The sequence below is a fragment of the Phyllopteryx taeniolatus genome, chromosome 1 (assembly GCF_024500385.1).
Source record: "Phyllopteryx taeniolatus isolate TA_2022b chromosome 1, UOR_Ptae_1.2, whole genome shotgun sequence".
Taxonomy (NCBI): domain Eukaryota; kingdom Metazoa; phylum Chordata; class Actinopteri; order Syngnathiformes; family Syngnathidae; genus Phyllopteryx; species Phyllopteryx taeniolatus.
The window spans coordinates 29,677,576-30,831,008 of NC_084502.1; the positions used below are offsets into that span (position 1 = coordinate 29,677,576).

The window sequence follows — 1,153,433 nt, forward strand, 5'->3', positions numbered from 1 at the left end:
TTTATTGTATCTGATGCTGCTCTGTGTGTGATAAAGTAGCAGTTGTCTGAAAGTTTATCATTACCATAAGATCAATGCTAATTTCCATTAGCCAGTCAATGGCGCTTTGTATTATGTGTTAGCATTAAGCTAGCAGACTTTAATTACTTCTTTGTTTGGTTGAACATTTTTGTATTTAAATACATAATGTTGAATTCTCTTTTGTTTCGTCTGTTTTAGAATCAATTTCAACTGGAACTGACGATTGAGATTTTCCAATTTACAAGTCCAAATGTCCTGCGATTGGCTGGCAACCAGTTCAGGGTGTACCCCGCCTCCTGCCCGATGACAGCTGGGATAGGCTCCAGCACGCCCGCGACCCTAGTGAGGATAAGCGGCTCAGAAAATGGATGGATGGATGGGTCCAAATGTCAACGACCTGCCTCAAACACTGGTTATGAAAGTTCAACTGCACCATGACGTGAATTTATATTTAGTTAAATTTTTACGCAGAATGGAAACTAGAGGAAGAAAGGAGCAACATCGAGACGTAATTGCCCCTGCTAAATGATTTATTATTTTATTTGCAATCACACATTTATGGCCACACTGATTTCACACGTAAATGTTGCCACAACAACAGATGCTAGTAGATGACAAGAGTGTATCAGTTCTAGTGTGAAGGACTTTTCGGATTTCACTAACATGTTCCACGGGACGTTATATTCTTGTGTGTTCTTCAATGTGCGCTTCTCCATCCGCTTCAAATGGTTCTGGTTTCCAAGACATTTAGACTTGGACAGACCAAGGTCGGAAGATCCCGGGATCTGCAACAGGACACTGAGGACGCATAAAGATCAACTGTGGCAAATTTCCAAAACAACCGTAAAATAAATTGTGTTTGCGGACAGATTCAAATAAAGATTTTTACCAGTTTGGTGAAGCGGTCATTGCAAGCGTTTCGGATCCGCTCTGCAGAGGCGGGGCTATCCAACCGGAACGGACCCGCGATGCCCGACTCGGCCCGAGCTGCACTGATGGCGTCCTTGATGGCGAAGAAAACGGAGGATGCCAGGAACAGAGGAGGCTCGCCCACAGCCTGAAAAACAAACAAACACAACACATCACTTTCTGCATCATAGGCCAGTGAGTGATTGATTTCAGTTGCATTTAATTTTTAACATCCAAACTGTCAGTGTGGCAAAACTCCACAGTAGTTGTTTCTTGTGTTCTACTAGTACTACTAGTAAAGACTAGATGTCACTAGTAGTACTCGTAACACACAGTTGTCAGCTAGTGCCCAGTTTTGCCTCACTTGTAACATGTTGTTGTTCTACTAGTGCGCTGAATTGTCTTGTGGAATAACTGGTCAAATGGGTTTCCATTGGGTGATGTGTAGCGTGCCAGTGGTGGCGGCTACCTTGGAGGCAAAGATGGCCTTGTCGTGGGCGCCATCCCGAAGCAACGACACAGTCAGCTTGCGGGGAATGTCACCGAAGGCCGGGATCTTGTAAGAACCTGGACCCCGGCTAAGAAGGACGCCCTCGGGTGAATAGTGGAGCTCCTCCAGGGTGAACAGACCCACACCCTGCATGAATGCGCCTTCCACCTCCAGACAAACAGAAAACGTTGGGGCTCCACGCACAAATAAAACACCAACATCATTTGTTGACTTTTTAACTCACTTGTCCGATGTCGATTGCAGGATTGAGGCTAACACCAACGTCCATTACAATGGTAGTGCTCAGGTTCTAAATGGAGCACAACTGTTATTTCAGGGGTTCATATTCTGTCATGCTTATATTTACCATGGTGAAACATTTTATTGTTACGCAAAAGAGAACTGGAAGAAAATCTACAGTGCTGCCTTGAGGTATGGTTTAATCTGTTCCCTGACCATGCTCGTAACTCAAATAACTCATATCTCTATTATCTGTCTTTCCCCACAGAAATTAATTGAAATGCCATTAATCTGTTCCTGACCCCCCCCTCCACACATTTTTGTAATACTTTTGAATTTTAAAAAGTAGCACTCTATCATATTGTACTTTATAAAAACACACAGTAATGCCATAATTGAATAGAATGTGAAGAATTAGATTTTTTTTTTTTGCCACATGTATTGCTTCAATTCAATGGACATTGTGGCGCTCTTTCTGGTGCGCAGACCTTGGCCACTTGGGGGCAATATAACACAAATATACTGACATACTGTACACAAAGGCGGCCCTCCGGAAGTTGCAGTAATATTAGCCGTTTTCGGACAATATATGCCTGTGAGAATTGTTCTATTGTCTGCCTACATGTGTCGTTCTACCATTTGTATTTAAATATTTTTTCCTTCAAGCAATGATTCTCAAAGTGTGGTACAAGTACCACTAGTGGTATGTGGGCTTCCTCTAGTGGTGTGTGGAAGAATCACTGAAATAAATACAGATCAAATTTACATTTAAAACATAGTGAGGATAAGCAGTGTGGAAAATGGATGGATGGATGGATGGATGGACCTAAAATACAATCAAACATATTGACATGAAGGTTGTATACATTACATTACAATACAGTACATTTTTTGCTTTTCATGTGAAGTACATTTTTATGGTATGTACATGTGCAGTTCTGTTGTATGTAACTTCTAAATATAATACATTTGAATATAATATTAAACTGTTTTAAGTTTTTATTGGGAGTAAAAAAAAAATTATTTAACTTTTCTATGCAATTCTAAGTATTTCATTTTCCAATATTTAAGCGCAGTGTCAACGTTCAAACTGCATGTTAAAGTTGCTTACAAACCTCTTGCTTTTGATGAATAGTAAGCCCTACTACGTTACTGTTTTTTTAATGTTGTTCAATATGGTGGTACATACTTTTTAGGTGGTATTTAGTGTAAAAGGTTTAACAACCACTGGCTTAAATGGTTATGAAACGGATTCTATTCATTAGCCTGCCGATGGTGTTTTGCATGGTTTGTTAGCAATAAACTGTACAGACTTATCTAAGGCAAAGCTATGTGGTTGTTTTATATGAGGGACCGTTAGGGACATTATTCAGGATGAGCTCTCACACTTACTATTCAAATGCTCGCTCTCACACACACACACACACGCATGCATTACATGCAAGTACTATATCTATAGACATCTATCGATATTTATGTCTAGATGTATATCTGCCTAGATTTATCTATCTATCTAAAGATAAATCTCCCAAGAACAAAAACATATTTTCAGGAGCATGTGTGAGCGGATTTGAGATTGATATGTGAAAGGATGTCATGTGGCATATGTTATGTCATTATGTGTCCATGGCGTTTGATGTGTGTGTATGAGAACGCAATGTGTGTGTGTGACTGGCTAGTTATAATATTTGAACATGAACTGGTTTTTGGGTATGTCAAAATAAAACATGACATTGACCAACAGACAGTAAAGTACAGTAGTAAGCCTAACTCAAGCAGCAGTGCTACACAGCAATATTACGGTGGCCCTGAAGTGCAAAACACAAAAGTAAAAAAAATACAACAGCAAATAACTAAACAGAACAGCAAATTAAAAACCATAACAAATAACTAATCACAACAACAAATAATAAAAAAACACAACAGCAATCACAACACGTAACTAAACACAACAGCAAAAGAAAAATCACAACGACATTAAGATACCGGAAGAGTAAGTACTGGTCGGGCATAAGACTCATCGCTGATTGGACGAGAGGGACGACTTGATTGGACGCTTTGACCAGGAAGTTATTCCGCGTCTGGCGTGGTTTTTGAAATGAACATTACCGGTGATTCAAACGTAGCTGCTGCTATCAAATCATATTTGGACTCGGGACATAACCTAGTCTGATTTTGTGGCTCCGCATTACATGACTACCGCGATGCTTCCTGCGCGGTCGACCCCAACAGCGTTCGAATGTACGCTGCCACCGTGTCAGGAATTGGGAGGCGAGTGCCCGGGCCGTTAACTCAGCCGCCAGCAACCTCTTTTAAGGACTGGGGAGTTGGGCTTCTTAACGTACAGCCGCACCGCCAGCCTTGCCCTCGTTACACATACATATGAGGTGAAAGTAGATAGATATGCTCAGGACTAAAACACGACATTCAAATAAGTATGCGCTCACTGACAACGCATTTAAAAAAGAGGTTGGGTCGCACAAACGGCGTCGTCCAATCAAATCGTCCCTACTGTCCAGTTAGCGATGAGTCTTATCTCCCTCACCATTACCTACCTCTTCCTGTAGGTTATTCCAATCAGCGATCAGTCTTATCCCCAACCAGTACATACCTTTCCGGTAGCTCAATGTCGTTGTGGTTTTTTTTTTTTTTCATTCTCTGTTGTGTTTAGTTACTGTTGTTTTGATTTGCTTTTGTGTTTTTTAATCTGCTGTTGTGTTTAGGTATTTGCTGTTTTTTTATTTGCTGTTGTGTTTAGTTATTTGCTGTTGTGATTAGTTATTTGTTGTGTTTTTAAATTTGCCATTGTGTTTAGTTATTTGTTGTGTTTTTTAATTTGCTGTTGTGTTAAGTTACTTGCTGTTGTGTTTTGCACTTCAGGGCCACCGTACAATATACTGTATAGTATGTACATATGTATTTATAATGTATATACAGTGCCACCATAAAGTATTCACACCCCTTCACGTTTTCCACATTTTGCTATGTTACAGACTTATTCTAAAGCTGATTTGAGGATAGTTTTCTTCTTCTTCTTTTTTAAATGAGATAAAATATCCCATAATGACAAAGTAAAAACATATTTTCATATATTTCCACTTCCAACGCTTACGGACCTTGTGAGCTCCAGTCAAACAGTCGACTTCCACTTCAGAACAGGCGACTCCATAGCTGAAATAGTTGAACAATCTGCCAGAGTTGGTTTCAAAGTCGTATCCTAGATCTGGAGTCCTGACACCGTGACACGAAACAGCCAACAGTGAAAGTGAACAATTCGAAATGGCTACAGCACAGCACACACCTCAAACACAGACCCACTTGTAAAAGCCGTTCGCACTCAGGTTAACTCTGTCCAAGTATGCTGCTTTAACCTGAAATGCAGACACAGCAACTCAATTGGGGAAAAAAATTCAGCTAAGTAATGCTCAAAATGACCCTCACCCAGTCTTCCCATGATCCTTTGGGATTTTTGTTCTTGTAGGGTTTCAGGCGCTCGTTGAGGAGCTGGCAGGCGTTTTTCACAGCAGCTCCATTGAGGTCCGAGGAGGCCGATGCAGCAGTGGGACTTGTGTTGGGGACAGTTTGGGTACTGGTCTCTGATATGTGGATCTTTGAGCAGGGAACACCAAGAACCCGGCTGGCAACCTGCAACGGTAGGATTTGTTCAAATTCAAATTCCTAAAAGCCTGTAATAACTGCACTTCCTCTCATGTCTGGAAACTACCTGGACCATCTTAGTGTGGAGTCCCTGCCCCATTTCTGTCCCACCATGAGTCAGCAGCACCGAGCCATCTGTGTATATGTGAACCAGAGCTCCGGCCTATAAAAACAATAGAAAAATCCATCAAAGCTTAGTTTAATTGTGAGCATTCATCACTGAATACATGTGCTGCCAATCTGACCATCTAGCCATCCATCCTTTTGCTATAGCGCATATATATATTCCAAATGTTTATGAAAAAAATAAAAATTGCATTTCTCTGAATGAAAAAAATTTAAAGGATATTTTTTATTTGTGGTAATATTTTTGAAAAAGTCCTATTTTTTGGATTTTTTTTTTAATATAATAATTTATTTGTATGTCTATTTTTTAGGATATTTTTATTTAAGTTGTATTTTTTTGCAAAGTAATATATATGTATTTGAAAAAGCTTTACCTTTTACCAAAAACAAAAACAAATTGAGAAAGCTGTATTTCTTTGGGATTTATATCATGGGGGAGGGGGAATGTTACAGGAATGGGACTTGAACAGGGGGGGCAAGTCCTCTTTAAAAGACACATTTTTATTTTTACATATGAATATATTTTGTCATATAATATAATAATTACGAGAATAAAAAACTTTTAAGAAAGTTTTTTGATTGTATATATGTTAGTATTTTATAAAAATGTAAAAAATATTTCTTTGGAAAGTTTTATTTTTTTAACATTTTAAACATTTTATGAGATTGAAGTTGTATTTCTCAAGAAAAGGTTTACTTTTTAAAGAACAAGTTGTCATCGTTAATTTTATAATTTTGTTTTTAAATATTTTTGGGCAAAAATTATTTTTTGTTTTTGTTGTCCTTATCAGGGTTGCAGGCGAGCTGGAGCTTATCCCAGCGACTTCGGGCAAGAGGCAAGGTACACCCTCGACTGGTCGCCAGCCAATCGCAGGGGTTAAAAACACAAACAACCATCACAATCACATTCACACCCACAGACAATTTAGAGTCTTCAATGAACCTAACGTATGTTTTTGGAATGTGGGAGGAAACCAGAGTACCTAGAAGAAGAAAAAAACAGACACACAGGGACAACATTGAAATTTCACACAGGAAGGCCGGAATCTGTATTCAGTCTCAGAGACGTGAGGCTGATGTGGTAACCTTGGGCCAATATGCTGCCTGTCAATCTGATCATCCATCCATCCATCCATTTTCTGAGCCGCTTCTCGTCACTCGGGTCGCGGGCGTGCTGGAGCCTATCCCAGCTGTCATCGGGCAGGAGGCGGGGTACACCCTGAACTGGTTGCCAGCCAATCGCAGGGCACATAGAAACAAACAACCATTCGCACTCACAGTCATGCCTACGGGCAATTTAGAGTCTCCAATTAATGCATGTTTTTGGGATGTGGGAGGAAACCGGAGTGCCCGGAGAAAACCCACGCAGGCACGGGGAGAACATGCAAACTCCACACAGGCGGGGACGGGGATTGAACCCCGCTCCTCAGAACTGTGAGGCTGACGCTCTAACCAGTCGGCCACCGTGCCGCCTCAATCTGATCAGCCTTTGTAAAATAATAACAGCACTGAGTGCCAGTGGATCATACCTGGTTAAGAAAGACGGCAGTGAAGCTGATGCCGAACTTAGTTGGTACGATGGCAAGGCCTCGTTTGGTCCATCGGTTCTGTCTGGCAGCAAGATAGCGACTTGTTTTAAGCCTGCAACGTTTGACGATAACGGCTTCTCTAAATCCTCGCTCACCTGTTATAGAGCTCCACAGCAGCTCGGCTCTGCCGGTACTGTGAGCGGGACAGGCACTCGTCCCAGCAGAGATCCAAAGTATACTGTTCCAGGACCTGGTTGAACGGTGTTAGTTCACCTCGTTGATACAGGTTGATCCGTCGAACCTGCAAGAGGACAGATAATGATTGGACGCTTCTTTCCCACAAGCTTGCCATTTTGTTTTGGAAATTCCCAGACCTCGTCGGCCGGCCGACCCAGACTCTGAGCCACGTCAGTTATCCAGTTCTCAGCAAACATCATGCCCTGGGGACCTCCGAAGCCTCTGAAGGCTGTATTAGATGGCAGGTTCGTGCGGCACAAGAAACCGCGACCGTGCACGTTTGCGATGCTGTACGAGTTCTCCATGTGGGACAGAGCGCGCTCCATGACCTCAATGACAAAGTATAATGAAGTAAACTAAATGCATCATCACTAAAATATGTGATGAGGAATACTCACTGACAGAGAGAGGTCACAGGAGTTTCCAGTATTGCTGTAGTACGACACATCCAGAGCTACCACTTTCCCGCTCTTCAGGAAGCCCACCTCGAGAGGAAGGGAAGATATAAGTGCTTCCATCATAAGGATGGGCATGTCAAACATTTTTCATTGTATTTTGCTTTGACTTGTGACTGCAAACTTGAGATACGAGCACTGTGTGCATGTGGTGGCAGTGACTCAACTCGACTCACTTACAATACATCAAAAAAGAGGCTTCAAGCTGTTTAATGCCAACCCAAGTTGAAGTTTACGCTAAAACTAAATATGAAACAAGGAGTGAACTACAAGTGTATTTAAAACAACCAGACAGCCTCCGCTAGCTTAATTTTTACACATAATGGGAAAAGCCATAGATAGTAACTAACAATGTCTATGTGTTTAACCCTTTAAACAAAGAATACAAAATAGAAAGAAACACATTTAGTCACACAGTATAATAGAACAATACTTAAGTCCACAGATGCCACCAATTGTCCTGTGTTGCTCCCACACCTTTCTACCTTATATTTTGCGTAGAATGGGTGTCTTCCTCCAGTAATCAACATGTCTTCATCTCTGTCCAACATGCACCTGACCGGTCGCCGCAGCCTGATGATCAAGCAGAAAACCAGTGTGATACGCATAAAATCCTGTATGAGAGGCAATTGATCGACGTACTTGTGTGCTGCCACGGAGACCACAGTGGAGAGTAAGGTGGTCCGACTCTCTTTTCCGCCAAAGCCTCCTCCCATCCTTTTTACGCGGACTACCACCCTATTGGCAGGAATGCCCAATGCCATGGCCACCAGAGACTGACGTGCAACCAATTAAAGTCTTGGTCAAATCACATTTTCACTAAATTCTTCCTCACCTGTGTTTCAGAGGGAGCCTGAGTGGAAACAAAGAGCTCAATTTCATCATCTTCCCCTCGAGGGACAGCCACAGTCACGTTGGTCTCCAGATAGAAATGTTCTTGACCACCGATGTGCATCTCACCTGACAGTCAGTCAGTCAGTAATGTGAGCAGCTGGATCTTACCCATTTGCAGTCACAGGCACACAATTATACCTTCCAGGATGTGGTCTGCCTGTTTAAATCCTGCCTCCAGGTCTCCCTTCTGGAGTGTTCTAATTGGCTGATAGAAGGACTTAGCGGCAATGGCTTCCTGTCAAGCAGACCAACAGCTTGAATGTAGTATTCCTTGATGCAAGGGCCTGATTTAATAAAGATTTGCTTGTGCAAAAACGGGCGCCGACTTCATTGCTCACGCAAACAGATGTGGAAGCTGATCGACTAAAAGGGCGCACCCAGGATGGCATGCGCCAATTGGGCAAAATTGCCTCACAGTTCATTTTTTTCATATTCTGGGAGTAGATGCAAATAGATAATTTAGCACTCACAATGTGAGTTCTCAAACCTGAGATGAATTGCGATGGATGATTTTGCGTCTCTAAATACCGCATCAAAACGTTAAGAGAAACTGGCACTGTTGTGCGTCAGTCAGTATGTAGGGGCTGACTTGAAGACACAAGAAGGAGTCATGCCATTTCACCAAAACTCATTTCAACTCTGCATTTCCTTGCGTCTGGGTCATTTCAGCACACTACAACAATTGGTGTTGGCCCCTCCCTGGGTCTGCTTTCCCAAGTTTTCAACACAATATTACGGTAGGATGGGTAGATACATCCAATTCCCAGGCACTTGGGACCAGTTAAATCAAACAATACAAGGCTTTTATGCAGTTGCTGGCTTCCCCAAAATTACTGAAGAGAGAGATACATTTCTTTTCTGTAACTGAGGGATATGTTTGCCTTTTCCACGATTACTTCCAATTGCATCACTTCAAATTTCATTTTTCACTTGGGGTGCTCTCCAAAATTTTCCATGGTGAAAACCATCCGAGGTGCATAAAGCGCAAAACTCTCTTTAAAAATGATGGTCTCCAGAACTTTTACACCAGTTGCCAACAGCATACGCAATCTGTTAGTGTGAGTCAACACGCAATTATGTGCCCTTTATTTTGGATCTTAGGAAATCAGACCCCATTTGTTCTAACCTGTATTGTGATGATAGGCTGCAGCTCCTCATACTGGATCCTGATGGCTTTGGCGGCTCGCTGGGCATGAACCTGTGTGTCAGCCACAACAGCACCAATGATGTGACCCACACATGTGACCTGTAATAAGGAAAGACACCTGAACAGCCAGATCATGATGCGAACCCCGCGAGTGGTTGACTAGAAAGAAACATACCTGGCCGTCAGCAAGGACAGTCTCATCATGCATTATCCCTGTGGTGTTGCTGCCAGGAATGTCGGCAGTAAAGACACAGCAAATGAATCCGGGCGAACACTCGGCTGCTGACTTGTCAATGGAGCTGTGACACAAACCCACGGTTGTGAAAAGTTGTGATTGGGAGCATTCGTGTACAGCAGCGGTCCCCAACCACTGGTATCAGGCTGTAGAGAGAGGCGGAATGAAAAATGATCCAGTCTTATTGTCTCCCATTACCCCAAGATGGGTCTAGCTCATTGAAGAGAAATAAACACAGGGCTCCCACTAATTACACCACCTACATTGTTTTGTTTTTATTTATTTCTATGCCGGTCCGTCAAAATATTGTTTTAGGTGAAACCTGTCTGAAGCGCAGAAAAAGGTTGGGGACAGCTGGTATATAGTATATTTCTGAACAAGATGCATGCATGTGAGTGAGCAGAGTCTTACAGGATGCGAGCATGTGCCTTGCTGCTGGTAATGAGCGCCAAGTACACCTCGTTCTCAAACAGTGGCATGTCATCACAGTACACTGCCTCACCCGTCGCCTGCTTCAGAGCTGAAAGGTGCATCACGGGACGGCCCACCACGTCATCAGGGTGCTGAGCCTGTGGCACCTCCTGTAGATGAAAGTGTGCATAAGTTCTTCCCTTACATACCTAATGGACAATGCCAGTTGTTGCTTGTACCTGGTAGATCTGAACGCTGGATGGCGGCTCTTGATGGTAAATCTCTGTTGCACTCAGGAAATTAGATCTGACCTCTTCCACATTCAAACCCTAATGGACGACAACCAAGTCAAGCTAAAGGGCAGCTTTTTAAAGATGACTGGCTAGATGACTGCACTGCTTGGAAACTAGTTGCCAGAGGTGGGGGACTCGAGTTACATGATTTGACTCGAGTCTGACTTAAATCTGCAATTTAAGGACTTGCTTGGCTAAAACTTATGAAAGACTTGACTTTCACTTGAGACTCGACTTCACTCGAACTACGTGACTTGTCAGTCTTGCCTGTTTACAGTTGAAAATGTGCATCTTAAATAAGATTTTGTTTTTTGAAAGAAAAGTTATTTTTTGTGAGCCAGCCAGTCCTCCCTTAAACGTCTCCAGTCGGCTCAAAATGCTGCTGCTCGCCTCCTAACTGGAGTATGTAAGTGCATAACTCCAGTCCTGGCCTTCCTCTACTGGCTGCCTCTGCAGTTTGGAATACATTGTATGATTCTTTTATTGTTTTTTTTTAAATCGCTTAATGGTCTTGCAGTGCCTTACGTCTCTGTGCTACTCCATCCCTATGCCCCTACCAGGTGCCTCAGGTCAGCTGATCAGCTGCTTCTAGAGATGTGGTTATCAAACCCTTTACACCAAGTACCTTCTTCTTCTTCATATCCTTTCGGCTTGTCCCGTTAGGGGTCGCCACAGCATGTCATCCATGTATGCCTATCTCCTGCATCTGCCTTTCTAACACCAACTGCCCTCATGTCTTCCCTCACTACACCAATCAACCTTCTCTTTGGTCTTCCTCTAGCTCTCTTGCCTTGCAGCTTCATCCTCATCATCCTTCTACCAATATACTCACTATCTCTCCTCTGGATGTGTCCAAACCATAGAACTCTGCTTTCTCTAACTGTCTCCCAAACATCTAACCTTGGCTGTCCCTCTAATGAGCTCATTTCTAATCCTATTCAACCTGGTCATTCGTAGAGCGAACCTCAACCGCTTCATTTCTGCCACCTCCAGCTCTGCTTCCTGTTGTCTCTTCAGTACCACCGTCTCTAATGCGTACATCATGGCTGGCCTCACCACTGTTTTATAAACTATGCCCTTCATCCGAGCAGAGACCTTTTCTGTCACATAAAACACCTGACACCTTCCTCCACCCGTTCCAACCTACTCACCATTCTCTGAACTGTTGACCTGAAGTATTTAAAGTCCTCCACCCATGCTATCTCTTTTCCCTGTAGCCTCCCTCTTCCCCCACCACCCCTCTCATTCATGCACATATATTCTGTCTTACTTCAGTAAATCTTCATTCCTCTCCTTTTCAGTGCATGCCTCCACCTTTCTAACTGTTCCTTCACTTGCTCCCTGCTTTCACTGCAGATCACAATGTCATCTGCGAAAATCATGGTCCATGGGGATTCCAGTCAGCCTATCCATTGCCACTGCAAACAGGAAGGGGCTCAGGGCTGATACCTGATGCAGTCCCACCTCCACCTTAAATTATTCTGTCATACCTACATCATACCTCACCACTGTTCTGCTGACCTCATACATGTCCTGTATTATTCTAACATACTCATCTTCCACTCCAGACTTCTGCATGCAGTGAGACAGTTCCTCTCTGGGTACTCTGTCTTGGGCTCTCTCTAGATCTACAAAAACACAATGTAGCTCCTTCTGACCCTCTCTGGACTTTTTCATCAAGATCCTCAAGGCAAATAATGCATCTGTGGTACTCTTTCTCGGCATGAAACCATACTGTTGCTCGCAAATACATCTGTCCTGAGTCTAGCCTCCACTACTCTTTCCCAAAACTTCATTGTGTGGCTCATCAAATGTATTCCTCTTTAGTTCCCAGAGCTCTGCATATCACACTTGTTTTTCCAAATGGGCACCAGCACACTTTTCCTCCATTCCTCAGGAATTTTCTCACCCAATAGAATTCTGTTGAACAAGCTGGTCAAAAACTCCACAGCCACCTCTCCTAGATGCTTCCATACCTCCACAGGTATGTCATCAGGACCAACTGCCTTTCCATTTTTCATCCTCTTTCTAACTTACCCCTTATTAATCATTGCCACTTCCCGGTCCACCACACTTGCGTCTTCTACTCTTCCTTCGCTCTCATTTTCCTCATTCATCAACTCCTCACAGTATTCTTTCCATCTATCCAGCACACTACTCGCAACAGTAAGCACATTTCCATCCCTATCCTTAATCACCCTAACCTGCTGCACATCCTTCCCATCTCTATCCCTATGTCTGGCCAACCTGTATAGATCTTTTTCTCCTTCTTTAGTGTCCAACCTGGCATACATGTCATAATATGGCTCTTTTTTGGCCTTTGCCACCTCTATCTTTGACCTACATCGCATCTCAATGTATTGCTTTCTCCTCTCCTCGCTCCTCTGTGTCCCACTTCTTAGCTAACCTCTTTCCTTGTATGATTTCCTGTACTTTGAGTTTCCACCACCAAGTCTCCCTTTCCTACCAGAAGATACAAGTACTCTCCTGCCTGTCTCTCTGATCACCTTGGCTGTAGTGGTCCAGTCTTCTGGAAGCTCCTCCTGTCCACCAAGAGCCTGTCTCACCGCTTCTCGAAAAGCCGCACAACACTCTTCCTTTCTCAACTTCAGCCACATGGTTCTTTGCTCTGCCTTTGTCTTCCTAATCTTCCTCCCCACCACCAGACTCATCTTACACACCACCATCCTATGCTGTCTAGCCACACTCTCCCCTACCACTACTTTACAGTCAGTAACCTCCTTCAGATAACATCGTCTGCACAAAATGTAATCCACCTGGGTGGAAAACGAGGCAGATGTTTTATTCCTAAAGAGTATATTTATTTATATTTTAAGCCACTGTAACATTATGCACAGTTTCAACATCATCACTGTGCTTAAATACATGCAGCAAATAAAAAAACTATACTTAAACAATGATTCGGTTAAAATGTCTTGCACATAAGTTAAATATAAATTTTACCTAAATAAATGTTTGAAAACAAAGAGTTCTAAAAGAGTTCTAAAAGATTAAAGTGTTGTACTAAAAAATACAACTGAAATGCACTTAACAAATGTACTATACTGGATTATTTAACCCTAACCCACAAGGTTTACAATTCAAAGATACGGGACACAACAACTGCGACATCTGTCTCTATAAAACTCACAAAGACAGGAAAACTACGTTAATGCCAAATTTAGCTAACTGGTAGCTGGTCAAACATGAACTAATGACGGTCATGCATTTATTTGACAAGACAAAGTTATACAACAACAATACGGAGACTGGTTTGAGACCATTTAAAAAAAAAGGCTAATGTGCAAAGATATGCTGTTACTTAGAAAGGTTGTATGACTTGATTTAGGATTTGCCTAACCCAATGGACTCGACTCGATTTGTTTGAAATTTAGTGGGGGCTCAACTTGATTTGCTTGATTTTTGCCACAATTACTTGTGTCTTGCTTGAAAGGTTAAGACTTGAGAATTACTTGTGACTTGCACATATGTGGCTTACTCATACTTCTTGTTAGTACAGCTAACTAAACCAATTGCAGATAATGTGCACATTTATGCTGCAACTGAGCGACTGAGATTGTATGACCTGATCAATGATATGCTTCCCCAAGTAATGACTTCAGTCAGTTTGCTTGAAATGTAGAGAGGACTTGACTTGCTTGATTGTTGCCATGTTAACTTGAGACCTACTCTAGAATTGCAGGTTAAGACTTAAGACTTGAGATTTGTGAGTGATTCTCACCTCTGCTAGTTGCATCTGCTAAGTGGTACATTGGTTACCTGTCCTCCGAGCTTCTGCAGCACTGTCAGGTAGAACTTGTAGAATAGGCTGAGGGTAAGAGTTCGCCGGTATGTCACCATGCCCCCTGGCACAGAGGGATCGAGGGTCAACTCCTCCGCCAATGAGGAGCATGCTTCTTCCAGCAACTTCTCCCCCCAGCATCTGGAAGACATCAGAGGGCATTACATTATCTTTTCCTTCCTGATGTATTTTCTCTTCTCTACATTGATTACCTTCCCAACAGTTTATTTGCTGTGTTTTTTGCAAGCACTGTGGTCGGTGCCATTCCGCCATAGCTTAGCCTCAGATCCTCCACAACACATGTACCGGGTGTGAAAGTGACACTCATTGCTGCCGTGACAATGCTGATGTCGTCCTCTCGGCGAGGTGACTGTTTGAAGGCTGATACAAACTGTTCCTAGGGAGAGAAAACAGAAACATTAGCAAGAGAAGTACTTGGGGAACGACAGGAATGATGACTGGGTGACTGACTGTTGCTATGTGACAGAGTGCTTTTTTTTCCCTAAATACATTTCTGAGTCTACTTTTTTACTTTCACTTAAATACAGGAGCTGAATCAGTCCTACTTTTACCGGTCTTTTAATTACACATGTATCTATACTTCCTTTTAGGTATGTGTTAGAACACCTCTGCTAGGTGATCAATTGTTGCGTCATTACTTGATCGATAAAATTCAGACTGTAGCGACCGGGTGACAGAAAGCTAAGCAGGTAGCTGTTGTCATGCATCTACCTTCCTGCTGTAGGGGATCTCGATGGACAGCAGGATTTCTTGTGGACGCAGCATAGTCCTCCTGTAACCCACAAAGAACGTGTCGTCCATCTGAACCACACGGCTGCTATCTAATGAGCAGAAAGAGAGGAAAGGTCACAGGATAGGCTGCAGTATAAAGTATTTGTCAACTGCCCAGAACATGAATATTGAAAGCTGTTTAAGCATTTGTTCCTTAGCCTTGATAGCCAGTCTAAAGTCTACTGTATTTATTGCTATGCTTTTTGTCCTCACTCGTAGAACGAATATGTCTTGCTAGTAAAGTTTTTTCCACTACTGTATGACTTTTCTGCGCACTAGTGAAATGACTTGGAACCACACTAGTAGAACTACATGTTACAAATGAGGCAAATATGTCCACTAGTTGACATCTGCGTAATACTGGACTACTAGTTAAGCGGTTAGGTTTAACTAGTTAGTTAGTTAACTTGTAGAAATTGATAATGTCACCAGTTGTACAAGTAACATGCAGTTGCCAACTAGTGTACAGTTTTGTCTTACAACATGTAGCTGTTCTACTAGTGGACCCTAGTCATTCTACAAACCCCAATTCAAATGAAGTTGAGACATTGTGTAAAATGTAAATAAAAATAGAGTACAATGATTTGAAAATCCTTTTCAACCGATATTTAATTGAATACACTACAATGACAAGATATTTAACGTTCAAACTGATGACATTATTGTATTTTTGTAAATATTCACTCCTTTTATAATGTGATGCCTGTAACACATTTCCAAAAACATGAAGTCATTTCAATAATGCCATGTTCAGCTTGATCTCTTGCCGATTTGCATGTGCGCCTTACCTTTGTCCATCAGTGTGAGTTTGCAGCTGGCTGCCATAAAAACAGGATTCAGGTCTGATATGGGGCTGGCAGTCATGATGTTTCCACCAACAGCCTGAAATGCATCAAACACACTTTAGATTCATGTTGGGAAAAGTGCCTGGAAAGGTTAGTCCAGAAAGGGCTCAGCAAGCTGGATGTGGCTCTTTTATTTCTCTGCTGCTGTCTCTCTCTGGCTTTTGAAAATAAATGAGTATTTAATACAAATGTATTTTAGTCAGTCACTGATGGTGTAGTGGTACACTCGCCTGACTTTGGTGCGGGCAGCGTGGGTTCAGTTGCCACTCAGTGACGGTGTGAATGTGAGTGCGAATGGTTGTCCGTGTCTATATGTGCCCTGCGACTGACTGGCGACCAGTTCAGGGTGTAGTCCGCCTTTCGCCCGAAGTCAGCTGGGATAGGCTCCAGCGTCCCGTGACCCTAACCAGGATAAGCGGTGTTGAAAATGGATGGATGAATGGATGTATTTTAGTCTGAGTTTTTTAAAATATATATATAATTTAAAATTTGATTCATTCATCTTGGGCCCCATGCAATGCACATGGGCAGCACGGTGGACGACATGGGTTTTCTCCGGGTACTCCGGTTTCCTCCCACATTCCAAAAACATTCACGGAAGGTTAATTGAAGACTCTAAATTGCCCATAGGTGTGAATGTGAGTGTGAATGGTTGTTTGTTTCTATGTGCCCTGCGATTGGCTGGCGAACAGTTCAGGGTGTACCCTGCCTCTCACCCGCAGTCAGCTGGCATACGCTCCAACACACCCGTGACCCTAGTGAGGATCAAGCGGTATAGAAAATGGAGGAATGGATGGATATAATGCACATGCCAGAAATGGCCACTGTATGGATGTACAGGTACAGCTCAATTAATTTGAATATGGTAGATAAATCTATTTATTGTAGTCCTCATACTCAGAGATTCATTAAACATTCGGGAAAACACTTTTCAGAGGACAAATTCCTGCCTAATTTCTACATTAAAAATCATTTTCATTGTTTTTTGATTGTTTGTTAAAATTCTAGTTTCTAGTGATGGTGAATTTTGACTTGCTGTATGCTCTAATTATAAAATATTATACATATATATATCAAAAAAGAAATTCATGAAATATTTCATTCGATGTATCGTGCAGCTCTATAAGTTTTACTTTTTGAATTGAAATACCGAACTATATTAAGCTTTTGACACTATTCTAATTTATTGAGCTATACCTGTATAACCTTTTGTTATATTGCTGTGTTTTATTTTGGGGTGTAAAAAGAGGTTGGAATATTTTATGGTTGCCGACCCGTGGGCTAGTCCTATCCCGCAACTGGTCGCTTGCACTCACCGCAACATTGCGTATCTGCTGACCCGCAAACCACCGCAACTGCTCCAGGACGGCGATGAAGACTTGGGTCATGTAAGGCGGGAGTGCTTCCACAGCCTCCTTCAGTACCTCACCCACTTGGGTGAGAGTGCACGCTGCGCCAAACACAATACCTGCAAGCATGTTTTCAAGCACTGTCACTCAGCCACTCTTATGAGTTGAGTCATGATCTGCATTAGTAGTCACCCTCATAAGTGTGTGTCACTCTGTGGAGTTCAGGGATGAAGGCTGGTGCCAGAATGACTGGGTACAACATGTTTTTGAACTTTACTTCTATACCTACACACACACACACACACACACACACACACATAGTGAGCAGGTGGTTGAGCTACTACGTGTGTGTGTTTGTGTGCATGGGAGTTAAACACGCACCCACTTCAGTGTTTCCCACCACCACTCGGGCATCAGGATGCTTAAATTTCAGATCGAGAAATTCCTCCAAGTTGGCAGGCTGCAGCCACACTGCCCTGTCGCTGCGGAAGTGCAGTGAGCAAGTCTTCTGACTTTTGCTCAGGGACTAGACGGGACAAAAGCATAGACACGTAAAAGCAGAGGTGGCAAAAGTACTCACACTTTGTATAAAATGACCTGGGTGAAAGTATAATTGCTGATACAACTTCACTTAAGTAAAATTAAAAAAGCACAGGCTCTGAAATGTACTTAAGTAAAAATGTAAAATTAGAAATGTATTGTACAACGTAGCAGTCATGACTGACATCGTGCTTGTGTGCCCGTGAGTGAACGAAAAATTATCGACACATCGACAGTCAAGCCTTTTCTTTTTGACGTTTTTTTCTCGGGCACCATGGTCTCTTGCAGATCAAGTTAGAAGCACAAAATGGGGCCAGAGAGGGCTGATTTTTCCCCCCCACAGATCATTTTAATCAAAAACTACTGTCAGGTCATTATTATTGTTTTAACATCCATCCATCCATTTTCCGTACCACTTATCCTCATTAGGGTCACGGACGTGCTATCCCAGCTATCTTTGGGCGAGAGGCAAGATGCACCCGGAACTGGTCGCCAGCCAATCGCAGGCAGTTTCAACATATATGACCTAATGTGATTTTTTTTTTTTTTTCTCAAATTGGAAACTTCCCCTTGAAGTACATTTCATAGTCTGTCCTTTTTTACTGTTATTTAAGCAAATGAGTTAAATTAATATATCCAGCCTTTTTTTTTTTTATCTGTAGTTCTACTTAACTACAGAGTGTAGATTTGCCACCTCTGGGTGTGCGATGTGCAGGTGTACGTATGTATTTGTTTGTCACCATCAGCTCTGGAGGGAAGATGACCTCCTGAGTTGGGTCAAGCGGCGCAAAGTCAGCAGCGTTGAACAGCCTCTGGGCCAACTGAAAATGTACTACGCTGTTACTCCACCTGCAACAACGGCGCATCTTTACAGTGCGACACACTTACGTCCACATCCGCCTCCTTCTCCTCCGCTTTCCTATTTGTCATACAGCAGCCGTTTTCCCGTCCCTTCCCTCCACAGCATCCGCTCTCCTAAAAAGGCATCCAACATTGAGTGATTCACAGACTATTATAAGGTCTAATCCGGTGATTTCCAATAAGAGATCATCAAGTGTACCAAGGGCAATTATCCAATTTCACTTAATCAGTTCCAAAATTATTTTTTGACTACAAATCATATACGTGTTCATCTATCTATGACAGCATATAGTGACAGCCAAAACAATTAAATGCTACATGGAAGAGGGTACAATTCATCTGCGTAACCACCTTTTGTGACAATTATGTTTGGTGGTCTGCTGTGAGTTTTGTTCTCATGTAATTTACAGTGGTGCCTTGAGATACACGTGAGCCGACTTACGAGTTTTTCGAGATACAACAAGCCATTGCTTGGCCTTTTTTTTTTTTTACTTTGACTTGCAAGCCAAATTCTATATGAGCGCCGTCTAAAGTGAATTCAACTCACTTCACAACAAGCAGCAGTTTACAGGTAGAATCATTCCTGAGAAAAGAGGTTTAAAACTGTTTATTGTCAGGGCTGCTGCCTCAGCATCCTGAACTATGCCCTGTGTGTTTTGTGTGTCTATGTACAGGTGGGAAGAGACAAATTGGGGCCGAGACCAGCTGCAACGCATCATCATCATCAGCGGTGTACCTTAACAGTCCAGTACCAGTCTCGAACTCCACCTCGTCACCAGATCGACGTAAGTAGTCACGCTGTCAGTTGCATCTAGCTCGGGTTTCTTGTTGCAGAGAACGCTGAATCCTAAGTGGTACTTTTTGCTTCTTAAATCTACACGCGTGCCTCCTCGCCTGCACATCTACCTGTTGTTATCATCACCTGGCCAAGACATCACACCGAGACATTGCTGTCTGCCAGAATTCCAGATCCCCTGGTCACTTGTTGAGCTCAATAAACTCTCTGAACTCTGACCTGCCTTACCCATATCTGCTCTTGGGTCCCCTCCTGCACCGCGAAACCTAACATTTATTGCCACTCCCAGTTGAAATTTACTGTCAAACTAAACAACCACACAACGTTGCCTTCTGCTAGTTTAATTCTAACACGCAACGCAAAATGTGATAGAAGGGCTAATATCCATCCATCCATTTTCTGAGCCGCTTCTCCTCACTAGGGTCGCGGGCGTGCTGGAGCCTATCCCAGCTATCATCGGGCAGGAGGCGGGTACACCCTGAACTGGTTGCCAGCCAATCGCAGGGCACATACAAACAAACAACATTCGCACTCACATTCACACCTACGGGCAATTTAGAGTCCCCAATTAATGCATGTTTTTGGGATGTGGGAGGAAACCGGAGTGCCCGGAGAAAACCCACGCAGGCACGGGGAGAACATGCAAACTCCACACAGGCGGGACCGGGGATTGAACCCCGCTCCTCAGAACTGTGAGACTGACGCTCTAACCAGTCGGCCACCGTGCCGCGAAGGGCTAATAAGCAGCATCAAACTAAGTTCGGTTTACATTCGGTAGACAGACAAGAACACGGAACAAAGGACATTAGACATCTAAAACTGAGTGAAACAGGCAGGTAGGGGTACAGTGGCGGGGGCAGAGCCCTGGGACAGGGGTACTAGTATGGGGGAAGATCCCTATAGTTTCTGGTGGATGGTGTCCACTTTGGCCTGGAATAAATCCAGGAAACTGGAACAGAGGTTGAAGGAAGCTGAGGGGTGGAGGGAAGTGGGGGGACGGAGTAGCCAATTTATGTTGGAGAACAGCAGCTTGGGGTGGTTTTGCTGGTTATTGAGGAGAATTGAGTGGTAGTGGGTCTTGGCACGTGGTCCTTGAAGCCCTCAAGGTGGACAGTGAGGCCAATTCTTTTGGAGAGTCGCTCAAGGCGCACTTCATTGTGCAGAGTTCAGGGGAAAACCAGCGAGCGGGGAGGGAGAAGGAAGGAGGTGTGTCTTGAGTTTGGATTCAAAAAGGGTTAATGCCTCTATGTTTCGGAGGTCAGGTGATAGTGAGTTCCAAAGATGGGGGGCAGAGCAACTAAAGGTGGTGGAGTCCACATGAATCATGAAATCACCAAGTGTGGATGGGACAGAGGGTAGACAGTGGTGAGAAGCTCAGATAACTCAGAAATACAGTAAAGATGGTAGATGGTTTGGGAGGGCGCTAAATGAGGACAACCTGGAGTTTTTGTGGGGGAGGCTGGAATGAATTAATGGCATTTCCATTCATTTCAATGGGGGTCAGTGTTTTGAGTTACGAGTGTGGTCATGGAATGAATTAAACACATATCTCAAGGAGCCACTTCATGTCCCTTGGCTAAATAAAGGTTGGAAAAAAGTGGTCTAATCTGACTGTTTCTCACCACAGTAAGGGTCTTGTAGGCCTCCAGGATGGGCCGATATCCGGTGCAGCGACAAAGGTTTCCTGAAAAATGAGTACTTCGTTGAAATTATCCACAGAATACACGCCTTACAATTACAAATCCCATAATTATATATGTATAGGCCATTTAATACCATTTGTAGACAATAGGCGCCAGGCATGGCTTTACGTTAACACCGGCCAGCTATCCAAATGCGGGTGGATTTCAGCAGTGGCTAGTAACATTGCCTCTCCCACCTGCCACTTTGGTAGGTTGACTTTAATGTGAACTGTGGCATACTGTGTCATGCGTCTTCATGGGTCATGCGTCCTCCACATGTGAGCGACAACGAGGCAGGTCATTAATCACAACACAAAACTCACTTATGGTGCTTTGATAAACAAACCAACAGTTAGTGAACAATGATCAAATAAACGGGCTGAATGAACACACATAATGTCTACTACTACTACTACTGGGAATCATTAACATCAATCATCAACAATAAATAAGTCATTCTTAGCAACTATTCACACAATTCCACTCGGCATGCTGAGAGCTTTAGCATCAACTTCCTCGACACTCCATATATTTAATTGTAGTTTTCTCAAACGGCATCTGAAATTATGAACCAGGCTTTTTTAACTAGTGGCCCGTTTGAATTTTGATATGCCTGCCAGACTATTATGTTAATTTGATGTAATGTGTGTATTTGCTTTTTTTTTTTTTTTGTCCTGTTCAGCTGTTAGGTCAAGCAGAATGGAGGATCTGTTTCCCTTTTATGCCAGAACAGTTTTATTGTGTCACAGTGGAGTGTTTAAGCTGCTGCTGTGGTTTCTTAGTATTATAATGAATATTTATTGAGAATCAGAGTCAATCAGTCCGACAGAACAAGGTTTCTAAAGGGGAGAGAGAAAAGAAAACAACAAAACACAAAGCACTATCTGTAAACAAGATGAGGAAAGTAAATCATTATATATCAAGAACAAGGATACATTAGATATGAGTGTTGTATAGGGCAGTAGTGCTTACATCCTGTAGTGGAAGGACAGAACAAGATAAGATTTATAATCGTGCGGACGGCAACCGCGGTGACGTCACTGTGGCTGTCCCGAGCGTAGTTTGCCTTTATATTCGAGCGCAACCCACACGCGCAGTTTTGAAAATGGACTGCAGTTCTCCTAGGACACCGCGGGAGTATAAAGAGGCCTTAAGAAGAAGCATGCGGGACAAGGGTCGCGAACCTGGCTGTACAACTGAAGTGTGATAGGAGTGGCTATGTAAATTAGAAACATCTATAGGACCAGAGTGTGAGTGAGGGGATACCCAAAAAACTTTCATATTCATGAGTTATTTGTTGCGATGAGTGAGTGGCCCCAAACCCGGCGAAAAGGTCCCAGGGGTTTGTGCCTGCGTCAGTCATTTCGCTTGCACAATGACTGACAGAAGTTGCCTGTAATTGCTGAGCCTGTACCGCGGAGGCTGAGGACCCCAACCAATCAATCGGGCCCACCCGAGAACAGCCCGGTGGACGGGACACGTCCCACACCTAGGGACCCAGGACGGTCCGCCGGCCCCGCTGGGCCGCCACGAAAACCGGCCACTCGGAGGAGGCCGCAGGGACTCAATGGCCCGCCCCCCAAACACCCCACGCGAAGAAGAAGTCTGATATGTATGGTAGTTCTTGTAGCGTTAAACATTTATGTAGTCTTGTTTTGGGTATGCACTGGGGTCATTTACGTTTAAAACGGTTGTATAAATATTGTTCCTTAATCTAGCCATAATCATATTAAGCATAATTATCCAACAACAATATTGTGACTCATGAAAATACTGTGTTGCCAGTAACTAGCCCTAGTGGCCGGTGAGCAAAAAAGGTAAGGTAAAGTCTTGGTGCCAGGATACATCCAGGTGACAGATAAGTCATTGACTACTACTGACCTAGACTCCTGTACAGTACTGCGTATGTGACGTCATGGTGAAATGTCCTATAAGTTCTCTACCTTGGAAGGCCTCTTCCACGTCAGCCATTTTGGGGGTGGGGTTGTTTCTCAGCAGTGCGTACATGGACATGACGATACCCGGAGTGCAGAAACCGCACTGCGATCCGTGACCCTTCGCAATTCGCTCCTGAATGAAACACAACGACTAGTCTTTAAATGTTTGTAGGAAACGGTCGATTTCATTTCATAGCACTTTTATTGGAACTTCTGCAAATCTTAATTGTGGCTCTGTTCTTCAGTTTGAATGGTGATTTCACCATAATTGTGGTGAAGTCACTTTACATGTAATGACAGTATGGCAAGCATTTATTCGATATACTACTAGTGCGCTAAATTTTCCATGTACTACATAGTACTCTCTTTGTCCAGGATATTGCCAAAGCAAGACAATTCAGCACACTATTAGAAAAACTCAGGTGCACTAGTAGAAAGACTACATCTTACTCGTGATGTTTTTTCCACAACTGCTTGACATTTTTGCGCAAGGGTAGAGCGACTAGGACTAATACAACTGGGGTGCACTAGAACAACCACATGGGGAAAGGAGGCAAAACGAAGCACTAGTTGACAACTGCATGCTATTAGTACTACTTTGGACATTATACAATTATACTAGTTAACATTAACATTTCACTAGTAATCTGCATAGTGTGCATGTAGTTATTCTACTAGTGCACCATAGTCATTCTGCCAGTGCACAGGAGTTGTTCTAATACTGCACAGAAATGTTATACAGTAGGAGAAGGCAGTGGAGAAAACGGCAGTTGTAAGTCACAGTCGTTCTACTAGTGGGCTCTACTTGCTCTACTAGTACACCCTAGTCATTCTACCACTGAGCAGAAATGTCACCGTAGTGGAAGGCAGTAGTGGAAAAAAATGATACTAGTACAGCATAGTCATTCCACGAGCGGGCTCTACTTCTTCTACTAGTACACCTTAGTCATTCTACCACTGAGCAGAAATGTCAACAGTAGTGGGAAGAAATTATACTAGTACAGCATAATCGTTCCACTAGCGGGCTCTTCTACTAGTATGCACTAGTCATTCTACCAGTGAGCAGAAATGTCATACAGTAGTGGAAGGAAGACATGAGTAAAACAGTCATTCTACTAGTCCACTCTAGTCATTCTACGAGTGTTCACTAGTCTTTCTACTAAGTGTGCTGAATTGTCATCATACAGTGATGGGAAAACCAGTAAGACTGTTATTCTACTGGCACATACTAGTTGTTCTACCAGTGTGCAGAAATGTCATACAGTAGTCTATTGCAGTAGTGGAAAAAAATGTCTCGAGGACAAAGAGCATACTAGCACATTAACAATTCAGCGTACTTGTAGGATATCGAATAAGTGGTCAAACGGCTTTCCATATGACGGGACAGTTTTTGGATCTTTTACCTGTACGGGATGCAGCTGCCTCGCAACACTTCCGATTCCTTCCACGGTAGTCACAGAAACCAGATGCAAGGAGCAGATCGGGGCAAGGCAGGCGTTCACGGCATAATGACTGAGCGGAGCTAAGGACTCATTGTCTGTGTAACAATATTTCGTGGAATGAACCAATTTCAGATGGCAACATGTGACTGCGGCGTGGCAGGATACAGCAGCTTTTGCGCGTGAGGTTGGTATTTGGACAGCATCACTGTGCACGCTCCACAGCCACCTTCGGCACAACCGAGCTTGGTCCCTGGAAGGCCCACTGAGAGAAAACACATCCAAATACACATACTATACAGTACATGGCACATAAAGTCTTCAAAGGGTCATGCGACAACAATTGATTCATGTTGTGTCTGAGTGTGACTTATTGATTCCAGGGTGAAGGGAGAAGCTTGTGTGTGACCAAATAAGGGACAAATTAGTTCTACTGAAATGGTAAAACATCTGCAACGGACCCGGTCGCCAGAGCACTTTCGCAATTTACACAATTTTGCCAAGTAACTCAACACAGACAGGCTAATGATTAGCCACTTAACAGCCAGTGCTATCCTGAGCCAGCACAGCCACCTCTACACTCTCATTCGCTGACTCCAAGTTCACTCAACAGGCCAGGCCCACCTTTTGAAGTGACAAACATACAAAGTCACAGATACTAAGGTGCAGAACATAAGTATGGCAGCCGCAAGTGGACAAAATAATACTTAAATCTTACATGTATCTTTTACATTGGTATTATGTATAAAGTATTGGGATATCTATATAAATAATAACATCAAGATGTTTGTTACTACTGTATCTGTACTTTCTACCCCTTTGTCAAATTACTTTTTTTTCTCCAACCTCTGAATGATGACGCAACATAAAGGAGTCGTAACTAGGGGAGAGCTTAAGTCAACCGTGTTTGAGATCTTGATTGTTTGAAATCTTGGTGTCTTATATAAGGCGGAAAATATAGGAAGAGCAGCGACATGGAGGAACCTGAACCAGGGAGTATTAAAGAAAATGACGCAATAGATTCAGAGAGGCAAGACATTCTCCATGCATGGATGTATTTAAGAGAAATGTTTGATGTTTTCAGCTCTAAGAATTATACATGGTAAATGTGCTGTCTTGTGCCAGCCTAAAAAAAAAAAAAAAAAAAGTCTTCATCTAATGTGAAAAAACATACAGGTTAGGTGTATTTTTTTCCGTTGTTATCATTAGCTAATTTAGCATTTTTTGTTCGTCAGTTCAGGGGAGCATAAAAGCCATCCTACCTAATTAGGCCTTGTTGCATGAACTTATGAAGCATGCTCGGATGAGAGGCGAAGCGTCTTCTAAGACAAACAGAACAGTCCAGGTGCGATCGAGTCAAGAGAATGAAATGACCTGGATGAAGAAGAATCTTCACCGGCATAAAAGCCTGAGCCAACTAGGGGTTTAACGGATTAGTTCACTCGTGTTTCATTTACTACTCTGTATCAACGTTTAAAGCTCGATAAGGCATCTCGCCTTCCAAGCAACTATTTTACAGATTACTTTTGACTCGCCCCTCTGCTGCCACTGCCAGACGATAACGCTCTGTGAAGCAGCGTAATGTGTGGAATTATTTTGACAAAAAAATTAGGCCATCCTCAAAGAACAAATGAAATAGAAACAGTGAAAAAGAGAAATTCTTCATTTTTGGGGGGGGGGGGCATGGCTCAATCGGCCAGCGGGTTGAAGAGAAACGTGCCACTAATTACAACTACATTTAGCATAATTGTGAGTTGTATTTTTAATCATTTGATTTTATTTGTTTCTATGCCTCTCAGTTGAAATATGTCTCTTCGTGAAACCGGTCCGTGGCGCAAAAAGGTTGGGATCGACTGTTACCTGCTGAAAAAATATCAGTGACAATCGATTAATTGACTTGGACTCGAATTGTATCACTTTATAATCGATCCACAAAATATTCTTTAGTCGTTCAACTCCTAGAGCCAACAATGTTTGTCGTTGCACCAAGTTAACAAAATGGGTGTTGTATAAAATTGACAGTAAAATTTAATACTACTTTTGTACTTATATTGCAGAGAATGTACTCGAATCAGTACTTCTACTTTAACCATTCTTTTCTTACACTAGTATCTGTAATTCTACTTAAGCACAGAGTGTGAGTAGGCTACTTTTGCTACCTCTGGTATGATTTTGAGTGAGTATGTGTGTGCTTGTGTGTGCTTGCATCTGTGCATGTGTGTGTCTGTGTGCGAGAGACGTACGCGTCCTCCTCAGATAGGTGAGCAAGGTCATTTCAGGATCGGCATTTGTCTCCACGACCTGCACGACAAAAAAAAAAAAAAAAAACACTTCTGCTTCACTGCATCTGCATATCAATAAATCATCTTGTTATCAAGTTGCGGAAGTAACACATTGGCTCCACGTGATGAAATAAAATACAAGGCGTGATTATTTTGAACAGATGTTCCATGCCAAAATATGAGCAGTTATTCATTTACAACTGCAAGCCTATGTGCAAACCACACTCTCGCTTGCTCTTGAAAACATTGCCGTCTCATTTATGGTTTTCAGCAAACATCATTCACTCAAGTGACGAGTAGACCATCACAGATTATAAAACCTTCTCCAAAGAAATAATAAAAAAGGATCTTAAGAATCCATAACCTGTTAACATTGACTTTTGAGTACATTTTTCAATGCACTAGATGTGTGTAATGTAATTCTTGTGGGTCTATTTGGAAATACTGTGACTAATGCACTTTGTTAGTGAGAAATGTCATATATGTGTGAATAATGTCATTCATGCGTGTTATATAGGCGTATACAGTTTGTTGCTACTGTCAACTTCATCTCTCGACACTTTTATTAATTTGCAGATGGAAGTTAGCCTCAAAGCTATAATCTGGTACAGAACATCTCTTGAGTTTGTTTTCTGTACATGGTCCCTGACAAATAAATAAATAAACTATCCATCCCATCCATTCTTAATGCCGCTTATCATGTTCAGGTTCGCAGGGTGCTGGAGCTTTTACCACCCGACTTTTGGCGAAAGGCGGACCACACCCTGAACTGGACGCCAGCCAGTCGCAGGGCAAATAAATAAACTAAACATCCAAAATATTAATCATCCATTTTAATTGTTGCAATTAATGTTCAAGTAAAATGACTGACATTTTTACCTTTTTCCCATTAACGAAGAAGACGAGGTCGTCAGACGATGACCCAGCACAGTTCATTCGGTCCCCCATGTTTGTGTCCAGTTCTCTCATGTTCTGAAACCTCTCCGTTACCTTCAGAGTCTTTAATGATTCCAGGCGTCAGCTGTCCAAAGACAGTGTGCGGTATTAGCCCCGCCCCCTGCAATAAGCCAACAACTTTCAACTTTATTTGTCGCATACTCAGTTATACAGGTATGACCAGTAGTGAAATGCTTTCGCATCGTTCTAGTGTATAAATAAGAGAACAAAATGAAAATGACCCAATTAAGCAATATCCACATAGTGTACATCAACCAGTGCAGTTTAATGTGTTTGTGTGTGGGCGCATTAGGGAGTGGATTTGGCACAGTGAAAAGGGGCGTGACGTGCTCGTTCAGCACCTTCATGAAACTCCTCCTCAGTCTTTCCATGTTGACCCTGAGCAGCCTGTATCGTGTCTCTGATGCGAGCAAAGCTAGGTCCTGGCCAATCCTCCTGGCTCTTGATTTGGAGCACTTGATGTCGATGTCCTGCAGATTGGGAAGGGTGGTTTGGATGGTCCACTCATTTGTGTTCCCCATCTAGGTGATGATGTTACCACTCAGGATGCTCTCCACGGTATGGGTGTAAAAGTTCCTGGGCAACTTGAGTAGGAGCTTGAACCCCCACGTGCATCTGTGGTGCTAAAGACGCTGGTTGGCTTTCTTTACCAGAGTGCTGAAGTGGTGTGACCACAACAGGTCCTGGGAGATGTTGATGCCAAGGTACTTGAAACTTTTCCACCTATGATGAGTGAAAGAAAGCTCCTCTGGTGCTTCTTGGAGAAATCCACTATGAGCTTTTTGTTGTTGTTGGTGCTCCGGTCAAGGTAGTTCCCCCTGTACCAGTTTGCCAGATGGATGATCTGGATCGTGGTTTAGCCATGCCGTTGGAAAACTTGATGATGATCAGAATCAGAATCAGAATCAGAATCATCTTTATTTGCCAAGTATGTCCAAAACACACAAGGAATTTGTCTCCGGTAGTTGGAGCCGCTCTAGTACAACAGACAGTCAATTTACAGAACACTTTGGAGACATAAAGACATTGACAAAAAACAACAATTGTGCAAAAAGATGCAGAGTCCTCTAGCACTTAGAGCAGTTCGAATGGCTAATATCGCAATAGTCCGGTGCAATGACCATTGTGCAAAGGGCACTGAGACTTCAAGGAGTGTATGCGGTTTAAAGTGACGAGTAGTGCGATAATCTGGGACAATGGTTGTGCAAATGTTACAGATACTCCTCAATCAGTGTGCAAATGGAGCAGATGCTACTCTGGCATGAGTGGCCACTATATGCAAATAGTGCAGCACGGCGAGACAACTACAGTGAGTGCACGAGTAATACATAATTGGCCCCACAGAAATGTGACAACGAACTCAAGTCAAAAAATTGCCAGCTTGTTGTAATGGAATTATAAGTTAGCTGTTTAAGAAGTTGATTGCAAGAGGGAAGAAGCTGTTGGAATGTCGACTAGTTCTAGTTTGCATTGATCGGTAGCGCCTACCTGAGGGAAGGAGCTGTTTGCATCTGAGATGTTCTCGGTGTGACGGGTGAAGAGGGAGTCCAGCAGGGGGCATATAACACAGCCTTGGGGCGCTCCGGTGATGAGGGACGATGAAGTGTGGTTCCCCAAACACAACTTGTGGTCTGGCAGGCAGGAAATTGAGGATCCAGTTGCAGAGGGAAGGGCACTAGCAAAGGTCGTTGAGTTTGGAGTTTTGGAGTTTATGGCGGTAAAGATTGAGGTGTAGTCAATGAAAAGCAGCCCAAAATTGGCCAGGCGGGTGAGGATTAGGGATGGGAATCGAGAAAGACTTCCAGTTTCCAGTAATTTCATTCCTTGGAATTGTTTGTTTACTTTCCTGATGATTGCACTTATGATTCTTCTTATGTTACAAATGGGTGATGGCACATGCAATAAGTGTATTTTGCTTCTGAACTTCTCCGACATAGCGTCAAGGCAGAAGCACTCTAAAGATAGGCTATACTTCACACGAAAAGATGATACTGGAGCTACTTGCAAATCGCAAAGCTTTAATTTCGTCAAAGGGGGGTAATACTTTCAATAACATCTTTGATATTATCATATCATAGAATGATATATACTGTTTATACAATGATAATGACATCAATGATATCACACATCATTCATTCATTCATTTGCACTTACGGTCACGCCTACGGGCAATTTAGAGTCTTCCATTAACCTACCATCCATGTTTTTGGGATGTGGGAGGAAACCACAGGACATGGAGAAAACCCACGCAGGTACGGGGAGAACATGCAAACTCCACACAGGGGGGGGCCGGATTTGAACCCAGGTCCTCAGAACTGTGAGGCGGATATATTTGTTTCTATGTGCCCTGCGATTGGCTGGTGACCGGTTCAGGGTGTACCCCGCCTCCCACCCGAAGATAGCTGGGATAGGCACTAGCAGCCCACGACCCTAGTGAGGATAAGCGGTAAAGAAAATGGATGGAGGGATGGTCTGAAAATGTGTTCCTCTAGCTATGCTAGCGACAGGAAGAACAATTACATGCTCTTCCACTCCACTTCAGTGTATCCACCTGTTGCCATTCATACAACAAAATAATAGCTTTGTGTTCAACGAAACTGGCCGACATTTCTCATTCAGTAAATAAACTCAGAGTCGAAGCTCGTCATTATTTCAGTATATACACTTTTTGAGGCATTTGTGCTTGGTGGTCTGCCATGAGATTTTTCTAATGTCAAGTATGTGCCTCTGTCAATAAAGGTTGGGAAACAGATGTGAACTTTGTCAAATGACAAAACAACGCTAGCTCCAGCGGACCGTGTAATTATTTACAGATGGCTGGTGTCTCAAGGCAAAGGTCAATAAATATGAACTACTGATTATGTGAATCTGTTTTTACTTAAGGGAAAAATTAAAGAATACGGTTAAGGTAAACTCTTACATCCTGTCCAATTTGACCCGTTTTGACATTTGACAGCAATAAAAATACCACAAATGTTATCCTTTCACACCAAAGTTAATGACTTTTCCTAAAGTGACCCAAAACAAAAACAAACAAAAAAAGTTTGTTCAGCTGCGACAAAGTTTGTGTACTCTGGGGCTGTTCTCGGTCAGATATGATTTGTGTCTACTGTATGAAAATGGAGTTCAGTGTCATATTCCTGGGACTGGCTGACGACCAGTTCAGGGTGTACCCCACCTCTCGCCCAGAATCAACTGGAATAGGCGCCAGCACGCCTGCAACCCTAGTGTGGATATGTGGTACGGGAAATGGATGGATGGATGGTGTCATATTCTGTTTTGTTTTGCCCACTGTTGTTTTTTTTTTTTTTTTTTCTTGTGTTGCAATTTATTAGTAGTGATTGGTGGGCAGAGTCCCCTGTGTCCCCAGATGCCAGTCATCATCATCAATTGGGCATTTAGACACAGGGGAGGCAGGAGGAAGTTGTTGAGTTATATTCAGGAATGAAGCGCATAAGTGGTTGAACACACACCAGAAGGAGCAGCACAATCTCCATTGAATTGAAGCAAAAAATGTGGCAAAAAATATTTTATTCATTGCATTCTGTTTATGTCATTACTGTATATTTTTATAAAGTACAATATTATAGTGTTATTTTTCTTACTTAAAATGTTTTTTGTTGGCTCCAGGTGGATAATTTAAGTTTGGCTTTAATTTCATGAATACGAGGAGGACTCAAATACAGAAATTGACTTTCAGTTGAAACTAAGCTTCAATCAAGCATCTTTTTCAGTTTAAAATGTTTTTGTTACATACAGAGATAAGGTTTTGTTCTCTGCAGTAGTTCATTGATTTCAGAAATGCAACCCACTCATTTTTTTTTTATATTATCATTGCTGCCATTTGCAAGCAACTCACGTTTTGACTACAGATGTGTGTTGCATCATTGCAAAGCACAGAAATGGAAAGTCTGTCAAAGATATAACTGTCCAACGTGGATGATTAATGCTGAACTGGAGTTGATGTTTCACGTAAGACTGTTTTGAGGGCTCTTCATCGTGGTGGACGGCATCATCACCGTCCTAAAAAAACAACAATTGCTCTCACCACCGTAAATCAAAGTATACAAAGAAAATTTAAAACATTGTGATAGGTTTTGAAAGTCTGTGCTTTGGTATGATGAAACCAAAGTTTAGCTGCTAGAGCGTATGCGAAAAAGTAACCCCCTGTACAACGCCCCTGACAAATAATAATATTGTTTGTTGTTTTATATCAGGCTTTTCTAAATATCGCTGGTGCATTTGTGAAAAAGTATGAAATTGACCAAATGACCAAACCATTTGAGTTTCCACCCAACAGTGACGATATGCAAAGACAAAGATTAACTAGTGAATAAAGATACAGAGGTGCCTTGAGATATGAGTTTAATTTGTTCTGTGACCGTATTCGTAACTCAAAACACTCATCTCAAATCATCTTTCCTCATTGAAATGAATGGAAATGCCACAAATCTGTTACAGCACCCCCACCCCTCCACCCCAAAAAAAATGTTTTTCATAATGAAAAATATCACTATTTAACAATGCACTTTGTAAGAACAGAGTAATAATATAAATAAATAGAATGTAAAGATTTCAATAGTTTGTGCATCATGATTTATTGGTGCAATCCAATTCATTGTGCTGCTCCCTCTGGTGTGTCTGACTTGGCAACCAGGAGGCGGTATAATACAGTTATACTGAGACAATGTTTTTGTAGAGGAGCCTATGAGTACTCTTACATTATCTGAATGTGTTGCTCCATCATCTGTGTTCAAATATAAATTGTTTCTAAAACCGCGACTATCGAAGCTAACCATTAACATGTCAAAGTCGTTTTCCATTGTTTGTCAGCATAAAGCTAAACTGACTTTCATAAGGCAAAGCTATGTTGTAGTTTACTAAGTTAAGGTTGAAGAATGTCAGTGGCCTTTGTATCCCTCAATTTTTCTGTAGGTGGCCATCACAGGAAAAAGATTGAACACCCCTGCACTAGACTATCCATGACAAGCGTGCACACATTTTCGTGGCAAATATTTGTCTGTAAAAAAAGAAAAGACATTTATTTGAGTAAATTTGGGTTGTTGGAGGAAGAAGTTTCTAATTTAGGTTTTGAGTATAAATGGTTATGGCAGATGTCTAATGCGTGATTGCATTGACGTGAACTCCCACGCCATTGTCACGCACTCGCTCCTTATCAAATGAGACACTTTTCACGCTTGTTGATGCGGCAACCCGTGTTCAACTTGTGACCATCAGAATTCAGCATGCCTGACAAAAGAGGACTCAAATAAGTGATGAGCATTCCTTCTTCAAATGTGGTGGGGTCAAAGCCCTTTTTAACTAATATTTATTTATTTACTTACTTTTTAGTTTATTTCTAGGCCTTTATTTTTAATTATATTTTATTCTCATATTGTTTTTGCATCAGAGCTCTGTTACGTTTCTAAAATGTTTTAGTCTATAGAGTGTTAGGTCTGTTATGTCAACATGGATTTTATTGTTTAATATCTTTTAGTAATAATGCACTAATTAGTATGTATATATGTGGTGGGCCATGGCCGCAGTCCTGGCTCATGGGGTCCCCGGTCAATGTGCGTGTAGACTCCGCCTGCGCCGCTGTACCAAAGGATCCAAAGAACTTGACTTGTGGCTACAGCCTGCAACCTGAATGCGCTGTACCCAGCCTCAGGTCATTTACAGCATTATTACACGCACACATATACATATATATATATATATATATATATATATATATATATATATATATATATATATATATATATATATATATATATATATATATATATATATATATATATATATATATATACACATATGTGTTGGAGTAGCGCACATGTTGGATTAGCCGACTCCTCCCTGTCCACGCCCAAATTTGAATATGCAAATAATATTTAAATGAACCCTGCGCCTGAGATGCCGATCTCTGCATGATCAGAAAAAAAGGAAAATGAGCAAGGTAATGAAGAAATATATTTTTTCTGAATGTGAAGTTGCTCGATGAAGTGGAGGCACGCGAGAAAATCCTCTTTGGCACGCTGTCGTACGGCGCGAATGGGACAACGCGTGTGCGGCTGTCGATGCACACACGCTGAACTAAAAAAAAGAAGTGATCAGACATTAAGGTGGATGTGAAGTAGAGGACAGCTGCCCACCGCCAAAAAAAAGGCGGAAGAACCGGCGCGGAGGGCCTCACCCCGTTAGGAGAGAATCGCTGCGATCGTGGGTGACGCTGCTCTGACGCTGGGTGATGGGAGGACACGTGTCTCACTATGATCACCCTACAAGGTTAATACAATGTATTTTTAGAACTCATAACAAATGTGTTCATACAGAAACCTACACACAGCCCTGTGAGATAAAGGTTCATGCGTAAATGTTGTATGTGCGGTATTTGTAATAAATCTTTGGAATTCAAATAGAAGCACATCAGCATATCAAAGAGGATATCAAAAACTTTGACTCCTTTTTGATTACTCAATTTATTATTTTAACACACAGGAGAGGACACGCACACTGACAAAAAAAATCATGTTTTTTTTGTTTTTTTTAGAAGAAGAGGGGTAAATTATGTCAATTTAAACACATTTGAATCATGTGCAACCGATGCACATGTTCAAATGAAGTAAATTCAAAGGACTCTTTTTTTTTTCAGTGCATGTGCTGGAGTCACAAGAAACGATTGTGTGGGCAATACGCGGCATAAATGATCGCCTCGATCAATTAATAGGTGTCCTCACAAATATCAGTGGTTCATTAAATACACTGGTTAACAAATGAATTCTGAGTCCTTGCCTCAATTGCATTGTTGAAATCAAATGTTGCCGGGCATGACTTGTTCATCAGTGGTAATTATTCATGTGTCTCTGATGTACAGATTTATGAGAACAGTTTCCCAGCATCACCTCTAAGTGTCGCCAAAGCACCAAAAGCTGCAGAAACGTGTGTACGCCTGTCACTCTTGATACATCTGAACTTTGCCGTGACAAAGACCGGACGCCACGTTTTTGTGCGTAAGCACCTTTTTGTACATCAGGCCCTTGATGACGGCTTGAACAGTACTCCTTGAATATTTAAGTATATTTTTAGAACCTAACCATGCTTTAAACTTCTTCACAACTTAACTGTCTGGTGAAATCCTTGGTCTTCATGATGCTGTTGTTCACTTATGTTCTTGAACAAACCACGGAAGCCTTCACAGAACAGGTATTCATACTGAGAGTAAATTGCACAAAGGTAGACTTTATTTACTAATCAGGTGACTTCTGAAGGCAATTGAATGTACTGGAATGTGTTGAAGGGTATCAGAGTCAAAGGGGATGAATACAAATCCACGGCACACTTCAGATTTATATTTGTGTAAGTTTTGAAAACACTGCATCATTTTCATTCCGCTTCACAATTTATGTGCAACTTTGTGTTGGTCTATTACATGAAATCTCAACAAAATACATTTAAGTTTGTGATTGTAATGTCACAAAATGTGAAAACGTTCAAAAGGCATGAATACCTTTTCAGGGTACCGTTTTGTACTTTTATGTCAAATACATTTGAACAGAATAATTGTTTGAGTCACTGATGGTGTACGTTCACCTGACTTTGGTGCAGGGAGAACGGGTTCAGTTCCCACTCAGTGAAGGTGTAAATGTGTGTGCGTGAATATCTGTCTAAATATATGCCCTGCGACTGACCAGTGCCCAGTCCAGGGTATAGACCGCCTTCCACCTGAAGTCAGCTGGGATAGACTCCAGCTCTAGTCTGAACAGTTATAGAAAATGGATGGATGGCAGTGATTTGGTACCGGTTTTGAATTTGCTATATTTAAGCACAGCAATAATAAAATTTTTTTGTTGTTGTTTTTTTTTAATGAGAACTTGTGCCTGCTACGCTACTATTTTTAAAATTTTGGTCATTATGGTGGTTCTTGGAGAGCTAATACCATACAGTAAAACATTCTTCTTTTCTCACCATAATGACACTGCAATCTACATCTAGTATAGCTCAGTGCTGCTGACATGTTGTGTCATAGTGGTACTACACTAAAGACGAGCGACTAACCTTTTCCCACTGCACTTGACAAAGCGCCTGACGCACTCAACGTTCCCATTCATTTTCCCTTCCTGGAACTAAAAAGCTCACAAACAAATTTAAACTCTGAAATGCTGCTGTGAAATTAGCATGGGATATTCCCATTCTTTTTTCTTTTTTTTTTGCTGCTGCATCACCTCCTACTCCTTAAAAAAAGCAAAGTTAGGGCTTTCTTTGCCAACAACGACCAATACATATTGAGGTCCAATCAGCGGTGAAAGCCGCCTGACTTCCTTCTAGGCTGTTGCGTCACCACTTCCAAATATGAAATGGCTGTCGTCATCCTTTCACACTGAGCAAGTGCAGTGTGCATAAAATGTATACAGTAAAATGTAAAACCCATATAAAAGATTGCTTAAAAATCTGTGTAATAGCAGGGGCATGAAAGATGAACCGCAATATAGTGGGGGTTCACACTAAAATGAGTAATGGCCAGTCAAATTTTGGGACACCGTGGATTTATATGCACACCTTTGTGAAAAGCCAGAGAACAAACTGATTTTATTTGTCCTTATAATAAAAACAACAGTCCATGCCTTGACTTTCAAACCATTTATTCATTAAAATATTACCTATAAAATACATTTTCAACATCAAATTATATTCACATGATGCCGACAACTTCATAGTCATGCATTGTTAAAAGATATACAGCAAAACAAATACACTTGAATTTATACATAAGTAAAAATTATTTTTGCAATACTACTAAAAGACGGCTGTTTATATAATTATTTCATAAGTAATGTTATTTTACCAATATGTTTCTTTCCTGGGTTTATAATCATGTCAGCTTTAAACTTTTTTCAGTGGAAACACTTACTTGAGAAAAACGACCCGTGTTGATGTGGACGATAGATCGAAAAATATATATATATACAGTGGGGCAAAAAAGTATTTAGTCAGCCACCAATTGTGCAAGTTCTCACACTTAAAAAGGCCTGTAATTTTAATCATAGGTATACCTCACCTATGAGAGACAATGAGGGGAGGGGAGGGGAGTGTGTGTGTGTGGGGGGGGGGGAATCCAGTAAATCACATCGTCTGATTTTTAAAGAATTTATTAGCAAATTATGGAGAAAAATAAGTATTTCGTCAATAACAAAAGTTCATCTCAATACTTTGTTATTTGTTGGAAAAGACAGAGGTCAAACGTTTTCTGTAAATTTCACAAGGTTTTCACACACTGTTGCTGGTATTTTGGCCCATTCCTCCATGCAGATCTCCTCGAGAGCAGTGATGTTTTGGGGCTGTCGCTGGGCAACACAGGCTTTCAACTCCTTCCAAAGATTTTCTATGGGGTTGAGATCTGGAGACTGGCTAGGCCACTCCAGGACCTTGAAATGCTTCTTATGAAGCCACTCCTTCATTGCCCGGCAGGTGTTTCATGCTGAAAGACCCAGCCACATTTCATCTTCAATGCCCTTGCTGATGGAAGGTGGTTTTCACTCAAAATGTCACGATACATGGCCCCATTCATTCTTTCGTTTACACGGATCAGTCGTCCTGGTCACTTTGCAGAAAAACAGCCCCGAAGCATGATGATTCCATCCTCATGCTTCACAGTAGGTGTGGTGTTCTTTGGATGCAACTCAGCATTCATTCTCCTCCAAACACAAGTTGTTACCAAAAAGGTCTATTTTGGTTTCATCTGACCATATGACATTCTCGCAATCCTCTTCTGGATCATCCAAATACTCTGTAGCAAACTTCAGACAGGCCTGGACATGTACTGGCTTATGCAGGGGACACATCTGGCACTGCATGATTTGAGTCCCTGGCGGCATAGTATGTTACTGATGGTAGCCTTTGTTACTTTGGTCCGAGCTCTCTGCAGGTCATTCACCAAGTCCCACCGTGTGGTTCTGGATTTTTGCTCATCGTTCTTGTGATCATTTTGACCCCATGGGGTAAGATATTGCATGGAGCCCCAGATTGAGGGAGATTATCAGTGGTCTTGTATGTCTTCCATTTTCTAACAATTGCTCCCACAGTTAATTTCTTCACACCAAGTTGCTTACCTATTGCAGATTCAGTCTTCCCAGCCTGGTGCAGATGTACAATTTTGTTTTTTTGTGTCCTTTGGCAGCTCTTTGGTCTTGGCCATAGTGGAGTTTGGAGTGTGACTGTTTGTGGTTGTGGACAGGTCAAACAGGTGCCAATAATACAGGTAACGAGTGGAGGACAGAGGACCCTCTTAAAGAAGAAGGTACAGGACTGTGAGAGCCAAAAATCTTGCTTGTTTGTAGGTAACCAAAAACTTATTTTCCACCATAATGTTAATTAATTAATTAAAATTTAAAAAGACTGATTTTCTGTTTTTTTCCCCCTCATTGTCTCTCTCATAGGTGAGGTATACCCATGATGAAAATCACAGGCCTCTCTCACATTTTTAAGTGGGAGAACTTACACAATTGGTGGCTGACTAAATACTTTGCCTATAAATATATATATATTTTTTTTTTTACAAATGATCATAAATTAGGCAGCATGGTGGCCGACTGGTGTATACATGTTCTCCCCATGCCTGTGTGGACTTTCCCAGGGTACTCCGGTTACGTCCCTGAATGCAAAAATATGCATGGTAGGTTAATTGACAACTAAATTGCCCATAGGCGTGCATGTGAGTGTGAATTATTGTTTGTTTACAGTGGCGTGAAAAAGTATTGGTCCCCATCTCAAATTTGTATATTTTTGCATAGTTTCTCCTCTTTAATTTTTGATATCAAACAAATGTAAATAGACAAATATAACCCAACTGAACTTAAAATATTTTTAAATGGTGATTTCATTTATTAAGGGAAAACAAATATTCAGTCACCTGGCCCTGTGTGAAAAAGTAATTACCCCCCTTGTTAAATCATGAATTAATTGTGGCAAATCACGATTTCTGGTTAATTTTCACCGATCACACCTAAGCCTGATTACCTCCAGACCTGTTCAATCAAGAAATCACTTCAACAGAATCTGTCCCGACAAAATCAAGTTGGACAAAAGATCTAAAAAAACCTGCAACAAAACGACACGATCCAAAGAAATTCCAAAACAGTCAAGAAATAAAGCAATTGACATCTATCAGTCTGGAAAGGGTAAAAGCCATTTCTAACGCTTTAAGATTCCAGCGAACCAGAGGAAGAGCAATTATCCTCACATGGATAAAACACGGAACTGTGGTGAACCTTACCGGGAGTGGCCGGCCTACAAAGATTACAACAAGAGAGCAGCAATGATTCATCCAGGAGGTCACAAAGGAACTGAGGACAACTTCTAATGAACTACAGGCCTGCCTTGCCTGAGTTAATGTCCGTGTTCTTGACACAATAATAAGGAAGAGATTGGGCAAAAATGGCATCAATGGCAGAGTTACAAGGCCAAAACCACTGCTGACCAAAAAGAACATAAAGGCTCGTCTTACCTTTGCAAAATAAACATCTGAAAGATTCCCAAGAGATGAAAGTTGAGCTTTTTGGAAGCTATGTCTCGCGTTACATCTGGCGCACATGTAACACAGCATTTCAGAAAAAGAACATCATATCAACAGTCAAACATGGCGGCGGTAGTGTTATGGTCTTGGGCTGCTTCGCTCCTTCAGGATCTGAAAAACTTGAATTCTGCTCTTTAACAGAAAATCCTGAAGGAGAATGTTCAGCCATCAGTTTGTGACCTCAAGCTGAAGTGCACTTGGGTTCTGCACCAGGATAACAAGCCAAGACATACCAGCTATTCAAATTCTGAATGCCTTAAGAAAACAAAATGAAGGTTTTGGAGGAGCCTAGTAAAAGTCCAGACTTGAATCTGATTGAAATGCAGTTGCATGACCTTAAAAAGGCCGTTCGTGCTCAAAAACGCTCCATTTTTGCTGAATTCAAACAATTCTGCAAAGAAGAGTGGACCAAAAATATCTCCACAGAGATGTGAAAGACGCATTGCCAGTTGTAGAAACAGCTTGATTTCAGTTGTTGCTGCTGAGGATGGATGAGTTATTAGGTTTAGGGCGCCATTACTTTTTCACACTTAGCCAGGTAACTTTGAATATATATTTTTCCGCATTTTTTCAGCATTTTAAGTTCACTTAGGTTATATTTGTCTTGATTTTTACATTTGTTTGATGATCTTCAACATCAAAGTGAGGAAACTATGCAAAAATCTAAGAATCTGTGAAGTGAGCCAATTCTTCTTCACAGCAGTGTTTATGTGCCCTGCGATTGGCTGGCGACCAGTTCAGCCTCTCGCCCAGAGTCAGCTGAGCTAAGCGCTAGCACACCCGTAACCCTAGTGAGGATAAGCAATACGGAAAATGGATGGATGGATGAGCATAAATTAATTCCGGTAGATTTGTGAAAAACATAAAACATGACTACATTTTCCAGCTCCCATCTAGAGTTTCATTGCGGAAAAATGGACACACACACACACACACAAGAACAGACAACAGCGATTGGAGGAGGGTAGCAAAAACAAGAAGTGAATCTGCTGTGAGGTCCATATTTCTGGAAATGTGTCTGTGAGGGAGCCTTTCAAAATGTTGACAGTTTGTAATGTAACAGTGCAGCCTGTTCATAATAATTAACTGCCCTCACAGTAATTGTCAACCATGACTTGGACAACACTTTCTGAAACACTAAGCCAAGGCCAAAAGGTAAACCCAGCTGCACTGAGTTCTGCGTGATTAGTACATTAGGATTAGCCAACAGCTGTAGCTTCTCAAAAGGACCATACACTCTGTATGCGATTGCTCAGTGATGTTTTCAACATGGAGGGCAATGGGGGTTGTTTGTGTTTGCCAAAGTGCCCGCTGTATGAACGGATCTGCTACACTAATGGAGCTTTTCACAAAGTTTGTAAATAATAGTCGCTTGGATACTTCCGGGAGGCAAAAAGTGATTGACTAACGCTGACTTGAACAGAAGACGATGACAAAAACTGGTAGTTTTGGCCTTGTGCTGTGTAATATACCCCAAAAGGTTTATGTTTATTTTGATTTACATAAAAACATGCCCGGAATACCTCACCAGGGAGGTGTCCGGGAGGCATCCGAATCAGATGCCCCAGCCACCTCATAGGTGAGGGTAGGAACGTAGATTGACCGGTAAATTGAGTGTTTCGCCTTTCGGCTTAGCTCCTTCTTTACCACAACGGACCGATACAAAGTCCGCATCACTGCAGACGCTGCACCGATCCGCCTGTCAATCTCCCGTTCCATTCTGCCGTCACTTGGGAACAAGACCCTAAGATACTTGAACTCCTCCACTTGGGGCAGGATCTCATCCCTGATCTGGAGAGGGCATGCCATCCTTTTCCGACTGAGGACCATGGTCTCAGATTCTGAGGTGCTGATTCTCATCCCAGCCGCTTCACACTAGGCTGTGAACTGCTTCAGTGAGAGTTGGAGATCACGGCTTGAGGAAACCAACAGAACCATATCATCTGCAAAAAGCAGAGAGGCAATACTGAGGCCACCAAACCGGACCCCCTCTACGCCTCGGCTGCCCCTTGAAATTCTGTCCATAAAAGTTATGAACAGAATCGGTGACAAAGGGCAGCCTTGGCGGAGTCAAACCCTCACCGGGAACGAGTCCGACTTACTGCCGGATATGCGGACCAAACTCTGACTCTGGTCGTGCAGGTACCGAACAGCCCGTATCAGGGGGTTCGGTACCCCATACTCCCGAAGCACTCCCCACAGGACCCCCCGAGAGACACGGTCGAACGCCTTCTCCAAGTCCACAAAACATATGTAGACTGGTTGGGTGAACTTCCATGCACCCTCGAGGACCCTGCCGAGGGTGTAGAGCTGGTCCTTCCGTGATCAGGTTAACTATTCAGATTCTAGAAACGATTAGTTTTAACAACAATTAGAACCACTATTCGTGGTTGGCGATCTGATTCAAGGACGATATTGGTTCATTTAGCATATGATCCAAAACCATAAAGTGGCTTTAAATTGAATTGAAACTTTTTAGCCAAACCTTTAACCAGTATGACTGTGAAATAAATGCCTGCATACCGGACAGTGCAGGGGAAATTTCCTCGATTCCTGTTGTTTCTTGTAAGGGAATCATGTCAACTTAATTGTGGATATAATAAACAACAATTAATTGCTAATGCATTCACACTTTATTTGAATAAAGTACAAATAACATCTCCAGTTTGGATTAACAGTAGGCTTACCTGCTACTTCTGATGTTTTTTTTAACATGGATACAACACAAATACAATATTAATATTAAAAAAAAAAGTGCAACCAACATCTCTTCACGTTAAATGAGCAGTGGTTGACCCTGCTAGTAATCTAATTTTAACAAACAAACAAATGCACTAATATCTAACAAAAGATCAAGTTGAACAAACTATTCTTCCATGACTACAAATTTTTTTTTTTTCAAAAATATCAACTGATCAATATAATCTGGTCACGACACTTCTGTGTGCTCACTATGTTGCCAGCAGTATTAAAAACTCTTTCTGCTGGCACACTTGTGCTGGGAATACATAGATCCCATACTGATGTTTTGTGCTTGTGTTGACGTAGCCAGAAGCATGCTATTGAGAGTAAAGTGACAGCCTACAACTGATGCTCTGCTGCTTTTGTGGTTTTGCTTTTGTGTGAAATCTAATGGCACCTTCGTAGGTGGTTGCAGACACAGCAAGCAATTTATTTCGAACGTTTCCGTCTTTGCTAAAGGGAAAAGTGTTTCCACACACTGGACCATATGGTGGCCTAATAATTTCCTGTTTGACGCCACCTCCTCACCATGCTGTTTTGCCGTCTGCTTGTGTGCAGTCTTTTTCATTAAAAGTGCTAAAACACACACACACACAGGTCCATCCATATAAAGTCTGCTGTGCTTAAATCCAATGCATTATTTCCTAGTATCGATACAAAGGATTGATTACATTTAAAAACAGTTTTAGATCGATATATATCACCCGGAAGGCCAAGGTTCCGAACAAGGTTCAATGTAGCAGGATCATAGGAATATAAATCGATACATCAATGAAGTGGATAAATCGTTACACCCCTTGGTTAAGGGGAGTGAAATTCTTTTGAAACAATCCTGTCTTTGTGAAGCACCTTTTCATTTTGTCTTGACCGTATGACTTTTTCCATAAAGGTTAACGAAAGGTTGTATAAAAGTTAGGAGATTTGACTTTCCAGAGGCCCTCTGTCTGAGTTTCTACCATTTCTATTTTCAGATAAACTTATCTGTTGAAAAGTAAATGGGTTTGTTTAATAGCGGTGACAGCGGAGTTCTTGCCACCCGGAAGTACATGCGACGTGTGAAGTGTAGTGTGTGAAGTGCTGCCTCCATGACTGAAAATGCTTTTATTGTTTTTAAGGACGTTTTTTTCTTGGGGGCAATTAGAGGCCACATGCATTGCCGTAACCCATTAGCTCTGCCCCCGGTTGTTATTGTTACAAAAGCTGTACTAGCCATTGGTTCCACGGTAGAGCAAGTGGGGTGAATTGTCGCTCATTTTTATGTTACGACCGCCCCCTCAAAAAGACTGTTTCGGAAAGAAGTACAGATATGTGCCAAAAATTTTGAATACAAAGGGAAAGTCCATTTATTTTAAGAATTTGTTTCTAAAAGTGAAACTTGTATGTTGTATGTATCTAATTTTGGAGCACATACCTGTATATTGGCCGATTTTGATGAAAGCATATCCCAGGCATGTTAAGACAGTTGGGAATTGTTTAAAATTGTTTAAAAAAAAAGAATGCAGATGCCTCCTTTAAATACAAACATGCATGAATAGCAAGGCAAACTAATGCATTTGCATTTAATCAGAATACAAAAACATTTTGGAGCTAGAGTTTAATCCATGTAACTATCCAAATGTAATAATAAATTATATGAATTCAGGATAAATGACCTTTAACTTTGTAACATTACTGGCATTTACGTCGACAGAATCAAGTTTAACACTGACCTTTGTCCTGCTTTTCGTGACACAACTGATGGCACCATGCTCACAAACATGCTACAAATGCAAAAAGAAATGACAAACGTCTAAAAAAATTTTTTTTTTTTTTTTAAATGTAAAAAACCTGCTACTAGAAATTCTACTAGTGAGATGACAATGTTAAATGTAAGCTGTTACGCATACGGACGTGCACGCATTGAGAGATGTCGTAAATTGGGGTTGGCAGAGAGTAACATGGCACAGAAGAGGTGGAACGCAAAGTGCTGATAAATTAAGAACAGTGTAACTGGATGCGTTGTGTGTGTTGGTGTTATTTGATGTTCTTCAGCAGTGAGGTGCGCGCGTTCACCACCGCCTTGAAAGCGTCTTCGCTCCCGGGGGCCACACATTTGTCTGGGTGTAACAGTACCGCCAGCTTCCTATACGCCTTGTTGACCTCCTCCCTGGAAAAAAGCAGGTAGGATGGAAGAAAGAAAAGAAAAAAAAAAAAAACTATTCACTTCACAACAGACTGCACGTCGTTAGACAAAAAAAAAAAAAAAAGTTACATATGACGTTACATCTCATATGACAGGCCTGTCCAAAAAGCAAACAAATAAATAAAATATAGTACACATTAGACCAGCGATCCAGCCAGGTTGTTTGTAGATATAGAACAAAATTGTTAAAATGTTTTAATAATGAAAACATTTAGTTTAATTCAATCTGTGACAATGTTCTTATCTCAAATCAAATTTTCCGCATTGAAATTAGAGGGAATGCCATTAATCCGTTCCAGCCTCCCCCCAAAACACGGTTTTGTACTCTATAAAAACATACGGTACTGAAACAACAAAATAAGAATGCAACTAAATAAATATGGCTTTGATACATGTTTTTCTACACTTGCCCTGAACTTTGTCTTCACTGTTTTTTGCCTCACTTTCCGCAGCTTCTCCATCTTTTCATGGACAGAGGTCCGCAGCTTAGAACGCCAGTGGTGCCTTGACTTACGCGCGAAGTGAAAAGCAACGAAATAACTAAAGCTAAAATTTAAACATTTTAGTAAACGAAATAAAATAGTGTTTAAAAGAAAACAAACAACCATCTGAAACAAAATTCTATGTTTACAAAACTAACTATAATTATAGCGAAAATGTCCTTTGTTTTCGGCTTTGTAAAATTATTTCATACATAAGCTTTCGGCGTTGATTTTAAATGTATTTACACTACCCGTCAAAAGTTTTATACCACCCCAATTTTTCCAGTTCTCATTCTCAGAACAAATAAACGACTCAGTTTTGTGCACACTACAAACTAAGTTACAAAATGAATCATGGACTCGATCTACAAATAAAAATGTATTCTAAACGTTTGACTCAAAATAGCCACATTGGGCAGATATAACTGAACACACTTGTAGCATCATCTCTAAACTGGAAATCAAATATTCTTCCGAAGGTTATTTCCAACTGTTGTGCAAGTTACCATAAGTAAGGTACTTGTATGTTGTGTTGTTTTCACTCTTGTGTACAGTTTAAAGTCTGGAGACTGTTCTTGTTTTGTAAAATGCTGAAAAGTACATTATTTTTCCAGGTTTGGGTAACCTTGCCTAGTTGACTCAACCTCTAGAAATTCACCACTTACCGTAATTTCTCGTGTATAATGCGCATTCCCCCCCCAAAAAAAAATTGTCATAAACCAATAGTGCGCATGATACACTGATATCGGGGGAAATGGAAAGAACTTTCACATTTTATAAATGTATGCCACCATCTCAAGGTTATGAAAAAGCTGTATATTTTCATTCCAATATGCCACCGCCACCTAGAGGTTATGAGAAAGGTGTATAGTTTAATTCTAATATGCCACCTAGCGGTTATGAAAAAGGTGTAGCCTACACTTTCATGCCAATACGGCAGGGGTACATATGACTGCATAATATGTACAGTTGTGCTCATAAGTTAACATACCCTGGCAGACTTTGTTAAATATAGTTTTTTTTATTTTTTTTTATTAATATATAAATACGACTGATGACTGAACAACAACCCTCATTCATTTATGTTATGTTTAATGATAATGCTTTTCTGAAATGCTTGACCGTTTAATTTGAATCCCATTAAAATAAAATGTGTTTCGGCTGTTGTTGTTTTCTTCTTTCGTTTTCTTTTCTTTAAAGAATTGTACCCATCTTACAAATTTTGCCTTGGTAATCAACATATGAGCACAACTGTGTGTTTTCTCATTTACTAAAAAGTAGGGCTGTGAATTTTAAAATAAGAGCAGGTAAATACAAAGAAAGTATTACGTGTTCAAACAAAGTGCTTAACAAAAGAATAATTCTTTGAAAAAAATAAAATACAGATAATACATTTTTTGATCATATGGGTAGAAGCAAAATCATGTATTGTAAAAATGCATGATACATAGGTAGAAGGGTTTTCCAAAATTTTGAGGTCAACTTTGGGGGTGCGCATTATACAAGGGTGCACGTTATAAATGAGAAATTATGGTATCTTCGTTGGTACCATTTAAAGCTATTAATTGGACTTGAACTGCTTGACTTTCAATTTAAAAAAAATAATAATTTGCTCCCTCCAAATCTCTTGACCGGTTAAAAAGCATTGGGTTAAAAATGGAGGTGAAGGTGTACAGTACTTGCTGATTCTTGGGAGTATTTTAAGGACATGTTGGCAAGACACCTGGGAACTGTTTGAAGTCGTGAAAGTAAATAAATAAATAAATAAATAAGAGGGTATAATGTGTCTTGTTTGAGAAGTCTGATATATCATGTCTACTTGGCCCTGGCCTGTCAACTCACCGTGTGGCGCCGGGTTTGACGCCCAGCATATCCCAGGAGTCCTTGCTGTTTCTGATACGTCTGATAGTGTCTGCTTGCTCTTTGGTGAAGCCTACGCTGACCTCCGTGACAGGTCGCTTACCGCCATTCTCACACATGTCAGTGATGGAGGAGAAGAAGGCCTGGACATAAGCAAACAAGCCACAGACACACTGAGTCTAGATTCAGGTTGAGAGCTCAGTTAGGCTCCTGTATGTTGTCCCACCTGGAACATCTCGTTGATACCTTCTCCACTTTGTGCCGACGTCTCAAAGTAATGAAAGCCCCGCGACTCCGCCCATAGACGCCCCTCCCCCTCGTCCACTACTCGCCGCTTCAACAGGTCCACCTGTGGACACAATCTGGTCACTTCCTGACTTGGGAGTCTGCTGTATATCAGCCTGAGGGACCAAGTGTGACCTTGTTGGCGCAGACCACAAACACAATGCTGTCCATGTTGGCCTGAGAGCCCATTTCCTGTTTCATTTCGCCCAGCCAGCTGTCGAGGGCATCGAAACTGTCCCGGAGACCCACATCGTACACCAGCAGCACGCCCTGGCTGTCCTTGTAGAACTCATTCCGCACCTGCACAAGAACAGATGGACTCATCCAAGAGCACCCCCTACTGCTGTGTTTCCACCACATTGATCACACTGAACCCTTGCCTATTAGCAGTTCGCTAGTCACAAATAATAGTTTTTTTCCTGTGGAACCTATCATAAGCTACTTGCTGCAAAACCCACCGATGTACAGTTTTGTCCTCTTTCTATAATGCTCTATGAGACCACAAGATTGTGCCAAAGCCCTGGCTAATAAGAACGTAGTACATTGTGTCAAGGAAGTACAGTGGAACAGCAGTTCCCATGTGCCCTAATTGTCAGACGATTCAGTTTTTGATAAATATTTCAGACCACAAGACCTGAGCACAAAGCATCCTGTGCATGTGTTTTTTGAGCGTTGTCTTGTTGACTAAGCGTCATCCCTTGCGCTCATAAACTGCTGTGCTAAAAATACAAGAAACACCAAATAATTCAAGAAAGAACTCATAGCAAAGTAGGAAAATGGCAAATAAAATCTTACTCACGGTCTTTCATATGCTATCAAGAGTCTTCAAAAAAGATAAATTATGTTTAATGTTCATTGATCCTTTTCAATAGTCTTATTTATTTCAGTTTTCTGCATGTTAAATTGTAATTATTATCCATAAAAGTTTCTTCACACTTGTGCATTTCTGGAATGGTTTTACATTCTTTCCTATGGGAAATATTACAGTTTTTGTACAATTTGGTTTTAGTCAGGCTTTTTGGAACAGAGTATTAAGTAAAAAAGGAGATCCCACAAAATGTTTAAGTGCTACATCTCGACTGAGAGACAAAGAATTTTCAACTACCACCTCTGACAGAACTTCACCCACTTTCTAAGGGAGGCGGGGGACACTGAGTCTGAGTGGACCATTTTCTGCGTTTCCATTGTTGACGCGGCTGGCCGGAGCTGTGGCCCTAGGGTGGTCAGTGCCTGTCGTGGCGGCGATCCCCGAACCCGCTGTTGCCGTCAAGCAGAAGAAGGAGTCCTGTCGGGCTTTCTTGGCCTATGGGACTCTGAAGGCAAGCTAATGGGTACCAGCTGGCCAAGTGGAACGCAGCTTTGGTGGTCGCTGAGGCAAAAACCTAGGCATGGGAAGAGTTCGCTGAGGTGATGGAAAACAACTTTCAGACGGCTTAGAGGAAATTCTGGTCTGCCAACCGGTGTCTCAGGAGGGGGGAGCAGTGCACCATCAACACTGTGTATAGTGGTGATGGGGCACTTTTGACCTCAACTCGAGATGTAGTGAGTCGGTGGGCTGAATACTTTGAAGATCTCCTCAATTCTACCGACACGCCTTCCCAGGAGGAAGCAAAGCCTGGGAACTCTATGGCGGGTTCCCCTATCTCTGGGGTTGAAGTCACCAAGGTGGTTAAAAGCTCCTCGGTGGCAGGGATCCGCCCGGAGTTCCAAAAGGCTCTGGATGTTGTAGGGCTGTCCTGGTTGACAAGCCTAGGCAACATCGCATGGACATCGGGGGCAGGCTCCTTTAACAAAGCAGAGTGAACTTTAATGCCCTAAACTACACTATATCATACAGGTGAGTGAGTCGGCCTATTAATTTGAGGATTTTGAATGAAATGCAGGAACATTTCATCATAATAAAATCTTTGAGTGAGTTGATTTTGGTTTTAAAAAAAGAATGCACAAAATCAGAATGATCTTTATTTGCAAAATATTGTCCAAAAAACACACAAGGAGCTTGTCTCCGGTAGTTGGAGTCGCTCTAGTCCGACAACAGTCAATTGACAGAGAACACTTTTGAGACAAAGACATTTAGAAAAACAGTCACTGAGCAATAAAGGGTTGGTAGTTATCTGGTAATGCCGGTACAATGTTATTTTTATTTTTTTTGACAATTGTGCAAAAAGATGCAGAGTCCTCTAGCACTTAGAGCAGTTTGAATGACTAATATAGCAATAGTCCGGTGCAATGACCATTGTGCAAAGGGCGCCGAGACTTCAAGGAATGTATGCAGTTTAAAGTGACTAGTAGTGTGATAATCTGGGACAATGTCGATTGTGCAAATGTTGCAGATACTCCTCAGTCAGTGTGCAAGTGGTGCAGATGCTACTCTGGCATGAGTGGCCAGTATTGGTCAACAACAGATGTGCAGCATGCCGAGACTACTACAGTGAGTGCACGAGTATGTATAATTGACCCGACAGAAATGTGACAACAAACTCAAGACAAAAAAATTGGCAGCATGTTGCAATGGAATTTTAAGTTGGCTGTTTAAGAAGTTGATTGCAAGAGGGAAGAAGCTGTTGGAATGTCTCCTAGTTCTAGTTTGCATTGATCGGCAGCGCCTACCTGAGGGAAGGAGCCGGAAGAGCCGGTGACCGGGATGTGGAGGGTCCGAGAGCATTTTGCACGCTCTTGTCTTAGTTCTGGCAGCGTGCAAGTACTCAAGGGTGGATAGGGGGGGTACCGACAATCTTTTCAGCAGTTTTGATTGTCCGTTGCAGTCGGAGTTTGTCCTTTTTTGTAGCAGCACCAAACCAGACTGTGATGGAAGAACACAGGACTGATTCGATGACCGCTGTGTAGAACTGCCTCAGCAGCTCCTGTGGCAGGCCGTGCTTTCTCAGAAGCTGCAGGAAGTACATCCTCTGCTGGGCCTTTTTGAGGACGGAGTTGATGTTGATTGCCCACTTCAGGAAAATGAGAGACTGTAATTCCCTGGAACTTGAAGGTCTCGACGGTTGACACAAGGCAGCTGGACAGAGTGAGGGGCAACTGTGGCGAAGGATGCCTCCTGAAGTCCACGATCATCTCTACAGACTTGAGCGTGTTCAGCTCCAGCCACTCCACTTCCTGTCGATATGCAGACTTGTTACCGTCTTTGATGAGGCCGATGACAGTGGTGTCATCTGCAAACTAAAGGAATTTGACAGCCGGGTCCGTTGAGGTGCAGTCGTTCGTGTAGAGAGAGAAGAGCAGCAGAGAGAGGACACAACCTTGGGGTGCCCCAGTGCTGCTGCTGCGTGTGGAGGAGGTGGTCTCCCCCAGCCTCACCTGCTGTGTCCTGCCCGTCAGGAAGCTGTAAATCCACTGGCAGATGGCAGGCGAGACACTGAGTTGGAGAAGCTTGGAGGAAAGGAGTTCAGGGATGATGGTGTTGAACGCTGAGCTGAAGTCCACGAACAAGATCCTCGCGTAGGTCCCTGCACTGTCGAGGTGTTCAAGGATGAAGTGCAGTCCCATGTTGACTGCATCATCCGCAGACCTGTTCGCTCGGTAGGCAAACTGCAGTGGGTCCAGCAGGGGACCTGTGACGCTCTTGACGTGGTCCAGCATGAGACGTTCATGACCACAGATGTCAAGGCGAGAGGCCTGTAGTCATTTAGACCCGAGATTGTAGGTTTCTTGGGGACTGGAATGATGGTGGAGCGTTTGAAAGAGGATGGTACTTTGCACAGTTCCAGAGATCTATTGAAGATCTGTGTGAAGACTGGAGCAAGGTGGTCCGCGCAGATTTTGAGGTAGGATGGGGACACATGGTCTGGGCCTGTCGCTTTGTTAATCTTTTGTTGTTTGAAGATGCGTCTCACATCCTGTTCATGGATGGTTAACGCAGAAGTCAGAGGTGTGGTTGTGGTCTGGGTGCGGCCGGGTGGGTGTGGGGTGTGAAACTGTCCTTTTCAAATCTGCAGTAGAAGGTTTTCAAGTCGTTGGCTAGTCTGCTATTGTTCTCAGCTTGGGGTGATCGTCGCTTGTAATTGGTCAGCGATTGGAATGCATGCCAGACTGATTTAGAGTCGTTAGCGCTAAACTGTTTTTCCAACTTTGCTGCATAGTTTCTCTTTGCAATGTTAATTTCTTTAGTCCGCTGGTTTCTAGCTCGATTATACAGGGCCCTGTCCCCGCTCTGATATGCGCCTTCCTTAGCTTGGAGAAGTTGCTTGAGTTTGGCAGTGAACCACGGCTTCTTGTTATTGAATGTGCAAAATGACTTTGTTGGTACACACACATCTTCACAGAAACTGATATAGGATGTGACAGTGTCCGTATATTCATCCAGACTGCCATCTGAATTTTCAAGATTTTCCGGTGAGTAACTCGGCGAAAAAACTGAGGGGATTTGCGAAAGTTGGTGAAAGAAAGTCCGGAGTAGCCTCCTTGATGGTTAGCAGGTCACCCTTTGTGTAAGTGAGTCGTGTAATGTCTCCAAAGATGAACGAAAAACACAAGAACAAAAACAATACTAGAGAGCACGTAACCGAGGCGACCACACTGGTAGGCACCATCTTGGAATCTACCGCAGACAAATTCCTTGTGTGTTTTTTGGACAAACTTGGCAAATAAAGATGATTCTGATTATGATGATGATTCTGATTCAAAGACACTCCAGTCTGTGCAGTCTAAGTTCTATCTTTGCTTCATTGGTCCACTTTTTCACTGCAGGCTTCACACATTTAAGTTGTTGCCTGTATGTCGGTATTAAGTGAATTAAGCAGTGATCAGACGAGCCCAGGGCTGCACGAGATTTGGCACGGAATGTGTTATTTAGCGTCGTATAGCAGTGGTCTAAAATGTTATTTTCCCTGGTGGGACAGTCGATGTGCTGCTTGTATTTAGGGAGTTCGTGGTTGACTTTAGCTTTGTTAAAGAGTGAGTTCTTGCACGTAATATTGGCTTGCTGTTCAGCAGTTTTGTGCCATCTTTGAATGGTAATTTTGATGCACAAGAGCCCTTTGCCCTCGAAAGAAAGAGGGGAAAAATAAAAAAATACAAAAATACAAAAATCACAACATGTGGTTATTTTGTTGTTTGCTTCAAACATTTTGTCGTTGAAGAGTGGCAAAAAATTGCGGGCTAAACCATCATTTAAGTTGCCTATCCCTGGCAATTTTAAACATATTTTGGGGGGGGGCTGCCAATAATTTTCAGTCGTGCACTATTTGTGGCCGTGCTCCTTTTCCTAGCAACTGCTTTTTTTCTGGAAAATAAACATTTTTCTTTTTTTAAACTTATCCTGATCAACTCCAGTGTCATGCAAAATGGTGGCTCGGTGTGCGTTTTATTCTGGAAGAGTTTTGCTGTGTAGCAGGGGAGTTTGAAATACTCCTTCTGCAGACTCACTTCGTAGAAGAATGGATGGCCAGCCATGTCGAAGATATTGACCTTGATTTCTCTGTCACGAACGTGCACCCTGACAACATATGTCTTATTAGGGTCACATTGTAAATACATACAAATGTTAGACCACACAATAAAAATACAGTGAACACACTTACTTGGTAACCCCATAGTCAATTCCAATAGTGGCCAAATATTTGGGAACAAACCTCTTCTCACAGTAACGTTTAATGATGCAACTCTGCAGGGAGAAATTAGCAAATAACAATGTTAGGCAAACAATACATGAATTTATCACATGCAATGATGGTGTTCAAATGTCTTGTAATTGCAGAGCAAGAATAAATGGGAACGGAAACCACGTGAATGTATTGTGAATTTAAGGTCTCAGTCTATCTTCCATGCCTTTATTCCATATATAGGGCTCCTCTGATTACAGTCCTGACATCTGGAACGGTGCGCAGCATAAGCCACACTTTGTTATTTGATTGATTTAGCTTTATGGCCTTGACGTATTTTTTGCACAAATATTTACTGTAATTATGACTTTGCTAATGCATTAGCCTTTGTGATAGAATACAGTGCATTCCTTATGTCCAAATGTGGGTTACGTCGCCAGCTTAACAATGGAATTCCATCTTAAACAGAGGACCCCTGCAAAAGGACTTTAAAACTTGAAAAGCAACACTAAAACATGTGAGGACCACAATTGAATTTCTATTTCACAAAAGCACCACACAATAAAAACAGGATGCTTTAATTGGTCCATTGGAAAACTGCCGCAGGTTCTCATTGTACAATGCCGTTGTTATTATTTATTTATTTTTACGCATCAGTGTTAACCGACTTTTATTTTGATATGCTTTCATCACATATTGCATTAGCACCCACCCACTGTGTTGGTAGAGCAAATTAAATAATTCCACTTAATTGGACTGAAAATTATTGTTTATTTAATACATCTAATGTATATTTCATCGTCTATCTATGCCAGCAACAAATTGTAATGTTGAGAACAATTAAATGCTCTCCCTGGATGGCAGAAAGCAATATTAACCTGTGTATGCCCATTGCCATTTATGCATAAGAATAAAGGCTTTGTGTTTAACGAAACAGGCCATTTCACACCAAGTAAATTTGGGTGTAACTGAGACTTGACAAGTTCGTCATAATTTCGGTATTCAGTGGTACCTTGACCTTTGACTTACAAGTGCCCCAACTTATGTGTTTTGCCAATTTTTTGCTTTTTCTGTTAAAAGCGAGCTTCAGCTAGGCCACCGCCCTAGTAAAGTGAAAAAAGTCAATCAAAGCACTGGAATGTCTTCCTATGTGGGCAAGGAAACCTACACTCAGTCAGCCATTTACAAAAAAAAAAAAAATGAGATCACTTGCAAGGAGCTGCTGTCAGCCACAACTCACGCCCAGGCACTCACACCCAGAATAATAATAGTAATATTAAATAGACGTGACAATAAAAAATGGACTACAACATAATTAGGATTTTGACTTAATCAGACGCAAACAATACGTTAGCCATAATAAGTAACCCGTACAGTAAACTACGCCTTTGACGACATCACTAAGCAACGTTAAGTCGTGATGACGATAGGTCATTGAATTGTTAAGAACTTACCTTTCCAACTTCAGCATTCCCGAGGCTTATTAGCTTCACGCGGAGCGGCTTCTTGTTGTCTCGTCTCTTCGACACGTTCGTTTCCATCTTTTTAATCCTTTAAACTTGAAACTTTGGAAGGAAGCAAAGAAGGGGACGATGTCACAACACAACCGTGCGGCTAATGTTAGCACTTAGCACGAGCAATGAACGCAACGCGCAACCAAATCTATTGTATATTATTGTTGTACGTCACAATTACGTTGTATTAATTACCATGTGTCATTAGAATTAAGTTGGACACGAGTAACATGATTTGGGAAGTGTCGTCGTAAAATGCAGCCGACATATAGCAAAACGGACTTGTTAGCGTCATTGCTAAACCATAGATATAAATAGGTCGATGCCACACGCCCCTTTTGAACTGCGTGCCTATGGCAACGATAAACTGGGAGTAAAAAAAAAAAAAAAAAGGTCAGCGCATTCCGCATGTGTGTGGACGGCAAGTAAACCATAAGACCAAGGATTCCCGTACAGTGTGCTGTCTACGGTTTCGTACAACGCCGTACAATTACGACAAGGGTACTGGGAGTAACCTTTCACGGAAAAAACACATTTGTGTGTGCTTTTTATCCAATTTTTTTTTTTTACCGTGAAAGGTAACTCCCAGTACTCGTCGTAAATTATACGCCGTCATGAGTTTACTTTTTTTGTCAACGTTAAATTGTTAGCACAGGCTTTAATGTTGACAAAAAAGTAAACCTCATGAAAATCGATTGACAATTGAGCAAGTTACTACTGAATTTCCATGTCCATGCATTGCCTTTGATGGGAACGTCGACCTCCCCAACATGGCCGCCACATAGGCACGCTTGGTAGTCAGCCTGTCACGGGAGCTGTTTTCATTGTGTCTTTGGACTAAACGCCGCCTTACAAGATGTAACTCCGCTAGTTCTTTTCACAATAAACCGACATCGAGGACCTACCGTACCAAAATTAAATGCATCCATCCATCCATTTTCCGTACCGCTTATCCTCACTAGGGTCACGGGCGTGTCCAGAAAAGACCCCTTTGAGACAGCTACTTCTGTTTGACCCAGTTTTGTGTCCGCTTTGTCCATATTTGGCCAAGACCGCTCCCTTTCCTCTGATTGGTTGCGTCTGTGTGGAAGACCCACTTGTGAGAGCACACGTGTTTGTTATGTTGACAGTGCTGGCTCGGGAGCGGAGAGGTAGACGGAGATCTTCGCGAGTGACGTAAATAAGCTAGAGAAAATCAAATGACGTGATTTCAGGCCCCTCGGCAGAAAAACGTCTGGTACTCAGAATGCGTGGACGATTTGAATTCATATTTCACGTTTACTGAGGCACCATAGAGCCAATATAACATCCCAAATACTAGGAAAGTTGGTTTGGTAAAATACCGGACCTTTAAATGTATAATGTGTCATTGACCCTACCATGCTGTTCATTTTCCATGTACAAAGACTAATAATCAATGGTAATATTAGATTTTTTTGCAGAGGATGAAGAACATATGCCTGTGTGTATTATTGTATGCTCTGTCTGCATGTGTTGGTACCGCAGTGTTCCCAAAAACGTTGTTTAAGGGTTTATACGTAATTGCCACAATTTTGATCCCATCTATGAAGTTTGCTAACACACATATGGAAGCCCTATGGGGGGCACAAGCCAGTGCAAACTGTAGGCCGGTCCCGAGCCTGGATAAAAGCAGAGGGTTGCGTCAGGAAGGGCTAAATATGTTGACTGGTGCCAGCAGTGTGCGAGCTAGATGGAAAGAATACTTCGAGGAGTTGATGAATGATGAAAATGAGAGAGAAGGGAGAGTAGAAGAGGCAAGTGGTGGTGGACCAGGAAGTGGCAATGATCAGTAAGTGGGATGTTAGAAAGGCATTAAAGAGGATGAAAATGGAAAGGCAGTTGGTCCCGATGACATTCCTGTGGAGGTAGGGAAGCATCTAGGAGAGGTGGCTGTGGAGTTTTTGACCAGCTTGTTCAATAGAATTCTAGCCCGTGAGAAGATGCCTGAGGAATGGAGGAAACGTGTGCTGGTGCCCATTTTTAAGAACAAGGGTGATGTGCAGAGCTGTGGGAACTATAGAGGAATAAAGTTGATGAGCCACACGATGAAGTTATGGGAAAGAGTAGTGGAGGCTAGTCTCAGGACAGAAGTGAGTATTTGCGAGCAACAGTATGGTTTCATGCCTAGAAAGAGTACCACAGATGCATTATTTGGCTTGAGGATGTGGATGAAAAGTACAGAGAAGGTCTGAAGGAGCTACTTTGTCTCTTTGTAGATCTCGAGATCTATGACAGAGTACCCAGAGAGGAACTGTGGTACTGCATGCGGAAGTCTGGGGTGGCAGAGTAGCATGTTAGAATAATACAGGACATGTACGAGGGCAGCAGAATAGCGGTGAGGTGTGCTATAGGTGTGACAGACGAATTTAAGGTGGAGGTGGGACTGCATCAGGGATCAGCCCTGAGCCCCTTCCTGTTTGCGGTGGTGATGGATAGGCTGACAGATGAGGTTAGACTGGAATCCCCATGCACCATGATGTTTACAGATGACATTGTGATCTGCAGTGAAAGCAGGTAGCAGCTGGAGGAACAGTTAGAAAGATGGAGGCATGCACTGGAAAGCAGAGGAATGCCGATTAGCCGAAGTAAAACAGAATATATGTCCATGAATGAGAGGAGTGGTGGGGGAAGAATAGGGCTACAGGGAGAAGAGATAGCAAGGGTGGAGAACTTTAGATACTTGGGGTCAACAGTCCAGAGCGATGGTGAGTGTGGTAAGGAAGTGAAGAAACGGGTCCAAGCAGGTTGGAACGGGTGGAGGAAGGTGTCAGGTGTGTTATGTGACAGAAGAGTCTCTGCTAGGATGAAGGGCAAAGTTTATAAAACAGTGGTGAGGCCAGCCATGATGTACGGATTAGACACAGTGGCACTGAAGAGACAACAGGAAGCAGAGCTGGAGGTGGCGGAAATGAAGATGTTGAGGTTCGCTCTCGGAGTGACGAGGTTGGATAAAATTAGAAATGAGCTCATCAGAGGGACAGCCAAGGTTTGATGTTTTGGAGACAATGTTAGAGAGAGCAGACTTCGATGGTTTGGACACGTCCAGAGGAGAAATAGTGAGTATAGAAGGATGATGAGGATGGAGCTGCCAGGCAAGAGAGCGAGAGGAAGACCAAAGAGAAGGTCGGTGGATGTCGTGAGGGAAGACATGAGGGCAGTTGGTGTTCGAAAGGAGGATGCAGGAGATAGGCTTACATGGAAAAGGATGACGCACTGTGGCGACCCCTAAAGGGACACACCGAAAGGAAAAGAAGAAGGCTTTTGGACGCTAAAGCTAATGTGCTTTGATTAAATACACATGCACTTTGCTTTATGTTTGGTTTGACAGTAAACTTTAACTGGGAGTGGCAAAAAAAAGCTTGAAGGAAACACTTAGCCTCTTTTGTGAATAATCATTTATTGGCTGCCAAACTACGGTGGCCGACTGGTTAGAGCGTCAGCCTCACAGTTCTGAGGACCTGGGTTCCATCCCCGGCCCCGCCTGTGTGGAGTTTGCATGTTCTGCTCATGCCTGCGTGGGTTTTCTCCGGCCACTCCGGTTTCCTCCCACATCCCAAAAACATCCATGGTAGGTTGATTGAAGACTCTAAATTGCCCGTAGGTGTGAATGTGAGTGCGAATGGTTGTTTGTTTATATGTGCCCTGCGATTGGCTGGCAACCAGTTCAGGGTGTACCCCGCCTCCTGCCCGATGACAGCTGGGCTAGGCTCCAGCACGCCCGCGAACCTAGTGAGGAGAAGCGGCTCAGAAAACGGATGGATGGATGGATGGATAGCTGCCAAACTGCTGTTTGTTGTGGAGTTCACTGCGACCATAGCTCGCGCTCGTAACTCATTTTTTCTCACAACTCAAGACAAGAAATAGTGAGAGCGAACCCTCATCTTACTCTTAAGTCAGGTCACTTGTAATTCGAGATACCCCTTCATGGACAAGTAGGATATCGAATAAATTCTCAAATGGCTTTCCCTATTTGAGCATTTAATCGATATCCTACTAGTGTGCTCGATTGTCATGGTAGGTTTGCAATACAACACTACATTGTCGCAACCCTAAACTGTCTCTCAACTCAAACACACACACACACAAATAAAAGTGCTGTAGTCCAAATGAAATATGTTTATTTACACACATCGATTTAACTCTTTTGTTTCGTATACATATTGGAAGAAAGAAAGCAATCGCTATCTACTAGATTTGGTGTGTAACAATTTAATTATACAATATACATCCATCCATCCATTTCCTGTACCGCTTGTGCTCACTAGGGTCGCGGGCATGCTGATCCCAGCCAATCCCAGTTATCTTTGGGCGGGAAGCGGGGTACACCCTGAACTGGTCGCCAGCCAATCGCAGCCCAATATACGTTAACATAAAATAACATTATACAGATGTACTATTATTTAATTATATGAAACTGTAACAGCGGTACGGTGGACGACTGGTTAGCACATCTGCCTCACAGTTCTGAGGACCGGGGTTCAAATCCCGGTCCCGCCTGTGTGGCGTTTGCATGTTCTCCCCGTGTCTGCGTGGGTTTTCTCCGGGCACTGCGGTTTTCCCCCACATCCCAAAACATGCATTATTTGAAGACTCTAAATTGCCCGTAGGTGTGAATGTGAGTGCGAATGGTTGTTTGTTTCTATGTGCCCTGCAATTGGCTGGCGACCGGTTCAGGGTGTACTCCACCTCCCGCCCGAAGATAGCTGGGATAGGCTCCAGCAGCCCGTGACCCTAGTGAGGATAAGCAGTAAAGAAAATTGATGGATGGATGGATGAAACTGTAACAATTGATTGATTAGACATGGAAAAGACCGATGATTCAACACGATGTGTGGCTAGCGGGTCGGAAACGCCTGCTTCTGGAGGGCATCATAGGTGTCTCTGGTCGCTGGGCTAAGACCCTGAAGTCACATTTCAAATGTCATATTTCCATGTGAGCATTAAGAGGAAAATGTGATTTATTGAATGAAATTGAGATTGCACTCACCTGGTAAACCTGGTGGTTTTTTCGGGGTCGCTGGGAAGCAGCAAATGAACGTTAACAGTTTGATTGTTTAAGTCACACACTGACATTAACAAGTGTCTGAAAAAAATTTGTGTCATTTGTTCAAAAACAAAGAAGTTTGCTTTTTAATGTAACACACAAAAGGGAAAAAAAGCCTAATATTTCACATTATTGAAATGTGAAAATATTAGGCATTTTTTTAGGCTGAGATTAAAAATACAAAATAGAAAGATGGGCCAAAGAATTTAATTTGATTTTAATATTTAATTAATTTGCAATTGGCTGGCGACAGGTTCAGGGTGTACCCATCCTCTCGCCCAAGGACAGCTGGGATACGCTCCAGCACACCCGCGACTCTGTTGAGTATAAGCGGTACAGAGAATGGGATGGACGGAATGATATTTAATTAGTCAGGCTTACATTACCTGAAAGATTGGTTTTAATACATGTCTCATTTTTTTATGAACACATAGGCCTAATATGCTACTGTATTGTATTTTTGGTCATTATAGTGATATTTGGAGAGACAATTATTTTTTAGTCATTTTTTTATGAACACATAGGCCTAATATGTTACTGTATTGTATTTTTGGTCATTATGGTGATATTTGGAGAGCCAATTATTTTTTAGAGAGTACGAGGTGAAAAATTTGATAACCACTGTTGTAAACTATACATAATTTTCCACGTTATAATATAGTCTGGTGGCTGTTCATGGTGGTCGAGGTCCAGACTGATTATGGCAGATAACAAGCTAACGTAGCTTTACTAATGCCCCTTGCCAAACGTCAGACATGACCAACTAAATCTCAAAATGTGCCCCGTTTTTCAATTTTGTATTTCCGATCTGAGCTTAAAATTTAAATACAGATGTCTTGAGATGTGAGTTTCATTCGTTCCATGACCAAGGTTATATCTCAAAACACTCGAATCTCAAACAATCTTTTCCCATTGAAATGAATAGAAATGCAATTAATCTGTTCATACCAACCAATTGTGAATTATTTTATGTGAGGAAAAGCCAATGAAGTTCCAGGAGCCCAAATGGACAGTTATCTGTCCTTTATTGGGAAGAAGCAACAACGCGTTGGAGACAGACAGCTTAACAAGCAAGTGTCTGTCTAGACAAGGAAGTGCTATCTATCTATAGGCCAAGACAAATGACTTAAGCTTGAAAATATACACAGTTAATCTTTTCTGTTCCTTTACCCAGGCTACACCTACCTGGATCTCGCACAACCTTTATTTATTTCGATATGCAGGCATTCTATCTTTATAAAAATATATCACCAGCCCCAACCAAAAACATGTTTTTTATAAGAAATTGCACTCAACAGTAATGTACTGGATAGAAACACAGTAATTAATTACATTTGCTCCCCACATAACCTGTAAACACGGAAAAAGAGAGTACAAAAACACAACTGTACCTAATCTTTTGTTCTCCCTTACTTTTCTTCTTTTATTGGTTTATTGGCAGTTGGCAAACCAGCCTAATGGAGCATTAGCGTCACCAACTGATATTGTTCTTCCACTGGATGAAAACCAATGTGACTAGATGGTGGCCAGATGTAGTGAAGCCAACTAGCGGTGGGTATCTGAAGCGCACTCATATATCAGATTTTTGCTCATATCTGAAGGGGAGGGGGAGGGGAAAATCAGCCAAACAAAGGCTCATCTCTTGAAAAACTAAGTCAAGTCACTTGTATCTCAAGGCATCACTGTATGAAGAATCAGGCTTTTGTTTTTTTGTGTTAGACTGAAAAACAAATAAAATAATCTCACTTTTTGATTGCCAATTGAAAATGGAAAGAACGAATGAGTCACAGATTGCCATTAATGAGTCTGAAACATTGAAATCGACACTCACTTCTCTTTGAACAGGAAGTTCTTTATACTCATCTTCTGTTCTTCTTTTCAAGTCCTGAAACAGCATAAGCATACACCCCCCACACACACATACACACAGTTTTTTTGGTGTTCAAACAACAAACGTAACTCACATATACTGGTACCGTGTATGTCGCATTATCCTTCATCCAGTGGTTCTGTAGGATAGATTAAGGGGAGAACATTGTGAAACATGGTACACATATGTTGGTCACTGGTATGTTGAGTTATTTAGTTTTAAGTTGACGCTTTAAGGGGTTATAAATTCCTTGAGTTCTTTCTTGAGATCTTCATATTTCATATCCACATGGCTTTTTGACATTTCCAAGAATATCCCTCAAATTATTTTCTTCGGGACACTTACGCGTCCTCTCTCCGGGTCTCCTCTCAGCGTCAAGTCACCGTCGGCCCCCTGGCCTCTCGTGCCCTGCACAAGCAAACGGACCGCACTGAGTTTGTCCCGAATCAAAATGGCGACAGCAGAGCAGGAGACGCTCCACTGCTGTTTGCGGGTCTCACCGTGTAGCCGCCACCCGGCGCTCCCTTCGTTTTAAAGAACTGTGCAGAGACATTAAGGTGTGACATGAGTGCAGAACAGATTGTGGGTGCGGTCGATTGTGTAATCAGCAGATTGACCTTCTCCTTGATGAACATGGCGGTGATTACCAGGCCGTACAGACCTAAGAAGCCATCCAGGATGTAGCACAGCTTGGGGTCGTACAGCGTCAACATGGCATCTGCACATTAAGTTGTGGTCAACAATGTCTGACAATAAAAGCAAGCATTGCCAAATTGCATCCCTTCTTCTGTCTGAGCAAAGGTGTTCATCGTTTTTTCGAAAAGGAGAGCATGTTCCTAAGCAGTCGAGAAGCTACAAACCACAATGTTGCTTCCTGGTTGGTCGCCACAAACAAATCATCTGATGATAGTTTGATGATCAAACTAAAATGATCCATTCACACTGTGTTCAAAATGCTTTGCCAGAGTTTAAAATGTTCTCAGAATGTTCAGAATAAAGTTGGGTTTCTCTTTTTAAACCCATGAAAATAAACATCTCAAGCACTTCCTGTGTGCCTCTGATGACAGCCCAACACCAAAGAAAGACAATTTGAGTTTGATGATTTGACAAAGCATTTTACCTGCAGGCTGGATCGCCAACACCAGCAGACCTGATGTCCACCAGAGCCCCATCCCCAACTCCTTAGAGGTTCTCAAGCAACTTTTCTTGTTTGGCAGTGAAGTAGGACAGGAAGTGGCAAGGAGCTGCTGTGGGGGGTTGGCATGGCACGCCCACATCAACTCACATGCAGTCAGATGTTTTTGAGTAGCGATAGTCTGAAATTATCTGTCTGAAATTAAAATTATTACCTCCGCCAAGCACTGAAGTGTAAGGGTGAGAGAATTTTACATTATTTCATTGCTGCACATATTATTACTCCAAGATGAACTCAAGCAGCTATTTGTTGAAGTTTAAAACTCCGCATTTTCTCTCACTGTACCTGGATACTACCTGCAGTAACTAATTTGTGCATGTAGTCGCGATGAGACGAACGAACCTCCAAGAGAACAATTTGTGGAACTGACCTCATTTGGCAAAATTAATCAGATTGATCAAATGTTAGAAGGGGTTTATTGTTTCAATGTGACAATAGTGTTACTGCCAGAGTTTGTCAAGGAAATAATGAAGCTTCTCCCGCAAAGTAAAAGAAATCTCTCAAAAGTTTATAAATTAATGTCATGTGCTAAATCAATGCACTTACCAATCACCAAATGGGAAAAATACCTTTCCATGTCTGCTGACCGTAGCTACTGGATACAGATTTGTAGCAATACGTTTAGAATGACAAAAAACACAAATCTCCAGCTTATAATATAAAGTGCTCCACAATATAAAGTGCTCCATAGAACACACTTTACTCAGTACACTATGCATAAAATGGCTTCTCTCCATCTAATATATGCGTGCAATGCACCAAAAATACCCCAGACACCTATTTCATGCTATATGGGAATGTGCACCATTTCAGTGCTTTTGGTCTTTGGTTATACAAAAACTCTATTTTGAAGTGCAGGATTCCACTTTCCCCAAGATTGTACATACTTGGCGACTTAAGCATAATCGACCTCCCCAATAAATATTCACAATCATGACTTGTCGCGTTAGCTACCACTAAGAAAACAATTCTATTAAACTGGAAAAACAAACAAGCTATTAACATTATTCAGTGGCTAAATCTCATCATAGAATATATTGCCTTCGAAAAAATATCAGCAGACCGAAAAAATCTATTACATATATACATAGATAGTTGGTCACCTTTCGTCAACATGCTAAATCTAGACTCTTGATTCCTGTTCCTGGGTAGGGTGCCATTTGACAATAGCAAGACTATTTTCAAAAGTGTGAAAGTAAACAATGAAATTCTGTATTCTTTGTTGTCGAGGTTGTTGTTTTATTATTATTCTATTTATTTATTAATTCATTCATTCATCTTCCGTTCTGCTTATCCTCACTAGGGTCACGGGCGTGCTGGAGCCTATCCCAGCAATCTTCGGGCGAGAGGCGGAGTACACCCTGAACTGGTCGCGAGCTAATCGCAGGGCTCCTATTTATTTTTATTTTGTATTTAATTTTCACACATATTAGATATGTTTGCATGGTGAGAGGACACATGCATGGAGTGGGGATCTTCTCCTCTTGTCCCTGTGTTTGCTGTTCCGGCATGTGTTGGGCGGGACTTTTTTCACTCCTTACTGATCTCGGGGGTGGGGGGGAACCACTGGGGTGACCTCCTGGGGAGTAATGGTGGTGTGATGGTGACTCGCCCATGTTCCGTGGGTGCTGGGGGCGGTGTCAGCTGGCGCCTGCCTGGGTCCCCCGCCCTGGTTGCTGGTGGGGGGCGGTGGGGCTCCCTTGTCACTCCTGGGGCCTGCTTCCTCCTCTTCTCTCCGTTCCTTGTGTCCCGCTGCGGTCGCCTCTTCCTCTTCCCGTGGGGGAGCAGGGCGGTCCCCTGCGGGCTGTGGGGCCTGCTGTGGGAGTTTGGGAGTGTGGGCTCCACCTTCCACACTCAGAGGCGGGTAGTGGGTGCTGGCGGGACTGTGTTAGGGTCGGTGCTGCGGGTCTTGGTGGGGTAGCCCTCTTTGTCGGTGGTTGTCCGGCCTAATGGGAGCCATGCCTCTTAATCACTCACTTAGCACACTGTATATATTTTTCTCACTAATCACATCTGGGCACTTATACATATCAAAGGGTTCCTGAGGGACTGGTATGGGATCGGGAGGGTGTGGGTGTCGGACCGGGTTTTCAGCACATCTGTGCTGTTTCCCAGTCCGTGCGCCCTGCCCCTCCGTCCTGCCTGCCCCCCTGGATTTCAAATGCATCACACACACTTCCCACGTTTTAATGCACCACATACACCCATCTCTGGGGGACGGTGGGTCGTGGGTGGGTGGGCCCCACTGGGTGGCCAGTTGTCGGGGCACCAAGGTGGAGCCGGCGGACCGCCCTGGGTCCCTCGGTATGGGACGTGTCCCGTCCACCACGCTGCTCTCAGGTGGACCCCTGGGGCTGATCCTGCCCCTCGATTGATTTGGTGGGTTCCTCAGGCTCTGCGGTGCGGGCACAGCAATTACAGGACACTTCTGTCAGTCTTTGTGCATGTAAGACGGTGTCAAGTCACTTGCATGTTTCCGCAGGCACACACCCCTGGAACTCTTTCACTGGGTGTGGGGCCACGCACTTATTACGACAAATAACTCATGAATATGCAAATCGCTTGTGTATCCCCTCACTTATACTCTCGTCCTGTCGGCCTTTATAATTTACATAATGAATCCCATCACACTTCATTTGTACAGCCGGGTTCACGACCCTTGTCCTGCATGCTTCTTCCCCTGTCCTTGTCCTGTTCTCGCTTGTCCTGTCCTTCCCTCACAGGGTGCAGCACTACAGCCCCATGCAACACTCATATTTAATGTTTCATTGTTGTAGATAATGTAGACTTACTTCTCTCATCCTGTTTACAATTGTTGTTGTCTTTTGTCTTTGTTTCTCTCTCCCCTCTAGAAACTTTGAAACTATCCATCCATCCATCCATTTTCTGAGCCGCATCTCCTCATTAGGGTCGCAGGCGTGCTGGAGCCTATCCCAGCTGTCATCGGGCAGGAGGCGGGGTACACCCGGAACTGGTAGCCAGCCAATCGCAGGGCACATACAAACAAACAACCATTCGCACTCACAGTCACACCTACGGGCAATTTTAGAGTCTCCAATTAATGCATGTTTTGGGGATGTGGGAGGAAACCGGAGTGCCCGGAGAAAACTTTCAAACTAATCAACTCTGATTCTCAATAAACCTCAATTATAATACTAAGAAACCACAGCGGAAGCTTAAAAACTCCACTGTGACACAGTAAAACTGTTCTGGCATAAAAGGGATACAGATTTTCCATTCTGCTTGACCTAACAGCTGAACAGGACAAAAAAATAATAATCGTGTTACAGTGGTGCCTTGAGGTACAAATTAAATTTGTTGTGTGACCACACTCGTTGTGCCCTGCCATTAATCCATCCCCTAACCTAAAAAAAAATGTGATGTTGCATTTTAATGAGGGAAAAAAGCCAAAAAAAGCCATTATATTGTGCTTCATAAAAACATAATTAAATAGTATGTAAAGAATTGAACTGTTTTTGTCACACGTTTTGTTTCAATTCAGTGGTTATTATGCCACTTCTGTTGTACGCACTTAGGCCACTTGGGGCAGTATAATACAGAAACAGAGGGTGTTCATGATGCGGAACGGTGTTCGATTGTTTAGCACGTCTGCATCACAGTTCTGAGGACCTGGGTTCAAATCCGCCCTCGCCTGTGTGAAGTTTGCATGTTCTCCCTGTGACTACATGGGTTTTCACCAGGTACTCAAGTTCCCTCCCACGTCCCAAAATGGTAGGTTGGTATGGTAGGTTGATTGAAGACTAAATTGCCTATAGGTATGTATGTAAGTGCGAATGGTTGTTTGTCGATGTGTGCCGTGCGATTGGCTGGTGACCAGTTCAGAGTGTACCCCACCTCTCGCCCAGAGTCAGCTGAGATAGGCACCAGCACGCCCGTGACCCGAGTGAGGATAAGGTGTATGGAAAATGGATGGATAGGATGTATATAGAGACAGGAGATGTCACAACTCCTCAGCTTGAATATTAGTCATTCTTTGCAGAGTATAAAGAATATTTGGCTGTGAGTATGGTCTTATTTGTCATGTACTGTTTTGTTTTGCCATTTGCTGGTTGTTTTTAATTTGTGTTGCAGTTTCGCGCCTGCCAGCCATCATCATCAGTGGGGTATTTAGACGCAGGGGAACTAGGAGTAAGTTGCTGAGTTATTGTTCATTGCTAGTTGAGTCACCATCACCAGTTGCCTACTTTGTTACTACCTCATGCATTCTGGTGTTGCTTGTTATTCAGCCAGTACCTCTTGTCGTTTGCAGTACTATAGTTTTCTTTTTAGTTTTCTTACTCAGCCTTGTGTAGTTTTTTTTATTCAGTTTTTGTTATTCCTCTTGCTCTGCAACTTCATTCTGTGGCACTCCGTTCATCTCTTTTATGGTTACTTTTGTCACGGCACTTTTTGTTATTAGCATTCTCACACATCCGTGCATCTTTTGTTTACTTAATTCTGTTAAACCTGCTCAGTTTGTGGAGTTTGCTTTGGGGTTCAACTCACTGCATGTTCACGCAGTCATGACAATATTATCTGTCTACTCTACATGTGTTGACTCACCGTCCGTTGAGTAAAGGAGATACGGGGTCGTAATGGTAATATTCCACTAACAAGTTGAGTTTGTATTTTTTGCTCGATAAAATTAAATTGGCAGTCATTTCCAATAATATTAATAATTTCTTAAGCAAATGATAAATCACTAATTGTCTTTGGAACGCCTGCTTTACGTCGCCAAAACCAACATGCCCCCCATGTCTCGGTGTGACGTCAGTTGTAGAACTGGAGATCAAATTCACTGCATAGCAGGTGTGGAAAAAGGAATGTACTATACTATGAAGAGCCAGTATTCGGTCATATTTTATATATTGTCACTGTCAGCTGGAATCCCTCCACCTCCAAAATGACAACTTTTTAGGAAAACAAACAAACAACAGGAGACACTGCATAAACCAGAGTGGACAAAGGAATGTACTATAGCATAAAGCAGCTGTATTAACTCATACTTTATATATCACAGCTTTTCAGGAAATTAAAAAAATGACACCTTGCTTGAGTTTCCAAACACCGCTTTGTTCAAGTCTGTATACATACAGTACCTTATATTGCTGTCAAATATCATTGCAGTCTCCTCTCCATATAGGCGCCGGCTGGTTCCATTTTTCTCTCCTCTTCTTCCTAGAGTTGCGGCCAGCGATGAAGCACTGTGCAAGGCCAGCAAGTCACCCAGGCTGGTTCCTTTTTTCTTTCTCTCTTCATTAAATTACTCCCCTTTTCATTACTGTGCACATCCCAACACAACTGGAATGGCTGGTTCCTTTTTTATTTCCAGCCCCACCTGGCAGTGCCTCTCACGGCACCAGCGAAAACGGTGATCAATCGTCACCATAATTTATGTGGACAACTCTACTTATGCCTAGTTTAAAAATATCAGAACGATTGCCCCAATATTTTTGATTTTATGAACATTATAACCATTTACTCTCCATATCTGGGTGCTCACTCTTGAAAAAGCTTACATCATTTAATGTCAGAAAACAGTGACCAATCGTCACCAAAATGTATGTGGATATCTCTGCTTATGCCCACTTGAACCTCTGAAAATATCTGACGATCGCCCCTATAGTTTGGATTTTATTAACGTAAAGCGTGTTCCTTTTTCTCTAGGGAGCATCTTTGGAGAGGAAAACGCTTAGCGTCCATAACATCTGGTGTATATATATTTGATGCTGTATATAGAGTATATTGCACTTGATCACTTTTCTTAGACAATAAAAAGATATAATTATTGTTAACAAAGAAGAGAGTTGCTCGAGAGGACATATGCGAGAATAAAAACGAAAGTGTCCATATTTAAAGGCATCTCACTGACTGAATTCATTTGAACGTACCAAGCCTGTACGTACCGTTCGCGTACATTTTGGTCACAAGCTTCGCTTTTCATCCATAGGCACATTATACTGTAACGGATATCGACACTCAACACAAGGACAAAGACTGGCCTCAGCGGAACCCCCCCCCCCCAACCCAACATTCTTGGTGTAGAGCCCAGAAGCCGACAGGATGTCTGTGTTGAATCAAATGGACATGTAACCAGATAAAGCTTAAAATAAAAAAAGAAAGAGTTTGCTGTGGAGACGACACAAAGTGCCCCAGAAGGTCTGGGGTCTCGCCTCAAGAACCACAGCGCGGCTGGGGGGGAGGAAAAATTATTAATGACTGTTTAACAAGACACAATTCCTCTCTTATCAGTTGTCAAAGTGCTCTCAGCAGACTGATAGACGCCAGAGCCCCAACTCTCAGGATGAGTGGGCACCCCTCATCGATGGAACACGGGCACCCCCCAGTTGTGACCGAAAACACTGAAAGATGGACCTATTGTCACCCGATATCATATGTCGAGAATGAACAATGAAATTAAGGAAATCCCACCTCTGTAGGAACTGGTAGAGGCGTGTAGGAGTACCCTGAATGTGCGCCTTAATTTCTGTGTCATTAATCTGTTGTTTCTCCAGGTTTTTTTGCTTTGTTTTTTCCTGTTCGGCTGTTAGGTCAAGCAGAAAGGAGGATCTGTATCCCTTTTATGCCGGAACAGTTTTACTGTGTCACACTGGAATTTTTAAGATGCCGCCGTGGTTTCTTTGTATTTTGATGGATATTTATTGAGAATCAAAGTCGATCAGTCGAACAGAACAAGGATTTTAGAGGGGAGTGACAAAAAAGGAGAGAGTGAAAAGATTAGTAAATAATATAGGAAAAGAAGACAACAAAAGACAAAGCAGTAGCTGTTAACAAGATGAGGAAAGTAACTCATTGTAAACCTAGAACAATGACACATTAGATATGAGTGTTGTATGGGCAGTGGTGCTACACCCTGTGAGGGAAAGACAGTACAAGAGGACAGGAGGTGAAGCATCCAGGACAAGGGTCGTGAACCCAACTGTACAACTGAAGTGTGGTGGGAGTGGCTATGTAAATTATCAATGTCTATAGGACCAGAGTGTGAGTGAGGGGATACCCAAAGTCAAAAGTTATTTGACACAGTGAGTGAGTGGCCCCACACCCAGCGAATAAGTCCCAGGGCTGTGTGTCTGCGGACACAAGTGAATTGACACTGTTTCGCATGCAGAATGACCATCAGAAGTGTCTTGTAATTGCTGTGCCTGCACATCGGAGGCTGAGGACCCCACACAATCGAGAGCCAGGGTCGGGTCCAGGTATCCATCCGAGAGCGGCCCGGTGGAGGGGACACATCCCACATCGAGGGACCCTGGGCGGTCCACCGGCCTCACCGAGATGCCCCAAAAACCGGTGCCACCCTGAGAGCCAAATACCCCCACCATCCCACCGCCCCACGCCACCACCACCACACATCCTTCCACACCCCCAGGAGAGCAAGACAACCACAATGCAACCAGACCCCGCCCAGCCCGAGGGCGAGACGGTGTCCCTTGTTTGGCGGAAAGGAGGGCGGATAGGGGTGCCTGACAAGGGAATGATAAGGGGGGGGGGGCAGAGAGCAGCTATGGGGCATGAGAAGGGAGCCCCCCATGCCAAGCAGCCATCACGCCCGAGGGGCACAGCCTCAGGACCACCGCCATGAGGCTGGTAAAAACCCACCTCCCCCCTGTTGCTATGACTGCCAGGTACCCAACTGGCAGTCATTGGTCCTGCCCTGTGTATAAGTGCCCCCAGAGTGGTGTGGTGCATTAAATTCAGGAGTGGCCCGTGAAACTGGGGGGAGGAGGGTGGAGGTGGGGTAGGGCTGCCAGGCACTGCTGCCTCACAGTCAAAACCCCCCACACTCAAGACCCAGATGGGTGTATGTATAGAGATGGGTGTATGTGGTGCATTAAAAAAAAGGGGGATGAGTGTGTGTAATATGTTAAAATCTTGGGGGGCAGATAGGCATAGGGGCAGCTCGCCTAGACCGGGAAACAGCACTGACATACTGAAACCCGGTCCGACACCCGCACCCTCCCGACTCCACATCAGCCACCCAAGAAACCCTGAATGTGTGTATTTGCCTGGATGTGACTCATGAAAAAAAAAAAATATTTACAGTGAATGGTGTAAGAGTGTGTTGAATGACTGATTAAGAGGCATGGCTCCTGCAGGTCGGGCCCATCAAATGGGACAACCACAGAGAGAGAGAGGGCCGCCCCACCCAATCCCGGGAATCCTCCTCCATTCCAGCCAGCACCCGCTACCCGCCCCAGAGTGCGGGTAGTGGACCCGCCCCCAAACCAGGCAAGGACAAAACCCCACAGCAGGCCCCATGGTCTGCAAGGGAGACGCCAGCTGGCACCTCTCCAGCACCCGCGGAATATGGGCGAATCCACCACCAATACACGTCGGGAGGTCAGCGCAGTGATCCGCTCCCCTCCTAAGTCGGGAAGGAGTAAAGAAAGTCCCGTCCCCACAGACGCCGGGACCGCAAGCACAGGGTCAAGAAGAGAAGATCTCCAGTCCATGCATGTGTCCTTTCACTGTGCAAATCAGAAAGCTACTCACAAATCTGTGTGAGAAAAAATTACATAAATGAATAAGAATTTTTTTTTATATATAAATAAATAAAACAATAACCTTGACAACAAAGAATACAGAAGACCAAAGTTTACTTTTACATTTATACCGCAGTTTTGGTGCCGGACCGAGTCTTTCTTTTGGTCTGGTCAGCAGCGTGGCGGAAAAGGACTACAAAAATGAAAATTGATAGTCACACGGATGCGGGAAGTTGCGCTCGTAACTTTTCTTGCGGTTGGACTTGCGGGCAGGCCACGCTTTTATGCTTGGTTGAGAGCGCAACTTGCAGGTGACCAGAGGTTTCTGTATACGCCTGGCAAGGCAAAAAGACTGAGAAAAACAAAAGCAGCACTGCAGTCTTGGTGCCGGACCGATTCTGTCTTTTGGTCTGGTCAGCAGCGTGGCGATCACAAAGGAAAACGGGAGAGTGGGGGAACAGCCGGAGACGAAAGAGTCAGGTAGACGAGATTGCAGGAGCAGGACCAGTAACAAGAGAGAGAGGACAATGGAAGGGTCTGCCTTTATACCTCTGAGTCACGGGAGAAAGAGATCACGCCCCCGACTCGGATTTCTCCTCTTGGTTTTATCATTATGCGACCGCATCCTAATCCATTCAAAACAATTCACAACTTTGAAACTGTCTCAAGCAGAGATTAAGTATACGAAATGATTGTTTCAATCGTGGTTTTGGCCTATCACATAATATTGTCCAACACAACATTATTTCATATTTGTGGTTTAAAACGCTGTTGTACAGTCCTCATGAACTGACTCATTGCCAAACCTGCAGAATCAACACATTAATGACATAATTCAAGGCGCACATTCAGGGGACTCCTGTACACGTTCGTACAGACGTGGGATTTCCTTAATTTCATTGTTATTTCTCGACACATGTAATATAAGGTCACAAGGGGTCCATCTTGCAGTGTTTTCGGTCACCACTGGCGGGTGACTGTGTTCTGTCAATGAGGAGTGACACCTTGTTCTCACCGGATGTCCGGTCTTCCTCAATCTGCTGAGAGAGCATTTTGACTGAGAATTCTGTGGTGAACAGTCATCACTCCTTCTTGTTTAAGTGTCCTGGTGAATCAAGACAGACATCCTGCCGGCCTGTGGGCCCTATCCAAGGAACGCTGGGGTTCTTGCTGAGTGGATTTAGAAGAGCAGGGCAGGCCAGTCTTTTGTAGGCTTTGTGTTGAGAGTTGATATCTGTTACACCTTTCAATGCGGACGTAATGTCTACAAAACGGTGGCTGGGCCCGCTGTAGCTGTTTGCAGAAGGGGTGTACGTTAATCGCCCAATAAAAAAAAATTGTGGTGACAACTAATTTGATTTGCAGGACACATCGTCCCTTCGAACGCACCTCGCATGTCTGAGGATCACTTTGCAATCAATCGAACGAGAGGTGCCCCTTGAGCTGCTTCCTTGCTCCCAAGCATAACAAAGCCCAGTAGACTTCAGACAGCTGCGGTAGACCTCCACTTCACGCAGCCCTTTGCAGATGCAACCTCTTTGCAGATGAAACAAGTTGGTTTGGCATTCATAAACACAAATAGGATGAACGCATACTTTTTTTACACTATTCTTTGTACTTCCTCAATAGATCAAAATGTTCCTCGATTTTGGCGTCCAAAATCACATTCGTAGGATTTCGACACGATTGACAAGTATATTGACGTGATGAACTATTATTCTTGTTTTCTGTGACATTTGATGTAAATCTGATGATTAATTTGTTCTAGGAGTTTGTTCTTACTTGTTTAGATTAATTTAATTCCACGTTTTGACATTTGAGTTTCAATAGCCGCACCTCAGAATTAAAGAGTTACAATTCCGTCTTCTTAGGTCATCTTCTGTGCACACCTTATTATTTAATACTGAGTTGGGCTTCTTGTTTAATGTTCTGTATTGATGATACTAAGTTTACCATGATCTAATGTTAGCAGGATACAGATCGCTCTCGTTTGGCCTCACGTTAAAGGTCATTCATTGCCATCTACTGCCTCAGTCTTGTCAGAGTGCATGCTGCCTATTGCGCGCCGCACAGTAATTGAATGCTATTCTAGTTTCCAATTATTTTAGACAAAGCCTAGAAGATACCATGGTTTTGGCCTCCACGTTATAGCATTTCAACTTCGTATTAATCACAAACAGAGGAGATGGAGACATTCTCTTATATTACACAAACTTTATTCAACAAGGTATATTGTATATGTTCTGTGTAAAAAAATATGATTTACAATTTTCTAAAGTAAACAAAAATCAAAGGCAAGGTGCCTGTGTCATTTTCCACTCCAACCACATGACATTTACATTGTGCACTCTCTTTCAATATTCATAACAAGACAATCCAAACTCAAACTGCAGTTTTATGTAAGGCACTCGTAAATGACAGCAGATCAGTTTAACATCATTCACTGGAAGAAATTCACGTAATGATTCACTGCAAAGAACAACACACTAAAAACCCACGGGAGTCACTTGTGCTTATTGTTTGGGGAGGCCTGGTAGTAGTCATCCGGATTGACAGTCTTCACCCCTCCAAAATAATCCAGCACCCACACCTGCAACAGAAGGTGGGAGAATAACATTACCGAGAGGCAGGAGCATAAAAATAAATAAATAAATAAACAAACTGTTTATAACAGCAATTCTCAAACTTCTTGGTAGTCTGCAAAATAATTTTCAATAAATTATTATGTCATAGGCGGCACGGTGAACGACTGATTAGCACATCTGCCTCACAGTTCTGAGGATCCAGGTTCGAATCCGGCCTCAGCTGTGTGGAGTTTGCATGTTCTCCCCGTGCCTGCTTGGGTTTTCTCCGGCTACACCAGTCTCATCCCACATCCCCATAACACGCATGGTAGGTTAATTGAAGTCTGAAGTCTAAATTGCCCGTAGGCGTGAATGTACGGAGCCCCCCTGGTGCCAAGGTATGAGAAAAATAAAATTCATTGATAATCTGTTCCCTCAGTTTAGTAATCCGTTCCCTCAGTTTAGTAAACTGTACCCTCAATTTAGTAATCCGTACCCTCAGTTTAGTAATCCGTACCCTCAGTTTAGTAAACTGTACCCTCAGTTTAGTAATCCGTACCCTCAGTTTAGTAATCCGTACCCTCAATTTAGTACTGTGTTTAAGAAACACGCAGGCTAATTGTAGCCAGTCCTGGTAGTACTGCTATATAATGATCAACCCCCTCGAACTACAGCAATATTGCCTTTCAGTTGAAAAAATGGGATGCACGATACATCACGACATGACAATTTATACACAGAATTCACACGAGTAAGAATATAACATACAAATAGAATTTACTTCACTTGACAGATATACGTAGGTATACGGAGCCCCAGACATTTGCTAAACTGAGGGTACGGATTACTAAACTGAGGGTACAGTTTACTAAACTGAGGGTACAGATTACTAAACTGAGGGTACAGTTTACTAAACTGAGGGAACGGATTACTAAACTGAGGGTACAGTTTACTAAACTGAGGGTACAGTTTACTAAACTGAGGGAACAGATTATCAATGAATTTTATTTTTCTCATACCTTGGCACCAGGGGGGCTCCGTATGAATGTGAGTGCGAATAGTTGTTTGTTTATATGTGCCCTGCGATTGGCTGGCGACCAGTTCGGGGTGTACCCCGCCTCTTGCCTGCAGTCAGCTGGGATAGGCTCCACCACGCCCGCGACCCTATGATGATAATCGGTAGCAAAAATGAATGAATGAATATTATGTCATATTTTAAAAAATGCATAACTACAGTACATATGGGGTCTGAGACCCCAGTAAAACAAACATAACCAATTACCTCTCCCTAATTTAGATTTTGGCCAAATACAAGCGCAGATATGATTGTGACAAATCATCACATATACTATAATCAATGAGTAAAGTTTGGGGGACTATAGAACAAAAGGTAATAAGTAATAATTACCTTTTTTTTTTTAGAACAAAAGGCATATTTCTGTGAGATTATAGTCCTTTTTGGTTTTAGAATAAAGCCATCTTTTCCAGAATAAAAAACCCAATACACTACGAAAATAAAGTTATATTTTTTTAAATCACTTGTTAAAGTATGACTTTCCTCCCTTGTTTAACATTAACTTTGTCATATGAATACAACTTTCTCTTGGAAAAAATACAACTTTTGCAAGAATATGACAAATTAAAGCAGGGGTATCAAACTCATTTTCGGGGGCAACATCGTAGTAATGGTTTCCCTCAGAGGGCCGCTATGACTGTAAAAATCATAACTGTATAATTACATCATATTATAACATGTGCACAATGGGATCTGCATGTCATTATTTATACTGAACAAAATTATGAGCAAAATACTGTTTTTGCTCTCATTTTTTCATGAGATCCAAAAAGACTTTTTCAATGGAGACAAGAACTGTCAAAATCTGTGTGAGTGAGCACTTCTCATTTGCCGAGATATTCCATCCACGTCACAGGTGTGGCATAACAAGATGCTGATTAGACATCATGATTATTGTACAGGTGTGCCTTAGGTTACCCACAATAAAAGGTCACTTTAAAATGTGCAGGCTTATTAAAATAGTGACAACCAAATATTAAAGTACACAATACAACTATTGTTCAAGTTATCTTCAGAAGTGATTTGATGAAAAATTGCTTGTAATATTTATGTGTGAGAAGAAAAACTGCAATTTTGGCACAGAATTTTGGTAAAACTGAAAAGAATAACCCCATTTAGCAAGAAACAAAGTAGAAACACTATTTTAGAGGGCCATGAAAGATGACGTGGCAGCCTGAATCTGGCCCCCAAGCCTTAAGTGTAACACCTGTGTTGTAAAGACTACTAGGGGTATCAAATATGTTTAGAATTTAGTATTCTACTGATTATCCCATCAACTAATTAAGCAATCTGATAAAAATTGGTTTTGCATTACAATACAATAGGTGCTGAGGTGCATGTATTAATTTTGTTCACTTGGGGTCGCCATCTTCACTTTCGACTTGTAGTATATGTGACTTTTGAGTTTGTATGGCTTTAAAAGGCGGGGCCTGGCCTGGCGAGGGCCGTGGGTGTCAATGAATGACAGTGTGGAGTTAGCTGGCTGTTAACTGATTAAGCTTCAGCAAGTCTGTGTGAGTTGTGGCCATTGGTAGCTTGTGTATGAATGGGATTATTCCATGTTTGTTCAATAAAGTGATTGAAAATGCACCAGTGGCTGTGTCTCTCCTCGACCACTTGTGGGGATATTTTAATGTTTTAACCAGTGATGGTAGGCTATATTCAATTAACATTGTACTTTATTGTCCTTGTTAAGTGTGAAATTATCCCAAACTTTGGACATTCGCTGTCTTTTATGGACTCTTTCCTCCTGGCTCGCTGCCATCACACCAACTTTTTTCCACAACTGGTGCGTGCGACAGCAGTAAATATGAGTCCATGTTGAAAAATAATCCCTGTGACGTTTTGAGGCAGAGATTTTGCCTCAACATTTTTTTAATCGAATTTTGCAAATTATTCGATTAATCGTATGAGGCCTAATAAAATGTATTTCTTTTGAAAAAATATCAAAACTGTAACATTTCCCCCCCCTCAAAAATAGGCAACTTTATAATTTCTTTGGCATTTAGGGGCACACATGGTAGTTATGTTTAAATGGCGTTAGGATTAAGATGGGGATGCCTGGAAAAATTTTTCCCCTGTAAGGAGTCCATCCATCCATCCATTTTCTGAGCCACTTCTCCTCACTAGGGTCGCGGGCGTGCTGGAGCCTATCCCAGCTGTCATCAGGCAGGAGGCGGGGTACAGCCTGAACTGGTTGCCAGCCAATCGCAGGGCACATACAAACAAACAACCAGTCGCACTCACAGTCACACCTACGGGCAATTTAGAGTCTCCAATTAATGCATGTTTTTTGGGATGAGGGAGGAAACCGGAGTGCCCGGAGAAAACCCACGCAGGCACGGGGAGAACATACAAACTCCACACAGGTGGGGCCGGGGATTGAACCCGGGGTCCTCAGAACTGTGAGGCTGACGCTCTAACCAGTCGTTCACCGTGCCGCCTGTAAGGATTCCATGGACCCAAAAAGTTTGAGAACTCCTGGTTTACAGTCCCTCAAAGGGGAATTCAACTCACACTCTCCTGTGTATTTTCTGTTCCACACCACAGAGTGAACCAGATCACACAAATACAGGCATGCGAGGAGACATGCGAATAAAGCCAAGGGGTGTGCAAACAGTCCTGCACCTCTTCATTTGCGGTTGGGACAGCTGCGCCTCGACAATAGTCACAAAGCCAAAGTCCTTAAAGCCTTACAGATCAGCTATTGCTGTCCAACCTACCTGTGTGATGTTGAACTTGACAAAGAACCAGTTGTGGTCTGACGGCCAGTCAATCATCTCGGGGTGTCGACTGAAGAGGGCTTTCTTTGCAAACTCTGCCTCTGTGCTGTTCACCTAAAGAACATGAGCAGGTGCATGTGAATGGTCTGATGAGCACACACTAAAAATGTGAGTGTGCTTGTACAGTTTGTGGGTACATACCTCCAGCACAGATCCGGACAGGATAATGTGCGCACACAGAGGACTCTGAGGGTCGAAGCCCTGCTGGTGGCAGTAGTCAGTCTGAGCCAGAGACATGGACAAAGACGCCTGTCGGTTCACCTGCACGGAGACAAGGATTCAGTTCACCTCACTTAAGCTTTAACTGGACATAACAAAATTCCAGGTGCATCAATTAAATTTGAATAAAAGACTACTACGGGAAGTGAACCCACGTTGAAGTCCCGGCGCACAAGCACGGTGACTTTTTTTTCTTCCCCAACGCAAGTTTTAGAGTGTAACTTAACGCCGTTAACCATATTGTTGACAATTATACAGTTTCAAACTTGTGTAAATGTTCTTTGTGAAACAAATATATACAACCCCAATTCCAATGAAGTTGGGACATTGTGTTAACATAAATAAAAACAGAATGCAATGATTTGCAAATCATGTTCAACCTATATTAAATTGAATACACTCCAAAGACAAGATATTTAATGTTCAAACTGATAAACCTGATTGTTTTTAGCAAATAATCATTAACTTAGAATTTTATGGCTGCAACACGTTCCAAAAAAGACTGAGAAAGTTGAGGATTGCTCATCAAACACCTGTTTGGAACATCCCACAGGTGAACAGGCTAATTGGGAACAGGTGGGTGCCATGATTGGGTATAAAAGGCTATAAATTGCTCAGTCATTCACAAGCAAAGATGGGGCGATGTTCACCTCTTTGTGAACAAGTGCGTGAGAAAATAGTCAAACAGTTTAAAGACAATGTTCCTCAACGTACAATTGCAAAGAATTTTGGGATTTCATCATCTACGGTCCATAATATCATCAAAAGGTTCACAGAATCTCGAGAAATCACTGCATGTAAGCACCAAGGCCGAAAACCAACATTGAATGCCCGTGACCTTCAATCCCTCAGGCGGCACTGCATCAAAAACCGACATCAATGTGTAAAGGATATCACCACATGGGCTCAAGAACACTTCAGAAAACCCTCCATCCATCCATCCATTTTCTGAGCCGCTTCTCCTCACTAGGGTTGCGGGCGTGCTGGAGCCTATCCCAGCTATCATCAGGCAGGAGGCGGGGTACACCTTGAACTGGTTGACAGCCAATCGCAGGGCACATACAAACAAACAACCATTCGCACTCACAGTCACACCTACGGGCAATTTAGAGTCTCCAATTAATGCATGTTTTTGGGATGTGGGAGGAAACCGGAGTGCCCGGAGAAAACCCACGCAGGCACGGGGAGAACATGCAAACTCCACACAGGCGGGCCGGGGATTGAACCCCCGTCCTCAGAACTGTGAGGCTGACGCTCTAACCAGTCATCCACCGTGCCGCCCTTCAGAAAACCAATGTCAGTAAATACAGTTCGCGCTACATCCGTAAGTGCAACTTCAAACTCTACTATGCAAAGCAAAAGCCATTTGTCAAAAACACCCGGAAACGCCGCCGGCTTCTCTGGGCCCGAGCTCATCTAAGATGGACTGATGCAAAGTGGAAAAGTGTTTTGTGGTCCGACGAATCCACATTTCAAATTGTTTTTGGAAATTGTGGACGTCGTGTCCTCCGGACCAAAGAGGAAAAGAAACTATCCCGACTGTTATGGATGCAAAGTTCAAAAGCCAGCATCTGTGATGGTATGGGGCTGTGTTAGTGCCAATGGCATGGGTAACTTAGACATCTGTGAAGGTACCATTAATGCTTAAAGAGCATTGGAGAAACATATGCTGCCATCCAAGCAACGTCTTTTTCACGGACGCCCCTGCTTATTTCAGCAAGACAATGCCAAACCACATTCTGCAGGTGTTACAACAGCGTGGCTTTGTAGTAAAAGAGTGCGGGTACTAGACTGGCCTGCCACTGTCTCCCATTGAAAATGTGTGGCGCATTGTGAAGGGTAAAATACAACAACGGAGACCCCGGACTGTTGAACAGCTGAAGCTGTACATCAAGCAAGAATGGGAAAGAATTCCACCTACAAAGCTTCAACAATTAGTGTCGTCAGTTGCCAAACGTTTATCCAATGTTGTTAAAAGAAAACGTGATGTAACACAGTGGTAAACATGACCCTGTCCCAGCTTTTTTTGAACGTGTTGCAGCCATAAAATTCTAAGTTAATGATTATTTGCTAAAAACAATAAAGTTCGTCAGTTTGAGCATTAAATATCTTGTCTTTGTTGTGTATTCAATTAAATATAGGTTGAACATGATTTGCAAATCATTGTATCCTGTTTTTATTTATGTTTAGCACAACATTCCAACTTCATTGTAATTGAGGTTGTAAGACAAGCCTTTCAGTTATTTTTGGTCAGCAGTGGTTTTTGCCTTGGAACTCTGCCATGGATGTCTCTTCCTTACCATTGAGTCATGATCACTGACTAACTGAGGCAAGGGAGGCCTTAAGAAGTTGTTCCTTTGTGACCTCCTGAATGAGTCGTCGCTGTGCTCTTGGGGTCATTTTTGTAGGCTGGCCACTCCTGGGAAGCTTCACTTGTAACACGTTTTCTTCTTGTGTGTATAATAGCTCTACTTTTTACTACTTTGTACTCTACTTTTTCACACGAGGCCAAGTTTGAATAGGTTTTTTTCCCTTTATAAAATCACAGTTACGTATTTGAGCGTTCAATAGGTGTAATTCTTATGTGACTTTAGTTATACAATGAACTTCAACTGGAGTGTCAATAAACAACTTTAAGCAAGCTACATTCACTCTTCTTGCTCCTATGTTAGCAATTTAGCAACTTGTTGATGATTATTGGCTAAAAACAATGACGTTTATCAGTTTGAACATTAAATATCCTGTCTTTGTAGTGTATTCGGTTAAATATAGGTTGAACATGATTTGCAAATCATTATATTCTGTTTTTATTTATGTTTAACACAACGTCCCAACTTCATTGGAATTGGGGTTGTACTTATCCATCATTAAGATAAGATGTCAGCGTCCCAATTCATTCCATGCTGCCACGCAAGTTCTCAATTAAAATAATTTTGAAAAGGTTCCAACCAAAGTATTGAATTGCCATTTTATGTATTGCATGTTTTGAAAACAGCTACATCGTTACTAAAAATCAAGCTTTGCTCATTTGTTAACGAATAAACGTTTCATATTCAAATCACAAAAACGGCTTTAATTGTACTGCAAAAATGTATGTAGCTTCTGACCCCTCATATAATGCACAGCAGTAAAAAAATAAAATCATCTGGTCAGTGTTGGGCCATCATCATTTGAAGTCACATGACTGCATTTCCAATATGTGACTGTCAAAACTGCTGAAGCACAGTTGAGAAGCTGCTGAGTCATGGTGACGCTTCGACTGTTGCATAAAGTCTACATGTAACATGTTGACTTGAATACACGCGAGAAAAAAGATTGTATCAAATGTTTACACAAGTGCAAAATCATGCCTAAGAAATTTAAAAAAATATGGGGTTTAATGCTGCAACAAAAAAACTGCAACTGTCAATTTTAAATTACATAACATTTTGAGAAATCACATGTATACAGGAGGAGGTGGAAAAGTAGGTAAACTGTTTTAAGACTTATTCAGACATCTTTATTATTTACCTTCTTTATCACACCTAAAAATGAATTACCACATACATGGATGGTTGTCAACAAGGGTCATTTGATCACCAGACCACACCCCAACTGATTTTTTCGTTTAGGGTGTTGTCAAAGATAAAGTTTATTCAAGAAAACATAGAATGCTGCTGACATGTAGATTCATCAGAGAAGTGCCAATATATGCTTGTTTGTAGAAAAAAGACGAAAGCAATTTTGCAAACGCTAAAGGCCAGCAACATGAGCACATAAGAGACTGTACTTAATAGTACAGTGGTGCCTCAAGATACATGTGACCCAACTTACGAGTTTTTCCAGATATGAGGTATCGATCGGACGATTTCTTGCTTTGCGTTGCGAGCACAAACTTGAGATATGAGCGCTGCACGGTGGCAGTGAACTCAACTTCACAACAAGCAGCACTAAACAATTGTTTCCACTCTCATCTGAAGGTTACTCTCAAACTAAACAATAAACAAAGAGACTTACACGTTGTTTATTTTAAAAAAAATACATAGCCTCCGCTGGCTTAATGGTGATATACAATAGGAAACGCCATAGGCAAATGGGCTAACAATTGTAATCTAATTGTATTATTAATTATATTTAACTGTGTCATTGCTGCATGTATATATAAAGTATGACAATAATATCCTTATACGAACCTTAACCCTATAGAATGTTATTTTTCACATTAAGACACACATAACATTGTTTTTTGGGGAGAGGCTGTAACAAATTAATGGCATTTCCTTCATTTCGATGGGGAAATGTGTGTTCAGATCTGGGTGTTTTGAGTTAAGAGTGACACAAATCTCGTATCTCAAGGCACCGCTGAATGAGCGTTTTTCCCGTCGTCACTTAATGAATATGTTGTTTTTCTATATGTACATCGAGAAAATAAATTGAAACTTTACATAAAATTGATGGCATTGTGCAGCCTCGCACACAAGGAAACTAAAGCAACGTGCACTTGTAGTTGATGACATTTAACACCTCCCATTTGATAGATGACTTACCTCCAGGTCCTGCACAGATATCTCCATGCGGGTCAGGTACATGTACGGCACGCCGGAGCCGAAGCCCGGTGGCCCGTCGCTCACCGAGAACACGTTGGAGAAGGGTTGCCCCACCACCGGTTTGTGGCTGCTTATGGTGGCCAAGGAGGCCCAGTCGCACTGGTGGGCGACGAAGCGGGCGACCCGGGCCACCTGGTCGTGGGGGGGCAGGCGGTCCCGGGAAGAGGCCGCGGTGAGCCCAAGGAGTAGCAGGCAGACATCCCGCAAGAGAGCTCTCATGGTCGCCGGTGGAATCAATGCTGACAGCAGTTCGTTGACTACGCAAACAACCGCACGAAGAACACATAAACAACTAGGACATTGGAAGATCCGGTCCTGATTTTCGAAGTAAGAGAAAAAGCAATTACTTCCGCACACAAACCGCAGGACTGAGGCACAAACAATGGCGAACTAGAAGATCCGGTCTAGATTTTCAAAGTAAAAGAAATACATCCGCAAGTGGTTTCACCCTTCAAAAACAAGAACAGCCCAGTGGCCTTGATTCAACCTTTGCGGGTTTCCGTGACCAGGATAACTGATGACTAAATAAAAGAAAGAAGCAATTACTTGCGCAAACAAACTCCAAGAAGGAGATATAAACAATAAACACAACTCAAAGCACACTTAAGGTCGCTGGCCGAACAGCATAAAAATGTATTGAAAAGACTAAAACTATTTTTTTGATAAATAAATGTGAATCAAAAGAGACCAGACAAAAAATGATCAACTTAGTCTAAAAAAAACTTCAATTATTATTTCAAATAGTATTTCTGCTGCATCCACATCCTTGTTGGATTTACATCTTTGCACACTGACAACTGTAGATAATCCATCCATCCATTTCCCATACTGCTTATCTTCACTTGGATCGTGGGCGTGCTCGAGTCTATCCCAGCTATCTTTGGACGAGAGGTACACCCTGAACTGGTCGCCAGCCCATCGCGGGGCACATAGAAACAACCAAACATTCCCACTCACATTAACACCTACGGACAATTTAGTCTTCAATTAACCATTACCATGCATGTTTTTTGGGATGTGGGAGGAAACCACAGTACCCAGAAGAAGAAAAAATACGCAGGCACAGGGAGAACATGCAAACTCCACACAGGCGAGGCCAGATTTGAACCCAGGTCCTCAGAACTGTGAGGCAAATGTGCTAACTAGTCGGGCACTGTGTCACTAACTGTAGTATTTTTTAAATATATATATTTTGTATCTTTATTTTATTAGTAACAAGTTGGGACTTTTTGGGCTAATCTGGGACCTTGGGTATTGTACTTCATTCCATATCATCTGTAAATGTGTGATGGCATGACAATAAAATTCATTGAATCCTACTGTATATAGTCCACTAAATTTAAAAAAAAAAAATCATATACAGTGATTACGGAGTAACACACAGAACACAGCCCGACTGTATCATTGCTCACCACACATTTGAACGTCCAACTCACTATACTATAGTGGACATGGAGTGATTGTCAAAGCCATTTTCTTCTTGCTGGGATGGCATTGCCTTAGCAACCACCTAAGTATCACGACGAGGGAGCAGTGGATTGTATGTCGTCAGTCAAAAAATTTAGTCAACACTAGCGTGTGTGTTCGCAACCCGTAAAATACCAATTACTATCATTTTAACTGAGTGACATATTGATACTCTCATTAATAAAATAAAACAATACAATGAACCTGGAGCCTATCCCAGCTATCATCGGGCAGGAGGCGGGGTACACCCTGAACTGGTTGCCAGCCAATCGCAGGGCACATACAAACAAACAACCATTCGCACTCACAGTCACACCTACGAGCAATTTAGAGTCCCCAATTAATGCATGTTTTTGGGATGTGGGAGGAAACCGGAGTGCCCGGAGAAAACCCACGCAGGCACGGAGAGAACATGCAAACTCCACACAGGCGGGACCGGAGATTGACGCTCTAACCAGTCGGCCACCGTGCCGCCACGTTACAGATAAATGTGTAAATGTCCAATATATAGATAGAGACCATATAGAAAACATACTTTTATAGTTGTGCTCCATCCAGAAACTTAAATACATTTAAACTCATTAAAACTGACGTAAACTTATTCAAAAACACTTTTTAAAGTAATATTAGACCTGTTCTTTCCTTATCCCAGCTGACTTCGGGCGAGAGATGGGGCACACCCCGGAGTGGATGCCAGTGAATCGCAGGCAAGTGATTGATATATGTAAATTTAGTCAGATGTTTTCCCCCGTAATGACGCTATGACTGTACGGAACAACACTAGTTAGTTAGCAGCATGGTAAAAAAAAAAATAGCAGCGTGGTGAGCGGCATTTATGAATAGTTTATTTTTAAAATCTTTATTTATATTAGCAGCAGCACCATTGACACGCTGACGTAACAGTGCAGCCTGACCCGGAAGTGACGCAAGCGGGCCCGTCAGCCTGTGTTGATGTTTTGTGCACGAGCTATCGCCCGGGAAGACGGAGACGTCTTCTTTCTTTTTTATTGTTTGTTTGTAAGTTGGGTTCCGTCGAAACGTCGATGGGAATCGTCGTGTTGTCGACGGAGAACATTTGCTTGGTGATTCGCGGCTAGCCAGCCAGCTCGACGCCGAACACAGGCAATCTTTTGATCCAAAAAGGCGGACTGACTCGTCGCCCTCTACCCCCCCATCCTCCTCTCCCTCCTCCCCACCATGACGATCCTGCCCAAAAAGAAGCCCAGCTCCGGGGTGGGGGTCGCGGATCACGCTGATGACAGCGACCGCCGGAGCGTCGCAGATCCTCACCAGCACCCGCACGCGGGGAGGACGGGAGCCCGGCCGCGGGCTTCTCCCCCGCCGTGGTCGTACCAGGCCGCGCCGCCCTCCGCCAGAGACGAGCGGCGCAGCATCGAGGCGAACTCCCGGCCGCAGCAGGCCTCTCCTCCGCCTGGCGGCTCCGTGGCCTCCGCGGGGCCGTGCGACGGTCGGGAAGGCGGCGTTGGCGGGGACCTGGTGGCGCAAGCCGGCGTGGTGGGCTGCGGCGGCGGGGGTATCAGCGGCTGCTGCTCCGGGCCCGGCCTCAGCAAAAGGCGGCGGCAAGCGGGCACCTGTTCTGGCGCGGCGGCGGCGCTGGCTGGAGGTGGGCAGGCCGGCGTGAGCGGTCCCGGCGGCGGCGGCTCTAGCCAGGAAGCGGACGAGGGAGCCGGCGGCAACAACAGCGAGGACGAGTACGAGAACGCCGGCCGCCTACAGGCCGTTGACCCGGCTACCGCCGAGCAGGTGAGCGCCGGCATATCGGAAAGCCAATACCGCGTGGGGGTCCTCCAGGGTCACGTTTAAAATGGACGCTCCGGTAAGTGGGAGTGAGTGACGCTTGTTTTGGGTACACGTCAATCACGTCGTCGCCATAGCAACATGTCGTTGGCTCGCCGAAATTAAAAGGTGCTTGTGGTGGGAAGTATGCTCGGTACTGTGGATTTTAGTCGATTTTTCAGGTATCTTAACTTTACTTGAGTAGACCTATTTATTTTTATTTTTTTTATTACTCCTGATCACTTTTTATATTGAATCCCTACTTTTCAATGTAGATATCTGTACTTTATACTTCTTCAAAACAGACCTTGTCATACATAGTGTTTGTAAACAATAGACACCAGGTTACTTTCTTTGGGTGGCAGAACATACAGACCCTTTCCAAAAAATTTGAATATCATGGAAAAAGTTTTTATTTCCAGAATTTCATTGAAAAAGTCCAAATGTCAGAGATTCTTGATTCAGGGCCCACCATCTAAACAATTTCAAGTATTTATTTGTTTATTTTTACATAATTTGGGCTTCCAGCTCATAAAACCCACAAAATCAGGAATTTCAAAAAATCTGAATACTGTGAAGAAATCAGCACACATTTTGCAGGTCCTAAATGTTTTAAACTGAGTGTCACACACTAATTGTCTCAGTTGGCTTCAATATGGGGAAGATTTCATCTCCCAGCAGGACCTGGCCCCTACTCATGTCTCCAGAAGCACCAAAACCTGGTTTGATGCCCATGCCATCACAGTGCTTGATTAGGCAGCCAGCTCGCCGGATCTAAACCCCGTTGAGAATCTATGGGGTATTATCAAAAGGAAAATGAGGGGCACCAGATCCAAAAACAAAGTAGAAATGACGGCAAGCATCAAGGAAATCTGGGATTCCATAACTCCCAGGCAATGCCACAGGCTGGTTGCCTCAATGCCACAGCGCATCGAGGCAGTGATTAAAGCAAAGGGATTCCCAACCAAGTATTGAAGATTAAACTATCATTTTGAAAGTACCATATTTTGATTGATTATAGAGTGACCCTCATTTCTAATTTTCTTCTACAAAAACTGAGATGTCAATGGTGATTTCTTCATAGTATTACATTTTTTTTCGAATTCCTGATTTTGTGGGTTTTATGAGCATGAAGCCCAAATTATGTAAAAATAAACAAATAAAATGGTGGGCCCTGAATCTATATATATCTATGAACGTTTAACGTTTTGACTGGAATTATGGAAATAAATGTACTTTTCCATGATATTTTATTTTTTTGGAAAGTGTCTGTATGTAAACTTCTGGTTTCAACTTTGTCTGGTAATTTGACAAAGCCCAGAGAAGAGTGTTGTTAACAAGTCTGCCAAATTTGAATTATTAAAAAAATCGGCAAGTATCTAAAGTGAGGCTTCAAATTCTTAAAAAAAAATAATCCCGTTATCACCGCTCTCTAACTCTGTGGGTGTTTCCACTAAATGCACTGAAACCATGCCCCGCTCAACTGTCAATCAAGTACCACTACTTCAACCTGGAAAAATAGATGCTACTTGGTGTAGTATTTTTCTTAGGCCTGCACATAACTACAAATAAGGCCTACGGTAGCTGGAATTTATTCTACCAGGTCGTCACGGTGCTTTCCCACTCCGTGACAACGAGGCAATCTAAAGCAGCCACGCCAGCGTGAAGCCCCTGTCCACACGCTAGCTGTCATGCTGAACTTTTTATTTTTTTCTTTACTCTTGCTCTTTTCCCTTAATCCGTGATGTGCATGCAGGTGCAACAAGGCGCTCTAAAACAGCCACGCCATCCTGAAGCCTCAATCCACACAATGGCTGTCAAATCAGACCCCCTTTGCTATTCTGTTGCGTGACCTGCGTGCACTCACAGCCAGTGTTGCCACAGTTACCTTGAAAAAGTAACTTAGTTACTTTACTGATTCCTTGACCTTATAAGTAACTTAGCTACTTTACTGATTACTTGATTTCAAAAGTAATTAAGAAATAAGGAATATCACTTATCCACAGTACAAAAAAAGCATTAACCATATTCATGACTTGGTAATGTATGCCACGCAAGTTACAGAAGGATGTCATCAACATGAACCAATAACTTAAATATGAGTGTAGTTGAAGCCACATAAAATGAGCAACTTAGTCAGACACACTACAGTAAGTACCTAAATGTAAACAAGCACATCATTCTCAGTACACTTCTGTAAAGGCTCTTAACTGATAGATGGATGCCAGTTGTGGTCCATGAAGGCAACTGTCTGTGTTTGCATGTACGTACATGTTAAAGTGAGTGCCGGTTTGATATTGGGGGGGATACAAAACACACACACACCATTGCTCCCACCATCGTAATTTTGATGCGAAGAGTGAGAAAAGGTGACAAGATTACGCAACTGTTTAACTTGCAAAGCTGTGGGTCATTGACGAGGGGGAGAAGCACTTCCGTACGTGACGTCAGCCATGCAGCCCGTTAAACCAGCTCAGAGTCCGGACTACAGACGAAGTTGAAAGTTCTCACTTTTCATTGTAAATATTATTTCAAGTAAGTATTGTAAGTCCTTCAGTGAGTCAGTCCTTAACCTCCATGACCGATTTATGACTGCGCACTTCGGTATGAATAATGAACCCACAATGCATTGCACATGTAACACGCCAGTAAAACTGTATTCTTAATGTGTAAGTAAAAAAGTAACAACAATCAAATACACTTTTTACAAAGGAAAATAACAGAAATAGTGTGACTAATATGCGAGCGCATTGGCCTGTGGTTCCGCCTGTCGGAGGAGTTGACGAGACCAGAAAAAACACTTCCGCCACTTCTGCTGTTAAGAAGTAACGTTACTTTTACTCCGTTACAATGATCTAAATGTCACTCGCTAATTTTATTTATCAATTATTGCTTATTTATCAACTATTTCGTGCGCGAGACTATGACTTCGACATCCGCATTAGCCGCTGTTTGCGCCAATCAAATTTATGTGCCTGGTAAGTGACTGGTTCTCCAATCAAAAGACACAAGAAAGTCACGACCTCACACAACTTCTTCCATTGGGCTTCCCGGGTATTAACACTAGATAAGGCAGCCCCTCTGATTGTCGTGCCTACGTGGTGGCCATGTTGGGAAGGTCGTCATTACCATGAAGGCAACGGCGCGCTACTCGTGTTTACATTTAGACGAACAAAAGCAACAGGTTTCATGTATTGTAGTATTTGTCTGGCACTGTCTGTCCAAATGTGGATATTTCAGCACATTTATAAGTTAAGCAGTAAATTGGAGATGTTTTGACTCTCCATACACACACGTGCGCTCGTGCACACACACACACACACACACACACACATACATAGCAACATCAGAATTTACACATTCACATTTTGTAATTTTATACAGTTTTTATTGATGTAAATGCTGTGGTTAAAAAAATCAGAAGTTACTCACTATTTACTCAGTACTTGAGTAATTATTTCACTGTGTTCTTTTTACTCTTACTCAAGTAATTTTTGTGAAGACTACTTTTTACTTTTACTTGAGTCACATTATTGTCAAGTGACAGTACTCTTACTTGAGTACACTGTTTGGCTACTCTATCCCCCTCTGGAGCGGACATCCTCTCTTGCTACTCTTACGTTTAAGCAACATTTTTGCTCATCAGATCAGCCAGTGTCGTATTTGTTGCACTGGTCATTTGTATTTTTGCATTGAGGTCCTGCGGGTCGTGGCTCTGGTTGTGGTCCCAGCGGAATCGCACACGTAACATCGGCGACAAGAATTGATCCGCTAGTACATCTTGTATTAATTAGGAAACGCGCCTACAATTATCTAATTAGTTTACGGATATCAATGTTAAATGTATGAAGCGATGGAGGGATGTTAGGGATTATGTCACAACACAGAATGAACTATCTTCAAATTTAGAAATGGCCAATAAAAACAGAAAACAAATTTTACTTAATATTTTCCTGGAGGATGCATTTGGGATTATCATTTGAAGTTGGTAATAATGAAAAATAAAGTGAAACAGACAATGATTTTAGGCAATTCTTTTCCAGAATGAGAGCACTTAAAGAGGAGGATGCTTTTAATGTGGCACACCTTGACGCAAGCATCAGGTGCAGGTGGAAATGGACCTGGCTCAAGTTGGAGGCCAAAACAAAAAAGCAAAGAATTGAGGCAAATTTAATTTGAATCTTAAATCAACATGTACTTGAGCATTATAAATAAATGTTTTCTGCGTGAAGAACATTTGTTTATTTTGCCTTATTGTACTCTTCAGTCTTCCAAAGTGCTTAATTTATCTTAAAATCAAAATAATTCTGTCACCTTTTTCATGCCTTTGGTGTTTGCATGTGTTAAACAACTCAGGACAGAGCACCTTTTGTTTGAAACCACCCACTTTTCAAGTGAGCAAAAGTATTGGAACATGTGACTGATGGGTGTTTCTAGTTTCTCAGGTGTTGCCTTTTAAATTTATTGCTTAAACAGATAGTGGTTGTTTTTTAGTTTCACCTGTGAAAACTAGATTTGCTGTTAAGCAAACATGAAGACCAGAAAACTGTTTATGTGATAAAAGCAAAACCGTGTGAAGCATGGTGGAGGTAATGGGCTTGCATGGCTGCTTCTGGAACGAGCTCAGTAGTCTTTATTGATGATGTAACTCATGACTGTAGCAGCAGAATGAATTATGTAGTCTCCAAAACCATTTTGTCTGGCAAGTTACAGAAAAATGCATCCAAACTAATCGGGAGAAGCTTCATCATGCAACAAGACAATGACCCAAAACACACTCCCAACACAACAAAGGACTTCATCAGGAGGAAAAAATGGAAGGTCTTAGACGCGAATCACCAGACCTTAACGCAATAAAGCATGCATTTTACCTCCTGAAGAGGCGATTGAAGGTAGAAACCCCAGAAATAAAGAAGAACTAAAAGAGGCTGCAGTAAAGGCCTGGAAAAGCATTTCAAATAAAGAATGCAACAGTCTGGTGAAGTTAGTGGGTTTCAGGCTTGATGCAGTTATTGCAAGTAAGGGTCATATGCCACAGAATATTAAATATTATTCACATTAATTTAATAATATCTGTCCCAATACGTTTGCTCACTTCAAAAGTGGGTGGCTTCAAAGCAAAGGAGCTCTGAGTTGTTTAACACATCTAGATATAAATACCATGAAATAAAAGCTGGAATTCTGAACTTTTGTCTCATATTCTTCTTTTGATCTGAAAGCCAAATGTCTTAAAAATATGAGTAATAACAAAAATGAAATAAAAATAATTTGCAAAAGCACTCCTTTATCCATGTGTTGGAAACTTTTGACCAGAGGTATGTGCGCCTTGCCTCCCCTGTACAACTCCTCTAAGATGAAAAAAGTGCATGCGAGAGCTGGCACAGTCATACAGACCTGCCAAGACATGCAGTTTGGCGGCTTCTTTTAGGATGATAAATTATTGGAACAGAGTTGAGGTGTCGTCGCCGATGTGCAAACACAATTTGGTTGTAAATGAGGACCCCCTGTACAATGTTTTCACTCCTCACCGCTGTAATGACGTAATCACTAATTGTGACTGTGTGTGTGTGTGTGTGTGTGCGCACGTGCGTGCGTGTGCGTAGCAAGAGCACTGGTTTGAAAAAGCTCTGCAGGACAAGAAAGGTTTCGTCATCAAGAAGATGAAGGAGGACGGAGCATGTCTCTTCAGGGCCGTTGGTGAGTCAAATGTTTCTTCTGATGGCCACCAGGTGTCACTGTAGTGTTTGGAAAACCAATGCAATGGTAAACATGGGCGTGCGATACTGCATATTTTGGTAGCGATCCGATACAAAATAAATACTTGGCCGATATCGCCAATATCGATACCGATACTTTTCAATAATTAAAGCTATAATCCACGATGTTTGGCATCCCATACTGTTGGAATTCAGCACTAAAACAAAGCGGTCCGTCAGTTCGATATGACGTGGGCTGTGCCGAGTCGAACTGTCCCTGCCCTGACTATACACCAACAAAGTGTACAACAGAGCTGTTGAAACCCGCGAGATAAATAAAACATGCGAAAGAAACTGTCAGTAGTTCAATATCCAGTGTACATGCATGTTCTCTAACAACTGCTGAGTTACAGTAACCTTTGTAAATATAGAGACATACATTTACGGGTTCCCCCTAACGCATTCAAATAATATACATTATAAAATAAACATATTACTGTGTTTTACAACAGTACTTAACTATATTTATAATGTACCTGTGGATAAAAAAAAGTGAAGCCCGTGACCAAAATGTACGTGGGTGGGATGCGTACGTACGTACATTTATGCCTCACATCGCCGTTCAAATAAGCCAGCATCTTTTAAAATACTGTATGGCTCCCACGTCCTGATTGTGTAGCTGCCATCTTCTTCCAACTATTAATCTATGTTTTTTGTTTTAATAAACGGGATAAAGTACAACATAATGACTCAATGTGCGGGTGGGGTCGCTTTGTGGACGTTCAAGACTTTTTTTCGGCTGTCGTCCTGCTCTTCTTCGTCTTTTCCCATCTCGATCATGCTTTTTGTTTCACGTCTTCCGACCTCAGCTGGTTGTCCATAGGGAGATTAAGGAAGTCGTGGCAGCCGGCAGGGAGAACCTCTCCATGTTGTGAAGTGGCAACAGCGTTACAACGCTCAGTTATAGTCAAGTGGATAAAAGTTCTTGCAGACCACATCGCTGGGTCACTAGCAAGTTAACTTACACACTCACACAGGTTAAAAGAAATAAGGTAAGGATCAACTAAAGCAATAAAAAACAGATTAGTAAGGACGAGAGGAGTGCTGGGTCGTAACCAACCCACACAGCTCCTGGCAGGCAACAGCTCCTTGAAAGGAGTAGATGTTCGTTTGGGGGAATTTTTATTACTGTTTTCATTTACACAGTAATTATTGTATGACTATTATGTGCTACAGAAGTGCAAAATGTTATTTGTGCTGGGTTGTGACTAGGCTATACACGATCAGGATTTTTGGGACCAATCAGCGAGTTTAAAAAAACGATCACCGATCCTATCACAAGATGGATGAATGCGTCTATTTAAATGACCTGTTCATTTACTGTATATACTTGTGTACTTAATTGCTCACAAAATTATATTTACAATAAATAATGTATCTTTGTTCCTCTATTTATGCCAGGGAGGCATAGTGACGGACAGAACAAATGAATGGTCTTCTATTAGATGGCAGGAAATAAATACAGTAATTAATGTATCCACTTTTTGTGACATTTTTGTTTGTTGGTGTGCCGTGAGATTTTTCAATTATAACATATGTTCCTTGCCTCCATAAAGGTTGGAAATCACCGCTCTAGTCAGATCCTGTATTCTAATCAGTCAGGTCAAACCAACATTACATGACAGAAATAATGGGTGCTAACTTACTGTAATTAAATTATTTCACCCACACCGAAACTTTAGAACATGAGTCGACAGAACGGCGGCATGTTTATCTTCAACCGTTCGTGCTACCGCTAGCTTGCTAGGCTACATAACATTTTATTGCCGGCTTGTGAGCCATATCGTATTAAAAGTACATGAACATACCTCAAGCAAGCCTTAAACGAACATCCTCTCCTCTCCTGAGCACCGGTGACCACCAACACACGTTTTTCCCCATTTTGTCCTTATAATACCGTCGGCTTGCTCCACTCTTGTTGTGGTCGCCACGGTAACGAGTGTATCCGGTCGCATTTGAGTTGACAAGATAAAACCCAATGATCATAAAAAACGTTATGCGTAATACAATATTTTATTGCAGTAGTCTGACAGTGCAATCGTGAAAGAGCAAATTTGTCTTGTAGTCTGATCCGGGTATTACGTGTTGCCTGTCTCCGACGTTGTCTGTCCCACACCGCCGAGGTTTAAAAAAATTTTTTTTTTATAATAACTTCTTTGCCCGTCAGATATTTACAGTACTACGTCAAAAGACACGCGAAAAGGCTAAAAATAAACTAGCTTTTGGATTCAAATATACTGTGCACGTGGCGACGGGGAGTAAATGTCTTTTGCGGACATTGATCGGATCGGCGAATTATGACATTAAAGCTGATCAGCATAAAAGGCTAAATATAGGCCGATACCGATCAGCCCAATCAAATCGGTGTAAAGTCTAGTTGTGACCAACCCACAGAGCTGCTGGCAGGCAACGGCTCATCGAAAAGAGGTAGATGATGTTCGTTTCCGGCAATTTTTATTATTGTTTTCGTTTACAGAGTAATTATTGTATGACTATTTTGTGCTACAGAAGCGCTAAATAAGGTTTTTAGTGAGCGTTTTACAACCGTGCTCCGCCCATTGCTCTGCAAAATGTCTAATTTCCGTGCCATCATTTCCTTCTACGTCGTTTTCGGTGCGCCACTAACTGGGTCAGCGCGGGAAATGAATTGGGGATTCACTAAATATAGCAAAATAAAATATTGACAAATACAGCAAGATGTGAGAGGAGCTGACAGGCCTAATCAGCAGTTTGTCATCTCTAGTATTGGCTTGGGTGAAATTTTTTGTTTTAATAAAAAATAGTTGTGGATTGCAGTTTTAAGGTAGATGCATCACATAATTGCTTAATCTAAATTTTCAGGACATTTAATTGTTTTTGTAATGTTTCTTTCTTTTACACATTCACTGCCATTGACAGCTTTAGAAGTCAAATATCCATGTTAACTGGGTAGGCTGGCAGTGAATGAGTTTTAATTATTAAATAGTTAAAACTCAGGACAGAATTAGGACAGTTTATTAGTTAATAGAAAATACTTTTTTATAAAAAGAAAAAAAATCCGTTTTCTTTTGCAGGTGTGTTGTTTTGCATGATTTTTCATGTGCTTGTATAAATTTGTGGTGTTACCACTGTACATTACAGCCTTTTTACAAATTGTGCAACTTGCCGTTGTGTCATTTTTGGCCTGAAAATATAGCCACACGGCGCGCCTCTTCCTTTCTGTCATTGTTCTGCTCCGTATCTCTTTGTCACGTGACGGCATAACATCGACATTAGGGATGTCCTGATCTGATCACATGATCGAAAATCAGAGTCGATCACATGATTTTCAGCTAATCGAAATTGGGTGAAAAAGATCGCTTTTGTTCATTTTCTGACATTTTCAATGTCACAGTGACAAAATAATTCGAAAGTACAAAGATCTTGCCAAATGGAACAGTAAAAGCTTCATTTTATAATACCCAATGTAACTTTTCTGTTTCTCTAGTACGTGTATAAGCCTCTGTGAAAGAGACGCTCCGTGTGTGTCTGTGTGTGTGTGTGCGCACAGTCTGCCTTGATTCTATTGGCCCGTTGCACAACACCTACCGCCCACCCTCAACGCAAACTGAAAGACACTACTTCAAAATAAGTCTGCAAAGCCTACTATAAAGCTGCCTCGCTGAATGGCGTCGTCGAGTCTAGAAAACGTCAGACATGTTAGCAATTGTGACATGTTCAAACAACATAACTTCAAATAGAAGTTTATTAAGTGTGAATTATTTTGTGACAAGTAAGCTTGTAGTCATAAATCAATAGTGTCGTTTGTAGATGAGTGGAGTCACGCACGTGACTTATACCACCAACTCTGTATCTGCCTGGACAGACGTCATAGCCTTAAGACACGCTAAAGTAATAACTAACAATGTAAATGTATTGTTTACCACAAGCTCAGAGAAATCCCCCATATCTATCTATCCATCTATATACATACACATGTACATATATTAACTTGAGAAAATTTGGATGAACATTCTTTTTTAATGCATTGTCGAGGGATTGGATCGGGACATTGTATCGGCAGATCCTTAAAATCAAAGACTCTGACTTGGTGCAAAAACATGTGATCGGCACATCCCTGATCGAAATGCAAGGGGGGTGGGAGGAACAAAGTGTGCCTGCTACGTGCTGAGTCAGAAGCCGCAAGTCGCCTGATTGATGAAACAGCAGCAGTGCATACAAGAGCGAAACTGAAACTACAGTGTTGATCTCATTACGCAAGTATCAATCTGATACTGACTTTGAATTAATATTATTGATACAGTGGGGCAAAAAAGTATTTAGTTAGCCACCAATTGTGCAAGTTCTCCCACTTAAAAAGGTGAGAGAGGCCTGTAGTTTTCATCATAGGTATACCTCACTTATGAGAGACTAAATGAAAAAAACAGATTTTTAAAGAATTTATTAGCAAATTATGGTGGAAAGTAAGTATTTGGTCAATAACAAAAGTTCATCTCAATGCTTTGGTATATACCCTTTGTTGGCAATGACAGAGGTCAAACGTTTTCTGTAAGTCTTCACAAGGCTTTCACACACTGTTGCTGGTATTTTGGCCCATTCCTCCATACAGATCTCCTCTAGAGCAGTGCTGTTTCGGGGCTGTCGCTAGGCAACACAGACTTTCAACTCTTTCCAAAGATTTTCTATGGGGACGAGATCTGGAGACTGGCTAGGCCACTCCAGGACCTTGAAATGCTTCTTACGAAGCCACTCCTTCGTTGCCCGGGATCATTTGTTTGGGATCATTGTCATGCTGAAACACCCAGCCACATTTCATCTTCAATGCCATTGCTGATGGAAGGAGGTTTTCACTCTAAATCTCACGATACATGGCCCCATTCATTCTTTCCTTATCACTGATCTGTCATCCTGGTCCCTTTGCAGAAAAACAGCCCCAAAGCATGATGTTTCCACCCCCATGCTTCACAGTAGGTATGGTGTTCTTTGGATGCAACTCGGCATTCTTTCTCCTCCAAACATGACAAGTTGGGTTTTTACCAAAAGGTTCTATTTTGGTTTCATCTGACCATATGACATTCTCCCAATCCTCTTCTGGATAATCCAAATGCTCTCTAGCAAACTTCAGACAGGCCTGGACATATACTGGCTTAAGCAGGGGGACACGTCTGGCACTGCAGGATTTGAGTCCCTGGCGACGTCGTGTGTTACTGATGGCAGCCTTTGTTACTTTGATCCCAGCTCTCTGCAGGTCATTCACTAGGTCCCCCCATGTGGTTCTGGGATTTTTGCTCACCGTTCTTGTGATAATTTTGACCCCATGGGGTGAGATCTTGCATGGAGCCCCAAATCAAGGGAGATTATCAGTGGTCTTATATGTCTTCCATTTTCTATTAATTGCTCCCACTGATGAGTTCTTCACACCAAGCTGCTTACCTATTGCAGATTCAGTCTTCCCAGCCTGGTGCAGGTCTACAATTTTGTTTCTGGCGTTCTGGTGCTCTTTGGTCTTGGCCATGGTGGAGTTTGGAATGTGACTGTTTGACGTTGTGGAGAGGTGTCTTTTATACTGATGAGTTCAAACAGGTGCTATTAATACAGGTAACGAGTGGAGGACAGAGAACCTTCTTAAAGAAGAAGTTACATGTCTGTGGGCGCCAGAAATCTTGCTTGTTTATAGGTGACCAAATACTTATTTTCCACCATAATTTGCTAATAAAGTCTTTAAAAATCAGATGTGATTTTCAGGATTTTTTTTTAACTTAACCTTAAGAGTGTGCCATCTTCCGTGTTTTTTGAGTTATGTATTGTCACTTGTTTTCTGAGCCAAAATTCGAGTCATGAGGGAGCTTCAGATAAGCTACTGTTCGAGTGAAGGGGCAAAGAAAAATGGAGGCCTAAAGGTACAGTAATGCCCTCACGTATGGGCAAGGAGACCCACAGTCGTGGATGCACTTACATTCAGGACAAACAGTCAAACACAAATACAAAATGAGGACACTCGCAAGGAGCTGCTGTAGGCAGCTGCTTCCAAGCTTGGTCACGGAATGAATTTCACTCTTAAGTCAATGCACCACATTGTATTTTTCCATAAAGCACCTAGCAACAAATTTAGCTAGTCTTCCACTGCAGATTCACGATTCATGAATAGCACATTCACGTCTTAACTGATTTTATTTTGTCTTCGGAACCTCTCCTCCATTATTCCCTGAAATACTCACCTATTTTCTGTTGTTGTGCTTAGGCCAAAGTAAAGTGCTGCTTTGGGAACTTAGTGCCAATAAACTATTTTGAAATGAATTAATGAGATTAATTTAGACAAAAGTAGTGCTTTGCCACCATCTTGTGGCATCTATAGGCACTCGATATGTGTGTCAGGACTCGCTCCCTATCGCGGAGGAGCACTTTTAATCTGAGTTTGGCAACTTCTGAAAAGCGTCCCAAACACATTTTCCTGCGAAATGAGACAAAATGATTTTCTCTGTCAAATAGTCAACTGACTGCAGTTGATCAGACAATCATGCAAGCAACATCCCTGGAAAATTAGTTGGCTACACTAAATATGTGTGTGCATTTGTCAGCTGACCAGGTATATGGCGATCAGGACATGCACGAGGTGGTGAGGAAGCACTGCATGGACTACCTGGTGAGTGGAACACCCTCGTCATTCCTACATGACCTTAAAAAGGGGTTTTAAATGGGTCAAATACTTTATTTTATCAAAGTAATTAATTCAAATTTTAAAACTGTATTGTTTATATCTATAGTCCTGTTCATCATTATTGGCACCCCTACATTTTTTGGATAACCTGTAAATGTACCAAACCTATCTCATTAGGATCTTTTAACGAGGTCCAAAGTAATTTAACAAAGAAAAAAAATTTTTTCCAACTTCGATATTGCAATTTCAGAGAAAACTCCCCCCCAGAAAACAGCATGTGTAGCAATATTGGCACCCCTCAATATTTGGTTGCAAACCCTTTGGCAGCGATGACAGCCTTCAAACGTTTCCTGTATCCATCTCTAAGGTTTTTTTCACTTCTCAGGTGGTATTTTCTCTCTTTGCAATTTCTTCAAGCTCTTGAACATTTGCAGCGTTCTTTTCCCCAATGGCATATTTCATTTCCCCCCAAAGATCTTCAATTGGATTGAGCTCAGGACTCATTGCTGGCCATTTTGAAACAGTCCATGTTTCCTTTTTAACCATTCCTGCGTGATTTTGGATGTGTGCTTTGGGTCTTTGTCTTGCTGGAGGACCCATGATCTTTGCCCCAAACCAAGTTTTCTTACACTAGTTAAGACATTTTGCTCTAAAATATCTTGAATGTTTTCTGATTTCATGACACCTGTAATTCAGCCAAGGCCTCCAGTACCAGATGGAGCAGAGCAGCCCCACAGCTAGTGATGAAACAATTCATTCATTATATCGATGTTCCGATTTATATTCCTACGATCCAACTCGATCAATCTGTGCTCGACAAGTTAGCCTTTCGGACGTAAATCATACATGCAAATCAGTCGCCTTTCGGCGAATTTCGCTGTTTCGAACTTAAAGTAGGCCATTTCCATAAATCGTACAGATCCCATGAGTTTTTCTGGGGGGGGGGGGGGCGGTTGCTGTTGTCATACACTGTTTCGTACTCCTTCAGCGCTGGCACCGAAATCCATTCTAGTCTTTTGTATTTTCGCGTTGAGGTGCTGCAGGTCGTGGCCCTGGTTGTGGTCCCAGTGGAACAGTGAAGCACACGTAACTTCGGCGACAAGAGTTGATCCGCTAATACATCTTGTATTAATTAGGAAACACGCCTACATTTATCTAATTAGTTTACGGATGTTAGAGTTAAAGGTATTAAGCGACAGAGCGATGTTAGGAATTATGTCACAACACAGAATGAACCAACGTCAAATTTAGCAATGGCCAATAAAAATAGAAAAATATTGTAGTTAATATTTTCCTGGAGAATGCATTTGGGATTAGCCTTTGAAGTTGGTAAAAGAGAAAAATGAAGTGAACCAGACAATGATTGTAGTCAATTCTATTCCAGAATGAGTACGCTTAAAGAGGAGGATGCTATTCATTTGGCACAGCTTGAAGCTGGCATCAAGTGCAGGTCGAGATGGGCCTGGCTCAAGTTGGAGGCCAAAACAAAAAAGGGAAGAAATGAGGCAAATTTAATTTGAATCCTAAATTTGTACATCAACATGTACTTGAGCGGGTAAATAAATGTTTTTCTGCGTGAATAATTTTTTAAAATTTTTCCTTATTGTACTTTTCAGTGTCTTTCCAGATTGCTTAATTTATGTGAAAATCAAAAACGTCCTCTGCGGGAGCCCGGGGGATCCCCCTCGATCCCCCCTACAACGTTTTGTATTTTTTGTCACCTTTTTCATGGCTTTGGTGGTTGCATGTCTGGTAAATACAGTAGGGCAAAAACGTTTTTAGTCAGCCACCAATTGTGTTCTCCCACTTAAAAAGATGAGAGAGGCCTGTCATTTTCGTCATAGGTATACCTCACCTATGAGAGACAAAATGAGGAAAAAGAAATCCAGAAAATCACATTGTCTCATTTTGAAATAATTTCTTACCAAATTATGGTGGGAAATAAGTATTTGGTCAATAACAAAAGTTCATCTCAATACTTGGTTATATACCCTTTGTTGGCAATGACAGAGGTAAACCGTTTCTGTAAGTCTTCACAAGGTTTTCACACACTGTTGCTGGTATTTTGAGTCCAGCTAGGGACATAAAATGTGGAGACATTTTACCAAGGACCCCCTCATAATTCTGACACCAAATAATCATCTCTTTTCAAGGAAAAAAATGTCCCAACAATAAAATCATAGCTGAAATAATATAAATAACAAGTTGCTGTTTCCCCCTGTTTTATTGCTAAGCAATACAGTCAATCGACTTTTATTAAGCAGACTCATAGTCTATTAGAAAACACATACAGCACAGTACACAATAAGACAAGACAAAAGCAAAGTACATCAGGACGATATTTAATGACCATAATTAGTTTTTACCCGATTCCCTTAGAAGAAACAAGAATGTAAGAAATTTAAACTGCACAGTCCAGGTATTTATTTCATAGTCACACTGGATTCATTTTTGGTTAAAATGTTCCTGAATCGATTTCCAGCCAATGTTTTGGATCGGATTGTTCTAAATGAACCAATATTATCCTTGAATCGAATCGGCAACCATGAATCGTGATAGGAATCAAATTGTTGTTGAAACGAATCGTTACACCCCTACCCCACAGCATTATGGCTCCTCTACCATGCTTGACTGTTGGCAGGGTGTTCTTTTCCTTAAAGGTTTAATTGCGCCGTCTGTAAACATACTGTTTGTCTGCATTGTCAAAAAGCTCTTTTTTGTTTCATCTGTCCATAAAATGTTGTTTTTCCTTCGCTCTTTTGTATAAAACGCAAGTTCTCTATAGAACATTGTTGTTTCGCTTGAGAAAAGTTTCCTCAGGAGATATTCCGCATTTAGTACTTAAACTTTGGGTGCCGATAATGGTGAGCAGGACTATTCAACATACACTGAACAAAAATATAAACGCAACACTTTTGTTTTTGCTCACATTTTTTGTGAGCTGGACTCAAAGATCTAAAGTGTGCAGATGAGCTTCCCTGAGACTGTTTCTGACAGTTTGTGCAGAAATTCTTTGGTTATGCAAACTGATTGTTGCAGCAGCTGTCCGGGTGGCTGGTCTCAGACGATCTTGGAGGTGAACATGCTGGATGTGGCGGTCCTGGGCTGGTACGGTTACACGTGGTCTGCGGTTGTGAGGCCGGTTAGGTGTGCTGCCAAATTGTCTGAAACACCTTTGGAGACGGCTTATGGTAGAGAAATGAACATTCAATTCACGGGCAACAGCTCTGGTGGACATTCCTGCAGTCAGCATGCCAATTGCACGCTCCCTCAGAACTTACGACATCTGTGGCATTGTGTTGTGTGATAAAACTGCACATTTTAGAGTGGCCTTTTATTGTGGCCAGACTATGGCACACCTGTGCAATAATCATGCTGTCTAATCAGCATCTTGATATGCCACACCTGTGAGGTGGGATGGATTATCTCGACAAAGAAATGCTCACTAACACAGATTTAGACAGATTTGTGAACAATATTTGAGGAAAATGGCCTTTCATGTATGTAGAAAAAGTTTTAGATCTTGGAGTCCAGCTCACGAAAAATGGGAGCAAAAACAAAAGTGTTGCGTTTATATTTTAGTTCAGTATAAGATGTCTGACGTTTGACATGCTTGGTCGGAAAGGAGCAAAATCGGCACAATAACAGGCCGATTGTTTTTTATCCACATGAGATGAGGTACACACATAAAGCTTTTTTTTTCAAATCTTAAGAGTATTTATCTGTGACAGATCCCACACATGAAGATAACTAACACAAGTCTGTGGTAACACTGCACCTCTGATTACCTTGTGGCTCTGACACAATCGTGTCAAAGTGCTTATTTTGCTCTGGAACTTGGTCTAGAGTAGCTGCCAAGTTTTCGGCCGAGAAACTTTGTGTGGGTGTAGTTGTTAATTTGCCCCACTATTACGGGAGTGTCGTGCTGGCGTGCACAACGGCTTTTTTGTCAGATAACTAAAATTTACAGACAATTAATGTAAATTCTCCATGATAGGTCCCCTTTAATAACTGATCATCTTTGTTCATTTCTGTTTATTAAAAAAAAAAAAAAAAAAAAAACATTGCTCAGGGTTCTCACGGTCATGAAAAGCCTGGACAAATTATGGAAAAGGAAAAGGAAATTTCCAGGTCCTTAAAAAGTTACTGGAAAATAAAATTTTCTATAAAAATCATGGAAATATTCCATGGATAACATTGAAAACGTAAAACATAAACTAGTGTAACGTGATATTAAAACTATAAAATTTAACATGAAAGTGTGACGTTGTGTTCATAGTTTCAATGCCTGGTGCGCTGACCACTAAAAAAGAATAATGCTTTTGCGTGCGTGCCAATGCACACATGCTGCGGCGATTGAAAGTGTGGCTTAACTTTGTAAAAAAATAAATGACCAATCGGCTCCGTGCAACACTTCGAACTCCCTGCAGCTTCGACCTACAGCCAAACACAGCACACAAGTTGGAATCAGGTGAGTAAAACAATAAAATTTGTCTTGTGCCAACATTGAGGCAGTTAACAAGTTAAACTGGAACTAAAAATGTGGGTCAACTCAAACGCAAATGACCAGCTAACTACATTACCACATGTATTTAGTACAGCTATAAACTAATCTGTGCTAAATCGAGTTCATTCGCAAGTGCGGCAAAAAAAAAAATGAACGCCAAATCAGAATTTTCGGATTCAAATGAAAACGAATCGACGAATAACATACTACGACAAGCTGTACAACCCCAACTCCAATGAAGTTGGGACGTTGTGTTAAACATAAATAAAAACAGAATACAATGATTTGCAAATCATGTTCAATGTATATTTAATTGAATACACTACAAAGACAAGATGTTTCATGTTCAAACTGATAATGATTATTTGCTAAAAACAATAAATTTTAACTTGGAATTTTATGGCTGCAACACGTTCCAAAAAAGCTGCGACAGGGTCATGTTTACCACTGTGTTACATCACCTTTTCTTTTAACAACATTCAATAAACATTTGGGAACTGAGGACAGTAATTGTTGAAGCTTTGTAGATGGAATTATTTCCCATTCTTGCTTGATGTCCAGCTTCAGCTGTACAACAGTCTGGGGTCTCTGTTGTCGCATTTTACGCTTCATAATGCGCCACACATTTTCAATGGGAGACAGGTCTTGACTTCAGGCAGGCCAGTCTAGTACCTCCACTCTTTTACTACGAAGCCACGCTGTTGTAACACGTGCAGAATGTAGTTTGGCATTGTCTTGCTGAAATAAGTAGGGGCGTCCATGAATAAGACGTCGCTTGGATGGCAGCATATGTTTCTCCAAAACCTCTATGTACCTTGCAGCATTAATGGTGCCTTCACAGATGTGTAATTTACCCATGCCATTGGCACTAACACAGCCCCATACCATCACAGATGCTGGCTTTTGAACTTTGCGTCCATAACAGTCCGGATGATTATTTTCCTCTTTGGCCCGGAGGACACGACGTCCACAATTTCTAAAAACAATTTGAAATGTGGACTCGTCAGACCACAGAACACTTTTCCACTTTGCATCAGTCCATCTTAGATGAGCTCGGGTCCAGAGAAGCCGGCGGCGTTTCTGGGTGTTGTTGATAAATAGCTTTTCCCTTGCATAGTAGCGTTTCAAGTTGCACTTACAGAACTGTATTTACTGACATTGGTTTTCTGAAGTGTTCCTGAGCCTATGTGATGATACCCTTTACACATTGATGTCGGTTTTTGATGCAGTGCCGCCTGAGGTATTGAAAGTCACGGGCATTCAATGTTGTTTTTCGCCCTTGCCACTTACATGCAGTGATTTCTCCAGATTCTCTGAACCTTTTGATGATATTATGGACCGTAGATGATGAAATCCCTAAATTCATTGCAATTATACGTTGAGGAACATTGTCCTTAAACTGTTCGACTATTTTCTCACGCACTTGTTCACAAAGAGGTGAACCTCACCCCATCTTTGCTTGTGAATGACTGAGCAATTCAGGGAAGCTCCTTTTATACCCAATCATGGCACCCACCTGTTCCCAATTAACCTGTTCACCTGTGGGATGTTCCAAACAGGTGTTTGATGAGCATTCCTCAACTTTCTCAGTCTTTTTTGCCACCTGTCCCAGCTTTTTTGGAACGTGTTGCAGCCATAAAATTCTAAGTTAATGATTATTTGCTAAAAACAATAAAGTTTATTACTTTGAACATTAAATATCTATCTTTGTAGTGTATTCAATTAAATATAGGTTGAACATGATTTGCAAATCATTCTGTTTTCATTTGTTTAACACAATGTCCCAACTTCATTGGAATTGGGGTTGCATAAGTAATAATTGGTTGTATGGCGTATGTGACTTTTTTTCTGACTTTTACTTTGCAGATGAAGAACGCCGACTATTTTTCCAACTACGTGACAGAGGACTTCACCACGTACATCAACAGGAAGAGGAAAAACAATTGCCATGGCAACCACATTGAGATGCAGGCCATGGCAGAGATGTACAACAGGCCAGTGGAGGTGTACCAGTACGGCACAGGTGTCTTCTGCTCATTCTCGTTTCGTTGATTAAGTTGTTAGATTTAGGGCTGCAATGATTCAAAATATTAAAAGAATGAAGCAAAACCTATGCCCCAAAGTTTCGCAGGGATATTTTTCACACGGACTGATGCTACTGCAGTCACACACACCACTATGTGTAGAAATAAGTTAACACGAAGATAAAGTGCAATGTGTACGAGGGCTGCCGCAAACAATTATTTTGCTAGTTGACTAATCATCATTTGTGCGATTGGTCGACTAATTGGATCATATGTAAATTGCAACTAATCGCACCAGCAAGCAGCTGCTAATCATCTTTAGCTTCCAGCTTGAAGCTTCTAAGGTATGTGCAGACTAAAAATAGAGACAATTACGATAATAGTACAGTTAACTAAATAAACTTTGCAGCTTCCACCATGATTCCTGACATGTTTATGCAAATTAAAATGAAGGGAATACTCTGGCCTTTAACAGTTTTTAACGCTAAATGTTAAATGCACTTTAAAATGGAACCAATAAGGATGCACAATCATGTACAATCACAGCAAGGCAACTAGGAATAACCTTTCATATGTAAGAATTTTTGGGGGGTTCTTTTTTCAAATGTTCTGTTTTTAATAGGACATGCTTTGATGTTGACAAAAAAGTAAATCTCCTGAAATTTGGTTGAGAAATTAGCAAGTTCTGATTTATTTTCAATGTGCATGCATTGCCTTTGAGAACGCTGCCCCCACCACCAGCATATAATAATCATGTTAATCATTCATTCATTCATTTTCCATACCGCCTATCCTCACTAGGGTCGTGGGCGTGCTGGATCCTATCCCAGCAGACTCTGGGCGAAAGGTGGGGTACACCCTGAATTGTTTGCCAGCCAACCGCAGGGCACATATAAACAAACAACCATTCACACTGACATTCACACCTACAGGCATTCTTAGAGTCTTCAATCAAACTACCATGCATGTTTTTGGGATGTGGGAGGAAACCGTAGTACCCGGAGAAAACCCACGCAGGCACGGGGAGAACATGAAAACTCCACACAGGCGGGGCCAGATTTGAATTGAACAGCCGAGAATGAGCAAACACTGCATTTGTTTATACAGTGGATCCGGAAAATATTCACTGCATTTCACCTTTTCCAGATTTTGTTACATTACAGCCTCATTCCCAAAATGGAATAAATTATTATTATTTATTTATTTTTTCTCACATTTCTACACATAACACCCCACAATGACAATGTGAAAAATAGGTTTTTGAAATTTTTGCAAATGTATTAAAAATAAACAACTACGATATCACATGCACGTAAGTATTCACACCCTTTGCTCAATACTTTGTTGATGCACCTTTGGCAGTAACTACATCCTCAAGTCTTTTTGAACATGATGCCACAAGCTTGGCACACCTATCTTTGGGCAGTTTTGCCCATTCCTCTTTGCAGCACCTCTCAAGCTCCATCAGGTTGGATGGGGAGCGTCGGTGCACAGCCATTTTCAGATCTCTCAAGAGATGTTCGATCGGATTAAAGTCTGGGCTCTGGCTGGGCCACTCAAGGACATTCACAGAGGTGTCCTGAAGCCACTCCTTCGTTGTCTTGGCTGTGTGCTTAGGGTCGTTTTCCTGTTGGAAGGTAAACCTTCGCCCCAGACTTAGGTCCTGAGCACTCTGGAGCAGGTTTTCATTCAGGATGTCTCTGTACATTGCTGCATTTATCTTTCACTCAATCCTGACTAGTCTCCCAGTTCCTACTGCTGAAAAACATCCCCACACCATGATGCTGCCACCACCATGCTTCACTGTAGGGATGGTATTGGTCAGGTGATGAGCGGTTTCTGGTTTCCTCCAAACATTTTGCCTGGCATTCACACCCAAGACTTCAATCTTTGTCTCATCAGACCAGATCCTTTTCTTTCTCATGGTCAGGTGCCTTTGGCAAACTCCAGGCAGGCTGGCATGTTCCTTTTACTAAGGAGTGGCTTCCGTCTGGCCACTCTACCATACAAGCCTGATTGGTGGAGTACTGGAGAGATGGTTGTCCTTCTGGAAGGTTCTGCTGATCGTCGGGTTCTTGGTCACCTCCCTGACTAAGGCCCTTCTCCCTCGATTGCTCAGTTTAAATGGGCGGCCAGCTCTAGGAAGAGTCCTGGTGGTTCGGAACTTCTTCCATTTATGGATGATGGAGGCCATTGTTCTCATTGGAACCTTCAAAGCAGCAGAAACTTTTCTGTACCTTTCCCCAGATTTGTGCCTCGAGACAATACTGTCTTGGAAGTCTACAGAAAATTCCTTTGACTTCATGCTTAGTTTGTGCTCTGACATGCACAGTCACCTGTGGGACCTCATATAGACGAGTGTGTGCCTTTCTAAATCATGTACAATAAACTGAATTCCCCACAGGCAGACTCCAATTAAGCTGTAGGACCCTCTCAAGGATGATCAGTGGAACCATGATGCACCTGACCTCAATTTTGAGCTTTGTGGCAAAAGCTGCGAATACTTGTGTACTTATTTTTTTGTATTTCAACAACAAAATTCATAATGAAAATTTACATTGTTATTAGGGGTGTTTGTATGTAGAATTTTGAGGGAAAGCATTAATTTATTCTATTTTGGAATGAGGCTGTATGTAACAAAATGTAAAAAAAAATAATAATAATAAAAACAAATAAAAGGTGAGCCGCCGTAAATACTTTCCCGATGCACTGTATGCATATAAAAATAAAGAGGCATTTGTCGTTGATTAAAATTCATGGAATTAGTGTTGGATACGAATCATATGCTGACCGGAGTATGTCACAATTCAACCACGTCAGTGTGAGTGTGTACTGTGAATTGATCTATCTACATCTTGCACAGGGTTTAAATACATTTAAAAGAGTTTTAATCTTTTTGGGACAAAGTGAAATGCTTTTGGCTGGAAGACCCTTGTCATGGGTCATTTGACGTAATGACAGCCTGAAGCCGAAGTCCGTGTCCATCACACCATGCCACCTACAGAAACACCCTTGTGATCTATGGGAACATCTTAGAGGTATTTCTGGTTCAATCAATACCAAATTAAGATGACAAAACCCGTGTATATGAAGGCCTACGTACGGAAATGAATTGATCTGCAAAGCACTTCCTCATGTGGGTGGAAACGCTTTGGCCCATAAAATCATAAACAACGGGCCAATTGTTTTGATATTTTCAGAAGTGTAAGTGGGCATGAATAGGGATGTACCCATAAATATGGTGACGATGGTTCGCAGTTTTGGGACAATAAGCGACGAAATGCTTTTGGCCTTGAAATTCCCCCGTTATGAAGTCAAAGTCCACGTCTGTCTCACAATACCACATCCAGAAATGCCTCTGTGATCTATAGAAACTATATTGAAATATCTTAGAGGCATTTGTGGTGCAATCGATACGAAATGAAGCTGACATATGCAGAAATTAATCTGCAAGAATTCATGTCGGGTGACGTGGGTATGTCTTCTTTCCTCCAGGAGGCATTTCAACGGGTGATTTATTTATTTATTTTTTTGCTTTTTTAAAAATTGTATTTATTTATTTATTTATTTATTTTTTAAACAACAAGCCCTCCAAAATGTTTCACGATCACTATTTTCACTCATTAATGCCAAAACAAAGTTCAGACCTTCAATAAAGGCAAAAATGACTGCAGAACACATTATAAAGTTCAATGAGGAAATGTCCTCGCCTTTTGCCATCTACGTGTCAGGCTGTGACAGGCTGATGTGTGCAAAATGTGGGTGGGTCAAAATCTGGTTGAAAATCTAATATTTCATCAGAAAATGACCCTAAAATTACTACTGAGTCTGTTTTGGGGGGGGGGGATTTTTTCTGCAGACATCATTTGTAAGTCCAGAACTATGGAATAAGTGCCAATGTTCTCACCGTTAATTACTTCGTGTACACACAGTAACTACCGTATTTTCACGACCATAGGGCGCACCCTATTAGAAGGCGCAGTCCCAGTTACGGGGTCTATTTCTGTATTTAACACATACATAAGGCGCACCGTATTGTTGGGCGCAGGCAAGTTGTAAAACATATGCTAGCTTAAAACATACGGTAGCATGCATGCACGCTAAAACAATGTTTTTAAAAAGGCAGCGGGAGCATAACTGAGTTCGGTTGTACTTTATTGAAGTATTTAACAATGTACTCACGTTATTTTTTGATCAAGCCTCATCCACAAACCCATCAAAGTCCTCATCTTCTGTATCCGAAATGAACAGCTGGGCAAGCTCTCCATCAAATATGCCGGCTTCCCTCTCGTCGTTGTCAGAGTCAGTCTCGTTGCCGGGGGGCTGTTCAGCAATGATGCCGGCTTTCGCGAAAGCTCGGGCAACAGTCAAAGCAGATACCTTAGCCCAGGCATCCACAATCATATGGTGGCGTAACTCACCCGGCGCTGCCTCCCAGGCACGCATGGAGTCACAGATCAACAGGGACAGTGACGCGTGGAAAAAAACATCTGGTCTCTTTACGTACACCTCACTCAGCCACTCTCTCATTTTCTCCTCGTCCATCCAGCCCTTTTGATTGGCCTTAACGATGACTTCGGCTGCAAACTTTTCTTTAGGCAGCGTCTAAGAGGTGACGGTTTCTGTCCATTACCATGGCAACCAAGCACAACAGTAAAAGCCGACTTCTCGTGCCCCGTTGTTTGTATCGCTACTATGGTGGTCCCCCTTCTTCTCTACAGTGTGGTATACCGGAATGGCGAAAGTGAGCGGCACCTCGCCCATGTTGGTGATGTGGTTGGGCTGGATGTGTTTGTCGACAATCTTTTTACTGCAGTAGGAGGGGAAGATGGCCAGCTTTTCCTTGTAATCCGCCGGAAGTTGCTGCGCCACGGTAGTCCTTGCCCGGATGGATAGATGGCACCGTTTCATAAAACGAAAGCACCAAGACGGACCTCCTTGAAAATGTTCGATTTTCATTTCTTCTGCAAGCGTTATTGCCCTCAGTCGAATGGTGACTGTAGAGACGCTTCTCCTGGCTGTTCTTTGCTCATTAATCCATTGCTTGAGTTGGTCTTCCAACTCGGCCACCTCGCCTTGTTTCCGTGGAAACTCAGCTTCGTCTTCTTGACTTGGTAAAGCTCGTTTTCCTGCTTCCTCCACTTGCGAACCATGGATTTGTTGGTCTTGAATTCTCTCGCGGCTGCACGATTCCTGTGTTCCTCCGCGTAACTGATAGCTTGTAGTTTAAACTGTGCTTCGTAAGCGTCTCTTCGTAGCTGCCATTTTCGAGGGTCCTTAGCCAAACCGATGTTGTTTTGCACAAGGCACATAGCGGCGCTATATACCTACTGGGGGCGTTCCTTTTAGCGTCCTCCTTCACGCGAACCCTTCCCCCTTTATGTCCGCATGCTGTCCTCAGTCACGTCCGCCTTTCCTCTATATAAGCAGCGTGTCGGCAGGAAAGGCTCCCAGTCAGTCAAGCGGAGCGCTCATCAAAGTCACACATAAGGTGCGACGCATTATAAGGCGTCCTGTCCATTTTGGAGAAAATGTAAGACTTTTAAGTGCGCCTTATGGTCGTGAAAATACGGTAAATGAGGCCCAATCTTCTTTGTGGTAAAAAATGTAACTATGAGTCAAACTTCTCAACATCTCAGACAAGCTAATAGATTGCACCACAAGGTGGCGCTTCGAGGTCAAATTTGGAAAAATCTGTCATGTTTGATACTAAGAGAGGCTATTTTTCAAATGCAACTAATCTGTAATCATGAACATTTCCAAAGGCAACTAATTTAATTGTTTTTTTCCCAGCAATGTAATGGATTGCAATTACATATATTTTGTAATTCAATTACGCAATCTTGTTACATTTAATTAGTTACTCCCCAGCACTGACCACAACAGCACATCTTCTATCGCCCATACAAGGTAACAGCTGACTCCCATGTCATGTCACCAGGCCAGGCCCGCCTTTGAAAGCCATACACAAAGTCATTCATACTACAGTAGAACGTGATGGTGACCCCAAGTAGGCAAAAATAATACCTACAAGTCACATGCACGTTAATTAATAGATGAGATTATGACAATGCTCTATTAAAAAAAATTTGATGGCTGCAGCCCTGCTTAGTTTCGTTAATCTCCTTGTGCCTGCCATCAGCTGCCTCAATGCTAAACCCCCTCTCTTCCCACCACAGAGCCAATCAACACCTTCCACGGCATCCACCAGAATAATGACGAGCCCATCCGAGTGAGCTACCACCGCAGCATCCACTACAACTCCGTGGTCAACCCTAACAAGGCCACCATCGGGGTGGGCCTCGGCCTGCCCGCTTTCAAGCCCGGGGTACGCACTTGCACGCAGTTTTTCCATTTTCCAATGCATACGTACAAAGCGTGCACTGCTCTAACAGGTACACTTGAACAAATAAATGCCGCACTTCAAATTGACAAAATACCCTTGTGTTTACCACAGCCAAGGAGAGGGCCAAACGTCAGGTCAAGCCATGTTTGAGTTTTAAAACAGACAGATGGGACAGCTTAGTCAGGATTTATTGAAATAAAAATAATAAAATTATTTCTATTGCTAATACTGTAGATTTATTAGCAATATTTACATTTGTTACATTAATTTAGCACAAAAAAAAATTCCCCTATAATTGGTTAGTTGTTTGACCCTCCGTTTGTTGTAGGTCAAATTGACCCATGGCAAAGTTTAAAACAATAGAAAGAAAATGTAAAAAAAAAAAATTATAATAATAATGTAGGATGAGCTTGTTCATTTTTTCTTTTTAGTGCATATGCTGTATATGTTTTAATAGACATGGTACATTAAATATTGACCAGAAAGGTCTAATTTTTATTATTTATGTTTGTTTTCTAATATAATCCAGGGGGCACATAAATGGTGTGCAGGTGCGCATGCTCACTGAAAATGTGAAAAGCGCACCAGATTCGATTGTATCCGTGCGTTTTCTTTTTTTTGGGGGGGGGGGGGGGGGGAGCGCAGCAATGGTAGTGTTGTCATTCACAAACAACTTGTTGAAATGAAAAAATCTTTTGACTAAATTTACTGATTTGTTCCTTTCTCGGTTGACTGTCGTTAGTTGTGAGCCTGTAGCGCACAAGAAAGTTACCTGCACGCAGCGCCACTCCCGCACGGTGGCTGAGCGCGCGTATTGGCTGCCAATGAGGTAGTGGGCTTGGTGGGGCATGGGCTCCTCGGTCTTGGTGCTCAGCAGCTACGACGGTCCATCAAAATATGTCTTTACCTGAAACCGGATCGTGGTGCAAAAAAGATAGGGCACCGCTGTCCTAGAGAACTTCACCAAATCAGCTGATCGCGCTCCCATACACCAAGTTGGACCCTGCGTGAGACCCTTATCTACAAACGGACATGTTATCCGGTGAGATTGGTGGGTCATGAAAAAAATGAGCACCAAGCAACAACCTCTGATGCTCGTTTGAGACACAGACAAAATTTATGTGCACCCCTGAATATAATACAACTCATTGATTCTGTTTCTGGTATTGTCTAATATTCACTGATATAATTATTTAAAAAATAAATGGTTACACATGCCACAGATCATGCCACAGGTGGTGGTCCCCCTTTTTAAGAAGGGGGACCGGAGGGTGTGTTCCAACTACATGGCGATGACACTCCTGCGCCTCCCTGGTAAGGTCTATTCGGGAGTTTTTCTTCCTCATTAATGTATACACAGTATCCCATATTGACAGAAAAAACTCAATTGTTGAAATTTTTGCATATTTATTAAAAAAGAAAAACAGAAATATCACAAGTATTCAGACCCTTTGCTCAGTATTTAGTAGAAGCAACCTTTTGAGCTAATACAAATTTTTTTCGAATACAGTCTCTTTGGGAATGATGCAACAGGTTTTTCACACCTGGATTTGGGGATCCTCTGCCATTCCTCCTTGCAGATCCTCTCCAGTTCTGTCCGGTTGGATGGTCAACATTGGTGGACAGCCATTTTCAGGTCTGTCCAGAGATGCTCAATTGGGTTTAAGTCAGCGCCCTGGCTGGGCCATTCATGAACAGTCACGGAGTTGGTCTGAAGCCGCTCCTTCGTTATTTTAGCTGTGTGCTTAGGGTCATTGTCTTGTTGGAAGGTGAACCTTCGGCCCAGGGCCTCAGCCCTGAGCACTCTGGAGAAAGTTTTCGTCCAGGATATCCCTGTACTTGCCCGCATTCATCTTTCCTTCGATTGCAACCAGTCGTCCTGTCCCTACAGCTGAAAAACACCCCCACTGCATGATGCTGCCACCACCATGCTTCACTGTTGGGACCGCATTCGACAGGTGGTGAGCAGTGCCTGGTTTTCGCCACACATACCGCTTAGAATTAAGACCAAAAAGTTCTATTGTGGTCTCATCAGACCAGAGAATCTTATTTCTCACCATCTTGGAATCCTTCAGGTGTTTTTTAGCAAACTCCATGCGGGCTTTCATGTGTTTTGCACTGAGGAGAGGCTTCCGTTGGGCCACTCAGCCATTAAGCCCTGACTGGTGGAGGGCTGCAATGATGGTTGACTTTCTAGAACATTCTCCCATCTCCCGACAGTATCTCTCGAGCTCAGCCACAGTGATCTTTGGGTTGTTCTTTACCTCTCTCACCAAGGCTCTTCTCCCCCGATTGCTCAGTTTGGCCACACGGTCAGTTGAGAATCAGAATCATCTTTATTTGCCAATTATGTCCAAAAACACACAAGGAATTTGTCTCCGGTAGTTGGAGCCGCTCTAGTACGACAACAGACAGTCAATTGACAGAGAACACTTTGGAGACAGAAAGACTGACAAAAAAAAACAGTCACTGAGCAGTAAAGGGTTGCTAGTTATCTGGTAATGCTGGTACATTTTTATTTATTTATTTATTTATTTATTTTTGACAATTGTGCAAAAAGATGCAGAGTCCTCTAGCACTTGGAGCAGTTCGAATGACTAATATTGCAATAGTCCGGTGCAATGACCATTGTGCAAAGGGCGCCGAGACTTCAAGGAGTGTATGCGGTTTAAAGTGACGAGTAGTGCGATAATCTGGGACAATGTTGGTTGTGCAAATGTTGCAGATACTCCTCAATCAGTGTGCAAATGGAGCAGATGCTACTCTGGCATGAGTGGCCAGTATATACAAATAGTGCAGCATGGCGAGACAACTACAGTGAGTGCACGAGTAATGTATAATTGGCCCCACAGAAATGTGACAACGAACTCAAGTCAAAAAATTGCCAGCATGTTGTAATGGAATTGTAGGTTAGGTGTTTAAGAAGTTGATCGCAAGAGGGAAGAAGCTGTTGGAATGTCTGCTAGTTCTAGTTTGCATCGGTAGCGATCTAGGAAGATTATGGAGGCCACTGCTCTTAGGAACCTAAAGTGCAGCACAATTTTTTTTGTAACCTTGGCCAGATCTGTGCCTTGCCACAATTCTGTCTCTGAGCTCTTCAGGCAGTTCCTTTGACCTCATGATTCTCATTTGCTCTGACATGCACTATGAGCTGTTAGGTCTTATATAGACCGGCGTGTGGCTTTCCTAATCTAGTCCAATCAGTATAATCAAACACAACTGGACTCCAATAAATGTGTAGAACCAGCTCAAGGATGATCAGAAGAAATGGACAGCACCTAAGTTAAATATATGAGTGTCACAGCAAAGCGTCTGAATACTTATGGCTGTGTGATATTTCAGTATTTCTTTTTTAATAAATCTGCAAAAATGTCAACAATTCCATTTTATTTTATGTCAATATGGGGTGCTGTGTGTACATTAATGAGGGAACAAATGAACTTAAATGAGTTCAGGAAATGGCTACAATATAACAAAGAGGGAAAAAATTAAGTCTGGGTCTGAATACTTTTCGTACCCACTGAATGCAGTCATACGTAGTCCTGTCATATTGGAATGAAAGTATAGGCTACACCACGGGTCTCCAAACATTTTGCAAATAGGGCCAGATTTGGTCAGATGAAAATGTATGGCGGCCAACCATTCGGCCTGACATTCCTCGAACCATTAACATGTAAATATGTAACTATATCACTTTGCTGTCTGCAGCTAGGTAGATATTGCAAATGAGAATCTGTTTTCAATTGTATTACCAGGATAGTTAAAGGTTAAACTAATAATAAATTAAATACAAATGAACTCTCTTATGAAAGTTGACTGAATTTTTTTAGAAACATGTATTTATTGATTTTGTTTTAACAAATCACATCCCAGTGCATTTTGACAAAGAATAGTAAAGTGACTATACAATTCTGTCATCTGATTTGACTGTAGTATAGTCAAATCAGATGACAGAAATTTGACAAAACTGTGGTTTGATCATCACAAAAAATCAATTGACTGAGACTCGTAGCTCGCCTTTGTAGAATTTTCATTTGAGTCACAAGCTCTTGTGAAAAAGCGCTGCTGTGCTATCAAAACAGCTTCCAATGGCTTCAGTTTTTTGGCGCGTTCGTTCGCCGTTAGCTTGTCGTAGTTAGCATGTTTCGTCTGGTAGTGCCTCTTATTATTCAATTATTTGAAAACAGCCACAGTCTCTTGGCAAATTAGGCACAGTTGTTTCGTATGTCAGTGAAGAAATCCACTTGTCCTGGAGACGGTGGCCCTCGTCAACTTTCCTCTTTTTAGTTTCAGTTGCCATTTTAGAAATGGGCTAAAAACATGCCACAGGGGTAAAGGTTCACACAGGGGTCACGCGACGAGAGTGCACCCACAGGTCTACTGCCATTCTCTGGTGAAATATAAAATGGCTTTTTTTTGTATGTGTGTATTGTTTACTGTGATAAACTGTGGTGGTGGGCCACATATTGATTTTATGACATGATGCTTCGGGCCGGAGGAAATTTGGACACGGGCCGGATGTGGCGCACGGGCCGGACTTTGGGCATGCCTGGGCTACACCTTTTTTCTAACCACTAGGTGGCGGTGTCATTTTGGAATGAAAGTGTACAACTTTTTCATAACTACTAGATGGGATAGTTTTTTCTCCATTTGCCCCTATACCTATGTATAATGCGCACTATTGACTTTTGAAACTTCTTTTCGGGGGGGTGGGAATGCGCATTATACACGAGAAATTACGGTAATTATGAGAAATCCGGCCGTCTCAACTGCCACTCGTAAAATGTCAACTTGAATAGCTTGAAAAAGGGCATTTACACCCCAAGTTATCTTGCAAAACCTGATAAAAGGACACCAACAATTATAAAAAATATCTGATGCAATGGGACCTTTAAAAATAAAATTAAAAACGAAAGTAGTAGGAGGAACAATTTTACATTTATAAAAATAAAAAAAATAAAAAAACTTTTATATTTTTTTAATTTGTGTATACATGTTGTGGCACGGTGGATGACTGCTTAGAGCGTCTGTCTCACATTTCTTAGGACCGGGGTTCAATCCCCGGCCCCGCCTGTGTGGAGTTTGCATGTTCTCCCCGTGCCTGTGTGGGTTTTCTCCGGGCACTCCAGTTTCCTCCCACATCCCAAAAACATGCATGGTAGCTTAATTGAAGTCTCTAAATTGCCCCTAGGTGTGAATGTGAGTGCGAATGGCTGTTTGTTTATGTGTGCCCTGCGATTGGCTGGCAACCAGTTTAGGGTGTACCCCGCCTCCTGCCCGAAGATAGCTGGGATAGGCCCCACCACGCCTGCAACCCTTGTGAGGATAAGCGGCTTGGAAAATGGATGGATGGATATACATTTTCCCCTCAATTTCCATTTGACTTTCCATTGGACTTTCAAGACAAAATCTAGATCAGTTATCCATCCATCCATTTTCTGTAACGCTTATCCTCACTAGGGTCTTGGGCATGCTGGAGCCGATCCCAGCTTACTTTGGACGAGAGACGGGGCACACCTGAACTGGTCGCCAGCCAATCGCAGGGCACATATAAATAAACAACCATTCACATTCACACCTACGGGCAATTTAAAATCTTCAGTTAACCTACCGTGCATGTTTTTGGGATGTGGGAGGAAAGTGGAGTACCCGGAGAAAACCGGGTACAGGCACAGGGAGAACATGCAAACTCCACACAAGCGAGGATGATTTTGAACCCAGGTCCTCAGAACTGCGAGGCAGATGTGCTAATTAGTCATCCCCCGCGCTGCCTAGATCAATTATTTGTTAGAATTCATTCTAACCATTGTGTCACCTATTAACAGTCAGGGCAATGCTTTGAGTAAGATTATTTCCATACAATATACAGCAGTAATTTGACTTAAGAGTGCTCCAGCTCAGAATTGGTGGGGAAAGTTTTTGTGGGTCTGCTTATTATGCTAGTTATCACTACTGTTTGGTCACAGTGAAGCTGAAGTGTAGATCTACACAACTGGGGAAGGGTCAGATAACCAAACATTGGCTTGGGCAGGCACTCCTGACACACAACTATTTGGATACAATCCATTCAAAAGTCACTTGAACATATTGTGTCCCCTTTAAACCACGGCCTTAGTACGCGGACCAGTCCCTGATGAAGTCAGCCATCAAGACGTCCGAGGAGTCATGGATCGAGCAGCAGATGTTGGAGGACAAGAAACGAGCGAGCGACTGGGAGGCGACATGCGAGGCCATCGAGGAGCAGGTGGCCAGGGAGTCGTACCTGCAATGGCTCCGGGACCAGGAGAAGCAGGCCCGACAGGTCAGCGCCGCCTGCCTGCCTCTCACACTGTCTACTACTTTTTTGTAACATCAGTTTTATATTGAGGTTTTACATACATAATGAAAACAAAGGTAAAACAAAAGACAAATACAGTGGCACCTTGAGTTATGAGTGCCCCAACTTACAAGTTTTTAAAGTTACAAGCCATTGCTTGGTCGTCATTCATTTATTTATTTGTTTGTTGTTTTCGTATTGTAAGCCAAAATTTGAGGCGCGAGTGAGCTTCGGATACAATCGCTTGAGCAAAGTAAAGAAAAACATGGTACTGCAATGCCCTCGCATGTGGGCAAGGAGAGCCACGGTCGCCGATGCACCTTCAGGTGTTTACTGAACAGAACACACAGTCAAACACATACATAATAAATACAAAATGAGTAGCATCAAACTACTAGCTTATATATAGTGTATTTGTTCGCAGTATAATCATGTGAAAATTGCTTACCATTAAATCAAATTGTAAACTGAAATATACATCATAGGCCTAGCCTACTTGTGTGAAAATGGACAGTCTTCTTCAAAAACAAAACGTTCTACAGTGCTGTAATCTACAAGAAAAAGTTAAAAATAGCAGCACTGGGCAAAAGCACTTCCTGAAGAAGCCAAACACCAGACTAACTGCTCAGCATTTAGGAACTTGTAGGTTCTGCTGTAAGAACACTAGTTGATCCACATGTTTAGGTTTAGAGCACTTCTTTTTGCAGTGACCACATCAAATAGAGTAGAGAAAACCCGCTCTGCAGACATGCTAGAGCCTGCGCTACACAAGTATAGCTTTGGCATGTGTGAGAGGAGGGGGAATGTGACCTGATGGACACACCACCAATTCAAAGGGTCTTCAGTGAGAAGCAGGGGTGGGGATTTACAATATTGCTTCATTTCCTCTCCAGCCCTGTCATCATGGGTCTTTAGTTCTATCAGAATCAGAATCATCTTAATTTGCCAAGTATGTCCAAAAAACACACAAGGAATTTGTCTCCGGTAATTGGAGCCGCTCTAGTACCACAACAGACAGTCAATTGACAGAGAACACTTTTGAGAAATAAAGACATTGAAAAAAACAGTCACTGAGCAATAAAGGGTTGCTAGTTATCTGGTAATGCTGGTACATTTGTTGTTAATTGTTTTTATTATTATTATTTATTTATTTATTTTGACAATTGGGCAAAAAGCACTTAGAGCAGTTCGAATGACTAATATTGCAATAGTTCGGTGCAATGACCATTGTGCAAAGTGCGCAGAGACTTCAAGCGAGTAGTACGATAATCTGGGACAATGTTCATTGTGCAAATGTTGCAGGTACTCCTCAGTCAGTGTGCAAATGGAGCAGATGCTACTCTGGCATGAGTGGCCAATTGGTCAACAACAGATATGCAAATAGTGCAGCGTGGTGAGACTACTACAGTGAGTGCACGAGTAATACATAAATGGCCCGACAGAAATGTGACAACAAACTCAAGACAAAAAGACAAAAAATTGCCAGCATGTTCCAATGGAATTGTAGGTTAGGTGTTTAAGAAGTTGATTGCAAGAGGGAAGAAGCTGTTGGAATGTCTGCTAGTTCTCGTTTGCATTGATCGGTAGCGCATACCTGAGGGAAGGAGCCGGAAGAGCTGGTGACCGGGATATGGAGGGCCCGAGAGGATTTTGCACGCTCTTGTCTTAGTTCTGGCAGCGTGCAAGTCCTCAAGGGTGGGTAGGGGGGTACCGACAATCCTTTCAGCAGCTTTGATTGTCCGTTGCAGTCGGAGTTTGTCCTTTTTTTTGTAGCAGCACCAAACCAGACTGTGATGGAAGAACACAGGACTGATTAGATGACCGCTGTGTAGAACTGCCTCAGCAGCTCCTGTGGCAGGCCGTGCTTTCTCAGAAGCCGCAGGAAGTACATCCTCTGCTGGGCCTTTTTGAGGATGGAGTTGAAGCCTTTCCAGAATACCGTAATTAAAGCTGTTCTAGTGGTAAAGAGTGGAACGACATCATATTAAACCTTATTGATTAAGAGGGGGATGTCACTTCATATTATGAGAGTCAAGGCAGGTGAGCAAATACTTTTGGCAATATAGTGTATTTGAGAGACAGTTGTTCTTTAGATACCTAAAGTGTTGCCAATCTGAGTTATGTTTGGATTTTCATACAGTTGTCCAAGCAAGATCTATTTCTTGAGTTCTCTTTTAAATGATGTCAGACACTTGCTATGAAAACCGCGTATTATCAGCGCCCTTTAACCTTGTATTCCCTGAGAGGAGCAATTTTTTTTATATACCTTATTTTCACGACCATAAGGCGCACTTAAGTCTTAAATTTTCTCCAAAATGGATGAGGCGCCTTATAATGCGGCGCGCCTTATCTGTGCACCGAGTTCCAAAATCTGTAAATGTTGTTATGTGCCTTTAATGAGTGCCCCGCTTGACTGACTGGGAGCATTTCCTGCCGACACGCTGCTTATGTAGAGGAAGGCGGACGTGACCGAGGACAGCATGCGGACGTAAAGGGGTAAGGGTGCACGTGACAGAGGACGCTAAAGACACGCCCCCAGTAGGTATATAGTGCCGGTATGTGCATCGGTTTGGCTAATGACCCCCGAAAATGGCACCTACGAAGAGACACGCTTACGAAGCACAGTTGAAACTGCAAGCTATTAGTTACGCGGAGGAACATGGGAATCGAGCAGCCGCGAGAGAATTCAAGATCAATGAATCCATGGTTCGCAAGTGGAGGAAGCAGGAAAACGAGCTTCGCCAAGTCAAGAAGACGAAGCTGAGTTTCCGCGGAAACAAGGCGAGGTGGCCCGAGTTGGAAGACCATCTCGAGCAATGGATTAATGAGCAAAGAACAGCTGGGAGAAGCGACTCTACAGTCACCATTCGAACTCAACTCAATGTGCTTCACATGATTAAATGCATTTAAAAACAAAGAAAAAATCAGCTTATAAACATTTAAAACAAAGCATTTTATTAAAACAGCCTGCACAGTAGGCTGTTTTAGACATAGAGGTTGTCTGAATTTTTGGAAGAATCTGTAATTCAAAGAATACACAAAAATGGTCAGAAATAGCCATATCCTTAATGTCAATTGATAGAATTTCATCATCCTTCGAGATGACCAGGTCCAAGATATTACCTGAGTGTGGGTTGGACTCTTTATATGTTGAGAGAGGTCAAATGTGTCTAGTATAGCAGAGAGTTATTTAGATTCTTTTTCCCATGTTGTTGTCAACATGGCGGCACGGTGGACGACTGGTTAGAGCATCAGCCTCACACTTCTGAGGACCCGGGTTCAATCCCCGGCCCCGTGGCTGCGTGGGTTTTCTCCGGGCACTGCGGTTTCCTCCCACATCCCAAAAACATGCATGGTAGGTTAATTGACATAAATTGCCCGTAGGTGTGAATGTGAGTGCGAATGGTTGTTTGTTTGTATGCGCCCTGCGATTGGCTGGCAACCAGTTCAGGGTGTACCCCGACTCCTGCCGGATGATAGCTGGGATAGGCTCCAGCACGCCCGCGACCCTAGTGAGGAGAAGCGGCTCGGAAAATAGATCGATGGATGTTGTCAACATGTATGTTAAAGTCTCCCGTCGTGACAAAATAGGTGTAGGCAATACAAATAACTGATAGCAGTTCTGAAAAGTCCTCAATAAATTTTCTATTGTATCTTGGAGGCCTATAAATTATTAAAACAATAACCTTTGGGTCACCTTTAACTAAAAAAACAGAGATATTCAAAACAGCTAAAATCCATCCATCCATCCATTTCCTGAGCCGCTTCTCCTCACTAGGGTCGCGGGCGTGCTGGAGCCTATCTCAGCAGTCATCGGGCAGGAGGCGGGGTACACCCTGAACTGGTTGCCAGCCAATCGCAGGGCACATAGAAACAAACAACCATTCGCACTCACAGTCATGCCTACGGGCAATTTAGAGTCTCCGATTAATGCATGTTTTTGGGGTGTGGGAGGAAACCGGAGTGCCCGGAGAAAACCCACGCAGGCACGGGGAGAACATGCAAACTCCACACAGGCGGGGCCGGGGATTGAACCCGGGTCCTCAGAACTGTGAGGCTGACGCTCTAACCGGTCGGCCACCGTGCCGCACAGCTAAAATCACCCAGTATAATTTCTTTACAATGAAATAATGACTTAAAAATACCACCACCTTTTTTCCCTATTCGACACTGGTTCATAAAATTTCAATTTGCTGGTGTTGCCTCATTTAAAATGGTATTACAGCTACTTTCTGTTAACCATGTTTCATTTAGTAACAAAAAGGACAGATCATAAGTTGTAATGATGTCATTAATCAATATTGATTTACTACCCAGTGACCTGATATTGAAAAGACCTGGTCTCACATCGATAACTGGAGACTGGTGTGATACATTTGCATTTTATCCTCACGAAGTTTGTAGTTCTACTTTTTTTGTGGCACATTTATTTGAGCGGCACGGTGGACGACTGCTTAGAGCGTCAGCCTCACAGTTCTGAGGTGCGGGGTTCAATCCCCGGCCTAGCCTTTGTGTAGTTTGCATGTTCTCCCCGTGCCTGCGTGGGTTTTCTCCGGGCACTCCGGTTTCCTCCCACATCCCAAAAACATGCATGGTAGGTTAATTGACAACTCTAAATTGCAGTGTGAATGTGAGTGTGAATGGTTGTTTGTTTGTATGTGCCCTGCGATTGGCTGGCAACCAGTTCAGGGTGTACCCCGCCTCCTGCCCGATGATAGCTGGGATAGGCTGCAGCACGCCCGCGACGCTAGTGAGGAGAAGCGGCTCAGAAAATGGATGGATGGATATTTATTTGACCAACTTTCTGTCCCTTCTAATTACAGGATTAAAAAATGCCTGATCTCCATAGGGGTCTGACTTATTCTGGAAAATACCCCGCAGATATCAGTCAGATTCGCAGATAAGGTTCTTCATGGGTGGAGGGGGGCCCTTCACATCTTAGTGGACGGTGGTTTCAGGCAAGGGGGGATGGGAGGAAGATCTTGGCGTGGTGTGCGTCTTCATCCTGTCCGTCACACCTAGCAGAGAATTTGTTGGGCTTTGCTCCAACGGGGCAGGGAGGGGTGTGGGAGATTCAACGTGCTGGCTCATCTCATTTGTCATTTGCTCCTCCGATTGTTTGGATGACGCTGATGAATCCGTCTGCGCCTCGTGTCGCCTTATCTCCTGCATGTTTTTGTCCTTCAGCCGTGTCACCAAGTCACCAGTGTTTTCTTTTCGGGCCGCTGAATGACATACACAGTAAAAAATGTTGGCAGCCAATAACTTAACCTTTTTTCTATTTAGACAGAAACTGTCTGCCTTGTAAAGATGTCTGCGCTCCCCCCCCAAAAAAAAACGCAGAAATTGTCAATGAAACTCACGGATAGTGCAGTACCACTTCTTTGAGCCGCTTATTTAATTGGCTGAGCCTAGAGAAACGTGCATCTCCAAATCGTACAAGTGGGAGAGGTCCACTAATAAAAACCTCAGCATCCAAACATTGCACTTTTGTTAGGAGATCAATGAAATCTCGCTTCAGTACCTCTGATTGCCGCTTGAGAACATCCAGGGCCCCTGTGTGTATAATGACATATTTCACAGTTGGGTGCTGATTAGTGATCTCCAGGATTTTCTTTAGAGATATCATACACCATGTCATTGGTAAAACACAGTACTTTGGTGTTCTTCTCACTGCAAAAACATTTCACATCCTTGACAGCTCCATCACCAACTATTAATGTTTGGGGTGCCATTTTTTTTCTTGTATGATTTAGTTTCATACTTTTCAGTGGTGGTGGGGGATGAGCATTCTTGGCCAGGGTCTTGTAAAAGTGGCTCAAATCTATTTGTAAGTCTGATGTCAATGTTTTGCATTGACTCGCGTCCTTTTTTCTTGCCCTTCGCTGTAGCGACCGTCCTCGGCCGCTCACTCGGGGTTGAAGCAGCCCGCAAGCCCAGCCAGATTCCTCGGTAATCTGCTGGTGTTGTGTCCTCCCTTTTAAATGTTGTCCCATATTTTTGGGTTTTGCTCCCAGTAAATTCCAGGGAGAACTATTGGATGGTCCATTACCGTTTCCACAGTCCACATCCGTCCTCTTTGTTGAGCTAAGTGCTTGTCTTTTAGCACATTTCTGATCAACATTTTGAGACATCGGTAGTGGTTTCATTCTCCGACTGTCCATTTAAATCCACATACACTTCAAGACGGTGGATTTTTGTTTCCAGGATTGACATCCTTTAAAGCAGTCCGTGATAGTCCTCAGTGGAAAAGGGAGGCATCTTGATTGCTGGTCTTGTTGGTAATAGTAGGCTTGTGCTAATTAGCAGGCCACGCTCACGTAATGGTGAGAGGGTATCAGAAAATCTGGGAATATAGCAACTGACTGTATCTCCCAAATAAAAGTACAGTCCCACAGGTTTAAAAATATCCAGTAGTCGCTGCTTCTATTTTTTAATTTTTTTTTTGAAGAAAAACAAGCTTATCAGCAAGAGAAAAAAATGTAAAAAGAAGCGAAGCAAGCAGAGTGAGCAAAAAAGCATCTGCACTTTACGAGAGTGAGATTTTAGGTACAAGGTAAAAGAATCAAGCAGGGGTTAGTTTAGGTCCCCGATTTGGACCAATTTTGTGCATCTTAGAGATGATAAGCAGTCGGACAATGAGGATAATGTATCCTTTGATGCAGGTCTGTAACATCCCGCAACTGGAACAACACTACTCTTTGTAAATTAAACTTTAAAAGACAAGCAATTCACATTGTTTCAGCACAGTCATGGACAATTGCACTGATGCCAGAAAACTTATTTTTGACATACATCTCCGCCCCTCCAACTTTAGCACTGTAATCGGTAAGAAATATATCATACTCATCCATGTAAATATAACTATCAGGGGTGGCTCTACCCAGCTCTGCCTCAGATAAAACAATAGTGTCAATAACGTACATGAGGCATTCCCACGCAGTCAGTGTCACTTGCTCAATAAGTCCGCCATTTATGCCACCGGTTTCCACCCAAATCTCTTTGAAGCTGATGGAGTAAGTCCTGCCTACTACTTGTAATGTCCGCCCCTCTAGCCCAGGAAAGCCAGCGCCACCTGCAGTTCGGCCACGGCAGCGGCCTCCAGTGGCCTGGAGGACTGGGCCGCTCGGTCGCCGCGGCAACGAGACTTGGACCCCTCCCACTCGGAGCTCACCAGCGCCCCATCGAGCATCATCAAGCCGCCTTCTCCCGCCGGCGCCGCCCTCGTTCTCAACAAGCCGCCCTCGCCTTGCGCGCCAGGTAATGGGTTCCAAAGGGGTGGAAAGTTTTCAATAAATTTCTGGACACTTTCCGGTAAATTTTCATGGGAAGCTGGAGAGGTTTGGAAATATTCCAAATTGGAAACTTTCCATTGGAATTTTGGGAATTCATGAGATTTACAGTAATTGGCAATTGAGGGTAACTAAATGGAAAAGTGTCATATTCAAGCATAAATACATTTAGTTTTGCCCTAAGCAGACATCAATGCAAAATAGCTCTCCTTGCCCACATGCAAAGGCTTTACACTACCTTGGTTGCTCCATCTTTTTAATCTTGACTCGCATGGTGCCATATCTAAAGCTTGCTGGTACCTCAAATTTTGGCTTGCAGCACACAGAAGAGTATCACCCAAATGATGGCTTGTATTTAGAAAAACGTACCACTGAAAATCTGATCGTTTTAGTCAGGTTTAGGCTAAAATATATTTCAGCCAACTGTATTAACTTACCTATTCATTCACTGCCTCGGACATTTATATTTGTCAACTGGAATCCAACCGTTTACTGCCACTGATGTATATATTCGCCAAGTAGGTTTTTCAACAGGTAGGCAGAGAAGAGGGTCTCACTAAGCTTGTCTGTGAAATTGAGGTCTGGGAACTACCTTAATGACAAACCGATCCCTGTAGATTGCATCACTTTAGTTTTTAGATTGGCATAGCTTTTGTGTCGAGGATAAAGACAAGGGGGCGAATCGCAATTTGTCACGTCTTTTATGAGGGGAAAAATGCCAACAAGTTCAGGAACCTGACACTCGAACAGAGTATGTATATGTATGGTATAAACCAGTGGTTCTCAACTGTTGTTAGCCTGGGACCCACATTTTCCTGTTGTTGCACAGTTGCAACCCACTTTTATAGAAAAACAATAAAGCATTTTTGTTGATAAATAGCCACATAAAACACATGTACAGTATGTTCTTTTTTTTTAAATGGTGTTTCAAATTAGTTTGACATAGCGCCAAAAGCATATTGCTTTACATGATGCCCGCTAGACAGGCTGAGCTGTACTGTATTTGTTTATTGAGTAAACTAGTGATGAGAGTACAAGTGAGTAACATTTTCTGCCGCTTACCTATTATGTACCATTGGAACTTGGTACGCCTCTGTACTGAAAAAATCTGAATACGAATATATGCTATATATAGCTCTCCGCAACCCACTTTAGGGTCTCGACTCGGGCTGCATGATATTTTGATTGAGCATCGACATTGCGATGTACATGTGCACAATAGTCACATCGCAGGGTATACTGCGATTTTGGTGTACTGTAATATACAGTGGTGTGAAAAGGTGTTTGCCCCCGTTCTGATTTCTTGTTTTGCATGTTTGTCACAAGTGTTTCCCATCATCAAACAAATTTAAATATTAGTCAAAGACAACACAAGTAAACACAAAATGCATTTTTTAAATGGTTATGATAATTAAAGGCTTCTTCATACTCGTGTGGGCGGTGACTGCACTGCACTGCACTATCCCGCACGCAGTTTGCCTTTATACTCGAAAGCAACCCACGCGCGCAGTTTTGAAAATGTACTGCAGTTCTCCTCCCAGTCGGGGCGGTTGCGACGGCTGGTATTGGCTAGGACGCCAGAGGGTGGAGTTTCCTCTGCATTTGGCCATTTACGGTAGCCGTTTTTACTTTCCTTTCCGGAACAAGGAACAAAGCAACAACAATGGCGACCGTGGAACAGTGTCTGCTAGAACAAATGGACCTAGATGACCAGATGATACATTTAATTATGCTGCAAAATCGATCAAGAAGGTGGCGGCGTAGGTGGTATGTGGAACCGAGAGGAACGGTGTGTCATCGGCGCATGTGACTAAAACGGGCCAATCACGAGAGATGATCTCCGCGGCATTCTACGCACAGCAAAATCTTTTGTCGTGAGCGCGAAAAGTGACGCAGAGGGGCCACGCGGGCCAATGCGTCGGGCGCAGGAGTATAAAGAGGCCTTAAGGGAGAAAATAATCCAAACCTACATAGCCCTGTGTGAAAAAATGTATTGCCCCCATGTTAAAACATAACTGTGTTTGATCATACCCTAGTTCAATTTCTCTAGCCACACCCAGGCCTGATGCTGCCACACCTGTTCTCAATTAAGAAATCACTTAAATAGGACCTCCCTGACAAAGTGAAATAGACCAAAAGATCCTCCAAATCTAGACATCATGGCGAGATCTAAAGAAATTCAGGAACAAATTAATTGAGATCTATCAGTGTGGAAAAAGTTATAAAGCCATTTCTAAAGCTTTGGGACTCCAGCAAACTACAGTGAGAGCCATTATCCACAAATGGCGAAAACATACAGTGGTGAACTTACCCAGGAGTGGCCGGCCGACCAAAATTACCCCAAGAGCTCAGCGAAGACTCATCCAATGAACTGCAGGCCTCACTTGCCTCAGTTACGTCAGTTTTCATGACTCTACCATAAGAAAGAGACTTAGCAAAAATGGCCTGCATGGCAGAGTTCCAAGACAAAAATAACTGTTGAGCAAAAAGAACATTAAGGCTCGTCTCAGTTTTGCCAGAAGACATCTTGATAATCCCCAAGACTTTTGGGAAAATACTCTGTGGTCTGACGAGACAAAAGATGAACTTTTTGGAAGGTGTGTCTCCCATTACATCTGGCGTGAAAGTAACACCGCATTTCCGAAAAAGAACATCATCACTTGCTGTGATGAATGGAAACCATGAATTGGACTGTCTACCAAAGATTCCTGAAGGAGAATGTCCAGCCATCTATTCGTGACCTCAAGGTGAAAGGAACTTAGCTTCTGCAGCAAAACAATGATCAAAAAACCACCAGCAAGTCCACCTCCGAATGGCTGAAGAAAAACAAAATGAAGACTTTGGAGTGGCTTAGTCCAAGTCCTCACCTGAATACTATTGAGATGCTGTGGCATGACTTTAAAAAGGCAGGTCATGCTAACGCTGTGGGCCTGCTTTCCTACATCTGGTACTGGAGACCTTAACTGTATCACAGGTATCATGAAATAAAAAAAATATCAAGCGATTATAGAGCGAAATGCCTTATCCAGTGTAAGAAAACTTGGTTTGAGGCAAAGATCATGGGTCCTTCAGCAAGACCGACACAAAGCACACACCCAAAAGCACACAGGAATGGTTTTATAGGAAAAAAACATGACTGTGAAAAATGATCTCAATCCAATTGCAAATCTTTGGGGGCGCTAAAATCTGACATTGGGGAAAAGAACCATGCAAATGTTCAAGAGCTAGAATGAATTGCAAAGGAAGAGTGTGAGAAAATACCATGTGAGAAGTGCAAAAAAAAATAGATGATACAAGAAACGTTTGGAGGCTGTTATCGCTGCCAAAGGGTGTGCAACCAAATATTGAGGGGTGCCAATTTTGCCGCACATGCCGGGTTTTTTTTTTTCTTTGAAATTACAATATCCAAGTTAAAATTTTTTTTAAAAAAAACATTTTCTCTGTTAAATTAAAATCCAATTCAAAGATCCTGATGATATAAGTTCAGTACATTTCAATTTATTTCTGAAGATATTATACAGGTTATGCAAAAAAATTAAGGGGTTCCAATAATGATGAGCAGGAATGTACAACTCTAGCCATGCGGTGAGTCAGTATCACTCACAGTGCGTTTCTTAGTTGTACAGTGGAACCTCGCTAAAACAGACCCCGATATACCGGATATCGGATAAAACAGACCGTCAGGACCGAACAAAGTGTCCAGTAGTAGTTGCCATTTGTCACTTACTGCCATTGACAAAAGTCTGTTAGTTCCAGAATTGGTCATTGTTTTCTGGCGTTGTGGCGCAGTGCAGGCAGAGAATGGGACTGACGTATTTCCGGGTCACAGATAGACAATATGACTAGATCCAATTCCAAAAGACGTGCCTCCCGTGCCTACATGACGGCCATGTTGAATGTGGGACATTGATGTGCGACTATGGTAGATGATAGTTATATCTATTGTCTATTGTGCATAAAGCGCTGCACATAGAGAGAGCGCGGCATGGCTACAGTGTTAACTCTGAGAAATACAAAACACAAGTTTCTGGCGTCTGGAAAATACTATTTTTGGTACAGTAACAGTTTATTTGTCTAGCCGTTTGCCTATAGCAACGCATTTTGAACTAGAAAGTACACTAATTCCTCGTGGCTCATGAAAGCGACTTGTCTATGATTAGTACTATATGTATACAATGTCACAATGACCAAGCACACCGACATGCTAAGTTTGGATTAAATATGAAACTTTCAAACATGTTGAAGCTTTTTCAAAATACTTATTTACAATAACTTTGTACTGTACTTGATGTTTTAGGCCACGAAAAAAAAAAAAAACTACAAAAGAGTAATTTTGTAATGTACGGTAATATGGGTGCATATGGGCTCAAAAAAGTTCTTCAAATGTAACAGACAATTGTCTATTATCTGGCGACCCCCCGTTATATCGAGCTTACACTGTATATCTAAAATTATTTTGGCATCTTGTTTGTGTATCATCATAGTTTGAGGTGAACTAAAAAATATTAGCGTCAAAGTCACTGTTCAGCTTGATGTTTCTTTTTTTAACAACAATCTAATTTTTTCCGGTTTTTGGTCAGAAACCTGTTTTGGATGAAATCAACCCATGTTCTCCTGCTTAATACTAAACAATAGAAAAAGCTAGAAAACAAACTTTTTTTTTCTATTGAAAGAAGAGAGTGCACTTTTTCTTTTGGTTATGTGCTTCTATTATCAGAGACAAAAATATTGTGTGAGTCTTGAAGGAGCTGTCGAAATGCTCTATAACAGCTGCCATATGGGCAACTGCGCTGAAAATACCTGGCAGTCAGTGAGTTAAAAACCAACCTTCAATTTGGCAAATTTCTGGTTCATTCTAATATAGTGTCATAAATTTCCATTCATTTCTATGGAAAGTTTCCTACTTTTAAAACATTCAGGAATTTTGCAATGTGTGTGTGTGTGTGTGTTTTTTTAATGTCTGTTTTTATCATGTGTTTTTGTGTGTGCACAGGTCCCAGTAATCCGAGCCGTCATCATTTAGAGTACAGAGCCATTATGCAGGAGATGTCACCTACAGCATTTGGTAAGAAAGTGTGTCCACTAGGGCGGCTGTGGCTCAGTAGGTAGCAGGTCGTCCAGTGACCGAATGATCATTGTTTCGAATCCTGGCTACGACTGTCCACATGTCGAAGTGTTCTTGGGCAAGACACTGAGCCATAATTTGCTCCCAGTGGGCCTGGCAGCGCCTTGCATGGCAGCTGTTGCCCATTGGTGTATGACTGTGAGAGGGTGAATGTGAAGCTTTGTAAAGCGCTTTGGGCACTGTGAGGGTGTAGATAAAACGCTATATAGGTGCCATCCATTTACCATCTATGTAGGGCTGGGCCATATGGCCTTAAAATGCAATTGTCCGTTTTTTTTTGTCAACCTATTAGCAAATTTCTAGGGCTGTCCCGATCTGATCACGTGATCGAAAGTCGGGGTCGATCATATGATTTTTAGCTGATCGAGATCAGGTGAAAAATATCAGTTTTATTAATTTTCTGACATTTTAAGTATCACAAAGTGACAAAATACAACCCCAATTCCAATGAAGTTGGGATGTTGTGTTAAACATAAATAAAAACAGAATACAATGATTTGCAAATCATGTTCAACGTATATTTCATTGAATACACTACGAAGACAAGATATTTAATGTTCAAACTGATCAACTTTATTGTTTTTAGCAAATAATCATTAAGTTAGAATTTTATAGCTGCAACATGTTCCAAAAAAGCTGGGAGAGGTGGAAAAAAAGACTGAGAAAGTTGAGGAATGCTCATCAAACACCTGTTTGGAACATCCCACAGGTGAACAGGCTAACTGGGAACAGGTGGGTGCCATGATTGGGTATAAACAGAGCTTCCCTGAATTGCTCAGTCATTCACAAGCAAAGATGGGGTGAGGTTTACCTCTTTGTGAACAGGTGCGTGAGAAAATAGTCGAACAGTTTAAGGACAATGTTTCTCAACGTACAATTGCAAGAAATGTAGGGATTTCATCATCTACGGTCCATCATATCATCAAAAGGTTTAGAGAATCTGGAGAAATCACTGCATGTAACCGGCAAGGCCGAAAACCAATATTGAATGCCTGTGACCTTCGATCCCTCAGGCGGCACTGCATCAAAAACCGACATCAATGTGTCAAGGATATCACCACATGGGCTCAGGAACACTTCAGAAAACCAATGTCAGTAAATACAGTTCGGCGGTACATCCATAAGTGCAACTTAAAACTCTACTATGCAAAGCAAAAGCCATTTATGAACAACACCCAGAAATGCCGCCGGCTTCTCTGGGCCCAAGCTCCTCTAAGATGGACTGATGCAAAATGGAAAAGTGTTCTGTGGTCCAACGAGTCCACATTTCAAATTGTTTTTGGAAATTCTGGACGTCGTGTCCTCCGGGCCAAAGAGGAAAAGAACCATTCGGACTGTTATGGACGCAAAGTTCAAAAGCCAGCATCTGTGATGGTATGGGGCTGTGTTAGTGCCAATGGCATGGGTAAATTACACATCTGTGAAGGGACCATTAATGCTGAAAGGTACATACAGGTTTTGGAGAAACATATGCTGCTACCCAAGCAACGTCTTTTTCATGGACGCCCCTGCTTATTTAAGCAAGACAATGTCAAACCACGTTCTGCACGTGTTACAATAGCGTGGCTTCATAGTAAAGGGAGTGTGGGTACTAGACTGGCCTGCCTGCAGTCCAGACCTGTCTGCCATTGAAAATGTGTGACGCATCATGAAGCGTAAAATATGACAACAGAGACCCCGGACTGTTGAACAGCTGAAGCTGTACATCAAGCAAGAATGGGAAAGAATTCCACCTACAAAGCTTCAACAATTAGTGTCCTCAGTTCCCAAACGATTATTGAATGTTGTTAAAAGAAAAGGTGATGTAACACAGTGGTAAACATGACCCTGTCCCAGCTTTTTGGAAGGTGTTCCAGCCATAAAATTCTAAGTTAATGATTATTTGCTAAAAACAATAAAGTTCGTCAGTTTGAACATTAAATATCTTGTCTTTGTAGTGTATTCAATTAAATATAGGTTGAACATGATTTGCAAATCATTGTATCCTGTTTTTATTTATGTTTAGCACAACATTCCAACTTCATTGTAATTGAGGTTGTAAGACAAGCCTTTCAGTTATTTTTGGTCAGCAGTGGTTTTTGCCTTGGAACTCTGCCATGGATGTCTCTTCCTTACCATTGAGTCATGATCACTGACTAACTGAGGCAAGGGAGGCCTTAAGAAGTTGTTCCTTTGTGACCTGAATGAGTCGTCGCTGTGCTCTTGGGGTCATTTTTGTAGGCTGGCCACTCCTGGGAAGCTTCACTTGTAACACGTTTTCTTCATGTGTGTATAATAGCTTGACTTTTTACTACTTTTTACTCTACTTTTTCACACGGGCCAGGTTTGAATAGGTTTTTTTCCCTTTATAAAATCACAGTTACGTATTTGAGCGTTCAATAGGTGTAATTCTTATACAATGAACTTCAACTGGAGTGTCAATAAACAACTTTAAGCAAGCTACATTCACTCTTCTTCCTCCTATGTTAGCAATTTAGCAACTTGTTGTGATCACGTGGGATATGCATCCAGTCCGGGCGCTGCTGAATAGAAGTGCTGGAGCAGAGCATACAATGGACTGCTTGTATAAGAGTGGTAAAATCGTAGCGTCTTTAGGTCCAGTCAGATCGGATCCGGTACTAATTTCTTTGCTGACATCGGATCAATTTTCAATCTCAAAGATGGGATCTGGACACACCTATTTCTTAGCGCCGGAAATTCAGGTCCCTTTTTTGAAAGATACTCGCTGCAGGGTCGGAAAACTTGCTGGCAACACTGACTGTGCCTTTGCGCTCAATTCGTAGCCATGTTGTTTGTGTAAGCAATGGGCGTCAGCAAGGATGCACTTAAAACTACAGAAGCCGCTAAAAATAATTGATTAAAAAACAAAACATCTTCCTGAGCAATAAATAATTGTCTGAATCACTAAAATAGATTTATCGCCCTACCCTATAGTATGGAAGGCTGTTTGAGCCTTTATTCCATATCCTTGTTATCCACTTTAAGGTCCATGTACGCTCTGTCTCCTCACTAGAAAGACAAATCAGCGTACTAGTAGAATGACTGTCATAGTAGGCCAACTTTGGCATATTAAAGATACCATCCATTCATCCATTTTCTGAGCCGCTTCTCCTCACCAGGGTCGCGGGCGTACTGGAGCCTATCCCAGCTGTCATCGGGCAGGAGGCGGGGTACACTCTGAACTGGTTGCCAGCCAATCGCAGGGCACATAGAGACAAACAACCATTCGCACTCACAGTCATGCCTACGGGCAATTTAGAGTCTCCAATTAATGCATATTTTTGGGATGTGGGAGGAAACCGGAGTGCCCGGAGAAAACCCACGCAGGCACGGGGAGAACATGCAAACTCCACACAGGCGGGGACGGGGATTGAACCCGGGTCCTCAGAACTGTGAGGCTGACGCTCTAACCATTCGGCCACCGTGCCGCCTATTAAAGATACATACATACTAAAAATACTTGGGCAGGATAACTGCATGTTACGAGTGAGGCAAATCTGTGTGCTAGTTTGACATCTGCACACTACTTTTACTACCAGTGAAGCACTAGATGTTAACCACTATAAATTTAAAACAGTACTCCTAGTCAGTGTTGTACCTGAAAGAGTTGAATGAAAGTTCGTTAACTTGTTCATATTTTGGGTGAATTGAACATAGTGTATTTCTACCTGATGAACCTTATTGTGAACATGGTCGTTCCGGCGTCTGTGAACAGTTTTTGAATGGGAGTTCATTTTTGTTCAAGAGTGGCAGTTTTGGTTAGGGACTTCCAGGAAAACACCCGACTTAACACATTTAAAGAGCATTCATATATTGGGGGATAAAAGTTGTATTTGGCAACCCACCCACCAACAATCTTACGGCCACATGCATTATCAAAATGTGAATCGATCGCAACTGGATTGATCGATGCAATGCCCTGAAAAGGACATGACTTTGATAAATGAGACTATTCACAGGGATAACAAAATGTAATACATGCTGGGAGGAAAAAAACAAGCTTGTGGCGGTTACCTCAGTCGGTAAATCTGTATTAGTTGGTGACAAATACTAAGGTAAAACCAAACCAAATAAACAAAATATTTTTATTGTGTGTTGTCAAGTTGTGTTGTCAATGAACTCACCGTGTAAGGTGAGGTAATGTGTGCGCTCCTTTTTTGGGACATTTACAAAAAGAATAGATGCTGTACAACCAGGCTTGGGGAGAAAAAAAAGCCAAGCATTTTTGTGGAATTCTGGCACGCGTGTGGATGTGGATTTTATTTTATTTTTTTCACTCCACCACACGAATTTGAAACGTTACATTGCATTTGGTAAGAAAGATGAAGTGTGTCTACTATGTAGGGCTGGGCAATATGGCCTTAAAATGTAATCTTACTTTTTTTCAAGCTATTGCTGTTATATTTGGCAATATCTTTGTCCCTCAGAAATATTTTGTCGCTTTGTGACCTCTGAAAATTAAGAAATCTGATCTTTTTCACCCAGTAATGATTGGGACAACCCTAGTACTAGGAGCAAGCCGTTGTCAACAGTTTCGCCTCATTAGTAACATGTAGTTAGTTGTCCTACCTTTATGGGGGACGGCTGTGGATCAGTTGGTAGAGCGGGTCGCCCGCTGACTGAAGGGTCGGCTGTTCGAATCTTGGCTCTGACTGTCCGCTGTCGAAGTGTCCTCGGGCATAACACTAAACCCTCAATTCCAGGTCGGTATTGCAAATGAGAAACTGTTCTCAGTTGCCTTACCTGGTTGAACAAAGGAAATACCAGTATGTCAAAGTTGTACAAGAGTGTACGAGTACAACCCCAATTCCAATGAAGTTGGGAGGTTGTACATCCATCCATCCATTTTCTACCGCTTATCCGAGGTCGGGTTGCGGGGGCAGTAGCTTTAGCAGGGATGCCCAGACTTCCCACTCCCCAGCCACTTCATCCAGCTCTTCCGGGGGGATCCCGAGGCGTTCCCAGGCCAGCCGAAAGACGTAGTCTGTCCAACGTGTCCTGGGTCGTCCCCGGGGTCTCCTCCCGGTGGGACGTGCCCGGAACACCTCACCAGGGAGGCGTCAGGGAGGCATCTGAATCAGATGCCCCAGCCACGTCATCTGGCTCCTCTCAATCTGGAGGAGCAGCGGCTCTACTCTGAGCTCCTCCCGGATGACCGAGCTTCTCACCATATCTCCAAGGGAGAGCGGAGGAAACTCATTTCGGCCGCTAGTATCCGGGATCTTGTTCTTTCGGTCATGACCCACAGCTCTTGACCATAGGGTGAGGGTAGGAACGTAGATTGACCGGTAAATCAAGAGCTTCGGCTTTCGGCTTAGCTCCTTCTTTACCACAACGGACCGATACAAAATCTGCATCACTGCAGACGCTGCACCAATCCGCTTGTCGATCTCCCGTTCCATTCTTCCCTCACTCGTGAACTAGACCCCAAGATACTTGAACTCCTCCACTTGGAGCAGGATCTCATCCCCGACCTGGAGCGGGCACCACACCCTTTTCCGACTCAGGACCATGGTCTCAGAGTTGTAGGTGCTGATTCTCATCCCAGCAGCTTCACACTCGGCTGCGAACTGCTCCAGTGAGAGTTGGAGATCACGGCTTGATGAAACCAACAGAAGCACATCATCTGCAAAAAGCAGAGATGCAATATTGACGCCACCAAACTGGACCCCCTCTACGCCTTGAAATTCTGTCCATAAAGGTTATGAACAGAATTGGTGACAAAGGGCAGCCTTGGCGGAGTCCAACCCTCACCGGGAACGAGTCCGACTTACTGCCGGATATGCGGACCAAACTCTGACTCCGGTCGTACAGGGACCGAACAGCCCGTATCAGGGGGTTCGGTACCCCATACTCCCGAAGCACCCCCCACAGGACTCCCCGAGGGACACGGTCGAACGTCTTCGCCAAGTCCACAAAACACATGTAGACTGATTGGGAGAACTCCCATGCACCCTCGAGGACCCTGCCGAGGGTGTAGAGCTGGTCCACTGTTCCACGGCCAGGACGAAAACCACACTGCTCGTCCTGGATCCGAGATTCAACTTCCCGACGGACCCTCCTCTCCAGAACCCCTGAATAGACCTTAGCAGGGAGGCTGAGGAGTGTGATCCCCCTGTAGTTGGAACACACCCTCCGGTCCCCCTTCTTAAAAAGGGCGACCACCACCCCAGTCTGCCAATCCAGAGGCACTGTCCCCGATGTCCATGCAATGTTGCAGAGGCGTGTCAACCAGGACAGCCCCACAACATCCAGAGCCTTGAGGAACTCCGGGCGAATCTCATTCACCCCTGGGGCCTTGCCACCGAGGAGCTTTTTAACCACCTCAGTGACCTCAACCCCAGAGTTGGGACGTTGTGTTAAACATAAATAAAAACAGAATACAATGATTTGCAAATCATGTTCAACCTATATTTAATTGAATACACAACAAAGAAAAGATATTTAATGTTCAAACTGATCAACTTTATTGTTTTTAGCAAATAATCGTTAACTTTTGAATTGTATGGCTTCAACACGTTCCGAAAAAGCTGGGACAGGTGGGGAAAAAGACTGAGAAAGTTGAGGAATGCTCATTAAACACCTGTTTGGAATATCCCACAGGTGAACAGGCTAATTGGGAACAGGTGGGTCCCATGATTGGGTATAAAAGGAGTTTCCCTGAATTGCTCAGTCATTCACAAGCAAAGATGGGGCGAGGTTCACCTCTTTGTGTGTGAGAAAATAGGCGAACAGTTTAAGGACAATGTTCCTCAACGTACAATTACAAGGAATTTAGGGATTTCATCATCTACGGTTGATATCATCAAAAGGTTCCGAGAATTTGGAGAAATCACTGCATGTAAGCGGCAAGGTCGAAAACCAACATTGAATGCCCGTGACCTTCGATCCCTCAGACGGCACTGCATCAAAAACCGACATCAATGTGTAAAGGTTATCACCACGTGGGCTCAGGAACACTTCAGAAAACCAATCTCAGTGAATACAGTTTGGCGCTACATCCGTAAGTGCAACTTGAAACTCTACTATGCAAAGCAAAAGCCATTTATCAACAACACCCAGAAACGCCATGGTCCGACGAGTCCACATTTCAAATTGTTTTTGGAAATTCTGGACGTTGTGTCCTCCGGGCCAAAGAGGAAAAGAACCATCCGGACTGTTATGGACGCAAAGTTCAAAAGCCAGCATCTGTGACGGTATGGGGCTGTGTTCGTGCCAATCGCATGGGTAACTTACACATCTGTGAAGGAACAATGCTGAAAGGTACATACATGTTTTGGAGAAACATATGCTGCCATGTATTTTTCATGGACGCCCCTGCTTATTTCAGTAAGACAATGCCAAACCACATACTGCACGTGTTACAACAGCGTGGCTTCGTAGTAAAAGAGTGCGGGTACTAGAATGGTCTGCCACTGTCTCCAATTGAAAATGTGTGGTGCATCATGAAGCGTAAAATACGACAACGGAGACCCCGGACTGTTGAACAGCCGAAGCTGTACATCAAGCAAAAATGGTAAATAATTCCACCTACAAAGCTTCAACAATTAGTGTCCTCAGTTCCCAAACGATTATTGAATGTTGTTAAAAGAAAACGTGATGTAACACAGTGGTAAACATGACCCTGTCCCAGCTTTTTGGGAATGTGTTGCAGCCATAAAATTCCAAGTTGATGATTATTTGCTAAAAACAATAAGGTTTATCAGTTTAAACATTAAATATCTTATCTTTGTGGTGTATTCAATTAAATATAGGTTGAACATGATTTTCAACTCGTATTCAGTTTTTGTTTAACACAACGTCCCAACTTCATTGGAATTGGGGTTGTACATGAAATAAAAGGACTACTAGTGCATGACACCTACCTTCTATTAGTGTTACTAGTGCAAAGAAGTAGTTAATTAGGTCTGTGTTCTCGTCGGCCAAAATTAGCACTCGTAGTAAAAGAGGATTCTGATTCTGATAATTAAGAAAATCATTCTACCAGTGTGCTGAAGTATCTTACTAGTGAGGACAAAGAGTGTACTAGTCTATTTAGCTTAAGCTGGATATCTGATGAATGCGCAAAAGGCAATCCATATTACTGCTATGACTACTTATATGTCATCTAAACGTGTGGGTTTTGGTTTTGTTTTTTGCAGGTCTGAGCGACTGGGAAGACGACGAAATCCTGGCGTCGGTCCTGGCCGTGTCCCAGCAGGAATATTTGGACAGCATCAAACATCAGAGCGGCGCCATGCAGCATCGAGAGCGGGAAGCGTCGCCTGACAGCAGCTGATGGACGCACATGCACACATGACCTATGAACCCCTTCTCCCCTCTCTGTCAACCACTGAAGACAAAGCCAGAAGGAAGAAATGCAGTTATTGTTTCTCTCAAAAGTGTCATTCATCCTTCCCTCCCTCTTGTCTCTTCTTCCGAGCGGCAATTTGAGCGAGGCAGCAAGCTGTACGCTAAGTACACGTCGAGTCACATGATAGAGCTAATCCATGGGAACAAAACATGCACTTCTTCAGCTAGCATGTTCCGCCTTATCACGTAAGATCAATGACACGCTACTACCACGAGCCATCTCCTGGTCACAGGAAACAAAGTTGTCACATGACCTCGCTTTGATTTTTGACTCTTAATTTATTCTGTTTTGCACAAACAGTTTGGAATGTTTGGGTTTCAGGTAAAATTTCGGGATGAACCTAAAATTCACTATAACCTTTTTGGCTCAACTTCATTTGACCTCTCAATCTTTAAATGCACTTGTTCAGCTGCAACACATTTCCTCATTTCTTTGGAAATTATCTTTTAAAACATGTTCCTCATCATGCTGTTAACAGTTTGACATCGTAAAACCGAGACAACACCTAACAATTGATCAGCAGTACGTCGCCATTGCTAGGCTTCAACCAAGAAGTGGCCACTGAGTTTGTAGGGTCACAGTGTGTCATCAGCAGGTTGCAACAGCGAGACTGGACGATTCCCAGAAAGCCATACAAGTGGACGTCCTTGGAAATAGAAAAAAGTCCTAGTGTGTTTGAGGGTCATCCTGAAATTTCACCTAAAAGCCCAATATCCCAAACGTTTTTGGGAGTTGTGTATATCGAAGGAGCTCACAGCTAACGCCTCTCTGCCGTTGCAGTTTTCTGATTGGCTGTTGACCCAATGACAAGTTTATTTTGTCCACCGTTGCCAAAACACAAAAGCTAGCAAGGTCATGATGTTGTCATTTACAAGGAGAATTGCTAACTGCCTGCTATGCTAATCTTAAATACTCTTTGTGAAAACAAGGTTTCCTAGTGCCGTGTTATCTGATACCAGTTAGCTGGGACAAAGGGAACTTTATACCAGGTCGAAATGTTTTCAACACACAAGATAATTGTTACGCTCTACTTCAGTGAGCAAGCATAGCTCTCCTAACTGCAATGTAAAAATGTTGTCACTTATACGGCTGAACTGTAGCAGTTCTTTTTTGAAATAAAAGACAACGGCGCCTCCTGCGACACACTAATGCCTGAACGGCTACCCTCCTACAGCATCCCCTAAGGCGACCAGCCTGTTTAAGATCCTTTGATAGCTTGAAAATCTATTTTTTAAAATGTCTGTCTTCCTCTTGCCTCCATCATCATCATCATCATCATCCGCTGCATGTTTGGTCATGACCAAATATCGCCATTGAGACAAAATGACAAATGAGAGACAAAAACAGAATTGTCACACTTATCCTCTATGATTGATTATTGTTATTAATTATAATAATATAAGTTTGTTTTTATTTTACCCCTTGGGATGAAAATAACTTTTTTTTCTTGGAATAAAAAGGAAAAATGTTTCAGACAGAATGAGCTGCTGATTGTTGAAAGCTGCATGATGACATCAAGTTTGCCACTTGAATGGCACAACTTGTTCAAGGCCTTCTGCTTCTCTTGTCTGAGTCTGGATGTGTTGGGAATCACTGTCTAACAAGGCACTTTTGGAAGGGACTGTAGTGCCTGCCTAGTGTTAATTCCTTTTTTTGTTGTATACTGACGACACTTTACAGATCAAAAGATGAATGTGAGACAAAAGTTCAGAATTCCAGCTTTTATTTGATAGCATCTAGATCATCTAGATGTGTTAAACAACTCAGGACAGAGCACCTTTTCTTTGAACCCACCCACTTTTCAAGTTAGCAAAAGTATTGGAAAATGTGACTGATGGATGTTTGTAGTTGTTCAGGTGTTGCCTTTTAGATTGATTGCTTCAACATTCGATAGTGCTTGTTCTTGGTTTTGGGTTTCACCTGTGAAAGCTGCATTTGCTGTTAAGCAAACATGGAGAAAAGCAAACCATGTTGAAGCTGTGAGATGAGGGAAAATCCATCAGAGCTATTGCACAAACATTGGGCAAAGCCAATCCAACAATTTGGAATGTCTTGAAAAGACACAAACTACTGGAGTACTGAGCAACAGACATCAAACAGGTTGGCGAAGCGTATCAACAGCAGTTGATGACAGAAACATTGTAAGAGCTGTGAAGAAACACCCAAAGACAACCGTCAATGACATCACTGTCAACCTCCACTGGGCAGTGGGTGAAGGTATCTCAATCCATTGTTGGAAGAAGACTGACAGAATAAATATACAGGCCATACCACGAGATGCAAACCACTCATCAGCAAAAAGAATCAGAAGGCCAGATTGGATTTTACAAAGTACAGGGATGATCCACAACGGTTTTGGAAACATGTTTTATGGACTGATGAGACTAAGATTAACCTCTATCTACCAAAGTGATGTAAAGGCCGAAGTATGGAGAAACAAAGGATCTGCTTATGATCCAAAACACACAAGCTCATCTGTGAAGCACGGTGGAGGTAATGTCATTGCTTGGGCTTGCATGGCTGCTTCTGGAAAGGGCTCTCTAATCTTAGATTATGTAACTCATGATGATAGCAGCCAAATGAATTCTATCTCCAAAACCATTTTGTCTGGCAATTTATAGAAACATGCATCCAAACTCATTGGGAGAAGCTTCATCATGCACCAAGACGATGACCCATGCATGCACACGAAATGTGTTCTCTGCATATAACCCAATCACAGTGACCATACCAATCACACACACGTTAGTGGAACACACTGGAGCAGGGGGCAGCTGAAGCGCCCAGGGATAGAGTACATTTACCTCCTGAAGAGGAGACTGAAGGGAGAAACTCCCAGAAACAAACAAGAACTGAAAGAGGCCGAAAATAAAGGCCTGGAAAAACATTTCAAATGAAGAATGCAATAGTCTGGTGAAGTCAATGGTCTCAGGCTCGATGCAGTTATTGCAAGTAAGGGTTATGCCACCAAATATTAAATGTTATTCACTTTGAATTAATTTTATAATATAGGTTCCAATATGCTCACTTGAAAAGTGGGTGGCTTCAAACAGAAGGTGCTCTGTCCTGTTGTTTAACACATCTAGATGTAAAAGTCATGAAATAAAAGCTGGAGTTCTGAACTTTTGGATCATATTCATATTTTGATCTGAAACCCAAATGTCTTCAGTATACAACAAAACAGAGGAATTGACCTTGACGTTCCAATACTCGTGGAGGGGACTGTATATACCAGTTAAATATATAGTGCCTTCTATCTCTATAGTGACTTGGCCATTTTGTAGTGTAGAATGGGTTTTCCCCAATATAATAAATGTCCCACAACGCATTGTGAAAAGTAGTCAACTGATGGCTATATCGCAGTTCACTTTTTGCGGGTTCAGTGCATTGCAGTTTTGTTTTGTTTTATTGTACAAACCCGAATTCCAGTGAATTTGGTAGCTAATACAGCCATTTTTCTAATACAGTCTTTTTGGGAATGAAGTTTTTCACACCTGGATTTGGGGATCCTCTGCCATTCCTCCTTGCAGATCCTCTCCAGTTCTGTCAGGTTAGATGGTCAACATTGGTGGACAGCCATTTTCAGGTCTCTCCAGAGATGCTCAATTGGGTTTAAGTCAGGGCTCTGGCTGGGCCATTCAAGAACAGTCACGGAGTTGTTCTGAAGCCATGCCTTTGTTATTTTAGCTGTGTGCTTAGGTTCATTGTCTTTTTTGAAGGTGAATCTTCGGCCCAGTCTGAGGTTCTGAGGACTCTGGGGAAGGTTTTCGTCCAGGATATCCCTGTACTTGGCCGTGTTCATCTTTCCTTTGATTGCAACCAATCGTCCTGTCCCTGCAGCTGAAAAACATCCCCACAGCATTATGCTGCCGCCACCATGCTTCACTGTTGGGACTGTATTGGACAGGTGATGAGCAGTGGCTGGTTTTCTCCACACATACTGCTTAGAATTAAGGCCAAAAAGTTCTATCTTGGTCTCATCTTATTCTTGGAGTCCTTCAGGTGTTTTTTTTTTTTTTAGTAAATTCCATACGGGCTTTCATGTGTCTTGCACTGAGGAGAGGCTTCCGTCAGGCCACTCTGCCATAAAGCCCCGACTGGTGGAGGGCTGCAGTGATGGTTGACTTTCTAGAGCTTTCTCCAATCTCTGGAGCTCAGTCACAGTGATCTTTGGGTTCTTCTTTACCTCTCTCACCAAGGCTCTTCTCCCCCGATTGCTCAGTTTGGCCGGACGGCCAGCACTGGTTCTGGTCGTCCCAAAGTCTTCCATTTAAGGATTATGGAGGTGCAACAGAATCTTTTTTGTAACTTTAGCCAAATCTGTGCCTTGCCACAGTTCTGTCTCTGAGCTCTTCGGCCACTTCCTTTGACCTCATGATTCTCATTTGTTCTGACATACACTGTGTGTCATGGTCTGTGTTTTGGTTTGGGTTGTGTTTAGTTTTGTTCAATGTTTTCCTGTGTTCCATGTTTGTCGTGTGCTCATTAGGTTGTTGTGTCCACCTGTTCTCATCTACTTTGTCGACCAATCAGCTCTCTCTAGCCACTCGTCTTGTCCAGGTCTTCCTCGTTGTCTCGTCAATTTGTTTGTATTTAGTTCCCTGGTTTCTTTCAGTTCTCGTCGGTTCATTGTCGTTGTCACATGTCTTGCCATGTCATAGTCGCCAGTTGTTTTTGTCATAGTCGCCTGTTGTTTTTTCATTGTGATTAAATATTATTATTTTGAGATTCCCGCACTCCTGCCTTGCCTCCCTGCTTCCCTGCAATTGGGTCCACCATGTTCTTGCCTTGCGTTCCTCGCCGTCGCCCTAACCATGTTCATGACAGAATGAACCGACCAGAACAGGACCCAGCGGGAAGAACATGGCGTCACCCTGGACGCCACCAAACTGCCTCCCACCGTCCTCAGCCTGCCATCCATACCTACCCTCCTCCAGTAAGCCCTATCATTCAGTCTTTTCTGTCCTTTTCCTCGGGTCCCCCCACTTGTCCTAGTTATTCACCATGCCCTACTATTGTACATCCACATGTTTCTTTAGATTCAGATTTTTCTGATTGTGAAGATGGCCCTGATTTAGTTAACCTCCTGTCGGATTATGACTCTGACACAGATTTAGATTTTTCTGGTTCCTTCCCTAGTTTATCCCGTCCTCGTCAGTTTTTGTCACGTTTCCACGTTTCCAACCCCAGTGAGTCCAAATCCTTTCCCTCTGACCTTTTCTTGGGCACCCGTTTGGCCATCTACCCGGGACCGCCGCGTGGTGGCCAACGGAGGCGCCCAAGTAAAGGTCAAATTTTGCCCCCTCGTTTTTTCCCCCCTGTTCACAAATCACTTGATTTTTCACCTGTTCCCACACGTTGTTCCACGGCTCCAATTAAGTCACGTCTAGTCAAACCTGCCCCCAAGCCATGTTCAGTACCAGCCATTTTTCCTAGTTCACCTTCCCGAGACCTTGTGCACTCTTCCACTCCCGTACCCTCTACTCCCACACCTCAATGGCGGCAGGCTGAGGAAGCGACTGCAGCTCCCGTTCCGGCTAATCGGCAGCTGCGCCAGGCTCCCGTTCCGGCTCCTCGGCAGCTGCGCCAGGCTCCCGCACCGGCGGCGCTCGTCCAGCGGCCGCCACCCGTCCTTGCTCCGGCGGCGCTCGTCCAGCGGCCGCCACCCGTCCTTGCTCCGGCGGCGCTCGTCCAGCGGCCGCCACCCGTCCTTGCTCCGGCGGCGCTCGTCCAGCGGCCGCCACCCGTCCTTGCTCCGGCGGCGCTCGTCCAGCGGCCGCCACCCGACCCTGCTCCGGCGCCGCTCGTCCAGCGGCCGCCACCCGACCCTGCTCCGGCGCCGCTCGTCCAGCGGCCGCCACCCGTCCTTGCTCCGGCGCCGCTCGTCCAGCGGCCGCCACCCGACCCTGCTCCGGCGGCGCTCGTCTAGCGGCCGCCATCCGACCACGTTCCGGCGGCGCTCGTCCAGCGGCCGCCACCCGACCACGCGCCCGCGGCGCTCGTCCAGCGGCCGCCACCCGACCACGCGCCCGCGGCGCTCGTCCAGCGGCCGCCACCCGACCACGCGCCGGCGGCGCTCGTCCAGCGGCCGCCACCCAACCCTATTGCCTGGCCCCTGCATTACCATTGGGTTCGGCACCGTGGCCGTCCGCCTGAATGGCCCTGTAAAGACCCTGGTGCTTGGCGTCCTGGACGACCTCCTGAACCGCTCAGCCAAGCACCTCACTTCGGGTGGCCTGGATGGCCACCAGACTGACCTGAGGGGTGGACTCTGTACCCTCCTCCAGGCCCCCTTCCGCCCACCCTGGGTTGATGTCTTTTTGGTTGTTGTTTGGGGAACGTCTGGGATCCGTTCCTTTAGAGGGGGGGTACTGTCATGGTCTGTGTTTTGGTTTGGGTTGTGTTTAGTTTTGTTCAATGTTTTCCTGTGTTCCATGTTTGTCGTGTGCTCATTAGGTTGTTGTGTCCACCTGTTCTCATCTACTTTGTCGACCAATCAGCTCTCTCTAGCCACTCGTCTTGTCCAGGTCTTCCTCGTTGTCTCGTCAATTTGTTTGTATTTAGTTCCCTGGTTTCTTTCAGTTCTCGTCGGTTCATTGTCGTTGTCACATGTCTTGCCATGTCATAGTCGCCAGTTGTTTTTGTCATAGTCGCCAGTTGTTTTTGTCATAGTCGCCTGTTGTTTTTTCATTGTGATTAAATATTATTATTTTGAGATTCCCGCACTCCTGCCTTGCCTCCCTGCTTCCCTGCAATTGGGTCCACCATGTTCTTGCCTTGCGTTCCTCGCCGTCGCCCTAACCATGTTCATGACACTGTGAGCTATAAGGTATTATATAGACAGGTGTGTGGCTTTCCTAATCACGTCCCATCAGTATAATCAAACACAGCTGGACTCCATTGAAGGTGTAGAACCATCTCAAGGATGATCAGAAGAAATGGACAGCACACGAGTTAAATATATGAGTGTCACAGCAAAGGGTCTGAATACTTATGGCTGTGTGATATTTCAGTTTTTCTTTTTTAATAAATCTGCAAAAATTTGAAGAATTCTGTTTTTTTTCTGTCAATATGGGGGGCTGTGTGTACATTAATGAGGAAAAAAATGAACTTAAATTATTTTAGCAAATAGCTGCAATATAACAAAGAGTGAAAATTTAAGGGGGTCTGAATACTTTCCGTACCCACTGTATATACACAACAAAATGATGGATAACTAGTTTTTAAATCAGAAGTCAAGGACAATAGTTTATTCAACTATTGTTGAAGTTACTGTAAAAAGCGTTTGGTTAAAAAAAAATGTTTGCAATATCTCAATGTTATTATTTATTACGATGTGAAATTTTAGTAAGATTTTAGCAAGAATCATGGAAGTTGACGCAAGTGACTTGCTTTTGCCGGCCACATAAAATGATGTGGTGGGCCGGATGTGGCCCCCGCGCTGTGAGTTTGACATAGCTGCTATTTGGTTTTATTATATCCATTTGAATCTCTTTTCATCTGAGAGGTGTTGCTTGAGGATTAATATAAATTTTTTGTTTTAACATTATTTGATTTGATTTCATAAAATTTGTAATTTGTGTCTTTTGTGTTCGTGTTCAATGTGTAATGTGGTAATGCTGATACAATTACACTTGTGAAAATGATTCAGAGTCCACTAGCAATTTGATGGCAAGAGGGAAGAAGCTGTTGGAATGTCTGCTTGTTTAAGTTTGCATTGATCGACAGCGGCTACCTCAGGGAAGGAGTTGGAAGAGGTGGTGACCAAGATTTTGAGGGTCAAAGAGCATTTTGCATGATCTTGTCTTAGTTCTGGCTTAGTGCAAGTCCTCAAGAGTGGGCATAGGGGATACCGACTATTTTTCCGGGAGTCCTGATTGTCCGTTGCAGTTGGAGTTTGTCCTTTTTTGTTACAGCACCAAACCAGACTGTGATGGATGAACACAGGACTGATTCGATGACTGCTGTGTAGAACTGCCTCAACAGCTCCTGTGGCAGGCCGTGCTTCCTCAGAAGCTGCAGGAAGTACATCCTCTGCTGGGCCTTTTTCGAGGATGGAGTTGATGTTGGTCTCCCACTTCAGGTCCTGAGAGACTGTAATTCCCAGGAACTTGAAGGTCTCCACGGTTAACACAGGCCAGTTGGACAGCGTGAGGGTGGCAGCGGTGGTGAAGGTTGCTTCCTGAAGTCCACAATCATCTCTACAGTCTTGTGTGTTCAGCTCCAGGTTGTGTCAGCCGCACCAAAGCTGCAGCTTCTCCACTGCCTGTCATTATGCAGACTCGTCACCGTCTTTGATGAGACCGATGACTGTGGTGTCATCTGTAAACTTCAGGAGGTTGACAGCTGGGTACGTTGAGGTACAGTCGTTCGTGTAGAAAGAGAGGAGCAGCGGAGAGGGGACACATCCTTGGGTCGCCCTGGTGCTGATGGTGCGTGTGGATGAGGCGGTGTCCCCCAGCTTTACCTGCTGCTCATTCCACAACATCATATGTGTTTAGAAACAGCTTGTCTTTTTGGATAGTGGTCAATATACAGTACTGTACATTAATGTCTGTTAGTGCAATCATCCACGTCTTAATACATGCTTCAGTCAAAAAAACACAGTCAAAATAAAGTCTTGGCTCAGCGTGGCATGAAATACGTCACTTCAGGCTCACACTGGCTCAACGCTGGCAGTCTCACACTGGCTCACTGCATGCTTATCATGGCATATCGAGGCATATTCGCCCTGCGCTGTTCATTCCACGACATTGTATGTGTTTATAAACGTCTTGCTGTTTTTGATGGTGGTCAGTATACAGTACTGTACATTAATATGTGTAAGTGCACACGGGGTGCTGTTTGTAAAACTTTTTACGCCACAAATAGAAACATTTTGTCATTTTTGTCATTTAGCTTGAAAACGTGTTTAAAAGAAACTGGTGTGAATTTTTAAGAGCCACTTCTCTGCAAATTTAAAACAATATATGCAGCCCTATGGGGGGGACAAGTCAGTGCAAACTGTAGGCCGTTCCCAAACCCGGATAAATGCAAAGGGTTCCGCCAGAAAGGGCATCCGGCTTAAAACTTTGCCAAACAAATATGAGAGTTCATCTAAAGAATTCTATACCGAATCGGTCGTGGCCCGGGTTTAACAACGTCCGCCCCCGGCACCGTTAACCTGCAGGGCGCCGGTGGAAATTCAGCTACTGTGGGTTAAAGAAGAGGTGGAAAGCGGGTCCTTAGGCAGAAATAGAAGAGGAAAGCACAGAGGCTAGAATTGAATGTGGAGACTTTGAATGGGACTATGACAGGAAAATCTCGGGAGTTGGTTGACATGATGATGATGAGAAAGGTTGATATATTGTGTGTACAGGAGAGCAGTTGGAAAGGCAGTAAGGCTAGAAGTTTAGGGGCAGTGTTTAAATTATTTTACCATGGTGTAGATGGCAAGAGAAATGGAGTCGGGGTTATTTTAAAAGAAGAGTTGGCTAAGAATGTCTTGGAGGTGAAAAGAGTATCAGATCGAGTGATGAGGCTGAATGAGGCTGATGTGCCCCACTCCTGTGGGGCACATCCTATGCCCCACAGGTAGGATGTGACCTAGAGGTGAAAGATAAATTCTGGAAGGAGCTAGACGAAGTATTTCTGAGCATCCCAGACAGAGACAGAGTCGTGATTGGTGCAGATTGTAATGGACATGTTGGTGAAGGAAACAGGGGTGATCAAGAAGTAATGGGTAAGTACAGCAGCCAGGAAAGGAACTTGGAGGGAGAGATGGTGGTAGACTTTGCAAAAAGGATGCAAATGGCTGTAGTGAACACTTTTTTCCAGAGGAGTCAGGAACATAGGGTGACCCAGAAGAGCGAAGGTAGAAGCACACAGGTGGATTACATCTTGTGCAGATGATGTAATCTGAAGGAAGTTACTGACCGTAAAGTAGTGGAGACAGGCAGAAGAGTACTCTGTGTATCTTCTGGCAGGAAAGGAGAGAAGGAGACTTTGTGGCGGAACCTCAAAGCAAAGTATGGGAAATCATACAAGGAAAGAGGTCAGCTAAGAAGAAGTGGGACACTGAGATGACAGAGGAGAGGAGAAAGTAATACATTGAGATGCGATGTAGGGCAAAGGTAGAGGTGGCAAAGGCCAAACAAGAGGCATATGATCACGTATGCCAGGTTGGACACTAAAGAAGGAGAAAAATATCGATACAGGTTGGCCAAACAGAGGGATAGAGATGGGAAGGATGTGGAGCAGGTTAGGGCACAGATGGAAATGTGTTGACTGGTCCCAGTTATGTGCTGGATAGATGGAAAAAATACTTTGAGGAGTTGATGAATGAGGAAAATGAGAGCGAACAAAGAGTAGAAGAGGCAAGTGTGGTGGACCAGGAAGTGACAATGATTAGTAAGGGGGAAGTTAGCAAGGCATTAAAGAGGATTAAAAATTAAAAAGCAGTTGGTCCTGATGACATTCCTGTGGAGGTATGGAAGCATCTAGGAGAGGTGGCTGTGGAGTTTTTGACCAGCTTGTTTAACAGAATTCTAGCGGGTGAGAAGATGCTTGAGGAATGGAGGAAAAGTGTGCTGGTGCCCATTTTTAAGAACAAGGGTGATGTGCAGAGTTGTGGGAAATATAGAGGAATAACGTTGATGAGCCACACAATGAAGTTATGGGAAAGAGTAGTGGAGGCAAGACTCAGGACAGAAGTGAGTATTTGCGAGCAATAGTACGGTTTCATGCCTAGAAAGAGTACCACAGATGCATTATTTGCCTTGAGGATGTTGATGGAAAAGTACAGAGAAGGTCAGAAGGAGCTACATTGTGTCTTTGTAGATCTAGAGAAAGCCTATGACCGAGTACCCAGAGAGGAACTGTGGTACTGCATGCGGAAGTCTAGCGTGGCAGAGAAGTATGTTAGAATAATACAGGACATGTATGAGGGCAGCAGAACAGAGGTGAGGTATAATGTAGGTGTGACAGAGGAGTTTAAGATGGAGGTGGGACTGCATCAGGGATCAGCCCTGAGCCTCTTCCTATTTGCAGTGGTGATGGATAGGCTGACAGATGAGGTTAGACTGGAATCCCCGTGGACCATGTTTGCAGATGACATTGTGATCTACAGTGAAAGCAGGGAGCAGGTGGGGGAACAGTTAGAAAGATGGAGGCCTGCACTGGAAAGGAGGAATGAAGATTAGCTGAAGTAAAACAGAATATATGTGCATGAATGAGAGGGGTGGTGGGGGAAGAGTGAGGCGACAGGGAGAAGAGATAGCAAGGGTGGAGGACTTGAAATACTTGGGGTCAACAGTCCACAGCAATGGTGAGTGTGGCAAGGAAGTGAAGAAACGTGTCCAAGCAGGTTGGAACGGGTGGAGGAAGGTGTCAGGTGTGTTATGTAACAGAAGAGTCTCTGCTAGGATGAAGGGCAAAGTTTATAAGACAGTGGTGAGGCCAGCCATGATGTACGCATTAGAGACTGAAGAGACAACAGGAAGCAGAGCTGGAGGTGGCGGAAATGAAGATGTTCTCTCTAGGAGTGACCAGGTTGGATTAAATTAGAAATGAGCTCATCAGAGGGACAGCCAAGGTTCGATGTCTTGGAGACAAAGTTAGACAGAGCAGACTTCGATGGTTTGGACACGTCCACAGGATAATTTGTGAGTATATTGGTAGAAGGATGATGAGGATGGAGCTTCCTGGCAAGAGAGCTCAAGGAAGATCAAAGAGAAAGTTGATGGATGTTATAAAGGAAGACATGGGGGCAGTTCTTAGAAAGAAGAATGCTGGGGATAGGCTTACATGGAAAAGGATGACACGCTGTGGCGACCCCGAACGGGACAAGCCGAAAGGAAAAGAAGAATAAGACGACACCTGAATCTCAAATCTAAATGTTAAATATATATCTAAATATAAACCTAAATGTAAATGTTAAATTTAAACATAAATTGTAAAACTAAATGTTAAAATATATAAATGTTAAACCTCTAACTAAAAATAAGTCTTGAATTTAATTTTACAAAGCTAGCTCGCTAACGCAGCCACCGGCATCTGCCGCAGTGCCTCTGCCATCGGCCGCTGTCCACCTTCAGTGCTGTGTTGTTTAGTTATTTGCAGTTCTGTTTTTTTGTTTTGTTTTACTAGCCGTTGTTTATTTAGGAAGAAGAATAAGAATAATCACCTTTTTATTGTCATGAACATGCATGCATGCACCCAAAATTTGTTCTCTGCATTTTACCCATCACAGTGAACACGTACACATACATATGTTAGTGGAACACACTGGAGCAGGGGGAAGCTGAAGCCCCCGGGGAGCATTTCGGGGTATCAGTGTCTTGCTCAAGGACACCACAGTCGTGAGTCGCGGGGATGTTGGCGGATGGTCCAGTCGGGGTCTTGAACCAAGGTCCCCCACGGTGGCAGGCGATGATCTTAACCATTGCTGTTGTGTTTAGTTATTTGCTGTTGTTTTTTATTTTCCGTTGTGTTTTATTTGTTTTTTTTTTGTTTTTTTGCCTTTGTGTTTAGTTGTTTGGTGTTTTTTTTTTTTTTTTTTTTTAACTTGCCGTTGTGTTTTGTTATTGTTGTGGTATTGATTTGCCGTTGTGTTTAGTTATTTTCTGTTGTGTTTTTATAATTGCCGTTGTCTTGAGTTATTTGCTGTTGTTTTTTACTTCTCGTTCAGTTATTTGCTGTTGTGTTTTGAACTTCAGGGCCACCGTCGGTTGTGAATGCGCTCAAGACACGCCCACCCAGTGCGACACTGCTGTGACGTCGGAGGCCTGGTTTGCGGTGATCACGTGATTTTCCGCATGTTTGAAGTCCCGAAAACACTGCGTCGCCACTCCTCCGCTTCATTTAGTCGAATCAGATTCGAGCAGGAAGGCTCGAGCATAACATCCATAACTGTAGGTTTATTCAAAGAGAGTGGTGGTACTTCGCCAAGGTGTATCACTTCCACTCGAAGCCAGCAACCACTTGTCTGTCTGCTATCCGTCCGAACGTCACGGCTCCTCGGCGGGCTGCCTCAGTCATCACTTCGGTGCTGCCCCAGCGCCGTTTAAGAGGCTGTCTGTCGGACCCAAAGCTCGTCCGTCAGCCCCGAGTCTGTCGGGCCTCTGCTTGTCTTGACCCAGTGAGCCGCTGCTAGCAGGGCGTTAGCCGGCCAGGCGTTAGCATGGCCGATGGAAAAGCCAACCTGGTGGCCAAGGACGAGACGACGACACGGGGAAACGGTCAAAGTAAGAGAACAAAAGTATTTCGTGCTCATATAGAACCAGTTTTAGTTGTAGGTAGTTGTTTGTACGTCTTGTAAAAAGTTTCAGCGTCCTTCGCTGTTCGCCGACTGTCAACACACGCTCGCTCAAAAAAAGGGAGCCACAAAAATGATTGACTTTAGTTCGAGAATTCTACCAAGAATAAGAACAGTCACTTCGACAAGTCGCAGTGACAGAATAAGTACTTGTACAAGTCGCTTGGACGCAACTCTCGCAGTAAATGTGACGTCACCGTGAAGCCAAGCACTCGATGCTTATGCTGAAGTGAAGCGTGTGTAGGTGCTGACGTGGAGAAAGTCGTCGGGCAGTTGGGTGACTGCATGCATTCGTGGGTGTGTCGCGGAAGGGGAAGGCGAAGTTGCTGCTGTGTATGGGCTCAGTGCAAACATGGAAAGCCTAAGTCAATATTACTTGGTATAAGGTGCCTTTGAGGCTTACCCATTTCCAGAGGTGTCAAGTAACTAAGTACAAATTCTTACTGTATTTAGGTCAATTTTTCTGCCATCTGTACCTCGGTATTTTATTTTTTTTTTTGGTGACTTTTTACTTTTACTCCTTTTTAACACAAATGTATGTACTTTCTACTCCTTACATTTTAAGATGAACTTGTTACTTCTAAAACATTCTGAGGTTAGCGACGACACAGCAGAAAACACGGGATGTGGCAATGTGAATATTGCCCGCGTCAAACGCTGTGACTGATAAAATATAAAGTGAGCCAATCCCCCACCTCCCTCCTACTGTACTGTACTTTAGTTAAATTTTGACAAAAGGTGCTCTTTGTAATTTGGACCACCTTTTCCTACTTTTGAAACAGCTTAAGTTAGCCAACTAATATTTAACACCAAAAGATTTGGAATATGGCCGCACGGTGGGATGACTGGTAAGCACATCTGCCTCACAGTTCTGAGGACCGGGGTTCAAATCCCGGCCCCGCCTGTGTGGAGTTTGCATGTTCTCCCGGTCCCCGCGTGGGTTTTCTCTGGGTACTACGGTTTCCTCCCACATTGTCCTCAAGTAACAGTACTTGAGGACAATGTTTGGCTACTCTTCCCACCTCTGGAGCGGGGATCCTCTATTGCCACTCTTGCGCTTAAGCAACATTTTTGCTCATCAGATCTTTTTTTTGGTCACCTTTTTCATGCCTTTGGTGTTTGCATGTCTGAAATCAGAGAGTTTGCATCCAAAGGTGAAGACACCTCACTGCTGGATGACACTGAGTGGACGCTTGACCTCACATTTTTAACCGATATTACTGTGACAGTGAACCATTTGAACTGTGAGCTGCAAGGCGAAGACAGTTGCTGATATGTCCTCTAAATGCAATTAAAACTCACATGAACATTTTCTCTGTGCATTTACAGTGTCAAAAGTCTCAGCACCATTTGCACATAAGGAAAGTGCAGCACCTTTTTTTTTTTAAAGTTGTGGAAAAGTACTCTCAAGTCATAAACAGACTTGGGCAAGAATTTGAGAACAGGTTTTACCTGTATTAAGGGCAACCTGTTTCAAGTTGTCAGTATAAAATACACCTCTCCACAACCTCAAACAGTTACACTCCAAACTCCACTATGGCCAAGACCAAAGAGCTGTCAAAGGACACCAGAAACAAAAGTGTACACCTGCAATTAAGAAAAAGTATTTACAGTTTCTGGGGTATTGTTTGGATTTCAGCACGAGACATACTGAATATCCCTAACTTTTCAAGAGTAATGTTTGTGACTCTCACATCTGGTACTTACTACACAGTGTTGCTATAATGTCTGTGTCAGTGAAGGTCCAGCTGAAGTACTTAAGTCTGGCTGTGCTGGTGGTCCAGAATGCGTCCCTCATCCTCAGCATCCAGTATGTGCGCACATTGCCGGGCGAGCGCTTCCTGGCCACATCGGCTGTAGTCATGGCGGAGATCCTCAAGGTGTTGGCGTGTCTCCTCATCATCCTGCTGCAGAAGAGATGTAAGTCCTGTAAGGCCCTTTGGACCCCAGATTAGTCTTTAGACATGAATCTCAATTATCATGACCAAAAAGATCACAATCCGGTATATGCGCAAACTATTTACCCATTCAGCAAATCAGATAAAAGCACTTGCTCGGGTGAATGGGGAAAGAGGGACCGTTTCAAAGCATCCTTCGTAACTTTAAACTACTACAATGTCTTTTTTTCAAACCCAGGATGTCACCACAGAGCCACCAAAGATGACTATAGACTGTGTTTGGGCTTTATTAACGTTTACGTGCATGATGATATATTTGTATAAATAAAATATACACACGTATTTAACTTTGTCCAAAGACAGCAGCCATAAAGAAAACAAACATTTTGGGAAGTTCAGCTTCAAACAATCATGTAATTAATACTAGTTATGATCGTTAGCAAAGCATACACACTTGTCAGCTATTCCGCGATGTTCCGCATGTAGTGGATTATCGCTATTATGATGTTCCTAAAATCTGTCCTAAGAATATTATTATTTTTTTTGTTAGTTTGTTTGAAACTACTGCTACAGTGCATCCAGGAAATAAGCACAGCGCTTCACTTTTCACATTTTGTTATGTTACAGCCTTATTCCAAAATCAAATAAATGATTTTTTTTCCCTCAAAATTCTGCACACAACACGCCATAATGACATGAAAAAAATTTGGGAAATTTTTGCTAATTTATTAAAAATAAAAAGCTAAGAAATCACATGTACATAAATATTCACAGTCTTTGCCACAAAGCTAAAAATTGAGCTCAGGGGCATCATGTTTCCACTGATCATCCTTGAGAGGTTCCTACAGCTTAATAGGAGTCCACCTGTGGTAAATTCAGTTGATTGGACATGATTTGGAAAGGCACACACCTGTCTATATAAAGTCCCACAGGTGACAGTACATGTCAGAGCACAAACCAAGCATGAAGTCGGAGCAATTGTATGTAGAACTCCGAGACAGGATTGTCTCGAGGCACAAATCTGGGGAAGGGTACAGAAAAATGTCTGCTGCTTTGAAGGTTCCAATGAGCACAGTGGCCTCTATCAAGTTCCGTACCACCAGGACTCTTCCTAGAACTGGCTACCCGTCTAAACTGAGCAATCGAGGGAGAAGGGCTTTAGTCAGGGAGGTGACCCAGAACTTGACGGTCACTCTGTCAGAGCTCCAGCAGTCCTCTGTTGAGTGAGGAGAACCTCTCAGAACACAACAATCTCTCCAGCACGCCACCAATCAGGCTTGTATGGTAGAGTGGCCAGACGGAAGCCACTCCTGAGTAAAATGGCACATGGCAGCCTGCCTGGAGTTTGACAAAAGGCACCTGAAGGATTCTCAGACCATGAGAGAGAAAATTCTCTGGTCTGATGAGACAAAGCTTGTAACTCTTTGGCATGAATGCCAGGTGTCATGTTTGGAGGGATCAAGGCACCGCTCATAACCTGACCAACACCAGCCCTACAGTGAAGCATGGTGGTGGCAGCATCATGCTGTGGGGATGTTTTTCAGCGGTAGGAACTGGGAGACTAGTTAGGATTGAGAAAAAGATGAATGCCTCCCTGGTGAACGCCTCACTGGTGAGGTGCTCTGGGTACATCCCAGTGGGAGGAACTCCCGGGGACGACCCAGGACACGCTGGAGGAACTAAGTCTCCCGGCTGGCCTGAGAACACCTCGGGATCCTCCCGGAAGAGCTGGACGAATTGCCTGGGGAGAGGGATGTCTGGGCTTTCCTGCTTAAGCTGCTGCCCCCTTGACCCGACCTTGGCTAAGCAGAAGAAAATGGATGGATGGTTATTAGCAAATACATGAAATATAGCCACATGACATTTATGCTAATAAGAGTGTTAACTGAGCAAATTACAGATCAATGTGCAGGACGCTTGATAATATTTTATATCAATATTTTGTAATTGTGTAGTGCATTTATACATACTATTTCCTGGGGACGCAATGGCACCAATTTTGTGGAATGGCCCATCAAAGGTTTAACAATATATGGGGATTGCTCTGTTTCTGCGCATGGTAAACAACACTTTTACATTATTTATTAGTTTAGCATGTGTCTTCATGTAGGCCAGGGGTATTCAACTAAAATTTTAAAAGGGCCAGATCAAGAAAATGTTTTGGAGCAAATGTCAGGAAGATCATCTAGTGTCTATTTATTGTGATATATATTTAAGTAGATTGGCTGGCAACCAGTTCAGGGTGTACCCCGCCTCCTGCCCGATGTTAGCTGGGATAGGCTCCTGCACGCCCGCGACCCTAGTGAGGAGAAGCGGCTCAGAAGATGGATGGATGGATGGATATATTTAAGTAGTCTGCCTAGTCGTCGTATCTACATCTGCTTGTGATCAATACCTCCACCAAAATTTTGGAACTTATTATTGTCACGTAACACAGACACATAGAGTGAGAGAGGCTTGTAAATTTCATCATAGGTATACCTCACCTATGAAAGGCAAAATAAGAAGAACAAATCCAGAAAATCACAGTCTGATTTTTAAAGAATTTATTAGCGAATAATGGTGGAAAATAAGTATTTGGTCACCTACAAACAAGCAAGATTTCTGGCTCTCACAGACCTCAAACTTCTTTAAGAGGCTCCTCTGTCCTCCACTCGTTACTTGTGTTAATGGCACCTGTTTGAACTCGGTATAAAAGACACCTATCCACAACTTCAAACAGTTACACTCCAAACTCCACTATGGCCAAGACCAACGACCTCTCAAAAGACACCAGAATTGTAGAACTGCACTAGGCTTGGAAGACTGAATCTGCAATAGGTAAGCAGCAGCTTGGTCTGAAGAAATCAACTGTGGGAGCAATTATTAGAAAATGGAAGACATACAAGACCACTGTTAATCTCCCTCGATCTGGGGCTCCACGCAAGATCTCACTTCGTGGGGTCAAAATTATCACCAGAATGGTGAGCAAAAATCCCAGTACCACGGGGGAACCTAGTGAATGACCTGCAGAGAGCTGGGATCAAAGTAACAAATGCTGCCATCAGTAACACACTATGCCGCCAGGGACTCAAATCCTGCAGTGCCAGATGTGTCCCCCTGCTTAAGCCAGTACATGTCCAGTCATATGGTCAGATGAAACCAAAATAGAACTTTTTGGTAAAAACTCAACTTGTCGTGTTTGGAGGAAAAAGAATGCTGAGTTGCATCCAAAGAACACCATACCTACTGTGAAGCATGGGGGTGGAAACATCATGCTTTGGGGCTGAAGAAAGGGGGGGGGGGGGTCTTCGCCAAATATGGACAAAGCGGATACAAAAATGGGTCAAATAGCTGTCAGATGGTCCTTTTCTGGAAACTCTCATGACAAAACCAATTTTTCTTATTAATAATAAAATTGACACTTTTATACTCCATGTCCATGTTAGTCACTCAATGGAGGGAAAATATACGACCTTTCAATATGACTGATGACCGAACAAGGACCATTTTCTTTATGGTTATGTTTCGTTTAATAATTGTGCTTTTCTGAAATTCCTGAGCGTTTAATTTGAATCCAGTTAAAATTTTAATGTTTTGCCTGTTTCTTCTTCTGCTGCTGCTGCTTCTTCAGTTCCGGCAGAAGGGGCATGTTTAGTGCATTACTGCCACCTAAGGGTTAACTGATGAACACCTATAACAGAGCCAAACTATTGAGTGGTGCTACAGGATATGTTCTTGGATATACAGCTCCCACTATTGTCTTCAATGAAAATCTACTGCTCTTTTTAAAATAGCATGAAACAGAAGGCATTTGGCTGCAAATACATCTGCCAATACAAGGTTGATGCAATAAATACACCGAACAAAAATACGCAACACTTTTGTTTTTGCTTCCATTTTTCGTGAGCTGGACTCAAAGATCTAAAGCTTTTTCTACATACACAAAAGGCCATTTCCCTCAAATATTGTTCACAAATCTGTCTAAATCTATGTTAGTGAGCATTTCTCCTTTGACGAGATAATCGATCCCACCTGAGAGGTGTGGCATATCAACATGCTGAGTAGACGGCATGATTATTGCACAGGTGTGCCTTAGGCTGGCCACAATAATACGCCACTCTGAAATTTGCAGTTTTGCTTTATTGTGGGGATCTGGGGGTTCAGAAAACCAGTCAGTATCTGGTCTGACCACCATTTGCCTCACGCAGTGCAACACATCTTCGCATAGAGTTGATCAGGTTGTTGATTATGGCCTGTGGAATGTTGATCCACTCCTCTTCAATGGCTGTGCGAAGTTGCTGGATATTGGCAGGAACTGGAACACGCTGTCGTATACGCCGATCGAGAGCATCCCAAACATGCACAATGGGTTAAATGTCCGGGGAGTATGCTGGCCATGCAAGAACTGGGATGTTTTCAGCTTCCAGGAATTGTGTACAGATCCTTGCAACATGGGGCCGTGCATTATAATGCTGCAACGTGAGGTGATGGTCATGGATGAATGGCACAACAATGGGCCTCAGGATCTTGTCATGGTATCTCTGTTGCTTTCAAAATGCCATCAATAAAATGCACCTGTGTTCGTTGCCCATAACATACAGCTGCCCATACCATAACCCCACCGCCACCATGGGCCACTCGATCCACAACGTTGACATCAGCAAACCGCTCACCTACACAACGCTACACACGCTGTCTGCCATCTGTCCTGAACAGTGAAAACCGGGATTCATCCGTGAAGAGAACACCTTTTCGACGTGCCAGACGTTATCGAATGTGAGCATTTGCTCACGCAAGTCTGTTACGATGACGAACTGCAGTCAGGTCGAGACCCCGATGAGGACGACGATCATGCAGATGAGCTTCCCTGAGACGCTTTCTGAGTTTGTACAGAAATTCTTTGGTTATGCAAACAGATTGTTGCAGCAGCTGTCGGGGTGGCTGGTTTCAGACAATCTTGGAGGTGAAAATGATGGATGTGGAGGTCCTGGGCTGGTTTGGTTACATGTGGTCTGCGGTTGTGAGACCAGTTGGATGTACTGCCAAATTGTCTGAAACACCTTTGGAGACTGCTTATGGTCAAGAAATGCAGCCACTCCGGTTGACGTTCCTGCAGTCAGCATGCCAATTGCACGCTCCCTGTGGCATTGTGCTGTGTGATAAAACTGTATGTTATGGGCGAACACAGGTGCATTTTATTGATGGCATTTGAATGCAACAGAGAGAGCCCATTCTTGTGCCATTCATCCATGACCCTCACCTCATGTTGCAGCATTATAATGCACGGCCCCATGTTGCAAGATTCTGTAAACGATTCCTGGAAGCTGAAAACATCCCAGTTCTTGCATGGCCAGCATACTCCCCGGACATTTAACCCATTGTGCATGTTTGGGATGCTCTGGTTCGGCGTATACGACAGCGTGTTCCAGTTCCTGCCAGTATACACCAACTTTGCACAGGCATTGAAGATGAGTGGGTCAACATTCCACAGGCCATAATCAACAACCTGATCAACTCTATGCGAAGATGTGTTGCACTGCATGTGGCAAATGGTGGTCAGACCAGATACTGACTGGTTTTCTGAACCCCCAGATCCCCACAATAAAGCAAAACTGCAAATTTCAGAGTGGCGTATTATTGTGGCCAGCCTATGGCACACCCGTGCAATACTCATGCTGTCTAACCAGCATCTTGATATGCCACACCTGTGAGGTGGATGGATTATCTCGACAAAGGAGAAATGATCACTCACACAGATTTAGACAGATTTGTGAACAATATTTGAGGGAAATGGCCTTTTGTGTATGTAGAAAAACCTTTAGATCTTGGAGTCCAGCTCACGAAAAATGGGAGCAAAAACAAAAGTGTAGCATTATTTTTGTTCAGTGTATATTAAAATAACAAATATTGAAGCCATAATTTATGATGTTTTAAACAATTTTAATGATTATGTTTGTAGAGTAATGATTATGTTGTGCAATTGAACAGTATGCATATATATATATATATTTTTATCCTATTACATAATATACTACAATAACTGTCCTGCGGTCATGTTCTTCACGTAATTTGAAAAATATGCAAATTCAGACAAATTGTCCCGGAAGACTATTTCTATAGGTTGACAGCTCTCACAGTAATTTCATTTGGCTTTTCTGGCCTTTGGTTCCTCATTTTCTGCTTCGGCCAATAATTTTCATTTCGGTGCATCACTAATTATGAATTTAACTGACGTTAAACTGTTACTGCATCTGCTTTTCTGACAATAAACCAGACCGTTTATAGTGTACAATGTATTGGATAGTTACATTTGTTATTATTTGCATTTATTATCCATTTCCCCACCACGTTTTTTTTTTTATCTTTACCAGGTCACCCGAAAAATGCAGCGGAATGTAGGAAATCACATCCATGACATTCAGTCCCTGCCAAAGCCCCACTACCACATCGTATACACTTTGTGGCTTCTTGTCGGCTGAGCCCCCCCAAAAAAATCTGAACCTAGTATCGCCCCTGTTCCTGTTTACTGTCTGTTTTGACTTCTCCAGCATCCGCTTTAGGTAGCCAACTTGTTGGGCCTGAATTAATTGTGCCCTGTGCTAGTCTCTGACAAGCAATGACACTAATTGTGTGTCATGTTTCTTGTTTGTCAACTTGTGCTCCATCAGGCCACGTGAAGGAGACTGTGTTGTTCCTGGTTGACGCCATCTTGTTTCAGTACAAGGACACGCTGAAGCTGGCCCTTCCATCGCTCATCTACACACTGCAGAACAACCTGCAGTACATTGCAATCTCCAACCTGCCTGCTGCCACCTTCCAGGTTGCTGCATGCATCACAGGCATAAGTTAAACACAATGCCGGTGGTTGAACCCTTAGGCCAGGGATGTCAAACTCATTTTCACTAGGGGCCATATTGGCATTATCGATGCTGTCGAAGGGCCAGTTAGAAGACAGTAAATGTAACTAAATGTAATGTAAAACAATTATATAACTATACTCCTCAACATATTGTTAAGTAACTGTATTTATTATTACTTTTTGCCCTGGTATTATAACATGAATCCTAAGAAACCCGCATTTCTCATCAAACTAAATAAAGAAGAATATCTCCAAACCCAAGTTATGACATTAACTTTTGTCAAAGGTTTTTTATTAAGTTTGACAATTTTGCACTACTCAGAACATTGGTGACAGAGCATTTTAGAAATACAAATCGGCCTGGCATAAAGTGCAAAGGGAATACCACGTGCTAATGAGAAATGTGTGAATAGTGAATACTGTAAAAATTTGCCTGCATGAATACAGAAACCCGTGTACACAGCAGCAGTAAAATATATATTCGTTTTCCAATCTTTGTTGAAAAAGCCTTCTATCGCAATCAATGTTTCACTTCCTCGACATTTTGGGATCATTTGTAGACGTTTCTCAAGTCACTTATAAAATCGCTGCTCTACACTGATGCGCGTACACTACCACCTAGTGGTAAGATCCCGTCACTTGGCGGTAATTTGTAAGGCAACAATATACAATTCCAATGAAGTTGGGACGTTGTGTTAAACAAAAACAGAATACAATGATTTGCAAATCATGTTCGACCTGTATTTAATTGAATACACTACAAAGACAAGATATTTAATGTTCAAACTGATAAACTTTATTGTTTTTAGCAAATAATCATCCATCCATCCATTTTCTGAGCCGCTTCTCCTCACTAGGGTCGCGGGCGTGCTGGAGCCTATCCCAGCTGTCATCGGGCAGGAGGCGGGGTACACCCTGAACTGGTTGCCAGCCAATCGCAAGGCACATAGAAACAAACAACCATTCGCACTCACAGTCATGCCTACGGGCAATTTAGAGTCTCCAATTAATGCATGTTTTTGGGATGTGGGAGGAAACCGGAGTGCCCGGAGAAAACCCACGCAGGCACGGGGAGAACATGCAAACTCCACACAGGCGGGGGCGGGGATTGAACCCGGGTCCTCACAACTGTGAGGCTGACGCTCTAACCAGTCCTCCACCGTGCCGCCCAAATAATCATTAACTTAGAATTTTATGGCTGCAACACGTTCCAAAAAAGCTGGGACAGGGTCATGTTTACCACTGTGTTACATCACCTTTTCTTTTAACAGCATTCAATAAACGTTTGGGAACTGAGGACACTAATTGTTGAAGCTTTGTTGGTGGAATTCTTTCCCATTCTTGCTTGATGTACAGCTTCAGCTGTTCAACAGTCCGGGGTCTCCGTTGTCGTATTTTATGCTTCATAATGCGCCACACATTTTCAATGGGAGACCGGTCTGGACTGCAGGCAGGCCAGTCTAGTACCCGCACTCTTTTACTACGATGCCATGCTTCTGTGACACGTGCAGAATGTGGTTTGGCATTGTCTTGCTGAAATAAGCAGGGGCGTCCATGAAAAAGACGTTGCTTGGATGGCAGCATACGTTTCTCCAAAACCTGTATGTACCTTTCAGCATTAATGATACCTTCGCAGATGTCTAAGTTACCCATGTCATTGGTACTAACACAGCCCCATACCATCACAGATGCTGGCTTTTGAACTTTGCGTGCATAACAGTCCGGATGGTTCTTTTCCTCTTTGGCCCGGAGGACACGACGTCCACAATTTCCAAAAACAATTTGAAATGTGGACTCGTCGGACCAGAGAACACTTTTCCACTTTGCATCAGTCCAACTTAGATGAGCTCGGGCCCAGAGAAGCCGGCGGCATTTCTGGGTGTTGTTGATAAATAGCTTTTGGTTTGCATAGTAGAGTTTCAAGTTGCACTTACAGATGTAGCGCTGAACTGTTTTTACTGACATTGGTTTTCTGAAGTGTTCCTGAGCCCATGTGGTGATATCCTTTACACATTGATGTCGGTTTTTGATGCAGTGCCGGCTGTGGGATCGAAGGTCACGGGCATTCAATGTTGGTTTTCGGCCTTGCCGCTTACATACAGTGATATCTCAAGATTCTCTGAACCTTTTAATGATATTATGGACCGTAGATGATGAAATCCCTAAATTCCTTGCAATTGTACGTTGAGGAACATTGTCCTGTTCGACTATTTACTCACGCACTTGTTCACAAAGAGGTGAACCTCGCCCCATCTTTGCTTGTGAATGACTGAGCAATTTAGGGAAGCTCCTTTTATACCCAATCATGGCAGCCACCTGTTCCCAATTAGCCTGTACACCTGTGGGATGTTCCAAACAGGTGTTTGATGAGCATTCCTCAACTTTCTCAGTCTTTTTTTTCCACCTGTCCCAGCTTTTTTGGAACGTGTTGCAGCCTTAAAATTCTAAGTTAATGATTATTTGCTAAAAACAATAGTTTATCAGTTTGAACATTAAATATCTTGTCTTTGTAGTGTATTCAATTAAATATAGGTTGAACAACGTCCCAACTTCATTGGAATTGGGGTTGTATTATGGGAAATGGAGTTAATGCTGAATACACGTGTGAACTGCTCAATTGACTTATTTTAAGACCTTTCAAGTGGTGTGGGACTGAAGAGCAAATTTTTACTCGTATCTCGACTATTTTCAAAATTTATTTTATTTGTCTTGAGATATGAGCAAATATTTTCTCTTCAGTCTCACACCACTAGATGACAGCAGCAGTCTTCGCAACGTCCAACCACCATCAATTCACATTGATTTCCTTCCAGTTCAAGGTTAATATCAGTAGGTGAAATGAAATTATCGTGTGTGTGTGAGTGACTTGCCTTGCCCTGCATGTTGAAGCCGCTAACATAGACACGTTTGTGAGCGATACAGTTCTCAGCAGAGATTAAGTGTGAGTGTAAAGTGTTGTAAATGTGATTGTCGTGTGAAAATGTATACAGTAGAAATGCTGAGAGCATTGCTGAATGCGTGACCAAGTGCGGCGAAGACTATTTGTAGCTTTTGAAAGGACGACAGTAGAGTACGGGGAGGGGAACTTTATAGGCGCAAAATAGGACAACAAGTGACAACATCCACTACTGGACGCTGTTTTTTCAAACCTCACTTTAGAGCAGGATTGGTATTTGTTTACTAGCTCTATGTATTAATACTATTCCTAAAACCTATTCCTTGTGGAAATGTCACGGTGCTTCATTTTTAGCCATTAGTATTTCACTGTTTAGAACAGGGATTCTCAAAGCTTTTGGGTCAAGGGACTCCTGACAGAGGAGACATTTTTCCAAGGATACTCATAATTCTAACACTAATTAAACATCTCTTTTCGAGGAATAAAACTAGCCGAACCAGTAAAATCATAGCTGAAGTAATATAACTATAAGTTTCTGTCTCCCTTTGTTAAGTAGTCAGGAAAATATTTATATTTAATAACCATAATTATTTTTACCTGATTCCCTTACAAGAAACAACAGGAATCGAGGAAATTTCACCTGCACTGTCCAGTATCCTGGTATCTATTCCAGACACACTTGTTGAATTTTTGGCTAAAAAGTCACTGAATCGATTTCAAGTCACTGAATCCTTGTGGCTCGTATCGTTCTAAATGAACCAATATCGTCCTTGAATCGGCAACCACGAATCATGATACAAATTGAATTCTTGCAAAATTAATCTTTATACCCCTAATTACTGAGGTGTTTTTTTAAATAAAGGAAAACATTTTGGAATTTTATTTTTTTCCAAGATTAAAAGTTTTTATATTAAAATAATTTAAAAAAATTTCCAAGATTAAAAGTTGTAATCTCACAAGAAAGAACTAAAATTTTTGTGCTAAAAAACCTTATATTTTCGTTGGGGAAAATTTCATATTTCTTTAAAAAAAAAAATATATATATATATGAATAGCTATATTTTTGTGAAAAATTATTAGTTTTGCAAGAATTGGAGCGGTATTTTTGAATGGGGGAAAGGTAGGCTGCTTATTGTGACTATGGTGGTTTTCAGGTGACGTACCAGCTAAAGATCCTGACCACGGCGCTCTTCAGTGTGCTGATGCTGAGGAAGACTTTGTCCAAAGTGCAGTGGTTTTCACTACTGCTGCTCTTTGTCGGTGTCGCAATCGTACAGGTAGGACCCGCCCTCGTGTTAGTACACTCCACTGATGATCTGTTTACCTACATTTGAGACGCACATCAGCACCTGCGAGACGCTTGGCCTGGCAGAACGCCACTGTTTTGACTACTAGGCCTTTGAGCTAAATCCTTGATATTCAGCTTAAGGTCCATGTACCAGTATGCTGTTTGTCATCATTAGTAAGATGATGAGCCTTTTGCTCATAATGCAGTTGTGGAGAATATGGTTTTCAATATGACAACCTTGTATTCATAGTCTCGAGTAAACGACAGAGTACGAGTTTTTAGAAAAAAGATCCATCCAAGTTTTTACAAAATATTTTTCATAATCGTTTTTGTCCCTTTATTGGGTTTGCAAGATCATTTTGGTTGGAAATTCCGTGGATGCCCTTATCAAGCTATTCTAGTTTGTGTTTTACGCCTGGCAGTTGAACTGCCCAGATTTCTCGTTAATATTCGATATGTAAGTAAGCTTTTCTATAAATGTTTCACTGTTATTCTTAATTTAAATATGAAAAAAATCTTTGCTCGAATTGATCCTTGGCAATATGACTGCATCTTGTAGCTTGTTGTGGCCAAGCGTTCATAGTGATTTCAAGTTTGGATCATTTTGTTAAGCAGAATTCACCAAGTGTTGGATTGTAGGCCCACAAATCGGGAACTTGAGCTGAAAGGGGACGTGGGTGAAAATAAAGAAGAGGATACAGAGCTCTACACTTAACTTTTGTACTAGTAGCACTGGTGCGACCAACTTGTTATGTTGGTTCTATTGGACCAACTTTTTCTGTTGGTCACACCTCCACGTGATTTGGTTTAATCCTTTTTGTGCAACAGTATGACCATGAAAAAAAGTATAAAAGTGACTTTTCATCAAACTCTTGACAGGTCATGTTTTGACAGGTTTATGGCTTTGACCTTTCTGGGGTTTGCGTTGATTACGTAATGTCATTATGGCTCCCTCTCGTGGTCATAAAACCGGTACATTTAAATGGTTGTAAAACCAGTCTTTCAAAGAGTCACGCGCGGTCACCTGGCACTTCCAAGGGTTCAAATCAATAAAACCGGTACTTTAAAGGGTTATAAAACAAAAGTAGCACATGCTATAAAGTTGTTACTTCAAAGGGTTATTAAAGTGTCACATGGTATAAAGTCTGGCTCTTCAAATGTTCACGTGAGGTAGGGTTGGGAATAGTTTGATTTTGAGCGATGCCGGTTCCAAACGATTCTGGATTCAGATTATTTTAGGGGGCTGGGTCAAAAAAGTTTGCATGGTTTAAATAAAGGGTGTCCAAATTATGAACATCCATTTTCTTTGCAGCCCGTAGCATAGACTAAAATGAACATTGGACTCGGGATTGTTTATAACCAGTATCAATATCAAACCTATGAACTAAAAGGCAATGTGTGTGGAACTAACGCAATTGAGTTAATTTTGATTGATTTAATGTTTCAGCTAAAAGTATAGCATTGTTAAAATCATTATTTGGGACTGTTTTATCACGTCAAATAGTTTATATGGGCAAGTTTTAACTTGACTTCCTGTTTTAAGATTGTAGCCTTTTATTTTGAAGGGTACGCACCAGAGCTCAGCATTTTGGCACGAAAGTAACTTCAGACGCCACCGGTGATTAAACTTTTTTTTTTTTTTATGCATGGAACCAAATGCTATAAAACGTTGATTCCGTTTCTTACCCACCGATGAGGCACAAGGTTAGTGTTTGTGATGCTGTGAGACGTTTGTGAATTTTGTTACAATTCATTGTGTATTTTTTATTAATTAATGTTTTAGCTAAACGTTAAGTATAGCATTGTTAAAATTATTTGGCAATGTTTTATCATGTCAAATGGTTTATATGTGCAAGTTTTAAGCTCGTAGCCTTTTATTTTGAAGGGTACGCACCGGAACCCAGCGTTTTGTCACGAAAATTAACTTCACACTGAACCAGTTTTTAAAAATACATTAAACCAAATGCTATAAAACGGTTTCTTTCCTTACCAACCGATGAGGCACAAGGTTGGTGTTTGTGATACTGTGAGACAACGTTTGTGAATTTTGTCCCAATTCTTTGTGATGTAAAGTTGCTACGTTGAAGTTTTAGCTCAATGTTAAGCTTTTTTTTCTGTCATCGGCTCTTACGTTGGTTTGAAGACTAAAATAAATGCTAAAAGCCATCAGTGCAAAAGTGCAACCAACCGTTTACCTTGTTAGCTGTCTCAATGTTGGCATAGACGTATTTTATTTCACTCACCCAGTTGACTGAGAGTTGAATTCACTGACACTCCGCGCGGTGTAGGCTCAGGTTCGGAGCGCGTCAGATGCTACCCATCGTGAAAGCCTCCTTTACACAATATAATCTAATTCCAGGTGTTACACTGAGGGGAATTGAATTTATGTGAAGACGGACCGATACTTTTACTCCGTCACAATGATGATTTTTTTTTGGGGGGGGGGGGGGGGGGTGTACAGTCACGCTAGTGTGTTTACTTTCCAGAGTCCAAAAAACAACAGCTTTAACATGCAGCGTAGTTTTGTCACTGGCCATACTTAAACATTTCACCCCACTTCAAACTTGAAAAACACCATGCAGTTGCAGATGTTTCTATTGTTGTTTTTGCAGTGGATATGGCAACATTAGCTCTGTTCTACTCCCATATATTATTATTATTTTATTTGATTTGATTAAAAAAATCAGAAGTTACTCTTTAGGAGTTTTTTCATTGAGTACTTTCTTACTCTTAAGTAAATATTTGGATGACTACTTTTTACTTTTACTTGAGTCATTATTCTAAAGTAACTGTACTCTTACTTGAGTACAATATTTGGCTACTCTACCCACCTCTGGAAAAGAGGGACCAAAATCGCTCAAATTCAAATGATGTCCAACCCTAGTCGGTGTGTGCTAATAAAGTGACCTCCCAGTCAGTTCGCGCTGTATGAGTTTCACTTTTTGAATTGAACTACCTAACAAAATTTAGCTTTTCATACTATTCTTATTTTTTGAGTTGAACTATACCTGTGACTATTGTCAATGCCAGGAATATGCATTCCCCTTCAAAAGTGTTGGAACAGCAAGATTAATAGGCTCAGAAAATGGATGGATGGATGGATGGAATAACATTTAATATTTGGTGGCATAACCCTTAGTTGCAATAACTGCATCAAGCCTGCGACCCATTGATCTCACCAGACTGTTGCATTCATCATTTTAAATGCTTTTCCAGGCCTTTACTGCAGCCTCTTTCAGTTCTTGTTTGTTTCTGGTGGTTTCTCCCCTCAGTGTCTTCTTCTGGAGGTAAAATGCATGCTCTATTGGGTTAAGGTCCGGTGACTGACTTGGCCAGTCTAAGACCTTCCACTTTTTCCCCTGAAGAAGTCCTTCGTTGTGTTTTGGGTCATTGCCTTGTTGCATGATGAAGCTTCTCCTGATTAATTTGGACGCATTTTTTTGTAAATTGCAAGACAAAATGGTTTTGTAGACTTCAGAATTCATCCTGCTGCTTCCATCATGAGTTACATCAGTGATATCCAACCTTTATTGAGCCAGGGCACATATTTTACAATTGAAAAATCTCACGGCACACCAACAAACAAAAATGTCGCAAAAAGTGGATACATTAATTACTGTATGTACTTCCTGCAATCTAATAGAGGAGCATTTATTTGTTCTGTCTGTCACTATACCTCACAGGCATAAATAGATGAAAAAAGATACATTGTTTCTTGTAAATAAAATCTTTTTTATGCAATTACGTAAAATCTTATTTCCCACGGCACACTAATGTGCCCCGGCACACTGGTTGGGAATCACTGAGTTACATCATCAATAAAGATGAGTGAGCCCGTTCCAGAAGCAGCCATGCAAGCTCAAGCCATGACATTACCTCCATCATGCTTTATAGATGAGCTTGCGTCTTTTGGATCATAAGCAGAGCACTTCTTTCTCCATAATTTGGCCTTACCATCACTTTGGTAGAGGTTAATCTTGATCTCATCAGTCCCCAAAACTTTTGTGGCTCATCTCTGTACTACTTTGCAAAATCCAATCTGGCCTTCGGATTCTTTTTGCCAATGAGTGGTTTGCATCTTGTGGTATGGCCTGTATATTTCTTCTCTCGAAGAGGTTGGCAGTGATGTCACTGACTTTTGTTGTAGGGTGTTTCTTCACAGCTCTCACAAAGTTTCTGTCATCAACTGCTGTTGATACCCTTGGCTGACCTGTTCGATGTCTGTTACGCAGTACACCCGTAGTTTCTATCTTTTTCAGGACATTCCAAATTGTTGTCTTGGCTATGCCCACTGTTTGTGCAGTGTTTTTTCCCTCTTCTCTCAACTTTAAAATGGTTTGCTTTTCTCCCAAAAGCAGCTCTCTGGTCTTCGTTTGCTTAACGGCAAATGCAGGTGAAACCCTAAGCCAAAAATATGCACTTTCTAATGTTTAAGCAATCAATTTATAAGGCAACACCTGAGAAACTAGAAACACCCATCAGTCATGTTCCAATACTTTTGCTCACTAGAAAAGTGGCTGGGTTCCAACAAAAGGTGCTTTGTCCTAAGTTGTTTAACACATCAAGATGTAATTACCATGAAATAAAAGCTGGTATTCTGAACTTTTTTCTCATATTCATCTTTTGATCTGAAACCCAAATGTCTTCAGTATACAACAAAAACAAAGAAATTCACCTTGCCATTCCAATACTTTTGTAGATAATGCTGTCACAGCTGCTGCGCTAGTTATGGTATAACATATTTTCTGAGGAGCTATCTATTTGTAAATATACTCTGTTGCTAAGAATATATATATATATATATATATATATATATACACACACACACACACACACACACACGTACGTATATTAACGTGAGAAAACCTGGATGCACTTTTTTTTTTTTTTTTTTTTTTTTTATTATATAAATGAAGTGTTTCGGCAGATCCTTAAAATCAAAGACTCTGACCCGGATGCAAATAAATGTTATCGGGACATCCTCAGTAGGAATATAAATCAATACAATGAATAAATCGTTACACCACTAATATACACTACCGGTCAAAATGTTTAGAACACCCCAGTTTTTCCATCTTTTTAAATTGAAATTTATGCAGTACAATTTCTCATTTTACTCTGACAGCACAGAACAAATAAACAATTGACTATCCTTTTGGATGTCGTCAATCATTGCTAACTGTGGGCCTGTGAAACTTTTTGAGACTCTTTTGTGATTAAGGGCTGTACAAATAAACTTGACTTTAGTAGATACAGCAGCTGAACAGACGTGTGGCATTATTGCTAAAATGGTTATCAAATATTCTTTTATAAGTTCTTCCCAACTCTGTTGTGGAAGTTCCCATAACTGTGGCACTTTAGGTTGTGTCGTTTTCACTCTTTTGTCTAGTTTAAAGTTAGTCTGGAGACTGCCTTTTTGTATATTCTGAAATGTACATTATTGTTCAGTTTTGGGTAACCTTGGCTAGTTTTTTCAACCTCTGGAAGTTCACCATTTAGTTTGTATCATTTCAAGCTATTCATTGGACTTGAACTAGTTGACTTTCATTTAAGGAAAAAAAACAACTGAAAAAAAATGGCTTGTTCTAAAACTTTTTGACCAGTAGTGGAGTTAAGTAAATCGCAAAATATGTGTATTTTACAGACTGTAATTGTATGCCTTGTCGGTGGCTGAGACTGGCTCGCTTTTAAAATGAGGAATGCCGGCTTGCCGTTCAGCTGAGTTGAGTGGTTGGGTACCAACCACAAAGTGGGCAGTTACTTGAATAATTACTAAATTTATACTTGTACACAAACACACAGAAATCTGATCCGGTCGTTTTGCAAGCCTTATGCCGTTTATTGCTTTTTGCATTAAATCGACAAACCGCATAGATGTCAAACTTAAGCCATGGCACGGACTCATTTTGACCTATGTTTTGTAGAAAACAGAACGAAATCGATTTTGATGTTCTGGGCCCTTTTAACTCACTCACGATTCCTTGTATTGGTTTGTCCCACAACCTGCTTTCCTGGACATTGCTGTGCACGAAATATTCCATTCAAAGGAGAAATAGACTCACTTAAGAAAAAGATGCAGAAACTAAAAATCAACTGTACATTTTGATGACAAAGATTCACCGAATCCGATGATGACATTCGATTCTATACAAGGTAACATGGGACAAAGTGATCCATAATGTGTACTCCTTTTCTAAATTGCTGCTCGGTGTATTGGTGGAGGACTTAAAAAGACGGTCTATCTGTGATGGTTAGTCCTGTTTAAAAAAACTAAATAAATAAAGACGTATTTTAGGAATGTGGGAGATAATGTGGAGCGAGCCCATTCAGCGCACATGTTGGATCTCGAATAAATAGTCAAACCGCTTTATGGAAAGCCATGTGAGCATTTATTCAGTATCCTATGATTGCGCTGAATTAGTAATGAAAACTAGTGTGCTGCAAATAAATGCTCAAAAGGCTTTGCGCCTTTAATCGTGAATCACCGTTACTATGAGTGAGGTGTAACTGCACGAGTTAATATCTGCGCTGCTAGTAGTACTAGTGTAGCGCTAGATGTTAACTGGTCAAATTTTTTTAATGTCACTATTAGCAGGCTATTGCCAACTAGTGCATAGTTTGACCATGTACAGTCCTGTGAAAAGTATTGGCCCCCTTCTCAAATTCTTATAGTTTTGCATAATTTCTCCACTTAAATGTTTAAGCGCTTCAAAGAAATGTAGATATCTGACAAAGATAACCCAAGTCAACATAAAATGCAGTTTTTAAATGGTGATTTTATTGATTTAAGGACAAAGCTACCTGGCCCTGTGTGGAAAAAGTAACGGGGGTGGGGCGGGGGAGGTGCTTGTTAAATCATGAATTGTGTCTAATCATTTTTAGACATTTTACACTTTACCTGCACTGATGTCTCAAAAAAAAAAAAAAACATAAAATTCACATAAACACACGCCTAAAACTTGTGGAAAACCTTCCCAGAAGCATTTAAGCTGTTATGACTGCATAGGGTGGTCCGATGTTATATTAAACCATATGGATTAAGAATGGGATGGCAGTTAAATACATATGAGTCGAGGCAGATGAGCGAATACCTTTGGCAATATAGTGTACCTGCCTATCCCTACTTAAAACTATACCATTTTTTTTTAAGTCTCGTGATGTTTTTTTACACATTGCAGGTGGATCTGGAACATATCCCCCCTACTTAAAACTATACAAATGTTTTTTTTTAAAATGTCTTTTTATATTACATTTTTTTAACACATTGCAGGTGGATATGGAACATATCCCCCCTACCCCCGCTGCAATAAACAGGGGTTATCTGTATGACCATATTGCATTTTGTATTGCGGGTAAAATGACTTGGTGTTGATGGCGGGCGATACATTACAGGCCAGTCCTCTTCACCTCGTGTGCACTTATTGGTTGGCAGGTGCAGCATGGGGGCAACAAGGATGCGGTGAAAGCCAATCAGAACTACACGGCAGGCCTGGCGGCTGTGATCATCAGCTGCCTGTCGTCAGGATTCGCCGGTGTCTACTTCGAGAAGATCCTAAAGACGAACTCGGCGTCTGTGTGGTTGCGCAACGTGCAACTGGGCATCTTCGGCACAGCTCTGGGCATGTTGGCGCTGTGGTGGAACGACGGTGCTGCTGTGGCCCACCGTGGTTTCTTCTTGGGCTACACGTCTATGGTGTGGTGCGTCATTCTCAACCAGGCGTTCGGCGGCCTCCTGGTGGCTGTGGTTGTCAAGTACGCCGACAACATTCTGAAAGGCTTCGCCACCTCCTTCTCCATCATCATCTCCACCATCATGTCCATCTACCTGTTCGCTTTCCGTGTGGACCCTCTGTTTGTGGCTGGCGCCGGGCTGGTCATCAGCGCCGTCTACATGTACAGCCTCCCTAAATCGTCAGCCACCCTCAATTCTTCTTTCTCTGCGCTGAGAACTGAGGACAGCACCTCCAAGGTAGAGGCCTTTCAGACAAAGTCAGAGGTGGTCAAGTGATCCATGAATCCCGCACTCAACCCTCCTGCTCTCTCCGGCTGTGTTAGGAATCTGTAGTTCACTCATTCCCCACTCTCTAATTACTATACTGAGGGAGTGAGGCCTGCCGCCAATAGCAAAAATCTGTGAGTAATTGTCGGCCCCCTAAAAAAAGCTTTACCCAGTAATTCCCTATAGGTGCCACAATATGGTGCCAAAGCAATACTTTTATATTTGACATGGCCTCAGCACAACAAGAACAAATAGGTGACTTTTCTGTGGGTAATGGAGGATAGGTTCCCCTCACAAAATCAGAAAAAAGGTGAATCTGCAAATATGAATCAAAGCTTGAATATGCAGGGGAACACTTGGCTAGGGATTTTATATCCAGTAGCAGACCATATCGTGCACCTGTGAAATAAATCGTTTTGTAACAGTACTCAGACGCAAGGGTAGTTACGTTGCATAATTGCAACATAAATGATCCTCGTACTAAATATTGAAAAAATAAATACATTATAATGTGTTAAATTGAGCGTATTTTACGAAATTAACACAAAGCACAGCACAATACACCCATTCGCGTTGTGTTGTGCTGTGTTGCTCGACTTAAATATTTTGGCGTCACAACTCATGAATCCAACTCGTATTCCGGAAATGGAAAATCGTTTTCTTTATCGTCTCAATCCATCATGGAAGATACTGGATTGTTTAGTGAGCATTGTTGCTCACTACTTTTCAAGATGTATTGTTAGAGAAATTGAGGGAACTGTATAGGGGATAACTTATTCATGCTCACAACTAGGGTTGTAAAATTCCACAAATTTTCAAAGTTGGAAACTTTCCATAGGAATTTACGAGAACAAACCAGCAATTTATGAGAACAAACCAGGAATTTACTCAATTAACCGTTGACTCTTCAGAGGGAGTATTAAATATGTTTTCATATAATCCTAATACAACCAGGTATCGTGCAAGTGCAGTGCTAAACCCCAGTTTATGGGTTTTTCGTTGATTTATTTATTTTTTTTCTCTCCTCTCCGCCTCCTTTCTCTTTGCTGCATACCAAAATTTGAGGAACGAACAAGCTTTGGACGCGATGCCGCTCGAGTGGGGGGGGGGGGGGGGGGCAATTAAGGTACTGTAATGTCCTTGCGTGTGGGCAAGGAGATCTGCTGATAAGAAAGCAAAATGTATTTTTAATATGATACCTTTTTGTTAAACGATCCTCAATTCTCATAGAAAGTTTACAATTTGCAGTATGTCCAAACCTCTCCAGCTTAAAAAGTCTTCCCACGGAAATTTGCCTGAAAATGACCACCTCTTTTAAATCCTACTCGGTACACATTTGAACAGCACTACAAAATGGCTAACGCATTATTTAGGGCACTTTATAGTGAGTAGGGAGTGATTTTTAATGCAGCCTCTGACCTCCTTTGACCTCCCACCTAACACACTAACTGCCCAATCAAAGCACACCAGTAGGTGAAGCCTTACGATCAGTGATTGTTGTTCATCATTTATGCACCAATCACATGGTTTGACCTGACCAGCGCGAAGGACTGATTGGTTGATTATCAACTTGCTTTCATCTCTGTACGAAGAAAGAAGAACGCGCCGTCCTGTGTTGGTGGACTGAGAACAGCCCGCCTATGGACTTGCGATATGTGTATTTTCTTTTCGTGTGGACCGTGCCGTTCGTTGAGTCGCGTGAGCCGTGAGTGCATAGCTTGCTTCAGTTTAGCAGGCACCCTATTGCTGGCACCTTAAACGCAAACGTGATGCCACGCCCAGATGTGAGTGACTGGCAGCTTTTCACGTGAAATAAGTCTTTTTGTTTCGATGCATCCATAAAAATTGGTAGAATGCAAGACAAGTGGTTAGCACATCTGCCTCACAGTTCTGTGGTTCGAGGTTCGACTCTCGGCCTTGTGGTGGGGTTTTCCTCGCATGTCCCAAAAATGTCAGCTTCATTGAAGACTCTACATCAGGGCTCAGAACCCTTTTTGAAAGTGAGAGGAACTTCTTATGTACTGGTAAATGCGGAGGGTTACCAGTTTGATACACACTTCTGAAATAACACAATTGCTCAAATTACTTTTAATGAAGTTATTAAAGTTCCCATGGCATCATGTTTTTTTTAAATCTTGGATGTCCTTTTATCAGGTTTGCAAAATAATTGGAAATGCCCAGGATGCCCTTTTTCAAGTTATTCTTGTATTTTACACCTGGCAATTGAAATGACCCGCTCTCTCATTAATATATTCGATATGTAAATAATCTTTGCTATGTTTGGATCATTGTTTATTCTTAATTTAAATATGGCGATGGTGCGCTGTGAATGGCCACGGCAAGGGAGATGCCCAGGTGACCCCCCAGCTGGTTCCCTTGATTTTCATTCACTCTGTGCCCACATTTTGGTGACAATTACAAGTGATGGACAGATTATCGGCCGGGCCGATTATTGGGACCGATATTTGGCATTTTGGTGCAGATCCCCATTGGCCTTTTTCTAATCTGACAGCCGATAATTTAATACTGGGTTATTTTGGCTTGGATGCTGCCACAGTGAGTCTCTCTATCTGTGACCTATTTCTTCAGCATTGTCCTGCCCCCAGCACCACCTGATTGGTTACCCTTTCACAGCCACTGCACGGGTAAGAGCCAATCAGCAGGCAGTAAAAGTCGTGCATTTTACCAAATGGAGACAGTCCAGGGAGCAAGTATATGTTTAAAGGTAAGTTAGCAGCAGACTCTGCATAAATTTTAATAAATCCTTGTCTCTACAACACCCAACTACTTGTAGCAATACTCTGAGCCTATTAAGGTGATATTTATTATTACTCCTTTATTATTAACAGGCCAACAAGATCGGTGATCCAGTCCTCTCTCTCATCCACCCAGGTGTTTTGCATATCCCCCTCAGAATCAAAATCAGAATCCTCTTCATTTGAAAAGTATATCAAAAACGCATCGAGCTGAGTAATGATGATGTATGATGCTGTATTTCTTAACGTTTTCTGTGCATATCAGACATCAGTTCAATGTTTAAAACATTCCATCTCCCACTTTTCTGGAAATTGGCTGTGCTTCTCACCAACCTTTCTCTTCACGGCAGGTTTTAAGAAAGACTCAAAACTTTGGCTAACTTGTTGACAGATGCTGCCAAAAGCTGTCATGAGCCTGAGCTATGGTAGCTTATAAATATTTAAAAAAATACTTTAAAATAAATAAAATGCAGAGGCTGCCCTACTATTAAACTTTGATGTCGAGTAAGGGCCACAAAATATCATCCAGCGGGCCTCAGTTGGACCCCGGGCTGTGAATTTGATACCCCTGGCGTCGTGCATGCCGACAGTGTTTAAGAGGAATACAACACACAAATCTGGAGTCTGTAACATGCTATATTTGGTACAGTAACAGTTTTTTTGTTTTTTGAAAAGCCTTTCGTCTATAGCATCTAATCTTGACCGATTTTGGAAATAGGAAGCACACTAATTCCTCGCAGCTCATGAAAGCAACCTGCCTCGACTTGCAACTAGTCACTACGACAAATACACCAGCGTAGTTTTGGTATTGTAAAATTTAAAACTTTTCTGACATTTTCAAGCTTTTTTATATTTACTGACAATAACTTTATACTGTACCGTGATTGGTTGGTGACCAGTTCAGGGTGTACCCTGCTTCTCTCCCAGAGTCAGCTGGGATTTGCTCCAGCGCGGCCGTGATCCTATTGAGTACAAGCGGTGCGGAAAATGGATAGATGGATAACTTCTGGGTGTTTTAGGCCACGAAAAAAGCGATACATTTTGTCCTGAAAATTAATGAGTGCATATGGCCAATCGGCTTAGTCCGTTAATCAAGGTTCCACTGGATAGTTAAGCATTCTAAACCGCAACACATATCCTTTTATATACTGTATTTGCACGGTTTGGTGGCAGTGGCCCAACTTGTCAGATGCTCCAAACCTGGAAATGCACTTCCAGCAGTGTGTGAAAGCTTCTGTTTACAGTCATCCTCCACGAAATGGCCCGAACACAGTGCAAAACTGGTTCCCAAATGCTGAGCAATTTCTCCCAAAATACATTGAAGCCATTTATTCCTCAACTCGGCTGAGTTTAGCAGGTGATGGAAGCTTTGCACATGACATAGCCGGTTTTCACTCAGTGATGATGACGAGTGGCCGCGTGGCAATCACGAAGTGGGCATTTAAATGGGTGTTGCTTCTATATCATAACAGCAATTTCAAATTCTGTTTTGTAAGCTGCTTGGGGTTCAAAGGCTGTTACGTTGTCGACAAACTGCATAGATGTCAAATTTAAACCAGGTCTCAGACTCATTTTGACCAATGTTATGCATAAAACTGGAAACATTTTGGATTTTGATGAAAGGGGAACTTTAATAATGATTGATATTCATCCATGTGAGGACACTGATCATGTTAATGAGTTCTCACAATTATTCACTTCTACAACAATCCTAGGAAACCACAATGGCCCGTCATTGGTGAGCTATTTTTGAACAAGCTTGTGGGCTTCTCATGTTGTTCTTTGGGTGTATCTGGTGCCAGTGGGCACCAAATTCTCCATAGGGGTGAATGTTAGTGGAAATGCTTGCTTGTCAATTTGTGCCGTGACATTGGCTGGCGACCACTGCAGGGTGTACACCACCTCTCACCCAAAGTCAGCCGGGGTAGGCTCATCAGCGACCAAAACAAAATAGATGGATGGAAATCTGACACAAAAAAAATGGATGCATCGATTAAAAACAAAATCAATTATTTATTACAAATGCTGTCGTTGATGTAATCTCGGGACACCTGTGCTGTATGAGCATGGATGAGGGATTTTTTTTTTTTTTCAAAAAGTAATATATGATTTGTATTTAATGCGAGCTTGTAATTAAGTGTGGGTGAAAAGGGAGAACGTGCTGTAGGGCTGGGCAATGTGGCCTAAAAATAAAACAGTTTTTTTGGGGGGTTTTTTACGCAAAAGTCCTATTTCCAATTCATATAAATTAAGCCGTTTTTGAAAACTAGTCACTAGAGGCATTTAGAAAAGTTGCTAAATATAGCAAAAGGGTCACTAATTTGGTATCACTGATAAGGGAGACTCCGCAGCACTGTTGGTGTAAGCAAAGCATGTCAGCACAGTGTACTTGGAAATACGGAAGCTGCAAAAAAAACCTAACAAATGCTCTGAAACAATTGTTAAAACTGATGAATTGCCCAGCCCTACCAGCAGGTTGCTGAATCGAGTAACTCATGAATTCTGATCAAAAGTCATGATTTGTGGAGCGTCTTAAATGATTGACACGTGAGCAAATTCCAAATGGACAAACGCTGCCGCGTCACCTAAGAGCTCTTCAGGAAGTCATGAAGATGAAAAAATGCTGCTGTGGAAATTTGTACCAATGAATTTGTATGTGATTTACTTTTTTATACATATATAAAGCAGGTAAATGGATTGTTACGCTGTTTCCACCTTTGTTGCCCCTCAGAAGAGAAGAATGTACTCACCTGACCCGTACCATCAAGTCACAACAAAGGTGTCGTTACTAATATGTATTAACATATGTAATAAAGTAACTAGTGGCATCTTGTAAATTGATAGCCGTCCTGTAAGAAGACTCGGGAAAGTGAAGGAAGAACACGCATCTATGGAGTTCCTATGTGGAAGACACAAAAAACTTCCTGGAGATGCTAACCTCCAAGATTCTAACTAAGCTCTTCTTCCTCTTCCGCTGTCCCCATCATGCAGGTGCGACAGAAAGGAGAAAGGATCTTGAGAAGCCCACAAGAAAAGGTGGATTGACAGGCTGCGACCCTGGCGCCGTGTCGTCCAAGGGGGGCTTTCGGAGGACACATCTTAAATGTCAGCTTTTATTGAGGCCGGCGGGTCCAATGGGCTGGGGTCTTTCCTCATTCAGTTTAAAATTAGTGAAAATTTAGCTGCAACATTTTAAAGTGAAACAATACAACTAATATTTTTATACGCTACAGTGTCATGAAAAAGTATTGGCCCGCTTCTCAAATTCTTATATTTTTGCGTAGTTTCCCCACTGTGATGTTTAAGATAACCAAACAAATGTAAATATCAGCCAAATATAACCCAAGTAAACTTAAAATGCTGTTTTTAAATGGTGATTTCATTTGTTAAAGAAAAAAAAACTATTCAAAGTTACCTGGCCCTGTGTGGGAAAAAGGTAATTTTTAAAATAATGCATTAATTGTGGCTAATCAGAATTTTTGGTTAACTTTCACTGATCACACTCAAGCCTGATTAACCCCAGACCTGTTCAATCTGTCCCAACAAAATCAAGTCGGACAAAAGATTTCAAACATCTGCAACAAAATGACACGATCCAAAGAAATTCCAGAACAGCTGATAAAGTGATTGACATCTGTCAGCCTGGAAAGGGTTACAAAAGCCATTTCTACAGCTTTAGGATTCCAGCGCACCATAGGGAGAGCCATTATCCTCACATGGAGAAAACATGAAACAATGATGAACCTTCCCAGGATTGGCCGGCCTACAATAATTACTCCAAGAGAACAGCAATGACTCATCCAGGAGGCCATAAATGTTGAGCTTTTTAGAAGGTGTGCATCTCGTTACATCTGGCATAAATCTAGCAAAGCATTTCAGAAAAAGAATATCCTACCAACGGTCAAACATGGTGGTAGTGTGATGTCTTGGGCTGCTTGCTCCTTCAGGTCCTGGACCACTTGCTGTGACCACAAATTCTGCTCGAAAATAAAATCCTGAAGGAGAAGATTCAGCCATCACTTTCTGACCTCAAGCTGAAGCGCATGTGGGTTCTGCAGCAGGGTAAATATCCAAAGTACATCAGCAAGTTAAATTCTGAATGATTTAAAAAAACAAAATGGTTTTGGAGGGCCAACATATCTCCACAGACCACACAAATGTGAACGACTCATTGGCAGTTCTAGATAAGAAAAGTTGGAGGAGCTCCTGCCTGCAGAAAAATGCCTTGTTTGTTGTCTATTGTGCAAGACAAGGAAATGAAGCCAGGCTTTTTTTCTGTGTTTGTACATACACAAATATATACAATGTACAATCTTTTTATTTTTTCATCAAAAAACATTTACATATACCAAATACTTCATTCACACTGCTGTATTTAAAACCTCACTAGGAGCTGTCCTTGAAGTCATGTAATTTTTATTTATTCATTGAACCTTATCCAGGTAAGGTATTTGCAATGCTGACCTGGCTGCAGACAGCAGAGTAAAACAAAGCAAAATAGGAGCAAATCGGAATCATCTTTATTTTGCCAAGTATGTCAAAAACAAGGAATTTGTCTCCGGTAGTTGGAGCCACTCTAGTACAACAACAGACAGTCAATTGACAGAATACTTTTGAGACATAAAGACATTGAGAAAAACAGTCACTGAGCAATAAAAGGTTGCTAGTAATCTGGTAATGCTGGTACAATTTATTTATTTATTTATTGAAATTGTGCAAAAACATGCAGAGTTCTCTAGCAATGAGAGCAATTTGAATGACTAATAGAGCAATAGTCCGGTTCAATGACCATTGTGCAAAGGGCGCCGAGACTTCAAGAAATGTATGCACTTTAAAGTAACTAGTAGTGCAATAATCTGGGAAAATGTCGATTGTGCAAATGTTGAAGATACTCCTCAGTCAGTGTGCAAGTGGTGCAGATGCTACTCTGGCATGAGTGGCCAGTATTGGTCAACAACAGATATGCAAATAGTGCAGTGTGGTGAGACTACTTCAGTAAGTGCACGAGTAATGTATAAATGGCCCGACATAAATGTGACAACAAACTCAAGACATAAAATTGGCAGCATGTTGCAATGGAATTGTAAATTAACTTTAAGAAGTTAATGGCAAGAGGGAAGAAGCTGTTGGAATGTCTGCTAGTTTTAGTTTGCGTTGTTCGGTAGCGCCTACTTGAGGGAAGGAGCTGGAAGAGCTGGTGACCGGGATGTGGAGGGTCCGAGAGGATTTTGCATGCTCTTGTCTTAGTTCTGGCAGCATGCAAGTCCTCAGGGGTGGGTAGGGGGTACCGACAATCTTTTCAGCAGTTTTGATTGTCCGTTGCAATCGGTGTTTGTCCTTTTTCTGTAGCAGCACCAAACCAGACTGTGATGGAAGAACACAGGACTGATTTGATGACCGCTGTGTAGAACTGCCTCAACAGCTCCTGTGGCAGGCCGTGCTTCCTCAGAAGCCGCAGGAAGTACATCCTCTGCTGGGCCTTTTTGAGGATGGAGTTGATGTTGAACTCCCACTTCAGGTCCTGAGAGACTATAATTCCCAGGAACTTGAAGGTCTCGATGGTTGACACAAGGCAGTTGGACAGTGTGAGGGGCAGCTGTGGCGAAGGATGCCTCCTGAAGTCCACGATCATCTCTACAGTCTTGAGCGTGTTCAGCTCCAGGTTGTGTCGGCCGCACCACAGCTTCAGCCGCTCCGCTTCCTGTCGATACACAGAGTCGTCTTTAATGAAACCAATGACTGTGGTGTCATCTGCAAACTTCAGGAGTTTGACAGCTGGGTGTGTTGAGGTGCAGTCGCTCGTGTAGCAAGAGAGGACACAACCTTGGAGCGCCCCGGTGCTGGTAGTGCATGTAGATGAGGTGGTGTCCCCCAGCCTCACCTGCTGTGTCCTGCCCGTCAGGAAGCTGTAAATCAACTGGAAGATGGCAGGCGAGACCCTGCGCTGGAGAAGCTTGGAGGAGAGGAGTTTGGGGATGATGGTGTTGAACGCAGAGCTGAATTCCACGAGCAGGATCCCTGCGCCATTGAGGTGTTCTATGATGAAGTGCAGTCCCATTTTGACTGCATCATCCGCGGACCTGTTTGCTCGGTAGGCAAACTGCAGGGGGTCCAGCAGGGGACCTGTGACGCTCTTGAGGTGGGCCAGCACGAGGCATTCAAAGGACTTCATGACCACAGATGTCAAGGCGACAGGCCTGCAGTTATTCAGACACAAGGTTTCTTGGGGACTGGGATGATGGTGGAGCGTTTGAAACAGGATGGTACTTCCCACAGTTCCAGAGGTCTATTGAAGATCTGTGTGAAGACTGGAGCGAGCTGGTCCGTGCAGACTTTGAGGCAGGATGGGGACACAAGGTCCGGGCCTGCCGCTTTAATATTTTGTTGTTTGAAGATCCGTCTCACATCCTGTTCATGGATGGTCAACGCAGAAGTCAGAGGTGTGATTGTGTGTGGGTGTGGGGTGTGAAAGTGTCCTTTTCCAATCTGCAGTAGAAGGTGTTCAAGTCGTCAGCTTGTCTACTATTGTTCTCAGCTTGGGGTGATCGTTGCTTGTAATTGGTAAGCGATTGTAATGCATGCCAGATTGATTTAGAGTCGTTAGCACTAAACTGTTTTTCTAACTTTAATGCCAAGTTTCTCTTTGCAATGTCAATTTCTTTAGTCAGCTGGTTTCTAGTGCGATTATACAGGCCCCTGTCCCCACTTCGATATGCGTCCTCCTTAGCCTGGCGAAGTTGCTTAAGTTTGGTAGTGAACCACAGCTTGTTATTGAATGTGCAAAATGACGTGATTGGTACACACACCTCTTCACAGAAACTGATATAGGATGTGTCCAGCTCATTTTCTAGCTAATCATATCTACAGTGCCGTGAAAAGGTATTGGCCCCCTTCTCAAATTCTTATATTTTTGCATAGTTTTCCCACTGTAATATTTAAGATCATCAAACAAGTGTAAATATCAGACAAATATAACCCAAGTGAACTTAAATGCTGTTTTTAAATGATGATTTAATTTATTAAGGAAAAAAAAAAAAGAAGTTACCTAGCTCGGTGTGAAAACGTAATGACCCCCTAAACCTAATTACTGGTTGGGCCATCCTCAGCAGCAGCAACTGAAATAAATATTTTCTATAACTGGCGATGTCTTTCATATCTCTTTGGAGAACTTTTGGCCCACTCTTCCTTGCAGAATTATTTAAATTCAGAAAAAGGTTACGGTTTTTGAGCATGAACGGCCATTTTAAGGTCATGTCACTGCATTTCAATCAGATTCAAGTCTGGACTTTGACTTTTACCCCTCCAAAACCATTTATTTTTTTTTTTTTTTTTTTAATCATTCAGAATTTAACTTGCTGGTGTGCTTTGGATATTTACCCTGCTGCAGAACCCAAGTGCGCTTCAGCTTGAGGTCACAAACTGATGGCTGAACATTCTCCTTCAGGATTTTCTGTTAAAGAGCTAAATTCAGCAAAATTTATGGTCCCATCAATCACAGCAAGTTGTCCAGGTCCTGAAGGTGAAAGCAGCCCAAGACCATCAAACTACCACCACCATTTTTGACTGGTAGGATGTTCTTTTTCTGAAATGCTGTGCTACTTTTACCTACTATATTTAATAAATATATTAAAATTTATTGAGATTTACTTGTACATATTGAAACTTGTTGTCCCAAACAAGGCCCCTAGGTTGGCATTGCGAATGAGAACCAGTTCTCAATTGCCTCACCTGGATAAATAAAGGTGATGTTTTAAAGGTATCAAAAGTGTTTAAAAAATAGATTAAGTTTTAAAATAAGACATTAACTTGAATGTTTAAAATACCAGCGTTTTTTTTAGATCAAGCAGGTATCAGTAGTGAGCAACATCAGTCTCAGGCAAGAGAGTTAAAGGCAGACCAAAGAGAAGGTTGGTGGATATTGTGAGGAAGACATGGGGGCAGTTGGTTAGAGAGAAGGATGCAGCAGATAGGCGTACATGCAAAAGGATAACACGCTGTGTTGACCACGAAAGGGACAAGCCGAAAGGAAAAGAAGATTCAGAAAACACAAAATTAGTATACAAACACAATTGCCACGGAGTGACATATAATCAGTGGCAAAAAGGCACATTATTATATTACAAAAATACATTATAAAGAGCACCTACAACACCAATTCCAATGAAGTTGGGACAGAATAAAATTATTTGCAAATCATGTTCAACCTATATTTAATTGAATACACTACAAAGACAAGATATTTAATGTTCAAACTGATCAACTTTATTGTTTTTTAGCAAATTATCATTAACTTAGAATTTTATGGCTGCAACACGTTCCAAAAAAGACTGAGAAAGTTGAGGAATGCTCATCAAAGACCTGTTTGGAACATCCCACAGGTGAACAGGCTAATTGGGAACAGGTGGCTGCCATGATTGGGTATAAAAGGAGCTTCTCAGTCATTCAGAATCAGAATCATCTTTATTCTATTATTCCCCGTGCTTGCATGTGTTTTCTCCGGGCACTTCGGTTTCCTCCCACATCCCAAAAACAAAAGACTCTAAATTGCCCGTAGGTGTGCCTGTGAATGCGAATGGTTTGTATGTCCCCTGCGATTGGCTGGCAACCAGTTCAGGGTGTAGCCCGCCTCCTGCCCGATGATAGCTGGGATAGGCTCCAGCACGCCCACGACCCTAGTGAGGAGAAGCAGCTCAGAAAATGGATGGATGGATAGTTGAAGCCGCTCTCGTACGACAACAGACAGTCAATTGACAGAGAACACTTTTGAGACAGACATTGACAAAAAAAAAAAAAAAAACAGTCACTGAGCAATAAAGGGTTGCTAGTTGTCTGGTAATTCCGGTACATTTTTTTTTTTTTTTTTTTTTTTTTTTTTTGGACAATTGTGCAAAAGATGCAGAGTCCTCTCGCACTTAGAGCAGTTCGAAGGACTAATATTGCAATAGTCTGGTGCAATGACCATTGTGCAAAGGGCGCCGAGACTTCAAGGAGTGTATGCAGTATAAAGTGACGAGTAGTGCGATAATCTGGGACAATGTAGATTGTGCAAATGTTGCAGATACTCCTCAATCAGTGTGCAAATGGAGCAGATGCTACTCTGGCATGAGGGCCAGTATTGGTCAACAACAGATATGCAAAGATGCAGCAAAGATGGGGCGATGTTCACAAAGAGGTGTGTGTGAGAAAATAGTCGAACAGCTTAAGGACAATGTTCCTCAACGTATAATTGCAAGGAATTTAGGCATTTCATCATCTACGGTCCATAATATTATCATAAGGTTCGGAGAATCTGGAGAAATCACTGATTGTAAGCGGCAAGGCCGAAAACCAACATTGAATGCCCGTTACCAGATAACGAGCAACCCTTTACTGCTCAGTGACTGTTTTTTTTTTTTGTCAATGTCTTTATGTCTCCAAAGTGTTCTGTAAATTGACTGTTGTCGTACTCGAGCGGCTCCAACTACCGGAGACAAATTCCTTGTGTGTTTTGGACATACTTTGCAAATAAAGATGATTCAGATTTTGAAATCACAAAAGGTTCAGAGAATCTGGAGAAATCACTGATTGTAAGCGGCAAGGCCGAAAACCAACATTGAATGCCCGTGACCTTCAATCCCTCAAGCGGCACTGCATCAAAAACCGACATCAATGTGTAAAGGATATCACCACATGGGCTCAGGAACACTTCAGAAAACCAATGTCAGTAAATACAGTTCGCGCTACATCCGTAAGTGCAACTTGAAACTCTATTATGCAAAGCAAAAGCCATTTATCAACAACACCCAGAAATGCCGCCGGCTTTTCTGGGCCCGAGCTCGTCTAAGTCGGACTGATGCAAAGTGGAAAAGTGTTCTGTGGTCCGACGAGTCCACATTTCAAATTGTTATTGGAAATTGTGGACATCATGTCCTCCGGGCCAAAGAGGAAAACAACCATCCGGACTATTATGGATGCAAAGTTCAAAAGCCAGCATCTGTGATCGTATGGGGCTGTGTTAGTGCCAATGGCATAGGTAACTTACACATCTGTGATGGCACCATTAATGGAAAGGTACATACAGGTTTTGGAGGTCAAAAACAAACAAAAGGTCTCGACGGTTGACACAAGGCAGCTGGACAGCGTGAGGGGCAGCTGTGGCGAAGGATGCCTCCTGAAGTCCACTCTGAAGTCACCTCTACAGTCTTGAGCGTGTTCAGCTCCAGCCGCTCCACTTCCTGTCGATACGCAGACTTGTCACCGTCTTTAATGAGACTGATGACTGTGGTGTCATCTGCAAACTTCAGGAGTTTGACAGCCGGGTGCGTTCAAGTGCAGTCTTTCGTGTAGAGAATAAGATGAAAGAAATATCCAGTGCATAATATATTAAGCAAATATTTTTCAGGTTAAGTCCGCAAGCGATTTTCGTCACGCGATGACGGCAGTTTGGAATTGGTGGAGTCGAATCCGTTGGAAACAGTGCTGTCCTTTCGTATGTTCCAAAGAAGCACCTTTTCATCTCTCCTTGAGGAAAGGTGGCGTAAAGGTTGATTTGACTTTCCCAAGTGGTGCATGGTTTCAAATGAGGTTTCAAGCCTGGTATGGGATTTAAAAAGGAGGTCTTAAGGTAAGGTCTTAAACAAACCTCCGTCGTGAACCGAGGACTGCTTGCCTTGGCTTGTTTTCGTCGTAATCGTAGTGCACAGTTGTAGTTTTCTTCTACGTCCACTGGAAAGAGACAAAGACTTGGTTTTAAGGGTGAATCAAACAAATCCAATTCGTGAGGCCAAGGGGTATGCGCTCAACTGTAAATTTACCAAGACAAAACCTATTTTTGTGTTTTTATGAAATAAATTAAACTATATATAAGGTCAAACTCTGCTTCAAAAAAATAAGAAAGCTATCAAGAATGTATACTTATGCTTCCATTCATTCATCCATTTTCGCGGGCGTGCTGGTTTCCATCCCAGCTGACTTAGGGCGAGAGGCCTGAGTTGGTCGCCAGCCAATCGCAGTGCACATATAGACAAACAACCAATCGCACACACATCCACACCTACGGGCAATTTAGAGTCCTCGATTATCCCACCATGCATGTTTTGGGGATGTTTGAGGCTGGATTTGAACCCGAGTCCTCAGAACTGTGAGGCAGATGTGCTCACCGTGCTGCCTGATTTTTGTCTTGAACAGCGATGGAATCATTTTGAATGTAGGCTCCTCATCATTTATTCTACTAGTGTGTTGTTGATAGAAATGTATCAATACTGTGCCTGATACAGAGAGACAGCCCTCCTTCAAATGTGAAAGGTACACTGAATATACGTTCATGTCACCATCAATGACTATGTCCTGGTGTGGAGACAGAATTGTAGTGTAATAATGAGAGCAATAAAATAACGATAATTTCAATATTGGATCATTAATATATTCAGGAAAGTGTTTTCTCTTTCATCGTTGTAGAAGCTCAAAAGTAATAAAACAATTCATTTCAATCATGTCTGCAGCATAATGCCAAAAAAAGAACATACCAGAAAAGGAAGAAGATGGAGCATCAGAAAACGGCAAAGAGGAGAAAATGAATGAATAAATTACAATAAGTGCCATTTTTCCTCACTTGGGCCCCAAAATGTCTGTGCACATCCCTGTTTGTGTGTATGTGCATTTAAGACTGGGTAATTGTATGTGTGTTTTCACATACTTTTTTGCAAGTGTGTGTGTGTGTGTGAATGTGTTTTCTGACCTGCATGCGAGTGAGTGTTTGTGTGTGTGAGTTTGAGATTCTGTGCAAGTCGCACATATGTCGAGTGTGTGCGAACCTGCGCGCATGTGTGTGTCGGTGTTATCCAAACATGCTACACACGTGCGGCGGCTGGACAATGGAGGGTGCTAGGGCGACACCCTTCCATGCATGGTCATTGCCATCCAACTATCCATTTTCCGTACTGCTCATCCTCACTGGGGTCGCGGGCGTGCTGGAGCCTTTCCCAGCTATCTTCGGGTGAGAGGCGGGGTACACCCTGAACTGGCCAATCGTGTGAACTGTTGCGCAGTGCGCATGGTTTGGCGACAGTTTTCCATGAGTGGCCAATCAAAATGCACAGAAGCTTTCACTCACAATGAAAATACATTTCTGGGTTTGCGAGCCATGCCGCCGTGCGGCCTCGAGCCATAGAAATAGTAAATAAAGCATTAAATATTGTGTTTTACATCAATACATAACTATATTCATGGTGTAATTTGCCTGTGGGTGAAAAAGCGAAGCTTATGACCAGAATGTATGCGAAAGGTACGTACCCGCTAGGTATGGTCAAATAAATGCAGGCAGTGAGACGCCTTTAAAATATCCCCACTCTAGCATATGTCCTCTCTCTTTAGCAACCCGCTTCTTCCTTAACTTCTTTTTATGGTTTAAGAAATGTGATCAGGTACAATATACTGTATGTACAGTACAGCATCAAACGCAGGCTACACAGGCTTCCTCAGGGCATCCAGATATATGCTATAGAGGAGAGAGGGGGACCTTGATCATTCTGTGAATAGGTGTCAGATGGACTTAAAAACGGCAGGGGCCCCACTGATTGTGTAGTGGTACACTCGCCTGACTTTGGTGCAGGCAGCATGGGGTCAGTTCCTACTCAGTGAGGGTGTGAATGTGAGTGCAAATGGTTGTCTGTGTCTATATGTGCCCTGCGACTGACTGGCGACCAGTTCGGGGTGTAGTCTGCCTTTTGCCCGTGTAGTCAGCCGGGATAGGCTCCAGTGCCCCACGACCCTAACCAGGATAAGCGGTGTTGAATATGGATGGATGGATGAATATTTAAGTTTCTTCCATTTTAGAAACTACATTACATCTCTCATCCAAAGGGAACTAGAAGGACACTAGAAGGAGAAGAAGATGTGTCTTACTATCAAAGATGTGAAATGGTAAATGTTAAATGGACTGCACTTATATAGTGCTTTAGCTACACCATCACAGTGCCCAAAGCGCTTTACAAAACCACATTCGCCCACTCACACACGCATTCATACACACCATGGGCGACTGCTGCCATGCAAGGCGCTGCCAGGCCCACTGGGAGCAAATTAGGGTTCAGTGTCTTGTCCAAGGACACTTCGACATGCGGACAGTCAGAGCCGGGATTCGAACCAGTTACCCTTCGGTTACTGGACGACCTGCTCTACCTGCTGATCCACAGCCACCAAAGGCCCAAACTTCCCGTTGATTGACTGTGAACAGGTGCGAAAGCGACTGAAACCCCAGGAATAGAAACAAATGGAGAGACAGTTCAATTGCACGGTAAAAGATGACATTTATCACAGCTATCCGACACATTGGGGTATATTTGAGATCATTTAGCTTTGGAATAATGAATCCTAAATATCACCTTAAATTGTATGAGTAAGACGTGTACAAGATGACCTTGTACGAAAAGAATGAAGGGCAGCATTCCACCAACCGTTTTTAAGTCAGTCCAAGTTCGGCCTCCCACGCCCCCTTGATTCGATCATCAGGGATGCTATCCAAAATGAGCAATTCACTGTATACCTTTGAAATCTCTGACTTTTGAAATAGATCTAACTGAAAGAGTTCTTCCCATACCTGAGTCGGTGGTAATTTAGGAAAGCTTGGGAACAATGATTGGACCGAAAATTTCGAAAGAGTTGGGAAGCCGAGAGACCAAACTCAGCCGAGAGGTCGGCAAACCTACTAAAATCATCATTCCTATATACATTTGAAAAGATTTCAGACCCTTATCATGCCAGGCTGAGAAGCCAATCCAATAGCAGCGTTTGAATAACTGGTTTCTCATTAACGGATCCGAAGCAGACAGGAGGCTAAACTTAAAGTGTCTCCTGAATTGGTACCAGATTTTGCGAGTAGAACATACAACCAGATTTTGTGTCAGACAGAAAAGAGGAAGCGAGCAAGGCTGGTAGAGAAGACGACATACAGGATTTGGATACAAATTTGCACCAAAGCGGATTTGCCGACGCATACCAGTATGACATTTTATGAATATGAGCAGCTCAATAATACAATTGAGAATTTGGTGATGACAACCCTCCATTGAACTTCCACCTTTTGAAGCACCGCTTTACGTATAGGTACTTACCCTTCTAGCAAAAGATTGATATTGTTTGGTGTATCTTTTTAAAGAATCTTTTCATCAAAAGAAAAACAGGTCGACAATGAAAGAGAAACAAAAATGTAGGCAAGATGTTCATCTTGATCGTATTAAGCCTCCCAATCAGAGACAAGGGTAGATGCTCCCATCTCTGAAGGTCGGATCTAAGGTCAGTCATTAAGGGGGGCAAATGAGTAGAAAAAAGAGAAGGGATGGTTCTGGTTATAGTCACTCCCAAATATTTGAAGCTAGACGGACCCAATTTAAAAGGGATATCAGATTGAACTAATTGAAGTGCCGACTGATTGATAGGTTAACATTCACTCTTGGAGACATTTCACCCTGTAGCCCGAGAATGATCCAAATCGCGCAAGTAAAGCCACTATACAAGGATCAGAAACGTATAACATTAAGTTGTCAGCATGAAGCCATCATTTCAGTCCTATTCCTGATTTTATGACCCCATTAAATGTAGGAGAGGACTTCAAATAAATCGACAGCTGCTCGATTGCTATTGAAAATGACAGTGCAGACAGAGGATTAGTCCGTGATATTGGGGGAAAAATGCATTGAAAACCATGAGTGTATATATACAAGCTTGTGGCAAAGAGTACATGTATTTAACGTTTTTAGTTAGTTTTTAGGCTTTTTATGTACACATTTCTGTGCAATACATTTCATCAAATCATCATTTTAGTGCAGTTTTTGTTTTCCTGTATTCAAACACAGTGTTAATGTTCAAAATGCACATCATGTTACAGTGGCTTATAGTAGGAAATATGCTTTTTTTTTTTGTCTGCATTTTTCGATGAAGACTGGAAAATAAACATTTTGAAAACCACTGCAATATTCTACACATATGTATATGTGGAGCTGCCAGTGCTCCACACTCCTCATGACAATCGTTGTATGCGCTTTTCTCAATCATCCGCTTTGTGCGAGGGAGACCCTCCCACTGACGTCAGACGACAGGTGGGGGCGGGGCGTGCGCAGTGACGTAACCAGATGCAGCAGCAACCCCTTTAAAAGGCTCGCGCTGGCCGCCCGGCAGCCCACAGGATCAGGAGCAGGATCAGCCAACCCCCACTCTCTCTCGTGCGCGTTCCGGTCAAGACCCCCTCCTCCCCCCCACGACCACCCTCCCTCTCTGCTTGGACTGGAAGGAGGACTCGGCGACCCCATGCTCGTCGGGCGGTGACCCCCAACCCCGACGCCCCCCTCAGCCGATGCGATTCTTCAAGCTGACGTTCAAGTGTTTTGTGGATTGTTTCTGACCGTCGACGTCGGAACACTTTGGACGTTTTATTTGCGTTTGATTTTTATTTTTATTTGTACTTTTTTTTTTTTTTTTTTTTTTGGAGGGGACAGGGGGAACATTAAGAAAAACAGACCAAAAAACGCTTTGGGCTATTTTGGAGCGAGCGCCTTTTTGATTGATGGACAGGCAGACTGCGTGCCCCCTCCCCTCCTCCTGCTCGCTGCTGCCCCCGGAGGAGGCCAAGAGGAGTCACCTCGGCCAGGGGGGGCTGATGGCGGCCGGGCCGGACGGACCCGGTTCCGAGGGCTGCAAGAAAGGCGGCGTAGTCGTGGGTCCTCCTCCGCCGCCGCTGGTGCGTCAGGAGCGCGAGACGTGGAGCAGACAAATGGACTTCATCATGTCGTGCGTGGGCTTCGCCGTGGGCCTGGGAAACGTGTGGAGGTTCCCCTACCTGTGCTACAAGAACGGAGGAGGTGAGCGAAAAGTAAAGCGCTAAAGCCCTCACTCACTCCTCCTCGCAGCTTTGCTCGGAGCTCAGCTTACATCAGTGAAGCCGCACCGCAAACTAATCAAATAACTCGACAGCACTGGCAAATTTCTTCCAAGAGAAAAATGTCGGAAGAAAACAACGGACAAGTATTTCATTTCTGGTAACATTTTCATCATCCAGAAAAAGATGAAAATGTTACCAGAAATAAATTGTATTTATTCCATAGATAGATAGCTAAATAGACAGACAGACTTACACAATGTTACCAGAATCAAGTTCTAGTCAAACCTATTTTTTCCAAATACGAATGTGCACTTTAAATAGTGGAAAAGTGATCTTTTTCTCAGGAAAAAAAAGTTAAGTTCATTAAGTGGTCGACTGGTTAGAGCGTCAGCCTCACAGTTCTGAGGACCGGGGTTCAATTCCCGTCCTCACCTGTGTGGAGTTTGCATGTTCTCCCCGTGCCTGCGTGGGTTTTCTCCGGGCACTCCGGTTTCCTCCCACATCCCAAAAACATGCACGGTAGGTTAATTGAAGTCTCTAAATTGCCCATAGGTGTGAATGTGAGTGCCATTGGTTGTTTGTTTGTATGTGCCCTGCGATTGGCTGGCAACCAGTTCAGGGTGTACCCAGGCGCCTGCCCGCAGTGAGTTGGGATAATTTTAATTTTCTTTTGTAAATACTGTTGTTTGTTGACTCTAAATTGCCCGTAGGCATGACTGTGAGTGCGAATGGTTGTTTGTTTCTATGTGCCCTGCGATTGGCTGGCAACCAGTTCAGGGTGTACCCCGCCTCCTGCCCGATGATAGTTGGGCTAGGCTCCAGCACGCCTGCGACCCTCGTGAGGAGAAGCGGCTCAGGTAATGAATGGCATAATGCTACCCAAATAAAGTTGTATTTTTCCAAATGTGAAAAATGGTCTTCAAGAATAAAATAGCATTTTTTTCCAAGATAAAAATTAATATTTAAACAAGAAAAGGTAATATATTTTCCCCAAAAAGTGTCTGAATATTACTGGACTTAAGTTGTATCATTTTCCAGAAAAAAAGATATGGATTCTCAAGAATTTCACTGAGATAAAGTTTCATGGTTAAGCAAGTAAAATAGCCATAATATTAAGAAAAGAAAATTGTAATAAAACATGTCTGCACAAAGAGAGGAGCTACTTTACAAAAGCACCGTCAGTGTTGACAATTTGATGAAAAAGGAGCCAGAAAATGTTGCTGAACATTTCCAACGACACGGTGCCCATTTCTATGTTACACAAAAGCAGCCACTCATCCGCATGTTGAATGATTTTCACCTGCGATGTGGGCGTCCAAGCCGCCCATATCGTACAACTCCACATGACAAAAGAGCGTGCACTTTGATGGCTCATTTTAAAAATGTGAACTTGTTGAACATTTCAACAACAGTTCTTTTTTAGGGGCGTCTTGTTTGGACAAATGTGAGATATTATTTGAAGACCAGTTGGCACCATGATGCAGGCCGTGAAGTTTTAGAGCATGCGTCGGGATTTGAAAGAACTCTTAAAGCTGCCCACTAGCCGCGGCCATGTGGCTTGTCTTGGAGGACTTGGATTATTGATTGACAGATGGGGACCAGACACGGTCAAATATTGGTGCACCCCCAGCACACCCGATGCAGGCATGCATTAAACACACACACACATTCAAACACATACGCATGTGCAAAGACACAGACACACACATAAAGATATTTACACATTCAAACGCATTCACACACATACAAACACACACCATCTGCTGACTCAGCGGCGGCGTTTGGGAGCAGGACGATGGTGATGACGGCAAGTGGGGGGCCCGAGGAGGAAAAGGTCCGCTCGCTCTCACAGGCGGAAGATGAGAATGAAGGTCACTATTCGGTTTTGTTCGTACACGACAGCGTAGAAAGGTCAAATGGTCGTTCTCCATTGCCATACACCAAGAAAAGCAATTAGTCACCTTCTTAGAAAGATAGCACGAACACAAATAAACGCCACTCCGATGGAGCCCAAAGTTGCCGCGTGTTGCTGGACTCATGCCAACTTTGGCGCCGTTAGAAGGTCACGCTCCTCTTGAAGGTCACGCCGGCATCCGTCAATGACTCAGATGACTCTGTGCGGCCTTGTTGGCTCGGACCTTTGTTAACAGCTAATGTTAATACTCCTACTCCTTTCTTTCCTTGTTTCCTTCAGTGATTCCTCCGCCATCCCGTCACACACTTTATTCACCCCGACACACGCAGACACACATGCACACGCCCGCACACACACGCGCACACACACACGCTGTTATTGTAATGTACTCACAGTGTTAGTATAATGTAACTCAAGGTCAGTTTGAGGCCTGCAGTTCATTAAATAAACACTGTGTTGTGCGTGAATGAACTGTATGTTTGTGTGTTTTGTGTGTCAGTTTGTGTTTCTGTAAGTGTGTGTGTGTATTTGTGTGTGTTTTGTTTGTGTGGTTTATTTGTGCTTGTAAGTGTATGCATGTGTGTTGCTTGTGAGCGTGTATGTGTGTGTTATGTATGTGTGTGTACGTGCGTGTGGGAGCTTCCATTAGTCTTTTGGATGAATCATGAGTCTGGTTGCCACAGTAACCTGTGTTTTGCCCCTCCTCTCTCCTGACTATTGATGGTTCGTTGCCACGGTGATGAGGAGGGCGTGGCGTGGAGTTCAAAGGCATGGGATATTTTCAGTTGTACAACTGTGACGCGGTCATCCCTGGCACCACGTGCGCCGCAGTTTAGCGCCAGTTGACAGTAATCCTTTAATCCTATTGGCTAACCAGCAGGTGTTGCCACCAGAAATTGGCGACCAGCGCCACCTCTTGGCGCGGAGGCTCTACCTGACGTCAAATCGGCTTGATGACAGCTCACCAGGACTCATCAAGTCATTAGTTAGCTTCTGTGCTTCTGTCCACTCATTGGCGTCAAATCACAGAGATGAAACGCGTGTCACTGACTTGTCACACAGGTCGGCGTGACAGTCGCTCGCTTACTTACTTAGCGGATAAATAGTTGGGTATTAAATAATTGGGTTTCGTTGGAGTTAGACGTTATTTTCGACAACACAAACTACACTGAAAGTGACACTTTCTAACACTGATGTAATAGCATGTTATAAAACGAGACACCGTATGCAGTAGATGTGGAACAATTAATCATTTAATCGACAACTAATCGTTTATAAATTTAATCAACAACTATTTTGATGATTGATTCATTTTTAAGAGCCATTGTTTAACTTAAAATGGTCCTAATCGTCCGATTTCGGCCTCTCAACAGTAAATATTCTCTGATTTCTGTAGTCCATCATGAAAGCAGATTTATTGTGTAATCAAAGTAAGACATTTGCAAACGTCTGCTCTTACTTTGGAAAACAATAGTCAATATTTTTACCTATTTTCCTAACCATACCAAGAAGTAAATTCTAATCAATTCATGGAAAAAATAATAGTCAGTTTAATCTATTACGAAAATAACCGCTAATTGTTCACGCCATCATGTCATTAACGCGTAATTATGCTAGTTATAATTTCGGCCGACAACAGAGGGCGATATTGTCAAACATGTTGGTCCCCTGAGATGGATGAAAATTGATGAATTAGTCAGTGTAATTCTTATTCCATCAATCTGAATACCGTGTTTATACTAATGGGAGCACATGCAACGTATTCTTGCGGGGAAAAAAATGGTTAAGTTCCCCTTTACATTTTTCAATTGGGGAAGCTATTTAAAGGAAAAACTGTAATAAAAAATGTAATTAAATAAACAAGTTTCATGAAGTGGCGGGACGGTGGACGACTGGTTAGAGCGTCTGCTTCACAGTTCTGGGGACCGGGGTTCAATTCCCGGCCCCGCCTGTGTGGAGTTTGCATGTTCTCCCCGTGCCTGCGTGGGTTTTCTCCGGGCACTCCGCTTTCCTCCCACATCCCAAAAACATGCATGGTAGGTTAATTGATGACTCTAAATTGCTCGTAGGTGTGAATGTGAGTGCGGATGGTTGTTTGTTTGTGTGTGCCCTGCGATTGGCTGGCAACCAGTTCAGGGTGTACCCCGCCTCCTGCCCGAAGATAGCTGGGATAGGCTCCAGCACTCCCGCGACCCTTGTGAGGATAAGCGGCTCAGAAAATGGTATGGAATGGAATTGATATCAGTCAGAGAGACGACTTGCACTCTGACCCTAATTACAACGCTGTGGCCTTGTGGAAGTGAAGCGAGATTGAAACTGGAGTTTTGTTTATAACAGGGAACATGAATACTTTTTTTGGAGATGCTGGTTTATGTAGGAATTTTACGCTGTGCTTCCCAACAAAATGAGCTGAAGTTCAGTGCTATTGTTGGCTGAGTTTATTTGTCTTAGTAATGTTGTAGCAATGGCTGTTTGTTAATTTTCTTTTGTGCCTGTGTGGGTTTTCTCCGGGCACTCCGCTTTCCTCCCACATCCCAAAAACATGCATGGTAGGTTAATTGATGACTCTAAATTGCTCGTAGGCATGACTGTGAGTGCGAATGGTTGTTTGTTTCTATGTGCCCTGCGATTGGCTGGCAACCAGTTCAGGGTGTACCCCGCCTCCTGCCCGAAGATAGCTGGGATAGGCTCCAGCACTCCCGCGACCCTTGTGAGGAGAAGCGGCTCAGAAAATGGATGGATGGATGGATGTTGTTTGTTATACAGTTGTTTTTCTAAAAATAAGAAATAAAAACTCAATTACCACACTGATTTAGCTGGGATTAGCCAGATTAGTTTGCTAAGTGTGGCACTGGCTTCAGCTTAGTGTGCTAACGCGTCTCACATTCTGTTCTGAGCCATTCGTGTGCGCGTGACGTGATTCCGCCGACGTGAGCGCTGACATTCCTCTCCTCATATACATATTGCTGTCGTCAGCTGGTCTCGAACCTGATACCGTTGGTCCACAAGCTAAATTGTGACCCACTCCTCGACTGCGTGATCTATTTGCACAACATACAACAACATGTGGAGTGTAAATCACGTACTGTACAGATAACTAGAGAGCAGTATTACTAAACCAACTACACTCAGTGTAATATACAGTATGTATGTCTGCAATAAATATTGCATGTGCATCAGTTAAGAGTTAAACATTGCAGGCAAAAAGTAGAGCAGGTTAATGGCTAACTTAATGAGGTCACTTAGGAACACTTCTTCCTCTGTGTTCCTGCTCAGGCGTCTTCCTCATCCCTTACCTGCTGATCGTCTTTGTGGGCGGGGTGCCCATCTTCTTCCTGGAGATTGCGCTGGGTCAGTTCATGAAGGCGGGAAGCATCAATGTGTGGAACATCGCACCGTTATTTAAAGGTAGGCCACGCCCCCTACTTCTTGACCCAATCGTGTCATCAGGAAGTTGAAGTATGCTGTGTGAGTGAGTCAATTGTATTTCAATAGCGCTTCCCACAGAGAGTACTCACAAAGTGCCCTACATGTTTACAATACAGAGACACAAGTGGTTCTCAAAGTGCGGGACATGGGCTCCCTCCAGTGTTACATGAAAAAATCACTGAATTAAACCTTCCAATTGTGCATACATTTTCAGTGGCTTCAGCTGTTTTCAATCCAGTGCAGTACATTTGCTAAGTACAGTTAAGTTGTATTTAACTTTTGATTTTGATCATGATCGCGGTACTTAATGCAACCCTATGGGGGGCACAAGCTAGTGCAAACTGTAGGCCGGTCCCACGCCCGGATAAATGGAGAAGGTTGCGTCAGGAAGGGCATCCGGCTTAAAATTTTGCCAAACAAATATGAGCGTTCATCCAAAGAATTCCATACCGGATCGGTCGTGCCCCGGGTTAACAACGTCCGCCACCCGCGCGTCAACCTGCAGGGTAGCGGTGGAAATTCAGCTACTGTGGGTCGAAGACAAAGGAGGTGGAAAGCGGGTTCTTCGGCAGAAAGAGAAGAGGAAAGTACAGAGCCTAGAACTGAATGTGGGGACTTTGAATGTTGGGACTGTGACTGGAAAGTCTCGGGAGTTGGTTGACATGATGATTAGGAGAAAGGGTGATATATTTTGTGTCCAGGAGAGCAGGTGGAAAGGCATTAAGACCAGACGTTTTTTACCATGGTGTAGATGGGAAGAGAAATGGAGTCGGGGTTATTTTAAAAGAAGAGTTGGTTACGTGATTAGTGGCTATGCCCCACAGGTAGGATGTGACCTAGAGGTGTAATTCTGGCAGGAGCTAGAGGGAGTAGTTCTGAGCATCCCAGACAGAGCGAGAGTCTTGATTGGTGCAAATTGTAATGGACATGTTGGTGAAGGAAACAGGGCATATGAAGAAGTGATGGGTAAGTACAGCATCCAGGAAAGGAACTTGGAGGGACAGATGGTGGTAGACTTTGCCAAAAGGATGGAAGTGGCTGTAGTGAACACTTTTTTCCAGAAGAGGGAGGTACATAAAGTGACCTACAATAGGGGAGGTAGAAGCACTCAAGTGGATTACATCTTGTGCAGACGATGTAATCTGAAGGAGGTTACTCACTGTAAGGTAGTGGTAGGGGAGAGTGTGATTAGGCAGCATAGGATGGTGGTGTGTAAAATGACTCTGGTGGTGGGAAGGAAGATTAAGAAGACAAAGGCAGAGCAGAGAAACATGAGAAAGGAACAGTGTTGTGCGGCTTTTCAGGAAGAGGTGAAAACAGGCTCTTGGTGGACAGTAGGAGACTGGACCACTACAGCCAAGGTGATCGAAGAGACAGGCAGGAGAGTACTTGGTGTATCTTCTGGTAGAAAAGAGGAGAAGGAGACTTGGTGGTGCATCCCCAAAGTACAGGACATCATACAAGAAAAGAGGTGAGCTAAGAAAAAGTGAAACAGTGAGAGGACCGAGGAGAGGAGAAATGAATACATGGAGATGCGAAGTAGGGCGAAGGTAGAGGTGGCAAAGGCCAAACAAGAAGCAGACGATGACATAGTATGCCAGGTTGGACACTAAAGAAGGAGAAAAAGATGTATACAGGTTGGATAGAGGGATAGAGATGTGAAGGATATATGGCAGGTTAGGATGATTAAGGATAGAGATGGAAATGTGTTGACTGGTGCCAGTCGTGTGCTGGATAGATGGAAAGAGTACTTTGAGGAGTTGATGAATGAGGAAAATAAGAGAGAAGGAAGAGTAGAAGAGGCAATTGTGGTGGACCAGGAATTAGCAATGATTAGTAAGGGGGAAGTTAGAAAGTTATTAAAGAGGATGAAAACTGGAAATGCAGATGATGACATACCTGTGGAGGTATGGAAGCATCTAGGAGTTGTGGAGTTTTTGACCAGCTTGTTCAACAGAATTCTAGGGTGTGAGAAGATGCCTGAGGAATGGAGAAAAGGTGTGCAGGTGCCCATTTTTAAGAACAAGGGTGATGTGCAGAGCTGTGGGAACTATAGAGGAAAAAAGTTGATGAGCCACACAATGAAGATATGGGAAAGAGTAGTGGAGGCTAGACTCAGGACAGATTTGGGTATTTGCGAGCAACAGTATGGTTTCATGCCTAGAAAGAGTACCACAGATGCATTATTTTCCTTGAGGATGTTGATGAAAAGTACAGAGAAAGTCTGAAGGAGCTACTTTGTCTCTTTGTGGATCTCGAGAAAGCCTATGACAGAGTACCCAGAGAGGAACTGTGGTACTGCATGCAGAAGTCTGGAGTGGCAGAGAAGTATGTTAGAATAATACAGGACATGTACAAGGGCAGCAGAGCAGGGGTGAGGTGTGCTGTAGGTGTGACAGATGAATTTAAGGTGGAGGTGGGTGGGACTGCATCAGGGATCAGCCCTGAGCCCCTTCCTGTTTGCGGTGGTGATGGATAGGCTGACAGATGAGGTTAGACTGGAATCCCCGTGGACCATGATGTTTCCAGATGACATTGTGATCTGTAGTGAAAGCAGGGAGCAGGTGGAGGAACAGTTACAAAGATGGAGGCATGCACTGGAAAGGAGAGGAATGCCGATTAGCCGAAGTAAAACAGAATATATGTGCATGAATGAGAGGGGTGGAGGGGGAAGAGTGAGGCTACAGGGAGAAGAGATAGCAAGGGTGGAGAACTTTAGATACTTTGGGTCAACAGTCCAGAGCAGTGGTGAGTGTGGTCAGGAAGTGAAGAAACAGGTCCAACCAGGTTGGAACGGGTGGAGGAAGGTGTCAGGTGTGTTATGTGACAGAAGAGTCTCTGCCAGGATGAAGGGCAAAGTTTATAAAACAGTGGTGAGGCCAGCCATGATGTACGGATTAGAGACAGTGGCACTGAAGAGACAACAGGAAGCAGAGCTGGAGGTGGCAGAAATGAAGATGTTGAGGTTCGCTCTCGGCGAGACCAGGTTGGATAAAACTAGAAATGAGCTCATCAGAGGGACAGCCAAGGTTCGATGTTTTGGAGACAAAGTTAGAGAGAGCAGACTTCGATGGTTTGCACACATCCAGAGGAGAATTAGTGAGTATTTTGGTAGAAGGATGATGAGGATGGAGCTGCCAGAGAGAAGGTTGATGGATGTCATGAGGGAAGACATGAGGGCAGTTGGTGTTCGAGAGGAGGATGCAGGAGATAGGCTTACATGGAAAAGGATGACGCACTGTGGCGACCCCTAATGGGACAAGCTGAAAGGAAAAGAAAAAGATGATGGTGGTGGTACTTGGAAGGCAAGTTTTGAAGTGTCAAAAGTTAGAGAACAACTGTCCCACACTTTTTGTGTTTAGGTCTGGGCTACGCGTCCATGGTGATGATGTTCTTCTCTAACACGTACTACATCATGGTGCTGGCATGGGCTTTCTACTACCTCATCAAGTCGTTCAACGCCACCCTGCCGTGGTCCACGTGCGACAACGCCTGGAACAGCAACTCCTGTGTAGACGCCTTCAGCTTGCACCACTGCAACAATGCCAGTGACAACGTCGCCGGCGGAAACCTCACCTGCGCCCAGCTGGCCCACGCTGTATCGCCCATCATCGAGTTCTGGGAGTGAGTCCTGCTCACGCCACCGTCCGCGTAACCGACTAGTTGAATGGCTCGCCTGACGTGGAGTGTGTTGCATATCATCTGAGTCGTGGGACACAATGTGAAATGTCACGTGTGTCATGTGACACGTAATGTGACCTGTAACGTGTCACTTGATTATGTAGCGTGTGGTCATGGTCATGTATTGTGTGACGTGTCGCGACTGTCATGTGACTTGTTCAGTCGTGTATCGGGTGATGTCGTGTAGATGTGTCACGTCACGTGGTGTGTTACATACATTGTGTGTCATGTGACATGAAATGAATACTACGGGCAGTGTGTCATGTGACACGTAGTGTGTCCTGTCATGTAATGTGTCACCTGACATATAGTCTGTCAGATGATGCGTGAAATGTAATGTCATGTGACATGTCAAGTAGAATGTGTCACATAACGTAGTGTGTTCCATACAGTGTCTGTGACATGAAGTGTGTCATGTAGTATAAAGTCACGTGTGTCATCGGACTTACAGTGGGTACGGAAAGTATTCAGACCCCCTTAAATTTTTCACTTTTTGTTATATTGCAGCCATTTGCTAAAATAATTTAAATTAATGTTTTGCCTCATTAATGTACACACAGCACCCCATATTGACAGAAAAAAAATGGAATTGTTGAAATTTTTGCAGATTTATTAAAAAAAAAAACCTGAAATATCATACAGCCATATGTATTCAGACACTTTGCTGTGACACTCATATATTTAACTCGGGTGCTGTCCATTTCTTCTGATCATCCTTGAGATAGTTCGACACCTTCATTGGTGTCCAGCTGTGTTTGATTATACTAATTGGACCGGTCTATATAAGACCTAACAGCTGATGCATGTCAGAGCAAATGAGCATCATGAGGTCAACGGAACTGCCTGAAGAGCTCAGAGACAGAATTGTGGCAAATCAGGCCAAGGTTACAAAAAAGATTCTGGTGCACTTAAGGGTCCTAAGAGCACAGTGGCCTCCATAATACTTAAATGGAAGACGTTTGGGACGATCAGAACCCTTCCGAGAGCTGGCCGTCCGGCCAAACTGAGCAATTGCGGGAGAAGAGCCTTGGTGAGAGAGGTAAAGAAGAACCCAAAGATCATTCTGGCTGAGCTACAGAGATGCAGTCGGGAGATGGGAGAAAGTTCTAGAAAGTCAAACGTCACTGCAGCCCTCCACCAGTCAGCGCTTTATGGCAGAGTGGCCCGACGGAAGCCTCTCCTCAGTGCAAGACACATGAAAGCCCGCATGGAGTTTGCTAAAAAACACCTGAAGGACTCCAAAATGGTGAGAAATAAGATTCTCTGGTCTGATGAGGCCAAGATCGGACTTTTTGGCTTTAATTCTAAGCGGTATGTGTGGAGAAAACCAGGCACTGCTCATCACCTGTCCAATACAATCCCAACAGTGAAGCATGGTGGTGGCAACATCATGCTATGGGGGTGTTTTTCAGCTGCAGGGACAGGACGATTGGTTGCAATCAAAGGGAAGATGAATGCGGCCAAGTACAGGGATATCCTGAACGAAAATCTTCTCCAGAGTGCTCTGGACCTCACACTGGGCTTCACCTTCCAACAAGACAATGACCCTAAGCACACAGCTAAAATAACGAAGGAGCGGCTTCCGAACAACTCTGTGACTCTTCTTGAATGCCCGTGCCAGAGCCCTGACTTAAACCCAATTGAGCATCTCTGGAGAGACCTGAAAATGGCTGTCCACCAACGTTCACCATCCAACCTGATAGAACTGGAGAGGATCTGCATGGAGGAATGGCAGATGATCCCCAAATCCAGGTTTGAAAAACCTGTTGCATCATTCCCAAAAAGACTCATGGCTGTATTAGCTCAAAAGAGTGCTTCTACTAAATACTGAGCAAAGGGTCTGAATACTTACACCTGTGTGATATTTCAGTTTTTCTTTTTTAATAAAACTGCAAAAATTTCAAAAATTCGTTTTTTTTTCTGTCAATATGGGCTTCTGTGTGTACATTAATGAGGAAATAAAATAAACTTAAATTATTTTAGCAAATGGCTGCAATATAACAAAAAGTGAAAAATTTAAGGGGCTCTGAATACTTTCCGTACCCACTGTATTTGTCATGTGCCATGGAGCGTGGTATGTCACATCTTGTGACTTACAGTAGGTGTCAGGGGACATAGTGCCATGAAAAGATATTGTTCCCCTTATCAAATTCTTATATATTTGCATAGTTTCCCCACTTAAATGTTTAAGACCATCAAACAAATATAAATATCAGACAAATATAACCCACGTGAACTTAAAATGCTGTTTTAAAATGGTGGTTTCATTTATTGAGGAAAAAAATCTATTCAGTTTGTGTGAAAAGTAATGCCCCCTCAACCTAATAACTGGTTGGGCCATCCTCAGCAGCAACAACTGAAATCAAGCATTTTCTATAACTGGCAATGAGTCTTTTACATCAATGTGGAGATATTGTGGCCAACTCTTCCTTGGAGAATTGTTTGAATTCAGCAAAAATGGGGGTGTGGGGGGGGGGGGGGGGGGCTTTTTAAGGTCATGCCACTGCATTTCAATCGGATTCAAGTCTGAACTTTGACTAAACCACACCAAAACCATTTTGTTTTTTTAAAATCATTCAGAAGTTAACTTGCTGGTGTGTTTTGGATCGTTACCCTGCTGCAGACCCCAGGTGCGCTTCAGCTTGAGATCACAAACTGATGGCTGAACATTCTCCTTCAGGATTTTCTGTTAAAGAGCAAAATGTATGGTTCCATCAATCACAGTTGTCTAGGTCCTGAAGGTGAAAAGCAGCCCAAGACCATCACACTACCACCACCATGTTTGACTGTTGGTAGGGTGTTCTTTTTATGAAATGCTGTGCTACATTTACGGCAGATGTAACGAGGCACACACCTTCCAAAAAGCTCAACTATCATCTCATCAGTCCATATAATATTCTCCCAAAAGTCTTGGTCATCATTCAGATTTTTTTTTGCAAAGGTAAAATGAGCCTTTATGTTCTTTTTGGTCAGCAGTGGTTTTCGCCTTGGAACTCTGCCATGGATGCCATTTTGCCCAGTCTCTTCCTTATTGCTGTGTCATGAACATTGACCTTGACTGAGGCAAGGGAGGCCTGCAGTCCTTTAGAAGTTGTCATGAGTTCCTTTGTGGCCACCTGCATGAGTCATTGCTGTTCTCTTGGGGTAATCTTTGTAGGCCAGCCACAGTCCTGGGACGGTTCACCACTGTTCCATGTTTACTCAAGGTGAGGATAATGGCTCTCCCTATGGTTCGCTGGAATCCTAAAGCTTTAGAAATGGCTTTGTAACCCTTCCCAGACAGATAGATGTCAATTACTTTATTTCTCGACTGTTCTGGAATTTCTTTGGATAGTGTCATTTTGTTGCAACTTTTTTAGATCCTTCGTCTGACTTGATTTTGTCTGGAAATATTCTGTTTAAGTTATTTCTTGATTGAACAGGTTTAGAGGTAATCAGGCTTGGGTGTGATCAGTGAAAATTAGCCCAAAATTGTGATTAGCCACAATTAATTCATGATTTAACAAGTGGAGTAATTACTTTTTCACACAGGGCCAGGTAACTTTGAATAGTTTTTTTTCCTTAATAAATGAAATCACCATTTAAAAACAGCATTTTAAGTTCACTCGGGTTGCATTTGTCTGATATTTATATTTGTTTGATCATCTTAAACGTTAAAGTAGACACATTAAGCAAAGATATTTGAGAAGGGGGCCAATACTTTTTCACGGCGCTGCATAGTGTCAGGTAATGTGACATGGAGTGTAATGTATCATTAGGATGGCACGTGTTTGATGTGACATTTTGTGTCATGTGATCTGTTATGTGACATGTCGTGTGTCGGGTGATGTAGACTGTGTCACGTAATGTAGTGTGTCATGTAACTCGTGATGTAGTGTAATGTGACGTGTCATGCGTTTTGCAATTTGTCACGTAACATGCAGCGTGCCAAAAAGTGAAATGTAGTGTGCTACGTCCAGTGTGTGTCATTTGACGTGTAGCATGACAGGTAGTGTGTCAGTTGATGTGACATGTAGCATATGAGGTGACTCGTAATGTGACATAAGAGAAGAAACAATTTCCATCTACAGGAGGTTGATCAGCTTCAACCTAAGTTAAGCTATGCTAACTAGCTTTGTGTGTGCGTGCGTGCGTGCGTGCGTGCGTGCATGCGTGCGTGTGTGCAGGAACAAGGTTCTGAACATCTCATCGGGGTTAGACGATCCGGGTCACGTCAATTGGGAGTTGCTGTTGTGTCTGATCACCGTGTGGCTGCTCGTCTACTTCTGTGTGTGGAAGGGCGTCAAATCTACTGGAAAGGTGAGAGATGGCAACAACATGCTAACAACACGCAACAACACGCACACTCGCGGTGCTCGCATCATCAGTTAGCGACGTCAGCAAGAGAGTGTGGAGTCAGACTCGGTTAGAGTGTGTGAGAGAGTCCTCGTGGTGCATTGATCTGTGGTCAAAGTTCACATGATCAGCTGTCAAACCAAACAAGTCGTTCTCAAACCCGAGCGTGTGGGTGTGCTCGCATTCGGTCCGGCAGCACACACGCACACTACACGCAGTCACATGGTAGACTAATGGTTGCCATGGTGATGATGCTGGGAGGAGGCCAGAGCAGGGACACGGCGAGGCTATGATCTGGCAGCCTGTGATTGGTCCTTTGCCAAGGGGGGAGGGGTCATTTGTTCTGCAGTGGGACGTGACTGAGAGACACAGTGTGTGTGTGTGTGTGTGTGTGTGCGCGTGCGTGAGTGTGTTTAGCAATGTTACATAATGAAGATCATATGTGTATTCCAGCGATGACATTGGGACAATGCAGCTTTGATTTGCACATGGAGGGAAGGGTGGGGCTGGGCGCTGTGCCTGTCGGAGGAATCGAACTACGACCCTTTGGTCACTGGCCTCATTCTTAGCACAAAAATAGCTTATTTTAATAAAATAATAGTTAGTTCTCATTTTGTTATTGATCATTTATTCAATTATCCTTCATTAACCAACTATTGAAGAAAATTAGTTCAATGAGTTAAGAATTAATTATTTTAAATAAATTTGATTAGAGTGAATTTAACAATTATTAAATTAAATAAATGAAAAATATGAACTTTGAATGTAATAGTGTTGATTTATGGTTCATTTCTATTGTGTTAATAGTTTATTTGATTCTAGTTGATTTACCAATTATTTCATAAAAATACAGAAATATTAAATGGATATGTATTTTTTACTTTAATAATAAAATAATAATGAAAATTGTTAATTGTTTTACATACAAATTTATTTTTATTTTTTATTTTTTTGTCCTGTTCGGCTGTTAGGTCAAGCAGAATGTAAAATCTGTATCCCTTTCATGCCGAAACAGTTTTAGTGTGTCACAGTGGAGTTTTTAAGCTTCCGGTGTGGTATTATAGTTGAGGTTTATTGAGAATCAGACTTGATCAGTCGAACAGAACAAAGTTTCTAGAAGGGAGAGAGAAACAAAGACAAAAGACAAAGCACTAATTGCAAACAGGATGGGAGAAGTAAATCATTACATTATCTACAACAATGAAACATTAAATATGAGTGTTCCATGGGGCTGTAGTGCTACACCCTGTGAGGGAAGGACAGGACAAGCGAGAACAGGACAAGGACAGGAGAAGAAGCATGCAGGACAAGGGTCGTGAACTGTACAACTGAAGTGTGGTGGCAATAATTATGTAAATTATAAAAAGTCTACAGGACGAGAATATAAGTGAGGCGATACACAGGCGAGTTGCATATTCATGAGTCCTCGGGTCGTGTGCCTGCGGATACATGCAAGTGAATTGATACCGTTTTACATGCACAAAGACTGGCAGAAGTGTCCTGTAATTGCTGGGGCGGCTGAGGACCCCACCTAATCAATAGCGGCCCAGGGCTCCACCTGAGAGCAGCCCAGCGGACGGGACACGTCCCACACCGAGGGACCCCGACAACCGGCCACCCAGCGGGGGCCGCAGGGACCCAATGCCACCCCCAGGAGAGCAAGAAGCCCCCCAACCCGCAGGGCCCGCAATGCAGCCAGACAAATAATTTGATTAGAATGAATTAACCAATTATTGAATAAGCAAAAATATTAAATGTATGTAATATTTTTGACTTGAATAATGAAATAATATGTAATTCTCATTTTTAAATTGTTTTACTTATAGTTAATGTAATAATGACTACCTATTATTTGATAAATAACACAAAATATTAAATGTGTATGTCAAAATTGTTTATTTTGTATTTATTTTTTTGTTCTCCATCCATCCATCCATTCTCTACCGCTTATCCGGGTCGGGTCGCGGGGGCAGTAGCTTCAGCAGGGACGCCCAGACTACCCTCTCCCCAGCCACTTCATCCAGCTCTTCCGGGGGGATCCCGAGGCATTCCCAGGCCAGCCAAAGGATGTAGTCTCTCCAGCGCGTCCTGGGTCGTCCCCGGGGTCTCCTCCCCCTTTTTTGTTCTCTTGTTCGTATTTGTACGAAATGAAAACAAAGAAGTTAGTTACTCGTCGTAGCCCAAGCTAACCCTAACCTAGCCCCAAACGTAACCATAACACACTTTATTGTTTTTAGTTTGTATAAATGTGATAAACAGTTCTGAGGACCCGGGTTCCATCCCCGGCCCCGCCTGTGTGGAGTTTGCATGTTCTCCCCGTGCCTGCGTGGGTTTTCTCCGGGCACTCCGGTTTCCTCCCGCATCCCAAAAACATGCACGGTAGGTTAATTGAAGACTCTAAATTGCCCGTAGGTGTGAATGTGAGTGCCATTGGTTGTTTGTTTGTATGTGCCTTGCGATTGGCTGGCAACCAGTTGAGGGTGTACCCCGCCTCCTGCCCGAAGATAGCTGGGATAGGCTCCAGCACTCCCGCGACCCTTGTTAGGATAAGCGGCTCAGAAAATGGATGGATGTGATAAATATTTGGAACGGTCATCTTGTTATATCAGCGTCGCCTGCCCTTCCTGCGACTCAGTAACCAATCATGGAGCAGCGGGGCCTGGCCTGCCTAGAAAAGTGGGATTCCTAGTAATAAGTGGATGGATAGTGTCTACAAGTCGATAGATGGATGCCATGCTGGCTCTGTGCGCTGAGCTGTAAATGAAGTGAATGCAAAATAAATCCCACTTGGCGTAAGCATATTACCGAGCGGAGGAAATGAAACTGCAGGATTCCCTCAGTAGCGACGAGGGAAAATCTAACGATAGATGGACTGCTGATGGATCTCTTCATGTCTTTTGACGGTGATTCATGTTCAGTATGTACACATTGTGCATGAACTTTAAAAAAGAGTGTGGGGACCAACACCAACCAACACCAAAAACACTTATTCACTTATTCAAGATTTTTGGGGCGTTTTAAAAAAATATATACTTTTTTTTGGTCAATGCAATTATAATGGGTGTCAATTATGCTCAGATTTCCCCTACCCCCCGCGATTAGTAGCGGTCTACTGTAATGTCATGTGACATGTAATGTGCCATGTACTTGTGCCACTTGACACATTACAAGTCTTGAAGTGATACATTGAAAAACAAGAGTCGTGTGTTTGCGTTCCTTGACACGAGAAGAAGACAAAGTCTTCTTGTTTTTTCCGGCACGCTTTCTGAACATTCCACAGGCACACACGTGATCTGTGTGCGCGCGTCTATCTTTCAGATTGTGTACTTCACGGCCACCTTCCCATATGTGGTACTGATCATCCTGCTGGTCCGTGGAGTCACACTTCCCGGTGCGTTCGACGGCATCATGTATTACATCAAACCTGATTGGTCCAAGCTGGAGGAGGCTCAGGTGAGTCTGAGCTCTTTGACATCACAAATGTACAGCCTTGCCTGAGTCGAGTTTGCATGTTCTCCCCGTGCCTGCGTGGGTTTTCTCCGGGCACTCCGGTTTCCTCCCACATCCCAAAAACATGCGTGGTAGGTTGATTGAAGACTTGAAATTGCCCGTAGGTGTGACTGTGAGTGCGACTGGTTGTTTGTTTCTTTGTATGTGCCCTGCGATTGGCTGGCGACCAGTCCAGGGTGTACCCCGCCTCTTGCCCGAAGTTAGCTGGGATAGGCTCCAGCACGCCCGCGACCCTTGTGAGGAGAAGCGGTATGGAAAATTGATGAATTTCTGGTTTACAGCACAGACCGGAAGTCTGCTACCTCAGTGACTAATATTATTATTGATTTATTTATTTTTTACAATCATGTAAAATTAAGTGTCCTGAATAAATAGTCTACATTTTGTAGAATAATCTTTTTTTTTTTTTTTTTTTACCCCTACAAAAATTCAAATCGGGTTTCGAACAGTGGGTCAGAAATGGTGATATATATCGAATTGTGACCTTTGTGTATTGTTCCAGTACTAATATACTACTGTATGTATCCTCAGAGAGTTCTTTACCATGCGGTGCCACATTGAACTTCCAGTGTGAGAGTGATAACACCAAATTTCACACGCCTGCTCCGCGTTCACACATGAAACCTTGTAACACTAACAAGTCACATGACACCAGGGAGGGAAAATGACTCATTGCGCCCAATATGGACATTTTCCACTTAGAGGTGTTCTCACTTTTGTTTAGATATTAATAGTTAGTATGCTGAATTTAAAAGGACAGTTAAGTTTTACACTTACACTTCTACAAGCCACACCTGGACTATTTTACAGCGTAATATCTTCAGTGTTGTCACATTAATAGATACTGTATAATAAAATAATATATTAAAAGTGTGAGGGGTGTACTCACTTTTGTGAGATCCTGTACATTTGTCTGCGGCTGAGATGATCAATTGCGAGGCGTGAACCCCGCAGGTGTGGATCGACGCTGGCACGCAGGTCTTCTTCTCGTACGCCATCGGTCTGGGAGCGCTGACGGCTCTGGGCAGCTACAACCGCTTCAACAACGACTGCTACAAGTACGCGTAGCGGTTGTGGGCAGTGAGGCAATGGTGGGATGCTAGCGGGCCGCCACTCAGCATTTGTGTTCACCTGCCCTCAGAGACGTCTTCGTGCTGGCGCTGATTAACAGCGGGACCAGCTTCTTCGCCGGCTTCGTGGTCTTCTCCATCCTGGGCTTCATGGCGGCCGAGCAGGGCGTGGACATTTCGCAGGTCGCCGAGTCAGGTGACCTCCTGGCTTTGCTCGTCACGTTACCTTGATGCTAAATACTAAGTGTGTGTGTGTGTGTGTGTGTATGCCTCAGGTCCTGGTCTGGCGTTCATTGCATATCCGAAGGCAGTCAGTTTGATGCCGGTGGCTCCGTTGTGGGCCGGGCTCTTCTTCTTCATGCTGCTGCTGCTTGGTCTGGACAGTCAGGTGACACTCACACAGACATGCACACACACACACAAAACTACACCAGTGCATCATTCACGAAGTTCATTGTGTTTAGTTTGTCGGCGTCGAAGGTTTTGTGACGGGCATTCTGGATCTGTTCCCCGGAAAATACGAGCACCGCTACAAGAGGGAGCTCGCCGTAGCCCTCTGCTGCTTCCTGTGCTTCATCATCGACATCTCCATGGTGACACAGGTCAGTGGTCGCCACTTGCACGTCAGCCTCTTGGCGGGAATCGAACCGCCGACTCTGTTGCGCTTCCAGGGAGGAATGTATGTGTTCCAGTTGTTTGACTACTACTCGGCCAGCGGGATGACGCTCTTGTGGCAGGCCTTCTGGGAATGCGTCGTGGTGTCCTGGGTCTACGGTACGAGCACATCACATGGCGTCGCCACATATGGGACACACATAATGCAGTACGCTGCTATGAACACATCCAAATGATTAAGCATATCATTCATCGTAGTGTACTTGTTATTTAACTTACTGTCCAAAAACATGCACGTTAGGGTCATTGAAGACTCTAAATTGTCCATCGGTGGGAATATGAGTGTTACCGGTTCTTTATCTAGATGTGCCCTGGCGACCAGTCCAGGGTCCAGGGTGTACCCCGCTTCTGCTCCGAAGTCAGCTGGGCTTGACTCCAGCACACCAGTAGGAGAAGCACTATAGAAGATATTCATCAAAAATGTCCAAAGAGCTTGCAAAATGTTTTGTTTTTCTTGTTTTCAGAAAACATACACATTTGACTTAGGCAACTACACTATTAGACTAATGATTTGCTGGCTTTCCTTTTACACTGGTACCTTGACTAATGAGTGGCCCAACTTAATGTAAATAATAAAATACAAAAATATCAGAAACATTAACAATTTTACATACAGATTTACAAAGGTTTTTCTAAATGTTTGGTTGAGTGCAATTGAATAAATTATAAATAATAGAAATTGGAAATTAATCATGATTTTATTATTAAAATAAATGCTTGCATATTTTACATGCATTTCTTATTTTTGTATTCATTTTTGATTCATTTATGTTATTAATTGGTTGATTTATTGTAAAAAAGCCAATAAAAATATATGTTAAAAAAAAAATTTCACATATACATTTTGAATTTATTTTATAATTGGTTCATTCATAATTACTATTGAACTATTAATAATACAAAAATGACTTATAATTGTATTATCAAAAATAACTATTTCACGTAAATTTCTTAAAGGTTGATGTATTCTTTATTTATTGTAAATAATACAATGTAAATATATGACTCATATCAACAATTATAGACATATACTACTTTCCAATTCTAATTGTATAATTATAAATGCTGACAATTTTTGATGCGAATCAATTATTTTTATTCAAATAAACCATTTTCCACATGATGATGACGATGATGGCGATGTCGATGATGATGATGTCGTCCCAAGGCAGGCGCTGACCGCTTCATAGACGACGTGGCGCGCATGATTGGCTACAGGCCGCTGCCCTGCATGAAGTGGTGCTGGTCCTTCATCACGCCGTGCGTGTGCTTGGTACGTTACGTGTGGGATGACTCCTGTAATTTCTCGTGTATTTCTCGTGTGGTCCAATATAATCCGCACCTCAATAATTTGGTCTCAATTTGCTCATGCATATGCTCAAAACAAGTATTATCTGTACTTTATTAGGTTTTTCAAAGAAATGCTCTAGTGTGCGCTGATGTTTCTGTCGCCTCCTCACCAGGCATTTGTACTTGAGTTCTCATACTAGCAAAGAACAAAGATGGTGATCGACTCAAATCAATGCTCATTGATGCGTGAAGTGTAACCTTATAATAGCACTGACCACGGAAACGCTAGTCCATTTATCTTGGAGTTTATTGTGAAACAACAAAACAGCTACTGTGGATCGTAGCCGATACCGCAAACAATAGAACAAAACGCACCCAACTTGCTCGCTCTGCCAGTCTCTCAGAACCATTCGGAAATAACGCAACCGAACCTAACGTACTTCAACAACTCCTCAAAGCGACACACAACAACAAACGCACATAACCAGTTTGTTACAAAACTGAAGTGCACAAGAAATGACGGTATATGTCAAATGTCTCCCTTTGGGAATTTTGACAGTGAAATTAAGGAATTTTAGGACTGTCAGAAAAAGCTCTGTACATGTCGTAAATGGGCTTTGAAATTGGAATGGTTTCAATTGGCAGAGAAATGTGGAGGGAGGAGGTGGATATGTCGAACATATCTTAATTTGAGGAATTTTTTTGGTAAATGTGGGAACATTTGGAATGTCCAAAACAGTTTCATATATGTGAAAAAAGAATTCCCAAATTGTCCTGAACGAGCTGAATGGTTTGGAGTTGGAATGGTTGTGGACGAAATGTGGAAGGAAAGCAATATGTCAAATATGTGCATTCATTTGGGAATGTTGTCATGGAAAATGTGGCTGAATGAAAATGTGGGGGTTCCAGGGCATCTTCCTGTTCCACCTGGTCAACTACAAGGGGCTGACATACAACAACACGTACGTGTACCCGTGGTGGGGTGAGGTGATTGGCTGGTGTCTGGCGCTGTCGTCCATGTTGTGCATCCCGCTCGGTCTACTCTACAAACTCTTCCGCGCCAAAGGCTCCTTCGCACAGGTTAGAGTTCACACTGCTGCGTCATACAAAATAATAATAACAATAATAATACAGTGGTGCCTTGACTTAAGACGTTTATGTGTACTTACAACGGACCTATACATTTTTTTAGTTATGAGCGGTTGTTTGGTCAATTTTTTGCTTTGTGTTGTGAGCCAATATTTGAGTTACGAGCAAGCTTCATATGAGTGGTATGAAAACAAAAAAAAAGTTGTTTCCGATGTGCTTTGAGCTGTTTAGTGAACGGTCCAGACAGTGAAAAACACAAATACAAAATGAAAACACTCACAAGGAGCTACAATTAGCCAAACAACCCACACATCCTGAATGGCCATGTTCTTGAAGTCTCACTAGGCCACGCCCCTTTTGTTATTGTGACCCAACATGACAGTAATGACTCTTCATGAAACCTCCATCCATCCATCCATCCATCCATCCATCCATTTTCTGAGCCGCTTCTCCTCACTAGGGTCGCGGGCGTGCTGGAGCCTATCCCAGCTATCATCGGGCAGGAGGCGGGCTACACCCTGAACTGGTTGCCAGCCAATCGCAGGGCACATACAAACAAACAACCATTCGCACTCACATTCACACCTACGGGCAAGTTAGACTCTTCAATTAACCTACCAGGCATGTTTTTGGGATGTTGGAGGAAACCAAAGTGCGCCGAGGAAACCCACGCAGGCACGGGGAGAACATGCAAACTCCACACAGGCGGGGCCGGGAATTGAACCCCGGTCCCCAGCCCTGTGAAGCAGACGCTCTAACCAGTTGTTCACCATGCCGCCACTTCATGAAACCTGTTTATTTTATTTCTTTTTTTATTACAGTTTGTCCTTTTTTAAGAACGTGACAAAAATAGGTGTTTTTGGGAGCTGGAACGGATTAATGGCATGTCGTCATTTCATTGCTGAACATTGATTTGCTATATGAATTAACTGACTTGCGAGCTTGGTCACGGAACAAATTCAACTCGTAAGTCAAGGCACCAATGCATTGGCTGGCTGTGGTAAAACTGTATTAGGCTCCAGCTGACGTAGAAAATGGATGTCGGTAAATTCCGTCACTTCCTGTTTTGTGCCTGCAGCGCTGGGCCCGCCTGACCAGCCCGGTGTGGGGAGGGCACCACCTGGAGTACATGGCGCCCGACGTCAAGCCGCTCAGCTCGTTGTCGCCCGCCGGCGATGACAACAAAGTTATCATCTTCGAGAGCGTCATGTGACCCCCCGAACACTCGCCAGCTCGCTCGCACTTTATCACGCTCGTCTTCCTGTCTGACCCGCCAAAATACGAACACTGTGACGCATCAGGTCCCGTTCCAAAGTCAGGACCGGAGCCCAACCTCTCCAGCCCCGGCAGCACAGGAAGACAGACGAGCGGTCGTGCGGGTTGCCTTATGCTGTTGTCTTAATGCCATTCGTTGTTCACCAGCCAATCTCTGGACTTTTATTCTGTTGAGACGAAGAAGTGGGTCTCATTTTCATGCTGTATGTGATGCGGATTTTTCAGCGGTGCTTTTATTTTGGCTTTAACACTGACTAAAGGGAATTTTGGTGTTGTTTTAAAGGAGACATACCCCCCCCCCCCCCAATTTAAAAGCGTTCCCATGTTTTAATAACTATTCATACTATTATACTATTCATAACTCCGCAATGAAGAATATTTTGACAGCATTTTTATTGCTATGCTGAAATGTTCTCGTTCTGTTACATCACTCAAAGCAGCGCCCATTGAGACTCCGTTGCTCATCACTGGCAGATGCAGCATTTCATCATCAAGCCACCGACAGAGCACCTGTCAATCAATGTGGTGGTGCGGCGCACGACATGGCCAATCACAAAGACTCCCCACCCCCACGTGAACAACGTTATAACCGTACATCGTTGCAACATCAGAAGCCATTGTTTTTCTGGTAACACTGTTAGCCAACACTGCAGCTCTGCTTACCTCTTGGCTATGACATGATTGTGCTTAAGCCAAAGTGGTTATTTGGCTCTGGACCAGGGGCACCATCAAGCCCCACGACGATTGGGATCGTCTGCAGAAAAGGTCGATCAGCAAGTTTCAGCCACCCCAACCACCGTCGAAGATTGGCTTCAGCTACCCCATCAAAACATTTCTGGAGGCGCCCCTGCTCTGCACCTTGGTCCAGCCAAGTGGCCAAGTCAATGGCTGACAAACTTGGTGTGGGAGTGGGCGTTCTATTCATTAACCCCATTATTTGCCAAAAGTGGGGTGAAAATACAGACAGGCTTGCCCAAAGACACATTTGAAAAAAATAGGCAAGATCATTCAATTTTATTTCACACAACTATTTGGATGCAAACAAAGGGTCTCTTTTCCATGTCTCCTTTAACACTGACTCAAAGGGATTTTTTTTAATTTGTTTTAAATGTTTTTCTTTTCTAACATTCAAAGTGTGGAAAACCTTTCAGTGTTTGATTCTTTAAAGCTGAAAATTAATGTTTTGGTAAATCAACACCAAAATCGAACTCTCGCAAATACGGACGATGTAGGATCTACTTCCAGGCAGGGAACCAATCAACTGAGTCGCCTCCCCACATGCTTCCGGTCGCCTTTTGCTAATAGAAATTATGTCACAGATGATGTCAGCATGTAGCAGTATTTTTTTGTTGGGAGACATTTTACATATTGCATATACATGCATACATGTGAAAAGCTGTAAATAGTAATGCTGTTGTTTAACTGTGAAAATGTGACTGTCAGAAAGTGGCGTTTAACCCTACTGTTTGTCAGGAAGAGCAATAATGTTGCTGGGGCATGCTAATTTCCCTAAAGTAACGAATGCAATAAATAAATAAAATAAAACAATTGTCATTATTAACTCTACTGCTAACAATATATATAGTTTATTTATATTTTCAGTCCACTCCAAAAGCATTGGAACAGCAAGGTCAATTCCTTTGTTTTTGTTGTATACTGAAGACATTTGGTTCAAAAGATGAATATGAGACAAAAGTTCAGAATTCCAGGTTTTATTTCATGGCACATAATATTTTTCACATCTAGATATATTAAACAACTCAGGACAGAGCACCTTTTCACTTTTCAAGTGAGCAAAAGTATTGAAACAGACAATATTAAATTAACTTAAACTGAATAACATTTACTATTTGGTGGCATAACCCTTACTTGCAATAACTGCATCAAGCCTGTGACCCATTGACTTCACCAGACTGTTGCATTCTTCTGTTGAAATGCTTTTCCGGGCCTTTACTGCAGCCTCTTTCATTTCTTGTTTGTTTCTGGGGGGTTCTCCCTTCAGTCTCTTCTTAAGGAGGTAAAATGCATGCTCTATTGGGTTAAGGTCTGGTGATTGACTTGGCCAGTCTAAGACCTTGCACTTTCCCCCCTGATAACGTCCTTTGTTGTGTTGGCAGTGTGTTTTGGTTCACTGTCTTGTTGCATGATGAAGCTTCTCCAGATTAGTTTGGATGCATTTTTCTGTAAATTGCTAGACAAAATGGTTTTGTAGACTTAAGAATTTATTCTGATGCTACCATCATGAGTTACATCATTAATAAAGACTAATGAGCCCGTTCCAGAAGTAGCCATGCAAGCCCAAGCCATGACATTACCTCCACCATGCTTCACAGATGAGCTTGTGTGTTTTGGATCATAAGCAGATCCTTTCTTTCTCCATACTTTGGTAGAGATTAATCTTGGTTTCATCAGTCTATAAAACTTGGTTCCAAAACTTTTGTGAATCATCTGTGTACTTCTTTGCAAAATCTAATCTGGCCCTCCGAATTCTTTTTGCTGATGAGTGGTTTGCATCTTGTGGTATGTGGCCTGTATATTTCCTCTCTAGAAGTCTTCTTCTAACAGTGGATTGTGATACCTTCACCCCTGTTGCTGTTGTACACCAGTAGTTTCCTTCTTTTTCAAGACATTCCAAACTGTTGCATTGGCTATGCCCAATGTTTGTGCAAGATTGCTGATCGATTTTCCAGCAATCAATCTAAAAGGCAACCCCAGAGCAACTAGAAACACCCAGTCAGTTACATGTTCCAATACTTTTGCTCACTTGCAAAGTGGGTGGCTTCAAACAAAAGGTGCTCTTTCCTAAGTTGTTTAACACATCTAGACGTAAATACCATGAAATTAAAGCTGGAATTCTGAACTTTTGTCTCATTCATCTTCTGATCTAAAACCCAAATGCCTTCAGTATACAACAAAAACAAAGGAATTGAGCTTGCCGTTCCAGTAACTTTGGAGGGGACTGTATTAATACACTCTAAATACTACTTTTTAACTCATAACATTATTTACTTTAAAATGTGTCAAGATCAACGACTTAACAGGAGGGTTAACCACAAATATAAAAAAAAACAAAGTTTTTAAAAAAGATTATTGATAATAACAACTGTTAATTTTTTTTTTGTTTATTACTGTGAAACAAATAACCATCTCCCTTGAACAGCTGAACAATAATCCATCCATTCATCCTTTTTCTATAGCACTTGTCCTATTTAGAGTGGCGGGTGAGCTGGAGTGTATCCCAACTGACTGTGAGCGAGAGGCATGGTACACCGTGGATTGGTCGCCAGTTGTCAGGGCAGCCATAGAAAAACGACAGACAGGGGTCACCTCTTGATGTCTGAGCACAAACAGTGGTGTGAAAAATTGTTTGCCCCCTTCCTGATTTCTTATTTTTTGCATGTTTGTCACACTTACATGTTTCCCATCAAATAAATTAAATTAGTCAAAGACAACAAGTCAACACAAAATGCAGTTTTTAAATGAAGGTTTTAATTATTAAATTCCAAACCTTCATAGTTCTGGGTGAAAAAGTGTTTGTCCCCCGTTAAAACACAACTGTTGCTTATCATAGAGTTCAATTTCTCTTGCCATACCCAGGTCTGATACTACCACACCTGTTCTCAATCAAGAAATCACTTCCATAGGATCTGCCCGACAAGGTCAAGTCGACCAAAAGATCCTCAAAAGCTGCTGATGGCAAACATTTAAGTGTGACAAACATGCAAAAAAACAAGAAATCAGGTAGGGGGGCAAACATTTTTTCACACCACTGTGTTGGCAAACTAACTGCAAACCAGTTAACATCAGTGCCCATGCAAACAAGTTTCCCAAACTCACATTCACACCTACCACCAATTTAGAGTATTCAAAGAAGGCCACATGTTTTTGGAATGTGGGAGGAGACAATATTCAAATTACAAATAGGAACCCCAAACCTCAGAAGTGTGAGGCAGATGTGCTGACCACTGGGCTACTGTATAATAATAATAATGATAACAATAATAACAACAATGATGACCTTAGCATCATGTCACTGTTGCATAACAGATGCGAGTTTGATTTGGCAAACAAAGGTAAACAAGTTCGTTGAGCTGTCTCTCAGTTGAAATGGGATCAGAGTGTCTCCTCTCTGAAGAAGATCTGTGACTACTTGGGAACGTTCCTATTTCTTTCCCAATATGGCGCATATGTCACCACAAAGGTGGCCGACGGAGCCCAATATAACTCACTAGTCCAAGTCAGCAGTTTGAGGAACAAGATCCTGAAGGGGGGGGGGGGGGGTGCTAAAAAAGTCATTTCTAAAAGCAGGCCAACAGCTGCCTTTCAACACCCACAAGCCTTTTCCATCCAGCATGTGCATGTTGAACACACATTGACACACATACACAAGTTTGTTAAAGTTGTGTATTGGAGGTGACACATAGGTTGTGTTTGCAGTTTCCATGACAATGTGACAAACAAGTCACACACACACACACACACACACACACACAAAAGCGTTACATTCGCGAGTGTGCCTAACAAGTCATGCTACGCGAGAGCAGAGGTTCAAGCACGTGTCAAGTCGTTGTGCCGCTCGGATTACACTCCTTTTTCGCACACCCCATGTTTTTGGGGACCCTCAACAACGGGATTATGAGCTCTTATTTTGAAGGGATCGAAGACAAAACAAACTAAACAAACAACAAGGTGCTTTAAGGCTCCAATAGGAAGTGACATCACACCACGGAGTAGGCCCACCACTGTGATGATGATCGAGAGCATCTATTTTCATCCTCCTCAGTCAGACTTCTTGTCACCGCTGGCCTGTAAACAAAAAAAGAAAAACATGAGTGTCTCCTGCAGGTTGGTGGGAACAAGACAATCAGACAGGAAGTGACAAACTGTGCATGTGTGAGTGAACTAGTTAACGGGTAAATACGGCTGTGAATTCCTTCATTAAGAAAAAAAAAAAGCGAGAAAGAATTAATAGAAAGTCAAGAAAGACAGGGAGAGAAAAGAGTGGACAGACGGGAGAAAGGAAAAAGATGAGAAAAAAGAGGGAGGAGAAAAGAGTGGGACAAAAAAGAAATGAGAAAGAAGTGAGAGAAGAGTGGAAAAAGAGAAGAGCGTAAAGATAGAAAGGGAGAAGGAAAAAAATAAGTAGAAAGCGAGAGTGGAAGAAGAGGGAAGAAAGATGTTAAAGAAAAAAAGGGAGAGGAGAGTGAAGAAAAAAGGAGAATCGAAAGGGAGAGAAGAGAGGAAAGAGGAAAAAAAGTGGAAAGAGAAATTAAAAGGAGAGAACGAACGAAGAACATATACAAGGGGACAGAAAAGAGTGGAAAGAAGTAAAAAAATACAGAATAGCGTGAAGAAAGAAAGGGAGGGAGACGAGTGTAACGAAATAGGGAGAAAGAGTGGAAAGAGAAGAGAAAGCAAGGAGTGAAAAAGAATAGAAAGAAAAGGAAGAGTAGAAATAGAAAGTGAGAAGACAAAAGTGCAAAGAAAGAAGAAAACAAAGAGTGGCAAGAGAAAAAGATTAAGAAAAAAATGAGGAAAGAAAGGGGGAAAAGGAAAGAAAGAAGGAAGAGGGAGAAGAAAGAGAAACAAGAAGAGAGAAAGCGAGAAAATTAGCAAAGAGCAGTGACGAAAGAAAGGGAAGGAAACAAGTGGAACGAGAACGAAATAAAAAAAGGAATGGAAAAAGGGAAAGAAGGGGTAAAACAGAAAAGCAAGAGAAAATACAGAGGAAAAGAAAGAAGAATGAGAGGAAAAAGAAAGTGGACAAGACAAAAGAAGGAAAAAGTCAAAAGGAGCGAAGAGCACAAGAGAGGAAAGAGTGGGAAGACAGCAAGAAAATAGAAAGAAAAAAGAAAGGAAGGGAAAGAGAGACAGGATTGAGACACAACTCTGCCATTTGTTAACCCTTATAATTTTCTGCATGGACGCAATGCATCATGGAAATATCTTGCTCTTCCAGTGACCGTCTGTTGTCCACTACATTTCAAGATACATTGAGGGCACAAACTATATCCACTACAACTTCACATTCAAACAGCCCTATAAACTGGCCAACTTACTATAACCAAATAGTGGATAGGGATAGAGAGAAAAGAAAAGAGAGAAAGCAAAAAAAGTGTACCAGTAGTTTGCTGTGCTCGTCCAGGAGTCTGTCATATTCCTGCGTCAGGTTTGCGGCTTGTTTCTTCATAGCGGAAACATCTCCGTCACTCTTACGGAGAGCTGCGAACGCACACACGCACAAAGTCATTAAAGGGGGCACATGTTGGAAAAGTGACTATTATCTTGCACCTGCCCAAAGGTTAAATGAGCCCTTTGCACAAAATCTCCCGCGCTGCCAAATCACGGCACCTCGATCACCACTGCCGAGGTTGATTTTCAAAACGGCTTCCACCTGCATCAAACTGGTTACGGTGCAAGGCTGGATCCAAGAATTTGTTCCCAAAACAAAGTGGTTGTGCTATGATGTTTCTAATAGATTGGTGCGGGAAGTACATTGCTTTCTCTGTAGGAAACATGAATTGCAGTTACGCTGCTTACGAAACTTTAGCACCAATTTCATGAATGGAGTCAGCGGTTCGTCACTGAACAAAGATGGACTGCGTAAACATGCAACCAGCATCTGGAAACGGATAGTATGAAATATCCCGTGAACCTTACTGGCAGACAGCTTCAAACCACCCCAAGTTAACTTTTGAGTATGGTTGGTTGCAGGGCTGCCTGATGTTTGGATTTTGAGCACCTCTTGCTAAACAACAACAACCCTAAGAAGGCCTGTTGGTGGAAAAGTTCAATTGTACAGTAGGGCAAAAACATTTAGTCAGCCACCAATTGTGCAAGTTCTCCCACTTAAAAAGATGAGTGAGGTCTGTAATTGTCATCGTAGGTATACCTCACCTATGATAGACAAAATGCGAGGGGGGGAGAAAAAAAAAAAATTCCTGACAATCACTTTGTCTGATTTTTAGAGAATTTATTAGCAAATTATGGTGGAAAATAAGTATTTGGTCACCTACAAACAAGCAAGATTTTTGGCTCTCACAGACCTGTACCTTCTTCTTAAGAGGCTCCTCTGTCCTCCACTCGTTACCTGTATTAATGGCACCTGTTAGAACAGTATAAAAGACACCTGTCCACAACCTCAAACAGTCGCACTCCAAACTCCACTATGGCCAAGACCTGTCAAAGGACACCAGAAACAAAATTGTAAACCTGCACCAGACTGGGAAGACTGAATCTGCCATTGGTAAGCAGCTTGGTGTGACGAAATCAACTGTGGGAGAAATTATTAGAAAATGGAAGACATACAAGATCACTGATAATCACCCTCGATCTGGGGCTCCATGCAAGATCTCACCCCATGGGGTCAAAATGATCACAAGAACGGTGAGCAAAAATCCCAGAACCACATGGGGGGACCTAGTGAATGACCTCCAGAGAGCTGGGATCAAAGTAACAAAGGCTACCATCAGTAACACACTACGCCACCACCAGGGACTCAAATCATGCATTACCAGACGTGTCCCCCTGCTTAAGCCAGTCCATGTCCAGGCCCGTCTGAAGTTTGCTAGAGAGCATTTGGATGATCCAGAAGAGGATTGGGAGAATGTCATATGGTCAGATGAAACCAAAATAGAACTTTTTGGTAAAAACTCAACTTGTCATGTTTGGAGGAGAAAGAATGCAGAGTTGCATCGAAAGAACACCATACCTACTGGGAAGCATGTGGGTGGAAACATCATGCTTTGGGGCTGTCTTCCTGCAAAGGGACCAGGACGACTGATCCGTGTCAAGGAAAGAATGAATGGGGCCATGTATCGTGAGATTTTGAGTGAAAACCTCCTTCCATTAGCAAGGGCATTGAAGATGAAACGTGGCTGGGTCTTTCAGCATTACAATGATCCCAAACACACTGCATATGAAGGAGTGGCTTCGTAAGAAGCATTTCAAGGTCCTGGAGTGGCCTAGCCAGTCTCCAGAGCTCAACCCCATAGAAAATCTTTGGAGTTGAAAGTCTGTGTTGCCCAGCAACAGCCCCGAAACATTACTGCTCTCGAGGAGATCTCCATGCAGGAATGGGCCAAAATACCAGCAACAGTGTGTGAAAACCTTGTGAAGACTTACAGAAAACATTTGACCTCTGTCATTGCCAAAAAAGGGTAGGCATATAACAAAGTATTGAGGTGAACTTTTGTTATTGCTCAAATACTTATTTCCCACCATAATTTGCTAATAAATTTTTGAAAAATCAGACTGTGATTTTCTGAATGTTTTCCCCCCTCATTTTGTCTCTCATAGCTGAGGTACACCTATGATGAAAATTACAGGCCTCTCATCTTTTTAAGTGGGAGAACTTGCACAATTGGTGGCTGACTAAATACTCTTTTGCCCCACTGTAGATGGGTAACCTAGTTGTAGTGGTACAGTGCTATCAATGTAGAATCAAAGATACTCTTACATCTGTTATGTTGAATTTTAATTTTAATAAATCTGAGCGTGTTCCTCCTGGCCACCTCCGCTTCCTCCTCACCTTTCTTGGTGGCGTCCAGTTCCTCCTTCAAGGTCTTCACTTCCTCCTTCAGAGTCATGTTCTCTTCCTTGACTCCGCCTCCTTTCTTCCCCACCTCTGGCACCTCCACGCCGGCTTCTCGGAGTTTCTGTGAGAAGATGATGTGTCGTCGTCACGTTTTGGAAAGAGGGTGTGGAAGACTGCAGCACCCCTCCAAACCAAACGGCCTCCAACATGTTACTGTCACATGATGAGGTCAGCGCTTTCTCTCTCTTCTTTTTGCTATTTCATTTCACCAATTATGCTTTCGCAGTTAACACACTCACATCCACACACATGCACGTCAGTTAGGATCCACCCAAGCACTCTGTGATGCCACAGAGATGAAGAAAGTGTCGTCGTCGTCATCGTGTCCTAACTGAAAAAGGGTCAGTGAAGGCAACAGTGAGTGATGAGACCAGCTGAGCAGCTATGGAGTCAAACAGCTGCCGACGCGTCATTGTCTCCCTTTCACACACGGACGACAACCTTGGGACTCTACCCGGCGCCCCGACGCAGCCAGTTGGCCACGCTCGCTTTTTTCCTTCACTCTGCACAATTGTTTCGGGAGGAGTTAACGGGTAACTGTGAATTCTTTCAGCGCGACAGAAATTAAAGAGAAAAGAAAACAGAATGAGAGAGTCAAAAATAAGATTGCGTGAGAGAAAAATAAGAAATGACTGAAAAGGGCAAATGAAAGAAAAATAGAGAAAGGAAAGACAAGATAGAAAAGTAACAGACAGATGTGAAAGAGGAAAGAAAAAGAAAAATGAAAAAGAAAAGAAAAATCAGACAAAAGACCAAAATGAAAGAGATGAGAATGAAAAAGAAAAAATGAAGAACAGAAAGAAAAGACAAATAAGAAACACACAAATGAAAAAAAATGAGACTAAATACAAAAATGAGTGCAAAGAAAGAGAAGGAAAGAAAAAGGAGAAAAGAAGAAATAATTGAAAGACAGAAGAGTGAAAAAAGAAAGAAAAGAAAATACACAGAAAGAATGAGAGAAATGCAGAGGAAGACAGCAAAAAGAAAGAAACCAAGAATGAACCCACAAAGTCAGGCGAATGCACCACGACACCATCAGAGGGTTCCCAAAATGTCCAATATTTTCTCAATAAAAGTCCCAAATCAAGACAATGTAAATACTTCTAGGGCTGTACGATGGCACAACGATAATCACGATTATTACCCATGGTTATTCTTCATGTTAGGGAAAACCTAAGAATTTCAAATTTATCATTGACTAAATGAATAAATATGCTATTAGAGAGTGCAATCACAAAGTGAAACTCAACGGAAGCAATTTATGCATAAAAAGCACTTCTTAGGCTGCAAGTACTGACTTTTCATTTGAAAATCTCTATCAATATAGTGAATTGTCAAGGACAGGTATGGCTCCATTGTTACACTTGACCATAGGTCAGTTGTGGTCACAAACTGCAAAGAACTCGACAGTTGTGTTTAACCTCTTTATTTACTTCTGCCGTTTTTCACTGCTGTCAAGCCGGCCTCCAGTAAAAAAAGACCAAGTCAAGCCAGCCGCCCCAACAACTGTTCATACTAGGCATTACGGTAACACGCTGGCAACGCGCTGTGAGAACCAACTTCAAAATAAAAGCCTCACATATTAATACATTGGACATTCATGCCATTTTAGGCTTTTATTTTCAAATTTGCCTTCGCAGCATGTCGCTGGCAGGTAATTGTAATGCATAGTATGGACAATCATTGTGGCCGCTGGCTTGCTTAGACTTTCCACTACAGGCTGGCCTGACTGCAGTCATTTTTCATATATAGTTAATGCTACTTTGGAGAAATAATTACATGAGGGGATCATATTTGTTGTCCAGTGTTTTGCCGTTTTTCTGCATTTTTTTTTTCGTGACAGCTGAACGAATTAGTTGCATTACCTTGCGGGGCAGACAACTCCGCTACACTCGTTACATATGACTTCTTGTTTAACGTCAGTTGCCTTGAATGAAAACGTCCAGAAAACTGATGTTGATTCCTTTTTAAGGGACAAACTCCCCACCATCTGCAATGTTTGCCGTACTCTATTCTCTCGGTAGGACTCACTCTCGTAATTCTGAGAGTGACTGAGCTCCCACTTGCAGGGTGCACTGGACAGCACTTGCTTATTTACGCAGCTTAGTGAAGCCATAACACCATGCGTTCACCCCCTGGTGGTTGGCTGTCTAGGCTGAGAGAGTGCTTCAAATGCAGCACTGCCCTTATTTTAAATATAAAAATGTATGAAAATCAGACTAATTTAATCGTGGCAGGCAAAACCATGACCACGATTAACATTTGATTAATTGTGCAGCTCTATTCACCTCCATTTTCCAAATATTCTGAGCGATTCAAACACTGCAACTTCAACATTCACCCCATTCAAGCCAAATTCCTAGTAGATTTTTTCTATAAGCAAGGGGAGGAGGAAATCGATTCAAATCGGAAATGGGATTTTGTTCAAAAAGTCTGGGATTTTATTTTAAGGCCCCACTATAAACAATCAAAATTGTCCTGCAGGGGTTTCCCTTCTCATCTGATCTGAAAGCAGACATCCACCCCCCCTCTACCTTTCACCCATTCTCATCTTATTGGCCCGCCTCACTCACTTCTTGCAGTACTTGGTTTTCATCGATGAAGCTTTTGGCGGCGTTGCTGGCGCCCTCTGCCTGCTTCTTGAAGGCCTCGTTGGATGCCATCAGGGAGGCCTGCTGGGAAAGGAGAGTGGCCAGACGACGCAGCAACCTGCGTGCACGCACGCATGCACCCACACAAACAAACATGCACACAAACTTAGAATCAACATCCTGTTCTCTTTTAAAGCAACTAGTTAATGGTGAGAACATTGGCACTTATTCCATAGCTCTCGCCTTTAAAATTGACTCAGTAGTAATTTTAGGCTTGCTTTCTGATACAATATTTGATTTTCAGCCAGATTTTGGCCCACCCACATTTTGGACACATCAACCTGTCACAGCCTGACATGTAGATGACATGATGTAGAACAGGACATTTCCTCATAGAACTTATATGTACTCTGCGGTCTAATTGTTGCCTATATTGAAAGTCTGGATGTTTTTTGTTTTTTTTAAATAAAATAAAAAGTGAAAATAGTCATTGTGAAATATGTTGGAAGGCATATTGTTTATTAAAAAAAATAGACCGTTGAAGTGCCTCCTTGAGGAAAGAAGATATAGCCACATCAAGCCACATGAAATATTTTTTGCAGATTAATTTCTGCATGTCAGCTTAATTCTGTATTGATTGCATCACAATTGCCTCCCTATATATGCCCACACGCACCTCCGAAAATATCAGAACAATCGGCCCGATGTTGATGATTTTATCGACGCTTTTCCACGTCAGTAACTTCGAGCATCCCACACGAGGAAGTGCTTTGGATATTCATTCCCGCATATATACATGGCTTTTGTCAGTTCAATTTTGTATTTATTAAACCACAAATGCTTCTAAGAGGTCCCATTAAAGTCCCTATAGATCGCAAAGCGTTTCTGTAGGTGACAATGTGTGCCAGATGCGGACTTTGACTGGCTGTCATAACATCAGATGACGAGGGCATCGATCTCCTAGCCAAAAGCATTACGTCGCTTTGTATACAAAAACTGCGGCCGATCTTCACTAAAACTTACGAGTACATCCATATTTATGCCTACTTACACATCTGAAAAATACCAGAACAATCGGCCTGGTACTTATAAATTCATGAAGCAAAACGTTTTCCTCTCCATTAGGGCCCGAGCAGCGACCGCTGCAAGGGACCTATTATATCTGTAGAAATTATGTTTAGATTGCATTTCAAATGTTTAGGTCAGATTTGGACTGCATTTTAAATGAGTTTAGATCAGCTTTAGACTTGCTTTTAAATGAGTTTAAATACTTTGGACTGACCTTAGATGACAGTGTTTCAAATAAGTTTAAATCAAAGTTAGACTGCTTCAGATGACTTTAGATCAGCTTTATACTGTAGTTGAAATGAGGCACATTTAAGGCAATAACACATTGCATTGCAATTTGTGAGTGCCGTTAATTTATATTTAGGAACACACACACACAGAGAGCTCGTGGTGTTGAAATGTGTTGCTGATGATGTAAGAGCTACGTGACCAAACCTTATGTCGTTCATGTAAAGTAATAGGCAGTGAAAGGACAAACAACTAGGGCAGTGCGTTCCAGGTTCCGTTTATTGAGGAGACGAGAAGAGTGGGGAGGAAGTGACTAAGGGTGTCCAAATAAGGCCGCGGGTCATATAGACAGTCCGGAAATATCTGATCAGCTGCTGACACTTTCCGCTAACTAATTTGGAAGTCCACCAGTCACAGTCTATTACAGTGCATTTTATGTTTGTGTGTGTTGCCCCCTGTTGGATGCTCATTTTAGTACACCAACACGTGCTGGTTCTGTTTGAGGTGCTGATTCTTTTTAAAGAACTTATGGGGTCTAAATTAGAGCTGCTTGATATTGGGATTTTTTTTGTAACCCTGCAATATATATTGCTATTTGTAAAATACATTATACTTGCGACGTGAACACCAGCACACAATTTAGTTTTTCCCTCAATGTATTTTTGGACAGTTTATAAGCTTTTCTCCCACGTCGTCTACCGGGGGAGAAGTACTGACTGCTTTTGAGACGCGTTGCAACAACACGATTGGCTGAACCGGCCCGCAGGTATGTCAGCATGCAAAAAAAAAAAAACGAACAAAAAAAGGTTTGTTAAAATCTGGTTTAGATACAGTTTAGACTGCATTTCAAATGAGTTTCCATCAGGTTTTAAAACTTTTTTGAACAGGGTTAGACTGAGTTTCAAATGAGTTTAGATCAGGTTAAGAACGTGTTTAGGTCTGGTTGAGACAGAGTTAAGATTTGGTTTAGACTGAGTTCAGGTCAATTTTGGACTGTGTTTAAGATGAGTTTGGATTAGATTTGGACTGCGTTACATTGACATTGATGAGATAATGCGGGAGAGACAAGACGGACTACATGTGTTCATGTTCGTGTGTTCTCACAGACAAAGCAGGAGTGCAAATCCGGCAATGTAGAGATTCCTCTGCGCTCTGAACAGTTTCATGTGAATGTGTTCAATGGCGGTGGGATTGTTGGTCAAATCCACCTTCTCTGTCACGCTGTACTTCCTCACCTCACGGAACGCATCTGCACAACAGAACACAACACACACCGTGGCATGACTTCATCAGACACAACCAACTCACTCCACTTACTACTTCTCATACAGTATATACAAACAAATACAAGCACACATCCACATGCGCAGACACTCACCAATGAGCAGGAAGACAAGGATGGCCATGGCCACCATGAAGGAAGTGTTGCCATATAAGGTAATGGTTTGGACCAGCCGAGACCTAAATACGCTGTTCCACCTGGACCAACACACACACATTAGCGAAGAGGCTATGAACAGGTCTTGGGTGAATTGCATCGTATCGCAATCGGAGTGAATCATGTCATAATCGGAGTGAATGATATTGTAACTGGAGTGAATCGTATCGTAAACGGAGTGAAACATATTGTAAGTGAGTCATAATCGCAATCAGAGTGATGCATATCATCATAGTGAATTGCATTGTTATTGGAGTGAATTTTATCGTAATAGGAGTGAATCGTAATCAGTTAATTGTATCGTAATCGGACTGAGTTGTATCATAACACTGGGTTACGAAAAAAAATCGTTTCTAAGTTGTCAGTTTTTTCAACTGATTTAGGCCAATTTTGCATTGCTGAATCCGAAAATTATATCAGTTTCTCTTTTTCAGATTAGATTTCTATGCCAAGTTAATAACAGTTTATTAATCAAATATAAAAAAATTGCTTACTGTACTTCGAATAGACATTGATAAAAGTAAGTACCTGTAAATTGAATGTTAAGTCATCGTTAAAAATTCAGGGTCTGAACCTCCGTTTATTTGAACATCTAAAACGGAAGTACCTGTAAAGTTGACCTGATTGAGTACTGTATCCTGAGTATCTTCAAAAGTATTCTCTAGCATTTTAGACACAAGGTAAAACATCAATGACCTCTAGGGGGGCATTCAAGGATTGGCCACTGACAAATTTAAAGTTCAAACCAACATTACTTGAGACAGAACTAATGGGTGCGAACTTACTGTAATTAAATTACTTTATTGTAATTAAATTACACTAACACATACTGTCAATGACATGCCAACTCTAACTTTTTCACTGTCCCGGCTTATGGACGAGTGTTGTCCAGTGTCTGTCTGGTCGTTAGCTTTTCCTTTTCCATGCTGCGTTGCTTGAACACAGGATGCTACTCGTGTACATTATTCAGGTGCCTGATCAAACGTGTTGTGTTGAAGCATTTAGATGACGATCCCCCATGAGGTACTTCAGTTTTGCACAGATTGCAAATGGATTTTGTGTTGTCTGTCTCACACCGCATACGACTCCCACACCGCTGACATGTTTTTGCACCGACAAGATTTCAAAAAAAACTTTACTGGCCATCAGATATTTACAATACTACGTCATAAGGCTAAAATGCAGTAAATTGCAATTAAGAGTGAATTTTAACATAATCGCAATGAATCATATCGTAATGCAGCGAATTGTAATGAGACCATCATATCATAATCTGAGTGAATCGTATTGCAGTGAATCGTATTATAATCGTAGTGAATCATATAATCGCAGTGAACCATACTCTGGGCGGCACAGTGAACGACTGGTTAGCACATCTGCCTCACAGTTCTGAGGACCAGGGTTCAAATCCCGGCTCCGCCTGTGTGGCGTTTGTATGTTCCCCTGTGCTTGCGTGGGTTTTCTCCGGGCACTCCAGTTTCCTTCCACATCCCAAAAACATGCATGGTAGGTTTATGGAAGACTCTAAATTGCCCGTAGGTGTGAATGTGAGTGCGAATGGTTGTTTGTTTCTATGTGCCCTGCGATTGGCTGGCGACCAGTTCAGGGTGTACCCCGCCTCTCGCCCGAAGATAGCTGGGATAAGCTCCAGCACGCCCGCGACCCTCGTAAGGATAAAGGGAACGGAAGATGAATGAATGAATGAACCATACTCTGACTCATATAGCTATTGTAGTGAATCATAATTAGAGTGAATCGTATCGCCATCAGAGTTAATTGTATCATAATCGTAGTGAATTCTAAGATTAGAGAATCGCACTATAAATGCAGTGATTGCAATTATCTTATTACAGTCTCCAGCGGAAATATTGGCACATTAATTTATGTATGTGGGTCTTTTTTCTTCCAACTGCACTGATGGGTGAACAGTCCTCATATGGCTGTGTAGGTTATTTATGGAGCCAGCAGATATTTCTCTTGGAGACTCTACACTCTGCCTTTGAATTGTCAATGAAACGGAAACGTGTCCATATTTTGCTTTTTTCGCACTGTCACTCATTTTCTTACCTAGAGTATTCCTCATATTCTTTTGTGAGTCTATCCTTGTACTCGTCTCTCAACTGTCCATGGGCGTGTTGTGTAATTGTGGGTAATTGCCAACCCTCCTCTACCCAGTGCAATGATCAATCACATGCATGCACAGTACAACTGCAGCACTGTTTGTGACGCTACTCTCAGCTCCGCAGTGTGAGGGAGAAGGGGCTGAGGCACGCCTATCATTTATTTCAAAGAATCATGAAGAGCAGTTTTGTTTGCGACCGACCGACACATAATTGGATACTCCCCCCGCCCCAAAAAGCCTATGTACGGGCAACACTGCGTATCATATAACAGTAAACCGCATTGCAATCACATTGACTCAAATTGTAATTGCAGTGAACCGTATCAGAATCGTAGTGAAAAATACCGTAATCATAGGAAAAAGTATTGTGATTGGAGTGACTCATTAATTGAGGTGAATCACATCATGACTTGTGTGAATCGCGTTGTTATTGGTGTAAATTGTATCATAATTGGAGTTGTAACACAATCGGGTGACTCATCATAACCTGACTGATTCTTATCATGAACAGAGTCAATCGCATCATAATCTCTGGCTCCACCTAGTTGCAATGTAAGCATCTGAAAGATAGCAGTTCACAAGACTCCAACTGCCTTCACACTGTCAAGTTAAAACAAGAATGCTATAGAACATTCCATTCACACACCCTAATCAGAATGTTTAAGCACAAACCTTTTAGCTGAAATGAAAGGAATGCAGAGGAGCAGCACCAAGAAGACCTCCACGTACAAGAAAGTGGCCACGGCAGTCCACTGGAGACTCATCACTGTGACACACACACACACAAACAGTCCATCTTTATCTTTGCACAGTCATCACGTCAATGTGCTTGTTTAAACCTGATCTATTCTCAGTATAAACCTATTTAAAACAAATAATAATAAAATAAATCATCAAACTCAGTATAAATCTGACCCAAACTTATTTGAAACGCCGTCGAAATCCGATCCAAATGCAGTGTAAACCTGATCGAAAATCATTTTGAAACCAAGTCTGAACCTGGTCTTCACACAATCCAAACCGGATCAAATCTTATTTGAAACGCTGTCTAAACATGATCTAAACACAGTGTAAACATGATCTAAAATCATTTACTCAGTCTAAACTCGATGAAAACTCATTTGAAAATTTAAACTCAGTCAAAAACCTGATCTTAACTTATCTTAAACTGATTCTAAACCTGATTTTAACACATTCCAAACCAGATCAAAGGTCCCTTGAAATGCCATCCAAACACTATGTAAACAGTGCACACCTGATCTAAAATCAATCAGATCACTGACACTCAGTCACAACCCAATCTAAACTTATTTTGTCCGAAACTGGGCCAAATGTGCATTTTTGGTCTTGGACCGAAAGACTTTTGTCACTGAAATAAAATGGACGAAACCCGTTGTTGTGACGCATGCAGAAACCACGGCCAGTGTGCAGACGTATACACTACATTGTAAAAAAAAATAATATTAGCTATTAACAAGTGATGCCTGATTGGCTTTGCTAACTACACAGTTGAACTGACTAGGGGGGTATTTTATTGTATTTATTTTTTTTACTTCAGAGGATATTTTCTGTCGTTCTGACAAAGATGAAAATGTTCCTTGATTTCTGCGTCCAAAATCATACGTTCATATGATTCGGACACGATTCAAAACTACATGGACGTCATGAACTATATTATTCTTGTTTTCTATGATATTTGAAGTGAATCTGACGATGTGCTTGCTCTCGGTTTGGCCCGGAAAATGAGATGGCTGGAGCGAATGCCACCATTGAAAAATCTGAAAATGGCCTGTTTAAGATCACATTTTCATTTCAATTTATAAGAAACATCCGGGCATTTTCTACTAAAGAGACAACGTTTCAGTCACACATTTTCTAATGATTTACATTGATTTCTAGACGAGTAAATATGGTCCGATTGGCTACATACAATGACATAAAATCCTTAATCCTTATCCGACTGTTTTAGTAACGTACGTACCAATAGCTCCAAAACGGATTGATATTATTGGAAATGACTGCCCGTTTCATTTTCTTGAGCAAAAATTACAAAATCAACTTGTTAGTGAAATATGGACCATTAAGATCCCATAGCTAAACTGCAACAACTTATCAAACAAGTTGAAACATTTGTGTTCTTTGATTCCAAAATCAAGTCAATGAAGGCAACAGTACCGAGCATAGCCTATCGCTAACGAAGTTCACTCTTTCCATCTCGTTCCATCGCTGTAATAAAATGTTAATAATGTTGTCCACGAGTAAGAACAGGTTTTCCAAAAAAATAGGTGATGTGCCGTATAAAACAGGCGCCATCTACTTACTGGAGGAGTGTGCGGATAAAAACACAAAAGCTTGTTCCATAGGAATACGGTAGTAGAATAAAACAAAGAATGAAGAATCTCTGACACTCACCTGTAGACGAAACACTAACACACGCTAATAATAAGTGTAATATGGGATTGTAATAAATGTGTTCAAGTGTTGATCTTTGACAGTTTTAGCTTGTACCGCAGTCAACACTTTCTACTTCCGGTGAAAATGCCAGCGCACAGCGAAGCCGCCACGTGATTGGTTACATACGTGAAAGGGGCGGGGATACGCGTGACAATTACTGTTGCGTACGTACAATTGTATAATTTTGATTTAAGACAACCGGTTCAGGGTGTACCCCGCCTCCCGCCCGTAGATAGCTGGGATAGGCTCTAGCAGCCTGTGACCCTAGTGAGGATAATGGATGGATGGATTTAAGACACGTCTACTTGGAACTTAATCCATATTTTTAATGGGTCACTCCCACGTCGCGTCTTTATTACGTCACATAGGGAGTCGACATTTGGGTAGCGCCAATGAGCGTTAGGGACTGCATCTGCGTCTCATGCCCAGCAGAGAGCGCCAAAGCCCACACATCTTCTTTATGACAACATAAAGTCAGACCTACCGAGCAGCAAAGGTTATGGAATATAAAATTAGGTCAACCTTTTTTACAACGCTGGTCTGACTTCGGAAGAATGCGTTACTTGGTATTATTGGATATGAAAAGACTGCCAGCTCAGAATTTTATATACACAATCAGCTTATTTATTTTAATCGAATTCTATATGCATAAACCTAAATTTATGTACAAGAAACCAAACTCCTTTGAGCTTTTAGCATGTATAAAAACTATTTCTCCTCCATATCTAACTGTACGAACCAAAACACTTAAAATCCTATAATACTTTTAACTTTACAACATATTTGTTTAGTTATATATTTTTTTCTTTTATTTAATCTTCCTTTTTTTTCATTTTTGTTTTTTATCTTCTGTTACCTCCCTTGCATGTTTTGATTTGTTTAAGTTGTATACTATTTTTGTATTCTATCCTCCATATGTCTTAAATTGTATACTATGTATGCAAATAAAATGCTTTAAAACAAGTTCTAGAATATGTGTTCCATTCATTTAGCCCTTTTTTTTGTTTTTGTTTTTTCATTCAAATGAAAAAAATATTCATTTGAATTATTTATCCATCGAACTACATCACTGGTTACTTCTTTAAATTGAAAATAACAATAAAAGGTATTGGTGAAATAAAAAAATATACTTAGCTTTTCTCAGCATTATTTTTTTTTTCCAAATAGCTTAAATTATTCATTGTAAATAATCCATCCATTTTCAACACCGCTTATCCTGGTTAGGGTCACGGGACACTGGAGCCTATCCCAGCTGACTTTGGGCGAAAGGCGGACTACACCCTGAAGTGGTCACCAGTCAGTCGCAGTGCACAGATAGACACGGACGACCATTCACACTCACATTCACACCATCACTGAGTGGGAACTGAACCCACGCTGCCTGCAGCAAAGTCAGGCGAGTGTACCACTACACCATCACCTCATTGTAAATAATAAAACAAAAATAGTAAAATAAACAATCTAAAGATTACATTTTATTTTTTATTTTTTTTAAGATTATTCTTTCACTGTAATTGTAAATAAAAAATAAAAATAGCTAAATAAACAAGTTTACATATATTTAATTTTATTTTACATTGTATTATAAATATATATTTTTCCAAACAATAGTTTTATTTGTTTATTGTGCATAATACAATAGAAATACTAAATTAAACAAAACAAAAATAGGTGTTGAACTAACCAAATTAAATTATTCATCAACCAGTTAATATATTTATCTAATTGGTTAATTTATTCATTCACAGTTCTGAGGACCTGGGTTCAAATCCGGCCTCGCCTGTGTGGAGTTTGCATGTTCTCACCGTGCCTGCATGGGTTTTCTCCGGGTACTTTGATTTCCTCCCCCATCCCGTTGGTCCGATTGGCTACACGTATAGTGTACAGGCAGAGTGTAGACCAGGTATAGTGATGACTGCGGTTGACTGAAGACTAAATTGTCCGTAGGTGTGAATGTGAGTGTGAATGGTTGTTTATATGTGCCCTGCGATTGGCTGGCAACTAGTTCAGGGTGTACCCCGCCTCTCGCCCAAAGTCAGTTGAGATAGGCTCCAGCACCCTAGTGAGGAAAGCAGTACAGAAAATGGATGGATGGATGGATGGACGTTTACATATATTATTAATATATCTTTTCAAATAACTGGTTATTTATTATAAATAATATATATAATTTTTTAAAATAGTAAATTTATTTTAAATAATACAATAATAGTACAATAAAACCAAAATAAACAATTGTGTAAATATATATTTTTTACATTTTGAATTATTTTTAAATAATTGGTGAATTGATTCATAGTAAATAATACAATACAATTTTAAAATAAAAAATGAAGATACATTTGACATTTTTTAAATGGAATGTATTAAATAATTGGCTAATTAATGCACAGTAAATAAACAAGGTCAAATAAACTAGCTCACACATATTTTTAATGTTTTTAAAATAATTGCTTAATTTATTTATGATAAATTGTACAACTAAAAATAGTAAAATAAACATTTTACATATACATTTAACATTTATATTTTTATAAATATTTACAGACATACTGTATGTATCATGTAAATTATACATAATACAATTAAGATGAGTATTAATTATATTGTTATTGAAATAAACTATTTGTTATATTTTACATGCACATTTAAACTTTATTATATTTTATGAGCTGGCCCATGTAACCGTCTCAAAAAGCATGGCCCTTGAGCACAAGCCCCTGACTAGAGAGTGCGTCTGTGTGCGTGTGTTTTGGAGGGTGTGTGTGTGTGGGATGGGGGTGGTCTTTTATGTTTTTTTTAGGACACATTTTGTTCAGCATGAAGCAGTAGCCATGTTGTTGCTCCACTTTTATTTTGCTTGGCTTCTTTCCAACCCTCCCACCACCCCTTTCCATCCCCTCCATAATCTCTCCCCCACCCCCATCCCCTGAGTGCTGTTATCAGCAACATGCAGCACCCCAATCCTGGCAGTTCATTCTCAGGCTAATGTGACTTCCTGCTGGGGGAGGGGGCGTGTGGATGTCGGGTTTCAAATGATGAAGAAACATCAGAAGGACTTTCTAACGAGCTGATGGCGTTAGCTTGTCGGCATTCTGTGTTTTTTCTTGTTTGTCCATTTCCAAGCAGCCTGCTTGCCCATCATTTATTAAATATGGCAGCTGTTGTCATGTGACTGCCATCGCCCAATCATAAATGATGCACAAGACGGACTGGCTGGCTGTTGCCGGGCAGATTAACCCTGACAAGTCTTGGAGGAAAGGAGCCAATGGTTTAACTGGATTTCCTCTACAGGATGGTAATGATGATTTTCAAAATGAGTGCGAGCCCACAATAACAACATGTTGAAGTACCGAGTAACTTCGTGCTCGGCTGATCGCCGAGTGAGACACCTATGCATCATCCATTTTTGCGCTGACATGATGCCATGCTTCATGAAATACGGGTTACCACGGTAACTGATTTGCTCTGTTCGGAGGATGATGGTGACGTCAATGTCCTAGTGACACTCTACTTGCTGGACTGCGGGTGTGGTACACGTTCTAAAGCCAATGTGACAGTGACAATGTCTATTTGCTGGATTGTTGTTTGGTCATAAAGATTTTAAAGTTGACCTTGTCACAACACTGCCTACTTGCTGGACTACTGTGGTGTCACAAATGTGATAAAATGACCTTTGCTGCAACATGTTCTACTTGCTGGACTGCGTATGCATCTAACATTCTAAAACAAACATAGTAGCGACTTTGTAATTGCTGCATTGTTGGTTTGTGACAAACCTTCCAAGCCAATATTGTACAGCATCTGCTTGGTGGACGCCGGTGTTAAAACATTTTAAAACCAATTTTGTAACGACACTGGCTACTTGCTGAAGTGCTGGTGCGTCACAAACTCTCTAAAACTGAAGTCATAGCAGCACCATGTACTTGTTTGACTGCGTTTGTTGGTCTAAAACCAACATGGTAGCAACACTGTTTAGTTGCTGCGTTGTTGATATATCTCAAACATTTTAAAACCAACATAGCAACACTGAACTGTGGGTGTGTGGAAATGTTCTAAAACCAACATCATTGCGACACTATATAATTGCTGAACTGCTGGTGCGCCACAAACTTTCTAAAACCAATGTTTGGAAACTGGGAAAGTTGAGGAATGCTAAAAAAACCAACACCTGTTTCGACCATTCCACAGGCGAACAGGTTAATTAGACACAAGTGAGTGTCATGATTGGGTATAAAAGGAGCATCCTCCAAAGGGCTCAGTTGTTCCCAAGTAAGCAATGGGGTGAGGGTCACCACATTGTGAACAACTGTGTGAACAAATACTCCCAACAGTTTAAGAACAACATTTCTCAACATATAATGCGAGGAATTCAGTGATTTCATGATCCATTGTCATCAAAAGATTCAGAGAATCTGGAGAAATCTCTGCACGTTAGCGGCAAGGCAGAAAACCAATATTGAATGGCCGTGACCTTCGATCCTTCGGGTGGCACTGTATTAAAAACTGACTGCTGGTGCCTTATTACAACCTTAAAACCAATGTGCATCTGACGGCACGCGTGCAAAGTTAAGAGGCGGAGCCAAGTGTTGTTTACACTTTAGTAATGATGTCACAAAGTCATACAAAGGCAATGGCGATGTAGAAAAAAAAACAGGCTATTATATGGACATGGTGGTCATGGTTACATTTCAAAGTAAAAATCAAACAAGGCAATGCTATTAAACATGTTTTCACAAATAAACATGTTTCGTTCCTTATTTTTGTTCTGATGACATCATGAAGAAACATCCTGGTCATCAAGTGTTTTGTCCAATCGGAGTCGACCACTTCCCGTGGTTTGGTGTCCTGATAAACGCTGACCGGACGCTCTTCTCGGTGTCAAACACAAGTCACCTGATGGGCCCGCATCGATAGCGGGCGGCGCTACAAACAACATTTGCAAGGTGGCGCGTATAAGCGTGTGTGTGTGACCGACATTCCTGTGAAATGCCACCATCGCCATCAACAGGAAGTTCATCAACACTTAACTGGTTGGCACTCACAATAAATAACGTGGAAACAATAATTTAAATCAAATAAAATCATCAATAAATACCCGCGTGTGTGTGTGTGTGTGTGTGATTTCAGTAATTAGACCTGACCCCACAGCTACCCCACTAGCATTTTAAGTCTGTTAAGACCCGAATCTCAATGGCCTGGAGACTAGTTGGCGACCTGATGGCGACTCGAGTCTCCACTGTTGCGGAGACGTCTCCTGGAGTCTCCTGTAGACTAGCAGGGTCGTCAAGGAGTTGGGGTGAAATCGAACGTTTGATTTCATTGGACACCTTTTGGCGCCTGCTCTAAATCCTCACTATAGAGAAAAAACTTTATGTAGCTTAATGTCACTAAAATCTGAGCAATCGTCATCAAAATTTATATGGATATCTCTACCTACGCCCACTTCAACCTCTGAAAATATCACAACAATAGCCCCTATATTCTGGATTTTATGGACGTTCTCATATGCTCACTATATGTAAAAAGGTGATAACATCACTTAATGTGACAAAACTTCGAGCAATCGTCATCAAATTTTATATAAACATCTCTACATGCCCACTTCAACCTCTGAAAATATCAGAACGATTGCCCTTGTATTTTATGGATGTTAAACCTCCAGATTTTCTCACATATATAGAAAAAGCTCATCGCGTAACGTCCCAAAACTGCGAGGAATCGTCACCAAAATGCATATGGACATCACTATCTATGCCCAGTTCAACCTATATATAAATATCAGAACGATTATTTTGGATTTCGTGGACGTTAACGTGTTTTCGTCATTACAGCACTGTCCCGGTGTCCATGCTCCGCTGGCTGAGTGCAGAGCACGCATATACAGATACTCACACACACAAACACATATAATATACATTATATATTTATTTAACGAATATATAGGCCTATATCAGCGACATCCAGGTGAATTGGTTGTCAGTGTCTGGAGACGTCTCCCAGACATCTTTCTGGTGAGAGTGCAAGCAATATTTTGGTCTCCCGGGTCCCGGAGTCGCCGCAACTGATCTGTCTCGGCAGTCTCGGCAATGTCTATGCCAGTGAGATAGGGGTCTAAGTTCAGTAATTAAAGACCTAACCCAACAGCATTAGCTAACATTTTTTAGGTTGTTCATTTCAGTTATTAGACCTGACTCAACAGCATGAAGTAGCGTTTTCAGGCTGCCGATATTGGTAATTAGACCTGACTCAACAGCATGAAGTAGTTTTTTCAGTCTGTTGCTTCCTCTCACACAAACACACACACACACACGCACACACACACACACACAGTGGCGTTGGTCCAGTAGTGGCTTTCCTTCCTTCCTGGTGAAGAGCCAATCAGGAATTTCCCCTCGATGCCAAGTGTAAATGTCATCGTATTGTCTCTTTGATTCTACTTTACAGGGTATTTGAAGTTAAGTCCATTTCAGCTTTGATCTTTGATCTCGGCTTTGGTCCGAGTCTGTTCCGGTCTTGGTTGCGGGTCTTGGCACTGCTCGCCGGGCACAGTATTGGCATCATGGAGTCCTGAAAAGGGGGCGAGGCCGGCGCTGGAATGTTCCGCAAGGTGGTACAGTCCAGAGTAGTCTGGGGGTTGGGGTTGGGCAGTAAACACTAAAGAGTTCTCCCAGCCAATCAGAGGCCAGCGTGGCTGACCAATGAGGGAAAAGGGGACACAGCTGTGGTCGGTCAGGAGGTGTGGCGTGATTGGATGTTAACTTCCTGGTTGCTCATTTTATCAGTTGTGGTTATTTACACGTCGTTGAGGCTCTGTTGAAGCCCCTGTTTAGCTCTTGAGGCTAATTCCACGATTGGGTCCCAGCCCGTCGCTTGGCAAATAAATAGCAAATTGATTTATTGATTGGTGCAGTTCAGGGAAAAAAATAAAATAAAAAAATCAGACCTCCTCCCCAGTAAGCAGATGTCTTGGTTTTGCCTCCTCAGCTGCCTGACATCAAGTTGATGGCTTGTTCCAGTTTGTGGCGCAGTTTGTGTTTGCGACAGTAGGCGTCGCGGTCCAGGGCTGTCAGAACCTGCATCATCATCATCATAATCATTATCATTTTACTGGTCAGTTTATTAGCTATGCCCAGATCAGGTATCATAATTCCTTGTGTTTGACATAAACAAACCTATTGTGAGATTATGAAGAGAATCTAAAGAAACGTTCCTACCGGATAAGACTGGATTTTCAACAGTACTATTAAAATATTATACTCTCCGTATCATTGAGCTGTTTTATTTTTTATTTTTTTGTCGATTACTGTCTTTGTTCTTTGGTAATATGAGAAATCAAGTAGAAATGCATGGTGAGGAAGTGACAAACGTCAGCGCATGCACACAGAGCAGAACATTTCTTTGAAAAACCTAATAAAATACGGATAACACTTTATGTTTTGAACATGGATACCAGCAAATCAATTGAGGGTGAGCGGCACGGTGGATGACTGGTTAGCACATTTGCCTCACAGTTCTGAGGACCAAGGTTCAAATCCAGCCCCCCCTATGTGGAGTTTGCATGTTCTCCCCGTGACTGCACGGGTTTTCTCCGGGTACTCCGGCTTCCTCCCACATTCCAAAAACATCCATCGTAGGTTAATTTCAAGACTCTAAATTACCTGTAGGTGTCAATGTGAGTGTGAAAGGTTGTTTGTCTATGTGTGCCCTGCAATTGGCTGGCAACCAGTTCAGGGTGTACTTGCCTTGAGTCAGCTGGGATGGGCTCCAGCAGGCCCCCCCGACCCTAGTGAGGCTAAGCAGTACGGAAAATGGATGGATGGTGAATGGATTTTGGGGTTGCGTATTATACTCAAGGGTGTATTATACACAAGAAATTACAATAAGTAGACTGTAGAACAGAGAGGACTCACAACCAGGGTTGCAAATGGGTAGAAAAATATAAATTTAGTCAGTAACTCACCTCCTCTTTGTACTTGTTGATGTAGAAGTAAAGTTCACTGAGCGCGCTCAGTGTGTTGAACTCATTGCCATGAAGACGTGACTGCTCCACCAGGTAGGCGTCCATGTCCTGGTCGCTAATGCTCGGCATTTTGGCAATGTCTCTGTAGTACCTACAAGACAGATTGTAAAACCCTTAGCATCTCTTGGTAGTCATTTGGCAGTCTGCTAGTTAGCATGTTACTACTACATAATGCTCTATAATGTGATATTGGATAGTTAGAATGTTCGCTACCTGTCCACACAGCTCCTGTAGTTGACCATCAGGTAGTAGTGATGTAGCACAGTAGCTAATTTGCCACCCAGGTCTTGTAGTTGGCTATGAGGCTACAGCCAATGTTAGCCAACTACCTGGTCAACTTTTGTGGTTGGCTATTTGGTCGTATTGCAACTTAGCATGTTAGCTACCTCGCCACCCACATCTTATAATTTGCGATGAGGCTAGAATACCTAGTTAGCATTCTTGCTACCTCTCTGCTCATCTCTTGAGGTTTCCTGCTTGAGTATATTAGCTAGTTAGCATGTTAGCAAACCGTTCCAAAAGGTCCAGTAGTTTGCTATTGGGTTATACTAACTAGTTAGCATGTTATGTATCTATCTTCTCCACCATTGTAGGTGGCTTTGAGGCTATATTAGCTGTAAGTACATGCGCTACTCTACTGCTCTTCTCACCAATAATGCTAATAATTTGCACTATTTAAGTTGAGTTTGTATGGCAAGTGACGCCATCTGAAACATCACAGTCATTTTGACACGTCAACTTGGAGAACGCCTCGGAATTTCGGCCCGTCCGATCTTATTTCTGGATATTTTTAACTAAAACTTGTCAGCCTATCAAGGAAGGGATTCCCCGAGTAGCAGACGAAATGAAAGGGTTGAGAAAGTGTTTGGAAATAAATAAGTTATACTGTTAGATTCAAATTTATACTTTTATACTGTTAGAATCTAATTTGAATGCGTTTTTGGAGCAGATTTTCTCAGGGTGATACGATAACACACAAAAACGTTCCACAAATAGTCAACCCCCCCCCCCCCCCACACACACACACACAAAATTCAATTTCTCCGGAACCCATCAGTCGATTTTCAAAATTCTTGCTGCGTTGTAATTAGGTTGAGGTGGCCAGTCCAACCAGACTCAGTTGAATTTTGCGGAAAATCTTACCAAATCTGTTACGTTGTCTGAGCTAATTAGCAGATTAGCCAATTCTCTACCAAGGTCTTATAGGTGGCTATTTAGCTAGACTAGCTATTTAGCATTTTAGCTACCGTTCCACCCAGCTCTTGTAGTTGGGGATGTCTTTAGCGTAGAGCAGCTTGTTGGACGGGGAGTCTTTTCCCAGTCGATGTTCCGATGTGGAGCACGAGTCCATGAAGGTCTGAGCCACGACCGACAGGCACGCGTCAGTGATGCTACTTTTGTGGATGTCGAAAACAAACTGGGGATTCTTGATGACGTTGACCCAGAACCTGAGAGGAAGACTGGACACGCAGACAGGAAATTGTTAGATTTATGTCCTGAAATTACAGTATATTGGAATTGGAGTGCATAAAATAATCAAATATTATATATATATATAAATATATATATAGAATGTATATGCTGTATATATAATGAATTACATACAATGGTAATTGTAGTGATTTCTTTTTTTTTTTTTTTGTCCTGTTCGGCTGTTAGGTCAAGCAGAAAGGAGGATCTGTATCACTTTTATGCCTGAACAGTTTTACTGTGTCACATTGGAGTTTTTAAGCTGCCACTGTGGTTTCTTTGTATTCTGAGGGATATTTATTGAGAATGACAGTCGTTCAGGCGACTAGAACAAAGTTTTCAAGGCGACTGACAGAAAAAACAAAAAAGGAGAGAGTGAAAAGGTAACTAAATAAAATAGGAAAAGAATACAACAAAAGACAAAGCACTAGCTGGAAACAAGATGAGCAAAGTAAAGCATTATATACCTAGTACAATGACAAGTTGGATTTGAGTGTTGTATCGGTCAGTAGTGCTACACCCTGTGAGGGAAAGTCTGGACAATATAGGACAGGACAGGGACAGGAGGGGAAGCATGCAAAACAGGGGTCGTGGAGTGGTTATGTAAATTATAAACATCTATAGGACCAGAGTGTAAGTGAGGGGCTGCCCAAGAAATTCGCATAATTATAAGTTATTTGTCACAATGAGTGAGTGGCGCCACACCCAGCAAATAAATCCCAGGGGTGTGTGTCTGCGGACACATGCAAGTGAATTGACACCGTTTCGCATACACAATAACAGTCAGTGTCCTGTAATTGCTGTGCCTGCACCGCGGGGACTGAGGACTCCACCCCACCTAGTCGAGAGGCGGGGTCGGGCCCAGGAGTCCACCTGAGAGCGGCCCGGTGGATGGGATACCTCCCACACCGAGGGATCCAGGGTGTTCCACCAGCCCCACCAATCGTAGTGAATATTAACATAATTGTAGTGAACCATATCATAATCGTAGTGAATGGTATCGTAATGGCACTCGTACCAGTTGCTCTTCCAGGTGTGTCGCACGTCTGGGTCACTGATCTGTCTCTTGTCGGCCTGCTCATCCAGAAAGTCAAACATGTATTTGATGGCCAGCGGCAGAGCAGACCCTCGATGGGCGGTGCTGAAGACCGTCTCGAAAAGGTCATCCACAAACTTCTGCAGTGTCCCCTGGTGGCAAGAGTAAAGCGCAGGCTTATGATCAATTCCAACGCGAACGAACAACGTGCAGAAATTTGAGGAGCTTTTATGACACCTTTGTGGCCAGCAGGCGTGTCAGGTAGATTTCGGACACCATTTTGCTGCCGCGGTCTCCTTCGCGCTGGTCACTGTGCTCGTGGTTCTTGACCAGGTGCCACAGTTTTGTTCCTGAAACACAAAAGCAGTTAGTGTTGTCACCATACCAAATTTACGACTTCGATACTAGAACTGCATTAAATATACCTGCAGTATTTATACGCACACTTGTGCTAGCTCACTGTTAGCTTAGAAAAATGGCAGCTACCTGTTTCCTGATCTGGCGTGATCATGGGCGCTCTGGACCTCAGACTGTCAGGACTACTGGACGTACGCAGTAATGATTCTGCACACACAAGCACCTGTTAGTTGTGTTTGCATGTGTATTTGTTGACAATATTAGCTGGTTCGTGTGTCAGCTACCTGTCCACCCAGCTCTTCGCATTTGTTCTTAGGTTAAATTACCTACAATGCAGTACCCCTCCTTGAGCTGTCACCTTATCATGGTGGAGGGGTTTGTGTGTCCCAATGATCCTAGGAGCTAAGTTGTCTGGGGCTGGGTGGGGCGACGGGTCCTGAATGTTGTTTGTGCCTATGCACCAAACAGCAGTTCAGAGTTTTGAAGTGCTCCCGCTGGGGATTCCATCGTTCTGCTCGGGGACTTCAATGCTCACGTGGACAATGACAGTGAGACCTGGAAGGGGGTGATTGGGAGGAACGGCCCCCCTGATCAGAACCCGAGCGGTGTTCTGTTATTTGACTTCTGTGCTCATCACGGATTGTCCATAACGAACACCATGTTCAAGCATAAGGGTGTCCACACATCCTACCTAGGTCGCAGTTCGATGATCGACTTTGTGGTCATGTCATCGGACTTGTGGCCGCATGTCTTGGACACTCGGGTGAAGAGAGGGGCAGAGCTGTCAACTGATCACCACCTGGTGGTGAGTTGGCTCTGACGGTGGGGGAAGATGCCGGTCCTACCTGGCAGGCCCAAACGTATTGTGAGGGTCTGCTGTGAACGTCTGGCAGAATCCCCTGTCAGAAGGAGTTTCAACGCCCACCTCCGACAGAACTTTCCTCACGTTCCGGGGGAGGCGGGGGACATCGAGTCCGAGTGGACCATGTTCCGCGCCTCCATTGCTGTGGCCGTAAGGTGGTCGGTGCCTGTCGTGGCTGCAATCCCCGAACCCGTTGGTGGACACCAACGGTGAGGGATGCCGTCAAACTGAAGAAGGAGTCCTATCGGGCTTTTTTGGCCTGTGGGAGTCCTGAGGCAGCTGATGGGTACCGGCTGGCCAACCGCAATGCAGCTTTGGTGGTCGCTGAAGCAAAAACTCTGGCATGGGAGGAGTTCGGTGAGGCCGTGGAAAAAGACTTCCATACGGCTTCGAGGAAATTCTGGTCCACCGTCCAGCGTCTCAGGAGGCGGAATCAGTGCACCATCAACACTGTGTATAGTGGGGATGGGGCGCTGCTGACCTCGACTCGGGACGTTGTGAGTCGGTGGGGAGAATACTTCGAAGACCTCCTCAATGCCACCGACACGCCTTCCCACGAGAAAGCAGAGTCTACTACATCGCTCGGCTGGCCTGTGAATGCCTCGGGATCTCCCCGGAAGAGCCGGATGAAGTGGCTGGGGAGAGGGAAGTCTGGGCGTCCCTGCTAAAGCTACTGCCCCAGCGACCCGACCTCGGATAAGCGGTAGAAAATGGATGGATGGATGGACAATGAAGTAATAGAACTACAATTATGATACGACTGAATCTAATTACGATATGATTCACTGTGATTCCGATACTATTAACTGAAATTACAATAAGATATGATTACGATATTTACGATACGATTCACACCAATTATGAAATTATTCAAACCTCATTCACTATATTACAATACAATTCACGCTACGTTTAACGATGATTATGAAACTAATTATTCTGATTACGAAACACTATACTCCAATTATGATTCCATGTACTACAATCATGATCCGAGTCAATGTAATTAAGATGTGATTCGCCACAATTATGATACGATTAAATTTGATGATAAAATGATTCACTGAGATTATGATGCAATTCACTACATTTATGATACAATTCACTACAATTATGATACAGTTCACTACAAGTCCAATACTCTTTCATCTGATTCACTCTGATTACAATACCATTCACTCTAATTATGAAACGATTCACTATAATTGCGATACAAATCACTTCGACTATGATACGATTCACTACAATTATGATATGATTCACTATAATTGTGACCCTCAGCACAAAACTGATCAGAAATAGCACGTTTGTGTCTTTTTCTGATTTTCTAAAAAGGTGTTAAAAATGCTTTCCAATTATGTGCAGACTGGTAATCGGGTAACATTTGATGAAGATATGTCCGTTTAAAGATAGGAAGTAGCGTTTCAGCGTTAGCTTAGCAACAAGGATGTTTACACCACAAGCGACTATATTAAGGCCTCTTGTTGGTTCATACGTGTAATGACGTACATTTGAATTAAATCCGCGGCTGCAGGGAACCCAAAGCTTTCTGTTGATACCAGACGATGTAGGTTTCCCTGTTTTGCGCGCGGCAAGTCAGTGCTTAATGGGTTCTAGCTCAAAACACGTCCGACTTCCGATCAGTTTCGTGCTGGTGGATCACAATTATGAAACAATTCACTCCGATTATGATACATTGTATGATTTAGCTCGCTAGCTAGCGAGTAAAATGTAATAACCACTACGGACGCTAAGTGGACAAGTAGCTACCACGCTAACTCGCTGTCGTCGAATAAGTGTAATGTAATACAGTGGTGCCTTGAGATACAAGTTTAATTAATTTAATTCACCCATGGAATTGGGACGACACATAGTCACCCCTCACCCCCTGCTGGCTGTGTTGTAGGCAGACGCGACAATTGTTTCCATTTGCAAGATGCCGTCTTGTGTCAAATGAATGTTACTATTATTATGAATGGCTTCTCTTATTTAAATGTGTCTGTCTGTGCAGTTTCTAAAGGTGGCTCGTATTTTAAATTTGTTGATAAAAGTAAACAAATAATTTGAACCCTGCCCCTAAATTTGTAGCCTTACTGCCTTTGCACCTGCTCTCCTGGACACACAATATATCAACCTTTCTCCTCATCATCATGTCAACCAACTCCCGAGCATTTCCCTTCATAATGTAGTAATGTTGTAATGTTTTTTTTTTTTAAAATAGCACTCTATAATATTGTACTTTATAAAAACATACAGTCATGACATAATTTTAATAGAATTCAAAAGAAAGAAAAACTTTATATCACACTTTGCATCAATTAAATGGCCACTGTGCTGGTGTCCACCTTGGCCATCTGGGCCACTATAAGCCAGACAGACGGGTTTGTCTCCTTGCAGAGGATAAAAAACATATGACTGTAAGTACTATTGTATTGAATGTCTAAATGTGCTGCTAACCCGTCTGTACTCCAACATCAGTCGCTTAAAGGGTTTCCATTTCCTATTATGCGTTAGCATTAGCATTAACCTAATGGACTAATGGCTGAGATATGTGTTTTAAATACACAACGTGTAATTCACGTAGCTTTATGTTTGACAGTGTTTGACAGTAAACTTCAGCCGGGAGTGGCATTAAACAGGTTGAAGCCTCTTTTTTGAATCATTTTTCACAATTGATGAAAGAGGTATGGGGTCTTAATGGTCCAGATTTCACAAACAAGTTGATTTTATGTATTTTTTTGCTCAAGAAAAGGAAACTGGTAGTCATTTACAATAAGATTAAGCCATTTTGGAGCAATTGCATCAATTCCTTATTCCTTGTGTGTTTTTGGACATACTTGGCAAATAAAGACGATTCTGATTCTGATTGTTAAATAACTAATTGCCTTTGGAACACCCCTTTTTCATCGCCAACTGAGACACCCCCTCCATCCCCCCATGTGTTGCTGTGATGTCAGAGACAGAACTGGAGACCAAATTCACTCCATAGCTGGTGTGAACAAAGGAATTTACTCTATTATAAAGTGGCAGTATTTACTCATATTTTATATATCGTCGCTGTCAGGTAGAATGCCCCACCTCCAAAATGAATTTTTTTTTGGGACATTAAAACAAAAAAAGAACTTGAGACACTACATTGCCGGTATGAACAAAGGAATGTACTACACAATAAAGTGGCATTATTAACTCATATTTTATATATCGTAGCTGGTGCAATCCCCTCACCTCCAAAATGACAACTTTTCAGGAAATAAAAAAAAAAACAAATTGACAGCTTGCTTGAATTTCCAAACACTGCTTTGTTGAACTTGGCATTATACTTTATATTGCTGTCATATATCGTTGCACGCTCATATGAAAAACAGCTATCTCACATGAATAACAGCTAGCATCTCAAAATTGTTCAATCGCTAGTCTAATATGCTGAGAAATCTCTAATTTATTAGGTTGTCATGATTAAAATGACACAAACATGACATCGAGTGACACACATCCTTGTAAGCCTCATGAACCCAAGCATTTATATACCATTGAACGCTCTCTTACAAGAACACATCATCTATAGCACCCCAAAATGATGTTTAATCCCTAATTTAATATGCTAAAAAAATTCACTAATTTATTATGCGGTCATTGATTAAAATGGTAGAATACAGCGTGGTGACCAGCCGTGCACATCAGTCCAGCCTTGCATATCAGTGTCCCAATGCCATGCAGATAAAAGGCGGTCAGCCAAACCCCATGACCATCAAAAAAGCCTTTAACATGTCAAAAACATGAACGCCTGCCTAACATCATCGTCCAAAAAGGTTGATAAAATGCTACAAACACGGCGCCGTTATAGCAGCAGTGCCCATCAAAGTCCGCGATGACATATGCCACCTATCATACAAAAACTTCATAAACGCTAACGCCTGAGTTATGTCATCTTCCAAAAATGCTTTTCACATGTGAGCGATGCAATCACCCAAGAAACAGCTCACAAAACTTGTGTGCACAGGCGGAAATGAATCATTTACCTGAGATGCCTGCTCTCTACAAGGAGGCATGACAGCGATCGATTCCAACAAAACAAGTCTACACGAATTTATCGAACCTCACTATTTCACTAGCTATTATCTAAAAAAAACATCCAGACTATTGACTGTAGGTGACAGTTATGCCCCAGACCTGCGAGCCAACCATGTATGTTAACTAGTACGAGGAAACCAGACCTGCTTCTGGCACTTACGTCACAGCTCAAGTTGAGTTTCGACCGAAATGTGGGCAGGTCAGAATATCTTCAAAACAGAAAATAAACCAAAAATAAATACGGACTCTTTTTTATCTTTTAGGGTGAGTCTATTCTACCTTTTCTAGGGTGGAGGTGGGTGAAGTATTTCTGCAGACAATGGTTTAAGTCCAGTACTATGGGATAAGTGCCAATGTCAAACATTGGCACTTATCCCATAGTTCAATCCCCGGCCCCGCCTGTGTGGAGTTTGCATGTTCTCCCCGTGCCTGCGTGGGTTTTCTCCGGGCACTCCGGTTTCCTCCCACACCCAAAAAACATGCATTAATTGGTGACTCTAAATTGCCCGTAGGTGTGACTGTGAGTGTGAATGGTTGTTTGTTTGTATGTGCCCTGCGATTGGCTGACAACCAGTTCAGGGTGTACCCCGCCTCCTGCCCGATGACAGCTGGGATAGGCTCCAGTACGCCCGCGACCCTAGTAAGGGGAAGCGGCTCAGAAAATGGATGGATGGATTGAAGTCGGGTCACTCGTACATCAAGGCACCACTATGTATGTATGTATGTATGTGTGTGTCTGTGTGTGTGTGTATACCATATCTGCTGAGTGATCTGGTGAAAGTGAAGCTGTTGGCAATGTTGTAGGCAGAAACCTGCTTCTGGACCAGTGCAACCAAGGAGCCGTCTGTTACCTGGTAACACATCGGCATTTCGGTGAGCCTGCACGCCACTTCCAGGTCACCTGACACGATGGAAAGAACAACGTACCTGATAGTGAGCCAGCGTGTTGAGTCGCTTCCAGTCGCTCTCAATCTTTGTGGTAACGTCTTCATCCTGTAGGATTATCCTGGTCAGCCGACCTTGGCGCCACTCTGAACACACACAACACGTTAGTAAAGATTTTGGTAAGGAGTCGTAACTGGAGTGATGAAGCACATCATATCGAAACTTGAGTCAATTGTATCACAATCGGAGTGAATCACATCATAATTGGATTGAATTGTTTTGTAATCGTAGTAAATCATATTGTAATTAGAGTGAAAAGTATAATAATTAATGTAACTTTTATCTAATTATAGTGAATCATATTGTAATTGAAGTGAATCTTATTGTAATTGGAGTGAATCATATCATAATTGGAGTGAAGTGTTTTGTAATCGTAGTAGATTATATCATAATTGTAGTGAAATGTATATTAATCAATGCAAATTCCACTGAATTGTAGTGAATCATATCGTAATTGAAGGGATTCTTATTGTAATCGGAGTGAATTTTATTGTAATTGTAGTGAATCGTATCATCTTATGGTACAGTATGTTAGGCATCCAGATGACTATCCCTAACATGTTTGTTCGTTTATGGAATGCGCGTTACCGAGGTCCATGTCGTCGGCCTGCGGTCGCTGCGAGAAGGGGATCCCCTTGAAGACTGCGTCCAGCAGCTTGTCTTTGACCTGTGTCACCGTGTCACAGTTCAACACCTTGACCGGCACCTCCGTGCCTGCCTCTCCCTCCGGAGGGATGCACATCAATGTCTGAAGGAGATGATATGGTCAGCAGAGGCGTGTCTGCATGCGTGTGCGAGCATATGCGAGCGTGCATGTTACCAGCTGCTTGTAGTCGATCTGCTGCCTAATGAGTTTGTCTTCACTCAGGGAGTAACGTGCTTCACCCGTGATGGCATCAATGGGGCCTTTCTCCATCTGTTGCTTGATGGCGCAGTAGAGCATGAACAGAGGCTCGCCAGCACACTCCTGAAAGAGAGAGGAAAAAACACATTTTAGGTTATATTACCGAGTGAGTTACCTGTCCACCAAACTCTTGCAGTTGGCTCGTGTAGTGAATCATAACATAATAGTAGTGAATTGTAACATAATTGAAGTGTATCATGTCCTAACTGTAGTCAATCGTATAATAATCAGGGTGGAACATAACATAATTTGAGTGAATTGTGTTGTAATCGGAATGAATCATTTTATGATTAGAGTGAATCGTATTGTAACAGGAGTAAATGTAATGAAATGTAATAATTGTAATGAATTGTGTCAAAACTGAAGTCAGTTGTGTTATAACCAGAGTAATTGGAGTGAATCGTATCGTAATTGCACTTAATAGTATCATGATTTGAGTGAATCGTATCATAATTGTAGTGAATCAATTCAGAATCACAGTGAATGTAATGTGACTGTGAGCGGTGTAACTCGCAACATAATTCTAGTAAACGTATCTCATGTAAAGTGAATTACATTGTAATAGTAATGAATTGTCTCGTAACAATTTTTTTCAACTGATTTAGGACAACTTTGCATCACTGAATCTAAAAATGACATCCGTTTCTCTTGTACGGGTCAGGTTTTTATGCAAAGTTGTTAACAGTTTATTAATCAAATGTTACAAACTTTGTTTACTGTAAATTGAATAGTAGACAGTGGATAATATACAGTGGGTACAGAAAGTATTCAGACCCCCTTAAATTTTTCACTCTTTGTTATATTGCAGTTGTTTGCTAAAACCATTTAAGTTATTTTTTCCTCATTAATGTACACACAGCACCCCATTTTGACAGAAAAAAAAACGGAATTGTTGAAATTTTTGCAGATTTATTAAAAAAAAAGTAAAACTGAAATATCACACAGCCATAAGTATACAGACCCTGTGCTGTGACACTCACATATTGAACTCGGGTGCTGTCCATTTCTTCTGATCATCCTTAAGATGGTTCTACATCTTCATTGGAGTCCAGCTGTGTTTGATTATACTGATTGGACTTGATTAGGAAAGCCACACACCTGTCTACATAAGACCTTACACCTCACAGTGCATGTCAGAGAAAATGAGCATCATAAGGTCAAAGGAACTGCCTGAAGGGCTCAGAGACCGAATTGTGGCAAGGCACAGATCTGGCCAAGGTTACAAAAAAGATTCTGCTGCACTTAAGGTTCCTAAGAGCACAGTGGCCTCCATAATCCTTAAATGGAAGACGTTTGGGACGACCACAACCCTTCCTAGAGCTGGCCGTCCGGCCAAACTGAACAATCGGGGGAGAAGAGCCTTGGTGAGAGAGGTAAAGAAGAACCCAAAGATCACTGTGGCTGAGCTCCAGGGATGCAGTCGGGAGATGGGAGAAAGTTCTATTAAGTCAACCATCACTGCAGCCCTCCACCAGTCAGAGCTTTATGGCAGAGTGGCCCGACGGAAGCCTCTCCTCAGTGCAAGACACATGAAAGCCCGCATGGAGTTTGCTAAAAAACACCTGAAGGACTCCAAGATTGCGAGAAATAAGATTATCTGGTCTGATCCGACCAAGAAAGAACTTTTTGGCCTTAATTCTAAGCGGTATGTGTGGAGAAAACCAGGCACTGATCATCACCTGTCCAATACAGTCCCAACAGTGAAGCATGGTGGTGGCAACATCATGCTATGGGGGTGTTTTTCAGCTGCAGGGACAGGGCGACTGGTTGCAATCGAAGGAAAGATGAATGCGGCCAAGTACAGGGATATCCTGAAAGAAAATCTTCTCCAGAGTGCTCTGGACCTCACACTGGGCTTCACCTTCCAACAAGACAATGACCCTAAGCACACAGCTAAAATAATGAAGGAGCGGCTTCAGAACAACTCCGTGACTCTTCTTGAATGGTCCTGCCAGAGCCCTGACTTAAACCCACTTGAGCATCTCTGGAGAGACCTGAAAATGGCTGTCCACCAACGTTCACCATCCAACCTGACAGAACTGGAGAGGATCCCGAAATCCAGGTGTGAAAAACTTGTTGCATCCTTCCCAAAAAGACTCATGGCTGTATTAGCTCAAAAGGGTGCTTTTACTAAATACTGAGCAAAGGTTCTGAATACTTATGCCTGTGTGATATTTCTGTCTTAAATGATTTTAGCAAATGGCTCCAATATAACAAAGAGTGAAAAATTTAAGGGGGTCTGAATACTTTTCGTACCCACTTTATGTTATATATTATAGATAGAGAGACAGACAGACAGACAGACAGATAGATAGATAGATAGATAGATAGATTTTTCATGCAGCGCCACTTGATTGATCGAAGGTCACAGGTAGGCATGGGTCGATTACAGTGTTGAAGGTATACCGAGGTTTTGAAAAGTCAAGGTTTCAATTACAGTAACACTGTTCATTACCGGTAATTCCCTTTTTTTTGTGTGGGGGGGTGGTGCTGTAATATGACTGGCTGCTTGCAAAGACGAGACTCTCACTCGCTAAACAATCAGCCTCTTTGATCTTAATGAGGAGAGCCCAGCTGCCTTTTTTTCTCTCCTTCCCAGGTGAGCAGAGGGGTGGAGGGTCGGCAGTGCACACACACACACGGAAAGGTTAGACGTGAGACTGATAAGGAAACGAGTGACAGTAGTAGGACAAGAACAATCTGGACACGTTTCAAATTTATTGACAAAACAAATTCTGGAAAAAAACATTAACGCAGGTACCATTGTGTCTAATAGAACTGTTGCAAACAGTCCCTTCTGAGCGATTCTTCTCCAAAACAGGGCAGAGGATTTCCAAACAGACAGAAGAAACAGTGTCAGCTTCTCAAAGCTTGAGGTGTTTCTCAATGCCAATCTTAACTGTAGACAAATTGGATGCTGATTTTTGTATTTGTATGTACATAATTTAACGTATAGTTTGTGTTTTGCAGCGATTCTGTTTTTTCACTTTAATTTTTTTTGTAGAAAAAAGTTAAAAGCCTAAAATAGTTTAATGTTTAATTGTAAATACTTCAGGGATCACCAACCTGGTGCCCACAGGCACCAAGTAGCTTCCAAGGAACACCTACACTATATTATAGACAGACAGACAGACAGACATAGAAAGATATGCTAGTTTGCATGTTTTCTTCCCTCACAAAAACAAATGTGAGCATGTCAATCACCTTGAGGAAGCGATACAGGAGGAAGGTAAACCAGTTGGTTAGCATCTTTTCAGCCACAGACTCTGTCCTGCAACACACAGTTAAAAGGTCAAACGGGGGCATGGAGCAGTAGCCCACAGACGGGGTCGGTCAATGTGAATGGTCACACACTGACCTCCTCAGCAAGAGTTTGGGGTGGTTCCGATTCTCCAGGTTCTTCTCGATCAGGTCGACCAGCAGTTGCTTGAGTACCACCGTGGCGTACTCCATGCGACCCTGATGCAAAGCCACGGCCATTAGCATAGCAACCATGACACTCTCCCCAAGTTCATGTTAAAAAATGCTATGCTAGCTGCGCGTGCTAGCTAGCTAGGTAGTCAATGACGACCGATTATTTGCCACAAGCTTGTCACTTGTGATCAAAAGATAGATTGCCGTATGAACAGTGTCAGGACACGTATAGACGAAAAATGGACTGGTCACCAGGTCAGCCAACGTCAGGGTACAAGTAGACAAAAACAGACTGGTCCAAATTCTATGGCAAGCCACATACTGTATTGACAGGGTACATGTAGACAAACAATGAACTGGTCACCAGTTAATGTCAGGGCACATATTGACAAACAATGGACACAACATTAACTACAAAATTTAGTTAAAGTTACTTCAACTTTACAGTTAAGTAGAATTGATCCCAATGGGAAACATTTTATTTCAAAGAGAACCAAATTTCAAGAGATAACGGCCTTTGGTAGGGTCAGCACCATTTAGCAACCAGGAGTACCTGCAGCGCAGCCATCAGCAACGAAGCCACGTTTCCACGGTCCCGCATGGAAAACGACCTTTGAGTCTCTAGTGTGTGGATGAAGGTCAACAGGAACATTTTGTTGTTGAGAAGCTGACTGAAGAGTCGGAGGGCTTTCTCCACGTTGGCCGGAGACTGAAATAGACACAGTCATACAAGTCGTTAAGTTGTCAATACTGACTGTGGTTTTGTAAAGTAGCGTGTGTGTGTGTGTGCGTGTGTGTGTGTGTGTGTGTGAGACATACATCCAGCTCCTTGAGTACTGGATGTTCTTCTATTCCGGGGAACATGACCCTCAAGGTGTAAGTGCGATATTCCAAGAAGGGAATCTTCACTCCGTCCATGTCGTTGGTCAGTTCCTGAATGTCGGTCTGCAACTCGGCAAAGGCTGCACAAAAACGTTATGTGTTAACAGAACATATACACACGTGTGTGGTGGTTGTGTGTAGGTGTGCGCACCCTCTTTGCACTCCAGCGCCACCCTGCTCTCCAGGTTGTCCATCTGCAGCTGGAGACGCTTCAGGGTGCGGTCAGCGTCCCGCGTCTTCCGCTTGTAGGCGATCAGCACGGCGATGATGGCGACCAGCAGCACGCCGCCGCCCGCGCCAATGCCGATGATGGCAGGCAGCGTGAGGGCACTGTCCGAATAAATGTGGAGAGTTCCCGGAGAGAACTCCAGACCTCCGACCAGGATCTACAGGGGAATACAGCTGAAGGTTAAGGCCGACTACCACCCAACAGCGGGTGAGGACGGTTATTAATAATAAATAGAGAATCCAATTTGTATAGAAATTGCGTGTGAATGCTGAAGAGTTGATGGTGTAGTGAAATGCTGTGGAATTAACAGAATTATTGAAATCTATGTGAGACTTGAAGTTGGAATGGTTTGAATCAGTCACGAGATGTGTAAAGATGAAGTCAACCTGTATAATATCTCGTAATCTAGATTTTTTGTGTAAAAATGTGGTAATTTTGGGAATGTGATAACCATTGTACAACCCCAATTCCAATGAAGTTGTGACGTGTTAAACATAAATAAAAACAGAACACAATGATTTGCAAATCATGTTCAACCTATATTTCATTGAATACACTACAAAGACAAGATATTTAATGTTCAAACTGATAAACTTGATTGTTTTTAGCAAATAATCATTAATTTAGAATTTTGTGGCTGAAACACGTTCCAAAAAAGGACATGTGGGAAAAAAGACTGAGAAAGTTGAGGAATGCTCATCAAACACCTGTTTGGAACATCCCAGAGGTGAACAGGCTAATTGGGAACAGGTGGGTGCCATGATTGGGTATAAAAGGAGTTTCCCTGAATTCCTCAGTCATTCACAAGCAAAGATGGGGCAAGGTTCACCTATTTGTGAACAAGTGTGTGAGAAAATAGTCGAACAGTTTAAGGACAATGTTCCTAAACCTACAATTGAAAGGAATTTAGGGATTTCATCATCTACAGTCCATATCATCATCAAAAGGTTCAGAGAATCTGGAGAAATCACTGCATGTAAGCGGCAAGGCCGAAAACCAACATTGAATGCCCGTGACCTTCGATCCCTCAGGCGGCACTGCATCAAAAACCGACATCAATGTGTAAAGGATATCACCACATGGGCTAAGGAACACTCCAGAAAACCAATGTCAGTAAATACAGTTCGGCGCTACATCCGTAAGTGCAACTTGAAGCTCTACTAAGCAAAGCAAAAGCCATTTATCAACAACACCCAGAAACGCCGCCGGCTTCTCTGGGACCGAGCTCATCTAAGATGGACTGATGCAAAGTGGAAAAGTGTTCTGTGGTCCGACGAGTCCACGTTTCAAATTGTTTTTGGAAATTGTGGACGTCGTGTCCTCCGGGCCGAAGAGGAAAAGAACCATCCGGACTGTTATGGACGCAAAGTTCTAAAGCCAGCATCTGTGATGGTATGGGGCTGTGTTAGTGCCAATGGCATGGGTAACTTACACATCTGTGAAGGCACCATTAATTCTGAAAGGTACATACAGGTTTTGGAGAAACATGCTGCCATCCAAGCAACGTCTTTTTCATGGATGCCCCTGCTTATTTCAGCAAGACAATGCCAAACCACGTTCTGCATGTGTTACAACAGTGTGGCTTCGTAGTAAAAGAGTGCGGGTACTAGACTGGCCTGCCTGCAGTCCAGACCTGTCTGGCACATTATGAAGCGTAAAATTGAACAGTTTGAAGTCGGAATGGATCGAATCGGTCAAGAAATGTGGAAGGAGGAAATACACATGAAATGTTTGCACTGAGCAAGTCACTGGTGCTGTAGTGGTACACTCGCCTGACTTCTGTGCAGGCAGCGTTTGGTCAGTTCCCACTCAGTGACGGTGTGAATGTGAGTGTGAATGTTTGTCCGTGTCTATATGTGTCCTGCGACTGACTAGCGACCAATTCAGGGTTTAGTCCGCCTTTCGCCCGAAGTCGGGTGACATAAGCTCCAGCACCCCGCGGCTCTAATCAGGATAAGCGGTGTTGAGAATGGATGGAATTTCTGCATTGATTTGAGAATGTTATCATGAAAAATGTGGAAAAATTACAAATTTGGGAATTGGGGGATGTGAAAAATAATTACCAACATGTCCTGAACAGTTTAAAGTTTGAATCAGTTGAATATGCTGTGAAGTTTGTTTGAATAAATTGTGAAAAATGGAAAAATTTGTTGAATTTGGAAAAACATCTCCATTGATGTCAGTGGGAATTGTTTTTTCATGGAAAATGTTGAGTTGTGAGAAATGTAGGAATTTCGGGAATCCGTATTTAAAATAGTTCCGCTGATGTCCTGAATGAGGTAAATATTTTAAAGTTGGAATTGTTGGACTTATTGGAGAAATGTGGGAGGATCAAAATAGTGAAAATTAGTGGAATGATAAGAAAAAGGAGGGTGATAAACTTTTCAAGATGATCCAGACAAAGGTCTGGATTGCTGTTGGCTGTCATAGAGGTTAACAGCTCAGGAGCCGCACATGGCTCACTGCTCAAGTCATGTCGTTTGCCAAATATGGATTTAAAAAAATGAAAATATGGACCACTGCATCGAAAATGTAATCAAATGGTTAATAGGAAAGTAGTAATTGCTGTTTTTAAGGGTTGTGAAGTGCCGACATAAGCGTCATCGCACTTCCACCGCCAATGAGCTATTCCCCAAACATGGATTTGTTGGTTAATATAAAGGGCTATGGTGGGTTGAGGGCTCGCTCACCAAAACGCGTTGCTCTCCGGTCAGCTCTGGCGAATCACAAAGCAGCTGATGTTCTGACACCGTCAACAAGCAGGGAGATTCACCAATCAGAACCGTGTAGTTGAGACGGTTGTTGCCGGGGGCGGATGGGACCAGGTTCTTACCCTGCAAACAACGCAGTTCACACATCCTGCTCCAAGTCCCTACTTCCTGTGTGGTTGGTTCTTACCTTGAGGATGATGGGGGACCCTGGCTTTACCTCCAAGATTCCAGAGTTGCCCAGAGGGTCGAAGGTTGGGTTGGGGTAGTGTGTGAAGGGGGTGGAGTTAAGCACCAGTAGAGATGACACCTGATGGCCAAAATTTCATCACACCAAACGATCAACAACAACATCAATAACATGGATTTACTCATAGGAAAGTTGAACATTATCACATTCAGGATCAAAAATAAAACTTTATGTTTTTTTATAGGGGACATATCATTAAAAATGGACTCTTTAATGTGTGGCACTGTCTCGTGTGGGCCAGAATTCATCCCGCCCCACATACTGCTGGGCCAATGGCTGCTTTTGTTAGACTGACCAGCAGTGGTCCTGATTTTAGACAATTTTCAGTGCTACTCTATGTCCCCTTTATTGTTCAGAGCAGACATGTCTTCATGTCAGAGCGATCTTGTGTCACAGTACATTAGCCATCATGGCGATGCGCATCACCTGATCCAAGATGAAGCCAAACTCGTCGGCATGCAGCACCCCTTCTGGTGGGTTGGGTTTGCCGTAGACCAGGCCAGGAGCCAAACACGTCATAACGCTGTCATTGACCGCCGTGCAGAACTGGGGAGATGCATGAGAGGAGGTCATAACCATGTAAAGTCATAACCATGTTGTGTCATAACAATGTGACATTATAATAACTATGTTATGTAATAACAATGTGACATCATAATAACCATGTAATGTCATAACAATGTGGTGTCATAACAATGTGACATTATAATAACCATGTGAGGTCATAATAATGTTATGACTTATGTCATAATGTATTTTCATAACCCTGTATTTTCATGACCATCTGACGTCATAACCATGTTGTGTCATAACAATGTTATGTCACAACAATAGGACATTATAATAACATTGTGACATCAAACAATGTTATGTCATAACATGTGACATCATAATAAGGCATGAAAAAGGTGACAAAAAACCCAAAACATTGTAGGGTCTGGGGGGCAGAGATTTTTTAAAATTTTAAAATAAGCAATCTGGAAGACTGTGAACAGTAAAATAAGGCAAAATATATATATATATCTTCACGCAGAAAAATGTCTTTACACGGCTCAAGTACAAGTTGATGTATAAATTTAAGGTTAAAATTAAATTTGCCTCCTTCCTTTGCTTTTTTGTTTTGGCCTTCAACTTGAGCCAGGCCCATCTCCACCTGCACCTGATGCCAGCTTTCAGCTGTGCCACATGAATAGCATCCTCCTCTTTAAGCACTCTCAATCTTGAAAATAATTGAGTAAAATCATTTTCTGTTTCACTTCATTTTTCATTATAACCAACTTCAAAGGCTAATCCCAAATACATCCTCCAGGAAAATATTAAGTACAGTATTTTTCTGTTTTTATTGGCCAGTTCTGAATTTGAAGTTAGTTAATTCTGTGTTGTGATATAATCCCTAACATCGCTTCGGAGCTTAATACATTTAACAGTAACATATGTAAACTAACTAACTAAGATAATTGTAGGCATGTTTCCTAATTAATACAAGATGTGTTAGTGGATCAGCGCTTGTCGCCGATGTTACGTGTGCTTCGCGGTTCCGCTGGGACCACAACCAGGGCCACGACCCGCAGCACTTCAACGCGAAAATACAAAAGACCAGTGCAACAAATACGACACTGGCTGATCTGATGAGCAAAAATGTTGCTTAAGCGTAAGAGTGGCAATAGAGGATGTCTGCTCCAGAGGTGGTTAGAGTGGCCAAACATTGTCCTCAAGTAAGGGTATCTGCTCCAGAAGTGGGTAGAGTAGCCAAATATTGTACTCAAGTAACGGTACTATTACTTGACAATAATGTGACTCAAGTAAAAGTAAAAATTAGTCCTCCAAAAAAATTACTATATTTTATTATTTTAACCATAGCATGTACATCAATTAAAAAAAATTACAAAATAAAATATGAATGTGCAAATTCTGATGTTGCTCTGAGTGTGTGCGCGTGTGTGTATGCATAGCCAAAACTACAACAAAATATCTGCAATTTACTGGATGGTGTTTTCTCAAGTTATAAGTGAGCTGAAATATCCACGTTTGGGCAGACAGTGCCAGAAAAACACTACAATACATGAAAGCTGTTGTTTTTGTTTGTCTAAATGTAAACACGAGTATTGCGCCGTTGCCTTCATGGTAACGACGACCTTCCCAACATGGCCGCACGATGATCAGCAGGGCTGGCTTATCTAGTATTAATACCTATGCCTGGGAAGCCCAATCGAAGACGTGTGAGGTCATGTGTCGTTTGATTGGTGAACTAGACTTAAATGTCACTAGCGCTTAAAATGGATTGGTGCAAAGAGCGCCCAATGCGGAAGTCAAAGTCACGCACGAAATAAGCAATAATTGATAAATAAAAGTAGCAAGCGACATTTAGATCATTGTAACGAAGTACCGTTACTTTTTAACAGCAGAAGTGTTTTTTCTGGTCTTGTCAACTCCTGTGACTTATCCAAAGCAGGTCCCGAGGGCAAGGGCGGAACCTCAGGCCAATGCTCTCGCATATTAGTGTGTCACGGAGTAATATTCAGAAATTACAGCTGAGTGTGGATGGTGGATGTGTGGAATGGATCGAGCACTCAAGTAGTACAAAACAACCTATGACGTAGGCGACAGCGACGGCAGCAGCGAGGGCGGACACCCCCTTCAGGAAAAACTCATCGGATCTATACGATTCACGTAAATGGCCTATTTTGAGTTCAAAACGGCGAATTTCGCTGAAAGGCGACTGATTTGCATGTATGGATATCATAATGTTTTCATAACAATGTGTTTTCATAACCTTGTAATGTCATGACCAATATTCACTCTTTGTTATATTGCAGCCATTTTGTCATGAGCGGTGCCCTGCAGTCCTTTTTGTTGGAGCCTGGTGGCACTTTGCGCCCCTCTCGCCCTCTCTTTCTTCACAGAAAGAGAGGGGCGCAAAGTGCCCCTCTCGCCCTCTGTGTCTCTCCTTGTCCTCAGTGTTCCCTCCGTGTTCCACGGATCCACGACATCAAGCCAGCCGCCTGTCCTCGCCACCGCCTGCCACACGTTCAGTGCGTCAACAACCCTCCAGCATATCTCAAGGACCATCTCCATTCCCCTTTGTTCAATAAAACTTTTCATCACAACCTCTCAGCCTCCGCCTGCTCTTGGGTCCTGTCTGGATAGACTCGTGACACATTTACTAAAATCATTTAATTGATTTTTTTTCCTCATTAATGTACACATAGCACCCCATATTGACAGAAAAAACTGAATTGCTGAAATTTTTGCAGATTTATTAAAAAAGAAAAACTGAAATATGACACAGCCATAAGTATTGAGACCCTTTACTCAGTATTTAGTAGAAGAACGCTTTTGAGCTAATACAGCCATAAGTCTTTTTGGGAATGATGCAACAGGTTTTTCACACCTGGATTTGGGGATCATCTGCCATTCCTCCTTGCAGATCCTATGCGCTTCTTTCAGGTTGGATGGTGAACATTGCCGGACAGCCATTTTCACGTCTCTCCAGAGATGCTCAATTGGGTTTAAGTCAGGGCTCTGGCTGGGCCAGTCAAGAACAGTCACAGAGTTGTTCTGAAGCCACTCCCTCGTTATTTTAGCTGTGTGCTTAGGCTCATTGTCTTGTTGGAAGGGGAACCTTTGGTCCAGTCTGAGGTCCTGAGCACTCTGGAGAAGATTTTCGTCCAGGATATCCCTGTACTTGGCCGCATTCAACTTTCCTTTGATTGCAACCAGTCGTCCTGTCCCTGTAGCTGAAAGACACCCCCACAGCATGATGCTGCCACCACCATGCTTCACAGTTGGGACTCTATTGGACAGGTGATGAGCAGTGCCTGGTTTTCGCCACATATACCGCTTAGAATTAAGGCCCAAAAGTTCTGTCTTGGTCTTATTTCTTACCATCTTGGAGTCCTTCAGGTGTCTTTTAGCAATCTCCATGTGGGCTTTCATGTGTCTTGCACTGAGGAGAGGCTTCCGTCGGCCCACTCTGCCATAAAGCCCCGACTGGTGGAGGGCTGCAGTGATGGTTGACTTTCTACAACTTTCTCCCATCTCCCGACTGCATCTCTTGAGCTCAGCCACAGTGATCTTTGGGTTTTTCTTTCTCTCTCACCAAGGCTCTTCTCCCCGATTGCTCAGTTTGGCCGGATGGCCAGCACTCGGAAGGATTTTGTTCGTCCCAAACATCTTCCATTTAAGGATGTGGAGGCCACTGTGCTCTTAGGAACCTTAAGTGCAGCAGAATTTTTTTGTAACCTTGACCAGATCTGTGCCCTGCCACTATTCTGTCTCTGAGCTCTTCAGGCAGTTCCTTTGACCTCATAATTCTCATTTGCTCTGACATGCACTGTGAGCTGCAAGGTCTTATCTTGACAGGTGTGTGGCTTTCCTCAACAAGTCCAATCAGTAAAATCAAACACAGCTGGACTCAATTGAAGGTGTAGCACCATCTCAAGGATGATTAGAAGAAATGGACAGTTAAATATATGAGTGTCACAGCTAAGGGTCTGAATACATATGGCTGTGTGATATTTCAGTTTTTCTTTTTTAATAAATCTGGAAACATTTCAACAATTCCTTTTTTTCTGTCAATATGGGGTGCTGTGTGTACATAAATGAGGAAAAAAAATCAATTAAATGATTTTAGCAAATGGCTGCAATATAAAAAAGTGTGAACATTTTAATGGGGTCTGAATACTTTCCCTACCCACTGTATGTCATAATGTATTTTCATGTGTTGTCTTAACCATGTGATGTCATACCATGTTGTGTCATAACAATGTGACATCATAACATTGTGACATCATAACCATCTAATATATAAAATGTTACATCATGTTATGTCATAATGTGTTATAATAACCGTGTGATTTATAAAATGTGATGTCATGTTGTCATAACAATGTGTTGTCATAACATGTCAGAAAATGTGGTGTCATAGCCATATGACATCATGACCATGTGATATCATAACGTGTTGTCATAACCATGCGGTGTCATAACCATGTGCTGTTGTAATGTGACATCGTAACAATTGTGATGTCATAACCATGTGTTATAAACGTGATGCTATGAACATATGATGCTATAACAATGTGATGTCATAAAAAGGGGGTTGGAAGGTCACATCATAACCACGCAATATAATTTAAAGGTGATGTCATAACGATGTGATGCCATGACCACCTGATGCATTAGAGTGTGATGTCATAACAATGTAATGGCATAGCGATGTGATATCATAACCATGTGACTTAGCCTTACATTATTGGTCTCCACACCCCCATATTTGGCTCTGACTTTGGGTTCCTGGATGGTGAGCAGGTTGGTTCCTGTCACTGTGATCACTGTGCTGCCACTACTCGCGCACACACACACACACACACAGGCACACACACACGCACACACACACGCACACACACATACAGGGAGTGTCAGAGATCTATACTGTTGGTGGACAGTAAAATTGGGCGGAGGCCTACTTGAGGATGGACCAGTTAGGTTCGATGGCGGTGACAGTCGGGTCCTCCGTGTACGTGTATTTGATCTCTGAGTTGGTCACTTCCGCCTTGTCGATTATCAGGCGGATGGGGGCGGGGCCAACACCAGACGGCGAGGCGGGAGTGATGCAGACTACTTCCCGATTGTTGCGTCTGGATGAAAAGAAGAATAAAAAGAATGTTCCACTTTGACTTCTGTTGCTGTGAAGAATGATTCCTGTTTTCATGACTCACTTGACAAACAGACACTCGTCTTTGTCGATGAAGACAGACAAGCTGCTGCCAGCGTCCAAGTTCCGACCGGCCACTGTCAGTCTGGTTCCCCCGGAAACTGGACCTCTATCTGGACGAACGTTGCTCAAACTGGGACTCTGTGTCCGTATGTGTGTGTGTGTGTGTGTGTGTGTGAGAGAGAGAGAGAGAGAGAGAGAGAGAGAGAGAGAGAGAGAGAGAGAGAGAGTGAGAGAACACATAAAGAGTGTGCGTGAGACTTGCAACAATGAACAATGAGACAAACGAAAGGTTATGAACAAAGTCTCACCACGAACGCGTACGCTTGCGTGGACATGGTGCGGTACTCAGCGCTGCACACGCCAATACACAACTCCACTGCACCACCGGGAGAGTGAGGCAGAAGCGCCTCGGCCATGTCGCACACTACCCTGCATGTGCACACACACACACACACACACACACACACATACATACAATTACAGTTTACTTGGTTGTTCTTAAAAAAAACTTGGTTCACAAGGCGGGAGTGGTGGTACACAAATGATGATATAAGAAGTCATGCTAGGCCTCAACAGTATCCTCTCTCTAGGATAAATTAACCTGTGCAGCAGTGAATTGAGGAAGGTTATGTGTCATTCTTTGTTGTAGGGACCAATGGAAGGGGTGTAGGCAGAGGACCCCATCGTTGGAGATGGCAGTACACATGGTGATACTGACAGCCTACCCTGTTAGCACATGGCTGATGACATGGTCAACAATTCTGGCCCGAATTTCATTGAAAATCCATGGTCTGGGTTGTCTTCCTACTCGTGTTGCTACACCACACATTTCAGTCCTCTTCCTCTGGTCCCTCTGCCATGGCCTCTTCCTCTCAAAAGTTGTCTCTTAGTTCCTTCTTCCTTGATTGAAGATACAAGTTATTCAGAGGTGAGCACCATTTATCGCTGGGTGAGGAATGATTGCTAATTGAATCATTCTTGGGTGCTTTAACAAATCATCGTTACATAAAGTGAATCCAACTGGTTGTGAGGGAAAAAAATTTCTTTCGTTTTGCAAAGGGAATCCAATTCATTTGCGGTTCTTGGGATGGGAATCATATCAATTTTGTATGAAAAAATATGTCTATGATTGACAGCTGTGTTGAAATCTTTTGAAAAATGAATCTTTGGGTTAGTGCTGTGTTAACGGTTTTGAAAAAGGTCTGGGAAACGTCAAAACAATGGAAATGTTTTCACACATTTGGAGGAGAAGACTTCTGCTGCTCTCTGAATGTGCCGATAAAGATCAAGTGGGTCCGAGTTTCAATCATTGAGCCAAAGCATCTGAGAAAAACTGTTAATATGTTGAAATCATTGACATCAACGATAATTTTGCCCACTCGCAACTCCACATACAGCTCATTTTTCGCTTGCTCTTAAATTCAGCGCTAAAGCCAGCCAATGACAAACCTCATTTTATGTTGGCCGTGGCATGAAAGCTGAAGCCAGCCAATGACAAACATCCGAGGGCTACAGCAACAAGCTCTTTCTTTTGTCATACACACAGTGTGGAATTTATAAAGAGAGTAGAAGGTCTCAATGGAATTTTATGGATTTAGTGGCAAATTATTTGGAGGTACTGTATTTTGAATTAACAAAAGAGTTAAACCAGAGTGAGGTGTTGTACAGTGCAGGTCATGCTCAATTAGCAAAAATTGTGATGAGGCATGTAGCATGTGTTTGCTTTTTAACCCTTTGTTTTAAAAGTTCAGTTAGACTATACAGTATATATAAACATTCTTAGATATTATTCATTTATCCAGCTAGAATTAATACAATTCAGGTATAAAGATGTGGATAAGGCAGCTGTCAGATAACGACACATGATCCCAAATACTTTGTTGTTCCTGCATAGCAACATATAGGCTTCCTGGACTCACGTTCTCTAGGACTTAAATGTTACATTGTTCTTTTTGTTTGTACTAATGTTCTCGACAGTACATTAAGTATGTGATAAATGCTTGTTTGGTTCTCACTGACCTCTCTGCGCTGACGTACAGCGAGGGGACAGGGTTACAGCGAACGCCAGCCACCTGCACGTGCGTAATCTCCTTCACCTGCAGGCCCAGGTTCTCCCCCTCAATGGTTACGCGAGTCCCCCCTTCTCGAGGTCCCGTCAAAGGGGCGATCTGCGGGACCAGACTGTCAATGGAGGGCAGGCAGGGGTGTGCGTGGTGCCAAGGCGGCGCGTGGGCACTCCTACCTTTTTGATGCACGGATGGCTGCAACGCACGTTGTGGCGTCCGTGGTGCATCCAGCTGTGCTCGGGCGCCGCGCAGTGCTGACGCAGCACGCACTTCCTGCTTTCGGCGCACCAGCCACACTGGAAGGCTGTAGATGCTTTCAGGCACTGACCGCAGCTGGAGCGCTGAGCCTCGCACTTGTATAGCAACGCTGAGTACACAGCGCCACACAAGCAAGGGAAGAGGAGGGGACAAATTGTTCACAAGTAAGTACTTTTTCCAGCCAATTATTAAAACTCTCCATAGCGGCCAAAAGATTAATTACCAAACAGTTAAAACATACACAAACAGTAAAGCATAAGTAACCAGATAATGAAATGCCCAATTGGACACAAATATTCAGTAAACACATGGTTCTTGTCAACAACCTTATTGCACACAAAATGGAAATGAAGTGAAAAGGTTTACCAACTTCTTTTTATTATTACAGTGGCACCTTGACTTTCGTGTTTCATTAATTATGTGGCAAAGCTCTTAACTAATTTATCTCATACAGTAATTCCTCATTTATTGCAGGGGTTAGATTCTGGACCACCCCTGAAATAGGTGAAATCCGAGAAGTAGCGACCACATTTTTTAAAATAATATTTTAAAGCTGTATGAATCTCCACAGAATCTTATTAATCTTCCCCACACTCCACTCCTATTAACTACTACCATACACTTAAACACTTTCTATACTCTTAAACACCTTTTAAACTATTAAACATACAGTAATGTACTGTAGTACTGTATACTACACACATTTTATTCCTTGTAATGTGTTCTAATAATTATTTTTTTTTTTTTACAGTTTTAATGTTTTAGGCTAGGAAGCAATTATTTTACCACAAAAAATACAGCATACACTCAAAATCCTGCAATATGGTAAAGTATACGTCATATGAATAAAAAACAATTGGCTGGCAACCAGTTCAGGGTATACCCCGCCTCCTGCCCGATGATAGCTGGGATAGGCTCCAGCACATCCGCGACCCTTGTGAGGATAACCGGCTCAGAAAATGGATGGATGGATGAAATTAAATACCATTAATCTGTTCCATCCACCCAAAAAATACAATTTGTTTTTAATAAAGAAAAATAGCACCGTGTAGCATAAAAACATAACAATATTAAAGAGAAACGTAAAGAAATTAAGAAATAAACTGGTTTATTAAGTGTAATTAAATCAATAGTCACACACTGTTTAGTAATCATATGAGGTGTGCCTGTCAGTGGTGTGGCCTAGTGAGCGACGTCAAGTGCTGCAGTGCATTTAGTTAATCTTCTCTATGTTTCTTGTAAGTGTTTTCATTTTGTATTTGTGTTTGTCTGCTTGTCCCATTCAACAGATGGCTGAAAGTGCATCGGCGACTGTCACACTCCTTTTTCTTTCACATCAATCAAGTGGCGGTGTATCTGAAACTAGCTTGTAACTCAAATTTTGTCTCACAAGACAAACCAAATAGAATGAGCGATTCCTCGTTACTCGAAAGACTCGTAAGTCGGGTCACCCGTAAGTCAAGGTACAACTGTAGAGTGGTGCCTTGAGATATGAGTTTCATTTGTGATGTGACCAAGCTCGTAACTCAAAACATGCATCTCAAATCGTCGTTGGCCATCAAAACGAAAGGAAATGCCATCAATTCGTTCCAGCCTCTCCAAAAAACTGTAATATGTTTTTGAATAAGGAAAATAGCAATGTACTTTATGAAAACATAGTAATAACGTAATGCGGTATATGTGCAACCTACTTCCGCATTCGGCAACACGGCTCTAAGCACTTCCTCCCGCTTCGGGTGAATGGTGCCGTTACAAAGCAACAGTAGGTACATAAAATGTTTACAATGTAGTTGTTTAACACAAGATGTCACCACAGACCCAGAAGAGATTGCAATATCTGATGTTCAGGCTTCGTTCGTGTTTACATGCATTACATTTGTATAAATAAATGATTTGCATGTATTTAACTGTTGTCCGAAGACACCAGCCATAAAGAATTGTTTTTTAAGCAAGTTTGGCTTCAAACAATCATGTAAACATTTGTAGTCATGCTCATTAGCGTACCATGCACAAGAATTCAGCAAACCTGTTTTCCGGGTTTGGTCATGTGATGTTTCGCATATAGCAGATTAAATAGCATACAAAACAATTAAGCAGTTTGCGCGTCATGATGAAGTCACTGCAGCTCCTTCTGGTGTGTGCCACTATGCAAACTGCTGTTTGTTGTGAAGTGAGCTGTGTTGAGATCACTGCCACCATGCAGCGCTCGTATCTCAAATTTTTGCTTGCAAGTCGAATCAAAAAAGTCCAAGCGACTTGTATCTTGAAAACCTTGTTAGTTGGGTTACGTGAGTCACACGGCATCAGTGTCTTTGAAAATGTCTAAATTGTCTGATTTCATGCTCTCAAATGTGAATAATGTTATTTCCTTAGCCCTCCTAGAGAGCAGGCATATTCTCTTTGTGTTTTAAGCAAAACATCAGTTTGGACATAGGAAAACTGATCACACCCACGGTCATGTGAGCAGTAAACGCTAAGTCCGGAAAACTGTGTCAGTTCGCACTACCTTTCATGGACACTGGCTTGTCAATAAAGAAGTCTCCATCCCAGACGATGTTGAAGTCCACTGGAAGGTCAGCTGCCTCCGTTCCCTCGTACCAGTACTACGACACAAACGTCCACACAAATATGACAACACATCACGTTATATCTCGACAATAAAAAGCACTTACATTGACGCCTATGGACAATTTAGAGACTTCACCGAAGCAAACATGCTAACATATTTTTGGAATGCGGGAGGAAAAACCCAGAATTTCCACACAGGAACCCACGTAGCAGAGATTCAAACTCAAAATCTCTCTATCTTGAGGCAAATGTGTTCACAACTGTTCACCGTACAGTGGATGCTCCAATGCCTCTAACAGGAAATTGTCATGTGTGGTACAAATCTTGCACACGGACGTGGGAGAATGCCCACCTTAGACCCCATTTCACCCAGCATCAAATGATTAGCTCTGCATTCTAATTCCTGTTGTTGTTCCGCTGGTTTGGTAGAACTCTCTATTTGCATTGGAGTCCATCTGTTGGTACAATGATTATGTGTGTGTCTAATGCTTCCATTTCCATTAAAATCATCCAGCTGAGCCCACCAAGCAGCCTTAGCACACACAAACACACTCACACTCACAAATTCTTATGAGACTAGTTATTAGAGACTGAAAGATGAGTTACCTGTACTCAGGACTTGTGGCGGTTGTTGTTGTGCTTTGGTACGAAATAAAATCAGTTGTATTGAACTATTTTCAACTGCACCTCACATTTAAACTCCAACAAAAATGTACAGATTTAACGACTCGATTAGGGATCAAATTACATTACATGTTGAGGGAAACATGGAAAACCCTAAAATACAACAAGTCATACAAATTGATAGGCTACTAAAAAAATATATATATTGTTTGAGTCAGGAATATGGCAGCAATGCTAGTGTTGTTTTTTTTTTGGGGGGGGGGTGCTAAATGCTCAATTTCCACTTCATTTACCCCCACCACCCCACACACACACACAAATTCAACTGGTTTGCTGACACAAGGACAAATGAAGGTCAGTGTGCTGAGAGGACGACTGTGTGTCTCAGTTAGAGGAAAAGCAAGCTGTGCATGAGTGTGGGGGATGTGAGCCGTTGTACTTTAACATTTTCCAGTTATTAGGGCTTGACGGGGGGAGGGGCGTGGCGGTGTAGATATTGATGGCGTAGCACAACTGATCTCTTAAGGTAATCTTTTTTTCCTCTCAAAAAGTGTGTTTTCTTGCTTGGGCTTTGTGTGCAGCGCAGTTTAGATTGCTTTGTTGGCTCATTTGCAAGCCTGTCAGTGCATATTATGCAGGGCGGGTTTTGGTGCTTGTGAGTCAACTACCAATAAACCTGTGCCTTAAGTAGGACCTAATGTTGTGAACATTGGCACTTATTCCATAGTTGTAGATTTAGCAATAATGTGTGCAGAAAAAAAATCCCCCCAAAGTAGACTCAGTAGTAATTTTGGGCTTCTTTTCTGATTACATATTTTATTTGAAGCCAGACCCTAGTGAGGAGAAGCGGTACGGAAAATGGATGGATGGATGTTCCAATACTTTTGCTACACTTGAAAAATGGGTGGCTTCAAACAAAAGGTGCTGATTTGTTTAACACATCTTGATATAAATACCATGAAATGAAAGCTGGAATTCTGAACTTTCGTGTCATATTCATCTTTTGATTTGAAACCAAAATGTCTTCAGTATACAACAAAAACAAAGGAATTGACCTTGCCATTCCAATACTTTTGGAGGGGACTGTATTTTGACAGTGTGACTTTGAAGCGAGTCACTGATGGTATAGTGGTGCACTCGCCTGACTTTGGTGCGGGCAGCGTGGGTTCAGTTCCTACTCAGTGACGGTGTGAATGTGAGCGCGAATGGTTGTCCGTGTCTATATGTGCCCTGCGACTGACTGGCGGCCAGTTCAGGGTGTAGTCCGCCTTTCGCCCCAAGTCAGCTGGGATAGGCTCCAGCACCCCGCGACTAACCAGGATAAGCGGTGTTGGAAATGGATGGATGGATGGACTTTGAAGCGAGCCAACCAAGCAGCGTAAACTAGTCTTACCGAGGTGTTCTGACACTGTATGCAGGATGAGTTGAAGCGCACAGCCGGTATGCGCTGGACTTTCCCTTGGATGTGAAACACACACTCGTAGTTCTTCTGACCCGATTGTGGCTGTGGTAGGTTGCGCGCTCGCAACGTGATCGGACGAACCAGACCGGCCGGCACCAGGATGTCGGACGTGGGCAAGATCTGAGGACAGCCCTGTGGACGGAAAATCACATGATCAGCAAGATCCTGGTTGTTTTTAGCATTACCATTCCGAGTTCACATAGATGCTGAAAATGTATGGCATCAGATTTATGCCAAAAAGGATCACACAAAACTTTTTAAATCGCAAACAAAAAACAAGACGAGCAAAAAAAAAAAAAAAAAAAAAAAACATTGAATTCCAAACAAAAACTAAAACATTGAGAGATATAATCGAACTCAAGCAAAAAAAAATAAATAAAAATTTATTAGTTGCAATGAAAATATTGTTTGCTTGCGATGACGATATTTGCATTTGCCCTGCCTGACTTTTTGCTCACGTTCCAATTTCTGCACTGTTGTGCCTGACCTTTTGCGTTTTCTTTTTGGCACAAATCTCTCGGGTTGGCGGGCTTTATGAGAAATCCCGTCCTAATTGACACCTTAAGGAAGTGTAAGTATCTATCAGGCATGGTGTGCAACTGGTTGGTACCTCTGCCTCACAGTTCTGAGGACCGGTGTTCAAATCCCGGAGTTCGCATGTTCTCCCCGTGCCTGCGTGGGTTTTCGCCGGGTACTCCGGTTTCCCCCCAAAAAACATGCATGGTAGGTTCAGTGAAGACTAAATTTCCCGTAGGTGTGAATGTGAGCGCGAATGGTTGTTGCTTGTATGCGCCCTGCGATTGGCTGGCGACCAGTTCAGGGTGTACCCTGCCTCTCGCCCGAAGATAGCTGGAATAGGCTCCAGCACACCCGCGACCCTAGTGAGGAAAAGTGGTACAGAAAATGGATGGATGGAAGTATCTATCATATATGTTGTCAATGCTATACTACAAAGTCGTGATGTAACATTATGCTAGTAACATGTTAGAAGCGCACAGCCACAGTTTATCAACAATTTAGCAGCTAATAACCATTAGCTATATTGCTAAGGTTAGCTACAATACTGACTCGTCCGTACTGTATACTATATGGCCATTGGCCACATTTCTTTATCATTTTATGATGATCTGAGAAATACATTCCTGAATAAAATTAAACACTTATAACCAGTGCGGTTTAAAGACGGAATTAGCATAAAAGGGAAGCAGGAATCTGAAATAACTTGTAGCATTTCCTACAAGAGCTTGATTATATACAATATCTACTTTTAAAGTTAGCCCGTCTTGGTGTTGAGAAAAAGAAAATAATTACAGATATACAGTTTTCCTTTCTATAATCTTAGGGTTTATGTCATGTTATGTCAATATTAAGTTTGTATTTATATCAACTGTTTGCCCCTCTGAAAAAAATTTTTTTTGAAGGAAAACAAGCATTAGGATATATGTATGTATATGTATAATGTATACGTGTGTGTGTGTGTGCGTATGTGTGTGTGTATGTAAGTATTTATTTTTGTAAATGATTATTATTAGAAACATTAAGATTTGTATGCCGTGGTAAAATGGCAAACAGATAAGAAGGTATTTAAAATTGCTAATGTAGTCTCTTTTAACTTCTGTCTTGGGCTAGCTTCCAATGTGGTTTTCCCCAGACGGCTTCTTCTGGTATGAGAATTAGCAAACAGTCCACTATGTGTCCAAAAAAATCAGTGAATGGACCCAGCTTCAAACTTTGGTTTGTTTGAACAGTTTTCATTGGTCTAATGTAATTAACCTTCCTGTCTTTCAGCCAATGGAGCTACCTCTCCGGGATCACAGCGCTGAGTTTGACCCAGATGATCGGCTGGTGGTGTTAGACATGCGTTGCCCCCTATCAAACCATAACTTTCATGTCCTTCATGGATTAATAAATCCCATCATATTGACCTTGTTTGAAGGGGAACTCTACATTCAGACACCCGATCTTCTGCAAAGACTGAGTGAAGTGAAAATGAAATGTGAAGATTGTAGAATTGGAAAATATGTATTTTTTTTTTTTTTTTAGGCATTTGTGTACATGGTCCAGTATTCAGTTTCAAGTAATATAAACTTTCAAGATTTTCTTTCAAGGTCATTTTTCCAAAGCTAATTTGTTGTTCATTCAGTACCTGTTTTGATACAGTAAGTGATGCTAATACAATAGCAATGAATATATTTTAAAATATTGACTGTGAATATTGAATATTAAAATTGACTGTGTATTTCCTTGTCTGACTTCCTGTCTGTGTTGTCATATTCTGTCCAGCTTGACTTGCAGTGCACTATTTCGAAAATAGACCTGTAATGAAGGACCTTTTATACGTTGCATAACATTTTTATTTTGCAATTAAATATATGAACAAACACAATGTATTGTTACTTTATTTTTACATTCATGGTCAAAGAAGACCGTTATCCTAAAAGTTTGTCGGTGTTCATTTAGAAGATCCTGGTGTTCCTGTCCATTCAACTACTTTATCACTCCAGGGACATTGAATGCATCCTCATCCTCAACTGTTCAATCTGGGAAAATTCGAAATTACACAAAAAGCACGAGATGTGATATTACTTGACAGTAAGTTGATGGAGGTCTTAGTTGATCAAGATTTATCCATGCATTAGAGTTGTTTGCTGCAAGCACTAAAATATTTCAGAGGGGAAAATATTTGATATAAATACATACCTAATATCGAAATAAACCAAAAGATTATAAGAAGGAAAACTGTCTTTATGTGGCCAATGGCCATATAGTATACAGTACGGACTAGTCAGTATGGTAGCTAACCTTAGCAATATAGCTAACGGTTATTAGCTGCCTAATTGTTGATAAAGTGTGGCTGTGCACTTCTAACATGTTACTAGCATAATGTTACAAAATCACTACTTCCTAGTACAGCATTGATAACATATATGATAGATACTTACACTTCCTTAAGATGATCGAAAATTTAATGTTGCATTATTGTCGCTGTTTGCGATTTAAAATGTTTTGTGTGATTCTTTTGGCACAAATTTGATTTCAGAGAAATGCCTTCTTGATTTGTTTTTTGACAGCCGGAAACAAGTGGAAGAGAAAAGACTCAAATGTACGTGTGAGTGATCAAACAGTGGCTCTTAGCGTGAGCGAGGGATGAAAAGGTTTTTCCATGAGCCGTGAAAACATTTCAAATGGTTAACATTAGCGTTTTAGATTGTAATTATGGTCACTACCGTAATTAGCGTTTCTGAGCGTACATGGTTCTTTTTGGCCCCTTTTTGTATTATTAGCAAAAGCATCAGCAGCTAAACTGGATTTTTGCAGGAGAAAAAAACACCAAGCCCTATGCATACAGTATGTTTGCCCATTTTATATTTTTTGTTTCCTAAATAAAACTTGTACCTTACTTTTTTTTTTTTTGCCATTTCATTGGAAATTTGTGATAATTCCATCACTTTAATTATCTTGGTCACTATAATCCTGATATCACATTTTCAAAGCATTTCATCTCTAGTGCAAGCACTTCAATTGCTAGTTTTGACCGTGTCATATGATTAACTCATACAGTACCAGTTGGTATTGAAAAGTCGTGATCAGCAGCAGGATACATGCATGCATTCATTCACACACGCGCACTAACAGTTTTTCTCCGAGGACGTAAAGCTTCATGAACAAGCATCGCCACAGTAATTAATTGCCTTGTGACTGACAGGAAGCCCGTTAGCACCACAGGACCAAAGCGCAGCATGCTGCAGTGACTGTGGAGAGAGGCTTTAAAGGGACACACTTCCATCCATCCATCCATTTTCTGAGCCGCTTATCCTCACAAGGATTGCGGGAGTGCTGGAGCCAATCCCAGCTATCTTCGGTCAGGAGGCGGGGTACACCCTGAACTGGTTGCCAGCCAATCGCAGGGCACATTTAACAACCATTCACACTCACATTCACACCTAGGGGCAATTTCGAGTCTTCAATTAACCTACCATGCATGTTTTTGGGATGTGGGAAACCGGAGTGTCCGGAGAAAACCCACACAGGCACGGGGAGAACATGGAAACTCCACACAGGGGAGGCTGGATTTGAACCTTGGTCCTCAGAACTGTGAGGCAAATGTGGTAACCAGTCCACCGTACCGCCAGGGACACACACTTGCCACACACAAATGCAGAGACAACGACACACACACACGTTCATGCACACACACACACACACTAGCCACACTACACACACATATGTACAGTACATCCCCTCAAGCCAGCCCAGGATTTGGGACACATTTGTCCGTAACTGCGTATTTAAGGCAAATTCTGGGTGCCGCTGTCGTACAGAAGCTTTGCTGCATGAGCTGGCCCAAACTTGCATATTGTGATAAAAAGCCAACAAAACGAGGTTTCTCAGCCAATATTATATGGGCTCTCTTGCCACTCAATCTTATGCGCATGCACAAAAATAACGTCACAATGACGTTTTGCGAATGCTCCCCTAGATAAGCAATGGACTGGTTGCCAGTCATCGTTAGGGCACATATAAACAAGTGCATGAGGCAGACATGCTAACCAGCTAGCAAAAGACAAATTTCTCCCCAAAAAATTTCAGATTTATTTTCCTACTTAAAGGACCACGCACAAACACAAGATTCTACTGAGCACTGTGTGCGTTTACCTGGGCCGTGCTGACGCGCCCCTCCAAGAAGGAACAGTCCTCCAGGTTGTTGGTGCACATGTGGCGATATTTGCACCAGTGACACGGAAACATGCTGCCCACACAGGAAGTGCACCTGCAAACAGGAAGTGAAGATGCTATCAAGCACGCGGCGGTGCAGAAGATGATGACAGAGGGGAGGAGTGCACGTCAAGCTTACGAGTTGAGCACAGAGCAGTTGTAGAAGGTGAACTTGGTGCTGATGAACGTGCGTTTAGTCTCGCCAGATCGAAGACTGAGTTGGATGTCACGTTTCTCTCCTGTCCAGACCACAACGCCCATGAGCAGGTGTGACCAGCGCAAATTTGTGTAGGTTGCAAGGGACATCATTCAGGATTACCTCTCACTCACACACTACTCAAATGTTCTGCTGCTGAAATGCTCACACATTGCTGATGAAATGCTCACAAACTATCAAGTGGAACATTCAAACGCAGTACAAAAACGCTTAGACACACTACAGAAATACTGTCAAACACACTGATGAAGCACTCTCTCACCACTGAAATGTGCTCACGCACTAATGAAATGCTCTCAAACACACTACCGACGTGTTCTCACACACCACTAAAATGCTCTCACACAATCAAGTGAAATGCTCTCACGAGATGATGGAATGTTCTCACACTATCAAGTGAAACGCTCTCACAGCCTATTGAAATGCTGATAAACAACTGAAATGCTCTTACACACACTATTGAAATGCTCTCACACAAGTGAAACACTCACACTCAACTGAAATGCTCTCATACTAATCAAGTGAAACACTCACATGCACTACTGAAAGATTCATACACACTAAAGCAAAGCAAATTTATTCATAGAGCACATTTCATATACAATGTAACTTAATGTGCTTTACATGATTAAAAGCATTTAAAAACAACAACAAAAACAGCTTGTAAACTTTTAAAACCGAGAAAATTAAAAGTTCAATTAAAACAGGGTGCAGTGCAAGAAATATCATTTAAAAGTGGAAATAAAGTATGAGTAAAAAAGAAGAGTTTTTAACCTGGACTTAAAAACATTGACACTTGGCGCTGAGGTCACTTCTATTGGCAGCATAATAGCTAAATGCTGCTTCACCATGTTTGCTTTGGACTCTGTGCTCCACTATGTGACCTGAGTCTGTCCATCTCAGAGCCCTTCTGGGTTTGTATTGCATTAGCATTTCTTTATGTATTCAGGACCTAAACCATCTAGTGATTTATAGACCAGTAGCAGAACTTTAAAATCTATTCTAAAGCTGACTGGGAGCCAGTGTGGAGACTTTAGAATTGGAGTAATATGTTCTGACCTCTTTGTTCTGGTCAGAACCCGAGCTGAAGCATTCTGAATGAGCTGCAGCTGTTTAATGCTCTTTTGGGGGAGGCCTGTCAGAAGACCATTACAATAGTCAAGTCTGCTTTAAATAAAAGCATGGATGAGCTTCTCCCGGTCTGCTTGGCACATGCAAGTCTTCACTTTGGATATGTTCTTCAGATGGTAGAAGGCAGTTTTAGTAATTTATTTGATACGGCTGTTAAAAGTCAGGTCGGAATGTATCAGTACACCAAGGTTTCGGACTTGGTCTTTGGTTTTTAAGGCGTGACTCCATTTATTTACTAACAGCAATCCTCTTTTCTCTATTGCCCAAAACAATTATCTCAGTTTTGTTGTGGTTTAATTGAAGAAAAATTTGGTTCATCGAGTTATCTGTTTTAGACAGTGACAGAACACCTCAATTGAACTGTAGTCATCAGGAGACACTGCTAGATGTAACTGTGTTTAATCTGCATAGCTATGATGGGAAAAATTAAAGTTCTGAAGAATTTCACCCAAGGGTACCATATACAGGCTGAACGGGAGGGGTCCAACAACTGACCCTTGAGGGACCCCATAGGTCATTACCATTCAATGAGATTGAACACTTCCAATGGTTACAAAATAACTCCTTTCCTCCAGGTAGGACCTGAACCATTTAAGGACTGCTCCATTTCGCCCCACCCACATTTCCAACCTGTTCAGAAGTATATTATGATCTACCGTATCAAAAGCCACACTCAGATCCAACAAGACAATAATTGACACCTTTTCAGAGTCAGTATTCAACCTTTAGTAATTTGATTGGAGCAGATTCTGTACTGTGATGAGTTCGTAAACCTGATTGAAATTTGTCAAAAAGTCCATTTAAGTTCAAGAAATTGCTGAGTTGATTAAAAATAACTTTCTCAACAATCTTCGCTATGAAAGGGATATTTGAGATGGGTCTATAGCTTGCTAACATGGAAGTGTCCAGCATTCTATGTTTTAGAAGAGGCTTAATGAAAAGCGCTCACACTCACTACTAAAATGGTCTTACACACAACTGAAATGCTCTCACACTTACTACTGAAATGCTCTCACACAAGTAAAACACTCTCAAAGGATACTGAAATGCACTCACACAATCAAGTGAAACACTTTCCCACCCTACTAAAGCACCTTCTCACAGGCACTAATGAAATGCTCTCACACAAAAAGGAAACATTCTCACACCACTATTAAAACACTTACACTGACTACTGAAACACTCCCACAAACAATTAAAATGCTCTTGAACTATGAAGTGAAACGCTCTCACCCAAATTAGTGCAACTCTCATATTTAATACACTCAAATGTGTGTTTCAGTAGTGCGTATGAGAGGTAATCCTGAATGATCCATCGTGTGCGTGTGTGTGCGCGCGCGCATCACCGTAGGAGTGCGGCGGCAGGTCTCTGAGCGTGGGCGACATGCATGTCACCTGACCGTCAGGCCCCACCTCCGCCGAGGTTTCGCTGATGTCCTGGAAGACGCAGGACACGCCACCCGACAGCGCGGGCACGTGGTTCACCCGTACGCTGAGCTGCACACAGACAACGTCACACTCCATGACATCCTCGACCAAGGAGCCCAAATGCGACAGAATGTGCAGACATCGTACGGTATACACACAGACGCCGCCTTGAGCACTGACTCATACGTTGACTTTGCCGTCATATTGGATGTGGCGGCATAGCGCAAAGGCTGAAGGTGCTTCATTTGCTACTTAAAGATGTGGCACTGGTTTTAGATGCAAAGCCAGAGCTCTTGGTTCTGAACAAAACATTTGATTCTATATGACCACCATATATTATATAATTTTGCCAACACAATTCGTTGACATTGTGGAAAATACAAACCTCAATTCCAATGAAGTTGGGACGTTGTGCACAATGTAAATAAAAACAGAATACAATGGTTAGCAAATCCTTTTCAACCTATATTTAATTGAATTCATTACAAAGACACAATATTTAATGTTCAAATTGATACTGTTTTTTTTCCCAAATATTCATTCATATTGAATTTGATGCCTGCAACATGTTCCAAAAAAGGTGGGACAAGGGCATGTTTACTACTGTGTTACATCAACGTTCCTTTTCACAGCACTCCATTAGTGTTTGGGAACTGAGGACACCAATTGTTGAAGCTTTCTAGATGGAATTATTTCCCGTTCTTGCTTGATGTACAACTTAATTTGCTCAACAGTCTGGGGTCTCTGTTGTCATATTTTGCGGTTAATGATGCGCCACACATTTTCAGTGGGAGACAGGTCTGGATTACTGGCAAGCCAGTCTAGTACTCGCACTCTTTTACTATGAAGCCACACTGTTGTTACGAAGCCACAGTGTTGTAACACGTGGAGAATGTGGCTTGGTGGCAGCATAAATTATGTAACACAACCCCATTTCATCACAGATGCTGGCTTTTTAACTTCGCGCTGATGACCATCCAGACGGTCCTTCCTCTTTGGCCATGACTTGCATAAACCATTTGAAATGTTGACCAATCAGACCACAGCACAGTTTGCGTCAGTCCATCTTAAATGAGCTCGGACCCAGAGAACCCGGCGGTGTTTGTGGGTGTTGTTGATAGGGCTTTTGTTTTGCAAGGTAAAGTATTAACTTGCATTTGTAGATATAGCAACAAACTGTGTTAACTAACAATGGTTTTCTGAAGTGTTCCTGAACCCACATGGCAATATCTTTTACATTATTAATTATGACATTTTTTAATGCAGCGTCGCTTGATTGATCGAAGGTCACAGGTAGGCATGGGGCGATTACCGAGTTAAAGGTATGCTGAGACTTTGAAAAGTCAAGGTTTCAATTACTGTAACACTGTCCATTACCAGAAATACGAGATTCTCACTCGCTAAACAATCAGCCTCTTTGATCTTAATGAGGAGAGGCCAGCTGCCTTTTTTTTCCTCTCTTTCTCAGGTGAGCAGAGGGGGGACGGGCGGCAATGCGCATGCGAAGAGGTTAGACGTGAGACTGATAAGGCAACGTGTGACAGTAGCAGGAAAAGAACAATATGGACATGTTTAAATTTTATTGACAATACAAATTCTGGAAAAAAATATTAATGAAGGTATCAGTGTGTCTAATGGAACTGTTGCGAACAGTACGAAACAGACAGAAGAAACCGTATCAGCTTTTCAAACCTTGAGGTGTTTCTCAATGCCAATCTTAACTGTAGACAAGTTATCTGTCACTATCACTGTACTTGTAATATAGTGTTAGTAGCCCGCAGGTCTCCTGTAAGACGAGCTGACCAGTGATGGGACATTGTGATTTAGTAAATCAATCAATCAATCTATCTATCTATCTATCTAAACTTAACATGGAACAAGTTTATTAATGCACTAAATAGTCTCTATTTTATTTAAAAATAAAATAGTTTGTGTTCAATGGCAAAAAAAGTTGTTTTTATTTACTAAAAATTTTCAAAATAATTAATTTTAGAGCTGTAATTTAAATATCGTGATACAGAGAAATTTCTGCTCAAGGTTATCGTACCGTCAGAATCGGATACCGTCCCATGCCTAGTCACAGGCATTCAATGTTGTTTTTTAGCCTTGCCGCTTACGTGCAGTTCACCAGTTTGGACATTTAATATCTTGTCTTTATAGTGTATTTAATTAAATACAGGTTGAAAAGGATTTGCAAATCATTGTATTCTCTTTTTATTTATGTTTTACACAATGTCCCAACTTCATTGGAAATGGGACTGGTACTATGAAGTCATGTATGTGCATCACACAATTCCCAGCCTACAAACAAATAATTTATTATTTCACTAAATTGCCACCAAGTCACAACTCTGATTGATAAGTGCTTAGCCCACTTTTCTCATACTAAGCAAGTTTCCCAAAGATAAAGGGCTGACAAAGCAGCAAAGGGAAGGCTGCACTCATAGTCCATCCACAATCATTGGTATTATTGGGTGTTAAATTGATATCAATCGCTAAATATAAAAATCTGTTAACTGTAAATGTAGTGCTCTGTATTCAGAAAACCCACGTCACATCTGGATTTCAGGATCTGGTGATGCTAGACACAAATTAAATATTTTAGAATCCTATTTTAATACTTATCATCACAGTGACAGTGTTATATACACTAAACACTCACGAAAACATTGGAAAAATCCCTACATTGGCTTGGTGCGTCCTTATATACTAATAGGAAGTAGTAAACATTTATTTAGATCAGATTAGGTGAGATACAGTGGTACCTTGACTTTTTTCCGTGACCAAGCTCGTAACTCAATTTACTTGTATTTCAAATTAATACTCCCCGTTGAAATGAATTGAAATTATATTAATCCATTCCAGCCCCCAAAATAACGCCACAATTTTGGGGGGTTATGCGTTTTTAATAAAGAAAGTAGCACTGCATTGTAAAAGAACAATAAAAGAATGTACAGAAACAAAAGTGTAATTACTGTATGTTGGGACAAGCCAAGTCGCAACAATAATACCTGTAGTGTTGCATGTGTGCCTTTAAGGGGCGTGGCCTAATGAGTTCGCCTTCGTTGGTATGAGTTTTTGCTTACTATAGCTCTTTGCCATTGTATTAATTTTGTATTTGTAAAACGGCTGAAAGTGCATCAGCAACTGTTGCTCTCCTTTTTTTCTCACTTCACTCGAGCGGCAGCATATGTGAAGCTCCCTCGTAACTCAAATTTCAGCTCAAACACAAAAGAAATTAAATCCAAAACCAAACGACAGCAGCAACCAGGCGTAGCTCGAAAAACACAAAGGTTGGGGTACTTACATGTCAAGATTACACTGTAAATTGTTTTTGGTCTGTTTCCCAAATCTATTAGTGAATGTGTTGCATTCAGTGGGTTTGTGGCCTTTTGAACGTCAGTCCATTTCCCTGCATTTGTACATGGGGCAGATCTGCCACATTCATTATGGTGGACTTGCTGACATATTATAGCTCAAGGCAGGGTCTACTGTACATATATTTGATGTCTATGACAAGAAGTACTGTACCTGCGTTGCTGGGGCGGTGACAGACATGTTGCTGGGGGTAACGGAGATGTCTACACACTGGTCGAGCTTGGCGTTGAAGTGCTGAGGCTCCTGCCACTTCTCACATGCTTCCTGTCTGGAACATCTGGGAAGGGTCACATGACATGATTATCATTAATGATCCAAGGACCTTATTGAAATGTCCTTGTTTATTATTAGGGCCCGAACACCAGGTTGGGTGAAGGCCCTACTTTTAGGGGCCCTCCACGTACACAAAAACTCAAAAATTTTATTTCCCAGGAAGTTTGAATGTACCATTTTTGGTTTGAATGTACAATTTTTCTGGAATTTGGGCTACAGTGAACCACATATACTGACACTTCTCATGTATAATGCACATTCCCCCCCCCCCCCCCCAATTGTCAAAAGTCCATAGTGCGCATTATATGTAGGTATATGGGAAAATGAAAAAAACTTTCACATTTTACAAATGTATGCAGCCATCTAGAGGTTATGAAAAAGCTGTACACTTTCATTCCAATATGCCACCGCCCCCTACAGGTTATGAAAAAGGTGTAGCCTAAACTTTCATTCCAATATGACAGGGGTGCGTATGACTGCATATACAGTGGGTAAGGAAAGTTTTCAGACCCCTTAAATTTTTCACTCTTTGTTATACTGCAGCCATTTGTTAAAATAATTAAAGTACATTTTTTTCCTCATTAATATACACACAGTACCCGATATTGACAGAAAAAAACGTAATTGTTGACACTTTTGCTGATTTATTAAAAAAGAAAAACTGAAATATCACACAGCCGTAAGTATTCAGACCCTCTGCTGTGACACTCATATTTAACTGTCCATTTCTTCTGATCATCCTTAAAGTGGTTCTACACCTTCATTGGAGTCCAGCTGTGTGTGATTATACTGATTGGAATTGATTAGGAAAGCCACACCCGTCTATATAAGACCTTACAACTCACAGTGCATGTCAGAGCAAATGGGAATCATGAGGTCAAAGGAACTGCCTGAAGAGCTCAGAGACAGAATTGTGGCAAGCCACAGATCTGGCAAAGGTTACAAAAAAGATCCTGCTGCACTTAATGTTCCTAAGAGCACAGTGGCCTCCATAATCCTTAAATGGAAGACGTTTTGGACGATCAGAACCCTTCCTAGAGCTGGCCGTCCGGCCAAACTGAACAATTGGGGGGAAGAGCCTTGGTGAGAGAGGTAAGGAAGAACCCAAAGATCACTGTGGCTGAGCTCCAGAGATGCAGTCGGGAGATGGGAGAAAGTTCTAGAAAGTCAACCATTACTGCAGCCCTCCACCAGTCGGGGTTTTATGGCAGAGTGGCCCGACGGAAGCCTCTCCTCAGTGCAAGACACATGAAAGCCTGCATGGAGTTTGCTAAGAAAAAACATCTGAAGGACTCCAAGAGAAATAAGATTCTCTGGTCTGATGAGTTCACCATCCAACCTGACAGAACTGGTGAGGATCTGCAAGGAGGAATGGCAGATGATCCCCAAATCCAGGTGTGAAAAACCTGTTGCATCATTCCCAAATAGGCTCATGGCTGTATTAGCTCAAAAGGGTGCTTCTACTAAATACTGAGCAAAGGGTCTGAATACTTATGGCTGTGTGATATTTCAGTTTTTCTTTTTTAATAAATCTGCAAATATTTCAGCAATTCTGTTTTTTCTATCAATATGGGGTGCAGTGTGTACATTACTGTGGAAAAAAAATTACTTAAATGATTTTAGCAAATGGGTGCAATATAAAAAAGAGTGAAAGATTTAAGGGGGTCTGAATACTTTCCGTACCCACTGTATGTACCGTTGTGCTCATAAGTTTACATACCCAGGCAGAATTTGTGAAATATTTTTGTATTTTATTTTTTAAATGACTGACTGAATAGCAACCGCCCGTGACCCTAGTGAGGAGAAGCGGCTCAGAAAATGGATGGATGGATGGATGAACAACAACCGTCATTCATTTCTTTATGGTTATGTTTTGTTTAATGTTAATTCTTTTCTGAAATGCTTGACAGTTTAATTTTCATCCCATTAAAAATAAAATGAAATGTGTTTCGCCTGGTACTTCATGTTTTCACATGTATCCATGGTCCTGTGCTGAGCAGCAACATTGCAGCCTCGTATTCTGAAAGTGGTGGCAAAGCCTGAATGAGTGCAGCGATTTTTCTTCATGAACACAGAGAGGGGCTCTTTAATATTGAAGGCTAAGCTGATTGATGTTACAGCAAAGACAAAATGTCTCCACCTGGACTCTCAACATCAAAGAGGCCCACAAACTGTGTGTGCAAGTATGAGTGAATGTGTTCCCATGTGGCATCATTAATGTTTCTATAAATGCCTTTCACATGCACACACACACACACCTACACATACATCATAAGATCTGAACCAATCACAAGTGAGTGTCTGTTGTTTGCAGCAAATCTAGTATCCACACAATTTTGGTCTTTTTAAATATTCTATCTACAGTGGGGCAAAAAAGTATTTAGTCAGCCGCCAATTGTGCAAGTTCTCCCACTTAAAAAGTAATTTTCATCATAGGTATACCTCACCTATGAGAGACAAAATGAGAAAAAAAAATCCAGAAAATCACATTGTCTGATTTTTAAATAATTTATTAGCTAATTATGGTCACCTACAAACAAGCAAGATTTCTGGCTCTCACAGACCTGTAACTTCTTCTTAAGAGGCTCCTCTGTCCTCCACTCATTACCTGTATTAATGGCACCTGTTTGAACTCGTTATCAGTATAAAAGACACCTGTCCACAACCTCAAACAGTCACACTCCAAACTCCACTATGGCCAAGACCAAAGAGCTGTCAAAGGACACAAAAAAACAAAATTCTACATCTGCACCAGGCTGGCAAGACTGAATCTGCAATAGCTAAGCAGCTTGGTGTGAAGAAATTAACTGTGGGAGCAATTATTAGAAAATGGAAGACATATAAAACCACTGATAATCTCTATCAATCTGGGGCTCCACGCAAGATCTCACCCCGTGGGGTCAAAATGATCACAAGAACGGTGAGCAAAAATTCCAGAACCACACTGGGGGACCAAGTGAATGACTTTTTGGTAAAAACTCAAGTTGTCGTGTTTGGAGGAGAAAGTTACATCCAAAGAACACAATACCTACTGTGAAGCATGGGGGGTGGAAACATCGTGCTTTGGGGCTGTTTTTCTGCAAAGGGACCAGGACAGCTGATCCTTCTAAAGGAAAGAATGAATGGGGCCATGTATTGTGAGATTTTGAGTGAAAACCTCCTCCTATCAGCAAGGGCATTGAAGATGAAATGTGGCTTGGTCTTTCAGCATGACAATGATCCCAAACACACTGCCCGGGCAACGATGGAGTGGCTGCGGAAGAAGCATTTCAAGGTCCTGGAGTGGCCTAGCCAGTCTCCAGATCTCAACCCCATAAAAAATCTTTGGATGGAGTTGAAAGTCTGTGTTGCCCAGCGACGGCCCCAAAACATCACTGCTCTAGGGGAGATCTGCATGGAGGAATGGGCCAAAATACCAGCAACAGTGTGTGAAAACCTTGTAAAGACTTACAGAAAATGTTTGACCTCTGTCATTGCCAACAAAGGGTATATAACAAAGGTACCTCATAGGTGAGGTATACCTATGATGAAAATTACAGGCCTTTCTCATCTTTTTAAGTGGGAGAACTTGCACAAATGGTGGTTGACTAAATACTTTTTCGTCCCATTGTATCCATCCATCCATCCCATGACCTTAACCATATTGAGAACCTATGAAGCATCATTAAAAGCAAGACCTTCAGGGGTGGAGGGAAGTATACAGTGGTGCCTTGAGATACGAATTTAACATGTTCCGTGACCATGCTCGTAACTCAAGATACTTCGTATCTCAAATCACCTCTCCCCATTGAAATGAATGGAAATACCATTTATTTTCCCCCCACCCAAAAAAATTAATAAAATAAAATGATTATGATTTTAAATGATTTAAAAAAACATACAATAAGGAAATCATTAAATAGAATTTGAAGAATTAAACAGTTTGTGCTTCATAATTTAATGCTGCAATTCATTTCATTGTGCTGTTCCTTCTGGTGTGCCTGCCTTGGTCATGAAGACATGAGCAAAGAATTATATGAATATGAAATATTTGTCATTTTATGTGGAGGATAAGGAATATATGCCTGTGAGAATTGTTATAATTTACTGTGTGTCTACATGTATTGCTCTACTGTTTGAGTTCAAATAGCCATTGCTTCTAAAACCACAACTATCAATGCTAAGCATTAGCATTTGCATGTCAATGGCTTTTTCCATAAGATGTTAGCATTAAACTGGCAAGCCCTTCTTAAAGCAAGTTGTGGCTATTGTTTTAAATTCAAAATTTTTAATTATCTTTGTTTTCAGTTTGGTTTTAAAGTAAATTTCATCTGGGAGTCGCATTAAACCGCTTGGTCTCTTTTTTTTGAAGATTTGCTTACTATGCCAAACTGTTGCCTATTGTGAAGTGAGTGGAGTGGTGTTTGCTACCACCATACAACACGAGTATCTCAAGTCTGCGCTCGCAAGTCAGAGCAAAAAAATCTATCTTGAAATACTCGTAAATTAGGTCACTGTGCAATAAATCAATGGGGGGGGGGGGGGGGGGTTAGGTTACATGGAGCCTTCTATTCTGATTATAATCGGTTTAGAAGGCCAAACCAAATGTAAATGCTCAATTTAACACCTCAATCGGAAAAAACAGGCCAAATCCAAATGGAATTTCATTCTGATTCACAGGGGTGGAAAATTCCTTTTGCCAAACCGATCATAAGTACATTTTCATCATGTAGCCGCTGAATCGGAATTGAACTGGGAAGTGCTGTCTGCGCAAGCTCCACCTTGTCGTAAATGCGCGGTGACGTCATCGTTTACCCACGGCATATATATGGTGGTTCCCGACCAGAGTTCGTATGAGACAGAGATCTTGTTTTTAACTACTTATAACTTGTTTTTATCAAGCGCTTGTTTTAATAAACGTGTAAACACAATCCCAACTACTGTGGTAAATAGACGACGGACCTCAATCTTGACAAATGACGTGACGCTCACGTCGATGTGCACGTCACATGGCTGTTCCAATGAAATATAATACACATGTATACATACACCCAATCAAAATAGATCTTCAATCAGAATGATTTCAATCGGAATGCCAAATAAGTCTCCATGTAAATACTTTACGTAATTAATTAACTAATTATTCAATGAGATAAAGGAATACAAAATATATAGCTAAAAACAAATACAAAATACAACGAAATACATTTTAACCAATTTTAAGGACAAAAAGACTGAGACAAACAGGATTACAGGACCCTTGATTAAAATGCTTGGTGGGCATCCCCCACGGGCCTCACTTTTCCCAGCCCAGCTACAGAAGCTATCCATCCATCCATCCATTTTCTGAGCTGCTTCTCCTCACTAGGGTCGCGGGCGTGCTGGAGCCTATCCCAGCTGTCATCGGGCAGGAGGCGGGGTACACCCTGAACTGGTTGCCAGCCAATCGCAGGGCACATAGAAACTAACAACCATTCGCACTCACAGTCATGCCTACGGGCAATTTCGAGTCTCCAATTAATGCATGTTTTTGGGATGTGGGAGGAAACCGGAGTGCCCGGAGAAAACCCACGCAGGCACGGGGAGAACATGCAAACTCCACACAGGCGGGGACGGGGATTGAACCCCGCACCTCAGAACTGTGAGGCTGACGCTCTAACCAGTCGGCCACCGTGCCGCTACGAAATACATTTTAACCAATTTTAAGGACAAAAAGACTGAGACAAACAGGATTACAGGACCCTTGATTAAAATGCTTGGTGGGCATCCCCCACGGGCCTCACTTTTCCCAGCCCAGCTACAGAAGCTAATATACTGTAATTGTTGTGGACTAAAAAATGCATTAATTGTAAATCAGATGAATGAAAACAGCATTTGCCAAATCATTTAGCTGTAGTAACTACTACTAACCCTGATGTCATAGTGTACGTCTTACTTGTTGTAAAGGACACACCATCCACAGTGAGGGTCTCCTGAAGACAAACAGTCTGAACAAGACTGATACTGCTCGCATGTCTCCACAGGAAGTCTGCTCACCTGAAACAACAATATGGCCCAGCGTGTCAGACACGTGTGCATGTGTGACTGTACCTTCGAGTGTGTGTGCGCACGTGCACACCTGTCTGTCACTAAGCAGGTAGATGTACAGATGGTCCGGACTGAACATCATGTCTCTCAGGATGGGCTTTCCTTCCACCACTGTCACACTCTCGTACAGCAAAGCATTGTGGGACGGCGGCGGGACTCCATCCACGCGGATCTGAAACAAACAAACACACACACACAGACAGACACACACACACACACACACAGAAATTTAGCGAGCATTAACATTCAAAAGCCCTGACATTGACTGGCAACCAGTCCACTGTGTACCCCGCCTTTTGCCCAATGTCAGCTGGGATAGGCTCCAGCTCACCTGCGACACTAAACAGACATCTAAAGAGGGGTACACACATACTGATAATTTTCCCCCCACTTCTAATCAAAGTAAGCCAATCGCAGGGCACATGCAAACAAACAACCATTCGCACTCACATTCACACCTACGGGCAATTTAGAGTTGTTAATTAAACTACCATGCATGTTTTTGGGATATGGGAGGAAACCGGAGTGCCCGGAGAAAACCCACGCAGGCACGGGGAGAACATGCAAAGTCCACACAGGCAGGGCCGGGGATTGAACCACGGTCCTCAGAACTGTGAGGCAGACGCTCTAACCAGTCGGCCACCACTTGGAAAATCACAAATGTTTAACTTGTTCAATAGTTACATTGTTTGGATAACATGTCCATCTAGTCATTCACCACAAAAATGAAAACCACCATAATTGAGCAGTCACACAAGATAACAGTTAGCTTACCACCATAAAAGTCTTCTTTTACTACTACTACCTCCATTGCTACCACTACTAATGATACTACTACTAGTACCATCATTATCAGTACCACCACTACTCCTACTACAACGACCAGTGCTACTCTTTCTTCTTCTTTGCATTCTGCATCAGTCTGATTGCCCTGTGGCACTGTGCTGCCTCCCACAGGTCAGTCTTGGTACTACGACAAATATGGTTATTTGAAGTTTCAGTTTGTTTTTTGTACTGCAAAATCCCACAGACAATATTAAATATTAATATTAAAAACAAAAACAGATACATCAATAACAGTAAATATGAATGCAGTTGTATTTCAATAATGCAATAAGTGAGCATCACAAGAAAGAAATAGACACTTGCCGATGTTTTCTTCATCATGCGTGGACTCGCTCACGTTCGGTAAAGATGTTCAAAATCGGGATGTGTGTAGTACCCTGCTTTAATCAAGAAATATTAATGCGCTTTATCATTTCTTTAAAATAAAATTAATGGATGAGGATAATTAGCATTTAAAATGTAATTTCAGTCAGACAACTGAGGAGTAAAAATGAAATTAGGATGTTGTTAACCAAGTAGGTTAAGTACTGTATGTGTATGTACTGTGTGTATAAATAGATACATACTGTACATACTCTACATACTGTATTGTGAATGACGTAAATGGGAACTCTCCAGGTGAAACATATATTTGATGTTTTTCTTCTTTTTGCTCAGCGAGGAAGTTGGACTTGGACTCTCATTCACTTTATAATTTTTAACTGTAAAATATCTTAAATTGTTCATAGCTGCTATTGATTTTTATTATTGATCTACATGTATAGTTTCGTCAAAAGCTTTTTTTTTTCTCTTGAATAGTCATGCAGTCAAAGGCAATGTGTTATTTGTTGTCCTATAAGGTGCTTGTATGTGTAACTGCCATCATTTATGTACAGAATGTGCATCACACACTCCCATAATTATGATGTCACAGTACAGGAAAATTAACCATAATCTTGTCTTCCACACTCAGAAGCTCTGTCTACCTCGTCTGACTGTGACCCAAAAAAACAAGACTGACGAGGATGTAGGGTGTGTGTGTATGTTTCAGGTGGGGGTGCTGTAAGGAAGGAAAGGGTTAACTTACAGGAGAGAAGTGTGTGTAGTTTGCCAGTGTATTAATGAGCTGTCTGCTTGTTGTGCATTTGGTATTAATTTGAGCTGATGAGTCCCCCCCAAACACGCATACAGTGAACAGTATGGAAGAAAAAGAGGAGGGACTTGAAAGTAGGACACTGCAGCAGACAAGAAAGATACACACACACACACACACACACACACAAGACAAGCACACACGCACACACATGTACACACAAAAATGCATGCAAAAAAATGAAAAGAATATTATATATAAATACATACACGCACACACACAAACACAGACACATCCACACAACAATTTGGCTGGTAGTGAACATGATGATGTTTAAATTCCACAATCTAGCTGACGTGACACTGCAGTCGCCACCCGATATGCCTCCCACAACACCCCATTACACTCATGCCCCCTTGCCACCCCGAACCCCCATTACACTCATGCAAGAAGAAGAAGGGAGTGATTCAGGAAGAGGTGAACTTTAACCTGTGACTGTGACTTAAACCCTAAACACACTGACACCTGAACTTTAACCCCTAACCCTAAGACAATCTGTGTCTGTGTGTGTGTGTGTGTGCGCGGCCTCCAGTCTACATCCTATGATGTCACGAGAATGCCCCTCCTCCAAGGGTTCCATCCCAACTGTGTGTGCATGTGTGTGCATGTGTGTCTGTCTGTCTGTTTGTGCATTTGTGTATAACATCATACATTGTTGTAGTTAAATACATGTGTTTGTGTATGTGTGTGTGTAAAATACGTCATAAGACAACGATGATGTCATACATACACGTGTGACCTCAAGGTGCTGCTTTTCGAGAGAGAAATACTTTGTGTGTGTGTGAGTGGGTGTGTTTATGTGTATAACATGGAGGTGGTGAAATGGATAGATTTGCAATTAACACCTCTAATTATTTAATTACCTCTTCGATAAAAATTCAAAAGTATGAGGATAAAGTTTTATTTTTCTTCGAAAGTCGAAGATATTTTTAAAAAAATTTTAAGGGGAAAAGCACATTTTTTGTAAGCAAAAAGCAAATCCAATGAAAGCAAAATCACATTTTTCTACAGGAAGTAGATTTAATATGTTTAAGGTTTTTTTTTTTAAAGATAGTCATATAGAACCTTTGGATTAAATAAACTTAAGAGTAGAAGTAGTATACAGTGGTGTCTTGATTTAGGAGTTTAATTAATTCCATGACCATGCTTGTAACTCAAAATATATAATGTAGCAAACATACTGTAACATAACATAACTCCAATAATCTTTCACCACTGAAATGAATGAAAATGTCAATCAGCTCCAGCGCCCCAAAAAAACACTACAAATAATTTTGTAACTTGTTTTATAATACTATTAAGAAAATAGCACTCTAAAGTATTGTACTTCATAAAGAAATGGAGTAATTGTGTACCTTTGATAGAAGAAAAGAAATAAACGATCCACATTACTGGGAGAGCTAATGCAAAATTCAACAGACTGCAGAGTTTTAAATGCATTTTTATCCACATTTTAAAATAAAATAACATACATATACTAAGTCTGTAATTTGTCTATAGCAATTTAAAAAACAACACATTGGTCACTGATGACCACATTAGGACAACATGGATAGATATAAACAAGGAATTCTGTGTGTCTGCGTGTGCATTTTGCTGACATTCACACACTACACATTGTTCATTGAGCCATCAGAGCCTGCGGGAGGAAGACGAGGAGGAGGAAGGCCAATGAGGGGTGACATGAGGGGCGGGGGGACTGTTAAGCTTATTACCCTGTTCCCATCCCCCTAACACACACACACACACACACACACACACACAATGGATAATAGCGAGACCACCAACTACTGCATTTCACCCTCCAGTCACACAACCAATGCATAATTTTTGCTTGTTTTCTTCAAACCTTCTTTCAGTAAGCAGGAAGCACTTTAGTCTACTATATCTCTAATGGCCCCAACACCTTTTGTCAAGTTGTCTGTCATCTGCAACATCTTGTTTAACATGACTTCCATGCAATGGAAGTTTCTATATGGGCAACAAGGGCAGCCCCCTCAGAGATGTATGTAGTTGCAATGTGTAGCTTAACTTTTTTCTTTATTTTCACCACTGTTCTATGTTTTCGCCATTTGTGGATAATGGCCCTCACTGTGGTTCGCTGGAGTCCAAAGCTTTAGGAACTCACTGCCTCCCTACCGCCATCAGACAAACCTTCGGAGAGTTAGTCAGAATCAGTGTCGCAGCACCTACCCTGTGGAACTCTCTTTGGCAGGCACCAACACTGGACAGTTTCAAATCTGCACTCAAATGGCACAAGTGTTCGGCACCTAGTTTGGTTGCTCTGTTGTTGTTGTTTGTTGTTAAATTGTGTCTTTGTAGTCTCCTTGTCGTGATTGTCTTTGTTTATGCAAAGTGTCCTTGGGTTTCATGAAAGGCGCAACATAAAATACATTTATTATTATTATTTGTTATTATTATTATTATTATTATCCATCCATCGATTTTCTATACTGCTTAGCCTCACTAGGATTACGGGTGCGGTGTCGCCTATCTCAGCTGACTTCGGGTGATTAAATTAACCTACCATGCATGTTTTTGGAATGTCGGGGAAAACCCAAAGAAAACCCATGCAAGCACGAGGAAAACATGCAAATTCCACACAGGGGAGACCGGATTTGAACCCGGCTCCTCAGAACTGTGATGTAGATGTGCTAACCAGTCGGGCACCGTGTCGCCCTATTATTATTATTCATTTATGCATTAATTTTCCGTACCGCTTATCCTCACTAGGGTCGCGGGCGTGCTGGAGCCTATCCCAGCTATCTTCAGACGAGAGGCGGGGTACACCCTGAACTGGTCGCCAGCCAATCGCAGGGTACATTTAACTAACCATTCACACTCACATTTGCACCTACGGGCAATTTAGAGTCTTGAATTAACCTACCATGCATGTTTTTGGGATGCGGGACGAAACCGGACTCATGAGGAGAACATGCAAACTCCACATAGGTGAGGCCGGATTTGAACCCGGGTCCTCAGAACTATGAGGCAGATGTGCGACTGGTTTGCATGTTCTCCCCGTGCCGCCTATTATTCTTCTTCTTCTTCTTCTTCTTATTATTCCCAAGTGCATTTCCGGCTGTTGTGTTAGGGACCCATAAAGTATGTATATTTTCGCCAGGATACACCTGCAACCTGCAGAAATTAGTGAGTTTTGGGGCATGTTGAAGGTGGCAAAAAGTCAATCTGACAGCCAGCATGTCATCATTACCATGGTAACGTATGGAGAGACAGAACATTATCCAAAGTGAAGAGTCTTCACTGACACATCCCCTAATTCTTCCATCATCTCCATGGCAACAGCATAATAATTCATCCTTCTCAGATTGTGTGTGAGTATATGTGTGTTTCAGCAGGGAATTCTAGGAACGTTAAGTTAGACACTTACTGAGACACGCGCGGTTACAAACACACACAGTGGGAACAGGAAAATGTCTGACAAAGAAGTTTCTGTCAAAAATACATATGCGCACACGAGCGCATACGCACGCACACACACACACACACACACACTCACACACACACACTCACACACACACACATACCAGTTTCCATCATCTCCATGACAACAACATTCCCATTCATCCATCTATCCATTTTATATAGCGCTTGTCCTGATTAGGGTAGCGAGCGAACTGGAGCCTATCCCAGCTGACTGTGCGTAGAAGGCACGGTTCACCCGGGACTGGTGACCAGCCAATGTCAGGACACATATAGACAATAAAGCATTCCCACTCCCATTCCTACTTGGACAATTTCTTCATCTTCAATGAAGCTGCGATGCTAACTCTACACAGAAAAGCAAGAGCCCAGATTTGAACCCAGAAGCTCAGAACTGCGAGGCTAACGTGCAAACCACTAGCGCACCATGTCAGCCTCTATCACATTTTTTTGAATGTCGTAATTCAAACACACAAGAATGCTTCCTTTTTTGTGTCTGTTTCTATCCTCAGCTAGCTCCAATGCCTTGGTAGCACTATGGAGCTGCCAGGCTAGGAGCTAGCACGGTGACGCCATCCGGAATACTAGCGTGTGGCAGGCACACACTGGGTTTCCTCCCATGTTCACATTTAGACTGGGTGTGTCAGCCCACTGACCACACGTGCACACACACACACATACGCACAAACCATGAAATGCTTAGTTTTCTGTTTAGACCACACACACATATGACTGTGTTTCTATGTGTGTGTCCTTGGGGACAATGTTTATGGATTGTGTTTATGGATAAAAATTGTTGTAGAAGGACAGCGACCAATGGAATGAGCCAAGAAGATGAAAAGAATGTGTGTGTGTGTGTGTGTACAGTTTGTTTTTATGAGACCTTTACTGCTGCCAAAGACAGACAGACACACGCACACACACGCACGCCCACACACTCACACACACTGCTGGGTAAACATTTGTTAGCGACCAACAACTTTCAACAGGAGTATGTCATGAGGATGGATGTGTGTATGTAGTCACATGATTATGATAAAGTCACATCATAATACTGGTGTTATACATCAAGCAAATATGAAATAAAGGAAATATATATCCCCAGTTGTCCTTCGCAAACACAAAATGAATCTGTTTCTGTATGTTCGTCTAAGCGCATGTGTGTTTGTGTGCATGTATGTGTGTATGCGTGTGGTCACCACAGCGTGTCTCCTCTCTACCCTTTGCTGTTTGTTTTGAAATGATTTTGCACGCACACACACACACAAACACACACACACTCTCAGAGCCAATCAGTTGTCAGTAGAGTATAAGACATATCACTATCTGCCCCTCAAATATATTTACTGTATTACTGTCTACTACGTAACTCCCTCTGGCCTGACATCACGGTGTGTGTGTGTGTGGGAGGGGGGTGGGAGGGGGCATTTGATTTGATTGACAGCAAACAGGAGCTGACACATGCACACTCAAAAAGCCCTAACTTTGCTTATATTAAGGTGGAGGATGTGTCGCAGCAGGAAAAAAAAAATGTCATGGGATTATGGCATACTAATTTCAGAGTGCTTCAAGGTGTTCAAGTTTTCTATTGGCCCAAAGTTCAGGACAGTGGGACACCACAATTATTATGCCTTCCTCTATTTCCCCCTTGCTGCTTACAGTGCAAATCCACCAAAGACCACCAAAATAACATGCTCGGCGTCACATCAAAATGCGCTGACGCCCCCTCAGCCCACACACAATGATTGGGAAAGTTGAGGGTGTCAGACGCTTTGTCAAGTGCAGTGTGAAAAGTCAAGTCTTGTGGATTTTTGGCGTGGCGTGGATGACCGATGCCAGGTTTGGATCGGATGCTAGTCATCGACGTGGCGGGGTCGTGCATGGCGGGCAGACCGGTACCAAATGGCCCGGCGGTTGGGAACCACTCTCTTAAAGCATTATAACATCACCGAAAAGATGCTATTAATTAGCCCCGTATATGCCGTTTTGCATTGTTTTGATAGCAGAAGGCGGCGTTGTTTTTTTTGTTGTTTTTTTTTAAATACACATGTAATTTTATGCCGGCACGGTGGATGACTGGTTAGCAAAGCCGCCTCACAGTTCTGGGGACCGGGGTTCAAATCCACGAAGCCACTTTTTTGAAGATTTGTTCACTTTGCCAAGCTGCTTGTTGTCAAGTGAGCTGAGTAGACTTCACTTCCACCATGCAGCGCTCCTGTTTAAATGTTTTGCTCACAAGTCAAAATAAGAACATTGGCCAAACAACGGTTCGGATCTGGAAAAACTCCTAAGCCCCTCAAGGCAAGTCTCAAGGCACCCCTGTAAAAGCTGCCAAGCCGCAAATTTTAAGCAGAGGTCACCTTGCCTCACCAGTACAACTCTACATGAGAAAATAGTATGAAAGAGTTGGAGAGGTTGCTGTGTTACACTTCCATCCATGCAGTTTAACGGCTAATTTTAAATTTGTTGAACATTTCAAATGTTAATTTGTTAAGGATGTTTTAAAAAAAGGGATAAAAGGTGAAAAACTTATTTTTACATTATCTGTAAAGATCTGTGGAAGTTGATGCAAGTTAATGCCAAAAAAAAAACTGTTTCAAAGCTTGTTTGGTATTACATGAAGAACAAAAAAAAATCCCAAAAGGAAAAGTAATGTTTTTATGTTTTATCCTTTTGGGATTTTATTTTAAGGCTATATAGCCCAGCCCAAGTCCATTGTGTGGTTGGAGTTCAATACATCAAATGCATGAAAATTGTAATCCAAAAAAGCGCTCACCTTCTTCAACTGTCCGCTGCGTGTCCCCACAAAAACCACAGTGTGCTCGCCATACGTATACGCTGCCACAGCACCCATGCCCTCTGTGCGGTCTTCGAACAATGGACTCCCCTCAATGACCCGCAGACCCCCCAGCGGCTGATTCAGCACCAGACCACAGAAGTCGTCTCCAATCTGCTTCGGCTGACCAAACACAACGACAGTTTCATCACACACAATGGCCTTTTAAATGTGACATAAAATGTAAAAGTGATTTTTGAATGTCCATCCATTTTCTTTTACCGCTTATCCTCATTAGGGTCGCGGGCTGCTGGAGCCTATCCCAGCTATCTTCGGGCGGTAGGCGGGGTACACCCTGAACCGGTCGCCAGCCAATCGCAGGGCACATAGAAACAAAGACCCATTCGGACTCACATTCACACCTGCGGGCAATTTAGAGTCTTCAATTAACCTACCACGCATGTTTTTAGGATGTGGAAGGAAACCGGAGTGCCCGGAGAAAACCCACCCAGGCACGGGGAGAACATGCAAACTCCACAGAGGCAAAGCCGGATATGAATCTCTTGTGCTGCCTTTTATTATTATTATTATTATTATTATTATTATTATTGTCACATACAGGCGGGGATTCAAACCCCAGTCCCCAGAAATGTGAGGCAGATGTACTAACCAGTCGTTCACTGTGCCGACATTTTTGAATGTGTTATATATAAATAGTTTTGTTTCTGGAGTGCCCCCCTCCCCAGCAATTGTTAAATTAAACAAACAAGTCACTCTTTTGTTACTACTATTTCCAAATATGAGTCTGAGACAGTGTGGGGCATCAGGGCCTTTTCTGTTGGCATAAACTTTCAGAAGCACTTGACCTACATTTTGTTAGCGTAATAGCATAATTAACTTATTGTTAATATTTCAATTAAAAAAATACCATTGAGCTTGCTAAAATTTTTTTATTTTATTCATGTCTGTGTAGATTCTCAGGCACCCAGGTCATGGTAATTCGAAAAGGTTGAGTCGAGGCAAATGGACTCTTTTTGTTTGTTGAAGTTGTTGTTTTTTTTTATGCTATTAGGCTCACGATCTCCAACCTAGATTTGAATATTTGTTCCATGAAATTGTATTAATTTATTTCCAACATTCTAGTCACTCCATTTAATAGTATTTATGCTTCCAGGATGTGTTTGCGGATGTTACATTTTTTTTTGTCTGCTCACTTTTCAGCCAATATGTGCTGCCATGTCAAAGTAATCTGACCAGGAACTTCAGAATCAGTAGTGCTGGCCCATAGAACGTAAACTATAATAGTCGTGGGTCTGTTTCTTTAACCAGTTAGTCTTGAAATTCGCCTCACAGGGCCAGATAGGTGACCCACACTAGCATCAGCATTGTGACTGGTTAGTCAGAGCGAAACTTGTTCCCGCCAAATTCGACTAGCAAAACATTTGCAACACACGATTTGCACACATTAATAATACATTTCATTCATTCATTCATTTTCCACACAGCTTATCCTCACTCGGGTCGCGGGCGTGCTGGAGCCTATCTCAGCGTGAGAGGCGGGGTACACCCTGAACTGGTTGCCAACCAATCACAGGGCACATATAAACAAACAACCATTCACACTCACATTCACACCGAGGGGCAATTCAGAGTCTTCAATCAACCTACCATGCATGTTTTGGGGATATGGAAGGAAACCGGAGTACTCGGAGAAAACCCACGCAAGCACGGGGAGAACATGCAAACGCCACACACGAATTTGAACGCGGGTCCTCAGAATTGTGAGGCAGCAGTAATGTGTGACTTTTTCTCCTTTACGTTAGTTTTTTTCCTTGAATACAATTCCTGTCTGTTCGTGCATATCTTTAGTTGTGTGGGAGTGGTTTTCTCAGAGTACAAATAGGCAAGCGGACATAACATAGCATCAATAAGTACACGCTACAAAGCAAATTCTTGTATAGTGACAATAAAAGGCATTGTATTCTATTCTACAATGTTATACTTTATTCTATTCTCTCTATTCTATTCTATCAAAACGATGTTAAGCCAGCAATATTCAAGCCTCAAACAGAACACTTCAGATTTACGCTCTTATTTTGAAACTTAAAATTGCACCACTTCTGGTGGCAGATTTACTTAACGATCGCCCAACGTCAGTAGTTTTGCAATGAACGTCACATAAAAGTCTCCACAAATCACGTAAATTAAACTCCTCAAAAAATAACATTATACAAATGCTTACATGTTTCATGCACTTATGTAATTATAAAGATTAACATATTTTCTTAAATAAATATAATAAGAAACATAATAAATGACTTTGTGGCCAAATCTACAGTCTCACTGCAGACTGTAGACCAGACAGGCGGCACACTGCACAAAGTGGAGGAGACTTGAGGAAGCATGTGCGATTGCATGAATTTGATTTGAAGGGGCATGGCGTTTGTTTGCGTTTCTTGCCCTCGCGTATGACCGGCCTCGTTCCCATTCCTACACACGCTTGCTGCAGGCAACGCAGGTGACTGCAGGGTGTTTTAACAATGCTAACACACACTGCGGCATTTGGCACATTAATAATTTTTCTTCAATTACAATGTTTTTGTGATAGTAGGGAGCCAAAATTGAAATCACGATTAAATTTAATCCATCCATCCATCCTTTTTCTGAGCCGCGTCTCCTCACTAGGGTCGCGGGCGTGCTGGAGCCCATCCCAGCTATCATCGGGCAGGAGGCGGTGTACACTCTGAACTGGTTGCCAGCTAATCGCAGGGCACATACAAACAAACAACCATACGGACTCATATTCACACCTATGGGCAATTTAGAGTTGTCAATTAACCTACCATACATGTTTTTGGGATGTGGGAGTAAACCGGAGTGCCCGGAGAAAACCCACGCAGGCAAGGGGAGAACATGCAAACTCCACACAGGCGTGGCCGGGGATTGAACCCCGGTCCTCAGAACTGTGAGGCAGACGCTCTAACCAGTCGTCCACCGAGCCGCCCTCCTTAGCACAATCTAATCTTAATCCACGTGTTGCACTTAGGCCACTGGTCATTTATTTTAACATAGTTAACACTTTTGTTTGCCGCTGCTGTTGGACACAAGCAACGGGCTGGGGAGAGCATAGCTGGACGTCAGGGAACCCGAAAGGATATTCGGATGGGACCGGAATTGCTCAAATTCAAACGATGCCCAACCCTAGTGGTGATAAAGTGCTGCCTCCACAAGTTAAATTTAATATGTCTAGGCGTACTCACTTTAGGGGTTGGGGGAATCGGGTATGCACAAGTCTCCAATGACCCCACAAAAAGTGGCTAGATTGGTTGCTAGTTGATTTTCACCCAAGAATGTCAGCAAGCTTTTATAAGGAGATCTGTAATCTTAAATTGTGAAAAAATATGCTTCATGTCTCCTTTAAAAAAGTGCACATCTGTAACACACACATACAAAGAGTGAGGGGGTGTAGCTTGCTGAAATGGGATGTAACTCACTGTATGGATGCAGGGCAGCTCCTTGTTAAGTAACCATGGCAACGAGAGGCGGCCCTCCCCGCGGTAGCAGGAGCGTATCCTCTCTCTCATGGCCAGGTTGATGTCGTGCAGTGTGAACAGACACAGGAGCGTCTCTCTGGGGGGGTTTGAGCGGTTTTTCTGACCCTGAACACACATACACACACACACACACACACACGTGCGAGAAAATCAAGTGAGTCAATGGTTCTTAAACTTCGTACACCAAGATCCACTTCAAAAAATACTTAGGACTCCAAGTACCACTATCATTACCAACATTAAAATTCAGGAGCAAAGTTGGGCTAAGTGTTCATCAAAAACAAGACAGAGACATAATATCAACTATTACTGTAAGCCACTATAACATTATGCACAGTTAACATTACATTAACACTGCACTTAAATATAGGAAAATTAAAAACTGTACTTAAATGATTCATTTAAAATGTATTGCACATAAAATTTAAATAACAATTGTACCAAAATGAATGTTTTAAAAAATATTTTTTTTGCAGATTAAAGGGGAGTTTTCAGTTGTTTTATTTCAGTTACGTTTTGTCATATTTGTTGAAACTGTCTGTATAAACCTAACAGTAGTATATTAGTAAAATGATCTGTGAAAAAAAAATCATCCATTTCTGGCCTCATCTTGTATCTCTAATTAGATTTTTAAGAAACCACTGCGCCCGAGGAAGAATCACCAATCTGAGACAAAAGGTCTGACAAACAAAGTGTCAATCATTTGCTGTGCATTCGCAGGCACACTCATAGCACGGCTTTGTCGTAGCGGGCACACCACCGCAGCCTTATGCTGACCTGTTAACTTGGGCTTCAGGAGCTTTGCTGAAACTATGGCGGAAGATACAACTCCAGAAAAAAAAAATGCCCATCCTTTGTTTGCTACCAACTTGGCATAAGACTAGCAAACAGAAGCAGAGCAAAGGATCTCAGGAAGCTGAGGATTTAAAAGCGGCGCGAAATTTGCAACATTTCTGCTCGACAGGTAGGTTTATCACCTCTTTTTGATTTTTAATTCATCTTATACTCAAAAAAATAAAACTTCAAACCCATAGCATTGAGTGTTATAGTACCACTATTACGAATAAGTAATGCTCAACATAGCAGCCGTGGCTAACATTGGCAAGTTTACAGAACTAATGCTTGCTTAGAATTGCTAGGTGCTATTTTGTTGAAGCTGTACACCACACTTTGTGACTATTTAGCAAAAGTACACACGTTCTTAATCACATGCCATTATGAAAGGCCATGTTTGAGAATTCCGCTCGTGCACGTCAGTGAGGGGCGCGGCTTTCATTAGTAACTCGAGGGCGGGGATTAGTGAAGTGAGGCTACATTCAAATCTTGCTAGCGGTTTTAAAACTGCAAAATCCCCCTTCAAATGCAAATATATTGTACTTTAAAGTTAAATACAACGAAATGAAAAAAAATATTGGTTTGTTCTTAGGTGTTGTTTGTTCGGATGTAAGATGCCGTTTGAGATGTGATGGTATCAAGCATTTATTGCTAAGAACTTCACCACGTACGACACACTGAGTCCCACTAGAGGGACATCGCGTATAACACTTTGAGAGTCGCAAAAATAAGTCACCTGGGAGAAAATGACAAACAGGACATCGTCGTCTTCCGACAGGCCGAGCGCCTGAGCCAAGTGTCGTCCCGGTTTTTGTTTGTAGGCAGACTGGACCAGTCGGTACTCCACGCCGTCCTTGGTGCATCCTAGAGGGAATTCCACGTACGAGTAGAACTCCGTGTCGTTGGAGCACATCCTGACGATCTTGGAGCTGAAGAACTTCTCTCCGCCGGCATCCATCTGCGTCAGCTGTGTGTCCAGCTGCAGCGTCAGGAAGTAGACATAAGTGCAGCTGGAGAAGCCGTAGACGTAGTAGATGTCAAAGGCAGGGTAGAGGGACAGCGTGTCCGACGGGATCTTGATCTGCGACGACACAAACTCGTCCTGGTAGACCAGCGAGAACATGTTGACGCTCTCCTCGTCAGCCACCAGCTTCCTGCTGGACAGCGTGGGGAAGTACTCAGACTTTCCATCAATGGCGGCGCCGATGAAGAGCCGGCTGCCACCCTTCGTCGTTTTCTTTCTCTTCGGGTCATTGGTCCAGTCATCCTCGCCGACAACCACACCTGGAGAGGTTTGTGGTTACCACGGTAACACCAGCTGACCAACACATACGCCTATCTTAACTGACACTGTGAACTGTAGTCTGTGGTTAATTGTGGTCAATTGGCCCTCTCTTCACTCACGCAGACAACAGACAGTAAGAGAGTGATTCTGTACAGGCAATGTTATGTATTGCGTATATATGTAACTATATCATATGGTAGTTTGTTGTCCACGTATGTATGCATGTACAAAGTATTTGTATTTGCTTTTATTTTGCTTTGTTTTACTCTGCTGTCTCCAGCCAGGTTGGCATTGCAAATGAGAATCTCAGTTGCCTGATCTAAATGAATAAATAAAAATAAATACATTCAGTTCACGGGTTTGCTTGAGCCTCTCCCACCTGATTTCGTTCAAGAGGCAGGATACATCCCGGACTAGCCACCAACCAATTGCTGGGCGCATATAGACAAACAGACATTCATACTCACATTCCCACCCAAGGACAATTTATGTTCATGAATGTCTTCAATGAACCTAACATGCATGTTTTTGTAATGTGAAAGGACATGAAAACTCCACACAGGAAGGTCAGAGTCTGAATTCAAACCCCCAACATCAGAGTTTGTCAACAATTGTCCAGAGTTCCTATAGGCTCTGGATGTTGTGGGGCTGTCCTGGTTGATACGCCTCTGCAACATCCCGTGGACATCGGGGACAGTGCCTCTGGATTGGCAGACTGGGGTGGTGGTCGCCCTTTTTAAGAAGGGGGACCAACTACAGGGGGATCACACGTCTCAGCCTCCCTGGTAAGGTCCTATTCAGGGGTGCTGGAGAGGAGGGTCCGTCGGGAAGTCGAATCTCAGATTCAGGAGGAGCAGTGTGGTTTTCGTCCTGGCCGTGGAACGTAAGACCAGCTCTACACCCTCAGCAGGGTCTTCGAGGGTGCATGGGAGTTCGCCCAACCAGTCTACATGTGTTTTGTGGACTTGGAGAAGGCGTTCGACCGTGCCCCGCGACCCGACCTCAGATAAGCCATAGAAAATGGATGGATGGATGGATACTTTAAGTCTGGTAGGATTGGTTTTGAGCAGGTTAACCTGATCTGTTTTTGTGCACGTTAATGTAAAAATATATATATTCTGCAGATATTTTATAGCATTTGTATGATTTTGTGTATTGGTCCATGGCCTCCTGTAAAGCTATTTGACATCAACATTTAGTGCTTTTTTAATTCATAATTTATTACTTTAATAGCTGTGGGATGTTCATGCACCCACTTGTTTGTGCACTTTTCTGCACTGCCAATTTGACATAATGTCCTGTTTTTGAATAAACGGATGGGAATAAAGTTTTTGATCCGATACATCTCAATTAATCGATTATTAAAATAATCGCTAGTTGCAGCCCTACTCAGAACTTTAAGAGAGATGTGCTAACCACTCGTCCACCGTGCTGCCCCGACTCCTTATATCATAATACTTTCATGCAGCTTGGTCAAACCTAACTCTATTTAAATAAAATAGCTTCACTTCTGTGTGTCAGCTCCCTTGTTTTGTCACGTCCTTTGAGTGAGCCATGACACTCGTCGCTGATCTGGCTTCAAAACCCGGTTGCCGTTTTGACACCAGCTGGTGTGAAGGAAGTGTGAGAAGCCCCGCCTACCTGCCATCCCGTCAGCCTCTCTAGCACCAGACAAGTAGTGCTCTTTGCGGTGGTGAGGCTCCCCCAGTTTGAAGAGGTCCTCCAGTCGGAGAAACTGGCAGACGCCCTGCCAGATGGAGCCGCACGCCACCAGCCTGTTGCCAGTGTAGTCCACCAACAGGAGCTTGTTCACGTTGTCCAACGAGTCCAGGCTGAGGACACACACAGGTAATCAGACAGACAGACGGACAGACAGTTTTGGCAATTGGGGTGAGACAGACCGGTGAGCGCAGGCCCTGACACTGGGTGGGGGGTAACACTTGGCGTTGTCCTCCACCGGTCCGGTCATGTGACTCCTCATCTCGGTCAGATTGGCAGACAGCTTGAGAACTCGGTTGACGGCTCCGACGAAAACCTCGCCTGTCCTCTTGTGGACGGTCAGGTGGGTGAGGGATGTGTCAAACACCCGGTACGCCGCTCGGTCACCTGCTGCCACCAGGGGGGTAGGCCGTTCTGCCGGAGCACAGAGGAGGAGGAGGGGCCAGGAGAGCAGGAGGAGCGAGAGGACGGGGATGGGAGAGGGAAACATGGCGGGAGACGGACGAGACGGGAAAGGAAGGAGGAGTTGTCCACAGGTGGATGAAGAGTGTCAGCAGGTCATGACTGCAAAACAAAGAAGATAGCCACCATTAGACGTCGTTTAGTTTAGAGCAGGGATTGATGCCATGAGAGATCATGAGGTGTGCCAAGAGAAATGATCCAACTTCTCCTTATTGGTCTGAAAATGATCATTTATTAACTCCATATAATGTGTTTTTGTTCATCTGTATCTTTGTTCATCAGGATCTATCAGAAACATATAGTGACAGGCAGATCAATTACATACTCTTCCACAAAATGGCAGAAATTCCTGATCTGACACTGAGGCGCAGTAACTGAACAGTTGGTACTCTGGAGGTGTCTCAGAGTCTTCACAAGTCTCTGATAACACCACAAAACTGTGATAGATTTGCTGCTAGTTGCTTTTTTTTTAAATTGTCCAGAGATTGCGTTATTTGGAATCCCACTCGTGTTCTAGGCAGGACACGCCCCGCTCCAATATTACCGGCTGCAGAACACATGCCGCTGAAAAATTATTGGCTGCTGAATCCCGGTAGAACACGTCCTACTGCTTCCAGACGGGAAAAGAAGTATGTGCTTTAAGTGTGGCGAACCCTAACCCTAATATGAATCTCATTAATCCTAACCCACCCTAATCCTAAACCATCCTAAACTGTTTTAACACCAACCCTAACTATAATAAACTACTTTGTTTTTATTTTGTATAAAACGTGATCCATAGTTGGAATGGTCATCCCATCCCATCTGCTTTGCCTGCCCTTGCCGCGATGCAGGAGCCAATCATGTTGCAGCGGGACGTGGCCTGCCTAGCACACGAGTGGGATTCCTAATAATGCAGTGGGGTCAGAAAAGTTGCTAACTATAGCAACAAAGTCGCTAAATTAGCAACACAGAGTACCCCTGGCTTTTCCCAACACCCTAGCTCTGCCCATTTGTCATTAAGGCAGGATGGACTGAGTAATGTTTAGTACGTTCTGTCCTGACAATATGCCTTTATGGCCCATAGTTTTCGGTTTGCAATTCACTTTCCATTGACACTTTATGTGTGTTATGCCTGTTGTGTGTTCATCCACTCACAGTTGTAACTGTATCCAGCTTTGAAGTGCAGCTCACAGACACTGTAAAATGTAAAACCACTAGCACAAGAGGAGGATTTGAGAGACAAAAATTTGAAAAAGCACCGAATTCCCAACAAGGCAGTGAAAACTGTTGACAGATCTTTTTATAGTCTGCAAGCATTGCGTGAAACATTTCTCATATTTTAAGGGAAACAAAAGCAATATGACCAAGCGTCTTCTCCGTTCGTATCCTGATGAAACGTTGGCTGGACACACGACATTTGAGCAACTCGAAAAGGTAACAGCAGTGAAAAAACAAGTGTCTATTGAAAAATGCTGCCACTTAAGAAAAACACAAGAATATATCCCTTGCAGTAGGAACATTTATTGTTACAGATTTGTAGACTCACTCTGTGGTCAAAGATGTGTGGTTTGGCCGCTTAATGAAAATGCTTAAACCACATTATGCTTCAGTTCACATTTTAGCAACGTTTTCATTCCTAAACCAAGTGTAACAGTTGGATTAAGTGTGGGCCGATTGCTCCTGCAGAGTAGGGTGCAAGCATGACCAATCGACCAAGGCTTAATCAGACTGTTACACAAGTAGTGTTTACATTTTTGTATGTTTTAATTTGTTGTACAAATTTTATACTATTGTATTGTCAAGAGTATACAATTAGTCAAGGAATAAAAGGCTGTTTACCATTTGAAAGAGTTTTGTTTATTGTTTAAATAATGGTGAACTTGAAATAAAAAAATTGCTCTCTTCATGCAAAAAAAAAAACGTACAAAAAATGTACCAAACCATGGTCCAAAAACCAAGGTATGGACAGTACTGTGGGTTACCTGTACTGTCGCACCCCTACTGACTATGAGTCCGTTGTTTGCCTGTATGTGCTCTGCCACTGACCCACGACCAGTCCAGAGTGTACTCCGCCCACTCCTGGCCCAAAGTCAACTGGGATAGGCTCCAGTTCACCCTAATCCCTAATATGACCCGAATTAGGTTATGCCCTATACAAAATGGATGGATATGATTTAAGAAAAAGTAAATGTTTAAATACAATAGAATCCATGTAAATACAGTGTTTGTCTGAGCCAGCGGGGGGAAGTGGAATACGCATGTGTGTGAATGATAAGAACAGTAGCGCCTCTGCCTCAATTTGAGCCAGGAAAACCTTTGTAGTTGGGACTGAAGGAGGGAAGAAGAAGTGGAAAGTAAAGTTAATGGTGGTGCCTTAGTGGTAATCGGAGATCTCGGGGCTGTGACTCCCAAAGTGGGCGAGTGGCCCAAGCGGGTTCCAATAACATTTGAGACCTCTACAGAGAAGAATACAATCCTAAAATCGTCATTTGCACACCAGGAAATTAATGAGAACCTTTGAAACTGGTGTGCTAACTAAATCTATCCATTTTCTATAGCACTTGTTCTTATTAATGTCACGGGTGAATTTATGCGAGACTGGTCACAGTTGTCTTCATAACATTGTTTTTGGATTATTTTGTTATTAATTCTGCTCTCACATTGTTTTGCATATGGCAAGAAAGGAGCCCGCTGGAAGGCAATCAGTGAGTCATTGGCGCTGAACAAGGCCAAAGACATGGTGCCCATTTATATGTTATGGAAAAGCAGTCATTGATCCACATGTTGGAAATGATGCCTCCAAAGAGAGCTGTAAGGGGTGTGATGTTGCTCTTCCATTTAAGTAGTTGATGCCTTATTTCATGTTAAATTGTTCAACATCCATCCATCCATTCTCTGAACGGCTTATCCTCACTAGGGTAGCGCGTGTGCTGTAGCCTATCCCAGTTGACTTTGGACGAGAGGCGAAGTACAACCTGAACTGGTTGCCAGCCAATCACAGAATTGTTCAACATTTAAAATGTGAAATTATTAAGGATTGTGTTGACATGTTTCGACAAAGAGAAACACTTTCAGTATTTACACATTGTGAAAAGTAGGGCTCCGAATGAATCAGTGGTGATTCATTCGTAAACCTCTTGTGTGACATAATACAGGACGAATGATTTGGCTCTACGTTAGCCCTACAATGCCAAAATGTAAAGTCTAAAATGTTGTTTTTTTGGGATATCTTCCGTGTAGTGTGACATATCAACGACAACTCTCTGACAGCACACCTTGACATTACCCAATAGGATTGTGTATTGTGACCGGCGCCTCGCCTCCCGTGCTTGCCCTTGTCAACATTTACTCACACGCACGAACCAATGTTTACCGAAGCTTTAGAGGATGATTCGACAGAACGCCGGCATGTTTACGTACAACCATTAGTGCTAGCACTAGCTTGCTAGGCTACATAATGTTTTGTTGCCTGCTTGCAAGCCATATTGTATTAAAAGGTCGTGAACATACCTAAAGCAAACCTTGAATGAATGTCCTCTCCCAAGCACCGGTGATGACAACCACACATTTTTTTCTCATTTTATTCTTTTTTTCCCCCGACACAATACATTAGTGCGGCGCATTGTTGTTGTCGTCGCCATGGTAACGAGTGTATCCGGTCGAGTTGACCGGTCAAACGTTTTCTGGTTCCGCCTCTCCAACAGTGTTTGATTTGACAAGATAAAGCCCAATGATCCTAAAAGACGGTATCCGGTGGTATCGGACTACATGTCGTGTAGTGTTGCCACTGTCTGCCCGAGATACGGCAGGATATTATGGCAGTAGTCTGACACAGTGCAATCGTCAAAGACCAAATTTCTCTTGTAGTCTGATCCAGGCACTACATGGCGGTGCCACAAGAGAAGCCGAAAAAGCCATCGCTGGGGGGGGGGACCGTAAAGATGGAATGGGAGAAAGTTTATCAAACACAGCGTGAAAGTTGATGACAGTAGTTAGGTTGCCAGCAGGCTAAGTATCCAGCAGGCTAGCTGGGAAGGCGGCACTGACGAGCATAAAAAAGAGACAGAATTCTATCGTAGGGCAAGGTACGGTGAAGTTAAATTAAGCCATTTTAAACTAAAAAGAAAAGCTTTCCTGTACAGAGACGCAACAACTAATACACGCCAGCCAAAACATGCCAGCGTCTACTCTTAGTGGTTCAATAGACAGTCTTCAAATATTCAAATTAGATTTTTCATTTGTTGGATTGTTATTTCAGAATAGTACAAGGAGTAACGATTCGATTGTGATTCGCTTATCGTTCATTACTGTCTATATGAAAAGCGAATGAGGTTTTACAGGGCGAGTCCGAGCCCTAGCGAAAATATTTTTTTTCCATTTCCATTACAGTGGTGCCTTGAGATACGAGTGACCCAACTTATGAGTGTTTCAAGCTTTCGTTGTTGCTGTGACTTGCGATCGCAGGAAACTCAACTCAACACACGTTACAGTTTTTATTTATCCTTTATTTATCCAGGAATTATCCCATTGAGATACAAGATCTCCTCTTCCAGCAATAAGGAGCAATTTGGTAAATAGTGAACAACTATTCAAAAAAGTGGAGCTGAGCGAAGAGTTGAGACGACTCAATGAAGTGTTTTATGGCTCCCACGTGCGTTGTAGGCAGGACACACCACGCTACAATATGACTGGCTGCTGCATCCAGGCAGGACTGCGTAGAACTCAAGTGGCATACATAATAATGCCTAAATGAACATTATAGTCGTCTGTCTGTCTGCCCCCAGGTGGCCAAGGCAGGCAGACCAGAAGGCTGTTCAAGTGTATTTAATTATATTTAATTATGTCATGAATAACATTTCCATTCATGTAAAAAGATAATTAGAGAAACGTGTGTTTGAGTTACAAGTATGGTCAATGAAACAAATTAAACTCGTATCTCAAGGCGCCACTGTATTTCTGTGGAAGTTGGTGAAAGTTAATGCTCAGAAAAAAATGATTCATTTGGTGTCCAGAAAAGGGAAAAAACAAAACATGTAATTGTGACTTACTAATGGTATTTCCTTTCTCTACAAGCAAAGGGGGAAAAATTATTAAAATCCGAAATTGGATTTATACAAAATACATTTTTTTTATAGATGTTTTTATATGAATGCAATATCGCCGAGCCCTGCTGTTAACCCCGAACGCCTCTTTTACATCTGCAAACTTGTTGTGTCGGTGGAGTGCGTGACTCAGTGGAGGTACATTCAAACAAAAATAACAAGATTGCAGGGTGATGGATGGTCAAATGAAATTGAAGAGCACTTCAAGAAACACACACACAGGTCCATCTGTCGACCGCTCCTCTCTGGTGTCCCCCTCAGCCCAGCAGGCTAATTAGTTAATGTGCTGATCTTTCACTGCTTCTTTGTGCTTCAGTGTGTGTGTGTGTGTGTGTGTGTGTGTGTGTGTGTGTGTGTGCGTGTGTGCGTGTGTGCGCGCACAGCATGACTGCTGTGCTGGACTAGAACTTCCTTAATGTGACGTGGTGGTGGATTCCGTCTCATTAAGCACTAATCATCGCGACTGCAAGGAAACAAGCATGGGGGCACTAGTGTAAAATGATAACCAACACACCATCTAAGAGGAAAAGCTTGCTAGCTAGTAAGCTTCTGTATCATTTGTTTTCGTCCAAACCTTTGTACACAAGGTTGATTTGTAAACTGGGACACACAGGCCTGGTCGTTTAGCATAAAATAACCATGCATTGTCATTTTTAATTGTATTAGTTATCCATCCATCCATTTTTCGAACAGCTTATCCTCACTAGGGTCGCAGGTGTGCTGGTGCCAACTCAGCTGACTTCGGGCAAGAGGCGGGGTAAACCCTGAACTGGTTGCCAGCCAATTGCAGGGCACATAGTGTATAAAGAAACAACAATTCACACTCACATTCACACCTATGGGCAATTTAGAGTTTTCAATTAACCTACCGTGCATGTTTGGGGGATGTGGGAGGAAACCGGAGTACCCGGAGAAAACCCACGCAGGCAGTGGGAGAACATGAAAACTCCCCAGAACTGTGAGGCACATGTGCTAACCAGTCCACCAGTCCATAAAAATTATGAACAGAATCGGTGACAAAGGGCAGCCTTGGTGGAGTCCAACCCTCACCGGAAACAATTCCGACTTACTGCCGGATATGCGGACCAAACTCTGACTCCGGTCGTACAGGGACCGAACAGCCCGTATCCGGGGGTTCGGTAGCCCATACTCCCGAAGCACCCCCCCACAGGACCCCCCGAGGGACACGGTCGAACGCCTTCTCCATGTCCACAAAACACATGTAGACTGGTTGGGCGAACTCCCATGCACCCTCAAGGACCCTGACAAGGGTGTAGGGCTGGTCCACTGTTCCACGGCCAGGACGAAAACCACACTGCTCCTCCTGAATCCGAGATTCAACTTCCCGACGGACCCTCCTCTCCAGCACCCCTGAATAGACCTTACCAGGGAGGCTGAGGAGTGCGATCCCCCTGTAGTTGGAACACACCCTCCTGTCCCCCTTTTTAAGAAGGGGGACCACCACCCCAGTCTGCCAATCCAGAGGCCCTGTCCCCGATGTCCACGCGATGTTGCAGAGGCGTGTTAACCAGGACAGCCCTACAACATCCAGAGCCTTGAGGAACTCCGGGCGAATCTCATTCACCCCTGGGGCCTTGCCACCGAGGAGCTTTTTAACCACCTCGCTGACCTCAACCCCAGAGATAGGAGAACCCGCCTCAGAGAACCCAGACTCTGCTCCCTCATGGGAAGGCGTGTCGGTGGAATTGAGGAGGTCTTCGAAGTATGTTCAACAGTATGTGGAGCGGAGGAGGGATGCCCCGGCACAACTTTTTCACTTCCGATACGATATCGATATTGCAGTCTTGAGTATTGGCTGATACTGATAATGATCCGATGGGATATCAGCACAAATTATACATTCTATTATTTATTTTGTAGGATGGAATGTTAGAAACGGCTTCAATTGAATTATATGATTCAAACAGGGAACAATAGTAAGCAAGGTACAAGAAAAACGGACCCATTTATTGTTATAAACCAATGGGTTACATAAAATTTCACCTTAAACATAAGAATACACTACAGCTGAATAAAAACGAGGAAAATCCAGAAAAATAACATCATTAAATACGATAAAAGCAAACTGTATATATTTTAAAGTGTTAAATAACCACTATGTGTACCTTAAACATAGTAAGCATATTCTACTATTGAATAGACTAAATTAAAAAAAAAAATAAAAATGAAGACCCTGAAAAATAATTTTAGCAAATCTAATAAATACAACGCCCGAAGATTGCTGGGATAGGCTCCAGCACGCCCGCAACCCTAGTGAGGATAAGCGGAACGGAATATGAATGAATGAATAATAATAAATAGAAATTATACTTTAGACGTAGATAGACTTTATTGTCCGTCAGGTATCCACAAGTGTTTATGGAATGAAATTTTGTTGCCTTTGGCTCAGCAAAGAATTTGGAATATACATTTAAAAAGGTAATTAATACATTTTAAAAATCTAAAAATGTAGTTAATGATGCAGCGGTAATTTAAAAATACATAGTCCGATTTTGAGAACTGCAGTCATGTACAGCATAATGCAAAAGGGGCTTTGCTATTTAGCTTAGCTGTTAGCCCACCTCAACAGCAGTGCTTTCCCCTCCAGTCATATCGCCTCCGCTTGCTCCTCTGTCGGCTTACGGCTCTTTTCACACTGCACTTGGCAAGGCGTCTGATGCCCTCGACTTTCCCATTCATTGTGTGTGTGCTGAGGGGGCATCAGCGCGTTTTGACGGACGCTGAGTGTTGTGTCAAAGCAGAGGACGTCTGACGCTCAGCGCCGCATCATCGAATAGAAATATTTTCTATACGGGACCATTGACGTGGTGACGTCAAAAAGCTCCTCCAATGGGAGCGGGGCTGGCGGAGTCATTTCTGAGTGCTATTTTGGCTGACTTGTACTGGAAACGGCAAGGGGGAAATGGAGGAAAGCATAATAATTGCGGTGTCCCACTATTCTGAACTTTGGGCCAATAGAAAAATAATATATCGAGACATGTCTGCGGAAGGCTTTCAAACTCCCTTTCAAAGCTCCCTGCTCAGCCTGAAATACGCCTCGAAGTGCTCTTCCTGGAACTAGAAAGCTCACGAACAAGTTTGAACTCAGAGTTGCTGCCATGAAATTAGTGAGGGATATTCCCATTCCCTTTTTTTTGCTGCTGCGTCACCTCCTTTTTCTTAAAATAACCAAAGTTAGGGCTTTCTTTTCCAACAATGACAAATACATATTACCCTGCTGTGATCCAGTCAGCAGGGAAATCCTCCCGACTTCTTTCGAGGCTGTTGCGTCACCACTTCCAAATATGGGATGGCCACAACCATGGATATATTTGCGGATCTGAAAAACACGTGTAAATCACTGCCATATTTGTGGTTTTTAAAAAAAAACATGTAAATCACGGATATATTTGTGGATCTGAAAAAAGTGCAAATCGCGGATATATTTGCATAAATAATTTTGAGATAAATCCCTCCCCATAGTCATGAGCCATTTGATTGACAAGAGTTTTCCTCGAAGTGCTTGTAACACAGCACGCTTGTCGAGACTGGCAAAAAATTCACCCGCTTTGCCTTTGCAAAAGCAGTCCACTTCGACGCTCTAACCATGTCCTTGGGCCACTAGAACAACTACTTTGCCAAATGGGAACAATGCATCGCGACACAGCAACGTGGCATCTAAGAAACACAGAGGAATAACATACTAGAAAAGGAGACAATGAATAGGTTTCACCACAATAATCAGCGTGGTGTGGCTCCAGAAAGTGACGTCACTGTCGAAGATTACCAAAGCGTGCTGATTTTTTTAATCTTCGTTACCAAGAGGTTTGCTATGGGACAAAGTCCAAAAGTACTGGGTAAATTGCAAAAATGTTTTGAATATTTTTTCTTGATGACTTTCAGCATGAGATTTACACTTTAGTACATTTTTTATTTTACCTCACATAAGACGTTTAAAATACAAAGTCACTGGATGATCATAATTCCAGCAAGTGCTGGCGTTCATATGGTATTTTGTTGTGCATATTAACTATTTTTGGTGTGGTAGGCGAAGGGTTTTGGTCAAAATATCCGTAACTGTCACAAGCCAATATAGCTGCAGCTTTAGGACACGCTGTTATTGCGATCACGTGGACTCTGCATGGAATCGATCCGGATATGGGCGCTGCTGGATAGAAGAGCTGTAGCGGCGTATGGAATGGACTGCTTGTATCTGAGCGCATATAACAGACATTTTTTAGGTCCATTTCTGTTTTTTGTGCTGATATCGCACCGTGATCCAGGATCAAATATCAGGTAAGGACAACCCTAACTATTAGTAGTTAACAGCTGTTGTTGTGCCCATTGTTCTCTCGCCTCTCTGTCCTTCTACTCTGTCTCTCCATCTAAACGCAACCAGCCGAGACAGACGGTCGCCCAACAGAGCCTGGGGTTGAGGTTTCCGTTTGAACTTTCTTCCCCAGAGGGAGTATTTTTCCTTGCCTCTGTTGCCAAGTGCTTGCTCATATGGGATTTAATGTTTTTTTTTTAAATGTAGGATTAGTGTGTTTCTGGACCTGCTCAATGTGTAAAGTGCCTTGAGATAACTTCTGGTCTGAATTGGCTTTATACATGTATATTTAAAATTGACTTGGCTTGACTCACTACATGAGACAGATCTGCACTTAAAATGATCAAATTTCACCATGGCAAGAAATACAGTAATTCCCTGTTATTGGCAGGATATAGAGACCAGAGAAATGCCCCAAAATGTTTATCATTGCTTATGTTAATATTTTAAACCATAAATATACCAGAAACTATGATCCCAAAACACATGGCCATCATCTCAGTCATTTCACAACATTACATTTATAAAAAAAATTGCTCACGGAAGTTTTGATTTAGGAAAAATTTCCATGCACATGTGACGAAGACTCTGTAGGTTCCACTAACAACCCATGCTAAACGTAGCTCCTCCCCGACATACAAAGCTTGTCTCTCAGTTACTTTAATATACACTGTATTTTCAAAAATATTCATTCACCTGCCTTGACTCACATTTGATCACATAGATTTTAAGTGATATCCCATTCTAAATCCATATGGTTTAATATGATGTTTGTCGATCCTTTGTAGCTACATGATAACCACTTCAACTCTTGTGGGAAGCCTTTTCAGAAGAGTTAAAGATGTTATAATTGCAGAGGGTGGACCAATATCATATCAAAGCCTATGGATTAAGAATGGGATGTCACTTTCATATCTGAGTCAAGGCAGGTGAGCGAATACTTTTGGCAATATAGTGTACTTCCTTGACACTTTCCTATTTAGATGGGGTTTTGGTGGCATCTTGTGCATTTCAGAAAGAGTACAAAAACTGTGAATATGTAAGTTTTTCAACAAAAAAGGTGGATATAAATAAAGTAATAAAGAATAAATAAAGTAATAAAGAATAAAGTAAATTCATTCGAATTTTCGAGATTACTGTATGCTGTAAAAAACTTCTTCTATGTCTGTTAATTCCTGATCCTTGGGGTATTTTGAAAAAAACAGCTGGGATTGAAAAGATCTGGGGAAATTTCCTCAATGTTCTCCCATCAACATCTCCTCTTGGGTGATTTCGTCTTTCTTTAGTTAATAGAAGGCCTGTCACGATAATTACTATATACTTATCATTTGATACAGAATATGGACACGATAGTTTTTTGGGACTCGATAAACTGTCATTGTTGTGGTGATGTGGCGTGCGGATCACAGAGTGAGCTGACAGAGATGGACAGCTGTGTCATTAGCCGCTAGTGGACTCATGTAACACCGGCGGTGTTGGCTCCATCCAATACTCCACAGCCTTGCTCCATATGCATCGCATAGATTCATTCAACAGAGACACTTAAAGGTCAGAGGAGAAAGATGTTATGGGGTCAGTTAAAATTCATATTTGCATTTTTTATATGTTATGTAATTCATGCACGACATTTCCAGCAAGCTGTCAACTATAGCTAAAAATTTGTTTTTTAATACGCGTATTGAGCACTCCCCAAACATACCCAAAGCTCGAGACACTGGGGTGTAGTTACTCTATCCACCGCAAAGGCCACCAGAAGTGACGTTGCAATTGCCAAACACAGCGCGCTACACACTATAAGCAATGGCGAACAACCTACTGGAATATGAGGAGGAGGAGGATTTCGACATACAGGAGCACCCAGCTGAACTTGCCATCGTCAAACCGTATATTTTTGAGCCAATCAGGAGGTCGTAAAATAACAGTGACGACGACGAGCAGCTAAGTAGCAGCTGTACAACAGAAAAAGAGAGTGACCACTGGGCCGCGCAGAGCGGATTGGAAATACAGACTGGTATGTTTTTGCATCCCATAAATCCATAATTTACTTGCTCCAGCATCCTCACTTGTCGATAGAAACATTGAGTCATGAATAAAATATAACAGGCATGCTCATGGGGTCAGACAGTTGAGGGAAAAAAAGCATGTCTTTTTATACAGTCGTGACTAGAAAAAATGGCACCCATGCCAATATTTATTAGCATGACTATACGTATTATTCATTCATATATGTTCCAGTGACATGGCACAAGCTTTTACATAGTATGCCGTATTCCTATATATTGTGTGCCCCTCGCTCAAGTATCTTTACAACACGCCGCACTGAAAGTCTTTGCTGTGTCTGTTGGTTTGTCATATAGGCAAAAGTACAGACGACAGTACTGAAAAGTACTGCGTGGGTCTTTTTTTCGACTTCCCAGTGCATAATAACCATAATAGAGTCGTAGGTATATATAAGGAAATCCTCACCTCTTGTCTGCGCCGCTTCGCTGCTGCACCATGGCGGCTGCGAGATTTAGTTCTCTTGCTGACGGTTGAGGTCCCGATGGCAGTAGGAAAAATAGTTGGCACTGTAGCTGGTTTCAGCCTCTGCCTAACTACACCTGTGTATCCAGTGCTTTCTCCTAAGTCTTTCTCAAAACACGCTGCTTCGAAGTGATCAGTACAGAGTTTGGAATGCTTACTAGGCACCCATAGCTGACCACGTTTCTTCCCCTGTCGATTGAGTTTCCCTATCCACTGGTCACATTTTCCTTTTTCACTTGGAAAGCTAAATAAACTCTTGCCACTGCCTGAACCATTTGTACAACCAAATGCCACACAATAAACCATCGTAAAATCGCTAAATCGTACGACAACAAATATACAAGGATGGAAACAACAGCGTGGCACAATAGCACACAATGCTGAATGAACAGGCTGTTTGGCTAGAGTTACGTAACAGCGCCGGATAGAGCCGAAGACCGGAAGGAAGGCGCCAGAGGCAAAAAGCAGGTGCATTCTGAATCATATTTCTCTATTTAACTGCTGTATATCTGCTATATAGGCGGCACGGTGGACGACTGGTTAGAGCGTCTGCCTCACAGTTCTGGGGACCCGGGGTTCAATGCCCGGCCCCGCCTGTGTGGAGTTTGCATGTTCTCCCCATGCCTGGGTGGGTTTTCTCCGGGCACTCCGGTTTCCACCCACATCCCAAAACATGTATGGTAGGTTAATTGAAGACTCTAAATTGGATGTTTGTTTATGTGTGCCCTGCGATTGGCTGGCAACCAGTTCAGGGTGTACCCCACCTCCTGCCCGATGACAGTTGAGATAGGCTCCGGCACGCCCGCGACCCTTGTGAGGATAAGCGGCTCAGAAAATGGATGGATATCTGCTATATAATCACTTTGAAATGGCAGATGTGGTTTGTAAAGGGAATCTTGAGTTATCAAGAACATTTTTAACATCTTTGTCCTCTGACCTTTAAGGGAAGGTTAACTGTTTATTATGTTTGCTAGCCTGCGAGCTAGCCCACGAGCTAACAACCTAGCCTGCAAGCCCGATTTAAGGAGCTAAATAGCTTGCTCCACGTCATTTACAAAATCAGGGCCACTCTCAGAGTTGTTGTGTGTGTTAGTCCCCAATTAACAAATACGAGAAATTTATTATGTTCAGTAACTTATGAGCTAACGAGCTAGCGAGCTAAGGAGCTAAACAGCTTGCTCCACTGCGGCAAAGTTGTTTACAGTAAAACGTCAACGCCTCTCTCCGAGTTGTTGTGTGTGTTAGTGTAACGGGAGCAAGCTAGACTTTGCTGATGTACGTTAAGAAGCCTCACTCTCCACTGCCCGCTACAGGCCACTGAGCTCACGGCCTGTCTTTTAGCTCAATGGTCAGCGTTCTCATTGTCCAATGCAAGACAATATATTTAGTGTGCAGAAGCATGGCAACGACAAGCCCAGCCGGCTGCCGTCTTGCTCACTGTCCCTAATTAAGTGGCCGGCCGCACAGATAAAAAACTTGCTACTTGAAATCACCACGAAAGAAGGAAAAAATAAAATAATGTTGTGGTGATGTAGTTTGCTTTGCTTAAAGACGTTAGTAAAATGTCAATGTGTCGTCTTTTGTAGTTTTGACCAATGAATGAGTGAGCTCAAGTGAGCTAACATTAATAGCTATACTAGCGACGCATTAAATGATCAGTCCATATTGAACTCGAGTATTGACTTGGAAGAATTTGCTTTCATGATATGGTACAACTCGTTCGGTGAAATTTTCGGCGTGCCTTGAGTGAATTGTAAATAATAAAATCATTTGCCGTAGAGATCAACAGACCGGAAGAGGCGGCGCAGGATCAGTCCTTAAAACCAGAAGTACGTGGGATAACCCCGGTTGATGACAGCAAACGTCAACATATATCTGATTGACAGGTAAAGGGCTCATCTTCAGCGGACCAACCACAGTCTTGCAGCTAGAGGGCGGCCCTTATTTTTCATGATTTCAGAGGCATAAAAAACCACCAACGATATAATCATTTATCGTGATATTTTTGGGGAAAATATATCGTCTTTAAAAAATTGTTATCGTGACAGGCCTAGTTAATAGTGTTTAACGGTGTTGTAGTAAATATGTTATACATCGAGAGCTGATTGGTGTAGCATTCTGGGGTCGGGTTGGGGGCAGCGAATGCTTGTTTTTGTTATTATTTTTATTAATATATAATAATAGATATTTGTATCTCTTTTTTGCCTGTTCTTGTATCTCTTTGTCTTGAATGTTGTATTTTGTCTTGTTGAGAGAGAGAAAATATTGGAACGATGTATGTACATATTTTGATAATAATAAAAAAATCTTAAAAATGAATAACGTGGGAATATTCTGAAAAAAAGAAGATACCTGGGAACTTAAACTGTGAAGAATGCACAATGTCTCCTTTAAAGCTGTCTCTCTCTCACACACACACACACACACACATATTCACGCACGCACGCACACACACGGAGTCCCCACTGCTGCAGGTCAGGGGTCATCTAGAGCGGAAAAGAAAAGGGCCAAGTGATTGTTTCCTTTCAGTTGTTCTGCATATCCTGTCTTCTGTGTGTGTGTGTGTGTGTGTGTGTGTGTGTGTGTGTGTGTGTATGAAATGTTAGGAGCCTTACAGCACTGACAAGAAGATTGCAACGAGATGAGCTATGACCCCAGCCACCTGCAGAATAAGCTCAGGTTAGGTCTCGCTTAGGTCTAGCTTTGACACACGCACACACACGCGAGCACACAATCAATATTACATAATAACAGTGCAGTGACATCTTTCTTGTAATAACATGATGAGGAACATTCTGGAGAGCAGACAGCGGAAATCTCATTATCATTACACCGATGACATCATGAAAGCACACACACAAAAACAAACACAAGCACACACACAAGAACACGTGCAGTGAAGGAAGCCTACAGGTTAAACAAGCCTAAAAAGAAAATTTCAGAATGATTGTAAACAAGAGGCGCCAGGGTACGTTCGGGTGGCAGAACGTGAATGACTACCGCTGACCTGAATTTAAATAATGACAAAAACCTGCTGGTTTAGGTTGTTGCTGTTTTTTCCTTCCCCCCCAAAAAACAAATTAATTCAGCACAACCTGTGGATGAGGAGGCTAAATTGAGTGGATATCGTAAATTGTTGTACAGAGAACATCATAAGGCTTCACTTGTAAAGGGCCAGACTGGGAACGAAACATCCATCACCCGGTTTGTGGAAGACTTTTTCTCACATCCATATAAAATGTTTGGCTGGGTTGTCTGAGTAATTTAGCAACACATATTGGCTAGCGTGCTAGTTAACGTCAGGTCTTGTTTAAGTTAAAGTTAAGTTGAAGTGCTAGTGCTAGCTAGGGTTTACCCAGCTGTAAAACAATTAAGTACAATTAATGTCTAGGCCCAGGCTAACAAAAAACAGTTTCTATTGTAAAACTTTGTTAGGGTTACTTTGAACTATCCACTGTCCAAAATTGAACAGTTGGTGCAATATAATCACTTACATTGGCCAAGGTTAAGGCATTTCAATTATTTCTATCTCCTCAATTAACTAACATTGAGTCTCGCTTATCAGCTGTTTATCTAACGTAACATCTTTTCGACTGACACTTCACAAATTTCCCATTTCCTCAATCGCTCTGCATTAGTCAAATGACATGTAAGGGTGTGTTTATTAGTGGCACCTACAGAGAAAGCTCTGACTTTTACCACCCTTTAGTATGTGTGACAGGATAGTGAAACGGTCTATAAAATTACAAGTGACAGGATTTCTCAAAAATGACACACTGTCAAAATGCTGATCTGGCTGGCTGACAAGTTTTAGTTAAAAATATCCGCCAATAAGCTGGTATGGGACGAAATTCCGAGTGGTCCTCCAATTCGACGCGTAATAATGACCGTAAGGTTTCAAACAGCGTCACTTGCCCTATAATAGCGCATATGGAACATTATTGGTGCAGAGCAGTAAAATAGGTCATGTACTTAGTCATCCATTATTTTTTTCCTGAATGTATTTGTTATGAAACATTTTAGAGGTGTTTGATGTGCTCAATCCATGTTTTTCAAGAAAATTCCACAAAAGATGGCCGCCACTTGCTACTCGTTACTAATAAAATCTGATCTGGTGGAATGAGAGGCAGGAAATTATGTCATCACACCGCTAACAACAACAACAAATGTGTGTTGTTGTCAGTGACAAGGACAATTTAGAGTGACCCATAACATACACACCATATATAGTAAATACATGTTTATCAACTCGATGTACGAAGTATGTATCTATAGTTTATATTTTTTATACATAATATATGTATATCGTGTATTTATATGCATGTGTGTGTACAGGAAGAACAGACTTAAGGAAATCGCAGCCAAGTGGAGACTGCGGAGAAAACAAATATTGCAGCATCCACAGCTAACTAGCTGATTCAACGTTAGCGCTTATATTCACTTTGCTGTAACTGCTCAATGAGCAAGCAACAGTGCTTTATGTAAACGCTGCAGGACTGATTTCAAATGATTCCTGTGATTTTTCTTCCTGTTTTGTGCCCGCTACCAAGCAGTTGTTTTATTGTGTTGATCAAGATTGTTAGTCAAGTAGTGCCTCCTAAAACTTACAATAAATTTGCCCACAACACCAGTATCATCAATCGACACAAAATTGGTTGGACACGTTTATCATAACAGGACGCATGAAAAGTCTCACACATGCACAAAATTTAACAGAAAGTTTTGGTTTGAAGCATCCATTTTGGGTCAATTGCAGAGTTGGTACTTTGATGAACTCCTAACAGGAAATTGGCATAAATGAGCCCAAATCTCAAGCAGGTATACGAGACGGATGACATGAATTTAATTGTGAAACTTTTTTGCCTACGACAGGCATCTAGTGTGAGTTGACCTATATATATATTGACATATATATATATTTGTGTGTGTGTCTGTGTGTGTATATAGCTATGTGTATTTATTTATATTTATATATAGGCGGCACGGTAAGCGACTGGTTAGCATATCTGCCTCACAGTTCTGAGGACCGGGGTTCAAATCCCGGCCCCACCTGTGTGGAGTTTGCATGTTCTCCCCGTGCCTGCGTGGGTTTTCTCCGGGCCCTCTGGTTTCCTCCCACATCCCAAAAACATCCATGGTAGGTTGATTGAGGACTTTAAATTGCCCTTAGGTGTGAATGTGTGCGCGAATGGTTGTTTGTTTATATGTGCCCTGCGTTTGGCTGGCGACCAGTTCAGAGTGTACCCCGCCTCTCGCCCGAAGTCACCTGGGATAGGCTCCAGCGCCCCCGTGACCCTAACCAGGATAAGCGGTGTTGAGAATGGATGGATATTTATATATATTGGGGTACACCCTGGACTGGTTGCCAGCCAATGTCAGGGTACATAAAGACAAATTTAAGGACTGGTCACCAGCCATTGCCGGGAAACACGGACAATCACACTCATACATGCGGCCAATTTCTTTAACTTAATCTAATATGCATGTTTTTAGAATGTGTGAGGAAAAATTCACAAAAGACGGAGACAGCGTACAAACTCCATAGAGGAAGGCCGGAGCCCAGACTCAAACCCTAGGACCTCAGAACTGTGAGGCAGTTGTGTTAAGCACCCGCCTACCATGCTGCCAAGCGAAGACCAAAAATAGTTCATCCATCAATCCATTTTCTCTACCGCTTATCATAAATCACGGGTGAGCTGTAGCCTATCCCAGCTGATTTTGGGCAAGAGGCACTGTGGCCCGTGGACTGGTTGCCAGCCAATCACAGGGCACAAATAGATCAGCATTCACACTCACATCTCATCCACTGTGTGGCCCACCAAAGACCATTTCTCCATATAAATCACTAATCAATTCAAGGGTCACGGTAAATTGTCCTTATTATGCTCCATTGATGTGAATGGTTATTTGTCTATTTGTGCCAGCAACTGGCTGGCGACCAGTCCAGGGTTACCCAGCCTCTCACTCCAACTCACCCACGACCCTAATAAGGATAAGCGGTGGAGAAAATTGATGAATTAATTCAAGGATCAACAACGTTCCCTGGATATCAATGGATCACTGATGTCGAATGGTGACGTCATATGCGATCTGTCATTTTATCGAAGATCGCTGACTGACTGATTGAACGACTGACTGATTGACTGGTTGATCTACCGGATGATCAGAGGCTCCTTCAGAGAGCAATCCGCTTTCATTCAGCACTCCAATCCGATATGACGTGACATTATCGATCGCTGATAAGCTGCAACTCCCCCCTCCCCGCCAGCAGCACATGGAGGTGGAATGACAAACATGGACCAAGCCTTGGACCCCCCCCAAACAACCCTCTCTTTGTTCTTCTTTAATGGATCAGTGTCTGGAGTCCCTCTGCTTGAAGGCCCTATCCAAGACACACACACACACACCTCCCCCTTTATCCCAACACATGAACTCGCACAGGCATTAATGGCCTCTTTAACCTCCTCCCTTTTTTGGGAGGAGGGGGGGGACCCCCCCCCCACAACCACCAGGCACGAGGACACCAACGTTCGCCGTGTCGTGGGTCAAATCGCGCAGCCCCACCTGGGTTGATCTTCCCCTCCCCCCGGACCCCCCTCACACGCGACCCTCCTCAGACACAGTCCTTCCCAGTGGGGGAATGGTGAAAAAGGCGCACAAAAACACAGCACGATATGAGCGTGGATGCGCGCATTTGAAGTGAGACACCGACATGCAACGCAACCCCCACGCCCCCCTCCCTCCATTCCCCTCAAACCCCTTTCCCACCACCACCATGAGCGAGCGGACGTACCTGGAAGCAGACAGGAGTGCAGGGTGGGGAGGGGTGGGGGGATTGTTCCGGTTAGCTCGTGAATCCAAAGTGTCTCGTGTGTCTTTCTCCTCTCATGAAGGCTGCGAGAGACCAGCCGGTACCGGAAGAGGTCCACTGCTGAATTGCCCCGCTGTTACTGTACCGGTACTGACAACAACAGGGCGGATAATCCAGAGAGAAACGAAAGAGAGAGAGAGCGCGAGCGAGAGAGAGAGAGAGAGAGAGAGAGACGGCCCATGCGCTCATTCACACTCAACCTGCTTCGGCTCGGCTCGGCTCAGTGTACGTGTGTGTGTGTGTGTGTGTGTGTCAGTGGGCGCGCGCGAGAGAGAGAGAGAGAGAGAGAGAGAGAGAGAGAGAGAGAGAGAGAGAGAGAGAGAGAGAGACCCCCATTTGGACCGTACCACCACTCGACTCAAGAAAGGGGTGGAAAGTTAATTTGATGAGACCTATTTAACAATATTCTATGTAATGTTCCATAAAGTGAAATATAATATGCTGTGATGCATTGTTCACGTCCAGTACTGCAATTTGATGCCACGCGGCATCACATTTGACTTTAAAAAAATACGTTCGGGGCACATAAAAACCCAAACTGCGTGTGATTTGGTACGCTCCAACCAGAATCTGCTGTTTTTCTCCTCTTTAAGCAGATGTGGCGAGAGAGAGAGAGAGAGAGAGAGAGAGAAAGAGAGAGAGAGAGAGCGTGTGTGTGTGAGAGAGAGAGAGAGATTGGTGCAGCACTTCGAATGGAGAAAAGCAAATGGGCGACACGCGCACACACACACACACACACACACACTATTGTACACTTGTATGGGGTTAGAAAAATGGATGGATGGACACACAGATCCGAAAGAGTATTTGCAAAAGAGTGTGACTGCTGAGCGATGATGTCAACAAAGGCAGAAATGCACGCATTACAGCATATCATAGCAATTACCATACAGCATGTCAAACATGCCCCCTAGTGGGTGTGAGGAGTGTAGAGGTTTTCCAGATGGTCAAAATGCAAAAACACAAACATTTGAAATTGTACTGATACATGGGTGTAGGCAGCGTGGGCTCAATTCCAACTCGGTGTGAATGTGAGAGCGAATGGTTGTCTGACTGCACTTCATATGCATCCTGCAATTGACTGGTGACCAGTCAAGGAGCTAGTCTACCATTCGGCCGAAGTCAGCTGGGATAGGCTCCAGTTCCCCGCGACCCTGAACAAGATAAGCGATCCAACAAAATGTAAAGAAAGATGGAAATTATACCAAGCTGCACTCTTTGTTCTTCGATTGTCTTATGAACAGAGAGATGATCCTATTGTCAATAAAAGAAACACAAATCGAAAGAACAATCAAATACACTGTTATTGATGCCGGCCTGAGTACAATATGATGATTTTGTGGTGAATCTTAGTACTATGTTCTGTACGGGCAATGAAAATGTGTTATTACGACGCTATTATGAATTGTGTGAGTCCATTGAAATGGTACAAAACATTAAACGCATCACATCAGGCAAAACTATTTGCATTTCTGCCACTAAATCTGTGGAATACTGCCATTGCTGCTCGAGTACCGACCAGAACTAGGCACGGCAATTGTGTTTCTTTGAATGCATTTGACTGAATTTAATTCTTCCAAGCATATCAGTTATTGTAGAATGGCTTTATTGTGATATTATTGCTATTGTTGGCAAAATACAATGATTCCCACCTTCAATAAAGAACCTCCAAAATGTTGCAGCTCGAGTACTGCTCAGACCTAGGCGAGGCTATCACGTTTCTTTGACTGCATTTGAGTAAATTAAAGGCTACTCTCCTGTGGAACCATCTTCCAGATCCAACCCTATACCACTTAATCTGGAGCAGCATATCCAGTTTACTTTGGTCGGTAGAAGCTCAGTACACCCATATAGACAAACAATGGACTGGTTGCCTGTCAAAGTCAGGGCACTTGGAGACAAATATTGGACTGGTTGCCAATCAATGTCAGTCTAACATTATGACATGTTTTTGGAAGCAAACCGGAATGCCTAAAGAGTTCAGATTTTAACCACAAACCTCCCCGCTGTAAAGCAGGGATGGAAACTACATCTCCACTATCTTTCCCCTATCCAAACCACCATCCCAATATTTCAAAGTAGACTGCTGACTTAGGCATATCCTGGGTCATCCCTAATTTATGTCATCATTAGTCAAAACATATCATATTGAGTGGACTTCAGGTTTATGCAAAGATAATAAAATGTGCGTGCTGGGGGGGGGGGGGGGGGGGTGCTGATTAGTATGGCAACAGCCTCCTCATCAGTGAGGACTGTTGGGTCACGTGGGTGCAGGGTGTGAGCCAGCAGAACCAGAAACATTCCTCAGTGGAGGCCCAGGCCCAAAATAACGTCTGCTGACTTTTAAGGTTTGAACGTTGAAGCCTGTAATCATTCCACCGCTTCTGCCTCTGTCATTTTATTCACTTGATGTTTTCATCTTTTTTCCACTCTCACACTCACACATGCACGCACGCACACACACACACACACACACGCACAAGCATGCACACACACGCACACACACACTCACTAGGAGGTAGGCTGAGAGGGAAGGAAGGAGGGAAGGAGACAAAAAAGATGGCCAGAAAAAAAAGAACCACAGATGAGGAATGTTTGCTTCTGTGGTTAGAAGAAGCAGGAAATGACATCGTGACAAGGATTGCTACTTCCTGTTCAACATTATTGCCTCCAACCCATGACGGAGCAGCGGGGATGGAGGCCGTGCAATGGTGACGATGAGGTTGTTGTCATGGTTACCTATGAGCTTCGCTTTGACCTGATTGTTTAAAAAATACATCAACAAGGAGGAGAAACTTGAAAGGGGAGCTGCTGTGTTGCCTAGCAACAAGATCTCCTTCCTAAATCACATCATCACGTGAAATCGAATCACTCATCTTCTCGTTTTGTCAGTTTCACTTCTTCTCTCTACTTTTATGTTCATGCGGCAGCTTATTGCTAAGCTAAGACATTAAATGCGCCACAGTGTGGCCAGAGCGCACGCTAAACCGCTAAATGCTCCACAATATCATCACTGATGTGCAAAATGTTTACACTTTTTATGGTTGTGTGCATTGTTCCTCTATGTGCGGGAGGTTATTTGCCAAGCTATGTTTAGGAGCTAAAAGGCTATGTTTAGGAGCTAGGTGCTGATTTAAGATGCATATATAAGATGGATATAGAACTTACACAACTTTAAAATACTGTATGTGAGTCTTATATTGTATAATGGGACATGGGTGTCAACAGTTGCATAGATCTATGCTCAGTTCATAAAGATGCAAATTACATGACGGTAAAACTCTCAAATATGCTCTGTAATGTCAAGCCCTGTTCCTCTATATTCAGGAGGCTATTTGCTAAACCTAAGACGCTAAATGCTCCCGTATGTTCAAGAGCTAGTTGCTAGGCTAAGAAAATGTACAGTATGTTCCTTACTCAACGTGTTGGGACTGTTTACAATACTCAAGACACTAAAGACTCCTATATGTTCAGGGGCCAGTTGCTTAACTATGATGCCAAAGGCTCCTCTGTTTTCCGAGGGTTAGTTTATTAAGACATTAAGATGGTTAATTAAGACGTGAAAAGCTGCTCCATATACATCAGCTACTTGCTTAGGTAAGAAGATGAATGTTCCTCTGCGTTCGGGGGATAGTTACTAAGCTCAGATGGTAAATGCTCCTTTGTGTTTAGGGGCTCCTTGCTAAACTAAGAAGATTAACGCTCCTCTATGTTCAGGGGCTAGTTGCTAAATGAAGAGATTAAATGCTCTAAATTCATGTTTCAGACAAGTACTTGATAATGTGTTTTAATTTAGACAAGAACAAACATATATAGTACAAATTACGAACACGTCCAATTGTGCTTGGTGGCCACCTGTCATGTCCAGCCAGCAGGTGGTGGTCTGGGTCCGCTTGGCTTCTGAACCCGGCGATCAAATTCTAAAACAGAACCCAAATGATAATGAGTTAAAGAACTGTACGTTAAAATGTCTGCAACACTACATGCGTATCTTTTTCTTGTTCACTTTCACCTTTTTCGTTGCTCACTTGTTACCCCTTTCCTTCCTTACATTCTTACTTCCTTGTTGTCATCTCTTTCCTTCATTCCTTGTGTTCTTTTCTCGCTCACTTGTCACCGCTTTCCTTTCTTCCTTACCTCTTTCTAATCCATCCATCCATTTTCTGAGCTGCTTCTCCTCACTAGGGTCACGGGCGTGCTGGAGCCTATCCCAGCTATCATCGGGGAGGAGGCGGGGTACACCCTGAACTGGTTGCCAGCCAATCGCAGGGCACATACAAAGAAACAAACAACCAGTCGCACTCACAGTCACACCTACGGACAATTTAGAGTCGACAATTAACCTACCATGCATGTTTTTGGGCTGTGGGAGGAAACCGGAGTGCCCGGAGAAAACCCACGCAGGCACGGGGAGAACATGCAAACTCCACACAGGTGGGGCCGGGGATTGAACCTCGGTCCTCAGAACTGTGAGGCAGATGCTCTAACCAGTCGCCCACCGTGCCGCCATTCTTTCTAATCCCCCCTTTTTATTTAATTGTTCACTTGTCACTTCTTTCCGCATTCAATAATCATCTATTTTCTCACTCGCTTGTAACCTTTTTACTCATTCACTTCTCAACTACAGGTATTCCCTCACTCCGTTCTCACCTCTTTCCGGCTAGCTTGGAAAACATTTGTAGAATATCCACTGACCTAGGCTGTCACACACACACATGTCGTTCATATCTGTCACCGAGGTGGAAAAGTCTTCGTAATCGTTGTGTGTGCCTGGAAGAAGAAGAAGAAGAAGTAGAAGAAGAAGAATCATCATCTTTTATTGTCATGAACATGCATGCATGCACACAAAATTTGTTCTCTACATTTAACCAATGACAGTGAACACATACACGTTAGTGGAACACACTGGAGCAGGGGGAGCATTTTGGGGTATCAGTGTCTTGCTCAAGGACACCGCAGCCGTGAGTTCGGGCGATGTTGGCGGATGGTCCAGTCGGGGTTTTAACCTAGGTCCCCCACGGTGGCAGGCGATGATCTTAACCATTGGGACACGGCCACGAGTAATAATAATATCCATCCATTTTCCAAACCGCTGAATAATTATATTTTTCTTAAGAGTGCTATTTCTTTAGAAATTGTGTGAACGCTAAAGATCTGACTTGAATTAATTGAAATTGAAGAAATGTTGAATGTGAGACTGAAAAATACTGAAATTTTAAATAATAGAGGCACACAAAAGACACTTAAAGACCCTATAAAGCGACAAAAAAAGCTTTTATATTTGACAGCACAGAGACAAGAATTGTTAACAAGCCTGGTAAATTTGACTGAATTAAAAACAAAATCATCAAGTATGTAAAATAAGGCTCCAAAATCCCCAAAAATAGAGCCCACCTACCAGTGAGAGGATGCTGCGGGCGAGCAGCATCCTGAAAATCCACCCCGCTCAACCTTCACCTGTCAATTAAATACGTTCTTGCGTGCAGTATGTGCTCAAGTGTCTGTAGTCAGCCACAAAGGCTGAATAATGTGTGCTGTTCTCTTTAATAAACAGCGAACTTTCCCTTAGATGTCACTGTTATGTGGGGACCCAAACAACAACACCTAGCGAGGTGCTACTATATTAAACCTACCTGCCGTTAGCTCTTTAGCTCGTGAGCTAGCGAACATAATAAACAATTAACAATAAACGGTTGTGTGGAGTATTGGATGAACCCAGTGCCGGGCCGGAAACCCCTTACTAGCCGCTAGTAGCCAACAAATTCGCAGTGGAGCCTTCCAAATCGCCATCAGCCTGCTCCGTGTATCACACATGGCATAACACTTCAGGGAAGATGCATTTTCTGGGATTGTAGGTAGAGCGAGCTGGCTAACTGCACGCTGTAGTGGTAGAAATAGGCTATTACTAAGTAACTCACAATTGACGGATAGCCATAGAAGAAAAGAGACTCTAAGGTGTCCTCGTGGCGCAACGGTAGCGCGTCTGACTACAGATCAGAAGGTTGTGTGTTCAAATCATGTTGGGGTCACTAACATTTATGGGCAGCTGTGGCCCAATGGTCAAGATCATCGGCTGCCACCGTGGGGAACCTAGGTTCAAGACCCCGACCGGACCCTCTGCCAACATCCCCCGGACTCACGGCTGTGGTGTCCTTGAGCAAGACACTAATAATACCCCAAACTGCTCCCTGGGTGCTTCAGCTGCCCCCTGCTCCAGTGTGTGTTCCACACACAAGCACAAGTGTGTGTTCCACACACACAAGTGTGTGTTCACTGTGATGGGTAAAATGCAGAGAACAAGTTTCATGTGCATGCATGCATGCATGCATGTTCATGACAATAAAGGTGATTCTTCTTCTTCTAAGTACTTACATAATGTGGAATGGCCTATATGGTCAAGCCCAAGTTTGTACTGGGGTTTATTTTAACCCCACACAAAAAGTCAGTACAACTGAGATGGTAAAAAAAAAAAAAAAAAAAAGTTTAACGCTACATCTCAAACGATTCAGCACTAAATGGTTCTCAGTCTTTGTATGTTTTCAGCACTTATCTTCAAACATATTTAATGTATTTAGAAACAAAATACAAAAATAACTTCACAGGGTCTTTCATGAAAATGAGACCTTAATTGCTATTATGTTCCTGGGTGAGCGCACATTACCTGAAACCTGTTCCGCACTAGCGCTAATCGCTAATCCTCCCAATACCGCCGTACAAACTGAGTTCACAGCGCCCTCCGTAGGTCCGACCATGCTGTACAACGGCGCTGTTGTGGGCTGTGGCTCGTTGTCATAGTGATGGGAGCCATGCAGTGTTCTAGTGAACATAAAAAAGGTATGAAGAAAAGAGGTGAAGAGTGAATGAGGAAATAAGAAAATGAGTGGAGGACATAGCTGAGCAAGGAAAGAAGAACATAAGGAAGGGAACAGAGGTGAAAAGTAAACAGGGGAAGAGGGACATGGGGAAGGAAAGAGGTGACGCATGGAGAAGGAAAGAAGAAAATAAGGAAGCAAGGTGACAAGGAGGTGACAATTGATGAGGTGATGAGTGAACAAGGAAAATGGTAACAACTGTGTGAGGAAAAAGGTGAGATGTAAACGAGGAAAAGATGGAAGGAAGGACAAAAAGAAGGGAGGAGGTGAAAAGTGAAGTGTGATGAGTCTGGAAAGAAAGAATATAAAGAAGGAAAGAAGGGACAAGTGAAGGAAAAAAGAACACAGGAACAAAAGAATGAAAGAAAGAGCTGAGAAGTGAAGAAGAAATAAGAACATAAGGAGGGAGGAAAGAGGTGACAAGGGAGCAAGGAGAAGAACATGAGGAAAGAAGGAAAGAATGGAGGAACAAGGAATGAAAGAGGTAACATGAACAAGAAAACAGGTGAAAAGTGAACAAGGAAAGAACATGAGGAAGGAAGGAAGAGGTGACAAGTGAATAATGAAAGATGAAGAGTGAACAAGGAAAGCGGTGAGAAGTAAAAAAGGAAAGAAGAAGATAAGGAAGGAAGGTAGGGTGGAGAGAAGAACAGGGGAGGATAGGTGATCAAGGAAACAAGAACATAGGAAGGCAGAAAGAAGGCATGAATGGCTGCACGTGCATGTACCTGTTTTCAGACGGTGGGTGTGGCTGTTTGGGTTTGTTGACCACAGCGTACGTCATGTCACTCATGTCGTCTCTCATTCAATTTGCTGTCTGGGCAGTGAGACAACAGGTCACCAATGCTAATGCTAATGTAGCATTACCTGAGCAGCTAGCATAGCTTCGGATTGTTCACTTTTCACCTCTTTCCTTCTTTACTTGTCACCTTTTCTTCCTCCCGTATGTTCTTCTTGTTCCCTTGTCAATTCTTTCCTTCCCTGTTCCTCTCTCCCTTTTTCTTCTCAGCTTTTTCCTTGTTCACTCCTTATTTCTTGTTCACTTATCACCTCTTTCCTTGGTGACTTTTCACCCTTTTCCTTCCTTATTTTCTTCTCTCCTTGTTTAATTGTCACCTTTGTTTACCCATCACCTCTTCACATGCATATGGTATTTCCTTTTTTACGTCACCCTTTTCCTTCCTTATGTTCTTCTTTCCTTGTTGATGTCTTACCTCTTTGTTTGTTCATTTGTCACTTCTTTAGTTGTATCCTCATGTTCTTCCTTCCTTGTTCACTTGTCACTGCTTCCTTCCCTATGTTCTTCTTTCCTTGTTCACTTGTCACTTTTTCTTTCGTTCCTTGTTTACTTGTCACCCCTAGTTCACATCATCGCTTTCCTTCCTATGTTCTTCTTCCCTTGTTTACATTTCATCTCTGGTTTCATTTGTCATCTCTTTCCTTGTTCAACTGTCACTACTTTCCTTCCTTCCTTTTTTACTTGCCACCTCTCTCCTTGTTTACTGATCACCCCGACCGTGGGCTCATCTCAAGTCTCTTAATTGCAACGTTCCCAGCTCCTCAGTCCTCACTCCTCAAAACATTGAAAGTGACCCAGAAGTTGTTGTCACGCCACCATATTATGGAGCATCTCAATTTTCTTAAAACCCGCATTGAGGAAAGAGCATCTAGTATTGAGAAGCTTCAAGAGCTAGTTTAAATTGAGGGATGTCTTATGTATCCAATGCAGAAGTATCATAGTCCCTCAATGGTTACGAATTAAAATGGGCGTGCACCAGCTGGAACGTAATTGGAGCAGAACTTCAAATAAAATACATAATGTTGTTTTCTTCATTCATTGATTATTTTAGTTTGGATATTCATATTTTGCCAAGTGTCTGTTCTATTTGGGGCAGTATTTGATATCAAAATGACTTCATCACACTGACTGGCTCATGGTTACTACATACGCCGAACCAACCACCTATTTCTGTTTGTATCGCAGGCTGTCATTTTGTCCAATGCATTTGGGCACATAAAGAAAATAAAAACGTTCTGTTTGTTCTACACGATTATTTTTTTTCATTCAACGTAATGGATAAGCAGCACATCAACACTTTACTTATTTACGAGTCACTCCAAATATATTGGAATAGACCAATCACGATCGTCTTTGCATCTGCAAAATTGTGTTGATTATATATGACTTTAATTTAATCCCACTTTAAATATTAAGCATTAAGTGGACATTTGTGGTGATAATTCTGTCACGCAGACGATTCATTTGTGACACGCGTCATGGACGTGATGTCATCTTTACTAGACGTCCTATATTAAATGACGTCATCAAGGAACGATCGGTTTATTTCCCCAAAACATTGCTGCCTCCTCCCGCCTCGTCCTTCTGTCAATCTCCTCGAGCGAGGATCTAAAAAGTTGCAAATAGAAAAATGAGATGAGCGCCTTATATTTTTCTTTCCCTGTTGACATTTCATCTCTTTCCAGCTGTCTTTGTGTTCTTTTTTTCTTGCGCATCAACCTTTTCTTTCATATGTACTTCTTTCCTTTTTCACTTGCCACCTCTTTCCTTCCTTCTCGCCTCTTTCCTTGTTCACTTGTCATCCCTTTCTGTCCCTATGTTCTACAACCCCAATTCCAATGAAGTTGAGACATTGTGTTAAATATAAATAAAAACAGAATACAATGATTTTCAAATCATGTTCAACCTATATTTAATTGAATACACTACAAAGACAAGATATTTCATGTTCAAACTGATAAACTTTATTGTCTTTAGCAAATTATCATTAACTTAGAATTTTATGGCTGCAACACATTCCAAAAAAGCTGGGACACGGTCATGTTTACCACTGTGCTACATCACCTTTTCTTTTAACAACATTCAATAAGCGTTTGGGAACTGAGGACGGTAATTGTTGCATCAGTCCATCTTAGATGAGCTCGGGCCCAGAGAAGCTGGCAGCGTTTCTGGGTGTTGTTGATAAATGGCTTTTGCTTTGCATAGTAGAGTTTCAAGTTGCACTTACGGATGTAGCGCCAAACTCTATTTACTGACATTGGTTTTCTGAAGTGTTCCTGAGCCCATGTGGTGATATCCTTTACACACTGATGTCGGTTTTTGATGCAGTGCCGCCTGAGGGATTGAAGGTCACGGGCATTCAATGTTGGTTTTCGCCCTTGCCGCTTACATGCAGTGATTTCTCCAGATTCTCTGAGCCTTTTGATGATATTATGGACCGTTGATGATGAAATCCCTAAATTCCTTGCAATTGTACATTGAGGAACATTGTCCTTAAACTGTTCAACTATTTTCTCACGCACCTGTTCACAAAGAGGTAAACCTCACCCCATCTTTGCTTGCGAATGACTGAGCAATTCAGGGAAGCTCCTTTTATACCCAAACATGGCAACACCTGTTCCCAATTAGCCTGTTCACCTGTGGGATGTTCCAAACAGGTGTTTGATGAGCATTCCTCAACTTTCTCAGTCTTTTTTGCCACCCGTCCCAGCTTTTTTGGAACGTGTTGCAGCCATAAAATTCTAAGTTAATGATTATTTGCTAAAAACAATAAAGTTGATTAGTTTGAACATTAAATATCTTGTCTTTGTAGTGTATTCAATTAAATATAGGTTGAACATGATTTGCAAGTCATTGTATTCTGTTTTTATTTATGTTTAACACAACATCCCAACTTCATTGGAATTGGGATTGTATAACCTTGGTCACCTCATTTCTTTCTTTTGCTCTTATTTCCGTTTTCTTTGTTCACTTCTCACCGTTTTCCTTGTTCACATGTCATCTACTTCCTTCTTTATGTTATTTTCCTTGTTCACGTCTCCTCTTTCCTTCCTTGTTCTTTTTTGTCCTTCACTTGTCACCACTTTTCTCTGTTCTTATTTACTTGAAAACTTGTCACCTCTTTCCTTGTTCTTGTTCCTTTTCTTCTCTGCTAACACACTCCAAATCATGTTTATGTCGTCTTCATGTCCCACTCAAACAAAGATGCGTAAAGTCAAGAAAAAGTGTACCAACCTGTGAGTTGACTGTGTTCTCCATGCTCGTCGTGGTTCAAAGATTAAAAAGTGAAGTCCAACAAAACAGAAGATTCACTTCTCTCCAACGGTACAATTTACATAGAGGAAGTGTTGCTTCCTATTTTCTGGGCAGTGTCACTGTGTAAAGTTTGCCACCACGCCTGTCAGCCAATCAGCATCGGTCAAATATGGCGTTTCATTCCACCCGTGTCATGTGTCGGTCAGAGAGCAGCGGGTGAATATAACCATGGTAACCGGCACACCAACGTGCACACATACGTAAGCGGCTATTAGCTCACTAAAGTACATGACGGCTCATTTAATGACCTCCCCCACGGCCCGCCCCCTCACACACACAGCATTGTGGGTCATATGAAGAAAGAAAGACTTCCATAGTGGTCTGCAGGGTGGCTGTGGCTCAGTAGGTAGAGTGGGTCATCCAGTGACTGAAGGGTAGCTTGTTCAAATCACAGCTCCGACTATCTGCAGGTTGAAGTGTCCTTGGGCAAGACACTGAACCCTAATTTGCTCCCAGTGGGCATGGCAGCAGTTGCCCATTGGTGTGTGAATGTGAGGCTTTGTAAAGCGCTTTGGGCACTGTGATAGTGTAGATAAAGCACTATATAAGTGCAGTCCATTTGCTCACAGCCATAAGGGGGTGGTTGTAGTAGTATTATGGTACTTTTGTGCTCAGTGTTGCACTACTGTTGTGGTTGTACTAATGTTATAGTTATGTTGTGGTAGTGTTGTGCTTATGTAGTAAATTTACCATTTGTGCTACAGTTACTGCGCCAGTAAAATACAGAGGTCAGAGTTCATCGTTGTGTGTGCTGTTGACAGTGCTGAGTCCTGAGCACGCGCAGTATGACGTCATGCACCTGTTCTTGTTCTGGTGACACCGGCCAATTACACAACATGAGCGCTCCCTGCTTGCTGTATAATAAGCAAGGTTGCTATCTTTCTGAAAATGACCAAATGTGGAATTGTTTTGCCATGACGAAGACATTTTGTTTTTGCCCCCGCCAAAAATAAATAAACGATGACGTCACACACAGGCAGGTGAATGTCAAGCTCGGAAAGAAGCGTCCGAGTGGGCGCTCTGTCCCCGCGACGCTCGCTCTTCCCATCTCTGCTCTGAGTTCGTCGGCTCTCCCCTTAGCCTTAGTTTAGCCTAGCGAGCCGCCAGCAATCACATTATGTCGCAGGCGCTTTCAGAGGAGGAGTTTCACCGTATGCAGGTAAGAACAACACTGCACTTCACTTTTCCCCCAAAGACACAAACTGAATATTTTGGCTGTTAACGCATGCTAACCGCTTGGGGATGGACGACCGCTGCCTGGACGAGCATATTTTGTGCAGTTAGCTTAGCCTAGCAACCCCGTGACACAAGCAAGGCTGCATTCATGTGGTTGTCATCTTTAAAGCAAAGTGTGACAGAACTCATCTATCTGGTGTGCACGGTAAACACTACTGTGCTAGCCGTTTCAGCATCAACAACCACCCGTATGACGAAAGCACTCAACGACAGCCGTTTAGTGGGAGAATGTAGTCATGTATAACATACAGTTCCATGTCATGTCACTGATCCACGGAAGTGCTCAGGGAATTGCAGCTTATGTATTTAAAAAGGTAGAGTAGCACTACAAAGTAGCTTGATGCTAATAATCACATGACTTGGCATGACGTGTGTGTGTGTGTGTGTGTGTGTGTGTGTGTGTGCGCGCGCGCGCGCGCGCGTGTGTGTGGGGATCAGACTCAACTGCTGGAGTTGAGGACACACAACTATCAGCTGTCTGATGAGCTGAGGAAGAACTCCGCTGGTAAACAAAACTTCTGTGTCTGTCTGGTGCTCCCTCACTAGCATCTTTATGATATCACATGATAATGACAATGATCATGCGTTGTCTTTCAGAGCTGAGCGCCTTGCGTCAGAAAAATGTGGTGCTGGAAAGAGATTTTGTCAAAGCACAGAAGGTAAAGGTGTTTTTATTATTATAAATATTGGTATTATTATATTATGATAATCAATCTTGTTTCATGTTTGGTACTTCTCTGTCCTCAGGCTCTGAATAAGAGTAAAAGAGCGCAGGTGAGTGGGGAGCTTGCTTGTTACCAGGGTTACGAGTGCGCCCTCTAGCGGTTGACCCCTCTCACGTCACTACCATGACAGAATGAACCTCCAGTTTTTGAGTAATCCGCTCTATGCCGAACGTAATGTGACCAACTCGGAACACGGAATAGTTGACTTCCTGTTTATGCTTTGATAACGATCAAAACTACGATTGATTACATTATTCTTTGAAGCTGAACTTGCTAAACTATTTTCTTTATGGCTGGTGTCTTTAGAGAAACGTTAAATACATGTATGTAATTTATTTATACAAATATGATATCATACGTGTAAACATGAAAGAAGCCCAAACACCGTCTTGTGTTTAAAAGGTAGACGTTTAAAGTTCATACGAGTGCTTTGAGACGGTCCTCTTCCCCATTCCCAAGCGAGGCGTAAGTGCTAGTACCTTTTTTCCCGAATGCGGAAGTAATTTGCGGATATACTGGATTGATGTCCACAAAAAAGGCTTGTAATTGCCTATACTTGTCACAAGAAGGCACCAATGCACATTTTTCTTGTTAGACATGGCTTTGGCCCGAGCACAAACCAGCAAATTGGTGAGTTTTAGCCAAAAACGAAGGATAGTTTCCCCTAAAAATCCGCAAGTAGGGGAAATTGCAAATGGGCAGGGGTTCACTGCCCCAGTGTCACAATAGTAGCACAACTGTACACTAGCAGAACTGCATACCACAATACTAGTATGGCATAGTAGCACAAGAGTAGCACAGCAGAACCGCACCACTACTAGAAAAGTAGCACATAGCTAAAATGGGACTACACAACAATCTTGAAACTGTACCATAACACAAATACAACCGTAGTCCAACACTAACACAATGTCACAACAGTACTACACTATACTAAAACAGCACTACGTACAGGCCTCTTTATTCTCCTGCGCTCGCGCAGCCGACAACGCCCGCATTGCATCACGTGACCGACGATTTGGCCCGCGCGGCCCATCTGCGTCACTTGACGCGCACACAGCAAAAATTGTTGCTGTGCGTAGAATGCCGCGGAGATCATCTCTCGTGATTGGTCCGTTTTAGTCACATGCTGTGATGACGTACTCAGCGTGCCCCTTGGTTCTACATACCATCTACGCCGTCGCCTTCTTGATTGATTTTGCAGCATAATTAAACGTATCATCTAGGTCCAACTAGGTCCATTTGTTCTAGCAGACACTGTTTCACGGTCGACATTGTTGTTACTTTGTTCCTTGTTACGGAAAGGAAAGTAAAAACTGCTACCGGAAATGGCCAAAAAATGCAGAGGAAACTCCATCAAGTGGTGTCCTAGCCAAGACCAGCCGTAGCGACAACCCCAACTTGGAGGTGAACTGCAGTACATTTTCAAAACTGCGCGCGTGGGTTGTGCTCGAGTATAAAGGCAAACTGCGCGCAGGATAGCCCCAGTGAGGTCAGCGCGGTAGCCGCCCGCACGAGTATAAAGAAGCCTTACCCCAACACTATTACAGTCACACCACAGTGCTACAACATTACCACAATACAACTACAATGGTAGCACACTACTACAATGGTAGCGCAACACAATTACTACACCACAACACTACTACAACAGTGGTATAACACTACTGCAACAGTATGGCAACACTTCTACAACATTAGCACAACATTACCACACTACTCTAATAATAACAGTACACCACAGCACTACTACAATAGTAGCACTACACCACAACAGTAGCACAACTCAATGAAAATAGCAGCGCAACACAACTACTACAGTACCACAACACTACTATCAGAGTACAGCAACACTTCTATAACATCAGCAAAACAACAATAGCAGAACACAACAGTAGCACATAACACAACACTACTACAACAGTAGCACTACACTACCACAACAGAAACACAACACAATTATAGCACTATGCAATAGAGGCACAGCACTATTACAACAGTAACACACCACTAACAGGGTGTCAAAGCAGTACTACAATCTTAGAATAACAAAACTACAACAATAGCTCACTATAACAGTAGCACAACAAGAGTACCACTCTCACTGACCAATTAATTAGGTACCCCTGAAGTCAAAGTAACCCGTCTGCAGGAAGTGGAAGCGCTGCTGAGCGAGAATGAGATGCTTCAGGGGAAACTTCACAGTCAGGAAGAAGACTTTCGACTTCAGAACAGCACACTCATGGCTGAGCTCTCCAAGGTACTGCCAGCGTTGGTCACATATGGATGAACTTCAACGGGTCGACATTTTTCACTCCCCTTCTCTTCTGGTCGCTTCCAGTTGTGCATGCAAATTGAGCAGCTGGAAGAGGATAACCAGCACCTCAAGGAAGAGGGCGGGGCCGCAGCTTCCCAGCTGAGCCCTAATGCCGCCAGTCCTGCTGATGAAGAACTGCTGCGCCTCAAGGCTGAGAACGCCACATTGCTGAAGAAAGTGCGAGGTTAGTTTGTTGAGTTACTGTATCTTTAGACACACGGGCAAAGTTCATGTCTTCATATAGTTGATGAGTTAAGGGGACATACTTTAGAAAATGTCTTGTATACAAGTAGAGAAGTGCCTTGAGAAGATATGAGTTGAAGTTGTCCTGTGACAACCAAGGTTGTTATAGTAAACGAAAACAAACAAAATAACTAAAACTAAAATTGAAAAAAAATTGTAAGCAAAATAAAAATGAGTACGTTTAAAAAAAACAACTAACTAAAACAATATTTTACATGTGCAAAATTAACTAAAACTAACTATAATTATAGCAAAAATGTCCTTTGTTTTCGTCTTTGTAAATTAATTTCATACATGAGCTTTCGATGTTGATTTTAAATGTATTTATTTCAGATACATAAATTGATACAGAACGGATACAGAAGGCTGGTCGAACAGTCCTTTGGGAATTGTAGTTCACTTACTCTGTCGCCTAGAAGTGATTTCAATGGACAGCAACGTCGTATTGACGGATCGCCAGATCAAGCGCAAGTTTTTCCGCGAAGATAACTTTTACATCCAAGCTGTTTTTGTTTTTGCTAATGGAAACGTCGAAGACGGTTACCGACTAGCTTGCGCCTTTGAAAAACCTGCACGGTGGGATTTGTCTTTCGATATCTGTCTATCGAACAGTCACAAATCTGAAAGTCCACTTGAGAAGTTTGGAAAACATGCAAATAAGAACTTGATTTTTTTTAATCAAACATATCAACACATTTTTAAAAAGGCCAAACTACAGCATGTCTCATGAATGGTTTACTGTACCGTTGTGATGCATCTAATCTAACCTTAGTGGCAGGATTTTGCACTGCACTTATTGCACTTCAAATTCTGTGGACTGTTATGCAGTACCTATATTGGTTTTGTGGATGGTTGTTCATCTTTTAATAAGTTAATACTTTTTTTTTTAAATGTTTTTTTGTTTGTTTTTATTACACAATACTTATTGTGATCTTTTTCTTTATCTCCCACTTGACAAATACCCTAAATAAAAAAATCAAAACGAATACTGAAACTAATAAAAAGAAAACGGAAACGAAACATTTTTGAAAAATGATAAACTATTTAAAACTAACAAACCTGCTCTAAAAACGAATTAAACCTGACTGAATTTGAAAAAGAAAAGTCAAAATGAAATAAAAACTAACTATAATGGAAAATCCCAAACTATTATAACCCTGGTGACCACACTCATCTCAAATAATTTTCCCTTACTGAAATGAATGAGAATGCAATGAATCTGTTCCTACCCCCCAACACCTAAATTATTTATTTATTTATTTTTAACAAGAAAAGCTGCACTCACCAATATTGGACTGTATAAAAAAAAAACCCACCAAAGTAAAAATGAGAGCTGTCCCGATCCAATCACGTCATCAAAAATCCAGGGTTGATCGTGTGATTTTCAGCTGATTGAAATGGGGTGACAACGATCAGTTTTATTCTTTTTCTAACATTTTAAATGTTACAATGTGACAAAATAATCCAAAGGTACAAAGATCTTGCCAAATGGAACGGTAATAGCTTCGTTTTATATTAAACAATGTAACTTTTTGGGGTATTGTTTTTGTACTTGTATAATATGACTTTTAAGCGACTGTTTGTGTGTGCGTGCGTGACAGACACACACAAACACAATCTCTGTCCTCCCTGAGCGTGCTTTAAACTGTTTAATGACACCACAGGTGGCGTTTACGGAACTAAACACGCAACAAAAAGAATTACACACGTTGTATATTTAAATACAAGACACACTTGATCGTTTTAGAAATAGCCAACTTAATGCTAACAGTCAGTGGAAAACCCCATTGACGGGCTAGCTAGAATTAGCATCACAGGTGGGATTTATGTTCAAATAATGAATATTTATACACAAACACCATAGTAACACATACAGACAGGTAATATAACAATACTCACAGGTATAGATTCTTCTTCTGTGAATAAATATTTAATGTTTTACCACAATGTTATATTCTTTTTTACTAATTACTAATACTAATTTATTTTTTGGTTGTTCTTTTAAATAAGAAACATTGGGTTTTGATATTTTATATATAATAATATATAATATATTAATATAATATATAATACTGTGTATATCGGATCGAGACTCTGTATCAGCAGATACTAAAATCAAAAGACTCGGACTTGGTTCCGAAAATGTGATAAGGACATCCCTAGTTATAACAGTTGTGCTCTACATACAGTGTCTGAAATAATTTTTTAACATGTGACCATTTTTCTCACTATATATACTTCCACAGGTGCTATTGACCTGTAAATTCCACCAGATGTTGGGAACAACCCAAGTAATCCATACATACAAAGAAAGTAGAACAAATAAGATCAGAAATTAAGTTGTGTGTAAAAATCTGAAATGACACAAGGAAAAAGTATTGAACACATGAAGAAAGGGAGGTGCAGAAAGTCATGGAAAGCTAAGACAACACCTAAAATCTAGCAATAATCAAACAGCAATACAGCACCTCGTCAGTGCAAATGAAGATCAGATGGTTCAGTCCTAATTGATGGCCTAATAAAAGGTCTCATTGCCAAGGTGTGAGTTAAGCCACATCTTATGATGGTAAAGAGCAAAGAGCTGTCTCAAGACCATCGCAAAGTCTTCTTTTCCTTCCGGCTTGTCCCGTTAGGGGTCGCCACAGCGCGTCATCCTTTTCCATGTAAGCCTATCTCCTGCATCATCCTCTCGAACACCAACTGCCATCATGTCTTCCCTCACGACATCCATCAACCTTCTCTTTGGTCTTCTTCTCGCTCTCTTGCCTGGCAGCTCCATCCTCATCATCCTTCTACCAATATACTCACTATTTCTCCTCTGGACGTGTCCAAACCATCGAAGTCTGCTCTCTCTAACTTTGTCTCCAAAACATCGAACCTTGGCTGTCCCTCTGATGAGCTCATTTCTAGTTTTATCCAACCTGGTCACTCTGAGAGCGAACCTCAACATCTTCATTTCTGCCACCTCCAACTCTGCTTCCTGTTGTCTCTTCAGTGCCACTGTCTCTAATCCGTACATCATTGCTGGCCTCACCACTGTTTTATAAACTTTGCCCTTCATCCTAGCAGAAACTCTTCTGTCACATAACACACCTGACACCTTCCTCCACCCGTTCCAACCTGCTTGGACCCGTTTCTTCACTTCCTGACCACACTCACCATTGCTCTGGACGGTTGACCCCAAGTATTTAAAGTCCTCCACCCTTGCTATCTCTTCTCCCTGTCGCCTCACTCTTCCCCCACCACCCCTCTCATTCATGCACATATAGTCTGTTTTACTTCGGCTAATCTTCATTCCTCTTCTTTCCAGTTCATGCCTCCATCTTTCTAACTGTTCCTCTAGGTGCTCCCTGCTTTCACTGCAGATCACAATGTCATCTGCAAACATCATGGTCCATGGGGATTCCAGTCTAACCTCATCTGTCAGCCTATCCATCACCACTGCATAAAGGACGGGGCTCAGGGCTGATCCCTGATGCAGTCCCACCTCCACCTTAAATTCGTCTGTCACACCTACAGCACACCTCACTGCTGTTCTGCTGCCCTCGTACATGTCCTGTATTATTCTAACATACTTCTCTGCCACTCCAGACGTCCGCATGCAGTACCACAGTTCCTCTCTGGGTACTCTGTCATAGGCTTTCTCTAGATCTACAAAGACACAATGTAGCTCCTTCTGACCTTCTCTGTACTTTTCCATCAACATCCTCAAGGCAAATAATGCATCTGTGGTACTCTTTCTAGGCATGAAACCATACTGTTGCTCGCAAATACTCACTTCTGTCCTGAGTCTAGCCTCCACAACTCTTTCCCATAACTTAATTGTGTGGCTCATCAACTTTATTCCTCTATAGTTCCCACAGCTCTGCACATCACCTTTGTTCTTAAAAATGGGCACCAGCACACTTTTCCTCCATTCCTCAGGCATCTTCTCACACACTAGAATTCTATTGAACAAGCTGATCAAAAACTCCACAGCCACCTCTCCTAGATGCTTCCCTACCTCCACAGGAATGTCATCAGGACCAACTGCCTTTCCATTTTTCATCCTCTTTAATGCCTTTCTAACTTCCCCCTTACTAATCATTGCCACTTCCTGGTCCACCACACTTGCCTCTTCTACTCTCCCTTCTCTCTCATTTTCCTCATTCATCAACTCCTCGAAGTATTCTTTCCATCAAGCTAGCACACTGCTGGCACCAGTCAACATATTTCCATCTCTATCCTTAATCACCCTAACCTGCTGCACATCCTTCCCATCTCTATCCCTCTGTCTGGCCAACCTGTGTAGATCCTTTTCTCCTTCTTTAGTGTCCAACCTGCCATACATGTCATCATATGCCTCTTGTTTGGCCTTTGCCACCTCTACCTTTGCCCTGTGTCGCATCTCAATGTATTCCTTTCGCCTCTCCTCGGTCCTCTCAGTGTCCCGCGTCTTCTGAGCTAACCTTTTTCCTTGTATGATTTCCTGTACTGTGAGGTTCCACCACCAAGTCTCCTTCTCTCCTTTCCTGCCAGAAGATACATCAAGTACTCTCCTGCCTGCCTCTCTGATCACCTTGGCTGCAGTGGTCCAGTCTTCTGGAAGCTCCTCCCGTCCGCCGAGAGCCTGTCTCACCTCTTCCCGAAAAGCTGCACAACACTCGTCCTGTCTCAGCTTCCACCACATGGTTCTCTGCTCTGCCTTTGTCTTCCTAATCTTCCTCCCCACCACCAGAGTCATCTTACACACACCATCCTATGCTGTCTAGCCACACTCTCCCCTACCACTACCTTACAGTTGGTAACCTCCTTCAGATTTCATCGTCTGCACAAGATGTAATCCACCTGCGTGCTTCTACCTCTGCTCTTGTAGGTCACCCTATGTTCGTGCCTCTTCTGGAAAAAAGTGTTCACTACAGCCATTTGCATCCTTGTTGCAAAGTCTACCACCATCTGTCCCTCCAAGTTCCTTTCCTGGATGCCGTACTTACCCATCACTTCTTCATCACCCCTATTTCCTTCACCAACGTGTCCATTACAATCTGCACCAATTACGACTCTCTCTCTGTCTGGGACGCTCAGAACTACTTCGTCTAGCTCCTTCCAGAATTTCTCTTTCACCTCTAGGTCACATCCTACCTGTGGGGCATAGCCACTAATCACATTACACATAACACCCTCAATTTCAAGTTTCAGCCTCATCACTCAATCTGATATTCTTTTCACCTCCAAGACATTCTTAGCCAACTCTTCTTTTAAAATAACCCCGACTCCTTTTCTCTTCCCATCTACACCATGGTAAAATAATTTAAACCCTGCCCCCAAACTTCTAGCCTTACTGCCTTTCCACCTGGTCTCCTGGACACACAATATATCAACCTTTCTCCTAATCATCATGTCAACCAACTCCCGAGATTTTCCTGTCATAGTCCCAAAATTCAAAGTCCCCACATTCAGTTCTAAGCTCTGTGGTTTCCTCTTCTCTTTCTGCCGAAAAGCCCGCTTTCCACCTCTTCTTCTTTGACTTCGACCCACAGTAGCTGAATTTCCAATGGCGCCCTGCAGGTTGACTCCGCCGGTGGCGGACGTTGTTAACCCGGGCCACGACCGATCCGGTATGGAATTCTTTGGATGAACGCTCATATTTGTTTGGCAAGGTTTTAAGCCGGATGCCCTTCCTGACGCAACCCTCTGCATTTATCCGGGCTTGGGACCGGCCTACAGTTTGCACTGACTTGTGCCCCCCATAGGGCTGCATTTCAAGACCATCGCAAAGTAATTGTTGCAAAACATAATGATGGCACTGGTTACAGGTGCATATCTAAGCTTCTGGATGTTCCAGTGAGCATGGTTGGGACCATAATACGTAAGTGGAAAGCCAATCATACCACCATAAATTTGCCTCGATCAGGTGCTCCTTGCAAAATTTCTGACAGAGGAGTACAAAGAATAATCAGAAGAGTTGTCCAAGAGTCAAGGACTGCCTGTGGAGATCTTAAAAAGACCTAGAATTAGCCAGGTACTGTTGTCACACGGAAAACTGAGTCATGCACTCTGCCGGCATGGCCTGTATGCACGCACATCATGCAAGACCCCATTGCTGAAAAAAAAAAAAAAAAGCATGTCAAAGCTCGTTTAAAGTTTGCTGAACAACATTTGGACAAGCCAGTTAAATACTGGGAGAATATGGTCGGATGACAGCAAAATTCAACTGTTTGGATGCCATAATGCACACCACGTTTGGAGGAGAAATGGCACTGCACATCACCCTAAAAACACCATACCCTCAGTGAAGTTCGGAGGTGGGAACCTGATGGTGTGAGGCTACTTTTCAGCAAATGGTACTGGTAAACTTCACATTATAGAAGGAAGGATGAATGGGCAAATCTACCGAGACATTCTTGGCAAAAATCTGCTGCCATCTACGAGGTTGATGAAAATGAAACAAGGGTGGACATTTCAGCAGGATAATGATCCAAAACACACTGCCAAGGAAACTCTCAATTGGTTTCAAAGATAAAAAATAAAGCTCCTAGAATGGCCCAGCCAATCACCTGACTTGAATCCAATCGAAAATCTATGGAAAGAACTGAAACTCAAGGTCCATAAAAGATGCCCACGGAACCTTCAAGATTTGAAGACTGCTTGTGTGGAGAATGGGCCAAAATCACACCAGAAGAACGCATGCGACTAGTTTCTCCATACAGGAGGTGTCTTGAAGCTGTCATTGCAAACAGTGGCTTTTGTACATAGTATTAAATACATTCCAGTTGGTGTGTTCAATACTTTTTCCCGGTGTCATTTCACATCGCTACATACAACTTAATTTCTGAGCTCATTTGTTCTACTTTGTACGTATGCATTACTTGGGTTGTTCCCAACATCTGTTGAAATTGTCTTGTCAATAGCACCTTTGGAAATATATTTGAGAAAAATGGTGACGTGTTAAATACTTATTTCAACGGCTGTAAGCAGCAAACATGGAAAATGCAGCCAAAATGCAATCTTGGTCTCGGTGGCGTCATTAGGCCTGTTTTTTTGGGCGGGGAGCTTCACACCCTCCCCTAAAATGTTCTTAAGCCCCCCTAAACTATTTGGTGATTATTTATTTATTTATTAATTTCTACATACAAAAGAAGTAACAACAAATTCAATATAAAGTGGCCAGGAAATGAATTTAAATAATCACATAACCTATGATGATTCACTTAAATGTTATCATAAATCTATAAGTGTCATAGAGAGCCCTTCAAGTTTGTCGTTATCCAATCCGTTCTACTTGTTCATATAGAGAACGTCCTTCTTACTGAATTACCAGTCCATGTTTTACCTGCGACCTTACTTGCACTGGTATCTGCCTCTAATAGCGTGTACATTTAGTGTGTACCTGTGAAGGGACCTCACAGGGTTGATTAAAATTAGCATAAGGAAAAGAAAGTGAAGGATGATCATTATTCACCTAAATATGATCATAAATCCCTTCAATTCGTAGTGTGGTAGAGTGCCCCAAATCCTTTCCACATTATTATATAGAGAATGTCCTTATTACTGAAAATACAGTCCATGTTTTCCGTGCGACCTTGCTTGCACTGGTACCTGCCTGCTGCTATCTTGCCTAAATAGCACACAGCGCTGACTAAAAGCAGCGTGAGGAAAAGAACGTGACGGATGGACATAAAGTTTTTTCAAGAAAGTAAGTCATCATCACTGCTTGTGGTAACAATTAGTTAGCTGTGGCCCCCACCAAACAGCAGAAAGTCCCATGCTGCTACTAACAAGCTTGTCAATTAGCCTGAAATGCATTGTGAAGCTTTTGGCTGTTTACATAAAGATGAACGAGGTTATAGAGTGAACTTTGTGTATGAATTCACACCATGAAACAGGAGCTGACCTCATTCACTCAGTTGAGTGGATATTACTAATAATAGACTATTGAACTTTAGCAATCAGGACGGATGAGTAGAGAGATTAACAAGGGAGTGACATCGACTGGAAATTTGAGTCTAAAGGATTTCACAGAATAAAGCCATTTGTGATCCAGTCTAGGAATCAGCAGCCCTGGGCACGTCTGATCACTGCTTAATTCACTTAATACCGACATACAGACAAGAACTTAAACGTACGAAGCCGACAGTGAAAACAGTGAAAAAGTGGACCAATGAAGCAAAGATGGAACTTCAAAGCTGTTTAGACTGCACAGACTGGAGTGTCTTTGAAAAGTCAGCTGGCAGCTTGGATGAATATATGGACACTGTCTCATCCAATATCATTTTCTGTGAAGATGTGCGTGTACCAACAAAGTCATTTCGCACATTCAATAACAACATGCCGTGGTTCACTGCCAAACTTAAGCAACTAAGGGACAGGGCCATGTATAATCGAGCTAGAAATCTGCTGACTAAAGAAATTAACACTGCAAAGAGGAACTATGCACCAAAGTTGGAAAAACAGTTTAGCGCGAACGACTCTAAATCAGTCTGGCATGCATTCCAATAGCTGACCAATTACAAGCGACGATCCCCCCAACCTGAGAACAATAGCACACAAGCCAACGACTTGAATACCTTCTACTGCAGATTTGAAAAGGACACTTTCACACCGCACACCCACCCAGCCGCACCACCGACCGCAATCACACCTCTGACTTCTGCGTTAACCATCTACGAAAAGATTAACAAAGCGGCAGGCCCGGACCATGTGTCCCCATCCTGCCTCAAAGTCGCGCGGACCAGTTCACTCCAGTCTTCACACAGATCTTCAATAGATCTCTGGAACTGTGCGAAGTACCATCCTGTTTCAAACACTCCACCATCATTCCAGTCCCCAAGAAACCTACAATCTCGGGTCTAAATGACTACAGGCCTGTTGCCTTGACATCTGTGGTCATGAAGTCCTTTGAATGTCTCGTGCTGGACCACCTCAAGAGCGTCACAGGTCCCCTGCTGGACCCCCTGCAGTTTGCCTACCGAGCAAACAGGTCTGCGGATGATGCAGTCAACATGGGACTGGACTTCATCCTAGAACACCTCGACAGTGCAGGGACCTATGTGAGGATCCTGTTCGTGGACTTCAGCTCAGCATTCAACACCATCATCCCTGAACTCCTTTCCTCCAAGCTTCTCCAGCTCAGCGTCTCTCCTGCCATCTGCCAGTGGATTTACAGCTTCCTGACGGGCAAGACACAGCAGGTGAGGCTGGGAGAGACCACCTCATCCACACGCAGCATCAGCACTGGGGCACCCCAAGGTTGTGTCCTCTCTCCGCTGCTCTTCTCTCTCTACATGAATGACTGCACCTCAACGCACCCGGCTGTCAAACTCCTGAAGTTTGCAGATGACACCACTGTCATCGGCCTCATCAAGGATGGTGACGAGTCTGCATATCGACAGGAAGTGGAGCGGCTGGAGCTGTGGTGTGGCCGACACAACCTGGAGCTGAACACGCTCAAGACTGTAGAGATGATCGTGGACTTCAGGAGGCATCCTTTGCCACAGCTGCCCCTCACGTTGTCCAGCTGCCTTGTGTCAACCATCGAGACCTTCAAGTTCCTGGGAATTACAGTCTCTCAGGATCTGAAGTGGGCAACCAACATCAACTCCGTCCTCAAAAAGGCCCAGCAGAGGATGTACTTCCTGCGGCTTCTGAGAAAGCACGGCCTGTCACCGGAGCTGCTGAGACAGTTGGACACAGCGGTCATCGAATCAGTCCTGTGTTCTTCCATCACAGTCTGGTTTGGTGCTGCTACAAAAAACAACAAACTCCGACTGCAACGGACAATCAAAACTGCTGAAAAGATTGTCGGTACCCCCCTACCCACCCTTGAGGACTTGCACGCTGCCAGATCTAAGACAAGAGCGTGCAAAATCCTCTCGGACGCTCCACATCCCGGTCACCGGCTCTTCCAGCTCCTTCCCTCAGGTAGGCGCTACCGATCAATGCAAACTAGAACTAGCAGACATTCCAATAGCTTCTTCCCTCTTGCAATCAACATTTTAAACAGCTAACCTACATTGCAACATGCTGCCAATTTCTTGTCTGAGTTTGTTGTCACATTTCTCTCGGGCCAATTATATTTTACTCGTGCACTCACTGTCGCAGTCTCGCCACGCTGCACTATTTGCATATCTGTTGTTGACCAATACTGGCCACTCATGCCAGAGTAGCATCTGCCCCATTTTCACAGTGACTGAGAAATATCTGGAACATTTGCACAATCAACATTGTCCCAGATTATCTCACTACTCGTCACTTTAAACTGCATAGAGTCCTTGAAGTCTCGGCGCCCTTTGCACAGTGGTCATTGCACCGGACTATTGCTCTAAGTGCTGCATCTTTTTGCACAATTGTCAAAAAATAATAATAATTTGTACCGGCATTACCAGATAACTAGCAACCCTGTATTGCTCAGTGACTGTTTTTGTCAATGTCTTTATGTCTCAAAAGTGTTCTATGTCAATTGACTGTCTGTTGTCGTACTAGATCGGCTCCAACTACCAGAGACAAATTCATTGTGTGTCTTTTGGACATAGTTGGCAAATAAAGATGATTCTGATTCTGATATGCAACTCAATATGGAGATGAAATATGAAACATTTCAGTCAAGGTGGATCATATAAGACTTGTTTAACTTGAAATTTTATTTAGGTGAGTTATGATTAGAGAGTGGAGAGAGCCAAGAGATATATATGAGCCAAATTAACCTGGCCCATATATTTTAAAGACTTCTTTAATATTACTTTATTGTTTAATTTAAAAGTAATTAAGTAATATTGTTCTCCAACCATTTTAGTCACATATGTGCACATAATGTAATCTCTGTGACTCCAAAAGTATTTTGGAACAGTTATTGTGTTGTGGGCCAAAGTCATTAGCCATTAGCCTCTATAGTGATCAATTATTATTAATTGTTTTTCAATATATCTTGAAGGCGAAGAATTCAGTCTTGCAGTATTGTCGTCTTTACTATCTGAGTCATAACAGAGTAATAAACCGATTTGACACCCTTAAAAACAGAGTGCTTTCGTTGATGCTTCCACACACCAAGTAGCTCTTGATTGCAGCTATTAATTTGATTTTGATTATTGTTAACTCCTGGAAGGGAATTTTCTGTAATTATTTTGTTAATTGAAAATCATGGGCTTGGCTGACTTTGTGACAACACAGTGACCTTTTTTACATACAGTTTTGCACATACTGAAAGAATGTCTACATATTTTCTTTTTGTGGTTAATGCTGTAAACATACTTCCTGTGTTTGTGTACTGTGTTAAAAAAAAAAGACTCAAATAGCACTCAAAATCTAACAGTGTCTTAAAACCTTTGCCCAGTATTGTTTTAAAATCTGTCTAAAAATTTAAAAAAGCAACTTCTCGGTCTTCATTGGCTGTTTGTAAAATTTTGTGCTCACACGCTACATTCGCTCACGTCCTGTGCATCTCCTGGGGACTAAGCCCGCCCATCCCTAAAACCTACTGACGCCCCTGGTTGTTCCCCTGCAGCGCTGCAGGAGCACTGTAACACCGAGCAGCCGACAACAGGACTTTCTCATGGCGACCAAAATGCTACCTCACAGACAGACCGGTCAGCTGGTGCCAATGGTGTGTGTGATGTCAGCGGGAAAGGGGAGGAGCCAGCAACAGAGGGTGCTCGTGAGAATGGGCAGCAGGTGATTGACAGTGTCCCAAGTCAAATTGCTCTCAGGTTACCATGGAAACTGACTTTGTTTCCTTCCTTTTTGCAGAGTGAAGCCCAGCTGAAACAAACACAATTACATGGTGAGAACATTTGTATTATTTAATTACACCCCATGGTAGTCACATGCTATTAGACCAGTGATTCCCAACCTTTATGGAGCCAAGGCACATATTTTACAATTGAAAAATCTCACGGCGCACCAACAAACAAAAATGTCACAAAAAGTGGATACATTAATTACTGTATGTACTTCCTGCCATCTAATAGAAGAGCATTTATTTGTTCTGTCTGTCACTTTGCCTCACTGGCATAAATAGATGAATAAAGATACTTTATTTCTTGGAAAGTAAGTAAAATTTGATATTTCCCACAGCACACCTGAAGAGCGCTCACGGCACACTAATGTGCCCCAGCACACTGGTTGGGAATCACTGTATTAGACTATACAGTGGACGAAACATGTAGCTTTATTCAAATCCACCAGGTGGTGCTAAATGGCCACCACACTCATCGGCAATGGCTGCACAACTTCAGACTGATGTGTCACAAACAATATGTTGTATTGTTATTGTGGTCCTATTAATTATACTACTCGCAAAAAGTTACGATTATTTTGCATTACCATAACACTGCCAGAAGACTATCACAACAGTAGCACAGCACTATCACTACCACAACTGAAGCCTTCATAAGGCAGACATACTATGCATCTGGGCCGATCCCAATTTTTACAACTCGCGTGTAAATGGTGTATTGTGTGTCTAGCACACTAATTGGCAGACTGCCCCTGCTGTGTGCGGCGCCCCCTTTAGGCCTGTCAGAGAAGAGCGTAGAGGAGATTGTAGCTAAGCACTCAGCGCTAGGCTGGTCGGCTGCTCTGTGTCCAATAACTCACTGCTTTGGAGCAGAGCTGGAGGTCGCCCTGAACACCCAGCATGAGGAGAAGAGGCTGCTGAGGGAGCAACTGCGCCACCTGGAGGTGTGTGCGCAAGCACACACACACTCACTTGCCACTGACCTGACACCTGTCTCACACACACACACACACACACACCTGTTGCTCTGTCACACTCACAAGCACTGACACTCTCCTTTCATTCAGCTGTCACACACACCTGTTGCTCTGTCACGCACACTTGACACATACTTAACATTCACTTGTCACACTGTCGAAAACCTGACACCACGTTACACTCTCTCTCTCTCTCTCTCTCTCGCTATATATATATATATATATATATATATATATATATACATATATGTCTGTGTATATGTATGTGTGTATATATATATATATATATATGTGTGTGTGTGTATATTTGTTTATATGTATGTGTTGTGTATATATATATATATATATATATATATATATATATGTGTGTGAGTGTGTGTGTGTGTATATATTTGTTTATATGTATATATATATGTATAATAATTTATTGTTCAGTGAACGAACATTGGAAAGGAAGATAGGCAGAGCGGTGTTTGGATGGGTTAGCTGTTCTTATCTTAGCTGTTACCCCATTGCGTCAACCGTGCTTTCGCATGCGGCCAAACCACCCCTGCTTGCTCCTCTGTCGGCTATAGGTGCTAAGCGTGAGCGTGGTAGTTACGAACTCAGTCACTGGATGGTTGTAATTTCAGCAAGTGCTGGCGACATAAGCTAATTTACTGCAGATATTGACTTTATGGAGTTGAATTTTGGTCATAATATACATGACTGTCAGGAGCAAATGCAACAACAGCCTCCTACCGAGTGGCCGCTGGCGAGTGGCAACCAGTGCACCCCTGAATGATACAGCTCTTATCGGTCCATTTTTTAAAAATTTTCTATTTATTTATTTAGTTATTGGGGGGGGGGGGGGGTTATCGGACTGATCGGTGTGACGTAATTTTTTTCCCAATATTGGCCCAATACTTATCAGTCCAATACTTATCCTGCATCTCTAGAAACAAGGCAAACATATAAACCAATAAAAACAAAACAAAACAAACAATAAAAGTGAAAGTAAAACAGTAGTCAACCCAATTAATGGTACTAAATTACTCGTACATGTATGATACATCATAAATTTGGTCTGATCTTCACCAAAATCGCAAGAATAAACAAACAGACTAACTTATACCACACAAAGAAATTACTGTATATATTTTCATTTTACTCTTGAAAATGGATAACATGTAAACATTCACAGGACCGGGAGGAAAATGTTTCTTCTAATTCTCCAAGAGCTAATCAGAGTCAGGTGTGAGCCAACCTACAGTCCAATCCATGATACAAGATTGAAGATGTGGCTTAAAGCTGGTCTGACCACTAGAAAACGCAATCAGTTTTGAATTGTTTGCTGTCAAGAAGCATTGCCTGATGTGTACCATGCCTCGCTCAAAGCAGCTCTCAGAAGACCTACGATTAAGAAATGTTAACATGAATAAAGCTGTAATAGGTTACAAAAGTATCTGTAAAAGTCTTGATGTTCATTAGTCCACAGTTAGACAAACTGTCTATAAATGGAGAAAGTGCAGCACTGTTGCTTATCTTCCAAGGAGTGGCTGTCATGTAAAGATGACTGCAAGAGCAGACCACAGAATGCTCAATGTGTCAGGTCTGCTGTCTCGGCACCCTGATCTGTGGCCGTGTGTGCATGTGTGCACGTGTGCTTGTTTGTGAGTTCTTGCAGGTGTGCTGCGTTGGAGTCACTCAGCAGCTGTATCCCATCTCCAATTAGCTGCCCTCCTTAAGGCTTCTTTATACACGCGCGTGCAGTCACTGCGGCTATCCCGCATGCAGTTTGTCTTGATACTCGAGCGCAACCCAAGCGCCCAGTTTTGAGAATGTACTGCAGTTCTCCTCCAAGTTGGGGGTGTCGCTACGGCTGGTATTGGCTAGGACACCACAGGGTGCATTTTTTGGCCATTTCCGGTAGCCGTTTTTACTTTCCTGTCCGGAACAAGGAACAAAGCAACAACAATTGCGACCGTGGAACAGTTTCTGCTAGAACAAATGGACCTAGATGAGCAGATGATATGTTTAATTATGCTGCAAAATCGATCAAGAAGGCGGGGGTGTAGATGGTATGTAGAACCAAGGGGAACGCTGAGTACGTCATCACAGCATGTGACTAAAACGGACCAATGTCGAGAGATGATCTCTGCGGTATTCTATGCGCAGCAAAATTTTTTGCCGTGTTCGCGTCAAGTGACGCAGAGGGGCCGCGCGGCCCAATGGGTCGGTCACGTGATACAATGCGGGAGTATAAAGAGGCCTTTAAGATGGCCATGGACTCCACCACGCTGCCAGATGGTCAATACTCAGCATCATGGGTGTGCTTAGTTTGCTCAGGGCCTGGACAGCTTTCTATCATCAATGGAAAAATTTATTCTCAAGTTTATCAAGATATCTTTTAGAGGAACTTGAGGCTATCTGTCCAACAGCTGAAGCTCAAAAGAGGATCAGTATTGCAACAGGACAATGACCCGAAACACAGAAGCAAATCAACAACAGAATGGCTTCAGAAGAAAAGAATGTATTCTGGAGTGGCCTCGTCAAAGTCCTGATCTCAGCCTGATTGAAATGCACAATAGACATCCCAGGAATCCTGCTAAACTGCAACAGATTTGTAAAGAGTACCGTAATTTCTCATGTATAATGCGCATTTCTTTCCCCCAAAAAATGTCAAAAGTCAATGGTACACATTTTACATGGGTATAGGGGAAAATGAAAACAACTTTCACATTTTATGAATGTATGCAGCCTCCGTTGTGCTCATAAGTTGACATACCCTGGCAGAATTTGTGAAATATTGTTTTAATACAACTGATGACTGAGGAACAACCATCATTAATTTCTTTATGGTTATGTTTTGTTTAAGGATAATGCTTTTCTGAAATGCTTGACAGTTTAATTTGAATCCCATTAAAATAAACTTAAATTGTTTCGCCTGGCCTTTCATGGTTTAGGGCTGTGAGTTTCAAAATAAGAGCAAGTTAATACAAATAATTACATGTTCAAATAAAGTGCTTAAGTTCAGAATAATTCTTTCAAAAAACTAACAAAATACAGATACAACTTAATGTTTTGATCATATGGGTAGAAGCAAAATCATGCATTGTAAAAATGCATAATACATTGGTAGCAGGGTTTTCCAGAATTTTTAGGTGAACTTTGGGGGTGTGCATTATACATGGGTGCGCATTATACATGAGAAATTACGGTAATGGTCCAAAATTCATCCTGATTGTTGAGCACGCCTGATCTCCAACTACAGGAGATGTTTGGTTGTTATTCCTTCCAAAGTAGGTTAAACCAGTTATTCAATTCAATCCTTACTTTTTCCTCCCTGTCCTGTGAATGTTTACATATTATTTTCAATAAAAATATGAAAGCATATAATTGTTCGTGGAATTATATTAAGCAGACTGATTTTTCTTGTGATTTAGATGATCAGACCACATTTTATGACCAATTTCTGCAGAAATGTAAGAAATTTCAAAGGCTTCACATACTATTTTCTCCCACCGTATTCAGCTGTCACTTTGACACATCTGTTTTACCTGTCAACAAAAATCATCATCTTCTCATAGTGAGCTTGGTCATGGACTTTATACGGTGACTGTTGTCATCATGTGAATTCAATCCTTTTCCCAATCAACTTCCAGGTGACCAAACAGGCTGAACTCTCCAAACTGCAGGATGAATTGTCAAAGGTAAACGTCACCAATGCTCGCCATGCTTTACCAATTCTTTGAGGGATCCTGGAATGATGCAACATTTGTCTTTCAGATGTCTGACAAGTTAAAGAAGAAACAGGAGAGGTGAGATGTCCATCACTTTTTGACCAATTTTTATTAAAAGGAGACATATTTACCCTTTTTTCCCTATTTAAAACTTAACCCCAATGATTAAGAATTACAGCACACTTAACATCTCTTTGACTTTATCTGAAATTTGCGTGTTTTGAGGCAAATGTCTTATGTCTGACCCCAATAATGTCGGATCAGCCGAGTAAGGCGTTTGCTACTGAGAGTGGGGCTATGGGCGAATATTTGTTGCGTCTTGGATGAGAGAAAGAGCGAGGGAGAAAGAACACCAGGGTTGTAATAGTTTAGGATTTTCCATTATAGTTTGCTTTTATTTAGTTTTGACTCTTCTTTTTCAAATTCAGTTAGTTTTAAGTAGATTTTAGAGCAGTTTTGTTATTAGTTTTTTGTTGTTGTTTTTTTCAAAAATGCTTTGGTTTAATTTTTATTAGTTTTAGTTTTTTTATAGGGAATATTTGTCAAGTATGAGATTAAATAAAGATCACAATCAGTATTGTGTAATAAAAACTCAACAAAAAAAATGTATTAAAAAAAATCTATTGTCTTACTAACAGATAAACATCTATCCACAAATCAAATACAAGTACTGTATAACAGTCCACAGAATTTGAAGTGCAATAAGGGCAGTGCATAATACTGCTGCTAAAGTTAGATTGGATTCATCACAATCCATCCATCCATCCATTTTCTACCGCTTACCCGGGTCGGGTTGCGTGGGCAGTAGCTTTAGCAGGGACGCCCAGACCTCCCTCTCCCCAGCTACTTTATCCAGCTCTTCCGGGGGGATCCCGAGGCGTTCGCAGGCCAGCCGTCCCCGGGGTCTCCTGCCGGTGGGACGTGCCCGGAACACCTCACCAGGGAGGCGTAGGGGAGGCATCCGAATCAGATGCCCCAGCCACCTCATCTGGCTCCTCTCGATGTGGAGGAGCAGCGACTCTACTCTGAGATCCTCCCGAATGACCGAGCTTCTCACCCTATCTCTAAGGGAGAGCCCGGACACCCTGCGGAGGAAACTCATTTTGGCCGCTTGTATCCGGGATCTTGTTCTTTTGGTCACGACCCACAGCTTCTGACAAGGGATTCTGCCAGACGTTCCCAGCAGACCCTCACAATACGTTTGGGGCGGCCACGTCGGACCGGCATCTTCCCCCACCATCGGAGCCAACTCACCACCAGGTGGTGATCAGTTGACAGCTTCGCCCCTCTCTTCACCCGAGTGTCCAAGACATGCGGCCGCAAGTCCGATGACACAACCACAAAGTCGATCATCGAACTGCGACCTAGGGTGTCCTGGTGCCAAGTGCACGTGTGGACACCATTATGCTTGAACATGGTGTTCGTTATGGACAATCTGTGATGAGCACAGAAGTCCAATAACAGAACACTGCTCGGGTTCTCATCGGGGGGCGGCGTTCCTCCCAATCACGCCCTTCCAGGTCTCACTGTCATTGCCCATGTGAGCATTGAAGTCCCCCAGCAGAACGATGGAGTCCCCAGCTCTTCACAATGTCCCGTAAAACCATTCATGAGGCATGCTTTGGTATTTCCCTTTTAAAAATGTGTTTGTATGTTTAACTTTAACTTGAAAATGAAGTTCTTATTTGCATGTTTTTCTTCCCTTGTTGCTAAATTGCAAACTTCTCAAGTGGACTTTCAGATTTGTGACTGATAGACAGATGGATAGAAAGTAAACTTGCTTTTACCTGCTTTATCTCCAGTGAAAGTGCATCCAGTCCGTTATTTTTTTTCTTTCTTTTGAGTCCGTGATTATTGTGACAAAGCTTTTCAAGTTTTCCTGTTGTTAAGTAGCGCTGTGAAAATGTCCTTTTTTTGCAGTAGTTCAGTCACCTGCTGTGTCAGCGAGACAAACTCCTTGTCTGCTTTCACATCTGCCTATCGTGGTGGGAAACAGCGGCATTTTGAGACTCTTGCCAGTTGCCCCTTTCTTGGAATTTTCCCCAGAAGACGAATAACCGACGTGCAGGTTCCGTGAAGGCGTTAGAGAGTCAGTAGTCATCTTAGCTGTTTCCGTTAGCAACACGTAGCAACGAAAACCGCTTGAACGTAAAAGTTAGTTTGGCGGCAAAACTTGCACTTGGTCTGACCAGCCGTTAATATGATGGCGCTGCCCAATGATGTCACTTCTCGGCGACACACAGTAAGTGAACTACAATTCCCAAAGGACTGTTGGACCATCCTTCTCTATCCGAAATAAATACATTTAAAATCAATCCAGAAACCTCATATATGAAATTAATTGACAAAGACGAAAACGAAGGACATTTTTGCTATAATTATAGTTTTTGCAAACGTAAAATTTGGTTTTAGTTAACGTTTTTTTAAAACATGCTAATTTTTATTTTATTTTGTTTGAAAAAAAATTTTTTTTAACTTTAGTTTTAATTTTAGTTTTATTTATTTTGTCCGTTTTTGTTCAGGATAATAACCTTGGTGCGAACCACCACAAAGACGCCATGGATTGCATTTTCACTGTTGGGGCAGCACTTAATCACACAGCCGCTAAATTACACTTGTCAAGTGGTCTGTGGATCCGTGTATGCTTGCGCATGCACCTGACACATCGTCAAACACAAATCTTCTTTATTCGTGGTTTTGAGTGATTTTTGCAGCTCTCATGGTTTCAAAATGTTCTTGTTCTATACTGCAGTTTCCAGCGTCTTCACGCGGAGAAGGAGGTTCTGTACAACGACAGCAGGTCAGAGCGACACGTCATTGTCACGTCTTCCCACCGTGATGAGTCTGAGACACGTCCACTTTGAACTTGTGGCAAATTTGTCTGCAGGACAAAGATTGAGGAGATCAACCAGAGAAAAGAGGAAGAGCTCAAATTGATGAACACGCGAATCCATAAGTTTCAGTTGGATTTAACTGCAGCCAGTCAGGTCAGAGGGCAACGTTTGGTCATCAACATGGTAACGATGGTAATCTTTGGGAAGTGAACGTTACTGGATGTTGTTTTTCTTCTGTGTTAGGTAACGATGGAGCTGAGAGAGAAGCTTGAAACCAGTGACAAAGATCACCAACTGGCTCTGTACGCTCTCAAAGATCAGGTCAGTTTGTTTTGTTAAACTTCATTCCCTGACCAAGGATTCCCCCAAGTGCACATCTGGACAACAAAAGTCTGAATTACAGGATTAACTTTATAGCAAATCCACCAGTGACACAGCACTTATTCTGTTATCCTCTTTTTACCACATTGGATGTTCTCTTGTTTTTCCTGGTTCTTTTTACTCGTGTCTTTTCCCTTCTCATTATCTTTCGCCTTTGCCTCTATGCTGCCCTCTGCCCGTGATGAGACACTGCAGGTAGCGAGTCAGAGCGCAGTCAGTCAGGAGCAGGTGGACAACATCTTGCAGGAGAACGATGCTCTGAGGACTAACCTAGTGGCTTTAGAACAGGTAATCTACTAGAAGAACATGCAAAAAACTACACTTTAGATGAAGCTAGGGCTTGGTGATTAATTGATTTAATCTGTTTGAATTTATGGGTCAAGATTTTTTTTTCTTTCAGAAATCTAGTAAACCCTCACTAGTTGTGATTATCTGAGATTTTATTTTGAGACTGTATCGCCCAGCCCGGGAAGATGATGAGTTGATGCTTTGCGTGTTTCCAGCTTTACGTTCTGTCCTCCCACTTTTGCTTCTTAAAGTTCTTCCCGTGCTGTCTGTCTGCGAAGCTCAGATATCTTCTGGAGGTCATATGACTTTGTCAAGTGCAGACGAGCACGTTCTCAGGTCTATTTGATGATTGCAGATTCAGACGAGCAAGATGCAGGAGGTCAACCTGCTGCGCGAGCAGCAGGAGGCGCAGGCGGCCGAACTGCAGCAGAGTCGGGCGCAGCAGGAAAAGCTTTTGGCCCAGAGGGACGACCTGGATTCACAGCTGCAGGTGGGCTTGGTGACATTCGTTGGACCAATTTTGTTTTTTACTTCCAAGCAACAGTTCTCATTGAGATCAATTATATATAGAGGTGGGTAGTAACACGCTACATAAACTCCATTACATTTATGTATTTTTAGAATAAAGTATACTTATCAGAACAGTTTTAATCCAACACACCTTTTACTTTAACTTGAGTATTTCTCTTAAGAATAAATGGTACATTTACTTCGTTACATTGAGCTACATTCTGCTCGCTACTTTTATTTTTAGTCATCTAATATTGCTTGTATATAGATTCAATATATTTAGTTTTGTCAGAGACTTTCCGACTTGGGCGCTGTCACATCATGTCGGTTTCACCAAGCCTACGGAACTACTAGTCACGTTTGACTCCAGTTGCCCCATCAAATGAAGCCTGACAGTCACATGAATGCACACGAAATCTCTGCAGCCTCACACAGACGCAATTCAGTTTTCAAAGTAACTAATTTTCATGATCCATGGTGAAAACAACAGTGAAAAGAAGAGCATGTACTCTCTGCCTGGTGAGTCTATTGTGGTGTTTCATGAGTGTTAAGTTAAGTCAAGATGATTTATTTTGGCAGGAGAATTTGCCCTAATTTATTTGTTATGAAGACTACATTTATCTGTTTGAGTTAAAGTATTATTGTGGAGCAATATCTGAATTTGCACATTCCCATTTTATATTTTTTGTGTAGTTGACATGATTTGATTAAATAATTAAATCAGAGGTTACCTATCCAGTTACTCAGTACTGATTAATGCGAACGAAGGGCTACTAGTTTGCTTCTGAGGCTGCTTCAGGTTTAACTACATGTCACTCACAGGTTATTCATACTACAGTTGCAAATAATCATCCATCCATCCATTTTCTTAACCACTTATCCTCATTAGGGTCGCGGGCGTGCTGGAGCCTATCCCAGCTATCTTCGGGCGGGAGGCGGGGTACACTCTGAACTTGTCGCCAGCTAATCGCAGGGTACATAGAAACAAACAACCACACTCACATTCACACCTACGGGCAATTTAGAGTCTTCAATTAACCTACCACGCATGTTTTGGGGATGTGGGAGGAAACCGGAGTGCCCGGAGAAAACCCACGCTGGCACGGGGAGAACATGCAAACTCCACACAGGCGAGGCCGGGATTTGAACCCCAGTCCTCAGAACTGTGAGGCAGATGTGCTAAGCAGTCGTCCACCATTCCGCCCAAATAATCATTATCTTTGTAATAAATTAAACTTCCACTATTTTTTTTTCCATAAATTGATTATGATTCAGTTACTGGTTTTGTCCATAACAGAGAATGGGGGAAATGTTGATCATTTTCCCAAATAAAAGCAAATGTTTGCAAATGTCTTATTTTGATTAACCACAAAAGATAGTCTGCTTTCATGAAGGACGATAGATATCGGAGAATATTTACTCTTGGTCGGCTGAAATCAGAGGATTTGGACAATTTTAAGTTAAACAATGACTCTAAACAATCTATTGTCAAAATAGTTGTCAATTAATTTTTCGGGTCGATTACTTGTCAATTTATCAATTAATTGTAAAACGTCTAACCTCAAGGCATTTACAGATGCTTTTGCAACCTTTTCCGGCTTCATGCAAGTTAACAATTCTTAATTGTTGGTCTTCTGAGGGTGATTTTGTGCGAGGCATGGTTAAAATTGGGCAAAGCTTTTTGAGAATAGAAAACTCAAAATGTGTATGTTAGGGCAGCTTTAACCATCCATCCATTTTCCGAACAGCTTATCCTCACTAGGGTCGCGGGCATGCTGGAGCCTATCCCAGCTATCTTCGGGCGAGAGGCAGGGTACACCCTGAATTGGTCGCCAGCCAATCGCAGGGCACATAGAAACATTCGCACTCACATTCACACCTACGGGCAATTTAGAGTCCTCAATTAACCTACCATGCATGTTTTTGGAATGTGGGAGGAAACCGGAGGACCTGGAGAAAACCCACGCAGGCACAGGGAGAACATGCAAACTCCACACAGGCGAGGCCGGATTTTAACCTAGCTCTCCAGAACTGTGAGGCGGATGTGCTAACCAGTCGTTCACCGTGCCACCCAGCTTTAACCAACACCTCAAAATCTCGTCACATTGATCTATGTTGGCTGAATCCTCACCCCGATTAGCTCTTGGACAAATCATTAGCCCTGGCCTAGGAGTTTCACATACAAACCACTCCATCTGCACCCAGTAAAATCATGAAAACATATTGTTTATGTGGTTTTAGGTGAAGTAGACATTTTTTATTTTTTTTGTGACTTGGATAAAGTCCAATTTATGCAGAGTAATGTCGTTAATGCCAAAGGCTCCAGATACATTTTCTTGCAACTGTATTAATACAATTTGTTTCCTTCCTTGTGTCCTTGACTGCCCTTCCTTCAGGAGTCCAGTTTTGCCAACAGGAAGTTGTTGGAGCAGTTAACAGAAGAAGGACAAGAGAAAGAGAAGCTCCTGAGGGAGTTTGAAGAGAGCAAGAAGGTACATACATACACACACACACACAAGATAATATGCATACCATGGCTCTATACTAACTTTTGCACTAGTAGCACTGGTGCGACCAACTGAAAAAGTTGGTCAGCATATGATTTGGTCGCACCATTTTTTGAGGACGTACAGCATGACCATGGCATACCATAGTTTCGATTGACAGTGACTCAAGATATATTTGCAAAGTATGTTACTGTGAACAAGAAGTTTTCCTGTAGCAAGCAGTGGCAGACAAAAAAGGTAAAAACAAAAAACAAAGGCTTTACTTTTGTTTATTTGTTTGCCTTTAAGGATCAGTTCTTATAGTGAGGGCTCCTAACCATCTTCCCCTGGGAGAGTCAATTTTGAGCATTACCACAATCATATGATTGCATAAGTATACCAGCAGTAGGGTTGGGCATCGTTTGAATTTGAGCGATTCCGATTCCTTATTTTGATTCCGGTTCCAAACGATTCTCGATTCCGATTCTTTTAGGGGGCTGGGTCAAAAAGGTTTGCATTTTTTAAATAAAGGGTGTCCAAATTATGAACATCCATTTACTTAGCAGCCCGCAACACAGACTAAAATGAACATTTGACTCAGGGTTCTGTTTAACCAGTATCAATATCAACCCTATGAACTAAATGGCAATGTGTGTGGAACTAACCCAATTGAATTAATATTCATTAATTAATGTTTTAGCTAAAAGTTAAATATAGCATTGTTAAAATAGTCATTTGGGACTGTTTCATCGCGTCAACTGGTATATATGTGCAAGTTTTAACTTGACTTCCTATTTTAAGCTTGTAGCCTTTTGTTTTGAAGGGTACGCACCGGAACTCAGCATTTCCCAATTCATTGCGATATAAAGTTGCTACGGTGAAGTTTTAGCTCAATGTTAAGCTTTTTTTTCTGTCATCAGCGCTTACGTTGGTTTGAAGACTAAAATAAACGCTAAAAACCATCAGTGCAAAAGTGCAACAAACCGTTTACCTTCTTAGCTGTCTCAATGTTGGCATAGATGTATTTCACTGAAGTGCCGCGCAGTGTAGGCTGAGGCTCGGAGCGTGTCAGAGGTTACACATCGTGAAAGCCTCCTTTGCACAATATAATCTTATTCCAAGTGTTGCAGTGAGGCAGTGTTTTTAACGAAGTTAAGACATACTTTTGTTCACCGCTGTTGGGCACAAGCACGTCTTTGTCCATGTTTTTCTTCGTTGGTTTTCGCGGCTTCTACGTTGGTTTTTAGCTGTAGGCTAAAACTGAAAACCGAAACTGGGAACCGAAATTTTTAAATTTGAATGACTCTGGGCGAACTGGAACGTTAGTCCCGGATCCAATCGATTCTCGATGCCCAACCCTAACCACCAACATATAAAAGTATTGTTTATGATTATTCACACTATTTTGCAAATTATTTACTAGCAAAACAAACCAATTTACCTATTTAAAATAATAGTCACAAAATTATTACTACTGCAATTATTGCACTTTATTTTAACGAGAGTTTGTTTTCTTATACAATCCTCTTTAAAAAAAAGTCTGGGCTTTTTAACTTTGCACATACAGTATCTTTATATGTCTATGCTATAAACAGGGTTTAGAGAGAGAGAGAGCTAGATTTGTTAGCTTTGCACGCTTCATAACAAAGGTATTAAAACTCTTGCACATGATGTGTTTATAATAATGAGTGACTTGAAAATGACGGACAAATTAAGCAGGCAATCACACACACTGGTAATTTTGAGACAATCAATGATCATACGTGATGTTACACGGGGAAACAACTTTTGGTTTTATTTCCGTGACAAATGTAGCAGCAATGATAATGTGTGTAAAAAGAAAAGTTGGAGGTGAGTTGGGGCGGGAGGAGTTTACGGGCTTACTGGACTTTACAATGTAGGTGCGGGCGAGCTAGCTCGCTTACCAGTAGTCCAGATGAGTTGACGGCTTACACTTGTCATTTAAAATGGGTAAATAGCGGGCCAGCGTCAATATAGGTACATGGTGGCTACTTGCCAGACACAACGGCGTACAGCCTATATGTGGTGCGCATGTATGAGACGTTGCTGTTGATAAAAGCGTGTCCTATCTAGAAGAAGTAGTCCAACCTTGCAGCAGGCAGCCAATCATATTGCAGCGGGTCGCTTTTAACTTAAATGGAACTCATAACGATGATTGACACGGCGTCACATCTCTCTCTCTCTTGCTCTCTCCCTCTCTCTCTCAAGGAGATTGCAGTGGGGAAAAAAAGGTCAATTTCAACCATAAAAAATGCACTCGCGCAAATGTGACAAGATGGAATTTTTAATTGCGGAAGTTGAACAAAAAATGTCACAATCTCGAGCCCTGCACACTATATGGTGTATGTTTGTGTGTGCAGACAGCTGAGAAGAGGAAGGCCATGTTAGATGACATGGCCATTCAGCTAAACCAGGAGAAGTCCAACCACAAGGAGGCGCTGTCAGACCTCAGACTGCAGCACGAGAAGGAGGTGAGTAGGACCAGTACTGTTGCTGCGTCCCAGACTTTTTTAATATAGTACGGCTATAACTTTGGCAATGCTCTTTACTCCCCCTGCATACTTTTCACAAGTTCAAGTTAAAGCTTATTTTCCCCTCCTCTGTCCTTGCTCTCTTTCCTAATGTTGCATCCTTCAGGTCCTTGGCGTGAGGGCTCGCTATGAGAAGGAACTTCGAGGTCTTCACGAGGAGAAAACCCGCTCTGAGGAGGACATTCGGCAGCAGCTCCGAGACGAGAAGGTGAACAAAAACAAGAGGAGGATTTGATGGCAATATCATTAAATATTTTGTGTTTCAGGCTCGAAGCAAAGAGCTTGAGAGTCTTCAGACCAAAGTGCAAGAACTTCACAGTCAGCTGCAGTCCCTGGAAGAAACCAAAGCATGGTTTGAACGACGGCTCAATGAGGCCAAGGTGGGTGCGAGGAAACAATAGTGATACTGAAAATCAGGTATGGACGAAGTACATAGGCCCCGTTCTGTTCTTTAATCTGAGCATTTAAATTATCCAGAGTCCTGGAAGAAAAAGTGCGTCTTTATTTGTGTTTTTGAGTTTATACAGTATCCTTACTGACTGTAATCCCCTTGCATGTGGGAAAGGAGAGCCATATTTGTCAATTCACTTTTCAGCCATTTTAGCTGGAAGAACAGTAAAACACAGTGTGCACACTCTCTCAGGAGATGCTGTCAGCCACAGCTCACACCCAGACCCTCACACACAGACTCACTGACGGTACACGCTACCCCATTCGGTCCCACATCGTAAATGCACATGCATGTAAATATCACACAGGCACTACAATACACACTATTTTCTATTCATTTTATGCTTACCATGTTTTTTTTGTGTTAAAAGATGTTTATCATGTGTTTAAAAAGTGTGTTATAAAATGTTTAACTGTATCTTGATAAGTTTAAATGTGCTTAAAGCATGTGGGAGGTTTAAAAAATAAAAAAAAATGTTTTATATGGTCTCTCTGTCACAGGTTTTCACCTATTTCAAATGGGTTGGGAACTTATGCCCACGATTATCCGGGGTTCACTGTATTTATTTACACTGCGTGTGTACACACTTGTGTGTGAGCAGGAAAACACAGACAAGTTGACGTTGGAACATCAGGAAGCCGTGAAAACTCTCCATGAACAACACACACTTGATCTACAGGTAGTGTGTCTGTCTGGCTGGGTGGCTCTATCTAGAAATAGTCCAGTCAATCAAGTGTGAAATTAAACAGCCAAGTCCATCTTTAGTAATCTGACTCAGATGTGTCTGTGAGCGTTTCCTTACGAAGTTTCCCAAATTGTGATGTAACAATGCAGCTATTTTATATAATACCACACCCAAACCCATTTTCTCTTTCATGCAACGACACTGTCTTGTAACACTATCGTGTCAAATCCAAATGGTAATAAAAGTTGCAATGTTGATTGTCTGCAGAGTTTACCGTTAAATAGTTGTTGAGACTATGGTGGGGCTGTTGTGTTTGGCAGGGTGTCCCTTGCTTGCGACACACAGCTTTGTTACCCAGTTTGGTGATGAAGCACTGCCTCCATGAGTTAAAATACAATCCATGCTTGGCAGTTTGCTTTTTTTAGACTTCAGACTGGTTTTTTTTAATTTATTTTTTTCTCCTTAATAAATAAAATCATTTCGAAACTGCATTTTGCATTTACTGGGGTTGCTTTTTGAGATTAAAACTGGCTTGATGATCAGAGACATTTAAGTTTGATATATATATATATATAGTATGGTATGGCACCATTTATTGTTAGTCCTCAATGTATTTGAGACATACAGAGGGCTTAAATTACTTTTCCAAGGGGCCACTCTCACAAAAAATACTACAATACAATATGCAAATAAATCAGGAATCAGAAAGGGGGAAACTACTTTTTCACGGCACCATGTATGTTGTATGTACATCACAGGCCAAGCAGGCCGAGGTGGAAGTGGTCCACGGGCAGCTGGTTGATGTCCAGAATCAGAGAGACGAACACCACAGCACTATCGTCAAACTCAAACAGGTCAGCATCAGTGGACTGCATGGACACTATATCCGTATTGTATCCTTTCTGGTTTTATTCCAGTGTATACATTATCACTTAATTATTGTATTGTGACGTTATTGTTGGCAAAACATCAGGAATATATTGTACTGAATCAATAATAGTCACATTGCAATATACCAAAGTGTCATTTTACCCTCCTGTTGTTTCTCAGGACAACAATAATGTCCCTCGGCCAATTTGACCCATGCCATGATAAATTATCCAAGTTTTACAGACACTTAAAAATGCCAATAATCCCAATAGTTTATCTCTCCAATAACTCCATTCAAGCATTACAAGGTGCTTCACATGTTGATTTCACCTGTTAGCTCAGCACAAGTTGTATGCCAAAAAACTACTTGCACTAAGATTACATTTAACTTTGAAATGGGTTAGAGGAGGGTTCAAATGCACCAAAACACGGAACCGTTTATCAGAGAACACGTCTTCTTTTTCTGCAGGAGATCAAAGACACAATGGATGGACAGAGGATATTAGAGAAGAAAGGAAGTGCAGCGGTGGGTGTGTGTGACTGTGTGTGAGTGTTCGTGCATGCATGCATACGTGATAAGATGAATGAGAGAAAGCCAATAGCGATACAACAAAAAAGACTTAACAATTTTTCAGAGACATGCTTTTATTTGGACAGTGATGATATGTTAATGAACAACACTGCAGTTCTGTGTGGGTGTGTTATCGTCGCTGTCAGGTGGAAACCCTGTATGTCCAAGTATGGTCAATGGTTTTTTTTTTTCACAAATCTATACTATTGGACTTTTCCTAGGTCGTCTGTTATTTTTAAACATTATTAACTAATTTAATGTGTTGAAAATAGCGTGAGAATTTAGACTTGACTCTCTTGGACGCACTCTTGGACTATAAACTCTCTCGGGCACTTCAACAGCCTTAGAAGTGTCATATAACTCGGCCTCTTCATCACGTCGTGGAAGCCATGCGGCAGTGTGTCACCTCAAGATTGAAAATCTGAATATATTTTTAGACAATATCGAGTGAAAATAGTTAGGTTGGATACTTTAGTGTTTTTAAAAAAAATTATTCTGTAGTGCTTTGTTGCAAAAGAAAGCCAGCCACAAAAGTTAAGTTTGCATGCAGATTACTATCCACCGATTACACTGCTTAGTCATCACTCATGGCTCTTAGAGCTTTAAAAAAAAAGGTTTGGCAATAGGATGTAACCACAGTGGTTTTCTTTTGTGAAGTATCAAAGCCTTTTTGTGTTGTTGGGGGGGTCGGTGGGAGTGCAGACTTTGATTTGCGTGGGTGGCGGCAGATAAAACGAATGAAAGCCAATAGCATTACAACAGAAAAGACTTAAAATATTTGCAGATATATACGTTTACGTGTGTGTCTGTAGTTGAAGGACTTAAAGAGACAGTTGCAGCTGGAGAGAAAGCGAGCAGACAAACTGCAGGAGAGACTTCAAGAAATTCTAACCAACAGCAAGAGCAGAACAGGTACGCGTCTGAGACCCTCACAAGGGAGTTGTTTATGGTGACCCCCAACAATACATACTTTTTTGCCAGGGTACAAGCATTTGCTAAAACTGGTGCATTTTCAGGCATGTTGAAGCCGCCAAAAAGGGAGGATACAGTAAGTGAAGGTTGTGTGTGTGTGTGTGTGTGAGAATGTGTACGCGTGTTTGTATATTTGTTCAGTAAGATTCCAAAAGATAAGCAGCATCATGTGAACTCATCAGAAGGTTCTGCCTCATTCCAGAACCTTCTCTTAAATATTTCATACAATGCTTTTGATTCCCTCTGCTATACTTACACACACACATTACCATGTATAATCTATAAGGAAAGATTAAAGAGCATTTCTGGACTTTGGACAAAGCTGACAATCAGATATTTGAAGTAGGACCACTACCATTATTCTGTCCTGTGCTAGCGCCTGCTTAAAATGGGCTTGTCGTTTTTCTGAAAGGGTTGTTTCCTCTTCTTAAAGGGGTGTGTTTGCCTTTAAAGGGGTGTGCCCTCATCCTAAAGGGGTATATCTTTGCCTAAATATTTAACGTTATTTTTTAAATGCTCATTTCCTTGCCCTGAAAGATGTGTCTGCGTGTTTTTACATTTAAGGGCATGTCCTTTCCTTCAAGGTCATGTTTAGTGTGCTGGCAGACATGCTTATTGAAGTATGGAAAACCCTCGCCATTGGCAAAGTCACCTACCGGCCCATTTTTCTGTCAAACATAACTGCAACTATTGGCTGAAAAAGGCACCTATTGGCATATTTATGTGCTCTTTTTGTCGCGCCATAAGATGGTGCCATGCTCCTTCTAAGAAGAAAGTTATGATGCTCCAGGAGAATGTCAATCTCTTGGATATGCTAAAAGGAGGAAAAAGCTACACCGCAATATCCTGCCATCAGGGCATGATACAGAATCCTGTACAGTACATAAAGAAGAACCAAACGATGACGGTAAGGAAGACCAAAGAAATGCATCGTTTCAAACTTCTCATTAATAAAGTTGCCCTTATACATACAGTGTATGTACTTGAAGGGCTATATTTTTTGGAGTGGTGGTTCTTGGTCACTAACCGCCAATATGTTCAGGTTGACAGTAATAGAAATTTAAGGTTGCTCATTTAAATGAAGCCACTGTTAACGAGCTAACACGAAGCGGTGTGTTCCTCTTCCTGCAGGCCTCGAGGAACTAGTCCTGTCTGAGATCAACAGTCCCAGTCGCACTCAGCAGACGGGAGACTCGTCCTCCGTCTCATCCTTCTCCTACCGAGACATGATGAAGGAGTGCCAGAGCGGCGGTCAGAACAAGGTGGATCATGCGGCCTAACTCGTGTGATCGGCGGCGTAGAGAACACACAAGTAAATGTCTCATGGGCACTTCTTGTCACCAGTCGGGAGGAGGAAGTCCTCAGTGTCAGCGTGCCGCAGAGCTGTCTGATGACGAGCTAGGAGAACTGTTCCAAAGGCTTGCTGAGGTCCAGCAGGAGAAATGGATGCTGGAGGAGAAGGTGGGTCTGAATACATGTAGATGTCTCATGACGCAAGTTCGTCCTTTGCTGCAATTTGTCAGCACGTCAGCCCCTATTGGGTAGGGGTGTTTAAGTTAAACAGTGGTTATGTTGCAATTTAAATATATATATTTTTTTGGGTGATATTTAAGTTATTTTTCAGAATTTTCTAACATAAATGGGTTTTATTCAATTGTAGTACATTTTTATTTTTAAAGTTACTTTGTCATCTATTGGTTAATAAAAAAAAATGGGTCCATTTTTCTCATACCTACTGTTGCTGATTATTGTTCTCTGCTGGAGTATCACATCATCAAGCCTTTTGTAACATTCCCTCCTACAAAATAAGTAAAGCATGTATGATTATTGCTGATATGGATCTGGATATCACTACTATTGGATGTGGCACATCTGCCCTGTAAACTCATGCAAGTCAATGGACTGAACTTCAGAAAGCCATCCATCCATTTTCCATACCGCTTATCCTCACTAGGGTCGTGGGCGTGCTGACTCTGGGTGAGAGGCGGGGTACACCCTGAACTGGTCGCCAGCCAATCGCACGGCACATATAAACAAACAACCAATCGCACGCACATTCACACCTACGGGCAATTTTTTCAATCAACCTACCTGGGAGGAAACCGGAGTACCATCATGCTACCCTTCAGAAAGCCACATCCTAAAAAATGCAAAGTCAATACCTCCTGTTCATTCAGATTGAGAAAACAGGCACCTCAAACACATACCTGTATATATTTTTTTCTTTTGACGATTATAATGTTAACTCCTTATATGTATAGGATATAGGTATATAAGCACTAGGGGTGTACGCTACGATGCGCAAAAATCTCTGTTCATTACGTACCTCGGTTCTGACGTCACGTTGGGTGCATTTTCGGTACGGTATGGGAACAAAATCCACTCTGTACTGAAACGTTTCAATACAAATTACATGTACAGTGGTACCTTGACATACAAGTGATTGGACTTAAGAGTTTTTCGAGATACGAGCCGTCATTCGGCTGAAGTTTTGCTTTGACATGCGAGCACAAACTTAGATACGAGCGCTTTGTGGTGGCTGTAACCTCAATTCAACGCACTTCACAATAAGCACCACTTTAACAAATGGTGAACATTTCATCCCAAAAGAGGTTTCAAGCTGTTTGTCACTTCCAGTTGAAGTTTATGGTCAAACTAAGCATAAAATAAAGAGGATTGCATGTGGATGTTAAAACAACCACAGCTTTGCCTTAGGAAAGGCCGCTAGCTTAATGCTAACAAACAACGACCAAATGAATGGAAAACGCTATGGACATGCAAACAGTATCAACGGCCGCGGTTTTAGAACAGGTTAAGAAACGGATATATGAACGCGTATGGTGGAACGATATGTGGAGACCGATAATGACAGGAATACAGTGGGTACGGAAAGTATTCAGACCCCCTTAAAAATTTTCACTCTTTGTTATATTGCAGCCATTTGCTAGAATCATTTAAGTTAATTTTTTCCCTCATTAATGTACACACAGAACCCAATATTAACAGAAAAAAAACGGAATTGATTTGAACGGCAGATTTATTAAAAAAAAAAAAAAAGAAAAACTGAAATTTCACACAGCCTTAAGTATTCAGACCCTTTGCTCAGTATTTAGTAGAAGCACCCTTTTGAGTTAATACAACCATGAGTCTTTTTGGGAATGATACAACAAGTTTTTCACACCAGGATTTGGGGATCCTCTCCAGGTCTGTCAGGTTGGATGGTGAACGTTGGTGGACAGCCATTTTCAGGTCTCTCCAGAGATGCTCAATTGGGTTTACGGCAGGGCTCTGGCTGGGCCATTCAAGAACAGTCACAGAGTTGTTCTGAAGCCACTCCTCCGTTATTTTAGCTGTGTGCTTAGGGTAATTGTCATGTTGGAAGGTGAACCTTCAGCCCAGTATGATATCCTCAGCACTCTGGAGAAGGTTTTCATCCAGGATATCCATGTAATTGACCGCATTTGTCTTTCATTCAATTGCAACCAGTCGTTCTGTCCCTGCAGCTGAAAATACCCCCACAGCATGATGCTGCCATCACTATGTTTCACTGTTGGGACTGTATTGGACAGGTGATGAGCAGTGCCTGGTTTTCTCTACACATACCGCTTAGAATGAAGGTCAAAAGGTTCTATCTTGCTGGTCTCGTCAGACCAGAGAATCTTATTTCTCAACTTCTTGGGAGTCCTTCAGGTGTTTTTTTTAGCAAACTCCATGCGGGCTTTCATGTGTCTTGCAGTGAGGAGAGGCTTCCGTCGGGCCACGCTGCCATAAAGCTCTGCCTGGTGGAGGGCTGCAGTGATGGTTGACTTTCTAGAACTTTCTCCCATCTCCCGACTGCATCCCTGGAGCTCAGCCACAGTGATCTTTGGGTTCTTCTTTACCTCTCTCACCAAGGCTCTTCACCCCCGATTGCTCAGTTTGGCCGGACGGCCAGCTCTAGGAAGGGTTCTGATCATCCCAAATGTCTTCAATTTAAGGATTATGGAGGCCACTGTGCTCTTAGGAACCTTAAGTGCAGCAGATTTTTTATTGTAACCTTGGCCAGATCTGTGCCTAACCACAATTATGTCTCTGAGCTCTTCAGGCAGTTCCTTTGACCTCATGATTCTCATTTGCTCATTTGCTCTTGACATGCACTGTATACATAGTGTCCACTACATTAAGACACAAGATAAAGCATTGTTGGAATGTCACTGCTAAGTAAATATTTTACTAATTTTGTAATTGATTTATTCTTTTAAGCATTATTATTAATTTGAGCAATTGCAATGCCTTGATTTTAGTGAGGTTAATGCAGAGTCATTGCCATGAATGCAATTGTACTAATAGTTATTTAAAGGGCCTTAAATAATACAGTATAAAGACGCTAAATATGAAATAATCACTCAAACTTAACATATATCATGAAAATACAGGGCCAGTACGAATTCTGACAGGGCCACCACAACTTGGCTCGGGCCACCACCCAAAAAGGCTTAACTTCAGACCCTGCACCATGTGTATTGTTACTCCCTCAGGAAGCACCAAACCAAAAAGAGAAGGTTCTCGGCACACGAGACGTTTTAGTCCCAGGAAAAAAGGTTCAAGTCTTGAGAAGGTTTCAGTTCCCAGAGAAGGTTTTAATTCAGAGAGAAGGTACAATTCCTTAGAGATCATTTTAATCCAAAGTGAAAGTTTTAGTCTTGAGATAAATTTCACGTCCCAAGAGAAGGTTTTAGTCCAGAGAGAAGGTACTAGTCCTGGAAGATCGTTTTAGTCCACAGTGAAGGTTCTAGTCCCAAGTGAAGAGTCCAGTCTCGAGATAAGGTTCTTGTCTCAAGGAAAGGTTCTGGTCCCAAGAGAAGTATTTATTCCAGAGAAAGAGTTATACATTCCTGCTCACCATTATTGGCACCCATGAAATTTAAGTACTAAATGTAAAATATATCCTGAAGAAAATGAATCAAGTGAATTTTTTTTCTATACAGAATGTGTTTGATACAAAAGAGCAAATGAAAAACAACATTTTATGGAGAGATGAAACAAAAATAGAGCTTTTTGGCAATGCACACAAACAGTATGTTTATAGACAGCGCAAGCCTTTAATCAGAATCAGAATCATCTTTATTTGCCAAGTATGTCCAAAACACACAAGGAATTTGTCTCCGGTAGTTGGAGCCGCTCTAGTACAACAGACAGTCAATTTACAGAACACTTTGGAGACATAAAGACATTGACAAAAAACAATTGTGCAAAAAGATGCAGAGTCCTCTAGCACTTAGAGCAGTTCGAATGGCTAATATCGCAAGAGTCCGGTGCAATGACCATTGTGCAAAGGGCACTGAGACTTCAAGGAGTGTATGCGGTTTAAAGTGGCGAGTAGTGCGATAATCTGGGACAATGGTTGTGCAAATGTTACAGATACTCCTCAATCAGTGTGCAAATGGAGCAGATGCTACTCTGGCATGAGTGGCCAGTATATGCAAATAGTGCAGCATGGCGAGGAGTAACTACAGTGAGTGCACGAGTAATACATAATTGGCCCCACAGAAATGTGACAACGAACTCAAGTCAAAAAATTGCCAGCTTGTTGTAATGGAATTATAAGTTAGCTGTTTAAGAAGTTGATTGCAAGAGGGAAGAAGCTGTTGGAATGTCTACTAGTTCTAGTTTGCATTGATCGGTAGCGCCTACCTGAGGGAAGGAGCTGGAAGAGCTGGTGACCGGGGTGGGGAGGGTCCGAGAGGATTTTGCACGCCCTTGTCTTAGTTCTGGCAGCGTGCAAGTCCTCAAGGGTGGGTAGGGGGGTACCGACAATCCTTTCAGCAGTTTTGATTGTCCGTTGCAGTCGGAGTTTGTCCTTTTTTGTAGCAGCACCAAACCAGACTGTGATGGAAGAACACAGGACTGATTCGATGACCGCTGTGTAGAACTGTCTCAGCAGCTCCGGTGGCAGGCCGTGCTTTCTCAGAAGCCGCAGGAAGTACATCCTCTGCTGGGCCTTTTTGAGGACGGAGTTGATGTTGGTCGCCCTCTTCAGGTCCTGGGAGATTGTAATTCCCAGGAACTTGAAGGTCTCGACGGTTGACACAAGGCAGCTGGATAACGTGAGGGGCAGCTGTGGCGAAGGATGCCTCCTGAAGTCCACGATCATCTCTACAGTCTTGAGCGTGTTCAGCTCCAGGTTGTGTCGGCCGCACCACAGCTCCAGCCGCTCCGCTTCCTGTCGATATGCAGACTTGTCACCGTCCTTGATGAGGCCGATGACAGGGGTGTCATCTGCAAACTTCAGGAGTTTGACAGTAAGGAAAAGAACACACTGCCAAGAGTCAAACATGGCAGAAGATCCATAATGCTGTGGAGCTGCTTTGTGAATCTGGTACTGGAGGCCTCGACTGTATCATGAAATCATAAAATTATCAAGAGATTTTAGAGCGAAATGTCTTACCCAGTGTAAGAAAACTTGATTTGAGGCGAAGATCATGGGTCCTCCAGCAAGACAAAGATGCAAAGCACATCCCAAAGCACACAGGAATGGTTGTAAAGGAAATAATGGACTGTTTTAAAATGGTTAGCAATGAGTCCTGATCTCAGTCCAACTGAAATTCTTTGTTGGTAGCTGAAATCTGCCATGGGGGAAAAGAACCCTTTAAATGTTCAAGAGCTTGAACAAATTGCAAAGGAAGAATGGGAGTAAATTACCACGACTAAAGATGGGATACAAGAAACGTTTGGAGGCTGTCATCGCTGCCAAAGGGTCTGCAACCAAATATTAAGGAGGGGTGCCAATATTGCTGGACATGCTGTTTTCTGTTTCTTCTTTGAAATTACAATATGTAAGTTTAAAAAAATATATATATATATATTTATGAAATTACTTAGGACATCCAATTAAAAGATCCTGATGATATAAGTTTTGTACATTTCCATTTATTTCTGAAGATATTATACAGGTTATGCATTAAATGAAGGGGTGCCAATAATGATGAGTAGGATTTTAGTATCGAGAGAAGGTTCTAGTCCCACGGAATGGTGTTGTCTAAATGTTCTAGTAGCAATAGAATTGTCTAGTCTGGGGCTGCACGGTAAATTTTTTATCATTGTTTTTATGATGTGCGCATGCGTAATAGTTACGTCGCAAAGGTCCTGACGATGTTGGTGGGAAAAGAACGTGGCTACCCAACATGCACTGCGCGCATCATTCCACCAATCACAATGTTACTTTGAATAGTTGAAGCTCGCAAAACATTCTCCAAATAAGAGGCAAAATGTTCTTGCCTCGAGCTGTTTGTCTCTCCCAGCTCTAATTTACTGTAAAACTATCATGTAAAAGAAATAATTAAACAACAAATGTCTTCTAACCTAAGTGCTAGCATACGGTGATAGGAAAAGCTAGACATTCTAATAAGATTAGCACCATTGCTTACAGTAAATTCTAGAGATGTGGTGTCGTCCCTGGGTGCTTCAGAAGACGTTTTGGATGATCCATTCTTCAAGGAGAGCTTGAGGTAATGTTGTTACCAAAAACGCAATGTTATTTTTAATTTTCCTCCCCAATATCATGCAGCCCTAGTCTAGTCCAAAGTAAAGGTTTTAGTCCTGTGAGGTTTTTTAGCCCAAGAGAAGTTCTAGTCCCGAGATAAGGTTCTAGTGCCCAGAGAATGGTGTTGTCCAAAGTGAAGGTTTTAGTCCCGAGAGGTTTAAGTCCCAAGAGAATGGTATAGGCCAAAGTGAAGGTTTTCCAAATCCCACTTCCAATGAAGTTAGGATTTTGTATAAAATGTAAATAAAAGCAGAATACAATGTTCTGCAAAAAACACACACTACAGACACAAGATATTTAATGTTCAAACTGTTTAACATTTTTGTTTTTTTTGCAAATATTCTCTTATTTTGAATTTGATGCCTGCAAACACGTTCCAAAAAAGCTGGGACAGGAGTAGCAAAAGACTGGGAAAGTTGAGGAAAGCTAAAACTCCCCCCCCCCCCCCAAAAAAAAAGACACCTGTTGGAAAAATTCCATAGGTGAACAGGTTAATTGAAAACAGGTGGGTGTCATGATTGGGTATAAAAGGAGCATCCCCGAAAGGCTCAGTTGTTGACAAGCAAGGATAGGACGAAGTTCACCACTTTGTGAACAACTGCGTGAGCAAATAATCCAACGGTTGAAGAGTAATGTTTATCAATTTACATTTGCCAGGAATTTAGGGATTTCATGATCTGCAATCATAATAGCATTAAAAGATTCAGAGAATCTGGAGAAATCTCTGCATGTAAACTGCAAGCATGAAAATCAACAATGAATGCCCGTGACCTTTGATCCATCAGGCAGCATTGCATTAAAAACCGGTATCATCGTGTAAAGGATATTGCCACGTGGGCTCAAGAACACTTCAGAAAACAATTGTCAGTTAACACAGTTAATCGCTACATCTACAAATGCAAGCTAAAACTCTACGATGCAAAGTGAAAGTCATATCAACAGCACCCAGAAACGCCGCCATCTTCTCTGGGCCCTAGCTCATCTGAGATGGAGTGACGCAAAGTGGAAAAGTGTGCTGTGGTCTGATGAATCCACATTTCAAAATCTTGGACGTCGTGTCCTAGGGGCCAAAGAGGAAAAGGACTATCTGGACTGTTCTCAGCACAATGTGTAAAAGTCAGCATCTGTGATGGTATGGGGTTGTGTTAGTGCCCATGGCATGGGTAACATGCACATCTGTGAAGGCACCATTCAAGCTGAAAGGTACATATCTATTTTGGAGCAACATGTGCTGCCATCCAAGCAATGTCTTTTTCAGGAATGTCCCTGTTTATTTCAGCAAGACATTGCCAAGTCACATTCTGCATGTGTTACAACAGTGTGGCTTCGTAATAAAAGAGCTCGAGTACTGGACTGGCCTGCCACCTGTGCAGACCTGTCTCCCAGTGAAAATGTGTGGTGCATTATGAAGTGCTAAATACGACAACGGAGACCCCGGACTGTTGAGCAACTGAAGTTGTACATCAACCAAGAATGGGAAAGAATTCCACTTACAAAACTTAGTTAGTTTCCTCAATTCCCAAACGCTTACTTATTGTTGTTAAAAGGAAAGATGATGTAACACAGTGGTAAATATGCCCCTGTCCCAGCTTTTTTGGAACATGTTGCAGGCGTCAAAATCAAAACGAGTGAGTATTTGCAAAAAAAACCCAAAAAAACTTAAATACCTCAATTGAATATAGATTGAAAAGGATTTGCAAATCATTGTATTCTGTTTTAACTTAAATTTTATACCATGTCCCAACTTAATTGGAATTGTGGTTTGTAGTACCGGACTAAGGTTCTAGTCCCAAGAGTATAGTGTAGTCCAAAATTAAGCTTCTGGTGCTGGTTCTAGTCCAGAGATTAGGTCTGGTCTCAAGAGAATGTTTTGGTCCAGAGAAGAAGGTACTAGTACAAAGAGGATGGTGTTGTCCAAAGAGAAGGTTCTAGTCCCTACAGAATCTTCGACCATCCTGGAGCTTCACTTTTCCTCATCCAATATGATGTTGTTATGCTTCCACTGCTGGACTTACTTGTATGTCGAGGGGTCCCCCCATGGCTGGCCTCCTATCATTGGTCGCCGGGCCTGTCACGTGACCTCTGCTATGTTATTGACAGGTGAAACATCTGGAGGTGAGCTGCTCGTCCATGGCGGAGGACATCTGCAGGAAGAGTGCCATCATCGAGACATACGTCATGGAGAGCCGCAGAGGTGACGTCACAATCACGTCCGCATAATCACGAGTTCAAATGTCAAATTGGCTCTTTTAATATTCAAATCACAATTGATTCTTATCATTTAGTTTTCAGTTTAATGTAGTTTTTCATGAAGTAATGATGCAACAACATCAAAACAAATAGTGTAAATTGTTTATTTTACAATAAATCAATGACCCGATTGTGGAATAAAATAAATAATTTGGTAAAAAGTGTATTTTACTGTTTTTTATTTTAAATAAATTAACAAATTGTTGAGTAAAATAAATGTTTACAATAGGTTACTCATTTAATTTAAAATACATTATTTAACCAATTATTTAATACAATATTGAAAAATCATCTAAAATTGCTATTAGACATTTTTTATTTCATTATTTACAATAAATCCATCAACAAATTATTTGATAAAATAAAAATGTAAACTTTTTTTTTTACTAAGTGTATTACAATAAACCAGTTAACCATTTATTTGATCAAAGAAATTAGAGTGATGTAAAATTAATGTACTATTTTTAATTGTATTATTTACCATAAATCAATCATTTAATAAAAAAATAGAATTGGCATAAAGTAGTTAATTTAGCTAATACTTTTATTTACAATAAATAAGCTATTTGATGACCATTTGATGAAAGTATTTTTTTCACTCATATTTTTTATTGTGATATTTACCATGAATAAATGAACCAACTCTTTAATCAAATAAATAAAGATGATGTATGATTGTGTATTTTACTAATATAACTTATAATATATCCATTGGGCAGATATTAATGAGGTAAATGAAAATAGTCCTTAACACACTATGATAAAGCAATTGCAAGGGGGTGATGTCTAAATGAATGCAACAAACATTCCAGGACTGTTTACATAAATGCGGGCTGGGCTGCATCGTCGTAGTCACGTGGTCGCCTAACCCTGTCGTAAATGATGATGATTCTTCTTGTGTCCTCACAATCATGTTTTACCGTCCACGGTGCGCTCAGATGTGTCAGGCGGCGCCACAGGTAGTCATGGCGGAGCTTCTCAGGCCGACCGAGGAGGTCTGGGTTCCGTCTTGAGGGACCTGGTCAAGTCTGGAGATGAGAATGTGCGCGAGATGAACAAGAAGCTGCAGAACATGTTGGAGGAGCAGCTGACCAAGAACATGCACCTTCACAAGGTAAAAGCAAACACCTCGCTAAGCACTTGCACAAACCTCCACGCTAACATTGGCACGCTAACATTGGCATTAGATGCTATCATGAAGGCGCTAGGTGTGGTATGCGCGATGTGGCCAAGTTGTTGGCAATGAGTGCATCTCAAATGCCAAGTTACAAGCAAACGCAAATCATTTCTTACAAAAATGCAATAAAGTGAAGCAGTCAAAGTGGTCAAAGCACAGCAAGCTTGATATTGTCCTATTGTTAAGAACTGTTTGTTATTGAGCATTTATTTCGGTATAGTTTTATTTAACTTTGACAGTTAAATAAAAGTAATATTTTATTTAAGTACAACCCCAATTGCAATGAAGTTGGGACGTTGTGTTAAACAAATAAAAACAGAATACAATGATTTGCAAATCATTATCACCGCATGGGCTCAGGAACACTTGTCAGTAAATACAGTTCGACGCTACATCCGTAAGTGCAACTTGAAAACTCCACCATGCAAAGCAAAAGCCATTTATCAACAACACCCAGAAACCCAAAGAGGAAAAGAACCAGCCGGACTGTTATGGACGCAAAGTTCAAAAGCCAGCATCTGTGATGGTATGTCTCAAAAGTGTTCTCTGTCAATATGACTGACTGTTGTTGTACTAGAGCGGCTCCAACTACCGGCGACAAATTCCTTGTGTGTTTTTTGGACATACTTGGCAAATAAAGATGATTCTGATTCTGATGGGGCTGTGTTAGTGCCAAAGGCATGGGTAACTTACACATCTGTGAAGGCACCATTAATGCTGAAAGGTAAATACAGATTTTGGAGAAACATATGCTGCCATCCAAGCAACGTCTTTTCAATGGACGCCCCTGCTTATTTCAGCAAGACAATGCCAAACCACATTCTGCACGTGTTACAACAGCGTGGCTTCGTAGTAAAAGAGTGCGGGTACTAGACTGGCCTGCCTGCAGTCCAGACCTGTCTCCCATTGAAAATGTGTGGCGCATTATGAAGCGTAAACTACGACAACTGAGACCCCGGACTGTTGAACAGCTGAAGCTGTACATCAAGCAAGAACGGGAAAGAATTCCACCTACAAAGCTTCAACAATTAGTGTCCCCAGTTCCTAAACGTTTATTGAATGTTGTTAAAAGAAAAGGTGATGTAACACAGTGGTAAACATGACTCTGTCCCAGCTTCTTTGGAACGTGTTGCAGCCATAAAATTCTAAGTTATATTTTAACGTTGGTGGTGGTAGTTGGTGGTAAAAGTTTGAGAATCATTGCAAAGGAATGTCCACTTGTTTCCCCCCAGTGGTAAAAAAAAAAAAAGAAATTTTTTGTTTCTGTCTTTCAGGACCTGGAGGTTCTGTCCCAGGAATTAGTCCGTCTCAGTAAAGAACCAGCTCCTGATGGCAGTTCAGCTGGGTCCGGCTGAAACTACTTCCTGAGTGATCTTCCATTCCCAAAAACCTTAAATGGAAGATCGGGGTCAGACGAACACCTGGAACTAACTTCTTGTTTAGAACATTATTTAAGCCACCCCGGGCTATGTTTCACTGCCTGAATGTCTCCAGCCATCCATCCATCCAAATCATGCAGGGAATGGAAATGTTTCAGCTAATTGTTCTTAACGAATGTACTGTAATCATACAAAACTCACATGATTAATTTCCACTTGAGCCTGTCTACAACCTGACAACCTCCATTGCAATTAAACACTTGCTTTATTTGTACAGATCCCTCCCACCCCTTACTGTATATGTCAAGAAAAAATCCTATTGGAGGCATCCGGTGTCTTTGCCTTCACATCATGTCAGGCTGTGTCTACGCCCTGGGGACAGACCAACAGATCCTACATTACAAGCAATGTCATTTAGTTTGTGGCTGTGACTATTTGTCTGTGTAACTGTCGGCAGTCTTTTACTTTCTATCAAAGCTTATACTATATGAATGTGGTTGAAATATGAATATATTGAATATGTATTTAAAATGACTTTCCCTTATTTTTATCAATTTGTTAATAATGTTTTGTTTGTTTTGAAACTGTTTAACATCATACCTGTAAATAGAGATGTCTTAATTGTTGGGCTGAGTCCATGTCCTGCTTACTCTATTGGATATTATTTATACAAGAAAAGAAGTGTTTGATATCCGTTTTGCCTTCTCTTTAACACTACATGGCCCTGAATCTAGTATTTCCGGGGCTGTCACATCCTCTTGACCTCTGTGTTTGGCTCTGACTACGTAATGGGAGTGCTGGGGTCTGTCTATGTTCTGGTTCTTGGAATGTGATTTCAAATAGGAAAGAGTATTTCTATCATGAAGCAAAATAAAATGAGTGAAAAAAAACATTCAAATCTTTGCATAACTGGTTTCTATGAGGTGCAATTGACATTTTTTTAGGGTCATCGTGTACTTCCTACTATCTGAAAGTTGTGGCTAGGGTTGGTGATATGGCCTTAAGGACCCTGTAAAGTGAATTCAGAGATTTGTTTCTTATTGTTTGAAGATAATTGCTGAGACTGTGGATAGACAGAGAACTATGTAGTATTGAGTTGTGTGGATGTAGTTTAACTGATACCCACCATTTCAGGTTGTTTTTTGGGGGGTGGGGGTTGCCAAAATCGTTTGATACATGGCACACTTTGATCTCGAGTCCCTCTTCCCCTATTATCCTTGAATTTGCGCACATTTGTTAGCATTAGTGGTTATCTGGTGCAATTGCAAGTTGGTTCCTATTACTGTGGTCCATTTCTACCACTGCAACGTGCAGTTAGCTAGCTAGCTACAGTGCCATGAAAAAGTGTTGGCCCCCTTCTCAAATTCTTATATTTTTGCATAGATTCCCCACTTAAACATTTAATGCTGTTTTTAAATGGTGATTGCATTTATTAAAGAAAAAAAAACTATTCTTAAGTTACCTGGCCCTGTGTGAAAAAAATAATGGCTCCCTAAACTGGTTGGGGCAACCTCAGCAGTAACAACTAAAATCAAGCATTTTCTATAACTGGCAATGACTTTTACATCACTGTGGAGATATTTTGGCCCATTCTTACTTGCAGAATTGTTTGAATTCATCAAAAATGGAGCATTTTCAAGCATGAACGACCTTTTTTAAGGTCCTGCCAATGCATTTCAATTGGATTCAAGTCTGGACTTTGATTAGGCAACTCCAAAACTGCTATTTTGTTTTTTTAAGCCTTTCAGAAGTGGACTTGCTGGTGTGTTTTGGATCATTATCCTACTGCAGAACCCAAGTGCGCTTCAGCTTGAGGTCACAAACAGTGACCTCAACAGTGATTGCTGAATATTTTTCTTCGGGATTTTCTGAATATTCTCCTTCAGGATTTTCTGTTAAAGAGCACTATTCATGGTTCCATCAATCACAGCAAGTTGTCCAGGTCCTGAAGGACTTTTCCCCTTAATGAACGACCCTAGTGAGGATAAGTGGTAAAAAAAAAGAAAAGAAAAATGAAATCACCATTTAAAAACATCCATCCATCCATTTTCTGTACCACTTATCCTCACTAAGGTCGCGAGCGTGCTGGAACCTATCCCAGCTATCTTCGCGCGAAAGGCGGGTACAGCCTGAACTAGTCGCCAGCCAATTGCAGGGCACATATAAACAAACCATTCGCATTCATACCTACTGGCAATTTAGTTATCAATCAACCTAGCACGGAAGTTTTTTTTTTGGGGGGGGGGATGTAGGAGGAAACCGGAGTACCCGGAGAAAACCCACGCAGGCATGGGGATAACATGCAAACTCCACACAGGCGGGGCTGGGATTTGAACCCCGATCCTCAGAACTGTGAGGCAGACACTCTAACCAGTTTTTCACCGTGCCGCCCATTTAAAAACAGCATTTTAAAATCACTTGAGTCATATTTGATATTTACTTTTATTTGATGATCTCAAACAAAGTGGGGAAACTATGCAAAAACATAAGAATTTTAGGGGAGGGGTGATACTTTTTCACGGCACTGTATGCTCACGCCGCTCACGCACTCATTCAGAATCCTGCAGTTCGGGTTCTGACCAGAACAATGAGGTCAGACCATATTACTCCAATTCTAAAGTCTTTACACTGGCTTCCAGTCAGCTTTAGATTAGATTTTAAAGTTCTGCTTCTGGTCTATAAATCATGAAATGGTTTAGGTCCTGAATACATGAAAGAAATGCTCATAGAATATACAACCCCAATTCCAATGAAGTTGGGACGTTGTGTTAAACATAAATAAAAACAGAATGCAATGATTTGCAAATCATGTTCAACCTATATTTAATTGAATACACTACAAAGACAAGATATTTAATGTTCCAACTGATAAACTTTATTGTTTTAGCAAATAATCATTAACTTAGAATTTTATGGCTGCAACACGTTCCAAAAAAGCTGGGAAAGGCTCATGTTTACCACCGTATTACATCACCTTTTTTTTAACAACATTCAATAAACGTCTGGGAACTGAGGACACTTATTGTTGAAGCTTTGTAGGTGGAATTCTTTCCCATTCTTGCTCGATGTACAGCTTCAGCTGTTCAACAGTCCGGGGTCTCCATTGTCGTATTTTACGCTTCATAATGCGGCACACATTTTCAATGGAAGACCGGTCTGGACTGCAGGCAGGCCAGTCTAGTACCCGCACTCTTTTACTAAGAAGCCAAGCTGTTGTAACACGTGCAAAATGTGGTTTGGCATTGTCTTGCTGAAATAAGCAGGGGCGTCCATAAAAAAGACGTTGCTTGGATGGCAGCATATGTTTCTCCAAAATCTGTATGTGCCTTTTAGCATTAATGGTGCCTTCACAGATGTGTAAGTTACTCATGCCATTGGCACTAACACAGCCCCATACCATCACATTTGCTGGCTTTTGAACTTTGTGTCCATAACAGTCCAGATGGTTCTTTTCCTCTTTGGCCCGGAGGACACGACGTCCCCATTTTGCAAAAACAATTTGAAATGTGGACTCGTCGGACCACAGAACACTTTTCCACTTTGCATCAGTCCATCTTAGATGAGCTCGGGCCCAGGAGGCGTTTCTGGGTGTTGTTGATAAATGGCTTTTGCTTTGCATAGTAGTTTCAAGTTGCACTTACGGATGTAGCGCCGAACTGTATTTACTGACATTGGTTTTCTGAAGTGTTCCTGAGCCCATTTGGGGATATCCTTTACACATTGATGTCGGTTTTTGATGCAGTGCCGCCTGAGGGATCGAAGGTCACAGGTATTCAACGTTGGTTTTCGGCCTTGCCGCTTACATGCAGTGATTTCTCCAGATTCTCTGAATCTTTTGATGATAATATGGACCGTAGATGATGAAATCGATAAATTCCTTGCAATTGTACGTTGAGGAACATTGTCCTTAAACTGTTCGACTATTTTCTCACGCACTTGTTCACAAAGAGGTGAACCTCGCCCCATCTTTGCTTGTGAATGACTGAGCAATTCAGGGAAGCTCCTTTTATACCCAATCATGGCACCCACCTGTTCCCAATTAGCCTGTTCACCTGTGGGACGTTCCAAACAGGTGTTTGATGAGCATTCCTCAACTTTCTCAGTCTTTTTTGCCACCTGTCCCAGCTTTTTTGGAACATGTTCCAGCCATAAAATTAATGATTATTTGCTCAAAACAATAAAAATGTATTAGTTTGAACATTACATATCTTGTCGTAGTGTATTCAATTAAATATAGGTTGAACAGTATTTGCAAATCATTGTATTCAGTTTTTATTTATGTTTAACACAACGTCCCAACTTCATTGGAATTGGGGTTGCACATACAGTAGGGCTCTGAGATGGACAGACTAAGGTCAACTAGTGGAGCACAGAGTCCAAAGCAAACATGGTGCAGCAGCATTTGGCTATTATGCTGCACACAAATGGAATAAGTTGCCAACAGAAGTGACATCAGTCCCAAGTGTGAATGTTTTTAAATCCAGGTTAAAAACTTCTTTTTTTTCCTCATGCTTTTTTGAGCATTTCCACTTTTAAATTATATTTCTTACACTGTATGCTGTTTTAATTGTACTTTATTTTTTTCTCTTGTTTTAAATGTTTATCAGCTGTTTTTTTTTCTTTGTTATTAAATGCTTTTAATCATGTAAAGCACAGAGTTACCTTGTGTATGAAATGTGCTATATAAATCAATTTGCTTTGCTTTGCTTACTACATACACAATTACTGCTTCAACAAAACCAACATTTGGATCAATTTACCTTAATCATTAGTCTCAAAACTTTATTTTTCTTTTCAACATAAAACATTCTAAATCAAACCTAAATTGTACCGCCATAAAACAGTAATATACAATCACTTATTTCGTGTTCCCCTTTTATTATTTATTTTTTCATCCCCCTTGAGTCCATACTCCTTGAGCAGGTTTCTATCAGTCTCTCAGTTTGGTTTAACCATCTTGATGGGTCTGTTTTTCACAGCTGGTGAATTGGGTACAGTTTTACCAAAGTCAATTGTTTTCTAGGAACTCGGACAGTCATCATTACCTGTTCTGGCGTTCATCACCTCTGGTGGCGGTGTGGCATTCTGCGGGTTTGTAGATGGATGTACACACGATTTCTCCTCAAAGCTGTTCCATGATCCGTTTTGATGATGTAAGACCGAGGTTCAACTTCCTCCTGTACAAGTCCTGGCTTAGTCTATGTTCAATTTGAGTAGTCCAGAAGGCGAACTTTGTCCCCTGGTTGCAGGTGCGCCAAGTGTTTTGCAATTTTGTTTCTCTTTTGGAGACCGCGACATGCTGTGACACTGCGAGAGACGAAATTTTGGCGGCTACGCTGAAAAATCAGATTAGCAACCATGAGACTTAATTTCCTCCTCAACCACTTTTTTTTCTCTTATTGCAGGGCTGATTATTATTGATTACTTTTTTCCAATCCCTGCTGACGCCAAGATACCATCGTGGAGCCACTCGAAGATTTCATCTTTCGATTCCTTCGTCATGCAAGCTAGCGGATCCCACCATGACGACCGCAGCAATCCGCTGAAAAGATGGAAGGCAAACACTTCTACGAGCACTGAAAATCTGCTACTCAGCCCACCCGATGCCCATATTCAAGTCCTCTCCTCCATTGACAACAAGCTACCACTTCTCAATCTATTACCCCAGGAGATTAAGGAGCTCAAAACCATCTTGGAGATCACGCACCAACAAGTCAGAGAGCTAAAAGAAGACAATGCCGAACTTCAGTCAGCCATGAAAGTGATGACAACGGAGGTAGAAGTTGTCAAGAAAGAATACAAAAAAATCAAAGAAGCAATGCTGCACTGACAGTCAAAGAAGCATGCGGGATACCCCTGATAATCCAGAGGCTCAAGTAAAAAACTTCATGTCGACAGCGCTGAAAATCCCGAAGCAGACATTCGGTAACATGCCAGCCAGTCTAGCATGCATTCCAATCGCTGACTAATTACAAGGGACGATCCCCACAAGCTGAGAACAATAGCACACTAGCCAACGACTTGAATACCTTCTACTGCAGATTTGAAAAGGACAGTTTCACACCACACACCCACCCGGCCGCACCCGCGACCACAATCACACCTCTGACTTCTGCGTTAACCATCCATGAACAGGATGTGAGACGCATCTTCAAACAACAGAAGATTAACAAAGCGGCAGGCCCGGACCATGTGTGCCCATCCTGCCTCAAAGTCTGCGCGGACCATCTCGCTCCAGTCTTCACTCAGATCTTCAATAGATCTCTGGAAATGTGCGAAGTTCCATCCTGTTTCAAACGCTCCACCATCATTCCAGTCCCCAAGAAACCTGCAATCTCGGGTCTGAATGACTACAGGCCTGTCGCTTTGACATCTGTGGTCATGAAGTCCTCTGAACGTCTCGTGCTGGACCACCTCAAGAGTGTCACAGGTCCCCTGCTGGACCCCCTGCAGTTTGCCTACCAAGCGAACAGGTCTGCGGATGATGCAGTCAACATGGGACTGGACTACATCCTAGAACACCTCGACAGTGCAGGGACCTACGCGAGGATCCTGTTCGTGGACTTCAGCTCAGCATTCAACACCATCATCCCTGTACTCAGCATCAGCACTGGGGCGCCCCAAGGTTATGTCCTCTCGCCGCTGCTCTTCTCTCTCTACACGAACGACTGCACGTCAGCGAACCCGACTGTCAAACTCCTGAAGTTTGCAGATGACACCACTGTCATCGGCCTCATCAAGGACGGTGACGAGTCTGCATATCGACAGGAAGCGGAGTGGCTGGAGCTGTGGTGCGGCCGACACAACCTGGAGCTGAACACGCTCAAGACTGTAGAGATGATCGTGGACTTCAGTAGGCATCCTTCGCCACAGCTGCCCCTCACGTTGTCCAGCTGCCTTGGGTCAACCGTCGAGACCTTCAAGTTCCTGGGAATTACAATCTCTCAGGACCTGAAGTGGGTGACCAACATCAACTCCGTCCTCAAAAAGGCCCAGCAGAGGATGTACTTCCTGCGGCTTCTGAGAAAGCACGGCCTGCCACCGGAGCTGCTGAGACAGTTCTACACAGCGGTCATCAAATCAGTCCTGTGTTCTTCCATCACAGTCTGGTTTGGTGCTGCTACAAAAAAGGACAAACTCCGACTGCAACGGACAATCAAAACTGCTGAGAGGATTGTCGGTACCCCCCTACCCACCATTGAAGACTTGCACGCTGCCAGAACTAAGACAAGGGCGTGCAAAATCCTCTCTGACCCTCCGCACCCCGGTCACCAGCTCTTCCAGCTCCTTCCCTCAGGTAGGCGCTACCGATCAATGCTAACTAGAACTAGTAGGCATTCCAACAGCTTCTTCCCTCTTGCTAACCTATAATTCCATTACAACAAGCTGGCAATTTTTTGACTTGAGTTCGTTGTCACATTTCTGTGGGGCCAATTATGTATTACTCGTGCACTCACTGTAGTTGTCTCGCCATGCTGCACTATTTGCATATACTGGCCACTCATGCCAGAGTAGCATCTGCTCCATTTGCACACTGATTGAGGAGTATCTGTAACTTTTGCACAACCAACATTGTCCCAGATTATCGCACTACTCGTCACTTTAAACCGCATACACTCCTTGAAGTCTCAGCGCCCTTTGCACAATGGTCATTGCACCGGACTATTGCAATATTAGTCATTCGAACTGCTCTAAGTGCTAGAGGACTCTGCATCTTTTTGCACAATTGTTTTTTGTCAATGTCTTTATGTCTCCAAAGTGTTCTGTAAATTGACTGTCTGTTGCACTAGAGCGGCCCCAACTACCGGAGACAAATTCCTTGTGTGTTTTGGACATACTTGGCAAATAAAGATGATTCTGATTCTGATCACCTTCCACCGATTACACAGACTAGGAGGACCGCCAGCAGGGAATCATCCCTGTCCAATCACCCCCAATTTCGAACATTTCCAGCAGAAAGTCTTTGTCAAGTCAAAAGGACGGGAGCTGAAGGGTACACAGTTTGGGATGAATGACCAATTTCCATGCAAAATCAACGAGCAACGCAAAGTCTTGTACCCTCTAATGAAGAATTACCGGCAACAAGGAAAACGTGCGCCACATTCACTTATAACAATTGTACACTTATCATTAGTATGAGAAGTATAACTCTTGTTTCATGGAATGTAAATGGCATTCACAGGCAAAAAGAATTAAGATTATGGATTATATCACAAAATAAAAAATGGATCTCTTTTTCGTACAAGAAAACCATTTGTCAAAATCTGAAGAAAATTACCTTTCCGATTTAAATTTCAGTCAGACCTTTAGCTATAACAGCAGACAACGAGGAGTCTCAATACTAATTCATAATAGACTACTTTTTACGCTAAATAGCACAATAATTGACCCAGAATGCCAAAACATAATTGTTCGGTCAACTATATTTAACAAATCATACACATTAGTTAATGTATATGCCCCTAATATTGATGATCCAGCTTTTATTCACACACATTTTTCACATCTGACCAATTTGCCAGCTAATTCAACAATTATTATAGGTAGCAACTTTAATATAGCACTTAATCCAACCTTAGATCGCTCAAATTTTAAAAAATTCCCAAAAGGTCACGGTCTTCCCGAATATTGGTTGAATATATGCACAATTTCGGATTCACTAACATATGGAGACAAAAAAAAAATCATACTATCATATTATTTCTTCAGTACACCGCTACTTTCTTACAAATAACTCAAGTGCCCAGTGAGCACGGTTGGGGCCATAATACGTAAGTGGAAAGCCAATCATACCACCATAAATTTGCCTCGATCAGGTGCTCCTCGCAAGATTTTTGACAGAGGGGTGCAAAGAATAATCAGAAGAGTTGTCCAATAGGCAAGGACCAACTGTGAAGAGCTTCAAAAAGACCTGGAATTAACAGGTACTGTTGTCACAAGGAAAACAGTTAGTAATGCACTCTGCTGCCATGGCATGTATGCACGCTCATCACGCAAGACTCCATTGCTGAAAAAAAGCATGTCAAAGCTCATTTAAAGTTTGCTGAACATCATTTGGACAAGCCAGTTAAATACTGGGAGAATAGAGTCTGGTCTGATGAGAGCAAAATTCAACTGTTTGGATGCCATAATGCACACCACATTTGGAGGAGAAATGGCACTGCACATCACCCTAAAAACACCATACCAATAGTAAAGTTCGCAAGTGGGAACATGATGGTGTGGGGCTGCTTTTCAGCAAATGGTACTGGTGAACCTCACATTATTGAAGGAAGGATGAATGGGCAAATGTACCGAGACATTATTGGCAAAAATCTGCTACCATCTACGAGGATGATGAAAATGATTTTTAAGATGCAAGATGGCGCCTCCCCATGTGGTCGCCTCGGTTACGCGCTCTCTAGTATTGATTTTGTTTTTGTGTTTTTTGTTCGTCTTTGGAGACATTACACGACTCACTTACACAAAGGGAGACTTGCTAAGCATCAAGAAGGCTACTCCGGACTTTCTTACACCAACTTTTGCAAATCCGCTCAGTTTTTTCCCTGAATTACTCACCGGAGCAGCGACCGCGATCTTTGGCGCATGGAGGCGGAGGCGACGCCACAGAGGGAAGCGAGCTGGCATCCAGGTGAAACTCTGCAAGAGAGGATACAGATTGCCGTTTCCGTCCATCCACCTCGTGAATCTACGCTCCCTACCCAACAAAATGGACGAGCTTCATCTTCTGATAAAGACCAGTAAAGACTTTGGACGTTCCGCTGCCATGTGCTTTACGGCGACTTGGCTTTATGACGCTATACCCGATGGCGCCGTCATGCTTCCCGGCTTCCATCTTCACAGGGCAGACCGCGACATGGAATCATCGGGGAAAACAAAAGGCGGCGGGATATGCTTCTATATCAACGAAAAATGGTGTACGGACGTCACGGAGCTCAGCACACACTGCAGCCCGCATTTGGAGTCGCTGTTTTTGAACTGTAAGCCATTCTACTCGCCTCGCGAGTTTGCATCATTCATTCTGGCTGGTGTATACATTCCGCCTCAAGCTAACACGAACGCCGCACTGCTAATGCTTGCCGAACAAGTAAACAAAATTGAAAAAAAAACACCCGGACTCACCCCTCATTATTCTCGGGGACTTTATCAAAGCTAAACTCAACCACGAACTCCCTAAATACAAGCAGCACATCGACTGTCCCACCAGGGAAAATAACATTTTAGACCACTGCTATACTACGCTAAATAACACATACCGTGCCAAACCTCGTGCAGCCCAGGGCTCGACTGATCACTGCTTAATTCACTTAATACCGAAATACAGGCAAGAACTCAAATGCGCGAAGCCTACAGTGAAAACAGTGAAAAGTGGACCAATGAAGCAAAGATAGAACTTCAAAGCTATTTAGCCTGCACAGACTGGAGTATCTTTGAAAATTCAGCTGGCAGCCTGGATGAATATACGGACACTGTCACATCGATATCAATTTCTGTGAAGAGGTTTGTGTACCAACAAAGTCATTTCACACATTCAATAACAACAAGCCGTGGTTCACTGCCAAACTTAAGCAACTTCGCCAAGCTAAGGAGGACGCATATCAAAACGGGGACAGGGCCCTGTGTAAGCGAGCTAGAAACCTGCTGACTAAAGAAATTAACATTGCAAAGAGGAACTATGCAGCAAAGTTGGAAAAACAGTTTAACGCTACCGACTCTAAATCAGTCTGGCACGCATTCCAATCGCTGACCAATTACAAGCGACGATCCCCCCCCAAGCTGAGAATAATAGCACACTTGTCAACAACAACAACTTGAATACCTTCTACTGCAGATTTGAAAAGGACACTTTCACACCCACCCAGCCACACCACCGACCACAATCACACCTCTGACTTCTGCGTTGACCATCCACGAACAGGATATGAGACGCATCTTCAAACAACAAAAGATTAACAAAGCGGCAGGGCCAGACCTTGTGTCCCCATTCTGCCTCAAAGTCTGCGCGGATCAGCTTGCTCCAGTCTTCACACAGATCTTCTATAGATCTCTGGAACTGCGCTAAGTACCATCCTGTTTCAAACGCTCCACCATCATCCCAGTCCCCAAGAAAACTACAATCTCGGATCTGAATGATACTGTCGCCCTGACATCTGTAGTCATGAAGTCCTTTGAACGTCTCGTGCTGGACCACCTCAAGAGCGTCACAGGTCGCCTGCTGGACCCCCTGCAGTTTGCCTACCGAGCGAACAGGTCTGCGGATGATGCAGTCAACATGGGACTGGACTTCATCCTAGAACACCTCGTCAGTGCAGTGACCTACGCGAGGATCCTGTTCGTTGACTTCAGCTCAGCGTTCAACACCATCATCCCTGAACTCCTTTCAGCCAAGCTTCTCCAGCTCAGCGTCGCACCTGCCATCTGCCAGTGGATTTACAGCTTCCTGACGGGCAGGACACAGCAGGTGAGGCTGGGAGAGACCACCTCATCCAAACGCAGCATCAGCACTGGGGCACCCCAAGGTTGTGTTCTCTCTCCGCTGCGCTTCTCTCTCTACATGAACGACTGCACCTCAACGCATCCGGCTGTCAAACTCCTGAAGTTTGCAGATGACACCACTGTCACCGGCCTCATCAAGGACGGTGACGAGTCTGCATATCGACAGGAAGTGGAGCGGCTGGAGCTGTGGTGTGGCCGACACAACCTGGAGCTGAACACGCTCAAGACTGTAGAGATGATCGTGGACTTCAGGAGGCATCCTTCGCCACAGCTGCCCCTCGCGCTGTCCAGCTGCCTTGTGTCAACCGTCGAGACCTTCAAGTTCCTGGGAATTACAGTCTCTCAGTACCTGAAGAGGACAATCAACATCAACTCCGTCCTCAAAAAGGCCCAGCAGAGGATATACTTTCTACGGCTTCTGAGGAAGCACGGCCTGCCACGGGAGCTGCTGAAGCAGTTCTACACAGCGGTCATCGAATCAGTCCTGTGTTCTTCCATCACAGTCTGGTTTGGTGCTGCTACGAAAAAGGACAAACTCCGACTGCAACGGACAATCAAAACTGCTGAAAAGATTGTCGGTACCCCCCTACCCACCCTTGAGGACTTGCACGCTGCCAGAACTAAAACAAGAGCGTGCAAGATCCTCTCGGACCCTCCACATCCCGGTCGCCAGCTCTTCCAGCTCCTTCCCTCAGGTAGGCGCTACCGATCAATACAAACTAGAACTAGCAGACATTCCAACAGCTTCTTCCCTCTTGTAATCAACTTCTTAAACAGCTAACTTACAATTCCATTGCAACATGCTGCCAATTTTCTGTCTTCACATTTCTGTCGGGCCAATTATACATTACTCGTGCACTCGCTGTAGTAGTCTTGCCACGCTGCACTATTTGCATATCTGTTGTTGACCAATACTGGCCACTCATGCCAGAGTAGCATCTGCCCCATTTGCACACTGACTGAGGAGTATCTGCAACATTTGCACAATCAACCTTGTCCCAGATTATCGCACTGCTAGTCACTTTATACTCCATACATTCTTTGAAGTCTCTGCACCCTTTGCACAATGGTCATTGCACCGGACTATTGCTATATTAGTCATTCAAACTGCTCTAAGTGCTTGAGGACTCTGCATCTTTTTGCACAATTGTCAAAAAAAAAAATAATGATTACCAGACAACTAGCAACCCTGTATTGCTCAGTGACTGTTTTTGTCAATGTCTTTATGTCTCAAAAGTGTTCTCTGTCAATTGACTGTCTGTTGTCGTACTAGAGCGGCTCCAACTACCGGTGACAAATTCCTTGTGTGTTTTTTGGACATAGTTGGCAAATAAAGATGATTCTGATTCTGATGAAACGTGGGTGGACATTTCAGCAGGATAATTATCCAAAACATGCTGCCAAGGAAACTCTCAATTGTTTTCAAAGAAAAAAAATAAAGCTGCTAGAATGGCCCAGCCAATCACTTGACTTGAATCCAATCGAAAATCTATGGAAAGAACTGAAACTCAAGGTCCATTAAAGAAGCCCACGGAACTTTCAAGATTTGAAGAGGAGTGGGCCAAAATCACACCAGAACAACGCATGTTTCTCCATACAGGAGGTGTCTTGAAGCTGTCATTGCAAACAAAGGCTTTTTTACTACTACTAAAGTATTAAATAAATACCAGTTGGCGTGTTCAATACTTTTTCCCTGTGTCATTTCACATTATTACACACCACTTAATTTCTGAGCTTATTTGTTCTACTTTCTTATGGATTACTTGGGTTGTTCCCAAGGTCTGGTGAAATTCTCATGTCAATAGCACCTTTGGAAATATATGTAGTGAGAAAAATGATGACATGTTCAATACTTATTTCAGACGCTGTATATGTGTCACATGTCTTTGGCAATGTTTAGCACGACTGACTCTGTGATTGCCTTCCAGTGGGCTCCTTTCTTGTCAAAAGCAAATAAATGTTGAAAAGATTCCGCTCATTACCTCTGCTTTTTGGCAAGAATTAAAGTCACTAGTGTCTTTTCAAAAAATTCGTGGTGAGAGGGGTCAGAAAATGTTGGTAATATTTGTTATATTTTGAAACATTGACAATGCCTCTGTAACTAGCCCCTCGGTTTGCCGACATGTTGTTTGTGTAAGCAGTGCACAGTGAAGACGTGCTTTCAACTACTGAAGCTGCTAAAAAATATATTTTTGTTTTGATATTACCTGCAATGCTAGCAAGCCAGATGTTTTCAAGACGTGGGGGAAAAAAACGCAACAAGCTCTTCGTCCAATCACTTTCAGTGAAAAAGTTTCTCCTTTACGAGAGAATGCAACCCCGCCCCCATCCCTCGCGTTAAGAGTCAAAAGTCACAAAGTTAAGAGGCAGGTGTCCGCGGGGAGACGACACTAATTAGCCGTCCACGACTTCCTGTTTCATCGAGGGCTCGAGATTGCCAAGGTGAGTGCGCTGCTTGGCCCGGCAGCGTCTGATTGGCTTAGGGTTAATTGGGTGCGCTCTTAATTAAATGCGAGCTTGCGGGGAAGGCTGCACTTCCGCTAAATACTAATCACGCATCAGTCATGTCATTAACCTTTACAACTTTTAAACTATGCCAACTACTTTATTTTGACTGGGCTATGTGTTTATCAGCACCAATCGAGCAATTGTTTTTTCACGTGCGCATGCCATATTTATCTTTGTTATGTACAATCATATTATCAAAAATAAATATCGTATTTGAAGTTACACCATCAACAATACACTTTTTTGGAAATATAGTATTTCTCAAATATTTTGCTGTGTTTGGTGCAACCCTGTTACAATACTCAGGGGCCTGAAAAATTCTGCTGAATAACTCTACTTTTACACTTGAGACTATGTGAGTCCCAGGATGGACATGCCATGGAAACAATGAGTCCCAGCCCTGGAACAATGAGTCCCTGCAATTATCATCACAGAATACAGCCACAGTAATCTTCCGCTACATCGCAATTCTTGCTTCACGGTCCCGCTATATTGTAGATTTTTATTACAGTTTTTACTCTTTAATCTTTTATACTGTTTGTACAATATTTTTTGTAGTATCCATTGCGCATGCTCTCTCTATCAATATATGTTTAGGCCTGCCACGATAGCCAAATTTTTTAGAACAATATATTTTCCCCAGGCGGCACGGTGACCAACTGGTGAGCACATCCGCCTCACAGTTCTGAGGGCCCGGGTTCAAATCCGGCCTCGCCTGTGTGGAGTTTGCATGTTCTCACCGTGTGTGCGTGGGTTTTCTCCGGGCAATCCAGTTTCCTCCCACATCCCAAAAACATGCATTAATTGGAGACTCTAAATCGCCCGTAGGTGCGAATGTGAGTGTGAATGGTTGTTTGTTTGTACGTGCTCTGCGATTGGCTGGCAACCAGTTTAGGGTGTCCCCTGCCTCCTGCCCGATGACAGCTGGGATAGGCTCCAGCACGCCCGCGACCCTAGTGAGGAGAAGTGGCTCAGAAAATGGATGGATGGATGGATACTCTGCGCCTTTGCGACGGCGAAGAGTTCTGCGGCATTTTTCCGTCATCTGATTGGTTCGGCGAAAGTCTGCTATGTTTGCTCCTCTCATTGGTTGAGCTGAGAATGCGCAAATCTGTGAATTTACCAGGGAGGCGATGTCGGCCATGATTAAAAATTACTTTTCAAGGCCACTTTAAAAAGACAACAACTTGACTTTGTGAGGCTAGGCCAACCAGCAGTTGCTGCTTCTCTTGTTTCAACCCGGAAAATGATTTTTTTGGGCACTTTCAGAGCAGCAAGTATGAGCACGCCATCTAGCTTACACACACAGACAGGCAGGAGAAAATTCATAAAGTCTGCTGCATCTGCATTTCTGGTGAGTATGATGTATTTTATTGACATGTTTTATGGGTTTTTTTCATGTTATTAGATCAATATTGAGAGTGACCTGCTATATTGCAGTGTATACACAACAACCTCTTGAGGTTTGGAGTTGTTTGGAGGTGATGTTTTGCAAGATAAATGTAACTGTGTTTATTGCTTTAGTAATAATGGTAATCATCCTCAAATATGCAAAAAGCCTGTCTTTTCTTTGATGCCACACATAGTTACTGTATATAGAATCTTTGTACATTATTTTGCAACGTGATGGTATAAAGAGGTGGATTCGGTCACTGAAGGCCCAGGTGTGAAAGTCACCGCCCGCCACTCTTTTAAATCGTACTTCGCTTCTGAATCACTTTCACTACAGCTACAGTTAACTATAATTTACACAAGTGCATGTTTCTGTATTTTGTGCATGGATTATTTGAAATTTCATGGATTGACCCATCAGGTGGAGCAAGGCCGACTTTATTTTTATTACGACACGTTTGGGGCCTCGATGTTGCCACAAATTCACAGAGAAAGCACCTGTACCTAATGAATGTTTGTATTTTAGGGGTAGCCAAGCAAGCACAACCTCTCGAAAGCCACCTAGTAGCGCACCCTGGAAAGTTAGAAAAAGGAGCCCTCAGCACCAGTTTGACCAAGCAACACAAAATTGGATTGACATCTCTATCGTAACAGGTTCACGTGGAAAAAGTCTGTAGGACCAGGAAGTCGGCGAACAACAGCATTTCCAAATGGGGCCTTCCGAAATGGCAACTGTTACAGTTTATTGTAAACACGGCGATGATGTCACTGCGATGGCGAAGAAAAGGGTTGCCTCGGTGATCTCAACGCAGCCGACAGAGGAAGCCAGCGTACAAAGTTTAAAAAATTTACAAGTTTTCTTTTGCAGCCCACGGCTAAATATAGAGAGTGTGTGTGTGCGTCTCTGTGTGTGAGCACGCACGCCCAACATAAAACAACCCTCCCACTCCTACCCCACCCCTGAACAGGAAACTGTTATTAGCAGAGGGCGCTCAGATTTACACAGTGATAGTGAAGACATCAGCACCGCTTTCATCTTCTTGTGCTACTAAAAGCACACTTTGGCATCCAACAGGAAAGACGACACGATGGCATTGCGTCGTCGTCATTTACACACACACACATACACACACACACAGGCTGAGGGGTATTGATCAGACTGTAACGAGAGCCTTTCCGTTTGTTTTTAGCCTGAGTGGGAGGGAGATGTGGCACTGCGGCAACACGTAGGTGTGTGTGTGTGTGTGTGTGCGTAGGTGGTTGTAATTGAAGAAGTGCCGGTGTGATCACATGACGGCGCCCACGCTGCTTCCCTGTCACCGAGGTTGTTGCCGCCTCTCACGGAAGCGGCGCTCACCGATTGGTGGTCAGTAGTTCGAACCACTACACTAGCAGTGACGCAACTGCAGTCAAGTGAACCACTACATTACCAGTTTTACCAGTTGTTGACCGCGTGCAAGTGAACCACTACACTAGCAGTAGCAGTGACTGCAGCCAAATGTGGTGTTAGCAACAATGCTTACTGTATACCATTTTCTGTACCTCTTATCAGCACTAGGGTCGCAGGCGTGCTGCAGCCTATCCCAGCTGACTTCGGGCGAAAGGCGGGGTACACCCTGAACTGGTCGCCAGCCAATCGCTGGGCTGGTGTAATATCTTTCAACATTTTTTCCCCTAACCTGATGTGGGTCATGTGTAATTTTATTACAACGGATATGCAACGGGCCAATAAAAAGCGGGCACTGGGCCAGACTTTGGACATCTGTGGCCGACACTGTCTTAGAACTATTCTTCTAGGGCTAGACTGTATAAGCACTAGACTCACATGGGCTCTGACTCTCTAGAACACCGATGTCAAACTGGTGGCCCGGGGTCCAGATCCGGTCCGCCACATCATTGGCCCGCGAAAGAAAATCTAAATTGCTCTTTGTGTTCTGGTGTAATACCATTGACATATTTCCAAGCAAGTTTTTTGTTACCAATTTTGTTAAAAGAAAGGTAATAATTGAAAAACATGTTTTTATAGGCTTCTGATTTCAAAACTGGGTATTCATCAATGTGCTGTGTATACTGTATGTAATTGGAATATATGTGGTAATCTTTCATTTATATGGGTTCACAGTCGTAGCAGCCCTCCGAGGGAAGTCATAACTACGATGTGGCCTGTGACAAAAATGAGTTTGACATCCCTGATCTAGAGCATATATGTCAAACTCAGGTCCAGGGGCCAAATTTGGGCCACGATGTAATTATATTTGGCCCGCAAGACCATATTAAATGTGTATTAGACCTGGCCCGCCAGTAAATAGCACATGCGCCACTAATATTACAAATCCCAGAATGCTTTGCTAGTGTGTTGGCCCATCAGTCTAGACCGGCGAGCGCCCCTTCCCTTTCTGTTGCAGTCGTTAGCAATTATGCTACCAGTCTCCTGGAGCAAATTTACACTTCCCCTTCCCGAAAGATGGAAAACAGTTAGCTTCCAAGACAGGTGGGAGGCAGATTATCTGTTCATTAAAGTAAAAGACAGACCTGTTTGTCGTGTGCGGAGCAATGTAGCTATAACAAATATAACATAATTGATAATTTTAAAGCCCTTTATCAACTCCTAGGCAGGGACTGTTAATAGTTTGAGGTTTGGATTTTTATTGATTTATTTCTTATTTTTTTGGGTTGTTTTGTTGTTGGCCTTTGAAAAAAGATTTACATAAAAAAGAAAGGTAGTTGGAGATAGATAAATAGAAGATAGAGAGACAGAAGAATTCATGTTATCTATTTAAATACAAAACAACAAACAAATACCACTGATGTCTTTTATCGCAAATTTGATTTCTCATGTTTATAATATTAAAGTTTGTTTATTCCAGATTCAGTCCATCCATCCATTTTCTGAGCCGCTTATCCTCACAAGGGTCAAGGGAGTGCTGGAGCCGATCCCAGCTATCATTGGGTAGGAGGCGGGGTACACCATGAACTGGTTGCCAGCCAATCGCATGGCACATATAAAAAAAATAACCATTCACACTCACATTCACACCTAGAGGCAATTTAAAGTCTTCAATTAACCTACAATGCATGTTTTTGGGATGTGGGAGGAAATCGGAGTGCCCGGAGAAAACCCACGCATGCACAGGGAGAACATGCAAACTCCACACAGGCGGAGCCGAGGATTGAACAAATTTAAGTTTGTTGTCATATGATAAACACGCTACATTTCTGCAGAGAAGGGAAACATGCACATCGCAGAGATTTTTCATTAAATATTGAGTTTGGCCCACGACGTTGTCCCAATTTTTTATTTTGGCCCACCGTGAATTTGAGTTTGTCACCCCTGCTCTAGAATGTTGTATGCCTAGACTGGCCGAGGTGTAGACTTTTTGGATTTTGACAGTCGGAGGCCTAGACTTTCTTAAAACTGGCCTGCATGGGCTGAGACTGTCAAGACCAATAATTCTCAAATCGTACCACTAGTTTTAAGTACAGTTCAGTTGTATTTAACTTTTAAAGACCAACATAATATCTTGTGAATTTGACACACCACTGAGAAAAGTATTGTTAAAAAGCCAAACAATTAATGGATAATAAAAAAAATCACAAAGTATGAGTAAGGTAAACTACTAACGATTGTGTTAGGAAGTACTTTTCATAGATAAGCAGATGATCTGTGCATTGTGCAATTGTCATTGACTGTGCATCACGCAATGCCACTAAGGTGGGCACTCTAGCGTTGTTTTTTTTTTTTTTTTTTTTTTTTTTTTTTGAGAATGTGTCGCTGGTGATAGTTTGAGTGAGGAAATAAAAAAACTGATCAAAAGAAATGTGCAGAATCTTGAAAATGACTATGTGATATCCTGATATCAGATTTATTTATTTATTTAATTTTACAGAAAACGACAAATTTACTCAGATCGGTTTGTTGTGCCACAATCAACCAATAAATTAGAAAAAAAACAGACAAAAAAATAAAAACATCTGAATCAGAATGTCCCCGTGTTATGATGGAAAAAGGCTCTTCTTCAACGAGCTGCTATAATCCTCCTCTCTTTCCCCTCGTTAGTTATTGAGCAATAAACCTATCATGTTTATTTAGTGCTTTATTTCTTTTTCATAATGTTTTCACTTATTTCTCTATTGCACTATATAATTTTTTTAACCACACACTGATTGAAAAAAGTTAAGTATAATTTAATTTGTAATGCAGCCCTATGGGGGGCACAAGCCAATGCAAACTGTAGGCCGGGGTCAAGCTCGGATAAATGTAGAGGGTTGCGTCAGGAAGGGCATCCGGCTTAAAACTTTGCCAAACAAATACGAGCGTTCATCCAATGAATTCCATACCTGATCGGTCGTGGCCCGGGTTAACAACGTGTTGTCAATCTGCAGGGCGCCGGTGGAAATTCAGCTACTGTGGGTTGAAGTCGAAGAGGTGGAAAGTGGGTTCTTCGGCAGAAAGAGAAGAGGAAAGCACAGAGCCTAGAACTGAATGTGGGGACTTTGAATGTTGGGACTATGACAGGAAAATCTCAGGAGTTGGTTGACATGATGATTAGGAGAAAGGTTGATATATTGTGTGTCCAGGAGACCAGGTGGAAAGGCATTAAGGCTAGAAGTTTAGTGGCAGGGTTATGTGCAGAGCTGTGGGAACTATAGAGGAATAAAGTTGATGAGCCACACAAGTTATGGGAAAGAGTAGTGGAGACTAGACTCAGGACAGAAGTGAGTATTTGCGAGCAACGGTATGGTTTCATACCTAGAAAGAGTACCACATTATTTGCCTTGAGGATGTTGATGGAAAAGTACAGAGGTCAGAAGGAGCTACATTGTGTCTTTGTAGATCTAGAGAAAGCCTATGACAGAGTACCCAGAGAGGAACTTTGGTACTGCATGCGGAAGTCTGGAGTGGCAGAGAAGTATGTTAGAATAATACAGGACATGTACGAGGGCAGCAGAACAGTGGTGAGGTGTGCTGTAGGTATGAAAGACGAATTTAAGGTGGAGGTGGGACTGCATCAGGGATCAACCCTGAGCCCCTTCCTGTTTGCAGTGGTGATGGATAGACTGACAGATGAGGTTAGACTGGAATCCCAGTGGACCATGATGTTTGCAGATGACATTGTGATCTGCAGTGAAAGCAGGGAGCACCTAGAGGAACAGTTAGAAAGATGGAGGCATGAACTGGAAAGCAGAGGAATGAAGATTAGCCAAAGTAAAACAGAATATATGTGCATGAATGAGAGGGGTGGTGGGGGAAGAGTGCGGCTACAGGGAGAAGAGATAGCAAGGGTGGAGAACTTTTGATACTTGGGGTCAACAGTCCAGAGCAATGGTGAGTGTGGTCAGGAAGTGAAGAAACAGGTCCAACCAGGTTGGAATGGGTGGAGGAAGGTGTCAGGTGTGTTATGTGACAGAAGAGTCTCTGCTAGGATGAAGGGCAAAGTTTATAAAACAGTGGTGAGGCCAGCAATGATGTACGGATTAGAGACAGTGGCACTGCAGAGACAACAGAGCAGAGTTGGAGGTGGCGGAAATGAAGATGTTGAGGTTCGCTCTCGGAGTGACCGAGGTTGGATAAAATTAGAAATGAGCTCATCAGAGGGACAGCCAAGGTTCGGTGTTTTGGAGACAAAGTTAGAGAGAGCAGACTTCGATGGTTTGGACACGTCCAGAGGAGAAATAGTGAGTATATTGGTAGAAGGATGATGAGGATGGCGCTGCCAGGCAAGAGAGCGAGAGGAAGACCAAAGAGAAGGTTGATGGATGTCGTGAGGGAAGACATGAGGGAATGCAGGAGATAGGTTTACATGGAAAAGGATGACGCGCTGTGGTGAACCCTAAAGGTACAAACCGAAAGGAAAAGAAGAAGTATAATTTAATTTGGGGCTGGAATGGATTAAATGCATTTCCATTCATTTCAATGGGAAAAATTTCGGATTACAAAACGTGGTCACGGAATGAATTTAATTTGTAATTTGAGGTTCCACTGTAAAACTGAACAGGCAAATGAAGCCTAATTTTCAAGTAAATCAGAACAGGTAGATGCACATTTCAAGTCAAAAAATATTTTATTTACCTTTGAGTAACATTTTGCAGCTGCATTGACCCATTCCTTTTTGACAGAAATGTCACGAAATGCTGGTTTATGCCTCAAAATCCACACTATCCGAAGCGAACATTCATTTTCACGTCCATTATTAGGATTCCCACATATTTTCCTGGCATTGACCCGCCCTGCTCCAATATTACTGGCTCCAGGACATGCGCTGCTGCACTATGATTGGCTGCTGTATCCTGATAGAACATGCTCTACTGCTTCCAGATGGAAAAGGAAGTATGCGACTTGTGTCTCCTGGACACACAATATATCAACCTTTCTCCTAATCATCATGTCAACCAACTCCCGAGATTTTCCTGTCAAAGTCCCAACATTCGAAGTCCCCACATTCAGTTCTAGGCTCTGTGCTTCTCTCTTCTCTTTCTGCCGAAGAATCCGCTTTCCACCTCTTCGACTTCGACCCACAGTAGCTGAATTTCCACCGGCGCCCTGCAGGTTGACAGCGCCGGTGGCGGACGTTGTTAACCCAGGCCACGACCGATCCGGTATGGAATTCTTTGGATGAACGCTCATATTTGTTTGGCAAAGTTTTAAGCCGGATGCCCTTCCTGACGCAACCCTCTGCATTTATCCGGGCTTGGGACCGGCCTACAGTGGCTTGTGCCCCCCATAGGGCTGCATTACAGTGTAATAATAATATTGATGATAATAATAATAAGTATGTCGTATAATGACGTGAGGATGCTCCAAGTGCTTGTGGTCGAGATTCTTCCAAGTCGTGTGCTGCATTATTTATGAGTCAGACTCGGACTCGGCTGACGATCGATGCGCCCTTCATGCAGGTCGCCCCCAGCTCAGTCATGACCAATAAGGACGCTTGCACAATTACTGCTGCTCTAATTGACTTTTATTATTTCTACTTATCTTGTTTAGGTTTAAAGGAGACGAATAGAAGGTCACTGATGGTGTAGTGGTACACTTGCCTGACTTTGGTGCGGGCAGCGTGGGTTCAGTTCCCACTCAGTGACGGTGTGAATGTGAGTGTGAATGTGCCCTGTGACTGACTGGCGACCAGTTCAGGGTGTAGTCCGCCTTTCGCCCGAAGTCATCTGGAATAGGCTCCAGCGTCCCGTGACCCTAACCAGGATAAGCGGTGTTGAAAATGGATGGATGGATGGAGACGAATAGATCGTCACAGACAAAGGCTTTCTAAAACATTAAAGTTGAGATTGTCACAGGGTTTGGCCAGTGGTGGGAAGTAACAATGTACAAATACTTTGTTACTGAATTTAAGTAGTTTGGAGTATTTATTTTTCGGACCATTTTTTTTTTTCTTTTTACTAACATACCAAAACACTGAGACTGTAGTAAATCTAGCACAGGGGTCTGCAACCGCGAATCGAAGGTTTTTGTTCCCTCTTAAAAACGCTTGCTTGGGAAAATTAATCCAGGCATGGCAGTTTATGCCACCCAAACCCCGTTTGGGGGCACTGCACTGTCTGCCCCCCCCCCCCCCCCCCCCCTTTGCACGCCACTGGATTATGGAACACAGAAGCAGACAGCGTTTTTTGGTTAGCATTTTTGTTTGGCTGCAGGTGGATAATTTAAGTTTGGCTTTAATTTCATGAATATGAGGAAGACTCAAATAGACGGCTACATTATTTGAAAGCAAGCTTCACACAAGTGTGTTTTTCAGAGTTCAAAATGTTTTTGAACATAACATAACATAAATGTTTTTGAACATAACATTTTGCCTTCTCTGTAGATGTTCACAGAGTTAAAAAAAAAAATGCAACACACTACAGTTCTTGTATACGTACAGGTAAAAAAAAAAAAAAAGAAGAAGAGAAAAATGCTGTGATCCTCACCTTATCTCGTGGACCTAAATTCTAGTTGACCATAGATTTGAAAGATTTGTCATAGAATTGGGAGACCCTTTTGTTCTCATCAACACGCAAAGCCGAGGGCTAAGGGGTAGAATTGGGATTGGCCCTTAGACTCTTCTAGGCCTGACTCTAGAGTGCCTTCATCATCATGTCGGCAGTGATGGTCTTCCACTTCCTCTGCCCGCCGCCGTCTGTGCATCCTCAAGAGGAAAAAAACTCATAAAAGTGGCAACGCCTGCCTTAATGTAAACATGGCCTTTTATTATTTTGATTCTTTTATTGTTTGCCTTTTCCCAATAGCATTCATGACAGTTTTTCTCTTCAGCACAGGCTACCTTAGCTTATCCATGTTATCTTTTCTTATTTTTAGCAAGCCAGTTTGAATTTGTACAAGTCAGTTTGAGTCTTTAAGAGTCAGTGTGAGCCTATCTGAGTTAGAGAAAAAAGATATCGGTCTATGACTAATGCAAGTCATTGAGTGTGGATCTTTACAGTGAATGTGAGTCTGTATTTGTAAGTTTAAGTACATACTAGTACTTGAGTCTGTACGAGTCTGTGTGAGTCTTGGAGAGTCGGTTTCAGTTTACACACGTCAATGTGTAGGTTTCCACATGACAATTTTGGTCTGGTACTCAAAGGAGCACCAGAGGTTGTTACTTGGTGTTCATTTTTTCCCCCCAAACCACCGACCTCATAGGTGAACTTAAAGACTTACATCACATCTGGGCAAAGTACGGTCCGTAGGCCACATCCGTCCCATCCAGTCTCTGACCGGCTCTCGTGGCATTTATGAAGTCAAAGTAAAACGTAAGTATGCGCTGCTTTTATTTTGGTGTGCACAACGGAGGGAAGAGGGGAATTTGCCCTGCCCTACATAAGAACGACTAATATTAGTGGTTTGTGCTCATAATGTCAGCACACTTTAAAACAATTATGAACACTGTAGAGATGTTTTCTGTGAATGTTAATTAAATAGTGATGTAATGTTAATACAGTATGTGTAGATTATTTTAGTGTTATTATAATTTGTGTTGTGTAATTTTTATTCCCTAATCATAACAAAATATACCATAGCTACACAAGCAGTTTATTTAACATTTATTAATACAATTAATTGCTTCATAAAAAGACTTTAAATTCTTATTCAACACAATTAAAATTAGCATTATTTATTCATTATTTTTGTGTTTCAGTCTATACAAGTCAGTTTTGTTCCTTAACAAGTCAGTTTGAGTCTTGAAGAGTCGGTTTCTTCAGGTCGTCAAGGAGTCAACGGGACCATGTGCCCCGCCCCCCACCTCCCCTGGCACACTGCCCCCTAGTGGACACGTGGCAGAGTGTTCATGCGGTAACTTTCAACCATGAAACTTTGATGATGAGAGTGCAACGTCGGCAAAACAACAGCTGACCAGCGCGCCCTGGCATTCATTATTAAGTTTGCATGTGCACGTTTGCTCAAAGGTTTGATTCCGTGAAATATGTAAACTATTGCACCACCAACACATGATGACACCACCGTGATGAGGACGACGACGATAGAGGTCAACATGGCAGCTACAAGTGATCATAAGTGATGACCTCCTAAGCGTGTGTGTGCATGTGAGTGTGTGTGTGTGCATGTACGTGTGTTTGTAAGTGTGTGTGTGTGTGTGTGTTCTCGTGTATTTATGTTGGTGTGTGAGAGTGTTTGTGCATGTGTGTGTACAGTACATGTGCGACTGTGTGTGTACGTTGAGGTAAAGCGAAAGTGAGAAACAAGAACTAGAAAGAGAGGGAGAGAAGCAGGAGGGTCGAGCGAGCCTATGGAGGTGGAGCCTGTGTGTGTGTGCGTGTGTGTATCCTTGTGTGCCTATGTGTGTGTGTGTGTGTGGGGGGGGGGAGAGGATGACAGCAGATGTGCTTGTTGCCGTGGCGGCAGAGCACAACAGCTCAAGAACGTAAAAGAATACTCGTCCATTTTCATCTTTTCTTCATCACTCCCCCTCCTCTTTTCATCCGGAAACTTCTTCTTCCTCATCATATTCATCAGCCTCCTCCTCTTCCTCGTCTTCCTGGTGTTAGAGCATCAGAAGCAGCAGAGGTAAGTAGGATGAGATGTGCTCCACATTCAGTGATGCCCAGAATAGAATGGGATGGGATAGAATAAAATAGAAGTTGAGTGGAAGCTGCAGGGGGACGACAAACAACCTCATAGACGCGAAGGGAAGTGAATTGAACACAACACGTGCTTGTGTGTGACATAATCCAGTTGTATAAATTAGTGATGAACTTTGGCGTATCTGCATTGTTTGTTAGTTTGCACACACATACAAACACACACACACACGTTATTAATATGAATATTTCACAAACACTCACACACACTTGCCTCTGCAGTTTCCACTAAGCTGAAAATGACATTTTTTGAGCACGAAAAGTTCATTGAGTCGTATCGTTTTGCCCAGGAGTCACGTTAAGTCAATACCTTCGAGCCGACTCGTATGTTCCTCTGACTCAGTCCAGGAAGAACACAGTCCAAAGTCATTTTGTTCGTGTGAATCTGTGCGCCTCAAGGAATGAGTCTATATGAGTCAGTGTGAGTCTTTTAAGATTCAGTTTGAGTCTATACAAGTAAATGTGAGTCTGTATGAGTCAAGTGTGAGTCTTTACAAGTCAGTGAATGTGAGTCTGCATTCGTTGATTTGAGTCCATATGGATCAGTTTGAGTCTTGAGACTCACACTACAAGTTAGTTTGAATCTTTATGAGTATGTTTCACTCCATACAGATGAATGGAAGTCTATACGAGTCAGTATTAGGCCCACTTCACACCAAGGGACGCGGTTGAACATGACTGAATGGTCGTGCAGTGTGCGGACTTTTGGAACAAATTTTTGATGAGTGGCCGACCGTCGGGAATTAGTTTTGCTGCGATTCGAAATTTGAATCATGTCGTAACGTCGCAGTTATAATGGCCTATCAAAAGTGCCATGTTGTATCACATGAGCTTTCACAACAAAAATTAAAATTCTGGATACGAAGCAAGATCCAGTCAGTCTCTGCCACATCATAGCAATACAGTACACACAATATATATCAGGGGTCGAACGTTTTTTGCAAACTGTCCCAACGGTTTGGTTAGATTGTTTCATTTCGGTGTGCATGTGTCCCGTTCGTACTTTTTTCTCATTTACTGTTGAGACGAAGTGTACAGTAGCACTAATGCTACCCAAGACGGCGGTGCTCACGGTTGCAGCGCTGCGCTGACTCGAGGAGTCAACTAGGCAGGACACATTTGTGTCATGCCCTTCCAGTGTTGCAGGAGCCAATCATCTTGCAGCAGGGGAAGTCTTCTAGTACTTGAGTGGGATTGATAAACACGCTGCAGCGGCATATATATATATATATATATATATACATATACAGTGGGTACGGAAGGTTTTCAGACCCCCTTACATTTTTCACTCTTTGTTATATTGCAGCCATTTGTTAAAATCATTTAAGTTATTTTTTTCCTCATTAATGTACACACAGCACCCCATATTGACAGAAAAAAAAACCAATTGTTGAAAGTTTTGCTGATTTCTTAAAAACAAACAAAAAAAAACAAAAAAATAAATATCACACAGCCATAAGTATTCAGGCCCTTTGCTGTGACACTATATATTTAACTCGGGTGCTGTCCATTTTTTCTGATCATCTTTAAAATGGTTCTACACCTTCATTGGAGTCCAGCTGTGTTTGATTGTACTGATTGGACTTGATTAAGAAAGCCACACACCTGTCTATATTAGCTGTATATAGTTCACAGTGTCAGAACAAATTTGCGACGATCAGAACCCTTCCTAGAGCTGGCCGTGCAGCCAAACTGAGCAATTGGGGAAGAAGAGACTTGGTGAAAGAGGTAAAGAAGAACCCAAAGATCACTGTGGCTGAGCTCCAGAGATGCAGTCGGGAGATGGGAGAAAGTTCTAGAAAGTCAACCATCACTGTAGCCCTCCGCCAGTCGGGGCCTTATGGCAGAGTGGCCCGACGGAAGCCTCTCCTCAGTGCAAGATGCATGAAAGCCCGCATGGACTTTGCTAAAAAAAAAAAAACACCTGAAGGGCTCCAAGATGGTGAGAAATAAGAATCTCTGCTCTGATGAGACCAAGATAGAAATTGTTAGCCTTAATTCTAAGTGGCATGTGTGGAGAAAACCAGCCACTGCTCATCACCTGTCCAATACAGTCCCAACAGTGAAGCATGGTGGTGGCAACATCTTGCTGTGGGTGTGTTTTTCAGCTGCAGGGACAGGGAGACTGGTTGCAATCGAAGAAAAGACGAATGCGGCCAAGTACAGGGATATCCTGGACGAAAACCTTCTCCAGAGTCCTCAGAACCTCAGACTGGGCCGAAGATTCACCTTCAAAAAAGACAATGACCCTAAGCACACAGCTAAAATACTTAAGGAGTGGCTTCAGAACAACTCAGTGACTCTTCTTGAATGGCCCAGCCAGCCTGACTTAAACCCAATTGAGCATCTCTGGAAAGACTTGAAAATGGCTGCCCGCCAATGTTCACCATCCAACCTGACACAACTGGAGAGTATCTGCAGGGAGGAATGGCAGATGATCCCCAAATCCAGGTGTGAAAAACTTGTTGCATCATTCCCAAAAAGAGTCATGGCTGTATTAGCTCAAAAGGGTGCTTCTACTAAATACTGAGCAAAGGGTCTGAATACTTATGGCTGTGTGATATTTCAGTTTTTCTTTTTTTAATAAATCTGCTATAATTTCAGCAATTACATTTTTTTCTGTCAATATGGGGTGCTGTGTGTACATTAATGAGGAAAAAAATGAACTTAATTGATTTTAGCAAATGGCTGCAATATAACAAAGAGTGAAAAATTTAAGGGGGTCTGAATACTTTCCGTACCCACTGTGTGTGTGTGTGTGTGTCAGTGTGTGTGTATACATGTGTGTGTGTGTATATATATATATATATATATATATATATATATATATATACTTTTCCTTTCGGCTTGTCCCGTTAGGAGTCGCCACAGCGCGTCATCCTTTTCCATGTATATATATATATATATATATATATATGGGTATGTGTGAATATATATATACATACATGGAAAAGGATGACACGCTGTGGCGACCCCTAACGGGAAAAGCCGAAAGGAAAAGAAGAATATATATATATATATATATATATTTTTTTTTTATACATATTTTTACTCACCGTACTTGTGATCATTTTGACCCTACGGTGAGATCTTGCGTGGAGCCCCAGATCGAGGGAGATTATCTGTGATCTTTTATGTCTTCCATTTTCTAATAATTGCTCCCACAGTTGATTTCTTCACACCAAGCTCCTATTGCAGATTCCGTCTTCCCAGCCTAGTGCAGGTCTACAATTTTGTTTGAAGCATGAAGAAGTTGACAGTTCTTTGGTCTTGGCCATAGTGGAGTTTGGAGTGTGACTGTTTGAGGTTGTGGACAGGTGTCTTTTATACTGATAACGAGTTCAAACAGGTACCATTAACACAGGTAACGAGTGGAGGACAGAGGAGAAGACGTTCTTAAAGAAGAAGTTGTAGCGCTGTGAGAGCCAGAAATCTTGCTTGTTTGTAGGTGACCAAATACTTATTTTCCACCATAATTTGCTAATAAATCAGACTGTGAGTTTCTTTCTAATTTTGTCTCTCATAGGTGATGTATACCTATGATGAAAATTACAGGCCTCTCTCATCTTTTTAAGTGGGAGAACTTGCACAATCGGTGGCTGACTACTTTTTTTGCCCCACTGTATATACGTACACATACACACACACACACACACATATATATATATATATATATATATATATATATATATCACCCAGTGAGGACATGCAATAACTAACCAAGAGAACCAGATAAGAGAGGACAGGATGTGGGAAAATGAACAAGGCAGTGCTACTGTCAAGTGGTGCGGTGAGATTCTTTTTTTAGTGCCTAAACCCCTGTAAGAATCTGTGAGTTGATATGTTAGTATAACCTGTGTTTTTATTAGTGATCCCAGCACAAGTAATTAAAGTCGAAAGTGTTTCTATCAAACTTATTAGTGAATGAGCACCCATGTATGATAGTCAACTCGTGTACTGAGTTGCTGAGCCGGCACATCGACGACGTGAAAGGAACCAGTGCTCCACAGCACCCGGCCTCAGCCATCAAAAACAAAAAAACAAAACAAATAAAAAAACATTATCGGCATCATGCGAAGCCCCACCTTCGCGCCAAAATGCCAACCCCCCTCCAAAACAAAAGGCCACAAGCAGTGCCTGGTTTTCTCCACACATACCACTTAGAATTAAGGCCAAAAAGTTCTCTCTTGGTCTCATCAGACCAGAAAATCTTATTTCTCACCATCTTAGAGTCTTTCCGGTGTTTTTTTTCTTAGCAAACTTCATGCAGGCTTTCATGTGTCTTGCACTGAGGAGAGGCTTCCGTCGGGCCACTCTGCCATAAAGCCCCGACTGTTGGAGGGCTGCAGTGATGGTTGACTTTCTAGCAAGAACGGGAAAAAATTCCACTTACAAAACTTCAACAATTAAGGCTTCTTTATACTCGCACGGAGCGTCAGCCTCACAGTTCTGAGGACCTGGGTTCAATCCCCGGCCCCGCCTGTGTGGTGTTTGCATGTTCTCCCCGTGCCTGCGTGGGTTTTCTCCGGGTACTCCGGTTTCCTCCCACATCCCAAAAACATGCATGAATTGGAGACTCTAAATTGCCCGTAGGCATGACTGTGAGTGCGAATGGTTGTTTGTTCCTATGTGCCCTGCGATTGGCTGGCAACCAGTTCAAGGTGTACCCCGCCTCCTGCCCGATGACAGCTGGGATAGGCTCCAGCACGTCCGCGACCCTAGTGAGCAGAAGCGGCTCAGAAAATGGATGGATGGATATACTCGCACGGGCGGTGAACCCGCTGATGTCACTGCGGCTATCCTGCGCACAGTTTACCTTTATACTCGAGCGCAAGCCACGCGTGCAGTTTTGAAAATATACTGCAGTTCTCCTCCAAGTCGGGGGTGTCGCTACGGCTGGTATTGGCTAGGACACCACAGGGTGGAGTTTCCTCTGCATTTTATGGCCAATTTCGGTAGCCGTTTTTACTTTCCTTTCCGGAACAAGGAGCAAAGCAACAACAATGGTGACCGTGGAACCCTTGTCTGCTAGAACGAAATGGACCTAGATGACCAGATGATATGTTTAATTATGCTGCAAAATCGATCAAGAAGGCGGCAGCGTAGATGGTATGCAGAACCAAGGGGAACGCTGAATACGTCATCACAGCATGTGACTAAAACGGACCAATCACGCGTGGCATCCTACGCGCAGCAACAATTTTTGCCGTGTGCGCGTCAAGTGACGCATAGGGTCCGCGCGGGCCAATGCGTCGGTCACGTGATGCAATGTGGGGACGGGAGTATAAAGAGGTATAAAGTCCCAAACGCTTATTGAGTGTTGTTAAAAGGAAAGGTGATTTAACAAAGTGGAAAACATGCCCCTGTCCCTGCTTTTTTGGAACATTTTGCAGGCATCGATTCAAAATGCAAAATTATTTTCAAAAAAACAATAGTTTGTCAGTTTAAACATTAAATGTCTTTGTTATGTATTCAATTACATATAGGTTGAAAATGATTTGCAAATCATTGTTTGGTTTTTAATTACGTTTTACACAATTTCCCAACTTCATTGGAATTGGGGTTTGTATATTGTGTTTTACAATAATACTCAAGTATAATTATAATTTACTATGTACCTGTGCAGTGTGTTGGTAGGTCTGCAAGGGTCAATTGCCAAGTGCGTGGGTGTGAGTGGCCGACTGTGATTTATTCATGAGTTTTCGTTCGGCTGCATCACTTGGTGTGCGGCGGGCCTTAGTCGCTGTGAGTCAGCGAGTATGCATCTATACGAGTCAGTGTGAGCCTATAGGAGTCAGTGTGAGTCTATTGGAGTCCATTTTGACGAGTCAGTTTGAGTCTTTAAGAGTCTTTCTTAAAGTTGTCAGTATATGTGTCAGTGTTAGTTAATGTGAGTCACTGAGTAAAAGTCAGCAAGTGCGAGTCTATTTGAGTCATACTGGGTCTTTATAGGTCAGACTCTATCTTTGAGAATAAGTGTGCCTCTTTTTGTCTTAGTTTGAGTCTGTACAGGTCAATGTGAGTCTTTTAAAGTCAGTATGAGTCTATACAACTCAGTTTCAGTCTATCCAAGTCAATGTGATTCTATACAAGTCAGATGAATCTATACGAGTCCGTTTTGACAAGTCATGTGAGACTTTGACACTTTGACTAGTCACGGTGACTCAAAATGAGTCAGTTTGTGTCTATACAAGTCAGTATGAATCTGTATGACGAATTGCTCTATTTCTTTGGTTTGTGTGACGCTTTAGGCGTCAGTGTGAATTGATGTGAGTCAGTGAGTGTGAGTCTATACGAGTTAGTGTGGGTCTTTATCAGTCAGTATGGATCCTTGCTCGTCAGTGGGTACGAATCAGGGTGAGTCCTTTTGAGTTAGTTTGAGTCTATACAAGTCGATGTGAATCAATGCAAGTCAGACTATATACGAGTCAGCGTTTCTACAGGCTTATGTATACACGTTTCTGTCTTCCACATGCTTCAGTCTTCTTCAATCTTCAGTCTACATGATTCTGTTTTCTTCAGGTCTTTGTTTTCTACAGGCATCAGTCTTCATGCGTCAGTATACGTGTTTCTGTTTTCTACATACAGTATTTCAGTCCTCTACATGTTACAGTCTATATATGTCTTCTGCATGCTTCAGTCTACATGCTTCAGTTTACATGCTCCATTCTTTTAAATGCTTGTCTTCATGCTCCTGTATACAGTACGTTTGTCTTCAGCATGCTTCAGTCTACATGTTTCTGTCATCTGCATGTGTTTCAGTCTTCTCCATGTGTCGGTCTAAATGCTTCAGTCTACATACTGTACCTCAGTCTATTACATGCGTCATTATATGCACATGCTTCTGTTTTCATGCTTCTATCTACACCTGTTTTCTTTAGGCTTCTGTCTTCTACATGCGTGTGTCTCCATGCTTGTTTTCTACATGCCTTGTCTACCTGTTTCATTCTTGTACATGCTTCAGTCTACAGGTTTCTTTCTGCTTCTGTCTACATGCTTGTCTTCATGCTCCTGCGCACGTTTCTTGTACATCAGTCTTGTACATGCTTCAATCCACGTTTCAACCTTCTACATGGTTCAGTCCACGTTTCAGTCTTCTATGTGATTAGTTTACATGTTTCAGTCTTCTACATGCTTTTATTTTCATGCTCCTGTTTACATGCTTTTGTCTTGCACATGCTTCTGTATACATGGTTCAGTGTTCTACATGCTCCTGTTCTCTACTTGCTTCTGTCTTCCTGCTTCAATGTTTGTGGTACTGTTGGACTGAGGTTAGGGTTTCAACGATCTCGCCCAACACCCCCGCAAACACATGCACGCATGCACACACACACACACACACACACACACACACACACACACACACACACACACACACACACACACACGCACAAGTCAAAAGTGTACTCATGAATTATGAATCAAACTTTCAGCCTGACTGGACTCTTCTGACTAGCTGCTCTCACATGCGCACCCTCACACACACACACACACACACACACACACAGTCTGTAATCAGATTACTGTAGATTTTTTGAGAGCCTTCCTCTTGAGGCCTGCGTCCTCTTCTTCCATGTCTCTGCTCCTTCTCACTTTATCCCTTTTTTTTCCCACCATCTGACAGAACAACCAAACATGGACGTCGAGCTGCTGCTGCTCAGCCAATGAGAACGGGGAGCAGCAACAGGAAGTTAGGACGAGCGAGGAAGAGGGCGGCGGCGGTGGCGTGGAGCTGCCTACGAAGCTGAGAAACACTTAGAAGAGGAGGAGGAGATTGTGTTGAGCTTGCAACTTTAGCAGCATCATCACAATTTTATAAGACTGCGGCGTGGCAACACAGACACACACACATTCATTGGGATCTGAACAGCAACAAACTTCTTCTTCTTCTTCACCCCGAGTGTCATCTCCATTTCCTGCAATTTGTTTTCATGACGTGACGCACACCAGTGATTGGACCCCCTCCCTCCATCCCTCCATCCATCCCTCCATCCATCCATCCATCCATCCATCCATCCATCCCTCCCTCCCTGTGCCCCTCCCCCTCATCAACATGTCAAGCCGCTGCCATGCTAAGAAGTCAGGACAGGGTCAGTGACGCACCCACTACCTAGTCCGAGTGGGTTTGAAGCAAGATGGCGGCCGGCGTGGCAACATGGCTGCCATTCGCGCGGGCGGCGGCCGTGGGATGGCTGCCGCTAGCCAAGAAGACCATGCCCAAACCTCCTGTGGACAACTCGTCCAGATCAGACGAAATCCTCTATGTCAATGTCAGCGGGGTCCGCTTTCAGGTAAGGGGCTCAAAACATAGTCCTACCCCTAAAATTAACTCTAAACATTAAGCTAACATTAAACCCTGACCGTTAAGTCTGAAACCTTCCTCTCAATCCCAAAGACAACCCTAACCTACCCCTAACCCGATATCTCATCCTAACCCCTAACTATAAAACTACCCCGAAACCTAACACCAAAGCAAAATAGAACTCATCACTATTATATACAGTATCACTGTCAGTCCTATTATACTTCCCACTTTGCACTTATTGTACAAATATTACAAATACTGTCTGTCTGTTTCTTTTTTTTTTGTTTAATATTGATATGCGAAATAAAACAAGGCAGCATGGTGACAGAGATGGTTAGCGCATGGGTGGGTAAACTACGGCCTGCGGGCCACATCTGGCCCGTGGATCATTTCAATCCGGTCCGCCAAAGATTGGTACAGAATCGCCCAAATCATATAAAAAAATAATGACTACATTCATTTGAACTTGTCCTCAAATGCCAAGTGGTTCCACCAGGTTGTTCTGTAATGCCCAGTGGTTCCACCAGATAGCGCAGTAGGTACAGTGATACATTGACTTGACTTTGGCTGTTCTGTTTTTACTCTGCTACTGCTCTGAAGCCTTCTTCAACCATGAGTGGGCCAACGGAAAGAAAAGGGGACAGTGAGTGCCGAGTGTTTAATATAGAATGGTCTACTAAATACTTTTTCACTGAAGTCCGGTCAAAGGCCGTATGTCTAATTTGTTAAGAAACCATTGCGATTTTAGAGGAATTTAACATCGGCCGTCACTTTTCTAACAAGCATGCTGATTATGCTAACAGCCAATCAATGCAGGAACTGATGCCTATGCCTCAGTGGTTAAAATCAAGCTTGCGGGCTCAGCAAAACACCTTCATCTGGCAAACTGCCATCCAAGATTCAGACACACAAGACCCTGAAACAGCGCCAGGGTAGCTGCAGATGGAACTGATTGATCTCCAATGTGATACTGTCTTAAAAGAAAAGTTCAACTCTCAAACTTGATGAGTTTTATGCTTCATTAAGCATAGACAAATTTCCAAAAATCCGGAAGATGGTACAGAGGATGCTGGTGGTGTTTGGCTCTACACGTGTGTGAACAGACTTTTAGTGTGATGAACACTAATAAAACATCATACAGATCTGAGTGATGATCACCTCAGATGTGTTTTGCCACAACAAAACTAACACCAGACTTTGATGCACTGGCAAAAAAGGTGATCAACAAAACAACACTATTCCCATTAAAAGTAAATCTAAGTATTAACACTACAATGCCTTTTTTTGTTTGTTTGTTTATTTTTTATATGTAAGCATCTGGTCCTGGCTTGGCCCGCCTGTCAAATTTTAAAAATGTGGCCCCTGAGCCAAAAAGTTTGCCCACCCCTGGGTTAGCACAGCTGACTCACAGTTCTGAATACTTGGGTTCAAATCCGGCCTCGCCTGTGTGGAGTTTGCATGTTCTCCTGTGCTTGCGTGCATTTTCTCCGGGCATTCCGGTTTCCTCCCACATCCCAAAAACATGTATGGTAGGTTAATTGAAGACTCTAAATTGCGCGTAGGTGTGAATGTGAGTGCGAATGGTTGTTTGTTTCTATGTGCCCTGCGATTGGCTGGCTACCAGTTCAGTTCAGTTCTGAATTAAAAGTATCTGTTTAAGGCGAGATCATTATGAAGCAGCCTCAACAATATTACAGTCTGTCAAAGTGGATACATTAAGTTGTAGTTTAATGTCATGAGACGGGATCGATTAATCTATATGAAAAACTCTCCTGATAATACCGGAAGACCGCATGATTGTTTTGCATACATGCTCAAAATGGTTATCCCAGGACAGGCACATGCACAGACATTTTCTGTTTCAAGCCAAAAAGAAGGCACCTATGGCCCAAAACTTGAGAACAGTGTCGGCGCCAGAGCGCATCAGATGGGAGGACATTTGGTTGGTGTGTATGGGAGGGGGCACATTTTACCGCTCAAAATACGCGTGCGATATGCATGTGCAGCAAACTGTGGTTTGTTTCTCACTAGGCTAAGTATGAGAGCAGTCAGCTCACTAATCATCAGATTTGTGTGTACGCTACTTTGACAGGAGGTGATGTGACTATGGGCAAATGATCATACCTTTTCTTATTTTTATTTTGTTTTGATTCTTTATTCTTTATTTCACTGTTAGTGATTGAAATAAATCGAATCATACTGAGATTATACAGTATATAAAGTTAGAAACTGTTACCAATATCAATATACAGACTGTCATGTACCTCAATTTAAGACCTACCTTTTTGTTCAAATTAGAATTTGATAATTTGGGTAGTTAAAGATAATGATAATGCCTGGGAGTTTAGATCAGGGGATGTCACCGATCTTTGTTTACTGTGGGCCTGTGAAGCCCTTTGATACAAATAAACTAAACGTGATAATGGATCTATTATTATTTCAATAAAATCAAATAGACAGCTTTTCCTATTTATTAATCATTATTTTGTACGCTGCTCTATATCATATACTATATAGAGCAATATAGCTTACAAAAGTACTCAAATGTTTAAGTGTAAATGTTTGCATTAAAATAGCTCCATCAGTACGTGACTTTTGGCCAGGGTCCTGCAACGATAAAATATTGTCATCCATTCATCCATCTATTTTCTGTACCGCTTTATCCTCACAAGGGTAGCGGGCGTGCTGGAGCCTATCCCAAAATATTGTCATTCTACTTCAAAATGTTTTATGGTCACCCTTTTTTTTCTTCAGGCTTCCACATCAACATAATTAGATTTTAAATGAAATGAGACTGGTGAATTTGTTTAATTTGCAAAACTGTCTTTAAATGATCTGCTTGTCTGTCTTTCTGTCTGCCTGTATATTCAACAACACGACAACATGACAATTTACCAGCAAACAGTAAACAGCAAGACAATTTGAAATCACAAATTTCAGTGGTACAAAACCTTATACAGTATATGTTTCATGAAAGGCGCAATATAAGTTAAATAAGCATTATGCTAGCATAGATGCCTGATGAGTGTTGTCTGACACGCATTGGCTTGCTGAAATAAGCAGGGACGTCCCTAAAAAAGACGTTGCTTGGATGGCAGCATATGTGGCTCCAAAACTACCTTTCAGCATGAATAGTGCCTTCACACATGCACAAGTTACCCATGCCATGGGCAGTAACACACCCCCATACCATCACAGATGCTGGATTTTGAACTTTGCACTGATAACAATCCGGATGGTCCTTTTCCTCTTTAGCCCACAGGACATGACGTCCATGATTTCCCGAAACAATTTGAAATGTGGATTTGTCAGACCACAACACACTTTTCCACTTTGCGTCAGTCCATCTCAGATGAGTTTTGGCCCAGAAAACCCGAAGAAGGCGTTTCTGGGTGTTGTTGATATATGGCTATCTTTTGTCATGGTAGTTTTTTAACTTGCATCTTAAGATGTAGTGATGAACTCTGTTAACTGACAATGGTTTTCTGAAGTGTTCCTGAGCCCAAGTGGTAATATCCTTCACCTAATGATACCGGTTTTTAATGCAGTGCCGCCTGAAGCATTGAAGGTCATGGGCATCCACTGTTGGTTTTCCACCTTGTAGTTTACGTGCAGAGATTTCTCCAGATTAATTGAATCTTTTATAGATATTATGGGCCGTAGATGATAAAATCACAAAATTCCTTGAAATTGTACATTGAGAAACATTCTTAAAATGGTGTACTATTTACTCACGCAGTTGTTCATAAAGTGGTGTACCTCACCCCATCCTTGCTTGTGAACGCATGAGCCTTTTGGGTACGCTCCTTTTATACCCAATCATGACAATCACCTATTTCCAATTAACCCGTTCACCCGTGGAATATTCCAAAAAGGTGTTTTTTTATGAGCATTCCTCAAATTTCCCAGTCTTTTGTTTCCCTTGTCCCAGCTTTTTGGGAAAGTGTTGCAGGCATCATATTCAAAAAGAGAGGTTTTTTTTTTTAAACCAATAACATTCCTCAGTTTGAACATTAAATATCTTGTATTTGTAGTGTAAACGATTGAATATAAGTTTAAAAGGATTTGGAAATCATTGTGTTCTGTATTTATTTACATTTTACACAACATCTTAACTTTATTGGAATTGGGGTTTGTGTGTTTGGGGTTTTCAAGGACTTTTAAGAAATCGGTCGATAGTTATTAAAAACACTGGAGTTTCCAAACTTGAAACTCTACTATGCAAAACAAAAGCCATTTATCAACAACACCCAGAAAGCCGGCGGCTTCTCTGGGCCCGAGCTCATCTACGATGGACTGATGCAAAGTGGAAAAGTGCTCTGTGGTCCGACGAGTCCACATTCCAAATTGTTTTTGGAAATTGTGGACGTTGTGTCCTCCGCGCCAAAGAGGAAAAGAACCATCCGGACTGTTATGGACGCAAAGTTCAAAAGCCAGCATCTGTGATGGTATGGGGCTGTGTTAGTACCAATGGCATGGGTAACTTACACATCTGTGAAGGCACCATTAATGCTGAAAGGTACATACAGGTTTTGGAGTAACATATGCTGCCATCCAAGCAACGTCCATGCCTCATGGACGCCCCTGCTTATTTCAGCAAGACAATGCCAAACCACATTCTGCACGTGTTACAACAGCGTGGCTTCGTAGTAAAAGAGTGCGGGTACTAGACTGGCCTGCCTGCAGTCCAGACCAGTCTTCCATTGAAAATGTGTGGCGCATTATGAAGCGTAAAATACGACAACGGAGACCCTGGACTGTTGAACAGCTGAAGCTGTACATCAAGCAAGAATGGGAAATAATTCCACCGACAAATCTTCAACAATTAGTGTCCTCAAACATTTATTGAATGTTGTTAGAAGAAAACGTGATGTAACACAATGGTAAACATGACTTTGTTCCAGCTCCTTTGGAACGTGTTTCAGCCATAAAATTCTAAGGTAATGATTATTTGCTAAAACAATAAAGTTGATCAGTTTGAACATTAAATATCTTGTCTTTGTAGTGTATTCAATTAAATATAGGTTGAACAGGATTTGCAAATCATTGTATTCTGTTTTTATTTATGTTTGACACAACGTCCCAACTTCATTGTAATTGGGGTTGTACGTTACTAGCGAAGCTCTCCGCCAACCTCTTCGCTCCTGAGCCAGCGCTGTGAACAACGCGTGTGCTCTCAGAAGTAGTGAGGGTTGGGTCTTCTACATGGAGGCAACCAATTAGCCAAATATGTACAAAGCGGATGCAAAACTGGGTCAAAAGGAAGTAGCTGTCAGAGGGGCCTTTTCTGGACACTTGTATGACAAACCCAAGGTGTTTTTTAAAATAAAATTGACCCTTTTAAATCCATGTGAGAGACTTACTCTATGGAGGTCTAAATAGGCAAAATATGGGACCTTTAATGATCTCAAGGCAGCTGGGACCACAGTCACCAAGAAAACCATTGGTAAAACATCACGCCGTAATGGATTAAAATCCTGCAGCGCCCGTAAGGTCCCCCTGCTCAAGAAGGCACATGTACAGGCCCGTCTGAAGTTTTCCAGTGAACACCTGAATGATACAGAGAATGATTGGGAGAAGATAATGTGGTCAGATGAGACAAAATCGAGCTATTTAAAATCATGTTTGGATGAAGAGGAATTCAGACGATAACCCCAAGAACACCATCCCCACCATCAAGCATGGTGGTGGAAGCATTATGCTTTGGGGGTGTTTCTCTGCAAAGGGGAGAGGTCAACTTCACCGCATCATGGGAAATATGGATAGAGTCTTGTACCGTGAAATGCTGGGTGACAATCTCCTTCTCTCAGCCAGAAAACTTAAAATAATGGGTCGTGGATGGGGCTTCCAGCACGACGATGACTCAAAGCAAACAGCCAAGGAAATTAAAGAGTGGCTAACGAAGAAGCACATTAAGGTCATGGAGTGTCCTAGCCAGTCTCCAGACCTAAATCCCCTAAAAAAAATCTGTGGAGGGATCTGAAGCTTCGAGTTGCAAAGGCAAAGCCTCGAAACATTTAAGGATTTGGAGAGGAGTGGTCCAAAATTCCTCCCGAGATGTGTGCAAACCTGGTGATCAACTACAAATACAAGAAACGTCTGACCTCTGCACTGGCCACCAAGGGGTTCTCCACCAAGTACCAGGTAATGTTTTGTTAGGGGTCAAATATTTACTATATTTCCCTCTATGAATTGCAAAATAATTTGAAACGTTTTTAATGTGATTTTCAAGATTTTCTTTTTGATATTCTGTCTCTCTCTGTTAAAATCCACGTACCATTAAAATTATAAACCTTTCATGTCGTTGTCAATGTGTAAAATTACAAAATCAGTGAGGAATCAAATAATTATTTCCTCCACTGTATCTGTCATCTGTCTGCTGTGTTGGGAAAGTTCATTTTCTGTGGAAACTAGTTCAAAGTTCCAAAAATGAGTTCAGTTCATAGTTAATATTTCAAAATTTTGAACTAAGTTTACCATTCCAAAAATGAACTAGTTTATTGTTATTTTTTCTCAATATGGTGCTGACGGGCTATTCCCCTGAAAATACTGGCATTACATTTTTCCATTTTTGCCACCCATTCAGTCCACACTAGTAGCCAGATGCAGCTTTCACCCTACAATCTCAAAACATGAGGAAAAAAATTGTTGCTTGAATGGTCTTTTTTAAAATGAGGAATTAAAAAATAAATGTTAATGTGCTAACAAAAACACGCAACACCGTATGACAGGAACGATGGTTAAAGGACATTGATAACTGCATTCCTTGCAGCTCTGGTTGACTATATTAACAAAATATTTCATAATTTTTTTTATATTACAAAAAATAAATTCCATATCATGACAGTGTGATTGTACAGTTTTAACCAAACCATTCTGATACAAATAATAATTTTTCTAGTAGGCCTATTCAATTTTTACAATTATGTACTGTGTTAAAAAATGCAGCCCTATGGGGGGCACAAGCCAGTGCAAACTGTAGGCCGGTCCCAAGCCCGGATAAATGCAGAGGGTTGCGTCAGGAAGGGCATCCGGCTTAAAACTTTTCCAAACAAATATGAGCGTTCATCTAAAGAATTCCATACCATAATGGCCGTGGTCCGGGTTAACAACGTGCACCACCGGCGCCATTAACCTGCAGGGCGCCGATGAAATTTCAGCTACTGTGGGTCGAAGATGAAGGAGAGATGGAAAGCGAGTTCTTAGGCAGAAAGAGAAGAGGAAAGCACAGAACCTACAAATGAATGTGGGGACTTTGAATGTTGGGACTATGACAGGAAAATCTCGGGAGTTGGTTGACATGATGATTAGGAGAAAGGTTGATATATTGTGTGTCCAGGAGACCAGGTGGAAAGGCAGTAAGGCTAGAAGTTTAGTGGCAGGGTTTAAATTATTTTACCATGGTGTAGATGGGAAGAGAAATGGAGTGGGGGTTATTTTAAAAGAAGAGTTGGCTAAGAATGTCTTGGAGGTGAAAAGAGTATCAGATCGAGTGATGAGGCTGAAACTTGAAATTGAGAGTGTTATGTATAATGTGATTAGTGGCTATGCCCCACAGGTAGGATGTGACCTAGAGGTGAAAGAGAAATTCTGGAAGAAGCTAGATTAAGTAGTTCTGAGCATCCCAGACAGAGAAAGAGTTGTGATTGCTGCAGATTGTAATAGACATGTTGGTGAAGGAAACAGGGGTGATGAAGAAATAATGGGTAAATATGTCATCCAGGAAATAAACTTGGAAGGACAGATGGTGGTAGACTTTGCAAAAAAGATGGAAATGGCTGTAGTGAACACTTTTTTTCCAGAAGAGATATGAACATAAAGTGACCTACAAGAGTGGAGGTAGAAGCACACAGGTGGATTACATTTTGTGCAGAAGATGTAATCTGAAGGAGGTTACTGACTGTTAGGTTGTGGTAGGGGAGAGTGTGGGTAGACAGCATAGGATGGTGGTGTGTAAGATGACTCTGGTGGTGGGGAGGAAGATAAAGAAGACAAAGGCAGAGCAGAGAACAGTGTGGTGGAAGCTGAGAAAGGACGAGTGTCGTGTGGCTTTTCGAGAAGAGGTGAGACAAGCTCTCGGTGGACAGGAGGAGCTTCCAGAAGACTGGACCACTACAGCCAACGTGATCAGAGAGACAGGCTGGAAAGTACTTGGTGTATCTTCTGACAGGAAAGGGGAGAAGGAGACTTGGTGGTGGAACCTCAAAGTTCAGGAAATCATACGAGGAAAGAGGTTAGCTAAGAAGAAGTGGGACATTGAGAGGACCGATGAGAGGAGAAAGGAATACATTGAGATGCGACGTCAGAGAGAGGCATATGAGGACACCAGGTTGGACACTAAAGAAGGAGACAAGGATCTATACAGGCTGGCCCTACAGAGGGATAGAGATCGGAAGGATGTGCAGCAGGTTAGGCTGATTAAGGATAGAGATACAAATGTGTTGACTGGTGCCAGTAGTGTGCTGGATAGATGGAAAGAATACTTTGAGGAGTTGATGAATGAGGAAAATGAGAGAGAAGGAAGAGTAGAAGAGGCAAGTGTGGTGGACCAGGAAGTGGCAATGATTAGTAAGGGGGAAGTTAGAAAGGCATTAAAGAGGATGAAAAATAGAAAGGCAGTTGGTCCTGATGACATACCTGTGGAGGTATGGAAGCATCTAGGAGAGGTGGTTTTTACCATCTTTTTCAACAGAATTCTAGTGGGTGAGAAGATGCCTGAGGAATGGATAAAAATTGTGCAGGTTCCAATTTTTAAGAACAAGGGTGATGTGCAGAGCTGTGGGAACTGTAGAGGAATAAAGTTGATGAGCAACACAATGACGTTATGGGAAAGAGTAGTGGAGGCTAGACTCAGGGCAGATGTGGGTATTTGCGAGCAACAGTATGGTTTCATGCCTAGAAAGAGTAGCACAGATGCATTTTTTGCCTTGAGGATGTTGATGGAAAAGTACAGAGAAGGTCAGAAGGAGCTTCATTGTTTCTTTGTGGATCTAGAGAGAGCCTATGACAGAGTGGTACTGCATGCGGAAGTCTAGAGTGGCAGAGAAGTATGTTAGAATAGTACAGGACATGTATGAGGGCAGCAGAACAGTGGTGAGGTGTGCTGTAGGTGTGACAGAGGAATTTAAGGTGGAGGTGGAACTGCATCAGGGATCAGCCCTGAGCCCCTGAGCCCCTTCCGGTTTTTCAGTGGTGATGGATAGGCTGACAGATGAGGTTAGACTGGAATCCCCGTGGACCATGATGTTTACAGATGACATTGTGATCTCCAGTGAAAGCAGGGAGCAGGTGGAGGAACAGTTAGAAAGGTGGAGGCATGCACTGGAAAGGAGAGGAATGAAGATTAGCTAAAGTAAAACAGAATATAGCAGACTTCGATGGTTTTGACACGTCCAGAGGAGAGATAGTGAGTATATTGGTAGAAGGATGATGAGGATGGAGCTGCCAGGCAAGAGAGCTTGCCTGGCCACCAAAGAGACCAACCAAAGAGAAGGTTGATGAATGTCGTGAGGGAACACATGACTGCAGTTGGTGTTCGAGAGGAGGATGCAGGAGATAGGCTTACATGGAAAAGGATGACACGCTGTGGCGACCCCTAACGGGACAAGCCGAAAGGAAAAGAACATTATCATCCATCCATTATCTGATCCGCTTATCCTCACAAGGGTCGCGGGAACGTTGGAGCCTATCCCAGCTATCATCGGGCAGGAGGCGGGGTACACCCTGAACTGGTTGCCAGCCAAGCGCAGAAGAATATTATATGTATTATTATTATTATTATTATTATATGTATTACAAAAGAACCATTGAAGAACACATTCACTCACATTCACGCAGTGTCCCTGAATGAACCTCGCATTCTCACGCAGCTGCCATGAGCCTCCCATGAATGGCGGCCGTGGCCGCACTAAATCGGCTGCCAAATGAAGGCTCGTATATAACGCGTTCAGACGGGTTTGTGCTGGAAGTCCCTAACAAAACATAGCACTCTTGAATGAAAATGAACTTTCGTTTGAAAACCATTCTTTGACGTCAGAATGCGCGCGTTCAGTTCACGGTCACACAAAATATGAACTAGTTCATGAACTTTAGTTCGTAACTATTAATGAGGACACGCGAAACGACTGCATGCCTCCATTTACTGTATCTCTCCTCAGAATTTGACGAACTAATGGATGTCGCAACAGATTAGACTTGGGGGGAAGGGGGAGAGCCATGGCATTATTGAAGGGACAAACCTCAGGTGTACACAACAACGTGTTTTGCTTAAACATTCAAATATAGAAATACTAATTCATATGTTAAAACGTAGGTGTAAAATAACAGACTGATTTAAAACAAATGAATAGTGTTAGGAATTTGCTAATTACTCTACAGTATAACTGGGCATGAAAAGAAATGTCTGGCTGGACTATTGCTCAATACTACAGTGCATTGAAATTCAGGTAGACTTCATACAAATGATTCCATATACTTTTGCGCTCTCCTGAGCATAGTTTTTCTAGAGAGGGAAAATGAGAAATGTGTGCTGGTTTCGACCTTATGTGCACATAATCCTGTTTATTTTAACATCGCAATAAATATCGCAGGGTTAAAGATAATCGCAATGTAATTTTTTCCAATATCGTGCAGTCCTACTATGTCTTCTTTTTTTCCCCTTTTTTTTTAGCCTGTTCTGTTCATCTGCACAGCCTTGCAGAATAGTGGACCTCTATGCCTTTTGTGCTGGAACAGTATTGCTGTGCAACAAGGGAGTTTGAAATACTCCCTCTGCTTATTTTAAAACATTATAATTTCTGATGTTTATTGAAAATGCAGTCGGACAGAAAAGGGATTTAGGGGTCAGAAAGACGGACAGAGTGGACAAGGAGAATAGGGGTGCGAACAACAGCAGAACAATAGCACAAGTAACATTAGAACAGTCAAATTGTGTTCTTATTTGTGGATGGGGGTGGGGTGGAGGGGGTCGGGCATCCATTGAGGACATGCAATAACTAACCAAGAGAACAAGATGAAAAGGGCAGTACATGACAGAATGTGGGAAATGAGCAAGTCAGTGCTACTGAGGAGTGGTGCGGTTTGTAGTGTCTAAACACCTGTAAGAACCTGTGAGTTGATATGTTAGTATAACCTATGTTATTATTAGTGGTCCTAGCACAAGCACTTAAAGCATATACCGTGTCTATTGAACTTATTAGTGAATGAACACCATATCACATGCATGTTAGTTAACCGGTGTACGGCGTCGCTGAGCCGGCACATTGAGGAAGGGTGGGCCCGGCCCCCTCCACCCGCAAGGGGGGGGGGGCAAGCCAGCGATCCTGTCCAGCAGGGTACCCAACGCCACCCACTCCCCAGGACCCAGGGCGGCCCCCAGCCCAACCGAAGCGCCCGGACCAGTTCCAAAGTGAGGGGCACGGGCACCCCATCCACCCATCAGAGGATAGGGGCCCCAGCCACCAACAGGACCCCACGCAGGAGCCAGCCGCCACCCGAAAACAGTCATAGCCTGCCAAAAGCGAGCCCATTTTAAGCACCTGTCGTGAGCAAGGATGGGTGAGGGTGCCAAGAGAGGGGAGAGGAAGGCGAACACCCATCTCTCCACGGCCCAACAACCCAAAGCCCCAGGCGTCAACCAAGAGAAATATGAATACCCACCACCCACCCTATTACTATGGTTACCAGGTCCCTGACTGGTGGGGTGTCGTTCATTAAAATTGGGGAGACTGGTAGGGGCGAGACGGGCACAGGGCAATGATGACTCCTAACTGTCAACCCCACCCAGGCCAACCAGCTCCCCAAAGGATTGCAAATGAATGTGGTGCATTAAAAATCCGTGGGGGAGGAAAGCCATGGCAGGCCAGAGAGCAGGCCGGAATGCCAGAACACCTAGCCGAGTGTCCTCCCCAACCCGACACTGCCCTCCCCCCTCAGATGGGGATATGATGCATTAATTCTGGAGGACCGACAGAAGGGGGGGTGACCAGACCGGAAACTAGTCTGTCTGTCTAAAAGTTGCCCCCCTGCAAACTCTATCCTTAACCACATCAACCCCACTCGTGACGTAAACGTCTGCGTTTGTTTGTTTGTTTGTTTGTTTGTTTGTTTGTTTAGACATGGAAGAATACGCTGGACCGCTATCCCGACACGCTGCTAGGCTCCTCGGAAAAGGAGTTCTTCTACAACGATGACACTCAGGAGTATTTCTTCGACAGGGACCCCGAAATGTTCCGCCACATCCTCAACTTCTACCGCACCGGGAAGCTGCACTACCCACGACACGAGTGCATCCAGGCCTTCGATGAGGAGTTGGCCTTCTATGGCATCGTGCCCGAAATCATCGGTGACTGCTGCATGGAGGTACCAACCCCTTCCACCTCCCAAAACCCCAAATGTCTCTCTTGTAACTTAAGTCTGAGAAAGGACACTTGTGAAGTCACAGGGTGGTTTCCTCATTGCGGTGAGTGACAGAGCATACTCTATGTATTCTTTTGTTCTACTGTATCCAAGTCAGCAAAAACAGGTTGTTGTCCTTTGTAGTGAATCGTGGGGTGCATCTCAAGTCCCTTAAATACAACGTTCCTAGCTCCTCACGCCTCAAAACATTAAATGTCACCCAGAAGTTGTTATCACACCGCCATATTAAGGAGCGTCTCGAGTGTCTTAAACGCCCATCAAGGAGCGAGGAGCGAGCATTGAGGAGCCTCCAGGAGCTAGCTTATATTGAGAGAAATCTGATGTATCCTCCGCGGAAGTGCGTTAGGTCCTCGATGGTGACATTTCAAAATGGCCAGGTGGATCGTGAACGGGGCAGAAATACAAATTAAATACAGTAGTTAATCTTCTGTTTTCGTCATGCATTATTTTAGTTTGAATATACATATTTTGCTGAGAGTCTGTTGTATTTGTGATAGTATTTAATTACTTAATTACACGAGCTCAGAGTTACGATACACCTAACCAACCACATATTTCTAAGGTTTGTGTAGTAATTAAGTGAAATTCAACTGGGCACATAAAGAAAATCTCCCTGTGCCTGCGTGGGTTTTTTCCGGGCACTCCGGTTTCCTCTCACATGCCAAAAACATGCATGCAGGTTAATTGAGGACTCTAAATTGGCCGTAGGTGTGAATGTGAGTGCGAATGGTTGTTTGTTTCTATGTGCCCTGCGATTGGCTGGCAACCAGTTCAGGGTGTACCCCGCCTCCTGCCCGATGATAGCTGGGACCCTAGTGAGGAGAAGCGGCTCAGAAAATGGATTGATGGATGGATATATTTGCGAGTCGCTCCAAAAACACGCTTTACACGTGTGGGGGTGTGAGGGGGGACAGAACGGGGATTGACCAATCACGATCATCTTTACATCTACAAAGTTGTAATGTGTTGATTTTTGAACAGAGTTGATTATCCATCCTTTTTCTGAACCACTTATATTTGACTTTAATCTAATCACGCTTAATATATAAAGCAATAAGTGGAAATTTGTGGTGGTAGTAATAATTTAGCCATGCAGACTTTTCCTTTTTGACACGTCAATGAAGTGACGTCATCTTTAGTAGACGTCTCCATGAAATGACGCCATCGATGCACGCTTGTCTTATTTCCCCCAAACATTCCTAACTCCCTCTGCATCGCTCCTCTGTCAATATTATCTCTCCTCGATGGAATTTATGGTGGGAGAAGCTAGCATGTAAACAGAGGACCTAGGACCGAAGAAGTTCCAAATGTAGAAATGAAATGCACCCATAGTGTGTAGTCATTGTTTGTAGGGAATCCTAGTGTGTGCCACCTGCTTTGTCGCCATCTTGTGGCATCTCGATGCCAAGGAACTATGTTGAAGTGACTTGAGACCCTTTATTTCAATAAAAGTAGTCATTTGCTGCCATTTTGTGGCATCTTGGTGCCAAGGAACTTCCGGTTTGTTGAAGTAAGTTGAGGAGCCTCATTTAGACAGAAGTAGTGGTTTTTCGTTATCTTGTGTCATTGTGGTGCCTCGGAACTATGGTCAAGTGAGTTTAGGAGTTTCATTTTAGACAAAAGTGAGTTGAAGTGAGTAATTTATATAAAAGTCGTGCTTTGCTGTCGTGTGACATCTCGGTGCTCAGGAACAAAGTTGAACTGAGTTGAGAAATTCATTTAGACAAAATTAGTGCTTTGTCATCATCTTGTGTCATTTTATTGCTGAAGTGAGTTCAGAGCTTCATTTTAGACAAAAGTAGTGCTTTGCCGCATCTTCTGGCATCATCTTGCAAGGAGTTACTGTATGTTAAAGTGAGTTGAATTTTTCGCTTGATTTTTTTTCTTAAATATCATCATGGTATGTTTTTTTTTAAATAGGACTTTATTCTCATAAGATACAATATAAAATACATTATTGTTGTGTTAAAGTTGACAAATTTTCATAACATTAAATTACATAAAAACATGAATTTGTTGTTATATGATTACAACTTTTTTTTCTCAAAAACAGTCAACTGTTTCCTTCAATTTTGTGGCGTCTTGGTGCCAAGGAAATATGCTGAAGTGAGTCGCGGAGTTTAATTTTAGACAAAAGTAGTGCTTTAGCATCTTTAGGCAATTATAAACATTTTTAGCTGCGGCGCCAGTTACTTTTTCGCCACACTGTAGTGTGTAAGTCGTTGCTAATGTTCCCTTGTTTGCTCTTAAGGAATACCGAGACCGGAAAAAGGAAAACCAGGAGCGTCTGGCCGAGGACACGGAAGCTAACGAAGCTATGGATGCGCCCCTCCCACCGCACAGCAGCCCTAGAGAGCGTCTGTGGCGAGCCTTCGAGAACCCACATACGTCCACTATGGCGCTGGTCTTCTACTACGTGACGGGATTCTTCATCGCTGTGTCGGTCATTGCCAACGTGGTGGAAACAGTCCCTTGCCGACCCCCCAAGGGGAGCGTCAAGGAGCTCCCGTGCGGCGAGAAGTACCAGCTGGCATTCTTCTGCATGGATACGGCGTGTGTACTCATCTTCACCTTTGAGTATCTGATGCGTCTGTTCGCCGCGCCCAGTCGCTGCAAGTTCATGCGTTCAGTCATGTCGGTCATCGACGTGGTGGCCATCATGCCCTACTATATTGGCCTGGTAATGCCAGAGAATGAGGACGTGAGCGGCGCCTTTGTCACGCTGAGGGTCTTCCGTGTCTTCCGGATCTTCAAGTTCTCGCGCCACTCGCAGGGTCTGAGGATTTTGGGCTACACACTCAAGAGCTGTGCCTCGGAGCTGGGCTTCCTGCTCTTCTCCCTCACCATGGCCATCATCATCTTCGCCACAGTCATGTTTTACGCCGAGAAGGGGACCAAGGGCTCCACCTTCACCTCCATCCCGGCCTCCTTCTGGTACACCATCGTCACCATGACGACACTGGGGTGAGTCATCCCTCCCTGCCTCCCTACCTTGTCAGCTTGCGTGTCGCCATAGCAACCACGCACGTTTTGGCCTTGTGTTTGTGCATCCTGCCGAGTATGCCTCCCACGCCGCGCTGCTCGAGCGTAGCGACCAATCTTCATCCTGCCACCACCCACACGTATGCAGAGTGTATGCGCATGTAACAATGGTCATGGTGTCTTAACCAGTGTGTTGTCATGGATAGACAAACACCAGAGGTGGGTAGTAAATCGCTACATTTACTCAAGCAGCATTTTGGATAAATTGTACTTGTCAAAGTAGTTTTAATACTGCATACGTTTTCCTTTTACTTGAGTATTTATGTTAAGAAGAAACGGTACTTTTACTCTGTTACAATAATTTAAATGCTGCTCGCTACTTTTATTTAGCAACTATTTCGTGGCGCGACCTATCTGTTTTGACTACGACTTTGACTTCCACATTGGGCGCTGTTTGCTCCAATCCAATTTAAGCGCTAGTGACGTTTAAGTCTAGTTCACCATTCAAACGAAACAAGGAAGTCGCATGACCGCATCCAACATCTTCTATTAGGCTTCCCAGGCATTAACACTTGATACACCAGCCTGGCTCATCGACATGCCTATGTTGCGAACATGTTGGGAAGGTCGTCGTTACCATTGGAGGCAACCACGCGTGACTTGTTTACATTTAGATGAAGAAAAACAACAGCTTTCATGTTTTGTAGTATTTGTCTGGCACTGTCTGGCCAAACGTGGATATTTCAGCCCACTTCTAACTTGAGAAAACACCTTGTGGTAAATTGCTGATATTTTGCTGTTGTTTTGGCTGTGCATATTAGCCCACATTAGCCCTATTTTATCACAACTGTAAAACATGCATTACTTCGGGTACGTGATAATCCCGCTCGCACTCCACATGCGCGCGTGCGCATGCACACATACACACGCACACACACACACACAAACACACACACACAGCAATATCAGAATTTGCACATTCACATTTTATTTATTTTTTTCATCAGAAATCAGAAGTTACTTACCATTTACTCAGTACTTGAGTATATTTTTCACTGTGTACCTTTTATACTTACTTTTATCAAGTAATTTTTTGGGAGGACTACTTTTTACTTTTACTTGAGTCACATTATTGTCAAGTAACAGTACTCTTACTTGAGTACAATATTTGGCTATTCCACCCACCTCTGACAAACACACACTTTCACACTTCCACAAGTAGTGAGTCACAGCAGGCAGTCGTGTGCTGTTGTGAGTCACAGTGTAGAGTCCTTCGTTGTAGTATGTCGGAACATGTCGTTGCTTGTTGTGGTAAGTGACAGCATGTAGTCGTGTGTAGCTTTTCCAAGGGTGTCTTTGATTGGTGTGGGTCACAGCATGTAGCTGAAGTGAATTGAGGAGCTTCATTTAGAAAAAAAGCAGTGCTTTGTCACCATCTTGTGGCATCTCAGTGCCAAGAAACTACAGTATGTTAATATGAGTTGCTGAGCTTCATTGAGACAAAAGTAGTGCTTTGTCATCATCTTGTGGCATCTCAGTTCTGGGGAACTAAGTTGACATGAGTTCAGGAGTTACTTTTTTTTAATAAGTAGTTGTTTGCCGCCATCTTGTGTCATTTTGGTACCTAGGAACTATAATGAAGTGAGTTGAGGAGCTTCAATTTAGACAAAAGTAGTGCTTTGCCATCATCTTGGTACTAATGAATTCGTTGAAGTGAATTGAGGAGCTTTGTTTAAAAAAAAAAATGCTTTGTCACAATCATGTAGCATCTCAGTGCTAAGAAACTACAGTATATTGAAGTGAGTTGTTGGGCTTCATTAAGACAAAAGTAGTGCTTTGTCCCCATCTTGTGGCATGATGTAATGAGTCACAGTGTGTAGTCCTTCCTTGTCAAAGGCGGTGGTAACTTGTTGTTGCGTTTTTTTTGTTTTTTTTTTCTTTGCTTGGTGTGAGTCAGGTGGTCATCTGGAATCGTGTGTCAAAGGGAGTCGTGACATGTTGTTTGATATATGACTCAGAGTGTTTCTTTTTTGTAATGTGTCGAAGTCAGTTGAAATGTGTTGCGTGTTTGTTGGAGTATGTCACAGCATGTAGTTGTATGTCTTGTGTGAGTGGCGTGAGTCAGGTAATCATCGGGAATGGTGTGTCAAAGGGAGTCATAACAGTTCTGTTCTTGTGTGTTGTCTTTTAGAGGGTGTCTTTGATTGATGTGAGTCATGTAGATATCTGGAATAGTGCGGCAAAGGTTGTCATAACAGGTCGTTTTTGGGGGGGTCTGCAAAGATAAATGACATTTCCATTTATTTCAATGGGGATGCAATTGGCTGGCGGTTCAGGGTGTAGCTGGGATAGGCTCCAGCACGCCCTTGACCCTAGTGAAGAGAAGCGGTACGGAAAATGAATGAATTAATGGGAAAGATAATTTGAGGTATGAGTGTATTTAGTCACGACCTTGGTCACAAAACACATTTAACTCATATCTCAAGGCACCACCGTATGTCTAAGTGAGTTGTAGCGTGTACGCCGGGTGTCTTGCAGTGGAAAGATTGTGGGTTTGACTCCCAGACCTAGCTCAGAGCAGCTTTTGTACTTTGACTTTAAAAGACAGAATCTTCTTCTCCTCTTCGTCTTGTTTTTTGTTGCTCTTTATTTGCTCACTTTGTTGCCAGAAGCGCTCAGCATCAGCTGGTCTTTTTATTGCTCTGCTCCGCTGGCTGCCACCGCGATGACGACAACAACGAAGAAGACCTTCTAGTTAGTAGCTGAGGCAGCGACAAGAAAACTTTATCATGACCCTAATCCAATCAGACTATTTATTCATTCATTCATCAATGACTAACACAGCAATAGATATTGTATATAGATAGATGCTGTACATAGATAGATGTGCTGTTTTATTTGAAGTGTGCTCTCAAAATAACCAGAGCTGAATATAGATGCAGACTTTCATCTCCACTTTCACTTTGTATTCCATCCATCCATTCATTTTCTGAGCCTATCCCAGCTATCATCGGGCAGGAGGCGGGGTACACCCTGAACTGGTTGCCAGCCAATCGCAGGGCACATAAACAAACAACCATTCGCACTCACATTCACTCCTACGGGCAATTTAGAGACTTCAATGAACCTAGCGTGCATGTCTTTTGGGATGTGGGAGGAAACCGGAGTACCCGGAGAAAACCCACACAGGCACGGGGAGAACATGCAAACTCCACACAGGCGGGGCCGGGAATCGAACCCTGGTCCTCAGAACTGTGAGGCAGACGCTCTAACCAGTTGGTTACCGTGGCGCTTCACTTTGTATAAATTTTTTTGAACTTGTACTGGTGTGTGTGTGTGAGTGACTTACTGTGTACTCGTGTGTGTATTAGTAAGGGCTACTTATGAGGGGCCGTTCGGGACATTATTCAGGATTAGCTCTCACACTTACTATTCAAATGCTTTCACACACACACAAACTATTGAAAGGCTCTCATAAGGACTACTCAAACACTCTCATACGCATGAGTCTTGCTCTCATTAACACTACTCAAATGCTCTCATTGACACTACTCAAATGCTCTCAAACGCACGACTCTTGCTCTCATTAACACTACTCAAATGCTCTCATTTACACTAGTCAAATGGTCTCATTTACACTACTCAAATGCTCTCATCAACACTACTCAAATGTGTTCACGCGAGCACGTCAATCACTTTCTCGCACATATCATGCTCACACGTGAATAGTGTAAATCCTTTATTAGGTAGTTCAATTCAAAAAGTGAAATTAAAGAGATAAACTGCACTGCACACACTCAGAGTGAAGTATTTCATATTTAAAATATGTATTATTTTGATGGGCGGCATGGTGGACGACTGGTTAGACCGTCAGCCTCACAGTTCTGAGGACCCGGGTTCAATCCCCGGCCCCGCCTGTGTGGAGTTTGCATGTTCTCCCCGTGCCTGCGTGGGTTTTCTCCAGGCACTCCGGTTTCCTCCCACATCCCAAAAACATGCATTAATTGGAGACTCTAAATTGCCCGTAAGTGTGACTCTGAGTGCGAATGGTTGTTTGTTTTTATGTGCCCTGCGATTGGCTGGCAACCAGTTCGGGGTGTACCCCGCCTCCTGCCCGATGATAGCTGGGATAGGCTCCAGCACGCCCGCGACCCTAGTGAGGAGAAGTGGCTCGGAAAATGGATGGATGGATTATTTTGATGATCGTAGCACATAGCAAATAAAAAAGATTCCCCATATTGAGGAACTAAAATATAACATCAAACGAAATAGTGAATTAATTCAAGAAATAAAGTGATTTTTAATGTAGAAATTAGGCTGGAATTTGCCCTCTGAAATGTACTTCAGTGTTCACTCAATGAGTACTGAAGAAAAACTTTTCAACTATATTGTAATTTATTGAGATGTACCTATATTTTAAAAAGTCATGAAACATTTGACTCGGACTGTGTGTAGTCTGTAGTGCATATCTATGACACGAGTTTTACTACGACAATTAAATTCCTTCATTCCCTTTGGACACCTCATTAGGTACACCGGCGCAGGGGAGATTAAACGCGACTACCCGGCCATCCTGCTTGCAACGAACTGTATACGTTTCATATTGTAACGCAGCGATGTTGAAACGCTGGAGTCCAGGAGTAAACACACGTCCAGTTGCGCTTTAGCCCGAAAGGCACATTTATTCGGCAGCATCCGCGTCCGAATAATGACGTCTCCCGCTTGATAGACGAGCCAGCCTAGCCCTACGTCATACACGACACGGCTTCTGATTGGCCGACTATTATGTCGTATCCTACAGCACCTACACATTAAAAGCAAACATTTTCAATCAATGCGGAAAAGCATTATTGTAGCACAATAATCAACAAGTATACGACATATATATATTAAAAATATATATAATATATGTACTATACAGTATTATTCTTTGTAACGCTACTGCTTAAGTAGTACTTTATGGCTGACGATTGTACTTTATGGCTGTTGGTCAATATCTTATTTTATTTTGAAACCACTTCCTTTTCAACTCGCATAAATACACGCTCACATAAATGTGAAATGTTTGCACACACACACGTCAAACACACTTGCATCAAACACACTCCCATCATCAAATCCATTCATGAAATTTACTCAAATCCTTTCACATTTCTATCTCAAATGCTCGCATACATACTTGTGTGTGGGGGGGGGGGGGGGGGGGGGGGGAATCTTGGTAGATTTATTTTAAGATAGATAGATAGATAGTGTCGTTTTAATACTTATTGGCCAATGTAAGATACCCTACAATCACTAGTTATAATTTAGAACGTACTGTAACCCTACCATCGCTAGTTAGAACGTACTGTTGTTTCGTGCTTGGCTGGAGACAATGACGCATATATACTGTATGCATATAAGATATGTACAGATAATTAGTAGTAAGACAGTACAGAACTTCAATTAATTTACTTCAACTAACATTCTGCAAAATGCATTTATATCATACACTCAGCACCAACACATGCAGTGAAAGGACAGAAGTCCATCCCTTATAAATGAGAATTTAAAAAATAAAAAATTGGGGGGCAGGGCGATTACTTGGTTTGTCGAAGCAATATCTATAGGATAATCGATTCTAAAAAGAGTTGATAGTGACAGCCCTAGTAGTGAGTGTGTGTGTAGTAGTGAGTCCTCGTGTGTACTAGTGGGTGTTACTGTATAACTGTACTTTGTCTATCACTGAGTGTTATTATGTACTAGTGTGTCTTATTGTGTATGTGTGCATGTGTAGTAGTGACTCCAAGTGTGTACTAGTGGGTGTTACTGTAACCTAGTGTGTATGCTGTGCTCATGTGTGAAGTAGTTAGTGTGTACTAATGTGTGTTACTGTGTACTCGTGTGTGGCAGTTACTGGGTATTAGTGTGTTACTGTGTGCTTGTGTATGTAGTACTGAGTGTTACTACATACTTGCGTGTGTAGCAATAGGCTAAGTATACTTAAAGTATGTGCACTATTACAAATGTACATTATATCTCTGACTAGTATAGTGAAAAAAAGCATACGTGTATTTTTGCTCTGTTAATGGTACAGTAATGTAATATTATATACTGTAGTATGTCATTCTGCAAGGAGTATTACCCAAAATATGTCAATAGAGACGGTGTTGTGCAATAGAGTACTGCTAAGATGAAATATATTCAAATGCTAATAGCTAGAGATAGCGTCCCATCTTCAGCAGACGGGGGAAAACACGGAAGCAGCATTCTTCCTCCTGCAACTTTCATCATCACATTATCAATTAAACATGGCTGGCAAAGAGGAGGGGGAAAGTATCGCAGAGGACGAAAGACGAGGAGGACTAGGAAGACGATGAAGCTGGCGGCCTTTTAGCTGAACTCGAAATTATCAACCGACACTCAATACCGACGTCCTTGTGAGCCAACACTGTGACTTTTACCATAAGACACAAGATAGAAATTTACAACTAACTCTTTCTCAGCCTCGCGACATGACAGCCAAGAGAGTCAACTACAACATGAGAGCCGAGTCAAACATGACATGAGAGCCGAGAGTAAACTATGAAATGAGAGCCTCGAGTCTGATGAGAGCCAGGATTTTAATGCATCACACACTCTCATCCCCATGTGTCTTTTAATGCACCACATACACCCATCTCTGGGGGACGGTGGGTGTGACTGAGCCCACACATGAAGATAAAAAAAATCTGGCATTTAATAGTTTTGATCATATTTTGTGTGGTGTGCTCCGATAGCAACACAAAACACCACATACATAAAGAGCCTATTCCACCGCCAATCTTGAAATCTCGCGTGGTCACACGTGAGCTCACAAAACCGATGCAATATAAACACTTTCAGCTTTGCGCCGATGTTTTCCAAAACTTTCCCTGGAGGCTTGAGATATGGTGTTATGCCCAAAAAACCACTTGCTTTGGAAAAATACTTCTTGCTGTAACCCACTTTTGTAGAAAAAAAACAACATCGGGAAAGACATGCTTGTTTTTATTTACGGTTGTTTCCTTTTGTTGACTCAGGAAGCTTCTTGATTGGCTATATTCCGTTCCACGTCACAATTTAACGCGTCATGACTAGGGAGATGTCAACTTTCCCTCACACACATGAATGCTTTTGGTCGTAAATATTGAATTGGAGTAATGGCCTCATTGAATCTGCGACAGTAACATCTGACTTCTTTTTTTTGGTCTTTATTTTGCCCGTGAGAGCATAATCGACCAGCTGGAAGTTAAAGGTGATTAGGAAGTGGTCAGGTAGGATAGGATTTTGTTTAAAAAGTTGTCATTGTAAAGTCCGTAGGTCAGCACTAGGTTGTGTGTGTGTGATTATGACAGTGGGTTATTCCATTTACTACTTGTGAGAACCCAACTCCAAGTATGTGACGAGCATAAGCCGTCCTAATCGGCATCAATATGAATGTTAGTTACCCACTATGATTATTCTATCTAGAGTCAACTACATCATGAGACCCCAGCGAGTCAACTACGAAATGAGATCTCAGAATCAAATACAAAATGAGATCCTAGAGAGTCAACTATGAAATGAGAGCAGTCAGCTCCTTCCAACATGAAACCACTTTAAAGTGGAAATCAGTGGTTGTTGTTGTTGTTTTACTCTAGTCTGCAGCTCACAGGAGGACTTTCTGTCTCCTCCGAGTGGAGTGAACAATAACTCAATTACCATTGGTTGTCTGTGCTGACTCACGATTGGCTGATAAGCATCAAGATGACCATCCGATTGGTCAATTCACGATTAATGGAATTTTCTTTTCATTATTATTATTATTATTATTATTATTTATCATGCCTGATCTGGAATCAGTGTGTTTACTTTCAGGCCCATTAAACCTCTTTGCATCTTTCCTTCCTTTTCTCCTCATGTTCTCATTTCCTTCTGTCCTTGTCTCCTTATTTCATTCTCTGTCCTTGTCGTCTTGTCTGTTTCCTTTTGTCCTTGTCTCATATTTCCTAAATTACTTATCTCATTATCTCTATTTACTTCTCTCCTTGTGTCCCCATTTCTTCCTCTCCTTCCCTCCTTGTCTCGTCATATTCTCATTTCCTTGTCTCCTTATTTCCATTAGTCATTTTCGCTCCCTTCCTTTTCCCCCATTATCTCAATTTCCTATTCTCCTCATGTTCTCATTTCTTTTTCATCCCTTTCCCCTCATGTCTTCCTTTCCTTCTGTCCTTGTTTCCTCATGTTCTCATGTCCTTCTCCCATCATATCACAATTTCCCTCTCTTCTCATGTCCTCATTTACTTTTCCATGTTTCCTCATTTTCCATCCTTTTTTTCCTGATGTCATCATTTCATTGTCCTTTTTTCCTCTTGTCCTCATTCCCTTCTATCATTTTCTTCTCATGTCTTCATGTTCTGCTGTCCTTGTCTCCTTATATTCTCATTTCCTTTTCTCATTTCCTTTTGTATCCTTGCCTTCTCATGTCCTCATTTCCTTTTGTTCGTCTCATATTGTCATTTCCTTCTCCCCTCGTTATCTCAATTTCCTTCTCCCCTCATGTCCTTGTTTCCTCTTCCATCCTTTGTTTCTCATGTCGTCATTTCCTTTTCTCCTTGTCTCATATTTTCGTTTCCTTCGCCCCTCATTATCTCAATTTCATTCCCTCCTCATGTTGTCTTTTCCTCCCCTCTTGTCTCCTCATTCCTTCTCCTTCATTGTCTTCTCATGTCCTATTTTCCTTCTCCCCTTGTCTCCTCATTTTCCCATTTCTCCTCTCCTTCTATCCTGCTTTCCTTCTCCGTCCTTCTCTTCTCAGATCCTCATTTCCTTTTAGTCCTTGTCTCATATCTTAATTTCCTTCTCTCCTCGTTATCTCAATGTCCTTCTCTCTTCATGTTGTCATTTTCCCCTTTCCTTGTCTCCTCCTGTTGTTTCCTTGCAGTACTCCTTGTGTACTAGAAGGATGCCTGTCAGGTTCATGTGTCGGTTGGTCTGACGGTTGTCGTGGCGACCCTCTGACATCTTTTTTTTTAGTGTTGTTGCCACTCTTCTAGAACTTTCCCTTCTCAGAGTTTCCCTCCGTGTTGAGTGCGGGATGACATAATCCCATCATGAAATATTTAAACACTAGAACCGGGATGACCCAGCCCTTTTGGGACCTCCCACTCTTGTGTAACCTTTATTTCTCCTGACATCTGACCAACCGCCACCCTCACCTCTCATTTTGTGTGCATGTGTTTGCCACATGTGGATGACATGAGGATGCCATCATGTGACATGAGGATGACATCATGTGACATGAGGATGACATCATGTGACAGGAGGATGACATGTGACAAGTGGATGACATCAGGTGAAATCAGATAACATCATGTGACATGACGATGACGTGACATGAAGATCAATCAATCAAACTTCATATGCATAGCACTTTTCATGCATAAAATGCAACTCAAAGTCATTTACATTAATCAAAATCAACCCCGCCCACCCACAGACACGCATAAACATACAGGTTAAATGACTAAGCATATCCTCCTGACCGATCATCAGTGTTTGGAGGATTACTTTGGAAATGTAGTTGGTTACAATAACAAGTTACTCTGTTGAAAATGTAATAGTAGTGTAACTATTTCAATTCCTTCCTCAAATTAATATAACTAATTACATTTGATTACATTTTAATTACTTTTATTAATTTTGAATGACAGCATCAATAGGACCTCCTCTAAAAAAAGTGAATTAACACTATAGGTCATTATTTTGGAATTAACCACATATTTGTTCTTCAAAAATTCTTAATTGATAAAGCATGAAATGAAAATTCATAATAAAAATGTTTGCATGTGGAAAAACACCATACCATACCATGTTGCCCTAATGACAAATGTTCAGACTTTAGACAATATCGCTTCATCTGACAACTCAGATGAGTGAATGTTCCAGAACATAAGTCCAAAATTGTAAAGATGAAACTGTTCAAAAGTCAATGTTCTTTTATGCGTGTTCAAAAGTGTAACTATGAGTTTAACCAGTGGCGAGGCCAGCCCTATTTTGGCTAGGATGAAGTCCACCTAAAACTTGCCTTAGCCCACCCTATGAATTCACCCTCAAATTAATTATATTTATTCATTTATTTATTTATTATTTTCTTAGAATAGTGTGGTGATGGCACACCCTTTAACATTGACAAAAAAGTAAACCTCGTGAAATTCTGTTGAGAAATGAGCAGGTTATGACTTAATGTCAATTCCCATGCGTTCATTGCCTTTGAAGGGAACATCGAGTTTCCCAACATGGCCGCCACATAGGCACGTCGGTTAGCCAGGCTGCTACAGTATAGTCTTCATATCTATGGTCAGAACTGTTACACACATTTCCAGCTGTGTTAACGTTAACGCTAATGACCAGGTAATGCTTGATTTACAACCCTGACACAATATATGAAATGACAGTTGACCACACAGTGATGCTTCAATATCTCTTGAATTACTGTATGTTATGTGTCGGCATTGACTTGGCAGGGGATCGTAATGGTACGTACTGCGTAGCTATTAGCTAATGGAGCTTCCATCCATCCATTTTCTGAGCCACACTTGGAGCTATCGCTAGCGAATTGAATAGCAAAGAGTCATTGCCCAGTGAATCTGATGTGATATGAAATGTTTCCGTGAAGTATTATATGCCAAGATAGGGCGTGTTCATGTGTTTTTTTTTTTTTTTTTACTTTTTAGACTAATGGAAAGAAAGAAAATAATTCAAATTTGACGCACCTCAATGTATAATTTACACTGAAAATCAATGTTATAGTAACTGTGTAAATACAAAACAGGATAAAAATGGTAATTGTTTGAGTGAAAATGACCAAAGATATATTTATATATTTCAAATTTGTCATTACAGTTCACTTTCATTTAATCATTCCTTCTTCCAAACAGTCGTGTTTCCTTTCATCACTTTCGTGGTTCAGAACTGCATTATTTAGCTCACACTGCCATCTATTGGCTCAAAATGCAACAGCATAGTAGTAACAAAAAGTAGGTCACAGACTCCTGGATTGGCCAAAATAAAAATCATGGGTAGTTGTGTGTGGTGTAAATATATACATATATATATATATATATATAAATATATATATATATAAAAGGTGACCTTATTAAAAAAAACGTATTTATTCTTTAATAGAGGATAGCTGGGATAGGCTCCAGCACTCCCGCGGCCCTTGTGAGTATACGCGGAAAATGGTTGGATGGATAGAGCTAGAGACTAGCCAAAATGGTTTTAATATTCCTTTCCTCTGAGATGAAATATTGTATTCATACTGTGAAAAAAATGGCTGTGCTTTTCTGACAATAAACCATACTTTTATGATGTATTGAATAAATAGAATAATTATTATTATACTTATTATTAGTAGTAGTAGTATATTATTATTATTATTATTATCTATTAGTGGCGAGGCTAGCCCCATTTTGGGTCATCCACCAAATGGTCTTTTTCAAGATTTAAAAAGTTCGACTAAATTTCTGAAGGATACTTTACAAAATTAGGTCATGGGCTGAGCCCACCCAAAGTACTCGACCTAGACTCACCCTGAGTCTAACCTTTTCAAGTGACATCATGTTACATGAGGATGACATCATGTGAAATGGGAATGACATCAGGTGGAATGAGAATGGCATGTGACAGGTGGATGACATCATGTGACTGAAGAATTGATGTGACATGAGGCTAACATCATGTGACATGAGGATGACATGCGACGGGATGTTGACATGTTGATGACATCACATGGTATGAAGGTGACATCATCTGATATGACATTGACACCGTTGAAGCCACAGCTCCTGATTTAAACATTGTGGACGCAGGTACGGCGACATGGTTCCGAACACCATCGCCGGGAAGATTTTCGGCTCCATCTGCTCGCTGAGCGGCGTGCTGGTCATCGCCCTCCCCGTGCCCGTCATCGTGTCCAACTTCAGTCGTATCTACCACCAAAACCAGCGTGCAGACAAGATGCGAGCGCAGCAGGTCGGCGCACCAGGAAACCATGATATCGTCAACAGCAAAGTCAACACAATCACATCTTCGTATTCATTACATTTAAGAAAAGTTCAAACTTGACTTAACTTCACCACTTATACGAAACTAACTACATACTCGAATTTACTACTCTAACTACACTACCCTGACTATACTACCCTAACGACACAACTCTGAATTACACCACTTTAACTACACTCCTGTCACTACACTACTTAAACTACACAAACTGCATACTCTTGTTAAATACGCTTACCAAACTACTCTCACTATACTATTTTTACTACACTTCTCCAACTACACTACTCCAAGTACATTTATGTAATTACACTACTCTAAATACATTCTCTCACTACCCTACTCGAATCCCACTTCACTAACTACACTACTGTAACTATTTTACTGTAACTACACTACTCGAACTTAAACTACACTACTCTCATTATATGACTCTAACTTCACTTCTCTAACCACACTACTCAGAGTATACTAATCTCACTACACTACATCAATTACGATAATCTCACTACATCACTACACTACTTTACCTAAAGTCCTCTAACCACACTATTTTTCACTTAGCTAACTCTACCTATAAATCTCTCTCAAACTATAGTACTCTAACTACACTACTCTCATTACACTACTTTTTCTACACTACCCTAACTACACTTCTCTCAATACACTAGTCTAACTACTCAGTCCACTGCTCTAACTACGCTAACTAGCTGCACTACTACTAATACACTACTGTAACTGACTATGCTACTTATAACACTACATGTCTGTTACATGTCTGTAACTACACAGCGTTTGCAAAAGAACTTAACACAATGTTAAAAACAAATTTATCTCACAGAAAGTGCGCTTGGCTCGAATCCGCATGTCAAAGAAAGGAACTACTAACGCCTTCCTGCAATACAAAGAAGATCGAGCTCTTGGGGTGAGATACATACTCACACATACACCTCATAAAAACACACAACAAACAACCATAACTTGTGTTTGTAGGATATTGTGTAAAAAAATATTTTTTTTGATTGATGATCTTTGATGTCAGTTTGAACCAGTAAGTACATTTACAACACCACAATGCAGCTTGTCACACTGTAGAATTTCTGATTAAACGTGTGCGTGTGTGTGTGCAGGACCGGGACAGTGACAGCGGCGCTCTGTGCGTAAGGAACAAGTCGGCATTCGAACATCAACATCATCACCTTCTTCACTGTTTAGAGAAGACCACGGTCAGTAGAATATGCTATAGTCATTGCCATTATCACTGTATGTGACAATAATAATAATAATAATAATAATAGGCAGCACAAGAGATTCATATCCGGCTTTGCCTGTGCGGAGTTTGCATGTTCTCCCTGTGCCTGCGTGGGTTTTCTCCGGGTACTCTGGTTTCCTCCCACATCCCAAAAACATGCATGGTAGGTCATTTGAGAACCAAAACAAAATTATGTGCAGCCCTGATTCTAAAATTATTTAGAGGGGGCATCAATTACTGCCGTTTTTTCACTATTCATGGGGGTTTACTGTATATAATTTAACTTTTAAAAAGCCACACCCAGAAAGGCAGACTGGCCAATCACAGTGTAGCAAAGAGTAAACGTGTGACACTTTCCTGGCAATGTGCCATGCACTGCTGGGCTCTGGAGAAATGCTAGCCACACAGTATTTAAATCCCTCCAAAATCAACACGCACATGTCTTGTAAACAATGTACTTGTATTATCTGTAAAAATAATTATCTGCTGTTCTTAGCTTGTAGTGTTATGGTACTAACATGAGGCCTTTAGCCATCTAAGCTTATGAAGTTAGCCCCTGGTTGCAGCATTTGCATAGGCTTGAAAAAAGACAACAGCATAGGACAATGACAGTAGTAGAATAGAGTAGCAAATACGACAGGACGGAACAGGAGCCGCACGCCAGGCAGTGCTACACCCTGTGAGGAAGGGGTTTGACAAATAGCAAGGACAAGATGGGAAGGACATGACAAGGAAGGACAAGACAGGATGAGAGCAGTGTTCCAGGCAGTTCTTCACCACGTAAGCCTGTGATGTAATGAATAGTAAATAGGACAAGTTGGGCTAGGACAGGAGTCACAGGACAGGAGCGGTAAGCCAGGCACTCCTGTGTTAGCGGCATGTGGTGGGAGTAGCTATGCAGTTCCAATCAGCCCACATTTTCCCTCCACAGAACCACGAGTTCACGGACGAACTCAACTACAGTGAACTGTGCATCACAGAGTCGGTGGGCTTCCGGACCAGCCGCAGCACCTCCCTGTCCAGCCAGCAGGGGGCGCTAAACCACTCCACAGGCTGCTGTCCCCGCCGCGTCCGGAGGCGAGCGGCCATGCGGCTGGCCAACTCCACCGTGTCAGTGAGCCGTGGTAGCATGCAGGAGCTGGACATGATGCACGGAAAGGGGATACCTGACCCACCACAGACGTAAACCATAAGACGCACCCCATAAAACAACAACAAATCACATTGTTTCTTTTGTGTGAATACTGAAGAACATTCACACATCTTATTCTCTCTCCCGTAAATCATTCTCCACATTTTTTACATTGTACTTTGCTCAAGTTCACAATAGCTTTCCCAAATTTAGATATTTCACATATTTACCTGCTCCTTTCACAATTCTCGACTGCTTCACACCATTCCAACTTCGTCTCACATTCTACATTTCAACATTTCAATGATCTCTACAGCAATACAAAGTCACCTCTTCAGCATTCACAAATAATTTGTTGTTGCTGTTGTGTTGCTGACATGTCCGTTTGTGTCTCAGTCGTTCCAGCCTCAACGCTCAGATCAACCTCAAGCTTAACTGTGGCGAGCAAGACTTCAGCGCTGCCATCATAAGCATCCCCACACCGCCTGCCAACACGCCCGACGAGAGCCTGCCACCCTTGCCGGCTGCCATCCCGGGGGGCATCCTGCGCAACACGCGCGCCACTGCCTACACCCCTGATGCCGTCAAGATCTCCTCCTTGTAACCTCTGCCAGGGCCTGACCGAAACCGCCCCGCACCCCATTGCCTGCCTTCCCGTCGCAGCTGACAGTCTGCAGCTGGCCAAGGAATTGTGGGTAGAAGACATAAAAACACTTCCCAGCTTTGTCCTCAGTCGATGATGAAAGTGGACATCCAAATACGCAAAGCAGGAAGTAATCGTCAATAATCAACAATAGGATGAAATGTTTGTGTGTTGCGTGTTTGACATAAACAAAACTAGTCGACGAAGCAAAAATGGACAGGTCACCTTTCTTCCATCGCACAATAATAAGCGTCTTATTCTTCTAACGTGATTACATTTAACAAAAGAAAACAAACAAAAGCACTACAACTGATTAAACATGTCAAGCATAGCATTTTGGTTAGATTGTTGATTTGTTAGCAGCATGGTGGCCTACTGGTTAGCACGTCTGCCTCACACACGGGGTTTGAATCTCGGTTCCAGCCTTCCTGTGTAGTTTCCACGTTGTTCCCATCCTTGCGTGCACATTTTCCCTCCCACATTCTGAAAAAATGTTAGTATGTTTGCTTCACTGAAGACACAGAAATTGTCCAGAGGTGGGAATGGGAATGGGAATGCTCGTTTGTCTATATGTGCCCAGACATTCACTAGCGACCAGTCCATTGGTTGTCTATTTGTGACCTGACATTGGCTGGTGACCAGTCCATTGTTTTTCTGTATGTGCCCTGAGATTGTCCAGGATGTATCTCACCTGACTTTGGACGAAAGGGCGGTGTACAATCTGGACTGGTTGCCAGTCAATGTCAGGGCACCCATAGACAAACAATGGACTGGACATCAGCCAATGTTAAAGGAACTATCGCTTCCAGATGGCATATATTTCACAATGCTCAAGAAAATGAAACTGGTAATCATTTTGATAATTTTAGAGCAATCAGTAAATAACTAATTACTAATTCCCCTAGTAACGTCCCTTTTTCATCGCCAAAATCGACCCCAAATTCACTGCTTATCCGGCCGGTGTGGACAAAAGAATCTATTATACTATAAACTGGCAGTATTTAGTCAGATTTTATACATTGACACTGTTGGAGAGAATTCTATTTAACTATCTAATTAGCTTGTTAGCTGACGGGCTAGCGAACGTAATAAACAGTTAACTTTACCTTAAATGTCTGTTGTGTAGATCTATGCGCGGTGCATGGAGCAAGGCTGTGGAGTATTGGGCGAAGCTAACGCCGGTCTACGAGCCCACTATTGGCCAGTACGTACCAGCCTACACGATAGTACCAGGCCACTTCGCAATGGAGCCGTCCAACTCGCCCTCAGCTCACTGGGTGAGCTGCGCGTGAGTCACCACAACAGAGACACTAGCCCAAATAACACAAAACACTTCAGGGAAGAGGCATTTTTCGGGTTGGAGGCAGAGGTTGATGGCTAACTGCATGATGTCGTTGCGCTAGAAATACGCCAAGCTATAATGACTAAGTAATTTCGCAATTCCAGTGAATAGCCATAGACGGCCCTCGTTAGATATTGTGTGGGGACGGGGTGCGGGGGCTCATGCCAAAAAGTATACGCCCCAGGCTGCTGTCGTCACGGGGCTAGTTTTTAGACATCAACCATTCGCACACACATTCACACCTACGGGCAATTTAGAGTCTTCAATCAACCTACCATGCATGTTTGTGGGTTGTGGGAGGAAACCAGAGTACCCGGAGAAAACCCACGCAGGCACAGGGAGAACATGCAAGCTCCACAGAGGCCGGGCCGGGATTTGAACCCCGGTCCTCAAAACTGTGAGGCAGATGTGCTAACCAGTCGGCCGCCTGTCAGGGCACATATAGACAAACAATGCACTCGTCATCAGCCAGTCGCAGTGTAATCAGATTTTTCAAAATAATTGACACGTTTCAGAATAATAATTCATGATACAAATGTTAAATCACATTTATTGTTGTGGTGGAAGAAACCTGAGCCCAAACTTGACCACCTGCTAGCTTAAATATAAGTGCTGCTTGTGCACGTGGCCACTTTGACATTCCTCAATTTCCTCTTGGGCCACTCAGAAGCGAGCGTATTTGAGCGTGTGACCAAGCACAAATTGCAACATATTTTGTATCATAAACGTTCACCTGCTACTTTCAATCAACCCCCAACCTCCCTCAAAAAAAAAAAAAAAAAAAAAAAAGGTCGCCACCTGGTCCGTGCATGAGCCTCGTAAGACTTCAACTTTAGCCAGCGTAGCGTAGAAAAAAACTAAGGGGGGAAATGTCTTTTTTTATTTTGCATGACGACTTTCTTATGATTTTTGTTTCCATTCAACCACCGAGACATGGCATAATTCAGGAATGTTCCTGGGCCGGAATGCTGAGAGACGTCACTACTATGCATGGATACCGTTGTAGGTATTTGATCTCTACGCACTCTTGTTCACTGGACTTCTTCTTCTGACCCACAAATAAAAAGTAAACCATGCTAATGTTAGCACCATTGATGATAATTTCAGCATTAACATGTTGACACAAACTGTGGAGAGAGTTTGTCACCTCGCTACTTCCTGTGCAATTGAGCCTCTCACAGGAATTAGCAGGAGCATTAAAGACGGCTGTGCCAATGATGGCTAACGTTAGCGGCGACTGATGCTAATTTGTACCTCACACAGGATGTAGCTGGAGTGTCTAGGGTGGCCACGCCAACAATAGGCTAACATTAGCCCAAAGTCGCATCAGTCTTAAGTAATGCAAGTTTGCACTAACTTTTGCACCTCACACAAGAAGCGTCCAAGGAGGCCAGGACAACAATGACTAACTTTAGCGCAAATTCTTAGTGAACATTTGCGCGTCACACATTAAGTAGCCGGCGCATTCAAGATGGTCATGCCAATGATAGCTAACTTTGGTGCTTCACTCTTTGCTAATGCTAACTTGCGCTAACATTTGCGCCTCACAAAGGAAGTAATCGAAGTGTCCAAGATGGCTTTGCAAACACCAGCTAACATTAGCAATGACAGACGCTAATGTGCGGTAACATTTGCGCCTCAGACAGAAAATAGTCGAAGCGTCAAAGGGGGCCACAACAACAACAATGGCTAACGTTAGTGACAACTGTTGCTAATTTTAACAAACATAAGCATGAACATGTTGACAAAAGTGGGGGGTGAGGGAGTTCAGTGAACAAATTAATAATAATGAATAATGATTTAAAAAATGATTAAAGCACAGACATGTATATTATTTAAACAAATAAACGACATAACAACAAACTTGTGTCCCTTTTTTTTTTTTTTTTACTTTTATTGGTTTTTCAAAATAAAATAAATAAATAAGAAAAACACGTGTATCCAGTCACTTGGATGTAGCCATTTCTTTTCAATAGCTTACTTACATGCTTCCAGCATGATCATAAGCAGGTGTTTGTTATCCATTTCCACATTTTTATCCCGCCAAACAAGTAAAGTATGAGAAGATACGATATGAAGCCGACGCCACACCCCCTCTCTCTGTCCTCTAAGCCGCGCCCAGGACAGGTGAGAAAGAGGCATTGTTGGAGGGGAGCAGTTTCATAGACAGGAAGGAGCAATATTTTGATGTTTTTCTGCTTTTACACTTTTTTTTCGGAGGCCGTGCCTTGTGTCACCTTGTCTTGGAACATTAGACCAACTTTCACCTTCTTCACTCAGAAGCTTTTGAAACGTCCTCGGTGTGTATTTTCTTTCCACCTCTCGTACACACGCGCCCACTTTTCGTCACCCTGATGGAGGAGGACGCGCACGGGGCTCGAGTCAAGTGAAAGAGATAGATAGAGAGAGAGAGAGAGAGAGAGAGACCACCGCGTGACGTCATGGATCAGTTGGAGGCGGGGCAAAGGTTCAGCTCGAGACAAGTGAGTGGAGTGACGTCACCGCCGGCACAACCGGTTCGGCAGCACGCACACTAAACCAGCATGTCATTTAGTGGTTGGCGTAATGCCTCACACTTTCGGGGTCTGGGTTCGAAAATCGTCTTTAGCCTCCCCTCTGTTCAGTTTGTGTGTCGTCCCTGTGCTTTTGTGGGGGTTTCCACTCAATTAAAAAACTAAAATAAAAAAAAAACTTGTTAGCTTCATTGAAGAGCAAACTGGCATAGATTTGGCTCCTGGAAATAAAACAATGTCCAAGTCGATGGGCCCTATGCGACGCTGTTGAGTGCGATTGCCAACTGCTGTATAGTATGTGCCGCATGCACCGAACATCACTGCGCAACTCTGGCTGGTCGTCAACAGGAGGTGTCGCCCTCCACAGAATGCCTCCCTGGGGGGCTGCCCATATCAGTAACTGCCACTGACAGTGAATGCATTGGATCAAACCCCAGTGGGGGTTCGACAGCACACAGAAAAGTGTCATTGGTTACTAGTCATCAGATGCAAGATGTAAGCCAATGCTAATTTCAGTATTTGACATGATAGCTGATTAACTGGCTGATTAATTTTAAAATATATTACAAATAAAATAACTTATTTTTTGCTCCCTTAATGCTTACAACAATAAAGATAGGAATTACAGGCAGAACTACTACTACCACTTACTTTGTCCTTTAGTTTTTGTTTAACTTTACAAGTAACAGGAAGTACAAAAGTACAAAAAGAAGCAGAAGATTTTGTTGTCAAAGCAAAATGAAGCTCAGGAGCTTCTGCAGCATAAACGGAACATGGTAATCCACCATTGCTGTTGTAAATCTTTGCTGTGTTCGAGCACGGCCATGTGAGAAATGGCCAACCACGTCGTTGGTCATTGTCTAAGGAAAAATGCTTATTGGATTGAATGGATTAAGAGCTCTAGTGGACAAATGGCGTAAATACATTATTCTGAATGACTCAAACACTGAACAGCATTTACTGTTTCATGACAAAGTAAGAATATGTTGGCGTTGAATCGGCAAAACTCAGACCGATTATGATTTTAAAAGGGCTAATAGCCTGTGAAATCAGACCAATGATTAATCAGTCTGGCCCTACTAAACATTTGAAGCATTTTCTTTAAAGTGACAATCTTATCTGACTGGATCACCATGGCAACACCCACCCTGCCCCCAGGATCTGAACCTGGAGGCCACCCTTCAGTTTCTGCCCACCCCGGATGCCAAAAAGCTGGAGAAGAATCCAGTGCGTCGCAGGAAGTTGTGGATCGGTGTTGGCCTGGTGGCAGCAGCCGCCGCTCTGTCTCTGCTGACCGGACTGCTGGTGTGGCGCTTACACCGTGAGTGGACAGCCTTTTTTCTCCCTTCGGTGTGTTGTTAGCATGTTTTGTCTGTGCATGAATGTGCAATTATGTGCCCAGTGCACCGCGATGTGGCCGTGACACGCGTATACGTGGGCTCCATGGCCATCGCCAACCAGCGCTTCCTGCCGGACTACGAGGACCCTGGCAGCGGGCCGTTCGCCAAGATGGCGTCTCTCGTCAGCCAACAGGTGAGTGGCGGCGTGGCCCTAATACATCATGGCACTAACAACAACAACACTAACATTTAATATTGCAGCTAAGAGTGATGTACAACGAAAACACGGTGTTGGGCAAATACTTCAGACGCACGTCGGTGGAAACCTTCAGGTGGGTCACGTGACTTGTGTAAATGACAAAATGTTTTCCTGTATCAAATGTCACGTCAAACGTCATGTTTCCCCCCGGTGCAGTGATGCCGGCGGTGATACCGTGACGACGTACTACCACTCCGAGTTTGACATCCCTGCCTCCCAGCAAGCCTCGGTGGACGCCGCCATCCAGTCGCTGCAAACGGCAGCAGGAAGTCAACAAAGTCGACAAGGCAGAGTGCTGCTGAAACCCCAGCATGCGCTCGACGTTGACAGCGTTGTCGCGCGAGGTCGCCAATCCCACAACAATCAATTATCAATCTAGAGATTTATCGTGGGGACCATCGGAGACAGAGATGATAAAATTGTGTCGTTTTTGTCTGTAGCCATCGATCCACGGATGACATCATCGTCCTTATTGGGTAAGAATAAGATTTAATGATTTTTTTTCTTTTGTTTTATTGTCACTGCCATTGGCTGGTATGTAGTCCATAGTTTTTCTTTGCATGTTCTGCCATTGACTGGCGACTAGTCTGTTGTTTGTGTGTACTGTATGTAGGGTTGGGCATCGAGAATTGAGAACCGATTGGAATTCGGCTGGTTCTCCCGGAATCGTTCAAATTAAAACATTTCGGTTCCCAGTTTTGATGGGTACAGTCCACCGACCCCGAAAAAGAAGTGACGAAAACCAACGAAGAAGCCGCAAAAATCAACGCACACTAAGATGTGCTTGTGCCCAACGGCAGCGGCGAACAAAAGTGTATTTTAACTATGTTAAAAGAAATGACCAGTCATCTCAGTGAAACACTTGGATTAAGATTATATTGTGCAAAGGAGGCTTTCATGATGTGTATGTCTGACGTCCTCCCTCCCACTCCGAGCCTCAGCATACACCACGCGGAACATCAGTCAAGTCAATTGGGTGAGTGAAACAATAAAATACAAGTTGAATGGTGGGTTGCACTCTTGCACTGATGGTTTTTAGTGTTTATTTTAGTCTTCAAACCAACGCAAGAGCTGATGACAGACGCAAAAATAAAATATAACTTCTTTACCATACTGGAAAGATAGTAGAAACAGTCACATTACAAGTTTAACATTGAGCTAAAACTTTACCAAAGGTCAAACTAGGAACTTTACATCACAATAAATTGGGACAAAATTCACAAAAACGTCATCTCACGGTACCACAAACACTAAGCTTGTCTCTCATCGTTGGGTAGGTAAAGGAATCAACGTTTTACAGAGCATATGGTTGCATTCCCAATTTTTGTTTCGTTTTACTTTTTCAAAGTTTTTCGTGCAAACCCTTCAAAAAAAATGCTGCATGCTTAAAACAGGAAGTCAAGTTGAAACTTGCAAATATAAACCATTTGACGTGATAAAAAATTCACAAATAACTATTTTAACAATGCTATATTGAACATTTAGCTGAAACAATAATTAATGAATATTACAGTTAGTCATTTGGGTTAGTTCCACACCCATGCCTTTTATTTCACAGGTTTGATATTGATACTGGTTATAAAGAACTCTGAGTCAAATGTTCATTTTAGTTCAATGCTGCAGGCTGCTAATAAAATGGATGTTCATAATTTGGACACCCTTCATTTAAACCATGCAAACTTTTTTGACCCAGCCCCCTAAAAGAATCGGAATCGAGAATCGTTTGGAGCCGGAATCGAAATGAGGAGCCAGAACCGCTCAAATTCAAATGATGCCCAACCCTAACTGTATGTGCCCTCACATTGGCTGGCAACCAGTCCAGGGTGTACCCAGCCTCTCGGCCAATGTCAGCTGCCATAGGCTGCTGATCACCGTAATGCAACTAATGAGGACAAGCGTTATAGAAAAGGAAAGGATGTTTTTGGTCAAGCTATTGAATTTTAAGATGATATTTGGTGTGAATAATAAGGTAACAACCTGCTGGTTTCCAGTCAAGAAGTCCTTTAACGTGCATGTCCAAGAGGGCGGAGTCATTCAGTCGCCGGGTTTCCCTGATTCTTCGTACCCGTCCGACATCTACCTGGAGTGGCGCCTGCGAGCAGACGCTGCCTACCGCGTGCGACTGGATTTCCAAACGCTGATCCTGGAGGACGACTGCCAACACGACTTTGTCAAGATTTACGATTCGCTAGCGCCCATTGAGCAGACTGCCATTGCCGAGTGAGTCTCCCTCCATGTTTACAACTTTCTTCTTTACGTCATATAATTTACGATCAAATCTTTACACACATTATCTGTACGACTTCAATCTTTACATCATCCAATTTCACAATTTCCATCGTAATGACTTCAATCTTAACATCATCCATTTGTATAAATTCTGTCTTTACATCATTAATTTTCACGATCTACATCTTTACATCCTTCATCTGTATGACTTCAGTCTTTACATCACTCAATTTCACAATCTCCGTCTTTACGCCTTCAGACTCTACTTAATGCATTTTCACAATCTCCATCTGTACAACTTCAATCTTTGCATGATCCATTTTCACAATCACAATGTTTACACCCTTCACCTTTACATCATTAATTTTCAAAATGTCCATCTTTATGACTTCATCCTTTGTCTGATCAATTTTCATGGTCTACATCTTTATAACAAATCTTCATGACTTCAGTCTTCACATGATCCATTTTCACAATTTCCGTTTTTATGATTCAGCCTTTTACATTGCCCAATTTCACAATTTCCATCTTTGACTTCAATCTTAACACTATCCATTTTAATGATGTGCATCTTTCCAACTTCAGCATTCACATCATCCATTTTCCCAATCTCCAACTTCAGTCTTTACATCAATGTTTCCACCTTGATATCTTCTCTACCTGTCCAACCACCTCTTCTGTTGAAAGTCCCACCAAAGTGTACCTCTTGTGTTTGCAGACATTGCGGCATTCCTCACCGTTCTCTGTCCTTCGTGTCGTCAGGGAACGTTATGTTGGTGACACTAGTCACCAACGAGGCAAAGAACTTTCCAGGCTTCATAGCCAACTTCTCGCAGGTCGCTTTGGCGCCACCAGGTGCGCTTATGACAGTTTTTTATTAATAATAATATGTCTTATTAATATTATGTGACCTCTGACCTCTTTGGCGCCAGCAGACTGTGGAGGACCTCTGAGCGGTGACGTGGGCATCTTCTCTTCACCATTCTTCCCGTCTAGCTATCCTCCTAGGACTGCGTGCGTGTGGAACATCCAGGCCAGTACCTACTCTTTACCATTAGGCCGCCATCAGAGGGCTGGGCGATTTATCCATTCGATTTTATTGGTCAGGATGTTTTTTTTTGCGCCTTCCGTTGTTCAAAGCACTGCCTTCACTAACAACATGGCTACAAACTGAGAATAGCTAGTTTGCAAAAATTGAAGTAGGAATTCTCCTTGGTGTTTTTTCAGGTGTCGAAGGGCAAGTTGGTCAAAGTCAAGTTCCGGAAGTTCTACATCGGAAATGACTCCAATGATTGTTCACGAGATTACGTGGAAGTCAACGGCCGAAGGTTCTTTTTCTTTTCTTAGTCCGAAGTGTGCACTTAGGGCCGTATTCTCCTGTGGGCAGAAGTCAGAAAAGGTGCTTGTCTGCACGCATTCTCCCGCCAACTTAAATCTGTCATTTACGCACCCTCGTGCCAGCTACAAATGGTAAATGGTACTGTAAATGGACTGCATTTATATAGCGCTTTATCTACACTACCACAGTGCCCAAAGCACTTTACGAAGCCTCACATTCACCCATTCACACACATTAATACACCAATGGGCGACTGCTGCCATGCAAGGCGCTACCAGGCCCACTGGGAGCAAATTAGGGTTCAGTGTCTTGCCCAAGGACACTTCGACATGCAGACAGTCGGAGCCAGGAATCGAACCAGCTACCCTTTGGTTACTGGACGACCCACTCTGCCTAATGAGCCAACAGTACGCACACTGGGTGGAGCCACCTTGAAAATGTGGCCGTTCGCTGTCAAATCTGGCCGTGCGCGCATTCTCCCACAGACTTAAGCACCTTTTCTCTTTCACACTCCAGAGGCTGTTGTAAGTCTACATATCGACATACAGTATTACAGACCCTTTCCAAAAAAAATTTATATCATGGAAAAGTTCATTTATTTCCATAAATGGCCATAAATGTTTTCAACTGAGTGTCACACACTAATCACCTCCTAAACTAATTTCTTGGAGCTGAATTTGCCTTAATTTGTTATTTTACAAAAAAAAATATATTTTATAAAATTGTATTTATGTTTTAGATTAAGTGATATTGTTCAGCGATATCTGAATTTGGACATTCATTTTTTATTTAGTTATTTTTTATTTTATTTGACGTTCATACTCTGATTTAAAAAATAAATCCGAATTTACTCATTAGTACTTGAGTAGTTTTTTTTCACCGAGTACTTTCTTACTCTTACTCAAGTAATTGTTTTACTTTAACTTGAGTTATATTATTCAAAAGTAACAGTACTCTTACTTGAGTACAATATTAGGCTACTCTACCCACCTCTCCGGAAGTTAATTTCACATTTAAAGTGCGCTATATTTTCCAGATGGCATTCCAATTTCTATGGCTTTCACATGTCTCAGGAAAATGCCACGCTCCAGGAATTACAGCCAGCTTCATGGGTGCTTGCGCACACATGAGCAGGTTTCGCACAGTGGGTGTTCCAGAAGTCTGGACGGGAGAATGTGCATAGCTGGAATGTGCGCAAGCCAGGCGCGTAAAAAAAGACTTACACACGAACGGGAGAACATGGCCATTAGTCTGGATTTACAATGCAGGCCCAATTCCAATGTAGTACCTAAAATGCCGTGAAAAAGTATTTTTGTTTGCATAATTTCCCCACACTAATGTTTAAGATCATCAAACAAATGTAAATATCGGACAAATATAACCCAAGTGAACTTAAAATGCTGTTTTTAAATGGTGCTTATCCCCACTAGGGTCGCGGGTGTGGCGCCTACCCCAGCTGACTCTGGGCGAGAGTCCAGAACTGGTCGCCAGCCATTCGCAGGACACATATAAACAAACAACCATTCACACTCACATTTACACCTACAGACACAAAAAGTCTTCAATTAACCTACCATGCATGTCTTTGGGAGGAAACTGAAGTACCCGGAGAAAACCCACGCAGACAAAGAGAGAACATTAAACAAATGTAAATATCAGACAAAGATAACCCAAGTAAACATAAATTGAAGTTTTCTAAACACTGATTTCATTTATTAACGAAAAATAACTATTCAAAGCTACCTGACCCTGTGTAAAAAAGAAATGGCCTCGTAAACCTAATTACTGGTTGGGCCTCCCTTAGCAGCAACAACTGAAATCAATCATTCTCTATAACCGTCGATGAGTCTTTTACATCTCTTTCGGGATATTTTGTCCCATTCTTCCTTGTAGAATTGTTTTAATTCAGCAACAATGGAGGGTTTTCGAGCATGTGCGGCCTTTTTAAGCTCACGCCACTGCATCTTAATCGGATTCAAGTCCAGACTTTGACAAGGTAATTCCAAAACCTTGATTTTTTTTTAAGCCATTCTGAAGTTGACTTGCTGGTTTATTTTGGGTCTTTGTCCTGCTGCAGAACCCAAGCTTCAGCTTGAGGTCACGATCTGATGGGCAAACAAACTCCATTAGGATTCTCTGGTAAAGAGCAGAATTGATGGTTCAATCACTCACAGCAGGTCATCCAGGTCCAGAAGGCGCAAAGCAGACCATCACACTACCACCACCATATTTAATTGTTGGTATGATGTTCTTTTTCTGAAATGCTGTGTTACATTTATGCCAGATGTAATGAGACACATAACTTCCAAAACATGGAACTTTGGTCTCATCAGTCTAAAGAATATTCTCCCAAATGTCTTGGAAATGATTCAGATGGTTTTCACCTTGTAACTCTGCTATGGATGCCATTTTTTCCCAATCTCTTCCTTACTGTTGACTCATTACCACTGCCCATAACTGAGGCAACGGAGTCCTGCAGTTATTTTTTATTTATTTTATTTTTTTGTAGAAGTTTTCCTCGGTTCCTTTGCGACCTCCTGGATGAGTGGTCGGTGTCCTTTTAGGGTAATTTTTGTAAACCGACCACTCCTGGGAAGGTTCACCACTGTTCCCCGTTTTCTCCATTTGAGGATAATGGCTCTCACTGTGGAATTCGCTGGAATTCTAAAGCGTTAGAAATTGCTGTGTAACCCTTTCCAGACAAATAGTCAATTGCTTTATTTCTCGTCTATTCTTGAATTTCTTTGGATCGTAGTATTTTGTTTTAGCTTTTTTGGGGGGGATCTTTTGGCCGATTTCATTTTGTCAAACAGGTCCTATTTAATTGATTTCTCAATTGAACAGGTCTGGAGGTAATCACGCTTGGGTGTGGTCAGTGAAAATGCAACAGAAAATGTGATTAGCCACTGTTAATTCATGATTTAACAAGGGGGGGCATTACTTTTTCACACAGGGCCAGGTAGCTTTGACATTTTTTTTCTTAATCAATAAAATCCCCATTTAAAAACATCATTTTATGTTTACTTGGGTTATCTTTGTCTGATATTGAATTGTTTTTCTTTTGATGATTTTAAACATTAAAGTGAGAAAATATGCAAAAATATAAGAGTTTGAGAATAGGGTCAATATTTTTTCATGGCACTGTATGTCCATGTATTTTCAAGTGATCCAATATCTAATATCACTGCGTTCATAGTCACTGAGCACAGAAAACTACCCAGATGCATATGTGTCCCTTATTTCGTGGTCTGGTATCCTCATATTTATGTCATATTCAATGTTCTATACACCTGTAATGTACTACATTTACATCTCATGCCTCAAATGTACCTTATTGGCATCATATTTAATGTTCCGTGCACTGCTAATGTATTCCATTTGCATCACAGGCTGTGCGGTGCGAAAGTGGGAAGTACAGCGGTGGCCAGCAGGAGCAACCTGATGACTGTCAAGTTCAACTCGGACTGGTCATATGTGGACCAGGGTTTCTTCGCCGCCTACGAGGCCTTCATCCCGAGTGACTGTAAAGTCTTTTTACCACCAGTCACACACAGTCTGTGTTGTGCTGTTGTGTGACCATGTCGCACATTAATAGTCCGTGCACTTCTAATGTACCACATCATGTACCTCTAACATTTCATATTTACATTATTGTATATTGCTTCATGCAAGGGTGGCACGGTGGCCGACTGGTTAGCACATCTGCACATTTGTCTATGTGTGCCTTGCGATTGGCTGCCGACAAGTTCAGGGTGTACCCCGCCTCTCGCCCGAAGATAGCTGGGATAGGCTCCAGTATGCCCGCGATCCTAGTGAGGATAAGCGGTACAGAAAATGGATGGATGGATGGATTTATACAAGACATTGTCAAAATGAGACATTTCTGTCAAAATAAGGCATTCGGGTAAAAACGAGAAAGTTGTTTATTGGGTGGTCCGTGCACCTCTTACTTATGATATACATACATGCATCCATTTTCCACACCGCTTATCCTCACGAGGGTCGCGGGCATGCTGGAGCCTATCCCAGCTGACTCTGGGCGCGAGGCGGGGTACACCCTGAACTGGTCGCCAGTCAATCACACACCAACAACCATTCGCACTCACATTCACACCTACAGACAATTTAGTCTTCAATTAACCTACCATGCATGTTTTTGGGATGTGTGAGGAAACCCACACAGGCATGGGGACAACATGGAAACTCAACACAGCTCAGGCCGGATTTGAAGCCGGGTCCTCAGAACTGTGAGGCAGATGTGCTCACCAGCTCTTACATATCATGTTTACATTATATAGATTTATATAAGGCGACATTGGGGTCAAAATGAGACATCTGTATTTTGAATGAGTGCCTAACATATCATATTCACATTTTAGTGATTTATATAACATGTCAGTTGGCACGGTGACCGACTGGTTAGCACATCTGCCTCACAGTTCTGGGGACTGGGGTTCAAATCCCGGCCCTGCCTGTGTGGAGTTTGCATGTTCTCCTGTGACCCTATCGAGGATAACCAGTAAAAAAAATGGATTGATGGACGTTCATGTCAAAACGAGATGTTTATTTAAACTTCTGCGCACCTCTAAAATGTCATATTTACATTATATTAATTTGTATGATGAGACATTTGTGTCAAAACGAAACATTGGTGTCAAAACAAGAACATGTCAAAATTATACATTTTAATGATCCTTCACCTCTAAAATATATTTACATTGTATTAATTTGTTTTATGAGGCATTGCTGTAAAAAGGAGGCATTTGCTTATTTAACGTTCTGTGCACCTCGACCAAATCATATTTCCACTATTTGCGACTGATAGTTTGTGTTGCGTTGTTTTGTGTTGTGGAGCAGCGTGTCCGGGAAGGTTCCGTTGCACCAATGACTTGTGCGTGGACTCCCGTGTGCGCTGTGACAGTGTGGATGACTGCGGAGATGCCAGCGACGAGGACGACTGCGGTGAGTTTTTGTTTAAATAATCACATTTAAAAATGCCAGTGGATTATTTTGTTATCAAATAAAATATTTTATATACATTTAAACAAATTTTATTTGTTTTCATTTTTTTTATACCTCTTCTACGGATGAGCCTTCTCATCTGCAATACATTATAATTAAATAATTTGCTGTTTTTTTCCCCCCTCATATATTTAAGCGCAGTGCTAATGTTGAAACTGTGCATAATCTTACAGTAATTTACAATAATATTTAATATACTTTTTAGGAATAAAACCTCAGTCTCGTTTTTGATGAACACTTACGCATATTCATTCATTAATTTCCGTACCGCTTCTCCTCACGAGGGTCGCGGGCGTGCCGTAGCCTATCCCAGCTTTCTTTTGGCGAGAGGCGTTGGACACCCTGAACTGGTCGCCAGCCAATCAAAGTTTATGCATATTACGCCAGTATTTTAATGATGGTCATGTGGGTGGTATTTGGAGAGCTAAGGATTTCTTTTGGTGTTACTTGGTGTTGTGACAGAAATCTTCCACAGGGGGGTATAAAGATCATGCAAAGATCTTTTGGAGTCCAAAGATAACCTAAGCGTCTTTGGGTGTAAAAACTTTTGTAAGTCTCTTTAAAGTACAAAATTGTCAAAGTGTCCAAAAATAACTCAGGAAATGGAAGAGGTTCTGGCCACTAATGATTTGATTAACAATCCATGAACATTTTGGCCACTGTGAGGGTAACAGCTCCTGAACAAATAAATCCTTGTGTATTTATACTGTATATTTTCTTGATAGCCCTTAATAGTGTGTATGTGTGTGTGGGTGTACTGCATCATATATACTGTATACTCTCACTCTTGTGAAGAATACTGTCTGCTTTTCAGAGGAGAAAGATGGCCTGCTGCTATCCTGGAATTTCTCCAATGTTTTTTAGACAATGTACCCTACCCTAACCTTAATGGTTTTCGCACCAATGCCCGTCATATGTTAATATTTTATCACCGTAGAACAGGACATACCTCACTCTTCTTGGGCCTCTTTTACAATATTGAGCTTGGGATATGAAGAGGCCCGTTTGTACTCCCTCATACTTTTCTAGGATTAAACAGCTGCGTCTTTCCCCTCCGATAAGCGTCAACACACAGCTGCAGTGTGTGTGTGTGTATATATACACATAAATGGAGTAAGCGTCAACATACGGTGTGCGTGTGTGTGTGCGTATATATATATATATATATATATATATATATATATATATACACACATATATGGAGAGAGATAGAGAGTGAGAGAGAGAACCACTGCACTACACATCCACTATTAGTTCTAGCAAAACCTATGACTGACCACTTTGTGACAGTACCACTATGCCAACACCTTCCTGGTCCCTCGCCGTTTGGTCTCTCAAAAAGTGGGTAGTTTTATTGTATTTCAAAGGTGGGCAAACATTTGTGCACCACATTAGATTTTTAAAATGTACAGCTGGGCTCGGTCTTTTGTAGATATTGTATTAAAAAACTGTTAAAATGTGTATGTAAAGGTGGCACGGTAGATGACTGGTTAGCACATCTACCTCACAGTTCTGAGGACTGGGGTTCAAATCCCGGCCCCGCCTTTGTGGAGTTTGCATGTTCTCCTCGTGCCTGCGTGGGTTTTCTCCGGGTACTCCGGTTTCCTCCCACAACCAAAAACATGCATGATAGGTTAATTGAAGACTCTAAATTGCCCGTAGGTGAGAATGTGAGTGCGAATGGTTGTTTGTTTCTATGTGCCCTGCGATTGGCTGGCGACCAGTTCAGGGTGTACCCCGCCTCTCGCCCAGAGATAGCTGGGATAGGCTCCAGCACGCCCGCGACCCCCCAGGGGAGGATAAGCGGAACGAAAGATGAATGAATGTGTATGTAAAATTATAATAATGAAAACAATGCATATTTGCGTATGTAATTGCAATTGAATTAATGATATTAGGGGAAGCATTGGGAGACATGGACTATGCTCACGTTGTCGTTTTTTTTTACTGGACTTTGCACTGTGTTTGAAATTTGACTTCATCTGTCTCCTTTGGCAGGCACCTGCGCTCCCAATGTATTCCGCTGCAGGAACGGTCGCTGCGTCTTGTGGACAATGGTGTGCAACGGCAAAGACGACTGCGCCGACGGGTCCGATGAGTTCAAATGCAAAAAATGTGCGAAGGATACCACTTTGTGTCTCATGAATACTTTTTCATTCATTTAAAAAAAAAACAATTAAAAACCTTTCCACAGAGTTTATGGAAATAAGACCATTCTGTCAAAACGAGATATTCGTGTCAAATTGAGACATTTCTGTCAAAATGAGAAATTTCTGTTAAAACAAGACATTCTTGTCTCAAAATGAGATAAATCGGTTAAAATGAGACATTGGCGTATAAATGAGGATTTTTTTTTGTCAAAAGGAGACACTGATGTCAACAGAAGACCTTTGTGGCAAAACGAGACATTCATGTGAAAAAAAGACATTTGTGTCTGAACGAGACATTTATTTCAGAATGAGAATTTGATATCAAAAGAAGACATTGGTGTACAATTGATAAATTTGTGTGGAAGCGAGACATTCAGGTCAAAACAGGACATTGGTGTCAAAACTAAGCATTAGAATGAAACATTTGGTCATCACTTCACACCGCTAACACATGCTTGTGATGTCCTGCAGCGGTCGCCATGACGACATGTCCCGACTCCAGCTTCCGCTGCAGAAACGGACACTGTGTAGACAAAGTCAACCCCGAGTGTGACGGCGACGATGACTGCGAGGACGCGTCTGATGAGGAATCCTGCCGTATGTCCATCACACACACACACACACACACAGTGTAGCCCTTCTCTTATGTTAGGGTCAAATTTACCAATTTTTAATTAAAAAATACAGAATATTTAAAAGAATTTTTCCAACATGAAACTGCCTTAAAATGTGATTAGTCGATCCCTGCACATTTGCCATTCCGCAATCCCAAATTCACCCATGCGCGGATGGTTTTTTTCAGAAGGTAACTCCCCTTTATCAGCAGAAAACCCCGCCTACTTGCGATTTTCTATGATGTCGTAAAAAAGTCAGATTTCTTTTTTTTGGGGCAAAATACTTTTTACAGTATCTATGTTAGTACTTTGGGAAAACAGTTCCAAAGTTACAGTTGTTAAAATGTCCTGTTGCATTGGGTATACAGTACGTAGTCTCGCGTTTTTTCATTAGGTCATGTAGAGAACGCTAGTACTATTGCCAGTATGCTATATGAGTGTATCTTCTGAAGATACATGACGAGACGTTAGTCCGTTTAGCTCACATTTATTGGTCAAGCAATGAACACAGCGACTGTGGGCCGTAGGCGACGCCAACAAAAAAGAAGTTACGAAAAAACAAAACTCTCTGCTTGCTCGCAAACGCGAGTCTGTCTGTCTTCTTGGCTGTTACACACGCCTACAGCACTATTTTAAGATACTGAGATGCCATCTGATGGAATCATATGATAAAGTGGATTTGTGTATTCAATAGTTGGGTGCTGGTACTTTTTGAGGTGGAAATTTCATCAAAGGTTTTTACTTTTTAAAGACAAAGGCTTAGTTCTTCCAGCCATCACTGCAGTATGCCGCCCGTTATGTTCAGCGATTCAACTCAGCTTTTTTTTTTTAACGTTTAATAGCAGAGGTGGGCAGGAAGGTGCTACATTTACTACACGAACATTTTGGATGAATGCCACTTCAGGTGGCACGGTGAAAGACTGTTTAGCTCATCTGCCTCACAGTTCTGAGGACCTGGGTTCAAATCCAGCCTCGCCTGTTTTGAGTTCGCATGTTCTACCCGTGCCTGCGTGGGTTTTCTCTGGGTACTCCAGTTTCCTCCCACGTCCCAAAAACACCATGGTAGGTTCATTGAAGACTTTTGTGTCTGTAGGTGTGAATGAGAGGGCGAATGGTTGTTTGTTTAAATGTGCCCTGCGATTGGCTGGTGACCAGTTCAGGGTGTACCCCGCCTCCCGCCCAGAGTCAGCTGGGATAGGTTTCAGCACGCCCGTGACCCTAGTGAGGATAAGTGGTATGAAAAATTGATTGATGGATGGATGGATGGACTTGCACTTCCGCGTGCTGGCTGTTTGCACCAATCCAACATTTTGACTCCAGTTCACCAAACAAATGGCACAAGGCAGACACATGACTGCACACCAAACCTACGTGGGCCAATCAAAGGGACTCATTGGAAGAAAAAAAAATCGGCCACGGGACTTGTGTTTACATTGTAGACTGAAAAAAAAACTGCTTTGTCATGCAGTGAACCGTATTTTCCCGACCATAAGGCGCACCGTATTAAAAGGCGCAGTCTCAGTTACGGGGTCTATTTCTGTATTTAACACATACATAAGGCGCACCGTATAATTGGGCGCACACATGGTAAAACATACGCTAGCTTAAAACATACGGTAGCATGCATGCACGCTAAAACAATGTTTTTAAAAAGGCAGCGGGACCAAAACTGAGTACGGTTGTACTTTATTGAAGTATTTAACTATGTACTCACGTTATTTTTTGATCGATCCACATCCACAAATCCATCAAAGTCCTCATCTTCTATATCCGAAATGAACAGCTGGGCAAGTTCCCCATCAAACACGGCAGGTTTTCTCTCGTCATTGTCGGAGTCAGTCTCGCTGCCGTGCGGCTCCTCAGAAATGATGCCGGCTTTTACGAAAGCTCAAATAACAGTGCAAGCTGACACGTTAGCACAAGCATCCGCAATCCATTCACAAATTGTGGCGTAACTCGCCCAGCGCTGCCTCCTAGTCTTAGTAAAGCTGTGTTCGCCATTTGTCAGCCATGGCTCCCACGGCGCTCGCAACTTCATTTTGAATGCCCTGTTTACACCGATGTCCAGCGGTTGGAGTTCCTCCGTCAAGCCTCCCGGAATGATGGCAAGCTCCGAGTTATTGGACTCAGTCGAATGGTGACTGTAGAGACGCTTCTCCCAGCTGTTCTTTGCTCATTAATCCATTGCTCGAGTTGGTCTTCCAACCCGGGCCACCTCGCCTTGTTTCCGCGGAAACTCAGCTTCGTCTTCTTGACTTGGCGAAGCACGTTTTCCTGCTTCCTCCACTTCCGAACCAGGGATTAGTTGATCTTGAATTCTCTCGCGGCTGCTCGATTCCCATGTTCCTCCGTGTCACTAATAGCTTGCGAATTAAACTGTGCTTCGTAAGCGTGTCTCTTCGTAGGTACCATTTTCGGGGGTCCTTAGCCAAACCGATGTTGTTTTGCACAATGCACATACCGGCGCTATATACATACTGGGGGCGTGCCTTTAGCGTCCTCTTTCACGCGCATCCTTCCCCCTTTAACATCTACATGCTGTCCTCAATCATGTCCGCCTTCCTCTATATAAGCAGCGTGTCGGCAGGAAATGCTCCCAGTCAGTCAAGCGGAGTGCTCATCAAAGTCACACATCATCATTTATAGATTTTGGAACTCAGTGTACACATAAGGCACGCCGCATTATAAGGCGTCCATTTGGGAGAAAATTTAAGACTTCTAAGTACACCTTATGGTCGTGAAAATACGGTAGTCTTGTGTTTGGCCAAACTTGGATATTGCACCCCATTTTTTATTTTTTTGGTCCTTTTTGGACTGAAATATCACACAGCCATAAGTATTGACACCCTTTGCTGTGACACTCATATATTGAACTCGGGTGCTGTCCATTTCTTCTGATCATCCTTGACATGGTTCTTCACCTTCATTGGTGTCCAGCTGTGTTTGATGTTATACTGATTGGACTTGATTAGGAAAGCCACACCCCTGTCTATATAAGACCTTACAGCTCACAGTGGATCTCAGAGTAAATGAGAATCCTGAGGTCAAAGGAACTGCCTGAAGAGCTCAGAGACAGAATGGTGCCAAGGCACTGATCTGGCCATGGTTACAAAAAGATTTCTGCTGCACTTAAGGTTCCTAAGAGCACAGTGGCCTCCATAATCCTTAAAGTCTCCCTCGCTCCCTTTCTCTCTTTTTTTCCTACTCTCTTTCTCTCTCTCTCTCTCTCACTACACTCGCTCGACCCTCAACCCCAGCCTTCTCTGCGTCTGTTGTGCAGGAATGCTGTGTGTCTCGTCAGCGTTCCAAATACTTTTATTTTACGTCTTTTACAGACACACAAAAAAAACCTTACACTGAACAGTACGGCATTGTGTACAAACACATTAACAACATTTGCACGCCACATTACATTCAGTTCTTCTTTAGATAATGTTTTGCATGCCTATCGATCTGTTCTGAGTGATTCCTCCACATCGAGTGCTCTGGTCTTCTGTAGACGTATCTCCTAACTTCTCCGGTGATCTCTTGTTTACCGCTTGAAATTGTTTTAAACACCCGGCTGCCGTTATTGTATTTTATTTTGGTATTTATGTTAATTGTTAGCCCATGTGGCTGTGGTGTATTCCATCGTAAGCTTGATGGAGACTAGTTGTTTCAAATACACAGCATGTCATTGTCTGTGTTTTATAGTTACTTTTCAAGTAAACGCTAACTGGTAGTGGCAGTGTTCAGCTTGAGGCCTCTTTTTTTAAGAATATTCACTCATTATATAAGCCAAAGTGCTGCTTGTTATCAAGTGAATGGAGCCTACTGCTGCCGTACAGCACGCGTTTCTCAAGTTTGGGCTCACAAGTCAAAGCAAAAACATGACCAATTGACAGCTCATATCACAAAATACTCGTAATGCAGGTCACTCGTATCTCGAGGCACCACTGTATTTAATTCCATGCAAAGCTGACGTATCATATTTTCATCATAGTTCATGGTTAATACACCTCTAATGTACTCTACTGTATTTGTATGATAGTTAATGGTTCTATTTACATTACAGTATATTAAATGACCCGCACACCTTCAACATTCTGTACCATATGTACACCATATTTAATGGGTCTATACCTCTAATGTTCAGTACGATGTTTCCATCGATCCATCCATTTTCTGAGCCGCTTCTCCTCACTCGGGTCGCGGGCGTGCTGGAGCCTATCCCAGCTATCATCGGCCAGGAGGCGGGGTACACCCTGAACTGGTTGCCAGCCAATCGCAGGGCACATACAAACAAACAACCATTCACACTCACGTTCACACCTACGGGCAATTTAGAGTTGTCAATTAACCTACCACACATGTTTTTTTTGGGATGTGGGAGGAAACCGGAGTGCCCGGAGAAAACCCACGCAGGCACGGGGAGAACATGCAAACTCCACACAGGCGGGACCGGATTTGAACCCCAGTCCTCAGAACTGTGAGGTAGATGTGCTAACCAGTTGTCCACCATGCCGTCGCCTTATTTACATCAGTCCTCAGAACTCTGGGGCGGACGCTCTAACCAGTCAGCCACCGTGCCGCCAGTACGATTTCTCCATCCTATTAAATGTTCTGCACACCTCAAACTGGACACACCAAACGTAGCACATTTGCATTATTGTTAATGGTCCGCACACCTTTACCATACCATAGTTACACTGTAGGAAATGGTCTGTGCACTTCTAACAAATCGTATTTTCTTTTTTTCTTTGTCTCTGACCCTGTTTGTTAACGGGTGAAATTGACCCGGCTACATGATTGCTATTACTGAGAAGCAAATGTAGCACAAGGGCTAATTTTTTAAAATGGATTCCCCCCCCAGAGTGTGGTTCGGCGCCATACCGAAGCTCTCGCATTGTTGGTGGTGAGGCCGCACAAGAGGGCGAATTGCCCTGGCAGGTCAGCCTCCACGTGGCGGGGCAGGGTCACGCATGTGGTGCTTCTGTACTGAGCAGTCGCTGGCTACTGACCGCCGCCCACTGCGTCCAGGACAAGGGTTCAGTCAGGTAGGAGCAAAGGATTAACTACAAATGTGTTTAAAGACTAGTTGGAGTTTTTACAGATTTAAGTTTTTAGAGTTGTTGAAGAAACTTTAAACTAGATACTCTCTGTGACCTGATGGGTACCAACGATACTGAGGAGACATCCACTTCACGGCAACACCTCCGCAACTTTACAGAGACGTCGCAGCGACTTCCGAGCGAATTGGTCTCTGTGAGAAAGAAGCAATATTTTGGTCTCCTGAGTCGCTGTGACTGATCGAGAGACGCTCCGCCAGTGACATAAGCCTTTAAAGAGTCTTTAAAGACTAGTTTCATTTTCTAAAGAATCCATCCAGTGTGTGTGTAACTGTGAAAGCCACTGTTCAATTAATCACCCAAAGTGCATTCAGGACTCAGTGTACTTCTCTTGTCAAGACGGCATACCTCTCAAGCAATAAGGCTGTTTTGGAGTAGTCACAAGACTAGTATGACTCTCTAAGTAGTCTTTAGAGACTTGTTGAAGAGTCTTTTAAAGAGTTGCAGAATTTGTTTTAACAAACTAGTCAGACTTTCTAGAGTTTTTACAGACCTGTTGAAGAGCTTTTACAGACTAATTAAAAAGTCTATTTAGAGACTTGTAAACAGTCTTTAAATACTAGTCGGTCTTTCTCAGAAGCTTTCACAGACTAGTTTAAGAGTCTTTAGAGTTGTACAACAGTCTTTAGACTAGTCAAACTTTCTAAAGAGTCCTTAAAGACAAGTTTACATCTTCAGTTGCGGAACAGTCTTCCGAGACTAGTCAAACGTTCTAAAAAGTCTTTACAGAATTAGTGACAAGCCTTTACAGACTAGTTTAACAGTCTTTAGAGGTTGACTGAGAACTACGAATACCGTGTTAATCAACTCGTCAAATTGAAAGTGGTGGTGGGCCTGACCAGACGACCAATCACAAACAAATTGCCACCTGCCTTGTGTTGCAGGCACTCGCAGGCCGACCAATGGGAAGCCTTCCTGGGCCAGCACGAGCTGAGCCGTGCCAACGAATGGACGGTGAGGAGGAAGGTGATGCGGATTGTGGCTCACCGCGACTTTGACCAACTCACTTTTGTCAACGACGTGGCGCTGATGGAGCTGGAATCGGACGTGCCACTCAATCAGCACATTTGGCCCATCTGCCTGCCCTCCCCTGCGCACCGCTTCCCTGACGGCCAGGAAGCCTGGATCACCGGCTGGGGAGCCACCAGAGAGGGAGGTGGGTGAACTGTCTTGTGACATTTTGAGTCTCACTAGGGAAAGTTGTCAATTAGCACTTTGACGGCATCCCTATGTCACCTAACAGGTGCGGCGGTGAACATCCTGCAGAAAGCAAAAGTTCACATCATCAACAGTTTGGTGTGCAACAATGCGATGAACAACGAGGTGAAGGATGGAATGTTGTGTGCCGGCGTCCTCAAAGGTGGTGTGGATGCCTGCCAGGTGAAGAGTTTTGAGTGACTTGTAGGAAACACTTTCAGATACTAGCTGGACTTTCTAAAGCGTCTTTGCAGAGTTGTTGAAGAGTCTTTACAGACTTGCTAAACTTTCTAAAGTTTTTAGAGCTCTGCAACAGTCTCCAGAGAATAGTTGGACTTTGTAAAGAGTCTCAACAGACTTGACTTTCTAAAAAGTATTTAAAAACTAGTAGTCTTTAAAGAAATGTGGAACAGTCTAGACCAGGGGTTACCAACCTTTTTGCCACCGAGAGATACAGTGCCGTGAAAATTTATTGGTCCCCTTCTTAAATTTTGCATAGTTTTCCCACTTTAATGTTTAAGATCATAAGACAAATGTAAATACTAGACAAATACAGTATAACCCAAGTGAACTTAATCAATAATTTCATTGATTAAGGAAAAATATAGTCAGCTGGCCCTGTGTGAAAAAGTAATTACCCCCCTTCTTAAATTATGAATTAATTGTGGCTAATCACAATTTTTGGTTAATTTTCACTGATTACATCCAAGCCTGATTACCTCTAGACCTGTTAAATAACAAAATCACTTAAACAGAATCTGTCCACACGAAATCAAGTCAGACAAAAGATCTAAAAAAGGTGCAACAAAATGACACGATCCAATGAAATTGCACGGTGGCCGACTGGTTAGAGCGTCAGCCTCACAGTTCTGAGGTGCGGGGTTCAATCCCCGTCCCCGCCTGTGTGGAGTTTGCATGTTCTCCCCGTGCCTGCGTGGGTTTTCTCCGGGCACTCCGGTTTCCTCCCACATCCCAAAAACATGCATTAATTGGAGACTCTAAATTGCCCGTAGGCATGACTGTGAGTGCGAATGGTTGTTTGTTTCTATGTGCCCTGCGATTGGCTGGCAACCAGTTCAGGGTGTGCCCCGCCTCCTGCCCGATGACAGCTGGGATAGGCTCCAGCACGCCCGCGACCCTAGTGAGGAGAAGCGGCTCAGAAAATGGATGGATGGATGGACATCTATCAGTCTGGAAAGGGTTGTAAAAGTCATTTCTAAAGCTTTAGGATTCCAGTGAACCATAGAGAGAGCCATTATCCTCACATGGAGTGGTGAACCTTCCCAGGAGGGGCTGGCCTACAAAGATTACTCCAAGAGAACAACAATGACTCATCCAGAGGCCACAAAGGAACTCAGGACCACTTCTGAAGAATTGCAGGCCTCCCTTACCTCAGTTAAGGTCAAGTGTCATGACACAACAATTAGGAAGAGACTGGACAAAAATTGCATCCATGGCAGAGTTCCAAGGTGAAAACCACTGCTCACCAAAAAGAACATAAAGGCTCGTTTTACTCGTTTATGAACTGACGAGATGAAAGTTGAGCTTTTTGGAAGGTGTGTGTAGCGCAGTGCTTCTCAAATAGTGGGGCGCGACCCCCTGGGGGGCTCACATTGCAATGCCAGGGGGGGCATGGGAGACCCTGAAGAACATGATTTGCCGTACTAGAATATAGTGGAATTGCACATCCACTATATCTATCTATATCGCTTTCTTTTGTACTTTCTTCAATGTTTATAAGGATTCGATTCGGTTATCCGTTATATGCAATGTTATATAGATAAATATAAAAATTGACAGTTTATCTTCTGTTAAAGAAAAACCTGAATGGAAGTCCACATTGCAGTCAATAACTCTCAAACGCCAGTGGGTGGCGCCCATGTCCCAGCAATTATTCCTATTGGGCGTTCGGCGGCGCCTTGCGTGCATGTTTTAATATTAAGCAAATAGTTTATTGCTGTATTTGCGTTCCGTTGTCGATCTGTCCCAGCTTGGTCTTCTTGGAGAGAGGATCGCCCAACCTTTTGGTCCCTATCGTCAAAAGAAGGAAAGGAGTCTTTTGAAGACGGGAATCCAGATTTGACAGGAAGCTGCTAATTAGGTTAAGGTCCAGCAGACGTCTTTTAGTGGCCGTCTCGCACAGCGGGGGCGCAGGGAGGAATGCAGTTTATCAAGTCGTTGGGGTGGGGTGAGGGGCTGGGGGCATTGGCAACTGGGTCAGAGTCACTACATGTGTGTCACTTTACATCTGGCATAAATGTACCACAGCATTTCAGAAAAAGAACATCATACCAGTAGTCAAACATAGTGGCAGTAGTGTGATGGTCTTGGGCTGCTTTTCCCCTTCAGGACCTGGACAACTTTCTGTGACTGATGGAACCATGAATTCTGTTCAGTAACAGAAAATCCTGAAGGAGAATGAATGTTCAGCCATCAGTTTTTGACCTCAAGCTGAAGCACATCTGGGTTCTGCAGTAGGATAACAATCCAACACACACCAGCAAGTCAACTTCTGAATGGCTTAAAAAAAATGAAGCTTTGGATTGGTCTAGTCAAAATCCAGACTTGAATCTGATTGAAATGCAGTCGCATGACCTTAAAAGACCGTTCATGCTCGAAAACCCTCCATTCTTGCTGAATTCAAACAATTCTGCAAGGAAGAGTGGGGCAAAATATCTCGACACAGTGATGTGAAAGTTATAGAAAAACCTTGATTTCAGCTGTTGCTGCTGAGGATGCCCCAACCAGTTATTAAGTTTAGGGGGGCATTACTTTTTCACACAGGGCCAGGTAACTTTGAATAGTTTTGTTTCCTTCATAAATGAAATCACCATTTAAAAACAGCATTTTACGTTCACTTGGATTATATTTATCTGATATTTACATATGTTTGATGATCTTAAAGAAACTATGCAAAAATATAATTTGAGAAGGGGGCCGATACTTGCTCACGGCACTGTACTTCTTGGGTACTGATTATTGCAAAGGGCCATCAGTTTGATACACACTTCTAAAATAACAAATTTGCTCAATCAATATGCAACAGTTTATTTCTATAAATCTCTGCCAGTGTTTACATGTTCAAATGATCACTTCACAACATTCCTAGAAAATCACAATGTCCCATTACTAATGAGCTACTTTTACATCAGGCCCGCAAGCTACTCATGTGGTGCTTGGGTGCTACCGCGGGAACCACATTGGTGACCCGTGGTTGAAAAACTCCACTTTTTAAAGAGTTTAGAGTTGTCACACAGACTTGATTTAAGAGTCTTTACAGACTAGATTAACACTAGGCTTGGAAACGATGTTTTGTATCAGGAGCAGACTCCTCAATCAGCCACGAATACTTAATAATAATAATGCATTACAGTTATATAGCACTTTTCTAGACACTTTACAATTGCATACATTATTGATTCACTCCAAAATAACACCTAGTGGTGATAAGCTACTTGTCTGACAGAAGCGTGGCTGCCATTTTGCTCCTACGGCCCCTCCAACCACCACCGAACATCCAACCACATTCATTCATGGGCAACGTGGGTTAAGTGTCTTGCCCAGTGACAAAACGATGACATGCGCTCGGGCAGGGAAATGATTTATTTTATAAAATTGGGTTCTTTATGATTGTCTACAATACATCAACAAATGTTATCACATGGGCGGCCGACTGGTTAGAGCGTCAGCCTCACAGTTCTGAGGACCCGGGTTCAATCCCCGGCCCCGCCTGTGTGGAGTTTGCATGTTCTCCCCGTGCCTGTGTGGGTTTCCTCCTACATCCCAAAAACATGCATTAATTGGAGACTCTAAATTGCCCATAGGTGTGAATGTGAGTGCGGATGGTTGTTTGTTTGTATGTGCCCTGCGATTGGCTGGCAACCAGTTCAGGGTGTACCCCGCCTCCTGCCTCATGACAGCTGGATAGGCTCCAGCAAGCCCGCGACCCTAGTGAGGAGAAGCGGCTCAGAAAATGGATGGATGGATGTTATCGCATTGCTTCCGCACCGTATCAAATCATATCACTCCCATACTGAACCAAATTGTATCGAACCGTTTAAAGATAACCGTTTTAATAAAATCTCAGTATCAAATCAACCTCATACCAGAGATTCATTCATTCATCTTCCGTTCCGCTTATCCTCACTAGGGTCATGGGCGTGCTGGAGCCTATCCCAGCTATCTTCGGGTGAGAGGCGGGGTACACCATAAACTGGTCGCCAGCCAATTGCAGGACACATATAAACAAACAACCATTCACACACACATTCACACCTAAGGGCAATTTAGAGTCTTCAATCAACCTACCATGCATGTTTTTGGGATGTGGGAGGAAGCCGGAGTGTCCGGAGAAAACGCACCCAGGCACGGGGAGAAAAATGAGAACTCCACACAAAGGCGGGGCCGGTATTTGAACCCCAGGCCTCAGTGAGGCAAATGTGCTAACCAGTCGCCCACCGTTGCGCCATACCAGAGATTCACAACCCTAATTAAGTCTTTAAAGACTTGTGGAACACTGTTTAGAGACTCTTTGGACTTTCTAAAGAGTCCTAGAATTGTGGAACAGTCTTAAGAGACTAGTTGCATTCTTTATGTTTTGACAGACTTGTTAGTCTTTACAGAGTAGTTGGACTTTCTAAAGAGTCTTTAGAGTTATTTTAACAATCTCCTCTCATTTCATCTTTGACGGTCAGGGTGACTCCGGAGGCCCGCTGTCTGTCATCAGTCCAAGTAGGCGGGTCTTCCTGGCTGGCGTGGTGAGCTGGGGCAATGGTTGCGCTCGCAGGAACAAGCCAGGCATCTACACACGAGTGACCCGATATCGCAGCTGGATCAAGGAGCACAGTGGGGTTTAGCCACACCGCTAATTCTACCACAGGAAATCTAAGAGATTCAAGTTAAAGGTGCGCCCTTATCATCTACATATGAGCATTTCAACCAAATATGCAACAAATTTTATCACAGCGTTTTTAAATATCCCTAGAATCTTTAAAACCCAGAGACACAAAACCTTTCAAACAACTTGTTGAGTTTTTGCAGACTTGAAGGACTTTCTGAAGTCTTTAGACTTGTCAAAGAATATTTGCAGACTTGTTAGATTTTCTCGATACAGATACTACAGTCTGGATGAAAAGTCTTGAGACTCATTGGACTTCCTTAAGAGTCTTCATTGACCAGTTGAAAAGTCTTTAGAGACTGTTTTTCAAACACTTGTTTGTCTTCACAGATTTGTTGGAGTTTATAACGAGTCTTTACAGACTTCTTAGTGTGAACAATCTTTACAGACTGGTTGAAGCGTTTTTAGAGACTTGTTGAGGACTCTTTAGAGACTAGTTGAACTTACTAGTCTTTACAGCTTGACTTTATTAAGAGTCTAATGATTAGAAGAGTCTTTAGTGACCAGTTGGACTTTTTAGAGTCTTTAGTGGCAGGAGAGTTTTTACAGACTCGTCGGACATTTGAGCTTAACCGACCTAAAAAGTCTTTACAGACTTGTTGAAGAGTATTATGAGAGTGACTTTTCTAAAGACACTTGTTGAACTTGGTGAGGAGTGTAGATCATTTTGCAGTGATGTCGTTTCTTGGTGTATCATGTTTTTCTGAGACTTGTTAAAAGAATTTTACAGACTCTGTCTTTGTAAGTCAGGTGACTTGTAGAGTATTTGCAGACAAGTTGAAGAGCCTTTACAGAGTTGAGTCTTTACAGATTAGTTAAAGAGTATTTAGGACTTGTTGAAGTTTACAGAGACTAGTTTGACTTAATAGAGTCGACACAGACTTTCTAAAGAGCTTTTAGTGACTTGTTTAAATCTTTTGACACTAGTTGGACTTTAAAAAAAAAAAAAAAAAAATAATCTTCAGTCTCTTTAGCCTTAATAAACTCAAAACATACTCTGACTTTCTAAAGTGAGTCTTTACTAGTTTTAGTCGTTACAGACTAGTTGGACTTCATAAAGTATCTTTAGAAACTAGTTTAAGTTGTGGTGTCCTTAAGCAAGACACCAATACCCTGAACTACTCCCCAGGAGCAAAAGTAGCCCAATGCTCCAGTGTTCACCATGAAATGTGTGTTTGCAGAATTCACTACTGTGATGGGTTAAAAGCAGAGGTCAGATCTCGTGAATATGCATACATGTTATGACGATACAAATTCTTCTTCTTAAGAGTGTTTGGAGCAGGGCCAAGTGTCACCATACTTTTGAAACTGAGAGCTACTTCTTGAGTATTGGCAAATGCAATGGGCATACCAGTTACCATCTTAATACACACTCCTCAAATAACAAATTTGCTCAATTACCTTTAATTGTATGTTATTAATGATTAATAATCATCTATGTGAAGACACTGATCATTTTAATGATTTTTCACAATTCTCAAGTATCAACAAAGATTTGATAAGGGTAGGAAAGATATCAATATTTGTCACACCAAAATTATAACCTAATTAAAGTACCTTTATACGATACTAAAATGATACCATGCCAAAAACATCACAGATGACAAACCATGGAACTTCAAATTGTTAATTCTAAATAATATTCGTCAGTTGAGGATACAAAAGAAAATCATCATATACTGTATGTTCCCCCTTGATAAAATAAAATTTAACAAAAATGATTTTGTCTTTTGTTTTAATAATTCGATACATTTCCGCTATGTATGAGCTTTAACATAGCATGCAGTATTCCTATATTTGAGTACATTTGAATTCTTCCATGGTAAACAATACATTTACCAACCATTATTATTCAAAAGTGTCTTCTTGAAATGTAGAATGACTCAATGGAGCTGCATAGTTGGTGGCTGCTCATCTTCAAACAACTCTTAAGAGTCTTTCGAAAGTAGTTAAGGCTTTACGGCATGTTCTCCCTATGACACTAACCTCTCTTTCCCCCCTCCAGTATTAGGTGCCCGTGCTTCTAGAGGTGCAGCCAAAAACTGCAACTCTCTCTCCTCTCTGTCACCCCACCCCCCCAAACCCTCAACCAGCCGACCCTTACCGAGTGTTGAGTCTACTCGAGGTTTCTTCCCCTTGCCTCCATTGCCTAGCGCATGCTCATTTTGGCATCAGTTGGTCTTTTAGTACGTGAGGAGTGCTCTCCTAGACCTGCTCCATCTGTAAAGTATCCTGAGACAGCTTCTGTTGTGATTTGGCACTTTATAGATAAAATTGAATTGAAAATAGAATTATAGACTTGTAGAACATTTATGGATATTTTTAATATAGACAAAACTTATCACTACTCTCTAATTGACTCCATACAGGGGAAGCCCACATGGCAACTCCAGTCAAACAGCCGCTGTGTTTTGTTCTAGCAGACAGCCGATTGGTTGGCGAGTGTTCGGGGGCGTTTACTCTGCGGCTGTTCCGTTCCCTCGTCGTCTCTGAAGCCGTCCGTGGTGATTTGGTAGTTAACTGTCGCTTCCTTGTTATCTGGAGACTTAAAGATGGTGGCCTGCCTTTGTGACCCTGCCCACCGCAGGAGGATTCTCAGGGTGGGCGCATGGCCCCAGCTCTCCCCCAGCGCAGGGACCAGCTGAGATTGCCCACCCTGAAGCCGTGTGGTCATCTGGTTGCTCAGGACCACTGCCATGTCGTGTTTGGTTGCCATAGAGATGAGCTGCTGGGCCAGGCCGTTGAGCAGGCGGGTCCGCTGAGTCCGCAGCTCGTCGAAGTGCAGGCGGAAGGGAAAGGCCACGCTGTCAATCACCAGGAGGCGGACCTTCGGGTTACGAGACAGGAAGTCAGGCAGCAGGTAGCTCTCGGCTAGGAGCTCCACGTAGTCATGGCAACGCACCTGAGGCACACCAAAATGGGAAGAGAACGCATGACGACATCACCTGATGATCACCTGGGCCCAGTATTTCAGAAAAAGTCATCTGGATCAGAATCATCCAGATTTTGTGATCCCTTTTTCTCCAAATTGATCTTATAGTTTTTGTCCTGGTATTTCTCAAAGAATTTTCATATAGCCTCAATCTGATCCGGATACTCCAAAATCAGATTACACAATCCAGAGTTGAAGTCTTTCAGTAGGCTGACTACCAGGATTCATCCCACTTGTGAATTTGGTGTAAATATAGGAAAATATAAAACTGTACTTAAACAATCTTTACATTAAAATGTATTGCAAGTTAAATGAGAACTTCGCCTGAATAAATGTTTAAAACAAGTTTTTAAAGATTTAATAAAAATGTATTCAATCTACAAGTTAAATACAACTACTTCGGCAGTGATTCTCTCGTGTACCACTAAAGGGGACCTGCGTACCACAATTTGGGAATCACGGATGCAGTCTGCAGTCTAGGATGGGGGTGTTTTAAATTTACCTTAATAATATTTATATTTAAATAATCTTCAGTTAATTTCATAAATGTGATTAGTTTGGGTCAGTAGGCCTATATTTATGTAACATTACGATGCAATTTGTTTATTATGATCTTGTACAGCGGCTCATATGATAGCGATTGTTTATTTTATACTCTGACGTTCTAGGTTTAATCTGTTCTGTTTTCCAGGAAAAATGTATGAAATCAATTAAATCAAAACTGAACAATGGCCGTATCCATCCTTCTAGCTGACGGTCAGTGTTAGTAGACCATACAATGTATTTTGTGCTTGATCCATCCCTCCAGTAGGATGATCAGGATAATCCCGATCTTTACCAACAAAACTGTCCTTATTTGATCTTATTTGATCAGAATTTCTGGGTAGGATTGGATTACCAAATCCATATCCCAATTTGACTAGGATCAGGACCACATATCCTTGTTTGAAATACTCTATTTTGAGATTTAATCAGATTAAGACCAATCTGATTCAGATTAAATGTGTTGAAATACTGGGCCCAAAGATGTGTTGGGAATCACTCCCTTGCCACTGTATAGTGCACGACACTCTAAAGTGATTCGAGAGTACCTGTAAAGATTGAGTCAATGGGCCTCTAGGGATTCTCATATTTGCTTAGTAACTTTTCTTTCCTATTCGAGCAGGATGACCTGGAAGTACTTGGAGGATAGGTTATTTGAATTGTAAAAATGCTTCGGAAAGGTGCCTGGATGCAAACTTTAAGACAGCTTTAGCAAAGATTACTCCTGACCAACCGTTACCAAAGGAAAAGCGATATTACCCACCATCCTTTACGGGAGCAATATTTAAAGCAAGAGATAACCAACCAATGTTTACAGACCACTCGGTCGGATCGGGGAACTTTATTTTGAAGGTATCTGACCCGATCAGCTGTTTTAGACACGTTACACCAGGATGCAGTGACCACTCTGACGAAGGTTGGAATGACAGCCGAAACTGTCAGCAAGGCAAGCGATTTCCTCTTAACCGGAAAGAAATCTATATTTTTGCGAACAAAAGAAACCTAAAAACCTATTCATGTGGTTTGTTGATTGAATACAAAAAGGCAATAAATGGCGTTAAGACTGGTGGATTACAAATCGGCGACGACGTGATGTAGTTTAGCCAATTAGTAGTCAAGTACCTGCCCATTTCGTGGTTGCTACATGCCCACTCATCTCAATTAAAAAAAGGCTTGTGCAAAGCTAAAACTTTGCATCTCCTGGCAGATAAATGGACTCTATTTTTGGTGAAATTCCGAAGCATTTCTGAACCAAAATCTTTGGGCCCATTTCGTGGACAATGACTTTGTAACACATAACAATAATCTTTCACAAACATTGGAAGTGCATTTTTGAGTTTTGAGCGAGCGACCAGCCAGGCAGCTGCTGTCAAGTCATGCAAATACAGTATATAAAAGCATACGTTTTGTGTATTACAACAATATTTAACTTTGACTATATTCAGCCAAAAATTTTGCCCACCTGGGCTTGAACCACGTTATTACAGCGGAGATTAACCACCTTTGAAGCGCAAAACAGCAGGCAAATTAGCACTTGTTTTTAGAGAAAAATACTAGGGATGTCTCCATTCAATCTTTGAGATCGGATATCAGTCCGATGTCAGCAAAAAAAATAAGTATTTGATCAGACCGGATCTAAAATCTCCCATTTTACCACCAACGACAGCATGCATAGCCCATGTGATCACAACAGCAAGTTGCTAACGCGCTAACATAGTAGATACATACTACAAAAACGTGTGTATGCATGATTATTGCTGCTATCGGATCGGCCTTATATCGGTATCAGTCAAAACTCAAGGCTACAATATCGGTATCAGATCGAAAGTGAAAAAGTTGGATCGGGACGAAAATAAAGACTGTAATATACGATAACGCTACACATATACATAAACACAGGGACCGGAAACCGGAAATTAATTATTACGTCACTGCTGCTATGTCACTTGGGAAAATGAACCTATAATCTAAAAGTACATTAATAAAATAAATCATAAGATAACCTTTATTAGACCCACAATGGGTATATTTACATAATTTCTGCAGCAATAGTGGATACAGGAAATACAAAAATAGCATGCAAGAAGACGTTCGGCTGCAAATGTGTCCGCCATTCCAAAGTTGATGCAATAGATTCTTTAAAATAAATAATGAAGCCATCATTTATGAACCATTACGATTATAGAGTAATGATTATGTTGTGAAATTTAACAGTATGCGGAATTTTTTTTTATCCTGTTACATACTATACTGCAGTAACTGTCCCGCTGTTCTTGACATCATTTAAAAAATATGGAAATTCAGACAAATTGTTCTGGGAGTGAATTTCTACAGGTTGGCACCTCTGCAGTCATAGCCATAAATGCAATTTTACTAATAATTGGCAGGTTTGACTTATTTTTAGATTTTAATGTAATGCTTAGTGTTGCATTTTTTTGTATGAAAAGAGCTTACAAATAAAGTTTGATTGATTGTTGATTTCTTTTGCCGTTTTGGCTTTTGAGTTTTGGTTTTCAGTTCAAAAATTTCATTTGGGTGCATCACTAACATAAAGGTTAGGAGATTTGACGTTCCCCAGAGGCCCAGTGGTTCCCAAAACAGCCATGGAGTTCCTGCCAGCTGGCGAGTGTCAAATGGTACCAGGAAGATATTGGACAGGACGTTTTCCACAGTGAAGGCGCTCGCAGCATCTCGTTGCTCTGCGTCCTCAGCCAGCAAGGTGCAATGACGGACGGCAGCGGCAGCAAGGTCCACCACCCTTTGAACCATGAAGCTTCCCTCGGTGTCGATGAAGACCACCTGACCGCCCAGACCGCCGAAACATGGCGGCACCTGAACGTCCACGGCCAGCTGCAGACTGACACCATACTCGTGTCACATCATCTGTCATCTTTGCACTTTCATTCTAAAAAAAAACATCGGAAGTTCTCGGATTTTGATGTCACTGCTTTTCCAAACAATTCGTGAAACCTGCATATTCGCCTTTTAACAAATTCACGTTTTTCCGTGGAGCCTATCCTCAGGTAGTGCTGTGCCATAAAACGATAATAGAGTACAGTATATTGTAGATACAATAAAAAAACTTTTTTTACTGGATCAATGGTAGGCTTTCTTGAATGTTACTTGAATTTTAATTATTTGCACTTTATTGCATTCCTTGAAAAGTGTTTGTACTTTTTTAAATTTGTGTGTTCTATTCAGTGTAAAATGTATTTCCTAAATGGAGAATACCACAGAAAATTCCCATTACTTCCATGTCATTTTAAGGAAAAATATATCCGGATATATACATTGTTATTGAGATATATAAAAAAAAATTCATATCACACAGCTCTATTCTCAATTCTTCATTTTATCTGCTCTTTCTATAGAGCTCTGAGATACCACAAGATGGCACCAAATCCCTAGCTAGTAGGAAAGTTCTAATTGACGCGGAATAACTTCCTGGTCAAAGCGTCCAATCAAGTCGTCCCTCTCATCCAATCAGCGATAAGTCCTATTCCCGTTGTGTTTAGGCATTTGCTGTTGTCTTTTTTAACTTGCCGTTGTGTTTAGGTATTTGCTGTTGTGTTTTGCACTTCAGGGCAACCGTAGTAAATTTGAAGTTTTACCCTTTAATATAGCCAATGATAAAAAATATTAAGAGGAGGCAGTGTCAATTACTTGCGGTTTTTCGCCATTCGTAGCAGGGCTCATTCCCTGTCCCCTGCGAGTAGTGGGGTTTTCCTCTTCTACTTTCCTTTTTGCCACTGTTTTTCCACTGTCCGATACATAGATCTCTTTTTTAAAATACATATACAGTGGTGCCTAGAGATACGAGTGACCCGAAATAAGACATTTCCGAGATATGAGCTGTCGTTTGAACGATTTTATTGCAATCTGCCAAACTGCTTCTTGTTGTCGAGTGAGTTGAGTGCACTCTCACCATACAGCGCTCGTATTGGGGTGAAATGAGTACTCGAGTATTGAGTACCTGAAGTACAAAAAAAAAAAAGATCAACGAATTTGCTCTGCCTCGAGGAACCGTTAACTTAATTGTGAAGCTCAAGGACGCACAGGCACAATGTGCTTACTGCATCCACGCGAGGGAAGGAGGTACCGGTAAAGCGCACCTATCTGAATCAAGGAGCAGGAAGATGGCGACAAAATGCCGAGAGCATTTTCAGATTAAGCAGAAAGACAAACACCTGCAACACTGATCTTGCATATTACAACAGCACGTCTCTCAAACACGTCAATGTCGAAACATCTCCGCCGAAGACACACAGAATGCAGCGGAAGATCCGAGACAAGATCAAATTAACGTAGCATAAGTTGGTGAGATTAACATTAACATACCTTATAAACAAATTTCGCCCTGCCGAGGGCTAGGTTTCTGTTAATTATGACTACCATCGAATTTGTGGCCAGTTTATTACGATTGTAACAAGTACAGTATGCCCGCGACAATATCGCGACTACATTCAGGGTGCTTGTCATATTAGTTAAGGGACAGTTTTGCCAATACAGTAGTTAAGCACTGTGAGGCATATGGCCAGTGTACTACCATCTGATATGTAAGTGGCTACATTTTGAATCATGTACTGCAGGTGAAAAAAACAATTGCAGGTTATGTGTTTGGTCCTGGCACGTCTTAAGAGGTTGTGAAAGACTTTAGAGTAAAATAACCAATTGGCCCATATAAGCTCAATGACTGCACAACCAGTGTGAATTTAAGAAATAAAAACTGTTGATTCTCTGAAAAAGGAAAACAATTGGTTTTTCATTATTAGGTGCAATGGTTTATTTTCTCGTGTATTCATAATTGCTCTTTAACCAAGCAAAAATGTGGTTTATCCGAATACTCGATTATTCAATAGAATTGTTAGTATGACTCTTAAATACTAAAATATTTGATAGCTGCAACCCTTGCTCCAATCTCAATTGTTGGCTCACAAGTCAAAGTAAAAAATCTTTCAAACGACTGCTCATATCTCGAAAAACATCCCTGGGCACATTGAAAGGCTTACATGCGTGTGTGTGTGTGTGTGTGTGTGCGTGTGTCTCACCAAAGTTGTGTTTTTCCCACTCCCGGCGCTCCACAGATCTCTGTGGTTTTCCCAACTGGAATTCCTCCTCCAAGCGCAGCGTCCAGTCCCGAGGAAAATGTCACGATGCGATTCAGTTCCTCTTCCTTGTGCAGAAGGTCAAGTGCAGTGAGAGAAGCTCCATCTCCTGATCCTCCTCCTTCATCTGCTCCTCCCTCCTTCCTCACGGCCTGGAGCACCTCCAGCGCCTCCTCCTGGCTCAGACCCGCCTCTGTAACGAAGACATCTTAAATTCTTCATCGTTTTGCTCAAAATTGATCAAGCTGCTATATGCTATGCTGGTTGGATGTTCTTAAATTACTTTAATACCACCCATCCATTTTCAATAGTGCTTGATCTCATTCACAGACATGCAAACACCATCCATCCATTTTCTGAGCCGCTTCTCATCACTAGGGTCACGGGCGTGCTTGAGCCTATCCCAGCTATCTTCGGGCAGGAGGCGGGGTACACCCTGAACTGGTTGCCAGCCAATCGCAAGGCACATACAAACAAACAACCATTTGCACTCACATTCACACCTACGGGCAATTTAGAGTCCCAATTAATGCATGTTTTTGGGATGTGGGAGGAAACCGGAGTGCCCGGAGAAAACCCACGCAGGCACAGAGAGAACATGCAAACTCCACACAGGCGGGGCTGGGATTTGAACCCCGGTCCTCAGAGCTGTGAGGCAGTGCCACCCAGAAGACTACAATAAAAAACAATTTTCTTCATGCAGAAAAACATTTATTTACACCACTCAAGTACATGTTAATGTACAAATTTAAGGTTAAAATTTAATTTGCCTCCTTCCTTTGCTTTTTTGTTTTGGCCTCCAACCTGAGCCAGGCCCATCTCCACCTACACCTGATGCCAGTTTCAAGCTGTGCCACATGAATAGCATCCTCCTCTTTAAACTTTTCATTCTGAAAAAGAACTGACTAAAATCATTGTCTGTTTCACTTCATTTTTCACTATTACCAACTTCAAAGGCTAATCCCAGGAAAATATTAAGTACAGTATTTTTCTGTTTTTATTGGCCATTTCTGAATTTGAAGTTAGTTCGTTCTGTGTTGTGACATAATCCCTAACATAGCTCCGTCACTTAATACATTTAACATTAACATCCTTAAACTAATTAGGTAATTGTCGGCGTGTTTCCGAATTAATACAAAACGTACTAGCGGATCAGCTGTTGTCGCCGATGTTACGTGTGCTTCGCGGTTCCGCTGGGACCACAACCAGGGCCACGACCCGCAGCACCTCAATGCGAAAATACAAAAGTGCAACAAATAACAAACTGGCTGATCTGATGAGCAAAAATGTTGCTTAAACGTAAGAGTAGCAATAGAGGATGTCTGCTCCAGAGGGGGATAGAGTAGCCAAACATTGTCCTCAAGTAAGAGCACGGTTACTTTACAATAATGTGACTCAAGTAAAAGTAAAAAGTAGTCCTCAGAAATAATACTTGAGTAAGAGTAAACAGTACACAGTTAAATAATTACTCAAGTACTGAGTAAATAGCACAAACAATAAATAAATAAACAACAAAAACATTTTAAATTTTCTGCACAGTGTTTTCTCAAGTTATAGGTGAGCTGAGGTATCCACGTTTGGGTAGACAAATACTACAATGCATGAAAGCTGTTGTTTCTGTTTGTCTAAATGTAAACAAGAGTAGCGCGCCGTTGCCTTCATCGTAAGCATGACCTTCCCAAAATGGTGGCCATTTAGGCCCAACGATCAACCGGGCTGGTTTATCTGTTAATACCGATGCCGGGGAAGCCCAATAGAAGACGTTGTGTGAGGTCATGTGACTTTCTTGTGTCGTTTGATTGGTGAACAGGACTTAAAAGTCACGGCGTTAAAATTAGATCAGCGCCCATCGGTCTTGTCAATTCCTGTGACTTATCCAAAGCAGGTCCCGGGCGCACAGGCGGAATGTCAGGCCGCATATTAGTCCGCCGCGGAGTAATTACATCTGTGTGTGGAATGGATGTAGCTGCCAGCGTTCAAGAAGTACGAAACGGCTTATGACGTCAGCGACAGCCCCCCACAGGAAAGTCTCATCGGATCTATACAATTCACGTAAATGGCCTATTTTGAGTTCAAAACGGCGAATTTCGCCGCAAGGCGACTTATTTGCATGTATGTATTAAGATCCGGTGTGAGCTGGAGGCTATCCCCTCTCATTCGCGGCCAGAGGCGGGGTCCACCCTGGACTGGTCCGCCAGTCAATTGCCGTGCTTTAATACTCGTCAGTTTATTTATTTCGTCGTGTGCGCACGTGCATGTGTGTGTGCAAATGTCATCAGAATTTTTTGCTGTTCTTTCAACGATCTTCATGGTACATTTTAGTGGAAATCCACCCATTAAGATGACATATTTAACTTTACAGGAGATATGATTTTTTTCCCCACAATTTCAAAAAAAAAATTCCTTGGGGGAAAAAAACAAGTTTCAAAGCTTGATTGGTATCAGGAGAACTAAAGTAACCCCACAATGGGCGAAAAAAAGCAAAACTTGTTTTGAGTAATGTCATTTTTGCCTTTTCTATAAGCTAAGGGTGGAAATAATGTTTTTGTTAGAGGAAAAAAAAAGCGATTTTCACTTTTTAGCCGTGTTCAAGTTGCACAAAGCAAATCAAACAAGAACGTACCTCGACTGAGCTCTAATGCGCTGACTTGTAGTACGTCATCGAACATCTGAAAGCCCGCATTGAGGACTTTGACTTTGACCTGCGGACTCAGACGCAGAGTGGACACTGGTCTTTGCATCCTAGTTGCAGCCAAACGGTAGCTTCTAGCGTCCAAACGTACCACTTCGACACTCCATACAAACTCGTGTTATAAAAAAACAAACAAACCAAAAAAAAACTCTTCCTTAGCCATCTTTTTTGGATTGTGCCTGCTTCCAAAGCGAATTTACAAACAATTCGATTGTTCTAGACTTTGCCGCGCAGATAAGGTCGCATGTTCGTGACGACACAACAGCGATGACGACGCATTTCCTGCTAACACACGACTTCAAAATAAAAGCGCTCGCGACGCTCGTTTGCATTACGATGATATTTAGTATTACAGTGTATAACTCAAGTATAAATTATAATCGTTTTAAGTAATAGCCTTTTTTAAAATTCCTACTAAAATTACATTAAACCTTTTAGTGCTGTGGAAAACTTAGATATTGTAACGTAACACGCTAACAACATTGGTGCCTTTCACAGTTTTTCCCAAAACATTTTTGAGCTGAATGAACTTTAACATCACGCATAAATATGGAAAAGCTAGGATCATCATATCGATTTAAATGATGTCACATTAATTTTCAGAATTTAAAGAATTTTGTTTATTTGTCTTCGCATCTCTGTCGTCACTATCATGCGACACTGCCTGCACGTGAACGGGAGTAGTTTAGACGGTGAGATTATTTGGATTTGTGGTGTCTAGATATGTGTATTTTGATTATTTTTGGACACATAAACCCAACTAACACTTATGGAGAGGTAAAGGATACATTTAACAAAGAAGAAAATGTCATATCAATTTTACACCCATTAATGCGATCGCTTATCTGCGTCGTTGTCATCAGTTCCTTCTCTCTAAAACATTTTATATACTTTTACACACCACGTAAAAAACAATAAACGTGATGATCATAGGTATATGAAAAAAAAATAGTTTTTAGTTTACACTAGTTTAAGTGTTGACACGTTTACAACCACTGTGCTGCATTAGTTTTAAAATGTGAACATTGCTACATGAATGTCACATATCACAATAAGGAAAACTAAACATGTAGCATCTACATGCCCCAATAGATATGGAGCCATCGTATATTTTTAACCAAATATTTTCATTTTCTAGTGACCAGAGAGATGGGCAAGGGGGAGGAGACGACAACAACAGCTCAATTAGATGTGGAAGAGGAGAGGATGATGATAGCTCAAAGGGGGGAGGAGAGCAAGACTGCAAGTGAAGAAGAGGAGGTGGACAACAATTATCCACCTCAAGAAGAAGAGGCGCGGGAGAGGAAGACAACTAAAGACGAAGAGGAGAATGGGAAGATTATGACTCAAAAAGAAGAGCAGGAGGAGGACAGGAAACTGTCAACTCAAAAAGAAGAAAAGTGGAAAAGGCTAACTCTGAAAGAGGTGGCAAAGACGACTTCTTCCTCAGACAGGAAGTGTGTTCCAGGAATTCTGTACCTGGGTCACATCCCTCCCAGGTTCCGGCCCAAACATGTGAGAAATCTTTTGTCTGTTTACGGCGAGATCGGACGAATCTTCCTACAACCCGAAGGTAGGGCTGGGTGATTTATTGATTTTTTTTTTAAAAATGATTAATTCCAGTGTAATTGTCAGGACAATTTATAGTTGTTTAAAAAAAAAAAACATTTATGCAGCTTCCATTGTTGAAAGTGTTTTTCCGCTGCCGTACACTGCTTACACTAACAACATGGCTTAGTACAGAGATGTTTGCAAAAGCACAGTCAGTCGGTGTCTACAGCTTAGCGACTTTGTTGCTATACAGTATTCATTTTCTTTTCTGACTCCTTTTGTAGCTATTGTACAAAAAGCAGCTAGTGACTGATTCCTCTTAAGAAACACTTTTCACGTTGTTTTTTTGTATGACAAGAAAGGAGCCTGGTGGAAGGCAATCACGGAGTCTATGGTGCTGAATATTGCCAAAGGCAAGGTGCCCATTTATATATCGGGGGGGAAAAAAGTCATTTATCCACAATGGTAACTGTTAACTCACTGTATGTGCTGCCTAGCTGCAAATATTTTGCTGAGGTCGCCTTGCCTCACCTGTACAACTCTACATGAGAAAAGAGGATGAGAGAGCTTGGAAGGGCACGCTGTTTGAAAACAAACACACTGAACTCCAACTTATTTGAATCCTACTCCTTTAACAAATAAAGATAAATGATCCATTCTGAAGTGCAAAAGGAAATGCATGCATACATATACAAAATAAAATATCCTTTTTGAATCACCAGTGGGAAAATTCACATTACATCAGTTTTAAAATAAAATAATGTATAAAATAGTTAAAAAAAAAAAAAAAATGTAGCTCCTTAGAAACATGAAATCCATTAGAGACAAGGAAACCCTGCTGTAGCGCCTCCTCTGTGTCTTTAGACCAAACTGTCACAGTTCTTATATTGGCAGCCTGCTGTTCAACCAGTGGGCAGGGGCCTCATGTACAAAAGGTGCGTACGCACAAAAACGTGGCGTATGTTCTTTTTCACGGCAAAGTTCAGATGTATCAAGAGTGAAATCACAATGGAAATGTGCGGTGCCTCACGCCAACTTCATGGCTGGCCTACGCACGTTTCTGCACCTGTTGGTGCTTTGGGGACACTGAGAGGTGATGCTGGGAAACTGTTATAATATATCTGTACATCAGAGACACATGAACAATTAGCACTGATGAACAATTAATGCCGGGCAACATTTGATTTCAACAATGTAATAGAGGCAAGGACTCAGAATTCATTTGTTAACCCGTATATTGAATGAATCACTGATATTTGTGAGGACACCTATTAATTGATCAAGGCGATCATTTATGCCACCTATTGCCCACACAATCGCTTCTTGTGACTCCAGCACATGCACTGAAAAAAAAAAGTCCATTGAATTTACTTAATTTGAACATGTACATTGGTTGCACATGATTAGAGTGTGTTAAAATGACATTTTTTTTAGGAGAAGAGGGGTAGTAAAGTATGTCATTTAAACACATTTTAATCACGTGAAACCGGTAAATTAAGTAAATTCAAAGGACTATTTTTATCAGTCTGCACGGGTGCAGCAGCAGCCGGTTGTTGGAGCGTAATTGCATCGGAGACCCTGGGGATGCTGGAGGAGACGACAGGGACTGTGGAGGAATCCCCCGAACATGTAGCGCGTGACTGCAAGGCACTGATAAAAAGAGTCCTTTGAATTTACTTAATTTGAACATGTACATCGGTTGCACATGATTAAAATTTGTTAAAAGGACACAATTGACCCCTCTTCTCCTAAAAAGGAACATGATTTTTTTCACTGTGCGTGTCCTCTCCCGTGTATTAATATAATAAATTGAGTAATCAAAAAGGAGTCAAAGTTTTTGATATCCTCTCTAATATGCTGATGTGCTTCTATTTGAATTCACAAGATTTATTACAAATACCATAGATACATTTACACATGAACCTTTATCTCACAAGGCTGGGTGTAGGTTACTGTATGAACACATTTGTTATGAGTTATAAAAATACAGATGTGGAGTGATCAGAGTCAGCCACAGGTGCTCCAAGCACCCCTGAGAGAGCTGTGTCATCCATGATTGCAGCGACTCTCTCCTCAAACAGGGTGAGGCCCCCTGCGCCAATACCTCCGCCTGTTTTGCCCACACTTTGGCGGTGGGCACCTTAATGTCTGACCACTACTTTGAGTTCAGCGTGTGTGCGCTGTTCCGACCCCACAGCATTGACAGCCGCACACGCGCTGTCCCATTCACTCCTCTTTCGCTTGGTTTTAACGCCGGAGGACAGCGTGCCAAAGAGGATTTTCTTGCGCACCTCCACTTCAATGAGCAACTTCACATTCAGAGAAATTATTTTTCTTCATTACCTTGCTTATTTTCCTTTTTTTCTGATCATGGAGAGATCGGGATCTCAGGTGCAGGGTTCACTTAAATATGATTTGCATATTTAAATGTGGGCGTAGACAGGGAGGAGTCAGCTACTCCAACGTGTGCTCATTTCCACGTTGATTGGGATGCACAAAGGAAATGTGCTTGGATTCATGCATATGCACAGATTCATACATCTGGATATATTTGTGCGTACGACGTTTTCTGGATTTGAGTGTCATATGCCATGTTTCAGTAGGGAATCCACGCAAGTCTTTGTACATGAGGCCCCTGGTGATTGTCTGAAGGTATATAAAGTTGTGGTCAAATTACCTAAGAGAGGGAGAGATGAAGACCCGTGTGGAGAGATCCAGTTTGATTCACTCTCGTTTCACAGGCTACATGGTGTGTTAAGTTGTTAGTAGATGAGAGCGAGGTCTCTAATGAGCAACGAGAGGGTGTAGGAATGCAGAAATTGTAATCTCATGATCTCCTCCATTTCCTGTTGTTTAGTGATTTCCTGTCATTGTCTTCATCATCTCACTGTGTGGTAATTGAGCAGATGGCCGGGTAAAGGCGAGGAAAAAGCGCTCGGGCTCCAGGAGGAGCGACTTCATCGAGGGCTGGGTGGAGTTCCGTGACAAGCGCGTGGCCAAGCGCGTGGCGGCGTCTCTTCACAACACGCCCATGGCGACACGCAAACGCCAGACCTTCGTATCCGACCTCTGGTGCATCAAGGTACAGTGAACATTTTCCTATTTGCGGTTTGCTACTAACTAGCTGTGTTTTTTTGTTTTTTTTCCGCTGAAAAACTATTCGTAGGTCTATGAAAATGTTTGGTCTCTTTTTGTAATCCCATAAAATGCCACAAAATGGCGCCAAAGCCCTGGCTATTAGGAAATACACTGGTACTCTGACTTACAGAATCAGAATCCTCTCTCTTTGCAACAGAAGAAGAAGAAGAATCACCTTTTATTGTCATGAACATGCATGCATGCACACGAAATTTGTTCTCTGCATTTTACCCATCACAGTAAACACATACACATGTTAGTGAAACACACTGGAGCAAGGGGCAGCTGTAGCGAACAGGTGCGCCGACTTAAGAATTTTTCAAGTTACAATTTGCTTTGTTGATTTGTATTTAAAAAAAAAAAAAAAAAAAAACTTTGTGTTATGAGCCAAAATTAGCGTTAACAAAACAGCAATGATTTAAAATGACACCAATTTAACTATACACTTATGAAAAACAACACCACTTTAAATATTAAACCGTCTTAACAAAATAACACGTTAAAGATGCATTTTAATGCAGTCGAAACATCCATCAATCAATTTTCTGTACCGCTTATCATCACTAGGGTCACGGGCATGCTGGAGCCTATCCCAGCTATCTTTGGGTAAGAGGCAGGGTACACCCTGAACTGGTCGCCAGCCAATCACAGGGCACATATAAACAAACAACCATTCGCACTCACGTTCACACCTATGTGCAATTTAAAGTCTTCGGTTAACCTACCATGCATGTTTTGGGGATGTGGGAGGAAACCAGAGTGCCCGGAGAAAACCCAGGAAGAAAAAGAGGCACAGGGAGAACATGCACACTCCACACAGGCGAGGCCGGGATTTGAATCTTGTGAGGCAGATGCACTAACGTTCATTCAACATTTCACCATGCCAATACAATTCTTTTTTTTTTATTTTATTTTTATTTTATTTCTTTATTTTTGACCATTGTGCAAGTGATGCAGTTTGAAATGACTAACAGAGCAATAATCTGGTACAATGGCCATTTTTATACTGTTTAGCCACATTGGCTAAGAGGTTTCATGACCCAGTGCCAACCCTGAAAGAAATTTAAATATACTCAGCGAGGGCAGAACAACATGCGTCACACGCTTGCTGCCACATACACAGGTTGCGTTCAGTTTGCGTTTACAACGCAGGAACTTGCATACACAACCTGCACTGCGGCACATTCATTTTCTATAACGTTTTTATGATTGTGGGAAGCCTGGATATAACATCCAGTGGGTGTTTTTATTTTTATTTTATTCATATATATTTTTTATCGATTTAAAGTTCCCAGGATGTTTTTCTTCCCCAAACTACAAATTTTTAAGCAGTATAAAAAATGGAATCCGCATTGGAAAAATCTTATCAATTCGCTTTGCTACTAGCTAATAGGTAGCTAACAGGAAGTGTATGGCGTGGCAGTACCTGCACAGGTTCCAGTGGACGCACCTGAGCGAGCGTCTGGCCTACGAGCAGATGGTTCTCCAGCAGCGCCTGCGCACCGAAGTGTCGCAGGCCAAGCGTGAAACCAACTTCTATCTAGACAACGTGGACAAGAGCGCTCGCATGGACAAAGAGCGCAAGACGGGGAAGAGGAAGACGACGCACGCACAGCAGCACGTGAGTCACCAGCACGCACACACTCTGAGAGAAAGACAGACAAGAGAAGAGAGAGAGGTCGCTCCTTTTTCTGTTTCACTCTCTCTGTATATACCTATTGCTCTTTCTTTTTCCTTTTGTTCTCTGTCCATTTTCTCTCTCTCACCCAATCTCTCTCCTTTTTGTCTTTATACTCTTGTTTCTCTCTTTTCTGTCATTTGTGCTCTCTTTCGTTCCATCTGTCTTTTTTTGTCTTTGTCTCGTTTCCTAGCTCTTTCTTTTTATCTGTCTTTTGCACTCTCTTCTGCTCTTTTTTCTCTTACACTCTCTCTCTTTTTTCACAGTTTTATCCTCATCTTTCTTGCTCGCTTTTCCCTCTATCTGTCTCTTTGTGTGTCTGTTTATTTCTCTCGCTCTTTTTTTTTGGCTCATGCTGTTTCTCCTGATGTCTCTCTTTTCCTTGTTTTTCTTTGTCTTATCTATCTCTGTTCCTCTTTTGTCTCCTATCTCTTTCTGTTTTGTCTGTTTATCTTTCACTGTATTTCTTCTGCATCTTTTTCATTTACTCTTTCTCTGTCTATTTCTCTTGCTGTACTTTCTGTCACTCTCTCCCTCTTTCCTTTTTCACTTTGTCCTATTTTCTCTTCTGCTTATTGTCTCTCACTTTTCCTTCTAGCTGTCTTTTTCATTTTCTCCAACTTTCTTTTGCTCGTTACTCTCTAGCTCACTTTCTCCTGTTTCTGTTGCTCTTTTTTCCACTGTCCTTCACTCTCCTTTTCCTCAATCCCTCATTTTTTGCTCTCTTTCTGTCCCGAACCCTAGCTTTCTTTCTTATTTTTCTTTCTTTTCTCTTAGTTTCTTTCTTCCAATCTATTTTCCTTCTCTCTCTCTCTCTCTCTCTCCCCCCCTCTCTCTGTCTGTCTCTATCCTTGTCTTTGTTTTCTGTCTTTCTATCAATTTTTTTCTTTCACTCTATTTATTCCTCTATTGCTCTGCCTAGTTGGGCTTTCCTCTCTCTTTCTCACCCGAAGCTAACACACACCATATTCACGGCGTAATGTCATTGTCAGGTGGAGGAGCGCACGTGGGACTTCACGCAGCGCCAGACGGAGGAGGAGATCCAAAGGAAGAAAAAGAAGAATAAGATGAAGACAACGATGACAATGATGGACTCCGGCAGCCAGAAGCAACAGGACAAGGGGTCCCTCCACCAGCTCAAGAGCCAATCAAACGTCTCCTTGTTGGCCAAGATTTTTAACTGCTGATGGGAGTTAAAAATCTGGTGGCGTGACACAAAATGTATAGTGGACACCTGTGTTTAAATCCCTGATGATTATGTGTCAAGGATGTCATTTAATAACAGTGGAGAGGTAGCTAACTAGCTAGTATAGCCAGATAACCAGCTACAAACAATTTACAAGTATACAGGCCTTAAGGGGGATATGAAAAATATAGACTAAATTCTCAAACAACTTGCCAAATGGGTGGATAGGTAGTGACATGCTAACTAGCTAACAGTGCACCCCACCCCCACCCTGCATATTCGTGGTACGATATTTGCAAATTCACTTGTTGTTGTTTTTGGGTGGGGGGAGCCTATCCCCCGTTATTTGCGGAAACAACCACTTGTTTGTTTGTTTTTTGGACCTGATCCCCCGCTTAAGTGTTTTTTTGTTTGTTTTTCATGTCAGTCATAAGGAGCGTCAGTTATTTGCGGATTTTCGCTATTCGCTCCAAATAGTGGGGTCCACTTTATACCCTATTGACCAACTACGAGATCTGGGTTTACTAGTGGTACAAAGTCATTATCCATGTAAGACTATCTTCTTTTTGCAACCCGGAAGTAGAGATAGCATAAATGTGTGAAATGTATTGATACAATTTAGTTGTTTCAAAAATAATGGCTGTGATTAAATTTGTGTAATAATGTTTTATTTTCCAATAAATTCGTCAAACATTTCCTGTTGGAACTGCAGTACAGCACGTGAAAGAGAAGACAAGTGAGAGGGATCGTAACATTAAAAAAGAGGCGTACCCGAGACGATTGAGACAATGCGCGCGCACAAGACGGGGCATTACGTCACTGATGTGCGGGGGGTGGGTGACGTCACTGATGTGCGAAGGAGCAACATGGCGGCAGATTACTGGGAGCAAGAAAGATCCTCCACACTGTCACGCTGAATCGAGCCAAAGACAAGCCGGCCGACGCCGGGACTAGGCCTCCCGGTGAGTTCGCATTACCGTAAGGAGGAGGAAGACACGATGTCAGCCGAGCGGCGCCGGCGGGCAGCTCGGCGATCACCCTGCTCCGCCTTCATTTAGAAGGCTTGAGGTGCAGCAAATAGACGGTACCCACCCATCCCGTCGCGCTTGCTACCGAAACAACAGCATAGTCGTGTTCCGGCCGGGAAGTGAGAGGACCCCGTCGCATTGCTAACAGCTAACAACTACAACAAACTGACTGTGTTTCAAATCACTCCAAAGCTACTATATAATGAATTGGCCATTTTGTAGTGCTGTGCGAATGTAGAGTGAGCACAAGTTTCCCCTTAATGTGTCCCACAATGGATTTTGGAAAGTAGTGAGCAGCCACGCTCACTAGATGATCAAATATATCCCAAGAGGCATTGCGCCCGTACGCCGAGCTTCTTCTTTTCCTTTCGGCTTGTACCGTTAGGGGTCGCCACGGCGCGTCATCCTTTTCAATGTAAGCCTATCTCCTGCACACCAACTGCCCTCATGTCTTCCTTCAGTACATCTATCAACCTTCTCTTTGGTCTTCCTCGAGCTCTCTCGTCTGGCACCTCCATCCTCATTATCCTTCTCCCAATATACTCACTATCTCTACTCTGGATGTGTCCAAACCATCAAAGTCTGCTCTCTTTAACTTTGTCTCCGAAACATCTAACCATGGATGTCCCTCTGATGAACTTATTTATATTCCTATCCAACCTGGTCACACCTAGAGAGATCCTCAACATCTTCATTTCTTCCACCTCCAGCTCTGCTTCCTGTTGTCTCTTCAGTGCCAATGTCTCTAATCCGTACATCATGGCTGGCCTCACCACTGTTTTATAAACTTTGCCCTTCATCCTAGCAGAGACTCTTCTGCCACATAACACACCTGACACCTTCCTCCACCCGTTCCAACTTGCTTGGACCTGTTTCTTGACCTCTGTACAACACTCACCATTCTGGACTGTTGACTCAAAGTCATCCACCCTCTTAATTTCTTCTCCTTGTAGCCTCAATCTCCCCCCTCCACCTCTCTCATTCATGCACATATATTCTGTCTTACTTTGTCAAATCTTCATTTCTCTCCTTTCCAGCGCATGCCTCCATCTTTCCAAATGTTCCTCCACATGCTCCCTGCTTTCACTGCAGATCACAATGTCATCTGCGAACATCATGGTCCAGTCTAACCTCATCTGTTGGCCTAGTTATCACCACTAAAGACAGGAAGGGGATCAGGGCTCGTAATGGGCACGGCAGTTCTTTTGAGTGTACCGAATCACTAGAATCAGTTTGTTAAAAAGATTCGTTCAAAAGATTCATTCACTGAATCGTACAGTTCTTTTTCACAGAATCATTCAAGTGCTTCCTCATTCAATTCATGGTTCAGTCCTGTGGTTCACATTCACTCGACACGTTCACCGAAGGACTATGCATTGTTGTTGTCATGTAAACTAGGAAAAGCGGGGAGAGGAGATTTAAAAACCCCAAAAAAACTCAAGCTATCACCTACCTGTCTGTTTCTCAGCAAGCTCTCGAACACCCGACTTCTGTTGTGACTCGTGAACATCCGTGCGGCGAGCTCAGCGACCGCACATATCCTTCTGCATCCGCTTACGTCCACACAGTCTCCGCCGGCCAGTGAGGCTTATTTGCATTCCACTGCGGTGGACAGAGCCGTTAACACCAGCACCTGGGCTTCCTGCTCACCCACCTTACTGTTATTCTCTTCCGAGAGCGTCTTTGAGTGTGTTGAGAAGCGCTATATAAGTTTAATGGATTAATATTGTTATCATTAAACAAAAAGCTTTAATACTTGCATTTGAGACAGAAGAGATATGTATGTTTACATATACAATTATTATTAATAAAAATGTATTTTAAATATACATCAACCATTGGCTTGGAGAAACTGATGCTAGTGAAAGCTATGCTGGTGAGGACGAACGGTTAAAATCACTCAAGAGTACATTCACTGATAATATGCCGTTCGTTGCGGGAACAAATCTTTCATCATACTAGTTCGCAGTGAACTTCTGCATGAGTCACTCATGGCAAGACAGTTAACTGCATACATACACTATATCGCCAAAAGTATTCGCTCACCAGTTCTCCTTTGGTGCAGCTGAGCTCAACAGAAAAATAAAATCCCAGTGTTGTGAATCACTTTCCTGTTTATGTATAATATTTATTGATACAATTATGTACATGGTGGATGGTTAGGACATCTGCCTCAGTTCTGAGGACCGGGGTGCAAATCCCGGCCTCTGTTTTGTGGTATTTGCATCTTCTCCCCGTGCCTCCGTGGGTTTCCTCCCACATCCAAAAAACATGCGTGGTCGGTTGATTAAAGACTCTAAATTGCCCATAGGTGTGTATGTGTATTACAGTAATCTTAAACAATACCAATTGTAATAGAGAATAATGTTTGCGTAAATATGTATTATTGATATTTAAAATTTCGTATCTTTTCAAATAGGCCTCCCACCCCCCCTTAAACTCCCTGCTCCTGCCGCTTTAGCTTGCCTTGCACTGGCGAGTCCAACTCGCGTGTCGGTCTTTTGTCCTCGCATGACTTCTTGTGTTGTCTGTTAAGATTATGGAGATACCGTCCGACCCACGACCCGTGTGTGCTTGTTTTTATGTCCTTGACTGACTCAACATTAGCGGTTAACTTGAAGAAACGACTGCCAGTGAAAGCTATCCGCAAACGTTACTTATTAAATCACTTATGAGTATGTTCACTGCGCAATATGTCGTTCCTTTTGTGAATAAATTACTCATCGTACTCGTTCACAATGAACTTCCACAAGTCACTCATGGCAGAACACGTCACTCTATACGTACTAGTACATCTCTCCTTAGCAGATCACGAATGAAGATGTTCAATGAACAAATCACTTGTGGCTACCACTACATTCAGTTTACTTTTAGTTCAACAATACATTAAGTTCACTTGTACATTCATTTCATCCCTCCGATGCCTGCGCGGTGCTGCCTGATGCTGGCTTCTCATTGGTCACTCGCCAAAGTGAGTGATAACACTGGCGACTTGCAAATCACATCACATGGCAATAAGTTTAGTGAAGTCCCGTCCTCGCTTGCACGATGGCTGCTCATTGGTCATTCGCTGAAGATTCAGGAGTGACAGAACACTACAGCATTTCCATTTCCGCTCCCAGCCGACTTGCTCACGGCCAAGCTCAAAGAACGAATCATTTCATGAAGTGATTCAGTTCACGAAAAAGATTCGTTCTTTTGAACGAAATGTTTGTAGAAGAAACATCACTACTCAGGGCTGATATGCAGTCCCACATCTACCTTAAACTCCTCTGTCACCCCTCCAGCACATCCCACCACTGTTCTGCTACCCTCATACATGTTCTGTACTTTTCTAACATACTTTTCTGCCACTCCAGAATTCCCCATGCAGTACCACAATTCCTTTGTGGGTACCCTGTCACAGGCTTTCTCTAGATCTACAAAGACACACTTGGAGAGGGCCTCAATGAATTTTATGGACAAAAGCGTTCTTTAAAAAAAATATATATCTATTGATTTTTTGAAATTTTAAACCTATAATAGAGGAGACGTGGCCAGCGACCACACTCGGAGTGATCCCTAGATACATTTTAAATATATATATATATAAATATGTTTCCTCTACCGTAACGGGAACAGTTTTAAGTTGTAATAATATCATTCATCACGAGATAGCAGACATCGCTTAATATAGCGCCAGATCCTCTCTATCAGAGAAGAAGATTGATGGCGACTTGATAAAAATCAGCAGGAAGAGAGAGTAATGACCCAATGTCAAAAAGCTGCGGTGAGAAAATCGTGGTCCCATGTGGCCCTCTGGTCGTGCTGACAAAAAATTTGTCAGCCCCCCCCCCATCATTTAAGTTACCCATCCCTGATGTACACCCTCAAGGCAAGTATCATCTGTGGTACTCTTCCTAGGCATGAAACCATACTGTTGCTCACAAATACTTATGTCCTGAGTTTAGCATGCACTACTCTTTCCCATAACTTTATTGTGTGGCTCATCAGCTCATCTTCTTCTACTCTTTCTTCTCTCTCATTATCCTCATTCATCAACTCCTAAAAGTATTCTCTCCATCTATCCAGCACACTACTGACACCTGTCAACACATTTCCATCTCTGTCCTTAATCACCCTAACCTGCTGTGCATCCTTCCCATCTATATCCCTCTGGCCAACCTGGATAGATCTTTCTCTCCTTCTTTACTGTTCAATACATGTCATCATATGCCTCTTGTTGGCATTTGCCACCTCTACTTCGCCCTATCTTGCATCTGTGCATTGTCTCCTTTCCCCAATCCTCTCAGTGTCCTTCTTCTTCTTAGCTAACCTCTTGTATGATTTCCTGTATTTTAAGGTTCCACTACAAAGACTCATTCTCCCCTTTCCTACCAGAAGACACACCAAGGAATCTCATGCCTGTCTCTCTGATCACGTTGGCTGTAGTGGTCCAGTCTTCTGGAAGCACCTCCTGTCCACCGAGAGCCTGTCTCACCTCTTCTCGAAAAGCTACACAACACTCTTTCTTTCTCAGCGTCCACCACATGGTCCTCTGCTCTGCATTTGTGTTCTTAATCTTCCTCCCCACAACTAGAGTCATCTTACACACCACCATCCTATGCTGTCTAGCAACACTCTCCTCTATTACTAGCTTACAGTCAGTAACCTCCTTCGATTACATCGTCTGCACAAAATGGAATCCACCTGCGTGCTTCCACCTCCGCTCTTGTAGGTCACCCTATGTTCCTGCCTCTTCTGGCAGAAAGTGTTTGCTACAGCCATTTCCATCCTTTTGGCAAAGTCTACCACCATCTGTCCCTCCAAGTTCCTTTCCTGGATGCTAAACTTACTGTAGCGTATACAGGTTAAATACAAATTTAATTAATTTAGGAGAAGCGAATGAGCTGGAAGCAACGCCTGCGTTACTTCTGGTTTAGCGTAATTTTAAATTAAAAAAAATAAAATAAAATGTGAGCGTGTAGTGACAATGCATATAGCTGGGGATTCCTGGTCTCGTTAATTTAAACCCAAATATGGACTAATCTGTACTTTTAGTACACCGCAATGTTGGATTTACGTGTCTTGAACACGATTGAGGCAGGCAGGTCGAGGTTCCGGGTGTTCGGCCGGCCCGGTCTGCAGGGGGAAGAGGTGCATTTGGCGGAAAGGAGGTAGAAAAGGAAAAAGGGAGCACAAAAAGCTCCCAGCTCTGCATTCAGGGATTGTCTGATGTGTCCTCGTCACCTTGTGGTGGGGTGGGCTTCCTGGCAGTCTTCGGCAAGTTGGTCGGACGAGACGAGCTGACCCCGAGAGAGCGTGGCTCCGGCCTTTTCCCTTCGGGAGCAAAAGAGAGGCTATCTCACCTGAGTGTTACTTTTCCATTTTAGGATCATGTCATGGTTTAAACCCAGTGGAATAAAATATAAATTAATGGATTTAAGATAACAAGACCATTTTCCTGCTTTGCATTGTCCTACGCTCATCCTCTTTAATCCCTGTAACAAATGTTTCAAATGTTATCTGATTGTTGAGAACACTGTAATATTTGCAATGTGGCATTTGTGTTGTGGGGTGAAACATTTAATCCGGTTCAGTTGACAACAGATTTAGTGGCGTTCATGTAAAGTTCTTAATATTAGATCCCAGTCAAGTCAGGTAAAGACTGTGGTTAGTGAACCCGCGTCTGCAGTGAGGTTCCGCCGCCTGTGGGTGTCGCAAGTACTCCGTCCATTGTCCAGTGGCAAGTGGCGCGGTACACAGCAGGGCGGAGACGGCTCTCCGGGCAGGCTGGTGGTGGAAGTAGATTAATTTAGCGTTCTGGTGCAAAACTAGGTGTCTTTTGTCTCCGCTTTGATGCTCCTGGCTTGTAATTCACTTAGCGTCTGTATGCAAAGTTGAATCTCCCCACTCCGTGGTCGTCTACCTTGGCGGGGAGAGTGGCGATAGCCCGAGATTGGCGTGCTGGGTGTCTTCTTTTAATGTTGTGTCCGCTACACTTCAGCACCCTTTTCCTTCATCAATAGTTTATATTTTTACAATCTGCACCAATAAAGACTCTCTCTCTCTCTGAAAGGGATGCTCATAACTACTTCGCCTCGCTCCTTCCAGACTTTCTCTTTTGCCTCTAGGTCACATCCTACCTGTGTGACCTAATCACTAATTACATTAAACATACCACCTTCAATTTCCTGCCTCATCACTCAATCTGACACTCTTTTCATCTCCAGGACATACTTAACTAACTCTTCCTTTAAAATAATCGCTACTCCATTTCTCTTTACACCCGGACCATGACCGATCCGGTGTGGAATTCTTTGGATGAACGCTCGCATTTCTTTCACAAAGTTTTAAGTCAGAGGCCCTTCCCGATACAACCCTCTGCATTTATCTGGGTTTGGGACCGGCCTACAGTTTGTCCTGTCTTCCCCCCCAGATTAGGACAGATTATATAAAGTGAAACATTATAAACCCATCAAGTTTGTCTCTTGATTCAAATATTTGGGATTCCATATTGATCGGGAGCTTTCATTCAAAGCACTCATTTTGAAACTGACCCAAAAACTTGATGTGAAGTTTTTTTGTTTTGTTTTTTAATCGCAATAAATTCTGATGTTCTCTCAGAGTGCGGAAGCCAATGGTATCTGCAGCATTCTTGCCTGTAATTGGATATAGTTATGTAATCTATAGCTATACAAATGAGTGCTTCGACTAAATGTCTTCAGTCCGTGGACTGTTTCTTAACTGGTTGCAGGCAACTGACACATCATTGTGATCTGTATGTGAATTCTGGTTGGCCCTCTCTGAGAAAACACACACTAGTTACATGTTATCGTGCTACATGTTAGCTTACCAAATGCTAGCATTTTAGCAGTTCTCTTAAGAAATAGGACCTCAGTACAAGGCAAGACGTAAAGCCCTGATCTATCTGTACCTTACTCCTTACTCGGGGTTAGCAAGTACTGATACCAAGTATCGGTATCAGGGCGATACCGGCCTTATTTCAAGGTATCAGGTACTCATGAAGGCTGCTGATACCAGCCAGTGTTATTTAAGGTTAAAAAATAAATCTGACATTGAATAAATCCTCCTTGCCATTAGTTGGCGCTACACTGCAGCAGTTTGACACATCAGTGAATCATCATGAGCGTCAGAAAGAAGGAAAAGTCTTTAAACAATTATCTGTCGTTGTGTTGATTGAAAGTTTATGCATAAAAATTACTAAGAGTACTCAAGAGTGAATACTCGTACTGGCATCAGTCAAAAAAAAGTGGTATTGAACATCCCTAGTCCTTACCTTACTTGTTACTTCGGTTGCTATGATTCTATTTCTTGGCATATGATCTGTTATCATATTGGCATTTGATACATTTTCCATATAAATATCTGAATACAAAGCAACTTATAAAACCGTTATCAATCGGCCTTAGCGCTTTAATTACTCAAATTCCTATCGTGCTACATGTTAGCATACCTTGATGAGACACTGACTCCCTGTGCACAGGTGCGTCGTCCACGCTGGCTGCCCCACCCCCCTCAGCTTCGCGGCCCCCCCTGATGGAGAGGATGAGGAAGATCAAGCGGCAGCTGTCTCTCACCCTAGGGAGGGGAGGGGCTGGGGGAGGAGAGCGGACGCTGAGCGACCACCAGGAAATCACATCACATAGTGACTCAGGTAATATTTGTTCATAATCATAACTCTTTGCTTTCCCAATAACAACACTTATTCCATATTTCTGCTAATTTATTAACAGTTAAAATCTGACTGACTCCGCTGCTCCCTGTACATAGAGCATGATTCCACAATCCCTTACTGCTATTTGCACTGTGTAATTTAGTCAAGTTTAGTAAAGTTTTTCATCCATCCATCCATTTTCTGAGCCGCTTCTCCTCACTAGGGTTGCGGGCATGCTGGAGCCTATCCCAGCTATCATCGGGCAGGAGGCTGGGTACACCCTGAACTGGTTGCCAGCCAATCGCAGGGCTCATATAAACAAACAGCCACTCACACTCACATTCACTCCTACAGGCGATTTAGAATCGTCAATTAACCTACCATGCATGTTTTTGGGATGTGGGAGGAAACCGGAGTGCCCAGAGAAAACCCACACAGGCACGGGGAGAACATGCAAACTCCACACAGGCGGGGCCGGGGATCGAACCCCGGACCTCAGAACTGTGAGGCAGACGGTCTAACCAGTCGCCCACCGTGCCGCCTAGTAAAGTTTTTATGTTATCTAGTTTTCTGTTCTATTTTTTTTATTACCGTAATTTCTCGTGTATAATGCGCAATTTCTTCCCCGAAAAAAATGTCAAAAGTCAATTGTGCGCATTATACATGGGTATAGGGGAAAATGAAAAAGACTTTCCCGTTTTTTAAATGTATGCCGCTATCTAAAGGTTATGAAAAGTCTGCACACTTTTATTGGAATATACCACCGCACCCTAGAGCAGCGATTTCCAACCTTTATGGAGCTAAGGCACATATTTTACAATTGAAAACCACAAATAAAAATGTCACAAAAAAGTGGATACATTAATTGCTGTACGTACTTCCTGTCATCTAATCGAAGAGCATTCATTTGTTCTGTCTGTCACTATGCCTCACTGGCATAAATAGATGAATAAAGATACATTATTTCTTGGAAATAAATAATTTCTTGAGCAATTAAGTAAAATTTTATAATTTCCCACGGCACACCTGAAGAGCGCTGACGGCACACTAATGTGCCCGGCACACTAGTTGGGAATCACTGCCCCAGAGGTTCTGAAAAAGTAGTACACTTTCATTCTAGTATGCCACCTAGAGGTTATGAAAAAGGTGTAGCCTACACTTAAATTCCAACGTGACAGGGGTACATATGATTGCATATATTTACATACCCAGGCAGAATTTGTGATTTATTTATTTATTTATTTTATTTTTTTTTAACTACAACTGATGACTGAACAACAACCATCATTTTTCTTTATGGTTATGTTTTGCTTAATGGCAATGCTTTTCTGAAATACTTGACAGTTTAATTTGAATCCAATTAAAATAAGATTAATTTGCATTTACTAAATAAAAGTAGGGCTGTGAATTTCAAAATAAGAGCAGGTAAATAAAAGTTTTATGTGTTCTAATAAAGTGCTTAACTTCAGAATAATTCTTTGGAAAACAAACAAAATACAGATAATACTTCATGTTTTTATCATATGGGTAGAAGCAAAATCATGCATTGTAAAAATGCATTATACATAGGTAGAAGGGTTTTCCATAATTTTGAGGTCAACTTTGGGGGTGTGCATTACACATGGGTGCACATTATACACGAGAAATTACGGTATTGAAACACAAGCGTGGCGTTGCACCTCAGTTTTGTTGTATCTGCACCATACAATGACAATAGTCTTTCTATTCTATTCTTTTCCATTCCAGAGGCTGGCGCCCTTCGTCCTTCTTCGGGGGGAGTGAAAGTCAGAGGGTCGTCTTCATCAGTTCAGTCTCTTTTTCAGTCGTACAGCCGCCGGCCTCGAGGTCTGGGACGCAGTCTGAGCTCGTACTTGAACCACAGCAGCAGACTCGGTAGGTCTTGAGTGTGCCACATTAGGGCTGCGCGATATGGCTTTAAAATAAAATCTCTCATATTTTTCCCCGCAAAAATCCAGCTTCTGTTTTTTTCACATTTGCTTATAGAAACAGCGTATGAAAGTCAACTCTTTTTTTTTTTTTTTTTTTTTTTTTTTCCCTTTTGGAATCTTTCCTGATGCTCTCTGCAGCCAGGTCGGCATTGAAAATTTTAATCTGTTCTCGGTTGCCTTACCCGGATAAATAAAGGTTAAATAAAGCAAATAAAAATGCCAAACAAACTTTACCCCCCAGAAATAATTTTCCCAGCGTTAACTTTCATCAGGAAGTGGCCCAAGAGCTCAGAGACAGAACTGTGGCAAGGTTCCTAAGAGCACAATGGCCTCCATAATCCTTAAATGGAAGACCTTTGGGACGGCCAGAACCTTTCCTAGACCTGGCCGTCTGGCCAAACTGAGCAATCGGGGAGAAGAGCCTTGGTGAGAGAGGTAAAGAAGAACCCAAAGAACACTGTGGCTGAGCTCCAGAGATGCAGTCGGGAGATGGGAGAAAGTTCTAGAAAGTCAACCGTCACTGCAGCCCTCCACCAGTCGGGGCTTTATGGCAGAGTGGCCCGACGGAAGCCTCTCCTCAGTGCAAGACACATGAAAGCCCGTATGGAGTTGGCTAAAAAACACCTGAAGGACTCCCAAGATGATGAGAAATAAGATTCTCTGGTCTGAGGAGACCAAGGTAGAAATTGTTAGCATTAATTATAAGTGGCATGTGTGGAGAAAACCAGGCACTGCTCATCAATACAGTCCCAACAGTGAAGCATGGTGGTGGCAGCATCATGCTGTGGGGGTGTTTTTCAGCTGCAGGGACAGGAAGACTGGTTGCAATCGAAGGAAACATGAATGCGGCCAAGTACAAGGATATCCTGAACGAAAATCTTCTCCAGAGTGCTCTGTACCTCACACTGGGCTTCACCTCCCAACAAGACAATGACCCTAAGGACACAGGTAAAATAACGAAGGATTCGCTTCAGAACAACTCCATGACTGTTGTTGAATGGTGCAGCCAGAGCCCTGACTTAAACCCAATTGAGCATCTCTGGAGAGACCTGAAAATGGCTGTCCACCAACGTTCACCATCCAACCTGACAGAACTGGAGAGGCTCTGCAAGGAGGAATGGGAGATGATCACCAAATCCAGGAACAACTGGTTGCATCATTCCCAAAAAGACTCAGGGCTGTATTAGCTCAACAGCGTGCTTCTGCTAAATACTGAGCGAAGGGTCTGAATGCTTATGGCTGTGTGATATTTCAGTTTTTATTTTTTTAATAAATCTGCAAAAATGTCAATAATTCCGTTTTTTTTTTCTGTCAATATGGGGTATACATTAATGAGGAAAAAAATATCATAAATGATTCTAGCAAATGGCTGCAATATAACAAAGAGTGAAAAATTTAAGGGGGTCTGAATACTTTCCGTACCCACTGTAAATGGAAGGCAAACACAGAGTCAATGACGTTGAAAGCCAAAGACATGGTGCAATTTGACAGCTCATTTTACATTGTTAAATTGTTAAACATTTAAATTTGTCATTTATTATTATTCGTGTCTACATACAGTTTGACAAGACAGGACAAGAAAAATTGCAAAGTGTAGTGACCAAATCGCTAAATTGGCAACAATGACTGCTTTTGTAAACTAGCTCCTCCATGTTGTTAGTGTAAGCAGTACATGTCAGCGGGGACGTGCATTGAATTACGGAAGCTGCTTAAAAAAATAGAAAGATGTCCTGAATAATAAACTTGAATTACCGTATTTTTACGACAATATGGCGCAACGTATTAGAAGGCTCAGTCTCAGTTACGGGGTCTATTTCTGTATTTAACACATACATAAGGCGCACCGTATTATTGGGCGCAGCCATGGTAAAACATACGCTATCTTAAAACATACGGTAGCATGCATGCACACTAAAACAATGTTTTTTAAAAGGCAGCGGGAGCAAAACTGAGTTCGGTTGTACTTTATTGAAGTATTTAACAATGTACTCACGTTATTTTTTTTATCAATCCTCATCCACAAATCCATCAAAGTCCTCATGTTCTGTATCCGAAATGAACAGCTGGGCAAGTTCTCCATCAAACACGCCAGGTTCCCTCTCGTCATTGTCGGAGTCAGTCTCGTTGCCGGGGGGCTGTTCAGCAATGATGCCGGCTTTCGCGAAAGCTCGGACAACAGTCAAAGCATCCACAATCTATTCACATATCAGAATCAGAATCAGAATCATCTTTATTTGCCAAGTATGTCCAAAACACACAAGGAATTTGTCTCCGGTAGTTGGAGCCGCTCTAGTACAACAGACAGTCAATTTACAGAACACTTTGGAGACATAAAGACATTGACAAAAAACAACAACAAACAACAATTGTGCAAAAAGATGCAGAGTCCTCTAGCACTTAGAGCAGTTCGAATGGCTAATATCGCAATAGTCCGGTGCAATGACCATTGTGCAAAGGGCACTGAGACTTCAAGGAGTGTATGCGGTTTAAAGTGACGAGTAGTGCGATAATCTGGGACAATGGTTGTGCAAATGTTACAGATACTCCTCAATCAGTGTGCAAATGGAGCAGATGCTACTCTGGCATGAGTGGCCACTATATGCAAATAGTGCAGCACGGCGAGACAACTACAGTGAGTGCAGGAGTAATACATAATTGGCCCCACAGAAATGTGACAACGAACTCAAGTCAAAAAATTGCCAGCTTGTAATGGAATTATAAGTTAGCTGTTTAAGAAGTTGATTGCAAGAGGGAAGAAGCTGTTGGAATGTCTACTAGTTCTAGTTTGCATTGATCGGTAGCGCCTACCTGAGGGAAGGAGCTGGAAGAGCTGGTGACCGGGGTGGGGAGGGTCCGAGAGGATTTTGCACGCCCTTGTCTTAGTTCTGGCAGCGTGCAAGTCCTCAAGGGTGGGTAGGGGGGTACCGACAATCCTTTCAGCAGTTTTGATTGTCCGTTGCAGTCGGAGTTTGTCCTTTTTTGTAGCAGCACCAAACCAGACTGTGATGGAAGAACACAGGACTGATTCGATGACCGCTGTGTAGAACTGTCTCAGCAGCTCCGGTGGCAGGCCGTGCTTTGCCTCCCAGTCTTAGTAAAGCTGTGTTCGCCATCTGTCATCCATCTTTCCCATGCCATCTTTTCCTTGTAATCCGCCGTAAATTGCTGCGCCACGGTAGTCCTTGCCCGGATGGATAAAAGGCGCCGTTTCATAAAACGAAAGTACCAAGACGGACCTCCTTGAAAATGTTCGATTTTTATTTATTCTGCAAGCGTTATTGCCCTCAGTCGAATGGTGACTGTAGAGACGCTTCTCCCGGCTGTTCTTTTCTCATTAATCCATTGGTCGAGTAGGTCTTCCAACTCGGGCCACCTCGCCTTGATTCCGCGGAAATTCAGCTTCGTCTTCTCGTTTTCCTGCTTCCTCCACTTGCAAACCATGGATTCATTGATCATGAATTCTCTCGCGGCTGCTCGATTCCCATGTTCCTCCGTGTAACTGACAGCTTGCAGTTTAAACTGTGCTTCGTAAGCGTGTCTCCTTGACGCTCCTTGTCATACACTCCTTGAAGTCTCGGCGCCCTTTGCACAATGGTCATTGCATCGGACTATTGCAATATCAGTCATTCGAACTGCTCTAGGTGCTAGAGGACTCTTTTTGCACAATTGTCAAAAAATAAATAAAAAAATGTACTGGCATTACCAGATAACTAGCAACCCTTTACTGCTCAGTGACTTTTTTTTGTGTCAATGTCTTTATGTCTCAAAAGTGTTCTCTGTCAATTGACTGTCTGTTGTCGTACTAGAGCGGCTCCAACTACCGGACACACATTCCTTGTGTGTTTTTTGGACATACTTGGTAAATAAAGATGATTCTGATTCTTCGTAGGTGCGATTTTCGGGGGGGGGTCCTTAGCCAAACCGATGTTGTTTTGCACAATGCACACCCCGGCGCTATATACCTACTGAGGGCGTGGCTTTAGCATCCTCCTTCACGCACCCGTCCCCCTTTACGTCCGCATGCTGTCCTCAGCCACATCCCCTTTTCCTCTGTATAAGGAGCGTGTCAGCAGGAAATGCTCCCAGTCAGTCAAGCGGTCAAAAAAAAGTCAGGCAGAGCGCTCATCACAACATTTATAGATGTGTCCTCGACGTGTGTCCTCACACTCCTCCCTGTTGTCTTGCGTCTGAGAAGAGATTGTTCACGAGGATGTCAAGATGAGCTCCGATGGCGAAAATGAGCCCACATCCTCCTCAGACGACATCCAGAGTCCAGTCCGAGTTCGATTGAGGACCAAGAAGCTATCCACTGAGGTAAACAGACTTTTCAATAGCTGTTATGCAAATAGTTATACGGCTGGAGTGCCCACCTGCCCATCCTTCCATCCCTTTTGTATAGCGCTTGCTTGTCTTCATTAGAGTAGCGGGTGTGCTGGAGTCTATCCCACCTGACTTTGGGCAAGAGGCAAGGTACACCCTGGACTGGCTGCCAGCCAATGGCAGCGCAGATCTAGACAAACAAGCGTTCACACTCAGTTTCATTTGGCTTGGTGATAAAATGCTTCCTCAAAAATTTAAAAAGTCAGTCTTTCTCTTTAGACTCTGGGCTATTTCAAAACAAGTAGCCGCTCGCCTAGTCACAGTGCCCTAACTTTGCCCCCGGTCATGGTAACAAAAGCCCATTGGGCCAGTAGAAGAGGGTGGCAAGTGAAGAGCATGAGACAGAAGTGCCAAATTTGCAATATCCCTTTTTTTTTTATTTATTTATTTTTTTTTATTGTCAGTTGATGTTTTGAGCACCTGAAATACTGTATGAATACACACATACACACTGAACTTTTTGTATGTTTCTCAGGACATCAACAAACGTTTGTCATTGCCGGCGGACATTCGTCTTCCAGACGGCTACCTGGAGAAGTGCAGTGTGATTGGTCCAGCTCTGTTTGAACAGCCAATTAGCAGGCGACTGCGTAGAGTCTCGCTGGTATGCCTGTGTTGTGTTGCGTGACTGTGGAAGTTTGTGTTGTCGTCGTCGTTAATCTTCCCGTGTCCTTTTGTGTGCAGTCAGAGATTGGTTTCGGCAAACTGGAGACTTACATCAAACTAGACAAACTGGGAGAGGTCAGAACTACTACATGACTCTCACTTATCAGCATGTCTGTCAGTCTATGACCTGTCTGCCTGTCTTTGACATGTGGGTGTCTAGGGCACCTATGCGACCGTGTACAAAGGTCGCAGTAAGCTGACAGACAACTTGGTGGCTTTGAAGGAAATTCGTCTGGAACATGAAGAAGGAGCTCCGTGTACAGCCATCAGAGAAGGTGCTTGTAGACATCCCATGTGTTGTATGCATATGCATTTTGTGTTGTTTGTGAACTAAACAAAATCTAATTTTTTTTTGTTTTCACAAAAATCTGTTTTCTAATCTGAATCTACAGTGGGACAGAGCTCTGCCGCAAATAGTGAAAATCTGTGAATAATTAAAGCCCTCCCAAAAACGGCTTTGTAATTACGTATAGAATCCACAGAATGGCGACAAAGCACTTCAAATTTAAAGGATCATAAAGCATCAACACCATTCATCGAGCACGTAGTCATGAATCCACGTTACATCAACGACTGTATTTGGTAGTTAACTTTTTCAACACAAACAAACATGAGGCTCCTCAATAGTGTTAACTAGCATACTAGCCTGAATAACATGCTTTTAAAAAGAATCAATTGGGGGAAAAAAGTCCTCCTCAATAAACTTGAATTAACATTGAGTGACACATGTTGTGCTGTTTGTCTGCATCAGTGTCTCTGCTGAAGGACCTAAAACATGCTAACATCGTGACACTTCATGACATCATCCACACACAGAAGTCCCTCACACTGGTCTTCGAGTACCTGGTGAGACACAAACACATATTTGGGTCAATATTTTCACATGGTTACATGCTTCAAACAGTCTATTTGTGTGTTTTAGGACAAAGATTTGAAACAGTACCTGGACGACTGCGGCAACGTCATCCATGTGCACAATGTCCAAGTGCGTCGTTGTCTTATTCATCGTTACCGTAGGGCTGGGCAATATGGCTGAAAAATGTATCACGATAAAAGTATTTCATATCAGTTGCTATCGATAATTATTGTTGTTTTTTACTTTTCAAAATAAGGACCCAGAGAGAAAAGGCTCAGTTTCGATAATGTTATTTTAAAATGTAATCTTTAACCTCCACCAGGTCTAGTGCCCTCCAGAACTGGGCTGGTTTTATGATACCAAATGGATTATTTTAATAATATTTTTTTAAATCAGGTAAATTGACAGTAAAATATACAGATTTTATTTTGAAATACAACACCAACTCTGTATGGAGCTTCTTTCAGTGGAGTCCTGCTGTGGTCGAGTGTCCCCCAGAACTGGTCTGGTTTTGCAATACCTAAGAGATTATTTTCATAATTTTTTGAAGTTGGGTATAATTGCAATCATTTATGCAGAATTCAAAGAAATATTATTTAAATGCAACTTCAGATTGAATTAACCTTCCTGGGTGCATTCCTGGGACAGTCTACTTTCTTTCAGAAGTGGACTAGTTGCGTGATAACAGATTAATCCGATTATTTCATATAATTTTAAATCCAAAGCATTGATGTGCAAGTATTCTGTGTTAAGCTCTTATTTTGAAGGTACCCCCCTCGTAGCGTGTTGGCGGCATGTCACCGTAATGCATAGTACGAATGAACAATGGTGGTGACGGCTGGCTTGACACTAGTCAGATGTTGTTGCCTGTGGCTTGACGCTGCTGTACTCTAATGGACGAGAGTGGCTGAGATGGTTTAAAAAAAAAAAAAAAAACGGTCATATTGCCAGACTTTGCAGGGACAATAATCCTGCATAGTTGACAGACCGCATTGGTCCTCTCACTCTTGTGGGACTTAAAATATCCATATCCACTGCCAAACCACTAATGTTACCATCCTTCTCATGGCAACAATTTCTTCTTGGGCAGTCGCACTCATTTCAGTGCGTGGCGTTCTTTTTTGTTTTTAAAGAAGTTCTGAGGCACAATGGTGAAACATTAAATCGCTACTATACATGTTACTCAACAGGTTATTTCCATGTTAGAAAAGAGCGTGTGAATTTAATGACGTAACCAAATTTGCTGAACTGGCCCGTGATAGGTCGAAAGGCTGAGGGTAGATCTCAAGTCTCTTCCTAGCTTCTATGTCCTCCATTTACAGTGACAGTCACCCAACAAAAAGAGAAATCAGATGAGCCCTAAAGCCTCTGTTGTAGCCTCCCGCAGAATGCCTTGTGGCGTCACTGGTGTGATTTTCTTCAAGATGTTTTTCTATTGAACATTTTATTGAATGTATTTTCTGTTGATATTGATCACGTCTATTGCGATATATATTGATATTGATTTATTGCCCAGCCGTATGTTACCGTTTACACTTTGAACCCATGGAGGTGTTGACGTGATGGTTCCGTGCTGTTATTCCTCTCTCTCAGCTTTTCCTCTTCCAGTTACTGCGAGGTTTGGCCTACTGTCACCGCAGGAAAGTTCTCCATCGAGACCTCAAGCCCCAAAACCTGCTCATCAACGAGCGAGGAGAGCTCAAACTGGCCGACTTTGGTGAGAACTTCTGGTCTTTGTCAATGTGCTTCTCTAGTGGTTGTCCCTGTGGTTTTAGTATTTGTACATGAGGTTCTAGAGGTTGTCAATGTGCTTCTCATATTTGTCCATGTTGTAGGGTTTGTCCTTGGGCTTCTCGTGGTTTTCAATATGGTGCTAGAGGTTTTCCATGTGGTTCAAGTCTTTGTCCATGGAGTTCTGGTCCATAACCACATGCTTCTAGTGTTTGTCCATGTGGTTGTAGATGTTCTCCATGTGGTTCTAGTTTTTGTCCATACGGTTATAGTGGTTCTCCATATAGTTATAGTACACGTGGTTGTAGTTGTTAGTCCATGTCGTTCTAGTGTTTGTGTATGTGGATCATGTGGTTTTCCACTTGGTTTTGTTGTGTGTGGTTCCAGTCATCCGTGTGATTTGGTGTTACAGGTCTGGCCCGGGCCAAATCGATCCCAACCAAGACATACTCTAACGAGGTGGTGACCCTTTGGTACCGCCCGCCAGACATTCTGCTGGGAAGCACAGACTACTCCACACACATTGACATGTGGTTTGTTGCTATGGCAATGCACATTTGTCCTCATTTTTGTGGACCTTCCTCTTACGTTTGTGTGTGTGTGCGCGTGTGCGTGCGTGCGTACGTGTCCGCGCGTCTGTGTAGGGGTGTAGGGTGTATCTTGTACGAGATGACAACCGGCCGGCCATTGTTTCCTGGTTCTACAGTAGAGGAGGAACTTCACTTCATCTTCAAGTTGTTGGGTCAGAACCCAAGTTCTGATACACTTTGTCAGATCATGTGACACAAACATTTGTTGATTGTGCGTGTCTTTGCTCGCTCACAGGAACGCCAACTGAGGAGAGCTGGCCAGGAATCGGTTCCAACGAGGAATTTGTGGCAGTAAATTATCCTCAGTACCCCCCGGAGAACCTCGGCGACCACACACCCCGGTAACACAACTCCTACCTGATAAGCAACTGGGTTACTATATGACATATATAGTATACATGAGTATTTTCATTTTGTATTTGTGTGTATGTCTCTTTGTCCTGTTCAATAAGCAGCAGAAAGTGCATCAGCAACCGTCACTTAACCCCCAGCACTTTAATAACTGCTTGGGTGTTTGTTTTCAGGCTCAGCAGTGATGGCGTCCAACTGTTGTCAAAGTTCCTGCAGGTCCGTGAACGTCTCATGCACACGCACGCAACGATCATGTGTGTTGTATTAGTGTATTCCAGTATATGAGTGAGCGTGTTGTATAGTTTGAAGGAAAGAAAAGGACTTCAGCAGCTGAGGCCATGACTCATTGTTACTTCAGTAACCTTGGAAAAAGAGTGTGCACACTTCCTGACAGTAAGTACACACTATACATACATGCAAATCAGTCGCCAATTCAACGTTTTGAACTCAAAATAGGCCATTTACATAAATCCTATAGATCCGATGAGTTTTTCCCCGGGGGGTCGCCGTCACTGACGTCATAGGCTGTTTCGTACTACTTGAACGCTGGCAGCTAGAGCCATTCCACACATCCACCATCCACACACAGATGTAATTTCTGAATATTACTCCGCGGCGGTCTAATATGCGGCCTGAGGTTCCGCCTGTGCGCTCGAAGTCACAGGAGTTGACGAGACTAGAGAAAAACTTCCGCTGCTTCTGCTGTTAATAAGTCACGGTACTTTTACTCCGTTACATTGATCTAAATGTCGCTCGCTACTTATATTCATCAATTATTGCTTATTTATCAACTATTTCGTGCGTGAGACTACAACTTCGACTTATGCATCGGGCGCTGCTGCGTCATCCAATTTAAGCGCTAGTGACGTTTAAGTCTAGTTCACCAATCAAACGACACAAGAAAGTCACATGACCTCACACGTCTTCCATTGGGCTTCCCGGACATAGGTTTTCACACTAGATAAGCCTGCCCCACTGATCGTTGTGCGTACGTGGCAGCCAAGTTGGGAAGGTCATCGTTACCATGAAGGCATCGGCCCGCTACTCTTGTTTACATTTAGACGAACAAAAACAACAGCTTTCATGTATTGTAGTGTTTTTCAGGCACAGTCTGCCCAAATGTGGATATTTCAGCTCAATTATAACTTGAGAAAACACCGTGCAGTAAATTGCAGATGGTTTTTTTGTAGTTTTGACTGTGCATACACACACAGTAACATCAGAATTTGTACATTCAAATTGAATTTAATTTATAATTATTTTTATTTATTTATTTATTTTTGAATTGGTGTTCATACTGTGGTAAAAAAAAAAATCTGAAGTTACTCACTATTTACTCAGTACTTGAGTAATAATTTCACTCTGTACTTTTTACTCTTACTCAAGGAATGTTTTAGAGGACTACTATTGGTTATACTTGAGTCACATTATTGTCAGGTAACAGTTCTCTTACTTGAGGACAATGTTTGGCTACTCTACCTACCTCTGGAACGGACATCCTCTATTGCTATTCTTAGGTTTAAGCAACATTTTTGCTCATCAGATCAGACAGTGTGATATTTGTTGCGCTGGTCTTCTGTATTTTTGCGTTGAGGCGCTGCAGGTCGTGGTCCCAGCGGAACCGCGAAGCACACGTAACATCGACGACAAGAGCTGATCCGCTAGTACATTTTGTATTAATTAGGAAACGCGGCTACAATTATCTCACTAGTTTACTGATATTAATGTTAAATGTATTAAGAGACTGTTAATGATTATGTCACAACACAGAATGAACGAACTTCAAATTCAGAGTTGGCCAATAAAAACAGAAAAATATTGTACTTAATATGTTCCTGGAGGATGCATTTGGGATTAGCCTTTGAAGTTGGTAATAGTGAAAAATGAAGTGAATCAGACAATGATTTTAGTCAATTCTTTTCCAGAATGTGAGTGCTTAAAGAGGAGGATGCTATTCATGTGGCACAACTTGAAGCAGGCATCAGGTGCAGGTGGAGATGGGCCTGGCTCAAGTTGGAGGCCAGAACAAAAAAAGCAAAGAAATTAGGCAAATGTCATTTTAATCTTCAATTTGTACATCAACATGTACTCGAGAGGTGTAAATAAGTTTTTCCGCGTGAAGAATTATTATTATTATTATTTTTGCCTTATTGTACTCTTTAGAGTCTTCCAGATTGCTTAATTTATGTTAAAATCAAAATAATTCTCTGCTGACGGAGACCCCCTCTAAAATGTTTTTTTTTTCTTGTCACCTTTTTCATGCGTTTGCATGTCTGTCCTATACAGCTACTATTCAACTTTTATATGACTTACATGACTGCAAGTACACAACTGCTTCTACTTGACTACTACTTCTACTATACAACTCCTGCTTGACAATTACTACTACTCCTATAAAACTTCAACTGCTACATGACTACTACTACAACTACACAGCCTCTATAACCACTACTACTACACAAAACTATGACTCCTGCATGATTACTACGCCACTATCCAACTACTACTACACATATCTACTGCTACAGTACTACTATTGTGGCGTCTAAAGCTTGAATTTTTATCCAGATGGTAACACGGCAGGCTAAGACGAGAGGCTTAAACATTGATGATGTGCACTCCGACGCTTGTAGCCTGATGCATTATAAAACCACCCAGTTACCGCGCAAGATACCTCAAGACACTGCAACTCTTTCCATTGGTGGATATCACGATGACAATGATGTTTATGCTTTGTGATTTGCATTTGCGGTCAACAGAAAGTTCTTCGCCAAGCTCACCGTGCGGTATTTTCAAGGACACACACACACACACATTGAAAACACACACAGGTGAGCGCAGTTATTCATTAGAAAAGCCGCACCACCACTCACCGTGGTGGAAAGCTTGTTCACTCTAAGCACGTACACATACTCACAGGCACGCAGCCTAGTCATGCAGAAGAAACAAAATGCTGTAGGGCCCCTACAACTACGACTAATAATACACATGTGAAGAGAGGATTTCTCACTCTGATGTTTTTTCCAGCGACGTCCATCTTTTCTCTGCCAGAGATTCAACTGGAACGAGAAACAATAAGATCAGCAGATCAAGGTAACACACACACGTACACTTTGTGTACATCAGTGAGTACAGTGGAACCTTAATTGTCGTCTGCGTTAAAGCTTAAATCTGGAGTTTGATCAAAATGTTGGCGAGAAATATACGATGGATCAGTGTTTCCCAACCTTTATTGAGCCAAGGGGCAATATTACATTAGAACAATCTTAATGGCAGACCACCAAATAACAATGTCACAAAAAGTATTTTCAATTGAAATAATGATGAACTCACTTATTATGTACTTATTCAGTGTGTGCGTGCCTTTACTCATTCTGTTGTATAAATGGAAACAGGTGGATAGACAGGTTAATTTCAACCCCAATTCCAATGAAGTTGGGATGTTGTGTTAAACATAAATAAAAACAGAAAAGAATGATTTGCAAATCATGTTCCACCTACATTTAATTGAATACACTACAAAGACAAGATATTTAATGTTCAAACTGATAAACTTCATTGTTTTTAGCAAATAATCATTAATTAATGCTGAAAGGTACATACAGGTTTTGGAGAAACATATGCTGCCATCCGAGCAACGACCCCGGACTGTTTGGAACAGCTGAAGCTGTACATCAAACAAAAATGGGAAAGAATTCCACCTACAAAGCTTCAACAATTAGTGTCCTCAGTTCCCAAACGTTTATTGAAAGTTGTAAAAAGAAAAGGTGATGTAACACAGTGGTAAACATGATCCTGTCCCAGCTTTTTTGGAACGTGTTGCAGCCATAAAATTCTAAGTTAATGATTATTTGCTAAAAACAATAAACTTTACTAGTTTGAACATTAAATATCTTGTATTTGTAGTGTATTCAATTAAATATAGGTTGAACATGATTTGCAAATCATTGTATTCTACTTTTATTTATGTTTAACACAGCGTCCCAACTTCATTGGAATAGGGGTTGTATGTACCTACAACCATCTAGTGGAAGAACATTTAATGGTTCTGCCTGTCAGGATATGTCACTGGTATACAAAAAAAAAGAAAAAAGATGCATTATTAAGTACAGTGAACCCCCGTTATTCACGGGGGATAGAGACCGAGCCCTGCCACGAATATCAAAAATCTGCAAAAAAAAAATTGTAATTGCATATAGATGCCACAGGATAATGGCAAAGCTCTTGAAACAGAGAGAGTCATAAAAACCAAAAAGTTGTATGATTTCTCCAAGAGTTAAAATGTTTAGATTAATTTACACACAGACAAAAAATATGCCCAGTAGTGGATTGGATAATTTCCCGCGGCGCACCTGATGATTTCTCACGTGGTTGGGAATCACTCAAATATCTGTCAAAATGTTTAGTTTCTATTTAACAATTAAGAAATTTAAAATCATATTTTTTTTTTTCTTCCATCAGTACACAGTCTGAGCAGGAGGCGGAGTCTCCTCTTCTGACATGGTCAGTGACGCAAACGTATGCATGCAGACGTCAGTGACTGAACGACCAATCACGAGACAGGACATTGTTTCTATGGCAACAGGTCTTCCATTTTTACCAACATCACATCTGCTCTGCGGTTAGTTTAACGTTCTGTTCACCTCATTGATGACATCGTTGATGACATCACACGCTGTTCGGAGCGAATGGCCACGGCTGGAGCGACAATGTTTGCACAGGAAGAGTCACATGAAGTGTGACACATTCTTCCGGAAGCCATGTTTGTGCGTGCGACTGTAGAGCAACGTTTATGTTTATTATTGTAAATAATTACATGATACACTTGTCTGTCCTGTTCATAAGGGATGCCTCGAAAAGACCTCTTTGGTCTGCTCTGAGCCTGTTTTTTGTTGTCACGGCAACTAAAGCCTTGTTCACAGCACCACCCGCAAGTCCATCAAACCAAACTGCTGACACATCCAGCTTGATTTGTCTTGGATGGATGTATGGCTCATGTCATATCTGCTAGTACAGGGATGGGAAAACCTTTGAGCTCAATGGCCACATTTGATTAGGTGTGTCTGTATCTGAGCAAATAAACAACAATGACAGTACCATTCACAAAATGTCTTGGGCAATTACACATTCCGATCCCATATCAGTAATCTTTTCAGCAACCGCAGTGGTACCACCCAAAAAAAAAAAATATCTGATATAGAAGCTTCTTTAAAACATAACATGCGACACCATGACCACTGATCATTAATCCTGGCTAACATTTCTGCATTCGTCACAATTCTGCATGAGTAACAATTCTGCTTTACAATCATCAGGAGGTGACTACAGAGTCAATATCACCACAAGGTGCCTTTGAGACGTCCCCATTTCACCCTAGAAAATCAGATTTTCCATTGAACTTCATATTCATTGTATTCAGATGTTCTGCTATCAGAAATGCATATTGGCCAAGTTCCCACACTTTTATAAATCAACTGCAAGCAGACAATGTACGTGCAAACAGAAAAATATGGGAACTTGCTGACAGGACAACTTTTCATGAGCACACAGTGGACCTTCACTTGACGTGATTCAGTTAGCAAGCTGACTGTGTACTGTTTAACCAATATATTTTGAATTTCTGAAAGTTTTTTTTATATCAATTGATATTTCATTTTGACAGAGTGGACATATTCAGCTTGACAACATCCAACTAGACAAATACTATGATGAAAATTCCAAAACATAAGTGTAAATATTTACTCTGCAACTAGCCACTGTTTCAGCTTCAGCCATTGAAGAAAGACAAAATGTTGGTTGTAATGCCACTGAAAACATCGTAGGAGTTCTTAAAGGGACAGTTACCCCATAATGGCAGGGTGGACATTTCAGGGACACATGCAAAATGTCCATTATCATCATGAAAATTAGAATATTCCTGATCAAAATGACTCATTTGATCAAATAAATTGTTGTGGACAGTAAAACGATGTAATTTATTTTGATGATTTTGATGTAAACTACTTATTACACACACTGTGGATAGCAGAGGAGTGTGTGGGACATGCTAAAATCACGTACATCCGATGAAAATAAAATGGTATGAAATGAAGGAAACACATTTTAAGAGACTTTATTGTAATAGTATGCATACAAATGTTTGGCCACTATAAAAATAAGACCTCAGAGTTCTATTATTATTATTATGATTCTGATAGGGGAGCAAGGGTACTTCATAGTGATAATGACCCTACTACTACTTTTCTTTTCCTGCATCAAAGGACAATTCTGGCAGCTGTGAGGACCCTAAATTTATTACAGCAAAATCATGTTTCCCTATATGTGGAATTTCCTTTCAATCTACTCTCATCTTACGAAAGAAAGCACTTCCCAATGTTTTCCACACCTTTTTCCCAAAATGAACTCCACAACACACACACCCAAATTGTCGTTGCCATTTTCAACAGAGGTAATCAGCGATCATGCCTATTATGTGGCGCTTAGGAGGAGTTAAATAGAACCCATGTATTAATTTATACTGAATACATTTTCCCCTATTTCCCCGGGGGTCTTGATAAAAGCTCCCTGACACTTTTAGGGAACAAGGCAGCGAACAAAAGATTGACTTGGTTGTTTCATTTCACGCTTGATAGGTGGGCAGGGACTCTAAACACACACCTATTTGGATCCAATACATGAAAAAGTCCCTTTTACATCATATGTGCTCTCTGAAACACACTGAAGAGCCCTCGTGGCTGTGCTGTGAACAGGTTTTAGTTCATTCGAGTTGGCCTGCATGCCGTTAAAGCTTCTTGATCAGGGCTGGGCAAACTTTTGTGCTCAAGGGCCACGTGTTGAAATGTATGTAAAATAGTTTATTTTAATAATAAAATACTAATTCATTCTCATTTTTTTTTCATTTTACCATTCATAGTTTAATTGTAATTAATTCACCAATTATAAAATAAATTAAGTGTATATGTATAATAAATTAATATTTTATTATCAGCAATAATTACATTATTTAATGTGATAAATGTTAAAAAAAATAATAATAATAGATTTTACAAACTGTTACATGAATGAAACAAATATTTTTAGACTCTTGTTTAATGTAAATGCTCAGTGGGGCAGATTAAATAACTACTGGTACTGTATGTACTTTGCCCATCCCTGTTCCAGATGGTTGACAGGGCGTCCCTAATCAACTGTCTCACAGGCATTTGCCGTAACTGACGATGTCGCACGTCTCCGATTGGTTGGCATCAGCAAGTCAACTCTGTCTGTCTCTCTCAAACGGTCCAATCAGCTCGCAGAATGTCCGACACCAACACTAGATTGCTGTGTTTGTTTGTATTTTAATGATTACGGTTATTTATATGGACTTGTAGCTTCAGGAAATGGGCTGTGTTTAATTGGTGCTGATCAGAAGGAATGCGTCCACTCATGCTGAAAAAGATTTGACTTCACAAAAATGTGAAAGGGTAGCGATGCCACGTTGGGCTGAGCCAACTTGATCATGTGACTGTTGAATGTAGTAATGTTGCCTGAGTTTACATTTATTTTCATTTGTTATTGAGAAAAGCAGAGAAAACAGAATTGTTGGCAAACCTTTTTTCATTTGCACAAGACGGGGAAACCTTTTATTTTGCAGTCTTATGTAATGTTTAACTCCTGTCAAGGACTTTAATTTTGATGTAATGTATTCAGATCCGATTCTGTTTTCTCTGCGTCTTCGGTAAACCAAAGCTCTCTGCAATATAGCGCAATGCATGATGGGACTCGTCGTTGTTCTTCCAGTGTCTTCTTCTCGTGTTGTACTCGCAATATATTTACATCACCAAATATTAAAAGTTTTTATTTATTCTCAATGCTGCAGCTCATTCTTGCTTGTTGTTGGGAGATCACGTCCAGCAGTGGCCAGGTTAATTTTCATGGGTTTAAATTGGCCAAAAGTGGCCACGATAGATTTTAAAGGTCGATTTTGATATAGAAGGTATATTATTGGTACTGTATATTTAAAGAACTGAAGTGGAAAATTACAAGACAAAGTCCACACCCTTGGCAATTTTTGACATTCGCATTAAAAATGCAAAAATGGTTCATAAAAATTAAGTGATCGCCAGCATAGAGCCCAGATGGTTCAAGGAGACATTCATTTTTTTTTTTTTTTTTTTTTTCCCTCCCTCCATACCAACCCCCAATACTACAGTGTGTGCTTCTGTGTGGGTGTGTCTTTCGGCTTATTTCAACTTAGTGAAACCAGTTTGTTTCCTTACATTGTGTTTTATTATGTTTATATATTGACATTTGAAAATACAATGCTATTTTCCTTTGTTGAAAACATGGGAGAATTAATTTGACAGATAAGTTAATTGAGTAACAAGCTTGGTCACGGAACAATTAAACTCATAAGTCAAGGTACCACTGGTAGTCTTTGACGCTGTTCCAGAAGAATCACCGATCACCACTAGAGGTCTGTGTCATTCAGTGACTGCACTCCTCCAAAACACACACACGGCGCATTGAGCTGATTGCACCGACAGTTGTGAGGTGAATAATTTTCCCATCCATCAAGTGAGCAGGACCAGACCAGAATCTCTGCTGTGGAGCAGCCGGGACGTGAGCCCCCTGCCCGGTAGGAGACACTTCCTGCGTAAGCCTTTATTAAACTACAACACATTTGAATGAGTGCTTATTTTTATTGTTGTTGTTATTATTTATTACTTTGTTGTTAATGTTATTATTAACATTGATTTATGGAAGTGTTCATCAATCAGCTGGTCGAGTGTTGTTTCATTCATGAGGATCAAATTTAGATGCTAATCCTGATTGCACTATTTCAGCAGGTGGGGGTGGTTCATTTCATAATCAACTTAAACTACACTTTTTCATTGAAATAATTCATACTAAAATGTGCCTCAGAGTGAAAATCTATTATGAAGGGGGTAGAATTGTACATATGTAGTTTAAAGGGGTCATTGTTAGAAAAAATGACTTTTTAACTTGGGGGGTCTTTGAGAGCCAACCTCCTGATTCTTAATCCAATGAAGTGACCGGGCAAATTCCCAGCTTCTGAGCAAGTATCAGTGGTGGGACGGCGGCTATATAAAAGGGAAAAATAGCATGTCCTGTTGTGTTGAAAGCAGTTAACGCTGTCCTGCATTTTGCATGGACACGGCAAAGCGGTACATTGCCGCGTCACCATGAATTCACATGGACTTCCAGGTGGCAAAAGCTCAACCGATCTGAAACTACTAGTAAAGTAACCCTTAAGGGAGCATCATTGAAAAAAAGGGCTTTGTAGCATTCAACAGCTTTGGCGCCTTCTGAGGTTGATGTTAGTTGAAGAGCTTCACAGAGTACTTTGCCTTCATCTTGTGGCAATTGTAAGCCTTTTTCTGGGAGCGTCAAATACTCGCAGATTTTTGCTATTGGCGGCAGGGCTCCATCCCAAACACTGTATTGATGTTCTGATTGGTCCCAGGCACCACGCATGAGCAGGATGAGGATCGTCAAGTGAACGTGGCATCAGAATGACGTCGTCAGTCCTCCTCCTCCTCCTCCTGGATGTCTCCCTCTTGGACCAGGTATGGGCCTCCCACCAACATTTCCACCCCCACTCCATCAAGATCCCGGGCGACATCACCCTGGGCGGCCTGTTCCCCATCCACGCCCGCGGACCCCACGGCCTGCCCTGCGGCGAGCTGAAGAAGGAGAAGGGCATCCACCGCATGGAAGCCATGTTGTACGCGCTGGACCAGATCAATGGCGACCCCACGCTGCTGCCCAACATCACGCTGGGCGCCCGCATCCTGGATACATGCTCCCGGGACACGTACGCCCTGGAGCAGTCGTTGACATTCGTGCAGGCGATCATCCAGAAGGACACGTCCGACATCCGCTGCTCCGACGGACAACCGCCCATCATCCGGAAACCAGAACGTGTGGTGGCAGTGATCGGCGCCTCGGCCAGCTCCGTCTCCATCATGGTGGCCAACATCCTGCGTCTCTTTGAGGTAACTCGCATTGTAGAATATTTGGGACATCAATAAACGTGTGCCATGTTAAAATAAATAAAATTTAAATAAATGTAGTACTGTACCTGAAGTCAGTGGCTTTCAACCTTTTTAGGGTCCGGGACCCCCTGCAAATTTTTGGTTGACCCTGAGGGCATCCTGACTTCAACATTCCAAATGGGGGCGAGACATCTCATTAAAATTCAGTGAATTCCACAAAAAAGTCCTCTACCCTGTGTAGTTTAGACAGATAAAGGTCTCAGTCACATTGGAGTAAAATCATCCTATCTCTATGAATGTCATAGAATCTTTTTAAAAAGATATTTTATTTTCACGCAGTGAAACCTGCAGCTCAACAGCAAAAACAATACTTGAAGTATATGCAATAATCACAACAAAAATATTTTTTCCCGTAAAAACTTATTTTAAACATCCAGCTGCTCAACAAGTGTTTTTGGAGACAGGCCACATTGATTGTGATTGGCTCCTTTGCTGCCAGTGGTACTAATGCCCTAAAAGGAGAATAAGAAAACCAGATGTGCATTTACCCTAATTCGGCATAACAGTTAACTCTCCTGCTTTGGAAATATAGTAGTGGATTAAACATAAATTTAAACAGTCATACATGATCTAATTGAGTTTATGTAAAAGCACATACCGGATGTAGAGAATACCCGTAAACTGTTATGTTTATGCTATGTAAGACGTTACTATTTTCAAGCTTATGATTAAAATGTTTATAACGTAATCCAGTGGTGGGCAAACTACGGCCCGCGGGCCACATCCCGCCCGTTGATCATCTCAATCCGGCCCGCCAACCATTGGTACAGAATCGCCCAAATCATATAAAAATTCATGACCACTTTCATTTGACCTTGTCCTGTAATGGCGAGTGGTTCCACCAGGTGGCGCAGTAGGTACAGTGACACATTGACTTGACTTTGGCTGGTCTGTTTTTACTCTGCTACTGCTCTGAACCCTTCTTCAACCATGAGTGGGCCAAAGAAAAGAAAAGTCGACAGTGAGTGCCGAGTGTTTAATATAGAATGGACTACTAAATACGTTTTCCACTGAAGTCCGGTCAAAGGCCGTATGTCTAATTTGTTAAGAAACTAGTGCGATTTTAGAGGAATTTAACATCAGCCGTCACTTTTCTACCAAGCATGCTGATTATGCTAACAGCCAATCAACGCAGGAACTGATGCCTATGCCTCAGTGGTTGAAATCAAGCTTGCGGGCTCAGCAAAACACCTTCATCTGACAAACTGCCATCCAAGATTCAGACACACAAGACCTTGAAACAGCGCCAGGGTAGCTGCAGATGGAACTGATTGATTTCCAATGTGATACTGTCTTAAAAGAGAAGTTCAACTCTCAAACTGGATGAGTTTTATGCTTCATTAAGCGCAGACACATTTCCAAAAATCCGGAAGATGGCACAGAGGATGCTGGTGGTGTTTGGCTCTACACGTGTGTGAACAGACCTTTAGTGTGATGAACACCAACAAAACATCTTACAGGTCCTAGCTAAGTGATGAACACCTCAGATGTGTTCTGAGAATTGCCACGACAAAACTAACACCAGACTTTGATGCACTGGCAAAAAAAGGTGATCAACAAAACAACACAGTTCCCATTAAAAGTAAATGCCAATGCCTTTTTTGTTTGTTGTTTGTTTAGTTTTTATATGTAAGCATTTGGTCCTGCCTTGGCCCGCCTGTCAAATTTTAAAGGTCAATGTGGCCCCTGAGCCAAAAAATCTGCACACCGCTGCCGTGATCCTTCGTTTATCGCAGGGGATTACGTTCCAGGAAATCCCCACAAGAGACGAACTCCGCAAACCAGCGACCAATTATTTACTGCACATTTATATACATTTTAAGGGTTCCCATATAAAATCCAATGTCAGTAAGTATGTTATACTACAGGTGCATGTATTTATTTAATCATCTGAGACCACCACCCACACACTGTGCACATGCCTTTAAAAGAATGGTGTGCTCTGCTTGAGTGACATGAAAGTCAACCCATGCGATTGTGCGAAAGGTGGGCGATTTGCTGGCCAAAGCACCTCACAGTGACAGTTTCAGCATTGTAGGCAGCACAAAGCATCATTGTGCAAGTTGTAGAAAATCAAGCTAGACATTGCTCTTTACTTGCATTTGTTCCATATTGTTGGCCCAATCAGTTCCATATAATTCCATATTGTTATAAGTGTATGTATTAGCTATACTGTATGTTGGGCTAGGTTGGTATTTGTGAATGACTGTGGCTTCTTCAATTTTTGAGCATGGACACCAGCAAGGTGGAACGGTGGTTAGCACATCTGCCTCATAGTTCTTTAACTCGGGTTCAAATCCGCCCTCGCCTTTGTGGAGTTTGCATGTTCTCCCCTTGCCTGTGTGGGTTTCCTCCCACATTCCAAAAACATGCATGGTAGGTTAATTGAAGACTCTAAATTGCCCGTAGGTGAGAATGTGTGTAGGAATAATTGTTTGTCGAGATGTGCCCGGCAAATGGCTGGCAACCTGTTCTGAGTGTACCCCGCCTCTCGCCCAGAGTCAGTTGGGATAGGCTCTAGCACGCCCGTGACCCTCGTTAGGATTAGCAGTATGAAAAATGGATGGATGGATATCAGTATTTATTATACATAGATAGAAGTTAAAGGTGATTTGGGGGGGTAACATACTTGATTGCATATCATAGTCGAGAAATTACCGGTACCACCACACTTACTACTACTACTACATATAATTTCAAATAATGCTACAATATGGATTAGATTTTTCCGATGTTGATGCATACATCCACATACAGTTTGTCAACTTGACCTGAGTGTTTACTTTATGCATACGCTCTTTCTCTCTTCCATAGAACGCGTTATTATGAGTCCCTCTTGAGTTCTAATTTAGGACATGCCCCGCTGCAATATGATTGGCTGCAATATCCAGCCATGTTGAAACGGGGTGTGTCCTGTTCAAGTGCGATTCGTATTACCACATCACCTTGACACTGCCGGTGGCCTGCACTTTCTTTAATGACTCCAAAAAGAAAGAAAGAGAGAAAAAAAGCTCATACTGGTAATGGCAAGTTTGAGCCATTTTGAAACATGGACTTTTTTAAAACCGCGGTATGCCGTCAAAACGGCAGTTTAGGTTATATAAGGACAAACAATGGACTTGGTTGCTACTGACAGAGAAGACAGTGGCTTAGTGTTGCAAAACCAGAAACGCACAACTGCAATCAGCTGCGGTTGGCAGGCATGTATTGGACACATCCACATCATTTAGCTGCCCTGTCAGTCAAAGAATTAACTCAAAACAATCAATTTCAGGGCACATATAAATAAACACTGACATATCATATCATGTGTCAGTTATCAGAAGCTGAGTTGTGTGCGTGCGTGCGTGCGTGTGTGTGTGTGTGTGAGAGAGAGGGAGAGATGCCTTTTTCTTTTTTTATGAAAAACAGACTGACTGTCTGCACATGCTGTATTAATTTGGAAGCAATTAGTGTCTGCTTCGCTGCTGCTTTTAATGTTTTTAATGACAGTGTGCGTGTGTGTGTGTTTGGGCTCACATATAACAAGCAATCACATGAAAAGATGTGGCAACATGATTGCAATAGTAACCTGTCATCGCATTTCACTCGTATGAAATGTTGTTTGTTTTTATTTATTGTTTGGGAGTCTTTTGTGTGCAATAGTGGTTATGTTACTCTGGGTCCAACATAACACTCACTAATCTGGTAACACACAGTGTGCAATAGTGGTTGTGTTACTCTGGGTCCAACATAAAACTCACTCATCTGGTAAGACACACACACAATGTGTCCTAATGTGATTGTTACTCCCTTGATTGAAAAGTGACACACATTTGGCTGTTGCACAATTTTAATCCTTTTGACTGCAGTTTGTCCTTGTCTTTGTAAATGTCTGACTTTCCATTCACATACAGAATGTCAACAACAAAATTCAGTCTATCCAGTCGCACACAGAACATCAACATCTGTCTGTCCATTGACACACACACACCACATAAACATCTGACGGTCTGTCCAAATTGCAATCCTGGTTGGTCGTTGTTGTCGCTCAGATCCCTCAGGTGAGCTACGCGTCGACCGCTCCGGAGCTGAGCGACAACAACCGCTACGACTTCTTCTCGCGAGTGGTCCCTCCAGACTCGTACCAGGCTCAGGCCATGCTGGACATCGTCAAAGCTCTGGGCTGGAACTACGTGTCCACGCTGGCCTCGGAGGGGAACTACGGCGAGAGCGGAGTGGACGCCTTCATGCAAATCTCCAGAGAGGCTGGTAAGATCTCTGGCACTGTCTGTCCATTCACATACACTCATAATGTGTCCATCTGTCCGTCTAATCACTTTTGGCTTAGCAAAAGGTGAATTATTGCTTTTTAGTCCCTACTGCCGCTTCATGTTGTTATTACTATGTAATATGAATAATTGTCATGTTATCACAATTGAATCTGCATGATTCTCTTTAGTACAATGTAATGTTTGATTCTGTCTTGTGATTACAATGTCATAGGTGTGAGGATCTCTTCTTATTACAATGTAATATGATTCTGTCTGTTATTACAATGTAATGTGTGATTCTGTTTTGTCATTACAATGTAATAGGTATCAATCTGTCTTGTTGTTACAATGTAATAGGTATGATTCTGTCAAGTTTATTTGTACAGACCTTAATCACAAAATAGTCTCAAAGGGTTTCCACAGGCCCACACTTGGCATGTCTGTCATGTTATGTAATAGGTAGGAATCTGTCTTGTTATTTATTATACATGATTGTGTGCTGTTGCTTTGATGTGATTGTCCCAGGCGGCGTGTGTATCGCCCAGTCGGTGAAGATTCCCCGCGAGCCGACAGATGGCGAGTTCGACAAGATCATCAATCGTTTGATGGAGACCAGCAACGCCAGGGGGGTCATCATCTTTGCCAACGAGGATGACATCAAGTAAAAGCTCGCCACCGGATCGGTCCCGTCCTCGGGGCACAGCCACCCTAACTGGGCCCCTGTTGTGGTTCTGACAGGCAGGTCCTGGAGGCGGCCAAGCGTGCCAACCTGACGGGGCACTTCCTGTTTGTGGGCTCCGACAGCTGGGGGGCGAAGAGCTCACCCGTCGTGGAGCTGGAGGATGTCGCTGAGGGAGCCGTCACCATCCTGCCCAAACGGGCATCCATAGATCGTAAGAACACTCTGGGGGAAGTTTGTGTGTGTGTACTCCGTGCCCGTGTACTCCGTGTGTGTGTGTGTGTGTGTGTGTGTGTACTGTTTATACTGCGTGCGTGTGTACTGTATACTGTATGTTTGTGAATTTGTGTGTATGTATACTTTTTTTATGTGTGTGTACTCTGTGTGTGTGTGTGTGTGCGTGTGTACTGTAGAAGTGTGTGTGTACTGTCTGTGTGTGTGAGTACAATATCTGTGTGAGTACTGTATACAATGGTACCTTGTGATGTGAGTTTTTATACGAGAATTTGTTCTATGACCATGTTCGTCACAGTCATATCTAAAATAATTTTTCCCTCATGAAATTGATGGAAAGGCCATTAATTCGTTTCAGCTTCCCCCCCAAAACAAGTGTTTATAATGTGTTTTTATTAAGAAAAATGCACTCTTTATGAAACATACAATAATGAAATAATTAAATATAAATTAAGGAATGAACCCAATTTTGCTATAGTTGTTGCTTCAATTCAATGAATATTGCGCTACTCCTGGTGTGCATGCATTGGCCACCTGGGGGTAGTATAATATAGACATAGGGATATTCATGGAGATGTCACACCTCACTAAGCCCCAATAATATTAGTGAGTCTTCACAGAGGTTAAAGAATATATGCCTGTGAGCATTGTTTTTTTTTTGCCTACGTTTTCCTTCATTTGTGTTCAAAGATCTGTTGCTGAAGGGGTTATAATACCGTGACACCAATGCTATTTGTTAGCCCGTCTATGACGTTTTGCATGGTTTGTTCATGTTAGACTAATTTTGTAAGGCAAAGCTGTGTGGTTGTTTATAAAGACACAAGGTGTGATTCATTTTGTTTTACAGTGCTGTGAAAAATAATTGGCCCCCTTATCAAATTCTCATATTTTTGCATCGTTTCCACACTTTAATGTTTGAGCTCATCAAACAAATGTAAAAATGTAAAGTAAACATGAAATGCAGTTTTCTATCTATCTGGCCCTGTGTGGAAAGGTAATTGCCCCTGTTGTTAAATCATGAATTAACTGTTGCTATTCACATCTTTGGTTCATTTTCTCTGAGCGCACCCAAGCCCGATTACCTCTAGATCTGTTCAATCAAGAAATAACTTATAAATGGAACCTCTCTGACAAAGTGAAGTCGGCCAAAGATCTCAAAAAGCTGCAACAACATGCCATGATCCAAGGAAATTCAAGAACTGATGAGAAATTAAGTAAAACAAAATCTGGAAAGGAAAGGGTTACAAAGCCATTTCTAAAGCTTTAGGACTCCAGCAAACCGTGGTGGGAGCCATTATCCCGGATGGAGAAAACATGGAACAGTGGTGAAACTTTCCAGGAGTGGCCAGCCTACAAAAATGACCCCAAGATCACAGCAACGACTCATCCAGGAGGTCAAAAAGAAATCTAGGACAAGATCTAAAGAACTACAGGGCCTCCCTTGCCTCAGTTAAGGTCAGTGTTCATGACTCAACAATAATGCCTGGATCAGACTACAGGATTTTAGCCCCGTTATTGGCCCGATTTGTTATTGCAGGCGAGTTCCCAGATCAGGCCCGAAATACACCATATTGCCAAAAGTATTTGTTAACCTACCTTGCCTCACATATGATTTTAAGTGATATCCCATTCTAAATCCATATGGTTTAAATATGATGTTGGTCTACCCTTTGCAGCTGTAACAGCTTCAACTCTTTTGGGAAGGCTTTTAACAAGGTTTAGGAGTGAGTTTATGGGAATTTTTGCCCCTTCTTCTACAACCCCGATTCCAGTGAAGTTGGGACGTTGTGTTAAACAAAAACAGAATACAATGATTTCCAAATCATGTTCAACCTATATTTAATTGAATAAACTACAAAGACAAGATCTTTAATGTTCAAATTGATAAACTTGATTGTTTTTAGCAAATAATCATAAACTTTGAATTTTATGGCTGCAACACGTTCCAAAAAAGCTGGGACAGGTGGCAAAAAAGACTGAGAAAGTTGAGGAATGCTCATCAAACACCTGTTTGGAACATCCCACAGGTGAACAGGTTAATTGGGAACAGGTGGGTGCCATGATTGGGTATAAAAGGAGCTCCATTTTACGTACCGCACCTTTTCACTAGGGTCTCGGGCGTGCTGGAGCCAAACCGAGCTGACTCTGGCCGAGCGGTGGGGTACACCCAGAACTGGTCGCTAGCCAATCGCAGAAAACACCTATAGACAAACAACCATTCGCACCTACAAACAATTTAGAGCCTCCATTAACCGACCATGCATGTTTTTGGAATGTGAGAGGAAACCGGAGTACTCGGAGAAAACAGGCATGGGGAGAACATGCAAACTCCACAAAGGGGAGGCCAGATTTGAACCCGGGTCCTCAGAACTTTGAGGCAGATGTGCAAACCAGTCGCCCACCGTGCCACCCTGTAAAATCTCATTAAACAAAAAACTGATCGCTTAGAAATCTGACATATACATACGGCAAACCCTCTTTACATTGTGGTTCATCATTCTTCGCCCAGCTACAGTCCCCTCTAAAAGCATTGGAACGGCAAGGTCAATTCCTTTTTTTTTTTTATGTATACTGAAGACATTTGAGTTTTAGCTCAAAAGATGAATATGAGACAAAAGTTCAGAATTCCAGCTTTTATTTCATGGTATTTACATCTAACCAGGCGGCCACCATGCCGCCACACATTGATTAACCTTGTGTATGAAATGTGCTACATAAATAATTTGCTTTGCTTCGCCTTGCCTAATGTTGTGAACTGACTAACAAAAAAATGCTAAATTAGCTAATCATAACTGGAAAAATATACCTTACCTGTATGTTTTTTTTTTCCTTCTTTCAAATTAGACAGTCTTTGAACACTGGGTTAGGGTTAGTCCATACGACGCAAAAATAAAAAGTCTAGCATGCTTGATTTTTTTTTTAGGATTATCTTCTATGTAGTGTGAATGACATGAATGACAACCTGCCAACATAGTGCCTTGATGTCAATCAATAGATTGCGTATTGTAATGGGCGCATCGCCTCGCTTGCTCGCCGTTGTCTACATTTATTCACGCACGCAAACCAATATTTACTGAAGCTTTAGAGCAGGGGTCTCAAACTGGCGGCCCACGGGCCATTTGCGGCCCGCGAGACGATATTTTGTGGCCCCCACCTTAATATGAAAGTTTAATGTTTGGGGCTTGAAGGCGAGTGCCTGGTGACCGGGCCTGCACCCATGGGGCCCGGCCGGGCACAGCCCGAAAGGGTAACGTGGGTCCCCCTTCCCATGGGCTCACCACCTGTGGGAGAGGCCATAGGGGTCGGGTGCAGTGCCAGCTGGGCTATGGCCAGAGGCAGGGACCTTGGCGATCCGATCCCCGACTACAGAAGCTGGCTCTAGGGACGTGAAATGTCCCCTCTCTAACAGGGAAGGAGCCCGAGCTGGTGTGTGAGGTCGAGAAGTTCCGACTAGATATAGTCGGGCTCACCTCCACACACGGCTTGGGCTCTGGTACCAGTCTTCTCAAGAGGGGTTGGACTCTCTTCCACTCTGGATTTGCCCACGGTGAGAGGTGCCAAGCAGGTGTGGGTATACTTATTGCCCCCCGGCTTGGCGCCTGTACATTGGGGTTCACCCCGGTGGACGAGAAGGTAGCCTCCCTCCGCCTTCGGGTCGGGGGACGGGTCCTGACTGTTGTTTGTGCCTATGCACCAAACAGCAGTTCAGAGTACCCACCGTTTTTGGAGTCCTTGGAGGGGGAGCTGGAGAGCGCCCCCGCTGGGGACTCCATCGTTCTGCTGGGGGACTTCAATGCTCACGTGGGCAATGACAGTGAGACCCGGAAGGGCCGGAAGGGCGTGATTGGGAGGAACGGCCCCCCCGATCAGAACCCGAGCGGTGTTGGACTTCTGTGCTTATCACGGATTGTCCATAACGAACACCATGTTCAAGCGTAAGGGTGTCCAGAGGTGCACTTGAGACCAGGAAACTCTTAGGTCACAGTTTGATGATCGACTTTGTGGTCGTGTCATCGGACTTGCGGCCACATGTCTTGGACACTCGGGTGAAGAGAGTGCGTGAGAGAGTGGTGCTCTCAACTGAGCACCACCTGGTGGTGAGTTTGCGCCGATGGTGGGGATAGATGCCGGTCTGACGTGGCAGGCCGAAACGTATTGTGAGTCTGCTGAGAACGTCTGGCAGAATCCTCTGTCAGAAGGAGTTTCAACTCCCACCTCTGACAGAACTTTGCTCATGTTCCGGGGAAGCGGGGGACATCGAGTCTGAGTGGACCATGTTCCGCGCCTCCATTGCTGAGGCGGCCGACCGGAGCTGTGGCCATAAGGTGGTCGGTGCCTGTCGTGGCGACCAATCCCCGAACTTGTTGGTGGACACCAATGGTCAAGCTGAAGAAGGTGTCCTATTGGGCCTTTTTGGCCCGTGGGACTCTTGAGGCAGCTGCTGGGTACCGGGTGGCTAAGCAGAATGCAGCTTTGGTGGTCGCTCAAGCAAAAACTCTGGTTTGGGAGGAGTTGGTGAGTTGGTGGGGAGAATACTTCGAAGACCTCCTCAATTCCACCGACACGCCTTCCCGTGAGGAAGCAGAGTCTGGGTTCACTGAGGCGGGCTCTCTTATCTCTGGGTTTGAGGTCACCGAGGTAGTTAAACAGCTCCTCGGTGGCAGGGCCCCGGAGGTGGATGAAATTCGCCCGGAGTTCCTAAAGGCTCTGGATGTTGTGGGGCTGTCCTGGTTGACACGCCTCTGAAACATCGCGTAGACATCAGGGACAGTGCCTCTGGATTGGCCGACTGGGATGGTGGTCCTCTTTTTTAAGGGGGGACCACACTCCTCAGCCTCCCTGGTAAGGTCTATTCAGGGGTGCTAGAGAGGAGGGCCCGTCGGGAAGTCGAATCTCAGATTCAGGAGGAGCAGTGTGGTTTTCGTCCTGGCCGTGAAACAGTGGACCAGCTCTACACCCTCAGCAGGGTCCTCGAGGGTGCATGGGAGTTCGCCCCACCAGTCCACATGTGTTTTGTGGACTTGGAGAAGGCGTTCGACCATGTCCTTCAGGGAGTCCTGTGGGGGGTACTTCGGGAGTATGGGGTACCGAACTCCCTTATACGGGCTGTTCGACCGGAGTCAGAGTTTCCGGTGAGGGTTGGACTCCGGTGAGGGTTGGACTCAGCCAAGGCTGCCCTTTGTCACCGATTCTGTTCATAACTTTTATGGACAGAATTTCTAGGCGCAGCCGAGCCGTAGAGGGGTCCGGTTTGGTGGTCTCAGTATTGCATCACTGCTTTTTGCAGATGATGTGGTTCTGTTGGGATGAGAATCAGCACCTCCAAATCTGAGACCATGGTCCTCAGTTGGAAAAGGGTGGCGTGCCCTCTCCAGGTCGGGCATGAGATGGCCGCCAAGTCCCTCCCCCACATTCAACATGGCTACCACGTAGGCACGGGGGGCATGTCTTGGAAATACGTCAGTCCCATTCTCTGCCTGCATTGTGTCACAGTGCCAATTACAACAGTTGCCAACCCTGGAACTAACAAACTTTGTCAATGGCATTTTAAGTGACAAATGGAAACTATTTTTGAACACATTGTTCAGTCCTGATCGTCCATTTTATCCAATATCCGTTATATCGGGGTCCATTTTATCGAGTTCCACTGGTGGTGGTACTGTGATAGTTTGGGGGCTGCGTCACTCCTTCAGGACCTGGACGACCTGCTGTGATTGATGGAACCCTGAATTCTGCTCTTTACCTGAAAATCCTGAAGGAGAATTTTCGTCTATCAGTTTGTGACCTCAAGTTGAAGTGCACTTGGATTCTGCAGCAGGACAACGATCCAAAACACACCAGCAAGTCAACTTCTGAATGGCATAAAGTGGCATTTGGAGTGGCCAAGTCAAAGTCCAGACTTGAATCTGATTGAAATGCTTTGGCATGACCTAAAAAAAGACCATTCATGTTTGAGAAGCCTCCATTGTTGAATTAAAACAATTCTGCAAGGAAGAGTGGACCAAAATATCTCCACAGAGATGTGACAGACTCATCGGCAGTTATAGAAAACGCTTGATTTCAGTTGTTGCTGCTGAGGGTGGCACAACCACTTATTAGGGTTAGGATGTAATACATTTTTCACACACGGCCAGGTAGCTTTGAATATTTTTCCCCCTAATAAATATAATCACCATTTTAAAAAATGTATTTTATGTTTACTTGGGTTGTTTGATAATCTTAAACAAGATAGTGGGGAAAGAACGCAAAAAAAAAAAAAATTGAGAAGCCAGCCAATACTTTTTCACAGCACTATATGTTTAGTTTGAGAGTAAACTTCAACTGGGAGTTGCATTAAACAGCTTCAAGCTTCTTTTTGGAACAATTGCTGACTTTCTGCCAAACCGCTGCTTGTTGTGAAGTGAGTTGAGTTCACTGCCATCATACAGCGATTGTATCTCAAGTTTTTGCTTGCAAGTAAAGGCAAACAAATCGGTTGGATGACGACTCATCAAAAAACTCATAAGGGTCACTTGCATCTTAAGGCACCACTGTATGTCAGTGTGGGTGTACTGCATGTGTGTGTTCTAGGCTTTGATCAGTACTTCACGTCTCGTTCTCTGGAGAACAACCGCAGAAACATTTGGTTCAACGAGTTCTGGGAGGATGACTTCCGGTGTAAACTGACTCGACCTGGAGTCGAAGTGGACCCCGGCAAGAAAAAATGCACAGGTGGGATGAATCCAATTGGATGTTGGATACAACATGACCACAGACATATGTACATACACACCTCATTGAGCGGGTTTGTCCGTTGCTACAGCACATTTATTTGTCGAGTCCACCAAATTGGATGTGGCCGATTTGCCCTGTAAACGAAGCCGAGTAAAAAGAGAGAACTTCAGAAAGCATAACCTGAAGTGCCTTTCAAACATGCAGTTGTCCTAATACTAATAGTATGACAAAGTTGTGCTATTAGTAATGACAAAGAGCGTAATAGTAGATGGACCTCACGCTGGATGTCAATGATATCGGATAAATACTCCAGCGGTTTTCTATAGTTTACCAGTAAAGTTTAATCACGCACTAGTAGTGCCATTCCAATGTCTACCTGTCGCTGCCCCCGCAGGCCAGGAGAGAATCGGCCGGGACTCTCCGTACGAGCAGGAGGGCAAGGTCCAGTTTGTGATTGACGCCGTGTACGCCGTCGCCTACGCGCTGCACAGCATGCAACGACAGCTCTGTGGCGACCAATCCGACAGTGGCGTGTGCACCGCCATGGACCCCGTGGAGGGACGCTCCTTGCTCGACTACATCCGAGACGTCAACTTCAATGGTCAGATTATGGCGCTGCAGTGAAAACATCAGTCTGTCTGTTTAAAACATCCATCCATCCATTTTCTGAGCCGCTTCTCCTCAGTAGGGTCGCGGGCGTGCTGGAGCCTATCCCAACTGTCATCGGGCAGGAGGCGGGGTACACCCTGAACTGGTTGCCAGCCAATTGCAGGGCACATACATACAAACAACCATCCGCACTCACATTCACACCTACGAGCAATTTAGAGTCTCCAATTAATGCATGTTTTTGGGATGTGGGAGGAAACCGGAGTGCCCGGAGAAAACCCACACAGGCACGGGGAGAACATGCAAACTCCACACAGGCGGGGCCGGGGATTGAACCCGGGTCCTCAGAACTGTGAGGCTGACGCTCTAACCAGTCGTCCACCGTGCCGCTGTTTAAAACATAAAACACACAATTTAAAAAAATGTCTGTCGATTCACACATCCATAGAACAGTTGGGGCGAGGTTGGTCACATGGTCACAAAGGGGACGTGTCCTTTTTCCTAACAGGAAGTGCAGGCACCAGCGTCTTATTCAACGAGAACGGCGACGCTCCGGGCCGCTACGACATCTTCCAGTTCCAGATGACCAATCACAGTCACCCTGGCTACCACGTCATTGGCCAGTGGACCAACAACCTGCGTCTCAATGTAAGGCTCCTACTGGTCCCAAATGTACACTGCCTACAATGTGACCGTGTGACATGTCTGTGTGAGTGTGTGCGTGTGTGTGTGTGTGTGTGTGTGTGTGTGTGAGAGTGAGTGAGTGAGTGCTTGTGCGTGTGTGCATCAGGTGGAGGAGATGCAGTGGTCTGGAGGAGATAGGTCGCTTCCAGAATCCATTTGCAGTTTGCCCTGCAAACCAGGAGCGAGAAAGAAGATGGTCAAGGGGGTCCCCTGTTGTTGGCACTGTGAGGTAACGAATGCCCTGTCTGTCTCTCTTTCTCTCTCTCACTCTCTCTTTTGCTCTCTGTCTCTCGCTCTTTTCTCTCTCTATGTCTGTCTCTCTCTCTATGACATTGAAAACATCCATCTTTCCATTTACATACACACTTAATGTACACTTCGGTCTGTCCACTAAGATACACAATGCTGCCTGTTCACATACATGCACAATGTATGTGACATTGACATGAACATGCTGTTCACATACATGCACAATGCAAACATCCATCTGTACATTCACACACACATTTTATGTACTGTGTATATATATATATATCTATATATATATATATAGATATATATATGTCCGTCCATCCACTTAGTGTCATGTATCTGCCCCCTTCTCAGATTCTTTTTTTTTTAAGATCATCAAAAAAAAAAAGTAAATATCAGGCAATGATAACCCAAGTAAATATAAAATGCAGTTTTTAAATGATGATTTTATTTATTCATGGGGGAAAAAAATTCAAAGCTATCTGGCCCTGTGGAAAAATAACCCTCCTCCTTGTGAAATCATGGTTTAACTGTGGCTAATCACATTTTTTGGGAAAGATGGGTACATTTTCACTGACCACACCCAAGCCTGTTTGCGTCCAGACCTGTCCAATCAAGAAATCACTTTCAATAAATAGAACCTGTCTAACAAAATGAAGTTGGCCAAAAGATCTCAAAAAGCTGCAACAAAATGCCATGATCCAAAGAAATGCAAGAACAGATATGAGAAGTTAAGAGTCTTTAAAGAAGTGTACTGAGAATGGTGTGCTTGTTTATATTTAGGTGGCTATTTGGCATGTCAAGTCTGCTCTAAGTTGCACATTGAATGTGGCTTCAACTACACTCATATTTAAGTTATTTTTTCGTGTTGATGACATCATTCTGTAACTTGTGTGGCATACATTACCAAGTAATGGGTACGGTTAAGCTAATGGTTTTTTTGTACTGTGGATAAGTGATAGTCCTGCCACTTGACAGCTGCTGAAAGTAACTAAAAAGGTACTTTTTTCTAACTTAGTTACTTTTGAAATAAGTAATCAGTAAAGTAACTAAGTTACTTTTAAGCTCAAGTAATCAGTAAAGTAACTAAGTTACTTTTTCAAGGTAACTGTGGCAAGACTGATTCTCTTTTTTTTTATGTATTTATTTTTTTACATTCATACCTACATATGGGTCCAGTTTGCCAATAAAACAAAATAATAAACCAACTACTCATCCCCACCTAAGCTTTGACCCAATGAAACGCTCTGATATGATTGTGACGCCTCATCACATACTGTAAATGTGTCAAGGTAGACCAAAGTAATAAAACCACAGAGGTTGTAACCACCCCTTTTCGACAAAAAGAAAGTACAGATATGTTTTCAAATGCAGGCAGTAAAAGTACAAAGTCATCAGAAAAATAGTCAAGTAAAGTACAGATACCTCAAACTACTTTCTGTTCAGCTCTGCGACGGCTACCAGTACCAAGTAGATGAATTCACCTGTGAGACGTGTCCGTCGTACATGCGGCCAGTTACCAACAGGACCACCTGTCGTCCAACGCCGATCATCAAACTGGAGTGGAACTCGCCCTGGGCCCTGGTGCCCGCTTCCCTTTCCATGCTCGGGATCCTGGTGACCTGCACGATCATCATCACATTCGTCCGCTTTAACAACACGCCTATTGTCAGAGCTTCTGGACGAGAGCTCAGTTATGTTTTACTGACAGGTTGGTGACACGCTCAAGTCTGGTACTCACTAAATACCGCTGCATACTAAAGGAGATGAAATCAAACGATTAGAGCCCCTCTCCTGAAGAAAAGTCCCATTCAAATGTGTACCAAAGCCTATGCCAGTGTATGATGTCTTGACTTGATGTGACTCTCTTCCGCTGTCAGGGATCTTTTTGATCTACTTGATCACATTCCTGATGATCGCCGAGCCCAGCGTAGTGGTGTGCACATTCCGGCGCCTCCTGCTGGGCCTGGGCATGGCCATCACATACTCCGCCATGTTGACCAAAACCAACCGCATCTATCGCATCTTCGAACAGGGCAAGCGCTCGGTGACGCCGCCCAAGTTCATAAGCCCCACCTCTCAACTGCTCATCACCTTCATCCTGGTCTCGGTCCAGGTGGGAACACGACTTCCTGTTTCTGCTCACATCACATAAAAAAAAGTCTCATTTTGGCAACTGAACTGTGGCTAGGGGATGAGTGTTTTTGGTAGGTTGTTGGTTGCTTGGTTGGTTGATCAGTTGGTCGATTGGTTGTTTTGTCGTTTGTCTGGTCAATTGATATGATTTGTTTATTGATAATATATTCAATTGAAGGTTAGTTAGTTAGTTGGTCAATAGATTGGTTGGTCGATTATGTTTATTGATGAGTCAGTTAATTGGTAGGTTATTGGTTGGTTTGGTAGGTTGGTTAATTGATTAGTTGGTTGAGCAATTAATTGTTTGGTTGTTTGAATGTTTGATTGGTTAGTAGTTGGTTGGTCAGTTGACCAACTAACAAACCAACTAATAAATTGACCAATCAACTAACCGATCAATTCACTTAACAACCAAACCAATAAGTTGACCAGCCAAGTAATTAATTTGCCAACCTACCAAACATTTAACCAACATAGTTAGTTAATTTGTCAACTGATTGATTGGATGGTTGGTTTGGTAGGTTGGTAAATTAATTGGCTGGCTTATCAACTGATTGGTTGGTTGGTTGGTTAAATGTTTGGTAGGTTGGTAAATTAATTACTTGGCTGGTCAACTAATTGAGTTGGTTGTTAAGTGAATTGATTGGTTAGTTGATTGGTCAATTTATTAGTTAGTTGGTCAATTGGTTGGTTACTAGTTAATTAGTCAAATGATTGGTAAGTTGGTTTGGTAGATTGATCAATTGGGTGGTTGATCAACTGATAGGTTGGTTAGTTAGTTAATTTGTCAACTGATTGGTTGGTTGATTGGTTGATTGAGTTCCTCTATTTATTGTCTCAGTCCAGTTGCCTCCAGTCAGCTTTGGTGGATCAACATGACCTGTGCGTGTGTGTGCATGTGTATGTGTGTGCATGCGTGCGTGCGTGTATCTCAGGTGTTAGGTGTGTTTGTGTGGTTCGCCGTGGTGCCGCCTCACACCATTGTCGACTACGAGGAGCTGCGTCCCCCGAACCCCGACTTGGCCAGAGGAATCCTCAAGTGTGACATGTCTGACCTGTCAATCATCTGCTGCCTCAGCTACAGTATCGTGCTCATGGTAAGAAGTGAAGCCCCGCCCGCTGAGCAAAGCAACTGCATTACCCGCTGCATTTGTGTTGCTAGGTGACCTGCACAGTATACGCTGTGAAAAGCCGCGGAGTCCCGGAGACGTTTAACGAGGCAAAGCCCATTGGCTTCACCATGTACACCACCTGCATCGTCTGGCTGGCCTTCGTACCCATCTTCTTTGGTACGGCCCAATCCACAGAAAAGGTACGAACTGACACCAGGATGAGTTTAAGACCTCTTGAATGTGAGGCAGGCATGCTAACCACAAGGCCACCGGCTATACACTGGGACCTTGAGATGCAAGCATAATTTGTTACAGTATGTGACCACGCTAAAGATACGTCATCTTTCCCATTGAAGTAAATGGAAATGTGATTTATCTCTTCCACCCACCCAAAAAAACACCAACATTTTAGAGAACAAAAGCACTGTACTGTGTACTGTGCTGTATCAAAACATATGGTAATTACATGATAAAATGGAACATACAGAAAACAACTATTGTTTTCTTTCACTCAACTTAATCTTCATTATTTTTTTCCTTTTTTGTCACACTTTCCTTACTTTCAACAATTTCTCCATCTTTTCATGCACAAAGGTCTGCAGCTCAGAAATTATTTGAAACCCTTGACTGCTGTTATAAACTATATCGACTCATTCTGCTTCAGTATAGTACATATCGAGGCTGGGTTGTTGAATATTTTTTATCGTTATTCTAGTGATTATCCAATCAAATATTTGAGCAATCGGATAAGAATTGATTTTGCGTAATTAAACAACAATACCAATACAAAATATACATGTGAAGTGCAAGTATTATTTTTTGTCCACTTGGGGCCACCATCCTCACACTCTATATTGTAGTATCTGTGACTTTGAGCATGTGTGGCTTTACAAGTGAGGCCTGTCCTGGTGAGAGACATGTGCATCGGCAAATGAGAGTTTAGAGTTGGCTGTTGTGAACTCAGTTTAGCGGCTGGCTCTTGACTGGCAAACCTTTAGCCGGTCTGTGCATTGGGTACCCGGGCGACAGTTGTGGCCATCAGCAGTTTGTGTGTGAATGTGTTTAATAGACGTTTATTTAAGTACAGTGGTGCCTTGACATAGGAGTGCCTTGACCCTACGAGTTTTCCGAGTTACGAGACTTTTTTTAATCTTCAGATAGGAGCCAACATTTGAGATACAAGACTTGGAAGAACGTTTACTGATGAAAACAAAAGTGACTTGACTGAAGTGGTGAAGCAGAAACAAATCAGTTGTGATGTTTGTGATTCATTAAGGCTTTCCTCTTCCTAGTGAGGATTTTTTTGGGGGGTGTTTCAGTCTGAGTTCAGGAAGGTCGACTTTTAATGGATTTTGGCATCATCTAAGCACACCATCTGGATTGTCCAGATTGGAGTTATAATCTGATGCAGGGTGTAATTATGGAAGCAAGCAGCTTGTTTCTGTCTAGTCCAGAGCTGGTAATCAGGTGCTTCCTGCTTGTTGCAGATGTTGATTGTGAACCAGTGTTTCCCAACCTTTACTAGGCCAAGTCACATCTACTATTTTACATTAGAAAGGACACCACCAAACAAAATTAGCACAAAACCACCCACGTGGATTAAGAAATGTATGTATTAAGAAATAATGATGTTGTATCAAATGTACTTACCTGGCCGTTTAGTTGAATACTTTCCATTATTCTGTTGTGTGAATGGGAACAGGTGGATACACAGGTTTGTTGTACCTCCTGCCATCTAGTAGAAGAGCATTTCATTGTTCCGTTTGTCACTACACATCGCTGGCATAGATCAGAATCAGCATCATCTTTATTTGCCAAGTATGTCAAAAAGTGTGGTAGGACGCAGGCATCCTGTCACAGTGTCCAAGGGGTCGTTAATTGGAGCATCGACGAGGCGGGTACGAGCAATGCGGCACCATGCGGAGTACTCCGCGGTGGAATGGAACAAGGCCAGAGTTGCTGTGCGCAAAGCGTCAGCACAAGCAGCCCAGCTTATGCCCGCCAGTCTTTTCAGCAGGGCCACTCGAGATGTTAGCTTCTTGTGTAGGGCTTGCAGGGGACGACGATATGGAGGCCGGATTTGAACTCGAGACCTCAGAACTTTGAGGCGGATGTGCTAAGCAGTCGGCCATCGTGCCGTGAATTGGGGGGCAAAAAAATGACATCGGATGATTTCCCGTAGCACACCTGACGATCACTCATGACATACTCATGGTGATTGAGAATCAGTGTTCTAGCGCAATGATTCTCAAAGTGTGGTACACAGGCTCCCTGTAGCGGTATGTGAGACTGCCTAAGTACACTTGAATTCTGTTTAACTTTAAGTTCAATACATTTGCATTTAATCTTTAAGAATTGTTGTTTTTAAATATTTTGAGGTGGTAATTGGTGTATAAAAAAAAAAAAAAGTTTCTAGATTCCATTGTGTCCTCCTCTCTGCAGATGTTCATCCAGACGGCGACTTTGACCGTGTCCATGACCCTCAGTGCGTCCGTCTCGCTCGGGATGCTCTACATTCCCAAAGTGTACGTCATCCTCTTCCAACCCGAGAACAACATTCAGAAGAGGAAGAGGAGCTTCAAGGTGAGCAGAAAGAGGCTTACAGACGAGGTGATGTTCTCTTGTGCTCAAGTCGTGCGCTATCCTGATGCTCGTTGTCTGGTAGGGTGTTGTCCAGGCTGCTCAGCTGTCTCAAAAATCCGTCAAGGAGAATCAGAACGGAAAGAACAAATTTGAGCCCGACAGAACGCAGTAAATTCAAGGCACACTTCAACATGAAGGTACTAAAAACACATGTTTAAGAATGAGGGTACTGAGAACACTCGTGCTTCAGCATGAAGGTACTATGAACAGTCATGCTTCAGCATTAATGTCCTAAAAACACTCATGTTTCAGCATAAAAGCTTTAAAAACATGCATTCTTTAGCATAAAGGTTCACAAGTCACCCATGTTGAAGCATGAAGGTGCGAGAGCACCCATGCTTCAGCATTAAGGTAATAAGAACACTGACGGTACCGCATGGCAGTTTTATGAACACGTGTAAGCATCATGGTATTGAGAACACAAGACGTTTCCGCATGAAGGTACTAAGAACACACTTCACAATGACGGTTTTAGGAAATCTCCTTCTTCAGCATGAAGGGACAAAATGTTTCAGCGTCAAGGTATTAAGAAGACAGACATTTCCACATGTTGGTTTGTTTAAGCATTAAGGTATTGAGACCATTAATGCTTCAGCACAAAGGTAGAAAGACGGTGTTTTGCATTTGAGTCGGTCAGTTTGTGCTGTTTGACATAAAAAGGGCAGTGAGTGAGGATGTGGAATGCTACGTTAGCTTTTTGTGCTAACATCAGCGTCCTGTTTTCTTCCCAGGGTGTCGTTCAACTAATCCCTGCGCGCAACTTGATGACATCACAGTCATCGTGACGCTAGTGTGTTTTCACGCGTCTGCAAATGGTTCCATTCCGAAGTGTTGATTGACCAATGACGCTGTCATTCAACGTGTCCAGGTTTCTTTCAACAGGATTTGCCCAAGTGTGTTTTGATGGCATTTATATGTACATTTCAGTTCAAAGATCAACCAAAATAAACCAATTGAGAACACTGTGGGGACGGGGGCGTGTCGGTCAATTTCGTCCCCTGCGGGAAGAAAGGAGAACGGCTCATGGTCAGCCCGCCTGGGGTTGATCAGACTGAGTGCGTGCGTGAGAAAGAAACAAAAAGAGAGCGTGTGTGCGTGTATGTGTGACTGTTACAAGTGTTGTGTCACTGTTAATTGATTGCTAACCGCTTTTATAATCACAAGTCAATTGTTTGTCCAACTGTTGCTCAATTTATTTTAAAAGATTTGCAATCCCTTAACATTCTGAATAGTAAAAACTATTTGCAATCTTGGTGCAGATTTTGTGCAGTAGACAGATGCAGACGGACGTTTATTATTATCGAGCGCTTTGGATCATTCCATTTTGCAGACGTACCTAATTTTGTGAACGGCTGGACAAAGTAGACGGACAAGAAGCAACATGAGCCTCAACGGGACACCTGCCCCACACACACACACACTTTCTCATGTATTGATTTGTCCTGGTGTCCTCAGCGCATTGTGTGTCCATTGCGTGACATCATTTGTGACATGTGATCAGGTCCTATCGGGTAAGTGGCCCTTTAAGTGTCAAGGATGCGAGCAATGAATGCTTAATGATTAATCAGTGATTGATGATGTCATGGAGAACGCCAGATGCTACTGATGACTTAAAATTTGAGGCATTCATAGTAAACGCAATCATATATAGTAAAGCCGTATATATATATATATATATATCTGGCAGATTTCTAAGCGATCAGTTTTTTGTTTAATGAGATTTTACAGGGTGGCACGGTGGACGGCTGGTTAGTACAGCTGCCTCACAGTTCTGAGGACCTGGGTTCAAATCGCCTCTGTTGTGTGGAGTTTGCATGTTCTCCCCGTTTCTGCGTGGGTTTTCTCCGGGCACTCCGGTTTCTTCCCACATCCCAAAAACATGCGTGGTAGGTTGATTGAAGACTCTAAGTTGCCCGTAGGTGTGAATGTGTGTGCGAATGGTTGTTTGTTTGTATGTGCCCTGCGATTGGCTGGCGACTAGTTCAAGGTGTACCCTGCCTCTTGCCCGAAGATAGCTGGGATGGGCTTCAGCACACCCCCGACCCTTGTGAGGATAAAGCAGTACGGAAAATGGATGGCTGGATTATGTGAATGCAAAATTGCTGCCTCATCCTGGCATTTCAGCTCACAGATCCCTCTGGTGTATTGCCACAACATGAGGCTCTCTCATGTGGTAGGAACGGTATATATTTAAATTTTTTGATTTTTCTTCGAAACAATTATGATCTTTTGATGGATAACAACTGGCAATAATTCAAATACTCATATCATTAAAATGAATTGGTTTTCTAAAGGAAATTCAGTGGGCCATGTCATCACTGTTATTCATCAAATTATATGAAAATGAATCATATATTGTGAGTTGGCCATTTTGTCGTGTTGCTTGAATGTTTAGTGAGTATAGGTTATCCCCAAGTTTTCTTGAAGGATAACCTTGTATGTGGCTTGATCTTTGCATCCCTCGCAAAGACGAAACTGCCCGATTCCAGCCTTGCTAAAGCACTACCAGATCATCACCGATCTGTCACCAAATTTCACAGTGTGAGACACTGTGGCTAAGAAAAACCTCTCCAGGTCTCCGTCTAACCATTAGCGGCCAACAGCTAGCCGTCTAACTGTGAAACTGTGAAATATTCGTGAAAGATACATGAATCAAGCCACATACAAGTTTATCCTTCAAGGAAACTTGCTTCCTTCTGCTCTGACAATGTTTCGGGACTCTGAAGACTGGTTTTCCAGCAGGACAATGCTCCATGCCACACAGCTAGGTCAGTTAAGGTGTGGATGAAGGACCACCAGATAAAGACCCTGTCATGGCCAACCCAATCTCCAGACCAGAACCCATTGAAAACCTCTGGAATGGAATCAAGAGGTAGATAGATGGTCACAACCCATCAAACAAAGCTGAGCTGCTTGAATTTTTGCAGCAGAAGTGGCGAAGGGTCACCCAACAGCAACGTGAAAGACTGGTGGAGAGTACGCCGAGACGGATGAAAGGTGTTATTAAAAATAAGAAATATTGATTTTTGAACTCTTCCTAAGTTAAAACACGAGCATTGTGATATTTCAAAATAAATATTAATTAGTTTTCCTTGAGTTACTTGAGGTCTGAATACACTGCATCTTTTTTTGTTATTTTGACCATTTGTGATTTTCTGTAAATAAATGCTATAAATGACAGTATTTTTATTTGGAATTTGGGGGAAATGCTGTCAGTGCTCTAAAGACTGAAACAAAAATGTTTATTTTATTCAAACACATACCTATAAATAGTAAAATCAGAAAAACTGATAATTTTGCAGTGGTCTCTTAATTTTTTCCAGAACTGTATGTGGAAATTGAGTTATGAACTGAGTTGAGACGAATTTCTTCATTGTTTTATCATTAAATCTACGTGGAGTATAATACCGCCTCCTGGTGTCCAGGGTGTGCACAACAGAATGAGCAGCACAATGCCCATTGAATAATCCATCCATCCATCCATTTTCTGAGCCGCTTCTCCTCACGAGGGTCGCGGGCGTGCTGGAGCCTATCCCAGTTATCATCGGGCAGGAGGCGGGGTACACCCTGAGCTGGTTGCCAGCCAATCGCAGGTCACATACAAACAAACAACCATTCGCATTCACACCTACGGGCAATTTAGGGTTGTCAATTAACCTGCCATGCATGTTTTTGGGATGAGGGAGGAAACCGGCGTGCCCGGAGAAAACCCACGCAGGCATGGGGAGAACATGCAAACTCCACACCCCGGTCCTCAGAACTGTGAGGCAGACGCTCTAACCAGTCGTCCACCGTGCCGCCCCATTGAATAATCATGATGCCCAAACTGTTTAATACTTAACATTCCAAAGAAAAACATTTGTTGGTGATTTTTGGACGCGCTGGAACGGATTAATTGCATTTCACACTTACACTCGTAAATCAAGGTGTCACTGTACAGTAATTCGGGAATGAGTGAATGATTCCGAACACAGCCACAGAAGCCCACCTCAGAGCTACGGCGGATGAAAGGCCATGGGCGGCGGTTGCCTGGCAACAGCATCCCCATCGCAGTAGCAAGTCGAGTCAAACCGAGCATGAGTCACTTTCAGCTGCGTCTCGCCATAGGCACACACGCGCACACACATACACACACTCACATAAACACATGGGCGCTGAGTTTGGACGCCTCAGAATCAGAATCATCTTTATTTTGCCAAGTATGTCCAAAAAACACACAAGGAATTTGTCTCCGGTAGTTGGAGCCGCTCTAGTACGACAACAGACAGTCAATTGACAGAGAACACTTTTGAGACAATAAGACATTGAGAAAAACAGTCACTGAGCAATAAAGGGTTGCTTGTTATCTGGTAATGCCGGTACAATTATTATTATTTTTTTTGACAATTGTGCAAAAAGATGCAGAGTCCTCTAGCACTTAGAGCAGTTCAAATGGCTAATCTCGCATTAGTCCGGTGCAATGACCATTGTGCAAAGGGCGCAGAGACTTCAAGGAGTGTATGCAGTTTAAAGTGACGAGTAGTGCGATAATCTGGGACAATGTAGATTGTGCAAATGTTGCAGATACTCCTCAGTCAGTGGGCAAATGGGGCAGATGCGACTCTGGCATGAGTGGCCAGTATTGGTCAACAACAGATATGAAAATAGCGCAGTGTGGCGAGACTACTTCAGTAAGTGCACGAGTAATATATAATTGCCCCCACAGAAATGTGACAACAAACTCAAGACAAAAGAATTGGCAGCATGTTGCAATGGAATTGTAAGTTAACTGTTTAAGAAGTTAATGTCAAGAGGGAAGAATCTGTTGGAATGTCTGCTAGTTCTAGTTTGCATTGATCGGTAGCGCCTACCTGAGGGAAGGAGCCGGAAGAGCCGGTGACCGGGATGTGGAGGGTCCGAGAGGATTTTGCACGCTCTTGTCTTAGTTCTGGCAGCGTGCAAGTCCTCGAGGGTGGGTAGGGGGGCACCGACAATCTTTTCAGCAGTTTCGATTGTCCGTTGCAGTTGGAGTTTGTCCTTTTTTGTGGCAGCACCAAACCAGACTGTGATGGAAGAACACAGGACTGATTCGATGACCGCTGTGTAGAACTGCCTCAGCAGCTCTTGTGGCAGGCCGTGCCTTCTCAGAAGCCACAGCAAGTACATCCTCTGCTGGGCCTTTTTGAGGACGGAGTGCGCCTCCACTGAGCGTTCCTCACTTTGCTTCCGTTTCAGGATTGTCACCATTTCCAGAGCTCAAGCTAACATTTAGAAAATTCAGCCCCCAAAGCCACTTTCATTTACCAGCATGAAATTTGGTACGCAGGTCTATCATGTGTGGACCTGTGACAAAAGTCCATAAAATGCCATGAATGGTTTCAATGTTCTAACGGCCCTCTGAAGGAAATCATAACTACGATGCGGCCCGAGACAAAAAAGAGTTTGACACCCCTACACTAGGGTACTACAGTAGTTGGGAAAGTCTTCTTCGTTTGTATCTTCATGAGTCTATCATACTATCCTGCTGGTGGCCAAGTCACGCTCATCAGAAGGAGCCGCAATGAAATAATCATGACGCAATAACTGTAATTCTTCACATTCTGTTTAATTATGTTATCATTATACGTTTTCTAAAGTGCAATATTATAGTGTTATTTTCCTAAAACAAATTTCGGATTTTTTTGGGGAGGCTGGAACGGGATGATGGCATTTCTATTCATTTCAATAAGGAAGGATCATTTGGGATACGAGGGTTTGCGTTATGGCGTGCAGGTGACGGAACAAATTAAATTCGTATCTCAAGGCACTGCTGTACTTCTATTTGTACCTGTCTTTTATATTATTATTTTACACAAGTATTACGTACTTCTACTACAGCGTGTGCGTACGTGCTACCACGTTTGCGTGTTTCGTTAGTTCCTAAAGGCCGGCCGTGCTGTAGAGTGTTGTGCGCATGCTCCTCATGTTGTGCGCATGCTCCTCATCCTCATCCTCCTCGCCCTCAGTCTTGCGGCTCGGACTTCCTCTGGCGCAAACGCGTCGCAAGCGAGCACCGCAGCCCCACGACAACATTCTCGTGAAGGGGGAAGGGGCATCTGCATGCTACGACAGCAGGCGGAGGGGGCTTCAGAGCTGAAGGTAAGCTTCTCCAGCTCGCTTGTTTTCTTCCCCAATCGATTGGAAACCCTTTGAAAGGTACCAAGGCTGCACCGCAAAGCCAACTTGTTTAGGATGAGGGATAATATTGGCGGGCAGTGTGTGTGTGTGTGTGTGTGCGCCTAACCCTAAATAATGAACGGATGGATGTGCAATATGAAACACGTGACGTGATGCGCTGTTAATGGAAGGACAAGATGAATGGAGGACACAACAAACAAAACAAACCAAAACAAAGAGGAGGACGTGTTCCCCCCCCCAAGAAGCAATTGGCAAGACTACACAACTGGACTACATTGAAGTACTGTTTTTTGTTTTTTTTTCATAAATCCAAAGTATGATTTCTTTTTCTTGTTTTCACCACCTTGCTTTTATTTTCGGAACTTGATCATCTATGTGTTTGGTCATTTTACTGTGTTGTTTCAGGCTCATTCCAGAATTGAAGGTCAAGATAGGCACAAGCATTTAAAAAAAAGATGGACCATTTGAATACTAATTAGATTTTAGTAGAAGTGAAATTACAGTTACTGACTTGTAAATCAATGCTAATGTTAGTTTTTGCTCAAGACTACAGTACAGTTCATGCTAGCATGTGTTAGCTGTTATGCTAGCTGGTCAAAACAAAATTTGCTTTGCATGCTCTCATTATCTTCACCTGTAACATTAAAAATAAAGTTTTGGTGTATTTATTGTAAGGGAGGTATATCAGGACAAATGGGCAGCTGGGTAGTTGTTGGTGTTTTGTTTTTGATGTTTTGAGCTGTTCTTACGATTTGTATTTTTTTCCCCCTTTTGGTTTAGTTTTTAATGTGTAATTTACAGATTTAGAACATTAAACAAGAATGTGCTGAGCACCAAGGAGCAAACGGTTGCTGTCTATAAAAATTGCTGCACGTTTAAAGTTTGTTAAAGACAACTTGGATGTACCACAGCACTACTGGAAATTTTTTCTGTGGACAGAAACCAAAGTTGAATTGTTTGGGAGGAACACACACTGCCATGTGTGGAGGAAAAATGTCACTCCACACCAGCATTAAAACCTTATCCTAACTGTGAAACGTGGTGGAGGGAGCATCATTGTATGGGTGTGCTTGGTTACCTCAGGGCCTGGACAGCTTGCTATCATCAATGGAAAAATGAATACAAACGCTGAGCAAGGTATTTTGCAGAAGAACTTGAGGCCATCTGTCCAACATTTTAAGCTCTAAAGAGGATGGGTGTATCAACAGGACAGTGATCCAAAACACAGAAGCAAATCAACAACAGAATGGCTTCAGAAGAAGAAAATACATGTTCTGTAGTGGCCCAGTCAAAGTCATGACCTCAACCCGATTGAGATGCTGTGGCATGACCTCAAGAGAGCTATTCACACCAGACATCCAAGGAATCTTGCTGACAACAGTTTTGTAAAGAGGAATGGTCCAAAATTCATCCTGATCATTCACATCTGAACCGCAACTACAGGAAACGTTTAGTTGAAGTTATTGCTGCCAAACGAGGGTCAACCACTTATTAAATCAAAGGATTCACTTACTTTTTCCTCCTTGCCCTGTGAATGTTTTCATGTTATTTTCAATGAAAAAATGAAAACATAATTGTTTGTGTGGTATTAGTTTAAACAGACTTTGTTTATTCTTGTGATTTAGATGAAGAGCAGATTATATTTGATAACCAATTTATGCAGAAATTTAAGGTATTCCAACGGTCTCACATACTTTTTCCGCCGACTGTACTGTTAAACTGTGAATGGATCACTACGTCAGATAAGATCAGATAAGGATCACTTCTCTGATACTAACTGTAGCAATTATATTACGGTAATACATCATTCCGGCCCAATCCTCACATGCTACCAGATCTCGTCCAATCTCGGAAGCTAAGGAGGGTCGGTCCTGGTTAGTACTTGGAAGGGAAACTGCATAGGAATACCAGGTGCTGTGGTTGGCCAGTAGGGCCAATCACCTGCTCCTGTAAAAAACTACAGATTACAGAAATCGCAATTGCGGCCTAATGTGCCTCATGGCATTGAGAGCTCTAACTAACCAACTAACTAATACGTCATTCACGGTAACTTGAAATAATTCCAGCAGACAGCAAGTATACTTTGAAAAGTTTGATGCTATCATAGTTATCGCTACGCGTTTGCCGAGCGACCCCAAGTTAGCACGACGCTGTACCCCAAACATGAAAGTCGTTCACGCATTGAGTCCATTACAACAGAAATTGTATTCTCTTTTCTGATTCTTATGATGATGATGATGGTGATTTGATTAAAAACAATACTGAAATTATTCTGTTTGCTTCCGACCTTTTCAGCCCCACTAAGCAATGCCCCATACTTCTTCGGCAGCCGTTTTCTGGGATTGAGACCACAGCTCAGCTCTCCGGCGTAGAAATCAACCGGCAGCCAGCCAGCCAGCATGTCACAGCCGTCCAGCAGAAAATGGGCGCCTTGGAGCAACTGGTGGGAATGGGCAATGTCCGTGGCCGTGTGTGTGGGCCTCCTGTGGCCTCCAGGGAGCGCGTCAGTGGCGTCCTGCATCTGCGCCTCCAACATCCTGAGCTGCTCCAAGATGAACCTGAGCAGCATCCCGACCAGGCTCCCGCTCTACACGGCCGTTCTAGATCTGAGCTACAATGAAATCATGAGGCTGAGGTCAGACTGGACCTCTGTCAAGCTCCCCAAGCTCCGTAACCTGCTACTGAGCCACAACGGACTACTCTTCCTGTCTTCAGAGGCCTTTGTGAACGTGAAGCATCTGCGCTACCTAGACCTGTCCTCCAACAGCCTGCAGCAACTGGACGAGTTTGTCTTTGAGCCTCTGGTCAACTTGGAGATTCTCCTGTTGTACAACAACAAAATCTCCCAGCTCGACCACTCGACCTTCATCACCACGCTCAACCTCCAGAAGTTGTATATGAGCCACAACCAAATCTCCCGATTCCCCGTTGAGCTCATCAGGGAGAAGTCTCGTCTGGAGAAGCTCAGCCTGCTGGACGTGTCGTCCAATAAGATTAAAAAACTTCCTCTGGACGAGATGCGAGCGCTGCCTGCCTGGTTAAAGAATGGCCTCTATTTCCACAACAACCCGCTGCCATGTCACTGTGACCTCTACACGCTGGTCGCCCACTGGGACCTCCGCAAACTCAACTCCGTCATGGACTTCAGAGACAACTTCACTTGCATCCTGCCGGGCCCCCAGAAGACTCGGGTGGACGTGTTTGACCTGAGCGGTGACAGCATGAACTGTAGTACCTTCAAGGAGGCAGAAGAGGAAGCCTTTCTGGAGCAAACGCTGATCCTGGGCTGCGACACCAAGCACAGAAACATGCTAAAGACCTGGACTCTTCCCGGTCCTGCTGCGGTGATTCCGGGAGGCAACCAGACAGCAAAAATCATGCCGGATGGCAGCCTGCGAGTCAGTCCGGTCCGGTCTGAGGACTCTGGAACCTACACCTGCTTTGCCACTAGCGAGGCCTTCAACGAGACCATCTATGTTGTGCTGAAGGTTCACAACTTCACCATGCATGACGGTGGCGAGACCCTGAACACAGCCTACACCACCTTGGTGGGCTGCCTGGCCAGCGTGATCCTGGTTCTGGTATACCTCTACCTGACCCCGTGCCGCTGCTTCTGCTGCTCTGGCAAGGGTAAAGCTCGCGGTGACGACAGTATCCGCTCATCTGTGCTCAGCGTGACGCCCACCCATGGGGGGGACCCCTCAGTGCTCAACAGACACGTGGTCTTCACAGACACCAAGGAGGTGCGAGGCCAGAACGGCAAGCTGAACCCCAACGGGGACCAGGACAATGAGGAGGTGGACGCGGAAGCCTGCTCGCTGATGAAAGGAACCAGGAAGAAGTCAGTCGCGGAATCCATCAGCTCGGTCTTCTCGGACACTCCCATGATGGTCTGAGAGGAGAATGGAGATGAGGTGGACGAGGATGAGGGGTATTCCTGGCAGATGATGAGGAGGAACCACACGCAGGACTGTTTTTTCCAGCATTCTAATGTGTAGCACTTGACATACTGTGAAGGAACAAGGAGTGGACGTCTCAGGATGTGATTGAAGCAACTGGAGTCTTTTGGGTTGTTGAAAAAACAACCACAAGTTGAACGGAGGAAACTGGACTAAAGTTGAGTCACTACCATTCAACTTTTGTCCAGTCGCCACCATTCAACTTTTGTGGATGACCATGACCTGGATGACTTAGGATCTACACAGACACTCAGGTCAGAATGTGATAGATATTACGCCAATGTTTTGCAATTGCTTCTCGCCTAGAACATACAATATAGTAGCATAGGTACAGTGTTACTCCCGATGCGCAGAAATCCAAGTAATTGACCCCCCCCCAAAAAACGTTTACCGTGATACTTTGGAATATAAATGCCCAAACTCAAACAAGTTTTTCGAGTTATGAGTCGTTGCCTGGTCAATTCTTTTGATTTGCGTTGCGAGAAGAAATTTGAATTACAAGCGAGCGTTCCATCCAGCACCGCTCAAGTGAAGTGTAAAAAAAGCTGAGCAGAAATCAGCAATGCACTTTCAGCCATTCATCGAACGGGACAAACAGTTAAACACACAAGTGCAAAATGAAAACACTCACAAGGAACATGGAGCTGCTGCTAACACCAAACTAAATGTGTAGTAAATGTTTATAAAATTAGTTTATTTATTGGTTATTACAAACACTTTTGGGGGCTGAAATGTATTGTCATTTCAATGTGGAAATTTCATTTGATATACAATTAAATTGAATTACGAGATTGCTCATGGAATGAATTAAACTGAAGGTACCACTGTAATTACTTACAGACGCTTCACGATGGCGCCAAAGCACTACAAGAAGCTCATCAACTCACTACAACATAATTCCTTGGCATCAAGTGCCACAAGATGGAACCAAAGCACTACATGAAGCTCCTCAACTCACTTCAACATAATTAATTGGTACCAAGATGCCACAAGATGGCGCCAAAGCAGTGCTTCAATATTACACATTCATTTGGCCTGAGCACAAAATCAGCGAAAGACAGATGATAGGTTCCCCCAAAAATTTGTAAGTAGCGAATCACGAATATGTGGGGTAACACTGTACATTTAATCTAGTACAGTACAACATTGGCTGTCACCAGAAGCAGGAGTACGTGGTAAAGGCTGGATTTGCATTGCACGCGTCAAGTGACACCAATTCCCATGTTTTGCTCTCAAGTGATACCTTCAGAATATGCATCAGAGCAGTGTTGAGACGGGGAAAAAATGGAAATCGGCTATCAAGCGCAAATTGTGCACCTACAAATCTGATTGGTGTGGCATATCTGCCAATGCAAGTGGGATACACCACGTCAATGCTAGCTTGACGTCCTCAAAACGACGCCCATTGATGATGTATGCATTTGCACAAGCACCACAAATAAACACCTGCTGCAAAACGTAGGACATTCAAAATGAAGGCAATATGCTACATTTGCAATCTATAGGATATTAGATATGATGTAAATATGCTACATTATAAGTGTATAAAATATTTAATATGATGCAAATACAGTGGTGCCTTGAGACTATTTTCGAGATATGAGCCATCGTAGGGCCCATTTTTTGCTCTTGCGAGCATAATTTGAGCACAGAACACTATAGGGTCAGTGAACTCTACTTAACTCACTTCACAACAAGCAGCAGTTTGGCAGATAGTGAAAAGTTCTTTAAAAAGAGTCTTCAAGCTGTTTATTGCCACTCTCAGTGGAAGTTTCATGTCAAACATAAAACATAAAAAAAGTTTTGTATTTAAAATAACCAAAGCTTTGCCTTCCACTAGCTTAATGCTAATACACAATGCAAAACACCATAGACGGGCTAACATTTCATTCTATTTAATCATATTATTACTGTGTTTATATAGTAAATATTGTAGAGTACTATTGTCCTTATTAAAAAACATTGTTTTCTGGGGAGGATGGAACAGATTAATGTAAATTCCATTCATTTAAATGGGGAAAGATGTTTTGAGATGTTCTGAGTGATGAGCGTGGTCATGGAACAAATTGAACTCATATCTCTAGGCACCACTGTATACTACATTGGAGATGTGTCCATCATTAAAATGAGGAAAATAAAGTGTAGTAATGTGGAGGTTCCCCTCAGTTAAATCAATGAAGGGGAAGAGTCAGCCCAGGCCAACTAAACGCCATGTAACATTTCATATTTGTACAACTTGTGTGTTGTCACTGCCTGGTATTGATGCTCGTGTAGTTATTCAAGTGCAATTTGCGTGTTGTTTTGTGTGTGGATGTAATCACAGTCATATGGCATCACTTACATGTAAATGGAATTTGGGCATTATGTGAGAATTGGGCCCTTGGACCTGCAGAGTAAATCCAGCCTAATTGGACTCATCAGACATTTTACAAAAACAAGTGTAGCATTAATACGAGGTCATGGATCGCTAAAACTTAGCCGACCGAACCTTTTGTAGTCTGCCGTAGAGTCATTGTTCATACATTTTACTCTGTATAACTATGCTGTGTAAGCCTTATGTGACTAAAACAAGACATAACCTCCAGCAAATAAATATTGATTGCAGGGAAAGGCTTTGTCCGGCTTGTGATATGAGCATGTTTTGCATGGATGGTTCTGAAATGAAATCATCTTTCATGTTATTGAAGCAGCACTGAATCTGGAAAACAACTACCAACTGTTGCATTCTATCCAATGAAAGTAAAATTTTGCATGCTGCAACAGCTTCAAGAAGTTGACGAGTAGGGTGTAGGTTTAAAAAGTGGACGAACATGTATGAAACTTTTCAAGAGAGACATCATGACAGAGCAAATCCACCCATCAGATGGGAATACATACCCCACCCCCCCACACAAGCATTTCGCTGCTCACTATTGGATACAAAATATAAACATAATACATCTGTATTTTGACGGTATGCTGCCCGACAGGTTAGCACATCTGCCTCACAGTTCTGGGGACCGGTGTTCAAATCCCGGCCCCGCCTGTGTGGAGTTTGCATGTTCTCTCCCTAACTTGCCCGTAGGTGTGAATGTGTGCGCGAATGGTTGTTTGTTTATATGTGCTCTGCGATTGGCTGGCAACCAGTTCGGGGTGTACCCCGCCTCTCGCCCGAAGATAGCTGGAATAGGCTCCAGCACGCACGCGACCCTTGTGAGGATGAAGCGGTAGGGGAAATGGATGGATGGATATCTGTATTTTGTTATTTTTACGAAAAACAAGCATGTACTGTAAGTCCGTACCTTATAAAAAAATGGCTAGTGTATGTTTAATCTTTTTTTTCCCAAGTTAATTTTATTGACGGCGGCACGGTGAACGACTGGTTAGAGCGTCTGCCTCACAGTTCTGAGGAGCGGGGTTCAATCCCCGGCCCCGCCTGTGTGGAGTTTGCATGTTCTCCCCGTGCCTGCGTGGTTTTCTGCGGGCACTCCGGTTTCCTCCCACATCCCAAAAACATGCATGGTAGGTTAATTGACAACTCTAAATTGCCCATAGGTGTGAATGTCAGTGCAAATGGTTGTTTGTTTGTATGTGCCCTGCGATTGGCTGGCAACCAGTTCAGGGTATACCCCGCCTCCTGCCCGATGATAGCTGGGATAGGCTCCAGCACGCCTGCGACCCTCGTGAGGAGAAGCGGCTCAGAAAATGGATGGCTGGATGGATGGATGGAATTTTATTGACTAGCTTGGGCAGCGCTATGGTGTGATGGTTAGCCCGTGGAAAGGTCATGAGTTCCAATCTGGGCTCGGCTGGGCCTTCCTGTGTGTATTTTACATATTGCCCCCACATTGCTGGTGACCACTGACCAATCTGTTCTTTTTCTATACAGTGGCTATAAAAAAAAAGGCTACACACCCCTGTTCAAGTGCTGGGTTTTTGTACTGTAAAAAAACTGCACAATAACCTGGATTAATAAATAAATATGCACTCCCTCAAACTAAAACTTGGTTGCAGCACCTTTCGCTTGTATCACAGAGCTCTATCTTTTTGGGACAGAGTCTATTTGTGTGGCAATATTTGCAAAAACACTCCAAATCTGTCAGATTGTGAGGGCATCTCCTGTGCACAGACATCATCCGATGATGTTCAATCTGATTCAGGTCTGGACGCTGGCTGGGACATTCCAAACCCTTCTTCTTCTGCTGAAGCCATTCTTTTGTTGATTTGGGTCATTGTCATGCTGAAAAATGAAGTTCCTCTTGAACTGTTCAGAATTCCCTCCACCTTGACTAAGGCCCCAATTCCAGAAATTCCTGCAGCTCCCTCAATGCTGCTGTCGGCCTCTTGGCAGCCTTTTGGACCTGTTTTATTCTAATCTTTTCATTAATATTGGAGGGACGTCCAGTTCTTGGTATTGTCATTGTTGTTTGCTTTATTTCTCCACTTGATGATGACTGTTGTTACTGTGTTCCATGGTAAAGAGTAAGGTCCATAAATACTGGGACATGGCTACAATTGTCATCTTTTTGGCTGTAAACACCACCACAATGGATTTGAAATGAAACAAAAAAGATGTGCTTTAACTACAGACTTTCAGCTTTAATTTGAGGGTATTCACATCCAAATCAAGTGAACAAATGGTGTAGGAATGGCAACAGTTTGTATATGTTTGTTTATGTGCCTCCCACTTGAAGTACTTGAAATACTTTAGGTGAAATGTCGTGGGACAAATTAACAATCTTCAATCAAACTTTCACTTTTGAATACGGTGCTCGGTTGCGAATTTTTTGCAGTGGCATACTTGCTGAAGTGTGGAACGTATCAACGACATCAGACGCTGGATTTCATTCCTGGTGATGCTCTGCCAGAACGGTCTTCACTTCCTGCCTGTTGTTGGTTGGGGCATCTCCCCTTCAGTTTTGTCTTCAACAAGTCAAATGCATACTTAGTCGGATTCAGGTCAGGTGATTGATTTGGGCTTTGCATAACATTCCACGTCTTTACCTTAAAAAAAACTCTTCAGTTGCTTTCTCAGTATGCTTTGGGTCATTCGAGTCTATCTGCTCTGTAAAGCGCTTCCAATGAGTTCTGAAACATTTAGTATTAAGTATGAGCAGATAATACTCCCTGAAACACTGCAGAATTCCTCTTAGTGCAGTGTTTCAGACAGTAATTGATACGTTTGGTTGTGTGCAATTAATACATGAACCTACCCATAATAACGGTACCGATTTGCGACCTCAAATGTAATGGTACCTCCCTACACCACTGCTATGCACGACCATTGCTTCATAAAATTTTAAGTCTTGGCCCACTGCCATTGTTCTGACCACAAGCAGGTATAGCAGCTGTAATATTAGTTCTCCAACTACTACTACAGTCAGTGAGCTATTACCCTCAGCAATTGCTTCATTTCCTTCTTATGTGGGTCTCATTGATAATCTCACACTCGCTCTGTGTAACACTCTCGTGATCTCTCGATTGCTCTTATATGGAGTTGTGTCTCGCTGAGATTAAACAGTGGATGTCCTATAACCTTTTGCTCCTTAACCCTGAGAAAACTGAGCTGTTGATTATTGGCCACTTGTTTCAGATACCACTCTTGAGTTTTGACAAAAGCGCCATTACCCAAAGTGAGTCAGCAAAAGAATCTTGGCGTTATAGTTGACTCAACTTTCTCCTTTCAAAAGCACATTAAGAATATTTTCCAAACTGCATTTTTTCATCTTCACAGTATCACTAAAATACGGTCAACCCTATCCACTAGTGACACAGAGATCATAGTCCACGCATTTATTACATCTCGCCTCGACTGTTGTAACGTGCTCCTTTCTGGTCTTCCCATGTCTAGTATTAAAAGTCTTCCATTAGTACAAAACGCTGATGAGGACGAGAAGTTTTTGACGAAGACGAGAAAGTTCAATCATATTACCCCCATTCTGGCCAACTTGTATTGGATTTTAAGGTCCTGTTACTAACTAATAAAATGTTACACAGGTTAGCACCCTCTCATCTTGCTTACTTAGTTGTACCATATGTTCTGTCCCAAAACCTACGCTTGCAAAACGCTGGTCTTTTGGTGACTCACAGAGCCAGAAAGAAGTCTGCAGGCTCTCGAGCATTTTTTTTATTCGGGCTCCAGTACTCTGGAATGCCCTACCCGCAGATATTAGAGCATATTAAACATTTCTACTGAGGTAAAATGTTTAAATCCAACTTATGACTTCCTTCTACTCTTTGGCATTTAGTTAAAGTACATGTAGGGCTGTTTTACTGCCGCTCGGCCTATCTCCTCCTCATTGTCTCCTGGTCAGAGAGAGGGCTTGTTGACTGACCGAAGCTGGGGCTGTTGCTCTTTGGGTTCTTCACCAACCAACTGGGACAAGAGCTGCGGAAAATGGCTTGCTGTGCAAAAAATTACAGGAAAAGCCTATTAGAACATATGAACTTTATTTGGGGTTAGCATTATTTATTTTGGTCTCATGTCTTTTTCAGAAAGGGGTGTGTAGACTTTTTATATCTGTTGTATGTACAGCACATTGACTGGTGACCAGTCCAGGATGTACCCAGCTTTACATTTGTCGTTTTAAGAATGAACATTTTGTTTTGAACCCCCCCCAAAAGGGCATCATGTTCATTTCCCGGATGAGTGGTCGCTGAATCGAGTCAGTTGGCATGGCCTGACACAATGTCTTTGTGTTGTTGTTGTTGTTGTTGTAGTGTGACTCATGGCAAAAAAATGAAAAAAAAGACATTGCGGTAAGGGGGAATAGTTTGATGACTCACGCGCGTCACTGCTCGGTCCTATTTTGTCCGAGGTGATTCCAAGAGTGTCGCTAATGTACTTGGACACTTATCCACTTGTACTTGTGTAGTGCTTACGCATTATCAGGAGTGCAGATTTTCAAAAGAGTCTGTCGAGAGAGGGCGAAATAGAGATGGAGAAAGACCGACATTATACTGGTCGCCAGGCAATCTCAGGAAAAAGACAAAAATGACCAGTTGCCTTAAATGGCTGCTTTGGACCAAAATGGCCACCTTCCTGTACAAAAAACTATTTTAGTAATTACCCATGTTGTTCATTTACTACCACCACCAAAAACAAGGCAGAGATTTCATTCCCAAAAAGGATTTTTGTCATATCCTGTTTTGTTTGCTTGTTTCCTGTGTGGAATTTTCTGTTGTGTTGCAGTTCCTGGGTGCAGGTCTGTTGGCGGGCTCTCGCGTGATGCAGCTGCCGGTGATTTGTCATCAGCAATGCATTTAAACATGGGAGACGCAGGAGGAAAATGCTAAGAAATTGTACTTCGCTTGTTGCCATTACCTTGCCAGCTTTGGTACATTCTCTCGCAATGCCACGTTCATTCTGTCCTGCCAGTCGCTCTTTTTGTCTGCTGTTTTTCTAGTAAGTACTACTGTGTTTTTGTGTTCTTGTTTCTCTTCCTTGTGTAGGTTAGAGTTGGTTCTCCTAGGTTCCTTTAGTGTTTTCCTCCTGTGGCTCTCCGTCCACCGTCCTTATTTAAGTACCGGTCCGCCAGATGGTTTTCACGTTGCCCTTCTGTCACGTCACTTTCTGTTTATAGTCATCTTTTCACGTCAGCGTGCTCCCTTTGTTGAATAAACAACCTTCGTTCACTTGACTCACGCCTTGACCAGGTTTGCACTCTCCTTCCTGCCAGTTCTGCTGTTACAGATTCGGCTCAAAGCATTCCCTCACACATGCCACCCGCTATTCCCATAAACACCCGCGAGCCAAATATCCCCCATCCACCACGTTATTCTGGAGATTTTGGATCGTGCGGACAATTCCTCCACCAATGTTCCTTGTTTTTTGATCAGCAACCGCTTACGTACTCTACTGATCGTTCCCGAGTAGCTTTTTGTTATGAGTCTGCTTTCGGACAAGGCAGTGACATGGGGCATGGCAACTAGCGATCGCCGTCCCGATATGCGTTCCTCATTCTCGATTTTTGTTGAGGAGATGAGGAATGTCTTTGACCATCCCGTTAAGGGTAAAGAGGCTGGCAGTCACTTACTGGGTTTTTCTCAAGACTCTCTTACGGTGGCCGACTACTCTATTTCCTTCCGTATTCTGGATGCGGAGAGCGGCTTTGATGGCTCGGCTCTTTGCGGCATTTTTTGGCGCGGGTTGAACCCCGTAGTTAAAGATGAACTGGCAGCTCGTGACGAACCGACAAGTTTGGAAGACTTTATTGGTTTGGCCATAAGGCTGGATAACCGACTACGTGAGTGTGAGTGAGCTCAGGTGGCGACCGATGAGAGCAACGATGAGGACACCAGCGCTAACGGCGACTGATCTGGGATTCAGCCCCGCTCCTCTTCCTTCGGTGGATCCGGGCTGGCAGTCAAGGGGGGGAGGAGGAGGCCTTGCAACCGGGAGCTCGACGACTCGGCGTCCAGGAACGCAACCGACATATGAGAGGCCGGCTATGTTTGTACTGCGGGCTACCAGGACACCAGGTTTCGTCATGCCCAAGGAAACTACTTCTGACTGGCGGGATCGAATCTGCACGCCGCTACAGCTCGATGGTCCAAAGTCAGCCAACCTCCACGAAGCCCCAGGACCAAACAAATAACTGAGTTGCATGAGACTGATTCGACCGCTTCTAAGACTCTCACCCAACCAACTAGTCTCCTTCAACTCCCTGGTATGATTTCTCTTAATGATAACCACCTTAAAGTTACAGCACTGGTGGATTCTGGGGCCGACAATTGTTTTGTGGACTTGTCGATCGTAGAAACATTCAAATGTTCGATAGTTAAATTGGGGAATGCTCAGGAGGTAAGGGATCTTAATGGGGACATTATCGCCACTGTTACACATGAGACTGAGGCCCTGGGGTTGGTCTCGTTAGGGAACAATCAGGAGACAGGATGCTTTTTTTTGTTATGCCAACCCAATTGGCACCTGTTGTTTTGGGGCTTACATGGCTTAAGGAGCACAACCCGGACATTAACTGGCACATCCCCAAGATTACTACTTGGAGAGCGGGACAGCGCGTGTGCAGCTGTCAATGCTGTGGAGACAGAATAGCGCGTACATGCTGAACTAAAAAAGTGGTCAGACATTAAGGTGGATGTGAAGCAGAGGACAGCTGCCCACCGCCAAAGTGTGGCCAAAAAAAGGCGGAAGAACCGGCGCGGAGGGCCTCACCCCGTTCGAGGAGAGAATCGCTGCGACCGTGGGTGACGCTGCTCAGGGGTGATGGGAGGACGTGGCTCACTATGATCACCCCACAAGGTTAATAATGTATTTTTAGAACTCATAACAAATGTGTTCATACAGAAACCTACACTCAGCCCTGTGAGATAAAGGTTCATGCGTAAATGTTATATGTGCGGTATTTGTAATAAATCTTTTGAATTCAAATAGAAGCACATCAGCATATCAAAGAGGATATCAAAAACTTTGACTCCTTTTTGATTACTCAATTTATTTTAATACACAGAAGAGAACACGCACACTGACAAAAAAAATGATTTTATTTTATTTTTTAAGAAGAGTGGTCAATTGTCAATTTAAACACATTTGAATCATGTGCAACCGATGCACATGTTCAAATGAAGTAAATTCAAAGGACTCTTTTTTTTTTCAGTGCATGTGCTGGAGTCACAAGAAACGATTGTGTGGGCAATACGCGGCATAAATGATCGCCTCGATCAATTAATAGGTTTCCTCACAAATATCAGTGATTCATTAAATACGCTGGTTAACAAATGAATTCTCAGTCCTTGCCTCAATTGGATTGTTGAAATCAAATGTTGCCGGGCATGACTTGTTCATCAGTGCTAATTATTCATGTGTCTCTGGTGTGCAGATTTATGAGTACAGTTTCCCAGCATCACCTCTAAGTGTCGCCACATCACCAAAAGCTGCAGAAACGTGCGTACGCCAGCCATGCAGTTGGCGTGAGGCACCGCACATTTCCACGGTCATGTCACTCTTGATACATCTGAACTTTGCCGTGACAAAGACCGGACGCCACGTTTTTGTGCGTACGTACCTTTTGTACATGAGGCCCCTGGTCTTTAGTAAAGATCGAGCCCAATCCCTGCCACCGCATCGTCCTTATGACTGTACCAGGTGTCCAAACCTGAACAGGAAGCTCTTACGGAGTATATTTCGTCTTCACTAGCCGTGGAGCTCATTCAACCTTCGAAATCCCCAGTAGGAGCAGGATTCTTTTCCATCGATTAAGAAGGACAAGACGCTTCGTCCTTGTCGATTACAGGGGCCTAAATGATATTACTATCAAGAATACGTTCCCGCTGCCGCTGTTGGACTCTGCATTCAATCCGTTGCATTCTGCTACCATCTTCACTAAGCTGGACTTGTCTAATGCCTATCACTTAGTTAGAATCAGAAAGGGTGATGACTGGAAGACTGCCTTCAATACTCCCAGTGGTCAGTTTGAATATTTGATGATGCCGTTCGGTCTTACGAATGCCCCCGCTGTGTTCCAAAACTTGATCAATGACTTACTGCGCGATGTGATTGATCGATTCTGTTTTGTTTACTTGGATGACATTCTCATTTTTTCCAGAGATCTCAAAGAACACCGGCAGCATGTTCGGCGAGTCTTGCAGAGACTTCTTGAGAACCGTCTGTACGCCAAAGCAGAGAAGTGTGAATTTCATGCCCGTTCCGTTCAATTTCTGGGGTTCATCGTGGAGGCGGGCCAGCTAAGACCCGATCAGCCAAGATACAGGCTGTGGTCGACTGGCCATCTCCGACATCAAGGAAGCACTTGCAAAGGTTCCTCGGATTCGCCAATTTCTATAGGAGTTACATCCGGAATTACAGTTGTAAGGCGGAACCTTTGACAAGGCTTACATCAGTAAAGAAACCTTTTATTTGGACCCCTGAAGCTGAATCGGCTTTTGTTGTTCTTAAGCTTCTGTTTACCTGTTCGCACTCATCCTGATCCAAAACTTCCATTTATCGTAGAGGGGGATGCCTCGGATTCTGGAGTAGGGGTCGTACTATCCCAACGATCTCCTGTCGACCAGAGAGCGCACCCCTGCGCCTTCTCGCGTCGCCTCAGTCCTGCTGAACATAACTATGATGTTGGTAACAGGGAACTGCCCGCCATTGTTCTGGCTCTACAGGAGTGGAGGCACTGGCTGGAGGGCGCAGTGGCACCGTTTGAGGTATTTACAGACCACAAGAATCTCTTACATCCGGGCAGCCCGAAGACTTAACTCTCACTCAGTTCAATTTACACATCCTGTTTTGTTTGCTTGTTTCCTGTGTGGAATTTTCTGTTGTGTTGCAGTCCCTGGGTGCAGGTCGGTGGGCGGAGTCTCTCGCGATGCAACTGCTGGTGATTTGTCATCAGCAGTGTATTTAAGCATGGGAGACGCAGGAGGAAAACGCCGAGAAATTGTACTTCGCTTGTTGCCATTACCTTGCCAGCTTTGTTGCATTCCCACGTTCATTCCGTCCTGCCGGTAGCTCTTTTCGTCTGCTGTTTTCTCGTAAGTACTACTGTGTTTTTTTTTCTGTTCTTGTTTCTTTTCCTTGTGTAGGTTAGAGTTGGCTCTCCTAGCTTCCTTTAGTGTTTTCCTCTTGTGGCTTTCCGTCCACCGTCCTTAAGTACCGGTCCGCTAGAAGGTTTTCATGTTGACCTTCTGTCTCGTCCCTTTGACGCAGCCGTAACAATATTTAATATTATGGTACGCCACTGTAACATTATGTAGCCGGGACATCCACTTAAATGTATAGGGGGGAAAAAAACTGTACTTATAAGTTAAATGGATGATACCATTAAAATGCATTGCACATAAGTTAAACACAAATTGTACCTAAATGTTTGAAAACAAACAGTTCTAAAATATTAAATGCAACTGTATTGTACTTAATAATTCAATACTACTGTACTGGATTTAAATAATAATAATAATAATAATAATTTTAAGCCCCTGTAACATCATGTACATTTTTGAACATTTAATTCTTGATGAACCACTAGAGCAGGGGTGTCAAACTTCAGAGGCCACAATCATCTCAAACCGGCCAGACCAGTATATTTTTGGCTTAATAAGCTATAAATAATTAATTTTCCCCACCCCCATTGTTTTGGGGCAAATAATTAAAAGTACATTTGAAAAATATTACTCTCTTGTTGCAAATACTATTAGCAATCTGAAATTTCATAAGACAAATTGGTGCAATTTCAACAACAATGTATTATGAATCAGTGTTTTCATTTACACACGGGCAACTTACAGATCACAGTGGATCTCAACTACTGAGTACGGAAAGTATTCAGACCCCCTTAAAATACTCTCTCTTTATATTGCAGCCATTTGCTAAAATCATTTCATTTTTTCCTCAATGTACACACAGCAGCGGCACGGTGGACGACTGGTTAGAGCGTCAGCCTCACAGTTCTGAGGACCCGGGTACAATCCCCGGCCCCGCCTGTGTGGAGTTTGCATGTTCTCCCCGTGCCTGCGTGGGTTTTCTCCGGGCACTCCGGTTTCCTCCCACATCCCAAAAACATGCATGGTAGGTTAATTGAAGACTCTAAAATTGCCCGTAGCTGTGAATGTGAGTGCGAATGGTTGTTTGTTTCTATGTGCCCTCCGATTGGCTGGCGACCGGTTCAGGGTGTACCCCGCCTCCCGCCCGACAATAGCTTGGATAGGCTCCAGCAGCATGTGACCCTAGTGAAGAGAAGCGGCTCAGAAAATGGATGGATGGATGGATACTGCCAAACCAGTTTCTTTTGAAACGAAGCTGTTGACTGACATTTTGCAATAAAATATTTCCAAAGGAGGTATTCGTTTTCAAAGAACTGTATTCTTCAAAGTGCGAAGGTGGATCTGCATTTTCTATGAAGTAGGCTTACTTTGCTCCTGAAACTTGGCATCTTTTAACCATTACAACTGCATGAATAACAGGTGTCAAACCCTGAGTAACAGCCAATGTCAGAATGTGATTCAAGTGGTCGTCAGTATGACTTTCACTGTAGAAAATTAGAAACTTTTACTTTTATTGAAAAATTGCAGTTAGTGTTCTCTATCCCCACAGGCCGATTCTGGCCCGCTCCAATACACTGATGGTAGGTGGGCTCCTCCACACTTGGAAAATCACTGGTCTTATCGCTATAGTTAAATTAAAAATTATTCTGTTGTAAAAAAAAAAAAAAAGTCCCAAACATGTTAGTCTTGGCAGCATAGCCCCTCAAGGTACTCTGAGGGTGAAATGGGCAGAATATTCAGGGCACCTCAACCGCGTGGGTGCGAAAAGTAAGTCCCTCTTGCCAGGACCATATTCTGTAGCATCAACCAACACGTGCTTTGTTAAGATGAGGACACATTTAGCACGGATGCAACAGATGAATGGGGGCAATTTTTAACTGTTAGTAGGTCTGCCTTCTCCATATTGTATTTTATTTATATGGAACGGCGTACGACTGGTTAGCACATCTGCCTCACAGTTCGGAGGACCAGGGTTCAAATCCGGTCTCGCCTGTCTGGAGTTTGCATGTTCTCCCTATGCCTGCGTGGGTTTTCTCCCACATCCCCAAAACATGGATGGTAGATTAATTGAGGACTCTAAATTGCCCGTAGGTGTGAGTGCGAATGGTTGTTTGTTTATATGTGCCCTGTGATTGGCTGGCGACCAGTTCAGGGTGTACCCCGCCTCTTGCCCGAAGATAACTGGGATAGGCTCCAGCACGCAGGATAAGTGGTAAGGGGGGGAAATATATATATATATATATAACACACAGTGCCACCAGAAAGTATTTTTGATATATTTCTACACAAAATATCCCATAATGACAAAGTAAAAACATATTTTCAGAGTTGTGCAAATGTATTGAAAATGTAAACATAATAGGTACAGGAGTATTCACACACACGGCTTAATATTTTGTTGAAGCACCTTTGGCAGCAATCTTGGCTGTGTGCTTTGGGTTACTGTCGTGTTGGAAGGTGAATCGACGCCCTAGTCTGAGTTTCAGAGCACTCTTGAGCAAGTTCTCTTGAAGAATTTCTCTCTATTTGGCAGCTGTAATCTTAGCCTCTATGCCACTGGTGTCAAACTCAAGGCCCGGGGGCCAGATCCAGCCCACCACATCATTTTACGCGGCCCGCGTCATTCAAAAAATTTAAAATTGACATATGTAATAGGTTTTGAGATATTCCAAGCATTATTTTTTAACCAAGCCCCAATAATACGATGAGGCGATTCAATACAGTATTTATATCGTTGCACAGTCAAAACAGCTCTCTGAGGGAAACCATAAAATGTTGTCTGTAACAAAAACGAGTTTGACACCACTGCTCTATGCGGACTAGTCGCCCAGTTCCTGCAGCAGAAAAACAGCCCCACAGCATGATGCTGCCACCACCATGCTTCACAGTAGGGATGGTGTTAGCCAGGTGATGGGCAGTGCGTCCTCTTCTCCAGGTATGACTCTTGCAATTCGGGCCAAAAAGTTCTATTTTGGTTTCATCAGACCAGGGAATTTTTTTTCTGTAGGTCCTTGAGAATCCTTAAGGTGCCTTTTGGCAAACTCCAAGTGGTCTGCCATGTGCCTTTTAGGGAGAAGTGGCTTCCGTCTGGCCACTCTACCATAAAGGCCTGATTGGTGGAGTGCGTTAGCAATGGTTGACCTTCTGTATGGTTCCAAGGGAACATTGGTGCTCCGTCTTAGTGACCATAGGTTTCTTGTTCACCTCTCTGACCAAGGCCCTTTTTCCACGGTTACTCAGCTTTGTCAGCTGGCCAGATATAGGAAGGGTCCGGGTGGTTCCAAATATCTTCCATTTCCGAATAATCAAGATCACAGTGCTTTTCAGGACCTTCAATGGTGCTGAAATTCTTTCATATCCTTTTCCATATTTGTGCCTTGTACCAATCTGGTCTGCAGACAATTCCTTAGACTTCATTACTTGGTTTCTGCTCTGATATGCACAGCCAACTACAAGACCTTATATAGACAGGTGTGTGAGAGTCAAGTTAGAAATACTTGACTCTTGGATAAAATTTCAATTTTACAAGTGAACTTAATGTGACCTTCTGTAAACTTGTCAATGTCCAACTGTTCAATGTTTCACTACTTTTTGCACAACTTGCTGTTTGATGACAAGGTGTTGAAAGGCAAAATTCACAACAGGTGTTGTTGATCCATGAAAAGTTTCCTCAGAGGTCCTCTTCTGTGACTCTCTGAAAATTAAGCTCACCTGTATAGGTTATGGTACATTCAATGTTTATCCTGAAATTGCACCAGAAAGTCAAGTATATCTTGTTTGTCAGAAGTAGCGAATGATCAAAACGAAAGCAGCAGAAACATTTCTAGAAAAGGATTTCATTCACTAATGATGTTCTGAATTTTACCCACTTGAAAATAAATAAAAAGACTCATCTTTGCGGTGGCTTTATTTGAAGATGTTTTAAAGGTTACAGATGAAGAGAAAAGAGTATTTGATCTGCATTAATTCAGTTACACAAACCAGTTGTGATACCCTGAGGACTAGATTAGTGCTGTCACTTTAACCCTCCATTTGTGTTGGTTTCTAAAAGCAAGAAACGTGGTCACACACACACTCAACTGGTTGAGTATTCAAGCCTGCTCTACACAAGTGTCTCAGAAGAAGGAGGCGCAATGTCGAGGGAAAACGGCCCATGGTAGGTGAAAAGCGGTGGTGGTACATCCAAGTAAGACAAGAAAGATGACGACAGAGTGATATGAATTAGTGTCAGAAATCGAGAGAAATCCTCTCACAGGGCCTTTGTATCGCTGTTGTGAACGAACCAACCAATCGCAAAACACCATGAAATGACATGAACAGCATTTAGTCCCCCCCAGCAATAATATTTGATTTCATAAAAGGAAAGCTGTACTCTTGTGAGGATCTTTAGCTTGTAGCCTTTATTTTCGGACAGAAAAAACAAAGTAAATAAAATTTGTATTTCATTAGCATGTTGATGATGAGGTATTTTTATGTACATCCGCTGAGACATAAATAGAAGTCAAGCCGAGCCCGTTTGTTAATTTAATGACCTTTGGCCCCTGTACTGTATACGAACAGGGGTAACTACTTTGTGTACTTGTGTCCTCGTGGCTTATGTCCTACTAGACTTGTATCTGCGCCTTCTTGTGTCTCAGTGGACTTTTCACTTGTGTACTTGTTACGGGTTGTACGGACTAGTCAACTATAATACACCACAATTAAGTTATGGGGACTAGTCTCTAATCAAGTGTTTTTGACTTGATGACGAGGCATAGCCGCTTGCAGCAAATATAGATGAGAGCCTTGAATTAGTGAGTCGTCTTAAATGATTTTAGTCAGTCACCTTGATTGATTTTAAGTCGGAAATGAAGATGTTGAGGTTTGCTCTCGGAGTGACCAGGTTGGATAAAATTAGAAATGAGCTCATCAGAGGGACAGCCAAGGTTCGATGTTTTGGAGACAAAATTAGAGAGGGCAGACTTCAATGGTTTGGACACGTCCAGAGGAGAAATAGTGAGTATATTGGTAGAAGGATGATGAGGATGGAGCTGCCAGGCAAGAGAGCTAGAGGAAGACCAAAGAGAAGGTTGATGGATGTCGTGAGGGAAGACATGAGGGCAGTTGGTGTTCGAGAGGAGGATGCAGGAGATAGGCTCACATGGAAAAGGATGACACGCTGTGGCGACCCCTAACAGGACAAGCCGAAAGGACAAGAAGAAGACCTTGATTGATTTTAAGTCTTGGTAGAGTGAAAATGTCTTCTCAATTTGACACACCACAGAGAAGTGTTGGTCACAACTCTGCCAAATTTGAATGATTAAAAAATAAATAAATAAATCACAAAGTATTTAAAATGAGGCTTAAAAATAAAGAAAAATCTAGTACTTGCCTCTGCTCTCAAACACTGAGCGTGTCCGCTCAGTACGCTGAAACCACGCCTCACATCAAATATCACTATTAGCCAATATACCTGCCAGCTTTCGTCTGGCATCTTTCTTATGCCTACATACATACAACTACATACTTATGAGATGCAAAAATATATACAGTGGACCACCACCAGAGGTGGGTAGTAACGCGCTACGTTTACTCTGTTACATTTACTCAAGTAACATTTTGGATAAATTGTATTGTCAGAGCCTGTGTGGAATTCTCCCTGTATCTGCATGGGTTTTCTCCGGGTACTGGGTTTCCTCCACATTCCAAAAATAATGCATGGAAGGTTGATTGAAGACTTTAAATTGTCCATAGGTGTGAATGTGAGTACGAATGGTTGTTTGTGTATGTGTGCCCTGCGACTGGCTGGCGACCAGTTCAGGGTGCACCCAGCCTCTCGCCCAGAGTCGGCAGGGATAGGCTACAGCACACCCACAACCCTTAGTGAGGATTAGCAGTTCAGAAAATGGATGGATGGATGGATGTACTTGTCAGAGTAGTTTGAATACCCCATACTTTTTACTGATGTTAAGAAGAACCAATACTTTTACTCCACTAAAATGATCGACTTGCCGCTCGCTACTTTTATTATCCATGATTGCATGCGCAATCTATTTTTTTACTTCATCTTGGACTCACCAGTTACTCTTTACTTGAGTAGTTTTTTTTCACTGAGTACTTTCTTACTCTCACTCAAGGAAATATTTGGAGGAGTAATTTTTACTTTTACTTGAGTCATATTATTCAAAAGTAACAGTACTCTGACTTGAGTACCATATTTGGCTACTCTACCCACTGCATACTCATACTATGACACCCACGGATACACCTAATCCTGGATTTTAGGTTTTGCTGTCAGTGTTGTTTTTTTAAAACATTTAAAATTTGTTAAATGCAATTATAACGGCCGTCAATTATCTGCAGATTTTCGCTATTCGCTGCCCGGCCCGATCCCTATCCTCCGTGAATAGTGGTGTAACACTGTAAAAGCCTCCGGTGGCTGGAATATATCTCACCTTGGTGCTTTCCCTTGCCGCAACAACGAGGCGCTGTAAAGCGGCCGCACCAGCGGACGATCCAAAGGGAAGATGCATTTTCAAGCTGTAGACATAGCCTACTTGCGCCTTAGTGTGCTTGTGTCCTAGCATCCTCGTATTCTACTCACTGGCGATCACTACCTGTTGTTACTTGTAAGCAGTCGTTGGCTGTCGTCAGCTGTCATTAGTTGTCGTTAGCGTTCACTAGTGGTTGTTAGCGCCATTTTGCTGCTGTTAGTGGTCACTAGTGGTCGTTAGCCGTCACTCGTGGTCAGCAACTTTAACTTTCGACTTAGTAAGTGTGAGAATTGTTGCAAACCATTTCTTCATATAGTCAATGTTGTAAGATTAGTTTGAAATTATATTCAAGTGTTTTGGCATCATAGTTTAGGGTATATTTAGGGTTTAAACTATCAATATAGTCAATTGTAAAAAAAATTCTTTGGGGGGGGTCCACTACTGATGAATTTTTGCTACTGGGGGCCAGTCTTGATCGCTAATCCCCGCTTCATCTTTTTTCCATCGTCTTTTGTGCCTGCAGTGAGGAACACACAAACAAACTTAGACTCTTTCTACTCGACTTACATTGTTAAATAGTAGCCACATGTCTCAATAGGTCCACCATAATAAAAAAGATTGCTCAATTAACTGTCCTGTTATGTTTGTTTGTCAACCACTGCTATAATGTTCCTGGGTCAAATTGACTAAGGCGCATTTAAATGATAATCCCAATAAACATCTCAATATGAAGTCCATTACTGACAATGTTGTTGCAAATATGTGAAAGCAGCAAGCAGAAGAAGTTTTATACATAATTAAAAAAAATACATAATTATTGATTGACTTTGAACTACTCAGGGCCCGAGCAGCAGGCTATGTTTATTCTTATTCTTCTATACTAGAGAATGGCCTTTTGGGGGCCTCAATATGGCTGAAAACGCAGCAATTTCTGCAAGCGTGTGTATCCAGGGGAAAGCATTAGGGATCCCTGACATGATCTGTGTCTCGTGGAAAGTAGAAAAATATATACCGTATTTTCACGACCATAAGGCGCACTTAAGTCTTAAATTTTCTCCAAAATGGACGGGGCGTCTTATAATGCGGCGCGCCTTATGTGCGCAGTTCCAAAATCTATAAATGTTGTTGTGTGATGAGCGCTCCGCTTGACTGACTGGGAGCATTTCCTGCCGACACACTGCTTATACGGAGGAAAAGCGGATGTGGCTGAGGGGGAAGGGTGAGCGTGAAGGAGGACGCTAAAGGCACGCCCCCAGTAGGTATATAGCGTCGATATGTGCATTGTGCAAAACAGCATCGGTTTGGCTAAGGACCCCCGAAAATGGCACCTACGAAGGGACACGCTTACGAAGCACAGTTTAAATCGTAAGCTATCAGTTACACGGAGGAACATGGGAATCGAGCAGCCACGAGAGAATTCAAGATCAACGAATCCATGGTTCGCAAGTGGAGGAAGCAGGAAAACGAGCTTCGCCAAGTCAAGAAGACGAAGCGACGTTTCCGCGGAAACAAGGCGAGGTGGCCTGAGTTGGAAGACCAACTCGAGCAATGGATTAATGAGCAAAGAACAGCCGGGAGAAGCGTCTCTACAGTCACCATTCGACTGAGTGCAATAACTCGGAGCTTGCCAACATGTTTTAAGATGGTACGTTTTACCATGCGGCACGGTGTACCCTGCCCGATGATAGCTGGGATAGGCTCCAGCACGCCCGCGACCCTAGTGAGGAATAGCGGCTCAGAAGATGGATGGATGGATGTCTTACCATGTCTGTGGCCAATAATACGGTGCACCTTATGTATGTGTTAAATACAGAAATAGACCCCGTAACTGAGACTGTGCCTTTTAAAACGGTGCGCCTTATGGTCGGGAAAATGCAGTAAATCAAAACAGCCCCGGGCACCACTTTCACCACATGAAAGTGGTTGGACTTGTCTATCATAACAAGGTGCACAAAAAAATAAAAACATTACAAAAAATTAAAAGTCTCAAGAACTCACAAAATTGAACAGAAAGACGGCCATTTCGGTTGGAAGCCACCATTTTGGGGACCAAATTTCATTAAAAAAAAAAAAAAGAGGGACTACCAAGTTTTCCCCGGCACCAGTTTCACCAATCGACAGGAAACTGTGTGGACAAGTCTATCATACTGTAACAGAATGTGAAATTGAACAGGAAGTCAGCCATTTTGGTTTGAAGCAATGGTGAATTCCAAATACAGAATTGGCCCAAATGAGCCCCAATCAGAAGTAAGTGTAATAGACAAAGTAAAACAAATAAGTTGAAAGTAGTTTTTGGGGATGAAAATGTCTTCTGCTTAGGTTAATAAGTATAATCAACTTATGCAACAAAAATGGTTTATTTCACTTATTTACAATAAAACGTAGTAGTAGACCGAATGGGGTATAAAAAATGTTTTTTTTTTGAATTTTTTGTAAAGGTTTCTAACAATTTTGGATAATTAAAAATGCCGCAGGGCAAATTGATCCAGGAATATCATTCCAGTTCCCGAGAGACAACATGCAGAGAGCGAGGCTTAGCAAAGCCATATCAACCTGCAAGTATACTCACTCTTTTAGACCTCTTTCCATTGCCAGGAGCACATGACAGCAAATTTCTGACGCCATCTCCCGTCCAAGAGGAAGGAAAGGGGCTCAAACGTTGACACTTGAGAGGCTGCGAGTCACCGTCGCATTTTCGCTTTTGTCCAAGAGGCCTGCGGTTGGAGCTTGAGCTAAGAGGATGGTGCGACTTTTTCCCACCGGAGGCGTGACCTTTGGTTGGTCGTGGCACTTTGGTACCCTGAGGTGTGCTTTCCAGGTGTGAGGTAGAGGCAGCGAGGCTGCGGGAGCGTGCGCGACCAATCTGGACAGAAGAACCTGCGACATGAGGTGACCTGAGAGTTGATGACGCTTGAGGTATCTTCCTGGAAATGAGATGAACATGAAGCCCATCAAACTTCCATGATTCATATCAATGACAGAATACCTAAATTGCCATTCAGAAAACTTTAAGGGGACCTATAATGTTGAAGTGACTTGATTGAATGTGTTGTATACAAACACAGTGGTGCCTTGACATACGAGGTTAATTCGTTTCATGACAACGATCACAAATCAAAAAACTTCAAGTCATCTTTTCTCGTTGAAAAGAATGGAAATGCCATTAGCTGTATCAGCCTTCCAAGAAAACCAACAAAAATTGTTGTAATGTGTATTTCATTGAAAAAAAATAGCACTCTATTTTATTGCAGTTTATAAAAGCATACAGTAATGACAATTAGAAATCAAAATAATTTTAAAAACAAAACAGTTTTTGTCACATTGCATCAATCAAATGCTGCTCCTTCTTGTGTGCCCGTCTTGACCATATGGGGGCAGTATGAGACAGACTGATATACTGCTCATTGAGGAATTATTATGAATCCCACTCGACTTCTTGTCAGGACAAGCCCAGGTGCACTATGATGCATGCAGTACTGCCTAAACAACAAGCGCCCCACGGCCATACCATTGTAGTCAAGCACCGACAGTCCAATAGCGCTGACATTCCCCTCCACAAAAAAAGGGCTGTTGCAAACATGCTACTGTGAAGGCGCAACCATCAAGTGCGATATTCTCCTCCTAAAAACCATCCACAAAGGGTCCACATGACACACAATAAACTAGGCCTGGGCGATTATATGATCGCGATTAGTGATAACGATCAATTTCATATTGAAATCATATCAGCTGTGAGCATATTTACTTAATCAAACATGACAGAAATGTCCACGACAAAGCCCAATCAGTCAGCCTTTTCCTGCAGAACGCGAGCCTCTTCTTTGGGGGTTATTAGGAATGCCACTTGTGTTCTAGGCAGGACATGCCGTGCTTCAATATGATTGGCTTCTGAATCCCGAAAGGACACACCCTACTTTTTCCAGACGGCAAAAAATGGGACTTCAGTGGAGAAGCGTTACGATGATGATCACTAACCCTAACCCACCCTAACCCTAACCCTGCTTAACCTGCCCTTCCGTGATTCAGAAGCCAACCATATTGCAGCGCTGCATGTCCTGCCGAGAACTAGTGGGATTCCCAATAACACATCGGCCCGGACGTAAGGCAGCGAACGCTGCCCTCTGTTGGTCGTAGTTTTGACATTGCACCCTATTACACCATAATACATCCCCCCTTCAACAAATAACCAGTAATACAGAAAAGGGATGGATGGATGGACATAAAACATAACCACAGTCCGAGCATGGGCTGTGCAGATCTGCAAAAACACTCGAGTGTACATTAGTTCATTTTGTTATTTTATAGTTTTCTACATTTATTGTAATGTTCAGTAAAAATTGTTTTAATATTTTTCTATGCTCAACTTTTTCATTTTTTAAAGTACTTCATGTTAATAAAATGAAGAAAAAGACTTTCGTGGACAACACTTCCGATCAACATATGCTTACACATGCGGCCTGTACATTAAGAATGGTTTCCATGCAGTTTGTAATTAATTATTCCAAATAGAATTGATCTCAATGTGCAATTTGTTTTTGCAAAGCAGCCAAATGGAAGTTGGAGCAGCGACATGATCCAACTTTTGAGTACCGCCGTAAAAGGAAGAGCTGTTGCAATGTGACTCACTTCCACAGGTGGGAGCTAACATGACGCTCCAACATGGCAGCGAGGGCAAAGCGCAGGTGGTGCAGGCGTCTGTCGAAGGTGAAGAGGCTGCATCCAAGCGTGCGGCATCCAAAAGTGCATAGCTGCACAAATAACAAAGTCAAACAAGATTCAAAGCATGCCTTAATGCCATTATTAAAGACTATTATGGAAAAAAGTTATCAAGTTCCAGAGCAAGAGCCACTTTTAAAGCCAAACGTTAAGCAGAGCTGCAGTGCTAGCACAGATTAGAGTTACCAGCATTAGCTAACAATGTTCAACTAAGCTGTCAACATGGGAGTGCAGAGTATATGGCAATGTCATGCCCACACATGAATTGACGTGTGTATTTCAGTGGCTTGGTGATTAAATGGTGATACGGCAAATGGGTTGTGATTTTTTTGTGATTTTTGGGTGGGATACAACCCTGTATCCCACTAGAATAGATTCACCCCTGCCCTGAGCAGATCTCTAGAATCAGAAACAAAAAAGCAATTTGTAAAAAGCGGACAATCTTTAAAGCAGTGTTTACTTGAGAATCATAATTCATCATTAATGTGACCTTGACAAACAGTAGAAATTGGAGTAAAACATTTTTGCTTCTGAACCTGAATTATCGTTATTCATGAAGCATTAGGTGTTGCCGCGGGCTGCTAAAACAATGGACGGCTGGCTGCAAATGGCCCCCGGACCATAGTTTGGACACCACTGCACTAGTACAAGCAAGCAGCAACCGAGACGGAAGAGGAGACGGACAAACTATGAAGCCCCAATGATTGCCATTTTTACAAAAGCCGGCTCTCCACTGGCCGAGCAGTATTTTGTTGCATGAGACAGATCTACACCTAAAATGAGCCAATTACACCATAGCAAGAAATATGCTACAACAATGCGCCTATCATTTTTGATTCATTTTGACTAAAACATGTCAGACATGTTATTAAGACACCTGGGAACTATTATGTAGCAAAAACATTCCAAAAAAACGATGCCTGCAGGAAAAATTCCCCCCAAAAAAGACTCAGTAGTCATTTTAGGTTTGCTTTCGGAAGACATATTTGATTTTCAGTCCGATTTTGGGACGCCCACATTTAGGTAGAAATCCTCCATGAGCCTGCTGACGTCAGTGACGAAAGATGAGCATATTTCTTTATTAAACTACAGTAGTAGGTGTTTTGCGGTGTAAGTGTCACCTTTATTGAAAGTCTGGGTGTTTTTATGGACAATAGTGAAAATGATGTTAGATAGATTTGAGTACTCTTGTTTTGCTAAAATCAATCGCTGTAATACTTCATGGCTGAAGTAAGGCAACCGCATAAGTGCGTGCAGATTCATTTCTAGGGTCACAGGCGTGCTGGAGCCTATCCCAGCTGACTCTGGGCGAGTGGTACACCCTACACTGGTGGCCAGCCAATCGCAGGCCACATATAAACAAACAACCATTTGCATTCGCACCTACGGGCAATTTAGAGTCTTCAATCAAGCTACAATGCATGTTTTTGGGATGTGGGAGGAAACCGGAGTGCCCAGACAAAACCCAGGCAGGCACGGGGAGAACATGCAAACGCCACACAACGATATACGGTGGTGTGAAAAAGTTTTTGCCCCCTTCCTGAGTTCCTATTTTTTTGCCTGTTTGTTACACTCAAATGTGAATGAAGGTTTTTATTGTTAAGGGAGAAAAAAATCTAAACCTACATGGCCCTGTGTGAAAAAGTGATTGCCCCCCATTAAAACATAAACTGTGGTTTAATCATACCTTAAGTTTAATTTCTCTAGCCACAGCCAGGCCTAATACTGCCACACCTGCTCTCAATCAAGAAATCACTTAAATAGGACCTCCCTGACAAAGCAGACCAAAAGATCCTCAAACGCTAAACTTCATGCCGAGATCTAAAGACATTCAGGAATAAATTGAGAAAATGTTATTGAGATCTATCAGTGTGGAAAAGGTTATAAAGCCATTTCTAAAGCTTTGGGACTCCAGCAAACCGCAGTGAGAGCCATTACCCACAAATGGCGAAACCAGAACAGTGGTGAACCTTCCATGGAAGGACCGGCCAAATAACCAAAATAACCCCAACAGCGGAGCGACAACTCGTCCAAGAGGCCACAAAAGACCCCACAACAACAACCAAAGAACTGAAGGCCTCACTTGCCTCACTTAAGGTCAGTGTTCATGACTCCACCATAAGAAAGAGAGTAGGCAAAAATGGCTTGCATTGCAGAATGCCAAGACGAAAACCACTGCTGAGCAAAAAGAACATTAAGGCTTGTCTCAATTTTGCCAGAAGACATCTTGATGATCCCCAAGACATTTGGGAAAACACTCTGTGGTCTAACAAGACAAAAGTTTAACTTTTTGAAAAGTGTGTGTCCCATTACATCTGGCGTAAAAGTAACACCGCATTTCAGAAAAAGAACATCATATCAACAGTAAAATGTGGTGGTGGTAGTGTGATGGTTTGGGGCTGTGTTAGTGCTTCAGGACCCGGAAGACTTGCTGTGATAAATGGAGACATGAATTCTATTGGCTACCAAAAAATCCTGAAGGCGAATGTCCGTTGGCATCTGTTTGTGACCTCAAGCTGCAACGAACTTGGGTTCTGCAGCAGGACACTGATCCAAAACACACCAGCAAGTCCACCTTTCAATGGCTTAAGAAAAACAAAATGAAGACTTTGGAGTGGCCTCGACAAAGTCCTCAACTGAATCCTATTGAGATGCTCTGGCATGACCTTAAAAAGATGGTTCATACTCAAAAATCCTCCAATGTGGCCAAATTACAACAATTCTGCAAAGATGAGTGAGCCAAAATTCCTCCACAGCGTAAGTTATCGCAAATGCTTGATTGCAGTTGTTGCTGCTGAGGGTGGCTCAACCAGTTATTAGGTTTAGGGGGCAATCACTTTTTCAGACAGGGCCATGTAGGTTTGGATTTCTTTCCACCCTTAATAATAAAAACAATTTTCAAACTGTATTTTGTGTTCACTAGTGTTGCCTTTGACTAATATTTAAATTTGTTTGATGATAGGAAACATTTAAGTGTGACAAACATGAAGAAAAAAAAGGAAATCAGGAAATGAGGGAAACACTTTCACACACCACTGTATAAAATATGAGTAAATAATGCCACTTTATAGTATAGTATATCCCTTTGTCCACAATTTTGGTCTTCAGTTCTGTCACTGACATCACACCAAGGCAAGGGGGCGTTTTGTTTTTGGTGATGAAAAATCTGGGTTACCAGGGCAATTACTTATTTACTGATTGCTCCGAAACAGATTGATACTATAGGAAATAACTGCCAGTTTCATTTTGTTGAGCAACAAATACATAAAGAGAACTTGTTAGTGAAATATAGGCCATCTAGATGCTATAGCCCCTGTTTGCCATTTTACTATAGATGCTGAGAGTTGACTGCAGTGTGCCTTACTGGAACTCACACCAAGAGGTTTGGGGTGCCAAGATGTTGCAGGCAGGTCAATGGCGTCCTCTCCCTCGTTATCCTCGTTCTCCTCGCTGGAGAGGAGGCCCTGGTTGAAGGGGTACGGGGTTTGGACCTCCACGCTGACTGTGCCATCTGCCTCGTCTTCTGGAAACCTTTGTGATGTAGCCCTGACGGGACCAAGATGAGAGCGATACAAATGCGTTTTGTTGGAGTTGAGTAGACTTCTACATTGTGATGTCACAATCTGGCCAATTTACATAATGTGCCCACACACAGAGTTGGCAGCTAGACTGGGAGAATGCTTCCAAGTATACTATACAGTGCAAAACTAAATCATGTCCAGGAACCATTGAGGTCCGTGAATCTTTGGGATCTATGAACCTTTGGGGTCCGGAAAACTTTAAGGTCCATGAATCTTTGCGGTCCGGGAAATCTTTGGGATCTGCGAACTTTGGAGGCACAGGAACCTTTGAGGTCTATGAACCTTCGTGGTCTGGGAACCTTTGGGGTCCTCCAATTCGTTGGCTAACAGCGTTATCAACGTTAGCTTCTAATAAGCGGCACATACTTGAATGGTAGGCAAGTTATCGACACTAAGGCGTGGTAATTGTGTTTGGCGATGTGTTCGCTGCATGCGCCACATACAAGGAAAGGTTACAATAACTAACAAATGTAATTTGACAACTTGGTGACAAAGTGCTGCTTCCACCAGGGAAAACGCAATAAAAATTTTAAGAGTGCTCAATTTCTTCTTCACACTCTTGCTCGTAAAAATAAGCTTGAAATTGATCTACAAATGCTTAATGACAACTGAATCATCTACAATTTAAAAAAAATAATAATAATAAATTTTAAATACAAAAAAAAATAATAATAATCTGAAATGCAAGGCAAACATTTTTCTAACCTGATGAAAAAATAAACGATAACCCAAAAGTTCTCACCACTTGATCAACCCTGTTTTTAAAATTCCCATCAGGGTATCTGATGCAAAATGGGAGAGGTTTGCAGCTCACTTCAGCAAAAAATCAAAACAATAAGGGAATCTTTTAGTGTGGCACGGTGTTCGACTGGTTAGAGCATCTGCCTCACAGTTCTGAGGACCGGGGTTCAATCCCCGGCCCCGCCTGTGTGGGGTTTGCACGTTCTCCCCGTGCCTGCGTGGGTTTTCTCCGGGCACTCCGGTTTCCTCCCACATCCCAAAAACATGCACGGTAGGTTAATTGAAGACCCTAAATTGCCCGTAGGTGTGAATGTGAGTGTGAACGGTTGCTTGTTTGTATGTGCTCTGCGATTGGCTGGCAACCAGTTCAGGGTGTACCCCGCCTCCTGCCCGATGTTAGCTGGGATAGGCTCCAGCGCGCCCGCGACCCTAGTGAGGAGAAGCGGCTCAGAAAATGGATGGATGGGTGGAATCTTTTATTCCACCACAACCTAATAGTTTCAATGCAGCGGAACCTTTGTTTTTATGTGAGGAAGCGCTGGGCAGTGTTGCTCTAGTTGATGTGGGAACACTGGCGAAGGTTGTGTCCCAGTTAAAGCCAACAACCTGCCTTTTAAATCCAATCCCAACATGATTTTAAAAAATGTTTTTCGACTTTCTGGCTAAGGACGTCCTAGATATTTAAAATTGTTCTCTTTAGAGAGAGGTCTTTCCATGTGCTTTTAAGATAAACGTTGTCAGGCCCCTTCTGAAGAAAAATAATTTAGACACTGCAGATCTTAAGAAATACAGACCAGTGTCCAATCTGCCTTTTTAAGTAAAATTTTAGAAAAGAGAAACACTTGGGAGGGAATTTTGGACATCCCTGCTAAAACTACTTCCTCCGCTACCCAACCTCGGATAAGAAAATGGTTGATGGATGGTTTTCAAAACAAATCACAGTACCGAGACAGCATTGATCAAAGTTTTAAACGGAAGATTTAATATGGACATGAGAAAACGCTCTGTCCTTGTCTTATGGGATCTGAGTGCAGCATTTAATACATTAATTAGACCACAATATTCTTTTAACCAGGGTACACATTGGTACTGTTTTTAACTGGTTCAAATCCTACCTCACTGTCTGAGAATAAATGTCATCATGGGTGTTGACTCCTTGTTAGGAGGTCACAGGTTGGATTGTAGTATTCCCCAAGGTTCAATTTTAAGTTCAAAACTTTTTAATTTGTACATGTTGCCACTTGGCGGGGTCATCAGGAGACACAGAATAAATTTTCATAGTTGTGCTTATGACACTATGCTGTACATTTCAGTTTTTCCTGATGACCACAGCCCTATGGATAGTCTTTAACTGCATTTTAGAAATTCATTCCAGGATGGCAGACAATTTCGTTAAGGTCAACCAGGACGAAACTGATGTTTTAGTTATTGTAGGTCCTGAAACTCGAAGAGAGAAACTTACGTTAAAATTACAACTTTCTTTTAACCCAGCAGAAGAAGACAAAAACATGGGTGTTGTCTTTGACTATGACCTAACTTTTATCCCACACATTAGTAACATAGTGAAAACTAGATTGAACTGAACTGAAAAACATTGCCGGAGTCCGCCCATTTATTTATTTATTGTAGCTCTTCTAGGTCTCATACAGTAGTCTTAGTTAATTTTATTTATTTTAGCTTGTTCTTTTGTTTTTATGTTCCAGTGTTTTCTCACTGGGGTCCCGTCAGCTCTCACTTTCTGGTGTTGACGGCCTTTCATGATGGCATTTCTTCACTCAACTCTGTGCTCAGCCATGTCGCAGCAGCTATGTTATGCATTTAATCATCTGTAACTACTTTTACATGAGTGTTGGGTGTCGCAGCGGCTCAGAGGCTGCGGGTGGTTGAGAGGGTTGTGATAATGTTTTTTATCATTTGTCTTGTGAAGCACTTGCCGTTGGTTTTTGAATATGAATGGTGCTGTATAAAAAAAATAAATAAATAAATAAAAAAAGTTTGATTGATTGATGATTGATAGTAGTACTCATCTCACTGCAACGTACTAGCTCTGCCCATGGTCATCATGGTGAGTTGTGATTCATTTGCATGAGAACCGCATCCCCAAAACCGAGTGATTTAAAGTGTCACAAGTGGATACTTTGCGTGTTTTGACAAAACAATGTCAGCAAGCTTTCAATTTGGACACCTGGGAATCCTTTAAAATTATGAAAAAATGCACAGTATGTTTCCTCTAAATACCTGAGAATGTGGCAGTTTTTCACATTTGCTATTTTCTGTTTGTCCAAATGATGCTGCTCCACATGTCGACCTGCAGCATGCCGCATCAAGGCCACCGAGGCACCTTCAGTCTGAAGAACATCGTTCATACGTCCTCACCATGACAACCGTGACAAAAACAATGAAGACAAAGGTAGATTAAAATGGTTTACATTGCATACTCGTTTGCTGGGTGTTTTCTGTCCTTGTGAATCTGGTGCACAGCTTTGATTCTTCAGGTCCCAATCTTGCTCTAAGAGGGAAAAGACAACGCAATAAATGTCAGGAGGACACACAGGCAATTCCACTTGATAACAGGCGACATTTCACAAAACAAAACATTCTGCCTTCGTAATAACATCCATCCATCTTCTAAAATGCTTGTCCTCATTTCGCCCCGGACTGGTCGTAAGTCTATATCAGGGCATATACTGACAAACAATGCACATGGCATGGTTGAGAGACAATGCTCCTTGAGAATGCTGGAGAAAAAAACAGTTTGTGTTTTTGTTTTTTATAGAGCAGGGCAGCTTTAATCAACACTTCCAAACTCGTCACACTGATTGGACTCTAGGATGGCTGACTACTGACGCCGATTCGCTCATGGAAGTCTTTAGCCTTTGGGTTGACATACTTTTTCCACCCTGCACTTTGAATGTTTACATGGTGTGTCCAATAAAAAACATGACAACAGAAAACTGTTTGCATGGTATTAGTTTAAGCAGAATGTATTTGTCTATTGTTGTGACCTAGATGAAGATTAAATTGTATTTTATAAGCAATTTATGCAAAAGTCCAGGTCATGGATGTACTTTTTCTTGCAACCGTACACTCATTGACAAGTGTAATTCTACAGCTTGGTGAAGTGCTGCCTGCACCAGAGAAAGTCTAATCCATGCAGTCTTTGTTTGGGCTTGCGTGCAATGTAAGAGTGCACACTCACTTTTTTTTTTAGACTCAAACAAGGCTAATTTCAGCAAGGCTAAAATATGTCATTCTTGCCCCTTGGGGTATTTTGACGAAAACAGGTTATTAAACGGATCAATTCAAACTGCAACAGGCGGGTGAAACTTCCCGGGTGCCAAATAGTTACATTATGCAAAAGGTAATGTCCCCATATGGACAGACAGAAAAGGAGCAGGAGAAGACAACCCACGATGCAGGATTGAAAGACTTACTTTCAGCATTTCTGCAAATCCGGCTGTGGGTTATTGTTCCCTGCAGAGGTGGAGCAGGAGAGTCACTTGAGCGCTCGGCTGCAAGCGTAGGGGCTCTCTTTGAGGGTGAGATAGTGGACGAAGAGGAACAACCGAGGCCTGGGGGCTGAGACGGAGGACCCCCGCTCTGAAGTATGGAAGCAGACTGGTGAGGAATGGGCAGGTTCACTGCTGAAGACAGACTGCAGAAAGGGAGAGGGAATGTTGTGCAAAATAGTAACAATAAACTCGAGAATGCAATGCTGGAGAAATTGGGTGTGCATGCTGAAGAGCTGACGCTGAACTTTACATTCTGTGCAATTAATTGGACTGCTAAAATCTGGAATGAAATCTGAAGTTTAAATAGTTTGAATTGGTCTAGAATAGTGGAAAGAGGAAGTAAAGCTGTAAAATATCTATTAATTTGGGAAATGTATTGTAAAAATGTGAGAATTTGGGGAATGTGCTAGCCAGATAGTTCTGAACATGTCCTGAATAAGCTGAACAGTTTCGAGTTCAAATGGCAGGGTCACCCATGACAAACAGGTCCAAGGTGAGGGACCAGACAAAGCACGGCTCAAAGACCCCTTATGACGACGACGTCCGTTGCCCGGACGTGGGTCACTGGGGCCCACCTCTGGAGCCAGGCCTGGAGGTGGGGCTCAAAGGAGAGTGCCTGCTGGCCGGGCCTGCACCCATGGGGCCCAGCCGGGCACAGGCCGAAAGGGTAACGTGGGTCTCCCTTCTCATGGGCTCACCACCTGTGGGAGGGGCCATAGGGGTCGGGTGCATTGTTCGACTATTTTTTCATGCACTTGTTCACAAAGAAGTGAACCTCGCCCCATCTCTGCTTCTGAATGACTGAGCAATTCAGGGAAGCTCCTTTTGTACCCAATCATGGGACCCACCTGTTCCCAATTAGCCTGTTCACCTGTGGGATGTTCCAAACCGGTGTTTGATGAGCATTTGCTCAAAACAATCAAGTTTATTTTGAACATTAAATATCTTGTCTTTGTAGGGTATTCAATTAAATCTAGGTTGAATATGATTTGCAAATCATTGGTCTTCTCTTCATGTCTTCTCTGATAAAAATTCAACTCTGACCTCTATGGCCTCTTTATAAGAATAATTTTGTGAATTCTGCCTTCTGCACTGTGTACATGTGAATGTATATTATTATGTTATGTTAATGTGCTTGAGCATATACAATGGGTAAATATCACCTCGTCCTCCTTGCATGCCATTTTTATTTATTTCCTTATTTCCACTATTGCTGCTGAAACTAAGGAAATTTCCCCGTTGTGGGACGAATACAGATGACCTTATCTTCATTTACACGTGAATTAGACTACAGTATAAAGTATAAACCTTTTGGGGGGGGGGGGCATCAATTACTCGCAAATTTTTGCTATTCCCAACTGGGCTAAGTCCTAACCCCCGTGAATTACGGGGATTCACTCACTGTACCACCATTTCATTTACCTCCCATCTTCCTTTTGGCCGTTGACAGGCTTGTATTGCTGGCAAGGGGAGGCCACATTGGAGCTGAAAGTCAATTCTGCCAGATGTCCAACATCCTCCGTGGAGGGGAAAAGGTTGACAGGGCAGCCGGGGCGAGGTCGCGGCTGAGGGGCCAAGCAACGCCACTGTGTGCACGTCTTGGGGAGAAGGCTGTGTCGCCTCTCGCAGTGTCTCTCAAAGGCTTGTGGCTTCACCACTTGGCCACAGTGGCTGCACACCACCAAGTAGAAGTTGTCACGGGAGGGAAACTCGCCATAGATGTGCATGTCTGTAGAGGAGCACGCACACAACTAGAAATGCAAAAGTTGTAGACGAGGACAGTGTCATCCAGCTGCACACTGAGCGATACATTTGAATGAGACGGAACAGGGCAACCGCAAACAAATTTGCACACCTGGCGACTGACCCACTTTACCACTCTGTAAATTAAATTTTTTTTTAAAAAAGCTTGTGACTCAATTTACTCGTACTGTATATCTAATTAACGTTCACCATTGAAATGTCATTAATTCGTTCCAGCCTTTGAAAAACATAATTTTTTTGTTCCACGTTTAAAAAAAATTGCACTGTATTGTACAAAAATATAATATAAAAATACGATAATGTAAAGAAATAACGAAAGTGTAATTAGTGTAGCTTATGTGGTCACTACAATGCGGTCAAGTGGCAAACTTGTCGCCATTTCTCTTGTATTGAATGGGTTGGGGAAATATTGGGCCTGATTCACAAGCACGGCATATGCACAAATTTATGCATAAATCGTGCGTGCAAACATTTGACGCACAAATACATTGTTCATCAATATCTTACTTGAATTTGTTCATACTCTATGAATAAAGACAGATTCCTCAGGCTCTGCGTACACACAAACAATGAAAAAAAACATGAGGCACGCTGCAGACCTCAGGTGACACTGCATTGAAAGCCTTTGTGATAGAGGCCCGGGTATCTTTTTTGTTTGTCATCAACACTCCAAATTTCTTCTTTTAATTTTTGGGGCCATCTCTCGCAACTTCATACCTCCTGCCTATCTTGTTTGCATCAAACACAGGGAAATAGGAAATATTCACTAACATACTTAAAGTGGTGAGACGAAAATTAGTTGGTGTGCATGTGTCATGAATCTGACAGTGATTTTGCGTATACACTGTACTAGTGTGCAGAGTACGAATATTTTTACGCATTTTTTAGTGAATGAGGCCGGTTGTCTCGAGGAAATCTTACGTCATTCTAGATTGTCCTAATCATCCACTTATAAACAAGTTTGAGCTTTTGCCCACAGGTCGTGTTTTAGGGCGCCTAGGAGGAAGACGAAAAGACTCCAAGTTTCATTTATCTCCAGTACAATTCATTTACTTAATGGAAGTCAGACAGTAGGTTATTAACTTTCTTCTTGCACTAATGTTCCTTATTTGCACATCAACACATGCATTTGTTAGCAATGTTGCCATATTTACCTTGAATAAGTAACTTACCTTGAATAAGTAACTTAGTTACTTTACTGATTACTTGAGCTTAAAAGTAAATTAGTTCCTTTACTGACTACGTGATTTCAAAAGTAACAAAGTTAGCAAAAACTAACGTTTTAGTTACTTTCAGCAGCTGCCAAGTGGCAGGAATATCACTTATCCACAATACAAAAAAAGCATTAGCTTCACCGTACCCATTACTTGGTAATGTATACCACACAAGTTACAGAACTATGTCATCAAGATGAAGCCACATTACATGAGCAACTTAGTGCAGACTTGACATGCCAACACAGTACAGTAAGTATCTAAACATAAACAAGCACTCAATTCTCAGTACACTTCTTTAAAGACAGACAGACAGACAGACAGGCAGGCAGGCAGGAAGGCAGACAGACAGAAAGACAGGCGGGCAGACAGGCAGGCAGATAGACAAACAGGCAGATGCCGACTGTGGTCCATGAAGGCAACTGTGCGTGTGTTTGTGCGTGCACGTAAAAGTGAGTGACAGACAGACAGACAGACACACAGACGCACACACCATTGCTCCCACCACATTAATTTTGTTCCGAAGAGCGAGACAAGTGACAAGTTTAAGCAGCTGTTTAACTAGCAAAGCTGTTGATGATTTGACTGTGGGTGATTTACTACGTGACGTCAGCCATGCAGCACGTTAAACCAGCTCACAGTGCGGACTCCAGACAAAGTTGAAAGTTCTCACTTTTCATTGTAAATATTATTTAAGCTAAGTATTGTAACTCCTTCAGTGAGTCAGTCCTTACCCTCCATGACCGGTTTATGGTCGTGCACTTCGGTATGAATAATTAACCCCCAATGCATTGCCCATTTAACACACCAGTAAAACTGTATTTTTAATGTGTAAATAAAAAGTAACAACAATCAAATACACTTTTTACGAAGGAAAATGAAAATTGTGTGGCGACAGTGAAATCGTGCTTTTCTTTGCACATTTGTGCTACTGCACAATCACACTGCATTGTGTAATAAACATTCACTTCCCAATCGCGTTCTTTTATTCGTTGAAAAAAAGAGTGGTCTTGGTTAAATGCTTCTGCAGAACTGCACTGCTCTTTGTTCGAATCACCAGCTACAAATTAGTACTTGGTGAGAGACATTGATGATGCAAAAGTAACTATTGTTGGTTGGAAGAAGTAACTGTAGTCCAATTACTTTCACGGGAAAAGTAACGTCTTACTTTACTCGTTTCTCAAAGTGGCAGTATTTTGGAGTAACGCATTACTGCATCACTGTTTGTTAGTGATCTTATGTCTATTTATGCTGTTTTTTTTCTTATTTTTTTGCAAGTGTGTGTTAAACTTAATTGGGTTTCATTCTCACTGCTGATTTTGTCATTGTGTACCTTTGTCTATTGTGTGCTACTGCTGCAACACCAATTTCCCTTCACAGGACAATAAAGAGATTCCGATTATAAGTGGAACTCCTTTTTGTATTACCTTCTTTCCAGAGGCTCATGCTCTCACGGCACCTCCTCCCATACTTGCTGGCTCCTTGTGGACACGTCCCAGCTGCATGCAAGATGAAACAGCGTCAGTCAATCAATCAATCCATGGATTGCCAAACTAGTATCAACATATACAGTACAGCACGACAACGCTTACAATGACAAAGAACACAGTACTGTACATTCACTTAGCACAAGAAACATTAAGCAAAACGTACTTTGCAGAGTCCCTCCAGCTGACTTGGTGAGAGACAGACACAAACAAACTATGGACTGCTCACTGGACTGGTAGAGTTGAGCTGAGTTGCAAATGTTTTTTTTCCTTACGTTATATCTACATTGTTTTCATTTTCGTGATTTCTGTGTACTGTATACACAATAACGACGAACAGTGCTGTCAGTATGGCTAGGAAAGTATGTCGAGAAATCTTTCTAATGACACGTGTCAACATATTGAAACAAACGCAAGTTACGTGTTATGATGATGAATAGAAAAATGATTGAAAGAGTTTGTGTTTCGAGCGAGGGAAGTAACTACTCGGCTCCTACAGCAGGACCCAGCGGCTTTTTGTTTAGCTAACTTTTAAATGCCGCCGCTTCTCCCGACTCCTGTTATAATCCACACCCGAACACACAAACACAAAATTCCAAGTAGTCGTCAGCGTGACAATAATGACGCCGGGATTTTGGGGACAGCGTGTATGACTCACCGTCCGATGTCAAAATATTCACTCCGTCCACCCAGCAACTCCAATTTAGTCCGACAAAATCCTCGAGATTAAGACGTCGGCCGTCAACCGCGGCCATTGTTGTGGTCACTATGACCTGCGCACAATAGTGACGTCATAACACAGTGCCCGCGAAATGCAGTAGTAGTAGTAATAGTAGTAGTAGTAGTAGTAGTAGTGGCGGCACGGTGCACGACTGCTTAGCACATCTGCCTCACAGTTCTGATTTAATAAAAGAATGCAATAGCCTTTGAACACCAAAACCACTTGCAAACGACAGGATGTGAAATTGCAGATGCTGTGACGCAGGTTTGACAATTAATATTCAAGTACCTGCCCACTTGGTGGTTGCTACACACCCACTCATTTCAGGAAAAACCGCTGAGTGGCAACACGGCTGCATCATGTGACAAGCTTTAACTTTGCTGCACCTGCCAAACTCAGAGGAGGTGAGGAATAAACAGCCTCAGTTTATTTTGGAAGAAATTACCAAGGGCTTCGGAAGCAGAATTGTGTTGTTCGGGCCCATTTCGTGGAGGATGGCTTCGTAAAATAAGCTTTCACAGACTATTAGAAGTGCATTTCTGAGTTTGGAGCGAGCGAGCCAGCTGTTTGAACAGCCACCACAAGCCATGCAAATGCAGTACAAAACCATACATGTGTTGTGTTTTACAACAATACTTACAGTGGTGTGAAAAAGTGTTTGGCCACTTCCTGATTTCTTTATTATTTTTATTTTTTTTGCATGTTTGTCACACTTAAATGTCATCATCAAACAAATTTAAATATTAGTCAAAGACAACACAAAATGCAGTTTTTAAATGAAGGTTTTTATTGTTAAGGGAGAAAAAATCCACTGGCCCTGTGTGAAAAGTGATTGCCCCCTAAACCTAATAACTGGTTGGGCCACCCTTAGCAGCAGCAACTGCCATCAACCATTTACGATAACTTGCAATGAGTCTCTTACAGCGCTGTGAAGAAATTTTGGCCCACTCATCTTTGCAGAATTGTTGTAATTCAGCCACATTGGAGAGCTTTCTAGCATGAACTGCCTGTTTAAAGGTCAGAGCAGCCAAGTAGCAGCTGTACAACAGAAAAAGAGAGTGGCCACTGGCTCGATGTGACGGTATGTCAAAAGCGTGTCTTTTTATACACTCATGGCTTGAAATAATGCCACTCCAGGGGTTCCAATATTTTTTGGCACGACTGTACGTATTACATATTCATATATGTTTCAGTGACATGGCACATGCTTTTACATAGGATGCAGTATTCCTATATATTGTGTGCCCCTCGCTCGAGTTGCGTTATAACACACCGTACACAAAATCTTTGCCGTGTGTCTGTTGCCTTGTCATATGGGCAAAAGTACAGACGACAGTACTGAAAAGTACGGTGTGGGTCTTTTTTTCCGACTCCATAGTGCAAAGTAACCTTAATAGAGTCCTAGGTATATACAAGGAAATGCTCAACTCTTATCTGATTCGCTGCTGCATCGTGACGGCTCCCAGATTTAGTTCCCTTGCTGGCGGTGGAGGTCCCGATGGCCGTAGGAAAAATAGTTGTAGTTTGTAGGTGATCAAATACTTATTTTCCACCATGATTTGCTAATTCTTTAAAAATCAGACAATGTGATTTTCTGGATTTTCTTTTCTCATTTTGTCTGGGAACAACAGCATGGAACAATATCACACAACACCGAATGAACAGGCTGTTTGGCTAGTGTTACGTCACAGCGCCTGATAGAGATGAAGACCGGCAGGCGCATAATAAATCATATTTATATAGTTTAAGGTCATGCCACACCATCTCAACAGGATTCAGGTGAGGACTTTGACTAGGCCACTCTGAAGTCTTCATTTTGATTTTCTTCAGCCATCCAGAGGTGGACTTGTTGGTGTGTTTTGGATCATTGTCCTGTTGCACTAGCCAAGTTTGTTTCAGCTTGAGGTCACGAACAGATGGCCGGGCACTCTCTTTCAGGGTTTTTTGGTAGACAGCAAAATTCATGGTTCCATTTATCACAGCAAGTCTTCCTGGTCATGAAGTAGCAAAACAGCCCCAGATCATCACACTACCACCACCATATTTTACTGTTGTTATGTTCTTTTTCTGAAATACGGTCTTTGATGCCTGTGTCGAGTAATGACGGGGCAGTATCGAGGCTTGCGTCATTTGGGGGAGGGGCTGGAAACGATGACGTCCGAAGCTTCGCTGCCCTACTGTACCACGTGACCACTTCGGGATGTGGTTAAGAATTTGGCACGATGTGTGACATTTTGACACAGCAATATAGACCCCGCCAAGCAGCTCCATGAAAATGTGGGTTTATGCCATTCTCCAAAGTTGACAAACACATTACACAAGCTGCCACACTGGTAAATCTCAATAAATTATAATCATGTCAAAATCTCAATTTATTTAAGTAGTATAATTCAAAAAGTGAAACTCATATTATAGAGATGCTATATGCACACTGAAAGATTTCATGATTTTTTTAAATACATGTATCATTTTGATGATTATAGCTTACAGCAAATGACAACTCCAAATTCACCATCTCGAGAAACTAGAACATTACGTAACAAACTATTATGAAACAATGGAATTTATTTTTAATGTAGAATTTAGGCAGGAATTTGCTCTTTGAAAAAGTATGAGTACTGAAATCAATTGAGTTTTCTACCATTTATTTTTAGATGTACCTGTATATGATTACTACCATCTTGGAACCAGTTACGCACACAGAATACGTTCAAACAATATTTTATTATTTCATGTCGACACAATTTTTGGTCAAACTTTTTTTTTGTCATAGTCATTTGAAAGTGCTACAACCAATGCCATTTTGCAACACACATTATGTGGCTTTATACTTGCCTGTGATTGCCCCATCCTGCCTCAAAGTCTCCGCGGACCAGCTCGCGCCAGTCTTCACTCAGATCTTCAATAGATCTCTGGAACTGTGGGAAGTACCATCCTGTTTCAAACACTCCACCATCATTCCAGTCCCCAAGAAACCTGCAGTTTGCCTACCGAGCAAACAGGTCTGCGGATGATGCAGTCAACATGGGACTGCACTTCCTAGAACACCTCGACAGTGCAGGGACCTACGCGAGGATCCTGTTCATGGACTTCAGCTCAGCATTCAACACCATCATCCCTTAACTCCTTTCATCCAAGCTTCTCCAGCTCAGCGTCTCACCTGCCATCTGCCAGTGGATTTACAGCTTCCTGACGGGCAGGACACGGCAGGTGAGGCTGGGGGAGGCCACCTCATCCACACGCAGCATCAGCACTGGGGCGCCCCAAGTTTGTGTCCTCTCTCCGCTGCTCTTCTCTCTCTACACAAACGACTGCACCTCAGGGTACCCGGCTGTCAAACTCCTGAAGTTTGCAGATGACACCACTGTCATCGGCCTCATCAAGGACGGTGACGAGTCTGCATATCGACAGGAAGCGGAGCGGCTGGAGCTGTGGTGCGGCCGACACAACCTGGAGCTGAACACGCTCAAGACTGTAGAGATGATCGTGGACTTCAGGAGGTATCCTTTACCACAGCTGCCCCTCACGTTGTCCAGCTGCCTTGTGTCAACCGTCGAGACCTTCAAGTTCCTGGGAATTACAATCTCTCAGGACCTGAAGTGGGCGACCAACATCAACTCCGTCCTCAAAAAGTTCTTCCATCACAGTCTGTTTGGTGCTGCTATAAAAAAGGACAAACTCCGACTGCAACGGACAATCAAAACTGCTGAAAGGATTGTCGGTACCCCCCCTACCCACCCTTGAGGATTTGCACGCTGCCAGAACTAAGACAAGAGCGTGCAAAATCCTCTCGGACCCTCCACATCCCGGTCACCAGCTCTTCCAGCTCCTTCCCTCAGGTAGGCGCTACCGATCAATGCAAACTAGAACTAGCAGACATTCCAACAGATTCTTCCCTCTTGCGATCAACTTCTTAAACGCCTAACCTACAATTCCATTGCAACATGCTGGCAATTTTTTGACTTGAGTTCATTGTCACATTTCTGTAGGGTCAATTATATACTACTCGTGCACTCACTGTAGTAGTCTCGTCACGCTGCACTATTTGCATATCTGTTGTTGACCAATGCTGGCCACTCATGCCAGAGTAGCATCTGCTCCATTTGCACACCGATTGAGGAGTATCTGCAATATTTGCACAATCTACATTGTCCCAGATTATCACGCTACTCGTCACTTTAAACTGCAAACACTCCTTGAAGTCTCGGTGCCCTTTCCACAACGGTCATTGCACCGGACTATTGCAATATTAGTCATTCGAACTGCTCTAAGTGCTAGAGGACTCTGCATCTTTTGCACAATTGTCAAAAAAATAAATAAATGTACCAGCATTACCAGAAAACTAGCAACCCTTTATTGCTCAGTGACTGTTTTTTTTTGTCAATGTCTTTATGTCTCAAAAGTGTTCTCTGTCAATTGACTGTCTGTTGTTGTACTAGAGCGGCTCCAACTACCGGAGACAAATTCCTTGTTTGTTTTTTTGGACATACTTGGAAAATAAAGATGATTCTGATTATACACTTGGCCAGCAGGTGGTTTCGTCTGCACTTGAAGCATCAAGAAATGGACCATTACGCGAACCAATGGCCCAAGTGTTACGATGCTTCATGAAGCTTCATCTCACCATCACTAGTAATTTGACTACAGTTACTTTTACATCATCAATGTCTCTCATCAACCAGTAATTTATAGTTGGTGATTCAAACAAAGAGCAGCCCAAGTGTGTAACAACATTTAACTGAAACTACTCTTTTTCTAACGCATAGAAGAAAGCAATAGGGAAGTGATTGTTGACTCTACAATGGTGCAGTAACATAAAAGTGCAAAGAAATGCACTATTTCACTGTCGCCACATTATTTTTGTTATTTTCCTCAGTAAAAAGTGTATTTGATTGTTGTTACTTATTTACACATTAACAATAATTTTACTGGCATGTTAAACGTGCAATGCATTGTGGGTTAATTATTCATACCGAGTATTTGATTGTTGTTACTTATTTACACATTAAGAATAATTTTACTGGCGTGTTAAACGCGCAATGCATTGTGGGTTAATTATTCATACCGAGTGCACGATCATCAATCGGTCATGGAGGGTAAGGGTTGACTCACTGAAGGACTGACAATCCATCCATCCATTTACTGAGCCGCTTCTCCAGCCAATCGCAGGGCACATACACACAAACAACCATTCGCACTCACATTCACACCTACCGGCAATTTAGAGTTGTCAATTAACCTACCATGCATGTTTTTGGGATGTGGGAGGAAACCGGAGTGCCCGGAGAAAAACCACGAAGGCACAGGGAGAACATGCAAACTCCACACAGTCGGGGCCGGGAATTTAACCCTGGTCCTCAGAACTGTGAGGCAGACGCTCTAACCAGTCTTCCACCGTGCCGCTAGGACTGACAATACTTATCTTAAATAACATTTACAATGAAAAGTGAGAACTCAACTTCGTCTGTGAGATAGTTGAACGTGGCTTGCACGGCTGACGTTACGTCATGCATAAGACATTTTTTTTTTTCGCTCTTCGCATCAAAATTACTGTGGTGGGAGCAATAGTGCATGTGTGTGTCTCTCACGTTTACGTACACACACGCACACACCGTTGCTTTTATGGACCACAATCGGCAGTGTACTCGGAATGGTGTGCTTGTTTACATTTAGGAACTTACTGTATTGTGTTGGCATGTCAAGTCTGCACTAAGTTGCTCATTTAATGTGGCTTCAACTACACTAATATTTAAGTTATTGCTTCATGTTGATGACATCATTCTGTAACTTGTGTGGCGTACATTACCAACTAATGGGTACGGTTAATGCTTTTTTTGTACTGTGGATATTACTTTTAAACTCAAGTAATCAGTAAAGTAACTAAGTTACTTTTTCAAGGAAACTGTGGAAACACTGGTCGTCACCTTGCTCTTGGAGTAATTTTGGTCGGCTGGCCAGTCTTTGGAAGGTTCACCACTGTTCTCTGTTTTCATCATTTGTGGATAATGGCTCTCACTGTGATTGGCTGGAGTCCCAAAGCTTTAGAAATGGCTTTATAACCGTTTGACACTGACAGATCTCAATTACTATCTATCTCCTTAGTTCCTGAATTTCTTGAGATCTCTGCATGATGTCTAACTTTTGAGGATCTTTTGGTCTAACTTTTGAGGATCTTTTGGTCTACTTCTCTTTGTCAGGAAGATCCTAGTTCAGTGATTCCTTGATTGAGAACAGGTGTGGCAGGATCAGGCCTGGGTGTGGCTAGAGATATTACATTGAACAAAAATATAAACCAAAAACTTTTGTTTTTGCTCCCATTTTTTGTGAGCTGTACTCCAAGATCTAAAAGTATTCTATTTACACAAAAGGCCTTTTCCCTCAAATATTGTAAACAAAGCTGTCTAAATCTGTGTTAGTGAGCATTTCTCCTTCGTCGAGATAATCCATCCCACCTCACAGGTGAGGCATATCAAGATGCTGATTAGAAAGCATGATTATTGCACAGGTGTGCCATAGGCTGGCCACAATAATACGGCACTCTGAAATTTGCCGTTTTATCACACAGCACAATGCCACAGACGTCGCAAGTTCTGATGGAGCGTGCAATTGGCATGCTGACTGCAGGAATGTCCACCAGAGCTGTTACCTGTGAATCGAATGTTCATTTATCTACCATAGGCCGTCTCCAAAGGCGTTGCAGACAATTTGGGAGTACATCCAACCAGCCTCACAACCGCAGACCACGTGTAACCACACGAGCCCAGCATGTTCACCTCCAAGATTGTATGAGACCAAACACCCGGACAGCTGCTGCAACAATTTGCATAACCAAAGAATTTCCCCACAAACTGTCAGAAAACCTCTCAAGAGAAGCTCATCTGCATGCTCGTCGTCCTCATCGGGGTCTCGACCTGACTGCAGTTCGTTGTCGTAACCGACTCAAGTGGGTGAATGCTCACATTCAATGGCGTCTAGCACATTGGACAAGTGTTCTTTTCACGGATGAATCCCGGTTTTTACTGTTTAGGGTAGATGGCATGTGTGGCGTCGTGGGTGAGCGATTTGCTGATGTCAACGTTGTGGATCGAGTGGCCCATGGTGGTGGTAGGGTTGTGGTATGGGCAGGCGTATGTTATGGGCAACGCACACAGCTGCATTTTACTGATGACATTTTGAATGCACAGAGAGATACCGTGACAAGATCCTGAGGCCCATTGTTGAGCCATTTCTCTATGACCATCACCTCATGTTGCAGCATTATAATGCACGGCCCCATGTTGCAAGGATCTGTACACAATTCCTGGAAGCTGAAAACATCACAGTTCTTGCATGGCCAGCATACTCCCCGGACATGTCACCCATTGAGCATGTTTGGGATGCTCTGGATTGTCGTATATGACTGCGTGTTCCAGTTCTTGTCAATATCCATCAACTTCGCGCAGCCATTGAAGAGTGGACCAACAATCCACAGGCCACAATCAACAACCTGATCAACTCTATGCAAAGGAGATGTGTTGCACTGCATGAGGCAAATGGTGGTAACACCAGATACTGACTAGTTTTCTGATCCCCCCCCAATAAAACTGCACATTTCAGAGTGGCCTTTTATTGTGGCCAGCCTAAGGCACACTTGTGCAATAATCATGCGGTCTAATCAGCATCTTGACATGGCACACTTGTGAGGTGGTATAGATTATTTTGACAAAGGAGAAATGCTCACTAACAGATTTCGACAGCTTTGTGAACAATATTTGAGGGAAATGGCCTTTTGTGCATGTAGAAACAGTTTTAGATCTTTGAGTCCAGCTCAGAAAATGGGAGCAAAAACAAGTGTTGCATTTATATTTTTGTTCAGTGTAGTTTGTTTCAAAAGGAGGGCAATTATTTTTCACAAAGGACCATGTAGGTTTGGATTGTTTTCTCCCTTAATTAAAAAACAAACAAAACTAAATTTAGAAACTGCATTTTGAGTTTACTTTTGAATTAGTTTGATGGGAAACATTTGTGACAAAACCAGGAAAGGTGCAAACACTAACACCACTGTAACTATATAATGCTGAATGTAACTGCTATCACTGTTGCCAAAACATGTGCAACAGATGAATGCCACAAGGCAATTACGTTAGAGATTGACTGGGATCCACTTTAAAAACATTTTCCTTCACCCATGTGACATGTTTCCTCCTCTGTAGGGTTGTGAGTAGTGGGCGAACAATAAAGCAATAGCTAATACACATAGTATTGAATTGAAATAAATTGTTGTATTGGGGATAAAAATGAACAAATTAGGGAAACATGTTCATTATAGGGAATGAAAGGAAACCTTGGTAGAAGCACGCACATAAGCATAATTGAAATAAAGTGCAGTACAATGACAAAACTGATTTGTCAAGTCAATGTATATAGCAGTGCACATTTGAAGGACCAACAAAACATTGATTCACGGCTATTGAATAGATATAGCATCCCAAATTTACTCTACTGTCATACTACTTTTGTTTTACATTCTGGTTCACGAACACAACGTAACAACAATGGACACCATTAGGCTTTATTGAATAAGTGTATTTTTACAACAAATGACAATTTTGTTGTGGATGTACAAAGCCTGATGGCAAAACATGCATTGCATTGTAGATTTTGTAAAAAGCAGTCCATTTTGTAACACAGCAGATTTTAATTAGTCCAAAAATGAATTGCTTTAGTCACTGAAATACTATTGGACCTTCATCATGATGTCTTTTCAAATCAATAATACTCAAGATAGAGAAAATCATGAAACAGTTTAATGTGTAATCAAATCCAAGTCCCACAATTTGACAAGAATTGTGCGTTTAGCCAAGTGATGTGACGCAGGTCAACAGGTGGGAGAATGCAATTTAAAAAATAATAATAAAAAACAAAAAAATAAATGAAATAAAAAATCATTCACTTTTTAAATAAACTAATTTTGGCAACCGAATGACAGTTTTTTAAATCTTTCACTCAAAAATTTAACTGAGAAGTACAATTCTTAAAGAACTGCTTTTTGCAATCCAATAAGAGCAATTAAAGTGCAGCACCAATATTATTACTATTAATATTATAATTATTATTACTCTGATTATTATTATTAGAGTCCACATCTGCACAAGCATATGAAATGAGAGCCACAGTTATTTTAGCTGCTGGGTTTTAAATATATATTTTTAAATATACAAACTAATCATCTACAGGGGAGTAAAATAATTTCAAAGGTTTGCATTAATCCTGAAACTAGTGCAGTCACTTAAAGGCTGTATTTCCACCACATGATACAAACTCACTCAGTAGTGTCCGCCTGGAAAGTTAGAAAAAAAATGAGCCCCCATCACCAGCTTAACCAATGGACACGAAATTAGGTGGGCATGACTATCATAACTGGATGCATGAAAAAGTCTCAAGGACCCATGCGCAAAGCCGAACAGAAAGTCAGACATTTTGGTTTCAAGTAGCCTATGTGAATGAATTCTAATTAAAAAAAAAAGCCAGAATGAGCCCAAATTGGAAGCAGGTATCCTAGACAAATGGGCACGACTACATTCAGAAGATTTTCTTTGTCTACGCCATCTAATTTGAGTAGACCATGGCGCCAAAGTTTGGTCATCATGACGAGGAGTCAGAGGGGAAAAAAAAAAATAATTGGTTAAAGGCACTAAATGGGTATGGGGCACTCTAACCTGCCTGCAGAGTAAAACACATAGCTTGAAGCTTCTAATCTGCAGCTGTTCTTCAACACTTTGTAGCTCCAAAACAAACACACATGCCGCTAAGACGATTACGGGATAAGGGAGCTAGAAGAGTTACGATGGTCGGGCACCACCCTCCGCATCTGCAGCAGGCGGCTCGGCTGACTTGTGGAAAGGAGTTTCCTTGTAAATGAACCAGCAATTGCCAACCCACAAGATGAAGTTAAGGAAGCCAAAAATCTGCGAACACGTATGCGCACACACACACACAAATGCACGCACACACACGCACACACACACACACACACACACACACACGGGAGCAGAATGAAATACAAGTAAACCTCGTTTCAGGAAGCATCAAGGACTTAAAATAAAATTCAATCATATACAGTTGTACCTTGATTTATGAGTTTGTTCCAATGCCAAGCTTGTAATTCAGTTTACTCATATATCAAATCATTAGTCCATTCCAGCCGTTCTAGGAGCATAATATTATTTAAAGAAAAATAGCACTGTATAGTGTAGACATAACAAAAGAGAATATAAAGAAAAAAAACTTTATGAGCTGGAATTATTGGACAACATTAGCTGTAGTGTGCGTTTACAGGAAATGGCCTGAGTGACGTCATGAACATGGTCGTTAGTCTTAAGTTTAATTAATGGCTGAAAGTGCATCGGCGACTATGGCTCTCTATTTTTCACTTCACTCGAACAGCAGCCTATATGAGGCTTGCTCGCAACTCAAATTTTGGCTCATTACACAAAGCAAAAAGAAATCAACCAAGCAACAGCTTATAACTTAAAAAAACGTAAGCTACTATAAATGTACAACCCCAATTCCAATGAAGTTGGGACGTTGTGTTAAACAAATAAAAACAGAATACAATGATTTGCAAATCATGTTCGACCTATATTTAATTGAATACACTACAAAAACAAGATATTTAATGTTTAAACTTGATTGTTTTTAGCAAATAATCATTAACTGCTGCCCCCAAGACAGCGGTATGTCTGACTTTGGTCCAATTTTTGTGCTGTGACTAATGTGCTCGTCCAACTTTGAAGTATTGCCATACAGTATAGTATATTGCTGGCATTGGGTGGAAACCTTGTATTTCCATAATCCTCACTTTTTAGGAATGCAAAAAAAAACTGCCTGTTTGTTGAGCCATTAACGTTGCATTGTCAAACAGAGCAAGCCATTTTCAACACTTTACATTGGTCACTAAAGTTTAAAAACAACATACCCAAATGGGGAATGACCAATAGTATTGATTTGAAACAAAATATGAAATAAACCACATTTTGACTCAGGTGGTTTCGGCCCGATGCCAGGGATATGCAAGTTGAGAACTTACCACCGAGGCATTTAGTCGACCCATGTGAGGGGTTGCGCCAGCTGTACACTTGTTGGGCTCCTTGCACACGCTGAGAAAAGTAAGAATGGTTGATGGACTGGTCGCCCACTTCACGTCAGATAAGCCTTTGGCCCAAGCGGAGGAGGAAGCCAGCCACATAAATGCAAAGGCTGCAGTCACCAGCAGGTCCTTTTGCAAACAAAGGAATCCATCATTTTTGGTTACTATTGAAAATGCCACACACACACTGAATCTATGGACATTTTCCTTATAATAATGTGGCACTCCACACTAAAATTGCCTTGATCAAATTGAAAGTGTACTGTATTAGTGTTTCAAATTCTAATTATCATCACAACCATCATAGCATATTTTATGTCTTCATGTTTTAATAGTCCCACCACTACTAAATACGACTTAGTCATTTTATGTACATGATTTAAGTACAAAACGTCACATTAGTTTTTGCAGTTCACGATGTATGATCATGATTATTTTAGTATACAATTATACTAATTGTGTTTTATTTTCAAGCTGACTTCCTTTTCCTAGTTGGAGGTAAGAAAATATCCATATTCCCAGTTTTCACAGTATATGCATTCAAAAGTGTAGAGATGGTCAAATTAAGTTCACCTGTAAAGGTTATACTGCTTTTTAGGCTCATCCTGAAATGTTACCCAAAGTCCAATATCTCAAACTTTTAAGTGAGTGGTGTACAGAAAAAAAAATTAAGACACTTAAAAATGCTTTTTGGGCCTTTTGATCATTTTAAATTTTCTGTAAACAAATGCTCAGAATTACAATACAGTGGACCCCACAATATTTGCAGGGGATAGAGACCGGGCCAGACTGCGACTAGCAAAAATCCACAGATAATTGACGCACATTATAATATTATTGATAAAAGTTTTCTTTTTTGTTTGTTTGTTTTGTTTTTTAACTCGAAAAATAAGCGGGAATATCCAATTTTTGGGGTTGGTTCAAACCCCAAAAATAAAAATAAAATTTAAAAAAACAAATTGAAATTTAATAAATTCACTGCCATTGACGGCTTTAGAAGTCAAATATCCATGTTAACTGGGACGGCTGGCTGTGAATGAGTTAAAAAAAAATAAAAAATAAATAATAATAATAATAATAATAGGTAAATCTGCAGGTGCTGAACCGCGAGGATGTGGGGAGCAATTGTATTTGTACATGGAATTTTGGAGTTATGTTCTCAGCAGTCTATAGAATGAGAGAATTTTTTTCATTTTAGCCCAACATTAGCTCAGTAGGTAGAGCGGGTCACCTAGTGTCCGAAGGGTTGGTGGTTTAAATCCCGGTTCAGACTGTCCGCATGTTCAAGTGTCCTTGGGCAAGACACTAAACCCTAATTTACTCCCAGTGGGCCTGGCAGTAGTCAGGGGTGAATGTGAGGCTTTGTAAAGCGCTTTGGGCACTGCGATAGTGTAGATAAAGAGCTATGTAAGTGCAGTCCATTTACCAATATTTCCTGAAATTCAGAGAAACTGAATTTTACAGCAGTCTTAATTTTTTCCAGAGCTGCATATACATATATACTGTATAAATACACTGTCACACTTTCAGTGTGAGTCCTCATGAGACTTGAAAAGCAGCACAGTACCGTCACCTGCCAAGAAAGGCCAAGGTTTCATTTACGCTGCTCTGTGAAGGCTCGTCACACTGGCTATATAAGACAGCAATTTGTTGGCTCGCTGTCCTGCATGTGTAATGTACTTACAGTGGGAAGAACAAGTATGTGAACCCTTTGGAATTTCTTAAATTTCTGCATAGATTGGTCATAATATGTCTGATCATCTAAATTAGGGGTGTCAAACTCATTTTTTTTGTCACAGGCCAAACTGTAGTTATGGTTTCCTTCAGAAACTGTGAAACACGAATGTATAATAGCCTTATCATATTACAGTATTACATCCATCCATCCATTTTCTGTACCGCTTATCTTATACTAGGGTCGCGGGCATGCTGGAGCCTATCCCAGCTATCTTAGGGCGAGAGGCGAGGTCGATCCTGAACTGGTCGCCAGCCAAGCGCAGGGCACATAGAAACAAACAACCATTCGCACTCACATTCATACCTACGGGTAATTTATAGAGTCTTCAATCAACCTACCACACGTTTTTGGGATGTAGGAGGAAAACGTATCCGGGAGTATCCGGAGAAAACTCAATGCAGGCACGGGGATAACATGCAAACTCCACACAGGCGCGGCCAGGATTCAAACCCCAATCCTCAGAACTGTGAGGCAGATGTGCTAACCAGTCGTTCACCATGCTGCCAGTATTACATATAGTGTACGGACAAATTTTTTTTTACGGCTATTTAGTTTTGAAATACGAAGTCAAGGAAAATATTAAATGTTCAACTATTGTTCAATTTATTTTAAAAAGTGGTTTGGTTACCAAAAAAAAGCTAGCAATCTGTCAACATTATTAAAAGTGAGGATTATTTGCAGTTTTGGGACAGTTTTTAGCAAGAAACGAAGTAGACGAACATGATGTGGCGAACCACATCTGGCCCCCGGGCAATGAGTTTGACACCTGTGATACAAATCACAATAATAAAGTCTGCTTAAACTAATACCACAAACAATTACAACCCCCTCCAAAAGTATTGGAACAGCAAGGTCAATTCATTTGTTTTTGTTGTATACTGAAGAGATTTGCGTTTCAGATGAAAAGATGAATAGGACACTAAAGTGGAGAATTCCAGCTTTTATTTAATGTTTTTTACCTCTAGATGTGTCAACAACTCAGGGAAGAGCACCTTTTGTTTGAAGCAACCCACTTTTCAAGTGAGCAAAAGTATTGGAACAGACATTAAATTAAAGTGAATAGTTAATATTTGGTGGCATAACCCTTACATGTAATAACTGCATCAGGTCTGCAACCCATTGACTTCAGACTGTTGCAGTCTTCATTTGAAATCCTTTACTAGGCCTTTTACTGCAGCCTCTTCAGTTCTTGTTTGTTTCTGGCAGGGTTCTCCCTTCAGTCTCCTCTTCAGGAGGTAAAATGCATGCTCTATTGGGTTGAGGTCTGGTGATTGACTTCCTTTAGAAGCCTAGGGAAGTACATCCTCTGCTGGGCCTCTTTGAGGATGGAATTGAGCTCCTGAGAGACCAATTGTTGAATTTGATGGACAGTGTGAGGAGCAGCTGTGGGAAGGATGTTTCCTGAAGTCCACGATCATCTCTACAGTCTTGAGCGTGTTCAGCTCCAGGTTGTGTGGGCTGCACCCAAGCTCCAGCCTCTCCACTTCCTGTCGATAGGCAGACTCGTCTCAGTCTTTAATGAGGCCGATGTGTGGTGTCGTCTGCAAACTTCCGGAGTTTGACAGCCGGGTGCGTTGAAGTGCAGTTGTTCGTGTAGAGAGAAGAGCACCGGAAACAGGACACATCCTTGGGGCGCTCCGGTGCTGGTAGTGTGTGTGGATGAGGTGGTGTCCCCCAGCCTCACTCGCTGTGTCCTGCCAATCAGGAAGCTGTAACTCCATTAGCAGATGGCAGGCGAGACGCGAGCTGGAGAAGCTTAGAGAGGAGAGGAGTTTGGGGATAATGGGGTTGAACACAGAGCTGAAGTCCACAAACAGGATCCTTGCGTTGGCCCCAGCGCCGTCGAGGTGTTCTAGGATGAAGTGCAGTCCCATGTTGACTGCAGCATCCACAGACCTGTTAACTTGGTAGGCAAATTGCAGGGGGTCCCGAAGGGGTCCTGTGATGCTCTTGAGGTGGTCCAGCACCATGCGTTCAAATTACTTCATGACCACAGATGTCAGGGCGACAGGCCTGTAGTCATTCAGACACGAAATTGCAAGTTTCTTGGGGACTGGGAAGATGGTGGAGCGTTAAAAACAGGATGGAACTTCACACAGTTCCAGAGATCTATTGAAGCTCTGTGTGAAGACTGGAGCGAGTTGGTCCGCGCAGACTTTGAGGCAGGATGGGGACACAAGGTCTGGGACTGCCGCTTTGTTGATCTTTTGTACTCTGAAGATCTCAGATCCTGTTCATGAACAACAACAACTCCAAGTCTGGGCTGCAGTGTGTGTTAAGTGCCGTAACATCGGTACACCATTTTTCGTTGATATAGAAGCATATTCCACCGCCTTTCGTTTTGCCCGATAGCTCCGTGACACGGTCTACTTCGTATAGTTGGAAGCCAAGAATCATTACAGCGCTGTCGGGGACGCGTTCGCAGAGCCATGTCTCCATGAAGCATAGGCCGGCAGAACATCCCAAGTCTTTACTGGTCTTTGTGAGAAGGTGAAGCTCGTCCATTTTATTGGGTAGAGAGCGTAGATTTGCAAGGTGACGCGATGGGAACGGCATTCGGAATCCTCTCTTACAGAGCTTGACCTGCACTCCGGCTCGCTTCCCTCTGTGGCGCAGTCGATCACAGCCAAGCCACAGGTTAGAAAAAAAATTGTAAAAGTTGGTTAAAGAAAGTCCGGAGTAGATTCCCTTATTTTTAGAAAGTCTTCCCTTGTGTAAGTCATATAATGTCTCCAAAGACAAACGAAAAACACAAAAGAACTAGAGAGCTCCTTAGCGAGGCGACCACACGGTTAGGCGCCATGATGAAACCACTTGAAATGAGTTTCCAGGCCTTTACTGCAGCCTCTTTCAGTTCTTGTTTGATCTGGGGGTTTCTCCCTTCAGTCACCTCTTCAGGAGGTAAAATGCATGCTCTATTGAGTTAAGGTCCAGTGATTGACTTGGCCAGTCTAAGACCTTCCACTTTTTCCCCCCCTGATGAAGTCCTTAGTTGTGTTGGCAGTATGTTTTGGGGTCATTGCCTTGTTGCATGATGAAGCTTCTCCTAATTAGTTTGGATGCATTTTTCTGTAAATTGTCAGACATAATGGTTTTGTCGACTTTAGAATTCATTCTGCTGCTACCATCATGAGTTATATCATCAATAAGGACTAGTGAGCCCATTCCAGAAGCAGCCATGCAAGCCCAAGCCATGACATTACCTCCACCATGCCTCACAGATGAGCTTGTGTGTTTTGGATCATCAGCAGATCCTTTATTTCTCCTTACTTTGGCCTTTCCATCACTTTGGTAACGGTCAATCTTAGTCTCATTAGTCCATAAAACTTTGTTCCAAATTTTTTTGTGGCTCATCTCTGTACTTTGCAAAATCCAATCTGGCCTTCTGATTCTTTTTGCTGATGAGTGGTTTGCATCTTGTGGTATGGCCTGTATATTCTCTCGATGTCTTCTTCGAACAGTGAATTGTGATACCTTCACCCCTGCCCTGTGGAGGTGGGCAGTGATGTCAATGACTGTTGTCTTTGGGTGTTTCCTCATAGGTCTCACAATGTTTCTGTCATCAACTGCTGTTGATACCCTTGGCCGACCTGTTTTATGTCTGTTGTTCAGTACGATAGTACCTTCTTTTTCAGGACATTCCAAAATTGTTGTATTGGCTATGCCCAATGTTTGTACAATAGGTCTGATCAAATTTCCCCTCTTCTCTCAGCTTCAAAATGATTTGCTTTTCCTCCGAAGATTGCTCTCTGGTCTTCATTTTTGCTTAACAGCAAATACAGTTTTCACAGGTGAAACCCAAAGTCAAAAACAAGCACTACTTTTTAAGCAATCAATCTAAAAGGCAACACCGGAGGAACTAGAAACACCCATCAGTCACATTTTCCAATACTTGTGCTAACTTGAAAAATGGGTGGGTCCAAACAAAAGGTGGTGCGTCTTGAGTTGTTTAACACACAGATGCAAATACTATGTAATAAAAGCTGGAATTCTAAACTTTTGTCTCATATTCATATTTTGATCTGAATCCCAAATGTCTTCAGTAGACAACAAAAACAAAGGAATTAACCTTGCCGTTCCAATAATAAAGGAGGGGACTGTAAATGTTTTCATATTTTTATAGAGAACGATGTAAACATTGGCACGGTGGACGACTGGTTAGAGCGTCAGCCTCACAGTTCTGAGGACCTGGGTTCAATCCCCGGCCCCGCATGTGTGGAGTTTGCATGTTCTCCCCATGCCTGCGTGGGTTTTCTCCGGGCACTCCGGTTTCCTCGCACATCCCAAAAACATGCATTAATTGGAGACTCTAAAATTGCCCGTAGGCATGACTGTGAGTGCGAATGGTTGTTTGTTTCTATGTGCCCTGCGATTGGCTGGCAACCAGTTCAGGGTGTACCCCGCCTCCTGCCCGATGACAGCTGGGATAGGCTCCAGCACGCCCGCGACCCTAGTGAGGAGAAGCGGCTCAGAAAATGGATGGATGGATGGATGTAAACATTCAGCGGGCAGGGAGGAAAAAGTAAATGAACCCTTGGATTTAGTAACAGGTTGACCCTCCTCTAGCAGCAATAAGAGCCAAAGGTTTCCTGTAGTTGTAGATCAGACGTGCACAATGATCAGGATGAATTTTGGATCACTCCTCTTTACAACTGTTGCAGTTCAGCAAGATTCTTGGGATGTCTGGTGTGAGCTCTCGAGGTCATGCCACATTATCTCAATTGGGTTGATGTCATGACTTTGACTGTGCCACTCGAGAACATGTATTTTCTTCCCTTGAAGCCATTCTGTGGTTCATTTGCTCCTGTGTTCTGGATCAGTGTCCTGTGGCAACACCCAACCTCTTTTGAGCTTCAAATGTTGGACAGATGGCCTCAAGTTCTTCTGGAAAATACCCTTGCTAAATGTTTGAATTCATTTTTCTGTTCATAATGGCAAGCTGCCCAGGCCCTGAGCTGGCAAAACGTACATGACGCTCCCTCTACCATGCTTCACACTTTGGATAAGATTTTGATGTTGGTGTGCTCTGCCATTTTTCCTCCACACATGGTTTTGTGTTCCTCCCAAACAATTCTTCTTGGGTTTATCTGTCCACAGAATATTTTGCCAGAGTACTGTAGAACATTTGCAAACTTAAAACATGCAGCAATGTTTTTTTAGACAGCAACAGTTTCCTTGATGTTCTCCCATGAACCCAATTCTTGTTTGATGTTTGACATATGGTAGTTTTGGCAGACTGGGGTGGTGGTCCCCCTTTTCAGAAGGGGGACCGGAGGGTGTGTTCCAACTACAGGGGGATCACACTCCTCAGCCTCCCTGGTAAGGTCCATTCAGGGGTGCTGGAGGGGAGGGCCCGTTGGAAATTCGAATCTCTGATTCAGGAGAAGCAGTGTGTGGTTTTCGTCCTGGCCGTGGAACAATGGACCAGCTCTACAAATTTGGCAGTGTCCTCGAGGGTGTATGGGAGTTTGCCAAACCAGTCCACCTGGGTTTTGTGGACTTGGAGAAGGCGTTCAACAGTGTCCCTCGGGCTGTGGCGAAGGCAAAGAATGGGACTGACGTATTTCCTCATTACAGATATACAATATTACTAGATCCAATTTCAAAAGACATGCCTCCCTCGGGCTTTGACATGGTGGCCATGTGACAATGGTTTTACCTATTGTCTATTCTACATACAGCAGCGAGAGCGGCATGGGTGCAGTGTTAACTCTGAGGAGTACAAAACAAGTCTTTGGAATCTAGAACATGCTATTTTTGGTACAGTAAGTTTTTTTTGTCAAGCCATTCACATTTGGCAACATATTTGGAACTAGGAAGCACACGATTTCTTCGCAGCTCATGAAAGCGACTCGCCAATGATGAGCACTGTACATCAACAATATCAACATGACCAAACACACCGGCGTGGTAAGTTTGGATAAAAATGTGAAACCATTTTCGTTTTTTTCCCCCGTTTATTTACAATAACTACGTACTGTACAGTAATATGGGTGCATATGGCCTAAAAAAATGTAAAACATTTTAAAAAAATAAAAAAAGAGCGCTTCAATGTAACGGACAATCAGCTATATCGGACGACCCCCGCAACATTGAACTGTTTGGATGCCACAATGCACACCACGTTTGGAGGAGAAATGGCACTACACATCACCCTAAAAACACCATACCAACAGTGAAGTTCGGAGGTGGGAAATTGGTGTGGGGCTGCTTTTTAGAAAATGGTACTGGTACATTTCACATAATTGAAGGAAGGATGAATGGGTAAATGTACAGAGAAATCTGCCACCATCTACGAGGATAAAGACAACGAAACGAGGGTGGACATTTCAGCAGGATAAAGATCCAAAACATACTGCCAGGGAAACTCTCAATTGGTTTAAAAAAATAAATAAATAAAACTGCTAGAATGGCCCACCCAATCACCTGGCTTGAATTCAATCGAAAATCTACAGAAATAACTGAAACTCAGGGTCCATAAAAGAAGCCCACGGAATCTTCAAGATTTGAAGACTGCTTGTGTGAAGGAATGGGCCAAAATCACACCAGAGCAATGCATGAGACTAGTTTGTCCATACAAGAGACATCTTGAAGCTGTCATTGCAAACAAAGGCTTTTGTACAAAGTATGAAATAAATACCAGTTGGCGTGTTCAATTCTTTTTCGTATGTTGGGTAATATCACCCTCTTTTCGATTGAAATTTACAGCACAGGTGCCCTCGCAAACGTCACGTGACCAAAGCCGAAAATCAGGATATCAGGCTATCCCCTCCCTGTATGCTGCGATAACTTGACGCTTTGGACAATATTCTAGCAAGTTTGAGTTCAAACCATCATGTAATCATCCTGTGCCGTTTATTGTGTGGCATTTGGTTGTACAAATGGTTCAGGCAGTGGCAGGAGTTTGACTTTCCAAGTGAAAAAGGAATACATGACCAGTGGCTAGGGAAAGTAAATCGAAGAAACATGGTCAGCTATGAGTGCCTAGCAAGCATTTCAAACTGTGTGCTGATCACTTCGAAGCGGCGTGTTTTGAGACTTGGATACAGCATTGGATACATAGATTTAGTTAGGCAGAGGCTGAAACCAGCTGCGGTGCCAACTATTTTTCCTACAGCCATCAGGACATCAACCGCCAGCAAGAGGACTAAATCTCACAGCCGCCATGGTGCAGGGGCAAAGCGGCGCAGACAAGGTGAGGATTTCCTTGTATATACTAATGACTATTATAGTTATTATGCACTGGTCAGTAGGGAAAAAAAGTCGACGTATATATCGTCGTGCTCAAAAATGTTGACACCCTTGGGGTGCCATTATTTCTAGCCATGACTAGAAAAAGACATGCTTTTTTTTCCCCCCAACTGTCTGACCCCATAAACATGCCTGTTATATTTTATTCATGACTATGTTTCTATCGACAGGTGAGGATGCTGGAGCAAGTAAATTATGGCATTATGGGATGCACAAACATACCAATCTGTTCTGACCTCCTGATTGGCTCAAACATGTACGGTTTGACGATTCCAAGGTCAGTTGGGTGTTCCTGTACGTTAAAATCCTCCTCCTCATATTCATACACGTTGCTCGCCATTGCGTATAGGGTGTAGCGCTCTGTGTTGACAATTGCAGCGTCACTTCCAGTAGCCTTTGCCGTGGATAGAGTAACTACACGCCGGTGTCTCGAGCTTGGGATATGTTAGGGGAAATGCTCAATACGTGTAATAAAAACCTTATTTTTAGTTGACAATTTGCTGGAAGTGACGTCAATGTATTACATAACGTATAAACAATGCAATTATGAATTTTAACTGACCCCATAACATCTTTGTAGTCTGACCTTTAAAGCTGGTTAGCTTAGCTTAGCTCACTAGCTGCTAACAGAGTTGTGCGTCAGCAACACATTGCTCAGCAGAGATGAAATGTGAGTGAAGAGTCTTGTGAATGTGATTATGATGTGAAAATGTGTACAGTAGAAATGGTGAAAGCGTTGCTGAATGTGTGAATGCTGAAGAAATATTTGTAGCTTTGGAAAGCACAATAACAGTGAACGAGGAGGGGGAACTTTGTGGCACAAAAGAGGAGAATGAGCGACAATGTTTACTACTGGACTGCTGTATCAGGCTCATGTTTGTTCTACCAAAAGCAGGTTTGTTCCTTTATTTAGCTCTTGATGTACAACCCCAATTGCAATGAAGTTGGGACGTGTTAAACAAATAAAAACGAAATACAATGATGTGCAAATCATGGTCAACTTATGTTTAATTGAATACACTACAAAGACAAGATATTTAATGTTCAAACTGCTAAACTTGATTGTTTTTAGCAAATAATCATGAACTTGGAATTTTATGGCTGCAACACATTCCAAAAAAGCTGGGACGGGGTCATGTTTACGTTTGGGAACTGAGGACACTAATTGTTGAAGCTTTGTAGGTGGAATTATTTCCCATTCTTGCTTGATGTTCAGCTTCAGCTGTTCAACAGTCCGGGGTTTCAGTTGTCGTATTTTATGCTTCATAATGCGCCACACATTTTCAATGGGAGACAGGTCTGGACTGCAGGCACGCCAGTCTAGTACACGCATTCTTTTACCACGAAGCCACGCTGTTATAACACGTGCAGAATGTGGTTTGGCATTGTCTTGCTGAAATAAGCAGGGGCGTCCATGAAAAAGACGTTGCTTGGATGGCAGCATATGTTTCTCCAAAACCTGTATGTACCTTTCAGCATTAATGTTGCCTTCACAGATCTGTAAGTTACCCATGCCATTGGCACTAACACAGCCCCATATCATCACAGATGCTGGCTTTTGAACTTTGCGTCCATAACAGTCCGGATGGTTATTTTCCTCTTTGGCCCGGAGGACACGACGTCCACAATTTCCCAAAACAATTTGAAATGTGGACTCGTCGGACCACAGAACACTTTTCCACTTTGCATCAGTCCATCGTAGATGAGCTCGGGCCCAGAGAAGCTGGCGGCGTTTCGGGGTGTTGTTGATAAATGGCTTTTGCTTTGTATCGTAGAGTTTTAAGTTACACTTGCGGATGTAGCGCCGAACTGTATTTGGTGACATTGGTTTTCTGAAGTGTTCCTGAGCCCACGTGGTGATAACCTTTACACATTGATGTAAATTTTTGATGCAGTGCCGCCTGAGGGATTGAAGGTCACAGCCATTTAATGTTGGTTTTCGGCCTTGCCGCTTACATGCAGTGATTTCTCCAGATTCTCTGAACATTTTGATGATATTATGGACCGTAGATGACACTAAATCCCTAAATTCCTTGCAATTGTACATTGAGGAACATTGTCCTTAAAACTGTTCAACTATTTTCTCACGCACTTGTTCACAAAGAGGTGAACCTCGCCCCACCTTTGCTCGTGAATGACTGAGCAATTCAGGAAAGCTCCTTTTATACCCAATCATGGCGCCCACCTGTTCCCACTTAGCCTGTTCACCTGTGGGATGTTCCAAACAGGTGTTTGATGATCATTCCTCAACTTTCTCAGTCTTTTTTGCCACCTGTCCCAGCTTTTTTTGGAACATGTTGCAGCCATAAAATTCTAAGTTAATGATTATTTGCTAAAAACAAAGTTTATCAGTTTGACTATTAAATATCTTGACTTTGTAGTGTATTCAATTAAATATAGGCTGAACATGACTTGCAAATCATTGTATTCTGTTTTTATTTATGTTTAATACGTCACAATAATATTGGAATTGGGGTTGTATTACTAACACTAATAAAAGATTTTCATTGTGAAAACCCTCACAGTGATTCCTTTCTAATCATTAGTATTTGACTGTTTAGAATAGGGATTCTCAAACTTCGGGTCCACATAGGGACTCCTTACAGTACAAGAACACTCATAATTCCAACACCAATAAAACTTCTTTTTAAGGAGAAAAAAAAATAACTGTCCAAACAAGTAAAATCATACCTGAACTAATATAAATAACACTAAACCGCTGTTCCCCTTTGTTTTATTGCAAAACAATAAAAGCGGGAAAATCTTTAGATTTAAAAACAATCATTAGTTTTACCTGATTCCGTTACAAAAAAACTGGAATCTAGGAAATTTCACCTACACTGTCCAGTATGCAGGTAATTTATCCAGTCACACTGGATACATTTTTGACTGAAAAGTTACTGAATTGATTTCCAGCTACTGAATTGTTTCAATTCCAATATCGTCCTTGAATCGAATCGTCAACCACGAATCGTGATACGAATCGAAGCTAAAACTAATTGTCACACCCCTAAATATGATACATTATGTAATTCAGTAAAATTACAAAATGTGGAAAAAGTAAGTGTTAGCAGTCACTCAATTTCAGCTGTGCAAATTTAAGATTGACTTGGCTTTTAATTTTACACTTCATGGGTGAGCAGGTATGGTACTCAGCAAATAAAACTATTTGTATACAACACATCCCCTTTACGTGATACGTGTGGTGAATCCAGACAAACGTACCACAAGTGGGCAACGGGTGGATCCTCTGTACAGATGCTGGAAGCCCAAATAGACAACAAGGGAGGCAGTGCTGTAAAGAAATGCCAACACTCCAATGCAGACGTAAAATTGCGCCGACGATGCGTAGTCTCCAGTCAGGTAATACACCACTGGCTTGGTGTCATTGGCAACACAGGTAGGAACCTCATATGGATGCGCCATTAACCTGCGTAAACATGGAAAAGAAACACTGGCGATAGATGCAAACGCACTTTACATGTGTACTGCAGGGCCCTACACCAACTTTTGCACTGGTCGCACTGGTGCAACCAACTTTTTCAGCTGGTCGGACCAGCACATGATTTGGTTGCACCCTTTTTGGGGAGGTTAGGCATGACCATGCATCGTGTGTGTGTGTGTTAGGGCTGTGCATCTTGTCTCACAATTCGATTCCATTATTATCCTGTCTACGATTCTATCCAATTCAATATCACGATGCATCACGATTCATTACAACAGTTTGCATCCTGAATTCTTCTGTCACTGTAAAATCTATTTTTACATCAACAAAGGCTAATCCCAAATGCATCCATCCATCCATTGTCCGTACCGCTTTATCCTCACAAGGGCATGCTGGAGCCTATCCCAGCCATCTTCCTCCAGGAAATTATTAAGTACAATATTTTTCTGTTTTTATTCGCCATTTCTGAATTTGAAGTTAGTTCATTCTGTGCTGTGATATAATCCCTAACATCGCTTCGTCGCCTAACACATTTAACATTAACATCCGTAAACTAATTAGATAACTGTAGGCGTGTTTCCTAATTAATACAAAATGTATTACCGGAACAACTCCTGATATGTGTGCTTCGCAGTTCCGCTGGGACCACAACCAGGGCCACGGACCCGCAGCACCCTCAACGATGCTAAAACGTAACAATAACAATAGAGGATTTCCGCTCCAGAGGTGGGTAGCCAAATATTGTCCCCAAGTAAGAGTACTATTACTTGAGAGTAACGTGACTCAAGTAAAAAGTAGTCCTCCAAAAAATGAGTAAAAGGTACACAGTGAAATAATTACTCAAGTACTGAGTAAATAGTGAGTAACTTCAAATTTTATTTAAACACAGCAAGAACACCAATTGTTTTTTTGTTTTTTTTAATTAAAAAATAAAATGTAAATGTGGAAATTCTGATGTTGCAGTGTGTGTGTCTCAAAACATCTGCAATTTGCTGCACGGTGTTTTCGAAAGTTATAAGTGAGCTGAAATATCCACGTTTGGGCAGACAGATACTACAATACATGAAAGGTATTTTTTTTGTTCGTCTAAATGTAAACAAGAGTAGCGCGCCGTTGCCGTCAAGGTAATGACGACCTTCCCAACATGGCCGCCACGTAGGCACGACAATCAGCCGGGTTGCCTTATCTAGTGTTAATACCTATGCCCGGGAAGCCCAATAGAAGACGTTGTGTTAGGTCATGTGACTTTGTGTCCTTTGATTGGTGAACTAGCCTTCAATGTCACTAGCACTTAAACTGGATTGGCACAAACAGCGCCAGATGCAGAAGTCGAAGTCATAGTCTCGTGCTGGAAATAGTTGATAAATATGCAATAATTGATAAATAAAAGTAACGAGCGACATTTAGATCAGAATCATCTTTATTTGCCAACTATGTCTAAAAAACACAAGGAATTTGTCTCTGGTAGTTGGAGCGGCTCTAGTATGACAACAGAACACTTTTGAGACAAAGACATTGACAAAAACAGTCACTGAGCAATAAAGGGTTGCTAGATATCTGGTAATGCTGGTACAAATGTTTGTTTTTTTTTTGACAATTGTGCAAAAAGATGCAGAGTTCTCTAGCACGTAGAGTAGTTTGAATGACTAATATAGCAATTGTCTGGTGCAATGACCATTGTGCAAAGGGCGCCGAGACTTCAAAGAGTGTATGCAGTTTAAAGTGACGAGTAGTGCGATAATCTGGGACAATGTTGATTGTGCAAATGTTGCAGATACTCCTCAGTCAGTGTGCAAATGGGGGAGATGCTACTCTGGCCAGTATTGGTCAACAACAGCGATGCAAATAGTGCAACGTGGCAAGACTACTACAGTGAGTGCACAAGTAATATATAATTGGCCCGACAGAAATGTGACAACAAACTCAGACAAAAAAATGGCAGCATGTTGCAATGGAATTGTAGGTTAGCGGTTAAAAAGTTGATTGCAAGAGGGAAGAAGCTGTTGGAATGTCTGCTAGTTCTAGTTTGCATTGATCAGTAGCACCTACATGAGGGAAGGAGCTGGAAGAGCCGGTGACTGGGATGTGGAGAGCCGAGAGGATTTTGCACGCTCTTGTCTTAGTTCTGGCAGCGTGCATTGCTCATTGTAACAGAGTAAAAGTACTGTTACTTCTTAACAGCAGAAGCGGTGGAAGTGTTTCTTCTGGTCTCGTCAACTCATGTGACAGGCGGAACCTCAGGCCAATGCGCTTCCATATTAGTCCACCGCGGAGTAATATTCACAATTAAATCTGTGTGGATGGTGGATCTGTGGAATGGATCTAGCTGCCAGTGTGCCAGGAGTACGAAACAGCCTATGACCTCAGCGACGGAGACCCCCCCCTAAAAAAAAACTCCAGATCTATACAAGTCACGTAAATGGCCAATTTTTTTTATCAAAACGGCGAATTTCGCCGAAAGGCGACTGATTTGCATGCATGATTGAACCAAACTGAAGCAATTTAATGACACCTGGGGAAACCTGTGCAGGTGCTTTGAGTTTAGTCGATTTGTTAAATTATGGGCCCTAAATCTATAATCTATAAAGTTGAACTTTTTGAATGGAATTATGGAAATAAACTTTTCCATGATATTCAAATTTTTTGGTAAGGGTTTTTTATTGGCTGGTCTCCAATTTGGCCGCTGTCCGCCATGTTCCATGTTTATTTTTTTTGGTATCGCGTTTTGTAGTGATTTGTCCCTTCAGGGTTACCGTCAGCTGCCATAAAGCTGTTGCGGTTGTTGTGATCTAGCTCACATACGCTCGTGTATATGGAATAAAGATGACGCCTGCCGAGTATAGCGTTAATAATCATCGATTATATCCCGTCACTGCATTTGATGCAGATTCGTTAATTTCTGCATCGCCATGTAACAGAAAAAATATTAATTTCAACAGGCCTAATATATACTTTAAAAAAATAAAATAAAAATTTTTTTTTAAAAAAAATTGTTGAAATTGTATTTTAACTTGTGGCTAAACAAAATGCGTACCTGATCAGCACTACCAGTCAAAACTTTGCAAACTATTGCAAAATGTTTTATTTTGACATCTGTGTATGAACGGTAGTTTAAACAACAACACATTTACATAAAAATAATTATGTAAACTGAAATTCACATTTTAAACAACAGTAGTAGTATTATTAGGTCACCCGAAGAGAGCTGATATAGGCTCCAGCACGCCCGTGACCCTGGTGATGATAAGCAGTACAGAAAATGGATGGATTACATTTTTGACTTGGTGATACATACGCTCATTTTTTTCCCAACACAAGGGTATTATTATTTTTTAAATATATATATATATATTGTTTTTATAGTAGGGTTAACTTTCAGCACTGTCTATAGCGAGCCAGACCTTCCAAACCTAATAGTGTTTGTGATTGACGTGGTAAAAGTCTGAAAGTCATTTTATTTTCATCAAAATGTACTATTTAAAGTATGCATGTTATTTATTGAATTGTAGCATCTCTTTAATTAAGACAATGAACAGTTAATGGCGGCATAATCAGGCAAAATAGCTCTCAAAGCATTCGCTCAGCCGAAGTTCTACCTACGCCAGTGATGGGCAAATGATACCGAGGCTTTGGAGCTTGTGTCACTCTTCCTGAAGTGGAGTGATTCGAAATGCTGTGTCGGAGCTTGTATCAAAACACCAGTGTCACGTGACCGATGACGTCTGACGCTTTGAACGTTATCACTGATTCGCTTCGCGCTTCATTCCTTCAAATCCTTTCACATTTTATAAAAAGGTATGCCGCCAGAATTGTACCCACCTTGCAAATTCTTCATGGGTGATCAAACATATGAGCACAATTGTGTATTTTCTCATTTACTAAAAAGTAGGGCTGTGAATTTCAAAATAAGAGCAAGTAAATAAAAAAAGCATTACGTGTTCAAATAAAGTGCTTAACTTCAGAATAATTACTTGAAAAAACTAACAAAATACAGATAATACTTCATGGTTTCATCATATGGGTAGAAGCAAAATCATGCATTGTAAAAATGCATTATACATAGGTAGAAGGGTTTTCCAAAACTTTGTAGTCAACTTCCGGGGTGCGTATTATACATGGATGTGCATTATACACAAAAAATTACGGTACAACCTAATTTTGGGTCTGGGACGAATAAACTGAATTTCCATTCATTTCAATGGGGAACATCGGATTAAGAACGTTCAGGGTTACAAGCAGGGTCACGGAACGAATTAAGTTCGTAACCCAAGGTTCCACTGTACTTAACATTTTAATAATGTCCCCCACTGTCTCCTCATTCAACTACTGATGATGCAGCATCAGTAACAGCTGGGGGTTCGGTATCTTGTTCAAGGTTACCTGGATGTCCACAGGACAGGGGCTCAGGATCAAGCACACAAGATTCAGACTGGGTGACAACCATTCTACCACCCGAGCCATGCTGCCCCCTTGTTAAGAGTCTTTCAGTCCTTTGAAGGGTGCTATAGAAATCTAAACTATTATTGTAATTATAATTATAGCAGTCGATGACTTGATATGATAGGGCATGCTCACCTAAATGGGTAGTTGAAGTCTGCATGGATTTCTTGGATCTGGCTGCCAGGGCACTGGACATTGATGCTGGTAGTACCGCTGTAGCCTCCAGTTGTGGCAAAGGCAAATATTGTGAACACCTGCAATCACAATCACGCACACACACAGTTATTCAACTGACTTGTGATAGGAAATTCTTGTGGTGGTCATGTACTGTTGATATGCCCCAATTTAGGAGTTTTTCCAGTTATAAAGCACACATACAACATATCAGCTTTTGTGGTTGTGACTTAGCTTGTCCCCAACATACAGTATCTATCAATACATCTGTACCGCTTATCCTCACTAGGGCCGTGGGCGTGCTGGAGCCTATACCAGGTATCTTTGGGCGAGAGGCGGGGAACACCCTGAACTGGTCGCCAGCCAATCCCAGGGCACAAATAACCAGTCACACTCACATTCACACCTATGGGCAATTTAGAGTCTTCAATTCCCTCCCATGCATGTTTTTGGAATGTAGGAGGAAAACAGAGCATCCGGAGAAAACTCAATGCAGGCACGGGGATAACATGCAAACTCCACACAGGTGAGGCCGGATTTGTACCCGGGTCCTCAGAACTGTGAGACAGATGTGCTAACCAGATGTCCCGCCATACATACAGTAATTACACTTCATCAAACCAGTTTATTTTGTTATTTCTTTATGTTTTATAAGGACCTACCTAATAAGTGCCAATATTTGCAGTATTCCTTTTTAATTCCCCTCAAAACACTAAGAAATCTTAAGCCTGTTTTCTGAGGACATTTTAGCCCCTCCACATTTACGTTGAAAACCTGTGTGAGCCTGATGAGCAAATTTCCTTATACTAACATGTGGTCTTGGTTGCTTCACACATCGAAACGATTGGTCTGTCCCCACTGCAACTGTTATTTTTTTACACACTATTAACCAATTTAAAGTGTTAAAAATAGCTTACAAAAACATCTCACAACCTGGTTGTTAAAGTTTTGTTTTTTTCCTCGACTGGCTATGAACGTACCGGAGGGACTCGTGACGTGACACGGTTTGGGTGCGTGATGGCAGGTCAGCTGCATTTGAATGAGGACAGTTCCGCTTGTTGTTAACTTGATCAATATAGAGTGTTGTTACCACCCATTGTCATATTTGATATAGACTACTGTTTTGCTTTATATTGTGTTCAAACTTCTACTATAATAGGGGGCTATAGTTGAGGCTGGAACCAATTCATGTTTATACTATTTATGGGAAAATTATGTTCAATTTAAAAACTTTTTAATTTACAAACCCTGTTCAAAAACAAATTAAGTTCATAAATAGAGGCTCCACAGTATAGGAATATCGACCATAGATAAGATGACTAGATACCCACCACCACGTTGTAGAAGCCCAGCTAACCGACGTGCCTACGTGGCAGCCAAGTTGGGGTGGTTGACGGTCTCACCAAAGGAAATTTAAGTTGTATCTTATTCATTTCTCAACCGATTTTCATGAGGTTTACTTTTCCGGCAACGCTAAAGTGTGTGCTTTCAATACATAACATTGCGGGGGGAGGGACGGAAAAATACCTGTGAAAGGTTACTCCTAGTTACCTTTTCATAATTGTACAGCACTGCGCACAACCGTACACAGCACAATCTGCAGGCATCCTTTGTCTTTTAGTGTTCATGCTGTTCACACACTTAAGAATGCACTGTTAACTTTAACCATGCTAGCTTAGCTTCGCCTTTGGCACGCAGCTCAAAAGGGGCGTATAGTATTTACATATATCTACGGTATCGACATTGTATCATCTCCCTTTTTGGCTCATCACACTAACAGACATTAACCAGCTAATTAGCACGTGGTATCACGGAAGCAGAGAAGATATAAACGCCATTCCAGCTCCACTTTGTTAGCTTTTAGCTCATGAGGTGTCTTCAAAGTCTTTTTTGCGTGGTCACCAGACGAGCACCAAAATCAATTTGTGAGCTCATTTTGTCGCTTGCGAGAAAGAAGGAATCACGAGACAACTCATTCAGCCATATGGCGACGACCAAACTTACCCATTCGAGCAACCGGATAAACGCCAAAGGCTCTTTGAGGGGACCCAAGTCGAGAGTAAATTTTGAAGATAGCACTTTCTGGGGCGGGGAGACAAGAGACAATGTATGTTTTTGGAAAGTTGAAGAGATTAAGCAGTTACTTGCTACAAAATCAATCTTTGAAGGCGCGTTCGTTGGACGAGTAAAACTGTTTGGTGTGTGTTATTGTTACCTGAGCGACCGATTCCATCTTTTCCCCACAGGAAATGGCTGCCCTGAATACTTTTTTCGTAAAAGTTACACGCTGGTTTCGAATCCGCCTCCAGCGAGCTTTGACCAGCTTGTCAAAACTTCTCTTCAACTTCAGCCAGCGGCATCGTGACGACCACGTCACTCGTGACGCACACGGAAGTAAACGTGTCAACGTGCCATTTTGGAAAGGTATACGCCGTCGACGGCCGCCACCGTGGATGTGGGAAAGTTCAACGCGATTTCATTTCTAGAGCACTTTAACAAACGCAGCTGTAACTGATCTGTACACAAAACAAAGAAAATTAAAACGATGAAATACTGAATAACAAATTATATTTCTGTAATTCAAATATACACGTTTCCTTTGCATTGGGGATATTTATCATACAGGAGGCACAGTTTTATATTCCCTCATGTTGAACATGTGTGAAGATGAGAGTGAGGACCAAGATTAAAGTCTCCAACAACCAGTGGGAGGGTGCTGGGATCATAGATGTTTATGGCCGGTGAAATTGTAGTCTCGCGATCACAGCATGCAGGACGTCACTCGTTTGCTACTAGCTGAGTTTGAATGTAAACAAACACCTGCAGTTTTCTATAAGCCAAATGAATAATAATAAAATAAGTGGTATGAGATACTTTCAAATTTGCTGATGAGATCTAAAAGAGGACCATGTCGAGCATAAAAAGAATGGGCCTTCTAGAGGACAGAGTAGAAATAAAGAAAATCCCAGAAGGTGGTGGGGGGGAGGAGTACAAAACCTTAAACGTGTAACTTTGAATGTCACTGTCTTTTACTTTATCAAGAAGTAGAGGGAGACAGAAATTATTTAAGAATGGAAAACTAAAGATTTTATTTCAAGCTGTCACCCAGCACTATTATTGTAATGCAGTGTTTCCCAAACTTAATTTTAGTACTAGAAAAATTGACAGCACCAAACAAAAATGTCACGAAAAAAATATGAATAGTGAATTAATGATAATCTTGTCTCAATTTACGCACAACTTTACTCACGTGATGTGAAATCTTGGCCTGTTTAGTGGAACACGAGGCCGATTTACCCGCAGGAAACCCATGGTTTATTCTGTTGCATGAATGGCAACAGGACACACAGGTTTGTTGTACCTTCTGCCATCTAGTGGAATAACATTTCATTGTTCTGCCTCTCACTATACGTAGCTGGTGAGCTAGATGAACAAATGTAATTAGTAAATTATAATGTTCAAATAAATTAAGTAAAATTGGATTCTTTTCCATCGTAGCCTTGAGGATCTCTCCTGGCACACCTGGATGGGAATCACATTATTTGACAGTTGAAGCCATCTTAATTGAGGCAGCCAGAAGCAAAATCACACAAAAAAATTCGGACTGAAGCATGACTCCATTGGGATTCATAGTGGTCAACACATGATCATCATGAAGTGTGCTTGTACGAAGTCAAGAAATGTTAACTAGTACATGGAGATGCGAGGCATGCAAAGGCCGAGGTTTGTGAAAGCTTGAAAGTTCTGCAAACTTGTTCTGCCACATTTTAATTTGGGCAGGTTTTTGTTGTCGTCACTGATGTGCATGACAGGAGCACGTCAGACCGGTTTTGACGCCTGGCAAGTAAACAGGAGCATAATCAAATAACTTGGTGAGAGAACACATGACCTCTTTTCTCCCTTCCTGGACAAACACTGCTCCAAGGTACATTTGATAAAGCCTTATACCATGGTACCAGACACACACAAACAATACTTTTATTGCATTTATTACATTATTCATTTAGTAAAAACTTGCTTCCCACCCGAAGGAGAGGATATGAAGAGTTTGTCGCCCTGCCATACACATGACCAAGTCATGGGTTTGCACACACCCTCTGGCCCAATGTGACAGGCACACATTTAACCACACACACACACACAAACAGTTATTTAAATGAACATTTTTTATCAATGTCAGAATTTGAATCCAGTAGGCTAATGGCAAAACCATGTTGTCCAAATTCTCAAAACATTTTTTAATTAACCTTCCCGTGATCTCGGTAATAATAATTGGGTCAGTGTGACCTGGTACATGTTTAATTTCCAAAAGGGTCAAACAATCCACGGGTGTGCTGGAGCCTATAACCCAATTGACTTCAGGCGACTCTGGTCACCAGCCAATAGCAGAGAATATATAGACAAACAAAGATTAACACTCTCATTCATACTAAGGACAAGAGTCTCCAGTGAACCTCCGATGCATGTTTTTGGAATGTTGTGGGAAGCTGGAGTACCCACAGAAAAAACACACAAGAATGGGAAGAAGATATAAACTCCATAAAGAAAGGCCAGAGTCAAGATTCGAAATCAAATTCAGAACTCTCAAGGGGATGCGCTAACCACTGCTTCACTATACCACCATTATGTGTATTGTATTGTATTATAAAATTAAAAGAAATTAAAACTGGGTCATAAAAGTAGGGTTATGCATCAAAGAAACGTCACATTTTGCGTGTAATCTTTATAATGATTTGAAAGAAATAAGGGAAGACGACGACCGTGACGTGATTCAAAAGTGCGCTTTATGTCGTCAGAATTGTCAGAGTAGAATCCGTTACATTAAAAGAGTGATTGTGTTGAAGAAAAAAATATAACATTTCTTTTGACAGTTTTGGTTTCTTTTCTATATGACAGCTTTGCTCTCAACCTACCATGGAAGTCTCTTGACAGCCTTAAGAATTGTTACTTCCTCGTGTAGGTACGGCCCTCAAGCCAGAATCAACCAATCAAATTGAGAAAGTGGGTGGAGTTAGATGAAAGACGAGCAATCAGCTCATCGCTTCTCGGTGCGCGGATGGGTTATAAGATTCCCCCACAGTTTCTTGGCAAGATACGCCCCACTGCAACATGATTGGCTCCTGCGTCGTGGGAGGGCAGGCGACGCAGATGTAACGAAATGACCATCCCAAATATGCATCACATTTGTACGAAATAAAAACAAAGAAGTTTGTTATGGGTAGGTTTATGGCTATGGTTGGTGCGGTTTAGGATGGACTAAGGTTAGGATTAGGGTGGGTTAGGGTTAGTGGGAAACATTAACGCCGCCACACTTAAATTACATACATCGTTTCCCGTCTGGAAGCAGTAGGGCGTGTTCTAAAGCGATACAGCAGCCAATCAGAGTGCAGCGAGGCGCGTCCTTTAGCCAGTAATATCCGAGCAGGGAGCAATCCTTATTACACTGCGCGGAGGTACAGAGCCAAAAGGCACACAATTGCCCGCTCGCTCGGTGTCCACTGGACCAGTTACAGTCATTGGTGTTCAGCTACCATCGTCAATTATTTAATTTTTTTAAACATTATTCCCTAGATTTCATGGCCCATCTGGCTGATTTCACGTCGTGAAATTATTGCTGTCAGCTGCACTTGTTTTGGTGATGTCATCCACACCGCCAAAGCCCGTACCGACCTTCAATTCGATCAAGGCTTGAATATACATTGTATTTATTTATATATTTTAAAACTCTTTTAGTTTTTTTTTTGGTTTTGTTTTTTTAAAGATTGAGCTATGGTAGCAACGAGGATGGGACTTTCGCTGCGCTGCTCCTTGCTGTTTTCCCTCTTAACTCTGACAGCCGGCGTACATTATCTCCCGGACCTCGACAAAGCGGCCGGACGGGCGCTTTTTGCTCGAGATTCGAACCGAGCCAAGAGTTCCGCGGTGGCCCCTCGGCCGCATGGCGTGAAGAAGAGGAGCGACCCGCCGGACGCCTCCTGCGACGCTCTTAAAGGAAAAGAGGCCAAGTTGGACAATAACACGCACTGTGTAAGTTACCAGCCGCGCTCCAGTTACACTTTGGACGGCCCAGGTAGGCACGCGCACTAATTGGCCCTAAAATGGCGGCTGGATTGCAGGTGCAAAACTGTTAGATAGATTGAAACTTGATTCATCCTGTGACCAAGATTGTCACAGCAGCAACATTCACCATTACCCCAACGGAAAATAGGAGCAACCAGTAATGTAAGAAAGAGAAAACGACAATACAAAAGTAGCATGTGAGGAGGGCCCAATGAATATAAACATCTAAGCAGGAAGAAAAAGAGACTAATTTAAGGTGTTGCCTTTTGGGTTTGGCAAGTAATAAATAAAAATATGGATGTAGTCCAATTTGACATAGCAGTAGCCATACAACTAGTGCAAAAGGAAAGTATTGTAGTGACAGTGAATATATTCCGACATGTTGATGAATTAATTCAACCCGGTATGTATTTACCATGCAAAGAAACTTAATATGCTTTGTATGTATCCTGCATGCACGATATTGATATTGCACATTACACGATAACACGATATATCGTACTGTATCGATACAGCAGCCAAGGTCCAGGTACACTAATTGGAGGCACCAAACAGTTGAAGTGGTCGGGCAAAATATCGGTATCGCAATATATCTCAACTCAACTGAACTTTATTTTTAAAGCACTTTAACAACAACCGCAGCCGTATTAAAAAAACAAAAAACAAAGGGCGGTATTGTACTGTGATCTATCATACGGTATCACCAACATGTAAATTACCAGCTGGAGATCAGGTACACTAATTGGCCCCAAAATGTGGCTGCATTACACATGGGACAAAATATCCTGAAGCTCCCGTTAGTTGCGGTGGATTGGGACTGAGCGAATAGCAAAGAGCCCAGTGTAAATGCCGCACACATACACACAAAGGTTTGTAATTGCCTATAGCAGCGGTTCTCAACCTCTTTACACAAAGTGCCACCGAATGAAATACTTCTCCAAGTAACCCTATCATGAGCAACATCAAAATACAATAGTATAGTGTTAATCAAAAACGAAACAGATGTTTAATTCCTAAAAAGTATCCTTGATATTATTGTAAATCACTGTAACATTATGCATAGTTTTAACTTTAGCATTGGGCTAAAATATAGGAAAACAAAGAAAGAGATGTAAATAATGATACAATTAAAATGTATTGCATGTAGAAGTTAATTAAAAGTTGTACCTAATGTATAAAAAGTTAATAAAGCTCCAATGTAAATGTGTTGCACTTAAAAGTTGAATACAACTGACCTGTTTTTGGGCAGTAAATCTTTTACAGCCCACCAGGGGGAGTCTATAGATGATGACAAGATGGCGGCAAAGCAATTATTATTTATATTAGACAAAGCTATGGCCAGACTAAATAAAGCTCCTCCCCTCAGTTCAACATAGGTTCATGGCACCAATATCCCCCCCAGATGACACCAAAGCTATATTTTTATATCCGACCTGGGTTTGGCCTGAGCACAAAAAACGGCTAATAGGCGTACCGATTCAATACACCGCCATATGTAAGTTAGCAGCTGCAGTACAGCTACATTTACTGGCCCTAAAATGGTGCCAGCATTGTAGGTGCCAAAATCAAGGGTGGGGAAAAAAATCAAATTATCATGACATATTGTACCAGTGTGTGGATACTCTTAACATGCAAGTCAGCTGCTCTGATACAAGTACACTTTGTACAGCGCAGGCAGGCTAATTGACCCTAAAATGGCATCTAAATTGCAGGTACCAAACAGTATCTGTCAAAGTACAAGTACTTAAAAGTACTGATACTTGTGCAAAAAACAACTCTGGTAAAAGTATTGCAGCCACTCCCTTACTTAAAGTACAAAAGTACACACTTCTACTTAAGTAAAACAGTAAATCCGACAGTTTTCAACCCTATAATAAAATACTAGTGGTGTAACGATTCATTCATTATGACGATGTATCGATTTATATTCCTACCATCCAACTGGATTGATCTGTGCCCGGCAAGTTATACTTCCGGACGTAAATATATAAATTTAAATCATTTTAAAAGGTAATCAATCACTTGTATCGATATTAGGAGACAACACATTGGATTTAAGGAAAGCAGGTTTTATATGGAGGTGTGTATTTGTTGTATTTCCAAGATAAACGCTTGTAATTCCTTTTACTTCGCTTGAGTTTTCATTTAGCTCAAGGCAGTTATCACTGTCAAGGCTACTGTCTTCTTTGTCGTCTCTTTTCTTCTTCATTTCCCTTTCTACGCCCCACATCTCGTCAGAGACACCACAGCATGTGTGTGTGTGTATTGTTTTTTTAAGCACTTTTGATGTTTGAGACGTTGGTCTGTCTGGTGGATGGCAGATGAGGAGGAGGCTAGTAAGAACGTTTCAGGCTCACGTTTGTGCTACAAAGAGCAGGTTTGTTTATTTATTTAGCCCTCTGTTTTATTAACACGACTCCTAAAAAAATTTTTCTCGTGAAAACTGACCTCACATTGCCTTGTTTCTAGCTATTGGTATTTAACAGTTTATAACAGGGATTCTCAAACTTAGGGTCCAGGAAGGGACTTCTTACAGTGGAGATATTTTTCTAAGGATACCCTCATTATTCTAACACCAATTAAACATCTCTTTTCAAGGAAAAAAAACAGCCCAACAAGTAAAATTATAGCTGCAATAATATAAATAACAATAAGTTGCTGTTTTCCCCTTTCTTTTATTGATAAGCAATACAATCGATCAATAAACTTTTATTAAGCTGTCTCCATAGTCCATTAGAAAATACATACATTACAGTACACAATAAGACATAAAAGGAAGTACATTCGGAAAATCTTTATATTTAATGACCATAATTAGTTTTTACCCGATTCCCTTACAAGAAAACAACAAGAATATAAGAAATTTCACCTGCAGTGTCCAGTATGCAGGGATTTATTTCACAGTCACACTGGATGAATTTTTGGCTAAAAAGTTACTGAATCTATTTCCAGCCACTGGATTGCATCGTTCTAAATGAACCAATACTGTCTTTGAATGGAATCGGCAACCACGAATCGTGATACAAATTAAATTTTTGCTAAAATGAATCGTTGCACCGCTATAAAATACATATCGTCAGATTTTTGTATCTGTTCAGATGATTAGCATGCGAGCTGTCGGGGCAACAATGGACAAAACAAACAAAAATAAAAAATCAGGTAGGCTTAAATGAAAAGACAATCATTAATTTGTACTATCAAAATACAACCCCAATTCTAATGAAGTTGGGAAGTTGTGTTAAACATAAATAAAAACAGAATACAATGATTTGCAAATCATGTTTGACCTGTATTTAATTGAATACACTACAAAGACAAGATATTTAATGTTCAAACTGATAAACGTGATTGTTTTTAGCTAATAATCATTAACTTAAGAATTTCATGGCTGCAACATGTTCCAAAAAAGCTGGGACAGGGTCATGTATACCACTGTGTTACATCGCCTTTCAATAAACGTTTGGGAACTGAGGAGACTAATTGTTGAAGCTTTGTAGGTGGATTCTTTCCCATTCTTGCTCGATGTACAGCTTCAGTTGTTCAACAGTCCGGGGTCTCCGTTGTCGTATTTTACGCTTCATAATGCGGCACACATTTTCAATGGGAGACCGGTCTGGACTGCAGGCAGGCCAGTCTAGTACTCGCACTCTTTTACTACGAAGCCACGCTGTTGTAACACGTGCAGAATGTGGTTTGGCATTGTCTTGCTGAAATAAGCAGGGGCGTCCGTGAAAAAGACATTGCTTGGATGGCAGCATATGTTTCTCCAAAACCTGTATGTACCTTTCAGCATTAATGGTGCCTTCGCAGATGTGTAAGTTACCTATGCCATTGGCCCTAACACAGCCCCATACCATCACAGATGCTGGCTTTCGAACTTTACGTCCATGACATTCCGGATGGTTCTTTTCCTCTTTGCCCGGAGGACACGACGTCCACAATTTCCAAAAACAATTTGGAATGTGGACTTTTCGGACCACAGAACACTTATCCACTCTGCATCAGTCCATCGTAGATGAGCTCTGGTCCAGAGAAGATGGCGGCATTGCTGGGTGTTGTTGATAAATGGCGCCGTGGCCCAATGGTTAATATCATCGCCTGCTACTGTGGGGGACCTAGGTTCAAGACCCCGACTGGACCATCTGTCAACATCCCCCGGACTCACGGCTGTGGTGTCCTTGAGCAAGACACTGATACCCTGAAATGCTCCCTGGGTGCTTCAGCAGCCCCCTGCTCCAGTGTGTTCCACTAACATGTGTATGTGTTCACTGTTATGGGTTAAATGCAGAGAACAAATTTCGTGTACATGCATGTTCATGACAATGAAAGATGATGATTCTTCTTTTGCTTTGCATAGTAGAGTTTCAAGTAGCGCCGAACTGTATTTACTGACATCGGTTTTCTGAAGTGTTCCTGAGCCCATGTGGGGATATCCTTTACACATTGATGTCGGTTTTTGATGCTGCCTGAGGGATCGAAGGTTACGGGCAGACAATGTTGGTTTTCGGCCTTACATGCAGTGATTTCTCCAGATTCTCTGAACCTTTTGATGATATTATGGACTGTAGATGATGAAATCCCTAAATTCCTTGCAATTGTATGTTGAGGAACATTGTCCTTAAACTGTTCGACTATTTTCTCACGCACTTGTTCACACAGAGGTGAACCTCGCCCCATCTTTGCTTGTGAATGACTTAGCAATTTAGGGAAGCTCCTTTTATACCCAATCATGGCACCCACCTGTTCCCAATTACCCTGTTCACCTGTGGGATGTTCCAAACAGGTGTTTGATGAGCATTCCTCAACTTTCTCTGTCTTTTTTGCCACCTGTCCCAGCTTTTTGGGAACGTATTACAGCCATAAAATTCTAAGTTAATGATTATTTGCTAAAAACAAACAAGTTTATTATTTTGAACATTAAATAGCTTGTCTTTGTAGGGTATGCAATTAAATATAGGTTGAACATGATTTGCAAATCATTGTATTCTGTTTTCATTTATGTTTAACACAATGTCCAAACTTCATTGGAATTGGGGTTGTAGTTATATACAGTAAAACATAAAAAAAATTAAAAAGGCAGTTTCTGGTTTTTCTGCGTTTCACGTAGCATCATGGCTAACTTTATAAGGTTTTAAAAGTAACAAGCTCATTTTTAACATATAAGGAGTAGAAAGGACAGATATGTTTTTAAAAAGTAAGGAGTAAAAGTAAAAAGGCCCCAGAAAAACACAAGTACAGATGCCTGAAAAATCTACTCGTTACTGTAATAGAAGTACAAGTACTTTGTTACTTCCACCTCTGAGGATTTCATCCCCACGATGTACTGTGTGGCAAAAGTGTAACTCGCTATACTCGCTTTGCTGCTCTCAACCGGTTTAACCTCTTCAGTTTTCTATCGGCTGTTTGTGTTCCCGCTTTCTGCATTGTGCCTTTTCCTCTAAACTATCTGCTTGACTGGAGAGGATTGCAAGGAAGCAACCTTGTGACCGGCAGTGTGCTAGTTATTAGTTTCATATTTTGTTCTTCTTGAAGACATCCAGACTTGTGGTTCCCATTTATACATTGCAAAAGCCGTTATTTAGTTGCATGTTGGAAACTTTTGATCTGAGGTCTATGCTTACAAGCTACAAAAATTTTGCAGAGGTCACCTGGCCTCACCTGAACAAGTTTACATGAGAAAAGAGAATGAGTGTTTGAAGCGTGTGGTGTTACTCTTGGAGAACAGGTATACCAGGCATAGGCAACTTAAAGGATGGCGGGGGCCACAATTTTTTTATCAGTGAAAGGGGGCCACATGGGACCATAATTTTGAGTTTTCTCTTACCGCAGCTTTACGCCATTACGTCATTACGCTCACAGATACGTTTTGATAGATACAACACAACCATTTTGACCTCCGTGCCGACGGTGATGCTAAGCTAGGGACGTAAACATCGTCAGTGCACTCTATGTGCGTGGACGCAAGAAAACCATTAGGCCAAGGATGCAAGTACATTGTGCTGCATACGGTTGCGTATAACGGCGTACAATTACGAGGGAACTGGGTGTCCCTTTCGCATGTTTAAAAAAAACAAATGCATAAAAAAAAAATATATAGTTTTTTTTTTTTCTTTCCCTTCCAAATGTGTATTGATAGCATACTGTTTGGCACTGACAAAAAGGGGAATTTCAGTGTCCATGCATTGCCTTCAATGGAAAACCTTGACCTACCCAACATGGCTGCCATGTAGGCATGTCGGTTAGCTGGGCGGCTAAAACATGCTGGCCTATCTGGTGTTCATATCTATGATGACTGTCGCTTCCTGCTGAATTTCATCATGGCATTGCTATAGTAATCAGTCTACTTTCTAGTGGTGAATGGTGTTATTACAACCAAAATCTCTGCTCTGTTATGGTAGAGGAAACGTAATCATTTAAAAACAATTAATCTAGGGTGTCAAGTGTGCTGCTGCTCACGTTTCCTCTACCAAATGTTTAAACTCTCCCCCCCCCCCCCCCCCCAAAAAAAAAAACTAATTGTAAAATTAATTGAGGGGCCACTCCGAGTGTGCCATGCGGCCGGCCAATGCCAATACCTGAAATGTACAGTGGATGTAAAAGGTCAATGCAACCCATCAAATGAAAAAATTAGACGAAGATAACTCTTCTCAAAAGGTTTTCCACCATTGTGACCTATAACCTGTGCATCTAAATAAAAAAAATGTTTCAAGAGGGGAAGTAAACAAACAACTGATGTAATATGGTTGCACATGTGTGCACACGCTCTTATAAGTTAGTATGTGGCTGTATTCAGAATTAACCAATCACATTCAAAGTCTTGTTAAATGGGAAGCAGCACGCAGCTAATTTACTCGCTCCAGCATCCTCACTTGTCGAGAGAAACATAGTCATGAATAAAATATAACAGGCATGCTCATGGGGTCAGACAGTTGAGGGGGAAAAAAAGCATGTCTTTTTATACAGTCATGGCTAGAAATAATGGCACCCCAGGGGTGCCAATATTTTTGAGCACGACTATACGTATTATATATTCATATGTGTTTCAGTGACACGGCACAAGCTTTTACATAGTATGCAGTATTCCTATATATTGTGTACGCCTCGCTCGAGTAGCTTTATAACATGCTGCACAGAAAAGTCTTTTCCCTGTCTGTTGATTTGTCATATTAGCAAAAGTACAAATGACAGTACTAAAAAGTACTGTGTGGGTCCTTTTTTTCCTATGGCCCAGTGCATAATAACCATAATAGAGTCGTAGGTGTATATATAAGGAAATCCTCACCCCTTGTCTGTGCCGCTTCGCCGCTGCACCATGGCGGCTGCAAGATTTTGTTCTCTTGCTGGCAGTTAAGGTCCTGATGGTCGTAGGAAAACCGGTTTTATAAAAAACGATTTTACTGCTGTATATCAGCTATATAAACACTTCGATCTGGCAGATGTGGTTTGTAAAGGGGTTCTAGAGTTATCAAGAAAATTAACATCTTTGTCCTCTGACCTTTACAGTGCCTCTGATTAACCGCAAATACATTTCAGATGTTGTAGTAGGCTTTTACGAGCATTTTGTTTTCTTTCTAGCAGAAGCCTGAAGGTTTTGTACTAACGATAACCTTAGAAAAATCTTACAATTTATGCATTATTATGAACACCCCCACGCATTTATGAACAGGTATGTTGTGATGATGAGGGCATAAGGCATTACAACTGGAGGACTGGCAGAGCAGAGGAGTATGGCAGCTGGACCAGGAAACAGCACAAATGTGCTGAAGCCCGGAGTGCTGGCCACATGCCCATGCCCCGCACCAGCCCTCCGGGCAACCTTGCATATGTACATGCCCAATAGTGTCTAGTGAGGAATATTTACAGTAACTACTTCTCAACTTAAATTTAATATGTACGCAAGTCAGAAATAGCCATTGTCTTATCACTAACCTTGATAATTTGGAGAATTGACAATGAAAAAGGAGTTTCGAGTGCCTGGTCCTGTACATTTATTCAGTCATTCATTCAAGCTTTAATTCATTCTTTATTGTGATTTGTTCTGATGATGTGCTTTTCATTTAAAATTTTTTTTTTAGCATACTTTCAATGACTTGAGTGGATCAGTGTCACTGGCCTGGGTTGGAGATGGTACAGGGGTAAGTGTCACGTCACCTAAACAATTGTTGTTTTACTGTGTGTAACTTGTACATTTACTGTACAGTGGACCCCAATATGGACTGAGCTAGGCCGCTATTTGTGAATTTCTGTGCATTAATGACATCCCCTTAAAGTTATATAATTTGTGATAAAGTGCCTATATGAATATTTTAAAGCATAAATACACTACAATGATCCCAAAACAGTTTTGTGTTGTTTCAAATGCTTATAAACATCTTCAAACATTGCTGCACCCTTAAAAATACAGTAAAAAGGTTTTATTTTTTTACATTTTTTTCCTCCCCTCTCAGCTACGCACCTACTTACTCTTGGAGGTAGTCCAGAATGTTTACACGTTATTTTCAATAAAAAAAGAAGAAAAAAAAACATTGTTTGTGTGGAATTAGTTAAAACCGACTCGCTTTATTCTTATTTAAATGAAGAGCAACCACATATTTTATGACCAATTCATGCAGAATTGTAAGAAATTCCAAAGGGTTCACTTACATTTTCCTCCCACTAGCAACGTGACAAGTGGCCACCATCTTTTTCAAAGCATGCAATGATCACTTCAAATGGCCCTAAAATCCTCCATACGAAATTAAATCAGGAAAAAACTATTGATTTCTGATGTATACGGCCTATTCTACTGCCCACACTGCTCTTCTTACCAATAATGTTTCATTTGCTCTTATTAAATTGCGTTTTGAGGGCGAATCATGTCATCAGGAACGTCAAGAGTAATTTTGATGCGTTGTTGTCTCGTAAATTTCAGCCCGTATGAGCTAATGGTGGATATTTTTAACTGAAACTCAGTCAATCAGAGAAGGGGTTCCCTAAGTAGCAGATGAAATAAGACTGTTGATGATATATGTTTAGAAATAATATTTTACTGTTTTAATCGAATTTGGCGTTTTATGACCAGATTTTCTATAGGTGATGTCACAGAAAAGCGTTCCCCAAAAAGCAAATTCTTCCGACACAAAAAACTCAGCATCCAATTTTCAGAATACTTGCTGTGTTGTACTCATGTTGTGGGGACCATTTCAACCAGACTAAACATTTTGATAGACTGTCATTTTTTGTGGAGTATAATACTGCAGCAGTCAGACAGCTTAGACACAGCAACAGAGTAAGCTAACATTAGCAGTGGATATTGTCACATTGCTGCAGCCACTGTAGCTGTTACGGGCAATGTTTTAAGTACCATTTTATCATTAACTGTCATACATTCAAGCATAAGTAAATTTAATATTAATCTGATGATATAGATTAATTTGTTTATATTTCTGGACAATTTTATTTTAATCTATATAGTTTGCTGTGGCTTTGAACCTTTCGCTCATGTTGTCTGTTTCTTAGCGAGAATTAAAGTTGCTCGTCGCTTATTTAAAAATAGTCTATAGAGGACTCGCAAAAGTCAATAAAAAGAAATCTAACAATCTAAGTTGCCCTAACAAGCAAACTCAAAGTAATGAATAAAATGGATGAATTACCCAGCCCAAATCCATGCTATATTTTTCCTTCTTGTGGCAGGTCATCCTAGCTTTGACCACGTTTCAGGTTCCCTTCTTCATGATCAAACTTGGACAGTCTAAACTCTATCGAAGGTATTTGTAATGCTGTCCCATCTGATGTCAGATACAATGAGTTGCTCTTTGATTTGATGGTACATTGATATCTTCCAGCGAGAACTATGGCAAGTCCTTCCTGGATGTCACTGACCTCATCAACAACACCTTCATCCGATCGTCGTTTGGCATTGCTATCGGCCCTGAAAATTCTGGCAAAGTGAGTGAAGCGCAGTCATCAAGTTGGGTTAGCTAGGGCATGAACTACATTTTATATTACAGAGGTTGTTTTCCGGTGTGAAATCTGTGTGGATACATCAGTTTGGATTTTGTCCCATACTGTGTTAGGTGATCTTGACAGGTGAGGTGTCCGGTGGTCACCGCTCTCGGATCTTTGTCTCGAGCGACTTTGGAAAGAGTTTCACCCGCCAGGAGCTGCCCTTCAACCCACTCTCAGTCATCACATACAATCCCGAGAATTCCAATGTGCTGCTGGGCCTCAGCAACAAAGTAAGCAGGCAATGGGCACCTGGTTTAGAGGGGATATATTATGGAAAAACTGGCACTTGGGAACTCTTTGAAATTGTGAAAAAATGCAGACTATTATCTGTTTTGATACATGCATGGATTGTAAGTGATGTAATGTGTGGTTCATTTGGGACGTCTGGCCTACCTCTTCTTCTTTGGTTTTTATTGCAGCAATAACGCTTGCTTGTCAATCATCAGTCAAGTGTTGACATAGAGTACATTTATTAACATAGTCCTAGTTCTGGTTGAGCTCTTGAGAAGCCAACGGCTGCACAGCTGTTGAACCTTTTTTTTTTTGTCATCAGAAAGAGCTGTGGCTGACGAAGGATTTTGGCCGCAATTGGAAAAAGGTCCATGACATGGTGTGTATGGTGAAATGGTGAGAGACCGGCCTCTTGTCAACAAGCCTCAACATTGAAGTGGACATACACTAAATGACTGCTATTCAATGGGGATATGCCCTGTCACGAATAGCAATAATCTGCGAGTAATTTACACCTTGCCTAAAACGGGTTTGTAATTGCCTGTAGATCTTACAAAAATGGCGGGAAGCCACATAGGATTAAAAAAAAAAAAAAAAAAAAAAAAAAAAAAAAGGGTTATATTATGTCTCTAGTAGTTCACGTGTTTAGAGTGGCGAGGTCCAGAGTTAAAGAACACTCACTACTACTCTGTTTGGTACGATGTATTTATTGTGGTCTGTAACAACACCAAGAATTATCAGCAAAGCATCAAGCATGTACACAATCATAAACATGTTACATAAATATTTGTATTCAGTAGTTAAATTATTTAACACAAACTACCGCCACATGAGGCTCATCTATTGTATCAGCTAGCACACCAGCCTAAATAGCTCACTAGCACAAACTAGCGTGAGGTCACACACGAAAATTATGTGCACTAGCGCTTGACCTAAATCTGTAACTCATTAAACTCTACTTTTTGCATTTACGCACAGTGAAAAATGTTAGGGGATAGAAGTAAATCGTAATGGCAAGGAAGACTGCTATTGGTAGCTGTACCAGGAGAGGAGCAAATATATACGTAGTTTCACTTTTCACAGTCTACAAGGTGATTTTAAGGACCATCAGACACAGTGTTGGTACAGTTAAGCCAACAGCATTATCAGTGTTAGCTTCTGATAAATGGTAGCACATACTCTAAATGTTCAGCGAAGTTGTCACACCTGAGAACTCTTAAATTGTGGAAAATATGTTGAAGATGTCTAAATTGTAATTTAACCAGAGAATCGTTTTGTCTGATCATTACGATAAGGAATTTATGCACACAGGAAATCCGTCTAATCTTTGCCCAGCCTAGCTGCAAAATCAGGAGCAGAGAAATTCTGTGTGAGGGTGGATCTTATGTGAAATATATTTAGAATGGTTCACTCGCAGACAGATTTTCTAAAATAGGCAACTAACAAAAGATTGATTGACTTGGTTGTTGAATTTCCCACTTGATGGGTGGGTCGGCACTCTGGATGCACAATTGTTTTGATATAACACATGCAAAAGTCATACATAATACGTTTAATTTTCTGTTCGTGTAGATGAGGCAAGAGTGAAGAAGTGTTGTGTTGTTCTATTCACAATCAAGTCAATCACTTCCTGACACTAAGCTCTTTATATAAAATGTAGTTCACGCCCTAGTTAACCCAACTTGATAACTCTCAATACTTACATGAGACAAAACAAGGTCACATCAATTATCCTGGGACTTTTCCTTGTTGTTACACCTTTGCAGTAAAATCAGCTTGGCAAGCAGCCCCGACTTGTTTTTCCGGAAGCACTTCCTTATACACTAAGTAGTATAACATTCACTAGCAGCCGTTTCTTCAAGCTAGCGGCTAATGTTGAGTCAGTCAAGCACATGAAAACAAGCACACATATTTAAAATAAATGTTAATAATAAATGTATATACGTACACATATCATTCCCTCTGTGTCTCTACTATGATTATTAAAGCTGTAAGTACAGTAGAAACCAGTTGTTTACGAGTAAATGCACTCTGAAAGACACATGCTTTTTCTCACTGTCAAGACATGAAATAAGACTCAACTTTTCCTTTTTTTTTTCTTTTGGTCAACTAGGGTTACTAAAATTATATCCATTTGCTGAACTCCAGAATATTGAGAGAATTATTATTATTATTTTTTCCTTTTTAAGACTGTTACTTCAAAGTCAGAAGTTTACATACACTACGATTATGCCTTTTAAACAATTTGGGGAATACCCAGATGTTGATGTAATTTCTTGGAAAGTTTCTGATTTATTTATTTGAGTTTAAGTTTATTGACAACATTTGCGTTAAGAGACACACCTGTAGATTTATTTGAACTAGGTACACTTGAAACACACTGCTTCTTTGTGTAACATCATGGGAAAGTCTAAAGAAATCAGCTAACAAAATAAATCAGAGGCAATGATGATTTCAGGAAATTGGCTAGTACAATTAAATAAAGATGGCTCTTCCCATTTCAAGCTTTACCTATAGGAGTTCCAGGCACCTAATTTGGGGAGTATTTTGTTATTTGCAAAAGGGGAAAAATTAACAGTTAAGAAAAAATCTGCAGATATCCGAAAGGGAGTTGTGGACTTGCACAAGTCAAGTTCGTGCAATTTGCAGATTCCTGAAGGTCCCACATTTATCTGTTCAAACAATTATATGCAAGTGTAAACACAATGGAAATGTCCAGCCATCAAACCACTCAGGAAGGAGACAGATTCTGTGTCCCAGAGATTAACGTGCTTTGGTCTGAAATATGTATGTCAACTCAAGAACAAAAGCAAACGACCTTGTGAAGATGCTGGCTGAAGCTGCTCGTGTGTCATTATCCACAGTGAAACAAGTACTGTACCGACATGGGCTGAAATGCCACTCAGTCAGGAAGAAACCTTTACTCCAAAAGAAACATCAAAAAGAGAGGTTACAGTTTGCAAATCGGGACAAAGACCTTTTGGAGAAATGTGGTCTGACAAAACTAAAATGGAACTGTTTGGGCATATTGAGCTTCGTTATGTTTGGAGGAAAAAGAGGGAAGCTTACAAGCATGAGAACACCATCCCAATTTTGAAATACTGCACTGGCGGGTTCAATTCATAAAATATATGACATCATGAGGAAGGAACATGTGGAAATACTGAAGCAACATCTCAAGACATCAGCCAGGAAGATAGAGCTTTGGTGCAAATGCAGGGTTCACGCTGCCCATTCGCCACCTCGCCAGTGGCTAATTGAAACAGGATGTGGTGAAGTGAATATTGACCACTTTCACCACGCTGGCGAATCAAAATTGCCTGCGCGCTTATTCTGACGTGTGTGAACGCTGTTAATGGTTTAGTTCCCCCCCGCTTCGTAAAATGCTTCGAATCTTCGAATCAGTCGAGGTCCACTGGCTTTCCCAGCTGCTGGGAGCGGCGTATCGGGGAAGACAAGACCCGATCCGGCTTGGGGCCGAATTGAAGTATGCATATTTATTACAGCGACGCATGTTTGAAGTGTCGATGGTCAAACTGTCCTGCAATTCACATTAGTTCTCGCAGCTAGCTCGCTGCCTTCTTCATCAAGCACAAGCTGCTAATCCCACTTTGGCCAAGCGGCGGCGACTGTGGCTCAAACCTGGGCATAGCTAGCTAATCATTTGGGTTATGTAATTTAGACTACTGTGTCCTGCTTTTGAAATCTGTTAGAATGATCTAACAATTAAAGTTAGCGTAGTAATATTTACCACCAAAGATTTAGAATATTCATATATTCATATTAACTCAAAAGTTTAAATTTCAGAAAATTGTATATAGTCTGGCGGCACGGTGAACTAGTGGTTAGCACATCTGCCTTAGAGATTCTCAGGACCCGGGTTAAAGTCCGGCCTCGCCTGTGTGGAGTTGGCATGTTCTCCCCGTGCCTGCGTGGGTTTTCTCTAGGTACTCCGGTTTCCTCCCACATACCAAAAAAACATGCATGGTTGGTTAATTGAAGACTATAAATTGCCCTTAGGTGTGAATGTGAGTGTGAATGGTTGTTTTTTTCTATGTGCCCTGCGATTGGCTGGCTACCAGTTCAGGGTGTACCCCACCCCCCCCTCTCGCCCGAAGATAGCTGGGTTAGGCTCCAACACGCCTGCGACCCTAGTGAGGATAAGCGGTACGGAAAATGAATGAATGAATCAATCTGTATAGTCTTTAAGATCCTTTTTGAGGATTTCAAATATGTGAATTATCTCAACCCTTTTACTTTTTCACAAGAACATAAATTAAAATTTAATATAGTGTACCATTTGTACTGCTTTTATGCGCACGTCTGGGTGATGAAAAGTGTCAGTCTCCACTTCATTTCTATATTCGGCTAACACTGACAACAGTGGTATTGCTCCTGACGAGCATCATTATACAGTATTACATCTTTACAAGGCATGAAGTTAAATCGGTAAGTCAATATTCTACTGTGAAGGAAGGTTTTTCTTTCTTCATATCAATTCATCATAATTTTTAGGCCTGGCCTACAGGAAAGAGTTATTTATTGGCTATATCAAATTTTGTGTTGGTCACTATAGAATATTTTTTCTTGTTTAGTGAATTATGCTGAAGATAACAAACCTCCTACTGAAGCATCGCATGCTAAGTCGCAATCGCGACATTTGTTTAAATGCAACAAACAAAAAAAACTTGCAATTAAGCATTTTTCCCATCGTTCAGCCCTACTTCTAATTTATGACTAGGTAGTTTTAATTGGGCCCAGATCGTTAAAAGCTTATCGGCTTATTTCCCAGTGATGAGGACTGGCTAAGTGTGGCTAAAGGTTTAGCCTCATAAACACACGTGATGTTTTGGCTAACTACACAAGTGTGGCTAGGAGATTTTTAGCCACATTGGCTAAGAGGTTTCATGACCCAGTGCCAACCCTGAAATGGGTCTTCCAAACAGATAATGACCTGAAGCACACTGCCAAACTGGTTACAAAGTGGCTTCAGGATAACAAATGTTTTGGAGCGGCCATCACAAAGCCCTGATCTCAATCCTACTGAAAATTTATGGCCAGACCTGAAATGGCAAATTTGGCTTAGTTACACCAGTTCTGTTGAGAGGAATGGGCCAAAATCCATCCATCCTTCCATCCATTTTCTGAGCCACTTCTCACTAGGGTCGCGGGCGTGCTGGAGCCTATCCCAGCTATCATCGGGCAGGAGGCGGGGTACACCCTGAACTGGTTGCCAGCCAATCGCAGTGGGACAAAATCCCTGCCAACTATTGTGAGAAGCTTGTGCAAGGATATCCAAAATGTTTGACCAAAGTCATACAATTTAAAGGCAATGGTATCAAAAACTAATGCAAACTTCTGGATAAGAAGACAAAAAAATCTAAAAATCCTATAATTCTGGCACTTACCAAATAGAAATAATTTTGGAAATGCTAATTGACCTAAAACAGGAAATGTTTAGTCTGATTTTATATCAGACTGAGTAAAAAAATGCTTGTCTTTTTATATAATGTATGTAAACATTTGGTTTAAACTTTATTTTTAACGCTGTGTGTAGTAAACACAATTGGATCCAAATATTCAGGAAGGGCATGAGTCGTGTGTTCTGTTCTTCTAAATCACAGGTGTCAAACTGGTGGCCCGGGGGCCAGATCTGGCCCGCCACATCATTTTATGTGGCCCATGAAAGCAAATCCAAATCGCTAATTGTGTTCTGGTGTAATACCATTGAGATATTTGCAAGCCTTTCTTTGCTACCAATCCCCCTTTCAAAAGAAATGTAATAGTTGAAAAACATGTTTTTATAGGCTTCTGATTTCAAAACTGATTATTCATCAATGCGTTGTGTATACTGTAATTACAGTATATGAGGTAATCTTTCATTTATATGGGTCCACAGTCGTACGGCCCTTCGAGGTAAGTCATAACTGCGATGTGGCCCTTGACAAAAATGAGTTTGACACCCCTGTTGTAAATAAACCTTGAAACTTTGTTCATCATGCTTAATTAAAACACCGTTCTTACTTTAATTCCAGGGGGATGAAGAATTCCATCTTTTTTTCAACCAATCCCAATGGATCCTGTAGTAAGTGTTCCAAATAGTCTTTGATTAAACATGTCATTATGCCTCACCGTGATTAGATGTTACTAGTGTGCAGTTTTCTCGCTTAATTTGCCCTCTCGTGTTATTCAGGTGAACGCGGCGTGCTGGAGATCAGGAGGACCATGGATTTCGGGCAAACAATCAAGACCGTCGCTACCAAGATATACTCCTTTGGTATCGGCGGTCGCTTCCTGTATGCTTCTGTGATGACTGGCAAGGTGGGTTTGGGGCAAAATAGGAGAAACGTGCCGTTATTTTAGTGCAAGAAAAAGCTCTGGAATTTCTGCAAACGTGTGAGGCAAAATGAGCCTGGTTTGTATGGAGCCTTGTAATCCAATTAGAAATTATGTTAGAAGCCCAAACCGAATGAAAATGGTCAATATAAACACCTCAATTGGAATAAACAGGCCAAATCCAAATTGAAATTTCATTTGGGTTAAGGATGTAATATTCCTTTTTCCAAACTGATGAGAAGTACATTTTCATCATGTAAACCATGAATAGGAATGGTGCTGGGCTCTGCTTTGTCTGCCCATGCTGTGTCTTTACGTAAATGTGCGGTGACGTTATCGTTTATGCACTTGAAAACATGGCGGATTCCTACCAGAGCTGGTCTGCGACGGAGATGTTTCTAACTACTTGTAACTTGTTTTTATCATAATAAAAGTATAAACAATCACAACCACTGTGCTAAATAGGCGTCTGACCTCCATCTTGATAAAAATCATGTGATGTTTAAATTGATCTATGCGTGTTACATGTCTGTAAAACTGCTGTTCTGATGAAACGTGTGGCACACTTATACACCAAATTGGAATAGATCACGTTGCATGTAAACAATTGACCAGAGATCTTCAGATCTACCAAATGTTACGTAACTTCCCATATTTTGTTACGGAAATCCCCGAAAGTTACCTCGTTACGGCCGTAACACTGATTGTTCCGGATATTGGGGGGGAAAAAAATAATAATTCAGCGTCGTACATTACTGTCACGTCCACATTGAACAGCTGCTTGGTTCACGTGAATTTATTATGCCGCCCAGTGCTAAGCTGCGGAGGTGAAAGTTGTCCTTGCGCCCGCTGTCAACGCATTGTAAGTCACTGACCATCGCCTCCATGGTAGTGAATAAGCTACACTGCTTCTTACAAGTTTCATGAAGGGAGGACAAGGAGTGGATAGGCAAAGACTTGTGCTAATTCCAAAGCTATCGCTACAAGCAATGGCAAAACATCGAAATAAGTGATTTGGTGGAACAATACAATTGTCACATAGCTCAGGCTGGAACTGCGTTTTCGCAGAGAGCAACCAACTTTTGAACAACAAAATAACAGGCCAATTAATACGCGTTTAGAAATATAAATAAAAAATAATACACGTCCACACAGGACGCAGCGTCTTAACCGGAAATGAATTAGTACGTCACTGCACGACGTGTGCAGGTTGTATATTCATCTATCCATTTTCGGTACCGCTTTTCCTCAGTAGGGTCGCGGGCGTGCTGGCGCCTATCTCAGCTGACTCTGGGTGAGAGGCGGGGTACATCCTGAACTGGTGGCCAGCCAGCAGGGCAAATATAAACAACCATTCACACTTAACATTCCCACCTATGGGCAATTTATAGTCTTCAATTAACCTACCATGCATGTTTTTGGGATGTGGGAAGAAACCGGAGTATGCGGAAAAAACCCACGCAGGCAAGGGGAGAAAATGCAAACGCCACATAGGCGAGGCCGGATTTGAACCCGGGACCTCAGAACTGTGAGGCAGATGTGCTAACCAGTCTTTTATGGTGCCGCCCTAAAAGTACATTATTATTATTAATTTACATTTGTAATATAAGGTAACCTTTATTAGTCCCACAATGTGGAAATTTGCATCGTTTCAGCAGCAATTGTGGATACAGGAATATAAATGTCATATAAATAGCATGCAAGAGAAGACTTAATTTCTTCTTGTTACATGGACTTCTTGTATGAGTACATTGCACAAAATAGATACCAAAACTATTGTCCATACATAAACTATACAATTCAGTCAATCAGCAATGTTGTTTGTTTGCAAAATACACTCCTGAGTTTTAATTTTGATGTTTGAGATCTAATTAATCTGCTTTAATCGACGTTATTGTTACCAAGGGTTGAAAACACAATTGGCAAAGGTGAATTAATCCACAGACACAGATATTTTTGATGGAATGTCAAATGTAATTTCCTAGCACATTGATTCAGGCTGCAACTGCATCCACCATTACAAAGATGTAATATAAACAAATTAAAATGACAAATATTGAAGCCATAATTTATTTACCATTAATGACTGTTGCACGGAAATGTTCTTGACAAAATTTTGAAAATATGCAAATTCTGACATATTTGGAGAAATTATTCTGGAAGTGAATATTTATAGTTTGGCAGCTCTGGATCTTCAATCGGAATGATGTCAATCACAATGACAAAAAAGTCTGCTTGAAAACCCGGCTATGGACTGGACACTCATTCGATGCCTGATTATACCCCAGTGAGATCCAATGCAATTGTAACTAACGGGCCCTCGCATCCCCTTTTTTGTGTTGAATTCTCAGAAAGATGATCAAAACTTGCAAATATGCTCCTCCCACCTAAAAAAACAAAACAAAAAAAAAACCAGGTAATTTCCAGGTACCATAATTACCAACAATAAAATACAGTACCCTAGTGGGGCCTGTGCGCATTAACATTAAAGTGTATTTAAATAATTGTTCAATGAAAATGGATTGCACATAAAAGTTAAAAAGAAATTGTACCTTAATGTTGAAAAACAAATAATTATTAAAGATTATAGGAAAATTTATTAAGTAAAAATGTATCGAATGTGAATTTTAAATACAATTGAAATGTACGTGCCACTAGAGGAAGCCTGCGTTGCACACATTCGCAATTGAGCATTTGTCTATTATACCTGCTTCCGATTTTGGTGAACTCTTAACAGGGATTCATTAAAGTAAGAGGCTGGGAATTCAACCAAATTTGTGTTAAATTTTGGGCATTGGTCCTTGAAACTTTTAGGGGCATCCTGTTAAAATAGACCTGTACACACAATTTTGTACTGATAGGTGAAACTGATTCAGGGGGTTCATACTTTTTCTAACCTAAATCCTTTAAGTGATTCTTAAACTTTGACCCCATGCTCTGCCCACATTAAATGGCATAGGCAAACAAGCAATGGCTAGCCTGATTGTAGATGACAGTGCACTATTCGTTTCACTGCCAAAAGAGCATGTGTGTGCAATTAATCCAAACCATATCTATTTTTAATCAATTTACCTGTTGAAATGTAAATTATGGCCGGCATTGGGTCTCACTTCCAAACAGCTGACCTCACGTAACCTCCTCTATTCGACTGACACATTCAAATGACATCAGTTTTTTTTTTTCTACCTTGTTTCTCAATCACTGTGCCTTGGTCAAATGATATGTTTACACATGGTGACATGAAATCATGGTGCCATGAAATTACTTGAGTTTTTGCCACCCAGATGTACGTGTGATGTCGTGGTAAAAGATCCAATAGGGCTTCGTGTTTAGAACCCCTAAAACATGTCACTGTGGAAAAATATTTTCATTTTTAGAGGTGTTGAAGCCTCGACAGATGATTGCTCTCAAATGCTTCTTGATCAAATGATGTTAGCCCAACATCACTCCCTCTGGTGTTTCTCTGCAGGGCACTCTGAGGATGATCCATGTGTCGGTGGACCAGGGCGACACTTGGAACATGGCCCAGTTGCCTGCCATCGGTCACAAGCAGTTCTACTCTATCTTGGCAGCAAGCAATGAAATGGTCTTCATGCACGTCGACGAGCCGGGAGGTTTGTCCAGTAACTCGACAACTTTATCTTAAGAGCATGTGACACTATCTTCATGTGTTTCCTCAGATTCTGGCGTTGGCACAATTTATGTATCGGATGACCGGGGCACCATCTTCTCCAAGTCACTGGAGCGCCACCTTTACACCACCACAGGAGGCGAGACTGACTTCACCAACATCACTTCCCTGCGAGGAGTTTTCATCACTAGCGTCCTCGAAGGTAGCTCTGCTCATGTAGCTTATAGCAGTGGTTCTGAAATTGGGGTCTGCAAGCCACAGCTTCACTGGATCTCCATCCATCCATCGTCTTCCACTTATCCGAGGTCGGGTCGCTGGGGCAGTAGCTTCAGCAGGGAAGCCCAGACTTCCCTCTCCACAGCCACTTCCTCCAGCTCTTCCGAGGGGATCCCGAGGCGTTCCCAGGTAAGCCGAGAGACGTAGTCTCTCCAGCGTGTCCTGGGGCATCCCCGGGGTCTCCTCCCGGTGGGACGTGCCCGGAACGCCACACCAGGGAGGCATCCGGGACGCATCCTAAACATTGCCCGAGCCACCTCATCTGGCTCCTCTCAATGCGGAGGAGCAGCGGCTCTACTCTGAGCTCCTCCCGGATCACTGAGCTTCTCACCCTATCTCTAAGGGAGACCACCGGACACCCTGCGGAGGAAACTCATTTTGGCCGCTTGTATCCGGGATCTTGTTCTTTCAGTCACGACCCACAGCCCGTGACCATAGGTGAGGGTAGGAACGTAGATCGACCGGTAAATAGAGAGCTTCGCCTTTCGGCTTAGCTCCTTCTTCACCACAACGGACCGATACAAAGTCTGCATCACTGCAGACGCTGCACCGATTCGCCTGTCGAGCTCCCGTTCCATTCTTCCGTCACTCATGAACAAGACCCCAAGATATTTGAACTCCTCCACTTGGGGAATGATCTCATCCACGACCTGGAGAGGGCACTCAACCCTTTTCCGACTGTTATTAGACTTCCTCCCAATCACCCTCTTCCAGGTCTCACTGTCATTGTCCACGTAAGCATTGAAGTCCCCCAGCAGAATGATGGAGTCCCCAGCAGGAGCGCTCTCCAGCACCCCCCCTAAGGACTCCAAGAAGGCTGAGTACTCTGAACTGCTGTTTGGTGCATAGGCACAAATAACAGTCAGGACCCGTCCCCCCACCCAAAGGCGGAAGGAGGCTAACCTCTCGTCCACCGGGGTGAACCCCAATGTACAGGCGCCGAGCCAGGGGGGCAATAAGTATACCCACACCTGCTCGGCGCCTCTCGCCATGGGCAACTCCAGAGTGGAAAAGTGTCCAACCCCTCTCTAGAGGACTGATACCAGAGCCCAAGCCGTGTGTGGAGGCGAGCCTGACTATATCTAGTCTGAACTTCTCAACCTCACACACCAGCTTGGGCTCCTTCCCTGCCAGAGATGTGACATTCCACATCCCTAGAGCCAGTTTCTGTAGCCAGGGATCGGATCGCCAAGGTCCCCGCCTTCGGCCACCGCTCAGCTCACACTGCAACCGACCCCTATGGCCCCTCCCAGAGGTGGTGAGCCCATGGGAAGGGGGACCCACATTACCCTTTCGGGCTGTGCCCCATGGGTGCAGGCCCGGCCATCAGGCGCTCGCCTTCGAGCCCCACCTCCAGGCCTGGCTCCAGAGGGGGGGCCCGGTGACCTGCGTCCAGGGTTATAGCCATGGTGCATATGAACTTTTGCGCTGTTAACGCTTTTGAGCCAGCTTCCAGAAGAATGGAAAAGTAGTACCTTGTTTTCTGAGTCACTTTTACAAACTTTCAAACAAACCGTGTCTTCCCCTGCAAAAATTGCCCCAAATTGTCCCCAAAAATTGTTTATTATTTCTGGGGACGGTCATACAAGTTAATGCTGGGACGGAATTAAAAAGGTTCCAAATCTTGTTTGGTAGCAGCAGCAATAAAGCGAATCCCAGAGGGGAAAAAAAACAAAAAGCAAAAATGTATTTGATTTAAATAATGTCAGTCATTTGCTTTCTCTAAAATCGAAGGAGAGAAAATGGATTTGAAATTGGACTTTTGTGGGGAGTAATGTTGATTTTATTTTAATAGACCATATGGCCCAACCCTACGTGCGTGTGTGTGTGTGTGTGTGTGTGTATATAAAGTAAATGCTCTTGTGTTTTTCCAGAAAGCTCTATAATGTCTGTGGTGACTCGTGACATGGGAGGGGAGTGGTCTAGCTTGCAGAAGCCTGCCAACAGTGAGTGTGACTCGACAGCCAAGGACCCGGAACAGGTGAACACAGAATTTTAGCAAATGCCAATAGACACGGACTTTTTACTGCACTCATACAGTCCCCTCCAAAAGTATTGGCACAGCAAGGTCAATTCCTTTGTCTTGTTGTATTCTGAAGACATTTGGGTTTAAGATGAAAAGATGAATACTGGGGCAAAAAAGTATTTAGTCAGCCACCAATTGTGCAAGTTTTCCCACTTAAAAAGATGAGAGAGGCCTGTAATTTTAATCATAGTTATACCTCACCTATGAGAGACAAAATGAGAAAAAAACAAATCCAGAAAATCACTGATTTGTAAAGAATTTATTGGCAATTTATGGTGGAAAATAAGTATTTGGTCAATAACAAAAGTTCATCTCAAGACTTTGTTAAATACCCTTTGCTGGCAATGACACAGGTCAAACATTTTCTGTAAGTCTTCAAGTTTTTCCACACACTCTTCTTTTCCTTTCGGCTTGTCCCGTTAGGGGTCGCCACAGCGCGTCATCCTTTTCCATGAGAGCCTATCTCCTGCATCCTCCTCTCGAACACCAACTGCCATCATGTCTTCCCTCACGACATCCATCAACCTTCTCTTTGGTCTTCCTCTAGCTCTCTTGCCTGGCAGCTCCATCCTCATCATCCTTCTACCAATATACTCACTCTCTCTCCTCTGGACGTGTCCAAACCATTGAAGTCTGCTCTCTCTAACTTTGTCTCCAAAACATCGAACCTTGGCTGTCCCTCTGATGAGCTCATTTCTAATTTTATCCAACCTGGTCACTCCGAGAGCGAACCTCAACATCTTCATTTCCGCCACCTCCAGCTCTGCTTCCTGTTTTCTCTTCAGTGCCACTGTCTCTAATCCATACATCATGGCTGGCCTCACCACTGTTTTATAAACTTTGCCCTTCATCCTAGCAGAGACTCTTCTGTCACATAACACACCTGACACCTTCCTCCACCCGTTCCAACCTGCTTGGACCCGTTTCTTCACTTCCTGACCACACTCACCATTGCTCTGGACGGTTGACCCCAAGTATTTAAAGTCCTCTACCCTTGCCATCTCTTCTCCCTGTAGCCTCATTCTTCCCCCACCACCCCTCTCATTCATGCACATATATTCTGTTTTACTTCGGCTAATCTTCATTCCTCTTCTTTCCAGTGCATGCCTCCATCTTTCTAACTGTTCCTCCAGCTGCTCCCTGCTTTCACTGCAGATCACAATGTCATCTGCAAACATCATGGTCCACGGGGATTCCAATCTAACCTCATCTGTCAGCCTATCCATCACCACTGCAAAAAGGAAGGGGCTCAGGGCTGATCCCTGATGCAGTCCCACGTCCACCTTAAATTCTTCTGTCACACCGACAGCACACCTCACCGCTGTTATGCTGCCCTCGTACATGTCCTGTATTATTCTAACATACTTCTCTGCCACTCCAGACTTCCGCATGCAGTACCACAGTTCCTCTCTGGGTACTCTGTCATAGGCTTTCTCTAGATCTACAAAGACACAATGTAGCTCCTTCTGACCTTCTCTGTACTTTTCCATCAACATCCTCAAGGCAAATAATGCATCTGTGGTACTCTTTCTAGGCATGAAACCATACTGTTGCTCGCAAATACTCACTTCTGTCCTGAGTCTAGCCTCCACTACTCTTTCCCATAACTTCATTGTGTGGCTCATCAACTTTATTCCTCTATAGTTGCCACAGCTCTGCACATCACCTTTGTTCTTAAAAATGGGCACCAGTACACTTTTCCTCCATTCCTCAGGCATCTTCTCACGCACTAGAATTCTATTGAACAAGCTGGTCAAAAACTCCACAGCCACCTCTCCTAGATGCTTCCATACCTCCACAGGAATGTCATCAGGACCAACTGCCTTTCCATTTTTCATTCTCTTTAATGCCTTTCTAACTTCCCCCTTACTAATCATTGCCACTTCCTGGTCCACCACACTTGCCTCTTCTACTCTCCCTTCTCTATCATTTTCCTCATTCATCAACTCCTCGAAGTATTCTTTCCATCTACCTAGCACACTGCTGGCACCAGTCAACATATTTCCATCTCTATCCTTAATCACCCTAACCTGCTGCACATCCTTCCCATCTCTATCCCTCTGTCTGGCCAGCCTGTATAGATCCTTTTCTCCTTCTTTAGTGTCCAACCTGCCATACATGTCATCATATGCCTCTTGTTTTGCCTTTGCCACCTCTACCTTTGCCCTGTGTCGCATCTCAATGTATTCCTTTCGCCTCTCCTCGGTCCTCTCAGTGTCCCACTTCTTCTTAGCTAACCGTTTTCCTTGTATGATTTCCTGTACTGTGAGGTTCCACCACCAAGTCTCCTTCTCTCCTTTCCTGCCAGAAGATACACCAAGTACTCTCCTGCCTGCTTCTCTGATCACCTTGGCTGCAGTGGTCCAGTCTTCTGGAAGCTCTTCCCGTCCACCGAGAGCCTGTATCACCTCTTCCCGAAAAGCTGCACAACACTCGTCCTGTCTCAGCTTCCACCACATGGTTCTCTTCTCTGCCTTTGTCTTCCTAATTTTCCTCCCCGCCACCAGAGTCATCTTACACACCACCATCCTATGCTGTCTAGCCACACTCTCCCCTACCACTACCTTACAGTTGGTAACCTCCTTCAGATTACATCGTCTGCACAAGATGTAATCCACCTGTGTGCTTCTACCTCCGCTCTTGTAGGTCACCCTATGTTCGTGCCTCTTCTGGAAAAAAGTGTTCACTACAGCCATTTGCATCCTTGTTGCAAGTTTTTCCACACACTGTTGCTGGTATTTTGGCCCATTCCTGGATGCAGCTCTCCTCTAAGAGTAGTGATGTTTTTCGGGCTATCGCTGGGCAACACAGACTTTCAACTCCCTCCAAAGATTTTCTATGAGGTTGAGATCTGGAGACTGGCTAGGCCACTCCAGGACCTTGAAATGCTTCTTACGAAGCCACGCCTTCATTGCCTGGGCGGTGTGTTTGGGATCATGGCCATGCTAAAAGACCCAGCCATGTTTCATCTTCAATGCCCTTGCTGATGGAAGGAGGTTTTCACTCAAAATCTCACGATACATGGCCCGATTCATTCTTTCCTTTACACGGATCAGTCGTCCTGGTCCCTTTGCAGAAAAATAGCCCCAAAGCATGATGTTTTCACCCCCATGCTTTCCAGTAGGTATGGTGTTCTTTGGATGCAACTACGCATTATTTCTCTTCCAAAAAGTTCTATTTTGGTTTCATCTGACCATATGACATTGTCCCAATCATCTTCTGGATCATCCAAATGCGCTCTAGCAAACTTCAAACGGCCCTGGACATGTACTGGCTTAAGCACGGCGACACGTCTCGCACTGCAGGATTTGAGTCCCTGGCGTCGTAGTGTGTTACTGATGGTAGCCTTTGTTACTTTAGTCCCAGCTCTCTGCAGGTCATTCACTAGGTTCCCCCATGTGATTCTGGGATTTTTGCTCACCATTTTTGTGATCATTTTGACCCCACGGTGAGATCTTACGTGGAGCCCCAGATCGAGGGAGATTATCAGTGGTCTTGTAGGCCTTCCATTTTCTAATAATTGCTTCCACAGTTGATTTCTTCACACCAAGCTGCTTATCTTTTGCACATTCAGTCTTCCCAGCCTGGTGCAGGTCTACAATTTTGTTTCTGGTGTCCTTTGACAGCTCTTTGGTCTGATTTTTGCGATTGAAAAAGAGGCGTTCCAAAGTCAATTCGTTATGTACCAATTGCCCAAAAATTTATTAATATTAATGGAAGTGACGGCCAGTTTCATTTTCTTGAGCAACATTAAAAAATACATAAAATCAACTCATTAGTGAAGTACGGACCATTGAGACCCCATACCTCCTTTAAGAGCTAGGTTACGGAACTAAACTCTCCAAGTTACCACTGTACAGGTCAATGTTCAATTGATTATATTTAATATTTTGTAAAATTGCACATTTTCTTAATTTTATTTATGATAAATCAACAAACCAATTGAGATGAATTAAAATATTTTTTTAAAAATAAAATGTAAAATTGTTTTACCCTAAATTTCAAATAAATATAACCCAAGTGTACTTAAAATGCTGTTTTTCAATGGTGCTTTCATTTATTAAGGAAAAAAACTATTCAAAGTTTGTGTGAAAAATTAATGATCCCCTAAACCTAATAACTGGTTGGGCTATACCCTCAGCAGCAACAACTGAAATCAAGTGTTTTCTGTAACTGGCAATGATGGCGCAAGATGAGAAGAGCTGCGGCTTTTGTACTTTTGGGTAGGGAACAAAAGACCAACATGGGAGAATAGACCACCACACCTCTACTATTGTATTTCCCCTTAAGTTTATCCATCCATCCATCCATTTTCTGAGCCGCTTATCCTCACAAGGGTCGTGGGCGTGCTGGAGCCTATCCCAGCTATCATCGGGCAGGAGGCGGGGTACACCCTGAACTGGTTGCCAGCCAATCGCAGGGCACAAACAAAAACAACCATTTGCACTCACATTCACACCTACGGGCAATTTGGAGTTGTCAATTAACCTAGCATGCATGTTTTTGGGATGTGGGAGAAAACCGGAGTGCCCGGAGAAAACCCACGCAGGCACAGGGAGAACATGCAAACTCCACACAGGTGGGGCCGGGGATTGAACCCCGGACCTCAGAACTGTGAGGCAGACGCTCAAACCAGTCTTTCACCGTGCCGCCCCCTTAAGTTTATCTGTGGGCTAAAACTCTGTACATCTAAAATAAAAATAATTCCCAGTTTTTGCATTGTCTCACACATAATGGTTAACATATGCAATGATTGTTTCACTCTTTGTTTGATGGAGCAGGTACAGTTAATGTCAATTATGTAACCTTTCGTATCCTCTGAGATAATGACATTATCACGATATACACTTAGAACATTCATGCAGGGTTTGTTGTATGTTTGAAAGCAGGAATTTAACACACTAAATATGCAGTCATTGGAATTCAGCTTGCAGTGACTCTTAAGCACCAGCGACCAGCGGGCGTCGTTCATGCACCACTAATGATCCCAGAGAGTCCGGTGGTAGAGGTCAGATTGGACGTGAAGAATGTCAACAAAGAGCCTCTGCTAACTCCTCTGGCGGGTTCATAGGGAAGTTGGTTAACCAATAGATCCATTGTCGCGAATTATTCCGAACTGTCACATCTGGTCATGAGGCCCCCCTGCCCCCAGATTTTCGGTCATTTGCCTGTCCACACTGAAAGATCGGTATCGCGAAGGCCAGTGAGGAATCTTTATCTGGTTTTATGGGTCCATTTGAGTTAAAACAGATGTCCAGTGGTTTACAGGCCTGGCCTACTGGCTGAGGTTTCAGGGGTAGGAATGCAAAGGTAATCAGTTCTTGGTGTTCCGTCTGTTGAATATCAATCTGGAAGGGAGTATCGTTACAATGTCAATAGAAAACAAGCCTAAAATTATTACTATGGGGAGAATTTTGGGGAATCTTTTTAAGTCCAGAACTATGGAATAAGTGCCAATTTTCACAGCATTAGAGAGGTCCCTGAATTTCAGCAGTTGCAGTGGACTTTGGAGGTACTACTGCATGTGTACTAAATGCTACTTTCTCTGTTTGAATGAACAGTGCAGTCTCCACATCCATGCGTCATACAGTACTGCAATGAGGCTCAACGTCCCCATGCTGCCCCTAAGTGAACCAAACGCTGTGGGCATAATATTAGCTCATGGTAATCACGTTTTCAAACAATTTTCCAGGATGCAGTTTTATTTTGTGGTACCTGTTACTTAAATTGAAATTTTTGCGCGATCTTGTCAGGGAGTGTCGGCGACAGCATCTCTGTGATGACCCCTGACGTGTACGTGTCCGACGATGGAGGGTACACGTGGACAAAGGCTCTGGACGGGCCACATCATTACGCCATTCTGGACTCTGGCGGGCTGCTGGTGGCTGTGGAGCACAGCCCCAATGAACCGATCGACAAGATCAAGTAGGTGTAACAGTCTCATGCTGTACATGCGCCACCTTGTCCTACTTGGCCAATGAACTTTTGTTGCTATTACAACTGGGGGCAGAGGTACAATGTTGTGATTAGGCGAGGTGTTTCATGTTCTCAAGCAGCCCAGAGTGAGTAGAAAAGTGGGCATAAAAAGAAAGCAGGTCAGGGCACCACATCATCACCAAGCTGCCCACTGAACGCTTGCCGTTTAGTGTAGCAGACCTGTGCATGTGGGACATGCAGAGGAAACATCAAACACACACAAATACTGCCCCGCCACCCAGGTTGACAATTTCGCATAATTATCCGCAGGTTTCCAGAAGCTAACACTATTGTGTGCTAACACTGCAGCTCTGCTTACCGTTTGGGTTTGGCATGAATGAAACCTAGCCTCCAATCGGACAGGTTCAGCCCTGAAAACTCGACCTCAAAGCTTCCTGGATGTCTAATGCTATGTTCACAGCGGACGTGGAAATTTTTGTCTTGTGTACCCCGCTTCCATTTGATTGCGGCAGTCATTGAATGTGCATCTGTTTTATTCGCTATTCACAAACGTTGAACAGGAAGGTTAGGGTTCCTCCTCCCATACGCAAGCAGGATTGGACGACGGTGTGACCTGTATTGTGGCTTTGTACTCGTTGTGGAAGTCCAAACATGTTCGGAATGCCAAATGCCGTCGTGCATGCAGCTTGGTGAATTTCACCGCCTTCTCCAGAAGCTGCATACATGTGACTGCAGCTTCCAGTGCTACATGAGGCTAACCTGTGCCCAGTTTGGCAACCTGTTGACTCAAATTGGTCCCAGGATTTCCCTATTCCCATTTCATCTCAGCTGCGGAGTGCCTGTCCATTTCTCTGGTGAATGGCAGTTTCATGTCGTTACTTATTGGTGTATCACAATAAATTAATATTCACTATATCTACTGAGTCACACTCATCAGGTTTACTACAGCGCTAATATGTATGTAATGCATCAAAAATGATGTTGAAATAAGTACACCATGTTTCCAAAATCGAAAAAGGGATGGATTTATAAAAAGAATGGCATGAATGAAGTTCGGATTGATCAGCTTGTCTTGCTCTATCATACACACACATCTATGTACTGTACAACTTCAACATTATATAAAGTCACCAGAATTTTTTATTTTGGAAAGCAGCTACATACAGTGGGGAAAAAAAAGTATTGAGTCAGCCACCAATTGTGCAAGTTCTCCCACTTAAAAAGAGGAGAGAGGCCTGTAATTTTAATCATTGGTATACCTCACCTATGAGAGACAAAATGAGAAAGAAACTCAGTCTGATTTATTAGCAAATTGTGGTGGAAAATAACTGTTTGGTCAATAACAAAAGTTCATCTCAATACTTTATATTCCCTTTGTTGGCAATGACAGAGGTCAAACGTTTTCTGTAGGTCTTCAAGGTTTTCACAAACTGTTGCTGGTATTTTGGCCAATTCCGCAATGCTGATCTCCTCTATAGAGCAGGGATGTTTTGGGGCTAATACTGGGCAACACAGACTTTCAACTCCCTCCAAAGATTTTCTATGGGGTTGAGTTCTGGAGACTGGCTCGGCCACTCCAGGACCTTGAAATGCTTCTTACGCAGCCACTCCTTCGTTGCCCGGGCAGTGTGTTTGGGATCATTGCTATGCTGAAAGACCTAGCCATGTTTCATCTTCAATGCCCTTGCTGATGGATGGAGATTTTCACTGAAAATCACACGATACATGGCCTCATTCATTCTTTCCTTTACACGGATCAGTTGTCCTGTTCCCTATGCAGAAAAACAGCCCCAAAGCATGCTCTGCGCTTCACAGTAGGTATGGTGTTCTTTGGATGTAACTCAGCATGCATTCTCCTCCAAACACGACAAGTTGAGTTTTTACCAAAAACTTCTATTTTGGTTACATCTGACTATGACATTCTCCCAATCCTCTTCTGGATCATCCAAATGCTCGCGAGCAAACTTCAGATGGGCCTTGACATGTACTGGCTTAAGCAGGGGGACACGTCTGGCACTGCAGGATGGCGGCATACTGTGTTACAGATGGCAGCCTTTGTTATTTTAGTCCCAGCTCTCTGCAGGTTATTCACTATGTCCCCCCGTGTGGTTCTGGGATTTTTGCTCACTGTTCTTGTGATCATTTTGGCCCCACGGGGTGATCGGCTCCGCATTTACTCTGCGTCTCCATAGAGTACAGTATATTTGAATCCAAAAGCTAGTTTATTTTTAGCCTTGTCGCGTGTCTTGACGTCGTGCTGTAAATATCTGACAACCAATAAAGTTGTTTAAAAAAAAAAAAAAAAACGTCGGCGTGTGGGACAGACAACACGTGATGCCTGGATCGGACAATAAGACAAATTTGGTCTTTCACAATTGCACTGTCAAACTACTGCAATAAAATCTTGTAATCTGATACCACTACGTCCCGTCTTTTACGATCACTGGGCTTTTTCTTGTCAACTATAACGCGACCGGATACACTCGTTACCATGGCGACGACAAAAACAATGGATCGCGCCGTGTGTATTGTAAGAACAAAATGGGGAAAAACATGTGCTGGTTGTCACCGGTGTTCGGGAGAGGACTTTCATTCAGGGATTGCTTGAGGTATGTTCACGTACTTTTAATACGCCATATCGCAAGCAGGCAACAAAACGTTATGTAGCGTAAGCAAGATAGCGCTAGCACTAACGATTGTACGTAAACATGCCAGTGTTCTGTTGAATCATGCTCTAAAGTTTCGGGGTGTGTGAAGTAATTTAATTACAATAAAGTAATTTAATTACAGTAAGTTAGCACCCATTATTTCTGTAATGTTGGTTTGACCTGACTGATGAGAATACATGAACTGAATAGAGAGTACCTTTGAAGATACGGAGTGTGCAGTACACAAGTATATACAGTAAATGAACAAGTCATTTAAACAAACACATTGCTCCATCTTGTGAGCGGATCGGTGATCGATTATCGTTTTTTTAAACTCTGTGATCGGCCCCAAAAATCCTGATTGTGTAAAGCCTAGTGATTATCATAATTTTACACACAACACCCCATAATCACAAAGTGAAAAATATTTTTCAATTTTTGCAAATTTATTAAAAATAAAAAACAAATCACATTCATCCATCCATCCATTTTCTACCGCTTATCTGAGGTCGGGTCGCGTGGGCGGTAGCTTTTGCAGGGACGCCCAGACTTCCCTCTCCCCAGCCACTTCATCCAGCTCTTTCGGTGGGATCCCGAGGCGTTCCCAGGCCAGCCGCAGGATGTAGTCTCTCCAGCGTGTCCTGGGTCGTCCCGGGATCTCCTCCCGGTGGGACGTGCCCGGAACACCTCACCAGGGAGGCGTTCCAAATCAGATGCCCCAGCCACCTCATCTAGCTCCTCTCGATCTGGAGGAGCAGCGGCTCTACTCTGAGATCCTCCCGGATGACCAAGCTTCTCACCCTATCTCTAAGGGAGAGCCCGGACACCCTGCGGAGGAAACTCATTTTGGCCGCTTGTATCCGTGATCTTGTTCTTTCAGTCACAACCCACAGATCGTGACCATAGGTGAGGGTAGGAACGTAGATCGACCGGTAAATCGAGAGCGTCGCCTTCCGGCTTAGCTCCTTCTGTACCACAACGGATCGATACAAAGTCTGCATCACTGCAGACGCTGCCCCAATCCGCTTGTCGATCTCCCGTTCCATTCTTCCCTCACTCGTGAACAAGACCCCAAGATACTTGAACTCCTCCACTTGGGGCAGTCAACCCTTTTCCAACTGAGGACCATGGTCTCAGATTTGGAGTTGCTGATTCTCATCCCAGCCGCTTTACACTCAGCTGCGAACAGTGAGAGTTGGAGGTCACGGCTTGATGAAGCGAACAGAACCACATCATCTGCAAAAAGCAGAGATGCCATACTGAGGCCACCAAACCGGACCCCCTCTACGCCTCGGCTGCGCCTATAAATTTTGTCCATAAAAGTTATGAACAGAATCGGTGACAAAAGGCAGCCTTGGCGGAGTCCAACCCTCACCGGAAACAAGTCCGAATTACTGCCGGATATGCGGACCAAACTCTGATTCCGGACCCGAACAGCCCGTATCAGGTACCCCATGCTCCCGAAGCACCCCTCACAGGACACCCCGAGGGAGACTGTCGAACGCCTTCTCCAAGTCCACAAAACACATGTAGACTGGTTGGGCGAACTCCCATGCACCCTCGAGGGTGTAGAGCTGGTACACTGTTCCACGGCCAGGACGAAAACCACACTGCTCCTCCTGAATCAGAGATTCAACTTCCCGACGGACCCTCCTCTCCAGCACCCCTGAATAGACCTTACCAGGGAGGCAGAGGAGTGTGATCCCCCTGTAGTTGGAACACACCCTCCGGTCCCCCTTCTTAAAAAGAAGGCACCCCAGTCTGCCAATCCAGAGGCACTGTCCTCGATGTCCACGCGATGTTGCAGAGGCGTGTCAACCAGGACAGCCCTACAACATCCAGAGTCTTGAGGAACTCATTGAATCTCATCCACCCTTGTGGCCCTGCCACCGAGAAGCTTTTTAACCACCTCGGTGACTTCAACCCCAGAGATTGGAGAGCCCGCCTCAGAGAACCCAGACTCTGCTCCCTCATGGGAAGGCGTGACGGTGGAATTGAGGAGGTCTTCGAAGTATTCTCCCCACCGGCTCACAACGTCCCGAGTCGAGGTCAGCACCGCCCCATCCCCACTATACACAGTGTTGATGGTACACTGCTTGCCTCTCCTGAGACGCCGGATGGTGGACCAGAATGTCCTTGAAGCCATCCGGAAGTCTTTCTCCATCGCTTCACCAAACTCCTCCCATGCCAGAGTTTTTGCTTCAGCGACCACCAAAGCTGCATTCCGCTTGGCCAGCCGGTACCCCCTCACTGTTGGTGTCCACCAACGGGTTTGGGGATTGCCGCCACGACAGGCACCAACCACCTCACGGCCACAGCTCCGGTCGGCCGCCTCAGCAATGGAGGCGCGGAACATGGTCCACTCGGACTCGATGTCCCCCGCCTCCCCCGGAACATGAGCAAAGTTCTGTCGGAGGTGGGAGTTGAATCTCCTTCTGACAGGGGATTCTGCCAGACGTTCCCAGCAGACCCTCACAATACGTTTGGGCCTGCCACGTCGGACCGGCATCTTCCCCCACCATCGGAGCCAACTCACCACCAGGTGGTGATCAGTTGACAGCTCCACCCCTCTCTTCACCCGAGTGTCCCAAGACATGCGGCCGCGAGTCCGATGACACGACCACAAAGTCGATCATCGAACTGTGACCTAGGGATCCTAATGCCAACTGTACCTCTGGACAGCCTTACGCTTGAACATGGTGTTCGTGATGGACAAGCCGCGATGAGCACAGAAGTCCAATAACAGAACACCGCTCGGGTTCTGATCGGGGGGGCCGTTGCTCCCAATCGCGCCCTTCCAGGTCTCACTGTCATTGCCCACGTGAGCATTGAAGTCCCCCAGCAGAACGATGGAGTCCCCAGCGGGAGCGCTCTCCAGCACCCCCTCCAAGGACTCCAGTACTCTGAACTGCTGTTTGGTGCATAGGCACAAACAACAGTCAGGACCCGTCCCCCCACCCAAAGGCGGAGGGAGGCTACCCTCTCGTCCACCGGGGTGAACCCCAACGTACAGGCGCCGAGCCGGGGAACAATAAGTATACCCACACGTGCTCGGTGCCTCTCACCGTGGGCAACTCCAGAGTGGAAGGGAGTCCAACCCCTCTCAAGAGGACTGGTACCAGAGCCCAAGCTGTGCGTGGAGGCGAGTCCCGACTATATCTAGTCGGAACTTCTCGACCTCACACACCAGCTCGGGCTCCTTCCCTGCCAGAGAGGTGACATTCCACGTCCCTAGGGCCTGCTTCTGTAGCCGGGGATCGGATCGCCATGTGGCGATACAATCATGTATCGTGATAGTTTTGCGGAAAATATATCATCTTAAAAATTGTTATTGCAACAGGCTTACATTATGGCACAGTTTGAACCTTTAATTTATTTTTTGCCTGCCTCTCAAGAGAAGCCTGCGTCCAACTTTGAGGATGCCTATTGACAAGTGTAATTGGGGGGCTTGGTGACGGAATGCTGCCTCCACAAGGGAAAACATTTCTCTCTCTGTTTCACTTTTTTTATGCTCTCTTTTTTTTCCAGACTCTGAGCTGTTTGAGAACATAAAATCATTAATTTAGTCGGATGTAACCAGGGATCTTGTTTGATGTGCGCCCTGATTCTGACACTAACAAAAACTAGCACGGAGGCATGAAGTGATTTCAATCTGCGTCTGTAGACGCATGGCATAAAACCTGCCCTATGTATGTGTGTGTGTGTTGGTGAAGCGCTTCCACACGCACAAAATGAAAGGAGTAATACACTAAAGTCCTGTCTTGGTGCTAGCCAATCAGAGGCAGAGTAGGGTGGGTTATCGTTTGATAAATACAATGGACACGGAGTTTTTTTTCTGGACAAATTTTCATTGTTGTGGTAACACCCGCCGCGCCGTTCACAACGCAGCAAGCCGCTGGCAGAAAGGTGTTTGCCCCGTAGATGCACACGACTGAGACAAAGAGAATGTAAACTTTTTATACATGTGCTACCCTGCGCAAGGGCTGGAGCTAACAAGCTCACTCGCCTTTGCAGAAAAACAGCCCCAAGCCTGTCGCCTTGACATCTGTGGTTATGAAGTCCTTTGAACGTCTCGTGCTAGACCGCCTCAAGAGCGTCACAGGTCCCCTGCTGGACCCCCTGCAGTTTGCCTACCGAGCGAACAGGTCTGCGGATGATGCAGTCAACATGGGACTGCACTTCATCCTAGAACACCTCGACAGTGCAGGGACCTACGCGAGGATCCTGTTCATGGACTTCAGCTCAGCGTTCAACACCATCATCCCTGAACTCCTTTCAGCCAAGCTTCTCCAGCTCAACGTCTCATCTGCCAGTGGATTTACAGCTTCCTGACGGGCAGGACACAGCAGGTGAGGCTGGGAGAGACCACCTCATCCACGCGCAGCATCAGCACTGTCGCGCTCCAAGGTTGTGTCCTTTCTCCGCTGCTCTTCTCTCTCTACATGAACGACTGCACCTCAGCGCACCCGGCTGTCAAACTCCTGAAGTTTGCAGATGACACCACTGTCATCGGCCTCATCAAGACTCTCTGACGAGTCAGCATATTGACAGGAAGTGGAGCTTCGGGAGCTGTGGGGTGGCCGACACAACCTCGAGCTGAACACGCTCAAGACTGTAGAGATGATCGTGGACTTCAGGAGGCATCCTTCGCCACAGTTGCCCCTCACGTTGTCCAGCTGCCTTGTGTCAACCGTTGAGACCTTCAAATTCCTGGGAATTACAGTCTCTCAGGACCTGAACTGGGCGACCAACATCAACTCCATCCTCAAAAAGGCCCAGCAGAGGATGTACTTCCTGCGGCTTCTGAGAAAGCATGGCCTGCCACGGCAGCTGCTGAGGGAGTCCTACACAGCGGTCATCGAATCAGTCCTGTGTTCTTCCATCACAGTCTGGTTTGGTGCTGCTACAAAAAAGGACAAACTCCGACTGCAACGGACAATCAAAACTGCTGAAAGGATAGTCGGTACCCCCCTACCAACCCTTGAGGACTTGCACGCTGCCAGAACTAAGACAAGCACTTGACAGCACTTTGGTCTTGGGCATAGTGGAATTTGGAGTGTGACTGTTTGAGGTTGTGGACAGGTGTCTTTTGTACTGATAAGTTCAAACAGGTGCCATTAATACAGGTAGCGAGTGAATCCATCCATCCATTCAGTCTTTAAAGAAGTGTACTGAGAATAATGTGCCTGTTTACATTTAGGTACTGTGTTGTCATTTCAAGTCTGCACTAAGTTGCTCATTTAATGTGGCTTCAACTGTCATCAACATAAACCAATAACTTAAATAGTGTTATTCACTAAGTTGCTCATTTAATGTGGCTTCAACTGTCATCAACATAAACCAATAACTTAAATAGTGTTATTTGTTATTGGTTTATGTTGATGACATCCTGTAATTTGTGCGGCGTACATTACTAAGTAATGGGTATAGTTAAATTAATGCTTTTTCTGTACTGTGGATAAGTGATATTGCTGCCACTTGGCAGCTGCTGAAACTAACTAAAAAGTTACTTTTTTCTAACTTGGTTACTTTTGAAATCAAGTAATTAGTAAAGTAACTAAGTTACTTTTTCAAGGTAACTGTGGCAACACTGCATAACGCACGCACAGACGCACCGCACCCATATGGGAAAGTTAACTGTTTATGTATCATAACCACAGCTGCACACTATCTATATTCAGGCAGTAGTTGACTTTAGCAAACATATTTTCAGCGTCATTTGATTGACAGGTGAAGGTCTCAGTCCCGCAGGGTGGGCCTTATTTTACATTTTATCATTTATTTAACGAGGTAAAAGCTTATTGTGATTCTAAAATCTCTTTTTCAAAAGCCAAGAGCCAGCAGAAACTATACGGGCAGCAGAAATTATACAGTACATAACACAACTACAGTTATACAATAAATAAAAATGAATAAAAAATTGTGATATTGAAGTGTATGACATCTGATTTAAAAACAGTGAGAAAGCCTAAATGCTTTCAAGTTCATACATTGTTGTTGTTTATTAATTTATTCAAATTTGGCAGGCTTTAAGATATTTTTGGGGCCTCTTTCATCAGTTATCTCTATGCTCTATACTGCTGTGCCAAATGTTGAATATTTAAGTGCAATTTTTGTGAACAGAGCCTGGGTCTGTATTATTTATTCTTATTTATCTTAGGTCTTTTATTGTTCTACATTACTATGCCAATGTTAAATATTCTTAAGAATTAAGATAATTGTTCTTAAAAAGGATGTACTTGAATTATTATGCTCTTAATATAGCAGTGTCATAAAGATGAATTTAAGTGACATCCCATTCTTAATCAATAGGGTTTAATATGACATTAGTCCACCCTCCGCAGTTATACAGCAGCTTAAATAAGGATTTAACGTCACAATTTTTCTCCCTAAATATATTTCTAAAGGTGCTATTGACATGAACATTTCACCAGATGTTGGGAACAACGCATGTAATCCATACATACAAAGAAAGTAGAACAAATAAGATCTGAAATGACACAAGGAAAAGGTATTGAACACGCCAACTGGTATTTATTTAATACTTGGTACAAAAGCCCTTGTTTGCAATGACAGCTTCAAGACTACTCCTGCATGGAGAAACTAGTCTCATGCATTGCTCTGGTGTGAGTTTGGCCCATTCCTCCACACAAGCAGTCTTTAAATCTTGAAGGTTCCGTGGGATTCTTTTATGGACCTTGAGTTTCAGTTCTTTCCATAGATTTTCGATTGGATTCAAGCCAGGTGATTGGCTGGGCCATTCTAGCAGTTTTATTTTTATTTTGTTTGAAACCAATTGAGAGTTTTCTTGGCAGTATGTTTTGGATCATTATCCTCCTGAAATGTCCAGAACTCGTTTTATTTTGATCATCCTCGTAGATGGCAGCAGATTTTTGTCAAGAATGTCTCAGTACATTTGCCCATTCATCCTTCCTTCCACAATATGAAGTTTACCAGTACCATTTTCTGAAAAGCAGCCCCACACCATCATGTTCCCACCTCTGAATTTCACTGTTGGTATGGGGTTTTTAGGGTGATGTGCAGTGCAATTTCTCCTCCAAACGTGGTCTGCATTATGGCATCCAAACAGTTCAGTTTTGCTCCCATCAGACGAGACTATATTCTCCCAGTATTTAACTGGCTTGTCCAAATGTTGTTCAGCAAACTTTAAACGAGCTTTGACATGCTTTTTTTTTTTCAGTCATGGGGTTTTGCATGGTAAACGGCGGCGGTGCATAACTAACCTTTTCCTTGTGACAACAGTACCTGCTAATTCAGTAACTGGTTTGGTCCGTAACGTCAGAAAATCGGTAAAAATGTTGATCGTTGTTTTCCAAAGTAAATGCAGATGTTTGCAAATGTCTTATTTTGATTAAACACGAAAGATAATCATTCTGCTTTCACAGAAGACTAGCGAAATCAGAATATTTACTGTTGAGAGGCTGAACTCAAAGGATTTATACAATTTTATGTTACAAACTGCTCTAAACGATTATCAATATACAGTAATTGTTGATTAATTTGATGATTTAGTTCTCAATCAATTCATTGTGACAACTATAGCTCATTCAGACCCACTTTGGGAAGTGGGCAGCTCACAAAAGATAGGCTTGCTTGTGTTTTCTGAATTTGTCCTCGCGGATGCCCTGACAGGTTCTCGACTGACGAAGGGCAGTGCTGGCACATGTACAAGTTCACTGAGGAGCCCATCTTCTTCACGGGCCTGGCTTCAGAACCGGGCGCCCGCTCCATGAATGTCAGCATCTGGGGCTACGAAAACAACATCCTCAGCCAGCACTGGATATCCACCACCATTGACTTCCGGGATCTCCTCACCAGAAACTGTGAGTGGGGACAATATAGAGCAGAGGTCCTGCAGGCCACATACGGCTGGGGGTGTGGGGGGCTCTCTTCTTTATGTGGCCCACCCAACATTTACATTATCACGAGTCCGCTAGAATTGTTACATTCGTTTAGCTGTTTTTTTTTCCTAAAATTGGGTAATAAAATGTTTTTATTAATTTCATGAAATAATTATTGCAAATGTTAAAATTTATTTTAAAAATCTGTTACTAAAATTACCAATTTTACATAGTATGAAATGGTTAATTTATTGATATTTAAAAAAAATGTTCTACACAAACTCGGCTGGGCGGTCTGGGAAAAAAAAAAAGAATTTCACATCCAATCATGAACATTATCATGATTTTTTTTTTTTTTTTTTTTTTTTTACTTTATTTAAAAAGCCATTTTGAAAGCATATGTATTGAAAACTAAAGAAGCTAGAGAGTAATTCATTTTATTAACCCCTTTTAACAACACTCCTCATAGTCAATATTTAAAACAGTAACCCCAACAGCATACTAAGCAAATAAGTAAAATTAAATAAAACAAATACTCTATAGAAAAACATGACAATAATTTTCAGTTGAGTGCAACGAATGCAGAAAAATATAAACACAACAGTGCATTAGTTTGAAGTCCTGAGTATTTTTGGAAGTAAAAGATACAAAATAAACAAACTGCCCCCTTGGGGTAATGAAGACACCTTGGATTGTAAACATAATTTTCCTGTTAACATTATTGCTACTTTCAAGTGCGCATCATCTTTTATCACAATACAGATGAACTACAGGTAGTTTTACCATTTTAAGAACCACCTAAATAATGATGACATGATTGATAAATGCTTTGTTCTGGTGGCCTCACTGCTAAAGTGGATAACGGCTAATGCTACGTGTGCTGTGCTGTGAGTAACAGCTGTACGGAAGCCGCTCGCATTTTTATGCTTTCCACATTATCACTTTGGTGGTACTTTGAAGGAATAAACACGTTTGTTATGTTTCCCGTTTTCGAGGGCACCTGACATTCAGTGCCGTGAAAAAGTGTTGGCCACATTCTCAAATTCTTATATTTCTGTATAGTTTCTTACACTTACATTTTTAAGATTGTCATCCATCCATCCATCCATTTTCTACCGCTTATCCGAGGTCGGGTCGCGGGAGCAGTAGCTTTAGCAGGGACGCCCAGACTTCTCTCTTCACTCTCCCCAGCCACTTCATCCAGGTCTTCCGGGGAGATCCCGAGGCGTTCCCAGGCCAGCCGAAGGATGCAGCGTGTCCTGGGTCGTCCCCGGGGTCTCCTCCCGGTGGGACGTGTCCGGAACACCTCACCAGGGAGGCGTTGGGAGTCATCCGAATTACATGCCCCAGCCACCTGATCTGGCTTCTCTCGATGTGGAGGAGCAGCGGCTCTACTCTGGAGATCCTACCGGATGACCGAGCTTCTCACCCTTTCTCTAAGGGAGGGCCCGGAGACCCAGCGGAGGAAACTCATTTCGGCCGCTTGTATCCGGGATCTTGTTCTTTCGGTCACGACCCACAGCTCGTGACCATAGGTGAACAGGTTTTCACCTGTGAAAACTGCATTTGCTGTTAAGCAAACATGAAGATCAGAGCGCTATCTATGGGAGAAAAGCAAACCATTTTGAAGCTGAGAGAAGAGGGAAAATCAAGAGCTATTACACAAACATTGGGCAATACAGCAATTTGGAATGTCCTGAAAAAGACACTACTGGTCTACTGACCAACAGACATTGAACAGGTCAGCCAAGGGTATCAACAACAGTTGATGACAGAAACATTGAGAGCTGTGAAGAAACCCCCAAAGACAACAGTCAGTGACATCACTGCCAACCTCCACAGGGCAGGGGTGAAGGTATCACTATCCACTGTTCGAAGAAGACTTTGAGAGAAGAAATATACAGGCCATACCACAAGATGCAAACCACTCATCAGCAAAAAGGCCAGATTGTATTTTGCACAGAAGTACAGAGATGAGCCACAAAAGTTTTGGAACAAAGTTTTATGGACTAATGAGACCAAGATTAACCTCTACCAAAGTGACGGAAAGGCCAAAGTGTGGAGAAAGAAAGGCTCTCCTTACTCACTAGTCTTTATTGACGATGAAACTCATGATGGTAGCAGCAGAATGAATTCTGAAGTCGACAAAACCATTTTGTCCGGCAATTTACAGAAAAATGCATCCAAACTAATTAGAAGCTTCATCATGCAACAAGACAATGACCCCAAAACATACTGCCAACACAACAAAGGACTTCATCAGGGGGAAAAAGTGGAAGGTCTTTGACTGGCCAAGTCAATCACCGGACCTTAACCCAATAGAGCATGCATTTTACCTCCTGAAGAGGTGACTGAAGGGAGAAACCCCCAGATCAAACAAGAACTGAAAGAGGCTTCAGTAAAGGCCTGGAAACGCATTTCAAATGAAAAATGCAACTGTGTGGTGAAGTTAATGGGTCGAAGGCTTGTGCCACCAAATATGAACTCTTATTCATCCATCCATCCATTTTCTTTACCGCTTATCCTCACTCGGGTCGCGGGCTGCTGAAGCCTTTCCCAGCTATCTTCGGGCAGGAGGCGGGGTACACCCTGAACTAGTCGCGAGCCAATCGCAGGGCACATACAAAAAAAACAACCATTCGCACTCACATTCACACCTAGGGGCAATTTAGAGTCTTAAATCAACCTACCACGCACTCACATTCACACCTACGGGCAATTTAGAGTCTTAAATCAACCTACCATGCGTGTTTTTGGGATGTGGGAGGAAACCAGAGTGCCCAGAGAAAACCCACCCAGGCACAAGGAGAACATGCAAACTCCACACGCGGGGCCAGGATTTGAACCCCGGTCACCAGAACTGTGAGGCAGATGTGCTAACCAGTCGCCCACCGTGCCGGCCAACTCTTATTCACTTTAACTTAATTTAATAATGTCTGTTCAATACTTCTGCTGACTTGAAAAGTGGGTGGCTTCAAACAAAAGGTGATTTGTCCTAAGTTGTTAAATATAGCCATCCATCTATTTTCTGTACAGCTTCTCCTCGGTAGGGTCATGGGCGTGCTGGAGCCTATCCCAGCTATCTTTTGGGGCGAGAGGCGGGGTACACCCTGAACTTGTTGTCAGCCAATCACAGGGCACATATATACATATATGTCAGCCAATCACAACCATGCACACTCACATTCACACCTACGGACAATTTAGAGTCTTCAATTAACCTACCATGCATGTTTTTGGGATGTGGAAGGAAACTGGAGTACCCGGAGAACGGGCACGAGGAGAACATACAAACTCCACACAGGCGAGGCCGGATTTGAACCCGGGTGTTTAATATATCTAGATATCAATACCATGAAGTAAAAGCTGGAATTCTTAAAGTCTCATTCATCTTTTGATCTGAAACCCAAATGTTTTCAGTATACAACAAAAACAAAGGAATTGACCTTGCCGTTCCAATACTTTTGGAGGGGACTGTCACTACACCCTTGGTTTTATTCTCACACACATCTACTTCTTTAGCAACGCGGTTTTTCTTTAACCATTAATCTATCTTTTTTATGGTTTAATAAATTTTATTAAGTGCAATATACTGCATGTTCAGCATCAAACACCTATACAGGCTCGCTTTTCAGGTCATCCATATACAATCACTCAATGTGTGGGAGTCACTCAGCAACTCTCATTTTTATACGATGGTCCAGTTGAATCGGTTTCGACCGCATTGCGGAGTGTACAGCAGGTCTTAGTCTACTCGTATATCACATCAATTTCACCCATTTAATTTAATTAAGATGCTGTGTTCTGGACCTCCAAAAAACCATTTTTTTAACGTTTTTTAATAAAGAAAAAGACAACTGTATTGCAAAATAGGAATGTAAAACAGAGAGTAAAGAAATAAACAGATTTTATGAAGTGTAATTAGGCTGTAAGTCACATACATTCACACAGTCATACATGTTGATGTCTTTAAGGGGCGAGGCCTAGCACATTAGGTGCTTTAGTCATGCGGTTAGTGCCTGCTCCTTGCATTTTAATTTAGCATTTTTGTGTTTGACTGTTTGTCCTGTTCAATAAACAAGTGAAAGATCATTGGCAAATACTTTTTACACTCGAGACAAATTTTGGCCAAGCCAAAAAAATCAGCCAAGCGACGGCTCATAACTCTAAGGACTATAAATTGGGAAACTTGTAAGTCAAGGTACCACTGTACTTTGACAACCTCATAGTAGGGAATTTGCCTTAGCAGGTCATCTAATGTAGGTGGAGCACGGCGTCCAAGTTTGATGATCATTTGGAGGCTTGGCCATGAAAACAGGAAGTGTGGGTGGCCCTTTGCCACTTTTTGTGTTTGGCAAATTCTAAGGAAACTTGACTTTCTATAGGCACGGATGACGATTATGTGAATTGGTTGGCACACTCTGATGACATCGGCAACCCCAACGACGGCTGCATCCTGGGCTACAAGGAAACGTTCCAGCGTCTCCGCAAGGATTCCGTTTGCTGGAACGGACGAGATTACTTGGTCAGCACGCAGCCTACGCCTTGCCCGTGCACTTTGGACGACTTCCTTTGGTAAGACTGAAGAGTCACTATAAGTTACATTTGGAGTTCGTTCATTCTCAAGCTTCGATTAACATTTGCTGATGAAATATTGATCAACAGTTTATTATACAGGTATGAAAATAGTCATGGAGTGGGAATAAATGGTATGAAGGCAAGGCAACTGAACTGTTCTTGTTTGTTGAAGACGTTTCACCTTTAATCCAAAAGGCTTCTTCAGTTCTAAATTTAAGTTGTGGCGCCTCCCTGCCTTGTTGGGTGTGTTCACTGGGAGTGAGTTTTATTCACGCTGTTTTGGGAGGGGGGGTGGTTGTTTTTTTCCCCCCCTTTTTTTCATGCCAATTATGATAGGCGTCAATTATTTGCAGATTTTTGCTATTCAAGGTCGGGCCAGGTCCCCATCACCTGCGAATAGTTTGGGTCCACTGTAGACTGATACTTCAACATTAAGAACTAGACTGAATAGTTTGGGTCCATTGTAGACTGATACTAGATCCACTGTAGACTGATACTTCAACATTAAGAACTAGACTGAATAGTTTGGGTCCATTGTAGACTGATACTAGAACATTAAGAACTAGACCCACGGATACTAGAACATTAAGAACTGGACACTGACACGAGACATTTCAACAATCACGTTTTTTTTCTGTCAATATGGGGTTCTGTGTGTTCATTGAGGAAAAAAATGAACTTAAATGATTTTAACAAATGGCTCCAATATAACAGAGTGAAAAATTTAAGGGGGTCTGAAAACCTTCCGTACCCACTGTATATTTACTGTTATAAGATTTTGTCCTTCCAAGGATGCCGTAGGTCCTCTGACATAGTGTTGTTGTAAGGAGGAAGTACGTGACTAGCGACAGAGCTAATGTGTGTATGTGACAGCAGGGGAAGTTAAAAAGCATTATGCCACTGCTAACAGCCTCACTCATTTCCATGATTTACTGTGCGTGGTAACACAGACACGGCCAGATTGCAGTGAAAAGCCGACCGTACCATCGAAGCGCTTAATCTGGTGTTTTTATTTTAGCAATTAGCACCGCTCATCCTCATGATATTGTTGCTTACTGCAATGGAGGCAAAGATGGGAGACTATGCAAGCGCAAAATGCTCGTCCCTTGGTGGCTTCCCCCCCCCTCTCTCTCTCTTCACCCTCACCACTCTTGTCTTTCTTCCGCGACGTGCACAGTCACAGTCGAGAACGGCACTTTTGAAGGCACTGTTCTCGGCCGTGATGATGTGCACGCCATGGGGGCTTTTTTTAAATTCCCTCCCAACAATTTGACCCTCCCCGCTCTCTCGCCTGAGCCCTGCCGTAGACACGCTGCTCGAAGAGGCGTGTCGTATCACCCTGTTGTTCATACCTATGGCCTCAGCTTGTACTTTGCTGGTGCGGCGCATGATGCGTTTTTATACCGGGGCAGATATGATGACACCATCAAGAAGTGTTAAGCGATAGGTCGGTAGAGTCCAAATCTATACCTTCTAATGAGTATACAGTTTATATCGCGCACCCCTACTAGACACTGAGACTAGAACACCAAGAACTCAACACTGATGCTACTATAGGACACCAAGAACTAGACTGGTTAACTCGTTTCATTTTTGACACTTAGGTATCGTGGTACTTGGTGTAATTACCGGCATACCATGCAACCCTATGTTATAAATATGTTTGTATACTTTAAAATACTCTATACAGTAATGCCATTTTTTCAAATGTGTTTTTGGGGGTGCCGGAACAGATTAATGGCATTTCTATTCATTGCAATGAGATTCGAGATACAATTGATTTGAATTACGAGCTTGGTCACAGAACGAATTAAACTCACAAGTAACACTGTATTTACTCTTAACCACTGGGAACCAGAAACACTTTAGAAAACTAAAAAGTCGCTTTGGTTATGAACAATTGTAAATGATCGTTATTTTTTTCGATGCCTCTTTTGTGAAGTATTTTTCTTGTTTGCGCAGTGACTTCGGATATTACCGCAAAGAGAATAGCTCAGAGTGTGAGGAGGAGCCAGACCTGAAAGGCAAAGTACTGGAGTTCTGTCTGCACGGCCGAGAGGAACAACTGCGGACCCACGGGTAAAAACCTCGCTAGTCCTCATTTCAGCCAGCATCAATAGCTTTGGGCAGGGCAGGGGCTGGATGATTTATCTAGTTTTATCTATTCATTCGAATTCACACTGCTCCAAAAACTTCGGGATATTGGGCTTTTCGATGAAATTTCAGGATGAACCTAAAATGCACTATAACTTTTACAGGTGGACTTAATTTGACTTTCTGTAAACTTTTAATGCACTGTTCAACGTTTCAGTACTTTTTGCAATACTCTGTTCCAACAAGGAGCTGAATGGCAAAATTCATAACAGGTTTTTAAACTATAAATAGACCAACACATTTCCAAAGACCTCCACTTCAATGCCTTTCTGTGACTCCTCCAGTCTCTTTTGAACAGATTAATGGTATTTCCATTAACTTCAAAAGGGGAAGATGATTTGAAATGTGAGTGTTTTGCGCTACGAGCGTGGTCGTGGAATGAATTAAACTTGTATCTCAAAGTGTGAGAAGAGGTGAAGTTTTACAACACTTGGCAGAAAGTGGCGCATTCAACAGTTAATACATTGTTTTTTAAACTATTTTTGACCTAGTAATGGTTCTTAAACTATTTTCAACATCTTAAATTAATTAATAATGCATAATTATAACAGAGGATGTGGGGACAGACCAATAGTATTGATTCGTGAAAAGATATATGAGATGAACCATATTTGGACATATGGGGTTTGCTTCCGACAGCAACAGTTTATTTCGTAGTAATGGTTTATGCTGGGGAATTGCAGGAGATATGACCCTTTTTATTTTGTCTTGACATGCAAAGCGGTTCTATGCATTGCACTTATTGGACTCAAGTCGGAGACTATTAGTACCCATTATTCGATATGTAAATGTGTTCATCTGTTAGTTGTTAGTAATTTACATTTTAATTAATTAAATGAAAATTTTATTAATTTATCAAAGCCATTTATAAAATGTTATCCATTATTGAGGTTTTATTAAGCAATACTTATTGTGAACTTTCTTAATCTCATACGCAACAAATTTGCCGTATTAAAAAACAAAAAAACTAAAAGTAATGGTACAACTATTGAACTTTCTCTCCACAGCTACAGGAAAATCCCAGGTGATAAATGTCAGGGAGGTATGATTCCTGAACGCAAAGAGATTGACCTGAGTGAGAGGTGCGTAAGTGATCTGCTGGGCCCGGAGATTCAGGTCAGTACAGGTTCTGGCTTTGTTTCTTTTCTTTTGGTCTCTTTTTGTTACTTTCTTGCTTGCTTGCTTTCGGTTAAGGCCATCAGTTGTCATGTTAGACCAATCTGCTCTGTTGGGAAGTTACAAATTACATGTGAAGAGATTACGGATGTAATTACAAAATGTACGTAATTGTAAACCATTACATTGCTGGGACAAAATGTGTAATTAAATTACAGTTGCTTTTGGAAAGTTCTGTGATTACAATTTTAGTTACCGTATTTTCACGACCATAAGGCGCACCGTATTAAAAGGTGCAGTCTCAGTTACGGGGTCTATTTCTGTATTTAACACATACATAAGGTGCACCGTATTATTGGGCGCAGGCATGGTAAAACATATGCTAGCTTAAAACATACGGTAGCATGCATGCACGGTAAAACAATGTTTTTAAAAAGGCAGCGGGAACAAAACTGAGTTCGGTTGTACTTTATTGAAGTATTTAACAATGTACTCACGTTATTTTTTGATCAATCCGCATCCACAAATCCATCAAAGTCCTCATCTTCTATATCCGAAACGAACAGCTGGGCGAGTTCTCCATCAAACACGCCAGGTTCCCTCTCGTCATTGTCGGAGTCAGTCTCGTTGCCGTGCGGCTCCTCAGAAATGATGCCGGCTTTTACAAAAGCTCGAACAACAGTGCAAGCAGACACGTTAGCCCAAGCATCCGCAATCCATTCACAAATTGTGGCGTAACTCGCCCAGCGGTGCCTCCTAGTCTTAGTAAAGCTGTGTTCGCCATCTGTCAGCCATGGTTCCCACGCCGCTCGCAACTTCACTTTGAACACCCTGTTTATACGAATGTCCAGCGGTTCGTCAAGCCTTCTGGAATGATGGCAAGCTCCGAGTTATTGCACTCAGTCGATTGGTGACTGTAGAGACGCTTCTCCCGGCTGTTCTTTGCTCATTAATCCATTGCTCGAGTTGGTCTTCCAACTCGGGCCACCTCGCCTTGTTTCCGCGTTTTGCTTTTCTTTTTTTTCCCGCGGAAACTCAGCTTCGTCTTCTTGACTTGGCGAAGCTCGTTTTCCTGCTTCCTCCACTTGCAAATTACGGATTCGTTGATCTTGAATTCTCTCCCGGCTGCGGCTGCTCGATTCCTATGTTCCTCCGCGTAACTAATAGCTTGCAGTTTAAACTGTGCTTCGTAAGCATGTCTCTTCATCGGTGCCATTTTCGGGGGAACTTAGCCAAACCGATGCACATACCGGAACTTTTTACCTACTGAGGGTATGTCTTTAGCCTCCTCTGTTACGCGCACCCTTCCCCCTTTACATCCGAATGCTGTCCTCAGCCTTCCGCCTTCCTCTATATAAGCAGCGTAATGGTCCCAGTCAGTCAAGCGGAGCGCTCATTAAAGTCACACAACAACATTTACAGATTTTGGAACTCGGTGCACACATAAGGCGCGTCGCATTATAAGGCGCCCGTCCATTTTGGAGAAAATGTAAGACTTTTAAGTGGGCCTTATGGTCGTGAAAATACGGTACATTTGAAAAAGTGCCACGAAAGTTTTATTTTTTTTGTCTTCATATGACTTCCTCTTTCTAAAGCTGACACTTGTGATTGGCCCTTTCTGGTCATGTGCAGTGAGTCTCAAACATTACATATTTACCAACTATACCTTGAAGCGCCACCTTGTGGTGCAATCTATTAGTTTGTCTGAGATTTGGAAAACTTAAGACTCATAGTGACACTTGAGCACATAAAAGAACATTTGTTTTATCTTTATATTTTTGGATTTTTTTCAAGGAACATTAACTTCTCTGTGTTGTCATACAAAGCGATAGTGTAAATTATGCACATCTGTCAATAGGTCAACATGGTATGGTGGTTTTCCACATGCTGTACACATACAATCATAATACAACACATTTTTAAATTACAGCGCATGAAATAAGTATTTAATACGTCACAATTTTTCTTATTAAATATATTTCCGAAAGGTGCTATTGACATGAAAATTTCACCAGATGTTTGGAACAATCCAAGTAATCCATACATACAAATATGGAGAAACTTGTCGCATGCAACGGTCTTGTGTGATTTTGGTGTAATTGGTGGCAGTCTTTGTCATGAACAGGACAGGACGAAAAATGCACGACTCCAATTCAAATGGACAGTTTCAAAAAAAGAGGTTTAATAAACGGCCAGAGGTCAGTACACAGGCAGGCAATCCGAAACGGCAACAGTATCCAAAAAACGTGAGGGGAAAAAGGCAAGGTCAATAATCATAACAGGGTCGAGGCTTACTATGAGTCGGTGACGTGGAAACAAGAAATGCTGGAACGTGACAACAAGGTACAACGAACTGGCAACCAGAAAGAATGAGACACAAGGTCAAATGCATGGGGTAATTAGGGTAAACGAGGCACACGTGGGGAAGATGCTCTCAGGAGCAGGTGTGTACGGACGGGGAAGACAACAACCAGGACAGTCTTTAAATCTTGAAGGTTTCGTCGGCTTCTTTTATGGACCTTAAGTTTTAGTTGTTTCCCTAGATTTTCGATTGGATTCAAGTCAGGTGATTGGCTCGGCCATTCTAGCAGCTTTATTATTTTATTTGACAGTTTCCTTGGCAGAATGTTTTGGATCATTATCCTGCTGAAATGTCCACCCTCGTTTCATTTTCATCATCCTCGTAGATGGCAGCAGATTTTTGTCAAGAATGTCTCCGTATATTTGCCCATTCGTCCTTCCTTCAATAATGTGAAGTTTACCAGTACCATTTGCTGAAACGCAGCGCCATACCATCATGTTCACACCTCCGAACTTCATTGTTGGTTTTTAGGGTGATGTGCAGTGCCATTTCTCCTCCAAATGTGCTATGCATTGTGGCATCCAAAAAGTAAAATTTTACTCATCTGACGAAATTCTCCCAGTATTTAGCTAGCTTGTCCAAATGTTGTTCAAACACTAAATGAGCTTTGACACACTTTTTTTTTTTTTTCCCAACAATGGGGTCTTGCGTGTTGACCATGCATAGAGGCCATGGCAGCGGAGTGCATGACTCACCGTTTTCTTTGTGAAAACAGTGCCTGCTAATTCCAGGTCTTTTTGAAGCTCTCCACAGGTTCTCCTTGGCTCTTGGACAACTCTTCTGATTATTCTTTGCTCTCCTCTGTCAGAAATCTTTTGAGGAGCACCTCATCGAGGCAAATTTATGGTGGTATGATTGGCTTTCCACTTAGGTATTATGGCCCCAACCGTGCTCACTGGACCATTCGGAAGGTTAGATATGCGCCTGTAACCAATGCCATCGTTATGTTTTGGAACAATTACTTTGCGATGGTCTTGAGACAGCGCTCTGTTCTTGACCATCATAAGATGTGTCTTGACTCCCACCTTGGCTATGAGACCTTTTTGTAGGCCATCAATTAGGACTGAACCATCTGATATTCATTTGCACTGTCAAGGAGCTCGATTGCTGTTTGATTATTGATAGATTTGAGGTGTTGTCTTGGCTTTCCATGCCATTTTGCACCTCCCTTCATGTGCTCCATACTTTTTCCTGCCTCAGTTCACATTTGTATACACAACTTATTTTTCTGAGTTTATTTTTACCACTTTCTTTTTATGTATGGATTACTTGGGTTGTTCCCAACATCTGGTGAAATTTTTAGGTTAATAGCACCTTTGGAAGTATATTTAGTGAGAAAAATGGTAAAGTGTTAAATACTTATTTCAGCCACTGTATGCATTGACATTTGATCATGTTTTTTTATCACTATTATTTGTGTAATGAAAAAATATCAGTATGTGGTTAATCACAAAATATTGTATGCTTTGAATCCACCTTTTAGAGGAAACATCCAACAGTCCTGTTAATGCATTCATTCAAAATTAAGAAACTTAATCAAAATGCAATCAAATATCACTGACAAAAGTAATTGAAAACGTTACAATTCCATTACATTTTAAACAGGGTAATTTGTAATTGTAACAACTACAATTCCAGAGTAATCTTTCCAACACTGCATCTGCTGTTTTTTTATTTTTATTTTTATATTTTTTTACAGATAGAAGGCCACTCCTCAAAATCTGTAGCCATTGTGATAACAATAGGCATCATGCTCCTGAGCATCGCAGCCGGAGTTGTCTTCATCAAGAAATACGTCTGCGGTGGCAGGTTCGAGTGCCTTTTTTACACCCAATTAATCCCACTCTTATGGAAATGCGAGCTGTTGCTGTATGTGTATATGAAGCATATGATACATAGTGGGAGTAAGTGTATAATATTTGCATAGAAAGAAATGTTACATGGGAGACTTTTCTGCCCATTTTAGGCACTCTTGTTGCTGTCAGGCCTGTATATTTAATATAGCATATATGGGGAGCTGTTTTCAAATTCAAAAATAAATAAAAGGTCCATCGTATTTCATCAAAATAATTGAACAAAAGTAATGCAAGCAGGGAATATTTTGTCTAGATTTTAAAAAGGCAGCACAGTGGACTACCAGTTAGGTTAGGAAGGCTGCCTCAGTTTGGATGGTGGAGGTTCGAATCCGAGCTTCTGCGCTTCCTGGGTGTGGAGTTCACCAGAACAGGCCCTGTGCTTCCATGGGTTTTTCCTACCACATTTCCAAAACAGGTTATCTTCATTGAAGATGGACAAATTGTCCACAGATGGGAATGCTTGTTTGTCTATCTGAGTCAGGCCTAGCATTGACAAGTGACCAGTCCATTGTTTTATGAGCATGACATTTAGTACCGACTAATCCATCATTCTATGTGTACTGCTATTGCCTGTTGCCTGTTGCCTGTATTGTTTATACTGTATGTGCTCTGACATTGAATGCCAACCAGTCCTAAGTTTGTGCCTTGACACTGACGGCGACCAGTTTCTTTGTCTGTATGTAACGGACTGAGATTGTGTGGCTTGTGTTCCGTTCAGGTTCTTGGTCCACAGATACTCTGTGCTGCAGCAACACGCCAACGACAACGGGGTGGAGGGCGTGGACGACCCACTGGACGATCCGCTGGACAGTAACCACGGCGCCAATGGGAAGATTGACTTTCACGATGACTCTGACGAGGTAGGCTGAGGTTGGCGCAGCGTGGATGGCGACCATTTGCTTTGCGTCGATCAACATTTTGCCTGAATTATTACCACTGGGGAACAATTTTGAAAAACAATTCTGTTGAGTTAGATTTTTATGCTGATTAAAACTAAAATTGGCAGGCCGATTCCAAAATTGCACTGGGTTTTTTTTCGAGCACGTCAGGTTTTTTTCTCCACAGCTTACCCTCCAGATAAGCAAAATTCCACTGATTAGCTGTAGTAAGACTTGCCAGCTGATTACGATTGGACTCATCTACAGCTACGTGGCAACATGTTTGTGCAGTCACAATTGTGACAGTGTGGTGAGAGGTGTGTGCAGCTCCCAATAGGTCAGTAATCAATATCTGCAAACAGAAAGCTAGCATAGTAGGAATTAAGAGGATTTGTGCTGGCTTCTCTCTTGACCTTGTAGTCATGGGCATACCGTTGTAAATTCTGTTTCGTTTTATGCAGTTTTTTTAGTTTTCAAAGCTTGTAACTATTCCATCTTAGAGTTTTATTTACATAGGTATATATTTCCTTTATTCCACTTTGTTCTCAATTTGTTCAAAAACTTGACGTGATGGAGAAAAACTGAGATCATTTTTTGATTCTGCACCCAAAAATGTGTTAAAAACAGTTGTCAGGTGATTGCACTGGATGAGTCCAGGGGGAGGAATACAAATGCACACCACACTGTTCAGATTGAAGTGTAAAAGTTTGAAAAATGTATATCATTTTCATTCCATCCATCCATTTTCTGAGCCGCTTCTCCTCACTAGGGTCGCGGGCGTGCTGGAGCCTATCCCAGCTATCATCGGGGTACACCCTGAACTGGTTGCCAGCCAGTCGCAGCATTTTCATTCCACTTAACAATTAATGTGATACATTATGTTGTTCTATCACATAAACTCTCAACAAAATCCATTCCGGTTAGTGATTGTAAGGTCACAAAATGTGGAAAATGTTCAAGGGGTAAGAATACTTTTGCAAGGCACGGTATATTCACCAGAATACACACAACTGCAAAAACTGTTGATGTTTTAGGTATGTTTAAACCCCCGAAGTGGTGATTCATTCATCAAAAGAATAACAATAAATACAGCAATTCCAATCAGTTTGACCCAGAACATACCAGGGGGGGTGAAAGTGTTTAATGCACTATGATTGGCCAGTCAGTGCTATGGGGTGCGGCTTAGTTTACCCTGCTGTAGGACAGTTCCATCTGCATTGACTGGCCGGTAGACGATAGTCTGTGCATCAGCTGTCTGGGCCACTTGTTGGCCCTGCACACTGATCTGCTGACCCTGTGGGAGAAAATACTTTTTTTTCTTATTTTTTTTTTCAATACAGTGGATTAGGTTTTAGGCACCACAGTGGACGAGCGGTTAGCACGTCTGCCTCACAGATCTATGGTTCGAATCTAGGCTCCTGTATGGAGTTCACATTTTGTTTCTATTTATGACTAAGAAATTGTCTTATCGGTGTGAATGTGAGCGTGAATTGTAAATGCTTGTTTGTCTAATGTGCTCTGTGCTGGCAACTACTCCATTGACTGTGTATATCGGGTTGGCCAAACTCCAGTGTATAATTGATGGAATTATTTGAAATGAGAGCCTTTTAGGACATCTGAACAAAACACAAAATAAATATTCATATGGGTCATTTTCATATGATTTTAACAATTATGGTAGTCACAAAAAAATCTTAATTCAGCAGTTTTTTTTATCCCCCCTTGGTAAATGTCACCCATGTTGAAACAGCCACACTTTGTCCTGTTTTAGAAAAGTCGATGATGTAAGATTTTTGGCATTCATAGTAAAGGCAATCGTTGACACAGCAAATGGTGGTGGCATTAAAAGTTTGAAAAATATTACTCAAGAATATTGTTGTTTTTTTCTTAAACAATTGTGATCTTTTGATGGATGAAGACTGCCAATAATTCCAATACTCCTATCAGTAAAATTTATTTTGATTCCCCTGTCTTTACCGTTATTGATCAAATTATATGACATTGATTGATGCATGAGTCAGTTATTCACACACACACGAGCTATCTCCACAACATGATAGCGGATTTATTTATTTTGGCGCATGTCTGTGACTTTGTTTATTTTAGTAATATCATTTTGGTCATGACAATTGTGATGTGAAATTTTCAAATTCTTTTCTGATTTTGTATTTCAGGACCTGTTGCAGTAGCAAGCGGAAGGAAGCCTATCAATGCCTGGGACACTCCTTCCATCACACTACTTCCTTATTTGGATACTACTTTGATCTGGTGTCACTCTGCTGTCCTCTTCCCAAGTCCGATTGTACACGCTCACAAGTGAAGAGAAATTGGTTTGGAAGCAAATGTGTAAGATTCACACTTGAAATAATAAGCACAACTCCATGCTTCAATTTGATGATAATGAAATGTACTTACTTCATGCATGTAAAACACCTCCACGATGTAATATAGCTCCAGCTGCTGTCCTTGATAAATGAACGCAAAACTCTCTCAAGACAATTCATGTCAACCTAGTTGTGTTTCCAAGTTGGACTACAAACCCTAAAATTCTCCCATTGACATGACTTAACCAAATGTATTTTCCATAGCGCTCGTCTTCATTAGGGTTGTGTTGGGCCTTCTTTACACTGTGCGATGCGGTCGAACCTGATAGAACCGGACCATCGCATAAAAATAAGAGCTGCCCAATGAGCGATTGGATATATGGATGCCCTGAACAGCGAGCCTGTATAAGCGTTTGATGCTAAAAAATACACAGTATATCATACTTCATCACATTTATTAAACCATATAGATTAATATTTAAGAAAGCAGCAGGTTGGTAAAAAGAGTGGACGTGGGTGAGACTAAAACTGAGGGTGTAAATATTTTAAGTCTCGCTGGCTCCCCTTAGTTTGAACGAACCCAGCAAAGTACAGTGCCCCAGGAAGTTTTCACACCCCTTCACGTTTTCCACATTTTGCTGTTACTTATTCTAAAGCTGATTTGAGTATAGTTTTCTTTTTAAAAAATTACATAAAATATCCCATAATGACAAAGTCAAAACATATTTTTAGACATTTATGTAAATATAAACATTCAAACATAACAGGTACATAAGTATTCACACCCTTTGCTATGACACTCAAAGTTAAGCTCAGTTGCATCTGATTTCCACAGATCATCCTTCAGATGCTTTTACAACTTGAATGGAGTCCCCCTGCGGTTAATTCAGTTGATTCAGTTCAGTTGATTGAACATCATTTGAAATGGCACAGACCTGTCTATATAAGGTCTCATAATTGGCAGTGCATATCAGAGCAGAAACCAAGCAATATAGCCTAAGGAATTGTCTGCAGACCAGTGTGTCAAGGCACAAATCTGGGGAAGAATACAAAAGAATTTCAGCAGCATTGAAGGTCCCGAATAGCACTGTGATCTCGATTATTCAGAAATGGAAGAAGTTTGGAACTACCAGGACCCTCCCTAGATCTGGCCAGCCGACAAAGGTGAGTAACCGGGGAAGAAGGGCCTTGGTCAGAGAGGTGAACAAGAAACCTATGGTCACTAAGGCGGAGCGCCGGTGTTCTCTTGGAACCATGCAGAAGGTCAACCATTGCTAACGCACTCCACTAGTCGGGCCTTTATGGTAGAGTGGCCAGAAGGAAGCCACTCGTCACTAAAAGGCACCTTAAGGATTCTCAGACCAGCAGAAACAAAATTCTCTGGTCTGATGAAACCAAAAGTAGAACTTTTTGTCCTGAATTGCAAGCATCATATCTGGAAAATAGGAGGCACTGCACATCACCTGGCTAACACCATCCCTACTGTGAAGCATTGTAGTAGCATCATCATCATGCTGTGGGGCTGTTTTTCTGCTGCAGGAACTGGGCGACTAGTCCGCATAGAGGGTAAAATGACAGCTGCCAAATATAGAGAAATTCTCAGAGAACTTGCTCCAGAGTGCTCTGGAACTCTGACTAGTGCGTTGATTCACCTTCCAACACGACAATGACCCAAAGCACGCAGCCAACATCATAAAGGAGAAGTTTCAGGAGCAGCCTGTGAATATCCTTGAGTGGCCCAGCCAGAGCGGACCTGAATCCAAATCGAACATCTCTGGAAAGACCTAAAAATGGGTGTCCACCGATGCTGCCCATCCAACCTGACTGACCTTGCGAAGATCTGCAGAGAAGAATGGGAGCAAATGCCCCAAAATAGGTGTGCAAAGCTCGTAGAGACATACCCAAGAAGATTTGAGGCTGTGATTCCTGCCAACGGTGCTTCAGCAAAATATTAAGCCAAGGGTGTGAATACTTGTGTACCTATTATGTTTGAATGTTTAATTTTTTTTTAATACATTTGCACAACTGTCTGAAAATGTTTTGCTTGGTCATTGTGGGATATTTTATGTTAATGTTTTTAAAAGAAAACTACGCTCAAATCAGCTTTAGAATAAGTCTGTAACAGCAAAATGTGGAAAAAGTGAAGGGGCGTGAATACTTTCTGGTGGCATTGTACATACCGGTGGCATTGTACATTAATCCTCACGCACATTAGAAATTAAAAATGTAGTTAAGTATTGTTGTAAAACACAATATTTGATATTTTGTATACTGTAATTATGTGGTTTAGGGGCAGTACGGCGGTCATTCTGTCTCGCTTGGTTAAAACACGGAAAGGTATTTTTAGCCTCTGTGAAAGCTTATGTATCTTTGAATTAGTTGTAATCTGCGACAGTGTGCGGCGGAGATTCAAATTTTGAATCGCAGCAAAACAATTGGCAGAATGATCAGCCATTCATGAAGACAGCTGCCAAACCACGCACACTGGGCGACAGTTCAGTCGGGCTCAACCGCGTCGCTCGGTGTGCTACAGCAATTAGGGTGACTTGTTGTCTGTTACAGCTGACTTTGGCCAAGAGGCAGGGTACAACTTGGACTGGTAACCTGTCAATCACAGGGCAAATATAGACAATGAACTGTTTAACCTTTGTGGTCCAGGAACCTTAGGTGTCCAGAATCCTTTTGAGTTCCAAGAACCTTTGTGGTCCAGGAGTCTTACCTTAGATCGCCAAGAACCGTTGGGGGTCCAGGAGACTTTGAGATCCAGGAACCTTACCCTTAGATGTCCATGAAATCTTCAAGGTCCCAAACCTTTTGAGTCTAGGAACCTTGTACAGCCAAAAGCCTTTGGACTCCAGGACCCTTCAAGGTCCAGTAACCTTGTACATTCAGGAGCCTTTGGGGTCCAGGAGCCTTTGGAGGCTAGGAACCTTACCTTAGATGTCCAGAACTCTTTGCTGTGCAGTAACCTTAGACATCCAGGAAACTCAGACATCCAGCAGCCTTTGGGGTTCAGGAACCTTAGGAACTGTTTTAGATCAAGGACGCTAGGATCCCTTTTAAGTCCAGAAGCCAGGAGCCTTTGATGCCCATGACCTTTTCAGCTTCTGGAATCTTAAGACGTCAACCAATGGACAACTTTTGGGGCGTTCCAACTTGAAGGCAGCGCTGTACTTTTCAGTTTTAGCAGTACAAAGCTAAAAGTTTAGTCATAATCACAGGCCTGTTTGTTGTGATTTCAACAGCTTTGTACTCAAAACTTTAGGAAAAATTGCTATGCAGCTCATTAGGGGACATGACACCACTTGGTACATCAACCATGAATTTAGTGTAATTTGTCATGAGAAAACACAGGTGTACTGTAATTGAATGATGGAAATCAAGACAAGAAAGGTTGACACACAAATGTGTAAATAATAAGTTTGTTTTCCTTTTAACTTTGATGTACATTTATACTATTAATTCAAATCTTGGTACTACTAACACAATTGGCTCGACTGTGAAGTATTTTCTTTTCACAATATTAAAATAGCCTCCAGGTGTCTTAACAAAAGCTCTGATAGACTAACAAAAAGGATCAATAAGCGTGGGATTATGTAAATTAGTCTCACTGTGACATCACAATCCGACAAATTTCAGAAGGGCTTACTCGCAGACACATTTGGAAATAGCTAACAAAAAATGTACTTTTGTTGTTTAATTTGACACCTGATGGCACTCCACACACCAAACTTTTGTATATACATTACAACATATTACATTGGTAAATTTTACGTAACATCCCCTTGAAATGGTTTTTAATTCCCTTTTCTTGAGACATTTGCACTACTTTCATACCTTTTTTTTATTTGTTCTTGGCACGTTCAGAGTGCAGTAAACGTGGTGTGGGTCTTATTTGACAAATGGCTAGCCTAATAGCATAAGTGCCTAAATCCAGATGCCTCGATTCAACCTTTGTGGATTACCATATAGAGGACTTTTTATTTTTTTCAGAAAGCACGCCAAGTTAAAAATGACTTCGGCAATTATGCTATTAGGCTAAAGAAATAGGTGATATCACATTTTTCTTACCATCTAAAAAAAGTCCAATTTAATAGTTGTAAAAATGCAATATTTATATCTGCTGTTTGTATCATTTCAGGCAATTTTATCTTTGGGTTTGGCAATAAATTTCTATTGTTCCTCTACTTCTGACTCGGTTGATGTTTTCGTTACCCTCAAAACTACATTTTATTTATTTTTTAACCAATGTACAATGGGAGGAAAAAGTATGTGAATCCTTTGGAATTTCTTAAATTTCTGCATAAATTGGTCATCAAATGTAGTCTGGCTCATCTAAATCACAAGAACAAACAGTCTGCTTAAACTAATACCAAACAATTACAGTGGCATGAAAAGTGTTTGCCCCCTTCCTGGTTTCTTATTTTTTTACGTTTGTCACACTTAAATGTTTCCCATCATTAAACAAATTTAAATATTAGTCAAAGACAACTCAAGTAAAAACAAAATGCAGTTAAGTTTTTTTTTTGAGGGAGAAAAAAAAGTGAAAAAGTGATTGCCCCCCGTTAAAACATAACTGTGGTTTATTATACCAGAGTTCAATTTCTCTAGCCACACCTGTTCTCAATCAAGAAATCATTTAAAATAGGACCTGCCTGACAAAGGGAAGTAGACCAAAAGATCCTCAAAGCTATACATCATGCCGAGGTCTGAAGAAATTCAGCAACAAATGAGAAAAGTAATTGAGATCTATCAGTGTGGAAAAGTTTATAAAGCCATTTTTAAAGCTTTGGGACTCCAGCGAACCACAGTGAGAGCCATTATCCACAAATGGCAAAGACATAGATTAGTGAACCTTCCCAGGAATGGCCGACCGAATAAAATTACCCTAAGAGTGCAGCGACAACTCATCCAAGAGGTCACAAAAGACCACACAACAACATACAAAGAACTGCAGGACTCACTTGCCTCAGTTAAGATCGGTGTTCATGACTCCACCAGAAGAGATTGGGCAAAAATGGCCTGCATGGCAGATTTCCAAGACGAAAACCACTGCTGAGCAAAAAGAACCTTAAGGCTTGTCTCACTTTTGCCAGAAGACATCTTGACAATCTCCAAGACTTGGTAAAATACTCTGTGGTCTAACGAGACAAAAGTTAAACTTTTTTGAAGGTGTGTGTCCCTTTACATCTGGTGTAAAAGTAACACCGCATTTCAGAAGAACAACATTATACCAACATTAAAATGTGGTGGTAGTGTGATGGTCTGGGACTGTTTTGTTGCTTCAGGACCTGGAAGACTTTCTGTAATAAATGAATTCTGCTGTCTACCAAAAATCCTGAAGGAGAATGTCCGGCCATCTGAAATGAACTTGGGTTCTGCAGCAGGACAATAATCCAAAAAACACCAGCAAGTCCACCTCTGAATGCCTGAAGAAAAACAAAATGGAGACTTTGGAGTGGCCTAGTCAAAGTCCTGACCTGAATCCTATTGAGAAGCTGTGTCATGACCTTAAAAAGGCAGTTCATGCTCTAAAACCCTCCAATGTGGCTGAATTACATTATTATTATTTATAAAACAGTTCAGCAAGCATCTCTGGTGTGAGCTCATGCCACAGAATCTCAATTGGGTTGAGGTCAGTACTTTATATATAAACTAAGTAAAAAGCTGAAAAAAGTATCTCAAAGTCTTGTAAAGACAACTGTTGTGTAATGATCCAAAATTCATCCGGATCATAATTGTTTGGTTTAGGTTATTGCTGCTAAATGGTGTCAACCAGTTATTAAATACAAGGGTTCAATGTTTACGTTATGCTCTACAAAAATATGAAAACAAATGTGTGGTAATTAAGCAGACCCATTTTGATTCTTGTGATTAAGATGAATATCAGACCACATTAATGACCCAATTTATACAGAAATGTAAGAAATTCCCAAGAGTTCATACTTTTTCATCCCACTGTATTTTTCTTCATGAAATGACAATGTAATGAAAAAAATGTATGGACTCAAATGTAAACACACTGGTAACGTGTCTTAAGTTAATAGTAGTTTGGGGCACTTGTAAGTCAAGGTACAACTCAAGTACTGTATTTCACATGACCTTTATTAGCTTACATTGAAATCTGTTGTATCCAGTGTTTCTTGTGCTCATTATATTCTGTACAAAAATTGTCCATTTCCATCAAAGAAATCATTTCCAACTCGCAGCACGGGCGCAGACTTAACGTCCCTAAACTCATCAAGCTCTTCCTCGGACAACACCTGTCCATCCCACGTCTCATCTTGCACCTCTGCTGGATCGGCACCAGCTGAGCCATCCTGTGCCGGCCATATTGTGGTCGCTCCAGCATCTTCGTGCCATTTCTGCGTCGTCACCGGAATGGTAACAAGAACTGAAGCTTTCGTCGTGGGTTCATCCATACCCGGAGTCACGGGAACCAAAGCAGCTTCCGGTTTTCCAGGAGACGAGAGCTGGTGTACGGAGCGTCCCGCGTGCAGATCCGGTCGACTTCGCTCTATCCCAGTCGCACCCGAAGACAATGCTGGACGCTGGAGCCTGGACGTCACCTTGCAGTAGGGTTACAAAGGGGTGGAAAATTTGCAGTAAATTTCCATGGGAAGTTAAGCTGGGGAACAGGCCAAATATGAAAATTTACATGGGAATTAAGAAATTGATCCCCCCCAAAAAAAATTTGCCCAAGTGACAGCTAGTAACTAGGAAAAAAATCAAGTTGGGGCACTTGGAAGCAGGGGTACACATGAGTGGTGGGCAGGTGCACTGGATTCAAGTGTCAGTGCACATTTGCGTACCAGAGAGGTTGATGGGGCTCAAGTAGTGTTGCCATTTGTCAACTTTTGAGAACTTAATGAATGGAATCACTTCATGAGCTGATTCGTTCTTTTCTCACTTCAGTTGAGCTCAACCGTGACCCTGTGCCACAGGAGAAACTCCCCAGCAAATGGCGACAGTCACTGGGCGGCGACGGTAGCTGAGCGTGGAACGAGTTGGTGTCGACAAGACGGCAGGCTTCGTGCCCATCTCTGACTCGCTGCGCACTGGCTACGAAAGTCAGCCAAAATGCACACATGGACAAAACTGTTGGTACCCCTCTGTTAAAGAAAGAAAACCCCACAGTGGTCACACAATTTTTCACGACCCCTTCGAAAAATTCATTGCTCACCCTTACTTGTAGTATGGGACCGCGCTATCAGCTAATTTGGCACAGATGTCTAGGACAGTGGTCCCCTATCTTTTTTGCACCACGGACTAGTTTCACAGAACATACACACGTGGACAAAATTGGTGGTGACCCTCTGTTAATGGAAAAAAAAAAAAAAAACAGAGTGATCACAGAAAGAACATGAATCTGACAAATATAGTAATACAAATGTTGTGAAAATCAGACATTGCTTTTTAATTTAATTAATTTTTAATTGTGTCAACAGAATTATTTCCAAAAACAAACTCATGAAACCGGCCTGGACAAAAATGATGGATAATTTGTGGCACAACCTTTTGAGGCGATCACCGCAATCAAACGATTTTTGTAACTTTCAGTGAGACTTCTGCAACTTAGTAGGAATTTTGGCCCACTCTTAATGAGCAAACTGCTCCAGTTGTCTCAGGTTTGAAGGGTGCTTTCTCCAGATGGCATTTTTCAGTTCCTTCCACAGATGCTCAATACGATTTAGATCAGGGCTAATAGAAGACCACTTCAGAACAGTCCACTGTTTTGCTCTTAGCCATTCTTAGGTGTGTTTTTTGGCCACTATCTTGTTGCAAGAACCATGACCTGCAACAGACCAAGCTTTCTAACACTGGGCAGCACATTTCTCTCTAGAATACCTTTATAGCTTTGGGATTTCATTGTACCCTGCACAGATTCAAGACACCATGTGCCAGATGTAGCAAAGCAGCCGCGGAACATAACGGCCTCTTCTATGTTTCACAGTAGGGATAGTGTTCTTTTTTTGGTATGCTTCATTTTTGCATCTGTGAACATAGAGATGATGTGCCCTGCCAAAATATTAGTTTTATCTCGTCTGACCATAGGACATTCTCTGAGAAGTTTTGTGGCTTGTCAATATGCAGTTTGGAAAATTCCAGTCTCACTTTATGATTTTCAACAGTGGTCTCCTCCTTGTTCATCTCCCATCAACTCCACTTTGGAGTTTGAAATGAGCTCATCACAGGGACAGCCAAGGTTCGATGTTTTGGAGACAAAGTTAGAGAGAGCAGACTTTGATGGTTTGGACACATCCAGAGGAGAAATAGTGAGTATATTGGTAGAAGGATGATTATGATGGAGCTGCCAGGCAAGAGAGCTAGAGGAAGACCAAAGAGAAGGTTGATGGATGTCGCGAGGGAAGACATGAGGGCAGTTGGTGTTCGAGAGGAGGATGCAGGAGATAGGCTTACATGGAAAAGGATGACGCGCTGTGGCGACCCCTAAAGGGACAAGCCGAAAGGAAAAGAAGACACTATTTTGACTTCGTAAAGACTGTGAGGGCCGGTCAGAGACTGGACGGCCCGGATGTGGCCCACAGGCCATGCTTTGCCCGGGTATGCTATAAGTCACGTTCGTCCATGAAGTTGGTGGGTTAGGAAAAAAAATTAGCAGCAAAGCTACAACAACTGGTGCTCCTTTGACAACCTGACCAAAATGGTGATGTGCACCCCTGCTTGTAAGTCAAGGTACTCCCGTATGAAATGTGATTTAAGTCAGGATTATGCTACAATATAGTTTCCCAACTATATTTAAGTTCCCTATTAAGAGCCTCAATTTGGTTAATTACGTGTTTATTCCCCCTAATTTCCATGGAAACTTTACAACTTTGGAAATCCCTTGAATTTTGCAACCTTACCTTGGCATCCTGCTCAGCTCTCCTGTGAGGCGCCGGGCTGAACTTGCTGTGGACCACCCTTCGGATCACAGCGGGGCTGACCGAGAAGCCTTCAGACAGACGTTCCACTGTCCACTCATCTGGATGCTCTCGGTTTAGATACCTAAAACAGGATCCGTGACATCAGATGCGATGTTGGCCAGTAACCACTTTCCCCCGCCGCCGACGGTTTTGGCAGCTAGGCTAGCTAAAGAGATCTGCAATTTTTAAACAGACAGCACTGTGTGAAACTACGCTGTCCAGGAGCCTTTCAGGTCCAAGAACCTTTGGTGTTCAGGAACCTTTGAGGTCTAGAAACATTTGGCCTCCAGGAGCCTTAGACGTCCAGGACCCTTAGCGCTCCGGGAACCTTTGGGGGTCCCGGAACCTTTGAGGTCCAGGAACCTAAAATTTTTCTGTTCCGCTACCTGCCGCTCCATTTCCTACCGCTACGCCATCGACTCAGTGTTCTCACGCAAAGAGCTCACCTGATGGTCTCCATGGCCTCCCAAGTCAAGTTCCTCTCCGGAGCTCCTGACGGCGTCATCTTCCTGCGCATTATGTTGTATTTGATAGTCTTCTGCCTCTTTATACCCTCTCTGGCAAAAAATACAACAAACAAAACAGAATTAAAATTGTGGTAAACTTGAACCCGTGAAACTGTACATGCCATAAATGTGTATTTTTGTTTTCTTTTTAATGGGACAGTGGTCACAGGCTGTAGAACTGTGTTTCCACATTTGCACAGGTTCCCGCAGAAACATGTATCTGTTGGTCTTTAAAGGGCAATTTGGGGAATCTCGAAACAGTATTAGTCAAACAGCATAAGAATGATCATACATACCAAACATAAGGAGGGTAAGTCATACATGGCTTTTCAGAGGGTCTTTAAGCGTGTGAAGGCACAAACTTTTAAATGCCTCATATTATTATATTACATATACACAGCAAATTGATGGATATCTAGTTTTGAAATCAGAACTCAAGGATAATTGTTCACCTATTGTTCCAAGTTCGCTAAAAATGGATTTGGTCACAAAAAAATGCAAATGCAATATGACATTATATATTACATATGACAATTTGAAATTTCGGTAGAGATCTGAGCAAGAATCGTGGAAGTTGACATGCATGATTTGCTTTCGTGTGACACATAAAATGACGTGGCGGGGCGAATCTGCCCCCCACGGCCTTGAGTTTGAGACTTGTGTGTTAAGCGAACTAATATTTTTGATAGTAGTTTTTATCCCAAAACAAGTTGTGTAAAACAAAATATTTTCCCTTGTCTCTGACACATTGATGAAGGATTGATCACCATTTACTAATGTCAGACATTTGATAGTATATTCTTGTCACAAGTCAAAATTGATTCAGGTCCATGCATATGCATGGGAAAGGACTAGTGTTTAAGGGTTAAATCCATAAAAACAATAGTTATGTGTTTAATTTGTATCATATAAAAGTTAATGTTTGATTGTTATGGGGGAACAAATCCCAAATTCAATGGAAAATAGGCTTCTTGACCTTGTGGGTCAAATTGACCAATTACAAAAACTTTAAAATTTAGGGGCGGGTGGGGGAAAAAATGCAAACGAAACCAGGATATAACTGCTTGTGTTGCACTAACCTTTAGTCTTTTTTATCATATATCCAAAAAATGACATTACGTTCGGCGTTTTAAGGGCTACCAATTATCGCCTCTTGATTACGTCACCTTCACGCCTCACGAGTGAGCGTCCGGGCGTGACAAGCCCATTTACGTGGCATCCGACACTCATTGTAATACAACTCGTCATTACTAGTGCTAAACAAAACATTTCGGTAGTAGACTTACTCCAGCAAAGCGCAGAGTTTGTCCTCTACTTCCTCCATGATTGAGTCTTCTTCTTCGTCGTCGTCACCGTCTTCATTGCTGCGGGCTCCATTTTGCTTTCCGCGTGCCTTGCCCACAAGTCTGCTGCTGTTGCTGGCCTCACGAAACGTCGCCGAGGGAGAATGAGACGCCGACGGGAAGCACACTGGGATCTGGGACCAGTGCATCAAGGAGCTGTGTCTACCTGCTCGAAGCCACCGTGAGAGCCCACGCAGACGTCCGACGGCCATGAAAATGGACGTGGAAGGCAGACTTGGGGGTCTTGTTGATTGGCGAACGTGGGAAAGGTCGCGCTCCTGCTGCCCGAGCAACAGACGTGGGAGTCGCCGATGTCCACTGGAAGGAAAATCACATTTGTGCTGCAAGCAACTAGTCTTTCATATTTCCGGTAGTGTACAACCATACATGGCGTCGTACTGCCCTCTTCAGATACTTTGCTTCAACTACAATTAAGAAAAAAAGAAGAAAGAAATATAAAATCAACCTCGCCCTTCATTCGATCCTCAGATACAGCTCTGTCTGAATCATGTAAGAATTGTAACACTGCCCTTGTAATCAGCTGGTGGTTCTCAATCTTCAGGCCAACTAAGGATATTAAAGAAAAAGAAGAAACATCTAATACAACTTTTTTTTTTTTTTTTATTAAATAAAAAAAAAAAAACTTTCCTTGCTGTACTTGCCACATTCTAGGAAAAGATGCTTCATTGCTTCAGGGTCTCACACTGCCTAGTTGAATCTTTACCCACAATATGTAAATTACTATTTAAGCCACAACGACCAAGCCTCAGTCTAATGATCTTGACCGTTGACCCTTTCTCCCCTCAATCCATAGCCAATTAGGTTTGTGTTGACTCCCATGAGTTCCTGTTCCTGTTCCTGAAAGCGGAGAACTTGGAAGAAGAAACATTTTTTCAAAGGAACTAGCCCGGGGGACTGGGTGTCTCCCTTGCCGTGGTCCCTCACAGCGCCACACAGCCACTGTCTTTCTGGTTCTTTTTTGTTGTTGTTGTTGTTGTTGAGTGAGATGGGGGCGTTTCTTTATGCAGACCCGCGCGGGGGCGGGACTGAAATGCGGATAGATTGAAATCTTGCTACCATTTTGAAAACACGCTTACTGGCCCTTTAAGCTCATATCTCGAGGCACCATTGTACGGTATTTGATTGATACTGCCCCCTGGTGGCCAATGTGTGCACACCAGCAGAAGTAGCATAATGTCAATGGGAATTAAAGCATGAAATCATGATACAATTTGTTTAATTCTTTACATTCTATTTCTGTTATGACTATCTGTCTTTATAAAGTACAATACTACTTTTTTTAAATTTGATTAAAGACTTTACAATTTATTTATTTTTTTATGGGAGGCTGGAACGGATTAATGGCATTTCCATTTCAACGGGGAACGATGATTTGAGATACGAGTGTTTTGAGTTGGTCTCAACTCGTAAATCAACGCTCCGCTGCTTTGTATCAAAAAGTTTCAGAAACACAAAAGATGAAGGGATTCCCAACACCCAAAAGGGAGAGACGACTCTTGCATGCGGATTGCGACATCTGCCGGGAGCCCTCCCTCCTGCACTCCTCCCCCACGAACCGGGTTGCTTCATTTGCGGCCATTTTGTCCTCTCGCTCACTTAGTTGATTGGGCTTTCGCGAGCTGTACTGGAGCCAATCAGAGGGAAACCGGACAGCGGCGACTACACGGTAAGGGAGAGCCGATTGAAGGCATTGGGTAGCAGCCTGTCAACACGGATTGGTTTGTCGCGGACCAACCAAATGACTAAACTCGGCAATGTGGACCAAAATCGAATGAGGCTTGCCCTTCTCGCTTGGGGCCTGCTCCCCAAATTTGTCTCGTTCCTTGGGCGAGCTAGCTGCCTAGCTTACACGCTCAGACAAACAAAGGAACGAACACGAGGAAATGGCCACACTCCCCACCCTTGAACGGCTTCGAGCCAAGTATTGCGGACTATTGGGAGTGACTTATTGCCTCTTTCGGGAGCAAATTCCTTCAAATGTCTTTTTAACGTGGCGCCAACATTAGAACTAGTTGCCCCCCCCCCCCTTATCCTTGTTTGAGTTTGCTAAGGCGCCATGTGGCCTCGCTTATCAAAACAACATTCCGTGTCTACCTTTGCCTCGAAGTTGATCATTTTTACAATGCAACGTTTAGATATTGACAATGAAGTGGTGCTGAATGATTCAATAGGCCAAGCAGTTCGCAAACCTTTTACACCTTGTACCACCCCAAAAAATAATTGGCTCTCCATGTACCACTGTAATGAACAACATTGAAATACAGGAGCGTAGTAGTCCTATACATTTTTTTTTAAAACGAGATAGAGGTTGTATTCCTGAAGTTGTAATATAACAAGGTATATTTCCAAGAATAAAGTCCACATTTTGAAAAATGTAAAGTTACACAATCATAGTGTTATGAGAAAAAGATTATATGACAAAGTTGTGATATTATGTGGCAAACAACACCCTTAGGTTTACAGAAATAAAGTTGAAATATTTACGCCTCCTGCCCGAAGATAGCTGGGATAGGCTCCAGCACTCCCGCGACCCTTGTGAGGATAAGCGGCTCAGAAGATGGATGGATATTACGACATTTTTAAAAAAATCCGAGACTAAAGATGGAATATTGGCAAATTTTATGATGAGAAAAAAAATCTATATTGAACAACATTAGTTCTTTTCACATGAAAAACACAGATTGTAATTTATGAGAATAAAGTAAAAATATGTTATATAATTTTACAGGAATGAAGTAAAAATGTTCTAAGGCTGACCTAAGTAATGATTCCTTTAAAATTTATTGCACATAAATTTTAATAAAAATTGTACTTAAATAAAAGCTTTAAAACAAACATTACTTAAAGATTAAATGCAAATGTATTAATCTTAAAAGTTAAATACAACTGAACTGTACTCGGGGAGGAATTCATTCTTGTACCACTAGAGGGAGCCTGTGTAGGACTGGTGGTAGTGGTACCAATCACTGCAATAGGCTATTGGTAAACATATATTAATATTTTTTTGCTTTGCCTAATTATGCTAAAAAAACAACTTGAATCTGACGTTCCAAGGTCTGGAAATCACACATTGACAATAAAGTAATTTAAATGTTTTATGTTCTTGAGTGTAGAGTCATCGTACAGTAGTTTACTAGTACTATGTACTCTAGTACTATGGTTTAAACTTTAAGTGCTGTGGTCTTTTCATATTTTTTACTCACTTTTGTAATTTTCATTTTTTTTTAAAAACATATTTGTACTAATTTATTTTGTTGTCATTTTATTTTTCATCATATTTAATTTTATTTTGCATCGCTATGATTAAAATTAATGACTGTAAAAAGATCATACATATTTTAATACACTGTATATATTCATATACATACAACTCTGGCAAAAATCAAGAGACCACTGCAAAATTATCAGTTTCTCCGATTTTGACATTTATAGTTGTATGTTTGAGTAAAATGATTTTTTTTTTAAAATAAACTACTGAAGAAATAACTCCCAAATTGCAAACACCAATATTTTCATTTAAAACAATTATTTCATGCTTCCCTACACAAGTATGGAAAGTATGGAAAATAGAAACTATTGTATGGAAAAATATTTACGTTTCCAATGCTGTTACAACAGCTCTATTTTCGCAATCAAAACGTTTGAATATCTTTTAAAAAAATCGATCTGTCTCTTTATTTTATTTATTTATTTTAAGAGGCTTGGGAGTGCAGCTACAATGTTTATGTGAGAGCACACGGTATTTGGTATATTATACCATTGGTGAATACTCAATTCTGATTGGCTCAGAAAATGTAATCAGTGTACATTATCATAATGTACACCCTTCGAACATCTCAAGTACCGGTAGTTCCTGTGAAAGCATCATTACATTGTTCCAAATGAATGGGTAGCATCCTTAGCTGGTAGACTAAACGAGCAAGCATGGCAAGGTTGACACAGTCAGATTTTCTGATAAGTAAACATGAAATACTCTGAGGACAGAAATGAGCAAATTTAAAACAATAATGAGTGATTTACTCATTTAGTTTATTTGGTGATTACAACACATTTGATGACTGGGATGCTGCTGAAGAATTGAGGGAGAAAATTAAGAGATGAGCGGCACAAAGAGTTAACACCGAAAGATTGAAATCTAGTCACAGACATGAAGGAGGAAATCAACGCCAAGAAAACAACAAAATAGGTGATTAAAACGCAGAGACACTTTCTAGCACAAAAATGGAAAAATATGAACTGAACATTTCAGCACTGATGTTTTGAATGATACTCTGTGACAATTTGATGCTGCCGTCCAGTCAAGGAAGACCCACAGAGTACAGAGTTGCCATCCTGAGAGCTTCTATCAACCATCACTTCGAAATATACTGAATATATGCGTGATAATCAAAACTGATTCTATGGTCATACCTGTGGTTGTTATTTAACATTGTCAAAGTAGATCTATTTGCTGGAGTACTGAATAATGAATTGGTAATTTCATTAATTCTTTTCGTTGGCAAGCTTGTTTGGTCTTTATTTGCAGTGTTTTTACAATTTTATTATTATTATTTTTTTTACAGTGCTGTATATGAATGCGCAATATTTTAAAAGACTGGTTATAATGAGGTTGTGTCACCCACTCCTTGTTGTCACTTTGAGTGACATTTGGTAGAATTGGGTTTAAAAAGTTTTAACATTGGGTACTATACAATATGAAAAAAAAATTAAACCTGCAGATAATCCTGTGAATAGCTGTGTAAAATGCTATTTGAACTTTCTGCCAATGTGTGTTTCTATAGAAGGACGGTGTGGTGTGTTGGCTAAATTGCGATGGAGCAGTACACGGCTGCCACCACGGCGACTGGAGAGCAGATTGTAGTGCAGACTGCCAATGGACAGATCCAACAGCAGGTGAGCTGAATCACCCTTGTCTCTTGAAAGGCTCGCACCACCACCAGCGCCCGAGTTTTAACAGTTAACTTTCAGTTAAGGCTCCCAAGCACACAACCTTGACAACATGACGATTGAACCAAATACATTTTTTTCCGTTATGTCCAAGATAGACCACAGTCCCTGTGACTGTCACACTGTTTTATTTGTAATTGTCCAAACTGTCACCATCATAAACCCTGCGGAAATGGTGGACGGGTGGTTAGCACAGCCGCCTCAGAGTTAAGGTGTGGGTTCGAATCCGGACTCCCTTCTTCCTGTGTGGAGTTTGCAAGTTCTCCCCGTCCTTGGGTGGGGTTTCTTCAGGTACTTCAGCTTTCTCCCATATTCCAAAAACATGTTTCTTTGGTTCATTAAAAATTCTAAATTGTCCATAGCTTTGATCGTGAGTGTGAGTGGTTGTTTATCTGTATATACCCTGCAATTGGCTGGCGACCAGTCCAGGATGCCCAAATTCAGCTGAGATAGGCTGCAGCTCACCTGTGACACTAATGGGGATATGCATTATAGAAAATGGATGGTTGGATAATTTCCGTAATTTAGTATAATACGCATCACCAAAATTGACCCAAAAATCTGGAAAGCCCTTCTACCTATTTAAAATTGCGCACCATTGATATGCTGTATTTTATTCGGGGTTTTTTTTCAAAGAAAAAATCTGCTGTGTGTGCATCTGCGGATGTAATTCTGATTTTCTAAATACAGTATTACGGTAGTCTTACTGGCTTTGTTGCGACTGGGTGCCATGTCTGCTGTGTCCTGGGATGACTGGGCAGGTATAAAGTAGTTGAATGCTCCACTCGGAGTCCACGGGTTTTGATTAATCAAGTCGTTGTTTAATAGTCGGTGTATACTCCACCGGCCGTTGTTTTTTTTTTCGCTGCCTGTCGCAAGTTTATTGATGCTAGCAGGCAACTACATGAGTTAGCTGCGGTAGCTAGCGGCAAGAGTTAGCTTGCTTACGTAGCAACGCAGAGTAGCACTACAAGAAGGAATGAGTTCCGAGTGAAACATCTTAAAGGTAGCCAAGTGGAAAGTAAGCGGTAATTTACCAGATATTTGGGGGGAAAAGTACATAGTGATGGCCCACGCCGACGTAACACATGGACATGTCCAGTCCTTGACCCGGAAGGCCATCCAGACAGATGTGAAATGGCGGTGCCCACGAGGACGCCATGATTCTCAGGTGAGCAGTAAAAATGTACTGTATATATACGGTACATTTGTAACATTAGATATTACATATCATATTGGAATAAAAGTACTGTGGTAGGTAGTAGGTTGACGTACTTCCCCTATGGAACTAGGGCTGATTAATGTATTCCACATGTTAGTTTTTGGTGTGCTGTGCTACTTCTGGTTGACTTCCGTTATTCCCTTTGGAAAGCGTTCTTTTACTCGACATTTTTAAAAATATAGATGGATGGAAATATTTTTTTTATTTACGGGGGAGATGTGCTCTTTGAAGTGGCAGTACAAAAATAAAAATCTGCCCTCTAGTAAACTAAGACGCCAAAACGCATGCCATCAGTGGACGGCAACAGATATGATATTGTAGTGTTGGAGGACTTCCCAGTATGCCCTGCACCATTGTGTAAATAGTTTCTGAGAACGTTGTGTTTGTTGTGAGTTAGTTAGTTGCTCGTTATTGGCGGAGGTTAGGCAGCAAGACCTGCCACAAGTTAGTTGTTAGCTGTGTTTATTGTGAGTTAGTTGTTAACTACCGTATTTTCACGGCCATAAGGCGCACCGTATTAAAAGGCGCAGTCTCAGTTACGGGGTGTATTTCTGCATTTAACACATGCATAAGGCGCACCGTATTATTGGGCGCAGGCATGGTAAAACATACGCTAGCTTAAAACATACGGTAGCATGCATGCATGCTAAAACAATGTTTTTAAAAAGGCAGCGGGAGAAAAACTGAGTTCGGTTGTACTTTATTGAAATATTTAACAATGTACTCACGTTATTTTTTGATCAATTCTCATCCACAAATCCATCAAAGTCCTCATGTTCTGTATCCAAAATGAACAGCTGGGCAAGTTCTCCATCAAACACGGCAGGTTCGAGTTAGTCTCGTTGCCGTCCGAAAGCTCGAACAAGCATCCACAATCCATTCACAAATTGTGGCGTAGCTCGCCCGGCGCTGCCTCCTTGTCTTAGTAAAGATGTGTTCGTCATGTGTCATCCATGGCTCCCACGCCGGTCGCAACTTCACTTTGAACACCATGTTTACAGCGATGTCCAGTGGTTGGAGTTCCTTCGTCAAACTCCGAGTTATTGCACTTAGTCGAATGGTGACCAACTCGGGCCACCTCGCCTTGTTTCCGCGGAAACTCAGCTTCGTCTTCTTGACTTGGCGAAGCTCGTTTTCCTGCTTCCTCCACTTGCGAACCATGGATTCGTTGATCTTGAATTCTCTCGTGGCTGCTCGATTCCCATGTTCATCCACGTAACTGATAGCTTGCAGTTTAAACTGTGCTTTGTAAGCGTGTCTCTTCGTAGGTATCATTTTCGGGGGAGTCCTAAGCCAAACCGATGCACATACCGGAACTATATACCTACTGGGGGCGTGTCTTTAGCTACCGCTGTCACGCGCACCCTTCCTCCTTTACGTCCGCATGCTGTCCTCAGTCACGTCCGCCTTCCTCTATATAAGCAGCCTGTCGGCAGGAAATGCTCCCAGTCAGTCAAGCAGGGCGCTCATTAATGTCACACAATAACATTTACAGATTTTGGAACTCCGTGCACACATAAGGCGCGCTGCATTATAAGGTGCCCCGTCCATTTTGGAGAAAATGTAAGACTTTTAAGTGCGCCTTATGGTTGTCCAAATACGGTATATAACAGCATTATTTTTATTACAACCATTCGCACACACATTCACACTTAGAGGCAATTTGGAGTCTTCAATTAAACTACAATGCAAACTCCACACAGGCGAGGACGGATTTGAACCCGGGTCCACAAAACTGTGAGGCAGATATGCTAACCAGTCGCCCAGATATGCTAACCAGCACGCCCTACGATAAATCAATTAGTCAGTTATTTAAAAAAGTATCCATCCATTTCCTATAAAATCAAGATGAAAAATGAATAAATGCATTTTAATTAACTATTTTAGGGAAAACGGCAAAATCAATTCAACAATGTTTCAGGATTCTTGATAATATAATGCTCAGTGGGCCAAATTAAAGAACAGAGTGCAAATATTTTGCCTACCCATGAAGTATAATCACAAGTTAACTATTGTGTTAACAAACAATCAAACTTTATTTCTTAAGTCTTTAAACACTTCTATAACTTTAATGATCTAAGTGTACATATATAAATGTTTTTTTAAAGATGAACTGTGTCACACATGTTTAAACTAAAACCGACGATGTCATGTAAAATGTTAAAACAACACACACCAAACACTTGACTGCTAACATAGCAGCCCAAGCTGTGGTTATTGGTCTTTTCACCTTTGTCAGCCTTTCACAATAATACTATAAAAAGCAAAATACACACACACAGTTAATCCTTTGAAATGAAGTGATGTCACGTATGAGTCCAACTCCAGATTGTCCACCTTTTTGGACCGTTCCATCACTGTTGATTTTTGTGAGGTTGCATTGTGGTGCCTTGCCCACAGGCGCAGGGCACAGTGACGGCTGTGCAGCTGCAAACGGAGGCACCCGTGGTGACGGCCTCAGGCCAGCAGGTGCAGACACTCCAGGTAGTGGTGTCTTGGCCGCCCTGTGTTAGTGGTGGAAGCCTTGTATATGACTCCATATTTGCTCTTCAGGATCTTACTCACATGGCATTTAAAAAAAAAAAAAAAAAAAAAAAATGGAATTTGGATTTTTTTCCCTTTCATTATGTTCAAGAAATGGGAAACAAATTCAAGTCATTTGAATGGGTATGCAGTGACTTGTGTTTAATTCATTTCATGACCACTTGTATCTCAAATCAGCTTTTTCCATTGAAGTGAATGGAAAAGCCAATAATCTGTTCCAGCCCCTTAAAAAACAGCAGAAAAAAATGTTTGTGTTTTTAAGCAAAATAGCATTCTGCAATATTGCATTGTATATAAAAAAAATAATATATAATTAAACCAAATGTAAAGAAGTAAACAGTTTGTGCACCATGATAATTCAATTGGCACTGTGCTGCTCATTCTGGTGCGTGCGCCTTGGCCACCAGGGTGAAGTATAATACATGCACATAATATACAGATTTGATGGTGGGAAACGAAGAACACTAAACTGCAGTAATATTAGTCATTTTGTGTATAAATAATATATGCCTGCGAGTATTATTAAATTTCCTGTCCGCATGTATTGCTGCGCCATTTGTGTTTAAATATCAATTGCTTAAAAGTTTATAACTACCGCTACATCGATGGAAGTTTTGTTAGCCCGTCTATGGCATTTTGAATTTTAGCATTAAGCTAGCAGATTTTGTAAGGCAGCGTTATGTAGGTTGCTTAAATATGCAACATGTAACTCTCTTTCTTTTATGTTTAGTTTTACAATAAACTTGAAGTGTGAAGGCAAAAAAACAGCTTGAAATAAACACAATTAGCATATTTTGGGAATAATTGCTCACTATCTGCCAAACTGCTGCTTGTTGCGAAGCAAAATCTAGTGGTCTTAAATCATTCCTTGTGACACAAGGCACACATCGCCCGAAAGAACGCTTGTATCTTGAAGAAGTCGTAACTTGGGTCACCTTGAAATTGGTAGTACTAAAAAAATTAAAATAAAAAAACAAAAAGTAAATGGATTGCATGGTGTACATGGTTCTTTTATTATTTAGAATGTTCAGTTAAACAGAAAAACACAGATGCAAGCGGTTCTATTATTTACGTAACTGTGGTCAGCTGAAGTAATAAATGACTCCACAACAAGTAGTACTTATGGTAGAACACACAATTTCCTTCTCAAAACGAAGCACACTTTTCATTTAACTGACATTTGATGAATGAAAATCAATTCAGAAGATCGGAATTGTCGTGTCGGTCTGGGTTACGTGACTTAACATTTTGACCAATTAAAGCACCTTGTGCCAAATAAATTATATTAATATACAGTAGTGCTAATACGTTTAAATATCCTGGCAGAATTTGTGAAATACTGGCAATTCTCGGGGAAAATATAACTAATGACCGAACAGGGACCATCTAATTCTTTTCTTCATTGCTATATTTTGATTGATGATTGTGCCATTCTGAAACGCCTTGAAGTTTAATTGAAAATTTAATTAAAAATAATTTTTTTGCGAAAACACTTTCTCAGGGTATATATAAACATATGAGCACAACTGGATACATAGGCCTACAGAAGAAACAAACAGGCAATCTCACTTTTCAAAACTCCTGCCATTCACAATGCCTTCCTTGTTCAAGTGGTAAGTGGCATTAGTGAATGTCGCCTTGATAATTCTAGACAGTCTTTGATGTGAGACAGTTGTGTTTTTTGTGTAGTCATTTTTAAATGGTTTTGATAATAGTCAGTATTGCAAAAGACTTTAATCAGATGGATCACATTTGTCTGTTGGCATTACATAATTGCTACCCTAAATATCCCCCAACAATGCCATGTAGTAAATTTGGAGTCATGTGTGTTTGCATGCAACAATCAGGGCAGATTGCTTTTATTTTCATGAAGCATTTGGCCCGCAGCATGCGTCTCCCAGCTGTCTGAAGTCACCGCATGCTGCTCACTCACCACAGCGTCTCGTGCGACGTCCGCCTGTGCCGTCATTTTGTGCCATGACTGCTTTTTATTGCTGTTGAAAACATCTACAAAGGGTTTTGGTTCAGAAGTGACTTGGATGGATCGATTGTCATGCACTTGCGAGATAGCAGAAACTTTTAAGTAAAAAAAAAAAAAGTGGAATATGTTGCCGCTAAGAATGAAATGTTTTACTGATAAATTGTGCTAATATTTCAGACTATTATGGTTTAGAATTGTAATGATGGTGACTCGTGTATTTACCGTCTCTTAATAGCAGTAGTTGCATGGGTCAAAAGCAAACAAACGGAGAAAGAAGTTACAAAGAAGATAAAGAAGAATCAACTCAGATAGACAGTGTTTTTGTATTTTTTTGTACCACTTTCTAATATTTATTTTCTGCGTATTTTGTGTATTTCTTTTAAGATTTTTGTATTTTCCAGATAATAGTTGTGATTTCTTTTCTGTCTAATATTGCGATTTTTTTTTTTTTTTTTTTTGTCTAGCATTTTTGTAGGTTTTCTAATATTTTTATCCAATACTTTTCTATTTTGTACAACTATATTTTGTGTGTGTAATATCTGGGTATTTGTTGTTCAGTATTATTGTATGTTTTTTAAATATTTGGATATTTTCATTAATACTTTTGTAGTTTATACAACTCTTTTTGGTCTCATGTTTGTATTTTTGTCTTTTTTGTTTTTTTTCCTAATATTTCTCTTGTATAGTATTTATTGTCTAATATTTTTTGTCTTTTTTTATAATTGTATATCCACTCATATTTTTCTTGTAATATCTTACTATTTTGTGGTTTTAACATTTTAATAATACAACAGTACCTTGACTTACAAGTACCCCAACCTGGGAGTTTTTTGCATTATAGGTCGTTGCCTGATCAATTTTGGTTTTGTATATTTTATTTGCTTTGTTTTGTGAGTCAAAATTTGAGTTATAAGCAAACTTCAGCTATGCCACCACTGGAGTAAAGTGAAAGAAAATGGTGCCGTTGTACTATAATGCCCTTGCATGTGGGTAAGGAGAGAGCCACAGCCACTCGCAAAGAGAAGCTGTAGTGACAACCCATGTCCAGATCCTGATGTTGCCTTGCCACTTAAAGGCACACATCCAACACACGTATACTACAGTATGTACAGAAATTACACTTCACAAAAACAAATTTTATTTATTATGTTTTTATACAATACGGTGCAATTTTTCTTTGTTAAAAACACGTAAAGTCACTGATGGTGTAGTGGTACACCCGCCTGACTTTGGTGCGGGCAGCGTGGGTTCAGTTCCCACTGTGTGAATGTGAGTACGAATGGTTGTCCGTGTCTATATATGCCCTGCAAATGACTGGCGACCAGTTCAGGGTGTAGTCCGCCTTTTGTCCGAAGTCAGCTGGGATAGGCTTCAGCGCACCGTGACCCTAACCAGGATAAGCAGTTTTGAAAATGGATGGCTGGATGGAGTAAATTGAGTTAGGAGCTCGGCCATAAACAAACTTGTAAGTCAAGGTACCACTGTATTTAGTTTTCATTTTTCACTGTTCAAATTTCTAATACTGCAATTTTTGCTTAATTGTGTATTTTTATGTTGTTTATTTTTGTACTTTTAGATATTTTTGGGAAAATATTTTCAGCATTATTGCTTTGTAGACAAGTGTACCTACTCTTTTGACTTGTTTAACTCTCTAATTAGAAAACCCCTGGCTCCTTTTTTTTTTTCCCTCCAGTGTGGTGGTTGTACTGATAACGGTGATCGTTCTTCTCACTTATTGTGAAATTTTCCTAGTGTTTCATCTCTGGTTGCCACTGACTTGTGCACATTCATTGTTGTACTCATCATGTGTCAAGCCCTTATCGCTCGTCTTTGTCAGTCAACCCTCGCTATTGGCAGAGGTTAGGCACCAAGACCTGCCACAAATAGCAAACATTTTAGGATAGTTTCTGGTAAATTTCCATGGGAAGTTAAACTGCGGTATTATTGAACATGTCTTTCATAGAACAAAAACATGAATGTTAAGATATTATTCAACCCCCACGACCCAACTCAATCAAAAATGAACAAAAATGCACCCCCCATCCAAAAATACAAACATTCAAAATGTTAGATGATAAGAGGCCCTCTCACTTTAAAATAAAAGTTTACATTGTAGAAATCTGCACATTTGTTGAAGGGATGTGCAATGCATTTGAATGAGGAATGGTATAGGAATATTCCCAACTGTACTTGCATGAAATCTGATTGTTTTAGTTAGGATCATGCCAAAATGTTTTTTCCCCATCTATAATTTTGTTCCAGGGCCAACCTTCAATTTGGTAAATTCCTGGTTTATTTCCATTATTGCCCATGGAAAATTTCCAGCTTGGAAAATTCCCTGAATTTTGCAAACCCTAGTTATTTGTCAGTAGGTGAGTTTACCTATGCCAGTTGGCAAGGGTTGACTGTACATAACAAAGATCTGTATTCTTGGGATAAAAGACAAGAGTGTCGATCCTTGATGTGAAAGCTGTAAAGCTTGCTGAGCTGCTGTGACAGTGCTGGTCCTCGCATGCAGGTGCAGGGGCAGCCTCTGATGGTCCAGGTGAGCGGCGGGCAGCTCATTACATCATCCGGGCAGCCCATCATGGTGCAGGCCATGTCGGGGGGCCAGGGTCAGACCATCATGCAGGTTCCCGTGTCTGGAGCTCAGGGACTCCAACAGGTGAGCGATGACACTCACATAGTGAGTGTTTGCATTCTGTGCACTGATATTGATGCAGTGTTTGTGTGTGTTGTGTGTTTGTAGATCCAACTGGTGCAGCCCGGTCAGATCCAGCTGCAAGGTGGTCAGACTCTGCAGCTTCAGGGTCAGCAGGGTCAGGCCCAGCAGATCATCATCCAACAACCCCAGACGGCCATCACCGCCGGACAGAACCAGGTGTTAAATATTGGTCAAAAAAGTTTAAAGGAGATGTGCAGGAGATGTACAGTCTTCCCTAGCTATATCGCGATTCACTTTTTGTGCGTTCAGGGCATTGTTTTGGGTTTTTTCATCGTATTGATATTGTAACATATATGAGTTCAATAAAAATGTAATTAATTTAGGAGAAAAGAATAAGATGGATCCGACGCCTGCGTTACTCCCGGTTTAGCGTAATTTTAAATTACAGCGTTATAAATCAAGCTATTTTATCTAATAAAGGGGAACCACGTCACATTTTAGATGTATAAAACTTCAGGACAAAGTGACGACAAACCTTTTATCCTCAGTTGCCATAATTTGAAGGTTGCTACATGAATTAGATAAGAGTTCTCGACAGCCAGAGGTTTTTCTTCCTCGAACCCAAACACACACAACAATGCAGGTAGTGAATTTTATGGAAAATTTAATGAGCTCTAACATGGGGAATCAACAGGGAAACAATACAGAGAGAAAAAACAAAAACAAAGGACAGACGAACATTGGCAAAGGAAACTGACTTGTGATGTGAGGTTGGGAGTGAGCATGGGATGACAATGCATTTAGCTGAGATTCCTGTTCTCATTAGTTTAAACCCAAATATGCACTAATCTGTACTTTTAGTAGACCGCAAGTTTGACTTAAGCGTGTTGACCAATTCAGGCAGGCGGGTCGACCTTATGGGGGTTGGCAAGAAAAGGGATGGTTTGGAGAAAAAGGAAGGAAAGAAGAAAAGACGCACTTCAGGTGCAGGATGGCCGGCGCGCTGGCAGTGTTAATGCTTGCCACGCAGTCAGGGAAAAACTCGCACTGCAATTACTTCACAACGGAGCCTTGCCCCACACCCAAAAGGGTAGCTTCGGGGAGTTGGCAGTTGGCCCGCCGGAGCCTATCCCAGCTATCATCGGGCAGGAGGCAGGGTACACCTTGAACTGGTTGCCAGCCAATCGCAGGGCACATACAAACAAACAACCATTCACACTCACATTCACATCTACGGGCAATTTCGAGTTGTCAATTAACCTACCATGCATGTTTTTGGAATGTGGGAGGAAACCAGAGTGCCTGGAGAAAACCCATGCAGGCACGGGAAGAACATGGAAACTCCACAGAGGCGGGGCCGGGGATTGAACCCCAGTCCTCAGAACTGTGAGGCAGACGCTCTAACCAGTGGAATAAAATATTAATTATTGGATTTGAGATAACGAGACCATTTTCCAACTTTGCACTGTCACGCGACCATCCTCTTTAATCCCTGTAACAAATGTTTCAAGTGTATGTGCTTGTTGAGAACACTAATATTTGCAATGTGGCATTTGTGTTGTGTAGGGTGAAACATTTCATCCGGTTCAGTAGACAACAGATTTGACATCTGACATTCAAATTAGCAGAGATACAGTCACTTGTGGCGTTCATATAAAGTTCTTAAAATATTATATCACATTCAAGTCCAGTGAAGATTGTGATTAGTTAATCCGGGTTAATGCCATTTGGTCTGGAGTTTTTTGGGGTCACAGTGCAATAGGGCGAGAGCATGTCAGTTACAATATTGTGGATTATTTTCTATATCATGGGATTTTGCAGTGATTATTTTTCCACACTGTGTTTCTGCTGACTCACATTGGAATAGACAGAAGCCAGAAGGAAAGAGTGTGCAAAAGGCAGAGAATGTCCAAAGTTTAAGAACATTTCACAGAAGCTTAAGTGCATTGTGCCTTTTGCAAAGTATATGCATGTCGCTTTAAAAATATCTATAAATAATACAATAAATAATTGATTGCTTCTGCGTGGATTTGGTCTATTGCGGGGATAGTTTGGAATGTAATCCCCGCGATAAACTAGGGATTACTGAATTATACATTTCCCCCCATCACAATTTAAACGTTATGAAATTCTTGGGTCCATTTTGAGGGGGTGATTCTGTCTCATGCAAATGAGTCACTGCTCAGCCCCCATCCCCATACAGATGGGCTAATATAGATTTTGGCTTTTATTATTGTGACAACCGGGCGGAACTAGGATGTTGCAACAAAGCAAGGGATGCTCGGTGTTGCTAATTATATTTAATAACCTTTCTAACCCCTCTAGCAACTAGTTTTCCCCAAAAAGCCACTAGCAAAAAATATAACTTTTTGTGGTGTTTTTGGAGAGTCCCTACAGAGCAGATGTTCCCCCCGCAGCTTATGCGCAGCCAGCATTGTCTCATTCAACTCCATCCCCACATAAACCAAGCGCCCATAAAGATTTGATTTCTATTTTCACTGGTGGAGGCAGCACTTCATCACCAAGCAGCCCAATTACACTTTGTCAATAATATTGCATGTCCGTGCATGTGGCGCATGCAGTGGACACGACTTAAGGCAGGAGTGTCAAACTAATTTTTGTCACGGGCCACATTGCAGTTATGGCTTCCCTCGGAGGGCCGTGATGACTGTGAACCCATATAAAATATTCTCTCATATAATGACATATACACAACAAATTGATGGATAACTAGTTTTAAAATCAGAAGCCAATAAAAAATGTTCAACTATTATTACATTTATTTCAAAAAGGTGATTGGTAACATAAAATGCTTGCAAAATCTCAACATTATACAAGTAAAGACACAAATGTTGGTATTTTCACAAGAAACATGAAGTCGACACACATGATTTGCTTTCGCGGGCCACATCAAATGATGTTGTGGGCCGAATCTGGCCCCCGGGCAACCAGTTTGACACCTGTGACTTAAGGCTTCTTTATACTCTCACGGACGGCGACTGCGCTGATGTCACTGCGGCTATCCGGCACGTAGTTTGCCTTTATACTCTAGTGCAACCCACGCGCGCAGTTTTGAAAATGTACTGCAGTTCACCTCCAAGTCGAGGGTGTCGTTACAGCTGGTATTGGCAAGGACACCACAGAGTGGAGTTTCCTCTGGATATTTTTGGCCATTTCCGGTAGCCGTTTTTTTTACTTTCCTCTCAATAACAAGGAACAAAGCAAGAACAATAGCGACCGTCGAACAGTGTCTGCTAGAACAAATGGACCTAGATGACCAGATGATACGTTTAGTTATGCTGCAAAATCGATCGAGAAGGCGGTGGCGTAGACGGTATGTAAAACCAAGGGGCACGCTGAGTACGTCATCACAGCATGTGACTAAAACGGACCAATCACGAGAGATGATCTCCATGGCGTTCGACGTGCAGCAAATATTTTTGCCGTGTGCGCGGCAAGCTATGCAGAGGGAATTGCGGGGCAATTCATCGGTCACGTGATGCAATGCGACTGCGGGAATATAAAGAGGCCTTTAGCCAAACATTTGTGTATGTCACTGCAGCCTTGCTTACCTTAGCTTTTGGAGAAACTATGTGTGGTTACGGTATTATGTAAATTAGCCAATGTCAAAATGTAGAAGTGCTCACTCACAAACATTTTGGGTAATAGTCAGCTAGCAAAAGATTAACTTTGTTGTGTAATTTCACACTTAAGTGGGTCGGCACTCCAGACACACAACCTTTTATAGACGACACATTCAGATTTACATCATACTGTATGTCCCCATTAAAATTAAATCCATTCATTAGTTTTTTTTACAGTGCTTTATTCAGTCCTCGTTAAGGTCGTGGCCCACGAGTGAGCTGAAGTCTATTCCATCTGACTGGTACACTTCGGACCGGTCACCAGCCAATGTCAGGGAATATATAGACCAGTGCTGCCCAAACTACAGCCCGGGAGCCATATGCGGCCTGCCGTCTGTTATTTAACAGCCTGCGGCATATCCAAAAATGAAGAATTTACATGGCCTGTGTTGTTTGCCTGCTTTCTAGACTTGGTGGCAAGGCAGAAGAAGTAATTTGTTCTTACCTCTGACTTCCTTGTTTTCCATCTTTCATACATTCTGTAAAACACACGTCAGAATTGCGCGTCAAATCATCTTATTACAGATTGCTGTTGTTTTGGTTCGAACAGTGGAGATGTGATTCTGCTGCTGCTCAGTACATAGGCGGCTCTACTGTAGTGGGATACAGGACGGTTGACCAACCAAAAATCCTGAAAAGTCCTTGACGTTTTCCTTATCACCTACAATAACCAATGTTGTTTTCAAAATAAATATGAAGAATTGCTTTGAATAGCTTTACCTACACTGATTAGAGTTGGGCATCGAGACTCAAGAACCGATTGGAAACATGACTAACATTCCGGTTCTCCCGGATTTGTTCAAATTGAAAAATTTTGGTTCCCAGTTTCGATGCCTACAGTCCCCCGACCCCGGGGAAGAGAGTGGCGAAAACCAACGAAGAAGAACGCGCACAAAGACGTGCTTGTGCCCAACGGGGGCGGCGAACAAGTGTGTCTTGACTTTGTTAAAATTAATGATCAGTCGCCTTAGTGCAACACTTGGAATAAGATTATATTGTTCAAAGGAGGCTTTCACGATGTGTAGAAGTCTGACGCGCTCCCTCTCATTCCGAGCTTCACCCTACACCGCGTGGAACTTCTGTCAAGCCAAAACATACAGTCATACATCTACTGTATGCCAACATTGAGGCAGCTAACAAGGTAAACGGTTGGTTTCACTTTTGCACTGGTGGTTTTTACCATTTATTTTAGTCTTCAAACCAACGTAAGAGCCAATGACAGAGAAAAGCTTTACATTGAGCTAAAACTTCCCCAAAGGTCAAACTAGCAACTTTACATCACAGTGAATTGGGAAAAAAGTCACATAAACGTCTCACAGAATCACAAACACTAATCTTGTGCCTCATCATTGGGTAGGTAAAGGAATCAACGTTTTACAGCATTTGGTTCATTACTCATTTTCTTGCCTTCTAGGTTTACTTTTCATTTTCAAAATTCACCGGTGTCGTGCGAAGTTACTTTTCATGCCAAAATGCTGAGATCCGGTGAGCACCCTTCAAAATAAAAGGCTACAAGCTTAAAACAGGAAGTCAAGTTAAAACTTGCACATAAAAACTATTTGACGTGAGAAAACCATCCAAAATAACTGTTTTAACAAAGCTATATTTAACTTTTAGCTGAAACATTAATTAATGAATATTAAATCAATTGGGTTAGTTCCACACGCATTGCCTTTTAGTTCATAGGGTTGATATTGATACTGGTTATAAAGAACCCTGAGTCAAATCTTCATTTTAGTCCATGCTGCAGGCTGCTAAGAAAATGGATGTTCATAATTTGGACACCATGCAAAGTTTTTTGACCCAGCCCCTTAAAAGAATCGTTTGGAACCGGAATCGCAATGAGGAACTGGAATCGGGACCAGAATCGCTCAAATTCAATTAAAATGATGTGCAACCCTAACACTGATGGATTGTTTTTAGAATTATAAATAGATTAAAGGTGAGGAATGTCAACGTGGTCCTCGCATTCTTCAATGTTTCTGTATGTGGCCGCTGGAAGAAAAGGTTTGGCCACCTCTGATATCAACAGTCAATGGAGTAGTTGCCAGCCAGTGTCAGAGCAGGTTAGACAAAAAATAATTTACAGTTCACGCTCACATTCACATCGATGGACAATTTCTTAGTCTTAAATAGTGGACAACATTAGAACTCCATACAGGAGGGCCGGAGCCTAGATCCTAACCATAGATCTGTGAGGCAGACGTGCTAACCACTAGTTCACTGTGCTGCCTAAAACCTAATCCACTGTATTTAAAAAAAGAAAAAAAAATTATTTTCTCCCACAGGGTCAGCAGATCAGTGTGCAGGGCCAACAAGTGGCCCAGACAGCTGATGGACAGACTATCGTCTACCAGCCAGTCAATGCAGATGGAACTGTTCTACAGCAGGGTAAACTAAGCCACACCCCATAGCACTGACTGGCCAATCACAGTGCATTACACACTTTCACCCCTCCTGTTATGTTCTGGGTCAAATTGATTGGAATTGCTGTATTTATTGTTATTCTTTTGATGAATGAATCACCACTTTGGGGGTTTCAACATGCCAAAAAACTCAATAGTTTTTGCAGTTGTGTGTATTCTGGTGAATATACAGTGCCTTGTAAAAGTATTCATACCCCTTGAACTTTTTCCACATTTTGTGACCTTACAATCACTAACCGCGATGGATTTTGTTGAGATTTTATGTGATAGAACAACACAAAAGTATCACATAATTGTTAAGTGAAAATGATATACGTTTTTCAAAATTTTATGCGGAGATGTATCTGAACAGTGTGGTGTGCTTTTTTATTCCTCACCCCTGGACTCAGATACCCTTAAATACAATCCAGTGCAATCAATTGCTTTCAGAAATCACCTGACAGCTGTTTTAACTAATTTTTGGGTGCGGAATCCAAAACTGATCTCAGTTTTTCTCTATCACGTCAAGTTTTTGCACAAAGTGAGAACAAAGGAAATATATATGTCTGTAAATAAAACACTGAGATGGAATAGTTACAAGCTTTGAAAACTAAAACAACAGCATGAAACGAAATAGAACTTACAATGGTATGGTTAAGAGAGAAAAGCCAGCACAAATCCTCTTAATTCCTACTATGCTAGATTTCTGTTTGCAGATATTGATAGTACTGCCCTATTGGGATGTGCACACACCCCTCACCACACTGTCACAATTGTGACTCCACAAACATGTTGGCACATAGCTGTAGATGAGTCCAATCGTAATCAGCTGGCAAGTCTTACTACAGCTTATCAGTGGAATTTTGCTTATCTGGAGGGTAAGCTATGGAGAAAAAAACTGACTGCAATTAAGGAATCAGCATGTCACAATTTTAGTTTTATTCAGCATAAAAATCTAACCCAACAGAATTTTAAAAAATTGTTTCCAAGTGTAACTACCTGTGTGTAATCTACTCTCAGTATAAATACCTGTTCTGTGAAGGCTTCAGTAGTATGTTTGAGAACATTAGTGAACAACACCATCATGAAGACGAAGGAACTCACCAGACAGGTCAGGGATGAAGTTGTGGAGAAGGACGTTTAGAGCAGGGTTAGGTTATAAAAATATAATTTCCAAAGCTTTGAACATCTCAAGGAGCACCAGTCAATCCATCTATCCATTTTCTGTACCGCTTATCCTCACTAGGGTCGTGGGCGTGCGGGAGCCTATCCCAGCTATCTTCGGGCGAGAGGCGGTGGGCACACTGAACTGGTTGCCAGCCAATTACCGGTGAATCCATCATCCAAAAATAGAAAATGTATGTTACAAATGAGACCCTACCAAGACATGGCCATCCATCTGAACTGACAGAGCAAGCAAGCAAGCAGGAGAGCACTGGTCAGAGAGGCTGCCAGGAGGTCCATGGTCACTCTGTAGGAGCTGCAGAAATCCAGAGCTCACATGGGGGAATCTGTCCACAAGACAGCTACAAGTTGTGCGCTACACAAATCTGTGCCAAGAAGAAAGCCATTGTTGAAAGAAAGGCAGGAGACGTCCCATTTGCCATGAAGAGGACACCGCATACATGTGGAAGAAGGTGGTTGTGTCAGATGAGACCAAAGCTGCATTTCTGTCCTAAATGCAAAGCGCGAACACTGCTCATCACTGTAAAACATGGTGGAGGCAACATCAGGCTGTGGAAATGCTTTTCTTTGGCGGGGACTGCAGGGAAGCTGGTCAGAGTTGATGGATGGAGCTAAATAAATGTACTTTGGCAATCCTGTAAGAAAACGTGTTGGAGGCTGCAAAAGACTTCAGACTAGAAGGAGATTCAGAGACCGTAAACATAAATGGAACGGGTTATTTAGATCAAAGAATATTCATGTGTTGGAATGGCCCAGTTAAAGTCCAGACCTAAATTCTGTTGAGCAGCTGTTTCAAGACTTGTGAAATTGCTGTTCAGTCGCTCTCCATCCAATTAGGCTGAACTTGAACTATTTTGCAATGAATAGGCAGCAAAGATGTCAGTGTCTGAATATGCGGTTGCTGGTAGAGGCATGTGCCTCTCAGACCTGCAGCTGTAATTGTAACCAAAGGTGGCATTACAAAGTATTGACGTAGGGGGGCTGAATACAAATACGCACAATTTTTTTTCCACATTTTTCAACATTTATGTTTTTCACAATTTTATTTTCTTCAAATTTTAAAAACTATGAATCATTTCTGTTCCACTTTACAATTATGTGCTGCTTTGTGTTGGTCGATCACATAAAATCTACAGTTGAACCTCTGGTTACAAACTTAATTGGTTCCGTGACCCCGTTTGTAACCCAAAATGTGCTTAAATTGAGGTCATTTATCCCATTGAAATGAATGGAAATGCAATTCATCTGTTCCAGAATTAAATTATACGTAGCCTTATTTGATCAGTGTATGGTTAAAAATAAATAGTTCAATTTAGAAATAAGTGAAAACACATTATTATAAACGAAACTAAAATATGATAACAGTTTATTGCTCATTAACTAAGGAGGGGAAAGAGAAGGAAAATTATACCTACTAATTGAAGAAGAGCCTTTTTCCATAATAACATTGTGAAATTCTGATTCTGGTGTTTTTTCTTTTGTCTGTTTTTTTCTAATTAATTGGTTGATTGTGGCACAACAAACCGATCCAAGCAAACTTTTTTTCTGTTAAAAAAAAAAAAAAAAAGAATTCAGAAAGTGGGACGTCACATTGTCATTTAAAAGATTAATTGCTCTCTTTGCCAATTTGCTGCACATTTCTTTTGATCATTTTGTATTGCCTCTGTCATGCTATATAACCAGTGAGCCCTTTCTCATTTGTATCAGTCTAACAAAGAGGGGAAAAAACAAACAAAGATACAGTGCCTACCCTAGTTGCATTGTGTGATGTACAGTCAATGACTGTGGCACAACGCACAGTTCTTTCTGCTCATCTATGAAAAGTGCTTCCTAACATGATCTTTAGCAGTTTCCCTTTTTATCTTTGGTGCCATTGTGACAGTTTAGCCCTTTGAGTACTTTTTTTTAATTTAATTAATTTTTTTTTTTTTAAAGAAAAGTTCCCCGCGACAGTGTTTATAATGTGGCGACTGCTGGTCGTATCTGATTGGCTGGAGGCATATAGGCGGAACAAGCGAACACCTCTGTAGAGAGCTATTTTGACGTGATTATGCCAATATTAACCGTTCGTTGTTTTAATTAAAGACACAATTCAATAAATAACATACATACTGTAAGTAGTTTTTTTTTGACGAAAATAAAAAGATTTATGGACTTTTTTTTTAACCACGTCAATCACAAATGCTATTAGATTTGTGAGTGGATGGTCATGGAATGTCCCTTGAACGTATTTCCACTTTACGTTCCAGAGCAGACGAGTTTTCAGTTTAGATCCAAGCGTTATGCCCACAGTCAATGATCGACACGCAGCGCGAGTAGAAGCACAACGTAGAGCCTTCCATTCGTCCATACCAAGACTGTTCGCAAACTGAAAATCAAACGGAATCAGAATCCTCTTTATTTGCCAAGTATGTCAAAAACACACAAGGAATTTGTCTCCGGTAGTTGGAGCTCTAGTACGACAATAGACAGCCATTTTGACAAAAAAAAAACTTTTGAGACATCATCCATTTTATGTACCGCTTATCCTCACTAGGGTCGCGGGCATCCTGGAGCCTATCCCAGCTATCTTCAGGTGAGAGTCGGGGTACACCCTGAACTGGTTGCCAGCCAATCGCAGGGCACATATAAACAGTTAATGTCTTTACATTCTCTTTATATTTTGGTTTTATCTGTTGCAGTGCTGTTTTTCTTGATTAAAACAAAAAATACTGGCTGGAAAAGATTCATGGCATTTCAGTTCATTTCAATGGTGAAAATTAGTTTGAAATACTGGTACAAGTAAATAGAAAAACATAAAGAATAGATTCATACGAAAATCTCAATTGTGTATTTGCCTTCTGCTTTTGAGTTCTCATCTTAAAGGAGGATCTGTGTTTCTCAGGAATGATCACAATTCCCGCCGCCAGCTTGGCAGGTGCCCAGATTGTACAGGCAGGAGGTGCCAACACCAACACCACCAACAGCCAAGGCACTGTGACCGTCACCCTGCCCGTCTCTGGCAACATGGTGAATGCAGGTGGAATGGTCATGGTAAGACCCAATGTCGAGGTACCCATTATCTTACTGCTTTTGCTTTTTTTTCCCCCTCACGTAATCACACACGTGGCTTGGGGGAACAGGGTGTGGTCACAGTGCTTCAAAAGAACCAATTATTGATTTTAATTGAACTTTTTGATAGTTATTTTCTGCTTCATGCAATCATGCTTCTCATAAATAAAGTGTAAAAATGATACTATTATCATTCTGTTTCCATACATTATCATAGGCAACTTTAATGACTATTTATATTTTTTAATTACTTTATTTTTTTTATATTTGCTCTCTAATTTTACAAGCTGAACAGTATTTTCGGGACAAAATCAAGTAGTACAACTAGCAACGCGTCAAGATTTCCCAAAAATGACTTCAACCTGAGTACAATGCACAAACAATTTTGAAAATCGGCTGATGGGTTCCAGAGAAATTGAGTTTTATGGATGGGGTAAATAATTGACTTTGTGGAACGTTTTTGTGTGATTTCGCCTAAAGAAAATGTGGTTAAAAATGCCTTTTAAAATTAGAATAAAATAGTATAATTTGATTATTTCACAACGTATCTCCTCAACCGTTTTGTTTCGTCTGCTACTTGGGGAACCATTTATCAGATTGGCTGACAAGTTTCAGTTCAAAATATCCACTAATAAGCTCGTACAAGTGGAAATTCCAAGGGGTTCTCCAAGTCAATGTGTCAAAATTTAGCAGAATTTGTAAAATTTTGTTTTTGTTGTTTTTTTAATATGACTGAACAACAACCATCATTAATTTCTTTAGGGTTATGTTTTGTTTAATGATTATGCTTTTCTGAAATGCTTGTTTAATTTCAATCCCATTAAAATATAATTAAATGTGTTTCACCTGGCCCTTCATGTTTTCTTTTAATAATTGTACCCATCTTACAAATTCTGCCTGGGTAATCAAACATATGAGCACAACTGTGTTTTTTCTCGTTTACTAAATAAAAGTAGGGCTGTGAATTTCAAAATAAGAGCAAGTAAATTTAAAAAAAAAATTTCAAATACAGTGCTTATCCTCAGAATAATTCCTGAAAAAGACTAACAAAGTACAGATAATACTTCATTTTGGTCATATGGGTAGAGGCAAAATCATGCATTGTAAGAATGCATTATACTTTGGTAGAAGGGTTTTCCACAATTTTGAGGTCAACTTTGGGGGTGCGTATTATACGTGGGTGCGCATTATACACGAGAAATTGCGGTATACTGTTGTCGCTACTAGTTAGCGGAGCATTAGCATGTCAATGGGTTTTGCTGTTAGTTGTCCAGTTCACTAGTTAGCATGTCTCTACAGGCTTTGACCGTTAGTTGTCCAGCATTAGCATGTCTATGGTTGTCATAACTAGGTAACCATTTGCTTATTGCGGCTCCAGTTATTGTCCCTTTAAGTGTTCCTGTAAATTGAAGCCTGCTCATTAAAACAAAGACGTGTATAAGTAATGTCATTTGAGTGAAGTCCGCTTTAGTGCACTGTTAGTTTAGTGCAGTAGTGAGCAGATAAACAGTCCTGCCACATTTATAATTGGGACTATTTATTATTGTCAACCCCATTTATGCCGTTGTATAGCCTAATCAGTCTTTTTTGTTTACATTTAGATCAATCTGTTAGTGCTGGGCCATTAATTGGTTTTATTGTTTAAGTTTATTGTTTTTTGCAAGAGCAGCAAGACCCTCAAGGATTCTTTATACTCGCGCGGGCGATGACCGCGCTGACGTCACTGCGGCTATCCCGTGCACAGTTTGCCTTTATACTTGAGGGAAACCCACACGTGCTGTTTTAAAAATGTGCTGTAGTTGTCTTCCAAATCGGCGGTGTCGCTACGGCTGGTATTGGCTAGGACCCGACAGGGTGGAGTTTCCTCTGCATTTTATGGCCACTTCCAGTAGCCGTTTTTACATTCCTTTCCGGAACAAAGCAACAACAATGGCATCCGTGGAACAGTGTCTGCTAGAACAAATGGACCTAGATGATACGTTTAATTATACTGCAAAATCGATCAAGAAGGCAGTGGCGAAGGTGGTATGTGGAACCAAGGGGAACGCTGCGTACGTCATCACAGCATGTGACTAAAACGGACCAATCACGAGATATGATCTCCGCGGCATTCTATGCGCAGGAATAATTTTTGCCATGTATGCGTCAAGTGCCGCATAGGGGCCACATGGCCCAATGCATCGGTCACGTGATACAATGCGGGCGCGGGAGTATAACGAGGCCTTCAGCTGTGCTTGAACAGCATAACTTGTAACATACAGATATATTATACACATTGTTTGTTATTACAAAAAATCATATTATAAATATTACTCTTGTTCACTGTCTTTCTGGTTGAGTGTTTGTTTTGGCGCAAATGTTCCTGACAAAATCAAAATATTACTGAATATTTAGAATGTAACTGAGAGGTGATGATAGGGGTTGGCATCTCTGCAAGTAGCACCTGAGAAATTACATAGCTCTCCAAGTACCACCATCATGGCCAATATTAAAATACAGCATAGCGTAATAGGCCTACGTGTTCATCAAAAACGAGAGAGGTTTTATTTCTAAGTATATTTAATATTATTATAAGCCACTTTTGTTACATAATGCATAGTTTGCAATATAAATGTGTTGCACAAACATTAATTAAATAGTACTGTTTGAATTTAAAAGGTAAATACAACCGAACTGTACTTAGGCTGTGATTCTTTCATGCCCACGAAAGGGAGCCCGCGTACCACTACACTCTGATAATCATTATCGTAAACATTTGGATCATTACACCTGCTGGTTACAGAAGTACCGAAGGACGGTCTTTACAGAATGCTAACACTTAGTTAGTTTGTTAGCTTGTTTGTTGCTGGTTGGTTTTATGCACTGTTTGTTCCGGATCAGATGGTGCCGGGAGGCGGCGCAGTCCCCACAATGCAACGTATCCCTCTGCCGGGCGCAGAGATGCTGGAGGAGGAGCCCCTTTACGTGAACGCCAAGCAGTACCACCGCATCCTGAAGCGACGGCAGGCACGAGCCAAGCTGGAGGCCGAGGGCAAGATCCCGAAAGAAAGGAGGGTAAGGCTCGTTTGTCCTCACTGTAGTTCAACGGGGTCAGTCAATAAATCCAATACAAACGCTCATTTTCACTCTGGCAGAAATACCTGCACGAGTCTCGCCACCGTCACGCTATGCAGCGTAAGCGAGGCGATGGAGGGCGTTTCTTCTCACCCAAGGAAAAGGAAGAAATGGCGTTGGTGTTGGCACAGGTAAAAGCACATCGGTCCATCTCTCCTTTTGTTTTCTGTACCACCAAAGCTGGGGTCAATTTTGGTTGACTGTAGCTGAAATGCAAACTGCGCTTTTGATTGGATGCCGGTCAATTGCAGGGCACCTACAATAGACCTTTTCTCAATGACGATACAACGTACTTCTAGATGGCAATAGACAGAGCACTCTCTGATTTCACTATGCATAAACAAACCCTCTGTCATTTGAGCAAGTCAGAGCGATTAAATGATGACTTGAGTCTTGTTTTCTCTACCGCCGTAGTTTTATTGTGTGATGTGTCAGTTGAAAAGATGTTACGTGAGCTAAATTGCTTTAAAGAGAGACAGCACATCAGCTGTAATTTACATTTCAATGGGTAAGTTGGTGCAAAAAGAGACGTGGTGGAAATTCAGACATAGTTAACATGTTCATTGAGGGACTGTCTTATTAACTGACCTTTCTGTTGCTTGGTTTTGTGGCACAGATGTTTTTGTTTTTTTTAATGCTGAAATGGATATCATGCCGTAGAGCTGACATACTGTAGCTAGCAGGCTATCCATTATGTTGTCCCATCTTACTCAAACACACACAATCAAACATTTTATACATAACTGGGACCAACTCCACAATGGAGGTTTGCATTAATTCCGATGTTTTTCTTCAAATCGGTTAATCAAATGAATTTTTTATTTATGCTGTATCCATTTATCTTGTGGAATTATTAGTTTATTTATTGTAAATTATTACAATATTAGTAAAATAAATAATTTTACAACAAACTCTTAGAAATCCATATCGTAATAAAAACAAATCCATACATGAGCTGCGACACAAACCGAGTCAATCAACAAGCAGAACAACCAGTGAACGCTATGCTGTAATTCAGTGACACCCACGTCACTCACCAAGCCAGGCCCCACCTTTTAAAACTATACACACTCAGAGTCACACATGCTACAGTAGGACATGAGGATGGTGACCCCAAATGGACAAACATATCTGCACGTCACTTGCACTTTATTGTGTTTAATGATGGAAAATCATCCGATGACTCGATTAATTGATGGAATAATCTTTGGAACATTTAGTATTCCAAAAATAGGGCTGGGGGATTAATTGAAATTTAACCGTAATTTCGATTTTGGGTTCTCGTGATCATAAAAACATTCGAAGAAAAACAATTAATGTGCCGCGGCGCTGGTTGTGTATGTAAGTTCCTGCGTTGTAAATGCACCCTGAACACACCCTTTGTTGCTTGTAGCAAGCGTGTGACGCATGTTCTTCTGCCCTCCCTGAGCGAGCTTTAAGCTGTTTACTGACACCCCAGTTGGAGTTTACTATAAAACTAAATGCACAACAAAAATAATTACTCACATTGGATATTTACATACAGGACACACATCGTTTCAGAAATAGCCTGCTTATGCCATCAGTCAATAGAAAACCCTATTGACGGGCTGGTGAACATTAGCATTAGATCATGGGAGTGATAGACCATCAAATAACGAATTTTTACACACAAACGCCGTTGTCACATCCAGACAGACAATATAACAATACCCACGGTCATATATTCTTCCTAATCTGTAGAAAACGAGTTTAATAAAGTTTTATTGTGACTTTCTTCTTCTACTCGTTATAGCTTACTGTCATATGCAACTCCATGCATGCATCACTCTACACTGCCCCCAAGAGGCCAAGGCCAGGCAGGAACAGCAGTCATGGCTTTGTAGAAAGACACAAATTCTTTTTTCCCCCTGACGGTCTGACATGAAATCAGATGGGTTTTTTTCCCCCAAAATGTATATAATAGACAGTACAGTCACCCCAGGCTTCCGAATGTTTTTAGCCATGGCTGTATGTATTTTTTGTTTTTTATTTCAATTTTTTAATATATTATTAATTTTAGTTGTTACAAATTTATTTTGTGGTTGTTCTATGAAGTTATATTTAAAGTTAAGTTTTGTTAAGTAAATAAATACTAAGTTTCAAAATCAATGAATAATTGTGTTTATTAATCGGGATTTCAATATCAAACAAAATAATGGTGAACATTACTTTTTTCATAATTGCCCAGCCCTACTAAATTATAAAAATATTGAGTAGCTGCAGCCCTACATTTTTATTTGATTAAATAATTTGTGAAGGAATTATCATTCAATAAATTATAAGTTGAACATTTATAATGAGAATGAAACTATTTTACATGCACATCAAAATGAACTGCTCTATCTGTCTGTTTTAATAATCAGATGTGGCCCTTGCGCACGAAAGTTTGCTCAGCCCTACACCACACTGCGAGTGACTGCGACCTGGCCAATACAAATGCCAGAGCATTTTATTTACGAGCGTTGTTGATTTCATTTTATTTTCCATTTTAATACATCATCCTCAAAGCATTCTGATGCCCTTGTTTCTATTCCTGTCCCAATGTGCTTGCTATAAATAGCCAATGTTTCTCTTGACAGCAACAGCAGGAAGCAGTACAGGCAGCAGCCGACGACACGGTGGCGCAGATGATCCGAGTGTCGTAGCATCGCCTGGTTGACTATTCATCGTGTTTGCCAGCTACTCTTCTATTCTACTCTTCACTCTGGGCTTCCGGCCAGCAGTGGCAGCCCCTCTCTTCCTTTTTTTTGTCTGTTATTGAAGAAATCTATCCTGTGGCCAAACACTTTGTCCACTATTATTTTCCCCCTGGACTAAAGTAATGGTTACACCTTCTCGTTTTTTCCCCCCTGTATAGAAGAAGTGCTCCTCTCTGGCCAACACTAAGCACCTGCTATTTATTTTCCCCCTTGGATGGAGTTACACCAAGTCAAACTCTCATCCTGCTCTGTTCAATGCCAATAATGAGCCATGGATACATGTAAATGGTACAGCCTTTTTGTGCTTGTAGTTAATGTATATGTTGAATTCTTCTTTACTTTGACCTCCCCCCTACACACACACGCACACAAACAGTTGTATACACAGTTGAGAATATTGTATATTAATGATTTTCCTCCTCCCCAGCTTTTTTGGACACATTTTATACAATGTTGTAGTTGGGATTTTTATTTTGTTGGGAAAATGTCCTATCAAGTGTTTGAATTGTAGACTTTTACTCATCAAATTAAACTTTTTTTTTTTTACATGAACTGTTTATAAAAACTTAATTGGTAGAGCACCTGTTAATTAAACTGCAATAGGTCACTCGTGTGGTTGTCACTTGCATTTGAACTGTGATGCTCCATTGTTTGTCATATATATATATATATATATATACATATATATATATATATATATATATATTTTTTTTTATGCTTCATAATGCGCCACACATTTTTAATGGGAGACAGGTCTGGACTGCAGGCTGGCCAGTCTAGTACCCGCACTCTTTTACTATGAAGCCACGCTGTTGTAACACGTGCAGAATGTGGTTTGGCATTGTCTTGCTAAAATAAGCAGGGGCGTACATGAAAAAGACGTTGCTTGGATGGCAGCATGTTTCTCCAAAACCTGTATGTACCTTTCAGCATTAATGGTGCCTTCACAGATGTGTAAGTTACCCATGCCATTGGCACTAACACAGCCCCATACAATCACAGATGCTCGCTTTTGATCTTTGCTTCCATAACAGTCCGGCTGCTTCTTTTCCTCTTTGGCCCGGAGGACACGACGTCCACAATTTCCAAAAACAATTTGAAACGTGGACTCTTCGGACCACAGACCACTTTTCCACTTTGCATCAGTCCATCTTAAATGATCTCGGGCCCACAGAAGCTGGCGGCGTTTCTGGGTGTTGTTGATAAATGGCTTTTGCTTTGCATAATAGAGTTTCAAGTTGCACTTACGGATGTAGTGCCGAACTGTATTTACTGACATTGGTTTTCTGAAGTGTTCCTGAGCCCACGTGGTGATAACCTTTACACATTGATGTCGGTTTTTGATGCAGTGCCGTCTGAGGGATCGAAGGTCACGGGCATTCAATGTTGGTTTTCGACCTTGCCGCTTACATGCAGTGATTTCTCCAAATTCTCTGAACCTTTTGATGATATTATGGACCGTAGATGATGAAATCCCTAAATTCCTTGCAGTTGTACATTGAGGAACATTGTCCGTAAACTGTTCGACTATTTTCTCATGCACCTGTTCACAAAGAGGTGAACATTGCCCCATCTTTGCTTGTGAATGACTGAGCAATTTAGGGAAGCTCCTTTTAAACCCAATCATGGCACCTACCTGTTCCCAATTACCCTGTTCACCTGTGGGATGTTCCAAACAGGTGTTTGATGGGCATTCCTCAACTTTCTCAGTCTTCTTTGCCAACTGTCCCAGCTTTTTTGGAACGTCTTGCAGCCATAAAATTCTAAGTTAATGATTATTTGCTGAAAACAATCAAGTTTATCAGTTTGAACATTCAATATCTTGTCTTTGTAGTGTATTCAATTAAATATAGGTTAAACTTGATTTGCAAATCATTGTATTCTATTTTTGTTTAACACAACGTCCCAACTTCATAAGAATTGGGGTTTTATATATATATATATATATATATATATATATATATATATATATAAAAGACTTACATTTTTAAGGCAACCTTCCTTTTCTGTTGTCAAAATACGTTTATTTGTTTATTTGATGTACAGTATATGTTTTTTGTTGTGACTGAAGGTAGCCGTCAGAAGCCTAGTTTACAATCGACCAATCACGACGAAGAGGGCGGAACTATTAAGGGACTTCCTGATTGCGGGGGAGACTAAGTCAAAACACATTGTGTAACCATGGGAACAGACAATGTGCGACCGTTGCAACAAGTCATTGTAACGCAAAGCAATTCACAAAGTCCAATAATGGCTTCATTTTTGTCGATTTGACGTTCCCGTTCTCCACCACGGAGTAGATGAAGGCGACTGGCCACCCCCGCACTTCCCGGAAGCTCAGGTGGCTACAGTTTCACAATGGACCAATTATGGTGAAGAAGGCGGGACTATTATTGGCCTTCCTGGGGGGGGGGGGGGAGGCTGAGCCAAAACACTCCTTGTGTAACCATGGAAACACAATGTACCACTGTCGCCTTAACTCAGAAGTACAAAAAGTACAACAATGGCCTTATTGTCGTCGGGTTGACTGCCCCGCTTTCCTCGGCACAGCCGATAGAGGCGACCCCCGCCCCCTTGCCAAGAGCTCAGGTGACCCGCTCGCCTCAGCGCATCGCTCCCTCTCCTGCCCTCCCCGCCCCGCAGAGATGCAGCCTGCCTCCGGACCGATGAGATCGCCGCCGCCTCAGAACCGAGCGACTGCCCTCAAACAAAGTCGCCAAGACACAAAAGCGCTTAATATTCCCAGCCAAAGAGAAATAGTTGTTCGTCTGTGTTAGACGTGCTTTTTTGGGGGGGGTCCTCTCCTCCCTCCGGTAACCTTGTCCCATCAACCCCGCTCCCCGACACGGGACAACCTACGCGGCGGACGCGATGAGCGACTCGGCGGCGTCCGACGGAATGGTGGCCGAGGTCAAACAAGGCACCAAGTACGTCAAGGAGACCGAGAACGTGGCGGAGAAATACTCGGCCTTGACCGTGAGCAAGAACAGCAGCGACGTGAACATGAATGTCGGGGAGATGCCCTCCGCCGCCTTCACCGCCGTCCCCACGCTCAAGTCCGTCAAGAAGGTAAGGGCTAGCCGCCGCATTCCCGTGGAAGGGGGGAGGGGGGCAGGCAGACCTTCTCCCGGACCGGTTGCTACTGCCGCAGTATAATATCTTCATGAGTATGGGCAGCACGTCTGGGGTTTCGTCCCCATGCTTGCGTGGATTTTTCCTCCCATAGTTCGAAAACATGTTAGCATGTTATTAGCTCATTAAAGACGAAATTGTCCATAGGTGTGACAATTTGGTAATTCACAGTGCGAATGTGAGAGGGAATGCTTTGTTTGTCTGTATGTCCCTTCACATTGACTTGTGACCAGTCCACTGTTTGTCTGTATATGTGCCTCGACATTGGCTGGCGACCATTCCAGGGTGTACCTCAATGTGACCTTCTGCACGAATCGTTGTTTGTATGCAGTATATCTATATATCCTTCATCCATTTTCTTTACGCCTTACCCTTATTCAGGGCGCAGCCTATTCCAGCTAGCGTTGACCGGAGCCCAGATTCGAACCCTGAACCTCAGAACTGTGGTGCCTTAACAGTGGTTTGTTTCTTGACCTACAAGTGTCCCAATTTAAGAGTCTTTCAAGTTACGAGCTGTTACTTGGCCAATTTTTTTGCAGTGTTGCGAGGCAAAATTTGAGTTATCGCCGAGCTCCAGATACGTCGCCGCTCAAGTGAAGCGACAAACGAAGTCATCGATGCACTTTCATCTGTTAATTGAACAGGACAAACAGTCTAGCACACAAATCCAAAATGAAAACACATGAGAGGAGCAGGTGGAACGCTGACCGACTGGTTGGAGTGTCTGCCTCGCAGTTCTGAGGACCGGGGTTCAATCCCCGGCCCCGTCTGTGTGGAGTTTGCATGTTCTCCCTGTGCCTCTGTGGGTTTTCTCCGGGCACTCCGGTTTCCTCCCACATCCCCAAAACATGCTTGGTAGGTTAATTGACAACTCTAAATTGCCCGTAGGTGTGAATGTGAGTGCGAATGGTTGTTTGTTTGTATGTGCCCTGGGATTGGCTGGCAACCAGTTCAGGGTGTACCCCACCTCCTGCCCGATGATAGCTGGGATAGGCTTCAGCACGTCCGCGACCCGAGTGAGGAGAAGCGTCTCAGAAAATGGATGGATGGATGGATGAGAGGAGCATGGATCAGACTCTAACACTGAACTAACCGCATGGTAAAGTGCCAGTCTCAATGACTGCAGCTTCTGACTGCACTCACTAGGCCAAGCCCCTTAAATGCACACCACCACGAGTGCACTTATTGTGTGTGAGAGAGAGAGACTTTTTGACGTCATAAAACCAGTTTACACTTACATTCTTCTTCGTTTTTATAGGTTTTATATAAATATGTATCCAATACAATGCTATTTTTCTACATAAAAACAAAAACATCTAAACAACAAAAAGGTGATTTTTCTGGGGGGGGAGTTGGACCAGATTAATTGCATTTCAACGGGGAAAATGTATTTGCTTGACAAATAAACTGAGCTACAAGCTCGGTCACATAACAAACTAAACTTGTAAGTCAAGGTACCACTGTGTGGGTATAAATACATGTATAATATTCATATAATACAAATCGGAAAAGAACGAGGCAAGGAGAACATTCACAAAAAAATGAAACATGAACAGGTCCATTTAACCCGCCATGTAGCAAAAGGGTTTCCAAATGGTGATACATGAGCAAATATACGGTGAGTCTCATTCTCAGCAGGGTATGTTGTGTAACGGCTCCATGGGAAGGAGAGACGAGGTCACTGACTCACACAAGCAAGCACACGCACACACACACACTAGTTGTCTTTCATACACACTCTGTCGCACACACTCAAGCCCCCGCCCCCTCTCTCACACTGCTCTCTCTCACTTGCTCTTTCTCTCCACTCACACACACACACACACACACACACACTAAAGTTGGACAATTTGACCAATTTGCTGGTTAAAAAGAAAAAAAAAGCTCCAGTTTTATTACTGTTGTCTTGGCAGGACTTGTACAAAGGCATTCAAATGTTAATTAAAAAAAAACTGGAATATGTCTCCTTGAAGCAAATGTTTGACTCACACATTCACTAGTTTTCCGGGGTGCAAGTGCCGGCTCAGTTGGACTTGAGCCTCTGGCGTGTATTCATAACAAAGTGCTTTGTTGTTATAAGCTCTCTGCAGCATTCCTACCATCCAATATGTTTTCATATTGGAACGCAGTCCACGTTTTTCTTATTGCCTGTTATCCACGTCGATCTCAAACCGTGGTCCCCGAACCCCCGGGGGTCTGCGAGCTGTAGCTCGGGGACCGCAAAATAATTAGCAATGAATTATTATATCGTATCCTTTAAAAAAAAAAGTGCATACCTTGAAATGAGGACTGGTGCGCAAATAAAACAAACATGATAAATATAGGTGTCATAATTAATCGATGAATCAACAACTATTTTGATAATCGAGTAATCATTCGGAGCCCTTTTATAACTTCAAATTGTTCAAATCCAATGATTTCAGCCTCTCAACAGGAAATATTGTAGTCCTTCTTGAAAGCAGACTGGTTATCTTTTGTTTCCAAACATCTGCTTTCACTTTAAAAAACAATGATCAACAGTTTTTCCTATTTTCTGACCTCTTACGGACCAAAACCGTCACCGAATCATAATAACTTTATGGAGAAAAAAAATAGTCAGTTTAATCTATGACAAAAATACTGATTATTTGGAGCCGTAGTGCGAATAACGTGTAATTGAGATGTAGTTGAACCTGAAGCAGCCTCAGAAGTGTACTGTATAACTAACTAATAGCTCTTCATTCGCATTAATCAGTAGCCAATAAGTGGCTCTCACTTTGAAAAAGCCTCGTAAGTACAACATCACTCTCTCTGGTGTCATTGCTTAATTGTTGTTTATTTGGTTTTGTTTAATCAGTAAACAAAACCAAACAAACAAGAATAATCGGTTGATAAACAGTAATTGAGAAAAAAGAATTCATTTGAATGCAAAATACATTTTCAAGCGAGTAATCAATGGACTAATTGCTATAATAATTGATTCCTGAAAATATTTGACAGTCACAGCCCTAATACTGAACCAGTTACTCTTCCTTACCTTATCTTTTGGGCCAATTAAAAGCTGTGATATGATTGGGACGCATCATCATAAGTGGTTCTTGGAATGTGCGACGTGCGGCTGCACAGGGTGGTATTGGATTGCATTAATATCAAAATATTATCACTTTATGTTGGAAAAATGTGACTTTATTCTCTGTCTGTCTGCCTACTTACCGATCTACCTGCAGTATTTACCTGAGGTCACGTACTGTAATTGTGTCCATGCAATGTTTTGTGTGTAATCCGCCGTGCATGTGTCCATCCAAACAGACTCAAGGCATTTATTTTAAGACTAAGTCAAGCGGCCAATGTGTTGATGTAAGAGCGTCTGTCGGATGACGGCGGGCCCTCACCGAAGCAGATTAAGTCTGCCACCTGGCCGGGGATCACCTCGAGAAAAAAGTTTCTGGCTTTAAGATCTAACTGGCTGGCTTGTTTGTTTGATGACGACAAGAGCCCAGGCCAGTACATTCTGGATGTACCGTTACGCTCCTGATGTGCCATTTTCTATGAAACGGGTTTCTGATGCCTGTCATGTGTCAGCGGGCGTTTTTGTTGCCCCTTTGCAACCTGTAAAGACAGAAACTACTATTTTCCTCCTATTAGCCAATTGATGACTTTATTTGATTTGACTGAGTGATACATAGATACTCTCAATTTTAAAATGCATATATCGCAAACAAATCCCTTCAGCTGGGCACTTACTGTACCTTGGATGAGGAAGGAAGGAAAAAAGGAAGAAATGAAAGAAAGGGAGGAACTCAGGAAGGAAAGGATGGATACATAAGGGAGGAAGAAAGAAAAGAAGAGGAGAAGGAAATAAGAAAGGGATGAAAGAAGTGTGAAATGATGGAAAGAAGGGAGGATGGAAATAAGGAAAGACAAGTCTTGGGTATCACAAAGAGAATAAAGAAAAGGAAAAGGAAAGAAGGATGGAAGACAGTAAAGAAAGAATGGAAGGAGAAGTAAGTAATGGAGGAACTAAAGAAGGAAGGAAAGATGGGGTCAGAAGTGAAGAAGGAGATAGGGAAAATGGAGGAGGAGCAAATGGAACAGAAAATAAAGAAGGAAGAGGAGATGAAGAGAAGGCAGACCACAAGAAAGAAATGAAAGAAGAGAGGAAGGAAGGAAGGAAGGAAAAGGGGACTGAAGGAAGGAAGGAGAAAAGGATAGGGGAGAACGAAATAAGGAAGGAAATAAAGGAAGGTATAGGAAAGAAGAAAGCAACATAAAAGGGGAGGAAGGAATGAAGGAACAAAAGAAGGAATGAATGAAGGAATGAAGGGGACAGAAGGGAGTCAGAAAATGAAAGGAAATGCAGAAAGAGGGAAAAGGGGAGCAGGAAGGAAAGGAAAGGAAGGAAACAAGGAAGGCAATAAGGAAGAAAGCCTGAAAGAGAAGAAGTAATGGAACAAATGAAGGGAGAGAGGGAAGAAATAAAGATGGCAGAAAGAAGTAAAAAAGGAAATAAGGAGATCAGGAAGAAAATAAAAAAAGGAACCATGGAAGAAGACAGGAAGGAAGAAAGGAAGGAGGACAAGGAGGGAAGGTAGAAAAGTAGAAAGGAATGAAAGAAGGCTGAAAGGAGAAAAGACGGAGAGAAGGGAGGAAGGAAATGGAAAGGAAAAGCAAGGGCAGACAGAATAAAATAAGGAAGCATGGAAGAATAAAAAGGAATGAAAGGAAAGAAGGGAGAAATGAAGTAGGAACTAACAAAAGATCCTTGGAAGGAAACAAGGAAGGGGAGGAAGAAAAGAAGGAAAAAGTAAAAAAGGAAGGAAATAATTTAGGAAGCATGGAAGACGAGGAATGAAAGAAGGGAGGATGGAAAAAAGGGGTACAGCATGCTCTCTCGCTTATTCTCGCTCTCTTTGTCTCACTCTCTCACACTTTATTTCTGTCCCTCTCTTTATCCGTCTTCATCTTTACCTCTCTCGCTTTGTCTGCCTGTGGGCCGTTGGAAGTGAGGCTAACAGGTGAACGGCGCCTCCCACTCGACTGGGCGGGTTTTTTCTCGCTGGGGTTAATATCGTCGGGTCCAGCGGGTGCCGTAATGTCACTCGGAGGACGCAGAGGCAGCGATGGCGCACACAGCGGTGAGTGGCCGCGAGCAACTCCGTTTCATCTCGAGACACACTTGATTTGTTCTCACGCACACTCGCAGGTCGAGGCGAGTCACACAGTGCTTTGCAATTCTACAAGAACGGGCAGTATGGCCAAATAATATTAATTGTGTTTATTCAGCATCAGAAACTTTGCAAAGCAACAACGTAGCAGTTACGACCTTGTGGAGAATCGTCTTTTTGGGTGGGCCTCAACATGGCTGAACTATGTCACTCTTCTGAATTTAGCCTTGCCCATCTAAGATATCAGCTTCCACTTTAGACAAATTCCCGATTTGGAGTTGGTCAAAGTACAAGCCCCAGAATTTGCCCAAATGGGCTGCCTCAGACCAAAATGACCGACTTACTCTCCAGTTTAAGACATGGGTTCTTGAGATTTTTTGGTGCAACCTGTTATAATAGAAACGCCCACTCAATTTCGTGTCGGTTAGTGAAACTGGTTTTGGGATCTGATTTTTTTCCAAAACCTTCCAAGGTGGCGCGACGGAGCAAATTCATCCAGATTGGCTGCTTCAAACCTAAATTGTCAACTTCCTGTTCAATTTTGGGCATGGGTCCTGGAGACTTTTTGGTGTGTCCTGTTATAATAGACATGTCCACCCGAGTTTCTGGGGCTATTTTTTTTTACTTTCCGAGAATCATCAAACTTTGACACCGTGCTCCGCCCACTTTGAACAGACCAGGCATAAAAAGCTTCGCAATGTACCATCGCCCATCTGTCTAGGGCAGTGATTCGCAACCAGTGTGCCGGGGCACATCAGTGTGCCATGAGTGCTCTTCAGGTGTCCCGTGGGAAATTATCATTTTTTTTGTAATTGTTCCAAAAAAAATTTATTTGCAAGAAATAATGTATCTTTGTTCATCTATTTATGCCAGTGAGGCATCGTGACAGACAGAACAAATAAATGCTCTTCTCTTAGATGGGAGGAAGTACATACAGTAATTAATTTATGCACTTTTTGTGACATTTTTGTTTGTTGGTGTGCCGTGTGATTTTTCAATTGTAAAATATATTCCTTGGCACCATAACGAACACCATGTTCAAGCATAAGGGTGTCCAGAGGTGCACTTGGCACCAGGACACCCTAGGTCGCAGTTCGATGATCGACTTTGTGGTCGTGTCTTCGGACTTGCGGTCGCATGTCTTGGACACTTGAGTGAAGAGAGGGGCGGAGCTGTCAACTGATCACCACCTGGTGGTGAGTTGGCTCCAACGGTGGGGGAAGATGCCAGTCAGACCTGGCAGACCCAAACGTTATTGTGAGGGTCTGCTGGGAACGTCTGGCAGAATCCCCTGTCAGAAAGAGTTACAACTCCCACCTCCGATAGAACTTTGCTCATGTTCCGGAGGAGGCGGGGGACATCGAGTCTGAGTGGACCATGTTCCGCGCCTCCGCTGCTGAGGCGGCCCGACCGGAGCTGTGGCCGTAAGTTGGTCAGTGCCTGTTGTGGCGGCAATCCCCGAACCCGTTGGTGGACACCAACGGTGAGGGATGCCGTCAAGCTGAAGACGGAGTCCTATTGGGCTTTTTGGGCCTGTGGGACTCCTGAGGCAGGTGATGGGTACCGGCTGGCCAAGCGGAATGCAGCTTTGGTGGTCGCTGAAGCAAAAACTTCGGTGGAGTTCGGTGAGGCCATGGAGAAAGACTTCCAGACAGCTTCGAGAAAATTCTGGTCCAGCATCTGGCGTCTCAGGAGGGGGAAGCAGTGCACCATCAACACTGTGTATAGAGGGGATGGGGCGCTGCTGACCTCGACCCGGGATGTTGTGAGTCGGTGGGGAGAATACTTCGAAGACCTCCTCAATTCCACCGACACACCTTCCCATGAGGGAGCAGAGTCTGGGTTCTTTGAGGCAGGCTCTCCTATCTCTGGGGTTGAGGTCACCGAGGTAGTTAAAAAGCTCCTCGGTGGCAAGGCCCCGGGGGTAGATGAGATTCGCCCGGAGTTCCTTAAGGCTCTGGATGTTGTGGGGCTGTCCTAGTTGACACGCCTCTGCAACATCGCATGGACATCGGGGAGAGTGCATCTGTATTGGCAGACTGGGGTGGTGGTCCCCCTTTTTAAGAAGGATTTCAAGGCGCAGCCGAGGTGTAGAGGGGGTCCGGTTTGGTGGCCTCAGTATTGCATCTCTGCTTTTTGCAGATGATGTGGTTCTGTTGGCTTCATCAATCCGTGACCTCCAACTCCCACTGGAGCAGTTCGCATCTGAGTGTGAAGCGGCTGGGATGAGAATCAGCACCTCCAAATCTGAGACCATGGTCCTCAGTCGGAAAAGGGTGGCATGCCCTCTCCGGGTCGGAAATGATGACCCAAGTGGAGGAGTTCAAGTATCTTGGGGTCTTCACGAGTGAGGGAAGAATGGAACGGCAGATCGACAGGCGGATCGGTGCAGCATCTGCAGTGATGCGGACTTTGTATCGATCCGTTGTGGTAAAGAAGGAGCTACGCCGAAAGGCAAAGCTCTCGATTTACCGGTCGGTCTACGTTCCTACCCTCGCCTATGGTCACGAGCTGTGGGTCGTGACCGAAAGAACGAGATCCCGGATACAAGCGGCCGAAATGAGTTTCCTCCACAGGGTGTCCGGGCTCTCCCTTAGAGATAAGGTGAGAAGCTCGGTGATCCGGGTGGAGCTCAGAGTAGAGCCGCTGCTCCTCCACATCGAGAGGAGCCAGATGAGGTGGCTGGGGCATCTGATTCGGATGCCTCCCTGGTGAGGTGTTCCGGGCACGTCCCACCGGGAGGAGACCCCGGGGAAGACCCAGGACACGCTGGCGAGACTACGTCTTTCGGCTGGCCTGGGAACAGCTCGGGATCCCCCCGGAAGAGCTGGATGAAGTGGCTGGGAGAGGGAAGTCTGGGCGTCCCTGCTAAAGCTACTGGCCCCGCGACCCGACCTCGGATAAGCGGTAGAAAATGGATGGATGGATGCCTTGGCTCCATAAAGGTTGGAAATCACTGGTCTAGGGTACCTGCTTCTGATTGGGACTCATGTGAACAAATTCCCTAGTAGGAGTTTGTCCACACACAAGCCCTTGTCATTCGTGTGCTCCCGGATTTATGGTGTGCACCGTGTGTGTTGTGTCAACTCTGCTGACCTGCGTGTTGGTTTTCAGTGCAAACACTTTCAAAGGACATCTAAAATAAGGAGGAAATTTGACAGCATTCCACAGTGAATGAAAACATTTGAAATAAGTGATCACTGAAGTCCTCTGGATATGTTCGCCAGAGAACAGACTTATGCCTGGAAATGTTTAGGAATTGGAAGGCTAAAGAAACAACCTGCACTTTTCATATTCAGTATATACTATATATTCCATTTGGTTGACTTTCAAGACAACATTTAATTGAGAGCAATTCTATTTCTTATATGTTCTCAGTAGCCATGAGAGCAAAAGCAGGAAGCACAAAGTACCTAGCAAAATAGAAGCAAGACTTGTGCACAGGCATCCACAGGACGGCTGGCCATCAGCACCAACTGTCATGACACGCAGACAAAAAATACTTGGACAAACATTGGATTCCATTCTGAAAAAAGGCCTGCCAAAAATCCTCGAAGAATGACAACTAACATTGGAACCTTTTTGTTGTGTTTTCCTCTCCTGCAGATCCAGTTTGCCAATGCGGAGGACAAACAGGAGTTCAGCAAATACCCGACGAAGGCTGGCCGCCGCTCGCTCTCTCGCTCCATCTCGCAGTCGTCCACAGATAGCTACAGCTCGGGTACTGCGTTTCAACTTAGCGTTTTAGCCCTTTATTGCCAAAAATATGTGTATTAAAATATATTTATTATTTTTATTGCTTTATTAATATTGTCAATATTAAAATATATGGTTGATTGGATTATTGTCAAAAAATAACATGAAAAATATTGTAAAAGTAAACAATTATACAAATACATTTACATACGATGTAATATTTTAGTTGCTCTTATTAAATAATGAAAGTCACTATAATTACAATTAGCCTGTTTTGAGGAGGTGGACCTGTCTCATGCAAATGAGCAACAGTACACCTCTTCCCATTAACTACTGAGCCTGGGTTTTGTTACCATGACAACTAGAAGGTGAAGCTAGGGGATTGAACAAGGAAAGCGGCATCTACTTGCAGGAATGGAGACCAGAGTTTGGGGGAAAAAAAGCAAGCGCCCATGAAAACCGTACAACCATTTTCACTGGTGGAGGCAGCACTTCAGACACTTAAGTGTGCAAGTATGTGCTACTTATCAGAAACTAATCTGTGCATCCAACAACACTCGGTGCAGCTCTACTTACCTTTTGGCTTTGATGTAATAGTGTTTCACACAGTGTAGCCCGGCCGTGGCTTGTAAGTGGCTCTGGATCTTCGCCCAGCCTAGCTTTCAGGTCATGGGCACAGAAAACCTGGTTGGGGGTGCAATTATGTAAATTCGACACATTTTCAGAAATAGTCAGGTAACCGAAGTTTGACTTGGTTGCCAATTCAATCTAGTTTGGAACATAACAAAATGTGGAAAAAGTGCAACGCTGTGAATAAACTGTATGTCAGTCATTTGTTCACTCAGTGCATTCAAAAGGCCTCTTGTGGTGCATTTATTCACATTTGTGTCCTTGCTTTCCCAGCTGCGTCGTACACTGACAGCTCTGATGACGAAACATCCCCCCGAGACAAAGCTCAGGTCAACACACAGGGCAGCAGCGACTTCTGCGTGAAGAACAACAAGCAGGCCGAGTTTGGCCGTCGTGAGATTGAAATTGCCGAACAAGGTACTTTTGGGGATTGTCCCTCTGTTCCAAGATTGGTGTGTCTGCAAATAAAAACTTTAATGGCAAGGAATATGATGAAAAAAGAGAGAGGGGAAGCACGGTGGACGAGTTGTGGGCACGTCTGCCTCACAGTTCTAAAGTCTAGGGTCCGAATCTTGGCTCCGGCCTTCCTGTGTGGCGTTTGCATGTTCTCCCCGCACCTCCATGGGAATTTAAATAAATAAAAATGTTAACAAAAAGAAATATTCAATTGGGGCCACAAAATACTACAGTAAGTACTGTATAATGTGTGCACAAATACAAATATTAATATCACTCCAGGATAGTTAGGTGAGCAAATGCATCGCACCTTTTCTAGAATGGTAAGTAGAGGAAATCCATTATTGCAGTTTCTAGAAAAGCTGCACTCCATTTGCTTACCCAGATGTCCAAGTTGTGCGTGGGGATGATGTCAAACCGAGAAAATTCATTTTCTGCACACGTTATAGCTAGCTATACAGTGTGACGGTTACTTATTAGTTTAATCTCTTTGGTTACCAAGCTCATTACTCAATTTTCTCTTTTTTTCCCAATCAAATCAATATTCCCAATTGAAACAAAATAAAATGTGATTAATCTGTGCCAGCTCCCCCAAAAGCATCACCATTTTTTGTATGGTGTTGCAAAGGGATGGAAAATTTCTAGCAAATTTCAGGAACATTTATGATAAATGTGCATAGAAACCTAAGAATTTGGGAAATATTCCAAATTGGAAACTTTTAATGGGAATGTATATGAAGTAACTGGCAATTAGGGGCAATTTAATATAAAGTTATTATATTTAAACATAAATAGATTTTTTTTCTGCGAATAGCAAGCATCCATGTAAATAAGGTAGCTCTCCTTGCCTACATTTGACCTTATTTGTTCCATTTTATTTTCACACTTTACTCGAGCAACAGCGTAACTGAATCTCGCTCGTCACTCAAATTTTGTACGTCAGTGCTCTCATAAGTCAAGGTACCATTGTACTATATTGTACTGTATTGTATAAAAACATAGGAAAACATAATAAAAGAAAATGTAAAGATGTCTCACAAAAACAGATCTAGTGTTATGTGTGTGGCTTTAAGGGGCGTGGCCCATTGAGGGACAGCAGGAACATGGCCGGTCTACGTGTGAGCATCTGAATGTGAGTTGTGGCTGACAGCAGCTCCTTGCGTGTGTTTTCATTTTGTAGTCAAGTGTCAAATTTTGGCTGGCGACACAAAGCAAAAAATTGACAAAGTCATAGCTTTGTAACTCAAAAAACCTGTTGAGGCACTTGTAAATCAAGGTACCACAGCACTTGCATAAAATCGGCGTGTTGTTTTTTTGTTTTTTTTTTTGAGGGGAGGGGACTTTTATTGTCAAAAAGTAGTGTCCTGAGATTGGGCCTTCATTCACAATTGGGTGTTTTTTTTAAACTATAGTACAAAAAGAAGAAGAACAGAAAAAGGACACGGAGTCCTATCTAAGAAGGTGCAAAACTGGTCTCCATCTTCTTTCAAAGATAGGGGCCTTTAGTTGATATTGTTTTAGTAAGGCTAATGCTAAAATATACTTTTACCAGCTATATTTAAATTCCCTATTAAGAAGAGTCTTTCAATTTACTCAATTCATTGTTTATTCCTACAAATGTTCATTAATTCCCATGTAAAGTTTCCAACTTTGAAGATTGCCGGAATTTTTACAACCCTGCTCGCAAAACAAAGAAAAAAAAAAATCTGTGACAGCTTGTAACTGGAAAAACTCGTCAGTTGGTAACACTGTTAAGTTAAGGTGGCGGTCAAAATGAAAATGTCTATCGCATGTCATGTGTGGGGTTCGGCACCGCTGCGTCATGTCGTTTATGTTGCCTGACTGACGTCCAATCCGTGCGTTTGCTTCCTCCAGACATGTCGGCCCTCATTTCCCTGAGGAAGAGAGCCCAGGGCGAGAAGCCTCTGGCGGGGGCCAAGGTGGTGGGCTGTACCCACATCACCGCTCAGACGGCGGTAGGTTCCGGCATGGCCTTGCCCGGCATCCTTTCCGGTGTCTTAGTCATTTTGTTTGTTCCGGTTGCCTCTCAGGTGCTGATCGAGACCCTGGTGGCCCTGGGGGCTCAGTGTCGCTGGACCGCCTGCAACATCTACTCCACCCAGAATGAGGTGGCCGCCGCTCTGGCTGAAACAGGTGAGATCCCCGAGGTTCCAGCGCGGACATCCGCCCAAGATGCTTTCAGAAATCAAACCATTAGTTTGATTAACACTTGGAATTTAACCTGTGCAACTTTTTGTTTTGGGGTAGTTTTATTTTAGCTTGTATAATATTTTTGCTACTTTTAGTACAAGTTGTACACGTTTATTTGTATTTGTATTTGTATTTATTTATTTGTTTTAAACCCCTACAACTATTTACTCTTGGTAGTTTCATTTTAACCTGGGCACATTTTGGGGGGTAGCTTTATTGTAACCTGCCAATTTTTTTTTTTCATGGTAGTTTTATTTTTAACCTGTACAACAATTTGGATAGATTTACTTTAACCTGTACAACTTTTATTTGGTAGTTGTATTTTAACCTGATCAACTTTAATTTGTTTTATTTTAGCCGGTAAACTTTTTGGGGATAGTTCTGTACTAACTTTTTTTTACTTGTGAACCATGGATTCGTTGATCTTGAATTCTCTCGTGGCTGCTCGATTCCCATGTTCCTCCGCGTAACTGATAGCTTGCAGTTTAAACTGTGCTTCGTAAGCGTGTCCCTTCGTAGGGGCCATTTTCGGGGGTCGTTAGCCAAACCGATGCACATACCGGAACTATATACCTACTGGGCTGGCGTGTCTTTAGCGTCCTCTGTCAAGCGCACCCTTCCACCTTTACGTCCGCATGTTGTCCTCAGTCACCTCCGCCTTCCTCTATATAAGCAGCGTGTCGGCAGGCAATGCTCCCAGTCAGTCAGGCGGAGCTCTCATTAAAGTCACACAACTACATGTACAGATTTTGGAACTCGGTGCACACACAAGGCGCGGCGTCCATTTTGGAGAAAATTTAAGACTTTTAAGTGAGCCTTATGGTCGTGAAAATACAGTAGTTATATTTTGAACCTGTACAACTTTAATTGGTTTTGTCTTAACATAGACAACTATTTCCTTTTGTAATTTTATTTTCACTTCTGTAGCTTTTTTGTGTAGTTTTAGTATAACCTGCACAACTTAAATTGTTATGCTAGTTTTTTTTTTTAACCTTTACATATTTTATGTAGGCGGCACGGTGGACGACTGGTTAGAGCGTCTGCCTCACAGTTCTGAGGACTGGGGTTCAATCCCCGGCCCCGCCTGTGTGGAGTTTGCATGTTCTCCCCGTGCCTCCGTGGGTTTTCTCCGGGCACTCCGGTTTCCTCGCACATACCAAAAAAACATGCATGGTAGGTTAATTGACAACTCTAAATTGCCCATAGGTGTGAATGTGAGTGCGACTGGTTGTTTGTTTGTCTTTGCCCTGGGATTGGCTGGCAACCAGTTCAGGGTGTACCCAGCCTCCTGCCCAATGACAGCTGGGATAGGCTCCAGCGCGCCACGACCCTAGTGAGGAGAAGCGGCTCAGAAAATGGATGGATGGAGTTCAATTTAACCTTTTCATCTTTATTGTTTCATTTTAGTCCGATCAACTTGTGTTTCAGTTTAACCTAAACAACTCTTATTTTCGGCTGGTGTTTTTTTTTAGTTTGTCATGTCACTGCAGACACACACGTGCGTAACTGTGAAACTGTCTAACAACTTGATCGTGATGGAGTGTCGCTTCCCGCAGGAGTGCCCGTGTTTGCCTGGAAGGGCGAGTCCGAGGACGATTTCTGGTGGTGCATCGACCGCTGCGTCAACACGGAGGGCTGGCAGGCCAATATGGTAAGGTACGGTATGGCTTTGGTGCAGTGAGGAGACCTTCAGCTGTCATCCGTCTTCCTCAGATCTTGGACGACGGCGGAGACCTGACACACTGGGTTTACAAGAAGTACCCCAACGTGTTCAAGAAAGTGCGGGGCATCGTCGAGGAGAGTGTCACCGGAGTTCACCGGTGAGACTTACAAGACACTTTGGGCTCAATTTTTCATAGACAGCGCATCTGCGGTGTGGCCCAAATGCCAGCGTATCCTGATATTACTATATATATTGTAAGCGCAAGACTCTCTGTGCGTTTGCCAATTTGGCAGACTGGTCTGTGCCAAGATGGGCGTTCCGTGCAAGAGAGCCTGTGTCCTTGGACATGCGATCTCAATTCATGCCTGCTCAGACCACATCTAACTCCTGCCACAAGGTAGACCGCTGGTCTAATGCGATTTTGGTGAATTTGATCAGGGCACAAGCAGACAGATACTGAAATCCCTGGACATGTTTAAGTCACCAGCGGTTATCACCAGCTCATTCTGTATTTCATAAGGGAACCGGCTCACACTGTCGGTTGCCCTGAGCAGTGACAATGTTCCAATCATGCACGGATCGCTGCGATTACGGATCGGCCTCTTCCGCACAGAGATGTCTCCATGTGAGACTGTCATTGAGCCGCATTTAAAGGGAATGAGAAGAACCGCTTTGATTAGCGGTGAATGAAGTCGGCTGTAGACACACCCACAGTGGTGCAGCCCGCCCACTCTCAGGTGCACTGGGGTGTGCTGGTCTACGAAATTACCAATACCGGTCTAACCCCTCCCTCACGCAGAGTTGCGCCGCCCGCCCGCCACACCAGATTTACACCGGTCACGAGAATTGGGCGCAGTGTCAGGTTGTAAAGAGATACAGAGACACAGAAGGCGTCACAGAAAGCCATAGAAGTGGCCGTCCTTGGAGATTTTCATGGCTCAAACACCTATTGTGAATTTTGCCATTCAGCGCCTTGTTGTCGAACAGCAAGTTGTTCAAAAATAATTGAAACATTGAACAGTTGGACATTGGTAAAATTAATCTGACCTGTAAATGTTATTTTAGGTTAATCCTGAAATTTCACAAATGTACATTTTCTGATGTTTTAAACTTTTAGAAGGGTCAATTTGACCCGCAACATAACAGGAGGGGTTTAATTTTTTTCCTGGTGACTTTGGACCAATTCCATTCACTTTCAGAGTGTGTACAGTTATTAGCTGTGGCTGTAAACGGCAACAGCAAACTGAGTCTCTGAGATGTGGTCATATTAGTTCCAAGTTGGCTTACACAGACTGTTGAGTTTTCCCGTGTGGCCATGTTGCAGACTGTACCAGCTATCTAAAGCCAGCAAGCTGTGCGTCCCGGCCATGAACGTGAATGACTCGGTCACCAAGCAGAAGTTCGACAACCTCTACTGCTGCCGTGAATCCATCCTGGATGGGTGAGCGTCCATCCGTCTGTCGAACACCCAAATTCACTCATTTGATTTTTTATTTTATTTTATTTTTTTGCCAGTTTGAAGAGGACCACGGACATCATGTTTGGTGGTAAACAGGTGGTGGTGTGCGGTTATGGAGAGGTGATTTCTCTTGATTAAAATGCTCATGAAAACACGTTTTACATGCGCATCTCAAAAATGATTTATTATGTTGTAATTGTAAAATTAGAACATGGTAGAAATATTTCCAGTCTTTATTTATGTTGTTTTTAATGATTATGGCTTGCAGCAGATAAAAAAAAGAAAACAAACCAATTCAGTACAGTGAATCCCCACTATTCAAGGGGACGAGGGAGCAAGCACTGTCGCAAAGAGCGAAAATGTGCGAGTATTTGACAGCCCCCCTGGAAAGTTTGAAATTGCCTATAGATGCCACAGGGTGGGGGCAAAGCACTACTTATGTCTAAATGAAGCTCCTCGACTTACTTTAGCACTTGTTCTTGACACAAAAATGCCACCGGAGGGCGCCAATTCTTACTTTTCTATTCTTACTTTTGGAATTGTAATCCCTCACTTTATCGCGGTTAATTCATTGCAGATTCCGTGCATCACAGATTTTTTATTTTTTTTTTATAGGTCAGTGTAGTGCAGTTACTCACGTACACATCTGATACAGTTAGCTTTATTGGCTATTTGATTTTAATGTGGCACAATGACGCACATAACCTCAAAGGTGCACTTATTCTTTAAAAAAAAAAAGAACCTTAGTGAGTAATCTTAACTCATACATTTGGTAAGTCACGAAATTGCTTGAATATACAAAGAACATGAGTGGAATGCCACTGTTTAAAACACAGGCCACAGTCACAATTTCATGAAATAAATTCAAATAGCAACCATACATTATAGCTAATGCACACACTCATAACAATATGGACAGGAACAAATGCAAGTAAAAAGCAATCTTTAGCTTGATATTCTACAAGTACAGTTGTCTCTGATCTCAAATGTATTGAGATGCCCCTGTATGTGGTGTAGGTGGGCAAAGGCTGCTGCACGGCTCTAAAAGCCCTGGGAGCCATCGTGTGCATCACTGAGATCGACCCCATCTGCGCCCTGCAGGCATGGTAAGTATCTGCTACTATTTTTATGTCTACTAGGTTATGCGATAAGGCCTTCAAAAGGAATCTCCCATCTTTTCCACGAAAATCCCATTTCACATTCTACCAATTTTTTCCCCTCCTTGCTTATAGAAAAAGCAAATGACATTGTTCAAAACAAGGTTTGCTTTTGTTTTATATGTTTATTTATCATTATACATTAGACAGATAATTTCAAAATAAGGGCCTTTGGCAATGTTCAGTGCAATTGCCTTCCACCGGGTTCCCTTCTTGTCATACGCAAGACATTGAAAATGATTCCGCTCATTACGTCACTTTCTTAGTGGGAATCTAAAGCTACTCGTCGCTTTTTTTAAAAATTGTTTCGAGAGGGGTCAAAAAAGTCACACATTTTTCAACACTGGCAGTGCTTTTTTTTAAAACTAGCTAGTTAGTGTAAGCCACTAATAATATACTGGTTTTAATAGCTCAAACTAATGAATTGCCGAGCCCTAATACTGATCGTTTGAAGTTGTTGACAATGTTTGTGTAATCACACCCGATCAGCATGGACGGCTTCCGAGTGGTCAAACTGAGCGAGGTCATCCGGCAGATGGACGTGGTCATCACTTGCACTGGTAAGAAAGCAAATAGAGAGGAAAAAACACACGTTTGAAATTTGACTTTCCCGCATGCATTTTCTATAGCGCTCATTCTCATTAGGGTCTCATGTGAGTGGAGTCTATCCCAGATGACTTTGGGAGAGAGGCGGGGTACACCCTGGGCTGGTCGGCAGGCAATGTCAATGGCACATACAGTATATAGACAAACAATGGACTGGTGGATATTTTGCCCAGTCCTGTAATAGACAGTCAAAAAACGGTGACAGAGGCCTAAAATTGGAATGGTGCACTTGGACCTGCAACCTGTTGACTCCATCGTGTTACTATTTTGTTTCCATTGTTTCTGGTGCTGAAGGCAACAAGAATGTCGTCACCAGAGAGCAACTGGACCGCATGAAGAACGGCTGCGTGGTGTGCAACATGGGTCACTCCAACACGGAGATTGATGTGGTAAACGTCTACACGTTTGTCCGGGGTCCTCTCTTTGACTTTTTGATTGTCTTTGATCGTCCTCACGCAGGCCAGTCTGCGCAGCCACGAGCTGACCTGGGAGCGGGTCCGCTCGCAGGTGGACCACATCATCTGGCCGGATGGGAAGAGAGTTGTGCTTCTGGCCGAGGTAACGGATCTTCGGCTAGATTGCTTTGGATTGTGCTAGTAGTTTTAATCATCGTGTTAGCTTCCATCTCGGGTTGTTTGCTTTCTCTCTCAGGGTCGCCTCCTGAATCTGAGCTGCTCCACAGTGCCCACCTTTGTGCTGTCCATCACCGCGACCACTCAGGTCGGACGTTGTGCGCTCGCTGTGCATTCAATACACCACTACGGAACCCCAGACATATGACATGGAATTGAATTTATGGCCACAAATATAGATATAACGTGAGCACAAAATGCTAATTTGTCCCCACAAAGTAGGTATAATGTACACAGAATATACAAATTAATAATATTCATATCATTCCTGGACAGTTAGATAAGCAAAGGGAGCATATCTTGTCTAGAAACGGTGAGTGAGAGCAGCTCACTTATTGCAGTTTCTAGTGAAGGTGCGCTCCATTTGCTTGTTGTTCATGGGAATGATATTAAAGGGACCAAATAAATGTTTTGTAAATTTCACACACCACAGAGAAGTGTTTTTAAAAAATGCCAAATTTGAATGAAAAAAAAAAAAGAAATCACCATTTATGTAAAATAAAGATAGGCTCCAGCACGCCCGCGACCCTAGTGAGGAGAAGCGGCTCAGAAAATGGATGGATGGATGGATGTAAAATAAAGCTCTAAAATGACTGTGGGGGCGCAGGAGACGAACCCTTCTTCTGTCAATAAGTTGATTACGTTCGTTAGCACGCTATGTGCTCAGATGTCTGTAGTCAACTACAGGCTAAAAAACGTGTGCCGCTGTTTTCAATAAACAGTTAACTTTTCCTTGAGGTTCTCTGTAATGTGACACAGACAGCAACACTGAGCAAGGTGCTAGCCAGTATCAGCTAGCGGGCCCCACAGATCGGCCCTGGGCTGCCAAACATGCCACCACCCACCCCGCGCATTGGTCACCCCAACAGAGACACTGTAGTCCAAATAACACATAGCCCCAGGGAAGATGCATTTTTTTAGAGCTTGTTGGCTAACTACACGATGTTGTGGTAGAAACGGGCCAAGCTATTATTACTAAGTAATTCGCAATTGCGTCAAATAGCCACAGATGGCAATTGGTTTTTATCTACAGTAGTGGGGGAGGGCCGAAAGCCAGAAAGATAGGTCAATGGGCTAGTTTTTAGCCCCACCCATGCTACACACAACAACTCACAACAAGTCAGTACTAAATTGTTCTCAGTCTTTGCATGTTTTCAGCACGTATTTTCTAACATTTGTAATGTACAGTATTGAAAAAAAACCCAGATAAAAATTACTTTACAGTGCCTTAAGCCGACCATTGAGTATTTTGTGGCCACAAATGAGCTTTTTGTGTGCTATGTTACAGCGATAGGGACTGAGCCCTGCCATGAATAGTGTGTAATTGATGCTCACACAAAAAGGTTTGTATTTGCCTATAGATACCACAAGATGGTGGTAAAGCACTTTTTTTCTACTAGACAAAGCTACTGCTTGCCACCAAAGCAACATTTTTACGTGAGACATGGCTTTGGACTAAGCACAAAAACAGTTTTCCAGTGAACAATGGAGAATAGGTTTATAAAAAAAATTTACGCACTATTGTCACTATTTTACACACTGCCTGCAGTCACGGTTTGATAATGAAATGAATTGAAAATGTTTGAAAGATTGACATCTTATCCAAACATACCACGCTGGTGTGCATGGTTATGGTGACATTGTTGACGTACAGTACTCAACATAGGCGAGTCACTTTCATGAGCCACGAGGAATTAGTGTGCGTCTTAGTTCAAAATCTGTTGCCAAAGGTGAACGACTTGACAATAAAATGTTACTGTACCAAATAGAAACTATTTTTGGACACATTGTTCAGTCCCGACGGTCCGGTTAATCCTATATCCATTATATCGGGGTCCATTTTATCAGGGCTCCACTGTACTTTCAGAAATGTTGTGTTGCTTGTTACCTGCCATGGAGCACTCAGGCGAGGATTAGAGATTTTGTTTTTTTTTTCATCCCCCAACTTTTGCGCTGCTCTGCCAGTCCCGGGTTACATGTACACGTTCGCAACCAACAAATGTGCCTTCTCCTCCAGTGCGAACCAGCCGATCAACGGATGGCTTTTTTTTTTTTCAACCAAAACGCCAAGATGTTCTGCACTGTGTTAGCCACTATCTATCTAGCCGCAGTTCGTATTGTGCTGGCTGTTGCAGCACAAGCGAGCATTCCCATATTCCTTTCTGAGCAGCTCGTAAAGCTTGTCTTTTAACCAGCTTGGAACTGGTTAAAAAAAAAAATAAAAAAAAAATAAAAAAAGCTGCCTGTGAGCTCCATGACTAGACGTGCACAAGCCATTTTTATACTGAGACAGATACAATGACATCATCAATAAGCTTTATCGCGATTGGTCAGTTAAATCCTAATCTGTACCTTCGTCCAAATTTATATATTTTCCTGATTATACGGTTTCCACTGCGCACCACTAATTGACGGGTTTGATTTATTTTTATATTTTAATAAATATAAAGTGCTTTGTGTTGCATTTTTTTGTATGAAAAGCGCTTACAAATTCAATTTGATTGATACTTTCTTCCGGTGTTTCAGCGTTCGGTCAAGAATTTTCATTTCGGTGCATCTCTACTGTGTATGTATATACTTTGGGAGAACAGTTCTGAAGTTAGTTGTTAAAATGTCATGTTTCGTTGGTAGTCTGATGTTCATCCGTAGGATGTAAAGTCATCTTTACAGTGCTGACCTAATTTGCCAGATAAAAAAAACATCAGCACTCTGCCTCAAGCATCTGTCCAGCAGCATTTATCCATCATCTGAATAAGATATCCGCCCACCAACTGTTGTTAACGTTATATAAACCATCTTGTCGAGGTACCGGTGCTGGCAACAGGCTAGACAGCTAGTTAGCAGCTTGCTGGGTGAAGAGGCGAAGGAGGCAATTAGTTTCTGGAATTTTTTTTTTTTTTTGGTAACGCTCCACTGGAAGTACAGAAGTGGAGAGTGGGAGGTGGCGATTTGACTACACAGAGCAAGCAGACACCAGCGAGAGATGAGTGATTTGCCGTAAATTGTTGCCTGTATTATACAGTTCTGCATTTTTAAGAGTACCGTAATGTTTAAAGATGTTTGTATGTGGAGGAAATGCTATTAAAGTGTTTTAAGAGCATAGTTTCTGGTATATTTGTCACCTAAACTATTAATATAGCCAATTATAACTTTCTCCCTTATCACAAATTTTACTGGTATCATCTTTAGTGAGGCCGGGGGCCATCAATTTTAGATGGGTTAAAATTCTCTGTGAATAGCGGGGCTCCACTGTATATCTATACTTTTGTGGCCACCATTCCCCTCCTCCCCCCTTGTCATGTCTCGGGATCCGTAAACAACATGATATCAGGTTGTTCTTTGCAATGTTTATGACTGGCGACTCTCTCTCTGTCTGGCTCTTGTGTTTGCCTGTAGGCACTGGCCCTGATTGAGTTGTTCAATGCTCCAGAGGGACGTTACAAGCAGGACGTGTATCTCCTGCCCAAGAAAATGGGTAAAGACGTCCGATAAAACAAAACACGGTGTACCGTACACCATAGACGTACATACTATATGTAATCACCCATGCTATTGTATGTAGAAAAATCCCTCTGCACACAACCAAACAAAAATCTTACAAAAAGTATACACAGTGCACCCCTCCCTGTAGGTGAAAATCAAGATAGACTAAATAATAAAATAAATAAATAAATAGTGTTACCCTTCTCACTCTCTTTAAACACATTTATACTCACACTTAAAACACACACACAAACTTACTAAAATACTTTTTAAAGTGTTCCGTAGTGCCCTTTCTTACTATCTCGCTGTCAAGAAATGAGACTTTCGAATAACATGACTTTGAAGAAACAGACACACTCACACAGTTCTCCAAGTAAGAGACTAAGTGTCCTTGCTTCAAGCTGTTTATTTGTCACTCCCAGTTGAAGTTAACTGTAAAACTGATGCATAAAACAAAAGAGAATGAAAGATATTGTATTTCAACACCAAAATATTCAACCAAAGCATTTAATTAAAGTTATTTAAAGGCCGCTCGCTTAATGCTCACATTTAAGGGGGTTCACCGAAATTAATATCAATGTTACCGTAATTATAAACCTTCAAATAACTGTGACTTCAACACACACGGATGTGCATTAAGTGTGAAAGCTCAAGGCAGCATTGTTGGAAAGATCTACAAATAATTTCTTCGTGAGATGGTTTTCTATTGTGTAATGGCATGTCAATCATTGGTGTTTGTATGGGGAATTTGCGGCCCATGTGGAGTCAGCCTCTGGACAAGCAATGCAACAACAATCTAATCCTTAACATAAAAGAAAGCAAGCGTGCTGGGAAACAAAGGCACAATTACTGCAATAAGGTTTCATTTCACTTGGGAAAAATAATTTGAAATACCAGTGAATAGAGTGATGAGCTTGGTCACAGAAAAAAACAAACCGGCATGTCAAGGTATTACTGTCAACAAATAATCATTGGATTTGATGATTGGTTATGTTCCCAACTTTGATGATGTCACTCTTTCCCTGCAGACGAGTATGTGGCCAGTTTGCACCTCCCCAACTTTGACGCTCACCTCACAGAGCTCTCTGACGAGCAGGCCAAGTACATGGGCCTCAACAAGAACGGCCCCTTCAAACCCAATTATTACAGGTACTGTGTATTCCTATACTGTCCTCTCTGTACTGCTGGTTTGATCTTACACGCGTACAATCATGCTGTATTTTGTCTTCAGGTATTAATGGGAAGGCCTGCTGACGTTTCCCTGAAATTAACACATATATCTTTTTTATTTGATAAATTGCTACCAAATGGAGGACTTATTTTGCTTATGTATCCTAAATAGCACGTCAGACATAGCTTTAAAAATGAATTGTATATTTAGCTAGCATGCTAAGTGTCTGGTCAAATATGTAAACAAAAGCCTGCATGCATGCACTGTTCGCTGCTACAGATTTCATATTTTGTTGATTTGTTTTTCTTTTTTTATGCACAAAAATGCCAAAAATTAAGGTTCATAAGAATGAAAGCTGGTCTGTGACATTATTATCACATATTTAAATATGATCTACATTCCACTCGCAGCCAAACAAAAATGTACAGTACACTATATTCTCTCAATGTTTTCTATTTGTGTGGTCAGGATATTCATACTTTATTTGCATACATGCCCTCAAAAGGTACCACCAAGTAACCCTTATTTACTGCAACAAATTATACAGATGATATGGGACAACTGTTCCATACTGCAATATCTCAATTAATCTGGAACATTGCAATGTATAATAACATGCATTAGAATTGGGTCAAAGTCACTGATGGTGTAGTGGTACACTCGCCTGACTTTGGTGCGGGCAGTTTGGGTTCAGTTCCCACTCAGTGACGGTGTGAATGTGAGTGTGAATGGTTGTCCTTGTCTATATGTGCTCTGCGACTGACTGGCGACCAGTTGAGGGTGTAGTAGCGCCTTTCGCCCAAAGTCAGCTGGGATAGGCTCCAGCGCCCCGCAACCCTAACCAAGATAAACGGTGTTGGAAATGGATTGATGGATGGATAGAATTGGGTCAAAAATATCTGATCCTCTCCTGTCAAACTAAAAACTCATCAAATTCTCTACTATTCGCTTGGCCTGGTTAAAATAAGACTGTGAATCCCACAAACATTGCACTGCTTAAAATACGATTAAGGTAAATTCCTCACCAAAGTTGTGCTTGTGAAAATAAAACTAACTTAACCCCTAGAAAGTTGTGCTGGTTAATACAGGGGTGCCTTGAGATACGAGTGACCTGACTTATGAGTTTTACGAGATATGAGTCGTTTTTTTTTTGTTTCGACTTGAGAGCGCAGACTTGAGATATGAGCGCTGTATGGTGGCAGTGAACTTAACTCACTTCACAGTAAGCAGCACTTTAACAAATAGTGAACAATTCTTCCAAAAAGAGGCTACAATCTGTTTAATGCCACTTCCAGTTGAAGTTTACTCTAAAACTTGATATACAAGTATTTATGTTCCAAAGGAGGCACCTTTTTTTTTTATCTCTCTTTGAACCCTTGATGTATTACAACAAAGGTTTAGGAAAGGTGGCATAAAGGTTAGGAGATTGGACTTTGCGAAAAGGCCCAAAAAGAGTAGTGGTGACTCTTCTTCATACTGTATGTGTCTGTCTGACTGTATTATACTGCCCCCCGGTGGCCAAAGCTCACACACCAGAAGGAGCAGCACATGAATTGATTGGATGCATTAAATCATGATGCACAAACTGTTTTAACGCTTTACATTTGATCTATATTACAAAAAAAAAAAAATTTGAAAAATCATATTACAGTGCTCATTTCCTTATTGAAAAACACATTTCAAATCATGATTTTTTTGGGGGGGAGGGAGCTGGCACAGATTAATGGCACTTGCCTTCATTTTGATAGGGAAAGATTATTTGAAATACAAGCATTTTAAACTCGTATCTCAAGGCACCACTATTTGACAACTGTAACTCCCCCTGCAAAATTGTGCAGGTTGAAAGTAGACAACTGTAATTGCCCCATACTTGGTTAAAATAATACCATAAACTCCCCCACCAAAACAAAAAAAGTTCACAGGTTAGAATAGGTACATATGAGTGTCAGAACACAAGTGTTTACCACTGAACTGAAAACGATAACAAAAACCTCCTGCGTTCGGGGTTTCCTCGTCAGCTATACCCTAAAAGGTTCATTTTCTCGATTTTTCGGGGGCAAAAAATCTAAATGAATCAGGGAAACCTGTGAGTGAGGAGAATAAATTGAGTGGCCTTCGTATGTAGTTATACATAGAAAAGCGCAAAAATGTCCACAGGAGGAGTAGCCGCGACAAGAGAGACAGACTGGGAACCAAACCGCCATTATCCGGTTTTTAGTTGAAGTGTGAAGGCTTATTGAATGTGGTTGGTTGACCTATAGACTTCAGTCCATCTCGATTCAAGCAGTCTGTTGTTATGTGACAGAAAAGTCAAGCTTCATAACCTCCTCGGTTAGATAAAAAGGTAAAAGACCATCCACCATGGCCTAACAGTTTGCCAAACAGCATGTCGTCAAAAGAACCACCCAAATGATGCTAGTATGCTACCATGACCAAGGTTAATGTATTTTACTTATTGCTATCTCCCAAATTAATTAGCCAGTCCCTCCATGATCATGCTAACTTTGTCTGAATTTCTGCCACATCTATTTTTTAATCATTCTGACCTGCTGAAAAACACGCGTTTGTCCTTTGTAACGTAATCTTAGACAGCAAGTTTGCTGCCGAATATGATTGTCTTCTTTTGTTGTCAACATGCATTCAATCAGCAATAAAGACTTGATCTGTTGACAGAGTGTAATTTTTTTTTTTTGAATGATTTTGTTGATGTCTTCCTTGTAATTGTTAAAACATTGTTTCATCACAGACATATTTTAAATAATAGTAAGTGTGCTCTGATTCTAAAGTTGTCTCTCAACATACATGCAACCCTGTTACTAAAAGAAATTTAAGCCAGCTACGAGAAGAGAAAAAAAGTGAGCAACATGACTCAGCAGAAAGGAAATTGAAAGGACGTGAGCGAATTGCTCTGACTGTGGGTAGGTACATAAGGTAATTCTCTTTTCGATTTTTCATGTATTAATTTTTATTATATAGTTAAGTTTGTTCTTGACCAGTTAGCTTAACAGCTAACACAGCAAGCATGTAGTCTTGTGCAAAAACAATAACATTGCCGTTGATTTGCAAACTTGTTACTGTAATTACAGTAATACTAAAATTAAATTAGTACTCAAATAAAATCAAACTTTCTTCAGTTAATTATAAGTATTTATTCGGCAATATTTTTTGAAAACTGTTTTGTCAGGTGCCTGAGTATCTGTAACAGTGTTGTGCCAGACACAACAAATATTGTAATGCCCTAGTTTGTGGTCAAGGATGACACAGTCGCTGACGCACTACAGTCGCTTTATTACAACAAGCGGTAACAAAAATGCACATTCATACAAGAGCTGCAGTCCGCTCCAACGCATGCCCAAGTACTCCACACGTACTCCTCCCCGACTCGAGCCAACATTCAAGATTAAATGTTCCTTTGCTCTTTCATCTTTGATGGCGTCACAACTGCTAATCACCAGGCCCGCACTTAACAGCCCCCACTCAGAGTTCAGATATTACAATATGGGGTGGGTTTGTTCCAAAAGGCACAGGATGCTCTTTCTTTGACTTCACAAAGTTGAAATAGCCACAGTACATGAATGGTGAATGAGGTCGTTCAAAACCCCTTCCCCCGTCCCCTTGCCTGACACTCTGGCGCTCTGTCTGGCGGCCAGTGCGCTCTGCTGCTCCCGGAGTGTGGTGCTCTGAATAACCCAACAGCACGTCCCAACAATGGCACGGTGATCGACTGGTTAGAGCGTCAGCCTCACAGTTCTGAGGACCCGGGTTTTCTCCCACATCCCAAAAACATGCTCTAAATTGCCTGTAGGCATGAATGGTTGTTTGTTTCTATGTGCCCTGCGATTGGCTGGCAACCAGTTCAGGGTGTACCCCGCCTCCTGCCCGATGACAGCTGGGATAGGCTCCAGCACGCCCGCGACCCTAGTGAGGAGAAGCGGCTCAGAAAATGGATGGATGGACGTTCCAACAATGCACTGAGTTTCTGAACGATACGGAGTGTAGCAGAGTGTGCTCGGAGTGTATTTCTGAACACACCCTTAATATAACATGAAATATCCCATTCAAAGTGTGCCATTTATAATAGTACATTACCTGTTTTTTCTTGAAAACATAAGAAATATAACCTAAATATAGGGCTGTGCAATGAATCTGCATTTTGATTTTAGCTTAAAAAACATTCTAATCGAAGAAAAATGATTAATGTGCCAAACGGCGCAGTGTGTCAATGCACCCTGAACGCACTATTGTTGCTTGCAGCAAGTGTGTGACGTATGTTATTCTGCCCACCCTGAGCATGCTGTAACCAGTTTATTGACACCGTGGTTGAAGTTTACTTGAAAACTAAACTCACAACAAAAATAATCTCACACATTGTATATTTAAATACAAGACACTTCATTTTGGAAAGACTGCCATCTTAATGTTCACATATAATAAAAAGCCCTATTGATGGGCTAGCAAAAATTAGCTTTAGAAGTCACGGGAGGGATTTACCTTCAAATATAGAACATTCACACAAACTCCGTATTAACACATAAAAACAGGTAATATAACAATACTCACAGGCATATACTTTTCCTCATCTGTTAAAAAACATGTTAAATTAATAGTTCTAGAGCGATGTTCTTCTTCTACTCTCTTTGTAGTTCCCTGCATGTACTGCACCACACTGCCCCTAAGAGGACAAAGCATGCACACCAGGAACAGTAGATATTTATTTTATTTATTGTTTTATATTGCGATTATTTATCCATCCCATCCATTTTCTTTACCGCTTATCCTCACTAGGGTCGCGGGCTGCTGGAGCCTATCCCAGCTATCTTCGTGCGGGAGGCGGGGTACACCCTGAACCGGTTTCCAGCCAATCGCAGGGCACATAGAAACAAACAACAATCCGCACTCACATTCACACCTACGGGCAATTTAGAGTCCTCAATCAACCTACCACGCATGTTTTGGGGATGTGGGAGGAAACTGGAGTGCCCGGAGAAAACCCACCCAGGCACGGGGAGAACATGCAAACTCCACAGAGGCGGGGCCGGGATTTGAACCCCGATCCCCAGAACTGGGAGGCAGATGTTCTAACCAGTCGTACACCGTGCCGGCGCTATCATTTATATTTTTTTCATTTTACTATTTTTTTCTGGTTGTTCTTTTAAGTTATATTTAAAGTTGAGTTAAAAACAGTGGAACCTCGGTTTAAAAATGACCCGGTTCACAAACAATTTGGTTTATGAACAATTTTTTAAAAGAAAAATTACCTCGAGTTACATACTACTTTCAGTTTACAAACAGTTTGGCATGGTCGCACAAGTCACAGAACTTTGTGCTTTTCCTTGCACCGTATGAACATCATTGGCCCAGTGCTTCAAGTGCTTTTGTTTTTTGACTGAAATGGCTGCCACACCCCACAATGCAACGCAAAAGCTGCGCTGCATTGTGGGAGTTGGTGGCCATTTAGGACCCCGCACTAACCATTGTGAACGTAGACATTAATGTACCCGAAAAAGACTGCACAGTGATTTACAAGCAAACCCACTGTTATTTCATAATCAGAACTTCTGTTTTCACCTATTTATATATTGCACTGCATTTATTTTTAACCACATAATGACCAAAATAATGTAATTTCACATTGTTCTTCAACTGGAACAGATTAATTGCATTGCCATTCATTTCAATGGGAAACATGACCTCGGTTTTCAAACGTTTCAATTTGAGAACAGGGTCACAGAACAAATTAAATTCATAACCCGAGGTACCATTGTTTTGAAATCAATGAATAATGTTTATTCGTTGTGATTTCAATATCAAGCCAAATAATCGTGATTATTTGTAGTACTAGTATCAACTATAAAACTGCATCTGTTTCTTTTAACTTAAACTGAAGCAACAAGTTTCTGGTGTACTCTTATTTTGAAGGGCATACCGTTTCTTTTGAAAGACAGCCGGAAGCAGAGCCGACTTACGAGGACTTGACTGTCCAACTGTCATTTGACGCCGCAAATCAGCCTGGAAGTTAGCATTAGCATTAGCAGGGTACGTCGTTGTCGCGATGGCAGCATCGAGTCAGCATGGGCGACACTGAACGGGACGACGCAGCCGCGGAGGCCGAGCAGAGGCCACTGAGTAGCGGGGATGAGCAGCTGGACGAGGCGCTGCGGCGCTGGATGCGCTGGGACAAGGTGAGCCCGCCGGAATTTAAACATCATCCGCCCCGCCTGTCCATCACAGCGGTGCTGTCAGTCACCTTGATTGAAGGCGCTTTTCACGAGTCACCTTTGGTGCATTGTTGACAAAGTAACGATAAGGCTAGTAGACAGCTGTCACATGCTCACTTCTGTAAAACCAAAGCGTTTGTAGACAAAGTTGACGATGAAGCCGAATCACGTGGCTGAATGTGATCAATAAGAGCCTGTGATTATTTTAATGAAATTCATTAAAACTGTGCGTCAATACGGAAGTAAACGACAAAGGAACGTTTATCATAGAGACTTCTGAATTGAGTGACTGACTGTGAGCTGTTCAAACCTTTGCGGAACATTCTGGATTTGTCCTGGAAAGCTCCCGAATGTTGCGGTAAGATCGAACCACCTCACCTCGTTGGGTAAAGGTCATGAACCCTGACAACCTTCAGTGTAAATGTCAACATGAAGCATCACTTACACGTTACCAGACACTACCCCGCCCCATACACACTCATACACTCTTGGTGAACATGACCACACACGCACACTCAAACGTTTCATGTTCTGCAATAAAGCTGGAAAAGTACAAAGACACCCACGCAGTGAACACATTAACACACAGTCACGCACACGCTGTGAAAATGACCACACCACACACACGCAGACACTGTGAATATGACTATACACACACACATACACTGTGAACATGACCACACAGACACAAACGTGACAACACACACAAACATAAAACACACTCAGTGATCACACACTGTGAACACAGTTTGTGCGTGCATGTGTATGTGTGTTTCAGAACGAGTGGACGCGGGCTCAGGCGGTGGGCTTGCTTGGGTCGGCGGGCGTGTCCGAGCTGCGGCGTCGATTCTGCTCCACGTTGACTTTTGGCACCGCTGGACTGAGAGCACCGATGGGGGCGGGGTTTAACTGCATCAACGACCTCACCGTCGTCCAGTCCACACAGGTCAGTGTGCGTTTATAAGTGTGTCTGTTTTTGTGTGTTTTAAAGCACATTCACTGCCATTGACGGCTTTAGAAGTCAAATATCCATGTTAACTGTGTTAATGTTAATGTGTGTGTGTGCGTGTGTGTGTGTGTGGCAGGGGCTCTGCGCCTACCTGCTCAGCTGTGTTCCAGACGCAGGGCGCAGAGGGGTAGTGGTGGGCTTCGACACCAGGGGGCAGCCTGAGAGCGGATGCAGCAGTCAGCGGTAATTACAACTGCAGCGTTTCTTTGGAAACAACACATCGACTGGCATGTGTTGCACGTAAACGTTACATTTCCTCTATATGTTGCCCTGGAAACAGCACTTTCCCTGTGGTGTGTGGCAAAGGAATCATCGCATTTACAGCTGTATGTTGCCATGGAAACAGCACATTTACTGTTGTTTCCAGTTGAAACAATCTATTTACAGCTGTGTGTGTGTGGGCACGCATGTGTCCATGGAAATGGCTCATTTACAGCAGTATGCTGCCATGGAAACAACACATACAGCTGCATCTGTCGCCATGGTAACATTGAGATATCAGCACTTGTGCGTGATGTTTGCAGGCTGGCGTCGTTGGCGGCGGCCGTGATGCTGAGCAGAGACGTCTGCGTGCGTCTCTTCTCCAGCTACGTGCCAACGCCGTACGTGGTGAGCAGATGTGACATTGTTTCCTGTGGCAGGGTCGGCGGGTGTGTGCTTGATGTCGTGTTGTGTGTTGCAGCCCTTTGCCGTCAAGGAGCTGGGCGCGGCGGCAGGTGTGATGATCACTGCGTCTCACAATCCCAAAGAGGACAACGGCTACAAGGTGTACTGGTGTAACGGCGCTCAGGTGACGGCCCCTCACGACGCCGCCATCATGGCGAGCGTGAAGGAGCATCAGGAGCCCTGGAGTGCCGCCTGCTGGGACGTCACACTGGCTCAGCGCAGCCCGCTGAGGAGCGACCCGCTGAGGCATGTGGATGCCGCCTACATGTGCGCTGTTGCCAGCCTCTGCTGCAACAGGTGAGGGGTTGCCAGGAAAAAGTATTTATTTATTTATTTATGTATTTATTTATTTTGCTATGACAACAGTACGTTAACTGTGCATGCGATTCCATGGAAACAGCACTTCTATTGTTGTTACCAGGGCGACATCAGATTTACAGCTGTGTCGCCATGCCATACAGAATTTATGGTTGTCGAATAGAAACAGCACCAGTGCAGCATGTGTTGCTATGGAAACAGCACATTTATTGTGTTGTCTGTTGCCATGGAAACAGCACATTTACAGCTGAGTGTGTTGCTGCGTGAGAGGGGGCGAGACCTCCCCTGTAAGGAGGGTGGAGTCAAGTGACGTGTTAATGCGTGCAGGGAGGCGAATAGGAGATGTCCGCTCAAGTTTGTACACTCGTCTTTCCACGGTGTCGCTCACGACTTCGTCCAGCGAGCCTTCGCCACCTTCGGGTTCCATCCGCCGCCAATTCCTGTCCCCGAGCAGAAAGACCCCGATCCGCAATTCCCGACCGTGCATGTTCCCAACCCCGAGGAGGGCCGCTCTGTCCTGGTAAGCCACCGCAGACGCCTGCCACCGCCGCCTCCTTTTTTTTTCTCCTCCTCACTTCTCGTTTCCAGGAGCTGTCTTTTCGTCTGGCCGAGCGGGAGAACGCCACCGTGGTCCTGGCGACCGATCCCGATGCAGACCGTCTGGCGGTGGCGGAGCTGAGCGACGGCCGCGAGTGGAAGGTGTTTTCGGGAAACGAGCTGGCAGCGTTGCTCTCGTGGTGGATGTTGTTGGCGTGGAAGCGAACGTGTGGCGACCGCGGCCGCCTGCGGGACGTCTACATGCTCACCACCGCCGTCTCCTCCAGGATCCTCCACGCGCTCGCCCGCCATGAAGGGTTCCACGTGGAGGTGAGTCTCTCATAACGATGACGGTGACGGCGTCCACTGCGATGACTAATGTTGTGCTCAAGACCACACAATCCTAACTCACGAGACCCAGACAAGACCAAGACATTTGGGAGTCGAGACCCAACACAAGCTGATTCCCAGACAAGACCATTAAAATCATTTTTAAAAACCATTACAAGGTTGAAAAGTTAAAGAGCATTCTTTTTTAATTTTAATTTTCTTTTAAATACATATGACAGCCAAAAACAACATCTGCAACTCTTTCAAAGCACAACTTCCAAAAATCTCAAATCTTTATTTTTTTCAACTAAATTCTTGTGAAAAATAAGTCCTTGTATCATGTATTTAAAAAGAAGATTTAAGAAGAGCTTGTTTGAATTTAAACATGGGAGAGTGCAGCATTTTGTCACCTAAACGTGCATGGTGGTCATAACATTGTTTCCCACATATACCCTATATTGCCAAATGTATTCGCTCACCTGCCTTGACTCACGTGAATCTAAGTGACATCCCATTCCTACTCCATAGTGTTCAATATGATGTTGGTCCACCCATTGTAGCTATAACAGCTTCAACTCTTCTGGGAAGGCTGTCCATAAGGTTTAGGAGTGTGTTTATGGGAATTTTTAACCATTCTTCCAGGAGCATATTTGTGAAGTCACAGACTGATGTTGAACGAGAAAGCCTGGCTCTCAGTCTCTGCTCTAATTTATCCCAAAGGTGTTCTATTGGGTTGAGGTCAGGACTGTGTGCAGGCCAGTCAAGTTCATCCACACCACAATTCTGTCAGCCATGTCTTTATGGACCTTGACTTGTGCACCGGTGCACAGTACTCTTTCATCTTGTTCTCTTGGTTATTGCATGTCCTCACCAGGTGTGCCCCCCGCCCCCCCCCCCCCCCCCCATCCACAAATAGGAACACGATTTGACTGTTGTAACGTTACTTATGCTAAAATATCTAGACTGTCCCACTCTGTCCCGCTGTCTGTCCCCTACAACCCTTTCCTGTCTGGCTGCATTTTCAATAAACATCAGAATAATTAAAAAATAAACAGAGGGAGTATGGGTATATATAAAATGGGTGTATATTTTATTAGTGCAGAAAAGGAACCATGCATCAGTTGTACACAAAACCACTGTGTTCAAAGAACAAAACCAACAAAAATGAATTTCACAATAAAAAATAATTCAAGGAAAATTTACTCAACTCAAATCACTTATATCTCCAATCAACTTTCGCTGTTTTAATGAATGGAAATGCGCAATAATCTGTTGAACCCCCCAAAAAATGTTTTTGTACAATGTTATTTATCCATCAATCCATCCATTTTCTGAGCCGCTTCTCCTCACTCGGGTCGCGGGCGTGCTGTAGCCTATCCCAGCAATCATCGGACAGGCGGTGGGGTACACCCTTAACTGGTTGCCAGCCAATCGCAGGGCACATACAAACAAACAACCATTCGCACTCACAGTCACACCTACGGGCAATTTAGCGATGTCAATTAACCTAGCATGCATGTTTTTGGGATGTGCCCGGAGTGCCCGGAGAAAACCCACGCAAGCACGGGGAGAACATGCAAACTCCACACAGGCGGGGCCGGGGATTGAACCCCGGTCCTCAGAACTGTGAGGCAGACGCTCTAACCAGTCGTTCACCGTGTCGCCTGAATCTATATAACTGAATCTAAATACTGAACTACAGACCCTTTCCAAAAAAATTTAATATCATGGAAAAGTTAATTTCCAAAATTCCATTCAAAAAGTTTAACTTTCATAGATTATAGATTCAGGGCCCACAATGTAAACAAGTTTTATTTATTTATGTATGTAATTAATTAATTTTATTTATTTATTTATTTATTTATTTTCACATAATTTGGGCTTCCAGCTCATAAAACCCACAAAATCAGGAATTCAAAAAAATTAAATACTATGAAGAAATCAGCCCAAATGTTGCAGGCCATAAATGTTTTGAGTGTCACACACTAATCATCTACTAAACTCTAAGCACCCGCACAGGTTTCACCAGGTGTCATTAAATTGCTTCAGTTTGGTTCAACTGTCTCATTTGGGTTCAATATGGGGAAGACTGCAGACTTGACAACTGGCCAGCAGACCATCATTGATACCTTCCCATTGGATGGGTAAGCCACAAAAGTTCAGAGCTAAGGAGGCTGACTGTTCACAGAGTGCTGTGTCCAAGCATATCAATGGAAGGACAAAATGTGGCAGGAGAAGATGCACCAGGAAAAGAGATGACCGTGGGCTTCAGCGGATTATCAAACAGAGAAGATTCAAGAATCTAGCGGACAGTGTAATGAGGCGGCAGTCACAGCTTCAAAAACCACCACATTCAGACGCATCCAGGAGATGGGCTACAATTGTTGGGTTCCTCGGGTCGGGTCAAGCCTGAGCCAACGTAGGGAACGTCTCAACTGGGCCAAGAAGAAGGACTGGACTGTTGGCGAGTGGTCCAAGGTCCTCTTTTCCAAAGAAAGTAAAGTGTGCCTTTCATTTGGGAATCAAGGTCCAACGGTTTGGAGGAAGACGGGTGAAGAACAGAACCCAAGCTGCTTGAGGTCCGGTGTGAAATATCCACAGTCAGTTATGATTTTGGGTGCAATGTCCAGTGCAGGTGTTGATAAACTCTGCTTTCTTAAATCCACGGTCACCACAACAGTCTACCAGAATGTTTTCGAGGACTTCATGATTCCTTCTGCTGAGGATCTGTATGGAGATGCAGATGTCATCTTCCAGCAGGACCTGGCCCCCTGCCCATACCGCCAGAAGCACCAAAACCTGGTTTGATGCCCACGCCATCACAGTGCTTGACTGGCCAGCCAACTTGCCGGATCTAAACTGAGAATCGATGGGGTATTATCAAGAGGAAAATGATGGGCACCAGACCCAAAAACAAAAAAGAACTGACAGCAAGCATCAGGGAAATCTGGGCTTCCAAAACTCCCAGGCAATGCCACAGGCTGGTTGCCTCAATGCCACGGCGCATCAAGGCAGTGATTAAAGCAAAGGGATTCCCAAGTATTGAAGATTAACATATCGTTTTGAAAATACCATATTTTGATTGATTTAATGTGACCCTAATTTCTTTCTTTTTTTCCTACAAAAACTGAGAAGTAAATGATTTCTTCACAGTGTTCAAATGTTTTTCATTCCTGATTTTGTGGGTTTTATGAGCTGGAATCCCAAATTATGTAAAAATAAACGAATGAATACTTGAAATTGTTTAAATTGTGGGCCCTGAATCTATAATTTATGGAAGTTTAACTTTTTGAATGGAATTATGGAAATAAATAAACTTTTCCATGATATTAAATTTTTTTTGGAAAGAGTGTAAATGGACTTTTCTCTTTTTCTAATTTATTGAGATGTACAAACAGAAATAAAGAAACATTTTCTCGTCAACAGGAAACCCTTCCCGGCTTCAAGTGGATCGGGAACAGAATTCAGGAGCTCACCGCAGACGGAAAGACCGTCTTGTTCGCCTTCGAGGAGTCCATTGGTATTTTTTTTGCCGCCATCATGTCACCGGCATTGCGGCCATCACACCGCCTGATCCTTGACATGCGTGTGCGCACGCAGGCTTCTTGTGCGGCAGTGTGATTCCCGAGAAGGACGGCGTGAGCACGGCCGCTGTGGTGGCCGAGATGGCTGCCTACCTCCATGACAGGAAGCTCAGCCTCCAGCAGCAGCTGCACAACATATACCACATGTAACGACGCACCTACTTCCTGTGTAGACCCACATTAACTTCCTGTGTGACAAGCATCCACTTTCTGTAGGAACGCACATCAACTTCCCATGTGACACATCTACTTTCTGCGTGGGCACACATTTAGTTCCTGTGTGGATGCTCAGCTACTTCTTGTTTGACAGCTCTACTTCCTGTGTGACACATGTACTTCCTGTGTGTACTGATCACGTGTGAACTTCCTGTGCGCAGGTATGGCTGCCACGTGTCGCTGACGTCTTACGTTATGTGCAACGACGCCGTCGCCATCCGCCGCATCTTCGCCAGCATCCGAGACTTCGGCGGCGCTGGTTCGTATGCCGACGCGTGCGGCGGCGTACGCGTCGTCCACGTGAGAGACGTCAACACGGGATACGACAGCAGTCAGGACGACTGCCGCTCGGTAACGCGCCTCCTTACTCGGCTTGCTTTCTTCTCCTCCCTTCTAACCCATCCTACCTTTCTACTTTCCTTCCTCCACTTCCTTTTTTCGCACCAGCCCTTCCTTCTACCTCTTCTCTGCCTTCATTTCTTGTTGTCCAACTTCCTTCACTCTTTCGTTTCTCTTTCGCTGGCCTGTGAACACCTCGGGATCCCCCCGGAAAAGTTGGACGAAGTGGTTGGGGAGAGGGAAGTCTGGATTTATCTGCTAAAGCTGCTGTCCCCCCGACCTGACCCCGGATAACGGGGGGAAATGGATGGATGGATGGATGGAGGCGATAGGAAGCTAATCATATACAGTATACTCTAAATATCCAAAAATAACAGGTCCATCGAAAGGTTGGACTTCTTTGTCTCCTCATCCTTCCTTCTCCTCTTTCCTGTCTTCATACTCCTCTCTTCTAATCCTTCTCTTCCCTACTTTTCCTCCTTCCTTCTCTATTTTTTCCTTCTACACCTTTCTTCCTTATCCTATTCTTTCTGTTCATTCCTTCCACTTATTCTTTGTCTTCATTCCATCTCCTATCTCTTCCTTCTCCTTTCTTCTTTTTCATCTCCAGCTTCTCTTCTTTCCTTCCTTCTGTTGTTCTTTCTCATTTCTTTTCCTCTTTTCTTACTACTTTTCCTTCCTTCTTTCTCATCTCTCCCCTTCTGCCTTTTCCTTCCTTCTTCTTCCTCATCCACCCTATTTCTTCTTTCTTCTTTTTACTTTCTCTTCCATTTCCTTTTCATACCTTTTTCCTTTCTCCTCCTTCCTTCTGCTTCTTACCCTTCTTCCTTCCTTTACTTCTCCCTTTTCTTTCCTTCCTTCTCTTTATTTTCGCTCCGACTGTCCTTCTATTTTCCCAATTCCCCTCTTTCCTTCCTTCATTCTTTCCTCCCTGACCTCCTTTCTTCTCCTCTTCCCTTCCTTACTTCTTCCTCATCCTCCTGTTTTCCTTGTCTTCTTTCCTTCATTCTCCCTCTTTCCTTCCTCCTGCCTTTCCTCGCCTTCATTGTCCGTCCTTCTCCTCGTCCCACCTGGTGTTAATTTTTTTCCTGTTTCCTCTGCTCAGGTGCTTCCCGTAAGCAGGAGTGGTCACATGATCACCTTCACACTGGAAAACGGCATCGTGGCCACGCTGAGGACGAGCGGCACCGAACCCAAAATCAAAATCTACACAGAACTGTGCACCGCGCCCGGAATCAGGTCACATGATTCTTAACGTGTTTTTTATTTATTTTTTTTAACCTGCACGTCAACAAAAACATTTCTTGATCAGTTGTAGTCAAACTTTTCGCACCAATTGCCACTTGAAAATGAACATTAAAATACAGTAGCATAGTGTTCATCAAAAACAAGGCAGAGGTTTCATTCCTCTAAAGTACAGTGGTCCCTCGCCACTTCGCGCTTCACGTTTTGCGGCTTTAGTGCTTTGCGGGTTTTTCCAAAATATTCATAAAACAAATAAATAAAAAATACAGCCATATCGGCAGCCATATTGCGGAAAGACGCGTTGTTTCATGTTGATGCGCGCGAGAGAAGGTTTCCCTGCATGCCAAACAAAGAGATGAGTTGACTCAGAGGCTTTGTACATGCCTGTACATACCTGTACTGTACGGGCACTCATACAAGGCGCGTGATTGGTTCCCGGCGCAACATCAACCAATGAGAGCATGAGTGGAATTATCCCGTGAGCTGATTGGCTGCGCATCATCGCAGCCTCACCCAGCATCTTCCCTTGTTGTGTCTCGCCAGTCTCGTCCACGCTGTTGTGTTCGCAATAACTTTTTTTGTTTAAGCGATAATTTTTTGGATTAGTTAAGCAAGCCCTTACAATGCCGCCGAAGCGCTGTGCCCCTGCGAAAGCTTCCTCCGGGGCGCCCAAGAGGAAGAAGAAGATGATGATGACCATCAGCGAAAAAGTAAAACTTTTAGATTTGATCAAAGAGGGCAGAAGTTATGCATCTGCGGCACGCCATTATGGCGTGAATGAATCTACAGAAAGAGGAAGCAAAACTGCTTCAATAACCTTCAATAAGGAAGCGAAACGTGTGGTAACTCCGCGTAATAAGAGAATTGTGAAAATGGAAGCTGCATTGTGGATTGCTGATTGCAGGGAAAAGACAGTGAGTTTGGACACTAATATTATCAGGACAAAGTAATTGTTAATTACTCTATAAGGTTTTATAATTAAAAATTTAAGTAAATACGCGTACTTCATGAAAATTCCTAGGGGGGGGGCAAATCCTACTTTGCGGTTTTTCATCTTTCGCGGGGGGTTCTGGTCCCCGTTAACCGCGAAAAACGAGGGAACACTGTATATTTGATGTTATTGTAATCCACAGTAATATCAAGCAGTTTGAACATTAACACTTTGCTAAAATATAAGAAAGTTAAACAAATTACTTAATGATTTCATTAAAAATGTTTTGCACAATAGTTACATAAAAATTGTCCCCCAAATAAAAAACAATTTCTGTAATGTATTGTACTTAAAAGTTAAATACAACTGAACTGTACTTAAAATTTTACTTGAAACTACTGTAAAATAAAAGGAAAAAAAATATTGTATTAGATTATTTAAAAAGGTTTATGCCACTGCAGCGTTAAGCACAGTTTACTTAAACACTTCTTAAATATAGGAAAAATAAATGAAGGGGAAAAAAACTACTTAATCATTCAGTTAAAATGTAATAAAGATAACAAAATAAAAATGTTATATAAATGTTCTTAAACAGCCGGCATAGTGGAGAACTGCTTAGCACATCTGCCTCACAGTTCTGGGGACCGGGGTTCAAATCCCGGCCTCGCCTGTGTGGAGTTTGCATGTTCTCCCCGTGCCTGCGTGGGTTTTCTCCGGGCACTCCGGTTTCCTCCCACATCCCAAAAACATGCATTAATTGGAGACTCTAAATTGCCCGTAGGTGTGAATGTGAGTGCGACTGGTTGTTTGTTTCTATGTGCCCTGCAATTGGCTGGCAACCGGTTCAGGGTGTACCCCGCCTCCCACCCAAAGATAGCTGGAATAGGCTCCAGCTTACCCGCGACCCTAGTGAGGAGAAGCAGTAAAGAAAATTAATGGATGTTCTTAAACATCAAATGCAAATGTATTGTACTTAAAAGATAAATACAATGCAAATAAAAATACTGCACTTGGTTTAAAAAAAATTTAAGCCACTGTAATATAGGAAAATAATACAATTATTTTATAATAGTAACAACAAAGGACCAGCTAGACGTGTGGCCGGCCAACCAATCAGAGTGTGACATCACTTCCTATTGACTGGTTTGCAGTGAGGTGTCTCGCCTGGAGGCAGAGCTTCGGAAGGTGACGGAGGCGCTACTGGATGACTTCCTGGAGCCAGAAAAAAACAACTTGATTCGCCGTGCTGTCTAGCTCCCCCCCCCCCCCCCCCCCCCCCCTCCCCATGGTATCACTTCCAGTTGTGTTTTATCAAGTACTTAAGAATCTAATGGCAAAGCTTGACGTTGCTATGGTGATGGTGACAAATCCAAAGTGAATGTTTACATGCGTGAAGCGTGAAAAGATTATTATACCTTTATTTATTTTTCTAATGTTTCTGCTTCCCATGTTCACAAATGTTTAGTGTTCCGCAATAAAGCTGGAAAAGTTCAGAAACTAAAATGTTGTTTCTATAAATGGTACTTTTACATCAGTGATTCTATTTTAGTAGACACGGGTCAAACTTTGTCGCACATAGAAAATAATGATATTTTAAAGCCCCCCCTCGCCATTTGTCGCAATAAAATCTGAATGTGTCATTCAAGAAACGTGTGTTGATGACGTCACGTCCAAGTGCGTCAATGTTTGAGTTGTGGTTAACAATCAACGGAGCCACCATTTTAGCTCCAAAGTAACGCCAACTGTCAATCATCGTCCTTGCCGAATATTCCAGGTAGGACTGTTATTCTTACTACACTTGCACACTATTAACAAAGAAGTACCGTATTCATAGTTGACCACGTTTTATGTATTGTGGTAAAAAGTCAAATGGCAACATAATACTTATTAAAAGTAGTCCGGGTTAGTTCCCACGTTTGACAAATTTTGTTATGGTCCAAAGAAAGGTTAAACTTTGACCCTAATTCCAAAAGGTATGTTCGCTGCAAACACAGCACTGCTCATCACCGAAAGAACGCGAAACGTACAGTGATGCATGGTGGTTGGGTTGCTTTTCTTCATGCTTTTTCAACATGCTAACACATGAACTTGTGAGGAATATAACTGTATAAGTAGTATTTACTTTTATAATAAAATGGTAGACGGCATGGTGAGCGACTGGTTAGAGCATATGCCGCACAGTTCTGAGGACCGGGGTTCAAATACCGGGTCCACCTGTGTGGAGTTTGCATGTTCTCCCGGTGCCTGCATGGGTTTTCTCCGGGCACTCCGGTTTCCTCCCAGATCCCAAAAACATGCATGGTAGGTTAATTGAGGCCTCTAAATTACCCGTAGGTGTGAATGCGAGTGAAATGGTTGTTTGTTTATATGTGCCCTGCGATTGGCTGGCAACCAGTTCAGGGCGTACCCCGCCTCGTGCCCGTTGATACCTGGGATAGGCTCCAGCACGCCCGCGACCCTAGTGAGGAGAAGCGGCTCAGAAAATGGATGGATGGAATAAAATGGTAAGGAGAATACACTGATGCTCCCTACCTAATGTCAAGTGACCTGACTACTTACCTAGCTACAGTACCTACCTACTAACCTACCTATATGTGTATCCTACTTAGTAATTTAACAACCGTCCTACCTCATAACCTTACCGTCTAATTACCTATCACTTTTCTACTGACAGACGGACCAACCAACCTGGCCATCTATGTATTTGTCCATCCATCCATCCAATCATCCATCCATCCTTCCTTTCTCCGAACCTAACCGTTGCACATTTGTGTGTGTCTTGCAGAGATGTTGACGTCCGTTGCCAAGACAACCATGCTACTGGTGCTCAGTGCCGCTCTGGTGGAGAGCACGGGTGAGCCTCGCATGGCTGCCGTTAGCTGCTCGTTAATGCTAATGCTAACACCTGCTGGCCTAGTGTTTCTGCAGCGCGCCTCGGCCGGGCAGATCCTGCGCTCAGCTGCCGCCAATAGGAGGCGACGAGCCAATTCCAAGCATCTGGAGGAGATGTTTCCCGGTGACCTGGAGCGGGAATGCTACGAGGAACGCTGCTCCCAGGAGGAGGCCGCCGAGATCTTCCAGTCGCAGGAGAAGACGGTGAGACCTGTTCTCTTCTCTCATGATACTGCTATGATATGCTGCTGTATTCTGCTGTCACTCCCCAGCTTGAGTTCTGGTTCCGATACACAAGTGAGTCCACCCCGACACAGGAAGTGATGACATGAAAAGGAAGCAATGATGTTCCCACCGCGGTAAACAGGAAGTTGTTCCTCCGCAGACTTGAATCCGTGTGTGACCAATCCATGCGTGAATAGTGGGAAGTGCATGCTGGAGCGAGGACACTTCCTGTGTCTGTGCCCACCCCGTTACCACGGCAGCACCTGCCACTTGGGTAACTACGGCGAACCATCGCCTTGCCTACATACCTCTTTCCACTAACACTAGTGTGGGTGTATGTGTGTTTGTGAGTGTACTAGGGATCGGACGATACAGGTAACCTTACCAACAGCTATGGTCCGTACCTCAGTTTTTGAGCGGGAACCATTAAATTTTCGCTGTGTGTTTTGACAGCCATATTCTCCATTCTGCTGTGTGCTTTTCTGACTACGCGCATTATCCTATCCACACAAAGCTGTCATTCACGCACCCTCATGTCAGGTACGCACTCTGGGTGGGGCAATGTGGGCGTTCTCTGTCAAATTTGGATCTGCGCAGTATGCTCTTAATCTCCAGTAGACTTTCCCTCTTTCGCACTTAAGACAGTTTGCATGTTCTCCCCGTGCCTGCGTGGGTTTTCTCTGGGCACTCCGGTTTCGTACCACATCCCAAAAACATGCATGGTAGGTTAATTGACAACTCTAAACTGCCCGTAGGTGAGAATGTGAGTGCGAATGGTTGTTCCTGCCCGATGTTAGCTGGGATAGGCTTCAACACGCCCACGACCCTAGTGAGGAGAAGCGGCTCTGAAAATGGATGGATGGATGGATGGGTGGACGACTGGTTAGCACATCTGCCTCACAGTTCTGAGGTCCTGGGTTTAAATCCAGCCTCCCTGTGTGGAGTTTGCATGTTCTGCCCGTGCCTGTGTGGGTTTTCTCCAGGTACTACGGTTTCCTCCCACATCCCAAAACATGCACGCTAGGTTAATTGAAGACTCTAAATTGCCCGTAGGTGTGAATGTGAGTGTGAATGGTTGGTTGTATGTGCCCTGCGATTGGCTGGCCATCAGTTCAGGGTGTACCCCGCCTCTTGCCCGAAGTCAGCTGAGTTGGGATCAGCACGCCCACGACACTAGTGAGGATAAGCGGCTAAGAGCATGGATGGATGGATGGCGAAAAATATTGGTGCCAGCAGACTTTTATTCACATCTGTGATCAGCTTTTCCAATTCAAACATATTGTTGGTGGCTTTGAGTTTTTTTTTTTTTTTCAAGCACAGGGCTGCCACTATTACAACTCGTCATGGAAATGGCGCAATGGTGAGTTAGATATTGAATCATATATTTTTATTTGGTTCTGTGTCAGTCATTAAAACAATAAAGTGACTTGTCCAATCTGTGGCGCGAGGACGTTTGCACGGCACCGCTGAACTGTAGAACGGCAGACACACCCCTTTATGTATTGATGGACCTCCAAACATGCATTCAGTCATGCGAACAGTATTCTGATTAAATTACTTTTATTGAATTTATTTCATACATAATAAAAAAACACATGCTGTCCTTCAAAGTGCAAAATGTTAGACAGAGTTGTGTGCATGTCTCACCAGTGACAGCACATCTGCTATGAAAGGTATTTTCATATTTAAACTGTGGTATATATTTTCCAAATGGATTTCTATGACATTCAAAGTCTAATGAAAACTCCATGCTCCATGATTTACAGTCACCCTCAGACCTCAATGAGTCACGGCTTTTTGGTGGTTGGCACATCCTACTATATTTCCAGGTTACGCACGGTAGGTGTGTCAGAAATCTGAGAAGACGAGAGAATGTGTGTAGCTGAAAGGTGCCAAGCACCTTAGTGATCAGAATTCTGGCTCTTTTTAGGGAACCGACTCTTTTGGATCGGCTTACTAAAAAGAGCTGAACGAACGGCTCTTCAGATTTTTTGTTACTTAAATTAATTTATTACACAAAAGTAATGTAAAATCATGCAAACTAATGTAAAGAAAAACATGCATTATTTTTCCATTATATTATAAAGATATGCCTTTATTTATTCACTCTACTTGGTGCTACAATAAAGTAAAATAAAAATAAAAAACAAGCATAACTACTAACAATTGAACTAATATTTTAAGCTTTTAATGTTTTTCTATTAAACAAATTTAAAGTGATACAACAGAATCACTGCAAAACAGACAACACAACAAAATGTAAACTAAAATATGTAAAACAAAACCAAAAAATCTGCATTCAGATAATTTATTTGTAGTTAAGATTGGCAATGAGAAAGTAACTGTCATAGCTTTGAGGATCTGCTCTGGTTTCTTCTGTCGGAAATTATCTGCTGTCCCCAGTTTTGGAGAAGGATCTCTCAGAAGGGACTGATATTGCATCAATATGCAACGGTGGCATTAGACACACTGGAACCTTTATTAGTATCAGGTTCAAATGCTTGTCTTTATTCTTCTAATTGCACGGATGGGTGCCTGTGCAGGTTGTTTGTGCGGCCAGCCCGATAAGTGATTTCCCCCCCCCCCCCTCCCCCTTCGGACTTTACACTGCCTTTATATTGTCAATAAAGTTTAAATGTCTCCAGATTTGACTTATTTTCCTGCTATCACTAATTTTCCTAACTATTCCTTACCAGCACGTTCGCATTTTCTCTTATGGCGCCTTTGTCTATTTCTGTCTTCCCCGTCTGTGTGCTGCTGGGTGTGCTCCCCACCTCTTGTCCGCGCAGTCAGAGAGAGCGAGCGAGACGACGTCACACACATTGACCAATCACGTGGGCGCTCTCTAAAGTGAACGAAGAGAGCGGCTTCCAATCATGAGCTGGCTCTCATCGTTCGCTTCAAAGGTTCAGGATCTTCGAGCTGTTTCGTTCGCGACCGACACATCAATAAGGCACATACAAAAAAAAAAACAAAAAAAAAAGACTTGCACCCGAACAAGAAAATATGTTATTTTTTCTGCACTTCTCTTTACTGTAACTGCTCATATTGCTTGTGTTTCCCTAAAACTGCAGGACATGTTTCAAGCAAAGCTCGTAGACAATAAAATGTCAGCAGTTTTCACTCCCTCGTTATTATATGTAATGGTGAAACCAAAATTAATCCACACGTGAATTTAGAATGATGCCGGTGCTTCAAATTTTCATCTCTCAAATCATCCACTCGTGCTAGCGGTTTTACGTTTTACCACGTCCGTGAGCTGCAACTTTCAAGCCGGGTACAGTCACAAGTGTCAATGGGTGAACACACAATTGGCATGCGCGCATGCAAAGCATCAATGCGAAGTGAATTGCAAAACCGAAGAACAGCGGTCCATAAGAACATACTGAGTGTACCGAACAATCGAGTACCGTCCCATCCCTTGTGTGTACACGTGTAAATCTGAACGTGTTAGCGTGTGTGCGCGTGAATACTTTGTGTGTGTATGTGTTTATAGACTATATGGGTGTTTATTTGATTTCGGGCACTTTTGATTTTCGTTTCTGTCATCACCACCACACTGCACTATGTGATGACGTGATGGTAATGACATTTCAAAGTTTTTAGCTAACTGTGCTATGCTGGTAGAGTTAGCTTAAAATTGTCTTTTAACTGGCTAGTCCTGTACAACATTTTTATATGATTATCAAGATTTTACAGGAAAATCTTTAAACATATTAACACTACAACACTGACATGCGATAAAAATATTACGTGACTTAAGGGTACAAATGAGGAAAAAACTTCCTCTTCCAGTTATCAAAATGTCTGACTTCTCTCTGCCCTAGCACGTGGTTGAGTGACAAGACAAAATGACACGGAATTAAAGAATCAGATTTTGAATAAACTTTATTGATCTGAAAATGGTCAATGTGGCGGTAATGACAGCAACTTTAAGGGACAGACATATTTTAGTAAAAATAAAAGACAGAATTTGAAATGTTTTGTATGTATGATGAGAAATCATTAATTCTATTATATTTTAAGGAATTTATGATCAAAGTTACACCATTTTAGCATTTTTTAGTAGAATGATAGAGCTTCATATATCCAAACCCGGTGCTAGGGACAGGGTGAAAACTGTAAAATACCACCATAAAACCGCTCAAAATATACTAATATTAACATGAAACACTTATAATTAGGCATGCCCACTGCTGGTTATTGAAAAAATCTATTTAAATAGATTTTTTCTTAAAATTTTACATCAAGGACACAAAAAGGCCCATAATCAAATAAATACCCATATGTGTGTACAGATTTGTCAGTGTACATACTGTGTGTTTACATGCGTATATGTTCTTGTGTATCTGTACGTGTACACGTGTGTAAGTGTATGTGTGAGTACATGCATGTATAAATGTAAGTGCGTGTGTATATACCAGTGGTGTGCAATGAGGGCCTTCAGAGCCTTCTCTGCTGGCCTAAACACTATCAAAACTACAATGAATTAAATTAATAATACCTATTATCATATAATGCTAATATATATAATTTTATTTCCCCCCCGCCCCAATAGTCATTTGTCTTAATTTCATAACATGTCTTGGCTGCTTTGCTCAACTTCCAGTCGTGTATTGTATATGTAGAATTTTTTATTTATTTTTTGTCCAATCAGATTTCAGCTTACATACACACACCGTTGAAATGCTCTAACCAGTCAGATTTTAGATTCACCACTCACGCAGACTGAGTCACGTTTGGTAATTTTTCCCATCCTCTGATTGGTTCAGTGGTTCAGCTAATTGGTTCAGTGGTTCAGCTAAATAGTCCTCTGATTGGTTGAGCTGAAGATGTGCATGAGAATTGATTTACTGAAGCGGATGATTTTTGACATGATTAACAATTCATTTTCTTTAAAAAAGAAAACCTTGAAATTTTGGGGCGTGGTCCATCAGCATATTATTGTCTGACCTGTTTTCAACCCGGAAAAGGATTTTGGGGCACTTTCAGAGCAGCATGTATGAGTTAGCTAACACAGACAGGCAGGAGAAAAGGAAGGACGTCTGGTGCATCCCCATCAGGGATGGTGATTACGATATCTCCGGTGATTACGATATATTTTATTAAGCTTTAACGTTTTTGTCATGTTATTAGATATAAATATTGATTGTGAACCGCTATATTGTATTTTATACATTACAATGACTACAGAGGTATAAAGGTTATGAAGCAGGGGTATTCAAGAAAAAATTTAAAAGGTCCAGATAGAGAAGATTTCTTGAAGCAAAGGTCTGAAAGATCATTTAGTGTCTAATTTTTTGTGATATATATTTAAATAGCCTGCCTAGTCATCTACATCTGCTTTTAATCAATACTTCTGTCAAATCTAAGAACCTTCTGGCATTTATTATTGTCATGTAACACACAACTAAACAAATAAATAAGACTCCTGATATGTACAGTTGTGCTCATAAATTTACATACCCTGGCAGAATTTGTGAAATATTGTTTTTTAAAATATGACTGAACATGGACCATCATTGTTTTCTTTATGGTTATGTTTTTTCTCCAATGATTGTGCCTTTATGAAATGCCTGACAGTTTAATTTGAATCCCATTAAAAATAAAATTAAACGTGTTTCACCTGGTCCTTCAAGTTTTCTTTAAAGAATTGTACGTATCTTACAAATTCTGCCCGGGTAATCAAACATATGAGAACAACTGTGTGTTCTTTCATTTACTAAATAAAAGTACGGCTGCACATTTCAAAATAAGAGCAAGTAAATACAAATATAAAGTTAGACGTGTTCAAATAAAGTGCTTTACTTCAGAAAAAGAAAGTTGAGTTCCCCCTTTCTGTTTAGCATCTAAATTGACACAACAGTGAAGTCTTAAACAATTTTACATATAGTAATTTAACAAATCTTAACAACAGAGCAGTTTTAGAGGTTATGTTTGTTGAAAACCTTTATGTTTTGTTTAATAATGGTGTTTCTCTGTCTTTAACTAAACTTCCACTCTGAGTCTCTTTGTCTCTCCTCTGCTACAGTGCTCCTCATCTCTGCCTGGTCTGTGCGCAGTCAGTTATTACCACCCGAGATCTGATTTGATTGGCTGAAGGGGGTGTCTGAACTCCCATGTGATTGGTCGGTACGGTTCGTCACTACCGTTAAGCCTGTAATATGTTGCACCGCTTAAAATAGACGTACCCCGTATGTCTTTATAACTCTTTTTTTGGCTATGGTCTGGGTCCGTATGCGACTGCTTCCGGGTCCGGACGCGGCCCGCGGTCCGCCAGTTAGTGACCACTGTTATTAAAGCAACAAAGTAAGTGTGTTTCTTGCTTTGGTAATAATGGCATTCATCCTCAAATATGGCCTCTGTCTATTCCCCACTGTACGACAAGTGTCAGAATTTGGTCCGCATTGCTGGCAGTAAGTCTGATTCATTTCCGGTGAGGGTTGGACTCCGCCAAGGCTGCCCTTTGTCACTGATTTTGTTCATAACCTTTATGGACAGAATTTCTAGGCGCAGCCAAGGCGTAGAGGGGGTCCGGTTTGGTTGCCTCAGTATTGCATCTCTGCTTTTTGGGGACGATGTGATTCTGTTGGCTTCATCAACGTGATCTCTAACTCTCACTCTCTCACAGCCGAGTGTGAAGCGGCTGGGATGAGAATCAGTGCCCTCTCCAGGTTGGGGATGAGATCCTGCCCCAAGTGGAGGAGTTCAAGTATCTCAGGTTCTTGTTCACGAGTGAGGGAAGAATGGAACGGGAGATCGACAGGCGGATCGGTGCAGCGTCTGCAGTGATGCAGACTTTGTATCGCTCCGTTGTGGCTCTCGATTTACCGGTCGATCTACATTCCTACCGTCACCTATGAAAGAACAAGATCCCGGATACAAGCGGCCGAAATGAGTTTCCTCCATAGGGTGTCTGGGCTCTCCCTTAGAGATAGGGTGAGAAGCTCGGTCATCTGGGAGGGGCTCAGAGTAGAGCCGCTGCTCTTCCGCATTGAGAGGATCCAGATGAGTTGGCTCGGGCATCTGATTAAGACGCCTCCCTTGTGAGGTTTTCTGGGCATGTCCCTTCGGGAGGAGACCCCGGGGACGACCCAGGACACGCGAGAGAGACTATTTCTCCCGGCTGCCCTTGGAACGCCTCGGGATCCCCCCGGAAGAGCTGGATGAGGTGGCTGGGGAGAGGGAAGTCTGGGCTTCCCTGCTAAACCTACTGCTCCCGTGACCCGACCTTGGATAAGCGGAAGACAATTGATGGATGGCTTCTGTCTATTCCTTCATGACACACACAGTTATACATGTGAAGCGTTTTATTTTTTTTACATTATTTTTGCAATGTGATGGTGTTATTGAGAGGTGGATTAAGTCACTGGCCTAGGTCCCAAACTCACTGCCCACCACTGGTGTATATGTGTGTAAGTGTGTAAGTGTATATGTGTGCCTGTAGCGGTATGAGGGGCCGTTAGAGACATAATTCAAGATTTGCTCTCAGACTTCACAAGCCGAATGAGAGTGTTTCACTGGTGTTTATGAGAGCATTTGACAAATGTTTATGAGCGGAAAGAAAAATCCGTATTACGTATGAGAGCCTTTCAGTATTGTGAATGAGAGCATCTGAATAGCAAGGGTGAGAGCTAATCCTGAATTATGTCCCAAACTGCCGGCCCATCATCTAGAGGTGTTGTCGTGCGGCTATAGAAACGGCGGCTGCCTGCAGTACTGCACAGACCTGCCAGGGGGCACTGGTGTTCAGTGTGGATGTGCTGAAGGTTTCCAGCTGGATTCTGATGGACAAAGCTGCTCCAAGACAGGTTCCGCCCACATCTGTGACATCATTTCTTGTGGCCAACATACAGACATACACGCACACACACACACACACAAAGAAGACACATGGTGATAGACAACACAGACACACGTACACACACACGTGCCCATAAAACTAAGTATGGTTTGTCTTCTGCACGCGCTCAGTGGCGTTTCCCTGCGGTGTCCAGCAGCCGGCAGCATTGCAGCGAGGACGCTCCCTCTTGAGGCTCGCTGATAACACCAACGACACTGTGGAAACTGATGTCATCTTGGAGGAGGCCAATTTCACCACCGATATGGACGCCTTCTTGGACGACACCATTGTCACCATGGAAACGGACGCTATCTTGGACGACACCAACGTCACCGTGGTAATGGATGCCATCTTAGATGATGACCACGCCATCCGCTTCAATTGGACTCACAATGCCGACCAGCCACGCAACACTCGCATTGTTGGGGGAGCCCTGGAGAGACTGGGAGGAAGTCCCTGGCAGGTGAGGTAACGTGCGGGATGGGAAAAGTTCAGTTTCCAGGATGGAAAGAGTTCTAGTTCAGGGATAGGAAGCCTTCCGTTTCCGGGATGGGAAGCATTCCATTTCAGAAATGGAAAGTGCTTTGGTTTGTGGGAGGGGAAGAGTTCAGTTTCCTGGAAAGGAAGCCCGCCGTTTCTGTGGTGGAAAGAGTTCTGTTCCTAGGATGGGAAGCGTTCCGTTACAGGGGTGACAAGAATTCAGTCCAGGATGGAAATAGTTCTTTTTGCAGGATGGGAAGTTTTCCGTATCAGGGATGGGTAAGAGTTCCGTTTCCGAGATGGGAAGTGTTCCGTTTTCTGGGAGGGGAATTGTTCTGTTTCCAGGATGGGAAGCGTTCCGTTTCAGGAATGGGGAAGAGTTCTGTTTCACGGATGGGAAGTGTTCCGTTTCAGGCACTGGAAGAGTTCTGTTTTTGAGATTGGAACCGTTCTGTTTTTCAGGGTTGGGAAGCGTTCTGTTTTCCGTGATGGGAAGAATTCTTTCCAGGATGCGCTCCACATTTGAATCATGACTTGTTTAATCCAAGTGAAGACTTGACTTGCTTGAAATGTAGAGGGGACTTGACTTGCATGGTTTCCACCACAGTAATTTAGGACTTGCTTGAAACTTGAAGGTTAAGACTTGACACTTCTGATTTGCACATATAATCTGTGACTTCCTCTCATCTGTGCTGCCTTCAGGTTCTCATCCGCCGTGCAGATGGTCACGGTTTCTGCGGAGGAACACTGGTGTCGGACCGCTGGGTGGTCTCAGCGGCGCACTGCTTCCAGCAAACTGCCCACCACGTCACCATAGGTCACTTGACACCCTCACGCTAATGTTAGCATGTATCATCAACACAAGCGGACACATCTGGCTGCCATGATCGACGACTGCACGTCTCCAGTGGTGCTAGCGTAATTTATCCCACTGCTGCAGGATCAAATATGTTAGCCACAGGTTTACTATTAAGAATATGTTAGCCACAGGTTTACTATTAAGAATATGTTAGCCACAGGTTAGATATATTTAGGCTATGTGTTAGCCACATGTTAGCTATAGTTAGGTTATATGTGTTGTGTCTGTTGTGTGTGCAGGCGACTACGACAAGCGGCGTCGTGATCCCGGCGAGCAAAGAATTTCGGTCGAGCAGGTTGTGCTTCATCCTCACTTCCATGAGTTCACTATGGACTCCGATGTGGCTCTGCTCTACCTGGCCCGGCCCATCGTCAGGGGGCCCACCGCCATCCCTGCCTGCCTGCCGGATCCCCACCTGTCAAAATACTTGCTCAAGGTCAGCCCACGTCAGCACGCTTAAAAAGGATGGCCTATATTTCACTAGTTTTCTTTATGTACTTTTTGCTCAAGAAAATGAAACTGGTCATTAACAATAATATCAATCTGTTTTAGAGCAATCAGTAATTAACTAATTGCCCTGGAAACGCCACTTTTTCATCTTGCTTGAGTTTCAGAACACCACTTTGTTCAAGTTGGTATTATACATTATATTGCTATCATATATCATTGCACACGGCCATAAACACAACGGCACCCAAAAATTATGTTCAATCGCTAATTTAATATGCTAAAAAAGAGTTAATTTATTACACTCTCATCAATTAAAATGGTACAAACCTGGCACCAGCCAGCTATCCCATTAAAGTCTGCCGCAGTCACATGACACCACCACCATACAAAAAGCCTTTAACTTCACAAAAGCACACACCTGTTTTACATTTTCTTTCCAAACTCTTTTTCAAAGATGAGCGATGCAACAAATACAACTAGCTGACCAAACCCGTGTCTATAGGCGGAAATTAATCTGCACGCACTTACCTCTTGCTCTGCCTTCCTTCTGCAACTAAGCATTACAGTGAACGATTCTAACAAAACAAGCCCACTGAAATGTATCTCACCTCACTCTTTTTAGTCATTATTGTAAAAAAAAAAAAAAGACATCCAGACTTTCAAAATAGGCGACAAATACGCTGCAGAACACCTACTAATTTAATGAGGAAATATCCTGTGACATCAACAGGCTCACGCAGGTTTCAACCTAAATGTGGACGGGCCAAAATCTGGCAGAAAATCAAATATGTCATCAGTTGGCCTACAAATGCCTTCTAGCCAAGCGCTAGCGCTCAGACCTAATTACCTCTTTACTGTCCCTGCCATCCCCTTCGCTCAAAAGACGGTAGCAACCTCACTCTCCGACGCATTCATAAAAACACATCGGGAAGTAGCGTGTTCTCTTATCATGCTCCTTTCTTCTGCAATCAACTTCTGCCTAGTGCTCCTTCAATCCAGCTGCTTAAAACTAGACTCAAAACACATCTCTTCCCAAAACATTTTGACGTTGAATGTGGGCCTCTGTAACTGGGGCCACCTTATGATCGCAGCTTTTGCCTTAAGTTTCACCCTTATATCTATTTGTTTCTTGTGATGCTCAGATATTGTACAGTATTTGTAAACTACTATTGTTGATGCAGCTGTGTGTACTTGTTTTTAGTGCATTTGGACTCCTCAGTGTGATTTTGCACTATAAAAAAACTAACTTGAAACTAATTAAATAAATTAAAATAAACTACTTTACCTTAATCAAAACACTTAACTTTAATGTTAATCTTTTGACCTCTCTACTGCAGTGAACCCCCATTTGTAATGGGGATACGTTCTCAAACCCACTCGTGATATCGAGACCATATAAAATTTATAATTCTCTTTTTGTTTTTTGTGTCTGTTCAGGAGGACAACCGGGGCCTGGTGACAGGATGGGGGGCCACCCAGTACCTGCGCCGATCCTCCCGATTCCTCAGGAAGGTGGCGCTCCCGGTGGTCAAACACCGCACCTGCACACAGTCGACAGAGCAGGTGAGCGTTAGCGTCACACAAGCATTGTTAACACCATGCTAATAGCGTGTCGCCACCTTCCCTGCAGGTGATCACAGACAACATGTTCTGCGCAGGCTACGTGGATGCCGGCATGGACGCTTGCAGCGGGGACAGCGGCGGTCCCTTCGTGGTCCACTACCGGGGAACCTGGTACCTGACGGGCGTGGTCAGTTGGGGTGAGGGCTGCGCTGCCAGCGGCAAATACGGCGTGTTCGCACGTCTTGGAAACTTTCTGACCTGGATTAGGACCACAATGGACATGATGGACCGGAATGCCACGCGCAGTTGAGCCTTCTCTTCTTTTAATGGATAGATGGAAGAAGTGAGCCAGGTCAAGTGTGGATGTGTGTACAGTGAACTACCTATTGCAGTATTTTAGTAATTTTGATATTACTGTAATTACAGTAACAGGGTTGCGAATCAATGTGAATGTTAACATTTTTGCTCAAGCGTACATGCTAGCTTTGTTAGCTGCTATGTTACTGGTCAAGAACAAACTTAGTTGCAACATGTAATATATTCATCCATTTTCTATAGCACTTATCCTCATTAGGGTCACGGATGAGCTGGCTGACTTTGGGAGCGAGGCTGTGTACACCCTGGACTGGTCACCGGTCAATCGCAGGACACATAGATGGACAATCATTCATACTCACTGACGCTTAGAATGTGGGAGAAAGCCAGAGTACCCAGAGAAAACCTGCATAAGCACAAGGATAATGTGAACTCCCTATCGGGTGGATGGATTTCAAAAATTTTGAGGCCAATGTCCTAACCACTCGCTGTGCAATTAAAAAAAAAAGAAAAGAAAAGGTTTGATATTAGTAGGCTCTGTCTTTTCTGATTATGATTAACATGGCTGCATTGCTTTGAGAGACACTCAATTATGGCTGAACATATTGAAAAGATTGAAAAAAAACTTTGAAGATTTACCTTAGGTCTGTCTACCCATGGTCAGAGCAATTCGCTTGATGAGTTCATTTATGCTGAGTCGTGTAACTCACTTTTTTCTCTTCCTCTATGGCTCAAATGGTTTTAGTATGTCGAGAGAAAACTGCAGAGCACAATTACTACTATTTAAAATGTCTGTGCTAAAACAAAATGTTTTAACAATTACAATCATACCAACAAAAGGCTGATTTGAAACATATTTTATCTGTTATATTTGATATGTTAGTAGATATGTCTGTTATATTTGATATGTTAGTCGAGATGGAATGATGGAGTGGGGAAAAAAAGCTTGTAGAGGGTGCTTAAGAGCCATTTGATATTTTAAATCAATAAATCAATAGCCTTTATTTGACCAGGTTAAAAAAAAACAACTCATTGGGCCTCATTCACTAACCGTAGGTACGCACAGATTTGTGCTCAAATCGTGCATATGCAGTCGTTTGACGCATTAACCTGTGATTTATCAATATGTTCGCACTTGTTTTTGTTCATACTCTGCAAACAAATTTAGAACATCCTCAGACTATGCCATGCGTACGCACAAGTAATGCAGGATCAGCCATCGTAAATGCGTCAAACGCACATCTTTTACCCAAGATGCACAACATATTGAAACTACAGTTAATCATACAGGCAACGCAGGCAATTGCCTAGGGCCCCAAGCTGAAAGGGGCCCCCGAAGGATGGCTGACATCAGCCCATATCAATTTTAAAAAGTACTGCTTTAACAGTGCAATGACCGCATGTGCCTGTAAGCGGGCTTGCGGGCTAGTAGTAGTGTTCGAGAACGAGTCGTTCCAACGAATGAATCTTTTAAGTGGACGTACTCAACTGAATCACTGTACGAAGTGATTCATTCTATGACCTTGGTCGCCACTGTGAGCGAGTCGGCTGGTTTTAGTTACTGTTGCCAAAGTTATTATTGTTCTTTTTATGGATCTGGAGACCATGGGTAAACATGAGCCACTGGTTAAAAAGAAGCCGAGAGGGCCTCGCAGTGCTAGATATACAAGTCACGACATTCAGAAATATTAGATACCCTATCAAAAATGGTTTGCTTATCCATCATTAAAGAGGTTAAAAAAATGAGATATTTGCGCTTTTGGCAGATGAAAGTAAAGACAAGAAGGAGAGAACAGCTGTATTTAGTGCTCGGGTAAAACGGGGGAGCGGTAAAAGAAATCTTGCATTTGAAGCAGCAGATTGCCTTGGTACTGACAAGTACGGCCTTGAGTACAAAAACTATCTGGTTAAGCTAATGATGGTGCTTCAGTACTGAATGGCAAGCACTCAGCTGTTCAAGCTCGTAGTAAACAGGTGGCGAATCAGCCCTTTTACGTCCGTTGTAATGCCCATTCCCTTAATTTTGTTCTTATTGACACAATCAAAGCCGTACCAGAAAATGAATGCTTCTTTGTAATTTTGCAAAGACTGTATTCATTTTTGTCTCACACCATATGTTCACACCAAATTGCTTTCCATAAAAAAAGGTAATGTATGACAGTGCACCCAGAGAACTTGAAAGACTGAGTAAAACCAGGTGGGCACGCCAACACGTGGCATGCCATACAGTACTTGACAGACTACCCGTGTCCTTGAAGAAATAACGTCAGAAAACAGCACCGATAGAAGTGTTGATGCACAGCCTGCTCGCTCAAATTGACCCGAATTTCTTAGACTTTTGTTCACATGTAATAAGCTTTTTAGTGATGCAAGATGTTTCTCTGACATGCTTCAGTCTGCTGTCACTCTAGCTGAAGCCCTTGTAGAGGATTACAGAGGAGAATCCTTTTTGATGAGCTCTGGAAAGAAGTGTTGAATACTGCTGAACATTCGAATGTCAAGACAGAACCATCTTCAAAGAGTAAGTGGAGGCTACATGCAAAGCAGAGCGCGAGGCTAAATGAGTATCGTGTTATTGCTGAGCTAAAAATATGGGATGCCAGAATGGAAGGAATACAAAAGGTTGAAAATCCTGTATTTAGTAAATGGTAAGCTTGTTACCTTGATTGGAAGAAGCACATTCAATGTGTTTTGCCAAGCAGAGTTCCCCATATTGCGAGCCATTTTGGAGCATTTTGACTGATCCTTCGAGACCCACAGAATATTGGGCTCTGTAACAATATAAGCACAGAAACCTACCAAAAGAAAGTTGATTATTTTCTTGAATCAGAAAAAGTATATTTCTAGCTTTTTCCCTTCTTCAGTAATCAGCAGCAGAACATAGGTTTGTCTCACCAAAAACACCAGTTTCTGAGTAAAAAGCAGAGAAAACAAGCTTTTTTTTGTGTGAATAGAAACGTGACGAGCACAAAAACGACTGACGCTAATATATTTGGCTTTTGTGTACTATAAAATAATAAATAAATAACAAAAACAAAACTTACAAAGGCCTTTTGTTGGCAAAATTATCATTTAGTTACAGATATACAACTAAGAAATGCACCGTCGTGGATATAGTTGAATGTCACCGGCTGTTCGCCATTTTCTCTCACGATCACAACACATACCTTCTACTCCTACTGCGACACATACTCTGTTTATACCATACATATACATACGGCGTTTGAGTGTGAGGTGCCTAAAGTTGCCCAACTTTCAATGTGTTGTAATTTCTCGCCCTCATAATCGATGTGACAAGTCAAGATTGATTGCGTAATCTCTACCTTATACTCAAAAGCTGTGCCACACTCCCGATTTGTTATTGAGAAATGAGAATATCACATACAAGCTGGGCAAGACCCTCTTCCATCAAAAATCTACTTTAAGAATATATATGTTGGTGGCAAGTGTGAATGATTGTTTGTCTGTATGTGCCCTGCGATTGGCTGGCGACCAGTTCAGGGTGTACTCTGCCTCTCGCCCTGACTCAGCTGAGGTAGGCACCGGCACACCCGTGACCCGGGTGAGGATAAGCTGTATGGAAAATGGATGGATGTTGGTGGCAGTAAATGGTCAGATTCCAAATAATATCAATGTCCGTGGCAGTGAATGAGTTAATTATTCCTGATTTGATAGATGCCTATTGTATACTTTCAGAAAGTATAAAATTCATCTTAATTTTAGGAATTAGACACCCTAAAACCAATCTATCAACCAGTTATAATGATGTTTTGACGTACCGGTATATTGTAGTTATTTATGTGGCACCACGAAGTGACCGCCCACTGACTATTCTCTGGCTCCGCCCCTGGTACCTAGGTCGCCATGGAGACAGGGGGCGGAGAGGGGGAGGGGGGTCGCAGTGGCAGCCAGGTCGGCCATGGCAGCGGCGCGGCGACAAAAGCGTCTGCTGCTGAGCTACGGAGGGACTGTGGCGGCGGGCTGCGCGTTGGCGGCCGCGGTGTGCGCCGCACTTCCTCGCTGGCTGGACGGCTTGGTCCTCTGCAGAACTGGAGCAGAACTCGTCAACGCCACCGGGAGCGAGCTCGACAAGTTCGTGGGGCGCCTCGCCTATGGACTCTTCCACGGAGAGAGAGTCAAGACCTGCGGCTTGGGCGGAAGGACCTCACGATTCTCAAGTAATATACGGAGATAAGTACTAGTTACTAATGTGGACATATATTCCAGAATTGGACTTTTTTTTTTTTGTGCCCTTAAATTACATTTTGAGATAATCCGCGCACCAAATCCCAAAACATGCACTTGTTACGTAAATTTTAGGCAAAATGCAACAGTAGTAAAAGTGATTCTTAAATATGAATTCAAATACCAAATAGTTTCTCTCTTCCTGACCAACTTACATACAGTATCAAATATAACAGATGACATCAGTTTTAAATCAGCTTTTTAGTATGATTTTGTTGCTGTCTTGTAATTGTTAAAACATGTTGCTTTATTAATGAAATTTTAAATAGTAAAAGTTTTCTCTCAACCAGGGCTCCACACTAACATTTGCACTGGTAGCACTGGCACATGATTTGGTCGCACCTTTTTTGGGGAGGTACAGCATGGACATGCATACTGATGAATAGTTAATACTGAATTTGGCATACCGTACTTTTATGAAGTCAAAATTGACGGTGATTTTTTTTTTTTGGGGGGGGGGGGGGGGAGGACAAAGAGTTTGTCTACAACAAGCAGTGGCTGACAACAGCGGTCAATTATTTTATATACAGGGTGAATTCATATTTGAAAGTATGGCTAAACTATCATGAATTGTAAACAGAATGACTACCTGATCAACGCTAGTCATACATGGTGAAACTTAATTGTCTCGAATGCCAAATCAACTGTGAAAACTTCATGCCAATTGCAAAATATGCTTTATTTGAACATTTGTGTATGAACTCAATTACAGTAATAAAAATAATGCTCTGAACTGCACATGAAATTCACATTTTAAACAACAGAAGTCGTTGTAAACGAGCCATTTTGTGGATTTTCATGTTGCTCACCAAGTTGACCACTAGGTGTCACCACTGTACATGGTCATGTGCCTATTTAAGTAGGAAGTTTAGTTTAGAGGTGCACGTAGACACAGGGAGCGCATCCAGTTTTGAATGCCATGTGGCACTTGAAAGATCACGAACGGTGAGAGTGAGAAATAAAGATGCATAAAAGTGGCAACGGACAACGTTTCATGAAATCGAAAACGCGCCTCAAACACTGCCTTTCTACGATAACTCAGTGGCTTTAAGTTGTTAGCCACTACAGTCGTATTATGAGGATTTCCCTATAGTACATACACTATAAAAAGGTTTTTATTTCTGAGGGGAAAAAAACGCTTTGTTTTTTTTTTTTGCTCGCCGCACGCTGTAAAGAATTAGGTGATGGCTCAAAGTTAAAAAAAAAAAACTGAACTATTTCCACTGATATTTTGAAGGTATTTCAATTCAGCTGGTGTTGAGTATATGCAGCACGCCTTATCAAGCTAAGTAGATTTATATGGTATACCATATATCTGTGTTAATTGTTACTTGCTTTAAGTTGAGCAAAAACGTCTTGTTTTACAGTGTTGGGAGTGAGACGGCGTTCGGTGACGCCGTGTACAATTTCCACTGAGTCGGAATTTGTAAAGCTCCCGACACGTAAGGCCGACCGACCATTTTGGTCGCAGCCTCGAGCCCTGCTGCCCACATGCATGCAGTCGTTACCAAAACCATTTCAGCCATCGAGAGGAAGCGAAAAAGAAGTGAGCCACATGACTAATCAGAAATGACATCATCAAGCTAATTGCTCTGGCCAGGGGTAGACGTTAGTCCTCTCCCAGTATTTTCCCCAGCCGTAATGGTGTCGCTCAAACCAATGCTATCCTGTTACTCATACGATCAGAAACAGACATAGGAATACATTTCCAAGTATAGTGTTTCTTTTTTAAAAAAAAATTTTTTTTTTTTTTATTGTAGCTGTTTTTTCTCAAGCAGTTACCTAAGCAGCTAACAAAGCTAGCATGCAGGGCTACTCTTGAGCAAAAACAACATTAGCATTGATCTTCAACCATGTTACTGCAATTTTGTGTTGTCACTATTGAATATTTTACAATTGAATAGATTATTCTATCAAATAATCGGATAAAAATGTATGTTGCATTTGTTTATTGCAAGATCTTTTCTTCCATCCATCCATCCATTTTCTGAGCCGCGTCTCCTCACCAGGGTCGCGGGCGTGCTGGAGCCAAAATGGGGAAACTTGCATATATTTGTAGGACTTTAACTTTTTTCAGTTGAACTACTGAAATCCACCATATCCTAATTGACTGTGATGTACATATACTGTATAATTGCATAGACATGTCCAGTACATGTGTACTGTATACAGTCAGTGTATGCATGTGTGTGTATTTCAGTGTTAAACACGTCACTGATTAAGTTTCACATCATCAATAATAAAAGACAGCAGCGGCTTCAATTATTCAAAAACTTCTCAAAACTAACACATCAATACCATTTATACACAACATGTTTGTAATGTATACACTATCCAGACTATTGTGATAAACAGTATAGGAAATTGATTGAAGTTAATGTCATCGCCATCTTTTTACCTGTAAAAGTATTTTCTTTGTTTAGAAGAAGCTTATTGTTTTGTTGTGCTGTCTGCACACTTTACAAGAGGACAACTTTAGACACGTGGACACACGATGGGACAGTTTGACAAGGGACAAGTGTTTATTTTCTCGAGTTATATGAGAGCAGTGATCCATTTCTAACAAGTTCTCAATGACCTTTCAGCTTTCTGCCTCAGTGCTTCACCACCAGTGTTGGGAAGATTACTTTGGAAAGGTAGCTGGTTGCAGTTACAAGTTACTCTGTTGGAAATGTAATCGTAGTGTAACATTTAACTTTCTCAAAGTAGTATAACTAATTACATTTGATTACATTTGGACTACTGTTCTTAATTTTTAATGAATGCATTAACAGGACCCTTGGATGTTTCCTTAAAAAATAGTGGATTAAACCCATAGATCATTATTTTGGAATTATCTAAATATATTCTCTTTACCTAAATAACAAACTGATAAAAAACATGATGAAATGTAAATACATAATAAAATGTGTTTGTGGCATTATATGTTTAAAGCATGTGGAAAACCACCATACCATACCATGTTGACCTAATGACAAATGTGCACAATTTAAACAATTTTGGGTCCTGGGATTCAGTTTAAAAATGAGCTAGAGGCACCTATGCCAGTCAGCGAGCGATTCAGTTGCAGCTTGGCTTTAATATTATCACATTTACATGACACAACAACTAAGTTCTCTTAATCCAATTCAAAGAGGACAGACATAGTTTCTGACCACCAGAATCATTCCCTACAACTAGAAAAAAATAATGTAAAAAAATAACTCCAACCTAACAACATAAACAGTGCCCAACGATTAAATGCAGCAAAATGAAGACTGGTAATGATAATAGTATATTAAGAAATCTGCCTTATATCCGGGCGGCACGGCTGGTTAGAGCGTCTGCCTCACAGTTCTGAGGACTTGGGTTCAATCCCCGGCCCCGCCTATGTGCAGTTTGCATGTTCTCCCCATGCCTGCATGGGTTTTCTCTGGGCACTCTGGTTTCCTCCCACATCCCAAAAACATGCATGGTAGCTTAATTGACAACTCTAAATTGCCCGTAGATGTGAATGTGAGTGCAAATGGTTGTTTGTTTCTATGTGCCCTGCGATTGGCTGGCAACCAGTTCAGGGTGTACCCCGCCTCCTGCCCGATGATAGCTGGGATAAGCTCCAGCACGCCCGCGACCCTAGTGAGGAGAAGCGGCTCAGAAAATGGATGGATGGATGCCTTATATCCTGGTTTAAGACGGGCACTATCGGTATCGCAAACCATTTTTGAGGCAGTTGAGGGGATGGGGGTTTGCTGTATTTTTGTTGTTCGAATATTACGTTACAACCAAGTACCGTATTGTGGTTTAACATTTCTCGGTTGTTTGAAATTTACAGAGTTTAAATAAATCATTTTGGGATCAAATTTTAGGGGTGCTGGGATTCATTTTTGGGGTTGCTTCAGCACCCCCCAAAATGGGTTAGAAACTCCCATGGATTATAATTATAGATTTCGTAATGAAATTACATAATCCCGTTACATGTACATTAGTTATACTCCCCAGCTCTGTTCACCACTCACTAAACTACTTTGGCCTCAATACTAATCTTCTCACTCGTGTGTCTACGTGTCCTCAATTTTGTCCTCACTGGTTAAATGTCTTCACAGTGTCTTCAAATGTCCTCGTCATGTGCGTTAAATTGTGTAATTTTGTGTGTCAGTCTTTTCAGAGTTGTTGGACGCCATCCCAGCAGGTCTGCACGTGACCATCATCTTCTTCTGTGGCACGTTGATCGTCTTCTCGTCCGTGTCGAGTGGCTTCTTCTTCTTCAACGCCTTCGGACGTCCTTATGAGACGGTGCACGGCCCTCTGGGACTTTACTTGTGGACGGCCATCTGCTGTGAGCATTTAGGATGATTATTATTACGAATCAAGTCCCCCCCCTAAAATAAAACGTTCAAAGTTTTTATTGTTAATAATAAAATAAAAGTAGTGAAATTAACAGTTTTACCTATACATTTATAAATGTTATTTTATCAACTAATACATAGTAAATTCCTATATTGTAAATAAGAAAATGAAATTGTTTTTAAAGAATTTTACATAAACATTTAAGATTTTTTAAATCTTATTTTCTGTTAAAATATGTACATTTATATTTGTTGATAATAAATAAATATTACAAATACATTTACATATTTGATATATTTTAGTGAATAATTGGTTCATTGATTATTAAGTCATTACAAGTAATTGAGTAATTACAATATCACATTTCAAACACGAGAATTAATTATTATTGTATTTTTAAAATCAACAATTTTACAGTTTACATCCACGACTGTTCCTTATTTACCTCATCAACTAGTGGCCTGGCCCATTTGTATTTTTACAATTTAAAATGAAATGCGTCAGCAAAAATTGTAAAAAAATAAATCATGCAAGTCATAAAGTAATGCGGGTTAAATCATTTAATTGTTCTGCCTGTCACTATATGTCCCGTGCATAGATCGATGAAAAAGCATATGTAAGTATACGAGACAAAAATGGAGTTTTTGTCATTGTGTGCGGGTGGACCATGGTGGCTAGGTTTTGGGAAAATTCAGCCTCCGAAGCCAGTTTCACTGAAAACATGAAATTCGGTAGGCGTCTATCATGAGTCGACCCACATAAAAGTCTCAAGAAGCCATGCTCCGAACTGCCGAGTTGGTTTGAAGGGGGCATTTTCGGCTCGTTCTGGCCGTTTCTACTCCTAGGCATTCTTCAGAGACAAAATGGGCACTTGGCAACAATAAATGTGGTATTACCTGTATTGGTATGTCCTGCGTCACACAAGCGCAGTGGTAGGGAAGTTGTCAATCATCTGTGGACTCCGCCTCCTGGCAGGTACGTGCAGCTTCCTGGTTGTGGTTCTGTTCGTGTCCGAGGTGAAAGTCGAGCGCCTGTCGGAGCGCATCGCCAACTTCGAGGAGGTCACCTTTGTGTTCCAGACGCACGACGAGCGCTACGACGTCTGCTTCTGGATCCTCCTCCTGGTCTTCTTCCTGCACGTACTCAACGTGGCGGTGATCCGACTAGCGGGGATGAACCTCCCGGTCCTGCGGGGGAAAGACTCGGACCTGAGCGGTGGTGCCGCCGACCTCATGTACTGAATTGCAGTTTACTTCTTAACACGTCACAGCTAGCTAGCTACTAAGCATCGTTGTGAGCAAGTCATCAGAAAGTGTTACAGTGGAACCTTGTTTTACAAGTTTATTTCGTTCGGTGACTAAGCTCATAACTCAATTTACTTATATTTCCAATCAGTATTCCCTGTTGAAATGAATTGAAATGCCATTAATCTGTTCAAGCCCCCAAAATAACACCACCCTTTTTTGTTACAGGCTTTTAATAAAGAACAATAGAACTTATTGTATAAAGAACACTAATAAAAAAGAACGGGGGAACAATAAGCTTTAGTGTTGTATGTGTGTCTTTAAGGGGTGTGGCCTCGTGAGGGACAGCAGGAACATGGCAAGTTAGCCTTCTTGTGAGCTTCTGGACATGACTTTTGGCTTACTGTGGCGAGTGTTCTCTGTTGTCAGTTTGACTGCTTGTCCCGTACATTAAATTCAAAGGGCATCAGCGACTGGGGCTCCCTTGCACACTTCACTCGAGCAGTGGCGTATCTGATGGAAATCAGTATAGTACATGCATATCGTAGAACTATCATACTCCTACTGCTTCGCCAAGTCGACTACACGCAAAACATTGTTATTCTGTCATTTCAAACTGTCATTCAATAAACTAATTGACAAAAAAATTAAAATAAAACGTTCCCAGAGTACCTTAGCCAATGATTCGGCAGCTAGGCTGGACCAAGTTCCCGACTGAGGGAACCACTTGATGCGGCAGCTGAAGCATTGATATTGACTGGTGAACAATACATTGTTTGTCGATATTTACCCTGACATTGACTGGTGACCAGTTTGTTTGTCTGTAAGACTTCTACGGGCCAATTCTAGGATCAGTGGTTTAGGGGTGCTGGGATTCATTTTATGGACGCTTATGTGGCATAAGTGGTCTAGGCGGTTGTTTAGGGCCACAACCGATGGGAGGGGGGTATCCAGTATATACAAATTATATACATATACGAATTATATAGGTATGTTATGTCCAGTGGCATGTTAATGCCTATATGAGGGGGGCTTCAGTGTATCAGCCACCATTTCCTCAACATTTTCAACATGTTGACCATAACAAGTACTCTTCATTTTTACAGCTAAACTGACTTGCTTGGCTAATGAGATGCCTCCAAAACATTTGGCCAATCACGGTGGAGATTGTTTGATTGACATTAACGTGACAATCACAGCCAAGTATGACGTGCTTACCGGCTTCCTTGCACTTGATTTAGTTTTAATTTGTGGTAAATGTAAGAATTCAACTAATTTTTCGAATGTACAGCACAATAACATCAGATAATCTAAACCAGAGGTCACGCAACATTACGGACTTTACGGTAGGGATGAACTGTACTGACCAATCACATGCGAGTTCAGCCAAAATTCCCATAAACTCACTCCTAAACCTTGTTGAAAGCCTTCCCACAAGAGTTGAAGCTGTTAAAGCTGCAAAGGGTAGACCAACATCATATTAAAACCATATGGATTTAGAATGGGCTATCACTAAAAAAAACATGAGTAAAGGAAGGTGAGCGAATACTTTGTGCAATATAGTGTACATTTCACAAATTCTGCCAGGGTATGTAAACTTATGAGCACAACTGTACATACATACATGTTTCTTGATTTCTGTGTTACTTGACAATGATAAATGCCAAAAGGTTTTAGGATTTCACTGTGGTATTGATTACAGGCAGATGTAGAGATATGACAACTTTTTTACTTAAATATCACAATAAATGGACACTAAATGATCATCCTGCCCTTTGATCCAAGAAATGTTCTCAATCTGCACCTTTTAAAATGTTAGTTGACTATCCCTGATCTAAACATTATATCCCTAAATGCAATTGATGCTGACAAAGACCACGCACATCATTATAAATGCAATTGATGCTGACAAAGACCACGCACATCGTTATTTTGACTACTTCTTTCGCTTGGTTTCGGTGGACTTTTAGTGGAGAAAAAATTTAATATAATATGTTCGGTCAAAGCACTAACAAATAGAGGTGTCAGAGTGCCCACAACATGTGAGGAACAACCGCAAAATGGTCGTTGGACTGTGGAGTCCAATATCTGTGGAAAAAATAAATACAAATGTGGGTCTCCTGTTGACAATCGTTATTTCTATGACAGAAAACTAAGAGTTTTGCATACCACTATTTGGGGCCACATATGAAATCTTGTTGAGGGCCAGCCAAAACCCTACTTCAGCAGCCCTAAAAATGTACAAGAAACGCAAATGCTTTGGAGCAGACCATTGTTGGGGCAATCTCCCAAATTTTATGGGTGATCAGATCGATTTTAGAGGTGCTTCAGCACCCCCAAAAATGTGCTAGAAACGCTTATGGTCGCTCATGGCTGGCGACCAGTGCAATGTTTAAATATGTGCTCTGACATTGGCTGGCGACCAGTCCAGCGTGTCCACGACTTGAATGAGGACAAGGGGATGTGTATGGATACAGTACTTTTGTGTCCAAACTGTAAAGACACCGTCGCCTTAGTCCACATAACAATGAAATTATATTGACAAAACAGAAGCTGCAAATTCAAATATTGTTTCAGAAGTTTTCGCTTCATTTTCTAAAATTAGATTTGTGCGACGTCTGCTTGTCTGGTGAACGTCTGCAAAACGGCACATATTCCTCCGCGCGAACCGTCGTGATGCGCCTTGCACTAAAGAAATAGTCTGCTCGTTTATTAGAAATAACACATTAACTAACCATAAAATGCTAACAAAACAGTCCGACTTTGAGTAAGCAACAATCGCCAGAATTAGTTAGCGCGCCGGTGTCGCGGATACTGATCGGTTTGACCAAAGACAATAAATAAGACCCGGCCACACGAACAGGAAGCGAGGAGATTCTCATGGCGCCCGACTAGAATGAAGCTACATTTTCCTCTAACCAATGCCTGTGCTATTTAGCGCCGCTACGTTTAAGGACACGTATCTACTCGCAAATACACGGTAAGAAAAAACCAGGGAGATTCGCTAGCTGGGTTAGGTATTTTAATTTTGTTCAGGGAGAGCGTTTGGGCGGTCTGGCGCAGCTTGAGGCCCTCCAGGTCCCCAGTTGAGCTTCAGAGAATGCCTGACGTAAAAGACGACGTTCGCCTGTTGGAAAATGGCGACGCGGCACAGGCAGGATCAAGGGCAGCTAGGCCATAAGCTACTGCATGCTAAAGAACATCAGTTCACTTGTCCGCTTTTGGACCTTGTTGCGACCCAAATGTGGACTTTGACAAGTCCGTAAAATATGTACAGTTGCGTTCATGCCCAACAGCCTTTAAATGTAGTTGGTCATTACTGTGTAATGTAAGGTTTCAGTTCAGAGTAGGTAAAAGACAAGAGAGGCGAAACACGTTTGGTTCCAATGTGTCGTTAAACCCCCAACGACAACAATGTCCATGATGCTTACATTATCACTAAACTGCGGTGTTAAACGTACTTTAACTTAGTAGTTCTCAAACATTTTACACTGAGTACCACCTAAAATAGTACTTATCTCTCCAAGTGCCACCATTACGACCAACGTTAAAGTTAAAGTGCAGTATTGGTATCTTAAGTAGACCTTTGTGTTCATAAAAAAGAGAGGTTTTTATTCGTAAAAGTAAAGGTGTACTGCCATTGGCTTGCGACCAGTTCAGGGTGTACCCCACCTCTCGCCCAGAGTCAATTGGGATAAACTCCAGCACGCCCGGTATATGCGGTACGGAAAATGGATGGATGGAGTACAGGTATATTCAATATTTTGAGCAACTGTAATATTATGCGGGAATATAAGGGGAAAAAAAGATTATATAAGGGGAAGAAAAGATTAGGTAATAATTCAAGTCAAATGTATTGCTAATAAATTCAAAGAATAAAATAAAACCCAATCAGTTTTAAAAGATTAGATACAAATGTATTGCACTAACTGTTAAATACAGCTAAAATGTAATTCAATGCACTGTATTGGATAAAAAAGTACAACAACAACAACTTTCACCAACACCTCAATTCTCGTCACATTGATAGGACTTCAGGTTTGCTGACTCTCATTTGCTCATGGAGAAGTCATTTGTAGGGATATTCGATACTACTTTTTTTCGCCCCAGACTGATACCAGTAAAAGTAACTTGAGAATTCACCAAGTACTGATGCAACCAGTATTACACAATTAGGAACAAACCTGTTTCTATCTGACATACATGATGTTTTGTTGATGTGTCAACAGTGTAGCGCCAACTACAGGCGAGGAGGACTTAATGTCAGATTTATTTTTTTATTTTAGCCTTAAGTATCGGTCACTGGTATCGGCAGCCTTCACGAGTAACTGATACCTTGAAATAAGATATCTGTACTCGCCCATCCTTTGTTACAGCATTAGCTTTGGGATTCACATAATTTTCCCACTGTGCACTATGAATGTTTATGCGGTTTTCAATAAATGCGAGAAAACATAACATTGTTTTTGTGGTATTAGTTTACTGCTTTTCTATTGTTGTGATTTAGATGGTGAGATCATATTTAATAAACGATTTATGCATAAATCCAGCTAATCCCAAAGTACTTCCAACTGACTCAAGGTAACCAAAATAGTGTTTTTGGCTACACCCTACCTTTCAGAAAATATATTGTTACATTAATAACTTTGTTACAGTGATAATTAAAACAGCGCACTATGATGTTTGTGAAACTCCTTTATTAGATGGAGATATTTACCATAATTCAGATTGCAGGTACAATACAATTATATAAAATGCCTGCAAACATATAGTCATATTTTTACTTAATATTACTATTATTACATGTTTGAGCAGAAACTGATCTATTAATTTATTGTCCAGTATTGATGGATTCCGAGGAGAATGAAGTGGAAAGCAGCAGCGATGCAGGCCCCTCGGGCATGGAGGAACCGTCCGAAAGCGGCATGGGCATGGAGTCTTCGGAGGCCATGTCGGCCGACAGTAGCGACGCTGCCTCCTCTCACGCGCAGCCGCCCGAGTCAGACTGTCATGTGGGACAGAGCTCCGAGGGACTCGTGGTAAGATTTCTCAAATGATTTCAACGGAGGCAGCGAGAAGTTAGCATGTCTGCCTCACAGTTTTGAGGTTTTGGAATCAAATCTTGTTCCTATGTGGGGTTTGCATGTTCTCTCCTTGTTTGCTTGAGGTTTTCTCCAGAGGTGGGTAGTAACATGCCACATTTACTTGAGTAACTTTTTGGAAAACTTTCGTTAGGGAGCAACACTACTCTTACTCCGTTACGTTGAGCTTCATTGCACTTGTAACTTTCAATTGCATCGCTGCAATGCTGTCTCATGGAAAGTTTAGGAAAAGGTCCATGTTGCGCGCCCAACAACCAGTTAGAACTAATCGAAAGTGGTAAACAAATGGGGGGGATTTTTTTTTTTATACAGACTTTTTACAATTGTAACTAGGCATGGTGGGAAGTCAAAGGGCGAATCTCATTTCTTTACATTTTATGTGCCTTGGCTCAACAAAGGTTGGGAAACAATGCGCTACACTTAATGACAAGCGTAATTGAGTGGCTTGGTGATGAAGAGCTGCCTCCATGAGTGACAATCTGGCTTTTCTCTGCGCTTCAGATTCTGGGCTATTTGAGAACAAGTAGCCTTTTCCTTGGCCACAGCACACTAGCTCTGCCCGAGGTTGCCATGGTAACAAAAGCCCATCCATTGGCTCAGTTAACTGAGAAAGTACTGTATTGTTGGTCTTTTGTGGATTTTGACCGAAGAATGTCAGTGACAGTGTCTTTTAGGAAGACATCTGGGAACAGTTTTAAAATGTGAAAAAAGCATAACCGATGGCATGACCTATAGAGCCTGACCAATATAGATTTTTTTTAGGCTGATGCCGATATTTGTCAGAAAAAAAATTCAATAGTGGATTAATCGGCAGATTAAGTTAAAAATATATAATGAATGAAATAACTTATTTTCTGGTATGACCGGAGTCAGAGTTTGGTCCGCATATCCGGCAGTAAGTCAGACTCGTTTACGGTGAAGGTTGGACTCCGCCAAGGTTGCCCTTTGTCACCGATTCTGTTTATAACTTTTATGGACAGAATTTCTAGGCGCAGCCGAGGCGTAGAGGGGGTCCGGTTTGGTGGCCTCAGTATTGCATCTCTGCTTTTTGCAGATGATGTGGTTCTGTTGGCTTCATCAAGCCGTGACCTCCAACTCTCACTGGAGCAGTGAAGTGTGAAGCGGCTGAGATGAGAATCAGCACCTACAAATCTGAGACCATGGTCCTCAGTTGGAAAAGGGTGGCGTGGCCTCTCCAGGTCGGGGAGGAGATCCTGCCCCAAGTGGAGGAGTTCAAGTATCTTGTGGTCTTGTTCACGAGTGATGGAAGAATGGAACGGGAGATCGACAGGCAGATCGGTGCAGCGTCTGCAGTGATGCGGATTTTGTATCAATCTGTTGTGGTAAAGACGGAGCTAAGCCGGAAGGCGAAGCTCTCGAATTACCGGTCGATCTACGTTCCTACCCTCACCTATGGTCACGAGCTGTGGGTCGTGACCGAAAGAGCAAGATCCCGGATACAAGCGGCCAAAATGAGTTTCCTCCGCAGGGTGTCCGGGCCCTCCCTTAGAGATAGGGTGAGAAGCTCGGTCATCCGGGAGGAGCTCAGAGTAGAGCTGCTGCTCCTCCACATCGAGAAGAGCCAGATGAGGCAGCTGGGGCATCTGATTTGGATGCCTCCCGGATGCCTCCCTGGTGAGGTGTTCCGGGCACGTCCCACCGGGAGGAGACCCCGGGGACGACCCAGGGCACGCTGGAGAGACTACATCCTTCGGCTGGCCTGGGAACGCCTCGGGATCCCCCCAGAAGAGCTGGATGAGGTGGATGGGGAGATGGAAGTCTGGGCGTCCCTGCTTTAGCTACTGGCCACGCGACCCGACCTCGGATGAGCGGTAGAAAATGGATGGATTTTCTGGTCCCTTAACGCTTACAACAAAAAAGAAGAACATTTGACTGTTTTATAATACTTTGTCCTTTTAGTATTTGTTTAATTTTACAACAGAGATTAATTTCCAAGTACATTAACATGCAAAAAAAAAAGCATTATTGCATGAATTTATCTTTAGATTTCGGCCATAATGCTCTCTCTTTCTCACTCTCTCTGTCTCTCTCGCTCTGTGTGTGTGTGTATGTATGTATGTTTGTGTGTGTGTGTTATATATAAACTATAATTTGCAAATAAATTCTGTAAAAATCAGAAAATTAGATTTTCTGGATTTTTTTCTCCTGTTGTCTCTCATAGGTGAGGTGTACCTGTGATGAAAATTACAGGACCTCTCTCATCTTTTTAAGTGGGAGAACTTGCACAATTGGTGGCTGACTAAATACCTTTTGCCCCACACACACACATATATATATATATATATATATAGAGAGAGAGAGAGAGAGAGAGAGAGAGAGAGAGAGAGAGAGAGAGAGAGAGAGAGAGAGAGAGAGAGAGAGAGAGAGAGAGAGAGAGAGAGAGAGAGAGAGAGAGAGAGAGAAAATAGGTATGGTGGCCGACTGGTTAGCACGTCTGCCCCACAGTTCTGAGGACCCGGACCCAAATCCGGCCTCGACTGTGTGGAGTTTGCATGTTCTCCCTGTGCCTGTGTGGGTTTTCTCTGGGTACTCTGGTTTCCTCCCACAACCCAAAAACATATATGGTAGGTTAATTGAAGACTCTAAATTGCTTGTAGGTGTGAATGTGAGTGCGACGGGTTGTTTGTTTGTTTGTGCCCTGCATTTGGCTGGCGACCAGTTCAGGGTGTAACCCACCTCACACCCAGAGTCAGCTGGGATAGGCTCGAGCATGCCCGCGACTCTAGTGAGGATAAGCGGAACAGAAAATGAATGGATGGATATATATATTATCTATATATATGCCCTTTAACATTAAATCACTTTTTTTTCTACTCCATTATTTTCTCTGCCATGAAGTGATGACTTAAAAATATTTTTCAGAAGTCAAAACATGTCATCTTTTACAGAGTTGAAATATGTGATGTACAGACTAAAGAGAGAGCTAAAATGAACAGGAATCCAATCGTTTTGTATTTGCATTTGTTATGCTGATTGTTTATTGTTTTGTGCATTGTGGCTGTTTTTGTTTCACTCAGTATTTCCTGTATTGTTGTTTGTTTGAATGTAACTGTCCTTGTCTTATGTTGTAATGTGTAAAAAAAGCAAAAGTTTGGCTGATTTGAAAAGGGCGAATATCTGCCAAATAAAATCGGCCGGCCGATTGATCAGTTGGGCCCTAATCACCTGTATCTATCTCAAGGTCTTCATCCCAGAGACCAGCTCTAGCACGGACGTGCGCGTGTCCTCGGTTCACCTCCCGGACTCCTCCTCGGTGGCCCAGTCCACCAGCGTCTCCAGCGTGTCCACGGTGACTCAGTCGGTGCTTGTGTCCGAGTCGGCTCAAGTGCTCGTTCACTCCAGCGCCACGTCTGAAGGAGCCATGATTGTGTCTGACTCCACTGCCTCTACCTCATCCGACCTGGGCTCGGCCATTGACAAGATCATCGAGTCCACCATTGGCCCTGACATCATGAACGGTATCTCCATGTTCCTAACTTGCCACATACTGGATAACTTTAATGTTGCGTTTGGATTGCCAGTAAAAGCAAACTCTACTTATCCCATAGGTTGCATCGCTGTAACCAGTGCAGAAGACAGGGATGCAGAACCAACCCAATATCTCATACTACAAGGTCAAGATAATGTTATGTGTTATTAATCCGTGCATTTGCAGATCCTTTAAAACAGGGGTGTCCAAACTAAGACCTGGGGGCTATTTGCGACCCGCTGTCTGTAATTAAGCTGCATCTTATACTCAAATAATCAATTGACATGGCCCATGTCAGTTGCACTACGGCTACTACTAACACACTGGTTTTATATAGAGCTTTTCTAGATTTGCAAAAATGCAAGGAAACTAAAACGGCACAAAATTTCTATTCATAGCGCCGCAGTGAATAAAGATAATTCAGTTACAGTGACAAATAACGTCAATTGCTATGGTTTGCTCCACCTTCTGCTCCAAGTCCATGTTCATAACCTCTGCCAAAACGTGTTTCGCACGAGATGATCTACGACACAGCAGAGCCATCGTTAATATTACCATACAAACACTGTTTTGTTTCATTGTGTTTTCTGCTGATAGTGACAATAGAGTTTAAAGAAGTTGCAGCTGGAACAAGACTCAATCTAGAAGGATGTTAGCATTTTCTTCTTAGAACATTTAAAGGCGTCATATGCTTATAATTTGAACTAAAGTAGTGAGGGAGCAGCGACCCTGACTAGTGAGGCTACGCCGTAAATATGTATAAATAAGATATAAATATATGTAAGAACGTAAATTGCAACCATGTTTATACTGTGCATTGATAATTTGGAAAAGGACGTAATGTGAATCCACGCATATAATCGTGGTTTGGCATTTGTAAATTCACCTAATTGCCTTTTTTTTGGAATCTATTTGCTAAAAAACTTAAAACTATTGCCTTAGCATCATCTTGTGGCATCTCAGTGCCAAGAAACTAAGCTTGTGAGTTGAGGAGCTTAATGTACACTAAAGTAGTACTTTGTCACCATCTTGTAGCATCTATAGGCAATTCTAAATATTTTTGAGGAGTGTCAATGGTTTGTGGATTTTTGCTATTTGTGGCTGGGCGTCGGGGAAACACTGGAATGCTGTACATATTTTTAGAGGTGCTAGCCATGCTATTATAGCAATAACGCAAGGAATGTCTTCCCGGACAACCAAGCAAACGTTCTAAAGCAGAACATCCGGTCTCGGTCGATTTGGTTTTCATATCTGTGTCTGCTTTAGGTGCTCCCATGGTAGCCCATATGTCCTCCTCGGCTTTGTCCAATCGCATAGCCATCGAAGCACTTTCTGAGGGTCCCACGTCAACCTGTCTGGACCAGGGAGACATGCAGAGAAGCCTGGAGCCCGATCAGCCCGACGACCAGCCCGGCCACTCTGGCTACCCAGAAGACAGCAGCAGTCAGCCTGATCAGCCCCAACACTCTCACCCCTCCCAGTACATGGACTGCAGTGCTGATGGCCCTGACCAAACAGGGGAGTCCTCACCTTCCTTTGCGGAGTGTTCTGAAGAACCTGACCAGACGCGCTCACAGTCGAGCTTTCCCGACTACAGTGGCGACAACAGCAACCAGGACCTGCCCGGATATGTTGAATGCAGCAAGGCGGATTCAAACCCCACTAGTCGGGGGAACTATGTGGTGGAGTGCAGTGCCGGATATCTGTGCGCTGTGGATGAGGGAGAGCGGCTGCATCATTCCCGCGCCTACATCGACAGCAGTGCAGATCACAAGACGCAGACGAGCCGGCAGTACACCGCTGAATATGCCGGCGTCGCAGCTCCCGATTCTGAGGAACCCGGATGTTCCCGGTATCAAGCGCGGGACGACGATGATGACGAGCAGAACCAGGATCCCGATCAGCCACAGCAGCAGCCCCAGCATTCATGTTACACTGAGAACAGCAACGGCCCTGACGCATCCCTCTATACTGACGACAGCTCCTCGTCAGACCACCCTGTCGCCGACACTGCAGATTCAGGGGGTGTCCCAGAGGCAGCGGAGGGTAGCGAGAGCCAGCCGGGGCCCTACATCAGCAGCAGTGGCACCTACATCTCCAACCCCGAGCCCGATGTGGCACCGCATTGCTCAGCCAGCCGAGATGAACCTCGGCAGGAAGAAGCCGCCCCGGGCCAGGAAGTGGACGCGTCGGTCGTGGCTGAAGGCTCCAGAGACCGGGCGCCCAACCTGGCTGAACTGGAGGAGATGATGGAAGTTGTGATTGTGCAGCAGTTCAAGTGCAAAATGTGTCCATACAAGAGTGTCTCCAAAGACACACTGATTAACCACATGAGGGACAAGCACTTCAAACCTGCAGGTAAGTTAGCATGTGTGACTTTATCTTCTATAGACCTTTTTTGCCATGGCGTGACACGTATTTCCGGCTGGCAATAGTTTCAATGGCACCACTAGTAAACAATGGTGTGATTTAAATTTCAGCAGGTAAGGTGATTCAAAAATAGATGTGGTGGAAATTCAGACAGAGTGTAAGTAACAGCGAATGTTGTTATCTGTACTTCAGAATGTTTTCATATTAAGAAGCAGGCAGTCTGCCTCACAGTTCTGAGGTTTGAATCTGGGCTCCGGCCTTCCTGTGTAGAGTTTGCCTTCTCTCCCCATGCTTCCATGGGTATTTACTCCTAAATAAAAAAAAAACATGGATGTTTGCTTCATTGAAGACCATTGATTGTCTGTAGGTGTGAATGTGAGTGTGAATACTTGTTTGTCTATATGTGCCCTGCGATTGGGTGGTGATAAGTCCGGGTTGTACCCCGCTTCTCGCCCAAAATCAGCTTGGATAGGCTGCACCTGCTATTCTAACGAGAAGCGCTATATAAATAGATGTCCATTTAGAAGCATACATGCTCTATAATTGAAAAAGCCCATTTAGTATATCATAATGTCTCTATTAAGGACTGCTATTTAAATGGTAAATGGACTGCACTTATATAGCGCTTTATCTATACCATGACACTGCCCAAAACGCTTTACAAAGCCTCACATTCACCCACTCACACACACATTCATACACCAATATTTAGGAGTGCTTTATGTTATGATACACGTTATAAACCTTTAAGTGCCCCTATCTGTGTTCAGGGGGTTTGCAAACGAAGCGGAAGCGTGGACGACCTCCCAAAAGCACCGTGCCAGCCCTTCGGCTGGCGGAACAGGGGGAGGAGGCGGTGGCAGAGAGGAAAGCAACGCAGGCGAGGGTGTCCGCATCCCATCAGGCTCAAGAGGATGGAGACCAGGAAGAACAGATTCCAGATGCTGGTGCTCTCGATGATTCTGAAGGTCAGTGTTCAAACCCTCAGTCGATTAGCATTTTGGACGAGGAAGCAGGGTACACCCTAGACTGGTTGCCAGTCAATGAATGGGCACATGTAGAAGAAACAGTTGACTGGTCGCCAGTCAATGTCAGGACACATACAGACAAACAATTAAAAACGACCAATAAACTGTGATAACATTTCAAACGGTTAGTTTTACTGTTTCCATTCTTATCATCAACGCGGTGTAATGTGCTTTGCTGTGCACTCCCCTTTAAGAGTGAGCCAGTGAGAGTTTGAGCGAGTGTGTGTACGACACATAACCAATAAAGAAGGATGATCACGGAGAAAACCACAACTTAAATACAGCGTATATCTGCGTCCACTCCTCCATTCCTGAAATGTTGTAAAATGGGGAATTAGACCTAAAATGCAGATATCCCTGACCCAGCCTTGGAGCCTTGAGTACAAATTATTATCACAAAGCCAAAAGTGCTCGAAGAGCTAAAATATAGGTGAGGTGGTTGAGGTGTTCTGGACAGGTCACACCGGGAGGCGAGCCCGGGGATGATCCAGGGCACACTGGAAGAACTATGTTTCCCGGCTGGCCTGGGAACGCCTCTGGATCTCCACTGGAAGAGCCAAACGAAGTGTCTGTGGAGAGGGAAGTCTGGGCTTCCCTGCTTAAAGGACCGATATTTTGGCTATTTAGACCTCCATAAAGTGACTCTCTGAAATGGACTTACTATAAAATTTTCTATTTCATTTAAAAAAAACACCTTGTTTTTGTCATACTAGTGTCCAGAAAAGGCAGCCTGTTTGACCCAGATTTGTATCCGCTTTGTCCATGTTTGTCTAAGACCGCCCCCTTTCCTCTGATTGGTTCCCTCCTTGTAGAAGAAATGTGTTTGTTTTGTTGACAGCACTGGCTCAGGAGTGGAGAGATAGCCTGAGATCTTCACCACTGACTTAGATAAGCTTGAGAAATTAATTTCAAGTATCAAATTATTTTCAGGCCTCTCGCCAGAAAAACGTCTGTAACTCAGGAATGCGTGGACGATTTAAATTCATAGTTCACATGTTGTACTGAGGCACCATGGAGCCAATATACCATCCCCAATACTAGAAAAAGTTGTTTTGGTAGAATATGGGACCTTTAAGCTATACACTCGCGACCTGACCCGGCTAGGTGGACGAAAATGGATGGATGAATGCCATACTGATAATTGTGATCATTTTTGGTCATGATAATAAATAAATCACTTTGCTTCATCACGAATCACAACCCTGGTTATTTGTTCCTCAGAGGACAGTAACTACAACCCAGCTGAAGAGGACTGCCGCGGAAGACTACCTGCCATTTTGAAAAAACACACTCCTCCGATATCTTCCTCCTCTCAAGCCCGCCCCCGGCGTAGAGTTGGTCGGCCGAGGAAATACAACCTTCTGGAAGAGGATGACAACAGCCAAGGTGGGTGGACCGTTTCTCAAAGAGCGTTACAGCAGAGGTGGGCGTAACTTGCACGTCTCTCAAGTGTTAACCTTCAGCTTTCAAGTTATTGTGGCAACAATCAAGTCGAGTCTTAAGTTGAGTTACATAAGTCATAAATCAAGTCGTCTTTCATAAGTCACAAGTCCCAAAATTGGTCCGAGTTAGGTCATGTCACTCGAGTCCCCCACCTGTGCCTGGAAAGACCCGCCCGCTTGACAACGCTGACAGTATGTTCATCTCTGTCGCCAGTCACAGAAGCGGAGAGTTTAGCAAAAAAGCCGAGAGTGAATGCCGACCCGAGTGCCACAGACGAGGCGAGCACCTCGGGGTTAGACAATGATGGGGTTGCGCCGGTGGCCGATGAGGACGCGGCGGAGGCGGTGGTGAGCCTGTCCGACTCGGAGAACAAAGACCCCTCGTCCAACTCTCAGCCTGATGAGTCCTTTGAGAGAAAACGAGGCCGTCCCTCCAAGTGCTTTCTTCGCAAGAAGTACAAGAAGCATTTGAGTCGCAAGTGGGTGATATTTCTAATCTGTTTATCATTTTTAGCTACATATTTAATCTTTCAAGGTTTAAGGTTTGTCTTTGTCTCCCCAAGGAGTGATTTATCTTGGAATTGTTTTTATCGTACTTGTATTGAGGATTATTCGCAATAGCGCGAGATTTGTTGGTGATAATTTTTCCACAGGGACTATTACTGCAGATTCATGTAGCAATAAGCACAAGCCAGGAGGAAAGAGTAAAAAGAGAATGTCCAAAGTTTGCGATCATTTCACACTTAAAAGAGGTTTAAGTGCAATGTGCCTATTGCAAGGTACAACTGGCTTAAGTTACACAACTGCATGTCTACGGTAAAGTAAACATCGTTAGTTAATTGAATATAGCCTACCACCGCTACTTAGAATGAATTGTAATCTATAGCAGGTGTTTAGGATAGAGGGAGGTTGGAAACAGCCATTGGTGATCTTTCAATCGCTTTATTGAACAAACAGTAACAAAATACAGTAAACACAAGCACGTGATGCCAATGGCATCAACTGACGCTGTCACTCTACACATACAGTGGCTAAAAAAAAGCAGTTTTGTTAACACCTGGCCAACTGTACATCCTCATTCGCTCACCCAACAAGCTAGGCCCACCTTTTAAAGGCGCACACACATTCACAGATACTACTGTGTAGGATGTGAGGATGGCGACCCCAAGTGGACAAAAATAATACCTGCACCTAACATACATATACTATTGATATTACAGTATTCAGGGGTGTCAAACTCATTTTTGGCACGGGCCACATTGTAGTTATGACTTCCCTCGGAGGGCCGCTACAACTGTGAACCCATATAAATGAAAGATTACCTCATATACTGTAATTACATAGAGTATACACAACACATTGATGAATAACCAAAAAAAAAAAAAGAATACATTTGTAAATAATAAAATAAATATTTGGTCGGTACTTCACCCCTCAGCGATTACCTTCCACTGGGCTCCTTTCATGTCATACGCAAAACAATGTGAAACGGATTCCGCTCATATTGTCTGATTCTTAGCAGGAGTTAAAGTCAGTTAGTTGCTTATTTGCATAATAATTGCTAGATGAGCGATCAGATCGCTAGGGTTGGCAACACTGACTGTGCTTATGTAGATAGTTTCTCTCTGTTCACAGCCATGTTATTAGTGTAAGTAGTGCACATCATCGGGGATGTGCTTTGAACTATGGTGCTGTGAAAAAAAAAATATTCGGCGTAACAAAGTACTTGAATTAATCTCTAAAATTAATTATTAGCCCAGCCCTAATAATTCATTTGCTGTGACCAATAGTCATGCCAAGTTTCCTCTTTCAGTCGGTACTACAAATCCCTCAAGCCTCTGCTGAGACCTCACAACTGCTGGATCTGCGGTTCGCGCTTTCTCACGCAGGAAGATCTGCGCTTCCACGTAGACTCCCATGAGGGAAACGATCCGGAGCTCTTCAAATGCCTCCAGTGCAACTATCACTGCAAGCGCTGGTCCTCGCTCAAGGTCTGGAGGCGCCCCGTCGCACACACTCACCTCAGCTTGTGTGTCTGTAACATTGTGTGTTTGTGTTCGTGTGCGTGTGTCTTGCAGGAACACATGTTTAACCACGAAGGTACGAAGCCTTTCAAGTGTGAGAAATGTGAATACTCGAGTGTTTACAGGAAAGATGTCGTTCGTCACTCCGCAGTTCATAACAAAGAAAAGTAGGTGCATCGCTCAGTGGGCACCAGGGGTCGGCAAAGTATCTGTGTATTTACATTATCAAGAATCCTGTAATACGTGTTGCATTAATTTTTGTAATTTTTGTCATAAAACTGGTTGATTAACACTTTTTTAAATGTATGTATCATTTATTTATCACATTGGTTAATTGATTTATTGTAAATAATGAAATAAATAAATCCTACTGAAATCAACATTTTCCATCCATCTATTTTCTATAGCGATTCTCATTAGCTCTTGGACCTTAACTGGTCACCAGCCTGTCGCAGAAAATGAACAATTTTATATGCATTTAAAACATTTTTATTTAGTTTATTAAATTATTGGTTAACTAATTGTAATAAAAAATTGAGAATGACTTATTATTTTAGAATGACATTTATTTTAAACTCATCAAGGAATGAGCTGGCTGTTTTAACATTCAAATGCGGCCCGTTGAACATAAAGGGATTGCCCACCCCTGGTTTACACTGTTATATACATGAACACTTTTGACAAATTCTAACTGCATTTGTTGGCTTTACATCCACCAGGAAAAAAAAGACAGAAGTGGTAAGTTTTGCCATTTTAGAGGAAATGTTATGTACAAATTTACTTTTTGATGTTTTAAATAGTTGTGTGTGTGGAGTTCCTGTCCACCCGTCAAGTGTAAAATTATACAACTAAGTCAATCTTTTGTAATCTGCCTAGTTTCTCCCAAATTGTTTTGATTTCTTAAATACGCTAATTGACATAATCCTGCTCCCAAATTTCTATTTGGAAGCAATGTCATGTCAAAGTCAAAAGTTAAGCAGAGCTGCAGTGTTAGCGTAGATTAGCGGTATCTCTTAGTGTATCGGCTTCTGAAAAGCAGCACAAGAATGTTTCTGACGTGATATGAGGGCCAATTGAAGTGCAGTGGGGCCGCTAGGTGATGAAGTGCTGCCTTCACGGGTGCAAATGCAATCAAATCTTTGCGGGTGGCTGCTATTTTTTCCTTCACACTGTGGGCTTGAAGTTACCATCGCTTTTTCATAAGACCTTGGCTCCACCATCGGTTGTTGTGGTAACAAAAGCCATACTTGGAGTGAGCAGTGAATTATTTGTAAGGGATAGAAACGTCCCCCATAAGGGTGTTACAAATGATGCCTTTAAATGGGCTTTGTTGTTTGTTTATTTTATTTTCAATTAAGTGGTGAACCCCTGAAAACTCAACGCAGCTCTGCTTCGTGTATCGAAGCCACCGCTGGCTAATTTAACCATGTGTATATACCCCGCTCACAGTCATATTTTTATAGTCATAGTCAGATACAGTAACTAAAAATGGGTGGGCAGGCACCCCAAAAATTAAATAGAGACATTAAAGAGTCACTTTTCCATCACCTGTTAAGCACAATGGCAGCAGTCCATTTTTGAACACTTGATGGGTCAACTACCTGTCCTTTCTTTTAGCAGGTGGTGACTGTATCTGAGTTCCCGTGTCCTGTGTGTCGGAAAGTTTATACCATGCAGAAGAGACTGACTCAACACTTGAAGACCCACAGCGCAGAGAAGCCGCACATGTGCGATAAGGTCTGGTGACCCGAAATGTCATGATAGCAAGTTAGCAACCCAATGGCTGAAAGTAGTACACTCACGTTTAAAGTCAAAGTCCAGTTTTGTACATGTACATTTAATCTGATTCTTTCTTTTTCTCCTTTCAGTGTGGCAAATCCTTCAAGAAGCGCTACACATTCAAAATGCATCTCCTGACGCACCTTCAGAGTGTGGGAGACAGCAGGTCAGTAATACATATTTTGTATACCTCTTCTTTCTTATATAAATGGTGATTGAAAAGTGACTCTCTATTTTAAAATACTTATAAATTATGTATTTGTCACTCTGAATATACACTAAGATTCAAAAGTTTGGGGTCATCCAGACAATGTAATGTTGTCTATGAAAACACACCTTTTGCATATACATATCCATTTAAAAATTTAAGGGTCACTTTGAAATTTTTTTTTAACCACTTTAACAATATGTAGACATATTTTGCCCAGTATTTTCTGACTAACCTAGCGTGCTGTGTATTCGTCAGTTTCAAGTGTGAGTTTTGTGACTACACTTGCGCCAACAAGAAGCTGCTGCTCAACCACCAACTGTCCCACACCAGCGACCGACCCTTCAAGTGCGACTACTGTAAATACACAACCTCCAAAGAGGAATTCCTGGTGTCCCATCTGGCCATTAAGCACACAGGTCAGTTCACTTGGATGTAAATATGTTACCTTAGAGGTAGGCTACACAGACGATTTCGGTACATATGATGTAAATATGGTACCCTACAGCGGTCCAGACCATTATGATGAAAATATGTTACATTTGAGGTGCACAGACCATTAATATGATGCAAATGTGTTGCATTAAATTTTGATGTACAAACCCAAATTCCAATGTCTGTTATTTACGTTTTACACAACAGGTAAATAAAAACTGAATACAATGATTTGGAAATCCTTTTCAACCAAATTCAATTGTATACACTACAAAGACACGATAGTTAATCTTCAAACGGATAAACATTTATTTTTATTTTTTTGCAAATATTCACTCATTTTGAATTTGATGTCTGAAACACATTCCAAAAAAGCTGGGACAGGGGCGACAAAAGATTGGGAAAGCTGAGGAATGCTCAAAAAACAAATTTCGAACATTCCCCGCGTTAACAGGTTAATTGGAGACAGGTGAGTGTCATGATTGGGGATACAAGGAGCTCACCAGTTTCTGAACAACTGCGTGAGCAAATAGTCTAACAGATTAAGAACAATGTTTCTCAATGTACAATTGGAAGGAATTAAGGGATTTCATCATCTTCAGTCCATCATATCATCAATCATGTCCTGCAATCACTGTATTCTGTTTTTATTTACATTTCACACAACGTCCCAACTTCAATGGAATTGGTGTTTGTATTTAATGCTCCTCTAATACAGAACATTTTATCTTATGGTCCATGTACCTCAAACGTAACATTGTGGTATTGAGGTTTAAACACCTCCAATAAATAAGATTATGGATGTGTAGTGTTCATTTGGATTGTGTTCCAAATGTGTCTCATCTGTAGGAGACAAGCCCTTTGCCTGCAGTATGTGTCACTTCGGGACCAAACACCGCAAGAATCTTCGGCTCCATGTGCAGTGTCGTCATCCGGAAGCTTTCAACGAGTGGTCCATCTCGCAACCGGCTGTAGAAGCCAAGACACGCCGCAAGCCTTTCTTCGCCCTGCAGCACGTGGAGGAGCTAAAACAGCAACACGAGGATGGAGCGCAAGTTTTGCCAAATGCCATCGTGAGTCGTCGTGGCCGCTTTGAATTTGATATCCAGTCACGAGGGAAACGGGAAACGATGCTTTCCTTCTGTTTTTACATCCGTAAGGTTTCACTGGACCCTGTAGCTCTTCAAGCTATTCAGGGGATGGGAAATGCTTCTGTGTCCCAAGATGCACTGGGAAACACCACCATCATCTATGAACAAGGTTGGACACGTTTCCAATGTGCATTATTCAACCTCCTGTTTTGCTTGTTTCTCTCAAAAAGCAATAATGGTCCTAGGCCAGTGTGACCTGGGGCTTGTTGAATTATCCGGAAAGTGTCTGAAATGATCAAATTAACATGATGAACATTGTTTAAAGGTTCTGTATTTTGGCTATTTAGACCTCCATATAGTGACTCTTTAACATGGACTTAATATCAAAGTGTCCATTTCGTTTCAAAACACACCTATGTTTTGTCATACGTGTGTCCAAAAAGGCCCCTCTGACAGCTATGTCTGTTTGACACAGTTTTGTATCCGCTTTGTCCATATTTGGCTAGCACGGCCTCCTTTCTTCTGATTGGTTGCCTCTGTGGAGAAGACCCAGTTGTGAGTGAACATGAGTTTGCTGTATTGAAAGCGCTAGCTCGGTAGCGGAAAGATAGGCGAAGATCTTCGTTAGTGACATCTGGAGCTCAGGAATGCGTGGACGACTTTATTTCATATTTCACGTTTACTGAGCCAATATAACATCCCAAATACTACATAAAGTTGGTTTGGGAAAATATGTCCCCTTTAAATCAGGAGTGTCCAAACTTTTTCCTTCGAGGGCTTTTTTTTAACACTCACACCCAATAGTGTTGCAGGCTGTATCAAATGTTATTGTTTGTGTATGCCGCGAGCCACAAAAAAATGGATGGTGGGCCGCAAATGGCCCCCTGGCCTTAGTTTGGACACAACTGGTTTTAATTAACTTATTTATTTGGCAGGCATTTTTATTTATATTAATTGGAACTATCTTCAATGGATATGTTTATTACACTTATTAAACTAAGCAGAAGTTTTCAAAAATTGACTTTCATCTGTCTAGCCATCCATTTGTTTTCTGTACTGCTTGTCCTCATAAGGACTGCAGGTGAGCTGGAGCCTATCCCAGTTGACTTTAGGCTAGAGGTAGGATCCACCCTGGATTGGTCGCCACTCACCAGCCAATGTCAGGGAGGGCACCTATGGACAAACAGTGAACTGGTCTCCAGTCAGTGTCAGGGCACATATATAGGCAAAGAAGCATTCACATTCACACCGATGGAAAATGTCTTCATCTTTAAAGAAGCTAACATGCTAATATGTTTTTGGAATGTGGGAGGGGCGGCACGGTGGCCGACTGGTTAGAGCGTCAGCCTCACAGTTCTGAGGACCCGGGTTCAATCCCCGGCCCCGCCTGTGTGGAGTTTGCATGTTCTCCCCGTGCCTGCGTGGGTTTTCTCCGGGCACTCCGGTTTCCTCCCACATCCCAAAAACATGCATGAATTGGAGACTCTAAATTGCCCGTAGGCATGACTGTGAGGGCGAATGGTTGTTTGTTCCTATGTGCCCTGCGATTGGCTGGCAACCAGTTCAGGGTGTACCCCGCCTCCTGCCCGATGACAGCTGGGATAGGCTCCAGCACGCCCGCGACCCTAGTGAGGAGAAGCGGCTAAGAAAATGGATGGATGGATGGAATGTGGGAGGAGAAAACATGCAAACTTCACACAGGAAGGCCGGAGCTGAGATTTAAACTTTGTGGCAGACCACTTGTCCACTGTGCTAGAACTACAAATGGGTGAATTTGACCCACAACAAAACAGGAGGTTTAAAGTTTCCTTCCATGGCTCTGATAAAGTAGCAATGTTATTCACTGTACTTGAAGAGAAAACTTTAAAGTTTTATTTGTGGCTGCTCCTCAGCTGAATCCGGTGAGCTCTCCGCCCAGAATGCCCTGAGTCTGCTGCTGAATATGAGCAACGCCCGGGAATTGGTTGGAAACGCCTTACAAGTTGGTGAAACTGCTCATATAACAAAATTACTTGATATCAAAAAATAAATAAATAAGTCCTCCACCATCACCATTGCTGTTTGTGATCTTCAGGTGGCTGTGCTCAAGTCAGATGGCAGCGCTGAGGTCAAAGCGCTAGAGAAGGAAACATGGAGCGCGGTGTCGGCGGCACCGGGCCAGGCCCACAAGGTCGTCACCGTCCACGTGTCCGAGAACGGTGAGACTGTTCTGCAGGAGGCCTATGCGGCCGAGCCGGAAGAAATCGCTCAGATCGCCATTGAAACCTACGCTGACGATGGGGAGTTCAATGTGGTGGAGCAGGTGCAGGTGACAGAAGAAGTCCAAAGCTCTGAGTGCAGGTGACCGAGTTAAAATACTTTTACTCATGATAGACATGCTTGCCAAATTTTATGCACAGTAACTTCGCAGCTACAAAATATGGATACAGCAGTCCAACTGACTGCAATAATGACGGAGTAAACAAGACTGTATGATGGAGCTACAAGGTCGCCAGCATCAGCCACTAGCTTAACCAAAAAATGTGTAGCCTACCTCAAAATAGGAGCGTTTGCCATGTTGTCACCAAATGGTCACATGGTGTGTTGGTTGCCAAAAGGTATTTTGCCAACCAACACACCATGGTTCAAATAACGAGCTACCGTGAGTCATCAGGTTATTCAGACTTATTTTCTTTCATTAATACTGATAGTGGTGTGTTGCGTTATGGGCTGTGCGTAAAGATTACAAATTCCGAATGGGATGTGTACCTGAACAAATTAGCTTTAAACAAATATGCAAATACACGTCACGTATAAAGACATTTGACCGTCTGAACTGTTTCCAACCAACAACTGAATAATTAACACTTGTATGCGTGAAGATACTTTTAGACTTTCATTAAATCTTTTGTATATATTTGCGCGTTAATCGTATTGTGTGCGCTCAAGCTGGATTCGGGTTTCATAACTGCGTATTGATCAGGCAAATGCTGGTGGCCACTTTTGTACAGAAGCTTTGCTGCATATGCTGGCACAAATGTCATACTACGATAAATTGCCACGAAAACTAGCTGATGATGCGTCTTTCTCAGCCACTGTTATAGGAAGTGTTCCTGGTTTCTGCCAACCAATTTCATGCGCCTGTGCACAATTACGTCACACTCCTCTTCGGCTAACTCTCCTATTGCAGAGGTACAATGAGAAGCAAATCTTGAAATAGATATTGATCCACAGTGACAGGAAGAATGAGAGCAATTCTAAGACCAGTCCAGAAGGCGACTCAACCAGAGTGCGCAAATTTCCCATACAAATTTCCCATACAATGAGTGACATTGTAATGTATTGTGGATTTGTCATTTACAGTATTTCTGTTTCCTCGCTTGTCGTACTCTTCAACAAATCAAATCAACAGCACTATAGTGTACCACAGTGTAGTTAATCAGCTCTTGTTATTTGCATTTACCAATACATATTTGAAAGACATGTCATGCCGTTACACAATGTAATTTTACATTGGAATTTTCTCACCCATGCCGTCATGTGCGACTGCACATTTCGCACATGCCTGAAACCGCCACTGGCTATGACCATAGCAATGATGAAAACTAAATTCAAAATCTGTTAGCACTCAAGACAAAATCTCTTGGACAAGTTCTTCTTTGAGGGATGCCAGGAAATGGCTAAAATGAGCCTAAAATCTGCTTCATACCAAAATGGCAGATTTCGTGTTTTGTTTTGGGCATAGTATCTTGACCTTTATGTGGGTTTAATCATGATAGACTTGGCTACCAAATTTCAAGTTGCCAAGTCATAGGCTTTGAGGGCTGTATTTGTAAAAAGTTAGTTGAGTTAGTGAGTTACAGATTGTGTTTTAAGGTGAAACATCAGCCCGTGCCCCCATGCTACTGACATTTTTTTTTTCAATTTACCATCACTCATCTTTCTGTGCATGCTTCAAAACTGTTAGCAATTAGACAAAATCTCAACAACAAGTTCTTTAAAGGATGCCTTGAAATGACCAAAATGACTCTGGCTTTTGCAGCTGAATTTGTATGGGAAAGCTATTTGGCCTGAGAATAATAACAAAAAAATGTTGACGTAAGAATCATCAGATAATCGACTGACTTTCCAGAGAGTCAATTCAGGCTGTCCCCCCCCCCAGTCCTGAGAAGAATGACCAGGTTCAAGCTGCAGAGGCGCAGAACCTGAAAAGTGACAAGTTCTACCTGGCTTCGGGGCTGCCTGATGGTGTTCTGCAACAGGTGGAGGTAATGACAATGTTTTCTCACAACGATGTGTTCACACTGAGCGCGTCTCACATTTCTGTTCACTCGTAGCTGAGCAGCGAAGCGCCTGCCTCTCCTCCTGCGGTGAGTGTGCCCAGCATCAGTGCCAAGAAGTTCTCCTGTCGCATATGCATGGAGTCTTTCCAATGCCGCTCGGACATGGAGAACCACAAGCGGGCGCACTTGGATCCAAATACATTCAAGTGCCCCGACTGCGCCTTCACCTCTGGCTCCTGGCCCGAGGTTAAGGTGGGTACAGAAGGCCATGTGGTTATACCCCAAAATGCACATGGAACTAAATCTGCACCTGAAGTTGTACGTAAGCTGCGCTTGGACTAACTTAAGCATTTAGATAGAATTTTTATCACTTGTGAGTCGGGTCGCAAAGAGGTGGAACATTTCCGGTAAATTTCTGGAAGGTTTCTGCAAAATTTCCATGGGATCTTAAACAGGGGAATTTGGAAATTCAGTGGTGCCTTTCGTTGAGAGTTGAATTTGTTTGATGACCACACTCATATGGCAAATCATGTTTCTCCATTGAAATGAATGGAAATGCAATTAATCTGTTCCAGACCCCCCAAAAACACAAACATTCAAGTTCTAACATGTTTTTTCACAAGAGAAATTACACTCAACAGTGTTTTATTGTATAAAAACATAGTAATAACATTTGCTCTCCATATAACGACGTGCAAATACGGAAAATGCAAGCATTAAACACGACTGTACCTATCGTATTGTCATTTCTTGGTCTTCTTCTGTGGGGTCAATTGGCGGTTGGCAAACCAGCTTAATGATGGTGCATTTATGCCAACAACAAATATTACCCTTCCACTGCAAGAAAACCATTATGACTTGATAGTGGCCGTCTGTTGTGAAGTTTGCTGCCGCATTCTAATGGTGAGGGTCTGAAGCACAATTTTTGCTCAGTTCCAAAAATATTGGCCAAGCGATGGCTCGTATCTCAAACTTGAAAGTCAAGGCGCTCGTATCTCAAGGCACAACAGTATATGGAACCCCCACGCATTAACAGTTCAGAACTTGTGAATTTACATATTCGTAGATTTTTTTAATCTACGCTAACTGAAAAAGCCCTTTGAATTTACTTAATTCGAACACATACGTCAGTTGCACATGATTAAAATGTGGTAAACTGATGTATATTATTTCATTATTTGCGAGGAGAAGAGAGGAAAATGACATCAGTTTAGCACATTTTAATAATGTCCGGCCGATGTACATGATCCAATTAAGTGGTTTTTCAGAATAACCTCCGTTATTTGCCAAAAAACTTGCCTAATCACTGTTTTGTGCTCAGGTCAAAACCATGTCTAATGTAAAAATACTGCGTTGGTGCCATCTCGTGGCATCTTGGTGCCAAGGAACATTGAGTGAGGGGAGGAGCTTCATTTTGTTAGGCCACAGCCTTGTCTCGTAGAAAAAGGTGCTTCGCTGCCATCTTGTGTTATCTATAGGAAAATGTAAACCTTTTAGAGTGGAGGTTAAGTACTTACAGATTTCAACTGTTTGTGGGGGATGCTCTGTCCCTCTCACTATAATCCAAATAGGAATATATGGGAATGATGGTGATTTTTGGGAATTAACTGGGAATGAAGGTAATTTAATGGAAAGGTAAAAGATTCATGCATACAGTAAATGTTAACATTTTGTTTTGTCATAAGCAGACATCCATGCAAAATTAAATAGCCCTCTTGCCCGCAGTACCTAAATAGCTCCGGTTTTTTTCTACCCCTCACTCGAGGGGCACTGTATTCAAAGCTTGCCCGTACATCAAATTTAGGCTCCTAACACAAAGCAAAAAAATTGATGGAGCAAAGTCATAACGCAGGGCACTCAAATCAAGGTCCCACTGTCCACTTGTGGGAAATCGGTTTGCTTTGTCAGGATTACGCTAAAATATACAGTATTTTCCCATTCCAAATTAAGGTCCTTGTTAAGAGCTAACATTCAATTTTCTAAATGTCTGTTTTCAATTTGAGAAACTCTCTGAATTTTGCAACACTTCTTGTAAACCGGCATGTTTTTTGCTCAAACATTCAATATTGTCTTTAGTCTAACACTTAACTTACTCGTATGCAGTAATACGTAACACAAAATTTTTTTTCTTTCTTACGGTCTCTCACTTAATCTAAAAAATGCGGTTGTCGACTTAATCCACGGAGAGATGTCAGATCAGTGGTGGGAAAACTCTGGCTCGTAGGCTATTAAGAGTTCTCCAGATACTCACATACCAGATACGCACATTCCAAAAACATGTATGTTTGGTTCATTGAAGATTAAATTGTCCTTAGGTGTGAATGTGAGTGTGAATGGTTGTTGGCCTATTTGTGCCCTGTGATTGGCTGGCGACCAGTCCAGGGTGTAGCCCGCTTTTCACCTAAAGTCGGCTGGGCTAAACGAACACCCCCGCAACCCTAATGAGTCGAGTGCTATAGAAAATGGACGGATGGTTCTTTTACTGAGAATATTGAGCAATCTGCAATACAGTCAACAGAACTGTTGACAAATGACCAATGTTTTGTTTCTTAAGACGCACACGTTTTTCAAAGGCGCTTTGGGTAACCACAAAATGCTACCCTACATAATGTTTGTTTGATTCAGGCTCACATGGAGCTACACTCGTACTTGCGGCCTCACAAGTGCCCCAGCTGCAGCTTTGCCTCCAAGAACAAGAAGGACCTGCGCAGACACCTGCTCACACACACCAACGAAAAGCCATTTTCTTGCAAACTTTGTTGCCAGAGGTAGGAACAAAGCATTTTATTTCCTGTGTATGAAATTAATGATTTAAATTGAGACACTTTCTGCACTGCAATTGACTGGCGACCAGTCCAGGGTATATCCTGCCTCTAATCCAAAATTGGGTGGGATAAACACAACTTCACCCCGACTTCAAATAAAAAAAAATTCACAAAAATGCAATTTACGATTTTAATAACATTTTCCCTTTCGGTTCTAAAAGAAGCAAAGCTAGCGACAACGACATTTTTCAAAGCAAGTTAAGCTTTTTGTTTTTTTCCCCCTGCTTTTTTCTCTTGAAACCAAGCTTCAAAACTGTTTTTTTCGCCCAGCATTAACTTGATCAGCCTCCACAGAAATAATAGAAATACGTAGCTTTTCATGAACTGAAGTGAAAATCAATACTTTGTTGAAAACAAATGTCCCTTTTGTCAAAACATGAATGCAAACATGATCCTTCTGAACAATTTAACATATCAGGAAGTGTCAAACTGCAAGGCGTGGCTGGTCCATGTGTTCGTTGTCCAATAATAACAGTGCACCCCGTCATTGTACTTTTCTTGTCAGTGTAAGCTGTGAACGTCAACTACGTGCTTTCAACTACTGAATCTGCAAAAAAATTGATAAAAAAAATTGTCCTATCAAATAAACTCTAATCAATCCATAAAGTCAGTCATGCATGATACTGTATTTTTGAGGTTGTAATGAGCAAACGTTCGGTGCTGAAACAGTTGATGTTTTACCAGCTTCAATCGCAACGGTCACCTCAAGTTCCACATGGAGCGTCTCCACAACCAGGAGCAGACCACCACCGCCACGCGCAAGAGCCGCGCCGCCGCATCCCAGCAGACCATCATAGTCAACAGTGACGAGGAAGCACTTGCGACGCTGCAGTGTAAGACTCAAAAACATCAGCACACTTGATGGAGAGGCAGGCACCCCAGACACACAACTGTTTGGGTACAACACATTCAAAAGTCACTTTGATGTTTTGTACAGCCCTGCAGGCCCACCAGGCAGTCATCAGCCCAGAACAGCTGCAGGCTCTCAGTCAAGAGCACATCATCGTGGCCCAAGATCAGTCCCTAACAGACCAGGTAGCACAACCTAGCATCCATCCAAAGTTGCGCATTGTATTACAACATCCTCATTTGCGTCAATCAGGAGGAGGGCACCTACATACAGCAGATCACCACCATTGATGGGCAGACGGTCCAGCATCTTATGACGGGAGACAACCAGGTCACTGAGGTGACGAGCTGTAACTCTGTCACTTGACGCGGATCACTTCCAGGGTGTAGACACTACCATACATACGAACAAGTTGCATGCCAGAAGGTTGTTTGTATCTTGAATTGTTCGTGAGAAGTTATTTTTCCATTTCTCAATTATCACAACGTATTCTTTAGCAGCTGTTTTCTCTTTCGCTCTCTTGCTGATTGACCGTTGAAAACCTCCATCCATCCATTTTCTGTACTGCTTATCCTCATTAGGTCGCAGGTGAGCCTGAGCCTATCCCATCTGATTTAGGGCCAGAGGCGGGTACATTATGGACTGATGATGCTTTTTTTCACCCCTAACATTAAAAAAACATGAAGAAAATGTCCATAGATGTGAATGTGAATGGGAATAATTGGCTATATGTGCGACCAATTCAGGGTGTACCCCGCCTCTCGCCCCAAGTCAGCTGGGAAAGACTCCAGCTCACCTGCCATCCTAATGAGGACAAGTTCTATAGAAAATGGATGGATGGAAAATTGACACTCTTCCACAGTGTTATCAGTACATCTCTATAACAGCCGCATGATCACGGCAAATGTTAATTAATCCTGGTTAGCAACTCTTCTTGACTAATCTTTCATTGTCATTCATTGTTGATTTGTTAACGTCTTCTTATACACCCTGGAAGCCATTGAGATGCCCCGCAGTGCAAAATTATTTTGTGCATTGAAGGGCAAAAATAAAGTGGTGTGTTCAGGTGCAGTACATCATCTCCCAGGATGGCGTGCAGCACATAATCCCGCAGGAGTACGTTGTGCTAGCAGACGGCAATCACATCCAGGTGAGTGTGGGTCACAGTGGGTCGAGGCCTGTGTGTGAACGATGTGACGCTAATCTACTGCTAACGTCCCTCAGATGCCAGATGGACATATCATCCAGTACGAGCATGAAGATGGAGTCTTTCTCCAGGAGCAGCAGGTGATGCCTTACAACAGGGCTGGGCCACATAAGGCCCTCCAAACATTTATATTCTCAATAGTCTGCTTATATATATTTCATTAGTTTAGCCATTTCCCTCCTAAAGTTGGGCAATTAAAATCCACTCCTTCCTTTCTTATTCATCTATCTCATTAAATAATTGAAATAATTATTTTTAAATTGTTGTTCATAAACCTAATTAATTAATTATGTAATATGTAATAAAACCAATATCAAAGATGGATGGATCTGAAATCTATTTTATTTTTTATGAACACAAAATTTAATTGATTTATTGCAAATTTAAAAAATAGAAAAACACAGTAGACTGCAAAATCAAGTGATTTATTGTAAATAATAAATAGCATGCCAAAATAAACAGTTTCACAAACACACTTAACATCCATCCCTCCATCCATTGTCCGTACCGCTTATCCTTACTTGGTTCGTGGGAGTGCTGGCTGGAGCTTATCCCAGCTAACTCTTGGTGGGGAACACCCTGAACTGGTCGCCATCCAATTGCACCGCACATATAGACAAACAGACATTCACACTCACATTCAGACCTACTAGCAGTCTTCAATTAACCCACCATGCATGTTTTTGGGAATGTGGGAGGAAACCCGGAGAAAACCCACACAGGTACAGGGAGAACATGCAAACTCCACACACGAGAGGCGGGATTTGAACCTCAGAACTGTGAGACAGACGTGCTAACCAGTCATTCTCCATGCTGCCACATTTGTATTGTACATGTATTTATTAATGTATTTACTATTTTCATATAATTGGCTGTAAATAATGCAATTTAAAAGTGAGAGTAAATTATTTAATTTTTAAAAGAAACTTTTTCACATACAGTATTGTAATTTTTATAAAAATATTTACATACTCTATGTACATTCAGTAGAATGACAGAGTTGAGACCTTTTTATATGGGTCCCGCAGCATAACAGGAGTTTTCATTAAAACAGCTGTGTTTGCTTCCCTTTTTTTCTTTTAAGATCGCAGTCAGCACTGACAGTTCGATCCAGTACCTGCCCGCTGCCTCGGAACAGCAAGACCTGGAGGCCACCGCCCACTCTGCCGTCACAGGTCTGCACTCTGATTGGACGGATTATTTAGTGATTTACTCCAAGCTGTCCGACTGGAGCGACAACATTATTAACATCTGTGCGATTTAATGAGGTCCAAAATAAGATCAGGATCAAAAATTGGTTTTGTTTTGTTCCACGAGAGGGTCAAAATATTAGAAACCCAAGTATCAAATTAAATGGACTGCTAATGTAATGATGTATCCATCCATGTTCTGAGCCGCTTATCCTCACAAGGGTTGCGGGAGTGCTGGAGTCCATCCCAGCTATCATTGGGCAGGAGGCGGGGTACACCCTGAACTGGTTACCAGCCAATCGCAGGGCACACATAAACAAACAACCATTCGCACTCACATTCACACCTAGGGGCAATTTAGAGTTGTCAATTAACCTACCATGCATGTTTTTGGGATGTGGGAGGAAACCGGAGTGCCCGGAGAAAACCCACGCAGGCACGGGGAGAACATGCAAACTCCACACAGGCGGGGCCGGGGATTGAACGCCGTTCGTCAGATCTGTGAGGCAGACGCTCTAACCAGTCATCCACTGTTCCGCCTGTAATAATGAAAAATTTTCAATTGTAACACACACAAGTACGCTAGCTTTTATTCACAAGTGACAAGCATGCAGCAGCTAGCCAGTCCGCGGCTAGCTTGAGAAGCTAACATAGCAGTCCATATGTTCACTCGGTGCTCCTTCTCGTCAAACATCACAAACCCGCCACACCAGTCACACAAGAGCCAAATCAATGGCCTTTGTTCAAAAAAAGATGCTCCACACTATAAATAAAAAATAAAATGTGTAAGTAAACGTTAAACATTTTTTTTATTGTGCTTATCACAGATAAAAATCACAAAGTGACTTATAATATAGTAGTGCAAAACAGTAGGCGAAGTGACACATTATAGAAAAAAGAAAATAATACCTGTCCAAATGAAATTGTGTGATTAAGTTGCTCCACTGGAGTGCAGTAACCCATCAAACGTCTCGTTTGAAAACTTAGAATATTATGTGAAATTTCTCCCTTGTCCCAAAATTAAGAAATGATGTGAACTAATCTGTTAGAAAACACAGAAAACTAAAATTTGCAACTGCAGAGTCTAAAATGAAACTAAATTTGCCCAATGTGTATGTGTCCATCCAGGCAACAACAGGGTTTCACGGGTTTCTATTGGCCAAAATGGATGGCTGCATGTTGACCTACATTAGTGTTTCGCAGACTTTTTACAATTACCACCTCAAAAAAATATTTGCTCTCTACGTACCAGCAAAATCACCAACATGAAAATACAGCTTGGTGTACAGCCCAAGTGGTCATCCAAAACGAGCCAGAGGTTTTATTCCTAAAAACTGTATTGAATATTATTGTAAGCCACCTAACGCTGCACTTAAATATAGGAAAATAATTTTAAAAAACCCTTAATGATTCAAGTAAAATGTATTTCACATAAATCATTAAATAGTTAAAGTTAAATAAAAATTGCACCTAAATACATGTTTGAAAAACAGGTCGTTCAAAGAGATTAAATGCAAATATATTGTACTGTAAAGTTAAATACCACTGAACTGTGCTTAAATATACTGTACTACTTTAAAAAAGCCCTAGCAGTATATACAGACTTAGGGCTGTCACGAGCAAATCTTTTTAGAATCGATTATCCTCTTGATATTGATATACTTTTATAAAGATACAATGCCTACATATCAAAATAAATAAAGAAGGTTGTGTGAGATCAAGACAGGCATAGCCTGGGGGAAGGAACAGAAAAGATTGACTGTGTATTGCCTGGGCTTATTTCTGGAGGTTGTAACATCTGTTGTTTACCTTATAAGGAGTGGGACTTTCTGGCACCTTCCACCCTAGTATAAGATTGATAGCACCCCTTTGTTTAGGCAGACACATGGTTGCACCACTCAACTATCTGTCTCCAACACGTTTTTACTTTTTGCCAATAAACGACAGACAACTGTCCATTCAGTCATTCATTCATATTCCATTCCACTTAACCTCACGAGCGTCGCGGGCGTGCTGGAACCTATCCCAGCTATCTTCTGGCGAGAGGCGGTGTGGACCCTGAACTGGTCGCCAGCCAATCGCAGCAACTGTCCATGTCTACTGTAACTTCATTGGCTTTTCCTCACATAAAAGAACTCACAATTGCTTGGTATAAATACTTTAGGCTAATATTTCCCCCCCAACTTTAACAATATTTCATCGCGTAATCGCTGCAACCCCCCCCCCCCCCCCAAAAAAAATAATCCATTCTTATTATTTTAATTTTTTTACTTCTAACAGGCAATTTATTCTCATCTCTGAGGGCTGGACTTCTATCCTTAAAATGCATATGTTAGTACTGAGTGTATGGTATAAATCCTGTACAGAATTTTAGACAACAAAATCAGCCTTTGCTAAATGTTTAGCATTTTTGAGCAATTATCATTTTAGGTAAAAAAAAAAAAAAAGACAAAATGCTATCTACCGTTCAGCTCACTCATTACATCATATTATATGTAAATTAAACATCTCAGTGTCTTAAAAATCACTTAACAGATGCTCCTCTGTCATTTTTGGTAAAGTTTATCAGTGACCCAACACTGCATCCGTCTGCAATAAATGTCTATGTGAAACATTGGTTCCAGCAGCGCAAACATGCTCCCAGGAACTTTTTTTGGTCCCGGCAGAGTTTCAAGGCAGAAATTCTGCGTGGACCTATTTTTGTAGTCAATTTAGCCGAGTTTTATTTATTTATTTATTTTTCCCCCAGCCCGACACAGATTGAACATTTAACATCCACTAGAAGGAGTCCAAATCCAAGATTTTTTCATATGTGTGCCTATACAAAGGAACTTAGATGTAACAGACTAATAGGGGCGGCGGGCCATTATTGAAGCACTTTCTTTTGTATCCATATACACTAATATTACTGTACAGTAAAAAATAATTGTTTTGTACTTTTTTCATGCCTTACAGTTCCCAGTAGGGTACAAAGTTGTTGGAAACAAATATAAAAAAAACGCTTGAAAATGTTTTCAAAAGTTTTAAATTTTATCCGAACTCACCAACGCTGGTGTGCTTGGTGTTGTAGTGACTAGCGGCAAGTTGGGCGGGTCGCTTTCATGAGCCACGAGGAATTAGTGTGCTTTGTATTTCCAAAATCGGGTAAAATTAGATTTGGCAGCACGGTGGACGACTAGTTAGCACATCTGCCTCACAAATCCGGCCTCGCCTGTGTGGAGTTTGCATGTTCTCCCTGTGCCTGCATGGGTTTTCTTCAGGTACTCTGGTTTTCTCCCACATCCCAAAAACATGCATGCTACGTTGATTGAAGACTCTAAATTGCCCATAGGTGTGGATATGAGTGCGAATGGTTGTTTGTTTATATGTGCCCTGCAATTGGCTGGCGACCAATTCAGGGTGTTCTCATTCTGATTCTGATTCTGATTCTGACCCCGCTCTCGCCCTGAGTCAGGTGGGATAGGTTCCAGCGCGCCCGCCACCCTAGTGAGGATACGCGGTATGAAAAAATGGATGGGTAAGATTAAAGGCCATAGGCATACATTAACTTGACAAGCTTGAGCACAAGCACAGCTTGACAAAAAAACTGTTACTGTAGCAAAAATAGCATGTTCCAGACTGCAGAATGGCTCCAGAGACATCTCTTTAAGAAGCCATAGCCTGGAAAATGTTGCCACATTCAACATGGTCACCATATGTCAATGCGTTGGCTTAGATGGAATGACGACACATTCAACAACTACACTATTGGCTGGAACTAGTCACAGAGGTGTGGACTCGAGTCACATGACTTGAACACGCGTCATGAATTTGATCACTTTGGCGCGACTTGACAATATGTTAAAAGACTTGCAACTCGACTTGGACTTGAACGTCAATGACTTGAAAAGACTTGCTACTTTGACCAAAGCACTGAGAAACCAAGACTTCGTAGCTTTCTCTTTCGATAGGTGTATGTGCAACTTACTGTTTTATGACAGTAAAATATGATAGCTGATAACATAATGCTGAATCTGCTGCATCGTCCTCTCTAACACCAACTTCCCTCGTGTCTTCCCTCACTACATCCATCAACCTTCTCTTTGGTCTTCCACTAGCTCTCTTGCCTGGCAGCTCCATCCTCATCATCCTTCTACCAATATACTCACAATCTCTCCTCTGAACGTGTCCAAACCATCGATGTCTGCTCTCTCTAACTTTGTCTCCAAAACATCTAATGCTAATATGTATTGAATTCTTATTATCTTTCCACAGTTAACACACCCAGTTGGGTACGCTCTGGTTGAGGAATTGACCAACAGGTCATTCATTATTTCACACACTACCTAAAGTAATTGTTGAATTACTATTTTTTTTCATTAAAAAAACAAACAAAACCATACAACATAAATCAACAATAAATGTGACAGCTACATAAGGTATACATTCTACATTCCACTGTTAACATACAAAGAAACGACAATGTCATTTAACGTAACAACAAGGACGTTAATTATTGCAGAGACAACAACAAAAAAATCCACATTGCATTGTGGGAATCACGCGGCCTTCCATCACTATTTTTGGACACATTTTTCGGTCTCGACGGCCCGTTTTATTCGATATCTCTTATGTCAGGGTCCGTTTTATCGAGGTTTCACTGTATGGAAAATGAGACAATCCAGACTAAAGTGTCATCCACTTCTCCGTTGTTGCGGTGGCAGATGCGGCAGTGATGGCGCAGACCCAGGCGCAGGCACAGTTGCAAGCAGTCTACACGGAAGCCACGCCTGAGCAACTGGAAGAACTACAGCAGCACTACGATGTCATTACCTTCACCGCTGAGTAGCTATACAGCGCGACCTACACTAACAAATAAGTACCAATACTTAATTTACGATGGAACATGATTAAAATGTGGTAAACTGATGTAATTTCCCCCTCTTTTCCTTGAAAATAATCAAATAATGTTAGCTTAACACATTTTAATCATGTGCAACCAATGACCATTTTCAAATTAAGTAAATTCAAAGGACTTTTTTTTTCATTGTACCTGCTTTGTCATCCACCTCATCTGTATTTAAATTATCTCAACAATGTCACCCGAAGAATGACTTGCAAAATATACTGAGCAGAGTTTATGAATGTTTTCCTTTGGGGAGAAAAGTGACTTGTTTATTTAAGTTTATTCATTGTTAGAATGCCCAAAAGAATGTTTATAGAAAACTTGTACATAACTTTTGTTTTTGTTTTTTGTCTTCTGGTGAATCTCAAGTGTTAAATAAGCTAATAGCTGACACCAAATAAATCACTTTGTTTAGCTTAAGAAGAGCTTGTGAATTTATATGTTTGACATGGATTTTAGAAAATACAGCTCTGGAAAAAAACTGAGACAAAAAATACACTAGAACCTGGTTAGTATTTTGACCATTCTCGATGACAGTATTTGTATTTGGAAATTGGAGTTATGTTCTCGTTGTCAGTAGTTTATAGAATAAAACCAAAATTATACTCAAACATGTACCGGAAAATAGGAAAATCCGAGAAAATGATAATTTTGTGGTGGTCTCTAAATTGTTTTCCAGAGCTGTATACATGCAATCACATTTTTCTTTTTCATTCACGTGCTTGTGTCTGCTCAACTGATTTGTTCACAAAGCGATACAGTGGCACTTTGACTTACGAGTTGAATTCCTTCTGTGACCATGCTTGTAACTCGAATCACTTGCATCTCAAATCAACTTTTCCCATTGGCATCATTGGAGAATTTTTTCGGTAAGGTTTTTTTAAATAACTATTTGTTTTTTCATGAAAAACATACAGTGGTAACATAATAAAATAGAGTGCTTTTTTTTGCATCACTTTCAGCGAATTTAATCTTCAGTTTTTTCTTTCCTCACTTTAGCAAATTCTCCATCTTTTCATGGACCAAGTTCTGTTGCTCAAAAAATATTTTAATGCCCTGGGGGAGGAGGGGGGTCACACCCGGTGAGGACATGCAACAACTAACCAATAGGACAAGATGAGAGAGGATGGGAAAAGGACAGGGCAGGACAGGATGTGGGAAATGAGCAAGTCATTGCTACTGATGAGTGGTGCATTGGGATGCTTTTATAGTGTCTAAACACCTGTGAGAACCTGTGAGTTGATGTCTTAATATTACCTGTGTTATTGTTAGTTGTCCCAGCATAAGCAATTCAAACCTATAGCGTGTCTATGGAACTTCTTAGGTAATGAACACCATATCACATGCATGTTAGTCAACTGGCGTATGGAGTTGATGAAGTGGCACATTGAGGACGCCCATCCCACGGGGGACCCAGCTAGGGGGGCGCCAACCACTCTCCAGGACGCAGGGCAGTCCCCCAGCCCAACCGAAGCGCCCCAACCAGTCACAAAGGAAGACCCACCGCCCATCCTATTACTATGGTTACCAAGTCCCTTACTGGCAACCAGTACCCCTGTACCGTGATCGTGTGTGGTGCGGTGTTGTGCAATCAAATTGGGGAGACTGGTGGGGGTGGGGCTAGACGGTCACGAGACAATGATGACCCGCAACCGTCACCCTCACCCAGGCCAAACAGCTACCCAAAGGATGTGCGAATGTTAAGTCGTGGTCTCCCCCAAACTTTGTGAGTTCACATGTCGCGCGTCCTATTAAGAAGGGGGGGGGGTTTGCACTCATCTTCGAATCTGTTTTTAACCTTAGCACTAGCCCAAACATCGACTCTATAACATTCAAGGCTCTCGTTATGTGCTCTACAATACCATTCATCCAGCCATCCATTTTCCATACCGCTTGATCCTCACAAGGGTCGCGGGCGTGCTGTAGCCTATCCCCGCTATCATCAGGCGAGAGGCGGGGTACACCTGAACTGGTCACCAGCCAATTCGCACACACATTCACACTTAAGGGCAATTTGGACTCTTCAATCAATGTACCATGCATGTTTTTGGGATGTGGGAGGAAACCGGAGAGGCCGGAGAAAACCCACACAGGCACGGGGAGAACATGCAAACTCCACACAGGCAGCGCCGGGATTTGAACCCCGGTCCTCAGAACTGTGCGGCAGATGTGCTAACCAGTCAACCACTGTGCCGCTCAATATCATTCATTGCTGTTCAATTGTTTATCAATCATGATGCCTTCTGGTCTTCCCATGTCTAATATTAAAAGCCTGCAGTTAGTACAAGACGCTGCAGCAAGACTTTTGACAAAGACGAGAATATTCACTCATATTACCCCCATTCTGGCCAACTTGCATTGGCTCTAGGTCTACTTGAGATGCGATTTTTTCAGTCCCGGAACCTACGCTCTCAAAACACTGGTCTTTTGATGACTCCGAAAGCCAGAAAGAAGTCCGCAGGCTCTCAAGCTTTTACTATTTAAATTTTTTCTATTTGATGATTTTTCAAAAGTTCAATTTAATAATATTCTACTACCAGATCATACAGACAGTTTTAACCTATATGGCAAAAACTATTACTGGAAAAAAAATTTAAACTCTACATTTAAGTGTAACTAAATGCTAAAAAGGGAAGTCCTCGCAGCTGCTGTGCTGTAAAACTGAATGGAGAACTTGCTTTTTTGTTTGCATGGCCAAAAGAAAAAAGAGGAAAAGTCAAGTGTGTTCCGTTACTAACAGACTTAAAATGGAGCTGCTGTTTGTTGTCGTTCTCTTATTAGTTGGGGGCAGCTGAGGTTCATTTGCTGTTTTCTGTTGTTCTCTGCTTCTTTGAGACTTATGACACTTGTTCTCCAGATATTCCTGGATCGAGCGGCCTGCAGACGGTGGAGGAGGCTGGCAACATTTCCCTGAGACTTGACTTCCCGCCGCTATACAGAGGTCACGTCAAGTCATGCTGCAAGGTGTACCCCAGCGGGTGTCAAACCCTCCTGGACAGCACGGGCTACATCGCCGACTTCCTGAGAGGAAGGGTGAGCGTCACAGAGGCAAACAGCTGGATTGAGTTCAAAGTGGCTCGGGTACAGACGGGAGACAGAGGCTACTACAGATGTGTGCTGCTGGGCACTCCCGTCTACATTTATGCTGATCATCGGTTTCGTGTTTCTGGTAAGCCTTCACCTTCACTTCAAGTAGGTATCCATCCATCCATTTTCTGAGCCGCTTATCCACACAAGGGTCGCGGGAGTGCTGGAGCCTATCCCAGCTATCATCGGGCAGGAGGCGGGGTACACCCTGAACTGGTTGCCAGCCAATCGCAGGGCACACATAAACAAACAACCATTCGTACTCACATTCACACCTACGGGCAATTCAGAGTCGTCAATTAACTTACCCATCCATCCATCCATTTTCTGAGGCGCTTCTCCTCACTAGGGTCGCGGGCGTGCTGGAGCCTATCCCAGCTGTCATCGGGCAGGAGGCGGGGTACACCCTGAACTGGTTGCCAGCCAATCGCAGGGCACATACAAACAAACAACCATTCGCACTCACAGTCACACCTACGGGCAATTTAGAGTCTCCAATTTATGCATGTTTTTGGGATGTGGGAGGAAACCGGAGTGCCTGGAGAAAACCCACACAGGCACAGGGAGAACATGCAAACTCCACACAGGGGGGGCCGGGGATTGAACCCCGGTCCTCAGAATTGTGAGGCAGACGCTCTAACCAGTCGACCATCAAGTAGGTATGTTACAAAAAAAAAATTCAAACCACCTCTGTGTCAAAATAGAGGATATTATTGGATAGAGATTTGGAACACAAATACCATGAGACCCAGGTTGTAAGAATCAATCAGAAGAATTAAGGATTTTGTGCCACTTTTTATGTCGTGAATCGGCCCAAATTGACATGTCCAGAAATCAGTGTAAGTCAGTAGGAAATTTGGCTGCTGGTGGGGGCGGTGGGGCCCCCCTGTCGCTCCCACCGCCCCCCCTGTCGCTCCTCGGGCCTGCTTCCTCCTCTTCTCTCCGTTCCTTGTGTCCCGCTGCTGTCGCCTCTTCCTCTTCCTGGGGGGGAGAGGCCTGCTGTGGGGTTCTTTTCCCTGCCTAGTTTTTTTTTGGGGGGGGGGGTCCACTTCCCACACTCAGGGGCGGGTAGTGGGTGCTGGCGGGTGTGTGTGTGTGGGGGCAAGGGGGGCGGGGTTGGCGCTACGGGTCTGGGTGGGAAGGTCCTCTTCATCGGTGCAGTGACAGTGTTGCATCGTGACATCTCTGTGCGGAAGAGGACGATGCCTAGTCGCAGCAATCCGTGCGTGAGTGGAACGTTGTCACTGCTCTCGGCCGGTGTGGCAATAGACAATGTGAGTGAGTACCCTTATTAAATACAGAATGAGGTGGTGATAACCGCTGGTGAATTAAATATGCCTGCGGAACTCAGTACCTGTCTGCCTGTGCCCCGATCAAATTCACCCAAATCACGTTAGACCAGAGGTTGGACGTGGTCTGAGCAGGCATAAATTTAGATGCACTTTCTGCCACCAAACTGTCACTCCCCGATCTTCCATCGTGGACTCCGCTTCCTGGGTACCACCGTCACATGGGACCTCCAGTGAGAGCTGACCATAAGCTGCCTCATTAAACAAATTGTGGAAAAACTGAACAAAAGTTGAATGTTACAAGATATAACACAATTCCGTGTGATTAAAACTTTTGTAGATATTGGTTTCATGGTGAAATTTCGGGATGAACCTAAAATGCTCCATAATCTTTACAGGCGAACTTAATTTAACCTTCTCTAAACTTTTGAGTCCAACTGTTGAATGCTTCAGCTCTTTTTGCAGAAGTTAATGTTGCCATTCAGCAACATTCTTATTTGGCCCATGAAAATTCCCAAGGGCATCCACTTCTATGCCTTTCTGTGATGCCTCCAGTCTCTCTGTATCTCTGCTGCAACTTGCTGATGACACAATGTGACACTATAAGCTCAATTGCCACTTCCAGTTTGAAGCCTTGAAATGGCGAGGTACTGTTGATCAATTATTAGAAGTTGTCAAAATGTCAACAGTTTCATGAAGAGGACTGTTTAAATACCAATTCTAGTTGAACCAGGATATGTATTTGTCTGAGAATGGAGGAGTCACAGAAAGGCAAAGAAGTGGATGTACTCGGAAATGTGTTGGTCAAATTATGGATCAAACATCTGTTGTGAATTTGCCATTCACCTCCCTGTTGTTGAACAGTAAGTAAGCAAAAAGTGCAGAACAATTGGAACAGTGTGTTCAAAAGTTTAAAGAAGGTCAAATGAAGTTCATTTGTAAAAAGTTCAAGTGCATTTTAGGTTCATCTGGAAATTTCATCCCAAAGCCCAATATTCCTAACTTTTTGTGAGTAACATGTAATATTAAATTTTAAGTAGAGTGTTTCCTATTGCTGTCACGAACCTTAGCTGACCATGGCGAGCGGTCCCGGGTCTCGCTGTTGACAAGAACCCAGAGCCCGGAGTGGACCGGAACTGAAGTGCCGCAGGGGCACACTGACCCTCCCAAGTACGTAGACTTAACCTTTTGTTTTCTATTGACCTTTGCAACTGTGTGTTTAATTGTATTGCACATGTTGTACTGATCAAGCAGACCTTGTCCTATCAGTGAGTGCCACTTCCTGCTCTATGGAAAGCATTACACAGACTTGTAGGTTTGTTTGTGCTCCAACTGTGCTCTCTAACAAGATGGCTGCTTTGTCCCCTTTGGAAGTAGAACGCTACGGACTCTTTGGACATGTGGCGCCATCGCCGTCATCCCATTGAGTGTCATCGTCGTCATTGTTGTTGCCTCAGTCAAAGGAGCACTTTGTTTCACGGTCAAGAACAAATCTAAACACTTGGGTAAGCGTTGTTATTATTATTATTATTATTTATTAATGGACGGAACTCTTCGCTGTGAGGCAGACATGCTAACCACTCATTCACCTTGCTGCCCAGCACCACTTGTCCTCGTTAGGGTCACATTTACACCAATCAGCATTCAAAATGATTCGTGGATTTTGCAGTCTTCCGCCTTTATGAAACCATTCATTCATTTTTCGTTCTAGACAAGAGTGGAAAAACGGAATCAGCCAAACAAGAGGCCACAGTAGGGGTAAAAAGGGGAACTCCACCCCACTTCCTCACTTTTGCCACCCTTTAAAAAGTACAAACACGGAACAAGCACATTGTTTTTTTTCACGCTCCTAGGAGACGTCTGGCGTCATCTACACGACAGTAGATTTCCAAAGCAAGTCTATAAGAGCGCCTCATGCTGGTGGGGTGGAGTACTGCACCCTAGCCATCCACCAGTGAATGTGCAGCCACTTGCCGCCATGCCACGAGGTCACTTTGTCTATTTTAAATCGAGACATATTATGTAAAGTTGACTTTTGAAAGTTTTGTATCCAAATAATTGTGTGCATGCATGTCAAGTATGAAATAAAACAACTGAGTCAATCTTTTGTTTCTTGACCATTTCTCAAAAATGTGTGCGTAAGCACTTCTCAATTGTTTTTTTTAAAGGTACCGCTAATTTACATAATCCCCCCACCCATGATTTAGAAGCACGGCTCGGTGAAGATCCACCCTTTTCAAGCTGCGACAGGGAAGCACTATCATGTCAAAGATGAAAGGTAAGCAGAGCTGCACTGCTTGAATAGATTAGCATTATCTGACAGCGTCATCAGCATTAGCTTCTCATAGCTTCTCGTCAACAGTCCTGTAATATTTGTTATATTAATGAAAACATTTTCCCCTAAAATTGGTAAATAAAAACCAAATAAAACATTAATTAATAGATTAATAAAATTTTTAAAATAATAGTTTTAATCATTGCTCATAAAATGTGTTCATGGATTTATTTAATAATAAATAATTAGGTAAAGATATAAAATAAACTGAAATATAGATTAAATTATTAAATTAGATTTTTAAATGTATTTGAAATCATTTGAAATCATTTGTTTAGTAATTGGTTAATGTAATATAAATAATAACATTGAAAAATGAGAAGGATTGATATTTAATTAAAAATAAATGTTTGAATATTTTACAAACACATTTGAACTTTTTTTTTAAATCTCATCAACTGACCCGGTCCATCTGTTCATTATAATGTTTATAAAATTGTTAAATTACAAAATGCAGATGAACAAAGAGCAACTACATTAGTCAGCAGTGTTGTGTGTGTGCCAACTACATGTACGTACAAGATATACGCCAGCAATAATTATTATAACTAAATAATAATAACTGTACATGTATAAACAATATTCTATGCATACAACTAAACAATTGTATTCTAACTTTATGAATGTGAGAACAAAGCAGCAAGAATAGTCAGCAATCAGCATTTGTAAACGCACATTTTTAACACATTTTTTACCCTCCATTTTCTTGCTTTTTCACGTTTTCCTATTATCACTGTATTATTCAACTAAATCTCTGATCAGTGTATAAAAACAACTTATTTTTATTCTAAAAAGCTTTGGATTCATTGACTTTATTGGGGAAATTCCACCTTAAAGGCCAAAGAATTCACTCATGTGCTTATCTTTCACTCTGAGACCTTTGGACAAGCCGCTCTCCTATTCACAGGCTGCGCTCCGTTATCGTGTAATCATCTTTTTTTCTTTTGAGGCTCTGTCTTATTACATCCTCAGAGGAAACCGCTCAATATGTTATTCTTAGTCCACGCTTTTGCTGCTCTGTAAAAAGTCCAATAGGTTTTATACTGGATTGAGACGTGTGTGACATTTCAGTGTGACAATGACGCTCCAGATTAAGATCGTGTTTTATCTTTTCATCGATAAAAGGCACAACATTGTACTGTACAACATTCATGAAAAAAAATGGAGTGGCCCCTTCCTCGGCCCTTGTCCCATCAGTCACAAGTGTGTGGTTGTTATGCCACATGTAGCTTTGAGAGCCAGTAACTTGTTTTGACTGCACAAGTGTATAAGTTCTTTGGTTTTGAGAGCGATTGTTTTTAACGACATGAGCATGTGGTTGTTATGATGCACGTATCCTTCAGGGTGATTCTTTAGACTGCAAGGGTGTGTGATTGTTATGCCACGCCTAGCTTTGAGAGCGATTATTTTTACAACACGAGTGTGTGATTGTTATGCCACACATACTGTAGCTATGAAGGTAATTATTCTAATGACACAGGTGTGGTGATGTTCCACATTGCTTTGAGAGGGATTGTTTTGACTGTACTTGCGTGTGATTGTTATGGCACACATACTGTAGCTATGAGGATGATTTCTTTGACTACATGGGCATGTGATTTTAAGGCCATGCATGGCTATTCAGTGGATCCCTGCATTTTTGCAGTTTGGCAGGTTTCTGTAACATGGAAAAAAGTCTGGATTTTTTAAATATTTTTTTTCCAGGCAAGATGCTTTATACAGATTTTATTATAGTTATTGTATGGTTCAATCTCTTTAATTGAGACAAGAAACGGTTACTGTTGGCCGTAAACGCCCCAGAAATATAAATGTAGACCAAACCTCCCTATTTTGTGAGTGGCTCTGGAATATTTTGCCCCAAAAATGCGGGTTCAGTGTAAATGAGGTTGCGAAGTGGTGATGTACACGCCAGCTTCCTCGTACTCATGCTGCTTTTTTTTTTTTTTTTAACTTCAAAAATACATAAATAAATTAACTCATCTGTAAGCCATTTATTTTCAAGTAATGTAAGATGAGTTTAAAATGACATTAATGTGTTTTGGAATCAGAGTTCGGGATATGTTTAATACCTGCAGATTTTTGCTATTCGTGTGAAACGATAGTTTTTGCTGCTGATGGGAGCAACTGACCGTAGAAACGAGCAGCTGAATGAGAGAAAGCCACTGACTTAAACACACACACACACACATGCACACACGCACAGAAACTGTGAAACCACAAGCACGGTTTATTTATTGTGCATTTTTTATTGGCGTTTTACAGGTTTGGGGCCAACGTTGACACACTAGCTCGCTTTCATTTGGGAGCTGTTGACGTCAGAGAAGTGCACTTGTATTTGCGGTGTGCTCAGAAAGCGTGGGGCGGTGGGGGGTAAAATCCACGTCATGACTCATCTCTATGTGCCGGTTCGCTGAAGCGCAAAGGCAGCCATTTATGTTGTGCATTTCATTGGATGGACCTCAACGAAGGTCTTGCAGTCAGAAGAGCAGCATCACAACAGTACTAGTATTGTCATCAGCATATTACAAAAATAAATTGTCAATGGCAAGAACCAAAGTGAATTTTCACGCATACAAAATGGACTTTTAAAGATGACAGTTATACTGAATATTTGAAGGAGCTACAGTGTCCATATGACCTTTTTGCGAGTTCTTTTTGTGTGTGTGTGTTTTTTTTTTGCTCAAGAAAAAGAAACTGGCAGTCATTTTCAATAATATCAATCCGTTTGGAGCAATTGGTGATGTAACTAATTGCCCTGGGAATGCCCCTTTTTCATGGCCAAAGTTGTCAACGATGGAGCTGAGGACCAAATTTGTTGCATAGCTAGTGTGGACAAAGGGATCTACTGTACTGCAAATTGGCAGTAGTTTCTCATATAATCACTCTTGGGTGAAATGCTCACATGTCCAAAATGAAATCGCTAATTGAATTTCCTAAAAATTGCTTGTTGATTACACTGTCATTGATTAAAGTGGTATGAACACGGCGCCCATCCAAGTCAGCCACTGTCATACGATGCCACCGACCGACTGTGGTGGCCGAGACAGGTCACAACAACCGCAAACGCCACAAATTATAACGACATTAGCCCACAACACAGCAACATTAAGGTACAACGGAAGTGACCACGCGACTCCCTCTGACTGCATAATTTGTCCGGGTCACTGGGGCCCCCTATTGCCGATGGACCAAGTGACTTAAGTCGGGAAGTTGCACAAGTTTTAATGAACAATGACATTCATCACAACTGCAAAATAATAGCTTACTTTCACTTATTTTTCCAACTTCGTTCATTAAAACCTGTGCAATTTTCCGCCTCATTTTTTTTCTCCTCAACTTTATTCATCACAGTCTAGCATTACTATTCAAGAAACATTCCGAAAGAAAATACACTATCAACATTTAAAAACTAAGCATACAGCAAACATGTACAGAAGATTTTGTATAACAAGATAATGAAGAAGAAAAATAAACATTACTAAAATAAAAGTCAGCGGGCTAATCAGAAAACAAAACATTTCATATCATTGTACACAGTCAAGGCGAGTTTGGCTTTGCCCCATTTCAATGTTCTTCTTTCATATAAACTAAAAACAGTGGGTGACATTTCTTGAAATTGCATCTATGGAGGAATCGTTTAGCAATAATAATCACAGTGTTTTATGTCATTACCCATGTTTTATTTCATATTATAAGTCCATATTTAATGTCTGTGTATTCCTGCTTGGGTAATTGGTTGTCTTTTTCAAATATCCATTGTTGAACTGCTTCCCAAAACATTTTCGTATAAGTGCCTTCAAAAGATGTAGAATCTATGTCTTAGAAAGGGTAGATACCGTTAAGGTTTTGAAATGGGTTTCTTTAACTTTAGGTGACATGGGTAGAGTAAGTTACTTAGTTCTAATCACAATTTTAATTTCATTTCATAAGCATAATCTTGAAATGGATTGTTTCCTTATTAAAGGTAAAGGGAAGCCCCTTGGTCTTTTGGCAATAGGAGTCCCCGGTAACCCAGACGAATTATGCAGTCTGAGGGAGTCCCGCGGTCACTTCTGTTGTACCTTAATGTCGCTGTGTTGTGTTGTTTGTATTTGTTGTGGCATTTGTCAATTGTTGTGACCTGTCTCGGCCACCGTAAGTGACCATACACAAAGCCTTTAAAAGCAAATCTCTGTGTTACATTATCTTCCCAAACTCTTTTCTTAATGGTCTTAGAGCCATGAGTGATTCAATAAATAAAACATTGAACGACAAAACTCGTGTTTTGGGGCAGTGATGAATCTGTACACACTTACCTCTCGTGCTGCCTTCCTTCTGCAACTAAGCATTACAGGGATCGATTTTAACAAAACAAGCCTACTCAAATGTATCTAACCTCACTATTTTCATTTACTGTAAAAAAAACAAAAACATCTAGACTTTCAATATAGGTGTCAACAACACGACAGAAAGTACTAGTTTAGAAATGTTGCTGACATCAGCAGGCTCACGGAGGGTTCAACCTAAATGTGGGCGGGCCAATATCTGGTTGAAAAATAAATATGCCATCAGAAACTAACTACCGGAGACAAATTCCTTGTGTGTTTTTGACATACTTGGCAAATAAAGAGGATTCTGGTTCTGAGAAAACAAGCCTAAAATAACAACCGAGTCTATTTTGTGGGATTTTTTTTCTGCATGTATCGTATTTCAGTCCAGAAGTATGGAATAAGTGCCAATGTTCAGAGCATTAGAGAGGTCCTACTCTATTAAAAAAATTAATATACTGAAATAGAGCAGGGCTGTCACATTAATTTGTCATGGACAACATTGTAGTGTAGTTGGGTTATATCAGAATTGGAGTCCAATTAAAGCACTAACATATTTTATTTCTTATTTTTTATGTTTTCAAGAAAAACAGGTAGTAAACCATCACAATTTAATTCACTCAGCTCAACCATCAACGTATACGTTTTATGAGATATTTTATTTTTCATATCACAAATTTTGCTGTGTTTGCCACAATACTACTCAGGCACCTAAAAAACATCCATCCATCCATTGTCAACACCGCTTATCCTGGTCAGGGTCGCGGGGTGCTGGAGCCTATCTCAGCTGACTTCGGGTGAAAGGCGGACTACACCCTGAACTGGTAGACCTAAAAAAAAGATATTTAAAAACATCCTTCCATCCATCCATCCATTTTCTGAGCCACTTCTCCTCACTATATATATATAGTATAGATTACCCTTGGGTCAAATTCTTCAGAACCTTAATGATGACTATCATAGCTATGCATATGACAGTTATATCTAGCAGTGTCTCCAGATTACTACAGTTAAACTGATGTGTTGTGTCACTGTCTAAAACAAATAAATAACTGGATGAACCCAAACTTTCTTCAATCAAAGCACAACAAAACCGACGTAATTGTTTCTGTCCGTAAAGAAAAGAGGATTGCTGTTGGTAAATACCTGGAGTCACTAACAAAATTAGCATTGGTGTTGCAGTAATTGTAAACTTTAAACTGAAATTTGAACACAAGCAGTAGCAACATGTTCAGACATATATTCTTTATCCCCTGCAAAGAATGACTAATGTTATTGCAGCTTCATTGAGATGGCCTTTTTTTCTGTGTTTCATCATCAAATCTTTGGTGATTGTATGTATTAAACTCGTCCCTGGTGGCCAAAACATGCACACCAGAATGAGAAGCACAATGCCCATTGAATTATCATGATGCACAAACGGTTTAATGCTTTAAATGCTATTAAATTATGTTATCACTGTATGTTCTTTTAAAATACAGAATACTGTTGAGGGCTGTTTTTTTTTTTTAATGATTGATGATGTTGAAAAAACATTACAAAACATTTTGCGGTTTTATGGGGTGCTGGAACAGATGAATGCCATTTCCATTGCTTTCAATCGGGAAATATAATTTGATATATGAGTGTTTTGAGTTGCAAGAGTGGTCACGGAACGAATTAAACTCGTAAGTCACTACAACTACTATTGCGGCACTAGTAAGCTTAGTTAACGAGGCTAGTAGACACCAGTCGCCACACTTGTGTAGGCCTGCTTTCCAATGAATGTAATAGGAAAGTAGTCGCAAAACAAAAACTGATTTGAAGTGTGTCATTATACCTTTTATTGTAAAGCCTCGTGATAAATTAACAACATACAGTACAGTATAACAAATACATGAATGGTTCACAAAAAGCTTGAAAGTGCTTGGCGTCTCTCACGTAGCTCGTTTCAGTACGATCCCCACGCCTCCCTGTGGCGTGTACATGACGACGATCAAGACAAAGCGCATTTCTTGTGCAACTGACATAACACTTGAGTTTGAAAATGGACAGGCAGGCGGGCCATACTTCGGCTACCGAGCCACTACGATGTGTTTGTCATCTCCACAAGTCTTGAACGTGAGCCGTCTGGCCCTTTATTGAAAGTCAATGTTTTTGTAGTCGTCGGTGCATCTGTATTTGCTTCCAGCGTAGCGGGTGCACACCAAGTGGGGGAGGCAGGGGCACGTGTGGTGCTGCCTTTTGCCAGGGTAGGGAACCTGGATGTGGGTGAGATGTCAGGATGAGTAGGAGGCTCCTTATACGCCGTCATACCCGCCTTGATGAGCTCAGTGATGATGATGATATCGATAACTTCTGCTCCTAGCAACAGCTCATAAATTGACCCAAGAAATAATAATCCAAAATAAAATCATTCAAATTTGTCTGCTGGCTTTACTTTTTTCATGGACTTCACTTTAAACAAATAATAATACAAATGATTGTAATTATAAATAATGAAATATAATAAATAATGAAATAAGTGCACATATTCTTCAGTTAAATGAAATAAAACAGAGTAAACTAATAGATGAAATAGTACAAAATAATACATACCAATCATAAAAATGTACATACAGTCTATACGTACTGTATGTATGCACTCACTCCTGTTATGTTGGAGGTCAAATTAACCCATAAAATATTACAAAAAAATGGAAATGCTCTAAAAAGCATGAGAAAAAAAAGAAGACTTTTTAACCTGGATTTAAAAACATTCACACTTGGGGTTGATGTCAACTTATTCCATTTGTGTGCAGCATAATAGCTAAATGCTGCACAGTGAGAAATACAATAAATACTGTTTATGACGTAAACGTGCGTGGCCCACCTTGTGGCTCAGCGGGTGGCACTGGTCCCCTTCTGTGCCCCTCGGGACGCACATCCTCAAACCCCTCAGCCAGAGACTGACGGCACAGCACAAACCCGAGCCACACTGCATGTCTCGTTCGCAAGCCTGCAGGGGGACAGCACATTCGCTCACTGATGCGACTACCCTCGCGGTTCAACTTTCGTGCCCTGCTATATTGTAGATTTTGAAGCAATGCTTTTTATGGGTTACAATTAGACTTTACACCGATCTGATCAGCTTGATCGGTATCGGTCTATAATTAGCATTTTATGCTGAAGGGCTTTAATGTCAATTCATCGATCGGTCAATGACATCATTGATTGGCTCCGCAAAAGACATTTACTCCGCGTCGCCATCGTGTACAGTATACTTGAAAAGCTAGTTTATTTTTAGCCTTGTCGCGTGTCTTTTGATGTAGTAATGTAAATATCTAACCACCAATAAAGTTATTTTTAAAAAAAATATGTCGGCGGTGTGGGACAGACAACACGTAATGCGTGGATCAGACTACAAGACAAATTTGGTCTTTCACGATCGCACTATATCAGACCACTGCAATAAAATCTTGTATTCTGATACCACCGCATCCCATCTTTTACGATCACTGGGCTTTATCTTGTCAACTCAAATGCGATCGGATACACTTGTTACCATGGCGACGACAACACCAATGGATCACGTCGTGTATTATAGGAACAAAATGGGGGGAAACGTGTGCTGGTGGTCACCGCTGCTCGGGAGAGGACTTTCATTCAGGGATTGCTTGAGGTATGTTCACGTACTTTTAATACGATACGGCTCGCAAGCAGGCAACAAAACGTTATGTAGCCTAGCAAGCTAGTGCCAGCACTAACGGTTGTACGTAAACATGCCAGCGTGATGTTGAATCATGCTCTTATTTCTGTAATGTTGGTTTGAGCCAACTGATTAGAATACATGACCTGAATAGAAAATACTTTTGAAGATACTCAGTATACAGTACACAAGTATATACAGTAAATGAGCAAGTCATTTAAATAGACACATTGCTCCATCTTGTGATCGGATCGGTGGTCGTTTTTTTAAACTAGCTGGTCGGCCCCAAAAATCTCGATTGTGTAAAGCCTAGTTAGTTGTATGCCCGTGTGTATTGTTGCATGTATGTGTAGCTGCTGTGTCTGCTCAAGTAGCAGTTGTTTTAGGAGTTTTATAAACATCTTGATAACGCGTTGGTCTTTGAAGAGTCATGGGGGAATCTCGAAACAGTGAACGAGTAAAACAGCATAAGAATGATCATAAATACTAAACATAAGGAACAGAAGTTGTACAGAGGTCAGAGGCCTTTGGCACAGGCGCGAGATTTACACTTGCAAGTACTTGCAATGTAGCAAATAAAAATAGAAAAATACACTTTCCCTTTTCACTGGAACCCTGATTAAGGATTAATCATCTATCTATGACAGACAGACTATTGATACATTTTTATAAGATCTGTATGTAGTTCACAATTTGGGACAATTATTATAAGGAGGCAAAACGAAGTGAGCAAATTCCACAGCATTCTGTATTCAGCCTCCCTTACTCTGGAATGCCTTCCCTGATAACAGCGGCTACTTCTGTAGAAATGTTTAAATCTCGATTTAGGACTTATTTCTACTCTCATATTTGGTTAAACCACACCTATTACGCATTTTGTGCCTTACCCTCCTGACATGAGGATTTTGGCCTATTTTACTGCCACTTCTCCTCCCCACATTTATAATGTGCTCTGAAAGGCACTTTGATCATGGAATACAAAGAAAAAAAAACACAATATACATATATTTGAAAAGGTTATTTTAAAATATTGATAAAACTGGGTTGCGACAATAGGAAAATGAGAACAGTTGAGACTCACTGCTCTGCATGACCTGTGATGTAAGCTACTTTGGTTGAATTGGATTTGGACTTCCATGCGCCCACACACATTTTGTACAATTTCATCGCCCTGATCTATTTACAAGTGGCTATCAATCCCAGCCAGGATATCGGAGGAGGATGTGGTCCCCACGCTGTCACGTGTAATCACTTTTCACTCAGTAGATCAAGACATGTGACTGTGCTTTTTGCATCTATTGCATTTGTACACAGCGCATGAGTTTGGGTTCTACTGTTATTGCGCTGAAGCAGATAAAATAAATAATAGTGGATAAACATGATTTGCAGGGTGGCTGCAATATCAACAACAACAATATCGACAATTTGGCAGCAATGCAGCACAGCCCATACAGTTGCCTGCCGATCAAAATGAAACCAGGAGTGCCTGTTAATAGACAAATGTACCCAGTATTTCATTTAGTAAGGTGGAGTACTGGTTAGTAATGTTAGTATGGCTTTCTTCCACATTTGTTGCAAAAAGAAAAAACTAAAAAGGCATTCACTTAAGTCTAGATACAACCAAAATAAAGAAAACCTAACTCTAAAAAGCGATTATATCGATTCTCCCAATGGCTGACTTTTCAGTTACTGCTAGAAGCATCATTGCCCAGGAGACATGTCAATCATTTAGATCTATGAAATGGAAAACCGCTTGTTTTTAAGAAGCACTTCCCAGTTATTCGATTCCTAGAAATCGTTTGTTTCCTTGCGATTCCTCTTACATCTCAAATTTGTGATGATGTCACACCCAAAAATTGGTTCTGAACTTTATCAACATGGCACTACTGTACAATATAACATTCTATTGTTTATATCATTATTTTGATGTGCAGGGAATTCTGTTAGCTCTGTTGCGACACTAATGTACCCTCCAAGACGATAACACAACAACAGTCGCTATTCTATTACATCATCCTTGTGCCTCACTCTCCAGGCATAACCAATCAACCCACACTTCATCCAACTGTTACATGAGTGTAACAACTGGATTGATCGTAAAGCGATTAGTCATGCCTGGTGTGTGGGGCGCGTGGATGACGTGCTAAAGCGGCGACGGTCACTGTTACACTGTTCACTTGTGAGCTGTGTTCAATAAACGGAGAGCGGGCAGTTGCACGTGCGACTGAGGCCAGCTCGCGCTGTGATAAAGTACGTTGTTAGTGAGACCTCACTGCACGAGAGCCGCAAGAGTAGTGGCGGCCCGCACTCTTGTCCCGTTGGTTAGTGCACTCGTCTCGCAACGTGGGTCGGAGCCGCACCCTCACAAAATGCGTTTCCTGACTTTTTGTGCGACAAGAGTGAAAAATGAATGAGGATTAAAGTAACAGCAGCAATGCTATTAGATCAGCCACAAATATTTGTTTACGGAACTGCTCGAGAAGCATAGATGTAAATGACATTGTACAATGTACACAACATCAGTGTACATTCCTTGAAAACTAGTTGTACTATTAGATATTTTAAATGGTATTTATTGATTTATTCATTTGATTTGTATTTAACTTTTATTGAGTTAATTGTTTTTCTATACTATATACACACGTGCTAATGCAAATGTAATGAAACTTTCTAAGGGGGGAGATATTTGTCTGATTGTGTCATTTCTAACTTTAGTTCTTTAAACATATCAATAATATACTGTTAATATCAAATAGTACCTTTTGACTCTATTGTGGCCACTTCTGGCAAAGTGAAACCCATGAAAATTATTATTTTTTTTAAATTCCTTTTTATTTACTGGATTGAATCATACAATTTTGGGTAAAATAGATTTCCATCTAGTTCAATATTAGTTTTTGATTATTTCTACCAGATGACATACTTTATTAATTTTTGGACATGAGCACAATCTCATGTAAAATTTAAGTTTCAGAAAGATGCATTTAATGCCTTACTGGGCTTCAATTGGGCAAATGAATGACACAATTTAGATTTGAAGAAGTGGAGATAGCAACTACCGACGGTGGCCTGGAAGTGCAAAACAATATAACAAATTGTGAAACACTTGAACATTTCAGGAAACACAAAAACAAAAGGAGAAACACTTTTACAAAAAGACGAAACAAATTACAATTGCGGAAACCCGGAAAGGGAGGGGCCGATTTCACAGACATTCTTAGAAATCCCACGGCCTTTCTCGGCAAGACCCGCCCCGCTTCAACATGATTGGCTCCTGCATCGCGGGAAGGGTAGGCTATGCAGATGAAACAAGATGTCCATCCCAAATAGTGATTGTACATATGGACGCCCTGAACAGCGAGCCTGTATAGGCGTTTGATGCTGTATATACAATATATTGTAGTTGATCACAGATTAAGAGTTAAGGAAGAAGGAGGTTGTTAAAGAGAGAGGATGCAGGCGAGAATTAAAGGGAAAGTGTGGATATTAGCAAGGAAGCTGCCAGCTCCATTCATTTTTGAACGTACCGAGCGAGGGATCTACCTTGTATACATTCTGGTCACAAGCTATGCTTTTTCATCGACAGGGCCATTATTCATTATGAATATAGTTTAGCAGTGATGTTAAACAACATTTGATGCTTTACATATTATTTATATGGCTTGAGCCGAGGCGACGCGGCAGCACGGCTCGCAAACCCGGAAATGTATTTTCACCGTAGGGGAAAGCTTCTGTGCATTTTGATTGAATGTGAAGTGGGATTTTGAATCGTGTCAAAACCAGTGGACGACCGATCGGCCGCTCAAGGAAACCACCCGACTGAACTACGGCGCAACTGTTTCCTTCCCGATCTACCAGACTAGAATGTATGCAAGGTAGATCCCTCGCTCGGTACGTTCAAAAATGAATGGAGCTGGCAGCTTCTTTGCTAATATCCACACTTTCCCTATAATTCTCACCAGCATCCTCTCTCTTTAGCAACCTGCTTCTTCCTAAACTATTAATCTATCTTTTTATGGTTTAAGAAATGTGATCAAGTACAATATACTGTATATACAGCATCAAACGCCTATACAGGCTTGCTATTCAGGGTGTCCATATATACAATTGCTATTTGGGATGGACATCACGTTCCATCTGCGTAGCCTACCCTTGCTGCGATGCAGGAGCCAATCATGTTGAAGCGGGGCGGGTCTTGCCGAGAAAGGCCGTAGGATTTCGAAGAATGTCTGTGAAATGGGCCCCTCCCTTTCCGGGTTTCCGCAATTGTAATTTGTTTCGTCTTTTTGTAAAAGTGTTTCTGCTTTTGTTTTTGTGTTTTCTGAAATGTTAAAGCGTTTCACAATTTGTTATATTGTTTTGCACTTCCAGGCCAAACGACAGACCATGGAGAAGAATAACATTTTCTTAGCCTAATAGCATAATTGCCATATTTGAACAATTTCTGAAAACGAAAAAACACAACTTTTAGCAAGTTAAAAATGCTATTAGGCTAACATTTTCAATTTAAGAAGTAAAAGCTCCCTAGCGGCACGGTGGAGACTGGTTAGCACATCCGCCTCACAGTTCTCAGGACCTGGGTTAAAATTCCGGCCCCGCCTGTGTGGAGTTTGCATGTTCTCCCCATGCCTGCATGGGTTTTCTCCAGGTACTCCGGTTTCCTCCCACGTTCCAAAAACATGTATGGTAGGTTAATTGAAGATTCTACATTGCCCTTAGGTGTGAATGTGAGTGTCAATTGTTGTTTGTTTATATGTGCCCTGCGATTGGCTGGCGACCAGTTTAGGGGGTACCCCACCTCTTGCTCGAAAATAGCTGGGAGAGGCTCCAGCATGCCCGCGGCCCTAGTGAATATAAGCGTAACGGAAGATGAATGAATGAAAAAACTAAAAGCTCACTCTGCTGGCTGTAGAAAGACTAACATTGGCACCAGCAAATATTGGTACTGATAATTTATAAAAATGTAATTTTTGAGGTTAAAAAGCATGTAAGCTTTTCCATGTAAGCTTATCTCCTGCATCCTCCTTTCTAACACCAACTGCCCTCATGTCTTCCATCCATCCATCCATCCATTTTCTGAGCCATTTTCTGATTGGTTGCCAACCAATCGCAGGGCACACATAAACAAACAACCATTCACACTCAGATTCACACCTACGGGCAATTTAGAGTTGTCAATTAACCATATAATAAATAATAAAATAAATAATAATTATATATATAACTTCTCATAATAATGCATGTTTTTGGGATGAAACCGGAGTGCCCGGAGAAATCCCACACAGGGAGGGGGAGAACATGCAAACTCCACACAGGCGGGGCCGGGAATTGAACCCCGGTCCTCAGAACTGTGAGGCTGACGCTCTAACCAGTCGTTCACTGTGCCGCCCCTCATGTCTTCCTTCACTACTATATCTATCAACCTTCTCTTTGGTCTTCGAGCTTTTGCCTGGCAGCTGCATCCTCATCATCCTTCTACCAATATACTCACTCTCTCTCCTCTGGACGTGTCCAAACCATCGAAGTCTGCTCTCTCTAACTTTGTCTACAAAACATCGAACCTTGGCTGTCCCTCTGATGAGCTCATTTCTAATTTTATCCAACCTGGTTACTCCGAGAGCGAACCTCAAGATCTTCATTTCCGAAACCTCCAGCTCTGCTTCCTGTTGTCTCTTCAGTGCCACTGTCTCTAATCCGTACATCATGGCTGGCCTCACCACTGTTTTATAAACTTTGCCCTTCATCCTAGCAGAGACTCTTCTGTCACATAACACACATGACACCTTCCTCCACCCGTTCCAACCTTCTAGGACCCGTTTCTTCACTTCCTGACCACACTCACCATTGCTCTGGACTGTTGACCCCAAGTATCTAAAGTTCTCCACCCTTGCTATCTCTTCTCCCTGTAGCCTCACTCTTCCCCCACCAACCCTCTCATTCATGCACATATATTCTGTTTTACTTCGGCTAATCTTCATTCCTCTCCTTTCCAGTGCATGTCTCCATCTTTGTAACTGCTCCTCCACCTGCTCCCTGCTTTCACTACAGATCACAATGTCATCTGTAAACATCATGGTCCACGGGGATTCCAGTCTTACCTCATCTGTCAGCCTATCCATCACCACTGCAAACAGGAAGGGGCTCAGGGCTGAACCCTGATGCAGTCCACCTCCAGCTTAAATTTGTCTGTCACATGTACAGCACACCTCTTCTTCTGCCCTCGTACATGTCCTGTATTATTCTAACATACTTCTCTTCCACTCCAGACTTCCGCATGCAGTACCACAGTTCCTCTCTTGGTACTCGTTCAAAGGCTTTCTCTAGATCTACAAAGACACAATGTAGCTCCTTCTGACCTTCTCTGTGCTTTTCCATCAACATCCTCAAGGAAAATAATGCATCTGTGGTACTCTTTCTAGGCATGAAACCATATTGTTGCTCGCAAATGCTCACTTTTATCCTGAGTCTAGTCTCCACCACTCTTTCCCATAACTTTATTGTGTGGCTCATCAACTTTATTCCTCTATAGTTGCCACAGCTCTGCACATCACCTTTGTTCTTAAAAATGGGCACCAGCACACTTTTCCTCCATTACTTCGGGATCTTCTCACCCGCTAGAATTCTCTTGAACAAGCTAGTCAAAAACTCCACAGCCAACTCTCCTCGATGCTTCCATACCTGCGCAGGAATGTCATCAGGACCAACTGCCTTTCCATTTTTCATCCTCTTTAATGACTTTCTAACTTCCCTCTTGCTAATCATTGCCACTCCCTGGTCCACCACACTGGCCTCTACTACGCTTCCTTCTCTCTCATTGTCCTCATTCATCAGCTCCTCAAAGTATTCTTTCCATCAATCCAGCACACTACTGGCACCAGTCAACACATTTCCATTTCTATCCTTAATCACCCTAACCTGCTGCACATCCTTCCCATCTCTATCACTCTATCTGGCCAACCTGTATAGATGCTTTTCTCCTTCTTTAGTGTCCAACCTGGCATACATGTCATCATATGCCTCTTGTTTGGCCTTTGCCCCCTCTACCTTTGCCCTACGTCGCATCTCAATGTATTCCTTTCGCCTCTCCTCGGTCCTCTCAGTGTCCCACTTCTTCCTAGCTAACCTTTTTCCTTGTATGGTTTCCTGTACTGTGAGGTTCCACCACCAAGTCTCTTTCGCTCCACCAAGTACTCTCCTGCCTCTCTCTCTAATCACCTTGGCTCCACTCCACTCCACCCCGAAAAGCCGACAACACTCGTCCTGTCTCAGCTTCCACCACATGGTTCTCTGCTCTGCCTTTGTCTTCCTAATCTTCCTCTCCACCACCAGAGTCATCTTACCCACACCATCCTATGCTGTCTAGCCACACTCTCCCCTACCACTACCTTACAGTCGGTAACTTCCTTCAGATTACATCGTCTGCACGAGATGTAATCCACCTACGTGCTTCTACCTCCGCTCTTGTAGGTCACCCTATGTTGCTGCCTCTTCTGGAAGAAAGTGTTCACTACAGTCATTTGCATCCTTTTTGCAAAGTCTACCACCATCTGTCCCTCCAAGTTCCTTTCCTGGATGGCGTACTTACCCATCACTTCTTCATCACCCCTATTTCCTTCACCAACATGTCCATTACAATCTGCACCAATAACGACTCTCTCTCTGTCTGGGATGCTCAGAACTACTTTGTCGAGCTCCTTCCAGAATTTCTCTTTCACCTCTAGGTCACATCCTACCTGTGGGGCATAGCCACTAATCACATTATACATAACACCATCAATTTCAATTTTCAGCCTCATCACTTGATCTGATACTCTTTTCACCTCCAAGACATTCTTAGCCAACTCTTCTTTTAAAATAACCCCGACTCCATTTCTCTTCCCATCTACACCATGGTAAAATAATTTAAAGCCTGCCCCTAAACTTCTAGCCTTACTGCCTTTCCACCTGCTCTCCTGTACACACAAAATATCAACCTTTCTCCTAATCATCATGTCAACCAACACCTGAGATTTTCCTGTCATAGTCCCAACATTAAAAGTCCCCACATCCAATTCTAGGCTCTGTGCTTTCCTCTTCTCTTTCTGCCTAAGAACCCGCTTTCCACCTCTTCGTCATCTTCGACCCATAGTAGCTGAATTTCCACCGGCACCCTGCAGTTTACTGGACGGGCGGACGTTGTTAACCCGAGCCACGACCAATCTGGTATGGAATTCTTTAGATGAATGCTCATATTTGTTTGGCAAAGTTTTAAGCCGGATGCCCTTCCTGACGCAACCCTCTGCATTTATCCGGGCATGGGACCGGCCTATAGTTTGTACTGGCTTGTGCCCCCCATAGGGCTGCATTAAGCAAAAAAACCTAAAAGAATAACCCATAATTACAGACTATGGTAAGCTGAAAGGATAGTAAAATCGAACAAGCCCTGAGGGATATATATATATATATATATATATATATATATATATATATATAGGTCTGGAAAAAAAGGAACCAAAAAAATAAAAACTTGACCTTTTTTTGTATTTTCACCGTTTTTCATTTCCTGCAAATAAATGCACTAAAGTGACAATATTTCTATTTGGAAAATGTGGTGTTATGTTGTCAGTAGTTTATAGAAGGAAACAAAAAAATTCATTTTTCTCAAACACCTGTAAATAGTAAAGTCAGAGTAAGTGATCATTTTGCAGTGGTCTCTTAAATGTTTCCAGTGCTGCATGTATAAATACATATTTTAATAAGAACTCACTCCTGTGATGACCGCTGCTCTGGACCAGCTCACAGACACGAGAAGAAAGGACAGCAGCACCGCTTGGAAGAAGCTCATGACGGACAACGGATCCAGCAGTCACTGGAGCTCCTCTCCTGTCTCCTGTCTTTATCCACTCGGGTTCCCTCACCTCACTTCCCGCCCGCCCACTCCATGTGTGAGGGACCCCACGCCACGCCACAGCCGCCTCATCAGATGCTCACCGCCAATGGCACGAATCCACACGCTGATGGATGGATATCTTTGGCTCTTGCGTGAGTTTTTCCACATATCTGTTAAAAGAAAATTGGAAAAAAATATATGAAAAAGCTCAACATAACAGAAGATATAAAAGTCTACACACCCCTGTTCAAATGGCAGGCTTTTGTAAAATACAAAAATAAGACCAATATAAGTCACTTCAAAACTTATCCCACCATTATCGTGAGCTAACCTGCACAGCTCAAAATAAAGAATTGAGATAATGTGGTTGCATAAGTATGCACACCCTCTTACTGTATAACTGGGATGTCGTTTAAAGTGTCTCTGATGAACCCCAAATAAAGGTCAGATGTTCTAGTTGGTCTTTCAGTGATTTTTATTTATGTTTTGGTCTCTATCAGAAGCAAAAAGGTTTTGTGCTAACACTGCTATTTTCGACTGTTCATAATTCCTTCCACCTTGTCTCAGGCCCCAATTCCAGCTGTAGAAAAACAGGCCCAAAGCATGATTCACTGTTGGTATGCTGTTCTTTTATGGACTAAACGTTTGACGTTTGTTTCCATAATACATTTTCCCACATACGTTTGGGAAATGTTGTGGTCCAACGAAACCAAGGTTGAACGTTTTGGTCATAATTCCCAAAGATATGTTAGATGCAATCACAACACTGCTCATCACCAAAAGAACACCATACTGTGAAGCATGGTGGTGGCAGCAATGTACTTTGGGGCTGTTTTTCTTAGGCCTTAGACAAGGTGGAATGAATTATGAACTGTTCAAAAAAGCAATGTTAGCACAAACCTTGAGGCTTCTGCTACAAAGCAAAACAATTGGGGATAACCAATGGCACTTTAAATGTTGGCAGCTGTGTTATAGGTCCCATTTAACATGTTGGTAACTTCAGTTTCAATTTGATTGGTTAATTGTGAACACAGCAACATCCCGGTTAAAAGAGGATGTGCATACTTGTGCAACAACATTGTTTATTTTTGACTTCCCTTCTCGAAAAGATTACATTTTTATTTCAATAGAGTTATACTGTAGCTTATAGATCACAATAACAAGTAAAAAAGTTTTGAAATTTTTTTTAATCACAATTTGAATAGAGGGGTTTAGACTTATTCTATTTACTGTATGATGCCATGTCCAAGCATCCCTGATGAATCACACACTCAGAGCAGAAAAGGGCCGGGAAAACGTATTGGTGGTTTGTGAGAACAATGAAAAACTATAATCTCATTACTGTACACTGTACTGTACGTGTGCCACAGTATATATTAAATTCAGTAATATTCAACAATGAAAGAAAAACAAATCCGTCTTGTGTGGAATGTCACACGACCAAACCCAGAAAACAGGTTAGTGGACTTCCTGTGTGTGCAGCCAAACTACGATATCGAGGGGCTGATGACATGATGGTTTGAACTCAAACTTGCTAGAATATTAATTTCTTTCTTGTGTGAAACAAAATACAAGGTAGATGTTTAAAGTTCTTAAGGGTGCTTTGTCACATTCTCCTGCCATAGGGCTCCGCTTGTTACCCGAGCCGAAAAGGAAGTGCTTTGTCATATTTGGCCCAATGCGGAAGTTGCTTGTGCATGTACCCTATCGGACTGGGAGATGTTCAATATCTGTGCTAAAATCTGCAACATTGTTCCTTTATATAGGTAATTTGCTGAATTTCATACTTTCATTTATTTTGTCTGTTTCATTAAAATTATTTACGGTAAAATGTAGCTAAAATCTGCAAAACATACATTATATACTGTATTTTTGTTATTAATATTTTATTAATTTTCTTTAAAAATTTGTATAAAGCAGTGTTTATTTCTGCTAAAATATGCCCAATTTGTGTTTTTTATAACATTATTTTCTTTGTTCTCTTGAATGTATTGTTAAATATTTACCATAAATTATGTCGTGTAATCTGTTATTTTGTTGACTATAAATTTCAGATTTTTAAATATTTTTATTTTACAATTAAAAAATGTTCACTTTAAAATGTTCAGCAGCTATTCTGAAATTTAAATAACACGATTTTAATTTAACTGCTTTTATTTGAAATGAGAAATAGATCAAATCATGTGACAGTAAAACCTTATGCAGTGCAGTGTCTGCTTAAATCTGTGCAAATGGAACTGTTTTACAAAAAATATTATATTGTTTATTTTTATTAAAAAATTAATAGATTAAATAATTTGACTGTAAAATGTTCAGCGAAATTTGTTCTTTAAGTGATCAACATTTTACGCAGGTCTCATTTGTGTTACTGCAAAAATATATTTTTAGAATAAAAATCATGAAATGTATGATTGAATTCAATGGCGCACCATTTTCTTAGCAGGCGATAGGGAAAGGCTGCATTCCAACAATTTATGGGTCAAATCTCCATTTGGGATTTGACTCGTTTGTCTGATTTAGTGTGATAGGGACGTGGCCACGTGCAGCAAAACAATTCTATGTCATCGATGAAGTGTGTGTGTGTGTCCTTATAGTACACATAAACAAGTATGTGTGTGTGTGTGTCAGGTTTTGATTTAGCGTATAGGTTTAGTGAGCATTATTAGGATGGGAGCTGCCTGCCGCAGTGCCGCTGATGGATTCCTTTCATGTACCGGCAGCCTCATAATCAAATCGAGTCATTTGTGCCCCGTCAGCAGCGCCTCTGAGGCCCGCCTGTCTTGAGGCTGACTTTTCCTCAAAATCCATCAACATACGCAATCCTCCACAAAACAAAACAAAACAAAACAAAAACAAAAAAAAAAAAAGTTTTTTAAAATAAAGTACTATATTTAATATTACTGTAAGCCACTGTAACATTATGGGTTGTTTGAACATTAACACTGTTTAAATAAAGAAACAAAAATTTTATAAAAATGTATTGCTTGTAAAAGTTAAAAAATGTACTCAAATGTTTTAAAACAAAGATCCTAAAGATTAAATGCAAATGTATTCTAATTACAATATGTTACGGATCATATTATCAAAGTAGGCCCCGAAAGCACAACCAAGATTGAGCGTCAACACAAAACTTATTTAACCAAGGGAGTACCAACTGGTGAACAACAACAACCGTGGCAGAAGAAAATAAAACGAGAAAAAGTATCAATGCGGAAGAACTCTGAAAACTAAAAATCCACACAGCAGACGGACGGAACGCAACAGGGAACAGATGCCGAACAGAATAAGTAACAAAAGGAGCACAATAAGGGTAAAATAGTAACTACACTAGTTAAGCAGAAAACAAGGTCAAGAAGATCTAATCCACACAAGATTAGAAAGAAATGGCAAACAAACATAAAGGGACAACAGAAGCTAATCTACAAGATTAACAAACAAAAAGACAGGAATAGAAAATTATTTACATTCGACCAAGAGCAAAGAAGGGTAACTAGAAAACTACACTAAGCACGATGAAACAAGCACAAGGCTATGGCGGTGAGTAGTCAATAGTCCGGCATCTCTCCCCTGTTTGTTCCATGCGTAATAAGACAAGATGATTGACAATGCAGGCCAGGTGTGCACAGGAGGTTCCCCCCCAGCCATGACAGCAACTGGAAATAGCCAAAAAGAGTCCAGGCAGGATCACAGGCAGTGTCAAGAAGACCTCTCCATGTCTGCTAACCGTAGCTACTGGATACAGATTTGTGACAATATGTTTCGAATGACAAAAAACACAAATCTACAGCTTATACAATATAAAGTGCTCCATAGAACACACTTTACTCAGTACACTATGCACAAAATGGGCTTCAAATATATGCGTGCAATGCATACAACCCCAATTCCAATGAAGTTGGGACATTGTGTTAAACATAAATAAAACAGAATACAATGATTTGCAAATCATGTTCAACCTATATTTAATTGAATACACTACAAACCAACCAGTGCCTTCACTCCTGCAGTGCTAGAATGATGCCTAGCAGCTCCCTATTCCCAACATCGTAGTTCCGTTCGGCTGGGCTGAGGCGACGCGGGAAGAAGGTGCAGGGGTGAGATAAAACTTCTGGTCGACTGGTGATCGCTGGAACAGGATGACCCCCCCACTCCTGTATCTGATGCATCGACTCTGAATTAGGGTGTATCAAAATGGCTGAACTAGTGAATGCTTATGGTAAACTAGTGAATTGCTTAAAAGCAACAAAGGTGGATTCGGCTTCCGGGGTCCAAGTGAATGGTACTTTTGCAGATGTAAGCCTTGTTAGAGGTTCTACCACACTACTGTAATTCTGTATGAATCGCCTGTAAAAGCTGGCGAAGCCCAGAAACCTCTGCAAATGCTTCCTTGTTGTAGGAGTCAGCCACTTGACTACAGCCTGGATTTTGGCTGGATCAGCTCTAAGTTGACCTGTCGCCACAATGAACCCTAATAATTGTAAATAAGCAGTATGAAATTCAAATGTTTCCATCTTAACATGCAACCAGTTATCTAACAGGTATTGTAGGATGATGCGAACATGTTGGGTGTGTGCCACAGGGTCTCTGAAAAAGATTAAAATATCATCAAGCTACACAAAGCAGAACTTGTTTAACATGTCCCTGAGTACATCATTGATAAGAGGTTCCATTGGTGAGGCCAAACGGTATCACCAAATATTTAAAATGCCCAAGTGAGGTCTTAAAAGCAGTCTTCCACTCATTTCCCTCTCTAAGTGGTAGGCATTGCAGAGATCGAGTTTGGTAAAAATTGTTGCAGGCTGAAGTTAATTGAAAGCAGAATCCAGAAGAGGAACTGGCTACTTGTTAATGGTTATTTCGTTCAGGCCCCGGGAGTCAATGCAGGGTCGAAAAGTCTTATCTATCTTATCCGTAAAGAAAAACCAGCACCTGACCGGAGACGAAGACGGACGAATAAGACCTGCTGCAAACGAAGAATCAATATAGTCTCTAAGGGCCTCTTGTTCAGATTTGGCGACCTGATAAAGCCTAGAACTGGGTAGAGTGGAATTAGGCAGGAGTTCAATCGCACAGTCGTAAGGACAGTGCGGAGGAAGAGATTGTGGCTTATCCTTACTAAAGACCAGCTCGAGCTCGAGATATTCGGTACGCATGTTAGTCAAGTTTATCTGTTCAACTTCCTCTTTAACTGCGGAGCGGTGATGAAGAGATAGATGTGGACAATGCAAATGACAGAAGGTGCTCCAATTCTCGATGATAGGTTTGTACCAATAGATGTTTGGGTTGTGTAGCTTTAACCAAGTTAACCCCAAGACTCCTGGGGCAGATTGTGAGGGCATAACAAAGAAACAGATGGACTCGCGATGGTTGCCAGATAGTTGTAAAGAAAGCGTCTAAGTCCCATGAGTAACAATCCTCAGGAGGCGCCCATCTAGATCATCGACCCTCTTAGGTTTATCAAGTTTAAATACAGAACATTCAAGGAACTCGACAACTGCAGAGTCCAGAAAATTTTCATCAGCCTCTGAATCCACTATTGCAATGGTTTTAATTCCGAGTCCCCCGTGAGAGATGACCACTTGCAGTTCCAGTCTCTTCTTACTTTCAGACTCACTAGAAGTCTCTATGGGTGGGCCTTGAACATCACAGTACTCACAGGATTCCTTGAATGAGCTGGACAGACTGGCGGACGAGTGAAGAGGCAACATGGGACGCCTAGATTTCTGCTGACCAGGGTTGGTGCTTGAACCCCGTTGTAGGTCTGGTGGCGACAACTGGTCACCTGGTGCCCTAAAAGACTGGAATACAAACAAACCTGGAGACGCACCCGTCGAATCCACCTCGCTGGGCTCAATTGCTGCATCGGCTTCCCCGCCACTAGAGTGGTCGTCATCGCTGATAAAGGGTTGACTGGACAGCGAACGATGGTGTTGACCCGGGGAGGTGTCAAACTCCTTGAAGAATCAGGTGGCAGACACAATTCCTCCATCCTGTCTCTCTCCCATTCCCATAGTCAATTGTCCAGTTGAATGGCGAGTCCGATCAATTCCTCCAGACTGGAGGTCTCGTCCCATGCCGCACGTTCAGCCTTCACCTGTGGACTGAGTCCTCGCCAAAAAATGCTGCACAAGGCTCGCTCACCAAATCCACTTTAGGCCACCAAAATACGAAAGGCAATAGAAAAATCGGCTACCGACTGATGAGTCTGTATGGAGTCCAAAAGTTGGCTTCCTGCTTCTTTCCCTCGTATAGGGTGATCAAAAACCCTCTTTATCTCTGAGATGAAGGTAGAGAGCGAGTTGCGAACCTCTGGACTATTGTTACTCAACGCCATTGCCCAAGCGACCACTTTGCCCAAGAGTAAACTCATAAAAGCCACTAGCTCTATCAGTGGAATAACTGTGAGGTTGCTGGACAAGGACTAAAGAGCACTGATGTATGAACTGCTCACAAGTGCTGAGTTCCCCAGCATAACGGTTGGGATAAGGAATCACTGGCTCCCGAATATGGGGAGAGACATGTCTCAAAATTATTTGCACGTTTTTCAAATCCACAAATAATTTGCACGTGTTTTTCAAATCCACAAATATATCCACAATTTACACGTGTTTTTTTTAATGCTGTGTGTGCATTTATCACGACTCATCATTATTAAATATTAAATTTTGCTTGTGAATTGTTGAAGGTGCGTTTGTGGATCAGCGGGCACGTGCATTTATTTTTGAGACATGTAATGCAGTTTCAAGTTGAAATAAAATTACACGTGTGGGATTTATGATATATATTCTTCTTCTTCTTTTCCTTTCGGATTGTCCCGTTAGGGGTCGCCACAGCGCGTCATCCTTTTCCATGTAAGCCTATCTCCTGCATCCTCCTCTCGAACACCAACTGCCCTCATGTCTTCCCTCACAACATCCATCAACCTTCTCTTTGGTCTTCCTCTCGCTCTCTTGTCTGGCAGCTCCATCCTCATCATCCTTCTACCAATATACTCACTATTTCTCCTCTGGATGTGTCCAAACCATTGAAGTCTGCTCTCTCTAACTTTGTCTCCAGAACATCGAACCTTGGCTGTCCCTCTGATGAGCTCATTTCTAATTTTATCCAACCTGGTCACTCCAAGAGCGAACCTCAACATCTTCATTTCCGCCACCTCCAGCTCTGCTTCCTGTTGTCTCTTCAGTGCCACTGTCTCTAATCCGTACATCATGGCTGGCCTCACCACTGTTTTATCAACTTTGCCCTTCATCCTAGCAGAGACTCTTCTGTCACAGAACACACAATGTCATCTGTAAACATCATGGTCCACGGGGATTCCAGTCTAACCTCATCTGTCAGCCTATCCATCACCACTGCAAACAGGAAGGGGCTCATGGCTGATCCCTGATGCAGTCCCACGTCCACCTTAAATTCTTCTGTCACACCTACAGCACACCTCACCGCTGTTCTGCTGCCCTCGTACATGTCCTGTATTATTCTATCATACTTCTCTGCCACTCCAGACTTCTGCATGCAGTACCACAGTTCCTCTCTGCGTACTCTGTCATAGGCTTTCTCTAGATCTACAAAGACACAATGTAGCTCCTTCTGACCTTCTCTGTACTTTTCCATCAACATCCTCAAGGCAAATAGTGCATCTGTGGTACTCTTTCTAGGCATGAAACCATACTATTGCTCGCAAATACTCACTTCTTTCCTGAGTCTAGCCTCCACTACTCTTTCCCATAACTTCATTGTGTGGCTCATCAACTTTATTCCTCTATAGTTGCCACAGCTCTGCACATCACCTTTGTTCTTAAAAATGGGCACCAGTACACTTTTCCTCCATTCCTCAGGCATCTTCTCACGCACTAGAATTCTATTGAACAAGCTGGTCAAAAACTCCACAGCCAACTCTCCTAGATGCTTCCATACCTCCACAGGAATGTCATCAGGACCAACTGCCTTTCCATTTTTCATTCTCTTTAATGCATTTCTAACTTCCCCCTTACTAATCATTGCCACTTCCTGGTCCACCACACTTGCCTCTTCTACTCTCCCTTCTCTATCATTTTCCTCATTCATCAACTCCTCGAAGTATTCTTTTCATCTAGCTAGCACACTGCTGGCACCAGTAAACATATTTCCATTTCTATCCTTAATCACCCTAACCTGCTGCACATCCTTCCCATCTCTATCCCTCTGTCTGGCCAGCCTGTATAGATCCTTTTCTCCTTCTTTAGTGTCCAACCTGCCATACATGTCATCATATGCCTCTTGTTTTGCCTTTGCCACCTCTACCTTTGCCCTGTGTCGCATCTCAATGTATTCCTTTCGCCTCGCCTCGGTCCTCTCAGTGTCCCACTTCTTCTTAGCTAGCCTTTTTCCTTGTATGATTTCCTGTACTGTGAGGTTCCACCACCAAGTCTCCTTCTCTCCTTTCCTGCCAGAAGATACACCAAGTACTCTCCTGCCTGCTTCTCTGATCACCTTGGCTGCAGTGGTCCAGTCTTCTGGAAGCTCCTCCCATCCACCGAGAGCCTGTATCACCTCTTCCCGAAAAGCTGCACAACACTCGTCCTGTCTCAGCTTCCACCACATGGTTCTCTTCTCTGCCTTTGTCTTCCTAATTTTCCTCCCCACCACCAGAGTCATCTTACACACCACCATCCTATGCTGTCTAGCCACACTCTCCCCTACCACTACCTTACAGTTGGTAACCTCCTTCAGATTACATCGTCTGCACAAGATGTAATCCACCTGTGTGCTTCTACCTCCGCTCTTGTAGGTCACCCTATGTTCGTGCCTCTTCTGGAAAAAAAGTGTTCACTACAGCCATTTGCATCCTTGTTGCAAAGTCTACCACCATCTGTCCCTCCAAGTTCCTTTCCTGGATGCCGTACTTACCCATCACTGCTTCATCACCCCTATTACCTTCACCAACATGTCCATTACAATCTGCACCAATTACGACTCTCTCTCTGTCTGGGATGCTCAGAACTACATCATCTAGCTCCTTCCAGAATTTCTCTTTCACCTCTAGGTCACATCCTACCTGTGGGGCATAGCCACTAATCACATTACACATAACACCCTCAATTTCAAATTTCAGCCTCATCACTCGATCTGATACTCTTTTCACCTCCAAGACATTCTTAGCCAACTCTTCTTTTAAAATAACCCCGACTCCATTTCTCTTCCCATCTACACCATGGTAAAATAATTTAAACCCTGCCACTAAACTTCTAGCCTTACTGCCTTTCCACCTGGTCTCCTGGAGACACAATATATCAACCTTTCTCCTAATCATCATGTCAACCAACTCCCGAGATTTTCCTGTCATAGTCCCAACATTCAAAGTCCCCACATTCAGTTCTAGGCTCTGTGTTTTCCTCTTCTCTTTCTGTCGAAAAACCCGCTTTCCACCTCTTCTTCCTCTTTGACTTCGACCCACAGTAGCTGAATTTCCAACGGCGCCCCGCAGGTTGACGCCGCCGGTGGGGGACGTTGTTAACCCGGGCCACGACCGATCCGTTATGGAATTCTTTGGATGAACGCTCATATTTGTTTGGCAAGGTTTTAAGCCGGATGCCCTTCCTGACGCAACCCTCTGCATTTATCTCGGCTTGGGAGAGGCCTACAGTTTGCACTGACTTGTGCCCCCCATAGGGTTGCATTATATATATTATTATTATTACCTTATATTTATGATATATATATATAAAATTATTATTTATTTTATTATTTATTATATGGTTAATTGACAACTCTAAATTGCCCGTAGGTGTGAATGTGAGTGTGAATGGTTGTTCGTTTGAGGAGAAGCAGCTCAGAAAATGGATGGATGGATGGATATATATAAATATATAAAATCGTATGCCGTTGCACACTCACATCAACAAAACAGCTAGCACCCAAAAATTGTTCAATCGCTCATTGAATATGGTAAAAAAAAAAAAAAAAAGACAAATTATTACGCCGTCATTAATTAAAATGGTACGAACACGGCGCCAGCCACCCGTGCCCATCAAATTCTGCCGCAGTCACATGACGCCACAACCATACAAAAAGCCTTTAACTTCACAAAAGCAAATGCCAGTCTTACGTCATCTTCCCAGTCTCTTTTTTAACGGTCTTAGAGCCATGACCGAGGCAATCAATAAAATGAACTGACAAATCTCGTGTATTTGGTGGAAAAAAATCTGCAGCATCAATCTCATGTGGCTGCTTTCCTTCTGCAATGAAGCATTACAGCAGTTGATTTGAACAACTCAAGCCTCCTCAAATGTATATAACCTCACTACTTTCACTGGTTATTGTCTAAAAAAGACATCAAACTTTCAATACAGGTGGAAATTTCACAGCAGAATACGTAATAGTATAAGGAATGTCCTGGTCTTCTGCTGCTGACGTCGCAGGCTGACGTGTGTCGTTTTCAACCGAAACGTGAAATGGCCAAAATCTGGCTGAAAATCAAATATATCAGAAAACATTTTTATTTCCATCCATCCATCCATTTTCTGAACCTCTTCTCCTCACTAGGGTCGCGGGCGCGCTGGAGCCTATCCCAGCCATCATCGGGCAGGAGGCAGGGGTACACCCTGAACTGGTTGCCAGCCAATCGCAGGGCACATACAAACGAACAACCATTCGCACTCACATTCACACCTACGGGCAATTTAGAGTTGTCAATTAACCATATAATAAATAATAAAATAAATAATAATTATTATATATATATATATATATATATATATATATATCTTCTCCGCTTCTCCACCACATTGAAGGAGCCAGGTGAGGTGGCTCGGGCATCAGATTAGCATGCCCCCTGGACACCTCCCTGGTGAGGTGTTCCGGGTACCTCCCACCGGGAGGAGGCCCCGGGGACGACCCGGGACATGCTGGAAACAACAGCTCCCGACTGGCTTTGGAGCGCTTTGGGATCCCCCCGGAAGAACTGGATGAAGTGGCTCGGGAGTTGCAAATTGGGCTGACCCGAACCCGAATAAGTGAAAGCAAATGAATGGTGGATGGATTGTTGCAGTGAAAACTCATTTTTCTTTCTTTCTTTCATTGTTTCTTTGTTTCGTTGTGTCTTTCTTTCATTGTTTTGTTGTGTCTTTCTTTCTTTCTTTCTTTCTTTCTTTCTTTCGTATTTAATATAAATCATTTTATCTATACACGTTACACACGCGCGCGTGTGTGTGTGCGTTAGTTGTGGACGTTGTTTGTTAAAACGCGGTTCTTGCTTTGTTTTCGGCCCTCGCGGCGACTCGTTGCGCTATTCACGTGACGTGACCTAAAGTGTCAGCTGACTCCAAACCGGAAACGAATCAAAACACCAAATCGTCAAGTGGTCACATTTTCTTCAATATTTCGCTTTATAGCTTCCTTACGTATGGAGTCGACACTGGAGCAACACCTCGACGACACGTAAGTCGTTACGAGTACATGACTTTGTATGTTGCGTATTTACGCAAGAAAATGTAGTTTTTTTTGGTTGTTTTTTTTTAATTTCATGCCATCGCCTTGGCAGCATGAAGAATCCAGCAGTGGTCGGCGTTCTTTGTACGGACGAGCAAGGACACAACCTAGCATGTATGTCAACTCCCTATCTGATGTCTTGCTTTAACCTGGAAACGTGGAAGTAAACTATGGTTAGCTCAGCTCCAAAATTGATTTCAGCTCTTCACAAACACTTAGTGGCTTAGTAGCTTATGGAGTAGGGCAGGAGTTCTCAAACTGTTTGTTTTCCATGGAGGACCCCTCATAATACTCACCAGCAAAACGCCTCACAATCCTAACGTCAATTAAGTATTAATACCATGTGAACTCCTAAGTGCCATAGCAATTCAAATGTTGCCTTTTTTTGAGTAATGAACTACTAAAGTATTTACTGAAATGCACTTGTATGTACCGTTGTGCTTGGGGGCGTTTTGCTATTGGGTGTGAAAGTTTTAGTAGTGTCTGTATGAGAGTATTTCATTTGTGTGTGTGTGTGTGTGTGTGTGCGTGCGCGTTTTAGTTATGTATGAGAGCGAAAAGTATTAGTAGTGTGTGATGGCATTTCAGTGGTGTGTATGAGAGGGGGAACTGGCGCAGTATGTGAGAGAGTTTAACTAGAATGCAAGAGTTTCAGTTGTGTCAGTGGGGGGAAGAAATTCAGGTGTGTGTGAGCATTTTAGTTATGTATGAGAGCAAAAAAAATCAGTAGTGAAAGCATTTTAGTAGTGTGTGAGCATTTCAGTGGGGGGAAAAAAATCACTTGTGTGTGAGAGCATTTCAGTAGCGTGTCTGAAAGTGTTTCAGTAGTGTATATAAGTGAAAAAACATTTCCTTAGTGTGCGACAGCACTTCACTAGTGTGCATGTAAAAAAAAAAAATAATCAGGAGTGTGGGAATGAGAGTGAAATAAATTCAGTCGTGTCTGTGTTTTAGTAGTGTGTGTGTGAAAACATTTCACAGTGTTGGAGCTCTCTCGTAGTGTGTTTGACAGTTTCAGTAGTGTATGGGAGCTAACAAATTTCAATTGTGTATGAGCAAAAAAAATACAGCTTTAGTGTGTGCGGGAGCATTTTAGTTGTATATGAGTGGGGGAAAAACACTGTGTGTGACAGCTGTGTGTGAGTGAGCAGAAAAAAAAATCAGTAGTGTTGGAGAGTGTTTCAGGAGTGTGTGTTAGAGTGCTTTAGGCATGTGTTTTAAGTGTTTCAGTAGTGTATTTGTGTGGGGCAAAAAAATCTCTGTAGTGTTGAGTAAAGTAAAAATCTATAGTGTGTGAGAGCATTTCAGTTGGGAATGTGAGTAGTATGTGTGAGAGTGTTTCAGCTGTGTGTGTGATGCAGTTCTGCATGATGCCCCTGTTGGCCCCTCCTAATGTGTGTATTGGATTTACAATTGTAAGTGAACCCTTACCGGAATGTCAGCATCAATTGGTCCTAAAATGTGCTGTGATCTTCATGTTGAAAACCCCATTTTACATCAAATGCCCACTTTAATATGAAGGAAGCGTTTTAATGTCTTTTACTGCTATTTGTTCTCTTGTGTGACCTCCAAACAGGCCGCGGCTCGCTGTCGGACGAGCATGGAGGCGTGGTGTCCGTTTTGGCCAAGCAGGCCGCCGCGCTCACCAGAGACCCGACGGACACGCCCACCGTGTGCCTGGAGTCCGACTCCGGGTGAGCACACGCACTAACTTGCTTTTAATACTTAACTATGTTGCTTATTTTGGCAGCGTCTTTGTTGGCCTGGGTTTGTCCTTAGGGGGCGGCGCAGCGGAGGGGTGGTTCGCTCATCTGCCTCACAGTTGTGAGGTTCAGGGCTTGAAATCTGGGGTCCAATCAACGTGGAGTTTGCATGTTTCTCCCACATTCCAAAAGAAATGTGTTCATAGGTGTGAATGCTTGTCTGTCACTATGACATGCAATTGTATCAGCATCTCTGCATAGTGTTTACTGCATTCCCGTTACCCTTACATGACGCAATGAGTGTTTATGTCCTAAATTCAGCTGGGATAGGCTCTTAACTCTCCCGCAACGAGAATGAGGACAAATGACAGAAAATGGATGGATATAATCATACTTATTTGTTCCACTCTTCAAACATTTTAGTAAAAACACAATCATATGAAATTTAATTAGATATTACAATAGACGAAGTCTTAAATTTTTGGTGGCTCGTGCGTTCTTAGATGAATAAAAATGTATGGGAAAAGACACAATGAGTTGAATCTGGTTTGTGTGGCCATGCTGCCACCGAGTGGCCAGCTCCCGCAACTCCCAGTGACATTTGCTCTTAAAAAAAGTCAATTTTATTTATTTTTTTCACATAATAATAAGAATTGTTGTTGTTACCTCAATAGCAGAATTCTGGTTGAGCTGGAAATCACACAAAACACTTGATATTTTAATTATTTTTACATTTAGACTGAATGTTTAGTGTCCGCATTGATTCATATCCTTTCCATGTACTGGCCTATCTGACGTTCTAGTACATGTACATGTACATATGTAGATGTTAAATTAAATGTACATTCTGCTGTATACAATCCAACTTTGACACCATGCTCCGCCCACATTAAACAGTGTAATTTTTACACCAAGTGCAACCCAAAAAAAAACACCTCCAAGTAGCACCATCATAAACTACAGTATTACTACAGAGTAGTGTACATTAGAAAACAAGACAGATGTTTTATTCCTAAAAAGTACATTAAATATTGTAAGCAATTGTAACATTAGAAATTGGATTTGCAGACAAATGAGTGTACATTCTGCTTTTTTTTTTTCCCCCCTTGTATGTTTTTCAGCAACATTTTGGTGAGGAGTCATGGGAGTGTCACGGTAGCCGTTCACAAGATTTCCTCCTGAAAGCACCTTAAAAGATCATGTACAGAAAATATTGATGCAATGTTTTTCTGTCCCAAAGGACCACCCCAGCCCCTCTGGGTGTGTCAGCCTGTAAGTGTTTTAATGATGTTATGTACAGAAGCTGCATCTATTCCACAAGTTGCATCCTCTTTTACAATAATAAACTTGATCATCTTTTGAGTGACTTGACGTGTTCATCATGCAACAAGCAGGATTTGGACACTGGGAGTTGTTTGCAACCCGGGCGTCGTTACACCCTACTTTTAGCAGCAATAGCAATAATTCTAATGCTTTGAATTATTTTACAGTGGGACCTTGACTTATGAGTAAGCAGCAAAAGAGCGACCAAACAATTGCTCGTAATTTGAAAAACCTACAATTTGGGGCTCTCGAAAGTCAATGGACCACTTTTTAAAATGTCAGAATACATCAATCGGAACTGCTCACAGATCGTCAATCAATAAGGAGAAATCACTTTTTCGTAAAAAAAAAACCTTTTAACTTAAAAAGTGCAAAAGCAGACATTTTATATTGTCCAAATTCATGATTTTGTTTCATTTCTTTTGTGTTGTGTTTTTGAGCATTTTGAAGAGCGCAGTAGGAATAAAATGTATTATTATTGTTATTATTATTAGCATAAGTTTACATGAAGAAATATTATGCAAAAAAAAAAAAATCTACTTTGTTGGTATTTACTACAACTGCTTTGCTTTAAAGTAGATCAATTTGACCCACAGCATTACAGGGCTTTTAAGACAATACTGTACAGTACCACTGTAAGTGCATCTGCCTTTTTCTGCTTAGCATGGTTAAAATGCAATGTTGAATTTTTTACAATTATTTTTTAAAAAGAACAATAAATACCCTGAGGGCCACGTGAAAAAAAAAAATGGAAGGAAGAAGGGGGCTTTGTGAAACATACTAAAACCAAATCAGTAGGCTGCAGGGCAAGTTGAACCATTAAAGTTATTTAAAGAGAAAAAAAAGCCTGAGCTTGGTGTTTAAACAAACTCTGAGAAAAAAATTTAGTCTATTTTTTCCTACAAAGAATAGTGTGATATCTTGTAATTTTCAAATCGTGTGAAAGATTTTTCAAATTAAAGTGTCATGTCTTGTAACATTGTACTTCTACATTTTATTTTTAATTTAATAATTATCGTGTACTATCTTTAAACATTTGAGATCCCCCCACACCCCTCATATCCTTTTGATGCACCGGGCCAATCAAAAACATACAGCAGGCTGCAAATGGTCCACTGGCCGGTATTTTGGGCACCCCTGGTCGACCCTGAAGTTAGAGCTAAAAAAAAAATGCATTCAGGCAATACATAAAAAAAATAATGTTATAGGTATTGTAATCCCTCTTATTATACAATACGAGTGACTCGATTTGTGTGTATTTAAAACAAACACAGCTTTGTCTTATGAAATTATTTTTTGCTTAATGCTAACAAACAATGGAAAATGGTGTAGAGGGGCACATGTATAGGATTGGTGTTGCAGTGTTGTTACCCTTTAAGCAAGATCTATTTAAACACAAACGGTGGGGCAACACATGTAGAGAGACGATCAGAATCAGAATCATCTTTATTTGCCAAGTATTTCCAAAACACACAAGGAATTTGTCTCCGGTAGTTGGAGCCGCTCTAGTACAACAGACAGTCAATTTACAGAACACTTTGGATACATAAAAACATTGACAAAAAAAAAAAAAAACAGTCACTGAGCAGTAAAGGGTTGCTAGTTATCTGGTAATGCCGGTACATTGTTTTTTTTTTTTGACAATTGTGCAAAAAGATGATATTACAAATCTCACAGACATGTATTCTTTATCCTCTACAATGAATGACTAATATTACTACAGGTTACAGACGAGCAATTTGCAACAGGTTTCATGTACGTATATCCATTTGTCTGTATTTTTCAGGGCGCACACACCAGAAGGAAAAGCACAATGTCCATTGAAATGAAGCAATTTTTCTTTGACATAAATGGTTAGATTCCATGCATTTTATTTATGTCATAAATGTATGTTGTTATGAAGTACACTATAATAGCTTTCTAGTGTTTTTTTTAATGAAAAAACATTCTGAAATTTAAAAAAAACAATTTTTTTTTAAAGGAGGCTCGATTAATTGGATTTCCATTCATTTCAGTAGGGTACGATGATTTGAGACATGAATGTTTTCAGCGTGGTCACGGAATGAATTAAACTCTTATCTCAAGGTACCACTACAAGTCTTTCAAATCAACTCCCGCAGCGCCGCCTCTGTGTCTTAAGACCAAACTTTTACAGTCCTTATGTTGGCCACCTGCTATTCTGCCAGCGGCCTGTTGGTGGTCGCAAGGTGTAAGCACACGTGGACAGACCCCACACAAATCAATTTTGTATTAATATTTGTAAATGACTGCTATCAACAGTGATGTTTTTGCCGGATGAAGCTGAATAGTAATAATCATATTATTGATATACACAATTAAGCAGAATAACAAGACAATTTCACTTGGTATGATTATTTTGATTGACTGGACAGAAGATACCTGAACATTTTGTAGGAGCATAAAAGCGTACGACATCTATAGGGAATTTGGACCCTGGAAAGTTCATTTCACCTCTTAGTGAGTGCGTAGGGGTCAGTGTTGGGGAGTAACTATTTAATTACAAAATTTATGTAATTATCATCCATTACATTGGGAGAAAATGTTTAATTAAATTACAGTTGCTGATATCTGCAAAAGCTAAAAAAAATCTTTCCTATCGCTTCCTCCTTTTAAAGTCGACGCTTGTGATTGGGTCTGGTCATGTGCCATTCTTCCTTAAATGTAACATTTTTCCAAAAATGACCTCAAAGGGCCACTTTGTGGTGCAATCTATTAGTTTGTCTGATATTTTGAAAAGGTTAGACTTATAGTTACACATGCAGACATAAAAATAATTACTTTTGAACACTTTTGAAGTTTCATTTTTGCAATTTTGGACTTTTTATGGAATATTAACTTATCTGGGTTGTCTTATGAAGCGTTAGTGTCTAAATTGTGCACATTTGTCAGTAGGTCATGGTATCATGTTTTCCACATATACACATAATGCAAAAATCACATCTTTAAATTATGCATGTACATTTCGTCTTGTTTTGTTATGAGTTTATTGTTTGGATAAAGAGCAAATATGTGGTTCATTCCAAAATAATGATCTATGGGTTTAATGCACTTCCTTTTTTGAGGAAACCTCCAAGGGTCCTGTTGATGCATTCATTCAAAATTAAGAAAGGTAATCCAAATGTAATTAGTTATATTACTTTGAGAAATTCATAGAAATGCAGCCCTATGGGGGGCACAAGCCAGTGCAAACTGTAGGCCGGTCCCAATCCCGGATCAATGCAGAGGGTTGCGTCAGGAAGGGCATCCGGCTTAAAACTTTGCCAAACAAATACGAGCGTTCATCCAAAGAATTCCATACCGGATCGGTCGTGGCCCGTGTTAACAACGTCCGCCACCGGCGCCGTCAATCTGCAGGGCGCTGGTGGAAATTCAGCTACTGTGGGTCGAAGTCGAAGAAGAGGTGGAAAGCGGGTTCTTCGGCAGAAAGAGAAGAGGAAAGCACAGAGCTTAGAACTGAATGTGGGGACTTTGAATGTTGGGACTATGACAGGAAAATCTCGGAAGTTGTTCATATGATGATTAGGAGAAAGGTTGATATATTGTGTGTCCAGGAGACCAGGTGGAAAGGCAGTAAGGCTAGAAGTTTAGGGGCAGGGTTTAAATTATTTTACCATGGTGTAGATGGGAAGATAAATGGAGTCGGGGTTATTTTAAAAGAAGATTTGGCTAAGAATGTCTTGGAGGTGAAAAGAGTATCAGATCGAGTGATGAGGCTGAAACTTGAAATTGAGGGTGTTATGTATAATATGATTAGTGGCTTTGCCCCACAGGTAGGATGTGACCTAGAGGTGAAAGAGAAATTCTGGAAGGATTTAGATGAAGTAGTTCTGAGCATCCCAGACAGAGAAAGAGTCGTGATTGGTGCAGATTGTAATGGACATGTTGGTGAAGGAGTCACTGATGGTGTAGTGGTACACTCGCCTGACTTTGGTGCGGGCAGCGTGGGTTCAGTTCCCACTCAGTGACGGTGTGAATGTGAGTGCGAATGGTTGTCCGTGTCTATATGTGCCCTGCGACTGACTGGCGACCAGTTCAGGGTGTAGTCGGCCTTTTGCCCGAAGTCAGCTGGGATAGGCTCCAGCGTCCCGCGACCCTAACCAGGATTAGTGGTGTTGAAAATGGATGGATGGATGGATGTTGGTGAAGGAAATAGGGGTGATGAAGAAGTGATGGGTAAGTACGGCATCCAGGAAAGGAACTTGGAGGGACAGATAGTGGTAGACTTTGCAAAAAGGATGCAAATGGCTGTAGTGAACACTTTCTTCCAGAAGAGGCAACAACATAGGGTGACCTACAAGAGCGGAGGTAGAAGCACGTAGGTGGATTAGGTGGTCTTGTGCAGACCCATGTAATCTGAAGGAGGCTACCGACTGTAAAGTAGTGGTAGGGGAGAGTGTGGCTAGACAGCATAGGATGGTGGTGTGTAAGATGACTCTGGTGGTGGGGAGGAAAATTAGGAAGACAAAGGCAGAGAAGAGAACCATGTGGTGGAAGCTGAGACAGGACGAGTATTGTGCAGTTTTTCGGGAAGAAGTGAGACAAGCTCGCGGTGGACAGGAGGAGCTTCCAGAAGACTGGACCACTGCAAGGAGGTGGCACCGGTGGCCGAGCGTGTCTTGTTTTGTGAGGAATGTATTTGAAAACGAACAGACGTGTTTGCAGCACGTAATAGCAGGGATTGATGAGTTGACATTTGTTGAACAAGGGCGCTGATGGTGCTTGATTGGCCGAGCTAGAAATGATTCTCAAAACTCTTCTCAATTCAAAATATCTGTTTCAGCCGAGATGAATATGAAGCAGACTAAACGATATTACAATATGTCAAATATGCTCGACTGTATAAATTCCCGTTTTAAGGGTTAAATACGTCCACGAGTCCTATTCTGAGGTCCTGGTGTCTGGATCACGTGACTCAAGCCACCCCTCGTGTTGCCCCCTTTCCTGCCCCTGTGGTTGCCTCGCTTGCTCGCAGGCGCCTTGGAGCAGAAGGTGTGAGAAGGGGATGCAGATGCGACGCAGCCGCCGCGCCTAGACGCACAGGCGAGATCTCGGCCAGAGGCACAGGACCCCCCAAAAAAGTGCAAAGTTATGGCCGCTGGAGAAGAAGAAGAGCCCCCTATGACGCGCCTTGCAGGTTTGGGGAGACTTCTCGCAAAACTTGCTTTCCACATGCAGCCAATCGACCGTCTTGCTTTTGCTTTGCTAAAAATATGATCAGTTACGTACGGCTTTAAAAAAGTGACCCCCTCCCCACGTTCGCTCTCCTCCTCACAGGTGGCCTGCAGATGACGATGACATGCGCCGCCTAAGTGTCACTCTGCGTCCGCTGTGAGGAAGAAGAGGACGGCTGCGAGGGAGGGGGCACGCGGGCAAAACGGCGAGCCCACCGCCATGCAAGCCGGCTGCGCTCTGGAGATAACAACTGGCAGCTACTACTACACGAGGTAAACAACACCCCCCCCCCCCACCCCCCCACGACAATAATGCGTCTTGTGTGAAGAGCTAAAGCTCGGTATTTACAACGTACAGCGGCGCCTTGACATACGAGTGCAACTCGTTCCGTGCTCCTGCTCATAACTCAAACCACTCCTATCTCCAACCAGCGTTCCCCTTTGAAATGAATAGAAAGGCCATTCATGACCTGCGGCCTGCCAAAAAACAAAAACGAAAAAAAAAAAACCACCACTGACCTCTTTTTGTAGCTTGTTTTGAATAAGAAAATTCGAACTGACTGTATCATATTGTACGGTATTAAAAACATACCGCAATAATGGAATAGAATGTAAACATACAAGCTGTTTTTCCTGTCCTTTGAATTCAGTGGTCACGTTTTTTTTTTTTGCCATGTTCTCCTCACTTTCAGCAGCTTCTCCATCTTTTCATGGACAGATGTTCGCAGCCGACAAATTATTTTAACGGCCTTGGCGAGCATTTATCGACTTCTTCCGCTTCACTGTTGCACATCTCATATCGTGGAAGTGCTACACACAATTTGGCGCCCTGGGCGAGATTTTATATAGCGCCCGCATGTAATTTACATATGCTTAAAAAAGATTTCAAGTTGCATTGTTTTTACCATTGTCTATAATTTACAGTATAAGATACTATAACACCCAATTTAAAATATAAACTAACATAATCATTTAAAATATAAAATGAAAAACCCAATAGATACGTTTTCTACTATGCAGGTCAAATATACTTTTTTTTCCCATGATATGCATATTAGATTAGATGCAACTTTGTTGATTGATTAGCAGAGGCAAAGAAGCAGTAAACTGACAAATGTGTGGGCGTTGCAACATGGAACAGATGACAACGTATGGAAAATGGTCTGATAGTTAAGGTTGAAATCTTCCTTAAACCTCCTGTTATGTTACTTTCTATGGTCTAGCAAAAATGTCCGTGGGTCAGTTTGACTCGTTGCAATGTTTAACCCAAAAAATCTTCATGGATGAAATTGACCCGCTGTATATTTAAGACCAAAAACTGTTAATGGGACAATTTCATCAGCTGCATGTTTGTCCATAAAACAACAAAACTGCATACTACAACACTATTACCTATTCATCAAAAGTAACTACTTTTTAGAAAAGCATCTATAAAATAGACATTTCTGGATGTAAATTTTAATTTAAAAATAGTAATATTTAGTTTAAGATATTTCATCTTATGTTTCTAATGTGTATTGAAATTATGTTGTTTGTTTTAAAAGGGCAACATAACAGGAGGTTTAAAAGACTACCTGTACAGTTAGTAAAGATTTTATCATTGTGACGGTTTGGACTAAATTATTCCAAATAAAACTGATTTCAGTGTGAAGTTTTGTTTGGAACGTGAACCCAATTGAAGTTGGACCTGAATTCCATTTTGTATGTGTTTGTGTGTGTGAGCGAGATAGCTGGGTCTAATGGTCTTCATGGTCTTGTTGCAGGTGTAAAGTTTGAAGCGGACGAGCTGAGAATGTCACGCAGAGACGATGACCTGTGACCTTTATTCGAAAGAAAACCAGCAATACAGGTTTTTCAAAATTCTCAACTCCTATTTGTCTTTTTTTTTTTTTTTTTTATACCTGCCCTGTTTGGCCAGTTGGTCATGCAGAATGGAGGACCTGTATTCCTTTTTATGCCAGAACAGTTTTGCTGTACAGCAAGCCAGTTTAATATGTTCCATCCATCCATCCATCCATCCATTTTCCCAACTGCTTATCCCCACTAGAGTTGCGAGTGTGCTTTACCCTCAGTTGTTATTTGCGTTGAGATGGATGCTTACTGGAAATGCAGTCGGACAGAATGAGCTTTGAGAGGGGAGAGATGGAGAGAATCCAGAGCAAAAACAACAGTATACAAGCAGTACATGTCAACAATTACAATATGCAGGAGTTATATTTTATTTAGATGTTGGACTGGGAAGGCAGTGCTACACTTTGTGAGGAAGGGACCCGACGACTTGCAAAATGTATGTGACGGGACAGGACGGGACAGGACAAAGGTAGCGAGCCAGTGCCGGTGTGTGTTGGGAGTGTCGTGCCAAAACCTCTGTAAAGAATTTGAATGCAAATGAGAGGACAGTCCAGGAAGTCTAAGAACACGCCGTCTACTTGTCAAACAATACCTGCGTGTTTCTCACACACATTTTGTCTCCTTCAAAGAAAACAAAATACAACTGCTAAAAACTCGCTGGAGTGTTGTAGTGATGGAGTGTTGGAGTGCTGTCGTGCCGTAGTGCAGTTTTGTTATATTGGAGAACAGTTTTAGTGTCGAAGAGTCATCATAGTATTGTAGTATAATAGTGTCTTTGTGTTGTAATGTCATAGTTTAGTAGTTGTTGTAGAGGCGTAGTGTCATAGTGTAGTAGTGTGTTTCATGAGCTGCATTGGCGAGAGAGGCCAAAAAAAGCCTCACATTATGAGGCCAGCGTGTCGTAAATTGAAGCACAGAATGTGAACAGTGAAATTGCGCCCCCCCCACACACACACACACACCTTGTAACCCCTCCTCCCTTCCACATCTCTTTCTCATTGGTCGTTCCCATGATGATGAAGTGACCTCATCCAGGTTCAACCTGCAGTGTAAAGCACACCGATATTTTACAGCCGGCAAAAAATAGTTTGCATATGCAGTAGCTGCTTTTCTGCTTATGAGCATTAAACATGCTTGATGTGATTCCTTGCTCATGATAGCTAAGCGGATGAAGGAGCTCACACTGAATTGGAATTGGAACACTCCTAAAGTGGTACAATTTGGAGTTGAAAAATGTACTGTACATCATATCACAGACCTCACTTGACCTCATTTCAGCCAGCATCAAAGGATCAACCTTTTCGTTCTTTTTCAACACGATTTCGACAGGTTTCTATTTCGTGTTGTTGTCCCGCTGCCGTCGATTTTTGGTTCTTCAATGTGAGTCAGACTGAAACTGTTTGCATAGGGGCAAGGATTATTTGACACTTGGTCAGGGACCAATCAGATGAACGCCAATATGAATGAGGGACCAAACTCTTTAGTTGCTTTTTTGGGAATCCAGATAGTGTGACAGTAGTCGTGTAGTAGTTGTGTACTGTCATAGTCTCGTAGTTTTGTAGTGTCTTAGGGTAGTGGTTTTGTATTGTTGTAGTGTCGTAATGTATTAGAGCAGGGGTGTCAAACTCAAATTCACAGTGGGCCAAAATTAAAAATTGGGGCAACGTCGTGGGCCAAACTCAATATTTCATGAAAAATCACTGTGATGTGCATGTTTCCCTTCTCAGCAGAAATGTAGCGTTAAACTTTATCATATGACAACAAAGTTACATTTTGCTTAAACACTGAATCTGAAAAAACAAACTTTAATATTATAAACACGAGAAATCAAATTTGTAATAAAGGACATCAGTGGTATTTGTTTGTTGTTTTGTATTTAAATAGATAACATTAATTCTTCTGTCTATCCATCATCTATTTATCTATCTCCAACTACCTTTCTTTTTGATGTAAATCTTTTTTCAAAAGCCAACAACAAAACAACCCCAAAAAATAAGAATGTCCTTCAATAAAAATCCAAACTTCAAACTATTAACAGTCCCTGCCTAGGAGTTGATAAAGGGCATTAAAAAAAACCAACGTTAATTCATTTGTTATATTCTTTGTTACAGCCGCGTTGCTCCGCACACGACAAACAGGTCTGTCTTTTACTTTAGCGAACAGATAATCTGCCTCCCACCTGTCTCGGAAGTGAATCCATTTCCATCTTTCGTTGGGCCATTTTTGGGAAGCGGAAGTGTAAATTTGCTCAAGGAGACTGGTAGCATAGTTGCTAACGACTGCAACAGAAAGGGAAGGGGCGCTCGCCGGTCGAGACTGACGGGCCAACACACAAGCAAAGCATTCCGGGATTTGTAATATTAGTGGCGCATGTGCTATATACTGGCGGGCCAGCGCGAATACACATTTAATATGGTCTTGCAGGCCAAATATAATTACATCATGGGCCAAATTTGGCCCCCGGGCCTGAGTTTGACCAATATGTATTAGAGTCATAGTGTATAAGTGTTGTGGTGTCACACTGTTGCAGTTTTGTCTTGTAGTAGTGTCGTAACTTAGTGTAATGATGTGTTGTTGTGTGGTAGTGCAGTAAAACCGTAATGTAGAAGTGTCATAGTGTAGTACTTTTGTAATATTGTAAAGTCATAGTTTTTTAGTTTGGTAGTTTTGTGGCTTAGTAGTTCAGTTGTGTAGCAGTGTCATAATGTCACAGTGTTGTAGTTTTGTAGCGTACTGTAGTTGTGTCATAGTGTCGTAGTATTCTAGTATTCTAGTGTTGTAGTTTAGTGGTGTCTAAGTGTAGTAGTTTTGTACTGTAGTGGTGTTGTGATGTAGTAGTGTTGTAGAGTAGTAGTACTGTAGTGTCAGTTTGGTAGTGTACTAGTTTTGTAGTGTATAGTGTTGTAATTTCATAGTGTAGTAGTTTTGAAGTGTCATGTAGTGTGGCAGCTAAGTAAGACTTTGGGGTCTTGGGACTGATGTGAAGCGTGTGAGGGATCACGGAAGTCCCGCTGATCTGCATTCCGTTTTCCTCTCCAGTCGAGTCCAACAGCTGGAAGGAGGCAAACTTTTTTCTTTTCTTTGAAATTTCTAACCGAGCTGAGCTCCTTTCACAAATTTCCGTTTGTTCGGTCCGAGCAGCAGGCGGTGCGAAGACCCTCTTGCGATGGTTAAGTTTATTATTCTTCTTCAGACCAATGAGTGGCCTCCTTGGGGGGAAAACTCAATAACATTTGCAAGTGCGTGACAATGAAAACGTATGTACAGTATTTGAAAGGGGAACTAAACAATTTGTAATTTTTTTGTGTGGCAAGAATACGTTGTATTCTGATTTACAAAATTTAGTGCAAGTTTGGGTTAAAGCCATCATGTCACTAAACTGTAGTTCTGCTAGTTATCGCTGCATACACTGGGAGTCCACCACATGTCACGTGACCACCTGGTCACGTGACATTCGCAACGCAAGTGCGAGAGACGTTGTGACGTTACTTTTGGTCAACATCAGAGGGCCAAACATGGCAGCACCCTGAGATGGATGAAAATTGATGAATGAATCTGTTTAAGTCTTATCCCAACAACGAAATATCAATCAGAGTACCGTGTTTAGACTAGGGGGGCACATAGAACATATTCTTGAAAATAAATTTGGGGGGGTTAGTTCCGCTTTAAGGGATCCCCGTAACAACACCCTCAGAAATTATCCTTCGACAACAGTTCAACATAAACTTTGCCAAAAACGACAGAGGACCGCCTGCAAGTGATTTTAAGACACTGTTCGATGTTCAATGTAGATATAACATCTTATCATCTTATTATTTGTGTAAATGGATGTTGTCAAGCTTAACATGTCCACTCTGTCAACTGATATAAAAACTTTTCAGAAATGTATTTGTTAAACATTACACAGCCAGCTTGCTAACTAAATCGTGTTGCAAAATTGTACCGTACTGAAACATGTCCAAGTGAAATTCAACTACCACTCCTTTGCACACCACCCATCGAACCAGATCCCACACAACAACAGAGAGATTCAGAGCGCAGGAGGTGCAGAGTGCTGCACCACTTGAGCTGCTCATTGGCACCTCGACAGTAGCCAGCAGCCAGACTAGCATCTCTCACAACTAGTTGCCATTTTTACTTTTTGTCTGTAGTGGGACTCGAACCCATGCTCTCTGACTCTGAAGCTGACGTCCTTACACACTGAGCTACTTCCACCCAGTCTAACAGCTAAATGCAAACATTAACCAAAAATGCCTAAACTGTCAGCAAGCGCGCATATTTTGCTGCTTGCATGTACGTTGTCTGCTTGCACTTCTTATAGAAAAAAAAAAAGTGTGGGATCTTGACCAAGATGCATTTTTAACAGTGTAACATCTACATAAAGCAATGAATATGATTTTTTTATTTTTTATTTTTTTATTGACGAAACAACGAGCTGGTCACATTAACCCAAAAACATTGGTGTTAAGAATTAAATCAACCTAACAGGAAGTTTGACAATAGGCTCCGAAATGCACTTTATTTACAGTACATCTCTTCATTTGGGTTTCAAAAGATGACATGATGCTTGGTTTGACCTTTGCAAAAAGTGGGTCGCGACTTCATGGCAAAGTGTGGTTGAGACCATATGAGAAGGGTGAGAAAAACAGCTGACAAAGTTGACTTCTGAGGCGGTCTGGCGCCCTTAAAGCGTGAGGCACGAGGCTAACGTTTCACGCCGGTGAGACGCTTGGCTGACGGGAAGCTGAAGAAATGGTGTCATCCGCTTTTGGAGGATTGTGAAGTCGTATGCTCGAACACACTTAAGGGACCCTTGCCCTGTAACGTGAGCCGTGGTTTGGGTTGCGTTAGTCCAAACCTCCGACGCCAAGTTTTTTAATAGCAAGCACAAACACCAAATCACTGTCTGGCCTCAACATTAGGTATTTAAAATAGCTGTGTCGAAATTGACAATGTGCTTATTAATGCAGTGGTGTTATTTCCAAAATGTGAAGTCGTTTGTAAAAGTAATTGAGTTCTTATCCCATTTCATCATGTGGTTGAACTGGATTGTTACATGTGTTACCTTTGTAAAAGGTCACTCCCAATAAATCTTGCTTTTTATTTTTATTTTTTTACTGTTAACAGTATAATTTTACTGCACATATCTATTTATTTAAATGGAACAATAAATGCTTCTTTTTTCATTTAAGTCTTTTTTTGTTTTGTTTTGTTTTGTCCATTGTTGCCCTCAGAGAAAGCATGCCAATCATCTGGAGATATACAAAAATCTGACTGTACTGTATTTTATTTTTGGGTTGATTGAAATGTCAATTCATGTTTTACTTTTTTACTTAAGTACATTCATAAGTGTGTACTTTTACTTAAGTAAGGGAGTGGATTCAGTATTTTCACTTTTACCAGAATTTTTTACTTAAGTACTGAATACCAGTACTTTTGACATCGCAGGTTAAAATTAGGCTTTACAGGATCAGGATTTTTGGGGCCGATCAACGATCAGCGAGTTTAAAAAAACGATACCTGATCACCAATCCGATCACATGATAGAGGAATGTGTCTATTTAAATGACCTGTTCATTTACTGTATATACTTGTGTTCCTAATTGCTCAAAAAAATCTATTTACAATAAATAATGTATCTTTGTTCCTTTATTTATGCCAGTGAAGGATAGTGACAGACAGAACAAATTAATGGTCTTCTATTAGATGGCAGGAAGTAAGTTCAGTATTTAATCTATCCACTTTTTGGTGTGCCGTGAGATTTTTGTATTGTAAAATATGTTCCTTGGCTCCATAAAGGTTGGAAATCACTGCTCTAGTCAGATCGTGTATTCTAATCAGTCAGGTCAAACCAACATTAAATGACAGAAATAATGGGTGCTAACTTACTGTAATTAAATTACTTTATCCATCCATTTTCTGAGCTGCTTATCCTCACTAGGGTCGCGGGAGTGCTGGAGCCTATCCCAGCCATCATCGGGCAGGAAGCGGGGTACACCCTGAACTGGTTGCCAGCCAATCGCAGGGCACATATAAACATACAACCATTCGCACCTACGGGCAATTTCGAGTCTTCAATTAACCTACCATGCATGTTTTTGGGATGTGCGAGGAAACCGGAGTGCATGGAGAAAACCCACACAGGCACGGGCAGAACATGAAAACTCCACACAGGCTGGGCTGGGGATTGAACCCAGGTCCTCAGAACCGTGAGGCAGACGCTCTATCCAGTCGTCCACCGTGCCGCCTAAATTACTTTATTTTTAATTAAATTACTTCACCCACACCGAAACTTTAGAGCATGATTTGGCAGAACGGCAGCATGTTTACGTCCAACCGTTCGTGCTAGCAGTAGCTTGCTAGGCTACATAACGTTTTGTTGCCTGCTTGCGAGCCGTATTGTATTAAAAGTACGGGAACATACCTCAGCAAGCCTTACACGAACGTCCTCTCCTCTCCCGAGCACCGGTGGGCACCAACACACGTTTTGGACCCATTTTGTTTTTATAATACAGTCGGCGCGATCCACTTTTGTCGTCGCCACGGTAACGAGTGTATCCGGTCGAATTAGAGTTGACAAGATAAAGCCCACTGATCGTAAAAAACGGCATGCAATCGTGCAATCGTGAAAGAGCAAATTTGTCTTATAGTCTGATCCGGGCATTACGTGTTGTCTGTCTCAGACGTGTTGTCTGTTCCACATCGCCGACATGTTTTTTTTTTTCTTTTTAAATAACTTTATTGGCCGTCAGATATTTACAGGTCTACGTCAAAAGACACGTGACAAGTCTAAAAATAAACTAGCTTTTGGATTCAGATATGCTGTGCACGATGGCGACGCGGAGTAAAAGTCTTTTGCAGAGTCGATGAATGACGTCATTGATCGGATCGGCGAATTATGACATTAAAGCCGATCAGCATAAAATGCTAATTATCGGCCGATACCGATCAGGCCAATAAAATCGGTGTAAAGTCTAGTTAAAATGCATTGTAATGTTTTGTAACTTGTTACCCACAATGCTGGTGGTGTAGTGAGGTAAGTTTTTAATATTTTGGTTATTTACAGTGGGGCAAAAAAGTATTTAGTCAGTCACCAATTGTACAAGTTCTCCCACTTAAAAAGATGAGAGAGGCCTGTAATTTTCATTACATCATTCTCACCTATAAGAGACAAAATGAGGGGGAAAAAAATCCAGAAAATCACAGTCTGATTTTTAATGAACTAATTGGTAAATTCCTTGGTAAAATAAGTATTTGGTTTCCTACAAACAAGCAAGATTTCTGGCTCTCACAGACCTGTAACTTCTTCTTTAAGAGGCTCCTCTGTCCTCCACTCGTTACCGGTATTAATCGCATCTGTTTGAACTCGTTATCAGTATAAAAGACACCTGTCCACAACCTCAAACAGTCACACTCCAAACTCCACTATGGCCAAGACCAAAGAGCTGTCAAAGCACACCAGAAACAAAATTGTAGACCCGCACCAGGCTGGGAAGACTGAATCTGCAATAGGTAAGCAGCTTGGTGTGAAGAAATCAACTGTGGGAGCAATTATTAGAAAATGGAAGGCCTACAAGACCACAGATAATCTCCCTCGATCTGGGGCTCCACGCAAGATTTGACCGTGGGGTCAAAATGATCACAAGAATGGTGAGCAAAAATCCCAGAACCACATGGGGGAACCTAGTGAATGACCTGCAGAGAGCTGGGACTAAAGTAACAAAGGCTACCATCAGTAACACACTACGCCGCCAGGGACTCAAATCCTGCAGTGCCAGACATGTCCCCCTGCTTAAGCCAGTACATGTCCAGGCTCGTCTGAAGTTTGCTACAGCACATTTGAATGATCCAGAAGAGGATTGGGAGAATGTCAAATGGTCAGATGAAACCAAAATAGAACTTTTTGGTAAAAACTCAACTTGTCATGTTTGGAGGAGAAAGAATGCTGAGTTGCATCCACAGAACACCATACCTACTGTGGACCACGACGACTGATCCGTGTCAAGGAAAGAATGAATGGGGCCGTGTATCGAGATTTTGAGTGAAAATCTCCTTCCATCAGCAAGGGTATTGAAGATGAAACGTGGCTGGGTCTTTTAGCTTGGCAATGATCCCAAACACACTGCCCGGGCAATGAAGGAGTGGCTTCGTAAGAAGCATTTCAAGGTCCTGGAGTGGCCTAGCCAGTCTCCAGATCTCAACCTCATAGAAAATCTTTGGAGGGAGTTGAAAGTCTGTGTGGCCCAGCGACAGCCCCAAAACATCACTGCTCTAGAGGAGATCTGCATGGAGGAATGGGCCAAAATACCAGCAACAGTGTGTGAAAACCTTGTGAAGACTTACAGAAAACGTTTGACCTCTGTCATTGCCAACAAAGGGTATATAACAAAGTATTGAGATGAACTTTTGTTATTGACCATATACTTATTTTTCACCATAATTTGCTAATAAATTCTTTAAAAATCAGACAATATGATTTTCTGAATTTGTTTTCCTCATTTTGTCTCTCATAGGTGAGATATACCTATGATGAAAATTACAGGCCTCTCTCATCTTTTTCAGTGGCGGAACTTGCACAATTGGTGCCTGACTAAATACTTTTTTGCCCCACAGTAGCTAAATGAATGGTGAAAGCACAATAATAAAAGTCTTGTTAACCTTCTAAACTGAGTAAAATTTGACCTGTTTTGACATTTTGTTAAGTCAAGGAAAATGGTGTTAATGGTGGAAATCTTGAACGTTTGGAACTGTACATGCCATAAATGTGTGTATGTGTTATTGGACAGTGATAACAGTGTTCAAGGGGGCTCTTGAAATAGTTATGAAAACTGTCTGTTTTTCCACCACATTTGCACAGGTTCCTGCGGAAACACAACCTGTTGTTCTTTGAAGAGTCTCGGTGGAATCTCAAAATAGTAAAACAGTCCAAGTCATGTACAGTTGAAACCAGATGTTTACATACACCATATCAAAAGACACCTATGCTTTTTTTCTCACTGTCTGACATGAAATCAGGCTAAAATATACCTGTTTTAAGTCAATTAGGATTACCAAAATTATTTATATTTGCTAAATGCCTTAACAATGATAGAATAATCTTTATAGACAAATTTTCATGACTTTCCTCAAAGTCAGAATTTTACATACTGTACATTTCATTAATATTTGGTACCATTGCTTTTAAACTGTATGACTTGGGTCAAATGCTTTGGATATCCTTCCACAAGCTTCTCACAATAGTTGGCAGGAATTTGGGCCCATTCCGCCGTACAGAACTGGTGTAACTGAGCCAAGTTTGTAGGCCGCCTTGCTAGCACATGCCTTTTCAGGTCTGCCCATAAATTTGGCAAAAAAGGATTGAGATCAGGACTTTGTGATCAGGGCCACTCTAAAACATTGACTTTGTTATCCTTAAGGCACTTTATAACCAGTTTGGCAGTGTGCTTCTGGTCATTGTCCATTTGGAAGACCCATTTGTGGCCAAACTAACTTCCTGGCCGATGTCTTGAGATGTTGCTTCGGTATTTCCACATAATATTCTTTCCTCATGATGCCATCTATTTTGTGAAGTGTACCAGTCCCTCCTGTAGAAAAACACCACAACATGATGTTGCCACCCCTATATTTCACAGTTGGGATGGTGTTCTCTGGCTTGTAAGCTTCCACCTTTTCCCTTCAAATGTATTGATGCTCTTTATGGCCAAACAGTCCATTTTAGTTTCATCAAACCACAGGACATGTCTTGAAAAGTGAAGGTCTTTGTCACTGTGTGCATTTGCAAACTGTAATCTAGATTTTTGAGGGTTTTTTTGGAGTAATGGCTTCTTCCTGGCAGAGTGGCCTTTCGGCCCATGTCGGTCTTTTGATTTTGTTTTTGGGTTGATATGCACATTTTGGACCAAAGCACGTTCATTTCTGGCTGGACATTCCCATGGTGTTTATACTTGCGTATAATTGTTTGAACAGACGGATGTGGTACTTTCAGGCATCTTTAAATTGCATCTAAAGGTGAATTCTCTTTCTGTTATTTTGACTTCTTTATACTTTTCCATAATGTTACACAAAGAAGCTGTCACAATACACTTGTATAAATGTTGACTGGATCCAGAAGCAGATGGAGGCGGAGGAAATAGAGGAGAGTGGTTTATCAATAATCCAGTTCAGGGTAAGTATCTCCAAGGAGTGATGGTGGACCGTCGGGACAACTTGCAGGAAGCGGGGGGCCTAAGCAGGTGCAGCTTGGTGGCGTGGCTGGAGTTGACAGTGAGGCAGGGGGCACAGACGGAGCACTGGAGACAAAGAAGAACGGAAAGAGGTAAGTGCGACTGCAGGAAGTCGAGTAACTTACAACAAGAGTGTGAGAGTCGGCCTGTGTACCACAATTGAGTGATAATACTGTGGCAGAGGAATCCTGGATCAGGCAGGCTTATATGCAGGCAATGATGAGTGCTGATTGAAGACAGGTGCACGGTTTAGGTGATGCTGATTGCTGGGGAGAGAGAGGGAGAGAGCAAGAGGGAAGGCGCAAAGCACCACCCAAGCGCCAAAGGAGGAACTGCCGGCCACAGATCATGACAATACCCCCTTCTCAAGGGACGACCCCTGGCGTCCTACCAGGCTTCTCAGGGTGAGCGGCATAGAAGTCCCTAATAAGAGAGTCATCCAAAATCAGCTTGCGTGAAATCCAGGAGCATTCCTGATCACCATACCCCTCCCAGTCCACCAGGAACTGAAATCCCCTACCCCGGGCCGCACATCAAGGATGCGCGACACCGTAAAGGCAGGATGGTAATCAATGACACGTGGGGGTGGAGGGGGTACGGCCGGAGGGCTAAGGGTACTGGTGCAGACAGGCTTAAGCAGGGACATGTGGAATGTTGGGTGGATCTTGAGGGATTGCGGGAACTTCAGTTGCAGTGATGTGGGATTGATGATTTTAGTAATCGGAAAGGGACCAATAAAGCGTGGCGTCAGCTTACGGGATTCTGTTTGGAGGGGGAGGTCACGGGAGGAAAGCCAAAGCATCTGACCCCACCTTGTACTCAGGCGGGGGAGAGCGTCGAAGATCGGCAGACCGAGTCAGAGCTGCCAGATTCCTTCCAAACAGACTGGACCTGTCGCAGGTGATCCCACACCGTGGGAACCGTCACCGTATCCTGCTGTTCCTTAAACAAATTTCAACAATTCCATTTTTTTTCTGTCAATATGGGGTGCTGTGTGTACATTAATGAGGACACAAAATGAACTTAAATGATTTTAGCAAATGGCTGCAATATAACAAAAAGTGAAAAATTTAAGGGGGTCTGAATACTTTCCGTACCCACTGTATATACCAAGGTATGTCTCTAATGAACTCAAGTGTTGTAGATAAACCTATCAAAAGCTTCCAAAGAAATTACTTCATCATCTGGGTTTACCCAAATTGTTTAAAGGAATAGTAATCTCACTGTATATAAATGTCTGACTTCAATGGAAGTAATAAAACATTATTCTGGCATTTAGCGAACAGAAATAATGTTGGTAATTCTAATTGATCTAAAACAGGAAATGTTTCGTTTGATTTCATGTCAGACTGAGGAAAAAAGAAGCACGTCATTTTATATAGTGTATGTGAACATCTGGTTTCAACTGGATATGTGTATTTTTATTGGACAGCTGGGACCGTGTTCGTAAGGGAGTTTGAAACAGTCCGGAGAACTGTTTGTTTGCACATTTGCACAGGTTCCCGCTGAAACATGCACCTGTTGGTCTTTGAAGAGTCAGTGGGGAATCTCGAAACAGTTAGAGTAAAAAAGCGTTAGAATGATCACATAGCAATAGGACATTAAATTGATGCTTTTATCCAAAAACAGGTGGTGTAAAACATAAAACGTTAACTTTCCCATCTCTCTGAAACATTGAGTAAGGATTAAACATCATGTTTTTCCAATCTCAGAAAGGCAATGAGTTAGAGGTGCCACAATTAATTGATTAATTGACAAATCTACCATCAAATAAATTGACAACAATTTTGGTAATCAATTAATCGTTTTGAGCAATTGTTCAACTTCAAATTGTACAAAGGCTCTGATTTCAGCCTCTCAACAGTAAATATTCTGATTTCTGTTGTCCTCCATGAAAGCAAACTGATTATCTGTGTTCAACCAGAATAAGAACATTTGCTTTTTCTTTGGAAAACAACGATCAATATTTTTGCTCATTTTCTGTCATGTTGCAGACCAAACCGTCCATCCATCCATCCATTTTCTGAGCCGATTATCCTCAAAAGGGTCACGGGCAGACCAAACCGGTAACTGAATAATAATCAATTTATAGAAAAAAATAATAGTTAAATCATTTACAAAAATAATGGTTATGAGCAGCTTTCGTATGAATAACCTGTAATTGACATGTAGTTGAACCTGAAGCAGCCTCAGAAGTGTATATTAAACTAGTAGTGCTTCCTTCGCATTAATCAGTACCCAAAAAGTAGCTTGCAGTTTCAAAAAGGTTGGTGAGTACATCACTCCGTCTCATATGATATTGCTTAATTGTTGTTTATGTGGTGTTGTTTAATGATCAAACAATACCAAATAAACAACAACAGTAATTGGGAAAAATTGCAATAAACTTTAATGCAAAATAAATTTTCATCAAATTATTCGTGTAATCGGTTGAATAATCGCTAGAATAATTCACTCCAAAATATTCTGTAGTGACAGCCCTACTATGAATACATTTAAAAAAAAAATTTGAATCTGTCGTTCATAATTTGATATAGACTATTATTATGTTTTTCGACAGAGTTGTTGTGTAGGGAGGGGTACCTAATGAAGTGACCAGTGATCGTATGTTATGGAAGCATGTACTGTATGTAAAGGAGAGGCGGTGGGTGTACGTCCTGGCGTAAGCATGCATGAACACGAGGCGGTTAAACCCTCGCCGCGAGATGCCGATCGCCAACCCCCATGGCTCGAACCAGTAGATCCTCGGCACATTCCCAAACAGGCACTCAGGCGTGCTCGGCGGACAACTTATGAAAAGCACATGGGAGGCAAATATTTCCTCGGCGGTACACTGGTCCAATTCATTCCTCTTTTAATCCGCTCTGCGCTCTCTGCCTAAAGGCGTCTTGATTTCTTATACAAGTCACTTATTGATTCAGGCCACTAAGTCTCACCAAGATACAGTGCTAACTCAAAGTTCCAACACAATGCATTCCATGACTTCCATTTGCTTGACTTTCCAAACAAAATTTCCCTGTAGAGATCAATTACATGTGGAATCATTCATTCCAGAGTCCGACAGAGAAGTCTATATCAGAGTTGGGCAAACCTTTGTACTCATTGGCCACATTTGATTTTTAAAACAAACACATTGGACGTGTCATTTGTAGATGCGGTTAAAAAAAAATAAGTATGCAAACTCTGTGGAATTGTTTGTTTTAATATTAACACATTCATTCTTGCGTTATTTTATAAGCCATCAATGCACATTTTTGTAAAATTAATTAACATTTTTAAATCTATATAAATATATTTTACTATTATATTTTAATTTGATTATTTGCAATCAATCAATTAAACAGTTATTTACAGTGAAACCACATTTATCGCGGGGGATACGTTCAAGGCCATGACAGGTGAAAACCCCCGATATATAGAGACCGGATAAATTATTTTTTTTACACATTTACACTTTTAAACACATTTTAAAGTATTCCTTCGTTCTCACTCTCTCACTTGCATAGTTCTTAAATAAAAGGCAAAGCATGCTTGCTTCATGCCATTTATTCGTCACACCTAGTTCAAGGTTACTGTAAAACAGACAAAACAAATAGAATAAAACATTGTACATTTGAACACCAAAAGGTTCAAACGAACCTTATATTAACAACAGTCCGCATTTTAAAACGATAATCCATAACTATTTTTTGTTAAAGAAAAGTAATTTTCAGTAGATGACAGAATAATGATTAAGCCTTTCAGCTTCTGACACAGCTTGCTATATTTTTCAATATTTAGTTTTTTAGTGACTATCCTATAAATTCCCACGCTGGATCACTCTGTAGCGCTCTAAAATAATGTAGCGGAAATTAAGTATTTTACCTACGAACGGGCGGCACGGTGGTCGACTGGTGAGCACATCTGCCTCACAGTTCTGAGAACCAGGGTTCAAATCCGGCCTCGCCAGTGTGGAGTTTGCATGTTCTCCCCGTGCCTGCGTGGGTTTTCTCTGGGTACTCCGTTTTCCTCCCACATTCCAAAAACATGCATAGTAGGTTGACTGACGACTCTGTGAATGCGAGTGTGAATGATTTTTTTGTTTATATGTGCCTTGTGATTGGCTGGCGACCAGTTCAGGGTGTACCACGGCTCTCGCTCAGAGTCAGCTGAGATAGGCGCCAGGACGCCTGCGACCCTAGTGAGGATAAGCAGTATGGAAAATGGAAGGATGGATGGATAGGGTCTGAGAACAAGGTGGAGCGAAGGGCTTCCTGGAATCACTTCTTCCGATGAATGAATCCCTTTTTTGGGGGCCTGCACATGCCCGAAAAGTCCCCAAACTCTCCCCCGATAGATGAAAATCTGCAAAGTAGTGACCATATATTTATTTTATTATTACTACATATGGCGGCACGGTGACGACTGGTTAGAGCGTCTGCCTCACAGTTCTGAGGTCTGGGGTTCAATCCCCGGCCCCGCCTGTGTGGAGTTTGCATGTTCTCCCCGTGCCTGCGTGGGTTTTCTCCGGGCACTCCGGTTTCCTCCCACATCCCAAAAACATGCATGCTAGGTTAATTGACAACTCTAAATTGGCCGTAGGTGTGAATGTGAGTGCGAATGGTTGTTTGTTTGTATGTGCCCTGCGATTGGCTGGCAACCAGTTCAGGGTGTACCCCGCCTCCTGCCCGATGATAGCTGGGATAGGCTCCAGCACGCCCGCGACCCTAGTGAGGAGAAGCGGCTCAGAAAATGGATGGATGGATGGATATTACTACATATTTTAAAGCTTTACGCATAATGCCAGTACAAAAATGCATATGAGGTGGAGGTATAATTTTCGTCCACTTGGGTTTGCCATCCTGATGTTCTACACCGTAGTGTCTGTGACTTTGAAAGTGTCTAACTTGAAATCTGCAATAAAGTGAAACTGCGAAAAGTGAAGGGACTGTATCCTGGTGAAAACGTTTGTATTGCAGAGGTTCCCTACACAATGTCCCAAAAGTACTCAGTAGCACCCCCAGGAATGTTTGAAAAAATTAGCCTCAAACATCTGTTTGACCGGTTGACACGAAATTGGGTAGACATGTTTATCATAACGAGGTGCACCAAAAAGCCTTCAATACCTGGGGTCCAAATTGAACAGTACGTCAGACATTTTGGTTTGAAGTAGCCATTTGAAGCCAATTCCAGGGTGAGTCATTAAACTTGGTGTCCGTGCTTCAACCACATGCAATGACCAAAACTTACAATTTTGGTGCATTAATATCATTCATTTGTCTAGTATTATGTGCTTCAAATTTGTTAGCCATTAGACAAAATCTCTTGGACAAGTTCGTCTTCGACGGACGGCCTGGAAATAGCTAAAATGAGCCTAAAATCTCTGCTTCAAACCAAAAAGGCAGACTTCCTCTGTCTTTTTGGACATGGCTTCTTCAGACCTTTAGTGTGGAACTACTCAAGATAGACATGCCTACCAAATTCTGCAAAGTTAAGCAGACTTCGGAGGCTGAATTTTGAGTATGGGCTAAATTAATTGCTATTAGGTTGACCCCCTAAATTTTGCCGGGTAGCACCTCTGTGAACCTTTTGAAACTTCAGCCCCCTATGCTAGTTTCACTGAACTACACTGTATTGCCAAAAGTATTCGCTCACCTGACTTGACTCACACATGAACTTCAGTGACATAGGGTTCAATATGATGTCATATCCACCCTTTGCGGCTACTGTACAACAGCTTCAACTCTTGTTTTATTGTGTTTACGGGAATTTGTCACCATTCTTCCAGAAACTCATTTGTGAGGTCAATGTAAAATGTACAATAAATTAAAAATCAAAAAGTAAATAAACGTACCTCGAGCAGAACTGTTGCCAATTCTGTGTCACTTCTGAATCCTTTCAGCTGCCTGTTGTCTGTTAGCGCTGCTTCTGTTTAGTAGTCTTATTTATTCATACATTATTTTACTCATGGACTGCTTTCATGTCGTACTGCGTTTTAACAAATATTATGACATAAAGTGTTTTTTTTTTTTCTTAAATTACAAAATTTCCCCTTTAAGTGATTATATTAACATGAGTTTATCACATGTATTATTTAGCCGTCTTGGGACCGGGAGACTGGACCTGAGGAACAGGAATTTATTGTTGAAATTCTGTTTCGTATTACAATACACCGGGATACTCCTGTTACACGCTTATGGGGAGTGTGAAAATGCAATCCCAAGGTCATTGTAATGTTTTCGCTCACACCGATCCAGCTTAGTGTGGATTCCAGCACTATTGTGTTACACGTCACAGAAGTGTTAGAGAAAGACATCACTCACTGATGAGGCAGTGTGTCATGTACGTCAAGTAAAAGCTGCATAATTGAGGGACCCTTTTTTTGCTGCGCAATGTGGCTAAAAGGGACTGTTGAAGGACAATGCAGGGCTGATGAAAGGCAGATGTGGGGAGTAAGCAAGGCAGGCCTACGAGGTACTGGGTGGGACTCAGCGAGCTGCAAAACAAGGCAAAAAGCCTGTATACAGTAAAAGTCCACGTGGGACTGTATAAGACTTTTATTGGGACGCCAGACCGTCTGTTGCGCCGGCCCAGTTGTTCATTTTTGGTCTGGTCCACCTTACGTGGCGACCATAATGCATTGGCGCTGTGATCTTTGGATTTGGAGCAAATGCCTGACTCGCTGTTGACAGCAGTGCGTAATGCATAGCTTACCCATTGACAAGTTTCTGGAATCATCTGCTGATGAGCTGCAGACTTCCTCCGGCGGCTTTATCGCTTGTGTGAGAGGTTCCACGCCAGGTATTATTGATTCGCAACTTTGGACTTTATGCCTCGAATGTTATATCTCCTTAGCCATTAAAGTTGCATTAAGTGCACTTTGAGGATGACTCAGGAGAACGTCACAGTGCGCCCATCACAAGCTGCTTTGAGCTATTTTGGACCTTGTATCTCATGCATGGATGCACGAATTTATTGTCATCATCTGTCAAAATAGTTTAACACTAACTTTAGTCTCAGAACGAAGATCCTATGGAGCTATGGTTCATGAGCCGATGGCTCACAATGCAAACACTTCACACTTCAGTAATCTGGTTACTGTTCTATTTATCAAGCAAATTTGTTTTTGCTGACATTCACACACACACACACATTCATACACTGGGGAGAGTGCCACTGGGAGCAAATTAGGGTTCAGTGTCTTGGCCAAGGACACTTCGACACACCGACAGTCATGGCCGGGATTCGAACCAGTTACCCTTCGGTCACTGGACGACCTGCTCTACCTACTGAGCCACAGCCACCCATGTCCATCAAGCCCTCGGTGGCAAGGAACAACCGCCAAACCCTCAGTCATCGAGACGGAATAACTGTTTTGCTTTTTCTTGGGCTTATTGCGTCAATTCTCCTGAAAGGATGACACTGGTTAGAGAAGAATAATATCCACAGGACCTTACGTAAGAGTCTTTTGAGCATCATGATAAATGATGTCCAGGAGTCACGTGGATGATTGAGCACACATGTTGCTTCCACTAAGTCAGTGATTCTCATCCTTTTTCTTCCAAGTAACACCTCAAAAATACATAGCGTTCCAAGTACCATCAAAATGACGAACATTAAAAGACTGTAGCGCAGGAGGCAAAAACAAAGCAGTGGTTCTTTTAGCCACACCCAAAAATAGTAAAAAACTGTTTCACGCTGAATCTCGCAATTTAGCACGACATTGTTCTCAGTCTTTGCACATTTTCAGCAATTATCTTTAAACACGTTTAAAGTATTTTGAAACAAATCTCGGAATTCACTTTACGGGGTTTTCAAAGGTGAGGCATGAGTGTGTGGTGAAATATTTACTGTCCATTTGTTTTGTTCCCCCGGCTGCAGGCCAGCCATGAAGCTCTTCAGAAAGGATGATATCTCCACCAAGAAGGACAAGGACAAAGAGGTCCAGTACGAGGAGCCACCAGACGGTGGATGGGGCTGGCTGGTGGTTCTGCATTGCTTCCTGGTAAGGTGGAAACAAGTGATGGCTCCTCCTTTCATATCTGAGCACAAAAAAAGCTACAGTGGACCCGCATGGAAAAACTGTTGATCTAGTTCAGCTCCTTTCTGTGATCTTTCTCTCATTTGTGTTTGTTTTCCAGGTCAACGTCCTGGTGATGGGAACTTTGAAGACCTTTGGGATCTTCTTCTTGGCATTCCAAGACGAGTTTGGGGGCTCAGCAGAAAGCATCAGCTGGATTGGTTCCATCATGTCCAGTCTGCGTCTCTCTGGAGGTTTGAGAACACTCCTCGTCTGTCCCCTCTCAAAACTCGTTCTGTCCGACTGCATTTCCAATAAATATCCATCCCAGCATGAGTACAGTATATCAAACTTTCCTGTTGCACTGCAAAACATCCACCACACTGCATGACTGAGCAGCACAACAGGACAGGTTCAAAAAAGAGAACCTAAGCTGATTACATGTGAAAAGAGTGAAAATATATTTCCTGCACTGTGATTGGTTAGTCAGGCATTTCGGGGGTGTGCCTTGGCAAAATTTGCATCAGTGCCCGTGTCTTCACGTCTTCCTTCCTTTGACTGTTGCCCATCAGCCCCCATCGCCTCGGTGGCCTGTGCCAAGGTAGGAACCAGGGTGACGTCCATTACGGGGGCCGTGCTGGTCAGCAGCGGCTTCCTCATCAGCATTTTCGCCAACAGCGTGGTGTTCCTCTACATCAGCATGGGAGTCATCGTAGGTGAGCAGGAAACGTCCTCCAGAGGATTCCTTCAATGACGCTGCACTTTTAAATTAGGAACCCCTCAATAGTCTCGTGCCAATTAAACACAACCACCATGTCTACGCGTGGATGCGTTAGGAAATAAAATGTTTCCTATTTTGAGAAAAAAAAGTAATCTTACAAAAAAAAGTAGAATAAATGTACATTTCCTCCTGTAGTAATATGCCTTTTGTTCGAAAAAGAATAGACTTTATTCATGCAGGGATGTCAGATTTATGTGATTCAAAATCGTACCCATATCAGAGCTTTTAATTGGCCCAAAGCTAAGGTAGGGCGGAGTCATTGGTTTATTATGTTTGTTTAATTGCCGTGCCTCTCCCAACATGTCGGTTAGCACTTTTCTAAATGTTATGACATAAACATTTATTGCTGATTATTTTGCAGACCCCTAAGCAACGGATCACGGGGATCCCAGTTTTGGAAGCACTGTTCTAAACTGTCTTTCCTCCGTGCAGGAATGGGTTTCGCATTACTGTACCAATCCTTCTCCGTGGTCACGGCGCTCTACTTCCGGAAGAGGTTGGCGACGGCGTATGCCATCGGGCGTTCTGGGATGGGTTTGACCTTTGCCCTGGCCCCGTTTACGCAGCTGCTTCTGGACCAGTACGCTTGGCAAGGTAGGAGGGAAGAATGCGTCCCTATTTTGCCAACAGTACATAGATTGATATTGTGAAAAAAGGTCCACTTAAAGGTCCCATGCCATCACATTGAAAAAATATTTTTTATAATCTTTTATGTCCTTTTATCGGGTTTGCAAGATAATTTGGGTTGGAAATGCCCAGAATGCCTTTCTTCAAGCTATTCAAGTTGGTCTTTTACACCTGGCAGTAAGGACGGATGGATTTCTCATTAACTGAGGACTCTGCATCTTTTTGCACAATTGTTGTTTGTTGTTGTTTTTTGTCAATGTCTTTATGTCTCCAAAGTGTTCTGTAAATTTGTCTGTTGTCTGTCTGTACTAGAGCGGCTCCAACTACCGGAGACAAATTCCTTGTGTGTTTTGGACATACTTGGCAAATAAAGATGATTCTGATTCTGATATTCAATATGTAAATAAGCTTGGATCACTGTTATTCTTAATTTAAATATGGAAAACAGCTTTGCTCTGAGTGGTACTTGGCAATATCATGGCGTATTGTGGTGGCCAAGCATTCATGGTGATGTCGCGTTTGGATCTTGCGATGTGGAGTTTTACAGAGGGTACGGGTATTCAGACCCCTTTAAAGATTTTTGACTCTTTGTTATATTGCAGCCATTTGCTAAAATCAGTTAAGTTCTCTCCCCCCCCCCATTAATGTACACGCAGCACCCCATATTGACAGAAAAAAAAAAAAACAGAATTGTTGACATTTTTGCATATTTGTTAAAAAAGGAAAAACTGAAATATCACAGGCACGGTGGACGACTGGTTAGAGCGTCTGCCTCACAGTTCTGAGGTGCGGGGTTCAACCCCCGGCCCCGCCTGTGTGGAGTTTGCATGTTCTCCCCGTGCCTGCGTGGGTTTTCTCCGGGCACTCCGGTTTCCTCCCACATCCCAAAAACATGCACGTTAATTGAACTCTCTAAATTGCCCGTAGGTGTGAATGTGAGTGCGAATGGTTGTTTATTTGTATGTGCCCTGCGATTGGCTGGCAACCAGTTCAGGGTGTACCCCGCCTCCTGTCCGATGATAGCTGGGATAGGCTCCAGCATGCCCGTGACCCTAGTGAGGAGAAACAGCTCAGAAAATGGATGGATGTATGAAATATCACACAGTTTTAAGTATTCAGACCCTTTGCTCAGTATTTAGTAGAAGCACCTGTTTGAGCTAATACAGCCATGAGTCTTTTTGGGAATGAAGCAACAACTTTTTCACACCTGGATTTGGAGATCATCTGCCATTCCTCCTTGCAGATCCGCTCCATTTCTGACAGGTTGGATGGTGAACGTTGTTGGACAGCCATTTTCAGGTCTCTCCAGAGATGCTCAATTGGGTTTAAATCAGGGCTCTAGCTGGGCCATTCAAGAACAGTCATGGAGTTGTTCTGAAGCCACTCCTTCGTTATTTTAGCTGTCTGCTTAGGGTCATTGTCTTGTTGTAAGGTGAACCTTCGGCCCATTCTGAGGTTCTGAGCACTCTGGAGAAGGTTTTCGTCCAGGATATCACTGAATTTGGCCACAGTCATCGTTCCTTCGATTGCAACCAGTCGTCCTGTCCCTGCAGCTGAAAAACACCCCCACAGCATGATGCTGCCACCACCATGCTTGGATAGGGGGATACCGACATTCGCATCATATTGTTTACATTCATCATATTGATATGTGACACTCACATCTTCATACTGTATCGTAACAGAATTGGAAATATGCACATTATACACATTTATTCTTTATCTTTGATTATTTGAAATGACTCTTCTCTTTTTATCTTTTATATCCTTTGTATAAGTGGAGGGAGACTAGTAATTTCTAGTAAGAATTTCATTGCCCAGTGCTACAGTTGTGTTTTTACTGTGCATAAGATAATGAACATCTTGAATCTTCTGGCTCTTGTGTGTGTCCCTGGCAGGGGCGTTGCTGATCCTCGGCGGCTTGATGCTCAACCTGGTGGCCACCGGGCTGCTCCTGCGGCCCATCCAAGTAAAAACCCCCACCGCGACCAGCTGCGCTTCCCCCAGCCAGAAGAGCCCGGCCGTGTCCCTCAAGAGCTCCACAGAGAAAGACAATGCCAAAAGCTGTCTGAACGCCTCCTCACATTTCTCCAACGGTGTCTCCAAATCGGACTCACTTCCATCCCCTCCTCGTCCTCCTCTTAAGGAAATTGAGTGCACTCAGGAAACCAAGGAGCATTTGGAGAACCCTGAACTGAACAGACTAGTCCTAAATGGCCATGAGACCCACCAAGACGTGGGTCCATGTAAGCCCGCGGCCGATGGCTCCCTAGAGCTCAATGGCACCACGAATGGGTCCACGCCGGTCGGGCTTCCCTCCATCTGCGCTAGCACGCCGAGCGAGGAGAGCGCCCCGAAAGCCAAAGTACTTGATTTTTCCTTACTGAAGGACCCGTTCTTTTGCATCTACACGTGGTCTTTGGTCTTCAGCCAACTGGCCTACTTCATCCCCTACTTCCACCTGTCTGCTCGAGCCCGAACTCTTGGCATCGATCCTATGGATGCCTCTTTTATCATCTCTGTGGCAGGTGAGGCCCACACTGAACACTCTGTCCTCTCACTACACACTTTAATAGGACACCATGACGTAGGGATGCATGGTATATGCGGTATACGAGGCATAACAGTCACTGAATTAAATGTTGAAACTGTGCATCATGTTACAGTGACCAGCGTTTTTTTTAAATCCAGCACAGTAAATTTTTTAAGTACAGTTCAATTGTATTTAACTTTTCTGTACAATACAGCTGCATTTAAGCTTTTAGAACTGTTTTCTAACATTAATATAGGTAAAAAAAAAAATTATTAAACTTGTATTTTAAGTCATCCTTATTGAAGTACTTGGAAAAAAATATTTAAGCGCTGTGTTCATGTTAATAAAACTGTGGCATAATGTTACAGTGGCTTACAATAATATGGTTTAGGAATAAACCTACGCAACTGTATTTTTATGTTCGTCATGATGGTAGTACTTGCAGAGCTAAGACTTTTTTTAGGTGATACTTGGTGTAAAATATTTGAGAAGATTTGGCCTACGGCAGGGGTGTCAAACTGGCTTTAATTGTGGGCGACATTGTAGTTATGGTTTCCATCAGAGGGACGTTATAACTGTAACCATCATGTAAATGCCACCTCATCATATTATTACATATATACAATTGCATCCGCATTTCATTGTTATTATTTACATGTTAAACAACAAACTTTAATAACAGCATCACGTCCACCACTCATCGATCCACCCATCCTCTCTGCTTATGACAGCTGTAAACTTAAATAGCATTATTAATTATTTTTTCATTTTTATTTTTTAAAGATGTGATTAATCCCAGAAATTCACAGCATTAAGTAAGCAGTGCGAAAGAGGCTTAGGATACCACCTCTTAAGAAAACAAATTGGCTTTATGCCTTCGGTGGCTGCACCTTTCACAAGGAACACACATTTCCAGCTTCAATGGATGGTGTGATCAGCACCTTTTGTTGTGGAATAACGCATTTGCAGTAGACAATGAAATGTGTGGTGACTAGGGCTGGGGGAAAAATAACTCGGCTAAGTCCACTTCAAAAATAGGTTGACGCAGAATTTGTGCCTCGAAGCTCCGCTGTGAACCCACCGCCCCCAAAAAAAGACAGGAAAAAAAAATGTTCCGCCCAGAACCATGGTTGCGCCGTCGGAACCAATGTTTCACATGCACATTTATTGCAGAGGGATGCAATGTTGTGCCACTGATAAAAAAACTTTGCCAAAAACAACAGATGAGTGTAAGTTGTTTTTAAGACACAATTAGATGTATAATGTACATATAACATGAACTATGAGTGAGCTGAATGGTAGTTTGCGTTTTTTTTTTTTTTACCTAAAATGGTCATCGCCCTAATGCTAATCGTGAATGCTAACCATTTAGCAAAGGCTGATTTTGTTGTGTCAAATTCTGTACATTTTATACCATACACTCAGTACCAACATATGCAGTTTAAGGATAGAAGTCCAGCCCAGCATAAATGAGAATAAAATGCATGTTAGTAGTAAAAAAAAAAAACTTAAAAAAAACATTTTTTATTTTTCTTCGGGGTGATTACTTGAGTACTCCACAAAATATCTACTGTATAGGATAATCCATCCATCCATTTTCTGAGCCGCTTCTCCTCACTAGGGTCGCGGGCGTGCTGGAGCCTATCCCAGCTGTCATCGGGCAGGAGGCGGGGCACACCCTGAACTGGTTGCCAGCCAATCGCAGGGCACATAGAAACTAACAACCATTCGCACTCACAGTCATGCCTACGGGCAATTTAGAGTCTCCAATTAATGCATGTTTTTGGGATGTGGGAGGAAACCGGAGTGCCCGGAGAAAACCCACGCAGGCACGGGGAGAACATGCAAACTCCACACAGGCGGGGACGGGGATTGAACCCCGCACCTCAGAACTGTGAGGCTGACGCTCTAACCAGTTGGCCACCGTGCCGCCCCTGTATAGGATAATCAATTCTAAAAAGGTTTGATCGTGATAGCCCTAGTGGCGACGTATGGGCGCCAAAGCCGCAGTCACTGATGCACTTTCAGCCGTCTGTTGAACGGGACAAACAGTCAAACACACAAATTCAAAATGAGAACACTCAGCTCACTCGGCCACACCTTCTTAAAGGCATCCAACACATCACTAATAGAGTGCGTAATGACACTTTATAAAACCATTCTTTACATTCTCTTTTATTATGATGTATTAGAGTAAGAGATCTACTTCGACCACCCGATTCTATATTGGTGCTTTTAATAAAGATTAGCAATAGGGGAAAAAGGCAGAGAATTCCCGATTTCAATAGACTGTATTGTGATACTCCCATGAACCAGGCAGGAAATTTGCAGAGTGAATTCAATTTCCTTGCATTGAACGTAGTACAGTGGTACCTTGACTTACGAGTTTAATTTGTTCCCTGAGCAGTGACCATGCTCGTAACTCAAAACACACATATGTCAAATTACTTTCCCTATCAAAATTAACTTAATCTGTTCCAGCCACCCAAAAAATACAAACATTTTTGTAATGTGTTTTTTAATAAGCAAAATAGTACTCTACAGTACTTCATGAATTTCACAAAAACATGCAGCAATAACATAATTGAACAGAATGTAAAGTCTTAAACAGTTTGTGCATCATGATTTCATGCATTAATTCAACAGGCGTTGTGTGTCTGGCCACCTGGGACATTATAATACACAACAACATACTACACATAGATTTGATGATGCAACTCAAAAGAAGACACAAACTGCAGCAACAGTCGTTTTTCGCAGAGGATAAATACTGTATATGCCTGTGAGTATTGTGATACCATCTGTCTGCATGTGTTCCTACCCTTTGTGTTCAAACATCAGTTGTTAAAGGGTTTCTAACGACGGCAATATCAATGCTAGTTTCATTAGCCCGCTTCCCAATTTTTCTACTAAGTAAACAACCTGTAATTGACTTTGTTTTACATTGAGTTTGACAGTAAACTTCAGCTGGGGGTGAAAATAAAGAGCCTGAAGCCTCTTTTTTTTTTTTGAAGAATTGTTCACTATCTGCCAAACTGCTGCTTGCTGTGAAGTTCACTTGCCACCATCTAGCGCTCGTATCAAACATTTTTGCTCACACGTCAAAGCAAAAAAATCGGCTGAGCAATGGCTCATACCTAAAAAAAAAACTTGTAAGTCAGGTCCCTTGTAAGTCGAGGTACTACTGTGTCTAGTTTTGCCCCCTTTAACGCAACACTGTTTTTGTAAGTTCGAAAAACAAACATTTCTACATTGGTCTGAAAGCTGATGTTTTTAAATACCAACACACGCAAGTCACGTCTCATTCAACAATGAGGGAAAACGGGACTGTTGCTGCGTGTGTTGCTCACAATAATACGCTTGATAGTGCTTCAATAGTGACAGGCTACTTGAAATTGTAACCAACTACATTTCCAGGGTTATCTTCTCAACACTGCCCATTGGATGAGCAGCACTGAAAATGTATGGCTTTATTTGAAATAACCACACAAGTGATAAATATGTTGTTCATGAGTTTGAAGGAGGCACAACAGGTTGCTATAAGAGCGCCTTCATCAAGTCCTCCACCAACTTGGTGGCCATGAATTATTCGTGAGCTGCTCAGACGCCGCAGTATTATGCAATGAATGCGCTTACATAAAGGCTGAACTTTGGTCCAGTGGCCAGGGCGAGTGGGTTCACGCTCACACTATATTGTGAAAACAAACGTGTGTAAGGACCAGTTACACGCGCGCATTCTTGAAGAGCACCTCTTCAACATGCTTGTTAATTATTCAACGAGTATATATATACATGATCATCAACATCAGGCTGCCGTCTGTCTTTCGCTTGCCAAAGTCAATCATTAGAGGTAGAAATGAGTTGAAATGCTTGCATTTATTAATCCATCCGTCCACCCATCCAAACTAGACTTTACATGATCAGGATTTTTGGGGCAGATCACCAATTAGTGAGTTTAAATAAATGGATATATACGCATAGCGGGTATATAAATCAACAGATATATACAGTCAATACAAATATAAATATATAATATATAAATATATAGGCTACATACACACACACACACACACACACACACAGTGGGTACGGGAAGTATTCAGACCCCCTTACATTTTTTACTCTTTTTTATATTGCAGCCATTTGCTAAAATCATTTAAGTTTGTTTTTCCCCTTATTAATGTACACACAGCACCCCATATTGACAGAAAAAAAATGGAATTGTTGAATTTTTTGCAGATTTATCAAAAAAGAAAAACTGAAATATCACACAATATCATAAGTATTCAGACCCTTTGCTCAGTATTTAGTAGAAGCACCCTTTTGAGCTAATACAGCCATGAGTCTTTTTGGGAATGATGCAACAAGTTTTTCACACCTGGATTTGGGGCTCCTGCCATTCCTCCTTTCAGATCCTCTCCAGTTCTGTCAGGTTGGATGGTGAATGGTGGTAGACAGCCATTTTCAGGTCTCTTCAGAGATGCTCAATTGGGTTTAAGTCCGGGCTCTGGCCGCGCCATTCAAGAACTGTCATGGAGTTGTTCTGAAGCCACTCCTTCGTTATTTTAGCTGTCTGCTTAGGGTCATTGTTTTGTTGGAAGGTGAACCTTCGGCCCAGTCTGAGGTCCTGAGCACTCTGGAGAAGGTTTTCTTGGCCGCATTCATCTTTCCTTCAATTGCAACCAGTCGTCCTGTCCCTGCAGCTGAAAAATACCCCCACAGCATGATGCTGCCACCACCATGCTTCACTGTTGGGACTGTATTGAACAGGTGATGATCAGTGAAATGGACAGCACCCGAGTTCAATATATGAGTGTCACAGCAAAGGGTCTAAATACTTATGGCTGGGTGATAGTTCAGTTTTTCTTTTTTAATAAATCTGCAAAAATGTCAACAATTCAGTTTTTTTCAGTCAATATGGCGTGCTGTGTATACATTAATGACGAAAAAAATAAACAATTATTTTAGCAAATGGTTGCAATAAAACAAAGTGAAAAATTTAAGGGGGTTGTATGTGTGTGTGTGTGTGTGTATATATATATATATATATATATATATAGAGAGAGAGAGAGAAGTAACATTAACATTAAAATTAATAATAAAAATAGCACAAAATTATTAGCCACTAAAATCACGGCATCGCTATTGCACAAATTAATATTGTTTCAAAGAATAAATCAATTACAAGATTATTCCAAATATTTACATTGCAACAATGCACAATATTAAATAAAATAATTTAAAAAGGCAGCAGTCCCCCAACTTTTTAGCACCACTGACTTTTTTCATGTGAAGACATAATTTGAAAGCACTGCATTGAACAAAAACAAATGATTAAAAATATCACTCAGAATTACACTTCAAGGAACCAGTCTTTTTATATCTCCACAGTACATCATGTTGTAAGAGGCCACTTTGTGTCCTGCTCACCCAACTTCAATGATGAGTATAGTGCTCATTAGCACAAAGTACTTGTCCGCGCGTTATTGGACATAGCAATCTGCCGTGGAGGTGATGATTAGTGACTTAGTGACGCAGTGATTAATGACGCTAGCTAGCTACCATGATAGCATGATAGCATGGCTAAACACAGATTAGAGCTGCGGAGCTGCCTGTGTGACACAATCTCGTTTACACTGAGAACGTTTGGCGCTGCCGTCTTGTATGTGTTATTGGACATAACAATCTGGCGACGAAGCTGCCATGGAGGCGATGATTAGTGATTTATAGGAGAGGCTCTGCACCGTGTTTAGCCACGCTAGCGAGCTAGCCACAGCCGCGAGAATGCCCGACGTACCTGCGCGACATAGTCACGAAACATGAAACAGTTCTAATAAATAAACTAGCTTTCAGATTCAACATACAAGACGGCAGCGCGGAATGTCCCAAGAGTAAGCGAAATTGGGTGGATCCCATCAATGACGTCATTGAACCGATCGGTGAATTAAGACATGACAGAATTGCAGGTGAGCTGGAGTCTTTCCCATCTGTTGTTGTGCGAGATGCGTGTTACGCCCTGGACTGGTCGCCAGCCAATGTCAAAGCATATACAGACAGACAAAAGACTCGTCACCAGTCAATCGCGGGGCACATATACAGTGGTGCCTTGAGATATGAGTGACTCAAGTTTTTGGAAATACAAGCCATCGTGCAGCCGATTTATTGCTCTGAATGGTGAGCAAAAATTTTATGTAAGAATGCTGAATAGTGACGGCACGGTGGAGACTGGTTAGCACATCTGCCTCACAGTTCTGAGGACACGGGTTCAAATCTGGCCTTGCCTGTGTGGAGTCTGCATGTTGTCCCCGTGCTTGCGTGGGTTTTCTCGAGGTACTCCGGTTTCCTCCTACATCTCAAAAGCATTAATGGTAGGTTAATTGACGACTCGAAATTGGCTGTAGGTGTGAATGGTTGTTTTTTTTTTTTTTTTTTCCTCCAGCGTGCCCGCAACGCTAGTGAGGATAAGCGGTACAGAAAATGGATTGATGGATGAATGCTGTATAGTGGCAGCGAACGCAACTCAACTAACTTCACAACAAGTAGCAGATTGGCAGATAGTGAGCAATTGTTCAAAAAAAGAGGTGTCAAGCTCCCAGTTGAAATTTACTGTCAAACTAAACATAAAACAGAAAACTACACGTTGTGTATCTATATAACAACCAAATAGTTTTGCTTCAATAAAGTCAGTTTAGCTTCCTGCTAACAAACAATGGAAAACGTCATAGACGGGCTAATGATTAGCATCGGTGTCGTAGTGTTATAAACCTCGTAAGCAATGGATATTTGAACACAAATGGTGCAGAAACACATATAGACAGTATAACAGTAATCACAGGCTTACAGTATATTATTTATCATCTGTGAAGAACGACTACTATTACTGCTGTTTACTGAGGAGTTGAAACCGGCTCCCTGTATATCCGTATGTCTGTATTATACTGCTCCCATGTGGCCAAGTCGTGCACGCCAGAAGAAGCAACACAATGTCCTTTGAATTGAAGCAAAAAATATGGCAAAGGGTTTAATTCTTTACATTCCATTTAATTATGTCATTACTGTAACTTTTTAAAGAGTACAATATTATAGAGTGCTATTTATCATGTTAAAAACTCCTTACAAACATTGCTATTTTTTTGGAGGGGGGGGGGGTGGCGGAACTGATTCATGGCATTTCCATTCATTTCAATGGGGAAAGATGATTTGCGATACGTGTTTTGAGTTCTGAACATGGGCAAAGAATGAATTAAACTCATATTTCAACGCACCACTGTCGAGACGGACAAGCATTCACTAAACCCACTCTGTCCACCGAGCATTTATATTTTCTACTTCTGTGATATTTCTTGCATTCATTTATACTTTTCCACCCTAAAATTGGTTAAGATGTATTTATTTATTTTTTTCATTTATCTCATAAAATAATAATAATAATAATAATACCTAAATTAATTACTTAATTTATTGTAAATAATAAAATAAAATAAATGCTAGTAAAATAATTGCACATTCATTTAATTTACCTCAACCGATCGGTTTAAAAAAAAAAAAAAAAGCCAGAGTCCTTCTAGGTGTAGTTGCATTAGTGACTTAAATCCTTCCATTTGCCCTGTAAGTACATTTCTTAAAGGTCATGAACATGTGCTTCTTCCGAGGCAAACTGCAGTGCTCTTTATCAGCTGAGCACTTAAACATGGAACCGTAACCCTCTTAAGGCGCAGGCAGGAAATTGATTGAGTGAACGGCTGAACGCATGATGCACGGCAGCCGCACAGAGCAACAACACAACTCATTATTGCAGCTGTTACATGGAAACCTCCGGCTCGAACCACAATTGGTTCCCTCCAACTTCCATTTTGTCCTCTTACAAAACTAAATTTCTCATTGATATCAGTTAGATGTGTAATGATTCATTGCAGTGTCTTTTGTGAACTGTACAGGCAGCATTATTTTGACCTTATTAAACGTCACACAAGTAATATAAAAAATAATATGCTGTCACACGTTCTTCCGAGTAGCACAACTAGTAAATAAACTGTTATCATTTAACCAAGGCTGAGCAATTGAGAACCCAGGGTAAATGGCCTGAATGAGGACCCTCTGGCCGGTGACGCACGTCCCCCATTACTATCATTGTGAAGCATAACTCACCAAGCATTGCATTGTTGTCCGTCTAATAGGGAATGTGAGCTAAAAGGGGACACGGGTAAAAGTTCAATTCAAAATTCGGCATAGCTCGATGAACAGTAAAGATGCATCATTTGTAGGAACAAAATATATATTTTCAGACCAATGAAGTCAAATTGGATCAGTTCGCACAGCACAGCACGGCAGCCTTGATGTTCTCTCACAGCACACTGGTTGAGACTCACCGGAGTGTGTGACTCCCCCGAGACCACCTGACTCCTTTGCCTGTGGCCCGTTTGTTATGTCACGTTTCGTCCTCATGTGCGCTCGTAATGAGAGTGACAGAGTGCCGCCCGCGCAACAAAACCGCCGTCCCGGCATCCCGCTGGCCCTCTTTTCTCCCCCCCCCCGGCGGTTGTCATAGAGGCCCATCGACTGAATGGAAGGAAGGTCCGGTTCGGCCTATTCCGCAAGCCCATTGGAGCTAGCCACTAGTCGCTAAGCAACAGCCCAGTGAGTAAAGTTGCCAGTAACAAGCGGGGCTCTCTTGGTCTGTGCGAGGCTGAGCGGCAGACGCTTTGCAGAGGAGCACTGGGGCGGCAGTGTACACAAAAGAAGCCAAGAGCGGAGCCAAGTGCCTCCGCCAAGCTGGGAAAAACCAACATCGGCCGCTTATTATCTCCAGCTTTCATCTCGTGACTGGACGTCCATCAGGGAGATCGAGCCGTGGGGTGGGCACCTTTTGATGCCTCGAACCTGCCCTAACCTTTTGATTAGGGATGGGCAAGTACCGATACCAGGTATCGGTATTGGGTCGATACGGGCCTTATTTCAGTGTATCTGGTACTTGTGAAGACTGCCGATATCAGCGACTAATAGTTGAGGCAAAACAATTCAGACATTGAGTAAGTCCTCCTCGCCAGTATTTGGCACTGCGGCAGTTTGTCACATTGGCGAATTATCATGTGCATCAGAAAGAAAGAAAGGTCTTTGTTTGCAACTATTTGTCATTGTGTTAATTCAAATTTTATGTATCAACAGTACTAGTAATATCGGTACTTGTGGGTACTCTAGAGTGCTGAGTGTTGATGCCTTGCAGTTTTTCATGTTTCGCGCTGTACTCTAACCATTTGACACCTCGCACCCTAACCTTTTGATCCTTCGCACCCTACCCTAACCCTCCCATTGTCACCCAGAGGCGCGTGCACATGCTTTCTACCTGTCACAGTTACAGTCGGATTAAGGCGCTCGAATACATTTCATCCCAGTTTGAACAGGAAGAGCTGCGGGCGTTCGCCAACCCGCTGTGGCCAAAGCACACAAACAAAATGTGCGTGTGCAAGCGGGAGATGTGCCGCAACGCCATCTCGGGTCGGGACACAGCGACGCGGAACCACGTAAACACGACACAGCTGCCTCACCAATCCTTTGACCTCTCTGCAAACGTTCATTATGTAAGAACAGCCTTTTACCCGCTGCTTTTAAACATTCGAAGCGATCCGCATGAACAGGCTGGATCACGAGCAAAGGCAAACAACAGACTGGTCACCAGTCAATGTCGGGGCACATGATAGACAAAAAAAAATCAATCTCAATTATTTTTTTAATTCATTCATTCCATAAAGGCTTAATTGATTTATTTTGAATGATAAAATAACAATAGTTAAATAAACTCTCAAATTTACATCATCACTGAATGGGAACTGAACCCATGTTGCCAGCACCCAAGTCAGCGGCCTGCAACACTACACCATCATGACTGATTAAATTATTGGGTCATCAATCATAATTTTTTTTATAAGTAATAAAGTTATATGGCCACACATAAGGATTTTTCCACTATTAAAATATGTTTTTATCTGTGACAGACCCCACACATCACATATCAACACAGACCACCACACACATAAAGATTCTGTTCCGGTGCCAATCTCGAAATCTCACATGATCACACATGATCTCACAAAACCGAAGAAGAAAAAACGATTCCGGTTTTGAGCCGATGTTTCCCAAACGTTCCCGAAGGCTACTGGAGCCGTGAACCTGACAAAATGGCGTCGTCCTTAGAAAATTACTTGCATTGGTAAATACTTCTTACCGTCTGAAGATCTCACTTACCGTCTGAAGATCTCACTTTCATACAAAAAAAATGTCGAGTAAGACATGCTTATTTTTATTTACGGTCGTTTCCTTATGTTGAGTCACGGTGCTTCTTGATTGGCTATAATCCGTTCCATATCACAATTCACAGCGTCATGACTCTGGAGAGGTCGGGTCTTCCCCACACACATGAAGACTTTCGGTTGTAAATATTGAACACGGCACGGTGACGACTGGTTAGCACGTCTGCCTCACAGTTCTGAGGGCCCGGGTTTAAATCCGGCCTCGTCTGTGTAGAGGTTGCATGTTCTCCCCGTGCTTGCGTGGGTTTTCTTCGGGCACTCCGGTTTCCTCCCACATCCCCAAAACATGCATGGTAGGTTAATTGGCAACTCTAAATTGCCCGTAGCTGTGAATGTGAGTGCGAATGGTTGTTTGTCTATATGTGCCCTGCGATCGGCTGGCAACCAGTTCACCCAAAGATAGATGGGATAGCCTACAGCACGCCCGCCACCCTAGTGAGGATAAGCGGTAAAGAAAATGGATGGATATTGAACACGTTCATCATTTAAGATTGTCGGCCCCGACCTGTTTCTGACCCTAAAATCGGGACAAATCCACTCTTAACCACACCTCAGACAATCTTTTAGGATAATCTTATAAGATTTAAGATTGCCAGACGTTTGACGTGCTCGGTTGGGAAGGTGCAAAATTGGCAGAAAAAAACAGGCCGATTGTCCATATGTGTGGACTGGGCCTTATCTAAAAAAATAAATAAATATATATATATATATATATATATATATATATATATATATTTAAAGAGTTTATTATTTAAATATGTAAAATTAATAAAAATCAATGCAAATATCATTTCATCATCAGTTTTAAAATGAGACACACACACATCATATCATCTACGAATGAGCTGGCCCATCTCATTTTCAAACTGAATTGTGACCCTTGAGTAGAAAGGTTTGCCCAGCCCTGTTCTTGGTTTCTGTTCTTCTCTCTCGCCATTGCAGCTGCTGCGCATGCAATGTGTCACTTTCATTGATCCGTTGAGCTTGATGCCATCCCTGCAAGAGTCGATACTCGCCAGTGCACACGCGGCTGCAGCTTGTGCACTGCGGCCACATATTTGCTGAGTCATCAAATGCCACGCGAGCAATCTTGACAGTAGCACATGGCCGCTGCCGTACAGTAATGGTCGGGTAAAGAGCAGCAATGACATCACCGTTTATTGTTAAATGATTCATGAGACGGTTAAAAAATAAAAAAATAAATCGACCAAGGGGAGGACGGGTCTACTGGCGCAGTAAAGTCACATCTTGTGTTGAATAGCATGTTCAATCACAGACATCCTACTGTGCTCTTAGTTTGACAAGCAGGAGTCGGGACCAACAGACAAGTGCATGAGCAGTGCCGTATTCACGCCAAAACGTGAATTTTGGAATTTTGACCAAAAAGTTCAACCTTGGTTTCTTTGGAACAGGTGTTTTGGAGATTTTGTTATGGTCTGATGACACTAAGGTTGAACAAAAAGACATGTTTGCCGCCAACACAAAACTGTTCATCACCAACAGAACAGCATACCAACAGTGAAGCACGGTGGTGACAGCATCATGGACAGGGGCTAGTTTTCTTCAACTGGACCGGGCCTTAGTCAAGGTGGAAGGAATTATGAACAGTTCGAAATAGCAGTCAGTGTTATCACAAAACATTCAGGTTAATGGTAAAATGCAAAAAAAAAATAAAAAATCCCTGCCAGATAAAGCCTACTAAAGTACTGATTCTCAGCTCGTGAGTCGGGACCCAAAACTGGGACACGATTTTGGGTGGGTCGCGGTCAACTAGTAAAAAATTACATGTATTCATATTCAGATTTCATCAAAGGTTCATCAAGGGCACTTTAAATTGTGGCCAGCGTTGGTTTCTGGTATGTTCAATATGTGCAGCCGCACGTGGCGGCTTTTCTAGTGGGATGGCAATTTTAAAAAAATGCTATGCAAATTGGTTTTCTATTGGCAACATAACATGCAAAGGATTTGTATATGGAATTTGCCCCCTCTTGTGGAGACATTATAAGGGATCAGTTGCGTTGTACATGTTATATAAGTCACATTAATTGTGTAAAAAGTTTTGAAATGATTTATCTCAGTCTCATTTTTCTGTATCACAAAAACCTGGCATTTGAACAGGCATGGGTGGACTTTTTATATCTTCTGTATTAACAATTTAACACAGTTTTAGTATAAACATGTAGCCTTTCTCCGTGTGTTTTGATACAACCTCTGAACAATCTGCTTAAGTCTCACAATACCTCACACAACCTGATGTTGCACAGTTACCATATATTACTTTCGTTTGTATTGTTATTCCTATAGTTCTCTTTTTATTTATAATTTTCTTGCCCTCTTTCATTAAATCTTACTCTACGTTGACATCGAAGACATGTTTCATAAGATATCATTTGAATCTTGAACATACATTACAGTGTGGATAAGTGAATTGTGCAAAGTCCAACATCACTTGTTTCTCTCTTGTGCAGGCATTACAGAGACAATCGCCCAGCTGGCCTCGGGCTGGGTGACGGACCGGAACCTGTTCCATAAGTACCACTACCACAAGGCCTACCTGATCCTCTGCGGCCTGGTCAATCTGCTTTCGCCGCTGGCCACCTCCTATATCCTGCTCATGGTCTACGCCGTCTTCTTTGCCATCTTCTGTGGTGGCTACATGGCTCTGCTGCTGCCTGTTCTGGTGAGACAGAAACAGCTTTGTCATCATGTGTAGTGTTGTATTGTACAATAAATACATATAAACATTACAATCGACATCATTTTTGGGTTTTAATACTCTTCCCATCCATAGTCCAGACCCACATGTTTTATTCTCCTGTTCTCTCTGCACATATTAGATGGCACTGGGAAAAAAGCTTGGCATTTTGGGATCGCTAGCTTTCTAGTAGATCGTTTGGAGAAATTCCATAGTCGTTTGTCCACTTACAAACCCTCGAATTTGCTTAAAATGGCAGCTTCAAGCCAAGATGGCCATCTTCCTGTGCGGTTTCGAACAGGAGTCCTTGAAACTTTTTGTGCGCCATTTTATGATACACAAGTCCACCCAAATTTGTTTCTATTGGTGAAACTGGTGTTGGTGGCTGACTTATAAAAAACTTTCCAGGGGCCCCTATTGATGGCATTAGTCCAAATTGGCTGCTTCAAATCAACATGGCCGACTTCCTATTCAGTTTGGGGCATGGCTACTTTTCAGTCCTGGTATGATAGACATGTCCACCCAATGTTTTGTCAATCGGTGAAACTGGTGTCAGGGGCTGATTGATTTTGTAAATTTATTTGAATGAGTTTCGGGGATCGTGTTAGGAACCACTAAAATACAAATGTACAATTTCACCCGGACACATCCATCCATCCATTTTCTGAGCCGCTTAGCCTCACAAGGGTCGCAGGAGTACTGGAGCCTATCCCAGCTATCTTCAGGCAGGAGGCGGGGTACACCCTGAACTGGTTGCCAGCCAATCGCAGGGCAGATACAAAGAAACAACCATCCGCACTCACATTCACACCTACGGGCAATTTAGAGTCTCCAATTCATGTATGTTTTTGGGATGTGGGCGGAAACCGGAGTGCCCGGAGAAAACCCACGCAGGCACGGGGAGAACATGCAAACTCCACACAGGCGGGGCCAGGGATTGAACCCCGGTCCTCAGAACTGTGAGGCAGACGCTCTAACCAGTCGTCCACCGTGCCGCCACCCGGACACATAGATACAGTAAATGAAGCAATTGAATCAAAGGCATGTCATGCACAATTGTTTCAACAGAAAATACTTGGTGTAGAGAGTGCAGGGTGAGTGGAAATAAGGAATTTCACATGGTGACTGTTGAAAGATCAGACTACACGTTGCTGTGCAGGTTTGCCATGAGTTCTTGAGAGGTCCAAAACAAACACAGAGTTCAGACTGCCACCAGGTCAGCACGGAGCTAGTTATCACATATGCCCCTTTCTCAAATTCTTATATTTTTGCATAGTTTCCCCATTTTAATCTTTAAGATTATCAAACAAATGGACATATCAGACATAAAACCCAAGTGAATTTAAAATGCTATTTTTAAATGGTGATTTCATTTATTAAGGAAAAGTTACCTGCCCGCGTCAAAAAGTAATGACCCCCTTTGTTAAATCAATAATTAATTGTGGCTAATCACAATTCTTTGTTAATTTTCACTGATCACACCCAAGCCTGATTACCTCCACACCTGTTAAATCAAGAAATCACTTAAACAGAATCTGTCCAGACAAATTCAAGTCAGACAAAAGATCTAAACAAATAAAATGACAGCATCCAAAGATATTCCAAAACAGTCAAGAAATAAAGTAATTGACATCTTACCAGTCTGGAAAGGGTTACAAAAGCCATTCTAAAGCTTTAGGATACCAGGGAAGTGTAGGGAGAGCCATTATCCTTACATGGAGAAAACATGGAACAGTGGTGTATCTTCCCAGGAGTCGCCGGCCTACAAAGATTAACCCAAGAGAACAGCAATGATTCATCCAGGAGGTCACAAAGGAACTCAGGACAACTTCCAAAGAACTGCAGGCCTCCCTTGCCTCAGTTAAGGTCAGTGTTCATGTCACAAGAATAAAGAAGAGACTGGTCAAAAACGGAATCCATGGAAGAGTTCCAATGTGAAAACTAGAGCTGACCAAAAAGAACATAAAGGTTCATCTTACTTTTGCAAAAAAACAACAACATCTGAATGATGACCAAGACTTTTGGGAGAATATTATATGGACTGATGAGATGACAGTTCAGCTTTTTGGAAGGTGTTTGTCTCGTTACATCTGGCGTAAATGTAACACAGCATTTCAGAAAAAACATCATACCAACAGTCAAACATGGTGGCGGTAGTGTGATGGTCTTGGGCTGCTTTTCTCCTGCAGGACCTGGACAACTTGCGGTGATTGATGGAACCATGAATTTTGCTCTTTAACAGAAAATCCTGAAGGAGAATGTTCGGCCATGAGTTTGTGACCTCAAGCTGAAGCGCACTTGGGTTCTGCAGCAGGATAACGATCCAAAAAACACCAGCAAGTCAAAAAGGACTAATGAAGGTTTTGGAGTGGCCTAGTCAAACTCCAGACTTGAATCTGATTGAAATGCAGTGGCATGACCTTAAAAAGGCCATTCATGCCCCAACACCCCGCATTTTTGCTGAATTCAAACAATTCTGCAAGGAAGAGTAGGCCTAAATAAGGGCCAAAATATCTCCGCAGAGATGTGAACGACTCATTGCCAACTTGATTCCAGGTCTTGATGACGATGGCCCATGCAAAAATATACAAATTTGAGAAGGGGGCCAATAAATTTAAAAAAAGTAAATTTGTGAACCTTTATTAACTCTACAGGCATAATTGTACATTACATTTTGTTTTAAATATTTTATAAATATTGCACTATTGCATTTATTGTGTTTTCAGTTTACAGTATATCATCTCCTTTGTTCTTTTACTATGTGTGTAGTCCAGTAGTATAGAAATGTACTATATATATATATATATATATATATATATATATATATATATATATATATATATATATATATACACAGACATATACATATATATATATGTATGTATGTATGTATGTATGTATGTATGTATGTATAGCGACATGGTGGACGACTGGTTAGCACATATGCCTCACAGGACTGGGGTTCTGTGGAGTTTGCATGTTCTCCCCGTGCCTGCGTGGGTTTTCTCCCAGAACTCCGGTTTCCTCCCTCATTGCAAAAACATGCATGGTAGGTTAATTGAAGACTCTAAATTGCCCGCAGGTGCAAATGTGAGAGTGAATGGTTGTTTGTTTATATGTGCCCTAAGATTGGTTGGTGACCAGTTCATGGTGTAACTCGCCTCTCGCCCAGAGTCAGCTGGGATAGGGTCCAGCATGCCCGTGACTCTAGTGAGTATAGGCGCTACGTAAAATGGATGGATGGATATATATATAATTTATATATACCATCCATTTTCCATATGCATATGTGTTTTCTGTATGTATGTATACTATAAACAACATATCATACAGTATCTGTTGCAATAAGTTCCATTTCCTGTTCCTGTTCTATGATTTTCATTGCACTTTTCATCTTCTGTCATTACTGGTACGTTTCTGTGGTGGCATAAAAAAAAAGAAAATCCTTGCTGCTCACTGAGGTGAAGTCACATCTTTCTTTTTCCTACTGTTCAGGTGGATCTGGTGGGGGCGGAGAAACTCAATAACTCCATGGGCTTCTCCATGTTCTTTGTGGGCTTAGGCTGCCTCACGGGTCCTCCTTTGGCAGGTAAGTCACCAAACAGAACCCCCCCCCCACATCCCCACTTACTGGCGACCAGTCCCTCGTTTGTCTGTATGTACCCTATGACTGACTGGAGACCATTCCAGGGTGTAGCCCACTTCTCAGCTGGGATGGACTCGAGCTTACCTTAATGCGACACAAATGAGGGCGAGCGTTATAGAAATGGATGGATGGATATTTCCATGGGGCCCTAAAACTTCAGTCCGTCTGTGACTAAAGTTAGGAGCAGACAGGATTTGAGGCTTGCTTTGACAAATAGGCGGTGAGAGGTTACTGGTGAGTCAACCTCTTAGAATAACATCATTGTAGTCAAAATGGGACTGGATTTTTTTTTTTTTTTTATATTGGTATCCAATTTTAGTGCTACCATTAAGGTGAACCTTCCGTCCCTGGTCCAACTTCCATTTAGTAGCTTTCCAAAACAAAATTCCCATCGAGAGTCATTCTATCTGAAAATGTCCAAATTGGGCCCAATTGACCAGTTTTCCTGAGTCTGCAATTTATCATCACGGAATACAGACACAATAATCCTCTGTTATATCACGGTTCTTAGTTCGCGGTCCCACTATACTGTAGATTTTGTACTTTCCAAAAGTCTGCAGCCTTTCTTTAAATGCTGCTTTGTCAACATGTTCAATAGCTGCATCTCTTCCAATAGTGAGTACCGATACCATAGGTGTCAAACTCAAGGCATAGGGGCCAGATGGGCCTGCCACATCATTTTATGTGGCCCGCGAAAGCAAATCATGCTCGTCAACTTCCGTGATTTTTGCTAAAATCTGTACCCAAATTCCAAATTGTCATAATAATAAGCAATAAAGTTGAGATATTGCATGTTTCTGCATAACTACAATGCGGCCCGAGACAAAAGTTAGTTTGACCCCCCCTGACATATATTGTATATACATATATATATATATATATATATAGAGAGAGAGAGAGAGAGAGAGAGAGAGAGAGAGAGAGAGCGAGAGCGAGAGCGAGAGAGAGCTGAATATGCATTAATTGAAGGAAATGTTGGTTCATCCTTTGACCTCATGATTCTCATTTGCTCTGACATGCACTGTGAGCTGTAAGGTCTTATGTAGACAGGTGTGAGGTTTTCCTCAACAAGTCCAATCAGTAAAATCAAACACAGCTGGACTCCAATGAAGGTGTAGAACCATCTCAAGGATGATCAGAAGAAATGGTCAGCACCCGAGTTCAATATATGAGTGTCACAGCAAAGGGTCTGAATACTTATGGCTGTGTGATATTTCAGTTCTTCTTTTTTAATAAATCTGCAAAAATGTAAAAAATTCAGTTTTTTTTCTGTCAATATGGGGTGCTGTGTGTACATTAATGAGGAAAAAAATGAACTTAAATGATTTTATCAAATGGCTGCAATATAACAAAGAGTGAGAAATTTAAGGCGGTCTGAATACTTTCCGTACCCACTGTATCTATTCTCTCTCTCTCTCACTCTCTCTCTCTCTCTCTCTCTCTCTCTATGTATATATATATATATATATATATATATATATATATATATACATATATATATATATATACGTATATATATATATATACATATATATATATATATATATATATATATATATATATATATATATATACATATATATATATATATATATATATATATATATATATATACACACATATATATATATATATATATATATACACACACACACACACACACTGTAAAAACACACACACACAGTATATTCATTCCTTAGCTTAATAATGGTTGACCTCCCACGTTGTGAGCCAACCAGTCGGGCCCTCACGCCTGCTGGAGTATTTCAGGGTTGAAATGCAAAGGATGATCCCTTCGAGGGCACTTCATAAATAGCACGTATCTCTGTTTTCATCTCCCTGCAGCAGAAACCGACATTAGGAAAACGACCCTACCGTTTGACAGACGACAAGCCTGAAGCTCATTCTTGTTTTCACACGCCCGGTTGGCCAGCTTATTTGGAGGAGGGAAAAAAAAGTTGTCTATGTAAGATATATAAAATTGTTTGTTTTTAATAATAAAATAATAATGTATTCCGTTATTGTTTATAATAAATTTAATTGTATGTCATTAGTTGGTCATTTTAATAAAATTAGTTAGTGAGATAACTAATTAAAACAAATTTATTAACTAACTTTAGGCGGACAAAACGGTAAAATGAATACCCCAAACATTGCAGGTTCTTTATGTAAATGCTCAGTGGGCCGATTAAAGAACGGGGCAGGTCTCCCCATATGTATTGATGGAAATGCGGGCAAATGTTGGCTGGTCTTTTAGGTGTGACTATTTATCAATAGTGCTGTTTTCTTGGCGTTATTGTCAACCAGCCTAAGTGGGCGCAGCTGGTGTGCATATGCCAACCAATTGATTGTGCGCAATGAATTCCGCCTAGCAACAAAGTGTCTTAATGAGAGCTCGCTGATATTCATTGGCCAAAATACAGAAGGGATAAAGAATTGAAAAGAATTAGCACACCTGACATCCATTTGGAACACTCTGCTTGAAATCACTCTGTTTTTTGGGGTGTACAGTAGCCACTCGTTTATCGCGGGGGTTACGGTCAGACCTTCCTGCAATGTGAACATATGTGATGGAGAGACCATATAATTATGTATATATATTTTAAAGCTTTAGGTTGATTGAAGACTCCGAATTGCCCATAGGTATGAATGTGAGTGCGAATGGTTGTTTGTTTATATGTGCTCTGCAATTGGCTGCCGACCAGTTCAGGGTGTACCCCGCCTCTCGCCCGAAGTTAGCTGGGGTAGGTTCCAGCACGCCCGCGACCCTGGTGAGGATAAACGGTACAGAAAATGGATGGATGGATTTCAAAGCTTTATACATCATACCAATACAAAATATGCACGTGAGGTGCAAGTATTATTTTTGTCCACTTGGGATTGTCATCCTCATGTTCTACACTGTAGTTAGTATCTGTGACTTTGTGTGTATGTGGCTTTAAAAGGCAGGGCCTAGCCTATTGAGTTACATGGGAGTCAGCGAATGAGAGTCTAGAGTTGACTGGCTATTAACTAGTTAACCCGTTAGCCAATCTAGGTGGTGAACATGTTGCCGTTAGTTGAAGCTGTGCAGCTAATGTATAATTGTGTTTGTTATACATGTATTTATTTTGTTAGCATTTGTTCACGAAAGCAATTGAAAGTGCACCGGCGGCTGTGTCTATCCTTGAACACCTGTGGAGGGATTACAATTCGTTCCAAGTAGTGTTTGTCGGCTATATTAATTAAATTAGCAAAAAATGTGTAAGGTCCCAGGGTGGAGTGAAAAATCTGTGATATAAAATTAAATATACAGGGTGATTGAAAAGTAACAACCTATTTTTAAGTACTTGTAATTTATTTCTGAACAATAATTCTTACAAGAAATGAACATGAAACGAAAGTGTATTGCGTGGAGTTTTATTTAAAATTCGATATGGGTGCCAGCATTAGCCACCAATTTCTCAAGCCGCATTAACTGATTTCACAAGGAAAAAAAAGGAGGATAGAAGACATAACTTCTCGTATTCGCCCTTCAAGTTCTTCCAAAGTCGTTGGTTTGGTAGAATAGACTTGCTCCTTTAATCATGGAACATACCCCAAAAAAATTAGAAAAATATTACAACATATGAATAAATTATAAGTATTTTAAAATAGGGAGTTACTTTTCAATCACCCTATATACGCTTTTAATAATCCACGATACGGTGAGACCGCGAAAGGTGACTTGCAATATGGCGAGGGACACTCGTCTGTGCCGACATTTACTGGTGACCAGTCTAGGGTGTATCCAACATCTCACCCAGTCAGCTGGGATGAGCTCTAGCTCACCCTAATGAGGACAAGGCAAGGCAAGGCAGCTTTACAGGGGACCGCTGCCATTCGCGGGGGATAGGACAGCGAATAGCAAAAATCCGCACGTAATTGACGCTCATTATAATTGCATTGAAAAAAAACATTTACTCCAAAAATTCTTGAATAAGCAGGGATATAACGGCGATAAGCATTTTCCACGAAAATGGAGGTCAGTCTCCCCCTCCGCCCCCCCCCACCAAAATATAAGTAATAAAAAAAAATAAAAAATCTGTGAATAGCTGAATATGCATTAATTGAAGGAAATGTTGGTTCATCCAATTATTTATCATTTTAGACAGTGATTGACAAGCACCATATAAAATGGATGGATGGCTGACGAAATTCATTTTTGAAATTTTTGTTGTGGGCCACAAGAACCCCCTGCTTTACTGGCTTAAATGAGTTTTTCCCCACATAAAACTGCAACTGCGGACAATTGAATGCGTTTGTGTGTGTGTGTTATTTCCACGGCCAGGCTTCCTGTACGACTACATGCAGACATACGACTGCTCCTTCTACCTGGCGGGGCTCTGCTACCTGCTCTCCTCGCTCTCGCTCTTCCTGGAGCCGCTGGCCCAGCGTTGGAGAGCCCGGCAGAACGAAGTGTACCGGGCCAAGGCGGCGCAGAGCGGCTGCAGGACCAACGGTTGCTTCGCCCCGGACCGCCCCCACAACGGCGTCGTGTAAGCGCCAACCAGCGTGACTGGGACGCCGTGTCTACAAGCGTCACCCAAGGATTGACGAGACTGGTGGACTGAACCTCGATAAGCCAAAATTGTAGTCTGTAGACATACAAGATATTATATATAATCCCCTGTTTGTGTCAGAGGCACATGGCATCCAGCACATTTTGGATAGTAGCAACATATAGCCGACTCTTGCCTTGTTGAAAATAAGCTATGCAAAAACCTGCTTTTCACCGCACGTACACGCCCTTAAAAAGCTGTTACCCTGGCAATGAAGCACTTTGGGGCCAAGTTGGAACAAGCTGCATGACTTTACACTAAGTGGACAAACACGATGGGCTCCAAGGCTGTGAGGCTGCATATGTACTGTATGTTTTACATACAGTACACCACCGCGCGTCTCTCTTTACACATAGGTAGAGGCCAAGCAAGCTGCGCAAAAATGTGGGGGTCGTGGGCCACTTGTATCGTAACATTGGGTGTTGAATAGAACTAATATATAGCCAGCAGAAATTTTATCCTTTTTGTTTGGTAAAAAAAAATATATATATATATATATATATGAATGATTGTTTCTTTATATGTGCCCTGCGATTGGCTGGCGACCGGTTCAGGGTGTACCCCGCCTCTCGTCCGAAGATAGCTGGAATAGGCCCGCGACCCGAGTGAGGAGAAGCGGTGAAGAAAATGGATGGATGGATGGAGATTTTTTGATTTTTTTTTCCCGGCTAGAACTTAGCCTGGCGGCACAGTGGGCGACTGGTCAGCACATCTGCCTCACAGTTCTGAGGACCTGGTTTCAAATCCGGCCTCGCCTGCGTGGGTTTTCACCGGGTACTCCAGTTTCCTCCCACATTCCAAAAACATGCATGGTAGGTTGACTGATGACTCTAAATTGCCCATACGTGTGAATTTAAGTGTGAATGATTATTTGTCGATGTATGTCCCCTGCGATTGGTTGGCAACCAGTTCAGGTTGTACTTTGAGCCTCTAGCTCAAAGTCAGCTGGGAGAGGCACCAGCTCGCCCGTGACCCGAGTGAGGATAAGCGGTACGGAAAGTGGATGGATGGAAGTTTTAGCCTTTTGTATTTTTATTTTTTATTTTTTTTTTTACATAAAAACATTTTCCCCTCTTTTAGTTTTAAATTTTAAAACCAGAAATGTTAGCCTACTTTTTACATTTAAAAAATAGTTTTTGCAATTATTATTATTTATTTGTTTTACTTTAAAAGAGGTCAATATGACTCCTTTTACATATTGCATGCAAAAAATTCCAGCAGAAGTTTTATCTTATTTTGTTTACATTTAAAAAAATTGTTTGGCCTTTTTTTTTTAACTTTAAAGGGTTGAAATTTACCTGTTTATTTAAAAGAATTTCAAAAATATTTTTAGTTAGTTCAGTTTTATGCTTTTCATTTTACTTTTCAAAATATATTTTCACAATTTCTTAAAATTTTAAAAAGGCTCAATTTGATCCATTTAGTTTTAAAAATATTTTTCCTGCAGAAGTTCCATCCATCCATCCATCCATTTTCTGATCCGCTTATCCTCACTAGGGTTGCGGGTGTTCTTGAGCCTATCCCATCTATCAACGGGCAGGGGGCGGGATACACCCTGAACCGGTCGCCAGCCAATCGCAGGGCACATTTAAACAAACAACCATTCGTACTCACATTCACACCTACGGGTAATTTAGAGTCTTCAATCAACCCACCATGCATGTTTTTGGGATGTGAGAGTTATACATTTTAAAATGTCCATCCATCCATTTACTTGCGCTTATCTGATGTCAGGTCACGGGGGCAGTAGTTTTAGCAGGGAAGCCCAGACTTCCCTCTTCCCAGCGGCTCAACTCTGAGCCCCTCCCGGATGACCGAGCTTCTCCCAGGGAGAGCCCGGACACCCTGTGGAGGAAAATCATTTTGGCCGCTTGTATCCGCGATCTTGTTTTTCGGTCACGACCCACAGCCCGTGACCATTGGTAAGGGTAGGAACGCAGATCGACCGGTAAGTCGAGACATTTGCCTTTCGGCTCAGCTCCTTCTTCACCAAAACAGATTGATATAGAGTCTATCTGACTGCAGATGCTGCGCTGATCCGCCTGTCGATCTCTCGTTCCATTCTTCCCTCACTTGTGAACAAGACCCCAAGATACTTGAACTCCTCCACTTGGGGCAGGATCTCCTCCCTGACCCGGAAAGGGCACTCCACCCTTTTCCGACTGAGGACTGTGGTCTCAGATTTGGAGGTGCTGATTTTCATCCCAACCGCGTCACACTCCGGTCCTGTGAGAACTGAAGGTCACGGCTTGATAAAGCCATCAGAACCACATCATCTGCAAAAAGCAGAGACGTAATACTGACATTGCCAAACCGGACCCCCTCAACACCTCGGCTGCGCCTAGGAATTCTGTCCTTGAGGGTAATGAACAGAATCAGTGAAAAAAGGGCAGCCTTGGCAGAGTCCAACCCTCACCGGAAACGAATCCAACATACTGCCGGGAACGTGGACCAAACTCTGACACTGGTCATCCAGGGACCAAACAGCCCATATCAGGCGCTCCGATACCCCATACTTCTGAGGCACCCCCCTCCGAGGGACATGATCGAACGCCTTCTCCAAGTCCACAAAACACATGTGGACTGGGTGGGCGAACTCCCATGCACCCACTAGGACCCTGCCGAGGGTCTAGAGCTGGTCCACTGTTCCATGGCCGGGACGAAAACCACACTGCTGCTCCTGAATCTGAGATTCGACTTCTGGACCCTCGTCTCCAGAACCCCTGATATAACCTTACCAGGGAGGCCGTGGAGTGTAATCCCCTATAGTTGGAACACCCCTTCCGGTTCCCTCCAATTTACTAAAATGAGAAATAAAGTAATGGACATTTGGGAGGCGGCATGGTGTGCACGTGGTAAGCAATGTGGGTCCTAGTAATCTGGCTTCCTCCCGCATTCCCAAAACATGTTAGGTGCATTGAAGAGTCTAAATTGTCCTTACGTGTGAATGCGAATGTTTTTTGTTTTTAGATTTTTTTCTCCAATACTCCAGAGAAATTGGCGAGTAATTCCTTTGATCCCAATTTGCATTGCAAGCGACTGTCACGTGGCCCCGACGCCTTCTTCTGCAGTTTTGACACAATTTATTGATCCGCAGCATCTTTGCCTACCTCACACACTCACACACACACACACACACACACACACACGACACACTCATTTTGCTTAGTCAGTGTGCGCAAGCTCAGCTTTTTTGCGCCATATTTCTGCAATGGCCGTCTCTGCCGGTTACTATGTGTAGCACCTTGCTGCGAGTTGACTGAAGGTGAAAACCGCCCATCAACAAGCGGCAATGCTTGGTTTTTATTATGCAAGTCTTCCTGATTTTTGTACTCTCCTTTTCCACCACTGTTTGCCTTATCGGGGTACATTGCAGCACTTGCTGTGATGTCAGCCAAAGACGTGCGAAACCTACTTACGGGCTTATTATTGGGCTTCTTATTATTCCTACGCGTGAGGCAGACTCTAGGTTTTGTTACACTGCCCTCTATAGGCAGACGACGGCTCCTACTGCAAGAATGCCAGCACAATTAGTTCTTGTTTTTCCCCCTCAAGTCACTTGCACAATGCTGCACTGAGCCCTGAAGCCTTTTTGTGTTGCTGTTGCAATCGCCGCAGCAGTCACAATGCACAAAAGCTCTTTTTCCTCCTTCTCTAACGAGTTGCGGTCAAGGGCCAAGCCGCGTTCTGTAGCCTTTTCGGATACTTTTCATTATTACCTGTCACCTATTATGTTGATAGCGTTCAACTGTGTTTTATTCTGGCTAACTGATGGAGAGTGTAGAAAACTTTGTGCTTTTAACCAATCATAGCTATTTTGTTGGTGTTCATTTTTAAACGCACACAAGCCAGCCGAAATAAAACGGACATGTGACTGTTCTTGTGTGATTTATTCAGACGCAAAAAAATAAAAAATAAATAAAAAATCAGGACACTGTTGAATTGTACCATTTTAAATGATTTTATTGATATTTTCAGACATGGTGATACAGTACAAGCAGTACTGTAGACCTTTTCTTAAAGTTTGTACACAACAGGCGCTAAGGTGAGATGGCAGAAAAATCGACTACCGCTGACCTGAACTAAAAAAAACAACATGTGTTTGGGGCTGTGCACCAAGATATGTCTTTTTTTTTGCAATTCCCTTAAAAAAAAGTTGGAGGATAAATCGAGTGGATGTTGTAAATAGTGGAACAGAAAAGTTTGCAAGACTGTGAAGCAAACCCCCATCATTGGGTTCGCGGAAGGCATTTTCTCACAGGTATGTAAAATGTTTGATTGTGTTGTCTTCGAGTAATTTAGGAAAACATAATGGCTAACGTCAGCGCTACACCAAGCTATCCATTTTCCTGTCAAAAGACCACGTCTGCCATTGCCATGCCAAAAAAAAAAAAAAAAAAAAAAACTTACCTTAAATGTTTTCTCCTTTAACATGAGTGAAACAAAAGAGATTACTTACAGCAGACAAGCAATGGTGGTGCGTTCAGAGGCCTGTGGACAAAGCCGCCTCCTCTCATGAAAGCCTGGTAAAGAAACACAGTCAAACATGTTGTGTTATCGTATTGTTAGTTGTGTGGTTTCTCAGCTGGGCCAGAAGTGCACAATGCTCACTTTTGATTGATTGACACTTGATGTATGTATCAACATTTGATACAGCTCTTGTCATATTATAGCTAGGAAACTGTATATGACACAATGTTTTTGTCAAAGGATAACAGTGATATCACGATATGTGATCATCAATAACTACCACGCAGTTATGTAATTGCACCTCAGACACCTACAGTATCCATATATGATCCTCGTGTATCAATATAGTATCAAAGTGGTGGAAAGCAGTAAGTACAAATACTTCATTATTGTACTTAAATAGATTTGTTTTCGGTATCTGTACTTGATTTGAGTAATTATTTTTCGGACAACTTTTTACTTCTACTCTGTACATTTGAAAACAGATACAGGAAATGTACTTTCTACTTACTTGGACGACACGAATATTTTGATCAGAAAATAATTGTAGTTATTTATAATTATGACTTTAATTATTGTCTTTTATGTTGATTATACAGCACTTTGTAACAGCTGCGTTTGTTTTTGAAGTGTTCTAGTAAAAAAGTTGAGTAGCTGGCTCCTGCGTTGGGCCCTGTTGTTGGTTGGGGCCCCCGTGCTCTCCGGGGGTGACGGTGGCTATGAGGTACGCTGGGGGAGTCCGGTCCCCTTGCCCCCTCCATTGGGGGCTGGTCGGGGCGCTTCGGTTGGGCTCGGGCACCGCCCTGGATCCTGTCCCCCTGACTGATTGGGTGTGCTGGCTACCAATAACGCAGGTTTGTTTAAGACATCAACTCACAGGTTCTTACAGGTGTTTAGACACAAAAAGAATCCCACCGCACCACTCGTCAGTAAGACTGTTTTGTTCATTTCCCACATTCTGTCCTGTCTAGCCCTTTTCTGTCCTCTCTCATCTTGTCCCCCCCCATCCACCAATATGAACACAATTTGACTTTTGTAACGTTACTTGTGGTCAAATACCGAGCCAAATTTGAACAGAGGAAGTATTACAAACGCCCCTGTTGCACAGCAAAACTGTTCCAGCACAAAAGGCATACGGATTCACCATTGTGCAAGGCCGTGCAGCTGAACAGGACCAAAGAAAAAAAAAAAAAAAAAGAAAGAAATAAGTTTGAGTTGAGCTGAGTTATAACATCGCAAGACTCTGGGATTGGCATGATGAGACATGTTAACATGTTTACAAAAGCGTACTTTTATGCTCAAGGGCCAGCTCATTTGTTGAGGTAAAAAACAACAACCGAAAAACGAAAATAAGTTTAAATAGGAGTTGTGTCAGAAAGGTTCCAGGACTGTTGCAACACAAGAGATGCTTCAAACCCCAACTGTGAGTTTTCCCCTTTCATGTGTGTTACACTATCAACCATCAATTCTATAAGAGATCTTGCAACGTTTCCTTCAATCAGAAGAAGAAGTGAGAGCTGTGGAAGCACGACTCGTGGCTGCTTCACTATGACAATACATTGAGCACCTGACACTTCCTGCCTGAGAAGAACATCGCCGTCCGGGAGCAACCTCCCGACTCACCCGACTTGGCTCCATGGGATGTTTTTTTTCCCTCTTTCCCAAGCTCAAGGGAGTCACCAAGGGGACCGCTTTGAAGATGTCAAGATAGCCGTGAAAACGAAGCTGCAGAGGATCCAGGAAGAATCCTTCCAGTCCATGAAGGCGCAGCACAGAAGGCTGGGAAAGTGCGTTAAGACTGAGGGGGGATTACTTTGAAGGGCAAAACTTGTAGCTTGGATTTGGAATACATCTTTTATGACAACAGTCCTAAAACCTTTCTGACGCAGCTCATAATGGATGTGTGGCCTGCAGGCTATAGTTTTCTCACGCTTGCCATACACATGATGTCAGTGTATAGACAGACCCTAAATACTGTTAACCTGCGCAGCCCTGTACTTCTTGAACTGACAACAGTTGTATCAAGTCTGTCAGGCTCACTCCGACTCCAATTGCTTTGGTTGTCTCGTTTCCAGTGGCATGTGGAGATTTTGATGATGTCATGCTTTTAGGTTCTATTGTGGACCCCGCAGGCCCGAGTAGCAGAAGTGCACGAAATGAGCAAAAGGGTCTATTCATCTTACAGTGTTTATATTCAGTATACAACTCTGGAACAAATCCAGAAAAAAATTGATCTAGTGACACTTGCATTAACATTATGACTATACATTACTTAATATATAAATAATAATATATATAATATTATATTCTGCTGGAATTTTTATTTTTATATAATATATAATTAATATATATTTTTGTTTGATTGGTTTATTTTGTTGTTACTTTTTGTTCTGGTTTTGCTGTTGTTCTATTGTTGCTTTGTCATCTTATTTGTCTATTGTGAACATTATCTGTAGGAGCCCTTCAAAGGGTTACTCCTAAAAGGAAACTGACATTTTATTTAAATATTAGTGACAAGCACATACATGAACATTTTGTGTTTCCCAACCTCTTAAATAGGTTACTACAAATAATGTATCTTTCAAAAACTTAGATGTGGTTGCGAGATGGCAGAAGGTACAATTAACTTGTGTATTCCCCGTTGCTATTCATGCAGCAAAATAATAGCTTTGCGCTCAACTAAAAGACCCCCATTTCCCACTAAATTGATATATCTTTATTATTTTAGTGCGGTATACATACTTTTTGTGACACTTTTGTCCGGTGTTGTGCTGTGAGATTTTTTCTAACATGACAAGTCTCTAGTGAGGTCAAGTATCTTAAACATCTTTTATGGATTAAATGACGAATGGCAAATTCATTTATAGGCAGCCTTGCATGTTGTACATCCAAGCAAACATGCTTGGATACAAGTTGAATGGACGTAGAAAGGATCTTGTCTTTGTTGAGAGCATTCTGCAATCCACTCTATTCAAATTATAGTGAAACGAGTCAAGAGAAACTGAAAGTAGCCTATAACCAAGCTGTAAGGTTCTACGAGATGGACAAGTGCAAGTGAAGAGGCCTTACTCAGAAATCTAACGTACAAATCTATCTCCTGGATGAATGCCTCAAACTATGAAATCATTTGGAATTTGTTCAACGTAAGTGGGGAAGTACTACATACCACTCCCAGATCTAGTCATTGGTATCACTGCCACTTATATGACGCTTTTTAACGAATATGCACAGTATACATTTTCTTGTATTTTGATGCATCTCTCGCCTATCTCTATGCCTGACTGATTATTGATTGTATGTGCCCTCCTCAATAAATGTTGCAAAACACTCTTTTCTGAAAATGTTGAACCTTTGTAATGGCAGGTCACCATTCAGAGGTGAGCATTATCATCGTTTTAAGGCCTTATCACTGGAACTCATGAGATTGCGCATGTGCCATGGGATGTGTTACCATGACAACCATTGCATTTCCTTACTTACCTCTGCTGCCTTAGCTAGCGATACAGAGCTAGCAGGGCAACGTTGTCCTCCTCCTTCGTACTCACCCGGCTGCCGAGAGGGGGGCGCGGACGTACGGTGTTAAGCTCCTCCAGGGGGGCTCCTTCTTTACACACTAACACGGCTAAGACGGGTGAAGTGTTGGGTGTGTGTGTCTGGAGGGATCCTCAGTGTGGATTCCTTGCGGTGGAGTCAGAAAAAGCAGCAGATGATGAAAAGGGGATGGAGTTGATGTTGCAAACAATATTCCCACGGCGGAACATCATCATCCCCCAGCAAAATAACACAAAGCAGCCATGACACAGCCAGGCCTCGGGGGTCGCTATGGCAACTTGACATGCGGGACCGAGTGGAGTGCTTGGAGTGGACTCCTGCCCGACGCCTTTGCGGCTCCTCCGTGCTCGCTGGAAGTAATTTACATTGTGCAAACTCTATGCAAACCAGCCAGTGGTCTCCCCTTTTCTCTCTCTCGCGCTCTCTTTCTTTCACTTCAACTTCCCGGGAAACACAACCTTTTCCTGGTTTTCCTCAATTCACTTCCATCCAAGAAACTTGGAAGCTTTCTCCTTCAAATGAACAATTTATTGATGCACTTTTTGCGGGTACGTCAACAGCTCGCTCTCCTTCTTCCCCCCTTGACATCGGCACCTACGAACGTTACACAGGAAGTCAGCACACGATGCAGCACTGTGGAGGCCGGCCGGGGGCTACACAAGTTAAGCACGTGGTCGTCATCGTAGTCCTCGTGCGTCAATACATTTCAGAGCAGTCATGATTCCACACATACAGTGGATACAAAAAGTCGGCACACACTGTTGAAATGCCAGGTTTTTGGGATGTTAAAAAAAAAGACGAGAAAATTCCAAAATTTCTACACCAATAAATATATCCATCCATCCATCCATTTTCTGTACCTCACTCCAATCACATTCAATTCTTGTTAAATGGGAGTCAGCACACACCTGTCACCATTTAAAATGCCTCTGATTGACCCCAAATAAAGTTCAGATGTTATTGTAGGCTTTTCCTGACATTTTGTGTGCTTTCTAGCATAAGCCTGAAGGTTTTGTGATAACACTGAGTGCTATTTCAGACTATTCATAATTTCTTCCACCTTAACTACGACCCCAGGTCCAGCTGAAGAAAAGCAGACCCTCTTCATGATGCTGTCACCACCATGCTTCACTGCAGGTATACTGTTCTTTTGATGAACAGTATTGTGTTTGCACCACACATACCTTTTGGAATTATGGCAAAAAGGTCCAACCTTGATTACATTGGACCATAACAAAATCCCCTAAACGTGGGAAAATGTGTTCTGACAAAAAAGAAATGTCAGGAAAAGCCTACTAGAACATCAGAAAATCATTTGCCGTTACTTAGAAGCACTTTAAATGGTGGCAGGTATGTGCTTACTCCCATGTGACATGAGTTTCAATGCGATTGGTTTATTGTGAGCCAACTTGCACTTAGAAGGGGTGTGCACGTGCGCAACCACATTTTTTACTTCCCCTCTCAAAACGATTTAAAGAAAATATTCAATTGAGTTGTACAGGTTAGAGGTCACACTAATGGTGGGAAAAGACTCATATTGGGCTCATTTTTTTATACAACACAAAAGCCTGGCATTTGAATAGGGGTGTGTAGAATTTTGATAGCCACTGTACAAAGCGGTTCAGTAAGTAGGCCTCAGTGTCATGCTTTGTAAAAAGCATGTGAATTCAAATGTTGAAATAAAATGACACAGCCCTACTTACTGATTCTCTTAAGGACCCTTTTGTGAGTTCAGTCAAAATGTCAACACAAAACATTTTTTTAGATCCACATCTCCTGTTATTTTTTCCCCACCCCTTAGATTACACAACAAGTCCTATGAAACAAAACAAAAATAACCAACTAAAGCATGGAGTAAAAACAAATTAGTCTTTGTTACTGAGAAAGTACAAATATGATGAGCACTCACACCTGTCATAACAGCTTGTCTGCCTTCACCAAGACAATAATAATAAACGCTCACTTGTCTTCGACGCCATCCAACTGTTTGCAGGTTTAACCCTCCTATCACCTCTAGGGTCAAACTGACCCATTTTAAAGAATGCTTTTTTTACATTTAAAAAAAGGTGTGAATTATCGTTCCTGAACCACTAAATACTGATTGAATAATATAGTAATGATATAAACAATGCATTTTTTGTTTCTGACACATTTTTGTAATTAAACATTCCCCAAATATATTTTTGCTTTTCCTGAGACACTAATATACCCGGAGGATTAAGGAAGCCAAATTTAAGTGAAACCTTAAATTTAGGCACACGTAATCATTCATAAATATGAACATGTGCGAGCCTCAATGTTAAAATCTGAATATTTTATATACAGCTCTGGGAAAAATTAAAGAGACAAAAAAAAAAAAAAAAAAAAAAAGCGCTTTTTTTGTGCTTTGAGCATTTATTTATTTTTTCTGCAAATAAACGCTCTATATTAAAATATTTGTATTTGGGAGTTATGTTATCAATAATTTATAAAATAAAACCAAAAATGTAAATTTTACTCAAACATATGGCAATAAATCAGAGAAACTGATAGTTTTGCAGTGACTAAGTGACTCTGCGTAGTGTGTTTTTATGTCTCCAAGTATTTACTGTCAAAATAGCTGTCTATTTTCATACTAGAGCGTCTCCAACTACCGGCGACAAATTCCTTGTGTGTTTTTGACAAACTTGCCAATAAAGAGGATTCTGATTCTGAGCTGTACCAGATTTAAAAACCAAATCACTGTTCATGGTTTCACTCTATCTCCGTTACGCTAAAATGCATAATATTGTAATTTCATTACAATACATACAGTATTTGGAGCTTGCAAACAAGATTGCGCAGTGTCTTAAGAATAAGTTGTCATGCTGTAATTACTAACGTACACTGTAATTATGAGTTCACTACTCCTTTATCTTAGGCTGGTGTTAAGAGTACAGCGGATTTCAATTTACATGTAAATCAAGAATAAATCAAGGACTCCTGTCATCATTACTGTCTTGGTAAAAGCAGACTTTTCCATAAACGTGGCATCCTAGTGCTCATAATGCTTGTGACCCTCTGGCAGCGCTGCGGTCTAACATAGAGATTGCACACAAAAGAATGCTTGTCAATTCTTGAACATGAAAAAGTACCGGAAGTTCAAACATGTCACAACTCTAACCCAGTGCGCCACCTGTCAACCACCGTGTGTCATTACACTATGATTCTTCAACGATTCTTGGATAGACAAAAAAAAAGAATGGTGGCACTGCGGAGAGAAGCAGTGTGACATGAATTACTTGAATTATTGTACCAAATTCCTGTGTTTTTTGTTTTGTTTTACTTAAAAAGTAGAGTATGTGCACACTTTTGCATCCATTCATCTTTCATACAGGAAATTGAATGACATGTCCCCTTTGTGTGTAGCAGTAGACACAATAACAAGGGCAAGGATCAAGTAACACTGTCCAGTTAACACTTGGTTCATTGGGAATAATTTATCTAGTTTTCTACACGTCACAGTTGTTGTTTTAGAGATGTTATTGTGTCTACTTCCTGTAGGGCTCCAATTTGCTTCTTCTCCTCAGAAACATGTCGTATGTATTCGTTTAAAGTATCCCAAATGAACATTTAGAATTTTATGTGTTCCTACTACCTCAGCGAATTTCAAAAATCATGTACCCTTTTTGTTTGCAGCGGGTGAAAGGATCCGCCTGTGGTAATAGTGGGTAACATGGCAACATACTGTACAAGATCCAAGAACCATTCTAGTGTAGCCCAAAATGCAAAACACACAGCATGCAATGGTTACTGAAATACAGCAGTTTTTTTTTTTTTTTTTTTTTTTTTTAAACACGCTGACTCATTAGCTGTTTGTTTTAAGATGCACCTCGCACCACAATCATGACCAGATAGTCCTCTTCGCTTTTGGCCAGCGCTTTGGCAGAGGAATCCAAGAACTGCTGGGAGAAATCACAGGGAGGGAAAGCGTGGAGGACCCCCGTGGTGTCCTTATCACGGCTCCCACCCACGGGCAGGCCGATGACGCCCGCTGCCTGCTTTTGGTTGAGGTAGGACACCAGGTTGCGGAGCGGCCGCTGGGTGGAGACGGCCGGGTCGGACGACGAGTCCTCGGCGGCGCCGGGAACCGCTAGGAGGACGGCGTAGCCCCTGGGGCCCGCCGCCTTGATGCGTCGGGAGACCTCTTCGAGCTTGGGCTGGTCCAGGCGGAGGCGCTGGGTGATTTTGAGCTGGCACACCTGCTTGCCGGTGGTCCCGTCCGCGAGCAGCTCGCTGGCAACGCCGTGGTCGCCCTGCAGCAGGTGCATGTTGGCCGGGAAGTTGCTGTTCTTCAGCAGCAGCATTCCCTGCCAGGCCAGAGTCAGCCTGGCGCCGTTCGATTTGGACGGCTGCGTGCTTCTGAACGAACCCTCTGAGCGTTCTCTCTTTGCCGGCCCTTTGCCACCGTCGCCGGCTTTACGTTTGCGCTCTCCGGTCAGTGAAATGTTGCTGTTCGACAGACCCTTGTCAGAGAGGCCCTTGAGTCGCCGCTCCGCCCCGGCTCTCTCCAGGCTGCAGCGGCGCTCTCGTGTGGGGGAAGGTCTGTCGCCCCGCGGTGGGCGCTCCGGGTCACTGAATCGCCCCCCGTCTCTGCTGCTGCCTCCGGGGCTAGCGTCCGGAGAGGCGCGCCGACGCCTTACTGTCCTGTCAGAGATGTCGGGCGAGTGGTCGAGGTGACGCCCGTCCTCCAAGAGCCTGCGCTTGCGCGAAGGCTCCCGCCCCTGCAGCTCTTGCTCCACAGACCAGGGCTCGCGTGCCCGCCGTTCACGTTCCAAGTGTTCGAGGGGCTCGAAGGGGGAGGCTCGCACGCGCTCTCGGAGAGCTGGAGGATTGGACCATTCGGCGCCAGGGAAGAGCTCTCTGTCCCTGAAGTGAAGCGGCGGGGTAGTCCTTTCTCTGACCCTCAGGGGCTCCGGAGCGCCGCGGTGGGCAAACGACTCGGCCACCATGTCAAAGGGCGCGATCGGGAGAGGCTGCAAGAACTGCTGCTGGTAACGGTGCTCCGTGTCAGCGAAGTCCACTCGGAGTCTCCTCTCGGGCCCGCCGAGAGGGAAGCCCCGCATGTGCGTGCACGCCGCCTGTGCTGCATCCAGACTTTCGTACTGAATGTAGGCCCAGGTGTCTCCCTTCCTGTAGTCTATAGTCCTTATGGTGCCAAAGCGATCAAATTCTCTGGCGAGTGCAGCCAAGGGCACCCAGTGCCCCAGGCCCCCCACCCACAGACGTGTGGTGGGAGTGGCTTTTCCGTAGCCTATCTTGATAGGGTTGCAGCCCACTATTTTCCCAGACATGCTGAGTTTAGCACGGTGAGCCATGTCCAGGTTCTCAAATTTCAAAAAGCCATACGTGCTGGTCTGGCCCCGTGCGGGCCTTTTGATGTCCACCTCTGTGATGACGCCAAACCTGTCGAAGGCTCTCCTCAGGTCGTCCTCGGTGACCTCTGTGTCCAGGTGTCCCAGAAACAAGGTCCGATTAGCTCTTTGGTCGTCCTCTGGTGATATAAAATCCTCCTCGCGGAAGGCGCCCCGCTCGGCGATGAAAGCCGGCCGGGCCCGGGCCTCGAACAGGGCGAACTCCCGGTCCCGCTCCAGGTCTCGGGGAAGGGGCAAGGGCGGAGGCGGCGGCGGCGGCAGCCGACCCAGGGCCAGCTGCTGCAGGCGATAGTCTCTGTATCCCAGACCGGTGGGCGAGAGGGGCCGCTGCAAGTGTCTGTGGCTCGGCGCGGCTCCATACAGGTCTCTCTCAACCGGCGAGCGGCTCCTCCTGCGGTTAATGTACACCGCCTCTATCTTCAGCGGCCTGTCGTAGAGCACCAGCCTGCCCCTGGCGTGCTTGGCCGCCCGCGCGTCCTCCAGCTTCCTGAAGTTGACGAAGGCGATTCGCTCGTCGTTGCTGCGGCTCAGCTTGACGCTGACGTCGCCGAATTTCTTGAATTCATGAAAGAGTCCGTCCTCGACGTCCTCGTCGCTCAGCTGGCTGCCCAGGTCGCTGATTTTCAGGGTTTTGTACTCACCGTCGGCGCCGGGAGCGGGCAGCCGCTGGTCCCCGCGGGAAGTGCTCCTCGCCGCGACCAAGTCCAGCGAGAGGCTCAGGCTGCTGTGGTTCTTGCTTGCGGAGCCGACGGCGCCGGGCTGACAGCTGTGATTGTTACCGAGCCGGCCGTGTCCGTCGAAGTCCCGGTCCCTTTTGTCGCCGAGCAGACTCCTCCTCGTCGAGCCGCCGTCACTTTTGTTGCCATTATTATTAGTCCCGGCAGCTAGGGACAACGCGCCCATTTTCTTGCTGCTCGGGTGGCATCCTCCCCGATCGCGAATGTCGTCCAAGGCCCGGGAGCGTTTTTTCAGCGGCGACCGCTCTTTACCTTTCATTTCGGTCCACGCGGAGCCGACCTTGGGACGCCTGGGGCTTTTGGTTGCGGCAATTCTGCGAGCGAGCGCAGAATTTTGGCTAAGGAATTTCTTGTTATTCACTGACCCTGCGGAAAAACAACAACGGTCGCCATTTTGTCAAGAGTTGAATCGTGTCCCGCCCCCGACACGCGATTGGTTGGGAAAGTGGGCGGAAGCCATGAACGCGCACGTCAATCAAAAACCTCGCTGATGTCAAAATAAAAACAACGGTCCTATTCAGCAATATAAAATAAAACAAAACAAAATATAAAGTTTCCTGTTGCAGTCAGTCAAACGGCAAAATCACTCACCCAGGGTACGCTTTTGCATTCATCAATGTTATTTCATGGTTAATTATTGAAAATGAATGTACTTAAATATACCTTACTATTTTCTATGGCTATATCAAACCTTTTTTTCCGGAAATTAGTACATAAGTATAAATGTTTTAATACAATGTATAATGCACTGCAGGGAGAAGCGCTGCCTGTTGTTTACCACAAGATGGCAGTGTACCTGCGGATGTACGTAGTCTCTGGCAAGCCACAGAAAATCATTTCCATTCAAATTCACACCTAAAAACAATTTATTCAACTTCTAAGAAGCTATAACAAGCTCACGTGTTTTTGTAATTTAGGAGAAAAAAACAACCTTGAGCAAGAAGCCCCTTAAAACTCAACAGTTTGAAAAAAAAGTAATTTCAAACAGGCTGCAAAATACATTGAAAAGCATCATATATAAATAATGCAAACAAAATCAAAACACATGGCAAAAATAAAAGGTGGTCAAAAAGCCACTCAGTGTAGCATTCCCTTCAAAGCATAAAAAATGAATTATAAATTTGTAAAATTATCATTGTTAAATTCATGGACTATGTGTCACAAGATAATTGATACAATGCTATACTCCACATTTTTCTTTTTTTTCTTTGTATTCTTTTGCCTGTGATCTCAAACTGTTTTTTTTTAAAATAGTATTTATTTATAGATTTTCCTTAACAACCCTTTCCCTGTCAGACCCTAAAAAAAATCTCTCTCTCTCTCTCTCTCTCTCTCTCTCTCTCTCTCTCTCTCTCTCTCTCTCTCTCTCTCTCTATATATATATATATATATATATAGCCAGACATAGTCATGCAAAGCTGCAAATAAAAAACACAACACACTGTCATTATACTGCTTAGAAGTTACACATCAGTGGTAGTGGAAATAAAGCTCATCATTTATTATCATTTGAAGACATAGTGTAGCGCCTCATGTTGGCTTTTTTGAGAATCCCATGTACAAATAAATCCGACTCTAGCTGTTTCTTCAGTCTTTTTTCAGATGGCCATCTCCTCAATCCCTTATCCCCATTGACAAGTCTTCTTATCTCTTCCACTCAATCTGGGATTTCACCAGAGGGGGGCAAGGGGCCGTGGGGGCTAACATAGCTGCAATTAAGAGCTGCCATCCCGTCCACCCTGCCCAGGGCCCATAGACTGCAATTTGAAGCCTGGGTGTGGAAAAGCGTTTCTATTAGAAACACATGTTAGTGTCGGTTTTAACTGGGGAAAGTGGCTGCTAACGCACCCTGGCATCATGGCCATGATCAAGTCCTTTCTTGTCAGTAACAGCCATCTAATAAGGGAATACCTGACTACAATTGATAACACTGGGGAACAATTTTGGGGAAAAAATTCTGTTGAGTTAGATTTTTATGCTGATTAAAACTTAAATTGGCATGCTGATTCCAAAATTGCAGTCAGTTTTTTTCTCCACTGCTTACGCTCCAGATAAGCAAAATTCCACTCATTAGCTCATTAGTAAGACTTGCCAGCTGATTCCGATTGGACTCATCTACAGTTACGTGGCAACTTGTTTGTGCAGTCACAATTGAAACAGTGTGGTGAGAGGTGTGTGCAGCTCCCAATAGCTCAGTATTATCAATATCTGCAAACAGAAAGCTAGCATAGTAGGAATTAAGAGGATTTATGCCATATCCTTTGTAAAACATAATAGTGTTAAATAAACATTGCAGTCATGCCTGTTTCTTTCATATTTCATTGTATAGCAATATTTGAAAAGTTTCATAAAGCAAGCACAGATCTGTTAAGTACAGTATTTTTCATATTTTTTAAGAAAACGGGGTTCTATAGTTCAAAAACTTGACGTAATAGAGAAAAGCTGAGATCAGTTTTGGATTCCGCACCCAAAGATTAGTTAAAAACAGCTGTCGGACCAAACTCAACAAAAATTGTGTTCCCCAGTGTAATGGTGCAATGGTGGTGTTGTGGGTACTTACTGCCACATTGGCAGTTTCATACCAGAGTAGTGTTCAACACTCCTGTTACGTCACTTTTTACAGTAGGGTACATACGCAGCCATTTTTAACACATGATGAAAAATGGGTTAGATTTTTAAAAAGTCAATGAGCCCACATATGAAGAGGAAAACACTTTCTGTTAATAACAAGTTGTTGTTGTTCTTGTTGTTGTACCAGTAGTAGTAAAGGTGCTGGTAGTTGTAGTAGTGGTGGTAGTGTAGCAGCAGAAATAGTGGTAGAGGTGGTGGTGATAGCAGTAGGGGTAGTAGTGGTGGTGATAGTCGTAGTAGAGGCAGTGATAGTAGTAGTAGTAGTAGTAGTTTTGGTAGCAATAGTAGTGGTAGTAGTAATAGTGGGCGTAATGTTGGTGGTAGTGGTAGCTGTGGTTGTGAACATGGGTTGGGTTTAGACCATTGTGAGACAGGTTAGTTTTATCTTACTGATGATGGGTTGTCGCAATATTAATTGTATTGTCAAATTGACCCATGGACATTTTCAGTGAAACAAAGACAAGAAAACAAGCATAACAGCAAGGTTACAATGTAAACAGTTCGAGTTACATGGTTGTGGTGATAGTAGTAGTGGTAGTAGTAATAGTTGTAGTGGTGGTAGTACTAATAGTGGTGATACTAGTAGTGGTGGTAGTATTAGTAATGGTTGTGGTGGTAATAGTAAGTCACAAAGCTGTTTGACTGTTTAGTCGATATCCTTGATTTTCAGCGTAAGGGCCATGTACTAGTATGCTCTTTGTCCTCACAAGTAAGATAATTTTGGCAATAGGACAATTACAGGACGTTGCTATTGATACTGTGTATATACAGTATATGTTAATATGTACGTTGTATATGTTGATTACACTTATGAAGCCAACTAGAATAAGTTAAATACTGGGAGAACTACTTTTAACTATTGAAAAAAAGTAATGATTTAATGAGTCTATGGGCCGGTTTGAGTCGCAGCATAAACAGGAGTATTAAAATTCCTATTTGGGGAGTGGAACCCCAAGGCTCCGCTGTACCTGCAGCAGGTTCTGTTATTTTTGTTCCATCTATTGAACGCAAGACAGATAATGTAACACCAGGCCTTTTAGGTCTGGGTCACCACAGACATAAACAATGAATAGAACAATTAGAATTTTAGCTACCATGTCCTATGGTCTCATTAACTTGATATCAACTGCAAAGAATAAGAAGAAAAATGTATTAGAGTTCTCTTTTTTCGCTGCAAGTGTCCTATGCTGTGGTTTGGCTTCACGACTTTCAAACTGAGACGTCTCCAAGCTGGATAAGACAAATGTGAAGAGGGATGTGTACATGGGGGACTGTGTGTATACAGTGAACCCCACGTATTTGCACTTCACCATTCACAAACTTACCTCAACAGTTTGTTTCTGTGGAACCTTACTAACGTCTGTTCACTGAAAACGCCTATTATTAGCGTATTTTTGTGCTTTGTGTAATGCCCTAAGACAGTGGTTTTCAATGTGTGGTACCACAAGTGGCACGCGGCCTCCCTTTCCCTCTAGACCAGGGGTCGGCAACCTTAAATACTCTGAGCCATTTCAACCGTTTCCAGCAGCAAAAAAAAAAAAAAAAAAAAAAAAAAAAAGAAAGAAAGCTCCGGGATCCAAAAAACCCTTTTGCCATCTAAAATGAGAATAACACTGCATAGATCGTCTTTTGTTTATTTGGTCAAAATATTTTCATCAGGCCCGTCAGCTTAGATATTGACTATTCAACAAAATAGTTATATATTTGAGCCCTTATATTCATGAAATTAAAGCCAAAATTACATTATCCACCTGCAGCCGACCAAAAATTCAAACCAAAAATGCCTTTTGCATCTGTCTTCTCTCATCATTTTATCGCGTGTGGATCATTCAGTCAATTTGAACTAAAAAGGACAATTTCACTTAACAATGTAAAATACATATTTGCTAAATAATAGCCAGGGTTAGGGTTAGGGTTAGCGGAGATTTGTCTACGGAAAAAACAATGTCCAAGTCGATGTGCCCTGCGCGTCGCCTGTTGAGTGCGGCCCCCTGTATGATCGTCAACGGGGGAAGGGGAGGCACCCCCTACAGAATGCCGCCATGGGTGGCTGCCCATCCATCCATCCATTTTCTGTACTTCTTATCCGCACTAGGGTCGCAGGTGTGCTGGAGCCTATCACAACTATCTTCGGGTGAGAGGTGGAGTACACCCTGAACTGGTTGCCAGCCAATCGCAGGGCACATATAAACAAACAACCATTCGCACTCACATTCACATCTACGGGCAATTTAGGGTCTTCAATCACCCTACCACACATGTTTTTAGGATGTGGGAGAAAAGAAAATTGAGTACCCGGGGAAAACCCATGTAGGCACGGGGAGAACATGCAAACTCCACACAGGTAGGGTAGGGATTTGAACCCTGGTCCTCACAATTGTGAGGTAGATGTGCTAACCAGTCATCCAATGTGCTGCTGGTGGCTGCCTATAGCACCCATATTAATAACATAGCATCAAACATAATTTTTTTCAAACTTGGATTTATCCATGGTTTGCCCGCACTGGGTCGAATGGCTCAATAAATCTTGATGCCAGAAGTCACACATTGGCGCTTGTGATTCACATTTTGAGCAGAAAAAAAGTTTTATTTGAATGTTACAAGATCCAAATGTGTCTCTGGAGGCACATGTTGCAGACCTCTGCTCTAGTGGTACACGAAGAATCATTGTATATCACTAAGTCAAAAATGTAATAAGTGCTAATAGGAAAGTAGCAATTGGTATTTTTACAAGTTGTGAAGTGGTGACATACATGTCAGCGTCCCGCACTTCCATTGCATTATTTTCTAAATTAAATGTTTTTTTTTTTGTACTGTAAGATGAGTTTGAAATGATATAAAAGTGTTTCTGCTATATAGCCAATTATTCTTGGATTTTCAATATTTGCGTCGGGGGCGTGGTCCCTGACCCCAATGAATAGCGACGGCTCACTGTATACACAGAAATGTAATATGCTTTGGCTCAGTCAGTGCACGCCGCAGGGATGTGGGGGTGGCAGGGGTGTCTGTGGGTGGGGAAGTTGTCAGGTAGCGTGGGGGTCATGTCGGCCATGACAGAATGCTGCCCGGCTCTTTGGCTTTCATTCGCAGCGCCATCAGGCCCGTCGGCTTGTAGTCGTTCTCCGGAGCCTCCACGCCGGGGAAGCTGTGGAGGGAGTAGAGGCCGTTGATGGCCGGATGGTGTGGCGGGTGGTGGTGGTGGTGGTGGGCGTGGCTGGGTGACGAAGGGATGCCCATGAAGCCCTGCAGGTTGCTGTGAGGGTGAGCGTACGCACCCATGCAGGAGGAGGGTAAGGATTCAGGTCCGAGGACGCAGCCGGTAGCCGACGCGCCGCTGACGACTCCTGAAGCCCCTGGCCACAGATTGCCCTGCATCTGCACACAAACAGACAAAGACGCACACAATTACATGCAAACTAATACTCGTCTTTTCATCTTTTTTACAAGTACAGTGATACCTTGAGATACGAGTGACAGGACTTAAGAGTTTTTTTGCGATACGAGCCGGCTTTTTTACTTTGACTTGTGAGTGCAAACTTGAGATACGGACAATGTATGGCAGCATGAGACTCAACTAAACTCACTTTACAATATGCAGAAGTTTGACAGATATAATTAGAAGGCAATTTCAATAAAATAGACTTCAAACTGGGAATTTCCATTCTCAGTTTGATGTTACTGTCAAACTAAACATAAAACAAATACATTTACAAATAAATTTACATCGTGTATTTCAGTAGCAGGCCGTGCTCAGCCAAGACACACAGTGAAATTTGAAGGCGCCGACTGCATGCTTCTGCTGTATTTAAAACAACTACATAGCTTAGCGTTTAAATCCACTCATTTAATACTCACGGCAGAGGTACGAGTAAGTCACATATGTGCAAGTCACAAGCTAGTCTCAAGTCATAACCTTCAAGTCTCAAGCAAGTCCCAAGTCACTGCGGGAAGTCAAGTCATTACTTGGTTTAAGTAAGTCGCAAGTAAAGTCGTACAATTTTGCTCCAGTCGCAACATATCTCAGAGTGGTAATAAAACGTTTTTCACAATTTCCCCCCCCATAATTCATTACACACAAAAAAAGTATTCACACCTTTTTAAAGTTAAATGAACAACAACTGAGATTATAATTGATTCAATTTATTGCACTGAATTGTTTTAACATCTGCCTCACAGTTCTGAGGACCGGTGTTCAAATCCTGGCCCCGCCTGTGTGGCGTTCGCATGTTTTCCCCGTGCCTGCATGGGTTTTCTCCAGGTACTTCAGTTTCCTCCCGCATCCCAAAAACATGCGTGGTAGGTTGATTGTAGACTCTAAATTGCCCGTAGGTGTGAATGTGAGTACGAATGGTTGTTCGTGTATATGTGCCCTCCGATTGGCTGATGACCAGTTCAGGGTGTACCCTGCCTCTCGCCCGAAGATAGCTTGGATAGGCTCCAGCACGCCTAGTGAGGATAAGCAGTACAGAAAATGGATGGATGGATGAATTGCTTCAAAGTTGTATTTTAAACTCAATTTAACTGAACATTATTTACCAACAAACTTTGCTGTGTACTTTGTAATGACAGCCTTGTAACTCCTACGGTTCTTAAGAGAACACAGTTAAGCAAAAGCCAAGGCTGATTTCTGTTGGTCAAATATAATTAGATGTGTACCTAATGGGCTAAAGGAGAATGAAAGAGATTCATAATTAAGGGACTAATACATGAGATAAAAATGTTGCCATCCTTCAAAAATAAAAAAGGAATGTGAATAAAACCTGCATTTCTCCTGTGTCCTCTACTTTAATTAAATCACTTAGGTTTGTTAATTTATTTAGAAGGACTGACTCTGGCCAATTTACAATTGTTATTAGATTAAAGCTTACGTATGTTTCATATGCTGTGGTCTCAATTTTAAAAAAAGCTTGATCACAGACCCAACACAACACATGAGATTTTGATTTTGATGGTGACACTTCAATAAACACATTCAGTAGTATGAAAATTATATTCACATGTAGCTACTCACAATTTCTACTGTACTTAGTAATAGTGGAACACACTTTTGTCAACGACATTTTTATCGTGGTGATCCTAATGCAAAGTTATCCCAAGCAGCAGACTAATAACGCACCTGACATCTTCTCCCGCTGACTCTTTGGTCATGCCTGCAAAATTATTATTATTATTCTTTTAAATCTCCACAACAATAGCAATGCCGCTTCACTTATGCAGTCAGGGATTAGCATTATATTTTAGGGGCAACTTTCTGCTCTCGAGTGCATGAGAGAGAGAGAGAGAGAGAGAGAGAGAGAGAGAGAGAGAGGAAAAAAAGAGAGATTTTTGCTTGCCTATGAACCGGAAGGAAAGGTTCGGACAATTATCATAGTGTCCCAGCCCTAGTTATATTACTTAGCTGTACTAAAACGTTCACAATATCCTCATTTTTATTTTTAATCGTCGCAAACCAGTCTCTGGAATTTAATGTTTGACCAGCGAGCTAAACTGTTAAATTAGCTTGCCTGTCTTTGTGAGTTTTGTAGTGATGGATGAAGTTCGACGTTATTGTTGTTGTGTGCGCGAGTTGCAAGCCATGCAGGTTGCAATCCTCTTTTTGCAGACTTCATCAACAACATAATACTTGAATCCAAATTGTATTATCTTTGGAGCTCCTTCCATCGTTGCCCATGCAGGTGGCTATGTCACACTGGCAAGTGCGGAACAACGCCGATTGTATTGCCAAATTACCCCCCCCCCCAAAAATTTATTTCTTTAAAGAAAAACAAACAAACAAAAAGTCTGACAAAAACTGTCTTAATTAAAAAGCAGATTTCCTTCTCCAAACGAGAAGACTTGTCAAGTCATGTAGTTCAAGTCAAAATCAAGTCTCTTGGCTACCAAGTCAAAGTCAAGTCAAATCTTTCTGAAGTATTTGGCAAGCAAGTCGTACTTACTTCCCCTGAACAAAAACATGCAAAAGAGCTCGTCATTCATGTAGACACTGCTTTTAAGCTCTCTCTCTCTCTTTCTCTCTCTCTCTCTCTCTCTCTCTCTCACACACACACACACACAGATATTGCAAGCATTTTTGTTGCCAAATTCCTTGTTTAAAATCAATTGATAAAAAATGTTTAGTATTCAGTTATCCATCAATGTTTTACTTATATGTAATAATATAATGAAGTAATTATATAATTATATGGTTTCATAGTCATAATGACCCATAAGGGCATGGTGTCAAACTCAAGGCCCGGGGGCCAGATGCGGCCCACCACATCATTTTATGTGGCCCGTAAAAGCAAATCATGCTCGTCAACTTCTGTGATTTTTGCTAAAATGTGTACCCAAATTCCAAATTGTCATAATAATAAACAATAATGTTGAGATACTGCAGTTTTCTGTTACCAAACCCTTCTTCTAGAGTAACTTAAACAAACTAGTATCCTTGTCTTTTATTTTCAAAACTAGTTATTCCTCATTTTGTTGTGTAATGGTAATAATATGATTTGGTGATTAAACATTTCACTGTTCTAACGCCCTCTGAGGGAAATTATAACTACAATATGGTCCGCGACAAAGGTGAGTCTGACACCGGTACTCTAAATTGTCCATAGCTGTGAATGTGAGTGGGAATGTTTTTTGTCTGTGTGCTACTGGTTGTTTGGATGTCGACCAGTCCATTCTTTGTCTATATACTGTATTGCCTGACATTAACTGGCAACCAAATTTTATAATTTTTTTATTTATTAATTGTCTTCTTTTTTTGTCATTTAAGTATGCTATTTGTTATCATACTACACTATATTCTAAAGGACTTTTTTGACTTTTATCCATAAAAAGTACAATGGAAACCTAGTTGGCTACTAGTACATTTGTTTAGTTTATGCTTGGGCTGTAGTTTGACATTCTGGGTTTTGTTTGTGTTGACGAGCGTGTGTATTGTATATGATGTCATTGTGGCATTGACGAGGTACATCCGACGCGTCCGTTTACAATGCAGTCGCATTGGCACATATCCTAGCTGCAATGTCTCTGTGGGAAATTTGTAAATTATTGTAAAAATTAACATGTAGGATGATTTGAGCCATACCTGGTAGGTGTCATGGCGGGGTAGGAGGGAAATATCGTAGGTGGTGCTGAAGTGGTTGCGGACCTCCTGGATCTTCCCGTAGCGTTCCCGCTTCCTCCATTTGGCTCTACGGTTCTGAAACCAAACCTAGAGATGCAAGCAATATTATGCGGTATTATTTGTACATTTACATTTCAGTATTTTAAAGGTCCCATATTTTACCAAACCAACTTTGTCTAGTATTTGGGATGTAATATTGGCTCTAAGGTGCCTAAGTAAATGTGAAATATGAATTAAAATCGTCCACTCATTCCTGAGTTGCAGAGGTTTTTCTGGCGAGAGGCCTGAAATCACCTCATTGGAATTTCTATGTCAATAGCGAAGATCTCCGCCTAGCTCTCCGCTCCCGAGCCAGCGCTGTCAACATAACAAACACCTGCTCTCACAAGTGGGTCTTCTACACGGAGGCAACCAAACAGAGGAAAGAGGGCGGTCTTAGCCAAATATGGACAAAGCTGATACAAAAATGGTTCAAACAGTCCTAATAACAGATGCTGACAGAGGGGCCTTTTCTGTACCCTCGCATGACAAAACCAAGGTGGTTTTTGAAATGAAATGTTCTCCAGGTACTCCGGTTACCTCTCACATCCCAAAACATGCACGTTAGGTTCATTGAAGACTAAATTGTCCGCTGGTGTGAATGTGAGTGTGAATGGCTGTTTGTCCATGTGCCCTGTGATTGGCTGGCGACCAGTTCAAGGTGTACCCCGCCTCTCGACTGTAGTCAGCTGGGATAGTCTCCACTACACCGTGACCCTAGTGAGGATAAGTGGTACAGGAAATGTATGGATAAATTTTAGCGTTATATCATTAATGTAGTATAATTAGACTATAGTTGTTACTTACCATTTACAAACATGCCGGATCTATCTATGTCTCAATCAAGTACATACAGGAGTTTCCTCTAAAAAGCACGTCAAAAATTGTTTTTATTGTGTGTGGAGCTGGAACGTTTCAATGCATTTCCATTCGTTTCGATGGAGAAATGTGATTTTAAGACACGATAATTTTGAGTTACGAGAATGGTCTTGAAACTAATCAAACTCGTAAGTCAAGGCGCAAATGTACATACCTGTATTTTTATTTGAGGATTACTTTTTAACAAAGAATCAAGGTATATTTCATTTGTGTAAAGGATACAAAACACTGCATGTACAAGAGTGGTGAAGTTACTCATTTCACCACCCCACTTGTAATTGTTTCATTTGTACCATCCAGTCGAGATCCAAGATCCAATTTAGGTCAGATCATGTAAAGTGGGACTTTGACTTAGTGTAATTAAGGTGGACAGAACAAACAATGTGTGCAATTTGATTACAACGTGCATGTAAATGTACATGTACATGTTATTGCATGTGATTTGTATATTTCCTGTGTACTAGAGCTGGGGCATGGATCGATTTTAAAATGATTATTTCTTCATTTTATTTATCAAGAAATGTTCTTTTTTGTTTCCTTGTTAAAGACACTTTCATAGCTTAAAGCACGCCCCTGCTGACCTGCACTGCTTACATGAACAATATGACTGTGAACAGAGAGGAGCTAGTTTACAAAAGCAGTTTCCGTGCTGACTAATCAGCCACGTTTCTGAGGCATTGGTGACTCTTTTTTTTAGAATTATCAATTTTAATTCGTGCAAAGAAACAGACAACATGAGCAGGATCCTTTCCAGGACCATTTCCGTATTGTTTTGTTTATAACAAGACAGAGGCCCAGTGGAAGGCAATTACGGAGTCCGTGGCACTGAACATTGCCAAAGACATGGTGCCCATTTAGACGTTGCGCAAAAGCAGTCATTTATCCACGTCGGGAGCTTTTGACCCGAGGAATTTTGACATGGGAAAAGAGTGTGAGAGAGCTGGAGAGGGTGTGGCATTTCTCTTGGACACCAGACAATAGATCAGCCGAGCCATGCAGTTTGAAGACTCGTTTAATGATGTAAAATTGTTGAAAGTTTAAAATGCTAATGTATTAAGGATCTTTTTTTCCCAAGAAAAAGTGCTTAGTTTCACAATATCTAGGCCATATCACCGAGCTGCAAAACCAGTTTCAAAGCTTGTTTGCAATCAGGACAAATAAACTACACCCCAGGTGGGAAAAATAAAATAAACCTTGGGGGATCAAAATCAATTCAGATTGGAAATCTGACCTTTGTGGAAAAAAAACCCCACATATGACCCAGCCCTACTATGTGCATATAATTGTAAGACAAAAAAATAAAATAAAAAATCAATAAATAAAAAACAATTGTAAATCCCAAAACACCAGGCTGTTTAAATTACAATAATCAAAATGATATCAAACTGAAATAAAAGACGATTATATGAAAAACAGGTCAGAGATGTTTCTCTTCAAAATGGTACACACCTGGACTCGGGCCTCTGTGAGCTCGGTCCTGAGGGCGAGCTGCTCGCGAGCGTAGACGTCCGGGTAGTGCGTCTTCTGGAACACCTTCTCCAGCTCCTCCAGCTGGAAGGTGCTGAATGTGGTGCGATTGCGTCGCTTCTTGTTCTTGCCCGACAGGTCGATGGAGTCGGCGATGAAGTCGCTGCTCGGCAAGTCGCCGCCGGGTAAACTGCCACCCGCCTCCTTCAGCTTGCCAAAGCAGTCGGTGCCCATGCCGGAGTAGCCCAGGCTTTTGAGAGCGTTTTTCTCTCGGACTGGATTGGGCAAAAAAACAACATGACACATTTTTCCATATATGACCTTAAAGCATGACCTTGTGGTGCAATCTGTTAATTTGTCTGAGATTTTGAAAAGGTTAGACCAGTGATGGGTAAATGGCATGGCCCACACTCTAAGTAGCCCCTCGATTAATTTTGGAACATTATAAAAAATGTTTCCTTCACCATACATGATAAGTTCTAAGTTGGAGTTGCACCGTTTAGCACTAGATGGCACATATCGCTTTGTAGCTCTTCCACAGGTTCTTCACTGTTAGAGTTAAAAGTAGTGGTGGGCGGATCGATCCAAATATCGAAAATATCGATACCAAGTCAGTATCAGTATCAACTCGATACGAGTGTGGAAATAGAGATACAGTAGTTTCAGTATGCACTGGTTTTATCAAACAGGCAACGGCAGACTCGCTGTTTCTGTCTCAGCACGGAGTGGGAACACTTTGTTCCTCCTTCCCCCTCTTGAGTTTCGATGTTGTGCCGTCACATAACAAGCAAGCAAACTACCGGGTCCACCAGCCTACCAGCAATTCATTTTCAAAGTAAAATTGCCATTTGTTACCTTCGCCAACTCAAAAAAATATAAATTATGTTAAGACGTTGATATAATACATTAACCCCATTGAAATGTTGATTAAATTAATACATTTACTGGAATTGTTTATTCAAGAAAAAAAAAAAGCCAGACATTACAATGAACGGGAAACAATAGTTTTGTTACTGTCATATTGTTTCTGAAAATGTTTTTATTTTTTTTATATAATAAATGTTTTATCTTAACCAATAAACTTAGTTCTACTTCTGTCCTGAGTGTCAACTATTTAATGATCATTTAAAAAAACCATACAGCTGGCACGGTGGACGACTGGTTAGCACACCTGCCTCACAGTTCTGAGGACCCGGCTTCAAATCCGGCCTTTGTATGTTCTCCCCGTGCCTGCGTGGGTTTTCTTCGGGTACTCCGGTTTCCTCCCACATCCAAAAAACATGCATGGTATGTTAATTGAAGACTCTAAATTAGGGTGTACCCCGCCTCTCGCCCTGAAAATAGCTGGGATAGGCTCCAGCATGCCCACGACCCTAGTGAGGATAAGCGGACCGGAAGATGACTGAATGAATGAATAAAAAAAACAAAACCTCCCAAAAATACTTAAAGGTCGTGAAATTGAGATTTAGCAATTCGATAATGCATCTACCTTAATTATTGAAAAGTATCGGTATCGGCAATACTGGCCTTGTATTTACTTGGTATCGGATTGATACCAAAATATACAGTATTGCACACCACTAGTTAAAGGTTATCAGCCATGGTTGGTTATGTGCCGTTGGTGAGTCACTCAAAAAAAAAAACACCAATTCCTTCAACATGGAGAAAAAGTAGTAAACAGCGCATCGTCATATCATAGCCAGATGCTAACGTCTGATTAACAAACAACGGAACAGACTGGGATATTACTGTATCACACACAAGTCACAATCACGGTTTCATGTTAATAATGGGCAACATTAATTTAACTCGACAGTCAATTTGGACACACATTCAACAAACTACCGCTAACATAAACACAACTAAACGATAATGATTAACATCCTTATTACGGACAAAATTCCAGCATTACATGCTGCAATGCATGCGAGGTACCGAAGAGCGGCCGATCTATTGGTGAAACTCAACAAAAGTACACAGACAACAGCGATCTTTTTCTTACACAAGAATCGTTGAGAGTTCGTTTGAAGTGCATGAGGAGTTGTGTCCTGTGTGCCATCCCAAAACATGGACATATTTAACGCCACTAAGATTATGGCAAATGCGTATGGTGGCTTGTACAAGCTTGCAGGGCAGGGGAGAAGCGCCACGGCTGCTTCAACAAAAGCAGAGTGAACTTTCATGCCCTAAACTGCACTGTATCATACAGGTGAGTGAGTCGGCCTATTCATTTTGGGATTTTGGATGAAATCCAGCAGTTAAGATCTTCGATTATTAAGGATCGTGAGGGACAAAGCTCCTCTTTCACATTATCTTTAAAGATGTCCCCCCCACCACATTATTTCTGTAAATGTTGATGCAAGTTAATGCTGGGAAACACCAGAGCTTTCAAACTTGTTTGGTATCAGAAGAAATACAGCAAATCCAAGAAATGAAAAAACAAACAGCAAAACTCGTTTGGAGTCATGATGTCATTGTCATTTGCTTCTTCGATAAGAAAAAGAGGGAAAAATATTTATTTTCAGGTCATATCTTGCGATATTGCTATTTTGTCCCCCTCCTGGTGTTTGGCATTATTTCCTGAGCCACTATATGAAAGTGTTGTCCAAATTCATTTCCCTGAGCTGCAAAACAAACCCCCTCTGCACATATCTGCAGGGTCTCGTCGACTCGGGCTTGTCTCTTAATTCAATCTGGTCGCAACCTTCATTTCCAAACTCACGTTGCACTTCACGACGAAAATATTTTCCCTCCGTTGAGGCCATGTGTTTTGGGGAAACATTTACCTAGGCAACAGCAATAGCAATAATTGGACATATCTTTATTATGAAATGGTCATTTTTAAAAAATGGAATTTCTTTAATTTGGGAGACCGCCAAGTTTTTTCTCTTTCCCTGTGACATGTATATCATAGTATATCGTACTAATTTTTTCTTACAATGCATATTTTATTTGTGAGGTACTCTGCGATCTCCACTCCTATTGGACACAAGCTGCTTGGTGAAAAAGATCATTTTTGTTTGAAACATTAAACAAACTTGAGACACTGCTGAAAAACAATCTTGTAAAATTTTATTTCAAATTTCTTAAAAAAGCAGCCAAATGATCGCAGCATACATGTACTTGTTAAACTACCCTTTTTTTTTTTTTTTTGAAAATTTTATGGTTGCATTGAGTGCTTTTTTTAAAGGACTTTTTTAAATTTTCTTCCCTCACGCTTCTGTTTCTCAGTGAGGAATCGATTTTTGTTTTCTTATCTTATTTCAGGAATGCAATTAAAATTATATATAATTCATAAAAGAATTGACAACAGCCGACAAAACAGGAAGAGCAATTACTTTAGGGTGTATAGTTCATGACATATGCTCATGTATAGCCAGAAGGTGGCAGCGTCAACTATAGGTTCTGGTGATATGACCTCAAAATAAAATCTCATTTAAAAAAAAAAAATAAATAAATAAATAAATCCAATTCTTGATTTTAATCAATTCCCCCCCCCCCCCCCCCTTCACTTATAGAAAAAAAACATCAATTGTATTTTTTTTTTTCCCTTTCGGGATTTGTTTTTCCTTCACAGATAATGTGAAAATAAGTGCTTCCCCCTGAAAAATCTTTCCTCTTGTCAAAACATGTACAGTATTTAAACATGATCCTGCTGCATGAAGTCAAATGTTCAACACTTTAACCCCATAAAGTGAGACTTCAAACTACATGGCTGGATTAGTTCTGCGTTTGTCAGCCGAGAGAAATGGAGCTCTCTCTCACACGCTTTTCTCATGTACAGTTGTACAGGTGAAGTCAATCTCGCCAAAATATTTGCGGATGAGAAGCATGCTCCACACTGTTGTATATTATCGTGATCTTATCAGCACAAACAGCAATGACGGCCGGAGAACATCATTTCCTCGGGACACACACACATGAGAAAATGTCATGAAATTATAGCCACATCTCCATAAATATTTTTTATTCGGTATATCTTGTATCATTTTGATTGATATCAATGCACCGCATCAAATATGGAGATTAATATCCAAAGTAGCAGTGCATGACTGTTTTTGTGATATAAGTGATATATATATATATTTAAAAAATATACACTTTTATAACTTATATATATATATATATATATATATATATATATATATAAAAGTTATAAAAGTGTATATTTTTAAAATTTACTATTTAATTTCTTGATTTTTTTGGGGGTGCTTTTAGGCTTCATTTGCTAGATAATTACGTTTTCTTTCCGTTACATACTGTATAGATAATAGGACTGAAAAGTCCTATTACAAGATTTAAATGGAGATTTAACGAAGAAAACAGGCAAGTGAATTTGCAAACGCTCCTAATTGTACAGCAAATAATCAATTATGATCATTTTGATGATTTAATTTACTCAGCGTTATATATCTTTATATTGATGTCAATATTTCAAAAATGTGCTTTTTGTGTGTAGATTAATGATAAAAGGCGATGAAAACCCCATTGTACTGTATGCAGTGAAGTCATTTGCACTTTTGTTCCTGTTCGGTTTGCATGGACACATAGAGTGAAAGGTCTCATTTTGTAGCATAATTAATTCATATCTATTTCACTGATTGGACTTTTAAGTTGTCCTGTTTGCCCTCAGTTTGTGCCCAATGGGGACATAGAAGGGAAATGTCTCATTTTGTGGCATTATAAATTTGCATGTATCTAATTGATTAATCTTTTATACAAGTCGTCGTGTTCGTCCTCAGTCGGAAGCCAGTGGAGACATAGAAGCGCAATGTCTCCTTGTACGGCTTTATTTATTTTGAAGAAAATGAATTGGATTGACTTGGACTTATTGCATTCAGTCGCTCGTGATTGAAGTTCCGTGTCTTATTCGGTGGCCTACTTTATTTTGATATGACATTTGTACTTCACTTCTGGATTGCTTCCAAAGTGATGTTTTCAAAAGCTATTGCGATGCCAATGGAAAAGGAATATGACTTAAATGGCAACTTACTCTCGTGGTAGAAGGGCGCCTTATTGCCGCTTATAACGGCGGCCTTGTGCTCCTGGTTGAAAGTATCGTGCAAGAACTTGCTGTGTTTCGCCGGCGGCGAGGCGGGACGGTTGGACGAGAAATCCCCGAAGTCGCGCTGCAGCGCGGCGGCTGCATACGCGCCTCCCCGGTGCGCGTCGCACGGCAGGAAGGAGCCCGGCGACGGGGAGCCGGCGCCGGCCGGTGCGGTAGAGGCTGGTGGCGTCCGCCTGAAAGACAAACACTGCTCTGTCTCCATCTTGCATCCAATTAACCACTGCTCGCTCGCAGGCAGGCTGAGGACGCCAGAGCGAGTGCATCTTTTTTTTCTCTTTTTTTTTCAAGTTTTGAGTGAGTGGGTGGGTGGGTGGGATTTAACTGATCGCACACTAAAAGCCGTGAAACTTTATGTGTGTGCGTGTATGATATAATGCGCCAACTATTCAGTCACACGTGCGTCGGTCCCTCCAATTTAGCATTTAATTCCCACTTCAGATGGACATGGGCATGGTCTCCAAAAATGAGACATGACATCATGTTTTTTTTTTAAAATATATAATTATAATCTGTTAGAATGCTGACGAACATTCACGTTATTCTGCACGCAAACAAACAAACAAACAAACAAACAAAACAAATTATAATAATAATAATTATTATTATAATTCTGCCGCCTTTTTATTTTAACACCTAATCCTTCCACGTTTCTCAACCGTTTCATATAATAATAATAAGATTCACAAAATTTAAGAAATGTGACTTTTTCTACGTCCTCCAAAAATCCGACTTGACCCGCACAATTGCACATTTCCCAAAAACAATTGAGGTGAATGAGACATTTGACAGTAAAGTTTCCCCGCATCTTTTAAATTCCGACTTCAAACGGTTCAGCTCCTTCAGGACATCTTAGGAACTATATTCTCAAATTCCTCGATTTCCCACATTTTTCACGATTTCATATGCTGCATGACAAAATTCCCAAATTAATGCAGACATTTTACACATTGTCCTCCTCCTTCCACAAATTTCAATTTCAATTCAAACCATGATGACTTGAAACTGTTCCAGCTCATTTAGCACAAAGGCAAAGTCGCTCAAATGTCCGCATTTCCACAATAACATTCCCAAAATGAGGGATGTGTATTTTACATATTTACCCCCTCCTTCCACATTATTCGACCGATTCAAACCATTCCAACTTCAAGTCTCAGATTTTACATTTCAACAGAGTCAATTAATTCCTTCAGTTCTTCAGCATTCTTTATGTATTATTATTATTATTATTATTAACTTTCTAAAAGATTCGTACAGCCTTTCAAGGGACCCAATTAAGATGCTTATTCTTTGTGCACGTTATGTTAATTTTGTCCATGTTTTTTTCTCTCTTTGCCATTTAATTGGCTGTAATGCACGTGCACGTTTCTGTTCTGCCTTGTTTGCCAGTGAATTTTGTCAGTTTATCATATTACTATTATTATTATTATTATTATTATTATTATTTCCCCCTGTATCAGTTCGGCATGTTTTAGGCCACATGTCATGAATTCACTCATCACTAAATAGAAGAAGAAGAGACACATGCATTTCCACTTAGAGTTGACAGAAATAAACAAACAAAATGTCCATATATTAAACAATAATAATTTGAAAATGTGCTTAAAAACAAAATTTTACTTAACACAAACTTAAATAATTAATTCAAATGATTGTGAATAATAGTAACAATAATAACAACAATAACAATGATAATTATAATTGACATTACAAAATTAATCCAGAACTAACATTTTTACTTGCAGAACAAACAACAAAAATAAAGGAAACATTTCACATCATATTTTCTTTCATTAAATAAACAGTTGCTGCTCCTGATTGATGTTTCATATAAGATTTGATCGAAACGCTTCAATTTATGAGATGATAATAACAATAAAAGCAGTTTGACTCCCTTTTACCTTGCATGGCTGAAGGTGCTCAGCATGCGTCGTACATAAAAAAAACAACTGATATCCTGACATATTATCTGCAATCTGGACGAAGTTAGTCCAAACACGGCGCACTTACCGAGCTGGGCCGCGGGACGGCTGTTCTCATGCGGAGACGTCGTCTGAACATCTCGCCGGATACGCGAGGACGCACGCCGCCACTCAGCTGATGGACAAGTGTATAAACAGGAGGTCCATTTGGGCTGAGAGGCCTCGTGAGCCCCATTTGATTCAATTTGGAAGTCCATTGGCGTCCATGTTGAAGATCTGCGGGCGAAAGGGCAACAAAAGTGATGGGGAGTTAATGAATGCAGGCTTCAAATAAGAAGTTTAAAGCAGGACCGCTACATCACAGAACTATTCAAACATAGTGTGGTAGTATAGGGCTGCAAAATGGCCTTAAAAAAAAACAACAACTGTTTTTTCCCGTAAATATCCAATTGTATTTATAATTTCCCCCTTCACTTGAAGAAAAAGCAAATGAAAATGACAATAGTCATTTGTTTTCCTTCTTGGCTTTATTTCTCCTGATTTTTCTTTTCCAGCAAGTTTTTTTCCCCCTTTGGCATGAACTTGCATCGAATTCCAGAGAAATATATATATATATATATATTTCTTTACAAATAATGTGAAAAATAACTGCTTCCTTTTGGGAAAAAAATGTACGTTCAATCAAAACATGTATGTCAACACGATCCTGAATAAATTAACATGTTAAATATTCAACAAATGAGCTGTCAAAACAGCACGACTCGGTTGGTCCATTTGTCTACTGTCCAAGGGCAGGGCCTGCACCCCTCTGGCTCTATCACGTTTTTTTTTTAAACATGTAACAAGTTGAACAGGTGAGACAAGATGAAGCACAAAAATTTCCAACGTGGATAAATCACTGCCTTCGCTAACGTCCAAATGGTCACCGTGTCTCTGCTAATGTTTGATTCCTCGATTGAACTTCCACTGGGCTCTTTCCTGTAAACAAAACAATATGGAAATGTTTTTGCTGGAATTGAAGTCACAAGTCCCTTTTTAAAAATTACTTGCTTGAAGGGTCGGGAAAGTCGCAAAATTGGCGACACTGATTGATTTTGACTGTGCTTTTTGTAAACTACCGTAGCTTTGTTGTTGTTAGTGTAAGCAGTGCACATCAGCAGGGACGTTCTTCCAACGACGGAAGCTGCAAAACACATCAATAAAAGAAAATCATTAACTTAAATACATGTACTGCGCCCTGCTCTAAAGTGTCCCCACCTTTTAGACGTTCCACGTCATGTGTTCTGAGCATGTCCTAGGCGTGACCCCGCACAGGAAATCATTTCAGCCTGTTGTGTGTCCCAGGGTGGACGACCAGCCCGCCGCCCCCCTCCGCCACGCTCTGGGCAAAAACAGCATGGCTGAAGGTGACCCTGCGCCCCTCACGTGGGCCCTTGACCAACTACATCCTCTACAAGAGCACATCCTCTTTTCAAAAGCAACAATTTGTTTGACCCTTTTTGGAACAATTTCATGTCAGACAAAAATATTGATACCAGCATGTATATCGATATTTTGGCCCACCACTACCACAGACTCAAAGATGATTGTTTTCAAACAATAATCCTAGCATCCAAAGCGTGATAATCAATAAACTGAAAGAAGGCCATTTTGCGACACTCCAGCGATAACGTTATAACTGCGAAAGGGAAAACTGAATTTAAAAACCCTTTCTTGGTTATATTGATATCGCGATGTATCGTATTATGGGGTTCTTCCAATAAATCGATTATTCCACAATCTCTGTATCGTAATACCCTCGGTATCGTTGGAAAAATAGTGTCACAAGGGTGGGCCAAAATATAGGTTACCTGATGGATTGTTTTGCTACAATTGGATCATTGGATAAATTTTACCATGAACATAATACTGTACAGTAGAAGACAGTGATACAGTACATCCTGATATTGTCCCACCTCTATTAACTCAGATTAACATACACTTTTCAACCATAAAGTAAGAAGAATACATAAGTAGAATTATCCCTATTTGATCCAATGGCATTGATACTGTATTGTAAGGCATAGCAAAATGATAGATCCTGATATCGATATTTTATCCCACCCATATTATACCGCAGTTTAACACGCCATTTACTAACATAAAATAGGATTTACTGGTACTGCATAAGTGTGGCATCAAACAGCCACAATATTGATTTTTCTCCCCATCCCTATATTGGATTATCTATTTTTCTAAGTATACGAGTGGCTGTTTCAGCATGGAAGACATTTACCCACATAAAACCAAGGCGGCATCAAAAATGGCTAAATTAGAATTAATATTTATTTCTTTTACTAGTGTCTTTACCATTATTGATCAAATTATATGAAAATGCCCCACAACCTGCCAGTGCTGGGAAAGTTCATTTTGTACGAGAACTAGTTGAAAGTTCAGTTCACTGTTCCAAAAATGAACTAATTCATTTCACACTTCATAATTCAAAATTTTGAACTAAGTTCACCATTCCAAAGATGAACTAGTACATAATTCTTTTTTTGTTTTTTCTCAATACTTTGCTGACAGGTTATTCCCCTTAAAATACTGGCACGGCCTGCCACGGGAGCTTGCTGAGGCAGTTCTACACAGCGGTCATCGAATCAGTCCTGTGTTCTTCCATCACAGTCTGTTTGGTGCTGCTACAAAAAAGGACAAACTCCGACTGCAACGGACAATCAAAACTGCTGAAAGGATTGTCGGTACCCCCCTACCCACCCTTGAGGACTTGCACGCTGCCAGAACTAAGACAAGAGCGTGCAAAATCCTCTCGGACCCTCCGCATCCCGGTCACCAGCTCTTCCGGCTCCTTCCCTCAGGTAGGCGCTACCGATCAATGCAAACTAGAACTAGCAGACATTCCAACAGCTTCTTCCCTCTTGCAATCAACTTCTTAAGCACCTAACCTACAATTCCATTGCAACATGCTGGCAATTTTTTGTCTTGAGTTTGTTGTCACATTTCTGTGGGGCCAATTATATATTACTCGTGCACTCGCTGTAGTAGTCTCGCTACGCTGCACTAGTTGCATATCTGTTGTTGACCAATACTGGCCACTCATGCCAGAGTCGCATCTGCCCCACTTGCACACTGACTGAGGAGTATCTGCAACATTTACACAATCAACATTGTTCCAGATTATCACACTGCTCGTCACTTTAAACTGCATACACTCCTTGAAGTCTTGGCGCCCTTTGCACAATGGTCATTGCACCGGACTATTGCGAGATTAGCCATCCGAACTGCTCTAAGTGCTATAGGACTCTGCATCTTTTTGCACTATTGTCAAAAAAAAAATAAAAATTTTTTTTACCGGCATTACCAGATAACTAGCAACCCTTTATTGCTCAGTGACTGTTTTTCTTAATGTCTTTATGTCTCAAAAGTGTTCTCTGCCAGTTGACTGTCTGTTGTCGTACTAGAGCGGCTCCAACAACCGGAGACAAATTCCTTGTGTGTTTTTTGGACATACTTGGCAAATAAAGATGATTCTGATTCTGATTTCATTTTCCCACTCATTCAGTCCACACTAGTAGCCAGCTGCAGCTTTCACCCTACAATCTCAAAAACATGAAGAAAATTGTTTTGCTTGAATGGTCTTTTAAAATGAGGAATTAAAACAAAAGCAGGACTTTTGTCCTTAATGTGCAAACAAAAACATCCAACACAGTATGGCAGGAACAATAGTGAAAGGACATTGATAACTTTGCATTCCTTGCAGCTCTGTCTGACTAGCCATTCATCCATTTTCCGTACCGCTTATCCTCACTAGGGTTGCGGGCGTGCTGGAGTCGATCCCAGCTGACTCTGACGGGTTAGATACGACCCTGAACTGGTCACCAGCAAATCACAGGGCACATATAAACATACAACTATTCACACTCACATTCACACCTACGGGCAATTTAGAGTCTTCAGTTAACCTACCCTGCATGTTTTTGGGATGTGGGAGGAAACCGGAGTACCCGGAGTACCCGGAGAAAACCCAAGCAGGCACGGGGAGAACACGCAAACTCCACACAAGTGAGACTGGATTTGAACCTAAGTCCTCAGAACTTTGAGGCAGATGTGATAACCAGTCGCTCACCGTGCCGCACTGGCTGACTAAATTAACAAAACATTTTATTTGATCTATTCTTATATTACAAAAAGTAAATTTGTTACAGTGTGGTCATAGAGTTTTAACTAAAGCATTCTAACATAAATAATAATTTTCCGAGTAGGCCTAATCACTTTTTACAATTACAGTATGTACTGTATTACAAAATAAACATTCACTCCCATTTAAGCGTGTCCCTGAACGGATCTCGCGTTTTTACGCAGCTCTCGCGGTTTCCAAATACACCATTTTTCCGCTGACATATGAAGGCACGTACAGTATATAATGTGTTCAGACAGGGTTTGTGCTGGAAGTCTCTAACAAAACCTGACACTCATGAATAAAAATGAACTATCATTCGAAAACAGTTCTTTGACGCCAGAATGAGCGCATTCTCAATCACGCTCGTCAGGCAGAAATGACTTAAATTCAGTTCACCTTCATGCAAATTATGAACTACTTCATTAATTTTTGTTCAGTGACTTTGTTCAGGTAGAACACTGCGACCTGCCTATACTTGGTACAAGGACAGGTCAATTCTTGTCCTGTCATCGTTGGCTGTTCTCTGACTGTCCTTTCACTTATACAGGGTGATGGTAAAAGCGGTGGGACAATATCAATTGTGAGATGTATCATATCACTATCTCTTACTATACAGTTTCCACACAACTGAATCAAATATCGATATTCTGGCTGTTCAATGTCACGTGTATTTTACTTATATAAACCTATGATATTTTGACGGTAGAAAAGGGTATTTTTGTATCGACAATGGTACCTCGCCTTACGAGTGGCCCGACTTTACTTTGACTTACGAGCAGAAATTTGAGATACAAGCACTAGATGGTGGCAGGGAACTTCACAGCAAGCAGCAGTTTGGCAGATAGTGAACAATAAAAAAAAAAAAAAAAAAGTTTAAGTGCTTAATGCCACTCCTGTTTCAAGTTTACTGTAAAACTAAAAACTAAAAAATATGATAATTACACATTGTGTATTTAACCTAAATTTGTCTTACAAATGCGATCTAGTTTGCAATGGAAATGCCATAGACAGGCTTAGGAAATTAGCATTGATATTGCGGTAGTTATACCCCTTTAAAAAAAATATTTGAACACAAAAACAGCAGCAACACATGCAGACAGACAATATAACAATACTCACAGGCATACAGTATATTCTTTATCCTTGGTGAAAAACAACTAATATTATTGCAGTTTATTGGTGACTGTTTAGGTGGAGTCTGGATGCATTGTATTGTATGTATGTATGTGTGTATGTATATACGTACGTATGTATGTACAGTACATTGTGATATTGATATTTTCTCCCATGAGTCCCTCTGCGATTCCCACCCCGAGCAACAATGTTCACAACCTGCCAGACGAGCGCAGCTGTAAGCTTGTATGACCATCTCTATACTTGCTGACCCATCTTTGTCCGGCCATCGCGGCCTGGGGCCTTTCCTCTCCCGTATACAGGGTGGCGATTCAACCTGAGGTTTGCATTAGAATAGGAGAAGGACGGCTAATTGAATTACCCGCCATGAATGCACAGAGATGATCCCATACGCAGAGCCAGGGGATTCTCTCAAGAGGCCTCTCTCACATCCTCTACGCTGTATCCAGAAGCCGCACAGCCAACCGAGGCTCTGATTGACAGCCGCCGACCCCGGGGTTAGCCGGTTGGAGGGGTGCATTATGGGAAGCTTAACCCAGTTTTCTGGGGGAAGTAGGGCGGGTAGCTGTCCTTTGTGTCACCTCGCATGAGCAGGAGGGCCAGAGGAACCTGTGTTGACGCACATAAGTCACAGACTTTCTAAGAATTACCAAAATGCCATCTTATCCCCTTTTGTAATTTTCGAAAATGTATTATTATTTTGTAAACATTTGGGCATTTGAGCTTCAAACACAATGCCCCCGTTAGACCAGTGATTCTTAAAGTGTGGTATGAAGGCTCCCTCTGGTGGTACGTTAAAGAATCGCTGAATTAAATGTTCAAACTGTGCATAATTTTACAGCTGCTTGAACTTTTTTTTTTAATATCACATAGTCATCTACAAGTGTAGGGTTTAGTTATATTTAAGCTAATACATTTGCCTTTATGGTAATCTTTTTAAACCTGCTGATTTCAAACAGGTGGAACGGTGGACGACTGGTTAGAGCGTCAGCCTCACAGTTCTGAGGACTGGGGGTCAATCCCCGGCCCCGCCTGTGTGGAGTTTGCATGTTCTCCCCGTGCCTGCGTGGGTTTTCTCCGGGCACTCCGGTTTCCTCCCACATCCCAAAAACATGCATAAATTGGAGACTCTAAAATTGGCCGCAGGTGTGAACGTGAGTGTGAATGGTTGTTTGTTTGTATGTGCCCTGCGATTGGCTGGCAACCAGTTCAGGGTGTACCCCGCCTCCTGCCCGATGATAGCTGGGATAGGCTCCAGCACGCCCGTGACCCGAGTGAGGAGAAGCGGCTCAGAAAATTGATGGATGTTTTCATTTATTTATTGAAGTAATTTTTTTTCATTTAATATTTTTTTCTTAGGAATAAAACCTCTGCCTTGTTTTTGATGAACATTTGGGCCTACCGTATTTTATTATTGGTCATGATGGTGGTACATGGAGAGCTAAGTATTTTTTGAGGCTGTACTTGATGGAAAAAAATTCGACAACCACTGATGTAGACTAACAATGACATGAAATTGTTGACAGAATCTGATTCAGCTTGTATCTCTAGATCAGGGGTGGGCAAACCTTTGCGCTTCAGGGCCACATTGGATTTTTAAAAAGGACATATGGACCAAGTTATTCCTAGATGAGATAAAAACAACAACAACATATATATGTTGAAATGTATTGGCTGGCAACCAGTTCAGGGTGTACCCCGCCTCCTGCCCGATGATAGCTGGGATAGGCTCCAGCACTCCCGCGACCCTTGTGAGGAGAAGCGGCTCGGGAAATGGACGGATGGATGCATGTTGAAATGTGCACATAAAATATTCAAAATTATTTATTTCAATAATAAAATAATAACTTATTCTCCTTTTAAAATACTGCATTGTTCAATTAATTAACCAAGTATTTAACAAAAACATTTCATAATTATGTAAACTGTCTTAATTATATTATATTTTTCATTTTATTATTTACAATAAATCATTCAACCAATGAGAATAATGAGAAGAATGCATACAAAAAAGAATGCATTCATAAGGAAGGAACATTTAAACTAACCCATTAAAAAAAAAAAAAAAACCTCAAAATAAAGCAAAGACTATTACAGGGTTTTTGATAATGTACAGTAAATGCTTTGTGAGCCGGATAAAAGTAAAGTTTGCCCCCTGCTGTAGATTTTATTTGCCATATGTGTTATTCCTTTTAAACAAGCCTCTCATAAGCCGAGCGATGAAACTAACTGGAGGAACGTTGTGATGTTTATAAGCAACAAGTGTGCTCATGGAAAGCAGCTTATAAATCCATTACCGGGACATGATTGGAGGCGGCTTGCTCGACACGGAAGCCGAGAGAGAGACGTCAACGCCGGCAAGGAGCAAGAAGACAGCTCGGTGCGTCGTCTCGATGAACGAACGGCCCGCAGTTGCTCTTCTTGGGCGCTAAGTGGAGGACAGCCTCACTCTTTAAACGCACCAGGGCTCTGCAAAAACACACATTTACTAAAACACCTCAAAATGGTTCGCTTTGGGAGTCAAGCTGTGGAAAACAAACAACCCCCGACGCAGTCAAACACCGGAGGAACAAACGGAGCCAGCGCCAAGCAGTCCTACGAGAGGGGGGGGGGGGGGGGGGGGGGGGGGGGGGAATAGGTGACCAAAAATAGTCGTTTGGTTACACGTCAAATGTACATTTATATATTCAAAACAAATTAAGGCCCCACAAAAGTGCCCCCCTCCGCGTCCATAATCACTCTGGTCTAATTTTGTCATGGTGGACTATTAAAACATTAATTTAGCTAGCATGTAATTGGGGAGGCTAAAATCGACTGCAATTACATGAACTATTTGTAGATAAATAACTTTCCACGCAGGCTAAGATTAACTACCATGTTAACTACAACTTGACAATAAAGTATAATTACATTTTATTTCCAAATTCACCCACTGTAAATAGCAGTAAGACTCATTTCATTGATCAAAAACACTAAATAATTACTAATAATTTCATTTAAAATGTGTGTACATTTAAATCACACACCCCTGACAATATTTAGAAGCATTAAATGAAATAATATACATACACGTCATAGTTGTAAATATACAACTTTGTTTGGTCATTTACTTTGACTTATATGTTGCCTTTAGAACAAGTGCCACAGTCTTGAATTAGTTTGTTATATGTTTTGCAGCAATAAAACGAGCATTTCACATAATTTAGTGTAATAATTATTTTAGTATTGGCCAGAATGGAATACTGTACACCATAAATTAAGCAGTTTTTTTTTTTCCTTGAACAAAAACTGCAAATATGTGTATAAATATTTTCTGGACCATCCTGATGTTAGAAAGTCAAATGCTTAAAGGTGTTGGAAAATGTACTCAAAGAGCCATTTGGACCGACTCCCACAGAAAAAAAAAAGAAAAGGAAACACTTGGAGCCACAAAACCTTTTGGAATGTAAAGTGAGAATAACACTGCATAGATCGTTTTGTTTGTTTGTTTGTTTTTGACCTGTATGTGTAAAAAAAAAACAAAAAAACTACAGTGTGTTGAATATATGTAACCAATGAACTGCTACAGATAACATTTTATTTCTGCATGCAAAAAAAAACCATTTTGTAATAAAAGACACTTGGTTGAAGCTTACGTTCAAATAAACCAGTCAAAGTCTATTTGAGTCCTCCTCGTATTCATGAAATTATAGCCAAACTTAAAATATCCACCTGCAGCCAACCATAAATGCAGTCTACTTCTGTGTTCCATCATCATTCTATCGCGTGTGGAGCAATGCAGTCATCTGCCAACTGGAATTAAAAAGGACTATTTCACTCAACACTGTCTTATCTGTATTTTCAAATTAACAGCCAGCAGAATATTTATTTCACATGGTTAATGTGATTTTTGCTCCTGAACCTCAGCGTGCAGTGTCGGCACATCAGGGCTGAAGACGCCACTTTGATGTGCATCTGTGAGGCGTTTGTTTTTAATATCTTACATGTAGCACGTAGCATTACATAAATGTTGTGTTTTCTTCGAAAACTTTTCTTTTCTTGGATTTATCCATGGTTTGCCTACCAGGGGTCGACTAGCTCAATTAACCTTGCTGTCAGGTGTCGCACATTGGCAGTTGCGGTGCGTATTTTGAGCGACAACACATAAATACATAAATAAAGAAATAAAAAACCTTCTATTTGAATGTTACAAGAGCACCATAATCGTCATGTTTAGAATTACATTTGAAAAGCGAACAAACTAAAATATAAGCACGTTTTAAAATGAGGGTTAAGAAACATTTGCAGCAGCAATACACAGACAGACAGATTCCGTAGCTAGGAACTGTAGGTTGTATGGCTTGGTTCCCTACACCCTATATTGCAGTCCAGAGCTTTGTCACGCTCCAATGTGATACAGCTGTACAAGCCCAACCCCATGGGAGTTGGATATCTGAGGTCATCCCCCCCAGCGGATGCTCGGGCTCATCCTGCTACTGCTGGGTGCCCCGAGGGCCTGGGCATGCAGAGCGTGACCCCACCTCGCCCCCCAACAGCCACCCAGGCTTTGGTCATAATGTCCCCTTCACCCAGAGTGAGAGTGAATGACACAGATTGGATCTTTTCCAGTCCATACGGAGGACTGTCACTTATTTGTTTTTTTTCTTCTTCTGTCACTTCAAGTCACTTCCACACGCGTGACGTCGGTCTCCTAACTCTTTTACACATCTGAGTGGGAGCGTCATGTCTCCGCCGGGGGAAAACAGAGCAGCATAGCAAATTAGACGGACTGCAGTTCCACCGAGAAAGAACATGTGAGAAATTGCGTCTGTTTATAAAGAGAGGAAAAAGCAACCGACCTTGGGGCTAAAGTGGATGGATAGAAAATAAACTGTTTGGAATGACTCTGCACATTGAGCAATAGAAAGCAGCTGTGGAAATGTGACCATAGACTCTGTTGGTTTCTTGAGAAAAACTTTCATCGGCTAACTTTCTTGTACTTTTTAATTTGAAGGGGACATATTATTATTATTAAAGGGTAGCATGATGACTGAGTGGTTGGCACACCTGCCTTGCAGTTTTGAGATTCATGGTTCGAAGCTTGGCGCTAAGCCTTCCTGTGTAGAGTTGGCATGTTCTCTCCTGGGTGCTCTGGCTTCCTCCCACATTCACAATCAAGTTAGCATGTTAGCTTCATTGAAGACTATAAATTGTCCATAGACGTAAATGTGAGCGTGAATGTTTGTATAAATAGGCTCAAGTTCACCCGCACCCCTAATGAGGAGTCAGGACTAGCATTAGAGACCATTGCACCCTGACGTCACACGTGCTTCCGGGTGTCAACAGCTCTCGTAAACAAACCCTTACATGTAATTTGACCAAAGCAGACTAATAGAGAAAACAAGGTACATTGCTTGAACGATGATTTTGGCTTGGGACGATTCTAGGATAAGAAGATTAGGGGTGATGAGCTCCCGGCCAGGCAAGATAACTTTCACTGTTTTGTATATTTGAATATAATTTCATTTCCACATACAGTAGGTCACGGGCGTACCGGAGCCTATCCCAGCTGCCTCTGGGCGAGCGGCGTTGTACACCCTAAACTGGTCGCCAGCCAATCACAGGGCACATATAGACAAACAACCATTCGCAGTCACATTCACACCTACGGTTCATCTCATCTTCAATGAACCTACCATGCATGTTTTTGGAATGTGGGAGGAAACAGGAGTACCCGGAGAAAACCCATGCAACCACAGGGAGAACATGCAAACTCTGTGAGGCAGATGTGCTAACCAGCCCAAGTCCAATGTCCATTTTTGTTATTTTTTGTACTCACTATAGGGGGCAGGTTTACTCCATAAAATATGCATACAATTAGTGTGTACGTACATTCAATTCAATTAAATGCAATTCAATTTGATTTATATAGCGCCAAATCACAACGGATGTTTTCTCAGGGCATTTTACATATTAAGCCATTGTCTGACCCAAATGCTCAGTGTCCTGAACCCACCTATTGAATTGATAATCCTTTTGGTAGAACCTTAAGCTCTTTTCACCTAGTTAGACACAACTTGCAAACATATTTTCACCCACTAAAACACATTTTGCACACTGATGCACATGTTACATAATGGTAAGCACAGGTAGCAAAAGTGAAAATTAAAGCACAGATCTCTCAACATACACGGCAACTCACAACTGATAACACTTGTGGCTAATGATGTGAAGTAGGGAGGGAGGCCTGGTTATTTGAAGTTTCACTATATATAGAGATAATCAGAGTGACAGAGGCTAAGAAAGACTAAGAGGTGGTTGAGGAGGAAGATGAGAGAGAGGAGGTATAAGACAAAGAACAATTGCTCAACTCCAAACATCAATATTCATTGTAATGTATAAACTACAATATAGCAAACACATGAAAACTGGAGCCCCACATCAAAACTTCAGCCCACAAAGTTGAATTATTTTTTTTGGTTTAAAAAAGTTGCCTTGAAAATAAAATTTTAATTACGTTAATTACAATTGTCCCCTTCAGTAAATCAATTCTCATGCACATATTCAGCTCAACCAATCAGAGGACTATTTGGTTAAACCAATCAGAGGATGGGAAAAATACCAACGTGACCTAGCTTGTGTGAAGGCGCAGAGTGGTGAATCTAAATTCTGATTGATTAGACCATTTTAACGGTGTGCCTGTGTGTGTGTGTGTGTGTGTGAGTGTGTGCGGTGTGTGTGTGTGTGTGTGTGTGCGCGCATATTTGACATCGTATATGCCAGCACTTGAGATTCTGAAGGCCTTGGACATATTACATTTACATGGCAACATATAGAAGCTGAAATCTGATTGGACAAAAAATATTTCCACATAGACAGCACTGTACACGATTGGAAGCTGAGCAAAGCACATGGACACATGCTATGAAATGAAGACAAAAGACTGTTGGAAATAGATTCATATGTATTATTATATAAAATATTACATACACATATGTTTTATTATATTATATATCTAATAATAATTATTATAAATAATTAATAATTTAATTAAGTTTTAACTGTAGGTCAGGGCTTTTGATAATGTTTAGGACAGCAGAAAAGGCTCTAAAGGTGGGGCTCTAGAGGTGGGGCTTTAATCCATTAATTGTCATTAATTAATTACAAAAAAATTCATTCATTCATTTTCCAAACTGCTTATCCTCATTAGGGTTGCGAGCATGCTGGATCCTATCCCAGCTATCATCAGGGGAGAGGCGGGATGCACCCTGAACCGGTCACCAGCCAATTGCAGGGCACATAGAAACCAACAACCATTCACACTCACATTCACACCTACGGGCAATTTAGAGTCCTCAATCAACCTACCATGCATGTTTTTGGGATGTGGGAGGAAACCGGAGTGCCCGTAGAAAACCTACACAGGCATGAAGAGGACATGCAAAGTCCACACAGGCAGGGCCGGGATTTGAAACCCAGCCCTCAGAACCGTTCCGCATACAAACAAATTAATTAGTTAAAAAATAATGAATTTTAATTGCCTTAATTTGTGTTCCAAACAACACAGAACCTTTGTCAGTGCACAGTGATAACAGTGATGCACACGTCAGAACTCAGCTATCAAAATGGAGGAATTGGATGAAACAGCATTGCTAGGACTGATGAGAGCCAAAGTTTTTTATTTTTTTTTAAACCCACCCAATTGAAGCATTTTGAGAACATGTTTTTTTTGTGTGATTTGTAGAAAAGTGAGTTTTCATAGCACCAAGGCACTTTAACCCTCTGACATGTGATCCAACTTTTTAACTGCCACACAGAACCCGTTTAGTTTTTCTCAGTTGCTAAAACACATTTCTTGAAACCGACACCCATTTTCTCAATGCCTTAAACACAAATCCACAAATTCAAGGTAAATTCACAAAGCCCCTGACTCTTCCTGCAAAACCAAACAATTGCCTCAGAACAGACCCCGAGTCAATCAAAATGAAAAACTACACTGAACAGTCATCACGCACAGCACAAAAAAAAGGAAAACACAATGATCAGATCGTAAAACCGCAGAAATAATCTTTATATATACACACACACACACACACATAACCACACCTTTTTGTGTACAGCTCTTTATATAGACATATTGTCAACGTACGTAGTGAAAAAAGCAAGTAAGCCTAGTTGTTCACGTCTCTGAATATTGAGACTATGGCCGACACAGTGAATCTGTTCAGGTTGGGCTTCACTCACTGCATTTCTGCTTCCCTCATTGTCTAAGCATGGAAAAAAAAAACAGGGTCTACGAAGGTTGCCGGTATTTCATCTGAAACACATAATTGTTCTTTGTTTCATACTGTACCATCTCTTTCTCCTCTTCCTCCTCGATCCACCTCTTACTCTTACTCTGTCACTCTGATTGTCGTTATCCGTAAAGCTTCAAAAACAAGTGCTCATTAAACTGTCTTATATTGGTTTCTTCACATCATTACCCATAAGCGTGATCACTTATTAAGTTAAGTTGAGACACCTGCGCTTTAGTTGACATTCACTTTTGCTACCTGTGCTCACCATTATGCAATGCAAGTGCTTCAGAGTCCAAAATGTGTTTTAGTGGGTAAAAATATGTTAGCAAGTTGACTCTAACTAGGTGAAAAGTGCCTAAGGTTCTACCAAAAAGTGATCAATTAAATAAGTGGCTTCAGATGAGGATTTGGTTCAGACAATAAGGTTTTGTGTTTTAACAATTGAGAAATACTGTAAAGGGAATACCCTCGAGCGGACCCCAGACTCAGTAACCGTCTGTCTGAGTAGAAAAGGAGAGAGAGGGAGCAACAGAGAAAGAGCGATAGACAGATAAGGATAGAGAGAGACAAAGAGAGAGTGAGCAAGAGCAAGTGAGAGCGAGAGAGAGAGAGAGAGAGAGAGAGAGAGAGAGAGAGAGAGAGAGTGACAGTTCAATTAGAATCTGCACTAAGATGGGGAATGGTCAGTGAAACAGCAAGGGAAAATGCAGATCCATAGGAAACAGGTACAGTGGGTGATGGTACATGAAGCATGAAACATGGAACAATCGATCGCAGAAGTGTGAGAAAAATGATCCAAAATTAAAGCGGTCCATCAACGTCTGAAGTAAGACAAAAAAGAACTTAGCTGTCCATCAGATAGTCCATCATACTTTATGTGATATCTGAGTTTTTGAGGCCTCAAGATCATCAGTGTGTTTTTTGCTTTCTTGAAAAGTCATTACTTCACATACTATGAAATACATGAATTGTGGAGATAATCCACTGGTGGACAAAAATTCATTACCCAGACAGCAGTCTGTACTTTATTTGTCCAGAAGGACAAACAAAGGCTTCAGCAGATTCAGAGAAGAATGTCAGTGGTTCAGGTTTTACAGCGCTGAAGCCAACAGCAATAGTTCTATTCTTAAATCCAGGCATTCTGTCTAGAAAGTGATCTTTGTATTGTGTTGAGCACATGGAAAGGTGCTGCTTTGTTGAGTGGAAGTGACCAGTGTGCCCTTGATATGAAGACCTGACAGTGAACTCTTGAAGGCAGACAGGCCCAGCCCCCGCCCACCTCCCATTAACAGCCTCCATTTTGAAGCCATAGCCTGGGGACCAATCACCCCGGCTGCCCTTGCCGTCTCTGCCTTTCCTTTCGTCCTCGTCTTTCCCGTCTGCCTCCTCCGAGCATCTCATGCGGGTTCTACTCTCTGCGGGTCTTCTTGTGGACTCCATGTTTTCAAGCTCTCCCTCCTCACCAGACTGATTAAAACAAACACCCGGCCTATTTGGATATCTAATCCAATTGTGCTCTTTCTCTTCTCGCCGGCCCTGGAGCATGCAGAGTATTAGGTGTCCTGGGAGACACTGCTACATCCCCAGACCCCCCCCCCCCCAACCTCCCATTCCCTCCCCTCCAACTTATATTTCAAACACTCAGGAACACTCATAAATCAAAACACCACTCTCCTCCCTCCGGCTCTTTGAGTACATATCGAGAGAATTCTTGTACAGTGGTGCTTCCAAGACGAACCATGATTGTTGTCCCAACACTCGCCATTCATAAAAGTTTTATTTGCCGCACAGACAATGTTACCAAGGACAAACCATGTAAAGACTAAACCATTAAATAATTGATGGAAAACCCCAGAACTGTGATGTGCTCACCACTGGGTCGCCATGCTTCCCAAGAAAAAACAGCTATATAATTAAAAAAAGGAAAACTTTGATATTCATATGTGATAATATGAGTGACAGTTGAGTTGATTTGAGAGACACACGGACATTCCGGCTGAAAACTGTAAATATATGGAAAATAGAAGAGAGGACTTATCTCAGGTGCACTCATGGTCAGAGCAGTTAGCTTGATGATGTAATTTCTGCTGAGTCTTTTTCCTCTTCCTGTAGATGGCTCAAAAGGTTTTAGTCAACTATAAACCAACAATGGCTCAAAAGGTTTTAGGAAGAAGATTGCGTCTTCAGTATATTGAGGGACACAACTTTAAAGTATAATTACCACTATTTAAAATATGTATGTGATAAAAGTAAATGTTTTAACCATTACAAGGAAGACATATCAAGAAAACCATACTCCCCCCACCAAAAAAGCTGATATAAAAATGTATTTGTTATATTTGATATACAGTATAAATTGGTCATCGAGACGGCTGGACTAGAGGAAATTTTTATTTTAGAGGGTGATTGAGAGCTATTTGTTATTTTAAATATTTTTTAGGGGTTACTTTTACTGCAGCTACAGTTACATCTTCTAAGTTACATTACAACTGTAATCTGTGCAACAAGTGCAAGTGCTTCATTGTGGACATCATTCTGCATCATTGGAAAGCAGTCTGATGAATGAATTACTGCCCCCTAGTGGACCACATGCGCAATGCATGTCTTGCATAGTACAGTACAGTGAAAAGAAAATCCTTAATTTGATCATGCACATCAGTTGCACATGATTAAAATGTGGTAAACTGACGTAATTTTCCCCTCTTCTCCTCGAAAATAATACAATAATATACGTCAGTTTTGCCACATTCATATCCAACTGATGCACATGTTCAAATTAAGTACATTCATTTATTTTTCCGGTGTACAATACTGTCAACCAATCACCCCCTGGTTGTGTCCTGGCTCCGATGGTGGGGGAAGGAGTTTCAACTCTCCTATCGCTGGGGTTGAGGTTACTGAGGTGCTTAAAAAGCTCCTTAGTAGCAGGGCTTTAGGGGTGGATTAGATCCTCCCAGAGTTCCTAAAGGCTCTGGATGTTGTGGCGCTGTCCTGGTTGACACACTTCTGATGCCACAAAATGGTGCCAATCTCTGGCTAGTAGGAAGGTAGTACAGCACAACGGTGTCTTGAAATACCAGTTTAATTTTTTTTCTTTGACTACGCTCCTGAATATTCTTTCCCCATTGAAATCAATGGAAATGCCATTAATCTGATCCAGCCTCCCCCTCATAAAATGCAATGTGTTTTTAATCAGAAAAATAACACTCTGCAATATATACAGTAGATACATAAGTGATTACAATGTAAAGAATGAAACTGTTTTTTGTAACTTTTTTTTCTTCGATTCAATAGGCATTGTGCTGGTCTTTTTGGTGTATGCACCTTGGCCACCTGCGGGCAGTATAATACAGCTGTAGCGATATACATGGAGCTGGTCAAAACTCCTCAGTAAGCCACATTACTATTAGTTGTTCTTTGCATAGGCTAAAGCAATGGTGGGTCACAGAGCCATTTTGGATGGGTCGTGGACAGGTGGTAAAAAAATTACAGGGGGTGTTCAGTTTACGATGGTACCAATTTACGTGCCAGTCGTACAACACAGGCAAAAGAAGGTAAAATAAGGCACACTCATTTAGTGCGGTATTTAGTGTTTTTCATTGGATTGTTTTATGTTTTGGGTCTAGAAGTGTTTTTCATAAAAATATTTTCTGTAAATACGACTTATAGTTTAGTGAAAGACCAAAGTGCATCCCTGCTTGCATACAAATTCGGTCTACATCACGCTGTAGGAGCAGTGAAATATTTAATGTGTGATTTGGAACATAACATTACTTTGACGGGCTTGCATCAGAAAAGTTATTATTTGGTTATAAATGGAACTTCCAGTGAAATTTTGCATCTTGAAGTCTTTTAAAAAAAATACATGTTCACTATCTGCCAAACTACTGCTTGTTGTGACGTGAGTTAAGTTGAGGTCACTGCCACCATACAGCGCTCGTATCTCAAAGTTTTACTCGCAAGTCAAAGTAAAACTCTTAAGTCGGGTCACTTGTATCGCAAGGCACCACTGTACATGGTCTCCACTGAGGGACTGAGACATTTGTATGTTTGGGAGGAGCTAAGTTTAGCCTGGGTTGTTAGTGAAAGTTACAGTGAGTCTTTTCTACATGTTTATGTATGTGTTCACTTCTGGTTCAAAATCAAATAATCTGTAAGTCATTTATTTGGAAGGGTAATGTGGTAAAATGAGTTTGAAATTATATCAGCGTGTTCGGATCACGTCTTCTAACGAGAATACGAGGGCCAGTGGAGCTTAGCTGCACACAAACGCCCCTCGGGAAATGGACTGGGTTTTGGCCCGCTGGTGCTCATCTGCTTGTTTAACGTGGGACCTGGCAACCTGCCTTTGCAGAGGGAGACTATATGGCCGTATGACAGTACAGAAAACACAGCACATGCACACGCCCACACACACACACACACACACACATGCATGCACACACACACACACGCATGCACACACACACGCATAAACGCACACACACATGTACTGCGTCATCCTACAACAAGTATGCACAGTGTGTTTCCTGTCTCCTTCTATCCACTCATGTGACTCACTAACCAAGGATTGAATACAGGGATCAGTTTCCATGGCAACCACGGATCATATGATGGCTATTCACCCTGTGTTTGTGTGTGTGCGTGTGTGTGTTTGTTCGTGTGTTTGTGTGCGCCTGTGTGTGTGAGTGTGTGTGCGTGTGTGTGCGTGTTTGTGTCTGTGCTTGTGTGTAGAGAATGTGTAAAACAATGTCCTCCCCATTTGTTTGATGGAATTTGATGTGAAGTCGCTGAAAACCACAAAAACAAAATCTAGGAACAGCCAATTACACCATTAATGTTTATAATTACACTGTTAGAGTTTCAGTACTGTAACACCTCGTCTAATAGACCTCATTTGAGCCAGCATCAAAGGATTGACATCTGTTTGTAAATTTTAACTGTTTAATATTAGACTGGTTAACCTGTGGTTATACTGTACATGTATGACAATGAATGATGTTAAAATGAGACTTCAAATATTGCCAGCACAGTTAATAAAGTTGATATGATGGTGACAGTTGGAAATCTTAAATCATGGTGCTTATTCTTCTTCCAATGGATGAATGACTTTTTAGGGGCCTCAACATGCCCAAAAACTGATTGTTTTTGCAAGTCCAAGTACCCTGGTGAAAATGAATGGATTTTAAAGCTTCCAAACACAAAACACCCAAAGACAATCAGTAGCACCCTTTCGAAAATTGGAAACATTAACTCAGTTTAACCAAGAGAGTCTATCATACGAGGATGCAAGGAAAAGTCTGAAGGACGCATGCATGAAAATGAACAGGAAGTAGGCTATTTCGGTCTGAATCAATCATCCATCCATCCCTCCATCCATTTGCAACACCGCTTATTCTGCTTAGGGTCTCGGGAGCCTATCCCAGATGATTTCGGGCGAAAGGCGGACAACACCCTGTACTGGTTGCCAGTCAGTCGCAGGGCACATATAGACACGGACAAACATTCGCACTCCCATTCACATCGTCACTGAGTGGGAACTGAACCCACGCTGCCCGCACCAAAGTCAGGCGAGTGCACCACTGCAACATCAGTGACTCAAAGGAACATGTTTTGGGAATATGGTAGGAAACATGGAGAAAACCCACTCAATCACGAAACATGCAAACCACACAGGAAGGCTGGAATCTGGATTTTAACCCATGACCTCAGTACTGTAAGGTGGACGTATCTATCTATCTATCTATCTATCTATCTATCTAGAGCCATTTTCATTTTGTGCACATAAATGCTCTAAATGGCATGAAATAAAATGTTGTCAGTCGTTTATGGAATAAAACAAAATGCTGACTTTACTCAAACATATACCGTACCCATAAATAGCAAAATTTAGAGAAATTGATGATTTTGCACCAGTCTCTTACTTTTTCCTAATGAAGCTATATAAAAAGGGTAATACATGCAATAAATAGAATATTGAATGTAGTAATTAGATGAAAAGGTGGAATCTTGGTTTGTTCCACGTTTACTTGCAACCATTGCATGTTTGTTGTTCACCTCGTCTGCTGACGCGAGCACACTGGCGCATGAGTCAAACCTGCGTCACACATGGTCGTGACTTGCCATAGTAATATTTTTTTTTCTTCTTCTTCTTGGTCCATCCTGTCGAGGGGTTTGCACTGCGCAGCTCCTCCTCTTCGATGTTCTCCTTCGAGATGATCCACGCGCACTTTTCGCGTGTCGCGCGCCCACCCGTGAGCGTGGCCGAGATGCTGCACACGGACACGAAGAGCCTCTAAAAACCCACGACGAGGTACGTCCGCCACCCTTCCCTCCTGTTTTCATGTGGACAAATGTGTTTGTCGTCGTCGTCGTGTGGCAACCCCCCACCCCCCCACACCACGGCACACTTCTGTTTTTCCACACCTGGCGCGCGTCGCGAAAACGTCGTCTGGCGTCAGTCTCCTCCTCGCCGGGGAAGATGGAGCAGGCACCTTTTGCTGTGCTTTGGTAAATCGTGCGTGTGACCTTGACACGCCAGCAGAGGTTATTTGGACAGCAGATAGCCAGGCATGCTTGTACCTGCATGTTGAAGTTGGCACTCGTTCAATGCTTTTTTTATTCATTTCAGTTGAATTCATTCTTTAAACTTATAACTCAATCAGGGGCGATTCTAGGATGAGAGGTTTAGAGGTGCGTGGCCAGGCAAGATCAAAACACGTTTTGGGCAAGTCTGTTATCTGATGAAGGTTATTTAAATGTGGAACCACAGCAAAAGAGGTTATGCTGGTTTAAGACTTATACCACAATTGTACATCACGAGAAGGCAGCATATTGTCCTGTGCGGCTCTCAGAGCCCAGTTGGGGAGGTGGGAGGGATAGGGTGGAACAAACCATGTTTGAGGCATGGGGGGTGCTTATTGGTTATTTAAAAAAGATATAGAGTAAAAATAAATAATTAGGGTTGCAGTGATTCAATTTAGGGGTACTTGAGCATCCCCCAAAACGGGCTAAAAGCAAATCAATATTCCCAATTAAAACCAATTGAAATGCCATGAATCCGTTCCCGGCTACAAAAACCACCACCATTTTTTTTTTGTAATTAAAAAAACAAAACATATGGAACCTAAGTGAGTGATTAGCACATTTGCCTCACAGTTCTTAGGTTTGGGATTCAAATCGCAGCTGTGTGGAGTTTGCATGATCAGCCCGTGCCTGCGTGCGTGGGTTTTCGCTGGGTACTCCAACTTGCTCCTACATACATACATGAAGTGAAATACCATTCATCTGTTCCAGCCCTTCCAAAAGCAAATTTTCTTCCATGTTTTTAATCACAATCACAACCATTTGTATTGGACAAGTATGTTAAAAAACAAAACAAAGCAAACAAGGCATTTGTCTCGGTTGGTTGCGGAGCTGCTCTAGTACTGCAGTAAACAAGCCACTATAACAAAATATAAATTTAGGACATAAACACACACTTACAGAGTGTCACGAAACAATCTGAAGTGTCCAGTAGTGCGGTATAGACTGGGGAAAAAAAGTCCTTTGAATTTATTTTATTCGAACATGTATGTCTGTTGCCCATAATTCAAATGTGTTCAATGAACATACTTTTGGTTATTTGTGAGAAGAGGGGAAAACTACGCCAGTTTACCACATTTTAATCATGTGCATGATTACATTTAGTACTTTTTTTTCACTGCCTAGTCGACAATAGTTAGATGATGATGCATAGGGCACTAAGGACAGTAAAGAGATGCGCAGAATTGGCAAAGTGTCACTATGAAATGATGAGTCAAAGGTTTAAGAGGTTAATGCCAAGAGGAAAGAAGCTACTGGAATGTCTGCTGGTTTTAACAAAGAAAACTAGCGTGTTGTAAAATATATATTTAGAAACATAAAAGAGAATTTCAATAAATTACAAGTGTAATCAAGCTGAAAGTCAAACACATTGTAGTGTTCATGTGTTAATGGGACGTTTGGAGGTTGGAGTCTGTCGGGTTTGCCGGTTAGTTCGGTGTCAGCGTCGACGTCATTCTCCTTGTGAGTGTTTTCATTTGGCATTTGTGTGTTTGACTGTTTGTCCTATTCAAAATGGTCGGAAGTGCAGAGTGTTTTTCACTCGAGCGCTGTAACTCAAATTTTGGCTCACCACACAAAGCAAAAAAAACCCAACAAAAAATCGAATAACAGCTCGTAACTCGAAAAAAGAAAATTGGGGCACTTGTAAATCACAGTATCACTGTAGATCCATTTTCTTTTCTTTCTTTTTTTTTTTTTTTTTGTCCTGTTCGGCTGTTAGGCCAAGCAGAAAGGAAGACCCTTTTATGCCGGAACAGTTTTACAGTGGACATTTTAAGCTTCCACTGTGGTTTCTTTTTATTCTGATGGATATTTATTGAGAATTACAGTTGTTCAGTCAAACAGAACAAACTTTTTAAAGGGGCGTGAAAGAAAAAACAAAAAGGAGAGCGAGTAAAAAGTTAAACTAAATAATATAGGAAAAGAAGACAACAAAAGACAAAGCACTAGCTGTAAACAAGATGAGGAAAGTAAAGCTTTATATAATTAGTACAATGACATTGAAGACAAAGAAATTGTGGAATTCGTGCACTTTTTCATGTTTTGGGGATGTGGGAGGAAACCCACGCGGAAACGGGGAGAACATGCAAACTCCACACAGGCGGGGCTGGGGATTGAACCCCGGTCCTCAGAACTGTGAGGCAGGCGCCCTAACCAGTCGTCCACCGTGCCGCCCATATGAATTATTAATTTGAATTTGAATTAGTTTGTTTAGTCTTAAAAAGTAATTCAAAATTTGGAGATTATGGTGTCTTGTAACATTCAACCATAATATTTTTTTTGTCGCTCAAAATATGCACCACAAATGCCGATGTGCGACAACTGACTCCAAGATTTATTGAGCTATTCGACCCCCGGTAGGTAAATCCAAGTTAAGAAAAGTTTCCGAAGAAAACCGAAGGTTTCATGTTTCGTACTACATGAACTACAATATATTAAAAATGCCTCACAGATGACAGTTTACAATCACGCGCAAAGATCGAGGTGACATGTTACAGCCCTGATGCGTTGAGGCTGTACGCCGACGTTTAGGAGCAAAAATCTCATTGACCAGGTAAAAATCAATATTTTAATTGGCTATTATTTTGCAAATATACAATATATTTTACATTGTTAAGTGAAATAGCCCTTTTTATTTCAACTTGGACAGCATTTTTGGTTTGTTGGAGATGTAGATGCAGTTGTAATTTCAGGCTTTAATTTCACAAGGCCTTGGGTTCAAATCCGTGCTCCGGCCTTCCTGTGTGGAGTTTGCATGTTCAACCCGTGCCTGCGTGGGTACTCCCACATGCAAAAAAACATGGTAGGTTCAGTGAACAGTCTAAATTGTCCGTAGGTGTCCTCACTAGGGTCGCGGGGCGTGCTGGAGCTTTTCCCAGCTATCTTCAGGCGACCCTGAACTGGTCGCCAGCCAATCACAGGCCACATATAAACAAAGAACCATTCACACTCACATTCACACCTACGGGCAATTTGGAATCTTCAATTAACCTACCATGCATGTTTTTGGGATGTGGGAGGAAACCGGAGTACCCGGAGAAAACCCACACAGGCACGGGGAGAACATGCAAACCACACAGATGGGGCCGGGATTTGCACCCCGGTCCTCAGAACTGTGAGGCGGATGTGCTAACCTGTCGTCCACCGTGCCGCCACTCATTGCATTATTATTTTCTTTTATTTTTAACTGTGTGTGTCTGGGTGTGCACATCTATTGTATGTATCTGTGTGGATGAGTGGTCGGAGGGGATTGATTTTAACTATGTAATGCACTTTGAGATGCATATCATTGAATGAAAAGTGCGCTATAAATAAAGTTTGATATGATTTGATTATGTTCGACAGAAGAATTTGGAAGTAGGTGAGTTTGCGAAGGGCAATTTGGTTGTTTCTTCTAAACCAGCAGACCATCGCGTAAAATGTCACCTAAGGAAATGTGTCACTTTCCCTTCGCTGGCTGCTTTGCTCGAGTGTCATCACGACAGGCAGCACAACAATCACCTCCATCTCTGCCACAGCGCGTGCCCTCCCCCCACCCAGACTCAGTGGATGTCGTGTCTGTTTGCGATGGCGAGAGGGGAAAGAGGCGAGCGGTGAGGCTGTACTGTATCTCCAGTTTGCGCCAAGAGCCATTGCCTAGCAACTAAACTAAAATATAATCCAGCAGATATGGACTGTGAGAGAAGGTGTGACTGTGGACAACACAGTTTTAATGTGGTTTTCATGTTACAAGAGCACTATCTGTAGTACCCGTTGTCACGTTTTGAGCATGTTTATAACAGTTATAACATGGTTTTCAATGTATGTGCATTCTGTCTGTGTTAACGCACCGTTGAAAAACCTGAAAATGCTGTTGTCCCCAGTGTTGGGGAGTAACAACATACATGTAACTATGTTACATAATTTGATTGCAAAATTTATGTAGTTGTAATTCATTTTAGTGCCCTGCGATTGGCTGGCAACCAGTTCAGGGTGTACCCCGCCTCCTGGTCACTATTCATGATACAACACACAGTTATGGTTTCATGAAATGATAATGGCCACATACCAATGAGCCTGACATATTACTAAGACACACACTTATCACAATGTGGGCAGAAACAAAGGGAAGAAAAGAGCAACGATTAGCTTGTACAACTTCAACAATTTTTTAAAAACGACATCACGAAGCATGTTGGTAACATGCTCATTGTAAGCCGACGCTTGTGATTGGCTCTTTCTGGTCATGTGTAGGGCAGCTATGGCTCAGTAGCTAGAGCGCCTCCATGTTGTGTGAAAAGGTCAATACTGCCGCATGGTGTCATGACTACAGGGTTTTATCGCCGCTCCTAAGGAATGCCATGTGCATGATGCCGGTGGGACTTCGCCGGGTGGGCTCACAGTCTGCTCAGTTGGCAGCAGCGTTAAGACAAGTCCCTGCGAATGATTTCAAGCGGACGTATTATGTAAAAACTGGCTTTTTAATATTTGTATGCAAAATGTTGTGCGCAGTGTTTGCCCACACATGCCATGTGAAATTAAACAACCAAGTCGGTCTTTAGTTGTCTGACTATTCCTGAAAATGTGTCTGTGAGTGACAGTGCCCTGCTGCTACACTGTTACCAAGCTGTGGGGTTAATTAACAAAATAACAACCCCCACACTTAGTTTCTCAGCCATTGACTTGGCAGCTAGGCTGGATGAAGTTCCAGAGTGAAACAAACACTTTGGCTGAAGCACTAATGAACTAATTACCCTGGGAACGCCCATTTTTCATTGGCAAAATGGATGGAAAGTGCCTTTAATTTCACAAAAGGAAATGCCTGTGCTACGTCATCTTCACAAACTCTTTTTCAAAAGTCTTAGAGCCATGTGCGATGCAATCAATAGCACAATGAGCTGACTAAACCCGTGTATTAGGCAGAAATGAACTGCACTCACTTACCTCCATATGCCTCATGCAGCTTCCTTCTGCAACGAAGCATTACAGGGATCGATTTGAACAAAACAAGCCAACTCAAATGTATCCAACCTCACTATTTTCACTCATTATTGTCTGAAAAACAGACTTTAAATATAGGAGACAATTGCGTTGCACAGCTTGCTTCCCCAGAAAGAAGAAAAAGCCCGAGTTTAACAACACAGACATTTGGAATGTTCAAGAGCGTTTATAGATCTATTCTAGTTATTTTATCCCCTTTAAATTTGTTAATATTGCATAAAAATAGATGACGTGGTGACAGACCAAGAAAAAAGTAGTAGTATAAAGAAATCAGCAGGCTCTCACGCAGGTTTCGACCTCAGTGTGGGCGAAGTTTTTCTGCAGACAACTTTTTAAAATCCAGAACTATGAGATAAGTGCCAATGCTCGCACTATTTGATACAGTAGGTCCTTTAAATACACGCCTTTATTTCACGTCCATCTGTTCGTCGGTTCTGGCTTCCATGGAGATGCTTTAGTCTTTGTGCCCTAGCATTAATTTGTCTGTGAGCACTCGTCCCCAATCAAGCTGCATTATGCATTGTGACCGTGATATTTATCTGAGCCTTTTGAACAGTAGCCTCATTGTTTCACAATGTTTTCATGTAATGTTTAAGCAGCACATTGATGGCAGCCAAGCTGAGTGTTTCTGATGACTCAAATCCTTTCACGGCATCTTTGAGGACACACAAGCGCAATAACATTGTTTATGACAACTTCCGCTTCATATCGCTATAGATGTCATTTCAGCCAGCATCAAAGGATTTGCTCTGTGTTGTTTGCCTTGCCTTTTTTTTTTTTTTAAACTTTAAAACTTTTTGTGTGCTACTTTTTTACCCCCTTTCTAAATGGACAACAGTGGTGAGAAAAGAATAGCCCTGAAGTTAGGAAATAGAAAAGGCTTGATGGTGTCCAAATACATTTGTCCTAAGTGTTTGCTTGTCATGCTAGTTGGAGATGACGGCTAGTAGCACAGGCGTTTCAAACCCATTTTCAGAGGTGTTGAAGCACCCCTAAATTGAATCCGAGCACCTCTAAAACTTGAGGGATCATTTTATTTGTTTCTGTATTTATTTGCTTACTTACTTGTACTGTATGTCATTTTGAACAAACTAGAAAAGTCTAAAACCATGCAGCACTTGATGGAAACATAAGTTTGAACCACAAAAATACAGCAACCCCTTGCCTCAAAAATGGTTTGGTCCACCCAATCCCAATCCCTCCTACCTCTCCTTGGGCTCTGAGGACGCTATCTTCCACGTCTTCCAGTGATATGCAGAAGTGGTGTAATTACCTGTCTTAAACCAGGTTATGTGGCACATTTCCTAACGTCTATCAATCAATACTAACACGCTAGGTCAATATTTATGTTGTTAGGTAGGAGTTAGATGGTGTTTTTTTTTCTAGCTAGGAAAGTTTTCAAGTGGTCAGACAATACCACTGTCCTCTGTTTGAGCTGGAACAAGACAGGCTAGCTGTTTTGTCACGTGCATGTTTTAATATTAAAGACAAATTGCTACTGACTGGAAGCCCACTAACATCCTCTACTATTAGAACAGAACGGGAGAGGATCAGAGAGAGGATTTTATAAATTGGTATTTAAAATGTAAATTTTTGTTAATACTGTATGTTTATATGTTGTGCTTTGTATTTTAAATAACAGTCCATGGTCCATTTTTGGTATTTTTCATATGTTGACTACTCACTATCGGATAATATGTTTTAACATAATCTTAACTAAAACAACCAGACTTCATGCAAGTACAGCGGAACTGTGACTTCAGAGTTTTATGAGTTACGGGCCGTTGCTTAGTCAATTTGTTTTGTTTTGTGTTGCGAGCCAAAATTTGAATCACAAGCGAGCTTCAGATACTGCACATCGCCGCTCGAGTGAATAGAAAACGAATTAGTTCTTAAGGGAGTGTAATGCCCCCCCAATATAGGCAACTACAGCTAACTTTTTTGCATCAATTTCTGCTGATGACAAAACAAAATATTTATGTTTGAATGTGATACCTTTGCATTCAATTACCCTCAATACCCAGTTAATTGCAATATACTCCAATTACAATTTGGAATATTTCCAACCTTCCCACTGCTACGTTATCTGCAGACTAGCTAGCTTGTCACTGATGATGAAAAAACTGAATGTTTATTGTGTATTATATGTATTACGTTTATATTGTTCCATTGCAGTTGGCTTGATGAGACTCTCAGCCGGTATGGAGCAGCTTTTTGTGAACAAATGAATTTTGGTTTAGTTTGTCTGTGACGTCGTGGTGCATTTGAATCCATGTTTTTTTGTGTGTGACAAGCAGGAACACTTATTAGGAATCCCACTCGTGCACTAGGCAGGACACGCCCTGCTGCAATATGATTAGCTGCAGGACACATGCTGCTTAAATGTGATTGGCTGCTGCGTCTTGGTATTACTTCCAGAAGGAAAAAAGAAGTGACTTCAGTGTGGTGGCCAGTATTGGTCAACAACAGATATGCAAATAGTGCAGCGTGGCGAGACTACTACAGTGAGTGCACGAGTAATATATAATTGGCCCCAATGAAATGTGACGACGAACTCAAGTCAAAAAAAAAATTGCCCGCATGTTGCAATGGAAATGTAGGTTAGGTGTTTAAGACGTTGATCGCAAGAGGGAAGAAGCTGTTGGAATGTCTGCTAGTTCTAGTTTGCATTGATCGGTAGCGCCTACCTGAGGGAAGGAGCTGGAAGAGCTGGTGACCGGGATGCATCTGCTCCATTTGCACACTGACTGTGGAGTATTTGCAACATTTGCACAACCAACATTGTCCCAGATTATCGCGCTACTCGTCACTTTAAACTGCATACACTCCTTGAAGTCTCGGCGCCCTTTGCACAATGGTCATCGCACCGGACTATTGCTATATTAGTCATTCAAACTGCTCTAAGTGCTAGAGGACTCTGCATCTTTGTACAATTGTCCAAAAAAATAATAATAATGTACCGGCATTACCAGATAACTATAAACCCTTCAGTGACTGTTTTTTTTTTTGTCAATGTCTTTATGTCTCAAAGTGTTCTCTTCTGATTCTGATCTGATTCTGATATCTTGACTCCCACTAACGCTAACCCACCCTAATCCTATGGCATTGTAACCCACACGAACCCCAACCCTAGCCCCAACCATAACAAACTTAATTGCTTTTATTTTGTACTAATGTGATACATATTTTGTATGGTCAACTCGTTACATCTGCCTAGCCTGCCTTTCCCGTGATGCCCGAGCCAATCATATCGCAGTGGGATTGCTAATAATGCAGCACTGACTAAACAGCTAGCCTGGAATGTTAGCTTCTCAGGTTTGCCACCGATTGGTTACTTGCTGTCTGCTTGTCACTTTTGTATCAAACACATTTACATATTGTACCATAAAAAATTTTTTTTTGGGGGTGGGGGGGGGGGGGGGGGTATTAAATGCTAATCAAATTTCACAAAATGGTGGTGGTGCTTGGGAATATGAACAGACCTAACAGCAGCAGGAATTATACTCATAGACGCGTCATCCAATGAGGTGGTAAAATTCTTTTTGCAGGATTATTTACAGTAACTTCAGCACCAAATGTTGAAGTGTTAGGATAGTTCAAGATGATGGCCAGTAATCATGTGGAGGACTGAGATAAACCTCCTGTTTTTGGTTGCATAGCCATTGGGTTGATGATTTTCGCAGATGGTGTGGCGCAGCATTTTGTGAACAAATGACTTTGTATCATGTGTAACTGGTGTGGTGCGTTTGAGTACATGTGGGGTACGAGGTCAACAAGGTGTGAGTTTCTTTGCTTCTGCTCTCCGTGAATAGTGGATTAAAGACAACAGTGAAATCTGAGCATTTCCTGACCTGCTATTTGTGGATTGCGGAACATTGCATCACCTTGGCTCAACACAAAGCTATCTTCAAAACCTGAACCTCTCGACTGTGAGGTGAACTGCACTGTGTGCTGGCTTTGAATTGACCTGTCACAGTTGTTCTTAAAGGGGACGTAGTTTACCAAACCAACTTTTTCTATTATTTGGGATGTAATATTTTCTCTATGATGCCTCAGTAAAACGTGAAATATGAATTAAAATTGTCCCCGCACTCCTGAGTTCCAAATGTTTTTCTGCCGAGATGCCTGAAATCAGGTCATTCGAAGTTCTCAAGCTTATCTACGTCACTAGCGAAGATCTCCGCCTTTGCTTTCTGCTTCCAACCCAGCGCTGTCAACCTAACAAACACATTTGAATGGTTGTTTGTTTATATGTAACCTGGGAATGGCTGGTGACTAGTTCAGGGTGTACCCCACCTCTCGCCCAAAGATAGCTGGGATAGACTCCAGCACACCCGCAAACCTATATAAGGATAAGCGGTACGGAAAATGGATGGATGGATGTGCTCAAGTGAGTCTTCTACACGGAGGCAACCAATCAGAGGAAAGGGAGCGGTCTTAGCCAAATATGGACAAAGCGGATTCAAAACTGGGTCAAACAGTGCAGCTGTCAGAGGGGCCTTTTCTGGACAGTCGTACGACATAAAAGGGTGTTTTTTGAAATGACTGACACTTTTATGCTAAGTCCATGTTAGACAGTCACTCTATGGCGGTCTAAATAGCAAAAATACAGGACCTATAAATTGATTATTAAAATTCTTTCCTAATTTCCTGTTACAGAATGTAATATCAAAGTCGGACCCCAAAGCACACAACAAAGATTGAGCGTCAACAATAAAACTTATTTAACCAAGGGAGCACTAACTGGCGAACGACAACAATAACGTGGAAGAAAAATAAAACAATGGTGACAAATGTTGATGCGAAAGAACCTAGAAATAACCAAAATCCACACAGTGGATGGACAGAGCGCAACAGGGAACATATGCTGAACACAATAAGTAACAAAAGAAGCACAATGAGGGCGAATAACTATTACACTAGTTAAGGAAAAAACTAGATCAAAGCTACAAAAAAAAAAAAGATCTAATCTACACAAGATAGATCCCCCCCCCAAAAAAAACAAGAGAGAACAGGCAGGATCACAGGTTCATGACATTTCCGGTGGTTCAGTGTTTTGCATTTGGGTTCTTCACCTCACTCGCCCCGTGTCATCATTCCATCATTGTAGGTGACTTTAAGCCTACTCAACTTCTTATAGTGGACCAAAACTGAGCATTGTATAATCGCGTAATATAGGTCCTGAACAGTGAAAATCAAGGCACATGAAAACTTTATAAACAGCATGTTAGCATGGGAATGTATTTTACAATGCTGACAATAGATGTCTGTCATCCATCCAATCCTCAGATATGACCTACAGTAAGTGTTTCCTCACACACGTCAAGAGGACTGTTCGACAATTTAAATGATGGAAAACATTTTCCCCTGCGCTTCTATCTATCATAATGTGGCTTTTGTTATATTATATTTAATGTCATGATCTATGCCTTACTGAGAGCACAGCTACAGCATCCGTTGCAACCCAACACTATATGGGCTTAGAAGGACCTCTCTCTTTGCTAGCTTCTTTATACAGTATTTGGCTCTTGTGATGCAAAGGTAGAGTGACTGTTAACAAAATAGACATTCATGACTCCTTCTCATTCATCATTTGTAAAAAAATGTTATATTGTTTTTAATGAAATAATATTGGCCTGGTTTACTTCTACATATATTCGCATGACTGTACAATTAATAAAGACTTTAAAGTCCTGATGTTTGCAGGAATTTTAGTAGCTCCTACACCTTTTTTAAAAATCCTGTTTCAAACGAATGCTGACCAAAGCTGCAACACATTCCCCTCGGACCAGCTGTCACACAAATGGATGGCGTCCCGCTGCCCATGATTGTCACATGACTCACCTTTGCAATAATAACCTCCACTGGGAACTGGCTGCTGTAATAGTGGATTAGTGAAATGCTTCACTCGGAGCTGCAGTGGCACTACTGTTTTGTTTGCATAATGGGGGACAACACTGACATTGACATCACATTTACGGGGAGAAAGTATGGAAAAGGGACTTTTTATGTCTGGTATAGTATTGTGGTGCCTTGAGATATGAGTGACCCAACTTACGGGTTTTTCAGGATACGAGCCTTTGTTCGGCTGACTTTTTGCTCTTGCAGTTACAAATTTGCGCTGTATGGTGGCAGTGAATTCAACTCAACTCCCTTCACAACAAGCAGCAGTTCAGCAGATGGTGAACAATTTGTCATAAAAGAGGCAGTTCCGTGCCACTCACAGCTGAATTTTACTGTCAAACTAAACAGAAAACAAATAGAATTACACATTGTGGATTCAAAACAACCACATAGCTTTGCCTTAGAAAATGTCATCTTAGCTTAAGACGAACAAACAATGCAAAACACCTTAGACTAGCTAAGAAATAGAATTGGTGTTACGGTGTTATACAACCCTTTAAGCCATGGGTGTCAAACTCATTTTTGTCTCGGGCTGCATTGTAGTTATGATTTCCCTCAGAGGGCCATTAGAACAGTGAAATGTTTAATCACCAAATCATATTATTAACATTACACAACAAATTGAGGGGTAAATAGTTTTGAAATCAGAAGACAAGGTTAATAGTTTGTTCAAGTATTGTTTAAGTTACTGTAGAAGAAGGGTTTGATAACAGAAAAATGCAATATCTCAACATTATTGTTTATTATTATGACAATTTGGAATTTGGGTACAGATTTTAGCAAAACTCACGGAAGTTGACGAGCATGATTTGCTTTTGCGGGCCACATAAAATGATGTGGCGGGTCGCATCTGGCTCCCGGGCCTTGAGTTTGACACATTTTCTTTAAGCAATGGCTATTTGAACACAAACGGTGCCGCAACACATGTAGGCAGACATTACAACAATATACACAAGCATATATTCTTTATCCTGTCCAAAAATGACTAGGCCTACTATATCTGCAGCTTCCCAAGCACTGTGTTTATCCACCTTTCTTCATTATACTGCTCCCAAAGTGGCCTTGGCACGGAAACCAGAAGGACCACAACAGTGTCCATTGACTTGGAGCTAAAACATTTATATTGTTTGACTATGTCATTACTGTATGTTTTTAAAGTACATTATTATAGAGTGCTATATTCTTATAACCCCAATTCCAATGAAGTTGGGACATTGTGTTAAACATAAATAAAAACAGAATACAATGATTTAATTGAATACACTACAAAGACAAGATATTTAATGTTCAAACTGATAAACTTTATTGTTTTTAGCAAATCATCATTAACTTAGACTTTTATGGCTGCAACACATTCCCAAAACGCTGGGACAGGTGGGGAAAAAGACTGAGAAAGTTGAGGAATGCTCATCAAACACCTGTTTGGAACATCCCACAGGTGAACAGGCTAATTGGGAACAGGTGGGTGCCATGATTGGGTAAAAGAGGAGCTTCCCTGAAATACTCAGTCATTCACAAGCAAAGATGGGGCGAGGTTCATCTCTTTGTGAACAAGTGCGTGAGAAAATAGTCGAACAGTTTAAGGACAATGTTCCTCAACGTACAATTGCAAGGAATTTAGGGATTTCATCATCTACGGTGCAAAATATTATTAAAAGGTCCAGAGAATCTGGAGAAATCACTGCATGTAAGCGGCAAGGCCGAAAACCAACATTGAATGCCCGTAACCTTCGATCCCTCAGGCAGCACTGCATCAAAAACCGACATCAATGTGTAAAGGATATCACCACATGGGCTCAGGAAAACTTCAGAAAACCAATGTCAGTAAATACAGTTCGGCGCTACATCCGTAATTGCAACTTGAAACTCTACTCTGCAAAGCAAAAGCCATTTATCAACCACACCCAGAAACCCCACCGACTTCTCTGGGCCCGACCTCATCTAAGATGGACTGATGCAAAGTGGAAAAGTGTTCTGTGGTCCGATGAGTCCACATTACAAATTTTTTGGGGGAAATTGTGGACGTCGTGTCCTCCGGACCAAAGAGGAAAAGAACCATCTGGACTGTTATAGACGCAAAGTTCAAAAGCCAGCATCTCTCATGGTATGGGGCTGTGTTAGTGCCAATGGCATGGGTTACTTACACATCTGTGAAGGCACCATTCATGCTGAAAGGTACATAGAGGTTTTGGAGAAACATATGCTGCCTTCGAAGCAATGTCTTTTTCATGGACGCCCCTGCTTATTTCAGCAAGCCAATGCCAAACCACATTCTGCACGTGTTACAACAGCGTGGCTTCATAGTAAAAGAGTGCGGGTACTAGACTGGCCTGCCTGCAGTCCAGACCTGTCTCCCATTGAAAATGTGTGGCTCATTATGAAGCGTAAAATACGACAACGGAGACCCCGGAATGTTGAACAGCTGAAGCTGTACATCAAGCAAGAATGGGAAAGAATTCCACCTACAACGCTTCAACAATTCATGTCCTCAGTTCCCAAACGTTTATTTAATGTTGTTAAAAGAAAAGGTGATGTAACACAGTGGTAAACATGATCCTGTCCCAGCTTTTTTGGAACGTGTTGCAGCCATAAAATTCTAAGTTAATGATTATTTGCTAAAAACAATAAAGTTTATCAGTTTGAACATTCAATATCTTGTCTTTGTTGTGTATTCAATTCAATATAGGTTAAACATGATTTGCAAATCATTGTATTCTGTTTTTATTTATGTTTAACACAACGTCCCAACTTCATTGGAATTGGGGTTGTAAATTAAAAAAACATCTCAAACATTTTTGTCAGTTTTTTGGGGGGAGGCTGGTATAGAATCATGAGATTTCTATTTGAATTACACGTTTTGAGTCATGAGGTTGCTAACGGAACAAATTATACTTGGATTTCAAGGTCCTACTATAGTTGTGTCATTAAACTCGCCTTTTGTTCCACACTGAAATAAATGTTAGAGAACACAGGCAAATTGTAACAGCAAAGTAGACTTCACAGGCTAATAGTTGCTGTGTCGGGAGAGAAGAAATTATGAACTTTCACTTTTTAAAAATATTTTACTTGTTTTTTTTTTTTAAGCAAATTGATGTCCAGTACATAGCTTGACGCTCCAGCTATTTGTCTTTGCAGAAGCACAACTTCCTTCCGCTGACTCTGAATCTCCCAATAAGACGCCTCCCAGCCTCCTCTCTTCGTCACACCTGCCCAGCCGCCTGCCCGCACCCTCCACAGAGTGAGTTCCCACGTGTGTGCCCAGCCATGCCAAACAACACCCGAGTGACCCAGCTGGAGCACAGCAGCGAGCCGGTCACCGAGTCGGTGGCTGACCTGCTGTCTCTGGAGCACCCAATGGACTACAAGAGCAGTCAGATGAGTATGGGTCTCAGTCCGGGCTCCACTGCCCCAGGAAGAGCCCTGCTGCCCTCCCCTGACCCCGATGCTGAGGATGGAGGCCGGCCTGGAACAATAAGATGGAGTACATCCTGGCACAGGTGGGCTTCTCGGTGGGCCTGGGGAACGTCTGGAGGTTCCCCTACCTGTGTCAAAAGAATGGTGGAGGTAAGGGGAGCTAATCACCGGGATTTAGAGGAACGTTTTGTGGGCCAACGCTCATTTGGTCGACTTTCAAAACAAAATTGTCCCTTGAGTTCAAATCCATTGGTAGTATTTTCTTCCAGAGTCCAAACTATATCCATCGTAAAACCCTATGGGAAATGCATTAAAGACCCTGTAAAGTGAATTTTGAGATTTGTTTCTAAATACACATTAGAAGATACAGTAATCGCTGTGAATGTGCAAAAAGGTAGTCTTAAAACAATTTTTTATCATTTCAGGTTTCTTGGAGGGGGTGTGGCTAAAAGGATGCCTTGTGACGCACCCCCACTATATATGAACTTGAGCACCTTTGTCACAATTGCGACATGCAGTTAGCTAGCTTGCTGTGCCTATACCCCAGAAATGCATTTGCGCTTTGTATAGTCCACTGGCATGGCCGCTTTAGAGCTCCTCGTTGTCAGACAGGAGTGCGTGCACGTAACCGAGCGAAGACGTAAATAAAAGTCTGACGTGACAGCCAGCGTATGGATAGGACTTTGCGCTGGCATGGCCACTTTAGATTGGCTCGTTGTCACGGCGTGGAAAACCCCCGACAACATCCCTGTGGGATATATTCCAGCCACTGGAGGCTTAAAGCGTATATATTTTCGTGGCTCAAACATGCAGTTACAGTATGTATCGACATAAGAATGATCCTATACAAAGTAGCAACCTTTTTACAGGTCATAGTAGTGATATCCGATTGACAGATGATAGCTGAGCGGTGCGTGAGTTTGTTTGCCTCAGCGTTTGACTGTGGGGGGTAGCATTGGGTCCGTGCGGCCCCTACCGGGTGGACAGTTGTCAGGGCGCCTGGGTGGAGCCGGCGGACCGCCCTGGGTCCCTCGGTGTGAGACGTGTCCCGTCCACTGGGCTGCTCTCGGGTGGACCCCTGGGCCCGATATCGCCCCTCGATCGATTGGGTGGGGTCCTCAGCCTCTGCGGTGCGGGCACAGCAATTACAGGACACTTCTGTCAGTCTTTGTGCATGTAAAACGGTGTCAATTCACTTGCATGTGTCCACAGGCAGACCCCCCTAGGACTCGATCACTGGGTCTGGGGTCACGCACTTACTGCGACAAATAACTCATGAATATGCAACTCGCTTGTGTATCCCCTCACTCATACTCTCGTCCTTTTATACTTTTATAATTTACATAGTCAATCCCACCACACTTCAGTTCTACAGCCGGGTTCATGACCCTTGTCCTGCATGCTTCTTCTCCTGTCCTTGTCCGGGTCTATCTTGTCCTCTCCTTCCCTCACAGGGTGTAGCACTACAGCCCCATGCATCACTCATATTTAATGTTTCATTGTTGTAGATAATGTAATGATTTACTTTTCTCATCCTGTTTACAATTAGTGCTTTGTCTTTTGTCTTTGTTTCTCTCTCCCCTCTAGAAACTTTGTTCTGTTCGACTCTGATTCTCAATAAACTTCAATTATAATACTAAGAAACTACAGCGGAAGCTTAAAAACGCCACTGTGACACAGTAAAACTGTTCAAGCATAAAAGGGATACAGATCCTCCATTCTGCTTGACCTAACAGCCGAGCAGGACAAAAAAAAAAAAAAAAAAAAAAAAAATCACAAACGTTTGATTGCAGTTGTTGCTGCGAAGGGTGGCCCAACCAATCATTAGGAATCACTTTTTCACACAGGGCTATGTGGGTTTTGAATTTTTTCTCTCCTTAATAATAAAAACCTTCATTTAAAAACTGTATTTATATGTTTACTTCTGTTATCTTTGACTAACATTTACATTTCTTGGAAGTCTAACAAACAGCAATTCCTAATAACATTGCCATTGAGTAACAGCACGCTGTCTCTGCTGGACTGTTAAACATAGAGTGAAAGTCAACAGCTCTGCATTCTTCTCCCTTGTGTCGTAGGTGCCTACCTGGTGCCCTACTTCATTCTCCTTCTCCTCATCGGCATCCCACTGTTCTTCCTGGAGCTGGCAGTGGGTCAGAGGATTCGACGTGGCAGCATTGGCGTGTGGAACTATGTCTACCCCCAGCTGGGAGGCATTGGGGTTTCTAGTCTGATGGTAACTGTATGACCTCCGTCATTGACTGGATATTAGCTGCACCATTATTGTGTGTAAATACTCACAGGTACTACTAATTGAATAAAAATATAACACCTATGAAATACTCAGCAAAAAGTTGAATGGGGGCAACTGGACAAATCTTGGTGGTTGAAGACATTTCACCTTTAATCAAAAAGGCTTATTCAGTTCTAAATCGTATATGTGGAGTTTCCCTATTTATGTTTCGAGTGGGTGTCAGAATCAGAATCCTCTTTATTGCCAAGTATGTCAAAAACACACAAGGAATTTGTCTCCAGTAGTTGGAGCCGCTCTAGTACGACAATAGACAGCCATTTTGACAGTAAACACTTTGACATAAAAACATAAAAAGACACTATGGAGAGTCATTTAGTCTCCAGCAATTTAATGGCAAGAGGGAAGAACCTGTTGGAATGTCTGCTGGCTTTAGTACGCATTGTTCGATAGCGCCTACCTGAGGGAAGGAGCTGTAAGCGGTGGGGACCAGGATGTGGAGGGTCCAAGAGAATTTCGCATGCTCTTGTCTTAGTTCTGGTCACGTGCAAGTCTCAAGGGTGGGTAGGGGTGTAGCAATGATTTTTCCGGCAGTCCTAATTGTCCGTTGCAGTCAGAGTTTATCCTTTTTTGTGGCAGCACCAAACCAGATGGATGAACAGAGGACTGATTCGATGACCGCTGTGTAGAACTGCCTCAACAGCTCCTGTGGCAGGCCGTGCTTCCTCAGAAGCCGCAGGAAGTACATCCTCTGCTGGGCCTTTTTGAGGATGGAGTTGACATTGGTCTCCAACTTCAGGTCCTGAGAGACCGTAATTCCCAGGAACTTAAAAGTCTCGACGGTTGACACGGGGCAGCTGGACAGCCTGAGTAGCAGCTGTGGTGAAGGATGTTTCCTGAAGTCCATGATCATCTCTACAGTCTTGAGCGTGTTCAGCTCCAAGTTGTGTCAGCCACACCAAAGCTCCAGCCACTCCACTTCCTGTCAATACGCAGACACATTGCCAGGTTTGAAGAGGCCGATGACTGTGGTGTTATCTGCAAACTTAAGGAATATGCCATTTGGGTGCGTTGAGGTGCAGTAGTTTGTGTAGAGAGAATGAGCAGTGGAGAGAAGACACATCCTTGGGGCGCCCCGGTGCTGATGGTGCATGTGGATGAGGTGGTGTCCCTCAACCTCACCTGCTGTCTCCTGCCCATCAGGAAGCTGTGAATCCACTGGCAGATGGCAGGCGAGACGCTGAGCTGGAGAAGCTTGGAGAAGAGAAGTTTGGGGATGATGGTGTTGAACGCAGAGTTGAAGTCCGTGAACAGGACCCTTGCGCCATCGAGGTGTTCTAGGATGATGTGCAGTCCCATGTTGACTGTGTCATCCACAGACCTTTTTGCTCGGTAGGCAAACTGCACGGGGTCCAGCAGCGCTCCTGTGACGCTCTTGAGGTGGTCCAGAATGAGGCGTTCAAATGACTTTATGACCAGTTTTAAGTAGGGCAGGCCTTTTCGTCGGTGGTTGTCCTGCCTGATGGGCCTGACCTGCAGGAGCCATGCCTCTTAATCACTCACTTAGCACACACTCACACATTGGGGGACTGGTATGGGGTCGGGAGGGTGTGGGTGTCGGACCGGGTTTCAGCATGTCTGTGCTGTTTCCCGGCCCGGGCACCCTGCCCCTCCGTCCTGCCTGCCTCCCTGGATTTGAATGCATCACACACACTTATCCCCATATTTTTAATGCACCACATACACCCATCTGTGGGAGACGGTGGGTCTTGGGTGGGGGGGATTTGGCAGTTAGGCAGCAGTGCCTGGCAGCCCTTTTTATTCAAATTGACTTTCATGCTCTGATTTAAAAAAATAAATCAGAAGTTACTCACTAGTTACTCAGTACTTGAGTGTTTTTTTTTCCCACTGAGTATTTGGTGGACTACTTTTTACTTTTACTTCAGTCATATTATTTTAAAGTAACAGTACTCTTGAATACAATATTTGGCTACTCTACCCACCTCTGCTAACTACACAGACATGTAGACCTTTTCACCATGACGTCACATATACTTCCGGGTGCCAAGAGCTTTATCCAATGGTACCACTAGTAAACAAACCATTACATGTCATTTGACCAAGGCAGTAAATGGATTAACAATTGATGACAATTTTAGATTTCTTGTCTACCACTGTAGTTTGAATGTGTGAAGTGTCAGTCGAAAAGAACTGAAAAAGAAAGTAACTCAACTTTACTTACTTTACTTTACATTTCAACAATAACATTTCATTGTGGAAATCCGGACAAGTAAAATCAACATTGATTGACAGGCTAAATAAAGTGTTGTCTACTAGCAGGCTAGCCATTATGTTTTGCTAAATAACAAAAAAGACAACTGAACCAAACATTTTATATTATAACATTTATTTTACTTATAAAATGCCTTGCACAAAAACCTGATGAAGGAGCTTTGGTTACCAGTCTGTCCCTTTAGATGCGGCTACTTTTCTAAGATAGTCATGCGGTCTTCTCTGTACAACTACTTATTGTACATCATCCACTCCATATATCCTTCTCACGCACAGATTCAGCTCAATTACTTTCGATTTTGTTTTAAGGAAATTGAAAATAAAACACTGCAGGTGCAATCTGGACACACAGGTTGCGCTCATCCGACCATACATCATCAAAGGCAGACGAACCTCAAAAATTATTTGACAAAACAGACATGCCAAAAAAGCAATGGCGGACGAAGGAGCAGAAAACAGTCAGTGGCGATAAGAAGATGCTTTAGAACTGATAAATATAAGACAACGTTGGCTCTGGTTGCACAAAATTCTTGAAATTGCCAAAAATGCAGAAGGAATGATCATGACCTACACTGTGCCTCGTGTTTGTGCGCATTGCGCCACGTGATGTCGTGTTTTGTACAAATGTGTGTTACTTCACGACCGCATTCCATCCACATTAGACGTTACATTTGTTTTTGTTACGTGAATGACTACATAAAAAGATCGTATTTAAGAAAAAATCAGAATGTGGCATCATGCTCTGCAGTGACAACGTAACCTTAGACGCGGCCTTAGTCATTCTTACTAACTGCTAACTAGTGTCCTAAAGAGTGCACTGACTTGGGGGGTTTAAAGTCCCACATTGCGGTGTCAATAAGGAAGGAAATAATTGGCCTCCTATCATCATTCATCATTGTGACATGCTGCTGGGCTCACAGTGGAAGTGTGACACATCACAAGGATCTAGTGAACACAGTCGGTTGCCTTGGTGAGATGGGGAAGTTGCAGCCTGTAGCTTTTGCACCTCTAGTGGCTTCCTCACAGCAACAACACCCTTTGCTTCCGCTCTGCTACGATAACGTTGTTTTGTACATGGAGGCACACTCATCTCATTGGTCCATTCAATTAGCGAGTAATCTTGGGTCATGTGATTGGTGCCATTGAGTGCACTTTTGTACGCTTTGATCAACGCACTTTATTTTACCACTTTATTTTACAGAAAACCCCAGCTATATCACGGTTCAGTTATCACGGTCCTGGTATTTTTTTTATGTTTTATATTGGGGGGGGGGATGTTATTAAAGTTTTTACAATTTTTTTTTAAAACTGTACAATATTTTTTTGTTATCCATTGCCCTGGCTCGCTCTCAAAATATTATATAGGCAAGGAAAGGCAAATTTATTTGTATAGCGCATTTTATACACAAGGTAACTGGTGGGCCATTCTAGCAGCTTTACTTTACTTCTTTGAAACCGATTGAGAGTTTCCGTGGCAGTATGTTTTGTATCATTATCTTGCTGAAATCTCGGCGCCCTTTCCATAATGGTCATTGCACCGTACTATTGCAATATTCGTCATTCGAACTGCTCTAAGTGCTAGTGCTAATCTTTTGCACAATTGTCAAAAAAACAAACAAACAAAAAACAAAAAAAAAATGTACCAGCATTACCAGACAACTAGCAACCCTTTATTACTCAGTGACTGTTTTTTTCTTTTTGTCAATGTCTTTATGTCACAAAAGTGTTCTCTGCCAATTGACTGCTTGTTGTCGTACTAGAGCGGCTCCAACTACCGTAGACAATTTTTTTGGACATACTTGGCAAATAAAGATGATTCTGATTCTGAAATGTCCACCCTCGTTTCATTTTCATCATCCTCATAGATGGCAGCAGATTTTTGTCAAGAAAGACTCGGCCCATTCACATTTGCCCATTCATCCTTCCTTCAATAATTCCTTTTCTACAAATTGACAAAAAATATGTTTCAACAAAGGTAAAATGAAATGAAAATTAAATTAAAGTTAAATACATGTTTTTGATTGGGGTTTGTTTGGGGTTTGTTTGGACACACCAAAAAATAACATGTACACACTCACACAACCAAGAAAACTTCTCCCTCACGCAAAAAATAAACTCATAGGTTAAAAACCTCTCACTGCCCCCCCTCCCAAAAAAAAACCCCACACATACACCTCTCACACAGCAAAACATTCTCACTCACAAGAAAAGCCACACACACCAAAAACCTCTCACACTCATCAAAACACCTCTCTCTCGCTCTCACTCTATCGCACACATAAACACGCACATACCACAAAGCCTCTCTTACATACAAAAACCCTCACATGAGGGCTGCACAATATTTAGTTTGAGGTACACACATAGCAGGGTCTGCTGCAATGGGTATTTTGGAATTAAATCAAGAAACAATCTTGTTTTTTGTCATATTAATGAAATCTTTGCAAAGAGAGGAACCTGCAGTTCCTTCGCGCTTCTGCCCGTCTCTGAAGAACACGGGAGAGCAAATGCACAGTTAAACTAAAATGGGTGGGATTCGAGGAAGAAAGGCCTATTCACAGTTATAGTATCTTGTCCTTGAGAGAAAAGGGAGGCTGGTAGAGCCACTGAGAAGGGAGGAAAAAACAATTAAGCTACTAGGTACATTTGAAAAAGTAACACAAGAACAAAATACTATTGAAATAATAAAAATCACACAGAAACTATGGGATAATATAATAAAACAATATAGAGTATATTTTGTCATAACAAGGGACACTACGCAAAGGGGAGTGAATGTGTTCTTTTGTAATACAGTACATAATTGTTAAAATGGATTACAAGGACAATTATTATTTGTATCAGAATGCTTTAGTTAAAACTGTATAATCACACTGTGATAATATGGATTTTTTTTTTGTTCTGTAATATAAGAGGGCGGCACGGTGGATGACTGGTTAGGGCGTCTGCCTCACAGTTCTGAGGACCAGGATTCAAATCCCGGTCCCGCCTGTGTGGAGTTTGTATGTTCTCCCCGTGCTTGTGTGGGTTTTCTTCGGGAACTTCGGTTTCCTCCCACATCCCCAAAATCATGCAGAGTAGGTTAATCGAAGACTCTCAATTGCCCGTAGGTATGAATGTGTGTGCGAATGGTTGTTTGTTTAAATGTACCCTGCGATTGGCTGTTGACCAGTTCAGGGTGTTCCCCGCCTCTTGCCCGAGATAGCTGGGATGGGCTACAGCACGAATAGAGTAGATTACATGATTTCGCTAATATATTTAGCCACAGCTGTGAGGATTGCAAAGCTTTTCTCCATCGTTTCTCCATCGTTCCCGTCAGACTGTGTTGCCTGTTTGTGTTTGCACATTAAGGACAAAAGTCCTGTTTTTGATTTAATTCCTCATTCTAAAAAACACCATTGAGCAACACGTTTCCTCATGTTTTTGAGATTGTAGGGTAAAACCTGCAGCTGGCTACTAGTGTGGACTGAATGGCTGGCAACATGGAGGAAACGAAATACCAGTATTTTGAGGGTAATAGTTCATTTTAGGAACGATCAACTGAACTTAGAACTAGTTTGCATAGAAAATGAACTTTCCCAACACTGACCTTGTCTTATTTCACATCGCAATATACAGGGTGATTGAAAAGTAACTCCCTATTTTAAAATACTTATAATTTATTCATGTTGTAATATTTTTCTAAATATTTTTGTGTATGTTCCATGATTAAAGGAGCAAGTCTATTCTACTAAACCAACGACTTTGGAAGAACCTGAAGAGCGAATACGAGAAGTTGTCTTCCATCCCACAAGAGTTCCTTGTGAAATCAGTTAATGCGGTTCCCAGGCAGCTTGAGAAACTGGTGTCTAATGCTGACGCCAATATAGAATTTTAAATAAAACTCCATGCAATACACTTTCGTCTCATGTTAATTTCTTGTAAGAAGTATAGTTCAGAAATAAATGACAAGTACTTAAAAATAGGGAGTTACTTTTCAATCACCCGGTATATCGCAGGTTTAAAAAACAAACAAACAAAATAAATCGCAATGCCATATTTTTCCAATATTGTGGAGCCCAACCTCACATAGACAAAAAAAGGTCTCATAAGGAAAGAAAGAAGAAAAAAAAGAATAAATAAAAATAAAAAGTAAGAAGAACTTTTAGGTATTGGCATGAGCTTTTTAAGTTCATGTGAGAACATTTTTTTGGTGTGTGAGGTTATTTGGTTGTGGCCATCATGAAGAGACTCCATGCTGGCTGACAGACAGGAGGGAGACAGATCTGACCAGGGTGGGGCCTGGGGGGCACGTGTCATTGGGCAGCTATAAATAGCAAGTCGGCCAGGACTGCTGAGAGCAAACAGCTCAATAATTCATTAGCACTCAGCGTTAACCTGACATGGGCTCAGCATCTCCATCCCCTATAAAAATTTAATAGGACATGTTTGATGACACAAATTTAATAAAGCACACACACACACCTTCCCGCTCTCACACATGCAACTTTTACTTGTATATCTTCACTGCATTTACAATAGCTTATTTCCATGTGTGTGTGTGTGTGTGTGTGTGTGGTTGGGTCAATTGTAGGGAATGTCAATGTATTTTCTCTCCGAATTCATGGAAACAATGGCAAAATTCAAGAAAGACATCAGCAGGGCAGCTGCAGCAAAATTATGTATAATTGTTTCTGAATGTCGTTATTGTTTAAGAACATCAATGGAAAGGACCTTTTTCAGTTTTTCAGGGAAATCTCATAAAAGTTTTCACCCTAATTTTCATCCCAAAATGCACCCCCTTTCCCTAAAAATGGAACGCACATGACCATCCTGAGTTTGGGGACCGGGAGAGAGAAAGCCCTTCACCATGTGTGGGGGTCTACATTTCAATGGTGAACGTGTACATTTAACATTGTGCCCTTCAGTACACAGTCATTGGCCTTGCTGACCCGTCACCTGCAGGAACTATTATCACAGGCTAGTGCTACGGCCACAATACATGCAGTACATTTGACCATGTGTATTGCATGTGTGCATTGTGGCTACTTGTACCTACCTGTAAAATCTGGTCCAAGCACACTTGCTATCTGGATCAATGGTGCCACCTTCTTGTCCTTGTCCTTATAATCTTTCATTGTTGTGTTGTAAAGGCAAGGATGAGTTCTCATGTTCTTCAATTAATGTTTGTATTTCTTCAAATGCCCAACTTCTTTCCTTGCCCTTGGAAGCTGCCATTTTGGCTAGCAAGTGACTCACATGATCACCACCTCTTCTCTGATTGGCTGTGGTTTGCTAAACTCCAGCAAACGTTTCAAAGAATTAATATCTCCAAACAATTCAAAACAAGTCTGTTTGCTGGTGTTTGGCAACACGTCCACATTAACAAACCTGTGCGAACTTTTTGTGGCAAACACCACCAAACACAAATTTTCTCAATGTCTGCAAACAATTTTTTGCTAAGTGGAGACAAGGCTCAAGATAAAGAAATGAAGTCACATGATCACATTTGTTTGTTCGTGGCCCTTGGCACAAACGAGCTGCTGTCTTCTTTACGGCAGGTTTGCGGCTTCGTGGGCCTCTACTACAACGTGATCATCGGATGGAGCATCTTCTACTTCTTCCAGTCCTTCCAGTACCCACTCCCGTGGGCCGAATGCCCGGTCCACATCAACGGAACCCAGGCCAGTGAGTGCACCAGACCAAAAAGACGCCTTTTGATCCATTCAAAACATGAATAGACATTTATAGTGAACCCCTGTTGATCGCGGGGAATATATTCCAGAACCACTCGTCAAAATCTGCGGTATACACAGACCATATAGAAAGGATTTTAAAAATAGTTTTATGCCTCCCACAAACTTTAAAAAGGACAAACATTAAACTAGGAATACTAATGCTAACAGCAAAGCAATGTGCTCTCTTAACTTTGCATGAATTCATCAGTGCTGAAAAATGAAAGTCCAAGATGCAGGCATGCATAGACAGAATTGACTTTAAACATTAATGAAAGAAACATAGTAGTATATCCATCCATCCATTTTCTGAGCTGCTTCTCCTCACTAGGGTCGAGGGCATGCTGGAGCCTCATATATATATATATATATATATATATATATATATATATATATATATATATATATATATATATAGATAGATGCACGACTCACTTATTATAAGAGATTTTGAACTTTAAAGAAATAGACACAGGTGCATATGTGTGCACAAATTCCTTGGTAACATTCAAACATCAAAAGCAAAGACAGATGTGCACATTTAGACACAAGTGACTTTAAAACATACAGATGCACAACTCCCTTTGTTGTGTAAATTTTAACATAAAAAAACAAGAGACACATGCAGACAAAAGGTGCAAAGAGAAGCATAACTCCCTCATGGTATGACTTAACATCAAAGAAAGAGACAGACACAGGTGCAAATAGACGCACAACTCTCTCTGTAACATGACTTTGAAATTAAAGTAAGAGACACAAACAATCATATAGACCCAACTGACTTTAAACATAAAAGAGACACAGAAGCATGCAGATACCCAACTCCCTTGGTGTCATGACTTCAAACCTCTAAAAGAGACACAGGTGCACATATAGATATAGGTGTCCTTAAATAATAAGGAAAGAGACACAGGCACATATTGACACATAACTCTCTTGGTAACATGACCTCAAACTTTAAAAACAAAGATACTGGTGCACATATAGACAGAAGTGACTTTAAACAATAAAGAGTCACAGGTGCATAGAGACATGCAACTTCTTTTTTAATGTGACTTTTAACATAAACACATAGACACAGGCGCACATATAAACACAATTGACCTCAAACTTTTGAGAGACACAGGCGCAAAAAGACGCACAAGTCCCTTGGTAACGTGACTTTTAACTGTAAAGAAATAGGCAACAAGTGTTGAGATGCACATATACCTTTGGTAACAGACTTTTAACTCCAATGTGAGCAAAACAGGTGCACAGAGACGCAACTCTGTAGTTCCCACAGCCACGTTTGTTTGGTCGTTGCAGTCATAGAGCCGGAGTGCGAGAAGAGTTCGGCCACAACTTACTTTTGGTACCGTCAGACGCTCAACATCACCAGTACCATCGAAGACACAGGCGGCCTCAACTGGAAGATGACTCTCTCCCTGCTGGTGGCTTGGATCTTGGTGTGCTTGGCTGTCATCAAGGGCATCCAGTCCTCTGGGAAGGTGTGGTACTACTCACCATTCTTTGTTCTTACTGTCTTTTCCAGAAATGACTTTCTTCTGACTGTTGAGTGGCTCAAAGGGCACACCTTAAAAATATATATATTTGGATTAAGTGGGGTATTTATGTCGGGTCTCTAAGATAGGTGTTTAAAAGGGGTGTTTTGAATAAACGAATGAATGAATGAGTTGAATTCATTTCTGACAAAATTCCAAAGATACACTTTTCCAAACAAATATAAGCATTCATCCAACGATTTCCATACCGGATCAGTCGTGGCCCGGGTTAATAATGTCCGCCATTGGCGCCATGAACCTACAGGTTGCCGGTGGAAATTCAGCTACTGTTTGTTGATGATGGAGAAGTAGAAAGCAGGTTCTTGGGCAGAAAGAGAAGAGGAAAGCAATGCGCCTAGAACTGAATGTGGGGACTTTAAATGTTGGGACTGACAGGAAAAGCTCGGAAGTTGGTTGACATGATGATTAGGAGAAAGGTCGCTATATTGTTTTCCAGGAGAGCAGGTGGAACGGCAGTAAGGCTAGAGGTTTAAGGGCAGGGCTGAAATTATTTTACCATGGTGTAGATGAGAAGAGAAATGGAGTAGGGGTTATTTTAAAGAAAGAGTTAGCTAAGAATCTCTTGGAGGTGAAAAGAGTATCAGATCGAGTGATGAGGCTGAAACTTGTATAATGTATAATGTGATTAGTGGTTGTGCCCCACAGGAGGTGAAAGAGAAATTCTGGAAGGAGCTAGACGAAGTAGTTCTGAGCATCCCAGACAGAGAGAGAGTTGTGATTGGTGTAGATTGTAATGGACATGTTGGTGAAGGAAACAGGGGAGACGAAGAAGTGATGGGTCAGTTCGGCATCCAGGAAAGGAACTTGGAGGGACAGATGGTGGAAGCAGGAACATAGGGTGACCTACAAGAGCAGAGAAGGTGGATTACATCTTGTGCAGATGATATAATCTGAAGGAGGTTACTGACTGTAAGGTAGTGGTAGGGGAGAGTGTGGCTAGAACAGTATAGGATGGTGGTGTGTAAGATGACTCTCGTGATGAGGAGGAAGATTAAGAAGACAAAGGCAGAGCAGAGAACCATGTGGTGGAAGCTGAGAAAGGAAGAGTGTTGTGCGGCTTTTTGAGAAGAGGTGAGACCGGCTCTCGGTGGAAAGGAGGAGCTTCCAGAAGACTGGACCACTACAGCCAATGTGAACAGAGAGACAGGCAGGAGAGTACTTGGTGTATCTTCTGGTAGGACATGGAGATGCAACGTAGGACAAAGGTAGAGGTGGCAAAGGCCAAACAAGAGGCATATGATGAGCTGTATGCCAGGTTGGACACTAAAGAAGGAGAAAAAGATCTATACAGGTTGACCAGACAGAGGGATAGAGATGGGAAGGATGTGCACCAGGTTAGAGTGATTAAGGATAAAGATGGAAATGTGTTGACTGGTGCCAGTGGTGTGCTGGATAGATGGAAACAATACTTTGAGGAGTTGATGAATGAGGAAAATGAGAGAGAAGGAAGAGTAGAAGAGGCAAGTGTGGTGGACCAGGAAGTGGCAATGATTAGTAAGGGGGAAGTGAGAAAGGCATTAAAGAGGATGAAAAATCGAAAGGCAGTTGGACCTGATGACATTCTTGTGGAGGTTTGGAAGGATCTAGGAGCGGTGGCTGTGGAGTTTTTGACCAGCTTGTTCAACAGAATTCTAGCGGGTGAGAAGATGCCTGAGGAATGGATGAAAAGTGTGCTGGTGCCCATTTTTAAGAACAAGGGTGATGTGCAGAGCTGTGGGAACTATAGAGGGTTAAAGTTGATAAGCCACACAATGAAGTTATGGGAAAGAGTAGTAGAGGCTAGACTCAGGACCGATGTGAGTATTTGCAAGCAACAGTATGGTTTCACGCCTAGAAAGAGTACCACAGATGCATTATATTTAACTTAAGAGTGTTGATGGAAAAGTACAGACAAGGTCAGAAGGAGGTAAATTGTGTCTTTGTAGCTCTAGAGAAAGCCAATGACAGAGTACCCAGAGAGGAACTGTGGTAGTTCATTTGGAAGACTGGAGTGGGAGAGAAGTACAGTATGTTAGAATAATACAGGACATGTATAAGGGCAGCAGAACAACGGTGAGGTGTGCTGTAGGTATGACAGAGGAGTTTAAGGGGGAGGTGGGAATGCATCAGGGAACAGCCCTGAGCCCCTTCCTGTTTGCAGTGGTGATGGAGAGGCTGAGAGATGAGGTTAGACTGGAATCCCCGTGGACCATGATGTTCGCAGATGACATTGTGATCTGCAGTGAAAGCAGGGAGCAGGTGAAGGAACAGTTAGAAAGGTGGAGGCATGCACCGGAAAGGTGCGTAATGAAGATTAGCTGAAGTAAGACAAAATATATGTGCATGGATGAGATAGGCTGACATGTAGTAGGATAACACGCTGTGGCACCCCCAAACGGGACAAGTCATAATTAAAAGAAGAATATCACAATTTCACACTTTTGTAGAAGAATAATTGTTTAACACCTTTCAAAAATACATATATATGGATTATGTGGCCTGTTTAAGTTGGATGTCTAAATCAGGTACCTCAGTCTTGTGTTTCAGTCATGGTTTCCCATCATGTACCTGTATTTTCACCCCCCCCCCCCCCCCCAAAAAAAAAACATGCAGTGCTTTAATACAGACTCTTTCAGTTTCAAGGAGCTCTCAACATTTACAATTTTTCACAGGAATTATATTTTTGAAACACTTTTTACTTACTTCAAATTTGAATTACAAATAAAGTGTTTTAGTGGTATGTTTATGTCGTGCTTTCTTTCCTATTTTTCGCACAACCCCCCCAAAACAGAACAAAACATGCAGTCCTTTAATGCGGACTCTGTAAATTTCAGGGAGCTCTCAACATTTTTTCACAGGAATGATGTTTTTGAAATGCTTTTTACTTTTTTTTTTCTCCAAATTTGAATTAAGAATAAAGTGTTTTCGTAGTATTTTATGTAATGCTTTCTCTCATATTTTTTGCAACCCCCCCTTAAAACCCCCCCCCAAAAAACATGCAATGCTTTAATGTGGACTCTTTGAATTTCAGTTAGCTCTCGCCATTGCACAGTTTTGCAAAGGAATTATTATTTGAATGCAAAATTCTGTCTAGATTAAGTGCCATGTTGAAATCAGGTTTCTAAATCGGGTAACTTAGTCATGAGTTTCCGTTATGTTTTCCTGCAAAAAAGCAAAACAAAACAAAATCGCTTTTAGAGCTTGACATTACATTGAGCTCTCAACGTTTTACTATTTCTCATTGGAATGAGCAAATTTTACGTTAATTAATCTTTTTATTCCCAATCTTGAGCCAGCTGACAAGAATTTAAAGTAATATAAAAAATAAATAATACAAATATATGTATAAAGGGATAGGAGGATCTTGTTCTGAATGTTCTGAACTCCTGCTTCTGTTTGTTGGTTGTATGACATGAATTAATCACACACAACTGTTATCGATCAGTTGATGGGTTATTGTGTATGTGTATTAATATTTAACCAAAATGAAATCAAGCAAATGGATGATGATGACATAGATGGAAAATGTGATGTGTGGTCATGTTCATCCGGAGAGCGAGTCATTTGCCTCAGTGGAGCATCCAGTGAGACCCATCATAATGACTTTTTAAAGAACATCATCTAATCATCATCATCAGGACAGCAGATGGGCCAGTTCATTTGTAGATGAGGTGATAAAAAGTTAAAATGTTCATGTTAGATATGTAAAATAGTTTTATTTTAAAAAGAAAATAATACTTTATGCTCTTTTCATTAATGTATTATTAAATTAATTATACATAATTAACCAATTCTTTGAATTAAAAATGTATCATTTTTAATTTTACTACCAAAAAGTTATTGCTAATAAAGTAATATTATTTTTTATAAAGTAATTAAATAAATAAAATTAAGAATAATTAGGAAATGTTTATTTTAGTAATATTTTTGACACCATCACGTTTAAAACAAATCAATTATATTTTTTAAGGTAAATGAATGAAAAAATGAATGTTGCTTTCTCTAGTTGTAAGTGGGTGGAAAAAATCACTGACTTAACTAAACTGTGCATGTTACAGTGGCTTAAACATTTTTTTTTTTTAAATCTACTACGGAACATTTGTTCGGTACAGTTCAGTTGTATTTAACTTTTTAGTACAGTACATGTGCATTTAATTTTTTAGGAATGTTTGTTTGCAAACATTTACTTAGGTACAATTTTTGTCAAATTTTAAGTGCAAAACATTTTGATTAAATCATTATTTACTTAGTTTCTTACATTTTCATAGTTCCCTACATCAGCAGTATTAATGTTCAAACTGTGCTTGATGTAAAGTAACTAATAATAAAAAATAATAATAAATGTTCTTTTTAAGAATAAAACCTTTTCCTCATTTTTGATGACCACTTCAGCCTCCTACTATTGTTTTCTAAAGTTGGTTATTATGGTGCTGCTTCGAGAGCCAAGTATTATTTGAGGTGGTACTTTGTGTAGAAGATTTGCAACAAATACAAAAAGATAGAACATAATAATACAGGACTTTTGATAATGTAATTGCTCATTGTACGGGATCGAAGAACGGAGTGGGCAATGACACCATTCAGTCAACGTGTGTGTGTGTCTATGTGTGAGTGTTTGCGTTTGTGAGCCTTGCGTGTCCATGGCAATGGCATGCACGATGTCCTCCGTGTCTCCTTCAGGTGATGTACTTCAGCTCTCTGTTCCCGTATGTGGTCCTCTTCTGCTTCCTGGTGAGAGGTTTGCTGCTGAGGGGCGCGGTGGACGGCATCATGCACATGTTCACCCCCAAGGTGAGAGGCCAACTGTGGGCCAGTCAAAGTGACGGCATTGCAGTGCAGGAGGCAAGTCATTCAATTGACCAGGTCAGGGGTCAGCGAGTCGTGGCTCCAGAGCAACATGTGGCTCTCCCAGTGGCTTTGGAAATTAAATCATGAGCAGTTAATCTATCCATCCATCCATTTTCTGAGCCGCTTCTCCTCACTAGGGTCGCGGGCGTGCTGGAGCCTATCCCAGCTATCATCGGGCAGGAGGCGGGGTACACCCTAAACTGGTTGCCAGCCAATCGCAGGGCACATACAAACAAACAACCATTCGCACTCACATTCACACCTACGGGCAATTTAGAGTCTCCAATTCATGCATGTTTTTGGGATGTGGGAGGAAACCGGAGTGCCCGGAGAAAACCCACGCAGGCACTGGGAGAAAATGCCGGCAAGAACAGATAGCATTCACAGTACAGCACATATATATAGAGCCCGCCTTGAGTGCTGAGTCGTACGTTGACATCGCAGCCATATTGGATGTGGCAAAGTGAAGCGATCTGTAAGATGCCTCATTCATTTGCTGCTTGGAGCTGTATCTACTGTTTTACACTCAAAGCTACAACCCGTGGGATTAAGACTGAACCATTACTTTAGATTGTATTCGGCCATTCTAACACCATATCATTTGCAGATTTTGTGGCTAATACGATGGCCACATCCAATATGGCGGACGCACTGCCATATCGCACGGAGAGAGCCACCCCACTCAAGGCGGTGTCTATGTATATATTTCCATGCATTTTAAAGCCCTAATGTGCAGTTGCTGTGCACTTTAGGTTCACACTGCAGTACAAGTGATAAAACTGTACTTTGGGTTTGTTCTGGTTTTTATTTCAAAAATACTAGGAGGACTCATTTAAACATTTAGTATTGTATTTGAAAGTAAACTTCAACCCAGTGTCTTTTTTCCCCATAGTTGCAAATATTTTTGTTGCATGCAGAAATATATATATATATTTTTTTAAAGGAAAAGAAAAACAGTCTTCATTTTAGATGTCAAACGGGTTTTGTGGCTCCCGTGTTTTCTCTTGTCTCAAGGGTATTTAAGGTTGCCGACCACTGGACTAGGTAAATGTGAGTTCTTATGAGAATGAGGCAGCTGGTCTCGGTAAAGCAAAAGGAATGAGACTCCTGTTATTTTGCACATGTAAAAAACGAACCTCCATTTTAATGTCGATGTTATATTTGGTCGAAATACCACAGCATATTACTTGCCATGGTGAAATTGGCTTGTTTTAGGGGTGTATCTGTGTCATGCAATGCACCAGTCGTCATCCCGCCCCACATACATTTTTTGTGGTGTGGTGCCAGAGGTGAGTGGTAATGTGCTACATTTAGTCCAGTACGATTACTTGGGTGACTTTTTGGATAGATTGTAGTTGTCCGAGTAGTTTTATGCAACATTTTACTTTTATTTGAGTATTTTGTTAAGAAAAAAAACAGTACTTTTTACTCGTTACTTTCCTCTCACTAGTTTTATTTTTATTAAATTAAATTGCGCAATCTATTCGTTTTGGTCATCTAACCCGTCAGAGAGACTTCCGCCTTGGGCGCTGTCACGTGACTCTCTTGCACCAATCCAAAGGAACTCCTAGTCACCTTTGCCTACAGTTGACCAATCAAACAGAGCCAGGCAGTCACATAACCACACACAATCACAATAAAGTGACCATTTTTGTACGAAACCTGGTAAAAACAACAGAGAAAAGAATGACTCTGACTATGATCTCTGCCTGGTGAGCCGATTGTGCCTTTTCGCGAGTAGAAACCAAGAAAGTTCATTAAAATTTCTGAAATCAAATGAAAATTTCTCCAATTTCGCATTTCATATTTTTGCGTAATGTTCATGCCTTTGATTAAAAGAAATAAAGCAGAAGTTATTCGCCAGTTACTCAGTAGTTGAGTATTTATTTCACTGAATACTCAAACTGAATAATTATTTGAAGGACTACTTCTTACTTTTACCGGAGTCATATTATTCTAAAGTGAGTACAATCCTCTACCATCCTCTATGTATGACATCACCAAACACAAAACACCCCCACGCCCCTGTCGACAACTTAGCTGAACATTATGAGAACATTATTATCGGAACCTAATGCTGCTAGGCGCTGAGCTAACTGGAATCTGTGTTAACACTGCAGCTCTGCTTACCTTTTGACTTAGATATGACTGCTTTGGCCAGCCTAGCTGATGACATCATAGGCTGATAAACGAGTGTGAGTGCGGTTCTCATGTGGCTCTTTGACAGCCAGGTTTTCAGAAAGAGTCAGATAAGTCAAGATTCACTTTTAGTTTTTTTCTCCATACTTCATGGGCGTACATTTTTATTTTAACTTTTTACACCATATGTAACCTTCAGGCAGCGCAGTGCTCGAGTGATTACCGCACAGTTCTGAGGCTCTCGCCTTCCTGTGTATAGTTTGCATGCTCGCCCTGCACTCAAGTGGGTTTTCTCCAGATACTCACTGCACTCCAAATTTTGTTGAGTGTTTCATATATTTTGTGATGAAGTGATGTGGAGGTGGAATGTTGTGAAAAGATATGACAAATCTGCCATGTTATGGTCGGCTTCAGCTGGAGAAGATGCTGGAGCCGCAGTTGTGGCGAGAGGCGGCCACGCAGGTCTTCTTTGCGCTGGGCCTTGGCTTCGGCGGCGTCATCGCTTTCTCCAGCTACAACAAGCGGGACAACAACTGCCACTTCGACGCCACACTCGTTTCCCTCATCAACTTCGTCACGTCCATACTGGCCACGCTGGTGGTGTTTGCCGTCCTGGGCTTCAAGGCCAACATCATGAACGAGAAGTGTGTCGTGGAGTGAGTACTGTATATTGTCGCATACGCCGCTCTGAATTGTTGTTCTTATTTTTAGTTAGAACCTTTATTTTGAGCATGCAGTGCATACCCATACCTTGTGTGCCACATATTTTTAAACATTCATTTTGGTTTATGTTTGGACATTGTTATTCCTCACTCATTTGATGTTCCACAGTTTGACACCTGCAGTGACACACACAAAAAAACGGCAACTTTTTGTGTTCATACGCTTTTGTATTCCCTGTGTGCAGGAATGCGGAGAAGATCCTGGTATACCTCAACACCAGCGTGCTGAGCAAAGAACTTATCCCTCCTCACATCAACTTCTCGCATCTGACCACGCAAGACTATGCGGAAATGTACGGCGTCATTAAGACGGTCAAGGAGGACAACTTTGCCCAGCTGGGCCTCGATCCTTGTGTGCTGGAGGACGAACTCAACAAGGTACGTGACGCTTTCTTTTTATGCAGCAGTTTTCCTCATTTGGGTCACGGGTGAACGAGAGTCTATCCTAGCTGACTTTAGGCAAGAGATTCAATGCACATATCGAAAATACAATTAACAATTGTAATAATAATAGACAAACAATATAGACACTCAATAGACTAGTCACAAGTCAATGTCAGGGCACATATCGACAAGTGTAAATTTGGCCTTTTTGATAACTGCAATTCAGCAGCTTGCAGGTGGGCAAGTGCCCTAAAATCTTTGCTTGCCTGTGGCAAACTTGAGCTCACCCTGTTCAGTTCAGTGCGCTCAAGTGTTTGCTATATGTCACGATTCTGCGTTATCATGGTATTAATCTCACGGTACGATAATTATTCTGGTATCGTGGCAAAGCTCCTGGTATTGCAGGAAGGTTGACGGTACAGGTGGGAAGAAGAGGTGAAAACAGTAATACTGAAAAACCTCGCTTCTTCTTGCTCACTGAGTCCTTATCAATAGGTATTAGTAGTTTCTGTGCATTTCCCCACAGTTCTTTGAGAAAAAGACATCTTCACATCATATATTACCGTGCTCCTCTGTCCCCGTCCATCCTATGTTTACATTTGTATACAGTACCTCCCAAATGCTATTATTGCTGCAGCAATAATCATGCTAGGCTCACAATAACAAAATTGTCTATTCACTAATTTAACAGGATTTATTGTCATTTTTTTTAGTTATAAGAATAGAAATTGCTGCTATATTCTAGCAATATAAAATTCTGACGACTAACAGCGATGTATTGGCATATGGAGTGGATTTATTTTATTATTTCATTATTTCATCAGTAATTTGCCTAGGTATACATGTATGTTTTACCGGGAGTTAGAATCGTTATTCCCTCTCTGTGTGATGTTCATTCACATGTGACTTTCGACTCACTAGTACACCACTAAAGAGTGATGATACTGTTACAATATGTTTCAACAATTCAGCGGAGGAGGGGGGCATCGGTGGTGACATGGGGAGATCCGACTCACAGGGTTTCCCAGTGGCAGCTGCCGTGAGCCAGGTCGCTGGCTTGGCAAAGTGGAGGTCCACGGCAACCAATCCCAGCCCGTGGTTCTGCATTTGCTGGGACAGAGGCCGGCGTGACCAACAAGGCGCCTCTATCTCGCCCAGGCGATTGTGAAGCGACGCTCTGACGTAGTAGTAGCACGCCGTAGCAAGTTGCAATGCTAACGCACTCCTCTCAGCGCTGCGGTCAAACAGGCCAGTCAGCCAATCCGTGTCTTTCTTTAGACGTACACACGTACACACGAGTTACGCGTCCAATGGGGTGCGTTTACACTCAAATGAGGAAGCAAAACGCTGTAACAGCCTGGCTAAGTGGCTTGGCTTCTTATAAATACTACTACTATAAGACTACTGATTCAATTAGACTTTTACTCACTTTTTCCTTCACAGTTTTGACTGCCATACTTCCTAGGATAATATAGTAGCAAAAGCTTATTTGGCGTTGGCCCTGTTTCTATTATACTGGCATGAACAAAGTCATTGAAAATAAATATATTAGGGCTGCAACTAAAGATAATTTTAATAATCGATTAATCTGTTAATTATTTTTTTCAACTAATCGATGAATCGGATAGAAAACACATTTTAATTTACACCCTTTTATTCAAAAACAGGACATTATTTCAAATTGACAGTGCAGAAAATGCACAAACATAAACTGACAACATAACATTCAGTTACTCGTTTGGTCAGTAACATGTCAGAAAATAAGCAAAAATGTTGATCATTGATTTCCAAAGTAAAAGCAGATGTTTACAAATGAAATTAGAGAATATTTACTGTTGAGAGGCTGAAATTATAAGGATTTTGACAATTTTAAATTAAAACAGGTCTCTAAACGATTCATCGATTATCAAAATAGTTGTCGATTAATCGATTAATTGTTGCACCTCTAAAATATATAGTAGAAGTAGTCGAAGTGACAGTGGTCCCAATTAATAAGGACATTACTATTTGCAACATTTTTGCATCCTGCAGGCCGTGCAGGGAACCGGTCTGGCCTTCATCGCCTTCACAGAAGCCATGACGCACTTCCCAGCCAGTCCCTTCTGGTCGGTCATGTTCTTCTTCATGCTCATTAATTTGGGCCTAGGAAGCATGATCGGGACCATGACGGGCATCACCACGCCCATCCTCGACGCCTTCAAGATACGCAAAGAAATCCTGTGCGGTGAGGTTTTTCTTCTTATCTCTTCCACAACTTGAAGTTGGTTAAAGTTCTGATCGCACTCTTGTGTCCTTCAGTGGTTTGCTGTATCATTGCCTTCCTGTTGGGTCTGCTGTTTGTGCAGCGCTCAGGGAATTACTTCGTCACCATGTTTGATGACTACTCTGCGGGCTTGCCGCTCACGGTGGTGGTGATTCTGGAGAACATCTCCGTGGCCTGGATATACGGCACCAAAAGGTACCTACCTAAATAGCAGTCCATCAGTCTTGTATAATGTAGCTGAAAGGGATACTAGTATCTCAACTTTGGTAGTGTCAATGGATAGTTTTGGGGATTTTATTTTGTAGTAACGAGTAATAAAGTGCTTAGGGGAAATGGAATAGAGTAAAAGTTTACATTTTATTTTGGAGATGTAGTGGTTGCCAGAAATATAAATAAAGTACAGCTATGGAAAAATTCTACTTAAGTATCCATCCATCCATCCATTTTCTGTACCGCTTATCCTCACTGGGGTCGCGAGTGTGCTAGAGGCTATCCCAGCTATCTTCGGGCTAGAGGCGGGGTACACCCTGAACTGGTCACCAGCCAATCACAGGGCACATATAAACAAACAACCATTCGCACTCACATTCACACCTATGGGCAATTTAGAGTCTTCAATCAATCTACCACGCATGTTTTTGGGATGAAACCAGAATACCTGGAGAAAACCCACGCAGAACATGCTAACTCCACACAGGCGGGGCCGGGATATGAACCCCGGTCCTCAGCTCTGCGAGGCAGATGTGCTAACCTGTCGCTCATCGTGGCACCTCAGCTTAAGTAAAATAACAACATTTAAGTACAATAACAAAGTATTTGCTCTCCGTTGTGAGACCGTAGTTGGCTGTAATTACAAGTCGTCATTAAGTAGTCAACTAGTAAGTAAAGTAATTAACGATACCAAAACCAATGAAATACAGTGGTACGTTGACGTACGAGTAGCCGAAGCTGTCGCTTGTTTTTTTTCCCCGTGTTATGAGCCAATTTTTGAGTTATGAGCGAACTTCAGATACGTCGCCACTTGAGTAAAAAATATTTATTTGCAGTAGTTGTAGCTGCAGTTCAGTGCACAAATACCTTTTAGTGATAGTTTCTTCACATTCTCTTTTATTATGTTCTTATACAATACAGTGCTATTTTTGTTTCTGATTTTCAGGGGACGGAAACGAATTGTCATTTCAATTCATTTCAATGGTGAAAATTAATTTAATATAGGAATAAATTGTGTTACGACCTAGATCACAGAACAAATTAAACTTGTCCAGAAAGGTACCACTGTACAATCAAAATAGAGATTAACTCTATAAACACTATAACAAAAATAGCACAACGCCTTTGGGTAAAGTAAACTAAACACAATATTGGGAAAGAACAAAGGAAATCCCGCGTGGTTTACTTTTACGAGGACTGATTGTATTGTCTTTTTATACAATTCCAAACAACCTCAAAGTGGTGAATAAGGAGTGCAGCTGATTGGTGCTCCAACCAATCATCCATCCTGATTGGTGGGCCGAATCAGACAACAATCATGGATGAACCAGTCAGGTGGCAGCCAATACCAGACTAACACCAGCATGCTGTCTACAACTTCTTGTTATTGACTTTGTTGCTCTGTCTACAACTTGCCGTCAGTTACTTTATTGCTCTCTTTACAACTTCCCGTTAGTGACTTTGTTGCTGTGTCTACAACTTTCCTGACTACTGCTTCTTATTCTCCTCACAGGTTTATGCAGGACCTGGAGGACATGCTGGGCTTCCGGCCATACTCCTTCTATTATTACATGTGGCGGTATGTTTCGCCGGCCGTGCTGGTGCTGCTCATCATGGCCACCGTCATTGAGATGGCCATAAGCCCTGCAGGGTACAACGCGTGGGTGGAAGCCGAGGTGGGTGCAGCTTGTGTGTGCTTGAATTTTACAAAGACAGTTGCCCAAAGAAAGGTACCAAGGTAATGAGATCCATAGAACAGGAAATGGAACTCACTAAGACACAGGAAGGGGGCGTGGTTGCTCAGTACAATATGAGTAACATAATTCAATAGCAAGTACATAAACAAATACTGTATGTGTTTTACAAAGCTAATGCTAACATAAATTATTGTCAACCCTCGCTATTTAATGATCAAGATCTGCCGCAAAGAGTGAAAATTTGCAAATATTAGACACACCCTAAAAATATTTATTTATAATTGCTCATAGACCACAAATGACCCATGATGTCACACATTCCTCACATTCTCCGATGGCACTACTAATTTAAGTAATAGAGTCAGTACTGTACAAGATACTACAAATTTGGACTCTACCTTGTATTATCCTCCTAAACCACATGTTCCGTTGGAATAATTCACATTTTTTTTTAAGGAAATGGAAAAAACTAAATCTTTTAGCGGAAATCTGGCTTGGTCACAGAACAAATTAAACTCATAAACCAAGGCACCAATGTACTGTATACTGAAATAGGGATGATCTGATCAATTTATTCACAAATTTACTTAGTGTGAAATCTCGGCCTGTTTACTTGAACACAAAGCTGAAGAAATGGTAATCATCATCATCATCATCATCATTACTTATTATAAATGTGAATTGTGAATGATAATCTGGGACCAATTGAGTGAAATTGGATCATTTGGAGGTTGGACTTTTGGGAATGAAGGTTGGGAGGTTTCTCCAGCTCACCGCCTCATCTGTTTTCTCGCCACCTGTTCAGGGCTCTGAGCATTTCCACAGCTACCCTCCGTGGGCTTTAGCCATGGCCTACTCCCTCATCGCCGTGGCCATGCTGCCCTTGCCCGTGGTCTTCGTGGCCCGCCACTTCAACTGGCTGTCGGATGGTTCCAACAAGCTGTCCGTGTCCTACCGCAAAGGCATGATCAAGGACATGTCCAACCTGGGAGAGCAGGACGAGCAGCGCTTCATCCTCGGCAAGAACCCTCTCCAGGCGCCATCCCCCGTGCCCCCCCACCGTGCCTACCTGGGGCCCGGCGGCACACAGGAAATGACCAACACCAACTATGGGACCAGCACCAAGACGGGCTACCAGAACATTGGCTCCCCCGAGTCTGAGCTATAATGTGCCGAGCGTTTCGGAAAGAGGTTCCGTTTTCTTTTCTTTTTGTCATCCCACCTTTACTCATCCGGTGGATCAGTTTCAGGGTTTGTCCAGTGCTCAATAACTTTATGTGCTGAATACAAATAAGAATTAAAGCTGCAAGCAAGGGCCCTCTTTGTCATGGCCAAGCCTCCAAATGATCATCAAACTTTGACACCGCCCTTATTAGATGGCGTAGACCAAAAAGCTTTTAAAAAAACAAAAAAACAAAAAACAAAAATGTAATTTCGGGCTGAGACTTTTTCTTCAAGCCTGTTATGATAGACATGGCCACTCAATTTTGTGTCTAATGGTTAAAATAGTGTTGTAGGCTTACCAAGCAAGTGATGAAAGGGCCCTTGCACCATCTGACATAGCCATTGCTCGAAATACCAATCAAACTTTGACGCCATACTCCGCCCACGTTAGACAGCGTAGGCCAATTTGGCGTCCCCTCTGAGGAGGAGTTTGTCAAAGTATGAGCCTTGGAATTCACTCAAAAAGGTTGCTTCAAACAAAAATGGCCACCTTCCTGTTCAATTCCGAGCATGTGCCCGTGAGACCTTTTGGTGAGTCGTGTCATGATAGACCTGTCCACCCAATTTCGTGTTGATTAGTGAAACTGGTGTTGGTGGGTTAATTTTTTTCCAGGTGTTGCTAATAAGTGAGTTTTGGTGGTGATTGTGTTGGGACTTTGAAAAACGGAGTTTTCACCCTTGTTGAGGCCTCCAAAATGGTGTTTAATTCATCGGTAGAATAATATTTAATACTGTACAGTAGTTCCAAAAGGGCATTCACAGCGCCTGCTGACGGACCCTTATAGTAAGACGTAACAATAATGTGGAAAAGAGCACACTTTCACTCACAGTCTTTTAAATTCCAAAGGTTAATATTCGTCAGTTATTATTATAATTATTATTGTATAGAAGGACATACTGAAGACTCGTTTACTGTGCTTGACATACTTGACATTTTACTAAGCCACACCACCAGAAAAACCGACTGACCAAACACTGCACAGAACAGAGTTCCAGCACTTGAACGTAGAACGATATGTTTTACTTTTTAATTGATTTTTTTTGGGGTGGCTTTTTTTTTTAATGCAGTGCTCTGGATGATGTCATTTGAATCTCAACTCAATATCTCAATACTGTGGAGCCAGTTTAAAAACAAAGTGCTGTAAATAAATAAAAATCGAATATGAAATTGAAAAAAATTGAACATAATTTAAAAAGAATAAAACAGTAACAAATTTAAAAACAAAACAAAACCCAAAAAAAAAAAGGGCTGAAATCATGCTCTACTCTAACATTTTAGAAGGTCATCCTATAGATTGTGACCAGCAACAGAAAAAGCCCTACCCCCTCTGAGATTCTGACACTGGGCAGGAGTGTAGGAAGGAGCAGCTCAGAGAGGTAAAGAGGGGCGAGACCATTTCAAGGTTGGAAAACAAAGAAAAACAAAACAAAATCTTAAAATGAACTCGAAGTGGACATAAGGCCAGAATAGGAGTTACTGATGTGCTCCCTTTTACGTGTTCCAGTTAAGAGGAGTGCGCCAGCATTTTGAACCAACTGGTGGCATTTAAGGAAGGGTGAGAATCTGTGAAAGCAGTTATAATTATAAACTTTGTTCTTATTATTATAATAATAATTATTATTATTATTGTTACTATTATTATTATTATTACCTTTGCTCCAAGATAAGCCACATATTTGTTTTATATGTCTAAGTAATGCTATGCCATTGTTAGCCGATCTGTGCTAACACTCCAGCTCTGCTTACCTTTTGACATTGACATTGCCAAAGTGGTTCTTTTGCTCTGGACCAGCCTAGCTGATCATGTCATCGGCCATTTGGTAACGTTGGGACAGAAGTGCAGAAGGGCTTGCTCATACTTTCTGAAATAGATTGATTGACTAGGTTGTTACTTTCACCCTTAATGAGTGGGCAGGCACTCACAGGACACAAATGTTCGTATACGAGACATTCAAAATGTCACCATATAGTCAACGAGGCTTTTTTTCCCCTCCCGTTTAATGAAGTGCGAGGGCTCATCTTTGATCGGCTCGGTGAGGGCATTAGAGGTGTGACTTTAGTCTTTTGTGTGTGCGAGGCCCCGGTGAACCCTCAACGTGTAAAAATAGAGCTGTGTTGCCCAGGGGCCGGGGCGGGGTGGTGGCGCCTTGGTAACACGTCTTAAATACCATGAACATCAGGAGGTTGTTGTCACCTGCGCACCTCTTGGCTCAGCCATTGATGAAACGATTTACTGTTTAGTTGAAGCATTCAGCATGACCAACTCCTTGAATAATAATAATAATATTTATAATAATTATATGAATAATATTTATAATTATATGAATAATATTTATAATAATTATATGAATAATATTTATAATAATAATGAAAATAATACTAATAGCTTACATTTATATACTGTAGCACCTTTCAAGGGACCCGAGGAAGCGTAACAATGTTTTTTTTTTTTTTTTATGTCCAGGGAAACAGCATCACAGATTTTAGTAGGCTGAGAGTTCTGGAGAAAATGAAGAATTTTGGACTTCACAGCCTCTTTGTGGAAAACCAGAACCTCCTTAATAACCACTAGCACCTTGTGTACAACATCAAGACTTGTAGTACCTGTAGACCCTTCTTAATGCATACGTTCATATCCTTGTAGTGGACTACCAGAACCTCATTGATTTGTCACTAGAAGCTTCTGTAGAACATCTAAACCCGTAGAATCTCTTGAACCTTCTTAATGGCCAAGTTTGATTATCACTAGAATCGTCTGTAGAACGTCTAGACCTTGAAAACCTCCAGTCCCTTCTTAATAACCAGGTTCAGAACCTTGTAGTGGACTACAGGAACCTCCTCAATCATCACTATAACCGTCTGTGGAATATCCAGACCTGTAGAATGTGTAGAACCTTCTTCATGCACATGTTCACATCCTTGTAGTGGACTACTAGAACCTCCTTAATCATCACTAAAAGCTTCTGTAGAACCTCTAGAACCTTTTTAAAAGATACATTCACACCTTGTAGTAGACTACCAGAACCTCCTTGATCCTCACTAGAACGTCCTGTTGAACATCTAGACTTCTTAATAGCCTTATTCCCAACCTTGTGGTGGACTACACAAACCTCCTTGATCACCACAAGAACCCGCAATAGATTAGGTCATTAGGAAAAGTTTCAACACTCTCTGGAACTTGATGGGGAGCCAGTGAAGGTGCTTGCTGTTACCTAACAAGGAGCTGAACAGCAAAGTTCAGTGTTGTTTTTTCCATTTCTGTGGATGTCTCCTTATGTGTTTTTGTGACTCTTCCAGTCCCTCTGTATCTCTGTTGGAACCTGCTGATGACACTCCATCAAAGCTCAGTGGCCGCTTTTATAGTGTCATCAGAAGGTTGCAATACATTTTCATGAATCAAATACGTTTTGCTGTTCAGCTCTTTGTTAGAGAACAGAAGTTGTGCAAAAAGTACTGAAACATTAAACTGTTGGACCCACAGTCAAATTAAGTTCACATGTAAAGCTTATTGTGCAGTTTTAGTTCATCTTGAAATTTCACCTGAAAGCCGAATAGCCCTAAATATTCGGCAGTAGTGTACTAAAGACGTGTTGATGCGTGTTCTGTTTGTTGTTCCTGTACACACTTGTAACCGCTAGGTGTCTCTGCTGGCCAGCAATGAAGGAGCCTTGCTGTGGCCCCTCCCGGGTCCCAAAGCTTGAGAGTGATCAGGTGTCTCGTCGCCTTGCGATTGCACTTTGATGATGATGATGATGATGATGATGATGATCATGATGATATCGTTCAGTTGTACCCAATGTCTCTCAATAATTAATGTTCGTATAATTGCTGGCCTGGCTAAATGAATGTCATTTTTATTCAAATAATCAACATGTATTTAGAGCGTTTCGGAAAAGAGCTCTCCTATTGTTTGCTCTTTTAAAATGTAATTATGTGACACACGTTCTAAATGTAAGTAAAGTCGTTGCTCGTCTCGCCAGTTAAGTCGTGAAAACTTGCACAACAAAAATGAAAGTTGCAATAATGCTGCGTTGTAATGGCACACAAAGCCCAAATGTATACATATTTTGCATATTGTTTTTCACAATTAAAAATAGTTCCCAGGTGTTTTAATTGCAAGTTTATAACATGTTTTCGTCGAAATATCCCAAGCATTAATAATATATATATTTTTTTGTCTTGTCGAAATTAGCCCGTTTCGGGGGGTGGTGCTTTCTCATGTAAATGAGTCACTGGTCACCCCGCCTTCCTCTCCACCCATACCAATTTCGAGTTTGACGTTTGTTACCGTGAAGGTTAGGGGCTGTGCGAGGGCATTGCGACTAGGCGAGCCGATACTGGTCCCCAAGCAGCCCAACATCTGAAGAGAAAAGCAAGTCCCCTTAAAGACCAATTTGTATTTTTTCTACTTTCACTACTGGAGGCAGCACTTCATCTCCAAGGCCCCACGTCGACAACCTGCCTAACCTTCAAATATGTGACTGCTATCAGAAGCTAAACCTGTTAGCAAATCCTAAACTGTGCTAACAATGCAGTTCTTCTTTCCATTTGACGTGACATCATAGAGCTTCCATGTAGTGCGTCCGTCGTCACCTTTTTACCCACTTGCTGCCAAGTCATAGGTGGAGAAACTCTGTATGTAAATGTATTCTACATAAAATTTCAATCACCATTTTACCTAAATTGTTTAAAATATGGCGGCACGGTGGCCGACTGGTTAGAGCGTCAGCCTCACAGTTCTGAGGTGCGGGGTTCAATCCCCGTCCCCGCCTGTGTGGAGTTTGCATGTTCTCCCCGTGCCTGCGTGGGTTTTCTCCGGGCACTCCGGTTTCCTCCCACATCCCAAAAACATGCATTAATTGGAGACTCTAAATTGCCCGTAGGCATGACTGTGAGTGCGAATGGTTGTTAGTTTCTATGTGCCCTGCGATTGGCTGGCAACCAGTTCAGGGTGTACCCCGCCTCCTGCCCGATGACAGCTGGGATAGGCTCCAGCACGCCCGCGACCCTAGTGAGGAGAAGCGGCTCAGAAAATGGATGGATGGATGGATGTTTAAAATATAACATTTCTTATAAAATAAATACAAATGTATTGAACTTCAAAGCTCAATACAACTGAACTGTACTGAGGCAATGATTCTATTGCGTACCACGACATGGGTACCACATTTTGAGAATCATTGGTACAAGGAAAAGTTTTACATGATGTCATCTTGTCTTCTTTATGGCGAGAGACGAAGCACATTTGAGCAAAAGCACATTTGCCTGAGCACAAAGCAGCAGCCGCGTCTCGCTGCTGAGCGATGAGCTTCCAGCAGCCGGCGAGCTAAAAATACAACCTAGGAACCAACCAGCCGGCCAGAGAGCGAATTAGGTAAAGAAACGAATATATCATGTCAGCTGTTCGTCTTGGCCCAAGGAACAAGGCTGAAAACACACTAAAAGCCCTAAAATGCTAGCATTGGCACAATACTCCGCATATCATCCTTTTTAACTGGCAATTAAAAAAAAAACAAAAAAAAAAAAAACGGAGAAGTACCTAATTTTTCAATTTTAGGCTCAGCTCAAAGATATAGAATGGGGAAAAAAACAGGCCACAAGACTGAATTTGATTTTAATATTTAGTTGGTCGGGTTTATGTGACCAGGAAGTTTGGTGAAGAACATTAGTAAAGATGTGTTAGCTCGTTAGCCGCCACGACCACAATCTATCAAATGATCCATTAGCCATATTTGAAAAACGTGTTTCAAACATGATTGTAATCGGCGTCATGTAGTCCATCTAACATTGAAGAAATACTTTCACTGCTGTTTGTCCAATCGCATTACTTTTTTTTTTTTTTTGGTGCTAGATAAAAAAAAAAGAAATGATCAGTCACTTTTTCATTTTTTGACTTTTGATTGCCAATTCAAAAAGAAAAAAACAAAATATTTCACAAATTCACATTAAATACAAGGACATGCTGTTATTGACTTGTTGGATGTTCAAATGTGATGCACAATGTGTCCTTTTATCCATCATGTCTGAATATTTTACCACAATTCTACACAATTTCCACTCTTAGCACTGTATACCATCTGTATACCATTTGTCCATGCTTATGCGTACAGTTTCAATTCGGAGGTCTGTTCATCTTATTTGTTGTGTTGTGTATCTACAGCTTCAATTGAGCTTTCTGCCCGGAAGGCAGAGTGACCAATCATGGTGCCGCACTGAACAACAAAGTCCGACACATTTCTGTGGACGCTGCGTTGAATTTGATGATATACTGTATTTCATAATTTTTTTTGGTTTGGTCGTAATTTTGTCATTTTTTTTTTTACTTTTTCAAATGTAATGGCGGCTCTGAATAAAGCTAAGCGGCCATTCACATTGCCATTCGAATCCCTCAAAAATCAACAGGCACACCTTTGTCTGCTCCAAGCTTAGCTGTGCAATGTATTTGTATCTCGAAAGATAACTCTGTTGATAGCTCATTAATCAAAATGCTAATGTTATTTTACCCACATGCTAACAAGTTTAGGATATATATTTTAGCTATTTGAAGGTAAGCAATGCACTTATTTTAATGTGTGTATATATATATATATATATATATATACACACACACACAGTATATCATGGCTGTTGTTTGTTATCGTTTTAACCAACATGCTAATGTTCGGCTCTAAGGTGAGGCGCCATCGTCGCTAGCTATGGATATAAGGTACTCGGGCTAGCTATGGCTTCCTGGTTGCAATGTTTGTGTAGGCTTTTTGGGTGAAGCTTGTCGGACAAGAATATTAAGCCCTACACCATTCACAAATTCATCTATTCACCTCTCCTGTATTTTTATGTTGTTTGCGTCATGACTTAAAATGCCACAAGATTCCACCAAAACACCCTGCTCCTTTATGTTAGTGTAGGAGTAGCTAATGTTGGCCACAGGCTGATGGCCGGCTAGACGGCGAATAGCGACGTGATAAAAGATTTCAGTAAAGGTCCAAAAAAGTCATAAAACAGCTAGTTGGAAGTAGTAATTGTTATTTCTAGGGGTTGTGAAGCGGCAACATACATGCCAGCGTCCTTGCACTTCCTCTGCATTATTTCTGAATCAAATGATCTGGAAGCCATTTATTTTTCTAAGTAATGTTGAAATATGACTGAAATTGTATTAGAAGTGTTTTGGGATTATGGTTTGGGGTATATTTAGGTTTTAAACTGTGAATATAGGCAATCATAAACATTTGGGGGGCGTCATTTACTAGTGGAAATCGCTATTTGCGGCAGCACCCGGTTCCTAACCCCCACGAATGTGTGTGTGTGTGAGGGGGGGGGGGTTCTCTGTAAAAATGGGGTGCGTGTCTTAGCGAAAGCGAAAATGAATCGACCAGAAGTTTCAATCTTGATGTGAGCAAAGCATAGTTCCCTTCTATTTGTTGTATCAAAAGTGTAAATCTCGATGTACATTCCGATCTATTTACGATGTGAATCAGTCTATACTTGAGCTGTAAATAATACTTGTATATTTGCAACTATTTTTTGATGTACAGTAGGTCATTTACTGTCGGTTCGCTGTCTGTCAGCGTGTGTGTGTGTGTGCGTGTGCGAGCGTACAGTACAGTGTGTAAAATCCATGTAGGTTTTTGTGGTGTCAAAGTGTAGTGTGTTCCTGGGATGTACACTCGTGGTGTGTAAACAATCAATGTGTTGGATTCCACACTTGCAACAAAGAGAAACTTTATCAGTAAGATAGATTTTCTTTCTTTTTTTTTTGGGTCGGGCTGGGGGGTTCAAAGTGTACAACCTAAGATGAAAAATAAAAAGATTGATTTGAATAAATGTCTTTGTGTGGGCTCTCTTTTGGGACATTCATGTTTTAAGACAACCTTTAGGGATACATGTACAGTATGTGATCGAATAAGAGGGTTCAAAGCTATTTTATTACTGATTTCATTCATGCATTCATCTTCCGTTCCACTTTTCCTCACTATGGTCGCGGGCGTGTTGAAGCCTATCCCAGCTATCTTCGGGCGAGAGACGGGGTACACCCTGAACTGGTCGCCAGCCAATCGCAGGGCACATAGAAACAAACAACCATTCGCACTCACATTCATACCTACGGGCAATTTAGAGGCTTCAATTAACCTGTATTTCAGGACTTTTTAAATTGATTTAATAATATATTTATTTCATCATTTTAAAATCTACTCATTATCAATTTGTTTATTTATCGATTTTTAAAATGTATTGATTTTATTAGATTATTTTGTGCCCTGCGACTGACTGGTGACCAGTTCAGGGTGTAGTCCGCCTTTCGCCCGAAGTCAGCTGGGATAGGTTCCAGCGCTACGCGACCCTAACCAGGATAAGCGGTGTTGAAAATGGATGGATGGATTGTCACATTATTTTAATTTATTTCATCTTTAAAATTTGATTTAATGTTCGTGTTTTTTCATGTTTTTTTTCACAATTACATTGTGATTAATTTTTCAAATGTACCAGTATTACATTATGTATTTATTAATGACAAATGACTTAATGTATTTACTGTAATTCATGATGTTTTTATATATTGAAACATATCATCAATCATATGTATAATTGTATGTATTTTAATTATGCATTTTATTAACAGTTTTTTTATTCCTAATGTATTTTATTATACATTCATAATAATATTTGAATCCCCAATAAAATTTTCACTTAGCTGTGTGTAGAAATGCCTAAAAATGTGTATGGAAGGCATTATTAAAGCAACTGTAAGGAACTGCTGCAAAATAGAAGTGTGTATTTTATAACTGACAAGGATGCAAAAGGGCCCAAAATACTAACAGCAAGTAGGTGTCCCTAATAGTCCACTAATATACGACCACAAAAAAATTCAATCTTAGGTCACCATGGCAACATTCTTCATACTACACGCTGATGTGCCATCAAAATGATTATGAAGCTGTTAATTTAATGATGGATTATTACACATTATTGCTTTAGCCATCATTTTTTTTACATCATAGGATCACTTATTAACATACCGTAAAGGAATTATGTGGTGGATTTTAAAAAGACAGCTGCAACCAGATTCCACCAGGCCTCTGGCCAAAGTGAGAGACACATTTGGCTCACAGGCAACCATTCATACAGTCACAAATGAAATCACAACGGTTACACTTCCATTGTCCGCTACGTGTGGAAATTCTATTTATGAGTCATTAAAGCAATGTAGGCGGCACGGTGGACGACTGGTTAGAGCGTCAGCCTCACAGTTCTGAGGACCCGGGTTCAATCCCCGGTCCCGCCTGTGTGGAGTTTGCATGTTCTCCCCGTGCCTGCGTGGGTTTTCTCCGGGCACTCCGGTTTCCTCCCACATCCCAAAAACATGCATTAATTGGAGACTCTAAATTGCCCGTAGGTGTGACTGTGAGTGCGACTGGTTGTTTGTTTGTATGTGCCCTGCGATTGGCTGGCAACCAGTTCAGGGTGTACCCCGCCTCCTGCCCGATGACAGCTGGGATAGGCTCCAGCACGCCCGCCACCCTAGTGAGGAGAAGCGGCTCAGAAAATGGAAGGATGGATAAAGCAATGTATTGCATAACAATCAAATGCTTGTGTAGTCAAACCAATGTTTTCTACCTTTAAGGTCCTCAAAGCGCGGGCTCAAAATTTTGCTCAAGGACACTTCAACATAGTCACAGGGGCTCAGGATTGAACCCGCAACCTTCAGATTGGGAGATGGCAACTTGGGCCATGCCTCCCCATTCTCTCACAAAGCTATGTGTGCTTAACAATTACACCCTTGTGTAGTCAAAATTTATCTTAAAGCTACTGTATGTGTGCCATAATGACACCCTTGTGCTCGCTTGCAAAGCGGTGTGTGCCATAACAATCTCCCACTCGTGTCGTCAAAATAATCGCTCACAAAGCTACAGTGCCATGAAAAAGTATTGGCCCCCTGCTCAAATTCTTTTTTTTGCATTGTTTCCCCACTTTAATGTTTAAGATCATCAAAGACATGTCAATATCAGACAAAGATAAATAAAGTAAATATAAAATGCAGTTTTTAAATGGTGATTTGATTTATTCAAGAAAAACATTATTCAAAGCTACCTGGCCCTGTATGAAAAGGTAATGGCCCCCTAAAGCTGATAACTGTTTGGGCCACCATCAGCAGCAACAACTGAAATCAAGCATATTCTAAAGCTGTCACTGAGTCTTTTACGTCTCTGTGGAGATAATTTGCCCCACTCCTTCCTGGATGAATTGTTTTAATTCAGTAACAATCAAGGGTTTTTCGAGCATGAATGGCCTTTTTAAGGTCATGTCACAGCATTTCAGTTGGATTCAAGTCCGGACTTCGACTAAGCCACTCACAAAACCTTAATTTTGTTTTTTAAGCCGTTCAGAAGTTAACTTGCTGGTGTGTTTTGGATCGTTATCCTGCTGTAGAACCCAAGTGCGCTCCTGCACCATTATTGCTGAAAGGTACATACAGGTTTTGAGCAACATATGCTGCCATCCAAGCAAGGTCTTTTTCAGGGACGTCCCTGCTTGTTTCAGCAAGACAGTGCCAAGCCACATTCTGCAAGTGTTACAACAGCATGGCTACGTAGTAAAAGAGTGCAAGTACTTGACTGGCCTACCAGCAGTCTAGACCTGTCTCCCAGTGAAAATATGTGGTGCTTTATGAAGTGCAAATAGGACAACGGAGACCCTGGACTGTTGAGCAACTGAAGCTGTACATCGAGCAAGAATGGGAAAAAATTCCACCTACAAAGCTTCAACAATTAGTGTCCTCTGTTCCCAAATGCTTATTGAGTGTTGTTAAAAAGAAATATAATGTAACACAGTGGTAAACATGCCCCTGTCTTAGCTTTTTTTTGGTATATGTTGCAGGCATCAAATTCAAAATGAGTGAATATTTGCAAAAAAATACAATGACGTTAATCAGTTTGAAAATTTCATATCTTGTCTCTGTATTGTATTCAGTTTAATAAAGGTTGAAATGTATTTTCAAATCATTGTATTCTGTTTTGCTGGCACGGTTAACGACAGGTTAGCACATCTGCCTCACAGTTCTGACGACCCGGGTTGAAATCCGGCCTCGCCTGTGTGGAGTTTGCATGTTCTCCCCGTGCCTGCGTGGGTTTTCTCCGGGTACTCCGGTTTCCTCCCACATCCCAAAACATGCATGGTAGGTTAAATTAAGACCCTAAATTGCCCCTAGGTGTGAATGTGAGTGCAAATGGTTGTTTGTTTATATGTGCCCTGCGATTGGCTGGCAACCAGTTCAGGGTGTACCCTGCCTCTCGCCCAAAGATAGATGGGATAGGCTCCAGCACGCCCGTGACCTTAATGAGGATAAGCAGTACGGAAAGTGGATGGATGGATATGTTTTGTTGTTGTTGTTGTTGTTGTTGTTTTTCCAGCAATTATAATGGCCATCAATTATTTGTGGATTTTTGCTATTCATGGTCAGGCCCAGTCCCTATCTCCCTGCGAATAGCGGGGGTCCACTGTAATAGTGTAATACAATTCCCGTTATCGTGAATAAACAGGAATTAGTTGTTGTAACTTTTTTTTCTATTCATGGTTTCTTGCTATTGACTTCTCTCACAACTAAAGCTTACAACATGCAGGTTCGTCACTGGGTCCCTCCATGGAGGCTACCACCTGTTGTTAAATGCAAAGAACCCTCCTGTTGTGTTCATTACTTAGCCACAGCAATTATGTACCTGGGTTTATTTGACCCGGGGTATGTTTAATTATCCAAAAGTGTTTGAAAGACAGAAACAATCCCAATGGACCTTGTTTATATCTCATTAACTTTCTTACTAACCATGTTGATTACACATTTTAAGTCAAGCAGAAGAGGTTTCATCCTTAAAATAGATTTTTTTTTTAAATGGCTCAATTTGACCTGCAACACAACAGGAGGATTAAAAGCAGTACTTAACTCATTATAGTAGGGAACAAGATCTTTATTTGCACAAGGTCAGCACTGACCACACTGAACTTAACCTTGTTTCATTACCACATACACGAATTGTGCACTCTCACTTCTGCTGAGCAGTGGTTTTAATCCAAAGTTCCATTCCTGTAGGCCGTTTTCAAATCAATAAAAAATTGTGTTGCTACAAGTGATTTTGGATGACGCGCAACTGAAAGCTGAAGGTTGTGTATGCAAATGTCCAGTTATCATGCTGCCTCCCAGTTGGACCACAATCTGCTCTGTGGAACTTCCCTTTTGTCGACTTTTAAAACAACATTGCCCTTTTAAATCATAGAGTATTTGGAATAATTCATTCCGACCATTGCAAAACCTTTGTACACTATTCGGACAATGTTTATAGAAACATAACAGAAGCAGCCAGCACATGTGAGAGTAAGTCACATCGAGTAAGTGCAAGTTAAGTACCGTAAGTGGAAGTTTTTTTTTTTTTTTTTTAAGAAGCACAATTAAACACAGCTCGCTCTGAGCCAAATAATCTTCAGCGCTCCCGCCATAATACACGCACACATTAGAGACTGTCCATAAAGTGCATTGTAAACAAGCCCATGTTATGCCATGTTGATAACATGACTTATTTGTAATGAAGTGTTACTATAATTAAATATTATCGGTTTGAAGTTTTATTGTTGGAAATATACAGTGGTGCCTTGAAATGCGAGTGATCCGACTCACAAGTTTTTTTGAGACACGGGCCGTCATTCAGCAGATTTTTTTTGGGTGTGACTTGCGAGCGCAAACTTGAGATATGTGCGCTTGTATGATGGCAGGTGACTCAAAACACTTAACAACAAGCAGTAGTTTGGCAGCTAGTGAACAATTATTAAAAAAAAAAGAGGCTTCAAGCTGCTTATTTCCAGTCCCAGTTGAAGTTTACAGTCAAACCAAACATAAACAGAGAGAATTACTGTACATGCTAATTCAATGCTAACACATAATGGAAAATGCCGTAGACATGCTAATGATTTTCATCAAGAGTTGCTGAAACCTTTAGGCAGTGGATATTTGAACACGAATGATGAAGCAACGTATATAGAGAGACACTATCCCAATACTCACAGACATATTCTTTTTCCTCTGCAAAAAATTATGAATATTATTGCAGCTTATTGAGTCACTGAGAGTTGTGGTGATTCTTCTTCATTTGATAAAGTATAATATCCTAGAGTGCTTTTTTTCCCTACTAAAAAAAATTTTTTTTTTTAATGTTTCTTGGTTTTTTGGGGAGGGAGGCCGAAATGGATTAATGTAATTTCCATTCATTTCAATGAGGAAAGACGGTTTGTGGTACGAATATTATAAGTTCTGAACGCAGTCATGGAACAAATTAAACTTGTATCTCAAGGGACCACTGTACAATTAATTAAAAATACACCAAAAAACCAACAACAACAATGTACCTTTCAAGAAGAAATGTTGCTAATCCTCAGTCGCTTCTGAATCCTCTTAGCTGCCTGACATACAGTCGCTCTGATTCTGTTCACTAGTCTTAGGCCGAGTTGTTGACAAAGTTCTTCAACAAAGCTCCTGAAGTTCAAAGTAATAGGTCAGTGTGAAGTTGCGGGGGTGTACCCGCTACTCAAAATTGACACCTTTCAAAATATTTACGTTCCTGACAATAAAGTAGATTTTTCTTCCTTTGCTGAGGCGTTCTGCATTTAAGGTGGTAATTGTCCCATAGGCTGCTCCAAACCTCCCCATAGGCCACAGGGTTGAGTGGGAATGCCAACAGCAGGATCTCTTTTAGGGATGTTTATCCTAGAGCCCGCTTCTCATTTTCCAAAAACTTGGCCACCTGATCGAGGAAAAGAGCTCTAGACATTTTTCAAACATCGAGCGTTGTTTTCCTGGCAGAGGCACTGCTGGGGCAGAGAGACATCAGTCATATTCTCACACAGCTCTCTCTCAGCTGCCGACATCCTCCGCAGATGGCCCTGCACCAGGCCCGTTCAGTCGAGCGACCTGACAGACAGCCAAGACGGCACAAGACAGGACAGGACAGCTCATTCCTGTTTGAGCAGCCAATTCCCAAGAAAACACAGCTGAGCAGGAACAGCATCATATGTTGCGCTCTGATTTTAGACCAACACGACCAAAATTAGAGACAATTAATAGTTGTGGGGAATGATTTTGAATTTTCTGTTTGATATCCAAATCTTAGCATACAGTAAAATAACGTGATAATTTAACACAAGTTGACATAATGCAAGGTAAGGTAGCGTAACGCAATGAAGCATGACATAAATCTTTAGGCTATTGATCCCAGAGGTGGAATTTATCTTTCAGCAAAAATAAATTGGAACAATAAATATTTCAAAAAATCAATACAGATAAGTCACTGATGGTGTAGTGGTACACTTGCCTGACTTTGGCGCGGGCAGCGTGGGTTCAGTTCCCACTCAATGATGGTGTGAATGTGAATGCAAATGGTTGTCTGTGTCTATATGTGCCCTGTGACTGACTGGCGACCAGTTCAGAGTGTAGTCCGCCTTTCGCCCGAAATCAGTTGGGATAGGCTCCAGCGCCCTGTGATCCTAACCAAGATAAGCGGTGTTGAGAATGGATGGATGGATCAATACAGATAATAACAGTAATACAATAAAACATACATTACAGATAGCACAGTAGCAACCAAGACTTAAACATCATAATATTGAACACAATAGATGTTACATTATGAAGCACAAGTGAAAATTAAGTGAATTTGTTTGCCGTAACTGTTGGCCTTGTCTGGGGTGGCCGTCTGCCTCGACTGGTTGGGTTAGAGAGTAGAAAAGGAGAGAGACAGAGACAGAAGAAAACCATTTCCACAAGGCAGATTTGAACTTGTCAGGAGATCATCATCATCAAGGGTTGATTAAAGCATGTTGCTTGAGAAGGGACCGCAGATGGAGGGATCCCCCTTTCAGGATGACGAGGCTGGCCCAGTCATTTGGAGCTGAATCCTCCACAGCAATGTCTCTGGGGGAAGAGGTCCCCCTCAGATCTTGTCCCAGTTGATTGGTGCAGTATCCGTACAGCAACAGCCTCAGATTCGCTCATCATCACCAAGCCCTCTCTTCGAGCTGGAGAGGAGGGTGGAGGCGAGAGAAGTGGCAGTAAACAGGCCTAGGTCCAAAGAGTTAAACATTCAGAGAGGTAACAGCTCTCATAGCCACAGATAGGGCATTCCAGAGTACTGGAGCGCGAACAGAAAATGCTTTAGAGCTTGCAGACCTCTTTCTGGCTCTCGGAATCAACCAAAGACCAGCATGTGGCGAACGTAGGTTTTGGGACAGAACATATACGTATATTTCATGAGTAAGTAATAAAACCAACCATTGCCTCAATGCCACGGCGCATCGAGCCAGTTATTAAAGCAAAGGGATTCCCAACCAAGTATTGAAGATTAACATATCATTTTGAAAGTACCATATTTTGATTGATTTAATGTGACCCTAATTTCTTTCTTTTTTCTACAAAATCTGAGAAGTAAATGGTGATTTCTTCTCAGTATTACAATTTTTTGAATTCCTGATTTCATGGGTTTTATGAGCTGGAAGCCCAAATTATGTAAAAATAAACAAATAAATACTTGAAATTGTTTAAATTGTGGGCCCCCCTTCTTTACGCTTTGTGTACAGCCTCAGGTTGCTGGACTTGGGGTGGAACTTTCTTGTCTTTATGTCAGTGGCCTGGATCTCTTCCATTGGCCAGGTTTATTAATGGCAGCGGGGTATCTGATTACTGGCAGAGCATAGATGTTAATGGCCTGGAGCTTAGTCTTGGCGTTCAGCTAACTATTTAGGATGTGCCTCGCCCTCTTGAGGTATTTAGCTGTGGCTGTCCTTCGAGCTATTTGCTATTTGCCTCTGGAATTCCAAGGTATCTGTAGCTATCCTGTCCATCTGTTAGGTCTATCCCTTCGGTTGTGATCATCCTCCCTCATCTAGATATCATTTGCCTGCGTTCATCTAGTCCGAATGACATTCCGATGTCATTGCTGTATATCCTTGTGAGGTGGATCAGGAAGTCAATGTCAGGCTTGTTCTTGGCATACAGCTTGATGTAGAGTAGGTGGCTGATCGTTGTTCCACTTCTGAACCGGTAATCGAAACCACTCTTGGTTATGATCTGTCTGAGGGGGTTCAAGTCTATGAACAGCAGCGGAATATTGCCACATTTGATGTTTACCTGTGCAGCTGGCTTTGAGTTAGCTTCCAGATTTGATTTGTGTGTGGCATCGAGTCGTAGGCCTTCTTAACCAGTGCACATGTTGGTACTTCTGGTTTTACAGTTTTGGGCAATTGCCCTGTCGACCAGCAGCAGGTGTTTTGCTCCACTGCTGTTATTACCAATGCCTTTCTGTGTTCTGCTCATGTATTGATCCATATGGAGACAAATTCCTTGTGTGTATTTTTGGACATACTTGGCAAAAGAAAGATGATTTTGATTCTGATTCTGATGCCGACTTGTTTTTGCCGCTATGATGTCAAGGATTCCATGGGGTTCCGAGGCAGGTTATAGGCTGGTAGTTTGATGGTGTCGTTCCCTTCTGGGGTCCTACATGATAAGGACTGTCTGACTTTCAGTTAACCATTGTGGGCGGCTCCCCGATGTTAAGAGCTTGTTCATTTGTGTTGCCAGGCATTCATGGAGAGCACGTAGGTTCTTTAGCAAGTAGGTCTGAATCATCTCGGGTCCTTGTGATGTCCAGCTCTTCATCTTAGACACTTGCTTGGATATCTGCCACAGTTATGACTACAGGTTCTTGTTCTGGAAGGTTGCTGTGCTCTGCTTGTAAGTCTGCCAGCCATTGGACGTTCTCCCAGATACTCTTCCAGTATTGCTCTGTCTCAGGCTTGGGTGGGTCTGTTTCAGTCTTGCTACCTTGCCACTGAGAGTATACCTTAGCTGAGTTGTTGGAGAACCTCATGTTTATTCTCCTGGCCTCTACCTCTCTCATGTACCTTTTCAGGCGAGTAGCTAAGGCTGTAAATCTGTACCGCAGATGAGGTATATTGTACCTCAACTATCTCCAACTGTGATAGAAATTTCCTCTTGTTGATTTTCAAACACTGAGCCCGTAGTTGTTTTTTACTCAATGTGTATGTGGGGTTTCGAAGAGTCCATTCCTCCCACATTCTCTGCATGTATCCCCTTTCACTGGGGTTACTACAATAGTACCACTCCATCAGTTTTTTTTCCACTCTGCTCATTGAATGTCTTGCTCTTGTTCCAGTAGCCAATTTCTCACCAGAGTGTCCTGGTTGCCCAACACCTGATGCGGACCTTGCTGACCCGAGTGACGTCGGGCCTGGTATGACTCATTATGTGTATCGCTCATCCGAAGTATCATAAAATCTCGGTCCCCATTGACTTTGCAGACATTGGCCATAAATTGGTGCGTTTGTACCTGTTTTAAAGAGCCATAGCTTCCTTAATATTTGTCACAGGAAAACGATACAAATATCACCGGAATCGTCTTTAAAAGACCTGTCCTATAAGGCTGGTCTTGTATTATCAATCGTAAGAGTGTAATCGATTAAACTTTAAAAGATTACAGAGACATACCTTTATTATGCTAGCAGCCATCGCATCTGACTTGTACATGTATGGCCCAACGAGTAGAAAATCTTAATGCTCTTCTTCGTTAAAATCCTCCAAAACAACTGCCCCTTCTGCAGAGTTCCTACGCTGTCCATTTTAGAATTAGAATCGCTGCAGTTTCCCTCAACAGTTTCGTTGTGCTTGTGTATGAAGGCAGTTGATGTTCTGGGATCACATTCTTGAATTTACATCACTTCCGGGTTGTGGGAATTTTCCCATAGTCGACTTCGGAAAAGTCATAAAATCGTTCAAAATTTAATTATATGGGATTTATTTTCATATTTTTTCATTTCATATTGGATACCAATTTATAAACATGAGGCATCACATCTAACAAAAATCATCATTACCTGGTATTTCTCCGCATAAAGGCTTTAATACTAGACCTGGGAAGAGCAGAAAGCAGCACGTTACAATAATCGAGGCGAGACATAACAAATACATGGACTATAAATTTTGCATCATTAGCGGATAGGATGGGCCATATCTTAGCAATATTAGGGAGATGAAAAAATGCAGTTTTGGTAACACTGTTAATGTGCATTTTAAAGGAGAGAGTTGAGTCAAATATCGTTATATTTGATATTTGATTAGATTTTTTGCTGAGTCACTTTGGGTAATGGTACTTTTATCAACACAAAAAACATGACTAAGCAATCCCACTTCTGAAACCAATTTTGTTGTGATAATTTCTTTTCATGTTGGGATGAATATGAAATCACTTGCAATTGTGGTTTGTATTGATGTAGTGTTTTTTGTTTTTTTTTGGTATCCCATTGGATTGTGCTAGTGTGTGAGTCATGGATCAAACAAGAGGGCCTTTTGATACATCACAATGTTAAAACAGTTGGCGAATGAGGATTGACAGATGCAGTAGGTCCTACTTTGTTATTTTATAAACAATAACATACTAGCGGCATGGTGGACGACTGGTTAGAGCGTCTGCTTCACAGTTCTGAGGACTGGGGTTCAATCCCCGGCCCCGCCTGTGTGGAGTTTGCATGTTCTCCCCGTGCCTGCGTGGGTTTTCTCCGGGCACTCCGGTTTCCTCCCACATCCCAAAAACATGCATGGTAGCTTAATTGACAACTCTAAATTGCCCGTAAGTACGAATGGTTGTTTGTTTGTATGTGCCATGCGATTGGCTGGCAACCAGTTCAGGGTGTACCCCGCCTCCTGCCCGATGATAGCTGAGATAGGCTCTAGCACACCACGACCCTAGTGAGGAGAAGCGGCTCAGAAAATGGATGGATGGATGGATGGATGGATGGATAACATACTACTTAATAGAGATAGAGTGCATATGAGAGGGGAGGGTCTGTGGCGAGTCTTTCCGCGTACCAGCGTGAGCTGCTCATCCACGAGTGAGATTCAGACATAAAAGTTACTCAAGTTTGACCAGAATCAGAGATGCCGTAACAGAGCAAGAAAACAAGGCACCACTGAGTAGTTCTCCTACTACCCTCACTCATACACACAAACACAATTTTACAGCCATTATTGAGCCACTCTGTCCTGACCTTTTCTGTCCTCTCTCATCTGGTTCTCTTGGTTAGTTATTGCATGTCTGCAATGTTTTTAAGTCATTTCAAACTCTTGTTCCATGTGCCCCCCTTTTAACTTTGAGCACATGCCCCTCCAAGGGTCTCTCCACGACCTTGCTGCTCACACAAATTTGTATTCGCAAGGATGCCAAACTTTCTTTAAAGTTAGCTTTGAGAGTTAACAAGTGAAAGAAATTCCATTAATGGCACAACATGAGGTATGTGGTGATGGGGAAAGCTGTGGGAAGACGGTCACTTGGGACGTGATCACAGGATAAAATGCTGTCATATTTTTTTTTCAGTTAATGAGACAATATTCTCTAAGTGCTAGAGGACTCTTTTTGCACAATTGTCAAAAAAAATTAAAAAAATAAAATAAAAAAAAAAGTACCAGCATTACCAGATAACTAGCAACTCTTTATTGCTCAGTGACTGTTTTTGTCAATGTCTTTATGTCTCAAAAGTGTTTTCTGTTGTCGTACTAGAGCGGCTCCAACTACCGGAGACAAATTCCTTGTGTGTTTTTTGGACATACTTTGCAAATAAAGATGATTCTGACTCTGAATAAAGGATTTCAAATGTTTCAGGTCACACCCAGGAGCAGATGGAGGGATGAGAGCTTGGAGAACAAGAGCAGCTGCACCACGTCTCATCCTCCAATCTGATGTTTGCATTTCCAAACTTTTCACTGCTAATTTGTCATGTCTCCCACGCCGTGCCCTGGGTAAGCTACCTATGATGAATACTTCTTCTCCTTGAAGATACCTTTAATAAAATCTGACATAGAGGTTGACTGTTAATTCATCAGTCCTTTTGTCAAATCCTGGTGTAAAATACAGCAATATTTCAAATTGGATGTGCTTCCCGTCGAGATCACTTTAGAGTAGTGTTATGCTCAAGACCACACTATCTGAGACCAAGACTTGCCCGAGACCAGAACTCACTGAGACCAAGACAAGACCAAGACCTTTGGGAGTCGAGTCTGAGACAAGGCCAAGACCTTCAAAATGTGACCGATCTAAACATTTCTAGTCCAATCTCGAGTGTTACAACACTAGTTTTTAGCAGTCACACACCTCCTGCGAGGGACGTGGGTCATGCCTCCTGATCCAATCAACTTTGTATTTCTTTAAATTCTGTGAAGACTAATGAGATGATTTTTGACTGAAGGTGGAGGAAAGAGCAGCTTGTGTCGCTTGTCATCAGTGGGACTTAGGTGGAGAGGGTAAAAACCTTCAAATTCCTTGGTACCCACATCAGCGATGACCTCACATGGCGCCACAACATACAGCACATCATATGGAAGCCACAACAGAGACTGTACTTCTTGAGGAAGCTGAGATAATTTGGAATTACCCCTAAACTGCTCAGCAACTTCTACAGATGCACAGTGGACAGCATCCTGACCACCTCTATCACAGTATGGTATAGGAACTACTGTACTGTCCAGGACGGGAAGTGTAGTGATCTCAAGAATCAGTCTTGTACTGTATTTCTTTTTTTATTCACTTTATTGATCGATCAGCACACAGCTAGCATCTATTCAACATGAAACTACATTCTTCTTCATGTCCTTTTCTTCACCTCTTTTTGACATAATATTTTACACAGTGCCCCCTAGTATTCTGACTGAGATACCACAGTTGGATAAAATTGTACCTTTATAACAAGATGATGAACTTGTGTTCCTCTTTTTTTAAATTAATGACTGATGTTTTCGATACTCACAAGAAATGCCCAGTGTAAACTGAATTCTATTTATAATTGTGTTTGAAATTGCCTCACTAGAAATGTTTGTAAACAAGAAAATGCAGTTTCCTGTTATATGCACAATTTGAATTTAAGAAAAATACTGTTGATTTTCTAAAAGAGGAAACCAATTGTTCATTCATTATTAAGTGTAATGTTTCTTGTGTATTCAGAATTTTCTTTAACGAAGCAAAAATATATTTTATCCTATTTAATTGTAAGTAGAATACTCAATTACTAACTGCAGAACTACTGGATGGAAATTCTTAATTGTGACAGGTCTGCTTTAATGTCACTTCAGAAATAAAGTGAGAAAAAGTAAGTCATAACATAGCATTTTCATAGAACAACTGCAAACATACTATCAATTGGTTTTGTAGTGGCAATACACTTAGTCCCCCCTTGACGACCCCCTAGTTTTCTTATAAAGTTTCAATGCACTTGTTTGTCATTGTCAATTTGTTTTGATAAATAAATGTGAATTGAAACATCCATCCATTTTCTGAGCCGCTTCTCCTCACTAGGGTCGCGGGCGTGCTGGAGCCTATCCCAGCTGTCATCGGGCAGGAGGCGCAGGGTACACCCTGAACTGGTTGCCAGCCAATCGCAGGGCACATAGAAACAAACAACCATTCGCACTCACAGTCATGCCTACGGGCAATTTAGAGTCTCCAATTAATGCATGTTTTTGGGATGTGGGAGGAAACCGGAGTTCCCGGAGAAAACCCACGCAGGCACGGGGAGAACATGCAAACTCCACACAGGCGGGACGGGGGATTGAACCCGGGTCCTCAGAACTGTGAGGCTGACGCTCTAACCAGTCGGCCACCGCGCCTGAATTGAAACAAAGCATGAATATATAAATGCAGTATAGAATATATACATATCAATTATCAATATCAATATCAATACATATATTTGTTAAAGTATTTTTTTACTTTGTTGGTAAAATGACTCCGAGGACCCGAAACTCAAAGTGTAGGACTTGACTTGAGATTTGTGGGAAAAGACTTGAGACTTACTTGTGACTAGCAAAGCAATGACCTGATCCCACTGTACATATTACAATAAACATCTTGAATCTTGAAGGGCACTGTGATTGGCTGGCAACAAGTCCAGAGTGTACCCATCTCATCCTAAATCAGCTGGGATGGACTCTAACTCACCCATCACCCAAACGAGGACAAGAAAATAGATGCATGGAAAGAATGGGATTTTAAAAAGTTTGAAAAATTCCAAAACTAAATTAAAAAAGCCCCGTAAAGCAAAAATGAATATTTTAAGCACAGAGAAGACTATTGTTGACAAAATGACAATGAGATTAAAGTTGAAGATTGGGCTAAACTAACACTTATGGCATAATCACTGTATTTTAATATTATTGTAGTCAAAATGTAGCGGTAATATTGTATTCCACTCTACTATATATGCCTAAACGCCTTTCAAGTCCAACTACTAAGACACTGAGAGCGATGCGATCACAGTGGTTAGTGGATTGCACTGTATGTTAAATATTTAACAGGAGCGTGGTCTCCATAGAGCGGCTGAAGGTAGGGAGTACAGTACATCATTCCTTGATGAACAGCGTTGGCGCCTGATTGATTTCCCACCCACCTGTGGTAAGATGAGGTGGGAGTGGGGTGGGGGTCTCATCAGTAATGCATTAGCAGTTTAATGGCCCCAAAGATGATTGCACCCATGGAGCCAAGGTACTGTAATGACAGCTGCAGAGCAAGAAGCAGTCATGTTGGAGTCCTTCTCTAAGCCCGCATTGATTTGACTGGACGTCAGCATCAACATTGGGCAAGTTACGAGTGGTGGGCGGATTGATCCAAATATCGATAATATCAATACCAAGTCAGGATGGGTATCGGAACGATACTAGTGTGAAAATATCGATAGAATGGTTTTAGTTTCGCTCTGATAAGCAATGCTTCGGTTTCATCCAACAGGCGAAGCCAAACTCGTCGTTTCTGTCTGGGCATAATTTGCTCCTCCTCAACTCTCTTGTGTTTCGATGTTGTTCCGGCACATGACTTAGCAGCACAAAGCAAACAAGCAGGCAAACTGCAGGCTCGGACGCGTCCGCCAGCCCACCAGCAATTAAATTTTCTAAGTGAAGCTTTCCATTTGTAACTTTAACCAACTCAAAAAGTATAAATTATGTTACGACCTTGATGTATGTAATACATTAATCCCATTGAAATGTTATGCTCTCTGTGACTTTGCAAAATAAAATAAGGAGGTTTTTTTTTCCAAGTCAGTGGCTTGTGCTAGTTAGTGTATCTGTTACTTGTTTAACACTACATTACTCCATTCTTTATGATGGACTATGCAAGAGTTACATCAAGACAAGGTCCGGTTTGTCATGTTTTCTGCGGCTCAAGAGGAGTTCCTGACAGAAGCCAAATGGAGGTAATTAATATTCATGAGTTGTTCACTTGTATTATCCATTTTTAATTGATTCCTTTCAACGTGTCAGGAAGTGAGCGTCCAAATGGACGATGCACTATTTCAGGGACTTCAGAGGCCAGAGTTGGAGAGGAAAATGTACGTTGCTAATGGTTGGTTTATTTGCCGGCTGACTCATAATGGCTGAGAGAGAGAGAGCGAGAGAGAGAGCAAGACAGAGAGAGAGAGAGAGAGAGAGAGAGAGAAGGCCCTCTCTGCTCTCGCTAATAAGACTGCTAAATGGCAGCCAAGAGCTCAGCCGAGGCTTTCAGGTAGTCAAGGCTCACTTGAAAGCATTGGCAACTTTCCATGTTAGTTGTAGCGATTGCAAAATGTCAAAATGTTTTCAGTCGACATCAACTAGCTGCTGATGACGTCATCGATATTTTTTTCGGTACAGTGGTAGAATTTTTTAGTACAAATATATCATCAGATGTTTTTTTTGTATTACTTCTATTTCAAGTGCTTCTTTCATTTCACATCTAGATTTTTCCGCTCGTACTGTGAGAAATGTGCTTTTGGAAAACATGCAAGTGCGTCGGGCAAAATTCCACATCCCTTAATCCAGATGTGCATACTTTCCTCCTTCCGTCAGGAGCAAATGACCCCAGAATCTTGTCATCTCTCTTCCTTTTTGTCCTACAAAACAACAGTAGACAGGTAAATTGGATGGATGGATGGATGTATGGATGAATGGATGGATGGATGGACAGAAGCAGAGAGATAGATAGATAGCTAGATAGATAGCTAGATAGATAGATAGATAGATAGATAGATAGATAGATAGATAGATAGATAGATAGATAGATAGATAGATAGATAGATAGATAGATAGATAGATAGATAGATAGATAGATAGATAGATAAATAGATAGATAAATTGATAGATAGATAGATAGATAGATAGATAGATAGATAGATAGATAGATAGATAGATAGATAGACAGACAGATGGCAGTGGTAAATACCAATGCTAAAACCACGATGGAATGAAGTGACACCCACACACACAAAGAGAGTGGCGTCCATGAGCCTTCCACAGAACAGATGCTGTTTTTGTGGTGCTGGGGCTGAAGTCCCTTTCGGTTAAACGTGCGGCGAGGAATCATTCTTGTCCTCACAGATCGTTACATCTCCATTACCATTCACAGAGACCCATTGATTTCTTTTCTTTTTTTTTTTTTTGATGGCTCGAGTTGTTATTATGGTCAACGGGCTTTTGAGCTCATGGCGAAACATTCTGGCAAGATGCTTGCGGGCACTTTTGAACAATGTTGATATTGTGTGCACCGCTGGTATTAAACAAGTGTTTGATTACAGTTTAAAGTGCAGTAGTATTTTTGTTGGACGTTATCATTCAATTGCACATGTAATAAACCTCGAGCTGGTTGGAAGAATGTGCTTGTGATCATAAAGTTGGCCGTAAGGAGTCATCCCATTAAGAGCTCTTAGAAATCCTGTGTGTTTAAAGCTCACTTTTGATTGATATTGGCAAAGAGGTATGAATATAAAACCTCTGCCTCATAGTTCGAAGTTCAAATCTGGCTCCGGTCGTCCTGAAATTGTCCATCGGTGTGAGTGGGAATGCTTGCTTGTTTGTATGTGATATTACCTGGGGACCAGTCCATTGTTAGCTAGGGTGGATTCAAGTGACAATGAAGACAAGTGCTATAGAAAATGGATGGATGGTTGTTATTATTCGGGCTCTAAACAGCTGAAGAAATCCTCTCCTCGTGAATCCATAAAGGGTTAAAAACGATTCCACAAGAAGTCATCATGGTCCTTTTTTTCACATGCGGCATCACACCGACGGCGCCGCAGCTCGGGCTGAGCCCCTCACCATGGAAACTGTGTTGCCCATCGTCATGACAACCGTCAAGTGGGAAGAAGAGCACAAAGCCTTGAAAAGAGGGCAAAACAATCAAAGAGTGTAAATAAGGTTGACACTTCGAGCCCTCCGTGCATTCTCTTCCTCTCACCTTCCTCCTGCTCTTCCTCGTCATCTTCTTGAGCTCGTCGGGCTTTATGAATCATCGGTGTCATTTGGGTGCAAAACTCTCAGCTATCTCTGGGAGCACCTGGTTTCCATTATCCAATTTAGAAACAGCAACTACACCAGGTGTCAACAACATCGTCCACACGAGCAGCCTGCAGACCAGTTCTAAAAATAGCTCTCCAGTGATGGGACATTGTGATTTCCTAGGAATGTTCTCATTTGAAAACGGAAACAATTTCAGAGATTTAAAGAAATTAGGTGTTGCATATTAACATTTGTTTCCCACTTCATTGAATCATTGTTGATAATTATTGTGAGAAATCATTAACATGACCAGTGTTTTAAAATCAATTAAGTTAATTATCAATAACAGTAATAGATAATTCAAGGTAAGTTGAGCAAATGTGTTATTTTAAAATTTTCATCAAACTGGTAGCCCTTCATGTTAATCAGCACCCAACAAGTAGCTCTCACTTCCAAAGAGTTTGCCCACCCCTAATCTACAATATTATTCTTCTCACGCTATGTTTTTCGATAAAGTAATAAAGTCCTAATGAGCCAATCGCACAATATGGATATAATTGTCTTCTATTTTGTTCCAGTTTAAAATAAATAAATGAACCCAGATGAAGGCAGGCTGTCAGGGTTTTCAACACGTTGGACACCAAAGCAGCAACGCAGGCAGGCTAAGCAGGATGAATCTCAAAAAGGGTTTATTTTCAAAAACTCAGACGAGGCAAACAAGGGACAGGGAAAACTAAATACTAAATTGACAAATGTCTAAAAAAAAAAAAAAAAAAAAACAAGGTTCAAATAACAAAGAAACACCAGGCGTAAATTTACCCTGGCATAAAATCAAACATGACAAAAAAAAAAAAAAAAAAAAAAAAAAAAACAAACAAACAAACAAAAAAACAAAAAAACAAAACAAAACAAAAAAAACAAAATTATATATATATATATATATATATATATATATATATATATATGACAGAGTGCAAATGACAATGATCCGACAAGGACTGAAAGAAACCAGGGAACCAAATACAAGCAAACTGACAAGACAATAAGGAACACCTGGACATGACACAAGTGGCTGGAGGGAGCTGATTGGTTGACATGAGATAGAGGGGCTGGCGAGAACAGGTGGAAACAAAAACCTAACGAGCATGACAAGACATTAACATAAGTCACAAGAAAAGACTAAACTAACTAAACTAAAAGACATAACATGAAACTAAACTAAATACACAGACTAACCACAAAAACACAGCTCATGGGGCAGGCTCTGGATAAAGCTATTTGGTCGGATGCATAACCAGTTGAATTCCTCAACCTTAGTTGGCAACCTTATATACTCAAACAGCCAATTGGATTGTCTCCCACAGAAAAAAAAGTAAAAGAAAAGAAAAAACAGCGGCAGTCACGAAAACCTTTTGACAGCTAAAGTGAGGATAGCACTATAGGAGAGCTTTTTTGTTTGTTAGTTTTTTTTTTGGTTTTTGTTTAAAGAAACTATAGTTTCTTTAAACAAGTATTTACATTTATCAAATCAATAAAGTGCTCCAGAGAACACATTTTATTTCTGCATGAAACAAAAATATTTTGAACTCTTTGTTGAAGCTTACTTTCAAATAAAATAGTCATTGTCTGTTTGAGTCCTGTTCATATTTATGAAATTAAAGCCAAAGTTAAATTATTCACATGCAGCCAACCAAAAATGCCTTTTGTGTTAAGGCATCATTTAATTGCGTGTGGAGCGTCAAGTCAGCTCTCGACTTGAATTAAAAAGGACAATTTTACTTATCAGTGTAATATATATATATATATATATACTGGTTAGAGCGTCAGCCTCACAGTTCTGAGGACCTGGGTTCAATCCCCGGCCCCGCCTGTGTGGAGTTTGCATGTTCTCCCCGTGCCTGCGTGGGTTTTCTTCGGGCACTCCGGTTTCCTCCCACATCCCAAAAACATGCATGCTAGGTTAATTGACAACCCTAAATTGCCCGTAGGTGTGAATATGAGTGCAAATGGTTGTTAGTTTGTATGTGCCCTGCGATTGGCTGGCAACCAGTTCAGGGTGTACCCCGCCTCCTGCCCGATGATAGCAGGGATAGGCTCCAGCAGGCCCGCGACCCTAGTGAGGAGAAGCGGCTCAGAAAATGGATGGATGGATAAATATATATATATATATATATATATATATATATATATATATATATGTATGTATATATATATATATATATATATATATATATATATATATATATATATATATATATATATATATATATATATATATATATATATATATATATATATATGCAAAATGATAGCCAATTGAAATACTTATTTTACTTTGTCAGTAATTTTTGCTCCTTAATACATCAGCATACATCAGCTGCACATCAGGGCTATAGACGTCACTTTTATTTTCATCTGTGAGGCGTTTGTTTTAAATATAGTTTATGTAGCACGTAGCATTAAACGTTCTGTTTTCTTCAGAAACGTCTTTTCTTGGATTTATCAAATATAGCTGAATGAATCTTGGCGCCATCCATCGTTGCTGTGACGCATATTTTGAATGGAAAAAAATGATTTATTTTAATGTTACAAGATCACCATGGCGGCACGGTGGCCGACTGGTTAGAGCGTCAGCCTCACAGTTCTGAGGACCGGGGTTCAATCCCCGGCCCCGCCTGTGTGGAGTTTGCATGTTCTGCGTGGGTTTTCTCCGGGCACTCCGGTTTCCTTCCACATCCCAAAAACATACATGAATTGGAGACTCTAAATTGCCCGTAGGTGTGAATGTGTGTGCGAACGGTTGTTTGTTTGTATGTGCACTGCGATTGGCTGGCAACCAGTTCAGGGTGTACCTCTTGCCCGATGATAGCTGGGATAGGCTCCAGCACGCCCGCAACCCTTATGAGGAGAAGCGGCTCAGAAAATGGATGGATGGATGGATGGAAGATCACCATAATCTTCAACTTTATGAATGAATCAAAAAAAAAAAAAAGCCATGCATTGCATCATGCAATGCTGAACTAAGCACATTCATCCTTTTTTTTACATGTGTGTTTCTGTTACCAGTAGTTTGTTGAATGTGTGTCTCATGTAACTGTTGGGTTACAATAATGTTACCCTATGTTTTTACAAAACCTTAAATGTTGGTTGTGTGCGATACAATGACATCCCGAGCCACGGGTTGCCAACCCCTGTCCTAGATGGATGGATAATGGCAAGATAAACAGATAGATAGATAGATAGATAGATAGATAGATAGATAGATAGATAGATAGATAGATAGATAGATAGATAGATAGATAGATAGCATCTGGGTGGTCCAACGCTATTACAGACAACCAAAGTGGGTGATTTGGAAGTGAAATTCATGCATGCTGTTGCTTTGATTGGTAAACATTTACATGCTTACGCAGTTACCTATTAAAGAGTTTTGAAGTGGAGACAAAAAAATGGTAACAGTCCATGTGCAACATATTAACACCATCTTAGCTTCTATTCAGAACTCGTGAAGCAGGACCGCACAAAAAACGCATTTTGCACATCACACTCCCTGTGCTCCGCAGACGGCTGATGCCATTTATCGCCACTGTATTCATTTTATTGTACTGTATTGTACTGACGTTCACGCATGTAAACGCGCACACGCACTCACGCATGCACACACACGTGCACACACACACACACACAAACACACACGCACACACTTACATTAATTATACCGCCACATGTAGGTAAGAAAACAGATTAGCCCTCCTTTAAGTTAATTTAGTGACATTATGAAATTAATTGATAGGAAATGTATAAATTGCTGCTTTGTGGCTTCAGGTTTGAAATGAGCCCAAGATTTTTTCATCTGTGTGTGAGCAGTAATTAGTGTTCCCTGCCATTTCAAATCTCCATGGAGATGTCCTCTGTACACCTTCTACACTTTCACTGCACAATCCTGCATGCACAGGTTCTGAATAACAAAAATGCATGTCTCACGATGCAGTATTGATACGTCAGTATCAGATATTGATACTGCCTCTTGCCAGTCAAAATCAACGCACATATAGACAGACAACGGATTGGATGCCAGTCAATTTAAGGGCACATATAGAGAAACAAATGACTGGTCGCCAGCCAATGTCAGGGTAGGTACTGTACAGTATAGACAAACAAGTTGCAAGTCAATGACAGGATAGATATTGACGAACAAGGGACTGGTTGCTAGCCAATGTGAGATAGAAGTTATTTAAACATGACCAAGGAACGATTTGAATTTGTAGGTCCAGGTTCATCCATCCATCCTTCCATTCATTTATCCTCACTAGGGTCGCGGGAGTGCTGGAGCCTATCCCAGCTATCATCGGGCAAGAGGCGGGGTACACCCTGAACTGGTTGCCAGCCAATCACAGGGCACATATAAACAAACAACATTCACACCTACGTGCAATTTAGACTCTTCAATTAACCTACCATGCATGTTTTTGGGATGTGGGAGAAAACCCACGCAGGCACGGGTAGAACATGCAACTCAACACAGGCGGGGCCTGGAGTTTTGAACCCCGGTCCTCAGAACTGTGAGGCAGACGCTCGAACCAGTCGACCATCGTGCCGGTTATAATAGATTATAATTGTATATCATGAGTGATGATAATACCATGTGATGAATATATTGTCCCATCCATAATTTGTATGCCCAACGTGTCTCGACTTGTTCACATTCGTCAACATTGTAATGTTTCAGTATTTTATTATTGTATAATCACTGTATCACAATGTTATCATTTACCCCATACAGTGGTGCCTTGAGATAAGAGTGCCTTGGCTTAGTATTTCCAGATACGAGCCGTCACCTGGATGATTTTTTTTGTCTTGAGTTGCAAGCAAAAATTTGAGAAGAGTGGGCTTCAGACCCCAACCAGTAGATGGTGGCAGCACACTTGACAATCAATTCACATTGGTTTCCTTGCAGTGGAAGACAATATCAGTTGGGGGCAGTAATGAGCCATTAAGTTGGTTTGCAGAGCGCAAACAAACCAAAGAGAAGAAGACCAAGGAAGGACATTACATTAGTTACAGTTGTGTTTTGTGCTCGCATGTTATGTTTTTGCATTACATGTGAAGACTAAATGTTATTACTGTTTTTTATACACAATACTGTTGAGTGCAATTTTTCTTGCTGTCTGGAATGGATTAATGGCATTTCCATTCATTTCAATGGGGAAAGATGATTTGAGATACGTGTGTTTTGCGATATGAGCGTATCTCAAGGCACCGCTGTACCGCCATAGTGTCATACATATGTGTGTGTATCTGCTGAAAACAACAACACTATGCATTTCATTCCAGATGGAAAGAAAACACTTGTTTTTAATTTTTAAATGCGACACTGCGCTTAAAGGGGGATCTATTCAATTCATATGTGCACGGAGACACAAGACTACATTATACACGCGGCGCACACAAACGCGGGATCCAACAACTGATGTGCTTCTTTGTCATTATCAAAATAATACATTCTTCATTCATGGTACATACACGTGTCATATATATATATATATATAAATATATATAAATATATATATATATATATATATATATATATATATATATATACAGAACAGTTACAAAAACAAAGAAGGATAAAGAACATCGGACTGTGCTACATACTGTACAAACAGTACAACTGTGCTTATTAGACACAATGTCTATACATGGATTCGAATGAACTTGTAACAAACATAAGGCCACTATGGTAGACTGTGAGGAGCACTGTATACGTGTAATGCAATTGTCAACAACAGCGGGTTTTGACACAGGAAGTAATCACATTACATTACAGCACATAGTCCAACTGCATTACTTGGCATGAGGCTGGATTTACGCTGCACTCCTTCAATGCATATAAGCCTTTAAAAAAAAAAAAATGTATTGTATATTTCCGTGTACATTTCCAGTGTCCCATGTGGCTGTATTTGCAGTAACTGAAAGCATAAAACAAAACAAATTCCTCCTAAATAACCTAGTAAATAGAAAACTAGGCAAAGACAACATGGAATTAAAAAAAAATATATATATATATAATAAATGTGACAGAGTAAACGTTATATGACTCTCCCTCCATTGATTTAAATGAGAGGAACCTCCATATTGCAGTTGCTGTTGGGATTTTCGACTTTTGATTTGTTTGGCAGTTTTTTTGTCTTGTGTTTGCTTTTTCCACCAACTGTCCTTCCTTACATGAGACACCCATTTTTTGTTTTTGTTGTTTTTTTTAATCCAAGCTTGTGGCTGGTTATGAAAGGCAACAGCAAGAACCACTACACTAGCATTACAGCACTAAAGTAAACTTCATTTTCCTTCATCATCCTGAATCATATTTAATGTTTAATACTCCTCTCATTTAATATATTTTCATCATATTTAATGTACTGTATATCCAGCTTGAATGTAGTATGCCAGGTTTAGTGATATGAAAAAGTGAGCCTGCACCCATTTATATGAGATGTGACAGTGTTCAGAATTAACCAATCACATTCAAACTCATGTTAAATGGGAATCAGCGCACACCTGCCATTATTTAATATGTGATTCTGATTAACCCCGAATAATTTCCAGATGTTCTTTTCCTGACATTTTTTTTTTTGCTTTCTATCAGAAGCTGAAAGGTTTTGTGCCAATACCAACTGCTATTTTGAACTGTTTATACTGTAATTCCTTCCACCTTGACTAAGGCCCCAGTTCCAGGTGAAAAAACAGCCTCAGGCATGATACAGCCACTACCATGCTTTACTGTAGGTATGGTGTTCTTTTGGTGATGAACAGTCCTCTGTTTGCGCCAAACATAGCTTTTGGAATTGTATCCAAAAAGTTGGTTTCATCAGACTGAAACACATTTTTCCACGTGTTTGGGAGATTTAGTTAACAAACTGCAGAGTTGTACAGGTTATAGGTCACATTTATGGTGGAAAAAGTTTAGAAATGATTCATCTTTGTCTCATCTTGGGATGTGTAGACTTTTTATGGCCATGTGTTTTTCTTGTTATACCTCTGATGTAATATTTAGACCAAATTAAATTGTCGATGTGAACTGTATTTTAATGTGTTTGTTTGGGTTATCTGATTTTTATCCACATTTGAAAGGGGCCTAATTCCCTTTTGTTTTCTCTTAACGCTGCCATGACCCATATCCCAATGGGGCCACTTGACAGCAAAACATGGGAATTGTCACTTGAACTTGAAGCATGCAGAGTGAATCCAGCCTTGGTGTTATTTTTTTCTACTGCATGAGTGCACATTTGGTCCTGACTCAACCAGCGTTGCTACAGCGAATGTCATAGGCAAACAATATTGCCCCACATTGATTTTTTTCGAGACATATCAATTGTAAGTGTACAAAGGCGATGGATGACTTTACAATTGCTGTGTTGTGGGTGATAAAGACAGTATTCTCTAATGTTAACACTAAACCATAATAATAAAACTAGAAATTTTAATCTAAACTTAGTTCACAGTTACTGTTACTATGTACAATAGCGCAAAGGTTTGACGTTTTTCCAACATGCCAATGGCCAATCACAGCACAGCACTGAGTGGCGGCGCTACCTTGAGTTCAGGACAGTATTGCATTTGATTTATTGTTTTTATTTTGTCTTGTTGTTGTTGTTGTTGTTGTTGTCATAGCTAAAGGTCAATTAGCAATTAATCCAAAGGGGAAATAGTTGCATAGTTAAAAAAAAGACCGTTAAGCAGAGGTAGGCAAACATAAAGGTAACACATGTAATATTAAATGCAAATGTTGCTACATTACTAAAATAATGACCAGCTCATATAACACTAGATCATGCACTACATGCTTTTAAACGTGATATACTGGATACATGGTCAAAGATGCAACTCGTATTCACCTTAGTATGTCTGGAGGGGGGGAAAAAACGGAAGAATTGAGTCTAGGATCCTTTAGGAAGGGGGAAAACGTGAAGTTCATGCTTTTTTCCCTCCTTATCCTGGCCAATCAGCATCCAGTCAGTGTGGCGACGTCCGGCTTAGTGTAGTTTGCAGACGACGCCATCTTGTCTTTACAAGTCTCTGTTAGGACACACAGACATTCTTTAAGCAAGAAAGCTTACAAATGCTTTGCTAACATAGCAAGATAGCAACATTAGGACAAAACAAAGCCTGGTAATGTAGATTGATAGGGATTTTACATTATACCTTGTAGTCGGGGAATATTTCAAAGGAAAATTGGTGCAATGCTAAGAAATGGTGTGCTAACATATAGCAAGTACAATGATAGATTGAACCAGTAGTCATCTTCTAATGCTAATTGCTAACATGCTAAGAAATAGTATGCAAACATTTTTTCGAACTTTATTCAACATATACAAACAATCCAACACGAGACTGGGTATGAGAAAAAAAAACACGAAAAAAATAACGTAACGAAAACAAAATAGAACCATAAAAACAAATAGAAGACAGCAGTAGAGTTTGTCCTTTGACACTCATGTACATGTGCAACAGGAGTAGGAAGAAGTAAATAAATTATCGAGGAGTACCCCTAATTTTGAGTACAGATTTGACTTTGATAATAATAATGAAATAGCAAGCTATTCATATACAGGAGACCCCCGCTATTCGCGGGAGATGGGGACCAGGCCGGACCGCAGATTGATGCCTGTGACCAACGATAGTAACACAAGGACTAAAATTTGTTTACTTTCACTTGGTAAAATGTTAACATGCTAACAAATGGTATGCTAACATGTAGTAAGATGGCAACATAAGCAAAAACATTTTGTTTACTGGTTCTTGATAAAATGCCAACAAATGAAAAATGAAAATATGCTAATGTAGCAAGATAGCAACACGTGAAAAAAATTTTTTTTTAATGGTAGTTGACCAAATGCTAACATGCTAACAAATGCAGGATTTTGCATTTTGCCCTGTAGTCAGTAGCCATGTTAAAATGATGAAAATGAAAGTAAACGGCAGTGTTTTTCCGCTCTGATTTCCACGCTCCAGCAAGAAGAGGCGTCGGCTCTGTCCAGCCGTTCAGTTAATGGAAACATTTTAGCGGCAATCATGCTTGAGGATATGGAAAGTGGGTGACATACACGCAGCTCTTACCAACACTCCAGAGCTCGGCCGGCCAAGATGTCGTTTGTTGGAAAACTAGCCAGCATTGTTCCTTCTCACAAATATCATGCACTGAGTTTGCATTTGTGTGCATTTGCACAATTCCACAATTCCAGGAATGGTTTAGAGCAGGGGTGGGCAAAGAATGGGCCACAACCCACATACAGTCCGCTCCGTTCTTTAATCTGGCCTACTGGGTATTTACTGTACAATATCAAGGGCACAGTAATATTTTTTTGCATTAATTTGTTTTTTCCTAAATATGGTTTAATTTAATATTTGTTTTAGTCATTTTTAATCATAAAATAATTGGCTGATTAAATTCTTGTAAATAAAAAAATAACTACCTACAAAGCTTCAACAATTAGTCTCCTCAGTTCCCAAATGTTTATTGAATGTTGTTAAAAGAAAAGGTGATGTAACACAGTGGTAAACATGACCCTGTCCCAGCTTTTTTGGAATGTGTTGAGCCATAAAATTCTAAGTTAATGATTATTTGCTAAAAACAATAAAGTTTATCAGTTTGAACATTAAATATCTTGTCTTTGTAGTGTATTCAATTAAATATAGGTTGAATGTGATTTGAAAATCATTGTATTCTGTTTTTATTTATGTTTAGGTGTGAATGTGAGTGCGAATGGTTGTTTGTTTCTATGTGCCCTGCGATTGGCTGGCGACCGGTTCGGGGTGTACCCCGCCTCTCGCCTGAAGATAGCTGGCATAAGCTCCAGCAACCCGCGACCCCAGTGAGGATCAGCGGTGAAAGAAAATGGATGGATGAATAGATTATTATTATCATTATGAAAATAAACTGCATATCAGTAATATTAGTACATATTTAACTTTGGTGTTTTTTTTAGGTGAATGTATTATAATTACATTAATTATTAGTGATAACATTAAACAATTTATATGAACTATTATCATATTATTAGAATAACCTATTTTACATGCACATTTTCTACTTTGTGTTCACCTCATCTAAGAATAACTTGGCCCATCTGTTGGTTTTAAAAATCAAAAGTTTGGCAATCGGAAAATTGCCATTTAGTTAAGTTGATTTAACATTAGAAAAATATGAATAAAATAATCAAATCTAGATTCAAGTTCAACATTGTTCTTATTTTATTAAATTTGTCTATTAGTAATTATAATTAAAATCATTATAACAAATATTTTGGTGTCATATATTAACATACATTTTTTACTTTTTTTTTTTTTAATTGACATCATTATTTACCGCGACCCGAAATGGTTGGATGGATGGCTTAGTACAGTAATGCCTTAGTAATTGTGTTACTTTTGTAGCGTGTTGCTCTGAGCACTGACAATAATGTGGTTCATGGACGGCACGCACATGGCTCAGAATTGAATTATCCCCTCCTGCTGCTCTCTAGGCTTGAATTTTGACATGTTGTGTTTTTGCTCTGTTTTCTATAGCTTTTGTTTGTGAGCGTTTTACTTGACAAATATGTCTGACATCTCCACGAAGAGGCCCTTTGTCATTCCCGCAATGGTTGTATAGCCTACAGTATGTGACACTCAACACATCCAGGGGCTTTTAGGAAGCAAATGCTTGTAATAGGCTCTAAGGTTTAAAAAAAAACAAAAAACATCTATAAGTAGTCTCATTGGAGCTGAACAACAGTAAGTGGGCCATTTGTGTCTTGTTGTTTTTCCTTGACGTTCTAATGAGCTTTGCAAGGAAAATCATCTGGACAAAGTGCAGTTTTGCAGGAAAATGACTTGACGGATGTCGAACGGTCCGATTGGAGCTGGGAATATCTGGATGGTCTGTACACCTCATCCATCCATCCATTTTCTGAGCCGCTTCTCCTCACTAGGGTCGCGGGCGTGCTGGAGCCTATCCCAGCTGTCAACGGGCAGGAGGCGGGGTACACCCTGAACTGGTTGCCAGCCAATCGCAGGGCACATAGAAACTAACAACCATTCGCACTCACAGTCATGCCTACGGGTAATTTAGAGTCTCCAATTAATGCATGTTTTTGGGATGTGGGAGGAAACCGGAGTGCCCGGAGAAAACCCACGCAGGCACGGGGAGAACATGCAAACTCCACACAGGCGGGGCCAGGGATTGAACCGGGGTCCTCAGAACTGTGAGGCTGACGCTCTAACCAGTCGTCCACCGTGCCGCGCATATTTACATCATGTTCTCAAATGTATCATAGACTGGATACAGCAAATCATAATTGTCTGTGCATCGCTAATGTAACATTTAATGCTGGGTGCACCTCTCGTGTTCACGGGGAGAACATGCAAACTCCACACAGGCGGGGACGGGGATTGAACCCCGCACCTCAGAACTGTGAGGCTGACGCTCTAACCAGTCGGCCACCGTGCCGCCTGTCTGTACACCTCAAGTGTACAATATGTATGCCTTATTGTATGGTGTATGCACCTCTAGTTTAATAAAACTAGTAAAACATTTTAGAGCATACCTAATGGTCTGTGCAGTGTGCATTTCTAGTGTACAATAGTTATGCTTTATTTAATGTTATGTTCACCTCTAGAGCAGGGTTATTGACTAAAATTTTAAAATGTCTAGATCGAGAAGATTTCTTGAAGCAAATGTCTGGAAGATCATATTATGTCTATTTATTGTGCTATATATTTAAGTAGCCTTGTCTACGTTTGCTTGTAATCAATGCCTCAGTGAAATAAAAAAATCTTTAGCCATTTATTATTGTCAAGTAATACAGAACTAAACAAATATGTATGACTGTGCTCATAAGTTTACATAATTTACAGAATTTGTGAAATACGCATACAGTATTTAATTTTTTTTAAATATGACTGATGACGGAAGAAGGACCATCACTATTTTCTTTATGGTTATGTTTTATTTAATGATTGTGCTTTTCTGAAACGCCTGACAGTTTAATTTGCATCCCATTAAAAATGAAATTAAATATGTTTTGTCTGATCCTTCATGTTTTCTTTCAAAAATGGTACACAGTTTAAAAATTCTGTCCAGGTAATCAAGCTTATGAGCACCAGTGTGTAATGTTCTCTAATTTACGGAATAAATGGAGGACTGCATTTCAAATTTAGAGCAAGTAAATAAAAAGTGAAAGCTTCAGAAAAATAAAACAAAGAGGTTGATGATGTATGAGTGATCTTAATGGTAGTTAATGTTTTCTGTTGTTGTTGTTGTTGTTGTTTTTTTTACTTAAAATGGTCATCGCTGACGCGCTAATGCTAATTGTGAATGCTAACCGTTTAGCAAAGGCTGATTTTGTTGTCTCAAATTCTGTACAATTTATACCATACACTCGGTACCAACATATGCAGTTAAAGGATAGAAGTCCAGCCCTCATAAATGAGAATAATACGCATGTTAGTAATAAAAATATATTTCATTTCAATTTTTATTTTTTGGGGATAATCGATTCTAAAAAGATTCAATAGTGACAGCCCTACTCTAGTGCAACATTTTAGACTATGTGTCATGATCTGTGTACCTCTAGCGTACAATATTTATTCCTTATTTAATGGTCTGTGCACCTCTAGAGTAAAATTTTAGACCATACGTAATGGTCTGCACACCTCTAGTAAAACATTTTAGAGCATACCTAATGGTCTGTGCATCCCTAGTATAGCATATTTACAGCAGATTAAAATGGTCTGTGAAGCTCTAATGGAGCACATAATTTACAAGGCATGTGGGCCTCTAGTATATTTAGACCTATGTAATGGTCTGTGTACCTCTAGTACGCCATAATTACAATCTGATGTGAAATATGAGGGCAATCCTTTTATAACCTTACAGGCTTTGTGCTGTGTGGTGCAATAAGTCACCATAGTGGACACTGGGCTCTTCAGGGGTGAGCAGGAAGCATGTAGCTTCTTTCTTGGTCCGATCTCGCCCTCGGGGGCAGCGCAGGGACCATTTTTCACTGGGGGACAGCGGCTGTGTCAAGCTGCAGCCTTCCTCCTCAGAAAGGGCCACGTTCGCATCGCCGTTCTGTTTGGACTCTGACAGAAAAACAAAACAAAACAAATCACTCAGCGGCAGAAAAATGGCATTGCTTTTACCCACTGCTCCCACGGGGCCTGACAACTGATTACTGCATGGGACCTGCCTGAGATCAAATCCTCCACATGTCTAATTCACATGTGCCAGGATGCATGTAAATTGCATGTACATAAGCCATGTGCTCGCGTGCTGGCTCACTAAATTCTTGACTGGAGTTCAAATCCCAGCTGGAGGAGATATGTTTGGATAAACTTTTCAAACATTTTCAAGCTTTTTTAAAATATTTATATACCGTTATTTTGTACTGTATTGTGTGTTTCAGGCTACGAAAAAACAAACTTTAAAACAATAATTTTGTACTGTATGTTTGTATTTAGGCCATGAAAATGTCCATTAAATCGAGGTTCCACTGTACTTTGATCCCATTTACACAGTGTGTGCACACCTAATATAGCATATTTATTTCTCCTTTATACGGTCTGTGCACCTATACGCTAGCATATTTACATCCATCCATCCATTTTCTGAGCCGCTTCTCCTCACTAGGGTCGCGGGCGTGCTGGAGCTATCCCAGCTGTCATCGGGCAGGAGGCGGGGTACACCCTGAACTGGTTGCCAGCCAATCGCAGGGCACATAGAAACAAACAACCATTCACACTCACAGTCATGCCTACGGGCAATTAATTAATGCATGTTTTTGGGATGTCGGAGGAAACCGGAGTGCCCGGAGAAAACCCACGCAGGCACGGGGAGAACATGCAAACTCCACACAGGCGGGGCCAGGGATTGAACCGGGGTCCTCAGAACTGTGAGGCTGACGCTCTAACCAGTCGTCCACCCTGCCGCGCATATTTACATCATGTTCTCAAATGTATCATAGACTGGATACAGCAAATCATAATTGTCTGTGCATCGCTAATGTAACATTTAATGCTGGGTGCACCTCTCGTGTACCATGTTTACATCATATGTAATGGTTGTATGTCTACTGTAGCATATTTATATAGTGTTTTCTATATTAACATCATATTTAATGGTTGGTACACCACTTCATTACCCCCGCAGTGGACCCCCCGCATGTTCTGTATTCTGATTCTGATTAGCGGATAGACCTGTTTTGGGATTTTTGTGGGAACCTATTCCCCGCTCATTCGCAGTATTTTTTTTCCAGATCCCCCGCTTATTTGTCTCTTTTTTTTTTTTTTTTACCCATTCCTCCACTTATTTCTTTTCAGGAAAAATGGCAATTATAGTGTCAATATTTTTTGCGGCTTTTCGCTATTTGCGGTCGGTCCCTGTCCCTATACCCTGTGAATAACGGGGTCCACTGTACCATATTTAGATTATATTTAATGTTCGGTCCACTTCTACTATAGCAAATATACAGCATGTTTTTTAATGTGGCATATTTACATTATGTTTAGCCTATTTGTGGCTTTTTGGGGGGGACTCTATCCCCCATTGTTTGTGGAAACCCGCGCTTTTTCACAGTATTTCCCCCCCTATTTTAAACCCGATCGCCTACTTTTTTGCTTTTTGGGGGGCATTTTTTTTCATGGCAATTACACTGACCGTCAATAATTTGCAGACTTTCGCTGTTTGCGATCAGGCCCAGTCCCTGTCCCTTGTTATTATTTTTACCGGGGGTCCACTGTACAGTACCATACTTACATCAGATTTAATGGTCTGTGCACCTCTACTATAGCATATTTACATCTCATATATAATGGTCTGTGTAACTCCAACATAAAATATAGACATAATTTTTAATGGTCTGTGCACCTCTAACGTAACATATTGTAATCATATTTAATGGTTGGCGCACTTCTCGTGTACCATATTCACATCATATTTAATGGTCTGTGCACCTCTAATGTACCATTTTTATTTCATATTTACCTGGCCGGTGACGCTGGGATTTTTGTTGGCCATTTGCATCAACTTTGCTTCCTTTTGAACTATTTTAACTGTGTTAAGGTAAATGTGAAGGATTTTTTTTATACCTGATTTTATAATTTTCAACTTCTGTTGTGTAAATATCTGCACACATCTAATGTAAGAATGTGCAAAAACCCTCACGGAGGGTGGCGGTCTGACCTGCTCGATTGTTGTCGGCCGCCAGAGGACACGTGTCACTCTGAGTGCTTTCCCTGCATGAGTTGCTGTCCGACTTTCCAAAGGAAGCCGAGTCAGTCTGAGCCTCAGGATTGGGGTTGTGCTTATTCTTCTTCTTGGGCAGCTTCTGCTTGGCCATGGCCAGCGAGTAGTACATCCCGAAGTTGTTGACGATGACTGGCACGGGCATGGCGATGGTCAGCACACCGGCCAGGGCGCACAAGGCCCCCACCATCATGCCCAGCCACGTCTGCGGGTACATGTCTCCATAGCCAAGTGTGGTCATGGTGACCACGGCCCACCAGAAGCTGATAGGGATGTTCTTGAAGTGCGTGTGGTGGGCACCGGTAGGGTCGTGCGGACTGGCTCCGATCCGCTCGGCGTAGTAAATCATGGTGGCGAATATAAGAACTCCAAGAGCCAAGAAGATGATAAGCAGCAGAAACTCGTTGACGCTCGCCCTTAGTGTGTGCCCGAGCACGCGCAGGCCTACAAAGTGTCGGGTCAGCTTGAAGATCCGAAGGATGCGGACGAAGCGGACCACTCGCAGGAATCCCAGGACGTCGTTGGCCGCCTTGGACGACAGGCGCCTCAGGCCCATCTCCAAGTAGAAGGGCAGGATGGCCACGAAGTCAATGATGTTCAATGAGTTCTTCACAAAGAGCAGCTTGTCCGGGCAGAACGCGATCCGAACCAGGAACTCAAAAGTGAACCACAGCACGCATACGCCCTCCACCAGGGTGAGGACGGGCTTGGTCACCATCTCCAAGCGCTCCTCGGCTCGCGTCACGTTGCCCACCAGCACCAGCTCTGTTCGGTTCTGGAGCTCGTTGAAGGCCTCGTGGGTCTCCAGGCAGAACGTGGTGATGGACACCAGGATGAAGAAGAGGGACGCCAGGGCCACTCCCTGGTGAGAAATCATCGAACAAGAATATATCAGCATTGTAAACAATGTAGTGCACATACTGAACACCTTTTCAGAATGTTTGTGAAACAAAAGGTGCCAGGGTCCGAGAAGCATCAACAGGGCAGGCAACCCCGAGGACGCTCTCCACCACACATCTACCCAAAGTGTAGTACGCCAAAGAATCACTAAATTAAAATGTTGAAAATATGCATCATGTTACAGTGGCTTACAAGAATATTAAATATACTTTTTAGGACTAAAACCGCGGCCTTGTTTTTGATGAACACTACCAACTCCAGGCCGACTACACTACAGGATTTTAATCTTGGTCATTCTGGTGCTACTCAGATAGCCAAGTATTTTTTTGAGGTGGGACTTGGTGTAAAACGTTTGAGATCCATTGGGCCCAGAAAGATTGCTAACGTTGGTGTGGCTGCTGTGCCACAGCAGCTGCTCGGCTGCAGAGAGGAAGGCATTACACAGGACGGCAAAGGCTGCTCAGAAGATTGTGGGGTGCAGCCTCCCCACCACTACAGACATCTTCACCAGCAGGTGCAGAAAGAGAACTCTATGCATCTTCAAAGACTCAACCCACTCAGCACACCATCTCTTCCATCCACTCCCCTCGGGCCGGAGGCTACGGAGCATCCAATGCAGGACCACGAGGCTGAGAAACAGTTTCATTCCAAAAGCTGTTAGACTAATAAACTGGAAAAGTACTCTGTAGCCCCGACATCAGGCTCGCTTGTGCCTATTCATTTCTGCACGATGAAATCTTTCTTCTTTTCAAGTACAAAGACCATGGAAATATCATGTAAGTATTATGTACAAGTCAAGCCTCTGGATTTGTATTTCCGCCGCATCCAAATTATGGCTGCATTTGCACCTTTGCAAAAATTCACAACTGCAAATAGGTATTTATTTTATTTTTTTTATTGTTTTTTTTGTCTCAATTTCTTACTCTATTTAGTCTTGAGACTTACTTGGCCTATCTGGGACTTTGGGTAACAAATTTCATGCCATATCATGTGCAAATGTGTTGGTATGACAATTAAAGTAATTGAATCCTTGAAAGGGTTTAGAAAAAATGCATAGGCTAGGCTTGAGAAGCTTGAGGCAAGATGCTTTTGAATTTGCATGTCGTATGGGACTTTTTGGAGGGAGAGAGGCTCTTGAAAATTTTAATGGGGCTTTTTTGGTGTTTTGGGATAGAAGGGGGTACATTTTTGTTCATTTTTAAATGGGTTTGGTCTTGGAGATTAAGAATATATAACTCAACATTGATGTTGTTTTTCTTCAATGAAAGAATTGATTGCTCAAGATAAAAAAAAATATTTTGATAAAGTTCTATTTACAAATAAATCTGTTCAGCCTGTATATGCTACCCTTGGGTCAAATTCTTCAGAACTTTAATCTTGACTTATAGCTATGTAGATGACACAGTTATATCTAGCAGTGTCTCCAGATGACTACAATTCAATTGAGGTGTTGTCACTGGCTAAAACATATAAATATCTGGATGAGCCAAACTTTTCTTCAATTAAACCACCGCAAAATTGAGATAATTGTTTTTGGCAATAAAGAAAAGGGAATTGCTGTAAATACCTGGAGTCACTCTCTTTAAAGACCAAGTCCGAAACCTTGGTGTTCTGATAGATTCGGACCTGACTTTCAACAGTCATATAAAATCAATTACTAAAACTGCCTTCTACCATCTGAAGAACATATCCAGAGGGAAGGCTTGCATGTGTCAAGCAGACCAGGAGAAGCTCATCCATGCTTTTATCTCAAGTAGACTTGACTATTGTAATGGTCTTCTGACTGGACTCCCTAAAAAGAGCATTAAACAGCTGCAGCTCATTCAGAATGCTGCGGCTCAGGTTCTGACCAGAACAATGAGGTCAGAGCATATTACTCAAATTCTAAAGTCTTTACACTGGGTTCCGGTCAGCTTTACAATAGATTTTAAAGTTCTGCTACTAGTCTATAAATCACTCAACGGTTTAAGTGCTGAATACATGAATGAAATGCTAATGGAATATAAACCCAGTTGGGCTCTGAGATCGACTGACTCAGGTCAAATAGTGGAGCACAGAGTCCAAAGCAAACATGGTGAAGCAGCATTTAGCTATTATGCTGCACACAAATGGAATAAGTTGCCAACAGAAGTTACGTCAGCCCCAAGTGTGCATGTTTTTAAGTCCAGGTTAAAAACTCTTCTTTTTTTCCCATCCTTTTTAGAACATTTCCATTTTAAAATATTTCTTGCACTGTATGCTGTTTTAATTGTATTTTTATTTTATTTTTTTCTCTTTTTTTAAATGTTAATAAGCTGTTTTTTCTTTGTTTTTAAATGCTTTTAATCATGTAAAGCACATTGAGTTACCTTGTGTATGAAATGCGCTATATAAATAAATTTGCTTTGCTAAATGTCTTGCATTTTAATTGTATTAAAGCTTGACCTGGAATGGAAATTTACTAGAAATTTTAAACCCCTTTGTAACCGTAACTACCGCTGATTTGAACTGACAATGATGAACTCAAAAGATTGTTTTGTTAGGGGTTGCACCGCCAGCGGTAACCACTTCTAACGGGACAGATTGGGAAGAAAACATCCATGATCAGATTTGTGGAAGACATTTTCTCAGGTATGTATTAAATGTTTGGTTGGTTTGTCTTGTTTAATTTAACAATAATGGCGAGCCTGCTTGCTAACGTCAGCCATCCATTTCAGGGTCAAAAGATCATTTTTGTACAGCGTGCCATTAATCCGAGCAACAGAAAAGTCAAATCATTAGCCAATCCCTTAATGATCTTGTTTACCATGTCTGAATTTCCACAACCTCGATTTTCGAATTACCGTACTACAGTATTACATATTCTGTCTTCCTTAGAAGCAACTTTACTTTATGTAACAACTTTTTTTTGGACTGACACTTCACACATTCAAACTACACCAGTAGAGAAGAAGGCTAAAAATCTGAATTTGTGCCATTCACACTCAATCACTCTGCCTTGGCCTAATGAAAATTATTTTATTTTTTTACCCATGATGAAGTACGTGTGATGTCACGGTGAAAAGGTCTATGCTGTATGGTACATTGGAGGTTGACAGACCATTACATATATTGTAATTGTAAATAATGTTAAGTTAGAGGTCCACATTTCATCAATACATACTGTATTTCTCAGGTCCCACTGTCTGAGTTAGTGAACATAGATGGAGCATACTGAAGTGCTTAACATCAACAGCAGCATGCAACATGCAAACAATGAAAAACAATGAGTTTGTCATACCATCCCATTTTAATGAACAATATTGCAAGCTGTCAGAAGAATGAATGGACGCATGTTTGTCTTTATATCGTAAGCAGCCCGTCTTGTTTCTTTACTAAAAGCCTGAACAAATTGTATTGCTCTTGCTAAATAAATAATCCCGCAGCTGGATAAATAAGTCTGCTGTGTGTGTGTGTGTGTGTGTGTCTGCACGCATGCATACGTGCTAGCTGGCATATGTGTGTGTGTGAATGTGTATGTGTGTGTGTGCGTGTGTGTGTTCGTGTGTGTATTCCATTAATGTGTTTACACATTGTGTAGCGACTCATCTCCCTTTTAGGATGAAACGCTACCAGCTCTTTCGAGTCAAGTTAGGTAAAGTTTGTGTATGTGTGTGTGTCTCCGTGTGTGTGTGCATACGTATGTGTGTTCATATGTGCATGCATGTGAGTGTGAGTAAATTTATGTACATGTTTGTGAGCGTGCGTGTGTGCGTGTGTGTGCACATGCGAGTGCATGTGTACACGTGTAAGTGTGTGTACGCATGTATTGTGCATGTGTGAATGTGTGTGAGCATGTGCGTGTTCTTGTGTATGCGTATGCTTGTAAGTGTGAGTGGATCTGTGTGTACGTGCACGTCAAATCATCTTTCCCGCTTGAAATGAAAGGAAATGCCGTTAATCTGTTCCAGCCTCCCAAAAAAACAACAAAAAATGTTTATTTTTTTCAATTTGAAAAATAGCCCTGTATAATATTGTTCGTTATAAAAACATACAGTAAGGACATAATTAAATATATTTTTTTCACACTTTGCATCAATCATGATTGTGCTGCAGCCCGCCTTGGCCACCTGGGGGTAGTATAAGACAGACAGACAGACATTATCTACGAGAGTGCCAAAGAGCCCTGACACTCCCAACTAATGAAAATCTTAATTTTGTTGATGTGAAAGCCAATAGAATGATAATATTTTATCATTGCAGTATTCAGGCCAAAAGTCACATACTGTATATACTCAAGGAGATATTTGAATGTATGCATTTACACAAACAAAAAAATATATATTTATATTTACAAGTAGTTTTGTGAACTATATTGCTCCATATAGTACATGATAAAGCACAGCATATAAAATAATGATTAATACATAGGAAAAGCTGTCTATTTGAATTATTGGTAGTAGGCCCATTGTCATGTCAAGATTATTTGTATCAAAGGGCTTCACAGGTGGGTCACTGATGGAGTAGTGGTACATTCGCCTGACTTTGGTACAGGCAGCATGGGTTCAGTTCCCACTCAGTGATGGTGTGAATGTGAGTCTGAATGATTGTCTTTCTCAGTATGTGCCCTGTGGCTGGCTGGCGACCAGTTCAGGGTGTCGTCTGCCTTTCACCTTTCACCACAAGTAAGCTGGGATAGGCTCCAGCGCCCCACGACCCTGAATAGGAGAAGTTGTGTAGTGAACGGATGAATGGATGGCTTCTCAGGGCCTCAGTTGGCAAAGATTGGTGACACCAGAAATAGAATCAGAATCATCTTTATTTTGCCAAGTATGTCCAAAAAACACACAAGGAATTTGTCTCCGGTTTTGGAGCCACTCTAGTACGACAACAGAGAATGTTTTTGAGACATAAAGACATTGAGAAAAACACTGAGCAATAAAAGGTTGCTAGTAATCTGGAAATGCCGGTACTTTTTTTTTTTTTTTTGCAAAAAAGTCCTCTAGCAATTAGAGCGGTTTGAATGACTAATATAGAATTAGTCCGGTGCAATGACCATTGTGCAAAGGCCGCATGGAATGTATGCAGTTTAAAGTGACTAGTAGTGCAATAATCTGGGACAATGTCGATTGTGCAAATGTTGCAGATACTCCTCAGTCAGTGTGCAAATGGTGCAGATGCTACTCTGGCATGAGTGGCCAGTATTGGTCAACAACAGATATGCAGGTAGTGTAGCGTGGCGAGACTACTACAGTGAATGCACGAGTATGTATAATTGACCCGACAAAAATCTGAGAACAAACTCAAGACAAAAAATTGGCGGCATGTTGCAATGGAATTGTAGGTTAGCTGTTTAAGAAGTTGATGGCAAGATGGGAAGAAGCTGTTGGAATGTCTGCTAGTTTTAGTTTGCATTGATCGGTAGTGCCTACCTGAGCGAAGGAGCTGGAAGAGCTGGTGACCAGGATGTGGAGGGTCCGAGCCGATTTTGCACGCTCTTGTCTTAGTTCTGGCAGCGTCCTCAAAAGTGGGTAGGGGGGTACTGACAATCTTTTCAGCAGTTTTGAGTTTCCGTTGCAGTCGGAGTTTGTCAATATGCAGACTCGTCACCGTCTTTGATGAGGCCAATGACAGTGGTGTCATCTGCAAACTTCAGGAGTTTGACAGCCGGGTGCATTGAGATGCAGTTGTTCGTGGAGAGAGAGAAGAGCAGTGGAGAGAGGTTCGCCTGCTGTGTCCTGCCCGTCAGAAAGCTGTAAATCCACTGGCAGATGGCAGGCGAGACGCTGAGCTGGAGACGCTTGGAGGAAAGGAGTTCAGGGATGATGGTGTTGAAGGCAGAGCTGAAGTCCACAAACAGGGTCCTCGCCTAGGTCCCCTCGCCGTCGAGGTGTTCTAGGATGAAGTGCAGTCCTATGTTGACTGCATCATCCGCAGACCTGTTTGCTCAGTAGGCAAACTGAAAGGGGTCCAGCAGGGAACCTGTGACGCTCTTGAGGTGGTCCAGCACAAGGGATTCAAAGGACTTCCTGATCACAGATGTCAATGTGACAGGCCTGTAATCATTCGGATCCGAGATTGTAGGTTTCTTGGGGACTGAATAATGGTGGAGCGTTTGAAACAGGATGGTATTTCGCACAGTTCCAGAGATCTATTGAAGATCTGTGTGAAGACTGGAGCGAGCTGGTCCGCGCAGACTTTGAGGCAGGATGCGGACACAAGGTCTGGGCCTGCCGCTTTGTTAATCTTTCGTTGTTTGAAGATCCTCACATCCTGTTCATGGATGGTTAACGCAGAAGTCAGAGGTGTGATTGTGGTCGGTGGTGCGGCTGGGTGGGTGTGGGGTGTGAAAGTGTCCTTTTCCAATCTGCAGTAGAAGGTATTCAAGTCGTTGGCTAGTCTACTATTGTTCTCAGCTTGGGGGGATTGTCGCTTGTAATTGGTCAGCGATTGGAATGCATGCCAGACTGATTTAGAGTTGTTAGCGCGAAACTGTTTTTCCAACTTTGCTGCATAGTTCCTCTTTGCAATGTTAATTTCTTTAGTCAGCTGGTTTCTAGTGCGATTATACAGGGCCCTGTCCCCGCTTCGATATGCGTCCTCCTTAGCTTGGCGAAGTTGCGTGGCAGTGAAGCACGGCTTGTTGTTATTGAATGTGCGAAATGACTTTCTTAATACACACACATCTTCACAGAAACTTATATAGCGTCCGTATATTTATCCAGGCTGCAAGCTGAATTTTCAAAGACACTGCAGTCTGTGCAGGCTAAACAGCTTTGAAGTTCTGTCTTTGCTTCATTGGGCCACTTTTTCACTGTTTTCACTGTAGGCTTCGCACATTTAAGTTCTTGCCTGTATGTCGGTATTAAGTGAATTAAGCAGTGATCAGACAAGCCCAGGGCTGCACGAGGTTTGGCACGGTATGTGTTATTTAGTGTAGTATAGCAGTAGTCTAAAATGTTATTTTCCCTGGTAGGACAGTTGATGTGCTGCTTGTATTTAGGGAGTTTGTGGTTGAGTTTAGCTTTGTTAAAGTCCCCGAGGGCGGCACGGTGGACGATTGGTTAGAGCGTCAGCCTCACAGTTATGAGGACCCGGGTTCAATCTCCGGCCCCGCCTGTGTGGAGTTTGCATGTTCTCCCCGTGCCTGCGTGGGTTTTCTCCGGGCACTCCGGTTTCCTCCCACATCCCAAAAACATGCATTAATTGGAGACTCTAAAATTGCCCGTAGGTGTGACTGTGAGTGCGAATGGTTGTTTGTTTGTATGTGCAATGCGATTGGCTGGCAACCAGTTCAGGGTGTACCCCGCCTCCTGCCCGATGATAGCTGGGATAGGCTCCAGCACGCCCGCGACCCTAGTGAGGAGAAGCGGCTCAGAAAATGGATGGATGGAAAGTCCCCGAGAATAATGAGGGTGTTATTTTTCAATTTCGTTTACTTGTTCAGCGAGCATTAGCAGTGCAGCATTCATGTTAGCTTGAGGCGGAATGTAAACACCGTTGAGTATGAATGATGCGACGTCATGAGGCAAGTGGAATGGCTCACAGTTCAAAAACAGCGACTCTAAATGCGGGCTTCAGTGTGTGCTCCGTGATGTTCGTACACCATTTTTCGTTGATATAGAAGCATATCCTGCCGCCTTTTGTTTTCCCCGATGATTCCATGTCACGGTCTGCCCGGTGAAGATGGAAGCCTCACAAAGCCAAGTCTCCCTAAAGCACATGAAGTCCGAAGTCTTTACTGGTCTTTATCAGAAGATGACGCTAGTCCTTTTTGTTGGGAAGAGCGTAGATTCGCGAGGTGGATCGACGGAAACGCCAATCTGCATCCTCTCTTGCGGCGAGGATTGATTGATCCATTGATCTAAAACCCCCAAGCATTATCATTATCTTTACCTACCCAAATTTGTTTTTTAAATTAAAATGAGGCGGCACGGTGGCCGACTGGTTAGAGCGTCAGCCTCACAGTTCTGAGGTGTGGGGTTCAATCCCCGTCCCCGCCTGTGTGGAGTTTGCATGTTCTCCCCGTGCCTGCGTGGGTTTTCTCCGGGCACTCCGGTTTCCTCCCACATCCCAAAAAATATGCATTAATTGGAGACTCTAAATTGCCCGTAGGCATGACTGTGAGTGCGAATGGTTGTTAGTTTCTATGTGCCCTGCGATTGGCTGGCAACCAGTTCAGGGTGTACCCCGCCTCCTGCCCGATGACAGCTGGGATAGGCTCCAGCACGCCCGCGACCCTAGTGAGGAGAAGCGGCTCAGAAAATGGATAAATTAAAATGAAAGGAGGTCTTAAATTGAGCTACATGAGAATCAAAACAAAAAAAACAAAAAAAGAAAAACTATTGATCATTTGCATACAGTCACGTCACTTCCTGTCAAAGTACTGTATACACGCATCTTAACAGTGAGCTGACGGCTTTCAAACTTAGCCTAGCATTTGGTCCCTCCACAGCATGAATTAATTCTCTACTGTGAGAAACACGTTTTCAGACCACAGCACAGGGTGTGAATCGTGCATGTTTTTTAAGCGGTAAAAATATCCGCACACCACACAACAACCGAATGTCCTCTCATTGGACATACTCTGGCACTGACACTGATCTTAATTATTGCCGATGGGTGCCCTTTGTTTGGCTTGAGCACCTTCTCCTGAAACTGTCTGTGCACGCCCCTGCGCTTTATTGTAAAACTGAACAGTTAATATCGCCAAATGTTTCTCTCAACGGTCAGCCTTCATCTCGGAGAAAATGGTGCACACGCATGCTCGCAATCCTCTTCCTCCTTCCGCAGGCCCCACCCTCACCCACTCGCTCATCCAATTACTAATCACAGACACCTTCAGAGTCTCACAGGCAGTCTGCTGTTATAAAACTCTTGCAACAATCCACATTACACAGCTACAATGCATAAATGAAAAGCATTTTCTTCTGTAATTACCGTAATTTAAAAAAAAATCGATAATATTATGATATATTGTAGTGCGTAGCGACCCTGCAGCAGTGTTGGGAAGATTACTTTGGAATTGTAGTTGGTTACAATTACAAGTTATCCTGTTGAAAAGTTATTTCAGTTGCTTTCTCAAAGTAAGATAACTAATTACATTTGATGACAATTTTAACTATTTTTCTTAATTTTAAATGAATGTACAAACAGGACCCTTGGATGATTCCTCTAAAAAAGTGGATTATAACCACAGATCATATATACCAAATATTTATTCTTTACACACATAATAAAGTGATAAAAAAACATGATGAAATGTAAACGCATGATAAAAACAATTGTTCGTGCCATTATATGTGTGCAGTATGTGGAAAACCACCATAGCATAGCATACCATACCATACCATACCATGTTGACATAATGACAAATGTAGACAATTTCGACAATAGCGCTTCATCTGAAAACCCAGATAAGTTAATGTTCCTTAAAAAGTCAAAAATGCTAAAGATGAAACTGTCCAAAAGTCTAAACTTTGCAGAATCTCAGACAAAGTAACCACACAAGGTAACACTTCGAGGTAGGGCTGCACGATATTGGAAAAAAATGACATTGCGATTTTTTTTGTTTCCCTGTGATTTATATAGCGAAGAAATACAGGATAACATACTCCTGATGTTTGAAAACCAGCACATATTTTTCTATTGCCTTCTCTGTATTTTTTGGACAGTTTATAATAGCTTCAATTGAAATTAAACTATGCACAGATGTATACTGAGAAATTTGTGTCAAGTCTACTCTATTTAAATGCACTGTAGTATTGAGCAGGTAAGTTAAAATAATTTATTTTCATGTCCAATTATACTGTAGTATGTATATTACCACAATCCTAATATTATTAATTTGTTTATAATCAATCTGTAATTTTACAAATATGTTTTAAAATAATAAGCATACATTAGTATTTCGATATTTGCTATCGTGGCTGATTTCCCAGATCAGGCATGACATATTTTGTCAGGAACGAAAAAGCTCGTTTTAGTGTGACAAAATACATGACCAACGATTTGGCCTTATGACGCCAAAACATATTTGATTTTAAGGTTAAGAACCCTGACGTCAACAATAGGATTAGATCTTGAAACATTTATTTGCACGCACAAACCAATGTTTATCGAATCTTTACAGCATAAATCAACAGAACGCCAAGAGTATGTTTTTTTTGGTGTGTACATTCTTGTACTTTGTAGTGTACTTTATTACTTATGTGGATTGTATGCATTTTATAACAATGTAATATAGTTTTACGATATTTTTAGCATTTTTCAATATAGTTTTTCTATTCTTCTATGCTGTACGTATTGTCTAAATGTGTAATGTAGTGTTAGCCTCTTATATTTTTTTGTGCTGGCTATCATCTTTATGTGCAAGCCCAACGAGGGACAAGGGCTGAAAACCAGCATTAGGTATAAACCCTCTGTACAGCACATCAGTAGCAAATTTCGCTCTGTAACTATGTTAAAGTTTATCATCCCCATTCAAAAAAAGTCTATTCATTCATTCATGTTGACCTACAAACACTACTGCTAGCATTAGCTAGTTATGTTGCGTGCTTGCGACCCGTATTAAAACTTGTTGAACATTATCTCAAGCTCTCTTTGAAAAATGGATCGTCTAAAACATCCTCCGAAGCACCCGGGGACGACGCCACACATCTGGGCTGCCCTGTGTATTGTTCTAAGGGTTATACGTACCATAACATTGGTGCTAATCTTATTAGAATGTCTAGCGTTTCACCGTTTGCTAGCACTTAGGTTAGTGGACATTTGTTGTTTAATTATTTGTTTTACGTGTAGCTTTACAGTAAATTACAGCTGGGAGTGACAAACAACTTGAAACGAGAACATTTTGCCCCTTATTCGGAGAATGTTTTGCGAGTTTAAACTATTCACAGTATGACTATGATTGGTGGAATGATGCATGCAGTCCAGGTTGGGTACCCAAATCTTTTTATCCGCTACATCGCCAGGACCTTTGCGATGTGACTACTGCACATGCTGACATCGTGATGACGATGATCAAACAATAAATCATGCAGCCCTACTTCGGGGGTCATATTTTGCAAATTATGTCATGTTTGAGACTACAGCAGAAGGACACATGACCAGAGAGCCAATCACAAGCGTCTGCTTTAGAGGGAGGAAGTGAAAAAAAAATCTTGAGTTTTTGTGGTTCTTTTTCAAATGTAACTAAAATTGTAGTCATAGGAAATTTCCAAACCAACTAATTTAATTACCCAATTTCTCCCAGGATTTTAATGGATTACAAGTACATACATTTTTTAATTCTATAATCTTGTTACCTGTCATTAATTACTCCCCAACACTGCCCTGCAGTTGTGTTACATGGATTGGTGTTAAGAGTTTTACAAGTTCCGACTGTCTTCGAGGCCAAAAGGTGTCTGAATGTGATTGGATGAATGAGCCGGTGGACGAGGCCTGCGCAACCGCGGATGATGGGGAAAGTAAGTGAGCGAGCGAGTTTGTGTTTGGAGGCGCGCACAGCGAGTTGATGACTGAAAAAAAATTATCAATGACGCTATTTATTTAGTCAAAGTCAACTCAACTATCATCACCTTAGTGTTGACTACAAACAATGTGAAGTCCTAGTGTGTGTACATTTGTTTGGGACAAAGAGAGAAAGACAGTGATCACACTTCTGCAGTGGAAACTTTAAACATGTAGATTTATTAGTGTGACCACCAAGGCGCGTTGTTAGACACACGCACACACACACACGCACACAATATGTATACAAACAGCTCTTTCTATTTGTCTGTCGGGCCTGCGGATCTGATGCAAACATGGGTCATCGTACGCTCACTGCGTTTGTATATCAAATACACAGCAGTGGCAAACGTGCGGATACCAACAAGAATTGTTGTCATATTTAATGGTCTGTGTAACCTTTTAACATGTTTACATCATATTTAATGGTCTGCAAACCTCAACAGTAGCATATTGACAACACTGCACCTTTTGAGCACGGGTGACAAAACATTTGGCAGCTTGACTGAGACACAAAAAGAAGATGACATATCACACATTAAAACAACACACACATGAAACACTCACTACCTTTTGATGACATTCAGACCAAAGAAGATGTCATGATCCATCCATCCATCCATTATTTGAGCCGCTTCTCCTCACTAGGGTCGCGGGCGTGGTGGAGCCTATCCCAGCTGTCATCGGGCAGGAGGCGGGGTACACCCTGAACTGGTTGCCAGCCAATCGCAGGGCACATAGAAACAAACAACCATTCGCACTCACAGTCATGCCTACGGGCAATTTAGAGTCTCCAATTAATGCATGTTTTTGGGATGTGGGAGGAAACCGGAGTGGCCGGAGAAAACCCACGCAGGCACGGGGAGAACATGCAAACTCCACACAGGCGGGGACGGGGATTGAACCCCGCACCTCAGAACTGTGAGGCTGACGCTCTAACCAGTCGTCCACCGTGCCGCCAGATGTCATGATGCCACATGTTAAAACAACAAACATTAAACACCCTACCTTTTGAACACAAGTGACAAGTACAGTGGAACCTCAATCTAACGGATAAATAAGGTTGAGGGGCCGTCCATCAAAACCGTTGGTCTGTTAATTTGAAGCACTTTTTTTCAATGCCTAAAAACCACAGGTGGTTGAACTTGGACTTCGTAACTGTACTTAAGTAGATTTTTTTCAGGTATATGTTCTTTACTTGAGTATTTATTTTTGTGGCGACCTTTGATTTTTACTCCTTACTTTTTTAAACACAAACGTTATTTTAATAGTACAAATAAATGCTCGTTTTTTTTTTCATTTAAGCCTACCTGTTTTTATTTTTGCTTTGTCCATTGTTGCCCTGACAGAACACATGCCAATCATTTGGAGAGACACAAAAATCTCACCATATATATTTTATTATTGGGTTGAAAAAGGTTGATTTAATGTTTACTTTTTTACTTAAGTACATTTACAAGTGTGTACTTTTGTACTTTTACTTAAGTAAGGGAGTGGCTTCACTACTTTTACCAGAGTTGTTTTGGACAAGCATCAGTACTTTTACTTAAGTACTGAATACCATCTGCTAAAAACACCCAGTTCAGTACAAAATTATTGTAGATGAAAATACAGTATATGTATATAGACATCAAACTCATAAAACTTAACCACAAAAACTTGGAGTGTTTCCTGACTCCTGCGTATGTCACATACTGTTTGTTTTTTCACGCCGGATTCCTCACATACTCTGGCCACGGAAACTCCCGACTCCAATTTCTTCATAGGTTTCAATTTGTCACCAATACTAAGGTAAGTGAGCTTCCTTTTCTCACCTCTGTTACAGTTGGATAGCACAGTGAAGGGCTTGACACACAGGGAAAAAAACACTCCAGAGTCTGTTGGTGCCAGGACCATTAATTTGAGGTTTTACTCTATATGACAGCTCGCGAGAAGCTAACATAGCAGTCTCCATGTGCACTCATTGCTCCTTCTTGTCTAACATCAAAAGTGCACCACACCAGTCACAAGATGATACAAATATGCTATAGTAGAGGTGCACAGACCATTAAATTCAATGTAAATATGTTACATGAGAGGTGCACGCACCACTGAATGAACATGTAGATTGCTACGTTAGCTTCTCTGCTAGCTGCTATATATTTGTCACTTGTGTTCAAAAGGTAGCGTGTTTAATGTGTTTGTTGTTTTAACGCGTTACATTGTGACATCTTCTTTGGTGTAAATGTAATTCAATGTTTTTATTTTGTATCATGGAACTAAAAGGCGACGCCTGAAATGTGATCGAGTCCAAGGACGCTGACAAAGAAGTCGACTAAAAGCTCGCTTAGCCGTGCTGCCATTAGCGTGCGCGTTAAATGCTACTTACACATGAATCTACCCACGGTGCTACAAGAACCCAGGTCTTTTCTGTGTACACTTAAAATGCATTTTCCTTTTTGCTGATCCCGCTAATAAAATGATGACAGCCAAAGCTCAGCTCGAGCTAGCTGTGCACCACATTAAAGGAGATTGAGATATTCTGCATTGTTATCACAGTTTTAAAACAGTTCCCACATGTCCTAATAACATGTATGTGACGTGCTTTTTTTCTATTGTGCTTGTTCTCATTGGGGTAGCAGCTGAGCTGGAGCCTACCCAGCTGACTTTGGTTGAGAGGTGGGTTAGTTACCAGTCAATGTCAGGTCCTATATAGACAACCAACAGACTGGTCGCCAGTCAGTGTCAGGGCACATACAGTATACAGGCTGTAGACAAACAAGCACTCATGCCTATGAACAATTTCACAATTTTAAATGAAACCCACCCAAACACGGGCGGAGAGAACTTGCAAACTCCGAACCGTGAGCCTCAGAACTGTGAGGCTGATGTGCTAACCACTCGTCCAGCATGCTTCCCAATTTCTTGTCTTTCTGAAATTAGCCAGTTTTGAGGGGAAGGTCTGCGATTGGCTGGCAACCAGTCCAGGGTGTACCCCGCCTCCTGCCCGATGACAGCTGGGATAGGCTCCAGCACGCCACGACCCCTAGTGAGGAGAAGCGGCTCAGAAAATGGATGGATGGATGGATGAGGGGAAGGTCTCATGACAGTTCAGCACGCCTCATATAATGCTGAGCCAATAATAAGTCACACATACGTTACCATGACGACAGCAGGCTTAGCGACGGGATTGAACGAGGCAAGCGGAAACCGAAAGCAGAGTCCAGAGTGTGGAAAACAAGTGAGCGCTCGTGAAGACTTTTCAGCATTGGAGGCAGCACTTCCTCAGAAAGTCGCCCAGTTATACTTGTCAATTAGCGTGCGGAGGAAATAAATACCCACCCAGCCCCACCACCACATTGACAACTTCACCCTGCAATCAGCTATGTGCTCAATACAGCTCAGCTTACCTTTTGGCTTTGAAATGATAGTATTTTACGCAGTGTAGTCTGGCTGTGACATCAAAATGGTGGATCTTTGTGGTTGCACAAGTGTGCTCACCCTCTGGGATGTAGCTATGTTAAGAGTTAACCAATCACATTCAAACTCAAGTTTGTCACACAACTACCACCTTTTAAAGTGCCACTGAATAACCCCAAATATATTTTTGATTTTATAGTAGGCTTTTCCAGACTTTTTTTTTGTTGCTTTCTAGCAGCAGCCTGAAGGTTTTGCGCTACCCATACATCCATCCATTTCCATCCATTTTCTACCGCTTATCCGAGGTCGAGTCGCGGGGGCAGTAGCTTTAGCAGGGACGCCCAGACTTCCATCTCCCCAGTCACTTCATCCAGATCTTCCGGGGGGGATTCCGAAGCGTTCCCAGGCCAGCCAAAAGACATAGTCTCTCCTGCTTGTCCTGGGTCGCCTCCTCCCGGTGGGATGTGCCCGGAACACCTCACCAGGGAGGTGTCTGGGAGGCATCCGAATCAGATGTATCCGGGATCTCGTTCTTTCGGTCACCACCCACAGCTCGTGACCATAGGTGAGCGTAGGAACGTAGACCGACCAATTGCGAGCTTCGCCTTTCGGCTTAGCTCCTTTTTTACCACAACAGACCGATACAAAGTCCGCATCACTGCAGATGCTGCACCAATCTGCCTGTCAATCTCGCGTTCCATTCTTCCCTCACTCGTGAAGAAGACCCCAAGATACTTGAACTCCTCCACTTGGGGCAGGATCTCATCCACGACCTGTAGAGGGCACGTCACCCTTTTCCGACTGAGGACCATGGTCTCAGATTTGGAGGTGCTGATTCTCATCCCAGCCGCTTCACACTCGGCTGCGAACTGCTCCAGTAAGAGTTGGAGATCACGCCTTGATGAAGCCAACAAAACCACGTCATCTCCAAAAAGCAGAGATGCAATACTGAGGCCACCAAACAGGACCCCCTCTACACCTCGGCTGCGCCTAGAAATTCTGTCCATAAAAGTTATGAACAGAATCGGTGACAAAGGGCAGCCTTGGCAAAGTCCAACGCTCACCGGGAACGAGTCCGATTTACTGCTGGATATGCAGACCAAACTCTGACTCCGGTCAGGGACCGAACAGCCCGTATCAAGGGGTTCGGTACCCCATACTCCCGAAGCACGCTCCACAGGACTCCCCGAGGGGCACGGTTGAACGCCTTCTCCAAGTCCACAAAACACATGTAGACTGGTTGGGCGAACTCCCATGCACCCTTGAGGACCCTGCGGAGGGTATAGAGCTGGTCCACTGTTCCACGGCCACAACGAAAACCACACTGCTCCTCCTGGATCTGAGATTCGACTTCTCGACGGACCCTCCTCTCCAGCACCCCTGAATAGACCTTACCAGAGAGGCTGAGGAGTGTGATCCACCTGTAGTTGGAACACACACTCCGGTCCCCCTTGGACTCCTTCTTCAGCTTGACGACATCCCTCACCGTTGGTGTCCACCAACGGGTTCGGGGATTGCCGCCACGACAGGCACCGACCACCTTACGTCCACAGCTATGGTCGCCCGCCTCAGTAATGGAGATGCGGAACATGGTCCACTCGGACTCAATGTCCCCCGCCTCCATGAGCAAAGTTCTGTCGGAGGTGGGAGTTGAAACTCCTTCTGATAGGGGATTCCCAGCAGACCCTCACAATACGTTTGGGCCTGCCACGTCGGACCGGCATCTTCCCCCACCATCGGAGCCAACTCACCACCAGGTGGGGATCAGTTGACAGCTCCGCCCCTCTCTTTACCCGAGTGTCCAACACATGCGGCCGCAAGTCCGATGACACGACCACAAAGTCGATCATCGAACTGCAACCTAGGGTGTCCTGGTGCCAAGTGCACGTGTGGACACCCTTATGCTTGAACATGGTGTTCGTTATGGACAATCCGTGATGAGCACAGAAGTCCAATAAAAGAACACCACTCGGGTTCTGATCGGGGGGGCTGTTCCTCCCAATCCCCCTTCCAGGTCTCACTGTCATTGCCCACGTGAGCATTGAAGTCCCCCAGCAGAACGATGGAGTCCCCAGCGGGAGCGCTCTCCAGCACCCCCTCCAAGGACTCCAAAAAGGGTGGATACTCCGAACTGCTGTTTGGTGCATAGGCACAAACAACAGACAGGACCCGTCCCCCGACTTGAAGGCCGAGTGAAGCTACACTCTCGTCCACCGGGGTGAACCCAACGTACAGGCGTCGAGCCAGGGGCCAATAAGTATACCCACACTTGCTCGGCGCCTCTCACCATGGGCAACTCCAGAGTGGAATAAACTCCAACCCCTCTGAAGAGGACTGGTACCAGAGTCCAAGCTGTGTGTGGAGGCGAGTCCGACTATATCTAGTCGGAACTTCTCGACCTCACACACCAGCTCGGGCTCCTTCCCTGCCAGAGAGGTGACATTCCACATACCTAGAGCCAGCTTCTGTATCCGGGGATCGGATCGCCAAGGTCCCTGCCTTCAGCCACCGCCCACAGGTGGTGAGCCCATGGGAAGGGGGACCCACGTTACCCTTTCGGGCTGTGCCCGGCCAGGCCCCATGGGTGCAGACCCGGGCACCAGGCGCTCGCCTTCGAGCCCCACCTCCAGGGCTGGCTCCGGAGGGGGGCCCTGGTGACTCACGTCCGGGCAAGGGAAAACTGAGTCCATCATTTGTCGTCATCATAAGGGGTCTTTGCGCTATCACTGACTGCAATTTTGAACTGTTCATAATTCCCTCCACCTTGTCTAAAACCACAGATCCAGCTCAAAGAAAAACATTCCCAAAATTACTTTGCTGCCACCACCATGCTTCACTTTGGCTATTCTGTTCTTTTGAGTCAAAGCATAACTTTCGAAATTATGACCAAAATGTTTCCACCTTGGTTTAAAAATCTTGCAAAACACACTTGATATCTCTCAAACACATGTGGAAAAATATGTAATGGTCCAACGTGCCTAACCCTAACACACAATTAAACAGAAACAGGAAGTCACATGACTGCCAGCCACCAACTCAAACTATCATGAAACCTTGAACAAAAGTATTTGGACACTTCTGCAGTCTTTTTCACTTAAAATGTGAAAACACTTACATCACGCTTGCTTCCTGTGGATATTCTTCCACTCTTACCATCGTTGTCCTTTCAGAAAAAGGTGTTGCACACACACACACACAAACACACACACACACAAATTGACCCGGGAACATTATTGGTGCTGCAAAACGGACGTAACTGGAGGATTAAAAAGCTGTTGTTAATGCAACATGTGGCTCCTCAAGGTCAAGATGATGATGATGATGATAATCATAATTAAAAAAAAATATTTCGTGTTTATTTGAATCGGGACAGATGCTACAACAAAGACAATTGTTGCTATTACTGAGAAACAAAAGCTAACTGTCAAACCTGTTGTTTGAGCAACATGTGGCCCCTAAATGGGGAGAAGAAAACATTTATGTTTATTGGGATTGGGATTTAGCCCCCCCCCCCCCCCTCTGTTTCTTAGTTACACATGGCCTGGGTCAAATCAATCAATTTAAAAGTAAAACAAATGTAGTTTTAAAAGATCAAGTCATTTTGAATTAATGATTTAGCATAACTTTATTGGCATAGGTTTTTATGGGCCCGCCCCCCATGTCCCCTGGATTTGGACCTGGTCGAACTCACCTGTTTAAAACTCAAGCAAATGCAATTTTTTAAAAACTTGTTAAAGTAGTATGAAACTTCTTACAATTGAACTCATAATGAGATATAAACAATATCTATTGGGATTTCTTTGCATTGTTTCTGACTAATTTCACGTGCCTTGGGTCAAATTAACCTTGGCACATTACTGCTGTTCCTGAGAGAGAGAAAAAGCTACCTGTTGCATGAGCAACACGTGGCCATTAAAGAGGAAAAGATGAGAATAATAATAATAATAATGTTTATTGGGATTTATTTTATTGTTGCTCACAATTTAGGATATTTAAACATGAGCCATATTCACTGACCCATTTAAAATTGGAGCAAATGCAACAATAAGAAAAACAAATCTTTTCCAGCATTAAACTGCCTTTAATGGAGTAAATAATGAGATATCAACCATGTTTCTTTGGATATTGCTTCCCATCATACTGTATATGACATTTTTAGATGATTGCACATACCTCCAGTCAAAGCGACCCCGAGGCATTATTGCTGTTCTTGAGAAACAAAAGCTACCTGTTGCACCTGATGTTTGAGCAACATGTGGCTCCTAAAGGAGAAAACAATAACAATAACAATAATAATAATAACTTTTCTTTTATTCATTGTTTCTGATACTTTGGTAGCTAAACATGCCCTACGTCAAATTAACCAATTTACAAGTGAAAAAGAAAACCCACATTAAATGAGTTTTCCGGCATGAAAATATTTCTAATAATGAGATATAAGGGTCACATCAATCTTGCGACATTATTGGTGTTCTTGAGGAACAAAAGCTATCTGTTGTTCGAGCAACATGTGTCAAAAGTGCCCCCCAAACTCACCCTGGCTGCTCTGGACGAGTAGGGGTCGTCAAACAGGGCCCAGATCTTGGGCTGCCAAACTTGGCAGCAGCTCTTGGACCTGCCCGGACACTCTTCGATGCCGAAGCGACGCGTCACGTCGCCGTCGTCATCGTCGTCGTCTGCGTTGTCGTCCGGCTCGGGCGGCTCGAAGGTCTCCAGGGCCTCCTCGGCGTCGCGGTGCTGCCGGTAATTCATCCAGCAGCACGGCTCCACGTCCGTCTCGTCGATACCCCAGAAGGCCAGCTCCTCCTCGAAGAGCGGCCCGCACACGTCGGCCGGGCAGTGCAGCTTGCCGGTGCGGTAGTAGTTGAGCACGTAGGCGAAGATGCCCGGGTGACGGTCGAAGAACAACTCGCCGGCGCTGCTGCTCGGCGGCGGCGAGTTGCACGACTCTTCGGAGCCCTGCACCTGCACCTGCGGCTCCGGGTGGGCCAGCCATGCCAGGCGGGTGCCCGGCAGGGTGCGGAGGGTGCTCTTGTAGGTCTCGTGTCGGATGCCACCTACGTTGATGATGATCTTATCTGAGTCTTCACCTCTGGACAGCTCCTCTTTCAGGCATGATTTGGACGGAGGCTTGTTGCCGGACTTGCGCCCTCGGTAAGACGAAACGCACACGGAGCTGATCATCGTCAAATCGGCGCCGCTATATGAAGACTGGCTGCTGCTTCAGTCGTGTCCAAACATCGCATCTCCGAAACCACTTGTTTGCCAACCGAGTGTGGCTTGGCCTCACTCGAGTCCTGCGAAGCGATCGTCCCTCCGGATTGCGCAACTTTCCCCGGTTCCGACCCTCCCACGGGAGACGTTCAACAGTTGGAGCAGATGTGCGCCAGTTTTCCACCGGGGAAACAACAACCCTGTCGTTGCGCCTCTTTCTCCCCAGCGACGCCACGCCACGCAGCTCCACAACACGAAGGATCCGCTTTAACTCTTTGCCTGCTGGTCATCGCGCAACCACTCCCTCTGTTCATCTATTTCTCTTTTCACTCTGAAAACACCAACCTTTAAATTAGACCCAATTCCCCTTTCGCACCGTGAAAAATACCACAGGTGGGAATATTACATATACCGTACACGTTTTCTTTGTTTTTTTGTTTTTTTGCAATTATTTTGATTATAACAGCATTCCTCTGATTCACGGGCACACGGCCGCAGATATCCGCGAGTAATTGACGCTCCTAAGATCAGGTTTATAACTGCCTACTGATGTCAGAATGGCACCCTTGGAACACATTTGTCTAAATGAAGCTCCTCAACTCATTTCAGTAGTTTCTTAGCACCGAGATGTCAGAACATGGCAGCAAAGCCCTACTTCGGTCTAAATAAAGCTTCTCAACTAACTTCACCAAAGTTCCTTGGCACCAGGATGGTGCAAAAAACACCATTTTTTTTGTCCAAATGAAGCTCCTCAACTAACTTTAAGATAGTTCTGCAGCACCAAGATCCCACAAGATGGTGGGAGAGCTCTACTTTTGTTCAGATGAAGTCCCTGAACTCACTTCAACATAGTTCGCTGGGAACAAAGTGCCGTAAGGTGGCATCAAAGCACTAATTTTGTTGAAATAAAGCTCCTGAACTCACTTCAACATAATTCTGTGGAACCAAGATGTTACAAGATTGTGGCAAAGCTCTACTTTTGTCCAAATGAAGCATCTGAACTCACATCAACATAGTTCTTTGAGAACAAAATGCCACTAGGTGGCACCAAAGCATTTTTTTGTTGAACTAAAACTTCTCAATTCACCTCAACCTAGTTCCTTGGCACAAGATGCCACAATGTGGCGGAAAAGCACATTAGTCTAAATACAGCTCCTAAACTCACTTCAACAGAGTTCCTTGGCACCAAGATGCCACAAGATGGTGGCAAAGCACGACTTTTGTCAGAATGAAGCGCGTCAACTAACTTCAACATTGTTCCTTGGCATAATGATTTCATGAGATGGATTTCTGTATGTCAAAAATGCAGGCGAGTTCACTCAAGGATGTTAGCTTAGCCCAGTAATTGCAAAGCACTGTGTCACAAGAAATTATCCAGTTTCAGAGTTTTTCCTCTTCAGTTTTATGAAATTGTTTTTTTGGTAAACACAGATTATATATATATATATATATATATATATATATATATATATATATATATATATATATATATATAATTTGTTCCTTGACAATGCTTGTAACTCAAAAGACTTCTATCGCAAATCATCTTTCCCCATTGAATTGAATGGAAATGCAATTAATCCGTTCCAGGCCGTCCATAAACTGACAAAAATGTCACTCGATAAATTGTACTTAATAAAAACATACAGTAATGACATCATTAAATAAAATAAAAAATAAGCCGACACGGTGGGCGACTGGTTAGTACGTCTACCTCACAGTTCTGAGGACCCGGTTTCAAATCCGGCCTCGCCTGCGTGGAGTTTGCATATTCTCCCCGTGCCTGCGTGGGTTTTCTCCGGGTACTGCGGTTTCCTCCCACATCCCAAAAATAGGCATGATAGGTTAATTGAAAACTCTATATTCCCCGTAGGTTGTTTGTCAATGTGCCCTGCAATTGGCTGGCAACCAGTTCAGGGTGTGCCCAGAGTCAGCTGGGATGGCGTGCCTAGTGAGGATAAGCGGTACGGAAGATGAATGAATGAATAAACAAAACGATATTTGTCACACTTTCTCATTGCATTCATTGCACACTCTGTTGCTCATTCTGGTATGTGCGCCATGGCCACCTGGGGGCAGTGTAAAGACCGAGTCATACTTACTGCACACTTTCCTGCCTCGATGCAGCCAATCATATTGCAATGGATTCTATTCTTCTATCTGCCTAAAACTCAAGTAGACTTTACACTGATCTGATTGGCTTGATCAGTATCAGCCAATAATTAGCATAAAATGCTAATGATCGGCTGATCAGCTTTAATGTCATAATTTGACGATCCGATCAATGACGTCATTCATCGGCTCCGCAAAAGACATTTACTCTCGCCGCCGTCGTATACGGTATATTTGAATCCAAGAGCTGGAGAACTGAAGAGTGATTCGTTCAGGGGAGGGACTTAAGTGAACTGAGTGATTCGTTCAGTGAACTGGTGTACTGACGAACTGAAGAGTGATTATTTCAGTGAATTGGTGTACTGGTGTACTGAGGAACTCAAGAACTGAAGAGTGATTCGTTCAGCGGAGGGACTTAAGTGAATTCAGTCATTCGTTCAGTGAACTGGTGTATTGAGGAACTGAAGAGTGATTCATTCGTTGAACGTACAAAACTGAATTTAGCCTTGTCGTGTGTCTTTTGACGTCATTTATGATTACTGGGCTTTGTCCAATCAAACGCGACCGGATACACTTGTTACCACGGCCACAACAACAACAACAATGGATCGTGTGTGTATTGTGTTGTTCAAAAAAGAACAAAATGGGGAAAAACGTGTGGTGGTGGTGGTGGTGGTGACAGGTGCTCTGGAGAAGACGTTAGTTCAAGGATTGCTTGAAGTATGTTCACATACTTACGATACAGCTCACAAGCAGCCAACAAAACGTTATGTAGCCTAGCAAGCTAGTGTTAGCACGTCCGGAGGTATGTAAACATGCAGGCGTTCTGTTGAATCATGCTCTAAAGTTTTGGTGTGTGTGAAGTAATTTAATTACAATAAAGTAATTTAATTACAGTAAGTTAACATCCATTTTTTCTGTCATGTTGTAATGTTGGTTTGACCTGACTGATTAGAATACATGACCTTACTAGAGAATATTTTTGAAGATACTCAGTATACAGTGCACAGGTATATACAGTAAATGTACAAGTCATTTAAATAGACACATTGCTACATCTTGCGATCAGATCGGGGATCGGTAATCGTTTTTTTTTAAACTCGGTGATCGGCCCCAAAAATCCTGATCGTGTAAAGCCTAAACTCAAGCGGCATTCATGTTTTTTTTCTTCGCAGAGGATAAAGACTTTTCGTAATGTTCTATTGTCTGTCTTCATGTGTTGCTGCAGCATTTGTGTTAAATATGTTGCTTAAACGGTTATAAAATAGCCAAATAGATGCTAATCATTGCCTATGTTAGAATTATCCTTAAGATAGCATACTAAAGACTAAACTGTGTGGTTGTTTTCAATACACAACATGTTTATGTTTATTATCTTGGATGTTTACTTTGACAGTAAACAGAGTGGCAATAAACAGCTCGCAGAAGCCTCTTTTTCTTAAGAAATATTTACTAATTCTATCTGACACTGCCACCATACAGCACTCGTATCTCAAGTTTGTGTTCATAAGTCAAATGAATACCTAAAAAAGTGTGAGTCGTGTGAGAACAATTAAATGCTCGTCCACTAGTTAGCAGCAGTTACTGCCTTCCACCCACCAGCCTCTCATGTCCACCAAGATTCACTACAAGGAGAACCACAGTCAAAAAAAAAAAAGTTACACTTGTAAGACTTTGCTACTTTAGGTCAGTCATTTTTTCTCATACTTAAAGTGCTTTCACACGAACTAAAATACCAAATTAAATAAAACAAACTGTGCCTCATCAATATGGAGACACAGGATGTAGTTTATGACCATTTCCGGCCACTTGGTAACTATGGCCACAACAGGTACTGTAGCCGTGAGGTGTCCAAGTGCGCTCGGAAAAGTCCAGACGCAGTCTTATACTGCCACTCAGTGGGGATTTTGTTGAAAAACATGTTTCAGTGTCATCTACTTAAAAAATATTCATTAAAAAAATACATCTATAACTAATTCAGGGGCGGGCAAGCGTTTGAGGCCCACATTATTATTTTTTAAAAAACGACAGATGGGTCAGGTCAATAGATGAGGCAAAATAAGAATACCGTGAAGGAAAGAATAATCAATGAAAATTAGAAATCTATATTTTTTTTCTGAAAAGAAATTAAATAATAAATAAATGAAGTATTTTATTTTAAGGCCATATTGCCAAACCCTACTGTCAAGACGCTACAAAAAAAAAAAAACAAAAAAAAATACAGCAAACCTTCAAACTGAAAACATTAGTGTTATAGTAACACTCCATTGAGAATAAGGTGCTTTTATGGGGAAACAAGATAACAGGTCAGCAAAAGGCTAGAGGGCTGTGCCCGCAATTTCGAATGTCTCGCCTTCTGTCTCTGATTGGTTGTTTTTCCTCGGTCACTGCAGTTTCTTGTACATCAAATTAAAGGCACTAGATGAGGCCAGAGATGGCTGATTTTCTTCACAGATTATATTTATCATGTACTATAGTCAAGTCATAAAGACAACAAATACGACAAAGTGATTTAATATGGGGGGGGGGGGGGGGCAAACTCCCCTTTAAAGATGCAATCATGGAGAGGAAATAGGAAAAATTGTGTAAATTTAAGAGTGACACTGGAGCATACAGTCAAGTGGTTTTCAAACAATTTACACCAAGTACCGCATAAAAAAAAGCTGTCGAAGTAGCGCTATAATGCCCATCATTAAAATACAGAAGGTAGTAGGGCAAAATGTTCATCAAAAGGAGTTTTTCCTAAGTAACTAAGTATATTTCATATTATTATAAACCACTGTAACATTGTTCAGTTTGAATATTAGTACTGTGCTTAAATATAGTAAATTGTTTTTTTAAAAAAAACCCTGCTATTTCAATAATTATTCAATTAAAGGTATGCACATAAAAGTTAAATATACATTGTACCTAAATTACTGTCTAAAAACAAACAGTCCTTAAAGATTAAATGTGAATGTTTCGATCTTAGAAGGGAGATACAACCGTTCTTGGGCAGTGATTCTTTCATGTACCACGAGAGGGAGCCCGCAAGCCGCCAGTGGTCCTCGTACCGGATTTTGAGAAGCACTCGTCCATCCATCCATCCATTTTCTGAGCCGCTTCTCCTCACTAGGGTCGCCGGCGTGCTAGAAGTGATGCCACGATGGCAATGCAGCACAGCTGAACACATCTATGATTTATCTATTATTATTTTTTTTTAACACAAAAGCTTATTGAAGTCTTTAAATTGAACATTTAATTTTCTTAGGGTTCGAAGATTAAGAGATATATCAAAACCAATTTCAAAGTAGACCCAGGGATGTTTGAAAGTAGATTAAAAAAGTAGATGAAGATTACAGTAATTTGAAAATAGATTGAAACCAATTTCAAAGTACATTTAGAAACAAATTTGAAAGTAGATTAAAAAACAGTTTATTAGTCATGGCATCATGTAAATCTTGCATAGCGCATTAACCTTTGTATAACAAATGTTAGAAATCATATTGAAGTTGTTATTTGTTGGGAAAAAAAAGTTTTGACATTTTCATTTTTTGAAAATATGAATTTTTTCTGTCCAGACTTTTTGATTGGTTGATTGATTTAGCTTTTTATTTTCACCATGCAGTACAAAATAAGCCAAAGAAATGAAAATATATAAATATCCCAAACTGAAACCAGCAAAAAATGACAAGTACACTTACTATTTTTTTTATTAATTGGCTGAATCTTTATTGCATTGGAAGTTGAGAAAACAAATAATTTAAAGTGAAAGAGCCATGCATTGTAATTCAGTGCAAATACTGGCTTTGAAGCCTTTTTTAAAAAAAAAAAAGAAAGACACAAATACTAAAAACACAAAAATAAGATAATTATACAGATGACAAAAAAATCAAATACTGTTAAAAGTCTGCACCTGTCAGACACTTGCTGTATAAATTATTCAAACAACCTGGAATTGGACCCATATACGGTAGGTCTTAAATGATTGGCCTTCAATGTTGGCTGTTATTGTTCCATAATTTCACATATGATCACATCAAGGGCTGTGCTGTTTACATGCGTTAAAGGCCAATACAATGTTGTGTCGCACCAGCGATGGCCGGCCTATGAATAACCCAGGAAGTCATCAGGCACCGCACGTAAACACTGATTTACGCTCTCCCTGATTCTAAACGTGTTCCGATCCCATCCTGACCGAGCGAGCGCTTCAAGAATCGGAACACTTCAGCAGGTCGTATTTGATGTAGCCCACGCGGTCCACCTGCTTGCGGGACGTCATGCGCCAGTAGAAGCGGTCCCAGTAAAAGTAGATGTGACCTACAAAGCAGACAGACATGTTTCAACTCAAACAATCTTTAGTAAAACTAGTTTAAACAGGGTTAAAACTAGCTTGAAAGCAGACAAAACGCAAGTAGGTTAAAAGTAGTTTGAGAGTAGATTTAAACTAGTTGTAATTTGAAAATAGATTAATACCAGTTTCAGAGTGGATTAGCATCATTTTCTCATTTCAACAAATCTTTACCAAGTGTAATTCTTTTACTGCACTGGCAGATAATTTTACTTGTCTCTATTCTGAATCCCTTCGAAACAGGTATATACAGTGGACCACAACATACAGTACTCTGCCACTGACGCCAATCAACACTTTTAAGTGACGATGGCATTTACCTTTGAACTGGAAGACATCGTGAGGCTCGCTGGGCACTCCGCCAAAGACAGTATGTGTGTATCGTGGGTAGCCCCTTTCAACCATCTGGGTTTTCACATCAAGCCTGTATTGACACACATCATCATAATAATGAGAATTATAAAACATTAAAGTTGGGTCAACTTAATGACTCTATGTGTGTTTGTATGAATTTCAACTCACCTCCAGTATTCCTCCCCACTGAATAGCAACACATTGGATTTTCCCCTCTGCAGCGCTCCCGCTACCATCGTCACGCTGGCTGGGAGGCCGAGCTTGTCAATGCTGCGGGGGCCCAGAACACTCTGTCCAGTATACACCCAGAACTGCCGCCCTAGAAAGACCGTGAATTGTTTAAGGGGACATACAATATGATATGATCTGATTTCACTGAATCGGTCCGAAAATGATTTTTGTTCATCGATCTATGTCGCGAACTTATAGACACAGGCAGAACAATTCCATACTCTTCCACAAGATAGCAGAAGGTACAATCACCTGTGTATCCAGCTGTTGCCATTCATATATATAAATATTTCATAATAATAATATATATATATAATTTTAGATGAGCAGGATGAATAGTAAATTAATGATGAATACAGTTGTTTTGCCTGTGTGTTGTCTGTGTTATAGTTTAAACTACATACTAAAAACGTATTGTAATGACATATTTAAATGGAATGAAAAAATAATTAGCCATTTTTGTCACACTTTCTCCTTCAATTCAATGCACATTGTGCTCCTCTTTCTGGTGTATGCGCCTTGGCCACCTGGGGGCAGTATAAGACAGAGAGATGGCTATACAGTTACATCTCAATAAATTAGAAGAGTGTCAAAAGCTTAATTTATTGAGGTAGTTCAATTCAAAACGTGAAACTCACACTCTAGAGACGTAATGCACACACTCAGAGTGAAATAAATAAATATAAATATATATGTATACTTTAGATGATTATTACTTATTTTATGTAATAAACAAACAAGAAAAAATGAAAATGATTTTCAATCTAGAAATTAGGCAGGAATTTGCACTCTGAAAAGCATTTTCCCATGTGTTTAATTAATCTATATAATCTTTGAGGGCTAAAATAAATGGACTTTTCTACCATATTCTAATTTAATGAGATGTATAGGGTAAATGTGCTGTATACGGAGAGAGTCTCAGCTCCACAGATAGTACAGCAATAATATTTGTTGTTCTTCACAGAGGATAAAGAATATATGCCTGTGATTACTGTTATGTTGTCCATGTGCTGCCTTGTTCATGTTCAAATATCAGTTGCTTAAAGGGTCATAACACCGCCACATAGATGCTAATTGTTAGCCCATCCTTATAGTGTTTTCCATTATGTGTTAGCATTAAGCCAGCGGAGGCTATGTGGTTGTTTTAAATAAACAACAACTTCAACTGGGAGTGGCAATTCTATCTGCCAAGCTGCTGCTTGTTGTGAAGTGACTTCACAATCACCGCCACCATACAGCACTGGTATCGCAAATTTGAGCTCACAAGTCAAAGCTAAGAGTGGCCAAAGGACAGCTTGTAGCTCGAAAAACTCCTAATTTGGCTCTCATATCACATTATCTATCTCTATCTATTTCACATCTCATTAGTGTTTGCCCATGTCAGAATTGCTACATAAACTGACAAGTGTCATTCGGTTGCAATGAAGTGCTGCCCGCACCAGTGAAAATACAAATGATGCTTTTACCTAGTCTTCATGGGGGCTCGCTAGACTCTGCGCTGCTTCACAACCGTAACTAGCCACTTGCCTATTTGCAATGCCCTAGCTCTGCTCCAGGTTTTTATGGGAAGGAAGGCCGTATTTGTGTGTACGTACAATATATGAAGCTTACGTACCAGAGAAGAAATACAGTTTCCCGGTGAGAAGGTCTTCAAAGGCAGCATCAATGATTGTTGGCAGTGCTGGCCAACGCTCAGAAACTCGAAATGGACCTTTGAGCTCACCACTATCATCTCTGCTGGATTTCATCCAGTAATATCTAATGAGAAAAAAAAAAACCATGACGACATTTGTATATCTGAGTGACTATGAAGTATGTCACCAGGTTGTTTTACTTACCCATCACTGAAGAAATATAAATTGTTTTTAATGACTGTAATGGTGTCAAATTTGTTCACTTTGCAAACGTCTTTGGTTGTTGGATCCACAGGTTTTGGGGTGGTGGTAGTTGGCACAGGTACAACCGGGGTGGTGGTGGTAGGGGTGTCAGGTCTAGGGGGTGTAGGAGCTGGGCCTTCTCTGCGTCCTGAACACAATAGCACATATTTTATTTTATAACAATACTACAACATTTTGAATGATAAACGTACTTGGATCTTAGTATCTGTTGCCTTACCGTAGAGATACTGAATGCCTGCAATGTCATCTTTGTGCAGGGAGAAGTTCTCCACGTAAACATACATAGGGTACATGAGCGCCTGTCGAATGTTGGAGTGATCCAGACCGAGCGCGTGTCCGAACTCATGGGCAGCCACCAAGAACAGGCTGTAACCTGCATGGTTTGTGAATAAACAGGTAAATAAAAAGTTGAAAGAGTTTTTAACGTGTTGCATATAAATGGTTGTGTATCAGGTGTGCCTGCTCAACCGTCATGCATGAAATTAAACAACCAAGTCCATTTTTTGTTAGCATGCTATTTCCCCAAAAGAGTCTGTAGGTGAATCACGTGTGACATATCTCTGCCCCAATTAGCGAGAGCACAAGTGATGCTTTTCCCTGGTCTTTATGGGGGCTCACTTTTCTCTTCAGACTCTATGCTGCTCCAGAACACGTCGCCCCTAGCCTAGTCGCAACGCCCTACTTTCGCCTTGGACATCATGGTAACAAAAGCCCACTGGCACCGTAGAACAAGGTGGCAGGGTGAGCTGTGGCAAATTTGCATGAGAGAGAAACTGTTACTTCAATGTTCGGCCAAGTTCATGATCTTGGGGTGGGGTATTTGTGTTCAGCGATGTGTCAGCTGCATGCGCCACATGCACTGATCCACTACACTAATTGGCAACATAGTGTAATTGGGCAGCTTGGTGATTAGAGATAAGCTGAAAACGGACTATCCATCCAACCATCCATTTTCTTAACCGCTCATCTACACTAGGGTCGCGGGCTGCTGGAGCCTATCCCAGCTATCTTTGGGCGGGAGGCTGGGTACACCCTGAAATGGTTGCCAGCCAATCGCAGGTCACATATAAACAAACAACCATTCACACTCACATCCACACCTAAGAGCAATTTAGAGTCTTCAATCAACCTAACACTCATGTTTTTGGGATGTGGGAGGAAACCGGAGTGCCCGGAGAAAACCCACGCAGGCACGGGGAGAACATGCAAATTCCACACAGGCGGAGCCGGGATTTGAACCCCAGTCCCCAGAACTGTGAGGCAGACGTGCTAACCAGTCATCCACCTTCCGGTGAAAACGGACTATCTCACCCCCAAAATTTGCATGAGACAGAACTGCCCCTGAAACTGATCACTGAAGTGATTTTAACTGGTAAGCTGTAATTCTTTGTTGATTGTGAGTGGAGATTCGAACCCCAAATTTTAGAGACGAGCTACCATGATTCCACCGTGCTACCCTGGGTACATGTTTGAAATTGTGAAAAAAAATGCATCTTGAGTTTCTCACCTTGATCGCGACAGAAGCCCCATTTTTTGTCACTGTCGAAGCTGGCGGTGGTGGCACACCACAGCCTGCCGTCGCCGCGGCCCTCGCTGGTGCATGCGTCGTACTCTCTGCCCAGGAAGGTGAACGGGAAGTGGCACGGCTCTCCCTCTGAGTTCCCACCGGATACGGCAGTGTCTTCTCGTTTGGAGACACACAAACAACAGTAACAAGCAGGGTTTGAGACATGGCCTTAAAATGCATTTTTCACTAAAAATCTGATATCAATCCATTTTGCTAAAAAGAAAACAAAAATGGACTGACAGAATACACAAAAGGAGTCCTGTTCCATAGCATTTGCCGACACGCACCTTGACTGGGACAAAATCCATATTTCTTGTCCTGGTCAAAGTTTTCTGTGGTGGCACACCAGCGGTACCGGTCTTCGCGGCCCTCCATTGTACAGCTGCTGTACTCCTTTCCTTGGAAGATGAATGGGAAGATGCAGGGGGCGGCGTCGGCATTCCCTCCAAAAGTGTACAGAACTGTCGTTTTGGGAGGAAGGAAGTGGATTACACTCTTTTAGATAATTTTACAGCATATTCCCTTAACTATTAATTTATATCAGGGGTGGTTCTAGGATCAAACATTTTGGGGTGCTGAGCTCCTTGTATTTTTGTTAGATTATTACATATCAACCAAGTGCAAAATAGTTTTAGACTTTTCAAGGTTATTTAAAAGAATATACAATTGAAAAAATTATTTTGATGTCTCAAATTTGAGGGGTGTTGGGATTAATTTTGTTTTTTTCAGCACCCCCCAAAATGGGCTGCAAACGCCCCTATTAATATGAATTGTATGTAATAACTCTACATTGATCTAGCTATCAGCTTTTCAGACTCACGTTCACTCGGACAGAAGCCGTATTTTTTGTCTCTGCCGAAATCAGCGGTGGTGGAGCACCACGGGAGGTTGTCCGTGCGGCCATCGGTAGTGCACGTCGTGTAGGATTTGCCCTCAAAAGTGAACGGGAAATGGCAAATGGCCCCCTCGGCATTCCCATAACGAGTCTTCACCACTTTTTGGAGACAGGAGTGTGTGCAATTTATACAAGTGAGGAGCAGAGTGAGGCCAATACAGTACAAGGGAAAGCGTCAACTACCGGCTCCTTTTCCCAGCGTCCAGTTTTCATCGTCATCGAAGTGGGCGTCTCCCTGGATTCCCTTGCCCGGGGGGTATGCGTGTGCCAGGAGGCCATCCTTACCGTCAAACGGGTATGGGTCGCCGTGGTCTGGAACGTAACATTAAGCACCGATTAACATTACATCGTTGGTATGCCAAAAATGTTCACTGGTTAATGTGACCCGATGCATGTTTAACCATAAAAAATGACACATTTCTGCCTCCCATGTAGCACCAGTCCATTGTTGGTTTATATATGATCAGACATTGACTGGCAACCAATCTGTTTTTCATCGATACTAGGGCGGCTGTAGCTCAGTTGGAAGAGTGGTCAAAGGGTTTGCAGTTCGAATCCTGGCTCTGTCCACTGTTGAAGTGTCCTTGGGCAAGACACTGAACCCTAAATTGCCTCCAGTTTGGCATTGTAAATGAGACACTGTTCTCAATTGCCTTACATGGTTTAACAAAGGAACTCTTTGATAGAACTCTTGATAATTTAAATGCCAATGGGCAAGAATGGGCCAAGTTAAAAAACAACAACCATATGTGGCCAGCAGACCATACTAGGCCACCGGCTGATGATTGTAATTTGTTGTTAAAGGTCCCGTATTTCGGCTATTTAGATGTCCACAGAGGGACTCTCTAACATGGACTTAGTAATAAAAGTGTCAATTTCCTTTAAAACAAAAAAACCCACCTTGGTTTTGTCATACAAGTGTCTAGAAAAGGCCCATCTGACAGGTACCACTGTTTGACCCAGTTTTGCATCTGCTTTGTCCATATTAGGCAAAAAAGGACACCTTTTCTCTGATTGGTTGCCTCCGTGTAGAAGACCCACTTGTGAGAGCACACGTTTTTGTTATGTTGACAGCGCTGGCTCGGGAGCGGAGAGGTAAGCGGAGATCTTCACTAGTGATGTAGATAAGCTTGAGAAATTTGAATGACCTGATTTCAAGCCTGTCGGTAGAAACTGGAACTCATGGACGATTTTAAGTGATATTTCTCATGTTTACTGAGGCACCATAGAGCCAATATTACATCCCAAATACTACAAAAAGTTGGTTTGGCAAAATATGTCCCCTTTAACATAAGCCCAACAGCCCCCAAAGATTAAGTCAGTGACATCCTGCGACACATACCGTCTTTTCCAAACGACACCATGATATCCGCCGTCCCTTCAAATAGGCGAGTGAACGTTAGTGGGGTGACATCACTCCAAACCTTGAAAGCTCTGGCAAATGCGTCATCAGTCAGGATGATATCCAAGTCTGGAGAGTAGTTCAAGATCCTGTGAAGGGACCGAGTACAAAATTTCTCTTGATGGATTCAACAAAAGGTTTTTAATATACAGTGTTGGGAAGATTACTTCCACTTATTGGAAATGTAGTTGGTTACAAGTACAAGATACTCTGTTGAAAATGTAATAACTAATGTGACTAATGTACACAATTTAGACAATAGCGCTTCATAATATTGTTCCACAACAAGGTGCAAAAATACAAAGATAAAACTGGTCAGAAGCCAATGTTGTTTTATGTTAAAAATTGTAACTACGAGCATAACCTTTTCAAAATCTCAGACAAACGGATAGATTGCATCACAAAGGGCAGCTTCAAGGTCATTCATTCATTCATTTTCGTACCACTTATCCTCACGAGGGTTGTGGGCGTGCTGGAGCCTATCCCAGCTATCTTCGGGCTGGAGGCGAGGTACACCCTGAACTGGTCACCAGTCAATCGCAGGGCACATATATTGTAAACGAACAACCATTCACACTCACATTCACACCTATGGGCAATTTAGGGTCTTCAATCAACCTACCACACATGTTTTTGGGATGTGGGAGGAAACCGGAGTACCCGGAAAAACGCCCACGCAGGCACAGGGAGAACATTCAAACTCCACACAGGTGGAGCCGTGATCTGAACCTAGTCCTTAGAACTGTGAGGCAGTCGCCCACTGTGCTGCCCGCTTCAAGGTCATATTTGGAAAAATAGGTCATGCTTAAGACACAGCAGAATGGCACTTAGAGAGAGCCAATCACAAGCATTGGCTTTAGAAGGAGGAAGTCATATGAAAATAACTCAGGGGTTTGTAGGATATTTTTCAAATGTAACTAATATTATATTAATTGGACCCCCCACAAAAACAATAACAACAACAACTTTAATTGAATTACACATTTCCTCCCAATAATGTAACGATAATAATTACGTAAATTCTGTCATTAAATTACGTACCATTGTTACATGTTTGTTACTTCCTAACAATGTTATATATGTATAATTTAGATTAGAAAAAGAAAAAACATTTCAGAGTGGCACTGGATGGCTTACAGCAGTGGTTTTCAAATTGTTTTAGTAGTACACCTCAAAAATACTTTGGGCTGAAATTGGAAATCACAAAATCAGACCAAAATCCCCGTTCTCTCGACTCACCTGTAAGTGACGTCATTGTGGTCCCATTTGACGTCTCCGTCAAATGTTTTGTAGTTGGCCACGTCGGGAACGCCACAGCGCGGCTGCTTCATGGCCTCCAGGGTGGCCGAGTCCAGCTGACCCGTCTCTTCCAGGCCCATATGCTGCTGCATACGCTTCAAGGCCTTGGAGGTGGACACGATTGACTGGAAGCTGCTGCGCTTCAGGTTCTCCAAGTAGCCAAATCTGGTCAGATAATTCTGAGGAAGGAGGCCAGTGGTAAGAGAACATACAGTACTGTAGATATGGCAACAGGTTAGGCTGTCATGGTCTGTTCTGTGTTTTGGTTTGGTTTGGGTTGTGTTTAGTTTTGTTTCATGTTTTCCTGTGTTCCATGTTTGTCGTGTGCTCATTTGGTTGTTGTGTCCACCTGTTCTCGTCTACCTTGCGTCGACCAATCAGCTCTCTCCAGCCACTCGTGTCTTGTCCAGGTGTTCCTCGTCGTCTCGTCAATCTGTTTGTATTTAGTTCCCTGGTTTCTTTCAGTTCTTGTCGGTTCATTGTCGTTGTCACATGTCTTTGCATTATGTCATTGTCAGGTGTCGTTGTCTTTGTCTGTGGTACGTCATAGTCGCCAGTTTTCGCTCAGTTATTTCACCAGTCATGTCTTGTTTCTTGTTTTGGGTTTACTCAAGTGTTTCTTTGTTACTTTGTGTTTAGATTTTGGAATCTGTTAATTTAGCATTTAGACTTTTCCATGATCCTTATTTTCCTTTGTTTGTGGAATTAAATATAATTTTTTATATACTCCTGCACTACTGCCTCACCTGTGTGGAGTTTGTGTTCTCCCCGTGCCTGGGTGGGTTTCTCCAAGTACTGCGGTTTCCTCCCACATCCCAAAAACATGCATGATAGTTTGATTGAAGACTCTAATTTGCCCGTAGGTGTGAATGTGAGTGTGAATGGTTGTTTGTTTATATGTGCCCTGCGATTGGCTGGCGACCAGTTCAGGGTGTACCCCGCCTCTCGCCCAAAGATAGCTGGGATAGGCTCCAGCACGCCCGTGACCCTAGTGAGGATAAGCGGCTCAGAAAATGAATGAATGAATGAATGCGATTTTTGTGAAAACATAGGAGATTTCATTTCAAGGCCAGATTGCTCAGCCCAAGTGCCAGGTGATTAGTTTCCATTTCTGCTTCCCTGCACAGCTTGACTGCTTTTGTGAAAACTCTTTATCAAAACAACATGCACCATCTGCTACTCACTTGTGCCAGCTCCATATCAGTCATATTTTTGATGATATCTCCTGGAAACGTGACATGGACCGACTTGAGGGGAAGGCTCCATCCGTCCCGCATGGTGCTGAAGCCCCAGAGCAGACACACGAGCAAAGCACAGGATCGCATGGCGGAGCCCGTCGGTCTGTGTGGAAAAAAATGTCAAATTGAAATGTGCAATCCGTCTAGCGTCCTCTTGTTGGCGTCTCGCCTGCTCTTGTGTCCTTGTTTAGATTGGTGGGGCTTTTTATGCAACCTGACGTCTTAGTCACTTCACCTCATCCCCCGCCCTCCAGCAACCTCAACCCTCCCACTGCACACCCTTGACACATACTATCAGTTCAATTGACTCCAGAGGGACTTTCCAAAATATTCACATCTAAATTCGCAACAACAATAACAACAGATGAGTATGGCATTTGTGACGATAGTGCATATAGTAGGTGGACCCTTCTGGAAAAATAGTAGTGTGCATTTATTTCAGCAGTGTTGCTTTCAAGACTAACAATTATTTATTTTGATGCCTTGAATGACATCAGGACATTGGTGTGCAAAGTATGGTCCGCGGGTCATGTATGTCTGTTTCGTTTTTTTCAAAACCCGGCCCACTGAGAGTCCAGTCATATTTGTTGTATTCATTTTCAACAGAAATGGATAGTTGAAATGTGTTTATTGATTTTAAACTAATTTATCTATTTAAATAATTAGTTAGTTGATATTGTATAAATAATACAATAAAATTAGTAAAATTTAAAAAAAAAGAAAATAAACATTTTATAACAAAATAAATTAAATTAATCCATCCATCCATTTTCTGTACCAGGCGTGCTGGAGCCTATCCCAGCTATCTTCGGGGAGGAGGAGGGGTACACCCTGAACTGATCGCCAGCCAATCGCAGGGCACATTTAAACAACCAACCATTCGCACTCACATTCACACCTACGGGCAATTTAGAGTCTTCACTTAACCTACCATGCATGTTTTTGGGATGTGGGAGGAAACCGGAGTGCCCAGAGAAAACGCACGCAGGCACGGGGAGAACATGCAAACTCGACTCAGGCGGGGCCGGGATTTGAACCCCGGTCCTCAGAACTGTGAGGCAGACGCTCTAACCAGTCGCTCACTGTGCCGCAGGATGGATAAACAATGTGAAGAAATTATTTTATTTATTATGAAAATAAACTGGCGGCACGGTGGACGACTGATTATCACATCTGCCTCACAGTTCTGAGGACCTGGGTTCAAATCCGGCCTTGCCTGTGTGGAGTTTGCATGTTCTCCCCCCGTGCTTGCATGGGTTTTCTCCGGGTATTCCGGTTTCCTCCCACATCCCAAAAACCCGCATGGTAGACTGAAGACTAAAATTACCCGTAGGTGTGAATGTGAGTGCGAATGGGAGTTTGTTTCTATGTGCCCTGCAATTGGCTGGCAACCAGTTCAGGGTGTACCCCGCCTCTTGCCCGGAGTCAGCTGGGATACGCTCCAGCACGCCATCGACCCTATTGAGGATAAGCGGTACAAAAAATGGATGGATGGATGAATTTAATTTATTTTGTTTTAAAATTGTTCTTTTCTTTTTTCTTTTATTTTACTAATTTGGTGTACCGATGACAGCTGGGATAGGCTCCAGCACGCCCGCGACCCTTGTGAGGAGAAGCGGCTCAGATAATGGATGGATGGATGGATATTATTATTTATAAGCGGTATCGAAAATGAATGAATGAAAATAAACTATTTTAGGTTTTTACTTTGCATTTTACTTTATATACATTTTAAAAATGTTGTCTGTTTACCACATCTTCAAATGAACTGGCCCCGCTGCTCATTTTAAACATCAAATGTTGCCCTTGAGCATGAAAGTCTGCCCACCTCTCTGCTATACACACACTTTAGTGTTACAGAACCATTTTTTTCGTGTCTTATTGCTAGAGGACACACATCATGCTGCACGGCTGGATCACAAGTCCTGAGTTTTTTAAATTATACTTCACTTTTTTCATAAATAGAAAATTATTTAGATTTTAAAGATGCAATTTAAAATTAGGACAAACATAAATCAGATGATAAAATATTCCCTAAAAACACTTTAGGTTGGTCTGCTTTCATGAGCTAATGTTTTGTTTTTCTTATTCTCTCACATATCGCATGTAATACTCCTTCCCCTTTCTTTGTAATTCGTAATGATAAGCTTCATCATGACATTGATGCAACATGTCCCCTTACTCCATCAGCAAAATGATACAAGTCGCCACAATATACTTGCCTCATTTGGTCAAGCTGATTGAGAAAACTTTTTGGAATATGTCTACACTCTTTCTACACAATGGGGCAGCATGGTGTGCATGTCTACCTCACACACAAGAGGTTAGGGTAAGATGAAGAAATTGTTAATTGGTGGGAATGCTTGTTTATTGATATGTGCCCTGATCGTGAGTGGCGACCAGTGCATTGTTTGTATGTTCCCTGACATTGACTAGTCCATGCACCCCTGTTTTCACAGTCAAACTGTTAATGTGTTCATGTCTAAGCGTGTGTACAAGAGTATGACTCTCCATAGCTGCATGAGGAGATTTTCTTATTGAGTGCACTGCTGACGTGGTTGATCTCTCCATCTGCCCGTCGTTCTGCCGTGCTGCGCCGACATCAACGCATTGACATCAATACCGTTTGTAACTGGAGAACTGAATGCTGAAGATCTCACACAGAACTCAAATGCTGTACATTCAATCATTCATTCATTCATTCATTCATTCATTCATCTTCCGTTCCACTTATCCTCACAAGGGTCGCGGGCGTGCTGGAGCCTATCCCAGCTATCTTCGGGCGAGAGGCGGGGTACACCCTGAACTGGTCTCCAGCCAATCGCAGGGCACATAGAAACAAACAACCATTCGCACTCACATTCAAACCTACGGGCAATTTAGAGTCTTCAGTCAAACTACCACGCATGGGATGTGGGAGGAAACCGGAGTGCCCGGAAAAAAACCACACAGGCACGGGGAGAACAAAGCAATAGCGAAGAAAAGAACTGAAAATGGTCAGTGGTGGAAAGAAGATGCTTTAGAACTGATGAATGGAAGAAAATGTTGTCCCCTGTTCAGCAAACGTCTTGAAATGGTCACAAATGTGTCAGAACTGAGACCTACACGAGGGGCCGCATTTACTTCTGTAAACACACTGCGGAACGTGACGTTGTGTTTTGGGTGCATGCATGTCTCGCCACAGACGCATTCCGTCCACATTAGAAGTCGCATTTACATAATTTTACTGTAGAAAAAGATCGAATTCAACAACAAATCTGAATTGGTTATCATACCTTGCAGTGTGAACGTAGCCTAAGGTATTTTGTTTAAGGTTTTACATATTGCCCTGTGTTCAAGTTCCAACATAAATTGCTACAATGCTAAAATGTTAATATTTTGTATGCTAACATATAGCATGATAACAACTGAGTAACGAATGCACTACAGCAAACAGTTAATGGTTTTACATGTTACCCTGTGTTGAAGCTATAGTTCTAACGAGAATGATTAAAATGCTAATAGTCTTCTTCTTCTTCTTCTTCTTCTTCTTCTTCTTATTATTATTATATTGAGAAAGTGTTAAGGCACATTGATGATGGTTCTACATCCAGTATTCAGGAAGTCTACTTTGGTGCAAGATTTTGTTGGCACTACAAATTGTTCTTTAATATCAAGTTGCTATACTTGTGACCTTATATGGTAAGAATTAAGAGCAAGTGTACCTGCAATGTCCTGTGAGAGAGGAGTGTTGTGGATGTAGTTGGAGGCGTGAGATAATGCATCCTTCCTTATATTTCAATTTCCTGATGTGGTTGATGCATCACTCATTTTGACACATGGCATACAGCGTCATTCATCAGCCTGTTACGATTGTTTGCACATCTGAGAAATGTCGTCATCTTTATTTGCGGAATACATCTCCATTGTGATAGCTCCCCTGGAAAAACACCATGGATGAAATATTTTTCTTGTGATTTGCTTGCATTTAATGTGCAGTTAAGTACAGAATGATTCATTACCGGTTCATAGTTTGAGTTGAAGTGATGCTTTTATTTGTTGTGTCTGGCTCGAAATGACAAGAAAGTTACAAAACACTCTAAGAAAGCATTTTCACCGTTTTTTTACAGTTGGAAAATAATTTTACGTACACCTGACAATTTTGAGAAAACACAATAATATATCGCACCATTTTAAAAGGGACATCTGTCTGTATGTCTTTCCGTCCAATCACAGGGCAAAAACAGACAAACAAATGACTGGTCACCAGTCAATGTCAGGACACACAGAGGAACAATGGACTGTCCGCCACTCAATGGTTGCCAGTCAGGGTAGTACATATCATCAGCCTTATAGCATAAATGCCCAAATCGTTTTTATTTTACGAGATCAATTAAAAAAAAAAAAAAACAATGTGCTTGCTAATAGTTGTGTTTTTTTTCTTTACAGTATGTCTGTGTAGATTTTGAGTCATCAATCTGCATAGGTCGAATCAAGGCAACTCTACGCTTCTTGTTTGTTGAATTTTGTTGTGTTTTTTCTTGTTTTCAGAAAATATTTAAAAATAACTTTGGCAATTATATTATTAGGCTAACAGTAATCGACTGTTTGCTGGTCATTGGCATGGCACATATTTACAAACAAATAACTGGTCATCATGTAGAGTCAGCGTGGTACCTATAGACAAACAATGGAGTAGTCAAAATAGAGTCTTCAATAAACTTAACTCACATGTTTTGTGAATTTGTGAAGAAACCAGATTACGTGGAGAAAAGCTACGCAAGCAATGGGACAACATGCAAACTCTACACAGGAAGGCCTCGTTTCAAGACAATTTGACTATTTGAGTTTGTATGTGGCTCTGTGCAGCGTTCACGCAAGGCAGGCCTGCTTTAAAAACATCTGCCTCCAATTTGATGCGGCGTCAAAGCCAACAAAGTCATCTGGATTTTGACTTTTTAGCTCCCCAAAACATGTCTGGAACCTTGAAAAAGATTTTTTTTTTTTCGGAGGCCTTTTTCACAAAATTGGCTTCAGTCATAACATGCACACACACACACATACACACACACACACACACACACACACACTCGTAGGCAGCCAACAACATAATGTCATAACAGAGCTGGATAGTATCATGGTAGAGGGGTAAGTTCCTCAAAATGCTTGTGAGCAAAATCCATATGATGAAATTACACTGTGAAATAGGGCTGGGTGATATGACCTTAAAGGGGAACTAAACCCCCACATTTTTAAAACAAGAATATATTTTATGTGCCAGCACTAGTCAAAACACAGTACTGTGATTAATATTGCGCTTGTGGAATAAGAATCAAACAGGATAATTAATGGTTGGCGAATTCGTCATCAGCGTGACGTGTCGTGATGATGAAGCACCACCATTGAAGCGGCCTACCACCATGGTATACAATTGAACTTTATCAGCTGACAGATTTCAAACAATGATGGATTTTGCATTATACTATTGGTCTGTCCACATGTCGTCTGTTATTTCTTATGCATTATTAACCAATTCAAAGTGGCAAAAACAGTTTGAGAACAAATCAATTACCAATTATGAGCCAGTGTCTGAGAAGTGATGCAAAACTCTGGCTCTTCCCTTACTCTGCTGTCAGACAGTGTGCCTCACGATTGGAAGTCTGGATTTTTTTTGGTTTTGTTTTGACAATAACTGGTTAAAGTAGATATATCAAATACATTTGAGTAAGTCTGTTTCGTTAACAATGGATCGCTGTAATGCTTAAGTAGGTGTTGTAACTCTGTCAGCCTCAAAGGAAATGCACAGATACATGTTCACCTTTTAAACTTCTCATTGTTTTCTTGAATACATCACACATGGCTCTAAGACCTGTGAAAATGAGTCGCCCGGCTGTTGCGAGGCAACCAGTCATTCGCCGCGCGAGCCACTCAGCCGGAGCGAGGAGCTGGCTGTTAATGGGGTCAAGCCGGTGCCGTATTGTACAATTTTAATCAATGACAGTGTAATTTATTAGTGATTTTTTTAGCGTATTAAATTTGCGGTTGAACTTGATTTCGGGGTGGTGTTGTGTTGATGTCGGTTTGCAACAGTACCTATCTGATGACAATATAAAGTAGGATACTAACTTGATATGCAAGAACAGCGAGCGGCTATTGCCAGCCAGCTGTGATTCCGCCCGACAGAGATGATATGTAACTTGCTGCTGCTGAATATTTACTAACTCTGCATGGTTTTCTTAGTTAAATAATAAGTTGAAACTGATGAATGCTAATTGAAAATTCATCAAATCTCCCAAATTCGCACTTTCGTGGGAGTAAGAAGACCTAAAAATGGCAGCTTCCATAAGCGAGCAGATGCAGTGTTTTAAATGCTTTTTTTTTATCTCGAATAAATACTTCCTAGATTTCAGTAAACAGCAGCTGATAAATAAGTTTTGCACATGGAAAATAGAACAATTTTGACCTCCTGGATTTAGTCTGTCCCTGGCCGTGGCACCAGCGTACAACACTGTGATGGAAGAGGTGAGTATGGCCGTTTAGAACTGCACCAACATCTTGGTCAGAAGCTTGAGTTCCCTCAGCTGCTTTAGGGAGAACAGCCTCTGCTGGGCGTTTTTGACGAGGGAGCCAAAATTTGAGGTCCCAGGTGATGGTGGTGCCCAGGAAGCGGAAGGAGTCCATGACAGAGATGGGGGAGTTTGTGAGGGTGAGGGGGCACCGTGGGACTGTGACTTTCTTCAACTCCACCATCATCTCCTTTGTCTTCTGGGTGTTAAGTTCCAGATTGTTGCGGTTGCACCAGGACACCAGCCGGTCCACCTGCCTCTTGTAGGCAGACTCGTCACCATCCGAGATAAGCCCGGTGAGAGTGGTGTTGTCCGCAAATTTGATCAGTTTTACAGATTGATGACAAAGAGAAGAGCCAGGGGGAAAGTATGCAGCCGTGAAATGGTCCAAGTGTCTGGAACAGTCTACCCCAGCCGCACATGCTGCTTCCGGTCCATCAGGAAGTCTGTGATACACTTTCAGAGGGAGTCGGGCATGTTGAGGTAGGAGAACTTGTCCTGGGGTAGATGATGGAGTTGAAGGCAGAACTGAAGTCCACGAACAGGATCCTGGCGTAGGTTACCGGGAAGTCCAGATGCTGCAGAATTGAGTGAAGTGCCAGCTTGACTGCGACCGGTCTACAGACCTGTTGGCTCTGTAGACAAACTGCAGCGGGTCCAGGATGTGCATGAGGTGATTGGCTTGAGGTGGGGCAGGATCAGGCGCTCCAAAGACATTACGGCCTGCAATCACTGGCTTCTTGGAGACAAGGAAAATAGTGGAGGGTTTGAAACGGGTTGGCACATGGTATCACTCCAGGGAGGTGTTGAAAATATCAGTGAAAAAGGAAGCCAGCTCATCCGCACATTGTCTCAGAGCGTAGGGGGAGATATTGTTGGGTCCGGAGGCTTTGTTGGGGTCATTACGTGCACATCCTGCTCGTGGAGTTTCAGAGCGGAGGTGAAGACAATTGTGATGTCATTGGGGTTTATATCCGTTTTAAAATAAAGTCTCCAATTTATTTCCCCTCCCCTTATGCAAAAAGCAAATGACAATGACAATGACCCCCCCCCCCCCACCTTCCAGCTAAGATTTACTTTGTTTTACAGTATATACCTACTGCATTCTCACCACCAAAATTAATGGCAATTGTATTTGTCCTCACTTCTCTGTTCACACTTCAGTGTTAAAGTGAGTGTGACTTGTTCCATTGGTATAAAAGTGTTCTGTTGTGTTTTCTAGTAAGCACTAAAAAAGGCCAAAGTCACTTCCTGTCTACCAAAGCACTGCTGAAGTTCTTCCTTTTTAAAATCATGTTGAATTTGTGGTGGGACACAGTGACAACACGCACACACACAACACGCATGCACACACACACACACACACACGCGCACACACACACTAGTGTGACTGTGTTTGATGTGGAGCCAATATTAGCCCATTTGATATTTCACAACTGACTTTGTGTTGTGGGAAATGTTTCTTTTCATGTAACTTTCCGGTATATTGTGTCTTTACCTGGTACTATGCTTGTGTTTTGCCATTTGTTTTGATTTCATAATGACCATTTCTAAACCGGATGATAATTTCACAGATAAACATTTTGCCAATAAAGGAGAAATAGTATGCATTTTGTTCACAATTTAAAAGAGTTCCCAGTACAGATGCACAATAACAGTTTTTTTCCCACTGTTAGAAATAACCTATAATTTTAGATTGTTTTTAACGGGACAAGCCGAAAGGAAAAGAAGAAGATATCAAGGGCCTTCAACAATTTCCAGGCCAACGACCCCCAAACCGATGGAAAGCTGGAGCAGGGAGCCCCTACTTATGTATATTGTATGTAATTGTATTTTGTATCAAACTGGTCATACAATATAATTGCTTTTTATTCAATTAAAATATAATTAAAATTTAATAAGTATTATATCAATATCATATCATCATTTATTATCATATATCATATGTAATATAAGTATAAAACTGCCTTTTTTATTGTCACTATACAATGAGATTGACATTTTTCTTTTTTTTATTGTGCAATCAATACTATAGCATTAGTTACTCAATTAACTTGAATAATACACAGGTTCAAATATTCTATTTATTCTATTTATTTTTTAAACAATAAAAGAATGGGTGATCATGCATATTAATGTTTATTTAAAGATATTTGAATCTGTGCTTCCGCATAAGGCCAAGCCACCCCCGCTGCTCCTCTGTCGGCTTGAGATGCTCAGCGAGTCCGCTGCTTTGTTGGCCGCTGGGTCTTGCCGCGAGCGTCGCAGTTACGAACTCAAATTCGCTGGTTGGTCGTAATTTCTGTAGGAAAACAGAACAAAGTGGTATTTACTGATGCGAGGCTGAAATCAGGATTTGTACAATTCTAAGTTATGCAGATTGATGACTCAAAACACAGTCCACAAGTTGTCCCAATCCGAGCAAAACATGACCTTTTTTTTGTTTTGTTTACTCTGGTGAAGGTTTTTGTGTATAATCTTACTCACAAACACAAAAACAGCAATGAAAACATGACATTATTTTGTCCGAGGGTAAGCGGCCATAAAATGGCCGTAAACCACATCAAAGTTAGTATCGCGCGTACGGCCGCCTTTGTGTCATGAGTCATAAATCCTCCAGTTCGACAAGAATAAATCCGTGAGTGAGACGGTTGTCATCTGGCACCGTGGCAGCACACTCGTGACTCATCTTCCCCTGTTGTTAAACACTAGCGATCAAAACCGAAATGTCCAATATTGCTTTCGAATCACCTGATGGTATGAATACGAAACTTATGAGAGTGCATCAGGCCTTTTACATGGCCACATTAAGCATGGAAGCCTGCCCAGCTCCTGCCAAGGTACTTATAATAATAATAAGGATAATGTAATGTTTAAACAGGATATGAGTGCTGAAATGTCTTTCGTCCCAAAAGAGTTCCTGGTGGAATTTTGGACGTGATTGTTGGGCGTCTCCAGAAGCTGGAAGCAAATTCTGGTGCCCATATCGAATTTTAAACAAAACAAAAAAAAATTAGGCTAAATGCATTCCTCTCATACCCATTTGTTGTAATAATTCATTCATTGTCATGGGTGTGTGTTCTGGTTATTGTCTTCCCCCTGTCTCGTACACACCTGCTCCTGAGAGCATCTTCACCACCTGTGCCTCGTTCCCCCTAATTACCCCTTGCATTTAACCTCGTGTCTCATTCTTTCAAGTCGCCAGTTCGTTGTACCTTGTCGTGGCGTTCCAGCATTCCTTCTTTCCACGTCACTGAGTCACCGTAAGCCTAGACCCTGTTCCGATTATCGACCTTGCCTTTTTGCCTCACGTTTTTAGATACTGTTGACTTTTCGGATTGCCTACCTCTCTTTTTTTAAACTGTCCATTTGTAGTGGAGTCGTGCATTTTTGGGTCCCATCCTCTGTTCTGTTCATGACATTAATAATTTGGAAAAAATTACAATAAATTATTACTTTCATCCATCCATTTTCTTCACCCATTAACCTAGGGTTGCGGGCTGATGGAGCCTATCCCAGCTATCTTCGGGCGGGAGGCGGGGTACACCCTGAACTGGTCGCCAGCCAAACAAACAACCATTCACACCTACAGGCAATTTAGTTACTGGTTACTTTCCACATTCCAAAAATGATCATGGTGGGTTTATTGAACACCCTAAATTGTCCGTAGGTGTGAATGATTGTTTGTCCATAAAACCTGCGATTGGCTGGCGCCCAGTTCAAGGTGTACCCCACCTCTCGCCCAAAGTCCAGCACACCCTCGAGACGATAAGCGGTACAGAGAATGGCTATTTATACAACTGGGAAGCTACTTTTTAATCACCCTATAGACAATTAATAATGTAAAAATGTTACTTAAAACATTGCGTGTACAGTTAATAAAGGCTTTATGATGGGGAAAGTTTGGGCTCAGGAATGAATTATTACAAACAGAATTGATCTTAGGAGGAAATTTTGTTTTGAAAGTGAACCATATTAAAGTTTGACCAGCGTCACGGAACAGATTGTGGTCCCACTTGGAGGTACCACTTTATTTCGAGAAAGTTGGGAAATTCCTCATTTCACACACAAAAACACCCACCATCTGCAACATTATACACACAGTTGTTGAAGCACGACTGAAAAGTGAGTGTACGGGTGTGCATTTACTCAACACACTCAGCCAAAGCCTGGAGCCTTGGATTAGTTTGCTCTGCTTGGATGGAGCCCAGGAATCAAAGTGTGCTGTGAGCATAGACGGCCATTCATTGCCGTGATGTGAAGGGGCACTTTAAAGCGCACCACGGACTGGTCGCCAGCCAATTGCATGGCACATAAAGACAAACAATAGACTGTACTGTTAGGCATTTTGGAAATTCTACAGTTATTTCCCACATACCATACAGTAAAAGTACTTTAAAGTGATTATACAGTAATGAATTATAGTTGCCACTGCACCATGGGATTTTGATTGACATCACACAGAGTTACTATACTTTCATGAATGGATGTTAATTATTGTAAAACAAAATATGTAGGCACAAAAATACCATAACATGGTGTATATCAATTTGAAATTTCACTCGCGGGATTTCAAGCAGACTTGGACAAACTTAGCAAAGTACTATATCAATCATTTTATTATGAAATCAACATTTTACTGTGCCATTTCACAAAAAAAGTATTGGATTAGACAATTTTCTGTAATAACAATAAATTAGTGGAGGCGCAGAATGCTCTGCTAAGTTTGAAAGCAGCAGAATTGTGAAGCTGTGTGTTTCCCAGCATGCATTGCGCCATACAATGTTTGAACTGTTGCCATGATAAAAGCATTAATCCTTAATGTTCATGGACAACAACGATTAACGTAAAACTGATTGTGTGTCTTTATGTTACCTGTAGTTTGTTGAATGTGTGTCTTATTTAACTCTTGCGTTACATTTACTGTATGTTCCACTTTAGAATGAATGACATCCTGGTCAGTTCTGCTCAATGCTAAATGAACCTGAACCATGAAGCGTTACCTGGTGAGTTAACAGCTGCATTAGATGCAAGCGTGTTCTCCCTTGTGATTGCTCAATTTGGCCTACTTCTTCTGCAAGCCAAAAGAGCTCCCGTTTTCCTTGTGTGTCTCATCAGCACCACAATGAATAAAAACATTGGTTTAAAAAATATATAGTAAATCTCTCTATATAGTGTATGACATCAAACAAAATCCCATGATGCAGTGGAAACTATATTTAATTAAAATCTAATATATTCTATAATATATGGTATGTGGTGGAAAAAAAACTGGAGAATTTACAGCAATGTCTAAGTGCACTGTAATACAGTATATGCCCAAAATTTCCCAGCATGCATTGTAATATTCCTGGCTGCAGTGTTTAAGCATTTTGTTGTAAATAAGAAAATACAACTTTACAAGAAAGAGAATGCTCATAAAATCTATTGTGTAGAAATATTGTTGTATATGCTTCTATTATATACACGTGGTGTGGTGGTCATAGTATGTTCCCATGGGCGAAAGCTCATTGTACAGGTGAAGAGACAGGAGCCAATTGCTGCTTTTGCAGAGTGTCACCTGATTCAGGTAAGCTAATCAACAATAAATACTGATCAATAAATGCACTTGAGTAATGACTCCAGAATTTTTTTTAACAGTAACTGTTGCCAGTAAGTTACTGTAATTCATGTTTATCGTAACTTACCGTTAACCCTAAATGTCTAACAATGTGAGTGCCAATCAGTCTTCAGGACACATATGGACAACAACAATCACACTCACATCAACGCGTATGGTAATTCAGCCTTAAAATGAAGCTAACATGCTAACATGTTCACACAGCCAACAATAATAAAAGAAACATTGAGCAACATTGACTGCGGCTTGAAAGCATCTAACGAGGCTGCTGCCTAGTCAGCATGTTAAGGTTGTTGAGACCTCATTTATACTGTATTTGACTCTTATTTTCCAAAATGTACACATCGCTATAAATAGCAGTGGCAAGCGGAGCTTTGGCTGACGGCCACATGCGGCGAGTGCGCGTCTGCTGTGGCGTGGGCCACCGTTCACATCAAGTCCGGGCAGGCGTGTCGACTTTATGGACGACCTCAGTATGTTGTTTCACGGCCACGCTTAGAGGCCAATTACTGCCAGTCATGAGGGGGAGCCTTTATGGGCGCGTCATCCCCTCGCATTCAAAGGGCAACCGCAAGTAGTGACAGCAGCACCAAGGCAACACTCATTGTACTAAATCATTTTGTGTTTAAAACAGAACAACTCCTTTGCCACTTTTTTTTTCCCCCCAAACTTCTTTCTGCCGCAAGGAACCAAAAGGAAAACATACACTGGCTGTCAAAAGTTGGGGTCACACAGATCATTTCTGGTTTTCCATGAAAACATACAGTTGTACTCAGACACTACCTTTCAATGGTTTGTGGGTCACCGAGAAATGTTTGTTTTTTGTTTTGAAAAAAGCATTGTGTTTTTATCATTAACAATCTATAGACTGTAATTCTCAGCAAATGTAATTTAAAATGAAAAAAACTATGCTTTTCTGTAAAAACTAAGGACATTTTTAAGTGAAACCAAACTTTGAAAGTAGTGTACGTAAATAATATACCCATTTTCATGACCAATCCTCCAAAATTATCCTCAAATTTTGAAGCCATGTTCCACCCACATTAAGTGGCATCGATCATCTCTCGAGTATACCTGTTCCCAGTTGGAGCTTGTTTGGACAAATTCCCAAGTAGGTGTTTGTCAAAGTACGAGCCCTGGAATTCACCTAAAATGGCAAGCTCAAACTTAAATGGCTGCTTTCCTGTTCATTTTCGCTAATGGTGCTTTGAGACTTGTTCATGCGTCGTATCATGATAGACATGTTCACATGATTTTGTGTGGAATGGTGAAAATAGTGTCTAACGCTGATTTTATTATTACTATTTTTATTTTTTGGAAACTTTCCATGGGGCACTACTGATGGAATTTGCCCAAAGTAGCTGCTTCAAACCTAAATTGCTGACGTTCTGTTCTATTTCAAGGAGCACGACGGATGGAATTGAACCAAATTTACTGCTTCCCACCAAAATGGCCGACTTTCTGTTTAATTTGGGGCACTGTGTCCTGTTATGATAGACATTTTCATGTGGCTCGGTCAGACTGGTGTTGGAGCTCATCTTTAAAATGCTTCGCATCATTGGCAAGTGTAACGAGGTAATTGATTTTTTTCGTGTTTTTAAAAAGACAATTGTACGGTGGCCTGGAAGTACAAAACAATATAACAAATTGTGAAACACTTTTACATTCCAGAAAACACATGAACAAAAGCAGAAACAAATTACAATTGAGACAGCCCGGAAAGGGAACATCCCATTTCACAGACATTCTTAGACATCCCACCCCCTTTCTCAGCAAGACCCGCCTTGCTTCAACGTGATTGGCTCCTGCATCGCGGGAAAGGAAAGGCTACGCAGATGGAACGAAATGTCCATCCCAAATAGCGATTGTGTGGATGGACGCCCTAAACAGCGAGTCTGTATAGGCGTTTGATGCTGTACATTCAATATATTGTACTTGATCACATTTATTAAACCATAAAAAAATAGATTAAGAGTTAAGGAAGAAGCAGGTTGTTAAAAAAAGAGGATGCAGGCGAGAATTAAAGGGAAAGTGTGGCTATATGCAAGGAAGCTACGAATATCTGGGAAATTTCCGGGTTGTCTCAATTTGTTTCGTCTTTTGTAAAAGTGGTTTTGCTTTTGTTAATGTGTTTTCTGAAATGTAAAAGTGTTTCAAAATTTGTTATATTGTTTTGCACTTCCAGGCCACCGTACAGTTGACTGTATTTTGTCCTAATGTTACAAAGGATATTGTGTTCCTTTATACATATTTTTCACACGGTTTGATGACTGCAAAAAGCGTCTGATGGTCCAAAATAAAATGAGCCACCCGTCTGAATCCGTCTCGTCTGTTCATTGGGCTGAGGAACAGCTCCAGTAGCGGTGACCTCGTATGGGGTGAGTCAATTCAGCAGGCTTTTTCAATGCCTTCACAAAATAGAAAAAGGCATGGGAATTTCCCGTGTTGATCAAGGACAAACAGCTGATAGCACAGGGGAAGTGAGTCAGTGGCAGCACTTGTTGAGGCAGGCACTTATTGTATGCCTCCCTCTGATGTGCGTTTGACTACTCTGGCGGCAACATACGGGCATTGCTGGAGGTTTTGAACTAAAGACAAATGCAACATTTCTCTCACAGGCAAAAAAACAACAACAAAAAAAACTCTGGTAGATGTCAGCGTATGTCATTTTCCTGCTTGAACCCTGACATTAGCGTTTTTGCGGTCATGCATCTGTTGTACGCATGTCGCTACACTGCGAAGCAATACATGCTGTGTAAGAGCAGCATAACAGTATTTCCTCAACATTTACTGGCTATTTAAGAACTGACTTAAAAAGGACATGATGGAAAAGTGACGTTTGAATGTGTTGCATACAAATACAGTGAGCAGATAAGAAAATATATATTTTCCCACAAAACTAATGCCATGATAATACGCCTCAATAGAAGTTTGACTATGACTAATCTAAAGTGTTGAAAATGGCTTGCTGTCTTTGTTGATGCAATGTTAATGGCTCAACAAATATGCAGCTTTTTTGGTTTCCTGAAAAGTTATGGTTTTGCAAGTGCAAAGGTTCTGTCCGACATGAGCGATGCTATGTAACAAAATATTAGCTTTATTAATGCCACCTGAGTGCTTTGATCAATTAACATATGCTATGTACAGACGAACATGTCAGAATTCAGAATCATCTTTATTCACCGAGTATGTCAAAAACGCACGAAGAATTTGTCCCCGGTAGTTGGAGACGCTCTGGTACGACAACAGGCGGTCAATTGACAGAGAATACTTTTGAGGCATAAACACATTGAGAAAAAAAAAAAAAAAAAAAAAAAAAAAAACAGTTACTGAGCAATAAAAGGTTGCCAATAATATGGTAATGTCGGCATGTTGCAATGGGTCCAGGGTCAATTTGACCCAGGGTAAGTTCAGTCATACATTTCTAAAAAAAAAAAAAAAAGAAAGAAATTGTATGTCACACATTTGAAAAAAATCCCAATTAACATTGTCTATATCTTACTATTAACTCAAATATCTGAGTGCAAGAGTGCTAGAGCCCATCCCAGCTATCATCGGGCAGGAGGTGGGTGCACCCTGAACTGGTTGCCAGCCAATTGCAGGGCACAAACAAACAACCAACCATTCGCACTCACACCTACGACAATTAAGAGTCTACTACGCATGTTTTTTTTTTTTTGGGGGGGGGGGGGGGGGGATGTGGGAGGAAACCGGAGTGGCTGGAGAAAACCCACCCAGGCACAGGGAGAAGATGCGAACTCCACACAGGCAGGGCTGGGATTTGAACCCCGGTCCTCAGAACTGTGAGACAGATGCTCTAACCAGTCGGCCACCGTGTCCTGAAATAAACCGTTTTTGTTAAACCATATATGTTTATTACACTTATTTGTTAAAAATATCCTTATTGTTAAAAAAAAAACATTGATTAATTTCCTATAAATTATCTATTTTGATTATTTTAATTTCTTTTAATTTGTAACATCTTACATAATGAGAAAGAATCTTTTTAGTTAGTTGTTAGTTGTATTCATTTAAATATGAAATATGATAGTAACATCATGTCAGGTTGTGTGTGTGTGTGTTTGATATACTTAACCAGCAGGTGGCAGTGGAAATTGCAGCGCCACGGAACAGGCAATGACTGGCACAAATACTTGCATCCCTCTTTTATCTCACACTGTGAATCACGTCACCGTGGAATGACACACGGCCTGTCAACGTCGGTGGCCTCCTTTTTTTTTTTTTTTTTTTTTTTTATTTTTATTTTTTTTTAATCATTGATTGCCTCTCAGTAGAATGACATGCTAAAACTCTGCCAGTCAGTCAATCCGGGATTAACGGCCTCCTCAATGCTGACGTACATGCGCAGATGCTGGGCCCTTTCACATACAACATTTCCCACTGACAGTAATTCTATTTGGAATACATTTCAAACAATCACAAAAGTATCATGAATACTAATTACTTAGTATTCAAAAGGTTAATACTTGTACAGCCAATGTTTTAAGGCAGTGATTCTCGACGTGTGGTACATGGGTTTCCCTCTAAGCGAAATCTGAATCAGTTAATTAAATGTTCAAACTGGGAATAATTTGGTGGTGCTTTGAGATACCTTGTGATGCCTTGATCAATTAGGTTTTTTCTAAATACGAGCCATCGCTTGGCCATTTTTTTTTGTCTTGACATACGAGCAAAAATTTGAGGTAAGAGGGCGCTCCAGACCCCTACCACTGGATGGCGCCAGCAAACTCCACAACATTCGGCCACCATCAATTAACTTAGGTTTCCTTGCAGTGGAAGGATAGAATCAATTGGTGGGGGTAATGCGCCATTAAGCCGGTTTGCCAATCGCCAATAGACCCCATAGAAGAAGACCAAGGACGCGCAATACATGAGGTACAGTCATGGTTTGTGCCTGCATTTTCTGTTTTCCATCTTATGTAGACAGCAAATGTTATTACTGTTTATTATTATTTTTTTTTATATACAGTACAAAATTGTTGGGTGCAATTTTTCCTGTGGAAAAAACGTTCTAAAAAACTAATTGTGGTGGGGATTGGAAGTGATTGATTTCATTTCCATTCATTTCAATGGAAAAAGATGTTTTGAGATACAATTTTTTTTGAGATACCAACATGATCCTCAAAGGAATTAAACTCGTATCTCAAGGTACCACTGTACCTCAGTGGCAGAACTGTATTCAGTACAGTACATTTGTTAAATTTAATTCAGCTGTGTTTATGTACAATACAGTTTACATTTAATCTCTTAGATTAAATGATAATGTGTTTTCCAGTGTTTGTTTAGGTAATTGTTTTCCTTACTTTCAGTGCAATACATTTTAACTATAAATAATTTAACACATTCACTGCCATTGACGGCTTTAGAAGTCAAATATCCATGTTAACTGGGAAGGCTGGCAGCGAATGAGTTAAGTGCAGATTTTAAATTTCCTATATTTAAGCGCCTGTGCATAATGTTACAGTGGATTACAGTAACATTACTTTTTGGGAATAAAACCTCCACCTCATTTTATGATGAGCACTTCGCCTACTACGCTACTGTATTTTAATGGTGGTCATTATGGTGGCTATGTATTTGTTTTAGGTGGTATTTGGTGTAAAATTTTCGAAAACCACTGTTTTAAGGAAAACATCTAACAATATGTTAAGTTATGTTGAGGGTCAAGTACAACTAAGATTTTTTTTTTTTAATTATAAAATTCATCAACCATTTTTGTTCTTTTAAAAATATATATTTTTATAAAAAAATTGTAGAAATGTTTTTCAATTTTCAACCCGATCCTAAAAGGGACTAAAAGGGAGCAATGCCTAATTTATAACCTTTCTCTTGTCAAAGATAGACACACACACTCACACACACACACACACACACACACACTCACACACACACACATACTTTTTTTGTAAATTGAAATTGGATTTTTGTGGGGGGGGAAAAACATAGCGCCCAGGCCTAAGAGTCTTGTACTCTTCCTGCTATGACATCCATTAGCATGATGTGGTCCAGTTACATAGTGGGAAGCAAGGAGCCCCGTTTCTTGTTGTGTCTGGTGCCACCGTGGGCACAACACTCTTACTTATTCATGATGCCCGATCAGCAAGTCCTGCAGGTGGATCAAACTGCTCGTCCATTTTTAATGTGGAAAGCCCCTTCGTGGGACATAAATGTCACAGCATTCACTTAACTAACACAGTCACCAAGGAAATACATATTCATCTTGGCAATGAAAAGGCAATTTCATCATGTCAGTATCATATTACAAGATTGGTGGTGGTTGTACTAAGTCAACCTAGCAAATAACCACCCTTGTGTTCTGTATACAATGAGGGTAGGAAATATTACACATACTACACATCCAAAAAGAAAAGAAACCAGCGTCTTCATTCCTTTTGTGTCTATTTTTTATAATGTTGGGTAAGATAAATCCAACATTAAATTGGTCCTTCGAGCCGGATGTCAACACACCCGAGGATTCCAGTTGTGGAGCCGACTTCCAGTTAAGAGACCGTGGCCACGGCAAGTAAGACCCTTTACGGGACTAGTCTTCGTTCTCCTCAACTGGGATCTGAAGGTTGACGACAATCCACAGGATTGAAGACGACTGGTGAGTTAAATTTAAAAAAAACATTTTAGGAAAAAGGATTAAAGAGTGAGTGAATTGCGTGACAAAGAAGTCTGCGGCAGAATAAACCTTGTGTAATACTAGTCACTGGCAAGTGGTAAGAGGGACGGCGGAGTCCGACATAATCCGCGAGGACGGCGGAGTCCTGTACGTACTTAAATTCCGTGTTTAATAAATAAAGAAACTAGGAAAAATTCGTGGCGAATTATGTATTACTCGTGCACTCGCTGTAGTTGTCTCGCCATGCTGCACTATTTGCATATACTGGCCACTCATGCCAGAGTAGCATCTGCTCCATTTGCACACTGATTGAGGAGTATCTGTAACATTTGCACAACCATTGTCCCAGATTATCGCACTACTCGTCACTTTAAACCGCATACACTCCTTGAAGTCTCAGCGCCCTTTGCACAACGGTCATTGCACCGGACTATTGCGATATTAGTCATTCGAACTGAACTAACCCTAACTCCTTGTGGGACAGCTGGATGGACGTTTTTGGTAAATACAAAACCCTAATTTCACCAATATTGATATCAATTGCTGTTTTTGCAGCCATTCTGACATTGTGTGGATGTTATTTTACCCCATGCATTCGGGCTTTAATCAGTAGATTAATCACCACAGCAATTACCCACATGGAACCGTATGGAGCAGATGTATCCTTTATTGGAGGTTGATAATAATGACGATGATGATGATGATGATGTTGTTTTACCTGATTTGTTTCCTGATCCAGGTAATTCCGATGTTTAAACTACAACATTCATGTATGACAAGTTTACTCTGAGTGTAAATGTATTTGTTTCATAAAAATGATTCTACAGTTAAAAAATCGAAATGAAGTGACTGTAAAATGATATGAGAATTTGTGCAAATACATGATAAACAGGAGGGAAATGTTAAATATATTGTAGAAGTTATCATTTATTTGCTTAGCTTGCATTAGTATTATGGACGATTTTGAGAAAGGGAGATGTCTCGCCTTCAAGAAGATGACTCAGCAGGAATCATCAGAGAGAAGGACGTGGCCGGGACGTGGCAGGTGTTGGTCCCATGTTTTCACCTTGAAACCCTACCCTTAGTGTGTTGTGTCTTGTAGCTTAGTACGTTATGTCTTGTAAACTTAGAAACCTCCCTATTTTCAAATAAATGCAGGAGCGACAGGAGAGATTGTTTAGAGCGTGTTGAGAGGCTGTGATCTGAACAATCTCCCAAACGCCCTCCTCATGAGAAAAAGAAACCAGCGTCTTCATTCCTTTTGTGTCTATTTTTTATAATGTTGGGTAAGATAAATCCAACAACGATGGATGGATAAACTTATACGGCACCTTTCAAAGGACCCATAGCAACTTTATATTGACTCACAGAAAAATCGAATTGTATCTATAAACAAGTGTCCCAACTTGTGAGTTTTTCCTTCACTAGCTCAATTTCAAATGAGATTTTATGATGATACTACACACGAGCCCAAAGGCCAGAGGACTACTGCTGGGAAAGGCTAAAAACACAATACCCCCCCCCCGCACCCTTCAAATGTCTACTTTTGCATGTGAACTTGATATTCAGTGTCTGCATCTGTCCATGAAAGCACACCGGCACGATAGGAATTACCTTACAGTTTAATTCAAATTAAAAACATAAACATTATTTCATGAGCAAGCGCATTGATTGCTGTAATGCATCTTCAGCTGCAGGACTGCTGACAATTGGAATAACTCAGTATATTAATCCCGTCAACTTGATCTAATGAAATGGATGCATACGAATAATGTGAGTAACTAGAGATTACACCCAAATTTCCATACACGTTGAATGCTGAAGAGCTGATGTCGAACGGAACTGCAGTTGAATTGAACAAATAAATAAAGAGCGGCACGGTGGGCGACTGGTTAGAGCGCCTGCCTCGCAGTTCTGAGGATCGGGGTTCAAATCCCAGCCCCGCCTGTGTGGAGTTTGCATGTTCTCCCCGTGCCTGCGTGGGTTTTCTCCGGGCACTCCGGTTTCCTCCCACATCCCAAAAACATGCGTAGTAGGTTAATTGACGACTCTAAATTCAATGAATGTGTGTGCGAATGCTTATTTGTTTATATGTGCCCTGCGATCGGCTGGCAACCAGTTCAGGGTGTACCCCGCCTCCTGCCCAAAGATAGCTGGGATAGGCTCCAGCACTCCCGCGACCCTTGTGAGGATTAGCGGCTCGGAAAATGGAGGGATGGAAATAAATAAAGAAACATTCTGAGTATAATACTGATAAAATCTTAATTTAATTGTTGAAGGTATATATTTTTAAAACAGTTGTCCATGAATTTGGTAATTCTGGCATGGAAAATATGGAATCACCCCAAAAAAGAGAATTTTGGAAATAAGAAAAAAACTTTACATTTTTTTTTGCTCTCGATTACTAGTGTATACCTTTTTCTTTTTCTTTTTACTATTTATCTCTTTTTACATCTTTTCATATCTCACATTATGTTGGCATGCACATTTGGGTTTACATGGAGCCTTGTATTGCTATTCTAATCAGTTTAGAAGCCCAAACCGAATTAAAATGGTCCATAACTCCTCAGTTAGAATAAACAGACCGAACCCGAAGAGATTTCCATTCAGTTTCACAGGGGTGGAATATTCCTTTTGCCAAACCGATCTGTAGTAAATTTTCCGCGTGTAAACTGTGAATCTGGTGCTGGGCTCCGCTCTGTCAATCGCAACTACAGTGCTCAATAGACGAGTCAATGATTGACCTCCATCTTGATAAATCCCGTGATGTTTACATCGATCTGCGCATATTACATGTTACGCCTGCTATGATCAAATTGAATGGCCCCTGTAAATGCCTGATCAGAATAGACCACGTCACATGTAAACAGTTGACCAGAGATCTTGAATGATTTCAATAAAAATGACAAAAAAAGTCTGCATGTAAACCTGGGTCATGTGGAGTGGCTAACTCTGTAGCAAAGTTCAAATCTCAATTTAAGACTTATTTCTACACTATCACATATGGTTAAACCACACCTAGTGTGCAAAACTAGTCTCTTGCTCTACATCATCTGGATTTTGGCCTGTTTTACTGCCGCTTCTTCTTTCTCCCTCCCCTCCTTTATTTTGTATTGTAATGCCTTCGATTGTATTTAGTTTTTTGCTTTATATTAATATTATTTACCTTTTTTTTTTTTTTTTTTTTTTAATCTTACATTGTGTTGGGATCCAAAGGTAAAGTAAGAATTTCATTGCCCAGGGGAACCATGTTTCCCTATCAGCATTCACACAATAATAAGCAGAGAATATGCGCTTCAAAAACCGCGCTATGCAAAGCTGCTAATGATAAGTGTGGCAGCGCTCCAGGAAGTCACACACGGAAATTTGAGGGGTAATCACACCTCAGCAACTGAGGACGTGCTGCGCAAACAAAAGGCAAAAAAATAAGAGAAGAAACTTTAAAAGTAAGAAATTGCGCACTCGATGGACCTGATGTTCATTCCAATAGTAAACGAGAGGTGACCATAGTCCATGTTGCTTACTCATATCCAGTGTTAGGGAGTAACTAATTATAGGTAACGAGATTATTTAATTGTAATCTATTACAATAATGGGAGAAATGTGTTATTAAATTACAGTTGCTTTTGAAAATGTCCGTGATTACAATTTTAGTTACATTTGAAAAATAGCCAAAAAGCTCAGATTTCATTATGCACCATTCTGCCGTATCTCAAACATGACATATGTTTCCAAATATGACCGAAAAGCGTCACCAAGTGGTGCAATCCATTCGTTTGTCTGAGATTTTGAAAATACTAACTCATAGTTACACTATTGAACACATAAAAGAACATTCACTTTTGAACGGTTTCATCTTTATCATTTTGCACTTTTTTTATGGAATATTTGCTGATCTGGGTTGTCACGTGAAGCGATACTGTCTAAATTGTGCGCGTTTGTCATTAGGTCAACATGGTATCATGTTTTTCATATGCTCTATTTAAAAATGGCATATGTTCACCCAACCTAGCTGCCTAGTCATGGGTGGAGAAATTTGGTTTCTCCTGCTCAAAGAGTTTGATCAAGAGGCTGATTTAGAACAGTGACTCTCAAAGTGGTACGTGGGATCTCTCTAGTGTGATGTGAAAGAATATTAAATATACCTATCAGGAATGAAATGGTTTCGTTTTTGATGAAAATTTAGGCCTACGACAGTACTTCTTTCAGATTAAGATTCGGATTAAAAAAATATATTTGCTTGTTGCACAATTGTTGATAAATGATACACGACAAGGGTCTCTTCATTTCAACAACCGAAAGGGAATGGGCTGAAGAAAAAGCGTCTTGGCCCATCCCATAGATCAACATAAAAGACTCAAATCAAGTTTGACAGTCCAAAAATGAAATTTGTATCCATTTAAATTTCTTTTTTTTCTTTTACAATACACCCCTCAACAGTTACAAAGTATTTTGTTTTTTTCCAGACTTTTTGAAGATTAACAGAGAACTCATTAAGTCAAACCTATCATCAAGATCATTCCAAATTTTAACTTCAGTAACAGAAACTCATCTGCTCTTTATATTTCTTCTAAATTTACAAGTTCCAAAAATAAAAACTCATCTGAATTACATTTTCCCTCTCTTAGTTTAAAAAAAGACCCAAACGAAGGTTCTTTCCACTGGTTCTCTGGATGAAATAAAATTTCAGACATTTTTAATGGCATTAGGTCTTTTATTTTTAAGTTTTTTTTTTTTAAATGTATGTCTGTTATGTATATTTTCAATTTTTCTGTAAAATTGCACCTTTTTCTGTATACGAAGGAACACCAGGAAAGACTACTTAATCCCAAACCTCCTTTTGATGTGAAGCTGTCATACTGTTTTCATTGCCTGAGAACCAAGGCCCATGCAGATGAACAAAAAAAATGCTCGCATGCTGATTTTTTTTTTTCCAGTGGTATGGAACATAATTTAATGTATCATGATGCAAAATACTAATCTTACAGAGTAGTTAAGACACTCACACAATCATCCAGTGACAACATGAGGACAAAAATCACAGAGGAACACCTCTTCCTCATTATTAAGACCTGACTCTTAAAAGTCCTTCTTTTGGATGATTGTACAATTCCATCTTTTTGTGAAGCGGTTAGGGGAAGAAGGTCAATCGTTGCTCCCAGCGTGCATAAAGCAAGTTCCATAGAGGCGTGCTGCGATCCCTGATGAAGTCAGCACCAAGAACTTGAGTGAGTTGGAGGTATTTTCTTAGGTGTGGTTGGAACTGGAAATGACCACCAGGCACCACCAGAGGGTCACATGGTCAGTGGTGCTCCAAGGTGTCATTGGGAGTATCGGTCTTTTAACATAATACAGTTAACCCCTGCATATTTCGCCATTCAAAAATTCACCCATTTTCAGAATTTTGAGGGGGGGGGGAACCTATCATCCAAAGCCATGTCTAATATTAAAATATTACTTTGGCACCATCTGGTGACAGCTTGGTGCAAAGCAAGTATGTTGAACTGAGGGGAGGAGCTACATTTACTCAGGTCACACCATTGTCTAATAGAAAAAAATGCATCGTCACCATCTCGTGGCATTTATGTGAAATCGGAAACCTTAGGTGGATGTCAGTTATTTGCAGATTTTTGCTAGTCACGGTCCCTAACGCCCACAAATAGTACTCTATTTATATCTATAACACAAAATTATGATACCAAAACACGAAAGGAACTAAAATTATTTTCTAACTTTAAATTCGAAAAATGCACTGGAAGCCTGGGGACACTAGCGTGTATGTTAATGTTTAAAAAAAAATACCAATTACTCCTTACCCAGAAGCCATTTTGTTGTTTTTGCCTCAGTGATACAGACAATTGATAGACCTAAACAACCAACCTTATGAAGTTTATAACTGCTTATATTAATAGTTTAAAGCATACAGTAAATATTGCAAAAATTTAATCCCAAAATATTTTAATATCATTACAACCTCATTTAACATTACCCTTTAAGTGAACAGTCTACAGATGATTGCATTAAAAAAATTTTTTTTTTTTAAAACACACCAGAAGTGCACAAGGCTCTATATAACTTCCACTAACAACCCAGGCTAAACTCAGCTCATCCCTGATACAAGATCTTAGCCTTTCAGTTGATGTGTATCACTTCAACAATACTTCCTTGACACAATTACTATTTTCCTATTAGCCAGGACTTTGGCAGCATCTTTTTACATCTTAGGGGGTTAGAGAAAGGGCACAAAAAAACGTGAATAGGTGAATTTGTGAATAGCAAATCGTGAATAGGCGGTGGTTTCCTGGACGGAAATTTTTAAATACAGTGGTACATTGAGATACGAGTTTAATTCGTTCTGTATCCATGTTTGTAATTCAAAACACTCCTATCTCAAATCATCATTCCCCACTGACATGAATGGAAACGCAATTAATCCATTTCAGCCTCCACCTCAACCTTTTCTATTGTTTTTGAATGAAGAAAATAGCAAAGTGCATATTTTACTTGATAAAACAGTAATTACATAATGAAATAGACTATAAAGGATTAAATGCATTATGATGAATTCACTTCTTTTGATATATGTGACTTGGCCACCCGGGGGTAGTATAATGCAGTCATGCAGACACAAACGAAGAAGAGTTTCACAACTATTGTAAATGACTCAGTAAGCTGCAGTAATATTAGTTGTGTTTCACAGGTGTGCTTGGGTCTCTTGAAAGGTGTTGTATCAATCTAAGCTATTATTATTATGATTATTATTGTGGACCATGTTTATTGTGAGTATTGTTATAGGGTCTGTAAACGTGTTGCTGCATGGTTTGTTTTCAAATATCCATTCTTTAAAGTGTAACACCGCCACATGCATACTATTCGTTAGCCCGTCAATGGCGTTTGTTAGCGTGATGCTAAGTGGACTCAAGCCAAAGCTATGTGTTTGTGTAAAATATTACTCGATATGTAATTCTCTTTGTTTAATGTTTACTTTGACAGTAAATGTCAGCAGGGAGTAGCATTAAAAAGTTTGAAGCCTTTTATTTATTGTTCACTATGTCAAATTGATGCTTGTTGTGAAGCAAGTTGTGTTGAATTCACTGCCACCATGCAGCACACTTACTGCATGTCCAATTTTGCTTGCAAGTCAAAGCAAAAAGTTGGCTGAACGACAGCTTGTATCTCGAAATCGCGGTTCACTCATATCTCAAGGCACCACTGCACATATATCGCAAAGGATTCAATATCTATTTACCGTAGCTGATCTTGAGCAGCTACTGGATCAGTTAGCAACTTTCACCACTGCCAAAAGCAATCCAAACGTGTATAAAGGCTGGGATTCTCTCTGATCCCTTGGCCAAGGCGGGCCTTGGTTGAGGTGCCAGGCGTGTCTTCATTGGGTAAGGCTGGTCTTTTGTTGAATAGAACAGAGATGGCAGGTAAAACCTTGCACAGCCGTACTCCAACATCTCATACCAAGTCTTCTAGAAGCAGAGGAAGCGCCACTGGCTTCAAACTGCATTATTTTGCTTCTTCGTGTTCAGGGTTTCCCAAACTGTGAGTTTTACACATTCACAGAATAAAAAAGATAAACATGAGTACTTCTTCCAAAATTTAACGGTGTAATAAATAAATGACAGCTACTGCTAGTCTCATTCTACGACATAACATCACATGATGTGCCTTCAAATGGGCCTTTGTTGTATGTTTAACCTTCCTGTTATGTTTGTTATAAAGTCAATTTGACGTGGGGCAAAAAAAAAAAAACACGATAAACATTATTTGCAATAGAATAGCTTAGATTTAAATAGCACCTTTCAACAGCATTTTCATTGTAAAGTATAAGGGGATTCCCTTTGCTGAAGAAAGCAGAAGTTTCTAAACAAAACAAATACATAATAAATCTGATCAATTTGACCCATAACCTAACAGGAGTGTTAAGATATTGATTACTAATAGAATTTTTGCCTTAGTTGTCAGCTAATGCAGCCTGGGGTCAAATTCACCCCCAAAAAACAAATCAAAAATAATAACCATGTTCATTTTGTTTTCCCACTTGTCCCCATTAAAAAGATCAAAAAGACTGAATGAAAAAATCCTGATAAACATCATTTACATCTCATTAAGTCAACTTGAAATGAAGTGAATTATATTCACTGATTACAGTTATTGAGTGAAGCAGAAATGTCATGCCCAAAAATTACATCCAGGTCAGTTTGATCCAGCAACATAACAGGAGGGTTCAATTCCACAGAACATTGATGCGCGGGACATGTTTATCCAGTTGCCCCCATTAAATTAGAAAATGTTTGAATGGGCGGTTCGTTTAGGAGGGTATGGGCACTGTGGGGGCGCCGAGAGGGAAGTGGGCCATCTGTGTGCTGAAGGTGGTCGTCCCCGCATGTTCATCTCGGCTTGATCAATGAGGGTGACGAGGGGATGACAGTTTGTATCCACACACACACACACACATGCACACCTTTGTGCAAAATATTGTCCCATTGCGCCACTTGTGTGTCACTGTTGTGCTTTGAAGACCCTGAAGACGTCATGTGATCTATTTACATTAATATTACATTCATATAACAACACGTCCAATCAGCGTTAAAGGCTGGATTTACACGGTGGGTCAGTGTGTTTTCAAGTCGCACACATTTGTCAAGTGTCAATTTGAGGCAGCGACAACGCAGAAGTACACAATAACTCGAAACAATAACAATACAATAACTTCTTGTCTGCGAATGCTAAAAAGTTAACGCTGAACTGAAATGGTATTCAGTTAAATGTGGAATGATATCGAATGCTATTGGAATGTTGGAAATGTGGGAACTTTCAAAAAGTGGGAAATATTTTGTAGTTGGAATGGTTTGAATCGTTCCAGAAATGCTGAAGGAGAAGGGTATTATGTAGAATGTCTTAATGTGGGAATTTGAATGTGGAAAAAGTTTGACTTTTGGTGAACAATGTAGAATTTGGGTAAAATGTGGAAAATATTTTGTTGTTGGAATGTTTAAATGGGTCACGAAATAATGAAGAAGGGAATAAATGTAGAATGTCTTAATGTGGGAATTTGAACGTGGAAAAATGTGGAATTTTGGTGAAAAAAAATGGAATTAGGGTAATGTGGGAATTTTTGCAATGTAGAAAATACTTTGTTGTTGAAAAGATTAGAATTTCTCAAGAAATATTGAAAGAGGAGGAAATGATGTCAAATATGTGTTAATGTGGGAATTGTACTGTAACATGGAAAAACATGGAATTCTAATGTGAAAATGTGGAATGTTGGCAGAAAATGTGGGATTTGGGTAATGTGATAATTTTTTTCAATGTGGAAATGTGTTTTGAAAAAACTTCTGAATGAGCTGAACATTTTGAACGTGGAATGCGAGTGATGTGGAACTATTTTGTTGAACATTTCATCGGGAATGAATGAAAAATGTGGAATTATGGAAAATGCAGGAATTTTTGTAATGTGAAAAATGGTGTGACCTTGTTGAAGGTTGGAATGGTTTGAATCGGTCCAGAAATGTGGAAGTAGTTGAACATCAAAACAGTAGGGTGGATAATAAAAATAATAAAGTTAAAAAGTATAGAATCACATAAGTGTGAATGCTTCCACCATTAACACATTTAAAGCTGTAAGCAACAAATCAGGGACCCCCTCCACCCCCCCTTTTCAAAACCAATCCTCCAAATAATGTTGATGTTATACTACGCCTACATTAGATGATGTAATCGAAAAATATTTGCAATTTAATGTTGCCCATCTTCTGGGATACCTGCTTCTGACTGGGGCTCATTTGTGTGTGTTCCCTAGTTGGAGTTTGTCAAATTACGAGCCCTGGAATTTATGAGCTGCTTCAAATCAAAACCCTGAACTGGTCGCCACCCAATCGCAGGGCACATACAAACAAAGAAACAAAGTGTTGATCAAATACCACTTCCACAACCTGGAAAGTTTGAAGCATGAAAATATTCACGCTCAAAGCCTTTGGTGGCTAAAATCTATCCCATGGGGTCGTGGCAGGGCTGTTCACCGAGGCACTTGTCTTTTTGCTGTCCGTTTTTGGATACCGTTGCCTTCGCTGACTGCCTACCTGTGTACTGAACCCATGCTGTTTATTAAACACGGTGTTGTTTGGAACAGTCTTTTGAGTCTTGCATTTGGCTTCTATTCCTCGTACTGCCCATGACAGATTTCAAAATCAGACTTGGGTCCTTGAGATTTTTTTGTGTGCATCCTGTCATGACAGACATGTCCACCCAATTTCCTGTCCATTGTTGAAACTGAACACTTGAAATAAATAATACAAATATTTGGTCTAGACTGTCTCACAACCACACCCACATCCTCCATGAGTGCGACGCCCTGGAGGGAAAGTGTGGGTGTTGCAACACCAACATCCCCCACGGGTACAACATTTCAGGTGTTCATTTAATGTAAACACAATGATATGGAATATGTGTCACTTCAACCCTGAGGATATCCCATTTGCATGATGCATAGCCGAATTGTGTTTACGGAGGATGCGGTGTAAATCCAGCCTTAAACAGAAGAAGAACCTTCCCCGTTGATTGTGTTCTTCTTCTTTCACGTCAACTCGCACGTTTTACACCCAACGATGCAACAAAAACAAAGTAAACAGCTTCGAGCATAACATCGTTTACATCAGTGGTTCTCAAACTGGGTTCCACAATATGGTCCGCAAAATAATTTGGAATAAATTATTAAGTTGTATCATTAAAATATGGGGAAAACAAAGATAATAAACAAACGACTTTTCACTACCTTTGCTCTGGGCCAATTAAAAGCTCTGATATGCTTGTGAAATATCATAAAATAAGCATTAGTTGTAAAAGCAAAGTCATTGTTTTTGGTGTGTTTTTTAATAAAAAGTGTATTATTACAGGAATAAAGTCCTATTCTTTTCAAAAACAAAAGGCATTTTTTTTTCAAGAATATAGTCCAATTTTTTAGAGAGTAAAGATGTCTTTTTTTTGTCTCTTCAATAAAAGGTAAAATATTCCGAGAGTCTTTGTTCTTGAAAAAGTATGACTTTATTCCGATAATATTACTTTTTTCACCCCTTCCAAAAATAATTTATGGTTACATTGACTTTTTCTGTGAAAAGACGTGACTTTTGAATTCTTAGAGCATTTAAGGCAATGATGGGCAACTGGCGGACCGCAGGCCACACTTGGAGTAGCCTCTCAATTAATTTTAGCGATTTTGTTTTTATTTATTTATTTTTTATCATTTTAAATGTGGTAGAGGAAACATGAGGCCAGCGCCCACACACGGAGTGGCCCCTAGATTAATAATAAAAAAAAGTTTTTTAAATACGTTTCCTCTCCCATAATAGAACAGTTTTAAGTTGTAATAATACCATTCACTACTATATAGCAGACATCGCTTACTATAACACCAGATCTTCTCCAACAAAGAAGAGTGGTGATGCCTTGATGAAAATCAGCAGGAAGAGAGAATAATAACGTAATGGTGAAAAGCTGCGGCAAGAGAAATCTCAACCAAGAAAGTTGCACGCCCATGTGGCCCCCTAGTAGCGCTGACAAAAGAATTGTGGCCCCCGTCATCATATAAACTGTCCGTCCCTGATTTAAGGGTAAATGTGGGAGTTATGTTTAGTTGGAGTTAGGATTGTGAAGAGGTTTTGGGAAAAATGTCTCCCCTGTAAGGTGTCACCAGACCCAAAACGTTTGAGAACTACAACTGACAGCAGGTCATCATCATAACGTTATGTAATTATTGCAGGTTTAGAGAGCTTTTCTTAATCTTTACAAACGTAGGCACCGGGATACTTCCGGGTGGCAGAAAAGCGATACCGCTGACTTGAAGTGAAAATGATGAGAAAAGGACACCAAAAGGTTTGGGTATTTTTCGACGTCCTTAAAAAAGAACAAGATTAATACAGCGGAAATGTTGAAGGTGGAGTGGAGGTCATGGAGGTCCGTGGTGGAGTTGTAGCCACGTCTGAAGGGATAGGCGTAAAACCAAACCTCATCATCGGGTTTGTGGTCAGCCTTTTTTCTCATGTATCTATAAAATGTTGGGTTGAGTTGTCTTTGAGTCATTTAGCAAAGCTTTATGGCTAGCCTACTAGTAGACAACAACAACTATCAAGTTCAGCATCAAAGGAGCTCATCTGTGCCATTAATCCCAGCAACAGAAAAGTCAATTAATGAGCCAGTCCCTCAACGATCACATTAATTTTGTCCGAATTTCCACTACATCTATTTTTGAGTCAGCTTACTAGTTGAAATGTAAATGACATCAGCACTGAGTCTCCCTTTCAAGTATTTTACCTCACATAACATCATCTTTTAGACTGACACTATGACACTGGTAACAAAGAAGGTTAAAATCACAATTCAAGGCATTCACCCTATTTTCTCAGTTGCTCTGCCTTGGTCAAATGACGTAAGGGTTTGTTTACAAGAGGTGCCATCGGAGATGGCTGGAGTTTTGCCACCGAGCAGTACCTGTGATGTCGAGGTGAAAAGGTCCATTTCAGTGTGTTCCTCCTGAGTTAAGCTCAATCCTTTCGCTGTGTTTTGGAAGGACAGGGTCGGTCACCTCCCGCGAGCACATAAGAGGAAGCGGCGGACCAGATTTAGAACCAGTGTTCTTGTGCTTTGAAGGTTAAATGGCATTCAGCTCCAATAAGGGCGGGTGTTCTTTCCGCTGCAGGGGTTCGCTCCTCGGGTTCTGCTGCAGGGCGGCGGGCATCTGGCTGCTCTCCTCTGGGGGTCTCGGCGGCGACAACCGCCCCTGCTCGGGATTGACACTTTGCCACTTTCTGTCACTGGGCTGCATCTCTAGAGCCGGAGCGTCCTTGCAGCACAAGTACTGCTGCCAGATCTTGCGGAAGGCCGTGCGGAACTTCTTGATGCGGAAGGCGTAGACGATGGGATTGACGGCCGAGTTGCCGTGGGTGAGCAGGATGGCGATGTAGAGGAGAACAATGGGTTTCTGGCACTCGGGGCAGAAGAGCGTCACGCAGTTTATGATGTGTAGGGGAAGCCAGCTGACGGCAAAGAGAAAAAGGACCAGCGCCAAGGATTTGGCCAGATTGAGCTCCTTGTCGTAGTATTTGCTGGGGTCGCTGTGGCTGCCGGTCAACTTCTTGCTGTTGAGCTGCTTGTGGATCATGTAGAAGATCTCGGCGTAGATGAGCAGCATGAGCATGAGGGGCGGCAGCACCCAGCCGAAAAAGTTGAAGTAGACCATATAGTCCATGCTGATAACGTTCTCGAACTGGCAGGTGACGAGCAGGTCGGAGCCGACGGAGCCGTTCTGCTGGAGACGCCCGAGGTTGTTCCAGCCCAACATGGGCGTGAGGCCCACCACGAAAGCCACCGCCCAGCACACCACCACAGCCACGCCCGCACGCCGGGGCGTCACCACCCGCTTGTACCTGCGGGGGCCCACAGAGAAGCAGCCTTGGGTCAGCGCCAAAATTAAATGTGGGAAAGTGTGGGTGTTCAAGCCTTTTACTGGTAACGGCACAGGTGTTGTAAATCCAAACTATAGTGAAAGCACTGACAATGATGTAAATATGATACATTTGAATTGTATAGAACAATAAGCATTATGTAAATATGCTACATTTGAGGAGAACATTAAATACTATGTACATTAAATATGTTACATTAGAGTTGTATAGAACATTACATATGATGTACTGTACATCGAAGATGCTACATTTGAGATGTATAGAGCATTAATTGTGATAAAGTAAATAGGTTACATCGGTGATGTATAGAATATTAAATATAATGTAAATATGCTACATTAAAGGTACGCATTAAATATGATGTAAATTTGCTACGTTAGAGAGGAAAAGAAAACTACAATATGCCACATTAGAAATGTATAAAATAATAAATATGATATAGAGTAAATATGTTGCACTACAGGTGTGTAGACATTAAATATGTAAGTATGCTACATTAAAGTTACACATTAAATACGTTGTTAATATGTGAAATTAGAGGAGAATATTAAATACTATGTACATTAAATATGCTATATTAGATGTATAGAACATTTAATATGATGTAAATATGCTACATTAGAGGCACATAAGAAAATACTATGCACATTAAAGATGTTACATTACAAATGCATAAACTATTAATATAATGGAAATATGAAATGCTAGAGGTGCAAAGACATTGAATACGATGGAAATATGCAACATGAGAAGTGCATAGACAACAAATATGATGTGAACATGCTAAATACATTTGATGTGTGTGGTTTATTTAAATAAGTAAAATAAAGTATGGTAATTTCCCTCATTTAAATCAATGGGGGAAAGAGTGAGCACAGGCCAACTTAACACTATGAAACGTTTAATATTTGTATTATTTGCAGATTTTTGTTCACTTCTTGATACAATTTTGGCCTTTTCGCATGCATCTAGTTTCATATATTCCAAGAATGTAAAAATAGTCATATGGGAAGTGTGTCACTGTAAATGTACATGGAAAAAGACAGAAAAAAAAAAAAAATGGGATGACAGCATTAAATGGGAAGCGTGCACTTGGACCTGCAGTGTAAATCCAGACTTCAGACATTCCGACATTTACGCACATCTTGCCTGAGGCGAAAGAAAATGCTGCAATTAGGCTTGGCTTTCATGCGTTGGATTAGTATTGACTAGAGATGTAGGTGTTGGGACGGCCGCGTCTCTAAATGGAGCAAAAGGCGAGTATTTCACACAATAGGCCTGCATGACCAGTTGGCTTCTTCCTGTATCCTTGTTCTGTGCGAAAAGGTACAGTTAACATTTATTTGTTTGTCTGATGTTATAACTGTTTAATTAATTATAATATCACGACAATCAATATAATGAATTAATTTATCCACCCATCAAACAAACAAAAAAAAAACATTTTGTTTTACCACGGAGATACTTTAAATAGGAGTAAATATACTCTGAAGTTGTGTCTCACTGTACACGACCCTGTGACTAAAATTAGCCATGAAGAAGAAGAGACAAGTGAGCTACATGATTCAGCAGAAATGACATCATCAACCAAAATTGCTCTGACCATGGGTAGACCTGACGTAAGTCAATCCATCCATCCATCCATCCATCCATCCTCTATCTCGTTTATCCTCACTTAGGTTGTGAGAGTGATGGAGCCTATCCAAGCTGATTTTGGGTGAGAAGCGGGGTCCACCCTGGACTGGTTGTCAGCCAATCACAGGCCACCCAAGGTAAGCCCTCTCTTCTATTTTTCATAGTTTTCAGCCGTAATGAAGTGTGTCACTCGAAGCAACGTAACCCTATTCTCATATTGTCAGAAAAAGACATTTACACAGTTATTTTTTTCCTATTATAAAGCTATTAGCTAAATTCTTGACCACATAGCTTAGTAGCTAGCTACAATCTAAAACAACGGTCACCAATCTTTTTGAGACTGAGGACTACTTTTTGGGGACTGATTAATGCAATGGGGGAAAAGTTTGATACAAAATTTTGAAAGAAGAATTTTTCTCAAATTACATTTTAAAGTGCGTTGTTAATATTATATTTTATTATTAATAATTAATGATATTCATTTATGGGAAGACCCATGTCATGTCAATCATGTCAATGATTTCTTGATCAATTACAAGACAGATCAAAATCAATATGCAAAACCTTTTTTCTGTCAATCTCTGCCAGTGGTTGCATTTTCAAATGATCACTTCTACATAGAAAATCATAATGTCCCAATGACTAGTGAGCTAAATTTAGAACAGCCCCACAGGCTACTCATGGGGTGCTTGGGCCTGCGGAGACCAAGTTGGTGACTTCTGCTCTAAAGAATCAACCAAATGTGGTTCCTTGGCTTGTACGCAGAGGGGAGTGGTGCTCTATATTTAGCAAACATTTTTAGTAGTTTTTATTTAGAACCAATGATTATCTAATACGAGTTTGCATGTTCTCCCCGTGCCTGCGTGGGTTTTCTCCAGGCACTCCGGTTTCCTCCCACATCCCAAAAACATGCATGGTAGGTTGATTGAGGACTCTAAATTGCCCTTAAGTGTGAATGTGTGCGCGAATGGTTGTTTGTTTATATGTGCCCTGCGATTGGCTGGCGACCGGTTCAGGGTGTACCCCGCCTCTCGCCCGAAGATGGCTACGATAGGCTCCAGCACGTCCACGACCCTTGTGAGGATAATACGGTGCGGAAAATGGATGGATGGATGGATGGATTATCTCATGGTTTTACTGCATATAAGACAATAAATATGAGAACCAATCCATGGCGATACAGTATATAGAATCATGGGTGCTATATAGAAACCCAGTGGTGTATAATAGTGCTATATAGAACTCAGGGTGTGTGTGTGTCTTCTATGCACACACACCCACACCCACACACACACACAGTCATACAAAGAATAGTCACCATTGCGCTCAGTGACTCAGTAAGTTGCAATAATATTGGTCATTTTTCGCAGAGGATAAATAGTATATGCCTGTGAGTATTTTATTGTTGTGTGTCTGCATGCGTTGCTCTAGCTTTTGTGTACAAATATCCATTGCGTATAGGTTATAATACTGCGACTATCAATGCTATTCAATTAGCGCGTCAATGGTGTTTTCTATTATGTGTTAGCATTATGCTAGGAGGTGCATTCCTAAGGTAAAGTTATTTGGTTGTTTTACCTATACAGTATTTTGTTCTGTTTAGTTTCTGTGTAGTTTAACAGTAAACCTCAGCTGGGAGTGGCATTAAACAGCTTGAAGACTTTTTTTTGTTTTTGTTTTGCAGAATTCTTCACCAATTGTTTGCCAAAGTGCTGCTTATTGTGAAGTGACTTTAATTGTTTGCTGCCAACATACAGCGCATGTATATCAAGTTTGTGCTCACAGTCAAAGCAGAAAATCGTTCTTATCTTAAAAAATATTAAGGTTGGTCACTCGTATCTCAAGACGACACTGGATATGATATGACATAAAAGTATCTCATTATAAGTGTACTGTTAGAGATTCGTTGAGCTAAATAAATAAAATCATTTTATTTATATATTTTTCTTAAAAACACAATAAAAAAATAATCAGACGTTTTCAAAAATGTTGGTGCCTAAATTGTGCTCCAATTTGGGGATGACCAGGTCCTTGAGCACAAAGGTTTGCCTTGCACCCCTGATTTACCACATGCATTATTTTGCGTCATTATGATAGCCCACCACAGTTTACTACAGGGAATACCTCGTGTAGCAAACTAAGTGAAAACATTACTGATCATGTGGTATTATCAGACATGTGCACACATAGACCCCAAGTGGTGCTCAAGCATTTGTTCTTTTGCCATGGATGAAAAAAGTGCCCTTTTTTTCTGCAGCCCTTTTTTAAAAATTGTATTCCTAAATATTCAAAAAAAATAAAATGACCATCTGTGGCATCAGTTGCACCCTAAGTGTTTTGATATCTGACAGGCATTTATTTGAGTCCTTGGGAGAATTATACACTAAGATATTGATGGGTTGGAATGTTTTGTACCCTTCTTCTGACTAATACCTTTGAACAATGAGACACCTCTGATGCTGCAAAAACTCTCTGTGGACCAGGCTTGTGCTGTAAGATGTGACTACAAAAATGTCAGGAAAGGCCTACTAGAACAGCAGTAATTTATTTGGGTTAATCAGGTGCACTGTACATTGTGGCAGCTGTGTGTGGATTTCCATTTAGTTTGAACATGATTGCTTAATTATGAACACAGCCACATACCCATTTATAAGAGGGTGTGTGCACTTGTGCAGCCACGTTATCTCAGTTGTTTATTTTTGCTTCCACTCGCTGCAATGTTGAATTTCATTAAATTGATTAAAAGTGGATTTATTTTTTTTTAAATTACTTATCTTGGTCTCATTTCTATATCACAAAAACCTGCTAGGGGTGTGTAGACTTATATCCACAGTAACTTCCCCTCACCTCCTTTGCTAATAGTTGTATTATTGACTGTGTTGATTGTGTTAACAAAAATAAATCCATAATATATAATCCATTTACTACTGTTTTCTTCTTGATTGTATGAATCATTTTGGCGATAGGTGCACTTTTTTTGGCTTGGGCACCTGCCTCCAAATATGCCTGTGCTCGTGCCTGGGTATTACCTGGTGGGGATCTTGACTCTCAGGTATCGGTCGATGGCAATTGCGAGCAGTGCCAGGATGGAACTTTGCGTGAGGACCAGAACCGTGCAGGCGACCAGCAGGCAGCTATAGAAGTGCGTCTGCAGCCCGATGCTGATGGTGATGGCCAGCGGGATGACCAGCGCCCCCACCGCGATATCGGCCAATGCCAGCGACACGATGAAACAAAAGGTGGTGTCCCGCAGGGATTTGTTGATCCTCACCGCCCACACCACCATCACGTTGCCCACCACAGATGCCACGGCAATCGCCACCTCCATGCCGATGTAGAGGGACCGGGAGGAGAGCAGTGCTCCGGGCATCCTTAAAGAGGATGTCGTCGGGGGTGGGGGAAACAAGCTAAGAAAGAAAGGCAAAAAAAAGAGCTCTTTTGAGTTTCACACGTACGCGTGTTTTTTGCTCAGCTGGTCCGGGAGCAGGTGCGGAGGTTCGCGCGTCCGCGGCGCGGATGCATGATGCTTCCACTTGGCTGCATCTCCTGCTTGAGGAGGAAAGAGGAGGAGAGGAGCATCCTTTCCTCCGTTCATGCGCGCGGGGCAAGAGAAGGAGGAGGGGGAGGTGGTAGTGGGAGGGGGTTCTGCAACTGAACAAAAGAGGAGTTTTAAGATAATATACCAGACAGCATTGGACGCCCCCCAGTTCCTTTTCCTCCCCCTCGGCTTTCGTGCTGTTTGCTTCAAAATAGTAACCTTTTCATGCGCACGTTCTGGGGAAAAAAAAGTATTGATTTAAATGTGTACATTGTCCCACATCAAAATGAAAATGTGGTCAACTGTGTCAGTTTCCCTTCTTCTCAACTTTAATGCTTATGTTCTAGTCACACATACAGTATGTTTAATTTTGGCCCGAGTCAAGAATATCCTCATAATAATTGTCAATATCAAACTCTGAACTACAGATATTTTCAAAATGTATTACCAGAATTGATCATGTATAATACAGATTTTTTTTACAAAGATTTTCATTAAAATTGAGGGTGCATACTCACATAGGTGTAAGAAAAATTAGTCAGCCTTGAGCTGGTGAAAATCAACGCAACAAACTTCCCTGCTACTAACGCGTCGTGATTTTACTTTGTATAGCTGTAGAGTGGTATCTATGTTGTTTGAAGTAACACGGCATCAGCGTTTACTAGATGGCAGAAACACTTGTAGATGGAAGTATCAGTGTCGTTAGCGCATGCGCACACAGCTAGGCAAGCATTTTCCGATATTGTTTTGTTTGTCGCATGTACAACGGTAGATATTTTGGGATTATCTCAGAGAACTTTGACATTTCTTTGAAAAAAAAAATTTTTGAGCATGGATAACAGCATTTCTGGGGTGCGTATAATATATAGGTACAAGGAAAATTCAGCTGTGAAAGTGCGATTTTGGGGGTGCGTATTGTACTGAAGAGCGCATTATACACAATAGAAATTATGGTAATAGCCTGTCTGGCATTAATAAATAAATGAATAATCTTTAATCAATGTTTCAGAGAAAAGGAAAAGTGTATTTTTGCAGGTACAGTGGGAGGGAGAGTTTGTCATTTAAAAAAAAAACAACACTTTTTGTCATGTTTGTTGAGACAGTCTACTTGACAGTAGTACATGATAAAGATGATGTGTGTGAAAAAAAAATCTGCCCTCTCTGGCCCCATCTGGTGGCTCTAATCTAATATGCAAGAAACTACCATGGCTGAGGAATGCAACCAATCAGCAACAAAAGACGTGACTTATCAAATGTTCATCATTTGTCGCATCTGTTACCTTAGTACCAGATTTGTATTAGACGGTTACTATTACACTAAATGTTATAGGTTTGCAATTTCATTTTTTTTTTTTTGCAAGTGTGTGACAAATGACTGACACCTGCTGAGTCACACATTCTGTCTTTGACAGTGACTGTTTTAACAAATATCACAAAAGGTGTTTGGGTTTTTCTTTTACTTACAAATGCCCCGTTTAAGAGTTGCCCGATTTTAAATGTTTTTTGCCTTGTGTTATGAGCAAAGAATTGAGTTACGCGCTAACCATGGCACCAGCAAACTTCATAACTAGCAGCAATTTGGCAAATAGTGAACAGTAATTGTTCATTTGTTTGATTTGCCTAGTGCTTTTGACTGCTTATTGCCATTCCCAGTTAAACCTTACTGTCAAACTAAACCTATAAAAGAGACGTATTTAACTAAGCACCACATAACTTTGACTGATGAAAGCCTGCTAGCTTAATGCTAACACACAATGCAAGACGCCATAGACGGCTAACGAAACTAGCATCAATGTCACCGTGTTATAACCCGGATATATGATGAAAACCAGTGCAGCAGCACTTGTAGACAGACAATATCACAACGTAGTGGTACCTTGACTCTCGTAACAAGCGCCCCAATTTACGAGTTTTTTTACATTACAAGCCATTGCTTGGTACACTTTTTGCTCTATGTTGTCAGCCAAAATGGCTATGTTCCTGACGTTATTCACATGGCCACACACTTTAAAGGCACACATACAACACTATTGACTGGGCGTGTCCCAACATACAGAAATTACTCTTGACAAAACCATCCATCCATCCATTTTCTGAGCCGCTTATCCTCACTAGGGTCACGAAAGTGCTGGAGCCTATTATTATTATTTTATTGACATTCTCTTTTACCATGTTTTATACTATACAGTGCTGGTTTCTTTATTATAAACACAGGTCGACTACACCGGATTAATAGCAGGTACATTGAGTCACCAACTTGGTCATGGAATGAATTAAACTCATAAACCAAGGTACCGTTTTAGTCATTTCTATTTTTCAAAATGTGCTTACCCCGAATATATTGTAGACATAAGACAACATAACACACAATTTGTCAGCGCAATCTGAGCCAAGCAGCGTCCTTCCTGGGATGGGACCGTCCCAAACACAAGTGCACAGATTTGGACCTTGGACTCTCGCTAAAGGCGTTGATAAGATGGGAGGATCACAAATAACTCAGCAAAAGGCGCTCCTGCACGACTTTAACAATATCCAACACACAAGCTAATTCAAAAAATTCAAACTTATTGTCATGCCGACTTGGAATCGCTGTTGATCATTATTCATCTGACCAGTGAATAGCTTTTAGATATGCTAATAAATGCGATGCTGGTGAAAGTTCTTGTATTTTAGGGGTCCTCAACACCACCCTCTAAAAAACCTCACTCAGTAGCACCTCCCGGAAAGTTAACAAAAATGTTATAAGTTTAAAAAATAAAAAAGCTGCTCCCAACTCCAGCTTCACCGATCCACCCGAAATGCACTGAAAAGGAACTTGAAGTGAGTAATTTTGATTCAGAGCAGCCTTTCTGGGCAAATTCCAGGACTTGTACTTTGACAAACTTCAAGGCAATTCACCCCAATGGGACACAAGTATCTGAGACAGATGTGAGACACTAAATTGTCAAGCTTTTTCGCGATGCCATCAACAATAATGTGGGTGGAGCGTGGCGTCAAACTTTGATGATCATTTGAAGGATTGCCATGAGAAATGGGGTGCCAGGACCCCTTCATGTCTGCTTGTAAATTGAATTGTGCTTGCAGTTTTAAAAGTTGTTTGATGAATATTTTGGCCCATGGTGTGATCCACAGCAGTTATCCATCACTGCATAATCCCAAACATCCATCCATCCATCCATTTTCTGAGCCGTTTATCCTCACAAGGGTCGCGGGAGTGCTGGAGCCAATGCCAGCTATCATCGGGCAGGAGGCGGGGTACACCCTGAACTGGTTGCCAGCCAATCGCAGTAATCCCAAACAATCTCATTAAATTAATATATTTTGACGGTGTCTATGAAAAGTAGGCATCCTTATATGTGAGACAGCTCTTGAATTGTGCAGGTGTATACCTTCCATTATGGCTGAAGCCATCAATCCATCCATCCATTTTCTACCGCTTATCTGAATTAGATCTGAAATAAATTTTTAAAAATTCATATTGTTTGCTTAAATTCAATGGAAATAGTGTGACTCCTTCTGCTATGCGTGATTTGGCCAGTAAAATACAGTCATACGAACTTACAATACATTGGAGACATTCTCAGCACCACAGAGGATAAAAAATATACAGTATAACTGTAAGTATTATTATAACATCTGTCTAAACGTGTTGCTTTACCACTTGCATTCAAATATCCCTTGCTTAAAGGTTACAACCCTGCGACACTGATGCTATTTGTTAGCCTGTCTATGCTGTTTCTTATTATGTGTTAGCATTAAGCTAGCATTGAATGAAAAGTTATATGGTTCGTTTAAATACATGTGTAATTCTCTTCATTTTGTGTTTAGTTTGACACTAAACTTTAATTGGGAATGGAAATAAAAAGCTAGAAGTCTCTTTTTGAAGCTCAGCTTGAGTTCACTACCACCATACAGCGCTCAAGTCTCAAATTTTTGCTCACAAATCAAAGCAAAGTATTCGCTGAATGAAGGCTCGGAACTTGAAAAATGTCCTATACAATGTCCTGTATCTCAAGGCACCATTGTAGTACTTTTTTTTTTTAATGTGGTTAACAGAGGGCGCTTTCACTTCTTAAATTAAAATGTAATTTTTGTGAATGCTTCAGTAAGCCCTAAAAAATGCTAATTTCACAAACTAAGAATTTTACATGAAATTGCTCCCTTGTTCAAAAACTGATAAATGATGTCATCTGGTAGAAAAATTTAAAAAAACATTTTCAAATGTTGAGTCTTGAATGAAAGCCATTTTACCCAAAGTGTATGATTTAATCCAGGAAATAACAAAGAATTTAAAAATCTAGTGTTCATAGGTTTCAGTTGCCCCACCCAAAAAAAAAAAAAAAAACAGGATGCAAGGTAGACACACAAATGGCCAGCAGAGAGCCCAGAGAGATTTAAGACTTGAAATCCAGTCCTTCCTTTTTTTTTATTTGTTCTTTTTTTCCCTCATTTTTCTTTTCTTCTTTTTTTTCCTTTCCTCTCCTTTTTCTTCCTTTTTATGCTTCTAATTTTGACCTTTGGCCTTTCACTGACACACCCGCCTGGCCTATTGTGTCCCATCTAGAAGAACACATGATGAACCTTGAACTGCCAGAGTCGCAGGTACACATGCGTGGCATCGGCGTCTTGTGTTGACATACTGCGGTTCAAAGTTCAATTGGACCCGAGGGTGGTGGTGCAACCGTGACAGGGTCATTACCTTACATTACGATTATATTACATGACCTCCTGAAGGAAGGCATGACCGCCGGGCGTGTACGATGAGGTGTTCGCTTATGTATTATCGAGCCGTGACGTGCAGAGGGGTTGCATTCAGCTGAGTGAAAGCAAAAGCAGCCTTTGCAACCTTCAGATCAACACCAAGATATCGAAAGGCCAAACCAACTTTTTCTAGTGTTTGGGATGTAATATTGGCTCTATGATGCCTCAGTAAAGGTGAAATATGAAATAAAAAACGTCCACGCGTTCCTGAGTTCCAGACGTTTTTCTGCCGAGAGGCCTGAAATTAGGTCATTCGAATTTCTCAAGCTTATGTAAGTCGCTAGCGAAGACCTCTCCGCTCCCGAGCCAGCGCCGTCAACATAGCAAACACATGTGCTCTCACAAGTGGGTTTTCGCCACGGAGGCAACCAATCAGAGGAAAGGCGCGGTCTTAGCCAAATATGGACAATGCGGTTACAAACCTAGGTCAAACGGAAGTAGATCCATAAGGGGCTTTTCTGGAAACTGGTATGACAAAAACAAGGTTTTTGAAATGAAATTAAGACTTTTATACTAAGTCCATGTTAGAGAGTCACACTATGGAGGTCTAATTAGCCAAAATAAGTGACCATTAAGCAAAGAAATTCCTACTTTTACCAGAGTATTGTTTTGGAGGTCTGTACTTCTGCTTAAACACAGAGTTTAAGCCATTTTTGTCACCTCTGGTAAATACAGCATTTAACAAGCCGTTACAGACCATTGCTGGACAGGGAAAAAACAAGACTGTGGTCAGCATGCAGCAATTGATTCACTACGTTGCCTCCAACTTCACAACCAGTATTATGGCCATATTTTGCGCGTGGTGCACATGGTCACAGGGCGACGTGCTGTCTGAAGACACGGCCCATCTGCGTGGCCACGTGATTGCTCAGCATGCGGCACGGAGGGCGAGCCGAAGTGCCGTACTGATGCAAGGACCTGGCCATATGGTCTTCGCACCGCGGATGCAGACCATGACCCAAGAAACCACTTCAAGGTGGAAGTTATATAGTATATTAGTAGTTACTCTCTGACCAGCATGGTGATTGAGTGGCTAACGGGTTAAAAAAACATAAAACTACATAAAGGAAGGTCGGAGCAAGGATTTGACCGCTGAACCTCTGAACTGTGAGGCAGATGTGCTTTCTACACTGAGTTACCCGTGTGTGTGTGTGAGAGTGTGTGTGTGTGTGTGTGTGTGTGTGGGTGTGTGCATGTGTGTGTGTACATACAGTACAGTATATACAGTAGGTCTACTGTATATACAGATGCTGAATGTAAGCAGTCAGGAATAGCAGAAACCTCCACCACCCACCTCTCTGGTGTGAATTTCACGTTCAGTGACACATTTTCAGCGTGTGGGCCTTATAGCAGACATGTGCAAGCTGTTTCCTGTTAAAGCATCTGCGCGGGTCATCCTCAGTCAGCGTGTGGTTAGTGTGAATTACATACCTGAGTAGCACTCACTGCTGTCATTTTTATTTTTATGGATGCGTTGATGTGGGGAATTGCAGCAGAACATTTCAGAGGCTCGGCCAATTCTGCAAAGTCATCTCTTTGGATGCTGCTGTTCGATGACGGGGGTGCAGCTGCGTGACGGAGTCTGCGGTTTGGCTTTGTTTTCCATCCCGAAGTGGACTACACCAAGAGCCACTGTGGGGAATCACCTTTTAAAAAATACCCTCCAAAAGCTGCCAACATCTCTCATAGTTCCCGTTCCTGTCTTCTATACAACATTCAGTTTATTTTATACTAAAAGAGCAGTGTTACGCCTGATATACAGTTGAGACCCAAATGATTAATAGCCTGGCCAAATGTGAGAGGAGACATATTATGCATTTTTCCACAATATAAAACTGTTCCCAGGTGTCTTAATAAAAGCGCTCTCATATTCTGTGGTCATACTCCACAGAGCTCTATAAATAAAGTTGCATTAAGTTGAGAAAGGATAAAGAATTAAAGCACACTTAACATCTACTTGGAAGACTCTGCTTCATACAAATGAGGCACTGCTCACATTGCCTCATGTACTACGAGGCTAACGCCGAGTTTGGCTTTCGTTTCTAGGGGTGCCTCTATGTTGCGACTTGGCGAGCAGCTACTTGTTCTCAAACAGACAAGTGTCTAAAGAGAAGTTGAAGCAAAATTCGGATTTTCACTGGTGGATGCAGCACCTCATCACCAAGCCGTCTCAATACACTTTTTCCAATTACTGTAGTGGATCCCTGCATGTTGGCTTCTGTTTTCTTAAAATTTGTATATATTCATTCCCTTTTTCATGTAATTCTTCATTCATGCATCCAATTGTAGTTACTTGTTTATTTGATTTATTGTAAATAACAAAATAAAAAAATTACATATTTGGTTTCTTTTTTTTAAATCTCTGAGCTCCACTTTATTTATAAAGCATTATAAAAAAAACAACCACAGGTGTAACAAGGTGCTATACATAAGATCAAACATAATAAGAATAATAAAAACAACAATTATAATACAAATGATTATTACATAACGGATAATACTAAAAATGATAATTAATTATTATATTATTTTATTGAAATTTTTCTTTTCTTTTCTTTTTACATTTTTGCCTCATATAGGACTGAGGCGGCCCATATGTCTGTTTTTAAAATCAAACATGGCCCTTGAGCGCAAAAGTTAGTCCAGCCCTGATCTACAACATCCTAATCAACATTAGACTACAGTATACTGAATATGCCAATATTGATTTTTACCCCCTGGACGTTTGAAAGTCCCTGTAAAGTGAAAATAAACTCGCAAATTGGGCACACCACACAAATGAATGTTGTTAACAACCCTGTCAAATTTCCATCCATCCATCCATCCATTTTCTGTACCGCTTATCCTCACGAGGTTTGCGGGCGTGCTGGAGCCTATCCCAGCTATCTTCGGGCGAGAGGCGGAGTACACCCTGAACTGGTCGGGACCCAATTGCAGGGCACCTGTCAAATTTCAATGATTAAAATAAACTTCCAAATATATATAACAATGCTTTTAAACACTGTAGGCGTGACTGCTGAACCACACCCACTCAACTGTCAAGCAACAGGCTATCAGAGCATCCTTTGCCCTTACCGCTGACATATTGTCTGAGCTTGCTGAGCCGCGAGGATGGATGCGCTGCGTGGCTAAATTGTGTGTGTGTGCATGTGTGTACAGTGCGCATAGTGTGGGTCAAGATCAGGCGAGATCACGTGTTGTAAGCTTGCAATGCTGACCACAAGTCGTTTTGCTGCAGTTTTTAACTAAACAATCTACCCAAGTGTTCAAGTCAGCATAAGGATTTCCTGCTTACAAATGACAACTCTGACTGTCATGGATGTGCTAAGTCAGGGGTGTCAAACTCATTTTCATTGCGGTTCACTATGTAGTTATGGTTTCCCTCAAAGGGTCATTATGACTGTGAAAATCATATGTATAATCATGTCATCATATCATTATGTTTACACAATCACTCAGCTGAGATTCAAACCCACAACATACTGACTTTGAGGCAGACGTGCTAACCACTTATGAGCTTAGGCCAGACTTTTTTTTTTTTTCATTTTTCTGTAAAATTATTTTTTCACATTTGTTTTTGTTGTTTTTTTTTTTTTTTTGGGCCAACAAAATAAATTGAACACCAGGGAAGACTACTAATCCCAACGCTCCTTCCACCACTGGGCCAAATATCACAATGACAAAAACATGATTCCATATCATGTCCTCACTTGGAATTCCTCGAGTCGGCCCGTGTGCTGGCAAACTGCTCAAGTAGCCTACAACAAGAGACATCTCCATCTTGCGTACAATGAGTGATGAGGCTATTCATCTCCTGTTGCTTCTGTTTGCCTCGTGTCCCTGATGATAACGCTGCAATTCTTCTTCTCGACAGCCACCGGTCTTGTTTGAGATGGCTAAACAGTTTCTCTAAAGGGAGATCAAATAAACATGGCTGCAGTCTGGCCCAGATGTCCTCAGAGACCGCCAACAAAGTTTCTAGACGGGCCTGGTTTTCAAATGACCGAGTGTCGTTTTAGTTGAAGTGACTCCAAACACAAAACACAGGTGAGGAAGATAGTTTGTCATTGGAGATGGAGAAGAATCTTTTTAATAATAACAACAAACCACAGCTGTACTGTGTCCAGTATTTCCCATCCTTTATTGCGGCAAGGCACATATTTTATATTGGAATAATCTCACCGCACACCACTAAACAAAAACGTCACAAAAGTATAAATTCTAAAATAATTTCATCGCAATTTACTCACCAATGTACTTACACAGTGTGAAATCTGGAATCGGAAATCTGTTATTCTGTTGGATGATTAGTAAAAGGTGCATACATGGGTTAATTGTACCTTCTGCGGCGGCACGGTGATGACTGGTTTGCACATTTGCCTCACAATTCTGAGGACTGGGGTTAAAATCCCGGCCCGGCCTGTGTGGCGCTTTGCATGTTCTCCCCGTGCCCGCGTGGGATTTTTCCGGGCATTCCGGTTTCCTCCCACCTCCCAAAAAACATGCATGGTAGGTTAATTGAAGATTCTAAATTGCCCGGAGGTGTGAATGTGACTGCAAATGGGTGTTTGTTTATATGTGCCCTGCGATTGGCTGGCAACCAGTTCAGGGTGTACAACACCTCCTGCCCGATGATAGCTGGGATAGGCTCCAGCACACCCTAGTGAGGAGAAGCGGCTCAGAAAATGGATAGATGGATGGATGGATGGATGTACCTTCTGCCATCTAGTGGAGGAGAATTTCAATGTTCTGCCAGTCACGTTGGCAAAGATAGATGAACAAAGACACATTATTTATAAGAAAAAAAAATCATTTTCAGACCATTTAAGTGGAAGTGGGTAATTTCCCACAGCATGCCTGATGCTTTCTCATTCAATCTGGCCAACTCTTAAAGAAGCATTACACATGTTTTTCACCATTTAAACCTAGGTGTCATAATAAAAACTTTCTAACATTCTTCTGTCAAAAACCAAATGATAAAAAATTACAGTACACGTAACATACAATTCCAGTGTCTAAAATTTATTTTGGACAATCCAGTTCCTCCTCTGATTTTTCTATAAAATAATTTGTAAAATAATCTGTGAAAAAATTCAGGCCTGTCTGTCCCCATTTTGTGCCTCTAATTTGATATGGAGGAAACCACAGTGCCTGAGGAAAAGCAACCAATCAGTGATAGAAGGCGTGACTGACGAGGGGTAAATTTTTTGGTTGCACGGTACAAGTAGTACAAGAAATTACGGACAGTAACTAGTGATATGGTATGAATATTTTGGTAAAGTAACTTTAACACTGTGTCTTGATTCGGTGCATACACCAATTGCTGGCAGGGACAGAGACTGCAAATGTGCTAAGGACTGCAGTGCTTATTATTGCATAAACCTGTTTCAGACGCTTTTCAGTTCATGGGGGTAGGATAATTATAGCATCTGTAATGCTTCTAAATCCCGATAGTCAGCATATTCTTGTAAAATATGCCTTTCTTATGAGCAACACTCATGAAAGAGAATGGAGGAAGAGATGTTGTGTAACAAATCTTGCTGTGAGAAGCATTGCGTTGGCCTGTTTTTTTATTTTATTATTTATTTGTTTATTTTTTACTGCCAAACAATAGGATAGTAATTATGACCTTATTGCTGACGTGTTACTTTACCAACCATGCAGTGACTTATTGACAAAGGGCATTCAATCCACTTTGATTTATACAGCGGCAATTCCCAACAGAGGTTATTTTATGGAGCATGTCTAGAAGCTCTCCCCAAATGTGAAAAGACCAACCGAACTCTGCGTAAGCAAACAAGGCCATGGGGGCAAAACGGAAAATCCCCCTGAGGAAGAAACCTCAGAGAGTGGGGCCGCCATCTGCCTCAAGTGATGGAGAGGAGACAATAGGCAGAGCAAGAGAGAGAAACAGCAAGCGAGAGAGAGAGAGAGAGAGAGAGAGAGAAAACGAGGAAGGCCAATAGAGATGGGGAGAAAATAAAATGAGGAAGAGAGAGCGCCTAAGAGAAGATGGAGAGATTGCAGTGCTGATATGTGAGGAGGCAGCGTGTCCTGCATTCATTGTATTATCAACTCTATGGTGATCAGCACCTTTAATGCTATTAATATTACAAATTGATTTTGTAGCAGATGTCAAAGTATTGCCGTCGTTAAGGTAAAATGGGTCAAAATGGTGGAACAGAATCACTGCGTGCCATCCCGACAGACTGAAGGACTTTGCTGTTGCTTGTCTGGGTATGGCGCTTGATAATAATTTTATAATTTATATTTTATTTATAATTAACTCTAGATACAGGAAATGTCAAGCATCCACATGCTGGGATGTTACAGTTTGTTCCCAATCACCGCATGACAGCACCTTATTAAGCTTAAAATACAGAGTATCATACAAAATGTGCACACATTAGGTACATCTGCACATGCTGTTAGGTTTACTACGCAGATTGCGTGATGGCTTTGCATGTTGATGAGAAATGTATTTTGATGAGTTCCTGAGCTTACAGTGCTCAGTGTCAGCATAGTAAAAAAAAAAAAATAATAATAATAATAATAATGTCAGCGACATGGTGAACGACTGGTTAGCACATCCGCCTCACAGTTCTGGGACCGGGGTTCAAATCCCGTAGGTGTGAATGTGAGTGCGAATGGTTGTTTGTTTATATGTGCCCTGCGATTGGCTGGCGACCAGTTCGGGGTGTATCCCGCCTCTCACCTGAAGTTAGCTGGGATAGGCTCCAGCACGCCCGCGACCCTAGTGAGGAGAAGCGGAACAGAAGATGAATGAATAATAATATCTTGATGAAATGTTTTGCTTTACATTCCTCAGTGTTCATCATCCACCACATGCCACGTGGGAATCCATGTTCCTATGGCAACAGACATCAATGTGGGAACTAATATGATCCCAAAAATATTTCCCGGTGGTGAGAACTTGATTGAGCGATGTTTAGTGATGTATGTAAACACTTTTATCGGCTGGGCTCATTTCACATTGAATGCTTGATGTTCAGAATACATGTGATTGCGTTTGGGGGGGAAATCACAACTTTGTATTTTGCGACAAATTCACATAATAACTTCATTTTTGGCGGCACGGTGGCCGACTGGTTAGAGCGTCAGCCTCACAGTTCTGAGGTGCGGGGTTCAATCCCCGTCCCCGCCTGTGTGGAGTTTGCATGTTCTCCCCGTGCCTGCGTGGGTTTTCTCCGGGCACTCCGGTTTCCTCCCACATCCCAAAAACATGCATTAATTGGAGACTCTAAATTGCCCGTAGGCATGACTGTGAGTGTGAATGGTTGTTAGTTTCTATGTGCCCTGCGATTGGCTGGCAACCAGTTCAGGGTGTACCCCGCCTCCTGCCCGATGACAGCTGGGATAGGCTCCAGCACGCCCGCGACCCTAGTGAGGAGAAGCGGCTCAGAAAATGGATGGATGGAACTTCATTATCTTTAGCATCAGTTGTCCAAGTCTACTCTTAAAGGAGACATTTTTATTTTTGGGGAAAGAAGTTCTAGAAATTTATAAAAATATATATATATTTCCACAAAAAGTAGTATATTTTCAAGAAAAAAAAGTAGTATATTTTCAGCAAAAAGTCAACTTATATATATATATATATATACACACATCCATCCATCCATTTTCTTTACCACTTATCCTCACTAGGGTCACGGGCTGTAGGAGCCTATCCCAGCTATCTTCGGGCAGGAGGCGGGGTACACCCTGAACCAGTCGCCAGTCAATCGCAGGGCACACACACACACACACACACACACACACACACACACATATATATATATATATATATATATACCCAAGCACCTATGCACCTATATTACTGTATAGTGCAAAATTGTTGTGTGTTTTTTTTTTTTCATGGGCTAATAGTGCCTAGTACAGTCCAAAATTATTGTAAATAAATCTAAAAAAAACGCTTAAAAATGTTTGAAAGTTTTACATTTTATCCAAACTCACCACACCGGTGTGCTTGATTATGGTGAAATTGTTGATGTACAGTACTCATTATAGGAGAGATGCTTTCATGAGGCGGCACGGTGGTGACTGGTTAGAGCGTCAACCTCACAGTTCTGAGGACCCGGGTTCAATCCCCGGTCCCGCCTGTGTGGAGTTTGCATGTTCTCCCTGTGCCTGCGTGTGTTTTCTCCGGGCACTCCGGTTTCCTCTCACATCCCAAAAACATGCATTAACTGGAGACTCTAAATTACCCGTAGGCATGACTGTGAGTGCGAATGGTTGTTTGTTTCTATGTGCCCTGCGACTGGCTGGCAACCAGTTCAGGGTGTACCCCGCCTCCTGCCCGATGACAGCTGGGATAGGCTCCAGCACGCCCGCGACCCTAGTGAGGAGAAGCGGCTCAGAAAATGGATGGATGGATGGATGCTTTCATGAGGCGTGAGGAATTATTGTGCTTCCTGTTACTGTACCAAAAATAGCATGTTCTAGAGTCCAGAGATGTGTTTTATATTCCTCAGAGTTAACATTGCCTCCATGCATGCCTCTCTCGCCCTGTTGCGCTCTATGGCACAATAGACAATAAATATAGCCATCATGACATGGCCGCCACATCAATGCCCCAGATTCAACATGACTGCCAGGTAGACATGGGAGGCACGTCTTTTGGAATTGGATCTATATATATATATATATATATATATATATATATATATATATATATTTCTGCCTGAATTGCGCCACAGTTCCAGTAAACGACAGCAGGAAATTCTGGAACTAACATAATTTTTTAACTGCATTTTAAGTGTCAAATGGAAACTATTTTTGGACACATTGCGCAGTCCCGACGGTCTGTTTTAGCTGATATTTGTTATAGCGGGCTCCATTTTTCATATACTGTCAGCAATAAATGGGAATGGGGCACTTAGACATGTCGTTTAAATCCATCCAAAGAGGAAATGAGGGGATTTAAAAATGAATGCATAACATTTTTGATGAAGCTAAAATGCCTGTCAACATGAGCTTTTTCTTTATTTTTGCGCAGCCAATTGGAGATGTCATGCCTCATTAGCCGTTCAGGGCCATATCGGCCTCCCCCCAGAATGATGGGCTGCAACACACCTAGGTCATTCTTCGGCTCAGTGCCAGTCAGTGTCAATGCTGCTAACGTTCTTACAGCTGGACGTGGTACAAGAAACAGCCAGCGGCATCTAACTCTGTTAGCATATTCATGTGGATGAATTGATTCCGTCGGACACAAAGGAGCCATCACACCTGACTTTGTGCTATCTCGTGAGCCAAAGTCACACCGGCAGAGTGAAAACGTAATGATTATGTAAATTAGCTTAACATACAATCTTCTTCTTTGTCTTTCGGCTTGTTCCCTTAGGGGTCGCCACAGCGTTTCATCCTTTTCCATGTAAGCCTATCTCCTGCATCCTCCTCTCTAACACCAACTGCCTTCATGTCTTCCCCCACTACATCTATCAACCTTCTCCTTGGTTTTCCACAAGCTCTCTTGCCTGGCAGATGCATCCTCATCATCCTTCTACCAATATACTCACTCTCTATCCTCTGGATGTGTCCAAACCATCGAAGACTGCTCTCTCTAACTTTGTCTCCAAAACATCGAACCTTGGCTGTCCCTCTGATGAGCTCATTTCTAATCCTATCCAGCCTGCTCACTCCTAGAGAGAACCTCAACATCTTCATTTCATCCACCTCCAGCTCTGTGGTCCACCACACTTGTCTCTTCGACGGTTCCTTCGCTCTCATTTTCCTTATTCCTCAACTCCTCAAAGTATTCTTTCCATCTATTCAGCATAGTGGCACCAGTTAACACATTTCCATCTTGATCACCCTAACCTGCTGCACATCCTTCTCATCTCTGTCTCACCTATGGGCAATTTAGAGTTGTCAATTAACCTACCACGCGCAGGCCTCCGAACTGTGAGGCAGACACTCTAACCAGTCGGCCACCGTACCAATTAAATAAACCCCTTTCCATTTATTTTTCTTTCTCGTGCCACAATTGAAAGATCCTCGTCCCTTTTCTAGTTTAGTGCTTAAATCCCGTATTAAAATACTGTATATTGGGGCTTTGAGAAGAAGTGCTCTTGTAAGCACTCATGAATAATGCAAGCCAAGGTCAAGGTTATCAATTTGCTTTAAAGGAGCCTCGGGAGCGTCGTGGCCATTAACCAAGGGCAGGACGTCATGATTTTGCTTCTATGCATACTGATGACTAACAGCAGATAACCTTTGCAAAACAAAAAACGTCCGAAAAGTCCGAATTTTCACCACATCTATTTTTGAATCAACGTACTGTACATGTTGGAACGTCATTTACAGAGACCGTTGGATCTCCATTTCATGCAGTTTACCTCAGGTAACATCTGCTTTTCGCCTGACACTTTACACATCTAAAATCTAAATTCGATGTTGAATTTTCTTAGTCTACATGCTTAGTCTACTGCACATACTGGTCTTCTCACAAATAATGTTCAATTTGCTATATTTACAGTAAGTCGAGGCTTTGGGGCAAGTGACGCCATTTGAAATGTTGCAGTAATTTTGACAGCTCAAAGAAGCCCTCGAAATTTCAGCCATTACCAGCTTATTGGTGGATATTTTAAACTGGAATTTGTCAGCCAATCGGAGAAAAGGTTCCCCGAGTAGCAGACAAAACAATAAGGGAGAGGAGATATGTTAGGTTAATTGAAGACTCTAAATTGCCCGTAGGTGTGAATGTGAGTGCGAATGGTTTTTTGTTTGTATGTGGTGGCTCATTATACATCGGTAAAAGGGGGAAAAAAAATCTGTGATTTTGTGTATTAAACTCGAGTGCCAATTACACTCAGGAAATGATGCTACTGTTCATATTTGTAGCCATTTTAGTTCTCAAAAAACATTTCTCCAGAGGCAAAAGTCTGTTTTCTGAATGTATACTTTATTTCTTACAAGATTAAAGAATTACAGGACACTTAACATCCACTTGGAACAGTCTGATTCAAATTACTTTGTTTTGGGTGGGCTGGTTCTGTTTCTTTCAAGTGATTCACTGGGGACCCCGCTCTGCTGTACAATGCAGAGTATTGGTTTTATTACCATGACCACTGGAGACGGAGCTAGGGTGTTGCCACTGGGCAAGCACCTACTTGCTTACCACCAGCCGAGAGTGAAGAGAGAGCAATCCCGTGAAGACGAAGTAAAAGCAGCGTTTGTAATTACACTGGTGGAGGCAGCACTTAATCACCAAGCTGCCCAATTATACTTGTCTGTCATGGGTGCGTGTTCTGGTTGTTGTCTTCCCCCTGTCTCGTACACACCTGCTCCTGAGAGCATCTTCCCCACCTGTGCCCCGTTTACCCTAATTACCCTATGCATTGAACCTCATTAACTCTCATTCTTTCTGGTCGGCAGTTCGTTGTACCTTGTTGTCACGTTCCAGCATTCCTTATTTCCACGTCACTGACTCATAGTAAGCCCAGACGCTGTGTTGATTATTGACCTTGCCTTTTGCCTCACGTTTTTGGATACTGTTGCCTTTGCGGATCTATGTACGACCCCTGCCCGTTGATTAAACTACTCTTTTTGAAACTGTCCATTGAATTGGAGTCGTGCATTTTGGGTCCTGTTCCGCCCATGACATTGTCTTAGTGTATGTAAAAGATGTGTGCATGTGGCGCATGAAGCGAACATTGCACCAAAAACAAATAGCCCCCATCCTCATGCCCACAAGTTTGTCAAACATTCAAGTACGTGCTCCTCATCCAAAGCTAACACAGTATGCTGATCAGTGAAAAAACTGCAGCTCTACTTATTTTTTGGTTCTGACATGATACTGTGGTGTAGCCTTTATTTGATTATGATATCATTTTGGTGTGTCTGCTTCCTGTACTAAAGGATGTTGGTTTGTCAGATATTGATGTGAGAAACATGAGATGCAATCCAATGGCCAATATCACGGCCGCCATGTCGACAGCAGACTATTTTGAGAGCGGCGTGAGCGCATGTTAATTATTCATGTCATCAAGTGCATTCCACTGAGAAGTTGCATTTGAATCCCTGAAATAGAAATCATGTATCTATCATCTTACTGAGGTATTCCACCAGGAGTGCGCAAAGTAGGGTCGCTGACAAAGTGAATGCGAGAAAATGTAAGAAAATATTTGTTATCTTTTTAAATACAACTATTCTCATTATATTACAACTTTTTTCCCTTCTAAAAAATATCAATTTGTTATCGCAACATTATGACTTTTTTTTCCCTCAAAAATAGCCAATTTTTATTTTTATTTTTAATTCCGTTGGGGTACACCTGGTAGTTTGATGTTTAATTAGCGTTAGGCTTATGAGGGGGTTCTTGGAAAAAAATTGAGAACCCCTGATGTAAGTTTAATAGTAGGGACCATGTGCAATGGAAGAAAATATGCTTTGGACCCGAATGTAGCTCTGTGAGCTGATTTCAATCCGTAGCCTCTCATACACATACATTACCAGAAATCGACAACATACCTTGCAGTACAGGGGACAATGGACATACAGTAACAATTCAAAGAAAGTACAACATGAAAGTAAACCACCCCACGGGCCCTACGTGTCTCGCTTCTGTTTTTGATCAGTACAGTGTTTGTTACTTTTCGCCTGCGTTTTTTTTCTCCTCATAAGGAAACTTTGAGGGCTTCATCTGTTGATCCAGTTTGTTTGTTTCCCCTCGTTATGCAAGCTGTCTGCGGCACTAAAAGCAGATACAAGGGGGAGTAAGAGAAAGAGCTTAGTCAGTATATGGCATTAAAATATAACACAAGTGCCTCTCATCACAAAGAAATATAATATGAACTGAAGAACAAGAAAATGTAGTACTGTCTCGTAGCCTAACTAGAATCGTTGTAAAAGTGATGAGTAACCAGTAGGAAAAAGAGTAACTGCTACATACGATATAATGCAAACGTTGGTAACCTGGGGGGAAAAAATTCGGCAGTGAAACAGACAATCTGGAACTGAAAGATTGTGAAAAGCAGCAGAGTGGATAACAAGAAATGGCATATTTCTTCTTAAACCAACCTCTCCCCTGAGATTAATTCTGTTCTTCTTTCCCTGCTCTTTGCCACTTTATCCATCCTGCAGTGTTCTTAAAAAAAGTTTTCCATTTAGTTGACTTCCTCTTTATAGCTGGCAGTCCAGGCCATCAATTATTTACTTGGTTTGTCCCACAGGGGTGCTTACTTGGTTGGCCTCTGTGGTACAACAAGACAGGAGTCTGCCTAGTGCTGCTGATTTGGTTTTAGATGATTTGTTCTCCTTAAGTACTCTGTGGTTATCTCATTAATTAACTAAATCTGACCCAGCTTAAGTCAAACCCAAGATGGAAAGAATGAATCCTTTTCCACTTGACAAATATGTTACGTGGAGTCCGGGCAATTCACTCTGTCTGAGTGAACAAAATTTGCAGCGCTGAATGTCATGCTCGCCAGATGGGTGACAATAATCTGCCAAGCGTTTTTTTTTTTTTTTTTGCTATTTAATACAGGCAGAACATGCCGTCCAAGTTTGATGATCATCGTTTCCAGAACTTTGGGGGGGGAGGGGAATATATCAGCCCCAGATACCAGTTTCAATGATCAGAACAGAATTAGGTTGACATGCCTACTATAATAGGATGCACCAAAAGGTTCCAAAGACCCATGCCCAAAAGTGAACAGGAAATCTGTCTTTTTGGTTAGAAGCAGCCACTTTAGGCAAATTCCCTAAGTAGTGCCCCCCTAGAAAGTTTTTGATAAATTACCCCCCAACACCAATTCGAATGATAAACACCAAATCGGTGGATGTGTTTTTCGTAACAAGATGCACCAAAAAGTCTCAAAGACCCATGGCGAAGACGTTTTGGTTTGAAGCAGCCATTAGGCAAATTCCCTCAGTAGTGCCCCTGGAAAGTTTTGGAAAAATAAAAAATAAAAAAATCTGCCCATGACAGTAGTTGGACCTATCAACACGAAATTCGGTAGATTAAAAAAAAAAATGGGGGAAAAAAGTTAACCATTCCTTATAAAATGCTCTCAGGTATAACATGAACTCAACCACAATATTGTAAATGTCAAATCATAAAACACAACACGCACAAAATATTTTTTTAATAACAAGTGGCTTCATCTGGTGGACAGATTTGGTTTATTGCAACATGATAAAACACAAATGCAGTTAATCCTTTGATGATACTGGCTGAAAGAAGGTTTAGCTGAAATGAGGTTTGGCTGAAATGAGGTTTAGCGAGGTGCGCTTGCAGCTGATACAACGAGTCAAACGTCAATTCTGGGGCGTATTTTTAACAAAACTCCAAGTTGTACAACATTTGGGGCGTTTGAATGTTGAGGTGCTGCTGAAAGGGGGTGGGGTTGGGCTGTCCTCCAATGTTTTCATTTTTTCTAAATGATCATCAGAGCAGTGCCCTGCGACTTGAGGCGAGCAGAGCCAAGCGCAGCTGTGGCGAGCCAAACAGGTCCCTGCAGTGGAACAAGGATTTTAATTACACACAGAAATCTGTAAATGCTGGCACAGGATAACCTGGATGCACAAGCACTGTTTAAACACAGCTTGGCTTAGCCACGGAAGACTGAACATTGTTCATTTTTTTAAATACCCAAAATGCATCAGCGGGGAGCAGCCTGGCTCAGGTGGTCATGTAGTGGCCTCTGAATCGGAAGGCTGCACAATGGATCCACATTTCTGCTCCAGAAAGATGACAAAGGCCTCGCTGCCCCTGGTTACCTTGGCCTCCACGGCAACAAACACCATTGCCAATAATCCATTGGTGAATGACTTGACATTGTTCAGGGAGACATTATGCATTTTTTTCCACTATTGACCTTAACAGTTGCCAGGCGTCTTTGGCTTTTGTCAAAATACTGCAGGGAACAAGAATTGTAGAACACCGCACTTCATTTCGATGAAATTATGATGGTCATTATATACCTCCCACATGATCTGTGAGAGGCACTGCACTATATTCTGATTGAAATGGTTGCTAATGAATATAAATGCTTTGGGGTTTTGCTTTCAGACATCTTGGAATAATTAAACATGTTTAACTGACATTGAGGCAGCAGTAGCTCACCTTTCGTGACTTGGGCTTCAGAAACGGAGGGTCACGGTTTTTGTCCCCTAGTTAATATATTTGAGTTTGTAAAGAACTACGATTTTTAGACTCAGCTTTGTTTTTCTTTTCTAACAAATTTGATGGATTTTTTTTCAGCATTCCCAATGTATTTGCACATATGGAAATAAAAGCCATTATGCACATTTGAGCTTTGGTCGCTTCTTAATTTTGACGCTGCAGGGTAACTCCAACCTAACAGTATCACGTACACATAGTGAATCTAGTGCACAGGTGTCAAACTCGGGCCCGGGGCTACATTCGACGTGCCACATGATTTTGATTTATTTTTATTTATTTATTTATTTTTATTTTTGTATGTGGCCTGCGAAAGTAAATAATTTGTGTCAACTTCCATGATTCTTGCTCAAATCTGTACCAAAATTACAAATCGTTATATGTAATAAATAACGTGAAGATATCGCAATCATTTTTGTTCTTTGTTGCCAAACCCCTCTTTACAGTAACTTGAACAATAGTTGAACAAACTATTATCCTAACTTCTGATTTCAAAACTAGTTATCCGTCAATTTGTTGTATTGACAAATTGTAACACTATGATGAGGCAATGAAACATTTATATGGTTTCACATTCATAACGGCCATCTGAGGGAAACTGTACCAGCAATGTGGCCCGTGACAAAAATGGGTTTGACACCCCCTGATCTAGTACAGCATCCCTGGAACAACAAGGAATTAAGTGCCACCTGTGTAAACCAAAGAGCTTGTTGCTCACTTAGATAATTAATACACTATACCGCTGCAGGAAAAAGTACGTGAATCCTTTGGAATTACCTCGATTTCTGCTCAAATTGCTCATAAAATGTGATCTGATCTCCACTGAAGTCAGAATGGAAAACCGTTTTCTTATTGAATCCCATGCAAACAAATGTATACCATGTTTTTACTGGCCACAACACAGTTCACAGTACAGGGTGGAAAAAGTATTTCGCTGACGCTAAGATTTTTCACCACTTCATTGAGCACTTAGTGTTGCACTCTTCCAGTCATTTGCAGGACAAACACTCCTAGGGAGAGTAGCAACAGTGCTGAACTTTCTCCAATTCTAGACAATGTGTCTTACCATTGACTGATCAACATGAAGGCTTTCAGATACTCTTGTGACCCTTACCAATTTCATGCAAGTTAACAATTCTTAATTGTAGGTATTGTCGTGGACTGAGGGGATAGTTGCCCTAGGAGATGGGAACCAGTAAGGCTTGTTGAGTTTCACCTGTGTCTCAGAGAGAGGGCCTACAGCTGGAGGTGATTGGGCAGGCAAACAATTCAGTGGAGGGCAAAGACTGAGGACAGCATATCTGGGGAGCAAAGTTGAAAGGCACCAGGGTGATTTACTGGCGGGGGTGGCTGGTTTGCATGGGCGAGTTGAGCTGAGAGACAACAAGGATGCTGCAACGGCAACATTTGTAGGCAGTTAGGGCTGCCAGTGGCGAAGACAGGGAGGCGTATGTTGACGTTCCAGTTATATGGCGAGTAGTAGTGAGGGTCGAGGAAGTAGGAGTGCTGTACCATCCGCTGCCCAACTCTGAGTCAAGCATCTGCCTTGCCGTCGGCCACGGGAGTGGACCCACTCGTAATGCGACCCAGACCAGACTTCGAGAGCCTGCAGCATCAGAAGTCGATGGTTCCAGACGTGGACCGGCATTTCCCGCTGTGGACTTTTGTTACGAGCAGAGCCGGGCCAGCGCCCCAACCCCGTGGAAGGGTCTTGGCCACCTGGCCAATTGAGTGGGCGCTTATTTCAAATGTAACAATAGTAAATTTTCAATAATCAGGTAAAAAAAAACTATTTTTGTGACTATTTTTTTAGTCACATTAATTGCTTTAGGGATTTTTAAAACTGCATAACCACAATCAGAGCCTATTTGTGGTAAAGATGCGGTGTATCTCTTATGCAAAGATCGTCATCTGTCCTGCAGGTGAATTATCTAGTACCACAGGATAAAATTAAGTGTGCCATATGCGTATCTCCATTTGGTGAATTGTTGTCTCGTGGTTGTCGCACTGCAGGTTTAGTGTGGACTCCTGCGGGGCAAAGGTTGAAGTAAATTTCCGTTCCTATACAGGGTGATTTGGTGTGTTGTGACGGAGGGCGGCCTGTTAGCCGGTGGGATGGGAGCGTTCGTTAGAGAAGTCTCAAAGGTCGGGCTGTGCATTTCCCCTTGTTTCAGAGAAGTTGCTCTTATTTAGTGAAGTGTTAATAAAGAGATTATATTTTGTACATCGTGGCTCTGTGCTGTACGTATGTGTGTGCTCAAGCTCTGACTCTGGTACAGACCGGTCAGAGGTGCTGGCAGCTTAACTGCTTACCTGCCTGGTGGGTTCTATTTAAACTAAAATATGGCATGTTATAGTATTTTGAGAGTTCTTTTGTTCAAGAAATTCTTCTTGAGAAAATAAAACTCAAAAGCGGTCTGGTTTCAACCAACACGTCCAATCTCGTTACATTGATGGGACTCCAGGATGAGTGTGTTTAGCTCTTGCGCAAATCGTTCATCTCGGACATCACAGCCTTTTCCTACCCTGCAATGTGAATGTTTACATGATGTGTACAAAACAAAACCATGAAAACTGAATTGTTTTTGTGATATTGGTTCAAGCAGAATCTTTGTCTGTGATGACTTAGACCATTTTAAAACCAATTTATGCAGAAATCCAGGGCATTCCAAAAGGTTCACATACTTTGTCTAGCAACTAAATATGCAGTGTGTAGTGCGAGCTTTTATTTTTTTTAAGTCTCCATTTGGAATGATCCCCGTGTACTACTGTGCTCCGTTCCAGTTTTAAACTTGAATCGGGCTATACAGTTTACTAACGTAGCAGTCTGTGAAGGCGCAAAGACAAATGATGTTCGGAGGAAGCATCAGCACTCACGCCATTGAGCCGCAGAGATGCACTTTGCTTTTTGGTCAAGCAGTTTTACACTGTCAGTTCATTTAATTCAATGAATGCTTATTTTGTGATATGTTGTTAATGCCTTACAATTTGGAGTTTTCCCACTACATTTCACATTACTTGCACAATTTAACACCCCACCCTCACCTACTCTATAAATGTGCTGGCCCACCTGTCTGTTTTCAAAATCTAATTGCCCACTCTGGTATAAGTAGGCCTATGTCCCAGACTGAAATTCAAGGTCCTGCAGTAATTTACAATACATTGAGCTCATGAAAGGCTTAAGTTCGTTCAGATTCCACTTCAGGCCCTTTTTCTGCAAATGACCTTTCAAAGTATAAGATGAGCTGCCTCGGTCGTTCCTCCACACGAGCGCTGGTTTCCCCTCACTTCACAAACACTGAAATTGATCCCTTGAAGCCCGTCCATTAGTATTGCACGCTGGCATGCCGTTGGGGTGCAGAAAAGTGGCCATGCGAGGAAATAAAAGAGCATTTTTTTCCGAACACACCACGACCACAGAAGGAACAGTGCCCAGAAAAAGAAAAATTCATCTACTATATTTTCCGTCATTGGATCCTTGAACTCGACAGAACTCTAATCTGTTCTGTGCCGTGATGGGCCAGTCTGCATTTAATTAATTTTACACTTAAGGGACAATTAAGAATGTTAAAATGTTATTTAAATGGGAAATGAGATGTATAAGTGACATTTAAATGTTGTGTATACAAACAGTTGTGTGTCTGGAGTGGCTGCTCACCCTTCAAGTGTGAAATTAAAATACCAACTCAATCTTTCGTTGGCTGACAGCCATTTTCAAGTGACAACAGGGAAGTTCTGTCTCATCAAAACCAAAGCAGAGCTGCATTGTTAGCACAGAGCATTTATTATTGAGCATCCTTGGGGCCTTTGAAAGTCGCTATATAAATCTAAGTTGTTTTCTAATAGCTGACACATACTCAAATTCTGGCTAAATTATCGATGTGAGGCAAGTCGACCTTCAAGATCTGGTATGATTATCCATCCATTCATCCATTTTCTGAGCCGTTTCTCCTCACTAGGCCAATTGCAGGGCACATAGAAACAAACAACCATTCGCACTCACTTCCACACCTACGGGCAATTTAGTCTCCAATTCATGCATGTTTTTGGGATGTGGGAGGAAACCGGAGTGCCCGGACAAAACCCACGCAGGCACGGGGAGAACATGCAAACTCCACACAGGCGGGGCCGGGGATTGAACCCGGGTCCTCAGAACTGTGAGGCTGACGCTCTAACCAGTTGTGCACCGTGCCGCCTGGTATGATTAGATTTAAAAAAAAAAAAAAAAAAAACATGGATTTGGCTGCACTCTGAACAATGACAAATTGACAAGTGCAGTTGGGTGGCTTGTTAATGGAGTGCTGCCTCGACCAGAGAAGATACAAAGGAAGCCGTCTTATTTTCGCTACTCCAAAAAGAATGCTCCCCCACCCACTAATACCGCCCTGGGCAACGAGTCTGGCTGTCTTCCCCTGACCTTTCCCTTCAAACTGAGTCAGTTAAGCTCACCCCCTGTTTTATTGGACCTTTTGGGATTGAGAAAGTCATTAACCCCACTGTGGTCAAATTGAGGCTATACCCCTCGTTCCACGTGTCAGCCAGTGATCTCAGCCCTGCAGCCGAACCACTCCACCCTCATTTATCGGCGATGGTCACCCGGCCTTCACAGTGAGGAAGGTCTTGGCTGTCAGGTTGGGAATTTCAAGTACCTCGTGGACTGGGAGGGATATGGTTGAGAAGAACACTTCTGGACTTCTAGGAAGCTCATCCTGGACACAATGCAGTGGTGCCTTGAGATACAGGTGGTCATTCCGTGACCACGCTTGGAACTCAAAACATTTGTATCTCAAATGTTCTTTCCCCATTGAAATTAATGAAAATGCCATTAATCGCTTCCAGCCTCCCCCCTCAAAATGTTTTTGTTTGTGTAGCTAATAATGAAAACTAGCACTCTGTAATATTTATCCATTCATTTTCTGAACCGCTTATCCTCACTCGGGACCCAGGTGTGCTGGCACCAATTTCAACTGCTTTCGGGGGAGAGGCAGGGTACACACTGAACTGGTCACCAATCAATTGCAGGGCACATACAGGATAAACATACAACCATTTGCACCCACATTCACAGACAATCTGGAGTATTCATTTAACCTCCCATGCATGTTTATGGAATGTGAGAGGAAACCGGAGTTCCTGGAGAAAACCCAGACAGGCACGGGGGAGAACATGCTAACTCCACACAGGTGAGGCCGGATTTGAACCTGCGACCTCAGAACTGTGAGGTGGATGTACTAACCAGTCATCCACTATTCCGCCACTCTATAATAGTTTACTTCATAAAAACATAACATAATAACATAACACATTAAATATGATGTCAAGAATTAAACATGTTGTGCATTATAATTTAATGTTGCAATCCAATTCATTGTGCTGCTCCTCTCATTCCTGCATTGGCCACCGGGAGACAGTATAATACAGTCATGCAGACACAAACAAAGAAGAATAGTACTTCTACTACTACTGTGAGTCACTAAGTGTCTGTAATAGTAGTCATTTTTCATAGAGGACATATAATATATGCCAGTGAGTATTGTTATATTGTCTGTCTACATGTGATGCACCTCCATTTGTGTTCAAATATTCCTTGCTTCTCAATCAAACCATCGCTGCGTACCGTAAGAATGTCAATGACGTTTTGCATTGTTTATTAGCATTAAGCTACACAGACATGCCTAAGTCATAGCAAAGTGGTAGTTTTATGTACACAACACACAAACACAAATCTCTTTGTTTTAGGTTCAGTTTGACAGTAAACCTAAACCTTGAAGCCACTTTTTTGATAAATGTTCAATATTTACAAAGCTGCATCTTATTGAGAAGGGAGTTGAGTTCACTGCAACCATATAGCGGTCGTATCTCAAAATGATGGTTCGTATCACAAGTCACCACTGTATGTGGCAGTAGACAGAGCTTTGTCTGATGGCACCCCTGGTAAACAAACCCTACCATGTCATTTTGACCAAGGCATCGCGCAATTTAGTCTTTTTCTAAACAGCCATAGTTTGAATGTGTTCAGTCCATCCATCCATCCATTTTCCAAGCCGCTTATCCTCACAAGGGTCGCAGGAGTGCTGGAGCCTATCCCAGCTATCTTCGGGCAGGAGGCAGGGTACACCCTGAACTGGTTGCCAGCCAATCGCAGGGCACATTTAAACAAACAACCATTCGCACTCACATTCACACCGACGGGGAATGTATAGTCTTCAATCAATCTACCATGCATGTTTTTGGGATGTGGAAGGAAACCGGACTACCCGGCGAAAACCCACACAGGTATAGGGAGAACATGCAAACTCCACACAAGCGGGGTCGGGATTTGAACCTCAGAATTGTGAGGCAGACGCTCTAACCAGTCGTCCACCGTGCCGCTGAATGTGTTAAGTGTCAGTCGAAAAGAAAATGTAACATCAGGTAGGCCTAAATTGCTTCGAAGTAGACAGAAAGTTGGCTGTAATTTACAAATGAACTGGTAAATTCCTTCAACGTTAGACATGGTGGGAATTCAGATAGCATGATCATTGAAGGACAGGCTAATTAATGGGATTTTCTTCTGCTCAGATTAATGCCACAAACATGTTTTTTTTGGCAGTGAAATTGATAGCGTGCTGTAGTCTACCTGCACTAGCAGGCTAGCCATTATGTTTTGCCAAAATACTAAACACAACCCAACCAAACATTTGATAAATACTGTACCTGTGAGAAAATGCCTTCCACAAACCAGAGGTTCTGGCCTTTTACGCCACCTGGCACTGAAGCCTGACCTCGACGTGTGTCAATATTTTTTTTCAAACACATTACCTTGTAAAACCTTAAAACATTGCTGAATATTACACCGATCTAATCCATCAAACGAAACCTTGCAGACTGCAATCAGTATATAGTGGTTTTAAAGCCAACAAAAGCTCAAAGGTTGGAAATGACAACAGTAGGGTGGGATGGAAGCAGTATCATGAAGAAAAAAAGTCTAAGCAGCATCTTTTATGTCAGCCCAATTGGAGCTGCATGAAGAAGCATCAATCACTTTCCACTACACAGTGGGAATCCAAATTTGTGTTAATGACATACAGCCTTGAGAAGTTGGTACAGTCAAAAAGAAAGACAGAAAAGCCCAATCTGATTTTGCTTGTTTTATTTGGGCCATCACTCATTTAAAATGGCTCCCGGCTATCTCGTCATAAACAGAACTGCAACAATACGGTATCAACAGGACACAATTTATCGCTCACAACGTACTGTTATAACACTCTATTTCTTCCACACTCCCTCACCTCCTTTACTTGCAAATTTATTGGCAGATGAGCGTGACTGAATTCCATCTGCTCTCTGAATTCCACATTTCATATTTCATGACCTTATTTTCGCTTTTGCGAGAGTCACATGCCAGCAAAGTCATGCTGGGCAATATGACCTAAAATTAAAATTATCTTCAGCCGGACTGGGGCCTTAGACAAGGTGGAGGGAATTATGAACAGTTCAAAATGGCAGTCAGTGTTAGCTCAAAACCTTTAGGCTTCTGCTAGAAAGCAAAAAATTAAAAATTAAAATATCTGGATAAGCCAACTAGAATATCTGAAATGAATTTGAGGTTAATCAGAGGCACTTTAAATGCCAGTTGACTCAAATTCAACATGAGTTTGAATATGATTGGTTAATTCTGAACAAAGGCACATCCTTGTTATAAGAGGGAGTACACACTTGTGCAACCACATTATTTCAGCCATTTATTTTTAATTCCCATCTCAAAAACATTTTTTTTAATTCAGTTGAGTGGTACAGCATATAGGCCACATTAATGGTGGAAAACGGTTTCAATTTATTCATCTTGATCAAATCTTTTTATCTCACAAAAACCTGGCATTTGAACAGAGGTGTGTAGACTTTTTATATCCACAGGATACCAAAGAATAAAAAATAACAGGAGGATTAATTGGCTCTGGAGTGGGCTTCAAGTGCATGCAATGTCCTCAAATTGCGTGTAACACCATAAACCAGATTTAGCCCTTTTCCACCCTACAACTACATGACATTAACTCACTTGGAGGTTGCTTCCGGTAAATGAACCTTCTCGCTCCTCATACACCCGAGCAGCAGCATTTTCACCCACTACCATCCCAACCGGGCAATATTTCAGGGCCTGTGTGACGCCAGCAGTGTTGTTAGATAAGGACCTCTTGCAGCTGCCCTGCTCTCAATGCTGCTATTTCCTCTCCTGCTCCATACATGCATAATGCACATCAGTTGTCATCCACGTGGAAACGCTCGGCCCCGCGGAGCATGCTGTGTAGGGACTTTGTGATCAATTATGCATCGCGTATTTTATTACAGTTAAATGTACGGAACACCCACTGACACGAACGTACACTTCTGTCGACGGCGACACATAAATTCTCCCCAACTATTAAAGGGGACATATGATGTAAAAGTGACTTTTAAGTGTGTTGTATATACCGTCATTACTTATGTGTCTGGTGGTCCCTTCCCAGCCATCAAGTATAAAATTAAACAGCCAAGTAAATTTTTTGGGGTGTCTATTTCTGAAAATGTGTCCGCGAGTGACACATTCGGAATTTTTCCAGATTGCGACACTGCTATTTAGCTAATTTACATACATAATACCTTGCACTCACCGACTGTAGTTTCTCGGTGTATGACTTTGAAGCTAGGCATGGAGAAGATCCTTCATTTTCAAGCAACGTCTGGACGACACAATGGCAAAGTTGGTTTTAAGTTTGTGGAATTCTTGTATGTCTCGTATCGAAATAGTTGCACGTCTGGAGTGCCTGCTCTCCCATCAAGTGTGAAAATAAAAAAACCAAGTCAATCTTTTATTAACTGCCCACTTCCAAAAATGTGTCTGGAAGCAAAATATTCTCAATTTCACCAGATGGTGACGTCACTAAGAGGTGAGGAACTCGAGTTGTATGACTGGACTCGAGTCAGACTTAAGACAGGACCTGGAACTTGCTTGCCTAGATTAAAACTTATCAGATGCAACTTGACTTTGACTTAATATTCATGAGACTCGATTTAGACTTGAACTACATGCACTCTATTTTCGTGACCAGCATAAATGTGGCGCAGTGGGCAGCGTAAATCTGTGCGGAGGTGGGTTAGACCGGGTTTTCGTAATTTTGCAGAGGGACATCGTTAACACAATTCAATTAAGCAGGTCCTTTCATTCCCCTTTAAATATGGCACAATGACAGTCTCACATGGAGACGTCTGTGCGGAAGAGAACGATGCGTAATTGCAGCGATCCGTTCGTGACTGGAGCTTTGTCACTGCTCTCGGCCGGTGTGGCAACAGACAAAGTGGGCGGGTACCCTTATTAAATACAAAATGAAGTGGTGATAACCGCTGTATGTCTGCGGGCCTCATGTATCTATCCCCACGCCAAATCGTTGGTGTGAAATATGAAAGCTACAAAGACAGCTAAGCTACATTAAGTCACACATAAACCAAGCTTCATGATGGTTGCACGTTAAATTGAGAAGCCCCTAAGTATAATAGATAATGCAGAGAAAAAAAGTGATGTGATAGTGAATGTGTTAGTACAGCTTCACTGTATGAAACACTATCATATCGAAGCCTGTTGGTAGGCAGAGCTGCATTGCGTTTTGATGGATGCACAGATTAGCGTTAGCAAGCAGAATCAGCTTCTGATATTAGCCACAAACACTGATCTGCACACTAATTGACAAATGTAAATTTGGCAGCTTAGTGGTGAAGTGCTGCATGCATCAGGGAAAATACAATCCATGCTAAAATTGTGGGGCTCACCTGTGCTTCACAGTTTGCACTTTCTTCTTTTAGAGTAACAAAATATTGGTGCAGGATTTAACAGAATATGAGTTAACTGCCAGCTCACATGCATGAGACAGGAACACCGACTCAAAGCAGGCTAATTTCAGAGAGACAACAAAGAAAGTGTGTCAAGTGTTCTGTAATTGTTATCCTCGGGATATTTTTTATTTGCGGTCACAGACATGTTATAAAGCCCCTAGCATGCATATTTTTGGGATGTGGGAGGAAACCGGAGTACCGGGAGAAAACCCACGCAGACACGGGGAGAACATACAAACTCCATACAGGCGAGGCTGGATTTGAACTTGGGTCAACAGAACTGTGAGGCATATGTGCTAACCAGTAGTCCACCGTGCCACATAAACCACAACATGTGTATGCTTTTATAGACTTTATTTGAATGGCTTGGCAGCAGCTGCCTGGCTGGTCGCTCACTCCCAACCCGAAAATGCACTTCCAGCAGTTTGTGAAACTCCTCCACGAAATTGCTCAAACACAGCACAATTCTGGTTTCGAATGAGGAATTAAGAATTTCTCCCAAAATAAAGTGAAGCCATTTCTTCCTCAAATTGACAGAGTTTGGCAGGTAGTGCAAACCTTTCCACATGACGCAGCATCGTTGTCACTCAGCCATTTTTCCTGAGATGAGTGGGCGTGTATCAACCACCAAATGGGCAGGTACTTGAACATTAATTAAATCATTCACTGCCAGCCTTCCCAGTTAACATGGCTATTTGACTTCAAAAGCCGTCAATGGCAGTGAACCCATCCATCCACTTTCAACACCGCTTATCCTAGTTAGAGTCACGGAGCGCTGGAGCCTATCCCCGCTGACTTCGAGCGAAAGGCGGACTACACCCTGAACTGGTTGCCAGTCGTAGGGCACATATAGACATGGACAACCATTCGCACTCACATTCCCACCGTCACGGAGTGCGAACAGATCCCACGCTGCCCGCTCCAAAGTCAGGCAAGTGTACCACTACAATGGCAGTGAATGAGTTTAATAAAAAAACTATGTGACAACGACGGAAAATTCAAATCCACCCATTTAGCAAGCTGTTTGGTGTTCAAAGGCTTTTGAATTCAATCAAGAAACGGCATAGATGTCAAACTTAAACCAGGTCACAGAGTAATTTTTAACTATATTATGCATAAAACAATGAACTTTGATGGAAGGGGACCTTTAAATTAAATAAATAAATAAATAAATAAAGCTCCTAACCTCTGAATTTAATTTTTATTTGAGTGTTTTGTGGTTGTTTCTCTGTAACTGCAATGACAAAATATCATAAATTAAATGAAACACTGATTTTACACATTTACATTTTCAAGAGTCCTGTAAAATTGGTTCATTAAAATGCATCTATTCATTTTTTTTATATTTGCCTTATTAAATAATTAATGTATTGTAAATAAAATAAAAATATTAGTAAAATAAACAATTTTTCACTTTTTATTTGAAGAAATAATTGGCAACTAATTTTAAATAATACAATTTAAAATGGCACCCACTATTATTTCAATATTTAAATGTACTATTTTACATATTAAATCGATGGAGAATATTATGACCTTGCCCATTTGTCAGCTTTAGAAATTAAATGACCCAGGTTCAAATCCGTGACCCATGAACACAAAAAGCAACAAGCAAACCTTTGTCTGCTCCAAAGACAACAATGCACTTATTGCGACGCCTGGCTGAGCTCAATTAGTCTTCCTTCTCTCTGTAAGTGATGCAGAGCAATGATGCATCACGGAGCCCCCATCCAATCAGCTCACTCCTCAATGGCTAATGAACGGATCTATCCATCCATCCATCCGTTTTCTGAGCCGCTTCTCCTCACTAGGGTCGTGGGCATGCTGGAGGATATCCCAACTATCATCGGGCAGGAGGCGGGGTACACCCTGAACTGGTTGCCAGCCAATCGCAGGCTACATTATAAACAAACAACCAATTGCACTCACATTCACACCTACGGGCAATTTAGAGTTGTCAATTAACCTACCATGCATGTTTTTTTGGGTTGATGTGGGAGGAACCGGAGTGCCCGGAGAAAACCCACGCAGGCACGGGGAGAACATGCAAACTCCACACAGGTGGGGGCGGGGATGGAACCCTGGTCCACAGAACTGTGAGGCAGATGCTCTATCTAGTCGTCCACCGTTCCGCCTGAACGGATCTAATCAAATCAAATGTTGCGCCAAGTATTTTGTGGCCCGTTTTGATTGAGTTTGGTCAGCAGAAATCTGCTGAAGGCAACAATAAGTGAATGAAGGAGGGATGGCAGGAGAACCAGTGAGAAATAAATCTTCCACCAGCTAGTTCTACCCAGCAACGAGCATTTCACCCCAAGGGACATCTTTGGCTTCTTCCACATGCCCATAAATATCTCTGCAAGGAGTGTGAAAATAGCACCACTACATTATCCCTGGAAGGAAATAAAGCCGCCATCACCTCTGACGATGTCAATGTGTTGCCTCAGATGAACGAAGCTAATAAGTATAATCCGCTCGTCATTCATCGAAGATCGATGTACAGCAGCGCGGGAGGAAAACATTTATTTCAAAGAAAGCAATTGAAAGTAGAGGTGAGTGATATATCCTTAAAATAAATTCACAAAAATCAGTTTCATATTTTTCATCAATTTTTTTCTCCTTCTTTATAAAAAAAAGTAAAAGACGACATTATTCAAAAAGTTATTTTTTATCCCCTGGCCAGGAGTTGATTTTTTTTTCTCCCAGCAGAAAAACACAGGTATCTCGACTTATGACTGACCGTGAATGAGCCGTCACTCATCCATTATTTTTATGTCTTGAATTACGAGCAAAATGCACATGCGCTAAATGGTGGCAGTGATCTTGACAACAAGCAGCAGATAGTGAACAAGTTCTTGTTTCAAGCTGTTTATATCCACTCCCAGATGAACGTTTAACAGAAAGCAAAGAGAATTACAAGTTGTGTATTAAACAAAACAACATATTGTAACGAAAATCCACGAGCTTGATGCAAACACACAATGGAAAATACCATGGATGAGGTGACAAAACTAGCATTGATGTTGCAGTAGTTCTAACCCTTTAAGCAACAGATATTTGAATGCAAAGATTGCAAAACACATGTACACAGACAATATAACAATATTCACAGGCTTTTTCCTGTATCCTCTTCAAAAAAATGACTAATATAACTGCAGCTTACTGAGTCACTTACACGTGACCGTCTTCTTTGTGAATCATACATCTGTATTATACTATATTACTGTGGGGCTGGAATGGATTAAAGGGATTTCCATTCATTTTAACGGGGGAAAGATGATTTGAGATACGAATGTTTTGAGTTACGAAAAGTGGGCAAGAATTGTTGCAATACAGTAATTCTGACAATGGAAGGTGCTATTAGTCCATAATATCTCCGTTTGTGAAGTCAGCAAAGATGAAAAGCAAAGGAACATTTCAGCTGACTCAAGTTAGTCAGCCTGAGTGAGGAGTGGCTGGGCGTGAGATAGCAACTCTTGTATGACTATGCACTTGAATAAAAGCTCACATGCACGTTCAATAGGTTATGGGCCCAGACTGACGCTGAAAATGTTTTTTTACACAGAATTTTGTGTGAGATTAACAGTATTGTGGATAATGGATAATAATGGATGAGAAGCTGTTTATTGACAAACTGAGCGGACCAGAACACTGGGCAGTGTTTAAGTTTCAGATGGAGCGCTTACTGAAAGCTAATGGACTGCGGGGCATTAACCGAGACTGACATGCTAGCCGCTGATGCTAATGCACACGCAGAAGCTGAATTCAGGAACCAAAGAGAGAAGGCATTTTCCATGATAGTGCTGAATGTACACTAAGTACAACCCAGTTGCATTTGCTAACAAGTTGCCGGACTCCCAATGACGGACCACCACTGACGTTAGCGCTAGCGTTTACTCGCATTTGCTACTCATTTTTTAATGGTTGCTGAACAAAGTGCGGTGTCAGATTGTCAATTTTTGTTTCTTGTGCAGTGACGATTGTAGTATAAGTTGGTGGCGGTACGTCATGTGATGAATCAGCCATGTCATCACAATTTCAGAGAATTGTGCAAACTAACGCCAGGTCAGTGAGAGTAGAAAGACCAAACACGTGGAGGTGCTACAAATGTTGGAAAGAAGGTCATATCAAGTGTGACTGTCCAAGCTGGAAACGTAAAGCTCAACAAAAAAACCATAAGGCTCAAATTATGACATTTGTGTCTATTTTCTGACGGGGGCATCGACGCACATGACGTGATAAAAAATTACTTCGAGAATACCATCAAATCTCAAAACCACAGTCAGTGAAACTAGGTGACAGCAGGGTGGTTGACCCCTTGGAATAGGAAATGTCAATATAAAAATTACTTTCAAAATAAGTGCTTTAAAAAAGTATATCATAATGTATGACATGCTGTGTGTTCCAAAGGTGTCTTCGAATCTATTCTCAGTGGGAACTACTACCAAAAATGGAAATACAGTGCAGTTCAGGAAGTCTCACTACTACGTATGGGGAAAAATTTGAACTCTGCTATGAATGGGAAAACAAAGAGCTGACGGAGTAAATCAGCTGGATGTTGAAGAAAATGTACCCGTCCGTCTTAGTGCATCACTAGCAGCTACTCTGTGGCAAAAAATGACTTGAGTCACATGAGGGTGTTTGGATGTATTGCTTATGCACGTAAAGGCTGTGAAGCTTAGTTTCATGGGATATGCAAGCAATGCAAATGCCTTTCACTTGTATGATGAAAAGAAAAAGAGGATTGTAATCTATCGTGACATCCAACGAATGAAACTTTGCTGGAAACAGGAAATGGGAGTACCCTGCTCAGAGAATTGAGAATTTTTAGCCATTCGCAATACATGTGGCACATTCAGATGATAACATCACGTTTGCAGAATTCAAAACTGAGGTACGAAGTTTCTATGAGACAGAGATGATAAACACAGCTGCGTCAAGCGAAGTGTGATGAATTCTGTTTATGAATAAAGGGTTGGAATTTGAACCCGGGTCCTCAGATCTGTGAGGCATATGTACGAACCAGTCGGTCACCGTGCTGCCTGATGGATAACCCGATTATAAAAATAATAGATAGTTGTAGCACTAAAATGCAAAAGGACAGAGATGGAGTTCTTCACAGGTGGCATCAAAGGCCACGGTGAGAAACATGTTAACAGAAGATATGGTGGAGTCATTGCAGAAGTGACAAAGAAACGCTGTGCATGCATAAGAACAAGGACAGACAGGACAGCATGAGCAAAATCGCAAAAGATGGCGACGCTGACTTCATGTTCAATAGGAAGACAACCAGAGGGATAGATAAAACCAGGGCAGGAACACCTGCTGTGCAAGCTAAAAAAGAAAAAAAATTAAGAAATAAATGAAAGCGGATATATTGACCATGCCACTGACAAAGCAAAAGTTTCAAAATCTTAAGGGGGAAACTGGACTCGTTCCTGTTTAAATATTGTTTTGTTTGTGTTTGACAGGTGAACTGGTTACAATAAGTCTTGAAAGATGTGAAAAATATGAATTGTGTTTACAAATGTATTTTCTTGACATTTTGTGGAAGAGAGCACAGCTCTCCAAATGTCATTAAAAATTAAGTGGGAGGCTTGCAGTACAGTAATTCTAACAATGGAGGGTGATGTTACTCCATGATGTCTATTTTTGTGACGTCGGCAAAGATGAAAGAGCAGAGGAACATGTCAGCTTCAACTTTGGCGCAAGTTTGTCATTATGTTTCACACAATGAGGGAAAAAAAGTGCTTTATCTTGGGGGGGAGGGGGGGACACATCCTTTTTCCACATGTATGTGAACTCTATCCTTAATAAATTACGTTTTAAATGTTCAACGTCCTAAACTGAGCTGTCCAACTGCATAGCTCGACTGGTCCGTAATGAAACACTGCGACCCCTCCAGGTCTCTCACACAGATTGTACAGGTGACGCAAGGCAAAATATTTGCAGCTTCAAAGCACATACTGTATCACTGGTAAAAAAGTGTCCAACCTGTTGATGAATTACTGCTGCTACAACGTGTAAACAGCCACCGTGTCTTCACTAGTGTTCAGCCCAATTGACATGTTGCTCATGTTGCCCGTTTCTTAATGGGAATTAAAGTTGCTTGTAACATTTTGGAAAAATTGTAACCAGAGCGGTCAGAAAAGTCATTAGAGATAGCGACCAAAAAGCGCAACGTTGTCAATAGTGACTGTGCTTTTCTAAACGAGCGCCAGTTGTGTTTATGCAAACACTGCAGGTCAGCTATACCGACGCAAATGCATCTAGCGTTAATCTTGAAAGGATTTGGCTGTATGGTTTTGAGCCAACATGACTAAATAGACAGAGACACATCCTCCTTCAGATGAGAAAGATCCAGTGCCGCATGTTGTGTTTTCAGGCACAAACTAAGCGGTCAGGCCAGCACCACAACCATTGTTCATACTATGCATTACGGGAAAAGGCTGCCAATGCACTGCAAGAACCAACTTAAAAAATTAAAGCCTAACAAATAATACGTGAACATCAACATTTTGTTAGGCTTTAATTTTGAAGTTGGGTCTCGCAGCATGTTGGCGGCATGTTACCATAATGCATAGTATGTACAATAGTTATGGTGGCTGGCTTGACTTTTGATTGACTGAAACCGCTAAATTGAACGATAAATAAATACGCTGCGTGCAGTGTAACTGTAAATGTGACCTTCACATGCTTACCTTCGTCTTCATTTTTGGCCTTTTTTCTCTTGGAACTTGCATTTGCAATTGTCAGCAATACTGTATAGTAGCTGATACTTTTCTTCCCAGCACCTGTTTGCACAACCTTGCCCGGAGATCTGTGTAAAAATCCTTTTCCTGGCAGACAACGCCTATGTGCATGACAAGGGTTATATTTGTCCAAAATTATACAAAATGTTGCTGTACAGTATGGAATTCTTTGTTTGTTTGACTAATTTTCTTTATTCAAGGGAGCATTGTCAATGAGCAAACCGGCAAGTTGACGCACCTGTTACGTCACTTCTGTGATTAGCGGCCAATATGGACGCACCCAATCCACTGAAAGTTTTGCTGTAAAAGTGCAATAAATAATGCAATAGATGTGTAATAGGTGTATTTTTCAGCTTTTAGGCGCATTTAATTCATTGCTACCAATTACAGCATACATGTTAATTTGGCTAGTGTCTCTTTTAAAAAAAAATTTAATAAATAAATAAATCGTACTGACAAATAGACTTCAATTAATCGACAAGATGGACGAATCGTTCAGATCTAATCAAATCCAAAGGTCGGACATATCATCTGCCCTGGGTGTTTGCCATTGCTTGAAAGAAGTTGACAAAAGGTCCAAGGAACTGTTAACGCAGAGGACGGCCGCGTACGGCGTGAAGAACAGTGACAGGAGCAAACTGCTTTGCTGTCACCGCTGCCGTCTGACAGCACTTATGCTTCTTCTGCTCTGCATGCAAATGCAGGAGCAAGGAGACAAGGCTGACCTCAGCGTCCTGGTAACCACACAAGCATTGACACTTTTATCAGCATGTGCTTATTATTCTCACCATGAATTCAGTCAATAGTTCAAACGTATTATACAGGGAAACCTTGCCTTTTCGCAATTTGCTATTTAGGGATTCACCCGATTTATCTATTTGCAGAAAAACACACCTTTTTATGCTCTTTATGAAATGCCACAAAATGCTGCCAAAGCAAACGTAGTCACGGAGGTATGTTAAACTGATACATCTTGACATATTTTTGTTGTTAATGGAGGGCATGGCTGAAATTGAAGCGCAAACAATTGAAGAACACAATGTAGCTATGCCTCATTACTCCTGCTCATCATGATTTCTTCGCCGATTACAGAGGTAGACCGCATGCAGAGTGTGCTACTAATCTAAAGGGCACCCAGCTGTACTGTATGGCTTCTCAGCAAGAGTAAGATGTGAGCGGTAACAAGCTTCCAACCCCCTACCCCTCTTCTAGTGTGAGTGCAGTGTGTAGTTTGAGTCAAATAATTAGTAGTAAAGCAGCCTGTGATGCATGTGCTTCAGGGGGAGGAGCAGAGGCCACACGCTACAGTAAGAGAGGGACTGGCAAGTGTAATCCTGACAAGTGAGTAGTCCTGTGGAAGAAACTGAAAAGGGGAGCGGGGGGAGGGAGACCATGTAGGGTGCCGTCACCATAGTAACGCCCCCATTTGGTTGTAACCTCCCTCCCCCAACCGAAATTGAAAATACTGTATATTAGACTACCTTTCCTCCCCCTCTCGATTAGAAAAGAACTGAGGACACTGAGCAAAAGAGACTTCATCTTCACATTCGCACAGTAAATTCCGCTTTTAAAACAGCTCCATAATGCATTTAATAACAGCATTAGTGTAATATGATGGACACATTCTGCACACAGACGCATGTAAACGAAAACAAAATTAAATCAGTATGATCAAAGCTTACTTTACTGCCATTTCTTATCCATAGAACAGTACCACGAAGAAAAAAAATCCCCATTAAAATAGAACCAAGGTAAATTATGAAAACGAAGATGTCATTGTGCTGGATTAAAAATAAATAAAGAAATGAAGCAAATGGCCTACATAGCTTTCCTTCGCTCCTAACGCCCTCGTGTGAACAAAGATGGTACGTTTATAACAATAACGGCATGAAGTGAGGTGAAATGTGGAGTATTTGGGAAATTAGGGGGGAAAAAAAAATTCCAATGTTGCACAGTAGAACTGTTCCTCCCTAAAAGGGATACAGATTATATACATAATAAAAAAAACAAAAACTTTGTTATAAATTTGTCTTTTTTTGACAATAGTAACAGGGTCTTCTTGGTTGGGTGTGTTGGAGTGATAACACTTCATTACAGCTGAAAACATCAAAATAAAATGAAAAATACAAACAAGGACTTACATATGTAGTCTACTCATGATCAGAGCCAGTAGCTTGATGATGTCCTTTTCTGCTGAGTCGTGTTGCTCACTTTTTTCACTCCCTCTGGACATCTAAAAATGTTTTTAGCAACTGGGTTGCATGTTGAGAGACAACCTTAAGAGCACAATTATCATTGTAGCTACACTGTATGTCTGTGATAAAAAAAAAAAAAAAAACATTTTAACAATAGCAAGGAAGAGATTAACAAAACCGTAGCCCAAAAAAGCTGTTTTAAAATGTATTTTATGTCTTATCCTGGGTATTTAAAAAGGTCATCAAGAGGGAAGGACGAGGAAAAAAAATTCAGGGGTGTGCTCAAGAACTATTACTTTTACTACAACAAGGGTTAGATTTTGTCTCAAGAAAACTATAATTTACACAGGTGCATGATTCTGTATAATGTGCACAAATTATTTGAATTATGTTATTATGTGAGTGAGGAGAGGGGACAGAAAATACCCTCCTTTTCAGGACTAAACCAAATCAGAAAGTTGGACGAGATAAGGTTGTACTACATACGATGGACAGTAGGGGGCAGTGACACACCAGCCCAGCGACAAACCACACGCCCATTTTGTGTTCCGTGCCGACGACGACGCAAAGCTAGGGAGGTCAAAGTCGTGAGCGCATTCCGTGCGTGTGGACGGTAAGAAAACCAAAATACCACGGATGCGGGAAGCGAACTGTGAGGTCCTTTGACATGTCAAAAAAAATAAAATAAAATGTTGTTTACTGTTAGCGTACGCTTTAGCATCCACAAAACAGCCTTCATACTGCACTTGCTGAGGAGGACAACGGCAACGACAGTAACCGGGGTGCGGGCATCCCATATTTGGAAGTGGTGACGCAACAGCCTCGGAGGAAGTCGGGAGGCTTTCCCCGCTCAGTGGGTCGGGACTCGCGCTGACGCCCCCTCAGCACGCACACAATGAATCGGAGAGTCGAGGGCGTTAGACACCTTGCCAAGTGCAGTGTGAAAGAGCCCACGACTTAATTTCAGTGTCCATGCGTTACATTCGACCTCCCCAACATGGCCACCACGTAGGCACGTCGGTTAGCCGGGCTGCTACAGCGTAGTGGCATAGCTATTGTTCGTATCTATTAACGTTCCTATCTGTCAAGAACATGCGTGTAAATCAAAATCATAGAGATATGTAACCATGTTATATAAGATATCCATGTTCCTAATAACGCCGTGCTGGCGCACCTCGACTTCGTATCTATGGGAATTCCTAATGACGCGCCTGTTAAGCGCAATAGTGACGACTTTAAGGAGCGACAGTTGTGGTAGGCAGGGGCGTGTCGCGTAAGTGACGCTAAAGTTGGCGCGGGGAGCCGTGGCGAGCTGTCACAAATCAAACTCCCTTAACGGACCATTTTCTGAACGCTCAAACGTGGCGCTGCAAGCAAAAGCCTCAAACGAGCCACTAGATGGCAAATGACAAGTAAACGATCAATCCCAGACTGCGTTTATCAATTGGAGCGTGTCCTGCGTCGCCTGAGACAATGTCCAATGGCAAGATCATCGCCCGCACTCCTTTGGCCGTTGACTTCTGGCATGTTCGCAGAAGTCCAGAGAGCAGACTCTTCTTCCTATCGCACATGCACAGCGATCACACGGTGGGCCTGACGTCCACATGGGCGAACCGACCCATCTACTGCTCCCCGGTCACCGCCTCGCTGCTCCACGTCAGGCTGCAGGTGAAACACGTCGTTCATTTATGCTGCTGGACGGTGGTGGACTTCACTGTTTGAGTAGGAATGTCAATGTAATGTAATGGTAAATTCTCAACACAGCTGCATTGCCCAGTAAAAAGAGAGTGCACACGCAGTTGTTTATTTTTTACTTACCTCCTTTATTATTATTATTATTATTATGTATTCTTTTTTAAAGAGAGAACTGAACTGGTTGCCAGCCAATCGCAGGGCACATATAAACAAACAACCATTCGCATTCACACCTACGGGCAATTTAGAGTCTTCAATTAACCTACCATGCATTTTTTTGGGATGTGGGAGGAAACCGGAGTGTCCGGAGAAAACCCACGCAGGCGGGGCCGGGGAATGAACCCCGGTCCTCAGAACTGTGAGGCAGACGCTCTAACCAGTCGTCCACCGTGCCGCTCCAATAATAATAAAGAGCCCAATAAATCTGCTCTTACCTATGAACCCTTTTCGAGGATTGTAGAAATAACATCAAGAAAAGGAACAGATTTTGTTGTGAATTTTCATAACGAAGTCCATTTCTCTGATATGAGAGGGGCACTTATCAAGGGGAATGGCAACAGCAAAATGCACATTCACTGACAGTAAATTTTCATTGACTTGATTTTTGTTTTGTGTGAAATTCATGTTTTGTTGGTTTTGTTCTTTTAACAATGATTTTGTGTGCAACTGATGCGTGGTTCATTTTGTGCATGACCTGGATGACTGTGAATCTGCACAGACAATAAAATATACCTGTTTTGAATTTGAAAAACCCAATTTTATTTGTCTAATTAGGAAGGGTTCCGTGAACTCCAGATGAAACTTGCATTGTTCTGTACCTCCAACAAGGTTAAGAACCACTGGTGTAGATAGAGAGATAGAAAGATAGAAGCATCTTTACAGTATTGGCCAAGTATGTTGAAAACACAAGGAATTTGTCTCCAATTATCATGATTATTATTCATTTTAATCCTGCTTGTTCTTTTTTTTCTTTTTTCTTGTGTGTAGGTGAAGGAGAAGTGGATCCACCCTTTGGAGCTGGGCGAGTCATACCTCCTCCCTCTGGATGACATTGGCAAAGAAAACATGACGGTCACACTGATTGACGCCAACCACTGCCCAGGCGCCGTCATGTTCCTCTTTGAGGGCTACTTTGGCACCATACTATATACTGGTGCGTGTCTCTCTCAGCACAGTAGGAATGAAACGGTTTACGGTAAAGTGTACTTGAATTTCAGGTAGTGCTGGGTGATATATCGAGAAGCTCGAATCTATCGATATTTTATTAATGCTCTATATGGAAAACTATGGGATCATCGATTTTATTTTTTCGCTAGTCCGCGAGATTACATTGCCCCGCGGAAGCTCTTGTTGCGCGGAGACAAGATGGAGGACATGCTAGCGACTAGCTAGCAAGAAATAGTCCCCAAAAAGGGCATGTAACATCTATCATTCAGAAACAACAGTAATTTGCAAACCGTTTATGAAAGATGTTGCAATGAAGACAGGCATATCCGTGTGAAATCACCTGAAGATGAAGCACGTTATCGAGTACGTGCATGTCATAATATATGTATCGCGCTAAAGAGTGCTACTCCTGTAATGTAAACAAAACAACGCCGCAGGCCGCTAGTGATCATGGTGGCAGTTGAAATGCTTGTTTTTTTGTGTTCGCTTGGTTGAACGGGGTAAGAAGATAACAAGATAGTAGTTTGCGGATCATGGACGAGATAAAAAGCGCTTTAGGGGCTTGTTTACATTAGCATTTAGCAGATAGCTTCATTGCGTGAACAATTACGCAAATAGGGTATAGTCACCCTGCAGGGCATGATGCCCAATCATGATTTTTTGTTAAATCGGATCATTTCATGTCGTCGTTCACATTACAAAAACAAATGCAGCTGCGACCGTGGACAGAACACATCCGTATACATCACAGGCATGTGCGCAAAACACGCAGCGCCGTGTTGACGGAAATCAATTCGTATATCCCCTCGCGTAGGTGTTGTCATGACGCATTTGTGGCGATTTTCAAAGATTTTGTGCAACCGGAGCCAACATTTTCATATATTTATCAGTCCTAAAGAATCTTCTTTTCGCCACTGATTTCTGCTGCTTCATCTGCATTTGACATTTTGTGGTTTGTCGTTTTGTCGAACAATTGTGACATTTGTCACCTTTTTATGATGTACAGGTCGGATGGCAGCTCCTATTACATAATATACTGCAGTAACTGTCCCACAGTAATCTTCTTGATATAATGTAAAAGATATGGAAAGTCAGACAAATTGTTCTGGAACTGAATTTCTATAGGTTAGCTCAGCTCTGCAGTCATCGCCACGAATGCAATTCTAAGTTAAAAAAAAAAAAGCTAATCACATTTGTTTTGAGATCTTTATAATTGTTAAATAAACCTTCTGCTTTAAAATGTAAAGCAACTGGTTTTATACATGTATAGACTTTAATAGAATAAATATCGAGTCATATCAAACATTGAAATGTGTGTTTGGGGGGACGGGGGGGTGATATCCCTTATAGGCCTTATCGCCCAGCACTAATTTCAAACCGTTAGCATTAGTGTTTCAATTCTTAATTATCGTCACCGTCGTGTAATGTGCTGTATTAGGAGGGAGAGTAAATGGATAAGTGACTGAGGCTGTTGGGCAATGAACCCAACTCAACTCAAGTCCACAAACAGCAGCAGTTTGGCAGATAGTGAACAATCCTTCGGGGAAAAAAAAGGCTAATTGCCACTCGCAGTTGAAGTTTATTCTAAAAGTAAACATAAAAAGAGAATTGCACATTTATTTAAAACAATAATATAACTTTGCCTTAAAAGTCCAATAGCTTAATGGTAACACATAATGGGTAATGTCATAGACAGACTAACGAACAGCATCTATGTGGCAGTGTTATAATGATTCATGCACCTGACATGTGAAAACAAATGGTTGAGCAACACATATAGGCAGATAACATAATACTCACAGATAGGGCTGCACTGTATTATGCTCCCCCATGTGGCCAAGGCTCGCACACTAGAAAGCGCAGCACAACATGCATTGAACTGAAGGAAAAAAATTGGAAAAAACAGTCATTATCCTTCCATCCATTTTCAAACGCTTATCCCAGGTTGGGTCGCGGGGGCAGTAGCTTTAGCAGGGACGCCCAGACTTCCCTCTGCCCAGCCACTTCATCAGTCTCTTCTGGTCCCGAGGTGTTCCCAGGCCAGCCGAAGGATGCAGTCTCTCCAGCGTGTCCTGGGTCCTCCCCGGGGTCTCCTCCCGGTGGGACGTGCCCGGAACACCTCACCAGGGAGGTGTCCGGGAGGCATCCAAATCAGATGCCCCAGCCACCTCATCTGGCTCCTCTTGATGTGGAGGAGCAGCGGCTCTACTCTGAGATCCTCCCGGAGCTTCTCATCCCATCTGTAAGGGAGAGCCCGGACACCCTGCGGAGGAAACTCATTTCGGCCGCTTGTATCCTGGATCTTGTTCTTTCGGTCGTGACCCACAGCTCGTGACCATAGGTGAGGGTAGGAACGTAGGGTAGGGACACGGTCGAACGCCTTCTCCAAGTCCACAAAACACATGTAGACTGGTTGGGCGAACTCCCATGCAACCCCGAGGACCCTGCCGAGGGTGTAGGGCTGGTCCACTGTTCCACGGCCAATAGTCCGTACCAGGGAGGCTGAGGAGTGTGATCCCCCTGTAGTTGGAACACATCCTCTTTTTTTTAAGAAAAACTGTCATTATTTTCTATTTAATTATGTCAATACTAAATGTTTTTATAAAGCACAATATTATAGTTTGTTATTTTCCTTATCATCTGCCACTTCCTCTCTGCTGATCAGTCCGTGGTGTCATTTTGGTGTTATTTCTTAGCAGCCACAAAATTCTAAGTAAAGAGGATGTATCGCAGTGGACTCAGCACACAGCCTTGGGGACAGCCATCACTGCTAAATGATTTTTGATCTCCGATTCCCCAATTGAATGACTGAGGAAGTTTGGCACCTGGCTGCAAAAGGGATGGTGTGAGTCCAAGGAGGAGGAGCTTATCATACAGTCTTGAATGCAGACCTGTAGTCAATACAATCTCTTTCTTTTGTAATATTGTGATCATACCAATAATTGCGATAGTTTTGGTCATGATAACTGTGACATGAATCACGTCGTTTCATCTCTACAATCCACACAACTTTGCCTGGCACATCTTTTATTGCTAACGCCTTCTAAAATTCAGGCGACTTCAGATATTCCCCGTCAATGCTGCGCGAGCTGTGCCTGGCGACCAGTGCCACCATCGATGTCCTGTACTTGGACAACACCAACTGTGACCCCAACCGCAGTATCCCCTCAAGAAAGCAAGCTACTCAGCAGATAAAGGAAATCCTCCGGAGCCACCCAGACCATAACGCTGTCTTAGGTAACTTTGTCCACGACTTCTTTAAATCCCCTATGTTATTTTGTAATTTAAAGAAATTTTATTGTTTTACAAAAGACAAATTACAATGACATTATTCAGGTTTTGAGGTTGTTGTTTTTTTCCCTTCTAGGATTTGGTTTATTTCTCATCATGCTAAACAAGAAACACATTTTCAGAAGATTGACCCAGCACCATTGACTGATCCATTCATATCATACGCAAAACAATGTGACAATATTTAGACTCATGTTGTAGAGTGAGGTAAATTAGCTTGTCTATTTTCTTGAAAAATAATTGCTAGAGGGTTCGGAAAAGCCGTTAAATTTAGCGAACAAATCGTTAAGCTGTCAAATACTGACTGCTTTTGTAAACTAGTTCCTCTCAGTTTGCAGCCATGCTGTTAGTGTAAGCAGTGCATGGCAGCGAAGGTGCATTTTGAACTTTGGAACCCATACAAAAAATGTCCTGAGAAGGGTTGCTATATTGGTGGAAATTGTCTTGTAAACTTCTGAAATGTTTACAGTCAATTTCCATGGAAAACTAAGCAGACATCCATGCAAAACTATTCAACAAAGAAACATAATCATCAATTGATTTATTTGTTAAAAGTGCTTTATCAAGTTTTAAATGTTTTATCGAACAATCATTTCTTTCAATGAAGAACAAAAGCATGAGCATGTTGAGTTAAATATTATGACTCTTGGTGCACTACCCAACCCATTTAAAAAAAAATAATAATAATAAATAAAATAAAAATAGCCACATGTGCATGTAGGGGTGTGGTCTCAGTAGCCCTGCAGTAAGCAGTGTGCGATACATTTGATTGATGAATAGCACAGATATTGCATGAAATCGTCTCGTTTTGGTCAGGATTATACCCAAATTTTCCCCAGCTACATTTACGTTCCCAATTAGGAGCCAACCTTGAATTTGGTAAAGTCAGGGTGTATTCCTGTTCATTCCCAGAACTAAAGTTGGATAGGGCTGAAACGATTGATCGACTAACTTAAATGCTTTCATTACAAAAGAGGTTGACGCAAAGTCTCTGCTTCGAAGCTTCACAGGGATAATTTTCCCACATGGAATAATGCTACTGCGGATATATGCACCACTCCAAGTAGATAGAAGTTG

The 1,153,433-nt window shown here is 42.1% G+C and overlaps 38 protein-coding genes and 1 long non-coding RNA gene across 129 annotated transcripts in view; 23 read left to right on the plus strand and 16 right to left on the minus strand.

The window, feature by feature from the left end:
- Nucleotides 1–533: 533 nt before the first annotated feature.
- Nucleotides 534–28,134, minus strand: xdh (xanthine dehydrogenase). 2 transcript variants are annotated; one of them, XM_061787330.1, is made up of 35 exons: nucleotides 27,849–28,113; nucleotides 26,931–26,988; nucleotides 24,856–24,952; nucleotides 24,652–24,760; nucleotides 23,255–23,381; nucleotides 21,252–21,313; nucleotides 18,861–18,947; nucleotides 18,713–18,793; nucleotides 17,814–17,958; nucleotides 17,625–17,717; nucleotides 17,400–17,551; nucleotides 16,027–16,120; nucleotides 15,179–15,288; nucleotides 14,659–14,843; nucleotides 14,425–14,587; nucleotides 10,591–10,680; nucleotides 10,352–10,521; nucleotides 9,881–10,004; nucleotides 9,685–9,804; nucleotides 8,697–8,793; nucleotides 8,500–8,624; nucleotides 8,307–8,440; nucleotides 8,150–8,237; nucleotides 7,608–7,694; nucleotides 7,347–7,538; nucleotides 7,128–7,273; nucleotides 6,973–7,054; nucleotides 5,385–5,480; nucleotides 5,102–5,305; nucleotides 4,979–5,031; nucleotides 4,777–4,891; nucleotides 1,665–1,730; nucleotides 1,400–1,588; nucleotides 911–1,078; nucleotides 534–819 (listed from the first exon to the last, which is right to left on the minus strand). In XM_061787330.1, the coding sequence occupies exons 1-35, from the start codon at nucleotides 27,936–27,938 to the stop codon at nucleotides 769–771; spliced, it is 4,050 nt and encodes a 1,349-aa protein (XP_061643314.1). In that variant the 5' UTR covers nucleotides 27,939–28,113; the 3' UTR covers nucleotides 534–768. The 2 variants fall into 2 exon arrangements, with proteins under 2 accessions (XP_061643314.1, XP_061643324.1); XM_061787340.1 differs by lacking the exons at nucleotides 534–819; nucleotides 911–1,078; nucleotides 1,400–1,588; nucleotides 1,665–1,730 and having other exon boundaries at nucleotides 4,962–5,031; nucleotides 27,849–28,134.
- Nucleotides 28,135–36,551: 8,417 nt separating this feature from the next.
- On the minus strand, nucleotides 36,552–55,050 carry dnajc27 (DnaJ (Hsp40) homolog, subfamily C, member 27). Of its 2 annotated transcripts, none has more exons than XM_061787910.1 (8): nucleotides 55,032–55,050; nucleotides 54,062–54,172; nucleotides 52,587–52,669; nucleotides 52,432–52,501; nucleotides 47,185–47,349; nucleotides 46,991–47,113; nucleotides 46,747–46,907; nucleotides 36,552–44,386 (listed from the first exon to the last, which is right to left on the minus strand). In XM_061787910.1, the coding sequence occupies exons 2-8, from the start codon at nucleotides 54,146–54,148 to the stop codon at nucleotides 44,254–44,256; spliced, it is 822 nt and encodes a 273-aa protein (XP_061643894.1). In that variant the 5' UTR covers nucleotides 54,149–54,172; nucleotides 55,032–55,050; the 3' UTR covers nucleotides 36,552–44,253. The 2 variants fall into 2 exon arrangements, with proteins under 2 accessions (XP_061643894.1, XP_061643884.1); XM_061787900.1 differs by lacking the exon at nucleotides 55,032–55,050 and adding an exon at nucleotides 54,317–54,473.
- A 3,193-nt stretch (nucleotides 55,051–58,243) lies between these two features.
- LOC133484855 (T-cell surface glycoprotein CD3 zeta chain-like) lies at nucleotides 58,244–62,329 on the minus strand. 2 transcript variants are annotated; one of them, XM_061787991.1, is made up of 8 exons: nucleotides 62,177–62,329; nucleotides 61,674–61,774; nucleotides 61,557–61,595; nucleotides 61,402–61,464; nucleotides 61,163–61,195; nucleotides 61,018–61,071; nucleotides 59,130–59,159; nucleotides 58,244–59,043 (listed from the first exon to the last, which is right to left on the minus strand). In XM_061787991.1, exons 1-8 carry the CDS (start codon nucleotides 62,226–62,228, stop codon nucleotides 58,978–58,980), a joined length of 438 nt encoding a protein of 145 aa, XP_061643975.1. In that variant the 5' UTR covers nucleotides 62,229–62,329; the 3' UTR covers nucleotides 58,244–58,977. The 2 variants fall into 2 exon arrangements, with proteins under 2 accessions (XP_061643975.1, XP_061643983.1); XM_061787999.1 differs by lacking the exons at nucleotides 58,244–59,043; nucleotides 59,130–59,159 and adding an exon at nucleotides 59,331–60,906.
- A 10,620-nt stretch (nucleotides 62,330–72,949) lies between these two features.
- creg1 (cellular repressor of E1A-stimulated genes 1) lies at nucleotides 72,950–82,304 on the minus strand. Its single transcript, XM_061787978.1, has 4 exons — nucleotides 81,923–82,304; nucleotides 77,319–77,438; nucleotides 77,118–77,231; nucleotides 72,950–73,345 (listed from the first exon to the last, which is right to left on the minus strand). Exons 1-4 carry the CDS (start codon nucleotides 82,199–82,201, stop codon nucleotides 73,259–73,261), a joined length of 600 nt encoding a protein of 199 aa, XP_061643962.1. The 5' UTR covers nucleotides 82,202–82,304; the 3' UTR covers nucleotides 72,950–73,258.
- A 1,956-nt stretch (nucleotides 82,305–84,260) lies between these two features.
- On the plus strand, nucleotides 84,261–142,330 carry otud5a (OTU deubiquitinase 5a). The gene is made up of 9 exons (XM_061787665.1): nucleotides 84,261–85,213; nucleotides 90,850–90,943; nucleotides 97,560–97,624; nucleotides 104,013–104,169; nucleotides 110,350–110,498; nucleotides 116,632–116,817; nucleotides 123,888–124,092; nucleotides 129,118–129,189; nucleotides 137,391–142,330. The coding sequence occupies exons 1-9, from the start codon at nucleotides 84,647–84,649 to the stop codon at nucleotides 137,525–137,527; spliced, it is 1,632 nt and encodes a 543-aa protein (XP_061643649.1). The 5' UTR covers nucleotides 84,261–84,646; the 3' UTR covers nucleotides 137,528–142,330.
- An 8,025-nt stretch (nucleotides 142,331–150,355) lies between these two features.
- Nucleotides 150,356–183,374, plus strand: slc35a2 (solute carrier family 35 member 2). 6 transcript variants are annotated; one of them, XM_061787813.1, is made up of 7 exons: nucleotides 150,365–150,825; nucleotides 152,634–152,816; nucleotides 159,445–159,596; nucleotides 163,686–163,808; nucleotides 171,252–171,788; nucleotides 177,306–177,353; nucleotides 177,566–183,374. In XM_061787813.1, the coding sequence occupies exons 1-7, from the start codon at nucleotides 150,762–150,764 to the stop codon at nucleotides 177,617–177,619; spliced, it is 1,161 nt and encodes a 386-aa protein (XP_061643797.1). In that variant the 5' UTR covers nucleotides 150,365–150,761; the 3' UTR covers nucleotides 177,620–183,374. The 6 variants fall into 6 exon arrangements, with proteins under 6 accessions (XP_061643832.1, XP_061643806.1, XP_061643797.1 ...); XM_061787829.1 differs by having other exon boundaries at nucleotides 150,366–150,825; nucleotides 177,260–177,353; XM_061787822.1 differs by lacking the exon at nucleotides 177,566–183,374 and having other exon boundaries at nucleotides 150,362–150,825; nucleotides 152,639–152,816; nucleotides 177,306–177,411.
- Nucleotides 183,375–186,167: 2,793 nt separating this feature from the next.
- On the plus strand, nucleotides 186,168–214,244 carry slc6a8 (solute carrier family 6 member 8). Of its 9 annotated transcripts, XM_061787576.1 has the most exons (13): nucleotides 186,168–190,407; nucleotides 195,619–195,750; nucleotides 199,134–199,395; nucleotides 203,619–203,751; nucleotides 207,106–207,240; nucleotides 208,252–208,355; nucleotides 208,439–208,563; nucleotides 208,643–208,755; nucleotides 208,832–208,969; nucleotides 209,039–209,141; nucleotides 210,215–210,315; nucleotides 211,242–211,412; nucleotides 212,500–214,244. In XM_061787576.1, the coding sequence occupies exons 1-13, from the start codon at nucleotides 190,113–190,115 to the stop codon at nucleotides 212,632–212,634; spliced, it is 1,947 nt and encodes a 648-aa protein (XP_061643560.1). In that variant the 5' UTR covers nucleotides 186,168–190,112; the 3' UTR covers nucleotides 212,635–214,244. The 9 variants fall into 9 exon arrangements, 7 of the variants coding, with proteins under 7 accessions (XP_061643560.1, XP_061643551.1, XP_061643596.1 ...); XR_009790463.1 differs by lacking the exon at nucleotides 212,500–214,244 and having other exon boundaries at nucleotides 210,211–210,315; nucleotides 211,242–211,285; XM_061787567.1 differs by having other exon boundaries at nucleotides 208,832–209,141.
- A 2,842-nt stretch (nucleotides 214,245–217,086) lies between these two features.
- Nucleotides 217,087–231,310, minus strand: bcap31 (B cell receptor associated protein 31). Of its 2 annotated transcripts, none has more exons than XM_061787953.1 (8): nucleotides 231,152–231,310; nucleotides 229,412–229,505; nucleotides 226,558–226,658; nucleotides 226,284–226,428; nucleotides 223,866–224,001; nucleotides 221,227–221,353; nucleotides 218,818–218,918; nucleotides 217,087–217,502 (listed from the first exon to the last, which is right to left on the minus strand). In XM_061787953.1, the coding sequence occupies exons 2-8, from the start codon at nucleotides 229,501–229,503 to the stop codon at nucleotides 217,476–217,478; spliced, it is 729 nt and encodes a 242-aa protein (XP_061643937.1). In that variant the 5' UTR covers nucleotides 229,504–229,505; nucleotides 231,152–231,310; the 3' UTR covers nucleotides 217,087–217,475. The 2 variants fall into 2 exon arrangements, with proteins under 2 accessions (XP_061643937.1, XP_061643929.1); XM_061787945.1 differs by lacking the exon at nucleotides 231,152–231,310 and adding an exon at nucleotides 230,915–230,936.
- Nucleotides 231,311–235,780: 4,470 nt separating this feature from the next.
- Nucleotides 235,781–321,360, minus strand: plxna3 (plexin A3). 3 transcript variants are annotated; one of them, XM_061787316.1, is made up of 39 exons: nucleotides 321,033–321,360; nucleotides 302,023–302,404; nucleotides 301,763–301,953; nucleotides 299,573–300,120; nucleotides 297,943–298,107; nucleotides 294,449–294,631; nucleotides 286,282–286,422; nucleotides 286,099–286,199; nucleotides 280,065–280,188; nucleotides 276,452–276,602; nucleotides 273,897–273,996; nucleotides 273,698–273,812; nucleotides 268,973–269,173; nucleotides 266,894–266,990; nucleotides 264,306–264,496; nucleotides 264,083–264,231; nucleotides 262,372–262,492; nucleotides 262,065–262,201; nucleotides 261,813–261,983; nucleotides 261,595–261,688; nucleotides 256,771–256,890; nucleotides 256,285–256,404; nucleotides 256,077–256,220; nucleotides 253,309–253,543; nucleotides 253,095–253,237; nucleotides 252,829–252,984; nucleotides 252,220–252,320; nucleotides 252,066–252,132; nucleotides 248,778–248,924; nucleotides 248,546–248,705; nucleotides 247,940–248,043; nucleotides 247,767–247,863; nucleotides 242,209–242,286; nucleotides 241,960–242,072; nucleotides 241,705–241,874; nucleotides 240,464–240,676; nucleotides 239,157–239,307; nucleotides 238,140–238,269; nucleotides 235,781–238,065 (listed from the first exon to the last, which is right to left on the minus strand). In XM_061787316.1, the coding sequence occupies exons 2-38, from the start codon at nucleotides 302,328–302,330 to the stop codon at nucleotides 238,177–238,179; spliced, it is 5,700 nt and encodes a 1,899-aa protein (XP_061643300.1). In that variant the 5' UTR covers nucleotides 302,331–302,404; nucleotides 321,033–321,360; the 3' UTR covers nucleotides 235,781–238,065; nucleotides 238,140–238,176. The 3 variants fall into 3 exon arrangements, with proteins under 3 accessions (XP_061643300.1, XP_061643290.1, XP_061643281.1); XM_061787306.1 differs by lacking the exon at nucleotides 321,033–321,360 and adding an exon at nucleotides 310,621–310,716 and having other exon boundaries at nucleotides 235,781–238,269; XM_061787297.1 differs by lacking the exon at nucleotides 321,033–321,360 and having other exon boundaries at nucleotides 235,781–238,269; nucleotides 302,023–303,423.
- An 11,604-nt stretch (nucleotides 321,361–332,964) lies between these two features.
- Nucleotides 332,965–378,846, plus strand: gripap1 (GRIP1 associated protein 1). Of its 13 annotated transcripts, XM_061787409.1 has the most exons (29): nucleotides 332,965–333,255; nucleotides 333,771–333,837; nucleotides 333,930–333,991; nucleotides 334,080–334,106; nucleotides 336,210–336,317; nucleotides 336,399–336,558; nucleotides 348,097–348,263; nucleotides 348,339–348,372; nucleotides 349,105–349,271; nucleotides 352,949–352,996; nucleotides 353,073–353,104; nucleotides 355,779–355,826; nucleotides 355,914–356,013; nucleotides 356,104–356,181; nucleotides 356,437–356,529; nucleotides 356,885–357,019; nucleotides 359,436–359,531; nucleotides 361,907–362,017; nucleotides 362,184–362,285; nucleotides 362,344–362,457; nucleotides 363,130–363,207; nucleotides 363,972–364,067; nucleotides 364,553–364,609; nucleotides 365,467–365,566; nucleotides 366,758–366,888; nucleotides 366,971–367,087; nucleotides 375,249–375,342; nucleotides 376,337–376,512; nucleotides 377,850–378,846. In XM_061787409.1, the coding sequence occupies exons 1-29, from the start codon at nucleotides 333,214–333,216 to the stop codon at nucleotides 377,928–377,930; spliced, it is 2,721 nt and encodes a 906-aa protein (XP_061643393.1). In that variant the 5' UTR covers nucleotides 332,965–333,213; the 3' UTR covers nucleotides 377,931–378,846. The 13 variants fall into 13 exon arrangements, 7 of the variants coding, with proteins under 7 accessions (XP_061643393.1, XP_061643411.1, XP_061643377.1 ...); XM_061787427.1 differs by lacking the exon at nucleotides 332,965–333,255 and having other exon boundaries at nucleotides 333,790–333,837; nucleotides 336,178–336,317; XR_009790436.1 differs by lacking the exons at nucleotides 332,965–333,255; nucleotides 333,771–333,837; nucleotides 333,930–333,991; ... (2 more) ...; nucleotides 336,399–336,558; nucleotides 377,850–378,846 and adding exons at nucleotides 344,671–346,517; nucleotides 373,035–373,113 and having other exon boundaries at nucleotides 376,337–376,366.
- A 24,319-nt stretch (nucleotides 378,847–403,165) lies between these two features.
- On the plus strand, nucleotides 403,166–445,415 carry kcnd1 (potassium voltage-gated channel, Shal-related subfamily, member 1). The gene is made up of 9 exons (XM_061787652.1): nucleotides 403,166–403,368; nucleotides 411,067–411,733; nucleotides 423,862–424,107; nucleotides 426,416–427,128; nucleotides 438,999–439,161; nucleotides 440,033–440,116; nucleotides 440,322–440,417; nucleotides 441,375–441,625; nucleotides 441,972–445,415. The coding sequence occupies exons 2-9, from the start codon at nucleotides 411,578–411,580 to the stop codon at nucleotides 442,177–442,179; spliced, it is 1,917 nt and encodes a 638-aa protein (XP_061643636.1). The 5' UTR covers nucleotides 403,166–403,368; nucleotides 411,067–411,577; the 3' UTR covers nucleotides 442,180–445,415.
- A 244-nt stretch (nucleotides 445,416–445,659) lies between these two features.
- On the plus strand, nucleotides 445,660–478,931 carry LOC133484603 (suppressor of tumorigenicity 14 protein homolog). Of its 6 annotated transcripts, none has more exons than XM_061787483.1 (19): nucleotides 445,660–446,043; nucleotides 447,232–447,394; nucleotides 447,476–447,606; nucleotides 447,675–447,745; nucleotides 447,829–448,016; nucleotides 448,113–448,148; nucleotides 449,664–449,892; nucleotides 450,620–450,756; nucleotides 450,834–450,934; nucleotides 451,129–451,229; nucleotides 454,630–454,763; nucleotides 456,098–456,202; nucleotides 458,261–458,377; nucleotides 458,884–459,009; nucleotides 463,879–464,062; nucleotides 465,019–465,290; nucleotides 465,378–465,514; nucleotides 470,026–470,235; nucleotides 478,788–478,931. In XM_061787483.1, exons 1-18 carry the CDS (start codon nucleotides 446,002–446,004, stop codon nucleotides 470,185–470,187), a joined length of 2,436 nt encoding a protein of 811 aa, XP_061643467.1. In that variant the 5' UTR covers nucleotides 445,660–446,001; the 3' UTR covers nucleotides 470,188–470,235; nucleotides 478,788–478,931. The 6 variants fall into 6 exon arrangements, with proteins under 6 accessions (XP_061643467.1, XP_061643447.1, XP_061643457.1 ...); XM_061787463.1 differs by lacking the exon at nucleotides 478,788–478,931 and adding an exon at nucleotides 476,258–476,391; XM_061787473.1 differs by lacking the exon at nucleotides 478,788–478,931 and adding an exon at nucleotides 472,234–472,382.
- Nucleotides 472,534–481,790, minus strand: rad51c (RAD51 paralog C). The gene is made up of 4 exons (XM_061787860.1): nucleotides 481,432–481,790; nucleotides 478,752–479,001; nucleotides 476,344–476,560; nucleotides 472,534–473,130 (listed from the first exon to the last, which is right to left on the minus strand). Exons 1-4 carry the CDS (start codon nucleotides 481,547–481,549, stop codon nucleotides 472,645–472,647), a joined length of 1,071 nt encoding a protein of 356 aa, XP_061643844.1. The 5' UTR covers nucleotides 481,550–481,790; the 3' UTR covers nucleotides 472,534–472,644.
- Nucleotides 480,649–489,748, plus strand: abt1 (activator of basal transcription 1). 3 transcript variants are annotated; one of them, XM_061787874.1, is made up of 5 exons: nucleotides 480,649–480,860; nucleotides 482,639–483,073; nucleotides 485,958–486,133; nucleotides 487,613–487,810; nucleotides 488,860–489,748. In XM_061787874.1, the coding sequence occupies exons 1-5, from the start codon at nucleotides 480,806–480,808 to the stop codon at nucleotides 489,052–489,054; spliced, it is 1,059 nt and encodes a 352-aa protein (XP_061643858.1). In that variant the 5' UTR covers nucleotides 480,649–480,805; the 3' UTR covers nucleotides 489,055–489,748. The 3 variants fall into 3 exon arrangements, with proteins under 3 accessions (XP_061643858.1, XP_061643867.1, XP_061643871.1); XM_061787883.1 differs by lacking the exon at nucleotides 480,649–480,860 and adding an exon at nucleotides 482,046–482,192; XM_061787887.1 differs by lacking the exon at nucleotides 480,649–480,860 and adding an exon at nucleotides 482,155–482,277.
- A 96-nt stretch (nucleotides 489,749–489,844) lies between these two features.
- Nucleotides 489,845–516,111, plus strand: cdk16 (cyclin dependent kinase 16). 6 transcript variants are annotated; one of them, XM_061787736.1, is made up of 18 exons: nucleotides 489,847–490,015; nucleotides 497,568–497,738; nucleotides 499,485–499,631; nucleotides 503,883–504,001; nucleotides 504,543–504,671; nucleotides 504,752–504,808; nucleotides 504,894–505,008; nucleotides 505,485–505,579; nucleotides 505,656–505,718; nucleotides 507,183–507,306; nucleotides 507,733–507,853; nucleotides 507,965–508,062; nucleotides 508,146–508,251; nucleotides 508,435–508,477; nucleotides 508,564–508,654; nucleotides 511,289–511,354; nucleotides 512,723–512,764; nucleotides 512,847–516,111. In XM_061787736.1, the coding sequence occupies exons 2-17, from the start codon at nucleotides 497,621–497,623 to the stop codon at nucleotides 512,758–512,760; spliced, it is 1,530 nt and encodes a 509-aa protein (XP_061643720.1). In that variant the 5' UTR covers nucleotides 489,847–490,015; nucleotides 497,568–497,620; the 3' UTR covers nucleotides 512,761–512,764; nucleotides 512,847–516,111. The 6 variants fall into 6 exon arrangements, with proteins under 6 accessions (XP_061643745.1, XP_061643712.1, XP_061643727.1 ...); XM_061787728.1 differs by having other exon boundaries at nucleotides 489,846–490,137; nucleotides 512,723–516,111; XM_061787743.1 differs by having other exon boundaries at nucleotides 489,846–490,121; nucleotides 512,723–516,111.
- Nucleotides 516,112–516,720: 609 nt separating this feature from the next.
- grm6a (glutamate receptor, metabotropic 6a) lies at nucleotides 516,721–538,600 on the plus strand. Its single transcript, XM_061787446.1, has 16 exons — nucleotides 516,721–516,878; nucleotides 517,728–518,259; nucleotides 522,354–522,570; nucleotides 523,098–523,233; nucleotides 523,311–523,465; nucleotides 530,056–530,196; nucleotides 530,594–530,800; nucleotides 531,317–531,456; nucleotides 531,599–531,721; nucleotides 533,191–533,455; nucleotides 533,625–533,860; nucleotides 534,816–534,977; nucleotides 535,043–535,192; nucleotides 537,435–537,575; nucleotides 537,658–537,772; nucleotides 538,367–538,600. The coding sequence occupies exons 2-15, from the start codon at nucleotides 517,777–517,779 to the stop codon at nucleotides 537,745–537,747; spliced, it is 2,646 nt and encodes an 881-aa protein (XP_061643430.1). The 5' UTR covers nucleotides 516,721–516,878; nucleotides 517,728–517,776; the 3' UTR covers nucleotides 537,748–537,772; nucleotides 538,367–538,600.
- On the plus strand, nucleotides 537,664–579,847 carry amigo1 (adhesion molecule with Ig-like domain 1). Of its 6 annotated transcripts, XR_009790485.1 has the most exons (8): nucleotides 537,664–537,772; nucleotides 543,620–543,752; nucleotides 546,087–548,004; nucleotides 558,295–558,588; nucleotides 558,699–558,901; nucleotides 559,027–559,228; nucleotides 577,063–577,158; nucleotides 577,244–577,741. XR_009790485.1 is itself a non-coding variant. In XM_061787774.1 (3 exons), the coding sequence occupies exon 3, from the start codon at nucleotides 546,191–546,193 to the stop codon at nucleotides 547,685–547,687; it is 1,497 nt and encodes a 498-aa protein (XP_061643758.1). In that variant the 5' UTR covers nucleotides 537,664–537,772; nucleotides 543,620–543,752; nucleotides 546,087–546,190; the 3' UTR covers nucleotides 547,688–548,903. The 6 variants fall into 6 exon arrangements, 2 of the variants coding, with proteins under 2 accessions (XP_061643758.1, XP_061643768.1); XR_009790486.1 differs by lacking the exon at nucleotides 577,244–577,741 and adding an exon at nucleotides 579,711–579,847 and having other exon boundaries at nucleotides 558,295–558,901; XR_009790484.1 differs by having other exon boundaries at nucleotides 558,295–558,901; nucleotides 577,244–577,742.
- LOC133484702 (ataxin-7-like protein 2) lies at nucleotides 563,127–583,691 on the minus strand. 5 transcript variants are annotated; one of them, XM_061787686.1, is made up of 10 exons: nucleotides 583,384–583,689; nucleotides 582,666–582,737; nucleotides 579,683–579,989; nucleotides 578,183–578,403; nucleotides 577,187–577,257; nucleotides 576,987–577,096; nucleotides 573,801–573,972; nucleotides 570,337–570,458; nucleotides 568,280–568,634; nucleotides 563,127–566,227 (listed from the first exon to the last, which is right to left on the minus strand). In XM_061787686.1, exons 1-10 carry the CDS (start codon nucleotides 583,478–583,480, stop codon nucleotides 566,201–566,203), a joined length of 1,554 nt encoding a protein of 517 aa, XP_061643670.1. In that variant the 5' UTR covers nucleotides 583,481–583,689; the 3' UTR covers nucleotides 563,127–566,200. The 5 variants fall into 5 exon arrangements, 3 of the variants coding, with proteins under 3 accessions (XP_061643670.1, XP_061643663.1, XP_061643688.1); XM_061787679.1 differs by having other exon boundaries at nucleotides 577,178–577,257; XR_009790475.1 differs by lacking the exon at nucleotides 573,801–573,972 and having other exon boundaries at nucleotides 583,384–583,691.
- Nucleotides 583,692–591,983: 8,292 nt separating this feature from the next.
- On the minus strand, nucleotides 591,984–614,964 carry sypl2b (synaptophysin-like 2b). The gene is made up of 7 exons (XM_061788157.1): nucleotides 614,873–614,964; nucleotides 613,838–614,138; nucleotides 613,627–613,704; nucleotides 611,584–611,702; nucleotides 606,789–606,993; nucleotides 594,515–594,703; nucleotides 591,984–593,393 (listed from the first exon to the last, which is right to left on the minus strand). Exons 2-7 carry the CDS (start codon nucleotides 613,853–613,855, stop codon nucleotides 593,268–593,270), a joined length of 735 nt encoding a protein of 244 aa, XP_061644141.1. The 5' UTR covers nucleotides 613,856–614,138; nucleotides 614,873–614,964; the 3' UTR covers nucleotides 591,984–593,267.
- Nucleotides 614,965–617,049: 2,085 nt separating this feature from the next.
- On the plus strand, nucleotides 617,050–676,071 carry sort1b (sortilin 1b). The gene is made up of 20 exons (XM_061788036.1): nucleotides 617,050–617,649; nucleotides 625,758–625,817; nucleotides 627,355–627,428; nucleotides 627,507–627,609; nucleotides 627,738–627,899; nucleotides 628,223–628,296; nucleotides 633,936–633,985; nucleotides 634,094–634,221; nucleotides 637,706–637,850; nucleotides 637,917–638,069; nucleotides 640,018–640,124; nucleotides 645,731–645,833; nucleotides 645,923–646,094; nucleotides 656,408–656,598; nucleotides 661,002–661,191; nucleotides 663,157–663,273; nucleotides 664,356–664,464; nucleotides 668,526–668,635; nucleotides 669,401–669,542; nucleotides 671,735–676,071. Exons 1-20 carry the CDS (start codon nucleotides 617,392–617,394, stop codon nucleotides 671,747–671,749), a joined length of 2,463 nt encoding a protein of 820 aa, XP_061644020.1. The 5' UTR covers nucleotides 617,050–617,391; the 3' UTR covers nucleotides 671,750–676,071.
- A 1,900-nt stretch (nucleotides 676,072–677,971) lies between these two features.
- ngrn (neugrin, neurite outgrowth associated) lies at nucleotides 677,972–683,634 on the minus strand. 6 transcript variants are annotated; one of them, XM_061788128.1, is made up of 5 exons: nucleotides 683,127–683,632; nucleotides 682,604–682,978; nucleotides 681,258–681,368; nucleotides 680,752–680,893; nucleotides 677,972–678,453 (listed from the first exon to the last, which is right to left on the minus strand). In XM_061788128.1, the coding sequence occupies exons 2-5, from the start codon at nucleotides 682,870–682,872 to the stop codon at nucleotides 678,037–678,039; spliced, it is 939 nt and encodes a 312-aa protein (XP_061644112.1). In that variant the 5' UTR covers nucleotides 682,873–682,978; nucleotides 683,127–683,632; the 3' UTR covers nucleotides 677,972–678,036. The 6 variants fall into 6 exon arrangements, with proteins under 6 accessions (XP_061644112.1, XP_061644103.1, XP_061644093.1 ...); XM_061788119.1 differs by having other exon boundaries at nucleotides 683,048–683,632; XM_061788147.1 differs by lacking the exon at nucleotides 677,972–678,453 and adding exons at nucleotides 678,594–678,996; nucleotides 679,074–679,200 and having other exon boundaries at nucleotides 682,604–683,634.
- Nucleotides 683,635–684,192: 558 nt separating this feature from the next.
- On the plus strand, nucleotides 684,193–712,766 carry nfyal (nuclear transcription factor Y, alpha, like). Of its 6 annotated transcripts, none has more exons than XM_061788049.1 (10): nucleotides 684,193–684,347; nucleotides 687,463–687,574; nucleotides 691,251–691,337; nucleotides 695,894–696,040; nucleotides 696,125–696,256; nucleotides 701,973–702,075; nucleotides 706,159–706,325; nucleotides 709,206–709,379; nucleotides 709,460–709,570; nucleotides 712,040–712,766. In XM_061788049.1, exons 2-10 carry the CDS (start codon nucleotides 687,494–687,496, stop codon nucleotides 712,103–712,105), a joined length of 1,068 nt encoding a protein of 355 aa, XP_061644033.1. In that variant the 5' UTR covers nucleotides 684,193–684,347; nucleotides 687,463–687,493; the 3' UTR covers nucleotides 712,106–712,766. The 6 variants fall into 6 exon arrangements, with proteins under 6 accessions (XP_061644033.1, XP_061644051.1, XP_061644041.1 ...); XM_061788067.1 differs by having other exon boundaries at nucleotides 706,159–706,307; XM_061788057.1 differs by having other exon boundaries at nucleotides 691,251–691,334.
- A 1,870-nt stretch (nucleotides 712,767–714,636) lies between these two features.
- ahcyl1 (adenosylhomocysteinase-like 1) lies at nucleotides 714,637–740,269 on the plus strand. 2 transcript variants are annotated; one of them, XM_061788168.1, is made up of 17 exons: nucleotides 714,637–715,228; nucleotides 724,042–724,156; nucleotides 725,035–725,178; nucleotides 727,093–727,193; nucleotides 727,269–727,371; nucleotides 728,985–729,079; nucleotides 729,142–729,248; nucleotides 730,416–730,532; nucleotides 730,607–730,670; nucleotides 731,568–731,656; nucleotides 732,197–732,267; nucleotides 732,608–732,702; nucleotides 732,773–732,871; nucleotides 732,965–733,033; nucleotides 736,342–736,420; nucleotides 737,457–737,577; nucleotides 737,660–740,269. In XM_061788168.1, exons 1-17 carry the CDS (start codon nucleotides 715,031–715,033, stop codon nucleotides 737,664–737,666), a joined length of 1,674 nt encoding a protein of 557 aa, XP_061644152.1. In that variant the 5' UTR covers nucleotides 714,637–715,030; the 3' UTR covers nucleotides 737,667–740,269. The 2 variants fall into 2 exon arrangements, with proteins under 2 accessions (XP_061644152.1, XP_061644161.1); XM_061788177.1 differs by lacking the exon at nucleotides 714,637–715,228 and adding an exon at nucleotides 720,256–720,405.
- Nucleotides 740,270–743,562: 3,293 nt separating this feature from the next.
- pgm2l1 (phosphoglucomutase 2-like 1) lies at nucleotides 743,563–754,495 on the plus strand. Its single transcript, XM_061788188.1, has 13 exons — nucleotides 743,563–743,781; nucleotides 744,596–744,763; nucleotides 744,903–745,009; nucleotides 745,351–745,435; nucleotides 745,509–745,789; nucleotides 746,138–746,330; nucleotides 746,399–746,677; nucleotides 750,104–750,197; nucleotides 750,278–750,407; nucleotides 750,639–750,828; nucleotides 751,922–752,055; nucleotides 754,144–754,246; nucleotides 754,305–754,495. The coding sequence occupies exons 1-12, from the start codon at nucleotides 743,671–743,673 to the stop codon at nucleotides 754,244–754,246; spliced, it is 1,875 nt and encodes a 624-aa protein (XP_061644172.1). The 5' UTR covers nucleotides 743,563–743,670; the 3' UTR covers nucleotides 754,305–754,495.
- Nucleotides 754,496–754,615: 120 nt separating this feature from the next.
- Nucleotides 754,616–768,141, plus strand: LOC133484951 (coagulation factor VII). Of its 7 annotated transcripts, none has more exons than XM_061788222.1 (11): nucleotides 754,616–754,766; nucleotides 755,778–755,846; nucleotides 755,910–756,088; nucleotides 756,157–756,181; nucleotides 756,270–756,383; nucleotides 763,786–763,920; nucleotides 764,084–764,415; nucleotides 765,135–765,249; nucleotides 765,531–765,727; nucleotides 767,179–767,304; nucleotides 767,350–768,141. In XM_061788222.1, exons 2-11 carry the CDS (start codon nucleotides 755,780–755,782, stop codon nucleotides 767,503–767,505), a joined length of 1,446 nt encoding a protein of 481 aa, XP_061644206.1. In that variant the 5' UTR covers nucleotides 754,616–754,766; nucleotides 755,778–755,779; the 3' UTR covers nucleotides 767,506–768,141. The 7 variants fall into 7 exon arrangements, with proteins under 7 accessions (XP_061644206.1, XP_061644224.1, XP_061644183.1 ...); XM_061788240.1 differs by having other exon boundaries at nucleotides 754,618–754,766; nucleotides 767,400–767,622; XM_061788199.1 differs by having other exon boundaries at nucleotides 754,629–754,766; nucleotides 767,372–768,141.
- A 3,349-nt stretch (nucleotides 768,142–771,490) lies between these two features.
- Nucleotides 771,491–777,907, plus strand: clrn1 (clarin 1). Its single transcript, XM_061788334.1, has 3 exons — nucleotides 771,491–771,797; nucleotides 776,000–776,179; nucleotides 777,166–777,907. The coding sequence occupies exons 1-3, from the start codon at nucleotides 771,539–771,541 to the stop codon at nucleotides 777,429–777,431; spliced, it is 705 nt and encodes a 234-aa protein (XP_061644318.1). The 5' UTR covers nucleotides 771,491–771,538; the 3' UTR covers nucleotides 777,432–777,907.
- A 2,362-nt stretch (nucleotides 777,908–780,269) lies between these two features.
- Nucleotides 780,270–812,588, plus strand: LOC133484985 (zinc finger protein 335-like). 7 transcript variants are annotated; one of them, XM_061788304.1, is made up of 28 exons: nucleotides 780,270–780,414; nucleotides 782,277–782,473; nucleotides 785,739–786,015; nucleotides 786,106–786,171; nucleotides 787,293–788,384; nucleotides 789,167–789,364; nucleotides 790,646–790,810; nucleotides 791,081–791,345; nucleotides 792,680–792,857; nucleotides 792,945–793,057; nucleotides 793,610–793,628; nucleotides 794,508–794,627; nucleotides 794,759–794,835; nucleotides 795,136–795,296; nucleotides 796,162–796,385; nucleotides 796,473–796,572; nucleotides 798,296–798,384; nucleotides 798,478–798,743; nucleotides 800,515–800,650; nucleotides 800,720–800,752; nucleotides 803,291–803,433; nucleotides 804,175–804,323; nucleotides 804,428–804,525; nucleotides 804,593–804,679; nucleotides 805,407–805,490; nucleotides 805,565–805,627; nucleotides 806,632–806,722; nucleotides 811,441–812,588. In XM_061788304.1, the coding sequence occupies exons 2-28, from the start codon at nucleotides 782,282–782,284 to the stop codon at nucleotides 811,563–811,565; spliced, it is 4,611 nt and encodes a 1,536-aa protein (XP_061644288.1). In that variant the 5' UTR covers nucleotides 780,270–780,414; nucleotides 782,277–782,281; the 3' UTR covers nucleotides 811,566–812,588. The 7 variants fall into 7 exon arrangements, with proteins under 7 accessions (XP_061644288.1, XP_061644256.1, XP_061644264.1 ...); XM_061788272.1 differs by having other exon boundaries at nucleotides 791,087–791,345; nucleotides 800,720–800,917; XM_061788280.1 differs by having other exon boundaries at nucleotides 791,087–791,345; nucleotides 794,511–794,627; nucleotides 800,720–800,917.
- Nucleotides 812,580–818,090, plus strand: LOC133485014 (uncharacterized). Of its 2 annotated transcripts, none has more exons than XM_061788317.1 (6): nucleotides 812,580–814,342; nucleotides 814,480–814,791; nucleotides 817,060–817,168; nucleotides 817,373–817,503; nucleotides 817,710–817,756; nucleotides 817,852–818,090. In XM_061788317.1, the coding sequence occupies exons 1-6, from the start codon at nucleotides 814,288–814,290 to the stop codon at nucleotides 817,954–817,956; spliced, it is 759 nt and encodes a 252-aa protein (XP_061644301.1). In that variant the 5' UTR covers nucleotides 812,580–814,287; the 3' UTR covers nucleotides 817,957–818,090. The 2 variants fall into 2 exon arrangements, with proteins under 2 accessions (XP_061644301.1, XP_061644308.1); XM_061788324.1 differs by having other exon boundaries at nucleotides 812,581–814,342; nucleotides 817,376–817,503.
- Nucleotides 818,091–824,448: 6,358 nt separating this feature from the next.
- prok1 (prokineticin 1) lies at nucleotides 824,449–835,175 on the minus strand. 2 transcript variants are annotated; one of them, XM_061788345.1, is made up of 3 exons: nucleotides 835,054–835,175; nucleotides 825,492–825,617; nucleotides 824,449–824,880 (listed from the first exon to the last, which is right to left on the minus strand). In XM_061788345.1, the coding sequence occupies exons 1-3, from the start codon at nucleotides 835,129–835,131 to the stop codon at nucleotides 824,758–824,760; spliced, it is 327 nt and encodes a 108-aa protein (XP_061644329.1). In that variant the 5' UTR covers nucleotides 835,132–835,175; the 3' UTR covers nucleotides 824,449–824,757. The 2 variants fall into 2 exon arrangements, with proteins under 2 accessions (XP_061644329.1, XP_061644339.1); XM_061788355.1 differs by lacking the exon at nucleotides 835,054–835,175 and adding an exon at nucleotides 827,389–828,299.
- LOC133485041 (uncharacterized) lies at nucleotides 828,465–835,218 on the plus strand. The gene is made up of 3 exons (XR_009790581.1): nucleotides 828,465–828,557; nucleotides 834,398–834,509; nucleotides 835,082–835,218. It is a non-coding gene; the product is annotated as an uncharacterized LOC133485041 (long non-coding RNA).
- Nucleotides 835,219–846,433: 11,215 nt separating this feature from the next.
- Nucleotides 846,434–849,711, plus strand: lamtor5 (late endosomal/lysosomal adaptor, MAPK and MTOR activator 5). The gene is made up of 4 exons (XM_061788376.1): nucleotides 846,434–846,591; nucleotides 846,695–846,756; nucleotides 848,219–848,336; nucleotides 849,467–849,711. Exons 1-4 carry the CDS (start codon nucleotides 846,557–846,559, stop codon nucleotides 849,525–849,527), a joined length of 276 nt encoding a protein of 91 aa, XP_061644360.1. The 5' UTR covers nucleotides 846,434–846,556; the 3' UTR covers nucleotides 849,528–849,711.
- Nucleotides 849,712–853,586: 3,875 nt separating this feature from the next.
- slc16a4 (solute carrier family 16 member 4) lies at nucleotides 853,587–903,981 on the plus strand. Of its 5 annotated transcripts, none has more exons than XR_009790592.1 (14): nucleotides 853,587–854,823; nucleotides 854,964–855,133; nucleotides 856,624–856,709; nucleotides 866,820–867,026; nucleotides 867,188–867,338; nucleotides 874,795–874,918; nucleotides 875,055–875,187; nucleotides 875,506–875,649; nucleotides 876,147–876,308; nucleotides 878,240–878,869; nucleotides 891,650–891,861; nucleotides 895,372–895,465; nucleotides 897,371–897,488; nucleotides 899,832–899,966. XR_009790592.1 is itself a non-coding variant. In XM_061788399.1 (13 exons), exons 4-13 carry the CDS (start codon nucleotides 866,897–866,899, stop codon nucleotides 900,041–900,043), a joined length of 1,992 nt encoding a protein of 663 aa, XP_061644383.1. In that variant the 5' UTR covers nucleotides 853,590–854,823; nucleotides 854,964–855,133; nucleotides 856,624–856,709; nucleotides 866,820–866,896; the 3' UTR covers nucleotides 900,044–903,981. The 5 variants fall into 5 exon arrangements, 3 of the variants coding, with proteins under 3 accessions (XP_061644383.1, XP_061644396.1, XP_061644404.1); XR_009790590.1 differs by having other exon boundaries at nucleotides 853,588–854,823; nucleotides 897,368–897,488; XM_061788399.1 differs by lacking the exon at nucleotides 897,371–897,488 and having other exon boundaries at nucleotides 853,590–854,823; nucleotides 899,832–903,981.
- Nucleotides 903,982–908,630: 4,649 nt separating this feature from the next.
- Nucleotides 908,631–914,688, minus strand: rbm15 (RNA binding motif protein 15). Its single transcript, XM_061788389.1, has one exon. It carries the CDS (start codon nucleotides 914,511–914,513, stop codon nucleotides 911,964–911,966), a length of 2,550 nt encoding a protein of 849 aa, XP_061644373.1. The 5' UTR covers nucleotides 914,514–914,688; the 3' UTR covers nucleotides 908,631–911,963.
- A 4,908-nt stretch (nucleotides 914,689–919,596) lies between these two features.
- On the minus strand, nucleotides 919,597–931,651 carry alx3 (ALX homeobox 3). The gene is made up of 4 exons (XM_061748299.1): nucleotides 931,375–931,651; nucleotides 926,364–926,656; nucleotides 923,958–924,083; nucleotides 919,597–920,260 (listed from the first exon to the last, which is right to left on the minus strand). Exons 1-4 carry the CDS (start codon nucleotides 931,649–931,651, stop codon nucleotides 919,925–919,927), a joined length of 1,032 nt encoding a protein of 343 aa, XP_061604283.1. The 3' UTR covers nucleotides 919,597–919,924.
- Nucleotides 931,652–953,035: 21,384 nt separating this feature from the next.
- slc6a17 (solute carrier family 6 member 17) lies at nucleotides 953,036–1,000,945 on the plus strand. Its single transcript, XM_061788433.1, is given in 13 exon segments — nucleotides 953,036–953,268; nucleotides 967,560–967,878; nucleotides 967,881–967,988; nucleotides 969,917–970,074; nucleotides 977,922–978,048; nucleotides 979,401–979,582; nucleotides 984,317–984,427; nucleotides 987,038–987,279; nucleotides 987,531–987,723; nucleotides 989,761–989,953; nucleotides 990,028–990,187; nucleotides 991,716–991,878; nucleotides 992,705–1,000,945. Coding segments are annotated over 12 exon segments (2,190 nt in total). The 5' UTR covers nucleotides 953,036–953,268; nucleotides 967,560–967,688; the 3' UTR covers nucleotides 993,068–1,000,945.
- Nucleotides 1,000,946–1,007,367: 6,422 nt separating this feature from the next.
- On the minus strand, nucleotides 1,007,368–1,055,996 carry kcnc4 (potassium voltage-gated channel, Shaw-related subfamily, member 4). Of its 6 annotated transcripts, none has more exons than XR_009790602.1 (7): nucleotides 1,054,048–1,055,994; nucleotides 1,033,681–1,034,605; nucleotides 1,031,406–1,031,582; nucleotides 1,026,356–1,026,536; nucleotides 1,011,050–1,011,085; nucleotides 1,010,664–1,010,924; nucleotides 1,007,368–1,008,175 (listed from the first exon to the last, which is right to left on the minus strand). XR_009790602.1 is itself a non-coding variant. In XM_061788465.1 (4 exons), exons 1-4 carry the CDS (start codon nucleotides 1,054,693–1,054,695, stop codon nucleotides 1,026,527–1,026,529), a joined length of 1,791 nt encoding a protein of 596 aa, XP_061644449.1. In that variant the 5' UTR covers nucleotides 1,054,696–1,055,996; the 3' UTR covers nucleotides 1,024,073–1,026,526. The 6 variants fall into 6 exon arrangements, 2 of the variants coding, with proteins under 2 accessions (XP_061644449.1, XP_061644428.1); XR_009790604.1 differs by lacking the exons at nucleotides 1,007,368–1,008,175; nucleotides 1,010,664–1,010,924; nucleotides 1,011,050–1,011,085 and adding exons at nucleotides 1,016,942–1,017,082; nucleotides 1,018,056–1,018,343; nucleotides 1,018,423–1,018,642; XR_009790603.1 differs by lacking the exons at nucleotides 1,007,368–1,008,175; nucleotides 1,010,664–1,010,924; nucleotides 1,011,050–1,011,085 and adding exons at nucleotides 1,016,942–1,017,082; nucleotides 1,017,449–1,018,343; nucleotides 1,018,423–1,018,642.
- A 4,515-nt stretch (nucleotides 1,055,997–1,060,511) lies between these two features.
- Nucleotides 1,060,512–1,070,239, minus strand: mmp9 (matrix metallopeptidase 9). The gene is made up of 13 exons (XM_061788477.1): nucleotides 1,069,998–1,070,239; nucleotides 1,068,754–1,068,992; nucleotides 1,067,455–1,067,603; nucleotides 1,066,296–1,066,424; nucleotides 1,066,038–1,066,211; nucleotides 1,065,505–1,065,678; nucleotides 1,065,158–1,065,331; nucleotides 1,063,868–1,064,023; nucleotides 1,063,591–1,063,777; nucleotides 1,063,368–1,063,510; nucleotides 1,061,690–1,061,840; nucleotides 1,061,488–1,061,591; nucleotides 1,060,512–1,061,136 (listed from the first exon to the last, which is right to left on the minus strand). Exons 1-13 carry the CDS (start codon nucleotides 1,070,136–1,070,138, stop codon nucleotides 1,061,027–1,061,029), a joined length of 2,031 nt encoding a protein of 676 aa, XP_061644461.1. The 5' UTR covers nucleotides 1,070,139–1,070,239; the 3' UTR covers nucleotides 1,060,512–1,061,026.
- An 8,480-nt stretch (nucleotides 1,070,240–1,078,719) lies between these two features.
- adora1b (adenosine A1 receptor b) lies at nucleotides 1,078,720–1,107,562 on the minus strand. Of its 2 annotated transcripts, XR_009790616.1 has the most exons (3): nucleotides 1,106,996–1,107,562; nucleotides 1,101,358–1,102,292; nucleotides 1,078,720–1,078,898 (listed from the first exon to the last, which is right to left on the minus strand). XR_009790616.1 is itself a non-coding variant. In XM_061788491.1 (2 exons), the coding sequence occupies exons 1-2, from the start codon at nucleotides 1,107,334–1,107,336 to the stop codon at nucleotides 1,101,518–1,101,520; spliced, it is 1,116 nt and encodes a 371-aa protein (XP_061644475.1). In that variant the 5' UTR covers nucleotides 1,107,337–1,107,562; the 3' UTR covers nucleotides 1,094,655–1,101,517. The 2 variants fall into 2 exon arrangements, 1 of the variants encoding a protein (XP_061644475.1); XM_061788491.1 differs by lacking the exon at nucleotides 1,078,720–1,078,898 and having other exon boundaries at nucleotides 1,094,655–1,102,292.
- Nucleotides 1,107,563–1,146,733: 39,171 nt separating this feature from the next.
- Nucleotides 1,146,734–1,153,433, plus strand: part of dclre1b (DNA cross-link repair 1B) — an 8,408-nt gene continuing 1,708 nt past the window's right edge. The window contains exons 1-3 of one of the 4 annotated variants that reach the window (XM_061788527.1): nucleotides 1,146,734–1,146,816; nucleotides 1,148,886–1,149,093; nucleotides 1,152,120–1,152,302. In XM_061788527.1, coding sequence (XP_061644511.1) covers nucleotides 1,148,964–1,149,093; nucleotides 1,152,120–1,152,302 — 313 coding nt within the window. In that variant the 5' untranslated portion in view covers nucleotides 1,146,734–1,146,816; nucleotides 1,148,886–1,148,963. Of the gene's footprint in view, nucleotides 1,146,817–1,147,165; nucleotides 1,147,872–1,148,688; nucleotides 1,148,791–1,148,885; nucleotides 1,149,094–1,152,119; nucleotides 1,152,303–1,153,433 lie in introns of those variants that run through there. The other 3 variants (XM_061788502.1, XM_061788511.1, XM_061788520.1) reach the window with 3 other exon arrangements.

Coding starts and splice junctions, on each gene's coding strand:
- xdh (XM_061787330.1), bottom strand. CDS start 27,938: ATGAGAGAACTGGACACAAACATGGGGGACCGAATGAACTGTGCTGGG. Junction 26,989..27,848: donor TCTTCGTTAATGGGAAAAAG/GTAAAAATGTCA, acceptor TTTGTCGTGCAG/GTCGTGGAGACAAATGCCGA. Junction 1,079..1,399: donor AGGCCATCTTTGCCTCCAAG/GTAGCCGCCACC, acceptor TTTGTTTTTCAG/GCTGTGGGCGAGCCTCCTCT.
- dnajc27 (XM_061787910.1), bottom strand. CDS start 54,148: ATGGAAACGAACGTGTCGAAGAGACGAGACAACAAGAAGCCGCTCCGC. Junction 52,670..54,061: donor GGAATGCTGAAGTTGGAAAG/GTAAGTTCTTAA, acceptor TTCTCCCTGCAG/AGTTGCATCATTAAACGTTA. Junction 52,502..52,586: donor ATTGACTATGGGGTTACCAA/GTAAGTGTGTTC, acceptor ATATGTTGTCAG/GGTGCACGTTCGTGACAGAG.
- LOC133484855 (XM_061787991.1), bottom strand. CDS start 62,228: ATGGGGCTCTGGTGGACATCAGGTCTGCTGGTGTTGGCGATCCAGCCT. Junction 61,775..62,176: donor GTTGGCGATCCAGCCTGCAG/GTAAAATGCTTT, acceptor CTTAATGTGCAG/ATGCCATGTTGACGCTGTAC. Junction 61,465..61,556: donor CGCCGGGTGGCGGCTACACG/GTGAGACCCGCA, acceptor TTGCTTGTGCAG/GGCACGAGAGGCCAGGGGGC.
- creg1 (XM_061787978.1), bottom strand. CDS start 82,201: ATGAGAGCTCTCTTGCGGGATGTCTGCCTGCTACTCCTTGGGCTCACC. Junction 77,439..81,922: donor TATCTGTGCAGGACCTGGAG/GTAAGTCATCTA, acceptor GTCTCCGTGCAG/GTGAACCGACAGGCGTCTTT. Junction 77,232..77,318: donor TGTCCGGATCTGTGCTGGAG/GTATGTACCCAC, acceptor CATGTTCTTTAG/GTGAACAGCACAGAGGCAGA.
- otud5a (XM_061787665.1), top strand. CDS start 84,647: ATGACGATCCTGCCCAAAAAGAAGCCCAGCTCCGGGGTGGGGGTCGCG. Junction 85,214..90,849: donor ACCCGGCTACCGCCGAGCAG/GTGAGCGCCGGC, acceptor GCGTGTGCGTAG/CAAGAGCACTGGTTTGAAAA. Junction 90,944..97,559: donor ATGTCTCTTCAGGGCCGTTG/GTGAGTCAAATG, acceptor TGCATTTGTCAG/CTGACCAGGTATATGGCGAT.
- slc35a2 (XM_061787804.1), top strand. CDS start 150,762: ATGGCCGATGGAAAAGCCAACCTGGTGGCCAAGGACGAGACGACGACA. Junction 152,817..159,444: donor CATCCTGCTGCAGAAGAGAT/GTAAGTCCTGTA, acceptor GTGCTCCATCAG/GCCACGTGAAGGAGACTGTG. Junction 163,809..171,251: donor TCGGTGTCGCAATCGTACAG/GTAGGACCCGCC, acceptor ATTGGTTGGCAG/GTGCAGCATGGGGGCAACAA.
- slc6a8 (XM_061787567.1), top strand. CDS start 190,113: ATGGACAGGCAGACTGCGTGCCCCCTCCCCTCCTCCTGCTCGCTGCTG. Junction 208,756..208,831: donor TGCTTGGTCTGGACAGTCAG/GTGACACTCACA, acceptor CATTGTGTTTAG/TTTGTCGGCGTCGAAGGTTT. Junction 211,413..212,499: donor CCAAAGGCTCCTTCGCACAG/GTTAGAGTTCAC, acceptor TTGTGCCTGCAG/CGCTGGGCCCGCCTGACCAG.
- bcap31 (XM_061787945.1), bottom strand. Junction 226,659..229,411: donor CCTTTCATTTCAGCTAAAAG/GTTTGTGCTTAA, acceptor GTGTTGGTCCAG/GTGGAACAGCGTATTTAGGT. Junction 217,503..218,817: donor ACGAGCACAGCAAACTACTG/GTACACTTTTTT, acceptor TTTTGTTTACAG/GCCAGCGGTGACAAGAAGTC.
- plxna3 (XM_061787316.1), bottom strand. CDS start 302,330: ATGTTTCCCTCTCCCATCCCCGTCCTCTCGCTCCTCCTGCTCTCCTGG. Junction 298,108..299,572: donor TGTTTGTCATTTTCTCCCAG/GTGACTTATTTT, acceptor ATGTGTGTTCAG/GGTCAGAAAAACCGCTCAAA. Junction 239,308..240,463: donor TACAAGAGCTGGGTGGAACG/GTAGCTAAAATG, acceptor TCTGTCTTGTAG/GTACTACAGAGACATTGCCA.
- gripap1 (XM_061787354.1), top strand. CDS start 345,485: ATGAAGTCCTTTGAATGTCTCGTGCTGGACCACCTCAAGAGCGTCACA. Junction 363,208..363,971: donor AACACACACTTGATCTACAG/GTAGTGTGTCTG, acceptor TGTACATCACAG/GCCAAGCAGGCCGAGGTGGA. Junction 375,343..376,336: donor CGTCATGGAGAGCCGCAGAG/GTGACGTCACAA, acceptor CGGTGCGCTCAG/ATGTGTCAGGCGGCGCCACA.
- kcnd1 (XM_061787652.1), top strand. CDS start 411,578: ATGGCGGCCGGCGTGGCAACATGGCTGCCATTCGCGCGGGCGGCGGCC. Junction 411,734..423,861: donor TCAGCGGGGTCCGCTTTCAG/GTAAGGGGCTCA, acceptor TTGTTTGTTTAG/ACATGGAAGAATACGCTGGA. Junction 427,129..438,998: donor GTCACCATGACGACACTGGG/GTGAGTCATCCC, acceptor TTGTGGACGCAG/GTACGGCGACATGGTTCCGA.
- LOC133484603 (XM_061787483.1), top strand. CDS start 446,002: ATGGATCAGTTGGAGGCGGGGCAAAGGTTCAGCTCGAGACAA. Junction 450,757..450,833: donor GGTCGCTTTGGCGCCACCAG/GTGCGCTTATGA, acceptor CTTTGGCGCCAG/CAGACTGTGGAGGACCTCTG. Junction 458,378..458,883: donor TGAGTTCAAATGCAAAAAAT/GTGCGAAGGATA, acceptor GATGTCCTGCAG/CGGTCGCCATGACGACATGT.
- abt1 (XM_061787874.1), top strand. CDS start 480,806: ATGACGTCAGCGACAGCCCCCCACAGGAAAGTCTCATCGGATCTATAC. Junction 486,134..487,612: donor CCGACCTCTGGTGCATCAAG/GTACAGTGAACA, acceptor ATGGCGTGGCAG/TACCTGCACAGGTTCCAGTG. Junction 487,811..488,859: donor CGACGCACGCACAGCAGCAC/GTGAGTCACCAG, acceptor TGTCATTGTCAG/GTGGAGGAGCGCACGTGGGA.
- rad51c (XM_061787860.1), bottom strand. CDS start 481,549: ATGCAAAGACCAGTGTCCACTCTGCGTCTGAGTCCGCAGGTCAAAGTC. Junction 476,561..478,751: donor GTGGGAAAAACACAACTTTG/GTGAGACACACG, acceptor GTATGGTGTCAG/TCTGCAGCTGGCCGTGGACG. Junction 473,131..476,343: donor TCCTGTCCAATATCTTCCTG/GTACCATTTGAC, acceptor GGTGTGCCTCAG/GTGCGTTGCCATGACTACGT.
- cdk16 (XM_061787728.1), top strand. CDS start 497,621: ATGGAGAGGATGAGGAAGATCAAGCGGCAGCTGTCTCTCACCCTAGGG. Junction 505,580..505,655: donor CACTGGTCTTCGAGTACCTG/GTGAGACACAAA, acceptor TGTGTGTTTTAG/GACAAAGATTTGAAACAGTA. Junction 508,252..508,434: donor CTCGGCGACCACACACCCCG/GTAACACAACTC, acceptor GTTTGTTTTCAG/GCTCAGCAGTGATGGCGTCC.
- grm6a (XM_061787446.1), top strand. CDS start 517,777: ATGACGTCGTCAGTCCTCCTCCTCCTCCTCCTGGATGTCTCCCTCTTG. Junction 530,197..530,593: donor CGGCAAGAAAAAATGCACAG/GTGGGATGAATC, acceptor CTGCCCCCGCAG/GCCAGGAGAGAATCGGCCGG. Junction 537,576..537,657: donor AGAGGAAGAGGAGCTTCAAG/GTGAGCAGAAAG, acceptor GTTGTCTGGTAG/GGTGTTGTCCAGGCTGCTCA.
- amigo1 (XM_061787774.1), top strand. CDS start 546,191: ATGTCACAGCCGTCCAGCAGAAAATGGGCGCCTTGGAGCAACTGGTGG.
- LOC133484702 (XM_061787679.1), bottom strand. CDS start 583,480: ATGGCCGCGGTTGACGGCCGACGTCTTAATCTCGAGGATTTTGTCGGA. Junction 573,973..576,986: donor AAAAACTGCCACATTCTCAG/GTATTTAGAGGA, acceptor TGGTCCCGTCAG/GGCTACATCACAAAGGTTTC. Junction 566,228..568,279: donor ATGGAAAGAGGTCTAAAAGA/GTGAGTATACTT, acceptor TCCTCACTGCAG/GCACAAAAGACGATGGAAAA.
- sypl2b (XM_061788157.1), bottom strand. Junction 594,704..606,788: donor CCACCCGTTGCCCACTTGTG/GTACGTTTGTCT, acceptor TGTTTGCAAAAG/GACCTGCTGGTGACTGCAGC. Junction 593,394..594,514: donor GTCGACTAAATGCCTCGGTG/GTAAGTTCTCAA, acceptor ACGTGTTCGCAG/ATTTTTGGCTTCCTTAACTT.
- sort1b (XM_061788036.1), top strand. CDS start 617,392: ATGGTAGCAACGAGGATGGGACTTTCGCTGCGCTGCTCCTTGCTGTTT. Junction 638,070..640,017: donor CATCACTAGCGTCCTCGAAG/GTAGCTCTGCTC, acceptor GTGTTTTTCCAG/AAAGCTCTATAATGTCTGTG. Junction 668,636..669,400: donor AAATACGTCTGCGGTGGCAG/GTTCGAGTGCCT, acceptor TGTTCCGTTCAG/GTTCTTGGTCCACAGATACT.
- ngrn (XM_061788128.1), bottom strand. CDS start 682,872: ATGGCCGTCGGACGTCTGCGTGGGCTCTCACGGTGGCTTCGAGCAGGT. Junction 681,369..682,603: donor AAACTCTGCGCTTTGCTGGA/GTAAGTCTACTA, acceptor ATTTTTTGCCAG/AGAGGGTATAAAGAGGCAGA. Junction 678,454..680,751: donor GAGCTGAGCAGGATGCCAAG/GTAAGGTTGCAA, acceptor CCCTACTGCAAG/GTGACGTCCAGGCTCCAGCG.
- nfyal (XM_061788049.1), top strand. CDS start 687,494: ATGGAGCAGTACACGGCTGCCACCACGGCGACTGGAGAGCAGATTGTA. Junction 691,338..695,893: donor AGGTGCAGACACTCCAGGTA/GTGGTGTCTTGG, acceptor CCTCGCATGCAG/GTGCAGGGGCAGCCTCTGAT. Junction 706,326..709,205: donor TGGTAAGACCCAATGTCGAG/GTACCCATTATC, acceptor GTTCCGGATCAG/ATGGTGCCGGGAGGCGGCGC.
- ahcyl1 (XM_061788168.1), top strand. CDS start 715,031: ATGAGCGACTCGGCGGCGTCCGACGGAATGGTGGCCGAGGTCAAACAA. Junction 729,080..729,141: donor AGGGCTGGCAGGCCAATATG/GTAAGGTACGGT, acceptor CGTCTTCCTCAG/ATCTTGGACGACGGCGGAGA. Junction 732,872..732,964: donor GAGTTGTGCTTCTGGCCGAG/GTAACGGATCTT, acceptor TTTCTCTCTCAG/GGTCGCCTCCTGAATCTGAG.
- pgm2l1 (XM_061788188.1), top strand. CDS start 743,671: ATGGGCGACACTGAACGGGACGACGCAGCCGCGGAGGCCGAGCAGAGG. Junction 745,010..745,350: donor AGCGGATGCAGCAGTCAGCG/GTAATTACAACT, acceptor TGATGTTTGCAG/GCTGGCGTCGTTGGCGGCGG. Junction 745,790..746,137: donor GCCAGCCTCTGCTGCAACAG/GTGAGGGGTTGC, acceptor TAATGCGTGCAG/GGAGGCGAATAGGAGATGTC.
- LOC133484951 (XM_061788199.1), top strand. CDS start 755,780: ATGTTGACGTCCGTTGCCAAGACAACCATGCTACTGGTGCTCAGTGCC. Junction 755,847..755,909: donor CGCTCTGGTGGAGAGCACGG/GTGAGCCTCGCA, acceptor CTGCTGGCCTAG/TGTTTCTGCAGCGCGCCTCG. Junction 763,921..764,083: donor ACAAAGCTGCTCCAAGACAG/GTTCCGCCCACA, acceptor GCACGCGCTCAG/TGGCGTTTCCCTGCGGTGTC.
- clrn1 (XM_061788334.1), top strand. CDS start 771,539: ATGGCAGCGGCGCGGCGACAAAAGCGTCTGCTGCTGAGCTACGGAGGG. Junction 771,798..775,999: donor AAGGACCTCACGATTCTCAA/GTAATATACGGA, acceptor TTTGTGTGTCAG/TCTTTTCAGAGTTGTTGGAC. Junction 776,180..777,165: donor CTTGTGGACGGCCATCTGCT/GTGAGCATTTAG, acceptor GCCTCCTGGCAG/GTACGTGCAGCTTCCTGGTT.
- LOC133484985 (XM_061788259.1), top strand. CDS start 782,282: ATGGATTCCGAGGAGAATGAAGTGGAAAGCAGCAGCGATGCAGGCCCC. Junction 794,836..795,135: donor CAGAGTGTGGGAGACAGCAG/GTCAGTAATACA, acceptor TGTATTCGTCAG/TTTCAAGTGTGAGTTTTGTG. Junction 796,573..798,295: donor CACCATCATCTATGAACAAG/GTTGGACACGTT, acceptor GCTGCTCCTCAG/CTGAATCCGGTGAGCTCTCC.
- LOC133485014 (XM_061788317.1), top strand. CDS start 814,288: ATGGAGAACTTGCTTTTTTGTTTGCATGGCCAAAAGAAAAAAGAGGAA. Junction 814,343..814,479: donor GAAAAAAGAGGAAAAGTCAA/GTGTGTTCCGTT, acceptor CTTGTTCTCCAG/ATATTCCTGGATCGAGCGGC. Junction 817,504..817,709: donor GAACAAATCTAAACACTTGG/GTAAGCGTTGTT, acceptor TTTTCGTTCTAG/ACAAGAGTGGAAAAACGGAA.
- prok1 (XM_061788345.1), bottom strand. CDS start 835,131: ATGAGCTTCTTCCAAGCGGTGCTGCTGTCCTTTCTTCTCGTGTCTGTG. Junction 825,618..835,053: donor GAGCAGCGGTCATCACAGGA/GTGAGTTCTTAT, acceptor GTCCCCCTGCAG/GCTTGCGAACGAGACATGCA. Junction 824,881..825,491: donor GCCACCCGCTGAGCCACAAG/GTGGGCCACGCA, acceptor ACCCACATCCAG/GTTCCCTACCCTGGCAAAAG.
- lamtor5 (XM_061788376.1), top strand. CDS start 846,557: ATGGAGTCGACACTGGAGCAACACCTCGACGACAC. Junction 846,592..846,694: donor GAGCAACACCTCGACGACAC/GTAAGTCGTTAC, acceptor TCGCCTTGGCAG/CATGAAGAATCCAGCAGTGG. Junction 848,337..849,466: donor TGCCTGGAGTCCGACTCCGG/GTGAGCACACGC, acceptor TATGTTTTTCAG/CAACATTTTGGTGAGGAGTC.
- slc16a4 (XM_061788399.1), top strand. CDS start 866,897: ATGGTGGACCGTCGGGACAACTTGCAGGAAGCGGGGGGCCTAAGCAGG. Junction 875,188..875,505: donor CAGTCTGCGTCTCTCTGGAG/GTTTGAGAACAC, acceptor GTTGCCCATCAG/CCCCCATCGCCTCGGTGGCC. Junction 895,466..899,831: donor CACGGGTCCTCCTTTGGCAG/GTAAGTCACCAA, acceptor TTCCACGGCCAG/GCTTCCTGTACGACTACATG.
- rbm15 (XM_061788389.1), bottom strand. CDS start 914,513: ATGAAAGGTAAAGAGCGGTCGCCGCTGAAAAAACGCTCCCGGGCCTTG.
- alx3 (XM_061748299.1), bottom strand. CDS start 931,651: ATGGAGACAGAGCAGTGTTTGTCTTTCAGGCGGACGCCACCAGCCTCT. Junction 926,657..931,374: donor GGCGCCCTTCTACCACGAGA/GTAAGTTGCCAT, acceptor TGCCCAATCCAG/TCCGAGAGAAAAACGCTCTC. Junction 920,261..923,957: donor CCCGCCATGACACCTACCAG/GTATGGCTCAAA, acceptor GTTTGTGTGCAG/ATGCAGGGCAATCTGTGGCC.
- kcnc4 (XM_061788444.1), bottom strand. CDS start 1,054,695: ATGATCAGCTCCGTGTGCGTTTCGTCTTACCGAGGGCGCAAGTCCGGC. Junction 1,034,606..1,054,047: donor ACTCGTCCAGAGCAGCCAGG/GTGAGTTTGGGG, acceptor ATTTCTCACCAG/GGAGTGGCCCTGGCGTCCCT. Junction 1,031,583..1,033,680: donor GGCCGACAACAATCGAGCAG/GTCAGACCGCCA, acceptor TTTTTCTGTCAG/AGTCCAAACAGAACGGCGAT.
- mmp9 (XM_061788477.1), bottom strand. CDS start 1,070,138: ATGCGATCCTGTGCTTTGCTCGTGTGTCTGCTCTGGGGCTTCAGCACC. Junction 1,064,024..1,065,157: donor GGGCTTCTGTCGCGATCAAG/GTGAGAAACTCA, acceptor CAAACCATGCAG/GTTACAGCCTGTTCTTGGTG. Junction 1,063,511..1,063,590: donor TTATATTTCTTCAGTGATGG/GTAAGTAAAACA, acceptor TTTTCTCATTAG/ATATTACTGGATGAAATCCA.
- adora1b (XM_061788491.1), bottom strand. CDS start 1,107,336: ATGCCCGGAGCACTGCTCTCCTCCCGGTCCCTCTACATCGGCATGGAG. Junction 1,102,293..1,106,995: donor AGAGTCAAGATCCCCACCAG/GTAATACCCAGG, acceptor GGGCCCCCGCAG/GTACAAGCGGGTGGTGACGC.